The sequence below is a fragment of the Triturus cristatus genome, chromosome 5_2, assembly GCF_964204655.1.
Source record: "Triturus cristatus chromosome 5_2, aTriCri1.1, whole genome shotgun sequence".
Taxonomy (NCBI): Eukaryota; Metazoa; Chordata; class Amphibia; order Caudata; family Salamandridae; genus Triturus; species Triturus cristatus.
In genome coordinates, this window is record NC_140588.1 from 253,055,530 (window position 1) to 254,208,962 (window position 1,153,433).

The 1,153,433-nt window shown below is 44.3% G+C and overlaps 1 protein-coding gene across 1 annotated transcript; it reads right to left on the reverse strand.

The window, feature by feature from the left end:
- Nucleotides 1–39,425: 39,425 nt before the first annotated feature.
- Nucleotides 39,426–900,313, reverse strand: LOC146822848 (cadherin-9-like). The gene is made up of 12 exons (XM_085607025.1): nucleotides 900,019–900,313; nucleotides 636,747–637,060; nucleotides 455,445–455,739; nucleotides 339,126–339,245; nucleotides 295,315–295,482; nucleotides 237,389–237,576; nucleotides 216,621–216,874; nucleotides 131,974–132,110; nucleotides 129,752–129,873; nucleotides 47,326–47,443; nucleotides 46,972–47,223; nucleotides 39,426–41,210 (listed from the first exon to the last, which is right to left on the reverse strand). The coding sequence occupies exons 2-12, from the start codon at nucleotides 636,966–636,968 to the stop codon at nucleotides 40,720–40,722; spliced, it is 2,367 nt and encodes a 788-aa protein (XP_085463151.1). The 5' UTR covers nucleotides 636,969–637,060; nucleotides 900,019–900,313; the 3' UTR covers nucleotides 39,426–40,719.
- Nucleotides 900,314–1,153,433: the final 253,120 nt, after the last annotated feature.

Below are 1,153,433 nucleotides of genomic sequence, written 5' to 3' on the forward strand. Positions count from 1 at the left end.
ATCATACTCGACTCATCGCTCATCATGAACAGACAAGTCAACACCGTCCCCTCCAGATGTTTCAATACCCTCTGCATCCTTTGAAAGACCTCCAAATGGATCCACCTGGAGTCTAGGAAGACAGTCACCCACTTGCTCATCACCAGCAGACTGGACTATGGAAACGCACTCTACGCTGGCATCAACAAGTCCCTTCTCCACAAACTTCAGACGATACAGAACACCGCAGCCAGACTCGTCCTTGACATCCCCCGTAATGAACACATCAGCAAACACCTGCGAAGGCTCCACTGGCTCCCCGTGGAGAAAAGAATCACCTTCAAGATCCTCACCAACACCTACAAATGCCTACACAACAACGGACCCAAATACCTCAATGACAGAATAAACTTCCACATATCCAAAAGAAACCTCCGGTCTGCCAACCTCGCACTGGCTGAAACCCCTCGCATCCACAGAGCCAGAGCAAGCGGAGGATACTCTCCCACATTGCTGCCAGAACCTGGAACGAGCTACCAGCAAATATACGACTCGCCCCCAACCTGAACACCTTCAGGAAGACCCTCAAGACGTGGCTCTTCGGCTGAACGAATCTGCACGCCCCCTCCTCTGCAGCGCCTTGAGACCCTCACGGGTGAGTAGCACGCTTACAATTCCCTGAGTGATTGATTGAGGTTATGTGAAGAATTGCAAAGTCTGTTTTGAGTGTACAGGAGATGGCTCAGATAGCTTTGATTGATTTCTGCCTTGAAAACGTTTCAATTTCCCTCAACACCTCTCTCAGGAATGTCCATAGTTGAGGTTGGTATTTGAAATCAAGGTGTTCCACCCCACATCTCTATAACCCTTTGTCCCATCATGGACAGGCATGCTTTCCTTTTAAGTCCTACCTCACCAGCTATTCTATTGGAATGTGATATTTTGTGACAGTTCAATTGTACTACTTTAGGTACAGTTTATGGAACTAACCTCAAAGTGCTACAGAGCAGGAAAACAAGGTCCTTGCCCTGCTGTGTGAGACAAATTGTCAGACTGTTGTTGAAAACCCTGAATGTCTAAAGATTTATCAGAATTGCTTGTTCAGGTGCCCTCCACGGTATCATCAACTAGGGCCAATGACATGGAGGGCATTTTGTCCATAGAGCCAGTAAAGATAAAGATCAATGCTATGAAGAAGCTCCTGACAATTCTACAGTGAATGTACGACATTACAACGCATACATTTACAATGCATGCCTTCACAATGCAGTTTTTACATCGCAACATCCTTTACAATGCATTCTTTTACATCGCATGCCATTACATCGCATTTTCAGAAACTACCTTTACAACGCATTCCATTACATCGCATTGTACCTTTACAACGCATACCATTACAATGCATACCATTACATCGCATTTAAGGTAAGTATTGGATAGTATAGGGGTAATAATTACTATTCTAACTCCAGTGAGTGCAACAGTAGGGTAAGTGTTGGATAGTGTAGCGGTAAAAATTACTATTCGAACTCCATTGAGTGCAACAGTAGGGTAAGTGTTGGATAGTGTAAGGGTACTATGCATTGTAATGACTTGTAATGTAATGCCTGCGTTGTAGTGACATGCGTTGTAAAGACATGAGTTGTAGTGACATGCAATGTAATGGTTACGTTGTAATGACATGCGATATAAAGGATGTTGTGATGTAATGACTGCTATGAAAAGGTAGTGCGATGTAATGACGGTGTTGTAAAGGTTGTTTCCCTCCTACAGTATCTTCTAAAGCCTGAAGCTGAAGCAAAGATTCAACTAGTGATCACAGACCATATCAAACAAGCTGCTTCTGGTTCTGACTGTCAGCAGGTGTAATACTCCTACACTTCCTATCAAAAAGGCAGGAAAGACAACATGAACAGATTTGTGTAGGATCTGAGAGCCATAAACAATGTGGGTATTCCTAGATTTCCTGTAGACCCTAACCCTGCTACCATCCTTTCCTGTATCCCTGCAAATTCCCAATAGTTTACAGTATGACATGTTTATCCTGCCATCTATCCATATTGTTGCAAGGTGGAAGTATTATGTGATATGGCTGGTGATCCTTATCATGTAATACTAGCACACTTTAAAAGTGGACCTCGGATTCTCTCACAGCAATCTTGAGCTCAACCCTGGTAGAGTGGCAGAGAGCAGTCAGGCTTACTTAGAGGAACATGTGAAAAGCATTTTATGCTCCAACATTGACAATAAGTAAATGATACAACTCGAAAGAAATCCAGACACCAATTTATAAAAATAGACTGCATTTTTATATATATATAGGCACCAAAATAAACTTGATATGTTGCATATTTTCGGAGTTCTAGATTTTCAAAATATTAAACGATAAATGCGATGAAAGCTGTTGAATGTTCACCATTGAAGTCAATGGGGGAAAACTGACTTATCAAAACAATAGTTGCAAGGCAAGTTCAAATGATCCCTCTTGTGGCTAAGGTTCTGCAGGTTCCTAGACCAAGACTAGACAGTTGTTACTTCGTTATCTTGCCCATAGAGTCCGGGTGCAGAGGTTACTTGGCTGTCCTTGGTGCTGATGAGATCCGCTGGAGATGTCCAAAATGCAGCACATGGAAAAAGCACACTTGGAGATAAAGTTACACTTTACCCTCGGAGAGTAGAGGCCTTGGGGACCTAGGACCCTAGTGCAACAGCTGGATTTCTTCTACCTTGCTCGGTGGCTCCGGGTGCAGAGGTAGCTGGCAGCTGTCAATCACCAGGGCAGGTCGCAGCAAAGATGCTTTACCACACTTTCGACGACTCCAACTTCAGGATGCATGAACACAGCAGCGGGGACATTGCTGGCATCAGTCACTGTTGCTGTGAGTTGATCTCGGGCTGGAGATGTCACTCAAGGGGTCGGGTCACTCGACTGGCGATCACCAAGCCTTGGCGGTGGCAAATGCAGTCCTTGGGTACTTCGGCAGCTGGAGGTCAACAGGAGTGGACTAGCAGCTCGGAATTTGGTGTGAGCTTGAAGGATACCACTTCTCTTTGGGCTCACTCTCAATAGGCCCGGTGGGTCGCAATTCTTGTGACGCAGCACATTGATTATTCTACAGGTTGCAGTTGACTGATTCCACCAGTCAGGGGAGTCTTCTTTGGATTTCAGGTGTCCACTGGAGTCTCTTTTGCTGGGAACAATGAGCTTTCACCACAGACACATGTGGACAATTGGTTCCAGAATATGGTCTCTGCAGGGCACTTAAGTGTCCACCCTTTGTGCTGCAGCAGAGTTTAACATCTTGTTTTCGGTGACAGTATCTTCTCTGTGCGTCTTCTCGGATTCCAAGTTAGAACTGAAGGTCTGGTGCCAGGTGGGCCCCTTAAGTCCTAGCTTAGGGAGCATTAAAGGTGTGAGGGACAGTGGCCAATGGACTACTGGTCCCTTCGGCTAACCCTCCCCTGTAGTGACAACTTCCTGTGGGAATACGTCACTGTGCTACTCAGAATACTCGGTCTGGCAAAATGGCTGAACCCTACCTTGGCTGTACAGACCTTCTAGCCCACCCTAAAAGTGTAACTAGGCTTTGAGGAGTGTATGCCTCCTGAATATATAATTATCCCACCTGCCTGAGCTGCAGGGCAGAAAGAGATTTGTCCTCGAGTAGGGGACTAGGTAATTACACATCAAGGGCGGTGAAAGCATTTGAGGTTCACCGCCTTGATGATGGTAAACACTAGCCATCCTTGGAGGGAGGAGGTTTGACCTCATTCCTACCCAGGCCTTTGACTCAATCCTGGGGAAGTGCTAGCATATCCCACCAGGAGAGTAGACTTTTCTCTTGGCAGCAAACTGCTCGGGGGAAAGCTGCCAAGGCACTGGAGCTATGTATCCTGGGGGGATCACCTACACAAGGTGGAACCCCTGTGCATGCTAGCTCACCCGTGACACAAGAATCATGTTGGGGGTGAAAAACCACAGTGTTTGATACCAAACATGGCACAAGAAAGAGCTGGCTATCTCGAGTTTTCTGTGTACCCAGCCCATGTTACTCTATGGACCGCCGGTCACTTACAGTAGAACATTGCTTTACAGGGTTACTGTAGGGATATATATGTCATTACATATACATTCACACCCTTAGTGTAATGCACTCTACCTCCTGGGCTTTACAGGACAACCTTAAGAGTGACTTACATTAAGGCAGTGGGGTGGCTCTGCAGCACATGGTATGTGCAGAGTCACTCTCGAGAAGACAGGCCGCTCATGCAGGGCTGCAATGGCAGACTGGCAGACATACCTTTACTTGCGTCACTCAGGGTGGCATAATAAAGTACTACAGCCCTGGTGACCACTCTTATCACCCATGTCCTGGTTACCACTGTTACCATCTATTAGGGACTTTTAAGGAGTGAAAAGTGCTTGCCAATTGGGTGTACTAATTTAACAGTTACCGTTTAATGGAAAAGCACTGGCACTGGGGCCTGGTTAGCAGATACCAGTGCACTTCCAGATCTATAAAAACAGCATCTAGAGTAAAATGTGGGATTGACCATGACAGAAATGGCACTTATTAACACATATCCATCCACAAAGAAAGTGAGTTTCTCTTCATGTTTTCCATTCAGCATATCTCAGCTTGCATAGTGGACCCTTATGCAATGATTTCACTTTGTTCTTAGGCCTTAAGGGGAGACTAAGAAACCTTGATTGTTCCCTTAACTCTAATTTAGACCAATATTTTGATGGTCTTTTGCATGCATCTGTAACTTTAGACCACTGCAAGACCAATTATGTCTACCTGTTTTCCGAAATGGATAAGAAAGTGCATAAGGCTTCAAAGGAGGAACTTAAATTTTGCCCTCCCTGTGTGTGCTATCTTGGTCATGAGATCTCAACCAGAAAGCACCACTTATCAACAGAATGGGTTGAAGCCATCTGTAAGTTACCCCAATTGGTAACCACCTCCCAGTTCCAAACCTTCTTGGGGATGGCTTCTTACTATAGACAGTGAATCTTTGAGTATGCCACTATGACAAAGGCCGTGCAAAAATATATTGAAAAGGATACCATAGAAGCTTTGCATTGTCTAAAAAACTGAACATGCATTTGTATAAATAAATCAAGCCCTCACCTCTGCACCCACGTTAGGGCTCGTTGATTATGCAAAACTGTTTACATTGTATTGTAATGAAAGAGAAGGATTTGCTCTTGGATTATTGGTACATGATCACAGGGATTAGAAAAAAATATTGCTTAATATTCCTCTTCCTTACACCACATAGTGGCAATTCTCCCTCCATGTCCCCACTCGACAGCAACTGCTGCCCAAATTGTTGAAACCTCCAACAACATTATAGAGTTGTACCTTGATTGTGGCTTTCCCTCACTCAGTTGTTGCTCTCCTCCTCACTACCAAGACCCAACACCTTTTCACTGCCTGGTTCTCTTGACACGAGCTTCTAGTATTGTACAACATCACACTAGTCTATTGTCCCACTCTGATCTACACTGCTGATTCCTAAGAATGAGGAATGTGAACCACGATGTTCTTGTGGTAACTGAACATGTAACAAAACCCTGCAATGATCTTATTGGGCACCAATATCTAATAGTGAATTATTGCAGATTGTGGATAAAGTATGCCTTCGAAATGATAACGTGCATCTGGTTGTGGGATATGCTGTATGCACTGTATATCAAGGTGTTGAAAGCTACCACCTGCCTAATATGAAATCTGCCGAAGTTGCTGAATGTGGTACCCTTACCAGAGCTTGCACCCTTGCGGAGAAAAAGATTGCACCTGTATTTACAGACTCCAAATATATCTCTGGAGTCATACATGACATTGTGCTTCTTTGGATGCGGAGGTGTATTCTAACTTCTACCGGCATCAAAATTAAGAACAGCTTGTATGCATAGAATGTGTTGAACACTTTACTTTTACCCTAGTGGTTGCTCAATGTTTCCCACTTGAATTCCCATGAAGAGGTGTCTCACATGAATGCACTCCACAGCTAGAAAAGCTGCTATGTTTCAAGCCAATGACTCTACTATGTATGTTGTAGAGACCAATTTATTTCCTTTCCTAAATGATTTGATTTGTTACAGGAGCACGCCTTCAAAGAACCGGACAAAACAGAAATACACAAGAGACTCAGAAGGACTGTGATGCATAGCCACACCAACATTTCTTCTCCCTGCCCTTACACAGTTGTATCATGGAGATGGTCTTGTTGACATTGATAGAATGGTTTGTGCCGCCACAATCCACTGGTTTGAGTTCTTTTTTTCTTTCTCTTTCCCAGAACTGTTGCCACTCCTGTGGAAAATTTGTCAGTCACATAATATTGGTAGGGGAATCAACATTACCCCACTGCTCAACCACCTTCTTGGGGCCCTTTTGTCCACCTCAAAATGGAGTTTAACCAAATGCCAAATGTGCCACCTATTTCTATGTTCTTGTGATGGTTTGTATGTTTTCAGGGAAGGTTGAACCATATCCCTTAGCAAGATTAGATGCAGTAACTGTAACATAACGCTTACTTGGAGGCTTCATGCCCTGTTTTGGATCCGGCCTCTCAAGTGACTAAGGAACACTCTTCATTTCAGCAGTACTACCGGAGATTTGCACTGATTTGAGAAGCAAACAATACTTCCATTGTGCTTAACACCCCAAATCAGCAGGAAAGGTAGAAATAAATAATAGTATTCTTAAGAACAATATAGCAAAGATGTGTTTTCAGTTCAAAGGATGTGGCCAGATACATTGCTTTTAGGACTATCATCAATCAGATCGATAACAACACAAAGAACAAGAATGAGCCCCTATGAAATCGTTAATGGATGGCCTATGATGTTGCTTTCAAATCTACATGTCTTGTGTGCAAAGTTAGACTCACAATTAAATATTGATGCAGTTTTCCAATGCTGCAGTAAACATGTTAGCTGCCTTTACAGTTTCCATTCTCATGTTCAAGCACCCTGCTGGACTGCCCATCCGAAGACTGCCATACCCTTCAGCGGGTTTATTAGGTGTACGTAAAGGTACCCGAGAGAACGTCTGTGCTGCAGCCTCTCTGGAAAAGACTGTATCTTGTGTTGTTAGTCACCAACACAGCCATGAAGTGTCACATACTAGGGAAAGGGATCCACTCCTTCCAGGGCAAGTGCATTGCACCCATGCAAGATGCTTGCCCAACAGTGCCCAACTCTGCACCTGATCCTAGCCCTAAGCCACAGCATTCTGCTGAAGCCATACTTGATTCTATTTTCCCTCCTGCAGTTGGATCAGACATCTGAGATCTGAGGCCAGCCAACCCACTTGTTTCTGGAAGGTGTCAGCCCACCTGTCTAGCTCTTCTGCTGTACAGCAATGATGCACCCATCACCTCTCATTGTTATCACCTCATCCTGGGGTGAACAGTCATCTCTCTTGGATACTGGTTCCCTCTGTGGATCTGCCCACTTGCTTTGCACTGCCCTCAGCCTCTGACTCCTGGTGGGATATCTTATGTCTGTGGAATAGGCAGTTGGCTGAAAAGCAAACTGTGCTGCATTTGTCCTTAAAAGGAGCCACCATTCTTTATAATAACTCCTTCTTGCTGTTGCTTGAGAAATATAACCAAACATTTAGGGGCAGTCTTATCAATATTTAGGTGCCAATTACGATCCGGCAAAAAAATTCCCCGTACGACTCGGATCCGGTCTTTTTACCGTACGAATCGTACAAGTGCCGTACAAACTGGCAATTACGATTCGCATGGGAAAAAGACCATACGAATCGCATTGGGAATTATTCCCCACACGTCCTCGGGTCGGAAAATGTGTCCGACACGTCCTCGGACGATTTACCGTACAAATGTGAAAAGTGAAGTCCGACCGCGGAATCACGATCCATCCCGTGCGTCCGATGTTACAACCGTATGGAAAAAACACCGTCCGTACCGAACACTCATAGCAACCATGGAGACATGCGTCCGCATACGCGCCGACCCCCCCAGCCCCCGTACGTACGCGCCGCCCCCCCCGCCCCCGTACGTACGTGCCTACCCCCCTCAGCCCCCGTACATACGCGCCGACCCCCCCCAGCCCCCGTACGTACGTGTCGAACCCCCCGTGTACACCCGTGCACGTGTCCTACCCCCCCCTGTATGTACACCCCTGTACGTGTCGTACCCCCCGTGTATGTACACCCCTGTACGTGTCGTACCCCCGTGTATGTACACCCGTGTACGTGTCCTACCCCCCGTGTATGTACACCCGTGTACGTGTCCTACCCCCCGTGTATGTACACCCGTGTACATTAGAGTCGTACCCCCACCCGTGTATGTACACCCGTGTACGTGTCGTACCCCTCCGTGTATGTACACCCGTGTACGTGTCGTACCCCTCCGTGTATGTACACCCGTGTACGTGTCCTACCCCCCCCTGTATGTACACCCGTGTACGTGTCCTACCCCCCCTGTATGTACACCCGTGTACGTGTCCTACCCCCCGTGTATGTACACCCGTGTACGTGTCGTACCCACCCGTGTATGTACACCCATGTACGTGTCGAACCCCCGTGTATGTACACCCCTGTACGTGTCGTACCCCCCTGTATGTACACCCGTGTACGTGTCGTACCCCCGTGTATGTACACCCCTGTACATGTCGTACCCCCCCAGCCCCCGTACATATGCGCTGACCCCCCCCAGCCCCCGTACGTACGTGTCGAACCCCCCGTGTATGTACACCCGTGCACGTGTCCTACCCCCCCTGTATGTACACCCCTGTACGTGTCGTACCCCCTGTGTATGTACACCCCTGTACGTGTCGTACCCCCGTGTATGTACACCCGTGTACGTGTCCTACCCCCCGTGTATGTACACCCGTGTACGTGTCCTACCCCCCCCTGTATGTACACCCGTGTACGTGTCCTACCCCCCCAGTGTATGTACACCCGTGTACGTGTCGTACCCCCCGTGTATGTACACCCATGTACGTGTCGAACTCCCCGTGTATGTACACCCCTGTACATTAGAGTCGTACCCCCACCCGTGTATGTACACCCGTGTACATGTCGTACCCCCATGTATGTACACACCTGTACGTGTCATACCCCCCGTGTATGTACACCCGTGTACGTGTCATACCCCTCCGTGTATGTACACCCGTGTACGTGTCGTACCCCTCCGTGTATGTACACCCGTGTACGTGTCCTACCCCCCCTGTATGTACACCCGTGTACGTGTCCTACCCCCCTGTATGTACACCCGTGTACGTGTCCTACCCCCCGTGTATGTACACCCGTGTACGTGTGGTACCCACCCGTGTATGTACACCCGTGTACGTGTCGAACCCCCGTGTATGTACACCCCTGTACGTGTCGTACCCCCCCTGTATGTACACCCGCGTACGTGTCGTACCCCCGTGTATGTACACCCCTGTACGTGTCGTACCCCTCCGTGTATGTACACCCGTGTACATGTCGTACCCCTCCGTGTATGTACACCCGTGTACGTGTCGTACCCCCCGTGTATGTACACCTGTGTACGTGTCCTACCCCCCGTGTATGTACACCCGTGTACGTGTCCTACCCCCCTGTGTATGTACACCCGTGTACATTAGAGTCGTACCCCCACCCGTGTATGTACACCCGTGTACGTGTCGTACCCCCGTGCATGTACACCCCTGTACGTGTCGTACCCCCCGTGTATGTACACCCGTGTACGTGTCGTACCCCTCCGTGTATGTACACCCGTGTACGTGTCGTACCCCTCCGTGTATGTACACCCGTGTACGTGTCGAACCACCCCTGTATGTACACCCGTGTACGTGTACTACCCCCCCTGTATGTACACCCGTGTACGTGTCCTACCCCCCCTGTATGTACACCCGTGTACGTGTCCTACCCCCAGTGTATGTACACCCGTGTACGTGTCGTACCCCCCGTGTATGTACACCCGTGTACGTGTCAAACCCCCGTGTATGTACACCCCTGTACGTGTCGTACCCCCCCGTATGTACACCCGTGTACGTGTCGTACCCCCCGTGTATGTACACCCCTGTACGTGTCGTACCCCCATGTATGTACACCCGTGTACGTGTCGTACCCCTCCGTGTATGTACACCCGTGTACGTGTCGTACCCCTCCGTGTATGTACACCCGTGTACGTGTCGAACCCCCCGTGTATGTACACCCGTGTACGTGTCCTACCCCCCCCTGTATGTACACCCGTGTACGTGTCCTACCCCCCTGTATGTACACCCTTGTACGGGTCCTACCCCTGTGTATGTACACCCGTGTACGTGTCGTACCCCCGTGTATGTACACCCATGTACGTGTCAAACACCCGTGTATGTACACCCCTGTACGTGTCGTACCCCCCCTGTATGTACACCCGTGTACGTGTCGTACCCCCGTGTATGTACACCCGTGTACGTGTCATACCCCTCCGTGTATGTACACCCGTGTACGTGTCGAACCCCCGTGTATGTACACCCGTGTACGTGTCCTACCCCCCTGTATGTACACCCGTGTACGTGTCGTACCCCCGTGTATGTACACCCGTGTACATTAGAGTCGTACCCCCACCCGTGTATGTACACCCGTGTACGTCAGAGTCGTACCCCAACCACAACATCCTAAGTACGGAGCGCACCCCAGGCCCCAACATCACAACCGCATGTACGAGTCGTACCAAGCCACACACAAGGACAGCACTGTACAACAAAATGGCCCATGTACACCCCGTACACACGCTAAAAACGCACGTACACAACCAGGACAAACCAAAACAACACAAGAATACACCATTCGAATGGCACAAAGCCACTAAACATGTCCAACAACCACTAAAACAACACACTCACTGACCTGCAACTGCCAAAAACAAACAGAGGCCCAAAACACCACCACTCCTTATAACACACCCACCCAAACTTCAAACACAGCCACACCCACCAATGGGCCAATAAAAAGGGCCCACACACACAAACCATGAGCCTTTGCAACAGACTCACTGCTGCCAGACCCCTCAGACAACCTACAGCACCATACTACAAGCTTTACCACACCTTACACTTGCACACCTTCACACAACCACCTTCACAAACACCCCCTCATCACATTCACACACACACACACCTGCACAACCACACCCACACACCCACAACCATCCACACACCCCCCCCACCATCCACACCCACACCCCTCACCATGCCCACTAACAAGAATCCAAAGTTCACTAGCCGAGAGTTGGAGGTCCTTGTCGATGAAATCCTCAGAGTTGAGCCACACCTCTTTGGAACATTGCTCAGACAGACCAGCATTTCAGCAAAAACAGCCATGTGGCAGACCATCGTCGATGCTGTGAATGCTGTTGCGGACACCAGAAGAAACAAGCAGGAATGCCAAGCCAGGTGGTACGATCTGCGGAGGAGGGTCCGAGCCAAGATGACGGATGAACACAACCAGGCTAACGTCACTGGAGGAGGGCCGTCACGCAGACCCGTACACTACCATCCCTGGGAGGAGAGGGTGATGGCCATACTGCCGGTGGAGGCAGTCGAAGAATTAGGAGGACTCCGAGACCCGGGTGAGTACACAAACAACGCACCTCACATGGGGGGAACATCATCCACAACCAAACTCACAAACAGGCACACAACCACCCCAAGCTATCGCATGACTCAACCACACTCCATGAACACGCACATGCCACTGGCGCCACCATGCCCCATGCACCCAGCTGGACAATGTCAAGTCACAGGCCACAGAAGACACCAACACATGACACGGTAAGCCGGATGGCGGGAGGGTGGGCCCCAAAAAGCACATAGTGCAACTCAGAAGCAGATAACAATGCCCTCTGTCCATATGGCCTAGGTCACAGCCAGACAAACAGTGTGTCCCCACACAGGAAAGACTCGCCAGCAAATGACGGACGCCTTGCATTAACACATGGGGGTGAAGGCACTGTTTTGCACATGACAGCAGCTAATGAATAGCCAACACTGTGAAAGAGTGGCAGCACACACCACCACAGCAGCAGCGCACACACAGACACTACACCCAATGGGTGCCTGGAGATCAGAAACAAACTCACATCAACAAGCCAAGGGCCATTCAAAGATCTGCTAACAGTGTGTGCCCAGGAAGCTGGGCTGAGGTGACAGAGGGTGACACACAGAGGGAGGGAGAGGGGGACAGAGAGGGAGGGAGACACAGGGAGACGGACAGAGGGAGGAGGCCGACACACAGAGGGAGGGAGAGGGGGACAGAGAGGGAGGGAGAGGGGGATAGAGAGGGAGGGAGAGGGGGACAGAGAGGGAGGGAGACACAGGGAGACGGACAGAGGGAGGAGGCTGACAAACAGAGGGAGGGAGAGGGGGACAGAGAGGGAGGGAGAGGGGGACAGAGAGGGAGGGAGACACAGGGAGACGGACAGAGGGAGGAGGCCGACACACAGAGGGAGGGAGAGGGGGACAGAGAGGGAGGGAGACACAGGGAGACGGACAGAGGGAGGAGGCCGACACACAGAGGGAGGGAGAGGGGGACAGAGAGGGAGGGAGACACAGGGAGACGGACAGAGGGAGGAGGCTGACACAGAGAGGGAGGGAGAGGGGGACAGAGAGGGAGGGAGAGGGGGACAGAGAGGGAGGGAGACAGGGAGACGGACAGAGGGAGGAGGCTGACACACAGAGGGAGGGAGAGCGGGACAGAGAGGGAGGGAGACACAGGGAGACGGACAGAGGGAGGAGGCTGACACACAGAGGGAGGGAGAGGGGGACAGAGAGGGAGGGAGAGGGGGTCAGAGAGGGAGGGAGACACAGGGAGACGGACAGAGGGAGGAGGCTGACACACAGAGGGAGGGAGAGGGGGACAGAGAGGGAGGGAGAGGGGGACAGAGAGGGAGGGAGACACAGGGAGACGGACAGAGGGAGGAGGCCGACACACAGAGGGAGGGAGAGGGGGACAGAGAGGGAGGGAGAGGGGGACAGAGAGGGAGGGAGACACAGGGAGACGGACAGAGGGAGGAGGCTGACACACAGAGGGAGGGAGAGGGGGACAGAGAGGGAGGGAGACACAGGGAGACGGACAGAGGGAGGAGGCTGACACACAGAGGGAGGGAGAGGGGGACAGAGAGGGAGGGAGAGGGGGACAGAGAGGGAGGGAGACACAGGGAGACGGACAGAGGGAGGAGGCTGACACACAGAGGGAGGGAGAGGGGGACAGAGAGGGAGGGAGAGGGGGACAGAGAGGGAGGGAGACACAGGGAGACGGACAGAGGGAGGAGGCCGACACACAGAGGGAGGGAGAGGGGGACAGAGAGGGAGGGAGACACAGGGAGAGCAAATCAGCCTTGTGGTGTGTGGGAATGTCTGCTCGTCAGCAGGTGGACTGCGTGCATGTAGACAAGGGTGGCCAGTGCCAGAACTCCCCCTCTCCTCCATGGCAAAACACAGGGCCATGTCACAACCTGTGCACGAGCACAACGACAGCTACCTGCATCATTGAAGTGTGTGGACCAACTTCATGTGCCCACGTACAGTGCAACACGGAAGGCGCCAATGCACGGCTCGCCACACCTGCCCACTCCACTGCTGACTGCAGTCACACTTGACGCAGCAAGTAAGACTGTGCCACACATAGTTAAAGTCGCCAAAGCTGTGCCCAAGGGACACACCCATGCACAAGTGCACTGTGAGTGGAATGCAAGACAGATCCAAATTCCCAGAGGAAATGTTCCAACTTTGAAACTAATGAAACATGGATGTTGCATGGAACAAAATGTAACATTGTCTCTCTCACACACAGGTCAACCTCGTGGTTCACCCCCCAACACTGGGGGGGAAGACTCACAGGACCCAGCTCTGCGGGAGGCCGATCCCACCGGCAGCGACGACTCTCACCACTCTGTGGACGACCCTGACCAACCTGGCCCCTCTGGTGTCCAACGACCTGCAGCACCTGCGTCAGGTACAATGGGGCCAACCACCACCCCCACTCCTGCCACATCCCAGGAGACACCCAGGATCCCTGCCCCACCACCACAAAGCAGCCAGGCTGGCCAGGAGGGACACGGTGTCCCGGGCACCCAGGAGGAGGCAGGCGACAATGCCAATGCCACCCCTCAGGGATGCCGGAGACCCGATGTGCCCACAAGGGAAGGCCAGGTGCAAGTGGGCAGGGGTGGTGGGAGTGGAGGACGGCGGAGGCGCCAGCCTGACCAGTTGGCTGGGGATCCGGTATATTCCCATGTCCGTAACATCCTGGACACATACCTGCAGGACACCACGGGCATGGCCCAGGTTGTGTCCGTCCTCGAGGGGATCAAGACCCAGCAGGCCCATCAACATGCGGAGCTACATGCCTGTCTACTGCAACACCAACGGAGGATGGAGGACAGACAGGCTGAGCTCGTGACGGTGTTCACGGGAATTCACACTACACTCCGTCGGATGGCCGACAACATGGCCAACCCTCCCTGTGCCAGAAGGCGTAGAACATCACCACCCACAGGGAGGGATCAGGAGGAGGAGGAGGAAACATCCGATGGAGCATCCCAAACATCGTCACGGCCTGCTTCTGAGGGTCCCCGCAGGAGGGCGGGTCGTCCACGGAAAAGACCGTGAGGGTCGGCGCTACGTCACCATCTCCCAGGACACCTGGCCTGGCACCTGGCCCACTGGAGCAACAGCATCACAGCATCAAAAGACATTCTCTGCCACATGGCCTTGCTGGTCACTGTCTGACCAATGTTGACAAAGACTGTGGCATAGACTCTGAGGATTTCCAATGGCAAGGACACCAACTCCCCTACTGAACTTTGGATTCCAAACTCCCGGAAAGCCCCTCACGTCATACCCCCCCACCCCCCCACAAAAATCAAAAGTCACACCATGAAGAGAAGATGCCTGCTGGTTGCATTATTACCTTACATGTGTCTTGTAAAGTCTAAACATGCCTGAGTTCTCTTTTGACTTCAACCATCCACACCCTGGGGCCTGAGTCTGGCACAGGACACACGGGTCACAGTGTATTAGGCAAGACAGACATGGAGCACCATACACACCCGTGATGGGCCCAACCAGCTGAGGGGGTGGCCGCACAACCGTGCCGACAGACATATTGAGTACAGCAACAGTCATGCGCAGAGGTCAGGGATCATGTCCAGTGTCCTTGGGGGCACCCAGGTATGTGTAGACAGGTGGCAGAACCATGTCCTGCAAGCTTGAGTCCGGTGGATGCAGATAATGGGGGCCTGGCCAACGTTGGATGCATGGGGATGGCACATGTCACAATACCCACACAGTCATGGACATCATGCACAATACACAGTCTCATCCCACACACACAGCTTGCATCTTGCTACTCGACACATAGACACATAGCCACTATCAGGGAAAACCATGCCAGACATGCCGAATGCACCGTGGCAACACACCAGCATTGACTGAGAAGAGGCACCTTGGAGGCATAGGGACACCTTTATTAGTCATGTATTCGGGAATGCAGAGGCAACTCGGAGTACACATACACAGGTCATGTGGAGTAACATGTGGGTCCAACACTGGCACCCCCCTTCTGCAGCACAAATGCGTGATAGCCATGGAACTGGCACACAAGTGTCGGCTAACAGCTAAACACCCCCTGCTGCTCACGGAGAGGCTGCCATACACCATTGATCCTCTGATGTGGAAGTCCCACACCATGTCAAGCCAATGCAAACTGTATGTGTCCGAGGGCAGTGTTACACACATTGATGCCATCATCACAATCCACTATCCCATCACAGATGACTGTCAACTAGTCTGACCATCTATTCAGGTGTACCCAGCTGCATTTCATGTGTACCATGGTGATGCAACATGTCTGCAGAGGAACCAAACATCGACAGGGGCAGTGTGCATACATCGTGAACAACTGCCACACCCAATACACCCCTGATGCATCCCTTACCCTAAGGAGACTTCCAAACGTGTCCGTGCCTGTAACGCTGAGTCAGCACACGATGACGTGTCCATGAGGAATAGCAGTGCCACAACAATGCAAGCAGCAGACGGCATGCGCAAGTACCTGGGGAAGAGAGACACACAAGAAGTCAGCCACAAAAAGCACAGCCACTTGCATGTGCATTTACTCGACACATGTATGGATGACAACATTCTAGGTCACAATTATGACTGGGGAAATACAACCATCACTGGCACCATCACTCCAGTGACACACCCACACACACCTCTGACTCACGTGCCATACATGCATGTGGAGACACACATCACAACACATGCCACACGGGGACCAATGCGTGCACACTCAGACACTGGTACTCACCACTAAGCAAAGAAGTCGCGTATGAGCCGAGTCCGGATGTCCTCTTGCGGCTCCACATCCTCCACATCACTAGCCCCATTGCCAAGCCCTTCGTCCTCCACGGGTGGATGGTCCTCGTCATCTTGATCCAGGATGAGTGGCACAGCTTTCTCAACTGCCATGTTGTGCAGCATGCAGCAGACCATGAAGATTTTGCAGACCTTCGCCGGGGCATATGGGAGGGCACCGCCGGTCTTGTGTAGGCACCTGAATCGGCTCTTCAGGAGGCCAAACGTCCTCTCTATCACTCGCCTTGTCCGGCCATGGGCGGTGTTGTAGCGGAGCTGGGCCGGCGTGATGTGGTTGCGTAGAGGTGTGATCAGCCATGGCATGTTGGGATAGCCAGCGTCCCCTACATGGAAAGCACATGGACATAAGCAGGACAGGAGAAGCGGTCGTGCTGGAAGTGTAAGCAAAAAACAGGACTGCCAGAGTGTACCCACCAACAACACATGCTCGTTCGTTGCGCAGCTGCGTCATCATTTCAGGCACCCTGCTACGCCTCATGATGTAGGCATCGTGTGCTGATCCTGGAAAACGAGCACAGACATGTGAAATCACCATGTTGGACAGACACACCACAAGGGCATTGATGGAGTGGTAGTGCTTGCGATTCCGGTACGCTACCTCCTGTGCCTGTGGTGGTACCAAAGCAACATGTGTCCCATCTATGGACCCAATGACATGGGGCATCCCTCCCAGGGCATAGAATCCACGCTTGACCACAGTCAACTGTTCAGGGGTAGGAAAATGGATGTAGTCATCCAGGTGAATCAACATGGCCTCTAAGAAATCATGCAGCACACGGCAGAACATGCTCTGGGACATGCCACCAACATGAGCTATGGTATTTTGAAAGGTACCCGTGGCTAGAAAATGTAGGGCTGCCATTACCTTCAGCTTGGGTGTCAGTGCCGTAGGATACCTGTGCAGCGGTTGCAGGTGCAGCTTTTGAGGGTGCTCCAACATCAACCTAATGGGAACCCCCCACACATACATGACATAGTCACATCGTGCACCGTGGGTAGTGACATGTCAGGTGTGGTAACCCCTGTACCGGGCATCAGGGGACACTTCCGTGTGTTGGTGTCCGTGCCATGCCAGTGACGCTCATCCCAAGTGTGCAGTACGACATGCACACATGTCAAAGGAGTCAAGGGCATGCCTGGCACACATTGCACCGTCACACATTACATCTGTACACATCTCATCATACATCTGGTGCCTTCTCGACTCAGGAGTAATGTGCCACATCACAGCCTGTCACACCTGTGCCCCACACATGTAGTACTGCCCAGACAATGCCTTGATGTCCATCCATGGACAAGTATGTCAGCCCTATTCCTTCCTGTGTGCTGCCTGTCACCACTGTGATGTGTGAATACCACCGTACTGCTGCTAAGAGGGCCTGTGTACGTTCCCATATCACTATGGGAGTGCTGCCGTATGTGTACCCATAGTGATGGTGAGCGTACAGGCATGTGTACGGTCAGTAAGTACGCATACGCAAGAACACCCATAGTGGTATGGCCCGTACACGCGTGCGTACGTTCACTATCACTATGGGTGTCCTCGCGTATGCGTACTCGTACGGCCCGTACACACGCCTGTATGCTCACTATCACTATGGGTGTCCTCGCGTATGCGTACTCGTAGTGGTACGGCCCGTACACACGCCTGTATGCTCACTATCACTATGGGTGTCCTTGCGTATGCGTACTCGTAGTGGTACGGCCCGTACACACGCCTGTACGCTCACTATCACTATGGGTGTCCTCGCGTATGCGTACTTGTAGTGGTACGGCCCATAGACACGCCTGTACGCTCACTATCACTATGGGTGTTCTCGCGTATGCGTACTCGTAGTGATAGTGAACGTACAGGCGTGTGTACGGTCCGTACCAGTACGAGTACTCATACGCGAGGACACCCATAGTGATAGTGAACGTACGCACGCGTGTACGGGCCGTACCACTACGAGTACGCATACGCGAGGGTGAACGTACGCACGCGTGTACGGGCCGTACCACTACGAGTACGCATACGCGAGGACACCCATAGTGATAGTGAGCGTACAGGCGTGTGTACGGGCCGTACCACTGCGAGTACGCATACGCGAGGACACCCATGGTGATAGTGAAAGTACGCACGCCTGTACGGGCCGTTGCTATGCATTTGGGGTGCCCTAGGGCCCCGGAACGCACCGTACCTGTGTGTGAAGCTCAAAATTACATAGGGGACACACGAGGGACAAGTATTAAGGCCTACATGCATGCTGGTTGTCATGGAGACCAAGTTTTAAGTTTGAATGTGTTCTGGAAGGTGCACAGCAGAAGTCAGTTGGAATGAATCTACTTTGTTGCAATGTGTTTGTGGGGTTGACGTCATGCTGAAGAAAAAAACCGCAATGAGAACCCACTGACTGTGCTAGGTTTGAAGGGATTGGAGGAAACATAGGATGCAAAAGCTGCAGCTTTTGAGGGTGCTCCAACATCAACCTAATGGGAACCCCCCACACATACATGACATAGTCACATCGTGCACCATGGGTAGTGACATGTCAGGTGTGGTAACCCCTGTACCGGGCATCAGGGGACACTTCCGTGTGTTGGGGTCCGTGCCATGCCAGTGACGCTCATCCCAAGTGTGCAGTACGACATGCACACATGTCAAAGGAGTCAAGGGCATGCCTGGCACACATTGCACCGTCACACATTACATCTGTACACATCTCATCATACATCTGGTGCCTTCTCGACTCAGGAGTAATGTGCCACATCACAGCCTGTCACACCTGTGCCCCACACATGTAGTACTGCCCAGACAATGCCTTGATGTCCATCCATGGACAAGTATGTCAGCCCTATTCCTTCCTGTGTGCTGGCTGTCACCACTGTGATGTGTGAATACCACCGTACTGCTGCTAAGAGGGCCTGTGTACGTTACCATATCACTATGGGAGTGCTGCCGTATGTGTACCCATAGTGATGGTGAGCGTACAGGCATGTGTACGGTCAGTAAGTACGCATACGCAAGAACACCCATAGTGGTACGGCCCGTACACGCGTGCGTACGTTCACTATCACTATGGGTGTCCTCGCGTATGCGTACTCGTACTGGTACGGCCCGTACACACGCCTGTATGCTCACTATCACTATGGGTGTCCTCGCGTATGCGTACTCGTAGTGGTACGGCCCGTACACACGCCTGTACGCTCACTATCACTATGGGTGTCCTCGCGTATGCGTACTCGTAGTGGTACGGCCCGTACACACGCCTGTACGCTCACTATCACTATGGGTGTCCTCGCGTATGCGTACTTGTAGTGGTACGGCCCGTAGACACGCCTGTACGCTCACTATCACTATGGGTGTTCTCGCGTATGCGTACTCGTAGTGATAGTGAACGTACAGGCGTGTGTACGGTCCGTACCAGTACGAGTACTCATACGCGAGGACACCCATAGTGATAGTGAACGTACGCACGCGTGTACGGGCCGTACCACTACGAGTACGCATACGCGAGGACACCCATGGTGATAGTGAACGTACGCACGCGTGTACGGGCCGTACCACTACGAGTACGCATACGCGAGGACACCCATAGTGATAGTGAGCGTACAGGCATGTGTACGGGCCGTACCACTGCGAGTACGCATACGCGAGGACACCCATGGTGATAGTGAAAGTACGCACGCCTGTACGGGCCGTTGCTATGCATTTGGGGTGCCCTAGGGCCCCGGAACGCACCGTACCTGTGTGTGAAGCTAAAAATTACATAGGGGACACACGAGGGACAAGTATTAAGGCCTACATGCATGCTGGTTGTCATGGAGACCAAGTTTTAAGTTTGAATGTGTTCTGGAAGGTGCACAGCAGAAGTCAGTTGGAATGAATCTACTTTGTTGCAATGTGTTTGTGGGGTTGACATCATTCTGAAGAAAAAAACCGCAATGAGAACCCACTGACTGTGCTAGGTTTGAAGGGATTGGAGGAAACATAGGATGCAAATGTGAGTGACCAATCACTCTGTACTCCTGTGCATGAAACAGGCCAGCAATGCAGATATAAGGCAGCCAGGTCCCATGAGGGAGCACTTGCCTGCACATCTTTGTATTCCACGACCCAGCTGCTGCTACTGATTCCCTGGAACCATGTCAAGGTCTGTGGAGAGGTCACAGCCCTTCACCCTGGAGGAGAACATGGCTCTGCTGGATGTGATCCTCCCACAGTACCCCATGCTGTATGGGCGACCAGGGTATCAGGTGAGTGCAGAGCTACTAGCACAGACTGTGTCCCTTTTTTTGTGACTGTGACTTCTGCCATTGTGTCCAGGTGTGACACACATGCTATGTACAGCAGTGCCCAGACGCAGGAGGGGTGGGTGCAGAGTCCTCTCAGCAGTGCCCAGACGCAGGAGGAGTGGGTGTGATGCACAGTGTGAGCCTTGATAATTGATTGTGTCTTTGCCCTCATTCCACCTGTGTACTTTCACTGGCACGTACTGCTTTTGCCCTTCCCCAGAGGAGTATGTCCCTATGGCAAAGGTGCAATGCGTTGGCTGCATGACATGCCTTGTTGTAACCAGCTAATTTGTTCTCATATGTGTCTCTGTGACATGTTGCAGGTGTATTGATGTAGTGTCACTTGTTCATCCTCACAGGTAGGCGCCTCTGCCAAGGAGCAGATCTGGCTGACCGCCGTCAGTGCCGTGAGGAGTGCGGATGGTCGCAAGTGGCGCCTGTCCCAGGTGAGGAAACGCTGGCAGGATATCCGGTGCTGGACGCGGAGGATCGCACGGGTCCTGCTGGGGGACTCGACAATAAATACTTAAGAGGGTCCCTGTACTCAAAAGGTATAATGGGGCGGAGTCCCAGGGAAAGTACAATTCAAACAAACACACAAAACCCCTGTAGGAGAAATAGTCAATCTATCCCACAGAATACAAAAAGTCTACTGGAACATTCTTTTTTTTGTGTTTTATTATAAAAATATATAGAGTTATGTATCAATTTTTTCTTTTTAGATAGATTATTTCATTTTTCTATTCAGAAACATAACAGGCCAACTAGCTCATCAAACTAAGAGCGACGAAGCAATACAATTATTGAAAGACAAAACATAACATCAAGACTCAAAACAATTAGTGCTATGTACACAAAGGCGAACAGTTCAGTGAAATCATACAAAACAGGGAATACAATTACAGAAACAATACAGAAAAACATAAGAAGAACACAAATGCGCCGACGCGCGTTTCGGAGTCTTCCTTCCTCAGGGCGCTGATGGCATATCCAACCAGTGAAGACTCAATATAATTTGATATGATAGACTAAGTCAAGACAATCAAGCATTCAATTGAATAGATTTTCTTTTATGCTTCGTCAGTCTCATCTGTGGGAATAGTGATAGCTAAATTACATTTTTATCACATAATAATGAGTTAAAACACAGTAAGAAAAACTTAAAAAGTGCTGAGGGGACTCACCTGAGAGCCATAAGAACCGCGGGCGCCGCCGACTGAGCCACATCCACAAGCGTGTGCTGCCGGTGGTCTTTCCAGACTTGGAGAGGCGCTTACAGGAGATGCAGCAGCAGGAAGGGGGTAGGTACATGTGTGTTTGTTGTGTTTCACCAGCATTTGTAAGTGCACTGTTCCATGGATGCACTGCCAGGGTTTAATAGTGCTGTGCAGATCCTGTTACCCACAGTATTGCAGTGCTCTCCTGCCTCCCTTCCCCTCCTTGCAATGTGTTCCCTGGTCTGTGTGAAGTCACTCCGTCACAAGGTTATGTAGCCTGGCACCTTCTCCACGTGTACAATGCCTGCAGCATCATGTGTGGGGGTGGTGTGTAACAGGTTTTGGGACCTTGCCTGTGCCCTGTCCAGTTCTGGTCTTGTGGGTTCCATGTCAGTTGGCACTAATGATGAGTCCAGACATGGGAGTTAGTCTCTCAAGTGTGAGGCCTTACAGCACGCATGTCCTATGTGGTGGCCTGTGACATGATGTGCATGAGTGTGCGGTACGCATAGTGCGGGGATGGTAGCGTGTGTTGCAGTCATTCCCATTCAGGAGCATGGAGTTGTGTGGCCACTACTGTCCCTAGGGGCATATTTTCCTGGGTATCATGTGTGTAATCCGAATATGTTGACAATCTCTGTGTCTACAGCATAGGTTGTGCTCTGTGCCATTGTCCCCTGGCCAAATGTATATTGACGTGATATGTGGTACAAGTGTCCACTGTACAGCCTGACCTGATTTTCCTTGTTCATACTCACGGTGGACATTGCCTGTGTGTCTTGTTACAATCATCTGATGATGCCCATTTGTACATGATTATTTGGACAAGCGCACCTTGGGTATTTTGTGTGCAACCTTGATTTGTTGCATCCCATGTGTATTTCACCCAGACTAAGGGATGTAAGTGCTTCATGTCACAACCTGATATCTCCTTGCTAGGACTGGCCAGTGTGTGATGTTTGTCTGGACATGCACTCAAGGTGCAGTGGGCCAGTCATGGTGGGCATGTTTTCAGTATAACCTATGCTGCATGTGCCTCTTGTTCCTGGATATGGTCCCTGCTCATCCCTATTTCCTGCCACGCTGTGTGGTGCAGATGCAGTGCTGGATTGTCCCCAGGGCCTTGCTCCTCAGTCAAAATTCCATTCCATCTCATTTGCTATTGTGTCATGCTCTCCATAGTTTTTAGGTGGCATGGTGGGTCAAACAACTGTGTCTTGCATGCCCTACATATGTACCTTGTTTTGTAGATGTAACTCTTCTTTTGTTTCAGGCTATGCACTGTGACCTATGTAGATTGGACTCATGTGACATATGTATACAGGTGTATGATTAATTTCTGTCTCTTCACCCTGCCCACAGCATCGTCGGGGGACACGGAGGGAGACATGGGCACAGACGGAGCAGAGGGACCGAGCACCAGTGCCAGCGGTGACATCGGGGATGGCACATCAAGTGGGACTGAGGTGGAGGAGAGTGAAGCCGGGGACCTGTCGACTGGCACAACAGAGTATGAAGCTGACGGGTCCGAGGATGATCTCTCCGAGTGGGCGGCGGCTGCACCGGCAGCTGACAGCGGCATTACATCTCGCCCCGCCCCCTCCATTGCCATCACCCGCCTCCCACTTGCTCGTGTCCCTTCCCTACATGCCCGGTCACCACATGTCTCCTTCCTGCCAGGCACCGCACCCCCTGCCCCTGTCTCCACTGCTGCCGCCAATGCCGAGTCTGTGGACATCCAGCGGCAGTTGCAGGTTGGTCAGGCTGCGATCCTTAATGTCCTCCATGGCCACAGCCAAGTGCTGCACAACATGGAGGCATACTTGGAGGGCATTCATTCATCGTAGGCTGACCAACGCAGCTTGCTGAGGTCGATAGACTCGACACTGACTGCAGCAGTGGGTCTCCTGCAGCACTACGTCCCACCCCCTACCCCTGCCCCATCCACACTTCCCACTCCCATGCCTGTCCCACGTACACCCAGACGTCAGCATGCACCCACCACAACACACACAGGCACCACACCAGCAGGGAAGGTCCACCGCACACCTCCTGACACGCACACACAGGGTGAAGTAGGCACACCCACTGGGTCGGGGGGCAAACGTGTGACACGCAGCCAGAGTGGGAGTCCGCATTCCACCCAATCCACTCCCTCCAAATCCCCTCCCCTCAGCTCTCCTGGCCACATCTCCCCCAAAGACTCCTTCATGGCCGCTCTGTCCCTGAGCCCCACAGTGACGCCACCACGCAAGCGGTCAAGGAAGTCCTCAGTCAGGGTGGTTGATTCCCCCCCCTGTCTACACCCTCCCCCAGTGGCGCTGCGACCCATCCCTCTGACCCCCCCCCTCCTTGGGGCCTGTGGTTCCTTCGGGTGCAGGGGATTCCCTGGAGGACCTTGCTAAGGTGTGCAGCGATCTCCTGGCCTCCACCTTTGGCCCTGCCCCACCCCCTGTGGTGGAGTCCTCCATCCCTGCACCCACGACGCCTACCCTTCACCCTCCTGTCCCTGCGGTGCCTGTTTCTTCCCCCCCACATGATGCCCTCACCCCTGTGGAAGACGATGGAATGTAACTGTGCAGGCAAGCTAGGGGACACGCATCCCACTGTGTCCCCCATGCAGCTGTGACTTCTGGACCTCCCAATGGGCTTTGTAAATATAGAACTTTATACAAACATACAATTTTTGATCATGCTGATTAAAGCCATTTTTGTTTCCTTTGAACACTACTGCTTTTCTGATATTGCTGTTGGTGGGGCTGCTACATGATTTTGGGTGGTGATCATGTGTTGGTTGTGTGGGAAATGTAGTAGTGTGCTGGTCATAGGGGGGACCCTGGGATCTGTGTGCCATCACACGGTGTTAGGTAGGTTTCTGTGTTCATGTAAGCAGTTGCTGCATGGTGAAATTGTCCAAAGGTGTATTCCTTCCTCTGTGTACCCTGACATCTTCCCTGCAGGGTGTTCCCAATATTTAGCGCAGAGCTGTGTGTACATTAGCTGGGTGTGTGACGGACTCCTTCTACTTTGCACATGCATGCTGAGCGATGTCTCCACCTGCATCATTCGTGGCATTCTTGATAGTCATTGTACTTGTGCATGTGGACTATTGACATGACTTCATGTGGACATGTTTTCTTTTCTGCGCTATGCATGTGTATACTCCCAGCCTCGCACACATGTGGTACATGTACTGCAGGGTCTTTGTGCACCTGACTGAAATTTGTGGGCATGGTATCTGTGGCTACTCCACCCTTTGCGTTACATGGGAACTGCTGTAAGTGTTAGGCACACACCCCTCCTGTGTCTGGGCACTGCTGGGAGGACTCTGCACACACCCCTCCTGTGTCTGGGCACTGCTGGGAGTGATAGGCACCCACCCCTCCTGTCTCTGGGCACTGCTGGGAGGACTCTGCACCCACCCCTCCTGTCTCTGGGCACTGCTGGGAGGACTCTGCACACACCCCTCCTGTGTCTGGACACTGCTGGGAGGCCTCTGCACCCACCCCTCCTGTCTCTGGGCACTGCTGGGAGGACTCTGCACCCACCCCTCCTGTCTCTGGGCACTGCTGGGAGGACTCTGCACACACCCCTCCTGTCTCTGGGCACTGCTGGGAGGACTCTGCACACACCCCTCCTGTCTCTGGGCACTGCTGGGAGGACTCTGCACACACCCCTCCTGTGTCTGGGCACTGCTGGGAGGACTCTGCACACACCCCTCCTGTGTCTGGGCACTGCTGGGAGGACTCTGCACACACCCCTCCTGTCTCTGGGCACGGGAGGACTCTGCACACACCCCTCCTGTGTCTGGGCACTGCTGGGAGTGATAGGCACACACCCCTCCTGACTCTGGGCACTGCTGGGAGTGAAAGGCACACACCCCTCCTGTGTCTGGGCACTGCTGGGAGTGATAGGCACACACCCCTCCTATTTAACAATTTGTACGCTTAGTCCATACACGTGTGTGGGTTCGCTCCATGGGGGTACGGGTCGTACTTACACTGTTGGGGTGGGAGGTACGCTCCATACGTACGCAGGTGAGGGTACGGGTCGTACTTACACTGTTGGGGTGGAGGTACGCTCCATACGTACGCGGGTGGGGGTAAGGGTCGTACTTACACTGTTGGGGTGGGGGGTACGCTCCAAACGTACACGGGTGAGGGTACGGGTCGTACTTACACTGTTGGGGTGGGGGTACGCTCCATACGTACGCGGGTGAGGGTACGGGTCGTACTTACACTTTTGGGGTGGGGGTACGCTCCATACGTACGCGGGTGAGGGTACGGGTCGTACTTACACTGTTGGTGTGGGGGGTATGCTATAAACGTACGCGGGTGAGGGTACGGGTCGTACTTACACTGTTGGGGTGGGGGTACGCTCCATACATACGCGGGTGAGGGTACGGGTCGTACTTACACTGTTGGGGTGGGACGTATACGTACGCGGGTGAGGGTACGGGTCGTACTTGCACTGTTGGGGTTGCGGGTACGCTCCATGCATACGGTGGTGGGGGTACGGTACGTACATATCCGTAACCACCCTATGTGATGCTTGTGCGACCCGTACCCAGGCCTTTGCCACGTGGGTACAGCCGTCCCGCCATTGTTGGGGTGACGTAGGTGTGGGCGTGGTACGACTCGTACCCACGCTCTTAAGGCGTGGGTACGGGACGTACCTGTATAGTTGTGTTGCCGGTTCGCGTCGTGAGGCACTTCCTTTGTGGCGGACGCTGGCTTTGCTGGACACGCCCCCACCCCCTCGTGGTGACCAGGGCATGGGGGTCAGGTATGACCAGGGCATGTGTGCTGTGTGACATTGGTGGTGTTTTTGTGGCCTGCCCCTGGTCCTGCCCCCCCCCTTTACCCCCCTTTCCCCCCTCCCTTAGTTGTTCTGACCTTCTGCGGCGTCTGCGTCGTAACCTGTACAGGAGGTCGACTGCTATGAGGGCCGGGATGACACGTAGGTTCGGGTCCATGTCTGTCCATCGCGTACAGGTCCTCCTTGTTCGCGTCGTCCTGATTTCCCGGCAGTTTTTGGCAGCCGGAAAATATTCACCGTGCGGGATGACGTCGGTGCGAATCGTAATTCCTGGTTCGTGAATGGCAGGCTGCGTGCGTCCCGACGTCACGTCGGCGCTTTCCTGGATCGCATTTGTATGTTTATTTTCGTCAGTCGGGGTTTTGTACGATTCGTACGGAAATGGTGTTTACGTGCGAATTGTAATTTCATGTTTGTACATTTTGACGACCGGGTACGCGTCGGACGGAGAATTTGCTCCGTCCAACGGTTCGTACCCGGTTTTTACAGGATCGTGATCGGCACCTTAATGTGGTGCAGCAAGCCCCCTTGCTGCGCTGCATTAATAGGCAGACATGCAATGCATTTAACATCATACCATGAATTCCTGTCCTTTCGTTTCACTGGCGCACAATGTGCTACCTAGCACCAATGCAGGCAACCTTGCACCATGGTGCAAGGGTGCGTGAATTGCAGACAGGGTTCGTTTTTGTAGGAAGGGACACCTTCCTGCACAAAAACAAACCTCTGAGGAATTTAACTCCTTCTATGAGAATGCAGCACATTTAAAAGGAAACAATGATGAGAAATAAAGATATTTCTCCTCATTGTGCCGCACCTGGGGAGCCATAGCATTTTGAGGCATTCCCAGGTCTACTAGTAATGGTAATATCCGGGAACAATGCAAACAAAATAAGATGATAGACGGAGCACTGAAACCGTTCAGACACTCACCCCCAATCACTATTAGTTCTGTGTTAAATCCATCATCGTTATTTAGCTCACTTCGCCACTCCAGTTCAGACCTAGCTATATGCAAATCATTCCTGACCCTGTTCCTCATGGGAACAGTCCAGCCTGAACTGCCAAGCCAGGTCTTCCCTGGACCGGAAACAAGCATCCTGGGACTAGTTTTTGGGGTAACACCCCTCATGAGCCAGGCTAGCTTGAATCCAGTGGCAAAGTGAACAAGGGACCCACATCTGGGCATACCCCAACTAAGGGCAAACAATGCAAAAACAATAGGAGGATGGATGGAGCGCAGAAACATTTCAGACACTCTACCCCAGTCATCATTAGATCTAGGTTAAATCCATCACGGTTATTTAGCTCACTTTGCCATCCCTGTTCAGACCCAGCTGGATGCAAATCATTCCTCATCAGCCAGGCTAGCTGGAATACAGTGGCAAAGTAAGCTAAGGAACCACGTCTGGGCATACCCTGCCAACTTAGGATGAAGAAAGCAAACACACTCACCTCCCAGTCACTATTAGATCTGGGTTGAATCCATCATCGTTCTTTAGCTCACCTCACGATCCCAGTTCAGACTCAACCATATGCAAATCAGTCTTGACCCTGTTCCTCATGGGAACAGTTCAGCTCAAACTGCCAAGCCAGGTCTTCCCTGGACTGGAAACAAGCATCCTGGGACTGGTTTGGGGTAACACCCCATATCATCCAGGCTAGCATGAACAGTGTTGGAAATGGTCCTTTTTGCAGGGTTACCCTCACCTTTTTGCCTTCCTCCTCCTATTTGTCTGACCCAATTTACTACCTCTAACCACTGCTAAATTGCACGTGCTCTCTCCTTTAAACATGTTATAGTTGGTTTACACCTGTTTGGCATATTTGATTTACTTGTAAGTCCCCTGTAAAGTGGTATACCATATACCCAGGGCCTGTAAATTAAATCACCTAGTGGGCCTGCAGTACTGATTGTGCCACCCAAAGAAGTTGCCCTCTAACCATGTCTCAAGCCTGCCACTGTAGGTCTGTGTGTGCAGTTTACTGCCACTTCGACTTGCCATTTAAAACTACTTGCTAAGCCTTAAACCGCTTATTATTACACAAAGGTCATCCCTAAGGTTGGTCCTAGGTAGCCCTATGGGCACTTACCACCGTAAAACAGTGCTAAAGTGCATGTGCTCTCTCCTCTTAACATTATATATTTGGTCTTCCTGTTTGGCATATTTGATTGATTTCAATCTCTTTGATAAGTGGTATACCATATACCCAGGGCCTGTAAATTAAAAGCTACTAGTTGTCCTGCCGCACTGATTATGCCACCCACAGAAGTAGCCCTTTAACCATGACTCAGCGGGACCTGTGTGCAGTTTACTGCCACTTTACATTTAAAACTACTTGCCAAGTCTTAAAACCCATTTTATTACACATAGGTCACCCCTAAGGTAGGCTATAGGTATTCCTATGGGCAGGGTGCCATGTAAGTAAATGGTAGCACATGTCCTTTTATGTTCGACAAGTCCTGGTAGTGACAAACAGCATATTTTGTTTTTCACCACTGTGAGGCCTTTTCCTCTCAGAGGGTAGCATTGGGAATTCCCTTATATGTTTTTAAGTGGTAATTCTTGATCAGAAAGGAGAGGCTTTGTCATGCTTGGTATGTTTTGAATGGTAGTGATCAATACTCCTTACTGGTGATGTTAGATTTCACATTACTATTTTAGAAATGCCACATTTGGAAAGTGGACATTTCTCTGTGCTTACAACTCTGTGCTTTACAGCCTGTCTCCAAAACACGTCTGGGCTTAGTGACAGATACACTTTGTGCATTCCCTCTAGACACCCACAACAAAGGAAGGGCTTGGTGTGACAGGAAATTCATAGGCATACTGATAGCCATCCTGGGCAGGAAGGGGGGGAGGTGGCTCATGCTTAGATATCAATAGGCCATGCCCTGTCCTCACACACAGCACTGATTTACCCATCAGTGTTAGCCTGTCAGACAAGACTGGGCTGAAAGTGATCTTTTTGCACTTCAGAGAGTTTTTTTAAATCACCCCCTACATCAAGGGCACCTTGGGGTATAAGTACCAGGGCTCTAGCCCTATAAAATCAGACACTTCTCAATCTTGAACTGGTCCTCTATCTGAAGAATGGCTGTGATGCTTGAGGAACTCAACTGAACTGCTTTTTTTGAATTCTTGCCCTGCTGCCTGCTGCTCTCTTACACTGCTGAATGAGAGCTGAACTGTGCCTTCCATTCAAAGTAATCTCCAATGGCGTGCTGGCTTGTCTTCCGTTTTGTGAAGTCTCAGTGGCTTAAAAGACTCTTGCAATTCTGCTGGTGCTGCTGGACTTTGTCTTTTGTGAGTTCTACCCTTGCCTGACGTGCCTCCCCAGTTCTGGACATCAGAATTGGGTGCTACAGCTGGCATGCGATAAAATCAACACATCTACCACCTGCATGTAGCATAACCGGTGCATTAACCCAGTTGAAGGAGTAAAATTGGCGCATCTCCTCAGACCGAGTGCTTTACATTCAGAGATCAATGCGTCGGAGAGCGTGTCCCCACTGCTGCAGCTTGGTAAGATCGATGCATCCCCTCAACTGCATAGTAGATTCTGGTGCATCGCTCAACGCCTCTCGACTCCAGCTTGCCTTCGCTGTGTAGAGAAGATCAATGCGTCCTGTGCCTACGGGACTCGAAATCGACAGGTTTTGCTGCTTGTGACCATGAAAGGTAGTTTGTTCACCAGGGCCTGCGTGGGTCCTGTAGCCGGCCAGTGCTTCATGGTGGTCGGCCCAAACTTTTACTTTACCCCGCCAAACCTAATGTAAGCTTTTAGCGATACTTGCTTCTAAGCTCTTTACTGCATTTATTCATTTAAAATTAAATATCTTGACTTCTACTTTTTAGATTGTTGTCATTTTGGTCTTATTTTGCTCAGATACATTATCTCTATTCTTTTAAACCTGTGTCAAGTCTTTTTGTGGTGTTTTCATTGTATTACTGTGTGTGTGTGGATTGCACAAATACTATACACATTGCCTTTGTAGATAAGCCTGACTACTCTGTGCCAAGCTACCAGAGGGTGAGGAAAGGTTATCTGTTTGTGTATCTAGCTTACACTGACCAGAGTGGTGGTTCCTGTCTGGCCCAGGTGTTTACCTTAGTCAACGAGGAATCCCATTTCTAACATTGGTGATCCAGTCGGGTAACCTGTAATTATGAGCAAGAGCATATGTAATGTGGAGTTACCCTGTGGGGCTGACTTTTATTGCAGTAAACACTAGGAATTTCTGAGTAGATGGTAAATATATGTGGCGGAAGATGAGTGGGTTGGGGGATAAGGGAGGGGGTGGAAGAGTGGGGGAGGGAAGGGGAATATTTTTTTTAGCATGGGACAGCATTGTACACTTCTCCAATTAATTTTCCGCCATCTTATTATTAGTGGTTAGGTGTTTACTGTTAGAAAACAGAGTGTTATGAGACTTTGCTGCTGCAGCCAACGTTTTGTTAAATTTTCCTAGCCAGTTACACAGGCTGGAAAATCAGGTCAGATCTTTCACACAGAGTAAATCCTAGCAAGGAAGAAGTTAACCACTGATTGTAGAGCAAAATTAACACATGCAAGCATTTGTTAATTTCGCTCCTTGTAATGAGGTCATTAGTCAACTTAAACAAAGAAATGTTCTTTGCTATATGGATATATTCAATGTGCCAGTGAATAAGATGTGCACGTCTGTAATGTGCTGTGCTTCCCCCTTCATATGTCTAGAAGTTCCTGTTTGTACATTGCCCTTATGGTTTCCCCGTGGGTGTGTGGCTTGTAAGTCAGGTTTTCTACACATAATAAAATGCATACATTTTCATATGCTGATTTTATTTATTTTAAGACTTGTAACATAGAGTCCTATTTAGGGTTTGGCAGATAGGATACTCTGTTACAAAAGTGGAGGGTGCCCCATCCTCCATATAACAAGTGCATTATAGTATATAGCACTTGTAATACAGTGCATTTTCATGTTTGTAAATTAGTACTCTAGTATTCTTTATGTACTCTTACATGACTTTGTGAATTGGCCCCAAAACATCTAAAATGGGAATTTTTAGGAAATGGTCCTTGCACTTTTACTGATATGGACAAATAAAAGAGACCCCTAAGCTGTTGGGGCTGCTTCATCTAATTATCCATGAGGCGCTCTGCATTCCTACCTTCAGCCCAGTCTCACAGACCCACCATACTGACATCGTTGCAATAGGAACTCCCTTTATTCACCATGGTACAATGTTCCAGTGCTGTAACTGATTCCCGCTACAATACAAATGCCACTCCTTCAGTGTTCATTCACATATTCATTTGTTAGTGTTTCTATTATTACACATTGACCAGTCCAGCTCTCAGCACTATGAAAAGGAGTGGTAATCCCAGCTCAGAATCGCGTGTTGCAGAAATCTTACAGGTGCCACACAGATTCATTCTACATGACCACTGCAGGTAGGCACTTGTCTCCAATCCCTTCAAATACTTATCTCAGTGAAGATCCTAAATATAAGCTGATGGCACTAAATATCGAGATCAAAATATTGTGAGGACAAAAATATCACAAATGGGAATATTGAGGATAAATATATATTTTTTGTACATTACTAAACTATCGAAATGTAAAATATTAATTCCTTAAATATCATGGTATTTATTTATTTTGTATATTAGAACATTGGAATGTTGGGAGCTCAATTGCAGACAATGGAGTGCTCCTTGCTTCTACGGGCCGGTGAAGGCCCGCTGAGCAAAATTTCAATGTTTTCCTAAGGCCTCTCGGAGCTCGAGGAGATTTAAATCCCCTCGAGTTTCGAGAAGCCTTTGTTTTATTTGTTAGAACATTCTGCCCTCAAGTAGCAAAATGTTCTAAAAGCCTTATAGCCCTTCGTAGCAGTGCTATACCTGCTATTAAAGTCCTTCACCCTTGTTAAAGTCCCTCGCCTTTAGCTCGGGCCTTTAATAGCCGGTATAGCCCGCTACGGCGGGCTATAAGGCTATAGTATATTCTTATTTTGTTTTCAAAGTTAGATTTTCCATAATAATGTAAAAAACATAAATATTTTAGCTTGAAAAATGTTTATTTTTCAGGTTGTTTAGTTGTATTGGGGCATTAGATGTGCAGTAAAAAAATATATTTTTATTAATATTTTGAAATACTTTAATAATTATTATTTTTTGGAATGTCCCAATGAGGTTGAGGATTTTATTGGGAAATAGGATTGGTTGTGTTTTTAAAAAGTTGAATATTAATAATTATTTTTATATTATTTTATAAAAAGGTATTCATAGTTTGCAAAGTTTAATAATTTAAATGTTGATTTTGTATTTGTATAATTAATTCATTAATTAATAACTTACATAACTAGCTAACTATTTTAATGAATTTATATGTATTAAAATGAATAAAGTATTATTAAAAAAATAAAATGTATATGTATATATATAGTGACATATATTTTATATCGTTGCTGATATTTAATATATTTTGTATTAAATTGCCTATATTGGCAAATCATTGTGCATGTTTACAAGTGTGCAAATTGGGATTACTATTATTTTTTTTTAATTAAAGGTTAAAAGTATTTTTAATGAAAAAATGTGTTGGCCACATAGTATTTTTAATTGTGATATCCCTGCACGTGTGCCCATAATCCAATGTTATGAAGTGCATGTAAATTAGTATCTATATCTCCCACCACATTATAAGCTTTTTCTTCAATGTTTATAGGGCAGGAATTAGAATACTAACTCTGCACCACACGCCACAATATATGCATTTTCTCCAATGTTAGTTGGATTGGAGATAGAAGAATGAATGTGACCCCCTAGACATACACACTTTCTTCACCGTTAGTTGGATTGGAGTTAGAATTGTAAATCCAATGCCACTAAATTTATGCACTTTTCCCCTTTACTTAGATTGGAGTTATAATAGTAATTCTGAACACAACGCCTACTTTTATGTACTTTCCCTAATCTTACCCCGCACTCCCAATATATGCCCTATCTCTAATGTTAGTTGGAATAGAGCTAGAATAGTAAATTGGAGTCCTCTATATATAGGAACTTGCCCATATTTTAGTTTGACTGATGTTACAATAATAAGTCTGAATTCCTTTGCATATGCTCTAATGTTACTCGTACTGGAGTTAGATAAGCAAATCCTACACCCTTAAACATATGTTCTTAGACTAATGTTTGTTGGAGTGGAGTTAGAATAGTATCTATAATTCCAACAAGCATAATGTATGTTTAATATATATGTATCTATATATATATATATAGATTTATATATATATATAGATACATATATATTTATATTTAGTGAATGATTATATTTGATATACTGTGTCACATTTACTTATTTGTGTCTTTTATTAAATACATTTTTATTATTGTATTAATATTTAGATAAATGTTTACTTTTGTATTACTTAAGAGTATGCATTCACATACATATGCACATTTTGTAAATATCTATTTTTTTTTACATTTTTATAGATATTTAGAATAGAAATTCTGCATTTCAAATGTAAAAGGTATACCTACATACTTTTAATTATATTAAACATATTTTTTTGACTGCCACCACTTATTATTGTTAGCAATTATGGGTACACTGTATTTGGTTTTTTAGATTTATGTTCAATTATAATGTTATTTATTTTTAATCAATAATGTGTACTGTTTATTTTGAAAGTGTATATTTTTAAACATTACATTTTTTTATAGGGGGATATTTGGATATTCTGAAATCAATATGTATACTATTTAAATTAAGCGTATAAGGTTCACAATATGTAGGTCATCAATATTTTGATCTTACATTTTGTATCAATCTTCACAATGATATTGGGTTAGAGCAACTTGATCCCCTTGCAGCAAGGAAATCCCCCAATTTAGTCCACTATTTTTATTGGGGCTTTGTTGCAGCATCTCCTCTTACAGAGTGCACTGCACAGAACTAGTGACAGGGCCAACACCTGCAGGATCATCAATTTGTTTTGTTAGGTGGCACTGTCAGTACTTCCCAAATAATTACTCAGAACATCCTGCCTCATTGCACCCATTACGTTGGGAGGGAGAAGAGCCTGTACCGATGAGCAGATCACTGACTACCTCTAAACACAAACAACCATTTGATCATTCCTAGTGGGTCAACTCCAAAGCCTAGCCCCCTGGTTGCTGCTCCCCATTTGTAGACAGTGAGTAGGCTGTATGTCCTTAAAGCAGCCAGGTGCTGCAATTCTTCCCACCATTTGAGCCAGGTGACAGGGATCTGCAATAACCATCCACCTACCTCGCTAGGGAATAGTAGCACTTTGGGCATGGGTGGCTGAAGGAACTTGGTTGTGGTCATCTAGGTTAAGGATTAGGAGGTACACATCTGTATTAGCACCCAGGGGCTCCTGATAGCCTCCTCGACTCTACACACCCACAGAAAAATCACTCATGTTAGTTAACTGCCCCACCTGAAGACATTCTGGTTATCTTTCTCCAAGGCAGTTTCATGGGAGTTCAACTGCTTGGTGTGAGTAGTCATTCATTTTGGCTGTGCACACAGGTCCACTGTTCCTCCTTTCGACTTCTTCTCAACAGCACCACACAGAAAAAGGATAGGGCTGCTTCTCCAGTTGCTATTTTCTCACCAATCCCTCAGAGCCACCTCACAGCCTCATTGTAATGATCTTTTAAGGATTTCCAAAGGTAAGTTACTACTATGCTCAGAAGCTTGCCTTCATCAGAATATATCTGGAAGAATATGGTGCAGAAGAAGAGTTGACACACAACACATCGGTTCTACATGCCAATCAGCCATGCCCGCCTAAGAGTCATTTAGGTCTGACAGTCTATCATATTTAAGTTGGATTTGCAGTAACCATTAGTTCTCTGTTCAGAATTGGTTTCACTCTGTATATTGGGGACACTGACCTACTCCAGTCGTGGCTCTGGGTACTGGTGAAACATGTGTAACTAAAATAAAGTCAAAGTTGATTCATGGTTAGATCCTCACTCTCCCACAGCGACAAGGGGGCATGGCGGCACCGGACTTCTCGCTATATGCTTACTGTGCACAGGCACAGTTCTTGCACTACTGGGCACACCCCACACCGTTTCAGCCACATGGGGCGATAGAGACGGATAGAGCGGCCCCGCTGCCGCTCGCCGTGGCCCTATACACGCCACACAAGCGGAGATGCACGGAAATCGACCCGATACATGCGCTTAGATGGGCCTGGGATGGGTTGCGGCGTAGAGCCAGGCTAGACCTCCTCTACACCAGGTCGGTGCCCCTGCGCGGGAATCCGATGTGGCCCCCGCTGCAACACATGCAAACCGGGGAGCGAGCGGCGTCGCGAGGCCTTCCCACAGGGGGGGACCTATTCCCGGGAGATACCTTCCTCACGCCGGAACAGATGTGTGGTGCGGAGGCTCCGACGATGCTTGACACACTGCTTTACTATCAGCTTCGCCACACATGTCGAAAGCTGTTTCCTACTTTTCTGGCACCGCCACCGGATTTGCTTGCCCTGGAGAATGTGCTCACTGTGGAATCGGGGCGCAAACTAATATCCCGATTGTACGTACGTATGCAAAGCAGTCATCCCGTAGTGATCCCAGCGGCGCGTGGCATGTGGGTTGCGGAACTGGGTGCCGACATCTCTGATGAACACTGGGATTTATGTTGTAGGCTCCTTGAGGTCTTATCCCCCAACTACAGGCTCCGCCTGATCCATTTCAAATACATACATATGACGTATCGCACCCCTAGCCGGCTACATCGCATGGGCCTGAGGGACACAGACAATTGCTGGCGCTGTAAGGCACGCGGAGCTACTTTCTTACATATGGCAAGGGAATGTCCCACATTGGCGTCCTTCTGGGCCAGGGTGATGGAGATGATATGTACAATCACTGACCTACTGATCCCATGTACTCCGCAGACTACACTACTAGGAATCTTACACATGGTCAAGCCTAAACACCGTAAGCTGCCGGCCATGCTAATTTTGCTTGCCAAACGACAGGTTGCAATGCATTGGGGAGTTGCTACGTCGGCTAACATTAGGGAATGGGTTAAAAGCGCGGTATATTGCCAGACACAGCTCGCTTTATACTGGGAGCTCTTGCCGGTGCGCTCGCGGCCGAAGGACATATGGGAGCCCTTCACACACTGGTTGGCGCAAACTACGCTCCAGGCACTGTAACTCGGGGCTCTTCATTTGGACTGACTGGGTGTGGACGAAATCCAGGTCGATCATGGGACACGGTGGCGGATAATGGTGATATGGCTCATGAGCGGGAGGGGAAGGGGCGGAGACGGGTGGGTCAGGTGGATGTTGTTAAGCAATAATGAGCTGGCATCTGTCAATCCTATTGATGGCGTTGCGCTGGTGGGGAGTTGTGTCGTCAATAACCTGTCATATGTACACAGCAGTGAGTTGTATTGTTTATTGTTGCTGAAAATGCAAAAAGAAAAAAAAAAAAAAGAAAAGTTGATTCATGGTGGAAATATGTGGTTTTATTTGGTTTTATTTCTATCTTTCTACTCCATTGCTAGTTTTTACTTATTTATTTCCTCTTTTGAATGATGAAAGCCTTGCTGTTATTACCATGAAACCACATTCCTTGCTTATGTGTTAAGGTCTCCCCTTCTTGGACGAGATCATACCTCAGTAATTAGGATCATTCAGTATTCAAAAGCGCTTTAGGTAGCTTTCTGGTAGAGTTCCTTCCCTAGGAGACACATGACAGTTTTCCTGTTATTTTCCAGTTAAAAGCTTACTCCTGGAGCTGCGACTGTACAGATAATGTGTGGGGGCACATGGGTCCCTTCTCACGGACAAGTATGAGGTATGCCTGAAGACTGGGGTCGCAAAACAACTTCCCCTGCAGAGGGACCCGAACAGAGGTGTGTGGACTGCCATGTAGGAGTATATGACTGAGCTCCTAGTACAACTTCTGAACATGCTCTAAAGGTAGCATGCAAAGAGTGGGACTCGCCCAGTATTTTCAGTAGGAGAGCTACTAATAATGCAGGGAATATTAGTGCTTTACTCAAGAGTGGCCACAAATAATAGAACAGTATGTGTGTGTGTTGTGCATTCTGTGAATCACCATTGTGGATCAAATCGTTTTTCAGAGTCTTCCGTACCAATATACTTCCATTTCATTGCTGTCAAACTAAAACAAGTACACCTGCATGTAAAAAAAGAATTAGCATACTCCAAACGAGAAGAATAAAAGGTTCATACATTAACCATTCATTGCAGACAGGGAGGTTCATTGTTATCAAACACTCGAAGCTTCAACTCCTTTCCCCTTTCCCTCCGATGAAACCATAATTTACATAATGCACTCTTTCAGAGAAGTAAAGTAGTTCCTGCCACTCTGCAGGCTTCTGTTACTGTTCAGTGACTAAGGCCCTTTATAACAGCAAAGATGTTCTAAGGCATGGGCAAAGAAGGCAGTTGCCAAGGGCCCCACCATCCAAGGGACCTCCTGGGAAAGGGAACCATCTCGCTAACTGACCTCTGTCAATTCTATTTTTCTATCTGAACCGCTCTCTCTCTACCTACCTCTCCCTCTGACTCTGTCTATACAGTGTCACCATAAGGATTTTGATGCTATGGATAAGATGTAGTGTAAGTGTTTCCGTGTGACCCTGTTAAAGCTTAACATATCATTTAGTTTTGCTTGGCATTACGTGGGCTTTGATTAGCAGGAAATGGATGATAACATTCAAAGCTGGTCCAAACAGGGCTCCCCAAAATCCTTAAAATACCCCGGACTAAGAGAAGCCATAATATTTGCATGGCAACAGCACATATCACAATTATGAGTTTTGTGCTAAATATTGGCAAAAGCTGCTTGTTCTGGAAAATACCAGGCATTTTATTTCCTCCACAACTCATAACTGGGATGTATATAAATTCTGAATGGCGAAGTCATATTTTATCACATGCAATAAATATCACACCAATTAATGGGTCATTTGAAAGAAGGGCGTAAGAAGAGGTGAATGAAAAGTAATTAGAGAAATTAAACAAGACTCTTAGAGAACTTTTACCATGAAGTTCCTCCCACTGCGTTCATGAGCCATGAGACCAGGGTTAGCAAGGTCAATATGAGGGTTCACATTGGGCAAGCCAGAGGTAGCAGCTGGTTTCCAGGCTCCGCCTAATTTGAAGTCAACTATGACGATTAATACATAGACTTCAGTATTTCCTTTACACAGACAATAAAACTGTATCGCAAAAATCATGAAATTTAAGTCATGTTCTTTACAACACACTGGAATATATGTTCAAATGTAATTAATGATGATTATGTCTGTGAGAAAAGTTCACGCACTCAAATACAGCATCATTGAAAATCTGACCAAAGTTTGAAGTCTGTCTCCAGACAATAGTTTGTAACTCAAATCCCTCCTTAAAATGTCCGCTGTTTTGTATTGCAATAATTTCCATACCGCACTGGGACTGCTACGTGTCTTTTCCTTTCACTTAAGGCGTGACCTGCTATTCTTGTGCTTTTTTGGCGTATTAGATTGAAATTGTGTCTGTGGCGGTCAGCGTCTTTCTTTTTCTCTCTTTTGATGCTGCTGTTCAGGCTCTATTTTACCTCTGTATCTTCCAAAACACTCTGAAGTTGCTTCCAGGTATGCTACTGAAGTTTTCAAAGTAATGAACAAATAAACACAAATAAACATTATCCAAATAATTCTAATGGTCATTATAATTCTCCCACGGTTCTGTCAAAATGGCATGTTTAATATTTGGTGGACAGCACATAACCTCAAAGGTACTTTTTTGGCAGGTTACTCTTCAATACATTTTTGTATCTGTTATTTAAAGTGGGCATTAACATTACTTGTGATTTGTTTTTGTAAAAAAAAAAAAGTGTCAGCCATGCTTTATTTAATTTTCTTTACTGTAATGAAGGAGAAATATATACAATAAAAGATTTGAATCTATCTGACTTTGAAATGTCAGATATAAACCTTTAAACGTGCATTTACTTTATTTTTAATTGGTGTCAGTGTGTGTCAACAAGTGCCTGGAAGGTACTATTACAATTAAACGTTGTCAAATGATTAGTGACGAACAAAACATTTAATAGGATTATTTCTCTTTCATTACATCACCACAAACAAATGTGTATTCTACTATCACTGTATATTGCAGTTTAAAGAATTAGGCAACTTCTTCTAAATGAAATAAGGTTGGCTATCAAATCCCTATCCGATTATTTCACTTGCATAAAGCTAGTCATTTGTTCTAAATTTTTAAAACAGCAAAAAGCAATTCATGTGTCTTTCCTATACATTGATCATTCTTTCATTAAAAAATGGTGGGGTTTTATAAATGCTAATTTATTTCAGAAAAATACAAAAATATAAATATACAGATATAAAAATATTATGAATGAACACACACAAAGACATTCTTTTAATTCAATAAATAGGGCAGGGATATCAATTAGTAATTCTGAATTAATATATATTTGTTTTTTTAGATTTTGTCCTGGCGTGTATCTATGTACAATATCCAAGGTTATAATGAAGGCGATGAGATTTTGATAGAAGCAAACAAAATGTTGAAAAAAAAGTTTTCCATCTCTTTATTTTTAAAGGCACAAAAAGCCTTTTCAGCATTGTTTCACTACTGATACATCTTTTTCCATTTTCAGGCAGAAAGGGTGTATTTTGCTTTTATATATTCAAGCCATTCGCAAATTATTTACGTGGATTTACAGATTAAGTGAACTCTTAAAACAACACTTACATTTTGCTTTCCGCGAGAAAGAACATGTCACTTAATCTAGTCACACTTTACAGTAAATACCTGTTATTGAGAACACATTGCTACATCCAATAGATGTATGTATCCAAGAGTTTACCATTGCACAAAAACTGTAGATGCAAAAGCAGTGTAATAAAATCACCTATCCAAATAGTTCAGATTTGTATTAAATGGCCCAAAAATTATATCAGTTGCAGGATTTCACTTAGTTTCTGTCAGCAATGATCAGAGTGAGATCTACTCAGACGTCTCTATCGCTGTCATCACCGCTATACATATCTGCCAGCTTCTTGAACCGTGGCCCCCAGTCACTGAGAAAGTCATAATCCTGAGTTCCATCTGCCGTGACCGATTCTAAGGAGCTTAGAGAGTCCGCTATGGACTCATTTCCTTCATAGGCGTAGGTTGCTAGTGAATCGTAAGGGGGCGCTGTTGGGTCCATGTCATTCTCTTTTAGACGTCGATGGATGAAATCTTGCACATCAATATTTTCCCACAGCGGTGCAGTCCTTCTAATCTGAAATATTGTTTCAGGGATTATATCTCTTCTGGCTTTGTTATCCTCCCTAGCTTCTGGATTCCGCAGTGTGCCAATGTCGAAGGCCTGTGTGTCCTCCTCTCCACCACCTTCATCGTTGTAGGTTACAACGTTGTCTCGCACGTCATCCTTTGAAATGATTAAGGGTTCCTTTTTTCTTTGTCGCTTCAATGCTGCGAACAGCACCACAAGAACTGGAAAGAGAAGGGGCATTTTAGTTAAAATGAATTTAAACCTTAAAAGCAAATTATACCTTGGTTGAAGGGCAAGGTGTTGATATTTCAAAAGTGTTTCCTTTAATCTATAGTACTTGAAGCATTTTCTATTAGAAGACATAAACTTTACTAAATGAGGTTACTGCAAGTCACCTTGGCATTTCATGACTTTTGAAACGCATTCAGCCTGCGATCACATGTTTATATGGTCATGGAAGTAATTTTTTACTTTCAATATCATGCTTACATTTAGCCGGGGGTCCATTTTCCCATATACTGTAGTAATTCATGTGGTGACAATGAAGTGGCAGAGGGCCAATAATGCCTGGTCTTTGAATCCAATATTCCAATATCTGTTTTTTTTTTGCTTCTTCATGTCTACTTTAGAACAATGTCCCACTGGTGAAATTGCCTACCACCATTATAGCCTGTTTGTCAGTAATTACTGGCCCTTCTATTCCTTAGAGTGCTTTGGTTGAAGTTCGTATAAAAGCAAAATGTACCTCCATAGTATATATTTGACATACATTGAGAATAATTGGATAGAATCAACATTGTGTGACAGAAAATTAATTAGTGATAACATTTGAGCAAATATTTTAATAACCCATAGCTATATATTTAGGCCTAGATTTACTAATGTTTGGCACAAGGCAGCGCAGCAACCAAAGTTGCTGTGCTGCCTTGGGTCCAGGAAAGTGAGAAAAAAAACATACCACATCTCTTAAGATATGGTGCATTTTTCTCATCCCCGTGTTCCCACACTTTTGGCTGCATTGTGCCAAAACACACTCCTTACTAAAGCAGAGGGTTTGGACTGGAAGGAAGCCTTCCCGTACAAAAACGATGCTTAAATACTTCTGCCACTTTCTATGCATGTTGTGCAATGCTACAAACATGCAAAGTTGGTAAAAAAAGGAGAAATGTAAACATTTTTCCTTGCTAAGCCTGCCTCAAGGAGGCATAAGGTTTTGGTGCAAATTCCGGTCTATGAATGTTGATAGATAGGGATGTGCATCAAAACCCAAGGGTGGTTGCATGGGAATGCCCATGAATCACACACAGAATCCCCCATGACATAATGTAGTGCAAAGTAGAGCATAGCGCAACTTTGAGTCACTATTGGATAGTTTCAAATGAAAATACTGAATTGCATTGGACAGTAAATCCCACATCAAGGCTATGCTCAGGTTTGCATGCCAAAAGTAGTAAATCTGAGCCTTAAATTCCTTTGAGGCATTTGAGATACTCGCTCATTCAAGTAGTTATCGTCAAATAGTGGGAATCAGCATATTGTATAGCCGAAATTACATTGTGAATTTTTCGAAGTGTGGAAACAACCTCATCAGTAAAACAATGGTGAACACACTCTGAAAATATAAATCAATAGATATTAATCCATGTAACAGTATCAAGTCAAATGAAGGTCCATCAGAGAGTTTAGGATCCTAGCTGCATAGAGTGGACCTTGTAGGATTTGAATGGGTTAGATGTTTCACAACAAATAAATGTGTGGTGATTGGAAATTTCTAAGGGCGGAATTACACTTCATGGAAGTTTGGTCCACTTTTCAAGATACATTTAAAAAAAAAGGTTTTACTACCTTGCACAGTTGTCAAAGTACTTCGACAAGTAATCTTTTCAGGGCTCCTTAGGGACAGGGACCTGGCATGGCCTATTTGTAAGTTTATTGTGTATAATCTAAAATATGATAACTGTATCTGGTCAAGGGCAACCCCTTGTATAGGTTACCTGAAAGGGCTAATGGACACTGTGTTTAGCAACAGGCTTTGGAACAAAAGGGTTGGTTAGTGTAAGAGAAAAAGCTATAGTTCTCTCTTACAGCATAGGGTTAGACACATATAATTGCATTCTGCATAAGACTGAGTGGTGTATTCTTTGCACTGTGGCTGAGAGATAGATAGATAGATAGATAGATAGATAGATAGATAGATAGATAGATAGATAGATAGATAGATAGATAGATAGATAGATAGATAGATAGATAGATAGATAGATAGATAGATAGATAGATAGATAGATAGATAGATAGATAGATAGATAGATAGATAGATAGATAGATAGATAGATAGATAGATAGATAGACAAGGTTTATTCAATTTCTATTTAGGAGAATTATAAAAGCACATAAAAACGAACCATACATGTTACATTATCATCATCTCATTATTTCACAAATCTCACTTAAAAAACTTAAATCACTTGCTTACATCTTGTTATAATAGCTGGACAATTAGGCAGTTTAGCCATCATAGTATTATCGATTTCCTACATTTTACAATGCTTTTCAGAAAAGTTAATAAAATCCATATCAAATAATCACTTTGTAAAAACTGTAACACTAAAAACACGGGGCGACATTGTCTAAAACCAAGCTTCTCTAAAAGAGGTAATGTCCACTTTTTTCTTTGTGCATTATAAAATGTACAGAAGAAAACCGCATGGAGCGTTGTTTGCTCCGAGTTATCATCACAGGGCCATAATTGCATCACCCTGGTCCAGTCATTCATGTTTGGGAAACTAATTATTCTGTTGCTTCACTGACTATGGAGTCTGTCAAAGAAAATATGAGAATTTGGCCCTATGTTTTTACAGTACTTTACAGCTATTGCGTGGTGCCAAGAAGAAGTAATAGATTTCACTACCTAAAGTGGTGTTTATTTGCCTAATTTGAAGCACAAGATAATGGCCCTCCTGATTCTGGAACTCAATAATTATGTTGTCTATGTTCCATTTTAAAATGCTCCCCAAAATTGCCAGTCACAACAAGGGATTCTCTCAGGACATTCCAGTGTTTGTGAAATGTATTGCATTTGTAGTCAGAGTAATAAATCACAAAAGCCTCTAATGTTAGAGACAGACACAAGAATTTCAATACAAGAGATTCCCATTTCACAGTTCTACCTTTCAACCCTAGAGCACTCCAACTGAAGAGGGACACGTGAACGATACACATGGAAGATACCACACATGCCCTTCCTTAACTCAACAAACTTTAAAAGAATGAGGCACATATGGAAAAAGGAAAAACAGGGAGACATAAAAGTATTTCTCCTCGTTGAGCCTCCCCTGGAGAACAGTTGACTTTTGACGCATTCCCAGGTTTACCAAATCTCGTAAATCTGGGAATGTGTCAAATGCCGGGTGTTACGTGGGAACACCCACCATAACGGCCATGGCAAGCCTCTCTATAGAAGGTCGAGGCAACACAGCGACTTGTGCTGCGTTGCCTCAGTCCTAATCCACAAGGCCATGTAAAGCCACGCAGTGTGGCTTTACGTGGCCTTGTAGATATGGCCCTGCAGTGAGCGCTGCCAGACCATCACTAACAGTGATGTTTGGGTGGCGCAAAGGGCCTTGTAAATGAGGCCCAAAGTGTTTGAATTAATTTCTTATGTATTACGTTTTTTAAAAGGTATGTATAGAATTAAATTCATTTATTTAAAAAAATTAAGTAACATTAATTTTAACAATTAAAAAGTTATTGAAATGTTCAAAAGCAAAAGAATAGTGTTTGTAATGTATACATATTTCTAGCATTCAAATAATTGTATATGTTGTTTAAAAAGTAAAAAAAAACAACAACAAAAAACATTTTTTACTATGGGGTTCTATGTCAAGTCCCTACCGTCATTATTTTCTATGCAAGAGTGTTTCAGAACCAGTGGTTGGCCATATGTGCTGCTAGACTCCGGGAGACATATTTACGAGAAAATGTTGGAGCGTTAAGCTGCATCAAATTTGGAAGTGCTACGCTCTGACATTTTCAAAACGCAGGGATGCACAGTATTTACAAGAATACAGTGCACCCCTGTGCTTTCCCTAGCACTGATGCTAAGTTTAGCTGCCTAGTGCCAATGCAGGCACCCTTGCACCATAGTGCAAGGGTGCCTGCACAGCAGGAAATGATTGTTTATGTGCATAAAGCTGTACCTTCCTGCACATAAACAATCCCTAATGGCGATTTGTTTCTCCTATGTATGTTTGCAACATAGAAAAAGCAAAAACGAGGAGAAATAAAAGTATTTCTCCTCATTTCCCCATTCTAACACCTGCTCTTGCATGTTAGGAAGTAATACTCTTTTATGGATGGGTGCATGTCCCAGCCTAAAACCCTTCCTTAATCCCTCCTTTTTCCTCCATAAGCTCCCATTTAGTCATAGGTATTCACCATTTTCCAGCCACTCCTCCATCACTCCAACTCACTACAAAGACGAATGCTTACACGTGGAGAGACACCGCACATGGGCGGAGATCTCAGAACAGAAAATATAGGAGAGGTAGAGACCTTTGCACACATGTCTGTGAATAGCATTTTGTAGTATGTGAGTACTACCACTGTAGTATTACTAAAGTAATACAAAATGCAGTTTGTGATCAACACTAAGGGCCCGTTTATGAATCTGGGGGTCTGAGGACCGCCAGACTCCTGGTGGTGCAGTGGTAGGGGATCCAGTCAACGATGCACCGGTGGTCTGACTGCCTCACTAGGAGTAGGGCGGTTGGACCACCCAGGGGCCATTGGCTCTGCTAGAGAACCTCTATTCCCAGGCCTTGGAGCAGTGGTCTGAGGCCGCAATATGCTTGGTGTGACAGGCGCAGTCCCGCCAAACATATTGCAAGTTTCCTCTCCTTGAGGGTTTACACAGAGTTACTTCCTCCATGTAAACCTTGGAGAAGAGTAAACAAAGGGGGCCCTACAGGGCCCACTGTGCCTCAACCGCATGTGGATGTGTACAGGGGAGCATACCATATGCCCCTCTGTCATTCACACATGTTCCTGCACGGCATGGACTTTCTAGTCCATGTTGTGCAGGAACCTTGTATTGCGCTCCCATTGTGGTGCCTTTTTCAAAGGCAACACAGCCTAAGAGGCATCGAATGGGACCACCACGCCCGCTGCCTGCCAGACTACTGAAAAGTCATTATTTGGCAGATTGGCGCGGTGACCTTCAGCAGAGCTGTGGCGTGGCGGTTTCTACCGCTGAGCCACCGCTCCGCCAAAAGACGTAACAAGGACCTAATACTCGATAATATTTCATGATCAGGTATTATTGTGCAATATAAGTTTCTTTTTATTGAATGTAGACATATGCATGAAGGATAACATTTGGCAGCTGTAATAGTTTCTTTATTCAGCCTTAAATCCATATTAAAATGATTCCTCATATTTTATCAAGGAGATGAATGTAAAGGCTATTGAACCCAGCTAACAATACATAAGCATTTTGTGCTGACTCATGGAAAAACAAATTGAATACGTGATCAATGTGCCATAAAATATTTGCTGTATATGTTTGTATATGTGAGTCCTAACAATGCCTAGACTTGACAAAAAAAAATGTAATCACTGCCACCCACCCCCACAATAGCAATGCACTTTATTTAATTGTTTTTCTGAAAGTTAGGAAGCCCTACTGAAAAGTGCTGGCAGGAGGACTTTAAGAGAATTGAAGAGAGGGATCTAAGAGCTGAGAACACCTGCCCACTAAAAGCTAAGCTTAATGACTACCCATTTTTATGACTAAGCTGTCCTTCATTTTATGCATTTTGATTTCTTCCTTTCATGTATAAATTTCAGTATGAGTTTCGAGAAGCCTCTCTCCTCTCTTGTGTTGTTTGTGCGGTGCACAGCAGCTGGCATGCATATAATGCGCTTGAAGACAATAGAACATCACTTTGCATATGAAACACAGCGATTGCCTCGCGAGTCTCTTACCTAGGAGTATTATGATGCAGAGAAGAATAGCAATGAGCGCTCCAGTGCTGAGGCCGGCAGGGAGGAGCAGTGCCTCTGCACTACAGGACTGCATGTTGCCGTGGCGGTCGCAGCCACACACCCGGATGGTCAGAGTGCCGGTGCTGCTCTGGATGGGGTAGTCGTTGTCAAAGATAATGATTGGTAATAGATAGATGCTCATTCTATGCCGGTTATAACCATTTCTCCTTGTAATAATCCCTGCTGTATTATCTGTGTTCAAGAGATGAATTGAAACAGATGAATGGGAAGCCTCAAGCAAGGTAGAGGAAAAAACTGAATTAAACAAGTGATTGATGACTGGGAGAGTTTTACCTTTGTTGTCCAAAACAGTGAAGTTTGGATTGATAGTGAATTCTGGTACCATTTCAAAGAAGAACCTATGACCTCTTGGCGGCTCATCTTTGTCTATAGCACTTACAGTTTGAATTAGCTGAAAATACAAATAGGCTTAAATGTTTACTGGTACTAATGCAAGGACATTCAAAAGAGTACATCATTATTTTCCCATAGAAAATACAGCTAACAAACTCCATTAACAAACACAATGAAATTGAAATAGAGCTTCACATATTCCAATTGTGCACAAAAATCCTCCTTAATATGACAAATAGGCTGTGATTGCAGGCATAGGAGTAGCATTGTTGTGTGAAATAGCTTTTAAATTGCAGCATAAACAAGCATTGGTTGTAGACAAAAAGAAACTGAATAGGAAAAAGTACTTGTTTTGGTGCCAATATAAACAGCAGTAAAAACTGCTTTGGATAAGCAGGTAATAACTTAGGGCCTGATTTACAAAGGTAAACTTACACTTCTGGGTTATTTAACAAATCTTTGCTATTCACAAACTGAGTTAAGAGTAGTATATTTATGAGTGGGGAGTCTCTGCACGTCTTTAAATGTGCGGGGACTCCATAGTCACACAGATACCATTCGTAAACTTACACAAATGTGTATGTTGACCTTTGTGAATCCACCCTTAAGGCCTATTAAAAAAGAACATTCATTAACTAGAGAGCAGGGATCGTATTAAAAAAACTCTTCGCGCATATAGGTAAACTGAAACCCTCACATTATGGTTTTATGTATTGTTTCAAAGGTTTATACTTCAAAATCCCATATTTTGCACTAATAATATCTAATGCCAATGCAGGAGGTGGGCAGCAATAAAGAAATACATGCAATGCAAAATTTAAAATGCTTCTGTGAACATAGGCATTGTTACAAATGGGGGTCTCTATTTTGCAGAGGTAGTTACCTTAGTCCAAATAGGGACCTTTGCTTCTAGTTAGGGTAAGGGGGATACACACTTTAGAAACCTCTGCTCACCCTCTTGGTAGCTTTGTACGAGCAGACAGGCTTATCCCAAAGGCAATGTGTAAAGTATTTGTACACTCACAGTAACACAGTGAAAACACCACAAAAGAACACCACACAAATTTAGAAAAATAAGGTATCTTTGACTAAACTAAACAAGACCAAAATGACAAAAATACAACATACACAATTAGAAATATGACTTTTCAGGTTCAGTATCATTGATCTTTATTCGGATATGCACTATCCATAAATGTACAAATATTTCTCACATAATTAATCATAAAAGCATTTACATTGATCCATCATCTTTAAGTTTTAAGAACAGAGCTCGACTATAAAACAATTCAGTGAAACATTGCAGAATGATCACGCATGTTCGATAGCAGCTTCATATGCTAAAGTGCCAAAGTTTAAAGTGCAAATATTTCAGAAGATAGCAGCAAGGATGGACAAATTATTAAGTCGCATTAAAAAAGCCTTCAGCTACTATTAAAAGCAATCAACATAAAACAATTTAATAATCTTCACAAGATTATTACCAGTATTGCAAATAGCAGCATTGTGTGAGAAAGTACCAATATTCAAAGCGCAAATAGAACTGAGAAAAATAGCAGCAAGAAAGAACAAACTTATTGAATTCCATACATGGTGCTCTATACGTCCAGATATCACTCATATCACATATTACCCTGTTTAAGTATAAAATCAAAAAGTGCATATAGTGTGTCCTAGTCCAACATTCAAGAATTCATGGAAGAACGTGAGCGGATAGCCATTTTTAGAAAAGTGCAAACTCGAAATGTTAAATCCTCACCATTAAACTGAAGAATAGTTTTATATGCAACCTTATAAACCGTTATTCCATTAGCCCTAAAAAATGGGATCAGTAGCTGCATACAATACTTTTGATAAAAAGTGCAGAAGAGCAAGAAATGCAACATAGACTGCTTTCCTAGGTTGCCACAAGGGCAAGCCAAATCCTCAATGTTGGGTTGATAGCCTAAGGGAAAACACAGCAAGTATTTTAGTTTGCCGGATCTAAGGCGAAAAAGAAGGCTTCGCTCCCAGCGAGTGATATCTCTTAAAAGATAACTAGCTGGTAAACAAGAGGAAGGTCCACCTTCTTCTGCCATTGACATGTATTGTGCCACGGATACTTTGGTGTGTTCCTGTGCATATCTTATGTCCCTGAAATGTTTGTATAAGGCTTTGCGGACAATCTTTTTGTCAATTCCATCTAGTTGGTCTGGTTTATGAAAGATATGACCATGGTTGACACTTGTCAGATTTGTCTGTACTTCTGCGAGCCACGGTATGTCTCCTCCCCTGTCACATTTTAAACAATCAACTATAATCTCCCTTGTTAGCGAGGCTGCCGGGTTTTGCCAGACCTTCAGCCAAAACATGACAGGGCGGGACCTAATATAATCCTCTAAGGAAAATAATTTTAACTCGTTATGGCAGGCAAAAGTAGATGATGAAATTGGTAACCCCAAAATTCTCCTGCAAAATCTATTTTCTTCAACCTGAACGCTTTTCAGGTTTATAAAACCCCAAATTTCAGGCCCATAAGTCATGATTGGTACACATTGTGTCCTATAAATTTTAAGTAGGGAGAGTACTACCTCGATTCTTTTCGGTTGAGGGAGACTTATTATCGAATTAACTGCTTTTAAAAATTTGGTCCGGCCATATGCCAAATGAGGTGCCCAGGATCCATTATCTAAAAATTGTAAACCCAAGTACGGGAAAGTGCGAGTGCGTAACAGGGTATCTGAGCCCGAGGTAATGACATTAATAAGGCATTTTTTAGGACCACAACACATTAAAAAGGATTTCTTAAAATTTGTGCAAAGATTCAGACTATTCATAAAAACTACAAAACCCCTAACTAAAATACGCAGAGCATTGGGTGTGCGTCCCATTAAAACAGCATTGTCTGCATATAATAGAGCAGGCAGTTTATTACCATTAATTATTGGGACATCTGTGGTTTGGTCAGACAACACAATATGTAGCTCATTAACATATAAAATAAACAAAAGTGGGGCAAGGACACACCCTTGTCTGATGCCACTTCCAACCACTATATCCCCTGAAACTGCCCCATCCGTGCTTATTCTCACCCGAGCCCTTAAATCCCTATGTAGATACTCTAAAAAGTACACCATGTCTTTGTCCAACCCGTAGTCTAAAAGACATTGCCAGAGCCGAGATCTATTAACAAAATCAAATGCGGAGGTGAGATCCATAAATGCTAGGTAAAGGGCACTGTGTCGAGCGATGGTATATTTTATTATTATAGATTGAGACACTGTTCCACGGTTCCAAGGTGACTTCGGAAACCCAACTGGCATTTGTTTAATATATTTTCCTCCTCTGCCCAAGTTCTGATTTTGTTGAATAAGACCCTCCCCAATATCTTAAGGGTATTATCAATTAGAGAGATTGGTCTATAACAACTCGGGTTGGATCTATCTCCCTTTTTAAAGATGGGAACAATTACAGATGTAGACCAAGTATTGGGGATTTTAGTTGTTGTCAAATTATTAAAAACATTGAGTAGCAAAGGGGCCCAAAACTCTGGCCTAGATTTTATAAGGTCGATTGGTAGCCCGTAAAGGCCCGGGGCTTTGTTGCCCAGGCTCTGGTTAATTGCATCCTCAACTTCCGATAAAGATATTTGGATTTGAGCAGCAGCGAGGTTGTCAAAAGTATCTTCGCACTGAGATGTAGCAGCATATATTTTTGAAAAATGTGCTACCCACGCTTCACTCGTTATATTACAACTTAACGGGGTGAGTGTATTGCCAAACGCTCTCAGTGACTTGGCGGCTGTCCAAAAACCATTTGTATTATTAAGCTTTGCAGCACAAGCCAGGTTACTCCAGTGCTCTTTTAAAATCACATCTTGCCTCTGCTTCACTGCTCTTTTATAAATATACCTTAATAATCTGATAAGATTAGGGTCTCTGGGGGAAGCTGATAGGGCGGCTCTAAGTTCTCTGTTTGCCCTAGAGCAAGTACTGTTAAACCATCTAGGGCCGGGACTGAGTGGAACTACAGGTCTCGAAATCAGTTTTTTAATGCCTGCACATAGTAGGACAAAAGCAGAACCTGCCTCTGGGTTAGGATTGTCCAATGTGAGACAAGTCTCACAAAGTGATGGATAGGTTTTTACCATCTTTTGGAACACCCTGGGGCAATCCATACTTTTCCATTTAACTCTTAAGTTGTCTGTGGAAGATTCTATGTTATCGGCCCCTGGCTCCTTTCTAGGGTCAGGTCTAAGAGCAGCCCTAAAAGAGACTAAAATTGGATTATGATCCCCAAAGATGGATGCTTTAACCTCTGCAGCAACTAAATGGTCTTCTAATAGTGCTGATATAAAAACGTAGTCTATAATTGAGGCTCGGCCAAGACCTCTATAAGTGGGTATTAGACTATCCTCATTATTTACAGCTGCAATGTCCATAACATTTGAAAGACTGCTATTTAATAAATGATCTATTAATTCATACCCCCTTTTGCACGGATTGACTGAAATATGCTGGATGGGGTCAAGGTATTTCCCTCTGCAATCTTCGCATTAAAAGCTCCCCCCAAACATATCCTTACCAGTCTTTGCTTTCCCAACAAATTATCCAGATCCGAAATAAAGTTGAAGAGGTTAACAAAATTCACATTAGGTATGGTTAGAAAATCATTATTATAAAAATTAATAAAAAAAACCGAAACCCCCCGTGTGTATATCAAAGCTTGAAAATTGGCATTTTTGGTGGGATTGATTTTACACTGCCGCCCGATGCAATACTAACCCATATCGATAGACCACCTGAGGGTCTGCCTTGCTTGGGATGGGGGGAGATAATATTAAAACATTCATATCCTTCAAGATATAACTCTTTGGTTGCCCAAGTCTCCTGAAACAAAAGGATGTCGTGTTTATTTGACATGAAATATGACTTTTAGAAAGGATATTGCAAAAATAAAGATTGTAGAAAACTAAAAGCACCAACTGGGGCTATTGCGACATCGTGATAGCAATAAATCCAAAGTAAGGTCACACAGACCCCCAAACAAACAGTACCTTGGAAACGAAGTCTGTGACGATGCACGGCGTTGAGGAAGTGAGGCATAGGTGTCAATGTCGAGGCCGGCTCTCGGGCTGCCACAAGGGAGGCGAGGCGTTGTGTCCGCGCGGAGGCGACATGTCATGTCCAGGATAGGGGAAGTCGGGTGCGTCAGCGGTGAGGCATCGGTTCCGATGGCAATGCGAAGTCAGCTCCCAACAGCAGGAACTACCTCCAGAGGCCCAACACAGCCACAGGCAACTCTTGGCCGGTCAGAACTCCTAGCAAGGAAGTTCAGGGGAGCTGGGGTTTTGAAGCCTTTGTGTCCCTGAGACTTCAAAACAGGAGGCAAGCTCTACTCAAGCCCTTGGAGACTTTCCTCAAGCAGGGGACACAGCACACAGAAAAGTCCTTCTCCGTGCCTTGGTAGAAACAGCAACTGCAGGCCACCCCCAGACACGCAGCAAGGGCAGTACTTCTCCTCAGTTTCTCCAGCTCTTCTCCTTGGCAAAGGTTCTTGTTAATTCCAGAAGTAGTCTAAAGCATGGGGTTTTGGGTCTGATACTTATACCCCAACATTTCTTTGTTTTCTTTGTGCAGGGGGCTCTGAGCTCAGTTCAATCCAGTTCTGCCGGAACTGGTGCAGCATGACCACAGGAGGTGGAGACAGCATTGTGCAAGGGGGACAGGCTCTATTCGGGTGCAAGGTAAATCTTCTCCCACCACTCCATGCAGCCAGGGTCTATTCAGCTCATGACTGGGTCATCCAGGAAGGGTCAGGCACACCTCAACCCCCCATAGGTTATCCACAGGGAATGCACATCCTCTGTCTCTGTCACACTGAAACCAGACAGTCAATCCACAAACAGGCAGAGGCACACAGGATGGATGAACAAGAAGATAGCCACTTTCTAAAAGTGGTATTTTCAAACACACAATTTTTCCATCTTATTCCTATGGGAAGATATGCTTGTCAAATGTTACAAAGCATTCCCCATTCTGTCCTGGGGGCAATATAGCCTTTCAATAGTGAAAAATGAAATTGGAAGTATTTCACTATCAGGACGTTACACACACCTGTACATGTCCTACCTTTCACATACACTGCACCCTGCCCAAGGTGGTACCTTAGGCCTACCATAGGGGTGTCCTCTGTGTAGGAAAAGGGAAGGGTAGGGCCTGGCAAGTGAGTTCACTTGCCAAGCCGACATGGCAGTTAACAAACTGGGCACAACATCTTTTCAGGGCTACTCATGCGGGAGGCGCAATTAGTGCTGCAGGCCCACCTGTAGCATTTGATTTACCAGCCCTGGCACACTCAGTGCTCTTTACTAGGGACCTACTGGTAAATCAAATATGCCAATCAGAGAGAACCAATCACAATACCAATTTACACAGGGAGCACTTGCACTTTGACACTGATGAGCAGTGGCAAAGTGCCCATCTAAGCCAGCAAAAACGAAATCCAGCACAGCATCAAAAACACAGGAGGTAAAGGCAAAACGTCAGGGAAAACCATGCCAAGGATGCCAGGTCTAACAGCCATCATGATCACTTCTTTGTATTATGGGGCTTATTTATGAGCCCTTTGCGCGTGTTGAGTCACTTTTTGTGATGCGGCGGCGTAAGAAATGCACCACGTTGCGCCTTATTTACAAAGTGACGCATCTAGGCAGATGCATCACTTTGTAAAGCCCTGCGCTACAATATACCTGTGTCAGGTATAATGTATGCAGGGTGGGTGTTCCCCCACAAAACAGGCTTGTAGAAGTGTTGCAGTGAAATCTATGAGATTTCACTGCAACATTTCTAGGATGCCACTGCGTCAAATCCTTATGCCTGCCTCACAGTAGGCGTAAGACTGATGCAGGCCCTTTCAAATGGGGCTTGCCCCATGTGAAAGGACAAATTGCTGGAGTTGCGTCTGTTTTCAGACACACCCCAGCAATGTGTCACTCTTACACCTACAGATACATCAGGAATACTGACGTATCTGTTAATTCTTACGACATGGAGGGCCATACAGTAAATACAGCGCACCCATGGTGCCTCAAGGAGGGCACACTGAAAAGTGTTGCATCTCTGTTTTCATGCAGGGATGCAACACTTTTCATAAAAATGTTTTAGAGGAATTTCTTAAGAAGGTAGTGAGGTAGTGGTGTTGTAGGCTATATTAATCATTTATTTAGAACTTTGGTGCACTTTAAGTTGAACTTTTGCTTTTGTTCATTCTTTGAATCGATTCATATTTGCTGAAATACATATTTTTGATCAACTTAATGTGATTTCACTTTTTGTACAACTAATTTGTGTTACCGTTTTATGACAGTGTTTATGACATGTTCCTGGTGATCATGCAAATTGTCACATTCGCGGAACCATTCGTTATGAGGAAAAGATTCAGATTGTGTCCAAATTGTACAGAGTATGTATCGCAACTTATAATTTTGTCTGACTAACCTGCTTCTGCAGGTCCAAATAAAGTGAGTGACGGCTGATAAAATTATTGGAGTCACAAATGGACTGACCAAAATGACATTCAAGCATTGTTTTTAAAAAAGTTAGCAAGTTGTGAAGAGCAGCAGCATACAATTGCAGAAGAATTCATATTGCTCCAGGTTACTTCTAAAAGGTTCTAAAGTACTTCCACTATCAACTACATCAGCTCTAACATTAGGGGCACATCAAGGTGTCCATAAAGCAAACAGCAAAGCATCGGCTTTAATAAGCATCATTATGTGGCAGCAGTGGTAACATCTCATACATGCTGCTTGTCCTTTGATACCAAAGGCACTACTCATCCCACCTCAATTCGCCGACTATGAAGCCAACAGCAAAAAGAGGAAAGTAACAGTGCTTCAGGAGCCCTTTTTAATTTTAGCATTTTTCATTCCTTTTGTTCCCACTAAGCTCTCAGAAGTTAATATGAAACTATTGAGGATCTAAGACTACGTTAAGGGGACCACCTCTTAATGACATTGTAAATGAGTGCACAATCTTTTTTTCGCTACCACTGGAGTTTTGATGCATCAATGGCCATCTCTACATCACCATCTAAACAACTCCAAATGAACAAAGAGGATTGGTGGATTTTGTGGGTCAGAAAATTTAAAATGGAAAATTATGTTTTCGTCCTCCTAGGAGAGTATGATTGAACCCTCTCACTAAGCATGGCCTGTTCTTTTGAAAAGGTTATTTATGTGATGAGTTCACAAGCACAATTTATTATGTGATGTTGGAAATGCAGTTTTTTACACATACTTGAAAATAGATCATCATTAACTTCTCACATATCTATTTGAGTGATCTAGGAAGTCCATTGCTTGAGTTATGAAGTCAAGCCATACATCTCTTTAGAGGACAGAATTATGGGGTGCAAACTTCCATATTTTCATTAAATCATAAAATATAATTGTTAAAAATCAAGCATACTGTCCCCAGTGTCAATATCATAGATGCACCATGTAGTGACCCCTGGTGTAAGTGAGAACATAGTGGCAAACTGTTCTAGCAAATGGTGACAGTATCTCCATTGATCTAGGGTCAAGGTAGAGGAGAGGCTGAAACCCTCCACTGACCCATTCTGCTCCTTGGAAGAAAGGAAGTCGGAGAGAGGTTCATTCTGCTCTTCCATCGCATCATTGGTAACCAAGAGCATGGTAAGCTCAGACCTCTCGAAGTGGGGCTTAAGGCGATTGACATGAAGGACCTTTAAATGATTGCTGGGAGATTTGTGGTCTACCAAGTAGGTGACATCACTCTTGCTCTCCTTCAACCCATAAGGCCCAGACCAAAGTTCTTGCAGGGACTAGGGCTCCACAGGCACCATTACCCAGACGTATTGACCAGGCTGAAACTCAACCACAGTGGTATTCTGGTCATACCAGTATCTCATGCCATCCTGGCTAGCCTCCAGATTCTCCTGTGTGAGTTCCCGGAAGCGGGCTGTCTGTTGCAGAACACCAGCATGTAACTAACTGTATCCTTGAGTGGTTTCCTAGAAGCTTGCTCCCAGCATTCCTTAATCAAACTGAGAGCTCCTCTCACAGGATGTCCGTAATGAAGTTCAAAAGGGCTGAAGCCAATGCCCTTCTGTGCTGCGTCCCTGTAGATGAACAAAAGACATGGCAGGAAGACGTCCCACTTATGCCTCATGGGTTTGGGTAGACCCATTATCATGCCTTTCAACCAACCCATTTATTTTGGGGTGGTAGGGAATGGAGAACATGTAGGTTACCCCACATTCCTTCACCATTGTGTTTCATGTACCCAGACATGAAGTTTATACCCCGGTCAGGTATCACTTCCTTGTGGAAACCCACCTGCGAAAAGATCTCAATCAGCGCCCTGGTCACAGCATGTGCAGTCACAGTCCTCAGAGGAATAGCTTCCGGGTACCAGGTGTCATGGTCCACCAAGACCAGAACAAACCTGTTGCCCATGACTGTCTTGAGAAGCAGATGCCAACCTGCTCAAAAGCGGTGCTATTGACAGGGAAAGGTTGCAGGGACCCTTGCACTCCCCGCCTGACTTGCCATTGGCCTGGCAGGTAGAACAGGACCTACAGAAAACATCTGAGACCTTCCTCATTTGAGGCCAATGGATGTGGGTGACAAGCCTGTCAGAGGACTTGTCTTGCCCCAAATGACCTGCCAGTGGCACATTATGCACCAGACCCAGTTGGAAGCCCCTGAAGCACTGGGAAACCAGCAACACACATGTTGCACCAGGCTCAGGAGCCTTAGGCTCACTATACACGAGACCATTCTCCCAGGAACTCAGGTGTTTTCTAGAGGCATCACCAGCTGCCACAAAACTAGGGCACACTTTCTCAATCCTGCAGAACTCCTCCCTGATGGGACCTCCTTCCTGCTGCCAGTTGGACAGCTCAGACAGGTTCCCAAGTTCTGCCACATTCTCCCCTGTAGTACTGGGGCCTCCCCCTCAGGGTCAGCCCCCGCCCAGACTTTGGGAATTTCAGGAGCAGGTTTCCCGTGACCCTTACCCTTCCTCTTCTTGGCAGGCACCTAGACAATTCGGGTGGGCTCCAGGTCCACTTGACCACCCTCACTGGCTTATATGGACCATGTGGTCAGGCACACCCACTGAGGCAACCCAAACCTCTCCAAGTGTGACCTGAGCTCCACATCCTTCCAGAAGGTATGCTCCTGGTTGTTACCAAGCAGACAATCCACAGGCATGGAGGGACTCACAGCTACTCTCATGGAACCTGAGACCCACCCCACCACTCAAAGGGAGCCAGAGTCACTGGGTAATGGCTTTCACGGATGTCAGCAACAACAAATCACTGGAACACATAAGGGACTACCTGTTTTGAAGACACCAAATGACACTGGATGCTGGTCAGGCTGGGTCCTGTGTCTCTCAGAGTCGCTACCCTCTGCCCATTGATGGTGACCCATTGACTGTACTTCCTAGCATTGCCAGGCATGTGGGTTTTCAGCACCATTTCTCCATCACCCAGAGGCACTAGGATAACCTAAAGTTTTCCCATCTACTAACTGTGATAAACTCCTCCCCAAGCTCTATACTGACCATCTACAGTGAGTGACCACCAGTGGGGCACTCTGCCCGCTTGGGACATTTGGCATTCCCCTTGTAGTGTTTTTCATGTTGACACTCATAACACTTAGGGGTGCCTTCCCTGCAGACTTGCTGTTGGGGGACCACTTCTTTTTCTTCTTAGCAAGAGGATGGGAATCCTGACCTGAGGAACTAGTTTGTAGCCGTTTTGAGAACTCCTTACTTTTGTTTTTGTCCTCCCTCCTTCTTCTGATGAGTATACTGCCCACCCTTGTGGTGATCCCCTCTAGATACCTTCTTGTGGACACTGGTGCTGACCAAGTGGTCCGCCTCCATAGTAAGCTCCCTGGGGTCAGACAGCGTACTATCAATCAAGTGCTGGTGCGGATCTGGAAAACAAAGACTAAACATGTGCTCTTTTGCAATCAAGTTATAGAGCCCCTGATAATCCTTAACACCACTGCTCTTCACCCAACCATCCAGTGCCTTGCAAAAGGAATCAACACAATCCACCCAAGTCTGTGGGGATAGTTTCACACTGTCCCTAAACTTCTGCCTGTACTTCTATGGGGTCAAACCATATTTGCTTATTAGGGCTTTCTTCCTGGAGGGATACCTCATCCTGTCACTCCTCTCCAGGGTCCCCTCCCTCGGTACGGATATGCTTCCACAAGCTAGCCCCGGGGATCTTGTGTATCTGCAAAGCAATCTCACATGCCTCATACCATCTATGTCATCTTCCACTCCATAATCAGGCACCAGAACCTTGGGTATGTGTACTCTTTTCTCAGAGGACACTGAAGATGTGCTGCAACCATATGCACTGGACCCAGCTCTCCTGGCCTGTAAGTCCAGCTCTCTTATCTCACTTCCTAAGTCAATTTCTTCACCTCCAACTTGAGCTTAGCAAACTGCAATTTTAATTTTCTCTACTCCCGCCTGTCCTCCAGCTCCTCTGTGGACAGACATATGGATGATACTCTTCTCCATGCCGTAGGGGAAACCATCCCTACTTGCAGGCTTCTGCCCCCCCAAACCCCACAGACAGTCCCAGATTATCCAGTGAATCCGGGTCCAGATCCTGATCACCATCCAGTTCCTCATCTGCCTCTTCTGGGGTCACAGGTACTGAGTCACGAGCTTCTATCTAGGCCCTCAGTGCCTTTTGCAGCTCCACTTTACTTGTTAAGCCTTTAGTAGAACCCTAAAACCCCTTACAGAAATCCTAGATTCAGGCCCCAGTGTAGGACTCCAGCTCAAAATCCATGTTTGCAGGTGTGGATGCTGCTTTTCCAGACAGAGGTATGATTTTGAAAAACAAAATGGTTTGAGATATGGATAGCAGAGTACACCAATCATTGTATTAACTGTTGATCACCAATGTTGGAAATATGGGTTTCTGGTTCGCAGAGGTATGCACCCTGCCCAAGTAGGAACCCAAGTCAGGGTAAGTCAGTAACACACTCTAAATTAACCTGTGCACACACTCTGGTAGCTTGACACAGAGCAATCTGGCTTAACTAAGAGTCAATGTGTAAAGCCTTTGTGCACACCACATACAGTAACAAAGTGAGAACACCACAAGAAGACTTCACACCAGTTTAGACAAAAAGAGAATAATCTTATAAATAAAACAAGACCAAAAATGACAAAAATCCAATCAATAGAAGTTGAGATATGAATTCCTAAAGATTAAATGCTAAAACAGCCCTTAAAAGCAAATAGCGCTGTACCGAGACTATAGTCCTGATTTAGATCTTGGAGGATGGGTGAAAGATATCCTGTTTGCCGAAATATAAATCCCATAGGATATAATGGGATTTTCATTTCAGCGGACGATATGTCCGTCACCGTTGTGGTGGAGTACCCCGAGATATAAATCAGGCCCAAAGTCAAGAGTTCAGGCTGCCCGCAATAGAGCAATAGCTGGCTACAGGACCCATGCCAGTCCCACTGAGCAAAAGTACCTTAATGATTGTCATAGCACGAGATGTGTTGTTGATCCCCATGTAGTTAATGTTTTGCACAGGATTTCTTCACTCAACTGTGGCAATGCATCGGTTCTGTTGAGTGAAGTGCTGGTTCCGAGTGTGGTGGTTCCGAGTGCGGTATGCTGGGTTAATCCACATTTATTTATTTTATTCTAAGTACTTATAAAGCGCAGACTGTCACCTTTGCAGGCATCCTGGCGCTGACAGATACCGAGGACAGAGCGAGAGAGGAACCAGCAGGCAAATAGGTTAACCAGGGAAAAGCCAGGTTTTAACCTTTTTTCTAAACGGCAAGAGTTCATTGGTGTGCCTAATCTCGATAGGGAGGGTGTTCCAAAGTTTGGCGGCAGCCACCTCAAAGGATCTACCACCAGCTCTAACCTTCCTGAACCTGGGGATGACTAACAATTTAGCATCAGAGGAGCGAAGATGTCTGGTGGGAACATACCATCCAAACTTAGTTTTAAGAGAGGCCGGCCCGGTACCATGGAGGGCCCTAAAAACAATACAAAGGGCCTTAAACTGGATCCTTTGTCTGAGAGGAAGCCAGTGCAATTTGGCCAAGGCCGCTGGTCCGTGCGAACTTCTCGGCAGGCCCAAGGCCAGTTTAGCAGCAACAGTTTGCACCCTTTGGAGCCTGTCCAGCAGAAACTCAGGGGACCCGAGCAGGAGGGCGTTGCAATAGTCCAGCCTGCTCAGGATGGTACATCTAACCACTAGGGCGTGAGCCTGAGAGGGTAAGAGGGGCAGGACCTTTCTTAGAGAGCGGAGAATGGCAAAGCAGCAGGCCGATGTTTTTTGAACATGGGTCTCCATGCTAAGCCTGTGATTGAGCATGACCCCTAGATTGCGGACCGAGTCTACAGGCTGAACATTGGACCCTGATTCCGGGGGCCAAAAAGTAATGGGGAATGAACGAGGGATCCTTGAGCCACCGCTAAAGAGCACCTCAGTTTTCCCTGCATTAAACTGGAGTGAATTATCCTTAAGCCATTTGGATGTGTCCCGTAAACAATTATGTAGAACATCCACCGAGATAGAGTCCTCTCCTTCCAAGGAGAGGATCATCTGCGTGTCGTCGGCATAATTGACTGTTTTAATGCCGAAACTTTTGATAAGAAGAATTAACGGCCTAAGATAGACGTTAAAAAGTATGGGGCTGATAGCAGAGCCCTGGGGGACTCCATGCAGAACCGGAGAAAAGGCAGATTGAAAAGGTGGAAGGGATACTGCCTGCTGCCTGTCCTGCAAAAAAGAATGAAACCATTGCAGTGCCAATTCCCTCACTCCGGCCTCCGACAACCGCCTCAATAAGATCTTATGATTTACCGTGTCAAAGGCGGCAGACATATCAAGCAATATCAAAAACGATGCCTGATTCCTATCTGCCCGCCTCTGCAGTTCGTCCAGAGCGGTGATGAGGGCTGTTTCGGTCCCGTGGGCCGGCCGGAAGCCAAATTGGTCCCCGTCAAGTAATGAGTGATGTTCCAGATGGTAGGATAGAGAGTGACTGACCACCCGCTCAACTATTTTAGCAGGGAATGGCAGCAGTGAGATGGGCCTGTAATTTTTAGAGCAGTCCGGATCTAAGGACGGTTTTTTTAACAGGGGGGAGACCAGCGCTTGTTTCCAATGAGCGGGAACAGAGCCCGTCATCAGAGATTGCTCACAGATAAGGTGGAGATGGGGGAAAAGTTCATCTTCAAATTCCTTCCAAATTTTGGGAGGCACAGGGTCCAAAGGAGACCCGGATGCAATCGTTCTTGCGGTTTGGCTAAAAATATCGTATGTGAGCGGAGGAAACCTGAGAAGTAAATCTTCGGGGGTACTATCAAGTTCAGGAGAGAGATCTATTGAAGCTACAGGATGCAGGACTAGGGGAGAATCAAAGTCCAGAGGGGAGTCCAGGTCTTTAAGGATGAGTTCAATTTTCTCCTTGAAGAAAGTAGCCAGATTGTCACAAAGGTCTTGAGACGGGACAATCGAGTTTTTGCAGGATTCCGGGTTGGGGACGCTGTTAAGGATATTAAAAATGCTCCTAGAATTATTAGTAGTATTACAAATCAGAGAGGCATAGTGATCGGATGTAGATTTTTTTATGAGAGTTTTATAAGCATGGACCTTAGTCTTCCACGCTTCTTTGGACGTTCCCTTATAGTCACGCCTCCACCTTCTCTCTGCTTGTTTACATTCAAGCTTTAATAGTTTAAGGTCTTCGTTAAATCATAATGCGGAGTCTTTACCTCTGTAAGTCTGTTTTTTAAGAGGGGCATGGTTGTCGACCACCTTTAAGATACTGGTAATAAGAGAATTATAGTTGTCATCTGTACTATTGTTCTCCTCGAAGAGCTGTTGCAAATGGAACACTTCCCCAGAAAGGTGCAAGCGTGAGAGAGCTCTCCAGTCTCTACAAGTAATTTCCTTGGTCGGTACAGGAGCCTTATGGGAACCAGCCAATTTGCAAAGAAAAAATTTGACCAGGGAGTGATCGGTCCAGTCCATTGGGAGGGTTTCCCCCATGACAACCAAATCAGGTGCTGCAAAGACCAAATCGAGTAAGTGGCCAGCTTTATGGGAGGCTTTAGAGGCCAGTTGAGAGAGGCCCAAGCTATCACAGGTAAGAAGTAGGTTCTTGAGAGCTAGGTCAAGGGAGCCATTGTACCAAAGATTGAAATCACCAATTATTAATAATTTCTGGTGCGAAAGAGCGATGTTAGTCAGAGTGGTAGTGAGCGCTTGCTGTTGCCGAAGACAAAACGCCCCTGGTGGGCGGTAGCAAACTATCCCTGTAATGATTGTCCCAGAGTGAGTCTGGATCAAAAGCCCTAACAGCTCAGTACCCAGAGTAGGGTCAAGAGTGAGGACTTTAATACTGCAGGAAGCTCTAAAAATAACACCCACACCCCCGCCTCTACCCGTAGGCCTAGGGGAGTGGAGAAATTTAAACCCGGGAGGGCAAGCAAAGCCAGGGTCGACCAGGCAGTCTGGACGTGTCCAAGTTTCTGTCATAAATAGAATATCAAGTTCGTGCGTGTCAATCAGAAGCTGAATCTCAGTGCAGTGTCTAGGCAGAGACCTAACATTTAGTAACCCGCACTTAAAAATGTCATCACCGAGTACGTCAGCCCGGGGGAGTGATGTGGGTAGTAGAGAGAGTAGTCCTTTATCTGCATGTAGCTTACCAATTAGGATGAGCTCCTTTCTAGAGTAAGGTGGCCCAACAGGGGGCTGATCCAGATGTAAGGGGTCAAAATCGGCAGCGTCGGTGGCCCATGGCACTACCTTGGCGCGGACGGGCGCAGACGGGCTTGCCTTAGGCACGCCTTCGGCGCTCATTCGGCGCACCCGCTGCGCTCGTCTGCTGCGCTTCCGGGGGAAGCACATTTTTATAGGCTGTAGCCTTGAAGGTCGCGCTCTCGGCTTCCGCCTCAGGAGGTCTGTCTAGAAGGATTACGGCGCTTGTAGTCCGCGCTTAAATCCTGGTTCGCGGTGGGCGTGGCCTCAGAAGGGGGCGTGGCCACAGCGAACGAACAGGAAATGGCGGCAAAAAACAGTTAGCTGTATGCCGCGGCAGCGTTGATAGCAACTGCACGGAATATCCAGGGGCAGGCAAAAGCCCAGAAGCAATGAGGCAAGTAAGTAAATTTAAAAACAGCAAATAGTACACAACACAGTTAAAATATTTAGCAGGTCGCGCTCCCGGCTTCCGCCTCAGGAGGTCTGTCTAGAAGGATTACGACGCTTGTAGTCCGCGCTTAAATCCTGGTTCGCGGTGGGCGTGGCCTCAGAAGGGGGCGTGGCCACAGCGAACGAACAGGAAATGGCGGCAAAAAACAGTTAGCTGTATGCCGCGGCAGCGTTGATAGCAACTGCACGGAATATCCAGGGGCAGGCAAAAGCCCAGAAGCAATGAGGAAAGTAAGTAATTTAAATTGGCTGGGCAATGTGTCATTCTTCTCGACACAGTGGCGGCAATGCATTGGTTCCAATGCAGTGGTTCCAGAGGTGATGCGGTTGTTTTAAGTGCAATGCGCATGTCTGGTCTCTGCAACAGCTGTGTTACATTGATCCCAATCTCGCAGCACGTGATACGGTGTTCCGATCAGAGCAGCAGCGTCAATGCGCAGGTTCTGGCAGATACAGCACTTCAAACTCACTTCCAAGGGGTATGGACCAGATTGGCACCATTTGCAGAGCAAGACTTACAGCAAGCAAAGTCCAGGCCCTGAGTTGAAGATGAAGATGAAGTCTTTGCTATCCCTGAGACTTCAGAAACAGGAGGCAAGCCAACACACCCTTGGAAAGTACTTAGGTTTTGGGATGTAAAGTTGCAGGTCCAGTCCTTCTCACTCTCAGGTAAGAAGCAGCACAGCAGGCCTACACAGCGAAGCAGTTCAGCAAAGTGGCAGTCCCTTCTGGCAGCACAGCAGTACTTCTTCCTGGTAGAATGTCTTCAGTTACAGAAGTGTTCTGATTTGGTGGTGTCAGAGACACAGTATTTATACCCATTTGGGCCTTTGAGGTAGGTATACTTCGAAGAGATGTTTTGAAGATCACAAGACCCTGCCTTTTCTGCCCTGGCTCCAACATCAATACACAAGGGTATGCAATCCTTTGTGTGGGCACAGGACACATCCCTTTCAGGTGCAGGGTGTCAGCTCCTCCCTCCCTCCTTGCCCGGGATGACCCATCACCATGCAGATGACTACTCATTCACATCTACCTTTCCTTTGTGTTTGGCTGTCTAGAGGGATTGCATGAAGGCAGCTGTGACCCACCCCAGATGTGTATTCCGGATACAGGCAGAAGGCACCAAATGGTTTAAGTAAGAAAATGTCAACTTTCTAAAAGGTGCATTTTCAGAGCTGCAATTTAAAAACCAACTTTACCATCAGTTGTGTTTTAAAGTTGGGAGTCCAAGGACACAAAATTTGGGTATAAAATTTAATAAGGCAATCCAAATGTTAACCTATTGGAGAGAGAGGCCTTGCAATAGTGAAAAATCAATTTAAGTGTATTTCACAACCTTGACATGTAAAACTTAAACGTGCATGTCCCACTTTTTAAATGCACTGCACCCTGACAATGGGTTGTCTAGGGCCCACATTAAGGGTGACTTATAAAAAAGAAGGTTTGGGCTTGGCAAGTAGGTCAACTTGCCAGGTCGTAATGGCAGTTTAAAACTACACACACAGGCTCTTCAATGGCAGGTCTGAGACAAGTTTAAAGGTCTTCTTAAGTTGTTGGCACAATCAGTGATTCAAACCCACTTGTAGCATTTGATTTACAGGCCCTGGGCACATGAAGTGCACTTTACTAGGGACTCATAAGCATATCAAAAATGCAAATTGTGGATAAAACCAACGTTACCATGTTTAAAGTAAAGAGCACATGCACTTTAGCATGGGTTAGCAGTGGCAAAGTGCTCAGATTTCTAAAGCCAGCAAAAATGAAGTCAGCAAAAACAGGAGGTAAGAAAGTTAAAAGTGTGGGGTAACCACACCAATGATCTCAGTTCTAACAATAATGCAATGTTGCACATGTATGATTTTGATGTGAAATTTGGTGTCAGTATCTTGCATGACTATTTTCTTGTGAGGCCTACTTTGAGTTAAAAATAATGTGAGATACAGGGAGGAGATAGTCTTAAGCAGAGCATGTGTCTCAGCAAGACATTGTCTTCATGAATTTGTCTTCCAACATTGAAAAGTCAGTGAAATCATGTAATCTGAAACTTGAGGAAGTCTTGTGAATTCCATATAATGCACAATTCATGAACTTTTTGTGAAATGTGCCTGCATAAAAAGAAACTTTGCCTGGATTCCTTATGATATGCCAGGTGTCCACCATTTTAGCACATGGAGAAAGTCATTGGGATTTGAAGCAAAGAGCCTCTTGTCTTCTCTGTCTATGGCTTGGAGACCTCTGGAGATGAACAGAGAGCACAGACATTTAGCCAGCAATGTGTGACACTGCACCATAAATCAGGCACAGAACAAGCAGTTCATTGCAATGCTTCAACATCAGGTTTCAAAATGCAACTGGAAATTGTAGCTAAAATACAATTGGTACCCAGCTAGGCCTTTCATTAATAACCATGTGCATCACAAAAGGTCTTCAAAATACAGAAAAAGGCCAAAGTACAACCATGTTATCAGAAGCTATCTATCAAAACATCTACTTAGTAGTGTTTTTTTAAAGAATACATTGGCTGATTTGTTACACAGACTGCATTGAAAGACATTTAAAATGCCTCTACATCCTAATGATCTCAGAAAGTAGAGCGTATATCTGAAATATATGCTCGAGGACAAATGGACTTGAATTATTTTAAGAAATGAAAAAACATATTGTAAAGACTTATGTTTTAGATGTGTGTTGACATAATGAGGGAATAAATAAACAATTGCGCAAATAAAAAAAACTTTCTTGTCATACAAACAACATGACAGCAGGGCATGAGTCGAGGGTACACACGGGTAGACGGCGTCTAGCCACTACTTTCACAGGGTGGATGCCGTCCACCCTGCCAAGAAGTTGAATCCCATCGAAATATGCTGGACTCATCTCGGTGTTACTTTCAGACACCAGGACACCCTTAGCAGCGCCTGCACATTGTCTGCTTTCATTCTGAGCAGCAACATGCAGGGTCGGAGGGGGCTTATCAGATTGCAGCTGGTCCCATAACAAAGGCTAAACTTAAGGGACCATCAGACCTCCTTTTGTTGGAATATCCTAGCTGAGAGCTATCTGAATCCTCACACCTAAATGCAAACACAGTGGAGAGGAAGCAAGGGTAAACAGCTTGTTATTACTTCAAAAAGTACTTAAGAGAGGCATACTTTTGACTTTACTCAGTCCCTGTAAATAAGAGATATGCATGCACTATAAGAATGTCAGATGTGTTGGATTGTCACTGTATTTACACAAATAACAATTTAACTACCACTATTTTGTTTCATTTCTTTTATAGTGCTACCCATCCGGATGCAGGGTATCAGGGTTCTTTACATCACATGTATAAATTATACATTAACAATAAATAACACAAGTTTGTAAATCGATGTACAGGATGTGTTACATAAAACTGTGAGGGTTAAAAGGTCTAGTAGTCACATGTCCTTCATAGCTCACTGTGCTATATTAGAAGTAGTACAATTTATGAACTGAAAGTAACAAGAGAATCTAAATGTCAAAAGGTATAACCCACTTACCTAGCTACACAAAATAAAAATGTAATCTTCATATTACATACTGTGCTTTGAAGGAGACATATTAACCCTCTATGTTACTTTAATTCAAAAAAGGGACTAGATACAACAGAGCTCTCTACAACAAATGCCTTAACCTCAGGAGTTATATTTCCATTATTATTATTCCCTGAGATTTTCTGGGTACACAAAGATCGCTACAGCATCTGCCTTAACCCCATAAGATATTTTAAAATGCAGACTTGTAAAACAATTGTGCAGAATAGATTTAATGCCACATTTCTCCGTGTTGCCAATTTTCTTGTGGCAGAGTTTTAAAATATTAAATCTATAAGTTGAGGTCCAGATTTTGCGTCAAGGTTGCATTACTGTTCTGGCACAACACCAACACAAAATCTAAGTTGTTAAATCTCGTAATACGCAAATATGTACTCATAATAGACCTGCTAAACATATGTGTGAGGTCTTGAGAGCTGATGTCACTTCTTGTGATGTCACTTCCTGGGAGGTCATGGGTTGGGGTGCCACTCTCTTTCTTTTTCAGCCAGTGAAGCCACGTGCAATGTCACGTGCTGTGATGTCACACACTGCGATGTCACGCGCCATGATGTCACTTGCATATTGCCTAACTTGGTTAGTACCCTGCTTCATTTTTGTTTAGGTCTTGTGCCTTGCAAGACACTGTATTGATAAATAAAATAGTCAACTTGTTTGGATGGATCTATGTGCCCGATTAGGATGGCACTTCCTGGGAGGTCATGGGTTGGGGTGCCACTCTCTTTCTTTTTCAGCCAGTGAAGCCACGTGCAATGTCACGTGCTGTGATGTCACACACTGCGATGTCACGCGCCATGATGTCACTTGCATATTGCCTAACTTGGTTAGTACCCTGCTTCATTTTTGTTTAGGTCTTGTGCCTTGCAAGACACTGTATTGATAAATAAAATAGTCAACTTGTTTGGATGGATCTATGTGCCCGATTAGGATGGCGGGCACATACGTCCTCCCGCCATCCTATCAGATACGGGACAGACCGACTAGCCATCAGCGGTCCCACCATAGGGAATACGATGTGACCGCCTGCAAGGCGCACCATGTATTCTTTGCATTGCGGTGGGTGCTCCTGGCTGCAGCACCCGCCGCAATGCAAAAAATGCACCCTGTAGATATCCCTGTACTACGTGGCAGGCACCATAAGGTGCCTGCCACATGGTGCAGGGATATGGAGCCCCCCAGTGCCCACATTGGAGTAACAGGTTGGAAGGGAGGCCCACTACGGGCCCCCAAATTCCCTTTCCGCCTGCCTGTTCATGGCAGGTTAACCGCTTAAGGAAGTAGGCCCGCAACGTAATCAGCAGTACATGGACGTTGAGTAATTGACATGACTCAAAAGATATCCAGGACCAATTTATAAAAATAAAATAAAAATAAAGCAGATTGTTTTAAAAAAATTTAGACACAAAAATTAAAGTCAACTGAATAAGTATAACCGGGGTTATCGATTTTAGAAGAAAAATAAATCAGTGCAAATCAATACAGCAAAATTTTAAAAATGCGGTCAATGGGAAAAAGCACTAGTGGCAATCGGTCACTTGCAGGTCGAGTTGTGTGGAACCCACGGAGCGTTAAGGTGATGTGCATCCCAGGACTAAGCCACAACAGTCAGTTCGATTTTACCTGGCTCAAAAAGCCCGGGTGCAGAGTTGTCCTGGCTGTCGTTGGTGCTGAAGCGGGAGCAGCAAGGAAGCTGGTTTTACCGTTTACACTGTGATGATGAGAAAACGAGTGCAAAACGTCGACAAGGCAACTGTTGGTTTGGATGAAGGTGTTGCGGTGTTCCCTCTGGTTGCAGCGTCAAGTAAAGGTGGTGGTTGCTGGACTGGCCATCAACAAGCCTTGGCAGGGGTAAGGTCCGCATGAAGTTATTTCAACGTCCGGCAGAAAACGGTAGCTGCCTGAAACGTGCTGGAGGTAAGGACTATGTTTCCCATAATGCACAGCACCATCTACTTTTGGGTGATCCCTAGGAGGGCCTGATGGCCAGCGATTCTTTGGTTCCAGTATGTTGTTTCTTTGGTTCCAGTATGTTGTTTTTACCTGCGGTGTGCATGGGACTAGTGCCACTAGTTGATGGGAATCTGGAGTTGCCTTTGGCTCTCAAAGGGGTCCTACTGTCTGAGGGAACAAGTCTTTTGTCCAGGACGAGTTGCAATGGTGCAGTTCCAGGAAGGTTGCTGCAGGTGCAGCGTATCATGCCTTTGGTTTGTGCAACTCCTGTTGCAGCAGACTCGGATCTCTTTGGTGTCTTTGTTGCAGTCAGATCAGAAATGAGGTTCTGGTGCGAGGGTTGCCCCTTAAATCCTGGATTTAGGGATGTTAGGGGTGTGGGTGCAAGTGGCCAATGGGATACTAGCCCCAAGGGATAAGCCGCCCCTGAGGTGACCACATCCGGGGGGCGGGGGGGATCACCTTTTCTAAACTGATTCCTCTATTCTGCAACTTTTAAAAATAGCAGGAAACTTTTTTAGCTGTACAGACTCTGTAACCCACCCTAGAGGTGTGCCTAGGTTTCTGGGGGCTTACCCATATTGACTACATCATTTTTCCGCCTGCCCAGGTGCAAATGTGCCTGGGGGAAGTCTGTTTCCTCCTCGAGGAGGCAGCCTGGCTGCATATCATAGGTGGTGAAAGCTTTGAGGGTCACTGCCTTGATGTTCCACTTCACTAGCCATACTGTCAGAGAGGAAGGTGTTACCTCCTTCCCATCCAGGCCATTGTTTCTGACTCCTGGGAGAGTTCACACCTCCTTGGATGGGTTAGATTCTGTCTTGGTGGCAGCAGCTGTGGCCTGACAGCCAGAGCACAGGAAAGGCTGAGGCAATCAGGTGAACAACCTTTAAGGTAGCCATCTGGGTGCATGCCACATCGCTCTCGTGTCAGGGGTGATGAGGCACGTTGTTTGATACCAAACATGACATATTTTGGCAGTACCATTATGGAGCTGGCAACCTCAAGGTTGTCAACAATAAAAAAATCCCTTGGAGAAATCAATTCATTTTATTCAAACATTTCACATTTCATTTCATTCAACCTTTTGTATACAACTACACCCGTCTTAGGAGGGACCAACAAGACAATTTTTAAACAATTAATTTTTAATATATCACTCCAAGTGAAAAAGTTTATACAATTTATATAAAATTCATACATATTTGTTTTTTTAAGTTTCATAAAACATTATACCAAGAGAGACAACACATAAGACACACACATTTGTCATTTGAATTATGTTAATTTGAGTAGAATCAATAAGAAATCATATTCTCTGAGCTTTTTTTTTACTGTGTAGCTCATTGTTCCCCAAATTTAACAGAAAACAAATCGTTGACGTGTTTCGGTGGGTAGATAAAATGGAGCCACCTTCTTCAGGACAACAACAAATATTTGTTCCCTCTATATGAATATGCAGTGTCACCAACTGTTTCCTTGGGTGAGGCACCCTGAGGACCAAAACTGGTCTCACGCACTTGGGCTTTGATAGGTAATACAAAGCTATATTGTTATGGTTTATAGCTCCCATATTCTGGTGGGACATATAATTGTAAATGTACCTGTTGATGGGCTGTACGGTGCAGTTCAATTGATGCTTTCCTCTTTAAAACAGTTCTATAACATTCTTGTTCTTTGAATCAAGAAATGTAATAGCAGTAATTGCTAGATCCGAAATCGCATATGGTCCCAAAGTTTTGAAATCCTATATGTTAGGATCAACATCCAAATTCGAGGACGTGACTATGGAGGCTAAACCGCCAATTTCCTCTACAACATATATGTCGGTGTTTGTGTCTTGTTACGGTTTCCGATGGTTCGCCCCATGTCCTCTCCCGTTTCAGCCAAATAGAAAGGTTGTCCCTGGTGCTAGCCCATGTTATCCTATGGACCGCTCATCACTTATAGTAGCCCTTAACGGAAATGACTACTATAAGGACATCTGAGTTTGCACTTACACGGCCTCACTTTTAATATAATGCACCCTGCCTCCTGGGCTCAGGAGGCCTTCCGTAGGGGTGACTGGCATATATTAAAAATAGTTTATTGACCACGCCACACATGGTGAAGGCAAAGTCGAGTTCAAGAGGTGTGCACTGTTCCTGCAGTCTACAATGGCAGGACTGCTTTCATCTGTTTACTTGGGTCACTCGGTGGTACAAAAAATGCTGCAGGCCCTGGTGACTCCTTTAACTCCAATGCCCTGGGTACCACTGGTACCTTTTACCAGCAACGTATAATTGTTTAAAGTCATTGCCAATTGGGGTTACCAATTCACATGTATAAGGTTTAGGGAGGCAGCACTGGCAATGGGGCCTGGGCAGCAGGCTCCAGTGCACTTCCAGAGTCATAACCATCAGCATTAGAGCAAACAGTGGGGTGGAGGTGGGATGACGGTACGAAAATAACTCTTTCCTACATTAGTCATTTACATGGAATGAAGTTGTTGGCTAGGAACAGATTTTAAAAGGTAGCAATCCCTATGTTTCTCCAGTTCTTGAGTGGGTTTTCAAATTGTCAATGACTCTCAGAAGGTTACCAGATGAAACTATGTAAATTGTTTGTTGACGCTGCTTTTAAAAATTCTAACAGTGTTGATAGTTGGCTTTACTTGACAGAGTCTATTCAAGGGGGCACTCAACAAAAGTCGAGAACCTTGGTCGGTCATCTTACAAAGCCTATGAAGTCATTTACTTTTGCATTGCATTAACTATAGACTGAAAATGTGCAGCGTAGTCATACAACAGAATAACTGGCATTCGGTTCTCCTTATCCTCATATTATCTGATCAGTGTGTAATGTAATAATCATGTGACACTCTTTAACAATATAAAGATGTCAAGTTGGTTCAGAGAATATGTAGAATCATTTAGGCAACATCGTTTTAATCAGTGAGACCATTTAAGTAAGGGCTCAATTTATAAAAGAATGAGTACCGGTGCCCAAAGCTTGATCAGAAGCCAGAGGCCAGCATTATTAAATGTCAGCGAGCCGAATACCAAGGAGGCATAGTTTTCAACCTCATGCCTATTAAATTCACTGCCAGACACTACCTGCTCATTAATCTCACTCTTGAAGGTACTTGCTTTCTCCCTTTGTGACGGTGTGCCCACCTTTCTCTTCCAATGTGTTTCCCCTTTCTGTGTTTTATCCTGAGTAAACATACGTACTGGCCCTTAAAAATAAGTGATGTGACCCACTGTCTCAAATTTGGCACTGATTTAAGGATAATAGGAGCTCTGCCATTTAGATGTTGGGGTCTGACATTCTACAAAACACTCTACATGTTTTTGCCATAACAAAGAATGTGCAGGTTCCAATGGAAGTTTGTAACGACCTAGAAACCATCAGCAGAAGCATGAACACAGAAACTGGTATCAAAGTTAAAGCACGTGAAACACAGAACAAGAACCACTGCAGCAAACATGGAGCAAAGAGCAGAGACAGAATGAACAGGAAGAAGACAAAGAATGGAGGGTGCAGAGGAGCTGCTAAAAATACATGCTGTTATTTCTTGCCAGCTCTTAGGTGGTTTAAGGTGAAAGAAGACATAAAAGGTGATAATAATCAGATAATTAGATGTTTTAGACAATCACAAAGATAGAAACGTGTCATGACTGCCAAACCGAACCTTTCTCACTCTTGGGTTCACAAGCACATCTTTCTATTTATATATGGGAGCATGAAAGACACAATAAAGCAAAATGTAAATGTCTGAACCTAACCATAATGCTAACCTGAAAGTAACACTTTAACCAGCACCTAAGCAAAGTGCACAACTAACATTAAAACTAAGCCTCAAACCTAAGCTTAGTCCAAACCTAATGCCTAAATCAAACACTAGCAGGAAACTAGGGCTAACTGTACCTTGATGCCAAACCGTACCCCTGGTTATAAATAACCGTGGGCAGGAACTCCGCTCTGCTGGCGGAGCTTGCTGATTTTTGCATACTCCGCATTCCGCGGAGAACGCGAAGTTCAGGCAAAACTTCCAACTCCGCAGTGGAGCTGACTTCAGCCCCGGCCCCTCCCACCTGCACCCCTCCTCAAAACAATATTTATAAAATAAAAATTAAAGTAAATTACCTTTATCGCGGAGTCTCTGGGCTGCCCTTCTCCTCTTCGGCGTGGTCCTGCAGAATCCCCTACGTCAGACGAACGTTATGGTAGGACTGCACATGTGCACGCAGTCCTACAAGACATACGTCATATGTTCTTCATCATCAACAGTGGCAATAAACTTTTTCTCCTTGAGTGTTTAAGTCATTAAAGCTACATATGCTGCATGATGGTAGCTGGTGATTGGCTCTCAAATCACGATCACTGTGACAACTTTGCGAGTTACAAGTTTCTCAAAGAAGCCTCTTTCTCTCCTACACTATTCTCCTAATACATGATTGCCTTCTAAACTCTGCTGGATTAAGATTTTTCTCACGTTCATTGGCCACATAGATCTTTGGTACTGACTTAAAAAATTACAATAATGGGATCAATGTATAGTGCCTTCTGACCGGATTACAACTACTGCTCCTTGAAGATCAGTGTTTTTGAACCTGTTTCCATTGCTTCTTGATTTTGCACTTCTCATATTTTTCTAATTATTCATATTTAAATAGGTTCACTCGTCTCTTTGATGGAGCATCAAAAGTGCATTCTTCCTCAAATGCATTACATTCTCATTCACAGATAGAGAGCAGTGTATTAAAGGTAACAAATTATCGCATTGTGCCATCTGTAAGACAACAGGGTGTTCTGCAGATGTCTCCCCAATGTTTGCTCCCATTTGAACTCCTAGATGATGCTGACCAACCAGGCTCCAGTACCAGTGCTATCTCCCTAAAACTGTTAAGTGTGAATTGGCAATCCCAACTGACAAGGACTTTACACCCCTTTAAGTCCCTAGCATATGGTACCAGTGGTACCTAGGGCATGGGTAGTAAAGGGTCCCTAGGGATTGCAGTACTGCCTGTGCCACCCGAGTGACGCAAATAAACTACTGACAGCAGGCCTGCCATTGCAGACTGCAAGAGCAGTGCAAACTGCTTGAATGTGACTTTACCTTCACCATGTGTGGCAAAGTCAATGCATCTCTGATATATGCCAGTGACCCCTAAAGAAGACCTCCTTAAACCCAGGAGGCCGAGTCATTGTATCAAAGGTGTGGACAAGTGCAATCTTATATGACCATATACGGCCCTTTAGCATTAAAGGACACTATAAGTGATAGAAGGTCCATAGATTAACATGGGCTGGCACCCGGGCAAACCGAGGTTGTCAGCTCCATTATGGTACCCTCTAAATATGTCATGTTTGGTATTAAACAACATGCCTTTTCACCCCTGACACAAATGTCATGTCGAAGGTGATGTGGCATGCACCCAGGCAGCTACCTTTAAGGGTGTCCATCTCGTTGTCCCAGCTTCACTGTGCTCTGGCTGGCAAGCCCACACTTTCCGCACTTGCTGCTACCAAGACAGGATTCTGACCTCCTGCAAGGCAGTGAAATCATTCCCAGGACAAAGGAATAAAGGCCTGGGCAGGAAGGGGGTCACACTTTTCCCGCCCAAGAAACCAGTGAAGTGACACATCAAGGCGGTGAACTTCAAAGGCCGCACCCCTTCTTATGTGCATAATGGATGACTCCTAGAGAAGGAAATAACCCTCCCCCAGGTACATTTGCACCTGGGCAGGTAATAAATTAGATAGTCAAGGTGTACACTCCGAGAAGGCTAGCCACACCTCAAGGGTGGGCAACCTGGTCTGTACACTGGAAGAAGGGTTCAGCCATTTTTAGAAGTGGCAAAATAGACGGTTGTGGGTAGATAATGTGACCCAAACCCCGCATGTGGTCATCTCAAGGGCAAACTAGCTGTAGGGACTAGCACCCCATTGGCTACTTTCTTCCACACCGCAAACTCTTCAATCAAGGATTTAAGGGGCACACCTGACACTAGAACCCCAGTTCAACCTGCACCAAAGAGGACAGAGCAAGAGACTTGTGTCTGCGAAAATGGGACCTGCACAAAGCAAAAGAGGGATACCCTGCACCTGTGACAACGCTCCTGGAACTGTCTGATCCAGACTCGTCCTAAGCTATCTCTCAGTTCCCCTGGACAGAGAGAACCCTGTGGAACCTGATGCACCCTCAGACTCCCCTGGTCTAGTAGTACTAGTCCCCCGCAAACTGCAGGTAAAACAATGCTCCAGATCCGAAGAATTGCTGGCCATCAGGCTCTCCTAGGGATTGCCCAAATCCAGATGGTCTAGTGCATTGTGGGAACTGTAGTCCTGCCCTCCATGAAGTTACAGGCAGCTATCGCATTCCCCAAGACTACCGGATGTTAAATTTACTTTTAGCTCCACTTACCGCTGCCAAGGGTCATTGGTCGCTGGTCTGGCAACCGACCCTTTTACTCGACGCTGCGTCTAGAGAGAACTCCATCCGACCTTGATATGAATCTACAACTCTACATGGCAAGAACAGATGGTTACTGTGTAAGTAGCATAATCCGTTCAAGTGTGTGCTGTAGATACACATGCTTTCCATAGACTAAATAGCAGTATTCTCCCAAATCGGTGGCTTACCGGTAAATGTTGCAGCTGTTTACAAAAGGGTCTTTAGCACTGCTTGCCCTACATTGGCTTGTTGATGTGCTAACACATCCGCGCAATAGTGTTTGGTAAAAGAGTGTGGTGTGGACCATGTTGCTGCCTTACAAATGTCAGCTATAGGGATGTTACCTTAAAAAGCCATAGACGCTCCTAGTTTACGAGTGGAATGTGCTCTAGGAGGTATAGATAAAGTTTGTTTAGCTTTAGTGTAGCCTGTTTAAATGAATTTAACAATCTATCTTGCAATACCAGATTTAATAATCGTATTGCAGTTGTGAGATGTAGCAAATGCAACAAACAATTGTTTTGTTCTGTGAAAATCCTTTGTTTCAATGTAGTACAATAGCGCTTTTCTGACATCAAGAGTATGAAGAGCTTTTGCATCTACTGAATCAGGTTGAGGATAGAACACAGGCAACTCAACTGATTTGTTGATATGAAAAGCAGAAACCACTTTGGGAAGGAATTTTGGGTTGGTACGAAGAACTACTCTGTCTTTATGAAGTTGAAAGAAGGGTTCTTCTAAGGTTTAAGCCTGTAGCTCACAAACTCTCGTCAATGAAGTGATCGCAATGAGGAAAGCTACTTTCCATGAAAGAAATTGTAGCAGATAGTTGTGTAATGGCTCAAAAGGTGGGCCCATGAGCCATGTAAGTAAAATGTTCAGATTCCAAACTGGTGCTGGAGGTACCCTGGGTGGTATTATTCTCTTAAGGCCCTCCATAAAAGCTTTAATTAGTGGAACCTTGAACAAAGATGGATGTTGTCTGTTTTGCAAATATGCGGCTACTGCTGCATGATGCAAATGAACGGAAGTATAGGCTAGACCAGCACACATTTTGCTGCATAGCATGCTCTGGTAGTAGGCTTTCTAGCTTCTTTAAGAATGGTCATGCATTCTGGTGGCAATTTGAGATAGTCAAACTCTATGACTTCAGGAGCCAAATCGCTAGATTGAGCTCCGTGGGATTTGGGTGTCTGACTTCTCCATGGTTCTGCATGAGAAGACTGGAATTGAGATGCAGCTTTTGATGTGGAACAACTGATAGTTCTAAAAGTGTCATGAACCACGGTTGACGAACCCAAGTGGGAGTTACTAGAATCAGCGTGAGGGATGTTTGCCAGAGCTCCCAAACCAGAAATGGAAGGAGACGGAGAGGAGGAAAAGCGTAGGCAAATATCCCTGACCAATTCCTCCATAGGGCATTGTCTTTAGATAGAGGGTGTGGGAACCTGGAGGTGAAGTTTGGGCATGTTTAGTTGTCCACTGTGGCCAAAAGATCTATTTGTGGGAATCCCCATTGTTGAAAGTATTGAAGGGCGTGGGGAAGAAGTTCACACTCATGTATTGTTTGAACTGGGGGTCTCTAGTTGGCAGAGGTAGGTACCTTTGACCAAATAGGGACCCTTGCTTCTAAGTCAGGGAAAGGGGATTACACTACTGGATAACCTCTGCTCACCCCCTTGGTAGCGTGGCACGAGCAGACAGGCTTATCTCAGAGGCAGTGTGTTCAGCATTTGTGAACACATACAGTAATACAGTGAAAACATTACAGATAGACACCACCCAAGTTTTATAAAAATAAGTATTCTTTATATAGAATTAACACAAGACCACAAATGACAAAAATCCACAATACTGTACTCAAAATAGACTTAAAGATGGTAGAAGTCACTTAGTTCAAGTTGATGATAAATGCAACACAGTTCTCACGAAAGTACCTGGATGCGTAACGCAAAACAAACAAAAGGTTCGCAGGGATGGAGGTGTGTTGGGTCCTTGCTTCGAGGGAGACGATGCGTCGCGCCTCAATGCTTGCGCAGAGTAGGGGATGCGTCTTGATCCTTACAGGAGAGGAGGTGATGCGTTAATTATCGTACTGCGTTCCGGTTACGATGCGACAAGATGGCGCCTCGATGCGATGCGACAATCCGGTGCGATGCGATAAGATGGCACCCTTGATGGGAAGACGTGAAGACAATGCGTGCACGCCCGGCGGACGTGTGGAAAACTTTGAAGCCATGACAGGCCCTGCAACACGCTTCTCCGGTGATGCAATGGCAACCTCTGCGGCGGCGACACGCTTCTCCGGTGATGCGTCGGGTAACAGCTTTGACGAAGGCATGTTCTCTGGTGATGCGGCGGTGACCTCTGCAGCGGCGACATGCTTCTCTGGCGATGCAACGGCAACAGCTGCGACTGCAACACACTTCTTCTTCGTTGAGTCGTGCTTCCAGCTCCCAGCAACATGCAGGCTTCTGCAGACAGAATTCCCAGCAAGGAAATTCAGAGGGGAGCTAATGGTGAAGTCTTTTGTCCCTGAGACTTCAGCAGGAGGTAAGCACAAGTTCAACCCCTTGGAGTAATATTCTGCAAGATGATGAAAGTTCTTTAAAATTCCATCTCCTCTCCTTGGCACTGAAGACACCGCTGTAGGCCAACCCAGCAACCTAGCACACTGGCAGGGGGGCAGTCCAACTCCTACAGCTTCCTTGGTTCTTCTCCTTGGCAGAGGTTTGTCTTGTTATTCCAGAAGTGATCTAAAGTCTTGGGGCCTGGGTCCCCATATTTATACTACTAAATCCTTTGTCCTCTGAAGGCAGAGGGGCCTGTACCTAGTCCAAACCAGTTCTGTGAAGTTCTGGAGCACTTTGTTTACAGGACTCCTTCTTTCCTTTGGCAGGGTGGGCCAGGGACATCAGACACACCACAGGGGGTGGAGCTAGCATTGTGAAAGGCAGGCACAGCCCTATTCAGATCCAGGTGCTACTCCTCCCATCACACTAAATGCAGATAGGTCTATTCAGCCCTGTGCTGACTCACCCTGTCTCCTGGAATCCCCCAGCCCCTGTCACTCACAAAACCAGACACACAATACACAAGCTAGCAGAGGCAGGCTGGATGGTTAGGTAAGAAAATACCTACTTTCTAAAAGTGGTATTTTCAAACACAGAATGTCAAAACCAACTTTACTAAAATATGTATTTTATCATTCTGAGTTCAGGCATACTAAACTCGAATTTCTACCATGTTCCCTGGGTCAGTTAGGATTATAAGATGTTATAATCAAACTGCCCATTCTGGCCTATGGGGACTGGTAGCCTTGCAATAGTAAAAAATGAAAATGGCTGTAATTCACTATTAGGACATGCCACACACACCAGGGCATGTCCTACCTTATACTTACAATGCACCCTGCCCTTGGGCATACCTTAGGGGTGTCTGATATGAAGAAATGGGAAGGTTTGGGGACTGGCAAGTGGGTGCACTTACCAAGTCGACATGGCAGTACTAGACTGCACACAGGCTCTGCAATGGCAGGCCTGAGACACACTTTACAGGCTGCTTCTGTGGGTGGCAGAACCAGTGCTGCAAGCCCACCAGCAGCCTTTGATTTACAAACCCTGGGCACACATGGTGCACTGTACTAGGATCTGACAAGTAAATCAAATAACCCAAACTTGGAGTCACTAATCAATACATCAATTTAACATAGGGAGAACTTGCACTGTGGCACTGAATAGCTGTGGCACAGTGCCCAAAGCATCTAAACCAGTAAAACATATCAAAAACAGAGGAGGCAATCAGTAAAAAATGGAAGGGAGACTCAAGCAATGGTACCAGGTCTAACATGTATTTGTTGCCTCTATATGCTTATAAGGGCGGCAATCAGATTGTCCACTCTTGGGAGGTGCTCTGCCAGAAGATGAACTCTGTGATGGATTGCCCAATGCCAAATGGTTCGAGAGAGGTGTGACAATTGCAGAGAATGTGTCCCCCGTTTTTGTACATAGTACATCGCTGTCATATTGTCCATGCGGACTAGGACAACTTTCCCTATGAGGTGAGACTGAAACACTTTCAGTGCTAGATATACAGCTAGAAGCTCCAATTAGTTGATGTGCAGAGCTTTGTACTTGTTGTGCCATAGACCTTGAATTGTGAAGTTGTGAAGATGGGCACCCCAACCTGTGAGGGATGCATATGCTGTTAGCATGATCTGTGGAACAGGGTCGATGAAGGGCTGCCCTTTCGATGTGTTCCACCACTGCAGAGAGCGATGGGTGCGGCTGTCTACCAACACTAGATCTGTTAATTGACCCTGATACTCATTCCACTGGCATGCTAACCACTCTTGTAGAGGAAGCATGTGCAATCTTGCATGAGGCACTATTGCAATGCATGATGCCATCAGTCCTAGCAAGTGCATGAAAGTCCTGACTTCTAAGTAGTGATTGGCCTGAATCTGTATTATCAGAAATTGAATATTGTGAATTCTGGCTGCATTGGGAGAAGCTAGAGCTATGCAAGTGTTTAGAGTTCCTCCTAGATAGGACTCCATTTATGAAGGTTGAAGGTGAGACTTCTGCACATTGACCGTGAAACCCAATTGGTGGAGTAGGTCTAATGTAGTCAGAGTCTGGTATAGACACTTTTGGTGCATGCTGGCTTTGATGAGCCAGTCGTCTAGATATGGGAAGACATGAATCTGTTGCCTTCTGAGATGTGCTGCTACTACTGCTAGACATTTTGTGCACACTCTGGGAGCAGTAGTTACTCCGAAAGGGAGTACTTTGACTTGATAGTGTTTTCTTGCTATCACAAATCTGAGGTATTTGCGATGAGCTGGGTGAACCGGAATATGAAAGTATGCGTCTTTTAAGTCTGGTGTGGACATAAAACCACCTTGCTGTAGCAGTGGAAGGACCTGTTGAAGCGTGACAATGTGGAAATGTTCTTTAAGTATGCATATATTTACCATCCTTAGATACAAAATGGATCTTAAGGAGCCAAACCTCATGGAGGTTAGAAAGTACATCGAGTACACCCCTGAACCTTCGTACTGTAATGGAACTGGTTCCACAGCCCCTTTTGTTAAAAGAGCTTGTATCTTTTGTTTGAGGAGCTGTAGATGATCTGACGAGACTTTGTGAGTGCGAGGTGGAATACTGGGAGGATTGCTGGTGAGCTCCAGGCAATACCCATGTTGGATAAAGTCTAACACCCATTTGTCTGATGTTATGGATTGCAAAATGCAGAGAAATTGTTGAAGTCTTCCCCCGACAGGTGTTAAATGATCGGGGGAAGTGTAGGCAAGTCACTGCTTATTGGGGCAAGGGGAGTTACGTGTTGGTGTGCTCTTACCCCTAGGTTTAAAATTGTTTCCTCTGTACCCTCCTCTATAAAAGCCTCTACCGGAAGAGGGTTGCATATTGCACCTATATGAGGAAGTGCTAAGGTCTGAGGATGTAGTTTTTGATCCTACTCCATAGAATGAACAGTGAATGGAGCCTCTGCTTGAAGGAGTCTGAAGTGCTCCCACATCAGTGTCTTTTTTTCATCATTTCTAAAGCCTCATCAACCAGAGGTTCGAAAAGATGTTGCTTGTCAAAAGGAGTATTTAAAATAGACTGCTGGACTTCTGGTTTAGAACCAGCAATCCTAAGCCAGGCATGCACACGTACGCGAATGCTAGTATTAACTTCTCTCGCTGTAGTGTCAGCAGCATCAAGAGCACATCTAATAGAAGAATTAGAAATGAGTTTCCCTTCTTGAACTAGCTCTTGTGCCATTCTCTTGTGTTCTTCTGGGAGGTACTGAAGTAGACCTTCCATCCCATCCAAGTGTGCTCAGTCGTACCTAGCTAGTAGGCCTCGCGTGTTGGCAATGCACCAGTGATTAGCAGCTTGAGCAGCTACCCTTTTACCACATGCATCAATAAGCTTAGATTCTTTTTCTGGGGGAGGTGCATCCCCAGGGATATGTGAATTTGCTCTTTTACGAGCATTGGAAACTACTATTAAATCTAGAGGGAGCTGTCCTTTAATAACAACAGGATCACAGGGTGATGGTTCCAAATCCAGCGTACAAGTGAAGAAGAATGGAGAAACAACAAAATACCCCGGAAGCACACTCCGCCTACAAAGCAGCCATCACAGCACACCACCAACAAATCAAATCAGCAAAGAAAAACTTAATCCAAGACAGAATCCTCCCCAACGCCCACATCTCCAAGGAACTCTTCGCCATCATACAGGAAGTCGCCAAACCCAATAGCTAAACAACCAACTTATCTCCCTCCCAAGACCTCTGCAACAAACTCATCTTCTTCTTTCACCTCAAGATCAAGATGCTCTACGAAAACTTCTCAGACCAAGACCACAACACTGCCTCAACCCCTACCCCCAATGACGCCATCCAACAGACCCTTCTCACCTGGAGCCCTCTCACTACAGAAGACACCTCGAAGACAATGAAAAGCATTCACTCCAGATCACCCACTGATCCCTGCCCACCGCACATCTTCCTCGAGACTGCCACATTCCCCGATGACTGCAAACACGCCAAAGTCAACCCCCTCCTAAAGAAGCCCTCCGCAGACCCAATGGATCTCAAGAATTTCAGGCCCATCTCTCTGCTCCCTTTTACCGCCAAAGCCATCTAAAAGGCTGTCAACACCCAGCTAGCACACTTCATAGAAACCACCAGCATCCTAGGCATGTCTCAATCCAGATTCTGCAGCAACCACAGCACTGAGGCTGCCCTCATCGCCACCACCGACGACATCCCTGCCCTTCTCAACCAAGGCCACACAGCAGCCCTCATCCTCCTCGACCTATCAGCAGCTTTCGACACCGTTTCGCACCCCACACTAGCCTCCAGGCTCCAATGACACCAGCATCCGAGGAATAGCCTTAGACTGGATACGATCTTTCCTCTCAGGCAGAACACAGAGAATAAGACTTCCGCCCTTCCTCTCAGAACTGACAAAAGTTAGATGCGGAGTACCCCAAGGATTCTACCTCACCCCACACTCTTCAACATCTACATGGCCCCCCTCGCAACCATCATCAGAAACCACGGACTCAACATCGTCTCCTACGCCGATGATACCCAGCTCATCATCTCCCTCACCAAGGAACCCAACATCACCATGTGCAATTTCCAAGAAGGGAAAAATGCCGTCGCGACCTGGATGAGCAACAGCTGCCTGAAGCTCAACACAGAGAAAACATAGGTCCTCATCTTTGGCTCCACCCCCTCTGCATGGGACAACAGCTGGTGGCCCCCTGGCCTTAGAAACCCACTCACTCCAGTAGACCACACATGCAACCTCGGCATCATCCTTGACTTTTCACTCACCATGAATCACCAGATCAATGCTGTACCCTCTGCATGCTTCAACACCCTCCACATACTTCGCAAGATGTTCAAGTGGATCCCCCCTGACTCCAGGAAAACCATCACCCATGCACACATCACCAGCAGACTGGACTACAAAAACGCTCTCTACGCCTGAATCAACAAAAAAACTCCTACACAAACACCAGACCATCCAGAATACCCCAGACAGACTTATCCTCGACATCCCATGACATGACCATATCATCCACGACGTCCACTGGCTCCCTGTCGAAAGAAGAATAACCTTCAAACTGCTCACACACACACCTACAAAGCCCTCCACAACACCGGACCCCAATACCTCAATGACCGAATCTCCTTCCATGCTCCCAAGAGAACCTCCACTCAGCCGACCTCACCTTAGCCACTGACCTTCATTTCTACAGGACCAAAGCAGGTGGAAGATCCTTCTCCTACTTCGCAGCCAAGACCTGGAACAAACTCCCCTTTCACCTCCGAGAAAGCCCAACACTGCACCAATTCAGAAAGGACCTCAAGACCCGGCTCTTCGAATGACCCCAACTGAGCTGCTCACCCCTCCGCCCCTCCTTCAGCCCCTTGAGACCCTCACGGGTGAGTAGTGCGCTCTACAAAACCTTGACTGATCGTTTATATTTTTTATTTACCCTGGGTGTTAAAATACATGCACAAACAGGGTTGTTAAAAATCTCATCTGCATGTCTCATCATGCCTTTTAACATGGGCTGACTTTGACTAACTCTGTGTGAAGACCCTAGTATTTCAAATAAAAAATCTTCATCTAAGGTCTCTTTATGCAGTGTAACCCCATGATATGCTGCTGCTCTGAAAATTAGCTCTAAATAGGATACATTATCGTCTAGAGGTGAAGGTTTTGCAGGGTATAGGTCCGGATCATTATCCAAGGGTAAATCAATGTCATAATCATCCTATGGATCTGTTGGCAAAGGAGCATTGTCATCATCAGATCATCATCATCTCCATCTACTAAATCAGGCTGTGTATTAGGAGACCCCTGTGGTGTTATGTGTAATGGATCAGGTTGTGGAGAGGATGGCAAAGTAAGATGGATAGGACTTGTAGCAATGTCCTTCTTCTTCTTAAGAGGGATCTTGTATCCAGTGTCCTTTGAACTGACTTTCTCCTTGGAAGGAGTTTTGGCTAAAATATGTCCAGTGTCTGGATTGATGTAAAGCTTTTTCTGCTTTGGATCTAGTCTGTCCTTCATAATATCTAAGATCGGTTCTGGGAAATCTGAAAGATCTTCTTTGGATTTCAGCGCAGAACTTTTTTGTGCCGAACCAGACTTGTCTTTGGAAGCGGAAAGTTTAGTCTCCGAACCGGACTTTTGTTTCGAACCGGAGGATTTCGGCACCGAACCAGATTTGTCTTTTGGAGTTGAATGTTTCAGATCCAAAGACGATCTGTCTTGGCCCAATCCCAAGCCAAAAGGCTTGACCACTTGTTTTGGTGCCGGCCCGAGGGCGGGGCGTCAGAAACATCATCTCGGTGCCGACTAATGCACGAAGGCAGAGGTGGTGTTAAAGCCTTGTGGTGGAAGCTAGTTTATGGGGTACAGGGGTTTTAGTGCTCACAACACCCTGTCCCGCAGGAATGAGCCCGACGATCTCAAAAAGTCTTTTTCGATCTGAACGACGATAAGCCTCACTAACTTCTTCATTTTGCTCCGGTGATAAGCACAAGTTGCAAACCTGGTGTAGATTGGTGCGAAGGTACTTGCAGTGGCACTGAGGACAGTATTGAAACAGATGTTGTTGCAGGGATTCTGCTCATGCACAGAACTATGCGCAGGAAATCAGGACCTCAGTGAATTGCGGTGTACCAAAAACTCACCTCAGTACCCAGAACCCCTATCCGACTAGCATCAGTGTCTCATTCGTTCTCCATATCATCTCGAAGCTAACAATGATTAGACAACCCAGAACAAGCGACTTAGAGTACTCTCAGGAATGGTGGGAATCAGAAACACCTGTTCGTTATTATTCTCATATCAGTCCACAACAAGAGTAGTCAAAGACACAGTAAAGCTTAAAATGTTTATTTTTAACTACGTGCCCTAAGATGCAGTACTTTGGCTAACATAAGCAGACAAATGATCAAAAATAAAACCATCAGCATTGTTACAATACCAAATGAAGGGAGAAATCATATTACAAATGATAGTGGAATGCAACCACCTTCCCTTCACTAGTAAGCTAGTATTATTAAACTAATAGAAGGTCTCTAGGTGTGAATGGGGAACCCCATACCGTAAATATCAGCTTAGGTGAATCACATCGTAGGATCAGCTCTGCTCTGTGTCTGGAAAAGTTCTTCCCCAAAAGTGTCTGAATCATGCATGCAAACTGCAATATTAACGGCACTTGAGTTTCAGATCTTTGCAGCTGTGTGCGTGTTATGGCTAGAGCGTGGGCCGATCAACATGAATTCAAAAGCATACATTGTTATTTGACCCTGACGGCTTCTGCACACAGTGTTCAGACCAAGGTCGCGGTGCACGTCTAGGGATGTGAACAACAGACCGTTCTCATGCGAAAGAAAAGCAAGCAAGCATTTATCTTATAATAACAGCTACCTGCAGTGTCGTGTGCAAAAGCAGCAAAAGTGGCAAGATGGCGTTTTAAATCTAAGACGCTTATGCTAACATAGCAATGTATGTACCTGGAACTTTGTCTCCACTACACCCTCCCTTGATCGGACCACGAACAAATAGGGATACAAAGTTCAAGTTCTACAGAGACAGAACCAAGTGCATGTATTGTTCATCCATATAATTGGTAGTGAAAGTTCGAAAAACCATTGAAAAAAGAAAAAAATATGTAACATCTCGCAAAGACTCGGCAGAGCCTGGATGCAGAGTCCAAAAAAAAAAATGGAAGATGGACAACTTCCAAGTTAATCCATCAATGTGTAAGCACAATAAGTAGCGACAGCCTCCAAGAGGAAGTCATTATAATGGTCTGTAAAAGATTCCGCCATCCAGTCTAACAAAGTAAATGAACATACATGTTCCTCGATAACTGGAGCCTCTAGCCCAATCAGAGGACAACTTGTGTGTTCTTCAATATAACTTCTTGCCAAGAAGTCCTATGCTGCCGTATAGATATCCCAATTCCCTAGGACTCCATGTGCAGCTCCACAGGCCATAATCCCGATACCAGAACAGTCCAACTCATGAGCCACTAAGGGACTCATCAGTCGATCATAATCCGGGGCAGGAGACACCGAGTTCGACAGGCACAAATCCAAAGCCCATTCGAAAGGACAATCTAAGCAATGAAAAACAGGTTGCACGCAAGTAAAGTAGGAAAAGCGGAAGGACAATCCATAGGCTACGCTTAAAGTGGCAAGTGGGAATGTTCCATAATATTTACCACAAAAAGCTGCTCCTAGTGTGATGACCCTAGTACAGTTACAAAAACAATGTGAGTGAAGGCATCTCACAAAAAGTGACGGACTGGTCTCACACACCACCTGGTGTCATGCTTCATCATCGGCCAGTCCTCGCCCTCTAAAACCTTCGTTTGATAGAGGGCGGCCATACACCTGACGACAGGGATGCACTTCTAAGCTATTGAGTGGGGGCCCGTGAAAGTGTGTGTGAGGTTAAAAATCATTATAGTTATTAGGAAATCTATTTTAATGTGGCTAATAACTATATGATACTAAAAACATTGGACAGTGAGTGGGGTGTTCAGTGTCCCCTAACCGTCTCGTGAGTGGTCAATATGTTTTTGCCGCGTCGGCCCAGGTGGGTCCAAGGCATTCATCAGGACCTAAGTATAAACATATACATTCGGGAGGACCGGGAGCAGCTATCTAGGACGCACAAGGGAAACTTTCCTGAGACAAACGAACAACAGGAGTTTCCCCTCCCCCTCACCCCATGGGGCATGTAGTTTTTGCGATTAGGGCTTTACGTTTGAAAGCCATTTAGGAAGTGGAGAGTGGCCTTTGCCACACCCGCACAGTGGTAGCTTCTAGCCACCAGTTGGTAAGAACGGAGCCCCTCTGTTTATACTTAGGTCCTGATGAATGCCTTGGACCCACCTGGGCCGACGCGGCTTTCACTCACATTGTTTTTGTAACTGTACTAGGATCATCACACTAAGAGCAGCTTTTTGTGGTAAACATTTAGTAGTGGAGGCTGCTAGCTCCTAGAACCCCACGCCTCTTGTTCCCTTCTCCACACACTGTGGGGTTCCCTCGTGATTATATAATGTTCCATAATATTTAAGCATCTGGTTACGAAGTTGGAGCAGCCGGAGCAGGCTGTCGTGTGACACATATTGTGCAGCCATTGCGCAGCAAGCAGAGCAACAGGAGCACACCAGCCGTGAGGGCGAGAATCAACGGGAGCCCGCCGAAGACGCTGGAAAAAATAGAATGGAAAAATGCTGGTATCACACCAAAGATTGTCTGGAAGGAGGTCACGAGGCCGGAGCCCACAACTTTGAAAAAATGCGCCAAGCCAGTTGTTGACGAGGCATTGAATATAGTATGAATCAGAGCACCGAAATGAAGGAGGAGATCAGAATTTAACAGCGCATGCACCTCGGTGCGGGTGTTTGCTACGTGAAGGACGAATGTTTCACGAGAGGAAGTCAGTGCGACTTCTTTTTGAGACAATAGAGCCCTTATTCTGCTCATCTTGTTGAACTCTGCTTTCAAGGTTGAGATGGAAGGCCAGATGGATACATCCAGTCTCCCACTGGGGGAGGAAAAAGGCAATTTTTACAGCAGACTACTCGTTGTGAGACAGTTACAACGTAGGGAATTCCCACTAGCATCCCGCAGCAAGCCTCATTATTCAAAAGCAAATAACTACCGTTAGCTAATAATGTAAAAGTGGGCATAATTGCTGGCACAGGATTCCCCTTTAGAACGCAAGCTAAATTCGGTGCCTGAACGTTGCATGCGCCATGCAATTGGATGTGCCCACAGACTACTGAGTGATCAGGTGTGGAAGTGCATTCCTCACCTTCCAAATAAACTTCTTTACCCTCTCTCATGAATCTGCATGTAAATGGGAGTGACCAAACTTCCTGCAGGAAAGCAGTAATCAATGGTTCATATCTGCCTAGGGCATAATGTTTCATACATGAACTGAACTTAAACAAAGGAAATGGCAAGGTGATTAAACCGTGGATAAGCGACACAGCTGAGTTCAATTCGGCACAGAGAAAGGTAAAGGTTCCAACTTTTCAATATGCAGTAATGAGTATGTTGCAACTTTCATGGACATGAACTGTTGTTTTGCAGTCAGAATTAACGGCTGGAATAAAGATGATGTATTCATGTAGTCCCAGGGAACTTTCCCAGCTTTCAATGTTTGCAAAGTCCATGCAAACTGCATTATAGAACGCAATTGATTTTGACCATGGTATAAAACAGACATATCATCCTGTACAATATCCACAACAGATGAAACAATATTATCTAATGTGTAAATTCTGGAAGAAAGGGTGTTAATGCTATTATCGATGACAGCTAGCACTTTTTCCAAATTTGCTTGATCAATAGCTCTTAATCTGGAAGCAGCTTCAATTTGAGATAATTTCCAAACTTCGTTATAAATAGCATACACCCATTTTTTGGACCAGCCACCCACAGGACCCTTAACAAAATCATTCAAATCTACTTTGTCATTTAATTTTGATAAATGAAGTTTAACAGATGCCAAGGTGGAATGTTGCAGCCAGTTCTGACATAACTTCCCTACAGAATAGGTAGTAACCGAATGGGAAGATTCAAATCGGGGTCCACCCTAACCTGTGTATATCCAGGGTATAGACCCAGAAAACGATGTTGACAGGAATTGGAACTCTTCTGCCATAGTAACCATCCTTCAGGATCTAATTCGGAAATGTTGAAGGACGTATTAGTAATATATGACTGCAACGCATCAAGGGGCAGATCTGTGTGAGTATCCCATTGTGGATAAGCACCCAGATCAGGAATAGAGGGGGAATTAATCTTTTTAAAAGTAGCCAATCCAAAACAGGTGGTTTGAAAAATGGTAGAATTAGAAAATAACATGTGGTTCGGGATAAGGCAAGCACGATGCAGAGCCTCTGTTCCTTGTACCTGCCATGTTTTAGAACCCCAAACAGATTTAAGATCAATGGTATCTTTCCACAGCTCATAGACCCCAATAGCCAATTCATCCAAAAAGGACTTGGAATACAATAATTTAGTGTGGGTCAGTCTAACTTTGGAAGCTGACTCCGCCGCCACTTTAAAATAAAAGGCCTCAGGTTCAGAAAAGCTGAAATCAGTAAAATATGTAAATTTGTTCACTAGAGTTTTAGAGCTGCCTTCAATGGGTGCCGGACAATGTTCCCTTGCGTATAATTAACATAATTTCTAAATGTATTTGCTTTATTTAGGAAATGATTGCCATAGTGTTGGTAGCAAAACAACTCCCCATAATTAGCTGTGTCTAAATATAAATCTTCAGCATTAAAAGATGCATAATATTTCAAATCAGGAAAGAGAGCCTCTATGGCCTGGACGTCCCAATCATCAGAGAGGGTGTTTTGTTTCACAACATCCCCCATAGAAACACGGAGTACATTGGGGACATTAATCACCTCTGTGGAACCATGAATTTGAAGATTAACAGCATCCCACACAATCCCATCCAACACAGGCCAGGCAGTAATATTCACAAAAGTTTGGTCCCTTTTCATGATGTGCGATGAGGAGTGGGGGGCCAAAGTTCCATCAATTAATCTAATTGAAGATTTTTCGGTGAGATAGTGTCCATTTACAAGACGACAAAATATCACCACAAACCCAATGGACATAAACAAAAAAATACTTATGAAATGAAATGAAATAAGCTTTATTTCGATAAAAACATATCTTAAAAGGATGTATGTCGTTACAACGCACACTTTTACAACGCATGCACTTACAACGCATTTTTTACAACGCACAATCCATTACAACGCATGACATTACAACGCAGGACACTACAACGCATTTTTAAAAACTACCTTTACAACGCATTTCCATTACAACGCATACTACCTTTACAACGCATACCATTACAACGCATAATATTAAATTGCATTTAAGGTAAGTATTAGATAGTATAGGGGTAAAAATTACTATTCTAACTCCAGGGGGTGCAACAGTAGGGTAAGTGTTGGATAGTATAGGGTTAAAAATTACTATTCTAACTCCAGGGGGTGCAACAGTAGGGTAAGTGTTGGATAGTATAGGGTTAAAAATTACTATTCTAACTCCAGGGGGTGCAACAGTAGGGAAAGTGTTGGATAGTATAGGGGTAAAAATTACTATTCTAACTCCAGGGGGTGCAACAGTAGGGTAAGTGTTGGATAGTATAGGGGTAAAAATTACTATTCTAACTCCAGGGGGTGCAACAGTAGGGTAAGTGTTGGATAGTATAGGGGTAAAAATTACTATTCTAACTCCAGGGGGTGCAACAGTAGGGTAAGTGTTGGATAGTATAGGGGTAAAAATTACTATTCTAACTCCAGGGGGTGCAACAGTAGGGTAAGTGTTGGATAGTATAGGGGTAAAAATTACTATTCTAACTCCAGGGGGTGCAACAGTAGGGTAAATGTTGGATAGTATAGGGGTAAAAATTACTATTCTAACTCCAGGTGGTGCAACAGTAGGGTAAGTGTTGGATAGTATAGGGGTAAAAATTACTATTCTAACTCCAGGGGGTGCAACAGTAGGGTAAATGTTGGATAGTATAGGGGTAAAAATTACTATTCTAACTCCAGGGGGTGCAACAGTAGGGTAAGTGTTGGATAGTATAGGGGTAAAAATTACTATTCTAACTCCAGGGGGTGCAACAGTAGGGTAAGTGTTGGATAGTATAGGGGTAAACATTACTATATTATGCGTTGTAATGGTATGCGTTGTAATGGTAGTATGCGTTGTAATGGAATGCGTTGTAAAGGTAGTTTTTAAAAATGCGTTGTAGTGTCATGCGTTGTAATGTCATGCGTTGTAATGGATTGTGCGTTGTAAAAAATGCGTTGTAAGTGTAGTGCGTTGTAAAAGTTGCGTTGTAAAGGTTGTTCCCCATCTTAAAAGCATTTACATTTGTAATATTTACAAATAAGTATTTAGTTGTAAAACTGTGACATCACCATATTTCCAGAACAAACAAGGAAATAAAATACATATAGACAGAATAAATAAGACAATTTGCTTAAAAAAGAAAACAGACAAACTGTTTAAGTATGAACTGCAAGGGCTTTTGTTCTTAACCCCTTCGGTGCTCATGACGGAACGGTTCCGTCATGAGCCACGGTTGAGCTGTGCTCATGACGGAACCGTTCCGTCATGACCACGCCCGCGCAAGATTCCGTCAGCACAGCGGCGGAATCTGCGCAGCATGGAAGGGGTTAAAAGCCAGGACCACCTCAAAAACTTGGAAAGTGCGCAGACATACAAAGAACGCGTATCTGATTTGAGAATGCGCAAAGCTGTGAGATGGTCTCTTGTGCCTAAGACTTTACACAAGGGTTTGAGCCAATAAGACCTTGGAATTTTGTATTGGGGGCATACAAATAAAATATGAGCAATTGACTCAACTTGAGTCTCACATAAAAAGCAGAATGGTGATGTCTGGGAAGGTGGTTTCCAACGTGCAGTTAATTCGCGAACTGGGAGTGTACCAACCCTAAATTTGAAATAAAGAGCTCGATCAAAAGGATTCTGAATGATATCAAGATAGGGCTCAAAAAAATACTTATGAGCAACAGCCAAATGTAAGTCCAGGGGGGAATTAAAAAATGTCTTTTAAACCAAGCAGCAAAAATAGAAACTTTCGATGGTGGATTGGAAGTCATAGAGTTAGTGTCAAATGAAAAACGTGACTGGTCAACTGCAGTTGATTGTAAATCAGGCAATGACACATCTGTGTGATAAGTATACTCAGTATCTTCAGGTGGACCACGAGCCGGTGGTGGCAACAAAGGATTAGTAACTGTATACATCTTGATGGCAATGTCAGGCCTGGTGGAAGACGCCGGAGCCAAAACAGAATTTCTCAGCATCGCTGGACAAGAGACCGCTGGAGTCATACTAAGAAGAATCGGCCACTCGCTGTAGTTTGACATTGTCAATGGAGATGTACCTGTTATCCTTGCGACCAGGAAGTGGAGGTAAAATGACTGTTCGTGTACCCTGCACGCCAAGCACTGGTACTGGAGCACGATAAGAGGGGCCAAACTCCTTCTTGTTCTCCACCTTCTCACGGACCAGGTCACCAACTCGAGGTAGCCAGCCGACTACCGGAATCTGAAGCGCAGCATCAGTCGTGGAGGGCAAGTGTTCCTTTGCAAGACTGTCTCTGGTCTGTTGTAGATTCTGTAATAAAGCACAGTGATCATCTACGTCAAAGGGTGCGGCCGACGCCGCCATGTCTAGACCATCAAGGTCCGGAACAAAAATCTTTATGCCAAAGAGCATTTCGTATGGGGTCCGCCCACCAAGAGACCTTCTATGGAGATTATTAAGTGCACGTTGAACGTTATACAGATGGGCTAACCAGTTCCTGACAGTGCCTAAAACCCTAGCTGTCAGGAATTGCTAAGTTACGGTTCATTCGTTCCACAACACTATTGCACTCAGGCCGGTATGGAGACGAAAATTTGACTTTGACCCCCAAAGATCTCATGGCTTCTTTGTACACCTGAGAGGCGAACGCAGGACCTTGGTCAGACTGAAGGGTACCACATGCGAAAATTCCCACAAAGACACGCAATTTCCTGATGACAGTTCGAGCATCAGCACTCCGTTGTGGCCATAGCTAAAGAAAACGTGTGCACGAATCCACTGCAACTAAGATGTATTTATACGCAGTATCAGAGGAGAAAGGACCGCAGTGATCTAAATAAACACACCCAAGTGGTTTATTAGATATGTACAACTGTGTTTGTGGTGGGCGCGCAGCAGTCGAAGGTTTAATCTGCTGACAGATGGCACAGTTAAGAACATAAGCTCTAGTCTGTTTATACAACCCGCGGCACCAGTAACGTTGTTGTAAGAGAGTAACAGTCGCTGAAACGCCGGCATGCGCAGAAGCTACGCATTCGTGAGCCGCTGTTATCAAGGAAAGTCTGCAGTCTGCGTTGGGAATCAATCAGTCACCAATGTCGTTAATTCTCACATAAGGAACTTTATCAGGACTTAAATGATAAGAGTACTTAGAAGGGAAACCTCTCGGGTAATTACTTCCCTTCTCAGTTGCAGCAATAGCTGCCAAGATGTCATCATCAATCTTACTTTTGTAACTGCTGCTACTAGATATGTTGCCACTGCTGTTTTCGCTTCCTCGTCAGCCAAGCTGTTTCCGACAGCTGGACACCAACACGCTGGTGCCCAAGAGTATAAATTACATTCACGAGAGGCAGATTCTGTTTAAGTTCTGCAACTCGAACCCAAAGCATTTTATGCTTGATTGTGCTACCCATGGAATCTCGATATTCATTTTGAGACCAAAAGAATAAATTGCCGTTAAAAGACTGAACATAGTAAAATAAGTCACTCACTATAAGAGTTGTAACTCGTGGATCAGCAAACTCCAGTGCAAGCACAAGAGCACGTAGCTTTGGCAACTGGGTGGTACAATCACCCAATGACGGCGTATGCACGACATCAGACTTGAATTCACCATTCACGAAAGTACCAGTCACAATTGCGCAGACCGCTGAATATGATGCTTTGATTCCGTCGCCGGTTGGGCCGCACCGTCAGTGTAAATGACACAATGGTAATCCTCAAGCGGGCGCAAAGACAGAGGAGCTGGATGAACAAATCCATACTGCAAATACTCCTGAGTCTGCAATGAGGCATCAAAGATGTAAGTGACATCCGGCGATGTCAAGGAAGTGGCCCATTGTATCCAACGTGGATGCAAAGCTTTAGAATTAGGTACACTGGCTTTCGTCACTGCCTCTAGAGTAGGATACGGTGTGACAACCAACATGTGTTTCCCTAGCGACAGTGCTCTCTCCTTTAGAATCGCCATCTGTACTGCAGTCAAAACTTTTTCGACAGTGGAAAAGCGCATTACAGCTGAAGTGTACAGGTGTGATTTGTAAGCAATGGGGACTGTGTCGCCCTCATTAAACATTAAGTACGTGAAACCCACTGCGCCAGGCACAATTCTTATTACCAGGTTAGTGTGGTTATCACATGTAAGTAAGTACTTTGAAGCAAGAAGATCAGCCTGCAAAGTTTGCAAGATAGCTGAATGCTCTGGCAGCCAGCTCGATTTGGAAAAAGTAGGTTGTACCAAGGCATGTAGCGGCTTGATACGCTGGGCATAATCGGGAAGGTAAGTACGCCCGAAATTTAGAAAACCCAGCAAAGATTGTAGTTATTTCAGTGTTGTCGGAGCACGCAAACCTGCACACTTCTCCAGGAAGTGAGGGCTAATCCTCGACCTTCATTGTTGAGTTCATAGCCCAAAAACAACACTGTATACTCTGCAATGTGTGACTTTGCAAAGTTGAATTTGTAACCGAAGTCTGCAAACATAACAATGATGCGGTCAACGCGACACAGATGCGGCCATAATTCGTCGTCTGTGAGATAGATATCATCAACATACAAGTACGCATCATGGTCAATGCTCTCTAACAGAGAGGCTACACATGCGGCAAAGACGCCGGGACTGTTTTTATAGCCCATGGCTAATCTTTTAAGCTGTTTTTGTTTGCCGCCAGAAGTAAAGGCTGTCCACTGACTACTAACAGAGGACAGATTATGGCTATAAAAGCCATTGGATATGTCAAGTGTGGTCTTAAATCTTTTTGTCACAAGACTATCAACGAGGGCAGAACTGTGGGTATTCTGTACAGCACACGTCCGACAATGAGAGTTCAATTGTCGGTAATCCAAAACTAGGCGGTACGACCCATCCGGTTTAGTTACAGTGAATAGAGGATTGTACTGCTGCTGCTGCCTCTCGCCTACCTGCTGGTGCCGATCCCGCTCACGCCGCTCCCTCCTCACCTGCGCTGACCTCTGCTTCACGCCGCTCTCCTCCTGCTGCTGCTGGCCACTCTCCTCGCCTCCTCTCCGCCGCCGCTGCCCCGGTCACTCGCCTTCCTGGTTTCCCGCCGCTGACCCCGCAGTCCCGCCTCCCCTCCCTGCCCATTGGCCACCCAGCCTCCCGCCTCCCAGCGGACCCTCCCTCCCGGCTCCTTACTTAAGGTGACCGCGGCGGGCTGGTCAGTGTGACCCCTGTGCCCCACACAGACCGTCGCTCACCTCGTACTGCTGCTGCTGCCTCTCGCCTACCTGCTGGTGCCGATCCCGCTCACGCCGCTCCCTCCTCACCTGCGCTGACCTCTGCTTCACGCCGCTCTCCTCCTGCAGCTGCTGGCCACTCTCCTCGCCTCCACTCCGCCGCCGCTGCCCCGGTCACTCGCCTTCCTGGTTTCCCGCCGCTGACCCCGCAGTCCCGCCTCCCCTCCCTGCCCATTGGCCACCCAGCCTCCCACCTCCCAGCGGACCCTCCCTCCCAGCTCCTTACTTAAGGTGACCGCGGCGGGCTGGTCAGTGTGACCCTTGTGCCCCACACAGACGGTCGCTCACCTCGTACTGCTGCTGCTGCCTCTCGCCTACCTGCTGGTGCCGATCCCGCTCATGCCGCTCCCTCCTCACCTGCGCTGACCTCTGCTTCACGCCGCTCTCCTCCTGCTGCTGCTGGCCACTCTCCTCGCCTCCTCTCCGCCGCCGCTGCCCCGGTCACTCGCCTTCCTGGTTTCCCGCCGCTGACCCTGCAGTCCCGCCTCCCCTCCCTGCCCATTGGCCACCCAGCCTCCCGCCTCCCAGCGGACCCTCCCTCCCGGCTCCTTACTTAAGGTGACCGCGGCGGGCTGGTCAGTGTGACCCCTGTGCCCCACACAGACGGTCGCTCACCTCGTACTGCTGCTGCTGCCTCTCGCCTACCTGCTGGTGCCAATCCCGCTCACGCCGCTCCCTCCTCACCTGCGCTGACCTCTGCTTCACGCCGCTCTCCTCCTGCTGCTGCTGGCCACTCTCCTCGCCTCCTCTCCGCCGCCGCTGCCCCGGTCACTCGCCTTCCTGGTTTCCCGTCGCTGACCCCGCAGTCCCGCCTCCCCTCCCTGCCCATTGGCCACCCAGCCTCCCGCCTCCCAGCGGACCCTCCCTCCCGGCTCCTTACTTATGACGCCCCCCCAGCGACCGCGCAGCGGACGCGCGCAGCGGGAGCGCCGATTGAGCGCCGAAGGTGCGCCAAAGGTAAGCCCGTCTGCGCCCGTCCGCGCCTGGACTGCGCCCAGCGCCAGACCCCCTGGCCCCCGCGCCCGCCAGCCCCCCCGCAGAACCTACGACTTTGCAACGCTCATCGCACTCAAAACCGCCCGAGCCCCCGGATGCTACCAAGCATCCCCGCGACGCACCCATGGACCCTTCGTCTGCCAATCCTGCAACTTCTCCTGCCTCCGAACAAGCACCACGCCCACCAAGACGGACAACAGCAACCACCTCAAGTGCATCCTGATCAACACCCGCTCCATCCACAGACATGCTGTGGAACTCTGGAACCTCCTCGACACCGCATCTCCAGACGTCGCCTTCCTCACGGAAACCTGGATGAACGACTTCTCAGCCCCCGACATCGCCATAGCCATCCCGGACGGCTACAAGATCATCAGGAGGGATCGCAACAACCAGACCGGAGGGGGCATCGCCATCGCTCACAAAAGCACCATTCGCATCTCGACTGACTCCACCGACGCATTCAACACCGCCGAATACCTGCACTTCCAGATCCACACCGACCCCAAGACTACCCTCAGAGGCACCCTCATCTACAGACCCCCGGGACCACGCGCACAGTTCTGCGAAGACATCACGGACTTCATCAGCCCTCACGCCCTCCCCTCCACCGACTACATCCTCCTCGGAGACCTCAACTTCCACCTAGAGAACAACAACAACCGCAACACGACTACCCTGCTGGACAACCTCGCCAACCTCGGACTCCAGCAACTGGTCAACACCCCCACCCACTACGCCGGCCACACGCTCGACCCCCTCTTCTCATCCAGCAAGCACATCACCTTCAGCCACTGCACCGGACTCCACTGGACTGACCACAGCTGCGTCCACTTCAGCTTCAAGAAGAACACGGTCCAGCACCACCCGAAGCAGGTTCCCCACAGAAACTGGAGCAAGATCACCGTCGACCAGCTCACCACCTCCCTCAGCCAGAACCCACCGGTCAGGACAACGGACCCTAACACAGCAGCCCTCGACCTCACGCAATGGCTGACCTCCTGTGCCAACGACCTCGCCCCACTGAAGAACCCACTCACCAGGCCCAGAAGCAAGAAGGCCCCCTGGTTCACCGACGAACTCAAGGACTCCAAGAAGGCCTGCCGCACCCACGAGAAGGCCTGGCTCCTCGACAAGACCACCGAAAACATGACCGCCCTCAAACTCGCCACCCGCAGACATCACCAGCTCATCCGCACCACCAAGAAGAAATCTTTGAAGGAACGACTGGACAAGAACGCCCATGACAGCAAGGAGCTCTTCAACATCGTCAAGGAGTTCTCCAACCCCAGCACCGGCAACAACGACATCACTCCCTTGCAGGACCTCTGCGACTCCCTCGCCTCGTACTTCCACCGCAAGATCGCCGACATCCACAACAGTTTCGGCGCTCCACCCCCGCACCCATCGACCGAACCTACGCACCCCGCCACTATCCTCCAGACATGGACCAATGTGACCCTCGAAGACACGACACGCATGATGAACACCATCCACTCCGGATCTCCGACCGACCCATGCCCCCACCATGTCTTCAACAAGGCCGCCTCTACCATCGCACCCCACCTCCGAGACATCATCAATGCCTCCTTCGATACAGCCACCTTCCCGGAGAGCTGGAAGCACGCCGAGCTCAGCGCACTACTGAAGAAACCAACTGCGGACCCGACCGACCTCAAGAACTTCCGCCCTATCTCGCTCCTTCCATTCCCTGCCAAAGTCATCGAGAAGGTCGTCAACAAGCAGCTGGCCGCCTTCCTCGAGACGAACGGATCCCTCGACCCATCGCAATCCGGATTCAGAGCCAAACACAGCACCGAGACCGCCCTCATCGCAGCCACCGACGACATCCGAGCCCTGCTCGACAAAGGTGAAACAGCGGCGCTCATCCTCCTTGACCTCTCCGCAGCATTTGACACTGTCTGCCACCGCACCCTAGACCAACGCCTCAACGACACCGGCATCCAGGGGATTGCTCTGGAATGGATCATCTCATACCTCTCCGGCAGAACACAGAGAGTACGCCTCCCTCCGTTCTGCTCTGAGGCCACCGAAGTCATCTGCGGCGTCCCGCAAGGATCATCGCTCAGCCCCACTCTCTTCAACATCTACATGAAACCCCTCGCTGCCATCGCACGCCAACACAACCTCAACATCATTTCCTACGCCGATGACACCCAGCTGATTCCCTCCCTCACCAGAGACCCCGACACCGCCAAAGCCGACCTACACGAAGGGATGAAAGATGTCGCCGAATGGATGAACATCAGCCGCCTGAAGTTGAACACGGACAAGACAGAAGTCCTCATCCTGGGACCGTCGCCCTCCGCATGGGATGACTCCTGGTGGCCCCCGGCCCTGGGCACCGCACCCAAGCCAACGGACCACGCACGCAACTTGGGCGTCATCCTGGACTCCTCCCTATCGATGACCAGACAAGTCAACGCCGTCTCCTCATCTTGCTTCCACAACCTCCGCATGCTCCGCAAGATCTTCAGATGGATCCCGACCGAGACCAGGAAGACTGTCACCCAGGCCCTCGTCACCAGCAGACTAGACTACGGAAACACCCTCTACGCCGGTACAACAGCCAAGCTTCAGAAAAGACTTCAGCGTATCCAGAACGCCTCCGCCCGTCTCATCCTGGACGCCCCCCGACGCAGCCACATCTCGAGCCACCTGAGAGACCTGCACTGGCTCCCTGTCAACAAGAGGATCACGTTCAGACTCCTCACCCACGCACACAAATCCCTCCACGACCTGGGCCCAAGGTACCTCAACGACCGCCTGACCTTCTACACGCCCACCCGACAGCTACGATCCGCGAACCTCGCCCTCGCCGTCGTCCCTCGCATCCAGAGAGCCACCGCCGGAGGAAGATCCTTCTCCTACCTGGCGGCTAAGACATGGAACTCCCTGCCCGTCCACCTGCGGCTGACCCAGGACCACCTCGCCTTCAGGAAACAGCTCAAGACCTGGCTGTTCGAGCAGTAGCAGACCCCCTCCCCCAAGCGCCTTGAGACCCTTCCGGGTGAGTAGTGCGCGATACAAATTCCTTGATTGATTGATTGATTGATTGATTCATGGGTGACACACATGTCTCAATAACACCTTGATATTCCAATTGCTCAAGGATTTCTGGTACGTGAGATCTAGCTTCGCGGCGCATGGGATATTAGGGTTGTGTTTGGGGCATAGACCATAAAGGAATCTCGTGGCTTGGTGACAATTTATCCCACCCAACCAGAGTACGGTACAACGCCGGAGCAAGCACCTGAGCCCACTCTTCTGCAAAGTTCTGAGCCTGATCCTTCGGCACAGTGTGCGCGAAGGATGGGAGGATTACCTCCTTCCCTCTAGGGGCAGCCAAAACGAAAGCTGGGGGCCAGTTTGCCTCTGCAAATAGAATGTCATATGTGGAGGTCAGATTCTCCCAAAAAATCCCTTTTATGGTACGTTGTATGTCACCCTCTATTAAAAGGACAATGTCATATAGTCTGTCAGGGGGAGCCACTCTAGTATCAGCAGTTTCTACAGTAATGAATGTGTCAGTTGCTGCCGCCTCCAGATATGGACGCAGTGCTTGCCGCACTACTGTAACCTCCGCTGCGCTGTCGAGCAGCGTTAGTGCCCATGTCAGGTTCCGAAGCTGCGTTCTCACTATCTGTGGCATACCTCACTGTTAGTGCAGCAACTTTCTTCTTCTGAAACGGGAGTCATTGGCGTGCAAATTCGTCCTGCTTGTCTTTACCATCAGGCTGACGGGGTTGCTCACGTCCTTGTTGGGCACCCCGACCTTTGCCACGTTCTCCTCCACCGGGCTGTTAGACCGATGTTTCCTGTGAAGAACGAGGAGAACGTTGTTCAGTAACCTGAAATCTATCAGGTGACCTTATTCTAGTGCGATCGCGCAAATTATATGTGCGCTCACTAGTCGCCTGTACAGGTGACGCGGGACAAGACCCCTGATTATGTTGCTGCTTTCCTTGTTTCTTAGCTTTCCAATTTTGTTTGGGAAAAGCTGGACGTTCGTCTTTAAAATACGCACCCATCTTAGTTTGCTGTTGCACAACTGTGGTCTGAACAGAAGGCTTAACCCCTAAACTACTGAGGCCTATGGTTCTATACCCCTCCGCAATAATTTTAGGCAACTCCCGGGGTTTATCAGCATTGTTTACGAGGCGCAGAGCATTCGACACTTGAAAGTGAACCGCATCTACCTTAACGTTACCAAGGATGAGAGTGGCAACTACGTCGAACACACCGACAAGCCTCATCCCCAACTTGACCGCCGCCTCCGGACCGTGTTTATCTTGAACGCGTTTGATCACGGAGGGCAATACGGCCATAGACGGGGTGCCGAAGCACTTTGAGTAGACCGCCTCAAAAACCTTAGCCCAGTTATCACAATCGGCCACCTCCGGGACTAAGTCTTTCTGCAAACTAATGGTGAGTATCCTGTGTTTCTCCACAGGAGTAGAGTTTGGAAATACTGCTTCCAGCTGGTCAAATTTCTCAGCAAGCCAATAAGGCAAATCGTCCTTATTCTGGGGGCGCTTGCCCATTACCGAATTAACCATGACGGGACTAATAGTAAACCCGTCCGGGTCAGCTGGTTGCCTGTACATTGCGTGAAACGTATTGCACCAAAGCCCGATGTACTGTAATCAGGGCTGTATGTAATTGACGTAACTCATCCACCGTGGCATGTAAATAACGAGGATGAGGTGTAAATCCGGCCAGTACCGGCCACATGGCCCCGGGAATGGACAAAGGGCCCAAACGAACCGGTGTAAATGTGTGGGGGAGGGTGCCATTAAACCAAATACGATGCTGTCAAGCAGCAACAGGAATCTCCTGCGTCCTATATGGCGTATAATTCGCTGGGACTGCCGTAGGAGTGTAAGAGTGAAACGTACTATCATCCGCATTCACCGCCGGCAAGGTAACCCAAGAGTAAAACAACTCATAGGGATATGATGCATCGGCACTCACTACAAAGATAACAGCCATCCCATCGTCAGACACCCCGAACTGCGTCAAATGACGCCGTAGAGGTGCGCGACTATGCCCCGCAATAGCGACTTCAGCCATAAGATCACAGTGAAGAAAAACAATCTATTATAACAGTAGCACAAAAAGGGTTCAAAAAATAAAAAACCTTTTTAATTGACAAGCTTGATTGAACCTATAGAGAAACTATTAGGTAGGTTAAAACCGTCACTCCCGCTATCCGGAAACAAGAGTGAGGCCGTCGTGGACTAATATAAGCACTACTAAGGCGTCTCAAATCATAAGATCAAACGTTAGGTGAGCCATGTTGCAGGGATTCTGCTCATGCACAGAACTATGCGCAGGAAACCAGGACCTTAGTGAATTGCGGTGTACCAAAAACTCACCTCAGTACCCAGAACCCCTATCCGACTAGCATCAGTGTCTCATTCGTTCTCCATATCATCTCGAAGCTACCAATGATTAGACAACCCAGAACAAGCGACTTAGAGTACTCTCAGAAATGGTGGGAATCAGAAACACCTGTTTGTTATTATTCTCATATCAGTCCACAACAAGAGTAATCAAAGACACAGTAAAGCTTAAAATGTTTATTTTTAACTACGTGCCCTAAGATGCAGTACTTTGGCTAACATAAGCAGACAAATGATCAAAAATAAAACCATCAGCATTGTTACAATACCAAATGAAGGGAGAAATCATATTACAAATGATAGTGGAATACAACCACCTTCCCTTCACTAGTAAGCTAGTATTATTAAATTAATAGAAGGTCTCTAGGTTTGAATGGGGAACCCCATACCGTAAATATCAGCTTAGGTGAATCACATCACAGGATCAGCTCTGCTCTGTGTCTGGAAAAGGTCTTCTCCAAAAGTGTCTGAACCATGCATGCAGACTGCAATATTAAAGGCACTCAAGTTTCAGATCTTTGCAGCTGTGTGCGTGTTATGGCTAGAGCGTGGGCCGATCAACATGAATTCAAAAGCATACATTGTTATTTGGCCCTGACGGCTTCTGCACACAGTGTTCAGACCAAGGTCGCGGTGCACGTCTAGGGATGTGAATAACAGACCGCTCTCATGCGAAAGAAAAGCAAGCAAGCATTTTTCTTATAATAACAGCTACCTGCAGTGTCGTGTGCAAAAGCAGCAAAAGTGGCAAGATGGTGTTTTAAATCTAAGACGCTTATGCTAACATAGCAATGTATGTACCTGGAACTCCGTCTCCACTACAATGTTTTCGACCGAAGATGAGAGACATTCCAATCGAATGGATACGCGGAGAGAGGGAAACACGAACGATGACAACACCATCGAGGGTGGAGTGGAGGGTGGAGTGGATTGTGCACTGAGGGGAACCCAAAGGACCGTTTTGAACCGGAGCGCAGCAATACACATCCGAACTTGATGGCTGAAAGAAAACAATCTAACAATGGAGTCGATGTCTATGCGCACTATCACCGAAAGGAGGAGACACTACCTTGTGACTAGGAAAGACTTCTTTGAAGAAAAACAGCTTGCGAATATCCAGACTCAACACTAGATGGCAGGAGTATGCAAAGCATCTGTATCTACAGCACACATGCCTCGAACATGGAGTTTAGTATGCCTGACCTCAGGATTTAAACACATCTTTTTAGTAAAGATGCTTTTTATATTGTGTGTTTGAAAATACCACTTTTAGATAGTGTATTCACTGCCTGGGTTTGTGCATTCTCTCTAGACAGACACAAGGGGGGTTGAGGTGTGCCCTGCCTTTCCTTGGTGACTCATAGCTAAGCTAAATAGACCTGGCTGCATTTAGAGTAGAGGGAGGAGTTGTTGCTTGCACCTGAATGTTCTGTGGCTACCTCTCACAAAGTTATCCCCCCTCCTGTGGTGAACCTAGCCTGAGCCAAGCTGTACTGGTTTATGTGTGCCAGAGGAACTATGTTTGTACCAGCTTCAAAGGAAAATGTTGTATAAATATTGGGGACCTGACCTCAGAACTTTAGATTACTGCTGGACTAAGGAACAACTGGAGTCAAGCTATCATGGCTGATGAGGGCTGAAAGCCCAAAACCAGTGCTAGGATGCTTGTTTCCAGTCCAGGGAGGACCTAGCGTGGCAGTTTGGGCTGGACTGTTCCCATTGGGCGCAGGGTCAAGACTGATTTGCATATGGCTGGGTCCAAACTGGAATGGCATGTTGAGCAAAACAACGATGGATTTAGACCCAGATCTCTGTACTGGGGTGAATGTATGACATTGTTCTGCATTCTTTCTATCAATTGATGTTTTTGCATTTGTCACCCTGAGTGGGACGGGTATGCCCAGACGTGGGTCCCGTGCTCTCCATGCCACTGGAGTCAAGCTATCCTGGCTGATGAGGGCTGAAAGCCCGAAACCGGTCCTAGGATGCTTGTTTCCAGTCCAGGGAGGACCTGGCCTGGCAGTTTGGGCTGGACTGTTCCCATTGGGCTCAGGGTCAAGACTGATTTTCATATGGCTGGGTCCAAACTGGAATGGCATGGTGAGCAAAAAACCTATGGATTTAGGCCCAGATCTCTGTACTGGGGTGAATGTATGACATTGTTCTGCATTCTGTCCATCAATTGTTTTTGGACAAAGGAACCTGCCAGGAAGAAGAGTTGAAGAACTGTGAGGAGAAACTACCACTGTGCTGTGTGCTTTGCTGGGTTGGACTTTAGTTGCTGCTTCTGTCTCAGACAGGGAACTATCTCCAAGGGCTTCATGTGGAGCTTGCCTCCTGTTGGAAGTCTCAGGGAAATCAAACACTTCAACTTCTTCTGGGCACCGGCTTCTGGAACTGGATGTTTCAATTGCCACAGAGGAAAAAGTTAACCCAACGCTGTCAATGATGCTGCTGCTGGCTCCGTGACCTGAAGGCCCCACAGAGGGCACCACCGCACTTCGCACCAAAACTCTGGTCTCACTGACAACGATGCCGCCACGAGCCGCTAATTGCACTGTGACCTGTGGGCACCACACTCCACACTGCCTCGCTTCAAACTGCCGCCTTGGTATCCCCGACACCGACAACGCTGCCTGCACCATGACCTGTGGACACCACTTGTGGATAACATGGAGCACCGTCCAGCTGCGCACTGCAGCCCTGGTCTCACCAATGCCACCGCTCCAAGCTGACATCGACGCCGCTGCTGGCACTGTGGTTTGGATGCACCGCTCTGTCCCACACCGCAGCCTTGGCCCACCAATGCCAGCGCCAACTCCAGTTCATCAACCGACGCCACAGCCTGCACCTTGACCTGTGGGTTTTGCATGCCGAATTGCCTCATCTCGCACTGCAGCCTTGGGTGTACCGGTGACAGCGCTTTAGCAACGATGACGCCTGCACCATGACCTGTCAGCACCACAACGAGCACCGCCCACACCACATTCATGGTCTCACTGATGCCGCTGGGCAATCGTCACAGACCCACTACCTGCAACGCAACCAGAAGGCATCGCACATCGCACCACTTCACACTGTAGCCCACACGCCTGCCGGCACTCCTGAATTCAAATTCAAGGAGTTAGACCTGCAACATGTGTGACTTCAAGGGCACGATGACTCCTGCACCAACTTCCAGGACAGACGCCTGCCGAGGCCGCTCCTCTGCAGTGGTTGTGTGGGTGTGTGAGTGGTCATAAGCAGTGTATTGTGGGGAAGTAAATTATAGTTAGCTCAGATAACTATAACTGTTGAATTTCTATGGTTTTGTGTGTCTGAAATCTGAGCCTAACTATAATGTCCCTGTAACCTTTGTTTTCTTTTCTGTGAATTTACATATATCTGCACCGGCTGCTTAAGTGCACCTTTATCTTCTAACACTGACCACATTGTGCTGTGATAAATGTCTATATCTATATATAGATGTGATCAAGGCCGAAACGCGTCATGCCGATCCATATGGAGTAAACTTGCACTAATACTTATACGCTGTACCTGTCTTCCTGCAGAAGCTGGATTCAAGGGAATTTGTTTTTTCATATAGGAGCTGGGCACCGTATTAGGTACTGACCTTGGCAGCGGTGATGTTGTGGGACCCAACTACTGTTTATTGGGATTGATTTGCAATGGTTACTGCGAGTGGAATTAGAAGCATTACAGAATCGCCACTGTGAGTAAAATACCACCTTTGAAAACGTATACTCTTGTCCTTAAATTGAACTGTTCTCGAGCTGGAAGCTTGCTGCTCTCGGGAACGTGCCATAAGGATGGTTTACAAAAAATCTGGTGAGCGATAGTGTTTTTAAGAACTCTACACAAATTGGCAGAGATGTGTCATTTGGGATTTTAAATAAAAGATTATGATGCATCCATGGACCGCCCGTAAATGAACTTTAGTCCAGTTCGGGTTTTCCACATTATGGAATGAGGCACGATGGGACATTTCGAATAGAAATAAATTGTAAAGCACAAGTTTAAAAGCACAGATAGCAAGTCGCCTTGTGAAGATGGAATGTATGGAGCTTACTATGTAGCGCTGTTTCTTTGTAAAGTTTTGTCTTTAAATTGTGCAAAAATATCATTAGTGTTCCAACGAGCATGTGAAATACCAGGGGCGTAATAGTGGAGTGCATCTTCTATTTTTAATATGTGTAAGCTTTGAAAAAAGCTCCCAGTTTGGCGCACTTTAGGTCGAGAAAGGCAGCGTGACTGCCGAAACGCGTCCCTCCTGTGTTCCACCATGTAACTGATGCAAATCCTGAAATAAACGGGAGCAATACCCACAACACGAGTGCAGGCTCCTTAATCAGAAGAAGGTTGGGGAGAATGTTTTCCATATTTCAAGCACTAGCGGTAGCACTTTTTCGATGCACCACCAGTGTTCAGGCAGCACGCCAGAATTTACCGCATGTGATACTGGATATATATATATATATATATATATTACCTACTGGCGGTCGCCAGTAGGTAGTTATAGTTAGGACCCTGTTTCCATAGGAAATCCGCAACATTCTATTTGGAATAACTTTGGCGCCGGTCGACGAATCCTCGCGAAATTTTCAAAACTAATGGGACGCTACGCTCCGCTCCTACCCTGAAAGTCTCGGGGGGATTCGTCAAGCGGGGGCTGAGAAAAAAGGGGGGTCCCAAAACGCGTTTTCCCCATGCATTTTTCCATAGGACCTTTAGACACAGCTACAGCCCGAACGGCTGAACATAATTACTTGTAATTTGGCAGAGAGGTAGTCCTCAGGTCAAGGAAGTGCCTTTTGTAGGTCTGGTGTAAATCTGTTCAGTAGTTCCTGAGAAAATAGCATTTAAATCAATATATATATCTGTAAGCGCGCTCCGTGCGCGCACCGTAAGCTTACCGTACGCGTACGGTGCCGTGCGCGAGCGCGATTCTGATTGGCTGTTAGATCTTAGTAAACATTCGAATCGGTCGAAACCAGGAAGTGTCGGCCACCATTTTCTCTCTCGCACTCTGAGGGGGGGATGAAAAACAAAGTTGGATATCATTAAAAGGGGGCAGGCTAGACAGCTCCTAACCACCTAGCCTTGGTTATGGTGTGCCAGAAGGCCATCCAAGGCCAAAAAATAAATTTTTTGTTTTTGAAAAAATGCCGAATACGCTTACCGTACTTGTACGGTAAAAAAAAAAAAAAAAAAAAAAAAATCCATATTATCCCCCCCCGTGTGCAAAAGGTGCCTGAAGGGCACCTTTTGTGCTTGGCATATTCCAGCGGAGAACATTTAATAGAAAACCTTTCACAACGAAGCGCATAATATGTCCTCCGTGTGCGGACGGTGCGCGAAGGGCATCGTGCGTACATGGCCCATCCAGCGTAACGTGGGCACGCGGTGCGCGTAGCGCACCGCGTGCCCACCGTGCGTGCACGGCACTAACTGCGTTAAGTGGGCGCACGGTGCGCGAAGCGCGCCGCGTGCTCACTGTGCGCGCACGGTACGAACTGCGTGAAGTGGGCGCGCACGGCACGAACGGCGTAAAGTAACTTAGCATTTAAAAAAACGTACAAATTCACTGAAAAAACCATAGGTTTCACACACGTTATAGTTAGGAATTAGCATTTAAAAAACCTTGCAAATTCACTGAAAAAACCATAGGTTTCACACAAGTTATAGTTAGCTGTACATTTCACTCGTAAAAAACCAATGAAATTCCACGTTATAGTAAGTGCAGGCAACTATAACTCACGTGACCGCAATCCTCTGCTGATGACATATGTGTCTTTATGAAAAAAAAATATTTGTAATATATGTATAGCTAAAATTTAATGGAAGAAGACATGGGCAAATAAGTGTCTAAATACAGTATTAGCATCAGCAGAGGATTGCGGTCGCGTGAGTTATAGTTGCCTGCACTAACTATAACGTGGATTTTCATTGGTTTTTTACGAGTGAAATGTACAGCTAACTATAACTTGTGTGAAACCTATGGTTTTTTCAGTGAATATATAGATATATATTACCTACTGGCAGTCGCCAGTAGGTAGTTATAGTTAGGACCTATTTTCCACAGGAAATCTATAACATACTATTTGGAATAATGTTGGCGCCGATTGACGAATCTTCGCGAAATTTTCCAAACTTTTGGCCAGCTCCGGTCCACTCCTATCCTGAAAATTTCACAGTGATTCGTCAAGCGGGGGCCGAGAAAAAAGGGGGGTCCCAAAACACGTTTTCCCTATGCACTTTCCAATAGTACGTGTTGACGCAGCTACAGCCCGAATTGCTGAACGGAATTACACCAAATGTGGCAAAGAGGTAGTCCTCAGTTCAGACTCGTGACTTTTGCTTAAATTTGGAGAGTACCCACCGGCAGGGGTGCCGGGATTAGGCACGGTAGGGCGTTAGACACATCAGAGCTTCACCAGCGGTGTAAATACATTCCACGTGGGTTCATTGTAACGCAGCCCCCCTCCTAAAGATTTTTTTTTTTAAAAGGCCATTGCCCAGGGGTTGGGGTCCCCGGAGCCGATTAAGGCCTTGGGAGGGGGGCTACGCGGCCCCCCTCCAAATTAATTTTTTTCAACAAAAAAAATTAGAGTGCAGGCCCTGGGGGATGGGGTCCCCAGGGCCAATAAATTAGAAAAAGAAGGGGTGCCACACAGCCCTCCTTCTTAAAAAAATAAAATAAATAAAAGACCGGCATCGCGCCGGAGGCCACGCCCCCTCCTTGCAGCACTCTGCAAATGCGCCCCCTGGCCAGTTGTAAGTTGGGGAATTAATTCCCCTTCAATACTGAGGGTCCCTGAGGGCCAACTAGCCCAACAGGTATCTCCAGTATGTGCCAGGGAGCTGCGTTGCAGACAGAGCGGCCACGCCCCTTTTTACACCTCTATGCTCTGTGGCGCTTACTGGAGGTACCTAGTGGGCTTGTTAGACCCTAGGGACCCTTAGGATTCAAGGGGACTTAATCTCTCAACTTAAAACGGCCACAGGGCGCATTTACACAGTGGTGAAGGGAGGGGACGGGGCCTGAGGTGACGTGTGCAATCACGCCCTGTGGCGCGTTTTAAGTTGGGGAAATAATTCCCTTTCAATCCTGAGGGACCCTGGGGGCCAACTAGCCCATCAGGTGCTTCCAGTAAGCGCCACTGCTCTGCGTTGCAGAAAGGTGGTGCAGGCCATGCCCCTTTTTACACCTCTCTGCAATGGCGCTTACTGGACGTACCTAGTGGGCTATTTTGCCCCTAGGGACCCTCAGGATTCAAGGGGATTTAATCTCCCAACTTAAAAAATGGCCACAGGACGTGTTTACACAGTGGTGAAGGGAGGGGACAGGGCCTGAGGTGACGTGTGCAAACACGCCCTGTGTCGCGTTTTAAGTTGGGGAAATCATTCCCTTTCAATCCTGAGGGACCCTGGGGGCCAACTAGCCCACCAGGTGCTTCCAGTAAGCGCCACTGCTCTGCGTTGCAGAGAGGTGGTGCAGGCCGTGCCCCTTTTTACACCTCTCTGCAAATGAGCTCTGTGGCGCTTACTGGAGGTACCTAGTGAGCTAGTTGGACCCTAGGGACCCTCAGGATTCAAATGAACTTAATCTCCCAACTAAAAACGGCCACAGGTCGTGTTTACACAGTAGTGAAGGGAGGGGACGGGGCCTGAGTTAACGTGTGCAAACACACCCTGTGACGTATTTTAAGTTGGGGAAATAATTCCCCTTCAATCCTGAGGGACCCTGGGGGCCAACTAGCCCACCAGGTGCTTTCAGTAAGCACCACTGTGCTGCGTTGCAGAGAGGTGGTCTAGGCCGTGCCCCTTTTTACATCTCTCTGCAACGCAGCTCTGTGGTGCTTACTGGAGGTACCTAGTGGTCTAGTTGGACCCTAGAGACCCTCAGGATTCTAGGGGACTTAATCTCCCAACTTAAAACGGCCACAGGGTGTGTTTACACAGTGGGGAAGGGAGAGGACGGGGCCTGAGGTGACGTGTGCAAACACGTCCTGTGGCGCGTTTTAAGAGGTAGTTTTAATCCCCTGCCCTATTATATACTAGGGGCTTACAGAGGAGGTCATGCTAATTACAGGGGGACCCCAACGCAAGGTGTTCCCTGTGTTTTCACTGTATTCTGAGTGTCCTTTAACATAGCACTGGCTCTAGGACTGGTTAGTCAGACTCAGTTACCACCAGTATCCGTCTGAAAAAGTTGAGGGTACAGGATGATTTTGCAACAAGGCTTCTTTCTGCTCTTCTGTTTGTTCTTTCTGCACGTTATCCTTCTTCCTGCACTTTTCTTCGTCTTTGAGAACTTCTGTTGCTTCTTTCTGCATTTCTTTTTTTTCTTTCTGTGCGTTTTTTCTTCTTTCTTCACATGTCCTATCTCTGTACGCATAGTTAGAAATTAGCATTAGGATCCTGTTAAGGCATGAAAAAAGCATTGAATTATTAAGTGCACCAAAGGTCACATAAACGAGCCATCAGTAACTTTGAAAGGACGTGGTTTACATTTTGCATAACAAGGCATTATGGGCAATGTGGTCCTGTGAACTTGATGAATCAAAAACAGTGACCCATGAGCGAGGATGCAAGTACTAACAAATATGAACTTACGAAATAGAGCATCAAATCATTTGAAATCAGCACTGTTTTCATTTTAAGTGTGAGAATAACATTGTCAAACGGGACTCTTGCTTGCAATATCGTAGGTACTTGACCTTACCTCTTGTCCTTCTACACTGTTGTTGTAAGAACATTTAAATACTGAATGAGTAACCACCCCCTCATGAGAAGATGATTAAGACTCACTTAGAGTTGAAACGCGTTCTGCTGTTGCGGTGATAAAATAAAAAGAACTTGAAATTGAGCACTGTTGGTGGGCCTGTTTCGTGTCACAGAAGGTGAAATATATATATCTATATATATCTATATATATATTCACTGAAAAAACCATAGGTTTCAAACATGTTATAGTTAGCTGGACATTTCACTCGTAAAAAACCAATGAAATTCCCCCGCGCGCCCGCAATCCACTGCTGATGACGTCACATATTACATCACTCATGACATGGTCAGTGACATCACTCATGACATCACTGATGACATCTCAAATGACATCACTGATGACATCACTGATGATGTCATCCATGTGATAAATTACCACATCTTCTCACACCCTAATATAACCTTTGATTCACCGACTCAAAATGTCCAGCTAACTATAACATGTGTGAAACCTATGGTTTTTTCAGTGAATATATATATATATATATTACCTACTGACGGTCGCCAGTAGGTAGTTATAGTTAGGACCTATTTTCCATAGGAAATCTGCAACATTCTATTCCCAATAAGTCTGGCGCCGGTTGATGAATCCTTGCGAAATTTCACAAACTTTTGGCCAGCTCCGCTCCGCTCCTACCCTGAAAGTTTCGTGGTGATTCGTCAAGCGGGGGCCGAGAAAAAAGGGGGGTCCCAAAACGCATTTTCCCCATGCAATTTCCCATAGGATCTGTTGTCGCAGCTACAGCCCAAACCGCTGAACGGAATGACACCAAATTTAGCAAAGAGGTAGTCCTTAGTTCAGACTCGTGCCTTTTGCTTAAATGGTGTAAATCCGTTCAGTAGTTCCTGAGAAAATTAGAGTTAAATGTACATATATATCTATGGCCGGGGAGGATCCGCGGACCCTACCCCACCCTCCCCGAACCAAGCGTGCACCGTCCCGATCGCGCGCTGAATGCTAATTGGCTGTCAAGTGTCTTTCTTCATTCGAAACCAGGAACTGTTGGCGGCCATTTTCTGCCGCGGTAGAAGCGAGGCTGAAGAAGCAAGGGGGTAGAGTGGAAATACTCTGATGCTCTAGACCTGCTTAAGGGGTCCCAGAAGGACCCCATGGGGCCCCCATTTAAAAAAAAAAAAACAGCGAATTGCGCGCATGGTGCGCGCATCCTATCGCGTTGGGTGCTCGGATTCTCTCGCGTTGGGTGCGCGGGTCCACGGAATTTTTTTTGGAAAAAAGACAAGAAATCATTGGTTGTATGGCTACTTTCTACACTGAGAGGTAGGGTGTATATTTCTGTTTTTTAAAGGTATGATTCTTATTGGTTAACAAAAACAGATTGTAAGGAACATTATATATGATAGGCTGATATGTTGAAAAGTCAAGCACACTTGCTGTCTTGTTTAGTAACATTGTGTGCTGAACTTGTGACCTGTGTGCTCAGTGCAGTGTTCCATGATCTGTTTCTATGGTAACAGGCAGAAGGCAGATTGGGGGGAAGGGTTGAAATGTATTTCAGTTGGAAAGGGTTGAAATGTTTAACCAATAGAAATGTGTGTAAGGATTGTGATTTGATGTTTACATGTATATGTGTGGAAATGTGTTTTTGCTGAGAGGTGCACAGTGCAGAGATTCTGTAAAAGAAAATCTGGTGTGTGACTGATATACTTCTTAATCTACAAAACAACTTGAAAGGTGAGTTATTTAATTGTGAGGGAATGTATGTAGACTATTTTGATTTTAATCAGACTAATGTATTTCTCCTGCTAAAGTGTAGGGAGTACTTTTTTTCTCTACAATCTTATTGACAGTGTGTGTGCATGTAGAAACCATTCTGTGATAAGCATTTGTGTTTTTCATGTGTTTACAGACAGATAACTGCTGTTTTTATATTTTGGTAGAATTAGAAAGCAGTCATTGTTTATGAATTTGTGAAATGAGTTATGTTTCTATATTAAAATGTAGTACTCCTTCCAGGTGAAGAAATGTGTTTTGGTATAGTGCAAGGGATAGTGTTGTTTGTCTAGAATCACACAGTGAGTATGTGTGCATTTGGGAACCACTGTGAGAGAAGTATTTGGTAACATTGTGTATTTGCTGACAGATAACTGTTTTAACCGCTTCAGTGCCCATGACGAGATGGTCTCGTCATGGAGCGCGGTTGCGCTGTGCCCATGACGAGACTATCTCGTCATGAACCCCGCCTGCTAATGCAACGGCCGGCACAGGGCGGGGAAAGGGCGTGGCACTGAAGGGGTTAAAACCTGTCATGTTGTCAAGTTTTAGTAGCATTAGAAGCCAGTCTTTGCTTATGCATTGATAAAATAAGTCATGCTTTGACACTAATGTGCTGTACTTTAATATGTAGATTGTGTGTAGTCTCCTTACCCCTTGCACAGTAGTGAATGTGTTTTGGTAAGCTGCTAGGGATAGTGTTGCTTGTCTAGAATCACACTGTGAGTCTGTGTGCATTTGGGAACCACTGTGAGAGAAGTATATGGTAATAGGATGTATGTCGTTACAACGCACACTTTTACAACGCATGCACTTACAACGCATTTTTTACAACGCAACATCCATTACAACGCATTCCATTACATAGCATGACACTACAACACATTTTTAAAAACTACCTTTACAACGCATTCCATTACATCGCATACTACCTTTACAACGCATACCATTACAATGCATAATATTAAATTGCATTTAAGGTAAGTATTAGATAGTATAGGGGTAAACATTAATTTTCTAACTCCAGGGGGTGCAACAGTAGGGTAAGTGTTGGATAGTATAGGGGTAAAAATTACTATTCTAACTCCAGGGCGTGCAACAGTAGGGAAAGTGTTGGATAGTATAGGGGTAAAAATTACTATTCTAACTCCAGGGGGTGCAACAGTAGGGTAAGTGTTGGATAGTATAGGGGTAAAAATTACTATTCTAACTCCAGGGGGTGCAACAGTAGGGTAAGTGTTGGATAGTATAGGGGTAAAAATTGCTATTCTAACTCCAGGGGGTGCAACAGTAGGGTAAGTGTTGGATAGTATAGGGGTAAAAATTACTATTCTAACTCCAGGGGGTGCAACAGTAGGGAAAGTGTTGGATAGTATAGGGGTAAAAATTACTATTCTAACTCCAGGGGGTGCAACAGTAGGGTAAGTGTTGGATAGTATAGGGGTAAAAATTACTATTCTAACTCCAGGGGGTGCAACAGTAGGGTAAGTGTTGGATAGTATAGGGGTAAAAATTACTATTCTAACTCCAGGGGGTGCAACAGTAGGGAAAGTGTTGGATAGTATAGGGGTAAAAATTACTATTCTAACTCCAGGGGGTGCAACAGTAGGGAAAGTGTTGGATAGTATAGGGGTAAAAATTACTATTCTAACTCCAGGGGGTGCAACAGTAGGGTAAGTGTTGGACAGTGTAGTGTAATATTATGCGTTGTAATGGTATGCGTTGTAAAGGTAGTATGCGATGTAATGGAATGCGTTGTAAAGGTAGTTTTTAAAAATGCGTTGTAGTGTCATGCTATGTAATGGAATGCGTTGTAATGGATGTTGCGTTGTAAAAAATGCGTTGTAAGTGTAGTGCGTTGTAAAAGTTGCGTTGTAAATGTTGTTCCCCGTGGTAATATCGTGTATTTGCTGACAGATAACTGTTTTAAAACCTGTCTTGTTGTCAAGTTTTAGTAGCATTAGAAGGCAGTTTTTGCTTATGCTTTGATTAAATGAGTCAGGCTTTGACACAAAAGTGCAGTCCTGAAATATGTAGATTGTGTGCAGTTCCTTTACCACTTCCATTGTAGTGAATGAGTTTTGGTAAACTCCTAGGGATAGTGGTGCTTGTCTAGAATCACACTGTGAGTTAGTGTGTATTTGGGAACCACTGTGAGAGAAGCATTTGGTAACATCGTGTATTTTCTGACAGATAACTTTTTTAAAACCTGTCATTTTGTCAAGTTTTAGTAGCATTAGAAGCCAGTCTTTGCTTATGCGTTGATTAAATGAGTTAGGCTTTGACACAAAAGTGCAGTCCTGAAATATGTACATTGTGTGCAGTTCCCTTACCACTTCCATAGTAGTGAATGATTTTTGGTAAACTCCTAGGTATAGTGGTTGTTGTCTAGAATCACACTGTGAGTCTGTGTGCATTTGGGAACCACTGTGAGAGAAGCATTTGGTAACATTGTGTATTTGGTGACAGATAACTCTTTTAAAACCTGTCATGTTGTCAAGTTTTAGTAGCATTAGAAGCCAGTCTTTGGTTATGCATTGATAAAATGATTCATTCTTTGACACTAAAGTGCAGTACTGAAATATGTAGATTGTGTGCAGTCCCCTTACCCCTTCCACGGTAGTGAATGAGTTTTGGTAAGCTGCTAGGGATAGTGTTGCTTGTCTAGAATCACACTGTGAGTCTGTGTGTATTTGGGAACCATTGTGAGAGAAGCATTTGGTAACATAGTGTATTTTCTGACAGATAACTGTTTTAAAATCAGTCATGTTGTCAAGTTTTAGTAGCTTTAGAAGCTATTCTTTGCTTATGCATTGATAAAATGAGTCACGGTTTGACACTAAAGTGCAGTACCATGTACTATTCTCTTCACTGTGCCAGAACTGAAAATGTAAAAGTTTTACCCAGGCACTGTCCTAGCAGTAGTCTGATGATTTAGTCAGTTTCCAAGTACTCATGTTGTGAACCATACATTACCACATAGATTGCTTCAAATGTCTATGCAGTATGCATGCAGTCTTCTAACATACTATACACTTGTCTTTTACATTTTCAATTCCGTAGTCAGTATCCATACACTTCCAGGAAACACCCTGTAACTCCCTTTGCAGTCCTCTAGTGACCCATTCAGCACCATGTACTAATCCATTTACTGTGCCAAAACCCAAACACTTATAAATTCACCAAGACACTCTCTTTGCAGTACTCTAATCATTCAGTCAGTGCCTAAGTATTCATGCACTGAGCCAGGCCTTAGCACATGGACTGCTTCAAACCCCTATCCACAATGCATGTAGTCTTAAACCACCTAGACACTTGTCTTTCACACTTTCAATTACCGAGTCAGTATCCATACAGTCCAGCAAACATCCTGTCACTCCCTTTGCACTCCTCTAGTGACCCATTCAGTACCAAGTACTAATCCATTCCCTGCGCCAAAAGCCTACCACTTATAAATTCACCCAGGCACTCTCCTTGCTGTACTCTAATCATTCAGTCAGTACCCAAGTACTCATGCAGTGAGCCAGGCCTTAGCACATGGACTGCTTTAAATGCCTATCCAGTATGTATGCAGTCCTCTAATCACCTACACAGTTGTCTTTCACACTTTCAATTCTCCAGTCAGTATTCATACACTTATAGCAAACACCCTGTCACTTACCCAGTGTGTCTCCTTATAGTACTGTAATCATTCAGTCAGTTAGCATGTAGTCTTTTAATGAGGTAGGCTTTAGGGCATGAACTGCTTCAAAGTAGTATGCACTATGCATGTAGTGTTTTAACGATCGTCATACATGTGGTTCAGGGCTATAGTTTCTTAGTCAGTTTTTATATAAACTGTGTTTGTACAGTAATGGAATAGTATACATTTGAAAGTTATTAATATACATTAATTTGTGATTCTTCTTTACAGATACAGAACAGGAGTGTTTCTCATCTGTTTGCACTCTTCTCGTGCAAGATTGTTTGGATGAAGGGTCCTTCGGTGTTTCATCATAATTGCCGTGCCGTACGAGTATTTCTTGTTAGGATCCCCTTGCAACAGAACTCTTTTGCAAATCTTGCACGTGACCAAGGTAGCATTGGTCTTGTTTGCCCCTCAGGAACAGTAAAAAATTGCCACACCACTGAAGGAAAACGTTGTGGGCGTGGTGAGTCCTCCAAAAATGCATCCTTAGATTCGGTGAATATTTTAAAGCGACAACATTTACAGTTTTTGTAAGTTAAACTTATAAAATTTTGTTAGCTGTAAGCATTTTATATATCTGTGATTTGTATCTTGTGGTATTTTGTTGAGAATAGCATGTTGTTGTTTTTTTTAACAATCTTTGTGATTGTTTTTTTTTGCCCGCTGTTAAGTGATGAGTACGATTGAAATCACTATTTTTAGTGAAATTTAATATATTCTGAGAACAGCAAAAAAGGCAAACAAATTACTTTGTGGAAATTATGCTGTGTTGTAAAAAATGTATTATTACATGTTATAATTTTTTTTCCTTTTCTTTCACAGATCCAAATTTTAAAATAAGCAATTTATAAGAATTTAGATTGGAATGAAAATCTGAAAAAAATTTATACCATTTTTTATTCCTATTACTGTGAAGGTAAGTTTAACTAAGTCTCAATATGCAGAATGAGGAGGTCTGCAAGAAGCTACAAAGTTGAAACACGTTTCTAAAAACACTCTGTTTATACCTATGTAGTTTTGAAATCTGACCATAATCAGATATCATGTGACCTGCAAAAAAAGAGATTTGAGGGGTTCATAATATTTCCCATTTTAGCTATTGAAGGACCGCAATTATTTCAATCATTCTTCTTTGAACATCTTTGCAGACAAAACTCTGTGCTTACCTTCTATCATTCGCAAGGAATTTTAAAAACAGAAATATGTCACTTTTTGTAACATAGTTATTGTGCAAGATACTCTTTCATATTTACAAAGAGAGGAAAAGGCACTCTGTGCACTTTTTATACTCCATGTAAATACAACCTCATCATGCACACCACTTTGTGTTGAAAGGGTGTTCTATAAGTGTTGTTGTGCATGATTGCACTTAATACTCATAGAACAAGACACATGTCTAGATTTATCAGAAATCATAAATGTCGATATGTGTGTGAATGATGCACCATTCTAAAATTGGTGTAGGAAAGCACAACAAGGAGAATTGTTTTAATTTCTCCACATTTTTATATCTTCAATGTATGCTGAAATGTTCAGCATACATTGAAGGGGAAAAATGCATTCTCTTATTGTTTTTGTGCAGGAAGTTGTGTCTTCCTGTAGAAAAACAAACAGCACATGACACAGATATCCTTGCACTATGGTACAAGGGTGCCTGTGTCACCACATGGCTGCAGTTTAAGCAGCCGTGCAGAGAGAGGCATAGATTTGCAACATATTTATGTACATATGTTGCATCCCTATGCTTCGGAAGTACTACAGCACACAGCAGTTAAAGAGGTTACTGTGTGATGCTGCAGCACTTCCTCATAGTTCTGCACTTATACATTCACCATACGCTACTAATGCATTCATTCAGTCAATTACGTACTACACATACATTCATCTAAACTTTCACACACTAACAAAGAAATGTAGCTCTTTTTTTAAACCAGGAACGTTAGTTCTTAGAAGAACTTTTTTTTTTCTTTTTTTTTCTTTTTTAATTTGGTTTTACTTTTTGGAACAATTTTGTTATTTTTTTGTTTTTTTCAAAAGGAAAAAAAGACAACAGGAGGAACAAAACAGTCAACTTCTGCAAAAAAAATAAATAAACACAAGTTTAGCACTTGTGGTTTTGCTGCGCTCTGCAGATTAGTTCAATTGACTGCTCGCCGTAACATAGTAGTTTGTTGCATTTAATGCAACTAATTTTTAGTTTTCCAAATTCTGGACGTATATCCGGGTGAGTGCTTGATGGTGATGCTGCAGAAGTGCTTGCCACTGCTGGCTGAGGCTGCTGTCGGAGTCTTCTGCATTTCTGCTTGGCCAGGTTCACGGGATGCAGAGTCTTCAGGTGTTTTAACATACTTGCAGTCCCATAAGAGTATTTTTTTGATGGATCTCCTCTGGAAAGCACTCTTTGACATATTTTACATGTCATTTTAGTTGAATTAGTTTTATTTTCTCCTTCTGGGAAGGAAAAAATATTCCACACCACAGAGGTGTATCTTTCTGGGCGTGGAGGTTCCACAACAAATTCCTCATCGGACGAATGGTCTGATTCTGATGGTGGCTGCTGTGCAGATGCCATTGTCTTCAGAAAAATTGCAGCTGCGGAAATCTTCCCCAAAAAGTTTCTTTTAGTTCTAAGGTGTGAGATGTTCCTCCAAAGAAGCTCAAAGAATGATTGAAATGGGTGGGGTCTTTCAATAGTTAGAATAGGAAGTGTAATGAACCAATCAAATCTCTTTTTTTGCAGGTCACATGGGATCCGCGCACCCTGCGCTTATGCAGCACGCACCCAGCGCACATCCGCGAAATTGAATTAAAAAAAATTATAGGATTAGATGTAAAAATATATTAGTTTTAAGACTAGTTTAGAGTTTGTCTTCAATTAATATTCACATGAAATACATATACATATGTTTTTTTAAATGTTAAATATTTCGCGGGATCCGCGCACCTACCGTGTCATAGACGCAGATGACGCATCGCGGAAGCGCGTAAACGTCGCGTTACGTACATCGAACGTGTCGCGTATAGGCTGGGAGTCGCGTACCTGTCGCATTGCGATCGCGCACTAAACACGTACCCAACGCATACCATGCGCGGATGCTATCACGTAGGGATCAGGAACGGTGCGCTTAGGGTGCGCGGATCCAAAAACATGGAAAAAAATATATAGAATAAAGTTTTGAACATATAGTTAAAAAAATATTTTGAAAAATATAAAAGAATATGTTTGAAAAACCCATTAAATTCAAATAATATTTTTTAATTTTTAAAGAAATAATTGAAAAAATAAGTTTACAAATTGGTGATAAAAAAGTATTTAAAAAAAAAAATTTTTATGAAATTGACACATTGAATTTGAAAAATATAGAAATCCAATCAAAATCATTAAACATAATATCTTCAGAGATAAGTTAAAGATAGGAATTAGCATTTAAAAAACCTTTGAAATTCACTGAAAAAACCATAGGTTTCATGCACGTTATAGTTAGGAATTGGCATTTAAAAAACCTTAGAAATTCACTGAAAAAACCATAGGTTTCATGCATGTTATAGTTAGGAATTGGCATTTAAAAAACCTTAGAAATTCACTGAAAAAACCATAGGTTTCAGGGGAGTTATAGTTAGCTGGACATTTCCCTCGTACATGTCACTGACCATGACTTCAGCAACCGCCTTTTTCAATATCTGAAGATATTGAAAAAGGCAGTTGCCGAAACACGTCTTGTGTGCTTTTAAACCCCATTAAATCTGGGTAAAAATGATCCTGTGAGTGCTGGTATTCCTTATACTTTGAAGCAGTGGTAGATATATACATCACAGCACAATGTGGTCAGTCTTAGAAGATAGAGGTGTGCTCAAGCAGTCGGTGCAGACGAGGAAGGACAACCGAAACTTCGAATTAATTACTTGCCAGAAATAACATTCACCGCACTCCAGAAAGTTCAAATCAAAGTGATTTACTGCAGCTTCAACAGCTCCACCAATGAGTTTCGACCTGACGGTCTTTGTCACGGTTGGTGAGCCCTTCTTGGTGTTTACTCTTTTATACTCGGTCCCATATTGTAGTATTACAATGTTTTGGCAACTATACTTATGATAATAACCAATTACATTATGAGTATCAGAGACTGTTTACAAATGTTGATTGCCAATGGGAGACTTATCAGACATAACATTAATGTTTCAGTAGCATATATACATTATTATACAAATGCCAGTTTTGCAAATGTTAGAATTGTCGCAATTCCAGCATAACAGCCTCTGTTGCCTAATACAAAAATAGAAACAAATGAGCATTCTAGGTGATTGTCCAAGTTAATTTCTTTATGATAACTATTGTCACCAATTTATATAGAGCAATATTGGAGTTCAAGATAGGCCTCAGTTGCCTTGATTGAGAATTTGCCTTACAGTCTCAAAGAGTTGGATTAGCAACAGCTAATTCCTGTGATCACTGCATTCCTTGCTGATGTCATAGATGCACATAGAGCTATTCATCATTCTTCGAACCCATTGGTTGTTTGGTTTTCAGTTTGATAATATAGTGATATTCCAGTTGTCTTAGTTTTTTTTTTCTGTCTTCACCTCTCTCGTGTTCAGGTACCATGTCTATACAGTAGTAGGTCATCGTTTTCCAATTTCTGTCATGACTAGCTATTAGGTATGATTATAAATATATATGTATATGTGTGTGTGTCTTCACAAAAAAAACAAGGGTTACAGGGAAGCTATAGTAAGTAAATCAAGTTTTAAAAACCTGAGAAATTCACTAAAAAACCAAAGGTTACATGGACATTATGGTTAGTTTCATAATTTACAAATACAAAACCATAGAAATTCAGAAGTTATAGTTAGATTTATCTGAATAAACTACACCTCATGCCCTAAGGTAACTATATCTCATGCCCCGTCATGCACACTTTTTCTCATCGAGGATTTTACTGCAAATGTTGCAGTGATATTCATTATTTCATAGTCTTCAGTGATGTAATATGTGGGGCAATTAGCAGTGCCCTTGCCAATGATTAATGGGGGAAGGGGGCATGCGGCTCCCCACTCGTGCCGATTTTGGTCCTGAGGACCTATTCCCCGGGGCCCAGCCAAGAATTAATGGGGGAAGGAGCCCTCATAACCCCCCTCCTTCAGCCCCAGTAAATGCTTCTCCCTGCGGGCAGGAGCAATTTTATCATCTGTTTCTTTGCCTGCTTCACAGCAGGCAGGGACACAGATTAAAAGTTGGCTTCAATCGGGCGGGAACATTTTTCTAGGTCCAGCCAGCTGGGATTGGACTTAGTGGTTGCTCTAACTTGGCAGGAGCCTTAAATTGCTTCCACCAAGCAAGAGCAAACACAGGTTTCCCTGCCCATACCAGTGCGGGCAGGGAAACTGCTATGCCTGTTGGTGGGCAACCCGGGACAAAGTTGGAGCTGTTCCTGGAGGATGGGGTACCCCTCCTTATGCTTGCCACAGCTGGGCCCCAGTGTTGGGTTCCCTGGGTTGAAAACACCCCAGGTAGGGGGGCCTTGCAGCACTCCATCCCCTTTTTTCATAGCCGAGCCCCGGGGTGGGGGGGTTGTGGCCCCAGGGCCGACTGGCCTGGAAGCGAGGCAGCATGCCCCCTCCCCTTCATTGTTTTGGCAAGGCCTCAAGGGGCAGGGGTTCCTGGGGCTGAAATCGGCCCAGTAGGGGGGCATCCAACATTATAAAAGCTTGGGCCCCGGGCGATGTGATTTCTGGGGCCGAAAGCACAGCCCTACTCCACTTGTAAATATAGGACGTGCCCTGGGGAATGGTGGTTTCCGGGGCCGAAAGCGGCCTGGGCAAAATTGCCATGTTTGTTCCCCTCCCCAAAATTTAAAATAAAAGTTCCCCCTGGGACCTGGCTCACCCGAGGGCCAATTTAAAAACAAGTGTGGTGGACTACTTTTTTTTTTTTTTAAGTTTGCCGTTGATTCGCAGATCCTCATCAAAATTTGTGGCAAAATGTACATTTTTGGCCCACGGTGGGGTCCATGTGGGAGCCCACCACCAGGCCTAGGTAGTCACAGTATTCCTACCGTGCCCAAATTTAATGGTGTTTCCTGTGTTTTTTGGGGATTTGGACTTCCTGGTTGAAGTGTTGGCAGCCAATATGGTCTCACCATGAGATCTGCTGGATCCGCTGACCCTCGATGTCGCGTCCCAAGATATCGATAACTCCATAACTACTAAACAGATTTACACCAAATCACAAAAAAGATCTTTTTGTACCAAGATCAAGGTTTCTGCCAAATTTGGTTTAATTCCTTTCAGTGCTTCAGACTGTAGTCATAGCTAAAATCTCTATGGGAAATTGCATGGGGAAAATGCTTTTTGCGACCCCCCCTTTTTCTCGGCCCCTGCTTTATGAATCACCTCGAAATGTTCAAAACAGCAGCTGAAATTAGTGGCAAACTGGTTTTGAAAACTTTGTGAAGATTGGTCAAACAGCACCAAAGTTATGAGCCAAACCAACAACTCTCTGTTTATGGAATCTAGGTCCTAACTATAACTAACTACTGGTGATCGCCAATAGGTAATATGCATATATATCTATATCTATATATCCATATAATACCTACTGTCAGTCGCCAGTAGGTAGTTATAGTTAGGACCATGATTCCATCCGAAAAGCGTTTTTAACTTGCCTATATCGTTGGTGCCGTTTGACGAATATTCACAAACGTTTCCCTAAAAAAGAGTGACAGTTACTCTAGTTTGTTATAGAAAGTCTCAGGGAGATCCATCAAGCGGGGGCTGAGAAAAAGGGAAGATCAAAAAAAGTGTGTTTCTCAGGTTAATTCCCATAGAGATTTTAGACACAAATGCAGCCCGAACTGCTGGATGGAATTTACATCAAATTGTGCAGAAAGCTAGCTCTTGGTCCAGAAAGTACACTTTTTGTTATTTGGTGTAAATCCGTTCAGTAGATTTTGAGATATTAAAGAAAATTCTAATTTGTATATATGGTCGGAGCCTAAAAACAGATCTCATGGTGAGATCACTTTAACGAGATAGTGATGGCAGCCACCTTAGGACCAATATACATGACAGCAACCCACTGAACTGCATTGTAGTGAATGGCAAGTTTTGAGGGTCACAAAAAGGAAAACAAATAAAGGGCGATAACACATTTTAGTTACAATATAAATCATTTGCTGCTAAGGTGACTTTACCCTGTTAAAAAGCATTCTGCTGTGATTTCAAGAATCATGTTTGAGAGAAAACATTTTTCTCCTGATTGTCCCATTGAGGTTAACTATAACTCATGCCCTCACCATGCACTGCTAATTACCCCACATATTACATCACTCATGACATCTTCTATGACATCATTGATAATATCACTATAACATTTGCAGTAAAATTGTTGATGGGAAAACTGTGCATGGCGAGGGAGTGAGTTATAGGTGCCTTAGGGCACAAGTTATAGTTACTTGAAATAACTCTAACTAGAACAGCTGAACTTCTATAGTTTTGTGCATGTAAAATCTGAACATAACTATAATGTCCCTGTAACCTTTGGTTTTCAGTGACTATATATACATATACATATATATATATATATATATATATATATATATATATATATATATATATTACCTACTGGCGGTCGCCAGTAGGTAGTTATAGTTAGGACCACGTTTCCATAGGAAAACCTCAACATTCTATTTTGAATAACTTTGGCGCCGGTCGACGAATCCTCGCGAATTTCTCAAAATAGGTGGGGCGCTACGCTCCGCTCCTACCCTGAAAGTCTCGGGGGGATCCGTCAAGCGGGGGCTGAGATAAAAGGGGGGTCCCAAAACGCGTTTTTCCCATGCATTTTTCCATAGGACCTTTAGAACGAGCTACAGCCCGAACGGCTGAACAGAATTACTCAAAATTTGGCAGAGAGGTAGTCCCTAGGTCAAGGAAGTGCCTTTTGTAGGTTTGGTGTAAATCTGTTCAGTAGATTCTGAGAAAATAGCCTTTAAATCAATATATATATCTGAGCCCGCTTACGGTACGCTTACCGTACGCTTACGGTAAGCGTACGGTGGCGTGCGCGAGCGCGATTCTGATTGGCTCTTAGATCTTAGTAAACATTCGAATCGGCCGAAACCAGGAAGCGGCGGCCGCCATTTTGTGTATTTCACTCTGAAAAAAAAGAGTGAAAACAAGGAAAGGGGGCAATGAGGAGAGTTACAGACCCCCTAACATTTGTAAGGGGGTCAAAGAAGGACAGAAAAGTACAAAAAAAACATTTATTGATTTTAAAAAAAATCACGGGGTACGCGTACCGTAAGCTTACGGTAAGTGTACGGTAGAAAAAAAAATGAAAATCAGATTTAAGTGTTTAGATATTAGGGGGCTCTAAAAAGAGCCGTTGTGTTTATGAAATGATTTTTTAGTGGTACCTACAAGTAAGTACCGATGCAGAGTCTAAGGTTCAAGAGGAAGACTCTGTTCCCTTCATCATTGAAGTGCACACCATCTCCTCTATAAATGTCTTGCATGTCATAACGCAAGTTGTTGTGGTAAATGGCACCCATACCATAGTCACGGAGGAAAGCAGAAACAGATTTGTTGACGTGCTTTCTTGCTTTGTCATCGCACCGCGTGCCCACCGTGCGTGCACGGCACTAACTGCGTAAAGTGGGCGCGCGGTGCGCGAAGCGCACCGCGTGCTCACTGTGCGCGCACGGTGCGCGAAGCGCACCGTGCGCGCACGGAACGAACTGCGTTAAGTGGGCGCGCACGCCACGAATGGCGTAAAGTAACTTAGCATTTAAAAAACCGTACAAATTCACTGAAAAAACCATAGGTTTCACACACGTTATAGTTAGGAATTAGCATTTAAAAAACCTTGCAAATTCACTGAAAAAACCATAGGTTTCACACATGTTATAGTTAGCGGAAATTTTACTGATAAAAAACCAATGAAATTCCCCCGTTATAGTTAGTGCAGGCAACTATAACTCACGCGACCGCAATCTTCTGCTGATGACATATGTGTCTTTATGAAAAAAAAATATTTGTAATATATGTATAGCTAAAAATGTATGGAAGAAGACATGGGCAAATAAGTGTCTAAATACAGTATTAGCATCAGCAGAGGATTGCGGTCGCGTGAGTTATAGTTGCCTGCACTAACTATAACGGGGGAATTTCATTGGTTTTTTATCAGTAAAATTTCCGCTAACTATAACATGTGTGAAACCTATGGTTTTTTCAGTGAATATATATATATATATATATATATATATATATATATATATGTTCAAAAAACGAAGTTCCACTCGAGCTCTCGGGCGGCATATGCAAAGAAATAGCGGACTCAGATCCAAAAGTAAAGGGGGTTTATTACATCATAGACCCGCCGTGACGCGTTTCGCCACTTTCGTGGCTTGTTCACACAACGTTGTACATACAAATGACACCATTACATACTTTTCAACTATCATGGAAAAAGAAAGAGGCTCGTATCGTGAGATGTTTTCTAGGGAACTGCCTCTGGATGAGATAATCGGTCTGCCTGGGGGATTGTCCATATTTTTATGTATCTTTGGCAACAGATACATTACCGGTAAAATGGGACAGTCTTTTTTTAGGAAACAAAATTCCTCCCACTCTAGCAGGCCTTTATCTCTCCATTCCTTAAGCAATTCCCACCCTTTGTTGATGCTGTCATTGTATTCCACCCGTATAAATTGCTGTCCACAATCATCGTAAGGGCAAAAAATGCAAAACAACGACACACAACGATTATTTTCGTTAATTGTTCAAAATGGTACTGTTAAAATTGAGTATCCTTTATTTAATATTTCTGTTCAATGGGATTTTCCCGAGTGCGCTATCTAGAACGAGGGATAGAAATAATATAAAAATGCTATAACGTAATATACAGGCTAAGATGGCGCTCGTGTTGCTTCCTTGCTTTCGATTCAATACAACATCAAAAGTGATAGCCTCTTTCTTTTTCCATGATAGTTGAAAAGTATGTAATGGTGTCATTTGTATGTACAACGTTGTGTGAACAAGCCACGAAAGTGACGAAACGCGTCACGGCGGGTCTATGATGTAATAAACCCCCTTTACTTTTGGATCTGAGTCCGCTATTTCTTTGCATATGCCGCCCGAGAGCTCGAGTGGAACTTCGTTTTTTGAACATATTTTTAGCCGGTTTTGCTCCGCCGGTCTCGAGCCACCCCCTAAAGATTGAGGACACCAGGAAGGAGGATCTCGGCTTTAATATATATATATATATATATATATATATATATATATATATATATATTATCGACTGGCGGTCGCCAGTAGATAGTTATAGTTAGGACCGTGTTTCCATAGGAAATCCGTAACATTCTATTTTGAATAACTTTGGCGCCGATTGACGAATCTTTGCGAAATTCTCAAAATAGGTGGGGCGCTCCGCTCCTTCCCTGAAAGTCTCGGGGGGATTCGTCAAGCGGGGGCTGAGAAAAAGGGGGGGTCCCAAAATGCGTTTTCCCCATGCATTTTTCCATGGGACCTTTAGTCCGAGCTACAGCCCGAACGGCTGAACAGAATTACCTGAAATTTGGCAGAGAGGTAGCCCTCAGGTCAGGGGTGTGCCTTTTGAAGTGTAAATCTGTTCAGTATTTCCTGAGAAAATAGCATTTAAATCAATATATATATCTATAGGCGCGCTCCGAGCGCGTACCGTAAGCTTACCGTACGCGCACGCCGCCGTGCGCGAGCGCGATTCTGATTGGTTGTTAGATCTTAGTAAAACATTCGAATCGGTCGAAACCAGGAAGTGTCGGCCGCCATTTTGTCTCTCGCAGTCTGAGGGGGTGAAAAACAAACGTGTAAAGGGGGCAGGCTGGACAGTTCCTGCCCCCCTAGCCTTGGTCAGGGGGTCCCAGAAGGACCCCCAAGGGCAAAAATGTATTTTAAATTTTTTATGAAAAATCGCGGAGTGCGCGTAGCGTACGCGCACGGTAGAAACGGAAAAATTACGCGAACTACGTACCGTGGGTGTTCGGTGCGCGAAGCGCACCGAGCGGCCACAGCGTGCGCACGGTGCGCGAACTGTACGCGCACGGTGAAAAACCTTAAAATAAATAAATAAATAAATACATAACTTAGCATTTAAAAAACCGTACAAATTCACTGAAAAAACCATAGGTTTCACACACGTTATAGTTAGGAATTAGCATTGAAAAAACCTTGCAAATTCACTTAAAAAACCATAGGTTTCACACATGTTATAGTTAGCTGGGCATTTCACTCGTGAAAAACCAATGAAATTCCCCCGTTATAGTTAGTGCAGGCAACTATAACTCACGCGACGGCAATCCTCTGCTGATGACGTCAGATATTACATCAGGAATTCTTCCATTGCCCATGTTGGAAAGTTGGTCTTTAATCACTGATTGTCATCTTAGGAAATGCACACCCTCAGTTCTCACATTTTTGTCCTTCCTAACATCCCTTTTTGTAATTTTATAAGGGACACTGTACTTAACTTCCACCAGCAGATTCCCCATTTCCACTGTTCTAAAACTCAGGCTACTAGACCAGTGAGCATTTCCTTAGTCTGGGCTATCACTAAACCACCATCCAAGCGTAGCATCAGATGTGATACAATCATCTCTTGAACCCCATTCCTCTAAAGGTCTTTTTCAGTCAAAATAGCTAGCATTACCGTCATGTGGTTAAGTTTTGCTGCCCGAAAATCCTTTACAGTTGATGAATAGAAGACTCTTTCAAACCAGTCTTTAAAACACACATCAGCAGTTTAAGCATGGCCTCAGAAACAATGATGGAAGTTCAACAGCACATTGATCACAGTCATATATTTTTAATTACTTCAGAGGGCAGAGACCTTTATCCACCAGGGAAGCTACAACAGGGAACAACCATCACACAAATATGGGTGGCCACCTTTGCACTGGCTGACTACTGAACCTGACATTGACCTACCAGACTAGCAGGGCATGAACAGTAAAAGGTAGTGAACCGAGATGCCATATTAAATAATACATTAAGAGATTCAGTAATGTCTCATTGCTGAAGATAAAAGCTACTTGAGGGAAGGGCTACTATTGATATTTAGAAGGGTGAGGCAAGGTAGCAATCAACTTTGAGAGTTTCCCTGTCAAAGATGGAAAGCAGCATTGCCAACAGTTGAATTCATTTGCAGAAGAAGGAACGCTTCACTCTCACTTGTTTAATGTCCCGACATGGATATAGTCTCCAGAGATAGGGAACCCCGGTTCCCAAACGTACTCCAGTAAACAGTGTGGTACACTGGCTGTTGTTATTCTCAAAGCTTTTCTGATGTTTTGCTTTCATTAAAACTCTTTAGAGGAACTGAAGTTGTGGCTTTGGCTCCGAATTCTGCACAACAATGCAAATTATAAATCACTTTAGATATCTCTTGCAAGAAAGGATCAAACTCTAGATCCAGGTTGCTGGGCCTGAAAACTGCAGGGCATATTCATGAAACAGTGGCGTGGTGCAGCGCAACAAGTCACCTTGCTGTGCTGCTTTGTGTCACTGAGAAAAGGCAGGAATGCCCCATATTTGAGCCACACAGCACATTCCTGGCTTTTTCCCATGCGCTGGCGCACAATGGGCGGCATAGCACCCACACAGGCACTCTTGTACCATGGTGCAAAGGTGCCTGCATTGCATGAAGGATTGTTTTTATGCAGGAAGACAGACCTGCACAAAAACAATCCCCTGAGAGGACATTTCCTTTTTCTATGTGTGCTGCGGAAGAGGAAGTAACGAGGAGAAATAAAGGTTTTTCTCCTGGTTATGCCTCTCTTGGGGAGTCATATCTTTTTGGTGCATTCCCAGGTTTACAAGAAATTGTAAATCTGGAAGTGTATCGAGAACCATGGGAGTTGCGTGGGAACACCCAAGCAATGCCCATGGAATGCATTCCAAGGACAGAGTAATGCAAAGCAGCAATATGCACTCCAGATTTTTGGAGCCACTCAAAGTGGCTTTGCGTGGCTTTAAAATTCTGACTTAAAGTTTGCATCGCAAACCAGGTTATAAATATGGCCCTGTATGTTTTAAAGATATAAACAAGGATTTTGGCAGTGCACAAATATTGGTTTGCTTTAATGGAAGCTAAACCTCCTGAAGTCAGAAGGTTACTTCAATTAAAATTGAACTGCCCGATTTGAATAAAAGGAGATTACCTCACTGAACATTGATCAGAACTTTGCATTTCACTCAAATGCCTTTACAATAGCATGTAAATAGGTTCTATCTTTTGTATCGCATTGCACCACATGAGAGCCAATGCACAACTTTACACGATGCGGGCGATGCTTCGTGTCTGTAGATCCCTCCCTTTATGTGTTTGATGGAAATGGGGGGGCACTATTTGCTTTCAGACTTCCTGAGTGTCATTGATCAAAGCCTATGTGATTTTATCAGTGATGTCACCAACGTCATAATTGATTATATGAGATCAAGAGTAATGTCGTGCTGTTGCCATTTATGATGTCATCGCTGATGTTCTTAGTGAAGTCATAAGATGTTTTTGGAGGAGTTAAGCATAAGTAGCTGTTAACTGACAAAATGTAGAATTGATGATTTTTTCAATTTAGAATTCCATTGTTACTTCAAACGGAGGTTAATCGATCATGTAAAAAGAGAGACTGGTTACATTGGCAAACATCTTTTGAAAAGTGTTATTTTTCTCAAGTTCCTCCTGAGAATTTACATTTTAATTTTTAAGAATACCCAGAACAACTTCAGAGGAAGACAGAAAACAAAATATATTCCGTCTATACATTCCTTGCAAAACAGAAGCGTACCTGTCCAGCTCTTGCATTTTCACACACAAACGTTTCATAGTATTTGGCAAACTCCGGTGCGTGGTCGTTTATGTCTAAAATCCTGATGAAAACGGAAACTGAACTGCTCTGTTTAGGGTTACCTAAAAGAAATTAAAACATATCAGAAACACTTCCTTTGCAAATGAAAAAAAAAAACGATCTTGTCCACTTATCATGTCGCTTTCCAAACAGACCGCAGACGCATGCAGTTATCTTCATGGTAATGAGGGGAGGTTAGGCCAGAATACTAGGCAACATCACACAGCGCGCAGTGGTACAGGTTCTGCTCCCTGTAACCCCCAACAGGGAATTCGTTGTTGTCTCTTGTCACTGTTGAGACATGTGTAAATGAAACGTTTTCTTTGTATTGATGTCTGTGCCTCACAAAAGCAGCGTATAGCAGACGGACACATCGATTTTACCAGTAGAAATATACGTAGATGATTTAGATTAAAATATGCATTTGGAAACTGTAAATTCGTGCGGGGTCATTTTTTATGGACGTGAATTGTTCCTGTGATGCACGTTACTTTTAATTGGCTTCACAGAGTTATATTTTTGACATGTTAATTAGATGGCATGCATGTAGCTATAGGGTGAGGGTCTAAATGGAAGTACCAGACATATGGAGAAGTTCAAACATTTAATAATCCCCTCAATTAACCCATGTTAGCCAAGCGAAACACTTAAAAGTCTGAGATTAGTTGAAACATTTCTTTTAATTAGGATAGATCATTAAATCATGAAGTATGATGTGTATGAATATTTCTGTGAATATTCTTACATAATGTTAAAAAAGTCATTTTGTCATCAATTACATTCACGATAATATGAGGAGTATTGGATATAGCGTCCTGTTGGACATGTCCTAGTGTTCCAGCACGTACTAACCAGCCAGTTCTCGAGGGCTGGCCCTTACAACCACCTCACACCCATCCAACACAGACTTCACCGGTCAAGTGACCCAGCCAATAAAATGGTACGAGTGCAGATGCTCGGGGCCATATACCTGGAGTATGTGTCGCCCTTCATGCTGCATGCTAGGGTCCAAGACCCTACAGGGGAATTGACATGTGGCACCCTTTGACCCGCTATAACATCAATAACTTAGGGGTAGGGTAAGGGAAAACTATAGAAAAGAAAGATATCTTCCTGGGCTCCATTTTATTATTACTGATGTCCATGAATCAAGGTAGTTTTTTTAAAATATAAATCGCTGCTTTTCCGACAGGGCCAGAATATAAATAGGTATCTCCTCCACCACTACCTCAGGGAATTGGGGTGTGCATTGATGAAGTGTTTGGGGGAGAGGGAGCTACAGCCCCAGGTGAGCTAGACTAGAAGACTGGAACTGAGAGGCAGAGAAACAGTAAATACTTCCAGAAGAACAACATACATATGCAATACTGGAAGTGCTGTCCATAGACCTTGGGCCAGATGTTAAGTTGAAGGAAATATTCAATCTAGAAGAGAAACTGCCAGCTGTGTTTTCTGGTCTTCCTAACATTCTGCTGAAAGAAATTCCACTAGGGTAGACTGCTCCAAGTTTAGTATCTCTTGCAAAAATTGAAGGGCTTTTCAATATCAGTCAAAATGACATCACCATCAATCTGTGACCAGACAGGGTGGGCAGAAGTGACAAAACAGAGGGGATTTCTGTTGGCGCCATTTTGGCAAACGGCTGCATGTGTTAGCAGGTACGTTTATTACAATGCCTAAATTCTAAAGCATAAGTCTACTGAACAACATGATATAAAAATAATCCAGGTAGTAGAGCAGATTTGTGTATACATCAGAAGCTAAAGGAGCCAGTTTTATAGAGAGGCTCGGCTTGTGTATGGCACCCCCAAGGGAAGAAATATTTGCTTCCCCAGGGAAGGGTTCCATCAATATCTACACTCTCTGAGCCAATCAAAATATTCGACACTGAATAATTTAGTGGTGAGGGGGTAAGTGTGAGTGGGGTGAGTCAGTCTGTATGAGAGTGAACCTGTGTGAGTTTCAGCATATGTGGGTTTGAGCAAGCACATAGAACTCGGAGGCTGACCAGCATATGGCAGCTTTGTGTCTTGTATTTTGTGTAAAGTAAATAATTGTACTTCGAGTCTTGCCACAGCTCTGTTTTTTCGCAGATAGCAAATATCTCCGGTGGAAATGAAATTGCAGTGCAAGTAACATAGGAGGTTCTCGATCATGCTTACTAATTTCTGTTGCTATGACAGTGAGGTTGTGCCATGGTGATGCTTCTCGGTCAAGTGACTTCGAAACGAAAATAGATCCGTTCCCTGTGCGTATATCAAAGATTCTGTCCATGTCAGAGTTGCGATCCACGGCATATCTATAAAAAGAAGATAAGAAGCCGCCTGTTAGCATCAGCATTTCTATGTATAAACTAACAACCTCCCGCACAGAAGAAGGCAATGTCTGTCTTATTCTTGGACCTTTGTGTATTTCAAGTTGTTTACTGTTTTTAAGTACTGCGTTTAAATATCTGACTCATTGAGCACCAGAAACACTCTTAAAACTGAAAACAAAATGAAAGCTTCCTTCAATCCAAAGAACAATAAAACGCAAGAAAATTGTGAACATTAATGACCAATGCATTTTAATCAATACCTCACTGGATGCAAAACCATTTGGTTGATATGTTAGGTTTCAAATGTGTCACAATGGAGGTATCTAAATGATTCCAAATACAATAAACAGATAGAAAGAACAGCATTGAGAAAGATGGCTCTCCTATCGGAACTTGCATCAAATTAGCATATGCTCCGAAGGCAAAGAGCTAACCAATGGAAGAATGCACATTTGTGTTGCCCGAGGCAGACCCAGAGTGATCAGTGTATATTTGTCACAACATATATTTACTTTCAAAGTGATGTACTTAGAGAAGAACACCTGGGAACTGTCTTGACTTGCACCTGCAGGCCAAACTGGCATAGGAGAATTTGAACATCAAAAAGAGGTATTTTCTGAACCTCTTGTACCTTGATTTACACCGAAACAGCAAAACACATTGGGGCAGATTTACTACTTCTGGCGCATCTCTGCTAATCAGCAGGGATGCGCCAGAAGAGTTGCGATGCATCTCCCACCCGTGCGCCACCACTGATGCACCGCATTTACAATGCGGCGCACCGTGACGCACAGATGGGCAGATGCGTGTCGCATCCCCCCGCGGAAAGGCGGCGCATTTCTGGAGTTGCGTCGCAACTGCGACGCAGCTCCAGCAAGGCTCGGGGTGCCCCTATCCCAACATGCTGCGTCAATCCTTACGCCTGCTTCAAGCAGGCGCAGGGTTTTTGACGCAGCATGGCCGGAAAAGTGACTGAGTGAAATCTTGTAGATTTCACTCAGCCACTTTTCGGAGGCGTTCTTGCTCTGGAAAGCCCCCCCCTGTGCAGGTACGCCCACATGTGGCGCAGGCTTTACAACGTGACGCATCTCCCTAGATGCGTCACGTTGTAAATAGCCCATAGCATGGCGCTGGCTTTGCGCCACCGCTGCGTCGCAAAAGTGACGCAACGGCGGCGCAAATCTGGCGTAAGGGGCTTGTAAATTTGCCCCACTGACTGCATGCATGCATGCATCAGCTTTTCTACCCTTTATTCTGGAAAGGAATTTAAAAGGATCAGACCCTTAAAGTCCAGTCTGTAAAGAGATCACTGACGCAATATTGAAAACAACAATATTGAGAAACAAGAATATTGTGTCATAAATATTGTTTATGAAAATATTGTGTCCCTATGCTTATAATGTAAGTATAACATGTTGGAAAAAGATTAGTCATTACACACTAATATAGTTTACAAACATACGAAAATATCGATATATATATATATCTATATATATATATATTCACGCTCACTTCTCTTTCCACTGTCGGTTTCCTATGGGGAGTTCTTAAGATTAAAACGGAACAGTACCAGAAGCATGGATTTTGAAGCAGCTGCTGAAGCTAGCCTTAATAGATTTACCATTAGGGGCTACAATAAGGATTATCTGGATACAATAAGGATTTTCTGGATGTAACCCTTAACAGGGTGAAAAATATACCCAGAGAAACCCTTCTTTCAGAGGAGAAAAAGAATATAGACAAAACGATAGAAACTAAGTTCAGGATGATAACTACTTTTTCGGATGATGCCAACGAACTAAGGAAAATCTGGAGAAGAAATTGGCACATCCTGAAAACAGACAATGTTAATGGTTCAGACATTCCAGCCTCACCATTGATAACCTTCAGAAAGGCTAGATCACTAAGGGACAGTCTTGCACAGAGCCATCTAGAAATGAAACCTAACACAGGGGGAACCCTAATGGAGCTTAGAGGTTTTTATCCTTGCGGGAAATGCAAGGTCTGTATAGGAAGCAAAAGAACATTAATGTACACAGTGACAGGTCTAAATAAACCAAGAATTATAAAAAAGTTTTTAACATGTAACACTACATATGTAGTGTACTGCTTGGAATGCTGCTGCGGACTGAGGTATATTGGTAGCACTATCCACCCCATAAAAATTAGAGTTTTAGAACATATGAGGGCGATAGTTAAGAAAGATGCTACCTACCCAGAAGTGAGACATTTCGCAGAGAAGCATGGTAGCGACAGGGCTCTGTTGTGCTACTTTGGTTTAGACCAGATCCCTAATAATGTGAGGGGTGGAGACAGGATCAAGAGGTTGCGTAGGTTTGAATCGAGATATTTAATTGATTTAGAGACCAAGGCCCCAAAAGGCATGAACATAGGGGAAGAATTAGCGATACATCTTGGTGATCAAAATAAATATTTATTTAAATGTGTAGGGTAACTGTAATGAAAAATAAGATCTGTGTAAATTCTCTAATATAAATGCCTTAGAAACATTCTTTGAAATTTTAGAAGTTGATGGTTTTTTTTTTATTTATCCGTGATACATGCTGCAAAGGTAGTTGAAGGTTGACCGATACATGGCATTATTGTGACAAAATTAATTGTCATGGTTTATTAATAATAATCAATCAAAGATATTTAGCCGATCGTAGGCTTTATATGACAATCAAAGCAATGCAGCATACATGCCGATATACGGCGTAATAACAAATACAACGGACTTACTTTGTCAAACTCTGCTACGCAAGGTTTCTCCTCAATATGGGATAATGAAACTGTAATTACATCTGATTATGTTTGATTATGTGTGGTAAAATTGTTGAAATAGCATATCTTGAACAGGATATGTTGTTGTTGACATAAGGAGGCATCTGGGCAATATATGTTCCAAGATGGCGCTTGAATTTGTACATGGATTGATGGCCCTTTGTTGATTACAATTTTGATTGCATCATGTGACTTATCTTTTGGTTTAAACAACTGCCGCTGGCGCGTAACGAGCAAACATTAGATTAAGGTGTAAGCCAAAATGCGTCATGTTATGCTGGGCGTACGAATTACAGGAATTTGAAAAAGCAAAGATCCCTGAGAGTGCTTTTCTCGAAACCGACAGTGGAAAGAGAAGTGAGCGTGAATATTTAACGCGGTTGTACCTCCGCGTCTACAAGCACCCGTCCATGAGTGCGCTGGTCTAGGTGCAGGTGAGCAAAATATATAGATATATATATATTACCTACTGGCAGTCGCCAGTAGATAGTTATAGCTAGGACCAAGTTTCCATAGGAAGAGCATTTTTTGTTTTGCTTATAACTTTGGCGTCGTTTGATGAATCTTCATGAAAATTTTCAAACAAATTCTTTATTCATATCAGCTCCTATGTTGAAAGTTTGGGAGTGATTCGTCAAGGGGGGGCCGAGAAAAAAGGGGGGTCCCAAAACATGTTTTCTCCATGTTAATTTCCATAGGAAGCTTTAGACAAGGCTACAGGTCGAACAGGTGAATGGAATTACCCCAAATTTGGTAGGGAGAAGGGTCTTGGTCACGCTTTTGTTTATTTGGTGTAAATCCGTTCAGTAGTTTTGGAGAAATATCGGAATTTACAGATATCGATATTTGGGAATTCTGCCTTCTGATTGGCTGAGGCGTTACGAGCACGAGCTTGCTGCTTATTGGCTGCCAGCGGTGCGAGCGGTTGCAACTAGGAAGTGTTGGCAGTCATTTTGTGATTCCGTTGAAGCGAGTAAGGGGAAAAAAGGGCAAAAAGAGTAGGAAAGAGGAGGGTAGGAGCGGCTGTGAGGTCTGTGGGGTGGTTAGGATGTGCTACACAGGGAATGTGAAGTGATGTATTCACCCCTACCGGTGTGAAAGTGCTGTTTTGCCCAGAGTGAGATGGTGCTGAGGTGAGGTGCTGGTACACTCGGGATGAAACCGTGAGCTAATTGCTGTAAACTGATGTGCTCCTGGCGCTGTAGCATACTGGCCGCTGTAGCATAGCTGTGCAAGTGGTTTTAGTATGGGTTTAGACTATAGCGGGAGTGGGAAGCAAACTACTCACCCCTACCGGTCTGAAGATTCAAATGGAGTGTTTTAGCAAGCAGGAATAAAGAAATAATCGTGAAGAATATAATGCAGAATGTTGCAATGCCACAGAAGACAAATGGTGAAATCAGGTGTGTTTAAGAAAGTGGCTGTGTGGGATAAAGCGATGGAGTCTGCAAGTTATATAAAAAGTGTCTTTATGTAAGTGCCATAAATGGAACCACTGGTGCAAGAGCTAAGGCATCCGTCTGAGGCAAATTCCAACCACTTCTGCTGTATTCAAGCAAAGCTTCTGCATCAGTCAATTCCACATTACATGTTACAGTTCCTTGTGACATAAACAATACCTATTAGACATGAATGACTGTAAATTGTAGAATGAAAATAAAGGTAGGATACGATTGTCACACTGTGCCAACCAGTTCCTAAACAATGCCGTGTTTTTTTATCTTGATCGCCAGTTCGTGAGCAGAGGCTGAGGGTGAGCTAATTTGTGTGAAAGGGCTTCGTGGATAAGAGGCAGACAGAGAGACGTTTGTGCAAAGAATAGATATGGTTTAAAAATGGATGTCGGGTTTAGGCTAATTTAGCAAGTAAATACCGTATTTGCATAGGCCATACATCATCCATCCCTGGTTAGTGTGGAGAGGTAAGGGCCAATAATGAAAACAGAGTTCAAATGCCTAAGCTTACTTAGAAAGTTATTATATGAAAATAGTTCAATTGAAGTGTATTAAAAAAATTTATAGGAAAAAGTCACAAAAGTTGGAAAAAATCAATCCAAGAATAAAGTGAATTTCTTCCAAGTCTTGGAGATTGCAGTCCGGAACTTCTTCAGCGGCTTGAGATGCGTAATGTTCCAAGAGGCGATTGTTGCCATCGTGTGAGAAAAGCGAAGCAATCCAATTCATATCCTCGAAGGGACAGTAATATTCCTCGAATGTTGGAGCGGCAATTTGAATTGGCAGGCAATCTGCGATGTTGTCAAAGGTGGCACGTTGCAGGAGATCTTTCGCGGCTGTGCATAGATCCAATTCCGCCAGGATACCGTTTTGCGTTGCATCTGCCATTGCTCCACTGCCCAAACAATCAAGTTCATGGTTTTCAAGATACTCCATTACCTGCTGGATATCGGAAGTGTTTGCTGGGATTTTGGCAAGGCATAGATCCATTCCCCAGTCGACTGGGCAAGTTTTGGAATAAAAAGATGGTTGCACGCAGATTGTATATGTGTAAATAAATGTCATGTTGTAGCTGGCTCTGATAATAGATAGAGGCAGGCAGCTGAAAAGTTGTTCCATTTTTTCACGGTATTTATGTAGCTTCGCGTAGAGGCGGATTCTGTCGGACATGCTTGTTACCACAAGGAGCGTAGCCATTTTTAACAAGCTAAAATAGTAGGAGGATGGCCGCAAACAGAGCGAGAATCATGGGCACTGTTGCTGTTATTCCAGAGATGATCAAATGAATGAAGTCTGGTATTAGACTAAAAACAGTTTGAAAGCCTGTGAGAAAGCCGGAGGGGACAATGTTAAAAAGTGTGCCAGACCATAAATGTCAGATGTGTTGAAAATTGTGTAACAATTCACAAAGTGTAATGGGAGGTTCGTATTTAAAAGGGAGTGTAATTTACTTGAAGTTCGTGCTATCTGCAGTCGATAAATTACTTTTGGAGAAGTGAGGGACACTGATGCTTGAAACAAATGCGCTTTCAGTTTGCTCCGTTTAATAAAAATCTGTTTTCAAAGTAGGTATTGAAGGCCAAGTTGAACTTCGGGAGTTACTTTGTGTGGGTGGGAATAGAGATTGCCAGATGAAGTTATCTTGTTTGAAACAGTAAGGGCATACGGTATGCCAGCTCACATTGCGTAGCAGTCCATGTTATTAAGAAGCAGATAACTGCTGTTATAAAGCTGTGTGAATGTTGGTCTGGTTGTGGGCATTGGCATGCTTTTAAGAAAGCACATACGATTGGGGGCTGTAAGCTTAGACGCGTCGTGCAGTTGGACATTCTTGCATAGTAATGAATGATTGTCATTGTGGTCCCACTTTTCACCTGTGAGAAAAACTTCAGTATCCTCTTTAAGACAGCGATATGTAAATGGGAGAAACCACTGCTCGTGAATAAATGCGCTACCTTATATAATCACATACAACATGACAAATAACATGTACACCTAGCAGACACAACGACACTACGTACTGTGGGAACCGTGGCTAGCCATGTACACAAACCAAACATGGCATGGCACCTCTGTCACACAATGCAGAATGCGGGGAGAGATGGGAGCAAAGTATGTGCGAAGGTGGCAAGTGATTCTCGATTATAAAAGTATACAACACAAAGTGTTGAGGGGATGTGCCGGGCAGACTTGAGTATGCAGAGCACAGACATACAGTTAGTAGGGAAGATTACGAAAACATAGCGCGTACGTGCCCCCCCCCAAAAAAAAATCTTTAGCGTAGTGGGCTGGCTCGGCGTACGCAAGGCTAGCGTAGGGGTATGAATAAAAGGCATGTTTCTCTGGGTGTGGCTGTCTTCCGGAATGGCGAACATGTCTGTCAGGTCTGCGAAGCTTACACCGCCATGAGGCTGACGCCGTGAGCGAAGGTGGCTCACCTTTCGACACCGTCGTATGTGAAAGAGGGCCCACCACGTACCGGCGGAAGCTTTTGAGCCGAGGTCTGCGAGCTGGGAAGGCTCCTGAGATCAACGCTGGCTACCGCGACACAGGCAGACAGCGCCCAGCCTGAGGCCCAGCACCGTGAAGTGCTCTGTATACTACTAACACTACTAACACAGTAGTCGAAGAGGTAGCAACAGTGGAACGGTGTCTTGATCCCACAATGGACGATGTTAGAACTGCATCTCAGAATGCAGATGAAGGTACTCCTTTCGACCAGCTGTAACCAACTCTAGGTCCCAACAGTGGAATGGTGTCTTGATCCCACAATGGACGATGTTAGAACTACATCTGAGAGTGGAGATGAAGGTACTCCCTTCGACCAGGTGCAAGCAACTCTAGGTCCCAAATGTGGAATAGTGTCTTGCTCCCAGAATGGACGATGTCCGATATTACCTGCTGCTTGGTTTTCAGAGAACTCCCTCCATTGAGGTGTATCAGACTCTGTGCTTCCATTGCTAAGTACTGCACATGATCATTGGGCTTGGCTGACTGCAGTCGGTGGAGTACACCGTGGTACAGAAGGTCCGAACAGTGGAAAGGGGGCTTGATCCCACAATGGATGATGTTAGAACTGTATCTGAGAGTGGAGATGAAGGTAGTCCCTTCGACCAGGTGCAACCAACTCTAGGTCCCAACAGTGGAACTGTGTCTTGATCCCAAAATGGACGATGTCCGATATTACTTGCTGCTTGGTTTTGACAGAACTCCCTCCGTTGAGGTGCATCAGACTCTGTGCTTCCGCAGCTAACTGCTGCACATGATTATTGGGCTTGGTTGACTGCAGTCGGTGGAGCACACCGTGGTACAGCAGGTCGGAACAGTGAAACGGGGTCTTGATTCTGTGATTGAGGATGTCAGAAGTTAAAGTTTGTGCTTATTTCTGTGTACCCACTCCGATCAGGTGCAACCAACTGCGTGCTTCCGAATCCAACGGCACGTGGCTGTGAGGCGTTAATGATCACTGCCTCTGGCCTACAGTGCGGTCAGCAGGGCTCACAATTCAGATCGAGTGGTGATTGTTTAATTACAGAATCCAGTAGGCAACTAACTACAACTTTTATTGAAATATACACAATAGCCTTTTAGTATACTTGCTTGAAGAAGTTTTTTAAGATGACTTATATGTCTAGTACAATGACCAAATTCTTCTTGGTAGTGGAAAAGAACACTGAATAACAGTGTACACAGTGTACAGCAGAGATCGCAATTCGAATTGTTTTGATTTATTTATTGCCGAGTTTTGTGTAATTTATGTTGTTGTATTTTGTGAAGAGGACGTGAGAAAAAGTATTCATGGAAGACTGTGCTCACTACTGCCTTCAATTTACACTGCAGACAGCAGTGTTCTCAATTCAGATCGAGTCGCTATTGTAGATGACGCAGTCCTGTAGGCAAAAGACATTGCTCCAGTGCGCTCTGTCCTCACCACGCATACGCATCATCACAGGGTCCGCACACGGTTTTTGTTGCTTTGCGTACGGCAAACTGGGCAGCTCAAGTCAACGCCACATGGCTGTGGGCCCTTGCTGACCGCTCTCTGGCCTACACTGCAGACAGCAGTGTTTACAATTCTGATTGAGTCGCTATTGTAGATGATGTAGTGTTGTAGGCATCAGACATTGCTCCTAGTACGGCCCGCCCGCAGCATGCATCATCGCTGGCTGTGCACATGCTGAATGCTTTTGATGTGGCTAAGTGCACTAGACCTGATGGACCCTTTATGATACAATCTTTTTGTGTATTATTTCAGATCTACTGCATGTATCTGAGTATACCACAAGTTATGGCTGTTTTACGATAGAATCTTTTCTGTATTATTTCACATCTAGTGTCCCTACCTTACTGCAGCACAAACTTTTGACCCTTTTATTATTGAATCTCTGTGTGCGATCCAGTGATTACTGTTGTAGTTGATGCTAGCAGCAACCATTCCCTGAGGGCTGGTTTACACTCACCCCACACGCATCCAGCACAGACGTCACTGGATATGTGACCCTGGTAATAAAAAGGAGTTGAGCGCACGTGCCAGTACCCACTTCCACTATCTATCTGTGTCCGTGTGTTCATTATGCATGCATGATACTGCCCCTGGGCTGTACCGCATTACATTGTACTGTGGACAGCGTATGCAACCATGTTAACTCTGGCAGTGGGGAAAAGCTCTGTTATGTAGCTTTTAGATGCAAGGCTATCACATGTGGAAGGCTGCTTTACAGAGCATGAATATTGATGAAGATGATGGTTGCATGTTGTGTGTACTGTCAGATATGTGTACATAGCAAAAGGTTTTCAAAAAAGCTCTGTAAGCAGAAGAGGAGTCTCTCATCAAACGCTGTAGAGAGAATGGCGAAAATGGGTGGGGTCCTCCAACTGTTACAATGGAAAATGTTATGAACCAATCAAATGCTTGTCTTTAAGGTCACATGGCAATCGTGCAGTGAGCACGCAAGGAGGCCGCAGCCAACGCGATTTTGAGAAAATATTACCATAATATAAGTTTATTTATTGTTAGAAAAATATAAATGTTTAAAATATTTTAGATTATCGCTTGTTCTCATATACACTTTAAATTTATTTAGATATAGTTTTGAGACAAAAAAAATGAGGGAATTGCGTTCCCGGCACGACACCATACGTCTATGACGTAACACAGTGTGCACTCGTCGCATACGCAATGCGCAGCGGGCGTGACCCCATATTTACATGACGTAAGGCATGGCTTGGTACTGCATACCCATCGCATACCAAAGTAGCAGCTGGTGTGACCACATACGTATATGATGTTACGGGGGACGCGGTGCCACAAACCCGTCGGATACAAAATGCGTATCCTTTACGAGTTTAGCAATATGGCGGATAGGATTCGCATGCTGATGGAGCTTGGTACACTACCGGTATGGGACTTCAGTTTTCTCAACAAAAAAAAACCGATATACATACTTTTTTTTGAGGATATAAAACATTACATATTTTTCAAGTTAAAAACAAAAAAGGATAATAGAGTTCCAAAACATTATAGAAAAAATAAAGGTTTTATAAATATTAAAATATGAAATTAACATTTAAAAAACCTTTGAAATTCACTGAAAAAACCATAGGTTTTACAGATGTTATAGTTAGGAATTAGCATTTAAAAAACCTTAGAAATTCAATGAAAAAACCATAGGTTTCAGGGACGTTATAGTTAGTTGGATATTTGACTCATATAAAACCAGAGAATTTCGCCCGTTATAGTTAGTTGAGCTAACTATAACTCGCGCGCCCGCGATGCACTGGTGATGATGTCACATATTACATCACTAATGACATGGTCAGTGACATCACTGATGACATCTCAAATGACATCACTCATGACATCATCCACCTGTTAATCTGATGCACATACTGATGGCCTAATATAAACTTTGATACACGCACTCTAAAATACAGACTACTATTTTTGAAACCATACACACAACAATGCCAGATAGTACATACCACCCACTATTTCCTAGGACTACCCTCACATCCACTCACTTATACATGCAGTTACTCATCAATACAGTACTATAATATGCACTCATACACCTATACATACAGTCACACTCCACCACTCATCCATAGATTTACTCACACCTAGTCAGTCATGAAAAGAATGAATCACATACCCATTTACTCATGTATGCAGTTATACACCCCAACTGTGTTATTTATACACACACCACATCACTTATTTATGCAGATACTAACACATACTTACTGTCTTATACAATCACTGATACAAGCAGACACTCATTTATACACCCACTCTTCCAATAACTTACTCTCACGTATAGTCATTTATATACTCCAAAACTCACATATACTGCCTTAAAACATATGTAGTTACCAACACATATACCAGTGAGACATTCATTCACTCACCAACACACCCATACACACATTAAATCACCCATACAGCCCTTCCCAGATGCACTTTTGAATCCATACAACCAGTGAATCACCCACTCAGACATCTATGCACAGAGTCACACCCCCCCACCCACCCACAGAGACGCTCAGACACTCATACAGATACTCAAACAACAAATCAATAATCCATATAGACACTCATGTAGCTACTCACCAACCCATGCAGCCACTTATACACCAACTGAGAGACTAATAGAGTCTTTCACACAGTTTAGTCACTAACCTATGAATTCAGTAAGACACGTTCAATCACTCACTTATACAGTCAGTACTTATACAGGCACTTGTAAATCCACTCATTCTTCAATACACCTTGGCATAGATATATATGAAAAATATTTAAACTTCACAGAAACACAAATTCACTGGATGATGTCATCAGTGATGTCATTTGAGATGTCATCAGTGATGTCACTGTCATTGTCATGAGTGATGTAATATGTGACGTCATCACCAGTGCATTGCGGGCGCGTGAGTTATTGTTAGCTCAACTAACTATAACAGGCGAATTTCTCTGGTTTTATATTTGTCAAATGTCCAACTAACTATAACGTCCCTGAAAACTCTGTTTATTTCAGTGAATTTCTAAGGTTTTGTAAATGCTAATTCCTAACTATAACGTATGTAAAACCTATGTTTTTTTCAGTGAATATATATATATATTCACTAATTGTTGGATGGTGTGCCTTGACGTAGAAAGTCTGTACACCAGTATCCATCATCCTGACGGCATAAGAGCTTGTCAGGTTTTCCTTAAAACTAGGAGTGTACACCTGCTTGGTCACACACAGATGATCCTCCAGATGATTGAGATGTGCCTAACTGAGAACGTTTTTATGTTCAATGGTAGCTGGTACAAACAAACGCAGGGCACTTCGATGGGCATTTGCTTCGCTCCCAGCTACGCAAATCTCACTGTGGGCTGGTGGGAGAAGCAAGTGCTCTGGAGCGAGGACGTGGACAAATGGACTAAAAGCGTTAATCTCTGGCTTAGGTACATAGATGATATTTTCTTCATCTGGGAAGGGACGGAAAGTGATCTCTGCTTGTTTTACAATGCTTTGAATGAAAACTGCATGAACTTGAGATTCACCATGGCACATAGCCAACAGACTGTAAATTTTCTTGACATCAAACTGAATATTACTAATAACACCCTAACCACAACCCTGTTCAGGAAAGAAACTTCTGGGAACAGCATCTTACATGCTACCAGCTGCCATATGGCCAGTTTTAGGTGGAGTCTCCCTTACGGAGAACTACTTAGAGCTAAACGCAACTGCAGCACAGAGGAGGCATATCAAAGTATTAAAAAAGATATGCTGATCAGATTTAAAGAGAGGGGATACACTGATAAGATGCTTGAGAAGGGGGTACGCAAAGTAGACAACATCAATAGAACTGAGGCCCTCTTCAAGACAAGTAGAGCACAAAAAACTACCCCTACTGATCTGACACCACTCAGATTTATAACCACCTTTTCCACTCAGGCAGATCAATTGAGAAACATCTTGAAGAGAAGGTGGGATATCCTTATACAGGACAACATTTTGTCAACCAGGATTGGACCTAATCCATCCTTCTCATATAGGAAGAATCCATCCCTTAAAGATCTACTGGTGAATAGCCATTTCAAACCTAAGAAAGGGACCTGGTTAGAACAAGGTAAGGGTTTCAAACGATGCAAGAAATGTAAAGCGTGCAGTCACTCTGAGGATGTCAGAGAGGTCACCCTACAGAAGACAGGGAAATTGTGGAGGATCCCAAAACTGATCCACTGCAATACTGACTATGCTGTATATGTCATCACTTGTCCCTGCCCTAAGTGGTATGTAGGGTCAACTACGTTTCCAGTTAAGAAATGTATCTTGGAACATTGGCGAGCAATCACCAACCAAGATCTCAGTTACAGCACTGCCAGACATTTCAGGGAACACCATTCCAGTGATTGGACGAAAGCAACGATTTTTGCGCTTGACAGTGTGCCTAAGCATCCTAGGGGTGGTAACAGAATACAGTCCCTTAGGAGACTAGAATCTCTCTTCATATTGCAGACGGGCAGCCTTTTTCCAATAGGGCTCAATAATGATGAAGAAATGTATTCACATCTGTAAGAAATCTTTGTATGTTTTTAGCCAGGCTTGGCCCCCCTTTTTTTAAACCAGTTATACGTATGTATATTTTATGTATTCGATTTTGAATTTCACTTGTATACCCCTTGTGTTTTGGTCCTCCCGGGCTTTGTTTCTGTTGTGTAGGAGATATGGACAATATATTAACCAGAGACTAATTGCTTTACCCTGATTGGTCGATGTAACATGATTATTATATGTTCAGTATGTGTCAAAGCACTAATCTATTATTATCTTTTCTATTGTTGTTTCTGCAGCTTGGGGGCTCACGGATAGACAAGTTCACTACGAATAGTCATGGATATGACGTATTGATAAGGTTCCTGATATGCGCACATCTATCACTGGATTGATATACACTATGCTAATATGAGGGTACTATACCCCTACTATGCACCTTTATTTTATTTCATAGGGGTAGACACGTGAATTCATTTTGCTAGCACTGAAATGATATAGCATTGAACAGATTATGTTGTACGTTAACCATCACGTAGGAACACTCCCCACATGCAAAACAAACCTTGATTGTTGTGCACTGACCATCACTGTCTAGTACCTCAGGGATAACATTTTATTTTGCTTTATTTCTATGCAATGCAATAAACTCTGATTACAGCGTTTTACGTTTCTCAGATTCTTTTTTTATTATTGTCCCAACAATTAATTTGGAATTAATGATATTATGGGTCGATAATACATTTGTATAATTTTTGTCCATGAACCACTACAGTTGAGACACTCGTACGACAGTGCAAAATTGTTGTTATTCACCCCGGTCCGACCAAGTCTGTTTTCACTTTCACCCAATGCACGCTGTGACGTGCTGAAATTACAAATGTGTTATGTACTTCCTGGTTCACCGGAAAGGTCATGTGACCAAGGCTGCTTGTCAGCCGAAACGCGTCTTCTGCCCCTTGTGTAAAATAAACTTACACTTTTCTAGCAAGACTGGTGTGGCTCGTCTTCTTTTCCGTGGATCTGTGGAGAGGAACTTCTGTGCAATATATATATATATATATATATATATATATATATATATATATATATATATATATATATATATATATATATATATATATATATATATATATATATATATATATATATATATATATATATATATATATATATGAACATACACTCCTACTCCAACTGAAGAAGGCACATACAGAAGGCTGTAGGGAAACAGCATTACTTATTTTCTTGGGTCTCCCTTGACCCCGCGAACAGAGATACGCGTTTCGGCTTCGCAGAAGCCTTTGTCACATATATATGTGTGTGTGTGTGTGTGTGTGTTTAAAATACTAAATCTTAAATATTTTAATATGTAACATTATTATAATGTAAATTAAATACATTAAAATACCATTTAATGCTATATAAATATACTCACATGCACAAATATATGTCTGTATGTTATATATATATATGTGTATATATGTATATATATATAATGTAGCATTAATATTAATAAAATACATTTAACATTATATTAAAGGTATTAAGCTATCTTTTTTCAATTTACTACTATAAAAAGCATATACATATAAATATATGAAAATTCAAACAGAGCACAGCACAACAAATAGTTGCAACTGACTATAATTAGTCAGTAATACATTTAATTCCAGAAATGAGCAGTGGATGAAAAAACAGTATAGCACAGTCTTGATAATAGGTAGATCAGTTTCCCAAATGTTGACACGTAGATGAAGCATACAAACAGCCGACACATGTTTCGTCGTTATACGACTTTCTCAAGGCTCAAGGTAATGTCCGAATGCAGAAACAAGTCAGTAAGAACACCCTTATCTTGTCTTGTATAAGGGTTCAAGGATGTTTTTCCATTCTGATTTGAATCCGCAAAAGAACAGAGTTAGCTTGCCAGAGTATATCAGGTAGTCACTTCCAGTAGCAGGTGAACTAGAATACTTGTTATGATAGACACGCGGAGGCCAGTGTACCATGCCTCTAGGAAGACCGAGGTCTTCTGAAGTAGTCCGTATATGCGTGGCTCCCTGCTCACAATATATATATATATAATGTTGCACTAATATTAACAAAATATATTTAACATTATATTAAAGGTATTGAGCTATTATTTTCAATTTACTACTAAAAAAAGCATATATATAAATATATATGTGTTTGTATGTATATATATGTTTATATAATTATATATAAACAAATCAACTAATAAAATATAAATCATTTCAAATAAAAGAAAGACAATTACTAAAAATATTCCCCTGGCGTTGGCTGATTTCCTGTGGGTGCACACCCAGCTTATTTCTTTATATGCAAATGGCGGGTGCCCACCCTGCATTTCTAATTGATGGCGGGTGCCCACCCCGCTTATGTGGATATTTAGATAGTGGGTGCCCACCCCACATGGTGCCTTATGCTTATCTGAAAGCAGGTGCCCACCCCGCACTTTACCGAAGGAAGAATCACCGCCTTCGGCCCGGGCCGGAAGTCAGGTAGCGCCATGCCTGTCGTGGGGTGGGACTTCCGCCTTTCTGAGGGAAGCCCGCACCCACGGGATTGCTGGGAGATGAAGTGGTTCAGCGGGGCCCCCATGTCAAAGGGAGAGCCCTGCGGTGGCGGCCGAAGTACAAAGGAGTCCCGGGTCCCAGGTGGGGGCCCGGCTGAAGAGCAGGAAGCCGGCTTGTGTGAAGCAGGCTCCCACGACCGGTGAGAGCCCCGCTGTGCCCGCCGAATCAGAGAAGGTGGCCCAGAAGACAAGTAATGCATACCGGGGCTCCCGCGAGCTGAGGGAAGCCCCACGTATGCTGAGAGAGGAGCCACCCGGGTGAAGAGCGGAGACCAGGAAGAGAGGAGTCCTCCCCCCGCCAAGAGCCGGTGAGTTGAGATGGCTAAGGGGGGAGACTAGGCGCATTATTGGTGCCGATCGCGGCACTATGGTGGCATTGGTGCTGAGTGGCCCCGCAAGAGAGCCGGCCACTCCAACAAAGCGGGCATGTTTATTTTAAGGGCCCGACTGCTCCAACGTGGGGGCAATATTTGTTTTAAGAGGGCCCTGATGGGTCCCTGCCTTGGCCAGTGGTCTACAGCTGCCCCGCGTGCGAGAGGGCAGCTGCAACAATAGGGGGCATGTTATTTGGAGAGCCCCAAAGGAGCCCTGAGGGCACAGTTGTGCCAGGGCCAGTTTCTGATCCACAGCTGCCCCACAAGACAGAGGGCAGCTGCAAAGTTTTGCGGACCTTAGCACAAGAGGCACAGTGAGTGCTTAGCCTTTTATTATTGTTGACAGCTGCCCAGCAAGTAGTGGGCAGCTGCATCGTTTAGGCCCTCAGGTGATATCCCCAGCTGCCCAGCAAGTAGTGGGCAGCTGCAACGTTTATGTCTGCACAAAAGTGCGCACCCTTGACGTTTGCTGCTTAGGCAGCGCGCCCTGACATTCTGGACACAGGGCATTTGAGCCCCCTTATTGAGAAGGCCAGTTGGCCAGGGGGACTGGGAGGTTAGTAGGGCGCCAGGCCCTAATGTGATTATGTGGTGCTAGGAAAGGTGATTCATGTAGTATGATTTACGCACCCTGTTCTATACCTCTAAATGTGGTTCCTATGATTATGAGGTTGTTTTGCATCTTATGGTTTATACTAGGGAGATTATGTTCCACTGTGTGATTCACGCCCCTAGTGTGAGATATACTTAGGAGATTAGGGTCTAATGCGTTTTAGACTGATGAGAGAATTGCATAATGTGTTTATGCAGGTGAGGTTGGCACAGAATGTAATCGCGCATAATGTGGTTTATGTTACAGGCTGATGCTGAGTACAGTGGTTACCAGTAGTTACTGGTTGTGTTCTATGTTTATGATAAGTTCTACATTTACTAAGTTCACTTTGTGATGGTTCTGACAGTGGTCCAGTTGGCCCTGTCAGGTGTAAATAATCCCTTGTAAATATGACCTAGTGCCAGGTGGCACCATGTATATTATGTGGTTACTATTCTAATGTGTTATGAGAATACAAAGGCTATTTTTGATATAACCTTGTGTGGAGATCCTTTTGTAGTGTGCCTGGGAAGTTGTTGCTGTGTGCGTGCGCAAATGCTTTACACATGGCCTCTGGGATAAGCCTGACTGCTCGTGCCAAGGTACCAAGGGGGTGAGCAGGCGTTATCTTTGGCGTGTAACTCCCTTGCCCTGACTAGAATGGTGGTCTCTGCCTGGCATTGGCGCAAGCCTTAGCCAACCAGAGATCCCATTTCTAACAGTAACAATTACTAATGATTAATTGGATGCATTTTAAAGACTCCTTTTAACACTAACCTCTTTTCTCTGTGACATGACCAGCTATAAAAGGACAAATGTTGGTAAAAATAATGCATCAAAGTAAAAGTGAAATATTTTGCTAGTTATCAACTTTGGAAAATGGAAGAAAAGTTATAATCAACAATTTTTATATTTCGTAGAACTAAACGTCTTAAGTAAGGAAGTAAGAGTTAAGGTATCTATAAAAACAGCACTTTTTATATTTTTTTATTTAAACCTTTTGAAGCCTCAATGATTAATTTCCTAACCCTATAGATAATTGTATAGAGGAGAATCCACCCAAACACAATTTCAATACTAAGGTGCCTATGGTCGTAAAACCACCAAGACCGCCATGGAAGCAGAAAACAACCGCCCGCCGGCACCGTGGAAAAACCAGCGGCCAAATTAGGATCATGCGCCAAAAACACTGACCGCGGTGGAACAGGGCCAAGAAAAAACGCCCGTAGCGGACGGTGATTGCCAAAATCCATCTGCGGCAGTCGGATATGCTGCGGAAAAACACCAACCCGCCGCAAGCATAGTGGAGACACCGCACGGGAAATTAGGATATCCCGACGGGCCCGCGGAACGTACCGCTGTTTCCAACCGGCGCGGTCACACACTGGGATGAATGGGAGAGCCAGTGGAAGAGCTGCAGCACAGCCACCAGTGCGGACGATCCGTGAAAAATATGGCGGACGAAGCAAAAAATCCACAATAAGGCTAAAAAGTGCACACAGCAAACTAGCCATGCTCCTCCAAATACACAAAACGCACCCCAATGACACAACCACATGGCAAAAAGAAAAATACATTTCCCAGGACAACACACACACCACACCTGACAGCAATACCCCATTTGGACAAACCCACATAACTGAGTATAAAATCAACCCCTTCCCTGCCCACAATCCTTTGCAATACTCCAGGAGAGAAGAGACATACACCCCAGCTTAAAGGAGAGGCAAAGAACACAACATCACTAGCCACACCACACACAGCACCACCACCACTTCCACACCTGCACCACTAACACCCCTGCACATAACACACCATACATATCACAACCACACCCACCACTCACACCCCTGCACCCACAACCATTTTGCACACCACACATCATGTCAACACATAAAATGCCCAAATTCACAGAGAGTGAGTTGACAGTCATTGTAGATGAGATAGTCAGAGTGGAACCACAACTGTTTAGTAGCCTGGTCCAACAGACACCATTAGCCACAAGGACACAAATGTGGGCAAGGATAGTCCAAAGGGTCAATGCAGTAGGCACCACCCCAAGATCCAAAAAGGAGATCATGAAGCGGTGGCATGATCTGAAGAGGGTTGTCGAAGAGAGGAGAAGTAAGAACCGTGAGCTGGCTGAGAGGACTGGCGGTGGCCCTCCCATTCCACCAAAACCATTCACACCATGGGAAGAGAAGGTGCTTGCCATACTGCATCCGGAGAGTCTCACAGGAGTAGCCGGGGGGATGGAGGCTGGTAAGTACAAACAAATGACTACCACCACACTGCTATGTACTGTCTTGCACAACTACAAAGCTACACCACCTAGGACAAATTCCATCCATCTGCACCACACACTCACAAAAGCATGTCTCACAGATCCAACATTCACCCACTCCCATTCACCCCAAACATAGCTACCAACATTACCATGGGGGCATGTGTACAGGCAGTCAGCACTACAACTCCCACCAGGCCCCCTTGTCCCACAGCATCAGCAAGATGGAGCCCTCCCTCCACCCCACCCAGAAGCATGTGTCAGCCATTACATTACCCTCATCAAACTTACAGGTAGGTAGCTGTTGGACTTGGCCCTTCTAGCAGGTTCACCCCTAAACTTTTTGCGATTATCCTAGCTTTTTCCCTATGTCGTGTAAGTGGTTTTAGGCCTCTAGGCGCTTTAACACTGTGTCACAGTGTGAAGTGCGTGCACTCTGTGGTACATTGAATGAGACTGACCTGCCCTCCCATAGGAATGCATGGGGAATGTGTGTGACCATGGTAGTTCCTGATGCGTGGGGAGTGCAGGGTCGAGTTTGGTATGTGCGAACTCGTGAGAGTGAATGCTGCGCGATGATGTGTGTGGCGTTACTGTGGCTAGTGTAGAAGTACCACTTCTAGACGCTGGCATAAATGTGAAGTGACTCTGTGGTGTTTGATTGGCTGGTGTGCCTGGCTCCAGGAGTCAGGATGGGTCTACCCCAGTGGTGAGTGGAGAGATCTGCATGTTGATGAGTAGGAGGAGTACACCTGGGACCTGAATAGGGCTGGGCTTTTCCCACACAATGCTGGCTCCGCCCCCTGTGGTGCGACTGATGACCCTGGCCTGTTCTGTGAATAGGGAGAGGGGCTGAGCAAAACCAAGTGCTCAGGAACCAGTTGCATCTGGTTCGCCCCTTCCCTGCACCTAGAAACAAAGGTAACCTATGTATAAAAAGGGGCTGTGACCCGATGTAAAATGTTCTCTGCTGATCCTAACTGGGGGGCCTGCGGCTGCTGAGCGCCAGGAGAGACCACCACTGAGGACTGCCTCCCTGCCTGGAGGGCCCTGTGAGCTGGCCCTTGCCCCCCCCTGCCTCCTAGAAGATTTTGTTCCTGGGCCTTGCCTGGGAGGAACGCTGTGTCTTCCCTGGCCGAGAAGCGCTTTATTTTTACTTGCTGAGGAGCGCCTTTGTTGTAAACAGCAGCGCTGAGCTGCGATAATTTTAGAGGGAACCCCGACATGGGATTCCCCCGCTTTTGCCCTTGATTTGTCGCAGGTGCCCACCCCGCATTGTGGTGCTTGTTGGCGGATGCCCAGCCCGCTTATGGCGTAATTTCAACGGGTGCCCACCCCGCAACCATCTGAATACCCCTAGCGGGTGCCCACCCCGCCAGGGACTTTATGTAAAGATAACGGGAGCCTACTCCGCATCGAGGAATTCACCGCCGCTGGCCCGGGGGCTTCGTTGCAAGTGCTGGGCCCACCGACGTCAGCAGCAGCCACGCTGGGATTGATCCCAGGCCTCAGGGATTCCCGTCGCGTCACCGCTAGGCCGCGCCGGGATTGGTTCCCGTTCCCTAACATCACCGCAGAGGCCGCGCTGGGATTGGTTCCCACGGCGCGAGTCTCCAAGTGACCGGGAGACTTGGTGTTGCGGCTCAAAGCAAGGGGAGGGAACGGCCCCCAACAACCGAGGGGCCCGCAGGAGAGGAAAGAAGAAAGGAGAGGACGGGAGCCTACCCTGCCTCCCCGAGTGCCCCTGCAGAGTCCCGGGTCCCAGGAGGGGGCCCGGGTGAATAGGACGACAGCACCGGAGAGAGAGACAGTGAGTGCGTCCCCGCAGGTCACTCCTCCGCTCCGCGCCACACTTTCCCTGCTGTAGAGCCCCCGAGCGGGACTCCAACGTCGGGCCCATTGTCATTGAGGGCTCGCGAGTCCCCCGAGCGGGACTCCAACGAAGGGGGCATTATTAATCAAGAGCGCCAGTGCGCTCCAACGTGTGGTATACTAATTCCCAGAGCCTAGGTGGCCCCCTACGCGCTGCATATTTGATTTAAAGGCACAGTGGTGCCCAGGCTCCTTTTCCCAGCTGCCCAGCACTTAGTGGGCAGCTGCAACGTTTAGGTTGTGCCCCTGGGCCCTGTTGCTTACGCTGCGTTGGCAGCCCAGCCCTGACTCTGTGGACAAAGGGAGTTTCAGCCCCTGAGAGGCCAAGTTGGCCTGGGGACAGTTTTCTGTGTTGTGCCCTCACCTAGGGTACATGATTATTCCTACATTTGTACTTTTGCGCCATGTGTATTGCCTTGATGCTATTTTTTATTTCTAACTGTGCCTATGCGTAGGAGAGGGTTTTTCCTAGTATAGGTTATGCTAGTGTGTTCATGGTTCCCTGCGTGATATATGCCTAAGGTGTTTAGGATTGCGTAGGGTGTACTTACCTTTTACCAGTAGTTACTGGTTGTGCTCTACAGTGATAATTTGTGTTACAGTTAGTATATGTTCTACATGTACAATTGGTGATTTGTGCTGATTCTGACAGTGGTCCATGTGGCCCTGTCTTGTTTAAATAGTCCCCTGTAAAATTCTGCCCAGTGCCAGTTGGCACAGTGTAAATTGTGTGAATATTATCTAATGTGTTTATTATAATACAAAGGCTATTTTTATATATAACCTTGTGTGGAGTTTCTTTTGTGGTGGGTCTTGGGTGTTGTTGCTGGGTGCGCACGCAAACGCTTTACACATTGCCTCCGGGGTAAGCCTGAATGCTCGTGCCAAGCTACCAAGGGGGTGAGCAGGGGTTATCTTTGACGTGTAACTTCCTTGCCCTGACTAGAGAGGTGGTTTCTGCCTGGCCCTGGCGCAAGCCCTAGCCAACCAGAAATCCCATTTCTAACAGTAGCCATCTTCCCTGGGAGTGTGATTGTGGGTGGGAGGCCTGTACCACTACTCCCACCATGCCCCCTGCCCCCCACCTCAGCAGGATGGAGCCCTCCCCCACCCCACCCAGAAGCAAGTGTCAGCCAATATATTACCCTTATCAAACTTACAGGTAGGTAGCCAACTTCACAGTGAGGGTGTTTAGGGGTGGGAGGCCTATACCACTACTCCCATCATTCCCTCTGTCCCACACCTGAGCAGGATGGAGCACTCCCCCACCCAGAAGCAGTTGGAAGCCATTGCAGTACACCAACCAAACTTACAGGTAGAAAGACATATCATTTGGTCTTATGACACCACTGAGCAGGATGTAAGCCTCCACCACGCACACACAGATGTGTCACATCACAAAGCCAAATGCGAGCACGTAACAGGCAAGTAGCCAGTATGTGCACCCACACATTTGTCACAAAAGAAATGGTGCCATATGACAACACCATTCCTCCCATTGCACAAATATGCACACCGACCCCATTGCCACGCACAGTGTGCACACAGGTAAGCTAGGGAAACTGTCACAGCTACCAAAGTGTGACATACCAATGCACATGTAGAAGAAAGTCTGGGCACAATCATGCACAGCACCTATTCATATGTGCATCGCCATGGGGCAAGTGCAACATTCGAAAAATACGAAAGCATGCGTGGTGGTACAAATCAAGTTATGCACATGACAGGACAAAGGTATGCAGGAGATGACAATGGCCAGACCATGACCAGATGTGACGCCTGCTAGGTCAGATGAATCAACAAAGAGTCCTCAATGAAAAACGTGTACCTGTCCCTAGATGGCAACAGGTCGCTGTAATCATAAATTATGCACGGGTCGCATGGTATGCCTTGATACTTCACACCATGGACAAGTAATGCATGTTCCACTGCATCATGTCAGGAAGCACAGTAGTGCACATAGGAAACAATGTGATGATCAGTCAATTGTGCAGTGTACAAACAGTGAATGACATACAGCTAACAAAAAGCTTTCGGGGTGCACTACAATGACCATTTCCCATCTGATCCACAGATGACCAAGAACTCACTGCAGAGGACAACACCAGCAACCTGCAGAGCCAGTCGCCCCCCCCCCCGGTACATGGACTCTCTGATTTTGACTCCCAGGATTCTCTGGACGATGAGCTCGAAGCCGGCCCATTTGGTGTGCCAGGGAGCAACAGGTCCCAGGACCCCATCGCCCCCCCACCACATCTGCGGCAATAACAACTTCACTGCAGACCCCTGCTGTTACGGCCTGTGTGGCCACCACCACCACCAGTGCTGCCTGCAACACCCTCCCTGTCCCAGAGGATGACCACCCCACACCACCGACGGAGGAGGGCAGGGAGCGGATGTGGGTGCCCACAGTGATGAGGCAACAGGTCCGTGGCAGCAGGGTAGTTGGGAGGGGCAGGGTCACCCACAGACACCAGGAGTCTGGGACCCAATCCCTGGAACACATCACCAGAGTCCTTGGCGCATATGAACAGGCCCAGGGATGAATGGGCTGGTCGGACAAACGGTCGCACGAGCTCATCCTGCTGATGAGGTCCTTCAACACCTGCATGGGACAAATTGTGGACCTCTTGGGCCAGCAAGTGGCGGTACTGAGGGACAGGCCTGCGTCACAACCAACACCTTCCTCTGGTGGGCCGCAGGATGACAGTTCACCATCCTCCCCTGCGCCCACAGAGAGGGGTGAGTCCTTAGACCCCACTGGTTCTGCAGCAAGGCCCCCCGCCAAATGACAAAGGGGCCGTCCTAAGAAGACCCTGGGAGTATCTGGAGGCATAGCACCTGCCAAACGCCAGTCACGGAACAAGACCTGATGGCAACCCTCTTCACCACTGCATTGACTTTTTGGACTGTCCTTCCCCACACAGTCTTATGAATGGCATCTGTCTGTTGGACTGGGTCACCACATCAATGTAGTGACTACTCGATTATCTCATTTACCATAACTGTCAACTCACTGCTCCACCACCACCTCAATGGAAATGTACATCCCCTCACATGTCACCATTGCAAATAAAATATCCTTATACACATGTTGTCATGTCTGCTCTGTCTTTATTGCAGGATGTACAGTCTTCAACATGATCACAATGTACCAGGAGTACGGGCTGTATGTAGGCAAGGAGAAGTTGAAGGCACCTAGGGAAACCCAACAGAACATTCACTGGTCTGGGTGTGGCATCACAGACATCATACAACATGTACCATCAAGATAACCCAACATTGGGCACCAAGTGTCAACATACATGTCCTGTACATGTTCCCAAATTACCTGTCCCAGAAACATTGCCAACCACTCCTGAGTGTACAACTGGCTGCTGTTACAATTCTCACATTCCCCTTCACGACAACAGCAATATCAGCAGACAGTGGGTATGTTGTACATTGTCACCCACCTTCAAGTGAAGTAGCGGGTGATGAGCTGTTCAAGCAGGTCAACACCTTCCTCCTCTCCACTGTCCTCATCACTGGACACGGGTTGGTTTGCAGGCTGGGGCCTTGGGTCCTCACCATCATCCAGGAGTAGGGGAATCTCCTTGCAAATGGCTAGGTTGTGGAGCATGCAGCATGCCACTACAGTCTGACACACCTTCCCTAGCGAGTATGCCAGTGCACCTCCGGTCTTGTCCAGGCAGCGGAAACGTGACTTGAGCAGACCAAAAGTACGCTCCACCACACGACGTGTCCTCCCATGTGCCTCATTGTAGCGGACTTCAGCTGGGGTCCTGGGTTTTCCACAGTGGGCTCAGCAACCTGGGACGGTTGGGATATGCAGAGTCACCTATGTATGACAAACACAAATAGACATTGCAATGTCGCTGAGGCAGAGGGCTGCAGGTCACACACCCAGCACGCCATACGACTAGGTATACTCACCCACAATCCATGTATGCTCAGGAAGCAGATTACCCATCAGCTGGGACACAATGCTGTTCCGCAGGATGTAGGAGTCATGCCCCGAGCCTGGGAATTTGGCACACACGTGGGAGATGATCATATCTGCCAGGCACACCACTTGCACATTTATGGAGTGGTAATGTTCGCGATTCCTGTTAATGTGCTCACTTGCCTGTGGTGGCACAAGCCCGACATGGGTGCAATCAATGGCACCAACAACATTGGAGATGTGTCCAAGGAGATAGAAGTCTCCCTTCACAGCTGGCAATTCAGCACCCCTGGGGAAATGGATGTATCTGTCCTTGTATATCATCATGGCGGACAGTACATCACGCAGCACCATGCTGAACATCGGTTGTGACATCCCACCAGTGCTGGACACTGTCTCTTGGAACGATCCAGTGGCAAGAAAATGCAGGGCCGCCATCACCTAATAAGTAGGGGTGAAAGCTGTTGGATATGTCCGGCGAGGCTGCAGGTGGGGTTCCAACAGATCACAAAGGGTTTTTAGGGTGGCTCTATCCAGACGGCATTTCCGATGATCACCACATCCTCCATGTCCTCCAGCACCGTCAAGTGTGGCTACATGTCAATGCAATACATCCTGAGATGGGCACAGCATCTCAAGTTCTGGATGACGCAACAACAATGACTGCCATCAATATTGAGTTACAGACCAGCTTACATGTAGGGACACCTTCAACTACACAAAGGGCACACCTGTCAACTTACACAAAACAAGTACCTCAAACACCACCTTGGTCAATGTGAATGCACATAGGGATATGGCCGTATTTCAAATGGGCACACCTGGGAGTGTAGCATCCAGCATATGTGTAACAAATCAACCCCACTGTCTCATACCTAGCTGCTGTATCTGTCACACCTTCATGCGTCATTTCAACCTGGCACACATCCACAACACAATGACGCGCAGAAATGACGATTGTGTGCATGAGAAGACATAAGAGGCCATGCAAAAAGATCATCATTCATTCAGACGTGCATTGCTGTGATTGTCACTGCACCTCAACACATTGCCTTGTGTACATATTGTAGAGTCAAGGACAACACTGTCCTGCCTACCCGACCATCAAATCCATAAGTGACATGTGAGGGAGCACAGGCCAATCTACGAAATCACATACACAAACATGGCATGTGTAGTCACCAGTGGAGGAAATGGAACATTGGCATCATGTGCACAATGATGTGCCATTGACCATTTGGGCACTGTGCACTGTTGATGTTTGCCAGATGGCCACTGAAATTGTATGGCACCCATATTGCGGTAGCTACCGCCTGGCCCCAGCGGTGTGTCGCCACCACCCCCATTCACACATGTGCTGTAGGGATAGGCATGGAGACATGGGGATATGGAGGTTGGCATGCTCTGCCGCCTGAATTGTGGTTCCTTGTGTCAATGTATGGCACCTATATCGCTGTAGCTACCACTTGGCCCCGGCGGTGTGTCACCAGCACCCCCCATTCACACATGTGCGGTAGTGATAGGCATGGAGACATGGGGAAATGGCGGTTGGCATGCTTTGCTGCCTGAATCGCAGTAGCTACCACCTGGCCCCGTCGGTGTGTCACCAGCACCCCCCATTCACACATGTGCGGTAGTGATAGGCATGGAGACATGGGGAAATGGCAGTTGGCATGCTCTGCCACCTGAATAGTGGTAGCTACCGCCTGACCCTGGCGGTGTGTCACCAGCACCCCCCATTCACACATGTGCGGTAGTGATAGGCATGGAGACATGGGGAAATGGCGGTTGGCACGCTCTGTCACCAAAATTGCGGTAGCGCACACCGAGCCCCTGTGGTGTGTCACCGCCATGGAGCTTGCCCTAGAGACAATGGGAACCTTGATTGCGGTGGCATGATGCAATTTTGAAGATCACGGTAGGCGTGCACCGCCACCTTTGAGGTGGTCATTGGATGCATTTGAAAGATGCACCATCGTGCTAGCGCACACCGGTCCCCTGCGGTGTGTCACCGCCAAGGAGCTTTCCCTAGAGCCAATGGGAACCTTGATTGCGGTGGCATGATGCAATTTTGAAGATCGCGGTAGGTGTGCACCGCCACTGCGGAGGCGGTCATTGGATGCATTTGGAAGATGCACCATCACGCTAGCGCACACCGGGCCCCTGCGGTGTGTCACCGCCATGGCGCTTGCCCTAGAACCAATGGAAACCTTGATTGCGGTGGCATGATGCAATTTTGAAGATCGCGGTAGGCGTGCTCTGCCACCGCGGAGGCAGTCATTGGATGCATTTGAAAGAGGCAGACCTGGACCACCAATTGCTGCAGCTTGGCATCTTTGAAACGACAACAGTCCCTTCACGAGCGAGGAGCTGGAGGTCCTGTTGGACGAGGTGCTCACACAGTACCCAAGACTATATGGTGCCCCAAATGTCATGGTAAGTCCTCAACAGAGGGGGGCTAGGGCGGGGGGGCAAACATGTAGTTGGACTGATGCAGTATGTGCCTGGGAGTGTGGGGTTGTGCCATGCACTGCCTGACATTCTGTCTCCAGGGGGGAGGTGTGTGTACCCAATACCACAGGTTTGCCTGCCTTCACATGTATGTATGAGTGGCCTGTGTTGTGTTGTCAGCCATACAGTGACGCAGAAGGTTGTTCATGCAGGAGTCAGGACAGTGACTGCTTGGCTGAATGGTTGTGGGTGCCCCTGAAGTCCATCTCAGTGTGAGCCCAGCTGGCCAGCACAGTCCCTGCCCACAAAGACAAGGGCACATCACTTTACTTACAGAGTATTACATCAGTCTTTTCACATTGCACTCCAGCTATGGGCCATCTCAGCACTGTAGATTGCACATGACCAGCCTTGTGAAGAGGATTTTGGATTTGTGAGATCATGTCCCTCAATGTGACATCCATGACACAGTTATCTATTCACAGGGCAGGGACATTGAGGGCTGCGCAGTCTTGGACACAGTGAGTCTACCCCCAAACACAGGTTGATATGTGATGTATGTGTTGCTCAACCCAACAATGGACTGGAGATGTGGGCAGGCTACATAGGTGTTTCAGTGCTGGCATCCTGCATGTGTGTGAGATGTGCAGGGACTGTGTTCCCCCTCACACCTGCATTTACATCAGCTTTTCCCATGCAGATGTACCATGTGAGATGTACTCTAGTTTCTGATAGACATATCGTTGGATATGTGATGAGTGTGTATCTTGCTGCTATACTGATAGATGTCGGTACATAACACTGTGTCACTGATCATTTCCCCCTCTTGTCTCCCATGCCTGCAGCTCAAGGTACTGTGGTAAATAATTTAATTACCGGGACTTAATTTGATACAGGAACATAATAAAATAGCTCAGTAAATAAGAGGCAGAATCCGTGGTATTAGAGGTTCGGAATGGGCTTTATTCCAGAGGTCGATTATAATCGGTTGCTCCAGGTTCCATCACCACGAAGGTTCAGGAAGTGAAGTACATACGTTATTGACAATCAATTACTTTTATACAATAAGCATTACAGTAAAGCAAATACAAGAGGCGTAACAATTGATAGTGGAGATAATATATTCATACGTGGCAAAGATAGGCGTAACTGGGTGTGTTTAAGAAACGTCATCAGATGTGATGTCATAAGAGGGTGGTTACATGAAAGAATTTCACAATGTCAGCAGAAATACTTGGCAGAAATGCGCGCGCAGCAGCATGACGTGTGATTGACGTGCAGCTAGGGGGTGAAGGGGACTTGACATTTAGCTCTACATGTGGCGACAAATGTCTAGAGGGTCAAGTCAACCTAATCCCAAATCATATCTAACATCCTATGTTTAAAGAACTAAGTTATCCAAAAGAGAGGTCTCTTCGAGTGGAATCTTATTCTATACTGACTATACTGACTGTTAGTGCGTGTACAAGCGTCTAAGTGTCTACACTAGATGCGAGGGCGGAATCTTCCATAGTAACAGGGCTATGAATTACTTGCATAAAGACAGTGAAGCCGGGCCTTTGCTTGGTAGCTGGCAGAATGTTTACTTAAGCTACTAGACAGGAATGCGTTGGGCAGGGAGCGGAGCAGATAATTTCCGAAGGTGAAATACAGTTCTTGGCAGGCAGCAAGCTGATGTCAGGCATCGTGAGCCGCACAGAGGATGAGACAAAGTTCATGGTCACAGATGCAGGCTCGGACTGGAGCTTCAGAGACAGAAAGCAAGAAAAGCTTGATGACAGAATCAGGGCCTACTTGCCTGGACTGTAAAATGGCATAAGTGAACCATATAAAGGCGGTGGCCTTTCGTATTTAGGAATGGAATATCCGGCCCATTCATGGCGGATCTGAAAGAGGACATGTTAACGGTGGACGCACATGTATTTGCGTCTTCATAACTGGAACTGGAGGGGACATACATGTACTTGTAACATGCACATAGAACCGTTGGGGTCCAAGATAGGGGACATAACTGACCAGAAAAATCCATATTTCCACATTCCCTCCTTGTCCCCTACTTGCCCGTCAAGAGATATCAATCTTCATTAATCCATTGATCTGTTCATATAGCATCATTTGTTCTTCTTTCTTCTTCCGGGATCTTGAATGAAAATCTTGATGTGGAATGCACGATGTGGCACACAGACCACAAATCGCTGGTCCACATTGCAGGCATAAGCAGCAACTGAATAGTATGAGAAGGCCAATACCTAGGAAGGATAGGACTCTCCATCCCCAGGCTGATAACACGCTCCAAAACCAACCGGACCAAGTCCAGGTGCCTGGATTCTGGTGTATCTGGCTTACAATCTTATGAAGGCGCGTTATAGCTTTATATACAGATGGCGAATTTTCTGGTATGAAAATGCAACAGCTTGATCCGATGACCCTACAAGCTCCGCCCCTATCAGCCAGGATGACGTCAAGGACAAGACGATTTTGAAGCACAACAATCCGCATAGCAGACTGTTCTTCTGTTAAATTGCCTAAGGCGGAAATAGTTTCGTTCACTACTGCTTCAAGGGTTCTAGTTAATCTACGTATCAGCTTACTATTAGTAACGGTACCTATATAGGGAAAGAGACCTTTATTGAAATCTGTGTATTTTTCCCATGCTGTTTCAGTGTAGTCGACTATTGGGAGATCTCTCCTTTCTCTATTGTGTACTAAATGAATATTTCTGTGATAATCAGGAGGAGCTAGAAAAACAGGTGGCAAAAGGAATCCAATGTAGCAAGTACCATCCCAATCTAGAGGCAAACGTACATATGCCGTCTGACCACATATGAAATAGGAATGGCGGGAAGCTCTAAATGTAGACTTGCCTTGATCACTAAATTCTATTACAGTGGTGCATTTACTATGGCCCATGTGTATGGAACCATTCTTTCTTATACATAATTCACCTTTTACTGGGAGTATTGACATAGCGGGCAAAATTGAAGTAGCTTCGGATTCGACATTCAAGATCAGGAGATTAAGCGTAAAGTTACCTAATCCATATACTTCATTTTCTAGATCAGTTCCTGTTCCTTTGGGAAGTCCCTCCTTGTTGGGGTGGCAGACCTTAAGTAAAACTAAGTTCAGATTTCCCCATACCCCATTGTCTTGATAAACTGCAGATTTCGAATCTTGGGAATTAATTAAACTAAACCATGCTCCACAGGAGCCGTTGTGTGTGAACGGGTATGGAAAAAGAGGTAGAATTCCTTTATAATTCTGATAGGGAGGGAGTCGGCCACATATCCAACAATTTGTAGCATTGCTAACCTGATGGGAATGATGTAACATATTAATAAAAGTGTTATTGCGCAGCGCAAATCTGTATGATAATTCAAGCGGAGGTAATTTACTAAAAGAATGTTCAGCAGTAACATTGTAAACATGTCTAGAAATAGGATAATATATGTGCAACAATATACTTGCAGTAATTATTAAAAGACTTAAGAAAAACAAGATTAATAATGTCACTATGCAGTGACTACGCAGTGATTTACAGTACGCCTGTCGTTTCAACATTTTCCGGGTGTTTTCTCTATTCAGGTCCAAGGGATACATGTCAGAGACAATTCAACCGCTTCACCTTGGAGAGGACTTAAACAATCAAATTGCTCGACTGATTGGGCCTAAGCTTTAGTTTATAGTGTTCAGAGTCACTTTTTTCCACAAAAGGAAGTTTTGAGTCAATGGGTGAAGACACACAAGGTGAGGTATTCACATCTGATTTTAGTCCATGAAATTTCTTGATATGACTTGAATGAATCCATCCCTTTCTGCCTTCGATCTTCACGGCTGTTCTTGTGGTGAGCAACACCAGCTGAGGTGACCTCCACCTAGGTTCCAGCTGAGTTTTGCGATCAAAATTCCTCACGAGGACCAGGTCCCCCGGAACCACGTCATGGGGTTTCACCTCAGTGTTGTCAGGAAAAGCTGCAGCTACCTGTGAACGACAAGATTGTAGTGCAGACATCAAGGAAGCCAAGTAATCTGTCAGCATATTACAGTCAATATCAGTTATTTTGCGTGGTATAGGCGTCCCCCACATATTTGGTGGTCTGCCGAAGATCACTTCATACGGGGATAGCCCTGTTCGAGAGTGTGCTACCATTCTTGTGTAAAAGAGTGCAACTGGTAATGCTACTACCCAGTCGACACCTTTCTCTCTGCATATTTTGGATAATCTTATTTTCAGAGTCTGATTATGTCTTTCTACGAGACCTGCTGCTTCGGGGTGTCGGACACAGTGGAATTTCCACTGATAGCCTAATAAAAGTGAAACGTGTTTCATTAATTCGGATGAGAACGGCTGGCCGTTATCTGAGTGAACAACACGTGGTAAACCGTATCGTGGGAAGAATTCTCGAACTAACTGTTTGGCAGTAGTCGGGGCAGTGTAATCTGAAACCGGGTATGCCTCCGTCCAACGGGAAAGAGCACAAACCACTACGAGAACATATTTGAATCCTCTGCATCGTTCCATCTGGATATAATCCATCTGGAGGACTTCAAAAGGGTGATCAGGAGGCTGAAATCCACCCTGTTCTACGGGAACGCTTTTTCCTGGGTTGAACTGGCAACATATCATACAGGTACGAACTTTTTGTTTCGCTGCTGCTCGTAAATGCTTGTTGAACCAAATATGTTGAATGCTGTCTAGCATAGCTTTCTCTCCTAGATGCGCTGGACTATGGACAGTGTTAATTATGACTTGGACCATTGAATCAGGAAGGAACCACACAGATTTTTCCTTCGTCATCCATCCTTGATCCGTTTGGATCCCTCCTAATTCAGTCCATTTCCTTATTTCGTCTGGAGTAGCATGTGTCTGTATGTCAATTACATCAAGAGCGGGATCCTTAACCATCATACAATGTGTTGGTGTCTGGACTATTGTCTTTGTCATGTCGGATGTTTGAGTTTGAGCAGTCTGTTTAGCTGTTCTGTCAGCTAGATCATTGCCTTGAGAAATGATATCAGTAATTTTCGTATGAGCTTTACATTTCATAATCGATATTGCAATGGGCAAATGTATTGCATCTAGTAAGGCATGAATGAGGGGTCCGTGCTGAATGTGGGCACCGTGAGAAGTTAAATAACCTCTCTCTCGCCACAGCACGCCGAAGTCATGTACAACTCCGAATGCATAACGTGAATCAGTGTATATGTTGACTTTTTTATTTGTGGCTTGAATACAGGCTTGTGTCAAAGCGACGAGCTCTGCTGCTTGAGCGGACAAGGTATTTATACACTTGGTTTCAATGATTTCAGTGTCTGTGGTGACTGCGTAAGCGGCCACTAACTCTCCTGTACTTGTTCTCATACATGAACCATCTACATACAACGTCAGGTCTGGATCTGACAATGGAACATCTGTCAAGTCTTGTCTGGGTTTCGTCGTGATTGTAATAACATCAATACAATCGTGGGCTAATGGGTCTGTTCCATTTACAGGTAAAAGTGTGGCAGGATTCAATGTGTTACAACGTCTGATTTCTATATGTGGCTGAAACAATGTTAGTTCATACCCTGTAAGTCGTGCTATAGTCAAGTGTTGTGTTTGCGTTCGATTCACAAGAACCTCTACGGCGTGTGGTACTTGTACTGTCAATGGATGTCCTAACACTATGGCATCGCTTTGTCTGATTGCTAAAGCTGTCGCTGCCACTGATTTCAGGCACGCAGGCAGAGCCTGAGCTACGGGATCTAATGTACTAGAAAAATAAGCACATGGTTTGTGTGCTCCTGCTTGTTCCTGTGTGAGTACTGACAAGGCAGTACCTTCTCGTTCTGTAACAAAGAGTGTAAAATGTTTTCTGTAACATGGTGTTGCTAAAACAGGTGCTTGACATAAAGCTTTCTTTAGGCTTTCAAAAGCTTGTGTATGTTCCTGAGTCCAAGGGAGAACAGTCGATGTGGCTGCCTCCTGTGTTGTTAATTGAATGAGTGGTTTTGCTAGAAATGCATACTGAGGGATCCACTGCCTACAATATGAAGTGAGGCCTATGAAAGCCCGCACCTCCTTTTGTGTCTTGGGTATTGGCATGTTAGCTATTAACTGAATGCGATCGGGTGTAAGCTGCCTTCCCTCCTTGGACAGCGAGTGATCAAGGTAAATAACTCGCTGGACACAGAATTGCAGCTTAGAAGGGGACACCTTGTGCCCCTTTTCGGCTAGAAATTGTAAAACCGTCAGTGATGCTTTTTCACATTCAGGTTCGCTTCGAGCGGTGATCAGCAGATCATCGACATATTGAAGCAAAGCAGTGTTAACTGGCATGTGGATACTGTCGAGATCTCGTTTCAGTGCTTGGCTATAGATACTGGGGCTTTCTGTAAATCCTTGAGGTGCGCGTGAGAATTTGAAGCTACGTCCATTTAAACTAAATCCGAACAAATATTGGCTTTCCGGATCTATTGGGACGCTGAAAAAGGCATTCTTGAGATCAATTACAGTAAAGAATGTTGCTTCGGAATCAATAGCTGTCAGTAATGAAGAGATGTCTGGAACTACGGGGTATTGTGGTACAATACATTTATTTAATTCGCGCAGATCAATTACCAATCGATATACTGGGGGAGCCTTCGGATCAGTTCGTTTAAGAATCGGAATTATCGGTGAATTACATACATTGGAGTCGGTCTCCACAACCACTCCTTGGCCGATAAATTCGTCAATGATTTGCAGTAAAGCCATTACAGCATCTGGGGGTAACTTGTATTGTCGCATTCGTGGTAGTACCACTCCTGCCTTTAGTGTGACTCGATAGGGTGTAATGTTCATGCAACCAACATCTGTAGGGCCTTGTGCCCATAAATGTGTGGGTAAAGTCTGCAGTCGGGAATCCATATCTCGAGACACATAATGACCTTTGAAATCACGTAAAAACAATCTTACTCCTTCCGGAGAACAACATATTATAGCTCCTAGAGCTTTCAGTGTTTTTATTCCTAACAAGTTTTCTGGACATGATTTAGTAAGCAATAAATCTGTAGTTCTGGTCAAGGGTCCTATCGTAAGTGGAAGAGGCTGTGATACTTCATTAACAATAGGTTTTCCTGAAAAACCAAGGGAAATATTCTGTGAGCCTGAGAGGGGTGCCCCTGGAACTTCACTACGTTTTATGGTTGTTCGACTTGCCCCTGTATCGAGTAAAAATTTTCTATCTTGGCCTAATAATTCACTATGTACATAAGGTCCTTCTTGGTCTACAGGGACCTCGATAAGGGGTAAGTCAACTTCCCTCTCTAGGCTGGTTCATGCGTATCGTTGATAATCAGGATAGTCATACTGTGCGGTCTGGTACAGTTGTCGTGTCGTGGTTTGCGTGGCAGCAACAGGCAATGCTGGTGCGGCTGGCACAAACTGTATAGACTGTTGTGGAGCTGGCATGGCCTGTGCATGCTGCGGTGCTCCTTGTTCATTCTGATCCTGTCTAAGTGGCCGTGGTCTTTCTTTTGTAATACCCGTGGCGATATTACGCTTCAGGACTGGACAATCGTGTACATGATGACCTAGTTGTTTACAATAGTTGCATGTCCCTTTTACAGGTCCTGCTAAATCGCCAGAATGTGTCGTACCCTTTTTATGTCCTTCAGCTGGAACTGTCTGGGAGACTAGCATTTTCATTTTTGTGTCTTTCATGCGTCTTTGTTCATGATCTTGTTCCTCTCTAATTCTATTGTGATGATACTGTAACATTTGTAACATTTGTGATGGAGTGTTACCTTGCCAGGTACTCTCGAATTTTAATACTCTATTCTTCACTTGGGGCAAGGAATTTTCAACTAATTTTGTCACAAACAGATGTGGGTATGATTCGCTACTTGCTTTTATACCACTATTTATACCAAAACATTTTTCGAATCGGGCATAGAAATCGCTAGTGTCTTCATCTTGCTTTTGTTTACAGGCTGAAATTGCACCCCAGTCTTCCTTTTTCGTGGTTAATAAACGTGGCAGTACCTGTACTAGTAAACCTGGCAGTGCTTTAGTTTTGTCCCCAAGCCCCGAACCTGGACCTCGGGCCTTTTCTTCATTTTCTAATGCTGTCCAATCTATCTTTTGGTCTCCCACCTCCCACTCTTTTTCCTTGAGTTTTTCGTAAATGCCAGCAGGCATTAATACCTTTAATATTGTCATAATGTCGGGATAGGTATACTCTCCCATGAGTAACATATCTTTAATTTTTCGGTGGAAACCCGCTGGGTCTTTGTCATGACTGGGTACCACTTTCTTCATTTCTAACAATTCTATTTTTGATATGGGCGTATATACATATACACGTTTAAAAAACTGATTGTCCTCGCCCTTTATTGGGTGCACTTCTCGTAAGGGATTCTGTCTGTCCATGTAATACGTGGTTCTTTCCTTAGTGGGCAGTGAGACATGTTCTGGGCATATAAAAAGAATGTACTGCTTTCTTGATTCTAGTATTTCCTTAATCAACTTAATACCTGAACCTCTCCATTTACTCGTGAGTAATTCAGTCAATATATCAGGTAGGGGACCAGGATCTGAATGTTGGCTTTTATATAGTATAAGAAGTTGTTGAATCATATAAATCCCAGCTAAACGCTGTTCATCTGGGGTGAGATTCAAAAATGTGTGTGCTACTGTATTATCACCATGCATTTCGGGACTGTCAATCCAATGAACGGCTGACCTAGCTAATTCTTGTTCATCCATAGAATCGAGAAAATGATAACCCCTTCGTTCTCGCAGTAATTTGTCAGCGGCTTGGAATGAATGCTCGGGGAATCTCATATTTATTATAGGTGTTTGGAAATTCCTGTTATTATCTGGACATATCGGACGTATCGGGTCAGTGAAATATCTAGTACTATTACAAGATCTTCCTCTACCTACATAGGCTATGGTTTCTGACTGTCCTGTGGACGGTCCTGATCCTCCTTCCTCCTCGTTTTGTTCAAACTGGTCTACCGTTAATCTTTCTTCGTGTAGGCGTTCTATTTCTTTACGGATCTTTCTGCACATGGCTATTATACATTTTTGCCTATCATGTCTCCCTTCTGATATATTCTGGCTCCATCTGGTAAGAGTTTGCATTATTTCCGGATCTACCCCCGGTCGGTCTTGATTTCTGATTACGCAATTTATGAGGAAACGTAACAGTTCCCCCTGTATTTCCACTTTCTGGTATTCCATAGCTCTGTTAATACATTCAGAATCTCGCCCTGTTTGGACATAATGATATATATTATCTAGATGCATAGTCATTCCTGGTAACTTCCCTAAATACACCGTGGCTCGTCTGATACGTAATGATGCCAGGATCATTTCGTCCTCCTTGCCGGGCACAGGGTCATATCTACAATCTACTAGAAGTTCCTTAAGCGTGCGGGCATTTATGAGTTTGGGGGTACGTGGATGTGCTGACTCTTGAAAAGTAAGTTTATTTATTCTAGGTGGCGTAGAAAAGATATTGGTAGCACCTCCGGTAGCCCCGTCTGGGGTATCGGGTGTGAAAGGATTAGTTGAACGTGATACAGCAACTATAGGTGTGGATACAGCTATAGAAGTAGCTGTAGGGACAGATGCAGAAACAGATGTGCTTGCCGGAACTTGTGTCAGAACTTGTTGCTGTAGGGAGACGGGTACTGGATCTTGGCGTTGAACCTCCCTGGCAGGCGGTCTATGTGGGGCGGGTTTAGCATACTCGGGAGCTGCGTCATCTAAATATGAGGAAAGAAAAACATCTTCTGCGGTTCTAGGATGCCCCTTAGGATGGACCTTTATTGGAAATAATGGGGTTGGCAAGTCTTTTGGTATCCCTGGAGTAGCCTTAGGTAATCCTTCAGCCAGAAGGGGATACATACCATTCATAAGGGCATTTCTTTGTCTGTCTACTTGTTCTGATTTCACTCGTGCACCTTCTTTAATTAATAGATTTTCTCGGACTTCATTTGAATTCTCTTTACTCTTCTCTTCCTGTCTACGTGCTTTTTCTGTACGTCTATACGATTCTTTACGCCATAATTCAATGGCGTCTTTCTGTGATTGTCTAGCTTTCTTTTTCCATAATTCTTCCTCTACTTTCACGATGCACTCTGCATCCCAGGTCCCAGCTGCGGGCCACCTCTGACTTTCTGGTAATTCCTTAGTGTAGTCTACCCATAAATCGAGAAACAATATGGCGTCTAGGCCATGTTTATGATACATGAAGTACCCTGGAGTGTCCCTAGGAGGAATGGGAACAGCTTCTTCGAGTACCCCTTTTCTAGTTGTGATCTGTTTTAGTTTCGAAAAGAGTGGCATATTGAGAACTGGTCTGCTACTTGATCTTGAACAAACTTAATACAATAAAACACAATAATGAACAGTCATTCATACCACAATATGCAGGACGTATCAATACATTTAACATTTAACATTTAAAAAATGAGCAGCGGTGCTGATGACGATGATCTAAGAAAAACTTAATCACTAAAACATAATACTCGACATTAACTGACTTATTCTGAATTTATATACTTGATATACTAGATATACTGCTAAACAGTACAGATACACTGCTGAAACAGTGCAGACCGGATTTGTGTACCCAAACCCGTCTGGACCGGCACAACTTATGTGCACGCCAGAACGCCTCCCCAGTAATGGTACTCACCGGGTAGCTCGGAAACGGAAGGCCTCGGAAATCGATCTGAACTGAACTTGAACCGGACTGGACTCGACTTGAACACTTCGGACACTGGACTCGACTTGGGACTTCGGAAACTGGTGGGCCTCTGTATACCTCGGATCTTGCTCTCTCTCAGCTAGGCTCTGGTCGGGATACTTCGCACTTCTCACCGCCTCGTCTGGGTGTTGATCGCAGCCTCAGTCGCCCCCGCTTGACCGGAGGGAGATACAGGAAATCCTGCTGGTACGCGTTGTTGTCCGTCCAGCTGTGGCAGGAGACCGGGCCTGCAACGCACCGCCGGCGCGTGAGATGAGAAAGAGTCCCTGTTCGGGCGCCATTCTTGTGGTAAATAATTTAATTACCGGGACTTAATTTGATACAGGAACATAATAAAATAGCTCAGTAAATAAGAGGCAGAATCCGTGGTATTAGAGGTTCGGAATGGGCTTTATTCCAGAGGTCGATTATAATCGGTTGCTCCAGGTTCCATCACCACGAAGGTTCAGGAAGTGAAGTACATACGTTATTGACAATCAATTACTTTTATACAATAAGCATTACAGTAAAGCAAATACAAGAGGCGTAACAATTGATAGTGGAGATAATATATTCATACGTGGCAAAGATAGGCGTAACTGGGTGTGTTTAAGAAACGTCATCAGATGTGATGTCATAAGAGGGTGGTTACATGAAAGAATTTCACAATGTCAGCAGAAATACTTGGCAGAAATGCGCGCGCAGCAGCATGACGTGTGATTGACGTGCAGCTAGGGGGTGAAGGGGACTTGACATTTAGCTCTACATGTGGCGACAAATGTCTGGAGGGTCAAGTCAACCTAATCCCAAATCATATCTAACATCCTATGTTTAAAGAACTAAGTTATCCAAAAGAGAGGTCTCTTCGAGTGGAATCTTATTCTATACTGACTATACTGACTGTTAGTGCGTGTACAAGCGTCTAAGTGTCTACACTAGATGCGAGGGCGGAATCTTCCATAGTAACAGGGCTATGAATTACTTGCATAAAGACAGTGAAGCCGGGCCTTTGCTTGGTAGCTGGCAGAATGTTTACTTAAGCTACTAGACAGGAATGCGTTGGGCAGGGAGCGGAGCAGATAATTTCCGAAGGTGAAATACAGTTCTTGGCAGGCAGCAAGCTGATGTCAGGCATCGTGAGCCGCACAGAGGATGAGACAAAGTTCATGGTCACAGATGCAGGCTCGGACTGGAGCTTCAGAGACAGAAAGCAAGAAAAGCTTGATGACAGAATCAGGGCCTACTTGCCTGGACTGTAAAATGGCATAAGTGAACCATATAAAGGCGGTGGCCTTTCGTATTTAGGAATGGAATATCCGGCCCATTCATGGCGGATCTGAAAGAGGACATGTTAACGGTGGACGCACATGTATTTGCGTCTTCATAACTGGAACTGGAGGGGACATACATGTACTTGTAACATGCACATAGAACCGTTGGGGTCCAAGATAGGGGACATAACTGACCAGAAAAATCCATATTTCCACAGTACACCAGCGTAAGGCCATGTGGAGGGCCATTGCAGCGAAGGTGCGAGCTCTGGGGGTCTCAAACCGACGACGCACCCACTGCCACAAGAGGTGGGACGACATCAGCTGGCGGGCAAAGAACGTGGCGGAGATGACCTTGGGGTTGCTTCCTCGCACTGGGCGTTTGGCTCGGCGCAGCATGACACCACTAATGGGGCGCATCTTGGTGGTGACACAGCCTGAGCTGGATGCACGTTTGAAGGAGCATCAGCAGCAAGCCTGGAGTGAGCATTTGGGGAGGGTGACTTTCGCTGGTAGTGGCTGCATGTGTACAGAGCCTGTGCCAGCGCTGGCCTATGGGATGTTGGTAGTGTGATGCAGTGGCATGTAAGTGGTTGCTGGGCTGGGTGCCGGTGTCATGCATTTGCCCTACCTGTACTTACTAAGGTTAATTGGATGCTGTGCATTCCCATTGCATTCTGAGTTGTGCTCTTCAGGTTTCTTCTGTATTGGGGTAGTCTTGGGAATCCCATGGGAGGGAACGGCAGTGTGCCCGATCTGACTGTGCCTTCATCAATGCGTCCATTGCATGAACCCAGATTGGGGAGGGCTAGACATCTGACAACAATGTGCACCAGTCTTTGGGCCCCAAAGTACAACATTGTGGGTGGCATGGGCTAATGGCCATTGTGGACTGTCATGTTGTAGTCTGTGTCTGTGTTGTCCCCTCCTGTTCCATCAAGATCTGTCATTGGCAACAAGTAGTGTGCCCCCATCATGTCCCTAGGTGTGCTCAGAGCTAGTTGTGTGTCTGGATGAACAGAGCCACAAGCAGGGTGTTGTTCTGTGTGGTCATCACATGACTCACTCACGCCTGAATTTCCAGTTTCGACGCACTGTTTGAGTCTATATAGTGAGTTGGCACGATGTGATTGCAAAGGGTGGTGTGCAACATGTAGATTTGGTCATCTTTTGTTATGCATTGCTTGCATATGTTTGTTCTGTTGCTGCCACTGACTTGACCCTACATCTCTCTCTCTCATGCAGCATCTCCCGTGGTCATGGAGGGACAGGAGATGGACACCAGTGGGGGTGAAACTAGCACAACAGCTGCACAGGAACCCAGTGACACAGATGTCACCAGTGCCTCAGAGGGGGCAGGAGTCTGCTGGAGGCATCCCAGCCTGAGACGCAAAGCACCACATCATCTGATGCCAGTGGGGATGCATCCATGTTGGCGGGCACAGGGAACAGGGACTCTGCATCGTCTTCCACCACACAGTGGCCAGTGCCTCCCAGCCACTGCTTCTGGTGCTGTCCGTGTCCACCTCAGTAAGAGGAGAATAGTGTCCTTCACCCCGGGCACCACTGCCCCTGCCCCTGTCCCCCCTGCTGCCATCAATGCTGAGTCTGTGGATCTTTTGCGCCATCTGTGTGTAGGCCAAGCAGCTCTCCTCAATGCCTTCATTGACCACAACAAAAAATTTGGCCAGGTGGTTGCTTTCATAGAGGGCATACATTCAGAGGTGGGTGGGCTGCACCGGACTGTCCAGGCTTTGTCCTCAACAGTGATGTCTGCCCTTCAACAGGCACATACTCACAGTCAAGCTCCGGGCCCTTTGTCCACCCCCTGGCAGTGGCCACGTCTGACGATAGTGACCAAGGTCCACATACATCAAAGTCACGATACGGCACACGAAGCACACAGCAGCAGAAACCCAAGCGGTCCCGGGCGCAGACACCATCCCCACAGAAGATCAAAGCCACCCCAGAGCACAGAGAGAAAAGCCCGTCAGGCGACACCAGGGGACAAGAAGCAAAGCAGCAGACCTCAGACACACATGCCTCAGAGGCATCCCCATCCAAGGACTCTCCTGCCCCTAAAGCATCTCGCAAAGAGAAGCATGCAGTTTCTGTGCCCACCAAGGAGACGGTGCATGCCAAGGGTACACCTAGGAAGGGCTCCAAGGCAGATTCACCCACCACCTCAACATCCATTCCAAGCCCAGTGAAGCAGGGGAAGGATGGCACTGTAGGGGTGACACCTATTAAACAGGGGAAGGGGGGGCAGAGAAGCCAGGCAAAGCATTCCGCTGGGTCCAGCACATCACCAGAGGGGGTGCCAGCGTCCTAACCTGATGCAGCTTTGGTGGTGAGTGTTCCTGTTGTGTCCACATTCCCATTGATTCAGAGTCAGTCAAGCTATTTAGGATCCCCAAGAGGTGGAAAGGCACCCCTCCACAATTTCCCAGCCACACCGTGTCTCCTGTCTGCATGACTCCGCCTCCACGTGCCACTACACCACCTGGTCCAAGGATCCCTCCGGCTTGCCAAGCCACTGATAGCTCTACCTCAGCTGTTCCGCTCTCTCCCCGGTCAAGTGCCCCAACAGTCCCCGAGACACAGCCAGCTCCCAGTCCGCCTGACAGTCAAGTCTGAGTGTTAGTCACCCGCACACACCTGTCTCTCACACACATAGGCCTGTACTGCACATTGTTACCCACTGACTGTGTTGCTGACCATGGAAAGGTACAGTCGCACACATACCCTGTGCTGCTTCTCATGGACATACTCTGCACCCGGGACTGGCCACTGGCCTTGCTGTGTGCCCCTTGACTGTGCAGCTTCTCATGGACATAGTCTGCATTTAGCCCTGGCCACTGGCCTTGTTGTTCACTGCTCTTTTGCCCTTGCCTGTGCGGCTTCTCATGGACATAGTCTGCACTTAGCCCTGGCCATACCTGGACATACTCTGCACTTTGCCCTGGCAACTGGACTTGCTGTTTAGCCCTTGCCTTTGCAGTTTCTCATGGACATACTCTGCACTTTGCCATGGCCACTGACCTTGTCATTCACTGCTGTGTGCCCCTTGCCTGTGCAGCTTCTCATGGACATAGTCTGCACTTAGCCCTGGCCACTGGCCTTGTTGTTCACTGCTGTTTTGCCCTTGCCTGTGCAGCTTCTCATGGACATAGTCTGCACTTAGCCCTGGTCACTGGCCATGTTGTTCACTCCTGTTTTGCCCTTGCCTGTGCAGCCTCTCATGGACATAGTCTGCACTTAGCCCTGGCCACTGGCCTTGTTGTTCACTGCTGTTTTGCCCTTGCCTGTGCAGCTTCTCATGGACATAGTCTGCACTTAACACTGGCCTTGTTGTTCACTGCTGTTTTGCCCTTGCCTGCAGCCTCTCATGGACATAGTCTGCACTTAGCCCTGGCCACTGGCCGTGTTGTTCACTGCTGTTTTGCCCTTGCCTGTGCAGCTTCTGGTGGACATACTCTGCACCCTGGACTGGCCACTGTCCTTGCTGTGTGCCCCTTGCCTGTGCAGCTTCTCATGGACATGGTCTGCATTGTGTGCCTTGCTCTTCTCTTCTCATGGTGCCTATCTGTGCAATATGTGAATAAAGACAGTTGCTCCTGTTGTCAATTTTGACAGTGTCCTTACTGAATATGGGGGCATATTATCAAGCACAGCGTTAAAATTATCGCCGCTTTAGTGGCAGAAAACTGCCGCTAAAGCGGCGATAATGGGCTTGATAATATGCCGCAGAGAATTCCAATAGATGTCCATGTTGACTCCAGAACATGGGCTTCTATGGGAATTCTCAAGGGCATATTATCAAGCCCATTATCGCCGCTTTAGCGGCAGTTTTCTGCCGCTAAAGCAGCGATAAACTTAACGCCGTTTCTTGATAATATGCCCCAAAGTTCTTTTGCTGTGTGTGCCATATGATCTGTGTGCCACTTCAACATAGTCAATGTTTGGACTCACTTACTCTTTTTTTTTTCAGGGGTGACAGGGCCTTCAGTTCTTCCTGACCCAGATACTTGTGGGGGCAATGGTGTCAATTTCCAATGGGAAGCAGTTGTCATTTACTTAATTTGTTTATGTTGGCTATATTGTACACATGTCAGGTTGTGGGGCACTGCCAGCACAGAGTGGGTTTCTGCACACAGTATTGCAGGCAGGCTGGCCAGGGTCATCATGTATGTGTACTCTTCCTTTGTGTGCCCAGTGGTGTATGTGTGTGGTCATCTTGTGATGGCCAGTCATCCTAGTCCCATGGTTTACTTTCCATGTGTGCTCTTGGATGGTCAGGTAGTGTGCAGTGTGGAGGGGGTGAGTTTGTGGGGAGTGTTGATGTGTGCATGCCCCTGCAACTACACACATGTGTCACCCAGGAGTTGTATGCCTGTTGTTTTGATTGTTCAGCCCTGTGGATGTGGTTGTATGCACATGTGCGAGTTGTATGTTGTGCACTGTGCAGTGTGTTGGTGTGTACTTGCAGTCCTGTCTGACTCCTACTTGTTGTTTTTGTCACTTGTGAGTATGCAGAGTGTGTGATTGGCAAGTCAGTGTTGTGGTTTGTTGCACATCCATGTGTCTTGATGCTGTTTGTGTGAACTGTGCAGACCTGCTGTTCCACACTGCCATTGTGGTTGTGTTTTCTCATGCATTGTTGTCACATGGTGCCTTCTTGCCTCCAGTGTGGCATGTTGTGTGTGTTGTCATACCATCCCCTATCTGTGCTTCAGATGCCTACCCATTTTGGGTCTGCAAGCCCTCTCTTTGTGTATGGTACACTCCTGCCATGCCTCCTACTGACATGCAGTACACTTCACTTTGGTGTCAGCTGTCCCCTTGGTTTACATATGTGTGTGCCTCCCAATCACTTCATTTGTGACACTGTGCTTTGTGGTACAGTTCTTTGGCCAGGGTCAATGTGTCACTCAGGGCATTTCACCAATGGGTTGTATGTGAAGTTCTGGTGCTGTTTGTCAGTCATGGTTGCTCCTATGCAGTTCAACTGTGTGCTGCTCAGTCCTCTGGTCAAGTTGTTTCCACCTTTGTGTCCCAGACTTGTGCATCTGTTGGTGTTGTGTTGGATGTATGTGTGTTGGCTGTGTTATTGCTTCACTTCCTAGGTGTGCTGTTGTCTTTGTGCTGTGCTGTATGGTGTTGTGTGGGTTGCTGTTCTCTCACTGATGTCTGTGTGTGGCTGGTATGCTTGGTGTACACACACTGCTTGTTGTACATTCAGTGCTGTGTGTGTATGTTGCCTTGTCATTGCCTGGTGTGCATCCCTGATATCCTGCTGTGTTTGCTATGTGTTTTTTTTTTGCCTGTGCATCTGTTGTTTGTTTGATGTGGCTGTGTTGTTCTGTGATGGTGCACTTCTTGTGTGTGTTGTGGTATGTTGTCTGTGCATTGTTCCTGAATGATGAGGTTGTGCACTCCTGTTGTGTCTGTGCTCCCATTGCCTTTCCACAGTTTAGCTGCACAGGGCATGTCTGTTCTTGTTGTGGTTCTGTGTGTGTTTCTGTTGGGTTATGTGTTTGTCTGTTGTTTTTGTGCAGACATTTGTTGTGGCATCCCCCTGTGTGTGTGTGATGTTTGTGGCTACCCCCAGGGTGTGTGATTGTTTGTGTGTGTATTGACTGGCAAGTATTGCCAGCCTTCAGTGTGTTTGACACTGGTGTTGTGTGCTGCTGGTGTGAGGTGGGTATGCGTGTAGATTCCTACTGATGTTTGTCAGTCATGGAGTGTGTCAATGGGCCCTGTGTGTAGTGCTGCTGGTGTACTCCTGTGAAGTAGTTGTATAGATGTGTGGCTGTTCACAGTTTGACTTCAGGGCCTTCCTTTCATTCATGTGCCTATACATGGTTTGCCTTTCTGTCTCCCTGTGTTGTTGCACTATGATGTATTTGGTTTGACCTCACTGACTGTACCAGCCATGTGTGCTTTGATGGTCTGAGGGTGTTGTTCTCTGTTCCTTGTCTTGCATGTGATGTACACCTGCTTATTGTGTGTCTCCATGCCCTTCCATTTGTGTGCAGCCCACTTTGGCTTTCCTATTTGTTGTGCTCCATTTCTGTTGGCATGTGGGGTGTGTATGTGTATGTGTGTCAGTCTGTCGTATGTATGTGGGACTATGCAAGCTGTGTGTCCATTTGGATGTTTGTTCCTTGTATGTGTTCATTTGGTGCTTGTCCTCATTTTTGTTTCCCTGAGTGTGGTGTTGTGGTGGTGTGTGTGTTTCCCTGGCCCTGTGCTACTGTGCTGTGTGTTCCTGTGCAGCCACTCCTGCAGTGGTTGTCTCCCTGGTTATTTGTTGTGTGGTGCAGGGTGTGTATTCGCCTGGCTTGTTGTTGTGCATGGGGTGTACTGGAGGGGCACATGGCATGTGCCTCCATGAGGTGTGCTAGTGTGTGATGGGAGGGGTGTGGCCCTGTGGTCTTTGTGCCCTGCCCATGCCTGGCACTGGCCCTGCCTTATGCATTGTGCGCATGTATTTCCATGTGTTCACCGCTGCGGTGATGTGACCGGGACATTGCTGCATGGTGGCGGTAGCTGTGTGTCCAGGATGAAGAGGGGTGACTTGGTGGCAGGTTGGTGATGTGTGGGTGCCCTTGTGGATGTGTCCCTGTACCCACCAGGGTGACTGATGTGGATTTGGACCCTGTGTCAGCCCATGTGTTGTGTGTTGTGTTTGTGTTATTGCGTACCTGTGGCGGTGTACGCGGTGGTCCATGAGTTGCTGGTGATGTAGCAGGTACAGCACCAGAAAAACGTGTAGAGCTGGATCCATGGCGGTCGTGACCACCGTCTCTGGTTGGGCGGTATCTCCGCTGCGGTGCATCTGCTTGTTTGGGGCATCCTAATTTGTGGAGCCGGGCGGACGTCTTTCTGCGCGGTGGAGAGTCTCCATTGGCTCTCACCGCTGCGGTGGCGGGCGCACTTTGATGGCGGTATGCGTCGCATCGCAACGGTCGTGATATGGGCTATGTGTGGCCATACTAATATGGTGGACGTGATGACCACTGCTCGCGGGCGGAAAAATGCCACCGCCCGACATCCTAATGGACCCCTAAGAGTAGGGCCAGACTAGGAATCCTTCCAAGTGGACTGGAAAACTGACTTTTTAAAATCTAGAACAACAATTATATGGCTTCCACACTTTCACTCTGTCAACACTCTACATCTGCTCAATGCATGTTCTCTACTGCATTTATACAAATATCTTATGAATAAAACATAAATAACATGTTTTGTTCAACTAATGAAAGGCTCGCCAAAAATTACAAACTGCTGGTAAAACTTGCTATATGCAGTTCATTTTAAACATAAGAACAATGACAATTGACTAGGAGGACCTATTTTACTAATAAATTAATCTGTCGAAGAAAGAACAGGAAAGGATATTGCAAATCTCTTTGTGTGCAGACCTTGTTCGTGCACTCAAAAACATATAGTAAAACGGAAAGGCCATCAGAAGGGTCACTTCGAAGTCCAGAATGTACATTCTCCCCATAGTGGGCAGACCTTGCATTGATATTTAATAAGGGGAACAACATTTACAACGCAACTTTTACAACGCACTACACTTACAACACATTTTTTACAACGCAACATCCATTACAACGCATTCCATTACAAAGCATGACACTACAACGCATTTTTAAAAACTACCTTTACAACGCATTCCATTACATCGCATACTACCTTTACAACGCATACCATTACAACGCATAATATTACACTACACTATCCAACACTTACCCTACTGTTGCACCCCCTGGAGTTAGAATAGTAATTTTTACCCCTATACTATCCAACACTTACCCTACTGTTGCACCCCCTGGAGTTAGAATAGTAATTTTTACCCCTATACTATCCAACACTTACCCTACTGTTGCACCCCCTGGAGTTAGAATAGTAATTTTTACCCCTATACTATCCAACACTTACCCTACTGTTGCACCCCCTGGAGTTAGAATAGTAATTTTTACCCCTATACTATCCAACACTTTCCCTACTGTTGCACCCCCTGGAGTTAGAATAGTAATTTTTACCCCTATACTATCCAACACTTACCCTACTGTTGCACCCCCTGGAGTTAGATTAGCAATTTTTACCCCTATACTATCCAACACTTACCCTACTGTTGCGCCCCCTGGAGTTAGAATAGTAATTTTTACCCCTATACTATCCAACACTTTCCCTACTGTTGCACCCCCTGGAGTTAGAATAGTAATTTTTACCCCTATACTATCCAACACTTACCCTACTGTTGCACCCCCTGGAGTTAGAATAGTAATTTTTCCCCTATACTATCCAACACTTACCCTACTGTTGCACCCCCTGGAGTTAGAATAGTAATTTTTACCCCTATACTATCCAACACTTTCCCTACTGTTGCACCCCCTGGAGTTAGAATAGTAATTTTTACCCCTATACTATCCAACACTTACCCTACAGTTGCACCCCCTGGAGTTAGAATGTTTCAATCCTGAGCCATTTGAAAGCTGAGGACGAAACTGCTAGATCATGTGACGGACTCTCTTATCAGGGCTACACACCTCCTCTCCATGAGACACTTCCATTATGCTAGTACCATGCTAAAAATGTGACCCAAGTAGAGGACACTCAAAAGTGAAATTGAATTGACATTGTTTACTACATCCCTTAAATGTGCATAGTTCCAGTAGGCTGTGATGACATCAACATGTCTTGTAATTGAACAAAGGGTATGTGAGCTATAAATTAAAGCGAACACAATGAGATGATGGAAGGAGCGCTGAAACTTTTCAGACACCCACCCCCGTCACAGATCTGGGTTGAATCCATCATCGTTCTTTAGCTCACTTCGCCATCCCAGTGACCACAATCCTTGTGTTTGCTTTGTTCGCCATAAGTTGGCAGGGTATGCTAGATGTGGGTCCCTTGCTCATTTTGCAACTGGATTCAAGCTAGCCTGGCAGATGAGGGGTGTTACCCCGAAACCTATCCCAGGATGCTTGTTTTTAGTCTAGGGAAGGCCTGGCTTGGCAGTTCAGGCTGGACTGTTCACATGAGGTACAGGGTCAAGATTAATTTGCATATGGCTGGGTCTGAACCGGGCCGGCAAAGAACGATGATGGATTCAACCCTGATCTGTGATTGTGGGTGAGTGTCTGAAAAGTTTTGGTGCTCCGTCCACCATCTCCATGTGTTAGCTTTAAATTAACAAACATAATAAATCACTCTTCAGGAGGGTAAGAAGGCACTGCTTACATCCCAACATTGAAATAGCACATGAAATATATTTTTCACCCACTATTCAAACAAATGAACTGTGTCAGGGATTAATATAAGTTTCAAGATTTATTTTGAATATTTTAATCATTCAACATAAGAGTCTCTAATAGTTTCTGGCCTCCTGCTCTTTTTCAAGCTCAAACCTCTCATTTGCCCTTCTTAATTTGAGTATAATTTCATCTGTTACCCCTGTCTTATCCCTCGATAATGCTCACTGCACATACACGTGCCATTTCATGCCAGACTTTAATTCAGTAAAAACGTGTTTTATATTTCTTTCATAACGTAACAAGAGAGTGAAAATGGCTGAATGACTCACTGTAATGAGAATACAGAACAAACTATCCTTTTGTCGCATGCTATGGTTTTGGGCTTATTTACTATTTTATTTGACTCTGGCTGATTCTTTGGCATGTGTAAGTGGCAAGCACAGTCCCCCAGAAGCTCCTTTCCCCCAATCAGATCAGCTGAGATTTTTAGGAGCATCCTTTAGGTCAGAGTTCTGTGTTTTCCTTTCCATAGTCCCCACATAGGTGACGATGTAAATGATTACTTAGGTTAGCACTCTATATTTTCATGCCCATACCATGGCGTAATTGTGCACTGCTCTCTCTAGGTCCATTTAAATGGTCATATAGTGCAAATGCACCACAAATACTTTATTTATTGTTTACTTTTTGAGGATTTAATGTGAATTAAATGTACCTTTCTCCTTCGACTTCTAGTGATTTAATAGTTGTAATATTCATTTTCGTTTTATTTGAACTCACTATTATTCTGTGTTTGGGGCTCCTTCCTATCTTATTTGCTTCTGGCCCATTTCATGGCAGATGTAAGTGGTGTGTATGGTGCTCTGTTGTCTTCCGCCTTTCTCCAATTTGATCAGTTACAGTTCTTGGGAGCATCTTTAGGCTAATGTTCTTGTTTTAATATCTACAGTCACCATTTTAGGGAGCATCTTGTAGATTAGCACTCTAGTTATTCCTTTCATGTATGGTGATGTGACTATGCGCTGCCCTCTCAAGGTCCATTTAATTAACCATATAACATAGGCAAACATTGGATTCGCCAAAGGCAAGGCTGTCTGTACTTGTCATCTCAACCTCAAGAAACTGGGCTTGCCATGTTGCCTGTTTTGCCCCATGTGCGAGACACAATAATCAAGAGCTTTTCAGCTTTAATTCACAGGTATTCACTGGCCCTGCTAAGCCAGTCCTATAGTTTTATGGCTCTCTAGAGAGGCTACAAGCTCAATGTTTAGCCCTCTCTCCTTCTACACTGCTTCTGAGCCTATAATATCTGTTTCAAACAAACACTCCTGTTGCCTGAATAACATTACCTCACTTTCATACCACAATATTGAAATCTATACACTTCTAATAGACTATACTTTTGGTTTACTTCATCTCATAGAAACTTGGTTCAAGAGTCATTTGCTCCCGATCTGGTAAGTGTCATCCCAAAAGGCTATAAAATATTACATATCGATCAGAAAAGCACGCCTCAGTGGTGGTGTGGGAATAATTTCCTGACGTTCCATACCTGTCTTTAAAGCCACAGATAATTATTTTGCCCTTTAGAAGGGTGGGAGGACTTAGATAGAGACCTAACTGCAGAGGACATAGGGTGCACCATCAGAGCTCTACAGCCAGGCAAAGCGGCTTGACCTAATGCATTCTGGCCGAACTATACAAAGGAATGGTGTCCATGGTAGCACGGCATTTGCTGAATATGTATCAGGAGGCACTAGAGCGTGGTAGCCTCCCAGAGGATCAACAGCTGACCACCATCGTGGGTATCCCAAAAAAAGATAAACCCCGCTGGATTGTAATTCTTATCGCCCAATCTCACTGTTAAATACGGAGGCAAAAGTGTTGGCGAAGGTACCAGTAACATGGGAAGAGGTGAGGTGCAGCGGCCAGGGGGGCTGACTCCGTAACATGGAGGCTCATGGTTCGATCGCCGGAGGCAGGTTAGCCCAGCACCTTGTGACTCTGGGCAATAGCTCGCTTAATCTTCGTGACGGCCCCCAGCGCCGGCACACCTCGCCTGAGGTAGTTGCGCGCTTTACAAATGCTGGAAATAACTAGACTTAGTAATTTTATAAAGTCCATAATACACCCTGACCTACCGGGATTTATGCCACACAGGAGCACACAGCTTAATTTCAGGCAGCTGTACAGAGTTATGCATCTTACAGCGCAAAGGTCAGAAGAAGACGCTGTGCTACTGTCGTTGGATGTCGGTATGGCACTTTACAGAACCTATTTGCGGTGTTAGAACGGTTTGGATTTGGTCCTAAGTTTTGTGCTTGGGTCCGGCTACTGTATACGAACCTGTTGGCCAGGGTGAGGGAGAATGGGGTGGTGTCACGGTCAGTGACCCTGCATAAAGTCAAGGCTGTCTGCTTTCTCCCATGCTTTTCGCACTGGCATTGAAGCCTTTGGTGGCGTGGGTCAGAGGTGACCCATTGATACGGGGAATACAGTGAGGGAATGGATGGGACGAGAAAATATCACTTCACTCAGATGGCATAATGTTATACATCATGAACCCAAAGTCATCGATAAGTCGTATACTCCATATTTTTCAATTGTTTGGGGGATACTCTGGTTACCAGATACATTGGGACAAAATCCCTTTCTCTATGCTATGTGTTCACTGGGGCTCCACTGGCTTTGCCATCTAGCGCTTGCACTTTAGTAGTCAAAGACAAGTTCAAGTATCTGAGAATAACAATTTCTAGGACAGACATTAAATTCTTAGAGGACAATCTATTCCTTCAATTGGATAAGCTTTTTAAGGGATGTGATACACTGGAGACAGCTACCATTGTCTCTAATAAGACAGGCGGCAGTGTTCAAAATGATGGCGCTGGCACGGCTCCAACACGTTTTGCAGAACACACCTTGTGGGGTGCCACCAGACCTTTTCTGAAAAGTCAACAGTGAAATAAGACTGATTCTATGTGATGGGGGAAGCCTTAGAATAGCACTTCACAAACTACAAAGGGGAGTGTTTGAGGCGGACTGGCCATTATGGACATCAGAAAGTACTACTGCGTGGCACAATTGGTCACAATTAATGAATGGATGTTCATGGGATGAGACAAACCTGTCTACAATGTCGACCATAACTTGATGGGGCGGAGGGGATACCCAGCTGCACGCTACCGTAGACGGACTTGGACGTAGGTACCACCACATACCCAAACAGTGATACGTATATGGACGGAAGCAACCAAATTCCTCAGGTGTGAGGGGAAACTAATAGGAAGGACTCCTTTGTGGGATAGTGACCTCCTTAGACAGGTTGGTGGATTAAAGGGTTTCCATAAATGGGGACTACTGGGGATTGACTACATGGGAGACGTGTGGAGAGGGTAAAAAGTGATCGATTTTGAAGACCTACAAATGGAATATGAAATGCCTGATTCTGAACAATACAGATACATACAGCTGAAACACACACTGTGGTGTCACATCCCATATGGCGAGCACATAGCGGAATACACGCAACTCGAAGATAGGGTACTACTAGATCCCATGACTGACAAGGCCACTTCCCAAATATATAAAAAAATAATGAACAATGCCCCAGACCCACTGGTCATGGACAGCCTAGCTGGGTAAGCTGGAGGATGTTGATTGGGCAGAAGCAAGACAGAGCCCTAGGGAGGTGGCAATATGGGTGCGTTTTCACCCTATACAGTTACGTATACTTTATAGATCCTACACCTCAAGGACACTCCCACACCAAATGAACTGCAGCGATACTGATGTGTGTACCTGGGGTTGTGGGGAGAAGGGCACTTTTTAACACATACTAGGGGCCTGCCCCTGTATTCAACAGTATTAAAAAGAGATACTATTGATAATGGCTGAGGTAGTGGAGCAAGACTTCCCAATGGAGGCCAGGTGGCACATATCATGTGTGACAGGAGAAGACAGATGGTCCAAATACCTAACACTCTGACTCAAGATAGCAGATATAATGGCAAAAAGGAATATAGCAAGGGCATAGGTAGCAAACCAAACTCCAGGAGTCATTGAGTGGAGGGAAGACCTAGACTGGTGCTGTGAAGCCGTAGAAGTGGTGTACCAAAGTAGGGGGCGCCTGGGGCAAAGGGACAAAATCTCGGGACGTTGGGTGGCATATAGAGGCCCTTGAGGTCCGTATGACCACAGAAGAATCGATGAGAGGGGCACTCCTCAGGGTCAGGAACTGAAGTGGAACTGTGGCTAGTATTACATTTGCCAATGTATCATTTAAAGCAACGCATGTTGAATGTGAGCGATATCCCTAACACTCCCGTGAAGACTGTACATTATTGATGTTTGAATAATTGAACTGCCAAGCTTTGTTCAATAAAATAAAATTTATAAAAACAAAATATTTTGCCCGTGTGGAGTAAAAGCAAAGCAAATTATCGTTCTCTTTCTTCAATCACATCCCTTCCCATTAGTCATTTTTATTGTTCACCAGGGAGTGCTTTACATTTTGGTTCCTGGCTCGGCAGTTTGTGCTGGACTGTTCCCATGAGGAACAGGGTCACAACTAATTTGCATATGGTTGGGTCCAAACTTGGGTGGATTACTGAGCAGCAAAAGAACGGTGAATTAAACCCAGATCTTTGTGACTGGGGGTGAATGTTTGCATTGTTCAGTATTCTGTCCATCAATTGTTCCTTTTGCGTTTGTTGCCCTAAGTGGGAAGGGTATGCCCAGACGTGGGACACGTGCTCACAGTGCCATTGGATTCAAGCTAGCATGCCTGATGATGTGTTGTGTTTCGATGTAGATGTCCGTACATAGGCTTTCCTGAATCATGTCCTTATATAGGCACAATTCACATTGCCCTTATTTAGGCATAGAAACCCAGTCCTTATTTAGGCATTAGCCATGCTATCCAAATACAGGCATGGTCACCTACATCCGTTCATCCCCACGTCACAACGAGTTCTTAGAAACCAGACCCTTAAGCCATTGGGACTTTCCCTAGCTAGGATTATTGATTTCTCCAAGAACTCATCTATTATGCATGAACTACTATTCCTAAGGGGTTCATTCATGACGTCTTCCTCTGCCCGACTTTACGTCAATGCTAACATTCCTAAGCACCTTTCAGGTATAAATATACCGTCCCTTACCATGGCAAACCACAGCTCGGCTACACAGCTCGATATGGCTCGCCACGGCAAGTTCGGAAGAATTCGAGCCCCCATCTGACGCACTGACCAGACACTGTCATCCCTGCTCGCAGAGAATCCAGCTCCCAGTGTTCTGACTCCCTTCGCGGGGTGTTAGAGTTTGAGACCCAGAAAGAGATTCCCACCTCTCTCTTATTCTAAGGTATGGAGCTGACTAGAAGCTAGAGGGACTCTTGGCATACAAACTTGGCATACAAACTTGACATACAAACTTGGCATATGCAATACTATAGCATACAGCACCTACTTCTTACCTTGCGCTAGACTTAAGTTAGGTACACTGTGGTAGAACGATTTAGAAGTATCAAACGAGTATCCACTTTTTATCCTATGTTATTTATGTATATGTATATGAATATATGTCATAGCTAGAAGACAATGCTATTGCAGTATTATTTCTTCAGACTGCTTATGCTGTGCGTATATCTCGCATACTGTTGGACCTGGTCCTGCTTGCAGGGTCATCCTGAACTTTTTTGCATTCCCCCTAGCCTTTTTGCTATTGTGGAATGAGTGGTTGTAGGACGTTGGACACTTTAGCGCTGGTTAGCAGTGCCAAGTGTGCGTGCTTTCTACCTTACATAGGTATATTAGGAAACCCCTCCCCTTTAGGGGACATCTCCCCCATGGTAGGAAATGTATATGCCATGTGTGGCGTGAGAGGAAAATAATACATGCTGTGCAATGGTGTACGCACCTTTATTTTCACCATTACAGAAATGTCACTTTTAAAATGGACGCCATTGCTGTGTGCTATGTGCCGCCTGCCTACGTTGGGTCGGCGGTCTAGTGTTCGAAGTGACAGGGTGCCCTACACCTCTCCCACAGTGACAGTTGGGACTGGAACTGCCAGGAGCCTTCTAGAAGGTTCTGGCCCTTTCTGGTAGGTGGGGTGAGGAGGGTGTATATAGGGGGACTATGCCTTCATGTGCTCAGATGGTGCGTGGACATTGCTTGAGAGGGGGACACCCTGCCAGGAGGTACCGCCACAAGGGCCTGTGTGCTGGCCCCTGTGCCTATCTGAACCCCTCTATTGTCCACAGGGCTAGTGAGAGACTCTGCTGGAGTGGAGGCTGCTGCGCTAGCAGGATAGCCATCGTAATGGAGGATGACCGTTCCTAGGAACTGCTGCTTCAGGACTGGTGAGCTGCCCTACTGCCTGCTGATCTTGCCCTGCATTATCTGTCTCGTGGCCCCTAGCACCCCGTGAGGGCAATATTTCAAAGGAGTATACTTGCCTGCCTGCACCATAGCGCCTCGTGAGCGCTACAGCTTTATTCTGTGGGACCTAACGCCTTGAGAGTGCTATATTGGAGGTGCCAGAAGAGAGGAGCGCTATCTATTGTCCCTGAAGCTATTGAAGCTTTCTAGTGCCTGGGAAGCGCTACAAATTTATCCCTGCCTTGGCTGTGCTTTGCTTGCTGCCTAGCGCTTCGTGAGCGCTACCTCCATCACCTGCCCAGGAGAAGAAGGTGCGTGAGTCCTACAGCGCGTGCTCCCAGGGACAGATGTTGTGTTACAAGCTCAGCGGGAGCCTACCCCCGAGTGATTGCGCACTTTTGATGATTTAAATGAGAGCGGGTGCCCACCCCGCACTTATGTTTACTTTTGCTAGCCGGAGCCCACCCCGCGCTGTCACTGCAATTGCCTGCAATCGGCAGGTGCCTACCCCGCCTGTATGCACACTTTGGCATATTTGATGTAAGCGGGTGCCCACCCTGCGTGTGTGCCGCTCATGTGCTTATCTAAACTGGCGGGAGCCCACCCCACGGTCCTTATACCACACTAGTAGGAGCCCACCCCACACTGTGCTGAAGAGAGCGGGTGCCTACCCCGCACTCTGAAATCACCGTGGCGGAGCCCGGCGAAAGCAGGAAGTGAGGCAGCCCGCCTGGAGGTGGGCGGGGCCACAAGACGGAAGTGGGTGGGAGCTCCCCGTGAGCCGAGGAGAGCCCAGAGAGGTAGCGGGATCTTTGCTGATGTCCCGGATCCCCAGAGGGGGACCGGGTGAAGTCCGGCGAAGCACTGCTGTGGGCGGGGCTCTCGTGTGGTGCAGAGAGCACCGCGTGTTGCCGCACCTGCAGCCCAGAGAAGAAGAAGACGTTCAGAATCCAGGCAGCCCCCGCAGGAATCAGATGAGTGGGGCGGAGTTGGGGGACTGTCGGGGCGGCCGAGGCACATTATCGGTGTCTGAGGCCCCCGAGGCACCGGAAGGGCCTGCACTGAGTCTATCTGTCCAGCTGCACCACAGGGGTGGGCAGCTGCAACGAAGGGGCCTTTTGAGGAGCTGGGGGTGGAGAGGGCAACGGGCCACATTGTCAGTGCCCGACCCCCTGCGCCAGTGTGACTTTACAGCTGCCCCGTCTAACAGTGGGCAGCTTCAACGTATTGGCCATTTTAACTTCAGGAGTCTCGGAGTTGGGCTCATAAGTTCACAGTGGGGCTCAGATCTATGGACTCGTGCTGACGTTCGTGGGCACGACTGCCCCGCCGGACAGTGGGCAGTCGCCATGGTTGGGACATTTCTTCCTTGTAGAGTCCCGGAGGAGGGGCTCCCCGGGTGCCGTGGCGCCAAGGATTAATCTTTGCCCCACTTAAGAAGGTACCCGGTGTGCCCTGCGGACTATGTTTTATGCCCCATGAGTGTGATTGATGCCTCATGACAGGGTGCACGGCTACTGATGTCATGTAAAATATAGCTACCCTGCTGGTTTTATGCATCATGGGTTGTCTGCCTCATGATGTCTGCCTAATGCCTCTATGCTGATAAGGTTTTGTAGGCCAATGTTACACATGCGGTATTGTTTCTGCCCCATGATATGCCCAAGGTGTTGCTCAGGCTTTATGTTCATGATCCATGTCTAACCTGATGCTTCTGCCTATGCCCCCTGCTAACATGATCGTACCCAATTTTACGCAGGATGTGATTCATGCCCATGTACCTATGTTGATGCTGATATGATGATATAATATGTTATATGCCGAAGGTGTGCTCATACTTTGATGCTGTTGATTTTATGCCTCATGCTAATGTTCATGCCTGACCTAATGCCTTTATGCTAATGAGGTTGTGGCCACTGCTAATTTTGTTTACGCAAAGGTGTGGAGGCCCATGGAAACGCCTTATGCCCCATGCTGATGGTTTTGGTGCATAATATACCTTTATGCCCACACGTGTATACCTAGTGTCATGCACGATTGACTGAGTGAAACTGTTATCTGTTGTCTCCACGATTCTGAGACATGTTCTGATTCTAAGGGAAACAAAGTTGTCATGCTTATGCAGTTGCCAGAAACTACTCCCTTCTTGTTTATTCAAGGAGTTTCTAGTGGCCTCTGAGTTAGCTGGCACATAAAGTAATTAGGTTTAATGTACTCGATAGAGGCATAATGACCTGAGTCCTATGTCACAACTATAGTGTATATTATTCCAATGCGCAGAGCCTATAAGGGAAATAGGAACTACACTACAGATAGGTGATGCCCCGAAACCAGTCCCAGGATGCTTTTTTCTGGTCCAGAGAGGACCCAGCTTGGCAGTTCGGGCTGTACTGTTCCCAGAAGGAACAGGGTCAAGACTGATTTACATATGGCTGGGTCCAAACTGGGGTGGCGCGGTGAGCAAAAGAATGATGGATTAAACCCAGATCCTTTTGACTGGGGGTGAATGTTTGCATTATTCAGCATTCTGTCAATCAACTGTTCCTTATGCTTACCAGCTTTAGCCAACTTTCTTTCTCCTACCGCTGCTCACTCTGCCCATTTATAACTATTAAGTGATTACAAACTTTGGATAGGCACTTCTTACCTTCTTCTTGATTTACTTTTGGAATTTCTCTAAGACTCCATTACCCACTCATCAGTCATCACATAGTTGATGCCATAGTTTCTACTTTCAAGAACATCTCTGTTGCTGCACTTTTGAGATTGTCATGGGAAACCACTTGCCCATACCTCATTCCCTCACTTTGCTCTCTCCGACCAAATTAACTGCCCCTATTTCCACCATTAAGTTGAACTATTGGGCTTTCCTTAAGTGCTCTCTCTGACAAAGTGTTTAGATGCTACCTCTTTCAAGTTTGATTCTCCAGCAGTAGAGACTGTTGAAGCTGAATAGAAAGATTGATTTGGTTTAGATGTAGACCTTTTAGATCCACTTTAAAAGTGCAGTAAGTAAGTGAAACATTCTTTATTGTATAGTTAGTTAAAACCAACACAGTATTCCAATACATAAAATACATTTTGTATCTACATGATAAGCTTGTAAATATCCCATTTTTTTTTTTTGACAAAATAAAAAAGATAAAAGTTAGTATAAACAGCTGATACACCACTGTCTATGTTCAATACATTAATATTTGATTCATTATTTCTATTTACAACGTTATAACTGTTAAAAGACAGGAAGGGGGGTACTAAACAGTGTTGTGACCAGTATCACTGTTTCCTTAATTTCTCATAATAGATAAAAAAATTTATCAATTGGCAGATTAATTGCGGGTCCTTTGAGTCCAGACATTTTAGTATAGCGGATCTGCAGGTGTGGATGCCTCTTTCATTAAACTGTCTCCTCAACAGATGACGCCGGAAGGACCCTAAGGCTGGGCAGATACATATTAGATGTATGTAGTCCTGTATCAATGACCCACATAGGCTGCATGCTTTTAAGCCCTGGTACATCCAGATGGGAATGTCGGCGTTGGAGGGCAACTTCCCCATGCCAAGTTCTAAGAACTTGTTTTTTAGATGAGGGGAAAAGGCTCAGGTATGCTGCTGGATCGGGCTTAGAGTAGGAATGTAATACCATCCATGCATGAGCTCGTCGACTTAACGTTACTTTGTCATCTATTAGCAAGTGCGTTTTTGCCACCTTTTTCATAATTAGCTGGAATGATGTCCAGGGTAATTTCCGATGCCAGAGGTCAACTGTCCTGGTTATTTGTAATGAGGCCTTTAAATACTTTGCGAAGTGTGATTTTGGGTCATTTTGCAAGGCGTCCCGGAGCGCTTTATTGATTTCAAGACCACGATTTAGCCAAATTTTATACCAAATTTTGATTGCCTCGTACCTTCTGTACCGTTGTTGTTGCTGCAGGCCAAACTCTAAACGTACCTTGGCTGGTGAGGCGTCACGTGGCAGACGGAATACTCTTTTATACACTCTTGTTTGGATGTTATCCAGAATTGCTGCGTTATTTCCGTGATGGACAACACTTCCATATGCGATGGTTGGAAGTCATTTTGCTTTGATGACTTCCAATAAATGGGTGAACAGTGGGCCTCTTAAGGTTTTTGATAAACTGCAAAATGCAAAAAGTAGAGCATTACCCTTTTTTTGTATGGCCTCGTACTGCATTGAAACTGAAAACCTTTGATCCAAATATATCCCGAGATATTTATAGCTGTTAACCACTTACATTTAGGTAACAGCGCGCGGTGAGGCCACCCCTCATTTCTAATCAAAACCGAAGCTGCTCGCTTGCATTGTTTGCACATTGCTGTTTTTTGCACTATTTGCTTTTAACTTCGTTTTTAAACTTTATTGTACATTTTAATCTGGGATTATTCTTGTACTTGATAAAACTGCTTACCTGGGGAAAAAAAGCGGGGGTTCTGTTTGTCTATCGCGGTCCCCGGTCCGTCACGGCTAACAGTGCCGATTGAACAGAGGGACTGACGCGACTTCGCCCACTTTCGCCCTTCACTTCTTGCCACTGCGTATTTGAGGAAGATGGCTTGCCGGCCGCGCTGCATTTAGGTAACAGCGCGCGGTGAGGCCACCACTCATTTCTAATCAAAACCGAAGCTGCTCGCTTGCATTGTTTGTACATTGCTGTTTTTTGCACTATTTGCTTTTAACTTCGTTTTTAAACTTTATTGTACATTTTAATCTGGGATTATTATTGTACTTGATAAAACTGCTTACCTGGGGAAAAAAAGCGTGGGTTCTGTTTGTCTATGGCGGTCCCCGGTCCGTCACGGCTAACAGTGCCGATTGAACGGAGGGACTGACGCGACTCAGCCCACTTTCGCCCTTCACTTCCTGCCACTGGGTATTTGAGGAAGATGGCTTGCCGGCCGCGCAGCGGATGCGCACAGTGGGCGCGCCGCTGGTGCGCCGAAGGCGCGCCAACGGCAAGCCCGTCTGCGCACGTCCGCGACCGGACTGCGACCGGAGCCGGCTATACTGCCGGCAGCAGGATCGGTCAGCCTTTATGTTGGTCGCTGGACGAGCTGTTGGGCCTTCGAGGCCCTCTCTGCACTAGACCTCATCAGATTGATTTAACGGTCCACCCACTTCCACACAGATGCTGTACATGTGACATGATCCTGAATCAGGCTAAGGCCCTTAATAGGAGACAGATACGTCCCCGGGGCTTGATGAAGGAGTGTAAGGTTAAAATTAAGGCCTGCCTCATTAATTGTAGATCCCTGGTCAAGCATGTTACGGAGGTTTGGTCAATCCTTAGTGATGGTATTTGGGATATGATGTTTCTTACAGAAACCTGGCTTAACCTGGATACGGTGACATCAATCACACTAGCTATACCACCTGGCTTCAAAATGTTCCATGCCAAACGAGATTGCAGAAAAAGGGTGGGGTGGGGTGGCCATTATTCTTAGAGATACGTGGGAGTTGGTGTCCTCTGACCCACTGTCTGAGCAGGGCATTGAAGGTCTTAACGTTTGCATACAATTTAATTCATCATTCGCCCTTGCGGGCATCCTTATCTATAGACCCCCCGACTGCGCAACAATTGCTCTTCAGAATTTATGCAGTCTCATTGTTCAAAAATCATTAATGTATACTAACTTTATGGTTCTAGGAGATTTCAATCTACATGTGGACGATGCAAACTGCGCACAAGCAGTACAACTGGTATCGTCCTTAGCAGGCGCTAATCTCATACAACAGGTGTTTTCCCCGATGTATGTAGCGGGACACACCTTAGATCTGGTTGTTACCATCCTCTCTGCTATTGATATAGAGGTCCCGGCCCCTCTGACTTGGTCAGATAATTATATGATCCCTTTTGGTTTTACCTTGCCCAACCGAGGGCAAGCAGAGGGTGCTCGCCTTATTCAAAAGAGAAACTGGAGAAACCTGAAAGAAGCAGGATTAAGCACTGTTTTGCAGGCCACTCACCCCTGCTTATCCTCTGACCCTAATGTAGACGCAGCCTCCATACATCAATGGATCGCTACTGCAGTGGACTCAGTCGTGCCGGTTAGAGTAGTAAAATCTACTAGACTGTCCCCCACTGCCCCCTGGTTTTCCTGTGCCCTTAAGTAAACAAAAAGCAAGTGCTAAAGATTGGAACGCCAGTGGAGATTGAGTTATAGCGACTTATCCAAGGCATCCTACAAAAAAGCACTAAATGATTTCCATAGGGACATAAAAGTAGCCAGGAGGGACTATATTATTAACCGCATTCAGAGTGCAGACCATTCCTGTAGCGAGGTTTTTAAAGTAGTTCAATCCTTTTTTAATCCCAAGGCGCTGGAGACCAAAGTAATACCATCCCTAGCCTTGTGTGAAAAAATTGCCAATCACTTTGAAGGTAAAATTTTAAAGGTTTACGACTCCTTTGTGCCATCTGAGCCAACTATGGCAGCAGACAAATCCCAGATCGTGGCAGAGGCACCTGTGCTTACCAATTTCACCCCAATACTACCTCAGGAAGCTCTAGCTGTAATCCAGAAATGTCGCTCAGGTGCTCCTGATGATCCATGCCCGCCCAAACTGTGGAAAATACTATCCTCCTCTCTGATGGACATGCTACTTCAGATATGGAACTCCTCTCTGGACAGGGGCATCTTTCCTGACAAATGGAAACATGCGACACTTCTTCCTTTGAGAAAGAAACTAAATGGGGATCCGGAGGATCTCAGCAACCGTAGACCCATTTCTTTACTCTCCGCCCCAGGTAAACTGCTGGAAAAATTGGTGCAGCGACAACTGACCACTTTCATTGAGCAGAGCGGTGCCTTGCATGACACACAATCGGGTTTTCGGGCTGGCTTCAGCACGGAGACCGCTCTCCTTGAAGTAGCAGAGTCGGTAAAATGATTGCTGGACTCAGGAGCATCAGCTCTGCTGGTGCTCCTGGATCTGTCTGCGGCTTTTGATATCGTGGACCATTCTATACTGGTCCAGAGACTACAAGGCGTGGGCTTTGGGGGGAAGGTTCTGACCTGGTTGATATCCTATCTGAGTGGGTGCACTCAGAGGGTCGCACTTAAGTCATATGAGTCCAATCCAAAACAGCTCTGGTGCGGCGTCCCTCAGGGCTCAGCCCTGAGCCCCCTACTTTTTAACCTCTACCTAGCCCCGCTATTTTCTCTGATTGCCAACTGGGGAGTGAAAGCGATTTCCTACGCTGACGACACCCAGTTGTTCTTCTCATTTAAGGAGCAGATGGTAGAGGCTTTTAAGAATTTTAAAGGCTGCTTGTGCGAGATAGCTTTATGGATGAATTCGAATAAATTAAAGCTCAATGCGGGGAAGACCGAAGATCTGTTTTTCGGGCGTGGCTGTGTCCCTGATGCAGATTTGTGGTGGCCGCCATAAATGGGCCGACCACCTTCCCCCGCTAAATGTATTCGAAATTTGGGGGTGAGATGGGAGTCTGATCTTTCTTTCCTAGCCCAAATACAGCAGGTCTCTGCAACTTGTTTTAGTAAATTAAAAAACCTACGGAAAAGTTTGCACCTTTTACCGGTAGACTGCCGTAAAATAGTAGTTCATGCCACAGTCACATCTAGGCTGGATTACGCTAATGGCCTGTATCTTGGCCTTCCCAAATATGCCATTCATCGCCTCCAGATGATACAGAATGCGGCTGCGAGACTGGTTTGTCGTTTACCATTTCGACACCATGTCTCTCCACACCTTCAGAAGCTCCACTGGCTTCCAGTGGAGAAAAGAATCATTTTCAAGGCCATGACTCTGGCATATAGGGCTTTGAACGGAAAATGCCTGAGATATCTGAAAGATAGACTGCGTCCCTATAAGCAAAACCAGGCGCTACGATCTAATTCCCATAATCTGCTGCACTCTTCCCGCTTTAGGAAATCACGCATGGGCGGCAGAACTTTCACGGTCAGAGCAGCCTTACTGTGGAATACTCTGCCAGGTCATCGACGACAGGGAAACTCAGAATCCTGTTTTCGCAAGGCCCTGAAGACGTGGCTTTTTAGGACAGATTAATAATAGGAGGCGGCTCTCTACCCTTTATGACGCTATGGTTACCTGTTGTACTAGAGACGGGACACCCCTGCTTGGGGTAGCTGTCGCGCTTTATAAGCTTCTGTATTATATTATTATTATATTATTATTACAACCTTGCGTTGTTAATTATGAATGTCATTTGTTTAAGTATTCTGTGGGTTATGATCATGACCTTTGTTTTTATTGTATTTATTTCCATTCAGTTTTTTTGGGCGAAGTCGGCTAGCTTGTGAATTGATCTTTGCAAGCCAATTCTCGTGTGGCTTAGGAGGACAACATCATCCGCGTAGGACAAGTGTGTTAATGGCAATGTGCCCAGATGCGGTGGGTACGAGTTAACCCCATCTAGCCTTGGTGTTAAATCAGCCATAAATAGGTTGAACAGATGGGGTGCCAGGACACATCCTTGCTTTAAACCCTCATTGGTGTAGATCTTCCTGGTGAGCCTCTGGCCATCGGCGATTTTGACCTGCATCCAGGTGTCAGTAGAGAGATCCATCATTCGATCCAGAATTGAATCTGCTAGACCCTGTTTCTTCAATTTGGCCCACAGCGTACGTCTACTGACACGGTCAAATGCCGCCTTAAAATCCAAGAAGCATAGGTGAAGTGCTTGTCGCTGTCGTAGACTTTTGTCAGCAATTAGCTCTATCGCTAGTGCGTTTGTGATTGTACCTGTGCCCCGCCGAAAGACCGACTAGTTGAGGGGGATGTTTTTGTTCACGTCGGACCAACTTGTCAGGTCTGCTAAGATCAAGGATGCGTAATATTTGGCCTCTGCATCTATTAATGCGATCAGACGGTAATTAGCAGGGTCTGTGTGCTCTCCTCCCTTGTATATTAGATTTATTATTGCACCTCTCCAGCTCTCCGGTATGCGACTAGATGTGCCAATTAGCTAGAACACACAATGCATCTTACTTGCCAAATAATTGGGATCTTGTTTGTAAATTGCATGTGGTACGCCGTTCCGGCCCGGTACCCGTCGAGCATACTTTTTCTTATAATTTGTAAAAGTTCTACTTCAAAGTAGGGAGTGTGTGACTGTGGTGAGGCCTCAGTCAGCTGTGTGCAGTTTCCGGTTGTTTTGGTGATTATGGAGGATTCGTCCTGCCTAGTACTATGCTTATTTGAGGGCGCTACTGCTTTCTGCTCTTCCTTTATAGTGATTACATTGGAGTTCGACCCGCCCACATTTGTTACTAAAAATTTGGAGATTAGGTGTTGTACCCAAGCAGGCTCAGTGACACAAGTCATATTTATGACTTTTGAGGTTCTGTTCGCAGAGTTCATTTGGTCCCAGAAAGCTCTAGCATCTGATTTCTTTGCATGCTATAATAACCATGTCCAAAAGTTATTATGTGGAATTTTTTTGTGGATCCAAATGAGTTTTTTGTATTTTTTCTTTAATTGACGTACTTTCTCCCATGTTATCGAGGATGGACTTTGATGGTGAGCCATCCTGAGTGCCTTTCCCAGTCGTTTCCTTATGGTTCGTGCAGTTTGACTAAGATGACTGTTGTAATTTGTCCTCTTTTTCTTAGACTATTTAGGGGGTGCCCCTGCTAGTGGTAGACTTGCCGGGAAGGTAATCCATGTTTCAATTGTCAACTGTTTTTGTGACTCAAGGATTACCATTAGATCTTTTGCCTTAAAGGCTATGTGCGGTAGTGTGTTGTTTGTCCATCGCAGAGGTTTTAGATTTATTGTTGATGTAAACCCCTCCACCACTGTGGCTTCTGTCTATGAAGTGTCGTTTTAAGTTCGATATGCTGGGCCGAGTGATGACTGTCGGTGGAACATTTGATCTGAAATCTTTCTATCTGCCCCAAGAGCGGGAGAGTTACTATTGTATAATTCGAAACGGAGCTAGAGCGAGGGCCATTGTACGTACATGTAGCGTGTCTGTCCTGTTTTATTCTCCCATTTAAAAGTGTATTGTTCAATGTAATCCTTTGGCCCTTAAGTACCCTCTTGATCTCGGTACAATCAAAAACAAATACATATATTTGGAGGGAATATGGTGACTAACATTCTCTGGTGAAGATACATCTCATTTTTTTGCTGCAAAAAAATCTATAAGAAGAAGATATGAGCAGCCCGTTCTATTACTATGCTCAAAACTAAAATTGCATCTTCTATTTCTTCAAAACATTTGCAAGATTCAGAGTTTTTTTGCTTCCAGCTTGTAAAACAATCGTCTTTCAGCCTTCAGTTGCTCTCTGTATCTTATTTTGAAAGTTCCAGTTGAATAAAAAGTTTCTTTGGCAGTTTCATTGTTGAGCAAACCTTTGTGTGATCCAACGGTTTTGAGCAATTATCGGCATATATATGCCTTTTACTTATACCAGGAAACATCTTAGCAAAACACATAAATACTCATTTATATATTATGTTAAATCTCAGGCAATGTTGGAGCCTTCTCTGTCGGTTTTCACCATCTTTTTAGTATCAAATCTGCTCTACTTAGTGCAGCTGATGAACTTAGTATGGCCATGGATTAGGGAGGGTGTGCAGCCTTGATACTGCTAGATCTGTCAGCCGCACTTAGTACAGTATCCCATTCAATTTTACTTACTAGCCTTGCTGCCTGTGGCATTCATGAATCTGTACAAAAAGTCATGTGGGACTTATTCAAATCTAGAGTAGTCATCCAGAGGTATGAAGACACTGTAATATATTTAATCTCATTTAGTGCAAGATTAATTTAATACTGGAACAGTAATGAATTCTGAATATTGAATAATCACTATTGCTACATAGATAATCAATAGAAAATGTGCCCGACAAAACAGAGTTTCCATTATACATGTATTATATTCATACATACATAAACAAATATTGGTATAGTGTGGGAAAAAGAATCAGTAGTGCAGACAACACAGTAATCGCATAGCGATTAAAATGGACAACAGTTACAGCACAAAACACTGCATATTCCCCAACGGTTGTATGCACTTTTAAGTCCTCATAAATCTAAGGAAGCTTTTGTGGTGTTAGCAAGCCCTCTCTATTCATTGCAGGTGTCAACCAATTGGTGGTTTTGTCAACATTTCAACCCAAATGTGTTTGAGTGGTCTCCTCAGGACGTCGTCATCCAACTACCACACCACCAAGGCATTGATATGTCCTTCCATCAAATAATTCCTGAGGTTATCTAGGAAAAGGAAAAGTCAGTATTCCACAGGTGCACAGAAGTCCCCGTATCTTCAGTTCAGCAGTTGACATCAGTACTCCTCGCTACAAATGAACTGCTGGCATCACAGATGAGTGGCATACGGGCAAATGCCTTGGCCTGGATTATATGCTTCAGCAGCACTCCCAAGTTTGCATCTTCCTCTCTTTGCGTGTGAGTTTTGTTCCTTGGCGCTGTCCCTAAGGACTTGGCTTTGGGTCTAACTCTTTTTGACATTTATATTATCCCTCTCATGGAACTCGTCCATTCTTATAACCTACCCTTGGTATCAAATGGGGACAATACTCAATTGTTGATGCATATTGAAGGGGATATATTTGGAGTTATCCAGCTGGTTACTTCAGACAGACCTGTTGTGTTTGTACAGACATCAGTTGGATAACTCCAAGTGAATGAAAGATAATCATGATAAACAGAACTTTTAGTAGTCTTTTTCTCAGCTTGGTGGCCTTTCAATCTGGGTCCAGCTCCCTATGCTTGTGATACTGACATTTGTTCTGCTGAAATCCAAATAGTTACATCAAACAACTGTACTCGAGTCCTTCCAGAAAATGTCTTGTCTCCTTTACTCAAGCTATCAGAAAACAGAAGTCCAAGTGCCTATTTTTATAAGCCTGGACCACAGCAACTCTCTCTACTTGGGTGTCCTCTTTCATTTCATTAAATAGCTGCAGATTGTACAGAATGTGTCAGCCCATTCGCAATGCAAACTCACACAAGCCAAGCTTCAGCTCTATGCTTCTGTATGCTTTTTATATTCTTTGGTGCAAACTATTTTCATTCCCAAAATTTGCAATGCTTTCTCCTTTTTGAGCCAGAAATTATGGAATGAACTCTATTCCGCCATATAGAAGAAAAGTAGTTATTCTATGTTTGTTAAAAAGCATAAACCCATCTCTTTCCATTAGAAAGGAGTGTAGGTTTATTTTTCCTTCTGCCTATTACCTTTTGGTATTGCTTAGCCACGGCCAGCGCCAGGAACCCAACATGCCAACAGGTCTCAAAGAACACGACCCACGGCCAGTTCTCCTGCCTCCACTGCCGCCAGACCCTCACTGCAACCCCAGCCTCCAACACAGCCAACGCTAGCACTGGCGACACCCTAAAATGCATCCTCCTTAACGTACGCTCCATACACAAACACACCATGGAAATCTGGAACCTACTCGACTCTCTCTCACCCGACATCGCCTTCTTCACAGAGACCTGGACCAACGCATCCTCCGCCCCGGACATCAGCACCGCCATCCCAGACGGATACAAGATCCAGAGGAAAGACCGCCCCAACCACCCAGGAGGGGGCCTCGCCATCGCCCAAAGAGCACCCTCCGCCTCACCACCTCCAGCGAAACCTTCCCCTCCGCCGAACACCTGCCCTTCCAGATCCAGACCACCCCCAAAGCCACACTCCGAGGAACCCTCATCTACAGACCCCCTGGCCCCCGAACACCCTTCACCACCACCATCACTGACTTCATCGCACCCCACGCCATTGCCTTAACAAACTACATATTCATTGGAGACCTGAACTTCCACCTCAACTACCCCAGCAACCCCAACTCCACTATCCTTCGTGACAACCTCGCCAGCATCGGACATAAACAACTCATCAACACACCGACCCACAGAGCAGATCACACACTTGACCCCATTTTCGCGGCAGGAAACAGCGTCCAATTCAACCATACAACGCAGCTGCCATGGACCGACCACCACTGCGTACACTTCGTCATCAACAAACCCAAGGCACCCAAACCAGCCCCACGCCCACCACGAAGAAACTGGAGCAAGGTTACCGATGAGCAACTTAACTCACCTGAGACAACCACACCTGGGCACCCGATGCAAACGACGCAGCCAGAGAACTCCACACCTGGATCTCCAACTGCACAGATTTGCGCGCCCCGCAACGCAACCCCAACAGACAATGCCCCAGGAAAGCCACCTTGTTCAGCATCGCTCTCCAAGAAGCTAGGCGCACCTGCAGACGCCTGGAGAAGAACTGGAGAAACACCAAGACAACCGAAAACCAAACCACCTACAAAGATGACATGACAGACTACCACAACCAGATCAGAGCCACCAAGAAAAACTTAATCCACAACAAAATCCTGGCCAACTCCACCAACTCCAAGGAACTTTTCAGTGTCATTCAAGAATTCACCAAGCTACGCAGCATAGCCACAGACATCTACCCATCCCAAGACCTCTGCGACAAGCTTGGAACCTATTTCCACCTCAAGATCAAAAACATCTGCAACAACTTCATCGACCATCCACCAGGTGCCACAGAGGGCCCCCGCCCTCTAGAAACACCAGTCAGCCCCCCTTCTCCAACTGGACACCGATCACAGCCAAAGACACAGCCTCGACCATGAAAAGCATCCACTCGGGGGCCCCCACCGAACCCTGCCCCCCTCACATCTACCACAGAGCCGCGGCCGCAATCGCACCCGAACTACAACACACCATCAACACCACCTTCAAAACAGGCACCTTCCCAGATGACTGGAAGTGCGTAGAAGTCAGACCCCTGCTCAAGAAGCCCACAATTGACCCCACCAATCTCAAGAACTATCAGCCCATCTTGCTCCTCCCCTTTGCAGCCAAAGTTGCAGAGAAAACAGTCAACAGGAAACTGACACAATTCATTGAAGAGAATGCCGTCCTCGATCCGTCCCAACCTGGATTCTGAAGCAACCACAGCACAGAGACCGCCCCACTCGGTGCCACAGACGACATCCGCACCCTCCTGGAACAAGGCCACTCAGTAGCCCTCTCCCACCGCACACTAGTCATCAGACTACATGACGCAGGCATACAAGGAACAGCCCTGGACTGGATCCGATCATTCATCACTGGAAGAAGCCAAAGGATCAGACTCCCACCCTTCCTCTCCGACCCCACAAAAATCACATGCGGAGTCCCACAACACGGCCTCAACATCGTATCCTACGCCGACGACACCCAGGTCATCCTCTCCCTCACGAAAGACCCCACCACTGCTAAACTCAATTTCCAGAAAGGAATGCAAGATGTCGCAGTCTGGATGACCAACAGCTGCCTGAAGCTTAACACCGAGAAGACAGAAGTCCTCGTCCTCTGTACCACCCCTTCTGCATGGGACAGCACCTGGTGGCCGACCGCCCTCAGAAGCCCACCTATCCCCTCAGACCAAGAACCTCAACATCGTACTCGACTCATCACTCACCATGAACCGACAGGTCAATGCCGTCACCTCCAGCAGCTTCAACACCCTCTGCATCCTCCGCAAGACATTCAAGTGGATTCCCCCTGAGTCAAGGAAGACAGTCACCCACGCACTCATCACCAGGAGACTGGACTATGGAAACGCACTCTATGCCGGCATCAACAAGTCCCTACTCTGCAAACTCCAGACAATACAGAACACCGCCACCAGACTCGTCCTTGGCATCCCCCAACACGAACACATCAGCCAACACCTACGAAGTCTCCACTAGCTCCCCGTGGAGAAAAGAGTCACTTTCAAAATCCTCACTCACGCCTACAAATGCCTACACAACAACAAGCCCAAATACCTCAACGACAGAATCAACTTCCACGTACCCAAAAAAAACCTCCGATCTTCCAACCTCGCATTGGCCGAAACCCGGGGGCATCCACAGAGCAAGAGCAGGATGGAAGATCCTTCTCTCACATTGGAGCCAAGACCTGGAACAAACTACCAGCAGACATCAGACGCGCCCCCTCTCTGATCACCTTCAGGAAGACCCTCAAGACCTGGCTCTTCGGCTAAACAGATATGCGGCCCCCCCCTCAGCGCCTTGAGACCCTCACGGGTGATTAGCGTACTTACAACTCCCTGATTGATTAGTGTCAGACATGCTTTCAGGTTACAGTTCACTTTATATAGCTCCTTAATCAATCACAAATGGAACATCCACAAACGCATACATTAGTGGACCTCCCAAAACTCTGTTCCATCTCCTTTCTACATTGAAAAGAGTTGGAAATTGACTTCATCACAAAGCTGTCACTAATCACTTTACCCTGGGGCAAGAAGAATGGATCACCCCTAGATTTGCCAGGGGTACAGGGAAAGAACTTTGTCCATGGGGGAACCAATTTTCCATTCAGAAAAAAAAAAATGTTCACAAGACATCCTTTTTCCCAGGTGCTAGTTCTCTGCTATGGAGTGGTCCAAACAGTCCTGCGGAAAAAGTCACATGATCTTTCAAGAGTATGCCTGGAAACCTGCGCCTGGCTCAGGTTTTCGGTAATTCATATTTTTCGTTCTCATTTCTCCTACTTTTTTCATGAATCATGCTCTGAGCCATTGTGCAACACTACTTTTCTAATGTGTCTTTTTTGTGTCATTTGATTTTAGTTCTACATTTTTAAGATTTATTTCAGACCTGTTTTACTAGACATTACTAGTAGTATTAAAGCATGTAAATGTTTTTCTGTTCAAATATGTCACACATTTACTTCATCTATATTCACAATCAAATTAATTAATGTTGTGAGTTAATTGGATGCACGGTGTTGCCTTGTTAATTAAAATCCATAATTACAGTGAAAATATTGAAGTTCCAAGTTTAATTAAACCAAGTTTGATTGCATGTTCAGAAACAATTGACCTAACGTCATAATTACAAAAAGTTAATCACATTTTCAGAAATGTACAGGAAAAATGCTTTCACTTCTACAGAGTGGGTTACACTTTTAATGCTATTTATTTTTTCTACTTACCAGTGAGTATGAATACATATTCTAATGCAGAAAGTTAGCCACAGATAATTATATGTATAATTATATGTATTCACTTCTATACTTTCATTTATAAAATTGAACTTTGTCCCCTTTTTGCTCTGTTTGCTTGGCTCACTTACCAATTTTTTATATACATTTTTTACATACATTTTTTGACAGTTAGTTTGTAAATTATGCACTGTTCTTGCAAAGCCTGGGGTTGTGCAATGATACATGATTCACACCCAGAGCGTAAAGGCATCTTTTAGTTTGAGGTTCGTAACTAGTCCCAACTTGGAGTGACATACTTTCAAGTATAGTCCTTATAACCCCTCCTGACTAAGTTGTGTTTTAATTTAGTAGAGATGAGGTGACAATAAATTCTATTACACACCACCAAACAATTTTAATTGACTGTAACTGAGCTTATGACACAAAAGGTGATGGGAAGAATCCTTGCTAACAACTGCCAATTGCGCGGGGTAGCATTCCCACCCATCATTCTTTTGTCCAGTTTGGACCCAGCAAAATGCAAATCAGTCTTGATCCTCCTCCAGAAGGAACAGTTCCCTGAACCGGAACACAAGCTGCCCAAGACCAGTTATGCCTAATTGGGGTTTTTCAGTCAAATAAAGTTTGCTTCCAGAGACATTTTGAGAACAGGGCCCAATGGCTAGGCATACTCTTGCCACTTAAGGCAGTACATTAAACAAACAAAAGGTAATGGAAGGACTGCTTGCAATCTCTCTAACCACTGGCAAATACCCAGGTTTGCATTGTAACCCATGTTCTTTTACGAACTATGCCACCTCAGTTTGAACCCAGCCATATGCAAATCACCCTTGACCCTATTCCAATAGGAATAATCTAGCCCAAAATGCCAAGCTAGGCCTTCCCTGAACCGGAACACCAGAAACCCATGACCAGTTTTGCCAACATTGAGGTTCATCAGTCGGGTGTAGCTTGGTTCTAATGGCACAGTGAGTACAGGACGGACATCTGGCATACCCATGCCATTTAGGATGGTACATCAACCATACAAAAAGTGATAGGCGGAATGCGTCCTAAGTGATTGAGATCAATTTCACCCAGGAAGGAAAAAAGAGCCTGGTCTAGACCCTGGACTTGGGACCAAAAAGATGAGCAGCCTATTGATAGAACACGCAACCTCATGTGGGTGAGTACAATGTTTCGTTTCAATGTGGAGTCCTAACCTTGAGGTCAGAATACTGTGATCTCAACAGACAGGAGACCAGAATTTGGTAAGTTCACATGCCCATAGCCTTGATAGACAGTGGGATCTTCTGCTGAATGTACATTCACCACAATGACAAAGTTTGTAGCCAGAGGTCAATGATGTCATTAGTGACACCGTACATGTCATCATCAATGATTCATCTGATTATGTCATTGATGATGACATTTAGAACGTTGTCAGCAAAGCCATTAGTGATGTAATGTAGGATGTCAAGTCAAAGACATGAATAGTGTATTGGTTAACTGTTTTACAGCAAGGTAGTATGTGCATCTCATTAGTCAGTCCTTGTTCTTGAAGATGACCTTTAGTTGACCAAACATTTGGATAAAATCAGGCAAGGTACCAACTTCTTTGGATCATAGACAAATAACACATGCCACAGAAACTCACTTTGTTTGGTCTTATAAAGTTAGCCCTTGATATTGAAAATTATATGGCTATGGGTGTAGGGGCAGACGCTGATAAAGTAATACATTTAAACAACTCAAATTTTCCAATATGTATGGATAGTTTATACTTTACGTCTGTGATTTTCTTATATAGTAGATTTCTTTTCACAATAACTTATTTAATCCTTGCTCACAGGAAATCATTTTCTATATATTTGTATAAAGTATATTGCAATCTCTTCCACCGAGTAGGATTTAACTGGGGATTTGTGATCACATTTTAATCTCTTGATCAGTTAACTTTGTATGCAATGTTTTCTTGGTGATTATGCATAATTATATCATCCTGTAATTGGAGGTTGAAACAGAACATGTGCACTTTATTTAAAGTTATTGTTGTGCCTCAATAAGGGTTATCTAAAGAATTGCCCAGAAGCAAAATGTGAGTGGCTATGGTGTTTTGAAGATATGGATAGTCATGGAAGATGCTTTATTGAGTGCCACTGGAGCAACTGGAGAGTGACCCCCATGTAGTACACACAATCACCTATGGAAGATGATTTCAATATTGGAGATCCTCTACAAGCGATGGGGAACACCCCACAGGCCAGCATAGAAAAGTGACAGGTCTGGTAAATGCTATTTATCAGGAATCAACAAGCATATGCTGGTTTCATCACCTAAGGCTCTAAGGTCACAATTGGGTGAGTAGGCTCACAAGTAAAGAATCAAGACTAAACTAGACAAACAAATCTGGAAAGTCACAAGTTGAGGCTATGGTCTAATGCTCAGCATGTAACTGCCATTCACTCCTTTGTTATCATGAGTTGGCAGTGCCAGTCAGAGTTAAACTTTTCTTGTTAGGGTCTATCAAGGAGTTACAGAGAAGTACATTAGTTTTAGGCACCCAGGATACATGCCCCAAGGGCCAACTTAAGAACAACAGAGTAGCAGCACATGGTGTTGACTGGCTACAGTAATATGGAAAAGTGCTCTACAGGGTCCACCAAGCAGCAATAGTAAGCAGTCTGTGGCGTTAACTGATAACATGCAGGCTTGTGCAAATGTTTGCTACATTGGTGTAATCATAGTGCATAGTTTTTGCCGTTTCACATAGCCTGAAGTTTTTATAATGGTTTGCCCTCAGGAGACATATGCAAGTAGAAATGTCACACCAAGAACTAATTTGTCCACAAACAAAATATTTTCACCTTGAGTCAGTCTCCCGTTAGTCTTGTGGTATTTTCTGTAAGTTATAACCCCACAGAGAAATAAGGAAGGATCCTTGGGAAATTCCTCTTTACCTCTTTGTCCTGGAGCTGTAAACTCAGACTGGATGCTCTGGGAGGAAAGGTAATGCACCAAGGTGGATGTCAATCTCTGAGAAAGGGAAGGGAAGTGCAGAAATCCAGTCACATCTCAGTCCATTTATAAATATTAATAACTCTCCCCCTTGTACATCATTACTTCATATTTAGCGTGATGTGAGTGAATCTTAACAGTTTCATCAGCTTCTGTGCTGAGGTTCCATCTTTGCTCTCAAAAAATATATTTAGTTTTTTGCTTTCATCAAAACATGTATCGTCTTTTTTGTCAGGAATAAGAAGGATTTTCATTTATGGTATCATCCAACTAGGAAATAGGTCACATCTTTACTCACTAGGCTTGCAAGCCATCCAATACATTTGCCCATCATATTCAAACGTAACAAATGTAAAGGAACTAAAAAAAAAACATCATAGTAAATCCATGGTTCGCTAAGAATCACTAACTTAAACATGCCAGCACACACTCTCCCATCCATAGCTCCTAAAGTAGATGCTGACTGGCCTATATTGAAGCCTAGGAGAGACAGGGAATTTGGGGAAATTATTAGATTGAGGATGATCCCTAAATACTGTCAACAGGTATAAATTGAATGGATTTGTAAACCCTTCTCCCTATAACTCATGGAAAATAGCCCTATATATCCATGTTGCCAGCAGGCAAAGTAGCCTCCAGTTCTTTTAGAGTGAGAATTCTAATGAGTACTTCTCAATGCTCTACATAAAAGTCTTCTCTTGTGTTCATTGGAAGATTTTCCCAAAAGCTTGTATAAAGTCATTGGAAGACATCAGCAGCCATCTATTGTCCAGTAAATATGACATATTGTAGATATAATAATTGTTAAGTTGTCTACCTTGAAAAATAATACCCACATTGGTCCAGCAGATTTTTAAATTCCAATAAAATGGTACCTAGTTTGAGATTAAAAAAATATGATTCACAAACTACGTCCTCCGCAAAACCCACAATCAAACAACATACAGACAGCTAAATTATACGTGCTGAAGGCTTGCTTTTGAATTGAGCAATTACCAAACACGTGAGAGTAGTGCTCTTTTATGAAAAATTCTAATACCCACTAAAATGTTATAATTGGTTTTTTTCCCATTCTTCTAATTCTTATGTTTTCTCATGTCTATCACCCAAGTGGGAGGCTGCACTAATCTTATTTTATATTGAAGACAATATGCCTTTTAAATGTTTGCTCTGTAGAAAGGGCTAATAGACATTTCAGATTCTGGGAGCTAGAAAGTATCTGAATGTCAGTTTTAACCCTGTGTGTGCTGAGGATGGCTCCAAGCCGTCTTCGCACCCACCCATGGAGGAAGTGTTGGCATTCCCCCCTCCAGGGGCCACCTCTCTATAGGCCCCCACCATGGATGGCCGCAGAAGCACTGGCGCTGCCACCCCTAACGCCCCCTCAGTGATCCGATAACATCAACGCATGCATGGCGCACTGATGTCATCAAATGCAGCTGGGAGAGAGGACGTGAGTCCTTCTCTGGAGGGGTTTTCTTTTTCAGAAAACAGACACAGGGGGAAAGGAAAACATTTGTTTGGAGTGGATTCCTGCTCCACGATTTTGGGTGGGGTTACAATTGTGGAGGAAGAATCCACATCACAGGACCACCAGGATTTGTTTTGTTGTTGGGGGGGGCGGCTCCTTAGGCAAGGTCACTCCCCTTAGGGGACAATATATTTGTGCATGTTTCAGTCCCCTCTGGGGCTAGTTCAGCTGTTTTTTCCAGCCAGTTTGTCCCGCGGAGGGGTCGAAACCCACTAGACACCGGGAACGATTTATTTTTCCACAATTGTGGCGAGCAACCCCTTGGGCAAGGGTCACTCCCCCTAGGGGTTAATTTTTGGGGCAATTCCGCTCCACTCCACCAGAAGGCAGATCAGCCATTTGTATCTGGGATGGTGAAAGCCCACTAGACTGCCAGGGCTTGTTTTGTTGTTGGTGGAGCGATCCCTTGGGCAAGGGTCGCTGCCCTTGGGGGGCATTCTTTTTTGATTCAGCCCTCCACTCCTTCCCCAGACAGGACAGCTCAGACATTTATAAGCTGATCTGCCTTCTGGGGTGGTCAGAAGCCACTAGACAACAGGGATAATTGTTTGTGCAATTCAGGGAGTAGCCCCTTTGGCAAGGGTTTCTCCCCTTTTATTTGGGCACATATTTTGCCTATTCCTGTTTCCCTGGGACAGATTGGCAAGGGTTGCTCTCCTTTTATTTGGGCACATATTTTGGCAGTTTCTGCCCCCAAGGAGGGCAGAGCGGCCATATTTGTAGGCCTGTCTGCCCCCAAGGGGTCAGAAAGCCACTAGACACAAGGGATAATTTTATGTGCATGTTGATGAGCGGCCCTTAGGGCAAGGGTCGCTCCCCTTTATTGGGGCAATGTTTTGGCCATATTCTACCTGCCCCCAGGGGGCAGGTCGGCTATATTTCTAGACCCATCTGCCTCCGAGGGGGAACAAAAAACCACTAGACACCAGGAAAGGTTTGTATGTGTGTGTGTGTATGAACTGGAGTGTGATGGTATTAGCATTTGGCTGGCAGTGTATGTGGGCTGGCATTTGGCTGATGGTATGTTTGAACTGTGGATTTAGCTCACGGTGTGTGTGGACTGGATTCTGGCTAGTGAAGTGTGTGGCTGGTATTTGGCTGGTGGTGTGTGTGAAGTGGTGTTTGGCTGGGATAAGGGTCACTCTGCTCTAGTGTGGCAATTTCTTGCCTTTGCTTTGGTCCAACATTAGTGATGCCGATCTGCCTCCACGGTCAGACTTCATAGTGATTTATAATGCTAAGCATTTGTAAGCTTCTGATTTCCTTGGTGGTGACTCCTGCTTGCAGTTTCAGCACTGGTAGAGCTGCAGTTTGTGTAGTTGCATGTGTGTGGTAAGAAAATGTTTTTTGTACTGCTTACTTCAAATGAGTGTCATTGCCCTGCATGAATGCGTTTTTATTTATGGTGTTTAAATAGCAGCATATTTAGCTTCTGTTTTATTGTGTGTCAGTTTCTCCTTGGATTTGTGCAAGATATGTATTGTGTATAATTTTGTTTTTGTTTTTCCTTCCTAGTTAGATATTGTTGGTGCTTGCAGAGTAGGTGTAGGTGATCCTGAGGGTAACTGTCTCTGGCAAGTGAGTGGTATTGTGTTTGAGTACATCGTTTTTTGTGTGCTTTGTACTGATTACATTTCCCTTTCAGATTACCATATGCCTGTAGTTTCACTTTTTGTTTGATAAAGCCACACTTTGTTTATTAAGTTACACAATGTTGTCTATTGTTGGCTTATTTGTTTGGTTACTTCAATGAGTAAGGATTATGACTGACCAGAGGTTAACCGCTCTGCAGGCTGTTGGTTTGATTTTTGAAACTTCCTCTGAACAGGGTTCTGAGACTGACTCTGCATCTCAGACAGAGGAGGAAATTCAAGATTCTGGCAGTGTGTTTTCTGTCCCAGAGGAATCCTCTGATGATGAAGCCACTCTCAGTGCAGATGAAGCGCCATTTTTAGAGGAGGACACTGAAATGCTGATAGTGCAGCAAGAGGAATCTGGATGGTTGCCTGGGGCTGGAATGCTTCCCATTGCAAGTGCTGAACTCTGGGTTGCCCCAAGCATGGGGCAGCCTGTGTTACCTGCCTTTAGTGGTGTTGGAGGGTTTAGGGTGAGCATTGAAAACGTTTTGCCTATCATTTTTTTCAGTTGTTTATGAACGATGTATTCTTGGGCGCGATTGTTGCCCAGACTAAGTTGTATGCTAAACAGTAATTGAGGGAGAACAGTGCCAGACTTAAGCCCCACTCTCGAGCTACCCAGCGGACTACCACAAATCTGGATGAGGAGAAGAAGTTCTGGGGCTTAACTTTGTTGGATTGATAAGGAAGCCGTCGCTGGCTTCAGATTAGTCTACTAGTCCCCTGATGGCAACTACTATATTTCATGCAACCATGAGTTGTGATCGATATTGATTTCTGCTTCGGATGCTGCATCTTGTTGATAATGCTTCAACACTGCCACGGGATCACCCCGATTGTGACCGTCTCTTTAAGATTCGGCCTGTTATTGATTAGTTTGTAGATAGCTTTTCAGAGATCTGTGTTCCAGGAAAGGAACTAGCTGTGGATGAGTCTTTGGTCTTGTTCAAGGGCCTTTTGGTTTTTAAGCAGTACATTCCTAGCAAGAGGGCACGTGATGAAATTAAGATGAATATTCTGTCTGAAAGTAGTATTGGATATGTCTATCATTTCAGGGTGTACATTGGTAGGGATTCATCTATTGACCCCCCTGGTTATCTGTCCACTTGTGGAGTTAGTGAGAAAAGTGTGTGGATACTTGGTAGATGGCCATTTAAAAAATGGGCTACTAGCTGGTCAGTCAACCCGGACGAGGTTTGTGTCACTGACACTTCCAACAAGAGCAGGATGAAGACTTATGATGACAAGCGCCGATGCGTTCAGAACAAGGTTTTTGGAAAAGGATACCCAATCCTTGTCAAGCAAAAATGGACCTGTAAAATTGAGGCTCCATTGACTCTAAGCCAATGAAAGTTGTGGGCAGTAAAGGATACATGGTGACCACTCAGTGACCTGGAAAGACCATAACCCGAGATTCTCCGCACTTTAAGCATCTGCACTTTTTGATTAACAAAGGGGAAGATTTTGTGTCTTGTGCATATCTGCACAAGGACTCTAGGTGTCCTCAATGGACTCCTTACAAGCATTAAGTAATTGACTGGGAGGTATCTGCGTGTGTCTGAGTGAGGTCAACAAAGTTCATGATGCAGGCCATCCATTTCACGTTTGCATGCAGGTGAATAAAGATGAGCAAACCAGAGCTCCGTGTGTGGCATGGTCCTCTGCATGCTCCCAGGCTGGGGAGGACTCTACGATTACTATATAGTGAGGGAAAACAGGAGTGGGTGGCTCATTCCTCTCCCCAGGCCTATGGGCCAAAAGGCCCTGCATTCTTTGGGGTTAGGTGAGTTGGAGCTAGATGGACAGTGAGCTGATGGGATCCACTGCTCTTCCGTAGGTTCAGTCTCAGAGCATTGCAAATGTCTTTTGCAAGAACATTACGGTGGCAAAGCAAGGTTATACAATGCATCCTGAACTAAAAGTGCTATTATGCTAAAAACAAAATTTCACAAATCCACAGCAGTTCAACATCTCCACTCTTTTGCTGGAAGGCCACAAGTGACGCAGAACGATATTTATTTTATTTCTACTGTAATTTGCCTTCGCAGGGAGGTCACCAGGGACACTTAAGAGTGAGAATAAAACACTGTTTTATTAGAGGATAGAGTCCAGGTGGATGAAAACGAAGGGTTTTAGCTGACATTCTTCAATGAGTCCTCTGTGGTAGATGGTTTGTGATCACCATACACATAAAAGATCAGATTTCAAGAGTTCCCTGAATTATTAATCTTTGCATTCATTTTGAAACCTTTGACTGCAAGTATCTTCGACCTTATTAAAGTAATTAGGTTATAACTTCTATTCATCTTATTTCCTATTCATCCTGCGTCAATGCAATAGGTTTCTGTCCTCCGCTGAATGCAACATATTACACCAAAATGAAAAAAAAAAACTATTACAAACTTGCTCTTGACACAAACATTCAAGACTGGAAAAACAAATCAAGTGAAGTTTAATGTGCTTAGTTTTATTTTTCATACATATGGAATGCACATTTTTATAGCAGATATGCAGAGATTCTGATATTTCTTGTAGACTCTAGGAAATCCTTCTGCAATTTCTTGCAACTTTTCCTGCAGATTTTGTTTTATTTCCACTGACTGTGTCACATTATCTGCCCATTTGGGCTGTTTTAAAAAAAAAAGAATGATGCTGCTTTCCAACAGGAGCTTGAAGGGAGTCCTCACATTAAACAGCAGAGGTGGATAAGAGCCTGATATCAGCATGGAAAATAATTCTTAGATTATAATTAGAACTAGCAACATCATTTTATATTCACTGGGCAAGCCACCATAGACTTTTCAGGCCAAACTCTTTGTGGGAATCCTAGGTTATACCAAGGGAAATAGGTTTTCTCTGTGTTGGAAAGTGGGTTATTAGTAGTGGTAAATATGCATCTCCCACTAGCAATAGTGCCACTAACACAGTATAGGGCTCAGAATGTGTCTTTTTTGTAATTTCCATGCTCACCCTTGGTCGCTTGGCTGCGGGCAGGCAGGGTTAACTTCAAAAACAGGTATGAAATGCATTTAAACACCAATTCAGTAAATAATTATGACACAACACATAATAAAAATCCAACACCAAATTTTAAAAAGCTGATGGATTTTTATCTTTAAAATGACACCAAAATGAAAAAAATCTAATGTAGGGAACTGCAAATATGATTTTTTAAAGATCTAGCACTATATAGCACTTATAAACATATAGTGCCTATTGGGACATCTGATTGCGCTAGACCGAGACAAAGTCAAAGTTTCAGGCAAACCGTGATGGAGCCATGCGCGGCTACCGATCTCAGTAGGTCTCGGTCAAAGATTTTATCGTCTGACTTAAAAACTCTTCTGGAGCTTTTCTTCCTGGGGTCCCTCGAAGCTCTCAGCCTGTCTGGATTCGGTGAGGGTTCGCCGGCTTACCTTGTGACGATCTACTGGTGTAACCTATGGAAGTCAGACCTCCGGAGCTTACCAGCGGAACGAAACAGTGATCCAGGCTGGCTCGCAGCTGAAAGTGGGCTGCTTAACTGTCGTGGTTGGTACCGGTCACCTCTCCTATGTTCAGACTTAGAAACTTTTATGGAGATTTTTCTTCAGGGGTCCCTCGCTGCTCTTCACCAGGCCGACTTTGGTGAATGTTCGCAGGGTCGGGTTTCCGCCAACTTTCAGCGAGACGAACCTGGACGGCAGGCCAGCTCGCAGTTGAGGGTCTGGCCAAGTCGAGTTAGTCCACTTATAGAGCTTATTTCCAAAGTAGCTCCAAAGTTCTTCAAACTTCTGAAACTTCTTCCTGAAGTTCCTTTGAGGGTCCTAAAGTGTCAAAAAATTACTCCGAGGGTCTGGAAGCTCCAAGATGGTCATTGAAAGTTTGGGACTTCAATTCCCACAATCCACTTGAACAACACCCTTACACATCCACTGGTAGTACTCCAGGCTTGGAATTCTTGGTGGTGATGGTCCGGGTGAGCTCTGTTAACATGTAGCTTGCAGGAAGTCCATTCTTTAGTCCTTCTGAAGCAAGGTAGTTCCACAGGGCTGTAGTTCCAGATTATGAAGCAGGCGAAGCCAGTCAGAGTGCAGGGCCTGGTTGGTGCATATCAAACTTCTCAGCATAAACGCTTCTTCTTCTTTTTTAAAGTAGCTGATTTGAGAGACCCTGCCCCTCTCAGATACCTATTTAGTGTTCTCTGGGGTCACACAGGAGGATCTCCTGTCCAATGAGGTGCGGAACGACACCCCAGAGCATGACCATTTCCTCCCAAGTGTATCAAAATGGTCCCCAGAAAACTCTATTTCTCCAAAATTCCATAGAGTTTCAGGGGCATATTTACAACAAGTAGCGATAATTATCGATAAATGCGTTTAGCGCTTTCTATTCTATTGCCGGCTATCGCTGGATTTCATCGCCAATATAACGCTGTATTAACAACGCTTTGCACATTGGTGATATGAAATCCAGCAATAGTGGCGAAATGCAGGAATATTCCTGGAAATTCAGCAATAAAACATCAGCGATAGTGATATCCTTGCTAATAGGCCGTGGTGGACTTAGCCCATCAATCCACCTCTCATGGAAGAGATGGCTAAGTCAGAAATTTTGCAGGAGTTAAATCCTGCGATAAAGGGGGCTTAGGCGCCTTTTCCTCTCGCATCATGGTTCAGGGGCAGCCTTGTTAATATGAGATGCAGAGTTAGCAAGTGTTTGCATGTCATTAACAATAATAATTGCTGACATGCAATGTGGAGTAAAAAGAGCTGCTTACTCAAGGAAACACATGTTAGCGTGTCCTTGATAATTTTGCGATATATAAATAGCTGCTTTTCGGCCGAAAATGGCCGCTAAAGAGGCGGAATTGGGCTTGATAATATGCCCCGAAGTCCCAGCAGAGAGGTAAGAGCTAACTAAACTAACCCTCCGGAATGGCTCATCTCCATATCTTTCCTCCCCCTGGCATCTGCAGATTCCTTCCTTAAGCTTGCATACTGGCTGGCCTCAAAAAGGAGGGGTGTAATTGAAACTGGTTTCTCCTGCCTGTCTCCTCCTTCTATTGAAGATTATTGTTTATGACCCCTTTCCCTAACTCTGACATTCCTACGGAGCAGTAACCTCTCCTCCCAGAATGGTTCTTTAATCCCAGGGGCTATTTATCACCTCAGCAAAGCAGCCTGGCTAATCCAGTCTCTGTGACCACTCAGGACAGATGACTGGAAGGCTGAATTTTGGCTTACAGACAAGAAAGTCTTATAACTTCTTGTCTGTACATTTTATGATAAATTCAACAATAGCATATTGTTGGGTTTATCAATACCATTCTAGTAAGTCCTTGAAGGATTCTCATAGCAGGAATTATTAGTTAATTATGCCTTGCCATGTTAACCTATGTGGCTTGGAATTTGCAAAGGGGACTTGGGAACATTTTCCAACATCAGGGCTTATAAAACATACTTTATGAGAACCCTGCCCATATCTACAGGACACCACACCCCTGAGATGCCTTGGGGAGACTTTGGACTGACTCCACAGTGCTCCTAGCATAAACGTTGATTTTGGGAAGCACTTTAGTATAATGTGGGGAGTGAAATGTACAATTTCACTAACCCCAAGGCATATAAAACTTATTTTATAAGGGTCCTCCTTATAGATACCTGATCCCCCACCACTGGGAAACCTAGGGGAGACCCTGGGGGCATCTAATATGCCAACACATTGTACTTTTTATATTTTTGAGAGCCCCAAACACCAAAGTCGAGTTTGCGCACAATTAGCATTTTTAATGCAGTCCTGCAAAACAGGGCTGCTTTTAAACTGACCTCAGGCCTCCGCAGCGCGCACATGCAAGCGTAGAAAGGGCTGCTGATCTATAAACTACCATGTCCTATTATATACTAGGGACTTAAAGGTAGTGTTGATCCCACTGCCCTATTATGTCTTAGGGCCTTAGAGGGGAGGTGATGCCAGTCATAGAGGTACCCTAACCTATAGTGTAAACTAGTAGGTGTTTTCACTGTATTCTGAATGTGTCTTCAGCAAAGCACTGGCCCTAAGCCAGGTTAAACAGACCCCAGGAAAAGTCAGAGTCAGTTACCACCAGTACCAGTCAGCAAAAAATGGAAGGTGCCCAGGGCACAAGGATGACTTTGCAACACTTTGTTATTCATAATGTTGAAATTGATATGGACGGAGTATTTAGAAGAAGGAACTCCACACAGCAGCAAAGATATGCATCTAGGTTGATGTAATATATAGGTCTTTGAAAAATATCTTGTACCCCAAAATGCATTCCCTGAGTATCAAACATTCCATACTGATACAAATGTAGGAGTAGTAAGTGCAGGGTTTTATTTAGGAATTGGTGTAGAAATGTTAATGATAAATTAGATCTCCTATTTAAAGACTCATGGGATAGTGCCTGATTGGAACTGTAAAAAAGAAAAACTAACCTGTGTTCCTGAAGAAAATAAATGCTTGGCTTCCCAAGACGTGTGGAGATTTGGATATTGGGAGTCTCTGAGGAGTTGAATAAGAGGTAGCTGCAATTCACTGAGACTGAATGAAGGGTGTGAGGTTCGGTGACACTAGTACTGAACAAACCCATAATTTTTAATCGGACCTATGTGCATCATATCCATACATCCATTTTTATGTATAATTGTGGTGTTGGTGCATCTTATCCCTAAATAGTTTTTTAATTCACAAAACACTCATCTCAGCAACCCAAATTAATCAACCTGTTTAACCTACTTCAACAAGTGGTACCTGCACCTAGTCGCAGACGTTACCACATCTTCACTCAGAGCCTAACGTCTTACAGTTACCTGAATCCAGCTGTGACCCCACTTCAATGGATAGCAGTCTGTGGGTGACCCGGCATTTTTTACCACTTCACCTGATCTTTAACACGCTGTGTTTCTTTGAGACAAAAGTAACATGGACAAGTCTTTGCTCTCTGTTTATCCTATCAAGGAAATGTAGAAGAAGAAATCAAGTCTGATGTTTTGAGCTGCAGCTTCAAAGCCGCAGCAAACATAATGAAAATTATCATGACCGCCACTGCAATTTGGTGCAGATTCTGTGGAAGAGATAGCATGTTTCATCCTGCTGATTTGACTGAAACTGCACACTGAGTTTCCTGAGGGACACTGGACAATGTTTTTAGCAACTTAAGTCACTAGTGTCTTTTGGTACTTTTAAAACAATTTCATACAATGTTCTCTACTATAAGATGTATCCTATTGTATTAAATACTTTCATTTTAACCTACTTTGTTTGTGCCTTTAAATTATTTATATTAATATTTTTGTTTGGCTAGCATCATGATGCATACTACCTTTCTTGCTGCTTAGACTGTGCTACCAAGGGTGAGTCAATGTACACATCACAGGCACTGGTGTGAGTCAGTGTATCCATCGCAGACACCAGCTTATCTCTGTGGGTCAGAGAGTATTTAGCACTTGTGGTAGAACATTTGCTGTTCTGTCAAAGACTGTGGCCTCTCTCCCTGTATATTATAAATCTCTCACTTCTCTTTTACGTATTCTCATACGTAAACACTGGGCAGACAGGAGGGAACGCCGAAGATATTAATTTGATAACAGTTTTCTGAGTCCCAACTGATTCATATAACTGTTCTCAGTTTATAATATATTGTTTTATTACCATACGGAATACCTCACAGGAGCACTGCTGCACTAAGAATGAACAGACACTTTTAATTTCAGTTAATTTGAGTACATTGTTTTTTGCTGAGTCATCTTCATAAATACTACATGACACTTACATTACCGGGTTCTTGGCAGCGTCGGGGTCTTTAGCTGTTACCTTTCCAACAATGCTGCCTTCTTTGGCATCTTCATCGACTTCCATCACATAGAAATGTCTCGTGAACACAGGCGGCTCGTCCACGTCCTGCAGGTACACTTTGACCATAGCAGTGTCTTTAAAAGGCCCCAGGTGGTAAAAGCGCGGGTCTGGGTGGGTGTTGAACGCCGCCACTTCAAAGGTGATGATCATATTATTCTCAAAATCCAATTGCTGAAGGAAGAGTAAGAACATTGTGTTTAATTAGGCGTTATTTAAAATGTACATTTTGCTTACAAAAGCAATACACTATGCCGCTTCTTGCTGTACCTTATTGTTACACGTTGCATAGGCTTCATCATAAACACTTTTCTGATAACCCTATGTAAATGGAAAAATGAATGTCTAAACGTAAAAGACATTCTGATAAATGTATATAAGAAAACACACAAGTCAGTTAAAAACGTCAGTTTTTCACAACAGCTCTCTGTTCCCCTCGCTGTCTATTTATCATTCCGTTTTGGGTACTACTGTTAAAACCCATGCCACGTATCGTTCACACCTCACAGTTTAATCTCTTTCTTTTTTATTGTTTTAATGTATCTATTTCTAATGCTTTAGAAATTCTTCGCTTCCTTATGGTATCTCTGAATCTTTGCTACTCAGTGAGTCTTACCCTGCTTGCTTGTTGTTTTACCTTAATTTTATCTTTTGCCACTCCCTTTTGTCTGTCTCTTCTAGTTTTTTCTCAGTCTCTCAATTTATCAGTTATGATCTGAATTCTGCTGCTCTTGCTTCCACTCCTTCTCTTGCCTCCTGTGCCTTTCCCTTAAATTCCCTCCATCTCCTTATGAATTTGAAGAGTCACTATGAGTGACTTCGTTTTTATCTGTGGTCTTTACATCTTGCTGTATAGCTCTGGGATTCCAGGTTGTCTTTTAGGAGCAGCTGCATTTTGAGAATTTTTCTGATTTACTCCCACAGAATGTTTGTCACATGTCTACGGGGCGGGGCTATCCAGGTCCTTCTGGCAAACGCGCTTGAAGTAGCGCACTAAAGCCGGTTACGCCCTTAGATAGCGGTCGATGAGCGGCGATTGTGACTATTTACAGGGGATGTGTGGCTAAAAAGTGGGAACACTCCCCAGGAGTTGCGTTGCTGGTATGAATCCAGATAGCAACCACCTGGCTAAGCTTGCAGTATAAGTGAGGTAACGAATGGTCCCCAAAGCCCTGATGAAATTGCTGCAAGGTACTTGCAATGAAACATGTTGGCCTCTCCTAAATGTAAGAGAGTTACAACTCATTTTAGCTTGGAGAAGCAAATTAAGCTCTTTAATCACTACGGGGTCCAGTGGCATTGAATGACACTAGCACTTGTTTGTGTATTCTCTCACATATCATTTCTGTTTCTTTCTTCACCTCTTGAGCATTATCTTGACACTTATTTACTTTTTCTTTTCACGGTCATGGAAGTTACCAATGATGGAAATGTGAACAAACTGGTGAGTACCAACCAGCAGCTTCCTTGGTGGTGCTTACGTGAGGTACTTTCTGACCTTTCACACATTTTTTTCTTGATTGCTTTAACAAGACCGTTCATATTTTGGTAGTTTGACAAACAGTGAGACTTGTGCACCCAGATACAGATGCGATTGGCATTCTTGGGAAGCCAGCAGCTGAGCAGGGATACTAATACACTGTTCTTGGGACCTTAAGACCTTGGTGAGTGTTTTAAGTGCAATCAGGTCTTCTATATATTGTGACATGTCTACAGCTGCCAAGAATGAATGTTTAAAAAACACATAAGTGCAAGGGCCCAAAGCTGATGGTAGCTGGCACTGGTGTAGTCCCTATCTACTGCAACCACCAATGCTGCCCCATTATTCATGAACATGACTGAATAGTTTAATTTATAGCCATTGCCCAAAATAAGAGCTCCTCCATTAATTTTGCCTGTGTTTCTAAATCAGGCTACACTAATGCCAAACCAACGGGGGAGCTTGTTCTACACTGCTGAATGGGTCAGAAGGAGGAGACCTGAAGTACATCAGTGACCTTACCACTGAAGCCCAAACTTACCACTGGAAAGTGATCAAGTGGCTATCCCTGCTTGGAAGTATGGAGGGGTCAGGGGTAGGTCTCCATTGCCAGTGGTCCCACTGCCTCTTTTCAGTGGTAGCAGTGTCATTCTTGAAATAACACATGCATTCCTCTCACAGTTAACTAATGCCACTCAACAGCAGCGGTTCATTCTTGAAAAATGTACAACTATTTCTGCACTGCAAAGGCAAGGCAATCACAAAGAAAGAATCCTAAACAGCCACCAAATGTAAGTCATAGTGCTCTGAAAAAACCTGCACCAATTAGCACTGCAGTCGACTGTTGTTGCTACATGTGCTTGCCCAATCCCAACTTGTGCAGAGAACATACAGGCCAAAACTATTGACTACTTGCCTATATTTAATTGGTGGTCAGTATTACTTTGCTGATATAGACCTCTGCTTTGGCTATGTGTATTTGTGAGTATATTTGCATAGAGGTATTTTCTTAGTAAGTTTGCTGATTTGTTTGTTATCAGGGCATATTATGAATGTGTTAACTATTTGCTACTATATGATTCTAAAACAAGCACCTTAACCCAAAGTCCAACAAAAACTTCAATTGCACAATAGAAGGCAGAATTTTGAAATGTTAGTGGACATTCAGGTAATGCTCACATAGTACGGAATGCTCAGAGATTAGCACAGTGATCAAGTAGGGCTAGCCACTTTGGTAGGCATGGATTCAGCACAAGACAAGAGGCAAAGTGGTAGACTCCAAGCTAAGTAGCTGTCGGACTTCTACAACTCCAGCATGGCCAGTGCTTGTCCCCACTCAGCATGATCAGCCACCATCTGATTGGCATGTCCATTAATTCAACTTTGATCCATTTGTGCCAGTCAGAATATGGAAAATCACGGTGCACTTAATCCTCGATGGCACCCATGCTACTAGGTTCCCCATCAATTCCTGTTTTTTTCTGAACTTTTACTGGTGGTAACTCATGATGCTGGGGTACCCTTTCCTCCCCTTCTTAATGGCCACCTCCATGAAATGTTCTACCCATTTCTTCTTGGAATAAATTTAATGATTTGGTAAAGCTGCACATTTCACTTATTATGGGGCCCTACGTCTTATCATCAATAGAATCAACCATGCAATGAGGTCACACAATTTGCAGACCACAAATAAAATTACTTTGATTATGTTAATTAATGTCATCATAATTCATTGAAACTAGGCAATTTTAACCATTTTGACTTCACCAAATGCTGCAAAATTATTTTTCTGCATCACTCTAATGACTATGTAATCTATCGGATTGCAGTAGATCTTAGTCAACATAAGGCCTGGATAGTAAAATGTATAAAATCTTCCAACAGTCAATGTTACTTTGCGAGTAAAAAGCATGTGACATTAGAGAAATACCCTATGTGACTACAATATCTGTAAGAGTTCTTCGAGGTTGAACCACAGTAAAGCAAGGATATGTAAATTCTAATAGAACAGAAACATTTACAATGTAATGAATAGTTTACAAACTGAAGGCAGTTGGACTATCTAGTTTACAAGCTATCTACTCGTTTACAAACTATGGTTGACATACTATCTACTACAAATAAATCTACAGCTGCAGAACCAACTAAGTGATCCTAACACTAATACAGACTATTTACTAGCCTGCACACCTTTAAACCAGGACTGTGGATTGATTAACCTATGCTTCAGCAAAAGTGGAAGTGTGACAAATGATTGCTTTTAAATATGGAAAAATAAAGGTCATAGTATTAGGTACATTGGTATTAGGCCATTGAATATCTAATTCTGCTATTTCAAACCCACCTCCTTTACTGTTTAGTATCGAGGTACTTCCTTCTATGAGGTAGAAAAATGTCGGGTAAAGCTAGACACCTTTAAACCCTACCTGGTAATGTCAGCAATAAAGCACTTTCTCATCAAATGTTTCAACTTAGGAAAGTTATATTTCTGATACCAGCAAGCTCAAGGCCCCCTACAGTTGAAGCATTGGTTAGCCGTAGAGCAGACTACATCACTTTTTACGTCAGAATTACTAAATAGCTGATAGAAAGACTGCAGGTGATCCAAAACAAAGGAATTTGTCTTGTCATGTATGTCAGGACATATGAACGATGATGGATTCAACCCAGATCTGTGACTGGGGGCGAGTGTCTGAAAGGTTTCAGCACTCCGTCCATCATCTCTTTGTGTTTGCTTTGTCAGGACATATGGACATGTGTTTGAATCCACCAGTTCAATGTGGATAGCACAATTAAGTCCAAATAACCCTGTTAAATACAAAGGTGCATCCATGGCTCTTCCTCTAAATGTCTGATAGCGATAGATTTAACTTGGGCACTTCATAATAGAACAAGAGTAATGTAACATCAGGCGATGGGCTTTTTGTAATGTTTTTTATGGGAAATATTTTGCTTTTGGCCTCTTTGTAGCAGTGTTCAGGGGATACAAATGATCATTCCCAGCCTTCTTGGACAATATTTTCCACTTCCTTCGCAAAACTATTTATGCCTTCCTAGAAAGGGGTTTAAAGTGAAGTACAAGGAATTAAAGTTAGTGGCTCAGACAGGTTCAAATTATGTTAATAAGGGACTGCGGGATTTGTGGGAAGACTGAGACACAAAGGCAACTGGACTGAAGTTGTATACCATTCTAGTAGTTCTACACAACAAAAGAGATAGATATGTGTGCAAACATGCCCATAATATGTGTAGATACAAATTAGTTTGAGTGGAATCAATTAAGGAATTGGGAAGATCTGCTGTACCTGAGACCCAGTGGAGTGAAAATGATTGTGCATAATGGCTGATTTCTCTAATATGTCTGATGTGTGGAACCACAAGAACCATTGCAGAAGATCAATAAATATTGGGCCCGATTCACAGAACTAACTTAAGACAAAATCCTAAACTTACTACCATTTTGGTATTCACAGAAGACACTTACTCATTTTGGTATTCACAGAAGGCACTTACTCATTTCGGTATTCACAGAAGTTAGGACTCCTAACTTTAGGACTCCTAAATGCCTTCTGTGAATACCGAAAGCCTTAAAATTAGGATTTTTCTCAGTTTAGTAGTTGTAAAGTTAGGAGTGGACTCCTAAACTGAGAAAAATCCTAATTTTAAGGCTTTCGGTATTCACAGAAGGCATTTAGGAGTCCTAAAGTTAGGAGTCCTAAATTTAGGACTACTAAATTGAGAAAAATCCTAATTTTAAGACTTTCGGTATTCACAGAAGGCATTTAGGAGTCCTAAAGTTAGGAGTCCTAATTATACTACTACTAAACTGAGAAAAATCCTAATTTTAAGACTTTCGGTATTCACAGAAGGCATTTAGGAGTCCTAAAGTTAGGACTCCTAACTTCTGTGAATACCGAAATGAGTAAGTGCCTTCTGTGAATACCAAAATGAGTAAGTGCCTTCTGTGAATACCAAAATGGTAGTAAGTTTAGGATTTTGTCTTAAGTTAGTTCTGTGAATCGGGCCCACCATGTTTTACAAAAGCTTGAAACCTTTGATTTGCTTGTGTATTTCTGAAGTTTTCTTTGACTAGTGGAAATCAAAGAACTCACTTGAAGTACTTAAAGCATATTTCATGTTTTTTTACATGTGACTACTTTTGTTAATCTGTGTATTAAATTATGAAGAAACTCTATGAAAGCTAATATCTGATAGACATTTTTTTTTTTTACTTTCTAGCCCACAGCTAGATCTGATTTTAGGTTGGGGACTCTGAAGTAGAGTGGAGAAAGATGCATCTCTTTGTAGTCATTTTCACTACTAAATACAGTTAGGCATTCTCATTCATTGGGCTTGAGTCATAAAGATTGTGCTATGAGTGAGTGACTTTCTGTTTTAGTCTGCCTGTCTTACTCATGAATTTCCAGAGTAAGCCAGAGGTACTCCAAGTTAACTCATGCAGGTCAAGAGTAAGCCAGGCATACTACAAGGGTACACTGCAAAAAACAAAAGCATGTGACTTGGGCCCATTGTGTCTAGAGTCTTCATTAATATGGGGCTATTCTGTGAATCCTGGAAGATCAGTGCTTAATATTAAGTACATATTTGAGGTCTTAAAGGGTTTCCAAACTCAATAAGAGAGCACTGCACAAAGATAGGTATGGGTCAGCACACTCACCCATTTAAATAATCATTGAAAAGTTGGCATTATCAGGATTGAGGCCCTAGTGAAACATTATGAACTATTCACTCTCCATGGGGAGGAGAGAAGGAAGAAGCTGAAATCACATTGAAAGAACTTTTGAACACATTATCCTGGCTACATATATAGCACATACAAATAATTTCTTTTTATAGTCTATAGTAGAGAAAACGCCTATGGTAGGATTGACAGAATAAATAGGAGTATTCAGCCAGGAGGAATCTGTCACCTGCTCTTTGGTGGGCATGGGTTTTCTGGAAGGTAAAAAAAAATCACGTGGGTAGTCTTCCAAAACTCCTTTAGCTATTCATCCACCTATAGAAGCAAAGGGCTTGCAAGCGGAGGTCAGTACATACATTATTCACTGTAGGTGCCCTATGGATGAAGAGAACCAATTGATTTGTGTATCTGTAAACATTTACAGAAAAGGATCCGTTTTACCAACAATGTTATCGAACTGAAGAAAATGTGATCAATGTGTGATGTATCGCTGCTTAATGCAAACAGTTTGAGTCTCAAAGATAAGGCACTAGTTACAAGTTGTAAGTAAATTCCAATAAAGCCATAAATTAAACGTATAGGCTGGTTTTTCAGGAAAAAACACTGCTTTGGGTTTTTATCCACAATGTAATTTTATCTTTATTTACTTTGCATGGTTGCTTATGAGATAACAGTGCAATGCAAAAACGAGGATTACTGAACCCTATAATGAATGGCATGCAAGAGCAGCGCAAAATTGTGTTGCTCCGCACCAAGTGCTCTGGAGGCTAAAGGGAGTATAACTGGACTAATGCGGTAGTTTTTTTGCTCTGTGGACTGGGTCCCTGCTAACAATGCTGTGGTGCACGTGCTCTGACCCCTACAACAGGCAGAAATTGGCTATTCTCCTATTCGTCATACTGCCTCTAGTATTTGGTGCAAGCGTACCCAGGGTTTGTAAGTTAAAAGTCACTAGTGGAATGTGGCACACATTGTGCCACCAATTAAGTGACACTGCAAAACATGGCTGCATGCCTACTACTTTAGCCTGTCTGTGCAGTTTTAAAGCTGTCCAAGTGCAGTTTTGACAGGCCTAAACCCTCCTTTTAAATATTAGCAAGTCACCTCAAGGAGGCCTAATGAACAATAATGCAGGGTGCATGGCATTTAAAAGTTGGACATGTATTAGCTTACTGTAAAACATATCCTTACATCGACAAAGTTCTAAATGCTATTTTCACTGTTGCAGGATTAGCTGTTGCATTGGAAGGCATAGGGATATAATATTGAAATTGAAGAATGTTATATCCATTTAGAAAACAGCTACAAAGTTCATTTTGGACATTTTATAATATTTATTTCAGTCCCAAATCACTGGTAAGGTCAGATTTATACTGAATATTTTACTGAATCTACTTTTTAAAGTCACCTTTTCATGCCTTAAGCCTCTAGAAGCTGTCACCTAGGAGCTGAATGATGAGGTGTGAACTTACTACCAGAGCCCAGACAAAGGCCTTGGGTGTAGGGAGGTGTTCTGTTCTTCTGACAGGATGACGATATGGTAGTGCCTTGGAACTTAATTAACCTCAAAGGGGACTATACCTTGTCACACTCAGATGCAGCTATATGTATTCACTGCCTATTCACTATTTACTATTATTTACTATAGCTATTCACTGCCTTTCTCCTTCTATTCAGACAGGCACCGATACCTGTGGGAGAGGAGCTGCCCCCAGAATCGTTTTTTGATTTACGACAGAGGAGGGGTTGCTCATTTCCTTGTTCAGCCCTCTATGGTGAGCATAGGAATTCTGCAGAGGAGAAGAAAGTTTCTGCCATGTTAAATTTAGGTAGAGAGGGGTACTGTTGAATTTTTTGGAGTAGGACACACAGGAACTGCTGTTACCCATGGGAACGTGTTCCCTATTGGTTAGGGAGGGGACAGGAGTCACCCCTACCCACAGGTAAGTGTCAGGCAGAAAAGTGGCATCCCTGGGCATCCTCTTCAGAGCACTACTCTGCACTACTGTTGAAGACAGAAGAAAGACAGCAACTGCTTTTGATACCTGAGAGGCTGGACCTGTTCCCACATTACCCAGGACAAAATGGTGGACTCCAAGAGTCAATTTGCAGACGTCCTGTTAAGCTACAGGGACAAAACGAGCTGGTAGAAGCCCTTTACCGAAGAGTCCAGCTGACCAATTCCAACTGCACCTGCCCTGGTCCTGCTGGTGGCTTCTGCTGGAGTGAGACTTGGCCCTAAATTTGGTGCCTGAAGTCCAGGGACCCCTGGTTGTGACAAAGTGTACTCCTCCTGTTTAACCCTAAAATTTGGGACCTCGAAAATGTATGCTAACTTTTTATTTAGTGAACCGTCAAAGACCCGGAACCAATCTGCCAGCCGAGTCCCCAAGGGTGCATCGCCAGCAGGCCTGACTTCCATAGAGCTCCTGCTTCGTTCTTCTTTGCAGCAGCATATCTATTTCAGCCAAAGACGCGCCTAAGGCAAGCCCCTCTGCGCCCGTCCGCGACCCAACCGCGGCCAGTGCCAGGAACCCTGGATCTCCAGGACCCCGCCGTTACAACTCCACCGCACTGCATGCACTCAACCCCGGGAGACTCACCGACTGTGAAAGATCCTCACCTAACACCACCCACAGACTGTTCTCTGGCAGGCTCTGCCACAAATCATTCACCATCGAAACAACCACCACTACCACCGAAGGCCCGCCTGACGTACGCACCACAGAAACCCTGACCTGCATTCTCCTCAACTTGCACTCCCTCCACCAACACGCCGTAGAGATCTGGGACCTGATTGACATCCTCTCGCCCGACGTCACCTTCTTCACGGAAACCTGGACCAATTCCACCTCTGGCCCCGACATTGCCACTGCCATCCCCGACAACTACAAGATCCAGAGAAAGGACCGGCCGCACCGCCCAGGAGGAGGACTCGCCATCGCACACAAGATCCCCCTCCGACTCTCCACATCGAGCACGAGCAACCCCCACTCCAACACAGAACACCTCCACTTCCAGATCCAGACCAGCCCCAGGACCACGCTACGCGGCACCCTCATCTACAGACCGCCGGGACCTCACGCCCAGTCCACAACAGCCATCGCCAAGCTCGCTGCACCCCAGCCATCCCCTCCACAGACTACCTTCTACTCGGGGACCTGAACTTCCACCTCGACAATAGCAATGAACCCGACTCCACCACTCTCCTCGACAACCTCGGACTGAAGCAGCTAGTCACCACGCCCACTCACAAAGCAGGACACACCCTCGACCCCATCTTCGCTGGAGGAACCAACATCCGCTTCAGCCACACCACCCAGCCCCACTGGACAGACCACTACTACGTCCATTTCACCTTCAACACCACCACCAGACCCAAGCCCCCCCCCGCGCCCACCATGAAGGTACTGGAGCAAGGTCACGGAGGAACACCTCAACACCACCCTCCTCCAAGACCCACCCAATGCCAGGACCGACACCAATGCCACAGCTGTGAAACTGCACTTATGGATCTCCTGTTGCACCAACAAGCTCGCACCCCTCCGCTGCCCCGCCAAACAATGCCCCCTGAAGGCCGCCTGGTTCACCACAGAACTACAAAATGCCAGACGCTCCTGCAGACACCTAGAGAAAACCTGGCAAAACCAGAAAACTGTGGAAGCATGTAACAACCACAGGGGTGCCCTGAAGAAATACCACCAGCACCTAAGAGACACGAAATGGAGCTTCATAAGAGACAAAGTCCAGACCAACGCAACCAACGCCAAGGAACTGTTCAACATCATACAGCAGTTCGCAAAACCCCCCATCAAAGCCATGGACCTCACTCCTTCCCAGTAACTCTGCAACAAGCTCCGCTCCTACTTCCATCTGAAGATCAAGGCAATCTATGACAACTTGAGCGAACAGACGCTGGACACCACCCCCCCACCCACGCCACCGACAAGCCTACCTTCATGACCTGGGATCCCGCCACCACAGAGCACATCTCTGCTACCAAGAAGGAAACCCACTCAGGAACCCCCAGGGACCCCTGTCCACCGCACATATTCCACAGAGCAGCCACCCTCGTCGCACCCGAATTACAGCAAACCATCAACGCCTCCTTCAGGTCCGGCATCTTCCCAGATGTCTGGAAGCGGCGGAGGTTAAACCCCTCCTCAAGAAACCCACGGCAGACCCTACAGACATGAAAAACTACCGGCCCCTCTCTCTCCTCCCCTACGCGACCAAAGTAACCGAGAGACTCGCAAACACCTAACTGAACGCCTTCATAGAAGAGAACTCCATCATGGATGCCTCACAGTCTGGATTCCGCAGCAACCACAGCACCGAGACCTCCCTCCTCGCCGCCACCAACGATATCTGCAGGCTACTCGACCATGGTCACACCGCGGCCCTTATCCTGCTAGACCTCTCCTCAATCTTCGACATCATCTCTCACCGTACTCTCGCAGCCAGACTTCACGACGTGGGGATAAAAGGAACAGCCCTTGGCTGGATCTGATCCTTCCTCTGCAGCAGAACCCAGAGGATCAGACTCCCTCCCTTCCTCTCCGAACCCACCGATATCAACTGCGGAGTACCCCAAGGATCATCGCTCAGCCCCACACTCTTCAGCATCTACATGGCCCCCCTCTTCGCCGTCGTCAGACAGCACGGACTCAGCATTGTATCCTACGCCGACGACACCCAGATCATCCTCTCACTCACGCAAAATCTCGAAGAGACCAGACTCAGCTTCCAGGAAGGAATGAAGAACGTGGCAACCTGGATGAAAGACAGCTGCCTGAAGCTCAACTCTGAGAAGACCGAGGTCCTCATCCTCGGATCCTGCACCTTTCCCTGGGACAACACCTGGTGGCCCACCGCCCTCGGGAACACACCCACACCTACAGACCATGCATGAAAACTCGGTATCATTCTCAACTCCTCCCTCTCCATGAACCGCCAGATCAACGCGTCACCTCCGCAAGCTTCAACTGCGTGCGCATCCTCCATAAGACCTTCAAATGGATCCCCCCCGACTGCAGAAAGACAGTCACACATGCACTTATAACCAGCAGACTGGACTACGGCAACGCCCTCTACATCGGAATCAACAGAACCCTTCTACACAAACTCCAAACCATCCAGAACGCCGCAGCCAGACTCATCCTCGGGACACTGCACCATGAACATATGACCCAACACCCACAAGACCTCCACTGGCTCCCCGTCGAAAAGAGGATCACCTTCAAACTCCTCACCCACGCCTACAAATCCCTCAACAACTCCGGACCCAAATACCTCAATGAGAGATTATCCTTCTATGTACCCAAAAGCAACCTCCGCTCCCCCGACCTTGCCCTGGCAGAGGTCCCACGCATCTGCAGAAGCAGAGCAGGCGGGAGAGCCTTCTCGTACATCGCGGCCAAGACCTGGAACGAGCTCCCTGTGAACATCAGACGCTCCCCGACCCTGCACACATTCAGGAAGGACCTCAAGACCTGGCTCTTCGACTGATCCGGAGCTGTTCCCCCCATCCCCCCAGTGCCTTGAGACCCTCACGGGTGAGTAGCGAGCTTTACAACCCCCTGATTGATTGATCGATTGATTGATTGAAATGGTTTACACAATTTTTTAAAGAGAAGCCTGCCTCTTCTATGCCACAGCTACCAGAGGTTGAACTCAGGTTTAAATTACTGAAGCTATTACTGGACCTAGCAAGAATAGTGACAATATTACTTGTGATGCACTATCCTCCACCCCAACCAATAATTGACTTTCACTTTGACTGTTAAACGCAGGTGGTATTTGTCAAGAAAAAGTTGTCTGAGATCTGGGAAAAAGCTGTAGAAATCCCTGCAAAAACACTGAATACCGAGAATATTCAATATTATATTGGTAAAGGCTTGAAAAACTATGGGATTTTCACTCAAAATACAGAAAGAAGCAATACCGGTATTTTGGTGAACGCCAATCGGTAATATTACTTACCCTTTTATTTCACATTTCTGCTGGTTTTACTATGAATTTGTCTAGCAGCTTTTCTTCACATATTAAGATAGCAGGTATAATTTAGCATTTTTGACGATGGGGACTTTTTTTTATGAAAGAGCAATTTAATTGTCTGGCCAACCAATATTAGCAAAGGCAAATAGAAACTCCTTACTTAATCGCAAGAAATCAATGTTGGACTGAATAGACTGAATGATAAGCATAACAACAAAACAAAAACATATGATTGAATGCAAAATGAGTCGTTGGTAGTCAAGTGATATTGTCTTCAGACACGAAGCATCCCCTGATGTTTCAAACGAAAATACATTTGCATTTGTAAATCATTGCAGAATGTTTAATGTTGCGGAATTATAAAGCCTGTAAATATATATAGAATGTTGAGACTAAAGTGACTAAAAGACAGGTTTCTTACACAATAGGAAGGCATACTGTTGCATTTGAATACATTCCGGTTTATTAAAATACACTGCTTTTTTGGTAAATCAAATATTATGTCCATAGTTCAATATATGCGAATGATTTAGCTTTACACGTTTAAAGGGATATTTGATATTTATTCACAAATAAGAGCCTTGGTATATAAGCAAGCAATGGATAATTATTTGAAACAACCCGATTTTGCACCACATATGTGCCAATGGTACATTTTGTTGATATTGAAGGCACAGAATCCTAATAAAGTTCGTGTGTCACCACTGTGGACAAGATATACTTTGGGTGTTTGTGTCATTCCTTTATCTCATATGAATCCTTATTCTAAACCTATAAGCACATTTGCCATATAACGTGCCATCAGTTACATTTAAATCATTCATCCATTCACTCAAACCGTTATAGACTAATTTCAAGAGCAATTATTTGAAAGAGGGCTTAAAATCTGAGGTTTGTGTGAGTGAGGTTGCATAGGTGGGAGTCCTGTTTAATGGTTCTTCAAAACTTTAACACAAGGACAGACTACTTGCCACTACTCACTTTGTTGATTCTGAATATGGGCCTGGCCCTCTCTGGATGGTCACACCCAATTGTTTTGCCTTCACCCCTCCTACTTTGCTGAATTTGTTTTGCTGGCTTCACGACTCTGCATTTTACCACTGCTAACTAGTGCCAAATTGCTTGAGCTCTCTTCCTAAAAAGTGGTAAAATTAGCATACACCTGATCATCACATTTATTTACATGGAAGTCCCCAGTAAATTGTACTACATGTACCCAGGGACTGTAAATTAAATGCTACTAGTGGGTCCATAGGATTCATTGTGGCACCTACTTAAGCAGCACTTTAAAACATGTGTCAGACATGTCATTACAGCCTGTAGTGCAGTTTTAAACTGCCATTTGCACGTGGCAAAATAAACCTTTGGTCAGGCATAACCCTTACTTTTTAATACTTATAAGTCACCCCTAAGGTAGGGTCTAAAGTCCCCTAGATCAGGGTGCATTGTATTAAAAAAGTAGGACATGTGGGTTTACGTTTTACGTAATCTGATACTGAAAAACTCCTAAAGAAATTTTTCACTACTGTAAGACCTAACATGGGTTCCCTCATTACATTTAATAAGTGCTAACGTTGGATTGGGAGCATGTAGGAAGTTTATGTTTTACAATCAAATTAATTGTAATATAAAATCCTCTTCAATGCTAAAGTTGGATTCTAAGGCACAATTCTCAAAATGCACCTTTTAGAAAGTTGGCATGTTCTTGTCCTGAGCATTTGTGTCTTTTGCCAGTGTCCTGGGTCACATGACTGCGAATGGCTCTGCTGTTGGGCTTTGTGTATTTCACCCAGAAAATGATATAAAAGGTGTGAGCAGGATGGCCCACACTGCCGGAATCACTGGGGGTAGAGCAGTACCCTGACCCGCTTTAAATTCTAAGGGGTCTATTGCGATGGCAGATGGACCGCAAAGGCAAAAGGGACCGCAGGCCATTGTTGTGGCGGTCCCGCCATTCAAATTAAGATGCGCCCACCACAATGGAGGGCGCATCCCGCATTTTTTACATTGCGGTGGGCGGTACTGTAAGCATCACCCGCCGCCATATAAAAAATGCATGCAGTGCATTTGCATGCAAAACGTGATAGGCACCGCGCGGTGCCTGCCACCTTGTGCATGCAAATGCAGGTGCAACCTCCCACCACCCCAACAGCGAAGACCGCATGCCTTTCCATGGCGGCAACGCCACCATGGAAAGGCCAATCTCCGCCTGCATGTTAATATGGATTGCGTTGTCTTGCAGACACCGCCACTATATTAAGTCCCTTTTCCGCCCGGTCTACTCGTCGACGGGCGGAAAAGCGGCGATCGGTATTCCTGTCCGCTCTGGACCCCCCAGCCATCCTAATATGGTGGGGGGTCATTCAGACGTGGATGGCGGGCGGATCGCCCCCGCCGTGCTGGCGGTGGCTACCGCCGGGCCGGTGGAAGCGATCCACCCACCATCCGAATAGGCCCTTAAGTGTTTGCCTAAAGAACACACCTAAAGGACCCAGGCACCAGCCGTGTGTCACCCCAGACTTGGAGTCTTGACAGGGGAAGGTAAGGATCCTTACAGAAGCAGATACTGGGTTAGATGAAAAGTGTCCACCTACTTCAAAGGCTGTGGCACTAGGCATAAATATTAGACCTCTAGAATCACTTATCAGTACAGTCTCGGACCCGCAGAGGACCCACAGAAGGAATGCCTTGTACTGCAGAGGACAGCCCTGCTACTTGACGCTTGCTTGTACCCTCAGAGGAGTGCCCTGTTACTTGAGGCCTGACTTGATGCTTGAACCCAGGACTACCGAAGTGACTCAAGGCCTAGTTGGCAGATCTCCTGTGGGAGCTACACTGACATAACAAGCTCCAGAGACCTTGAACCCTACATCTAACATCTGCCATGAGGGAGTCCTGCCCACTCTTAAGTGGTGCCCAACCAGAAGAGGTTCTAAAGGTGTTCCTCCTGCCAAAACCTTAAACTTCAGGCTTGGAAACTTTTCCCAAAAATTGGACTGAGAACCAACAGTTGACATAATCTACCTGCTCACCGGTCCACCCAAAGTGCATCGCTGATCAGACTGACTCTGAGTTAGTCCATGCTACATTCTTGTTCTCAGCAGCAAATACAGCTACAGCCTGTAGCTTTGTCCCGCAGGAGATTTTCGACTTTCAAAAAAGTGACAACGTCTGAACATTGAAATAGTCACCGCAACCCCGTCCAGTGGCTGGCCAATGACGATGCCTCCACCTCAGACACCACTAGCTGCCTTTCACTACTGAACTTTCCGTTCTCATGAACCTTTCTTTGGAATGTCTTCTAAGTCAAAAGGTAAGCTTCTTGAGCCACTGTTTTTAACTAAATGAATTGAAGAGTGCTAGTGTAACAACACTCATGGAAAATATGCTCCCATTAGTGCAATTCCATCATTGTTCAATTCCTAAACACATATTTTAGGACCATAAATCCCTTTTTAAAAGGTGAGTGAAACTGGATTAGTAGAACTAGTTTTTGAATGGGTGGGTTACTTTTAATTGGAATGTCTACAATGTTTTGCCTTTTCACTCCATTTGATTCATTTAAAGGAAGATGAGTTGTGATGTTCCTTGGGGGATCCACTTTGTCTCTTTCAATGTTTAGTCACTGGATACATTGATTAATTTAGGCCCCTAACTTACTATTATTAAGACCTTTTAGATCTGGGAATACAGGGAAACGAGGATGGTTTGACCAACCGTGCACCCAAGCATCTAAATTCTTCACGAACAAACCCGGGACTGGCAAAAAATGAAGCAATTACATAAGAATTATGCGCATGCACTTGCAGCTGGAAGAAAGGCACTACAAGAAGAAGCATGGGATAATTTAGCCAAGGCATCCGGGACTAAGGACTTGGATCTCTTCTGGCATATCATGAATGCCCCTTCCTTAAAGGAAGATTCTGTGCCTAAGCTCCTAAGCTTAACTCTGATTTCTTGTGAAGCAATAGTCACCCATTTTGGTGGCATCGTTTATTTGTCTATGGTTGATACCTCACTAGACAGCAGCATGGGAGATAATATTAAACCTCTGCTCCCCATGTCTATCACATTAGAGGAGGTAGGAGGTTTTCCTTGCTGTCGATAAAAGTGTAGGGGGACAAGCTCTGGGCCCAGATAGAGTGACAGTAGGTGTATTCAAAGCCTAAAGGGAGGTCTGGGGCCCCATTTTGACCAGGGTAATGAATGCAGCTGTGGAGAGTATTTACTCCCATCTTGGGCTGTATGGACCATAGTCCCTATTTTTGAAAAGGTAAACAAATCTGAGCCCAGGTGTTATTGCCCAATTTCCCTTCTTGATTTGTCAGCTAAATTGCTGGGCAAGGTTCTTATGGAGAGATTGGAACACTGGACAGAGAGTAATTCCATTATTTCTGATGTGCAGTTTGGATTTAGGAGAGGACAGAGGAACAATCTATGAACCTAGAATTACTTATTAGGAATATACCAAAGCTAAGTCAGGTTCCCTTTTTCTTTGTTTTACTGACCTAAGTAATGCCTTGGACCACGTTGATTGGAACCTCTAGGAATGTAGGACCACATGTAGCAAGCAATATTGCATCCGAAAAAAAAGCTGATTCACAGAATCGGCCCATTTGCGAATACAAAAAAGGCTTTTCCCATGTATCAAACAATGTTTTGCAATTCAGTAACCTGTTACCGAATTGCAAAAAGGGTTTGTGATTCATATTTGAAAGGAGCATGTTTAGGGCGTCACTTCCAAATACCGAATCGTAACGGTATGTATGAATGTTTTGTGGCTCTGAATGCGGTCACAAAACATTTGCATTTTGCCACCAATTTGGAGTTGGTAGAAACCCATTTGCAAATGGGAAAGGGTCCCCAATGGGCCCCTTCCCCTTTGGGAATGGTGGCGAAAATGTTTCTTGAGAGCAGGCACTGGTTCCACGAACCACTGCTTTTTAAAAATTAAAAGAAAACTGTAAGGAAAACAGGCTGCAATAAAAAAAATAGATATATTGTTTTATTGTAAAGCAATCACGGACATGGTGGTCTGCTGACCCCAGCAGATCACCATCCCATGATTTTAGCGATTCATGGGGGGGTCGCATATTGCGACCTTCCTCACTAATATTAATGAGGTAGGTCGATTTGCGAACCACTAGGAGTTTCATACATTAGGAATAGCAATTACCTAATTGCGATTTGCAAGAAATTGTGATTAGGTAATTACTATTTCGAATGTTGAAACATGTGGCGCATAATCAGCTTCTTTGCAGATCTTTATAGAAATCTCTATGGCACGATTTGGTGTGGCCCTAATGAGAAATGTTCCCCCTCGCTTAAAATCAAGAGGGGTATTAGACAGGGCTGTGTATTACCACTGCTCCACAGTGCAGGCCGATGCCCCTGCTATTAGTAGATGCCCTATATCAATAATATTGTACACCAACAATGCAGTCCTATTATCTAGGACACCTGTCAGGTTACAAAAATTGACGGACACCTTCGGGCACTTCATGGAGTCTAGGAAGATGTAAATCAATAAGACAAATACCGTTTTGATAGTATGAGGGAAATGCAGAAACTTAAGACATTTTATAATTGAGGGAGTTATACGAGGTAGTCCCAAATGGTAATGTCAATTTATTTTCCTATCTTAGGTTTCTATTCACGCGTAGTGGATCCTGGGTTTAACAAGTTTTAAGCAGAAAAATGAAATTGAGCAGAGTATGTGGGGGAGTAATCAGGTTTTCTTACAAGATTGGGATTCACCCAATTAAGGCAATTATTGAAATCTACTCCGCAAGGGGCATTTAAATTGCTCTATATGGGGGAGGTTTGTGGGGTTATGTCTCACAACCAACTACTACAGGTGGAAGAGTTTCACTTTCTTAAACGTCTGTTGTGCGCACCCTGATCTGCGTCATACTTTATAATACATAAAGAGGCTGGGATACATTTTTTAGAGGATACGCTAACTCTAAAACCATTTTTAATTTGGCACTCTATATGGTTGAAAATAGAAACAAATTTTACAAAGTCAATTAAAACTGACAGTTTAGCTCTTGACCATGCACACGAAATTCCCAAGCTGTCTTACATAAATGGTTTTTATAAACTGCTGTTAGACCTACCTATTGTGACCAACCCTGCTTGGTGTTTCTTACTGGAAAAAAGCATTATTAAGAGCACCATTTTCAATTACAGAAAGGCACATAGAACACTTGAAGAATATAAGAAACATACTATAGTTCTATGTGAATCAAATAATTTGTTGGAGGGATGACAGCATTATTTGACCTGGATGACCAACACCCAACACGTTTCGTGTTCACCAGACTATGACTGAGTATTGTACACTATTTGGTCGCCTTCCCTGAAACGAAGAAGCATCCACCAGACACTATACCATGTCCTTGCGAGGGTGTCTCAGCAGAAAGCACACCACACTATATTCTATTTTGTGGTTTTTATGAGGGTTTAAAGAAATACAAATTAAAAACACTTTTAATGAGAATAACATTAGGGAATACAGAGTTGCTTTGAACTTAATAAATCCTTCGGTCTGTCTTAGAATTGCGCTTTATATTTGGGATGCTATACCTCTCAGGAAAAGCATAGTACTGCGTATGTGGTTTTCACGTTGCTTTTATGTTATAATATTTATACCTTTTAATATTGTGGTGTACCTATATATTTTAATATTGTGGTGTATCCATGAATTCTTATGACAATGCTTTTCTATGTTCTTTTATGACCATTTTGGTTTGTGCCAAATAAAGTTAAAGCAATTGATTCATTTATGTCAATGCTCATATTTAAATTATAAAGATAGCATTTAGATGGCCATTTTGTCAAATATTTTAATAGAGAATGCATCATTAACCACTGCTTTATCATACCCCTGCTGGCCCTCTGCAACTGTCGAAGTCATACCCTTTTACAGATGAATCTTTCAAAGACAGAGATTCTGGATGTCAGAAGTATTTGTAGCAATATTAACAGATTGTTCATCCATCGTGGGCCCAGCATTGCCCACTACTGTTGAAAGAAACAATGGTTCAGGGCACCATATTTGTCCACCACTGTGAAATCTGGCTCTTACTTCTCAAATCACTTTTAACTATCCTAAGAACCATTAAGCCCTTGTTGCACTGGTTATGTGCAAGTTTAAGACTTCTACTATCCCAGTAGGAAGGGCTTTTATTCCCTCTGACATGTTTTGGATGTCTGTGGTAAAGTGAACCATTTTAAAGGAGCCAGTCAGTAAAAGTTAAAAGCTTGTCCTCGTACTTTGATGTATATCATCAACAATTATTAATTTTATTTGATAACGTCTAGTTTGGTTGTAAAACCTATTTTGACATCATGCACTAGACAGCCCATTTAATTTCTTGCACATGGTCCCCTTGGATGTCTCATCCATTACTGTCCGAAAGTATCTTTAAGTACACTCTGTTCAGCAGCAGCCCACATGGTTAGTATAAGATGATACTGTAAATATAGAATTGGGAGTCATTCTTTTTAAGTTTTACTCTTAATGGCCTGCCATCCATGTGAATTAAGCTACAGAGCTAATCTACATTAGAACATTGGAATGTTGGGAGCTCCATCAAAAACAATAGTATTCTAATAGCCGGTAGAAACCCGGGACTCCCACATTCCAATGTTTGTGGTTCGATGAGGACTTTGTTTTATTTGTTGGAACATTCTGCCCTCTAGTGACTGAGTTTTCTAATAGCCTTATAGCCCTCCGTAGCTAGGCAAAACTGGCATTAATGTTCCGCTCCCTTGTCAAAGGCCCAAGCCGAATGCCAGTGATAGCATGCTACAGTGGGCTATAAGACTATATCTAAACCCGAAAAAATTGATTTGGAGTCAATAAATAAAAATGATAACACTGAGTGCCACATTTAATTAAAAATAACATTAACAATTGCTGTGCTGTGTTGCACAAGAATGGAGAGGCCAATGCAGCGCTGTATCGAAAATATGACACTGATGCTCTTTTTCTCAGCATTGGCACACAAATAGTGCTACACACACACATCATTACACCATATTGTAAAGGTATGTGCATGATGTGTAGCATAGGTTTCGTATTGGAAGGACAACTTTCTAGAACAAAATACCATAAGCTGTGCGCTCTACAGTGCAGCACACATCCAATGCGAGAAAAACATTTCTCTTGACGTCTGCCTCACGGAGGAGTTATTTTTCGGCCTCAGTCCCTGTCTTCCAAGGTCACTAAATATGACTTGTGTCAAGAACCATGGATGATAGCATGCAAATACTCATTTTACAACTGTGTAATGCAGTGACGGCCCGTGTAGGGCGTTTTACCGGGGCGGTGACGTGGCGCAGAGGAGGGGCAGGGTGGGGGGATGCAAAATGCGGCAAACGGCCGATTTCAGGTAAGGTGCGAAAAAAATTAATAAAAAGAATTTCGTTGCGCGCGCTGCATCGCATTTGGCATTTACATGTAAAGTGCAAGGTTTAGCAAAGAACAAGGACTTTAAAGTACCTTTTTGACAGTAATGATTCCTTCTTGAGTGTCTTTGTCCGTGACGACATGGAACAAGTCGGCGCCGCCTCCGTCAGTAATGCTGTACTCCACCTCAGCATTTACCCCTAAGTCAATGTCGTTGGCTTTTATTCTGCCAATAGCCATCCCGATGGCTGCCGATTCTGGGGCAGTGAATTGGTAAGTACCTGAAAAGAGAATTGTCATGTCACTTACATGACTAAATATGTCGTACTAACATATATATTTTTAAATATAGTTTGTATTCACCTAAAAGCTGGGAAAAATATACACTTGTGAGTAGTAAATCGAAGAATACACGTTTCTAGTACAAACCTCTTTAAATCTGTAGACAGACACTTTAAATAACACAAACCTATGTTTGCTAGATTAAGAAGAAGTGAGGATAAATAAATACCTCTTCCGCCTTTCTGGCCAAATAAATGCAGGGATCCGTAGGGTGTTTGTTGTTGTACATCTAAAATGGCGACGCTGGTTCCATGTACCTGAGCAGTGGATACTAGTTTGATCCTTTGAAGACAGACCCACACTGGTAAAGACATAGGGGCATATTATCAAGCACGGCGTTAAAATTATCGCCGCTTTAGCGGCAGAAAACTGCCGCTAGAGCGGCGATAATGGGCTTGATAATATGCCGCAGAGAATTCCAATAGAAGCCCATGTTGACACCAGAACATGGGCTTCTATGGGAATTCTCAAGGGCATATTATCAAGCCCATTATCGCAGCTTTAGCTGCAGTTTTCTGGCACTAAAGCGGCGATAATTTTAACACCGTTTCTTGATAATTTGCCCCATAGAAAGGAATGTGTGCGCATTCAGAAGCTCGAAACATCAGTGAAGATGATCCCATGGAAGTAATACATGAAGCATATCGTTTATGAATTAAACCAGTCCTAAATACAATTTAAGTACTTTGGGGAATATTTATCAAGGGTTTTGCATCGCCCTTGTACCGCGCAAAGGGGCGCAGTGTGATGCAAAACCTACAATGAGATTTACCAAACCACGCAAGACCACCATGCAGGGCCACCTTGCGTGGCCCTGCGTGGCTTGGTAAATATAGAGTAATGCCCTGGGTACTTACCAGTAATCTTCATTAGTCCGGGTCCTGGTCTTGCCTGACACAGTCCTTACAGCCAAGATTTATATCCAACTGCAGAACATATTCCTTAATTGACAAAAATAATTCCCCTAAGATGGCCGCCATTTACCCGGCCATCCCATAAAGGGGAAACAGTGACATCCCTTCTGTCGAAAGACCAAGCAAAGTAAAAACACAACAGAAAGCATAAACATAACATAATCAATCCCACGAATGGGAGGGAGGGCGGGAACAAGACTGTATCAAGGAAGACCTGGACTCGGAGTATTAAAGATTTACGGTCAGTAAACAAGGCATTGGCTCCTCATCTGTCTTCCCTGATGCAGTCCTTACATGCAAGATCATGTCCAAGAATCAAGATTGATTATATAGCTCAACAATACAAGGGGGACACATGGTAATGATGCAAACAAGCAAAAATGTAATACAGGCATGAAAAATGTGAACATAAGGAAATCAAGTCTGCAAAACAGAACACAAAACATGTTCAGCAAAAGATGTAGAAAAATATCCGCCCAACTGAATCCGGTAATGATGAAGGAAAGAATGGGGAGAACTCCAGGTAGCCGCCACACAAACATCCTTCAAAACAGCCCCACTAATAGAGGCCCACGAAGCAGACACACCACGAGTAGACCAACCCTGAACCAGGGGAGGAACCTGAGGCTGAGCAATCTCATAAGCTTTCACAATCACAGACTTAATTCAACTAGATATAGAAGAAGTGGAAGGACGGGAACCCTCATTGGGTAACCCAAAAGTCACAAACAAGGCAATGGCGCCCTACGAAAGGAAAAGGTCTGTTGCAAGTAAATCAATAAAACCCTATGCAAATCCAAAGTGTGTAAGTCCACCTCCTCAGCCGAGGAAGAGGAAGGAAATAGCACAGAAAAGACAATATCTGAATCAGTGTGAAAACTAGACACAACCTTAGGCAAGCTGGACTAGGTCAGAGAATCACCTTATCCTCCAGAAATGTAATAAATGGAGCTACTGAAATTGATCCTCCAATCTCACAAACCCTTCTATATGAGAAAATACCCACACGAAAAAATACCTTTTCAGTGAGAAACTTCAAATCCACTGACTGCAAAGGTTTGAAACACGTGGAGGTGAGAGCTGAAGGCCCAATGGTAAATCCCAAGGAGGAATAGGGGATTGAATAGGGTACCGCAGAGAAAAACTACGTAGCAGCTTATAAATATAAGAAGCTAGACTAGCTACCCCTGTTCTCCTAACCGCGGCCTGGACTGCAGCCCACTGAACCCTGATGGTAGAAACAGCGAGGCCCAGCACAAAACCCTCATGCGAGAAATAAAGAATCCTCTTGGGCTCACCCTGAATAGGATCCAAATTATTTGCCACACATCACCTCTCGAAATTGCACCAATGATGAACGTAAGGCTTCCTTGTAGCAGGCGGGTGAGCCAAGTAAATTGCTTCCGCCACTTCCCTAGAACAACCCTGTTGAAGAGCAAACCTTTCAGCAACTATCCTGTGAGGGTAAGATGCCTAAGAAGGGTTACTGAGAGCACAGGAAGGGACAATAGAGAGACTGAAGTGGAAACATCGAGGCAGGAGTGATTGTTAGAAGTAAAATCTGAGAGCACCAAGGCCTCCTCAACCACTTTGGAGCCACCAGAATGACTGAGGCCTGGTCCCTCCGGATTTTCTGCAGGACTCATGGAAGGAGAGGAATTGGCGGAAAACAATACAGGATACCGGTCGGCCACCTGAACGATAGAGCATACACCCCATTCCACTGTTGAGGCGACCAGGTAACATAGCTGGGGCAGATGCACATTCTCCTCTGCCCAAAAAAGGTCCAACAATGGAACCCCAAACCTGAAAACAAGATCCTGAAAAACCTCAGGACTCAGACATATGGACACTGATCACCTGGCCCATTCTCCCTCCACCGAAGACAAACAGCCTTCAGGGATAGGAGATTGAGCTCTCACCACAAACAAATCTCTTGAGCCAGATGAAATAAAGCAGGAACCATTCCCTCCTGCCAATTCAGGTACATCCTCATCACCTGATTTTCCGTGTGAACACAGACAGCCTGATCCCGCATCACAGGAAGGAAAAACAGCTAAGTACTTAGAACAGCTGCCAGTTCCTGCCAGTTGGAGTGCCAGTGGAACCCCGCTTGCCCCCTTTCCCTTGAGCTGAAGCAGTGCTCAACTCTGCCCCCACAGCCCAACTTGTGGGCATCTGTGCACAGCACCACCAGGACCGGAGGATCCAACACAACCCCCCTTGATCAGAGAGTGTGGTTGCAACCACTACTGGAGAGCCAGTCGCATCTCCACCGTCACTGGAATTAATGTCTCATACATCAGAGATTGAGGGACACAATGAGCCAAGAGATTGTGCATCAGAGGATACAAATGTACCCTGCTACAAGGCACAATGTACAAGACAGATACCATCTCTCCCTGACTCCTACTTAGATCGATGCCTTCTGCGGCGCCCAGCGGACACCTGCAATGGGCGCACCGATGACACGCCAAAGGCAAGCCCATCTGTGCCTGTCCATCCCCAGTCGTCCCCAGAAGCCAGAACCCCTGCCCCTTTTACAGTCGAGCAACTGCTTTCAGTAAGAATTACATACTCCTTGGCATCATTACATGGTATTAATTGCCTCCTTAGAGCCGATGTCTTTAACCTCTTCACTGCGGCGCAAATTGCGCCGCAGTGCTGGACATTCCAATCGCGGGCGTGGTCATGACGTCTCCCGGCCGTCGTCCGCACACGCGATTATCTTTAAAAACATGATAAAATTGTTGGTCATTGACGCTGATCCAGTAACTTGGCCAGAAATCCATTTATTTAGATTGGAACTTTAACCTAAAGTGCACTGGAGAGGTGCATTAGTATACCGACCGCCAGAGTTTAAAAAATTATTTTACTCAGCAACTAATTGAACATATTTCTCCGCATGTCCTGGCGGCAAAAAAAGTTCTCCTGATAGGTGATGTTAATTATCAAGCGGAAGATCTTGATAACAAGGAGGTGAGCTAATTCATCACAGATTTGGCCACTCTCAGACTGCTACAAAGAGTAAGCGGGCCACTTATGCCACAGGGCACACATTAAATTTGGTCTTTACGAACTTCATGCCTCTGGTATGTGAGCAGCCACAACTCTTAGTTTGGACTGATTACTCTTTGATCGGTTTTAAGATTCCCATCACTACAGAAACACATATAGCAGCCAGAGAAGACAACATTTCAGGGAGACACTGGCGTACAATTTCACAAAAGTATTTAATCATTCTGCTCCGGCAGGCATCCTAGACGTTGATCAAGCGCTTTCAGAATATCATAATGCGCCACATGGCATTCAACAGGCTCATCACATTCTAAAGAAACCACAATTCCACTTGTGACATTTATGCCCCAAGGTATACGCTGGCTCTTAGAAAGGAGAAATCGTTATGTAAACAGTTGGAAAGACAGTGGCGGTGTTCAGAAAACAGCTGCCTTAGAGAGCTGTACAGAAAAGCACTTACCTGCTACCATCGTAATATAAAGCCAGTGTGGAAAGTATACATCTCAGAGCAAATTGCACGTTCAAAAAATTATTTAAAGTTCTAAATGATTTTGTTGACCTCAGAGCTTGCTCTCCAGCTATTCTGACATATCAGTCGCTCTGCAAATCGTTGGCTAACCACTTCGAGGGAAAAATAAACATAATCTATCAGAGCTTCCTCGCCACCTGGAAGGGTCTTGGTATTTTTCTTCCACTGCTCATGGCACCCCTAGTATGGGAAAGTTCAAAGAATTCTCCTTGGAAGAAATCCAGATGGCTCTTGTTTCAGCCAAAGTAGGCTCTCCTCTGGACATTTGTCCCCCCAATATTACAGCCGTCCTCGCCCATAAACTTGGTCCTGCCATACATTCAATATTCAATCTTTCGATTCATTCTGGAAAAATCCTGGCCTACTGGAAGGAGGCCCAGGTTAGGCCAATTTTAAAGACACCTAATCTATCACCGTTGAACCTCTCTAATTATCATTCAATCTGATTGCTTCCTTTATTGGGCAAGCTCTTGGAAGGACTAATTCATTTACAACTAACAGAGTTCATTGGGTCTCATAATATCTTAGAGTGCTCACAGTCGGGTTTCAGACCATCCCATAGTACTGACACTGCCTTGGTAGCGGTGACCAACCATATCAGAGGCTCGTTAGATGCAAATATTCCAGCTATGCTAATATTACTTGACCTATTAGCGGTGTTTGACACGGTGTCCCATTCTAAACTATTACATAGACTACAGGAGATTGGCATTCATGGGACAACCCTAAACTGGCTCAGAGATTTTCTGCCCAACAGAACCCAAACCAAAATCCTAGGTTCTTTTAAATCCTGCACTGTACTATTAGAAAAAGGGGTTCCCCAGGCTCATTTCTTAGCCCGCTTCTCTTTAATATAAATGTGGCGCCTCTTGCCAAGTTTGTAAGAGCTTTCGGTTTTGAGATCATTACTTATGCTGATGATACACAGTTAGTAATCTCCTTTATAAAGACCTAGTTATTATAAAACAATGCTTTATAGATGGACTGATGGTAATGGCCTCATGGATAACAGAAAACTATCTCCAGCTTAACGTGAAAAAACTGAGATTATGTTATTTGGCAAGGCACAACAAATATGGTCTGCTGACTGGTGGTCAGCTGAACTTGGAACTGCTCCCTCACCTAAGTTGGTGGTTAAGAACCTGGGAGTACGCATGGACCAACCCCTTTCAATGAAAGAGGAGGTGATGTCTACCTTTGGCCCGTGTTTCCATATTATGCACCTGCTGAGAAGAGCTCTCCTCTTCATCCCTTTCTCTTCAAGGAAAATGCTGGTCCAGGCCCTGGTGATCAGTCGCCTGGCTTCTACTGAGACATTGCTATCTAAACTGCAGGTGGTGCAGAACACTGCGGCTCACCTTATTTGTAATCTGCTTGCTATGACCGTCCCTGCGCCCCTCCATCAAACCCTTCATTGGCTTTAAGTTTAGAATAGAATTATCTTCAAACTGTGCTGTCTTACACACAAAGCCTTAACTGGTCATGGCTCTGTTTACTTTGCCACCCGCCTAGACTGTTGAGATCAAGTGACAAATCACTGTTAAGTATCCCACATTATCAAGAGGGCTTACTGGGGTGACAGGTATTTGTCCTATGTGGCCCCCTTACATTGGAATAAGCTACCACACTAGGGGCCATATGTAGGAAGCCCAATACCGGTCGGTAACGGCCGATTTTCGGTAAATATCCCGTTACCGACCGGTATTCAGGCTTTTGGTATGTAGGGGGCACATTTCAGGATTCGGTAATTTACCGAATCGGTAAAATTACCGATTCGGTAATTTTACCGATTCGGTAAATACCGAATCCTGAAATGATATGTAGGGGGAGTGTGTGGTTGTTGTGGGGATTCGTTATTTACCACCAACTAAAAGTTGGTGGTAAATGACGAATAGCTGGAAAAAAGCATTTTTTTGCACTTTGAAGTGTGCAATGTGGCAGACATACATGCCCTTAGGGCATGTATGTGTGCCACATGTGCACACATGCAGGAATCAGGGGTGCAACAGGGTGCCACTGTGACACCCTGCCACCCTTGATTGTGCTCCCCCCATTACCGAATCGGTATTTACCGATTCGGTAATGGTAACTGGCTTCTCATTGATTCCTATGGGCCTCCTGGCCCATAGGAATCAATGGGAAGCCAGTTACCATTACCGAATCGGTAAATACCGATTCTAAATTACCGACCCATTCCGAATCGGTAAATATTACAGATGGATTACCTACATATCATTTACCACTTCATAAATACCGAATCGGTAAAATTCGGTATTTATGAAGTGGTAAATGTTAGGCTACCTACATATGGCCCTATATTTGGACTTGTACGGATCATTTTCACTCTAGGAAACTACTGGAGACAGTATTGTTCTGAGCTGGTTGCGCTATGCTGCTTGGCTGCCTGGTGGCGCCAAGATACCCCTCGGGGTGATTTGAGTGCTTTATAAATGGCATTAACATTAAGATTAACTTCTCAATCACATCATGGCAGAGGCTGAAGTCAAGGCCAACAGATCTTGATGATGTTGAATTAACTGGAGGCCTCTCTACTCCGAGAGGAACATCTCTCAGCTCTCCATGCAGAACCTTGTCACCAAAAATTGCAAAGGTTGAGTTGGGTGTAGATGGCACTTTCCATTATTCAACAGAAACCCAGAAGTCAGAAGCAGATTGCACACTTCCTCGACATCGGCTTGAGCCTAGCATAAACAAGATGAGGAAATTAGCCAATCAAAGAGGTAAGGGAAAATGTTAATATGTTAATGTTAATAAAGGCGGAGGAGGAGCGTCCGTGATCCGCACCTACGGGTGCCGTAGCTGTGTGTTCGAGAGACTGCACCATGTGATCTGCCTAACCTTGGTCCCGGAAGTCTCGAGCTCATTGCAGGCTCTGACTTTTTCACTGCCGAACCTGGCTCTCCAGCTCTCGTCCAACACGGCGCTAATTATTACCATTTACCGCTCCGGGCCTCCACGCTGCTAACAACGGCAACCAGCGCTTATTCCACCCAGCACCCGTGAGCTTGTCTCCTTCGCCGTCCTGCATCTCCTACTCGGATCGCCATCCTTGCCATTCGCACAGGCGCTACGGCACCCGTAGGTGCGGATCACGAACGCTCCTCCTCCGTCTTGTCCTGAAGAGATCCCACCATCTGTTTGGGGATCGAAACGTCGTCGACCTACGTCTCTAAACTCAAAACTTTATTGTACATTTGTTTTCTGAGTATGAGATGTTGATTTGACTTATCGTATTTGCATTGTTTACTTAAAAGTCACTTTTTAAGTCACCAGCCTGGGTTAAGGAAATCGTCTGAGTTCCTTTTAAACCTTCTCACGGCTAGCTCACTCATTTTTGTTCTTTATTATAGTTCTTAAAATCAACATAAAAACCTTCTTTCATTACATGCATTGTTCATTCTTTTGAATTCCTATTCTTATTGTAGTAATTGTGATATTTTTCTTGACTTATCTTGAATGGGACCACTGTTCCTTGTAAATACATGTCTACCCCTGGTCCCGTCTGACCTCAGTGTTTCCTTGTTCCTCTTTTCACTTGCAAATATGCATCCATCATATCTAGTGATGCCAGAAAATCCCTTTTGATCAGGAAAGAAAAGATGGATTGAGGGTGACCATTTTGAATGGCCTGTGAACCAGGAACTGATTCAGGGCTTTCAAATCCAACACTGGTTGAAAGTCCCCTATTGGCTTCTGCACCAAAAAGAGAATCGAATAAAAGCCTTCTCTTCTCTCTGGAGCTGAAACAGGAACCACTGCAGATTTTTCCACCAATATCTGAACACCATCCAACAAAGCCTGACACCTCACTAAATCCCTAGGAAGAGGCGTTGACTTGAACAAAGTGGCGAGGCCGGACTGAAAACTCTAGGTGGTAACCCTTCTAAACCACCTTGACCGCCCACTGATCTGGAACAATATGCTGCCAAACCTCTCTGAAAAACAGGAGCCGACCACCCACTAGTGGTAAATCTGTGTATTTCACTCCTAGCCAACACGTGTTTCGTCACTTACAGGGATGAACCCGCGGCTTCTTCAGGGCTATTTCGTTGAAAATTGAGTCCCTTAGTCCTGGTGATAATTCCAAACCAGAACCCAAAGAATATCAATGAAATAGCCCTGAAGAAGTCGCAGGTTCATCTCTGTAAGCAACGAAACATGTATTGGCTAGGATTGAAATACACATATTGGGGTGTATAACAACACCATCCAAAAGAACTAAGAAAATAAAGTGACAACAAATTCGAAAGAAGATTACTGGTGTATTTTACATTGTATTTTATATATATATTTTCAGCGTGTGCATGGGTACAGTGTTCTAACAAAATGAAGATATCAGAAGAACAAAAGAAAAAATAATTTACTGTACTGAAGTGCAGCCATCTAGGTTAATACAGAAGAAAAAAATGACAGGAAGTGATGGGTCAGAAGAAAAAAATGACAGGTAATGCAAGGCAGTGCAGGTCGCTGTTTAGCGTTAATCTGTTCCAGGGAGCCATTTCATGGGTTGAAGCTGAGTGTTCCCATTCATCCACCCATGGATTCTGAAGCATCCCCAGATTTACTAATGCTGGTAGACCCGGGAATGCATCAGAAAGGTATGCCTTCTCAGGGGAGGCGTAACGAGGAGAAATATCTTTATTTCTCCTCGTTGTTTCCTTTTTGTAAATGAGCTGCAGATTGCAGCACACATTGAAAAAGGAAAACTCCTTAGATTATAGTTTTAGTGCACGAAGGTGTGAATATCGTAACTCTATCAATATTTTACCTCTATAGATTGTAGAGACATTCCAGTCACACAAAGGAGGTGCAGTGGCACTCTGGTTTGTATGCCAGTGGCTTACTGGCATATGAGTAAGCATTATTTTATTTCAAAAACCACTTTTTGTTTACTGAATTTAAGTGTAGCTGGGTTTGCATGTCTTGCAATTTGTATGGTATCTAATATATAATATTTCATTTGGCTGTATTTATCACAATACAAATACATTGTGTATGTGATTCATTGACTAAAATAAAACTAGTTGGGTCCAGTTCATAAACATTTTGTTACAAATAGGTGTGGGGTACTCTTGCAATTCTGCCGATTTACTCTTTAATTCCCAGACTAACCCAAGATTACTCCTGGCTTTATCATGCTTAAGCCAGGAGTACCTGAGTAAGTACATATAAAACCTTTGAGCACTCTACATTCAAGTAAGCCTTCCCCTTCTGCCTCTTGCTCAAAACAGTCTACAATAAGCATTGAGTGATTCACTGGACCAACTATTTGGTGCTTGATTCACAAGGTTTTTGTCATGAGCAGGTGTGACATACCCTTGTTGTATGTACTCCAGGCTAACTCTTGAAGGAATAAGCCAGCAGTCAAAGCAACATCTCTTTAAAAGGACATAATATCTTGAAAAACATCAGCTATTCCCCAGAAACAAACACATTTATTTTAAGGGCAGCATTATTATCACAGATCAAAAACGTTCTGCTTGTTTCGCCCCCCAGGCCATTAATATAAGCACAAACTTCCATTTCCATTTTGTCGTTCAAGTTCTCTCTATGAACAACACCATCTTTCATTGTGAATCTCTTAATACCTGGTCTGTTGTTCCAGCTTCAAGATGAATGACTCAACACCCAGCCCTTACTTTGAACTGCATGTAAACAGAGATCAACTTCTTCAAAGAAAGTGTGCGCTTTCAGAATAGCTTTCAGAAAAAGTTGATTCTTCCATTCACAGAAGAAACTTCTTAACTACAAATATATTTGGTACAACTGTTTAACTAGATGTTAGTAGAATTGGTATGCATTGTTAATGTGAGAAGTTGGCCTGGTATATGCTGCTCACTAATTCTAGTGATCACCTTGTACCATGCCAAACAACCCTTATGGTGGTGGTTGAAGTCAACCTTGATAGACCAGCTATCCTAGTGGTAGCGTGGACAGTGCAGTCTGCAGGCTAAACTCTTGAGGGCATGTGAAGCCAGCTGTTTTACCATATGTAACCTCCTTGAATACCAAATGAAAGGACATCACACAGATATATATTCAAAATATATATGTATTTATTTACTTAAAAGTATCCCCTATACTCTTTATGAGCACAGAAGCACATTTGTTTAAAGCAAGGCAGTGTTTAAATATACAAAAGTTGCACAATTATGGATGGGCCAGGTGGCCAGCTAAACCGTATACTAAAATAGTGGTATAAGAACCACAAATAGAAAGGAAAGAAGGCCTAGGGCCTAGGGAATCGCTGGTATGACAAGGGGCTAACGGTAGTTAGTGACCAGGAGGACCACAGGATGCATGTGCAGTGTTAGAAGTTACACGCGTGCACCTATTGATTTCAATGGGTGCGTAAAAGTCACAAAGTTAAAGGAAAAGGAGTCTTCCGGATGGACCAGAACCTAACAACTTGAAACCTAGACACTAGAGATGTTTCTCTACCCAGGAGCACCGGAGTGCCAGCGTTACCTCACCCACAGGAAGCGGGGTCAAAGTGCGTCGGGTTTCGTCGTGCAGGTCTATGGAGCCTGAGGATGAAGATGCTGCAGGCGGCAAGGCAGGAAGAGTTCGGGTGGATCCAAGGATGGATCTGAAGAGTAGACGACCTGTAAGCAGAGGGGACAGTGTTCAAAGTCACTAGCCAGTGACCGGCGTAGAACCAGGAAGGAACCAGGCGATGTCGGGTGCCAACAGGTGAAGAAAGGAAGCTTGTCTCTGCAGCCACGTGGAAGTGAAGAGGTCGACGACGTCCAGGAGTCACTCACGAGCTGTCCCACGAAGGCTATAGCTGATGGCGGTGTCGGCTTCTTGATCGGAGCAAACAGGCCTTGGCTAATGCAAGCCACGCAGGAATCGAGGAAAGCTTGGTGCTCTGGCCAGCAAGTTCAGAGGGGCTGCTCCTTTTCACAGGAGCAAGGGCCAGTCTGGAGCAACCAGACCAGCGGTGTTAGTTGTAGTTTTCGTCGCCAAGATGGCCACTAGCCAACGGGCCAGTAACCGGGATGACGCATCGAGTGGCAAAAAGCAAAAGGGGCCCCACGCAGATCTCGTGGATGCTGGAGGGCGGGTCTTTGGTGCAAATGCTGCGCGGTGTTGGGGCTTCTCAGGGCCCAAAGCACAGCATTGAGGATGCCTCAGGTGCTGCACAGTCAGCTTGTCGTGGACGTTTCAAGATGGCCGGTCCCACGTCTCTCGGTGCCTCCACTGGTCTCTTCTTTGCAGGGACTGTGGATCTGGCTCAGAGATGTCTGGGAGTCTGTGTCTTGTCGGGCTCTGGGCTCGGTCTCCGGCGGGAGGCGGCGGCAAAGCAGTCGTTGAGTTGCTGGATGGGGCCTGTATTCACAGGGTGGTCACTCCTTGGCCACAAGGGAGATTCTCTTCAGTCTTCTGTGCAGCAGAACGTCGAAGTCCAGTAGTTCTTCTTATTAAAGTCGAGTTTCAGGATGATCTGAAGTCTTGGGACACAGCTCCTACTCTTATTCCAAATCTAGGGGCTGGATTACCTGCTAGGTCCCTCCTCTGGGTGGGACCAGGAAGGGGGGTGGTTACACCCCCTTTCCTTTGTCCAGTTTCGCAGCAGGACTGGGGCTGGAGAGCCCCAGCTCCGGTTTGAACTGGCATATGCACAGGGACACCTTGTGTGCCCCACGCATGTCTCAATCTATTCAGCCCTCCCTAACCCACTACACAAAATACTGTCTGGGGTGGTGCAAGCACCACCACTGACAGGAAACCCTTTGTCCACACCTCCCAAGCTGGAAGGACTCCCATCAGCAGGAGGGCAGACTTGTGTCTGTGGTGGCAGCATCCATTTTGTGATGCTGAGGCTCTGTCTAACTTTACCCGGGTTTCAGGTTAGGTACATGTCGTGTCCCTCTAGAAGGGTGGAATGCTACCCCCGTCGCCAGAATTGGCAAGGGGGTAGTATTCCAAATCGTATGACACCTTACTCGACATGTTTTGATAAAGCCAAACCAAAGTTAGCATTTGACCGCGAGGTACATAATGCACTTAAGAGTATATGGTATGGCAATATCATGAAACAGCTAAAGGACGTTGTTCCGAAAGCTGCAGACAGGCTCAGCTCATGCCAGCGCACCATCTCACATGCAACCAAGCACTCTGCCTCCAGGATTGTTAAGGCCTGCCATATGAGTGACTGATAGGTTACCATGTGTCCATATATGTTAGATATAGATATACTATATCTAAGTAAGAGGTGATTACACCAACTTACCCCAGCTGAGTGATCAGCCAGTTGTGTCAAATAGTGAGGCCAGGCCAGGGGTGGCATAATACAAGCTGCAGCCCCTGGTAGGCCTTGGATACACCTATGCCCTGGGTACCTGGGGTACACTGTTACAGGGTCCAATAAGGTGAACCAGTTCCAATTGGTAATGCACCTAGTGTGCATTGGCATTAATTTAGGGAGAGAGCAGCAGGGCTGTGGGTCTGATTAGCAGGCCCACAGTCACACTAAGTCATAAAACCAGTGAAGCAAAAGCAAAAATTTGGGGTGACCATAGGATAGCAGACCCTACTCTCCTACACAACCCCCCCCCCAAAACGCAGGGACATTAGACTAACCTTGACCAGTTGTGTCTTCATGTTCTAAGTGGAAGTACCGGAAGAGACCATCTGCATTACCATGGTCAGTCCCTGGGCGGTGCTCCACTGTAAAGTCCATCCCCTGTAGGGGAATGGACCACCTGAGTAGTTTGGGGTTTTCACCCTTCATCTGATTTAGCCATAAGAGGGGCTTATGGTCGGTCTGAATCTTGAAGTGAGTTCCAAACAAGTATGGTCTCAACTTCTTCAGGGCCCACACCACAGCAAAGGCCTCCCTCTCAATAGCTGACCAACGTTTCTCTCTAGGGGTCAGCCTTCTGCTAATAAAAGCAATGGGCTGGTCTTGACCATCTACATTAAGTTGTGAAAGCACAGCTCCCACCCCCAACTCAGAAGCATCTGTTTGGACAATAAACTCTTTGGAGTAGTCAGGACTCTTCAGGATAGGTGCAGAGCACATGGCCTTCTTCAGGTCGTCAAATGCCTTTTGACAGTTTACTGTCCACTGAACCTTTTTGGGCATCTTCTTGGATGTCAGATCATTAAGAGGAGTCACTATAGACCCATAGTTCTTAACAAACTTCCTGTAGTACCCAGTCAGGCCCAAGAAAGCTCTGACCTGAGTCTGGGTAGTTGGAGGGGACCAGTCCTTAATGGTCTGAATCTTACTCTCCAGTGGTTGAACCTGGCCTCCACCTACAAGGTGGCCCAAGTATACAACTTTACTCTGCCCTATCTGGCACTTAGTAGCCTTGATAGTGAGGCCTGCCTTTTGCAGGGCCTCTAGTACTTTTGTCAGGTGGATCAGGTGATCCTCCCAGGTGGAGCTAAAGACAGCAATATCATCTAGATATGCTGCACAGAAGTCTCTGAAGGCTCAATGACACCTAACTCCAGCATTTTCTGCACCTCAGTCTTTATACAGTCCCTGACATGGTCAGGTTGCCTGTAAATCTTGCTTTTCAAAGGAAGACTGTCACCAGTGTCCACCACATGGGTACACCAGTTAGTCTGACTGGGTGTCAAGGAGAACATATGACTATATGACTGCAGTCATTTTGCTGATGTTCAGTGAGGCTGCCACCTAAGGCCACACCATCAACTGAGCCATCTTCAGGGTTCTGAGACAACAGGTCTGGGAGAGGGTCACTCTCTTCCTCCTGCCCCTCATCTGTAGCCATGAGCAAGCCCATGTCTGCCCTGTCAACATATGCCTTGAGTCTGTTGACATGGAGCACCCTGTGGGGGCTCCTGGGAGTTCTTAGGTCCACCAAGTAGGTAACCTCTCCCTTCTTTTCAACAATTGTATGGGGTCCAGACCATTTGTCTTGGAGTGCTGCTGGGGCCACTGGCTCCAACACCCATATCTTTTGTCCTGGCTGGTACTCAGTCAAAACAGCCTTTTGGTCATGCCAAGCTTTCTGTAATTCTTGGCTTGCCTCCAGGTTTTTAGATGCCTTCTCCATGTACTCAGCCATCCGGGAGCAGAGACCAAGTACAGAGTCCACTATGTCTTGCTTAGGCTTTTTGAGAGGTAACTCCCACCCTTCCCTCACCAGACATAGGGGTCCTCTTACAGGGTGCCCAAATAACAATTCAAAGGGGCTGTAGCCAACTCCTTTTTGTGGGACCTCTCTGTAAGCAAACAGAAGGCAGGGTAGAAGGATGTCCCATCTTCGCCTGAGCTTTTCAGGTAATCCTTTGATCATACCCTTTAGGGTCTTGTTGAATCTCTCAACCAGCCCATTGCATTGTGGATGGTAAGGAGTGGTGAACTTGTAGTTGACACCACATTCCTTCCACATAGCTGTCAAGTATCCTGACATGAAGTTGGCACCTCTGTCAGATACTACCTCCTTAGGAAACCCCACTCTGGAGAAAACTCCAAGTAAGGCCCTGTCCACAACAGGGGCTGTTGTAGTCCTAAGGGGAATAGCCTCTGGATATCTGGTGGCATGATCCACTACCACCAGTATAAATCTGTGCCCAGATGCAGTGGCGGGATCCATGGGACCCACAATATCAATCCCCACTGTTTCAAAGGGAACCCCCACCACAGGTAGTGGTATTAGGGGGGCATTTGTTGTGCCACCTGATTTGCCACTGGCTTGGCAGGTTACACAGGAGCGACAAAACTCCTTGGTATCTTCATTCATATGAGGCCAGTGAAAGTGAGGGACAAGCCTGTCCCAAGTCTTGTTCTGGCCTAAGTGTACTGCTAGAGGAATATCATGGGCCAAGGTAAGAAGGAAGCCCCTAAATTGCAGAGGTATAACTAACCTCCTGGTTGCACCAGGTTTTGGGTCTCTAGACTCTGAATAAAGGAGCCCATCATCCCAATATACTTTATGGGTACCTTGAGCATTCCCAGCAGCCTCAGCAGCAGCCTGCTGTCTGAGGGGTTCAAGGGAAGAACAGTCTAACTGAGCCTGCCTTAAGTCAGCCCTAGAAGGTCCCCCTGCCCCCAGAAACTCAACCTGGTCAGGTTCAAGCTCTTCAGGGACAGTTCCTTCAGGGGTCTCAAAATCAGTTTCCTGAGAAGACTGATCTCCACTTTCAGGCAGGAAGGAAGGTACAGCCTTGACCCTTCTGTTCTTCTTCTTGGTAGGTGCTTGGTCCATTGTTCCAGGTTCCAAGACCTGAGGTTCAGTGAGGCACTTTTTGGCCTGTGACCTGGTCACAGCAAGGACATGTGATGAAATCCCTAACATCTCTGCATGAGTCCTGTACTCCACTTCTGACCACAGAGAGGATTCTAGGTCATTGCCCAACAGACATTCAACCGGGAGGTCTGCACTTACCACAACCTTTTTGAGGCCAGTTACCCCTCCCCAGGAGAAATTAACAATTGCCACACTATGTGTAGTAGATACATTGCTGGCGTTGGTCACTAGGTAATTATCGCCTAGTATTATTTGTCCAGGGTCCACAAAGCCAGGTGTCACCATGGTGACACTGGCACAAGTGTCCCTGTATGCTTGAGCCACTTTATTGTTTATTAGAGGTGTCTGTCTGTACTTGCCTAGATTACTAGGACTCACAGTAGTGGACAAATCCATGTCCACCTCACAAATGAGAACAGTCTATGTAGGAGTTCTGACTAGGCCAGAATCTCCTTCAGTACCCAAGGTTAACCCCACTACTCCCTTAGCCTGAGGACCAACACTGCCAACTGTACTAGGGGGTGCAGGTGCCTTAGGGGCTGCAGTGATGGGGGCTCCAGTTTTCTTACAATCACTGGTCCAGTGAGAGGTGTTTTTACAGACATTACACCATGGCTTTTTCTGACCTTCTTTCTTCTTCTTCTTGGAAGTTTGGGACTCACCCTCATTATTCTGTTGGGGGCCTGCTGAAGACTTCTGGTCTTTGGGTTTCTGTTCCCCACCCTTTTGGTCTGCCTTCTTCTGGTCACCACCCTGGTTCTGGCTCTTTTGCTTAACCCTGGTTCTAACCCATTTGTCTGCCTTCTTTCCCAATTCTTGGGGAGAGGTCAGATCTGAGTCAATCAGGTGCTGATGCAACTGCTGGTTCTGACAATTATTTAAGATTTGCTCTCTCATAATTAGATTATACAACCTTGTGTAATCTGCAACCTTACTTCCCAGCAATCAGCCCTCCAGAGCCTTAGTGACACATTCAACAAATTCAGACCAGTCCTGAGTCTTCTGGGTGTCTCTGAACATTAACCTGTACTGTTCAGTGGTTAAGCCTAACCCATCAATCAGAACACTCTTCAGGACCAGGTAGTTTCTAGCATCCTCATCACTAACTGTGAGGAGCTTGTCTCTGCCTCTACCTTCAAAGGAGAGCCACAAGATTGCTGCCCACTGCTCCTGAGGGACTTGCTGTACTCTGCAGGCCCTCTCAAGGGCAGTTATCCACTTGTGGATGTCATCCCCAGTTTTGTAGGGGGCACAATCTTACTCAGGTTTCTATGGTCATAGGACCTGTCTTTTTCCTTAGGGATATTGCTGCCACCAGTGGAATCTAATCCACTCTCTCTAGACTGTCTTGCTCTAGCAAGTTTCTCCTTAGCTAAGGCAACTTCTAGTTCTTGCCTTTGAATCCTAAGTTCAGCCTCTCTCATCTTGGCTTCATGCTCTCTTCTCTGAGGGGAAGTCATCCCCCTCTGAGCAGGGGCATTGGGGCCTTTAGAGCCAGTGGAATAATCAGACCCACTCGAACTGGATCGTCTATCCCTCTGTCTCTGGTTAAGCCTGCTTGGGGATCTGTAGGGAGGTATCCCATTTCCAGTCCCATGTAAGCTTAAGTTAGCCTGGCTAAGTCTCCTGACTGGCACCTGGCTATTTCTCTCATCGTCTGAATCTGCCTCCTCCTCATCTACATCATCTCCCTCTGGAGTGATAGGGGCATTAGTATTATCATCTTCAGATGGGTGACCTCCATCTCCAGACCCTGTAGGGACTGAGTCAGGGGCACTTAGAGTATCAGAGTTATCTAATAGCTCTAGGAGTTGGGTTATAGTAGGGTTTTGACCCTGCTTAAGACCTCTGGTGTTACACAGCTGTCTTAACTCCTGATAGTTTAACATAGAATATTTGGATGGTGCCTTTTGAGGGTCACTCTCAACAGCTGGGAGCCCAGTGGCTCCTGCTGCTCCAGCCATTCTCTTAGTGAGGTGGATGTGTTGCAATCGACCTACACTGGTGTTTTCCTACTGGACCTTTTCTAGTTAGTTGTAGTCAGGGTGTGCTACTCCCTTTGCTCTACAACAACTAAGTTCAGTAGAACTTATGTATACTAGTCTTGATTTTATATGTACCTAAAGGTACCTGTGTGATCTTTCAAATGATATTTTCAAAGATTACAATTGGTAAAACACAGCAAGCTCAAATCCCAACCGCTGCTCACCAATGTGAGAAGTTGGCCTGGTATATGCTGCTCACTAATTCTAGTGATCACCTTGTACCATGCCAAACAACCCTTATGGTGGTGGTTGAAGTCAACCTTGATAGACCAGCTATCCTAGTGGTAGCGTGGACAGTGCAGTCTGCAGGCTAAACTCTTGAGGGAATGTGAAGCCAGCTGTTTTACCATATGTAACCTCCTTGAATACCAAATGAAAGGACACCACACAGATATATATTCAAAATATATATGTATTTATTTACTTAAAAGTATCCCCTATACTCTTTATGAGCACAGAAGGACATTCGTTTAAAACAAGGCAGTGTTTAAATATACAAAAGTTGCACAATTATGGATGGGCCAGGTGGCCAGCTAAACCATATACTAAAATAGTGGTATAAGAACCACAAATAGAAAGGAAAGAACGCCTAGGGCCTAGGGAATCGCTGGGACGACAAGGAGCTAACGGTAGTTAGTGACCAGGAGGCCCACAGGATGCGTGTGCAATGTTAGAAGTTACACGCGTGCACCTATTGATTTCAATGGGTGCATAAAATTCACAAAGTTAAAGGAAAAAGAGTCTTCCAGATGGACCTGAACCTAACAACTTGAAACCTAGACACTAGAGATGTTTCTCTACCCAGGAGCACCGGAGTGCCAGCGTTACCTCACCCACAGGAAGCGGGTGCATAGGGGTCAAAGTGCGTCGGGTTTCGTCGTGCAGGTCTATGGAGCCTGAGGATGAAGATGCTGCAGGCGGCAATGCAGGAAGACTTCGGGTGGATCCAAGGATGGATCTGAAGAGTAGACGACCTGTAGGCAGAGGGGACAGTGTTCAAAGTCACTAGCCAGTGACCGGCAAGGAACCAGGCGATGTCGGGTGCCAACAGGTGAAGAAAGGAAGCTTGTCTCTGCAGCCACGTGGAAGTGAAGAGGTTGACGACGTCCAGGAGTCACTCACGAGCTGTCCCACGAAGGCTCTAGCTGATGGCGGTGTCAGCTTCTTGATCGGAGCAAACAGGCCTTGGCTAATGCAAGCCACGCAGGAATCGAGGAAAGCTTGGTGCTCTGGCCAGCAAGGTCAGAGGGGCTGCTCCTTTTCACAGGAGCAAGGGCCAGTCTGGAGCAACCAGACCAGTGGTGTTAGTTGTAGTTTTCGTCGCCAAGATGGCCACTAGCCAACGGGCCAGTAACCGGGATGACGCATCGAGTGGCAAAAAGCAAAAGGGCCCCATGCAGATCTCGTGGATGCTAGAGGGCGGGTCTTTGGTGCAAATGCTGCTCGGTGTTGGGGCTTCTCAGGGCCCAAAGCACAGCGTTGAGGATGCCTCAGGTGCTGCGCAGTTAGCTTGTTGTGGACGTTTCAAGATGGCGGGTCCCACGTCTCTCGGTGCCTCCACGGGTCTCTTCTTTGCAGGGACTGTGGATCTGGCTCAGAGATGTCTGGGAGTCTGGGTCTTGTCGGGCTCTGGGCTCGGTCTCCAGCGGGAGGCGGCGGCAAAGCAGTCGTTGAGTTGCTGGATGGTGCCTGTATTCACAGGGTGGTCACTCCTTGGCCACAAGGGAGATTCTCTTCAGTCTTCTGTGCAGCAGAATGTCGAAGTCCAGTAGTTCTTCTTATTAAAGTCGAGTTTCAGGATGATCTGAAGTCTTGGAACACAGCTCCTACTCTTATTCCAAATCTAGGGGCCGGATTACCTGCTAGGTCCCTCCTCTGGGTGGGACCAGGAAGGGGGGTGGTTACACCCCGTTTCCTTTGTCCAGTTTCGCACCAGGACTGGGGCTGGAGAGCCCCAGCTCCGGTTTGAACTGGCATATGCACAGGAACACCTTGTGTGCCCCAGGTATGTCTCAATCTATTCAGCCCTCCCTAACCCACTACACAAAATCCTGTCTGGGATGGTGCAAGCACCTACCCTGACAGGAAACCCTTTGTCCACACCTCCCAAGCTGGAAGGACTCCCAGCAGCAGGAGGGCAGACTTGTGTCTGTGGTGGCAGCATCCATTTTGTGATGCTGAGGCTCTGTCTAACTTTACCCGGGTTTCAGGTTAGGTACATGTCGTGTCCCTCTAGAAGGGTGGAATGCTACCCCCGTCGCCAGAATTGGTGAGGGGGTAGTATTCCAAATCGTATGACACCTTACTCGACATGTTTTGATAAAGCCAAACCAAAGTTAGCATTTGACCGCGAGGTACATAATGCACTTAGTATATGTATGGCAATATCATGAAACAGCTATAGGACGTTGTTCCGAAAGCTGCAGACAGGCTCAGCTCATGCCAGAGCACCATCTCACATGCAACCAAGCACTCTGCCTTCAGGATTGTTAAGGCCTGCCATAGGAGTGACTGATAGGTTAACATGTGTCCATATATGTTAGATATAGATATACTATATCTAAGTAAGAGGTGATTACACCAACTTACCCCAGCTGAGTGATCAGCCAGTTGTGTCAAATAGTGAGACCAGGCCAGGGGTGGCATAATACATGCTGCAGCCCCTGGTAGGCCTTGGATACACCTATGCCCTGGGTACCTGGGGTACACTGTTACAGGGTCCAATAAGGTGAACCAGTTCCAATTGTTAATGCACCTAGTGTGCATTGGCATTAATTTAGGGAGAGAGCAGCAGGACTGTGGGTCTGATTAGCAGGCCCACAGCCACACTAAGTCATAAAACCAGTGAAGCAAAAGCAAAAATTTGGGGTGACCATAGGATAGCAGACCCTACTGTCCTACAGTTAACAGTAAATAATTATCTGTACTCATGATTCAAACAAATTCTATTTACAAGGATGTACTTTGGGACTCCAGACTTTTCTGTAGCCCAAACGTGTTGATCTACTATTTGTTTAAGTTTATAATTCATGTTGAACTTAGCCCGCACCTAAACATTGAAATGTGAATGGAGCATGGGCATACATTACACGTTACACTATGGCAGGCCTTGCACCGCACAACACATGCACACACGTGCAAAAGTGAGAACTTTCATCATGTTCACAAACATAAATGTTCCCATTCTAATATATTTTTAGGGGTTTAAATGTCTCATTCAATTTTAATTGTCTTGTAAAACCTTTTAATTTGTAATATATAGATAAGCAGCAACACCCAGTGTCCAGCAGGTAGGGCTACTGGAAGGCTGACACTATCACTCATTATAAAAACTACATAAGTGCCTACCAGTAAGAAATGATGGCAGAACGCTTTTTGGAAAGTGGAGTAGCATAGTTTTGGCTCTATCCTATTTACGTTTGGCTAGGCCATATAAATATTTACATTTGGTCTCATGTACTTGTGTGATGCGATAATACCAATGAGATAAGGTGCTCCAAAGCTATAGAAAGTGCATCTATTGTGTGTTTTGACATATATGTGTGTTCTTAGTAATGTTTTTCGTTTTCAAAGACATCTGGATTGATGATATTAATCTTCTATAGGCTTAGATTGTAAGGTGATGCACTAAAATGCATTTAATGCAGTGCATTCACCAGGGATTAATAAAAATGAATCATGTGTGTTCAATGCTTTCTTTATAAATTGTGACCAGTTTTCATTTTTGGTTATTATTAAATAAATGTATTAGTTTATTGTGCTGCATACAAGAGTACAGTATAATATAGTTGATACCTTTATTAAAGATGTCATTTATTAGATTATATGTAGGCTGTAGAACTAATATGAATTTAACGAAAACTGTTAAGTTAGAGTGATTGTGGGCCTTAAGCTTACAGTTGAGACATTCAGTACTAATATGAAAGTTGATTTTCGGCATGTTTTTCTCCTCTGCAGGTGCAGACCAAAGGTATTCATTAGTTAGTGAAAAGCACATTGTATTTCAGAGATAGTGAGACGAGTAGGAACTGGCAAGGTCATATGATTTTAATGAAGAACATAGGGAGTGTTTCCAGTTGGAACTATCAGACAAAGGGAGGAATCCAAGGATGCTTTGGAAGTGGAGACTGGAATAAGGGAGTAGTGTTCGAGACGCCAAGTTCTTTCTTGGAAACTGTAAAAGTACTGTTATATGTATGAGGTCATATTTTTCGAATGTTCTTTGTGCATTTTGATTAGTGAACCCACCTTGGGGTTACTCAGATTTCCTTTAGACTTAGAGAGCTACAGACCTCTCTTGTCCTCTCTGATTGTGTAGCTTCACGCTGTACACGAATACCTACCTATAGAAATTCTACAGAGGTTAACATTTTTCTTGCTTCCTTGATTCAGTAGGGTTTTCACAAGTCATAGGTAAGTGTAGGGTTTAGTGGATGCTGAAAATCTTTACATGTATGGAGAGAAGGATCGAAACCATTTGTCTAGTCATCAAAAGCTTTTCCTTATTTTTTTTATTGCTGCCACTAAAATTCTTATATGCTCTCTGATGTTGAGGGCCAATACTGTACGACTCTTTGAAATTCCTTTGACAATTTTGTACTTTTACAGTTTGTTCTTGAGATTGATTTATATTAATCTGGCTGTGAGTTTGTAACAAACCTTTTGACTCCAAGTCACAGACTTAGACTTTTACTGTGTGGTCTTAAAACAATGTATTTTCAGACTTGAATTGTTGTTAAACTCTTTTCCCCTTAGGCTACTACAAAGGTCTATTGACCAGAGTTGAATTGAAAGGAACAGCCCAGTGTGTTCTCAAAAGCTATAGGAGATGATAGCCTGAATCTCATCTTCAGAAACCAGAATTCCAAATTTGGCAGGTGTGGTTTTGGGTCATCTCATTCAGTTTTGAAAAAAGTAACATCATGGGCTAGAATAACTTTCAATTCAACCACAGAACAAATTATGGCAATCTTCTCTACAAAGAAGAAGAGCAAGTTTTCACTTGATTGGGAGGCGAAAAAGGGATTGAACGGTGGCAGACGTTTGCAACTTAGTGATAATTCTAAATAACATTAGTGAGATTGGGAGAATAGTAGATCCATGACAAGCAATAGAATAGATAGCTTCCTATACACAGCTAATTCTGAGGAAAGTAAGGGTTTTATTTGGCATTAGCTCCAACAAGTGTATTGCTTCTTTGTGGGGTTTGGCACAGTTTGGAACAATAGAGCTACCAGTGTTTCTTGAAATGTGTAAAGATTAGCACAATTGGCAAAACTACTTAAAAAGCTGAGAGAGTGACCATGACCTCTAAGTCAAAATGTTTCCTCAATCTTTCCAAATTAGTGTAGCAGAATCCTAGACTAAGAACAATCATTGCGAACCATACATTAATGATAAATTATATCAGATCATCTACAAAAATATGGTCACATGAAGGGCTTTGTACTGAGTTATCTTCAGCTAAAGAAAGACATCTTACTTAGGAGGTTAAATGTGGGCCCTGAATGTCGAGCAACAATTTATGGTCCCCTTGTATAATGACATACCAATCGAAAATATACATTTGAATCTTCTAGTTTACAGGAAAATGAAACTTTTGTATCCTACCCTGAGGCAACAGTTTTTGAAAATTCAGAGCAAAAGTTTGTTGCACAATATCCACAATGCAGAATGCTTGCACAATTCAGATATTTAGAAGCACTCTGGTAATAAGTCCCATTTATTTATACTTTGCACTGGTGTAGTGTCCACCAAAATGATGCAAATCAGCACAAAGTGTTAATTGAGATTTGCTTTCCAGTTCTACTTTGCATCCTGTGCAACCACCAATGGGATTTGATGCAAATCCTTTTAGTCTAACATTGGTAAACAGGGATTTTCTAGACAAATATGCCTTCTGGAACCAGGCATAAAGTTGGATCATTGTTTCAATGTATCCAAACCTTTCAAACTTTAGATATGTGGTGAATTTTTCAGCACACAAATTAGGAAAAGTTATACATTTTGTCAAAGCATAGAATTTTTGTACCGAAAATATATTTTTCGAGTATAAAAAACTATGCTAGGTACCAGACAGATACACTTGCAAGGTGTGGGTGTGGGTGTGGTGCAAGATAACCAGCTCTAGGGGACAGAGCAACAGTGCCACATCTTTGTAGCTGTAAAGCTACCTTGCTCTCTTTGTTTCACACAATGCAGCACAGCTTTGGTTAGGGCACTGCACTGCATTGCATGACTTATTTGCCCCAAACTTTTTTATGACAGGAATGTGATCTTCAAAAAGCCATACCTCTGTAAGACTCAAAATATCAGTCCTCTGCAGCTCAAAGATATTATTCATCTGAATTATGTTTCACGGCCAATCTAACATTTTTGGCTAAAATGAAAACAAAATTGAAATAACAATGAAAAGCTTTTCATGAAAATACCTAATAGTAAAAACTCTGGGGCATATTTACAATAACTGGCGCATCCCTCCATATCAGCAGGGATGCGCCAGTTATTTTGCGTCACGGCAGACACCTCTTGCGCCACCATGGATGCGCCGCGTTTACAATGTGGCGCACCATGGGGCAAGAATAGACAGATGCGTGACGCATCTGCTGCCGTAAAGGTGAGGCATCGCTGGAGTCGCGTCGCAAGCGTGACGCAGCTCCAGCAAGGCTCTGGGTGCCCCTATGCCTAACATGCTGCGTCAATCCTTACGCCTGCTTCAAGCAGGCACAGGGTTTTGACGCAGCATGGCCGTAAAAGTGACTGAGTGAAATCTTGTAGATTTCACTCAGCCATTTTTAGGAGGTGTTCCTGCTCCGGAACGCCCCCCCCCCGCGCCGGAACGCCCACATGTGGCGCAGGGCTTTACAACGTGACGCATCTCCCTAGATGCATCATGTTGTAAATACCCCGAAGCATGGCGCTGGCTTTGCGCCGCTGCTGCGTCACAAAAGTGACGCAACGGCGGCGCAAACGTGGCATCCGGGGCTTGTAAATCTGCCCCACTGTATGCAAGCTGAGAGAGCACAAAGAAACAGTGCAGTTTATGGGGTACTAGTATGGGCATGGACAGACATGGTTGTCTAAGGTGTGACTTTGATTCTTCACCAGCATGCCCACGGCACACGACAGCCCTGCCCAAGACCTATAAAGTGGAGGAGGATCAGTAAGAGAGTCTAGGAAGAGATGACAAGGAAATTTACCTGCAATGATAACACAAAGGAAAGAAAAGTACACTCAAGATGCTGACACCAAATGTGAAAACTAATTCTCTAGCAAGTAAAGCCACACATCAAATGTAATCAAATAAAGTATTTACTGAGTAATATAAATACAAATGTTTTAAGGTGATACATTTTGATTGTAATGATCAGGTGTAATTTGAGATAATTACCAATTCTCCATGACAGATATTTTGTGTGTATGAATCTGCATCACAGACACTTCTCCCCTTCTGTACACATGATAATACCTTTGCCTTAGTCATTGAAGAAGGTCCTGCTCTTGTATTATGTCATAATTCATTTTGGTTTTAGCACTATGTCACCACCATCTCATGTCTTTCACTATTGGTACAAGCCCGGTCTTTTGCTTAGCCACATTTTCAGCGAAAGGCATACCTGCTGAAAACTGCCATCCTTTTTCCCTTACAGAGACAGCATTGAGAAGACAAATGCACACGGGGCATATTATCAAGAAACGGCGTTAGAATTATTGCCGCTTTAGCGGCAGAAAACTGCCGCTAAAGGGGCGATAATGGGCTTGATAATATGCCCTTGAGAATTCCCATAGAAGCCCATGTTCTGGTGTCAACATGGGCTTCTATTGGAATTCTCAAGGGCATATTATCAAGCCCATTATCGCCGCTTTAGTGGCAGTTTCCTGCCACTAAAGCGGCGATAATTTGAACGCTGTGCTTGTTAATATGCCCCACAATTTTTATGGAGAACATGTGGCTAGGACCTGTTTGTCAGACATCAACCAAGAGCAGAGATACAAATCCAGAATTCTAAGTTCTGATAAAAGAGGGGAAACTCACAAACGTAGATGGAATTGTTTACAGGGAGGTTGTCTATGAAAAGGTTACAAGTATCTTGTTTGAACTGATTAGATTAGATCTAGGTTTTACAGCATATGGTGCTTTTGTGACACTATCAGCCCATTCACTTTAATATTTAATATAGTATATTCTCCTTCTTATTAATAACTGGAACTTATCAAATATGGCCTGGCTGATTTCACCTTGCAAGCAGAGACATCTTTCTGAATATAGATGTATATATGTTTAAGGTGGGTAATCGACAGATTGCTGCCCTTGATATTACAAAATCAAGCTTCAAGACATTTTTGCAAGAGGCTATGATGTGTTGGTTTATTAATCAGGATTCTAGATACTTTAGTGCAAAGAGTTTGACTAATTTGCTATTGAAATATTATGATCCCAAGGCCCTAGGGACCTTATATGTTTCCTGTGTCCTCCCTAGATAACATTTCCATAAAAACAATTTTAGCGACTATTGCCCTGATTACGATGGCGGAAGGACCGCCACTGACAGCCTGTCGGTGGGAGGCCCTCCGCGATCGTGCTGCTGTTTTCCCCCAGCCAAATTATGATGGCAGGGGAAATCGTTGGTTAAGCGCACGGTTGTAAACACTGCCCGCCACGGTTCTGACAGGCGATCCTTTTCCGACCTCCTGTTGGAACCAAACGTTGCCCAACATTGCGGTGGTGCCTTGCAGCACCACCGTAGGGATTATGATATTCTTTTCCTCCGTTCGTTTTGCAGCGGGCAATCTGCAGCAAAACGAATAAAGGAAACAGATTTGGGGGCTCGTAGCGGGTCTCCCTTCAGCTCTGGGCCTGTGGCAAGGGCATACATATCCATGCACCATGTGGCAGGCACAGGATGGTGCCTGCCACATAGTACAGGGATATTCAAGTGTCTTTTTCTGGGTATTGCGGCAGGGGGCTGCTGACTGCATCCCCACCGCAATGTTAGGGATAGGGCCTGCGACCGCCGCGGTGGCAGTCGCATCGTAATGCGGTAGGTGGGTAGGCCACCTGGTAGGCGGCTGGGCTGACTACCGCAACGATGGCGGTTGAACTTTTGTCCGACCGCCATCATGATGACCCCCACGTCTTGATCCAGTTCTGCATATGTGCACAGATATAGAATGGAGCAATGAGCCCAGTTTATGTCTTACTACAAACAGTTTTAACTGTCTGGGAGACCTAATTTTGCCAATACTAAAAAGTACATATACAAAGTAGTACAGAGAGAGTGGGCTTCAAGCCAACCCCTTCAGCCATTGATTTGGACACATTTTAAATAGTTGCCTTTTATTGATATTGGCTGTCCATTAAGCCCATGGCATTTTTAGGAAGGTTCCATTGTCCCATTGTCTGGTAATGGGAAATCAAAAATTCTCAATACTTGTGTTGCCTGTTATATCCTTGCTCTCAATTTCCCTCCACTCCTCCTTCCCTCGCTCTTTGTGTCCTGCTCTTCCACATGTTCTACATTCCCTGCTTCCTCACCACTCCTGCCTTCTTCACTTTCCCTATCTCTGCTTTGTCTCCTTCTCCCCACCTTATCCATGTTGCCTGCCTGTTCTCACTTTCCCGCCCTACTTTATTTAACTCAATCTCCTTTTTCTCCTATGGAGAAGCCCACATCTGCAGCACAAGAGGCTTTTTTCAGGGATGTCTTTAAGAGAGCTCCCTTCTCCCATCCCAATGCAAGGTACATTTAAGAGGGCACTGTGCATCTGTAGCGAGTAGCAGTTAACCTGGCACTGAGAATGCACATTCATAAAATAGCACTAGCCCAGGCCTATGATATTTGTTCTAGGGTTACATTTCATCCGTTTGACACTGCGACAGATTCATCATCACCTTCTACCCTAAAACTTTAACCAAAATGTTTCTGTTGTAGTTACAAGAATGGTGCTAATTTCTACATGCAATTGCATGGTATGAGATACGAATATTAGGGTAGCTTCTTCCAGAACACACAGCTATGTATTGGGAGCCCTGATTATGACTATTGTCATCACAACTCAACATTACTATATTTATTGTGGACATAGATCATAAGCAAAAAAGTGTGGGAGTGAAAAAATTAATTTAGGTTTAAGCAATGTCCTCTCTGTGACCTGGTCTGCTGAAAACAAACGTAGTCAACTGTTTTGCCATTGTTTCTGTCCAATTTCATCAAAAAACATTCAAGGACATCTACTCTTTTCCTAATCCTCTGGTATCTTGAGACTGAAGAGGTGGCGGGCACACCAGTGGGACCTCAAGTAGTTTCACAGGCTACTGCAGTTAACTACAGCAAAGACATTTGACTTCAGCGACCACTAGTATCAGCACAAGCCACAGCAACCTACTTCAGAAAAAATGCTTTCTTACTTCAGGAACCTGCTATGCTATGTAGATTTTTATAGTATGCTAACCACCTGTGAGGGTATCAAGGCACTTGCCGGTGGGTAGATTGTGGGCTTGCCTGAAGTTAATCAAAGAGCTAGGACATTCCGGAATTCGATGAGAGATGCACAGGACCTGATATGGTTTGCAAATTCGTTCAAAGCTTGGGGGATTGTGTGTTTGTTTATTGAGGTAAGTGGGACGATCTTGTGTAGAGCCTTGTAGGTGTGTGAGGGGTAATGAGACAGAATATCGAGGCCCAAAAATTTGAACTACATGAATATCGAGTTGGAAATATCATGGAGTGGAAATATCGAGTGCAAGAATATCGTTGTCCCAGAATATCGATTTGAACATAAGTAATATCGAATTTAAAGATATAGAAGTCATTAATGTCGTTTCCAAAAATATAGTTGTTTAAAATATCGAATTTTTATTTAGTGTTATGTATTTTAGTATATATTTTAAAAGTATGTGCTGTATTTTTTGTATAAGAATTGTTTATGTTTTTTAACATATGTGTTACATTTTTAGTAGTTATCAATTTTATTTTAATTAAATTTTGGGTTTTTTAGTTCTGTAATGGGTTGTGGATAGGGGAAGAGGATGAGAAGTAATTTAATTATAATAAATTACTGATTATTTTTTATTTATTAATATGTATTTAATTGTGTTTTGTGTTAATTGTGGGAAGTAATTGATTATTAATTGTTTTTTGATTAATATTAATTAATTGGTCATTAATAATGATAATTGTGTAACTGTGTTAGGTGCGGGCGTGGGGTTCATAGGGGTAAAGGGTGGGAAGTAATTTATTTTTAATTAATTAATAATAAGTTGGTAATTATAATTAATTAAATAACTGGTAAATAATTATGGTAATTGCGTGCTTGTTTTAGGTGAGGATTGTGGGGTTTATGGGGTAAAGTGTGGGAAGTAATTTTGAATTAATTAATTAATAATCAATTGTTAATTAATATTAATTAATTTGTTGAACATTAAATATGTAAATTGGGTAATTAATATTAGCTGTGGGTTGTGGGGTTTATAGGGATAAAGGTTGGGAAGTAATTTAAGTTTAATTAATTAATATTTAGTTGATCATTAATATTAATTAATTGACATTTGATTAAAGTAATTGTTTATTTTTTGTGTGTGGGTTTTACTTTCATAGGGTTAAAGGGTGGGGAGAAAATGTATTTTACTTACTTTATAAATTAGTGGTTAAATTCTATTTGTTTTTTAATTGAAAATAAGTTTTCATTGTGTAATTACATTTTTTACAGTTTAATTTTAGCAGTGTGATGTTGAAATTATAGGGGTAAAGTGTGAGAAGTTAATTAATTTGCATGAGTTTTATTTTGTTTTTTAATGCATAATGTTTCTTCAATTGGTAATTATGTTACTTATGGAAGTAAATACTTTTTTATTTAGATGTGGTTTGTAAATAGTGTGGTGTTGTAGGTCAGGAAATCAAAATATTAAATTTGTGGAATAATTAATGTTTTTGTTTCTAAATATTTCCTAATTAAAAATATTTATTTATTTGAACATTATTTTTTAGTTTATATAATATAATATCTGTAGGTATTTGTCATGTATTTAACATTATATGTGTTTTAATATATTTAAATATACTGGAATTTACATTTTTTACATATTTATATTATTTTTATTTATTTTGTTTAAAAAAAAGATTTGTTTTTTGATAATTTGTTTGTTTTTCATTTTAAACTGACTGCAGTGGGAATATTAATTGTTACCCCTCCGCAATCCAACACTTTCCCTACTGATTAACTGATTGGAGTGGGAATAGTAATGTTTACCCCTCCGCTATCCAACACTTTCCCTACTGTTGCACTGAGTGGAGTGGGAATAGTAATTTTTACCCCTCCGCTATCCAACACTTTCCCTACTGTTGCACTCACTGGAGTGGGAAATGTAATTTGTACCCCTCCGCTATCCAACATTTTCCCTACTGTTGCACTCATTGGAGTGGGATAGTAATTTTTACCCCTCCGCTATCCAATACTTTCCCAACGGTTGCACTCACTGGAGTGGGAATAGTAATTTTTACCCCTCTGCTATCCAACAATTTTCCTACTGTCACACTCATTGGAGTGGGAATAGTAATTTTTACCCCTCCGCTATCCAACACTTTCCCTGCTGTTGCACTCATTAGAGTGGGATAGTAATGTTTACCCCTCCACTTTCCAACACTTTCTCTACTGTTGCACTGACTAGAGTGTGAATAGTAATTTTTACCCCTACGCTATGCAGTACTTTCCCTTCTGTTGCACTCACTGGAGTGGGAATAGTAATTTTTACCCTTCCGCTATCCAACACTTTCCCTACTGTTGCACTCATTTTGGTGGGAATAGTAATTTTTACCCCTACGCTATCTAATACTTTCCCTACTGTTGCACTCATTGGAGTGGGAATAGTAATTTTTACCCCTTGGCTATCCAACACTTTCCCTACTTTTGCACTGACTGTAGTGGGAAATTTAAGTTTAAAGTTGGTTTGATAGTTTAATATTATAATTTATAATAGAATGTTTTTGATATATATATATAATTATACAGATTATATATATATATATATATATCCTGCTCAGCTGCACCTGGGAAGCGCGGCACGCTGAAGGCGGGTGCTTTAAATGCGGAGGTGCACCGCAATTTCTATTAACGCTCCATGACTCCTTCAGGTTTCCAGGAAAGAATCGAGCACTCACGGGTAAGTAGTACGGCAGCTTCGTTTATTTCAAAGGAGTAAACAACAGACGCGTTTCGGAGCTAGTCCTTCCTCAGTGTTGTTACTAAGTTCATTACAAGCTACATCTTATATACATCGTTCAAAATTAAACATAGAGGAGGTCACAGGGAACAGCGGTCCCGGGTATTTGGGCGCCATCTTTAAAGGGTCAAAAAATAATGGTTCGGATACTAACATATATGGATATATGATCAGGAATTGGCCGTGAAATTTAAACCATTAATGTTTTTCGAAATACATGAAACATTTCATCAATACAAATGTAAAAATTAAAAATTAAATTTATCACATTGGATAAGTTTCACAGCACAGTCAATTAATTATAAAGCCGTGGATCGGCAGTCCGCCTGTATCAGGCAGTTTGTGACCCCGTAATAGGTGCCAGACAAAACTGTACATTTGACCATAATTATGCAGTTGTCAATATTTCGCCGTGTATCGGCACTACTGACTAATAAGTCAAATGATAAAGAACAGTCAATTTAGAAAAAGGAGGAATGGTGCAGGGAAAGAAAAAAGGTAAGGGAAAAACAGGAACAGAAGACAAAAGATGTGACACATATTTTTCGAGAGTCAATGCTAGACAGCATATTCAGATAATACACATTGGGTCACAATCAAAATTACAGTTAATGATTAATAGGTCAAGTATTTCTGAGTGGCAATGACTCCTGGAGTATCTATTATCTAGGTCCCTAGATGTACAATCAGTTCTTCTCCTGAGTTTAACCCATATGGGGTCTTGGTTTGGAGATCAATTATATACCTAGACTCCAGTCGCCTTAATCTTGCTACTCTGTCTCCTCCTCTGGCATGTGCCAAGACACAATCAATCGCAAAAAACTGCAGCAGATCCCTGTTGCTGTTATGTTTTATAGCGAAGTGTCTCGCTACGGGATAGGTGAGATCTTTTTTCGCTATCGCCCGCATGTGTTCCAGAATTCTGAATTTAACATTGTTCACTGTACTTCCCACATACATGAGCCCGCATGGGCATTTTAGACAATATACCACGTATGGTGTTTGGCAAGTCAGAAATTTCGAGATGACTCTTTCTTTAGGCAAGCCCTTAACATCGTAGTGAAATACTCTTTTGCTAAAGGCGCAGGCTTTACACTTCCCACAGGGAAAAAAGCCCTTCATTTCTTTTAAAGTGCCCTGTTTGCGGGGAATGGGGTCTAGATGGCTATGTACCAGGTTATCTTTCAGCGATCGAGCTTTTCTGTATGTGATTTGGGGAGTTATTGAGACATCAGACCCAATAATAGGGTCAGTTTTTAGTACATGCCAGTGTTTTCTGAGGATAGATCTCAACCTCAATGTGTCACTGGAGTAAGTTGTGATAAGCCTAAATTGGCCCTCCGTAACTTTCTCCGATTGTTTGGTTTGCAAAGTTTGTTCCCTGGGTATTTTTCTGACTCGTTCAAGAGTGTTCTCTAGGAGATTCATATTATAACCTCTCATCTCGAATCGTTTGAGGCTGCTCTCTGCTGCTCTTTCAAAATCACACTTTCTTGAACAATTTCTTTTTAATCTGAGGAGCTCGCCATACGGAATGCTATTTTTCAATTTTTCAGGATGAGCGCTAGAGGCATGAAGGATACTGTTCCCTGCTGTGGGTTTACGATAAAGGTCAGTTGTTAATTTCCCTGATTTTACTTCTACCTTCAAATCAAGATAGTTTACTGCCACTAAACTAATCTCCCCTGAAAAGTGTAGATTCACAGTATTTTCATTAAGGTGTTGAATGAAATCTTTTGCTTTACCCGTGGAACCTCTCCAGATTATAAAAAGGTCATCGATATATCGATGCCAAGATACAATCTCCTTTGTCCAATCTGAATTTTCAGCGCTCCAGACCACCTGCTCCTCCCACCAGCCTACGAACAGATTCGCATAGCTGGGAGCGAAGCAGGTGCCCATCGCGGTTCCGGAAATCTGTCTAAAGTATTCTCCTTGGAAGAGAAAAATATTATTGTAAAGACAGAATTCAATAAGTTCCAATAGCATTTTGTTATGGGTTGCAAATTTTAGAGCTCTCTTCCTGAGAAAGTGTTCAATGGCTTTTAGTCCTTGGTTATGATTGATGCATGTATAAAGACTAGTGATGTCTAATACAATCATACAGAACGATGAGTCCCATTCAATTTTTTCAAGTTGGTGGATGAAATCAGTCGTGTCTTTTATATAAGATGGCAGTCTCAATACAGATTCGAAAAGAAAGTGATCTAAAAACCTGGACAGGTTTTCCGTTAGGCTTCCCATGGACGAGACGATTGGTCTTCCTGGTGGTAGTGTTGCGTTCTTGTGGATTTTGGGTAAATGGTAAAAAGTGGGCGTTACAGGGTTTGTTGTTCTCAAGAACAGATACTCTTCCAAATCCAACATTGTTGTGTCGTGCCATTTCTTAATGATAGAATGCAATTTCTTGATACTCTCTAGGTAGTTTTCCTTCGTGGTTAATTCATAACAATTAGCATCTTGTAATTGTCGTAAGGCTTCATTTACGTACTGGTCACGAGGTATTAAAACGATGTTGCCCCCTTTGTCTGAGGGTTTAATAATCATGGTGGTATCCTCTTGTAGATTTTTTACAGCTTCTTTCTGTGTAAGAGTCAAATTCTGTTCAGTTTTGCGATTACCTGCTCTCGCTCTTAATTTGATTAGGTCTTTAATTACCCCTTCAGAGAAAACATCAATGGCGTCCATTGGCATTTGGGGTAAAAATTGGGAAGGTTGTTTGAGGCCACTCGTTGGTGCTTCTTGTGTCACATTGCTTGCTTCAATCCTTTGCGTTGAAGTCATATATATGGGTGTTTCTTCTAAGGTTCCCTCTTTCCTTAGATTTTCTAACACTTCCAAGGTAGTTAGGTCGTTTACCGTCAGTAGATCAGTGTCTTTATGTTGGGTTTTTAGGAATCTGGCTTCCTGTTTTGTCGGTTTTAACTTGAAGAATTTGTGTAATTTCAACTTACGCACTAGTTTAAAGATATCAATCCTGGTTTGCGTATATTCCAAACGGGTTCGTGGACAGAAAGAGAGTCCTAGTTTCAGAACTGTTTCTTCTGTCCGAGTCAAGATTCTAGAAGTTAAGTTGATGATCGTTAGTTGGTCAGTTTCTTCTACCATCGTCCTCCCCTTTTGGCTCGTGTTGTACGAGGGGTTTGATTCCTGGTTTTTCCTCTTCCAGCCGCCCCTTCTGGTTTGTTTTCTTTTTCGGGGGGCTTGCTTTTGCCTCCTCTTAGCCACGTCTGGCGTATGATATTGAACTCCAATTGAAAAGGAGTAGTATGTTCACCAGAGGAGCCGGCTGTTTCATCCTCGGAGAACTCATTTTCGGTAACATCCGATTCTGAGGTTACCACTTGGACTGTCGTTTCCGGAGGCATGGTTTTCCTTTTTTGAACTTCTTTTCTGGATTGATCGAATTTCTTTGCGAAAGTTAACACTCTTCCTGAGGCATAATCTCTTTTGTCTCGCTGAAACTTCTCTTGTTTACGTTGTTTGATCTTCGTTTCGTAAGCAGAGAGTCTTATTTTCATTGCTGAACGTAATAGATCTAGTCGATTCTTATCAGTTTCTTTGTTGATTTCCATTTCTAATTCCTTGATGTTTTTCAAAGCCTTTTCTCTGTCGCTCCAAGCGAACTTAACCAATAGTTCCAGCGTGCCTTTGCAAAACGCGGCTGTATGTAACGCCCATGCCTCGAGGAGAAGTGGGTCGGGATTCTCATAGGAAGGCACCGTGTAAACGCGTAACCCCCTCGGTACTCTCTCTACTTCAATGTAGTTCTGCAGGGATGTGGCCTCCCACCACTTACGTATTTCTCTTTCATACAACCTTTCCAGCTTCGTAAATTGTAATTGTAACGTGTTGGGAATATCCCCTACTTCCGTTGTTGATGTTGTGTCAGTGTCCGGCATTTTCTTTTTAAAAATGCCCGTTGCCGCTTCCCTCCGGTCTGCCTCGTTAAACATTTCCATTATGTTTGTCGCAATACTCCTATTGGAAACGAAGCTGCCACTACCTTCCCTCGCCTAGCTTCAATTATAATTTCAGAAATCCGGCGCCCCAATTGCATATGCAGGGCTTACCTTGTCCGTCTTGACGGTTCGCCGTGGGTATGCCGGTTGTTTCCGCTCCGTGGATCGGGAATTCTTAGGTCTTGAAACGGTGCCAGCGCTTGATAATATCCTGCTCAGCTGCACCTGGGAAGCGCGGCACGCTGAAGGCGGGTGCTTTAAATGCGGAGGTGCACCGCAATTTCTATTAACGCTCCATGACTCCTTCAGGTTTCCAGGAAAGAATCGAGCACTCACGGGTAAGTAGTACGGCAGCTTCGTTTATTTCAAAGGAGTAAACAACAGACGCGTTTCGGAGCTAGTCCTTCCTCAGTGTTGTTACTAAGTTCATTACAAGCTACATCTTATATACATCGTTCAAAATTAAACATAGAGGAGGTCACAGGGAACAGCGGTCCCGGGTATTTGGGCGCCATCTTTAAAGGGTCAAAAAATAATGGTTCGGATACTAACATATATGGATATATGATCAGGAATTGGCCGTGAAATTTAAACCATTAATGTTTTTCGAAATACATGAAACATTTCATTTTATCCAATGTGATAAATTTAATTTTTAATTTTTACATTTGTATTGATGAAATGTTTCATGTATTTCGAAAAACATTAATGGTTTAAATTTCACGGCCAATTCCTGATCATATATCCATATATGTTAGTATCCGAACCATTATTTTTTGACCCTTTAAAGATGGCGCCCAAATACCCGGGACCGCTGTTCCCTGTGACCTCCTCTATGTTTAATTTTGAACGATGTATATAAGATGTAGCTTGTAATGAACTTAGTAACAACACTGAGGAAGGACTAGCTCCGAAACGCGTCTGTTGTTTACTCCTTTGAAATAAACGAAGCTGCCGTACTACTTACCCGTGAGTGCTCGATTCTTTCCTGGAAACCTGAAGGAGTCATGGAGCGTTAATAGAAATTGCGGTGCACCTCCGCATTTAAAGCACCCGCCTTCAGCGTGCCGCGCTTCCCAGGTGCAGCTGAGCAGGATATTATCAAGCGCTGGCACCGTTTCAAGACCTAAGAATTCCCGATCCACGGAGCGGAAACAACCGGCATACCCACGGCGAACCGTCAAGACGGACAAGGTAAGCCCTGCATATGCAATTGGGGCGCCGGATTTCTGAAATTATAATTGAAGCTAGGCGAGGGAAGGTAGTGGCAGCTTCGTTTCCAATAGGAGTATTGCGACAAACATAATGGAAATGTTTAACGAGGCAGACCGGAGGGAAGCGGCAACGGGCATTTTTAAAAAGAAAATGCCGGACACTGACACAACATCAACAACGGAAGTAGGGGATATTCCCAACACGTTACAATTACAATTTACGAAGCTGGAAAGGTTGTATGAAAGAGAAATACGTAAGTGGTGGGAGGCCACATCCCTGCAGAACTACATTGAAGTAGAGAGAGTACCGAGGGGGTTACGCGTTTACACGGTGCCTTCCTATGAGAATCCCGACCCACTTCTCCTCGAGGCATGGGCGTTACATACAGCCGCGTTTTGCAAAGGCACGCTGGAACTATTGGTTAAGTTCGCTTGGAGCGACAGAGAAAAGGCTTTGAAAAACATCAAGGAATTAGAAATGGAAATCAACAAAGAAACTGATAAGAATCGACTAGATCTATTACGTTCAGCAATGAAAATAAGACTCTCTGCTTACGAAACGAAGATCAAACAACGTAAACAAGAGAAGTTTCAGCGAGACGAAAGAGATTATGCCTCAGGAAGAGTGTTAACTTTCGCAAAGAAATTCGATCAATCCAGAAAAGAAGTTCAAAAAAGGAAAACCATGCCTCCGGAAACGACAGTCCAAGTGGTAACCTCAGAATCGGATGTTACCGAAAATGAGTTCTCCGAGGATGAAACAGCCGGCTCCTCTGGTGAACATACTACTCCTTTTCAATTGGAGTTCAATATCATACGCCAGACGTGGCTAAGAGGAGGCAAAAGCAAGCCCCCCGAAAAAGAAAACAAACCAGAAGGGGCGGCTGGAAGAGGAAAAACCAGGAATCAAACCCCTCGTACAACACGAGCCAAAAGGGGAGGACGATGGTAGAAGAAACTGACCAACTAACGATCATCAACTTAACTTCTAGAATCTTGACTCGGACAGAAGAAACAGTTCTGAAACTAGGACTCTCTTTCTGTCCACGAACCCGTTTGGAATATACGCAAACCAGGATTGATATCTTTAAACTAGTGCGTAAGTTGAAATTACACAAATTCTTCAAGTTAAAACCGACAAAACAGGAAGCCAGATTCCTAAAAACCCAACATAAAGACACTGATCTACTGACGGTAAACGACCTAACTACCTTGGAAGTGTTAGAAAATCTAAGGAAAGAGGGAACCTTAGAAGAAACACCCATATATATGACTTCAACGCAAAGGATTGAAGCAAGCAATGTGACACAAGAAGCACCAACGAGTGGCCTCAAACAACCTTCCCAATTTTTACCCCAAATGCCAATGGACGCCATTGATGTTTTCTCTGAAGGGGTAATTAAAGACCTAATCAAATTAAGAGCGAGAGCAGGTAATCGCAAAACTGAACAGAATTTGACTCTTACACAGAAAGAAGCTGTAAAAAATCTACAAGAGGATACCACCATGATTATTAAACCCTCAGACAAAGGGGGCAACATCGTTTTAATACCTCGTGACCAGTACGTAAATGAAGCCTTACGACAATTACAAGATGCTAATTGTTATGAATTAACCACGAAGGAAAACTACCTAGAGAGTATCAAGAAATTGCATTCTATCATTAAGAAATGGCACGACACAACAATGTTGGATTTGGAAGAGTATCTGTTCTTGAGAACAACAAACCCTGTAACGCCCACTTTTTACCATTTACCCAAAATCCACAAGAACGCAACACTACCACCAGGAAGACCAATCGTCTCGTCCATGGGAAGCCTAACGGAAAACCTGTCCAGGTTTTTAGATCACTTTCTTTTCGAATTTGTATTGAGACTGCCATCTTATATAAAAGACACGACTGATTTCATCCACCAACTTGAAAAAATTGAATGGGACTCATCGTTCTGTATGATTGTATTAGACATCACTAGTCTTTATACATGCATCAATCATAACCAAGGACTAAAAGCCATTGAACACTTTCTCAGGAAGAGAGCTCTAAAATTTGCAACCCATAACAAAATGCTATTGGTACTTATTGAATTCTGTCTTTACAATAATATTTTTCTCTTCCAAGGAGAATACTTTAGACAGATTTCCGGAACCGCGATGGGCACCTGCTTCGCTCCCAGCTATGCGAATCTGTTCGTAGGCTGGTGGGAGGAGCAGGTGGTCTGGAGCGCTGAAAATTCAGATTGGACAAAGGAGATTGTATCTTGGCATCGATATATCGATGACCTTTTTATAATCTGGAGAGGTTCCACGGGTAAAGCAAAAGATTTCATTCAACACCTTAATGAAAATACTGTGAATCTACACTTTTCAGGGGAGATTAGTTTAGTGGCAGTAAACTATCTTGATTTGAAGGTAGAAGTAAAATCAGGGAAATTAACAACTGACCTTTATCGTAAACCCACAGCAGGGAACAGTATCCTTCATGCCTCTAGCGCTCATCCTGAAAAATTGAAAAATAGCATTCCGTATGGCGAGCTCCTCAGATTAAAAAGAAATTGTTCAAGAAAGTGTGATTTTGAAAGAGCAGCAGAGAGCAGCCTCAAACGATTCGAGATGAGAGGTTATAATATGAATCTCCTAGAGAACACTCTTGAACGAGTCAGAAAAATACCCAGGGAACAAACTTTGCAAACCAAACAATCGGAGAAAGTTACGGAGGGCCAATTTAGGCTTATCACAACTTACTCCAGTGACACATTGAGGTTGAGATCTATCCTCAGAAAACACTGGCATGTACTAAAAACTGACCCTATTATTGGGTCTGATGTCTCAATAACTCCCCAAATCACATACAGAAAAGCTCGATCGCTGAAAGATAACCTGGTACATAGCCATCTAGACCCCATTCCCCGCAAACAGGGCACTTTAAAAGAAATGAAGGGCTTTTTTCCCTGTGGGAAGTGTAAAGCCTGCGCCTTTAGCAAAAGAGTATTTCACTACGATGTTAAGGGCTTGCCTAAAGAAAGAGTCATCTCGAAATTTCTGACTTGCCAAACACCATACGTGGTATATTGTCTAAAATGCCCATGCGGGCTCATGTATGTGGGAAGTACAGTGAACAATGTTAAATTCAGAATTCTGGAACACATGCGGGCGATAGCGAAAAAAGATCTCACCTATCCCGTAGCGAGACACTTCGCTATAAAACATAACAGCAACAGGGATCTGCTGCAGTTTTTTGCGATTGATTGTGTCTTGGCACATGCCAGAGGAGGAGACAGAGTAGCAAGATTAAGGCGACTGGAGTCTAGGTATATAATTGATCTCCAAACCAAGACCCCATATGGGTTAAACTCAGGAGAAGAACTGATTGTACATCTAGGGACCTAGATAATAGATACTCCAGGAGTCATTGCCACTCAGAAATACTTGACCTATTAATCATTAACTGTAATTTTGATTGTGACCCAATGTGTATTATCTGAATATGCTGTCTAGCATTGACTCTCGAAAAATATGTGTCACATCTTTTGTCTTCTGTTCCTGTTTTTCCCTTACCTTTTTTCTTTCCCTGCACCATTCCTCCTTTTTCTAAATTGACTGTTCTTTATCATTTGACTTATTAGTCAGTAGTGCCGATACACGGCGAAATATTGACAACTGCATAATTATGGTCAAATGTACAGTTTTGTCTGGCACCTATTACGGGGTCACAAACTGCCTGATACAGGCGGACTGCCGATCCACGGCTTTATAATTAATTGACTGTGCTGTGAAACTTATCCAATGTGATAAATTTAATTTTTAATTTTTACATTTGTATTGATGAAATGTTTCATGTATTTCGAAAAACATTAATGGTTTAAATTTCACGGCCAATTCCTGATCATATATCCATATATGTTAGTATCCGAACCATTATTTTTTGACCCTTTAAAGATGGCGCCCAAATACCCGGGACCGCTGTTCCCTGTGACCTCCTCTATGTTTAATTTTGAACGATGTATATAAGATGTAGCTTGTAATGAACTTAGTAACAACACTGAGGAAGGACTAGCTCCGAAACGCGTCTGTTGTTTACTCCTTTGAAATAAACGAAGCTGCCGTACTACTTACCCGTGAGTGCTCGATTCTTTCCTGGAAACCTGAAGGAGTCATGGAGCGTTAATATATATATATATATATATATATATATATATATATATAGATATAGATATATATATAAATATATCCATATATATAGATATATATTTGCTAATTTTCTATAAAATAAATTAAACTTCATAGTTTATTTATTGTTTTAAAGTAAATATATATATATATATATATATATATTCAATATTATGTATGTGTGTTTAACTTTTTTTAAATTAAGTTTATTTGTTATATTTGTTAAAATGTATATTAAATCCAATTAATTTTTTTAATCAATTATATTATTTAATATATTTAATATTTATTTTTGTAATTTATATATACAAAAAATAGATATTTTGTACAGCTATATTTTTTACATCAATATTTTTCCGATTTTTTCGTAACTTACCTGTATAAGTGTAGAGATTCAATATTTTTGTATTCTATATTTTTACCTCGATATTTTTTTCATATATATTTATTGAAGTCGATATTCTTTCAGTGAACCGATTGAGGAGTTTGAACTGAGTGTGTTTGTGTAAAGAGAGCCAGTGGAGTTCTTTGTGGTGTGGAATAGTGTAAGTATGTCCAGGAAGGTTTTTTAAGTGTCTTACTGCTGCATTCTGGTTGGTTTGGAGTCTATTCAGGAGGTGGTTGTTCATTACCACTTACAGTGCATTGTCATAGTCCAGTCTTCTTGTCATGAGGGCTCGTGTGACAGATTTCCTGGTGTTGCCCGGTAGCCACTTGAAGATTTTTTGCATCATCTTCAGCAGGTGAAAGCAGGTGGAGGTAACTGTGTTGATCTGCACTGTCTTCTCCAGCTTTTCATCCAGGATCAGTCCCAGGTTTCTGGTGTGTGTGGAAGGGGTTGAGGCAGGTCTGAGGTCAGCCCACCACCAGGTAGAGCCCCACAGGGAGGTTTCACTTCTGAAAATCACCATTTCGGGTTTGTCCATGTTGAGCTTGAGGCAGCTGGATCTCATCCACATGGCACAGTGTCATGCAGCTGTTTACGTTGGTCTTGGTTACTGGGTCATTTTCTGAAAGGGAGAGTATGAGTTACCTCTAGTAACAACAGAAGATACTGAAGCATCGTAAAGAACGGTTTTGTCCATGAGGATGTTTCTTGTTTTCGCACAAGGTGTCTGTTCAAATCTTTGATGTCACTCAATATTAGCAAATGTCCTTTTCTTCTTCACAAATGTGTCTCCTTTCTTTCAATATTGTGTTTTTACCACTTATGTGTTCCTTCTCTTCCATCTGTGTGCTGAAATCCTGACCACCCTGTGCTGCCTCTTTTGTAGGTATTTTAATACTCATACTGTACTTAGGTGATGGGTAACATCTATTCTGTGTACTCAGCTGACTCAAGGCATTAAAAGAGCGCAAGTAAAACTTAACAAAAAATTGGCAAAGTGGCAATAATTTGGGTTACTTTAAAAAGTCAGGAGGTCTTTACTAAAGATGACTACACAAGAACTGTTTCATTCCATAATCTATGTCACCTATAGAGAAACATTGTCGCGCAACATCACGGCGCATGACATCACGCCGCACGACTTCGTGCCGCACATGGCATCACAGGAATTGACATCATAGAAAGTGGCATCACAAGCCACGACTTTACATGAAGTGGCATCACAAGAAGTGACATCAGATCAAAAGCCCTCACACATATGTTTAGCAGGTCTAACATGTGTAAGTTTGACCGCATTGCGAGAATAATAGCACAGTGAGCTATGGAAGATGATATGTGACTTCTACACCTTGCAATCCCCCAGTTTTATGTATTACATCCTGTACATTAATTTACAAACTTGTATAATGTATTGTACATGTAATATGCACGTGTTGATGTAAGTGCTCTGACACCCTGCATTGGAATGAGTAGGGTTATACAAGAAAAAATAGTGGTACTTAAATTATTTCAACGCCTCCTCAGGGGAAGTAAGCTCTGTATAAATGCTTTGTGTAAATACTGGGAAAGACCAACACATCTGATATTCTTACAGTGTATGCATATCTCCTAAACAAGGACTGAACAAAGTGAAAAGCTGCCTCTCTTAAGTATGTGTGACGTGCAAACAAGGTGTGAGCCTCTGTTCCCCCTGTGCTTCATTTGCATCTGGTGTGAGGCTCCTGACTGCTCCCAGCCAAGAGACTCAAACAAAAGGAGGCCTGGTGACCCCTCAAATTGGGCCTTTGTTATAGGCCCAGCAGGAGTCTTGAATAAGAAAGCTCCATCTCCACCTGCACTTTGTTGCTTATTGCAGATGGAAAGCAGACAACGTGTAGGTGCTGCTGAAAGTGTCCCTTGTGTATGGAAAGTCCACCGGGACGAGTTCAGCACATTATTCAGTGGGGCCCAAATTCTTTACATGTGGACAACGTTCACCCTGTAAAAAAAGTGGGTGGACGCCGGCCACCCCTGTGTAACCCCAACTCGTGCCCTGGTTGCACTCATGGGTGGCCCCCTTGATTCAAAGTAGCGCAAAACAACTCATGGTATTAATTTGCGTTACATTATGGCTACTTTGCCATTGCACAAAACTTAAGTAAATTCCAAGTCAAACTTGTGCACCAATTTGAGACACTTATGTTGTCATTGCACTGGCACTGATGTGTTAAAAAAGATCCAGGGCCATTTCAAGAAAAAAAGTTTTGGAGAGGGAGATAAAAGGGTTAAAGACATAAGCGACTCAGGCGTTGATTTACTAAGATTTTGTGCTGGTTTACCAGCTAGTTTTTTTGTGGGGGATATTTACCTTCCAGCGTAAAAACTTGTTTTGCACTGGAAAGTTGCCTAAAAGTAACATAAAGCAGTGTCTAGTGTTGGTTTGTGTTACTTAGTGCCAAGGGGGGCGATCCATGAGTGGTACATGGGCGTTACCAAGCACCCAACCATGGTTCTTGATGTAAAGCCCTATTTACTAAAGTTTGAGACAGGGTTTCGCGTTTAAAAAAATGCAGTTTGAAATCAGAGGTTATAAGGAGAAATATTTTCATTTTTTTCTGACTTTGAATGTGTGCTGTACTGTAGAGCAAAATTCTGTGCCGGCGCTAGGGAGCTGGGAGGAGAGAGTCGGATACGGCGCTCTCCTGCTCTCGCCTTCTAACGCTATGCAGTGCAGCTTTTTTGCCTGCTGTGGCGCATTGCACGATGATGGGTTTTGGAGGGGCATCTGACCTTGCAAGGTTCCCCCCACTCTGGGAATTATTGGGGGAATGGAACAGTGCAGACGACTGTTGGGTTATTTTTGGACTAACACCTATCTGGCAGCCCCAGGGTATAAATTGTGGCCGTTTTAGTTTTCACCCATTCTTTTAGTACCAGGTGACATGGCTGCTGATGGTACAGGCGAAAAGCTTCTTCGTTGGTGTAATGGCGGGTGGCAGTGTAGTGGAGGCACTACGACTTCTCCAAAAAGCCGGCAAAGTGGGGGGGGGGGGCGATCCATGAGGGGTACATGGGCGTTACCAAGCAACCAACCATGGCTCTTGATGTAAAACCCTATTTACCAAAGTTTGAGACAGGGTTTTGTGTAAAAAAAAGTAGTTTGAAATCAGAGGTCATAAGGAGAAATGTTTTCATTTTTTTGCAACTTTGCATGTGTGCTGTACTGTAGAGCACACATACCATGTAGTAAACGTTTTCAATGTAGTCTAGGCATGGTATTTTGACTGGAAGGCTGCCCTTCCAGTACAAGACCTATGCTAGACTCAAGCACACACCCTTGCACCATAACACAAAAGGCGTGCACATGTGTGGCGCTCGGCAGCAAATTTCTCTGCCGGCGCTAGGGAGCAGTGAGGAGAGAGTTGGATATGGTGCTCTACTGCTCTCTTCTTCTAGCGCAACGCAGTGCAGCAATTTTGGCTGCTGTGCCGCATTGTGCGATGATGGGTTTTGGAGGGGCAGCGGGTCTTGTGAGGTACCCCCGTTCTGGGGATTATTGGGGAATGGAACAGTGCAGGCGACTGTTGGGTTATTTTTGGGCTACCACCAATTTGGAAGCCCCAGGGTATAAATTGTGGCCGTTTTAGGTTTCAAATCACAAGAAAACTCCACTGGATGTGTGGAGGAGGGAACACGAGGCGTGGGGTTCTAGGAGCTACCACAAAAGAGCTGCTCCTAGTGTGATAACCCAAACGAGTTACATTCGGGAGGACCGGGAGCGGACGTTTAGGTTTCGGGACGCATTGATCACAAGTTACAAGGAGACACAACTGTGGTTCCCCCCGCCCCTTCCCCCATGGGACAAGTTGTCCATTTAACTAGGGCTTCACTATTGGAAGCAGCTCAAAACGGTGAAGTGTGACCACCGCCACACTCCCGCAGTGGTAATATCTTACCAAAACTGGTAAGAACGGAGCCCCCTTTCTTTACTTCTAGGTCCTGATGAATGCCATGGACCCACTTGGGCCACTTAGGCAGAAACATGTCGACCGTCCATTAGACGGTTGGGAACAATAACCATCCCAATCACCGTCACACTTTAATTTTAATATCATATAGTTTTCATTCTACATTAAAAACGCTAATGACTACTATAATGATTTTTAACTTCACTCACATAGTCACGGGCCCCCACTTAATCACTTAGAAGTGCATCCTTGTCGTCAAGTGTATGCCCGCCCTCCATCAAACGAAGGTTTTGGAGGGCGAGGACTGGTCAATGATGAAGCATGACACCAGGTGGTGTGTGAGACCAGTCCGCAACTTTTTGTGAGATGCCCACACTCACGACGTTCTTGTAACTCGTTTGGGTTATCACACTAGGAGCAGCTCTTTTGTGGTAAACGTTTTAGGTTTCACCCATCCTTTTAGGACCAGGTTATATAGCGACTGATGGTCCAGGCAAAAAGCATCTTAGTTGGCGTAATAACAGGTGGGAGGGTAGTGGAGGCCCTACGACTTCTCCAAGAAGCCGGCAAAGTGGACCTCTTGGCCCCCAAAGCAAGGCCTGTGAAGCGGCCAAACCGCCTGCATCTGAGCGGATTGCCGTAGTGGTACTCGTGTGTTTCCTGGCACGTAGGACCGAGAACGGTATCAGGGGATATCAGGTGAGGAAAAGGGGCCGCTTTGAGGTTCGGTAGGTGCCCCCGGGCACCAGAGAGGGATGCACTCTACAGCGGGTGTGGGGAGAAACCCCCATGCTACAGTTTGCAGGAGGTTTAGGGGCATGGTCTTCTGCGAGCGAGCAGCGCCCTCAAGTACAAAGGGGTGAGTGCGGCCACGAGCACGGCTTCAGTGGAAGTCGGTATTGGGGAGGGGGCACAAGGCACAGTAAGTGAGGCCCTCATAGGAGTAGGTCCTATGGCCCTGGGGGCAGAAAAAACAAAATCTGTTCGGAGCACATGCAAGACATCCTCCGGCTGTCTGCCTCACTGATAGGAGAGGGCCCTGGCACTCGAAATAAGGTTTCTCCCCATGGCCTACATGGCATTCTAACTCGGGCCCTGAAGGGAATTTGGGGACAGGAGGTGGCAAAGGCAAGGGTGGAGGGAGGGTGTGAGGTGCTGGGCCAGGGCGGGAGGGCTCCGGGGGTCCATTGCAGGGGCATGTAGGGGATGACATGGGGGATGAATCCTAGGGAGGGACGCCCTCCACAACCCACAATTGAATAAGGTGTCTTTGGGCCTGGGTGCCTGCCTGCCTGCAAAGGGCCCCACAGGGACTACAAGCCAGGTGGTCCATAGACACCGATTGGGTAGTCCCCCAAACATGCTCCCATGATGGGGGACCAGGCAGGCAGGGACCTTGCAGTGGGGTAAGCCAGGGTGGGTCAGATGTTGGTCTTGCTGACATCATTAGTATGGAGTGACAAGGACGTTGAGGGTGTAGATGGGGATGGCCGAGAGGCCCCGGAGAGTGAAGGACCGGGGTCCACACTAGGATTGATGGGAAAGATGCTACTCAGGGTGTTTTCATAGGCTGGGAAAGACAGGGGTATGGCCCCTTCACATTGGGGCGTACACTGGTTCACAAGGACAAAGCGTGGAGTGGGCCGTGGGTGGTTTGTGTGGACTGAGGTACTCAGGCAGCTGGCATTCACGAGTGGGGGTAGGGCGAGGTACTGGCAGGTGGTGTTGTGTACCTTAGTTAGAAAGGGGGAGGGAAGAAGAATGTCTGGACACCAGCACTCCGGAACCCCCCCCTTTCTTTTGCAGGTGCAACAAGGCAGTGGACATGCAGACTCTGGTGGGCTAGGTGAGGCCCCTACATACGAGGTGAAGTGAAGGCAGGGCACCGCGCAGCCAGACAGAAGGCATAATAGGAGCTGTCATCCGCAGTCAAAAGAAGGTCTGGTGTGGCCTCTGCGGAATATCACTCAGAAGAGCGCTGTACGGCCACTAGACCATCAGTGGTCAGAGTTTGTCAACAGGATGAAGAGATAAGGCAGGGAGGGTGTATGGCAGCCTCCTGGTGGCCCATGTTGGACACAGAAGAACCATAGCCAGAGGTTGATATGACCTGGTACACACAGGATGATACGCAGCATGCCGTTTATGATATGGAGGGGAAGATACTCGGTTGCACTATGATGAAATCAGTCTGAAGGAAGGTGAATTGGTGGATGATGATGCTCCTGTTGAGGAGGACCACAGGCGGTGGCAGAACGGTGCTGTGGGGATGGGGGGGTGCAGCTAATGAGGTTGCGCTTAATTTTTTGCACAATTTGCCCGGGTCCCAGGAGGCACACTTACTGAGATGGACACAGGGTGCGAATGGTGACAGTAGAGGACCTCTACCACTGGTTAGGCAGCTAGCTATGGAGCGTACACTGGCCTTGATGACAGGAAAGGCAGTTGGTGGCCACCAGGGCATAACCATAATGGTTTCCATTAGGGTAAACGCTGGGGGGATCTCAGCAGTGGTTGAGAAAGGTTGTATCAAGGTTTGTATGGACAGGATCAGGGGTTTGTACTGAGGTTCAGCTACAGGACAATAGGAGCAGGGGTGATATGGGGACAGCAGTATGTAAAGGGCAGGGTGAGGCAACTTCCACCTGGGGGCCCCGACAGGGGACCAGGCTGCTGGGACCAGCGGGGACGGGGAGAGTCTATATCAAGAGACAGCAGAGGCACAGAAAGAGGTTGGGTTGGTAAGCAAGGACTTGGAAATTAAGAAATTGCCCTATATAGGGGTAATGAAGTTGCTAGGTTCACATTTGATGCTGTCCACCAAGGAGAGGATATGGACTGATAAATATGTTGAGATGTTCAAGCTCCTACACCAGGAGCTTTGGGCGAAAGAGGGCTCTAAGAGGAGGAATATGAATTGCTGAAAAGGCAGAAAGTGCCGATAACAATTGAAAACTTGTCTGCAGCCTTTTTAATTTTCGCAAGTGTGTATTGCAAGAAATTTCCATAGAGGAGCGAAGCACTCTTTAAATATATGGACGTAATAAGGAAGGCGCATATCACCTACAGGGGCTACGCCTAGTCTCAATACAATGAAGCGTTCAGAGCTCATCTGGCCCTTGACTTGGAAGCTAATTGGGGTGAAATTGACTCAGACCTTTGGTAGAAAGTACGGTGAGCAGTCTCCTGATATTTTACCGCCCTTTTCAGGGACACCCCAATCCAGGAGCGGTGGGGACTGTAAGTAAAGTGCAGGGATGAGTTCTCAGGGCATGCTTGGACTACAAGAGCTATGCACCAGGGAGTTCTTTAAATTCAGGCATTAATGCTCCTAATGTTCTGGGTGGCATCCTCTCTGGGTCGCATCATCCTATGGAGCAACCAGTGGTCAGTAGGGCCAGCCTGGAGGGCACTGTTCACAACAACAGGGTGCACAACTCAATGCTCAACACTAGGGGGAAGAGGCAATTACGGGACTGTGGGAAAGGGCTTGTATGGCCATTAACCTCTGCAGATTGGATTTCTGGCTACCACGATAAGAGAGAAGACGCTTAGTAGCTCAGAGAAAGTTTTCATTGGGGGTTCAGACTGGGATATGTAGGCCCCAGACAGCAATAGTGGGCCATGGAAGGATGGATGGTGGGACTGTTTCATGACTTAGTGATCCTGTCACCCATTAGAGTGGTGCTCAAGAAAGAGAAAGGCCAGTTTAGACTGATACAACATCTATCATAGCCAGAGAGGAACTCAGTGAACAATTTCATAGCATAAGAGAGTGCATCTGTCTCTTATTCCTCTGTGGACATTGCAATAGTCCTGATGGTGCAGATTGGATGGAGGAAAGACATGGCCAAGAGCAATATCAAATCGACTTTTAGGCTGTTGTAGGTTAACCCAGAGGATTTCCAGTTGTTGGGCATACAATTTGAAGGCCTTTGGTATGTAGACAAGACTCTGCCTATGGGATTTTAATCTCACGCGCAATGTTTGAATACTTTAGCTCATTCTTACAAATGTACAAAATGCATGGGGGAACAAATCAGTGACACATTACCTAGGTGATTTCTTCTTTGTTGGTTGACCTGGCTCTGCAGACTGCCAGCATCAGTTGGTAAGGTTCCAGGAGCTCATTAGAGACATAGGGGTGCCATTGGCCCTTGAAAAGGCCATGCACCCTGGTAAAGTCCTGTCATTTAAAGGTATCAAACTTGATTTGGTGGCTATGGAAGCACGCTTACTTTTGGACAAGAAAGTGGCCATTCACATTTTGCTGGACGCCATGCTGGCTAAAGAGAAAGTGACGGCTTGTGAGATACAGGGCAATTGGACCATTTGAATTTTGAATGCAGGGTGGTTAGGGCAGACTGAACCTTTTGTAGGTGACTGGATTTGTCTCTGTCAGGACTGTCTCTACCCCATCATCATGTGCAACTGTCAGCAGGTTCAAGGGAGGATTTGAGCATTTGGTGACTCTTTTTGGAAGACTTCAATGGTGTCACGATAGTAGTCCCCCAGGAGTGCAAGTCGGATGTGCAAATCTATTCCTTTGCTGCAGGTAGCATAGGCTTTGGCTTGTACTGGCAGGGTAGGTGGCCTGACCATTGGAAAGAAGGAGGCCAAAGAATTGCGTTGCTCATGTTCATTCTGCTGGTAATGGCTTGAGACTGTGGGGGAAGAGTTGGAGTACCAGAAGGTTCATTTCAGGGTGAACAACATGGCAGTTGTACACATTATTAAGAGACAGTCAGTCAGAGATGCAGAGGTATTGAAGCTGTTGCGAGTTTTTGTTTTGAGCTGTTTGAGGAATGGCATTTTTTTCAGGGAGGAACATGTACGTGGAGTTGACAATGACATAGTGGATGCTTTGTGGGAGAGGTTCCTTGGGATGGCCATATAGGCGGATGGGGCCGAGACGTCAGTGTCGGCAGTATTGTTGGCCGTAGGAGCTGGAGAATGTTCCAACTGAAGGAAGAGTCCACAAGGTGTTAATACACCCAAGCATGGCAGGAATTCTTAAGCAGCAATGTGAGAGGGGGGCGGATGGGCTAGGCCAGGGAGGAATGTGTTTCCCCCATTACCTCCGAAATCTTAGTTTGGTTTCAAGGGTTTCTTTTCCCGCCTGGGGTTGGTTTGTTGGCACAGGTGTACAAGGGATGGGTTTCTGTTAATTGTTGTTGCTGAAACAGTTGCAATGTGGCCGGCAAATAATTTGCCTTGATTTTTGAGAAGTTACTGTTATTGTCATGTAGCGAATTAGGTCAAATGGGGTGGTGTTACTAAGGACACACAAGGTTTAGGCAGGAGGTTAAAGTTATGTTGTAGACAGTTAAGGCAGTTAGATGTTATTAAGTGGTAAGGGGATTTGAAGGTCATTTTGCAAAGTGCAGCATGGGAGGACTTAGATTTGTAAGGGGGTGGGACGTTTAAGGGTGGGGGTTGCTGGTGAAAGGTAAAATGTTGTATAGCGAGGTTTTAGTTTTGTTCAGGAAAGGCCACGGGTTGTCGATGTAATGTGCACCTGTTTCAATAAAGCTGCCTTTTACACACAAAAATGCTTATGTGGTCTGGGCAGTTCCCCTCTCACCCAATTTGGTAAAAGTGGCCCTGAGTATTTTAGCTTTCTAAATTAGAGATGGCATTGATTAAATAATGATTAATAAGTAGGTACATTTTGTGTATGTTCAAATGTGAGATGCAAATGATAAAAAAAGAGTTTTTAATGTATACAAAAATTAAAAGAAAGAGCCCCATTATTACTCATTTTTCATGCATAGCAAAATGTTTGTAAACTGTGCACAAAATTAGTGGCGCATTTCACGATGCCGTTTTTAAGAACTACCCTTGCATAGATTGGCACATAAAAATTGTTTTTGTGCATATATGAATTTACAAAGCTAATTTCTAGGTTTCATATCCTAATCCTGTTCTGAGCACTGCAGAGAGGCAGATGATTTCATTCTTCTTTTTTTCGAAACTGTGCTACCAACAGCACATACATAAACTCAGAAAATCTGCTAGATAATGTAGGAAAAGCAGATAGCACAACATGAAGACACTAAAAGGCTATTATTGCTATGTGTTTCCATGCTTTGGGGCATAATATGAACAGGTGCGTTTGTGATGGGCACAGCTGTGCATCTGTTTTTTATGTTTTTGCACTTTTTATTGCATATAAATTTAACTCAGAATTTTTCTGAGTTAGTTAATTCTGAAGGCAACACAGCTTTGACACAGAGAGAGGCAACCACCGCTCAGTGTTTCTAAGCTGTGCTGTCTAATAGCATATACACTAATTCAGAGAAATTCTGAGTTATCTGTTTGCACCTTAGACAAAGTGATCATATAAAAATAGATGTAAAGCTGTGCCCTCCGCTAGTACTCACGTGTATAGCTCAATGCAATGCACAAAGTGGCCAAATCTTCATTATTTGCTGGAAATACTGGCATATACTTAAAGAATTGGTAATGCTACTAGGATTTGTGTCTAATAAACCCAAGATAGTCTACCACAAAGGGTTGACCATAAACAACAAGCTTTGTCCTTTCAGGACTATTTTGACAATATCCTGAATGTTTGGTATTACGTTGACTCATGACACCCCTCTTATTTGCGAACATTTAGCCCACTTGTGTATAAATTGCCTGTCAGGCTTTCTTTCTACGGTGCCAAACATATATAAATGAAGTCGTTTATTGCAGGGATATCCCATATTTGGATTTGGATGAATATCACCGTAAAAACCAATTGACATTTTGTATAAATGTTTGTTTATGAATTAATGACAATTTTAAGATGGTGCACTATTGTTGTGAGTTGTTCCCACACATATATATGAATGCAAGGGTAGACCGACTCTTCAAAATGGAGCTCAGATTAAATGGCAACAGGGGCAGCTTCTCCACGTTGGCGGAGGAGCGTCGCCCCATTGCTTTCTGGCAGTGCGAGAAGCAGAAACATAAAATGATATTATGAGTACCATTTTATGTTTTGCGAGAAAGCAGAAGGCACAGTTTGCTTGGGAGCGGGCAGGTGGGTGGTCCTGCACCAGGCAGGGGAGGAGTGGCTTGCCCACTGTTGTGGGCGCTGACTGTTTGGTTGGCCCCACGGCCGACCAAACCAGTCATAGGCACTCTCCCGTTTTCTCCATGTAGGCTGCATGCAGTCTGCATGGAGAAAACGGCCTCCCTATAGACGCCTGTGCGGTCGGCGTCCCAGCCAATCACAACGCTGCCATTGCAGAGTTGTGATTGGCTTAGGTGAGGAAAGGGAGGCTGCCTGCTTCTTGTGAGGAGCAGAGAGAGGAGACACGACGTGGGACCGGAGGTAACTTTTAATTTTTTTTTTTAAATTAACCCCCCCATGCTTTTGTGACCCCCTCCCCGCGCTATTACCCGCCTCCGCCTCCCCCACCCACAAGTCATGCTGGCTGTGACTGAATGCCAAGAATGTTATTTTCTACAAGAGGTATGTCATGTTACTAAAAAAAGGACTATGAGCGCCTAATTAAAACATTGGTGTATTGCTTGTTAATATTTTTGGATGTGTCATCAGATACTTATAAAGATGATTATTGAATGCTATAAAGCGTGCAATGTACAAACATTTCTACATGTTTTTATGACCATTCTAGGGTGGCACAATATTTTTGTTATACGTCTCCACACATATTGATGCATATGAGGGTATACCAACGCTTCCTAAAAAACGAATTAAGCAAACAGGAGGGTTGTAGGCAATATGTTTGGGGGAATACTGCTCCAAAAATGACAGGTATAACAGGAACCTAATGCACATTAAGCTTCCTCTCACAGATGTGAGATTAGGAATCTGGGCACAAGTATTTTCATTTGTGTCACAGCTAAGCAACATGTCTCAAACCTGAATAACATTTCTGAAATGTAAGGTCTTCAAAACTATAGCATTTCTGGATAATTCTCTCATTTTTATTCTATAAAACTTCTAATACAATCATTAGACTGCCAACAATAGAGGATAGACATCCTCAAGCTTGAGGAATTGCACACTGTTTGCTACCTGAAACTTTTCTGGTTCTCTCTTACGGTACATACCTCTAGCATGTGTGGCATGGACTAACATAGACAGCTGCGGCAGGTTCATTGCGGCTGAGGGGTAACACCCCCCACCTATTGCCCCTCACAAACTGTGTCTGTCAGGCTGATCAAAGGTCAGCCTAACGGACACTGTTCATTTTCAGGTCAGGCAGCCAGGAGCCTGACATGCGCTAAAGCACAGGCTCCTCGCTGCCTGAGCTGAACTTTGCTGGGCTGAGGAAGTCACATCTCCTGTGGGCGTGACCTCCTCAGCTCAGCAAAGGTCCCTGAGGCCCTCCCTTCAGTGACAACGGGTAGCGTCACTGATTGCTTTGCACCTGTGTGCTTCCGTTTTAAGCCCTGAAGTGCCCAGGGTCGAGTGTCAATCAGTGACACTTCATTACAGACTGTGGTGGGGTCTGCAGTCACACTGACCCCATCCTACTCTGTGATGACGTTGGGACTGCTGCCTTCCCTTATTGGCTGACATGAGGCAGCCGTCCCAAGCCTCCTGGGATATCCGAAGCAGAGCTGGAGGTATGTGTGTGTGTTTTTTTTTTTTTAATTAATGTTTGGTGCGTGCCTGCGTGTATGTATGAATGTTTGGTAATGAGTGTTGTAAATAGATGTGTTTGTGTGTGTGCGCCCATGTGAATACATGGCTGTGAGTGTGTATGTGTATGTGTGCGCGTATGTCCTGGCCCCCCTCTCCTTCCTAAACTTACCGGCCACCACCGAGCATTGACTATGTTCTTTGTGCTTGAAATCTGCTGGAAAACAAAAACCAATGCATCTCCACAGGTGGCAATGGTAATCAGTGAAAACTATTTTCTTAATTGCTAGAGGCAATAGGACCCTGCATTAATTAGACTTTTTCTAACAGGCATGGTGGATTACAGTTTTTTTAAACATTCATGTATGAGGTGCATGCAATGAAAGTTTGGGTGTGCTCTTGTCCTGCATAAACAATTATTCCAACCTAAGGGGAGAGGAGTTGGCCTAACGGCTAGAGTGGTCGACCTTGAATCTGGGGAGCCAGGTTTGAGTCTCAGCAATGACGCTGAACATCCTGTGATTCTGGGCAAATCACTTAATCTCCCCGTGCCTAACAAAAAATGAATGTGTCCTCATGTAGCGTAACTGGTGCTATGTAAAGCGCTTTGATAGCCGATACCTTTGGGTCAAGTTTGCGCTATATTAAACTTTGTTGTTTGGGAGGTGGTCCTTTACCAGGCCTACCATTTGTTTAAACGTCCAAATGAGGGAATGTCATGGCAATCAAGGTAGCAGACACAGTTATTTGCATAGGACATGTACGATGGAAACCAGAAGGAGCGCAGACACATTCTTGTTGTCATACACTGCTACTGTGCTAGAGAGCAAGAGGACTACACTCTAGCACACCTATCATTATTTCCATAATAGGAAATACAAAACCACCATAGGAGCCAATATGGAAAATGGAAAAAATCAGGGTGCACATTATGTAATTATATTTATGAGATTTTTCAAAATGAGTACTAATTCACACCCATGTAAGATCGCTAAATATAAGGTACCGAGGTGAGGGCTAGGAACTTCTAATTCTGAGAGAGAGCATGCTCACAAGGTCTGCAAACTGTCTAGTTACTGGTTGCAGCAGTTATTCTAATGCTGAAACTAACTCCTGAGCGGGCCCTGGTGAATCAATAGTATGCCAGTACTAGGACAATTGTAGCCGTTTTCTTGCACATTTTGTGTGTGTTATTCCACACAGAGTAACTGTCTCCAACCTTCAGAGTGATAATGGAGGACTGGAAATGTTTTATTTACTAGCACCCATTAGCCTCTTTTATCCAGGTTGTGAACTCCGCTTCAGCTGTGGTCTGAAAGGAAAGACAGTCCAGCTGGACATCAACACACCTTAAAAAAACGATTATGGCCATTAGGGAACATCATGATAGACTCTGCATGCCACTTCCCAAGTTGACCAAAGGATAAACATAAAATTGTAACTTTTAACTTCCCAAGCTCTGTGAAATGTAAATTATGTAGATCTATCTCTAGTCTTTGATTATGCAAGGTAAGTCAATTCATGTGTGCACTTACATTAAAAACTAGCACTGATATAACAGTCAATGCAAGTTTTTTGGTTGCTGCTATTCGTGTTAGGAAAAAAATAGATATTATACCGCCGGACCCAAGTGGTTTCAATTAGTATATTTCTTGTATTTTAAAGATCTTCTTGATGCATAATTTTATAGTAGGGGTTTTTAGATTATACTTATTTATGTTTGTGCTAGATTGGGCTATACAGTTGATGACAAACAAAATATGAATTCTGTATATATTAAGTTTTTATCCATTTGTATTTATTAAGTTTTTATTTATAGCTATGAAATTAATTGTGATTGTTTATTATTGTATAAATGTCTTTTATGATATTGATTTATCGAATAAAGAATTTGACTGACAACAGTCAATGCAAGTGGAATTATTTTTGACACTTAGTAGCAGATATTAATAACTATTAAATCCACCAATACTCATTTCATAAACATTAAAAGAAAAAAAGATTGAATTGAAACCAACCAGGATTCAAACTTGTGCGTTAGAGGTTACATGTAACTATTTCTGCAGGGTGCATACCCCGCTGAGCTATTTTAGTGCTATTGGATGTCTTGACTTTCGAGGATGACTGCACTGATCCTCAAACTCCTTTACTAGGATTCAAACCTGTGGTACGTACTTTTCTCCTTTAAGTTGCATTATTTATCTTCACGCCTGCAAACAGATATTACATACAGAGCTCTTTGTGGTAAGTGTATTAAACAGCTGAGATATCTTACCCTCATTATTCCATGCATTGTTGGGCACACACGGCTGTCCATAGCAGATGCCTTACACACTTAGCTATGCTGAAGTGGTATATTTGTGAACAAGAACGTAGACAAAAACCGCTTTGCTATTACATTTTTGTGGGCTTACTATTTCTTTGGGGTCAACGTTTGCAAAAAATAGGTATACATTAGCCAGTCTGACGTTTTTTAAAGTGACTTTTCTTTACATCTCCCCTCAGCTTATTTATAAGCTACAGAAGGACTTTGATCACTTACATTGTTATTGGTGTCTTTTACAATGAGGTATGTAGTAAGCCAGTCTTTAGTAAGCATTGTCAGTATGCTCTTGCTAAGGAAAGGTTTCTTTTGACCTCAAAGGAGCCATCCAGTGTAGAGTCAAAACAAATATTTTTCAGTCATAATATTCACCAACGAATGGAATTTTTTTGTATTTGTGTGATGATATTAGCTGGGGCTTGGAGATCTATTGTGATCTCGTTCACCAGGTGGCTCTTTTGAATAAATACATTTACCTTAACTGTGATGCAAGAGAAAACATTATAGTACCCCACTATCATGGATTCCCATTAACACTGGCATTACCGCTGCCAGATGCTATTGACATGGTTGTCACAAACATGAACAAGGTCAACATTGGTAAGAATAAGTGTTCTATAAAGACGCAGGCATGGTATATTAGCTGTGCGAGAACATATGTTGCTTATTTCCCTGGATAGTTCTTGCTTCAAAGTTTATTCTCCTAAATTGATATCGTGATGAAGGCAAACGTATTCAACAATAACATTTGCTAACCCATGTTTCCATGCCTCTTAATGCTCTCAGGCCGTGAGGTCTGCTGCACTTTTTGGTGGGAATATAAAAGAAATCATGCATGTTACGACATGGACCCACGTGGATGAAAAGATGGCTCAGTGAGTAACAAAGCACCTTATTTAGAGTTTGGTAGAAAGGATACTACTTCAAAAACGTAGCGGAAGACCCATACGCCACATCGCAAGGGCATTACTGTTAGTGGAATTGGAAAACAGGTGGATAGAATATCTGGCAAGCTTTGAGGGAGAACCGTCTCTACCAAACTACAAGTAAGGCCCTTTGCCACATCTGAAAAACCATTTTACTAGTTATTCAAAAGGTTAAATCCTTGCAGGCCAAACACAGCCCTTCACCCTTCTGATGTTGCACCATTGGACAATGTTAACAACACTTGTTTACAGCGCTTAGAAACGGCTCAAACGCAGTTGTAGGCACTGGTAAGGAAGCACAAGTATTGTTGCATTTCTTTAATGCCAGATAAATAAATAAATAAAAAAGCCTCCGAACATCACACGGAAATGCAAAGCTAGAGCGCGCCCTTGATTTCAAACCATACTGATTTTTTTAAGCGGACAAGAGACACCCTCATAATATGTTTTTGATAAAACTCTGTCGCTTTTTAAATAAGAATAACATTCTGTCTCGCTGTGCTGCTTCCAGCCGGAAACCTTTATTGCACAGAGTTTTCTTACAGTGCCACTTGAGTGTGGAAAGTGAGCCACCAAGTGCTCAGATATGGCATACCTATGCTTTCAAAGTGTCTATGGAGTGATACACAATGGCATTGAAAGTCATCTATGCACTGAAAGGTGTGTAAACATATATCAAGTTTACAGACAATAAACAGATGAACGTATTTGAAAATAGTTGTTGCCAGAATAAAAGATGCAAAACAGTGTATCGTGAAGTCAATCTCGACATGCTGTTGTCATGGAAACCACCGTAAATGATAGCTAAACATTTCCCTGCCAGGCCTTCAATGAACTGTAAAATACATAGCGAAAAGAAAAATAGTAATCATGCCACCTTAACAACATCCATCCAGCCAATTAAATTGACTTTCATTTCCAAACGGCCAAAACGCAAATCATCAATAATTGCGATTAATACAAATTTCGGGTATTTTCCCTAAATACAGGCGAATTATCCAGGCATTGTTTGAGCACAATTGCTGGAGTATGCCTTTCCTCAGCATTCGTCTGTAAACGTGGATTGCCGCACCTCAGTGTTTTTGAAAGAGTGCCACAGATGGCGTCTGGCCGAGCTACTGCTTCGAACGAGGCTTGGCACGCAGCAGGACTATTAAACAGGCCTTACTCTGGGGGAACCGAGGCGGGTTGTCGTTGACGTCGGTCAGCGTGATGTTCACGGTCGTGGTGCCGGATAATCCCCCCATCTGGCCGCCCATGTCCTTGGCCTGGATGACCACTTGGTACTCTTCCCTGTTCTCGCGGCTCATGTCGGTCAAAGCGGTTTTGATTATGCCTGTGGAGGGAAGGAAAGAACATATTTTAATACCAGAATTTAAATAGGGATTTATGTGAGAAATACGGCACAGATGTAAATCCAGAACAAGCAGAAAGGAAGGTGTATTGATATAAGCCTTTCAGTCCTGAAACGACGGAATCTCATTACCAAAGAGGCACAGTACAATGTTTTATCATTGGTGTTTAGAGAGTACATTTGCTATATTAATCCGCGTGCCCTTTCAGAAGCCGAGCAGCGCAAAGCCTTGCCAGTCAGGCCTCTGATTTTCAGACAAGGTATTCTGTGGCGCTCAAGCAGACGTTCACTAGTAAAAGCTTTCTTAATTTCACGATTCTATCGCTGATATATTGGATCTGGTTTGCAAAACCCCTCTCACTTGACGTGTTCAATCTACTTCATATCCATGTGTTATCGACTGACCATAGCCCATCATTTGCTTTACTTATGAAATGGACGTGATCAATATCCACTGTCTCAATATGTAATTCAGACAAAAGACACGACTGGAAGCACACTTTTATGAGTGTTTTTGTGAATTTCTTTTTCTCCTTTCAATTAAGTTTGTCCTCAAAATCTACTCCTTGCTAGTCACTTGGGACCTCGTTTATGGCATTTAGGCGTAGAGCAGCACAGGAAGGTGCCTTGCTGCCCTACAGCAAAGTGAAAGGACAGGAATGTACCGTATGTAATCTGTGCTTCCTGCCTGCACTGGCGTTTTTTTGGCAGCTTAGCACCAATGTAGGTACCCTGGTGCGAGGGTGCCTCCGTTGCATGCAGGATTGTTTCTGTGCAGGAAGGGGCACCTTTCTGCTCAAAAACAATCCTACAAGGCGTTTTCCTCTTTCTATGTGTGTTGCAGAATGAGGAAAAAACAAGGAGAAATAAACATATTTCTCCTCATTACGCCTCAACTCGGAAGACAAAGATTTGGTGCTTCCCTAGGTGTACATCACTTTGTAGATTTGGAGCAGCATCAAATTTCATGGGTGTGGCGTGGGAAAACCCACGTACACACGCCTCCAGGCCGCAGAGTAAGGCGATGCAGTTATTTGCGCAGCATCGCCTTACTTATAATTTATAAGGCCACTCAAAGCCATGCAGTGTGGCTTTGTGTAACTTCATACATCTTTATGAGAGCCCTGTGTCAGGCATGTACCAATGTGTGTGGTGCAAAAGTGACGCAGGGCTCTCATAAATAAGCCCCTTGGTGTCTATTGTAAATAGGAATGCACTTTGAGTTCATGTTATTAGAAAATCAAATGACTGGCCCAGGGGAGTTGGTGGTAGGTCACAGATTTGAAGTGACCTATAACTCAGCTTCTACAAATCCCAGAAAATCTGAACCTGCATAAGTTTACTGACTTCAGTAAGGAGCAACTTGGCTCACTTTTGGTAGCTATGCCTATGCAGCAAGGGTGTCACAGAAATCGCGTGTGGGGTGTAAAACAGCTAAACATAAACAATACTGTTAGATAGATAGAAGAACTTATAAAGTCAAATTCAAGTCATTTAAGAAGTATATATATATATATATATATTCACTGAAAAAACCATAGGTTTCACACATGTTATAGTTAGCGGAAATTTTACTGATAAAAAACCAATGAAATTCCCCCGTTATAGTTAGTGCAGGCAACTATAACTCACGCGACCGCAATCCTCTGCTGATGCTAATACTGTATTTAGACACTAATTTGCCCATGTCTTCTTCCATACATTTTTAGCTATACATATATTACAAATCTTTTTTTTTCATAAAGACACATATGTCATCAGCAGAAGATTGCGGTCGCGTGAGTTATAGTTGCCTGCACTAACTATAACGGGGGAATTTCATTGGTTTTTTATCAGTAAAATTTCCGCTAACTATAACATGTGTGAAACCTATGGTTTTTTCAGTGAATTTGCAAGGTTTTTTGAATGCTAATTCCTAACTATAACGTGTGTGAAACCTATGGTTTTTTCAGTGAATTTGTACTGTTTTTTAAATGCTAAGTTACTTTACGCAGTTCGTTCCGTGCGCGCACGGTGCGCTTCGCGCACCGTGCGCGCACAGTGAGCACGCGGTGCGCTTCGCGCACCGCGCGCCCACTTTACGCAGTTAGTGCCGTGCACGCACGGTGGGCACGCGGTGCGATGACAAAGCAAGAAAGCACGTCAACAAATCTGTTTCTGCTTTCCTCCGTGACTATGGTATGGGTGCCATTTACCACAACAACTTGCGTTATGACATGCAAGACATTTATAGAGGAGATGGTGTGCACTTCAATGATGAAGGGAACAGAGTCTTCCTCTTGAACCTTAGACTCTGCATCGGTACTTACTTGTAGGTACCACTAAAAAATCATTTCATAAACACAACGGCTCTTTTTAGAGCCCCCTAATATCTAAACACTTAAATCTGATTTTCATTTTTTTTTTTTTTTTTTTTCTACCGTACGCTTACCGTAAGCTTACCGTACGCGTACCCCGTGATTTTTTTTAAAATCAATAAATGTTTTCTTTGTACTTTACAGTCCTTCTTTGACCCCCTCACAAATGTAAGGGGGTCTGTAACTCTCCTCATTGCCCCCTTTTCTTGTTTTCACTCTTTTTTTTCTGAGTGAAATACACAAAATGGCGGCCGCCGCTTCCTGGTTTCGGCCGATTCGAATGTTTACTAAGATCTAAGAGCCAATCAGAATCGCGCTCGCGCACGCCACCGTACGCTTACGGTAAGCGTACGGTAAGCGTACCGTAAGCGGGCTCAGATATATATATTGATTTAAAGGCTATTTTCTCAGAATCTACTGAACAGATTTACACCAAACCTACAAAAGGCACTTCCTTGACCTAGGGACTACCTCTCTGCCAAATTTCGAGTAATTCTGTTCAGCCGTTCGGGCTGTAGCTCGTTCTAAAGGTCCTATGGAAAAATGCATGGGGAAAACGCGTTTTGGGACCCCCCTTTTATCTCAGCCCCCGCTTGACGGATCCCCCCCGAGACTTTCAGGGTAGGAGCGGAGCGTAGCGCCCCACCTATTTTGAGAAATTCGCGAGGATTCATCGACCGGCGCCAAAGTTATTCAAAATAGAATGTTGAGGTTTTCCTATGGAAAAGGGGTCCTAACTATAACTACCTACTGGCGACCGCCAGTAGGTAATATATATATATATATATATATATATATATTATCTACTGGCGGTCGCCAGTAGATAGTTATAGTTAGGACCCTGTTTCCATAGGAAATCCGCAACATTCTATTTGGAATAACTTTGGCGCCGGTCGATGAATCCTCGCGAAATTTTCAAAATAGGTGGGGCGCTACGCTCCGCTCCTACCCTAAATGTCTCGGGGGGATTCGTCAAGCGGGGGCTGAGAAAAAAGGGGGGTCCCAAAACGCGTTTTTCCCATGCATTTTTCCATAGGACCTTTAGACACAGCTACAGCCCGAACGGCTGAACAGAGTTACTTGAAATTTGGCAGAGAGGTAGTCCTCAGGTCAAGGAAGTGCCTTTTGTAGGTCTGGTGTAAATCTGTTCAGTAGTTCCTGAGAAAATAGCATTTAAATCAATATATATATGTGGGCGGAGCCTAACCACACATCTCATCCTGAGATCTGATTGGCTGTCAGCACTTCATCCAAGAAGTGTTGGCAGCCATCTTGGGACCAATATACATGATAGCACCTCATTAAAAAGCATTGCAGTTAATAGAAGATTTTAAGACTTTAGTTACATTATAAATCATTTGTTGATGGTACCATACTCATTTTAGGAATTGTGGTATGTTCTAAGGTGATTTCACCATGTGAAAAAGCCTTCTGCTGGGATATCATGATTGAGAGAAAAATATTTTCTCATGCTTTTACCACAGAGGTTTGGAAGGTGATCTATAAGCTAAACTGAGAGCTTATTTTCTGTAAATTCACATTATCTTTCTCAGTCATGTGAGAATGAAGTCTGACATTCTCAGTAAAACATGTACATCCAACAAGGGCACAGACTGTCAGTTGATTCCTTTGTGTTCTACTGCAGCTTTCCAGAGTGTTCCAAAGAACTACTAGAGCGCTAACCGTCCTACTTATAATAAATGTATGGCACACCTGAAGCCATCTTGCTTGGATTAAAGTGGTAACTCTTAAAACATTTAATTTAAAAAGGAACAAAATGAGGTGGTTCATTTTTCCATAAAAAGTATGATTAGTGCTGCAGAAAGAAAAATTAGGGCACATTTTGAGTGACTTCTCAAATCCTGGCATGCAGACTGAAACATGCCCTTTCAATACCAGCAGCAGTTTTCCCTGGTGAGCAGTAGCTTTACTACAGTGATCTAATGAGCAAAAAGAGTGCTAACATTCTGATTTTATGGCAAATGTGTGACACATTTGAATGCCTTCTTGATGGAATCAAAGTAAAAAACTGAAAGTATTTCCTACTGAGGAGACTGCAGTAAATGAGGAAATTAGGAAACTTCATAACAAATAAGTCTCCCAAGATGGCCACCAGAGACAAAAGAGCCCAAATGTAGCCCAAATATCACCCAGATGTAGCCCAAGTATAGCCCAATGACAGAATGTCCAAGAATGTTCTTAAAAACAACTAGAGCACTTACTGTCTTCATTATGACAAAAGTATGGCACACCTGAAGCCATCTTGATTGGAATAAACTGGTAACACTTAAAACATTTAATCTAAAAAGGAACACAATGAGGGGGTTTATTTTGCCATAGAAATTATGATTAATGCTGAAGAAAGAAAATGAGGGCACATTTTGAGTGACTTCTCAAATCCTCTTCTATTTCATTAAAAAATTCTGACATGCAGACTGAAACATGCACTTTTAATACCAGGAGCAGACTTCCATGGTGAACAGTAGTTTTACTACTGTGATCTAATGAGCAACTAGAGTGCTAACATTCAGAATTCATGGCAAATGTGTGACATATCTGAATACCTTCATGATGGAATCAAAGTAAAAAACTGAAAGCATTTCCGACTGAGGAGACTGCAGTACATGAGGAAATTAGGAAACTTCATAACAAATAAATCTCCCAAGATGGCCACCGGAGACAAAAGAGCCCAAATGTAGCCCAAAATCACCCAGATATAGCCCAAATATAGCCCAATGACAGAAGTGTGCAAAACACTTATTATTTTGTGTTTTTGCAGTGTTATATAGTGCAGACTTGTCAGGTATTGGAGTGCTTTACATGAGCATTGGTTACATCACACAAGAACAAATTCATTTTGGTTGTAGACATGGGGAGACTTTCAGGCACATGCATCATCATAGGGTTTTGCAATTCCTTAATAGCGATTATTAAGGAATCGCAATTAAGGAATAGCAAAACCCTATGCATGTAGGAATCGCTAAAGAAATAGCGATTCCCACAAATTCCTTAATTGCGACTAGCAAATTGCGAGTCGCAATTAAGGAATGTCTTCCCATTCATTCCTATGGGCCTCCAGGCCCATAGGAATGAATTAGAGATTGCGGGAGCAATTTGCGAGTACCAGTAGGCACTCGCAAATTGCTCCCGCAATTTCGATGGTGCAAGGGTGTCAAAATGACACCCTATTGCACCCATGTATGTTCACTCTGCACAAATGTTGCATACACACATGCTCTAAGGGCATGTGTGTGGGCAACATGAAACTTAGTAAAATGCAAATGAGTGGATTTTTCTAAGTTTTCGCAAATTACCATGAGGTCCACCCTCATGGTAATTTGCTCACGCTAATAGCGAAATCGCTATTTTGTAAACTGTAATGCATTGCATTGAAGGAATCGCAATTAGGGATTCCTTAAATGCAATCGCTATTTAAGAAATCACAATAATTTGCGATTTCTTAAATTGCGAGTGGCAAGTTGTTTCATGCATCGCAAAAGCTATTTTTGCGATCGCAAACGGCCGATTTTTGCGATTCGCGCCGTTTGTGATCGCAAATAGCTTTGATGCATGTGCCTGTAAGTGATTTGACCAGAATCACAGAATGTCGAGCTGAAGCAGAAACTTCAACCTGGTTCCCCAGTTGCAAAGTCTGCAGTTCTGGAAGTAACACCACATCCTCTCCCCTAAGTGCAACATTTAATCAAGTTGTCAACTAGATAAAAAAACATAAAGATAACAAATAATTTAAAAGTGCTTTGTCGCTATTTGAAAACTCAGAAAATATGTCCTTATTTTAGTCTTTTAGAGCACTAACCATAATTTTGATGCCAATAAGACCCTCTCATATATGTAATTTCTAAAGGAATGCTCTAGGTATTACAGTTTTGATTACATCAAGATGATGTCAGGCGTTCCACACTTTTGTAATAAATATAGAATGTTAGCAATCTAGTTGTTCATTAGGATACTGTTGAGAGGCAGAGGCCAGGGGCACGGACTCTGAAAATTGAAGGCAGGTAGGAGGGTGCAAAGGCAACAATTTAACCACACTGAGCAGGCAGGAAGGGCCGTGGAAGCACAACAGACTATGGAGGGCAGTGGAAAGGGGGGCAGGGGCAACAAACCAACAATACAGGACTTGCAAGAGAGGCTGTTGGAGGGAAGATCTATTACGGGTCAAGGAAGCTAGGGGCGGTCCCCAGAGCCCCGGGAGCCACCACAGAACTGAGCAGGAGAGTGAGTCAGGGACAAAAGGGGCACCTTAATTTGAGCCGGGGTGCCTAGGAACGCTTGCTCCAAAAATGAAGAAAACAGACATATGAGACATGGAATTGGAGGCAGAATACAATGGCAGTTTAATGAGAAGATGCAACTTCAAAGAAACCGCAGAATAGAGACATAAAGTACAAAATACAGAATCCAGATAATCATACAGCTGTCATGATATTCTCTGTATCTCAATTAATGGACTGACAGAGAGAGAGAGAAAACACATCTATAAATGCATCATGAGAAACAAGTTACACCAAGGAAAATGTTACCTAGGGACACTCACATTTACTCTTAGAGCAAGCATTCCTGCAATTACAATACAACATCTTTTAAATGCAAAAGTAAAGAGAACAATGGTCAAACATAACATGACATTTCATATAGGTAAAATAGAATAAGATACTTCAAGCAAAGCAGAGCAAGACATTTTAAGCAAAGGAAGACAAGAGCTCCCAGTTCTTAGGGAAAACCTGCACAGCCTGTTAACCTACATACAGACGGCGAGGTTGTCCGTCGATATCTGTGGGTGCTCCCTTTTTATATCATTTTGTGGGCTCCTTTGCACGCTACATCTACCTACGTATGCTACCCAAAAGCTTCGCCTGCAGATTTTACCAGACATTTCGTCATTTACCCACTTAATGCTGACAATGGACTGGGTGAAAAGGTCAGTCTCTCAGGCCAATCGCTTATCGTAAGTTCCATAGAGCAAGCAGAAAATAATGGGTATTGTACAGGAATTCAATATATTCATGTGTAAAATCTCCTCAGTTCTCCTAACTTGACGCTCTGCGGTTGCCACTTCCTTAAAAGCGGGAAACCTGCCCAGGAAGCAAGTACCAGTCCAGGATGCAGCCTACTGTATGTCGACAGCTTCAGGGGGATGTTGAACTTTGATACCGAGCACGGAGCACTCGGGTAGGGTGGGGGCTACTAGTTTGGAGCAGAAGGCCTCGCAGACCTGCCTTCAGACTGCTATACACTAAAATTGCAGAGCTATGGTCAATTTAACAAAGAGGCCTACATATTGAACAGAAGGGCCTACACAGGGGTTTTATGCTGGCTGAGTGGTAAGGATGTCTCAGGATAATTATATAGCAACACAGGACCCGCTGGTCAATTTAATACGGCCTACAAATGCGGCTGGCAGGGCAAGGACAAGGGTCTCATACTTCAGGTGTGGACAGAACGGGCCAGGGGCCCCCTGTGATACAAAATCTACCCTCCTTCAAGGCTGTGGCAATGTAATAGACCATTGTGGGCAGAAGGAAGAGGCAATGGTAGTACAACCATACATGCCAACAGACCCGATTCAGCCAGGAAACGTCCAATGTTTTTAAGCTCAAATGGGCTTTATTTGATCTGTCTCCTGTCTACAATATCCTCTTTTTCAATGTAACTCAAAGGGGAAAATCAATACCCCAGTTTTTTTTCAAAATCTCCCTCTTACCAAGTTCAAAATGTTCGCAAGTATGGTACATTGGATCATGGAAGGAAATGGGATAGGGACATGGACTTGGATAACAGAGGACAGGAGAGACATGGAGAGGTGCACCAAACTGACCCTGCAGGGCAGGCATCAGGGTTTGCAGCAGCACAATACACCACACAGGGCATGCAGGACGGGAGTGCAGCACAACAATCCATAGAAAGCAAGAGGGAGGGGACAGGACCATGCACATGGACAACAGAGAACAGAGGGGCAAGAGGCAATGGTAGCTAGCTGACCATAATGGACAGACAGGAGAGAAGGCTGCAGCATAACAGACCATAAAGGGCAGGAGGGACGGATCAGGGGCATTACAATGGAACAGACAAGCCAGGAGGGAGGGAGTAGGGGTCTGCACATGTAAACAGAGGGCTGGGGGCAAGGGGGCAGGGCAGGAGCAGCAAGATGGCCATGGAGGTCAGGCAGGATGGGCACTAGAAGCAAGACACAACATGAAGAGCAACAGTGAGACTGTGATGGCATACACACAGACCATGGAGGGAAGGTGGGAGGGGGTCAGGGGCAGCTAACTGACCACACAGGGAAGGTGGGATGCGCCATGGCAGCACAGAAGACCATGCATGGCAAGTGGGAGGGTTAGTGGCAGCACAATGGCTATGATGGGCAAGAAGGAGGGTGCAGGGGCATGCACAAAGGACGATGGAGGATAGAAGGGAGGGTCAGGACCTGTGCACAGACAAGAAAGTTCAGGGGAAGGGGCCTCACAACAGACCACACGGGGCAGGCAGGAGGAGCAGTTGCAGCACAACAGACCAGGGAGGGCAGAAGGGTGTGGCAGTACAATGGACCATGTAGGACAGGAGGAAGAGGATAGAGGCATGGCATGTGGACAGGCAGGGTGGAGGTGGCAGGGACAGGTTACAGTCATCTGACAATGCTAGGCAGGTGGGAGGGGAGTGGCAGCTCAACAGAACACTCAGAGTAGATAGGAGTGGCAGGTCCATGGGACATGGTGGGCAAAAAGGATGGAGCAGGGGCATGCACAAAGACATCGGAGGGCAGGGGGAAGGAGAATAGGGGCAGCAAGCTAAGCACAGAGTTTAAGCAGGAGGTCAATGATGGGGCATAGAATTGGGCAATGGAGGGCAGGAGGAGTGGACTGGTACATCATACTAAATTGAGGGCAGTGGCAGCACATCAGACCATGCATGGCAGGAGGGAGGAGGCTAGTCCATGGATTCACACAACAGAGGATAGGGAGGAGGGGGATGGGGCAGCAAGCTAACTGTTCAGAGAAGGCGGGTATTAGAAACTTTATTGTTTTTAAAACATTTTGTCTGTGCAAACTACTTAAAATATGAACAAGTATGCAGCATAATCTCACTTTTATTCAGGAAGAAGAAGACGTTAGTGACTGTGACTCCGGGCTCACTTGGCAAAAACACCCCCTGACCCTCCACCCCCTATCGCAAAATGTAATGCCCGTGAAAAGGGTAGGTGAACACAGTGTTATATAGAACATAGTCCTGAGAGCACGATTGAAAATGAAAACTAGATATAGTGTATGGTATAAACTATGCACCAAAAAGTGTGATATAAGATGAACCAGGCATGAAATATAATATGCAATACATTGTGCGCAATGACAGATTCATTGGAGAGCGCGAGATAGCACAGGCACTAGCGCGTGCTATGCGATATGCGCCTTGGAGTGTAATATGCACAGGGCAGTGTTGTGTAACCTAACTAGTCTCTAAAGTTGTAATATAAAATATGTGCTGGGGAGTGTAACGTTGCATATGCACTGTGACAAAGATATGGATCCCAAATTGTAATATGTATGGCATAGCACTGTGCGTTATAACATAGGCATCGAGGAAGGCACGTTAGATGGGGCAATATAACCCGTGCGAAGACAAGTGTGGCATGACATTTTCATGGGGTGGTGTTACAGTGCACATGGGCTAGAGAGTGTCATAGCATATGCACTAGCTAGTGGAATACAATACAAAGGTGTGTGGCACTCGGCAGGCAATGGTGGGTGTAACACAGCATTGGGCTCTGTCAGGAGCGCACTGTGACTCGCAAGTGATGTTCGTCCCCTTTCCAGAGAGTAAAATAAAAAGTATTACACATCCGGCAGTGGATGTGTGTTTTATTAACTGTGAGGGGGGTTTCTTGCATAGTTTTGGTCGAATTTTTGTCGAATCCCCTTTGAATGGCTTGGTGTGCATGTGTATTAAATGTGCCCGTCAATAGCTACCCATGTTTGTATAAATAAACGACAAGGGTGTCTACCGGGATTAGGCACGGTAGAGCATCAGACATGTCAGAGCTTCACTAGTGGTGTAAATACATTCCACGTGGATTAATTGCATGCATAGTCGCCTTTTAATGAATATCACGCAAATCGTCATGGTGATAGGTACGTACGGTTTGTCCAGCATGTCCTAGGTGTGTCTATAAATATATATTTTTTAAAAATAATAAAAAACAGTGGCCGGCCCTGGGGATTGGGGTCAAAAAAATATAATTAGGAGACAGGCCCTGGGGGATGGGGTCATCAGGGCCAATAAATTAGAATAAGAAGGGGAACCACACAGCCCCCCTTCTTAAAAAAATAAAATAAATAAAAGACTGGCATCGTGCCGGAGGCCATGCCCCCTCCATGCAGCACTCTGCAAACGCGCCCCCAACAGGCATCTCCAGTATGCGCCAGGGAGCTGCGCTGCAGACAGGTGTTCTGAGGCCAAGCCCCTTTTTACACCTCTCTGCAACGCAGCTCTGTGGCGCTTACTGGAGGTACCTAGTGGTCTAGTGTGACCCTAGGGACCCTTAGGATTCAAGGGGACTTAATCTCTCAACTTAGAACAGCCACAGGGCGCGTTTACACAGTGGTGAAGGGAGGGGACGGGGCCTGAGGTGACGTGTGCAAACACGCACCATGGCACGTTTTAAATTGGGGATATAATTTCCCTTCAATACTGAGGGCCCCTGGGGGCTAACTAGCCCACCAAGTGCTTCCAGTAAGCGCCACTGAGCTGCATTGCAGAGAGGTGGTCCAGGCCGTGCCACTTTTTACACCTCTCTGCAACGCAGCTCTGTGGCACTTACTGGAGGTACCTAGTGGGCTAGTTGGACCCTAGGGACCCTCAGGACTCAAATGAACTTAATCTCCCAACTAAAAACGGACACAGGGCGTGTTTACACAATGGTGAAAGGAGGGGACGGGGCCTGAGTTAACGTGTGCAAAAACGCCCTGTGGCCTGTTTTAAGAGGTAGTTTTAATCCCCATGCCCTATTATATACTAGGGGCTTATAGAGGAGGTAAGGCTAATCACAGGGGGACCCCAACGCATAATGTTCCCTAGGGTATGTAGGTGTTTTCACTGTATTCTAAGTGTCTTTTAACATAGCACTGGCTCTAGGACTGGTTAGTCAGACTCAGTTACCACCAGTATCCGTCTGAAAAAGTTGAGGGTACAGGATGATTTTGCAACAAGGCTTCTTTCTGCTCTTCTTTTTGTTCTTTCTGCACGTTATCCTTCTTCCTGCACTTATCTTCGTATTTGAGGACTTCTGTTGCTTCTTTCTGCACTTCTTTTGTTTCTTTCTGTGCATTTTTTCTTCTTTCTTCACATGTCCTATCTCTGTAGGCATAGTTAGAAATTAGCATTTAAAAAACCTTTGAAATTAACAGAAAAAACCATAGGTTTCAGGCACGTTATAGTTAGGAATTAGCATTTAAAAAACCTCAGAAATTCACTGAAAAAAACATAGGTTTCAGGGGTGTTATAGTTAGCTGGACTTTTCACTTGTACAAAACCATTGAAATTCCCCCGTTATAGTTAGTTCAGCTAACTATAACTCGCGCGCCCGCAATGCACTGCTGATGACGTCACATATTACATCACTCATGACATGGTCAGTGACATCACTCATGACATCACTGATGACATCTCAAATGACATCACTGATGACATCACTGATGACATCATCCTTGTGATAGAGTGGCAGACCTCCTCTCACCCTAATATAACCTTTGATACACACATTCAAAAATAGAGACTAAAATTTTCAAAACAATGGACATACCAATACCAGTTACAACAACCTCTTCAGTAATTCTAAGATCCACATACACATCCACTCATTCACCAACAGTCCAATACAGTCACTCATACATGTACTCACTCATCATATGTACTCATACACCTATACATCCTGTTACACAATGCCACTCATCCATAGAGTTACTCACACACAGTCACTCATGCTAATAAAGAATCAAACATACATTTACTTGCATATACAGTTAAACACACACCACCACACTTACTTCTACGGAAACTTACACATACTTAGTCTTTTAAACAATCACTTATAGAAACACATACTTATTCATACAGGAACTCTTTCAATCTCTCACTCTCACATATACTCACATATATACACCAATAGTCACATATACTAGTTTAAAACATATGTAGTTACTCATAAAGACACTATTGAGACAGTCATTCACTCACTAACACACCCATACACACACTCATCCACCCATACAGTCCTGCACACATACTGTGTTCAACACATACAAACAGTGAGTCACTCATTCATGCACCTATGCACTACGTAATACCCCCACCGAACCATGCAGACACTCAGACTGATACTCAAAAAACCAACTAATAACCTATATAGACACCCATGTAGCTACTCACCAACCCATGCAGCCACTTATACACAAAGTGAGAGACTGATACAGATATTTACATATTTAAACATTACTCACTAAGCCATGTATTCACTATGATACACTTAATCAGTCAGTTACACAATCAATTTTTCAAAAACAAATCATCCATTTAGACACTTATATACCCATTTATTCTTCCATCGACCTTGAGATATACATATATAAAACATATTTAATTTTCAGAATAACACACATTCACTGGATGATGTCATCAGTGATGTCATCAGTGATGTCATTTGAGATGTCATCAGTGATGTCATGAGTGATGTCACTGACCATGTCATGAGTGATGTAATATGTGACGTCATCAGCAGTGCATTGCGGGCGCGCGAGTTATAGTTAGCTGAACTAACTATAACGGGGGAATTTCAATGGTTTTGTACAAGTGAAAAGTCCAGCTAACTATAACACCCCTGAAACCTATGGTTTTTTCAGTGAATATATATCTATATATATATATATATATAGGAAGTATAGTATGTCACACAGTAGAGAAAAAAAAAAAAGGATGAAAAATAATGGGGTGAAAATACGGAAAATCATCAAGGTGCCAAACAGGGCCACACAATATTCTACCATTATTTAATATGCTCTTCAGTTTAGTTAAAATTCAGCAACGGGTAAAGCCATACTTTCTCAATCTTCGAAGAAGCTTTTAATACCAGGGAGCAAACTCGTAGCTTGAAGAAAAGATTGCCACAGTAAAACATTTGTTGTGGCTGGAAATAGATATGGGACCCCTGCATAAATGGGTTGAATTTTAGTGTATCAAGCTGATTGTGTAAACAAACGAATGGAGGACCCAATGGCATTACAGTTCATTTTTACCACCAGGATTGGAAATTTTCCTTTTTTCAAATCCATGCAGGTTTTCTCCTTCCTAAGAATCAAGTGTAAATTTTAACCGAAATACCAGGTCTGTTTTTGATTATAGTCCTCAGCTAAACCTCACTAAATTCCTAGCTTACGGAGCTGGTTAACACTGTCCTGGTAAACTGCAACTCCCTGTGCAAATGTCTATTTACGAACGGATCGCAATTAAATGGTGTGGCTATTTGACACACTTGGTACATAATGGATATGATAAAAATCGCACTGTATGTTAAATTTCGGTAGGTCAAACCTGCTACAATTTCCCTGTAGTAATCAGGCTTTATGTATCCCTATTATCACAGCTGCTTCATATAAACAAAAATCCCTGATACATGGTGAGGCTGTATCATCCCATCATATTTTCCTTTGCTACTGTAATCGCCCTGTAGTTTGCATTTTGACATGACTTTAAGAGGTCCTAATCCATAGAAAACTACACAAACTGTAGCTAGTTCAACAGTCCAATGTTTTGGAGCACCCTAAGATTGAAACTCTCAAACTTGGCATCCTTGGCATGGTTTCCCCTGACTTTTTGCCTTCTGACCACTTGCTTTGCTGACTTAATTTTTGCTGGCATTAGGATTCTGGGCACTTTACCATTGCTAACCAGTGCTAAAGTGCATATGCTTTGTACTCAAAACATGGTAACATTGGCTTATCCACAATTGGCTTATTAAATTTACTTGTTAAGTCCTTAGTACATGCACGGTATGAGCCCAGGGCCTGTAAATTAAATGCTACTAGTGGGCCTAAAACACTAATTGTTCCACCCACTTTAGTAGCCCTGTAAAAATGTCTCAGGCTTGCCATTGCAGAGCTTGTATGTGCAGTTTTAAACTGCCATTTCGACCTGGCAAGTTAACCTACTTGCCAGGCCCAAACCTTTGCTTTTATTACATATTGGTCAGCCCTAAGGTAGGCCCTATGCAGCCCAATGGGCAGGGTGAGGTGTATTTAAAAGATAGAACATGTACCTCTCTGCTTTACATGTCCTACTAGTGAAAAACGATCAAATCTAGTGTTCACTACTGCCTATCTCTCCCATAGGTTAACATTGGGGTTGCCTCAAAACATCTTTTAAGTGTATGGGAAGAGAGAGAGAGATTTGGAGTTTAGTGTCTCTTGATTCACATTTTAAAATCACAACTTGAGGTGAATTTGTGATTTAAATTGTAAGTCTGATAATGGCACATTTTGAAAGTTTCTATTTTCTTACTTTGACCATGCTGTGCCTCTGTCTGTCTCTGTATACCCTCCTGGGTTGGGTGACAGCTGGGCTTTGTGCCTTCCCTCTAGACAGTCACACATAAAGGAAGCTGGTGTGTGACATTCACATTCTGATGGCTCATCACCAGGTTGATGGGCTTCCCTGAGCTAAAGTTTGAGGGAGGTGCTGACACTTGCACCTGAAAAGGGCTGTGTCTGTTACCACACATAGAGCTGCCTTCCCCCTGTAATGAGTCTGAAGGCAGGGCAGGAAAGGCAGGGGCTTTGTGATCTTCAAAGGCCTCTTTGAAGTCTCGACCACTCCAAGGGCACAACTGGGTATAAGTACTAAACCCATGACGCCACCAAATCAGAACTTTGCTGGAACAAATGACATTCTGCCAGGAAGAAGAGCTGCTGTGCTGTAGGAGGGACTGCCACTCTGCTAACTGCTTTTCTGTGTTGGCCTGCTGCATGCTGATTGCTGTGCTGTAGGAGGAACTGCCACTTTGCTACCTGGTTTGCTATGCTGGCTTGTTACCTGCTGCTTCTTGCATGGGAGTGAGAAGGACTTGCCCTGTTCTCTACATCCTCAAACTCAAGTTTCTCCAAGGGCTTGCTGTCTTGCCCCCTGTTCTTGAAGTCTCAGGGCCATCAAAGACTTCCTTCAACTTTGCTTAAGCTGCTGAACTATGCCAACTGTCCGTCATGTCAAGAGGTAGTAATCCAGTCCTGGGCCTTGAAAGTGGGTTATGCAGCTGCTTTCCTGCAAAACACGATGCAGGCCCGACTGCAAAGTTCAACACCAATGCAGCACAGACCCGACGATATCACTGGGAGATCAACAGAGCGCTGATCCAAAGACATCCTTGCGAGGCTCGTTAACAACGCAGCACCTGCATCGTAAGAGGTTCGAAAACAACATGGGCCCAACTGTGAGGCTCAACTTCGATGGACTGACCCAACTGTGTGAATCGGAACCATCGCATAGTGTCTTCGACACCGACGCTTGCTCCATCCATAGGTACATTTTCAGGAGACCCTGCGTGGATTCTGTAGCTGGCCTGCCCTTCATCAGTGTCAGCCTCAAACTTTGGATTTACCCTGGTCTAGCTTGACCTTGAATAACTTTATTACTATAGCCGATGGTATATAATAACATCATTGTTTATCCAATAAAGTTTTCTTAGTTATTAGAATTGTAAAGACCCTACCTGATAGCACAAATAAAGATGATTTAGCTATATATGCTAAAAGGAGGGTCTGATTGAATTAAAACATGGTTTTAACCTTTTACTCGTTCTTTGCTTCATATTATGTTAGCATTCATATACAGTAGCAGCTCCTGGAGAGAGTGCTGTGGGGCGGTGGGGCGGGGGGTAGTAAACTCCAGCATACGGCCAAACGGAGGTAAGTACATAAATAAATAAATAAAATGCATTACATTGCGCATGCTGCAACGCCAAATGGCGATGCAGCGTGCGCAATGTAATTAGTTGTATTTATTTATTTATGTACTTACCTCCGTTCGGCCATATGCCGGAGTTTACTCCCCCACCCTGCCCCTCCCCCGCACTGCCTCACCACCCCGCAGCACTCCCTCCAGGAGCCGCTACTGATCATATAGTTAAATACACATATGTAGGTATTGCGTATAAAATGCAATGAGTTAATATAGAATGTCACGCCAGTTAGGGTGACATCTGTGCCGCCATTATAGTTAAAGGGACGCCATGTTCTGATGCAATCGAAACTGTTACTTGCATACTCAAAACTGTATTTTGCTCATTTACGAGAAACGGCCTTTTTCATTTCTTCAAAGCCCATGTTAGCTAGTTAGCGCATGCCTTTCCATTTAGATCAAGACCTTCTCCCACTTGTCTACAGGGGAGGATAGGCCAGACAACATTGAAATGTAGATAGCTTGTACCAGGCTGCGAGATCGAGACTTATGTTCTGTACCCCCATTGTATTACGACACCTGCTAGTGTTTTTCAATGGTAGGCGGATCTTTGTGGGCCTCGCAACATACATAATGTAACCTTATGCTTGTAAAGGGCAAGCCCTCGTCAGCCATCATAGGAGGCTGTTCTGACTGGACTCCACTGCAGGGAATAAACTAGTTTGCTTGTATTCTCTACTGCGTGATCGACTCTTCATTCTTGGAAGGCTAGTGGAGGTTGAGAGTGGCCCGGGTGGCCCTAATCGGGTCACTTCCTTCACGACGTATATACCAACCAGGTTCGCCCATTCAGAAGTTTTTCCCTTAGAACTAGATCTCAAAAATAAAAATAAAAATCCTTCAGCAGAGCGCAAAAACTTTTTTGCTTCAAAATCGTTGGAGGACCAACCTATCGAGCTTATCCACCGAAGATGCAATCTCTTCGGGCTAAAGAAACAAGTTCTCCCACTTGTAGCTTCTCCGCAGCAGCAAATCCATTTCAGCTGGACCTGGATAAAAGAGTTTGGATACCTTTTCACCGAGGTTCCATTGATTTGGATCAGACAGATGATTTGTCATGTTGGTAATTGAAATCAAGTGTCATCATTAGACTCTTTGGCCAGATTCTCCTTATGCTGTGACTTTAGTTTTGATTGTATTTGTCAATTAAAACCTAGAAATGAAATGCCTGATTGTATTTATAGGGATATTCTTCTGCAGCATAAAAATCAGTAGCCAATGAAGTTAAAAACTATATGACATGATTGAAATGGCTGCTCTAAGCTATGCTATTCTGTCATGATTTAAATTAACAATAGGAAAACAGGCAGAAGATACTAAACATACTTATCTGTTTCACAAAATACTAGTTATGAATAACATGTAACCAAATATATAGCATGTTATCAGATTACATATAATTGGTCTAATTAGTGGGCTTCCTTCCATTGCAGAGTTTTAAAAAACAATCATCAAAATGAAAAATAAGTAGGGAAATGTTGGGGATAGATAGAATTCCTGATCTCCTTAAACCTGATGATGGGCAGATAAGGTCCTACATAAAATAACTAGAATTTTCATCACTTAGACAGAAGAATGAGGACATTTCGTATGAATTGGTGTGAGCTTCACTAGGCTTTCTACCATAGAGTTTATCCCTTGAGGAAAACTGATCATCTCATCAGGTTGGAATTCTCTCCTCTCACTTACATGAGTCCCTTGCCTCCTTATGAGTTTGTGATTTATCTGATCCATAAAATGATTCCTAAACAGGTTGAGTCATAGCTTATTAGCTCACCTCATATCCAAGATTGCCTTCATGCTCCCCTGTGGCCTAAAGCTCTTCTCTAGGTAGCAAATGTCTACTGATGAATTCCAATAATGCACTTTCAGATCCTCATTTAGGTGCAAACTGCTCCAATAATTTTTTTAAATTATTAATAATTTGCCATAGTCATGTGCTATCAGCTATAGAATCTGAGCACAATAGGATGTTGATCACCTTCCGAAATTTCAATGTTCGGTTCACAAATTTAATTGGTTTCAAGGATGGCTCATGCTTTTCGTTCCAAGTAAATCAAGTATCCTATACCAGACAAGGACTTTCCCAAGGGGTACAAGCATTAATCATTTCACATTTTGATGATAAAAAAGTTGCACTTGGCAGGCTTTCCAAAACTACCATTGAACTATTGAAAGGCATCCTCTAATTTTCAGTTTGTCTTCATCAAGAAGAGGGTTGTACACTGCCACCAATCAGAATACCTGTATGGAAAACATACCTCACAAGCAGAAAATCACAAGTAATGTTGTACATCCTAAAATTACCCAATTTCTAAATAAGCAAACCAAACATTCTTCTGCTATGTGCCATAGAAACAGAACTTCCTACTTGAAGACATCCGAAAATGTCATAAGTGGCTCGCTATGCACCTGCTAAGGCAGCCTATATAAAAGGTCGTACAATGTTTATGCAATCCTTTCTCTCTCTATTCGTAACCCGAGGCATTGCTTAGCAAAGATTCCCTGGTTACTCCATCACCTTTGTTTTGTTACTGCTCAATAATTTCTTAATGAATAAGTAATATAAATAAAACCATCACAATAATGCAAAGAAATGTCAAAAGAGAAACAATTAGGATGTTGATAGAGTAAATCCATTTAATAAAAGGCTTGAAGCTGTGTAGCTAGAAGTAAATATAATAGTGTTATGTATGGCTCTCATTGCGAGCCACTAATGTGAATAAAATATTCTAAATCAGCATGTTCACTGTTATGATGTAAAAAGATAGGAAACCAAAACTGTTTCCCAGTGTTTTACGTATGCAGGAACTCCTGGCTGCTTTGACAGGGTTTTTAGAAAGACTGTCATCAGTGCTTAATTTGAGCCAGTGGTTTCCGTTGCTGGGCACCAGCAATTTATTGTCAGCACTGGTGCTTGGGGCAGCCTTTCACAAAGTGGCACTGTCTATGTAATTCAAAGATGAGCACAACAACATTTAATTAAAAATGCTATTAAAGTGACTATTACCCTCTGCCCAAGCCATTCATATAGGTTTGGGTGCCTGAATTAGTCTTAATTTTCACACTTTTAGGAGTCTGATGGTTAGTAGGTGTGTTGTTACTATCATTGGCAGCATAGCAGGACAATGTGTGGTGGAAGCTGCAGTGGTCTCCTAATGAGCGCCCTAGCACTTATTCTTTTGACAAATTATTCACTGCTTTCAGTGTGTCATGGGCTCTTTGCACTGATGCAGCAGAGAAAATAGCTTCAGTTGGGAGAAGGAAGGCAAAAGACTGGTGGCGTGGTTGGCAGGAAACCAGGTATTTATTTTGAAATTTGGGGCCAGGTGGAGAGGCTAAGTTGTGTATGAATTCACCATTACTCTGCGCCTGTGTTGCAGTTGAAAGATGTGACAGGTAATATAGGGGTCAAATATTACACAAACTTATAGATGGGTAAAAGTGAATAATGGGGATGCTTTTCAGCTAGGCTTTCTGAATGACATCATAGACCGGTTGAGCTTCACTCTCGTTGTCTATTTGATGTTACTCAGAACACATCAGTGTAAAACATCACTGTTTGTCACTGTTACCAAGCTATAAGTCTTTATATGATCCCTTCCCTACTTTCATTACCATGGTAGTATTGGAGAAAGTGAGGATTGATTTAGCCTCCGCAGTATATGTATCTCTGAAGTGCTCTGACAATCCTGACATCAACCCTGATGTAAACATCTGTCAGTAGTGCAAAGGGCTTAATAGGATTTTGTACAGAGGATTGATCACCAGCAAATAGTCTCTGAGTAATTATTGAGTTATATTTTTTCTTTCACTTTTGCACACATCCTGGGATATTGTAGGGAATATTCAGAATTAAGGTTTCTTATAAATTACAAGGCAGACTCCTTGTTCCCTCCCCCTTCACTCAACTGATACATTTCACCTTTTCCACTTTACCCTCAACACTTATCTCGATTTTTATTTATTTTTGAGGAACAATCCCCAATATACATCCCTTTAATGCAGGGCCACTGGAATTATGCGATTGTGTGGCCACAGCGATTTTGGTATATATATAGATTTGCCGTATTTGCCACATAATCCATCACCAGACGCATAATCTGCAGATTTTAACAAAATCTAAATTTAGTTTTTAGCTTAAACTGTTCAAAAGTTGAAATGCAGCAACACATGTTGCCATGCAGTAGAAGCCTTTTGCAAAGCTTGACTAATCACCTTTCTGCTGTGTAAAGCTATACTTGGGGGTTACATTGGTACTAATGAGGTGCAATCAATACCCATACAATGTTACCAAGTTTAAAAATTACGAAATAATAAAGTAGTATTATTACAAAACGCACCTCATCATGCACATAATTTCTCTATTCTTGCTGCATAATTTACTTAACCCTGCCCTATAATTTGACCCCTCCTGCCGCTTAATTCCTGTGGCCTTGCTATAATGTAATCCATTCCCATGTCTTCTTTAGGTACCTACCTCTATTACACTGTCACCCTTACTGTAAGCCTTTACCCTTAAAGCTTTCCATTGCACTTATTTCTTAGCAGGAGATTGTCCTCTATTACTTCCTCCAATGTTTTTATTTTCCCACGTTAATTAGCAGGAGATTTGTTTATCCTAACCTAAATAGTCCAAGTAACAACAGCAAATTGGAAGTAGAACTTTTATGAGCTCATGAGTCAAATGAAAGTGTCAAAGGCTACATATAAAATTATTGTTTTGTCACCAACTTCTACAATTAATTGGTGGGTAACATTTTTAAAAAAATGTCACAACTCCAACCAAGAGCCCAATTTACCGAAGTCTGCAACATCTCAGCACTGTATAAGCACAGAAGTAAAAGGCACACGCCTGAAAGGGATAAGGGCCAGCCAAAGAGCTGAAGGGGCAACTCACCCACAATGCAGCACACACACATAAGAATCAGAGCACCTCAACACTGACAACAATGTAGTACAAACTGCAACACTTCCACAACAGAATAGAGGACACAACTGCTGCCGCTTGTGTGTAGAAAAAGGCCTTTCGCATTTGGCATAGCAGGAAACTGTGAGATGATAATGTACAAGTACAACCTCACATCCCTGATGGTGTAGAAATGTCAACTGTCCCGCATCAAATACGCATCTCCTCACAAACAGTCACAATGTACATTGTCAAGCAGTCTGTCAGTAAACGTGTACAATGCGTGAACATACATGTGAACACAATGTCAATCTGCATCTCCCCTTCACATTGCAGAGGGAGAATCAACAACTCCTGCAGAGCAGACCCAACAACACAGCACTGATGATGAAGAGGACCTCCCCAAAATCAACACAACGCCCTCCAACAGCTCATGGACAGCTCCTGCACCCCACCTCCAGGAGCAGGGCAGCCCAGCTGCATCAATGAGACGCCACCCCCTGCACAGAACACACAGCATGAAGCACCCACCTTCACGGCTGTCTCCCAGGACCCCCACGACCAACACATGGCATTCCAATGCCATGTGTTAGGGTGCCAGGAGAAGATGGCTGACCAGCTGCGGGTAGGTTCAACCTCATGGAAGCCAAACTAGATGCCAATACGTGGCTGTCTACGTCCCATCAGGGATGAATTACAGTATCAAACAGACACCCACTGTCCGCTCCATGCTCCTCAACAATCCATGAATGACATCGCTGGAGTCATGACTCTGAGCCAAGAACAACTGTCTAGGCAGAGTGGCTCCAGCAATGTCAGCTGGGAGTTGGGACACATAAGGAGTATGATGGAGAGCTTGGAGCGGATGCAGGCGGAAAGAATCTTTGCCACTGCTGCACACCAGCGAGATGTAGCTGTGATCTTCCATTCCCTGCAGATCCTCGTCATGGCATTGCCACCACAAGGCCTGGTGCGTATGAATCCTGGTGTTACAACTCCATCCACATCCCTGCTCCCCGAAGTGTCAGTGCCACACAGCGCGCCAGATATTCCACCTCCTGCCCCTGATGTGTCACTGCCACACTGTGATGCAGACAAAACACCACCACCTGCATGTGAGGCACCTGACACATCAGAGGACAAAGATGATGATGAATCTGGCTTTGTGGTAAGGAAGAAGTGGTAGCATTCATCTCTGCTATATGGCTGGTTTCAGCTTGATTCTGCCCTCTGCATCATGCCCTGGAAAAACACCTTCCACTGTCCACCAATACACTCAGTGACACTCACCTTGGACCTCGACATGGACTGCCATATTTTGTTTGGTTACCAATGATACAGCAATCACACTGCAGACTGAAGTCTTCCACTCCAGATGAACTTGTCAATCCCTGAAGGACTCTGGCTGGCCCTCCACGGAGCAACAATGTAAAGTGGGGTTTGCATGGCCCTGTACTGGTCCAGCTGCAACACTCCACTGAATGTGAATAAAACATTCTAATTCACACAGATGTGTCATGGTTATGATCAATCAAGTATGAAAGATTGGATGAATGTAGGGACAGTGATTCCACAAAAAGGTACTCCTTTGGTAATGCTATCAATGCGCATGTATGGCCGTGACCCAGATAGGCAGTGAGACACACATTGCCATTCAAATCAACACTCATCACAGTTGAATACAAGTGAAGGTGTATAGACTTTGTTAGCATATGCGTGTCAGTACGGGCAAGATAAGTGCCACAACATGCAGACCAATGCAGCAGTATGTCAGAATGAGGAACATTGCTATGCGCCGCTGTCCACTCCGGGGGAGTGCCTCACCTTTCACAGGAGTGTGTTAACCCGCATTATTGTCCGCTCATGTATTCGGAGTCCATGCGAATGCAGCCATGTCCACTCTTGTCGTGGGATATGTGACCAGATCTCCAAGATGCAAAAAGGTGTTGGGACATGTGCAATGGGTTCCAATCTGTTGTGGCTGCAGGTACGTAGTTACTCGTCCATGAAAGTTATTGCAGCTTCGAAGGCTATCAGTTCCAACATGAGGTAGTTGTCAACTTAATTGCACAGGACAGCAAGGAGATCCATTAGCAGGTCCAGACTGTTGTGGTGAGTTCATCCCCTTACACAAATTAGCACTACAGCCTAATAGGGGAACGGTTCAATGTGGTCACTGCATACGAGTATTTGTGCAATCTCTCAGGTCCAGCTGCCAGCATGTATGACAAGTATCAAGGCATCCCATAAACGGGTATCACAGTGACACTCCTGGTCGTGGGCCAACAGGGGGCGCATACACATGTCAAAATCAATTTCAGCTACTGTCCTGTTGGATAGGCAGACATCCATGGACCACTCGAATATGCACGATCAACAATGCAACACAGTCTGAACACGGGTGACGTTGGCAAGGCGGAAGCTTAGCCGGTAACTGATCCGCAGCACTGCCAATGGTAGTACCCCCAGTAAATGCAGCATACGTGCAAGGTACAGTTACACATGACAGGGGCTGTGCATGTGTCCGGGATGTTCTACCATTGCGTTAGTGGCTCTGGTTGAAGCGGCACTGTTCTGACCTGCGCCAGTTCTGTGGATGAAATGCCACAGCTCGGATCAATGAGTTGTTTTAGTGTCCAACCCGGTTGTACGCCTGGGATGGTGTGGGAGTAAGTGTGAAGGCCATTCCATGCAAGATAACTTCGAGCAAGGACTTCTGTGTGTGGGGCGTGTATACGTTGGTCTTTCGTCGGGCTGTGCGTAGTGTGGGAGTCGTCATCGGATGCTATAGTATGTGTCAGGGGGTGCCGGGCACATGCAATTCCGAGGTCGAAGGTGCAGATGTGCTTTCGCCTGATCAATCAATCAATCAGGGAATTGTAAGCGCGCTACTCAGCCGTGAGGGTCTCAAGATGCTGAGGGGGGGGGGGGGTCTGCGGATCTGTTTAGCAGAAGAGCCAGGTCTTGAGGGTCTTCTTGAAGGTGTTCAGGGAGGGGGTGCATATTATGTCTGCCGGTAGCTCGTTCCAGGTCTTGGCTGCAATGTGAGAGAAGGATCTTCTGCCTGCTCTGGCTCTGTGGATGCGTGGGGTTTTAGCCAGTGCGAGGTTGGAAGATCTGAGGTTTCTTTAGGGTACGTGGAAGTTTATTCTGTTGTTGAGGTATTTGGGTCTGTTGTTGTGTAGGCATTTGTAGGCGTGAGTGAGGATTTTGAAAGTGACTCTTTTCTCCACGGGGAGCCAGTGGAGACTTTGTAGGTGTTGACTGATGTGTTCGTGTCGGGGGATGCTGAGGACGAGTCTAGCGGCTGTGTTCTGTATTGTCTGGAGTTTGCGGAGTAGGGACTTGTTGATGCCGGCGTAGAGTGCGTGTCCATAGTCCAGTCTGCTGGTGATGAGTGCATGGGTGACTGTCTTCCTTGACTCAGGGAAGATCCACTTGAAGGTCTTGCGGAGGATGCGGAGGGTGTTGAAGAAGCTGGAGGTGACGGCGTTGACCTGTCAGTTCATGGTGAGTGATGAGTCGAGTACGATGCCGAGGTTCTTGGCGTGGTCTGAGGGGGTAGGTGGGCTTCCGAGGGCGGTCGGCCACCAGGTGATGTCCCATGCAGAAGGGGTGTTACCAAGGACGAGGACTTCTGTCTTCTCGGCGTTGAGCTTCAGGCAGCTGTTGGTCATCCAGACTGCGACGTCTTGCATTCCTTTCTGGAAGTTGAGTTTGGCAGTGGTGGAGTCTTTGGTGAGGGAGAGGATGAGATGGGTGTCGTCAACATAGGATACGATGTTGAGGCAGTGTTGTTGGACGATGGCTGCAAGAGGGGCCATGTAAATGTTGAAGAGGGTGGGGCTCAGTGATGAACCATGTGGGACTGAGCAGGTGATTTTCGTGGGGTCGGAGAAGAAGGGGGGGAGTCTGATCCTTTGGCTTCTTCTGGTAAGGAATGATCGGATCCAGTCCAGGGTTGTTCCTTGTATGCCTGCATTGTGTAATCTAGTGACTAGTGTGCAGTGAGAGACGGTGTCAAAGGGCGCTGATAGGTCGAGTAGAATGAGGGCTGCGGAGTGGCCTTGGTCCAGGAGGGTGCGGATGTCATCAGTGGCGGCGAGTAGGGCGGTCTCTATGCTGTGGTTGCTTTGGAATCCAGATTGGCACGGGTTGAGGACTGCGTTTTCTTCAATGAATCGTGTCAGTTTCTTGTTGACTGTTTTCTCTGCAACTTTGGCTGCAAAGGGGAAGAGCGAGATGGGTCAATAGTTCATGAGGTCAGTGGGGTCAGCTGTGGGCTTCTTGAGCAGAGTCAAAACGGACTCCTCCATGTTATCGGATATGCAGGACGCTGGACTGTTGAAGCCGCCCCCGGAGGAGAACTCTGCCTCCATCATGTTCGCAGGGGCTTCTGCCTGAGCCCACCCCGGCTGAATCTTTATGCACGCTGGGACGGCTACACGATTTTACGTGTTCCCCAAAGTTAGCAGATCTGGTCCTTCCGCTGAATACTGATATGACCACAGAAAAGTCTTTGCTACTATGAACCCTCCCCTACTTGGATTCTCTTCTGCCCCAGATCTGTATTGATCTTGATACTTTGGCTCCAGACTTTTCTCATTTTGAAGTCAATTTGAAGCCATCTTTATCAATGTTTGACTGGTAGTCTGCCCTAGCTCCGGTGTTTAGAGTATTATTTTAGTGCTCTATTTTGCAGGATTCTTACTGTTATCGAAGCTGCCACTCATGAGAAGTGTATCCCGTAGACCCAGGCTGCATCTATAAATATTCCCTTTCCTGCCTGGGTCTCCCCACTCTAGTGCTCTTTTTTAGACAATTTAGTCTTCAGAGCCCGGAGGAAGGTGATGGCTACTTGCTAGCCCAGCACCGAAACGCGCGTCGGCACCGTGCAAGCCAGAAACCATTGGGTGATAAACCACAGATTGCACTAATTTGATACACCATCGCCCTTCATCTTTCAACTTCTTTTGGTTTCTGTCTTTTAGATTATTGGCTTGTTTTTTGTACACATTGTGCTTTAATTGATTTAGTTGTGAGAATGCTTGAGTATGAATGATAAGATTGGTTGAAGTTAATATATATGTTTTTTACTTTTAGGTTTTGTCACTGTGTGGAGCCCTTCTGTGGGGGCAGACACTTCTATTTATTATTCATTTTTGTATTTTAACTGCATATATCACTATGTATCTTGTCTTCTCTTGTGCTCTGTGATTTATCTTTATTTGAAATATAAACAAAATGTACCCATTATATTACTGAATTAAAATATTTTCATGTAATATTCTGATTGTGTTTATCATTTTGGCATGTATTTGTTTCTCCCCGGAACTTAGTTTATCCTTCTGTTTGTATCCATTTGGAGACATTAATCCACTCCATTATCATCCTGAGGCAGGTGACACCTTCCTTCCTTGTTTCAAAGGGTGGTCTTTTTCTGCTTCTTGAGCAGAGGTCTGACTTCTGCGCGCTTCCAATCGTCTGGGAAGGTGCCTGTTTTGAAGGTGGTGTTGATGGTGCATTGTAGTTCGAGTGCGATGGCGGCTGCGGGTCTGTGGTAGATGTGAGGGGGGCAGGGGTCGGTGGGGCCCCCGAGTGGATGCTTTTCATGGTCGAGTCGGTGTCTTCAGCCGTGATTGGTGTCCAGTTGAAGATGGTGGGCTGGCTGGCGTTTCTGGTTGGCGGGGGGCTGTCTGTGGCATCTGGTGGCTGGTCGATGAAGTTGTCGTAGAGGTTTTTGATCTTGAGGTGGAAATAGGTTCCAAGCTTGTTGCAGAGGTCTTGGGATGGGGTGATGTCTGTGGCTTCAATGTGTGGGTTGGTGAATTCTTGAATGACACTGAAAAGTTCCTTGGAGTTGGTGGAGTTGGCCAGGATTTTGTTGTGGATGAAGTTCCTCTTGGTGGCTCTGATCTGGTTGTGGTAGTCCTTCATGGCGTCCCTGTAGGTGGTGTGGTTTTCGGTTGTCTTGGTGTTTCTCCAGTCCTTCTCCTAGCGACTGCAGGTGCGTCTGGCTTTTTGGAGAGCGTTGGTGAACTAGGCGGCTTTCCTGGGGTGTTGTCTGTTGGGGTTGCGTAGCAGGGCAAGCTCGTCTGCACAGTCGGAGATCCAGGTGTGGAGTTCTCTGGCTGCGTCATTTGCGTCAGGTGCCCAGGTGGGGTTGTCTCGGGTGAGGGTGGAGTTAAGTTGCTCGTCGATAACCTTGCTCCAGTTCCTTCGTGGTGGCCGTGGGGCTGGTTTGAGTGCCTTGGGTTTGTTGATGGCAAAGTGTACGCAGTGGTGGTCGGTCCATGGCGGCTGCTTTGTGTGGCTGAATTGGACGCTGTTACCTGCCGCGAAGATGGGGTCGAGGGTGTGTCCTGCTCTGTGGTTCGGTGTGTTGATGAGTTGTTTAAGTCCAATGCTGACGAGGTTGTCATGAAGGATAGTGGGGTTGGGGTCGCTGGGGTTGTCGAGGTGGAAGTTCAGGTCTCCAATGAGTATGTAGTTTGTTGAGGCGATGGAGTGGGGTGCGATGAAGTCGGTGATGGTGGTGGCGAAGGGTGTTCGGGGGCCGGGGGTCTGTAGAGGAGGAATCCTCGGAGTGTGGCTTTGGGGGTGGTCTGGATCTGGAAGTGCAGGTGTTCAGTGGAGGGGAAGGTTTCGCTGGAGGTTATGAGGCAGAGGGTGCTCTTGTGGGCGATGACGAGGCCCCCTCCTGAGTGGTTGGGGTGGTCTTTCCTCTGGATTTTGTATCCGTCTGGGATGGCGGTGCTGATGTCGGGGCGGAAGATGCGTTGGTCCAGGTCTCTGTGAAGAAGGCGATGTCGGGCGAGAGAGTCTAGTAGGTTCCAGATTTCCATGGCGTGTTTGTGTACGGAGCATACGTTGAGGAGGATGCATTTTAGGGTGTCGCCGATGCTGGTGTCGGCGGTGTTGGAGGCCGGGGTGGCAGTGAGGGTCTGGCAGCAGTGGAAGCAGGAGAACTGGCTGTGGGTCATGTTCGGCGAGGCCTGTTGGCATTCTCTAAGTCTTCCAGGGTTGAGTGTGAGGAGGGTGGTGGTCTCGTAGCGATGGGTAGTGGAAGGTCCAGGGTTCCTGGTGCTGGCCGTGGTCGGGCCTCGGACGGTGCAGACGGGCTTGCCTTTGGCAAGCTTTCTGCGCACCAGCAGGGCACCCGCTGCACGCGATTGCACAGCGGCCGCCATTAAGTAGGGGAGGTGGGAGGGAAGAGAGGCTGGGAGGCAGGTGCGGGGGAATTCCCAGGGGGAATTACGGGAGGGAGGGGCCACAGGGGAAGCAGCGGCAAAATGCGAAAGGAACAGGCAGGCACCAGAAAATAAAAACAGTGGTGGAATTAGAGCAAGACATTGATGGGCACAATAACAGTGGCACAACAGAGGGAAAAAATGGCTGAGAAAGGTTACGGTGGTTGCAGGCAGTCTGGTTCTGGTTGGAGCGGGCAGCAGGCGCAGGAGTGGGCAGCAGCCTCGAACCTCCCAAGGAGGAGGTCGGGGTCTGGAAGCATGAGACGGCACAACAGAGCTGCGGAGAGAGACTGGACCTAGCCTGAGGGTCGGAGGTCTTACTCGCGCTCCCCCGCAGCGGCCGCCATTAAGTAGGGGAGGTGGGAGGGAGGAGAGGCTGGGAAGTGGGAGCGGGGAATTCTGGGGGGAAATCGCAGGGGGAATTCCGGGAGGGAGGGGCCGCAGGGGCAGCAACGGCGAAAGGCAAAAGGAACAAGCAGGCACGAGAAAATAAAAACAGTGGTGGAATTAGAGCAAGACACAGATGAGCACAATAACAGTGGCACAACAGGGAAAAATTAAGAAAAAAACAGCTGAGAAAGGTTAAGGTGGTTGCAAGCAGTCTGGTTCTGGTTGGAGCGGGCAGCAGCCTCGAACCTCCCAAGGAAGAGGTTGGGGTTGGAGGCAAGAACTGGCAGAGCAGAGCTGCGGGGAGAGAGTGGACCTAGACCGAGGGTCAGAGATCTTACTCGCGCTCCCCCGCAGTGGTCGCCATTAAGTGGGCAAGGTGGGAGGGAGGAGAGGCTGGGAGGTGGGAGCAGGGAATTCCGGGGGGGAATTCCGGGAGGGAGGGGCCGCAGGGGCAGCAGCGGCAAAAAGTGAAAGGAACAGGCAGGCATGAGAAAATAAAAACAATGGTGGAATTGGAGAAAGACACAGATGGGCACAATAACAGTGGCACAACAGGGAACAATTAAGAAAAAAACCAGCTGAGAAAGGTTAAGGTGGTTGCAGGCAGTCTGGTCCTGGTTGGAGCCGGCAGCAGGCGCAGGAGCCGGCAGCAGCCTCGAACCTCCCAAGGAGGAGGTCGGGGTCTGGAGGCAAAGAGACGGAACAGCAGAGCTGCGGGCAGAGAGTGGACCTAGACCCAGGGTCGGAGGTCTTACTCCACAGTTCAGACACAGGAGCTTTCATCCCTAGTGTTAGTTTGTCATCTGCTTGCATTCAGGAAATATGATGTGGCTTGTTGGGGTGGAGTGGGATGTGTGTGACTTTGGGATTCATGTTTGACATGTCTTGCATGTGGCAAATGTGCGGCATCACAGTGTGTTATGTAGCCTCACAGCTGCTCCTCCCTCCCACCGAGCCTATTTAGTTGTGTGCGCTGCATGGTTGCATCCTTTGCACTCCTACGGCACACCATTGTCATGCCGGTCTGTGCATGTCCACAAGCCTGACATTGACACTGTGATGTTGTCCATTGAAGGTGGGCGGTCACGTGAGTGTAGGCCTATGGTAAGGATAGGGCAGACACAGATGTAGAGTCCATGCCTGGCCGAACTCGCGCTGCGAGTAGGGCTAGGCATTTGGCTCATGCTGCGGCATTACAGATACACACAACACTTGGCATGTATGAGCCAAGTCCCCGAGCGGTCTTGCGCTCCTTCATTTCTCCATTTTTGCGAGTCCCCCCTTCGGGTGCATGCTACATTGCAACATTGTCAATTGCGTGCCGGGTGGCGCCGACAATAGAACAGAGACACACGCATTAGTTACTTCCTTGTCCAGGCCAGAACTGAACCACGCCCAGAGCCCCAGGCAAATTCTTGACACCCTATGCTTGACTTGGGTACCCCGGCCCAGCCCACTCCACGTACAAGGGGGACGACAAAGCTACATGTCCAAGGTCTAAGGCACTGCCTGAGGTGACATGGTTGTGTCCGCTGTCCACAGCCCAATGTAATGTGGTAGGGCCCGGGACCATCATGCATACATAATGACCAAACAGAAACACTTAGATAGATAGTGGAACTGGCTATGGAAACGTGCGCCCGGCCCCTTTTCATTACGAGGTCACATGTCCAGTGACGCCTGTGCTGGATAGGTGTGGGGTGAGTGTAGGACAGCCCTCAGGGAGTGGTTGGTGCTGGCAACAACTAGAACAGTGATCTTCAGATCACACACACAGATTCAATCATAAAGGGTCCATGACTTGCAGTGCCCTGAGGTAGGGGCACCAGATCTGGAATCACACACAAAAGATTCAATCATAAAGGGTCCATGACTTGCGGTGCACTGAGGTAGGGGCACCAGCTCTGGAATCACACACAAAACATTCAATCATAAAGGGTCCATGACTTGTGGTGCACTGAGTTAGTGGCACCGGATGCATTGCGGCCAGCACGGGGGTACCACACTTGGCATTGTATACACTCTTATTCCTGGGTGACTTGCCTCCTTCACACATACTTCTCCCCACATTCTGAAATTGTGTGGCTGAGGAGCCATGCCGTTTTCGGAAGGTCAGCTGTCTTGTTCAGGGCTCCTTCGGTGGTAGTCCGGGGGGGATCTAGGGGCAGGGCCTGGGGGTGGTGGCAGTTAGTGTTGTGGCCCTCTTGGGTTTCCGAGCTGCATGATCATTAGCGCCATGACATGTGTTGGTCTTCAGATGTGGCGCCGGGCTGGGTTCCCTTTCATACTGCAGGTTGTCCTCCTGCTTGACACCAGTAAAAGGCAGGTGTTAAAGTGGTGTTTTCATGTGTTTTTGCATGGGAATGCCTACTCTGCATATCAATAGCGTTAGTTGTCGCTGTCATCCATGGCGATGTTTTTTGCGGCAGCTATCGCTGGAGAACTGGCGATATCGGCAGTTTGCACCAGCTTGAGAATAGGGTGAAAAATATATCACCACTTTTGTGGAGCTAAAGTGCCGATAAATCGGCGATGAGTCCTTGAGAATATACCCCACAGAGTACAGTATTTAGATATGGCCAGGTAGACCTGGGCGTGAGGTATATTGTTGGACAGATTCTGTATTCTGTTCCCCTGCTGCAGAGGTCCTAGCGCTCAGATTCGGTTTAACTAATCTGAACTCATGAAATAATCACTAACTAGCCCTGTGCCCAGTCTGCTTACTTTCAAGAGTTTTTAGGCACGGCCAAGAACAGAGCCCAATACTCTTTTGGTGTTGGGCACAGCTTGCAGTCAGAAACATCACCCAGCCTTGTGCACAGGACAATATGTAACAGACTCTTGCCAAGTGGAATGTCCCAACCTTCAGAGCCCACAAGATGCAGTCTTCTGGACAAGCCACCCGCAGTGCCCATACCTCCTGCCACCATGGCAAAATGGACATCAGCTTCTTCAGAAAATTAACAGTGGAAATTATTTGGCAGAATACTGCAAACCAATGGCCAGCTTTAAAGTCATTACAAGCAATGAAAACAATCTTAGAAATCACAACTTAATAGTTAGATATAATTAAATAGAAAAGAAGAAATGAACACCAAGAAAACGATTCAAATGCTCGCATTATTTGTAGCTTATCAGTAGTAAAATGTTATGAATGCCCCGAGTTAATCATTGTTTATCTCATCTTGTCTGATCGTATATTCTAATGTTAATATTTCTGCAGCTATAGACAATTGTAGCTCTACACTAATCATAGCAGCATGCGTATTGTCTGATTAATAGATACGGATCAGAAAAATGTCTATGGTGGCCAATGACCGTCGTATCAGGTAATTTGGACAGATCACTGTAACATAATGAATTTGCTCTACCATAATGTACTTCAGGATAAACAAAGTAATACTAATAAACAGTCATAGATTCAGAATATAGATTTATGTTCTAACCTTAACAACTCCAAATATTCCAGCTGCTGTTTGGAGTGCCACTGTTTGGAGTGCCACTGTTTGGAGTGCCACTGATCATCCTGCAATTACTTATAGTAGGAACTGAAGGTATCAAAAGAAACTGAGTATCATACTTTCACCTATCAATGACAGAATACCAGCCTACAAACCGGAGCACGGCATAAAAAAAAAGCATCAATCAAAAAATCACTCTAGCTCAGCCACCTTGGAAAGCAAAAGCAACACTTCCAAAATGTATGGTACTGTAATTAATGTTTAAAGGCTAGATTGATAACCGGTTAAAGCTGCTCCAACATGCTGGTGCATGCAGGGACTACCACGCTGCAACATGCCAGCGAACAAAGATCGTGTCCTTATTGGGAATCCTGGAGAAAGGAATCCTCTAATAGATGATATGACTTTGATGAATTACAAGAACACGAGTATTCAGTGCCATCTGTAGGATTTTGAGGCACCAGGCAAGCAATATTTCGAGTCCAAGCCCATGTGGCTTGCCTAGGCGCAACTGATTATTATTTCTCATTGCTGCTAAATTAGGACCACGTGGTGCCACACACTATTGACTTATTGGTTAAGCTTCCTCACGTAGGGCCTCATGTAGGTAAATAAATTTTACCGGTTCTTAAATACCGAGCCGTACCGAATCGGTAAATTAGAATCGGTAAGTTACATGTAGGTAAAAATTCGGTAACAGTTACCGATTCGGTAACAGTCGGTAAATACGAATCGGAATTCACCGATTCGGTAAATACCGAGGTGATAATTACCGAATCGGAAAATACCGAGGTGGTATCTACCGAATCGGAAAATACCGAGGTGGTATCTACCGAATCGGAAAATACCGAATCGGTACGTACGGATTCGGTAAATAACATCACATGACTTGACGAAACAGCTAATCCTGTGCAACGACAGCCCACCCAACCAGGAACTGCCCACACCCAGGCAGGTGTACACAATTAGCCGAAGTGGCCACACCCAGGCAGGTGTACATAATTAGCCGACCCTGGAGAGGCTCGGAGTGCAGAGGAGAGGCAGGGAGCAGTTGCATGTGCGAGCGGGAAACGAACAGCATGTCCAGCCAGAGCACACAGAAAGACGGAGGGGAAAGGAGGAGGAAGCTCAAATTCAGCCCCAAGGAACTCCAGGTGCTGGTGGAGGAGGTGGTGAAGCAGCACCAGAAGCTGTTTGGGAGGCAATCCCTGCAAGTGCCTGAGGCCGAAAAGCGCAACATATGGCTGGCCATCCAGGCGCAGGTCAATGCTGTGGGAGTGACCCACAGGGAAATTGAGGTCCTCAAAAAGCGCTGGTATGACCTGAGGATTGTGACCAAGAGGAAGATGGGCGACATCCAGAAGGAGGCCAGCCAGACCGGAGGTGGAACCAACAGGGCACCTGCCCTCACCGAACTGGAGGAGCTGGTGGCGGCCACACTCGAGCAAGAGAGCGTCGTGGGTCTTGGGGATGCCGACAGCTCTGCCAGAGCCGCAACACACCAAGGTAAGACGAAAGCACAGCAATGTAGCCGCCCCTACCCCTATCCCACATCCCCCATTGTGACACGAGAATCACACTGCAGTCCACACGTGTCAGTGCAGACAGGCAATGCATTCCGGGAGATGTAGTCAGGGCAACACTAACCATGACGTAAATGTCACAGGGCAACAAGGCATGTCACGCACTCGAGGCACAAGGAGACAGAGGACAGATTGGAATGTGAAATGATTTATTGTGACACTTGCAATGCAGCCCTTCGGGGACACTGAGCCAATGTTGTTTTTCTGTCCACAGATGTGACATCATGCAGTACAGGGCATGCTGCAGGGGAGACGGCACACCGGCCACAAAAATCACCTCTAGCCAGCACGAGTGCAGACCAGGGAGCAGGCCCACTTGCAGCCGCACCACCTACGCAGCCAGCCTTGCCGCACACAGAGCCAGCATCACCTCACCGAGAGCCAGCATCACCACCACCAGAGCCAGCATCGCCACTCATGTTCGATTCACCGGCCACATCTCCGCTTGCAGGTGTGAGAATGAGGAGGCGTCCAGCAGCCAGGCTACGAGCCTTAGACACCTCGTCAGACGACAGCATGGGCCCAGAAGACCGCACCGGGCCCCAGGAAGAGAGCCATCCCACTGTGCCCCAAACATCACAGGCAGCACAGACGGGAGCAAGAGGGCGCCGCAGGTCGCGTGTCCAGAGTCCACCAGCACCCACTGACGGCCATGGTGTCTTCTTGGGGCTCGAGGGCCAAATGTTGAAGCAACAGCGCCTGCAATCAAAGGCAGTAATGTCAGTCCAGAGGCACATGCGGGTGATGAGGACAAGCTTAGTCAACATGGACACAAACATTGGCGGCATGGCTGCGGGCATTCGGGACATGTCCCAGTCAATCCAGCAGTTGTGCAGCAAATTAGATGCTGACATCGAAGCACGGCGCCGGGAACGCCAGAGAAGGGACACTACCAGCAGGGCACTCAACCGTCTGGCAACTGCGACTTCCCTACTTTGCCGGCGCTCTGTGACGATGCAGGAGGGCCTAACACAGTGCTGCAGCGACCTGTCACGGGGGATGGTGCAGGTGACAAGTGCACTAGGGGTGCTATTGACAAGTCAGGCGTCGACAACTGCTGCAGGGGATGCTGCGGAGAGCATCGACACCAGCAGCAGCATCACACACCCCGTCCCCGAAGCACGCAGGAGCAGCAGGCGGCTTGGGGTTGGCTCTAGTGAGGATGCACAGGCCGTGCAATCCACCACTGCAGCGCGTATGCGCAAACATTGATGTGGCCCTGCTTATCCACTTGCCATTGGGTGACGTAACCCTGGACATACTCATTGTATAGATGGCATATTGCCAGATTGGCCTGTTCATGTGTTCATGGCGTGGTGCCACATTAAACTACGTCATGACTTCTCACGACTCGCTGTGTCCCCTCACTTACTCAGAAATAGTTGCATGTGATCTCTGCCCGTCTCTCTCTCCCATCGATTGCAGTTGGCACTCTAGCTGCGCTGCCCTCTGGCTGGCCTGACTCATCCTCGTTGTCCTCAAAATATGTTAGTTCCACATCTGTACCTTTTTTCGTGGCAAGGTTGTGCAGCATTGCACAAGTGGCAATTATCTTGCAGCAGGTGATGGGTTTGTACTGGCGTGCGCCTCCGCTCTTGTGGAGGCAGCGGAACCTGCTCTTCAGCAGTCCAAACGTGCGCTCCACCACATTGCGTGTAGATTTGTGGGCCACGTTGTATCGTCTCTCACTCTGGGTTGCTGGGTGTAGGTAGGGAGTGAGGATGAATGAACGGCATGCATATGCACTGTCGCCTGGATGAGTAAAAGGGAACCATCAGTTACATGCCTCTATACACTCTGATTTGCAGGTTTCAAGGGGCGTCACTGTTACTTACCCAGCAGGTATCCCTCTCCGAATTCTCCGGCTCTCAGTCGTGTGTAGATCCCACTATTCTGGAAGATGTAAGAGTCGTGGGTGCTCCCAGGAAACTTTGCAACAATATCTGTGATGATGTTCCCTGCATCACAGATCACCTGCACATTGATGGAGTGGGTGGACTTCCTGTTCCTGTAGATGTGCTCTGTGTCAGCTGGAGGACAGATTGGGATGTGTGTACCATCAATACAGCCGATGACATGGGGGAACTGTGCCATGTGATAAAAGTCTGTTTTTGTTTTCTGCAGTGCAGCCTGTGTGTTTGGGAAGCTGATGTAGTGGTGCATTCTCTGCATCATGGCATCCAGGAACTTCCTGAAGAAACGTGACAGGCAACTCTGGGATACCCCACCCACCGCAGCTATCACCACCTGATAACTGCCGGATGCCAACAGATGTAGGCTGCAGAGCACCTGCACATGTGGGGGTATGGCGTGCGCCCTTCTTATTGGCTGGTCCAGGAGTGGGTGAAGGTCCCTGATTAAGTCCATGATGGTTTCGGGGTGTAGCCTGTACCTCTCATGTATCTCTGCATCAGTCAGCTGGAATAGTGTGATGCGCTGTCTGTAGATTTGTTCCTCCCGTCGCCACACCCTCAGTCCTGCTGCCTGTAGACGTAGGCGCCTTGCAATGACGTACATGGCGGCCATGTTGTCCACGCTGTTGCATTTTGGGATTGCTTATGTGCATTGTTGATGGTTACCACCTGCTTTCCATCCGTGTTAATTACCGACTCTTATTTACCGATTTTCCTGGATTTCTTAATTACCGACTGCTCCTACATGTCATTTTCAATTTTTACCACTTCATATTTACCACTTCATATTTACCGATTCGTTAATAATGTATTCGGTAAATATGAATCGGTATTTTAGAATTCGGTAACTATGAATCGGTATTTACCGCCTCATATTTACCGAAAAGTGGTTTTTGGACTCCTACATCTCACTTGTCTGAATACCGGTCGGTAACGGCATATTTACCGAAAATCGGCCGTTACCGACCGGTATTTGGCTACCTACATGAGGCCCGTAGAGTGACACAAGAACTAAAATATTATTTTTCCAAGGCCCAAAAAATCTTAACACTGGCACTAGGTAGAGAGAGAGAGGGAGACAAAGTGCGAGTTAGATAAGGGCAAAGGAAAAGGAGAAAGATCGAGATATATAGACAGGAGCGAGATATCTAAAAAAAAGATCAGCTTGCGAGGGGCCTGTTGGGGGTGGGAGCACTAGACAATTGCCAGTTTGCCCATGCCTTAAAACGTCTCTAGGGGGACTCACTAGTAAGTGGAAAGTGTACTCAAAAGGGTTGATGATCTATGCATTTATTTAGGAACTAAAAGCAAAAAGTGTAAATAAAAAATACAAATGCAATGGTATATGTCAGTAAAAGCTGTGTTTACGATTGAAGAACATATATAACACAATATTATGTGATGAAGTACAGGTGAATCAATTGACTCTATCAATCACTTTTTTCAGTGCTCTTGAAGGACTGCATAATTACAAACAAAACCCACTTCCTTTCTTTCTCTCAAAGGAGAAAATAGATGTAATTTCTTCGATCATTGATGAAACAGATTTAAGCATTGACCATTTTAGGGAAAATGGGAGTCACAAGCACTATTGGTGTTTGGGAAGAATATTGAGCAATAGATTACGTAGACAGAAAATATTAATAAAGCAATATTTTTGAATTAAGTCACTTAATTAAGTTAATGAAGTTAAGTCACTTTCATGTTAAACAACTTTAGTCATTATGTTTCCGTAGTCGGGGCACAATCGATAAAACTACCGACCAACCAAACGTGCATTTTGTCTTTCATTTTGCAAAAAAATTCCTTCCTTCTCAAAGCGAACTTTCAGGCAAGGCAAACAATTTATTACAGGTCCCTCATTGACAAAATAATGTCCTGCTTTGCCATTGATCTATCATTGCAATCTGAGATCAATGAATAATTGCTTCACACATTCTGTCTCTATATGTACCTGTAATTGGTATGTACGGATACAAAGTTGTATTGCTACTGTAAACAGATGTGGTAAAGAGAAATTGCTTGCAGCTTTAGTGATGTAATTTTTATGTCAACGTTACTGTGTTATGTAACAACACTAGTGGCATCATTGACAATGGTATTTACCTTGTCTTCTGTGTAATGATTAACAATTGCAATCATTACACACATTACAGACATATAGAACTAAATATAAAGATTTCCGTAAACAGAATTTGAAAAGGCAAATGACTTGGGATATTTTCGTTGTCTCTCAGGAGGAGAACATGATACAACACAGTTTTGTTTGTGAGGAGTTTAGTTGCTCTCAAGAGACTTTGTTTTTTAAAAAATTTGGGAGGTGGGTGATACACTCAAAGCAAATAAAGAGCTTCCCTGATGGTTCCAAACCTTGACAGCTGTGAGCAATCAGGCAAGATTTGCCATGTCAGTATCCTGAAATATCAGGAGTTTCCAGGATCCCAATGTGATGAGGGACCAGGACGCCTCTGATCACCATGAGCAATTAAGGGCCTGCTTTAGATTTCGGCGGATGAGTTACTCCATCACAAAAGTGAACAATACAATGGTACTTGTAAAACAAAGGATGATATATCCATCATGTTTGTGATGGAGTAACCCAGGCACCCAACTTTAAATCAGGCCTAAGTCAGCAGTCAGTCTTTCCAGCTCCCTAATGCCATTCAAAGTCTCCCCACCTCCGATGTAAACGAATTCTATTGAGACAGTCAAACGTATTGGGAGGATACAACTGCTATGATCCCTAGCAGGCAAGGGCGTAGGAGGAAGGAGGGATGGATAAATGGGGAATGCACAAATAGGAAGCTAAGATCGGGTGGGGCTCAAGCCAATGTTTTTACTTTAGCACACTTTGGCCAGGCCAGCGAGCTATACAGAAGTGGAACAAAGATTATGCTTACCTGAATGATTTGCATTGTTTATATGCTGGGTCATGCCATGAAGCAGTTTATCAGATCTCTTCAGCTATATTCTTGTAAACATGTCAGGAATGGAAAACCAGACTGCCAGTTTATTTTTAATCCCCCTCGAAAGTCACATTTTCTGTGACCTGTAAGGGTGATGCATAGGCATTTGGTATTATGAGTGCATGTATTCCTGGGCTCTTGGCCCTGTAGAGGCTGTCTTGTTTCTCACATTCAGTTCAATTATTTCAAGACTTGTAAGTGTGTTTTTCTACCTCACACCTAATTTTTTAACAAACTAAGTTTTAAATATAGAAGTTATTTGCATACATGCTTTTGGCAAAGTGTTTCTTCGAATATGGTAATTACTTGAAGTGGGGCAGTACACATCCCACTCCTCTCAGAAAGGCTCAGGATCTTCGGGCGTGACATATATTCACCCTGCCATATATGGCTTGAAAACCTTTTTTTTGAGTGAGGTTTGAGATTTTGCACATCTTGTTCTAAAACCTTAACTTATGTAACTCTACTGATTAACTTCTTAGTCGGATGAAGCTCCACTATGACAGTTTATTCTGCAGGGATACATATCTGAATCAAAAAGTAGAATTTACTCTGCTTTGTGGCTAGGTCTCACAAAGTATTGACTTTGGTGTTAGACCTGGTATCCTTGGTGTGGTTTCCTGTGTCTTTTTGGCGCTACGTCTTGCATTTTTGACTGTATGCTGGAGTTTGTATTTGCTGGTGTTTGAACTCTAGGCAGTTTACCACTGCTGATCAGTGCTAAAGTGCAAGTGCTCTCTGTGTACATTGTGATTATGTTTGGTTATCCCTGATTGACATATTGAATTTACTGGTAAGTCCCTAGTAAAGTGCACTGTGTATGCCCATGGCCTGGAATTCAAATGCTACTAGTGGGCCTGCAGCACTAATTGTGCCATCCACATTAGCAGCCCTGTAAACATGTCTCAGGCCTGCCACTACAGTGTCTGCAAGCGCAGTTTTAAACTGCCTTGTCAACCATAGAAGTTGACCCACTTGCCAGGCCCAAACCTTCTCTTTTCTTACATGTAAGGCACCTCTAAGGTAGGCCCAAGGTATCCCCATAAGCAGGGTGCAGTGTATGTGAAAGGTAGGATATATATTGGTGTGTTTTACAGGTCCTGATAGCGAACTACTACCACTTTTCAGTATTCTAAGGACTAACTTTCCCATTGGTTATACAAATCCCATAATACATTTCATGAGCATTTGCAAAAAGAGGGACTTTAGAGCGTTTTGATTGGGCAAATTTCCTTTTCCCATGAATCATAGCTCTCCAAACAGGAAGTGCTCTGGTTTGAGATGCCAAGTTGAGTCACAACCAGCATGGTGCACAAGTTGAATATCCCTTCTAGTTTTTGAGTGAAAAGTAAGTCACTGTTCTGCCCCTGTGTTTGTTTGGTTAAAAATTACAATACTAAAAAAAAATACGACCGTATGCTCAAATGCGCTTACGTTTGCACTTCTTATAGATAATACCCATGAGGGAAAGCACACCCGTATTTGAGGAAAAGGAAAGTCCATTACATTCAGAGTTTTGGATTGGTGAAGATGTGGTCAAGTAAGTCTGCTTGTTAATAGTGTTTTAAAGTGCTTCATGCATTTTGCCTGTTTGGATACATTGTTAAATGAGGACAATATCGTTTTTTCATTTGTAGAATTAAGAGTCTTCAAGGAACTCAGTCCTGCCCATACTCTGCAGTAAAGGTACATATCTTTTTGGTGCTTCCCTCTGGGGGTGTAAGTCGAGAGTAGAAGTAGATATATTCAATACTTTGGTTCTTTCATTTCAGAAATTCATACTGGCAAAGTGTTAAGGGAGCCTCGTAGGCAGTAACATAAACGAGTCCAGTGACAGAAAAGCCGAAACCTCTTGGAGCAAACGAGCTGGAGCGGCCGCTCCATCTCTAGAAAACAGGTACTCACTAAGTTAGTTACATATACAAGAGAGAGAGTTAGTTCGGGTTGACGCTGTTTTTGCATCATTTATTTATTTTGTTTTTTGTAGAATATCCGGTCCATTTATATGAAGCCCTGATGATAGTTCCAGTAGTATTCGCCTGGGTCTTGAAACGCATTGGCATTTTGGGAGGCATTTAGTTAATTCTGAATGCGGCGAGCGTTGAAGGAAATTATTGGATAAAGTATTGATATACTATTCAGACACTCTTTTGACACTGGAGTTGGAATAACACATGTGGTTCATAACATTGCATATTTTCATGCCTATTACTAAATTTTGTATATGATGTAAATTTTCCTAAAAATGTGTTTTGCATCAGATTAATGTATGAATTCATTTGCTGATTTTGTCATGTTGCAAGCTGTTGCCAATAATGTTTTCACAGTGTCTAAGTCCATTTTTGGCTTTAAGTGTATGTTAATGTGAATTGTATACACGTGTAAGTTCATGTGTGAATTTGGGGTTTTTTTCAGTCCCAAAAAATTTTTTGATAAATTTTTAAATTAATAAGAAACAGGAATGGTCTAATAAAAATTCCATTCGGACAGATACAAAATTTGACTGTTCGGTACTCCATGAGTAGTAGGAGTGTACGGTAGTACGGAGCCGGGTTCATTGTTTTGCGTTCTGAACTTTTAGAAAGTGGGCATTTTCTTGCTTTACCATTCTGTGCCTCTGCCAGCCTGTGGAATCAACGTCTGATTTAGACTGACAGCTGGGTTGTTTGTGCATTCACTCCAGACAGTCACACAAAGGAAGCTGAGGTGTGCCCTGCATATCCCGATGACCCATCACCAAGCCTTCCTGAGCACTGTGGTGGGAGCAGCTGTCACTGACACCTGAATAGGGCTGTCCCTGGCCCCTGTAGTATGTCTGGAGCCAAGGCAAGACAAGGCAGAATCTTTTGGACAAAAAAAGCTTTCCTTTGAAGTATGCCTACTTCAAAGGCCAAAAGGGGTATAAGCATTGGACCTATAACCCCACATCTTTAGAACGCTTCTGGACTGAGAACTCTGCCATGAAGAAGAGCTGAAGAGCTGTCAGAAGGAGTACTTCCCTTTTGCTGTTTGCTGCTCTGCTGGGCTGGCCTGCAGTGGCTACTTCTGTATGTGGACAGTGAAAAAACAGGACTTTGCCTTCTTCCATCCTGCTTTTCCAAGGTTCTCCAAGGGCTTGTGTGTGCTTGCTTCCTGTTGCAAGTCTCTCAGCCATCAAGGACTTCATCTTCAGCCTCCCTGATCTCCACTACTGAGAGTTCTGACCTGCCAAATGATCCCAATTCCAGTTCTGTGCCCTTGGATGTGGTTTTGCTGCCTCAAGAATTGAAAATCCATGCATCGCCTTTCCAGTGCCGTTTGTTCTGTTGCAACCTTGCCGTGCGGTTGAAAAAACAATGCAGCGCCTGTTCGTCTCCCAAAGAACCTCCGCAGCCCAAGTCCAGAGCACCGTGTTTCCGACGTCTGAGAATCCTGCTCCGCCTCCTTCGCAGGCACTGCTGTTTGGCTGAAAGAATCGATATATCACCGGTTCGCGGCCGAAAGAATTGATGAATCGCCTATTTCGCCGCAGCCGTATCGACGCCAGGGTGTCGAGATTTCTACGCATTGCACCTGTGCACCAAGTTTCCAATGCATCGCCCTGCCAAAACGGATTCACCGGCAGAAACAGACACATTGCTTTTTCTCGCAGTAAGGAATCGACACAATACTTCTCCTGCGTTCAGCAGAACTGATGCCTCCATTCCCCTGGGACTCAAGAAACAACGCATCACTGTGCTTTCATGTTAGTGGCTGTTTTTCATCTTGGATTTTGATGCATCAAAGGTACTTTGTGCTAAAATAAACACATCCATAGAGCTCTATGCTGACAATGGCTTAAACCTTTTAATAGTTATATTTTCAGGTATGTGTGTTGAATGTTTGCTGTTTTGGTCTTGTCTGTTTTAGATAAAGATTGTTTATTTTTCTAAACTGGTGTGGTATCCTTTTGTAGTGTTTTCACTATGTTACTGTGTGTATTATGTACAAATACTTTACACATTGCCTCTGAGATAAGCCTGACTGGTCGTGCCAAGCTACCAAGCAGGTAGTTATCTTGGGTGTGTAACTTCCTTAGAAGGAAGGGTCCCTACTTGGACAGGGTGCAAACCACTACCAACTAGAGAGCCCCATTCCTAAGACAAGGGCTATGGTCAGTTTTTATTTCATCCTCACTCTGTAGAGAACACAGAACCAATGGAGTTTCTTTCTCATCCCCAGCATTGCTTTTTGTTATTTCCGCTATATCAGAGATAAGCAATATTTCAAAGAACTTTATTTACACATTGGGGAATATAGTCTTGTGGAAGTCTGCTGAACCAGAGAGGGAGCCCGTAACAAAGTTGTTTAAGCCTTGACAGAAAGAACAGGCTTCAGAAGCCCCATCTGCATCATTCAGGTACAACTGGATCAGAAATAATACCTGACAGCTGTCAAAGCAGAAGAAGTACCACTATAGTGCAAGCTAGACCAGGAGGTATTTTTCATGATGTGAATCAAAAGCCAGCCAGAGCACATGGGGCAAAAAATCTCAGTACCTCTCAGCCAAACAGATTGATGATCATATCGGCAAAATACTTTGAAGAAAATTAAGAACCTGCTTCCAAGGATCTTGAACCTCATCCTTACTAGCGGGATCGTTTTGTGTTTCAATTACAAAATATTTTCTTATTTTAGTTTTCAAACCAGTTTGAGAAACACTCTATCAACATTATGTTTGTTACTGTTATGAATAGAAACAACAAAAAACTGTTGTTTGTAGTTACAATGGAGGCAAGGAAGCAAGATGTCTGACCTGTGTCTGGGTCCACAGAAAAATATGGCTGTCCTTGAAGAATACTGTAGACAACCTTGGCACTGTTTCCATATGAAGAATCATCTGCATCAATAGCTGTTACCTGGATAACAGAGGTGCCTAAACAAAAGACCAAGAGGCAAATTAATACTTCAGATAAATACAAAAACAGATCAAAATAGCATGTCAGGCGAAATTAGAATTCTACATTTTGTACATACTTTCACCAAATCCCAAAATGTACACTACAGTACAAATGTTATTTAATTTTTGCACTAGCTACACAAGTAAAGGCCGTAGTGGCATGTGATTCAATTATGCTTGGAAGCAATTACAACAAGAAAATATGGTTCATCCATGGCTTGGACCCATGTGTCCACAGATGTATTCACCAAATCCCTGTATGCCAGAAACTGACCCATGTGTATCTCATGTCTCTTTGGCTTCTTGAAAGGTACACAATTTGTTAACTTAGTATAAACTGCCTGCTTTCATCATTCAAGCCTTTTTCTAGACTCACTTGTCTACTGGACCAGTTAGCTTATGTGTTTTGAGGTGACACTGATAAAAAACAAAAGTTCATGCACTACTTTCATATCGGTTCTTTTCGAGCAGCTCTTACAGCAATATCTGTCTGTCTGCAATACATTTGGGAGTGTGTTTACCGACACATAACATCACACCGCCTCGATAAAAGAGTCTACTCTTGGAGATAGCTGCACTCCAACTCTCCGGTTGTTAAAAACCACAAAACATCCAGTGCAATTGGCCAGCAAAGTAATAGAGCCCAAATCAGGTTTTTTTCCAGTCCCATCCTCAGTCAACAGCTGTTGCACTTCCTCCAAGGTGCCCTGCATCTACTCTCATACCCAATTTTTTAGTTGCTATCTCAGCTCTTCAAACATATTCTCCGGCACCGGTATTGTTCAAAGTGCAACATATTCTATTATTTTCAGCTAGATAATTATCCAAAGTTTCATTTTATGAATACTCGGACATTCCTGACTCTTACTTGTATTTTTTAAGTTAATGAATGTACTTTAATGTACACGCATCATTTATCAATAAAATAACCATTAATATTAGAAAGCAAAATCAAACTGAGAAATTGACTATCCATCATTTCATAAGACACATGTTGTGTTGGATAATATGATTCAGTGTTTGTCAAGTCATGCCAAATCAAAGATCTTTATTGTATCCAATAAAAATATAATTACCCAATAAATGTTTGCTAAATTGAAAAGACAGCAAACAAATAAGATGATTTGTAAATCGCATACAGTTAAATCAAACAAGGGTCTGGACCTAGTTTGTTACAAACAAAGTAATCTTTTTTTAACAATGACATAATTAGTAATAACAAAATATATAATGCATACATAAGTTTTAACATTGCTTATTAAAAATGTCCTTAGTGGAGCTTGGAATCTAATGGCCCTATCTGTATACCTGTTGTTTCCCCCTTTAAACAATAACTTACTAGCTGACTTAGTGGTCCTACTTTGTTCTATATTCTATGTTGAAAATCATTGTACGATATTGCTTCCTGACACTGTGAAGGCCAAGGCAAATAAAAGTCAAGTGCTCTAAGTGTGTCTAAGGAATTCCTGCATAAATAACATGTTTAAATATTATTACCAAGAGAGGCATAGGCCTTTACAGATGTACATTGTTGTAAAGCATCCAGAGATGTCAAGCAATCATTCTTAGCATTCTCATCTAAAGCTGATGAGAGGTAGTGACCTAGATGAGATGGATTTACTTTGGAAAATATGACTATTTATATTATCTGTTTTTCTGAAATTCAAAATCAAATGAGGCTGACTTTAATGTTTTTTCAGTAGATCAGTACAATCAATTTTTGACAGTCTGTTTTGGGATCCTGAGATTGCTAGACTTTATTTTACAAATACAAAATCAAGGTGGAATTTAAATTTGGATCAAGTTAACTTGTTATCCTTTCCTATAACAGTGCTCTGAATCTTAAGTTTCAATGTGTTAGGGTCTGCACTCTCATAAGAGGTAAAGTATGCTAATGATCCTTTATTAGTGGAAGCTGAGAAGAGTTTTAGTCCTAATTCTGATCAAAGTATGGAGTGATGTGGCGCAGTTTATGTAAATTGCAAATACAATTCATGGACAATAGCTCTCTTTTTGGAAATGTTCTGATCAAAATCATTTCATGTACTATGGGTCCTACCTTAAAGCATAAACACAGTGAACATCTCAAAAATAGCCCTGCCCTTATGCTGTCTGAAGTATTGCTTCATCACGTCACATATTCCAACTAGCCTGATGTTAGAGATTTGTAGTGGTCATGTCATTTCAGATTGTATGTATTTAAGCTCAAGAACTCGTAGCATTTCAGTTTGCATTAAACAAAATACATTTTAGGGGTGTCTAGAATAACTTTTCTATATGAAGTTGTATCTCATTAAAAAAATCGATTAGATACTGGAAAGTTTAATGAGAACTTGTCTCGTTTAAAGAGAAAATGTATGTTTTTGGTTTATTTTCTCTTCAAACCAGTCTCCTGAAATCAACAGATATTACCAAATGTTGTACTGTGTGAAATGATTAAATGTTGCACATTTATTGTAATGTGACATTGAGGAATTAAGTTATATATACAATAGTTTAAGCAAAAGCTTGCACAAGCCAACTAAATAGGAGCAATATACAGTTGCATGGCAGAGTATTAACAAAAATGTAAAAACGAGAAAGTGAAATAAGAGTATATAGCTTACTGACAAATGCAGAACCTACACACTATTAAGCTTTCATTTGGAACTCTTGAACACTCCCCGTGAAAGGGCTGGTCAAGCAAATCCAGCAGAAATATGGTGCACACCCTCTCAGGTGTAATATTTAGGATATTTCTCAACATTTCAAGGGTACATGAGGCACATATCTACATGCGTAAATTAGAATTCGAAAGTCTAGATGTAACTGCTGCAGACAGAAAGTGTAAGGAGGAACGAATATAATTCGTTTCACAGGGTGGTGTAGAAAAACAATTGACCTTAGGGAAAATTATGTTCAAGTGAGAGAAAAATTGATTTATAAAGTTTATTTTAAAACTGTGTCAAATTCCTTAACCCTAAAGTAGCATATTTTATTTAGTATGTAATGTACATTAACATACAGCAAGGTAAATAGTCATATATGTTTATCAGTTAGCCAATCTCATGCATAGAAGAGTGCTGTCAGTGGGAGTCACCAGCTGTAACAGGCAGAACAATCCTGTTTCCAAAACAAGTTCCAATATATATTGCCAACACAGGAGTGACCTAACTACAGTGTTCCTTCTGGCCTTAACTGCTACCCTTCTAGAACTTTTATGAAGACATAGGTTTCTACGTTGTAATCTTTGTGTATAATTGAAAAATACATTGGAACAGAATGACATAGGTAGATGCTCTATAACCCTAGTCAAGTGTGAGAAAGCTGTTCCAGTCTTGCTGGTAATTTTTCTGCTGCGGAAGTAAGCCCTGCAACTTCAAACTCATGGTTTATACTCCAGTGGGCTCTTCATGATTGGCTCATTACATTGAATACCATATATTAATGGTTGACTCATTTCAAATCCCTATAAAAATGTTAAATAGTCATAAAATGGCAGTTCTTTAAACAATGACCAACAAAAATCTTTTTTTTAGCCATCTATATCCTACTCATATTTTTTTAACTTTCCTCATTTGTCTCCACCTTCTACTGCAGTGCAAAGTGAAAGCTTCAACAACACTTTTTTCTTTTATTATTTATCTGTGAGATGGGTGCTGCAGCAAGGTCAGTGTTAAACTGACATTTGTTTTGCTGTGATCTTTAGTTAGATCTACATTCAGCCACTCACACAATGACCTCATGCATCAGTTTTACGCAGGTTTAATGTGAATGGTCCTCTAGTGTCCATACAAATTATAGCTTAACATTTCTACACTGATAGTTGTTGAGCTTTCAAAACAAATGCAAATCATGTCTCGGTATAATTAGCTGAGGATAAGTGTATGTAGTGCTAAAATATTAACATTTTAAATCTATGTATAACTCGCAGTAATTTTAAATACATAAGTAGCAATAAATATTTTACTGTGGGTGGGATTTTTTTCATAAATCTCTGAATAAAAAAGTATACATTTCAATTGATTTCAGTATACTTTTAAGATAATAGTGCTGTAATCGTTTATTTGTTCGAGGTTAAAAAAAAATACAATTAATTTGCAGGAATATTTAACATTACAATATTTTTTATTAAACATTCAAAGTTTAATAACATTTTGTAAATGTCCATGTATTTCACCACAGGGGTAGCTCTATTATGGTGGCAGGGACCACCTCCTACATGTGAAAAGATACTATTAAGAACTTTACACTTGTAAATTTGGCTTGTTTGAGCTGATTGGGACATGTAAGTTTACACTTTGGAGTAACATTACACTAAAAAATGGTGAACATCCTAAAATAGTAAAGTAGCTCCTAGGTTTGGGAGTGCATTTACACATGAGGAAATCTAAACACATAAATTAATATATTTATAATTATACATTTGTGAATAGGATCCCATGCCTGTCTTGTTTTGCAATGTATCTATTCTTAAATAAAATAAAGGACCCATTCTTTGTTTTACAAAATATTAAAATCTAATTTAAGAAACGTTGATATAAACAGCCTAAAGGTTCTTGGCCATAATTGTTTTTACCTGTATCTGCTACTAAGGGCTGATTTTGGCAGGAGCGTCTGTGAATCAATCTTGTCCTTTACAATGACCTCAACCAAGGATTGCATGCTTCAAATTGGTCAACAGACGTTGATCTTGCCCATTTCTGCACAGTGATCCCCAAACGTTTTGTCTTCGCCCTCCTGTTTTCTGAGCCCGTTTATATTGGCTCTTAGGACTCTGCACACCTTACTACTGCTAACCAGTGCTAAAGTGCTTGTGCTCTTGCCTTAAAACATTGCTGAGTTGGCTTACACCCAATTAACCTATTTAATTTAGTTGCAAGTCCCTAGTGAATTGGTAATATATTCACCCAGGGCCTGTAGGTTTAATACTACTAGTGGGCTTGCAGCACTGATTGTGCCACCCACTTAACTAGCCCTTTAAACATCCCTCAGTCCTGCTATTGGAGCCTGTGTGTGCAGTTCTAAACTGCCACTTCGACCTAGCAAAAAAATAATTTTGCCAGGCCCACAGCTTCCTTTTTAATTCATATAAGTCAACCTTAGGTTAGGCCCTGAATAGCCCTGAGGCAGGGTACAGTACATTTAAAATGTTGGATATGTACTTTTAACTTTTACATATCCTGGTAGTGAACAACTACTAAATTTGTTTTCACTACTGCAAGACCCATGTCTCCCATAGGATACCATTGAGTTACCTTATTACATTAATAATTGATAGTTTCCACTTCGGAGCAGGTAGACAGCTTGAGTTTGGTGTCTAAATAATTATAATTGAAAGCCCTCTTTAATGGTAAAGTCTGATATTTTGTCACCATTTGAAAATACTGTTGACTTTTAGAAAAGTGGCATTTTCTTGTCCTAAACCATTGGGTGCCTACATTCTAATCCTGGGTAACATGACTAGGTATATCTGGTAGATGGTCTTTGTATATTTCTCCTAGACTGTGAGACAAAATAATGATAGCTGTTGGCAGGATGGGCCACTCTCAAGTAACGAGGGGGAGGAACTGTCACCTATCACATATTGCACATCACAAAGGCCCTGCCAGAGTATTTTCCCAAAGGGTTTGTCACTGGTCTTATGTGACCCCAGACAAGCTGATGCCAGGACAGGGAGGAAGGGAATGCCTGACAACGTAGGGTGGGGAAAACCTCTAGAAGCTTCCTCTTCTTCAAAGTGTGCACCAGGTATAAATATTGGACACTTTTGGCCCAATTCTTCAGTAAACACTCTGGACCTGTGGACTCTGCCAGGAGAGAGGACTGCTGTGCTGTTGAAAGAACTGCCACTCTGCTGGACTCCTTCTCTGAGGGACTGCTGCCCTTCTGTGCTGACCTGCTGCCTTGCAGCCCTCTTGCCTGGGTGAGAAGGAATAGAACTGCATCCCCAAACCCAGGACCCCAGATTGTCTCCAAGAGCTAGTTGTTGGCCTCCTGAGCTGAGCCTCTGAGACATAATGGGCTTCCAACAACCTTGCACACAGCACCTGGACTCTGCTGTCTGTGAGTCCTGCACTCCTATGTTGTGCATCCCAGTATTGGACCCTTGGAAGTGCACCTGAAGGTGAACTGCCAGGTCATCTGTGGATCCATTGAACCAACGCATCTCTTCCATAGTGTGGTGCATCTCTCACAGAACTGTGCATCACTTTTGCAGCTCAACGCATCACCCTCAGAACCAAAGCATTTTCTCAGCTAGTTGGACTTCACAGACGCAAGGACTACACATCGCCCATCTCAGTACATCGAAGCTGACACGTCTCCATGCAAGGATATCGCTTCGCCCAATGCAGCACTTCAGAACCACTGATGCGCAATACATATCCATGCCAGGACATCAGCTTGCACTTCGCAGCTTCCTGTAACTGCCATTGCCCGACACATCTCCTCGCCTGTACCATACATCGCCTCTGGTGTGCGATGACTTCACATCTGTTCACAACCAGGATTAAGATACTGTGTGCAGCGGACCTAAGTGGTTCTCTGTCACCAGATTAAACTCCATTGCGGTCGGCCTTAAATTGTGACTTTATCCCGGTCCAGCGCAACTAAATAGCCACAGTTGCCACTTTGTGCTTTCTGGTGCTAGTTTCACTTAAAACTTTCAAATTGTATATCGCCATTTCTACTGACTGGATATTTGTTGTTTTATTTTGGTCTTTATTTATTTATTAAAATGTACCCTCTTTTTTTAAATTGTTTTGGGATTTTTCTTGTGTTGTGTTTCACCTTATTACTGTTTGAAGTGCAGCTTAAATACTTTACCCATTGCCTTTAAGTTAAGCCGGACTGCTCCATGCCAACCTATCAGAGTGTTCAGCAGAGGTTAATTTGAGGTTTGCTTGTTCCTTCACCCTGACGGGGATTCTGGTAGATGATTGATTAGGGTTTTGCTCCCTTTCAACCGTTAACCCAGTGTCTTAAAACAGAGATCAGTTTATTCTGTGTGCATGCTTTTTAATGGTACATTTGCATGTTTTGTGGAGTTTTTGCGCTGGTGGATATTAATGGCCAAACCTACTAAAACTTACACCACGCTTACGATGGTAAGGTTTGACAAGTGATACTAAGGACCTGATTATTGGTGGGTCAATTATCTTTGACCCATGCGTAAACCCCTGTTTACACATGGGTTGGAAATACGAGTTTGAAGGTATTTAACACCTCAAGCATTGTTAAATTTCCTGCTGAAATTTAACAGGGGAAATATGTACATTATTGACTCTACCTGAAGACTTTGGTGCCTTAAACACCAAAATCTGCATTTCATTCCCCACAACCCTGTAATACGTGCTATTTATCATACCCAATAAATAACGGACACCGTGGTATTGTTAATTATCAGGAACGCTAGATAGCACCTACACTTGTACACTTGTAATCCAGGCCTAAGTGCCTTAAATTGGACTGGCACTCAACTTTCTTGCACACAGGATTTTGTACTGAAAGGTAACATGGTTGCAGTGCCATAAACGCCTTACTCTGCACAAGTCGAGTGCCCTGTTAATGTGTGGAAAGGCATTGTATTGGATAAGCCATCACAAACGCAAAACCAATCTACTAAAATACTGTGATTTTTTTGCGTGAAATCCTAACATCATCACCACACTCACTTCAACATTCTTACCTCTAGCATACAGTGACTTGACATTCTAGAACACTAGAGATCCCACAGTGAGATGCAATGACATGTTTAAAAGAAAAGGAGAAAACCTTTACAACATATCTCCTTCCTTTACACAACACAGAAGAGAAATACCCTAAAACGCAAAGAAAAATAAACATACAATATATTCATTCCAATTACATAAAACATTACATAACATAATCATTCAAGTAAGACCGAATGCGTGAAACCCTGTTGGGCCTTATAATCACTTCAGGAGCAACTTTCCCCTCCGGGATATTACGAGAGAAGCTTAAAACATTTGCATTACATGGAGCAACACGACCCAGATTCCACACCCTGTGATCAGAGGTTCTTATAGCATTGTCAAACACTCTTGTAACTCTTATAGGCTTTGAGAATTTAGAACCAGCGACGCAAAACCCAGGTCTTTTGATCCGAACAAAATCACCAAACTTAACCTTTGTGTACTTAACAGCGTGTCGCCTGTCATAGTTCTCTTTACTCTTTAAACATTTCAAATCTTCTCTCTCTTGCCACGATGTAGAATCCAATATTACACCTTTGTCAGAAAGAAACTTGTTCACCCAGGGAGGTTCTAAGAAAGTATCAGGATCCCTTCCCCGAAACAACAGAAAAGGAGACTTCCCTGTAGTGGTATGGGGTGCAAAACGATACACACAGACTCTTTTAGAAACTTCATCCTTCCAATTGAGCCCATTCAATTTTGCTAGATACACAGTTTCTTTTAAAACCCTATTGAAGCGCTCAACAGTGCCATTGGATTAAGGGTGATACAAAGCGCACTTTTAATGAGTAATGCCACAATTACTGAGAAAAGATTCCATGTCACTTGAGACAAGTTGTACATCATTATCTGTGAGTAAGGTTTCAGGAATCCCTTCCCTAGCAATGAGATCTTTCAAACAATTAATAACAGTGTTGGTGTTAACATTCCTTACAAAAAAAAATTCCGGCCACCTTGAAAATAGATCAATGACAACAACAATAAAGATGTCGGAACCATCCCCATGAATGGGACCTAAGATGTCAAGGGCTATATCTTTCCAGGGACCAGTGGGACGAGATCTCTTCTCCATGGGTTGTGTCCTAGTCTTCAAACTCTTTTCGCTAAGAGAACACTGAACCACACTCCCTAACTAAATGTTCTATCTGGGAGTCAAGTCCTGGCCACCAGTAACTGGAGCGCACCCTCTCATTGTTTTTAGAGATGCCCAAATGTGCCTCATGTGCTAGATCCAATATTTCTTTTCTTAGGGATACTGGAGGAACTAGCCTATGACCTCTCAGCAATAATCCTTCACAATAGGAGTGTTGGTCCTTAACCAACCAAAAGTCTTTCACTGAAACCCCACCTTGTTCTCTATAATTCCAACCATCACAAATAAGTTTTAAGACTTCTTGAATTATCGTATCATTCTTGCAAGCATCCAACCAACGCTCTTGAGAGATTACCTTGTAATCTACCCCACAAACAAAATCATGAGGATTACCAAATGATGGATCATAATTCTCATCAGATACATCGGATTGGTTAGCAGGAACTAGCCTTGACAGAGTATCAGCTACAAAATTATCAGAGCCAGGAACATGTTTAACAATAAAGTCGAACCCCTGCAGGCCAACAACCCATTTTGAGATTCTAGGAGATATGGAGTCAATGCCCTTGTTAGTCAACACCTCACAAAGAGGTTTGTGATCAGTTCTCACAACAAAGGAAGTGCCCCACAAGAACTTTTTAAATTTCTTAATTGCCCAGTATACCGCAAGAGCTTCACGTTCAATCACTGAGTATTGACATTCTGCACCCTTCAAACATCTTGAAATGAACATGATGGTGTTGTCAGGGGATGTACCACCTTGATACAGGACCGCACTAATTCCCTTTAAACTTGCATCGGTTGAAATAATAGAGCTTTTGGTGGGATCAAAATTCTGGAGATTTGGTGCATTCTGTAATCTGAGCTTTATGTCATTGAATTCTTTGTTACAAAGTTCATCCCACACAAACTTTTCTCCCTTTTTTAACAGACCTCTCATGTTAAAAGTGACTTCAGCAAAATTCTTAATGAACTTGTTGTAGTATTCAGCCATCCCAAGAAAACGCATGAGTTCCTCTTTAGAAGAGGGAGCTATTAGGTCTTTGATGGTGTTCACAAGATCAGCTTTAGGAACCACACCGTCAGCACTGATGGTATGTCCTAAGTAATCAATTTTGCTAAGACCAAATTTACATTTCTCCCGTTTAATAGTCAAGTTATGTGTAGTGAATCTGTCTAACACTTGCCTAACCCTCTTACCATTTTCTGCTTCATCTGAACCATATACCAAAATGTCATCCTGGTACACACAGACCCCAGGAATGTTAACTAAGACTTTTTCCATAACACGTTGGAAGACTGAGGCAGCAGAAACTAAGCCAAACGGGAGTCTTATGAACCTATATGTTCCAAAGGGTGTGACAAACGCAGTCAAATCCCTTGAAGATTCATCAAGTAAGATCTGGTGGTATGCTGAAGTTAGATCAATAGTACTGAATATCTTTGCATCACCTACCATGCTCAACAACTCAGATATGTTTGGAAGAGGGTACCTGTCCACAAGTACACACTTATTAAGTTGTCTGAGATCAATACACAGTCTCAGGGATCCGTCAGCCTTCCTGGCGGCCACTACCAGAGCTAGCCATGATGTCCCCTCTACTTCCTCAATGATGCCCTGGGACTTAAGTTTGTTCAGTTCTTTAAGCATGTCCTCTTTAACAGTAAAAGGGACATTACGCACTTTACTAGATACTGGAACTGAACCTGGAGATAGTTTAATCTTGTGACAGTAACCCTTAAGACAGCCCAATTTGTCCCCGAACACATGTGGATATTCTCTTATTAAAAGAGTTTGCAAAGAAGAATCATCAACAGACTCGATAGCCTTCCACTCTTTGACAATGATGGGAGGAGTATTATTTGGGTCTAACATGACCCCTAGATCTCTTTGATGCCACCAGCTGATGATACTATCTCCTTTCTTTGAGACATAAACCCTCCCTGCAGTGGAACGACCCTCATATTCTATCAGACCATCAAAATACCCTCTTAGTTCAATGGGATCACCACCATACGCGGTTGGACGAATGTCAGGCTTTAGTAATTTAACTTTCCCACTCAAATTGTCATTAAAGAATTTACTTGAGACAATGGTAATCTTTGCCCCTGAATCAAACAACACTTTAGTTTTGTGACCTTCTACTGAAATGAAATCCAGTGGTCCATCACCACCAACTTGGACTACAATTTGCCCACACTCAAAATTATGCTGGTCAGACATGTTTCCATCAGAAACTTCACTGACACTCTTTTTGGAAGCTTTGATCCTACAAGCATTGACAAAATGACCCTTCTTTTTGCAATAAGAGCACACAGCATTTAGAGCAGGACAAGACTTGTCATTGGCCCAGTGAGAAGTGCTGTTGCACCTATAACACTTGTTTTCTTTATTAAGACTGGCTTGAGACTTATTAATAGTTTTTTGTCTGAATTGTGATTTTGTTTGAGAGTCTTTCTTTTTTGAGTCTACATCAGTATTGACCACTGAAACCTCTTTGTTGAGTTCCTTGTTGAGATCTTTTTTAATCTCCTTTACACATTGAAGGGAGTGTTCTATCCTCTTTGCCACTACTAAAACTTCATCTAGAGATGGTTCGTCCTTCATCCAAAGTTCATCACGCACTTTCTCAGAAACACAACCAAGCATGAACTGATCTCGTATCCTTTCCTCCGTGTGAACATCAAATTTACAAGAGGATGCTAGGCGTCTAAGGTCAGTTACATAATTCTCTATGTTTTCCCCTTCATTTTGCATACGCTTACCAAAATGATAGCGCTCTAAAATGGTACTGACCTTTGGTAAATAATGTGCATCAAGCTTATAAATACACTGTTCAAATGCATTCAAACCAGATGCAGTGCTGCCAGGGACATCTGGAAGATGATCAAACACATCTTGCCCCTCCGAACCAAGACAGTGCATGAGCAAAGCCGTCTTCCTTTCAACACTGAGAGAAGTGCCGCACACACGAGCATATCGCTCAAAGACCTTCTTCCATTTAGACCATTTAATGGGTGGGTCACCTGGTGACTGCAGGAAGAATGGAGCCGCTGTAACATTCTGCATGATTAGGTGTTTGTATAATGAAGAAAGAGAACAGAGAAAAGAAAATGTGAAATAAAATAAATAATAATAAAAGCTTTGAACGAAACTAAATTGAGGTGTTTAAATTGAACAATTGTAAGTTGATCAAGTTTAGAAAGATATATATATTTTGTATTTCAGTAGTATGTCATTACTAATAATAAGGAATACACATAAAACTCTGTGTGATTCACTCTAACTGTGCTTGTTGAGAATATACATATGCGTGCATCTAGCTTCTAAAATAAGCGAAGACACATTTACCACATTACATCATAAAAATATGAGGTGAGTATTAGCACAATGAAACAACAGAAGTACTGACTTCTGAAGGAGCAATGCAGGGTGATGATCAGATGCGTTTTCACAACAGTATATTATGGAGTAGGCTGTGCGTGTCAGCACTGTACCTTTAAAATTGCTTAACACGCTTAAATTATTTAACTTGAAACTGTGCGTGTCAGTGTAGGTGTATGTCGGATCCGCTACAAGAATTGATTAGCATATAGCTGTGCGTGTCAGCACTGCAACAAAGGAGTTATTTGACACGCTTAAGTCATTCAAATTGAAACTGTGTGTGTCAGTGTAGTCGTAAAGTAGATTTACTTGACACGCTTAAGTCATTCAAATTGAAACTGTGCGTGTCAGTGTAGTCGTACAGTAGATCCGCTACCAGCATGCGGGTCAACAACCAGAAATACTATGCGTTGTTCTGCCTTTAGCACCGGATCGGTGAGACGATAGAGCATTAGCGAAAGGCTTGTTGAGTGGAGATTGCTTAGCAACAAACAATTGGCAACCAATTGCAGACGCGAAGAAAGACCACGGCGTGACGTTGTAGAAAAACTAACGTTGCGTTCCAAACCTCCGATTATCCTACGTTGCGCTGCGCTCCAGATATGATGTGTATTCGCGTGTGACAAAAGGCACGTCAGATGTCAGACGTCACAGTCTCCAAGATGAAGGAGCGAGAGACTTCGCTTGAACAAAGAGAACACGAAGAGTTCTGGAGATGGAGCAGCGCATGGCAGCGCGAGTGTCAAAGTGAGTAATGTTCAAATATAAATAGGCAGACAAAACAACGTACGAGCAGAATTTTAAAATGGATTTAGCCCTTGTATTTTTTTTGTCATCAGACGCTAATGTTTAAATTGGCAAGCCAGCACAACCAGACGAATTTAAAGCTTTGAGCGTCACACTAAGGTTGAAGATCGACGAAAATGTAGCGTTTTGAAAAAAGTCATTAAATTAAAGCGCGGTGAGAACACGATGCAAAGTTGAAACTGGGTAAATTATCACCTTCCTTGTGATAAATATTAAATAAGGAACATTCTTACTTGAGAGTTTAGTCCTCTTCAGAGTAGTATGAAGCAGATTGACCTTCTAGATGTAGTTGAGCTGATGATGATCCCAGTCGTCGCCAGTGTTACGAAGTAACTTCTCACCACAAAGAAAGATGCAGATACTTGGGATGTAGATTCAAATAGGTTTATTCCAAGTTGTAGGTTAACAGCTCATCCACCCAACCGTCAGCAGGTTCATCACCACACTCACTTCAACATTCTTACCTCTAGCATACAGTGACTTGACATTCTAGAACACTAGAGATCCCACAGTGAGATGCAATGACATGTTTAAAAGAAAAGGAGAAAACCTTTACAACACCAGTTCAAAGACTGCACTAGCAATGGGAAAGTGGAATATTGTTTGATATTCCCACATGTAACATGCAATTTAGGTGAAATTCCACATAACTGGCTTACCATTTACCTGTTGTCTTTGTTTAGGAACATATGCTGGAGGATGTACCCTGAGCACAGGTTCAACGCAAGATACCTGCTTTGCCCTTGTGCCATAAACCAACTCTTGGTATTATGCTAAACCTGCCTTCTTTGCAGCGGAATAGCTGATGACATAATTGAAATGCAGCTTTTTTTAAAATCTGGGGGCGGATTTCCATCATGTCACGCAATGAAACACAGAAAATGAAGTTGCTGCACTGAGTTGTGTGAAAGTGAAAGAGCAAAACTGCACCATAATTTCAAAGAAATGGCACAGTTCTGTTCTCTCCCTGTGCTGGAGCACTTTGGGCTGCCTAGCGCCAGTGTGCAATTGTGCCTGTTTTATGGTCTGGTTAGTTTTATGTGCAGGAAGCCGTACCTTCCTGCACGAAAACTGCCTTTAGAGGCTGTTCCCTGTTTATATGTGTGCTGAAGAATACAGCACACATACAACGAGGAAATAACGCGGAAACATAAATACTTTTTCTTCTCATTAAACCAGACTCGGGCATGCGCACCATTTTGGTGCAAAGCCATGTCTACATCTCTTTGTAAATATGGGTTTGAGTAAAAGTTTATGGCTGGATAGACAGAAATGCCCATGCACCACCTGTGGAATGTCTAATCGACATTTACATTGCTTTGTAAATACCAAAAAGGATTTTGTGTCAGCTCAGCATTAAAAAAGTGATATAAACCCAACCAAAATCTTTGAAAATCTAGGCCTTGGTGCTGCACGATTTCTCCTCAGTCGCTCTACAATTTTTCAAGGAACTCTGTTGTGTGAACAATAGTATTACCGGAGACAGAGCATAAAGCCACTCTGCTAAAGTCCACAGGAAAAAACAATTGGACAATTCACCAAGATTTTTTTTTTATGTGTAAGTTTGACTTAGTAATGGAGTATTTCTCAGTTACTTCTGAATTCCAGGAGTAAGGAAGGGAACTTTAAGAGAAGATCACAACAAAATCTTTCTGAATTGGGCCCTGTGATTCTGGCCAACTTAATATCAGGCAGTCCTGTCTCTCAGGATTTTCAGTTTCTGGCTGATTTTTGTCTGTGAAGAAGCTTATTCAGATGAAAGCTTTTATAATTACATTTCTGTAAAACAGTCCTGATGTGAATTATTCTTTGTTCTCGCTTCTCTTTTAAATACATGTTGGCCTAGCACACTGCAGATGGCATTTTTGCAGAGTAGCCAGACACAGTGCCAATCTGCGAGCATGGCATTCCCTTGGCAATATGTCTATGTCACAGACGCATCCGATGGCCACTTCTTTGTTGGAGGAGCTCCTGATTGTTTTTGCTCTGGTGCCAGACATGATATCATGCTGCTTGCTAATCCCAATGCTCTTTTGCATTAAATCCAATTTCTGTCACCTCCTCTGCCAAAGTGTCTCTCATCTACATTTTGTTCCAGCAGACGATATGTTCATGTTTAACCGACTGAAAATAAATTATTTTGGTCGTGTATGTTGAAAAGCTGACATGCTATACACTATTTTGTGTATTGATAATGATGAAGAAAGCTTCCATATTTTTTTGAAGCATCTGCATTCTAAAACATTGTTTAAAGTGAAATTTAAATGCAAAGCATAGATTCTATTGCAGAGAAATGACATTTTTTGTGAATATTTCCAATCCTTTTCGTGTGCTGTATTTACACAGCATGTATTTCTATTTTCCAGTCCTTGTGGAATCCGGTTTCTCAAGTAAACAACAGGTGCTTTCACAGAAGTGACATCATGGCAGCAGTAGAGGGTGCAATCTGCACAGAAATACCAACTGAGTCTGTAGCTAAGGAAACATCTCCGAGGAGGTAATCTGCCTCACTGCTGTTGCTGATGTCCTGGAAACAATGCACACATCTCTTTCCTAAATAGTTGTTGTGGTGCTTAGGCACATCCGTAGAACGTGCTTTTATGTTTTGCTTTAGAAGAAAATGTGTGCATGAAATGTATAATACTTAATTTATCTTATATTGCAGAATATTGTATACATAGCTGTGATTACTGGATGCATTCTAATGGTTATATCTGTATTGCTCATTTCTTAAGTCAGTGATTTGACCATCCTTTTTTTGATGAGAAAACTGAAAAAATAAAAACCCTTGCATCACTTCCAGGAGCTGCCTAAGAGGGGTGGGAGCATTAACCGAGACGATGCAGACAGTCATGCACGTCAGGTCAAGTTGCCCATTACAACGTTGTAATCGTTGTTATTAGCAGCATTTTGTAATGAATTAGCATTCAAAGCAGGTTCATTAGCGCAATTAGTACAAGTTAATTAGCAATGAGGCTATGCAGCCTCCGAATCTGTAGACTAGAGGTCGCCTCTTTGGGGCAAGTGCAATGAATGTTTGGAAGTTGATTGGAAGCGAACACAGGGGTCGGCAAAAGACGTGATTTGAGTGGGATTTATAGGGTGTGGAAGTGTTGAACAAGTTGGGGGAATATTTCCTTGACAATCTCTCGCACCAAATAATTTCAACCCATATTTCCTGTGAGATTACCATGCTTTAACTTTTTCATATAGAAATTGAATATGCATCCATCGCTGCCACTTCTCTGGGTCTAGCCAGGCCAGAATAACTACACGGGCCTCATCAACAAAGATGTTGGTATGAGTAGGTGTGAATTACTTCTTTATTATCTCTGGTTTCCGTCTGAATTCCTGGAGCAAACCATGAATTCTTTTGGATTACCCGTGGTTTACTCCTGGGATTCAGGAGTAAGCCTGGGGTACCACAAGCGTAAGTCAAAGCAAAGCGTTTGTGAATTGGGACCAACAGTGAGTGTCATACATTTTACACAGTTTCATAAGTGTGAAAATGATCTAGGAAATAGTGGTGAATAAAATAGGCCGGTAAAATAGGCTAGATGACAGTCAACACTATCTTTACGCTGTGTGTTCCCATGTTCTGTTTCAAATCATTTTACCACAGTAAAGGACCTCATCGCCCCACCAGGAGTGCGCCAAGTGGCGCGTTTGCAGAGTGATGTAAAAAGGGGCGTGGTCTCAGACCACCTCTCTGCAATCCACCTTCTGTGGTGCTTACTTGAGGTACCTGGTGGGCTAGTTGACCCTCAGTATTCAATGGCGACTTAATTCCCCAACTTAGAACGCGCCAGGGGGCGCTTTTGCAGAGTGGTGCAGGAAGGGGGCGGGGCCTCCGCCAAGATGCCGGCTTTTTTTAACATTTAGGCCCCGTGGACCCCATCCCGCGAGGCATGGCCTCCTTTTTTTAAATTTTATTCATAGGGAAGGGGGTTGTGTGGCCCCCCTTCCCTGGGCCAATTTCGGCACCGGGGACCCCATCCTCCAAGGCATTGCCTCCTTTTTTTATTTATTTATATGGGAGGGGGGCAGCGTGGCCCCCTCCCGGGCCACTTCTGGCCCTAGGGACGCCTTCCCCCAGGGTTAGCCCTTAGCATTGGGGACCATGGGGGGAGCCCCAATGCCCCCACGGTCCCTGCCTGCTCCCTGCCTCCTGCGGGAGCCAGCATTGCTTTTGAGCAAGGGGAGCTGCTGACATGTAGCTCCCTTTGTCCAAAAGCAATCTGCTTTGCTTCGTTGAACCAAACCTGCTCTCGCTTCAACAAAGCAAAGCAGTGTTTCTATGGCAGGGTGGGAGGCGTGCTCCCACCTCGCCATAGCAAACAGCAATGTCCCCGGGGGTGGGCACCCCAAGACATTGAAGGAGCCGGCCCTGGGGGGGGGTGGCGGTCCCCAGGGCCATCAAGGGCTCCAGGAGGGGGGCCGCGCAGTCCCCCTCCCAACGTTTGTGAAGCCCCATGGAGGTGGTGGTCCCCGGGGCCCGGGGGTCTGCAATGGACCCCCGTATTTAAATACAGAGTGCCCCGGGAGGTAGTGGTCCCAGGGGCAGTGTGGGGGGCTCAAGCGCCCCACACTAATTATGTATTACAGTCCCTGGGCGGTGGTGGTCCCCGAGGCTTGGGGGGCCCACAAGGCCCTCCACCCTATTTTAATAAAGCTCCGGGGAGGTGGCGTCCCCGGGAGCAGGGGGGCTTATTTAAATAAATCCCCGGGGAGGTGGCAGTCCCTGGGGCTTGGGGGGGCCCGTTACACCCCCCACCATTATTTAAATGAAGGCCCGTGGAGGTGGTGGCTGCGGGACCCCGCTACATAAATGAAATTGCACCCGGGACCTGACCCATCCAGTGGCTTTCAAAAACAAAGCGCGGGAGACCGCAGTTAGTTTTTTTAAATTTTCAGACGAATTCGCGCACCCGGCATTGACCCCGCCCAAAAATAAAATTAAATCCTCTGCTCATGACGTTAGATATTACATCACTGTATTTAGACACCTATTTACCCATGTCTTCTTCCATTAATCTTTAGCTATACATATATTACAAATATTTATTTTTCAGAAAGACACATATGTAATCAGTGATGTAATATCTGATGTCATGAGCAGAGGATTGCGGTCGCGTGAGTTATAGTTGCCTGCACTAACTATAACGGGGGAATTTAATTGTTTTTTTATGAGGGAAATGTCCAGCTAACTATAACATGTGTGAAACCTATGGTTTTTTAAGTGAATTTGCAAGGTTTTTTAAATGCTAATTCCTAACTATAACGTGTGTGAAACCTATGGTTTTTTATTTTTAAATGCTAAGTTATGTATTTATTAATATTATTTTTTTTTCAGGTTTTTCACCGTGCGCGCACCGTGCGCGTTCGCTGTGGGCGCTCGGTGCGCTTCGCGCACCGAGCACCCACGAAGTGTTGTGCGTGCCGTGCGCTCACCGTGCGCGCACCCCGCGCATTTTCGACAAAAAAATAAATGTTTTTTTCACCCTTGGGGGTCCTTCAGTGACCCCCTGACAAAGGCTAGGGGGTCAGGAACTGTCCACCCTGCCCCCTTTTCACATTCTCCACCTTTGTTTTTCACTGCCTCAGACTGCGAGAGACAAAATGGCGGACGCCACTTCCTGATTTCGACCGATTCAAATGTTTACTGACATCTAACAACCAATCAGAATTGCGCTCGCGCACGGCAGGGTGCGCGCACGGTGCGCGCGTATAGATATTGATATGGTTTTAAATGCTATTTTCTCAGGAAATACTGAACAGATTTACACGAGACCTTCAAAAGGCACTTCCTTGACCTTATGGCTACCTCTCTACCAAATTTCACGTAATTCTGTTCAGCCTTTCGGGCTGTAGCTGCGACTAAAGGTCCTATGGAAAAATGCATGGGGAAAAAGCGTTTTGGGACCCCCCCTTTTTCTCGGCCCCCGCTTGATGAATCACCCCGAGACTTTCAGGGTAGGAGCTGAACGGAGCGCCCCATTTGTTTTGAAAATTTCGCGAGGATTCGTCAACTGGCGCCAAAGTTATTCAAAATAGAATTTTGAGACTTCCTATGGAAAATAGGTTGTAACTATAACTCTCTACTGGCGACCGCCAGTAGATAATATATACAACAAGGCAGCGCGAGTCTGCTGAAACGCGTTGATGTTATACCTCGTTCGTCAAAAATAAAGACCGAGTGCCCATTCTTTCACCGGAGTGCTGGATGTTTATTTCCTAGAAGGAATATACCCATGTTGGATATATATATATATGTATATATATATCAAGACCGGGGCGACCTGGTCGAAACGCGTCATACAGTGGATGTCATTGGAACAATAAAGCACTAAATCCACCAAGCCGATTGTGGTCCGTACCTGTTTATTCCGCCTGTGAGGGGAATTGGATTCTGGCAACAGGAGTCGTTTGCTCATATATATATATAGAATGGATTTTTGAATTGTCACCATATGGATTAAACATGGCATGCGGTGGGAAAACATGGTGCGCAAACGGCATGAAAGCCGTAGGAGTTCCCGACCGTGCTATTCTCCCATTGGTTTACAAACCACCAATGGTAGTAGTGATTCCACCTTTAATAGCCAACCAGACTCTGTGTTTCATTTTTCTGCAATTCCAGCATTTGAAGACGTGACGATGCCGAGACATGACTATTTCCAGCACTTGAGAAAGGCAATGATGCTGAAACATGTTGTGGAGGGAATAGCTGTGGCGGAATAAAGATTTTTAACAAAAGTGACCCCGAGAGTGCTCCCGATTTTTCCTGGAGGTTGCTGATAAGCAAGCGAGTTTCTGCCCTCGCTGTGGGAGAGAGCTCCCGCCCTGAGTTCGAAGCTAGTGGCAGGAGAACGTGAATAATGTAACTTCAAAGCTTGTGAACCGCCGCTAAAGGACTTTCCCAGTCGCCCATAGAGGGTGCGAGTTATTGAACTTGTTGTGCCGCTGTTATGTAATGGACACCTGCTGGAGCGTCGTGGCTTTACATCTAGGGGCTGTGGCGAGGGGTTCAGCTCACGGAGGACTGGTTTGGCCTGAATCGGGAAGAGATGCGGACGCCGTGATCCCCTGATATTCCCATCGGGGAATGGATTTTTGAATTGTCACCATATGGATTAAACATGGCATACGGTGGGAAAACATGGTGCGCAAATGGCATGAAAGCCGTAGGAGTTCCCGACCGTGCTATTCTCCCATTGGTTTACAAACCACCAATGGTAGTAGTGATTCCACCTTTAATAGCCAACCAGACTCTGTGTTTCATCTTTCTGCAATTCCAGCATTTGAAGACGTGACGATGCCGAGACATGACTATTTCCAGCACTTGAGAAAGGCAATGATGCTGAAACATGTTGTGGAGGGAATAGCTGTGGCGGAATAAAGATTTTTAACAAAAGTGACCCCGTGAGTGCTCCCGATTTTTCCTGGAGGTTGCTGATAAGCAAGCGAGTTTCTGCCCTCGCTGTGGGAGAGAGCACCCGCCCTGAGTTCGAAGCTAGTGGCAGGAGAACGTGAATAATGTAACTTGAAAGCTTGTGAACCGCCGCTAAAGGACTTTTCCAGTCGCCCATGGAGGGTGCGAGTTATTGAACTTGTGGTGCCGCTGTTATGTAATGGACACCTGCTGGGGCGTCGTGGCTTTACATCTAGGGGCTGTGGCGAGGGGTTCAGCTCACGGAGGACTGGTTTGGCCTGAATCAGGAAGAGATGCGGACGCCGTGATCCCCTGATATTCCCATCGGGGAATGGATTTTTGAATTGTCACCATATGGATTAAACATGGCATGCGGTGGGAAAACATGGTGCGCAAATGGCATGAAAGCCGTAGGAGTTCCCGACCGTGCTATTCTCCCATTGGTTTACAAACCACCAATGGTAGTAGTGATTCCACCTTTAATAGCCAACCAGACTCTGTGTTTCATTTTTCTGCAATTCCAGCATTTGAAGACGTGACGATGCCGAGACATGACTATTTCCAGCACTTGAGAAAGGCAATGATGCTGAAACATGTTGTGGAGGGAATAGCTGTGGCGGAATAAAGATTTTTAACAAAAGTGACCCCGTGAGTGCTCCCGATTTTTCCTGGAGGTTGCTGATAAGCAAGCGAGTTTCTGCCCTCGCTGTGGGAGAGAGCACCCGCCCTGAGTTCGAAGCTAGTGGCAGGAGAACGTGAATAATGTAACTTGAAAGCTTGTGAACCGCCGCTAAAGGACTTTCCCAGTCGCCCATGGAGGGTGCGAGTTATTGAACTTGTGGTGCCGCTGTTATGTAATGGACACCTGCTGGGGCGTCGTGGCTTTACATCTAGGGGCTGTGGCGAGGGGTTCAGCTCACGGAGGACTGGTTTGGCCTGAATCGGGAAGAGATGCGGACGCCGTGATCCCCTGATATTCCCATCGGGGAATGGATTTTTGAATTGTCACCATATGGATTAAACATGGCATGCGGTGGGAAAACATGGTGCGCAAACGGCATGAAAGCCGTAGGAGTTCCCGACCGTGCTATTCTCCCATTGGTTTACAAACCACCAATTGTAGTAGTGATTCCACCTTTAATAGCCAACCAGACTCTGTGTTTCATTTTTCTGCAATTCCAGCATTTGAAGACGTGACGATGCCGAGACATGACTATTTCCAGCACTTGAGAAAGGCAATGATGCTGAAACATGTTGTGGAGGGAATAGCTGTGGCGGAATAAAGATTTTTAACAAAAGTGACCCCGTGAGTGCTCCCGATTTTTCCTGGAGGTTGCTGATAAGCAAGCGAGTTTCTGCCCTCACTGTGGGAGAGAGCACCCGCCCTGAGTTCGAAGCTAGTGGCAGGAGAACGTGAATAATGTAACTTGAAAGCTTGTGAACCGCCGCTAAAGGACTTTCCCAGTCGCCCATGGAGGGTGCGAGTTATTGAACTTGTGGTGCCGCTGTTATGTAATGGACACCTGCTGGGGCGTCGTGGCTTTACATCTAGGGGCTGGGGCGAGGGGTTCAGCTCACGGAGGACTGGTTTGGCCTGAATCAGGAAGAGATGCGGACGCCGTGATCCCCTGATATTCCCATCGGGGAATGGATTTTTGAATTGTCACCATATGGATTAAACATGGCATGCGGTGGGAAAACATGGTGCGCAAACGGCATGAAAGCCGTAGGAGTTCCCGACCGTGCTATTCTCCCTTGGTTTACAAACCACCAATGGTAGTAGTGATTCCACCTTTAATAGCCAACCAGACTCTGTGTTTCATTTTTCTGCAATTCCAGCATTTGAAGACGTGACGATGCCGAGACATGACTATTTCCAGCACTTGAGAAAGGCAATGATGCTGAAACATGTTGTGGAGGGAATAGCTGTGGCGGAATAAAGATTTTTAACAAAAGTGACCCCGTGAGTGCTCCCGATTTTTCCTGTAGGTTGCTGATAAGCAAGCGAGTTTCTGCCCTCGCTGTGGGAGAGAGCACCCGCCCTGAGTTCGAAGCTAGTGGCAGGAGAACGTGAATAATGTAACTTGAAAGCTTGTGAACCGCCGCTAAAGGACTTTCCCAGTCGCCCATGGAGGGTGCGAGTTATTGAACTTGTGGTGCCGCTGTTATGTAATGGACACCTGCTGGGGCGTCGTGGCTTTACATCTAGGGGCTGTGGCGAGGGGTTCAGCTCACGGAGGACTGGTTTGGCCTGAATCGGGAAGAGATGCGGACGCCGTGATCCCCTGATATTCCCATCGGGGAATGGATTTTTGAATTGTCACTATATGGATTAAACATGGCATGCGGTGGGAAAACATGGTGCGCAAACGGCATGAAAGCCGTAGGAGTTCCCGTCCGTGCTATTCTCCCATTGGTTTACAAACCACCAATGGTAGTAGTGATTCCACCTTTAATAGCCAACCAGACTCTGTGTTTCATTTTTCTGCAATTCCAGCATTTGAAGACGTGACGATGCCGAGACATGACTATTTCCAGCACATGAGAAAGGCAATGATGCTGAAACATGTTGTGGAGGGAATAGCTGTGGCGGAATAAAGATTTTTAACAAAAGTGACCCCGTGAGTGCTCCCGATTTTTCCTGGAGGTTGCTGATAAGCAAGCGAGTTTCTGCCCTCGCTGTGGGAGAGAGCACCTGCCCTGAGTTCGAAGCTAGTGGCAGGAGAACGTGAATAATGTAACTTGAAAGCTTGTGAACCGCCGCTAAAGGAATTTCCCAGTCGCCCATGGAGGGTGCGAGTTATTGAACTTGTGGTGCCGCTGTTATGTAATGGACACCTGCTGGGGCGTCGTGGCTTTACATCTAGGGGCTGTGGCGAGGGGTTCAGCTCACGGAGGACTGGTTTGGCCTGAATCGGGAAGCGATGCGGACGCCGTAATCCCCTGATATTCCCATCGGGGAATGGATTTTTGAATTGTCACCATATGGATTAAACATGGCATACGGTGGGAAAACATGGTGCGCAAATGGCATGAAAGCCGTAGGAGTTCCCGACCGTGCTATTCTCCCATTGGTTTACAAACCACCAATGGTAGTAGTGATTCCACCTTTAATAGCCAACCAGACTCTGTGTTTCATCTTTCTGCAATTCCAGCATTTGAAGACGTGACGATGCCGAGACATGACTATTTCCAGCACTTGAGAAAGGCAATGATGCTGAAACATGTTGTGGAGGGAATAGCTGTGGCGGAATAAAGATTTTTAACAAAAGTGACCCCTGAGTGCTCCCGATTTTTCCTGGAGGTTGCTGATAAGCAAGCGAGTTTCTGCCCTCGCTGTGGGAGAGAGCACCCGCCCTGAGTTCGAAGCTAGTGGCAGGAGAACGTGAATAATGTAACTTGAAAGCTTGTGAACCGCCGCTAAAGGACTTTCCCAGTCGCCCATGGAGGGTGCGAGTTATTGAACTTGTGGTGCGGCTGTTATGTAATGGACACCTGCTGGGGTGTCGTGGCTTTACATCTAGGGGCTGTGGCGAGCGGTTCAGCTCACGGAGGACTGGTTTGGCCTGAATCGGGAAGAGATGCGGACGCCGTGATTCCCTGATATTCCCATCGGGGAATGGATTTTTGAATTGTCACCATATGGATTACACATGGCATGCGGTGGGAAAACATGGTGCGCAAACGGCATGAAAGCCGTAGGAGTTCCCGACCGTGCTATTCTCCCATTGGTTTACAAACCACCAATTGTAGTAGTGATTCCACCTTTAATAGCCAACCAGACTCTGTGTTTCATTTTTCTGCAATTCCAGCATTTGAAGACATGACGATGCCGAGACATGACTATTTCCAGCACTTGAGAAAGGCAATGATGCTGAAACATGTTGTGGAGGGAATAGCTGTGGCGGAATAAAGATTTTTAACAAAAGTGACCCCGTGAGTGCTCCCGATTTTTCCTGGAGGTTGCTGATAAGCAAGCGAGTTTCTGCCCTCACTGTGGGAGAGAGCACCCGCCCTGAGTTCGAAGCTAGTGGCAGGAGAACGTGAATAATGTAACTTGAAAGCTTGTGAACCGCCGCTAAAGGACTTTCCCAGTCGCCCATGGAGGGTGCGAGTTATTGAACTTGTGGTGCCGCTGTTATGTAATGGACACCTGCTGGGGCGTCGTGGCTTTACATCTAGGGGCTGTGGCGAGGGGTTCAGCTCACGGAGGACTGGTTTGGCCTGAATCAGGAAGAGATGCGGACGCCGTGATCCCCTGATATTCCCATCGGGGAATGGATTTTTGAATTGTCACCATATGGATTAAACATGGCATGCGGTGGGAAAACATGGTGCGCAAATGGCATGAAAGCCGTAGGAGTTCCCGACCGTGCTATTCTCCCATTGGTTTACAAACCACCAATGGTAGTAGTGATTCCACCTTTAATAGCCAACCAGACTCTGTGTTTCATTTTTCTGCAATTCCAGCATTTGAAGACGTGACGATGCCGAGACATGACTATTTCCAGCACTTGAGAAAGGCAATGATGCTGAAACATGTTGTGGAGGGAATAGCTGTGGCGGAATAAAGATTTTTACAAAAGTGACCCCGTGAGTGCTCCCGATTTTTCCTGGAGGTTGCTGATAAGCAAGCGAGTTTCTGCCCTCGCTGTGGGAGAGAGCACCCGCCCTGAGTTCGAAGCTAGTGGCAGGAGAACGTGAATAATGTAACTTGAAAGCTTGTGAACCGCCGCTAAAGGACTTTCCCAGTCGCCCATGGAGGGTGCGAGTTATTGAACTTGTGGTGCCGCTGTTATGTAATGGACACCTGCTGGGGCGTCGTGGCTTTACATCTAGGGGCTGTGGCGAGGGGTTCAGCTCACGGAGGACTGGTTTGGCCTGAATCGGGAAGAGATGCGGACGCCGTGATCCCCTGATATTCCCATCGGGGAATGGATTTTTGAATTGTCACCATATGGATTAAACATGGCATGCGGTGGGAAAACATGGTGCGCAAACGGCATGAAAGCCGTAGGAGTTCCCGACCGTGCTATTCTCCCATTGGTTTACAAACCACCAATTGTAGTAGTGATTCCACCTTTAATAGCCAACCAGACTCTGTGTTTCATTTTTCTGCAATTCCAGCATTTGAAGACATGACGATGCCGAGACATGACTATTTCCAGCACTTGAGAAAGGCAATGATGCTGAAACATGTTGTGGAGGGAATAGCTGTGGCGGAATAAAGATTTTTAACAAAAGTGACCCCGTGAGTGCTCCCGATTTTTCCTGGAGGTTGCTGATAAGCAAGCGAGTTTCTGCCCTCACTGTGGGAGAGAGCACCCGCCCTGAGTTCGAAGCTAGTGGCAGGAGAACGTGAATAATGTAACTTGAAAGCTTGTGAACCGCCGCTAAAGGACTTTCCCAGTCGCCCATGGAGGGTGCGAGTTATTGAACTTGTGGTGCCGCTGTTATGTAATGGACACCTGCTGGGGCGTCGTGGCTTTACATCTAGGGGCTGTGGCGAGGGGTTCAGCTCACGGAGGACTGGTTTGGCCTGAATCGGGAAGAGATGCGGACGCCGTGATCCCCTGATATTCCCATCGGGGAATGGATTTTTGAATTGTCACCATATGGATTAAACATGGCATGCGGTGGGAAAACATGGTGCGCAAACGGCATGAAAGCCGTAGGAGTTCCCGACCGTGCTATTCTCCCATTGGTTTACAAACCACCAATTGTAGTAGTGATTCCACCTTTAATAGCCAACCAGACTCTGTGTTTCATTTTTCTGCAATTCCAGCATTTGAAGACGTGACGATGCCGAGACATGACTATTTCCAGCACTTGAGAAAGGCAATGATGCTGAAACATGTTGTGGAGGGAATAGCTGTGGCGGAATAAAGATTTTTAACAAAAGTGACCCCGTGAGTGCTCCCGATTTTTCCTGGAGGTTGCTGATAAGCAAGCGAGTTTCTGCCCTCACTGTGGGAGAGAGCACCCGCCCTGAGTTCGAAGCTAGTGGCAGGAGAACGTGAATAATGTAACTTGAAAGCTTGTGAACCGCCGCTAAAGGACTTTCCCAGTCGCCCATGGAGGGTGCGAGTTATTGAACTTGTGGTGCCGCTGTTATGTAATGGACACCTGCTGGGGCGTCGTGGCTTTACATCTAGGGGCTGGGGCGAGGGGTTCAGCTCACGGAGGACTGGTTTGGCCTGAATCAGGAAGAGATGCGGACGCCGTGATCCCCTGATATTCCCATCGGGGAATGGATTTTTGAATTGTCACCATATGGATTAAACATGGCATGCGGTGGGAAAACATGGTGCGCAAACGGCATGAAAGCCGTAGGAGTTCCCGACCGTGCTATTCTCCCATTGGTTTACAAACCACCAATGGTAGTAGTGATTCCACCTTTAATAGCCAACCAGACTCTGTGTTTCATTTTTCTGCAATTCCAGCATTTGAAGACGTGACGATGCCGAGACATGACTATTTCCAGCACTTGAGAAAGGCAATGATGCTGAAACATGTTGTGGAGGGAATAGCTGTGGCGGAATAAAGATTTTTAACAAAAGTGACCCCGTGAGTGCTCCCGATTTTTCCTGGAGGTTGCTAATAAGCAAGCGAGTTTCTGCCCTCGCTGTGGGAGAGAGCACCCGCCCTGAGTTCGAAGCTAGTGGCAGGAGAACGTGAATTATATATATATATATATATATATATATATATATATATATATATATATATATATATATAAATACACATATATATATTCATTAAGTGAAGAAACCAAAGGTTACAGGAACGTTATAGTTAGGCTCAAATCTGACTCATACAAAACCACTGAAATTCAGGAGTTATAGTTATCTGATCTAACTATAACTTAAGCCTTCTCAATGCACTAATTGTGACCTCACTAATTACATCACTCACTCATGACATGGTCAGTGATATCACTGATGACGTCTCAAATGACATTACTGATGGCATCAACAACAGAACCACTCACATTCCCAATCACACCCCATAGAACCTCTCGTACACCCACTCACACAACCACTCACATTCCCATTCACAAACCCATACAACCACTCACTCATCCATAGAAACACTAACACACCCGCTCACTCCCTCACACAGTCTGTCTCACAGCCACTCACTCACCCACACAGCTACAAACCAAATTGTTTTGATGTTGTTTTGTGGCCATATAAAGGAAAACAGGGTGTGGCCAAACACACAAAGCTTGCAGATGATTTTGGGCATTACCACACTCAGGATAATTAGAAGGGAAAATCAAGGTCCCTGCTCTCACTACGAGATGACGAGAAACAAATCACTCGCTGCAGTTCCCCAAGATCAGATGACGCTCTGATAGATCAACAATGGAGCCATCTCCATTAAGTGTTTCAGATCATTTTTCAACATGGAATATGACAGGAAACACACTTGCAGCTAATGAAGGGGCTAGGGGCTGCATTGCACCCTCTCCTGGCCAATTTCATACCCGGAGACCACCATCTCCCAGGGGCATGGCATAAATTCAATGGGGGCGGGGAGCTGCATGACCCCCTCCCCCGGGACAATTTTGGTCCGGGGACTCCACCTTCCAGGGCCCGGCCACAGAACCTACCCAGGGCACCCAGTGTACTACGTTGGGAACTGCGGGGAGCCTGAATGCCCCCACAGTCCCTGCCAGCTCCCTCCCTCCAGCCAGAGCCGGTACAGCTTACACACATAGGGAGCACTCAAAAATGCTGCTCCATGCATGTGGGAGCAATCATTTTTTCTGTTTCCCTACCCGCATTATAGCAGGCAGGGAAACAGTCGAAAACTCCACTCTCAGCAGGCAGGAGCAGTTTAGCAGCTCCCGCTTGCTGGTAGCAGAGTTAGTGTTTGCTCTCGCTTGGCGGGAATTGTCACAGTTCCTGCCAAGCAAAAGCAATCAGCAATGTCCAGGGGGTGGACACCCCGGGACTTAGCAGTAGCCAGACCTGGTGGCTGGCAGTCCCCAGGGCCACTAATGGTTCCAAGAAAGGGGCCCCCACCTTTCATTTTCGCAGGCCAGCCGTGGGGAGGTGGTGCACGCGGACCTCCTTTAAATATTGCATTTTAGCCCTAGCGAGGTGGTAGTCCCCAGGGCTTCAAATAGCCCCAAGAGGGGGGTCCGCATGACCCTCCTTCACTTTAAAAGTAAAGCTCCGGAGAGGTTGTGGTCCCCAGGGTTGCCTTGAGCCTGAGGATGGGGGGTATGTACTGCCCCTCTCCATTACAATAATAAAGCCCAAGTGAGGTGGTGGACCTGTGCGCCTGGGATCTAGCACATCCGAGGGCTATATTAAGAACAAGTGCAGGAGACGGCACTTGTTTTTTTTGTTTTTTTGCCAGATTCGCAAATCCATTGCGGTTTTTGGCAGAAATAAAAAAAATATGCTTTTTTGGCCTGTCAGGGAGACTCCAGGATCAGGGCTTGGGGGTCAGGTTATTCCTACCTTGCCCTGTTTTTTATTTTATTTTAATTTTTGGGGGATTTTATCACGGGTACTGTAAGATCCTTGGAGGATCGGCATCCCTAGAGATAAAAATGTGGATTTCTTTTAATAACTCTAAAACAACTGAACGAAGTTACAACAAATTTCAAAAAATGCGTGCTTTATGGACCATATTTTAAATTTCTTCAAAATTTGGTGCAAATCCATCCAGTTGTTTGGGCTGTAATAGTGTTCAAAATCCCTGTAAGAATTAAAATGAGACACAACCTTATTTTTACCACCCTTTTTTTCGGCCCCCACCTGACAGATTACCCCAAAAACTTCCAAACGCCACTAGAAGTACTGGTACACTTTATTGGAAAATGTCATGAAGATTAATCAACCAGTAGCAAATATATAGGCAATTCAAAAGGCTTTTCCTATGGGAACATGGTCCTAAATATAACTACCTACTAGCGATATATATAAAGTCTTATACCTTCACCATGACTTTCCAACACCCTGATTTAATTGGTTAAAGATAATTGGACTCTGTTGTCATTTTCAGGTTATATCCCTCCCTCTTTTGAACTTGTACACATCATACTAATCTGAGACTAGCACGTCATAGATTTAGCACTAAGATAACCCCCCTACACTGGGACATAAGAATGTTAAGCTGTTTTTGGAATGGAATAGCAAAGATGCAGTCACAAAACATACATCAAAGGTAGTAAACGGGGAATAAAGTACAGTAAGCAATGTTACAAGCTATAAAATTGAAATAAAAGAAGTGGTGTTGCATGCCAGAAAATATGCTTTGCAAAGAATTAGGATTTAGTGCCATAGGTTAGTCTCAAAACAGCATGATTTTCAGTTTTTGATGGATAATTGACCTTCTCTGGGACTGACTGCTCGTACCAAGATTTGAACATTGAAAAAGTTCTGTCTCTGATGCAAAACACGTGTTGACTAAGGGTAAAGTAAAAGTACAGGTGTTTATTTCCAAGCCCATTGCACTGCTGGAATATCACTTTTTTGGATGCACCGGCGGCGCAGTGTCGCTGCCCATATTTACAAAGCCAGCATGGCTTTTCATGACCTTGTAAATATGGCCCCCTTTCACGCATTCCAGCCCTTTTCTTTTGACGCACGGCAGCGCAGCAGGAAGGCTTGCTGCGCTGCCATGCATCAAAATATTGTAAATGAAGCCCACAGATTGTGCCTCTCGAAATACATTTCTAGTGTTTCATATGCTGCTCACTAGCCCAGGAGCAGTTAGTTTGATCATCATTCCATACTTAACTAGAACTTTTTCCACTGGGAGCAAAGGGTGACCATTTTGCCAAAGAAATTGCATATTCTGCTAAAAGCCTTGAAATACCTTTTGTGCTACTCAGTCAGCCATTATTAATATTACAAAACCAATTGGCGGAATAACATTTCAATACGGCAGAAAGAGCAGCAGCACAGAGATCAAACTAGGGGTGCTAAATGGTCGCTTTCTCTGAGCTTATTTTTGCTTCCAGGTAAAGATTATGTGTTTCAAAGAACAAACAATGATTTTCAAGAAAAGCTAAACGTGAAGCGCTAATAAATGTTAGCAGAGTGTCTGAAAATCTATAATGCCACGCTTGACAAGCATTAAAACTGCATGGCCTGCCCAAAAAAAGAAAGAGATCTAATAAGAGAGGAGACAGGGCACAATGGCGGGAAAGGGTCGATACCAAGATATGCTTTGAGATATGAGAGTGCATTTATAATGAGTTTGAGAATTCAGTACAAGATAAATGAAACACATGAGGCAAAAAACAAAGAACTGTTTGAGGCCTGGATCAGCCTGCAAGGAAATAAAAGACCACCTTGTTCCACACCCGCTGCTTACCGTCTTAACATAGAGCTTAGCCTTCGGAAACAGTAAATTCACCTCACGGTTGCAAAACACTCCTAAATCAAGCAATCCATTCGGAAATGGAAGGTACACTGACTTGCCGGCATAATTACTTTGCTAATGTGGAGAGGGTCATTAAGGGGGGATGGACTGTAAGTATCGCTTTAAGGCAGATAAAGAAGACCAAATAAGTAATTGCTTTTGAAAGGAAAGCGAGAAGCTTGAAACAGGATGTGTTCAATTGAGAGCCAGTAATGGAGAGAGAAGGAGCCGAAGAAGTGATTTACTTAAAATGTTGTCCCACTATGCATTTTGCTTGGATTGAAGCACATTGTGATTGTGAAATGAAATATCAGAGAAATGCGGCTACTTTGAGTTTTGCAGTCCTGCCAAGTACCACGCATCAGGCTTTAGACTAACGCATTTCAGTGAGGTGGTCCGCATCACCGCATTGAAATGCGAAGTCACGCATATAAGCGCCTATGCCTGTAAAGGACTGTGGCCCGAATGGTGTGACTATTAGAATAACACTAGTATTAGAGGTACGGACAACAGGCAGCCTGCACTGCTTGGCAGACTTCTTGGGGGCTGGGCTCTGAGTTGACCGCTTGTTACAATGTCGCGATTAGTAAGAAAATCAGCACGCCACAACGCGGCAAACTTTCACTTTTGCAAGTCATCAGGATCGAGGCTGCCTCTCATGGCGCGAGCGGGCAGCAGCTGAAGAATTCAGTAAAGGGCAGGGTTGCTGTTGATGAGCTCCGCTACCAGCACGATAATAAATACCCCTTGCCGCCAAGCGACTGACCCAGCCGGGCCCACCACCGCCCGGGGGGCGGTGCAGTCTCTCAGAACGCACCCCAACTGACTGCAGTTGCTGGGACCCCTCACTGAGCAGCTGAGCCAGCCCGAGAGAGCCTTATGTGGGCAACCGGTCACCACAGAGAGAGGGGAGCCAGGCGCACAGTGTCGCTTGAAATGCAGCTGCTCTCGAGCTGCAATTTCATTTCAAGTAAGCATGTGTCTAGCCCTGGAGTTAGAGACGGCGCAAAATAAGAGTACTTGCTGGTCATAATATTTCAATTGATCTTTGCTCCTGGCTTGCCTTCTGCCCTATTCCAAGTTCCACACACACACACACACACACACACACACAAGTCACACCCACACTTACAGCCACAAACAGACTAGCACACAGCGGCCAGTCAGTGACACACACACGCAAAACATGCACGGCACAACACCTTTCTCAGGCCGACTGATTTGACGTGATTTCTCTATGCTGGCCTAAATCCTCTCTTAACACTGCTTTACTAATGCCACTACACATGATCTTCATCTTCCACTTAATTGCCCACTGGCTCAAGGCTGCGGGCCGTGCAGTCTGTGACCAAGTGTGTACCTCACAGGGCCTGAGGATGCCTTGCCCAAAATGCCCAGGGCGTGTGCTGGTGTCTGCTGCCAGTACTTGTCACTTCACCCTGGGCCAGCCAACAGCTCCAACTATCTTTTACTTTGGCGATAATAGGCAATTAAATCCTGAGTCCACGAGAGGCTGGTGGGTGTCTCTTGAAGGTGGTGCCCATGTTTGTGAGGCAGCTGGTAGCTGGACGTACGCATGTGGTACATGATTTCTAACTAAACTGATTTGAAGTGCATCAAAAATATACAAATTATTGTAGAATGCAGGACGTTTATTCTGTACATAAACTAATTCATGCTGCAGCCTCAAATTGAACAGGTGTAGCGGGCTGGCCCCATATGTTCAGGTGATGAAGTAGACGTAGCTGAGATGATTTTATGTAATTTATTAAGTCCATAAGTAGAAGTTACAGCAAGCTAGAACAAGCCCCACCAGGAGCAGCCTCCTAGCTGTTCAGCCCATCTTCCAACTGACACAGTCACACACCAGGCACCCAAGCATTCCACTCATGTCACTCACACCAACATTCTACATGGAACACTTACACTGGCTGAGCAGCTAGGTACAGGATGAAAGGGAACATATTAACATGACCTGAGGATACTACACATCCTCTCCCTTTTACACTGAAAATTAATGTGCAATAGATGTAAATAGTCCATAAACCCTGGGATGAATGCTAAAACCACACCACGAGAGGGAAACAGACAAGCAAAAGAGGAAAAAAGGATGAAAGGATATAAACACACACTAACACCATCCTCCTCCTTTAATAGATGAACAAGGAAAAGTTAAATAGCTTAAGAAGAACACACATAACAAGCGAGCAAAACACACGTGAAAAGGGTAAAGGGAGAAACGTACCCCAAGACTCCACACAATGGATGTACGACACCCAAAAAAAAGATACTCCTCAGCAAAGGAGACTGTGCCCCAAACGCCACCCCTCATGTAAGGGGCACTGACCCCAAACAGAAGCAGTGTAACAGGTAGTGTTGCATGGGACTAACACCCAAGTGAAGCAGAAAACGTTACATGGGACTGACACCCAAGAACTTGTGCAGCAAAAACAGCACAGTGTGGCACATGCACACATAACGTCAAGGTGAAGCACAAGGTGACTTACACACACACATGACAAAGTCAATGACGTTAAACGTGTAAATGGGACTGACACCCAAAACACACATCCAAAAGAAAGGATGTTCATCAAACCCAAGAAGTGTAAGGTATGACGTATAAAGAAAAATATGTCCAACATGGTACGCGAACCAATGACTTGGAAATGGGGCTAAAACCCATACCAAAAGTAAGGAAGGTAGACACCCCTTAAACAATGACAAAAACGTTGAAAAGAGACATGGGACTGTAACCCACTCCCATCCCAATGGTTGGGATAAAAACATCTAAATCGTGAAAGTTCGTGAAAAAGAGACATGGGACTAACACCCACTCCCATCCCTTAAGCAGGGATACAATATCTGAAACAAGGGGACATGGGATTAAGACCTACTCCCATCCCCTAGGAAGGGAACGACAACTGTAATGAAAACATGCATGAAAAACATCACCATAGTACAGTCGTGAGCGTGAGTACACCCACAATAGAAATCAGTTACCAAGCGTAAACATAACATGACTTTAGAATACACAGTATTTTCTGAATGTGCGCAAACACAAACATTTTAAATGTACTGTAAAACAGCACAGCAAGCTAATCGTATGAAAACTGACAAAGGTGTGCCTGTCACCGGGATGATGAGACAGGCGTTCAACATTTCATGGAGACATGCCATCGGAAAGGACTATGCAGCAGAAACAATGTCCACTGAAGACGAGGTACATCATGGCTTGAAAAAAAACCCAGAGTGATTGCTAGCAGATCAAAGTACTTGACAGCGGATCAAATTGCTATGCAGCAGACATCATGCCCACAGAAGATGGGAAGGACTTTCAACCCAAACGTTGAAGCTGAAACGAAGCATAAATGCAAAGTCCTATGACGAATGTCCGGTGACATGAAGGAAGAACTCACTGCCCGAGCGTTGAACTTGAAAAGGAGCACACTTGAGGGGTAGTGCAGCAACTTCATGTTGAAAAGGAAGTCCTGACATCGCAATGCTGCTAATGACGAGCCGTCCTTAAAACAAAACTTTATTAGTTGCACAATGGTTGGCAGGTTACTGGAGGGCACATTAAACTTCCAATAACAAGGGATGAAGAAAGCCTTGATCCGCCAATACCAAGATGGCGGGACGCACAGGAGACGCATGCCGAGTGGGTCACAGCACGCTCCTGCTGCTAAACGTCTATAGGCAGCATTGAAGACCATGAAAGCCCAAGACGTCATGGAAGGCTCAGGAGGAGCTCCGTGCGGCATCATGGTCAGGGTAAGTTGCGCAAGCCAAATTTTGAATTTAAAACAAAGCGCAACTGTCACCTTTTGCATGCCTTGTAATCGAGAAGACAAAACAATAATTTTAACTGAGTCAAAACTGCACTTTGCTTACAACGTAGGTCTCCTCTCTTGAAGCAGGCAGGGAGACCCGGAGATATATCAAAAGCGATAGTAGTTGAAAATTAAACTGGAACAAGTAGGGTTCAAACTGGTGCAGCGCTAGTACAGAGGAGCAGTAAAAAAATAATGTCACACATCCACACCCACAGAAAGGGAAGACTTCAACTGAATAAAGTGATGGATGAAGAACTTCAAGAAGACAGTCTAATGTAAATCAGAAGCAGCACACTTCGCACTGGAGACATAAACACTGATAGCCACAGTTTACCTTACTTGAAGAGGCACTGTAGTGGCGTTGTATACTTTTGTTGTGGCTCTGTAGCCATTTGTAGAAGCGTAGGATCTTTACCACCAAGATGTTGTAGACGTATAGAAAAAGATACGGCACGCCTCGGCCGGGCTGTCCGGTGTAGTGGACACTGATGGGGCTGCGAGACGTTCTTAACTGGTTGCTTGCTTGACTGGTTTCTTTTTCTTGAGTTTCTCGATACTTGTTTCTTTTTTTTTAGTAGATGTAGTAGGTTCTTTCCTACATGTAGTCTTGCTGTACTCCACATCCTTATTTCGCATCCAACTACCTTTAGCGTGAGATACGCTCCAGATCGTCGCCAAAAATTTTGTGGGCTGACCCCACATATTCAGGTGATGAAGTAGACGTAGCTGAGATGATTTTATGTAATTTATTAAGTCCATAAGTAGAAGTTACAGCAAGCTAGAACAAGCCCCACCAGGAGCAGTCTCCTAGCTGCTCAGCCACTCTTCCAAATGACACAGTCACACACCAGGCACCCAAGCATTCCAATCATGTCACTCACACCAACATTCTACATGGAACACTCACACTGGCTGAGCAGCTAGGTACAGGATGAAAGGGAACATATTAACATGACCTGAGTATACTGCAACGGGCCATTCCTTGAAGAACTTAGAAACAACTGAATTAAGTATTGAGAGAGACTTGTTTGTAAAATTATAAACACTACAGCGCCCTAGCGGCATGTTATGCCTGAGACTTCTCTGTGCCTCAGCCTGAGGCACAATGTATTTCCGGAACTTTGCAGCAGTTTTAAGATTTTATTGTTGCACAAATTTAATTTAATTTAATGTTTCCCTTGTCTTCATTGCTTGATTTTGGACGTGAGAAAGTGTCACTCATAGTTGTTGAAATTTCGCTCATAATTACCCTGAAACTATGAAAATGTCACACATAGCAATCTGAAACCTTGGCACCTAAGTTTATACTCTATACTTAAGCATCTGTATAATAAATATGAAACTTTTTTTCTCACAGTTACTTTTCATTAAAAGATAATTAGAAGCCAAAGCAGTGCTAGTGATGATAAAATGTGCTCTGGGTACTTACAAATAGCGGTGACGGCTTAAAAATTGTACAGTTGGGAAGTGCTGAGCTATGACGAGCAAAGTCAGTAGCAAACCTTGTTATGCCAGTCCAAATTAATTACTTTTGCACCCTGAAGCCTCAAGGAAACGGACAACAAGGAGAAGTTTACTAGTAAATCAGCACATGTAAAATAGTGTAAGGATTTTAAGATGCTGGTGCAGAAAACTGTCCACGTTCAGCACATTAGATAATAGACTACAGATAGCGTCGCTCAAGGCCTGCATTACAATAAGGACCCACTGTTAGCGTGACCAGATTTTGACTAGGGAAAACTGGGACAGACATTAAGTAGGACTAAAGACTTTAGCCTTACTTTTATGCCTGGCTTGTCCGGGTTTTGCATAACCTTCTAAATGTGTACACACACATACATATATAGATATATAAACACACACACACACACATATATACATACACACATACATGTATGCGCATATATTTATACACACACACCCGCCCACACATAACATTTGCTATGCTAAAACGTATACCCCGAGTCCCCCCTGCCCTCCATCTCCACTCTGTCTCCCCATCTCCTGCAGCCGACTTGCTGCACTGCCTGAAAAAAACAAACACTACTTATGGAGAGCACACCTTTCAGTTCTCCTTTCAGGTTGACTTGACCTTTGTCACAAAAACGGGGACATAAGCTTAAAATTAAGGAAAGCACTGGGACACTGGGATAGTCTTTTGAAAACCGGGACTGTCCGGGGAAATCCGGGACGTCCGGTCACCCTACCCACTGTCCTTGTTTGCTCTGTGGCACACCTTTAACAGGGTGTGCCTGGCACAAATAGGAACAATGTGGCCTTTCGCTTATAGTGTTCTGCCATCAAGGCAGCTGCAAACTCGCAGCATATTAGTGCATTCGAGGCCAGCTCATTGTGGTGCATAATCAGTGTACATCTGGCCCGGCATCCATAACACAGCACTGGAACACAGGCAAAGGTTGTCCCTCATTTGTATTGAGATACACTGTAGGGAGGTAGTATTTGACTACATGGTTACCCCCACTTTTTGCCTGATGTTTGGCTGGTTTTTGACTAGTCTGACTGGGATCCTGCTTATCAGAACCCCAGTCTGTCTGCTTTCTCCCTAAAAAGTTATGTCATATATTAGGTACACTCTCGATTGGATACTGGGGTACCCTTATCAGTCTCTAGTATATGGTACACATGTACCCAGGGCATAGGTACCCCCAGAGGCCTTACATGGGCTGAAGCATTTATGATGCCACCCACGAGAGGCCATGCAAAATGTAACTACAGGCCTGCGATTGCAGCCTGTGTAAGATGGTGCATGAACCACTTATTCTCGATATAGGTTTACTATAGCTATAGGTCACTACACTTAAAACCTATAAGTCACCCTTATAGCAGGCCTTGACAATCCTGAAGGCAGGTTGCTGGGTTTTATGTGGGAGAGTGCCCCTGCATGAGCAGAGCATACCTGCAGCCTTCGGAGACCATTCTCCCAGGTTGTCGGTGACGCAACCAGACATATAGGTAGAGGTGCAATATAGGTTCGCGTAAAATGCTAGCACGAAAACGGCTGCAACAAACCATGTTGTGTTTGGTATCAAACACCTTGGAATCATACCTCCACACCAGCAACCGGTGTGCAAGGTATGATTTCACCCTTCTGAAGTGCGCTTCGTGGGGTCCCTGGTCTTCCCGGTACCAGCCTTTTCAACCCGGACAGCACAAAATGGTTGCTGCCGACCAGAGACACATTTCTGCCCACCTGCTGCTGAGCCAAGCTTGAGCAGAGGAAGGCAGCACAATAGGCATACTGTCACAGGGAGGTGTGACCATCTGCCAGACAGGATTGAGTGTAATGGAGCTGGCTGGGGGCACTTCCAAAGTGCCTGCAAGTCTGCATGAGGGGTACATTTGGTGTCCCTGTGCATAGTTCAGTTCAGACCAATCCTGGGAGCAATTGGCTCCTGCTCTGGTGCGAAATTGGACAAAGGACATGGAAGTAACCTCCCCACTCTCTTGACCCTCCCCTGGGAGGGTGCCCTAAATCTGTCTAACCCTCTCCCATGGGTACAAAAGGGCTTACCTGGTTGTAGGAACTGCATAACCCGCACCCCTGTGCACTGCATACTTTTGCAAGTGCATATGGTTGTTGGTGTTCCCCAACTAAGTGCATTGGGCTATCAATAGCCCCAACCTCTGCGGTCATTTCATACAAAGGACTTCGGCGTCCTCACACTCTGTGCCCTGCAAGCTGTGGCTTTGTGAAACTGCTAGCGGTCCCCTCGCGACTCCTGAGCCTTCAGCCTGTGGGTCGATTTGAGGGACAACACTGCTTTTCTTGGGCTCCCCTGGTTGCTCCAGGCCTGCTCTGGCTCCCCTTGCTGCGGTGAGTTCTCTGGTCCTTGCTGGGTCAGACGTAACCTTCCTTGACCTTCTTCGTGGGTTGCGGCTGCCAATGCTTGTTGGTGCTCTCGCCAGACACCGACCCCTCAGCACTCGACATCCTTCGTGGGACAACTCGTATCTGGTGCCTGGCCATCCTCAACGTCTCCTGGTCCCTGCAGTGTCAAGTTCTCCTTCTTCACACCTGAATCACCCGACATTGGTGGGCATTCCTCTATTGAGCCCCTGGTCACTCCTGAGTGACCCAGACTGTTCCCTCTGCTTTCAGGTTTCTTCCATCAAGAATCTACCTGTGGGTTCCACCGGACACATTTCTTCTTTCCAGCAGTGGCATTTCTTTGAAGACGTCCATTGAGAACGACAGCGGTTTCCGACGCCACTTCAACCCTATGCACCTGGCTTCCCTGAGATAGGTAACTCTGGTACTTCAGTATCCACAGGTGGTGTGGCTCTAAAACCTTCTATGTTTCAAAGGGTTTCCTAGTAATCCACTGAGAAGGGTCCTTAAACTGTAAAGATGCAACAAGACTCTCTCATTGAATTGTACGTTGCACGCGGTCGTGTTCTCACACTGCACCCGTCCTCCGTGGGGTCCCTACTTACTCACCTTGGGTGGTTCCTTGGGGTCCCAGCGATTCTACATCCTCTAGACACTGTCTTGAATCGAGATGTGGTTCTTATACCACTATTTTAGTATATGGTTTGGTCTCCCCCGGAAGCCCACTGTGTATTAGTGCTACTTATGATTGTTTCTGTGCTTCAGTATTGTGTGCTTTGTGTTTATCTGTGCGTAGCAGATACTGTGAGGTATTTAAGGTGTGTTATAATAATAAAAATATATTCTTATAACTACTGTGTGGTTCATTTAACCAATACTATGAGGTTGCATTCTGGTAAAACAAGCTGCTTAACATTCCTTCAAGAGTAAGCCTGAAGGCTGCTTGCCACAGCTACCACTTGGATAGCTTTCTAAGGTTATCTTTGACCTCTTAAATCACCATAAGTGTTGTTTGGACTGGTGCAAGTTGCCCACTTTAATTAGTGGACATCATATACCAGGCCAACTTCTCACAAACACCCACATGCAAATGAGGAAACTCCCGTTTAGGACAGTTGTATCAAACAAGGGGCTGTACAAGTGTCTGTCACCATTTATGTAATTCCAAAGATCCCCAGGGCTGCGGAAAAACAGCACACACATCTGTTGTACCTGCGAGGCACTTTATGCAATAGGGTCCTTGCAGCCACAGAACGTGCAGGTAAGAGCGGTGGGGCCGGGTTGCGGGGGAGAGGGATTTCGACAGACGACAATAAGGGAAAATTAAATTATTTATTTAATTTTCCCTCATGTTCGTCTGTCGAATTCCACCCCCCAACACGGCCCCACCGCTCTTACCTGCACGGGAGGCAGCTGGGTCCTTGGGGCCTGATTCACACAACTAACTTAAGACAAAATCCTAAACTTACTACCATTTTGGTATTCACAGAATGCACTTACTGCTTTTGGTATTCACAGAATGCACTTACTACTTTTGGTATTCACAGAATGGATTTACGACTACTAACTTTACGTCCGCACTCGGGCCGTAAATTCCGGCCCGAGGCGGAGCTTCTGGCCCGGAGGCGGAGCTTCCGGCCCGGAGGCGGGGCTTCCGGCCCGGAGGCAGAGCTTCTGGCCCAGAGGTGGAGATTTTGGCCATGGCTAAATCTCCGCCACTGGCCGGAAACCCCAACTCCGGGCCGGAAGCTCCGCCTCCGAGCCGGAAGCCCCACCTCCGGCCCGGAATTTCCGGCCCGATTGCGGAAGTAAAGTTAGTAGTCGTAAATCCATTCTGTGAATACCAAAAGTAGTAAGTGCATTCTGTGAATACCAAAAGTAGTAAGTGCATTCTGTGAATACCAAAAGTAGTAAGTTTAGGATTTTGTCTTAAGTTAATTCTGTGAATCGGGCCCTGGGTGTTTAAGGCACTTGCTGGAGATATCATTAGACAGCTGTGTATAAATTGCTGGTAACAAGTTTAACTCAACATAAAATAGCTTTGAGGATTAGCGTACCTGCAGAAGACCAACTGATATAACTGCTTATCACAGGCCTTTGTCCAAACATAGTAATGTATTTGAGTCCTGGCTCCCGATTGAGCCTGGATCACGGAAAGCAGAATCCGAGGGCATGGATAAGGGAAGGCTTAATAGTAATAAAGCAGCGCGCTTATATCTTCATCACAAACACCCACCTCTATGCTTTTATCATGTGTTTTTCTTCTAGCTCTTTTTATCTCCAGCAAAGTCCCTCATTTATAACAGGTCACGGAGAGCAGAAATAAATTGTGCGAAGTGTGCATTATGCTGATTATATGGTTTAGAGAAAAGTGTTTTTACTGTCTCATAAATATAGAAATTCTACTTCACAGCGTAGGATATCCGTGCCTGTTAGCAACAGCGAAATGTGCCGCTAACAGCTTTAAATACGGAAATCACAAAGGAAGGTCGTTTCAGCTAGTTATTCCACGTTGAAAACTTAATTGATGGTGATATGTTTATCAGGTGCAGTAACATAATTATAAATTCGTGACAACAAAGAAAATCAGAGATGCTCATTAGCGGATAAGTTAAGCAAAATGAGAAGTTGGGACTGCTTAAGAAATGTTCCTGATAAAACTTTCCTATAAAGATACAAATTATGTCACCCAGTGCTATGGACAATCAAGCTAAAGCTATGAAGAGTTTTGTAATTTGCATTCTGCTATCATCATAAAGAAATCGACCTCATAGGTAACGTCACGTCTTCCTCATCATTTTAAATAGTGTTACGAGTAATCTCTCAGCCAACCAGGGAACCAGAGATTCTAACACTGTACCATCAGAATTTCTAATGTTTGTGTAGCTTAAGTTGGGTTTACATGGAAGGAAGAATTAAAGTTTTCCTAACTATAACTTATCCTTAACCTTTGGTTGTTTTCATCGAATAAATAGATGAATAGATCCACTTTATAATGTGCTCAATAGTAGTCTATAAAGGAACCAGTGGAATCAAGAAAAAGAGGAATGCTGGTGTGTTGGTTTGTGCAATCTAATTATAACTACATGATTAAGCAGTAAACAAACTGCAAGCTGTGCATAAGTAATCAATCCATAAATATTTGAATGTCGAACACTGTCAAAAAGTGTCCCCTTTTATTAGATGTAAGTCACCCCTAAGGGAGGCTCTAAGTGACCCTAAGGTCAGGGTACTGTAAAATGTAGAACAGTACCTTTACGTTTTGCATGTCCTGGTAATGACACACAGCCTATTTAGTTTTTTTACTACTGCCGGGCCTACTCCTCTCATAGGCTAGCATTGGGAATTCCCTTAATACACTTCTAAGCTGTAATTCCAGATCAGAGCGGAGTGGTGTTTTCATGTTTCATTTGTTTAGAATAGTAATGATAAATCCTGCAATGTACATTCCCTCTAGACATCTACAAGCACAGGAGGGTGAGGGTCATCGGCATCTTGGGCACTCATCTGCATTTATCTGCATTTTGATGGGTCTTTCCAGGCAGGGAAGAATAAGAGGGACTGACACTTGCACTTCAATAGGTAGGTAGATCTTGAACTGAACCTCTGTCAGATAGACTGCTGTGCTGCTTAAAGGACTGAACTGGACTGCTTTTCTAGAAGGAATTTTTTCTGCTTGTTGCCCAGCTGCTCCCTGACACTGCTGGAAGGACTCTGCCTTCCCTTCAGGTGATCTACAATGGTTTGCTGACTTGCCCCCTGTTTTCTAAAGTCTCAGTTATACAAAATACTTTTTGCAATTCTGCTGGTGCTGCTGAACTCTGCCTTCTTGCCTGAGGTCCCATCTCAAAACTCTTGGCCTCTGATGTGGGTTCTACAGCTGTTTTAATCAATAACCGACACATTGCCTTGACTGCGTGAGAAATTCAGCCACATCGCTCTTCGACGCCGACACAGTGGCTGCCCTATGACAGAGGTTCCACAGCCTGCACGGCTCAATGACGATGATCTGCACAGCTCGACGACACATTGTATTCACTTCAACAGAGCTCGACCACGATGCGGTATCCCTTTTACGTGGCTCGACAATGAAGCAGCAGACTTTCGATGCCGACAAAAGCTCCATTCAAGGTATTTCTTCAGCAGACCTGTCTGGGTCCTGTAGACGGTCTGCCGTTGATCGCCGTCAGCCTGAATTTTGGATTCGCAACTATCCCTAGCGACCTCAAGTAACCTTTTGACTGTCAGTGACGTCTAAGCACTATTTATACATTTCATATTTAAAAATTAATATCTCAACTTCTACTGATTGGATGTTTGTTGTGTATGTCTTCTTTTGCTCAGATGCATATTCTCTGTTTTTCTAAACCTCTGTGGTGTCTTTTTGTGGTGCATTCATTGTGTTACTCTGTGTGTGTGTGTGTGTGTGTAGGTATGTGTGTGTGTGTATTACAAAATATTTTACACATTGCCTCTTTAGACAAGCCTGACTGTTCTGTTTCAAGCTACCAGAGGGTGAACACAGCTTATCCTCTAGTGTGCATCTAGATTACCCTGACTAGATGGGTGGATCCAGTTTGGCCTGGGGGTATACCTCAGCCAACCAGGAATCCCATTTCTAACAATACATTTATGCATGGTTTCATTTGGGAAGGAAGAGAAATATTTTCAATTGAATATTGACATTTCTTTTACTGATGAGGGTGATGCCCCAAAACCGGTCCCAGGATGCTTGTTTTGGTCCAGGGTGGACCTGGCTTGGCAGTTCGGGCTAGACTGTTCCCATGAGGAACAACGTCAAGACTGATTTGCTTATGGCTGGGTCACAAATGGGGTGGCGTGGTGAGCAAAAGAACAATGGATTAAACCCAGATCTTTGTGACAGGGGGTGAATGTTTGCATTGTTCAGCATTCCGCCCATCATTTATTCCTATTGCCTAAACCAGATTCCCGCCTGTGTCTTTACACTTTCCAGATGTGGTTTATGTTAACAAATCCAACAGTGGTGGAGCTGCTACCAACCCTTCAGGACAGTTTGGGGGCACTTCCACTAATGTTCCTCCTAATGACAATGCCAGAATCCAGTCAAGATGAACAGGTTGCCCTTACTGATAATTCTAACACTAACTGCAAAGAATTGAGGATTTCTTAGTATTTGATTTCTGAACACCGGGTTGTGAAATATCCGACTAGCCCATCCTCTTCCTTCACCCATGCAACTGTATGTAAGTAATCAAGAATTATAGAACTGTACTTCAAAAAGTGAGAAGACATTAATCTGGATAAGAAGTAAACAGAACAATCGTTCCTTCGTATACCTGTAGAAAATAAGGGGTACAAAGTAAATACTGTTTTCTTCTTTTTGATTTATAGTCAAGGTTTTTTCTTACAATATGTTCTTACTCATTTTCTTCTTTCATTAACTGAACCACATTATTAATAAGTAATTGAAATACCTCAAAGTGTAAGAAGTGCTTACAATGAATGTACAGAGCTTCATTATAGGTAGTAAAATGACCTCAATTCAGATGTAAACATAAGTTTAAGGCCAACTAGGGAACATGAGCTGTGCATGAATATCAAAAATCTTAGCTCATTTCCACACACGCACATTTCACCAAGAAAAAGGCTGTGAAATGTGAAGAGGGAAAAGAATACTTGCAGGTGTGGGCAGGCATGCACTACTTCATGCAGTTAATACCTGTAAGGAAATAGGCCTTTTGAAGGTTTCCTCCCACCTTTATCCCCCATTTGGTCTATTAGATGCTGGGGTTTCGACTCTGAGAGCACACTGAGGCCTGCTAACAGGACCCCAGACCCATTACAAAAGGTAAGTTGAATTTGGTGCCTCCAAGTGGCAAGTACTGACTTACTTATAGTATATGGTACTTAGGGTACTAGGGGCATGTAGGCAAAGTGGGCGGTAGCACTGTTTGTGCCAACCTGAGTGAGACAAACAACAAAATGGCCACCAGCTTGCCACTACCAACTGGAAGAGCAGTGTGTACACTGCTAGTTCAACTTTGCCATTACTATTAATGGCAAAGCCACCCTTCCCTTCATGATACATGTAAGTCTCCACTAAGGAAGGCCTATTGAGCCCTATTGCAGGGAGGGGAGATGTATATTATTAAGCAAGACATGCAGGTTTGTATATATCTTAGCAGCAAAACCCTTAAAGTTATACATTTGCTAGGGAAAGTAAGTACTTCTTTTGGCTAACACAGAGTTACCATCTGGCATCCCAGCATGGCTAACTTCTGAATGGGACTACCTAACTGAGTACTGTCAGGTATCAAATTAATCGTGGTATTAACATCACTATTAAAGTTTTACTTTTAGAAAGTTGCCACTCTGTGACCCAACTGGTCCAGTAACTTTGCAGAAGCCATGGCCAACAGACAGCTTTCTGCCCACCTGGGGAGATGTGTGAATGACTCTCAGGCTTGGGAGCAAAGGCCGTTTCTGCAGAGTGAGGTGACTTCCTCTCCCAGGAAGGCCAATCGGGGTGTTTGCCCAAAAGGCGAGCTTCAAAGGGGAAGCTGCCTTTGAAGTGCCACCTGAGCAGGGTACTTTTAGTTCCTACATTCAAGCTAGAAACAGGAACAGAAAAAGAAAACCCATCCCCAAACCACTTTTCCCATGAGAGTGTGGCCCCTAGGTAGCCACATCTCTGGGATGGGCTACCAAGCTCCTGCCAGTCGAGGGAAGGTTCAGACATCTTGAGAGTGGCAATAATGTTGCACTCCTGGGATTGCCAAATGCCACGCATAACCAGAACTTTGCCACCAAAGAGGAGGCAACCTACTAGTCTATTTGGTCTAGTGTCACTTTCCCTGGTAAAAAGGGGACCCCCCGTGCCCTGATCCTCAGTACACGTTGGCTTTTGAGAGAGGACCTAAAGAGAACTGCCTTGGTGGCTTTGAAGCTGCACAAAGAGAGGTTGCATCGTCATAAGGACTGCACCTGCTGCATCTTGGGCTGGTGAGTTTGGACTGAGTCTGTGGCTCATGGCTCTAGAAAAAGTTGATTTCCAGTCCCAAATTGAAGCAGTGACTTCAACAGTCAGTTGGCTGGCCCCCTGGAACAGCACCAGGGACATCAAAGCTGAAGAAGCCCAAACCTGAAAATCAGTAGCCACTTCTGACAATCACTGCTGGCTGCCACCGAGCACGCCAAGAGACCGATCCAAGATGGTCTGAAGTTGTGCCCAAGTCTGCTGGACACGGGAATACTATTAGAGACCACCAAGTATATTCGCTGTGACCACTGTGTTGCGAGATTGGTAGCTGAGCAGCATCTGTCCTTCAACTGTCACAAAGAGGACGTTGTGGGACCCCAAGTGCCTTGGTCAAACTCGCCTCACCACACCCATGGACTGAGGAATCAATCACACTTCACACCTGTCAATCACACAACACCAGGCATCTTTGAGAATCTCCAACATCCCTAGCACCAAGACTACTCTATTTTTGTCTATGGTAGTAGTTTCCTGAAGACTGGAACTGGACTAGACTGGCGGCCAGGTAACTGTCCAAAGTAACTTTACTGGACTCTAGAATTCTGCCCTGCCGGATCTGGTCGCCAAGGCTGGGCCAAAGTGACCAAAGTAACTGTTTCCAATTTTCAAAAGTTTGCAAAGTTTTTGTTGATCAATGCTTGTTTGTAGTTGCATTTACCTTAGGAACCTTCCAGTAGATTTTGATGATCAAGGACGTGCAACTCTCCTATTTCATTGTTTTGGTGCTGTTAAATGTTTAACAGTAGGTTGCTTTGCCAAGCCTTACTGCTCCCAGCCACAGCTACCCAGGGTTGAGCTAAGATTAAGTAAACGAGCCTGACTGAACCCAAGTCGGTATTTCTGAGTGTACTCTACTATAAGGCCCCACAGCTGTATGATATGGTACTCCCAAATACTCGCAATCCCCATTGCCAAATTTAAAATTCAGAATACTGAAGTAACACTTCATGATAACATTAATGTTTTTTGGGCGCTGCATTAGCGCTGTGGTTTTTCCCAAAATTCTGTAATGTCTACCACAGTAAAATAAACTATATTATTTACAAAATCATGAAGGGCAGAATATCTGTGTGCACAAAGAGAGGTATGAAACAGTGGTGTTTGTTAGGCATCTGCAATCTTAAAAAATGTGTGCCCACGCTTTTGGCTGTTTGCCTTCATGTGCAAAAATAGGCATATTAATTTTGAAATGACAAACATTATTTATAAATGGAAGGAGAGCGTACATCAGCGGGGAGACAAACAAGGCTCATGTACAGGGAGAGAATTTTAGGAGGAAACAATTTCCATTCCTAACCCCCCTATTCGTGTCACCTAAAGATGTATGACTTGTAAAAAACCGATTCATATGAGTATCTTTATAGCTGTCCCTAATTTTCATCAGTTGTTTCTTTTATGTTTTATACATTATCATCACTCCTAGGTTTATGTATGGGTTAACATTTTTTCAAAATATTTTCAGTCATACCTATGTCAAACTGATTAAAGCCTGATTTAGAAATTGGCTGACATAGCACTCAATCACAAAAGTACTGGAAGACCATGCATGTCAAACCTGCAATTTTCCTGCAGGGACAGAGGAGTAATGGGGGAGCAATACATAACATGACCCCTCCTTCAGTTCCAAATTAAACAAAGCAAAATATCATGGCCTCCTGCTATCCATTCCTACCACTCTTTGTGCCTCTCCTTTCTTCTCCTCTCCTCAAGAAGTTGTACTTCATGCGTTCAAGTGGTGCTCTGACAGGCTGTCAGAGTGCCAAGCCAGTGCAGGCTTGAATTCTTTATTATGTAGCAACAGTGATTAACAAGCTCTTTAACCCACCATTGGTACGTAATGGCAGTGAATTACTGATCTAGAATCTAGTCATTCACACTAATGGCTCTCTGAAAGAGCCACACCTAACAGTATCATTCTTTGCTTTTCTCTTCCACTTTTTTCAATATGTCCTGCCCCTTTCATATATATTGTCAATCATATTTTATGGGAGAGAATACGTTTTCAAGGGGTAGACTGGAAAATGATACGTTCCACAGCACTCACAATTTCAGGCCGTAAGCATCAGCGGGAGGGTTGTGGAACATCTTACCACTGTTATCCCCAGTAATGCATCAATATCAAAATGATATCGGGTGGGTAAAATAATGCCAATGATGTACACAAAGTACCAAGAATTACCAACACTATGCAAGGACAAGCGTTATGTTATGACTGAATTCCGTCCTGCTATGGATGCTGACAATATATCATTCTGCACCCACACAAACACGCACACATGCATGCAGGTATGCACACAGGAACACACTCATGCATGCAGGATACTTGCAGAAGCACACTGATAGACAAGGCATGGCTTCCCCTGACCTTTTTGCTTTCTGATCTCCTGTTTTGACTGTGTGCCGAACCTTTTTTTTTTTGCTGTCTTTAGTTCTCAGTGCACTTTTTTACTGCTGACCAGTGATAAAGCGCATGTGCTCTGTTTCTAAAATGTAATGGAATTTGGTATCTCCATGATAGGCATATGTGATTTACTGATAAGTCTTCAGTGCAGTACACTGTATGTGCACAGGGCCTGTAAATTAAATGCAACTAATTGGCCTGCAGCACTTATTGTGCCACCCACATCAGTAGCTATTGGAAACGGGGGTCTCTAGTTGGCAGAGGTTGGGACCTTTGTCAAAGTAGGGGCCCTTGCTTCTAGTCAGGGTAAGGGGGATACACACTCTAGATAACCCCTGCTCACCCCCTTGGTAGCTTGGTACGAGCAGACAGGCTTATCCTAAAGGCAATGTGTAAAGAATTTGTACTCAAAACACACAGAAACACAGTGATAACACCACAAGTGGACACCATACTAGTTTAGAAAAATTAAGTAACTGTATCTAAACTCAACAACACCAAAACGACAAACATTCAGCATACAAGTAGTAAAATAGCACTTCAAAACAATTATTTCCAAGATAAAGCTTGTAGAAAAGAAATAGCTTCACCAGGGGCTATTATTACATCGTGCCAGCAATAAATCCAAAGTACGACACCAACTGCGAGGTGCACGGCGTCAGGCATAGAGTCACACGGACCCCCAAACAAACAGTACCTTTGGATAACGAAGTCTAGGGCAAACATCATAGGCCGTCAGAGCTGCTGTGCAGGCCAGGCAGTGCGTTGTGCACTTCATGAGCACTGCCCCTTGCCTTTGTGCAGGTCGCAGCATCGTCGCTGACGGCATCAGAAACAGGTTGTTTTCTTGCTTCTTTCCAAGTTGCTTCCAGCTCCCATTAGCAGAAACAACCTCCAGAGGCCCAAAACTGGAATAGGTACCTCCTGGCAGGTCAGAACTCTCAGCAATTGATTTCAGGGGAGCTGGAGGTGAAGTCTTTGTGTCCCTCAAACTTCAGAACAGGAGGCCAACACATACTGGCCGTTGGAGATTCTTGTTCAAGAAGGTTCCCATCAAGGCTCTAGTATTTGTCCTTTCCTTGGCAGAAACAGCAGTACAGGCCAACCTCACACAGCACACAGCAAAGGGTCTGTACTCCTACTCACAGCTCTCCCGCTCTTCTCCTTGGCAAAGGTTCTTCTTGAGTCCAGAAGTGATCTAAAGTTCTTGGGGTTTAAGGTATACTACTTATACCCCATTTTGTCTTTGTTTGTCTTAGTGCAAGGGTCTCTGAGCCCAGTCCAACCAGTTCTGTACTCACTGGTGGTGCAGTGCAGGGTCAAGTCTCTGAAATATTGGCACATCACTGCTGCTTGCACCGAAGCTGTGAACGCCGCTCACCAACTGTGTGAAGCAATGACCACGGCTGACAAAACAGCCCGACTTTGCTTACCGAACGCCTATGACTGACCGCTGCTGGCCAAGTCTCTGACACCACATCGCCGGCATCTGCAACACACCTTCAACGATCCAACACATTTTCAGCTCTGCGCAGCTTCGCGCCAATGCATCGCCTACAGCCCAGTGGTTCAACATCAACGCATTGGGCAGACGCACAGTGCTCATGACATCAACGGATCAACAATGCTGCCTGAATTCAGAAATGACACATCGCCTTCAACAGCGACACATCCCCCCTATGCTCAACATATCGTCTTCGAGCTTTGACGCACTGAAGGTACTGTCAAACGGTCTGCGTGACTCCTTTATCTGGCCTGCGCTCCATCAAGGTCAGACTGAACTTTTGGATTTCTCCAGGTCAAGCGTGACCAGATAGCGCCAGTAGGAGCTACTGATTTCTAAGCACTGCATTTTGATTTAATCTTGCAAAATGTGTATCTTGACTTTTGTATATTGAGTTTTTATCATTTTGGTCCTGTTCTACTCAGATAAATATTGGCTATTTTTTTAACTGCCTGACTACTCTGAGCCCAGCTTCCAGAGGCTGAGCACAGGTACACTTTTAGTGCGTACTACACTAACTCTGACCAATATTGTGGTTCCTGCTTAGACAGGGTGCATAGCTCTGCCAACCAGAAACCCGTTTCTAACACACACACAAATAAAAATACACTCTACAAGATACTGCTGACTATGACGATTAAAACACGAAGAGCATATTTATGAGAGGTTTGCGTCATGCTTGCAGCACGCAACATGGTACATGCACAATGTAAACCTCTCTGATAGATTTATGAGGCCAAGTGATGTCACTTTGCATGGCTCTGAGGGACTTCATAAATCTGAAGTAAGGCAACAGCGCTAATCGCTGCGTTACCTTACTCTGCGGTGGGTAGGCGTTCCATGGGTGTTGGGATGGGTGCTCCAACACAACTCCCATGGTTTCGATGCATTCCCAGATTTACAAGGACCTGTAAACCTGGGAATGCAACACAATCTTATGCCTTCCCAGGGGAGGCATAATGAGGGGAAATATCTTTGTTTCTCCTTGTTGTTTCCTCTTTCCATGTATGCTGCATTCTGCAGCACAATTAGAAAGAGGAAAACGCCTCTCAGCATTGTTTTTGTGCAGAAGGTGCCCTGAACTTCCTCCTGGATGGCGGTCATTGACTTTAATGTTTAATGATCTGGCATATCTTAATTAACTATCACAGGTGTTTTCTCTCCTCTGTGGACTGAGCTGGTTGTTCAGTGAGGGGGCCATCCACTGAGGTGTACCGGGTATGGATTATTTTATTGGGTGCGAAACCAGCATAGTTGCTGAGTTCACATGGAGCTTTTGTTCCTTTATGTACACACAAAGTTGTTCATTACGCAGTCAACATTTTCTAAATGCTCCATACATATGCTCAGGGTTTTATTTAGAGTGCTTGTAAGACTTTCCACCTGCCCATTGGCTTAAGGCCAGTAAGGGAAGATATTTTGGTGCACTGCTTGCAGAGAGTCAAGTTATATATGAAATCCAAAGCCCTGAACACAGGATCTGTTGTCTGCCTTAAGAACAGTGGGGATTCCATATGCTGCTCTAATTTTCTCTAACGTCAGACGTACAGCCTTAAATGCTGATTACAGAAGGATCTCTGTCAACAGAAATGTGTGTTGTTGTCTGCTAGGAACTAGTAGGTATTGTCAAAGTTGGTGTGTTCCAAAGGGTGTCCCAATTAGAGAACACACCTTTTTAGGTCTCTCCTATGCAGCACGCATGCGCTACATAGGAGACCTTTAGCCGTCGTTCTTCTCTTTTTCGAAGCACATACTCGTGTTTGTGGCGGCATCCACCTTGCGGGAGCGAGCAGGAGCGCGCCTCACGCACATGTATGTGCTTCGAAAAAGAGCAGACTGTGCACGCATGCACACACCACTCTCAAGTCCTTGCACTGCACAACAAGCTCTGTCCACTCTTGCTGGAAGCCTCCTGTAGGTCTTGGTCTAATGCTGACTCTGTTACCATATTAAACAAACCTACTGCCACTGCTTGTTGTCAAAGGTGCCATCTGTGCAGGTAAAATAAGTTTTTTAAAATAGGCATTACGGGCAGATCTTTGATTTGATGATTTTTACTGGGTTTTTGAGAACTACAGTGACAGTATTCACACCCTGGCACAGTTAATGTTTTGCCATGATCAGATGCAAGCCAGACAGACCTACTAGCATCGCCAATCCTTAACTAAACGGTCTACAGAAGCATAACTTTACCTGCACGTTTTCTGAACAAATATTCTGAACTCATTAAAAAAGGCCATTTTTAAGAACTAACCTCAGTAACTTCATGATCATAAAATAACAGTGTTTCCTCCCTCAAACTCAGCTCACGTGCGCTAACAAGGACTTTTTCACTCCTCTGGACAAAGCTCTATTGCAAACAGAAAATCCTAACACAGACAAATTTAGCACTTAACAGTTACAGGGAGATTGTATGATGCGCGAACATCGAGCTTTCTGGCAAACTAGATGGTAAAGGAAGAAAATATGTAAGACTGTGTGGGGCATGTCCTGGGTCTGGGTATTATTAACGAGAAGCTAATGGCACTGCTGAAACGTAGCTATACCACCAAATGCGTGACAGACACTCGACTTGCTAAGGATGACTTTAGATATAAAGCTGGTTGAGTGAGGGGTCTTCTGAAAACTTGCTCACAGCAGTAAGTTAGGAATCAGTTTTACATGCAAGGAAATGCCCCTCAAAAAAACAAATAAAGGAAACGCGCTTAGTGTCAAACAAAACATCTTTCAATATAGATAGAGAGTGGAAGACACTCCAGGCAAAGCACAGAACGCTGGGAGCGAAGTAAATGACATATGAAGTGACACGGCTGCAATGCTAAAGCAACCATTTTACACCATCTTAATTACCACCTAGATTTAAAACGAGTACTTGCAGCAATCTCGTAGCACAGCTCAGCTCAAAGACCACTCACTTCAAAGATGGACTCATTAAATCTCAAAAATACTACGACTAGTCCCGATGCAAGGCATCTTTAATCCGCGAGCACTGCATTACCAAACACTAAGCTAAAGCTTTGCCAAGAGTCTTTTACGGATGTTACTTCAACACCACCGTTGTTGAACTTATTAAGAATTTTTATGTTGATTTGTTTACAAAGTGCATTGTTTGTAACGCCTCATGGCAATATTTTGATGCCTCTTAATTCTGACTGACCTGGAACAGAAACCGTGAAAGATACTACGATCATGCAACAAAACGGGGGGCAGAAAAACTTCATTGATTCCAAAGACCAGTCTTTAACAGCTTCCGATGTTTAGTAAATAAAGGGCCACATCTTTGCTGCAGCAATTGTTAAAGCTCCGCGTCAATGGGTACAGATCTAGGTTTTGTAACAACCAATAAAGCACCATTCAAATATCAGCCATGGATCTAGGAGATCCTGGTCACAGTTTTATGTAAGATTGTCACATATTAGACCTTAACTCTGGAATGAACCAGAAACCAATGATGGGGAATGAGGACTGAAGATAGATGATCCGGTTTTAACAGCTCCGTCAGGTGGGAGACAGCCGCATGCTGCAAAAGCTTCAAGAGCGAGGCCAGGAACACTGATTTGGTGTAATTCAGTCTAGTGAATCAAGGGATTCTTGACTGGAACAACTAAGTGCCCCTCGATTACCAGACAGATGTTTTTTAAAATCTTTATGTGGGTGAAGCAGATATTAAAGAGCACATTTGACCACCTTTATGTCAAATGCTAAATTAGAGCCCAAATAAAAGCCAAGGCTGTGAACTGTACTTGACAGAATAGGCAGCTGACACGTAACAGGAAGTTCTGGAAGTTGGTAAACATTCAAGAATGAGTGACACGAAACGTAGTTAAATCTGGACAGTCTAGGTGGGTTTGGGTCACATTCGAACGTACGAAAATAAGTTGGGTGTCACCTGCGTACATAAAGAAATGGCCCACAACCTGGAGTAGTTTGCCTAAAGGCTGCACTTACAAACTGAACAAGCATTGGCATAGCCAATAGGTCTCGCCTTTGAGACCTTGTAAGTGTTTAGCCATGCAACAGTTGATGTTGTTGCACCATGGATATTGTGCTGGATAACCAAACACTTATAAGGTCCCAAAGGCGAGACCTATTGGCTATGCCAATGCTTGTTGTAGAATTACATCTTTGTCTTCACCACCGGTTGGCAAACCACCTGAGTCAGCAAAGTCGCTCAGAGCCTTATGGAGGGAGGGATGGCAATCTTCCATCTTGAGAATTAGCCAGTCCTCAGTAGTATACCGTTTGTGCACACTGTTGTGCTTGCCTTAATTTGAGATTTCTAAAGATGTTGTTCAGCTGAAGATTGAAGTGGGTATCAAGGGAAGCAACAGCCCAGCCGTAGTTGATCTCATCTCCAGTGCTAATTACTTTTTGAAACAGTTTAAGCTTCCATTACTGGCACAATGAAATAGAAGGGCCTGCTTGACTATCAGTTTCTTTTGTAACCTTGAAGCAGTTAAGTTGGACTATCCAAATATACACAATTTAAGAGCTGTGGCCAGTGCAGCGAGCTTTCGGAACAGTGCTAACGTGTTTTCAGTGTCTCCAACATAATTGCTTGGACACCTCAGGAAAATACCATCTATCGCTGGCGGAGCTACGGGGAAGAGCAGATAAAACAGTAGTACCTTTGTGAATGTTACTCAAGAACGCATGATCAGCAGGTGTGCAGGGTAACTTTGGCAGTCTTATCATACACTGTGATCAGCATAAGTTTGCATGCTTGCCGCTAGTGCACTTTACAATCAGCTGCACCAACAGGCCTGGGCATGTGGCGTGTGTCACCTTTGTGCTAAATATCTGATGAAAGACTATGTCAATTTGAGCACCTCAATGCCAGTATAACAAGCATTTGCAATGCAATCTGTCTCGTCTTTGGGACCTTATATGTATTTAGCTATGCAGCACATTAGCCTGGGTGCTGAAACACTGAATACTGCCTATCAGCGGGAAATGGTATTATCCAAAGCTCCATTTTTAATATAAAATCAGGACTTTCGGTGTCAGTCAGTCAGTCATAATACTTTATTTCGATAAATCAATATCATAAAAAGACATAGGAACAAAATTTTACACATGATCATCAAATGCAATAAATACATAATAAAACATGATATATATACATACTAGTACCATTTACATGTGAATACAAAAATATATACTTTCTATAAAATCCGTACCTAAAAATACATTTAAAAGAGGTCAGTAAGGATAAAACAAGCTGTTCATATCGATTGCAAAAAACTCATCAATGTAAAAAGGATTCAAGTAATAACCAATACTAATATGAAATATGCAATTCATCTTTCTAATGATCCATGATCACCCGGTTATCGGACACCATCCTTTCGGTGGTCATATGAAGGAAAATAGAAGATTTGAAAAAAATATTATTGTCTACTGGTGCTCTTGGAAGACAAGTTGCTATGGCCTAGAATCTAGGCAAAGCTAAATTCATTCTGGTATTTTACTGACCTCTACTGGTCGTTTTCTATCAAGAAAGTTAAATAGAGGCAGTTGCCAGAAAAATAAAAAAAGAAAGTCTCTAAGCAAAAAACAATTCTGGTATTTTACTGACCTCTGCTGGTTGTTTTCTATCAAGACAGTTAAATAGAGGCAGTTGAACACAAGAAAAAAAAGTCCCTAAACAAAAGCGGAAACAGACAAGTCCTGGGGCTGATCTCCAGAGCCCACAAATTATATACAACAGCGCTGTCTAGGCTCGACCTAAAAATACTGAGCTCCTTCTTTCATAAGCCAATGTGTGCCAGTTGTCTTTCTTTTCTCTAATGCCTTCCTGAACTTTTCATTATGTTTTCCTCTGTTTCTTCTACCTTTATGACTGGCCCGCCATTGACCAAACTGTTGCGGAGCAGCTGTTTTCATGAATCAAGGTTTAGGGCTTCTTAATAACAGATACTATGCACCAGAAGCCATTTCTCTACGCCAGCCTCCAGTGAGCTGATGCAATAATCCACCAGTGAGAGCCAGGAGAACGGTCAGGCTGAGTTGAGGCAGAAGGGCTAGGTATGACGCTTCACTTTTAATAGAGGCAAGGATTGTGGCAGCCAGAAGCAGAAGTGTGGACAAAAAGTTGCTGCAGAACCATCTTCACCGCCAGTGCAGTGCTGGACCTTTGTCGTTGATGCAGCAGGGTCTAAAACTCTTGCACAACCACTGCCACGCTTGTGCTTAAGTTGAATGTGGACAAAAAGTCAAAGACATCTGTCCTATATTTATCACCTTAAAATGCACCGGGGATCTGGGTGTAGGGATGCAGATGACATGCTACCCATGTGATGTATAAGTCAGTACACTGCTTGAAAAATGCTTTTTTCCAGATCTCCTTAGCATATGTAAAGAAATACATTGTGAAAGGGCACCATTGTAAATGATTTACACAGATTTCAATGCAAATTCTTACTGCATTTCGTGAATCTCAAAAATGTGCACATTTATGCAAATAACAGACTACCATCATTACGAGGCAGATGTGCTAATTTCTTGTGAAATAGACTCTAAGATGCTCATCATTACAGAGACCTTTTAATGTCCACCCTGCAAAGTTTAAATCACATAACAAAATGGCAGTTGATGTTTTTATGTCACTTATTTATTACTGCAACATAAAGATCGTTACCATTGCAGCCCTTTCAGTCTGAACTTCAAAACAATAAACCAGGGTAGGTCAAATGGGAATAAAATGAAACACGCTAACGTAGCAGGACGTTTTCTGCTGACAAAACAAATTCTTTTTAATTCATGATATAATAGAAAATGTCCTCCAGAGTGGTAATCCATAATATAGTGTTTGACTTGTTAATACTCCAGAATCAATTATTTGAATTTATGCAACAAATCCCTTGCTGTAGCAATGGTTCTATGGTTCTTAATGCAAGCACTGAAAACATATGTGCTCGACCAACATTGGATAGTAAAGTACAGCTATCAAAAAGGTGCAGGTGCTGTAGGAAAGTGGGTTTCTGTTGCAGTACCCCCCCACACACTTTTTGCCAGACTACTGATGCACTGTCACTTGATGTGCCCTGAGTACCTGCCAATCAAGTTCCCAGGGCCTGTGTTCTTTCCCTAAAACTAACCCAATTGGCATCTCTGGCAAAAGGTCAGCCCCTGGTAAATGGTACCACAGGTACCCAGGGCACTGTGACCAGGGAAGACCTCTAAGGGCTGCAGCACTTATTGTGCCACCCTTAGAGGCCCTGTACCTTTACACACACATACTGCTGTTGCAGGCTGCGTGTTTTGGTGCAGAACAAAGTGAAGAGTCGACATGGCACACATTCCTGTGTGCCATGCCTACAGCCCACTGCCCTTGCATAGATCAGTCACCACTCTTGCTGGGTACCCTATACCAGTGGTGAGGGTACAGGTGCATGAGCCCTGTATCCCTACAGTGTCTAAGTCCATTCTTAGACATTGTAAGTGCAGTGCTGCCATTAAGAGTATATGGTACTGGGAGTTTGTCATTATGAACTCCACAGCACCATAATGGCTACACTGAAAACTCAGAAGTTTGGTATCAAACTTCTCAGCAAATTAAACCCATGCAAATGCCAGTGTGGGATTTAATGAAAAATGCACACAGAGGGCTTCTTAGAGATGCCCACTGAAAAACTAGCAGCCTCTGGTGGGTTCCCTGACTGGTACACATCAGCCTGCCACCATGAGACATGTATCTTGACCCCTAGAGTGGGAGCCTTTGCTCCCGGACCCCAGAAACAAAGCCTTTCCTGGGCAGAGGTGTTTACACCACCCCCAGGCCAGGAAGAGCCATCTGTGACAGGGGAGCTTCAAAGGCCTGGCAGCCTTTGCAATGGGACCCCCAGCCTCTCCTGCTATCAGGAGCAGGCCCCCTTCCTGTCTCCCCTCCTTTTTGGCGGGAAGACTACGGGAAAATCTAGCCAGTCAAAAAGGTGTGCCAACCTCTGTCAACTCCACCCCTCAGGTGGGGGAAGTGAGGTGAAGCCTTCAGTGCCTGCCATCTTGCAGATGGCAGGCACTCCCCAATCAGGACTAGGGATTGTGCCCACTCCCCCAAGTGTGGTGAGAACACCAAGGGTGTAGTCACCCTAAGGTCAATAGCCCATTGGCTACTGACCTCAAGGTCCCTAAATACAGTATTTAGGGGGCAGCCCTGAACCAAAAAGGCAGATTTCCGCAACCTAAGAAGAAAAAGGATGAAAGAAGATGCCCAGCAGTGAATACTGCAGAGAACAGCTGACTTCGCCCCAGCCCTACGGGCCCATATGCAGTTTCCAGAGATCCTGCGCCAAAAAATTGTCTTGTCCTGCAACCAGCGACCACCAGAACCCCTCGGAGGACTGACTGCCTTCATCAAAAACCTGATCTCCTGTGAAAAGCAGTTCTGTTCAGAAGAAACACCAAATAAAGACTCCGAGCCTGCTGAGGAAAAAGCAACCCGACGCCTGGAACCATCACTGCACCCGTCATCTACGGCCCGAGTTCGAGTGGCCCACTGGTCCCAGCGAGGTCCTCCAGTGCTCCAGAGTCTGAGTCCATCGTGGTTTGACCCCTACAGGACTCCCTGATGTCGCCTGCAGCCTCTGTACAGAGACCCCCCAACCGTGAGTGGCCTGGTGAGGCGTAATCTGACCTCAAAAGACACCCCTGCATCCAGCTGCCTTGCGCCCTGGAGAACGGAACCTGAGATGCACCTTTGTCCCAAGCCCTCCAACTTACCTGCCCAGCTGTTGGTTCCTCCTGGAAGTCTTCCTGGCTCGAGCCTGCATCTGAAAACCAAAACCGAAAATCCCCATTGAAAACAACAGGGCACCCGATGCCAAACCAGCACCCTGCACTCAGCCGCCCCTGCGCCACTGCCGGTGCACCTTTTGTGCTAAACAGGATCCCCTTTTGCCCTGAGCCTAACCCCAGGAGCTTTTCTCCCACAACTTTGTGGCCTGCTCGCCAGCAGCCACCAACCAGAGGGCCCCTATCGCTCATTGGATAACATTGGGCCTTAGCACTCTGCACCCGGCCGCACTAGTACCGCTGAGGGTGTAACAAGAGTGCATCCTTGACCCTGGGGGACCCCTGAGTCTACCCCCAGACCTCAACTCCCACTACCAAATACTTACCAGGAAACCGATAACACTATTTTCCTCCTTGGATAACATTGACTGTTTTTCTTGGAAACGTTTTTTAAGTGTGGAGTTTGAAAACCTAAAGAAATTCTTTAAAATTGTACTATTCATCCAAAACGATTTTACGTACCTGTTTACAGGAAATGTCCCAGGGTAGTATCCAGCTATAATACTCTGAGTAAGAAAAGTAATCTAAAAAGTAACTTAACAGGTATTTTACTGAAAAGCTCATTTAAGTCTATGTACTGTATTTACAAAGTATTGCATTTCTCTGCAACCATCCTGTAAGTCAAAACAAAGTGCATATACAATTATAATTCAAAATGTTTACAAACTGCATTACTACTATAAAGTATGTATTGCTTACCTGTGCCGGGCTTGCTTGGTTCAAGAAAAGAAAATAACTAAAAGAATATTTTCATACAAAATCAATTGGTCTGAAGTTCAGTCTTTGAGTGTGGGAATTAATTTGCTGACTGAGTGTGTACAACAAATGCTTAACACTGTCCTCTGATACTGCCTTACTGCTCAACCACACTACTACAAATAGAGAGTAAGGTGCTATCTAACTTTACCTCTGCCTACCTTTGGGGTTCCACTGGACTCTGTGCACGATATACCTCACTTTGGTATAGTATATACAGAGCCAGCTTCCTACGGGTGCCCTTTTACATCCATCAGCCCCCAGCATCGTCCACAACTGCTCTTGCTAAACTACAGAAACTGCTATTCTAAACCAATCTATGGGGTTGTTTTCATTGTTAAGTTACTTTGTCACACTGACTAAAACATTGTCTTTGACCTAAAAAAAAGGCAACGGATCGACCTTAATGGGCGAGTTTTAGACTACAGACACAAATATAGGTCGAAACTAAATAAAATACTTGCTAAGGAATTGCTCACTGGAGACCAGGCGACTTTTCACCAGCATTTGTAACAGCATTTGATACTGGTTGGTTAGCGTAAAGGCCACTGAAAAATTACCCAGCCAACAGCGACAATTGCTCAGTCAGTAGCACGAAGCATATACTCCGGCCTCGAGCGGCTGCAATCATTGTAAAAAAAAAAAAACTGAACAAATAAAAGAGCTCGCTTGAACTGCTTTGGTTCTGGAAAACAAAACACCAGTTTAGCTAATGCTGTTTCCTTTAGCTAGGATATTTTATAATCTTTTCTGTTGCAATGAACTGAAAACTAAGGGACTTAGACCCCATTCTCCTGAATACTCCTATCTGACTTCCCCATTTGTGCTTTATGCCTGTTGATACCCTGCACATTAAGGTGAAGGGGTGCAGGATTAGCTAGTGTGCTGGATGGCTCCTTTCTTCTGGGCTCTTGGCAAATCTTCCACGTTCTCGCCTGCTTTGGAGGCCTGGGCATGCTTGTTGACACACCAGATGTATTGACCTCCAAGACCTGACATTCTGAGCCTCCATGCCTACCTCAGCTGGCAACCTTACATGAGTAATTGAGATGTGGCATAATTTCCTTTGTTTGCCAGGCCTTCTGTAGAATGTGTACATGAGTGGCACGTGCACTGGTCCAGGCACCAGTTCAGGTATCGCTGATACTCTGGTTAGAGTTTTTTTTAAGGGGTGAGGGGGGACTGGTCTTTTGGATTGTTTTTTGTATTGCTAGGGTTATGTGTACTATGTGCCATACTAGCACCATACTGCCATACTAGCAGCTCATGATAACTCAATGGTGCCTTGAGGTCTTTGGTACTTACACTTCAACGGATTGCATCCCACTGGCCTTGTCTTATCCTTTGTTGCCTCATTTGATAATATATTTTGGTTACTCTCGCTTGACTCTTTTATTTTCGTCAATTCTTACCCAAATCATCTTAAAACTTTCGAGCAGCATCAAAAAACAATGTATGGAATAATTGGATTTCATCTCCTGACAATCACTATAGCCCTTATTACGATGTCATGCGAACTTGCATTCTCCTGACACCATCGCGGAAACGGGACCAACCAAACTCCAGTCGGCAGTCCCGACCACCTAATTACAATGCACCGCACATAAGTCCGCCCGTCTCATTCTCCCATTTCTGAATGAGAGCTTGTGTTGCAGCCGTAAACCAGCCGTAACACAAGCTCCCATTGGAAAATGGGAATCTGTGTTCAACCATGCACCCAAGGTGCAGGGATTAATAGGGGGCACAATAGGTGCCCCCTCAGCCCCCTTCCGTAGGTCAAATACAGAAGGGGGCCCTACTAGGGGCCCCCAGGCACGCTTTCTGACAGGGATTCCATGTTGGAAAGACTGGCATGAAAACCCTGCCAGAAACCATGCATCATAATCCAGAAGGTGGAAATTCCTTCCATTCGGATTACGGGCCGGTCTCCGACTGTCAGGCGGGCTCCTGGAGCCAGTCGGAAGCCAGTTGGAATGACTGGCTGGTTTCAATTCTGACCGGCTGTATCATTATTAGCCGTTCGGAATTGAAACTCACGATGTCGGTCGTAAGGCCTCTGACCTTAGGTTGGAGTCCTTACGACCAACATCGGAATTGAGCCCTGTGTGCTTAATCCCAGCCCATCATTGTAGTAGAAGGGAACGCCAATAAAATCAGGAAGCTCTCCGTACACAATCCACTCCTTTATTAATATTTGTAGAAAAGTAGTGGTCAAGGAAAATGGAGCCCACGGTAACAGCAGTTGTGAGGGCAGGAACAGAAAGGCAACTGAACTAGAGAACACATTATCAATGACATACTAGAATTCTAAGTAGAGATTCTAAATGTTTAAAGGAACAGTGAAGTAATAAGAATACAGTATACCACATACCCCCCATATATATAATGAAACAAACAATTAAAAACATTAATATAATACATAATCATGAAGTTTGACAGGTAATTTGCAGACTCGTTGATCACGTGATGGTAATATTGGTGAATTACAAATACGAGCAGGTGAAACACTATTGGAGTAATTAGGAGAAGGAATTATTAAAGGATTCAAATTAGAATCAACATTTCCAGCAATCAAGGCTTTAGAAATATCAAAATCTGGTTCGAAAGTAAAATGAGAATCATCAATATCAGACTTACTCTTATTCCAACAACCTTTGTTTCCTAAGAGGACAGAAGATTTAGTAACTCTAAAAACTCGAACAGGAAAAGTGAATTTAGATTGGCCTTTGCAAACTTTGTAAGGCTTCTTGATCAGTACCCAATCTTTGAACTTGAGGTCAGGGCCAAGTGAAGTGGAAAAACCATCATAATATTTTTTGTTGTTGTAACTGTTTGGCAGCCACTCTCTTTTTTACAATTTGAGGATCTGCTAAAGTATTCCTCTTATTCTGTAAAGCCGAACCTGCAGCCAAGTTAGTAAACCAGTGTGGCATCAATTTTGATCTAGCTTCCCTACCTCTCAAAGCCTGTCAGGGACTGTGCTAGACCTAGTCTAACCGCACAGTGTCAGAATGTTGGCGGCCATGTTGGAGTTTCTACGGTGCCAACTAGCACTCCAACTCAAGGGATTAACTGCTCTTTTTGTTTGTAAAGAAAGAATAGTAGCTACGGAGGAAGTAGGAGGAGGAAACCTACCGTGATTCCTGACAGTACCCCCTCCCAAAGGGGTTTCCTCCAGTCTGGGTTTAGTAGGGAATTTGGCATGTATGGCTTTAATTAATCGAGGGGCATGGACATCAATACTTTTTTCCCCAGGAACGTTCATCAGGTCCATAACCCTTCCAATCAATGAGATAAAAGAGTTAATCACGGATGAGTTTTGAATCTAAAATCCGTTTAACTTCATACTCCATCCCACCATGCAAGATTAAGGGATCAGGAGGGGAAGACCTACGCAACCCAGGGTGAACTGGTTTTAGGAGGGAGACATGAAAGACCGGATGAATCTTGGAGGAACCAGGGAGAGATAATCGATAAGTGACAGGATTTATGGCCTTCTCAATTGGATAGGGACCCATAAAACGAGGCTGGAATTTACGTGGACCCTTGAGTCAAAGATTTTTTGTACACATCCAGACTAAATCTCCTGCATGAAGTTCAGGTGCCTTTTTACGTTTTCGATCAGCGAAGTGTTTGTAACGAGCCTTTGCTGTCGCCAAATTCTGGGTTACTGAGTGATGGATTCTAGTTAGCTGTTGGGCAATATCTTGAACAGCAGGAATATTAACAGTGTCAAAATTAGCATGGGAATTGGGATGTCTGCCTGAGTTTATAAAGAAAGGTGAGCAACCTGTGGAGACATTAAGGGCATTATTATAGGCATACTCTGCAGTCCATAAATGGTCAGGCCAGTCACCCTGTCATGAGCCCCATCCTAGCGAGCACACGTCCCTAGAGGCGGAACACGTCACCGGCTTTCCGCCGCTCCGATGTTGACTACGCTACCCAAAATCCCTCGCGCGTCACGTCCGACGTCACAAAACAGGAAACTGATTCCCGCGACGCCGTCGGAAATTCGCAGCTCTGGGTGATTCTCCTGCCAAAGTTCCCGTCTTTGATGTCCTGGTCCGGTAAGGGTGCCTTGCACCACTTCTAATCCTTGTCCCTAAGCCATCCTCCGTTGGTAAGCTGCTGCTCGTACGGAGGATGGCGTTTTCGGCTGGCAATGCTGAAGCGCTCAGGAATTGCTCGGCCTGCATTGTCGGCTGGCGGGGGGAGTCTTGATCGGCCTGCATTGTCGGCCGGCGGGGGGAGTTGCTAGGAAAGAGTGACTTGCATGCGCTCCAACTTCAGGTCTATTTCAAGTCCTCCTGAGGGCTCTCTCTAAGCGTCCCCAAGTGTGTCCCACTCGCACTGGTTACTACAGTCCCACAGATTTCCGTGTAAGAAGCATTACACAAGAACCACATACAGCTAAGGTCGTATGGATTACCAAGAGTTACACTAATAAGCCAAGCAGCATTTAAGGGGATGTTCTACTGTGACTGGATGAATGTGGCTTGCTGTGTTATGTGATTGAAACATATCCACAGTCTTGTTTAATGGTGTTGTCTCTGGCTCTAACAGGGGTTGGTAAGAGTGGTAGAGGTCTACGCTCTATCCCTGTGATGAACGGTGGAGTCTAGAGAAGGGTAGGTGCATGGCAAGAGAGTTCCGTGCCTGACTATTGAAGTGCGATACTGAAACAGAAAGAGTGGGTTCGTGCATATGTAGTTATTGTTCTTTCTCTCATTCCTGCAGAGATACCAAAACAAGCTCGCCAACACAGAAGGCGCCTCCTCTCCTTTTGTTTCTATCACAATCCCTACATGGATGATTCTTTTACTTTGCAGGTATAGGAGGTTTAGTTACCTGGCCTGGCTTATATACCAGGCTTTCGCATAATGTGTTTTATATGAAGGAAATGTTTACGTGTTCTTCTTTTTCCCATTTCAGATCTCCCTCCCCGCTGTTCCCTTCCTTTCCTTCCCCCACTTGATCCTTCCGATAACCTGTGCCCTTACAGCTTGTAGGCTTGGTTAGGACAAGAGGTGGACCACTCATTCATCAAACCGATCCTGAGGACTGGTCACCGTTACACACCCTCCTCATCTAACAAATGTAGCCTAAGGTGTTGTTCTAGTTCTTGATTAATGCGTTCGGTCTGACCATCAGTTTCAGGGTGAAAGCTAGTAGAGTAACGATGGTCAATGTTAAGGCCTTTGATGTAAGCCTTCCAAAATCGTGATAGGAACTGGGAGCCCCTGTCTGAAATTAGTACCTTAGGTATCCCATGAAGGTGAATTATGTGTTGATTGAAAAGTTGTGCTAGTTGTTTGGAAGTGGGTGCACCCTTGAAGGGTACAAAGGGTGCCATTTTACTAAAGGTGTCCACAACAACAAGGATAGTGTCATAACCATGGGAAGAGGGTAAATCAACAATCAAGTCTAAAGAGACCGTGTGCCAAGGATATGGGGGGGTGGGCATGGGTTGTAAGAGTCCCTTTGGGGCCTGCCTGTCTGGTTTTCCTCGTGCACATAGTTCACAACTCAAAACATATTGACGAACATCACAGTACATATAAGGCCACCAAAAGTTTTGTCTAAGTAAGTCTTCAGTCTTTAAGATACCCTTATGACCAGCCAGTGGATTGTCATGACTTTCCTGCATTGCTTTTAACTGGAGTTCCTTGGTTGGTAGATACAGAGCAGAGCCATGATAGGGAAGGCCGTTGTGAATGGAATGTAGCGGATCTTCTGTGACCCATGTCTGCATATCCAGATCCGACCTCCCCGTGCGGACATGATGTTCAAAAGGTTCCAAAGAAATCGCTGCAATAAATTTGTCATCAGGTATGATTGGTTTGTTCACAATGACTGGAGTTTCATTTTCTGTATCTAATCTTGAGAGGACATCAGCCTTTCCATTCTTGGATCCGTGACGGAAGGTGATAACAAAGTCAAAGTCGGCGAAGTACAAAGACCAATGCAACTGGCGTGGTGTGAGTGTACGCATAAAAACTTTAGGTTGCGGTGATCTGTAAACACCGTTACAGTGTGTTTAGCCCCCATTAAGTAATGCCTCCAGTCCTTGAAGGCATCCTTAATGGCCAGGAGTTCTTTTTCTGTGATAGTATAGTTACATTCCGCAGGATTGAGTTTGCGTGAACGATATGCTACCGGATGCAGCTGTCCGGTGTCTTTGTATCGTTGAGAAAGTATTCCTCTGATGGCTAGGTCTGAAGCGTCCGTCTCCAAATAGAAGGGTTCAGAGGGGTCTGCATGCAGTAGGACTGGTGCTGTAGTGAAGCTGGTTTTCATCAATCGAAAGGCCTCTTTCGCCTCATGAGACCAGTGGAGCGAAATGCCTTTTTTCAGAAGACGTGTCAGAGGGAGTATCTTGGAGGAGAATCCATGAATGAATCGTCTGTAAAAATTGGAGAATCCAATAAAGCTTTGAAGTTCCTTGATACTAGTAGGGGATTTCCAGTCCGTTATAGCTTTCACCTTCTGTTCATCCATTTGAACCCCATTAGGTGACAGTACAAAACCTTGAAATTCCACTGTGTCGGTGTTGAAAAGGCATTTCTCCAATTTTACATATAGAGAGTTTTCTCGTAGACGTTGTAGAACAGCTCTGACCTGGTCATAATGTTCTTCAGTCGTGTTAGAATAAATCAAAATGTCATCGATGTAGACTATAGCGCATCGATCAATGAAGTCGCTTAAAACATTGTTGGTAAAATATTGGAAAGCCGCAGGCACGTTACAGAGACCATACGGCATTACTAGGTACTCGTAGAGCCCGAATTTGGTCCTAAACGCGGTCTTCCACTCGTCGCCTTCTCGAAGTCTCATTAGATGATACGCACCCCGTAGATCCAGACAAATGTAAATCTTTGCTTCCTTTACCTGATCAATCAGTACTGAGATGAGGGGCAACGGGTATCGGTTTTTGATAGTAATTCTGTTGATTGCCCTAAAGTCTATGCAAGTCCTGAGATACCCCCCCTTTCTTTGGTACAAAGAAAAGGGGAGAAGAGACAGGGGACTGAGACGGTCGAATGAAACCATATGACAAATTCTTGGTTAAATATTCTTTCAAGTGGAGATTTTCCTTTTCAGTTAAGGCATAGATCCTACTGCAAGGTAAGTTGGCTCCAGGTTCCAGGTCGATCTTGCAGTCATAAGGCCTATGGGGAGGCAATGTTTCGGCTTTGATTTCATCAAAAACATCTGTGAATTCCTGGTAAGGTTCTGGTATTTCAGGTGTTTAGATGACACATACTGAACCTCTGTTTGTGCATAGCTGAGTGACCGCACTGGTTACCGTATGATTTTTCAAATCTTCAAAACAATGCCTTGTGCAATACTCCGAATTCAATTGAATAGTTTGTGCTTCCCAATATATCAACGGATTGTGTTCAGTCAACCATGGTAGACCTAAAATTAGTTGAAATTGGGGGGCGTCTATTAGATTAAACTGTAAAGTCTCTTGATGTCCCTCAATGGTGGTCATGTGTACCAATTCCGTATGACTGGTTATCGGTCCTGAAGTCAATTCTGTACCATCCACTGCTCGAACCTTCTTGCTTTTCTCCTTTTTAATAGCTTGTAATCCAATCAGGTCAGCAAATTTATAGTCGCAAAAATTACCCGTTGCTCCAGAATCAATCATAACAATGACTCCAGTCAATATTGTACCTATAAGTTCTAGTGTCACTGTCATTACCAAATGGGGTGAGGAGACTTGTAGTGTGTTTGCCAATTGGTGGGTTATTGGAGTTGTTGCTTCCTTCGCAACCATGGATCCAACTCTGGTAGTTTTGGTCTTTTTAAACAATTCTTAACGAAATGTCCACTTCCTCCACAATACAAACATAGTTTATTTAATCTTCTTTTTTCTTTTTCTTCCTTAGAGAGTGGACCTCTGATCACTCCGATTTGCATGGGATCTGCTCCAGTAGAGCCCTCTGCTGTTCGTGTTGGCTCTGTTCTGAGTCGATCAAAACGTGGAACGATAGGTCGAAACTCCCGTCTTCATTCTCCTCTTCGCTCTTTTTACCGGTAATCAATCTCAAGAGTTAAATCCACTAGGGCCGAAATGTCAGTAGGTCGATTCGGAATTTGGGATAGGGCATCCTTTAACTCTTCTCGCAATCCCCTATAAAATACTGCCGCTCTTTTATCTTCAGGCCAATTTGTCTCTACTACTAATTTATTAAATTGGGCTAGGTAGGCCACGAGTTCTCGAATACCCTGTTTTAATTCTAACAGTTCATTGCCCGAGGCCTGTGATGCTGTTCTTCGATCAAAAATGCGGAGGAATTCCTTCTTGAAACCGTCTAGGTTATATAAAATTGGATCATCTTTTGAAACTAGTGGCATGGACCAGGACGCGGCGTCCCCACTAAGGTAGGACAGGATGAACACCACCCTGGATTGGGCATCAGGGAAAATTGTTGGACGGCACATAAAGTGCAGCGAACACTGGGTCAAAAAAATGTGTGCCTTTTGCGGGTCTCCATTGAACCTTTCAGGTGGGTAAGAGGAATGACTGGGGATAAAGAGTGGATAACTTGGGTAGGGGCTAAGGACTGAGTGCTAGTGTTAGGGTTCTGTGTTATAAAAGTGGAAGAAGTTTGACTAGCACCCTGAACTGGTGTTCCTGTTTTAACAGTTATAATTTCTTGTCTTAACATCTTATTTTCCTCTCTAACTGCCTCTAAGTCCCTTTGTATGTTACCTAAAATCCCGCCTAAATTTTTTAAATCGAGACCTTCAGTCATTCTGCTCAGGTGCTTATACCAACGTGGGCACTTCACTCTGTCAGGGACTGTGCTAGACCTAGTCTAACCGCACAGGAGCAGAATGACGCTAGATCCCAGTGCCCTTCTCAGGACCCTCCCTGCTAGGTCTTGTATTAATCCTTCGCAGGTAAGTACTGTGGGGGGAAAGGGGGTTGGACAGAGAAAAGACAGCTCCAAAACTCAGCTTGTTCTGCTTAGTCCTTCTTCTTCTGGATGTGCAAGCTAAAAACATTACATAGTCAGATTTGGTTGATCTCGTCTTACTTCTCTAAGTGTTGTGTGTGTTTACCCAGAGAAGCCTTCTCTCTAACACTTGTCCTTCTCTCCACAGGTAGTTCTGGCCCAACTCTGTTCTGTCTCAACACAAGAAGATTAGGTAAGTATACATTCTTTAAATATATGGTAATGCGATTTCTCTCTCTCCCTTTTTCTTTTACCTCCCCTCCTAAACCTAATACTCACTGAGCAAGTGTTGAGAAGGTTGGTAAATGAGTCTGAGTTGTCTTGCTGCTTCTTATGTAGTCCTCAACGAATTAATATTCACCAGCCGATTGAATTTTTAATTAGATATTAGTTTATTTGATTATGGGTCCCAACCAATTAATTAGGTACTGGGTGGACTTATGTGTCTTAGAATAAATATCTCTGCCACCAGTAGAAAATATTATTACTGAGAGTCTACTTATGAATTAAAGGTTCGCGCCTTTCATTTACTTAATGCGAAACGAGCGATTACAATCTCGCGTTTGCTTCTTCCTGCACAGCGATAAATATGTCTGCCACCAGTTGAAGGAATTAATGCTGAGAGACAACTTATGAGTTATTGGTTCGCGCCTCTCATTACCTAATGCGAAGCGAGCGGTAGCAATCTCGTGTTCGCTTATTTCCTACTCAGCCTACCAACGCGACTCTGAAGTAGTGCCGCGTTAATTGCTAGCAGAGAAGTTTTCAGCCACAATAGGTTAACGCGCGCACGAAATGATACGTGTGCACGTCTTTGCTTCTTACTTCCTTGTGGACCTCGCGGTCCCGTAATAGTGGAGCCCGCGAAGTTCTATTTCACATTAAACGGTGAAACACTTAAAGAAAGATTTCTTTAGACGCGGCGAGAAGAAAAGACTCGCCTGCGATTTCTTCACTCAGAGTGGTTTGTGGAGTAAGTCAAGGATTACTTCTCGATATTTTTGATTGATTCAACTTGACCTAATGAATCAGAAATACTGTTTTGAGTGAGCCTATGCCTGATAGCTTAACTAGCTTTGTTACTCATTGACTCCTTGGGAGAAACCTGAAGTAGATATTTACACTAACCTTGTACTTTGAATGTCTGTGGACCCGACGAGACTAAACCCGATATTTCCGACACTACCCTGACTAACTTCCACGACGCAAGGGAAACAGGACCAGCTCCAGTAGAATCTTCAGTGAAGTGCGCAGTAGAATGTTGGAGCACACCTCACCAACTGTCATTCACAGAAAGACTAGACTGCTAAACAGCGATATGCTGTTGCAGTGTCAGAATGTTGGCGGCCATGTTGGAGTTTCTATAGTGCCAACTAGCACTCCAACTCAAGGGATTAACTGCTCTTTTTGTTTGTAATGAAAGAATAGTAGCTACGGAGGAAGTAGGAGGAGGAAACCTCCCGTGATTCCTGACAAAGCCGTAAAAGGTGTTACACCGGTAGTAGAATGAGGTGTTGTGAGGTAACTCCAAACTTTTTCTTGCAGAAAATCACCTACGTCAAGATTGGCTGCGATAGCAGTTTGAACTCCTTCCTTTAAGAACCTATTAGCTCTCTCAACGAGGCCATTAGAGGAAGGGCTGTATAACGCAACTTGGCAATATTTAATTTCAGAGTTTTTCATAAATTCAGAAACTTGGTGAGAGAGGAAAGGTTGGCCATTGTCAGTAACAACGCATTTGGGAATACCTTCAACTCTAAATAACCTTTGAAGAAAAGAAATGACAGTGGAAGAATTGGCTGCATGTGTGAATGAATAATAAATCCACTTGGAGTGATAATCAATGGCAACCAAACAGTACCTATTTTCAGCTGGTAATACATTAAAAGGTCCTGAGAAGTCTAAGCAATTTTCTCCCATGGAGAATCAGGAAATGGAACTGTCATTAAAGGCTTCTTATAGGTCTTTCAATGTTTATCAGAAACAATACAACTTGGGCAATTGTCTATGAACATAGCTACTTGCTTATCTAGACTTGGCCACCAATAAATATCTTTGAATTTTTTGCAAGTGGCAGAAACTTCTAAGTGACCTTCATGGCCAATCTTAATGATTCTTTCTCTGAGGGAAGTTGGAGGGACAAATAACCCGTTCCTAATGCAAATGCCATTTTCAAAGGATAATTCCTCACTGATCTGTGCAAAGTGTCTCAGGTCATTGCTTAAACTCCTTTTACCAGGCCATTTACTTTTAATGAAGACCTCAACTTTTTTAAGAGTTTCATCGGATGCCATTGCGGATGTCCATTCCTCTTGTGAGATGCTACCATTGCATAAAGAAATGGCATCTACAAGACCAACTACACAACCTTTGTGAGTATCATTTTCGCCCTCACCGCAGTCAGAAAGGGGAATACGAGAAAGGCAATCAGCCCGGATATTTTTTCCCCCTTGAATATATTTTATTATCAGATTGTATTCTTGTAATTTGGAAAGTAATCCAACCAATCTTGTGGAGGATTTGCATAAGCATTTGCCAGAGACTAACGAAACCAAAGCCTTGTGATCGGTGAAGATTTCAGACTGATTTCCCCAAATATAGGTTTTAAATGTTTGTACTGCCCATACAATGGCAAGGGCTTCGCGTTCTATAGTACTGTAGTTGCACTCAGTAGGAGTTAGGGCACGTGAGGCGAAGGCAATAGTGTTTTCTTTGCCATCAACCCATTGTCCAAACACTGCCCCAATGCATCTTTGACTGGCATCTACAGATATAAACAATCTATCATTGGAAACAAAAGGATGTAACGCAGAGCCATTGATGACTAATAATTTGATTTTCTTAAATGTGTCACTTAGAATGTCAGTCCATTCGAATTTTATGCCCTTCTTAAGAAGGCACCTTAGTGGTTGGACTAATTGTGCATAGCCAGGCACAAATCTTGCATAATATTCACATAAGCCCAAAAATGAACGTAATGAATCTTTATCATATGGAGGAGGAGCATTGCGTATTGCTTCTATATTACAAAACTTGGGTTTGATGCCATTACATGAAATAGTGTGACCTAAGTACTCAACTTCATTAACAAGAAGTTTGCATTTGCTGGCTTTTATTGTCATACCTCTGTTGCGTAGAATGCTAAACACTTCATTGAGTATTTTTAAATGTTCTTCCTTGGTTTCGGTGTGAATCAAAATATCATCTTGGAATGCTTGTATTTGTGGAATGTTGCCAAATAAATTGTCCATAAGTTTTTGGAAAACGCTTGCGGCTGAGGCAAGTCCAAAAGGCAATCTTAAATATTTGAAGGTCCCAAAAGGTGTTACAAAAGCAGTGAGGGCTTGGCAATTAGGGGTGAGTTGAATTTGGTGGTAGGCCGAGTGTAAATCAAAGGTTGAAAAAAATTTAGACTTTCCAATATTAGCTAACATCTCATGTATGAGAGGTAGAGGGTGGCAATCAACTAATATGTTTTGGTTTAGGGACCTCAAGTCCACACATAGCTGCAAGTCCCGGTCTTTTTTTTCCGTAGTACGACCGGAGAAATCCATTCAGATGAGTCTATAGGGGAGATGATACCTTCAGTTTGTAGGTTATTAAGTAGTAATTTAAGATAATCTCTGATGCTTAGAGGTACAGGTCTAACTTTATGTGTAATGGGGATAGCATTTTTTTTAATACAATGGTGTGTTCGTAACCTTTGACTGTGCCTACAGAATTTTTGACTACATCTGGAAATTTTTCCTGCAGGTCCTCAACAATTGAGTTTGGATTATTTATTAATAAAATATTTGATGGTAAATCACCTAAAACGATTGGAGGATCTTGACCAGGACGTAAAATAATGCCCAATAGCGCAAGGTCCTTCCAGCCAATGATATCTCTACCTTTGATGGCTACGTAAATCTTAGTTCTGACAGATCTGCCAAGACATTCTAAATAGTCCCAGAAAAAACCTATGAGATCAATGTCTTGTTCACCAAAGGCTTTGGGGTTGATATCAGGATTAATCAGTGTTGTGTTATTGGGCCAAAATGTGTAAAATGTAGTGTCAGCTAAAATGGTAACAGGTGCTCCTGAATCTGCCATGGCTAAAATAGTTTTACCATCAATGCAAATATCAATTAAGGGTCCTTTTATGGGTTTATCAAAAGATTCAGGGACTTCAATAGTAACAACAATATTTGTAAACTGAGGATTACATTCGTGTGTGCCAGGTGTGTCTAAAGAAACACTTGACATTTTGACTCTGCTAGAAGGTGTGTTGTACATATTGCTCCTGCATACACTTTGGAAATGCCCGATTTTTTTACATTTAGTACATTTCTTCCCTATAGCAGGACAGCTGGGATTGTTTCCAATGTGATTCCTAGAACCACAACGGAAGCAAACCAATTGGGTTCTAGACGGTTGACTTACAAATTGTTTCTTGTGATATGTTTGTTTGGTATTTATGGCACATACAGTATCATCATTAGAAATTAGGCTTACATTTGAAGAATCTGTAGATTGATTAGGAGGAAAAACATTTTGATTAGTATGAGTGGATAATACTTTAGACGTGACAATTGATCTCTCAATGCTTTTGGCAACGTCAATAGTTTCAGCTAAAGTAGGATTCGGAAAGGTGAGAAGGCGTTCTTGAATTTTCTTGGAGTGGCACCAAAAGACAAACTGGTCTCTTATATATATGTCTACATTGGGCCCAAAGTCGCACTTTTCCACCAAAACTCTCAAGATTGCGATATAATCCTCAACAGATTCTTCGGAAGATTGTTTGCACATGGCAAAATTAAACCTCTCTAAAAGTACACTTGTAGCATCAGAATATTGTTTGCCCATGCTCAACTTAGCTTCGATGAAGACATTCCATACGGTGTCTTCTGTTGCAGGAGAAGGATAACGTGGGAGGTTGTCAAAAACTCTACGGCCAGCTGTGCCAAGGTGATTTACTAAAAGAGCCAGTTTCCTTGAAGGGGAATATCCATCAGCATCAATAGCAGTGAGGTAATTTTCGAAAACTCTCAGCCATTCGGACCACTTCAAATCAGGTTTACCAGGTTTTACAATAAAAGGTGCTGGCTGAATGACCCCCTGGCTGGATGCCATTGTAAAAACTGAATATATATATATTTCCTTTTTCTGCTAGGGCACACTGGAGTGTAAACAGGTTTGACAATGATGGACAAATGAGAGGAAAAAAAAATGATTTTGTGAAGTAACAGTATTTGTAAAGAAAAGTCCCTGTTGCTGGTATGTAGAAGTATTTATAAATGTCACTGGCAATGAAAAGTAAAACTCACTGTAATGCCAACCATGAAGAGTAAATCAGACGATGTTAGGATGGTGTGCGAATCACCGATATAGGTGTCGCATGAAATGGAGATAGGAGAAACGTGAAGACAAAGTCCTGATGAGACGATGTGAGGAGAGGATCGCCGAGTGTTTGCAGACCGATCAAAGATGGCCGCCAGTGAGCGTGTGACGTAAACGCGCTCTCCCAGGGTGCTATGCGGCAGTTGGAATGCGATGGCAGCGATGAGAGAAGATGGAATGGCAGAGTGGATTCGGAGAGCAGAACGAGGCAAGAACGATGAGAGCGAGCAGGTAAGCGACTTTTGAAAAGTAGCTGCCTCGCGTCTTAACGCACTTGAAAGGATCACACAATTTGAATATTTTAATCCGACCAACCTGACATGAAACGACGAGGAGGCGGATGGGTGCGCTTGAAAGTCCAGTGATTTCAACGGTATCAGTCCGGTGGGCTCCAATATTGAAATAGTCATCCAATCCTGAAAAGCAGTGAATTACCCCACTCCTGGTACCAATTTGTAGTAGAAGGGATCGCCAATAAAATCAGGAAGCTCTCCGTACACAATCCACTCCTTTATTAATGTTTGATGAAAAGTAGTGGTGAAGGAAAATGGAGCCCACGGTAACAGCAGTTGTGAGGGCAGGAATAGAAAGGCAACTGAACTAGAGAACACATTATCAATGACATACTAGAATTCTAAGTAGAGATTCTAAATGTTTAAAGGAACAGTGAAGTAATAAGAATACAGTATACCACAATCATGTTCAATGTTTTTGGGCTGCACTTGTTTTCTCACATTTTGTGGTTACACCTCTGCATTTTGATTTTTGCACTGCTTTCATACCTTCTTTTTCTGTTGTAAAGCATTATGTTGTCTTTGCTTCTTCCATATGTTCTAGATTCTTGTGTTACATTCCTTTGCATTTACCGTGCTGTCAAATTTCTTTAGGTCGTTTTTCTGTTTTGTTTTGTTTTTTAGCTTGGTAAGATTCTGCATTGACACAACGCTGTGCTAGAGTCGCCCACTTTCTGTGTTTACTGGCTGCTGTCTGGGTCTCATGTCCCGTGGCCCTCTCGTTTGTCTCATAGATCTTCGTCTGTGTGGGAATCCTAAAAATCACACAGCACAGCAAGTTACCTTCGTGCACTGCGCTGCGTGACAGCCATTGGGCAGAAATGTGCTGTATTTTAAATTATATGATGCATTCCTGTCTTTTCTTTTCACTGGCACAGAATACTGGGGCAGCTCCTCCATTGGAGCGGAGGAGCATTGCCCCACTTTAGTGCCCCCAAAGCCCCGGAGATGAAAAATAAAATGGTAATTCATTACCATTTTATTTTTCATCATGCCATCCCGAACCGAGTGTCAGGACGGAGCGGACCTGCTAAGTGACAGCAGGGAGGAGCGGTGGGCAGAGGGCTACCTTTACACTGTTTAAAGTGCGCACGTCTCTTTGGCCGGCTGTCTCTTGACTGCCAGCCAGACATGGGCACTTGAAACCTCTCAAACCAGCTGTCTTGAAACAGCGAGGCTGAGAGCAAGTACGGGCCACCAGTGCACTGGAGAGCGTGGAAAGTGGCCACTCCCACCAATAAGGGTGCTGCTCAATAGCTGGTTACCAGCACATGCACAGGCAACGATTGGTCAAGGGAATTTGCTGGGGTCAGCACTGCAGTCCTAGCAGAAGAGGTTGGAGAGAGGAGGACGTTGTCCGTACGGTTCCTGTAAGTGTTTTAATTCCTTTATTTATTTATTTTGTTTGACTGCACGTGCACCCACCCATTTGCCTGCCCCCCCCTCTCCCTCAGTAGATGTCAGCCACCAAAGGCAGAATATACTTCCTAGCGCCAAAGGAGGCACTATTGCACCATGGTGCAAGGGTGCCCGCGTTGTCAGCAGAATTGTTTTTGTGCAGGAAGGAATACCTCCCTGCATAAAAACAATCCTCAGAGGCATTTTCCTCTTTATATGTGTGCTACAGAATGGTCACAAGCCTTCTCTATGTGCTTTTTCTTGCATGTTTGTTATGTATTTGTATGTTGTTGCTTTGCTGGGTAATGTGAAATTGTGACACTTTCTCCTGTGAAAGCATATCTTGTAGCGTAATGGGCATTCTATTTCTATTAACATCCCTCGCCTCTGTGTCACTCGTGGGTTACCATGCATTAGTTGGTTGACACTCCCTCACAGCTTGTGTGGAGCTTTGGGGCCTGAAGTGGGTTGCTAGTAATGGTTCTGGTTTTTGTTTTTTTGTGGGTTGGGGCCACTGGTCTGTTGGCTCTGCTGACAGAGGTGTATTCTGCTGTGTTCTGTACCTGCCCTCCTGGCCACAAGTTCATTTTCAACAGCTTAGTACTTTGCATTGCTTGGGACATATGTAGCATTGTCCTTTTTGGTCGTGTTCGTCTGTCACAGATCTCCCATTTGCTTGGAGAACTTGATCATCTCCTGCTGAGGCTTCTGCCGCCTTACATTTCTCATTCCATCTCTACCATAAGCTTTTCTCAGCTTCTGGCGGATCATGCTTTTCTCATTTTGAAACCTTCCTTTTGGACTTCAGACTTCATTGTTTTTTTCCATTTCTGTTTTTTGTTGTGTTTCTTCCCAAAGGCTGTGGCATGTCTGGGTTCCCTGGCTTCCTCATTTGCTGAGCATGGGTGTGATCTCCTCTTATCCTGTGACTTATTTGAGCTCTTCTGCCCGTCTGTGGGTTGCTTGTTTCACTTCACCCTTGGGGCCGGTGGTTCATCTTCAAATTCACCTGTCTTCGCTATACCACGTCATGGGAGTAGTGAAGCACCCGCTATATCAGTTTAGCCAGGGGTACTACTGGGGAAGAGTGAATTGTTTTATGGCCTTTCCTAACTTTGAAATGTGGCTCGCAGTGCTGTAAGAATTACTACCATTACACATCTGTTGGGTGGAGGCCAAGTGGTGTCAAATAAGCCAAAATGGTGGCAGAGAGAAAATATTTAAATGGTAAAGAAAATAAAAGTAAGAGGCAAATGGAGGGAGGAAGTGTAAATGAAGGAGAGATAATGGAGTGGAAATAAGGCGAGAAACATACAAAGCACAAAGGAAGCCTGATGGATGAAGGCACAAAAGAAAAATGGAAAGAAGGAAAGAAACATGGAATGAAAGAGAAAAGGATGAAGGAGGGAAAAAGAATGTAAAGTAGTGCAGCAAGCAGAAAAGATTAAAGGAGCACATAAAACAAAAAATAGGAAGAAGGAAAGAAATCAAGAGAGAAGAAAAATATTATGAAATAATGGAAAAAAGAAATGGGCGACAGCAGGAAGGGTGATGGAAGGAAAGAAGAGAAAGAATGAACACATGGAATGAATACAAAAAGACGGAAAGAATGACGGGGAGAAGAAAGGACAAGAAGATGACACGAAGAAAGGAAGAGACAAGAAAATAATTTAGGAATTGGAAGAAGTCTTCAAAGAAGGAAAGAAAATTCAATAGGAATATAAAGAAGGACATAAAGAAACAATAAGCGATGAAAAGAAAGAAAGAAGAAGGACAAATGAAAAATGCAAGGAGAATGGAAAATAGTAAAGAAAAGATAATAGAAAGTAGGGAAGATGGATAAAAAGGACAGGAAGAAAGAAGATTAAAACGGAAGAAGGAAAGAATGAATGAATGAAAGAACGCAATAAAGGTAAATGTAGTTTTTGACCGAATTCCTCTTAAGCCGTGGTGTAAAATGTATTATTTTGCACTTTTTCTTGCTAATTGTCCATGGGTGAAAAATATCCACTGCCTTTCATGGGGAAATTTTAGATTGCTTGCCTTGATCCTTTTTTCAATATCATAGGGCTCGACGTAAGGGTTATTTTATTTTCATGGCTACTCCCTTGCTTTGCCTCCTTTGTGGGCAGGCCCTGACCATATCATTTGGTATGCCACCTTCTAAATGTTTCAAACATTTGGCCTGGTGGTCCTCTGGAGAGGCAATCTTAGCTGGACGAGCAGCTACTTTCACTGGAAGGCCACTTCCATTATTGTTGGTTGCTGCACTTTTATTCTTGGGTCGCTGCAATTCAATCATTTCATATGTTATATCACTTCGTGGACCTTGCCTCATTCCTGTTCTGTTTGAAGGTTAGCTAAACACATTTTGGCTGTTTTGCTGATTCATTGATCTGGAATGGCTAGCATGGCTGTCTTTCCCCGCAGCGTTGCTGTTTGTTTTTTGTTCGTTTTTTTATTTTTGCATGACTGATGCATTTTTTCAGAGCTTCCTGTGGCTCTTGGCTTACTTCTAGCAGCACAGTCTGGTCTTTGTACTTGTTTGCTCCAGTCTGAATCTCTGCATGTTATGTTCTGTTGTCCCTCTCTATGCGTCTACACTTAAGGCATTTATAGCTCTACTGTTCGTTTAGTTGTGAGGCTAGTGCTGCGAGAGTATGCTGTCTGGGTTTAGATTTTTTGTTTTTTCCACTATCCGTCCAACTTGTGTCTAGTAGTTTCTCTATTGTGAACATTATTCCTATATCCTGCTGCTTTCTTTCATGTGGTTGCCAATTTTGATCTGTAGCTGTGTGCTTTCTGTCACTAGCAAGTGTCTTCTTTTTAGTCCTCTAGTTTCATGGCCTTCAGAACCTTGCTTGTTTGCCTAGGGATTCTCGTTTTTCAAGCTGCCATTTTTTAGGTCTCGCCTGACCCAGCGCATGCGCTGGTCTGGCGAGACTTATTGAGAGGTTCTCCAAAAAGTGCTACCAGGCCAGCCTAGAGCTATAGTGCAGGTGCACGGGCGCGCGCGCCACGCATTACAGCAATTACTTTCACTTTCGCGGCCGCTTTGATGTTTGATCGTGATCCCGATCGCGATCACTTCAACTTTCGTGGCCGCATGGCCGCTATGCATGGCCAATAGGTCTCGCTTTTGGGACCTTATAAGTATTTAGTTATGCAACTGCTGCATGGCTAAACACTTATAAGGTCCCAAAGGTGAGACCTATTGGCTGTGCCAGTGCTTGTTTTCTTTTGGTGTTGCTTCTGTCTTATGTTTGGTCTTTGCTTTCCTCCTCTTATTTCAGTTAGGGTGCATAGTTCTCACTCTGTGGTTTCAATCTTTGGTTCTTTGCACTGATGTGGTCCTGTGTAGACCCTTGTGTTTTTCCTCTCTGGAGTTCTTCATTATGCTTGGTACATCTGGTCCATCCTCAATACATTGTGACAAGGAAGACAGACCTAGAGGACATGCCCTCAATTCCTTACAGTAACAGTCACTAGGCAAAATCTAGATTTCCTTTCCAATCCTCCCTTGTCATGTGCCTCCCAGCGTCTCTTGCTTGGTAAACATTCGGTGCTGTTCGTGACAGGCAGGAAATTATTCTTGAGTAGAGAATTACCAACTATATAGTGATTACTGCAGTTGGTGAAATAAACTAACCAAGTATCCACTACAACGCATTCCATTACATCGCATGACACTACAACGCGTTTTAAAAAACTACCTTTACAACGCATTCCATTACATCGCATACTACCTTTACAACGCATACCATTGCAACGCATACTGTTACATTGCATTTAAGGTAAGTATTGGATAGTATAGGGGTAAAAATTTCTATTCTAACTCCAGGGGGTGCAACAGTAGGGTAAGTTTTGGATAGTGTAGGGGTTAAAAATTACTATTCTCACTCCAATGGTATGCATTATAATGGTATGCGTTGTAATGCCTGCGTTGTAGTGACATGCGATGTAGTGTCATACGTTGTAATGGTATGCGTTCTAATGGTATGCGTTGTAGTGTCATGCGTTGTAATGGATGTTCTGTTGTAATGCCTGCGTTGTAAGTGTAGTGCGTTGTAATAGTTGCGTTGTAAAGGTTGTTTCCCTCTAAGGCTTGGTTCCTCTGAATGGAAAACAGGGCTTATACAGATTCAGACCTCTATAAGACTTTTTGGGAAACCACATTTAACTTTCTAATGCACTGTGATAAAATGCACACTTTATAGACTGCAATGTGTATATCCCTCCACATATTTGGAATTCGCTCCCAATTGATGCAAGGCTACTCAGTCACTATGTTGATTCCTCACATTGCCTTTCAAAGCCATGTTAAGAACTGAGGGGCAGAGTTACTAACAGTTTGTGCCAAGTTTGCATCACAAACTCAAACCCAGCACAAGGTGATATGGTGGGATTTGCTTTCCAATGCAAATCATGATTTGCAATGAAAGGTTGCCTAAAGTAATGCAAAATAATGCTATCCACCACTGGATTCCCGTACATACACCTATGGGTTTTGACACAATAATATTTGTAATTAAGGATTTATGACAAAAATGTTTGCCTGAGACAGGCGTAAGAGTGGAGTAAGTTTAAAAAGGCGTAACAGTGGAGCAAGTTTTAAAAGTCTCCACGTTGTTCCTTCTTTACATGGATAGATTTTGTACTGAATGGTTCTTTTCCAGTGCAAAACGTATTCTTGAGAGAGTGCCCACGCTCTTGTATTATGACCCAAGGATGTATGATTGGTCTATGGTGACCAACAGAGCAACAGCACAGGGAGAGAGAGAAACAGCACCGTATCTTAGTAGGTATGGCACTGCGCTGCTCTCTCCCTTTCACGCATCGCAGCGTGGCAAGTGTGGCTACTGCGATTTTTACATGAAAAGTTAGAACATTTTGCCCCAGTGTTTTAAATCATCTCTCCCACGCCCTAAGGGGCATATTATCAAGCACGGCGTTAAAATTATTGCCGCTTTAGCGGCAGAAAACTGCCGCTAAATAGGCGATAATGGGCTTGATATTATGCCGCAGAGAATTCCAATAGAAGCCCATGTTGACACCAGAACATGGTCTTCTATGGGAATTCTCAAGGGCATATTGATCAAGCACATTATCGCCACTTTAGCGGCGATAATTTTAACACCGTTTCTTGATAATCTGCCCCCAGATCTGTACTGAATATTCGGGAACTCTGATAGTTACAAGAATTGAATCATATTTTCTTAAATCATAAAGGGAGATTCGGGCACTCTGATACATTTGCAAAATCTACGTTTCTCCCTGATATACTGGTAGAAATGTGCAACTTTCCTAATAGCAAGACATGCCCAGAACTTTTCTGTAATAAATGTAACTACAACTCCAGTTGCATTTTACAGCGTGCATTAAATTATGTCACTTGAAAAGACCAATCTGATTAAGTAGTACTGTGCTTTTTCACCTTAATAAACTTATAACTTTAAATTGTAAAAGTGCCGGTTTCTTCAGGCAGCAGCAGAGGTACACAATCCTCTTACGGGAGCGGTAGATTAATTTGCTTTTCCGGTGTGACTTTGTTAGCAACGGAATTCAGTGAAGCATGTTCACACCTCATTGTCTAGGGAAGTACTGGGATATTTGCAATCTGCCTAAGGTATGCACATTTGAATTTTGAATGAGCTGTTTTTTATTCACCAAGTTTCCTCAGGGTTGCTACTGAAGGTAGCTTTATCAAAATGTAAATTGGATCTGTCAGTTGGGGGACCTGCAGTGCCTTTTAGGTTTAGCAATGACTTGGCTAAGTTAGAACAACGTCTTGGAGCGATTTAGAGAAGAACAGGCAAGCATTCAACTTTTAAATCACAGCTACAATCAGAACAACTAACTCAGAACTGCACTGCCTTAGTAAAGGTTATTGGTTCCCATTGGGTGAAGGGTGCTAATGCAGCACAGGCACAAAGTGCACATTTTCTCTTAATTAACACTGTATCAACACCCTTTCTATAACTTGCTATACATACACTAGATAACTGTTCTTTGATGTGAAAATAACATGCCCTGCAGAGCAATGAAGAATATTTATAGCAGTTCATGTCACATTTGCACCAAATTGATGAGGTGCAAGTGTATACAGGCCTGACCCCTCTTTGACTGGACCAGGCCTACATGCCTTCCCAAAAAATTCTTAATTGTTTATGTTTATTAAAATGATAACAATGTACTTAGTTTATACAAGGATTAAAAGAATTGTACAAACATTTTTTTTTTGTAAACATCAGTTAATTCAAAGTTCATTGATTGAGTGTAACAAGGAAAGGAGTAAAAATCATACCAGTGTAGCCTTTTTTGTGAGGTACAGTCTCAATTCATTGTCCTGTGTAAAATATCAATAAAGCATCAAAATAGGGGTTTAAAACTGGCATGGGGCCATTGTGGAATGTATGCCCTCCAATATGCTATTCTGTAACTTCCTTTAGGCTGGATTTTATTAGTTTCTCATACAGGGTTAGAAATTTTACCAGATTACAATTCAGCTGTCGATCGTTTGGATCAAGGCATTTCAATATTGCTGCTCTGCAAGTGCGAACGCCACTTATATTAAAATGTTTTTTCAGAAACCAAAGGCGATATGGCTTTAGATTGGGGCAGACACAAATTAAGTGTATTAGATACTGCTTTAATGCTCCACAAAGACTGCATGTTTTCGGGCCTTCATATTGCCAGCTAGGTTTGTCGGCGTTTGATGGAAGTGAGCCAAGACGTAGTGCCAAGATCTTTGTTTTTAAATAAGGGCATATGTATGACCAAGATAAATTGCCGGTTGTAGTTTGGTGTATGATTGCAAAACCATCCATGCGTGGGATCTCTTACTCAAGCTTGTTTTGTCCTCCATTAATGAATGCTTCATAGCTACCTTCTTTAGCATTAACTGAAAGAAGGAGATTGGAAGATTCAATTGCCAAAGGTTTGCAGTTTTTGTGAGTTTTATAGATGATCATAAGTACTTAGTATAGGCAGAGTGCAGATCATTATTTAGAGCCCTCCATAGTGCATTGTTAATTGGTTTTCGGCCTACATGCTTCACATGGTAATATGAGCACCATGAGGTTAAGGTATAACACAGTGGCTGATTCACAAAGGCATTTATGAGTACAGGAAATAGAATTGAAGGAGTACTCTTTATATACACTTATATGCCTTTGTGAATCTTCCCCGAAATGTATAATTCCCTATTAGTAAAACTGCAAGAAGGCTCCGAATCACAAAGGCATGTGGGAGTACACAAATAAGTACTACAGGTGGACTCTTTTAAGTACTCTTACATGCGTTTGTGAATCAGCTTCACTGTGTGAAGGGAATTTTGTGGCAAACAGACGATGCTCATAGGCACTCGATCTAGTTTGGCTGCGATTGTTCTCGCGTACTAATAAAATAATTAGAAGCCTACTCTTAAATCAAAATACCACACTTTAAGCACTGAGTAAAACGTATATGAAATTAAATATGATAGTTGTCTAATTTGTAAACATTTTGATTGATTCTAACTTCAAACACTTGTCGTAATCTATTTGATAATGAAGCATGCAACATAATGTGAATCAGGAGGAAGGAAGGTAAGGTAGGTTTGAATGGGCTGAATGTGTAGATATTTAAAAGTGAAACAAGCTCATTCCTGACTGGAAAATAAGAACATGTAATCTTTAATTACTGTTTATCTTTTGATGTGCTGCAAAATTCTGCAACTCTCTCACCCTAGAGGAACCATCACCCACATAACCATAATTACTTAACCAATCTTGCCTCTCATCAACACACGTATAATAATTTATCTGAACCCTCCAGATGTTCAAGTATTTCTGGAAGATTTTGCCAATATCTTCTACATACATCTCAAGCACTGAACACACCTACCTTCATTCTTTCCATCTCCAACAAAACCGAAATTATGATAGACTTTCTTTTGAAACTTCCTTCCTTACTCAACCTCAAATTTCATTCTTCTCCACAGTCACACAATCTTGGTAAACATTTATACCACCACTTCATCTCATTCCAATTCTTCATTCGATTCCCTCAACTATTTTGATATCTATGCACTGATTTTCAAAATCATATGCACAAATCTACAAAACACGAATTGCCTACTTCAATACCATCATATTCTGGTATTTCAAAAATATCCTCCCTACTCCTTCCACAAGAACCCTGCTAGCCACAGAGTGATCACTTGCTTGACTATCGCACTACAATCTTAGAGCCCTTTCTGACACACATGTCCCACAATATAGAGGGTGATAACTAAGTTCTGCACAAACTGGTATTCACCAGAACTCAAAACCACAAATGTACCATTGGGAAAACAGATAGAGAGGGTGGAGCTTGGCGTGTGGGCAAGATGGCAGTGCTGCTGTTGAGCTCACACCAGAGTTCTTCGACAGGGCTACCTCCTACCTTGCGGTGGGGGTGTCGCTAACTGGAAACGAAGGGCTTACCTCCCCAGGGCTGCTTCTGGTCATGTAAAGCCGTTACATGTTTCGCGGCGCCGCCATTGTACGGACCTGCATCCTTCCCACTTATGCTGGGGCCTGGTAGTTATCCCCCGGAGGCCCCATACAAACAGGCCTCCCCCCACGTTTCTCCCCTCTCATCATAGGAACAGCGAAGTGAGTCGCCCGGCTGTTGACAAGGGCCCGCGTAGCCCTGAATCAACTGTGACTTCCGCAGCACATTTGGAGCCATTATCATGTGAGTGGTCCGCGGCCCATAGAGCCACGGGCAAACTGGGCACAGGAAGGAACACACTCTTGTGGTGCAGCCATTGTGTGGATCGCCTCTCCACAGTTGGCCTCCTGGTGCAGACGAGCTGGGCACATACTACAGCACCAGTTTTTCAAGACTACGGCCTCTGCTGGCTACCACTGAGTGAATGGGTCAGGCTTCAGTCCTAGCACAAAGGTCTCATCAGGTTTCCAGCACATGGTTAAAAACTGCGCAGTTTAAAGCATTTGACCCCCTGTATGGACCACGCTCCCTGAATTTGTATTGCTGCCTGTTGGCCCTGACTTTTGCCCTAGATGCGTTTTAAGGGCCCAAAACCTAGCAGTCGCACCTCAGCTCCTTAATATTCTCACAGCACTTCCCTGCGCTTATTTAGAAAGTGAGGGGGCCCCAGGAACCACTGGGCCCGTTTACCTGCTGGAGAAACCACGTACCCCACCCTGAACCAATGTTCTCAGTTCTCTATCTCCGTCGCTTTGCCTAGTACCCACCATGTTGAAACCTTCACGACAGCTTCTGTGTACAGAGGTGGTGGCCTGGAAGCAGACTAAGCCTGGGAAGGACACAGATCTGTCACCCGAATCGGCCTTGGATGTTAGGCAGCTTAGTGCTTCCCTTTCAGAGGTGGCCACTTCCAAGACCTCAGCAGACAGTGAGGTATCCACCAGGATATCGCCTCCTTCAATGCCAGACTGTCTATGACTGAATCTTGATTGGACGAGATGAAGGAGAAGTTAGAGGCTTCCATTGACTGCGAACAAGATTACTGGCATCTCCAGAACAAGCTTGCAGAACTGAAAGACTGGTCCCAGAGGAACACCCTCTGGATCTCTGGTGCGCCAGAAATGATGGACGACGATGACATCAAGGGTTTTTAGCCTGTTTTCTACTGACGATCACCAACCTGGAATTTCACCCTCCTTTGGAGTTTTAAAGGGCCCTTATGGTACGGCAGCACCGACAATCACCTAGCGGCAGCCCAAGGCAGATTATCGCATGCTTCCTTCATCACCAGCAAGCAAAGCGGGTTTTTCATGCAGCGAATAAGAATGGCCTTTTTCGACTGAGGGGCACACGATATTTATTTTGCAAAACTTCTCCCCAGAAATTCAGAACACTCGCAAAAGATTTCTTCAGCTTCACCCCACCTCCGACAAACTCGTAATTTGCTATAAACTCCTGAATCCTGCGATAACGCTGATCACCCACGACAACAAGAAAATGTAGTTCCAATAACCCAGGCCAACTGGAAGGCTTTCAGGACATGATTTCATCAACTGATATGGACCTGGGCCCCGCCACTGGCCACATGGATGACTTGCCCTTGACAAAACAAACAGACCAATTAGGAACCCCATTGATGAAGGACAGCGGCTTTAGGAGCTCCTCAGACAGTGGTCTGGAGGTCCCAAGCCTTGTCACGCCTGCAAATTGTCTCAATCAAGGGACAATCTCACTCCCCTTTGAAGACGATAGTTTCCGCAGATGCTGCGCCCCACCCAAGACACATTATTGAGGCAGGTCTCTATGATACACCACATACCATCTACAGAGTAGGGGATTACCTGCACACGGTTAATAACACATTTTTTCTTGTCAACCACTCCACCCTACTTAGGGATGTAATATGGTGACCGCCCTAGTCCTTCACCCACTGCCTAGGTGTATCCCCGTGACCCGACTTAAGAAAGCTTATCTTAGCTGCGGGTAGGTCCTGGCTTGCTTGCTCCCCCAGGCACTGTACCTGATACTGCCAGTATGAGGGACACAGCCCAAAGAAAGCCTCTCACTGTGATATCGCTGAACTTAAATGGTCACATCCATTACACAAAACAGCAGAACATTTTTAGCTAAACCAAATCCCTAAAACCCGACATTGCCCTCCTACAGGTGACCCATCTCTCTGCGGAAGAAAGTCCGAAGTTCAGTTGGGAGAATGAGAGGAAGGAGGGTCATGCCTGTAAATCAGAACCAGGGACGGATGAAGTCCACTCCAACAAACTCTACCGGAAAAGTGGTGTCACCATTTTACTGGTTAAGCACTTATCATCGAAAAGCCTCACGCCTGGCAAGACCCACATGGCTATTATATACTCATTAAGATCTCCTTACACGATTATGTGCTCCTTATATGACTCAATCCACTCTAAGAAAGCCACCTATGCTGCCTAGTTAGGATCCTCAAACAGCACCCCAAAATGAGAGATCTCTAAGGGGGCGACTGAAACATGGTCCCTGACCTATACTTGGAGAAAAATGACTACGCTTTGCTACAAAACAACGCGGAGAGGGGCCTCCTCCGGGATCTGATCTTGGACTTTTCTCTCACTGCTTCCTTGGAGACTGCTTCATACTACCACAAGAGATTATACATATACCACCTGTGTACATGGCACTACATTCCGAATCAGCTTCTTTTTACTTAAAACTTTATTTCTCTGGCATTTGGTGGCTGCTGACATAGCTCCCTCTGTGGTTTCAGACCATGATGTCATTATGCTCTGACAGCAACTGGCTGCGCTTCACCCTCCCCGCTTTCCTGGAGACTTAAACTTTCCTATTATTACAAGACTCCCACAGTCGAGGACAGGTTGCATTCCTCTCTTCGCACCCTCTTAGACATCAATGAGGGGTGGATTACCTTCACCGGCACCCTCTGGGTGGCCGGTAAAGCCACGGTATGGGGAGAAAAAATGTGTGACACCTGCCAGCGAAAAGGTTAGGCTTCACACAAACAAGTCCAACTAGAATCCACCCTTGCATCTCTCAAAGCCCAATACTCCCATTCCCATTTACAGTCTACACTACGGGCTCTGCTGCAAGCCAAATATGAATACAACACACAAGGCAGCAACAGCATTGTTTCACTTTAGACAGAGACACTATGAGATGGGTGAAAAAGCAGGACTATTTTTAGGCATTGCAATTACGGCATCAGGACTACTCCTGCATCATACCGGCCATTCAGCAGGATGATGGACTACCCCCTCACCCACCCACTTGACATCCTGGAGACCTGAAAGTCTTACTACGAGACCCTTTACGCCTCAGATACCACATGTACTTCTGACAATTAGTTGTCTTTTTGACTTGTAATGCAACCCCATGCCTCATGACTGACCAGAGTCAGGCACTAGAAGCCGGCATCACCTCATAGGAAATTTTTGAGGCAATCAAAGGCCTACGATCTGGTAAAGCCCCGGGGCTTGATGGCTGCCCGCCCGCATACTATAAAATGCACAATGGCATATTCCCATGCTTAGTAAGGTCTACAGTGAGGACGCACCATCTTCTAGCACCCTCACAGAAGCTAACAGAGACTTACTTTCACTTATTCTTAAGCCAGGGAGGGACCCCTTGAACCGTTCTAGCTATCCCACAATTATTTTGTTGAATGTTGACATGAAACTACTGGCCAAACTCCTAGCTAGCAGACTAAATAAGTTCTCCCGTCCTTGATCCACTTGTCCACTTGTCCCTCACCGCACTTTGGCATCCCATCTCTGCACTCTGGCACATATTTTTGGGAGTGTCTGACATAATAATGATGAAAAACTAGCAGCATCACTCTATACCGAAAAAGTTTTAGACCAGTTTGAATTTTCTTTTCCAAGTCCTGCACCAGTATGGGGTGGGCCTGATGATTTTGAACTGAATTCAGAGACTGTAATTTCACCCTACTGCTGTACTCACTTGCAACGGTCATGCTTCCATTCCCTTTGAAATCCACAGAGGCACCAGACAGGGGTGTCCCTTATCCCCTCTTTGTTTTGACCCTGGGACCACTGGCAATAGCGATTCGCACCTCCACGGACAAACATGGCATCCCCGTCCAGGGGGTGAACAGAAACGTTCGATAAATGCAGATGCTATATTGGTCACCCTCACATGCCTTACCACCTCTTTGAGAGCCCTCGTCAACCTGATCTCGCACTTTTCTTCCCTGTCTGGGTAAATGGAATAAAAGCAAGGCCATACCCCACCCGGATCACACAGCACTGACCGTGATTGCTGGTTTGCCGTTTAAATGGTCCTTCTCCTCCTTGAGATACTTAGGGATTGAGGTTACCCTGATTCTTAGACATATGGTGGAAAGTAACCATGATCCACTCCATACATCCATTAGAACGGACATGTACCACTCATCCCAACTCAGTGTCCTTACATGGAGAAAGGTGCAGATACCAAAAAATCAAATGGGGAATGAATCACTTGTCCTGAGTAACCAGGGTTTTTTAATTTTCGTATACTATACCGATAAAAAATCCTCATTCATGTACAGAGGTAGGGGTGGCGGTATATCTTGGTTCTCCGCCTTTTCTCTTAAAAACGTGACAGCATCATCATATGGTTAGTATTTATGCTTCCTTCACCCGGAGGTGTACCCCTGGTTAGAGCAGTAGTGATCAGTAATGGAGGGGTTTTGTACAGTGAATTACAAGTGAGAAAAGAAGGGATAGTTAAAAAGCTTGTATAGCCAGATTAAAAGTTTTAATGAGTCTGGATTCGAGATGCTCTAAAAATAGTTCAGTGCGTAGGGGGACTTGTTATGAATCTCCCGCACCTAGTATGTCCGTAAAAAGGTCGACATGTTTCAGCCCTCGTGTTTGCCCGTACGGGTCAAGTGGGCTTTCTTCAGGACCTAGAGTGAAAAAATAGCGTAGGAGACCATGTGTGTCTCTGTGAATTTGGACCGTGTATTGTCAGGGTTTTCGTGAATACAGGTGTATTAACCTGATTCTGCTGAGGTCAGATATTACCTTATGTCCTATTTTCTGGACATCAACGGGCGGCCAGTGATTTGTTACCTGCTGCTGCGCTGGTGCAGCACGACTTGTGCTGACTCGTCCTCTGGAGGCCAGGTTATAAGGTGCAGATACTCAAAATGAATGTAATGCCAAGACTGAACTATGTTTCACCAAGCTCCCGCTCCGCATCCATGTCCGCTTCATGGACGCCCTCGAGAATACACTGAAAACATTTTTATGGGGAGGGTGGAAACCAATACTGGGGTTAGCTATACGTCGCCTCAAAGCAGGGTGGAATGCTGCTTCTAAACATTCATTGTTACTGGTTGGCATCCCAAATTGCAACCCTCAAATATGTCATTCACCCTACATTGGACAAGCCCAGATGGGTATTTTAAAATCAGCCCTTCTGGGTCATGTAAGAGTGGTTGAAATGCTACACACACAAGACACGACTAACTTGATTAAGTCACATTCGGTCCTGGCTACAACTGTCCATGCTTGGTGTACTGCTCATAGACTATGGCAGATACACCCCAACATCTATTCACAAGATCCCTATGGTGTAATGCTTCAGTGCTGATAGGGAGGAAGGAACCTAGTTGGACGCTACTCGAATCTAGAGGTCTCCATCATATCTCAGAAATAGTTAGGGACAGGGAGTACAAATCTTTTGCTGATGCCCAGGAACAAAATGGTTTACACTCAATTCATTTCGGGGATTTCCAGAGATTGCAGCGCCGTCCTCATACAATCCTGGGCCATCCCCCACTAGACCTTCCCTCCTCTCTGTTGATGGACTTCCTATGGAAATGGAGCACTTACAAATGGACATTGTTGGATATTGATATATCGACTTTCATCCATTCAGCTGCTGTGCTCTCTAGGGAATGGTGGTTGGAAAGACTACAGGTCGAATATTCTGAGGACGACTGACAGGATCTCCTAGCTACCCCTGACAAATACTGATAGAGGTCCACCTCAAATTCAATTACTTCAAATTGCTCCACCAGTGGCATTGGACACCTCTACAACTTCACAGATTTTCCCTCCTCCCGAATGCAGCATGCTGTAGATGCGGATCGTTAGACAGTGACATAGTTGATCTGCTTTGGGATTACACCACTACTGATCCTCCATACTCAGATGAACAACACCACTCATTGGAGAGTTAAAAGCTCAAACAGCTCTTCATGATTTTGCTGAATGCCCAGCCATTAAGATTTAACAGACCTGATGGCTAGCTACAGAGTTGGCATTCACCAAGATGTGTATTCTGAGGCTTTGGAGTTCGCCAGCTTGCCCAACACTCGATAATTGGCTACAGGAACAGTGTAAAGTGGCCACTTATGAGCGAATGATAGCCAAGATCACTGATCAATATGATACATTTCTGGACAAAAGGAGTGAGTTACCTTGAGACCCATGATTCCCCTCCTTAGTTTGGTCCCCCACCCAATGCCCCCCACACTTATTGGCTGCCCCTCCATGTATCAATGCCTCTTTGAAACTTAGTCCCTGAATTATATGTGGGTGGATCATACACGGTGTTAGAAATTGGGTTGGTGGTTGACTGGGGAATGAACCCAAAGCAAGTAACAACCACAATCCTAGTCCGGGGAAGAGGCAGGTAAACCCTAAATTAACCTGTGCTCACTCTCTGATAGCTTGGAACAGAGCAGTCTGGCTTAACCTAAGAGACAATGTATACAGTAGTTGTGCAACACTTCAAACCGTAACACTATTAAAACACCACAAAAAGACCCCACAAAAGTTTAAAAAAGTAGAGAATCATTTTATATATAAAACAAGACCAAAATGACAAAAAGCCACTCAGCAGCAGTCAAGGTATACATTTTTAAAGATTAAATGCAAAAATAGTGCTTAGAAGCAGTAAGCAGTTAAAGAGTTCATTGGTCACGCTGGACTGGGACAAAGTCAAGAATTCAGGCCAACTGTAAATGAGCGAGGGCCGGATACAGGATCTATGCAGCACCCACTGAGCAAAAGTACATTGATTCTGGTCGCCAGCAACAAGGTGCATCGGTGAGCCCCACCCAGTTGGGGTGATGTGCTGGTTTTCTTCATGCAACAGTAATGATGTGGCGGTTCTGAGATGTGGCGGTTCCAAATACGATGCGTCAGGTTTCCCAATGTTGTAGAAGTGATGCGTCGATCTCCTCCACGCAATGATGGCAATGCATCAGTTCCGGAGGCAATGCAGTGGTTCCAAGTGCAATCATCAATCTGGTTACCGCAACAGTAGGGATGTGTCGGTTCCAATTAGTGCAACAATGTCAATGCACGGGCTCTAGCAGATGCAGCACTTTATACTCACTTCCAAGGGCCCAGGACTGGAAGGGCACCACTTGGCAGAGCAGGAATCACAGCACACAGAGTCCAGGTGCTGTTTGCAGGTCTTTAATATCTCTAAAACTTCAGAAAAAAGAGGCAGGACAACAATCCCTTGGAGATATTTTGGTTCTGGGATGTAGAGATGCAGGTCCAGTCTTTCTCACTTCCAAGCAAGAGACAGCATACCAATACAGGAAAGCAGTTCAGCAAAGTGGAAATCCCTCTAGCAGCACAGCAGTCCTTCTTCCTGGTAGAAAGTCCTTAGTTCCAGAAGTGTTCTCTCTTGGTGGAGTCAGAGGTACAGTACTTATACCAAGTTGGACCTTGGAAGTGGGGAAGACTTCAAAGAGATGCTTTGACGTGCACAGAGTCCCTTTCTCTCCTGTCCTGACTCCACGCTCTCTACAGGGGTGTATTGGAAACATTTGGAACCATTTGTGTGGGGAAAGAAAAACGCCCTTTCAGGTGTGTCAGCTCCTCCCATCCATCCTGCTCAGGATGACTTATCAGAATGCCAATGACACTTCAGTCACACCTACCCTTCTTTTGTGTGTGGATGTCTAAAGGGAATGCCGGCAGAAGGCACCAAATAGTTACAGTAGGAAAATGCCAACTTTCTGAAATTGTGTGTCTTTAATTTTCTAAAAGTGGCACTTTCAGAAATGCAATTTAAAAACCAACATCACCATAAGTTCTGTTTTTGAATTGTGATTTCAGAGACACACAACTTGGGGGTCACATTTTTTTCCCAATTGGAGATTATACTTATAAAATGTAATAAGGCAATCCTGATGTTAATCTATGGGACAGATAGGCTGTGCAGTAGTGAAAAACGAATTTGAGAGCATTCCACTATCAGAAAATGTAAAACTTAAAAGTTGATGTCCTATTTTTAAATATACTGCACCCTGCCCATGGGCTGTCCTGGGCCTACCTTAGGGGGTGACCTACAAGTAATGAAAAGGAAGCTTTAGGCCTGGCAAGTAGGTTAACTTGCCAGGTTGATATGGCAGTTGTTTAAAACTGCACACCAAGGCTTTGCAGTGGCAGGCCTGAGACATAAAGGGCTACTTAAGTGGGTGGCACAATCAGTGCTATAAGCTCACTATTAGCATTAGATTTACAAGCCCTGGGCACATGTAGTGCACTTTAGTAAGGACTTATACGTAAATCAAATATGCTAATTGTAGATAAACCAATGTCCCATGTCTTAAGTAAAGAGCACATGCACTTTAGCACTGGTTAGCAGTGGTAAAGTGTCCAGGTTCCTAAATTCAGCAAAAACTAAGTCAGCAGCAACCATCAAAAACAGATCAGAAGGCAAAATGTCAAGGAAAACCATACCAAGGATGCCCGGTCTAACAGGCACCAATAATCCTAGAGAACAAAAGTCCTTTAGCGGCAACTGCCTGTTAGACAATTATTGTCATGAACACAGAAGGATGTTAATGGCAGGAACATTCACCTCAACTTATCTATGGAAAGAGAGGGTAGAGGAGAGACCATTTACACCAGATGACCAAACACATGCCAGGCATGAACTCTAAGGTTAACATATTTATACTGCAACAGGGCTCAGAGTTTAGTCAGCCTTTCATGCAGGGTTTTTCAGAAAACTGGCTTAGCTCCTGCCACACTTCGCTGATGAAAACCCCTAGAAAAGACATCTTTAAAACAATTACTTTCAGTAAAGTCAAAGCAAGTAAGTCAAAAAGACTGTTGGCCAAAGTGTGGAGTCAGCCTCCTTGAAGGACAGCCTGGCAGAGATCACTCAGTATGCCAGATGGTAGATTGCCAGGGGAGCAGAAGTTAATACATCCACTCCCTAGCAGACGTCAGGTCACATGCCCAACTCTAAATTGTGAATCTAGTTACTCAACTTGGCAGGAGCTTAAGATTTGATTTCTTCCTTGTTAATACTCACAATTCTCACGTAGAGTGTTTTAGGTGTGAAGGGAACATTTGGTTCATGTTACCTGGTACTTCACATGACTGTGTTGTTTCAGACTCTGTTCTCATGACTGTCTTTCATTACGTCCAGTTTACTTTGGGGCTTCAAGAAGCCTCTAAGAGCACTGCGCTAACTTGAACTTTAATTGTTCAAGTAAGGGAAGGTTTTGGTTTGAATATGTAAACAAGGAAATACATTTTTACAAACCTTTAGCTCGTAGCTACTCCTCATCTTGTATCTTTATTTAATTCTATGGCGGAAGAAGGAGGAGTGTCCTCTTCTATGAGCGAGGCCCTAATCTCAGTCATCCCAAAACCAGGGAAAGAGCCTAAAAAATGTGAATCCTACCAGCCGATAGCGCTCCTTAACCTAAATGTCAAATTATATACAAAGGTCATAGCCTCTAGGCTGGATAGCTTGCTTCCAGATTTCATCCCACACTCAAGGCACCCATGGAGCTGCATCAGCAATGACACAGCCCCAGCGGTCTTCTATGGAGCATTGTGTTAGCATGTCCCAGTCAATGATAGCACTGCTCTTATGTTGCTTAGTACTGTATGCAGCATAAGAGCAGTGCTTGTATTGGCTGGGGAGCTCATTGTTAGGTTACATCTTTACAGGCGGGCAGAGCAAGGCGGCAGGATTAACCTCGGGACTCAGAGTACCTCAAGGTACGTCAAGGTAATCAGGGCTAAAAAATTAATAAACATGTTGCTGCATCTGCAGGTCTAGTAACTTGAATAATCTGCTCGACCTAACTGTAAGATACTCGACCTGTGAACTGGTCTCAAACTGTGTGATCCTAGGCAAATATTTTGTCGTATGGAGCCACCTTTTTCTTCATTATCACATAAGAGAGCACATTCAAATGTGCAAGTGGACTATTTATGCTGTACAAAAAAACTATTTTTATTTACCAGACTAAATCTTTGCTCTGTGTATATTAAGAAGAAAGCACACACATATAGGGTACTAATGATCCCTGGCTGGCTTGGCTCTTAGTTCACCAACAGCATTGTCTTCTGGGTAGGCGCAGGAATATTTCCCAGTTCACGTTTAAAAACTAATTTTTCATAAATATATTACTAAAGCATGATGTGGTAGTGCACTATTATTTACTGATAACGCATTTTCCATTGAAATGGCCACAAACTTTCCCACCAACATGTAGTGTTATATATAAAACCATACAGTGCATAAACAATGTTTGGAAATTGGGTTTCACAAAAAATATTTAAAATTTGCACATCACCAACTAAAGTGTTCTGATTTGTTTTGATCCTATAAAATACTTATTATTCACCACAGAATTACAAAATTGTGTCTTCATAACTAGTGAAAAATATTTGAAAAGATTCAACAGTTCACTTATTAACTATTTCAATGTTATTTAAGGAAAAAAAGGCTGAGATCTTACAGCCTTTCATTTCACATGTTTTGCACAGCACGCACGATTGTCGCACAGTTCACTTTACAAAATCCTTTAACTTCAGTCACAGAAAGAAAAGTAAATGTTGGAAGACAAACTGATTTTTGACCTCTGTGTCTGAAAGCTGAACAAATGTGACAAGATAACACAATGTAAAGGCATCATTATTTCTCATTCAGTTTGTGAGCAAGCAGAATAAACACCTGTTGTCAACTCACCAGAACATGCAAGTAGGCCCTAAAAATAGCTTGTCCTGATTAAATCTGCCTCTCCATAGCAAGTGACAAGTGGATTTTTCAAGCACTGGTAACTCTCTATAACATTCACACTTATGCCTCACCACCTTCAAAGTCAGCAGCCGTCACTGGTAATTCATGCTGACCAACAACCGATGGAATGGGTGATTTCTGGATTCCTACGTGAACATCGACAGATGCCGCATTCAAACATCGGCAAGCCCCGAAACATGCAAGTGTGGGGCGTGTCGTCACCGATACCATCCTAAACCACTCGGAATGGAATCTAAGCCCCATAGACAATGCAACGGTCCTCAGCAGGAGGATAGCAACCAACCGGCGAGCTAGAGACAAGCGAAGGGCTCAGCCTTCCAACATCAAGCCTGGAGACTCTGTGTTTGTTAAGGGCAGATAGCCCTGTAGCAAGTTCCAGCTGCCCTTTGAACACCACCCATGGTTTCTGGTGAAAAGCCAGGGAACAATGATAACAGCCCGCAGAGGTGATAAAGAGCTCACTCGCAACATATCCTTCTTCAAGAAGGTCAAGGGAGTACTCCAGGGGCCTGCTGACTCATCCACAAACACTGATCCCTTGTCAGTCACTGATGCATGGGTGCCATCATCGCCTGCCCCCCGATCCATACCAAGGTCTCTCAGGGTCCAGACAAGACACAGGTAAGCCCCGTACCATCAGAGGGGGTTCACAGCAGCAGCTTGTGCTGGAGTCCTCCACCCAAGATCCTCAGAAATAGTAACCACCTGAGGTATAATTTCTGAGGCAATTCAGGGCTCTCCACCTGCCTGAAGAACTACCTAGTCTGATGACTGTATGAAACTTTGATCTGACTATACAGGCGGAAGACCATAAACTGGGGAGTAGTAATGTTATGAGTTATAAGTGTGAAATGTTATGTTTTGCCAAAACAAAAATATTAATATGCTACATTAAAGTTAGGGTTAATTAATGTACTGTACCACGCCGCCATACATCGCGGGGTTATCTTGTTAATTTTCTCCTGCATAAGTGTGGCTAATCAGTCTTGCACCAGCATACAATGGATATGTGCCTCAGTACCATTTGTATTGACTCCCTAAGTTAAGACCTACATACCCCATATACACAACTCTAAACACTGGTGGCCGCCAGAAATTTGGGCGGATTGGAATATTAAGTACTGAAAAAGCTGTAGTAGTGCTATTTTATCACAATAGACAGCGGTAAATGGTTGTGTGTCACAGAAACATTCAACGCATGTGTTGCTTTTGTCTGGACACCTAGCAACGTTTGTTGACACATCGAAGGCAAACAACTAAACATAGCACAATAGCAGACACAAAGCAACATAATACCACAATTAAATGTCAGAACGCAACACAAAAACTGCAGTATAACAAAACAGAATCACATTTCAAAAATGCAGCACAAAAAGACAGAAAAAAATAAAACAGAACTCATCGCAAGCACAACAAAGTGGCACACAGAAAAGGGGCACAAACGTTCTTGTCACACATAACAGATCCCGAAACTTGTTTTCATAATATAGTGAAAAAATGTATTTAGAGCGGGCACTACCTTAATCGTGCCAACACAAATGATTTGTATCCGTTCCTCCTAAGTTGTGTGGTCTTCACGAAGGCAAATGTTTTTTCAAATCTTTTAGTGAATATAGATTATGTAATATTGTTTCAACGTTTCTATTTAAACTGACAAGTGAATTTTAAGCAGCTAATACTGAAAGGTGGATTGCCAATCAGTTTCTCCGACTTAAAGGGCTGTAATTGTAAGTGACAGGAACTCATTAATCCAGTGCTTTAAAATAATGCACAGCACCCTGTCAACACCAGAAGCAGAGTGAGAGTTCCCATGGCAACCCCGGACAGGGCTAGCTGTATTGAAGCAGGATAACATCATATTCATGTATGTGTTTATGATTTATATTGACTGTGAATTGAATGCGACCATCGGACAAGTGAACAATAGCAAGGTCTTTTGGACTGGAACCGGATATGAATCTTATCTGTGCTGATAATGACTCATACATCCTGTTATCAAACTATCAGTCAGCCTCAATCTTTTATAATTGTTCTATTTCAACCGCACCCTATTTTAATAGCTGTCAATAGACTTTCAAGGGCTGTCATAGAAGATCAATATATCGTCCAGCATTACAAACACTGTAAGGCAGAGGAATAGTGGCATGATCTGCTTGTGAGGAATGGTCAGGTTTGCAGACCCGGAAGAGCTGGAGAAATTGTATGCTTAAATAGCAAATACACAATATGCCCTTTTCTGTCACAGGGGCATAATACTTTATTAAAGAAAGAAGAGAAAATAGTTCAATAAAGAGATACTCAAGTGTTTTTAGGCGTGTTTTGGGGTGGGTTGACAAGATATTACATTCAGTCTGTCTGGTATTGCTTTTGAGACATTAATAGAAATGTCATGTTTAAGTGACCTAGCAGCTTGAGTGTCAAGCTCTAGTATGGGGTAGAGTGGGTTGCTTTCTAGAAACATAGAGTTTATCCCTTTAACTGGGGCATGTAATGCAGGCCCCTGAAGCCCTTGGGGTGCCCGAGCTACCCGCTCTTCAGAGGGCCCACATTTATCGTGAGGACCATGAATATCTGTGACAAATGGGAGTCTCAGGGGCCCCTCTGCATAGTCTGCAGGGTGGGGCATGGGGCACTATTTTGCTTTATCACTGTGCCCTTTTCTAATTCGCTCCTAACAAAACTCCTTCATTTCTGGGGCTCCTAAGATGAAGAGTCAGGGGCTCTGAGGCCAACTTCTAGAGTGAGAGCTTTTAATGTCTTCTACTGCCATGAAAGGAGCAAATGATACTGGACGCTGTGAGACACTCAAAAGTCTAATAATTGGAATTATTCCCACTAATGGCAAGAGAGACAACATTTGGCCTTTGACCTGTAGAGGAAATAGTTGGGTACGACAATGTTTGCCATAGGAAACAGTTTGTTCTCAAGTACATCTGCACTTATTTGAATGGGAGCATATCTCCATGAATGTAAGGGAATACCCTTAGACAATGTTTATTTACCTAACAAAGGAGCATTCACACTGAAAACTGGTAAGTAGGGTGTCTTGTGAAAGTCCACCAATAGAAAGGTGGCTGCCATTTATCATTGCCGTGAGCATTACAGACTACAATTCCCAACTGGGGTAGCTGTAACCTTTCCAAATGTGGGCTACTTGTGCTATGATATCAATACAGCTTTCTCCACACCAACAGCCACACATGCTAGGCAATGCAAGTGCACACTGCACCTGGTCCATTGGAAGAACAGAAAGCCTTAGGAGGACTACTCTTAGATTTCACAACAGAGGCCCACTTAGCAAAGGACGACCACTCTGAGATTTCATGAAGCCTGATGAGAGTTTTCAGTGCAATTAAGGGAATGGGCGTCCGGAATCACTATATAACACATATGTGGGTTTCCCAGGTGCTCTGTATGCTGCACATCCTCCTGTGTGTTCAAGCAGACAGCCAATGTTTGAATGCAATGAAGACCACAATGAGGCACAAACCAAGTGTTCAATCAGCATATTTGCACAGCAGACAACAACACAAACATACACATTGCTCCCAGCAAATTCATGAATACATCAAACAAGCATTCGCAAAGTCAATATTTCTCACACCGAAAAGGCTATGGTATTGGCTTTGCCAATGCTTCTTGATGAGTGCATGTGAATGAATGCATCAAGATGCATGTGCACACATGGCTAGCAATCTTGCAATGAGTTTTCCAGTAAAGAAAACCCATTCTGAGATGTACACTGATGTGCATCCATCATGATGTGCACAAGGTAGTGACACGTGGGTTGTGATACATGCACACACGAGTATTGTGATGCATGTGTACCCATGTGTCATGATGTATGAAGGCATTTTATTTTACCGTTAAAATAATATGGACAGCCATGTTAGGGTGGTAAAATAAGAATAAAAGTTGAATAGAAAGTTAGAACCAAGTGAGGAGAAGGATGTGATCAGCCTGGTAGTACTTTGCAGCTACTGAGTCCTCGAGTAAATACATAAAGTAAAAACATTTTGTTTTAAAGTAACTCAGGGAAGAAGTCGGGTAGCAGGATGGGAGAATGGGAAAGTAGACATAGGGCCGTTGGGGCAGAGAGGAAAAAACAGGTGGCAGCAATTCAGGCACAGTTGGAAGCTGCCTGGCGCCTGTGGAAAAATATAAATAAATATATTAAAAGGGGAACATTTGGAATAGGATGGAAACCACCAGGGTGCAGAGGAAGGGATAGTAAGACAGGCATGGGGAGAGGAAAAAGGAAGGGGAAAGTGCAAGGAAACATGTGCACTCCTATAGAACGCTCAAGAGAACATTTAAAAAAGAATCCCCTCAAGTACCCATTGCAGTAATACAACTCATCCAATCAGAACACTGTAAGAGCAAAATGCTCCAGGTCGGATAAATACAAAAAGAAGGAAATCCATCAAATCATGAGGAGAGAATTAAGATGAACAGCAAAGCCATCCAATCATGAGCATGAAGCTGACCCAAAGCCCACTCTATCTATTGAAAATAAAATGTCTGCCGCTAGACCGCTTAACCTAAAACTGTCTGTAGCCGAATCCTAAAAAGTGCACACTTTAAAGCAATAGTAGACCGTATGCCTATCAAGCAATGTTTTTTAAGCAAAGCATACACATCCTTTCCTTCTTTTATCAAATAAAATGTTTTGATGTGTTATTATCCCACATCAAAACACTTTTATCACCAACTCTCAAAGCTCAACAAAACCCTTTCAGAAATATTCTAAGGCATTTCAGATCAGTGTCTTCTTACTAAGGCACTCAACAAAGATCTTGATTCCTAGTGTACATTCAGCAAGCAGAGCATCTTGCCTTTCAATATTGCATATGTTTAGTAAAAGAGCTTGACAAGCATCATTCTTAAATTTCAATAGAATATCAAAATGCATGATCCTGTAATTAATGCAGGTTTTTATTTACTCCAATGTGTACTCAATAACAAATGATTGCAGATACTGTTTAACTGTAGTTACTTGATGAATGCTGGAAGCCAAATATGTTGTAGATTTAGGGAAATGTATGATCAACGCCTTGATTGCATCTTCTTTTCATGTAAACTAAATTCTTCCATTCGAGAAATGCGAGTAAATGACCAAGTTGACCTTTGAACTAGATTCAAATATTCTGAAACTTTAAGGGACATCAGCTTCTATTTTTTATAGCGATGCTCCACTTTTCTGCAACGAAAATAGTATTTGCACCATCAGATAAACTAATTGCAGGGAGTAGAAGTTTAATGATCATTTTCAAAACCTTGCCGAAAACTGACAAACACCCGAATTTGGAGTAGGGTGTTGACAGAAAACCTTACCAAACACAACAGAAGTGGTAATCCTAACCTTATGCTGAGAAACCACACATGCAGATTTGTGCCAATTTGCAATTATCCTGCAATACCAACTCTACTAATTTTGTCACTGCTTCTTCCAAAAATCTGCAACAGAAGTAAGAAGGATATGGTAGACAAAATGTTTAAAAAACAATCTCCCTTATGCAGGCTAATGTCCAAAGCAAATTCATGGGATAAGTGATATTGGTAACCCCTCAAGATAGATATATTGGCAAGACCTGCACAGAGTGGTGAAACTTTCAATCTCAGGTGTTCAAGTTCATGTATATGTTTATGATACGGAACTCCTACGAAGGTCCAAATAATTATACAGTGAAGACAGAACAAAGAATACATTTCCAACAATAAATATCTTTTCTTTATACAAAAACATCTCCTTAAAATATATTACCATACATACCAAAAAGAATACAGAATAGAATAAATTGGTCTTGTAAAGCTACAAAGTGCAAAGTGCAATATTCAAAGTGCGAGAGTCAAACAATCCTAAAATATTACAATCCACATGCACCTAAGTAAGGAACAATAAAAAATATTACAATATAAGGAGACATATTAGAAATTCTTAATAAATGTCCAGCAAAGTTTAAAAAATAAAATAAATCCCCTTACAAACCATTTCATGGGGGGGGGGACAAAATACATGAACAGGCCTCGAAGCCAGAGTAAATGTTGAATTTGAGGAAAAAATGTAAAAAAATAACACCTAGCCTTTTGGAACTCCAGACACACAAATTCTGTGCGATTAATATCTTGCACTTGAGATTACACATCTCACAGAGTCTCTCCTTTTTCGGTATTTCGTCCCAAATGCAGAAATTTCTCTTAAGGGCAGCAAATGCAGTCTCAACAAGAGCATCAGACTTCTGATCACATGGGGTAGGTTCCAAGTGTGGTTTGTTCCCCAAAGCACACCCACATACCACCTCATTCGCAGGTGCCAGAAGATTAAAATCAACCAGTAAAATGGGCATTTTGAATTGATTTCCTGACGATTTATTGCATTGGCTAGTAAGTCTAAATATTGGGAACTTTCATTTACTGCTGAGGAGTAAAATGTGTCAGTAGTGGAAACAGTATTTCCATGGGATGGATTTCAATTCAGAACTACACACTTTGCAATGGTTAAAATTTAACTACAATTTCATGGAAGAAGAAACAGGATAAACAGCCATTTGGTTATACCTCCACTGTATGAAATTCACAACATTTCCATTGTTACTCCGTGTCATGTATAGTTATTAGCAGTGCTCATTTTGTACTGATGTTTGCAAGAAGTGGACAATGACACTCATTTTTGGGGATATGACCTTACTTTTCATCATCAGATTCAGAAAGAAAGGCCTTTCCGTGTGAAAGAAGCAAGGATAGTAACACAGTGAGGAAGTGTGAAAGAAGGGGTACAAAAGAACCTATAAGGGTGAAATAAAGAGACAGGAACAGGATTGTGGTGGAAGAAAGAAGCATGAGTGGAATCAAATTAGGCAGTTGTGCTACTCAGCAACCTCAGTATTGTGCCACACTGGCATTCAGCCAGACCATTGGTAGGCTCCTAAGAATAACTTTGGACCAGTGCACTTATGTTATTTAATCTAATGCACTGCTTGGTAGCATTTAATATTATGTTGTAGCCATTTTTATGGTGCACAGTTTGCAGTCAGTTTGGCCGCCCAGCACTGTCAGCTTTTTAATGCCTCAGCAAGTGATTCTAAGATTTACCTCATTGACCGGAGTGAGGAAGTGTTTTGAGTGTTTGTTCTGGTTAATTTTCGATTGGGAGTCATGCTCAATTAATTGTGGGTGAGTTTGGTGTTGGTGGGGTCAGCAAAATAGCCTTAACCAATTGCTTACAGATCTCTTAGGAGGAAAACATGCCTTTTGTCCAGTGATTAGAGCCTTTCCAGGCGTTGCTGGATCAATGGTCCCTTTGAGCGGTATTGCTGTGTATGTGAGACGTCCTATTTGATGGGCTATGTTATAAGTTGTCTTTGTCTGTGATGTATCCTAATGGCAGTTGTTGTTGGGAGCAACAGGATAGCTCAGTAGCGGGCATACTGCTGTTGTGTTGGATGCATTTGGGATATTCTTTCAAATAAGTTTTGTTGAATGTGTAGGTGCTTTTTGATAGTGGACGAAGCAGAAGAGCAATCTAAGGGTTTGATTTATACTTTGGCGGATGCAATACTCCTTCACATAACGCAACAGACACCTCCACAGCTGTATTACAATTACATTGAATCCTACGACATTTTTAATACAGTGGACAAGATATCCGACGGAGTATCCCATCTGCCAGAGTATAAATCAGGTCCTAGGTGTTTGTTTACACTAAGAGACTAGAATCAAAGTAGGTCATGTCCAATAACCTAAAAGGAGAAATGAGAAGAAACCTATGCATTCATTTAAAGGCAAAGACACTATCTATTGCTGCACATTTATGTTAAATGAGTGGAATGACAAATGGAACAACAATCACAGTTGCGGACATCAGCAGAATCTGTGCCATCTTTTAAAGCTGCAGATTTTGACTTGCCCCATGTTATGAGAGGGGATATTTTTAAACAAAGATCATGCGCCTGTTCTCTGTTATGCTTCTGTAGGTTCAGAAAGGCAGCTAATGTCAGTCTTCTCAGCTATGGCCGGTCATACCGAGAGCCCTAAAAAGGCTCTCACCCTTCCCTGGGTTTGTCAGTTTCTTATATACAGCCTTATAGAGGTATCCTGCTGGCATGTAATCTTCAAATGGTGGGAATATGCCTTTCTAACTACCAAGAAACAGTAGTCTAGACCAAGTGTCACTGGCTGTGTGCCATCTTTATGATGTATTGGCGGTGTGCTGCTCCCAAAAGCAGTTACTATCACTTTGCTCCCTACCCCACTTGCTACCAAGTCACACCACATGCAAACAGTGTGTCCAGCATTGGATATGAGGCAGAACATATGTCCTATTTTGGATGCTCTACCTGTATGTTGTGGGGGGCAAGTACTATGGGGAGCAACACTATAGCCAACTCTAGGCATATTCATGCTTCGATGTATTTAGGGCATTTGGAGTGTCTGTCTAATGCTTAATGAAGGATGTGTGTTTATGGGTGTGTGTGTTGTTTAATTGTGGATACGTGCTATGGATTTCTCCGAAATGATTTATCTACACAGGGCAAATTAGAGATCATAGGTCTTGTGTATGGTGGATTAGGAGCTCTCTAAAAATTGGTAATAATATTCTTTCCCTTTCAATAGTAAAAGGACTACAAAAGATGAAAATATGGCATAGATTTAAAGTGTACTGTGCACAACATGGGCAGATATCTCTTTTTGATGGTCCATGATAGAACTCAAGCCGCTGTATTTCCACTTTATGAATGGTGGCATCTGACCTATTCTCAGCTTCAGTATCCGGGGCCGGACCTTTTGTGCTGTCATATCTTTCAAATACTGTAGCAGCTTGCCTTTAAGCTCAGTATATGGTATATGTGCAACCTATTGTCTTTCTACATTCTGTTATATCCGCTTGCAACAAGTACTCTCTTATTATATGTTTTATCTTATTTTTACTGAGACCTAGCTGTAGTTCATTATCAATAAATGCCGAAGACAGAATTAGTGCCTGCAAGGTAGTATATAAGTTTAAGATCCAACAATTTTGACACTCAATTGCATTTGGCATTTTAACAGATATCTAAATGAGGTCATTGGGGATGACCATAATTTCACACCCTAGTTTAAAATTCTCTGCCAATATTTACACTTGATGTTAGGAAGACCTAATTCCAGTATAAGACCACTGTTGATAGACCCATTTGGGAGATTCAACCAGAGTTTCCATACTACAATTTCTACTAATTGTAAGTGCAGTATATTGGATTGCGCCATAATTTTCGAGCTGTAAAGTAGTAGACTTACAATTTTCAGGGGATACATTTCTTTCAATACCTCAAGAGACCTATGCCCCTGGGCAGATTCCAGTTTCTTTAATGACGACCAATGGCTTTTGCCCTCTGCTCCTGAGTAACCATGTGTGAATTAAAATTGAGATTATCTTTGAAAAGTATCCCTAAATATTTATATTCTTTTTCACCATCTAGTTTGTTGGTTTGAATCCACCATTTTAGCTTACCTAGCTTAATACTTCCCTTTGAAAATATCATTATCTTTGCTTTAGTGATATTAACAACTAAATCATTAAGCTGACAATAAGATGTAAAAGCATTGAGCTGCTTCTGAAGGTCCAAAGGGGTACCATTCAACAAGATAGCATTGTCTGCATAAACTATTGCCGGAATCGGTCTCCCTCCTAGTTTTGGGGGAAATGTACGTATGGAATCTATATTCGCTGGGATATCGTGATATATAAGGAAAAAAACAATGGGGTCAAAATACATCATTGGCTTAACCCATTCGGGGTGAAGATTTTCCTGGTTAAGGCTCCATTTCTTTCCAGTTCAACGTGGGTCCAGGAACCCTTGTGTAATTGTATAATCAGCTTCAGTAAGCCCCGTGGTATATTCGAATTGTTTTCCCCAGAGTTTGCCTTGGTTGATCATATCATAAGCAGTCAATTGGTCTAAATATGCTACATAAATTGCTCCATTTCTTATTGTAACATAATCCTCTACTAACACTTTTAATGCAAAACAGCCTTTGACAATTGAAAGGTTCCTTCTGAACACCAGTTGGACTTTCGGGAGAATATCTTCTTTCTCAGCCCATGTTTCTAAAACCTGCAGCAGATATTTTGCATAGATTAATGGGTATATCCAGGACAGTTATCATTCGGTAACTATTAGGCATTTCCCGGGGGCTTTTTAAAATATTGGTACACGTATACTCCCCTTCCAGGAATCTGGTATTCTATTTCAGTGAACTATATTAGCGAACAGGGGTGTCAATACTTGGGCCATAGGTCGGGATTCATTTTCAATATGTCTACAGACAACCCATCTGGTCCCTGGGCCAGTGAGCTCTTTAAATTCTTTATTATAAATGTCACATCCTTTACTGAGGAGATTAACTTCTACTACTCTATTCTTAACCTCGTGGCACTCAGGTAACCGTTCGATTCATTCTGTGACACCTTTGTATTGCTATCTTTATCCTTAATACTACAGAGGTCTGTAATGCACTTAACCCACTGCTCCTTATCAACTGGCAAAGCTTCTGTATTTTTTTTATAGCCCCCATAATTTTACCCAATACTTTCAAAAAGGTTGTAGTTTTACCACTGGGGAGAAGTGTAATAATTTCTGTCTATATAGACTCCTTCTTTTCCCATACAATCTTTCTAACTTCCTACCTGTACTTTCTCCTGAACATCTCAATCTGCCTATTTATGATATTAGGGCCCAATGTATAAGCCTCTCATATTTTCTTATTTAAAGCTTTCTTAGCTTTCACTTTTTTGCTCTCCGACCACGGTTTAATTTGCCTCTTGTTATTAATGTTTGTGAATTTAACTGAAAATTGGTGAATATCATTTATAAGCTTTTCATATTCTAACCAGATATTATACCCAGAATTTCCTGTATGCAGCATTAAGATGTTCTGAACCAATTGTTTTACCTTATTCTTTATTTTCACAGGCCATATTATTCTATGACCGTTTTTCGCCACAACTCTCTTTCATTAACCGACCAACTAAGTGTACCCCTATAGACAAATCCTCAACTAAGCAAACTATCTCAATGGAAATTTTTGTATTGCCAATAAGTGAGAATACCGTCCCATTATCAAACGTTGGCTTACCCAGTTGATCTCCTTTAGATCTTCCATTAATGACTATGAGACTATATTTGTTTAAGATATTCCCAATCTTTCCCCCTCTCACATCACTCTCTCTATTTATTAATAGCTGGGATGGGATAATCTAACTAGCCTCCCCCTTCCTCTTGAAATAAATCCCACAAGCAAGAACTAGCGATTTTGGCATTTAGGCTCCCACACAGCAATAATGTGGTTTGAGGAAAGGATTGATTTATTTTATCTAAAAGGAGGGTCCGTTGTCGTGTTTCCTTATCCTGCTGGTTGTTAAACATTGCTATACTGTAAATATAGTTAGTTTATTAAACCAGTAGGAATGAATGTGTTTGAAATAAGATGTGTGATTGCTTAAAGTATATAATTTAATAGTATGTCATTTGCACCCACTCACGCAGTCAGGCAGGCACTTACCTACCCAGTTACACTCCCATAATAGCACTTATGTACCCACTATTCACCTAACCAGACCATTCAGACACCCATTGACTCACCTATACATTTGCTTACAGTCATTCACACACCCATACAGGCACTGTCACACCCACTTATAAGCCTATACAGCCATTTAGGTACTCAGCACTTAGACAGTCAGTTACACATGCACTTACACACCCATACAGCCAGTTATACACCCAGTCTTATACCCATACAGCCACTACGATACCTACTTTGAAAACTGTACAGCCACTCACACACTCAGTCGGACAACGACAGAGGCACTTACACATACACTCACACACCAACACATCACCTATGTATCCAGCACTTATAAAGCCACACACATTTACACATCCAAACACTCACTAACACAGCCAGTTAGTAAATCCATACAGCCACTTGCATACCCATTTATACACCCATACTGAGACACTTACACAGCCTTATACACTTTTAAAACCACTTATGTAGCTATTCACTTGCTTATAGTATGCAATCTAATAGTCTGTAATCTGAAGTTAAATGTGTTCTTATATTTGCTCTTCAGATATCTACTTGTGTTTAAAGAGCGATGAAAGATGGAAGGATGGGGTTAAAAATATTAGGCTTCTTGACAGCATCCATAAAGTGGGCAACAGACAATATGTTAAGTTCCACTTGCCATATGGCGTTTCGCATAATGAGTCACAATGTCTTTAGGTTTGGTAAAACAGCGAGGATGGTAAGTATCTGGTCAAGTGGTAAGGGTCCCACAGACGGTCCAACTTCTGATGGTGATGCACCACCTTACATCTTTCTTATCATCCTCTGATACATGACATGTCAACACCTTGTCAAACTATCTCTTGACAGTTTATTGCTGCATATATTGGTTTGTCAATCAAATATATAGGCTTATAACATCTTGGATCCGCCCAATCACCCTTCTTAAATACTGGTACAATGATGGAATAAGACCATGAACTTGGAGGGCCTATTGATGCAGCAGCATTTAAGGTATTAGTCAAAAAGTGGGCACAAATAACTACATCACTCCTGAAAAGGTCTGCCGGGACACTGTCAGGGCCAGGAGCCTTATTACAGGTTAGACGTAATATGGCACAAGTGACTTACGTAGTGGAAAACAAGAAGCTACAGTTGCTCAGTGCCTTATTACCAATATTTAAGATAGCTGACTCTATCCCATCCTCGAAGGAATACATTTGAGAAAAGTGGTCATTCCACTTATCTTCAGGTATCACTGAAGACAGAGTTGGGGCAGCTTCATCAGCTAGAAAAGGGTTATTTAAGACTCTCCAACACATGGCACAATCACTGGAGTCACTAGCACTGACTAGTTGTTCTCAAACATCATCTTAAGGGGTTCTTTTCTCTGTTTTATAACCTTCTTGTGGTGTGTTCTTAAAAATCTAATCTCCCCATATTTCTTGGGCAACATTTAAGGGCTTTCATTAAGGCACAATGGGCTTTAGAGCAAGATTCACTACACCAACCAGGTTTACTGGACACAGTATGACCTCAATAAGGAGCAGTAAGGGCGAGTTTTACACCTGTGCAAATGTGCAGAAAAGGTAGTTAGAACGACTTTAGGGTTTAAATCGCGATTAGGACAATGTTTTATCTCAGGACTCATTTGCCTGAACAAGATCACCCAGAACTCTTCCAGAATTATTTTGGTCCACCTCAGACATCTACCCTGGTCTGAGAGGATCAAGTGTTTCAGAGATAAAGCCAATGAGGGTGGTCTCTGGCACTGATATTTTAAGACTAGCACCAAGGGGTTATGATCACAACAATCGGACCACTTAGTCTGATAATCAACTAATAAGTGATGAGTAGATCAGTATATGATTCACTATTGTTTCTGACTCTCTGCCTACAAAGGTAGGAACTGCCTGCATGCTAGGTATAACCCCTTCCCGGGAGTGTCAACAGATTCAACTGGTTCTCTTGAGTAGTACGTTCAAAATGGGTAGCTGGGGGATCATCGTCAAAGGCTAAATCCAGAAAAATATGGCAAGGTCCTGAGCTTGGATGGATGTTAAATTCGCCCATAACCACAATCGAAGTATTCAAAGTAAGGCCTGCACCAGGAGTCACTAAGGAGGTTTTGAGTTTCTCTATAACAAAGCCCAGATTAGAGCTAACAACAGAATGAGGAGTATGGCCATTGGAATTATAGATGTTTACGATTAATTTCATGGATTGATCTAAAAAGGAGAGTAGGACCGCCAGTACATATTGACCATATGTCTCCACCTTAGTCATGACACAATTTAATGCTGATGAAATTAAAATACACAACCCAGACTTTGCTCTCCCTGAAGGGGATGTTTTTGCCAGCTGAAAGAAATTACCAAAATCATCCAAAAAGGGGTGGTCTTATGAGACCAGGTTTCCTGCAGGGCCAAAATATGAAAAGATTTGATAACATCTAGCCAATTCGGATTCTTAGTCTATGCTTCCAGCCCAGCTTTATTCCATGAGAAAAACTCAAACTGATCCCTAAGGTTAGGCCCTGTGGGATAGTCAACCATATCCTCGCCCATCTAGACACGATCATCCTCAGGCTTAAGGGGTGATGGCCAGTCTACCTTCTCAAGAGAATCAAGGACCTTAAACCTATTAGAAAGACTAAAAGGGGAAGACTGCTCCCTAAAAGGCCTTGGGTGTGTCTCTTGGGGATCCGGAGGCACCCGTGGGTGATGAGAGCTAGTGGTTCACACCCCAAGGGCAGGCCCTGGCTTATAGAAAAACCCCAACGGACTTAGCCCAATGCACAAGCGTTCTGTCCCTTGAAAAGAATTTAGGATTCTGCCTGTAGCTTACCTGTCACTGAAATTCCCCATGACGCAATCACCAATGACCAACTTGGGACCTTAAACCAACCAATCCCACTCTTCACACCATATTTATTGTGTGTGAATACTGGTGTCAGCCCCTGCCCTCTTAGAAAATCAATTAGTTATTTATTCTTGAGCTGTGGATACCTCTCATGAGTATTTGATATAAGTGGGGGCCCACACACTAAAATTGCTTCATATAAGTACAATTGGGTGGAACATTTACTTAGTCATCCCTAGGAAAAAATTCCCCAGTACTCGCCCCAGACCCTGGTATGAATAATTGAATTAGTACTGGGTCCTGATACCAAAGTGTGGGTGGGGGGCTCTGTTTTGATTGCCAGCCTTTGAATTATCAGAACAGGTGTTCTGTGCCATTTGAATACCCCCTTAACATATAGATTGAAAAGTTGGAACGGAGCATATGGGGGTATGGAGGCTGTATGAATAGGAGGAGGCGAAAAATTTACATTGGCATGAGCAACCTAAACCCAAGAGGTAACTGAACAGGTAGCATGATTAGATTGAGCATCTGCACAAATACGATTATTACAAGACTCTCTGGCAGAAGCTTTTTCATTAGGCTGTTATTAGTTGCAATGAGGTACATCATCCTCGTGTTTAGAGAAAGAACAACATCTTTAACCCATTCCATGTGTCGGATCGCCAGGAGCCGTCCGACGCCACCAGAAAATCCCTCAGGTGTGGGAACCAGAGGGATTTTCTTTCCCATCTGAACAGCCTCGGGAACTGGGGAAGACTTTTTCCAGCTCCTGAGGCAGTTCAGGTTTTTTTCCACTAAAATGACGATCAACGCGCTCGTAGCACTCATGTAATTTCAGTGAAACTGAAATGATTCGATCAGCTAGTTTCAGTTTCACTGCCTCTGTGCTCATGGCGCTATCTCAGCCCCCTGAGCACCGAGGCAGATTGGAGAGTTGGAGAGGTATCATTGGAAAGAGGAGAATCTCCCCTTTCCAATGGTACCCCTCCCTAGTGGATCCCTGCTTGGGGATCGCAACAGGAGGGTGACCTCAAGCAGGGATCCTCCCACTAGGCCCCAGGGAGGGGATGAGCAGCCCCTTGGGCAAAGGGCCCTTGCTCCCCCCACATTTTTTGGGCATATTCAGTCCCGGGTGTCTAGTTTTCAGACATGTGTGGGTTTGGTAGGTTTCCCTAGATGGCCGCCGAGTCCGGGACCAAAACCGCAGGTGCCCTCCTTGCAAAACCAAGCTTGGGGGATGAAGTCCACTTTAGCCTGAGGTCCTTAGGACACAAGGGGACCTCATTGCCACACCAGCAGTGCGCCAAGAGGCGCATGTGCAGAGTGGTGTTAAAAGGGGCGTGGCCTCCGACCAACTTTCAGCAGTCCCACTGTGTGGGGCTTACTGGAGGTAACAGGTGGGCTAGTTAGCTCCTAAGGACCTTCAGCAGTGAAGGGGACTTCATCCCCTAACCAAGAGCATTCCAGGAGGCGCGCTTGCAGAGTACTGGAGAAAGGAGGTGGGCCTCCAGCGAGTAGCTGGCTTTGTTTTTTTTGTATTTTAGGAAGGGGGGCTGTGTGACCCCCCTTCCCTTTCACCCTTTTTGGCCCTGGGACCCCATCTCCCGGGGCCTGACTCATTTTTTTTCCTTTTATTAAAATAAAAAGGGAGGGGGGCCAACTACCATATTCTTCTTGATTCCACACTCAATTTAAAGGAAGAACTACCTCAGGCTGTAAAACTCAAAGGACCAATAAATCTGATTCAGAATGCCGGTTCTGTGAGGAAAGATAGGCCGTTGACTCTCAGCAACTAGCTGGAGCGATCAAGGAGCATTAATGCGCTTGTTTTGATATGGGCATGTACTAATGGTTGATGCACTTCGGGCCATTACATTGAATGCCCTTTTTCATTGAAGATTTGTTGGTCCTTTGAGCTATTCAGCCTGAGGTAGTTCTTCCTTTAAATAGAGTTTGGAATCAAGAAGAATATGGTAGTTGGCTGTGCACCATATGTGTGGATATGAATTTTTTCATAATTCGCGATTGAAGTCAAAACATATTCTTACAGAAGATCCTTTATAACGAGGCTACCGTGATTATCTACGCGGCATCACACACTTGCTTCTAAAGTCCTGATGAAGACCCCATAGCGATGGTTTGACTACTTTGCACTTTAAATAGGGGGTCGAAACGTTGACATACTTAAAAATCAAACGTCTTAGTCCCTGCTGAACATTGAATGTCTCACTAAATGTAGAGTTTGAGCATAGGACGATTATTAATGAATTTGACGTTGATACTGTGAACATTACGTTTTTGTTGATAGGATTGTCTTTGTGCTATGTGTATGTAATTTTTTTTATTGTTTACCACATTCTCACTATCCATTGTGTTGTAATTGTCTTGAATAATACTGTGTGTGTATATATATGTCATACCTTTGTACATTTATATATTGAATTATTTACATTTCACTATTTTGTCAGTGTCTTTCGTATATTTTGAAAGATTGGGAGAATTACTTTTCTAGTTTCATTAATTGGATAACCTTCTCACTAGGCAGGTGGTCAAATATAAGTTATTAATTATTGCTTTTTGATAATATGTTGTAGCAGAACCATTGTTCATTTATTGCAATTGCACCCAGGTTCTGTGTATTACTGGGTTCCCCCATTGATATTAAAGGGCCCATAACAAAGGCCCGAATCTGAGGGGTCATCAGGCCTCCTTTTGTTGGAGTCTCCTGGCTGGGAGCGGTCAGAAGCCTCACACCTATATGCAAAAGCAGCAGAGGGGTGTTGGAAGCCAGAGTCCCAGTCCCGCACTACTGTCACCAAGTGCGTGACCCGGGGCTCACCACTCAACGTTAGGCCAAGTAAGGACACCGTTTCAGATAGCCCTGCTCACCCCCTTAGTAGCTTGGCACGAGCAGCCAGGCCTATCTCCAAGGCATGAGTGTTCAGTATGTGCAACCACGCCCACAGCAACCCCCTGGTGACACCACAAATGGACTCCTCACAAGTTTGATAAAACGGGTATAATCTTTATACAAATAGATATATGATCAGACCACACGATACGTAAGCCAACATAGAATAAAGGGTAATATTCATTCCAGCTGGCTGGTAGGTTCAAATCCCAACCACCGCTTTCAAAATGCTATGCTGGTCGCAATGCTAGAATCACACACGTTGCAATAGACAAACAATAGTGCACTGCGTAACGATATAATCCTGGGCTGGACAAAGGAGATATAATACAATGCGTAACAATACACCCCGTTACCTGCAATTAAGAAATAATGCAATGTGGGCCGCTACAATCATGTACTTGGCAGGGGAGTATTAATGCAATGTGTAGCGCTACAATCGTGTACTTCGTTAGGCAATAATAATGTCAGGCATCATAAGACAGTCCGGCAGTTCATTAGCAGCAATGTTGACAATGTATTTTGCTACAATCAGCCTCTTCAATAACAGTTGCCCCCTACACGGTTTAACGATGACACAGAGTACAGCTTATTACTCTGGTCCCTGTACTGCCACTCCTTTCGTCAGTACGGGCCTCACTCTGAGCTAAAGCAAAAGGCTCACGTCTTCAGAAGGACTGAGAGGTCAAGAGAGTGCCCCTCCAAGCCCGCCCCCCGCCCAGGTAGTAATCCACGTTACCTGGGGGCACAACCCCACTCTCCTCTCCTCCTTCCTTGAATTGGGCCTGCCGTGCAGAACTCTCTCAACGGGCCTCAGCAGCTCGGCCTGGCAGCTCAGCTCTTCCGAGGCTGCCGGTCTGGGCCACGACTGTTAGGAAGGTCTCAGGCGGACACAGGGCACACGTATCCCACACCCCTGAGATTACTTTTATTCCGGCTGCACATTCACCACCGCACCCTCCGGGTCTCCTCTGGCATGAAGCCACACACACAACGCTGATGGGACTTCACGTCGAGTCCGAGTGCACACTCACCAGGCATTCCTCCTTGCGGTCTCAGTTAGCACCAAGACACGCTCACCGCGCTGCAGACTCACTTTCTTCTGGTGCACATGATGATCAGCCGATCACCTCCACAGTCCCAGGTTGAACCGAATCACGCACGCTGCTTCACTGAGACTTACTCCAACTCTGGTGCCCCGATATCCCAGTGCTCTTCACCAACGCCTTTGGCTGCACCTCGACACGCTCACCGTGTCCGAGACTCACTTCTCCTCCGGTGCACTTGATCACCAGGCGCTATTCACCAACACGTTCGATGCACCCCGACACGCACCCTGCACGTCCGAGGCTCACTCCACTTCTGATACACACGTTGGTCAGGTGCTCCTCACCAACGCCACCTCTGCACCACGACCCGCACCCTGCACTTCTGAAACTTACACCACCTCCGATGCACACACCGACCACACGCTCCTCACCAGCGCCTGCAGTGCACCACGACATGCACCCCGCACATCCGAGTCTCACTCCAGCTTTGGTACACACACTGGCCAGGCGCTCTTCACTAATGTCTGCAGTGCATCACGACACACACCAAGCGCGTCCGAGACTCACTTCAGCTTCGGTGCACACGTTGACCATGCGCTCTTCACTAACGCCTCCTGTGCACCATGACACGCACCATGCGCATCTGAGTCTCACTCCTCCTCCGTGTGCCCAAGATCACAGGGCACACCTTTGAGGGTCTCAAGCTGCCACAACACGCGCTCACCGCGTCACTTGAAACTTCTCTGGAAACCTTTATATTCCTGTGTTTCCAAACAGGGAGCCAGCTCACCTCGGGCCCTTGGGGTTACAAGACACAGCACAAAGCACAGTCTTCATCAAGCAGGGGGACCCAGCGCCTCCAAGCACTGTCCCAACAGCCTCTTCCTTGGTTAGAGCAGAAAACTGGAGACCAGCCCCAGATCACAAAGCAAGGATTGGTCTTTCCCCAGCAGTCTCTTCAGTTGCTCCATCTTTAGCAGAGGTTCCTCTTGACCACAAAAACGGGTCCAAGCCTTTTCAGTCCCAATCCATTTCTGTTTCATTCCAACGTTCAGGGGTTTCAGCTCTCCTAGTTATAGCCCTTAATGTCTTTGACGTTCGTTGTGCTCAGGGGTCCCTGACCCCTCCCTAAATAAGTTCTGGGTGTCTCCCTCCCAGTGTCACCTTTCTCCCTTTGATACTGGGGGTCTGGATCCTTAATCACTCAGCAGGAGATGGGTCAATTTGTTTATAGCACAAGCCCAGGCCTTTTCACCTCCCAGGCTTTTCCTCCCCCTACTCTCCCGATGCAGGGCAGCCTGGTGCCATCTCAACCCCTCCCTGAGTCAAGACCGCTCCTAGCTCCTCTCACCTCTCAGATCCAGACAGTCAATCCACATTCAGCAGAGACACACAGAAATGCTTAAAGCACAAAACTCAGCCACTTTCTAAAAGAGTAGTTTCTGAACACACAGTGACAAAACCACTTTCATAGAAAGATGTGTTATGACACTGTGAGTTCATACATACTAAACTTCACCTCTCCATTATAAACTTACAGGAAACTAGGCTAACAAAATATAATACCCAGCCTCCCCCATTCTATCCTATTGGCAGAATGGCCTTTCACCAGTGAAAATGAAATGGAGTGTTTTTCACTGTCAGGACATAACACACACTTCAGTATATGTCCTGCCTTTTACCTACACTGCACCCTGCCTAGGGGTTACCCGGGACCTACCACAGGGGTGCCCAGTGTGTATGCAAAAGGGAAAGTAAGGCCTGTCAAGTGGTTGCACTTGTCAGGACAACATGCTAACTTAGCAAACTGCATGCAGGCCCTACACTGAAGGCCTGAGTTCCCTTCTCCGCGCACCTTTGCATTACTAGCTCCGGCACACACAGTGGACATCACTAGGGACTTTACTAGTAAGGCAAACATACCAATCATGGCCAACCAATTACCATTACACTTTACATAGGGAACACTTGTACTTTGACACTGATCAGCAGTGGCAAAGTACCCAGAGCATCTAAATTGGCAACTCTATGTCAGTAAAACGGTCTAGGGGGAAAGCAAAAAGTTTAGGGAACTTTAGCCAAAAAGGCCAAGTCCTACAAGGGGAAACAATGGCTCACACCTTGTTAGCACTTCACACATACTTAAGAGAGGCCGCTTTTCATTTTGTTCAGTCTGTGTTTACAAGATATGCATTCACTGTAAACATGTCAGATGTGTTGGTCTTTCCCTGTATTTACACAAATTAAATGTATTTTATATATTGCTTACTACCCTTGAGGAGGTGTTGAAATAATTTAAGTACCACTATTTTTTTTTTAAAGCACTATGGGTAAAGGAAGTTTACGCAGACAAAAGGCAGCATTGGTTTTTGTGTAGCTTACAAAAGTGTGAATCTTCTGCCTAAATCAGGAGGGTTTCCCTATATACTCGAAATATGCTCCAATGTACTCATGATAGACATGCTAAACATATATGTGAGGGCTTAATCTGATGTCACTTCTTATGATGCCACTTCCTGTGATGTCACATGCCGTGATGTCACGTGCCGTGATGTCACGCGCTGCTGTGTCATATGCCGTGGTGTTACACGCCGTGATATCAAGTGCTGTAATGCCACTTGCATTCTGATTAACTAGGTTAGTCCCCCCACTTATTTGTTTAGAACGTGTGCCCTGGTCACATGCCTGGAATGAATTTCAACCCTTACTGCTCAAATGCTCTAAAAAAGCAGACTCGCAGTCTCCAGTCACCGAAGCCCTAGTCCAGTCAAGCGAAAACAAAAATATCAGAAAATATTTACATGTTGACATTTGAACCGAAAAACACCTATACAATGACAAAGCGAAACCATTAAATGAAAATGTAAACTGCCCTCTTCGAAATCAGGGGGCAGATTTACAAGTTCCTTGCGCCACTTTTGCGTCACTTTTAATATGGAAAAAGTGACGCAAAAGTGGCACAAGGGGCTTGTAAATCTGCCCCCGGTATTTAAAAATGCGCTATGACTCGCACTGCTCAGAGGGCTAAATACTAAACAGAACGTTGGTTTCCAGTTATGCATAATCAAAGGCCAGCCTTTTCATGTCGCGAGGCGACCTCGGCCAGCAAGCCCCAGCAGATAAATTGTACACCATGAAGACCATAGCCAGAAGAAAGAACGAACATAAAACCTTGGAATTAGCCCATGTGAATAGAATGTGCCAGGCACAGAACCCCAACAATTGATTGCACGTCAAGGCATTCTTTCTCTATTCAGGAAACGATAACGCACTTACCGACTTCAGACATTTCGGGAACACTTGCGGTGTAAATCTCCTTTGTAAATTTTGGCTCATTGTCATTGATGTCATGGATTTTAATGATGAATTCCGACTCGGGTTCCACTTGCACGCCGGTCTTTTTGTTTATGGCCTTGGCACGCAGCACGTACTGGGCGCGCTCCTCTCTGTCCAATCGCTTCGCGGCGTGGATATCTCCCGTGTGTTCATCTATCACAAACACGCTGCCAGCCCCGTCTCCTGACAGAATGTATTTTAAATTTCCATCTCCTTTATCCTGATCAGTGTGAAGCTTCAGGGAGGAAGAAAGAAAGCATTCTATGAATAAATGCATTTCTACGCCAAACGGAATCACTCACACTACATGTCAATAGGATCTTGACTCTAATAAGGGTCAGCAGTGACTTTCATTCGACAAACTGAATGGAAAGAGCATATCGGACGGTAAGAAGCCTCTCCATGCACATTGAAAACGCACAGAATGCCTTGAAAGATGCAGTGCAGCATGATTCGAATTCAAAACCTTTGATAGATACAAGAATATATTTTGAAGTGCATCCACCAATAAAAATAACTTCATTTTTTTTAAGAGGTCTGGACAGCAAGATGTTTTTTTCTGCATGACTTATCTATACATCTGGTCACCTGAAATGAACTGGGGGCCTGATCTATGGCATATTGGCGAAGGGCAGTGCAATGCCAAAGTGAAAGGGAAGGAATGCACCTGATTTAAGCAATACAGAGCCAGATGTAGCAAAGGATTTATCCATTCTTTATCTTAGAAAAAATGTGTTGGTACATATGGCCCAAAGTGTATTCCTGTCATTTCTACCTGTGCTGGTGCTGTTTTGGCAGCCTAGCGCACACGTAAGCATGGTGCAAGGGTGCCTCAGTTGCAGGTAGGGTTATTTTTGTGCAGGAAGGGGCACCTTCACACAAAAACCATCCTAAGAGGCATTTTCCTCTTTCTATGTGTGCTGAAGAATGCAGCACACATGGGTTGACGAAAGATTGCTGCAAAACAAACATTTCTCCTTGTTATGCCTCACCTCAAGAGGCGTACCAATTTGACTCTTCCCCAAGTTTACATCAAATTGTAAATCTAGGGCAGCCTCAAATTCCATGGGTGTTGCGTGGGAAACCGCATTTGTGTATTTTATTGTGTGTGGCTAGTCGTTTGGTCACTGTGCGTGAAAGTTTGTGCTTTAATGTACAGCCTAGTTGGCACCTATTCTTCCACTTAATGTAAACTGAGGGGCCTATTTATGAGCCGGTTTGCAATAATGCTTTTACACCACACAACGTATGACTCTTGTATTGAAAATAATAATATTTCAATACAAGGATGCCCGTCAGAGATACTAATGTATCGATGATCGGAGTGTCAATGGGATCCTAAGAAAACTTTTGGGATAAGAATCCAAACTAGGTTGGTTCAGTGCAAATGCTTAATCACTAAATTATCTTGTGATCTGGCCCCCAGGGTAAATTTTCAGTCAGACTTTCAATTTATGTCTTTAATCTGAACACTCGTCTTTGGTCTTTTTCAAACTTTTTCACTTGTGTGTTTGTGTTCCATATGGTGAACTGACATTTTCGTGGTTGCGCGCCCACATCTGAGATTACTGTGGTGCTCACAGATTCTGGTTTTTATTTTGCGGGTGGTCATCCCTATTTAATGTAGATTGCAAGGGCACGTTATCATATAGACTATTCGTTGGGCGTTACAATTGGTGAAATGTATTCATTCCCAGGTGTTATTGCTGTTAAATATAATCAGTTTGGTTGTCTGAGTGAGATGGCAGACCCTGCAACTTCCACATGTGGGATGTCCTTTTATTGGGGTAATAAACCCCTGGTTCTCACTTATGTCATTTGTTTTACGTGGTCATGTGTGGACTAACAGGTCCCTAAGACTGCGCCCCCATTTATTAGGAACATGGGTTTTGAAATTTGTAAAGTCACACTATTCAGTGCGCTTCAGCATTTGTTTATGATTTTGCTCACTAGGTTAGATGCTACACTGTAAGTTGTGATGCATATTGGTCTTCTTTCACTTTCGGAGGTAGGGTCTCTAGTAGTGCCTCTCTGTGGTTGTTCTTGTCTTGTTTGGGAACACTCATGCAACACCCATGGAACTCGTTGCCTTACTCCAGATTTATGGAGCCATCGGGGACACGCAAAATGAACTTGCGTGGCTTCATAAATCACATGTAATATTTGCATCACTCTTGCACCACGTTATGTGGTGCAAGAGCGACACAAACTGGCTCATAAATAGGCTCCTTCGTTTCAACAAAGGAAGGCGCATTTCATGGGCCATATCATGATCAGTTCAAAAAGTATTAAAAGGCTATCACTAAAGACACAACAAAAGGCTCAACAGAACTACAAATCCCAAGATAGAAAACCAAAACTTGTACTGGGTGACTTAAGTAGGTCTAGAATCTGTAGAAATTCAGCATGCATATTTAAATTTCAGTACTTGAGAGCCTCTGTGGCTCAGAAATCAAACGAAAGTAACATGATTCAACTTGTAATTTTGGAATGCATAGTTTGCAGAAATAAACAGTGATACGACTCAAAATAACTTCGGATTAGAACCCCTGTTGAATAGGGCCTTAAGATTGCTGTGTCGTTTCCATACCTGTATGTTGTCTGATGAATCAATAAGCGCTTCTGCGCTAATTTCAAGAGAACGCCTATGCACACACCTATGATTCAGTGTAAAAATCAAAGGAATGTGCATATCCCTGTGTAAATGAAGTGTGCAAACAGTTGTTTCACAAGTGCATTTGGATCATGACACGATCCCAGGCAGGCAGAACTAATGCTGTTAAACCGCAGCCAACTAACTATGGAGATGTGATACTGAAACTGTTGCAAAACGGTCGTAATGTGAACTGCTATGTAGTGAGCATTGAGACTCCAAGGGGCAGATTTACAAGCCCCTTGCGCCAGTTCCCATGTTAAAAGTGGCGCAAGGGACTTGTAAATCTGCCCCCAAGTATGTTCAAGGTGGTGAGAGATGGAAAGAAATTGTTTACATTTTCAATGGGTGAGAGAAGAACTTGTAGAACACATATTTTCGCCTGAAGACTTCATGCCACTAGAACTGATAACTACCAGTCTCAGACAACAAAATGATAAAAAATAAAGGAGTGCCTTCTGAAAATGCTATAACTGTGCATCTAGTGCAGATGAAGTGGGCAAGCATTTTGAAGTGAAGGTGAGGTTATAGAAAAGGAGCCCCCCCCACGTCAAAGTTTGTTCTTTGGAAACAGGGCACAGCCAGTAAAAAAAGTGAACCTAACCATAGGAAACACTCTGGTATGAATGGCAAACATTTGTTCAAAAACCTTAATTTGAAATTAACAAGAGCAGACCATTGCCTTAATCTGACAGGGCAGCATGCATACACTCCCCATTAGCATGATATTTATTGGTTAGTATTGAAAGTCTAAACTGATGCCAGCTAGAAGTGGAATGTATCCATACTAAGGATCTTACAATGAGTTCACACTTCACAAAAAAAAACTAGTTTACCGTTTGGCCTGGCCGTCCTCATCACTCGCAAACACAAGATGATGGACCAAGTAATGAAACTTTTCAAACACTCACACCCAGTCAAAAGATCTGGTTTCAATCTATCATTCGTTTGCTCACCATGCCACCAAAGGTTAGTCCCAGCCATATGCAAATCAGTATTGACCCTGCACCCCATAGCCCCTCTGATCTGGCCATTGAGGGGTGATACCCCAAAACCGGTCCCAGGGTGCTTGTTTCTAGTCCGGGGAGGACCTGGCCTGGCAGTTTGGTCTGGACTGTCCCCATGGGGAGCAGGGTCAAGACTGGTTTGTGTATGGCTGGGTCTAAACTGAAATGGCATGGGGAGCAAAAAACGATGGATCTAGGGCCAGATCTCTAGTGGGGTGAATGTTTGACATTGTTCAGCATTCTGTCCATCATTTATTCCTTTTGAATCCTCATCACTCATCAATCAGCATGCCTCTCAATGAATATAAATTGCTTCATTCATATTGCCAGACGCCTCATGATTGTAGTGCTATTGTTCAGTGGAGCAGAGTTAGAAGATTGCTGTCCTTTAGATGTTGTGGTGTCATGTGGAACACAAAAAAGTGATGAACTACTTTAATTAGTTTCAGCCTCTGGTAATTAGTCAGGGCCACATTTCAATCCATCGCCTTTTGGCCACCATGCCTTGTCAGACGTTAGCCAGCATAAAATCAGCTTTGTTCCTGGTCCAATAGGAACAGCTCCACCTGAACTGCCAGATCAGATCTTCTCTGAATGTCATATGGAGTGACATTGACTTGGTGAGAGTAATAATTCTGAAAAACAGTGACTGAGAGAATTGCAGACTGACCAAAGTTTTTCCAGTAAGGAACAAAATGAGCTTTTAACTTGGTGTTCATATTGAAGCTCACAGTGACCAAATACTATCAGACCCAAGGAGAATCCTAGAAATCTGATAATATTGTGACACGAAAATGGGTAATTTTAAAGCCAGCACATGCGTTTTCCTGTCGGCTCTCTCCAATCCCTGACTGGCCCTGACTGGGGTGGGGATTGGTCCCCCAGCATACACTCTGCCTGGAGGAGGGGCATTGGGCTACAGCTGATCTGATGCTCATAAGCGTCCTTTGACTCCCCCAGCGCAGTACGAAGAACAGGCCAAGAGCGGGCCTGTCTGCGCCTGTCCATGGCGGGATGAGGCTTCATTCTGTGGGGTAATAATTTAGGTACTGTGCTTTAATATTACCTTAATATTGCCTTTGCCCCTTGTGCGACTTTTGAGCCCTCATGTGATAGTTAAACGCAAGGCACTTCCACCGATAAACCCGGTACCAAATCTGGCGCTACTACCCTGAACGGCTATATCAGGAAAACAGTAGGCACTTTGAGCAAATAAATTGAGATTGCAGAACAACGCCTCTCTGCCACTATTGTTTCAGCCTCTAGCTTCTCTGGTTCCCTACCCCCGCCCTGACCTACCTACAGCCTGTGCCACTGACTTCCCTCTCTGTTATTGATCCAACACAAGCCTCTCAAACTGTCATTCACATGCCCGTGGATCAGGGACTTGTTCAAGAATGTAGTCAACTCTCTGTCTCACCTCCCAATAAAGGCTCCTCCCGCCAAGCAGAAAAGACGACAGGGGTTAAAAAAGGAACTTTTATCATCAAATCCCCAGTCTGTTATGAATGGTATTACAAACACCACATGCCTTACGACCACTAATATGTTTCAAATTTCCCATGGGAAACTTCTTGAGAGTATTAAGGAGTTGATGGAAAGCTTGCTGTTACTGATTACTAAGCGTCTGGGAATTGTTGAAAAACTTTTGTTAAAACTCAAGGTACCACCCCCTGATGATTCTGGTGTGTATCTATCCCAGGCTATGCCAGTGCTCGGACCTGTACAGTCAGTAGACACCATCACTGCCAGCGGTACATGTCCAAACGTGCGTAGTATCACCAATGGAAGAATATCTACGGGTACTTCTGAGTTACCCCTTCCTAGTCAGGCCCCCCATGTCGCGGGCCCAGATGCCAAGGGTGGCTTCCTACTACAAATAAGCCACGGCCAACAGTGATCGCGACTCAGACGTCTTTTATGCTATCGCCACCTTACAACTCCAAGGGGGCCTAGGCTCAGAATGGCATTGTGATGCCTTCTGACCCAGTAACCATTAACTTGCCAACAGCCTGTTGCGTGGCTCTTTTGGTTAATGTACCTCCCTTGGCTCCTGGTTCAATTGAAACGTATGACCTGCTCAGGAATTAACTCATCCACTGGCTCTATTCCAAGGACGTATTCCCATCTAGGAGGGATGATCAATTCCTGTTGATGAAAAGAGTAGAATGGATTGGTCCGTTAAGAAAGGTGTTTGAGGGGGACTGCATAATTATTCATTTTAGGCAACCCAGATTTGCAGAGGAATACTTTTTAAGGTCAAAACCAATCACAGCATTTGCCAAGAACACTACATTACTGCCACTGGGCTTCTTTTACTTCCATCTATGAGATTCTTCCTTGCTGTCTATTGGCAAACCACATAGCCAGCTGCGGCCCGTATGTAGTCCACCTTACCATCTCCCTTACTATACTCCTATAGCTCTGTCCAACAGGTTCCATCCTGTGAGTTCTTTGCAAGATAAAGATTGACTTTGCTCAAGGAATGACTGTCCTGTCTCCCACCCTCAAGCTGGTCATATGGGCAAATTGGACATGGGGCTGCCTTGTTCTGTTCCATTATGCTCTCCTATTTTGGTGGGATGTGTTACTGCTGCCACCGGTAAGCTGACCACAAAAGCATTTGTTACTGTTAATGCTAATGCTGATCCTATGATTCTATTGAGCCTCCGCTGATTCCTACTTGCACCACAAATGGAAATGCAATTGTTAATGTACTAATGATAATATTGATATTTGTGATCTCATAGAGCTACTCCTGACTCCTACCTTTCAAGTCCATTAAGGGCGTTATCACTTTGTTACTTGAATATGTGCGGGTTGCTGAATAAGTTGAATTCCCCTTGCAGGCTACGAATTACATCAGTCTTCAGCATTATTTGTATCCAGGAAACTTGGAGTGTGGATCCAACATATGTTGATTGGTTTTCTAGCCATTCCTTAGGTGCCATACCACCTCCAGCAGGGTGTGCCAAAGGGGGATTACAGATTTTTAATTTCAAATAAGTTCCCTGTTACCACAAGGAAGCTTACATATGTTGCACCGTATTGCCAGTTTCTCTGGTTATCATTCAAGGGTGGCCCTGACCTATTGATTGTCAATCCGTTGTCAATTTTTATAACAACATATTTGGTTCCTCTCGTAGTTCGGTGGTACATGCTCTTGATGCCTATTGAACCCGATCCATTCTAATTTTACTATATTATGGGCAGGTGATTTTAACATTCAGACATGCCCACTCCCAGCGAAGTAGGTTTGCAGGCTCTCCAGAGATGAGGTATTAGTTCCCTACATTTCCCCCATAATGACTACGGAAATGCACTGAACTCCTTAATCTCAAAATTCAATCTTGTCCTCCTTGAATGTTGATGCACCAATATCAGGTAGCAGGTCCCCTAATTTATAAGTAGAGATGCTCACACCATTATCGACCATGTTTTGATTTCCACCTCTGCAAGTAATTTGAACTGTACCCCCTGCATAATCCCAACTGCAATGAGTGATCATAACCCTGTAGCCCTGTAGTTGCTCTAGTTAGACCCAATGGTGTCTTCATAAAATGGGCAAGAATAGATCCTAGTAGAAAATTACATTATCTAATAGGCTTGAACCATGCCGAGTTCAACTACTGCCTAGAGGGGGTAGTAGATAATGATAAGCTCTTGACCTCCTTTTGCCAGATCCTTAGGTCTCTAAATTCACTACTTATGTGGCCAGCCAGACCCACTAAATGTAGTAAGCGGGGATGGTTTGATTATTCATGCACCTAAGCCTCGAAACACCTGAAAGAGGCCCTAGTGTCTTGACAATTCACCCAGAGACCATGTAGTTAATAAGTTGCTTCGTAAAAACTCCAATCACACACTAGTTGCTAGGAAGAAGACGCTCCAGGATGAGGCCTGGTCTAAATTGCTCCAGCTGTATGAGACAAAGGATAAAGTAATTTTGCACCGGAGCTCAGCTCCTTTGTCTCCTTGTCACATTTAGCGAGCATCTTTGATTCAAATCAGAAAGTCAACTTTTCGGCTGAGGGATTTCCACCTAGGCACACTCTCCATTAGATATGATTTTGAGGCGGTCCTCCTTGCCCTACTACAGGGCACAGGTGGGAAAGCACCAGGCTCCGTACTCAACATATTAGGGGATCTATGGGACCCTATTTTGACACGTGTGTTCAATGCAGCTGCAGAACGTACGATCCCTCCCTCCTGGGCCATCTTAACTATAGTCCCTATTTTCTAGAAGGGAGATAAATCAGACTCTAAATGTTATCGACCTATCTCCCTTCTTGATTCCTCAGTGAAATTAATAAGCAAAATACTACTGAAGGGATCCCTTTTTCTCTGTTTTGCCGATTTAAGCAGCAGCTTTGATTTGGTTGACCATTTCATCCTGTGGTTTTCAACCCTGATCTTCTTTGGTACACTGGTATCTGTTTTCTTGCATTCCTATATGAGAATTTGACTGCAAAGGTTCAGTAGGGCCCCAATGGAGAATGTTCCCCTCTTTTCGGGTTTCAGAGGGGAATCAGATGGGGCTGTGTATTGGCCCCTTTTTTGTTCTAACTGTTTATCAATGGGGTTGATGTTGCCCTGCAAGTTCTGCAGGTTGATGCACAAAGGTCACTGGGCATTCTGTTGATGTACTGCTATACGTTGACAATTCTGTGTTACTCTCTAGAACCAGTCGGCCTGCAGAAAGTGATGAACGCATTTGGGGCCTTTATGGACTTGAAGAAAATGGCAATTAATAAAGCCAAAACCTGTGTCATGGCCTCCGGGAAAAAGGTGCACAAGTGTAGATCTTTTTGCTTCCCAGGGATCATCTTTTTAAGCAATGGTACATGGACAAGACAGGTCGCAAATGTTAGTTCTAAGATGAGTAGGAATTGCCACATAATTTTTAGGTTTGCCCAAAAGTTGGGTTGCCGACGGGTCAAGGAAATGGCTGACATTTACAAGCCATGGGGGTGTCTACTGCGATATATGGGAGAGAGTTGTGGGTTACACCCCTTGTAACCCACTTCAAGTTGAAGAGTAGTCCTATATAAAACGTTTTCTATGGCTGTCTGTCTCAGCTTCATCTCTGATTGCTCATAAGGAATTCGGGATGCAATTTTTGGAAGACCAGCTTAAATTGAAACCTTTAATACTCTGGCTCTGCATCTGGCCTAGAGATTAAATGAGCTTCACAAAATCAGTCATGTCTGTACTACAAAACCCTCCAAAATGTATATCTCTTAAATAAGATGGGGAAGATGCTAGGCTCAGGGGAGGTGATGAGTTGGTTTCAGGTGCAGTACCTCAGCTCCTTACTGCTGTGCAGTATCTATGATGAAGTTCGAGGTCAAGCCGTGAGGTCTCGGTTTCGCTGCATCAAGGTCGAACGACTGGGACGCAACTGCGGAGTCGGGGCGGTGCATCACAGACATCAGTGGCGCAGTGCTCGGTACTCCCACAGTGGGAATACTTCAGAGGCGCTGTGGCGTCATCAGAGCCTGCATTGTAAGTTGCGGTCGAAGCATCGACCGGAGACCACGGCTTCAGTGCTGGCAGAGACACAGAATCAGAATTGCAGACAGGAGCTGCTTCTGGAGTTGCTCAGTGTTGGTTTCTTCATGTAGCACGGAAACTCACTTCCAAGGTTCCAGGAACTGGAATTGGCATCACTTACAAGTAGGGCTCCCAGCAGATGAGCTCAGGTACCACAGATGAAGTGTTTGATGGCCCTGATACTTCCAATGGGAGGCAAGCTATACTACAGCTCTTGGAGAGACTTTAGGAATCAGGATGTAGAGAGCAAAGTCCAGTCCTATCACTTCCAGGACAGAAGCAGCAGGTAGCAGGCCAACACAGCACAGCAAACAGCAAAATGGCATCCCTCCTGGCAGCCCAACATCACTTTCCTGGCAGAATGTTCTCAGTCCAGAAGTGTTCCTTCTATGTGGTGTCAGAGGTCCAGAACTTATACCAATTCGAATCTTTGAAGTAGGGAGATTTTAAAGAAAGGTCTTTGTGGTGCACAAGACCCTACCCTTCCTGTCCCTAGCTCCAGATACACTACAGGGGATGTAGACTTCTTTGAGTGGGGCCAGGCACAGCCCTATTTGGGTGCGAGTGCTGGCTCCTCCCACCACTCTTGCTCAGGAAGGCTCATCAGCCTATTGATGGGGCATCAGGATATGCAGGGCACACCTTAGCTCTTTATTTGTGCAACTGTCTAGAGTGAATTCACAAAGCCCAACTGTCATCCAACCCAGTGGTGCATCCTAGGGACAGGCAGAGGGACAGAATAGTTAAGTAAGAAAATGGCAACTTTCTGAATGTGGCATTTTCAGAACTGCAATCTAAAAACCACCTTCACTAAAGATGTGTTTTTAAATTGGGAGTCCAGAGGCACTAAACACTAACATTCTATCTATTCCCAATTGGAAGATACACTGGTACGATGTTACTAGGCAGCTCCATTGCTAACGTATAGGAGAGATAGACCTTGCTGTAGTGAAAACCTAGCTTAGAAGTTTTTCACTACCAGGACATCTAAAACTCACAAGTCCTACCTCTTAAATACACTGCACCCTGCCCATTGGGCTACCGACGGCCTACCTTAGGGGTGTCTAACATGTAATAGAAGGGAAGGTGTGAGCCTGGCAAGTGGGTTCACTTGCCAGGTGGAAATGGCGGTTTAATACTGCACACACAGGCACTGTGATGGCAAGCCAGAGACAAGTTTGCGAGGCTACTCGTCGGTGGCACAATCAGTGCTGCAGGCCCACTAGTAGCATTCGGGCTACTGGTCCCTGGGCACACATGGTGCACTGTACTAGAGACTTACTAGTAAATCAAATACGCCAATCATGTAGACACCAATTACCATCAGGTTTTATAAATGGAGCACTTGCACTTATGCACTGGTCAGCAGTGGTCAAGTGCCCAGAGTCATAATGCCTCCAAAAACAAAAGTCATCATATAGTCAAAAGAAGGAGGTCATAAGGAAAAAGATAGGGGAAACCATGCCAAAAGATGCCGGGTCTAACAGACTTACTGTGACGTTTTCCTTGGAAGAAAAGAAGATCACTGTTTCTCATAGATGGGAGGCCTGCAAACAGATATATGACTCAGGGTTGAGAGCTTCACAGACCACAAACTCCTTGCATGTTCGTTTTCCACCAGTGTTCTACCCATAAGGGAAAATTAAACATAGTGACTGCATACTGTTTTCATCAACATGGGTTGTTGATACATCTGTCTCATTAATACATTAATCTTAATGATTCTCATAGGGAGAATAAAAACTATTGTGTGACTAGAAAATTACAATTTATTTCAGTAAAGAGATATAATGAGGCATACCCTTAGAACAAGCATATCCCCCCCACTGACATTCATTTTACTGCATACAACTATGATGCATCAGATCCACCTTTTGAACACTACAACAATTACTAAAATCAAAAGGTGAATGTACATGCCAGTTGTTTTATCATTTTATTTATAATTCACTATTCAATACGGTATAAGACTATCAGAATAGTAAAAGTAACATGTTATGGAATGGAACTGTAATAGCAGAGCATCACTGCCGAAATCCGTTGTTGAGATAGGAAAGTCCCCTGCATGGTTAACACGTGTGTTTCCTACAGGCCCTACTGTGTATATCTGGTATCCTGACTTTGGAATTTTGACCGAGGTGTGCACAGAGGCCTAGGACTGTCCCTGACTATGATTTGGTCTTGGAATTGTCTGTCACCTGGATGGGTACACTCAGCAAGTCCTCATCTGTTGACAGTGTTTTTTTTTCTCCCTCATGGGTTTAGCATATATAGTGGTAGTGCAGCGCACCATGTTTTGAGAAGCAATAGTGAGACCAGACCTTTTCAACTGAGTCACTGAAGTGGAGGCCTACCGGCCCACTTTTGTGATTCAGCTTTTATGTACTCTTCCAGCTTCTACTACAGATATTCTGAGTGTATGTTGTGCTGGTTTCTGTATGTAGTCTGCATGGTACATACATGTTGTATGTGAGTGAGCCCGATTTATGGAAATCTATGAGATCTATTTTAAATACACCAGGCCTGCTCTTTGAAAAAGATGTAGATGATCTTGTTTCCATAGCCATAGCCATTGCAAGTGTATTGCTGGCATTCCTACCTACTGTCAAAGTATTTAACACATGATTTTGAGAGAACCAGTGAGGTATTTATTGCATGCAGTGGTCATGCAGTATTCACTGGGTTTGGGAAACTACTCCTATTTCGAGATATCACTTGGGAAATGGGGAATTACATGCAGAATCTGTGTTCAAATTCAACATATATCAGAATTTTGCTCCAAGTATGGCCCAGGAAGATTTCTGCTGGTTTTACATGCTGAAATGTGATGTAGGATATTTGGAGGGGTGTGGTGTTTGCCACAAAACTCAAAATTGTGATCCCTATGCAAATTCATTTTTGTTTAGGGATTAGAAGTTAGCCTTCTCTTCAATGCAGATCAGGACGACACTTTTCTGTTCTGAACAATACAACCAACTGACTAAAACAAAAGCCTTATATAGCTGCAGATTTAAGCAACTATAATTGAAGTTTTGATAGTAGTGTTATGATCTCCTTGGAACAAACTCAAGCATGGATTACTCTGCTCCTTCTAGCTCAACATCTGTAATGTAATTCAAGAAGTTTTATCACAAGCCCCAACCAGCTTTTCAATTGAAGGATACAAGTCTGCATTTTAATATTCCACCCCACTCCTGACACTGCAAAATGTTTTGCAACTTCAGAGAAAAAGCTCCTGACAATAAGAGTAAAAAAATAAGGATTATATAGAAACATGATTTGTCGCTTTATACCATAGGCTGGTGGATTACTATCTCACTACTATTTCTGAAGAATATTTTTCAAGAGAACCTTATGCCATCAAAATACAAAGTTCTGCTTCACTTGGCAATAATAACTTCTGTCATTGAGACATTTCCAGCAAACTACCGCCAATCTCAAAACAAATAGTAAACACAAGTTATCCCACATCACCCTAATTCAAGAGCTACTACTACAATCTGAAGGACATTATTAAAAAAAAACAGTTGTGATTTGCATGTGTTTTGTGTAAATTCCTTTCAATAACCTAGATTCTTCAACAATCAGGTTCTCACTTAGAGCCCTCTGCTGTTGGTCAATGTTAGAGATTGGATTTTTGGTTGGCACAGGTATGCACCCTGTCCAAGCAGGAACCACAACCCTAATCAGGGTGAGGTACAACACAAGCTAAATGATCCTGTGCTCACCCTTTGGTAGCTTGGCACAGAGCAGTCAGGCTTAACTTAAGAGGCAATGATTAAAGTATGTGTGCAATACTTCAAACAGTAACACAGTGAAAGCACCGTAAAAAGAGTCCACTCCAGGTAAGCAAAATAGAGAATCCTTTTATAAATAAGACAAGATCAAAAATAAAAAAAATCCAATGTGTAGAAGTCGAGACATGAATTAAAAAAAATAAATGCAAATCTAACGCTTAAATGGAGTAAGTGCCTAAAGAGTTAATTGATTGCGCCGGACCAGAACAAACTGAAGAGTTCAGGCCGACCGCGATAAAGTGTGGCTGGATACAGGGAGACACTTAGGCCTACTGAACAAAGGTACCTTGATCCTTGGTTTACGTCAACGAAGATGCAGGGTGCAGCCGAGCGATGAGTCAATGATCGTCACACAGTTGAGGAGATGCACCAGATTTCTCCATGCAACAATGATGCAATCGTTCCAAAAAACGATGCACCGGTTCTAAATGCCATGCGTCAGATTTCTCCACACTGTAGAGGTGTAGCTTATATGTACAAGAAAAGGAAGGTTTAGGCTTGGTAAGAGGTTCTTCTTGCCAGGACGAAGTGGCAGTGTAACTCTGCACACAGGCCCTGCAATGGTAGTCCTGAGCCATGGTTAGAGGGCTACTTAGGTGGGTGGAACAATGATGCAGCAGGCTCACTAGTAACAATTAATTTACAGGCCCTGGGCATATATATAGTGCACTTTACTAGGGATTTATAAGTACATTTAAATATGCCAATTGGGGATAACCCAATGTTGCCATGTTTAGAGAGAGCACAAGCACTTTAGCACTGATTAGCAGAGGTAAAGTGAATAGAGTCCTAAATCCAGCAAAAGCGAGGCCAGAAAAATGGAGGAAGGCAGGCAAAAAGTTGGGCGAAAGACCACCCTAAGGCTGTCAGGTCTAACAGTCGAGACCTGTAATATCATTGTCATCACACATATTTACATTGCATGTAATTTTTGTTAAATGTAGTAATTCCATATCCCATTAGAGAAATATGATGCTATGTCCTCACCAGCAAAAGACTGTTGGTATCAAAGAATAGGGTGATAACATTATTAGCATCAATTATTCCTCAATATTTGCTTGGGAAATCTTTAGTCAAGTGTTGTTACCATGCAGTATTTTATTACAGCACCAGGTATAAAACATAGATGCTGTTCACGAATTTAAATGATGCATTTTTGCAAATTCTTCCTTTCCCCAATTATTTAATGTAAATAAATTATTAAAAGAGACTATAAGAAACGCGTAGCGCAATTAGGATATTTGCATATTCAAAAGAAAATTCTCATTATCACTTCGTTCTTCTCTCAAACAGTTGTCAGTAGCTAAGGCTATCTCTGCATTTGAAGAACCCACCTCATTTGATTCTAAAAATTAAAAAATATTACTATGTATAAGTTTGTCTTGATTTAGCACCTGCTAAATGAAAATGTCTTACGTTTTCATTTATCTGTATTAAATAACCACTCCAGAGTGCTGTGCACCTGTTTATTTGCACTTTAGTTGCTTTGTGTGTGACAAGGTCACAATAAAGCATTCAAAATTTTGTTTCACACAAATATTGCACTATTTAGGCCTAGTCACTGCATCACATCCTAAGTCTAAGTAACTAGCAGGCACATGCATCAACGTAGGCTTTTGCGATTCCTTAATTGCGATTATTAAGGAATCGCAATTAAGGAATTGCAAAAGCCTATGCATATAGGAATCGCTATAAAAATAGCGATTCCTACACATTCCTTCATTGCAACTCACAAATTGCGGGTCGCAATTAAGAAATGCCGTCCCATTCATTCCTATGGGCCTCCAGGCCCATAGGAATGAACTGGAGATTGCATGAGCAATTTGCGAGTGCCGGTAGGTACTCGCAAATTGCTCATGCAATTTCAAGGGTGCATGGGTATCAAAATGACTCCCTATTGCACCCTTGAAATTGATCTGTGCACATATGTTGCACACACACATGCCCTAAGGGCATGTGTGTGCGCAACATGAAACTTTGAAAAATGCACAAAAGTGCTCTTTTCAAAGTTTTTGCAAATTACCATGAAGTTCAACTTCATGGTAATTTGCTCCCCCTATTAGCGAAATCGCTAATTTATTTACTTTAATGCATTGCATTTAAGGAATCTCAATTTGGGATTTCTTAAATGCAATCACAATTTAAGTAATCGCAATTTAGATATTCCTTAAATTGTGATTTTTGCATTTGGGATGATGCATCCCAAATGCAAAAATACCGATCGCAAAGGGGCAGATTCTGAGAATCTGCCCGTTTGCGACCAGTTTTTCCTTTGATGCATGTGCCTGTAGATGTGGCTTTAAGAATAGTAATTTCGTACTTACACTACGATGTACTGCAAAGTAGTGGATGTGATATTTATGTAAGTCCTCAAAATAGTTTCAGACAACCCGCATGTATTTGTGTTTGTATAATTGTGCATGTGTTTCCTTAATCTCAGCGGCCCTTGCAAAGCAGCCCCTGCACTCTGGAGGTAATCTGGTAGGGACGGGCACTGCTGAGCTTTGTTTGTGTTCGAAGACGTTGTTGCCGATTCTCATAATGTCCCAGGCCTTCTGAAATAACTAACACACAATTGGAAATGGTGGAAGATAGCATTCCAGTTCAGTGATTCCACTGGATAATCCCACAGTGAACCAGTGATAGATGTTGTCAGTGAATCCTATTCTAGAATTCAAGGTGTGGATGAGGGAGGGATAGTCAACAGTGTCAAAGGTGCATGAAAAATCCGGCAACATCAAGAGCTGAGATCCTCTTTGCGTTGATACGGAGGGCATCAGCTATGATTAGCGTACCTGTCTATGTGCTGCAGTGTGATCTGAAGCCGGATAGGAAGTCATGGAGGAGATGGTTGGCTTTGATTTGATATTGTAATTGTGCATGGACTCCTTTCTTTACGATCCCTCTGATGAAGTGTTAGTGACTGATGGTATGAGGCGGGCAAAGTCATCAGGGTCTAGTGTGAATTCATCAGGTATGTGAGGATCTAACCTGTCTTAAGAGTTTTTTTGAAAGATGTCTTGTGTGAGAGAGACTTTGACACAGATGAGCAGGGGTGAGAGATCTCAGAAGAGGGACTTTGATGAAGGCTAAGGGTAAAACCTGATCTCAATAAGAGGTGGCTTTGAGAGAGTTGAGGATGTTGGGGCGGTCTGTGAGAAAAACAGGTTTGAACGATAACCATTTTTAGATGCAGTGAGAAAGTGTGGGTGTCAGAGTAGAAGTAGGTCTAGTGTTCTTGAAGTGCTGTTGGATCTATTGTATTTTTTTTTTTACAGAAAAAGAGGTTGATGGTGATGCACTTGTCTGTAACACGTGATACCATAGCGCCAGGTAGGGAGCTTATAGACATGAAGAGTGACATGATTCTTCCTGAAGCTTTATTTACAGTGTTGTATAGCACTTTGGTCGATGCAATGTTTTTCTGGCTTTTGAGTGGAGAGGACCGCCATTAACTCTGTGGCATCAAACAAGTCTTTACTATCTCGAATGAAAACCTTGTTCCCATACAGCTGATGAAGTACAGCTTGCTCTTACATTTTTCAGTTAGAATGGTGTTGATACTAGATGTGAAGCCAGAATGGTTGGAGGTGAGTTTGAGTTTTAGGCTGTAAGTGGAGAAGTCTTTGAAGGGTCAGAGAGCATGTTGTCTTTGGATTTTTATTGAAAAAATATAGTGGGAAAGCAGTGCATGGGAAATCTCACACTGTTGGTTTTCAAAATCAACACCATTAGAATTCGAGGAGCATCATTAACCAGGTTTCCACCCTGTTTCTCCTCTTTACGTCAATATTAAACTTCACATGATTGCTTGTTTTTCCAGCAAGCTCTTATTGAGTCTCAGGGGGCATTATTATTAGACCTGGAGTAATTATCAACATTTGATTGCCCTTCATTTTCACTGAGGTTGGCTATTGCTATGTGTTTTATTGTTTCTTCTCTGATGCCAGGCGGTGCTAAATATTTTAGAAAGTGCTCATTTAGATTTAAGTAGGTGATCCATCTTTTTAGGTTGCTCATTCTGGCTACTGCCATCATTTTCCAATGTTTCAGGAGTTTTGAAACGCATGTGATATTTAGTACAAGAAGTAGAATAGGAAGAAAGTATTGGTTCAATTGCCCCACACATATCTGAGAATGTTTCTTTTCTCGCTGTGCATTATTTCTACCTTCAGAGGAGTGGAACGAGTTAACTATTGCAATTTTTCTTCTTTTATCTGAAAGTATTACCTTTACCATGTGCATTTCTGTTGTAATGGAGTAGGTCCATTCCATGTAGGTTCTTTAAATGATTTATTCCAAGATGAGATGTTACAACAAGAGAGCCCGACCAGGAGCAGCCTCCCTGCTGCTCAGCCCTTTCCCCACAGACGCACAGGGAAAGCAGCAGTGCCGCCGAGCTCTTTGCCAGGGCCAGTTTTCGGCAGATTTTGCAGCTATGCTGCAAAAACGGCCCTGTAACAAAAACAGCCCCCAGGGGCCCAAAACCGGCCCCCACCCGTGCGGTGCACCGCAGGATTGCCCGGTGCCCGCTACAGCCAGTTCGGCCCGGCATACAACTAGCAGAAGAGGTTTGTTCTCACTTAATACTACTAGAGTCTTTGAGCTTATCATGAATAATATGTGAAATCATGACTGGGTCATGGGAAACATTGCATATGAGGATGAATCCAGAAAATATTTGTTTTCATTTTACATGGGGACACGATTATTTAAATAGAAGAATCAGCAATAGGGCATTTTCAACAGTAGTGAACAGGACAATGAGGGGAAAGACTTTTTCAGATATTTCACCGGTTCTATGTTCCAGTATTTAGGTCAATGTTATCCATCTGCACATATGTCGACTAAACAAGAGTGACTACCAATAGCGGCCGGCATGGCACGCGGGTGGGGGTGCGGGCCTGGGGTGGGTGGGTCATATTTAAAAAAAAAATATGTAAAACCTACTTTGCCGCCGGATCCCATGTCTTCTCTGCTCCTGCTCTCCTGACTCCAATAGGAACAGGAAGCAGGGAGCCAGGCTCCCTCCCCTATACCAATCACAACGCTGCAATGCAGCATTGTGATTGGTCTGGAGCGCCGCTCAGCCAAGGGCTAGAGGGGTGGGCATGTTCTCCATGCAGGCTGCAATGAAGCCTGCATGGAGGAGGGCTAAATGCGCATGACTGGTTTGGGCGGCCTGAGAGGGCTGACCAAACAGTCTTTTCGCACTCAGGAGTGGACAAACCACCCCTCCCCTGCCCTGCTCGGAGAACAGAGCTGCCCCACCCGCCAGCAAAGCAAACATAAAATAGTAATGACTAAAAGCCATAACGGTGGAGCTGCCCCTGCTGACTACCAATTTATATTAAGGGTAAATATACGTACGAAGAGAAGAAAATTGTTCAACACTTTGAGCCGAGTTTCTGTCACAAAAGTGACAAAAATCCAGCAGAGAAGGTTGTTTAGGGATTTACTTTCCAATGCAAATAAGTTGCCCATGCACTACTTTGCGTTGAGGAGGCATTCCATGGGTGGTATATGGGCATTTACATCAACCACCCATGAGTTTGGTAGCTATTGATAAACAGGGTTTTGTGCCAAAAACATACACCTCCTCGAGGCACGCAGAAGGTGTAAGAAAATAATTTCTCAAAACTTTTCAAACTGTGCATGAGTGACATGAAGTGAAGAAGGAATTAAAAAGGTCCCCTTTCATTATGAAAACCTATGCTTGACAGGACACACACACCATTGAAAGGATTTTTTCATTATAGGAGCCAATAGTGCACCAGAGGTGGGGGAAGAGAAAAAGAGCGCTATATCTTTGTAGATATGAGACTGCATTTGTCTTTCCCATTGACACAACGTAGGGCAGCAACTTTGGCTGCCGCACCGTATTGTCCCAAAAAGTTGTAAATCTGCACCTGTATGCACAACTCAACATCTACTTAACTTGACAATATGGTCATAGTCAATATTGTGGATTCCAGATAAGTGTAGATCATAATTTGAACTTCATTTTGTGGAAAAGCACCTTTCTACTGAGTTGAGTCCAACTAAAGTTGTCTCCTTGGTCAATTTCTGCCTTGCTTCACCTTCTCTCTTTTTTTGCCAGGGCATTCTCTTTAGTGTTGTCTTCTTGCTCACAAAATGTAACCAATTTAATTTGAATTGCTTTTATTTTAACCAGGCACTAAAACTGATTGTACGGCAAGGGTGAGAGAGCAATAACGACCAGAGAAAGAAGCAGCGATAGGGAACACTTTAAAAACATCTGAACGGGGGGGAGGAGCCTAGCGCTTGACCAAGATGGCCGCGTGAGCTTAGAGCTCCCGAGACCCTCGCGCCCTCCGTCGACTATCCTGTCTCTAATCCTGCTGGTATGCATGGCACCGTGTTGCTGAGTTGTCAGGGAGGCGATTGATGCTACCCGCGGTCGGATCGCCCATCGGGAACCGGACTTATGACTGGCGAAAGATTGCGGCCTAACTCCCGGAGATGCCAGGGGCTAGAGTTGGCAGGATGCCCGACTCCTAGTTGATCAACAACGGCCTGGTGAGGTGTGAACTGTCGGACGGAGGCCCTCGCTCTTTCACTTTCGATTTCGTTCCCTTTGTCTGCCCGGACACTGTAGAGCTCTGGGTGGCTTTACAACCCCAAGGACGCTCGGCGGGCTACTCTGGCAGCACAAGGCGGACCTGCTCACTCCTTATTCCTCTCTCTGAGAGGGAACGGTCTTCACTGCATTGGACTGCCTGGAGTCCATTATGTCGGGCAAAGCAGAAGGGGATCGGCTGAAGACTAAGTCCACCAGGCGGGGAACGTATTCCCAAGTCAACAGTATGGACCGCTACGCCCTCCTGAAGACATCGCCGAGTGGATCGAGCCAGGCGCCGGATGCCCAGAAGGAGGATTCGCCTGGGACACCGGAGCTCTCCCTGCAGGATGTCATGGGCGCGCTTGATGGGATGCAGACCTCGATGGGGAGGCAATTCGAGGCCCTGGCGCATAAGGTGGATGCCATCCTGGTGGATGTCAACTTGATCCGCTCGGACCTGGGCAAGACAAACGAACGCGTTAAGGACCTGGACCACAAGACCACGGGCCTCACTGATGATGTTGCGGATTTGCAGAACGAGGTCCGGAAGCTGAGGGCCGAGAGTGACCTAGCCGCCCGCCGGCTGGAGGACTTCGAGAGCCGGTCCAGGCGCAACAACGTGCGCGTCATCGGGGTCCCGGAGTCCTCGGATGAGGCTTCGACGGACCTGCTTGTGGAAGATTTGGTCCTCAATCATCTGAAGCCTAAGGGCCTTGGAAAGTTTTTTGCGGTGGAAAGGGCCCATAGGGTGCCGGGCGGACGGCCCAAGGCGGGTGCCCCGCCGCGGCCGATTGTCGCCCGGCTCTTTCATTTTCGAGATCGGGACGCTATCCTGCAAGCTTCGAGGGTGACGGGCCCAGTCCCCTTCCAGAATGCGTCGGTGAATTTTTATCCGGACTTCACCCAGCAGGTGCAGAGACAGAGACAGAGCTTCCTGGTGGTGAAGCGGAGACTTCGGGAACTGGACCTGAAGTATGCCATGCTTTTCCCCGCCAGACTACGGGTGGTGCATGAAGATCGGACATTCTTTTTTGACTCTCCTGTTATGGCCGACGAATGGCTGGACGCTTTGCCCCGGCGACGGACCGGGGACGATACAGCCGAGCATGGAGACAGTGGCCGGGATGGACAGGGCTGAAAACTCAAAGCCGGCCTGACTTGATTTGACCATACTTGAAGATTTGAACAGAGTGCAGTAACTGTGGAGGGTTGCGGGAGGACGAGGGGTGCGCTTTTCCTCCCTTAGGGTACTTTTTGTAGATTTTTGTTTTTGTAGGGCGACAGGCACACTGCAAGTTGGGGGGGCTTTCTAAGCTGCAGCAGGGGTGCAGGGTGGGGGGAGGTATGGGGATTTTGAGTTTGTTGTTGGGGGGTTTATTTCTGCAAGGCATGATGATTATCCTCAGGACTGTTCCATGGTGGCGCCTCGGGTGTGGGGTGGGCCTCTTTCCGTTTGAGGATGGGGGGTAGAGGCTTAAGTGTTATAAGCTGGAATGTTAATGGTTTGGGGGATCGCATCAAGAGGGGGATTGTTTTGCAATTTCTGAAACGTTCAATGCCAGACGTTGTCCTGCTGCAGGAGACGCATCTCATAGGCAATACGTGCTATGCCCTGAATAGGAAGGGGTATAAATTCATTGCACACTCGGGATTCTCTTCTGGGTCCAGGGGTGTGGGCATCCTCGTTAGAGCATCGTTGCCTTTTGAGGTGGACTCCACCATTGTTGACGATAGGGGGAGGTTTGTGGCGGTGGCGGGGAGGTGGGAAGGAAGGACTTTGGTTTTGGTTTCGGTTTATGTCCCGCCGGCCCTGCAGGCCTCCACATTTGCTGAACTGGGCAGGGCTTTGCTGACTCTCCCGGGGGGAATGCTGGTAGTGGGAGGGGATTTCAACGCTGTGGGTTCCGGACTGTTGGATAGATACCCGCCCAGGGACACAGGGGGGGCTCAGAAATGGCTTCCAGACTTCCTGGATACGTTTGGTCTGATAGACTGCTGGAGGCTCTGGCACCCCACACAGAGTCAATACACGTTTCACTCCGGGGCGCATGGTAGCCTCTCCAGGATTGACTACCTGCTCACTCTGGCCGCACATGCCTCGTTGATATCCGAGGCGAGGCACATGGCACGTGGTATCTCTGATCACTCGCCAGTGTGGATCCGGCTGGATCTAGGTCGGGAGGGAGGAGGGAGGGTGGCCCCCATCAACCCATGGTATTTCCGAGACCCCAAGATGCGCAGCGCCCTGGTAAAGAAGGTAGATAATTACTTTAAGGACAATCTGGGAACCGTGGACTCGGCGGTGTCGCTGTGGGAAGCTTTTAAGACCGTGCTTCGGGGGGAGGCCCTCTCCCTGGTGGTGGCTGCCAAAAACCGGAGGGATTGCGAGGTGCGGCAAGTGGAGGAGGAGATTGCGGCCCTTGAGGGGAATATGGAGGAGGATGTTACAGAGTCCTCATTGCATGAGCTTTGCCTGAAGCAGGCGGAGTATAGGGACCTGGTGACGAACGCCGCCAAGACCCTCAGCAGGGAACAACAGGGCCGCCTTTATGACGTTGGGGATAAGGCAGGGAAACTCCTGGCGTGGTTGGACAGGAAAGAACGGGTCAATAGAGTGGTGCCAGAGTTGATTGGAGAGGGGGGAGAGGCGATCGTGGAACCTGAGGGGATTGTGGAGTGTTTCGCGGAGTATTTTCATAGGGTTTATTCCTCTGTGTCGGACAGGCCGCCCGAGGACTCGTCTGATCTCCTCCGTGATATCGAGTTGCCCTGCCTCTCTGACATAGATAGGGACGATTTGGATGGTGACATCACGATTGACGAGGTGGCGGGGGCGATTCGCGCGTTGAACTCGGGTAAGGCCTCTGGACCGAACGGACTGCCGATCGACCTGTACAAATTGTTCCCGGATAGGGTCGCCCCTCACCTGCGCGCCATGTTTTTGGAGGCGCGGGGGGATGGGATCCTTCCGTTGGATCAGCGGCTGGCCTCGATCGTGGTCATACATAAAGAGGGTAAGCCCCGAGATAGATGCGCCTCCTATCGGCCCATTTCACTCCTCAACGCTGAGCCGAAAATTCTGGCCAAACTCCTGGCTACCCGTTTGATTAGGGTACTTGGCGATTTGGTCCACCCGGATCAATCTGGCTTTATCCCGCACCGAAACACAGCATTGAACCTTAGGCGGCTACATGGCGTCATCGCCAGGGCGGACACGCTGCGTGAACCGGCTGTTGTGGCATCTCTTGATGCCACGATGGCCTTTGACACGGTGGAGTGGGCATATTTATGGGCCGTGCTGGCCAAGTTTGGTTTCGGTCGCGGGTTTGTGAGTTGGGTTCGGTTGTTGTACGAGGGGCCACTAGCGAATGTTGTGGTGAATGGTCGGGCATCTACTCCGTTTCAGCTTGGTAGGGGTACTCGGCAGGGCTGCCCCCTGTCGCCTCTGTTGTTCGCCCTCGCCCTCGAACCGTTGGCTGCGTGGATACGTTGGCACCCGGATATACGGGGCCTTCGGTGGTCGCCTGATCACGAGGACCGTATTTCGCTTTATGCCGATGATATCCTGCTGTATCTTGCCTCACCTAAGAAGTCACTTATAGTGGTCTGTGACATACTCGTATCGTTCGGCAGGAACTCGGGGCTGGTGATTAATTGGGGCAAATCGTACTTGTACGTTCTTAGTGGCGAGGTCCCACCGATCCCTAGAACATGTTCGATACAGGTTGCCCAGCAGGGCTTCGTGTATTTGGGGATTTTTATATCCATGGATCCTGCTGTGCGCTATGAGAGGAATCTGCTCCCCCCCTTGGCACGCTTGAGGCGAGATGTTGAAGGTTGGCGGAGGCTGCCGCTCTCCCTTGTTGGGCGTGCGGCCCTGTTCAAAATGATGTCTCTTCCCCGCTTCCTCTACGCCCTCCAGAACACCTTGGACTGGGTACCGGCCAAATACTTTCGGGAGGTCGAAGGCCTCCAACGGACGTTGCTGTGGGATGGGCGGCCGCGAATAGCTATTTCAAAGTTGACGCTCCCATGGTACGATGGGGGCATTGCGCTCCCGGACATCCGACGGTACTATTGGGCCACGCAGCTGAGCGCGATCAACCATGGGTTTTATGGCCCTGCCCTCAGCCCTGGGTATGCCATGGATAGGTGGCTGCTGCGCGGCGGCAACTACTGCAGGGCGTTGTATTCGCGGTCCTTAGACTCGTCCCTCACGGGGCCCACAGGTGTGGCGGTGCCCGTATGGAAGATGGCGACCGACTCGCTGGGCTGGAAGGATAGGCTAACCCTCGCTACCCCATTGTTTGAATCGGAAAGATTGGGAAGACTCTGGCATACGAAGGGCTTTGATAAGTGGGATCTGATAGGTATATCCAAGGTGGGAGTTGTGCTGCATAAGGGGAGGGTGAAGTCCTTCGAGGAGTTGCAGACTGAGTTTGAGCTAGGGCCCTCAGAGTATTTTAGGTATATCCAGCTGCGTCACGCCCTCCGATCAGTCCTCGTGGAGGGTGAGAAGGTGCCGGAGTCCTCTCCCCTTGAGGACCGAGTCCTTGATGGTCATATGCCCGAGAGCACGATTTCGCTCATATATAAGAAGTTGATAAACGTCCGGGCAGACTTGCTATTGGGGCTGAGAGAACAGTGGACCAGGGATGGCCTTGAGTTGGATAATGAGGACTGGCAGTCAGCGGTTTCTTCGCCTAAGGAGGTTGCGATCCCGTCGCGTCTGAGGCTGGTGCAGCTTAAAATACTGCACCGGGTGTATGTGACGGGGCCAAGGCTGGTCCACATGGGTTTCTCGGAGGACGGCCTGTGCAGAAGGGGATGTGGTATGGTGGGTACTTTCCTGCACATCATTTGGGAATGTGGTGTCATTGTGGAGTTCTGGAGGAGAGTCCATGCAGTTATGGGGGAGGTGACGGGCATTGTGGTACAGCCGGAGGTGCGGTGCTGCCTCCTGAACGTCTGGGGGCCCACTGACCTCGATGAGGCGCAGACCCAATGGGTGACTCTGGGTAACATGGTAGCTAAAAGGGATATCGCGCGATTATGGGGCTCCTCGGGACCCCCTACACTGACCGCGTGGAAGGAGAACATGGATTGGAGCATGTTTAGGGAGAAGACGGTCTATTGCTCTAGAGGTCGCCCCCGGAAGTGGCATGCCATCTGGGGGCGGTGGAACCAATACAGGGGGGGAATATGTCTTGCCCCGGAACTGGAACCTCCCGAGGAACAGCTTTCCCCCTGACCTACTTTCCAGCACAGTTTGGTTTTATTAACCGTTCTGGGCCTCTGCTGTTCCCCTTCTTCCTCCGCACACAGTCTTATACTTAGTAGATGAGTGGGGTCCGGCCTCCCCTGGGGGCTTTCGCCATGGGCTTTCAATGCTCTGCCTTGCTGGGGTTTGTTGTGTGTTTTTTCTGTGTTTATTTAAAATTGGACCTTTGCATTACTCTTTGAACTGTATTGGGGACACATCACTGTATCTAACTTGCAATGCTGCCGAACCTTCGGGCTGTCGGCTGAATAGCTGTGTCCTGAATTTCGAAATAAAGGTTTTCAAAAAAAAAAAAAAAAAAAAAAAAAAAAACATCTGAACGATGCCTGGGCGGTATGCATTTTTCTTTCAATATGTTTACTTTAATATTTTCCAATATATACGCGGGGGCAGATTTACAAGCCCCTTGCAACACTTTTACGCCGCCGTTGCATCACTTTTGTGACACTGCGGCGGCCTAAACCATGCGCCACGTTGTGACTTATTTACAACGTGACGCATCTAGGCAGATGTGTCACGTTGTAATGAACTGCGCCACATGAAACCTGCGCCAGGTTTCATGTGGGCGTTCTGTAGCAGGGTGGGTGTTTCCTCGCAGGAAAGCCCCGTAAAACTGACGCAGTGAAATCTACAAGATTTCACTGAGTCAGTTTTACGATGCTGCTGCGTCAAATCCTTACGCCAGCTTGAAGCAGGCGTAAGGAGTGACGCACCACGTGAAGTATGGGCGGCCCCTGTACATTGCAGGAGTTGCGTTGCGCTTGCGACGCGACTCCAGCAATGCGCCGCCCGTACGCCACAAGATGAGTCATGCATCTTCCCCTCCTTGCACCATGGCGCACCGCATTGTTAATGCGACGCATCCGTGGTGGCGCAAGGGGGGGGATTACGTGACACATCTGCTCTGGCGCATTCCTGCTGATTTGCAGAGATGCGCCAGAAGTTGTAAATCTGCCCCACAGACTGATCGCGCGCTGTCTATCCCTGTCCCAATGCTGTCCGTGTGTCTAAATATCTATCCTACAGGGAATCGATTTTTTCATTCTTGGATTGGAGTTCCCTGTGAGTAACTGACCCTTCAAAGCAGTGCAGTGCACACGTTTCCACAGTCCATGTTGTTTTCACAGAGACAGGTGAACACACACTACTTTTTTCAGTTACCAGAAAGAGATGTATAATTGCTTGAAATATTGGCTCCTGTTAGATTGTTGGTAAACGTGAGTATTGATTCCTACTAAAAGCATTTACTTCCAGGCTCCAGGAGATCTTCCGATGAGCGAGAGGAAGACACAAATAAACGGCTGCAGTTAACGATCATAGCAGCTCGGAAAAATTGCGCCGCTAAAAAAAAACTTTAGTTCCGAGAAGTTTAAAATCTCTGCCAGGGGCCAGAGCAAGATTTATGGGTTTACGTGCTAGAGGTTACTTAAGGGTGCTCGCGTAGCGTAAAGTGATGCTAAGCATTAAGGCAATTTGTTTACCACTGTAAAAGGGTTGTTTTCCCAATGTGATAGGGTCAGATCATGACCCTCAGTCTACACCCATGCAAAGGAGCATAAGTGGGCCATGAACCAGTTTTTAAATAAATCTCCTTCTCTATGGTGCACACACTACGGGCATAATTATTTATCTTTCAGGCAACGCAGGGCAGCACCAATGTTGCTGCCCTGCATTGTGTGAAAGGGAGAGAAGAGAAATGCTCAATATTTAAAAATGTGGAGTATTTTTGTTCACTCCTGGCGCAGTGTGTGTTGCCTATCTCCAACACAGATTCCCTTGCCCCATATTGTAAGGGAGTCTGTTGCAGGCAAGATAGCTTTCAGTACAGGAAGGTACTCCTTCCTGCACAAACACAATACTTAGAGTAATTTTCCTCTTTCTATGTGTGATGCAGAATGCAACACACATAGAAAGAGGAAGTAAACAAGGAGAAATAAAGATATTTCTCCTTGTTACGCCTCAATGGGGAAGGTAAAGAATTTTGACACATTCCCATTTTTATTAGCTTAGTAAATCTGAGAATGCCCCAAAATCCATAAGTGGATGCATGGGAACGTCCATTCTCCATCCTTGAATTGCCTCCCTGCTTGAAATATAACATAACGCAGCACAAGCCGCTGTGTTACATTACATTTCTTTATAAAGCCATGTAAGGCCACGCAAATCGCCCCTTGTGTGACTTTGTAAAATTAGCTGAAAGCTTTGCATTGTTCTTGCGTCGCTTTACATGATGCAAGGACAACACAAAGGCTCGATAAATCTGGGCCTAAAGGTTTCATTTTATGCCCGAAGTAAATGATTTTGGGGCAAATGACATCTTGAGCCCAATTGAGGACTCTAGGTAATGTGGTCGTTATCTCCGTGTAATTTGTATGTACAGCTAACGGTTTAAAAATAATTACTGATGGTTTTTGTTACCTTTCTGTACAGCTGTGACTTGAGTACTAAGGGGCAAATTTACAAGCCCCTTTCGCCAGATTTGTGACGCAGCGGCGGCACAAAGCCGGCGCCATGCTGCGGGCTATTTACAACGTGACGCATCTAGGGAGATGAGTCACATTTTAAAGCCCTGCGCCACATGTGGGCGTTCCTGCACAGGGGCGTTCCGGCGGAGGAAAGCCTCCGAAAAGTGGCTGAGTGAAATCTACAAGATTTCACTCAGTCACTTTTACGGCTATGCTGCGTCAAAACCCTGCGCCTGCTTGATGTAGGCGTAAGGATTGACGCAGCATGTTAGGGATAGGGGCACCCCGAGCCTTGCTGGAGCTGCGTCACAACTCCAGCAATGCGCCGCCTTTCTGCGCTTCCCATCAGTGCGCCACGGTGCACCGCATTGTAAATGCGGCGCCTCAGTGGTGGCGCACGGGTGGGCAGATGCGTCGCAACTCTTCTGGCGCATCCCTGCTGATTAGCAGAGATGCGCCAGAAGTAGTAAATCTGCCCCTTTCTATGCTACATCTTTCATTATAACCCTGGCCCTGAAACAACCAAGCCTCCTACCTAGTCTAATGGCACACGTTTTTTTCGCAAGGTACTGCGGGGCATATTAGCAAGACCGGTGATAAAATTATCGCCGTTTTAGCGGCAGGAAACTGCCGCTAAAATGGCGATAATGGGCTTGCTAATATGCATTATAGATTTCCAATAGAGGCCCAGGTTAGATGTGCAGGACATCTAACCGTCATACTTGCAAGTTGAGGAGAATAGGGGCCATATCAGCAAGGAATGGCGATGAATAATGCAAAGCGCGCTTAGCGCTTTGTTACTCATCGCCGTCTAACTCTGGAAATTATCTCCCTGGTAACGCATTATCAACAACGCACTGCTCCAGGGCGATAAAAATTCCAGAGATAGCGGGGCAAATCGCCGTTTTGCAGGGAACATCGCTGGTTTTCCAGCGATGTTCCCTGCAAAAGGGCGATAACCTTGCTGATACGACCCTGTGGTCATAGCACCATAATCCACCCCCTATGTTAGGGATGGATAAGTCAGGATTTTAGCAGACATTAGTTTTTGGAGAAAACAGTGGTTTTCTCCAAAAACTAACGTCTGCTAAAATGCTGGGGCAGCCTTGTAAATATCGCGATGTGCACATCAGAGATATTTGCAAGGCTGTACTGTTCAGTGACGCCCACTTTGCATCCCATTAGAGATGCAAAGGGAGGCGTCGGGGAAAAAGGGTGCTAACATGCGATTATGCATGTTAGCACCCTCTTGTAAATAGAGCGATAGTTGTATCTCCGCTTTTTTGGCTTTTAAAGCCAAAAAAGAGGAGATAAAACCCTTGTTAATAAGCCATTAGGTTCTTTTGGTACCTATTAGCTCTTCTTCCAAGTTGTCTACTTTGTTTTGCCATGAAGAATCTTAAGGATTGAACACATTTTCTACACTCATTGCTGTGGGCATTTATCTCGTACAATCCAGCTGCTACCCTGAATAAAATAATTATAAAGCATTGTATGTCAATGGATTGTCATTCTAACTCCAAGTGGCTTAATGATGTGTATTCCCTCAGTAGATCTTATTTTTTACCACACCTGAGGTTATAAGCAAAACAATTAATGCTCTTTTTATAAGTACCCAGAACCTACAAGGAAATCTTCAGAATTCGTTAAACCATCCGTCAGATGCCACATTTTGATAAAAACCATGTTGTCCATGGAACCCTCATTATAAAATATCTCACACACCCTGGATTGTTATTACGTATATGATTCAGAATGGACCTTATTCATTATACAATTTTTCTCCCCTCCCTAAAAAAAAAGATCATTACTCGAATTAAGATTATTCCATAAAAGAATAAAAAAAATGACAACTAACTAAAACGACACAATACAAATGTTACAAAACCTTATCGCCATGTAACAAATCAACATCTCATAATAATCAAGTCGGTGGTGATATCCTTTAAAAAGTTCGGCCAATTATTTTAAGATGCAATAATACAACAAGGATCATACAAGAATTTTGTTAAAACATATTTCGAAATGTCAGAAAATAGTGTAAAATGACCTCTTGACCTTATTACATTATACTAAAGTGGCTGTAAAGTTGAACCAAAAAAGAGCATTTTTTGTGATGAGACAGCCCTCAGTTACTTTCATGTGAAACTGTATTCTAAAGTACTTAAAAAAAGATTAAAAACATGTTTCAAATTAAATGTTGAAATGACCACTTACTGTGTGATGCTTAAAAGGCTGTGGAGTTACGCCAATAAAGTCCATTCCTTAAAAAGGCTCCTATAGCAAAAGACACATGGTGGTTTTGGAGCATCCACTGGTAATAAAGGGCAGGTCTGAATTGGTCAAAGCCCAGGTTTTTGAGTAACAGTAATAAGAAGTATTTCCTGGGAACTTCATAAAACTTACAAAAAAATATAAAATATGCTAGGGTTTGGGGAGATGACTCATCACAGGGACAAAGCAGCATGGACTTTAAATCAAATTGGCCAAAAGGAAAACACAGATGACATCTGATTGTGCCATAACAGAACTTTATCAATAGAGCCCTTTCCCTTATGTTAACCACATACAATAGGTACAGCTCCACCCCTGTCATAGTTTGTAGGCTCACCAGTTCTCAAATATTGGGCCGTACCATCTCGCAGTCTTCCCTTCTGGAGGCTACTCCGTTCAAAAACAAATCTTTGATCTTAGTAGATCACTCCCATTTGAATAGTGTGTGGATAGGAGAATAACTCCCGCCTACCCATGGCCGCCATTGATTTGTGAATATATTTCAACCATGGAATGCTTAAGCCATGATTACAAGACAGACAGTCCTCTATACCTTCTCTATTAAAAGAGGCCTCAGCTGGATGGAGCCAAGACGCCGTACCTCAATGGTTTAACTGGGGCTTTCTATAAAGCCTTTAGGCAGCAGATCGCCCCACACCTCTTGTCACTGTATAATGAGTCAATGACAACTGGCGTACTGCTCCCCATGCTTCGCGACGTTGTCTTGACTCTTTTGTTAAAGCCCGGCAAAGACCCCAGCAACTGTGCTTCACACCACACCCTGTCATTACTAAACTTAGATAATAAAATTCTGGCCAGGTTGGCACTGTTGATAGATCATATCATCTCCTCAGCCCAATCTGGCTTTGTTCCACATCGATCCACCTAATTTAATCTTCAAACTGTCTTTGCTGTGCTTCATTAGATTTCTCCCTCCATTACTGCAGCTGTAGCCCTGTTAGATGCAGAAAAGGCCTTCAAGTCTCTTGAGTGGCCCTTAGGGTTGTTTTGGGTACATTTTGCATTTCCCCTGTTCCTTGCACTGATCATGCTTCTATACACTAACCCCGTGGCCCGACTACGGGGGAACGGTACCCTATCTGGTGCATTCCCGATCTTTCTCAACACCCGGCAGGGCTGCCCGCTATCTCCCCTTCTATTTATAATTACAATGGACCCTCTGGTCCGTACAATGCAGGAACGCCATCTGCACCATGGACGGCAGCTCACCCATGGGCATCTCCTTCTATCCTTATATGCAGATGACATCCTGCTATTTATCTGACATCATCACCTCAATCTCCCCCCACTTATGCAGGAGCTCACACAATTTGGCGATCTCTCCGTCCTCCGCTTAAACTGGGCCAAATCTGAACTTTTTCTATTGACAGACATAACTCACCCGCCATCTGTTGAGGTTCCCCTTAAGTGGGTTGTGGATGGTACAAAATACCTTGGTATCCATCTCCGCAGGGACAAGGACCACATCCTACAGTGAAACTACGGCCCAGCGATGGCTTATCTCAACACACAGGTGGATCGTTGGATCCAGCTGCCCCTCTCCATGGCAGGGCGCGTAGCAATCCTCAAGATGGTTGTATTGCCCCGCTTCCTGTATCTTTTCTCCAACATCCCCGTTCCCTTGCCACAAACCTTCTTCCGTACTCTTTGCTGAGTCCTCATTCGACTGGTTGGGCAGGAGCGCGCCCCCGCATCTGGGGGGACATGCTCATGCTTCCCTATGAGCGCGGAGGTTTTGGGGTTCCAAATCTGTGCTTCTACTATCGAGCAGCCCAGTGCCATTACACGCATCGCTGGTATCACCCAGATGCCGGTATCTCATACCTGCATCTGTAACATGCTCTGTTAGATGGGCTCCTTCACTCCCACATGCTACATAAGGGCATACCACTTGACACTAGAGATATCCAGACGGTGTCTACCACATGCTGGGCATGGTGTTGACTGCGACGCATGCTGGGTGGTGACCTCCTCTATTCTATGCCAACCATGACAACCGATACACAAAAAACGATGGCTCCCGCTCATCCGGGAGAAACTAGTGCAACACATGCTAAACAGCATAATCTTTGCACCATGGGGGCTCTATTCCCGGATACGCATATCACGCCTCTGGTGGAGGGCCTGTGGGCTGGAGACATATCGTACATGGAACATGTTGAGAATGCGTATACCCTCCTACCCACTCTCCTGAGGATTTCTCCCCTTTAAAGCAGGCAATTGAGGATGCAGGGGGAGACCACATGACTTCCAGACTGTACCAAGCATGTATTGCTCTGAAACCTGACACCACTGCCCTGGTGCGGGAGATCTCGGCCACGAAACTAGGGATAACAATCACAAGCAAGATGTGGACATACTGTTGTACACAAACTCAGCATATATCTATCAGCCAGCTGCATAAACTATTGCATTTTAAATTCCTACACATTTACTACCTATCGCCACTTGATATTTTCACATTTGATCACAAAAGATCTGATAGCTGCATGAATTGTCAGGCCATGAGAGCATACTTTGCACACCTCACCTGAACATGCCGGTTATTGCGCACATATTGGCTAGCAGTGTTTGAATATATCTCTGCTGTGATGGATGCTGCGCTAGCCCCCGACCCTCTAGTCACACTTCTAGGCTACACTCAGAATATACCTCACTCCATCCGCCGCCTGGTCTCCTTGGCATTACTACTGGGTAAACAGGAAATAGCATTACACTGGGAAAGCGCCTGCCTACCCACTCCCTCGGTGGGAGCATGAGTCAATGTGAGAAAGTGGGCAAAGACTATGCCCACCTTCAGCGCCTCAGCTCATGCCCTAGGGATATTTGGCTACCCTTTCGTGCTTATGTCCAATCCACTGAACAAGATGCCACTGAGTGATATCTCCACCATTATATACACAGGTATATTTTGGATCCATTGAGGCACGCACACATATGTTCTTGGACATAAACGTTTAGAGCCTTGATACTCGCTCATACCTGGGATGACTAACTGATATGGCAATGCTGTCTACCTAACATGTCTTGGTGATGTACTTATGTCTCTTTTCTCTTTCCCCACTTGGAAGATATACAAAGTTTTTTGCATGTTGTTGATTTAAAAATCCAATAAAGACAATTGAAGAAAAAGTAAAAGAGGCCTCAGGGTTGCTCAAAATAGAGGACCATTGGAGAGGGGGTCAGTCCCACCAGATCCGTGACACAAGCCAAACCCAATTCCTCATGTAAGAAGTACTGCAAGCTACGTGGTCCAGTACCAAGAAGCCACCTGCAGAAACGATTTTCCTCTCTCGGAAGACTGCTACAGTCTCTGTATCCCCATATTCCAGCCCCATAGGTGAGAGTAGGTAGGCATTTCAGTTTGTAGATTTCCAACAAAGGTGCAATTGGTTTGCAACCTACGCTGAGGGATAAATGAAAGAGTGCTCCCACTGCAGAACTAAATCGGGAACATCGATTAGAAAGACAGGGCACAAAGCAGTTGTTGCTGTCACAGATCACTCCCAAATAAGGTAATTCGCTGACCTTGGAAATGTTAGTTTCCTTAATAGATATTGGTCTAATCTTTGTACGCTGCAAACCTCAAACCATGAAATGGGATTTGGAGATGTTAGCGTCTATGTCCAATTTATCCATTGAGGATGTGACGGTGTCAACTAAGGACCGAAAACTGTTTAGTGTGCTTGAGAGTAGAACTGCATCAACGGCGTACAATAATGCTGCCACAGGATTCAACTTGATCCTGACAAGATCGTAGCGGTTTCTTGTGAGGAAGGAATCTAGATTGTTTATATATTAAAGGAAGAGAATTGGCGGCAAGATACACCCTTGGCATACACCCTGAGCCAGGGAGAATGAGGAGGCACATTCCCCATCTGGACCAAACCTCACCCTGGCCGAGACCTCGCAGTACAGTGCACGCAAGAAGTCAACCAGATCCTGCGACATACCCAGCTTCTGAGGGATGAGGGCTAAGCCACAGTTTGGATCAGTTGACTCTGTTGAATTCGCTACTCAGGTGCATAAATGTGAGGTATATCAGGCCCTTCTTCTAGATAATGTATTTTAACACTATTAGGTTAAGATTATGACATTGCTTCTGAGTCTCCGGGCCAACCTTGAAGCCATATTGAGCCTTGCTCAGGACGCAATTCTGCTTTACCCAACCCTCAACCCTGTGAAGATTTCCCCCAACCTACTACCTTAACAACAGAGTCAAGGAGTGAAATTGGCCTATAGCAGCGAGCTTCCTATCTGAGGCCCTTCTTAGAAATTAGTACAATATTAGCTTGCTGCCATGAGGTGGGAATCTTGCAGGCTAGAGCAGCATTAAGAGCAATGGTGCTAATGGGTGCCCAAAGAGCAATATTGTCTTTATTTATGTCCATGCAAACCACATTCTGTCTCGGGGCTTTGTTTGTGGGGCTTTTAGTGATGCTTTTGTTATCTCCTTGAGGTCAAACCTAACTGTTAGGGGGAAAGAGGGACAAATAACGTCCTGCTCTTCGAGCATTGGACCTTCAAAGCAATAGATTATACAGAGAGAATACATTTAAAGTGGTCAATCCAATTCTGGGGGGTGATGTTCAAACCCAAATCCTCACAATTATTTTTTGGATGCTGTTTCTCATTAGAAATTGCCCAGAATGTCTTAGGATCCCTATCCTTGTGGGCAGAAACAAGGCCATCCCATGCTCTTCCTTGATGACTACCTTCCACTTTTTGGTTGTAGACTTGTAGAACTGTCTGGCTTTATGTATATTATCCCAGTCTCCGGATCTGGAAGTTAGGACGTCCCTCAGATTTTGGTTTGCAGCCCTACATTCCCTGTTGAACCACCCTGTGAGGAAACGGTGTCCAGGGATGGACAATTTTCAAATAGCAGGTGATCCATAATCAGAGTCAAATTGGTCTTGACAGCCCTGGCTGTTCCACAGGGATTGTGTATACCCTTCCATTTGAGCTCGAACCCCTTGTTCTTGGCGTCCAAATTAGTTACTCCTTCCTACTTTGCGAGTTGGTGCCCTATGGCAAATTTAGGGTCAGTTCCGAACTTATAAAAACATAGTTTATGGTTGTGCCTTGACCCCTGCCTATAAAAGTCGGGATACCCAATTTTGGCCATGTTATGGACATTTTATTCCAATAAATTGTGCAAAAGTATTCACCCTCTATTATCAATCATGCCACCATCAGCTGTCAGGGTTGTCACAGAAAAAAGATCAGAAATTGTATCACCAATGCCAATTTTAGCATTTAAATCCCCCAACAATTTTCAGGAACCAACCCAACTTGCATTCTGCTCTATATTTTAGGGTCCCAGTGGCATTAAACAGTGCTTTAATTTGGCAGCCCAACCCCACTACCACGTTATAAAAGTGAATCATAAAGAAATGAAAAGTGGAGTGAACAAGTCATAACGTTTAATCCAACTCAAACTTCAAATGTACTCGAAAACTAAAAATCGCTGCACACAGAACTGTTAAGTAATTAGGATATCACACGTTGTCCAATGTAAGCATGCTCACCAGGAGCCTATCATGATGTGCTTTTCTCGCACAGCTGAGTGACTGTTTTATGTTCCGGCAGGGCGAAAATAGAATTCATTTTAATTCAACACTTCTTTCAGTTAGTGTGTATATTCAGATTAGAAGGTTCGAGAACAGTGAACAAGGTCTGCCTCTTTCTGTTTCCGTGCTGTGTTGTCTGAAAATAAAGTAGTCGCACAAAATAGGTGCTCGGCTCTGCATTGCACCAGAAAAGCTTATCATGATATGGGCCTATGGCTCTGTAAAAGAAGTTGATTAAGCAGGGGATTTGCCGGGTTCACATATAAGGAAGGTGAGTCTATGGTAGGTTTAGTCAAGCATTTAAAATGTTTTCTTCAGTTGTATACATGATATACCTATATCTTTTTACTTCTGGTCTGGTGGAAATTGCACAGACCACCTGAGTATAAGTGAGGCCCTTGACTTTTCGTCTCCCAGTCTTTCAATGTATAGAGATGACTACTGGACCTGCTGTCATTAGCTGAAATGTTTTTTTTTTTTTAGCAACAATTTTTATTTCGTCAATTGTCACATACAATGCAGAGCTGGATTTTTTTTTTTTTTTTAAACTAACACTACCAATGTTTGCACACAGTTGCCCGCACATAAAGAACACCATTCGCAGGACCCAACAAGCCCAGAGCCACAACTCCTGCCAAGCTTATCCCTCAAGTCCCACATCTCTCACAACAGGGGCGAAATTGATTTTTTTGATAAAAAAGGCCCACATTATTTTATTTGCATGGTTTTAAACACATTAGATTAAAAGCCATAATTGTACAGGCAACCTGACAACAGATAAAGTAATTAAGTATTCCAGTACTTCAAGGTCTACCAGAGAACCAAGGGGCATCATTACTCTTTCACACCAAATCATGAATTTGTTGGCAAAAACAATTATGGCTCCTCCCTTAGGTATTTTTAAAGTTTTGAATCTCCTAGCCCATCAACACAGCCCTTGTCCTTGAGCCAACTAGAATTTGACATGTGTATGGACTGGCCATTCTGCAATGAGCATGGATAACTCTAAAAGAAAGTGCATAACTATCTCAGTTATACAAATACAGCCGCGGCCCGTGCATGGTAAGTGCGGTGAGGCTTGGTTACAGAGGGGGATGGGGGGAGGGGATTCTACGGACAGCCACGATGGAAAATTAAATAAGTAAATAATTTTCCCTCGTCGTCATCTGTCGAAATCCCCCCTACCGGCCCCACCACTCTTATCTGCACAGGCAGTGGCTGTCCAAATAGATTAAGAGGGTGGATTTCAAGGAAGCATCCTTTTGTACGTCTTCGATGACAAGTTTTTAGAATATTTCTAACATGATCTATCATACAGGGGTACTGTTAAAGAGATCTCAGCAATTAACATCTGTTCCATGGTTTTTGTATAACACCCAATTATTTCTGGGAATTGGAGTTCTGGTTTACTTGATTTGAAACAACTGGACTAGCACACCTTCAAACAATACATTTTTAAAGGAAAGTTGGAACTTGAATATTATGTCATTGGTGGCAGGGTGCTTCAGGAAACTCAACTAAATTTCCATTACTGTATTATTAATTCAGTTCTTGATTACTTCGTTGTTTTGCTTCAACCTTTGTATCGATTTCAGGTTAGTACACTTTCTTCAACTGAACCATGACCAGAATAAACTGATTTGTTAATTTAAGGCTCAGGACTGGTAAAAAGGTGTCCCAGTGTCATGGAGTCAGCTGGTAACTGCACAATAAGATTGTAATTTGGGTACAATGCAGACGATGCCTCACCAGAGCTAGTATAAAGTTGATATGAGGTGGTTGCAACTGAGCCCTACTCACGGTATCAAAGCTAGACTGGCCATTCTGCCACTCTGGCATTTTTCCAGTGTGCTATAGGGTAGTGGGCTGCTTCCAGATCGGAATGGGTTAACATGAGCCAACCTTGCCCAATTGTGGGCATGGCCTCCTGTAGCATAGGGAAGATTTAAACATTTTTGAAAGGCCTAAATGTATTTTCCAGTCTGACCCTGGGTGACAGTTCATGAAAAATGTGTCATCTCATTGGCAGCAGCAACAGTGAAGTTGAAATTGTTGAAACAATCACAAAATATAGAGGACACTAAAATGAACCAGTGTTCTGCTCTTTAAAAAGAGACCTCTCCAGACAAATATCACCTTAGAATTACAGTCTCTTCCTGTCATCTACTGTGAGCAAAATATTACCTCAACATGGATACAACTAGGGAGAGATTTGGAAATAGGCAGTAATGAGACATTCACCAAAAAAAACGATAGATGTTCCATTTGCCTACCTAATTATATGTGATGGAAATGTTGTGTTTCTGAAGGTGGGGCCATCAGCAACACTATCATCACCAGGTAACAGCCACCCACATGACATTGGAAGACTTTCCCGATTTATGTTGGGCATTTCAACACCATTAACATGTATTTAGGTCGAGCATTCAAGACCTCTTGTATATACTTTAGCATATACTTTAGTATATATACTTTAGTATATACTTATATGTGTATGTACTTTGTGGTCTCTGTAGATCAGCCCTAGGCGTTGTCTGTTTCCGCTTATGGACTTTTTTTTCTGTTCAACTGCCTCTATTTAACTGTCTTGATAGAAAATGACCAGCAGAGGTCAGTAAAATACCAAAATCGCTTTAGCATTCTCTAGATTCCAGTCCATAGAAATTGTCATCCACAAGCACCAGTTGACAATAATAATTTTTTCAGATCTTGTATTTTCAGTGATATGACCGCTGAAGGCCCTGCTTTTATATTAAAAAAGAGCTTTGGACTATACCATTTCCAGCTGAAAGGCAATATTTCTCTCCATGTGCTCCCACACCTGGCATGTCACATATGTTGGTGCTTACTTTCCCTCCATGTTAAAGAACAGTAAATGTTTCAGCCCCCAGACTAATGTGCTGCATAGCTAAATACATATAAGGTCCCAAAGGCGAGACCGAATGCATTGCAAATGCTTGTGTTTTCCTGCTGGGGCTTGCCATGAACAGCTTATTGGACCCGGGCAGGAAAACAGGATCCATCTTACCAATGTACTGGGAGAAAACTATCGGTTTGTCAACAACATTCATTTTTCATTTCTCATTGGGTTACGGTTCTGTAAAGTGAAAAAAAGGCTGGCTGATTGGTCTAGCAGGGAAGCTGGCATTGTGTTTTTACACCAAAATTGCCCTCATTATTTTGTCGAAAAAATATAAAATTACCGCACCAACATGTGTCAACCCCTTAAGTGAGCCCTCAAACCCATGAATCTACATCCATGTATAAAGGTGTACTTTCAGGTTATCTCAGCTGGGTAATCTAGACAAAGTGCTCTAGCCTAAGTTATATTTAGAACTCGAAGGCCTAGGGTCTGATCTCTACATTTTTACTCCCCATCTCCTGGATCTCGCTGGAGTCAACCAGCTAGTGCTGCTCAATACTCCGACTTCACATATGGTCTTCAGATTTACTTCACTTAATTGTTCTCTTTTTACTGTACCACCAGAACCAGCTTGTGAAAATGAACTTCTCCTGATCAGAATTCCATATTTGTAAAGAGCGAACAATCACCCGTAAGGGTCTCTAGACGCTGGGGGCCGTCGGGAAGATTAAGCAACCTATTGCCCAGAGTCACATAGTGCTGGGCTAATCTGTCGCCGGCACCGGGGATCGAACCGTGATCCCCAGATTCCGGAGTCAGTCGCCCTGGCCGCGGCGCCACACTATCTTCAACCTGTTAGCTCCACTCTTTACATAGAACCTCTGGGTGTCTTCCTGGGTGCCTAATTCTGCTAAAAACACAAATGAGTAGCCCTCTAAATGTGTCTCAGACCTACCACTGTACTGTCTGCTTGCACAGTTTTAAACTGCCATGTTAACTAAACAGTGGTTATGTTACACCCAGCTGACAGCAACACCCTGCGTGATAGCAGACATCCGGGACACCCACTTCACACCACTGAAGGGCATCCTCCACGCAGCCGCAAACCTCTGGAAATGCTTTGTGGGTGATTATGTGGATCAACACTCCTCACCTGATTCCTTTACATCCCTTCGTACTCCCTTCCACTAACTCCATAGTGTGCTGAATAAAGTAAAAAACTGGCACGCTTCCTCCAGATAGCAGTTTATTGGCTTCATTATCACCTGTCTATTTATTTACCAGTGTGTTCTACATGTATTTTTTGTGCTGCTAAATTCCATTTGAATGGTTTTCACTTGAATTATTTGTCCTTTAAACTCTATAATGCACCATGATGGCTACATCTGAGCTGGTCTGGCACTAAATTATAAATTTGAACTTACTAGCAATTCCCCTCCCTAAAAATACAATATTTCCCTTTTCCGAACTACACTCTTAATCGAGCCCTGGTGTTCACTTACTAAAGCCTGGCATTCCACCTGGAATTCCTGTTTGAAGAGAGAGAACAGTCCATGCAAAAAGCATTACTGCAGAGAAAATTGAATTTTCCATGCGACCCTAATGATAATGCAAATCGAGCTCCTCGAGCTGTGCGAAGTCAGGACGAATGTGCATGCATTATAGAGCAGATGTCCAAGTACATTGCAAAACTGTGTGGAAAATCAAAATCTGTTACTATGAACAAATTCCAGTAAACACACCCACAGAGAAAATCAGTGTAGACATTAAATTCGCCCACAGCAACGTGCTTCAGGCCTAAGGAAAGGAAGTGTGAAGTCCTGTAAGGGAAAAAATAAATACTGCCTAATAGAATGTTTGAGAAGTGAATCGATGCAACATTGGAAACATCTCAATGTATATTCTATTAGCAGAGTATAAGCTGCATAGAAAAAATAATTGGAGGCTCTGTTACTAGGATTTGTTTTGTTTTACTGACCCAGTAATGTGTGGAAAATTGTGGCTATCATATATAGAGTATTAATATGTTGTAGAAGTAGCAATAGTACTAATAATAGTTTTATTGTTCAGATTGGTTAAATATATTTACTATAACATAAAATGGCAAATCAAGCAGTCTGTAACTGGATCTCAATTATAAAAATGCAGGAAAAATTACTAAAAATATTAAAACAAGAAAACAGTATGTAGAACACAACACATTAATTCAGTGTAAACATGACTTAGCAAATTTCTATGTTTTAGCCTTTTAAAGGGGATATTCAGAGGCTTGCACTCGTCACCTACACAAATGGTGATACAGGCATACACCGTATTCTTCTGGTCTTCAAGGCAAAATGGCAGGGCTGTCTTACATGTACTTACATTAATAGGAAAATGGGGTGAAAGTATTGCTTCTAAAAGAAAGCAAACCTTGTATAGAAGTAGAATATGCATAAGGAAATTCATCATATATATGACATAGTTAACACGTGGGAAGATCAATGCAACTGTTTTACAAAAAGGTGCATAAACCTGAACCACAGATAATATAGCCACATAATCCAATCCGGTGAGCTGGTTAGATGCTTCTCGTGAAACAGTGTCAATAAGCATCCTTTCTCTTGGGATCATTGCCAGATCCCATTATTGCTCTGGGGTCTGAAGCTATGGTAATATGCTATATTTTCCATCATATGTCCTCTTAATTTAACATCAAAGGAGGTTGAAGAGCAGCAATGGAGGCTTCAGAGAAATTCTGGTAAGATGTGTAGAAAGCCTCTTTCCAGTCTAGATCGCAATGATACCCAACCTAGGCCTGGTTGTACCTAGATTTGACAAAATGCAAAGCAGGAAGGAAAACTGATATGCTGTGTTGCACAAAAGGGAGAGAACAGAACTGTGCCAAATTCACTGAGATATGGCACAGATCTGCTCTGTCGTAGTGCTGGCCCACTTGCGGCTGCATTGCACCAGTGCAGGCATGCTTGCGTCATGTCGCAAGGGTGCATGCGTTGTAGTCAGGGTAAATTAGGAAGGCATACTTTGCTGCGCAAAACCTATCCTTTTAGGCTATTTCCTCTTTGAATGTGTGCTGCAGAATGCACATAGGAAAGAAATATGGAGAAAAAAATATATGTATCCTTGCTACGCCATACTCCATCCAAGTGACACCTACCTGATGCAAGGTAACGCAAAGCTTTGCTATGCTATGCGTTGTGTTGCTTTTCTTTCTTTTTTACTAAACCATGCAAATCAGCGTTTGAATGGCTTTGAAAATACCAAAATAAATTTTGGGTTGGGCTGCAGCAAAAAAAAAGTGATGTAGCCCTCGTAAAAAATCTTAGTAAACCTTAAAAGTTGCTGTGGTGCGGATTTCTTGACCAGCTACTGCATGCGTTGCACATGAGCCATAATACCAATAAGTACAAAATGCTTTTCACCAAACATTCAATCATCTCATAGGTAAGCATTAAGAAGATTTCATCCTCTTTACCTTTTAACAGTGGATAAAGAGAGTCTTAACCTTACAGGCCAGCACCCCCACAAATGCTGGATCTTTCAAATGTATCACTTGTAACCACTTCATATGACTAGTAAACAACAAACAAGAATAGTTGGTAGTATTGGAGGTCTCTAGCTTGCTCAAATACTGGGTGACCTGTGGCTTCCCTGACTAAAACATTAAGGGCCTCATGTAGGTAGCTAAATACCGGTCGGCAACGGCCGAAATTCGGTAACTATCCCGTTACCGACCGGTATTTAGCTATTTGGGATGTAGGAGGCATAATTCAGGATTCGGTAAATTACCGAATCGGTAAAATACCGAATCGGTAAATACCGAATCCTGAATGTAGGGAGCACTCTAAAGGGTGCAAATTAGAATTAAGATTTCGTTATTTACCACCAAATACAGGTTGGTGATAAATAACGAATACCAAGCAAAACGCAATATTTTGCAGATGTAAGAGTGCCATGTGGCAGACATACATGCCCTTAGGGCATGTATGTGCGCCACATGTGCACACATGCAAGAATCAGGGGTGCAACAGAGTGTCAATGTGACACCCTGCCACCCTTGTATATGCTCCCCCCATTACCGAATCGGTATTTACCGAATCGGTAATGGTGACTGGCTTCCCATTGATTCCTATGGGCCTCCAGGCCCATAGGAATCAATGGGAAGGTATGCCCCATTACCGAATCGGTAAATAACGATTCATATTTACCGATTTTTTCCGATTCAGTAAAATTTACCGAATCATTACCTACATCACATTTACCGATTCATAAATACCGAATCGGTAAAATTCGGTATTTATGAATCGGTAAATGTGTTGCTACCTACATATGGCCCTCAGACTTATATATAGGTCACGTGAATATGAACATGTCGCTCAAATTGTGCTGATGCAGCTCATTTAATAGTGGTTGCGAGTTGGTTGGAATCCAATGCACTAGACCAGTGTCATCAGCATATATCATGTACATCAATGTACTACCACTCAGAGAGAGAGAAACAGCTTCAGACAGATAAAGTATATGTTGAATATTGTCTGGGGTGAAATCAAAAAGCAAAAGTGTGAAAGCATATTCCTTCTATTGGCCTTCAGCATCACCAGCTTTAGTGAAATATTTCCCTTTTCAAACATGGACCTACAAACAAGTATTCAGTTCAGTCATTAACAGTGGAGGTTAATTATTGATATCCAACAGGATACTCCTGTTTAGAGAGTTCAAGGCGGCCAGACAAATATACAGCATAGTTATGGTGGCCAGTGCATGCCTGGCCAATGCAGGAAGGTCAATGTTGGAAATATATAATGATCTGCTCGCCCTAAGCCCTCTTTGGTTTGTTGGTCTTTAGTTCCTCTCTTCTATCAGATTGCTTCCTTTTTCGAAATTGCATACATTTTACTGTGTGCATCAAGTAATGAATGAGCTAGCAATTTCTATGTTCTCAGTGGCATTCATTAAAAAAAAAAAATTATATTAAATTTGTGGAGAATGGGTTCATTCAAAATTTTCTGTCATCTGCCTCTTCCCTATTATGAGTGGGATTTAAGAAAATACTTCGATTACAGGACAAGGGTCAGTCAAAAAAACACACACCTTGCTGTTAACATCTAATTTATTGTATCAGACAAAGAATACAACTGTTGTTATAAAACGTGATCTCAGTGGTCCCTACTATCTGATCCGAGGGAGAGAATTGATGAGTGATGATGGCATTCCTCAATATAATAGACGCATAATAATGTAATGTTGAGTAATGGCTTATGAATTAATTAATCTCCAGAGCCGCTTAACCATTTTATGGATAAGACATTTCATGTATGTTTGGACTCGTATTAAGCCATTTATATAGATGTCTTTTATATATTTTCTGAGCCATGTATGTACCATCTAGTCTGTGTTGCTATTATCTTGCAAAAACCGGGGGCCCAATTCACAAAGGCAAATTTAGAAATTTGGTCTACACTTAGACGAAATGTCTAAGTTGACGATTTTGCGAATTCACAAAGAGCATTTAGGAGTACTATCTTTATGTCCCCGCTTGGGGTGGATCTCCACCCCGAATGCGGACATAAAGATAGTACTCCTAACGCCCTTTGAAAATTCCCAAAGTCGTAAACGTAGACATTTGGTCAAAGTTTAGATCAAACGTCTAAGTTTACTTTTGTGAATCGGGCCAGAGAAAGCCTTATCTGTTTGTGAAATTAGAGGAGTGCAAATTCCCTTCTGCATTGTTGAGATTTAAGGTTATCAAATATATGCCCCTACTCAGTGGCATGGAAAGGAGGGGCAGGGGGAGGTCCGCTCCAGGTTGAATGAGTTTTGGGAGCGGCAGCCTCTCCCTCCTGCTCTTACCTGCGGTGCCGGAGCGGGGCGGCGAATGCAGGATTCTGCAGCACCCCCTCTGCTCTTACATGCAGCCACTGTGGGGGGACAAACGCAGGGACAGCCATGGGTGTCCAAATGTTTAGCTACGCCACTGCCACCTACTTTTAGCAGACTTTAGTTTTTTTGTAGCTTTTTTTAGATGTTGTCACTCACCTTGTCTTATTGAGCATAAGCAACAGACATAAAAGTTTACATGCCTATGAAGTACATTTTTGACAGTAGGTGAGAGAGACGCTAATGCCTATACTATGAACCCATAATGAACCTCAAATAAACACATAAAATTCTACATTTGCCAAAAGATGGGTTTTCAGAACTACATTAATATACCTCGACCACCTATGCACCAGAAGATTCGTTAATAGGTAGTTGATTTTACATTTTTGATTAGATACGAAGATGGATGAATCAAAGATGAACCCCAGGGGTGCTAATAAAGGTGTGATGGGAGAACACAGGTTTCTTTACAGGGTTACTGGTATACCAAAGGAGCTCTATACTGTTTCTATGTAATTTAATGCTATTGATTGGAAGGAAAAAGAACGGTATGAATTCTAGGAACATTAAATATACTTTGAAACATTATACAATGGGTCTTTGCTCATATGAAGGCTGCCAAATCAAAACAGTGAGGAAAACTTATTAAGAAGTCATGCAACACAGAATTGCAGCCAAAGTTGTTATGCTGAGTTGCCAGAAAGGGTAGAGCGGGACAGTACCTTATTGTTGCAAAGTCATCCTGTGCCCTGGACATCCCCAACTTTTATACTGACTGGTACTGGTAGCAACTGACTCTGGCTGACCCTGGGCCCTGCCTAACCAGGCTCAGGGTTAGTGCTATGCTGAAAGAGACACTTAGAATACAGTGACTCCACCTATATACACTAGGGTACACTATGATTGCCATGACCTCTCCTATAAGGCCCTAGCACATAATAGGGCATGGGGGATTGAAACCACTTTTAAGGCATGGCAGCTTAGAGGCCAGGAGCACTTTCTGCATTTGCATGTGTGCACTGCCGAAGCCTGAGTTCAGTTTAAAAGCAGCCCTGTGTTGTAGGACTGCTTTTAAAAATGCAAATTGTGCTCAAACTCAACGTTGGGGTTTGGGGCACTTAATAATTGATAAACTACAATGTTTGGGCATAAGGAAGACCCGTATACAATGAGTTTTATATGCCCTGGGTTAAGTGAAATTGCACTTTTTACTGCCCACATTGTGATAAAGTGCTTCACAAAATTGCCCTTTGTACTAGGAGCACTGTGGAGTGAGGATCTTCAATATTTTGACATATTCCGAACCCATAAAGGCTCCCCTAGGTATCCAAGGGGTGTGGGGTGCTGTAGATATATGCAGGGCCCTTATAAAAGATTTTTTATAAGCATTGGTGTTGGAAAAATGGCCCTAGTCATTGTTCCCATTGCAAATCCCCTGCCACATAGGTTAACATGGCAAGAAGTTATTAACTAATATTTCCCGCTAGGAGAATCATAAAACATACCATTCAAAGACTTCCTAGAATTATATTGATAAATTCAACAATATGATATTGTTGAATTTCTCCTAAAGTGTACAGACAAGAAGTTATATGATTTTCTTCTCTGTATGCCAAAATTCAGCCTTCCAGTGGTCTGTCCTGATTGGTCAGAGATAAGTGGATTAGCCAGACTCCTTTGATGAGGTGCTAAATAGCCCCTGGGGCTAGACAGCTCTTCTGGGAGGGCAGGGTTCTGCTACATAGGAATGCCAGAGCAGGGGACCGGTTGTAAACAATATTCCTCAATGAAAGGAAGAGACAGACGGAAGAAGTCAGTTTCAATTACACCGCTATTCTTTAAGCTCAGCCAGATGGTGGGATTAAGGAAGAAATGAGCAGAGGCAAGGGGGAGAGACAAGGGAGAATAACCATCCTGGGGGTTTGTTTAGCCAGCTCATCTCTCCCTGCTGGAAAATCAGCCATGATACATTTTGGAGACATGGTACTCTCTGGGAGGAAATAGTGCCACACTTTGGAGGATGTGGTCTATACCCTGGGGTGTTGCCCTGCACCTCATGGGACAGAAGTGCATTCCTGCTTGAACCAGAGAACTTGGAATATGTATCTGAGAGGGGCAGAGTCTCTCAGATCTGCTGCTTGAAACTTAAGTGAGAAGAAGGGTCCTTGCTGAAGAGTTTGATTGGCACCAACGAGGCTCTGCATTCTGAACATTGAACTACAGCCCTGGGGACATAATGTGCTTCAGAGGGACTAAAGATTGGACTCCCTGCAAGCTACAGGTTAACAGAGCTCACCTGGAACATCACAATCAAGAATCCTCAGCTTGGAGTACTACTAGTGGATATGTAAGGGTTTTGTCCAAGTGGATTGTAGGAGCTGATGTCTCAAACTTTCAATGACCATCTTTGAGCAAGAGGTTCCTTCTTTCAAAATGTGGCATGCCAAGTTGCTTAATGTTTTTAATATGGAATACAGTCTATATGCTGTTAAAGGACATAGAAATAGAAAACTGGGGCTACAGGTTTGGGGGGCCTTGAGAGATTATATGGCAGGATAATGTGTTATGGCCAAATTAAATCTGATATGTTTTAAGTTATTTTGATGTAATGGTATATCATGTAGGACCATGTTTTCTGATATGGTTTGTGATAATTAGTGATGGATGTCGGTATGTATCTTGCAGCTATGTATTTCAAATAAAAAAGTTAACAACAAAAAAAGGGCAGCAATGCAAGCTGAAGGAGAAACAGCACCATAATTTAGTACATAAGTGTTGGAAAGTTGGTTATTAGTAGTGGTAAAAGTATATCTACCACTGGCAATAAGGCCACTAACACAATATAGGGCTCTGTACAGATTAGAAAATGATTCCCTTTGTCAACCCTTGATAGCTTGGCTGAGAGCAGGCAGGCTTAACTTCAAAGACAGATATGTAAAGCATTTAAAAACACAAATTCAGTAAATAATGAAGACACAACACACAATAAAAATCCAACACCAATTTATAAAAATAGTAAATATTTCCATCTTTAAAATGACACCAATCAAACAAAATCTAATGTAGGAAACCGGAGATATGAATTTTTAAAGATATATCACTATATAGCACATAGAAACCTATGGAGCCTATTGGGACATCTGTTCGTGCTAGACCAGGTCAAAGTCAAAGTTTCAGCCGACCTCAATGGAGCCCTGCACGGCTACCCTTTCACAGTACGTCTCTGTCAAAGTCTGTACCTTCTGACTTTGAAACTTTTCTGGAGCTTTTCTTCCCGGGGTCCCTCCAAGCTCTCGGCCGGTTCGGATTCGGTGAAGGTTCACCAGTTTGCCTTGCGATGAGTTTCCGGTAAAACTTGTGGAAGTCAGTCCTCCAGAGCTTTCCAGCGGGACAAACCAGGGATCCAGGCCGGCTTGCAGTTGAAGGTGGGCGCCTTGGCTCTCGCGGTTGGTCCCAGTCACCTTTTCTACGTTCGGACTTAGAAACTTTTACGGAGCTTTTTCTTGCGGGTCCCTCAATTCTCTTCACTAGGCCAGATTCGATGAGGGTTCGGTGGCTTGGGTTTCAGTCCACTCCCGGGCAAACTCTGGATGTTGGACCTCCAGATCTTTTCAGTGGAACGAACCTGGATGGCAGATCGGCTCGCTGTTGAGGGTCGCCAGCTTCCCTGGCCAAGTCGAGTTGGTCCACTCATGGAGCTTTTTCCAAAGTTGCTCCAAACTTCTAGAACATTTTCCTGAAGTTCCCCAAAACTGTAGTTCTTAATGTCACAATAGTCACGTTGGACTTGGCCCTTTTTGAAGGGTCTCCCCAAGATTTCTGCATTCTGTTGCTAAACCTTGTTTTTTTGGGCATTAGAACTGTGCACTTTTTCACTGCTAACTAGTGGTAAAGTGTTTTTGCGCTCTCTAAAAAAGAAACCTTTTGCCAGGCCTAAACCTTCCTTTTCAATCCATATAAGTGACACCTATGGTAGCTCCTAAAAGCTCATAGGACAGGATACATTGTATTTAGAAAGCAAGACATGTGGGTTTAGGTTTTACAAGTCCCAGTAGTGAAAAACACCTAAAGTAGTTTTTCACTACTGTAAGTCCTGTCTCTCCCATTGACTAACACTGGGTTACCTTATTAGATTAAATAACACAGAAGTATGCTGTTTACATTCAGATACATTTTCATTTAAAACTCTCTTTAATGGTAAAGGTGGATTTAAAGACACAATTCTGAAAATTTCCACTTTTAGAAAATTGGCCTTTTATTGTCCTAACCATTATTGCGTTCTGCCAGTGCCCTGGGTAACATGACTGTGAATAGCTCTGCTGTTTGGGGTTTGTGCATACCTCCCAGACAGTGAGAAAAAAGGTACTAATAGTTGGCAGGATGAGACATTCTACCAGGCAGGCTGAGAGCAGAGCTATTCCCTGCCCCACTTAGACTTTAAAGGGCGTACATCCAACACACACAATGGACCCTGACACTAGCCTTTTGTCACCCTGGATGTCTTGGAGCCTTTTCAGGGGAAGGGAAGAGCTTTCCAGGTACCTGATGTGGGAGCTGGCTTGTTCCCCAAAGGTCTGCCCTGCTGCTTGAGGCTTGCCTTGTTCCCCAGAGGAATACCTGATGCGACCAGAGAACTGCCCTGCTTCTTGAGGTGTGCCTTGTGCCTCAGAGAACTGCTCTTCTGCTTGGGACCTGTCTTGCTCTGTGAGAAGGGTGATGAGACCCTGAGTGAAACAAGAATCTGTGGCTGGCCACCTATTCCCAGCTAGAGAGACCCAACAAGCTCCAGAGGCCTCCTTCAAACTGTCCAGCTGTCCTTCTGCACTAAACCTACCTGGACCTGCAAGTGTACCTCTCTGAGCCTTACTGGCCTCAGCTGGAGTGAGTCCCTAATCCCGAAGAGATGCCTCCCCAAGTCCTGGACCCTTTGGTGGCATGAAAGTGTTATCCTCCCGTCCTAACTGAAGATTCCTTCAGGTCCGTCACAAAGCAACGTCTTTCCTGCAAAGCCTCGCTGCCCAGCTGAAAGCTTAATCAGAACCTATGCCGAGTGACGCCAAGCCCAGCAAAGCCTCGCCACACAGCTGCAACTTTCATTGGAACAGAATGCAAGCAAAGCAAAGTCCCATAAAGCATCACTGCACGTCTGAAACCTTCACCGGAACCAATGCAGAGTGATGCAAAGTCCCTCAAAGCCTCGCCGCACAGCCTCATCGGAACCAATGCCGGGTGACGTTGAACCTCGCAAAGCAATGGCACACAGACTTGCATCAAGGACATAATGTTCAATCTTCAGAGGGACAAACTTGGTCCCAAGCCGACCTCTGTTGGTTTGCGGTCGGCCTAATTTCTGAATTTGTCCCGCACCAGTGTGATCAGATATCCTCAGTTGGCACTTTGCGTCTTGTGCTGATATTTTTGCATAAACCTATAGAATTCAATAAGACTGGTTCTACTGACTGGCTTTTTGTTGTTCTGATATTTTATTTATTAAAATTTACTCTATTTCTCTAATTTGTTTTCGTTTTTTTCTTGTGTTATGTTTTCACCTTATTACTGATTGTGTGCTGCATAAATACTTTAAACTTTGCAGCTAAGTTAAGCCTAACTGCTATGAGAGCATTAATCACAGATTCATTTACTGACTCTTGTGGTACACTCCGACAAGGATTGTCATTGTTGCCCGAGTGGGGTTTCCACCCTCCTCAGAGCATAACCCAATTTCTTACAGTCACTACAAGGATTACTGAGTTCAATAACCCAACCTTTATGATGTTGACTGAAACCTAGTTCGTTTTTGACTTTCTGGTATCATTTTCTTATGTAAGCCAAATGTTCTTAGCCCTTGAAATAAATGTGTCCTTTGTCATTTCTCTACATTCCCCTGACTCTTAGTTGTTTTTGTTGCGTTCTACAGAAGGAGAATAAGAGGGCCGACCCAGTACAATCTTAATCATGTATAAGCTGGCATGGTTAGACAAAATACATTTCCTATCAGGAAAGACTGTTTATTTTTTCCAGTAACTTAAAGTATAAAACACAACTCCAAAACCTTATGAGTGTAATTCTATAGTCAGCCAAAGAGACAGTTTACAATTATCCATAAAGTTATATTTTCGGACAAATATATTTGTAAAGATTATACGCCAATTATCAACTTATTAAAAATTATAAAAAACAATTCATGATGTGCATTCCAGTTCAGGTCAATTATTAACTGACTCTAATGATATATCACATAAATTCAAAAAATATTATTTTGATATCTATAATAAACCCAATGTAATAGATACTGATCCAGTGGATCAATTTTGAATGTCTTCCAATTTGTCCTCTTTATTACAAGATGGCAAAACATATCTGCATAACCCAAATATCACATGAAGTTCAAGCTACCAGATAAAGACCCAACTATTGTTTCTAATTACAGACCAATTTCACTAATTATTTAGGAGTGCAAATGTATGCTAACATTCTTGTCAGTAGATTATCCTTAGTCTTTGATTGTTTGAAACATCTAGATCAAGTAACATTTTAAAAGTCACATTTCTTCCCACATTTCTATGATTGTTTGACATATTTTATCACCCATTAATACCATCAGTGCTCCCTCCTGATTATTGGTACTGGATGCAGAAAAAGCATTTGATAAAGTCAATTGGCATTTCGTATTAAATGTTATGAAGTATTGCAACTTTGATCCACATCTTATTAACATGGTTAGCACTTTGCATGTTCTACCATCAGCCAAGATGTTTATTAATGGTTAGTCCACTAACAAATTCTACCTTTTTAGAGGCACTAGGCTAGGTTGTCAATCTTCTTTTTCTTTTAGCCATAGAACCCTGTCTTAACACTCTTACAAACGGCTCTCAATTAAATGAATTGGGATTGGAAATAATAAAATTAAAACTTTTGCCTCGGTAGATGATGTTCTAATTTTTTTGTCTCAGAACCGATTAGTTCCAGCCCTGTTATTTTCAATATCATTTATTATTATGAATTAAGAAGCATAATTGAAAAATGATTCTCACTTCATTTAGGTTGGTGCGGTAGAATTCACATGATTAAAATATTTACTGTACCCATAGTCTTGCACTTATTATTGATGCTACATTTATTCTTTTCTAGTCCATGTTACAAACAATTGCAAAGTATTATATCTACTTTTATCTGGAACCATAATCCTTCCAGATTGAGTTACACTAAACTTAAACGTTCTACTGATAATGGTGGTTTATGCTTCCCTAATTTTTATAATGATCACACTGCCTTTATTGTTCATCAAGGTTTTCTTTGGACACAAGTCCCTTCCGCAATTGATCCTGCCTACTGTTGCCAACTCCCATGCATACCACACGCTTTCTCTAGTTCTCCACATCAACTTTTTTTGATGTCATTGCAAATGTATGCCAGCAACATTCACCTGACCATAGCAGCTCGCCTTCACTATTAGATTCGAAATTTCAACAGAAGCCCTGTAACATTTTCACATTTTCTTGTATGACTATGTAACCAATTTGAATGCTTATCGAATTATATCAAAAGGTATATATCTTTGCTTCTGTCTCCAGGTTGTAAAATCTAATAAACACATTTTCAAAAAATAAATCTAAGTTTTCTTTGGTTTGAAACAAATAAGATCGACCATTCTTCTATTTGGGTTTAATTTTAAGAAATATGGTTAAACCTTATCCATTATCTCCTTTTTTTTTTACAATATTCAATAACCACAACATGAGAAAAAAATTATCCAGATATTTTAGTCACAATGAAAGCTCTTCTAAGTTACGATGTAATATATCATACAAGGATCAAACATTGCAAAAGATCTTCTTTGTAGCTAAATCCAAAAAACAAATTAAACCAAATATTGAACATTTTGGATTGATGCTGAAATATTTTTATATCACACATAGTACAAGGCGATTTATTTTATCTTTTACAGACTTACAAAATACAATTAAATTACCTCTTTCTGAATTTAGAAAAAATGAAATTGTATGTAACTTTATCTTCAATACCTTCCCTATTCCTTTACTAGTTGCAAAAGTGTCTGAAATTGAGCTTTGCTTGAATATTTTAACAAGTTTGGCCAGGTGGCATTTAAGGTCTACAAGTAACTGTCTTCTAACTTAATTTACAATTTTCCAGGAACTAAAGACATTTGGGGGCATATTATCAAGAGACATATCGACGCTTTTTCGGCACATAGCGCCGAAAAAGCAGCGATTTTTTTAACTCACTATATACAAGGACTCTCTAACAAGCTTTAGCGTGAGTTTCCTTGAGTTAGCTGCCTTTTTCTTTCTACTTTGCATGTCAGCGATATTTATCGCTAATGACATGCAAAGTAGGCGTTCCTCACATAATCCCCATGGAATCCGTTGCCAACACAACATCGCCCTATTATCAATGCGGATCAAGCGATAAAAAAAGCCGCGCTAACCGCGGTTATATGCCGAAATTTAACACCTGCTTCAAACTTGACTAAGGTATATTCACAATGGGAGGTGGATTGACATGTTAAGTCCACACTCCCCTATCAGTAAGGTTTTCAATAGCGCACTAACATTATTGCTGCTTTTCTCACGCAAATGCCGTCTATCGCTGGAGTGTACATCGCCATTGTGCAAAGCGTTGCTAATACGCCGCTAACACGGTGATGTACTCCAGCGATAGACGGCGATAATGAAAATAGCGCTAAGCACGATTTGCGATAATTATCTCATGTCCTTGATAATATGCTCCTCGGAATTAGATGTTTCTTTTTCACTCAAAGAACAGCAACAAATGTGGTTATGTAATATATCTGGTTGTTTACCTGCTTTTCACCTATCAAACTATAATGTTTAATATACAAACATATTGCTGGATACAATTGATGACCTTTCATCCGGTCACCAGTAACACTCAATAAATCAGTGCCCGATGGCATTAAGGCAAGACCTGTCAACCTAAGCTGGAAAGGTTGAGGAAGTAAATAAGATTTGCCAGTAGATCATCTCTTGAGCAAAAATCAAAATAAATACGCTTCAATGCAGGATGACCAGAGATGAGGTTCAGATTTGGGAAATTAGTTATATTGCAGTTGCTGATTTTATGTAGAGGGCTGAACGGGCCTTTTATTCCACTGGGCATTTCCCCAGTGATCTGGAGCCCTAGGAGGCTAATTTTGAATGACCTGGGCTGCTCCTTTTGCCTCTGTCACTTTCCCCAGCGCCCTGCAGCAGCAGGCACAGGGAGGTTTTAAGACGGAGACAAAGAGAGGGTGGGAAGGGGAAGGTAGAGGGAATGTGATCAGAGAGGGACAAGAAAGAGAAGAGATAAGAAAAGAGTTAGAATCGATGGATGGATGGATGGATGGATGGATGGATGGATGGATGGATGGATGGATGGATGGATGGATGGATGGATGGATGGATGGATGGATGGATGGATGGCTGGATGGATGGATGGATGGATGGAATAAGAGAGAGAGTGTGAGGAGACAAAGGGAGTGAGTTTGGTTTGAGCATTTTTGCTGCGACTGATTTTGGTGCCAAAGTCTGGCTCTGCCTATGTACCACATCTTGGTTCATACAGCCCAGTTGCAAATCAGCTCTGATGCTACTATAACTTCTGTGGTAAGCCACGGTTTCAAGTTTCATGTTTATTTATTAATGTGTGACTGATTAAAGCCATTGCAAACTGATAAAACATATAAAACAAAGAAGCTAGATGGGGTGTCATGTCATGCATTTCAGTGTGATTTAAAACAAAAATTGTTATTACAAATAAATAACACATATAGAGTGGAGTAACTGCAATAAAAATGTCTGACACTGCCATAGAACCACTTGATTCAAAGTGTCAGTACATCATTATTAAAAGGAATGAATTCCACAAGATAATAAGGTATTGCCTGAATCTTTTTTGTGTTATTAGTATGAGGTGCTAGTGGCTGGTTTCAGAAGCTCAGATGCTAAGGTGCATGTTAGTAAAAAGTGTGTGATTAATTAAAGTGTCGGATACTTAAAATGTCAATACAGCATTAAAAAAAAGAAAAAGATTCATTTGACAAGATAACAAGATTTTGCCTGAGTTTACTTTGGGATATTAGTACAAAGTGCTGATGGCTGGCTCCTAACGTTCAAATGGTAATGTGCGCTTTGATGAGCGTGCGTATTTAGGTACTAGTGGGTCAGTGCTTCCTGAATTTGCGCTTAGTCAGAGGTGCAGCAGAGAGGATAATAATTTGCATGCACTGATTCTTGAAATAGGGAGCGTATGGAAAGGAGCGTAGTCTTTAACAGCTTATGTCCCAGAAGTTACTAGTAGGGCAGAGGCTTTTAGCATTTTATCGGCTTTGTTCAAAACTTTAACCAGGCCACAGATAGCTTTGGGGTAAGAGTCATTCAGCAAGAAGTCCACAGCTGTTTGAGCCATGATTGACAAAGGAATTTTATGCGGTTGTCAATTAGTGCTGGGCAGATGCAGAGAAGATGAGATAAGCTCTCCTGAGATTGTCCACATAACATACATTCGTTGGTCACTGGGCACAACGACCTAGGCAGTAAGAGATATGGCAATGTAAAAAAGTTCCCATCCTGAGGAGGCGATACTTGATGTTGTAATGCATGGAAAAGGTGTCTGTAATATGTTTTTGGACCTATCTTTTGTTGTAGCTTCTCAGTATAAGGTATGCATGCTTTCTTGCCATGAGGTTCCGGCGATCCTGTTCGAAAGACTCTTTGTTTATTGCTTTTTTAAGGTTTTGGTGTGGATAATTTTGATTCTAGACAGCAGTGGTTTGGGGCTTCATGAACGGGACAGGCCAAAGATTTGGGGGGGCTGGATTATTGTTTAAGGAACCTGACCTCCCCGTTTTGGGAATCTCGCCGGGAGCTTTATTTTCCACGCTCGCGATCGGAAACTTGATGTTGCTGATCGCGAACGAGGAAAAAGTCTCGGTGAAAGATTACTGTATCAATAAAGTGATACCCTTGTAATGTAGACCATAGCAGTAAGTCAATGGTTTGCTGAGTCAGTTGAAATATTAAAATGCCATTTGTGATATTCACACCACATATGGCAAGATCCATGTGGGAACAAATAAATATGGTGTGCTCATTTTAGATCTGGGGGCAACTCCAATGCCTGGCTGCAAGAGAAGCGAGGGTCATTATCAACACATGATGTTGCGCTCCTAGTTGGAGTTGGTATACATGGATTGATGATATAGGTGTGCACAGTGGATGTAAAACCGTTTGGAATGGAATGGACATGCATTGGGCCTGACAATTCCCACATCTTCCTCAGTTAAAAGGCACATGTTGATTTGTATAGTTAGTGCTCATATAAGGGCAAATATCATTACGGTGGCAGCACTGGAACTAAGGGGTAGAAGATTTAATAGTAAATACTTGAAATAAATACCCACTTCATGAACACTACTTGCACATTGTTGAAAAATGATAATGAAGATTGATTTGTACTTTGATTCCCAATGCAGTGATAGCAAACTAGTTTCCTTTTCCTAACCCACAGATACATTAGGTACCTTATTTAGACTTTGGTGGATGGGATAGTCTCTTATGTATGTAGCAAATAACCAGTCCTTCATATTACAAGAGCATTATAACCTATGGCACTTGTAATATGGAGTACATTTGTGAAATAGTAGGGCACCCGCCAAAGTCTAAATAATGTCTTAAGTGCCCAACTCAACTTTCAGGAGTAATTTTAAAGCAATTCATTAATTTTCACATTTTTTCTGAACACCTCCCTTCTAATCCCCTACTCTCTTTGGTATTCCTCACTAAAGCAGGACATCTGCTCTAATAGCAGAATGTCCACCGTTTGAATTGGCACCTCTGCTCTCTGATCTGTTTATGAATCTCCTCTGACACTTATCTCTGGATTTTCAAACATTTGCCAGTGTTAAGTATGAATGATTTACTCATTGTTTATTGGGAATCTGGTTCTTAGCTACCAATGACAATATTTTAAATAGTGCTTATAAGTAATGTGTTGTTGAACTGAACACTCTTCATTTAGGTACCTACACAAATTTCAGCAATAAAGTTCTCCTAGGTCACACTTTGTCTACTTGAGGGCATGGGATAAAAAGTCCAGGTCCCTGGATCCTCAATCAATAATTTAGAAACTGGGCGACCTTCCCCAGTTATGGATAAAGATAACATTTACTTAATGTCTTACTAATAGAAAGGTTTAAACCCGAGGACCGAGGTAAATTGGTGGAAAATGCCCTAATATTTGAATTACAGGAACAATATTGGTGGGATATGGTAACAATTTGGCACAGGTTCGACTTCCAAATGGAAAAAAAATCTGCATGACTAGGAACTTATTTAGGTGTAGCTTGGGTGATCAATTGCTACCAAAGTATTAATTGCAATTATTGTAAAACGCTGGGCTGCTTACAAATTACCCAATCAGATTTCTGATGTGTTCTGATTTAAGAATTATCATTTTTTTTAATTATCAGCCAAGCATTATAACCGTGGACCAGTCTACTGTTTTAAGATTGCTAAGACTTTCTATCAAGTCTGTTACGAGGTACAAAGGTCTATGATACCACATGCTTTGACTTCTTCCGGTTCAACAGGCAGGTGATGTCATTTCCACTACCCCTATGACTCTTATGAAGGGGAATCACCACAATGAGATAGAATGGATACATTGCAGATTTTGCCAAACTACAAATTGCAAACCTGAGTTTACATTTAGCAGTGTCAACTTCCTAAAGCTATGTTAGGTACATAACGCAGGGTAAATACAGTAGGAAGGCCATGTGAAACAGCTAGACCCATATTAGCCAATACATTAGTATTATTGAAAATTGCATTTGTGCCTGTTAAAGAGCTTTTTCATATTAGGAGATGAGCACAAATTGCAATCCTTTATACCAAGCTATGCCTGGTGGTTATTAATCCTGGGTTCAATGTTGTTTATGCTGTAGTAATTTGACGTAATACGATTATTACGCAACACGTCCGAAGTTACATCACGTTGTGTAAATGAGATTTCCTTTGGGTAAAAATCCTATTGTATGAACACAGGAACAAATATGAGCAACTGCTGTTAGTGTTACCCGCGATTTTTAAAAATCTCATGCTAAGATATAGTGCAGAGTGACAGATCCTCAGTTTGTGTAATGAAGAGAAATGTTGCGTAATTTTTGGGCGAAGTTTGAGTATTTGCCTTTAAGGAAAATCTGTGGATTTCACCCAGGCCTATTGGCGATTGTATATGTAGAGTTATGTACAAAACATAGTAACATGCATAATATGGACACAATTACTGTCTGTGCACATTATCCCCCATTAGGTTGCACGCGTGTGCAAATCAAGTGCAAACCCCCACCTTAATCCTGGTGAAAATGTTAGGGGGAGGGGGAATAGCGGTGGGAAGTGACCAAATGGACCAAATGATACAAAGTGATCAGAAGCCATATTCTAACGCCAGGTGGAATATTTCCGATTCATTATTATCATTTGTAAGAAAACTCCATGCTTCAAATAAAATAAAGAAAGGGAGTCATATTCTCTTAATTTTCTGTGAGTGCAAGATTTATCAGAGGAATCGAGCAAAATTGCCGGATTGCAGTAAATTTCGCACTTACTTGGAATGTTGCTTATGCAGTTGTAGGCTGTATTCCCGCTTGCGCGCCTGCTCAGCCTGAGTCTACTGCTGCGCAGATTTACAAGCCACTTGCGACACTTTTAGGCCACCATTGCGTCACTTCTGTGACGCAGCAGCAGCGTAAACCATGCGCCAAGTTGCGCCTTATTTACAACATGACTCATCTAGGGAGATGCGTCACGTTGTAAAGCCCTGTGCCACATGAAACCTGCGTTAGGTTTCATGTGGGCGTTCCTGTGTAGGGTGGGCTTTCTGTCGCAGGAACGCCTCGTAAAAGTGACGCAGTGAAATCTACAAAATTTCACTGAGTCACTTTTCTGTCCATGCTGCGTCAAATCCCTGCGCCTGCTTGAAGCAGGCGTAAGGAGTGACGCAGCATGTTAGGCATAGGGCGCCCGCGAGCGTTGCTGGAGTTGCGTCGCGCTTGCGACACGACTCCAGCAATGCGCCGCCCTTACGCCATCAGATGCGAAACGCATCGCCCTATCCTTGCGCCATGGTGCGCCGCATTGTAAATGCAACGCATTTGTGGTGGAGCAGGGAGGGAATTGCATGTCGCATCTTGTCCGGCGCATCCCTGTTGACTTGCAGAGATGCGCCAGAACTCGTAAATCTGCCCCAGAGAGCATAATAGCACGAGCACAGAGCCATTGGGACAAAGGTGGCATTTATTACTCTTAAAAAGAGGAATTTGCTTTATCGTGGCATGCCAGCAGGGAACCCCAGACGAAAACAAAGACTGCATCCCTGCCTAATCATGTTTCTCCTTATTAGCATCTGTGAGTCTAAACGTAAACACCTTGCTGCAGCCGCTCCTGCTCCCAACCTCCCATACAGATAAGCACAACGCACTCAAAAGAAGAACATGGTACTCATTTCCAGGGTATTAAGAGCTGAATGTGTGTAAATATAGCTTTTATATAGCGCTTAAGAGTGACATCCGTTGTGGTACTCCTATGTGTAAAAGATAGGAGCTGACACAGCTGGATATTGACATTGTTCAAGATCACACCTTTAGTGAAGTCAGAAACCGGGATTTGAACAGAGGTCTCCAAGTATTAACAGTATCAATAAAGGCCACTACACCTCATTTGCTCTCCAAAGATCAGCTATTATTATGGTACCATGTTGCTTTAAAGGAAAGAGTGATAAAACATGTCTGCTGTCTTGGCAGTTTTCCTTCTTCCAACATTAAGATTTTCCCAAGATTAATGTTCTGTAAAAAAAAGATTACCATTCCTTGGCCTTTGCCATCATTCGGTGCACTAAAGATGTCATGACAGGACTGTGCGCATTTTAAAGTTTTTTAATGAAAAATGTTTGATTTTTAAGATCTATGTAGAAAACATGAAATATCGGTCTCAGTGGAGGGTCTCAACAGAAGTACAGCTGCCAGCTTACAACGCGTCATTTGTGACACGTTCAGCTAGTCTTTCTTTTTAAGCTAGCAGCAAGTTGCATTCTGGGACTTGTGGTTTTGCTTTTAGCTTTGTACGAAATCATAATTCCTGACATGAAAGTGCTGTTGACTAAAAGGCCAGCATTGATTGAAGGTGGCACAGATAACATAGGCCTCTTACAGAAGGGGTGGTTCCTACAGCGCACATATTAGTGGGAGCTTACCTATAATGTTTACATGACGCTCTTTAATTGTACCACAAAAACAGCATGGGTCCAGGTGCGACCGGTATGGCTCGCAGGTGGGAGGGCGGGTGCAGGGGGTCGCGGGGGGGAGTGCACATAGTAATAAAATTTAAATAAACAACATATCTTGCCGCCGGTTCCCGTGTTGCTTCTCCTGCTCACAGGGCTGCACTGGCCATAGGGGGCACCGGGCGTTTCTCTGGTGGGCTGCCAGGGTGGGGGCTGGTTTTGGGCCTCTAGGTGTCCGTTTTTGTTACCGGGGGCCGGCAATATCGGCCCCCTGTAATAAAATGAGCCAAAACCAGCCCTAGGAATCAGCTCGGCCATACCCAATCGCTTCCAGGGGGGCCGGCGGAGCAGTTTGCCAGGGCCGGTTTCGGTTCACAGTCCTGCCCTGCCTGCCCTGCCTGCTCTCCTGGAACTCGAGCAACAGGAAGCAGACCCTACTGACCAATCACAAAGCTGCAATCCAGCGCTGTGATTGGTAAGCACCCAGGCTCCCTGACCAATCACAAAGCTGCAATGCAGCGTTGTGATTGGTCAGAGCATCCTGGTTTGACGCTCAGCCTGGGAATGGATTCTCAGCCTGTATGGAGAATAGCGAAATTGAGCATGACTGGTTTGGTTGGCCGGAGAGGGCCGACCAAACAGCACTGCGCACTTTGGAGTGGGCAAACCACTCCGCCACTGCCCTGCTCCGTGAGCAGAGCAGCCTGTCCGCCCGCCCGCAAAGAGGCAGGAAACATAAAATGATAATAACTGTGAGTTATTATCATTTTATGTTTCTGCTTCTCACACTGCTTGAAGGCAGTGGGGTGATGCTTCTCCGCCATAGCAAAAGAGCTGCCCCTGCAAGGGTTAAAAAATATGTCTCCCACGATAGTATGGCTCTTAAGAAAAATGACTGTGTTATGAAAGCAATGAGATCACAACCGCAGTTTTTCCAGTCTTCAGGTAAAACAATTTAAATTGAAAATGAGTCCACATTTTCACACTTCATTTAGTAAAAGCTGTGTTATATATTATGTGCATGCCTCACTAGTTTAGAACTTTAAGACGTTAACAAATTATGTGAATTCTTCTCAACTGATAATAATGCAATGTAAGCCCACTTCATGGATCTACTATTGTTAGAAGATATTTATAACTTTTATTGCTAGAACTGGCATCCTTAGGGTGGTCTTCCCCCTGCCTGTTTGCCTTTTACCTCCTGTTTTTGCTGATTATTTTTAATGGTCTTAGGACTCTGAGCACATTACCACTGCTAACCAGTGTTAATGTGCATGCTCTTCCCCCCAAAACATGATGACATTGGTGTATACCTCATTGGCATATTTGATGTTTTGTTAAGTCCCTTGTAAAGTGGTATACCATATATCCAGGGTCTGTACTACTAATGCTACTAGTGGGCCTGCAACACTAATTGTGCCACACACTTAACTAGCTTTTCAAACCTGTTTCAGGCCTGCCACTGCAGTGCCTGTCTGTGAAGCTTACTGCCACTTCTACTTGGCATTTAAAATACCTTGCCAAGCCTTAAACTCCCCTTATATTACATATAAGTCACTCCTAAGGTAGGCCTTAAGTATTCCTAAGGGCAGGGGGCCATGTGAGTAAAAGGTAGGACATGTGTGTTTAATCTTTACATATCCTTGTAGTGAAGAACACCCAAATTAGTTTTTCACTACTGTGAGGCCTACCCCTTTCATAGGCTAAAATTGAGCATTCCCTTATACATTTTAAGTGGAAATTCCTGATCAGAGAGGAGTAACGTTTTCATGTTTCATATCTTTGGAATGGGAATGATAAATCCTCTTTACTGGTGAAGTTAGATTTAATATTACTGTTTTGGAAATGGCACTTTTATAAAGTGGACATTTCTCTGCACTTACTGCTCTGTTTGCCTGACAGCCTGTCTACAATACACATCTGGGATGGGTGACAGCTACACTTTATGAATTCCCTCTAGACACCCACAACACAATAAGGAAAGGTGTATTTGAGTACCCATCTACATACATCTGCATTCTGATGGCCATGTCTGGGCAGGATAGAAGAGAGGGGCTAACACTTCACTTCAATAGGCTGTGTTGTGTCCCCACACAAAGGACTGATTACCTCCCACAGATAGCCTGGAAGACAGGACTTGGTTGAAAGGGATCCTTATGCACTTCAGAGAGCTGCTTTGAAGTCACCCCCACATCAAAGGCATTTTTCAGTATAAGTAGTGGGTCTCTGACCCCATAAAAAAAGGACTGGACTTGTAACTGAAACTCTGCCAGAAGAACTGCTGTGCTGCTTAAAGGACTCAACTGGACTGCTGATCTGGAAGGCCTGCTTTTTTGTTTGTTGCCTTGCTGCCTGATGCTCTCTGACTCTACTGAAGGAGAGCTGGACTCTGTCGTCACTGCAAGTGATCTCCAAGGGGTTGTTGGCTTGCCTCCCGTTTCTTGAAACTCAGGGATATCAAAACTGGTGCATCGACCCAGTTTTGAGAGTAAATCCGGCACATCGCATTGGTACCAGCGTTGTGCCTTCAGAGATCAACGCATTGGCAGGCGTATTGCTGCTGCTGCAGGTTGGTAAGATCAACGCATTTCCCTCGACTGCATGGCAGAATCCAGCACGTTGCTCGATGCCTCTTGACTCTGACACTCATCTTCGGAACTGACACATCGCCTTCAGTGCATGGAGAAGATTGATGCATCCTGCACCTGTGTGCCTCAACATCGACGCATCTCGCTGTTTGTGACCAGGAGAGGTACTTTGTTCACCGGGGCCTGCGTGATTCCAGTAGCCAGCTGGCGCTCCATCACAATCATGCCAAACTTTTGCTTTGCCCCGGTCCCACGCTACCTAAAGTAACCTTTTTAGCGCTACTTGCTTCTAGGGGCTTTACTTCATTTGTTCCTATAAAATTCAATATTTCAACTTCTAAACATTGGATTTTTGACATTTTGGTCTTGTTTTGTTCAGAAAATAATAAACTATTTTTCTAACCCTGCATGGAGTCTTTTTGTGGTGTATTCATTGTGTTACTGTGTATGTGTGTTGCACAAAATCTTTTCACATTTCCTCTTTAGATAAACCTGACTGCTCTGTGCCAACCGACCAGAGGGTGAGCACATATTATCTTTTAGTGTGTATCTAGCTTACCTTGATTCGAGTGGTGGTTCCTGCCTGGCCTCGGTGCATACCTCAGCCAACCAGGAATCCCATTTCCAACAATTACTAACGGTGTTGGTCATTTGCTTAATAGGCTGAGTTAATAGTGAATTGTTGTGTGTGTTTTGTTTGTTTGAATATTTACTCATTAGGGGGCGTAATGTGAACCAACCTTTCAATAACAGAAATCATAATAAAAACAGAACTTTCAGCATATCAGCACATATGTGTTCTGGTCACAGTGCGAGTCGGCATCAACTACGAGCTTTTTCACATTAATGGGATTTGTTCCAAAATAAATATCTAACTTATACCACTGGACTAATAAAATCAGAAGAAGATATATGTTAATGGACAAATTTTTATAAGATCTTGGCTGCAGCCTCATACCTGCTTATTTGTAGGGCTTGTACCTCTAAAACCCACCCCAATGATTGTAAGATCCCTCTGATGTAATATTTTTCCTACATGATTGCTTGTATAATGGCTCATATCTACTTTCAAAAGCATATATAAAAATATGTTAACATATTGTTGGCGCACACAGATATAATTAGAGGGCACATGGGTCATAGGCTTTTAAGAATAGAAAGAAATTACAATTCAATTTGGAAACATGAAGATAATGTGGGAAGTGGAGGAGAATCACCTTGAAATGACATGAATCAAAGATGACATTCAACCAATAACAACCAAAACACAATTACATGTCCGTGAAAGAAATGCTAGCAAAAAGTTCACAAATACTACAACCTCGCTGTACTTTGCAAAGTCAGTGAAGCATATGGCGTTCTGCTGAGCAAGTGTTAGTCATGAAAGTTAATACTGCCTGGGGGCAGATTTAACTTAAGCAACAAATAAGGGCAGTCTATCAAAGACTGTTAATTCGTATTCGCTATTTACAACCTTCCTTGGCACAGTTTGAAGAGAGTTACCCTTTCGTCTCTTATAAAAAATGCACATTGCCTTTAATAGCATCTTGAACTCCCACTGCCACATGTATTTCCTTTGCTACAACCACGTATAGAGATACAAGGGGCATATTATCAAGGGCCGGCGATAAATATCGCAAAGCGTGCTTACATATTTATCGCCGGCTATCTCAGGGATAGTTGGGATATCGCCGTTACCATGGTGGAAAACGGCGATATCCTAGATGATAGGGCCTGTGGTCTTAGCCACACAATCCACCCCCGTTGTTAGGTATGCCTCAGTCAGGAATTTAACAGACGTTAAATTCCTGCGTTAAGGCATACTTAACACGATTTTATATATCGCTAACCCTCCTTGATAATATCGCGAAGCTGCCTTCGCGATATTATCCCATGTTGTTTTCACAGCCACGCCTCCTTTGCATCTCATTATCGATGCGAGGGGAGGTGTGCGAAAAAGGGGCGATACGTCAAGGAATCACACGCTAGCGTGCCCTTGATGATAATGCGATAATATTATCGCCACTTCTCTAAAGCGGCGATAATATTATCGTCACCCCTTGATGATATGCCCCCAAATGCCTTATAGTTCTATTGGATTGTCAAAAGTTGCTTCTAGCAACATGATTGTTCTGTGTTTCTGCGGGAGATAGGTACTATGTTGGTCCTGATGGGTTTTACTGATTTTGCTGTGGGATATGAAAAGTGTTTTCAATTTCCGCAACACATTTTGACAATTTTTACGGTACACGTAAAAGGCTGGATTTTTTTAAATGGTTAAAATAAATTGTACACAGAGATTCTCACTGGTTTGCCCCTTAATGAAGAATGTGGCATTTGGCCACAAAGATTTAGCTATGAGTAAATGTGACATACTCTTGTAGTACACCTACTGTATGGATGGATTTCAGACGTGAACTAGGAGTACTACAAAAGTAAGTCACAGCAGACCTTTGAGAGTAGTACTCAGTGATTTGAAATTCAATTGTTCTGTAGAGTTTTTAGTAAAGAGTATGATGCATGCCCAGTACATCATATTCCCCAAAATGTCCCCTGATTAACTGGAAGCATGACAAGAGCTGCGATTATCTCAGATCAACTGTTCATTTTTTACTATCATTTATCTACTGTATAAGCTCAGTTCACAGTGATGTTATGAGCCTTACTCTTTAAGTAATCCTGATTTATCACTAAATTGCAAGAATAAACCAGTTCTCGACCAGGTGTAATCCTGGCTAACACCTGAAATTCAAAAATAAGGTAGGCATTCTTCAAGAGTAAGCCATACATGCTCATAGCAACATTTTTGGGAATCGGACCCGTTGCCTTCATAGAATGGAAAAAATGCAAAACAGTCGAAACAAACAACAAAGGAGAACCCTAGATTGTCTCTGAGACCACATCATCTCTTTATGAGACTCATGGGTATTATTGTACTATTCATGCTGCCTAGGCCCTGATTACAAGTGCATGGCTACATTCCGATACCTGTGCCATCAAGTGTTAGCAGAAAGGATTGGAATTACAAGTGTTGTGAGAATTATCACACCCTCTGAGTTTTCCCCTGATAAATTCATGCAGATCAAACCTGAGGAAATTTATCAGGAGAAAAGGCAATCAAAAAAGGCATACCTTACAGAATTTGATGTTTTAAGTGCCTATTCTACATGTAATACCTCATTTTAGAGGGCAAAACTTCTAACATGCGATAATTATTGCATCTTTTAAATTCTGATCCCCGTGGTATTGGGTTTTAAAAGGTGCTGTAATAATCACCTTCCCAACCTGCCACTAGTAGTGAGGGGCCTAGAGTCTTGAGCTAAAAAACATTGTTATCCAATGATTGAGACCTAAGCAGATTTGGATCAGTTCAGTTTCCTACTCTAATGGTACAGACAAAAAACACATTCACAACTTCTCAAGAAAATGTATTCAAGCTTTTTATAAATGGAGTTTCTAGTTGGCTAGGGTATGCACCTAAGCAAGGCAGAACCCACCACTCTGGTCAGGGTAAAGGAGTTAAAGACCCAAGATTACCCCTGCTCACCCCTTTGGTAGTTTTCCGAGTAGTCAGGCTTATCCCAGAGGCAATGTGTAAAGTGTTTGCTCAACGCGCACACAAGCACACCAGTGACACAATAAATACACCACAAAAGAGACCCCACACAGTAATATATAAAAATATCTCATATATTGTATGTAACATATAGACCACAATCACATGAACCATAAGTCCCTTTGCCAACCAGGCAATTGTTATAGTGCAATAAAGTAAAGACTTATAAAAAACAACATCACTGTACATGATATGGCGATCCTGAAATGATACTCGTTATTCTATCATGGCAAGGCATAACACGACATAAACCATAACATTAGGGCCTGAATATAAAGCAGTTAGGTAATGCACACAAACATATGAATCACCATATTAGCGCAAGTCCTGTATCTTGGTGGTGAATGCACACAAATTACTAATACAATTTATAGGGCGCCAAGACACCTGCGCTCCTACTAGGCAGTATGCAGTAATTTTCTGGGAATTTCACGATGATGCGGGGACCTCTGTCGAGGACTCACCCCATTCTCTAAAACAAGATACCGTGCCCCGAAGTATGTGTGAAAACAAAAAGGGGGGCACACACACTGATGAATTTAGGTGGGAAACCCTTGCAGTGTACCCCACTTACCACAAAGTGAAATGTGGCTGCCCCCGAATGCGTGGTGCAGCTGCCACAACCAAGGCAGCGTCAGAATGATTCCCCAAGCTGCTCCGTCCTCCCAGTGTGTCCGGGAACTCTCTGGGGCCTCGTGGACCAAGCTGAAGAAAAGGCACACATCTCAGGATCGCATGGGAGACCTCGCTCCGTCCCCATGCTTAGCACACCACTACTGCGGCTCCAAGAAAAGATGCAGCACTTTTTTCGAGGGAGTTATAGTCTTCTGTTCTCCGTAGCTAGGTGGCTCCACAAGGGGGTTTCCCAACAGCCACCAGCAGGGTCCTCAGACAGGGAGATAGTGCCATGGGGTGGCCCTTCTCCCTTAGATAGTGAACATCGCTGCCCCTCTTTTCAGAAAGGGGACTGTGTTCAAAATTATGCCCCAACTGCAGGTAAAGAAGACTTGCTTGTCTCCACATCGGCTTCGGCACAGACAAAATGGCTGGAGCACGGACATGTGCTCACAGGCACAGACAGGGCACTTCAACTCGCTCCAAATACACAGCGTTCCCCAGGCGCTGACTGATAAATTTGGGAAACCAACGCCTGCACTTCAGATACGGGCAGCATAAAGCACTCCACACTCGCTTCTCTGGTTGTCGAGCACTCACCAGGCGCTAGAGTTGCAGAAACAAGGGACAGAAACAGCACTCCTTGTAGAGCACTGGGGGCACCAAAGCAGGAGTGCATGCAGTAGTCCAGCACACAGGGTCCTTCTTAGCAGCTCAGCACAACAAAGCTGAGTGCCATTGCGGTTCCTTATGGCAGCATACCAGTTCCTCTTGGCAATGCGCAGTCGGTAGAGCCAACAGCATCTGGTTACAAGTCCATACAGTGTCTAAAATCATGGGGTCAGAGTCCCTGTACTTATAATCATAATGTCTTTGATTTGGAGATAACTTCAATACAAACTTTAGAAGTTCACAACACCTCAATTTAATCCCCATCTAGGCTCCAGACACACTACAGGGTGGCGGAGACAGCATTCTGAAAGGCAAGCACAGCCATATTCAGGTGCAGGTGACAATTCATCCCACCACTCTAGCCCAGGAAGACCCATCAGAATATGCGGGGCACACCTCAGCTCCCTTTGTAACTGTCTAGAGTCAATGCACAAACTGGCCCCTGTCAGTCTAAACCAGACGTTGATTGGAGTTAGGTTGCAGAGCACAAAGAGTCACATGCACATATATATGCCCACTTCCTAAACTGGTATTTCTACAATAGTAATAAAAAATCAGCTTTTGCCAATAAGCAGGATCTATTACCACTATTCCAAAGATACCAAACATGGCAGCGCTACTCCTCCCAGATTAGAAATTACCACTGAAACACATTTTAGAGAATTCCCAATGCAGACCTATGCGATGAGCAGCCTCACAGCACTGAGAAACCAAATAGGCTATTTGTCACTACCAGGACATACCACACAACAAAGGCACTTGTTCTACCTATTACCTACACAGCACCCTGCCCATTCGGATACCTAAGGCATAACTTAGGTGTGACCTATTTGTAGTAAAAAGGGAGTTCCAGACTTCGCAAGTACTTTAAATGCCAAGTCACTGTGGCAGTAAACTGTGCAAGCAAGCCCTGAGACTATACCTTTTAATATAGTTTATTAACCACGTATTTAATAATGTGTTCATACCACCAAAGGACAGAGAATGTGAGTACAGCATTGAAAAGGTGTGGTTTCGTAAGATGAACATCAGTCAAAGGGGTAGATGTACAATCCCCATGTGGCACAATTCTGCCGCCGATGCGTCACTTTTGTGACGCAGCGGCGGCGCAAAGCCAGCGCCATGCTGTGGGGTATTTACAACGTGCCGCATCTAGGGAGATGCGTCACGTTGTAAAGCCCTGCACCACATGTGGCCGTTTCAGCACGGGGGGGCGTCCCGGCGCAGGATGGCCTCCTAAAAGTGGCTGAGTGAAATATACAAGATTTCACTCAGTCACTTTTATGGCCATGCTGCGTCAAAAACCTGCGCCTGCTTGAAGCAGACGTAAGGATTGACGCAGCATGTTGGGAATAGGGGCACCCAGAGCCTTGCAGGAGCTGCGTCGCGCTTGCGACGCGGCTCCAGAAATGCGCCGCCTTTCCGCCGGGGGATGTGACACGTATCTGCCCATCCGTGCACCACGGTGCGCCGCATCGTAAATGTGGTGCATCAGTGGTGGCGCACGGGTGGGCAGATGTGTCGCAACTCTTTTGGCACATCCCTGCTGATTAGCAGAGATGCGCCAGAAGTTGTAAATCTGCCACAAATTGATTTAGGTTTGGTGACCTAATATTGAGTTTCAAAATGAAACAATTTTTTTAGGGATATCGATAGATAATAGGTTATTTGTCACAAGTGAGGAGAACCATCGCCTATGTGTCATATGAGTCAAGCAAATCTAGTATATGTACACAAGGGAAACCCAAAGATCACAAGGGAATTACGATATGAGTCAAGAAAATCACATACTAGGATCAGAAGAGTGGTGAGAAATGCACTTTTGTAGGCAGAAACGAATTAGAGAAAAGGCCCGAGGCCTTGTAGGCAGAAACGAATTAGAGAAAAGGACCGAGGCCTGTATTAGGGCACATTAAAAGGCTCACAGTCGAACTACAGAATCGAAATTGTGGAGCTGGAGAGGAGTGGAACATTGGTAAGGGAATCTTTATTCAAACAGTTTAAGAGAACAAGAGAATCTGAAATGAGCACCCTAGTACATGGAACTAAGAACAAATCCGCAGTGTGCCCTCAGTTAAATAGTGCATGTTAGGGGCAAAGACAAGTGGATGGGCGAACTACATGCAAGGATGAGGCATCATGTTTGACACTTGATATGCAGTGAAAGTCGGTGGTTATTATAGAGAAGCAGCAGATGAATGGGAGAAGCAGACACAACAAAGATAAAGATAACTAGAAAAACTCCAGAACCTCACGAGGCATGCTCTAGTGAGTTTAAACTAAAAATCATCTCTGGGTTTATCCTCTTCACAGTGATAAAGTAAATTACTCTAGCAAATGAGCAGAGGTTACAGGACCAAGTGGGAGGGAGCTTCAAAGTCAAGGGTGGGAATTCACTATTGAACAATTCAAAGCCCTCAGCGAATCACTTCCATCATTTTTAGCTCATCTGGGCCATTAGAGAACCAACCACTGCAAATGTTAGTTTGTTGATGTATGTGGATACATTGGCATTAGCCTCCGCCTGCCCCACATATAGTAACAAAGTTACAAGTGACACGGTTTCACTCCAATTGTATCATAAAAAAGCATGGCATGGCAACGGTGGCGGCCGCCATGTTTAAAATGATGGTGAATGCCATGTTTAATCTTTCAATTCTCAAAGATGGGGAAAGTAACTGAAGTTACTTTGGAAAACATAACATGGCAAGGTGACTGCAGTTTTGTATTTTGGACTTTTCAAGGTCCCAAAAACTCGCAGGGCAGAACTTCCTCATTAAATATTTAAAGTAGTAGAGCTCTCAGTGTAACCCTTTGGAATTTTATGAATTTCCAAGAATCAATTTAAGTCACTCACTTAGATTTGCCTTTTTTGTAAATAAGCCGTAAGGTTGTGTTTGCTTTGTGACTTGGGCTGTAAATGTACTGACCATTGTTAATCACTGTTTTAGTGACCGTGCTGTGCTTTGAGCTTTGATTCTTAGTTGTGAGTATCTATGCCAGTAACACAGTAACAATAGTAACAGGTAGAGTGGGGCTGCAGTCTTTTTAGGTTGAGCATTCGAGACCTCTTGTATATACTTTAGTATATCCTTATATGTGTATGTACTTTGTGGGCTCTGGAGATCCGCCCAAGGACTTGTCTGCTTCTACTTAGGGACTTTTGTCTGTTCACCTGCCTCTATTTAACTGTCTTGATAGGAAACGACCAGTAGAGGTCAGTAAAATACCAGAATTGCTTTAAGCTTGTTCAACTGCCTCTATTTTCTATCTTGATAGAAAACGACCAGTAGAGGTCAGGTCAGTAAAATGCCAGATTTGCTTTCTGCTGAGGGGCTTTATTTCTTTTTTTTCTGGCAACTGCCTCTATTTAACTTTCTTGATAAAATACCAGAATCACTTTAGCATTCTCTAGATTCCAGTCCATAGATATTGTCTTCCACGAGCAAATGTAGACCATAATATTTATTTCAAAACTTGTTTTTTCATTGATATGACCACCGAAGACCCTGATTTTATATTAAAAACAGAGCTTTCGAATATACTATTTCCCGCTAAAAGGCAATATTTCACTCCATGTGTTCCCATACCTGGCGTGTCACGCAGTTTGGTGCTTACTTTCCCTCCATGTTAAAGAACAGTAGATGTTTCAGCACCCAGGCTAATGTGCTGCATAGCTAAATACATATAAGGTCCCTAAGGCGAGATCGATTTCATTGCAAATGCTTATTTTTTCTTTCTAGCTGGTGCTTCCCATAGATGTGTCCTCCTGAGCAGTTTCTGTGTAACGTAACAAATGTTCATTTGTTTGCCGAAAATAAATTGTAATGACATCGTATGTGCACAGACATTCTGCACTCCCTGTATGCATATTGAAAAACTCAATAAAGATCTAAAAAAAAAATCCAGGGTATGCATAAAAATGTGCGCGTGCATTTTTCTGGGTTAGAAATTAAACACTGGTTGTGGAATTCTAATAACAGCGGGTCATCAGTAGAAGCCTTATGGATTATTATTGGACGTTGTTTTCATTATCATAACACTTACTGTAAGTCAGTCTCTTTTGGAGATTTGAGCACTTGCGCTCCCAAAATATTACGCCTTGCACACCATCTAGTAAATGCTTTTAATTAATAAATAGGGTTTGTATCTTACATGTGGACTGCATACTACTGGGCTGGGACAAGGCGGTCAGTTCATTTCATTAGTTAACTCTAATTAGTTAGCCCTAATTAGTTATTTCGAATCCATTGTGGTGCTATCGAGCTGCTTAGAAAAGTAATTGTAAGTGAGGTTCATTGATGGTTTGAAACTCATTAACAGATCTTGACATTAGAGAAGATGGAAGAGGTTGGATTGTTAGCATTGGCTCATTCTGCGTCTTTGAGCGGAAAAACGATGATTTTAAAGGCAGAAAATCCTTCTTCAATATCTTATTCCAGTCTCAGCAATAAATGGGGAATGCTGACAGGTTGCTAAATTACCCTCTTTGTGGCCTGATAAACTAAGGTTGGGCAGAAGAACAGTCAGTGTGTTGTGCCTTACCACACGTTGCTGAGTTGTCTTTTAAGAATAACTTTATTAACTTCTCGTTGCAGGATGGTAAATAAGTACATCAACATATATGTCTGGTTATCCTTATACACCAGCCTCTTCAGCTCATACGCCAGCTCCACCAGGAGCAGCCTGCCTGCTGCTCAGCCCATCTCCAACTGTAACCACTCATCTACACAGGTACCCAGGCATTCCATGCATCACATTCACACCAACGTTCCAATACCAACTCTCATTCTGGCTGAGCAGCAGGGAAACAGCTAGGCTGGGAAACACACATAAATACAATCAGGATATAACACAGTGTTTTTTACTGGTTTGCTACCACACCTTCATTTTGCACTGCGACCAATGTACTAATCGGTGTTAGGGAAGAGGCCCATTTTCAGGGCATCGCAAAAACACCAGACGTTTTGATACATTTAAGGCAAGGGTGCTTTTGTGGAAACTGGTTATGCTCAGCACTTTCATTTAGAAGTAATATGAGTCGGTTATATTAAGCAGCCCAGATTGAAGCAAAGATGAGGTTAGCGCTTGGAATTAGAATATTGCAGTTTGATCTTAGAGGGAATCAGTCTGGAGATGACCTCACTACTTCTGAGTAATTCCACATAGTTGACAAATAGTTCTCTTGTTCTACGAATGATAGGTAGAGTCTCTTGGAAACTACAGCAGACAAAGGGCTTGGTTTAGAGCTTAGCAGACAGGTTACTCTGTCACAAGCGTGACAAGTATCCAGTACACCATGTTACAGGCACATAACAGCCTTTGGCACTTTTAGTAAGGTGGAGCAGGCATCCGTCACTCTTTGATGTAGTATCCCATTGGTCAAAGTCTAAATATTGCCCTTAGACACCATAACCTTATCAAGAGGTGGTGACCATGGATTTAGAAATACCTATAGGCTTGTAAGGCAGAAAGACATCTGTCCTTCACTTGGATCAGAAGATTGGACAAGAAAGGAAGGGAAAGGAGTCTTTCAGGTGTGATGCTTTTTACCTCTACCAGTATGCTTTAGTGCAGGAGCAAAGAGACAGGGAAGTGTGGTGTGTCGATGGGGTTCTAACCACAGAAAAGAAACAGGCACAAACTAATGCAATGGACTCTTTGTGGAACCATGAAATACTGTTTACTCTCTTTATTTAGTTGAGCAAAAATGTATCTTGCTTCTCCTTCTCTAACCAAACTAATGCAACCCCCCTCACAATGACTGTCTATACTGAGCTCAGAAGGGCAAATGGGAGTAGAAGAGGCCCATAATGAAGTGGCTGATGTTTCTTTGGGCGATGCCTAAAATACACACACTCTCTAGAAGTTTATCCACGTTGCATTTCCATAGAGCAGTACTCTAACATAAAGGTGTCAGGGTGCTGTATGTACAAGTTGCGATGCATGAGCACATAGTAACTTCAACTCTTCTTGGATGTACATGAATCACACAACTGTTGTCTATATCCATTTGCAGACGGATAGGACTTTGAGAGGTAAGAAATGACTTGGTGCTGAGGCAAAGGAGGGGGGAAATTTGCAGAACTGGAAAAAGAAGTTGGTAGCTTACGATGATTGGGTCAATACTGGTGTTACTGAGGTATGAAAGAGCAGAGGAATCAAATATGGAGGTGGAGAAAGGTGTGGGAGATGTAAAAGTATAATTGGAATAAATGTAAAATAAATTTATTTTCAGCTTTTTTACAGAATTGGATATGGGTCTTGGATCTTTTTGCTGTCAGAGGTTGTTTCCAATACATACTTGCAAGCCCTAAACTCTAAATACAAGGAAAGGGATTTATTGTAGAGTTCATCTGGAACATGTAGAGCTAAAGACCTGATATTAGCTAATGATAAAAGGAACCTATTTGAAACTATTTCACAAAGAGTGAGGGAACAACCGTAACTGTAAGGGGAGAGGAGCTGCCATCTGCTAGACAATTAATCGGTTTCTGGGAACTGTGGGGCATATTTACAAGGAAGTGGCGAAGTGCAGCGTTAGCCTCCTTGGCTTAACGCCGCGCTCCGCCACTTCTGAAATGCAGTGCTGCACCCTATTAACAAGAATACGGTGCAGCCTTGCGTTTCCCCCTGCGCTGGTGCTAATTTAGCTGTCTAACACCAACGCAGACACCCTTGCACCATAGTGCAAGGATGCCTGCGTTGAGGGGAATGATTGTTTATGTGCAGCAAGATGTCCCTTCCTGCACATAAACAATCTGAACTGGCGTTTTGAAACTTTTGAAGTTGCAGAACGTCGATTTTTAAAATGATTGTATATGTGCACAAAGACAAAGAGACACCTTCCTGTACATAAACAATCAATGGTGTTTTGCTATTTCTATGTGTGCTGCACAATGCAGCACACATGGAAACAACAAAAACGAGGAGGCATTAAACATTTCTCCTCGTTGCGCCAGGGTAAGACCAGGTTTTTCCTGGTCTTATTTTTTTGGCACTGCCCCATATTTACACCACCCTTGTAAATATGGGGAAGCATCCAAATCAATGGGTGTTGTGGTGGAACCTTGACCAAAACACTCATTGTCTGCCCCTTTCACGCTCAGTGTTGCTAAGGTGGCGTTAACCCACGTTTAGTGGCTTAGCGCTGCATTGTGAATAAGGCGAGACCCCTATCGCCACCACAACATCGAGAGAAGTGACTTTGTGGTGGCGATAGGATCTTGTAAATATGCCCCTTTGTGTCTGATTTCCAAATGTTTTATTGAGACTTATCCATGGAGTACTCCTCTGGAATTCACTAGTAAGTCAGGAGTACCACAAGTGTAAGCAATATCCATTCATAGGAAAGTATTTGTGAATGTGGTTCAAACTATATAATATGTTATGTATAAAAGGGGTAATAGTTTTCATAAGGGAACCACAATACCCACCCTCTCTAAATTGCCAATCGTTCATTTGCTGATCAGTTTGAAAGGTGTTTTTTTGTTAAAACAAACATTGCTGTTGTATTTAATTGGATTCGAATGTCCTGGCTACTGCAGCTGCCTCTTTTTTTCAAGTGTTCCTGTATAAAGAAGTTATTTATATGAACGAGGAATTGGGCAGTGTCACGATTTGAGTCCTTTGAATACCATTTGATTAACATTTGTTTCGAATACTGTAAGGACTGTGATGTATGATTAGACTGTTCACATTCTCCAGCAACAGTTGGATGTTGTCCGGGTGAATTATTACGAGCCTTTAGTTAATGAACAGTTGCATTGTTTACTTTCTCAGTTATAAATATCTTTTTGCACGCCATTATAATTATGACAGAGGGGACTCAGATCTAGACACATCACTTCTCTGAAGCCACACTATTCTTTAGCACAAATACTGGTTGTTAATTATCCCGGCTACAAATTAGCTGTGTCTGTTATTTTTTTAGCTTGATAAAGTTCTATCCGTGGGCAATAGGACCTCATGTGCTAAGGTGGTGTTTTTTTTTTTGTTTTTTTAAATAATCAGCAACATAGTTTTGATTTGCCAAAATCACATTGCTTTTTCATGGATGAACAAGCTAGTATCCTCAGGAGATTGTTTTTGTACAGGAAGGTGACCCTTGCTGCACAAACAATCCTGCAAACAACGCACACAGTCTTGTGCCATGGTGCAAGAGTGCTTGCACTGGTGCTAGGCAGCACATTGTGTTTCAGTGCTGGGAAAAGTCAGGAATGCACTGTACAGTGTTAAGTATGGTACATTCCTGTCCTTTCCCTATTGCGCAGTGCAGCAAGATGACTTGGTGCGCTGCATGACATAATGATAAATATGCTCATTTGTACATAGGACGTTACGTCAAAAACCGTGGATGGCTGCATGAGAACATCAATGTGCAAAGTAATGCAAAGCAATACAACACACTAGTTTGCTTTACTTTCAGGGAGCTTTCTAGCACGAAACAAGTATGTGCTGTTAAGTAAATCCCAAATACCTAATTTGTTCTGGTGTGTGAAACTTGTGTAATGCAAACCTGGTGCAAAATGTTGGTGAATCTGCCCTCAGTTATCTAACATTGTAAAGCCTTATCCAGCTGAGGCTTCCAGTCTTGTAGAGCTGGAGAATTTCTATGTCTTAAAAACTGGCTAGTCCCAACATGAAATATAAGAGCTGGAAAAGAAGGTAAAACCAGCCCAGCAACAGTGTGACTTTGGTGGGTCCAGTGTTAAAGTCTGTCTTATTTACATATTTTTGAGCCAAACTTCAAGTCTTAGGGCCCGATTCACAGAACTAACTTAAGACAAAATCCGAAACTTACTACCATTTTGGTATTCACAGAAGGCACTTACTCATTTTGGTATTCACAGAAGGCACTTACTCATTTCGGTATTCACAGAAGTTAGGACTCCTAACTTTAGGACTCCTAAATGCCTTCTGTGAATACCGAAAGCCTTAAAATTAGGATTTTTCTCAGTTTAGTGGTAGTACAGTTAGGACTCCTAACTTTAGGACTCCTAAATGCCTTCTGTGAATACCGAAAGTCTTAAAATTAAGATTTTTCTCAATTTAGTGGTAGTAAAGTTAGGACTCCTAACTTTAGGACTCCTAAATGCCTTCTGTGACTACCGAAAGCCTTAAAATTAGGATTTTTCTCAGTTTAGTAGTAGTAAAGTTAGGAGTCCTAACTTTAGGACTCCTAAACTGAGAAAAATCCTAATTTTAAGACTTTCGGTATTCACAGAAGGCATTTAGGAGTCCTAAAGTTAGGACTACTAACTTCTGTGAATACCGAAATGAGTAAGTGTCTTCTGTAAATACCAAAATGAGTAAGTGCCTTCTGTGAATACGAAAATGGTAGTAAGTTTAGGATTTTGTCTTAAGTTAGTTCTGTGAATCGGGCACTTAAGCAGGACTGAGACATCAATATACCTGACCTCATGGAGCATATTTCTTCATAGCATCCTGTATTTCCCCCTGGAGGTTACAGAAAAATAGACTAATGGAAATGTAGACTAGTGGTGGGCGCAACTAATGCATTTCAGCGTAGCGTAATCATGCAGAATTACCTACAAATTCTGTGAGATAATACAAGAAGAGAAATTCCACATTTAACGCTAGTTCTTCATGCAAAAATGCCCCTTCGTGTCCAAAATGGGCATGAGAATGCATTTTGCGCTAAAAAATAGTGCTAATGCAAAAGAACATCTATAGCATGCGCGAGCAGCCACTCTTGCTCACTAAATGTGCTGTTTGGGTAGGACTTTCCCCCAACTTACCATTGGCATTCAGAGCTATTTTCTTAGGGCAAAATGCACCCTCACGCCCACAATGCATGCAAGAGTGCATTTTGCATTTAAAATGGCACTTAATGCATCAGACCACAAATGCAGAGCAGGAGCATCCACTCGCAGACGCTAAATGTAAGCTTACTGTAGCATTGTTTCCCCTAAATTACTGTTAATTACTCAAGGAGGGGTAATTGCATTATTATCAGTAATTTCTCATCAAAGAGTAATGTGGAATTACCAAAATTACTCTGATTGCTCCAGCACAATTAAAATCACTACCTGGCCTAATTTTAACCCTGGTGGAAGACCCACAAGCCCTCCAGGTCAGTGAAGGCCATGTTCTCTGCTTCGTCACAACAGATCCATACAGTAAACAGCGTTTACTGTGAAACTTTGTCTCCACAGGGAATCACAACGCGGTCGTTACAACGACCGCGTTGTGATTCTGCATACCATTACTCCGCAAGTCGGAACAACGACTTGCGGAGGAGGGGGAAGGTGTTGGATTTAAAATCCAACAGCTTCCCTAGTGTCCGCACAGACTGGAGTTGGAATAGTAAATTATACTAATCCAACATCCAGCGCCCCCCTCCGCAAGTCGTTGTTCCGACTTGCGGAGTAATGGTATGCGAAATCACAACGCGGTAGTTGTAACGACCGCGTTGTGATTCCCTGCGGGGACAAAGTCTGTGGGATGACAAGATAGATTCGATCCATACACTACACACAAAGATCTTTGTGTTTTCAGTACTGCAATTGGTGCAGTGGATCGACTGAAGGGTTTTAACTTTTCTGGGGGTGCCGTCGTTGTTGCACATAGTAGGCATGGGCTTTGTTTTCAAGGGACAAACTCTCAAATCAATTTCTCTAATATGCTGGAAGTTTTATCCCTACATTTTGGGGCCATTATGTATTTTCTTACATGCCTCACAGAAGACATTAAGGGGAATGTTTATGAGTTTTGTGGCGCAGCGCAGCAAGTCACCTTGCTGCGCTGCCCTGCATCACAGGGAAGGGTATTTGTCCGATTCCATGCATTCTTGTCCTTTTCTCTTGCACTGGTGCTATTTTGAGAGCCTAGAGCCAATGCAGACACCCTTGCACCATGGTGCAAGGATGCCTGTGTTGTAGGCAGGATTGTTTTTGTGAAGCAAGGGACGCCATCCTGCACAATCAAAATCCTGAGAGGCTATTTCCTCTTTCTATGTATGCTACAGAATGCAGCACACATAAACAGAGGAAAAAACTAGAAGAAATAAAGATATTTCTCCTCGTTACGCTTCTCCTGGGAAGGCATATAGGCAAAAAATGTTTAGGGGCCTATTCACAAACTGCACTTTGTAGTACGTTTGTATTACTACAAAAAAACTACAACACCACAAGAATTATATGGACTAGAAAGGAGTGACAGAAGTGTGCATGTGTCAGTGATGATATGTAGGAGCCTATTCACAAAAATGAATCTATACATGTCAATTTACTAATAGTAAATTTGCTCTTATACTTTGAAGAAGTTCACTACTTTGGGCTATTCACAAAATCTGAGTGTAATGTTACCTACCCACTGAAATTGGGGGTGCAGTTAGTAAAAACATTATAAACAACTGTAACTGTAAATGTCCCACACGTAGCGAATTTACAACTGTATGTGATGTTCTGCACACTTTGCGGAACCTTGACAAAGGGGGTGGAGTGCTCCATACGTAAAAGTATGGGGAAAAACATGTTTGGGGCCTATTCACAAGCTGCACTTTGTATTACTTTGTAGTAATACAATAAATCTACAACCATGCTAATCACAACATACATGTGGAGGCCTACACCTCTGCATGTCCCACCTTTTTCTGTGCACACATCACAATAAGCAAGTGTTCATATGTTAACTTGACTTGCCACATGAGTGTGGCAATGAAATCTGTAACTACTGCCAAAACCAACAAGTTAAGCATATATAATCACCACATAGAATGTTCAAATTAAAAGTTTATAAAGGGCTAGCAATATTTATTTAATTACCTTAGCAAAAACATGCACAATAGTGCGAAATATTGGGGATTTGGTCAACTTTTGTTTCATTCCCAGGTTGACTAGGTTTGGTAAATTTAGTAATGCACCAGAAACCATGGATGGGTGCTGCAAGGGAACACCCATGCAATACCTCCCTTCTACAGAGTAATGCAACACAGCGATTTGTACTGCGTTGCTTTACCCCAGATTTTATAAGCCATTCAAAGACACGCAAAATGGATTTGCAAGTCTTCAAAATATGACTTAAGGTTTGTGTCGCTCATGAACCACATTGCGTGGGGCAATAGCAATGCAAACCGTGTCATAAATATGTTTCTTAGTGAACTGAAATACGTGTCTAAAGGATACAGTGTAAATAGAGTATAAAAGAGGTAAACAGCAAAAAGAATACACATACATGTGCAGTGGACTTTACAGAGCATGGCTATTAAAGGGCTGCTGTTTGCCAGTAAGAACATTGGGTCATAGCAGTGCAAATAGAAAGCAATACCCTTACTAGATACTTAACAAAAGCATCTGACAAGGCTTGAGCAGGGCTGGACTGGCTATAGTGGGCATCAGGTGTTTCCCTGGGAGGCTGGAATGGTGAGGGTCTATTTTTCAGTGGTGGGGGCCGGTTTTTAAGCTGTGCTGCGTTTCGGCCCCCAGTAACAAAGGCAGCAGGGAGGCTGGCCAGTCAACATTGCCAGGGCTGATTTGGGTTACAGTCCAGCCCTGGGCATGAGTAGTCATCGATAGTCAATAATTTCGGGTAAGTCTAACTCTGAAAATGTGCAGAGGGAGGAGATTTTTGGACAAGAAAATAATCTGTATAATGCCAATGTCCATGTTGACTATATTTTGTTTCAAAACATATTGTTTACAATAGCAGGCTTTGTGTGGTTGTATAGAAATACTAGCGATAGTTGCAACATCTTGGATGATTTCTCTAAATAATCAAAATTCCCAAATGAAATTATGTGACAAAAAAAAACAGAAATTTATTAATGCCTTTGAATTTCAAAACATGACATATAGCACACTCCTTACTCTCTGCATTTTGAATGTGTATGCAATTAGGAATCCTCAAGAGACATTTTGGAATGATCTTTATTTTAGATAAAAAAAAAAAAAACTACACGTTGTTTTACAGTATAATGCAGGTCCTTTGTAATTGAGTTGGAAACCTATTTTATTACTTGTTAATTTAACTCTTTTGCTTTTACCATTTAGAATTTTCTATTTAATTTTGGTGACAGTTGTTTTCTCTCACTGAACACCCACAACGGCATCGTGGGCCTTGCCTATAATAGATATTTTGTGCAAAATATATAATACCATTACTGTGCTGATGGAAAACAAACAACTAAAACTATTTCACGTGTCGGTTTTTCATGCTCCTATGCTTGCCAAGTAAGACTTTCTTGCTCATGTCCACAGATCAGTAAAGTAGTAGCATGCTCTGGAAATAACCTTTGCTACATTATGTAGGCCCTAACATCTTGTACTAGGGCACTGTGCTGCATTTGTTCGTCATCATCATTAGTAATTTATTTGTCATTCTTCTTCAAAATCACAGTCACAGATGTTAATATAATGTAAAGTATTTTCAATTGCTACTTACAGTGCGATATACAAAATTACTATTATTGGCAAGCCATAAAACTAAGGGCACGGATGGGTGTTGATAGAAAATCATTTAAGTTTTAGGGAAAGTGTCAAAATGGAGGTCCTTTATCTGAAGAGGTATTTTAAGGGCAGCTAAAATGTTCATTGCCATGTTGGACTGCATTATTACCTGTTATTTCTGGAAGATTGATGTTTTCTATCTAAAAAAAAGAACACCATGAGACTTATATGGACTATAGAGGAGCGACAGAAGTAGGCATGTGCCAGTGATGACATGTAGGAGTCTATTCACAAACATGTTAATTCACTAATAGTACATTTACTCTTATACTTTTGAGGAACGTCACTATTTTTGGCTATTCACAAATTCTGAGTGTAACTTTTCATCAAATGTACAGACGTACACGTCCCCACCCACTGACATGGGGGTTAAACTTGGTAAAAGCATCATAAACAACTATAAATTTACCACTATTAGTGAATTTACAACTGTATTTGATGTTATGCACACTTTGTGGAACCTTGGCAAAGGGGTGGAGTACTCCCTATGGAAAAGTATAGGGAAAAACATTTTAAGGGCCTATTTACAAACTTCATTTTGTAGTACGTTTGTAGTACTACAATAAACCTACAACGTGCTATTCACAGCATACGATGGGAGGCCTACACCTCTGCATGTCCTATCATTTTCTGTGCAGACATCACAATAAGCAAGTGTTCATGTTAACTTTACATTCCACATAATTATGGCAATGAATTCTGTAGTTATCGTAGTAACCAATAAGTTAAGCATATATAAACACCACTTATAATGTTCAAGTTAAAAGTTTAGAGGGCTAGCAATATTTATTTAAGTACCTTCGCATAAACATGCACAATAGTGTGAAATATTGGGAATTTTATCAATGTTCAATAGCATTCGTGTTACATGCATGCGAATGTATAACGTTACAACACATACATTTACAATGCATGCCTTTAAAATGCAGTTTTTACATCGCAACATCCTTTACAAAGTAATCTTTTACATCACATGCCATTACATCGCTTTTTCAGAAACTACCTTTACAACGCATTCCATTACATCGCATTATACCTTTACAACGCATACCATTACATCTCATTTAAGGTAATGGTTGGATAGAATAGGGGTAATAATTACTATTCTAACTCCAGTGAGTGCAACAGTAGGGTAAATGTTGGATAGTGTAGGGGTAAAAATTACTATTCTAACTCCAGTGAGTGCAACAGAAGGGTGAATGTTGGATAATGTAGGGGTAAAAATTACTATTCTAACTCCAGTGAGTGCAACAGTAGGGTTAGTGTTGGATAGTGTAGGGGTAAAAATTACTATTCTAGCTCCAGTGAGTGCAACAGTAGGGTACGTTTTGGATAGTGTAAGGGTACTATGCAGTGTAATGGTGTGCATTACAATGACTTGCGATGTAATGCCTGCGTTGTAGTGACATGCATTGTAATGACATGCGTTGTAGTGACATGCGATGTAATGGCTGCATTGCAATGACATGCGATGTAAAGGATGTTGCGATGTAATGACTGCTATGTAAAGGTAGTGCGATGTAATGACTGCGTTGTAAAGGTTGTTTCCCCAGACATACACAGTAGAGTCAGATAAACTTATTTAAAAGTTTAACACTATTATAAGGTAGTGAAGCTGGAAACAAAGGGCTTTTTTGACAAATATCTTATAAGTGAATGAACAGCATCTACTTTAATAATTAATGCTCATAATTTGCTGCTCATTTTGACTATTGACCAGCACTTACACAGGTGTTTTATTTCTATTTTCAAACAGCACATCATTATTGTGAAATGTTTTCCGTCTCTGAGAGCAGATTCTGATGCTTGCTCCTGTGCTGGTGCTGCCATTTCAGGTCCATTGTCAACGTGCTCTAACTTCTGGTGCAATGGGGCACGGCTCATTGCTGACTCAATTGGAAGTCCGGGCCAACGTTCTGTGAGTTTGTTAATGATAATTGCTGCTAATGCCTTTTGAATTATATACATTGAGCATTCAATTTGAATTGCACATCAAATCTTATTCACCAGACTGTAATTAATTTGAAACTGATCTAAACATAAAAAATTAACAATTCTCAGACATACCAGTTTTAAGTGGAGCTTTCGTTCTCCCTTTTAAACAACAATAATAGCATTTTCTTCAGTTGCCATATTTCTAATACTATCTTCATGGTGTCCACCACTGTGTTGGTATTTCTAGATAAAATAATGCTACAAGGATTAAAATTAGAAAGAAATCTGCCATCAATGGACAGCTATTTCAAGTGTAGTAAATGAAAATATTGCTGACAACAGTATTCCAGCAATGTCCCCACCACCACTCTCTGGTCCTATCTTTCCCTGGTCATGCAGACCAAACTTACCCTTCAGTCCTTCTGTCATCTTCTAAGACCCAACTCTTTAATCTGTATCTGACCAATGGCCCTATGGAATTGGTTGTTGGGTTCCTCCCAAGCACTGTTGTTATTGTTGCTATTGTTTTGTACAGTGCATCTGTGCGTCGTGGTGCTCCTGCGCTAAATAAAATTGTTAAACATATAAATACATTAATAAATACAGTTTGGTTCAAGTTTTTTGTGGGCAGTGAATCTAGAATGCAATCAGTGAGACATTACCCCTTGTCTGTTTTCTCAAGCCAATGGCCCATCATGATAATAACATTTTTGGGTTGCTGGAGGAAAGGTTTGTACTGTAGAAACAAAGGTGTTGTACACTTGTTCCTAGAATAAACAAACTTCTGCTGACACTCTCATAATACCATCTATGAACTTTATTGATTATCTTCCCATTTAGAGGGCCTGATTCTTGAAGATTTTACTGTGCCTGACTGTTGCAGTACTCTGGGCTTACTCATGGAATTAAGATGCAGGCCCAGACTACAAAGTAAACCACAACTACCATTTACACCTGACTAATGTTACAACATGCCAATTCATGCTTTATTCTGGAAAATGTTGACTTCTGAATCTATTCTTCTTTAATGCCTGCAATGTATGTATTTCATGAGAGAGCTGGTTTCAATCCCGAGGGGAACGCCACTCAAGCCCCTTTTTAGAGATCTGGGTAGACATACGATAAAAGATATGGCAAGATTACGCCCTTTGCTTTTTTGGGTTCGTCTATGGCGCACCCCTGAATTAGCGAAGTATACAGAGGGCCTAAGAGAAATAATGAATTCTTCGGGGTCCCACAAAATCCCCTGGTTACGCTCTATTAAGAAGTCCTTTTTGTCACTGGGCCTTAGCAAAGTCTGGGACCAAGGTGCCACCCTGAGTAAAACAGATCTGAAAAAAGCGTATTGGGCATGGATAGATGCCCAGGAATCCAGCAGTACTGATATAGGCAGTCTCACCAAAGCTTTCTTTATGCACAAACTGGTTGTTAGCTTCGAGCCGTATCTAAATTTTGTACAGAAGCCTAGAGATAGATCTCTGTACATCCAATTTAGACTTGACTTACTGCCAACCTGCGCGTACATGAACAAATGGAATCCACCCCATCAAACCCCGTCCACCTGTTTGAGTTGTAGCGGGTTGATGGAAAATACGGCACATATCATGTTCGAAAGCCCAGCCTATACAAAACCAAGAAGACGATGGCTGGGACCCGTATGTCGATTGCTGGGCACGTCGAACTATCGGGTAGCACTGAGAATATTACGTTCCGACACTAGCCCAGTACTAGTTTGTGGAGTGGCAAAATTTCTAGGGTGGTCTTGGAACATCAGGGCCAAATGCTTACATTTAAAATCATGAACTCTTTTTTAGCATGTTTTTATTGCAAAAATGTCTTAACGTATCTATTTTAATCTGATTCTTATAATGTATATCCTTTTAAACTTTTTATATTTTGTACCTTGGTGTCAATAAGCTTTCTTTTTTCACATTAATGCTTTTATGATATTACTTTATCGAAATAAAGCTTATTTGACTTGACTTGACTTGACGTATTTCAGTTGAGCTTTAAAATTTGGCTTTGGTTCTACTGATATTTATTAAATCTAATTGATACTGCATTTCCTTCTTGGGTATGCATAACTTAACTTGCAATAATGTTCTAGTTCTATGGTACAAATCTATAAACAGCACTCTCAGGGTCTTTTAAAAACAAATTAATAGAATGTTTTTTATTTGCCACAAAGTGTTCATTACTAAGTCTGGGGAAATAAGAAATACATGTCACCAATCTACAAGTATTCTGCTATGATTTACTACTGTAATACTATTGGCTTAATCCTAAATTCCAGTATTAGGACAATAGCAAGCCATACTTTTGTACGGGAAATGAGGAGTAAGTCAAGAGTAGAAGAGAAATTCACATCTACTCATAGCAAAATCGGTGTTAATTGGGCCATCCCTATCCACAGGTAGAATGTTTGCAAAGAGGTGAACAAATTGGTTTGGCCATAGTCTAAATTCCCTGAGTTTTGAGGAGATCTGTCATTTAGGAAGTTTTCTAATTTTGGCAAGTTTATGTAAAAGGTTCAGCTGTAGTATAGCAAGGTTTGAAATGTATTAAAATGTATGTCAGGTTGAGAGTGCAAAAGAAGTTTAAAAAACATGGGAATTATACTAGCTTTCAGGAGAAAGACCCTTGCTCATATCACGCTAATATACACAGTCACTATCGTCGAGCAAAAGATGAAATATATTTGAAAAGTTAAACCTTTCTAGAAAGGTAGATGCTATTATTTAAGAAAGCAATGCTACCTATTTTGAAAAAGGCTAGGTCAGGGGTGTAGCTGTTCCATTCAGTGGATGGGATTGTCATTTACCTACATCAAAAAACACTACTTGTAGCACTGTCATCACCAATCACCCATGGCCAGGTCGGGAGGTACATACCGGAGTGAGACAAAAGTTGGTTCCTTTAGGGACTCAATGGCAGGGTGGTATCAAATGAGCATGTTTAAATGTTGAACAAAATGGAACCCAAGGCCGGTTTCATAACCAAAACACATCATGGCAGACTGCCAATAAAAAGTATACACCATGCAGTTCTTGAGTGTCTGCGCCTGTTTCTGTTGATGAGGAGAGGTGAATTGTGTGTTATGGAGTAGGCTGTCTCTGAGCTGCCTACTCCCCTTCGGTCTGGTAAATGGCGGATTATGGCTACATAGAAGAGGCTTGATATACACATATACACACACACTTGCACACGAATCACAACAATGATGAAATTTCACTTGTCATCAGTGATGACATCAATGATGTCATAAAACGTCACAGACATTCTGCTGGCAGAGAATCACTGATTGCTCCCGCCTGGCGGGCGCCACTCTAGCCAACTTGTCATCTAGGTGCGACTACATCATTAACTAGAGAGGGCACATATTAACATTATGATGGGAAGACTATGCCCTTATTTGAGATTCAAACTGATGTGTAGCCATACAAGTGAACACTGCTGCCCGCCTGGATATGAGAAAGGGAGATATCTAACATTTTAAATGGAATGGAAAGATAAATTATATGAATCATGAAGAAGGAATCTTACAACTGCTTGAGAATGTCTATAATGCAGCTATCACTGAAGGTGAAACATATGTTGTCTAGAGTGGTGGAATGAAGAAGATATTGAACTTCTACACACTGGTCGGAATACTGTATATGACCACAAGATATTTGGAGTGCTGGATGATATGTTTTGAACTGTTGGACACTTGTATGTCCTTTAGGGAGCATGTTGAAGGCTGTTCTATTCCTTCGAAAGCACAAACATATTGAGTCTGGGATGCTACTGAACAATAAGATTGTGGCAGAGGGTGCCCGCATTTTTCTAAGCTGCCAAATTTAAATTTGTTTATAGTTGTTATTAGATGTGCATCACAACACATGGGTGGTTGCATGAAAAGGACCATGTACTCAGTATGGATCAAACTTGATGCAAAGTAGAACATAGCACTACTTTACATTTATTTAGGCAACTTTACAATCCAAATCTAGATTTACATTGGAAAGTAAAACCCAACACCACCTTTTGTATGGGGATTGTCTCACTTTTGTGATTTACACCTGACTCAAAGTGTTGATAAATTTCCCTGGTAGTTTGGTCTTTTCTGTTATGTTATCTGCATTTTTAGAGAGTGTTCTTCACCAGTGAGGGTATCCTGGCACTTGTAGCAGGTGTTTGGGGTCAGCCTTGTAGGCTTATTCAAAAAGCCATCTCTTCTGCTTCTTGCAGAAGTCAGGAATAGAGGAGGCCACTCTGATGTGTTGTGTGAGGTCGTTCCAGGCTTTAGGAGCCAAGTATGAGAAGGCGTGACCTGCTCTGCTTTAGTGTATGCTTAGGGTGTGTGCCAGTGAGAGTCTGGCAGAGTATAGGCACCTGGAATGTTGGTGGAAATAAATGTAGCTGTCAGGTATGCAGGACCAGTGTTGTGGAGTGTTTTGTAGGTGTGGGTGAGGAACTTGAAGTGTGTAGGCATGTGTATCTGGGGCCAATGAGGTTTCTGAGGTTTGGTGTAATATGGGCTCAGCATGGGAGGTTGATGACTAGTCTGGCTACTGCCGTCTGAAGTCCTCTTGTGAGCTGGTTGGTTATTCCTGCATGCAGGATGTTAGCATAGTCCAGACTGCGAGTCTTCAGGGCTTGTGTGATTGTTTTTCCAGTGCTGTCTTGAAGATTTTCTTCAGCATCCTCAGGGTGTTGAAGCAGGAGGACGCAACTGCAGTGACTTGGGCGGCCATGTCCAGTTTGTTGTCTTTAATGATTCCAAGATTTTTTGCTTGTGAGCTGGGCATGGGGACTGGTCCAAGGTCTGTAGGCCACCAGGTGGAGTCCCATGGTGAGGTGTTGTTCCCAAAGACCATCCCTTTGGTCATGCATGCGGTGAATTTGTTGCAGGTGTTGGGTGTTTTGGCCAAGAAGAATAGTATCAGTTGCTGATGTCAGCATGTGAGGATGTTTATTTAAGTTTGTTTAGATTGTCTCTTTTTGGGGTGGAAATGTGGTTTTCCATGTTTTTTAATTCTGACAGAGTCGCACGTTGGTGGGCCATCTACATAGGCAGGAATCCCTACCCTTGAATTATATGTGTCCTTTTTTTAATCAGGCCTAACGTGTCTGCAGTCAGTCAGACTTTGCATGTAAAAATAGTCTATTTTTAATATAGCCTTATAGCCCGCTGTAGCGGGCTATACCGGCTATTAAAGGCTCGCTGCAGTGTTAAAGGCCCGAGCGGAAGGAGAGGGACTTTAACAAAGCAGTGGGACTTTAATAGCCGGTATATCCCTGCTATGAAGGGCTATAAGGCTATTAGAACATTCTGCCACTACAGGGCAGAATGTTCTAACAAAAAAAACAAAGCCTTCAGGGAGCGCAAGTTGATTCAAATCCCCTCAGGTTCCCTGAAGCCTTTGTTCACAGCCAGAGCGGAGAAACAAAGAAACATTGGAATGTTGGAGCTCGGGGCTTATACCAGCCATTATAAGCCCGGAGCACTCCATTGTATTCAATGGAGCTTCCAACATTCCAATGTTCTAATATAGCCTTATAGCCCGCCGTAGCGGGCTATACCGGCTATTAAAGGCCCGCTGCAGTGTTATTGGAACATTGGAATGTTGGGAGCTCCTTTGAAAACAATGGAGTGCTCGGGGCTTATAATGGCTGGTATAAGCCCGGAGCACCAACATTCTAATGTTTCTTTGTTCACAGCTGTGGCTGTGAACAAAGGCTTCAGGGAGCCTGAGGGTATTTCAATCCCCTCGCGCTCCCTGAAGGATTTGTTTTGTTAGAACATTCTGCCCTCTAGTGGCAGAATGTTCTAATAGCCTTATAGCCCTTCGTAGCAGGGCTATACCGGCTTTTAAAGTCCCTCTGCTTTGTTAAAGTCCCTCGCCTTCGGCTTGGGCCTTTAACGCTGCAGCAGGCCTTTAACAGCCGGTATAGCCCACTACGGCGGGCTATAAGGCTATATTAAAAATAATGGCATATGTTATCATTTACCTTATTGTTCTAAACGTGATTGGTACACTGACCCTAATTTTTTAAAGAGTAAGTGCGACTTTCTCTTGTAGTTCTGACTCCTGGCATACGAAGATTAAGTGGGAAGCTCTACAAGAGTGTCACAATAAAATCGTCGTGAAGTTGACCTATACAGTAAATAATATATTTACTAATATATTTTTTGCAGTTTTCCTTTGTATCCCATCATTTGGTGCGCACTGTTTTACAATACATCTAAGCTTATTCAGTTTACGAAAATAGGTAAATGTAAATTATAAATTGGCAATTGGGAAGAAAGCACATAAAAAAGCAATTAGCTTTTTTTAAAACAAAAACGTTTAAAATAGGAACACATAATAGCGAAAACAATAAATAACGGACACGTTGGAAACGAATTACACAGTTAGCTTTGCAATGTTTTACAACATAAATTGTACTGAAGTAAAACACGATTAAGGGAGAACACACTGGTTAAAAAAATATGTTTCCCCCTAAAGCAGCCCCATCCCTTACTCTAGACTGGAATATATCAACAAAGAATGCATTAAAAGATAAATCCAAACTTCAAGCAATTTAGCCAACTTTGCTCTTAGTTTAAAGTTGTTTAATGGAAATAATAAACAGACAACAGGCAGTAGAAGCCGACTGCTGAGCTGAGAACACTGCAGAGAACGTGGATATTTTTCAAAAGCTTGATAATAGTGTGTCTGACATCCTGGGGCAGATCTACAAGGAAGTGCCGCAGCGCGGCAACGCAAGCCCTTTGGCTGCGCCACGCTCGGCACTTCCGAAGCACAGGAATGCAACATATTTACAATAATATGTCGCATTCCTGTGCTCTCCCCTGCGCTGGCGCACAAACTGCAGCCATGCTCCGGTGCAGGCACCCTTGCACTATGGTGCAAGGATGCGTGCATCCTGGGGGGGATGTTTTTGTGGACGAAGGGGCACCTTCCTGCACAAAAACAATCACTACAGGCATTTTCCTCTTTCAATGGGTGCTGTAGAATGCAGCACGCTTTGAAAGAGGAAAACATTAGGAGAAATTAAAACATTTCTCCTTGTTGCACCTCGCTACGCCTCCCCTGGGGAGGCGTAGCATTGATACGCTTTTCCAGATTTACGATTGCTCGTAAATCTGGAAATGTGTCTCATTCCATGGGTGTTTCGTGGGAACACCCACAGCAACACCCATGGAACGCCCCTTCCATGCAAACTGTTGCGTGTGAAGGGGCCATATGTACAATGAAAGGAAAAGTCAAGCGGGGTGGCTTTTACTCTCCTTGTAAATATGGAGAAGTTAAATGGCCTCCAGTACGTCACAAAAAGTGACGTACTGGTGGCGCAGGGGGGTTGTAAATCTGCCCCACTGTGTTCAAGCAGGCAATAAGAAAAGTCAGGAGATGTTGGGAGGTGGAAAGCTAGCAGAATAAGGAAGGTTTCTCCCTCACAATAATGGCATATGTAATTTTAACCTCAATCTAAATAAAAAAATTAATTGACGGACCTGCTTGTAAATTTTGATGTCATATTTTTATATTTTTCTTCAATATGTTATGTTCTTTTGTGATTCTTTTACATTGCTCCCACAAACGTCACACCTAATTCAATCACTATAACTAAAGAATGTATTTTGAATATTTCTAGGGTAGTATTTGTCTGGGGCTTATCTGGGTAAGAACGGCCACAACTCCTTTGCGTTCTGACCAACTAAGCAAATTGTAGAAACTGGCCTTCTCCTATGCCAAATGGTTCTCTATCATCCTTGAAGGTGACACATTTGTCTCCTGGGTATACGTCGCCCAACATGCTGCAGCAGCCCTCCTCACATCTCTTCATGGACATGTTCTGTTTAATATGTCAGAAGGGCTGTAACCATTTCAATGGTAAGTCTCCAGGACATGGGGCCTGCTTGATGGCTCGCTTAATCGTGGTTTCCCATGCAGCTGCCTCTCTCCACATTATGCACAGGGTCTCCCTAAATCGTATTGCCTCCTTCGTTAGATACACCAGCAATGATCAACATTCCATCAGTCACCCCAGTAGTCTTGTCTTCACATTTTCTGCGTCTTCACACCACGTTGGTACATATTGGAGCTGGGCAGATAAACAGTGAAGCTCCATGTACGGCAATTCCTGGTCTCCCTCCTCTTTGCCCCTTTACAGTACAACCATCAGCACTCTTTAACCTTCCCACACTTGCGAAATCAGTAAACTATCCAATTCCTCAAAGGTAGCCCCTGGTATTGGACCTAGTGAATTCTGCAATAAGTCATGGCATTGTGGAAAAAATCACCATGGTTGCTACAGACACTCTTCCCATCACTGATAGCGGCATGATATTCCAGAAAATGGGTGAGTTGCACACGTCCTGCACAATCCTCCCATTGTTGTGTGCATATTGCTGTTATTCTGTGTGTGCCAACCTAATCTCAAGATATCAAGAACTATCTTTCTCCCATCTCAGCCCCTAATCTGTCAGCTTTTCCAGTTCTGGGTGTGCCATTAAGGCCATGGGGAATATTAGGGATTTCTCTTGATTGATCTGGAGCCTAGACACTCTTCTGAACCACTGCAGTTCAGCTAGTAGGTGATGGACCGCCATCTCATGGTGTGTTGAATACACCAGGGTATCATTCGCATACATGGACACCACGTGGTTTGATTCTAGCTGGACTCCTCAGAGCCCTAGAATGTCTCACAGCCAGGCCGCCAGCGACTCAACTGCCAGGGCAAACAGCAATGGAGGCCCTGGGCATCCCTGCCTCACGCCTCTTTCCACTAACCGGCTCTGGAGGTTATACCTCCAGACCACACCCTGGCCATAGAGTCCGGGTACACAGGCCCACCCAGCTCTAGAACTGCGGTCCAATGCCCATCTTCTCCATTACTATCATCATGAATACCCAGTCCAAGGTGTCAAAGGCCATTTCAATATCCAAGGCAACCAATGCTCCCTCCATATCAATGCCTGCATTTTTGCAACGCACATGGCTAAGCTTTCTTAGATTCATATGAGTACCGCACCCCGTGATAAAACACCACTAGTCCTCATGCACCAATGTCTCAACTACTTGGCCCAGATTATTTGCAAGTGCCTTTGCTATTATTTTGGTATCTACATATATCATGGAAAGGGTTCTGTAAGACCCCAGGGCCTCTGGGTCTTGATCCGGTTTTGGGAGCATTGTGATTGTAGATTACCTCATTGAGGCAGGCAATCTGTCCTGGCCTAGTTATAGACTTCTAGGAGATGTTCAACAAGCTTTTCTCTGAAGATGGAATAGAATTCTGCCAGGAGCCAGTCAGTTCCCTGTGTTTTTCCCTGTGACATACCCTTTATGGCCTCGAACAGCTCGTCTGAATGGAGTTCCCTATCTAATGCTTGTGGCTGATCCCCGGAGAACCTTGGTATTGTGATGGCTCTCAGAAATTCATTTATTGTCTCATTCTATGGTGCTTGTTGCCTTCTACATGTAAAGAAATGGGGACCCCCTGAAAAAATATTGCAGTCCAAAGGGCAGGGAACAATAAAACAATGCAATAAGTGACCCCTTGGCAACCAATAAGATAATATAAAACTACACAATAAAGGCTACGTGTGAACAAATTATTTGTGGTATTTAAAGTTATTTTGTATTTGATTTATTTGTAGATACATAATTATTGTATTTAGTATTATCTCATGGGACAGAAAATATTATCACAAAGGTATCCCCTATAGGGTATAAGTCAATTAAATATGTTTATCAACAAAGAAAAAAACACAACACATCACAAATAACAGATACATTTGCAAAAATCTCATAAAGATGGCAAATCAACTTTACAACAAAAACAACAGGAACAATAAACATGAAAATAGATACATGTAATACATAACCAATCAAAAAGAATATAATACATATACAATTCAAGATATATATACAAGTTAAAATTGTCATATGTAGTAACTCAAATTTTTTGGGGGGTTTTCGATCTAATAGTTGTGATTTATCTGTTGCACAGTGCATCAAAAAATGTAAACACTGTTATACGTGCATTTCGGCATGATCCCACGCCTTCTTCAAAAAGAGCCACAGATGAAAATGTTAAAAAACAATCTGTAAATATATCACATATTCATACATGGCCATGCTCCAATATTGTGATATATAATCACTGAAGAATAACTTATTGAAAAGTAGATAATGAGGGTCTATACTGTGAGGGAAAAGTATAAGGTAAGTAAAAACCAAATAGGCCCAGCTATGGTAGGATATAGATTTAGGTATGCACTCAGAGCGATAGATGTCAAAGAAATTGAGAAGAACGTAAATACAGATAGATCGCCGTGCTGCAGCTATTGGGAAATACAAAAAAAGGAAGAATGTAATATTGTGTATCCCAAAAGAGGAGAAAGAAGATATGAGTGATAGCTCATGCACAGTTTATGTGAGAAGTAGATTTTGTTTTGTAGAACCCTCCACGTCACCTAAGTTGATCAAGAAATCATCTAACTTACCCATAGAAATCTTACTGTTGTTATCTAAATAAATATATACAAACAAATAACTGAAGATGCAATGAATCAATTTTGTAATAAAAATGTAAGCATCTTGTAGGTCTAAAAGACCTGTAATGAGCCATCGTGAAGTAGATATGAAATTTACTACCTGTAGATCTATGTGTCCGGTATAATAGGGTGGAATGTCAGACTCATTTAGAGAATCCCAGAAAACTCACAAAGAAATTCAGAAAAGTTATTGCTGATCATGCTGAAATCTAAGCAGAAAGTAATGATTCATATTAGAGCGGAGACTATAATATTGGGAACAAAACTCTTCTCTGATATTTAAGAGTCCAATGAACAAAAGCTAGCTATCAGACCACAGCATGCATAAGCAAAATTAGGGGAGGAAAATGCTACTAATGGAGCTTAATTCTAAAAAGGCAAATATTGAAATAAGTGTACTGCTAAGTGATACGGGAAAACTGTACAATCAAATGACAATCTGTTTTGTTCAAAGGAAAACAATAAACATTTTTATAAAATAAAAAAATATTGAAATAAGGGAAACAGAAGAGTAACTAGAAGCAACAATGTTCATCTCGTGTTGTGTGCATAAAGAATATGATGCAAGCATCTTGCATCAGCTGTACCTATCGGTGTCCATATTCAGGGCTCATTCAGTATATAAGACAAAACCACAGTTTTAGTTTTCCTCAGTTAAACTTTCTTTCCTTCACTACCTCTATCTTATAACTTGAATCACGGCTTATATGGATAAGACCAAAGTAGCACACATGCTCACATCTGCACAGCCTGAATATAAAGTTAAACAAAAGACCTTCTAAGGAAAGCCTTGAGACAAAACAGTTGACATTCCTAAATTGTTTTGATGGATTCTGATCTTGTACGTATGGTGATCTAACACAAAGTGAATTATAATGAGCACGTGATAGGTGTGTAGCATGGGATTTAAAAATAATGTGTATTTGTATCAAATGGCAAGCATCTATGAATATGTGGAAGTCTCTAGAGTCTTGTAAGTGGTTAAAACATACATCACAACTGTTGAACTATATTGAGAGCTAATGGTACATACCCTATGATAGCAAAAATGACAAAACAGCAAATGAGGATCAGGTAGAAGAATCTAGTGTGGTAGGCACTCGGCCAAGACCTGAGATGCCACATAATAACCTCTAATGCCGAATAACTGTAAATGTCGCTAGACAATCACAGCACAACTAATTAGTCCAAAGAGGTCAAGCGATCAGTAAAAAACCTGACTATGGTAAGTCTCATGAAACGCATGCTCACCTCTTGGCAGACTAGGAATCTTCCTGTGCCACTTTCATGCAGAACCTCCAAACTTGAAGAATCACAAACAGGAAGCTCTATATTGTACGCCTTTTATAGTAACCAGGTAAGGATCTGCTGGCATGTGAATGTGCTGAAACATGAAGACGTAATAACATGTGGGTCTAACAACTAGATCGTAACTCCTCAGCAATCTGCCAGGATCTAAATGACCCTATATATCAATTGGATGTATATACACATCGCCAACTAGAAATGAGAACCTCCAGATAACCTCATATAGTTGAAATTGATTACAGGGGACTCATATGGAATTATTGTTAAAAGTGGGGGCCTCCGGGTCACCTGACCAATCGTTCATATGATCAAAAGCTGTTCAAAAGTAACTCATATCAAATAATACATCTGAGCTGTGGAAAGTTCTCAGAATGAAGTAAATCAGCAAATAACAAATCAAGTTTCCATTTGTTGCATACATTTCAAGCAAAATCTAAAGATTGGGGACTGCCATCGGGTAAAGGTTATAGATGGGGGGGTTCCAATATGAGATGTATTAACTACAATGAACTCAATAACCTCATAATGAACACTGTATCTAACAATAAATAAAGTACGACAGTCCAGAAGAAAGTATAAGAGACCGGCAGGACACATCAAAGCAAAAACAGTCTCCACATTTGTCAAAATCTGAAAAACAACCCTCAAATATACAATCTATGACAGTTAATATTAAAACAAATGGTGTTTTCCCATGGGATTTCGCTACAAAGACCTTGTTCAAAGGTGTCCAGAGTGATTATCCAATACTCATCTCTTCTCTTTCTTAGTACTTTTGGGTTCCTGTGAAAGACCAATATTCTCCAGTATCAACCATCTCAAATCCTGTGATGTATGTTGAAATTCTAAGAAATGTTTTGCCATTGGGGCTCCCACTTTTGATGTTTTAATTGCTGAACAATGTTCCGTGTGGCGTATGGACATGGAACTGGCAGCCTTGCCTACGTATCCCAATCGAGATAGACATAATAAGAGATAGATGAACATTTTAGTCTTACAGTTGGACATTTTTGTTGCATTCACTGTACGTCCATTATGGGTTATAGTATCTGATTGTTTGAGAGAATTTGTAAGTGCCAACAACCGGAAAATCACAGTCTATTGTTTATTGAACAAGAGAAGAAGAATTTCTGAAGCAACATCGCACAACCAAATCTTTAATGTTCTCCCGCCGCTCCCACCAATGGCGGTGGCAAGTACTCTGGGAGTGCTGTTCGATACCCAGCTTGCATTTGGAGCACAGGAGTCTGATGTGGTGAAATCTTGATTTTGGATCTTCAGCATGTTGAGGAATTTTCTCTATTTGCTTCCTCATGAGGCCCAAATCACAGTGCATAGAACACTGATTTTATCCAGGTTGGACTATGCTAATGTCCCGTATCTTGGTCTCCTGGAATATCCGATTCAGCACCTACAGGTCATGCAGAATATGGCAGTACATTTATTATATACAATTCTGAAATACATGTCGGTCTCAGCATATCGAGCTAAGCAGCACTGGCTGCCTGTTCGTCTGCCAATTAGGTATAAAGCTCTGACCCTAACGCATCAAGCCCGCCACAATAGGGGAACTAGGTACTTAAAGGATTGCATTAAGGCTTACTGCCCAGGGAGATTGCTGCGATCAAGCTCAGCTGGTTTTATTGTCTCCCCGTGCTTTTTGAAACATTAGAGGGGAAGTGCTTCTTTCACGGTTATAGCAGCAAATCTGTGTAATATACTCCGAGATGACCTCAGACGGATACCTGAAGAAGTAAAATCTAAAAGGGAATGTAAGACATTTTTGTTCAGAGGTTAGCAGGGAACTATGGCTTCTATCCCCGGCTCTCCTCTCTTTGGGCATACCGAATAGCGCAGGATACATTTTGTGAGTAGCTGTGTGCTTTAGAAATGTGTAATTCATTCATTCATTCATTACAGCGATGTGCGAACATTGGTTTAGGTAGTTGCGACTGTGTGTTTTGCTGTTTAGACTGTGCCAATTAGAGGAGATAATCTGCCTGATTTTTTCATCCATAGGCAAGTGGCGTGTGACACAGATCAAACAAGATTGACTTTTTTGTTTACATTTTTTAAGAAGATGATCTCTGTCAAAAATCGTGCTGTTTAAAAGGCTTCCCTAACTAGTCATCTTGGATAGCCTCACGTCAAAAATATTTCCTTACTAGCAACCAATTGGAGATGATAATCCGATAGATTAGTACAATTTCTGCATAAGCGCAAAAATTGTCTGAAAGGAATGCTCTACGTTTGGGCTCTAGGGTGATAGCTTTCGAAATGTAGCAATATATTTCTCGCAGTAGGTTTGACGAAGAGATCTACTTCTAAAGAGCCGGTGTTATGCCCAATATAGATGTTAAGGAACTCAACTTGGTCACGACTAATGTGGCTAGTAAACCTCAAATTAGCTTCACATTAATGTATCCAAGATAAAAATGCCTATAGAGATTCTTCAGAATCTGTCCGGATAACAAAAATATTGTCAATGTAACGGGACAACTTAGGATGGATTTGAAAAAAGGGGCTATTTCTTTGTAGATGTTTGAGTCTTCAAATTTAGCCATATAAATGTTTGCCGCTGTGGGTGCCACAGAAGCACCCATGCTGACATCTTTAGTCTGTTTAAAAAGACGATCTCCAAATTCAAATGTGTTTTCTGATAATTCTATCCCTACACAGTCTATAATTAATTTAGAAGGACATTCAATGTGTTGTTCTTGAATTAACCAATCAACCAATGCAAAGACTCCATCTTGTGGGATATTACTTTACGGAAATTCAATATCTAGTGTAACTAGAATCTGAGTGTTAGTATTAAAAGGTATATTTTCCACCATATTAATCATGTCACCAGTATCTTTTATATGGGACTTGATATTAGAAATATATGGCTACAGTATACAATCAATATATTTGAACAGAGGTTCTGTGATGGAACCAATCGTGGTAATGATGGGAAGGTACGGAGGATCTTCTATGCTTTTATGTACTTTGTGAATCCTGTATATGCTTGCCATACGAGGATTTTTGTTGTTCAAATTCTTTTTTACAAATATCCCCAGCTTGAAAAGACAGTGTTGTAACCCGTTTACTTGTTTTAGCTATTTTATGAGTGGGGTCCGAATGTTTCCTAGTGTAATGAATAGGATAAAATAACAATGAGAGCATTTTGCCTTCATAATATTTAGTGTTTAAAAATCAAGATTCCACCTCCTTTGTCACAGTTCTTGACATTTAATGATTTGTTATTTTGAAGTTTTAAAAGAGCCTGCTGTTGCACCTGATCAAGATTGAATTCGGGGCAGGGAACACATTTTGATGCCTAATTTAGCCTTTTCAGAACAGAATGATAAAAACCGAGACATCTGGACAGACCTGATCTAGAGATGGAGTAAATGTGGAAGGTAGAGACAGTCATGATAAGTTAGAATAATTATCGGATGGTTGTTCTGTTCCTGCAGAATACTTGTTGCTGCAAAAAACAGTATTATCCTGAAGGAGGCGTGGAATCACACCAAAATATGCGTAGAAGAGTGCTTACAGTTTCTGATGCTCTGTGCAACAGACGAATTGCAACTATTAGCTAGAAAAACAAAAACAAAATTTGAGTTACTACATATCATGATTTTAACCTGTGTATATATGTATATATCCTGACTTTTATATGTATTGTTTGAAATGTTAAGTGTTTGTATTTGATTGGTTATGTATTATATGAATCTATTTTTATGTTTATTGTTCCTCCTGTTTTTGTTGTAAAGCTGATTTCCCAGCTTTATGAGATAGTTGCCTTCTGTACACCCCACCTAGATGCTACCCCAGAGCTTCATTAATAGTCTGTTTACTCAACAATCATGTTTCGCCATGTGTACCAAGGTGACTACAGTGTGGGGGGGGGTCTTTCGATTTTCATCAGCCATTCAAGCATTCGGCTGGATTTGTCTCCCTGAGCATGCCTCCACTATCTATAATATTTGCGTCCTTATCTGTCATATGCGTCCCATGTCTCACCCACTTTGGGTTGGGCCACCAGGAATTGTGCCGTGAGGGAATGTTTCCATCCACTTGAGGTTAGTTTGTAAATACCTACAAATCCCATAGATGGTTTCGAAGCACTGTCCACTTAACATCACCTTCATGGCCCCCATACTGTCCCTCTAAGTCCTGTGAATTCCCAATTATGTTTCATGTAGGTTTCTACAGCTTCTCCTATCCCTTGTCTGAATGCACAATCTTTATGTGCCTCCAGGGCCAGTTGCCATGTAGGAACCCTAACCAAGTGCATTTCTCTATTGCATGTTTGAAGGAGTGGTGAATGATCTGGGAGGAATCTTCCCTGGTATTGGGCCTCTGGATGTGTGGTGTCTGCGCCTGGGAAACCAAAAATTGATCCAGGTGACTCAAGGTTTTATGCACTGTGGGATGGTATGAGAATTCTTTGGTGTGTGGACACAAGGCCCTACAAACATCCCTTCAGCATATATCCTCCATTATTTGCCTCAGTCACTTTGACTTGCCTGGTTTGTTGTGTTCCATTATCCATTAACCTGTCCAGTATACAGTTAAAGTCTCCTGTCCACCATTGTGGTTATCGAGGTATGGTTTAATTTGCTCATAGACTCTGGGAAAATATTCCCTGTCATCCGTATTGGGCACATATGTGTTTACCATACGCACTTCTGCACAATCTAATATGCCATACAGTATTATTTACTGTCCCTCCACATCGGCCACTGCACCTCTGTACCACTGTGTTGGTAAGAAAGCCCTAGGGCTATCCATATCAACACTCCCATTATGTATGCTGAGTATGTTGCGGAGAACAAGTGTCACTCAACTTCTGTCAAACTGTTCTCATCTATAGTCAAATGTGTTTCCTGCATGGACGCTATCTGGACAGAGTATCTCTTAAGGTATGAGTGCACTCTGTGTCTTTTCACATAACCACACATGCAGCAGACAATCCACATGATCAATTTCAGTGTCATGTGTGTCTGTGATGTAGACTTACAACCCCTGTGCACTACCGCTTGAGCCCCCTCTTCCATGTTTTCCTTAGCTTTAGACATGTGTTCAAATAAGCTAATCTCCGTGGATCATTATGTGGTGTGTGTCATAAGCGAACTCTGCCCTTCAATCCCAGATAAACACTCTATAATGCCTCCAACTCTTGTTTCCCCATGTTTCCACCCGAATTAGCTTTTGCCTGAAGAAGAGACAGGCCCTCTAGTTTCAGTACTTGTATGATACAGTTTTCCTGGAACAATCCCTGTGATGTGCCTTTGGCCCGCTCCGGGAACCCTACAAATCAACGGCTGTTTCTGCATCCTCAGCATCTTCCACTCTAGAGTTTAGGATGTGGGTCGCCTCTGTCAATGATCGGACCGTGTCCATCAGCTCCTTGACCTCTTCCAATAGACTATGAACAGTCTTTTGAGTTTCCTGAGCTTTTTCTCTTAACTTGCAGAGATCTGTTCTGAGTAGGTTGATCTCTATGGGCACTGAATTGATTTTATGATCTAGTGCCTGACGTGTGTTCTATGGCTGCTATGATTTGTGCTACCCTACGCTCATCCAGCTCAGTGCACTACTCAGTTAGGTTTCCCTCTGTGGCATCCTGTATTCACATAGCTCCCCCAGTGAAGTGATCTATACAGATTTGTTGGAAGACTCTAGGGTGTTTGTCTTTCCCTATGTTGGTGGATGGGTATGCCTGTTTTGAGCCCTCTTCGACTGCTGCTGTCAATGTCTGCGGCCTTTTTTTACTGTACCAGAGGGATGTAATGTTTTCCACTGTGGTGGGTGTCATTGTGCAAGGGGTCGGACAGGAGACAATGTGTCCTTGCTGCAGCCCATGGTCCCCCCCCACACAGGGTGCAATATCCTCACTTCACCACCTGCTCTCTCTGCCCCGCAGGCCTTTTTGGCTTATGTCTCCTTTGCTACTTCCACAATTTGTTTGGAGCTCCTGTGTCTCAGCAGCCCATCCGCCATATTCCCCAAACACTGACATCCCATGGTACAGCCCTGCCCTTGATGTCAGTTCGGGTGGGTCACTAGCAGTGGATGGTGCTGTGGGAATGCTTAGTCACCTACCAGATTCCCTGCAGCACCATGCCCCCCCAGGGGCCACCCCCTGCTCCAATCTCGACTGTCTCAGGGGTGACACAACCTCTCCAGTTTGTGTTCTTTTGCCCCCATTTCTCAGGCTGCCACTGGCCAGTGGCTCCAGCTCACTCATGACATTGCATGCCTTGGGAGACTGCCTTCCTGCAGTGACTGCTCGTAGCCTACTCCCAAAATGTGACTCCTTACAAGCCAGCTACAGAGTGGGTGTGGTCACCTTCCCCTCTACTCTCCAGCTTCATGGTGCAAGGCCTTACCTGCGACCCATTCGGGTGCTGCCTCTCAGCCGCTGCCAGCCTCCAGGGCTCATGATGGTCTCCCACTGTCAAGCTGTGCCAACACCCTCCGTCGGGCGCTCAATCTTGTATGTGTACTAGCACGGCACTCCCATTGGTTAGTGGCTCTCTGCTTCTCGGCTGCCCACCTGCTTATCCATTCCTAGCCACACCATGGCCTCAGGCGGCTTCCCCTCTGACGCGACCGCTCGCGGCTTCCTCTTGGGCCTCTGCTCCTCTTCTGCCCACTCTGATATGGGTGCGGCTGCATCCTTATTGGTTTCCTGGGCCCCGGAGTGAGACTCTACCTGCCAGAGGCCAAACAACGGAGCACAGCCTCCCTGCCACACTGCCAGTCACGGGGTTCCGGAAGTCTCCAGCCACCAGCTGCACGGACACCAGCTCTCTGGTACACCTTGTTAGGTGTGTCTCATACAGGGCTCACATTGGCTCAGGCTTTTTGTCATTGTTTGATATCTTGCCAGTCTGCTCCCAAGTACCTAAATGTAGGGTTTTCTGTCCCTTCATGCTTATTTGGACCCAAGATGTCGGCAGATATTTGTGGATCCTGCAGGGCAACAGGGCTAGTGCATCCTTGCAACCATCTTGTCCATAAAGGCTCATCTATAATTCCCTTACTACAAGCGAGTTGTGATGTTTGCAGTTGCCTGCAATAAAGAAATAACCTAGCCACTCAACAGTAATACGTTATTACATTTGAGTTCTGACATCACTATGCTTGATACCAGAGCCAGGGGCCAAGATAAAAGACAGTTCACAAAGCATAATTACTGCCACAGTATAAACAAGAAAACAGTAACTGGCTTTTCCTTGACCTGTCTTTTTCATAAAAGTGATCAGCAGAAAGGAGATATTTATGGCAACATGTTAATTTTTTCTTAAGCTATAGGTTGTTACAGGAAAGATAGAATCTGCTAATTTCTACACCATCTAGACCACAACATGTTTAGCCTCACTTGCATTAAATAGATTCTAATATTTGTTTTGCAACAATAACTCTGATATTTGGTGTGTTTTATTTTTCAGACCAGATTAGGCTTTTATTCTTCAGGTTTACACTAAACATAAAGAGAAAGACATCGAAGTACAGGAGTTTGTGGGAAGGGTCATAGTAAGACCATGTCTTATAGGGCATGAAGTACCCCCTTCTGTACATTATTAGCATACTGCTAAACACCTTGGAGTTCTATGACAATATATAGTGGTTATTGAACACCTTGGTTACGTACAACATCCTTATTTTGTACGGCAAGGGCTACTTTATTCCACATATAAATAGCAAAAATGGTAATGGAGATGCTTATAGTCAGTTGCATGGCACAAAAAATACTGCATTCCACCTCTCTCAATTTAACGGTGTTCATTTCAGTTTCATGTTGGAGCCCTTTCATTTTGTAATCATCTCTCCTTTAGCTAATGGCATGAATTCACTCAGCTGTCCTGTAGATCTGCATATTGTAATTCAGATGGAAGTGTTAGGACCTTCAGATTGTGTCTCCCTCTGTTTCTTTGTTTGGCTGCCATCACCCTCTCAATGGTTACCTAGCCCAGCTGGACACTTTTTATCTTTCTCTTGCAAATAGCTTCAAAGTGCTGCTTCTGGTTATGAGCCCAAAATTGTATCTTTGCCTCAGTATCATTTCTGTGCTGTCAATTTCACAAGCTTGAAATAATAACATAAGGAGAATGATGGTGGGCAGCTGAAACTTGGCAGTGGTTGCCACAGGAGGTATTTTCTCAATAACTTATACTGTTTCTGTTTTAAATTTTGGTGGCAGTAACAGGCTTGGCTGTTCCTGCCAGGGGTGCTCTCTGTCCTGAGGATCGCTGTGGAGATGTTGAACTGAGGTGCGTAGGAAGTGCAAGAGTGCATGGCCCATGGATCACATGCAGATCTCTTGTGGGCCGCAGATTTGTGTCGGCAGGGCCGCGTGCTGACTTTGGTGTTCTGGTCTCAGCTCTGACATGGCTCCTGGTGGGATTTTGGCTGTTGGGTGTAACTTGGTTTCTTGGGCAACATCTTTATCTGCTTTCTGGCTACTGTTGTGTGTAGGCACTATATCCTTCGAATGAGGTGCTGCCTGCTACCGCTCTGCAGACAAAGCTCTTGTCATGATGATGCATAAAGGGCCTCAAGACACTAAGACTGCATCTGGACATGAGGCCCAAAAACTTTTCATCCTTCAACACAGCAGAGCCCAGAGTAGCCCTCGGGCTTTGTGGTTTACGGTTGCAGCCTATCTATAATCTCCCCAATCATAGAAGTAACCCTTAAACAACATCAGGTACTAGTACACTTGATACAGATGTTTTAGAGAATAAGACTGCACCTTGATTGAGAATACAGAATAACCTTGCATTTACAGAGCAAACTAGTTTTCTGGACAATACCAGTACAGTACACCTCACCCGCAGGAGGTCTCACCTCGAAAAACAGTGATACTGTTCACTCTGTAGCTCTTTTCAGTAGGGAGACCTCAATGAGGCTTCCTCTGTAAGGATCTCAGTGTATCCACAGACTTCACTATTCCTACTCAAGAGTAACCAGACATATCAAGGGTTTTTGAGACTGTGGTACAGGCCTCCATGGATCTATTTATGTCAACATGCAGGCCGGCATGCCCCATAAAGGTTAAAGACTAAGCCTTTCTCTCTTTCAATATTCCCTGGTGCACAGTGCTAACCTTATCAGTATAACATCTCCCTGACAATGAACCAAGGGCAGTAGCTGTTTACCACTCTATGTGTAGGGATTGGTGCCCCCCTTCTGGCCTAACAAGTCCACAATGCCATGATACATGCCTATGTCATGGTGGACATGTACGATCCATGTTTGTCCATGACCAACATTCTCAGTACCAGGGATCCAAATATCCATAAGCTGGGTCACACAGGGCAGGGGTGCATGCCCACCACCATGTAGGGAACTTTTCGACCCCAAAATATATTGAATAGAAAAAGAAGGGGCAAATGGCGCTACTAAAAGACTGGTCCTCCACCTCAGGGTCTAGTGTTATTTCCACATCCAGTGATATAGGTTAAGAAGATTATGACTCAATGGTAAATATTTTTATTGGAACTTTTATTGATTGGTAAATTAAACTTCCATTCATAAAGTAAAAACACGTTTTTTTGCACTACTATTATTTTGCAGCATGAGAGCATCACAACTTTTCAAAATATCTGACATGTATTCAGTTTCTGTATGAAGGTACCATGGGTTTGGTCTCTGAGACATTAACTATCTTCTTGGGCTACTAAACAGGAGTTTCCTCTGTACCCTCTCTTTTTTTCTTGTACTTAATCAAAGCAAATAAAAATTTTGATTATCTTTGGCCATCCTGTTGAGCCATGTGCTATTCATTCAGTAAGCTCATGGTGCTGAATGGAATATTATTGCTTATTCAGATGGTATTGCGATTTTATATTCTAATCCTTGCTTTCACTTTCAGGCTATTGAAGCTAGAACCCAGCTTTCTGGACCATTCTTTGGCTACCTATTTAACCCTCGTAAAATACAGCTCATAATGAAACAACATTCTGTTATCAAAGAATAATTTCTCTAAACTAGTAACCTGTTTTTAAGGCCTGAGTTGGCATGGTACACAAATGGAAAAGCTTACCTATTAGAATGGTTTGTAGGTGCAATATCATTAAAATAGTCCTCTTGCTTAAACGTCTTTTCTTATTTAAAACTATACTTTTTCTTATCCCTTTTTACATCCCTGCTGTGTGGTCCAGATACATATGGAAAGATAGAAAACAACATCCAGCTCTGGGATTCTTGAAAGTTCCAATTGAAAGAGGATTCTGCATTTATTTACCTTTTATAAGGTCGCAAATGGCTCGATTCGCATAATCGGGCCTTTGCAACCAGAAGAAAAGGCTTTCTCAATGTACCAAACCATATTTTGCAATTCAGTAACCTATTACTGAATTGTAAAATGGGTTAGCAATTTTCTATTTGGAAGGGGCATGTTGGGTGTTCCTTTCTAATACCAAAACACATCAGTTTGTGTTAGAATTGGGGATCTCTGGTTGGCACAGGTAGGTACTTGTGACAAGCAGGGACCCTCTCCTCTAGTCAGGGTAAGGGGTTACACTCCTAAAATAACCCCTGCTCACCCTCTAGGTAGCTTGGCGCGAGCAGACAAGGCTTATCTCAAAGCGTTATAGGTTAAGCATTTGTGACCACATACAGTAACCCAGTGACAACACCACAAAAGGACACCACACTAGATTTATATGAAAAATAGTGACCTTTTATATAAAGGCTGAGCACAAGACCAAATAACGATAAAAATGAAATACACAGTTCAAGAATATGATTTTAGAAAGAGTTCTTAGGTTAGCGACAAAATCATTCACCTTAGCGTCCGTTTTAATCCACAGTAACTTATGATGCGATAAAAAGTTCCTAGCGGCACTTCAGCGTTGAAAATCAAGGTGTAGCTTATCCGGTAGAAATTTACTCGCTAAGGCACAATGCGACAAAATTCGGCCCGCTAATGAGCGGGGCGACAATTTCACCAGCGGGTATCTTGGTTGAGTCTGCGACGATTTTCGCAGCGATAAAATTACTCACGCTAATGAGCGGTGCGATGATCTTGGCTTGTTCTGCGACGATTTCACACAGCAGCGGCAGGCTCTGCGCCGAAGTTCGCAGCGATAGAATTCTTCCCGCTAACAGGCGAAGCGTGGATCTTGGGCTGGTAGCGATCAAATTCGGTCCGCTAACGAGCGGTGCAATGATTTTCCCAGCGCTGATCTGGCTCAGCGGCAGCAGGCTCTGCGACGATGTTCGCAGCGATAGAATTCTGCCCGCTAACAGGCGGAGCGCGGTTCTTGGGCCGGTAGCGATCAAATTCGGTCCGCTAACGAGCAGGGCGACGATTTTCCCAGCGCTGATCGGGCTCAGCGGCAGCAGGCTCTGCGACGATGTCTTCAGCGATAAAATTTTGCACGCTAACGAGCGGTGCGACAGAAATTTTCTCGCTAAGCTGTCTGTGCGTGAAAAAGTGGAGATCTTTGATTTCTTTCTTCTTGGCCAGCTTCCCAACAGCAGGCACAGCTCCCAGAGGCCCCAAAACTGGTTCCAGCACTCTAGGAGGGCAGAACTCACACAGCAGAGTTCAGGGGGAAGCTGGGGGTGAAGTCCTTTTGTTCCTGGGACTTCTTAACAGGAGGCCAGCTCTCCTCAGGCCCTTGGAGATCTTTTAAAGCACAAGTTGAAATAAAGTCCTTGTAGTCTTTCTCCTCTCCTTCAGCAGCAAGGCAACCACTGCAGGCCAATCCCCCAGGTCAGGGACAGTACTCCTCCTTACAGCTTCCCCAGTTCTTTCTCCTCAGGCAGAGGTTCTTCTTGTCAAGCAGGATCTAATTTCTTGGGAGAAGGGTCCCAATACTTATACCCGGAAATCCTTTGTTCCTCTGGGGTAGAGGGGCCTTTGCCCAGTCCAAACCAGTTCCTGAGCACTTTGTTGACATGACTCTGACTTTCTATTCAGGGTGCAGGGCAGAGACATCAGCCGCTCCACAGGAGGTGGAGCCAGCATTGTGGTGGCAGAGCACAGCCCTATTCAGAGTCCAGGTGCACTCCTCCCACCCATCTGGATGTCAATCTCTCTATTCACCACCAGGCTACCTAGCCCTGCCCCTCTGGAATTCCCCAGCCTTGTCACTCACAGAAACCAGACAGGCAGATACACATCATAGCAGAGGCGGGCTGAAATGGTCAGGCAAGCAAATACCAGCTTTCTAAAAGTGGCATTTGCAAACACAGAATATTAAAATAAACTTTACTAAAAGATGTATTTTATTATTCTGAGTTCAGGCATACTAAACTCGATTTTCTACCATGTTCCCTGGGTCTGTTAGGATCATAGAATGTAACAATTCTAACAGCCCATTCTGTCCTATGGAGAACAAGTAGCCTTACAATAGTGAAAAGTGAAATTGGCTGTAATTCACTATTAGGACATGCCACACACATCAGGGCTTGTACTACCTTATGCTTACAATGCACCCTGCCCTTGGGCCTACCATAGGGGTGACTAATATGAAGTTAAGGGAAGGTTTAGGGACAGGCAAGTGGGTGCCCTTGCCCAGTCAGCATGACAGTACCAGACTGCACGTAGGTTCTGAAGTAGCAGACCTTAGACACATTTTACTAGGCCGCTTCTGTGGGTGGCACAACCAGTGCTGCAAGCCCACCAGCAGCATTTGTATTTACAAGGCCTGGGCACTCCTGGTGCACTTTACTGGGGTCTGACAGTAAACCAAATAAGCCAATCATGGAATCCAACCAACATATATATTTTACAATAGGGAGAGCATATGCACTTTAGCACTGATCAGCAGTGTTATAGTGCCCAGAGTCATAAACCAGCCAACAGGTCCGAAAAATATAGGAGGAAGGCAAAGAAAAAAAGTTCAGGGATGACCCTGCAGGAAAGGCCAAGTCCAACAGTATGTAGGAATGTTTTGTGACCGAAATACGGTCGCAAAACTTTTGCGTTTTATCACCTTCTTCAAGTAGGTGGTAACCCATTTGCAAATGGGAAGAGGACCCCTTCCTTTTTGTGAATGTATGCAAAAACTTTTTTTTACAGCAGGCAGTGGTCCCACAGACCACTGCCTACTCTTAAAAATGAAAAGAAAACGTTTAATTTTTTTTTCTAAACGCAACCTGTTTTCCTTTAAGGAAAATGGGCTGAGGTTAAAACAAAAAAGATTGCTTGATTTAAAAGTGATCACAGACATGGTGGCCTGCTGACCCCAACAGGCCACCATCCCTGTTATTTTAACGATTCCGAGGGGGTTGCAAATTAAGACATATCTCATTATTATAAATCAGGTAGGTCGATTTGCGACCCCGACGAATCGCTATATGAAACGCTTGGAGTTTCATACATTTGTAATAGCGATTACCTAATTATGATTTGCAGAAAATCGGGATTAGGTAATCGATATTCCAAATGTTGATGCATGTGGCCCTATGTTTGTTCTGCTGTAGGCAATAGGATGTCTATGGTAATGGGTCTAGACTCATAGCTCTGAGCATTAAGTACATTTGTGGGTGGACTCCGATGAAAACTTGAGACATTCCTTCCTCTTAAAACCATCTTATCACAAGAAGGTCAGGTTCAAGACTTCATATGTCTATTTTCAAATCTTGAAGAAATTGCTAAGTTAACATCGAATTCCAAAGACCACTGTATACACTGCTATGGGGCAACAATTTATTATCAATGATTATTGAGGATAATGGTACTTTGCCATAGTGACAAACTTCAATATGAGTAGTGAGGCAGTGTAAGACACACAATTAACTTTGCTCTTTTGATGAACTTCAGAATTAGTTTAGGATTGGTAAGGGATAGTTCAATAAACATGTAAGGTTTCTGCATTTTCTGTGTAAACTATCTGCTGGTGAGATAAATATTAAGACTGTTCACTTGTTTGATCTACGTTCTGGCCCTAGTAAAGATAGGTTTATTGGGCAAATGTGTGAGGTGTTCTACTATAGAAGAGAAGAGGACTAATCTCACACAGCCAGCCAGTGAGCGTGGAAGCTATCAAGTGGCAAGGAGTTAGCAGTACTTCAGGGCAGCTCCTCCGTTAAGGCGGAGGCGCATCGACCCACTGCTCTTTGAGGAGCAAAAATAAAATAATAATGTAGATATTATCATTTTTTTCCACCAGTTTGGGTCTGGGTTAGGGTGTGGAGGGGCTGGAGGAACCGGGGGAGGAGTGGTTTGCACACTCCAAGTGTGCCTGACTGCTTAGCCGGCCGTATTGGCCCGGCCAAACACTCATGCGCACTTTGCATGTTCCCACCAGCCTGCATTACACGACCTGATGGGGAGCATGCCTAAGCCCCCAGTCCTCATCTGAGTGCAGATCCATAGCACTCAGAGGAATCCCAACACTCCATTGCAGTGTTGCGATTGGCTTAGGGGAGCCAACCACAACATTTCATTGCAGCGGTGTTGTGATTGCCTATGGGGAGCCAGTCTAGGTGCTTCCTGGTACCAGGACTTGCAGCCGGCGGAAGAGGTAGGTGATATTTTTTATTTTGTATTCCCCTGGCCAACCCGCCCCCCCCCAACACCACCCTCCTTTCCTCCGCCACTCCGCCTTTATTCCCTTCCAGTCGGTACTGCTTCAGGGCAATATCTCCTGGAATCCCACTTTGGTAAATACAACCAAATTAAAGATGTAGCACAACAGATTTATTTTTGCTTTATATTACTCACCGAAAGAGCTCTCCCATTTTGGTTTCAAATCTACTGAAGATGATTTTGATTGCAGATCAGAGGCTGCTCTAGTCCTTATATTTGTGACTTAGTAGTATTTTGCAAAAATTCCCATTCTTTTTGGGTAGTGTCTTTAGTACCTCAGTCTGAAGGTCTTTGTTGATATATTGAGCTATGGTATAGTAAGAGTGCACAATTATCAAGTGCAAACCCCAGTTCATGTTCATGCTCTCTCAATTCAAATATTTCTACCTTTCAATTTGCTTTTGATTTTCTCAAGCTTTCAGATAGTCTGCAATATCTTAATTTTCTATCTAAGGCATTCACTTAATGAGTAGATCGACACCTTAAGCTCTGGTGTACATTTCTCCCTCTACTTGACAGACTGTGCACTCCACTTTGTTTCTCTCTCAAGCTAGTTGCATTGTTTTGATCATCCTATTTTGTGAAATAATTTCCTGCCCCCTTGTATATTTGTACTGATGATTATATTTGCTGTGTCTTTTCCTACATGCCTTTTTCGGTCTTTCTTTCTTTCTTTCTTTCTTTCTTTCTTTCTTTCTTTCTTTCTTTCTTTCTTTCTTTCTTTCTTTCTTTCTTTCTTTCTTTCCTTCCTTGCTTTATTTTTCTTTCTTCTTTGCTTTCTTGAGCAGTGGTCGCCTGTGAGCACTTCTAGGGTCAGGAACTACCTGCAAGAGGTATGTGAATACCATTAACTTATAATATTTCATATGGGAATCTCTGCGCTTTCATGCTCCCAGTCCAGATTTGAAATTGCAAACGTGCATATTACAGCATACTGTGGTAAAATATACATTACCACATTTTTTTAAACTGGGACTTGTTTTGCCCTCAAACATCCATGTATTTTGCACATAAGCTAAACTATTGTCTGATTCACAAATATTGTGCGTAAATGTACTCTTGTATTAGTCATAACTTACCTGTGATTTCCCAGGAAACTTATAAGTGCCCTTGCTTCATCCCTGGGTTACTATGGGAATTTATGAATAAGTCAGGAGTACAATTAGAACAAGCCACATCTATTCACAGCAAAATACATTTGAAAATACATGTGTAAATTGGGCTTAGAATTCTCATTGTCTACTATTCCATAGTCTATTTTCTACTGAGCTTACCTGTTCATGCTATGTAGTGTGATTGACAAAGATTTTGCTGTAACTTAGTTTTGGAGGTCAATTGGCTTGGTCCTGAATTTCAGTAGTAAGCCAGGAGTATGCCTGGCTTGCTTCCAACTTACTCCTGCAATTGAGTTGTAAGCTAGAGTATTACAAGAGTAGGTTATGGCAATATAGTTGTAAATAAGACTTAGCTGTTTTGAAAGGAGCTAATAGTCTCACTGGTACTACTGACTTGCACACAGAATTCAGAAATAAGACAGGAGTATACCATCTAGTAGTAAAAGCTTTTGGTTTTCAACCCATTTGAATATCAGGCTCAAACTTGTATAAGTGAATATGTATTTTATTTTATGCACCGTAAGCTCTTACCAAAATGAAAACACATGCTTATAAAAATGAAAATGTTTTTTTTTTCAAGTTTTATTTTTAATTTCAGTGTTAATATTTATTTGTTTCATGGAATATATTTGCTTCTATTGGATAGTCTGCCACCAATGACTACAAAATCCCATGTTATTTGTTCTCTGATAAGCAATTCTGCACAGAGAGTTGCTACTGACAACTACATTATAGTTATCACCACTATGAAATGCCCATCTGTCTCAGAAATACTTATTTAAAGGTTATGGTAGAGTCAATGCCAAAAGGATTCCAATATTAACTCCGAGTTGTGTCAATGCTACACCTGTTACTGCCACTTTCTCAAAAGTAGATCACTTAATTGGAGGGGGGACAACAATGATTATAAAAATAATGTCACCAATGAAGTCACTGTAAATTGCTATACTGGTCACAGAATTTGTAGCTCTCTTATATGTTTCTAAATAGTTATTTCCTCACCATTTTGCCAGACACTAGAAGAAAATCTCATTAGATACAATGGGGCATATTATCAAGAAACTTCGTTAAAATTATCGCCGCCAAAAACTGCTGCTAAAGCGGCGATAATGGGCTTGATAATATGCCCTTGAGAAATCCCATAGAAGCCTATGTTCTGGTGTCAACATGGGCTTCTATTGGAATTCTCTGTGGCATATGATCAAGTCCATTATCGCCGTTTTAGCGTCAGTTTTCGGCCGCTAAAGAGGAGATAATTTTAACGCCGTGCTTGCTAATATGCCCCTCTATTCTCCCAAGTCTACCACCTCTCTCAATTTAAACTTTTTTTTCCTGAACTCCTGGTTACTCAACAATTATCAGAGGGGGATCCCTCGATTCCATTGCGCACTACAGGTTCACATCATATTGATCGGGCAGACTGGTTCAGCACTTGATGGTATTTGGTGTGACACACCAGTCACAAATTCAAAACTCGACACAACTGTACTCCGGCTGAGCAGCAGTTTAAATTACCTACAGTGACACATCAAGGAAAAATGCATTTACCATTGAGACAAAGTTGGTTTAATATGTTCAAAATTTACCTTAAAAGTTTTTCTTGAAAGCCTGCATGCCAGATGCCAATTTATTGAACTGGAGCACATTTCATATTAGAAATAATGTGCTCTCGGAGTGAAATATAACCCTAAAGCTATAATCCAAATTTATTAAACCTATTTAAATTACTTAGGGCCATATGTAGGTAGCATCACATTTACCGAATCATAAATACCGAATTTTACCGATTCGGTATTTATGAATCGGTGAATGTGATGTAGGTAATGATTCGGTAAATTTTACCGAATCGGAAAAATTCGGTAAATATGAATCGGTATTTACCGATTCGGTAATGGGGCATACCTTCCCATTGATTCCTATGGGCCTGGAGGCCCATAGGAATCAATGGGAAGCCAGTCACCATTACAGATTCGGTAAATACCGATTCGGTAATGGGGGGAGCATATACAAGGGTGGCAGGGTGTCACATTGACACCCTGTTGCACCCCTGATTCTTGCATGTGTGCACATGTGGCGCACATACATGCCCTAAGGGCATGTATGTCTGCCACATGGCACTCTTACATCTGCAAAATATTGCGTTTTGCAAGGTATTCGTTATTTATCACCAACCTGTATTTGGTGGTAAATAACGAATTCTTAATTCTAATTTGCACTCTTTAGAGTGCTCCCTACATTCAGGATTCGGTATTTACCGATTCGGTATTTTACCGATTCGGTAATTTACCGAATCCTGAATTATGCCTCCTACATCCAAATAGCTAAATACCGGTCGGTAACGGGATATTTACCGAATTTCGGCCGTTACCGACCGGTATTTAGCTACCTACATGAGGCCCTTAATGTTCAAAATTTGATTTAATGGTGTCACCAGATTTTGATAATTTAAGCTATGGAATTAGGCAGCTGAGCGTGAACAGGAGCTATTGGTAGAACAAAGTCAGCTTTTGCACTAAAGAGGGGCTGCAAGACTGACCATGAGGAACTTTTTCTACTCTGAAACAAAATATGGCATAATAATTTATTCCACCTGCTGAGGGCCGGGACATGCTAAGACTTGGAGGTCACACCCAAGGTAGGCAAGAAAAACAGGTTTGCCCCACTTGAAGATTTTAGTCATACATAAACTGGTTCATCCGCATTTCGTAAAGAAGTTATCCAGTCTGGTATAGCCTTTCCTAGCTACAGCTTGCAGCCTTCCCCTACTAGGGAATTTTGTTTCCAAAAAAGTGACTAAGTCTGAAGGTAAAGACTTTTACATGGGCAAGGCAACAAATCTATCAAACCCACAAAGCCACATTAGCAGATATGAGATCCACATTTGTCCCACACTGAACCTTTGGTTCTAAAATAGCTTCAGCTGGTCAGCTGCAAACCTAAAAACAATGTATCAGACTTCAAGATAATCTCTCTATGGCCACAGTCTTGGAATTTGAACCATTTTAAGATTTTGACTTCCATTTCAGAGACTAAGTCCAAAGTTAAAAGCTGAGATTTGATTACCTTCTTGATGTTCTGACCTCCACTCCATTATGATCTGCCTCAAATTGCACCTAGGTCCCGGTCAACTGCAAACAGCGCCCTACTTTACATGGTGCTTTTCATATCTTAAGTTCCCCATAACCTATTTTAATGATCTTGGTCTTGTTTTCCTTATTAAAGTGTTATTGATTTTCCTAAATTGGTTTGGAAATTTTACCATCCACATTATTTATTTAAAAGAACGTGTTGCTACTTATAGTGACAGTGTTGATTCTAGTGAAAGCTCGTGAAATTCGACCCATTGAAAAAAACAATTCTGTATTGTTAGCAGAAAAAAATAATATGCAAATTACCTACATGGAAATGCACTCTATATGGATTTGTTAACAAATATTCCCTTTATATAAATGTTGAAACCAGACAGCATTCTCTGTTGTCTGACTTACCAGCCCTGTTTAAATCTTATCTCAGTCATGTCCCCTCAGTCTCGTCAAGTGAGGATTTACCCTCCTTAGAAATGTTTATGGAGTAAATAATTCACCTCCTGTATCCTAAGAATCAGTTGTATCCCTTTGAATTTCACTCTGACTTCTTGCTATTTAAAATTTAAATAGTTTTGAAGTTCTGAAGAGTTATCATTTATCTTTAGGTGGAAAAGTTAAACAACCTTTAACTACCTTTATCTTTGTAACTACTATTGGCCTTAAAATAGATGTTATTATTAAGGCTACCAATATTGAGTTTTGATTCAAATTTACGGTCATCATAAATGTCTAGATTATTTACTGGTAATCTTCATTACTCTAATTCTTCTTTCCATGCCCCAGTGATTACTTGACCTGTCTCGCCTTAATGGGCACCCCAAAGAAAAGCACTCTTTTAACACGATCCCTTAAAAAGGGAGTTTACCCACCCTCCCTTAACATGCCTTATATGGTCCCTGAAAAGGGACTGGCTCAGCAAGGCTAAGATCACAAACGATGCAGCACATTTGTAAGTACTGGGGCGAGAAAGGAAGAATCGGATTAATGAAGATTACTGGTGAATAATCCAGGCACTACCTCATCATCTTCCTCGCCCCAATTCTTACTTGATGAGGGTCTACCCAAGATTACGCCTTCATTGAGATCAAACAACCTGATTATATTACATACGAAAATCAAAACAAATGCCATGCCCTATTTTAAATAAAGAACTAAACAATGAAGGATGAGAAAAAAAACTCCCTAGGAAAGTCACTAGTGACAATGATATTCCCATAGCTACAAGTTTCATCAAAAGGTAAGTGGAAAATAAACAATATATCTAGGATTTTGCTAAAGGGGCTGTGTAATTGTCCACCAGGAGGAGACAATCTGACCAAAGAGGTTACACAAAACAATCAGAGGCCCACAGTCTTGAAGTGATCTGGGATCACGTCAAGTTGCCCATGATTTTAAAAATCAGTTCATTGAAAGTGTTCTAAAACCACACTGGTCGCATTAGCATGAGTTGAACCAATGTAAATTAGATGTCTGAGATATATAAGGCAAGAGCACCTGCTACTGGACCAGTTTCCCAGATGGAAATTATCGAGCCACCTTCCAAAGGTGCAATAAAAAACATTCAATAAGAGGACACTAAAAATAAAAAGGCAGACACATCTTCAGAGCTCTTATCCTAACCAATGTCTTACCAAAGAATTACTACCATGGAACATACCCTTTAAAGAAATTTGGTCCTAATTCTGACACCCAGAAGAAAGGCCATAAAATGCAGAAGTAGTTCTATTATGTTTTACAAGCTTGCATTCCAGCTACTCTATCAATTTAGGATCTTCTAGCTTGGTAGTTGAGTACCTCAACCTTAAACCACAGGGCTTTATTGCTCTTATGAGGATGAAGACCTTTGTAAATAATGGAGAAAGTGTGTATGTTTCAATGCAAACCTCAGCTGGAAAACGTGTACAAATGTATGTAGTGAAAGACCAATACAGGCCTAGCCTTGCTGCAATAGTAGAGTGAAAAACAGTACCAATAGGGTGAAGATTTGAAGGGAGAAAAGTAAATGCATGTTTTCGTAGACTAGAGAAATATATTTAGGCAGCTACCGTAGCCGTGAAGGCCACAGGCCTGCTTTGAAGTGAACACATGTTTAATAAAATATATGGAGATAAGAGTAGAATAGGGGAAACAACGTTTACCACGAATCTTCTTCCCCGCAGGAAATCACAACGCGGTCGTTACATACCATTACTCCGCAAGTCGGAACAACGACTTGCAGAGGGGGGGGGAGGTGTTGGATTTAAAATCCAACACCTTCCCTATTGTCCGCACCGACTGGAGTTGGAATAGTAAATTATACTATTCCAACATCCAGCGCCCCCCCTCCGCAAGTCATTGTTCCGACTTGCGGAGTAATGGTATGCAGAATCACAACAAGGTCATTGTAACGACCGCGTTGTGATTCCCTGCGGGGAAAAAGACTGCGGGATAACAACATACATTCGTAGAATAGACGTGCAAGGCAATCCAGGATGTTAGGCTTCATGGAACCCCAGACATGTAAGAGTAGTGCCTTAAGCTTCAGAACCAGACAAGCCAAGGACACCAAGTTAGCATAGAAATGCTTCAAACTCCAGGTGCAGACTTTTATAATCACATGACTAGCTATTTTTGTAGAATAGTATTGCCTTTTGTTAACAAAGACTTCTGCTGTAAGTTTCCATCAATAATTATGCACGTGACGTATTCACCTTTGTAATGAAACAGTACATATTTCGCTGCATGCTCATGTACCACGGGAAGTTTTAGGTCACAGCTGAGCAGAGCTGTCTATCTCCTCGAGTAAACACAATCTGTGCTTTGCTGCTAAAATTAAAGCCATGTTTTCTTTTCTTTCATCCTGAGAACACCTTGAAAACAGATGACAGAAATCTGGGCTGGAGTAAAGTTCCGAGGTCTCAGTTATCATAACGTCTGACTCTTTTAGGAGAAAGTCTTCCTGTGAGCCTCGCTAAAGAAAGCAAAGGAAACAACAGGTGGAAGAATAGCCCCATCCACAGGACTCAGAGGAAACCTGGACAATTGATGTTGTAACTCATGAAAATAATGCCAGAAATATTGTCAAGATTCAGGATAGTAAGCATCCCCAGAAGAATGAATGAACAATCCTCATACCTGAATGGTTTAATTTCATCATCCTTCATGAAGGCCAGCACAAACAGTGAAAATACCTTATTTAAGGCCTCCAGGACAAAAGATATTTATGTGGGTGTAATTATTATACATTCACCCCACATGGCTGTAACTAGTGTAAGCTAGCCTGAAGAGGCTTCTGAACACATTTATAAGTGTATTTTACATCAGGACAAACTGATGGAGGACTGTGTTATTATGTGGAGATTTAGGCTTGCAATACCCAGGGGACATCCCTATGGTTTTAATCCTAAAAGCAAATGCAGGTAAATGCTGGCTCATCACTGCACTTCTTCTGCAAGTGCCCAAAAGACCAATAATTTAGCTAGCATATAATGAGTGTTGTTTGGCCCAGATGTATTTAAAATGTATGCTGGCACAAAGTTGTGCAAAGTCACTTAGCCTTGCCTTAGTGTTAACTTTGCAGCAGAAACGTTATTTTGTGCTGAAAATATGCCCTTTTCTCACAGAATTAGCAAGTTGTACTGCTTTGCATCACTTTATGTCAAGGAGAATTTACTGTGTTGTATATTAGACAGATCAGTGCAAAAAAAAGAAAACCAACAGTTTTTGATCCAGAGGCTAATCTAGTAGATAGACCAAAGTATTAAAAAATAGAAAGAAATTATTGTTTTCAAATAACTCACACACTGTATGTGTAATGCAATGCATAACACATATGCAATGTGTGGGATGATTTAATGTTTGTCTAAGCGTAGGAATGTGTACTGGAAGGGAATGCTTCCAGGACAAATCATAATATAGACAGTGGACACTCACGTCTTCTCCTTGGCGTGAGGCTATGTGCCGCCCAAGGGTGTTTTTTGATGCAGAAGAGCAGAGATGACAGCACCAGCAGACCGTTTTTGAGAAACATGGCTGTGCGCTGTTTTCTCCCTTTCATGCAATGCAGCAACTTTGGTTGCTGTGCTACGTTGCATCAAAAATAATACAATTGTACCTCAGTGGTACTGCCTGCAAACTGAAGATCTCACAGTAACAGAGGTAGTGAGATAGACACAAAAAAGAAAGTATCAAAATGAAAACAAATATTTTGTGCATTCAGTTTGCATTTGACAAAACATGTTCAAGGCGTTTAGCCATGGCGTAAATGTCAATGGGTCTGATGCAGGCTCAGAGGATATAAACAGAAATTTAACAGAACCTACATCTGGTATGTATTTTATTGGTAATTAGTTCATCAATTTTTCTCTGCTCATTCGGTGAGTCCACTTATGTGTCAATATGATTCTTCTTAACTGCAAACGTTCTCAATCAATACCATGTTGTCATTATGTAGAAAGTCAATGCATCAATTGAATCATCTGGACTTGACTTCTTTAGAGCCCTGCCATCAATCAGACAATTACTGATGAACTCTTTCAGACAGAAGAGAGAAAATAGGTCTGTGGACCTGAAGAAGAAACAACATATATACAAATAAAATAAAGCAATCCCAGAATGTAAAGCACAAGTCCAAACCACAATCAGCCCACCTAAAATATTGTTCAACACATCCTAGTCATTGCATCCCACTTGTCTTCGTTTTCTCCCCAAGATAATCTATGCAATACTACTTAATATAATTATGTAAATTGCAATCTAAAGTGCCGTTGTTAAGCTTCCTCTCAATCTCCTCACGTGACACATCAGAGGTAGCCCACTCCCATTTTTCTTTGAATCACAGTCACATCATATGTCACAGGAGGAAGCAGTACAAGAACCGGAAGTAACTGACAAAGGTGATAGATATGCCACAAATGTCCTTAAAACATAGGGCACAAAGGGAGTCACTTATAGCAAAATCTTTGAGAATTGGACCCACATATTTTATCGGACAGTGCTTCTGGCTGCTTTTAATAGTATTAGAGTACTGAAGAAACACAGGTTTGAGAGACCCCTCAATTCTGATTCCCAGAGATTTTTCCTGTCCTTGTGGTACTCGTGTATTACGCCTGCATTCAAGGGGTTTCATTTGCAAAGATTTTGCTACAGATAGGCATGACTCACCCTTCTGGTATGCTTTTGATACTCATTGCGTACCCTCAGATGCGGGAGGTGAACTAGGGGTACTGCAAGGGCAAGTCACAGCACAGTAAGCCTCCTCAGGGCATACTCCTGGAATTATGGGGCATATCAACAAGGGCCGGCGATAATTATCGCTCAGAGCTCTTAGTGTGAGGATAATTATCGCCGGCCAACTCTGAATTTTATCGCGGAGATAGCGTGGTATTAGCAACGCTTATCTCCAAAGCGATAAAATTCAGGGCGCAAACTGCCAATTGTGAGATTATCGCTGGAAATACAGCGATAATCCCACAAGATTTGGCGATAGCTTGCTGATAGGGATAGACATACTTAGCCATGATATCCACCTTACATAGGATATCATGGCTAAGTCAGAAAAATACCAGCCGTAAAAAAGCAGCGTTAACCGCGGTTAGCGCTGCTTTTTTTTTATCTCTAACAGGGTTAGCGATATCCTTGATAGTAGGAGAAATGTCGCTTAGCTACATTTCTCCTATTATTTTACTCTGGAAGACCCCCTTTGCATCTCATTAGAGATGCAAGGGGAAGCGTAGAGTAAAAGGGTGCTAACCTGCAAATTTGCGTGTTAGCACCCTGTTGTTGATAAAGCGCTAGTGTTATCTCTGCTTTTTTGGCTTTTAAAGCCAAAAAAGCAGAGATAAAGCCCTTGTTGATATGCCCCTATGTGAGTTAGCCTGGAGTACTGCAAGTGAAAGTGATAGCAACATATTTGTGAATGATGTTCAATATTGGGTAAATAATTATTTTTGATTAGAATTCCCTGATCCTCATTCAAAGAAATTCCTGATTCAAGAATCAGTATCATCAGTCCTTTGTGTGCGAAGATTGGGTTTACGACGATGGACAGTATTTTCTTGACAGATCGTCTTTAAAATTAAATCTTTCATGAGGGACAGGAAAGGCTTCATTTCTGGGTTATACGGCATAAATGTGTGAATAGCAACAAATACATGGGTTCAATATAATCACTAATGTATTTGTAATTCCTTTCTCACTTTGAAAAGTGATGCCTTTGGAGAGCAGGTGTATGCTCTTAACTATGCTTGGAAAAGGATGGAAAAACTATATATTTTAGGTAGTTCGGTGGAAGTGGTTTCACCACAGGAAACATTTTTACTATGAGGAAAAAAGGAACATTTTCTGTGGCTCATTACTGCCACTGGTGTAATGTCTGTCATGAGGATAATCCACTTAGGTACAAATTGTGGGTCATTAGTATGCCAGAGAATCCCCAATTCGCTGGAATCCAAGCCATGCCTACTTGGATTTTAAGAATCCATGAAACTGTGTAAATGTACATGAATCTCAGATGAGAGTAAACAACTTACAGATTTACAATTTATTCTGTGAATCAGGCATTTAGTAGTTAGTTAAACCCATGTAAGCAGTTGAGGATAAATTATTTGTAAGTCTTGCCTCTCTAGTTCAGGGCTTCTTAATCCACTGATTTGAGGACAAATCGTACCCCTGCACTTACTCCTGTGTGCATAATTGGGGTAAAGAAAAGTGTCATTTTGCACTGGTTTTAAATACTAGATGGAAAATAAAGAAAGGAGCCTGGATGATGAGTGATCAGGCATAGGGATGAGTCCATTGATAATGGATAATATGCCCTTGAAAAGAAATTATTCTGAAGAAACAAATATGGGACCTGATTCACTATGATTTACCATTATGGTACGCCTAGATGCCAGAATTCAATACATCTGTCTTACACATGGCTTACATTGAAGGCTCCATTAACAAAGGGCCAGAGTCACAAATGTTTTTTGTGACCTATTATTGTTGTACTTCTAGCTTACGCTTGAATTCCATGAGCATGTCAGAAATAAGCCAGATGTCAGTAGTGGCCCAAATCAGAAGGTTTTTGCTTTGAGTAGGTGTGACTTCTGCTTCCAGTACTCATAGCTTACTCCATAAATCCAGGAGTAAGCAAGTCATGATACTGGCTTTCTTTTGAATGACTTACTATTTTATGTACTCCTAGCTTCCTACCGGGTCCTAGGAGTAAACCAGGTGTACTCCTGGCATACATTTGAAATTTAAACGCAAGTCAAGAGTGCAACAAGAGTAAGTCAAGCAAAATCTTTATGAATTGGACCTAAAGTCTCTTTGGAAGAACTCCATTTATATATATAAAAAAGAAAAATACAGTAGTCAATGGAATGGAAACTTGGAGCTTCTAAATAACAATTTGTGGAGAGATATCTTATTTGTAAAAAATAAGATGGGCATGAAAGCATGGATAAATGTTTTTGAAATTATAATTATTAGCCATGTTAAATTAAACCCTCTTAATTTTAATAATGTTGTAGACGCTAACAGGCTTGCTTCAGATAGAAGATAGAAAGAAGAGTGGGCAACTTCACATAAGGTACATTGCAGCCCCAACATACAAACCATTTGGATAAATCCCTTAAGGAAGTTGAAAGAGCAGAAATACAACTCCCCACATAGCCCTCAAGCTGTCCATATTGGAAAATCAGTCAAACCTGAAATCTTAGGATATAAACCTTCTTCCTTAAATACAAGGAGCAGTCAGGTAAACTGTTCTAGAAATGGATAGTGGTTGTATCTTCTGACACGAGTAAATGGTAGTGGGGTTGATTAATTCAGTATTTACTACCTCCAGGTTACTGTGATAATGCCACCAAACAGTGCATGTAATATTAACTTATTTTGCCCACCTTACGCAGGTCCAAGAAGTACCTTTCTGATTTCTTTGTTACGCGAGGTAGAGATCATTCATTATAGGCCTGCAATGGAATTCTTGCAGAAACTTATTAAGCGAGATATGTGCATTGCAGTGCAAAATTTTATTAAGAGTGCGCTTTGGATTAGAAATTGGTATGAGCTTGTAAACTTTAATTGAGACCTGTATTTAAATGAGATTTACCTTGCCTGAATTTTAGTAATATTTCTTTAATGTAATTTTAAATGTGCGTATTGTTGATTATTGGATTTTTATTCATGTTTTGTTTCTTATGCTTTTTATGGCATGTCAGCGAAATAAAGATGCAATGGTGATGATGATACAGAATTTGCTACGAGAAACTTTACTTAGGGGCTGATTTAGAGTTTGCTGGAGAAGGTACCCTCTCTCTATCAAACTCTCAGTCCCCCTGCCAGATTTAGAGGTGGGCAGACTTTTAATGTAAACCTTCCTCCGATGGCCTGAAGGAATAGGGGTCATTGGAGGTAAGCCATCCTACCATCCATCCTATTGAGAGTGGGTGATTGGATGACATTTTTTTGACTGTCAGTCACCACCAGTTATATTATGATGGTGAGAGGCAGTAAAAGAAAAAAATGGCCCAAACACCATTGGAGAAAACTCCCATGATCTGGGTGTCATTCATTTTTTTTATTTTTCCAAAATAAACTCCCGCTTTGGCAGTTTATTTATGAAAAATAAAAAACTGTGGAAATGTCTGATGGCTAGCCTTTATTTTTGATGAAGACAAGGTACATCTTTTCTACATTAACAGGAACAACCATGATGGTGGCCCCTGCCAATTTAAAGAGAAGTCTGCAAGGCTGGCAGACATCTCTAAAATTGGCAGGCAGAGTAAAGGCAGGGTGGTGGGCGTAAAGTCCTCCACCATCTTGTTTGCCTTAGTTCATCTACCAAACCCTAGCTCAGGTCCTTATTCTTGTACTTCTTTTGGAATTCAGGAGTAAGTCAGAAGCCCTCGGCTTACTGTTGGCTTACTTGTAGATGTCAGGTGTAAGTAAAGAGGACCACAAGACTAAGTCACAGAAAAATGAATTGGGCCCATTATGTAAATTTGCTAAAAGTGCAAATGCACTAAGTAAATGGCTGGGAATATTAAGTAATACTTGGATGGCTCTGAAAGCAAATATTGAGAGGGAATAGCACACAGTTTATTCAAACCTATTGGGTAAGAATGACATCAAAAAGCCTACCTTCTGTCGTTCTAAAATCCAAGCTTGATTGCACCAGCAAGTACACAAAGAAAACAAGATTCTGTGCTACTCAAATACAAATATATCTATTTATTGCACATTGATAGACTTTAGCAACTTGTTCTTATATTGAATTGGAGTGGAAGCCTTGATAGAGACTTTTACATTGTTCAGGTTTCCCTTTTCAAAGCCTAATAAGATAAGATTGTAACTAAGAAACAGCTGCTTAAATTCAGTGATCAATGGAATTATCACCCCCTGCTCAAACCCTACAATATATAAAAGAAGGGTTCCGTTCTTAAACATTTGTGAGCAAGAAACTGTTTTGTCATTTCATTGACATACAAATTCTTATACCCGTTCACTCCCATGCTTTTTCAAAATGAAATTATTGGAGTGGAGGAAATATAAGTCTCCCCTTTCAAGACATGCCCTGTCTAGGGATTGTGGGTCCTTGCTTGACCATGAAGGAAATGTGCAATATTTTGAATAATGTTTGGAAGCAATAACATCTCCAAATGGGATCTCCACTAGTCTCTAAGAGGAGCAATAGCAATTTAGATTATAGGTCCTTTCAAGGTGAAGAGTAAGTTGGCCTGCTTAGAATGTCAGCTTCCACCTCATAAATGCATGTATGTATTTGTATATATGTGAAAGAAAGAGATGGTCTGTGGGATTCCTCTACTTCAAACAGCCACTGCCAGTAGATACAGTTGGAGGAATGAGTTCTTGTCTGCTTCTTGACTATAATATTTGGAGTAATGCTGTCAAGGTTAACTATTTCCATTGATGTTGCACAGTGGTTCCCAAACTGTGGTCCGTGGACCCCAGGAGTCTGTGATTCATTCCCAGGGGGTTTGCAGGCAGCAATTTAAAAAGCACAGCAAAGTTCCTTGTATAATAAGCAGTTTTCGGGCAACAGTATAAGTGTCAAGATAACTCTGGTGCTTAATGTATCTGCTGTAGAGAGATGAGAGTTTTGTCTAGTGGCAGCTTTGACTCATTTAAGGTAGCACAGATGGTTAATATGCCTGCTTCAAAGAACGTGTACAATGCATTACAAAAAGCAATGCTTTATGTGCATAGCTCAGTGGGTTACTGCTTTTGTCACAGAGATTCTGTTGTTATTGTGCCGTTTATAAATTACAATCGTAATCCAGCACAGTGAGCTATAAACTGCCATCAAAGAGCTGCATGGACACCGCATGGTACAAGTTAGTAAGCTATGTATTTTTCTCAGTCTTTCATTATCCTGATGTTGCTAAATAAGGTTTGTTTTGGTAGAAATAAATTCTTCTTATTAAAGTCAACACTAACCAATGTGTTATGTTCTGAATCCCGAGTTTGAGCTTCTCAAGACCAAGCACTTCTAGAAAATGCCTACCAATATGGACGACATGTGAATCTTAATCCTTGTAGTACCCTTTGCCTTATGTAACATTTTCTATACATTGATTTACACATGTATGATTTATTGTCTCTGTATGTGTCTGATGTAAATGCTCTGACACCCTACACTGGTATGAGAGGTGCTATAAAACAAAGGAAATACATGTGAGAAAAGGGCTATGAATAGATAAGAGGCACTCTTGGAGGGTGATAGTGAAGGAATCAGCAAAAAGCCCCAGCAAAGATTGTTGTATCCTGGTGCCCAGTAAGGTGATCATTTACTATGCTTTAAAAGCTAATACAATTCAGTATATAATGACAAATGTGTTGTAAAAAACTCCATTCTTCCCTGATTGTCTTGAGGGAGAGCCTCCCAATGGGCCATTTCTACAAAGGCTCTACAGTAAGGGTCAGTCACTGTACTTGGACAGCACCGTACAGGGACTGGTCTGAACATTTGCCAGGGTTGCTTTGGGTTTCCAGTCCGGCCCTGCCTGGTGCAGGAGCCTTGTATTGCGAAATAAAACCAAACATTGAAAAGTTAGTCACTGAAATGCAGCACAAACCTTCCCATTAAACGTTTTCAATCTTTAGTGATTCCAGTATTTGTTTGTTGTGCATTTGTTTGTGTATTCTTTGCAGATTACTGTTTTAACGTTTGAAATGTAAAACGCCCAAATTGCTTGGGGGTGCCCGGCTTCCAGTAGTGACTCAATGGGGATCCTCAGAAGTCAAAAGTTTGGGAACAACTGATAGCACATCCTGTCTGCCTGCCCCGAAGTACAGCTTAGGGTGGCAACCACACTGTAAATGGAAAGCAGATGACGGAGATCTGGGGATCAGAATTAAAAAAAGGGATGCAATTTACAAGTTTTCTTCTCATTGCAACTGAGATTACGATTAGAAACGTCTGTGGGTCTGGACTTGCTGTCAAGATTTCTTTAAATGCCACCAAATTATGAACAGCTTGGTCCCGGCTGAGTAAACAAATGAAGCACAGTCTGTGAGTCAAGAGTGAGCCCAGGCTACATAAATGACCTATGCAAAGCATCAATGTAAGGAAAAGGTTTACCTGCTTTATTCAAGAAATCAAAATTGATAAATCCTGCACATGAAGGTACCGACAAAACTCAGAGTTCCAGTAAATACACCTATAAACACACCGCTAACGATTCAATGCTGTAGAGCTCATCTACACATAGCCCACCTATATTGACACACACAAATACACATATAAGATCACTTTTTCAAAATCTTTTTATTATGATTTTTTTAGTGACTCAGTTGCATAACATGAAGACCAATCTTACAAAGCAATTGGATGCATTGCAAAGGTATTGTATGTGAAATAGATGAGATTTTACCGTGAGTGTGCAGAGCATGGGAAGAGAGTTGTCAAACCCTCGTGGTCTTTGTCATGGGAATAATGCCATGTATATGATCACTTTAGCCTTAAAATGCAATGACAACTAATTACAACAAACACCAAATTACAATACCAAACACCAACATAAAGAAACAGTGCTCTCCTGGAGCTATAACAAACGCTTTACCAACACATTCATGCCTGTGTGATACATTGCTAAAAAGACAAATTGCTTATGAGCACACTCTCTCTCTCTCTCTTTCTCTCTCTCTCTCACACTCACATATACACACACATACACTTACTTCCTGTAGGCATGTGCACATGACAACCAAGCGCCCTGAAGGCAGCTGCAAAATGCATCCCACTTCTAAGTGTTTAATGAAAGTCCTGATTGCATTGAGTTGGCACAACACAAACTCTGATGCACTAATCAAATAGTTGAAAGATATTTACAGTAGTGGTACATACTAATAGATGATATCACCCCTACCCCATATAGCAACCCAAACAACATCAAACATAGCCATTCAATATTTTAGATCTACAACCCAGCAATTAAAAAAGATAGAAAAAGCCCACACATGAATTTAAAAATATTGCTGTCCTCTACCCAATGGCAGTGTATTTTAAATAGGAACACAAAAAATGAAGACCTGAACATATAAGATTTTTAGATATCTTTCGCTTGCTGCAGAATAAGAGAGGAGGAGCTAAGGAACATTCTATGAGGATTAAAGAAACCTATTGCATACACGGATTACAAACAGGCCATCGTGGGCTTAATATTGATAATAAATTGCAAACATTTCTTTAATGCATTTCCATTTGTGATAAACATATATAAACGTGCTTAGCCATTTTAAATATTAGCCTTTTAGATTAAAGCACGAGGAAAAACATACATTGATTGATGTTGATCACTAATGTCAAAATAATGTATCGAAATTCCCCACTGAAAAGTTGTGAGAATGTGAGTTTTTTTTATTATGAATCAATATATAGCCAGGGGTTATGCATGAGTAAATCATGTGGCTAAGCAAACAAGACTAAATTGAACACATTCGTTTATTAGAAATGAGTGCTCACATTCACCTGCCCAAATGACATTTGAACATTTTGTTGTTATGATATTTTTAATTCAGCATTTTCTTTAAAATGTCAGTCACTATATACGAAGAAGTAATGGAATATAAATATGTACAGGAACCCTGTGAAGCTTGTTGTGTTATCATTCTGTGTATGTACTTGAAAAGAAGCCCACTTGAAATAGAAAATTGATTTTAGCAAAATCATAAATCGATACTCTAACACTACACTACTTCTCAAAAGCTGGAGAATATAGGAGTTATAAAATGATGAAAAGATTTGAACCAAGCAAGGGTCAAAATTGCTGCAGAAAAAGTGCATAGTCTGCATACATAATTGTGAGGAGCAGAGGTGCTCCTCTTAATGGGATGAGGGTTATATCCCTCTTGTTTTCTGGCCTGTTTGGTTTTATTATGCCAAGAGTGAAAAATAATCTATTATTCTCTCTGGGTATAACAATAAATGTCAACTTCCTTTGACTCTAGCAACAGTCTCTGGGGTATATTCTCAAGAACGTGTGATAACCATTGCATTAGTTACTTGACGCAACCTACAACATTGCAGTCCATCGTGGCAATTTTACGCCGTCTTAACCAGGTAGTCACAACACGGCGGGACCATGCGATAGTCACCAGATAACGCCTCAACTGACCACGATAAGATCAACGCCATGCCACAAAAATGCAAAACGCGAACTCAAAAAAAGCTGCGATGAGGCCAATCACGATACAAAAATCAGCGAAAACCAGCTACAGGCCTGCAATTCACACGCGTCAGGCGGGAACAATCCCCATAAAAGTAGAAAAAAGACTGACAAACAAATGCCAAACAACAGCCAAGCACAATGGATGTTGCTGGCGCAAGTACGGAGGAGAACCAGAACCCCACAAGCCCCCCGGAGGACCTGCCTGGGACCTCGGGGTCAGGGAAGGCCAAGGAGAAGAAGAGTAGGAAGAAGCACTTCAGTCCACAGGAAAACAGTATCCTGATAACGGAGGTGGTCGAACACCATCAACTACTGTTCGTCACCTCCACTGTGTCATTGGCAACGAATAATGGACTATGGCAGTCCATTGTGGACAAGGTGAATACAGTTGGAGTGCTGAAGAGGACAATTGAAGCGGTCAAGAGGTGCAGTAGTGACATCAAGCGTAAAACAAAGCTGAAAATCGCCAACAACCAGAAGGCAGCAATGCAGACTGGAGGTGGGAGTCTTGCGCCACAGGAGGAGCTATACGACATGGAGGAAGTGGTGTCCACATTCATCAGTGGTGAGATGGTGGCTGGAGTCGGGGGACCGGACACTGCTCAACAGGACCAAATGCAACAGCACCAGGGTGAGTAACGACCAGGGACTGGGGGGACGGGGGGAAATGGGCACAATGGCACACATGCACAATTGAGCTGAGCAGATCTGCGGACAAACCATGCCCCAAACCCCAACTCCACCAAGAGAACAATGTACCCAAGTATGCTGCATGTCAGGACTCTACAAGCACAGAAGTCTAAGGCACACTGCATGAAAGGGATAAGGGGCAGCAAAACAGAGCAGCAGGGGCCACCCCCCCCAATGCAGCACACAAAAATAGCATGCAAAGCACATCAACACTGACAACAAAGTGGCACAAACCACAACACATCCACAACAGAACAGAGGACACAACTTGTTTCCACTGGGTGTAGACACTGGCCATTCACAAGTGGCATTGCAGGGAATTGTGGTTAGACAATGCACAAGTTCAAACACACATCTGTGATGTTGTCCAAATGTCCACTGTCCCGCAGCAAATAGGCAGCCCCTCCAAAACAGTCACAATGTATACAGTCATGCAGTCTGTATGTGAACATGTACAATCCGACAACACACATTTGAACACATTGTCAAACTGCATCTCCCCTTCACATTGTAGAGGGACAGTCAACACCTCCTGCAGAGCAGCCTGAACTTCTCTGATGACGAAGAGGACCACCACACCTTCGACTCCGATGCCCTTCAAGAGTTCATTAACAGTCTCCGCAGCCCACCTCCAGGAGCAGGGCAGCCCAGCTGCAACGGGGACACCCCACCCCCTGCCCAGACCATACAGCAGGTAGTACCTACCACCACGGCTGCCTCCCAGGACCCCCACGAAGAACACATGGCCTTCCAATGCCGTGTGTTGGGATGCCAGGAGCCGCTGGCTGAACAGGTGCGGGTGAGCTTCGACCGCATGGCAGACAAACTAGATGCCATACGTGGGTGTCTAAGTCCCATCAAGGACCACTCACAGTCCCTAACGGACACCCACAGTCCCCTCTATGCACTCCAACGAACCATGGCTGACATCGCCAGAGTCCTGACTCAGAGACAAGAATGACTGTCTAGTCAGAGTAGCTCCAGCGAGGTCGCCCGGGAGTTGGGACTCATGCGGAGGCTCATGGAGAACATGGAGCGGGCCAATGTGAAAAGAGTGGCTGTCACGGCTGCACACCAGTGAGAGGTAGCTGGGTTCCACAATGACCTCAAAACCATCCTCATGGCATTGCTGCCACCAGGCCTGGCGCTGATGCATGCTGCTGCTACCACTACATCTACATCTCCGCCCCCTGAAGTGTCAGTGCCACACAGTGCGGCAGACATTCCACCTCCGGCCCCTGAGGTGTCACTGCCACACAGTGCTGGAGAAAGGCCAGCACCACCCACACGTGAGGCACATGAGACAGCAGAGGACGAAGATGCGGATGAAACCGCCTTACTGGTACGGAGGAAACTGTAGCATTCATCTCCGCCACATGGCCGGTTTCAGCTTGGTTCTGCCCTCTGCATCATCACCTTCCACTGTCCCCCTATACATTCTGCGACACTCACCTTGGACCTCGCAAGGGACTGCCATTTTCTGTATGATCCCCAATGACACAGTTATCAGAGTGCGGTCTGAACTCTTCCTCTTCCTTTGGACTTGTCATTCCCTGAAGGACTCTGGCTGGCCCTCCACGGGCCAACATTTTAAAGTGGGGTTTGCATGGCCCTGTACTGCTCCAGATGCAACACTCCACAGAATGTGCATTAAACATTCCGAATCACACAGATGTGTCGTGTCTATTGTCTTTCAAGTGTGGTAGTATGGATGAATGTAGGGTCAGTGATTTCCTCTTACGTCCATGTGGCTCATGTCGTTGGACTTGGGTCACAGGGTGACACATTGCCGAATGTTGTCCGGGTGGCGCCGATGCAACAACAGCGACACATGCATTTGTTACTTCCTTGTCCAGCCCCGTACGGAACAATGCCCAGAGCCCAGGGGTCATTGATCAAACCCTTGCGCTGGACTGGCATACGCCAGGCCAGCCCACTCCGCTTACGCTCACAGGGGGGGTGACAATGCTACATGTCCCAGGTCTTCCCTGTAGGGATCTGCTGGTCACAGGTCTAGTTGTCAGCATGCCACAGCCACTCCCTCACGGCTGGTGTACACCCACACCACACACATCCAGCACACACATCACAGCACATGTGACCATGCCAATAAAAAGGGACAGGCACACGTGATCGACGCCATTTCCAACCCCTCTCGGGGTGTATCCTTGTGGTGTGCATGTAGTTATTGGGGCCCAGGGGCCTGCAACATCACATTCCGCAGGCCTGGAGGTGACATGATGGCGTCCGCACCACGATACCCAATCATAGAGGGTCCATGACTTGCGGGGCACAGACTTGGTGGCACTGGATACACTGGGGCCGGCACAGGCACACCGCCATGGGATGGTGACTTTCGGTGCACTGAGGTAGGGGCACCATAAGTGCTGAGCGGGTGTGCAGCCTGCAATGATGCCCCGTCCCGGCGGTCCAGACTGCTCAGGTTTTGTGTGCCCTGCTGGACCGCAGTGTAGGCCTAAGCCAGCAGACAGTGGGGGTCTACCGCCATGTGGTGTGGCCTCGCGGGTCACAAAGTTAGTAGCACCTCAAGGGCTGAGCGGGTGTGCAGCCTGCGATGAGGCCAGGTGCACTGGTATGTCCTCTGCCATGGAGAAATCAAGACCCAGCACCAAACGGGAGACCTGGTGTCCTGCGTAACAGGGCTGCATGATGTGAAGGGTGCCATGTCCGTGGGCCCTGGGCTTGTGGCTTGCAGTGGCACGTGGTGGACCCTCATTGCTACACGCCAAGGGCAGAAGGTGAGCAGTGAGGCCTGGGTGCGCAGGGGTGGGCATGCACCGCTGGGCAGTGAGAGGGGCTGGGGTGCAGCTGCCTGGGTGCTCAGGGGCAGACAGGCGATGATGTCATGTGCAATTGTATGTACTGTGCCATTCATGTATCTGGACTCTGTTACAGATGATGGGTCTTTCTCAGATGTGGAACCTGTGGTACTGCACTACATACCGGCACGTGGTCGGAGACACACCGGTGGCAGCAGGTGAGCAGTGTGGGAACTCTCTCCCTGTTCCTCTCTTCTTTCCTCGATCTCTCTCTCCCCCTCTCTGTCCGTCTATCTCTCTCTCCCCCTCTCTATCCGTCTATCTCTCTCTCTCCCTCTCGGTCCATCTATCTCTCTCTCCCCCTCTCTGTCCATCTATCTCTCTCTCCCTCTCTTTCTCTCTCTCTCCTTCGCTCTCTCTCTGTCCCTTGATGTGCGCAGGACACACCTTCTCATCATGGTTTTTGTCTTGCAGGCTGTGACCTACATAAAGCTACATAATGTCCCGAGGGGAGCTGCCAAGTGTCTTCATTTCTGTTCTGTGTTTATTTTAATACATTTTAATTTTTTGCTTCGAAGGTGAATGTGTGATGCTCATTTTTGTGACGACACAGGCATGTCACCAGATGTGATTGTGCAACATCATGCGGATTGTTTGGTACATGATTCAGTGTAGTTGATGTGGCATGTCTTTGGCCGGGTGGGGGTTGCCGGGGATAGGGTATCCTGGGGATGGTGGCGGTGGGTGTTGTGGCCCTCTTGGGTGTCCGGCACGCATGTTCAGTGGCTCCATGGCATCTGTTGTTCTTCAGGTGTGGCTCTGGGCTGGGTTCCATTTTCTGTTGCAGGCTGCCGTTCGACTTTGCACCAGGTCAGAGCAGGTGTTAATTTTCTGCTGCTAACGTGCCTTATCACATGTTTCATGGTCTTTTCGCCGATGTGGCTGCTATCGCAGGTAAACTGGTGCTATGGGCTGTTAGCACCAGCTTGTGACTAGGGTGATAATTTTATCGCGAGTTTGGCTGTGCTAAAGTGCCGTTGACTCAGCGATAGCTCCTTGAGAATATGGGCCTCTGTATGTTAGCTGGTGCAGGCAAACAATGTGCCGAAACGAGCCTTTAGTGAGAGATTTTCTTGGTGGGAGAAATCCCATCCCTAAACTTGGGCCCCTGGCACACCTCTGTGCCCCCACCATTTGTGACATGCTAAAAGTCACAGCTAAAGTTGGACATAGGCGCTGCAAGCTTAAGCCCTGCATTGCCCGTGGCTAAACCCCATCAGCCTGTCACCCCACCCTTTCCTATCTTGTCACAGAGATGGGAATGATTGGGATGAAAAAAGCAAAGACAGACCTGGCCACGGCAACTGCATAAGTTTGAGGTTTCAGTGTCATGCCCCAGCGCCCAAAGCTGAAAGCAGCAAGAGTCCAAACGGGACCTGCAGCAAAGTAAGAAATAAAAACAAAATGCTTTGAAGCTTTTAAATGCTGCGTGCTGTGCATGTGGGCAAGAGTTTATTTTTGTAGGTAAGAGAGTGTCTGTGAGAGAGAGCTTGTGCATGTGGAGGCATGTCTGCATCTGTGTGAGAGTGGAAGGGAGATAATCAGAGAAGGGAGTCAGTCATAGAGAGTGAGTGCTAGAAAGAGTGAGTATGAGCGAGAATGAATGATTAGGACGGAGACTGACAGTGAGAGTAACTGAATGTTACTCAGTGTAAGACTGAGTGAGTCACAGTCTGAGTGAGTTAGAATGAGTGAGACAAAGTTAGAATCAGTGAGGCTGATTTTTTCAGAATGAGACTGAATGAGTGGGACTGAGTAGGAGTGAGAAGAACGATTGAGACTAGGTGAGTCAGTGAGTTTGATTGACTGAAAATGTGTGAAAATTATTTGGACTGAGCCTAATTGAGAATGAGTGAGATGGATTCAGTGAGTGAGTCTGAGTGAGTCACAGTCTGAGTGAGTCAGAAAAATGAGTGAGACTGAGTGAGTCTGGGAATGAGTGATACAGAGAATGAGTGAGACCGAGTGAGTCAGAATGAGTGGGACTAGGTGGCACTGAGTGTAACTAGGTGAGACTAGGGGAGTCAGGGTGAGATTGAGTGATAAGTGAGTAAGATTGAGATTGATTGAGTGAGGAGAGGGGCTGAGTTACACTGACTTAGAATGAGTGAGACTAAGTAAGTTAGTCCAAGTGAGAATGAGACTGAGTGAGCCTAAGTGAGTCACAGTGGGACTAAAAGAGTGAGCCCCCCGAACCCACAGAGAAGTCAGGCTCACTCAGTAGAATTTGAGCGAACGATTAAGTCCTGCCACTTTTTAAGGTCACCAGTCGACGCTGATAAGGAGATTTCACATTAGCAGCAGGGGACGTTGAGCTCTGAGGCTCTCATTTTGGGAAAACTTAAGTCAGCAGAAAAAAGCAAGTGAAATATTTATATCAAAATGCAAACTACCTAGGGCATATTTAACTCAATTCGATTGCTATTTTTAAGAGGGATATTAGCTCTGAGGATTTTACAAATTCAGCCACCACATGGTCTAGGCACACTAAAGAAAAAATAAATAACGGAAACAGGCCCTATGAGTAGCTAACAAAGTAGCAGGTACCTCAAGAATTCGCCTACAACCTAGCCAGCAGCTAATTCATTTGAGGTAATCATAGCAGGGATTGACACAAGCCTTGTTTAGCTGAATGATGTTTAGAACTAATCTAGAAAGCGTGGTGGAAGAATGCAATTGGAGCTTATTTGATGCAGTCATATATCATAGTACACGTTCTTCATGATATAACAACCTAGGAATTGTATTAAAAAGGCCCTTTAAATGTTTAAGAAATGTATTCACTTCCACCAGTAGCACTTTCGTGTCAGTGTAACCTGATATACCAGTCAACATAATTAACAGAATAAACACACTTGGAATTGTATAGCTTCAACATAAAGCACATGCCGCTACAACCATTGATAAAACTTAAAATGGCTCAATGTGTCTTATCTGCCCTATTCTGAGTAGACAAGAATCCAGTAAGTTTTCCATCAAAGACAACACCTAGGGGCATATTATCAATAAACGGAGCTAAAATTATCGCCACTTTAGCTGCAGAAAACTGCCGCTAAAGCGGCGATAATGGACTTGATAATATGCCCTTGAGAATTCCCATAGAAGCCCATGTTTGAATTCTCTGCGGCATATTATCAAGCCCATTATCGCCGCTTTAGCGGCAGTTTTCTGCCACTAAAGGGGCAATAATTTTAACGCCGTGCTTGATAATATGCCCCTGAGTTAGGTAAATATAGCTACCCTCGCAAGGAAGTTTTTTAAAAATACAAATAACCTTAGTCTTTGTGTTGATGAGGCCAGAGACATCATTTTAGATTTACTCAGATTAGTCTACAGTGATAGATAATTCATATATTCAACATATGTGTTTTTCTGATCCATTAAAACTGCATCTTCTGCAAGTACATAACCAGGAAGAGGAAGAATGCTACTGCCCATTCCGGAGAAATCAAGGGCCACACTAGAAGTGCCCACTACAACCCATTAATATAAAGGATGAAGTGGAAGGTACTAAAACACTCCCCTGCCACTCCCCGCAAAACAAGGAAAACAAAGTAAACTCATCTTTCTAAACATACATGACATTTGCCTGAAGATGTTCATGAGTTCATAGCATTAAAGCAAGCAAGTCAAAATCTACCCTGTGTGGTTCAAGACAATTCAAAGGTGTGACTGTCTCCATATCAAAAGCAGAAGACAGGTTCATAAAGGCTGCATGGAATGCCCCTTTTTTCAGGAAGATATGCTTACTACAGGTCAAACAAAGTATAAGGGACTGCATTTGGGTGTGAAGGCCATCCTGAATACCCAGCTGAACGTCTCATATGGTGTTGTTCTCCAGCATCGATAAATTAAGTTGTCCCAGAACAATTCTACCCAATAATTTGGTGGATAAATCAAGCAGGGTCATAGACTGATAACAATAAGCATTACTGCAATTGCCTCACTTTAAAATTGGTTTAAATAATGGAAGAAGATCACCAGGTCTCTAGTATCTGCAAAGAACTACAGATAGCACTGAGAATTCGTGTAGGATGTGATTTCCATAGGTCCTGATTTAAAATCCAAAGACCGAACATTTGGTTTACTCTCCCTTTCAACAGTCCCATTAGTAACTTGACAACCCATAGGCAGTTTTGAAGTGGTACCACCATCAGTGCAGACTGCAGTGGTCACTGGTACTCAAGGGCCACAAGGGCCTGGGCTTCCCGCACAACTCCTACATAATTGCCACAAAAACCTTCTTGTGGGAAGAGAGGGTTTCTTAAAATAAGAATGCAATCACAATGCCTTTAAAAACCATAATCTCTGTCCAAGGTAAAATCAACAGTATGGCTAGTATTAAGCTTCCTAATTGACCTCACAGTCTCTGCCATTTTTCCACTGAGGGCCCAACTCACTGCTCACATTACACCATAGAAATGTCAGTTCCAGCCTGCATTTATGTTATATTTGACCAAAATAATGTCTGATTTATAGGGGAAATTGTATCCTCCTGCGTGACACCATTAGGCAGAGGAACATAAGCCAAAATGCAACCTGGGAGGTTGTCTGAGGGATTAAATGTAAACATGAAGACAAAGAACCAGATAATGGTGATGGTAGTTGGCTAGCAAAGCCCCTTTAATGAGATCTAATAGACTCTGATAGACTCAGACATAGTGAGTGGTAAAGGCAGAGACAATAGGGGTGACAGACTTCATTTACATGGGCAATCTCTAATGAACAGGAGGCCTGAATAATAAGGGCAGCAAGTCAACAGACGACCACAAGGGGAAATTAAATAAATAATTACATTTCCCACTTTGTCATCTGTGGAAATCCCCCACCCGGCCCTACCACTCTTACCTGCATGGGCCGCAGCTGCAGCAGAGATAACAATTGGCTCTGTCAAAATACAAGAGGCCTGCATAACACAACACCCAAGAAATAAATCTCTCTCTTTAACAGTGCATGTATGAAAATGCCCCTATTTGCATTGTCACCTCCGATTTTTACTAGACTTTATTCCTAGCTTTTGGACTTTTCTGCCCAGTGCCCATTTTATGTGCCTTGACCCCTAAAAACATGTAAAAATTAGTAAACACCTAGACGTCCTATAAAACTTACCTATTAGTCCCTAGTATATTGGGCAAAGTATACCCAGGGCCTGTATGTAAAATGTCACTAGTGGACTGCAACATTTATTGGGCCACCCACTATATTAAAAAGACAAGAGGTGATGGGAGGATGCTTGCAAGAAGTCTAACCAATGGTAATCGCTTGGGGGAAGCATTGAAAATTATCATTTATTTGCCAACCATACCGCCATGTGGTGCAGTGTACTGTTGGGTGACAATTGGGTCCTCTAGCCCTGATGAAATTGCCAAAAGTGTTTTACTAGCATTGAAACATGTCAGACGCTTGTTACTTATGGTCTGAAGGTGTGACTTGGTTTTTAATCATGAGCCCATATCCATTAAAAGTTGATTTATGGCCCTGTTGACTCAATTTTAAAGTATGGGTTAAAGGTAAGCTCTTTTATCATAGCCCGCAAGCCGTGAGGAGAACAGCCAGGACTCTGTGTCTCAGCAGCCAGTGGGGGCTGCCTGTGACGCTCCAGCTTCCGCGCCTGGAGGCACGTTTAAAACTAGCGTAGGGCTCCTGCAGTGCGCACAGCTCTTTTATCATCGCCCCCAAGCCATGAAGGGAACGGCCAGGACTTTGTGTCCCAGCAGCCAGTGGGGGCCGCCAGTGACGCTCCTGCTTCCGCTCCCAGAGGCGCGCTTAAAACCAGCGTAGGGCTCCCGCAGCACGGGGAGCACTTTTATTATTGCCCGCACGCCGTGAGGAGAATGGCCAGTACTTTGTGTCCCAGCAGCCAGTTGGGGCCACCAGAGATGCTCCCACCAGAGGGAAACCAGCGTAGGGCTCCCGCAGCGCGGGAGGCGCACGGGTGTGCCCGGGCCACACCTGGGCAAAGCCCGGGCCATATACCTGTCAGAGGCCGGAAGAGGCCGGGCTGGGCCACCCCTCTGACAGGTATTATCTCCCAAGCTCTGCTGAGGTGAGTCACACATATCTAATAACAGTGAGCACTGAAACATTTACACCATGAAAAAACGCACTGGCATACTAAGCTCTCGCCCAACCACCTCCATAGATAATATGCTGGAAAGAGCAGTTAGTATTGTTGCCACCGAGATTGAGCTAACCGAGAGGCGCCTGTCTTTGGGATTGGCAGCTCCACAGACTGCCCCTTTGGTAGGGGAGGCTCAAGATGATCGTGATGCCCCCCTTGACACCGAGTTTATTGTTCAGTGCCACCAGTCATTCTCCAATTTTAAGAACTGGCTGCAACAAGGAGAGCAACCAGGGCAACGGGGATCTACCAACGGTAGCCTGCAGCCGGGATAGCATACTAAATATGGATGCCTCCCCAATTCCAGCAATTCCAGGGGCAAAAAAAAAAAGAAAGCTGACTAAACTCACCAGCTCCAAGAGGAAACAACCCCCTCATGTTAAACATCAACGTAGTGCCCTGAGTTCATGGATTCAGGGCACGCCTTCCTCTGTAAATGTGGAGACTGCTGAGGCCACTGTTGACATAACATCAGCTGAGGCATCAAATCATTCCATCCATACTCAGACTGATACCACAGCAGTCCCTTCAACTAGCAATAGACTTGGCGACACCTCAATTGACATTATAGTGGACACTGTATATGAGCGTATTAGAGACCTTGTAGATAAGAATTTTTCCACACTTTGGAAACGTTTAGATCGCTTGGAATCATTGACAATTAGACTAAGCACACATACCAACACCCCTAAATCTACTGTCCAACAAGAGGAGGTCTCCAACCTGCAGTACACTAGTGCACTTAGTCTTAATCAACAGTCGCAGGCTCCGACACTAATGTCCATTCCCTGTACCAGTGTCTGCGACACTTGCAGTAAAGTTAAGGAATGCTTTTCACTTAAATCCATTGCTGCCCAGAAAAAAATCCTGATTACAGGATGTACTATTAGCCCCCCCCCACTTACACACCCAGCTGATCACGCTGCTCTTGCAAGCTCTGTACACAAAGTCAATTTAGGGTGCAATACGCAGGGTGTGACCGCGACCATCGAAAATCCTAGAAGAATGGCGATCGCTGAGGCTCGTAAAGAAGTTCTTAGCCTACCACCGGCAGCATGTCCCTATGTCTTAGTTTAAGCAGGTGTTCCCCCCCTAAGAAGAAATCAGACTGAGACCTGGGACCAATTGCGAAATAAAAGCGCCGACTGGCTTGTAAAACATAAAGGGCTTAGGGTGGCAAACAGTAGCGACATCATAATGGTACGTGGGATACGGTGGGTTGGTTCCTCATTGAAGAACATTGAGGGAGACTGTATTGTCATTATTTTCCGACAACCGTCATTGGTAAGATCTATATTGACGATACAGGAGCTTAATACCACCATCCCAACTCTTATCTGGTCATTGCCCCAGGACTTTGTCTATAAACCGCCCCCGGGGCGAAATACCGACGATATTTTTCCACACATGATGCATAACAGGTTTTCTGCCCTGTCTGGTTTAGACAGCCTGGATTGACTGTCATCTATCCCCACACCAGTTGTGACTGTCCCTATTCCAATCATGACCAATTTCTCAGGACATGATACTTTAGATTCACTTGAAACTGATCCAATCTTACATGTACTGAGCTGGAATGTTGCCGGCTTAGCATCTAAAAGAAGTTCTGACGATTGGGTAAACATAGCAAGCAAATGCGATAAATATCGCAAAACGCGCATAGTGCGTTTTATTTCATCGCCGTCTATCGCTGGATCACATCGCACTCTTACCTGCGTATTATCAACGCTTTGCTAAGATGTGATGTGAAATGCAGCGATGGCGGGGATTAGCGGGAGAAATCCTGCGATAATGCGAGTGCAATACTGAAAAGCTTGCTAATAGGCAAGCGTGGACTTAACATAACAATCCACCTCCCATGTTAAAGGTGGTTAAGTAAACAATTTTTCAGGCATTAAATGGTTAAAATGAACGGTGCTTAGCGCACCTTTATTCATCGCTTCGCGGATATGGCTCCTTATTGATAATAGAGCAATGGTGTGTTAGCGGCATTATTCATTACATTTTAGTGGGGAACGCCTACTTTGCATGTCATTAGCGATAAATATCGCTGACATGCAAAGCGGCAAAAAAACGGGCGCTATTGTCAGAAGATTGTCGCTAACAGCTGTTAGCGTCAGCTTGCTGATAGGGCGATAAAAATATCGCCGCTAAAGCGGCAAAAAGTGCCGCTAGAACAGCGATATTGCCCTTGATGATATGCCCCAAAGTTAAAAAATATGACAATCTCATGTTTCAAGCAACTTGGGCCACACAGGACTTACATCTAGAGGGGTTTGTATGTTTTAACATCATTGTACCCGTTTCGAAAGCAGGCCGCCCATCCGGCGGACTTTCTATTTGGGTCAACATTTCCTCAGCCGGTAGTGTCAAGGCTCTTGTCACAAATAATGATAACTTCCAAGCCTTGATTCATACACGGGGGCTCCAATTTATTTCATTAATTTATATAATAATTATTTTCTGACCTCACCAAATACGAATTTTATTAACTTGTTTAATTTTATTTCTAATTTACAAAGACAAAAGGTGTTTCACAATTTAGCTGGTATCTGTCTAGTTGGTGACTTCAACGCCAGGATCCCTAGGGAAAACAAACTAGTTACTGATCCCCCGGCTTACGTGCCCCCATACAAAAGGGGGTCAGAATTGCTGGATCATTTGTCTAATCACAACCTATTAAATGTGATGGAAATTGAGGCTGTATACCAACATAGAGAGGTCGTGGTTGTGCTTCAACCATAGATTATGTTTTCATATCTGCCTCATTAGAAGATTTGTTATTAAAGGCTGAGGTCATACCAACTGTGCCGGGCGATCATAACCCAATTGCAACAACAATTAGATTCACCCCTAGACGGGATTTTGCCAAAGAGTACGGGGCTAGCAACTTGGGGGCATATTATCAAGCACGGCGTTAAAATTATCGCAGCTTTAGCGGCAGAAAACTGCCGCTAAAGCGGCGATAATGGGCTTGATAATATGCCGCAGAGAATTCCCATAGTAGCCCATGTTGACACCAGAACATGGGCTTCTATGGGAATTCTCAAGGGCACATTATCAAGCCAATTATCGCCGCTTTAGCGGCTGTTTTCTGCCGCTAAAGCGGCGATAATTTTAATGCAGTTTTTTGATAATATGCCCCTTAGTTCTCTCTACTGATAACTTGAGAGTGATTTGTAAAAGTGTTGATAACAACATCCTATTCTCTAGAATGATAAAAGCACATCCATCACTCATTGACACTTGCCTGCCACCTACTGACCCCAACCCAGAGCCAATTAACGCCTTTAGCCATCTATGTGGAGGCATTAAATGACTGATCTCTAGGCCCGCATCAGACACCAACTAAAGTCCAAGATGGTTCAACAATGCCTGCTCATGAGCAAATAGAGAGCTCCGCATAGCACTTGTAACGAAACCAAGGGATGCAACCCTTGTTAAGTCCCTGAGGCGTAATTACAAACAAGTGGCCAGGCAACGAAAAGATGAGATCCTAAAAGAACGCTGGGACAACCTTGCTTGCGCTGCCAGACTTAATAATGGAAACGTTTTTTGGGCAGCAGTTAAAGACATGCGATCCATTGGCCTTATACTCACTCCCTAAGGTGTAACATAACCAGTAAAGCTTTGGAAGCCCATTTCTCTAAGATTTATTTAGCTCCACCTAAGAGTGAGGATCCCTTTAATCATCATGCTGCCTCACGGATTCAGATATCCGTGTTAGAAGTTGACGATGCCATCAACCAAAGCTTAGGTAATGAGGCTCCTGGCCCTGACGGGCTTCCCATCGATCTCATCAAATACAAACCATAGTTTTGGGCACCCCTTTTACTTTACAGTTTTAATAATATAACAAATGCCTCCATTCCTAGCACATGGTCTACCAGCATTATTGTCCCCATTTTTAAAAAAGGGGACCGATCCAACCCTAGCTGTTATAGACCGATCTCCCTGATCGACAATACATTGAAGATTCTTGGGAGGGTCTTGTTTAATAAGATCAGGTCTTGGGCTGAGGAGGAACATATTTTAAACTCGTGCCAGCTAGGTTTTAGAAGCAAAATAGGCACTGTGGAACAGTTCCTAAACCTAAATTTGATTGTTGGCAAATACACCATAGCTCAGAAATCCCCCATTTATTTAGCTTTTATGGACCTTACCTCAGCCTTTCATTTTGTTAACAGGTCACGCTTATGGTCGGTTCTTTTAAAACATGAGTTGGATGAGGGTTTAGTTCACTTGTTAGCCTATTTGCACAGGGATTTGAAAGCACGGGTGAGGATCAGTATGGACAGGGAGGATTCACGGGACATTTATATTGTTAGAGGGGTCAGTCAGGGGTGCGTACTGATCCCTCTCCTGTTTATTTTACACATTAATGACTTACATAATGTACTGACTGAACTTACTAACGATGTCCTGAGAATTAATGGTAATACACTTCCCCGCCCTACTGTACACGGATGATGTGGTCCTAATGGGCCGCACACCCAATGCACTACACACTTTTTTTCGGGGCTTTGTGGATTTTATGGCTGGTTTAGATCTTTGTACGAATTTAAAAACATCGTTTTTAATGGCCTGCGGCCCAAAAAAGCACCTTATCAAGTCAATTACCTCAGGATCCGAACGCTTATTACGCACTTGCACTTTCCCATATTTGGGGTTAGTATTTTCAGCCAACGGCTCCTGGGCAGATCATGTGGCACACGGCAGGAGTAAGTTCTTAAAAGCCACCAATTCAATTCTGTGCCTTCCGCAACCAAAAAGAGCCGAGGTGGTTTTATCTATAACCAAAATTTACAAAACAAAGTGCATTCCCACTGCAACATACGGCGCTGAAGTCTGGGGTTTTGTAAAATGCAGTAGTATCCAGGGTGTGGAAAATAGATTCTGTCGGAAACTTTTGGGGGCCCCAATTTCCTCCTCACATTTTGTTTGCCATAAGGAATTAAAAAGTTTTACATTGAAGATTACATCAGGGCTCGCCCAGCCATATTTTGGCTAAAAGTTTGGCAAAACCTGGCAGCGACCCTAACGAGAGATATAATAGTTGATTGTCTTAAATGTGATAGGACATACCCTGGCTCGCCGTTGTTAGAAAAAGTTTGATCAGAGTGAATCTTGGACATATCTTTTTTTATCCAAGTGATATGGAGGGTATAAATAAACAAATCCCTCCAGGAGGTTCTATATGACTAATATAGTAACACAAGATGTGTAACAGAGCTTTCGAAATGGTCAGTTGCAAGGTATATGTCCCTGGTGGACGCAACTTGTCCCCCATCACATCTGCCATCCAGCTATCTTTTAAAGAATATAGGTCATGGGGAAAGAAGCTTGCTTTTTCGCCTTAGGGCTGTCACTCTAAAATATTTGCTTTGCTTCCCCTTAGGGTTCAATGTTAATCTTGAGCAAATGCACTGCCCTTGTGGCAATCACAGCAATCAATCAATGCTGCATGTTTTATTCTTTTGAAATTTTTATCAAAAATATACCAAACAATTTCTGATCCCTTTTCTTAAGGTAACTGCCATCATCGATTATAGAGCGGCCTACATGGAAATTCTTAAACTGAAGGGGGATGACTTGTTTTTTTCGTGTGAGTTCGTTTTTGAAAGTGGCAGTTCATTCACGTATCTCAATGAACGCCCCCTGATGGCTGTTCCCCATTGTTCCTAATTTTCATTGCTTAGTTAAAATATTTAGTTTAATTTTTGTATATTTATTTATTTACTTCTGTATTTGTTTTGATAGTTCTTATGTTCTTTATTTATGTGCCTTTTGAACTATTCCCGACCGTTTATTGTACATACTTGATTGCACTTTATTACATCATGCTGCTATCCGATATGAGTTATAAATTCTCACCTGGACAGTGTTCTTTAAGAAGTTGCTGTTCTGCATACCATGTTTCTCTTCTTTACAGTACACATTTGAATGCACTTTGCTACATTATGCTGCTATTTGTTAAGGGCTATAAGCTCTACCCGGTCAGTGTTTTTTATGAAGTTGCTGCCTTGCACATTATGTCTTCCTTTTATAATACACATATTTTTATTGTTGTTATTTGGTACGCACCAAAAGTCCCACTTGTCTATTCCTTTTATGCTGCTATTACTTTACATATTGTGTATTCTTTATAAATGTATGTATTTTTGCTGGTATTTTGACCTGTGCTTTTATGGATATTTTATATCCGAATAAAGATTTATTGAATTGAATTGAGTAAGTGATAAACTCTCTTTTTGTGGGGACCCCAAACACATATAGCAGGAGCATATTGGTGTGAACATCTCACTTTTACCTGTCACAGAGACAATCTGGCTGGGTAGGTTCTCCTGTCTAATAGGTGAAGTGACAATGAGGCTTAAATAATTCATTGGTCGCATGATCCTGCATGTTTCCGGTGGTTGCTTCCATGGTGCACTTCCTATTTTTTTTTAAAAGAAACAAACTGTCAGTAAAAATAAGTTTTGGCTCTTGACACTGCACCTTCTTTTACACAATATACACCCTTCTCATTTGCTAGTGATTTTACACACAGAGATTGGAGAGTATCCGAGGAGATCTATGGCAATGATGCACTTTTCACAGGATGTTAGAGAATGGGACACTTTTGGTGTTCAGTCTGTGTAAGTTGAGGGTGCCGCTTTTCCTGTTCTTCCCTCTTCAGCTCCTTTGTTTTCTGTTAAAATGTTAGATGGTACCCGGGCAGGTACCTCTTTTTTTCTTGCAGTCAGGCAGGCGCCAATCCCAGTGTGAGAGGATCTGCCTCAGAACTGGTTTAAAGTGACCAAAGAGGAGGGGTTGCTCAGTTCCCTGGCAGATCTCTAGAGTGGGCACACAACCTCTGCACAAGGGGAGAAGTGTTGTACCATCTTGTATTTGGGCAGAGAGGTGCACTTTTACATTGTTTCCAATAATATCTGCAAATGTAGGTAGGGATACTACGTTTTCCCTATTGGTTAGGAAGGGATTGCGTGTTTCCCTGACCCACAACCTAGTGTGAACCATAAATGTGGTACCCTGGGTATCTCCTTCAGAACACTACTGGACATGTGAAAAACAGAAGAAGGGCTACAACTGCTGGTGAGACATGTGAGAAGATCTGAAATGCAGCACCTTTTCCCACTCGTACCCAGCAAAAGACGTGGACGACAAGGGTTAGTTGCTGTGCTCCTGTTTAGCTACAGGCACACAACAAGATACAAGGAGCCCTTTTCCTGAAGAACTGAGCTAACCACTTCCAACTGGACCTGCCCTGTGCCCTGCTGGTGGCTTCTGCTGGAATAAGTCTTTACCCCTGAGTACTGTTCCTGATGTCCTAGGACTATTGGCTTTGTGAAAGTGTTCTCCACCTAACATGAAAAAATGTAGCACTTAGAAACGTTTTGGCTCCAAAGACCTCCAGAGGCCCGGGACAAACCTGCAAATTCAATCCAATTAAGCTGCATCTCTGCTGGGCAAAAAATTCAAGTTGCTTCCACTCATAGCTTTACTGCAGCAGCAAATCTATTTCTGAGGGGCACCTGGGAGTGGGTATCTGGGCTCGTGGATCCTATTCAACTACAGCTTGTAGACTTGCCCAGCTGGAGAAATCTATGTTTCAAAAAAGTGACTAAAAGCCTGATTAGATTTTGTTGGATGTCACAAATGTAATAGCTATCCCCTTCAGCCGTATTACAAGTGCTAAAGGGATTTATTGCACTTGTAAAACATTGGACAGGACATCCGTCATATCTGTGAGGGAGTATCCCATCAGCCAAGATCTAATACTGGACCTAACAACAATAGTGGCCTTATTACTTGTGGTACACTACCATCCACTCCAACTAATAATCTACTTTCTCACAACACTCAATTTGCCTGTAAAATCAAGCAATAGCCAAATTATTGCACCAAAACATAGGAGACCTTGGAAAAAGAAGAAAATTATTAGAACAGAGTTACATCAGTAAAAGTAGAGCCAGTGTGGGTGGCAAAGGAAATGTCAGGCATAGACGTGGCCAGTGAAGACACTTTACATGCAGTTGCACTTGAGGCCACACCGTTATGAGAGGATGGATTTACCATAACATTCTTGTTAGACACATGACCAACTAGTGCCAACAGGGGTGTCTTAAGGAAAGATTAAGTAGTTTCATACAGCTTTCATTAGAAAGTCATCAGTGGACCAGCAGGTTCCCTTTTTCTTTTTCTCTTGAGTTGGGTCCAGAGGCATCTTTATCTTTTCCTTGGTCATCTCACATATCTGCAATCATAGAAAGGGGCTTGTTAGACCTGTCAGCCTTAGGGTGGTCTTCCCCCAAACCTTTTGCCTCACCTCCTTCATTTTTGCTGGGCTTATATTTGTTGGCCTTAGGACTCTCTCCAATTTACCACTGCTAAGTGCTTGCGCTCTCTGCCCTCAAACATGGTTACATTGGTTTATACCCAATTGGCATATTTGACTTACTTGTAAATTCCTGTAGAATGGTAAACCATATACCCAGGGCCTGTAAATTAAATGCTACTAGTGAGCCTGCAGTACTTATTGTGCCACCCACTTAGGTGGCACCTCAAAACATGTGCTAGCCCTGCCACTGCAGCCTGAATGAAGTCTTAAACTGCCAATTTAAACCCCCTTGCCAAGCCTTAAACTCCCCTGTAATTACATATTTGTCACCCCTAAGGTAGGCCCTGGGGAGCCCATAGAACAGGGTGATGTCTAATTTAAAGTGTGGACATGTACCTTTAAATTTTCTCTGTCATCAGCTATAGTGTCTCACACCTGGAAGAAGGCAAAGGTTTTGCCTCTGCTTAAGAAACCCTAGACTGATCCCGGTGAACCATCCAACTACATATCTATTTCTCTGCTTTCAGCCTTTTTGAAAGTTCTTTGAGAAGCACGTTAACCATCAGCTTTCACATTTCTTGAAAATTAATAATTTATTGCATCCAAGCCAATCTGGCTTCCACCCCAAGTGTCAGTATGGAGACAGCGATAGTGGAAGTAGTAGATTACATCTGGGGTACCTTAGATGTTGGAGTAGGACTTGGTTGATTATGCTAGATCTTTCAGCAGCCTTCAACACGGTAGCCCACACAACACCCAGGGGCGTAACATAGGCCCCCGCAGCCCCCTCAGCACAGTACTGAGGCCTGAGAGCTCCGGATTAAATCTGGAGTGGGGGCCCCTTCATATACATTGCAGGGGGGCACCCTAAACTTTTGTTACACCACTGACAACACCTTTGGCCTGTCTTTAAGCTATTGGAATTGGGGGGGTCTTCATGGGACTGGATGGCTTCGTTCCTGGAGGGAAGAGGTCAAAAGGTCTGATGCTTTTCTTTTTTTTATGGGTCTTGTGATCTGCAAGTGGGAATGCCACATTGCTCTGCTTTCAGCCCTACTCTATTTAGTATTTATGTCTCTCCTCTTGCTTTCTTGGCTGAGGCCCTGGGAGCAAAAATAATTTCTTATGCTGATGACACCCAGCTGCTCTTTTCCTGGGGCAGGGATGAAGTGTTCCCTGGTGAAAAAATTAGAACCTGTCTGTCTGCAGTTTTTCAATGACAGACACATTACCAGCTCGAATGTAATGATGAAATGACTGAGCTACTCTTCTTTGGTGTAAGGGAATATGAGCCTTAGCAGTCCTTTTGGCTGGTGGATATTTTCCTCCATTTCTCCAGGCTAGCTCTGTTAAGAATTGAGGGGCTCATCATGATGGCGGGCGTACATCAGTCTGCCTGACACCATAACGGTGATGGGACCGTCCGCCAGACCTGCGGCGGTCCCACGGCCCAATTAAGATGCGCCCGTCATACTGGCGGGCGCATCCTGGCCTTTTAACATTGCGGACCGTGCTGTTGGCTGCAGCACCGTCCGCAATGGTAAAAAGGCATGCACTGCATTTCCCTGTGCCATGTGGCAGCCCCACGCGGTGCCTGCCACTTGGTGCAGGGAACTGCAGGGAGGTACCATGGGTACCTCCCAAGTGCAACCCCCCCACCCATCCCCGGGAGCCCACATTAGGCACCCAAAGCCAATCCACGCCAGCCCTTTCATGGCGGCATCGTCGCCATGGAAGGGCCTGTATACCATCCATATCATAATATGGCAGGCGATGCCTGCTAAGCACGGCCACCATATTACTGGCCCAGCACCGCCCAGCCGGCAATCGGAACGATTGCCGACCGGTGGAAAAGCGGCGGACGGACTTTGTGTCTTCCGCGATACGCACAGCCATCATAATATGGCGAGAGTATTTCTTGTTACGATGGCTTAACGGTCGCCACCGCCGGCTCGGCGGTGGTGATCGTTATGCCATCATAATGAGCCCCCTAGTTTTGAATGAACCAATAAGGTTGAAACGCCATCAACGGCTTCCTTTGGCAAATTAAGAGGAAGCCTCTTCTGCATCTTGTTCTTGTCACTTGACAGACTTATGTTTGTATTACCTTTCCCCCTGCCATTGTCTTCTGTCTGCACTGTAATTTGTAATTTCATTCCTTATGTAATGGTTTGAGCACCAATAGTATATTGCATTTTTGTAATATTTATGTTTTAGATAGTTTGCAAAAACCAATGATCTTTCAAAATAATGCTTGTGTGTACCTTACTATTATATTCTTTCTTTATGCTAATTGAGTGATTGTGTCACAGTATCATTATTGTTTTTTTGCTCTTTTGTTTAAAATCACCTCCCTGAACCATTGTCTAGTAACACTGTTAAGAATCTAGGCATTACGTTTGATGGCAAGCTCTCTTTTCTGCCTCAGGTTAATCCAGTGGTAGGGACTTGTTTCGGTCTGTTGGGTGTGCTAAGACAGTTTCTGCACTTTCTCTTTCTCTGCTTGGAAACAGATAGTACAGGCGTTAATAACATTTAGGATTGGCTACAATAATGCACTGTACTTGCGCCTGCCTGACCATTAAGTTGGAGGTAATCCAAAATGCAGCTGCCCTTACTTTTTTAGGCCTGCCCTTGAGAACACACGTATGCTCACATTTAAGGTCTTTGCATTGGCTTCTTATGAGGAAGAGGATCCTTTTCAAGACCCTGCTGCTGATACATAGGGTCCTCCATCAGTCTGGCGCTAGGTACCTCAGATCAAGGATTTGTTTTTATGTTTCATCTAGGCACCTGCGTTCAGCTAACCTTTTGCTGGCCAAAATCCCTAGAATCTGGTGGTCCAGAACTGGCGGCAGGTCCTTCTCATTCTAGGGTGTTCAGCATGGAACAAACTCCCTCTGGAGTTACAGAACATTTTAGCCACTTCCCAGCTTTGAAAGAAACTGAAAACATAGATTTTTAATCAGGATTAATGGTTAGGTCTCTCAGGCAGTCAACACTTGAGGTGCAAAACACCAGGATACTTTTTTGAGTAACAGAGCGCTATATACATGCCCTTATATTACATACATTTTACATGCCCTGGCAGTGAAAAACTCTTAAATTAGTTTTTCACTAATGTGAAACCTACCCTTCCCATAGGATAACATTTGGGATTGCTGATAATAATTAATAAGCTATAATGTCCAATTGAGAACTGGTAGCTAGGTCATGTATGGTGTCTTTGGTATTGTGGTAAAGAGCCCTGTTTATTGGTAAAGTCATATTTGTTATCACAATGAAGCCCTTTTGTGCCTATAGCCTGGATCACATGACTGGGTGTAACTGACTGTTGGAAATGCCTCTCAGACAGTCACACAATAGAGGGATTAGGTGTGCCTGATTGGGCCATCTGCTGGCCGGATTGGGGGGGAGCTTAGCACAGCCCCACTTACAACTGAAAAGCCTGTGCTCTGCCTTCACACAAAAGGGTCTAATGACCCCACATTGTTACTGCAGCCAGCTTGAAGTTAGGGCAGGGAAGGTTAGGAAGTTCCATGCACTTCAATTACGCTCTCTGGAAGTTTCTACTACCTTCCTGAACCAGGGCACCAGGTTATACAAGTAGGACCTAAAATATCAACTCTTCAGTACACTTCTGAGCCTGTTGATGTTCTGTCAGAAAGTACTGGCGTGCTGCTGGAAGCACTGCCACTCTGCTGGACTGATGCTCTAAAGGGCTTCTGTTCTGCACAATTTCTGTCCTGTTTATCCTTCTGCTCTGCTTCCTTCCTCGCGGGGACAAAGATGAAATCTTCAACTGTCCCAGAACCTACAGAGTTACTCACAAGGCTAGTGTGCAGAGCCACAGGGACACAATAGGAGTCCTCTGTCTTGAACCCACACCTGGACTCAGTCTGAATGAGTCCTGACCCTCCAAGTGGTGCCCCTCCAGTCCTGGATCCTTGGAAGTGGTGTATAAGGTACCCAGACAGCCAAAATACAAAAGTGGGGGCTAAAAACTGCCCTGAGCACCAGGAGGAGATTGGGACCAACCTGCTAGTCTATCCGCCAGAGGCATATCACCGGTCTGGTTGACTTTGCTGCTTCTCCCGCTACATTCTTCTCTGCTGCAGGAAATCTTTTACCGAGGTCCTTCACCAAAGGGATATCCAACTTCTTCGAACTTACTTCAGCTACAGCCCTCTGTCTTATCCTGCTGTAAGTTTTCGAACTTCCATTTCAGTGACTAAGTCTGAATATAGAAATCTTCAGTACGGCTTCGACCGAAGGCCATCCGATGATGACACACCTTCTTTGGAAACCTCTTGCATCCTTCTCAGAACATTTTACCAAAGAATGTTTTTAAGTCTGAAGGTAAGAGCTTACCAGGCCCAATCCCCTCCTTGTAGCCAAACGCACTCCAATGAGGTTGGCCATATTCTTAGACCTTGACCCGATCTCTTGCGACTAGAATATCCCTGGTTGCCGCATTGAACTTTTAGGCACTATTTTTTTGTAAAAACATAACTCTGGTTCTACTGATTGGATTTTTGTCAAATAATTTAATAACATGTACTCAGGACAGGCAATACATTGCAAATGACTCTGTTACCACGAGTGCCTTGATAAGCAAGAAGATTTCACAGGTGCCCCTATCCATCCTTAGCTTCCTTAATATTAAACTAGATCAAAACCTGTTAAATATGCATATTACATGCAATCTACACTTTTTCACAATGAATCTCCTAGAACTTAAGGCAAATGTACGTATGAAATAATGGTTGTATTTGGAGACTTGTCATAATGAAAATTCATAAAGATAGGGTTTAATCCATAACTAAACAAAGTCTTAAGGAGCTGTGGTTGCCAACTGTGTAGAATATTGTGATTAGCACAGTGAAATGATACACACTGGGCATGAAGGGAGCTAATGATTAGCGTATTAATTTGAACCTTTCCGATTTTGTATTACAAATTTAGCACAAAAACGTATTGAGTTTGCTCCAAGTGCTAATACAGATTTCAATTGACATAATGTGTGACTTGACGAGATACGATATAATGTATATATAACTATTTCATGTATTTGAGACACATATAAGCAGTGATTATTCGCTAGTTAAGGATTTTGAAATACCAGAGTGGCAATGATAAAAAGTTAATCTCACTTAATTTTCTCTACTTTATTTTAATAACTTGCAGCAATAAGGACGTGGTATTGTTTTAAACAAGTGCTGTTAGTAGAGACTGTAGAGAATGAATCATTCTATTTAATTTGAGAATATCACATTGAATGAACTCAATTGATTGAAATTAAATTCAAATTGAATTAGTACACCTGTGCAAATTGTTGTTTTAATCTAAGAAATGAGATTCAGATGTTTCGAGACACTGAATTAAGATTGCATTTTCAATAAAGTAAAACTGAGTTTTTGATCATGTGGTGCCTCTATAATTTACTGGGATCTTACCCATGGATCACACCAAGGACACCATACACACAAAAACTCAAATACAGCCTGATGCCAGCATATACCTATAGCAACCAAGCAAAAAGACAAATGTCAAATGTGCTCACATATAATTTAGGATTGAAAGTCATTATTAACATTGATTTGCACATCAACGTGGACATTAATCAAATAGTTGACTGACATAAACAAGTCTCCCTAGGATGGGCAAGGATCAAAAACATTCTCTGGTACAGCAGACTCATTGAACAGAAAAGTAATCCATTCCCATTTAGGATCCACCTCTAGCTAACACACATAGGAGAATCTCGGACTAGGAAAATACAGGAAGGCAGACCTAGGCCAATACCAATATGATATCCAAATAATTCTGCTGAGATGCAATGCAATGACAGTATTGTACACATTAGCAATCTGAATATTAAACTGGATTAAACTGGAAAATCATCTTTGATATGGGAAACACATTCAGGATGCTCAAGTCCCTCTCACCCATGTACAACTGATATCCTTCAGCATTGAATATACCCTCAGCTTTCCAAAGTTTGCTGCTCATTAAGATTAGGTGTGTATGGATGGAGGAACATCATCCTAGACCACCTAAAGCACAAATTACATTGACCAGAATAAAAACAAATATGCTAGAAAGTGACAACTTTTGTGCAGTAAAACATACAATCAGTCCCACACTAGAAATCCTTGAACACACCTTGCACATCTCCTCATAAAGTGGTCACCTATAGCCTTCTACTACATAATCAACCAAGGTATATCAGCAAATATCAAAATCACAGTCGGCAACACCAGCTGTAAAAGCAGTGATCTGAAACCGACTACACAGTCTAAGACCATCAGACAGAAGGGAGCAAACAAGACATCTGACATTAGTAAATATGAAACGTGGATCATATGGAGCATAGAAAGGCCTAGCTAACTGACAGATAAGAATGACGGAAACTGGAAGCTTATCCATAATTCTCCAGCAATATGGAAATAAAGAGACTATGGCATTTGAAGTTACCTTGGCACAAGTGGTAGGATTTTCCAGAGATTAAATGTAATAACAAGATAAGCTCATGCATGAGATGCGTACAACTCATTTCTTTAATTGAAAGGGACTGATGGCATGGGGACTAAAACCAGTGTTTGACAGTAGTACTGTCATAGAAAAAGCTTTAATCGTATAAAGCAAGAAAAAGTATGATTGAGATTACAATGGCAAATTAAATATTATGACGTCAGTCACTTACTAGGTGCATTGGGTATGGTGGTTATATTTTCATGCTTCTCAGACATAGTGAAGGAGGAATCCCTACCAAGAATGCCCCAGAGACGACAAGTCCCTACACAATAAATAACTGTGCATCCTTAGAGTAGTGCACTGCTTGATATGGCTGCTCAGTGTCTTCAAGGATGTCACATATGACACCAGAAGTGAATGGTGTACAAAAAATACAGCAACTTTTATGTAGGTTGAAATTGCTCACAAAACTAATATGTCACATTTATTCCCTTTCTGCTGCATCCTTCAGTGATGTAGTGAACACGCCTTTCTTTCCCCACCCAATTTAAGTGGAGCAGAATGACCGGTGGATGTGGTGAAGTTAATTCATTTCTATATCTCTCAAAACACAGCATGGCATGACAACCTTGCTGTGTGGGACCAGCATAAGAGGACTCTTGCTTTGCAGCTGCCACACATATCAAACCCCCCCACACCTTCACGTTGACCTATGCGTTGTCTGTTAGTGCACCGCCATTATTGGTCATCTTCAGGAACATATCCATGGAAGCATCTGACACAAAGGGTTGATCTGTAACTGACATGGGGCCTCATGTAGGTAGCGAAATACCGGTCGGTAACGGCCGAATTTCGGTAAATATGCCGTTACCGACCGGTATACAGACAAGTGAGATGTAGGAGTCCAAAAACCACTTTTCGGTAAATATGAGGCGGTAAATACCGATTCATAGTTACCGAATACATAATTAACGAATCGGTAAACATGAAGTGGTAAATATGAAGTGGAAATAATTAAAATGACATGTAGGAGCACTCGGTAAATAAGAAATCCAGGAAAATCGGTAAATAAGAGTCGGTAATTAACACGGATTGAAAGCAGGTGGTAACCAACAGCAGTGCAGCTCAGCAATCCCAAAATGCAACAGCGTGGACAGCCTGGCAGCCATGCACGTCATTGCAATGCGCCTACATCTACAGGCAGCAGGACTGAGGGTTTGGCGACGGAAGGAACGCATCCACAGACAGCGCATCACACTATTCCAGCTGACTGATGCAGAGATACATGAGAGGTACAGGCTACACCCCGAAACCATCATGGACTTAAGCAGGGACCTACACCCACTCCTGGACCAGCCAATAAGAAGGGCGCACGCCATACCCCCACATGTGCAGGTGCTCTGCAGCCCACATCTGCTGGCATCCGGCATTTCGCAGGTGGTGACAGCTGCGGTGGGTGGTGTATCCCAGAGTTGCCTGTCCCGTTCCTTCAGGAATTCATTCCCCCATTACATTGGCTGCATTGATGGGACACACATCCCACCCTGTCCACCAGCTGACACAGAGCACATCTACAGGATCAGGAAGTCCACCCACTCCATCAATGTGCATACCGAATGGAATGTTATTGTGAAAGGTCCCGTGGGTGGCAGAACCAAAAGGTGCGCGTATGCTATTTACAACGAGGTCTGCAAGTTGTCGCACAGTGAGGCGGCCTCCAGACTGAGAGCCATTGACCAAGCGAACATGGAGAAGGCCTAAGCCGTTATAGATATTAGCACTAGCACTCTCACTCCTAGGATTCATGCATGAGACAATGGGCACATGCAAGTACACGGCGCATGCAATGTACAAGCCCCGATTTCGGCGTGCGTCCTACGAGGTATCCCAGTGCCTGTGATTACACCTTCTTTCACTGTGCTTGCAAACGGTATTCATTTAAATATGATAAATGATGTTTGCTGCGGGATGTGAGTGGTAATCCCGTACATAACTGTCTCGCATGAAGTTGTCTGCTGCAATACTGTTCTTATTCCACCCCCGCATGGGCGGCGGGATGTTTCCATCTGGCCTTCGATTCCAACCTTGAAAGCAGAGTCCAACTAGTTGAGCAGAATAGAGCGCCATTGTCCCACAAACAGGTGCCTTTGACTTCCCTCGTGAAATATTTGTCCTTCACGTTGCTACTACGCGCACTGAGGAACAGGCGCTTCTGAATACTGACCTCCCCCTGCATTTCGGCTCTTTGATCCAATGTATTATCAATGCCTCGTCCACGACCGGCCTGGCTCAATTTGTGTGAACATGTGGGGCTCGGGTCTCGTGACCTCCTTCCACACTGTTATTTGTGTAATTTCGGCATTTTACATTCACTGTTCCCGAGCATCTTTGGAGGTGTTCCGCTGCATCTGGCGCTGGTGGAAGGTGTGCTGCTTTTACTTTTCATACTACGGAATGGCTGCTCCTTCTGTGCCACACGAGCGCCTGTCCCGTCTGCATCTTCTTCGTGATAGGATGCTTGACTTCTATGGTACTTTGCCATTGGCGACTTTGAGCCTGGCTTATGGATTATCCTTCAGGTATTCCTACTTCACCTGCGTACAACCTGTATTGCACTGCCTGGATTGTCCCTTTGAATGGCCTCTGGATTTGTGCTTGACCAACATGCTGTCTCCGGTGCCGGATTTCGATCGACTGATGCGGCCCTTAGTGTCTCACGAGTTGTCCTGTTATGGTGTCCGGATCATGGAGTGTGGAGCGGCGCTTGGTATCCTGGGTAATTGGGACATCTCAGCGGCAGCCTACGACTTCTTGTCCATGAGCTATTTGGAGGAACATTCCGGGTGCCCTCAGATTGTGCTAGAGGCTCCGTTGGTTGGAGCACACGTATGTTCCTTTTCTTTACTCAATTGGATGGCTGAGACTTTTAGTGGCCCTGAAAACGATTGGCTGTTGGAAGCCGTGGCCACATATGCTGCCTATACATTCATGGATTGACTGGATAGTCGTCCATTGCGCCTGTGCTACTGGACAGCACCCTGGCGCGACATTCATTTCTTTTATTTCTCGTTTTTCTCTTCCTGATGGTCTGCTTGAGTTGTTTACTATATATGCATTGTGTTTTTTACAATTGTATGCTGCAATTAATTGGACTGTAGGACTTTGGCGCTGCATTGGTTATGCCCTGTCCTGCTCTGACCAAACTGAACTCTGCTTTCTCTCTTTTCTTGCCTATTACATATTGCTTCGCTCAAGGGGGCGTGTAGTGAGTTCTCCCTGCATACGAACATGCATTGTTCAGTTGGCATGACCGCGTTGAATGTTCTGTAGCCATATTTGTGTCTTTGCACACGACACTGCGTTTACATGTTCTTTCTTGAATAAACTGATGACTCGAAAATTCCTTCAGACGAGTGCATTATGTTGTTCCCATCCCAAGCACTGCGCAGCGACCTTGGTCTGTACATGCTGTGACACACAGTCTGGAATTTTACACAATGCATGTTTTCCACTCTGGGTTGTTCGACCCACGATTTAGCCATGGCACACGCGCAGCTGCACATACCTGAAAGTTGGTGCTTTTAATATCACAGACATCATGTTTATTATTCAGACAGAAGGCGAGCCTTCCTGCGAGGAGACTCCTGATGCTCCTGTGATGTGATTTCACTGAGCTGATCCTTGAGGTATGGGGTCCCCTATTCAAGCCTGAGAGACCTTCTATGATGGCATGATTGTGATATTGGCTACTTGGTTAAGGGTAGGTGGTAGTATCCTCGGTATTTTCCGAATCGCTAAATACCACCTCGGTATTTACCGAATCGGTGGATTCCACCTCGGTATTTACCGAATCGGTGGATTCCACCTCGGTATTTACCGATTCGGTGTATTCCGATTCGTAATTACCGAATGTTACCGAATCGGTAACTGTTACCGAATTTTTACCTACATATAACTTACCGATTCTAATTTACCGATTCGGTACGGCTCGGTATTTACGAACCGGTAAAATTTATTTACCTACATGAGGCCCATGGTCTTTAAGGTTCATAAGAAGCCTACAATCACACTATGTTGCATTCATTGTGCATGTCACCTTTTCCCACTGACATTTAGCCCTTGTGACTTATATATTATTGCTTCCCCCTCAACAGTCATTATTGAAAATGTTTGCATCGTCAGGCTTGCCATCGTCATGGCATGCTGTCGCTATGTGTTCACAAGGGAAACTCAGCATAGTCATTGACAAAATATTAGCAACTGCCAGACCCTTGCTCAAGCTCCCGCTCTCCAGGAAGAAGCCGGATGATAATCTTAGAATTATGTCACACCGTTACATATTTTTAGATTTCAGGTAGATGAGCTGAATCTGCACGGATCATTGAAAGCTCTTGTAAGCGGTCGGTAAAACTGCTGAGGCCAGACGTTTAAAGTGATTCAGGGACGCAATGCACAACACTATGATACAAAGAGGCTGTTATGTTCTTTCTTTGTTGCTATGATGTCACCTATTTGCATAATGGAACACACATAGAGCTCTATATTCAAGTGCTGTCATAAGTGTGAACAGTCCTGCATGTGGCAGCTGGAGTCTAGTTGTGGTTGCAGCTGCAGCTAATCTGTTGGCTCCTGCCCATTTGTATTTTTGCATTATAAGAGTGTCACTGTTACAATGATGCATATCTAATTTTTCAATTTTGATGACAAAGTAGAAAAGAGTATGTTCCAAGAGAGCAGCCGTGGCCCGTGCAGGTAAGAGCGGTGGGGCGGTGGAGCCGGGTGGGGGGTATTTCGACGGAAGACAATGAGGAAACATTAATTATTTATTTAACTTTACCTCATCATCGTCCGATGAAATTCCCCCCACCTGATCCCACCGCTCTTACCTAAACGAGCCACTGCTGCAAGAGAGTGGCAGCTGGTTTGCATACATATAACAAGAGGGGAATGTCATGGGCTACGCAGTGAAGAGGAGCAGATGCAGATTCACTAAGTGGCACGCTTAGTCAACTTCAAGACATTGTGAACGGTACATATGTTATACCCTTTCTAGTCAAGTTTCTTTAATAAGTAAAGGCTTCTTGTGTGAGGAAGCGTGTGACATAACAACATGAGGAACATCCGGGAGTAATGGCATGAAGAAGTAATGGGAAGCTGCTATGTATTTGAGGAACAGGCAGGGGGAGGAATGAAACTACTAAATAGGAGTGGCTAAATAAGACACTAGACTATGTGGAAAGGGTATCAAAAGACCACACATTGATCAGGAGCAGTGACACTGGAGTTGGGCCGATCTTGACATAGGAACATGATTGTGACCGTGTTGTGTGGTGTGCGTGTGCAAGGGAGCTGTGGCATAGTTAGAGCAGTAAGATGGCATTCCATTTTAGGTAATCAACTTATTCGCTGAAGGTCTTTTTTTTATAAGGGTCACAGAATTTACTCCTTCTGTGTGCTCAAAGTTTTTCCATCCCTAATATATGATTTCAAGAATGTGTTTCAGAACACACATACGTATTTCAGTGTACATTTACTTACAATGTTCTGCCTCAATATCATTTTTGGTGAAGAACGACTGTGTGTGGTTTAAGGCTATTATTACAAAATGATAAAGAAAGGTGGTGAAGCTGGACTTTTTGGTTGAACTGTTCATCAAAGAAATGGGACATATATCCATTTGGTTAGTAAGTAGCGCATTTGAAAGGTCTTAATTAAGAGGCTACCAACCACTAATAAGATTGTTAAAAGTAGTTAATTAGGTCTGCAGAGGCAGTTTATGCTGATAAAATACCAGTCCACCACTCAGACACGTGTCCAACGATAATGATAGGGTGCATAAGGGGAGGGAAAGGGTGAAGCAATGCAGTCTAAAGGCTCAGTTGCCAACTTTCGAAACTACTTGGGTACTAATCAAGAGATTGACACTTGACAGTAAATTGTGTGATTCCGGGCAATTCACTTCACCTCATGGTTAAAAAGTGTTGTGAATAAGTGAAATGTATTGTATTATTTAAAGGATCAGATTTTCTAATGCTTTGTGCTATTATCACATACTTCCCAAGAAAAAAGGTATTTTCACAGCGACAGATCCACTTTGGAAGATAGCCACAAACACCCCATAGGCTTTGACGCAAAGCCTACTCTGCTAACGTAGCCCAACTGGATTTTGCATAAAAAATTAAAACCTAGTGAAGGCAAACAAAAGCAAGAAGGAATACACTGATTTCTTTCAGAAACTCACACATTGCATGTGTGCTGCAATACACAGCACACATCTGATATGTCTTACACTCTTGTGATTATCTACGCCTTGGAATTTGTCCTGGAAGGATATCCTTCCAATATAAACTGTATGAACTGAGCACCTTTGCTTTTTTGCTACGATGGGAGGCTGTGTGTCGCACAAGGCAGCCTGTCCGTGCACAAATACAGGGGGCGACATAAGCAACAGGCCTATCTTAGACGTGGCCCTGCCTCGTCTTCTCCAAATGTAGATGCTGTGCTGAATTGCATGAAGCATAAGTATAGCTTGGCCAAATGTGCAAATCAATACCTCATGTGTGTAACTCTGTATCATTCTCCAGTCCCTCCCTTCATGTTCATCGCTCTGCTGCTCTCTATCTATTTTTGAACTACATACAAGGTAATATATGCATACAATACGGGCAACATATGTTAAAGCCCTAAAGCAAGGCCGACTTTAGCGCTGGTGGTGCCGGGTGCAACAATATTTTTTGGCACCCCCAATATGACCTCCTCCTCGGATTCCCTTACTGCCACCAAGCAAAAGTGCCCCTCATCTCTGTATAGCCCCTCTCCAATGCATTTCATTTGTTTTAAAGTACTGATAAAGGCTGACTTTACTAATCCACTCAGCTATCCACATAAAATATAGATCTGGTCTTTGCATATTAACACTTGGCGCTACTATATAGTGCGCCAAAAGTGCCTCCAGACAAAATACCGATCTCTCTCTCTAGCAGGAACATCGATTACAAGAGTTATCATGACATTTTTATTGCTGCCTGAAAGCTGGATGCCAAAGGAACTCTGCAGCAGGTGCTTTTAAATCGTACTTTACTGCTAAACACAGCACCCTCCCAGAGGTCAGTGCCCTCCCTCCGGGTCAGGACCCAGTGCGGCCGCACCGGTCGCCATGCCCTATATGATGTGGGCTATAAGTCTTTTAGTAGCTACATCCCTTATCTCACAGATCAGAGGCAACAAAACAGCCTGAATGTCCCTCTCTACGCTAAGCCCGTGCTTCTCTCTCTCACTGAACATAGAATGCAGGCTAAGGGCAGTAGTGAGTGCACACATTTTAAGCATTCTGACTTGCTGAAACAATCTGAGTATTCTCTTCAGGCCTCCATTGGAAGGTCTACCAGGGTATCTTAAAAATCCTACTTTATTTCCTACACTGCTCTAAATGATAACATCTGATTCTAAAATTTGGTGGCAATGTACGGGTAAGACGTCTAGATCCCCACATACACATGGCAGTTTTGTTGGGAATAAATGGCAGCCATTTGTGACATTTTCACAAAGGACTTTGGAGACCATTCTTTGAGAGTTGACTAGAAATATGTTTAAAAAGCACACAAAAACACAGTTGGGGAGTAGTGGTAACAGTTATCGCACCTCGTATAAGAACAAGACAATACACTGTTGGTGAAGTATTACTTGAGAGAAAACTGAGTTATGGGGAGGTGCCATAATGGTTAGAGCACGGTACTACCAAAGGTGCAAAAACATACTGGCAGAGAAGCCATTGCGTTTAACTTGAATCATACATAAAACCAAAGCACTCTTTGGTTTTATGTATGATTCATGTTTAATATGCAAAAAGAACAATTGATGGACAGAATGTTGAACAATGTCAAACATTCCCCCCATTAAAAAGCAGGTGATGCGTCCCTGAATGATTCCCTTGATGTTTGTATGGTATTTCGATTAAAACATATTTTCGCAAATGGCAGGCATAAAATCGATTTTGTTTGTGCAAAGCTGCCAAGTAAAAGCATATCGCAATACAAGTGGAAATGTAGGTTTGTGAAACTTTGTATTTGTTTTTACTGTCTGTTAGCAGTGGTGCAGTGTACTGTTCTGTATAATTTCAAATAATAAAGCGCCATTATGCTGGTGTGCCATTTCTCTATGCAGCATGGCAATTGTGTTCATCAAATAACAATGTTTTCCCAAAAAAACCCTGAACGCAGACATGCCCCAGAGCACACATAAATAAATTGTGTTTTCTATCAAACTGTTTCAAAGATTGAGAGCAAAAATGATTCCGAAGAAAAATTATGTGTGTTGCGGGTCTCGCTATTAGAATATCAAAACCACAAAGGCAGTCACTATGGAAATCGCTGAGAAACAATTGATCTAAAGGGCATTTGCAATTTAACTGTACCTGGCGGGTCTGATATCTGCGTATGCGAGGAGGGAGAGTGTCGAGGTGGGATTTAATAGTCCTTAGTCTTGAAAGAAAGCCATCATTATGCCGCTGTACCAACTTTTGTATATTGCAAAAAGGTTTCTATAGTTGTCAGTGCGACGGAACAGTCTTGAAAAGGGAGCAATTTTAGGTCGCTGCAAAAAAAAAACATGATTCAGCTGCTGTTTGCTAGGGAAGGAGACATTTGGTATAAAGACGAAAAATGATGGCATTGGACCACGGGAAAGTAGGTTCAAATCTTGGCCTTGCCCAAACATCATGTGATTCTGGGCAAATCATTTAATTTTCTTGTGCCAAAAAAAGTGAGACATAGACTAGTTCTCTTGTAAAGCTGTCTTAGACCTGTGGGCCAGGTTTGCACAATGAAGAAACTGCAAAAGAAAAAAAAAATTGTTCATGTCTATTTTGACTACAGCTTTATACATGGCCCTAGCACATCTACAGAATAACTGTATTTTGCATACCTAGGCACATTTATCACCCAGATTCCGAATTGCTGACATTATCATTGGTGAAATTGGGATATTTTGCCACAGACGCTATAGTTCTAAGCTGGGGTATTACACAATGTTAAAAAGTATAACTTAAATTGGGCCAGATTTATCATTTCGCACAGGTGCAAAGTCACCATGAGAGATGCAAACAAGTGCAAAGTGTTGATTTGAGATTTACTCTCCAGCGCATAATTTCATTCATGCTGTAAATTTGTCTAAAAGTAACACAAAGTAGCCCTAGGTGAAGTTTGCACTTCTTTGTGTCAAGGGGGCATACCATTGGTGGTAAATACAGCCCCGGCTCGTGCAGCTAAGAGAGGTGGGGGGGGAGATTTCGATGGACGATGACGAGGGAAAATTAATTATTTAATTTCCCCTTGTTAGCGTCCGTTGAAATCCCTCCCCCCACCCGGCTTCACCGCCCCACCGCTCTTACCTGCACAGGCTGCAGTTGGGTGAATGAGCATTCCGACGCTACCATTCATAGGGGCATATTATCAAGACAGGCGATACAATTATCGCCACTTTAGCAGCAGAAAACTGCCGCTAAAACGGCGATAATGGGCCTGATAATATGCTCTATGGAATTCCAATTGAACCCCATTTTAGATGTCCTTCACATCTAACATGGGCTTCAATTGGGATTCCATAGAGCATATTATCAAGCCCATTATCGCTGTTTTAGCAACAGTTTTCTGCCGCTAAAGCGGCGATAATTTTATCGCCTGTCTTGATAATATGCCCCATAGTTTTTGATACAGAGCCCTATCTACCAACATTTGGTGAGCAGGCTTTGTACAAAAAAGTACTCCTCCTTTTGGCAGGCACAGATGAGTAGAACAGTTTTCTTTTCTCCACATACACAAAATGGGGAAAGTTTAAAAGTAAGTCTAAGCATTGAATTTTGTACTAGAAGGGTAACATTTCAGTAAAAACCTATGCTTGAATCATACGGCGCAAAGGTATGAGCGTGGAATTAGGCAGCCAGAATAGACATCAGGGCTTGGGAAGATGTCAGCAGTGCCCTATTGCAACAGAAATGGATCTGTTATGCTCTCTCTCTTACATGCAATGTAGTGCAGTAACCTTGGTTACTGTACTGCGTTGCATGCAAAAAACTGTAATTTTTCTCCATCATGATTTGAGGCTCATGGGGAAATGGAACTCATGCCCATTGTATGTTGTGCTAAAAATGACTGCAAAGGAGGCAGTTTGCAGCAAAAGCCTCCAGTTTGGGCATTATCATTAAAAACTGGTGAATGCACTTTCGGTTGGTCCTTTTCTGTCTCTTTCCAAAGGATTTGCTCACCACACACAACATGTATTCAGTGTAATATAATTGTTAAATACTATGGTCTCATGGTAATGGACTGGTGTTTACCCGACTAAACTTGATATATTTGTTTACTTTTGTAACCGGCTAATTTCAAAAGAAAGCTATATTTTGCTAAGTGCCACCTTTATTTAACTCCAGAGCACCTCAACCATTTTGCGATGCAGCGCGCACAATGAAATTCGTTTTATTTATTTAAATGTGTACTTACCTCCGTTCATCCATATTCCGGTGTTTACATTTCCCCACCCTGCCCCTCCCCCGCCCCGCCTCACCGCCCCACGGAACTCCCTCCACGGACCGCTACTGCTCCCCACCCTGCCCCTCCACCGCCCCACCCTACTCCCCCACAGCACTCCCTCGAGGAGCCCCCACTGGAGTTTAGGCAGAAATAGATAGCGTCTGAAAATTGTTTTCTTAGGCCCTTCAAATACAAAGAGTGACAAGGAGTGAAATGAGACATGCATTAAGGGGACAATTGTTAAGAAACTCTCATGCAGTTACAATGTTGAACATTGTATTTGGTTAGTAAAGCTATTTTTTAGAATAAAAACATTTTTAATCTAGAGGATATTTCAATGTACTTATAAACAAATGGTTTGATAAAACAAAAATAAATATAAACATATTTACCACAACAGCACACTATATTATTGTTACTATTACTATTATCATTATTACTATCATTATTGTTGTTATTATTATCGTCACATAAACATTGAAGTATTTGATCATAATGGCCAGCTAAATATGTTCCCTCATAGCCTTAACACTTTCAATACAATATAATTTTTTCAATTTAGCTCATCCATTAACTCACAATGGTGACAAAGAACATGAATTATTTCATTATTTTATTATATCCATTACTTTCGGTATTTATCACACATTAATTTTTTCTTTTACGTAAATATCTTTTTTCTTTTTTTTTTTAACACAAGCTATTAATCAGAATTTATACAAAATACAAAAGAGAAACACAATTATTGCAAAGGATTCCATATACACAATTACATTTAAATAGCAAGAATGTCCCCATAAGTGACTCAAATAAATACAACCATCCCACATTCATTCAAACACATCCATACTATCAACACATTTTTTTTTTCATACAATAGACATCTGTATATAGGATGAAATTATGCGTGATACAAAACACTTCTGTGACCACTATGATGTAATATTACAGAGCAAGAGAGCTCAGTAAATGGCATCTTTCTCTGTTCCATGGGAAAAGAATTTAAATATGATTACTATATTTTGTATGTATTACATTACTAATAGGAATGCATGTTCACCTAAATTGTTTGTAAGTGTGAATGGTTCACTTTTTCTGGGTAACTTTGCACAAATATCAAGTATACATCCAATAACGTGGCACTGTATACATTGGGACAACAAAGAAACATTTATTTCACCTCTGAATGACCAAAGTGTACTGAAATTGGCATGAAATAGCAATCCATGAATCACTGGCTTCAAGGTAAAAATCAACCATAAAATTTGACATTTATCACAAAGTATCATGCCGAGCGCCAAGATAAAGAAAATTGTGTTCGCCTTTCTCAGGTTGCATCTCATCACCTGACTGTTCATTCTTTAGATGTCTTGACAAACATGATTACTCCCAGCGATGGGTCTTGACCCCATCAGATGAGAAATACTGTTAGATGAGAGTTCTACTACCCACGCGAATGTTATTTTCTCTGCTGTTTATTGTGTGATGAAAACAACATATTTGCCTCGACAGATGCTTCGGCATGAAAGTAAAAAAAAAAAAACATAAATCTTAAGCAAAGTTGTGTTAAAACAGAGAGAACAAGAAAAATGCAATGTTGACCACTGTAACATTAGAAATGAATCATTAAATAATGCAAAGCAAAGGGGAAGGGAGTATTTAAAATGTTCAAATCATTTTGCTTGAAGTTTCTGTGTGTAAAGGCATTTTGGCTGTTTGTATGTACATTTCGCTTTATAGAGGGTTTTATGTTTTCTACTTTCGAAACACCTCACGAGGTATACTTAATTGGTCGGAATGTATTCAGTACTTTAGAACTTTGTGTACCTTTATTACTTTCAGGGAGGATAGCTGAGGCAGTTGAACGATTTCCACAAAAAATGCAGTGATATGCAAGTTATCAGTTTTGAATTGCAGCAAGGCAGGTTCAGACTTCAATCATTAAGAAGCTCAGTAAACTGGGGGCCATTAACAGTGCAATACTAACATTTGTCACTTGCAACTCCTCGAAATGACAGAAATATAGCAAGAAGGTCCATATATAAAAATAACTCATTATTACCTCTTACATGGATATCATTTATTCTGCATATGACTTTTTTGTATCTTGGCTATTCCTGCCTTATCAAATGGCCCTGATTTATAATGTTGTTTTCACAGTGGAAGAACCATTTCTGGCTAGGAAAAATGGGCTAAGAGAAGAATGATTTCCAAGTTGTAGGTGCACACCTAAGTGTGTGAAATACAGATTTGGATTTTTCTCATGTGGAACTACGCGCTTGAAGATGAACACACATTTACACTCATAAATCAGTACTTGACAATATTGGGTATTCACAGGAGTGTGTAAGGGGAAAGGTAAGGGAAAACGCATCCAAATAATGCGGATACCCTCTTCGGCGTAACCTCGTCTCTTTATAAAAAGTGGAAACACATCCCCAACACTATTTACAATTGAAGTAATTTTCATAGATGGTTTGGTGTTTAGGTAGAAAATAACTCAATTGTTCACTGAAAAGAAAAAGAAAATATTTCATTTAGTTAAAAATCTAAATGTTTACAGATTTTTGTTTATTATTCTGTAGGGCCGAAGGGCCTGATGTACAGAAATACTGGTAACAGAAAGTGGTAGACTTTTTGCAACCAGTCTGTATTTTTGCAGTGCAACGTATGTATTGGTAGATTGCATCCCAAAATCTACAGTCCTAGGGGGTCACAGTGCCCTTCCTAATTAATACTTATTAGACAGGTAACTGTTTGCGACCCACGGTAATTGGTTAAAAACACAGTGATGGTGGCCTGCAAGGAACAGCATACCAACATCCCTGTGTTTGCATTCCCATGTGGCAAATGTTTTTTAAAGCGACCCATATTCTTTAAGAAGCCAGTGCTGCTTAAAAAATATATTATTTAATGAACCACGGCCTGTTCCCCCCCTCCCTGGAGTCACCCGACACATTTCATAAAGGGCAAGCTGTCCAATGTAACATCTTCTTTGCAAATCTGTTAAAACCTTTTTTGAGAAGTCAGTAACTTTTCAATGGTTTACAACCAGAATTGTTGCCATGAACTATAGATTAATACTATTTTCAATAAAAATTTTGCGAGACAGTCCCTCTTCATGGCCCTTCCTAGTTGCAGTTTGGAATGGCGTTAGTATATGGCAAAAATTTATTTTGCAGTTGCAAACGTTGTGATTTAATGTGCCCCAGGGTTTGCAAATGCAAAATGGCTTTGTACATGAGGCCTACAAAAATTATAAAGGTTGAAATATTTCAGGAATGTCGAAGGCACTAATGACCTAATAGAAGCTTTGCTTATGAGTCTTCCATAGAATGAGACATGCATACATTTCAACCTACGGTGGGAGAATGAGTATAATATTTGATTTAGTTTAACAAAACTTGGTTTACATTCTACGAATTGCAGGAGCGACCCCTCCGTGAGAGCGGAGGTGCATCGCCCCGCCACCTAAAAGGCCCCCAAAAGCCCCAGACATGGAAAACAAAATGATAATAAAATTAATTACCATTTTATTTTTATTCAGCTGAGTCAGCAGCAGTGAGCAGGGTGGGTTGTCTGGGCACTTTCCAAAGTGTGCATGTGTCTATGGCCGGCCACCTCCCGAAGGCCAGCCAAGCATACACACTTTAAAAGCTCTAGAGCAAGTGCAGGCCTCCAGTGCCCTCGTGAGCGCGGATATAGGCCACTCCACCAATCATGGTGTTTCTCTCATGCTGATTGAGAGCAGTGCCAGTATTGGTTAAGGCAGTTGGTTGGGGCCCGCGCTGAACATCGGACTGCAGCAGCAGGAGGGGGACATGCGTTGAGGAGAAGGCCGTGTTGAAGGTAAGTGTTGTTTATTTATATCCACCACCTATTTGTCCACCCCACCACTCCCCATAGATGCCAGCCACGACTGATGAATTGGTGGTGCCAGTCATGAGTGCCCCCCAAATATTTTACAGGCTTAGAGAATGCTGTCTTAGTACTAACAAAAGGGGTTTGTGTTTTCACTTCGTGTTTTTTATCTTATTTTAAATTCAAGTCTTCTAAGAAAGTATTGTTTATGCAAAATCCCATGGGTCAAACCAGCATTCAAGTAACACATTTATGGTATGAGTGAGAGGTGACAAATTAAAGTACAATTGTAAAGATCTGCACATCTTCCCAAGATTTATTGTTATTAGTACCATCCTCTGTCTGGTTTTAAGTATGGTCACAATTCAATAGCTAAGAAAGACTATGTTCATGTTGTAAAAAGAGAATACCCCAGCTTTACACAATGACCGCTTAATAATATGACTATCTTTTCTCCACAGCAAAATTCAATAATTGCATAGGGGCTGATTCACAAAGGCATTCACGAGTGTGCAAATTTGTACTCCTGTATTACGATTTCACATACTTTTAAAGGACTCTGAGAACTACCCCAAACATCTAAAATGGGAACAAAATGGGACTGTTCAGGAAATATTCATATTCAATTAGTACAACTAGAAAGGACTGTGCTAATAGGGAGTTGAACATTTCAGGGCCAATTTACAAAGTCATTTACTTCTCTGGTGCCACATCACTCATACATGCCTGTGTGAATCAGCCCCATAGAGATTAAGGGCCTGATTCACAAAGCTTCTACTGTGACTTACTCAGTTAGTACTCCAGGATTACACCTGCATTCTCGGAGTTAGGCCGAACTAAGTCAAGAGTACTTGTGGCTTTCTCATGGAATTTAGTAGCAAGTCAGTAGAAGGGCAAGAGTATGTTTCATCTATTTTTAGCAAAGCCTTTGTGAAAGAGGTGTAGTATATCTTTACTTATTTTACAAGTAGATCGTGTTTAGAATTAGATTGTTGTTTTCAAGTACTTGATTTAGGTTAATGGTCATGGAAAAGCCCCCAACTATAGCCTAATATGATAAATCCAGTGAAGAAAATATGTTCAGGATTTCCTTCACTATAAGGTTAATATGCTGATGGAAATCCTGCACAAAACTTTTCTACCAAAATAATCAATTGACCGGAGGATCATTGGTTACCTCACCAAATAGTTCAGGCCATTTGGGTGGTAACGGAATAAGGAAATCTGGGAGCACACCAAAATTCATGTTCCACCAATGGAATGCCTTCCTAATGCAAGACAACGCAAGGCAGCACTATCCGCTCCCTTGCTTTTCTTTGTATTTAATAAACTACGCAAAGCCATTCAAAAAGTGGCTTTTGTAGCTTAGTAAATGCCAAAAAGGATTGTGTGCCAGGCTGCACCATAAAAGTGATGCACCCCCATTGCAAAACCTTAGTAAATCTACCCTTCAGTCTAGTTGAGTATTGTCTGAATATAACGCTGTCTCAAATTTTATTCAGCAGAACAGACAGGCTCCTGGAACCTTCCTCTATAGGTTATTCTGTGAAGTTCTGATTAACTCCTGTTGGAGAATTCCACCCCAAAAACATGCATTTATGCCTGTATTGTGTATATGTTACTGGGAATTGGATGATTCTTGGGTTTTATCAATTTGCAAGTGCAAGATGCCTGGATTTTCATCATGAGAAATGCTGACACATTGCACCATAGAAGAGAAACACAAGAAATGTTGAAAGATGTATGAAAATTGACTAGCATGATGTTCTTTGCTCAAAAGAGTGAAGTGCTGTATATTTTGGAGTTACTACTATAAATGCAATTTAAATATCACTTCTACTACTGTGGTTGGTGACTTCCAGGTTTGCCTCACAGTCATTGCTCACTGGATGCATAATAGCTGACATCAACTCAACTCTTACAAATCAGAAGTTCTGATGCTTGGCACCTCTTTCCCACTGGATGCCATGAGACTTTGGCCTGCTGAGTTGGAGGCAGCACCCACTCCATCCATAGTGGTCTGGAATATGGGGGTGCTGATGGATTCAGCTCTATCGTTCAAACCCCAGGTTCAGGCCACGGCTGCCACCTGTTTCGGCTTTTCAAATCAGAAAGGAAGTCCCTGAAATATCTACCTCTTGACACCTGAAAGGGGATTTAACATGCACTAGTAATCTCCAGGCTGGGTTATGCCAATTTACACTCTTTGGGCGCTTCTCAGAATCTGCTGACGCTGCTTTAGTGGGTACATAATCAACAGCTCAGCTCAGCTTGAGCATCCCAAAAACACTCTCTATTAAGTAATGTCTTAAACACTTGCATTGGCTACCGGCTAAAACCACAATCACATTCAAAACCCTCATGATCACACAGACAGCATTATATGAGAAGGGCCCATACTACATTCAAGTCAAGTAAAAAAAATATCTATCTTCTAGGGCACTCCGCTCATCCAACCATAACTCACTGCGTGTTCATAAAATTCGGAAAGCCAGATCCAGGGGCAGATCTTTTTCCCTTCTTGCCCCTTGCCTCTGAAAGGCACTACCACCTTACCTTCATATCATCTCCAGCAAAAGTCTGTTCAAAGCTCAGCTAAAGACTGTTCAGTTTAGTAAGATGGAAATTTGGCCCTACTCTACGTATTTAAAGCGCCAGGACTCTATTTATAAAGCAGCAGTTGTGCTACACAAATTACTTTCCATTCATTCATTCATTCACTTCTAACATCCACGTGTTGTAAATGTGATAATTTCATAATTATCTCATTACAGTTACACTCTGTTAGAAATGGGGTCTCTGGTTGGCAGGTTTATACCCTGTCCAAAATAACCCTAGCTCGCCCCCTTCTTAGCTTGGCACGAGCAGTCAGGTTTATCTCAGAGGCAATGTGTAAAGCTTTGCACATAACACACAGTAGTACAGTGAAAACACTACAAAAGTAAACCACATCAGATTTAGAACAAGAGCAAATATTTATCCATGTAAAACAAGACCAAAACAATAGAAATCCAACATACAGTAACCGAAATAGGAATATTGCAACATAGACTTAAAATACAGTTCCCTGAAGTTGATAGCTCTATCCAGGGCTATCACAGTGTCGTGAACAAACATATCCAACAATTCAGGCCGACCGCAGCGTGGCAGGCCAGCTGCGGTGTCAGAAAGACCCTTGGAAACTCAGGACATCGTAGACCTTGCAATGAGCTCCTAAGAGGTGGCGTTGTCGGTTCCAGAAGTCAGTGCAGAAGTCATTGTGCCATTGAAGTCACACGTGTGGCAGATCGAACTTCGTGAGGTTGAGGTCAGGTGCGCTGGTGTCAGCAGGCATCAGGGTTGGCATGCAAAGTGGAGCTGTGAGGCATGCAGTGCCCTCAGGTTGTGGTGCAGGCAGTGGCTCGGGGACTGTGAGACCAGGGCTGCGGTGCAAGGTCACAGTGCAAGCAGCCATGTCATCGTTGCTAAAGTGATGTCATCAATAGACAATCTGGAGTCGATGGCACCGGCATCGGTAGGCCAAGACTGCGGTGTGGGATGGAGCAGTGCAACAAGTAACTTATGAGTGGTGCCCCCAGGGCACAGTGCAGGCAGCAGCGTCGATGTCGGAATGGAGTGGCATTGTCAGGGATACCAGGGAGTCAAGACGGTGCAGAGTGCAGTGCCCTCAGGTCACGTGCAAGCGGAGGCTCGGTGGCAGCATTGGGTGGTGTTGTTGTGAGACCAGGGTTGCGGTGCAAAGCGGGGCAGTGCCAACTGGCAGCGGCATCTTTGATGGCAATGGGTTGCTCTTTCCTCTGTGGCAGCTGAAACAAGCAGCTCCAGATGCGGGTACCCAAAGGATCGTGAAGTCTTTGGTGTGCCTGAGACTTTCAACGGCAGGAAAGCTCTACTTCAAGCCCTTGGAGAAACTTTAACAGTGGGATTAAAGAAAGTTCCGTCCAGTCCTTACGCTGCTCAAAACAAAAGCAGCAACTGCAGGCCAACCCAACAAAGCAACCAAAAGCAAAGGGGCAATACTCCTTCTGGCAGCTTTTCCATCTCATTTTCTTGCCAGGATTCTTAGTCCAAAACTCTTCTAAAGTTCTGGGGTCAGGGCTCCAATATTTTTACTACTTTTCCCTTTGAAGGTTAAGGCAGCAAGTCCCTCTTGCTCAGTAGAAACCAGTTCTGTCCTCTCTAGTCTAGTTTCACTACAGGAGGTGGAGACAGCAATATGCAGAGTAGGCACAGCCTATTCTGGAGCTAGTGAAAACTTCTCTGACCACTCTCAGGGCAGAAAGGTCTATTCAGCCTGGCTATGAGTCACCCAGAAAAGGAAGGGTGCTACTCAACCCCTGTTCTGACTGTCTAGCGTGAATGCACATCCCCTAGGTCCTGTCACTCCAAAACCAGACGATGAATACACAAACAGGCAGAGGTAGGCAGGACGGTTAAACAGGAAAATGCCCTCTTTGTAAAAGTGGCATTTTCAAACACACAATTTAAAAACCACCTTTACTAAAAGATATGTTATTAAATTCTGAGCTCAGGGAACCTAAACTCAATTTATCCACCTGTTCCCAATTGAAAGTGACACTTGTAATATGTTACAAGCTAGCTCCAATGATCACCTATGGGAAAGACAGCCTTTCAATAGTGAAAAACGAAATGCATAGTTTTACACTATCAGGACATGTAACACACACTACTACATGTCCTACCTTTCACATATGCTGCACCCTGCTCATGGGGCTACCTTGGGCCTATCATAGGATGAATTACATGTAGGTCAAGGGAAGGTTAGGGTCTGGCAAGTGGGTGCCCTTGCCAGGTTGACATAGTAGTTAAAACTGCGTGCAGGCACTGCAGTAACAGTTCTGAGTCACATTTGAAAAAGGCTACTTGTGTGGGTGGCACAGCCAGTGCTGCAGGCCCACTAGTAGCAATTGTGTTACAGGCTCTGGCACACTCAGTGCACTTTACTAGGGACTTACCAGTAAATCAAAGATGCCAAGCATGGAAAATCAATCTTAATACAATTTACAGTAGGAGAACCTGAACTTAAGCACTGAATAGCAGTGAATAAGTGAGCAGAGACACTAAACCAGCAAAAACGAAGTCAAAAACAGGAGGTCAAAAAGCAAAAAGGGGATAAACCTGTAAAAATGCCAAATCCAACTTATTCCAAAGTGTATTCCTAAACAGGAACAGATGACTATTCAAATGTTAACAGATGGCAGAAGTAATATTAAATTACCTGCAAACAATGCAGCAGCAAGAGTGTATAATGAATATCAATAGAAATATCAATGTTAATTAACAGAACAGGTGAGATCGGATGAGCACATATTAATAAAAATCATCTTGTGTAGGCTTAATCATTACCAGATTCATCCCTAAATGCTGATATTTTAAATAAAATGTTTGGAAATTAATCATCTCTAATTACTATGCATAATGGCTGTGCACAAAAAAACATTGAAACTGCTCTCATTCATTTATCAAAGACAATATTACATCGTAATCTATATCTGGCAACATTGTCTTTGTACAATTGGCTGGGGATTTACAAGGAAAATTGGTTTCTGTTTTCAAAGAAACGCATAATACTTTTTGTGAAAATCTAATAATAAATACCTCTTTTGAAATTCAGCTTTATATTAGTAAAACATTTTTTCTAGAATACAAAAATGCATACTAATGGATTACAAGTGCGTGCTTATCAGAAAGTAGAAATAGGCCTCCTTTGTGACTTCCACAAGCAGAATAACAGTTTGAGGCACAACATCCCTTGATCCTGTATTAATGTTTCTGTATATTATTGACATTTGGACGAACGCCAGACATTTTAGGGCGATAATATTAGTCATCATGGAAACATACCTAATCCGATGACATGGACATCTACTTTAAGCATCGTGGCTGCTAAACCCAAATTGAGGCCTAGTTAACAAGGGTCAGGAAAACACTTTTATTCAGGGTAGGACATTGTTTATAAAGACATTAGTATTATATCAATGTGTTCAAGTGTGATTGGGTAAAAAACTACATTTGGCACATTACTAATAATGCACAAAAACATAAATGTACACAAACTCTTAACACTCTTGTGCACAAAAACATTCCAGCCATAAACTGAAAGGAGATGTGTGGTGTTCTGTACCTTTGTATCAAGGTGTGGATGCAGGATTCTGTAAGCAGGTATCATCATCACCATGGAATATGGGGTGTCTCTAGAAGGTGGGAACTTGATGGTTGGACACTGAAGTGGGTGGTCCTGCTTCTGGCCGTGCGTGTGGTTGGGGCCTGATAAGAAGTGTCTACAAAAAATTAATTGTTGCATAACTTGCTTCCTCCGCCTCGTACTTTTGCATTTGTCGACGAGAAATTTGTGGATCTAGATACCTACAGCATGGAAATTTGTTCATGGTTGGACTGCTATTGAGCGCAAACTCCCCAGCCGCTGTACCTCCTGCAACGCTTTCTGATATTGTCACGCTTTTACCACATGGCTGATGTGGAGATTTAGGGTACGTTTGGCGACGATTAGAAAAACAGCTTGTGAGCCAGGAACACAGTCAGCTTGAGGGCCAGTGTATAAGCGTGACTTCTACACTTTGAAAGCTGGGGTGCGCATCATCAGCAATCTTCAAAAGGAAGTTCTGTTGGAGACACGCTGTGACATTTCTAGGCACGGTCACCTGTGAACCTCTCTTGGCACACAGACATTGGGAATGGCATGGTTGCTTAGCAACTTCTTAATATGCTCTCTGTTCATTGGAGGCAGTGCGCTGTCCCCTTCAGTCAATCTTGTGATGTTTGAATGGGCGGTTCTTGGCATTCTCTCTTGGCTTGCGGGCTTTAGAGGCAGCGTGATTGCTAGCTACCTCTTTACAAGTCCTGTTTTTATTGGCGGTGGTCTGCTGTTTATGGGTAATGATGCACCAATTCACAGGGGGAAAGTCTTAAGGCGTATGACTTGACGGCATCCATCAGGTATGTGACCTCAGGTGGTTGCGGTTGTTCAGTGAACTGGAGGGCTGTGCTTCGGAGTGCAGATGGCTGAACTTCATCGCGCTGTGCCAAAATATCCTTACATGACAGGCTTGAGCGGTACTGTGAACTTCACAGCTCTGCCCTTGGTGAGGTGTTTAGCGCATTGACACGGCATACAGAAGAGAACATACCTTCAATGGTGGCAACGTTTCTATTTTTCTGACTGCTAAATTTAATCTTTTGCCTTACATAATTTTGATCTCGGGCACCCATACCTTTCTAACTGTTGTAGCGGTGAAATACTTGACTCAATAATTATTAGTGTGCATTATGCAGAACCTCACACCACCACCATTCTTTTGTGCCACCTGGTGATTGACCAGTTTTGTGGTTAAAATGGAAGAAGTTGTTCAGTAACTATGCTAGAGCTTGTGGGAAGTCACTTAGGGTTGAACCCAATTTGGTGTTGCTGATGCACTGCTTGGGTACGAAGTGTCAGGAAGTGTTCGAACACCGTCTGGATCGGGCCGATTCTTATGCCACAAATTTGAATGAATTTGAAATTTGTTTAGAAAATTAAAGTTTCATTATCTTCCTAAATTGAGCACAGTACTCAATGTTATCAATTTGGGAAGTGTATGCAAAGGCAATGCCAGTCTGTGGAGCAGTATGTGACAGAGCTTTGCAGGTTAGCTTTGACATGTAATTTTAGAGGGACCTGTGAAGAATGACTGAGGGATCTGTTTATGTTGGGGTGTTTCTTGGAAAAAGCAAAAGAAAGCATATGGCAGAAAGACAGTTCTCACAATTGCGAAGATGGATAAACACCTCATGGCAAGCGTGGAGATCATTAGAAATCGCTACAATAGCACTGGGCAAACTGATAGTCCATCAGCAAAATAGGTGCAAGATACAGCTGTTAAAAATAAGTTGCTAAACCTGTAACTAAGACAACTAAAACCTTTGAGGGGAAGTGTTTCAGATCTGGGAATGCTGGCCACTTGGTCAATTCAAGGATTGTCCAGGGTGGAAGGTTTTGTGCAATGTTTGTGGGAGGTAGTGCCATTTTGCAAAATGTTGCAGATCTGCCAACTAAACAAAGAAAGTATGTGAGGTTGGGTGTGATGATGATGCTGATGATGATGAAAATGTTGATAGATTTATTGGTCAGGCTATAATACTACAGATGAAGGTTAGTGTGCCTGATGGCCCTTTTGAGACTGTTCTTGTTAATGGCAAACCTGACAAAATCTTTTTTGACTCCACGGCAACTGCAAAGATAACACTTATTGCAAAGATGCTCTATGAACGGCATCTCACAAATAAGGTTAAGTTATTCAAACTGGATGGGGGACTGATGGGCTATGGAGGTGAACTCATGAAGTCACTAGCATACATTTGGGGAACTATAGAGTTTAAAGGAAGTATGATACATGGTAAAATCTATGTTTCGACCAAAGGGAATTTCCTCATTAGTTGGTTGCACCAACATGACTTAAATGTATATCTTGACCCTGATAAGGATCCCCGCTGACGGTCAGAGATGCTCCTATTGTAGGGAAAATTATGACTAGGCCGGATGCTTGGGTGGAAATGTTTTGAGAGGTCTTCAGGAAAGGTTTGGGTTGCCTCAAGGAAGATATGCGCTTAATCAAGTTGAGAACTGGTACACCAGTCATAAGCTGCCAAGATGCCTGGGGTCCCAATGCAGGTTAGGGAAAGCATAAAAGTGGAAATGGATATGTTGGTGGAGAATGTGATCATCCAGGCTGTTGAAGCATCAGAGTGGGATGCACCAGTGGTGATGGCACGCAAAGCCAGTGGCAAGGAAAGGCTTTGCGTGAACCTGAGAGAACTAAACAAGTTGGTTGTTGTGGACCATTACCTGCTTCCAAATATTAATGACATGTTATGGTCCCTCAACTGTGCCAAAAAAAATTCTTCTCCATCGATCTCATGTCCACTTATCAGCAGATTGAGTCTATCCTTCTTCCCAGGAACTCACGACTTTCGTCACTCTCTTTGCCACCTTCACATTTCCAAGGATGCCATTTGGGTTGGTTTCCACAGCATCAGTTTTCCAAATAGCCATGGGCGTAATTCTGAAAGGTGTCAAAGGGGTACAGGTTTACTAGGATGATACACTTGTATATGGGACTGATCAGGGAAACCATGATGAGAGTTTGTGTAATGTCCTCAGGAGATTACAGAAGAGTGGACTCACATTAAAAGCTGTGAAGTGTAAATTTATTGTGTCTGAAATAGAGTATTTGGGCCACCCAATCAAGGAAAATGGCATTTAGCTATAAGGTGCGTTGGTGTGTGCCATCAAACCTCTACCACCTCCTCAGGACAAAGATGAGTTAGAGTGAAATTTTTGGGGATGTATGAGTTTTATAACAAGTTTGTGCCCAGATTTGTAGAACGAACCATGTGCCTGAGGGCTTTATTTGGCAGGTAATGTGTGTAGGGTAGAAATTGCGAGGAAGAGTTTAAGGACATTAAGGAAAGCTTGGAAGGTGCATCTGAGTTAGGCAGTTTTGACATCAGGGATGAGAATCTGGTTATGACTGATAGAATTCCAAAAGTTTTGGGGGCAGTTTTAATTCAGAGGTCTGGCAGTCTTGGCGCAACCATTCTTTTCATTTCAAGAGGTTTAAGGGGTGCTAAGATCAATTACTCAGTTGTGGAAAAAAAGTCTTTGGGCATTTATTGGGCCTTGAGGCTTCTCAGGAAATAACTTGGGGGACATAAGTTTGTGGTCAAAACTAATCACAATCCTTTAAAAGAGGTATTCTCAAAGAAAGGGATTGACTTGGTCTCTCATCGCATCCCTAAATGGGTGGTAGTCTTCATGAGTTTAAAGTGTCTTATGTCCCTGGAGTGTGCAACATTCAAGCTAACTGTTTCTCGGGGCTGTTCAAATAGTTTTGCAGGATAAGATTTCAATGAAGATGTGAACTTTTGTCTGATGACAGAAAGGGTCATCCAGGAGTCAGAATGAAAGAAGGAATTCCAGAATGAGTAGCTGTTTTAGAAGATGGTGTAGATGATTTTGGGTGGTTGGTGTTCCAAACGTAGGTGTGATCAAGGAATTCTGGAGTATTGGCAGGTGAAAGGCGAACTGGATGTTGTCAATGAGTTCCTGTTAAGAGGAAACAAATTGGTTCCACCGCGTAATATCAGGGAAAAGTTGGTGGAGTATGCTCAGGCTAGCCATATGGGCATTTCAAAGACAAAGGGGAGAGTTTGAGAGAATTATTGGTAGCCTGTAATGAATTTGTTGATTGAGAGGGACTTGTGCAACTGTTTTGAGCGTGTAAAAAATGATAAAGTACTTAAATGTAGAACTCAGCCCATGGTTATAACATAAGAGGTTGCTGGGTCTTGGTGTGATGTGGCACTAGACATTTTAGGTCGTGTCAGGGTAAAATCATGTGAAAGGTATGTCATGGTGTGTATTGACAAGCATTCTCAGGGGCCACAAATCAAGATTGTAAACTCTGTAGATTCCAGAAAGGTTATAACGTTTCTGGAGGAACTTTTTGGGAGGGAGAGTTTTCCTTCCTCTGTCTTCACTGATAACAGCATCCAGTTAACCTCTGAAGTTGTTGAGACCTTTTTGAGGAATATAGAGGGATCAAGCACAAAAGGCAGCATTTTACCACCCAAAGTCCAATGGGGTTGTGGAGTGCTTCATTAAAGTGCTTAAGGAAAACCTTCAGCAGTCCTTTGAATGGGAAAATGAGATAAGAAGGAAAGTGTGAGAATATCGTTTGACACCCCACTCCACTACAGGGGTGTCTTCTTTTCAGATGTTTAAAGGGAGGTTTCCATGTTGTGAGATTTTTCCTGGGTGGGTAACTGATAGAGGAAAAAATGTGGATGATCAGGTTGGTAATGTTGAAGGATGGAGAGAGAAAGAGAGAGAGAGAGAGTCTGAAGAAGGAGCAGAGGAAAAAACTCAATGACATGAGAAAAGCTGTGAAGGAGACTGCGGTACAAGTGGGGGAATGGGTTAAAATCAAATCTTCATGCTTAGAAGGGATGCAACTTAAATTCAGTCAACCATTCAAACTAGTGAAATTGTTTAAAAATTCGATAAAACCAAGTGATCACAGGATATGGAACCTTAATAATGTAGCCACATTTTACCCTGTGGAAAAGGATTCGCGTGGCTCACTTTTGGGTGGCTCACTTTTGGATACTGAAAGTGAGACGCTGGATGGGTTTTTGCAAGTGCCTGGGAGATCTCAAAGGGATCAGGCATCTGTGATAAATTATAATGGGAGACCTCAACAAGCTCGAAGAGAGCCTATATGACTACGTCTTCGAGAGAGCCTATATGACTATGTGATTATGTTCGAGTATCTACCTGTGATTAGTTGTGTAGTCTTTTGTTTTTTAACTTCAGGGGATACATCACATCTTATTTGCTACTTCTCTGCACTTTGTCTGTCATTTGTATATAGGTTACTGTTTTAGTATACTGAGGGATAGTTTGGGTGTGGGAGGTGATGTGGTGTTCTGTACCTTGGTATCCAGGCTATGATGCGGGATTCTGTAAACTGGTACCAACATCACCATGGAATCTGTGGTGGCTCTGGAAGGTGGGAACTTGACAGTTGGACGCTGATGTGGGTGGTCCTGCTGCTGGCAATGTGTGAGTTTGATGCCTAATGAGAAGAGCCTACAATAAATCATTCGTTAGATAACTATCTGCCTCTGCCTTGTACTTTTACAAGATGAAATGTGTCAGGAGATATTAGAAATGTGCTGTTACCACTAATAATGCTTTTCACCATGGACATCAGGATATACAAATACACCAAGGTTAATGTACATGCAACGGGTTTGTGTTATTCAAAGGCAAAGACCACACAAAAAAACAGAAAGATGTAGCTATATGAAGGCAAACTGGCATAGGTGTCTGAGTATGTGTGCTGAAGAGGTATCTGGCTTAGCATAGCCAGTATTTTATGTAATATAAAATATTTGTGTATAGACAGAAAAAATGGTCACTTATAGATTATATAGATTACTGAGAGAGATATTCATCTGCCTAAACTACATATGCTGCTCATCAGTTTAAAAAGATCATTTCAAATAAGAGATAGTAAGAAATTCGATTTCCAGATTTTTGTGTTCCTTAACTGTTACATTTATACGTGAATATGAATTTTAATTACATCCATATACTTGATTTTCTGTAAAATGTCATTCTCAAATTTGACATTTTCTCATGCAAACTATTGAGGTTGCCTGCTTCAAGAAACAGTGGAAAAATGTGTTCACAAGCAACTGCGGAAAGCATTGGAATAAGGAGCAAATAACAGAGAAAACCTGACATTTGCTTTAAGAACTGTGTTGGTATGACAAGAAAAGAAAGAGCAGAACATCACAATGTTTTAGTTTTTTAATACATATCTGAAACTGTGAAATTGTGGTTGTTGATCTACTGAAAGATAAACATAAGAAATAAAATGTATTCATATTTAATGGCATTATAATTAGCACATATAATATAGAATATTGATTTTAAGGGATTGCTTTTCATGTACCATTTGATATGTAGGAGAAGAAAAATAGTATTTTTCCCTGTGAACTAAGGGCCTAATGTTCTAAGGGTTTTAGCATTCGCAGTCCCTAAGCCCATTTAACAATTCAGCAAATGCATTCTGAATAGTTAAAGGATTTAGTAAACCAACTAAAGGCATTCATTCTAAATACTGATTTCTCAGGTTATGCATTAATATTTTGTGGACAAAATACAGTTGCAAAACATTAATATTTTACCACCGCCTCAGAGGAGGGGGTAACCCATTCGCAAACCAGAGGGCGGCCCTAATGGACCCCTCTTCTTTCTGAATGTTACAAAAACCTTTTTTAGGAGAGGTGTTTGCTTTAAAAGTCATTCTTAAAAAATAAAGCTTTGGAGCACAAAATCAGACTTTTGGGGAATTGAGCCACTTCAGATAGCATTCTGTCACTCTATCACGAGCCAAAAAATATTTGTCTCAGACTTTCAAAGGAGGCATGATTCTTAGTAACCACTTCATAGCTAGCAATTCAGCAAAGGCTCCTCCTCTGTAATTGTAGAAAACCTGTAGCGATGTGGAGGACATCTACCTTTTCTGCAGGGCCACATCAGAATTATTTGCATTATTTTGGACCCTATTATTGAGAGCAATCGGGCTCTGGGTCCTGTGACACTGCTATTCAGTGATTACTTGCATGTGCTCCAGTTGTAAAATGGTATTGGTAAAATTGATTTCACCCTATTGGTTTATTTAACTTTTCAGTAAGTCCATGGTACATAGTGCAGAAACTGCCCCAGTGTCACAAACGTTAATCGTCATATAAGGTCCACAGTCAGGAATTAACATACAACTCATGGGTATCGAGAAGTCACTTGCACCATGACAGGTGCAGACACTTAGTCTGGCAATCTTCACCAATTGTGCATACTGAGATGCACCATTGGGCAGACATACTCAGTCCTGGAAACTTTGTAAAAAAGTTATAGGAGATTACAAAGGCTCTTAGCAGCTGGGATTGAGATGTCTTAGTTCTTCTGCATCATAAGGACTGAAAACCCTCACACAAAATTAACACTTCCATGGCAAAAGAGGCAATATGAGTTAAAAGGGGATCATAGCTATTATTTGATGCTTGCAACAGCAGTTGTTGAACTTCTACCATTTTGATTTAGTTTGCACCAGATAAAATACTCTTGAAGAGGAAGGTCCTGCTGGAAGATAGAAGTGTCCTGACTATGAACTTCTAATCTCGCAGAGGGCTAGAACCGTTCGAAAGGGATAGATGGCTAATCTCCTGTTTGGCTGCATCAGAGACACAATAACCAGAAGGACCTCTGACTCCAACAGGTGGCTCTGCAGCCCAGACCCTGCTAGCCACAGACCACTGGATCCTGTAGAACCGCTGGAAGGAAATATTCCTGATTGACTACCATTTGAGAATAAATCCGGAGATGAAAACTTTAACTGGGACGGCCCATTTATCCAACTACTACTCAATCGCATTCAGCCTAAAATTGTGCCTAGGTACTAATCCTGGGTTTTTCAAAGGCCCATTACTTTTTCTATGTGCTTTTGGCCTGAAAACTATAAAATGTGTATTTCTGGTTCCCTTTATCTAGTTTTAATTATTTAAGCTCATTACATTTTCTTTATTTTTCTAAATTGATTTGGGTGTGTTTTTATAGTATTGTGTTATTTACTTTAAAAGTGTTTAGACTGCTTCAACTTAACAGACATTTCTCTAGGGAATTGCCTGTTGTTTGTGCTATAGCAGGCAAGTGTTGAATGAATGTATATTTTATGACCCTTGTCTTAAGATCTAGCCAGGGTGTTTTAATTCAATTGGTAAGGGCCTACCTTTCCAAATGAAGAAACCACTATCTGACAAAAACCTATAGTCAGTCTGAGAGAGGGAGGGGGTAGTTGATAAAGACCTATGTGTGCTAAGAATAGCAATGATATGTTAAGGATTTGTGGCGCCTCAAGCAAAACATATTTTGTAGCCCCCTGTTTTTACGTCACAGGGTGCATGCAAGGGGGCCCGCCATTGGACCGCCAAAGAACCACCCACCAGACAGGAGAAAACTCCTAATCTGGCGGGCAGTTCAAACACAGGTGTTGCAGTGCAGGAGCGGGGCGGTCCTGCTCCCACACAGCCAAACTCATAATGAGGCCCTTTGTCTAGACTTTTAAAACTATTCCTACTTTGTTTGTGTGCTGTACAGTGTATATATTGCCAGATTTACCAACATTTGTGCTGTGTTTGCCCCAAAAAAGTGATGTAAACCAGCCCAAAATGTTAGTTTTTTGTTATTTACTTTCCAGCACAAAACTTGTTTTGTTCTGTTAAGTTGCCTAAAAGTAACGCAAATCAGCACAAAGTGTTGCTTTGTGTTACTTAGCTTCGGTGGGGGTTACATAGTTGTTACATGCAACTTCCCACATGCACTTTCTCTATTGTGCTTTCACACAACGCCTAACTCTCAGTAATACATTTAAAGACTGCCCTGCACTCTACTGGGAACAGTGACTCCAAGAGAGGTTAAGCACCTCTGCCATTTTACGGAAGCTGACGTTTTTAAATGTCTGGCATTTGTGCAAAACTTTAAATGCAACGGAATATTAATGCAACATATTTTTGTAGAGAATTCTACTGCTAAAAGTGGATTTTGTTTGGCTGGGTGAAGGTTCATCCAAGTAGAGTTTCACACAGTTTGTCATGATTTAAATAAAACAACAGCCCTGCGACTTTTCACGCGGCTAATTATTCACGCTGTGCATAGTATCTGTGGTGGCTGTTGTTAGTAGATAGGGTTTTGCATCCAAAAAAAGGATGGTTGCATGGGAACACCCATCCAGCACAAAACAAGTTTAGGGCTAGACAGTAAATTAAAAAAACATGTTTTGTGCTGGTTGTGTCATTTTTGTAATGCAAACCCAGCACAAAATGTTTGTAAATGTGGGCCCCAGTATATATATATAAGAAAAAAGGAATTAAACTGTGAGCACAATGGAGGCCATGTCAGGCCATGTGCTGGTGGGGTCAGATACATAACTAAAATTAACAAAATATTCTGTAACTTTTTCAATAGATCCCTCCCACTTCGACCTCTGATGGCAAGTGTCAATTTAATTTACTTTGTGTTGGAAACACGTAGGGGCATAATATCACGAAACGGCTTTAAAATTATCGCCGCTTGAGAATTCCCATAGAAGCCCATGTTCTGGTGTGAACATGGGCTTCTATTGGAATTCTCTGCCGCATATTATCAAGCCCATTATCGCCGTTTTAGCGGCAGTTTTCTGCCGCTAAAGCGGCAATAATTTTAACGCCGTGCTTGATAATATGCCCCGTAGTTGTTAGTCTAAGTTACAAAAAGGCAGAGTAATACAAATTCACTAGAACCCGAATTAATGAAAAATGGTATTGCCATTTGTATCAAAATGTGACAAAGTTCTTACCTTGCCCACGTACTGCGTGTCTGTACCGGTGTACTCCTCCAACAAAAAGAACTGGTTCCACATCCAACCACGTTTGCTGCGCTGCAGCACCTTCCCGCCTTCCTCAGAGAGCACCTTCAGGCTGTCAACGTGCTTGCTAGTCTTTTTTTGAAAATATATGGTACGGCCCATATGAATCATAAAGGCGCAGATGATTAATGGCAAAGACAAGCAAGTCCTCATTATTTGCAAGAGCTACACGGGGATGTTAGCTTGCTATTGCGTCTTTATTGGAGTCACAAATATTCAAATGTTGTAGTCCACTTCGGAGTGACCTGTGAAAGGGATGTGAGAAAAGCACGTTTCAGCATGGACTTATTCACAATGAATGAACAGAAACAATACTGCCCTTAAAGGGACATGCATTTGACTTACAGCAGTGGCTTGCTTTCAAATACATTTTAAAAGAATTGAGCCAATAAGACTAGCACTCTACCCATAAATGTATAAAAATTTCTTTGATCTGCAAAACAATATCACTTAGACCGTTACAAATTATTTCATTCACCTTTCAAGAGCTTAACTAGGTGACATGTTATGGAAAGTTGGGATTTGCAACTGTGATTTAACTTCATCTCCAGTATCTGAGAATTAGTTTCTACTTTGATCACGTTATTTGTAAAGGAATGTTTTGAACAGGTTTCGTCCCGAAAAGAAGTGAAAGAGGGTATTTCAGGTGGCTGATTAAAACAAGCATTGACAAATTATATTGGTCTCTTTATAAGTGCAAATATTTCTTCTACCATTAGAGTGCCCGATTTTGTGTGTGTGTTTATGTGGACGGTTAAATGGTAGGGTCTGAGTCACTGATTGGATAAAGGAATAGATAGCTGAAAGCATGGATAGCTGAATAGGGGAAAGCTTCATGCATGGCTGGATGAAGGCATGGGTGAGTGAGGGCATAGATGGGTGGCTGAATGAATGGCAGGTGAATGAGTGAGTGCATGCATGGACAAATGGGTTGCAGCTTAGACTGACAAAATGAGCAGGTGAAGTGGGAAGCATTAGAAGAAAATTAAGAATGGGTTCCCTGCATGATTGCGAGCAAAACTAGTACCCAAGAAAAGAACACTGAAAATAATTCCACTACAGAACAGAGTCATTGTCTAGAAACAAAGCTACAGATTTTCAAAAGTTTTGTGCAAGTTCTCACATGTCATAGAGCCACACTGTGGCCCTCATTATGTGTAATACAATGAGGTATTTACCATCACTGCTAAATATAATTACCCAAGGACGAAGTATTTAGCATGTGTGGTAAATACCGCCTATTATGAGCTTTTAACATGTAAATGAGGCATAACAAGGGGAATTAGTTTTTAACATATCAAATACCATATGGCTAACATTTGTGATAGGCCTTATCAGCTCAATAATTTCTGCAGGTTTAACCTGCTAGAATTTACTGGGGTAAACACAAGGGATCAGTATTTAGCCCTTACCTTGTAATTAGGGCCTGTGTGATGCTAAAGCATACATAAGATTACATCAATCTTTTGTGAAACTTAATACACAATCCTGATAATGTAGGAAAAGTGGATGTAGTAACGTGAAACAGCCCAAAGACCCCTCGGATTCCAAATACATTAAGATTAACTAAAGTCACACAAAGATGCACATCCTGGCCCTGTGTGGATTACTAGCCCCCAAATTAAAAAAAGCTGGAATTATAGAAAAAAAATTGCATGATATGTCTACACTTAATGGTTGTAATTTTGGAAAAAATACATACATTGTGTAAATGACTCATTAGACAGTCTTCTGCCTAAATAAATGAATATAAGAGGCCTCAAGAACAAATCTTGCAAAAGATACTACTTGTTTGCATTTGTGCCACAGCTTAGCACTAAATCTGGTGTTTGGATCTCGGCTGGCGGGGGAAAGACCGCTGCGTCCGACAGGATCAAGGATCACATCAGTGCGGCAGTCGGCGTGCTATTCCCTACAATGGGGCGGTGCCTGCTTAGGCACTGCCGTAGGGATTAGGAAGTCCTTTTTCTCTGGCCCTAGCAGGGCCCTCATCCCCTTGGTCCTCCACTATGGGCCCTGGGGGGAACCTATGCTACCCCCTAAGCATCCCTGCACCACGTGGCAGGCACAGCACGGTGCCTGCCACATAGTGCAGGGATGTTTAAAATGTGTATCTTTTGTACTGTGGTGGGTGCTGCAGCCGGCAGCAGACACCGCCATGCAAAATATACACATTGTGACCGCCGTGAAGGCAGTCACATCGTAATGCAGGCAGCGAGCAGCAGGACCACCAACTTCTAGCTGGGAGATCCTGCTTCTGCTATGGTGCTGTTCGGACGAAAGTCCAACCGGCATCAGAATCAGGCCCTAAATCCAAATATTCTTAAAAACAATATTACTTAACCTACAAAAATTATATTCTTGACAACGATATTCTTGCATCACAATATTTTTGTATCACAATATTTTATTTCTGATAGTTCGGTCTCCCGATACTTACAACTCAATATTTTCCAAACACCATTGCAGTCTAGGCTGGCTGGCACTTTATTTGTGCAGCACATTACAAAAAAGAAATGTGCTTTCCTCAGTGGAAGATAAGGCTCCCACCAACACTGGGGAGAGCACAGAATTGAAAGACTGACCAGTAGGTTCAATTTGCCAGTCTGTCTTTCAATGCTGGGAAAGAGAATGCCATCTGGGAGTAGGAAGGGACTCAACTCACATGCGGATACAGTGTGTTTTTGCACCCAACTGCTGTAGCATACCTGACTGCTGTAGCATACCTGATAAAGTCTATGTACACATGTCAAAAGACACCCGATCGGGCACGCTGACTGTGATGCACTACCTAAACAGATTGACACTATACCTATGTGAGTATTTAGGTTTATGGTTGCAGGAGTAAAGTTGTTCCCTCACATGTAGGAGGCCTCACTCAGTACAAATGAGGGAATGCCCACTTGAAATCATGTGGATGTCAAAATGTGCACCTCTGCATTGCTATCAAAGAAGTGGCCACATATGCATCTGTGTCACTTTCTATAAAATGTAAGTGTCAAGGGTGCGCAGCAAGTGTAAAGACCAATTATTCCCCCTGGGCACTTTGTAATATGGATATAGCCCAGGAGTTCAAGTGTCCATCACCCACAAAACAGGTACACAATACAGGTACATCATGGCCATCATTAGTGAACGTATCCTTCGCTTACCCAATGATTGGCCCTATTAGAGGTTGGTTGCAAGAACAATGCAAATTTCAATGGCGAGAGAGCAGTGCAGGATCCAATTAGAGAAGCGCTTTGAAGGTCTGGAGGAAATGAGGCTTAAGAAGGTGAGAGAAGCAAACAGCCTAGAAGGGGTGAAGCAGGACAGAGTCTGGGAGGATAGCACAGATACTGGGGGAACATTTTCACCATCTGAAGGTGCAGCACATTGTGGGAGTATCAGATTCTCCTAGTGGGGAGCAGTGCCGCATCCAAACCCCGAAACCGGTCCTAGGATGCTTGTTATCAGTCCAGGGAGGAGCTTGGCAGTTCGGGCTGGACTGTTCCCATCGGGCACAGGGTCAAGATTGATTTGCATATGGCTGGGTCCAAACTGGAACGGCATGGTGAGCAAAAGAACGATGGATTTAGGCCCAGATCTCTGTACTGGGGTGAATGTATGACATTGTTCTGCATTCTGTCCATCAACTGTTGTTTTTGCATCCAAAGAAGGCGCGGCAGATTTCACACATTTCACAGGTGCTTGTGAAGTAGGTCAACCAGGGATTTTCTTTGCAGTCTGAGACTTGTAGTCCTGATTTTCTAAAGGCCTAAACATCCTGGAAATCCCAGAATGGAAAGTAAAAACCAGGCCTTGATGAGTTTTATGCACCTGGAACTAGTAAACTTGAGAGCTCTAGAGCAGTGCTGGGCCCAAGTGGGTGCAGTGCAAGATCTCCCACTTCCCTGCCCACCTCTTCCTCTGACTCGGTCTTTCACTGCCCAGTGTCGTCTTCAGGATTTTTGTGCCCCAGGCAGGACGTATTTTAAGTACTGTGCATTTAGCATATAACTAAGCATCTTTTGGCATTGTGCAGGCTTGATTTAGCAGAAAAACCCACGCAATGTTGTTCTGGAAAGGGCCCCCCAGAATATGATTTGCGCAGGGTCCCACAAATCCTTAAGTTGTCACTGGACAGATTGAAATAAACTAAAAAATAAGTGCCACATGTGGTACCGTGCAGTGTCGCACACTTTGTGCAGGTCAAATACTCACTTTTAGTCGCTAATTGCTATATTCAGGATTTACACTGGCACTTATGATGTGAAACATTTTCCAACATACTATTACTGGGTGTTTAAATGACAAAATAGAGAAAACTTCTGCCATAGAATGGGCCAGACAAAATAGGGAAAATACTATCATAGAATGTGCTGCATTACTCCCTGTAATTTCCCTTTTCTTGTGGCATAATTTAGTTAAACCCACTGCCTAATTTGATCCTCCACTGCCGCCTTATTCCAATGGTCCTAATTATGTGCTGTAACAATAACATGATATGTATTGTATTATATTGTACTTGCATTCATATAGCGCTTACTACCCCTGTCGATTTTTCAGGAAAGATTTTAATACTGTAAATTGTTGACCTTCACTACATTAATAGCACCTGACAAATGAAGGGATTGCATATTTCCGCATTGTGATTTTTCTTCTGTACTCAGTTTTTCAAATTAAATAGGGAACATTTTTTAACAGCCATATTTTGCCAGGGTCCACTATGGGATGACAAATTCCTCTCTTCTTTCCAGCTAGTGAAGCATTTCAAAATTATACTAATCTGACTAGTCACTCAAACTCTATCTTTGAAGTCCGGTTGTACAGATCTTCAAGGTAAAACTTATGAAACTGGTAATGCATAATATTTAATTTTCTCTTCAGACATGACAGCTAAAAATATTATTTTGCAGTACTGACAGATAAGGTTATTCCGCATAGATTGGGAAATATGTGCTACTTTCTTTCGCTCTCTCTCTCTCTCCGCCCCCTCCCCCCTTCACTATGCCTGCTGCCATAAACCGCGGGCAGCTGGGAAGTTTGACAGAGGAAGCAGCCCTGGGCCTTAAAAGTGGCTGCCCATGGATCAAGCCCCCCAGGGAAATTCCCACTAGAAAATATCCACTCCGGCCCATGCAATCAAGACCTCACAGGTCTTTCATTTCAAAATGTGAAGAGTCAAGTACCAAATGGCACTACCTGCTCAATTGTGTTCCAACAAATTGGATGAAAACACATACCAAGCAATGGTAAAGTTGTTAATATAAGTTCTATAGTAGCTTATGCAGATATAAAATAAGTAAATGTAGATGTTGTACACAAGATCTCATTACATTGGTGAATCTTGCGTTTAATGTATTTTACTGCATTCCACAAGCGTTCATGGGTGTAAAATGTTGCTTATTTTTCAGTAGCAGAAAACTGGTCGCAGCAGAAGATGACCTGTGGGAACTGTAAAGCTGCAGCCGAGTGATAGCTCTTCCTGAACCGTCGTCCTGCTAGAATCTCGCATCGATTTTTTTTAAATACAAGTGATGTCCTCACATTCAATTTTTACACAAGATATCAGAAGTACATTTTGAGAAATCTCACATTCTGTCCCTAAAATTTCCCAAAATGAAAAGAATAATGCACAATTTTGCCCAAACCTATGTAAAATGCATACGGAGAGTGCAATTCAAGGTAGGCTTGTTCTGATCCGTGGCATTAGAGAATTGGTTTGCACTCAGAATTAAGAGACATGCAACTAAAGATTCTTCAATAAGTCAGCCTAGGCCACTAATTTTACAGACCAGGGCATTGTGGTCAAAGAACTAAGGGGCCAAATACGATGTCGGTCGGAAAGGCTCTGAACGGCATTCAGTTTGTACAAATCCGATTCTGAACCTGCATTTCCGACTGACTCGAAAGCACATCAAACCAACTGATTACAATAGTCAGAAACCGACTTGGTTCCGATTGGCATTTGGAGAAACCGAGTCGGTCGGAGCCGAATCATACAGGTCTATGGACCTCGTTTCCGAGCGACGCATTACAGTGTCGGATTTGGACAGCCTTCCGAATCAGTTTGTCCAACACGGATTGGCTGTAGGTATGTGACTTTGGGGTCCATAGTAGGCCCCCCTTCACCCGGACACCTCTGGTTGGGACCCAGGTTGGTACCCATGGTCATCGTAATCAGTCAGTCGGAATCCCCGAATCCGATTAGGTTGCAAACCATTCCGACACCGAGTCAGTCGGAATGCTTTCCGACCGACATCATAATGAGGCCCTAATTGTTCTGAAGCGTGTGTTTTAATACAAAATAGAAGGCCAGAATGGAAAACTCAAATCGTAGTATAACTTAGCAATGTGTCAGTAAAAACATATGGATCAGTTTTATAAAAACAATATTTATTTTTGGGATTTGCAATCATTTATGTTCAGTTTAATTAATCCCTCATATTTTTTACGATATCTCTTTAAAAGCTGACTTCAAACATTGACAAGTTGTGTTTTTACAATTTCGCCAATATGAAACCTGATTCACAAAGTCAGACATTTACTCCCATAGTTTTCCTTCCGCGCTTATGGCAAATTGCTGGTTATTTTTTCTTAGCATTCACACACAGAATTTACCACAACTACTACTGGAAAGCTGTTCCTGTCGATGTTTCTTATAAGTATTCCTGAAAACATCTGTAAATTCCCATTTAACACAATAAGAAAGCATTTGAGCCTGCATAAATGTACCAAGTATACATTTAAACATAGAAAAATGTTGCACATCAGTGAAATTGGAAAGCTTGGCTTAATAAAAAAATATGTAACATAATGCTGTGACTTGCACTGCGTTACGTTACATTTTGAGATGGTAGACATTCTGTGGGTGGAGCATGCTCATTCCAGTATATCCACTCACAGATTTCAAGCTATTTCAGAATTACAGGGGTTTGTAAACCTGGGATTCCGTCAAATTGATACACATGACAGAGGATGGCAAAACGTGGACAAAAACATTTTTTTCTCCTTGTTATTTCCTCTTTGAATTGTTTTGTGTAGAAAAGAAGCTCTTCCTGCACAAAAACAATCCTGCCTGTAATGCGGGCAATTTTACAACATTGTGCAAGGATGATTGCACTGGTGCTGGGCAGCATTCAGTGTGACAATGCTAGGAGGGAGGAGAAGTACACCATACCTTAATAGATATGGCACCATTTTGCTCTCTCCGCTTCAAGCAACACTGAGCTTGCACTTTGCTTATTGCGTGAATCATTAGAAAATATGCTCACTAGTGTGTGGGACTGTGATATTTTGAAGAGTGAAGCCATTCAGGTCTCTCCAGCATTGAAATTTAGTTTTTGTCAAGAAAGTTCACACAAAATGTGCCATACACTAGTCACAACGGTTAATGAGTTAGCGCAAGAGTTTGAGCAACAGCTGCAGTGAACTATGTGGTTAACCTTCAGGCGGCAGGTTCCAATGTGAGTCAGATAGTGTTGAGTGCTACTGCACCTAATGCACAAGTGAGAAAGAGAAAGTGGGTGAGACCCAGAGAGTTAGAGAAACAGTATGTGTGTGTGTAACACTAGGATTATATTTATTGTATACTAGAAAAATAATATAATCTGAAGATAACCCCAGGGTCTATTGGATTGCAATACTGATAACATTTGATGAAGCAGGAGCATCCTAAAGTTACGATTAGGGATGTGCGAAATTCAAGTAATTTGCTTTCACATAATTATCGGAAAATTCTGGAAAAGTCCACAAAGTTATGCATAAATATTCATGATGCAAACCAGACATTGAGGGGCCGATTCCGATCCTGGAAAAACCGGGTACGAACCGTCGGTCGGAGCGTTTTCTCCGTCCGACTCGTACCCGGTAAAAACACCATACAAACTTGCAAGTACGATTCGTACGGAAACACCATTTCCATACGAGTCGGAAAAAACACCGACCGACAGCAAAATACATACGAATGTGATCCGGGACACCGCGGACGTGACGTCCGGACGGAGCTTGGCATGTTTTTACGTCCCAGCAAGTACGATTCGTACCGACAGCAGTCCGGACGGCAATATTTTTACGGCACCCAAAAAGTGCCGGAAAAGCGAAGTACGCCGCGATGCGAGCGGAATAGGGGGCCTGGTACATGCCGCCCCCCCCCCAGCCCCCATATGTACACGCCATCCCCGCGAGCCCCAGTATGTATGCGCCGTCCCCCCCCAGCCCCGTGGAAGTACGCGCCGTCCCCCCCCAGCCCCCCATATGTACGCGCCGTCCCCCCCCAGCCCCGTGGATGGACGCGCCGTACCCCCAGCCCCCTGCGGATGTACGTGCCGTACCCCCACCCCGGTGTGTACGGTGCGGACCCCCACCCGTGTATGTACGGTGCGGACCCCCACCCGTGTATGCGCGGCGCGGACCCCCACCCGTGTATGTACGGCGCAGACCCCCACCCGTGTATGTACGGCGCGGACCCCCACCCGTGTATGTACGGCACGGACCCCCACCCCCGTAGGTATGGTGCGGACCCCCACCCGTGTATGTACGGCGCGGATCCCCACCCGTGTATGTACGGCCCGGACCCCCACCCGTGTATGTACGGCACGGACCCCCACCCGTGTATGTACGGCACGGACCCCCACCCGTGCATGTACGGCGCGGACCCCCACCCGTGTATGTACGGCGCGGACCCCCACCCTCGTAGGTATGATCCGTACCTACGGGGGTGGGGGTACATACATACACGGGTGGGGGTCCGCACCGTACCTATGGGGGTGGGGGTCCGTGCCGTACATACACGGGTGGGGGTCCGCACCGTACTTACACGGGTGGGGGTCCGCACCGTACCTACAGGGGTGGGGGTCCGCGCCGTACATACACGGGTGGGGGTCCGCACCGTACATACACGGGTGGGGGTCCGCACCATACACACCGGGGTGGGGGTACGGCACGTCCATCCGTGGGGGGGCTGGGGGTACGGCGCGTACATCCCCGGAGGGGCTGGAGGTACGGCGCGTACATCCGTGGGGGGGCTGGGGGTACGGTGCGTACATCCGCGGGGGGGCTAGGGGTATGGCACGTACATCCGCGGGGGAGCTGGGGGTACGGTGCGTACATCCGCGGGGGGGCTGGGGGTGCGGCGCGTACATCCGTGGGGGGGCTGGGGGTATGGCGTGTACATCCGCGGGGGGGCTGGGGGTATGGCGCATACATCCGCGGGGGGGCTGGGGGTACGGCACGTACATCCGTGGGGGGGATGGGGGTATGGCGTGTACATCCACGGGGGGGCTGGGGGTATGTCACGTACATCCGCGGGGGGCTGGGGGTACGGCGCGTACATCCACGGGGGGGCTGGGGGTACGGCGTGTACATCCGCAGGGGGGCTGGGGGTACGGCGCGTACATCCGTGGGGGGGCTGGGGGTACGGCGCGTACATCCGCGGGGGGGCTGGGGGTACGGCGCGTACATCCGCGGGGGGGCTGGGGGTACGGCACGTACATCCGCGGGGGGGCTGGGGGTACGGCGCGTACATCTGCGGGGGGACTGGGGGTACGGCACGTACATCTGCGGGGGGGCTGGGGGTACGGCGCGTACATCCGCGGGGGGGCTGGGGTATGGCGTGTACATCCGCAGGGGGGCTGGGGGTACGGCGCGTACATCCGTGGGACTGGGGGGAACGGCGCGTACATCCGCGGGGCTGGGGGGGGACGGCACGTACAAGCGGGGGGCTGGGGGGGTGTTCGGCATGTACCGGGCACCTGTTTGGACGTCGCCATGGTTGCTATAGGAGTTCGTTCCGGACGGTCTTTTTACCATACGGTTGTACAATCGGACAGACGGTACGAATCGTACTTGCGCGCTCGGACTTCAGTTTTCAGATTCGTACGTAAAAATGTCCGGGGATGTGTCGGACACCTTTTCCGACCCGAGGACGTGTCGGGGAATTTACCCAATGCGATTCGTATGGACTTTTTCACATACGAATCGTACTTGCCAGTTTGTACGATTCGTACGGTAAAAAATCCAGATACAATTCGTACGGGGAATATTTTTCCAGGATCGGAATCGGCCCCTTAGTGCTATATTTTATTGCAAGATACATTCTTGCATCAATTTTTGACTCAGTTATGCATTTTGATCTGTAAACCCAAAAAAATAATTGCCAGCATAAACGGCCTCTCACAGTTTGGGTGTTTACATTAGTTGTTGTACTCTTAAGTGACACAGCATAATTTCAGGAATTTTGCGTATCAAGTATAATAGGAAATTTCCAAAATTACACAAATTATGCCAGCATAATTTGAATTTAATCTGGGTCTAGCTTAGATGTTGCAAATTAAGCAGTATTTTGAGAGTGGGATTAGGTTGACATAAGATTACAAAAAACACAATAGGATAAGGGTGTATAGAATATGATGGCTCCATTCTCAGATCTAATGGCATGGAGTTCCAGAGTTTGGCAGCAAGGAATCTGAAGGAGCCATCCCCAAAGCACATTCTGTTAATTTTGGGAATGACAGTCAGTGCAGCCCCAGAGGACCTGAGATGCGTGTTAAGAATGTAAGCTTTGATCAGAGGACAAATATTTCTTAGGCCTTTCTGGTTTAGTATTTTGTAAACAAAGCAGAGCACTTTAAAAGAGACACTGTGCTTGATAGGGAGGCAGTGTAGCTGGGCAAGTCCTAAATTTATAGAAAAGTGTTTATGAATTTTTGGTGACATTTGGGTCGCAGCATTTGCACCCTTTGAAGCATCCCCAGCCTGCCGTAGGAGACCCCCAAGTAGAGTACATTACAATAATCTAGATGGGATACCAACAGGGCCTGGGCTTCTTCTTGGTTGACTCCGGTGGGAGACCCAAAATCTTTTGGAGCATCTTTTGTACACCACAGCAGGTGGCAACAGTGGTAGAAATCTGACTGTCAAAGGATAGGAAAGAGTCAAACGTGAAACCCAGATTTTTAACTTTAGGTTTGGCAATCAGAGTTTGGCCCAGTTCACTAAGCCACCAAGCAGAGGATCATATCGAGGGCTGTTTCCGAATCACCATCTGTTTTGCCTGTATTTAGTCTCAGGCAGCTGGAAGCCATCCAAGCCACGAGGTCCACCATACAGGTTTGGAAATAAGCTGCGGCACTACCATCATCTTGCGCCGGTGTGAGGATGAACTGAATATCATTAGCATAGAACACAATCCTCATACCATGGTGTTTGATCATGTCCAACAAGGGACACAGATACAGGTTAAAGGCTAGGGCTCAAAGCTGAACCCTCTGTCACTCCCTGCTTCAAGGAGATGATTTCTGAGGTGCACAGCTTCTGAATCACCTGGAAGAAGCGATTATGCTGAAAATCAGCGAACCATTCAAGGGCTCTTTCCCCAATACTCTGTTTCCACAGCTGTTCTAAAAGAAGGCAGTGGGACACAGCGTCAAAAGCCGCACTTAAGTCTAGCATAACTAGAGCAGCAGTCTTGTCTTCATCCACTAAGATAAGTAACGTCTCTGAGGCTAGCAGGAGGGCAAATTCCATGCTTTAATAAGGTATGAAACCTGATTGGGTGTCATGAAGGAATTCTTTCTCATCAATAAACTTCATTAGTTGTAGATATACATGTTTTTCAGTAGTAAGTCTCGGCGATTTCAACTCCCCACCATTTGCGCTCCAGTGTGGTGTGCCACAAGGATCATCACTGAGTCTGACCTAATTTAACATATATGAGTCGGACCTGGAGAGGGTTATCAAATCTGACGGGATGGGTCTAACACCGTACGCCGATGATATGCAATTGGTGCTAGCAATACACAATGACGGAGGGGCAGTTGCGGCAAGCTTTCAAGAAGGAATGTTGGCCATCAGTGCTTGAATGGCTAACAATTGCCTCAAATTAAACTCAGACAAGACGGAGGTGATGATCTTTGGTAATCTCTCCCATGGCTGGTCCCCCACATGGTGGCCAGCCAAGCTGGGATCACCTCTGTCCCCCGTCACAAAGGTCAGAAACCTTGGTGTTCTGTTTGACGACAAGCTGTCTTTCACAAACCATGCCAACGCAGTTGTCTCCTCATCCTTCTACGTCCGCAGGATGATAAAAAACTTCTACCGTTTCTCCCAATCAGTGCTGGTAGAACTCTTATCAGCATACTGGTAATGTCAAAAGTTGACTACTGTAACGGTCTCCTAATCAATGCCCAGGAAAAGGTCCTGAGTAAGCTACAACTGGTGCAGAACGCAGCCACCAGGATTCTGTCAGGCACCCCCAGGTTTAAGCCAATATCCAAGGTGGTTCGACAACTCCACTGGCTGCCCATAAGAAGCATGACCAAATTCAAGGCGTTATGCATCGCATACAAGGCAACCCACAACACAGGACCTGAGTTTCTGAAGAAAGTTCTCAGCTCATCCATGCCCAGTAGACCCTTGCGCTCATCAAAAGCCCTTCGGACTCTCCCTCGAACCAAGAAAGCTTCATGGGGTGATAGAAGATTCACAGTCGCCACTGCCAGATTGTGGAACACGCTTCCCCTTCATATTAAGACTAGTCCTACCCTGCTAGCCTCAGGAAACAAGAAAAACCCTGGCTCTTCAACCAATAAGTCACCCGCTCCATGGCTTTTCCTTTCCTTTTAGTCCGCAGCGTCGAGACACCCAAGGGTATTTGCGCGCTTTACAAGTTGTTTAAATAAATCAATAAATCAGTGACTTTAGCAAGGGATGGTAATATCGAAATTGGTCGAACGTTCTCTGGCTTAGAGGGGTCCAGCGAGGGATTCTTGAGTAGGGGAACTACCGTAGCATGCTTTCAATCTAATGGTAGCTGTCCTGATTCAAAAGACAGGCTGAGCAGTGTGCATAATGTAGAGGCTATAGCCGTAAGCCCTCATTCCATCATTGCCGGGGAGGTTGGGTCTAGTGGGGATCCTGATTTAATTTTAGCAGTGAGGGAGAATGTTTCCCCTCTCAAAATGTTCTCTATACTATAGCAACAAACAACTATAGAATAGCAATATGTTATTTTGACATTATTAACCAGCACTCTCTATGGGTATTTTATTTTATTAAATCATTTAAATACAACACTATCAAATTAAGGAACAGGGAGATACAGCAATTTTCCCACAATCATATCTGCTGATATTGCCATTAGATCCAAGATCCCAGCTCTCAAATAGTAAAAAAAAGTACATTTGACCATGGACATCAGTTCAGCAAAACTATAGCGGTAGCAGAAGTCCTATCACATCCCCACCCTTTGAATCAATGGCATCATAGGAAGTGACATAATAGGATATTTGATAGTAAATACTCCCAGGAAGGAATGACACATGACCTTGATTCTGATGATGTTACAATAATTGACACAGCTGATAATAAGAACCTCTTATGCACACAATTACATGATACCACAGAAGTTACTAACACAGATAAATGTCTATTAGTAGTAGTAGTAGTGAATAACTTTATTTGGTTAAATAACCATCAACGTACACACAACAAATAAAAACAAGCTCAAACAGACAATCAATTCACAGCAAAAAAATACTGGGTCCTATATACACCAATACAGCCTCACTACAATTATCAAAAACATTTCAATCAGTTCATTAAAATATTCATAATAGCAATAATGTACATAATTTTAACATTTCCCTCCAGGCAGTTTAAGTACATTATAAAAACACAATAAAACATCCCATAAAAAGTACAACAAACTAAAATATATATATTACTTCAAGTACCGACCACTCTGACCATCAGGTTCACTTTACAGTCATTTGTTTGAACCAGCAACAATTTCCCTCCTGTGCATAAGCAAATCTATCATCACATACCATATAATGGCTGTGCAAATATTTAAAAAAAGTGACCGTGCATAGTGCGTAAAATTCATGTAATTAACTGCAATACATAATGGAAATGATCAACCAACGAAACTCATTGTTCCAGAGCCTTTAGGATTTTTGCTCTCCTATACCACATTGCTTCTAAAAATGTAATTACAGCAAATACTGTTTTTTGTGATGTATTACTTTTCAGGATCCTAAAGGCTTCTAGATGACTGCCTGTGGCCATGCTACGACAAACTAGCCATTTACGGCGTATGTAAAAGTACTCCTTGCAAAAAAACAGTACATGCTTTTCGTCTTCAGGTGCCAGGTCGCAAATAGGGGAAATGTCAGTTTCTTGGTTTGCCGACCATTTGCTTGTAAGGATTCTCAGTGGTAAAATTCCATAACGAAATCTTATATACAAGTTTCTGTTTGGAGATGGGAAAATTAAATCTAAAAATTCTTCAAATAGTGGAGAGTGCTTATGAGCCAAGAACATAATAGTTGCAGGGCCATTGTGGGTATTCATAACAGATTGGTCATTTATATAAGCCCAATTCCTATATTTAAGTAGTTTAATATCAGATTTTACAATAGCGTTGGGCTCATCCCACAAGTTCTGCATACCGAGTTTGGAAAACCATCCAGAAACAGATTTAACCCAAGGAATTTCCCTGGCTCCTTGAAGGTTCATTACCTCTACCAGAGAGTCTTTAAAGACTATAAGTTCTGGTGTAGACCATAGTCGGAGCCAATATATTAATGTTTTCAAAATGGCCCGGTGAGCAACTCATTTTATTCCAACATCAAGATACATGGGGTTAATGGGGTACTAGATGATTGGTAAGGCTAATCGCCTTCTGAAAAAGCTGTTCTCGGCAATGGTTAACAACTGTAAAATACCATAACCCCATATCTCGGCCCCATAAAGAGCGACACCCTGAGCCATTGCTCGGTAAACTTCCACAGCAGGGGAAATAGCACTCGAGTTTGTTTGATTATAAAACCTTAAAATGGCATTGGATCTGTGTTCAGGAATTAGTTTTGATTTCTCCAATTGGTTTGCCCACCCTAAATTGTCTTTCAGTCTGACCCCCAAATAATCAAAACTATGTACTCTCGGCATGAATACTACGACTTCCTTTTTTCTTCTTTCCAAAAACCATAAACTTAGTTTTGTTTATATTCAGTTCCAAGCCGCTCAAATTACAAAAATTTAAAAGCGTATCAATTAAAATTTGGAGGCCCATCGGAGATTTAGATATGAGGAGGGAATCATCAGCAAAAAGTAAAATAGGTATCTTTTTGTTATTTAAAATTGGAGAGTCATTTTTACAATGTTCTAGGGTGTCCAAAACATCATTAATATATAGAGAAAATAGGGTGGGCGCTAGCACACAGCCCTGGCGTACTCCTCGCTCTATGGGAATATGATCCGTCAATTCTCCATTTGGACCCCAAAGGACCTGTGCAAAATTATTCACATGTAATCTACTTATTAAATGCACAAGGCTGGCCGGAGCACCCATGTTTATCAGGGCTTGCCAAAGGGCCGATCGTGGTATAAGATCAAATGCTGCTCTAAGATCAATAAATGCCACGTATAGTTGTTGTTTCTGAAGTAAAACATATTTCCAATATAAAACAATAAATCTAAAAATGTGATACTAATTCTTGGTCTAAAACCTGCCTGGAGGGGGGATAAAATCTATTGTGTATCACCCCAATCCAAAAGTCTCATCAGGATTTGTTTCGAAAAAATCTTTTGGACATTATCAATGAGGCTGATAGGCCTATTATTTGATGGCTCCCCCAGATCACCTTTTTTATGTATAGCTATAATTTCAGCTCCAAGCCATGAGTCGGGTACCGTCCCCCCAGCTGCAATAGCATTAAATAACATATTAAGATAGGAGGACTGTATCAAGGGTTCAGATTTATATAAGTCCCCGGGTATTTTATCTGGTCCAGGGGCTTTAGCAGATTTCTGTGAATCAATCGCTCTAATTGTTTCACCTAAGCTAAAGACGATAGGAGGAGTGGGATCTAGTATTGGCCATACATTTAGAAAGCTAGTGCTATCAGGGACATTGGAGTCACCAGAAGCATAAAGCATTGTAAAATGAGATACCCACTTATCCGGGGAAATAATATATTGATGTAAATTAGGTTTTTCTAACTTAGTTGGGGTAACAAGGCGCCAAAATAGTCTAATGTCATTCTTTTTCCTGGCATCCAAAATATCTTGCCATCAATTATTATTCCATTTCCTCTTGGCTTTAATCAAGATAGATTTGTAGTGAGATCTTGCTGCTTTAACTTTAGTACTATTTCCCTCTATTATAGCCTTTCTCAAAGCTGACTTGGCTAACTTGCAAGCCGGATTAAACCATTTCTCCACCTTCATTGAATTAGAAGTCCTAATAGTACAATTTTGGTAACAAATCTCCCGTAAGGGATTAGACAGGCCAACATGAATGTCTAGAATAGGAACTACATCCATATTCAGTCCTACATATGCTTCAAAGTATGTAACATAAAGTTTGTAAATCTGTGAGAACAGTTCCTGATTAGACATAACATTTGGCCATGAAACATACCGGCGATTATTAGTTACAACAGGGACAGGTACCATAGTTTCGTGGTTATTTTTATCTTGGTTTAAAGAGTCACCGGTCAAAGTTACTTCAAGGGAATTATGATCACTATCAAAGCGCACCACCACTTCCATATCATACAGTAGAGGCCATAAACTTACATCGACCAAGACATAATCAATAATGCTCTCTTAAATGTAGATGCCCTTGTAGCATCAGAGCGAGTACGTCCATTACACGCTCTAAGGCCCTTGCTTATTGTAAACGAGGCCAGTTCTAAGGCAGTGCTGGAAAACGATCTCAAAGGGGGACCAGTCAAAGGTGGTATACCCCATACTTCATCTTCCTCTTTAGTTATCTCATTTAAATACAATGAAGGTTCAGAACTGGAATTAAAATCACCTGCTACTATGATTTTTACACTAAAATCCCGATTGTCTATAAGTTCCTCCAGAAGAGATAGTGTAGGTGATTTATCCAATCCCCTAGAACACCTAAGATAAATATTAAAAATAGTCAAATAGAGACCCGAAGAAAAGGTCACAGTAGTCCCCATCAGATCTAAGTTATCAATCACCATCAAAGTAGAGCTGCTAACACAGCCATTCTTAATTAAAAGACTGAGAAAAATCCTAACTTTAAGACTTTCTGTATTCACAGAAGGCAATTAGGAGTCCTAAAGTTAGGAGTCCTAACTTCACTACTCCTAAACTAATTAAAATCCTAACTTTAAGACTTTCAGTATTCACAGAAGGCATTTAGGAGTCCTAAAGTTAGGAGTTCTAACTTCTGTGAATACCGAAATGAGTAAGTGCCTTCTGTGAACACCAAAATGAGTAAGTGCCTTCTGTGAATACCAAAATGGTAGTAAGTTTAGGAATTTGTCTTAAGTTAGTTCTGTGAATCAGGCCCGATATGTCTATGAACTTTAGATTTCTGGTATCTTCAGTTTGAGTACATACCGGTAGACAGTGTGTATAAAGCAAATTTGCTTCTCATCAAACAAGCACTGGCAAAGTAAAAAGGTTTCACCTACGCAATACTTATAGACTTTGTCATTTTTTTTAGACATGTTGCACAGCAATACGGGCTGCTGTACAACAAGACTTAAAGTAAAGAAAAAAAGTGCCAGGACGCTGCCAGTGTTGACCATGTCCTCAAGCTTTTTTTTCCTTAAGTAAGTTGCAGAGCAACCTGCGCTGCGGAGCACATATGCCTGAAAAAGTGTAGGAGTCAAGCAACATGAGGGAGGTGTGGGGAGGAGGAAGGGACCAACAACAACAGACAGTGAGCGAGATGGGGAAAGCAACACACGAGACCAGAGAGGGAGAAGCAATAATGGACAGTGGAGGGAAAGCAACACAAGGGAGGTGCAGGAGATGAGGGCGGGAACATCAACAACGGACAACAGGAAGAGGGGTGGAGGGATACGGACTGTGGAGTGCAATGTACTCTTAGAGAGTGCTTGGCAGAAAAGTTTTAAAATGTATCTGCAGGAGTGCATGGTGAGTGAAGGACACTAACTGCAAACAGGAAGCTGCACTTAGGTCCATGCTCCATGTTAGAGAAAAACACTGAAACCCTGGGAGGAAGAAGGAAGTGCTGACCAATGAGAAGCAAGAAGCGAGGTGAAAGCCAACCAATGTTAGGTAATGGTAAGTAATGTTCGGGCTTTAAGCCCGTTGTAAGCTTTTTTTTCTGCAAAAGATTTCACTGACAACACACGCATTGTTTTAGGCAAAACCAAAAAAGATACGCCCTTTACTTGATAACAATTATATGTTAAGTATTGGTCAAAAAAAAAAAAAAAGCATTGGTCACACATAAAGAACCTGAATAATGAAGATTTTTCTCTATTTGCGACGTGCTCTTGGGACTTCCTCAGAATGTGGACAGTGGAGCACTCTCTTAAGACCTAAGTGTTTCGTCATCGCCTCAAAAAGCAACTGAACACAAATTTCTGAAAGGCTGGAGATTAGTAATGAAGAAAAAAAACAGCCTACAGGCACCTGAAGCACAAGAGGCACAATCTTAATCAGTTCCACTGCTAAGTGAGGTAGTTCCTGCGACCCTTTTTGCTACAGGCCCTTCTCAAGCCCCAAGTTAGCATGCCACCACCAGGAGATCAGGCTCCTTACCATCAAAAGAACCATATTGCAAACAGATAGCTCCGTTAAGGCTGTATCCAATGCCGTGGCAACCTGAGACCACTACTTAACCAACAGAGCAGCTGGATACACTTCCATCACTCAATCAGGAGTTGGAACCCTTAACGAACAATTGCACAGGCCATCCATTCCTTTGATCTACCCCAGCACTGCTTCAACTCATAATAATATATCTCAAGATGCCTCCATTTAACGACATTCTGGCACCCTGAGTACCCCTCCCAAAGCAATAACGATATCCTAAATCAAGGAAATATTGTTAAACTCTTGACCTCTCACCCAAATCTCTGCCATTTAAACCCTCACAACATAATGACTACACAGTTCATTCTCTCAAACGTATTGCCCCACAAGGAAGCAACTGCAGGGACTTGGTCCACTCAATCAGCAGTTAGCGCAATATGTGCAAATTGCTCAATTTTAGAAGAGTGGGGCATATTAATAACACTTCCAACAAAGCCCTGATACCAACAGCTCATACTCTGAAAGACCCTGTGCAAGGCCATTATCAGCCCCCCATTAACCTGAACACAATCCAAAGCCTCAGTGGGGTTGATAACGGTAAAAGAACATCATGTATTCTTAGAAATGCAAACTGGCCCTCTCCATCCAAGAGCTGTTACCTATACACAAACATTAATAATTTCTAAGCACAGTCCAGTAGGAAGACACTTCAAGTTCGCTATTCCACCAGCGGAAGAACTTCAAGAGGATTGGGAATGGCTTGGTGCCACCCTGTCTTGACCCTCATCCAATTGACTTCCATTTAAAGGACACACCAGTCTAACCCTAAACCTAAGGAATGAATATCTTGGAATGTGGATGGCCTAGAAAATCAAAGGAACTCTGACATGATGTCCTTTCAAACATCCCATGATATTACATTTATCCAGGAATCATGGCGTGATGTGGAAACCCCGCTTGAAGACTATTAAGAGTTTTTTCTCCTGCCACTAGGCAGTTCACCAAAGTTCACACAATTGGTAACCTGTCTATCTTTCTATCATCCCATTGGGACTTTGCAACTTTTGAGAATGACACTGGACATCACAACATTTTCATGTGTGGAAGTTAGAAATTGGAGCCACAACCCCATAAAGAGTAGTTTGTTCTTTCTAAATGTGTACATTCACCCGACAGCCCCAGGGAAAAACCAAAAGGCCTAAAAGCTGGAGCATTTTATCTTGGATATCAGGTTCAATCATCCTTCAGAGTGGAGATTTTAATTTAAATCTGCATCACAACCCTCTTCGCAACCCCTCTGACAAAATAGGAGGACTCTCTGTGGCTGACTCTATCCCAGGTAACAATTACTCAAAGAACAGATTCTATAAGACACACTCTGATATTTGCCTTAGCGGGGATGTCCCTACAAGCATTGAATGGGCACTCCACGGAAGAGCAACCATCTCATTTCACACATTCTTCCCCAAAATGATCAGCTCTTTTTGATTACATCTTCTGCTCAATTTCACAGTTCAATGTGATTAAGGGCCTGATTATAATCTTGGCGGATGAGATAATCCCGACCGCCGAAATACGAGTTCTATAGGATATAGTGGGATCGTCACAAGTCAGAATGGATGTCCGTCATGTTTCTGACGGAGTATCCCATCGTGCAGATCATAATCAGGCCCTAAGTATTTCTCCATCACTTTGCGCTTTGAAAGAGACCATATGCCACAGAGTCATCTTATAAAAAATTGTAGCAACAAGCACAATATTTTATGGTCTTTTGGTTTAAATGTCACCCACCAAAATTGGAAACAAATTAAATGGAACTCAGAAGTTGCACCAAATTACATCTCCTGGAAACAACTTTTCCTAACCAGACTACCCCTTTGCAGTATATTATTCACGACTGGGCCACACCTTCTCTTTGCCCTTGCCAGCAGCGAACAGTTCTGCCCAGCACCAAGGTCAATCAGACCGACCCCATCGCAATCTTGGTTTACAAAACATCTTAAAATCTTGGGAAATAATTCTGAACAAAATGATTAGATTGCTGAAACCTGGGTCCAGTACTGTCCCTCATGCGGAATTGAATATTTTTATGCAGCAGCTACAAAAAACTAATCTGGCAAGCGAAACAGAGATATGAGGAAGCGCTGCAGATCGAGCTCTTTCTGGCCTGTCAATCTAAAAACTCTGAGGATTTCAGGCTCATCATTAATCGCCTCAGCAGCGAGACAGAAACTGTTGAATCAAATGGGAATAATGTCACCTTTGAAAATTGGACCACACACATTAGCATTCTTTATAAAACTAAGGCAGAAAGCTTCAACTCGCAACTCAGCTACAGTAAGTTCTGTCTTTTATATGAAAAGTCAGAGGCAACAGAAGCGCAAATCAATCAATATGTGTCAACCATCACAGGCGAAAGAATAGCGCCTTTAATCCAGAAAAGCTGGGCTGATGGTGCCCCTGGTCCAAATGGTATTACCGCCTCACTATATAAGCAAGATGCTGAGTTTTGGTCCCCGCAGATGGAACAAATGTTCATAACCTGCCTCACCACTGATTCCATCACCTTGTCCTGGCAAGGATCAATACTGCACCCCATCTACAAAAAAAGATCAGCCCTGAAAGCTATCGTCCCAATGCTCTTTTGGATATTGAAGCCAAATATTTTGCCTCCCTACTACTGGAAGATCTGGAAACATGGGCAAGTTAAACAAACTTGATTTCTTTCAAGCAAACTGGTCTTAGGCCCATGTAGGGCACCACAGACAACCTCGTGGCCATCAGTATTCTGGTGGAAAAACACATAAGGAAAAAGCTGTTTTCTTTATTGTTGCTTTGTAGAGTATAGCAGGGTCTTGTCCTAGCTGCTCTGGTCCAAGCTCAAAGCCTGGGACATCAATGAAGCACTATATTGCAGCATCCAATTACTTTGTTCTGACACATAGACCAGAGTAAAACTGGGAAATAATGCAGCAGTCTCTGAAAAAATATAAATCGAACAAGGCATCAAACAAGGGTGCATTCTAGTCTCAGCCCTCTTTAATTTGATTTTGTACGATGTGGTACCAATCAGTCACTCACCAAAACTGGTGATTCACCCTATTACCTCATTACTCTGATGATGTAGTTCTTTTAAGCCAAACTTCCAATGGGACTTCAGAGACTGATCGATATCTTACACAAATACAGCAGCTTAAATGGAATGAAGGTAAAATTTGAAAAAACAAATATTGTGATATATGGCCGTAAAAGAAAAACAATTGGGGGCATATTATCAAGAAACGGCGTTAAAATTATCGCCGCTTTAGCGGCAGAAAACTGCCGCTAAAGCGGCTATAATGGGCTTGATAATATGCCCTTGAGAATTCCCATAGAAGCCCAGGTTCTGGTGTCAACATGGGCTTCTATTGGAATTCTCTGCGGTATATTATCAAGCCCATTATCGCCGCTTTAGCTGCAGTTTTCTGCTGCTAAAGCGGCGACAATTTTAATGCCGTGCTTGATAATATGCCCCTTGGTGCCTGCCTGATTACATCAAATTAATATAAATCTTTAGGATGCTGGCCGAACGACAAAGGAGGCCATTTAACCCATCTAAACTCACTAAAACCAAAACTTGCCTCATTACAATTTGCTTTTCAAACCATATTCAACCGGATGAAACAGCCCACTCTTGAACCACTGCTGAAGAGAGTGAATGCCAAACTCGCCCCACTCTGGGGTACAGCACAGAATCTTTGCCTGGGAAACCGGGTGCCTTTCTCAATAATGTGCAGAGAGCTGTTTTTAGATTGTTGTTTAAGCTCCCTTACCACAATTCACCAGTCCAGATCAGGCTGGAGTTTATGCTGAGCCATCAAGTCCTAGCACAGAAAGCCGGATTCCTGAAATGTATGCCCTCAGCACGTGCCGCAAAAGAAGGCTCACTGAAGAATTTAGGGGCATATTAGCAAGAACCTCATTAAAATTATCGCCGTTTTAGCAGCAGGAAACTGCCGCTAAAACGGCGATAATGGGCTTGCTAATATACGTTATAGAATTCCAATAGAAGCCCAGGTTAGATGTCCTGCACATCTAACCTGGGCTTCTATTGGAATTCTATGACACATATTAGCAATCCCATTGTCGCCGTTTTAGCTGCAGTTTCCTGCCGCTAAAACGGCGATAATTTTAACGAGTTTCTTGCTAATATGCCCCTTAATCTGGTTGGAATGGCTATCTGCAAATAATTTGGTGTCTCAAAATCTGTGTAAGATCACTCTCTCCGATACCTTGGAGCTCAAAGGTGCAGCAGCTCTCTGGAACCTACATTCACTGCATCAGTAGTTCAAAATAGCTTTAAAAAATGTGTTTCGTATGGAATCCTTTGTATCTGATCATCGGACCCTTATGAAAAGAAAACATGTCGACTTTTTTTATGACCTATGACAAAAAAAGAGTGCAAAAATACATCAACGATTCATTCTCATTGCATTACAAAGTCAACTTCTGTCTCCTTCCTTCCCCATTAGACCTCCTCTCTCCATGGGCGAGTTGTCCCATGAGCAACATGTGCCGTCTCGGTGGCTTGCTCCAGGAGTTACTACCCCACCTTCTCTGTATATGTCCTGTGCTAATCCAGGATCACAGAAGGTTTCTTCATCATGTTTCGATAAAAGAAGGGCCAAGGACAATACAGACTGCTGGCAATTCCCTCCTGGATGACGCTCACCCACAATTAATGGCCAGCCAGATAAGATTTTTAAACAGAGTGGACAGATTGTTACTGTGCTCAGCCATATGCCCATTTCCTCTAGGATCCTAGGGGTAATATCCTGGCATGCACCTAAAGTCTGAATCTCTGCCCCATGTCCTTTGAGTGAGCAAGCTTAAAATTTTAAGGGAGGTCAGGGCCTTTTTGTGTGCTGTCAAAACTTTTAGTTTTTCTAGAGCACTTCCCTTGTCCTTAGTTTATTCGCCAACAGGGAAACAGTATGTCCAGGCTGCTAGCCAAAATCTGTTACTATCTAGTGAGGGTAACCCTTGCCTTGTGCCATTGCTCACTGATCCCCTGCTGAATTTTGCCTAACCTGTTCTTTTAGTTTCTTTCTGCCCGGCGCCTGTTGCTGGTAAACGTAGCTCTTAGTATTGCTGCTGTGATTTTTTAGCACTGTACAATGCATGCATTTTAGGACTTGGCATTTTAAGCACAATTCCTGGCCTCAGTCCACTTTCTCTTCCCAGATTGTATTAATAGCAAAAAAAAATATTATATCTGGTTTTAGCAGCTTTAAATCAACAACTGGTGCGCAATAACCTCTGTTTTTAACTCAAATTGTTTACCACTTCCACCCATTCCCTGTGATTTTCTCTTTCCCTATCATTTAAGGACCTCTCCTTTTTATCTTGATGTTGGCAAATAAACCAGTTAGCTCTGTTGTCTTGTTTATTCTTTGTAAGCCACACCAAATGTTCTGTGATTCGGGGCCTTTAACTTAAGAAAGCGTCACACTTCTGTCCACTGTGTCCTCATGTGCAGGAGAAACACTTTCCCATTTTGATAGCATACAACTGTTAGACCTGGCATCCTTGGTGTGTGTTTCCCCTATATTTTCGCCTTTGCCTCCTGTCTTTTTACTGTTGTTGGACTTCGTTTTTGCTGATCTAGATGCTTTGGGCACCGCTGTTCACTGCCAAAGTGCAAGAGCTCCCTCTGTAAATTGTTGTCATGTGCACTGTGTGTGCCCAGGGCCGTAAAACAAAATGCTGCTAGTAGGCTTGCAGCACTGATTGTGCCACCCACCCAAGCAGCCTTGAAAAAGGGTCTCAGGCCTGCCATTGCAGTGCTTGAGTGCAGTCCGGTACTGCCATGTTGACCTGGCAAGTGCACTTGCCAGGCCCTAACAATCCCCTTTTCTTACATACATATGAGTCACCCCTCAGGTAGGCCCAAGGTACACCTGTGGGCAGGGTGCAGTGTATGTGAAAAGTAGGACATGTCCTAATGTGTGTGGCATGTCATGATAGTGAAATACTGCCAATTTTGTTTTTCACTATTGAAAGGCTATCTATCCCATAGGATAGAATGGGAGTTCATTTTTAACATCTTATAAATATAACTTCCCATTGGGACAAGATAGGAAGGCAACGTTTAGTATGTCTGGACTCAGAATATAAAGATGCATCTTTTAGGGAGGATAATTTTTACATTCTGTGTTTGAAAATACCACTTTTAGAAAGTAGGTATTTTCTTGCTTAGCCATCTTGTGTACCTCTGCTAGGTTCGTGTAGTGACTTTATGGCTTTGTAGTGACAGGGGCTGGGACTGTGTATTCTGTTCAGACAGCCACTTAGTGGGGGTTGAGGTGTGCCCTGCCTTTCCAGGGTGAATCAGGGCTGGGCTAGATAGAACTGGGCTGCATTCAGAGTAGGGGAAGGAGATTTCTTTCACACCTGAATGGGCCTGGTCTGCCTTGGACAATGCTGTCTCCACCTCCTGCCAGCAAGCTGCACCAGAGAGGATAGAAGTAGTTTTGGCTGGGCAAAGAGCTTCTCTGCCACCAGAGAAAAAAGGAATTTGTGCTATAAAAAGTGGGGCCCAGACTTTTAGATTACTTTTGGGATTCAAGAGGAACCTTTGCCAAGGAGAAGAGCTGGACAAACTGGGGAGAAGTACTGCCCCTTTGCTGTGTGCTGGCTAGGGGTTGGCCTGCAGTTTTATTTCTACCAAGGAAAGGACAAGGACTTTGCTGTGTGCTGTGTCCCTTACTTGAGGAAGATCTCCAAGGACTTGGAGTAGAGCTTGCCTCCTGTTCTGAAGTCTCAGGGACACAAATACTTCACCCACAGTCACCCCTGAACTCCTTTGCTGAGAGTTTTGACCTGCAAAAGACGTGCCTGCCAGTTTTCTGGGCCTCTGGAGGTTGTTTCTGGGGCTGGCAACTGCAGGAGACTAAAGAACTGTAAAAATCGACGCATCGCCTGGTTCCGACTCATCGCAGCGGTGCAAAAAGGATTTCCAACTCAACGCCACAGCCGAAGAATAAAGGCAACGCATGCCCGCGGCTGAAGTGTCTGCCGTGCGACGAGTCCTGTGCACCGATCTCCGACATACGAGATCACCACACTGACTCTGAGGCAGGCTCTGCTATGTAAGAGCTGACGCATCAAGGGGACGTGCTGGAATCGTCACCGCGCATTCCGGATCCTCAGCGCATCGCGTCGTCCCAGATCGCATCGAGGCGCCATGTCTGTCGCATCGCTTGGGAACACAGTAAGAAGCCGACACATCACCTCCCCATGCAGTAAGAATCCGACGCAGCACCTCCTCTCTGGTAAGGAACCGATGCATCATCTCCCTTGCGCAGCAGTAAGGAAGAACGCATCACCTCCCCCCAGAGCAAGGAACCGATACATCACCTTCCCTGTGTGTAAGGATACGGCGCATCACCTTCCCTACGATCCTTTTTTGCTTGTGTTTTTAACGCATCCAAGGTACTTTGTGTTGAAAGTGTCGCATCCACCATTTTCTATGAACAGAACAATGTCAACCTTTTAAAAGTCTTGTTTTGATAACTGTATTGTGAATTTTTGTTGTTTTGGCCTTGTTTGAATTAGATAAAGATTACTAATTTTTCTAAACTGGTGTGGGGTCCATTTGTAGTGTTTTCACTGTATTACTGTATGTGTGCACAAGCGCTTTATACACTGCCTCTGAGCTAAGCCTGTCTGCTCTTGCCAAGCTACCAAGGGGGTGAGCAGGGGTTACTTTAGAAGATTACCCCCCTTACCCTGACTAGGAAGAAGGGTCTGTTCTCGGACAACGGTGCCAACCATTGCCAACTAGAGACCCCCATTTCTGACAACAACTGAGCAGCAAAAATCGTAAATGCCAATCCATGTGCTGCAGTAGCCAGTTGACTGCTCCTACCCTGAAATGCGAAGGGCTCGTGCGGTGTTATTATTTAGCTGAAGTAGCACCAATGCACTCTGGATAACCCTGCGCGCGCGCATTTCTCTCAGAGGCACGCAGCCACTGCATCTGCAAAAGAGATTCACCCGCGCCCCATTCTGCTTTTCTGATGCACTGAGCCTAAATGATAGACCATCCGTCAGCTCCCACGGGCAGCATTTTCGGCGATATGCACTTATTTATTTTCCAGCAGTAAATTCAGTTATTGATTCGTACTGCCTTTTTTTTCGCATGAAACGCAGTGAGCCAGCACTAACAGAAAGTTTCTCTCCTTGATTCATTAGCTGAATGCTTCCAAGAGCAGCGGGGGTTCGGTCTGTGTCCACCGCACTCAATACAACTTGAAACAATAACACTGTTCATTTAATATACCCCACTGCGAACCATTTGGAAAGGAACCAATTCGAACATATTTTTTTTCTTGTTTGCTGTTTTTCAAAATTGAGCAATAACACTGAGCTGGCGCGCATTTTACTACGCATGATGCATTCCTCAAGTGAACTTGCCACAGCCCCTAACAAGGCTGGGCAGCAGCGGCAAAGCAAATGGGACTAGAATTGGTTTTTTTTTAGATTTATCTCAGCATTTTACTCTATTGACCTACAACTTCAAAGAGTAGCGATCTATAACATATATAAGTTAGAAAGCAATAAGGAAGTCCAGCATTCTCTGCAATTACTTCAGCATTATCATGAACTGTAATCGTTTGTTGCTAATGCATGTGCTAAACTTTGGGGACATTTCAAAGCAGTTCCACATGAGTAAAACTCAATTTCTTCACAGAAAATGATATATGGTTTTGCTCTACTTTTGTAGTACGCTGTTCTACAGTACCTATTTTGCTGTCATCATTTTTGTAGTGCGGGAAATAGAAGTGGCTGAGCAAATGTAGTGTGAAAGACATCTAGAAGTACCGTTCAGAATAGATCTGTGCTACCTGAAATGAACCCTGCATTTCGAGTCGCTCTTTGCTCTGATTTCAATAGTGGTAGAATCATGTAAATGTTAGGACTTGGCATATCACAATCGTTATTGGTTTAACCTCCACAAGTAATACAAGGTTTCACTGAATATATATTCATTACGAACGCCATAGAAGAGGCATCTCTATTTACCGCACTGATCAAATCCGACATTCCAGGGGTTGGAATTATTATATCCAATAAACAGGGGTGGTTACTTTACATGGACGCGGGGGCATCGCCCCCCTGTTTTGCTCCCATATTAAAAATGTTTAATCAGTAGATGTTTCCATCTTTATTATTATTTTTTTTTTTTACTGCAGTCTGCTGCATGACCGTCACCCAGGCAAATAAGTCACATGAGTCCACTCCGAGCCTGCTCGATGATTGGCGGGTGCCGGCAGGGCCGGCTTTAGCGCTGGTGGTGCCCTGTGCGACAATGTTTGTTGGCGCCCTCCAATGACCACCTTCATCAGGGATTCCCTCACTACCACTCTTCAACAGGGCCCCTCAACTCTCCATAACTACTCTCTCACAGATGCATTAAATTAGTTTTATAGCACCACTCATACCAGTTTAGTGTGTCAGACCCTTTTACATCACAAATATTACACAGAGACAATCAATCCAGTGGCGTAGCTAGCCTTTTGGCTGCCCGTGGCAGTCACTGTATTTGCTACCCTGCGGCGGCCGATTAAAGAGTGGAGGGGATTTCCGCACCGAGACAGGTAAGAGTGGGGGGAGGCCGCTGCTACCAAAACTCGTGCCACCTGGGGTGGACCGCCCCCCACCTGCCCCCCTTGCTACACCACTGAATCAATTATACGTGTGTAAATCAGTCTATGGGAAACATTACATAAGACAGAGGACTACAAAAGGATACATGTCATCTATACGCGTAGGCAGTATGATTTAAGAGTGCTTGGTCTGGAGAAGCAGAAACTTAGAATATAAAACTTAACACCATGGTTGGGTGTTCTCTTTAATATTAAGAATTGTTTTCTGCCCAAATGAACCTATTTTGCAACATTAGGATAGTGAAAGACCAGGGAAAAATCATAACGCTCCAACCTTGTAGTTTGCATGCAGCTGTTAGATGACAGTTAATAGCTCGCTGTTCTACATTAGGATTTTAACTTACAAACTGCAAGTAACAATAGGATCTCTCTGGCAAAAGCAGTAACCTACTGACTTATTTACATTATAGGCTCTTTGTGATGGGCATGGTACATGCTCTGTGCTGCGGCACTTTAACCCTCTGTGCTACCTTACAATGAATCAAAACTTCCACTTAACAAAGTTCCAATGACTCTCACTCCAGAAAGAATATTAATCACTGGAGTTACCGTGACATGTTTATTGTTGCATGAAAATTGCTGGAAGAATGCAGCAGCAGATGCTTTTAAAACCATAATATATGTTGCACCGCCACAGAGTCGGCCCTGCCTAAAACTTACATGTTTCATTAACCTCTTCGGTGCCCGTGACGAGCTGGACTCGTCATGGGCCGCGGTGGCGCTGTGCCCATGACGAGTCCAGCTCGTCACAAACCCCGCCCGCTAATGTAACGGCCGGCACAGGGCGGGGAAAGGGGCGGGCACCGAAGGGGTTAAACAAACTGAAAGTGAATTACACAAAATTAAACTGTAGTGGAATGTCTCTAGTAATCAAGGTGGTAAGAAGACACACTGATAGTGAAAGTAGAGAGCGGAGCTTGGCTCTATGTGCCTAGATCAATTAAATGAAAGACCCCTAACGTTCACGTAAAACCTTTTATTTTATTTTCTGACTCATAAGCAAAGCAAATCTTTAACTGCAGCGCATGGGTGGGCGTAAAAGGGTGCCTCCTGATCTGTTTAACACTGTTTTCTCTCTTCTATTTCTACGAAATGTAACATTGTGGAAAAGAAAGAGGGACAACAGTGTTCGACAGTGCAGGCTTTTGGGAAATGCAACTGGTGACGATTTCGGAGCACGAATGGCGCCCCCCCTGACCTTGGCACCCGGTGCGGTGGCACTGCTCGCACTGCCCAAAAGCTGGCACTGAGTGCCGGGCCACCTTGGGGTGAAGTGTGCATGTCGGATTGGAAGGGTGCCTTGCTCCGACCAGCCTGACATGTACACTTGAGCCCTCACCAGTCTCTGTAATATAGGAGCCCGGGGGATTCCTGCTGCAGCCTCCAGGGATCCAAATGAGCTTTGGCAACCCCTGACCCAGCCAATGGTTCAGCCAGTTCTCGCGCTGCTGGAGTTGCAGGGGTGGGACAGGGCCTGAGGGAGGTAAGCTGCACGTCATAAGTGTTCTGCCCCGTCACGCCGGGCTAATGGGCTGTGTATCATAAAATTCAGCCTAGCCCCCCTCCCCCCTTCCCCCCACACCGGCATAGGAGGATGAGGATTCCAGGGGAGCAAAGACCCCATATCTCGAGGCAGGAGTCTGGGCAGAGCTGGGACATTGGAAAAATGGAGCCAGAGGCTGTCCCGCTGATGCTTCTGTGCAGTGAGTGTGGCAGAGAGCCAGGGGGTTTGAATTGAGTGCTGTGGCACCTTATGAGTGAGTACAACCCCACTGGCATCCATGACTGCGCTTTCAAATCAATTCCAGACACTCTTAGTGACTGACTCAGTGGCTGTCCGCAGGATTTGCTTTTAGGAGGGCTACATGGATGTTCATATGTAAAATGTGCTTCATACCCAAGGTCTTTGTATGTGAAAGGCTTTAAAGCATTTAGCCGCATTTGATATGACTTGCTTTTGGGAAATGCAGACCAGTCTTTGTCTGGATAAATGTGTCAGTGGCTTTAGAACTTAATTTGTAATAGGATGAGTGCCTGTGCCCAGAGCTCTACACAGACACCCGCAGTCGATGCTTTGAAATGTCAGTGCACCTAATACCAAGGCAGGGTAGACTTAAATTTACCTCATGGCTCTTCCATCCACTATCAGAAGCTCCCTGCTCCTTGCAATTTCCTGTTTTCTCTTTTTGCAACAGTTTTCCAGACTTTCTCTCCCACTTCTTTCCCCTTTGTGTGGTTTCCCCTCTCTTGCTCCCAGTCCCAGTTACGCAGACGACCTCCAGCTAGTATTTAACATTGACTCTTCCCCTTCATCTATAGAGAGCTTCCAGTCTACTATGATATTCATTAGTAACTGGATGAATGCTAACCACCTTCAGTTAAATCCAGACAAAATCGAGCTGATTCTCATGGGCAGCTCAGGGAATCCCTGGAGCTCCAACTTTTGGCCACATTCTCTGGGATGCCCTCCATCTCCTGTCAACTCAGTCAAAAGCTTGGGAATCATGATTAGCAATGACCTTACGATGAAGGCACAGATTAATACTGTGGTATCTGCTTGTTTCTTTCATCTCCGGAGAATTAGCAAAATAAGCATGTATTTAACCCTTGAGGCCCGGATTCAAGTTGTACTTGCCCTGGTTATGTTGCGTATTGACTACTCTCACTCTTTGTATACCGGTACTCCAGCTTACCAACTACGCCGGCTCCAACTGGTGCAGAACCAAGCAGCTAGGCTTGTGCATGGTCAACCTAAATCTTCCCATGTGAAACCGTTGTTGAAAAACTTAGATTGGCTACCCGTGAGCCAACGCTGTCTTTTTAAATTAGGCTGCACTATTCACAAAGCCCTCTCGGACTGTGGCCCGGCTTTTATTGCGTCTAGATTACAACGCTATGTCCCCTCTCAAGCCTTGCGCTCTGCGAACATTAATCTGTTGACCCCTTGTTCATGTAAGCGTAAAAAACACGGGGGTCTTCTATTCTCGACTTTGGCGCCACAATTCTGGAATTCTCTCCCCCTTGAATTGCGCCTGTCTTCTTCCTATAATCAGTTTAGGATGTCTCTTAAAACCTGGCTGTTTGTCCAGGCCTATAACTGAACTCTCTTTTTACTGCTCCAGCAATTGACTGACCCCGCTTAGTGCCAAGAAACCGTTGGTGAATTTGCGCTTTATATATTGTTTTTAACATAACATAACATAACAATAACAATAGTTATTATAATTTTAGTTTTTTATAACTACTGCTCATAGAGCAGTGGGGCGACGCTCATCCACCTTAGCGGAGCAGCCACCACTGCTTAAAGTAGAGAATTTCTGTTTTTTAGAATTGAAGCTTTAAAGAGCCAGCATTCATCCATTCGACCACTACCTTCAAGCAAACTTAACCCCTTGTGTGCCACGCCCTTTCCCCGCCCTGTGCCGGCCGTTACATTAGCGGGCGGGGTTTATGACGAGCTGGACTCGTCATGGGCACAGCGCAACCGCGGCCCATGACGAGTCCAGCTCGTCATGGGCACACAAGGGGTTAAAGGAACTCAACATTTCTGGCACATTTTCTTGAAATGCCAAAAGGAGCTTACTGGCACACGCATCAAAGCTTTTTGCGATCGCAAACGGCGCGATTCGCAAAAATCGGCCGTTTGCGATCGCAAAATTAGCATATGCGATGCATCAAGGGTCAAGGCCCTCGCAATTTGAGAATTCGCAATTAATTGCCAGTTCTCAAGTTGCGATTGCATTTAAGGAATCGCATTTTGCGATTCCTTAAATGCAATGCAAGAACCACTTTGAAGTAGCGATTTCACTACTAGGGGGCGCAAATTACCATGAAGTTGAACTTCATGGTAATTTGCAAAAACTTTGAAAAATGCACTAAAGTGCATTTTTCAAAGTTGTAGGTTACACACACACACGTCCTTGGGACATGTGTGTGAGCAACATTTGTGCACAGATCAATTTCAGGGGTGCAACAGGGTGTACCTTTGACACCCTTGCACCCTAGAAATTGCATGAGCAATTTGCGAGTACCAATTGGTACTCGCAAATTGAGCTTGCAATTTCCCATTCATTCCTATGGGCCTACAGGCCCATAGGAATGAATAGGAAGCTATTCCTTATTTGCGACTCGCTATTTGCGAGTCGCAAATAAGGAATGTGTAGGAATCGCTATTATTATATCGATTCCTACATGGATAGGATTTTGCAAGTCCTTAATTGCGAGTCCTTAATATTCGCAATTAAGGACTCGCAAAATCCTAGCATGATGCATGTGCCCGTTAGTGTTGTCCTCATAGGAGGCTACCCGCACACCCTATGTCTCAACCAATTTCGCCAGCGGCTCCAAATACATATTAAAAAGGGTCGGATTGAGCACCGAACCCTGAGGCATGCCACACTCAAGTAGTTTGGTAAAAGAAAGACTCCATGACATGTCATTCAATGCAATGCTTTATTGATGATTAAGTAACAGTGCTCGCTGTTCCAGCATTGGGGTAAAATAATAAAACTAAATAATGTTATCTATGCCTAGGAAGCACTTACAAAGTTCATTCTCGGATTTGTAAACATATGTTTTACAAGTCCAATTCACTGGTGAAGTCAGATTTGTAATAAATATCTTAAAACAGACACATCTAGAAAGTCTCCTGTTTTCTGTCTAAAGACTCTAGGAGACAACCATGAGCCTACCACTGTCACACAGGAGTTGAGTAGCCCCTTGATGAGGTGTGAACTTCCTCCCAAAGCTAAGATGAAGGCCTTGGGTGTGGGGAGGTGTTCTGTTCTTCTAGCCCAATGGCCATCTGGGCTGTGCCCAGGAACTTAATTACCCCACCCTGTCACAGGCAGGTGTAGGTAACACCTAGGTCTGCCCATTCTTTGCCCCTCTAGGCAGCTAGGCATCAATCCCAGTGGTAGAGCAGCTGCCTGCGGAACCAGTTTTTAGTGAACACAGAGGAGAGGTTGCTCATTTCCCTGGGGATACCAATAGTGTGGGCACAGGAGCTCTGCACAGAGGAAGAACATTTCTACAATGTTTGATTTAGGTAGAGTGGGGCACTGTGGGATTGTTTGCAGCATTGCACCCCGGAACTGCTACAAAGTGGTTAGAGTGACCCCTGGAACATGTTTCCCTCTTGGTTGGGGAAGGGGTCATGAATCACCCACATCCATGGACTAGGGCAAGGCATTAATTAGGTACCCCTGGGCACTCTGTTCAAAACACTGCTGGACCTGTGGAATACAGAAGAAGAACGGCATATGCTTTTGAGACCTGTGAGGTTACCTGAAAGGCTGTACATGCCCTCACGTTTACCCAGGACAAAGAAGTAGACTCCAAGGGCCAGTTGGCTGACATCCTTTTAAGCTACAGATACACAATAAACTTCTATATGTCATTCCCTGACTCTGCTGGAGTGAATCTTGACCCCCAAGTGGTGTTCCTCCCACCCTGGCACCCTTGTCTGTGTCAAAGTGTACGCCTCCTAACATCCTGATAAACCTGGGACTTAGAAACCTTTTGGCTTCAGAGACCTCCAGTGGCCCAGGAAAAATCCGCCAAATCAATATGACACAGGTGCGTTGCCACTGTGCCACAATTCTGGTTGCTCCTGTTCCATTTCTGTAGGACGTCGCAAAAAATGCATCCAGCCTTGTTGAGCTCTGTTGAGGTAAAGCTTGCAGCCTTACCCTGCTGGAGGAATCCGAGCTCCAAAAAATTGACTACGTTAGAGCGTAGAAATCTTCAACGTGAGGAACTTCCTTGGGCATGAAGTTTGGATTTTTTATGCTCTAAGATTTCCCACCAAAGGTCAACAGCTTCAGTAGTACCTCATCCGACAGCTATCTGGCCTCATGGAGCTCTCCTTGGACACAGCCTGCTGCCTTTCCTAGCTGACGATTTTCGATTTCCATTTTAGAGACAGAAGGTAAAACTTCCAACCAGGTCTAATCTGGTTGCAGTATACAACCCATGCTCCATCATGGTCAGCTTAAATTGCACCTAGGTCCCGGTTAAGCAGAACCAGATGACTGCAGTTGGTGCTCAATGTTTTTTGGCACTATTTTCATTCAACATTTAAAATAAATTCAATTGCCCTTACTGGATTTTGGTATAATTTTGTCATTACCTTTTTCTCTAATTATATAAATTAGAGTCGTATTTTATTTTGGTATTGTGGTATGTCTTCAACGTTGTTGACTGTTTTTTTGTACTTCTAAATTCTTTACACTTTATTAAGGTAGGTCGGTCTGCTATGTGCTATCCATACTGGAGTTGAGCTCAGGTTTAAATTGCTGAAATTGCTGGATCTAACAAGAACAGTGACATTATCAATTGTGGTGGCCTAAAATCCATACCAACTAAAATACAATTTCTCACATTAACCATTTGGCTGTCAAGTGAATTCTGAATTAAATAGGGGTTATATCAAAAGAACATCAGCGCTGGTAACTCACACACCTGGGCAAATCTAACTTCTCCTCCCCTTCCTCCTATTCTCTCTGTAAACAGTTTCTTGTCATAACTCATTCAGTGTTGTGAAGGAGCTCAAAGGCAAAAAACAAAAACTGACAAAACTCCTAGATGAATGATTAAAAAAAAAACATACTAATTAAATATACCTCCGTTTTTGTAATTTTCTCTGAATTCCTGGATGTTATAAGGAAAAAATGTTTTATAAGAACAATTGCACAACAGAAATTTCTAAAAAACACTAAATATACAGAGAAAGTAGCTGTCCTTCATAAAGCCAGCCTGAAATATAGAATGGTAATTTATCAGATGACGCACATTGCATTAATGCTGATAATTTTTAAATTGCCCTTGACTAGGAATATTTTTTAAACTTGAGCCAACATTTTCAGAACAAACTTGTTCAAACTGAAAATGTTGCAATTTTTAGTTGATGAAAACATACATATGACATGTGAACTGGTCAAAAGAATCAAGGACAACAGATGCTCACTGCCACATTCCACTAACTAACATAAGGGCCAGATTTAGTGCTGTTGGCGCCTGGTGCGACAATCATTTTATGCACCTCCACTCGCTATGACAGCCTCCTTGGATTCAATCACTACCATGGGGCAAAAGTGCCTCTCATCTCTCCAATCATAAGTTATTGCTAAACACAGTGCACCCCCCCCCCCCCACCCCCAGGTCAGCACCTAATGCAGCCATACCAGTCGCACCACCCTAAATCCAGCCCTGACTAACAAAGCCACAGCACTTGAAGTTATTTCAACTAATGAACTCATCAGTGATAACATCTACCTTACCTGAATACTAGTCCATCATCCACATAAACATGTTGTATTGTCTGTTGCACTAATTTTATAGTGAAAGCAGGTGAATTGGCAACCACATAGAATGGACATCACCATTTTAAGCCTTTACTGACAGACAAGAGCATACTCTCCCAGATAGGCATTGGCTAGGACCATGATTAGTGGGTCCAGATGTAAAGCCATGAGCATTGCTGCTCTCCTGATTAACATCTACCTGTGAGTACCCTTACCATCAGGTATTGTATTGATCCTAAATCAGCTTTTTTCAGAGCTTCTGCTCCTAGAAGAAGCTGTTCTACAACTGTAGCTGGAAGCAGTGAAATCTGTTATACTCCCTATAGATAACTGTTAAAAGGTGTAGCAACAAAATCAACAAAGAGCTATCACATTGTCCTTGGTGGAGCTTCTGGCCACGGAGTGCTCCTTGATGGGAAACAGGAAGACATCTCAACTAATACTGCAGCAGACCCAGACCATTAATGATATACCACGACTCAAAATACAACCCTGCAGTAGCGATGTTATAATCGGCTGCTCGAGAGAACGATTCAGGAGCTTCTCCAAGAGGCTCCAGGTTGGGTATGCTCCTTCCCATGGGAAGCAGCTGTAGTTAGGAACAGTGACTTGCATTGCCGGCAGGCGGGAGTCATCTTGATAGGCAAAGGAGCCTCCCTGGTCCCAATCCACATAACGTTGGCAGAAGGATGTGCAGTCTATCAATATCCCATGCACAACTCTTTTGACTGTTCAGTAGTCACTCACAAAGTACCATTTGGACATTGAATGCTTGGTAGGCTTTAAATGATATATTTAATGCAATTGGGCACATGAATGTGATGGCAATTCCACCCAGCACCTATACTCTTGCAAAACTGAATTCAATAGATAATGAATAAAGGTGAAATTGTGTGAGAGGAGAATGGGAAATAACTTTAATAACATGTGGTTGTGATCCTCTTAAAAACTAAAATCATATTCCCATGCATTTGAAAATTCTCATTAAAAGCAAGATCAAAATGAGCAGATTTTGTTTCTTCCTGAGCACACATTTTACCTGCTTCCTGCTACCCATGCGAAACATTCTATAATTCTAATCTGAAAGAGATGGGCTTCCTGTCTGCCTTCTGAGCTTATGTAAAGGATTGGAGGGTGCCAGAGTGAAAAGGAGAGAGACATATGAGTGAACTAGAGAAAGAGCACACAAAGTCTCACTGAATAAATAGGTTGAGTCATTTTTGAGGCAATACATTTTGTACATTATTTTGCAGCAAGAATAACTCAGAGTTCAGTGGCATTGTTCCGGCGAAGGCAGGTTGAACTATTTGAAAAGATGTGCTGAGCAAAGAGACAGAAGTGCTCCATGCTATTTGTAATTTGTAATCTTTATTTCCCTAAGAAGATTTGTTTGAGTTGGTTTGTTCATATTTTCCTTTATATATAACACAGATGTATGCATAACAACATTTTCTTTGAACATAGTTAAATTCCTCACGTAAATGTTCCACTGCCAATATGGCTGTGCTACGTTTAAGGTCTTAATTTATATTTCAGAAAGTTGTACCTCAATGCCACTCATGGCACGTAATAACCTCCCCGTTTGCAGACTAATGGGCAAATTTACAAGCCCCTTGCGCCATTTTTGCGTCACTTTTAACATGGGAAAGTGACGCAAAAGTGGCGCAAGAGGCTGGTAAATAATCCCCTAAATGTGTCCTTTTCATCTGTGTTCCAACCAGGCTTTGTGAGACTTGCCAGTGCTAATTACCCCCACACATCGGGCTCGGTAAGATGGTCAGATCTATTGAGTGCCAACTCTCTAGGTATGTAATCCTACCAAAGATGACACCACTTGTGAAGGTTTTATCCGATCTCATTTTCACCTTGGCACACCCCAAGGAAATAAAATGCACTTCCAAGAGTACACATTTTGGTGTTCTCTACAACTGGTGTACAAAGCCTAACATTCCCACTTTCCAGCACCCGCGGCCGCTGCAAGTAAGAAGGGTGGGGGGTGGTGGTGCCTGGTGAGGGGGGGATTTCGAGAAATGGTCACAAGGGAAAAATAATTATTTAATTAATTCTCCTCCGTGGTCGTCTCTCAAAATCCCACCTCACCTGGCCCCACCGCCCGACCGCTCTTACCTGCAGTCGCCGCGGCTGCTTCCAGCCACCCTCCTGTTAAATACTAATTATTGTGCCCATGCTTAAAACCTACCCATGATGCTTGTAGTACAAAGTGTCATGTTCTGTATTATGGTCCTTTATCTTGTAGATAAATATATTCTTATTATAGGCTGTTTAGGTTGGTGCTATGACCCTTACATATTACCGTCACTTCAACCCGGTCAAGGTTGAGTTTTAAGTCTTGGGTACCGCTAATTTACGCGACTGCAGCCATAACATTTTATCAGTCCTTTTTCTTGGCCTCTGTTCTGAATATTTGATTTTAAGAACCTCTGTGTAGCTACTATTTTTTCTAAAACCATTCATTGTATTTCTCTATATGGCTGAAGGCGCCTCAATTGGGAAAGGAATGTTTATCTAATGTTAGTAAATATACATATGTTGTCCTTATAGGGAGATTATGTTACCAAGCAGGCCTTGCCATTTTAGGAAAAGTGAACAATCTCGAACTAGGAAAGCATGAAAAAAATGCCTCCTTTAGGTTGAGGTGAAAATACCTCACTTGACTACTCCACTGAAACTACTGGACCATAGGCAGGGGAATAAGATCATTGCATTTTGGATTCTTTTACAAATTTACTGGACTCTGGAAAACATATTAAATATTTTTATGATTGAGGTATATAACTATAGGCGGTGAAGCAAGTTCACTATAAATTCAATTATCTGTATAGACGTAGAAGGGACTTTCTTTGCTCTTGTGCTGTAAGGAATAGTGTTGAAATGTTTTCTACCGTCTGAAAAAGTCCTATTTTCTTTGTCTGTTTAGGACGATTCTCGCTTTCCAACAAATTATGGGACATATCAGGAAGCTGGCGATAAAAAAATTAAAAAAGCGGCGATAATTTTATCGCTTAATCAGCAAGGTCACGCTAACGCGTGATTCCTTGCTTTAGCTCCCTTTCCCATAACACCCACCTTTGCATCTCTAATGAGATGCAAAGTGGGCGTTCCTTCCCAAAATAACTGGAGAAATGTCGCTAACCGACATTTCTCCAATTATCAAGGGAATCGCTAAAAGGCATAGCGATAAAAAAAGTAGCACTAACCACAGTTAACGCAACTTTCCTTACGCCTGCTTTCACCCTGACTTAGCCATTATATCCAATGTAAGGTGGATATAATGGCTAAGTATGCCCTGCGTTATCAGCAAGCTAACGCCAAAATGTGTGTGATTATCGCTGGATTTCCAGCAATAATCTCACTTTTGGCTGTTGGCGCGAGGAATTTTATCGCTTTTGAGATAAGCGTTGCTGATAGTACGCTATCTCAGCGATAAAATTCCACGATAGCCGGCGATAATTATCCTAGCGCTAAGTGAATCTGTAACTTAGCAAAACCTAAAAAGAATGCTAAATGGCTAAAATTAGAACCCAGTTAGAGAAAGGAAATCTCTCCATACGAGAAAGCAAGTATAAAACTACTTTACTGCCAAAGACCTCCTGTGAAACCTCTGTAATAATTAATCAGAATACTCACTGACTTACATCTGCTTAGTTGTTTAGCGCTGGGATGTCCAAGGGTAGCCATGCGCTCTATAAATGTTTAATAATAATAATAATAATAATAATTCTAGTAAACACTGATTTTCCAGTGGGGCAAAAACACTATAATTTACTTTGTGTGTGTAAGGGATCAGAGAGAACTCGATCAGCATCATTGCATGACATCTAAGCAGCTTGTTCAGTGGCAACTGGCGGGGAAATTTGAGAATATTATACTGTATCAGGAATAGGGGTGGGCGGAACTCGGAGTAATATAAAAACTCTGCGAGATTATGCGGAGTTCTGCGAGCAGGCAGAAATTAGCACGTTGCGCTTCTTCGTGGTGTCTTTTAGCACCAGCAACTTGTTCCGTGCTGTAAAATCAGCGTGAATGGCACTACATGGCACACCAGAGGGTGCTGCTTCTTTCTGCCGCTCAAGTATATCTTCCAATCGAGCGGCAGCTTTCTCACCGAGAACAGTCATGACCTGCAGAAACTGCCCGAGTTGAGAAAATCTCACTGTGTGGTGTTCTAGCCCTCAATAATCAAGATAGGAGATGCAAATTCTCTCTCACTCTCACCAACTTAATGTTGGCGCACCACGCGTGGGTAAAAAAACTCTTCTTTAAAAGCCCAATGCGGAGTGGACAACATTTTGCAAACTCCATTAGTGGAGGAGAGTTTATCGCCCACCTGTAATATACAGTATTCATTTACTCTTGGGACCATGAAAGCTAAACCTCCTGTTTCGGGAGGCACACATTTTAAAAGGATAATAATTGAAGTCTGTCGAATAAATATAGATGTGGCCAGGGAGTTTCCTGATTTACCAATATTTGCCAAGCAGTGGAATAGGAATAACTTTAACTCCCACAAAACGCACAATTAGGAAATCAATAGTTTTAAATCTAGCTACACATTTTAGACGATTTAACAGATCATCAGTATATGGAATATACATAAAACTTTCGGAAAACAAATGTAATAAATATTTTCTAACAAATATTCCAACCTACTTTCCTATATTTCATGTTGCAAAAATATAGCACAGTAAACAACAAATCCGCATTTACTGAGTTTATGCTACTTTTAACGTTTTCCTTTGGAATTAACAGCATAATACGTTTGTAGCATAATTGTCAGGAAATCTGTGCATTACGAAGGTAATGCCCGACCAAATGTTAAACTTTGATTTCTTTCAAGTCAATCAGAACACGCTGAGGAATATTTGCAAGTAAAAATTTTAATATATTGAATTTATTCCCCTAACATTTCTCTTAGCTAAATATTATTCTGCAGTTTCCATCTTTTCAGGAGATTAAGCCACAAAAAAGAAAGTAATGGATCAAAAACTTCCCCTCTTTTTGCAATATTGAAAAGTGCAGACATTTGTTTATCGTAACTTCGCTGAAACAATAACAAAAACACATAGGGGCAGATTTACAAGCCCCATTAGCCACATTTATGCCGCTGTTGCGTCACTTCTGTGAAGCAGCGGCGGCGTAAACCATGCGCCATGTTGCGCCTTATTTACAATCTGACACATATAGGGAGATGCGTCACGTTGTAAAGCCCTGCGCCACATGAAACCTGTGTTAGGTTTCATGTGGGCGTTCCGGTGTAGGGTGGGCGTTCCGTCGCAGGAACACCTCGTAAAAGTGATGCAGTGAAATCTACAAGATTTCACAAAGTCACTTTTACGTCCATGCTACGTCAAAATGCTGCACCTGCTTGAAGCAGGGGTAAGGACTGGCGCAGCATGTTAGGCATAGGACCCCCTGAGCATCGCTGGAGCCACGTCACGCTTGCAACGCGTCTCCAGCAATGCGCTGCCCTTACGCCACAGTATGCGACACGCATCGCCCTATCCTTGCGCCACGGTGCGCCGCATTGTAAATGTAACGCATTTGTGGTGGCGCAGGGAGGGAATTGCGTGTCGCATCTTTTTGGCGCATCCCTGCTGATTTGCAGAGATGCGCCAGAACTCATAAATCTGCCCCCCAATTCCCGAAAAAAGTTACGAAAATATTAAACAAAAAATGAAGTTCTATAGTGCTACAATGGTCTTGCAAAAATGCACTTTTTGATTAGTTCTTGTTAATGTCCTACAATATATTTTTTCCTGTTTTTAAATAACATGGTTGTATTATTTGGGTGAACACATTTAGAGAAAGACAAGAAGTTAAAACAATGGATCTTGTCCTATAGCAAAAATAGATTTCAGCGTGAGACTCTTAGAAACTTTGAAATTGAGCTCTGAGGTATTCGATTACATTTTGTAAATTAAGGATGATTTACAGATTTTTCTTGATTCCAAAACTCAGTAGAGTATTGGAGGAAGGCAAGTGATAAAACATAGCGAATAATGTCCATTTTCTAAAGGCCAGCAGTGATCAGAATTGTATTGAAATTTACTTTAGGAAGTGAAACAGCCCCACGCCTCAAGCAGCACTGCTGGCAATGACTGTTCTTTCTTTATTATTTTTTTTTATTTTGACTACTTTTAAATTTCACAACTTTGTTTAAAGGTGTTACTGGCAGTCCGTGCCTCACAATATTGAGTATGTTTACACCATTTATTCGTATTATTAGACAAACACAGAATCCGTAAATGTAAGATCCATTTCCCCTCTCTTCAAAAATGCACACAGGTTAAAGACTAACATATAGAAAGTTTAGAAGGAAAAAAAAAGAAATAATTAAAACATCCATGACGTCTTTTTATAAATAGAGCTTGAAACAAGGGAGATTATGCAAAGCGCTGTCTGCTGGGAACCGCACAAAAGAGCCAGCACTAATGCAAGTGTGTTTGTTGCCATAGCAATCACTATGGCAATGATTTAATTAGTGCTACACAATCACGAGCATGAAATAATGCTGTCCGCAACATTACCCTAAAGCAAATTGGCAACATGGGTATTATTATAGTATCGTCTATGCCTGACCATTAATTGAAATATTATCGTAAGGCTCTTATGCAGCTAAAGTAATACAAAGTCGGCTCATGATATGAAAAATCGGCTTAAAAATGGGCCACTTTATCCTTCATGCCCAGATCACGAATTATTAGCCGGCTTATTTGCAAGCCCCTTGCGCCGCCCGTACGTCACTTTTTACCATATTACAAGTGACACTGGCGGCGCGAGGGGCGTGTAAATACGCCCCCCCCTACGTTTTCTGCGAGTTCATTTTGTATCCTGTGAGGAAATGAGATGATAGGGGTAGAAGTTTGAAGCAGTAGTGCTTTTTTCAAACCATCAAGTCCCAAATAATTTACTAATAATATGGTTTGGAATACCTGCTTTGTAAAATCAAATTGCACAATAAATTCGGTTATTACTGTTTTTGTTTTTTATTTTATTTATTAAGTACTGTCCTGCACATACAAAGTTCACACGTTTTTTTCTTCTAAAATGTGTTTTTATTTGAGGGTTGAGATGATACAACCACAAGGCTTAATATACAGCCTGAACTTTTCTTTAAACGGATCTAATGAGTGACTCAGATGTTTGCGCTCCTACAGAGTGCTGCTAAATTCTGCGGGGCATATTTACAACAACTGGCGCATCCCTGCATATCAGCAGGGATGCGCCAGTTATTGTGTGCCACAGCTCCGCCGCCATGGATGCGCCGCATTTACAATGCGGCGCACCATGGGGCAAAAACGGCACAGATGCGTGACGCATCTGTGCCGTAAAAGTGGCGCATTGCTGGAGTTGCGTCGCAAGCGCGACGCAGCTCCAGCAATGCCCTGGGGGGTCCTATCTTGTTAATGCTGCGTCAATCCTTACGCCTGCTTCAGGCAGGCGCAGGGTTTTGACGCAGCATGGGCCTAAAAGTGACTGAGTGAAATCTTGTAGATTTCACTCAGCCACTTTTAGGAGGCATTCTTGCGCCGGAACGCCCCCCCTGCGCAGGAATGCCTACATGTGGCGCAGGGCTTTACAACGTGACGCATCTCCATAGATGCGTCACGATGTAAATAGGGCGCAACGTGGCGCAGGGTTTACGCCGCCGCTGCGTCACAAAAGTGACGCAACGGCGGCGTAAAAGTGGCCCAAGTCTAACATAAATCTGCCCCTGCATGTCTTTATGGGGATGGGTAGTAAATGAGGCAGATATGGGAGAGAGAAGACAACTTTTCTTGGACATAATGACTTTTGTCAACATCTTGCCAATCCAGGAGACTGCTTTGCTGAGAAACGCTGCTACAGTATTTTGATTGGACTTCATGAATGAACATCAGTTTGAATCAACAACTAGTTCACACAGGAGTCCAATCGAATATTTGAACATTGGGCTAACCTCATTTCCCTCAGCTTTTGCAGTCACAGTGGAAGCGGTAAGGCATCTTGGTGCCGCCATGCATTTGTCTAAGCAAGCTGTCCTCTACATAATAGCATAACGTGTAAAATAAGACACATTTGGGCATATTTAGGAGGGGATATAGACACCAGAAAGTCACTTTTAGTGACGTTCTAGTGGTGATATCCCCAACTCCTTATTTAACTTGTAAGAAATGCCCCTTTTCATGCTCCACTTAGCTTGAAAGGGGCAGGCAAGGGGTGTTGCAGTGGGCCTTCCGCTGCAACACCCATTGCTTTTTGACTCTGCCCCATATTTACAAGACTGGGACAGCATCAAAAACTAAGACCACGGAATACCTGGTATTAGACAGGAGATACGAGGAGAAATTATTAATTTCTCCTCGTTTTTTGCTATTTCCATGTGTGGTGCATTCTGCAGCACACATAGAAAGAGCAAATCGCCTTTCAGGATTGTATATGTGCAGGAATGTGTCCCTTCCTTCACATAAACAATTGCCCCTGCAGTGCAGGCACCCTTTCAACATGGCGCAAGTGTGTCTGCGCTGGCGCTAGGCAGCTTTATTAGCACCAGAGCTAGGGGAAACACGTGGTTGTGCCGTATTTTTGTAAATACGACACATCCTTGCATTTTTAAAATGTCGGAGCGTGGCGATACCAATTTTGGCATAACAGCGTGCCCTGACATTTTGATGTAAATATCCCCCATTAAGTTTGTATGTTAGAACTGGCTTATGGAGAAAAGTAGGGATTTAACAACTGTGGTGGGAAAAGGACTATATGAAGTAGGGAAATGTTGATTTATGCATAGAGCATGCCCTAAATAGGCAACATGCAATACAATGCAGTGTCTGCCATCGTACTCTGTGCCAGTAAGAAGGAACTGCTAGACAAACATTTGTGTTCTTTAGTCCGCGTTGAAAAGCGGTCAACCAGAGCAACTGCGTGCTCAGATTAAAAAACAGCCCTTTTCTCTAACGCACTATTGCATGTGGTGCCATCTCAAGAACAGACTAAGCACAATAGACCCCATTATGAACAATTTACTCCAATCGTTTTTAGCCTTCTTTGAAGTACAGCTCTGACTTTTTGGAATACACTAAGAATTGCAAGGATACTCCTGCGAAGACGAAACTAACGCTGGTTTCCAGGTGATCTCATAATCATGCATGATTACATATTTCTAAATATAATGTGAACATTTAAGCATGAGTAATGTAAGGCACATGTTCAATTGCGCACTAAGGGCCATATTATCAAGAAACGGCGTTATAATTATCGCCGCTTTAGCGGCAGAAAACTGCCGCTAAGGCGGCGATAATGTGCTTGATTATATGCCCTTGAGAATTCCCATAGAAGCCCATGTTCTGGTGTCAACATGGGCTTCTATTGGAATTCTCTGCGGCATATTATAAAGCGGCAATAATTTTAACGCTGTGCTTGATAATATGCCCCTAAGACCTTGTTTCCCAACATAAGCCCTCTGTTAGATCTGGGGGTCTCTAGTTGGCAGGGTAGGTACCACTGTCCAAGTAGGGACCCTTGCTTCTAGTCAGGGAAAGGGGGATACACTGTTAAGATAACCCCTGCTCACCCTCTAGGTAGCTTGGCCTGAGCAGTCTAGGCTATCAAAGGCAATGTGTAAAGTATTTGTACCAACACTCACAGTAACACAGTGAAAACACCACAGATTTACTCCACACCAGTTTTAGAAAAATAAGGTATCTTTACTAAAAACTTCACAAGACCAAATACTACAGACAAACCAACATATAATTCAAAAAGGTTACTTTAAAGATAGTTCAGAGTTTGCAGAAAGTACTCCAGGATGTAAAACTCAGTGTCCTGCACAATGCGACTCTCAATGCACAAAATGCGACACTTTCGTGCCCAACAGTACCTGTACTTGCGATAAGGTTCCCAAAAGCTATAACAAGGAAGCTTGCAAAGGCGATGCGATACTCCTGAGATCCTGGGGAGGCTTTGCAGCAGCCCTGCTTCACGCAGCAGAGGTGGATGCGCCGGCTCCGATCTGTAAGGGGAGGATGCGATGACTTTGGCCTTCGTTGCGTAGGTTTCTTAGGGGGAAGCTTCACGCACAGGTGCGATGCGACACGCTTTGATGTGGCACGATGCGCGGCGCAGCGTTGACTTCCGGCGCCGCAACTCTCGATGCGCCACGGAACGGGACTCTGCGTCGATGCACACGATGCCTGGAGACTTTTCACGCACCGGCAGTGGTGCGGCCCGCAAACTGGTTCTGCGACGACCCTCGCAATGTCAGGAATCTTCACGCTTCGGGACGATGCTCGACGCACTCGGCGATGCGGGGACCCTGCGTGTTGCGATGGTGCCGCGCTGAAATTTTCCACGCACTCTCGTTCTTGCGACACGCAATCGGATGATGCGTTGGGTACCAGTTACTCTTTTCACGCTTCTGCTTCCCAGCTCCCAAAACACAGCAAAACGACCTCCTGAGGCCCCAAGACTGGGCAAGCACTCCAAGGCAGGTCAGAACTCTCTCAGCAGAGTTCCAGGGGAGCTGGTGGTGAAGTCCTTTTGTTCCTGGGACTTCTTAACAGGGAGCCAGCTCTTCTCAGGCCCTTGGAGATCAGAATCAAAAGAAGGGGACACAGCAAAGTCCTTCCCCTCTCCTTGGCAGCAAAGCAAAACAGCAAGCAGGCAGTCTTCTCCTCTTCAGTCCTTTTCAGCTTTCTCCTTGGCAGAGGTTTCTTCTTAGTTCCAGAGTGATCTAAAGTTTTAGGTGTCTGGGGTCCTCTTCTTATACCCCTCCAAGTCTTTGTCTCTCTTTGTTCCAGTGGGGGGATTCCCCTGCTCAAACCGGTTCCTGGGTGTGCTCTGCTCTGGAGCACCTGGTTCCTTTCAGAGTGAGGGGCCGGGTCGTTAGACGCTCAGCAGGAGGTGGAGCCTTCTTTGTGCCAGCAGAGGCAGAGTCCTCAGCCTGGCCAGCAGGGGGTGGAGCCAGCATTGTGTTTGTCAGGGGCAGCCCTATTCAAACCCAGGGACTACTCCTCCCACCCATCTAAAGCAGATCTCCCTATTCACCCTGCTGCTGACTCATCCAGGCTCCTGGAGCCACCTAGCCCATCACATGACACCAGTCAGCCAACCAGCACACAGGCACACAGGAAGGTTAAACAGGAGAATAGCTACTTTCTAAAAAGTGCTATTCTCACACAGTGAATTTAAAAACCATCTTGCTAAAAAGATGTATAATTAAATTCTGAACACAGAGATACCAAACTTGGATTTTCCATCTTGCCCTTATGGGAAGATAGGCATGTAAACAGCCTTCCCCATTCTATCCTATGGGCAAGATAGCCTCTCAGCAGTGAAAAACGAAAATGGCTGTAATTCACTACCAGGGCATGTTACACACCTCAGTACATGCCCTACCTTTCAGATACACTGCACCCAGCCCAGGGGGGTACCTAGGGCCACCATAGGGATGCCTGACATGTACAGAAAGGGAAGGATAAGGCCTGGTCAGTGGGTGCACTGGCAAGGTCGACATGGCAGTCCTGGACTGCACATAGGCACTGCAAGCAGGCCTAAGACATCATTTTAGCGCTACTCCTGTGGGTGGCACAATCAGTGCTGCAGCCCACTAGTAGCATTTGAATCACCAGCCCTGGCACACTCAGTGCACTTTACTGGGGGCTAACAGGTGAAACAAATATACCAATCATGGATAACCAATCAATATAACAATTTACCAAGGGAGCACTTGCACTTTGACACTGATCAGCAGTGGCAAAGTGCCCAAAGCATCTAAACCAGCAAAAACGAAATCCAGCATAGCATCAAAAATACAGGAGGTAGAGGCAAAAAGTCAGGGGTAACCACGCCAAAGATGCCAGGTCTAACACCCTCTATGTACACATTCACCATCTTTGAGGATGCATCCTTCACATTCATTTCCAGGACATGAGTAAATCTCCAAACATATCAATTGTGTCACTAAACAAATCTGCGCATACCTGCAAACCCATACTTTTATGTGTGTAGACCTACCTAGGAATGCATCTCCACCCTGAAAATCCCGCAACGCACCTCTGGGTGCAGATCTGGTCACAATAAATACTACCCCTCATCTATGTATGTATATATGAAACATCCATTTCAAGTCAAAAATCAGGTTCTGGAAACAACAAACAATAGTTTTCTATTTAGGGGTATAAGTACTTCTGTGAAACCGACACAATATATTTTAAAATATGCTAGGTAACCAAGGAAGAAAAAAAGCCAGTGTAGAATCATATTTTTTTATTTCATATTACACTTTTTAGGGTTAAAAAATGAAACCAAATGTAAAAGGATATCAATATTAGTAAAGTGATTTAATTCCAAAATCTTTTTGAGAAGGAACACTTCTCTTCAATCCTGTATGTTTACGCATTACTTTTTTGTTTATAGGTGCTACCCTTTTCCTAGTTTGTAATCCCACAATATGGCAAAAACAAAACATGATTCAAACTGAACCAGAGAACCTGCATGCTGTGAAAGGGTGTGGTTAAATATAGTAGAACAAAGCACCTTAGACAACAATTCAATGTCAGGAGAACAGGACTCACAAAATGTTTTGACATTTTAAATACCAATCAGCACATATAAAGCTCTATCTGGAAGAAAATTCATATTCCATTGCTGCTTTTTTTCTAGCCTGAAGTACACTAATAATTAATCGTCTGTAAACTTATCTCTGTGTACTCTTAAAGCAGACTAGTTACCTTTTGGTAGCTACCCTCAGATCATTAAAGTCTCATGTGCAATTATCTGTAATATTGCCCATTATAGATTCCACACAAGATGGTTCTGCTGCTCTCATTGTGGCAGCAGACTACTTAACTAGTAAAGGAACATAACAATGAGAAACAGAATTTTGCTTAAGCACAACACATTAACATTTTTATTGTGTAAGATTTTTTGTAAAAAAACATATGGCAGTATGAGACCGATTATTTTTTGTTGATAGTATTGAAATGCATAGTAACACTTTGGCTATAGTGTGCTTCGTGTACAATGCTACGTTTCGGATAGTGAAAAAATGCATATATCTATTTATTGTAATGTATATTTTGGGATATACATTGATGGTGACACCGTTTACTCTGGTTTTATATAGAAAGATGGGGTGCTGGGATATTTAAATTAATGTAGAACTGAATTACAGGTGTGAAATTTTCATTAAATATGTGATTATTGAGTAGATCGGATGTGATACATAAAGAAATTTAAAATCAGATGTCAGATTCTAAAAAAAAGTATTATTGTGTAATTTCTTGATTTGCTGCAATATTAAGGTAATAGAGGGCTCGCCAGTCATTCTTTATGACAAATGTCAGTATAAAAATTCCACTTTTGGAGTTTCCTCAATCACAGGTGGTTTCTTACCTCAGCGTAAATTCAAGTAATTGCCATAAGTGTAGACCCTTCCCTATCAATAGCATGCTTTTATGTTTTAGTGTCTGATTTAGAGTTTAGAGTTTAGTGGATAGGGTAATCCCTGTCTGGCAAACTCTCGGTGTGAGTGTCCTATTTAAAGTTGATTGCATGGTCAGCTTTCTGTCTGCAATATGGAGTTGGCCCTCCTGATGGAAAGCTGACTCCAATGGCCTGATGTAGCGCTGACAACCGGAGTACGGGCAGCACACTGTTAGCCCCATTTAGGACCGCCAGACCCAAACCCTGATATCCTCGATGACGTCGTCACTGATGCTCCTGCCTGCACCGTGACCTGCAGACACTGCTTGTAGAGAACCACTTCACACCGCAGTCCTCGTCTTACCTACGCTACCGCTCCAGGCTGACATCGACACCGCTGCCTGCACCGTTTTTTGGGCAGCCGCTCGTAGCTTACTTGAAGCACCGCCCCGTCCCACACCCCAGCCTTGGCCCACCAACGGCAGCGCCATCAACTCCAGATCGTCAATCGACACTACTGCTTGCACCATCACCTGTGGACCCCGCACACCGCCTTGCCCCATCTCGCACCACAGCCTTAGGTCTTCCGATGACAGCGCTTCAGGAACGATGTCATCGTTGCCTGCATCATGACCTGTCAGCACTGCAATGAGCACCGCCCCGCTTCGGACTGCAGCTGTGGTCCCACTGACACCGCTCGATGACAGTCTCCGAGCTGCTGCCTGCACCATGACCTGAGAGTCCGGCACGTTGTACCGCTCCACTTTACACTGCAGATCTGACACCTAGCGATGCCGGTGCTCCTGATTTCAAACTCATGGAGTTCGACCTGCAACGTGTGTGACTTCAAGGGCCCAATGACTCTTGCACTGACGTGCGGAACTGACGCCTGCTGACGCTGCTCTTCCGGAGCTCAACGCAAGGTCCGATGCCCTGCATCTTTAAAGGTACTGTTTTACGGGTCTTCCCGGCACCGTGGCTGTCCCGCAACGCCACGACTGGACGGAACTGTTGAATGTGTTTGCTCATGATGCTGTGAAAACCTCGGATGGAGCTATTGACTTCAAGGCACTGTATATAAAGTCTATTTTTGCATTAATTGTATTTTTATCGTTTTGGTCTTGTTTTATCCAGATAAATATTGGATATTTTTCTAAAACTGGTGTGGTGTCATTTTGCAGTGATTTCACTGTATTACTGCTGGGTCTTTGCAAATGCTCTACACACTGCCTCTGGCATAAGCCTGACTGCTCGTGCAAAGCTACCAAGGGGGAGAGCAGGGGTTATTTTAGACACGTAATCCCTTTATCCTGACTAGAGTGCTGGATTCTGTCTGGCTTAGGTGCAAACCCTAGCCAAACAGAAAACACATTTCTTACACACTATGAACTCCTCAGAGAAGTCAGGACCCTTTAGTACAGGTGCTGTGCACATGGCCTCCTTGAAGGACCAAAGGCTTTCTGGCAGGCCTCTGTCCAGGTGACCTGTCTAGCTGCTTCGTCCAAAACATCTCTGTTAAGGGGTAACAATGGTGCCATATCTCTTAACAAACCTGTTATAGTATCCTGTCAGGCCCAGGAAGGCCCTCACTTCCGATGAGGTTTTAGGGGTTTGCCAGGCTAGGATAGTCTCAATATTAGTCTTGAGGGGCTGCCCCTTGCCCCCGCCCACAACGTGGCCCAGATACATCACATAACTCTGCCCTATCTGGCACTTACTGCCCTAGTTAGTCAAGCCCACCGGCTGCAGGGCATGAAGTATCTCAAGGAGGTGGGACAGATGTTCCTCCCATATAGAGCTGCAGACAGCTATGTTGTCCACGTAGGTGGTACAGAATACCTATTTCCCAGCTAGGACCTTGTTGACCAACCTCTGAAAGGTGGCAGGGGCACCCTTCAAACCAAAGGGCATATCCCTAAACTGGAACTGGCCTTCAAGGGTTGAGAATATAGACCTCTCCTCTGCCCCCTCAGTCAGAGCAATTTGCCAGTACTCTGACGTCAGGTAAAAAGTATTGAGAAATTTGGCAGTGCTCAGCCTGTCTATGAGCTCCTCAACTTGCGAGATGGGATGTGCGTCAGTCTTTGTGATAGAATTGAGACTCCTGTAGTCCACATAGAACCTAAGTTCTGGGGTGGTGGCTGGTGGGTCAGCACCATGGGGCTGGACCAGGGACTGTTGGGGGGGCTAAGTCATCTCTAACGCCAGCATATTGGAAACCTCCTCTTTGATACTGGCCCTCACGGTGTCTGACAACCTGTAAATCTTATTTTTAAAAGATGACTTTCTCCATTGTCAATGTCATGGACGTGCAGGTGTGTGAGTCCGATGGTGAGGGAGACCAGAGAGGAAAAATGCCCCAGCAGCTGCAACATTCACTCTGCTGCTCTAGGGTCAGGGTAGAGGAGAGGTTGACACCCTCCACAGATCCATTGTGCTCTTGGGAAGAAAGGAGATGATGGAGAGGCTTACTCTTTTCTACTACTCCTTCATCTGTCACCAAGAGCATGCTCACTTTGGACCTCTCAAAGTGTAGTTTGAGGCAGATCACATTGGGCACCCTTAAGAGGTTTCTAGGGGTATTGCGATCCACTGAGTAGGTGGACTCCCCCTTCCTCACCTTCATCTCATATGGGCCTGTCCAGCAATCATGGAGAGCTCTGGGTTCCACAAGCTCCATAACCCACATAATCTGTCCCGGTTGAAACTCTACCAGAGTGGCCTGCTGGGCATACCAAAGTTTTATAACTTCTTGACAGGCCTCAAGGTTGCTGTTCGCCTTCTTCCAGAAGAAGTGCATCTGGTTGCAGAGGGCCAGCATGTAGTTGACAACATCCTGAGGGGATTCCTAGGAGCTTGCACCCACCCGTCTCTCATAAAATGAAGAGGTCCCCTAACAGGGTGGCCATATAGGAGTTCAGAGGGGCTAACCACATCCCCCTTCTGTGCTATCTCACTGTAGGCAAAGCGAAGGCATGGAATAAGGACGTGCCACTTATGCCTCATGGGATCAGGTAGGCCCATTAACATGCTCAAGACCAATGGATCGGGGGTGATAGGGTGTGAAGATCTTAGAAGTTACTCCGCACTCATCCCACATTGACTTCATGTACACTGACATGAAGTTAGTCCCTCTGTCAGACACTACCTCTTTCGGGAGGTAGTAAAATGAGAAATGAGATCAGCAAGAAAATGGAGGAGGAATGGAAAAAAAAGTTTGGAAGAAGACCACCCTAAGTCTGACAGGTCTAATAGTTTTCCAAAGCTTGGAAAGCTGGAAATAGTCATTATTAAGCAGTGCATTTATTTGGGAAATAAATAAGACGCCTCTGTAAAAAACGAGTCCTGGGTTTTTCCAATGTGAATGAAGTAGTTGATTCAGATTCAAGATTTAAAGACCTCTGAATTCAATACAAGCACATGTTTATAGTAGTGAAATGGAGTTTGCTACAAACATATTTTGAACTGCTGTAAAAACGGTGTTGCTTTGTTTTTCCGAACCTTGTAAAAATCACATATTCGTTGGAAACTTTCAAGACAAAGAGAATATCATAATACTTACGCAGCAAAAATGTCACACAGGAAAATTAAGGGAAAGTCTTCTAAAAATCTGGCCAGGCTAGATGATGAAAGACCAAATCTAATTAACCCATTTTGGAATTGAGTTTTAGAGGTAATTTATGTTTGTTAGGAAAACTTGATCAAATTCCAATGAGAGTTCATAGAAATTGTGTAACGTATAATTTGTGATATATTATGATATATATACTTTGGGGAACCAACAGTGTTGAATTCAGCAAAAACTGTAATGAAACAAAACAGAGGATGTAGTTTCCCAGTGGAAAAATAGAAAACCAGGAAAAAATTACAAACTGTAAAAGCAATCCGTTTTATCATGCATTATTTGAAAATGTACACCATAATTCACACACAAAGACCTTCGCAATACCGTGAATGGGACATTTTAAGCATTTTCAGGAATAATACTGCAATATTTGAGAACCCCAGAAAGTCATAAATCATTTCCCAAATGGAAGTGTAAATGAACACCTTGTTTTGTGAGTGAGGCCCAGCATGTATTTTTTAAGGAAACATCATTACATATTACTTCCCATATAGTTACAATGAAAGTGAAATAGACCTTTCCCTGGAATAAATTACTATGAAATGCAGTTTTAAATTCTGGCAACAGAAGACAATTTGTTGTGTATATTCATGCTATTAATATTGCTGCATAATGCATGTGGCTCACAATGTGCTCTGTTGTGGATGGTGCTACACTGCTTGCTATTTCGTCTGCAGTTTTAATGCTAGCACGGTGATGGGGATCATTGAAAACCCACTACATAAAACCCTATTTGCTGCGAGTAGGCTTGATTGACAGAAGTGTTTTGCTAACCGTATTGGAGAGGTCAACGTTGGATGTATATGCATGGGGTACAGCTATGCAAAACATATCTTTCTTATTTTGCTTTTTCCGTTGAAATGTATGCTCCTATACTTCAAATAACATTCAAATGAGCCAAAGATAACAATTTTGCATGTATAAAAAGTAACATTCTAAGAATATTTTCAGAAAAGCAGTATCAGATTAGGGTTAATTTTAACTGGTCAGCTTTGGAAACTGTGAGACGAGTATCCAGCTAAGAAGATGAGGTGATTTTTAAAAGCCTTGGAGTCAGGGGCGGCCGGCATGGCTCGCGGGTGTGGAGGGTGGCTTGGGTGGAGCGGGCTGCTTTGAAAAAATAAATAAATAAAACGTACCTTACCTTACCTGTGTTATGATTGGTCTGAGTGCCGTGACACGACACTCAGCTAGGGGCTGGGCATGTTCTCCATGCAGGCTGTAATTCAGCCGGCATGGAGAACAGGGAAATGCGCATGACTGTTTAGGGTGCCGAGAGGGCCGACCAAACAATCATTCCGCATAGGAGTGTTCTACCACTCCTCCCCTGCAGCTCTGCCTCGCCCCCTCACGCACTGTCGCAGCAGGAGGAAAAAATTCAATGATAATAACATTTTCTTATTGTCTTTGTATTTCTTCCTTTCTTTGCAGCTCCTGGCAGTGGGTCGTTGCTCCTCCAGCTTAGCGGAGGAGCTACCACTGCTTGAGGTCCAACCCTCTCTGAAGGCCCAATACACTAATACCTGTTCGCAAACCATAATGTATAAACTGCAAAATAGTTTGCAAACTGGTGTGCAATTTACAAAGCATCCTGTGTACAGAGAGGTCACATCACAAATTACTCAGTTGCACAAAGTTAATTAGCAACTATATATTTGTGACCCCAGTGATTGGCCTGAATGCAGGGTGGAGGCATGTGAGGAACCGGAGACCTGCATTTGCATTCGCAAACACAAAATAATTTTTCAACACATCTTTTCCATTAAGGGGACAGGTACTTCTTTAAAACAAAATCGTTTTGGAAAACAACAGGGTGTGCAGGCAGTTCCTGATTCCCGAAGACAAAGCTACTTCTCTATCCATTAGCACCCCGAAATAAGAGTCAGTAACTTTTCCATGATTTTCTAACAGCATATAAAGTCACAAAATACTGATACATTTGTTTATGAATTGCAATTAGGAGGGGACTCCCCTTTTACTCCACCGATTAATTGCCACTTATCAAGTGTCAAAAAAGACACTTTGCAAGCCAAAAAGGATTTTACAACTCACAAAGGGGCATATTCTCAAGGAGCTATTGCCGAGTTATCGGCCCTTTATTGCAGCAAAAGTCGCGATAAATCTATCGCCCCATTCACAAGCTGGTGCAAACAGCCGATATCAGCAGTTTTTCGGCGATAGCATCCTCAAAAAACATCGCCACGGTTGACCCCGGCAACTATAGCTAATGAGAAGCAGAGTAGGCGTTCCCGAGCAAAAAGCCGATAAAACACAACACCTCAACATACTCAACGACCAGCCAAATCTGCGATAAGAACACAAAATATGCGATAAGGTGAGTTAGCAGCAGGAAATTAACACCTGCGCTATTCTGGTGCAAAGTCAGACTACAACCAGCACCAGAAAAGGGAGCCCAGCCCAGAGCCACACCTGAAGACCAACAGATGCCATGGAGCCAATGATCATGCTGCACGGAGCCCCAACAGGGCCACAACACCCATCACAACCACCCCCAGGACCGCCACCCCCACCTCCCCCCCAGACCACCACAGAGGCAGCGCAGACCAAGACAGCGTACCTTCAGAAAATGCACCAACCTCACAGACCTAACACCAGAGAATGTCATTGCCCACCACAGGCTCAAAAGGACAACCATCCCACGCATCCTGACCACCATTGCCCACACAGTGAACAACGAACATCCCTCTGCAGACAAAGCTGCTGGCTGTGCCTCACATGTTGGAATCTGGGACCATCCAACCAACAACCGCCAGAGTTGGAGGAGTCTCACAGCCAGCCCTATCAATGTTCTTCACAATTGTCTTGGATGCAATCATCAGCTTGGTACCCAGTACCTATACTCCCCCCACACTGCGCAGGAACAGCTGGAGACCAAACAAGGCGTCTATGCCATAGCTGGCTTCCAGCACATGTTAGGGGGCAATTGACTGCACACATGTCCTACTCGTGCCCCCCTGGTGACACTGCACACAGTTACCTCAACAGAAAGCACACACATTCCATCAATGTGCAGGCAACAGTAGACCACTTGGCAATTGCGACTAATGTCGTAGCCAACTACCCAGGCAGTGTGCATGATTCCTACTCCTACCGACAGGCCATCATCAACCAGCACTAACAGAATGGCACCCATGGAAATACACTGCTCATTGTCAAGTACCAAATGAACACACCACACACCTCAACTCCACAATCATTCAATTTACAACTCTGGGAATGCACATGTCACAGACTCACATTCCACATTCCAAACAACATGGTCACCCACCAGATATGACAGCATAACTTACTGTGGCAACCTGGGCTAGCCATGTACATGAGCCACCAACGGCATGGCACCTCAGCCACTCAATAGCGGTATGTGGGGAGAGGTGGGAACCAGGCATGTACAACGGAGGCAAGTGGCCCATGAATGAGAAGGTAAGCAATGATAAGTGTGGTGGAGATGTGCTGGACAGACTGCAGTATGCAGACCACATACATATCCATGTCTACATGCACTGCTGGTGTATGGAGTGTAGTGGACAGTGGACACAACTATGTCACCCCAGCCAGTGGGGAAGATCCCAGAAATGTAGCTTGTGATGTCCCCCCTTTGTAAGCATGAGCGGAGTGGGCCGGCATGTGTCAAGGAGGGCCCACCACGTGCCCGCGAGGTTAGTAGCCTGCTCAGACCATCACGGCCTCCGCGACACATGCCCGCTGCACTCCTTTCTCTTTGACATACTCCACTGGCATACACAGCTGCCAAGTCGGCCACACATTTGGAACTGAGTCTCGATTACGCAATGGCAGATTAGACACTTTATTGCAGAGTTTATAACACTGTACCCCCTTCGATGTGGTGCCACCAGCTCTGTGCCTAGCATCCGAAGGACACCTGTCTGGGAACCCTTGCTGACTACTGCCTTCGGCCTACACTGCAGTTGAGTAGTTCACACAGCTGGAACTGAGTCTTGATTTGTGTATGGCAGAGTTCATATCATTGAACGCATGGAGAGGAGTAAGAGGAAGACGTGGTTCAGTCCGGAGGAAAAAAGGATCCTTGTTACGGAGGTGATCAAACACTGCCAACAACTGCTCTGGTGTCACTAACTCTGTGCATTGCGAGCCAACAACACATGGCTGTGGGCACCTGCTGACCACTGCCTCGGGCCTACACTGCGGTTGAGTAGCTCACACATTGGGAATTCAGTCTTGATTTATTTATGGCAGCTTTGATATCATTTAACTGGCCTCATCGCAGACTGCATACCCCTTCAGCTCTGGTGCCACTAAGTCTGTTCCCCGACAGCCATGGAAACTTTCTGGTTGAACTTTGGGGGTGACTGAGTCTATGGACTGGGGGTTGTCTTCATTTGGCAAAAACAAGGCTTTAGCATTCCACTCCTCAGATTGCCACTTCCGGATGGCTTCTACCCTCTGCATCATGCCCTGGAGGATGCCTTCCACGGTCCCCCGCAACCCTCCGCCACATTTACCTCAGACATCGATGAGGACCCGCTCAGCTTGCGTGGCCCATCTCACTGCACCGCAAGTCACCGTCCCGTGGCGGTGTGCCTGTGCCGGCCGTAGTGCATCCAGGGCCACTAACTCTGTGCAGCTTAAGTCAGGGACCCTGTCCGGTGAGATATTGGATGGCCTCTGAGACGATGGCCTTGGGGTCATCAACGCCATGTGTCTGTGGCCCTGCTCTGTCCGCTGCCTCCAGCCTCAACTGCGGTCCACCAGGGCTCACACATCAAATCGAGTTCTGACCGGCCAGGACGTCGCATCACCACAGGAGGCACACGCCATCACCACCCGAACCACCTCCAACCGCCAACTGCCAGATTCAAAACAGACGTACTGGCAGGCTAACGGAGTTGCTCACACCTGTCGTGGATGCAAACATCTGCCTGATACCCTGCTCAGCACTCCAGCTGCCACTAACTCAGTGCACCACGACTCATGGGCCATTTCTGAATGAGTTGTGTGCTGTGGTGAGCTCACGCAGCAGTGTCACCTCAGGCAGTGTGGGAGACCTGGGACAATGATGAAGAAGATGATGCATGTGTAACACACTCCACTGCAGCTGCATCAGGAATAACCAGAAGAGACACAATCCTAGACATTTTCTTCAAATGAGCACGCTCAGCTCTAGTGCCCCAACCTTAGTGCACTGCAACTCACGGACACTTCTGTTTGCAGATTGGGTGACCTCTGTACTTGCTCCGGCTACCACCATGATACTCCACAGTTGTCTTTGTAATTCTGGTGTTTTCTCTTTCCGTTTTAAAGGTTTCACTGTTCAAGTTGTTGTCAGCACCAACCACTCCATGCGGGCTGGTTTAGACTCACCCCACACCCATCCAGCACAGGTGTCACTGTACATGTGACCCTGGCAATAAAGGGGCCGGGCGCCTGTGCCCATAGCCAGTTCCACAAACTATCTGCGTGTGTCCGTGTGGTCATGATGTATGCATGAGGGCCCAAGGGCCTACAACATTACATTGTGCTGTGTACAGCGGACAAAACCATGTCACCGCTGGCAGCGGGCAAGACCTTGGACATGCAGCTTTGTCGTCACCCACTCAATACGTAAGAGGAGTGGACTGGGCCGTCGTACAGAGGTCCAGCGTGGAGGTGTGAATGATGATTCTGGAGCTCTGGGCGTGGTTCATTGCAGGAAATGTGCAAATGCATGTGTATCTGTCGCGGTGTGGGTCTCCTTTGTGGGGTGTAGGTGGTCCCTGATGGGACTTGAACACTCACGTATGGGATCTACTTCAGCTTCCATGAGCTCTGACACCACCCGCACCTGTTCGGCCACCTCCTTTTACCATTCTGACACCTGGAATTGGAATGCGATGTGTGCCTAGGTGAAGTGCTGGGAGCCAGCCGTGGTGGCGGGTGCTTCCTGCTCTGTGGTCTGTGCAGGGGCTGGGTTCTCCTCTGTCTAGCTTGCCTGCCCTGCTCCTGGGGGTGGGTTGCCTGAGATGTCCATGGGCTGTTGTAGGGCGTTGGTGTCGAAGGTGTGGTGGTTCTTTCCAGCATCACTGATGAGTAGTCTGGTCTGCTCTGCTGGAGGTGTTGTTTGTCCCTCTGCAATGTGAAGGGGAGATGCATGTTGACATTGTGTTGACATGTATGTTGGCACATTGTTCTAGTTTACTTGCAGACTGTATGACAATGTACATTGTGACTGTTTGGGAGGTGCCTTATATTTGATGCTGGACAGTGGACATTTGGACTACATGACGGATGTGTGGTTGTACACGTGCATTTCCATCTCACAGTTTTCTGCCATGTTAGATGTGATTGGCCTGTTTCTGCGCATGAACCAACCCAGTTGTGTCCTCTGTTCTGCAGTGTTGGTGTTGCACTTTGTGCCACATTGTCGTCGGATGTGCTGTTATTGCTATGTGTTTGTGCTGTAATGTGCCACGGGGATCAGGGATATGATCCAGGGTCATTGTGGGTGTGCAGTGTGCTACACATCATTGTGCTTGTGTGACATTGTGCCCATCTCCCCCATCCCCACAGGCCCTGGTCGTTACTCACCCTGTTGATGTTGTGTCAGGTCCTATAGAGCTGTGTCCGGACTCCCACCTCCTGTCGCCATTGCTGCCTTCCTGTTGGCAGTGAGTTTGTGCTTGGTTTGGCTTTTCACATTATGCCAGCACCTCTTGCCTTCCGCCATAAATCTCCTCGACAATCCGACTGCATTCACATTTGTCATGTTGATGTTCAGTGGATGGTAGTGTTCTGTCACCTCCGTGACGCTGATCTGGTTTTCCTGCGGACTGCACCCCATCTGCCTCTTCCTCTTCTCCTTGGCCTTCCCCGACCATGAGGTTCCTTGCTGGTGGTCTGTGGGGCTTGTGATGTTCACTTTGGCCTCTGCACTCGGTCTGGGTGCATCCATGGAGCTACGCAGTTTCTTTTTTTCTCCCTTTTTTTGTTGCTTTTTCTAGTGCATTTTCCCGCATGACGCATGGGAACTGCAGTGCTGTCGCTGGTTTTCGCTGATTTTTGTATCGCTATTGGCCTCATCGCAGCTTATTTTTGCATTCGTGTTTCGCATTTTTGCGGCGTCGCATTGACTTTATCGCGGACATTTGACGCCTTGTGATAAGCCTATCGCATGGTACCACCGGCTTGAGAATGCCACGTTACCACAGAGTTCATTTCCCGCGATAGACTGCGATGTGAAGAGTTGTGTTAAGTTAAATTTGTGATGGTTAACACACATTCTTGAGAATATCCCCCTAAATGCTTTTGATACTTTACATCTTAGCATTTCGCAATCTCAAAGTCCGATTTTGAGAACCACATGCTTTGTCCACCAGCTTAAAAGGAAATATGAAAATAGGTTTTGCTGTTATAAAATCAGGAAACACCTGAAATGAGAAGGCCTCAAGATAACTCTCCTGTTGATCCAAATCCCTACAAACATCAAATTGTGTGAGTGAAGAATAATAGCAGGGAAAAGGTGGATTTGAGCACCAATGAAACCACTCTGTACAGCCCTGTTTTTGTGATGCAACAAATCAGATCTGAACATCTGGGTGGAGGGATTCTTTTAGCTTAGCTACTTTGTGAGGGCCTGCTTTAACAGCTCCCACTAAACTCTTGGCAATTGCTCTTCAATCTTGTAGTGAATAATCTTAATAACCCTCTTATGTTCCTGATCCTTTTGTTTCATTCATCAACTATTTGAGAAACACATTTAAGCAACAGGTTCATTGGTCCCATTAAATCTAGCGTCAAGGCCTCTGTCTGAACTTTTTTCCTGGACACTAATAGATTCTCATAACTGTCTCTGAATGCTATTGACTGCTGCTTTACCTAAAACAGATGTTTCAATATTGTCTGTAGATGGAGATCATTTGATTGCCTGAACAGTTGGCAAGTGTCCTCAGGTTTTACCTTCCCCAGATTTTGATTCACTAGAACATTAGGATGGATCGTGTTGGGATCCTTCCTTATGTGTGCAGGCAAATTAAAAGTTTGGGAAAGCATTTTGATAGTTTTAAGCTGAAGTCAAAGATTGTCATGTAGAAATGCTGACCAACAACTGCTAAATAAAGCCACCGCTGATCCCACTTCATGATTGTAAAATTATGGAACGATCTAATATTGTCCTGACATCATTTTAGATTATCATTGGTCAGATCCTCTGTAATTCCCAGTGGAGGCTGGCGGATCTTAAATATGGTGAGGCACAAAGCTGACATTTAAGTTGAAGGAGCAAGTGAGTACAGCAAGCATTCCACAGTAAAAGAGAAGTGTTCAGGGGTTATGTCCCCCCTGGCAAGGTTTAAAAAAAAATAGGTTCAAACGGTGAATTAGGTTACAGCATATATTTCATGAATACGAGATGCCAAAAATGTTGAAAAAGGGAGTTCATATTGTATCTATTACAGCACAAGATTCAAGAAATGTCCTAACACTGAAAAGCTTGGTTTGCAAAATGCAAGTCCCTGTGTGTCTCATTACAGAGCTCTTTATTCACCACCAGCCATATAACAAAACTGAAATACCAAACCTAGACTCACAAAGTTTAATGACTAAGCAGCCTGCAATAGATAATGTACTGCAGGTGTCATGAGGACAGTTTACATTTCTGTGGCCAGTTATTCGAGTAACATCTAACACTGGACAGAGAGATAGGCACCTAGCTATCTGAAATACCATTTAGAACTTTAGTATATACTCCTAAAGTAAATAATGTGGGTTTTTGTTAACAGTGAGCTACATTAGGCCTCCTATTTGCATCACATGGTGAAAATGGAATTTCTCACCTGTCCTCAAACGCACCTCTCTGGAGTCCAAGTTGCTGCAGTTTCAGTTGTTGCAGTAAGTCACCGGGGGATGACGGTCAGAAGGCCAGGCTTCAGCTGCTCTTAGAAGTGAGATAAGAGACATACTGCTCTCTCACACTTTGCTCAACAGGAGCAAGAAATTGAGGGCAGGACTGACACAGTAAGCCTGTACTTCCTAGGCCTCTAAACTTGCAGACAGAATGGGAGAAGAGTGCACACACAGGCGGCTCGAGTACTATGACCAATGGAAAAGAACATATCACACATGTGCACAGAAGTAGTTGCAGGACTCCTCCCCCAGCCTATTCTCTCAGAAAGTAAACCCCATGGTGGGTGGGCCTGCTCCTTCCTTGTGCCTGCGGTTGCTGCCCACTACATCGACCTGCCTTGCCCAGCGTTTACAATCTGCCTGTCTCTCTGCTTACCAACCCTTCCCTGGGCCACACCAGCCAACGCAGCATGGCAAGCATATAAAGCCAGGCCTAAAATGGTCATGCCTACCTTCATGACGTTACCAAGCAGGACTGGACTGTGCAGGGGTACCTTCCTGAACAGAAACAATCCCAAGATGTGTTTTCCTCTTTCTATGTCTGCTGCAATATGCAAAAAACATAGAAAGAGGAAAAACAAGGAGAAATAGAGTTATTTTTCCTCATTAAGCCTCACCTTGGGGGGCGTAAGGTTTGGGAGCTGCCCCAGGTTTGCATGCTCTCTTAAATCTGGTGGAGTGTAAAAATCCACAGGTCTTGCATGGAAAAACCCACCTCAATGCCCATGGATCACCTCCCGAGAGCAGGGTGAGGCAATGCAGCAATTTCAGCTGCCTTTTCTTACTCCATATATATGAGGCCATTCAAAGCCATACATAACAGTTTTGCGTGGCCTCATAGATATGATTTTGTGATTTGCACCACCGGAGTCTCACTAAAAGTGACACCTCATCTGTGTAATGAACTCGTAAATATGCCCCTTGGTTCCGGAAAACAGCTACCAGCCTGTTCACCTGATCTTATGGAGATGCATTTCAAGTCATCACCCATATTTTCCAGTCAGAATGGGCACCACAGATACCACCAGAATTGAGTGAGGGGGTTCAGTTCTTGAATCCTCAAGGTAATGTATCCCAGAGTGCTTTCATTTCTCTAGATCCTTCCTTCTTCTATGGTTTTCCTAGGACACAATCTGCCAAGCCCAGATTCTTCCTTTGGTATGAAGGGATAACCGCCAACTGCTTCCTGTGTGTGCATATTATGTTGTGACTTGCTGGTTGGGTTCTTTTATGTCCTAATCAGAAAGCAGTGCTTATGAAGTGGATGCGTAAATACCCGTTTATGACCAAAGGTAAGAGGTACTTCTTTTTACATTACATCTCTTATTGCTTATGCCTATAAGTAATTCATTGTTTCTAACATCATGGATTTCTGTTCAGTCAAAGATTTATGACCGCTAATAAGAAAAGAGGAAGATAAGGGGTAATGGCTACGTTATATTTTTTTCTTTTTGTCACAAAAATGTTTTGTGACTAAAACATTGATGAAGTAGAAGTACCTTACTTCCCCATCTCTTATTACTTTCCCCGGAGTGAATGTACTGTACCGTAATATTCAGGACAGGAATGAAAATGCTTCAGTTGAAGAGTAGTTAAAAACTAATAATTAAGGTCTCTTACCGGAGACCTTGCACCCACTATGCCATGTTTGATTACTCAGCAACTGGTCAGCATGAGAAAATGTGTATGCTTCCAATAAGTGTGACTCTATGCTGTGCAATTGCATGCACTGTGGTTCTGTTGGCTATGCCTTTTAATCCCCAATGCATTCCCATTGAGCCATGCCCACAGAGCTAATACCTGCTCTACGCAATTTAACTGCTCTTCTTTTGGTGTATTAAATTGATGAAGCGCTTGAGCACCACTCTTTTACCGCATTAGACAGTGGAACTTGTCACAGGAACTTTCAAGTCATGGATTAATATAGCATAGGAGAATTTGTTGGCATATCTAAATTTAACAACACAGTAACATTCACAAACAATGTAACAACACAATTGAAATATATTAGCCCACAACACAACAATCAGTCAAAACAGAATGCAACACAACAACCACAGTACAACACAACATCACATTTCAATAATGCAGCAAAATCATTGCAGTAAAAAACGACTGAAAACATCAACACAACACCATATGTAGGTAAATTACATTTACCGATTCTTAAATAGCGAATTTTACCGATTCGGTATTTATGAATCGGTAAATGTTATGTAGGTAAATAAATACCGATTCGGTGTCTGTCGGTATTTTAGAATCGGTATTTACCGATTCGGTAATGGCAACTGGCTTCCCATTCATTCCTATGGGCCTGGAGGCCCATAGGAATGAATGGGAAGCCAGTTGCCATTACCGAATCGGTAATTACCGAATCGGTAAGGGGGGAGGCATCATCATGGGTGGCAGGGTGTCACATTGACACCCTGTTGCACCCCTGATTCGTCCATGTGTGCACTTGTGGCGCACATACATGCCCTAAGGGCATGTATGTCTGCCACATTGCACACTTCAAAGTGCACAAAAATGCTTTTTCACAGCTATTCGTCATTTAGCATCAACTTTTAGTTGGTGGTAAATAACGAATCCCCACACCAACGACACACTCCCCCTACATCTCATTTCAGGATTCGGTATTTACCGAATCGGTAAAATTACCGAATCGGTAATTTTAAGGAATCGGTAAATTACCGAATCCTGAAATGTGCCCCCTACATACCAAAAGCCTAAATACCGGTCGGTAACGGGATATTTACCGAAAATCGGCCGTTACCGACCGGTATTAGGCTTCCTACATATGGCCCCAAATGTTCTTGACACGTATTACCACCTCCAGAATACTGTTTTCATAATAGTATGGTAAACAATGTTTAGAGTAAGGACTCCCTTAACGTACCACCAAGAACATATAATAACACCACTCAAAAAGTGAAAAAGCTGAAGCAGAACTATTTCACCAACTAAGGAGGTGGTAAATGGTTGCTTGTCACTGTAACTCTAAAGGCATGTGTTATTTTTGGCTGGAAATGTAACAGGATTTAATGATGTATGAAAGGTAAACAACAGAACTTAAAACAATAAGATATACAGAGCAAAATAACAACACAATTAAAACACAAGGCAAAACAAAACACAAAACACAAAACAGGAATTGCAATACAACAGAACAATATCCCATTGCAATAATGCAGGCAAAACACAGTAGAACAAAAAATAGCAGAACACATTACCATCACAGCAAAAATGCCACACAACAAACATGCCCAAGTGTTCTTGTCATGCATTATCACCTTAAGAAGTCTGCTTTCATATTACAATAGTGAAGGGTGTTGCACCAAGTACTACCTTAACTTCCCAATAAGGACATGAGATAGTGGCAGTAAAAATGCTTTGTAATCTGGCCCACTGTGCACTCCAGCGCTAATTTAAATAATTCCATCCATGATCTCTGCCATTGTTTTAGTCTGGCTGATGTCATATAGGAAAACAGCAGCATTTATCCAAACTAGCACATATATCTAAAGTAAACCTCTAATGTAAGCAACAGGACATAGCTCAGCAACATACATCACATCACATTGCAGTAATGGAACACAAAAACAGCTGCACTAATGACCAACAGAAAACATAACCACAGCAAACAAATTTGACACACCAATTATGCACAAACGTTTTTGCCACTCATTACCTCCTTCCGAAAACTGCTTTCATAATATGGTGGTAGAAGGTGTTGGCAGTAAGCTGTACCTCAACTAACAATGAAATAGTGCTGGTCAGTAATGTTTAGATCCTGTCCTGAGTCTTCTCTAGCACTGAGATCCATTTTGCAGCATGTGATGCTTGCATTTATGTCATTTACATTTTCACTAAACGATCACATGCCATGGTATTTTGCCATTTTTGCCACATAATTCAGTTGTGCCTTGCTGCATTCATTCGGCTATTATGAAATTAATACATTTCCTCATTACAACAATCTGTTAATAGTTCATTTCATTTTGACATTCGAGATATATATGAAAACTCTTTCAAAGTTCCATGAATTGGTTTTTTTAATTCAGTGGATTAAATTGACTATGAATCATATACTTTTAACAAAATACAACCAAATGCATTTTTAAGCACATCTGACAAACCCCGGCAGAATCTATTTATATTTAACATCTTGTTGAGTGGAAAAACAATCACAGCTTAACATCCAACCACTCAGTAAAGCTCTGCCATAAAAGCAAACTGTAGCTTAGCAGATGGGACTAGTCGAATGATGTGTGGGAAGCGAAATTCATATTCTCTTCAATTTAATTGTAGTCAGAATATGTTTATTATTTCTGCACGTTGCGCAAACACACAGATAATACAATGCCATTCCAAAGCCCTCTAATTGTAAATGTACCTCCCAAACTAACCATTGCTTGCCATTTAAGAAACTTTGTATTCTTATTGTAGAATATGAACTCTGATATTGTTTACTACTTTACAGAGAATGTGTGTATTTTTAATTGTACTTGATAATATTTTGAGAAGTTTTATTTGAAGCATTGGAGTTAAGAATTTTACAGGCTTCTGGGTAATCAATACATACGTATCAGAACAAGGTGTAATTAAGATGGAATACAAGCATTTAATTAGGTGGTAGGTGGTGTGGCACAACAAAATGGCACTTAAAACATAACATAAACCAAAACATATACTTAATGCATCTACCAGAGCCAAGTGGCTTTTAATCAATATTCCAATGCACTATAAGAACATTAAAGTATTTTCAATTTCAGTGTCCCTAAGTGTTGGTGATTATCATACGGAGGACCTGATTTACAGTTTGCGGACAAGTACTTCATCACACATGTGTCTGATATCTCGTCCGCCTTCTTATAAGTGCGTTAAAAAGATGCAGTGAATCAGCCAAGAATGGTAAGTCTCTCGTTTATTTACAGTTCAATTAGCTAAAAGATGATAGATCATAAATTCTGATGTATGACTGTCATAGAGCCTACCATGAATGTGTTTGTACACTAGGGGGGATATTCTCAAGAACGTGTGATAACTATCACAAAATTTGCTTAACACAACTTTGCACATCGCAGTCTATTGCTGGAAAATAACGCTGTGTTAACATTGTATTCTCAACCCGGCGGCACCATGCGATAGTCTCACGATAACGCCTCAAAAGACCGCATTAAAACGAACGCGACGCCTAAAAAACGCAAAACACAAATACGAAAAAAGTTGCGATGTGGCCAATTGCGCTACAAGAATCAGTGAAAACCAGGGACAGGCCTGCTATTCCCACGCGTCATGCGGTAAAATGCACTATAAAAGAAAAACAAAAAAAAGGGTAAAAAAATAAACTGCATAGCACCATGGAACCCCACAAGCTCCACAGACAACCAGCAAGGAACCTAGGGCTCGGGGAAGGCCAAGTAGAAGAGAAAGAGGAAGACATGGTTCAGTCTGCAGGAAAACAGGATCATCGTTATGGAGGTGATAGAACACTACCAACAACTGTTCGGCACCGCAAACGTGTCATTGGCAACAAAGACGCAAATATAGCAGATTATCTTGGACCATGTGAATGCAGTTGCAGCGTTGAGGAGGACAATGGAAGAGGTCAAGAGGCGCTCGATTGATGTGAAGGCCAAAACCAAGAAGAAACTCGATGCCAACATGAAAGCAGCAGCGTTCATTGGAGGAGTGGGTCCAGCGGCACACCAGGAGCTGGATGGCATGGAGAAAATGGTGGCCACAGTCATCATTCGGGACACGGTGCCAGGAGTTGGGGATCCGGACACTGCTCAACACGACCTGACACAACATCAACAGGGGGAGTACCGACCAGGGATTGGGGGGACAGGGGGAGATGGGCACAATAGCACACATGCACAAGTAAGTAGAGCACAATGCACACCTACAATAACTCTGGATCATGTCCCTGATCCCCGTGGCACACCAAAGCACACACACAAACACCAAGTAGGCCCCTGTACCCCATGTCCCCAAAGGGGTCCCACACCACACATCACCAATCTCACCACCAACACATGCACACATGCAAATCCCATCAGAGATGCCTTTTTGTGAGCCACACTGACAATGCAAGTGACACTACATGACGATCAGCATGGCTGCAGGCCAATCATCTTGATATTTTGCACACCATGACACTGAGGTGGCTGAGTGTGGACCACATCCGGAAAGGAGCAGGTCACACTCTGACACATCCACATGCACAAACAACCCCTGACGTCAATAACACATCTGCGAACAGACCCTGCCCAAGAGTCACAACTCGACCAAGAGCCCTAAACAAGGGATAAGGGGCCACAAAATCAGAGCTGCAGGGGTGACTCACCCACAATGCTGCACACACACATAAGAATAAGAGCACCTCAACATTGACAACAATGTGTTACAAACTGCAACACTTTCACAACAGTACACAGGACAAAACTGGTGCCGCATGGGTGTACAAAATGGCCAATCATTTCTGGCAGAGCAGGAAACTGTGAGATGACAAGGTACAAGTACAACCTCACATCCCTGATGTCGTGCAAATGCCCACTGTCCCGCATCAAATAGGCAACTCACCACAAACAGTCACAATGTACATTGTCATGCAGTCTGTATGTAAACTTCGCCAATGCGTCAACATACATGGAACACACTGTGAAACTGCATCTCCCCTTTACATTGCAGAGGGACAATCAACACCTCCTGCAGAGCAAACCCTACATCACGTCAGTGATGATGGAGACGACCCCCAGGACATCAAACTGGACGAGCTCCAACGGTTCATGTTCCCCTCCGCACCCCACCTCCAGTAGCAGGTCAACCCAGCACCATCGAGGTGAGCACACCCCCTGCACAGACCACACAGCAGGAAGCACCCACCACCACGTCTGGCTCACAGCACCTTAACGAAGAACCCATGGCATTCCAACGCTGTGTGCTAGACTGCCAGAAGGAGCTGGCTGAACATGTGCAGCTGGGGTTCCAACTCATGGTGGCCAAACTGGATGCCATATGTGGGTGTCTAAGTCCCATCAGGGACCACTTCCACTCCCTAATGGTCACCCACAGTCCGCCCCATGCTCTCCAACAATCCATGACTGGCTTCGCTGGAGTCATGACTCGGAGACGACGACAACTGTCCAGTCAGAGTGGCTACAGCGATGTCATCCGTGATTTGGGAAACATGAGGAGGGTCATGGAGATTACAGAGCGGATGCAGGTGCAAAGAATGGCTACCACGGCTGCACATGAGAAAGCTGTAGATGGGATCTTCCATGCCCTACAGATCCTCATCATGGGAGTAATGCCACAAGACATTGCGCAGATGAATGCTGCTGCTACTTCTACATCCACATCTCCGGCCCCTGATGTGTCAGTGCCACACAGAGTTGCAGACCAAACACCATCACCCACATGTGAGGCACATGAAACGCCAGAGGGCGAAGATGAGGATGAATCTGCCTCAGTGGTAAGTAGGAAGCATTAGCATTCATCTCAGCCATATGGCTTCTCACTGCTTGGTTCTGCACTATGCATCATGCCCTGGAATAACACCTTTCACTGTCCCCCAATACACCCAGCCACACTAACCTTGCACCTCAACATGGACTGCCATATATTGTTTGCAAAACAATGACACAGCAATCAGCATGCAGACTGGACTCTTTCCCTTCCCAGTAACTTGTCAATCCCTAAAGGACTCTGGCTGGCCCTCCATGGGGCAACATTGTAAAGTGTTGTCTGCATGGCCAAGTACTAAGACAGCTTCATCACTCCACTGAACCTGAATAATACGTTCCAATACACACAGATGTGTCATGTACATGATTAATCAAGTATGAAAGCTTGTACGAATGTAGGGGCAGTGATTGCCCCTTACGTCCATGTTACTCATGTTGTGGGACTTGAGTCACAGGGTACATCCCTGCATCATGGTGGTACATATCTGACCCCAAAAGAAGCCCTGTTGCCAATTGTAGGTCACAAATAACAGCCAATATGTAATTAAGTGGGACACATGTGAGAAGCTGATGAGTGGGATTCCGTACTATCTCTGACACACAGAAATGGCATTTCGAATACGTCAACGCCCAAACAGCCTCTCTGTACAGAGGTGACATACCCAAAACCTATTCCCAATTTTTGAGATTGTTAGCACTACATGTTGCATTTACACATATCAGAGTGATGTGCCTGTACACAGGAGTGACATGCACTCAGGGAATGTGTGTTTGAATGCATTTATTTACACATGCTGTGCCTGTGCTCAATTTGTACTGTCCCATGTCTGCTAACGACTCATTTAGCCATCGGCTGAGCCCGCACTCCGGGGGCATGATACAATGCAACCTTGTCCATTGCGTGACGGGTGGCGCCGACACTACAACAGAGACACACGCATTAGTTACTGCCTTGGCAAGGCCATGACTTAACCAAGCCCAGAGCCCCGGTGTCCCTCATGCATACATAATGACCACACAGACACACTTAGATAGTTTGCAGAACTGGCTACGGACACGTGTGCTAGGGTCACATGTACAGTGACGCCTGTGCCGGATGGGTGTGGGGTGAGTGTAAGCCAGCCCTGATGGAATGGTTGCTGCTGACAACAACTTGAACAGAGATCACTATTTAGGCAGAAACCGAAAACACCAACATAACACAAACAACTGCGAAGCATCATGGTGGTAGCCGGAGCAAGTACTGAGGTCACCCAATATGCAATCAGAAGGGTCTGTGAGTCGAAGTGCATTGATGTTGGGGCACCAGAGCTGAGCGTGCTCATGTTAAGAGATTGTCTAGGGTTGTGTCCCTTCGGGATATTCCTGCTGCAGATGCAGTGGGGTGTGTTATACCTGCCTCATCTTCCCCATCATCGTCCCAGGTCTTCCCCAATGCCTGAGGTGACTTGCTGCGTGAGCTGTCCACAGCACAAAACTCAATCAGAAAGGGCCCATGAGTTGTGGTGCACTGAGTCAGTGGCACATGAAGAGCTGAGCAAGGCATCAAGCTGATGATGGCATCCACGACAGGTGTGTGCGAATCTGGTAGTCTGGCTGTAAGACTCTTTCGTCTCTGGCAGTTGTTGGTTGGAGGTGGTCCTGGCAGTGGTGGTGTGTGCCTTCTGCGGTGATGCGTTATCTGGGCAGGTCAGGATTCGGTTTGATGTGTGAACCCTGGTGGATCGCAGTTGAGGCCGGAGGCAGCGGTCAGCGCAGGGCCACAGACAAATGCTTTGAGGACCCCCAGACCATCGTGCCAAAGGCCATCCAATATTCAATCAGACAGGGTCCATGATTTGAGCTGCACAGAGTTATTGGACCCGGATGCACTGCGGTTGGCAGAGGCACACCCGCATGGGATGGTGACTTGCAGTGCACTGAGGTAGGGCCATGAGAGCTGAGCGAGTCCTCGTCGATGTCCAAGGTGAATGTCGCGGAGTGTTTCTGGGGAAAGTGGAAGGTGTTCTTCCAGGGCATGATGCAAAGGGCAGTACCAAGCTGGAACGGGCAATATGAAGGTGATGAATACTAGAGACTCATTCTTAACACAAAGTCAGTATCAGCTACATGATGTTGAAGACAACCCCCAGGCCATATACTCAGACGCCACCAAAGTTCAACCAGAGAGTGTCCGTGACATTCGGGGCACAGAGTCAGTGGCACCAGAGCTGGAAGGGGATGCAGTCTGCGTTGATGCCTGTACAATGATGTAAACTCTGCAATGAACAAGTCAAGACTCAGTTCCAAATGTGTGACCTACAGGGCCGCAGTGTAGCCCAGAGGCAGCTGTCAGCATGGGCCGACAGCCACGTGACATTGGCTGGCGATGCACAGAGTTAGCGGCACCAGAGCAGTTGTTGGTAGTGTTCGTTCACCTCAGTAACGAGGATCCTTTTTTCCTCCGGACTGAACCACGTCTTCCTCTTACTCCTCTCCTTGCGTACAATGATATGAACTCTGCCATAAAGATATTAAGACTCAGTTCCAAATGTGTGACCTACTTGACCACTGTGTAGGCCGGTGGAGTATGTCAACGAGAAAGGAGTGCTGCGGGTCTCTCTCGGAGTGGACAGCGATGGTCTGAGGAGGCTGTCATGGTCGCGCGCCTCAGGGTTGGAGCTTGCACAGGCACGTGGTGGGCCCTCGTTGACACACACCGGTGTCAGAAGGTGAGTGGTGTGGCCTGTTGTGCAGGGGCGGCCAAGACGGGTCTGTGGACCAGCTGTCTGGGGTGCAGCATGCGCACATGATCTCAGGCAACACGGCTCACGGTGTCGGCCTCGTGGTGGGCTGGGAGGCGCTGTCCTGGCAGACACGTTGGCCATTCCAGAAGAGAACCACGCCCAGGGCTACGGGCTTTTTATTTACACCTCTATGCTGGCCTGGCGTAAGCCGGGCCAGCCCACTCCGCTCACGCTTACAGGGTGGGGCGTAATAAGCTACTTTCAGCCCTCTTCCTCTGCCTGGGGTAACATGGTTGCATCCTCTGTTCACTACACTCCAGACACCAGCAGTGTATGTCAACATGGGCATGTCTGTGGTCTGCATTCTGCAGTCTGGCCAGCACATCCACGCCACACTTGGCATTGTGTACATTCTCATTCATCGGTCACTTGCCTCCTTCGCACATGGTTCCCACATCTCCCCACATTCTGCTATTGTGTGGTTGAGGTGCCATGCTGTTGATGGCTCGTGTACATGGCATGCGCAGTTTACCACAGTAAGTTGTGCTGTTGTGTCTGGTAGGTGGGCATGTTGTTTGGCATGTTGTGTGTGAGTTTGTAACGTGTGCATTCCCAGAGTTGTGAGTTGCATGATTGTGGAGTTCATGGTCTGTTCATTTGGTACTTACCAACGAGCACTGCATTCCCATAGGCGCCAGCCTCAAAGCGCTGGTTGATGATGGTCTGTCGGAAGATGAAGGAATCATGCACCCTACCTGGGTAGCTGGCGATGACATTGGTAAAGAGTCCCCGGTGGTCAACTATTGCCTGCACATTGATGGAATGCGTGAGCTTCCTGTTGCGGTAATTGTGTGCAGTGGTGGCAGGGGCACTAGGATTACATGTGTGCAGTTGATTGACCCCAACACATGCGGGAATCCAGCAATGGCGTAGAAGCCTTGCTTGGTTTCCAGCTGTTCCTGCACAGTGTGTGGGAAGTGAAGATACTGCGGTACCAAGCAGATGATGGCATCCAAGACATGTGTGAGGAACTTGGATTGGGCTGGCTGTGAGACTCCTCCGACTCTGGCAGTTGTTGGTTGGAAGGTCCCAGCGGCCAACATGTGCAACACAGCCAGCAGCTTTGTCTGCGGAGGGATGTTGGTTGTCCGCTGTGTTGGTACTGTCAGCTTGTGGGCAATGATGTTCAAGATGTGTAGGATGGTTGTCCTTTTGAGCCAGTACTGGGCAATGACATCCTCTGGTGTTACATCTGTGAGGCTTGTGCATTTTCTGAAGGTCCGCTGTCTTTGTCTGCGCTGCCTCTGTGGTGGTCTGCGGAGGGGTCCGGGGGGTGTCGGGCCTGGGGGTGGTGGCGGTGGGTGTTGTGGCCCTCTTGGGGCTCCGAGCTGCATGATGAGTAGCTCCATGGCATCTGTTGTTCCTCAGGTGTGGGTCTGGGCTGGGCTCCCTTTATGGTGCAGGTTGTCGTCCGACTTAACACCAGGTCAGAACAGGTGTTAAATCCCTGGTGCTAACGCGCCTTATCGCATGTTTTGTGTTCTTATCGCTGATCTGGCTGGTCGATGAGAATGTTGCGAAGTGGTGTTGTTGCGGCTTTTTGCAAGGGAACGCCTACTCTGCATCGTTAGTTGCCGGTTTAATCTGTGGCAATATTTTTTGCAGCTGCTATCGCAGGAAAACTGGTGATATGGGCTGTTAGCACCAGCTTCTGAATGGTGCTATGAATTTATCACCACTTTGGCGGTGATAAAGTGCCGCTAACGGCGATAGGTCCTTGAGAATATGCCCCTCGATTTTCCCACAAACTAAAAGAGTGGTGGTAAAACTAGTGTAGAAAAAAGTCAAGGACCAGCTGGTCTCCCTCCCGAACCTATAATGTTTAAATTGAGCCAGCACAGCTACTGATTAAACTGGTTTAAATATTTTCCACAGAGAGGCGTCCAGTTTTTATTCATTTATAGTTTTCTGTATATCACTTCCAAACACTTCATGTGGTGTCAAAAGACTTTACATGAAATCATATATATATATATATATATATATATATATATATATATATATATATATATATATATATATATATATATATCTATATATATACAATACTTAACATGCTGCAACTACACTTCGGAATATATCACATAGTAACATTTTGCAACTCCTAGTATGGAGCAATGCTTCAATATGACACAATATAACTGGGAAAAATTGCCTTTAGTCTAAAAAAAATCACAAATTACATGAAGTAAATGACAATTTTAATCAAATGCATGATTAAAGCAAAATAAATGAGAGCCAGTGCGAGCCAACATGCTCTGTGCTCTTTTCATAAGTGATAAAAGCATGTGCTAAACACGATCATCTCATGTATCAGAATAACAAGAACACAGCCCATCACAATAAATCATGAAATCGAAACCGGGTCTGCGGTTTGGTTAGTCAACAACATTTCAATACCTATTTTATGCCTGGATTAGAACTCTCAATATTCATTGGCCCAAATGGGCATATTTGAAGGCACTGTGAGGTAAAAAGAAATACAATTAAATATAGGATTGAAAGTGCTGTACTGACAATAATTCACAAGATTATTGAGACAGGCAGGGAAGCTCACATGTGAAGGGGATACACTTCCCATCAAACATTAGTGGAAAAATTAGGCAGTGGAAAAGGCCGGCAAAGGCAACATTTAAAATAGGGAGGATCAATCAATCAATTAAGGATTCATAGAGCATGGCTAATCCCCCGAAGGGTATCCAGGCACTTGCAGGCTGCAGAGGTGCATTCAAACAGCCAGGTTTTGAGGCCCTTCGAAATTTTGAAAGTGAGTTGATGGTTCGGAGTTGCGTGGGGAGGCAGTTTCAGGTATTTGCTGCAAGGTGGGACAAGGAGAGTTCTCCATTTCTGCTTTGGTAGATGCGGGGAGAATGGAGAAGCGATAGGGAGGTGGTATCTTGACGGTTGGCGGAATTTCAGGCTTGGTTAATGTATGTGGGTCCTTGATTGTTTTGAGCCTTGTGTACGGAGTCAGCAGCTTGAACTAGCATCTCGTCTGTGTGGGGAGCCAGTGGAGTTGCCTGAGGTGGGGTGTGATGTGGGTTCATCAGGGAAGGTCGAGGATGAGTCTGGCTGTGGCATTCTGTATGGTCTGAAGTCTCTGTAAGAGGTGTGTGGCAATTACTGCATAGAAAGCATTGCTGCAGTCCATCCGGCTGGTGTGAGGGCCAGTGGCACGGTGCGTCTCGTGTGCAGGGAAGTCACTAAAATCGCGTGTAGCATGTACAGAGTGTGGTTGCAGGTGGAGAGGACAGTGTTGATGTGTGATAGTATGGTGAGCTTGTTGTCAATGATGATTCTGAGATTTCTGGTGTGGTCCCTCCCCTAGGTCTGAAGGCCACCAAAAGTCATCCCATGGGTTGCTACTGTTGCTGAAAGTCAGTACGTCCGTCTTGTCTGTGTCTTTAGCTGCAGGCAGTTTTTCTTCATCCACTCAGCGATGCTTGCCATGCATCTGTGGAAGTTCGTTCTGGTGGTGGTGGGGTCGTCCGTGAGTGGGAGGATGTATGCATCAACAAAGAAAAGACAGGAAAGTGTAATGAAGGAGGCTAAAATTGGAACCTTAATGCTTCAATGATCCAAGGCCTCTCTGCTGATCTATGGAGAATGCCATCCGGTACATTCAAGAATGAACAATATTGGTTGTAAGTTTTGTGAACTGTAAGGAGAGCAAGTGCAGCAATGCCAGAATGCCGGGGAATCAATTAGTGATGACCTGCTGGTGTGTGACCCGAAAATAAAGGGAGAAAGCGTTTGAGGTGGAAAGAGAACTGGGTGGAAGGCGGCCATGTTGTGGAGGAAACGGAAACAGTGCATGAGTTATCTTGGCCTTTACAGGGTCTCATTCCTTTGCCATGTCCAGTTCTTTGCTTTCAGAGATTTGAATCATGCTATCTCTTACTTACTTCCTTCTCCGCTGACCCCCTCAGATCCCACTGAGGCAGCTGATTATTCTTTCAGCCTGAAGAGAAAGCACACAGGGAAGCACAGCTGATAAATAGGAAATCAAAGCTGACATATGCTATATGGTGCATGCTGAATGCTGGTCTCCCTGAGGAGAGCTGGGAATCAGGTGGTTTCTTCTTAAAGGAGTCTGGGGACGGTATGTCCAAAGCCCAAGCTGCATCCATTACCTGTTTCTTGCTTCATACCAGCCGAAGGCTCATAGCTAAATTCTCACAATGACTTTTAGTATTATGATACAAGGCCCCATTAAACTTCTTGCTGCTTTCATGGGGCATATAGAGCCTACTTGAATCTTGATTAGGAGACAAATTTATCAGTGAAAAGGAACTTGTTAAAATGTCAGAGATAGCATACTAGCTACTCTAAAAATGCTCCCTTTGAAATATGGGCCTTAAAGTGAAAGCATAAAATGAATTTCAAACAACCCCTGGGATGTTGTGCATTCTTTGAAGTTCAAAATTATACTAAATTGGAATCTGAATACTCAGCACTGCATGGGTGTATGTTTCTAACAGAAGTAAAATTAAAGTGTTATGCATTTGCTTTGTGAAGATTTGACATACCTCATTCATTGCTGTTTGTAAAGTAAATGCTAATGTTCACTATAGCAGCAAAGTCGCCCACGTGACAAGGAACAGCTTTAGCTAGCCATGACCTTTGATCAACTGTAGTCAGGGCCGGACCGGTATCGCAAACCAGCCCTAGCAATTATGCCCAACCTGCTGGGGTGGGTGGGGGTGCTGCTGGGAATACTGATGCTGCGCTGTTACGACGGGCCGATTTGCTGCAAATCTGGCCTCCAGTAAAAAAAACACCCCCACCCTTCCGGCCCACCAGGGAAACGCCCGGTGCCCACTACAGCCAGTCCAGCCCTGACTGTTGTTTGCATTTTGGGTCTTGTAGTTTTGATTTAAACTTTCAAAACATGGAATGAAAGGCAAATCTCTATAGTTTCTGAGGCCCATGAACTAGTAGTTCATACGGTCAAGGTGATTGCTTTTTGTTCTGTGATTTGTAGTCCTGGCTATTCAATTATCAAATCCGGACTGTAAGTTTCAGAATGCAAAGCAAGAGAGTGGATGAGCTACTCACAAATTTACAAGGGAAACTTGAGAGTGCTGGGTAATCTCAGCCTACAACACACTGTGGCAATATAGAACATGATGGGTTTCTCTTTTAATAAAATAAATAGATGTTCTAAAACAACATTTTATTCTTTTGAAAGAGTATCAACACATTTTACATAGTGTATAACGTATAACATTGAACTTTTATGGTATGCAAAATACTTTGTTGCACCGTCGGGATAAAACTTATTTGTATGGCTCAGCTCGGACTATGGTTCTTAAAGCTAAGCCAGACCTTTGGTTCAACAATCCCTGTGCCTCGATGGTCTGCCCACTTCTTCATTGTGCATCTTATTAAACAATGTTTTGTTGGACCTCAAATCTGCACCATGTTTTTAAGAGTGACTGAGTATAAGCACAGACAACCAGATACTAAAATTAACAAACCTTCAATTCAAATTTGTTTCTAGAATATCAGTTGTCAAATTGATTAATCTACTGAAGTTGCGCATACCAAAAGAAGAGACCTGCATCCTAATTTACTAAGACTGTGCGTCAGGAACGAGTCACTCTTTTGACACAGCCCTGATGCAAAATGTATTTGGGGATTTATTAAGCCACATAAAGCCCTATATGCTTGGCTTGTAGTGGCCTGGTAAAACGCAATGTAATGGGGGATACTTCATGGGGGGGGGGGGGGGCATGGGTGTTGAAGTGCATCCACCAATGGATTTTGACACAAATCAACTTTTAATAAAGTCGGTAAACATAGGATTGGTCAAAATTGTTGCCTAACAGAGGCTGGGGTAACAAGGAGGAATATCTTTATTTGTCCTTGTAACTTTCTCTTTGCATCTTTTCCTCAATCACCAAACACATTCAACAAAGGAACCTCTGCTCTAGAGTGGCACCTCGCCTCAAAATCCCAAGATACAAGAACAAAAACATGGGTGGCACATCCTTCTCTGTTCAAGCAGCCAAACTATGAAACTTTCTACCACCCAACATAAGATCCATGGGATAACCACCTTATCTTCAGAAAAGTACTCAAGAATTGGCTCTTCCCTACATAACCACCATACGCAAACATAAATATACAGCATATCCCTCTGGATATAAGCATATTATTTGTACTAAAGATATATACCTATATATATATATATATATATATATATATTGGTTTGTATAAACGGGTAGAATAATTGTTTAATAAAATATAGATATTCATTAGTTCTGCTTAACAAATGTTCATATTACTGATAGGTACATTATTCTATGTTTTTAACATATATATACATAAGTGACTGCATAAATAAGAAAATCTTTTATCATAACTATTTATCTACAATTGCTTCACTATTGAATTACAACCCTATATATAAATGAATAAAATTAATTTAAAGTACAACAACCTTTGCAAGCCGGAGTTTATTTATTGATTCTTTTCACTACATATACTAGCTTGCTTTATACATCTATAAACCTTCCATGTACTTATGGATCTATATATTTATAACTTTTCTTCTAATTCAGGATATCCAATGCACTACCCTATCGCTCACTCTATACTGCTCTCAATATTTCCTCTACCTCAACTCTCTTACTCATCTCAAACCTCTTTCTACTACTCTTTCCAATGCACTACCCCATTTCTCACCCTACCTCTATCAATATATCCTCTACCTCCACTCTCATTCATCTCAAACCCCATACCTCTACTATGATCCCCGAAACAACCCTTTTCTAGACTCTTCCCTACTCTACCCCTCCTTGCATCATCTCATATCTCTTTAACTATTCCAATCCCCTAAAACAAGCCTTTCTAAACCCTTTCCACTGACTCTTCCCCCACCACCTCCCTTTTACTCATCCCAAGCTTCCTCCTACTGATATGAGCTGCACAACAAACAAAAAAAGATTCTAAATCTGTCCCTCTTCTATACCTCCACTATTCTTTGAAATCCAAATAACAGACTAACATGTCCACCACTCAAATTAATTTCATAATTGACTTTACTAATTTACTACTGATCCTTTATGGGTTCTGGAGTAGCGTGCTACTCGCCAAAAGAGCGCTTCAACACCTCATCAGGGGTAGCGAGCGCTATATTACTGCAAACCGTTTCCCATCTTTTATCCCTCCACTATGCTTCTCAATCCAATGACCAAATAAGATATCCACCACTCAAATTACTTTCAAAATTTCACTATACTAATTCACCACTAATCCTTTATTGGTTCCGTAGTAGCCGAAAAAGCTCTTTGACGCCTCGTCAGGTGTAGTAAGCGCTATTTGAATACAATTACAATACAATACAATGTGTGCTGCATCTTGCAGCACATATACAAAAAGAAATAGGCATCCTGCAGCACACATACAAAGAGGAATAAGGGTCTAAGCACTGTTTTGTGCAGGAAGGTATCCCTTGATGATATACATATGATTTCCTCATTGCTTATTTCTTGCCCCGGTTGTGTAAATTAATAGGCGGATGAGTCATATGAGCCCATACAATCAAGGACATTGTTGATGACTATCAATCAAAATCAGGACATACAACAGCTTTTTCCAGTGGTGATAAGGATACCATGGGCCCTAATCAAGTGGATGCAAGAACATGTGTTTTATGACTGCAGTGACATGCCAGTGGCATCCCACGTGCTCCTCCTGCACTGGAATTGTATATGTGAAGATAGCTAGAAAACGCATAAGGCGGAAAGCTAATTTACACTTCCTTTACATTTCCTTAGGAGGTAAAGGAGCAGGTTACTTCTGAATTCTACTCAGTGTGACTTCTAGATCATCTCCTAATAAATGTGATTACAGTTTCATGCTGCTGTAACCCTGGAAATCAATGGTTCATCCAAACATATCAGAATGTGGAAGACAACATACCTTTGCCATAATTCTAAGAAGAAGGCAGGTTGGACCTGCCCATTCATTTACATATATTCTGTGATCATTGCTCAAATTTGCAATTTAAATTTGCATTGTGTGCATTGTAAGCAAAATAATCATAAAAGTAAGCATACATGATCCACGGGCAGTGGGTGTCCATCGATTCTTTTTGGACATTCTACGTGCAGAATTTAAGACCATGCTACATAAATATTTGGGTAAAAGGGGTGGAGGTCCTCCTGTCATACATAAGTACATCCTTATGGTGAATACGTGCTCAGCTTCATTGATCACACACTCAGAACTAAAATTAATCAGCTGTTATTGTACTGGGTATGTTGTTATCACACACAATCTAAATCAACATATCAGCACAAAAACATCACCACCTATGAAGGAAACACAATTTGGTACCCTGAGCAAGGCAGCACATAGAGCAGAAAATATCACCATTTGTTACTATATGGATAAAGCAAATGACCTCACATTAGATAAGGGATAAAGTACCCCCTGGCATACATTATAAATTGTATTGATCTGTTTCTAATACCTGATTGCAACAAATATCTAACAGGTTTTTGATGTGTTTAATTTTGCACTAGAGATTTTATTTTTATTTATTTATTTATTGTATTGATTTTCTTAGAGTATACAACAATAAAACACAGCAATGCAGCAAGATTTTATTTTTATTGTTCATGTTTGCAATCATGCTCGCACTTTCATATGAAAGAGCTACGTGCCAAGATTTTAAGTGGTTTATGGGAAAGGTTACGGTGTGACAATATTGAGAGTCAATGAGACTCATCCTCTGCGCACTGTAGCTGAAGGTAAAACATACCTATACATTTAAACATTGTTAACACCACAATATTAGGCTGTTATTGAATACTATAAGTGAAACATCAAATCCACAACAGACTCAGAAGTTAATACAATGTATTTGCATAAATACATTCAAACATAATTCAAAAAATGTCCATGAATCCATCATAACATGACATCTTTGTTGTTAAACAATAAATTCTCATTTGTCCATGAGTTTTCTTGCTGCCCAATGCATTTCGAGCCAATGCTGGCCCTTCTTTAGGGGCTTGAGTTCTACAAAAATAAGCAAAAATATAATGCAAAACAGATATGACGCAAACATCATCAAGGTCAAAACAGCAGCATAACAAAACATTTTTAGTAAAATAAAAACACGCAAGAGCAAACAAAAGGCCCTCCACCATAGTGTGACGAATACACAAAAGAATACTCACTAAAAACTCAAGGACCTTTAACACATCTGAAATAATAAAAGATGCGTATCTCAATCCAAAACCTCCACTTCTAAACAACCCAAGAGAAATAAACCAAACTGATATGTGAAAGAAACAAAAAAATGAGTACCTTTTATATCACAGTAAGGGATATACTGGTTACCAAGCGGCTGGTCAAACACCTAAAAACAGCAAATCAGACAAAAATCAGCCCGTAACTCTAATGCCACAAAGGGAAAGAATCGTAGGCGTGACCGCGTCAAGAAATATATAAACAATATTTAAACATAATACCATGTAGAATAGCTGAGAATCCTAGAGTGCCAGAACCCCCAGTGGCGGCGAAGCAGACTCGGGAATACTCTGCCGCACTCTCCATATTGAGAGCATGGTCATTTGCATTCAGTATGCGAGTATTTGTTTCAATATGGTGGTTTTCATTCTTTTCAGTATTTTGCTAGACACTTCTTTCGTGTCGTATATGAAAAAGTGGATCTTAGATTTCTTTCAGCGTAACCGTGGCTCAGCAGAACCCGCTGTAGTTTGGGACTCCTTTAAGGCTTGCTTTAGAGGCGAAGTCCTTAGCTTTGCGTCTCATTTACAAAAATTGCGCAAACAAAATCTGTTGCAGTTATACACTCATTTACAGGAAGCGGAATTGGATCTTATAACTAACTTACAGGCAGCCACAGATCCCAAGGATAGCCTTGATATACTAGCTCGCTGCAAGGCTGAGATTAATCTCGTTTGGGCCCAAGAAATAGCGCTTAAATATCAACTTTACCGGAAACAGATGTATGAATATGGTGAAACAGTCGGGAGATGTTTAGCTCAAAGGATCCGGGCGAAAAAACAAATATTCAATATCAAAGCTATCCATAATGACCAACAGGTACTAATCCAAGATCCTGTGGCTATCATGAAAGTTTTTCATCAATTCTATTCGGAACTGTATAGCCAGCCGGACTTTGAGGATATCCCATCCGATCTTGGACTTCCTATTTTAGAATGGAATAGACTTGATCCTGCCGCCGCAGAAAGATTGGATCTTCCATTCTCTGATGATGAAATTGAGCGTGCCGTTTTTAACCTACCTTCCAGTAAAGCAGCGGGCCCCGATTCCCTTCCATCAGAGATTTATAAGATTTTTTTTCAGGAACTTCGTCTAGACCTCCTGATCACCTTTCAGGCAGCTAGGTTGGGCATTCCACCTGATTCATGGGCCGCAGCTCATATAGTCATATTCCCGAAGAAGGGGAAACCCCCTCACCAACCTGGGTCATACCGTCCGATTTCGCTGCTAAACTGTGATGGCAAACTATATGCGAAACTACTAGCAAACCGCATGGCCCCTATCGTTGCAGGATTGGTTTCATTACAGCAACACGGTTTTGTGCCGGGGCGTGGTACGGTGGATCATACCAATCGGGTCGTCGCACTTCTCGACGTCGCGCAGGCTGTCCAGACCTCTGGGTCTTGCCCTGCTCGACGCCGAGAAGGCGTTTGACCGTGTATCCTGGAGGTTCTTATGGGAGGTCATGACTCGCTTGGGATTTAGCCCTAATTTTCTCCGGGCTCTCCAGATATTTTATCAGTTTCCTACTGCAAGGATTTGTGCTATGGGCTTTAAATCTGAGGAGGTACAGATCAGTAGAGGGACCCGACAAGGCTGTCCGTGTTCTCCAATTCTTTTTGCTTTTTATATTAATCCCTTTGTTAAGATGCTCGAGATTAACCTTCAGATTCCCCCTTTTATAGTTCATGACGTAAAGTATAAGGTTCTCGCGTACGCGGACGACATAGCCGTCATTACATCTGATCTGAATATGGCTTTACCCTCCATCGAATTGTTAGCCGAATCTTTTGGGAAATACTCTGGGTATCTGCTTAACAAATCCAAAACACAATGTCTGTGCACAGATCAAACTCTTGCACTTGACAATAGGATTACGGAAGAAGTGGTTTATTTGGGCATTAAGATCAGGCCTAATTTGGAGGAACTCCTTAATACCAACTGGACTGACATATTGGATAAATCAAAACATGCATTGGAATCTTGGCAGAGTCTACATCTTACTCTGGTTGGCAGAGTTAATTTACTTAAAATGATTATATTACCCAGAGTACTTTATTTTTTTCGTGCTGTTCCGTTATTAATTCCTGGGCCCCAAATTCGCCAGTTACAATCAATTTGCGAAAAATATCTATGGGCCCCAGGAAAAATCCGCAGAGCCTCACGCTACATGACGCTCCCTCTTGTTCGGGGGGGTTGGGGAGTACCGGACTTTGCCCTTTACCAGATATCATGTTTACTTTTAAGAATGCGCATCCTCCTGACTGGAGATGAAATATCTAATATTGCAGAAAATCCCTCGATCTACAATATCACTCTTGGGTCACTTGCAAAAAGTTGTCTGATCTCTAACTTTGATAGCAGTTATTACAAACACACACGGTTCAAAACTATTATATCTGCCTTCAATACATGGAAAAGTGTCAGGAAAATGTGTAATATACCTAAATTCACAATATATACTCCATTCAGGGCTTCACACTTATTGCCGCCAATTTTTGGTGACGTAGTAGCACGATACTGGTACTCCAAAGGTATCACATGTCTTGGCGACTTCGTCTCTGCTGATGGTTCACTTCTTTCTTTTGATATACTTAGAACACAATTTGATTTAGATAATAATCAATTCTTAAAATTTTTACAGATTCGGGATTTTTTACATAAACGCACCATACCGTTGTCCTCAAATGATGTTATCGATGCTATCAGGGCACAACCACCGATTGGAACGATTTATAAACCTTTATTAACATATCGTACTGATGACATTGACAAAACTAATCAGAAATGGTCAAGCAAGTTAACATCTGCCCCCATTAATATTCAAGAATCTATTAAAATGGCCCATATTATCTTTTTTTCCGCATCACTAAAAACACAATTATATAAAACCATTTTTAATTTATATTACACTCCGGCTGTGATGATGAAATGGGGTAATTCACCTTTATACGCTAACTCTGGTGAATGTTTTCACTGTAAAGCTAGTGAAGCCGACTTAGTGCATGTCTTTTATGCATGCCCATCTTTAACATCTTTTTTTAATCAAATTTCAAACTTTCTCGGCTATATTCTTAGGAAACCTGTAGTTTTTTCACCAAAGTTAATTCTATTGGGCATAGAGGATGAAATTATTGTGGGGCATCCTCTATTTGAGTTTCGCTTTTTTCTTTTTATTATGGCTGCTACAATCCGTCTATCCATCGCAACTGCGTGGCTCCAACCTCAAGCCCCGAGTTTTAATACATGGCGATCTAAGTTATTTAATTTGTATAACATTGAAACTAGTATATATTTGTTAAAAAAACCTCGCAAAAGACTTTTTGGCCTTAGAATTTGGCGCCCTTTAAAAGATTATTTTGATATTTAACGTGTACAAGTTGATATGATTGTATGAGATATATGTGATTTAATTTGTTTTATGTTTGTGATATATTGTAATGGCCGGTTTGTGGAACATTAATAAAAAAAAAAAAAAAAAAAAAAAAAGAAGGGGGCAATCTTAGTGCATATTTATTCCAAAACAGCTTTCTGGGAAATCAATAGCAATCTATGCCATTCAGTGTAGATGCCAGAAGACGGCCCATCTGATATTGATGCTATTATGGCCCTTCAAGGGAGTAAAGCAGTTACAATATCCTAATCGTTTTATTGTTGATGTATTCTTGTCTTTGCCAATGGCATGACTGATGTGGATGTATCTGGAGAAAAGCCCAGACTTGAATTGCTTTTCACTGCATGATGTCTCACAGCTTTCTTGAACTGGGATCACAATGATTTAACAGTTACTTGCCTCAGATAAATATTAATGTAGGAAAAATGCTCAAAGAGAATATGTTAACATTCTATAAAAACACGAAATGACCGATGAAATTTACTAAAAGTTGTTATCAATCGTTGTATCAGAGTGTCCAATAAAAACAGATTGTTCTTCACTCAACCCTCGATTTGATTTTTTTTTTTAGAAGAATTCAAGGCATGAATAACGGAAAACAAAATAATTTTGAAGACAAATCATGCAAAAAATACTCATCACTGACTTTTCAAGGTCTTATATTTGAACTACTCCTGAAAAAAAGCAGAAGCCAAATCAAGAGATGAATGAAGAACCAATCTTTTTTTCTTCATCTATGTAGCGGAAGTTTAATTTTAAGGTATTAATGAGCAAACTAAATTTGTTCCATTATCACTCCTTATGAAGCTGTAGGTGAAATCAGGTGGGATACTTGGACTATGCACATCATTTATGGCATTGTGGTGTAGGTCAGCACAGCAAGGCACTTTGCTCCACTGCCTTACGCCAAAGGGCAGGAATGCACCGTATTTAAGCAATATGGTGCAAACCTGTCATTTCTGCCTGAACTGTTGCCATTTTGGCAGCCTAACGCCATCGTAGGTAACCTTGCACAATGGTGCAAGGGTGCCTAGGTTGCATGCAGGATTGTTTTTGTGCAGGAAGGGGCACATTCCTGCTCAAAACAATCCTACGAGGCATTTTCCTCTAGGTGTGCTGCAGAATGCAACATTCATGTAAAGAGAAAAAAACAAGGAGAAATAAACATATTTCTCCTTGTTACTCCTCACCTCTGAAGGCATACAGATTTGGCACTTCCAAACGTTTGCATCACTTTGTAAATCTGGGGCAGTGTTAAATTCCATGGGTGTTGCACGAGGAAAACCCACCGCAACGCCCATGGAACATCTACCGGGATTTGCACTGCGTCACCTTACACATGGTTTATGAGGTCACATAAAACCATGCAGGGTGGCTTTTGGTGGCTTCATACATTTTTCTGAGAGCTGTACATCACGCATGGACCAGTTAATGAGGTACAAATGTGAAGCAGGGCTCTGATAAATAAGCCCCTTAGTCTTAAGAAAAATGATTGACTTTTGAGGAAAATAGAGCAATCCCTGATGGAACCTCTTAGACTACTGTGTTTTAGCTGAGTGATTAACGAATGTTACTATAACTACAGATAAAAGGCTATGAAAAGATTGAGCTAATAAATCTGAACCTAATCTAATTAAATTAACCATTGCTTTCTTTAAACAAACCATGTTGATTTCTTTCAGGAATTAGGTTTATCTCATTGTCCCCAACATGTTATGCATGTGTTATTGCACAGAACATTTCAGGAAAAGTTCCCGTTTACCTTCAAAAACTGGCATCCTAATACAGTCTTCAGCGCTCTTGTTTCAAAAATGTTTGTTAAAGAGACAATAGTATAGCGGATGATTCTTGGTTGTCCAGAGACCAAAACTTTGGAACAGACTCAATCCGCATCGCTCAACAGAAGCTTGTGGCATTCAGAACAGGACACTCCTGAGAAGGAATCTGTTCAAACAGGCTTTCAATTAAGTCTATCATCATCTTAAAAGAGATAGAAGAATGTCAGATCTGGACATCTAGCTGAACTATAAAACTCATCTCTTTTCTTGCATTGGTTTTCTTGTTGTCCCGGTGCTCTGATGTGAGTCAGGAGACATTTAACTCTTGACAACACTCCTTAATAAATACATATTACACAAATGAATTAACTAATTAATACCATAACTAAACACATAAGCACATTCATGCATATTTACAAAAAAACATGCATGCATACATACATACAGACATGCATACATACATACATACATACATACATACATACATACATACATACATACATACATACATTGATTCCCGGGAACAAAAAAATGGGACACAGGAAGACAAGAAAAACTTATGGATTTCCTTTCAAGCAGAATCTTTAACCCTTTCGATGCGCATGACGGAGCGGTTCCGTCATGCGCATCGGTTGCGCTGTGCGGATGACGGAACCGCTCCGTCATGGCCCCGCCCGCGCACGAACCCTTCAGCACAGCGCGGTAATCCGGGCCGCGCTGAAGGGGTTAATGAAACACCAGCAGGCTATTTGAAGGGTTATTAGAACATTAGAATGTTAGGAGCTCCATTGAAAACAATGGAGTGCTCCGGGCTTCTAGTGACCGGTAGAAGCCTGGAGCTTCAACGTTTCAAAGCTGTCATTCACAGCTGTTGCTGCGGACAAAGGCCTCATGAAGCCCTAGCGGATTTCATTCCCCTCGGACTCTGTGAGGCCTTTGTTCTATTTGTTAGAACATTCTGCCTTCTATTGGCAGAATGTTCTAATGCCTTATAGCCCTCCATAGCTGGGCTATACTGTCATTAGAGTCCTGCTCCCTTGATAAAGGCCGGAGCAGAAGATGAGGGTCTTTAATCTTGAACGGGCCTTTATTGGCAGGTATAACCGACTATGTCAAGCTACAAGACTATATTAGATCGGTGATATGTGTCTTAAAAGATCCGCTGGTTAGCTCAAAAGAGAAATATTTGTGTGTTCCCGGTTTAAATGGAAAGCTTGATTTTCTGTTGTGTTTAGTCATTCATATAGAGCATGAATGGCATAAAGCTCGATTTGTTTATGTCTAAGATTCTTTAATTGCATGAACGCAATTATCTATTTTTAACACTGAGAAGGATAATAGGATGTCAACATAATGGATGTTTTGTAGTTGTGTATTGTGACTCAACTGATTAGTGATTTGAAGTGTACAATGCATAGAGTCAGATGTTGCTGGGTGGCTGGATATTTGCAATTCACAACAGATGTATGTCATAATATCAAGTAACAACATATTATCCTGCCATATTATCGTACTCAGAATGTTTACCATCATAATTTCTGAAAGTAAGTTTATATAGGACATTATAGATGTGATATTTTTAACTCCACATCTAAGTAATGTGACGAAGTTAGTCAGAGGTAAGGAGTGAGGGAACTGATGCACTGGGAAATAAAGTGAATGCCTGGGATTACAAAACTGTGCTTGTGAAGCTTGGATTAAAAGTCTGGTCTTCTGCTTCTTAAATCAGTGGATTACTCTCAAAATGACATGAGGTCATTTGCTACATATGACAGGACGAAAATTGGGTCTTCGCAAGGAGAGCACCTTGTGCCTGGTTTGAGTGAAAGTGAGATAACCTGGATTTGTACAGAGATTCCCTGGCTTAAAGAATCTTACAATGTACAGCAGGATTTATTATTTACTTGGGGCTGCTGGATGGCGATAGAGTGCGGCGACTCGTGACTTAACTCTCAGGTCTTGAAAAGATAGCAATTCATCTGAGAACTATTAATCTTTATTCATCAGGGCCTACAAAATCTGCCAAAGCTATGCGTTGTAAATTTAGAGGTGGAGTTTTACCCTAGTAAAAATGGCCGAAAATGTCACTGCTAGGGTGTGTGTTTACCATGAGAAGGAATATGCTGCTATCACTTTTGGTACCAAACTCAGGGGCAGATTTACAAGCCCCTTGCGCCTTATTTGCGCCGCCGCTGCGTCACTTCTGTGACGCAGCGGCGGTGTAAACCTTGCGCCACGTTGCGCCCTATTTACAACGTGACGCATCTAGGGAGATGAGTCACGTTGTAAAGCCCTGCGTCACATGAAACCTGCGTCAGGTTTCATGTGGGCGTTACGGCGCAGGGTGGGCGTCCCCTCGCAGGTACGCCTCGTAAACGTGATGCAGTGAAATCTACAAGATTTCACTGAGTCACTTTTACGGCCATGCTGCGTCAAAACCCTGCGCCTGCTTGAAGCAGGCGCAAGGAGTGACGAAGCATGTTTGGAATAGGGCGCCCCCGAGCCTTGCTGGAGCCGCGTCTCGTTTGGGACGCGACTCCAGCAATGCGCCGCCTTTACGACGGGGGATGCGACACGCATCTGCCCATCCGTGCGCCACGGCGCATCAGTGGTGGTGCACGGTGGTTTTGCCTGTTGCAAGTGTTCTGGCTCATCCCTGCTGATTTGCAGAGATGCGCCAGACCTTGTAAATATGCCCCTCAGTCCTTACGTTTTCAGGTTCTTTTCTTTAATGAGGTGAATGTATTTGCAGAGATACAAAGGTTTATTTAGAAATGGATCCAAGTGAGGAACCATAATTTGCAATTAATGAAAATACTTTTCTTTTCCAATTTGCATGTGAGCACATACAAATTTTAATAAATTGTGCATGGCAGAATTTACAGCGTGTTTAGGGGCATATTTATGTACATTTTACATCACCCTTGCACAACGCAGGTGGATGCAAGGGCGACCCAATATCTAAGTAGCATTTATCAAGCTACTGAAAGCCACATTGGGTGGCCCTCAGTAGCTTGATACATCCATAGTAACCCAACACAGTAAAAATCACTATGTTGTGTTACTCTACACCAGGGAGGCTTTCCATGGGTGGAGCGTGGGTGTTCCCACCCATCCACCCATGGACTGTGGTACATTCCCAGATTTACCATTAGTGGTAGACCTGGAAATGTGTCAAAAGGCTACGTATCCACAGATGAGGCGTAACGAGGAGAAATATCTTTATTTCTTCTTGCTACTTCCTCTTTCTGTGTGTGCTGCATTCCATAACACACATAGAAAGAAGATAATGCCTCACAGGATTGTTTTGTGTCGGAAGGTGTTCCTTTCTGTACAAAAACAATCCTGTTTACAGCGCAAGCACCCTTGTACCGTGGTGCAAGGGTGCCTGCTTTGGAGCAAGGCAGAACATTGTGTGCCAGTGCTGGAAAATGACAAGAATGCGCCATATATTGTTAAGTACGGCGCATTCCTGCCCTTTCCCTATCACGCAGCACAGCGCAGCAAGGTGACTTATTGTGCAGCGTTGCTTGATATCTTAATAAATATGCCGTCTAGTATTATTTTTTAAGTGTGCAGCCACAGAACATAACATATGCATATGCACAATTTGCACGGGGTTGGGAATGGGTTGCAGTATGTGCTGATGCAGGCATATTCCTTCTTAGGAAGAGATGCACCTGCAGCTGCTTCTGGGTGTTTTTTGCCCTTCATGCTCTTCCACCATCAGTTCCTCGAGCTTGAATTCCACAGGGGGATGTGCAAAGGAAGTCGACCAATATTTCTTATGAGTGCATTATTCACCACCAATAACCAATGTTGATACAGGGCATGACCTATGATCTTAAATGTACCTAATGTGATTATCGTTCCCCATTTTGTGGTAGAATTTAAATGAATCATGTTTCCTAAACTGTGTCTTTACAGCCTGTGAGCCCATTCCATAGAAGGGTGACCTGGACCGCGAAAGTTCTACCTCAGCTCAGGGCTTTTTACATTTGAGGCTGACAAGCAGGCAGTGGCGGCTCCGCAGCTAAGGCGGAGGAGCGTCGCCCCACTGATTCAGCTGCAAGCTGAATACAAAAAATACAAAGAAAAGAACATTTATTATCGTTTTGTTTTTTGCATTCAGCTTGCATCTGAAGCCAGGCAGGCAAGGCTGGGCTCCAAGTGTCACAGGGGTAGGAGTGGTGGCAGCAGTTTCGGCTGGCCATTTTGGGCCACCTGAAGCAGCATGCACACTCTGCATGCTCTCCACCCAGGCTGTATTATAGCCTGGGTGGAGAACTTGCACAGCCTGCCAGCCCCTGTCTGCGCACCGAACCACGGCGCTCAGGCCAATCAGTTAGCTGCTAAGGCAGCATTGTGATTGGTCAGGCGATTCTGGGAGGCTGTGTGCTTCCTGCCAAGAGGAGAACGGAGAAAGAAGAGGACAGCGGTAAAAAGGTAAGTGCAATTCTCGTTGACTATTCCCCCCTACCTCGTCATCCCTTCCCCCGCCCCACCACCACTGATCAGTAGCAGCCGGTACGGCAAGCAGGGCAGAATCAATCAAACTTCTGCGGACATTCTGATGGATCCCCTTGTGCACAATACGCAAGGATTTAAACTGAATCCTTTTTTGCATGGGCAACCAGTGAAGAGTGTTTAATGCTTCAGAGTTGGATGATTAAGGCGGTCGGGACAGAGCCAGTTTAGCGCCTATTATCTGGATTTGAAGGAGACATGGCACACCCGTAACTTTACAGCACGTAAGTCCCTTCGTGAATTGGGCCTGTAGAATGTACTACAAGTGATCAAGAATGGGCAGGCAAAAAGGTTTGTATACGTACTTCAATATACAAAAAGCAGGCGTACCAGTGCAGACTACGGGGCATATTATCAAGCCAGGGAATACAATTATCGCCGCTTTAGCGACAGAAAACTACCGCTAAAACGGCGATAATGGGCTTGATAATATGCTCTATGGAATTCCAATTGAAGCCCATGTTGGACGTCCTTCACATCTAACATGGGCTTCAATTGGAATTCCATAGAGCATATTATCAAGCCCATTATCGCCGTTTTAGCGTCAGTTTTCTGCCGCTAAAGCGGCGATAATTTTATCGCCTGGCTTGATAATATGCCCCTACATTCTTTTAAGTACCACAATAAGACTGCTGCGTGCCCCACCATCAGTGCTAAGTCCACTCACGGTACCAAATAGTTCTAAAGTACAGGCAGATTTATGAGCCCCTTGCGCCACTTTTGCGTCACTTTTAACATGGGAAAAGTGACCCAAAAGTGTTAGGGTCTCATAAATCTGCCCCATAGCATTTATCATTAGTAATAGATGCATTTAAGATTGACGTAAATCGATTTAAATTATTCTGTCAGGAAAGATCATGACAGACTTGCAATTTTTTGTCACAAAATGTTTAATAATTACTATTATGTTGGTACTTGTAATCATATAGATGGTGTCAATCACCCCAAGAGCATTGGAAATTGCATTGTGAAAGTGCATTTAAAAGTGTGGACATCTGCTGGAAGTGTGAACAGGGTTCGCCCAGTGAGAACCAGCTGTAACATATCAGTAATCAAGGATTCTATACCCAAAATTGAGGCAGATTTCTTTTATTTCCTATATCTCATAAGAATTGGAATGAGGTTATCAAGCACGCGGCACTACTGAAATTGCAGAATGTGCACATGAATTAAACACATAAAAGATCATTCGGTATAAACGAAATTATTGAAAACATAACCTAGCAACACCTGACAAAAATAGACGTAAAGTAGGCGAATTTTGTAAAAAATTCCTCCACCCACATCCTCACCTTAATGGGCTTGTTTCTCTTTTTTCGCATCAGTTGTAACGTTTTTTCTTTTCAGCAGCCCTGAGGACACGACAGGAAGCAGGGCACAAGGTAATGGACTGTGACAACGCATCATCGACATGGTACTCGATTTAAAGTGGTTTGTGGAAGATTTTGCGTGCATGAAAATGCAATCATGTTTTGACATGTCTTTTAATTAATATACAATTAGCGTTCGTTTTCTTCCGAAAGTGTTAATTTTATGCAAATTAGAAAGACGCACGTTTAAATGAGATATGCAAACAATCTGTCCATCGCTGCCCATTTTAACTTGGCATGCTGCTTTTCTGCATACACTTTCTTTTCTGCACTGCCATGAATATTAGATCACATGCGCACACTTGTACTTCTAATTAGGGCGACACATGCGCTCTGCAAGAAGCTGTCACAAAATTGGAAAAGGCTTAAATATTAATTTGACTTTTAAGGAAGAATTCGTGCTATTTTATTTTCCTTTGTTCCAAAAATTACCTTAAAAGCATAATGCACTTGTTACATTCACATTACAGAGTTCTGTATGTTTATGGTTAGACGTCTTTGCCTTTCAAGTAACCTATGTCTGTTTTCATATCGCATGGCAAACGCCATTTTCATTTGACTATCCCAAAAGTACATTTATTATAACATTAGTATGGCACAGTAATTCTGCACGTTCAGAAAACTGCACTATACATAAATAACAGGCGTGTGATGTTTTTATGAGGTCTCTTCTTAGACAGTACATTATAAATGCAGTTTCTATGCTGGTGATATACAATTGGAGTCTGTTTTGCTTTCCAGGTCTTCTGACAGGATTTCTGTGCAGGATGAAACATATACCTGCTTTCCATAAGAGGGAGCTAAAGCATTGATCTGTAGAATCCTCTGTTGAAGACCTGCTCTGGCTGCTCGCCATCTAATGCATAGCAGAGATTCACTCTTAGGCCCTGATTACAAGTTGGGTGGTTAATATAGTCCTGTGCATAAACCTCTGCTTTTCGGAGAGTGAAATCTGTACTCAAGTTTCAAGATACTTTAGAGAGGCGGGTGTACACGACCCCTTATCCATGTTATTTTGGGTCTTACTGAAGAAGACAAGCTACATTTTAGGATATCCTGGAATCAGAGGTAATATATAGAATACTTAAGATGGACAGGAGCCACAGTGGTAGGAGACTTGATCCCCATCAAAAAAGAGGACCGTATGAGGTGCCACGTTTGCCTGTTGACGGGCTTGATTTTCTCTAAGGGCAGAGCTCTAAAACTATACAGAAGATTATTTCGTCAACCAGAATGTTTGGGCAACTCAATATAACTAAGGAACTGCTATATACATAAAAATCTTCTGGCACTGCCAATTTAAACTGAGGGAGATTATTACCCAAAGATCATTCTCCTGATGAAGGTGGAGTGTATCTATTTGAATCCATCGAACGTGTTGATGCAAAGTTTAGCTGAATCGAATCGCGAGGAGGAACTGTTGATGAAAAAGATGAATTTCACGAGTACTCATGCTTGATGTGAATTTTGGATTAGCATCTGTAACATTTACATACTGTTCACAAGGGTGCTCCAGTTTTTTTTTAATCTGTCCTGTGTTTTTATTTAACTGTGAACCACTTCCCTGATTTGGTCTTGGGGGAAAGCAATAAAGTTTTGTTATTGTGTATTATTTAACTGAGACATGAAAGTTTTCTCTCTGTGCTTATATCTTGAACATATGTTGCAATAAAGTTGTACATTTGGATGTGATTTTTATTTTATTACCTAAAACTTTTATGTGCATTTCTTTCTTGGTGATACGTGTTTTAAATAGTTGAACCCCTAACTAAATGTTTGAGTGGTGTGTTTGTGTGGTGAAGGGGACCCATTCTGGAATATTGGAGGTTTCAAGGGGACCTGTGCTTTTTTCCTATTAAGCCTCTGTTTACACACAAGACTGAATTACATGTTTGGTTTTATTTAACGCATCCAATAATTATCTGATGCGTTGAATAACCCAACAGTCCTTAAATTTGGGCAGGTCAAACCTGCCAAAAATAAACAGGAGTAAATGTGTACAATATTTACCGTACCATGCGGATTTGGTGTGTTAAACATCAAAATCCGCTTGTTGTTCCCCATTCACTCGTAATATGTGCGATTTATCTCACTCAATAAATAACCAACCCCAGGGTATCATTATTTACCACAAACAATAAATAGCACCTGTTAGAAAGTGGGTGTCTTGTTGGCAGTGGTATGCACCCTGTTCACTCAGAAACCACAATCATAGTCATGGTAAGTGTAGTACACACTAAAAGTTTACCTGTGCTCACCCTCCGGTAGCTTGGCACAGAACAGTTAGGCTAAACTAAAGAGGCAATGTATAAAGTATTTGTGTGCACACACATACACACACAAACAGTAACCAAGTTAAAACATCACAAAAGTACTCCACACCAGTTTAGAAAATAGGCAATATTTATCTGAGTAAAACAAGACCTAAACGATAAAAATCCAATATACACAAGTAAGGATATGAATTTAGCAAGATTAACCAAAAATGCAGTACTTAGTAATCAATAGCTCCAACTGGGGCTATCTGTCGCTCTTGACCGGCAGATCCAAAAGTTCAAGGCGACCGCGATGGAGCGTAGGCCGGATTCTGGAGTCATGCAGACATGCTGACAGGACCTTTGATGGGTCAAAGATCATAGACTATGTGTTGTGCAAAGGAGGGGATGCATATCTAGCCCACATCTGAGAAAGGTATCCCTTTTGCCCCGATCCCCACCCCCACATTTTTTGCTTGGTTCTGGAAGTAACTGACTCTAACTGTGCCCCGGGTTCTGCATACCAGGGCCAGTGCTCTGATTGTAATGATATGCAAATTAGGTGTAATTATAATTGGTACTGACAGCCTAACTCTAAGGGCCTGGTATATAATAGGGCATGTAGGATTAGAGGCCCTGTAGGCAGCACTTACTTTCAGGCTGATTTACCTTAAATGTACATGCAAATTCGACTTTGGATTTAAAGGTACTATCATATTCTTAAACTACCTTATTTTTACATGTTGGCCACCTCTAAGTGCTACCCTAGCTGCCCAGTTGTAGAGTGCCTTATAACTACAAGCAGGGACATTATAAAAGATGTTTTATTAGCCAGGGTCACAGAAAAACTGCCAATTCCATTTACCCCATATTAGTGAATGGCTCAATAAGCTAACATTGAGATATTTTATTTATGCATACATATTGAAGGGAACCACCTAAAAACTACTTCAGGGTATCAAATTATTAGTTACGATAAATCCAACAACTTGCCTCTGCTACATCTATAATAACTATTACAGAAAATACGATTTTAAACATTCTTTTTTGTGAGCCAAAGTTAAGCTTTCAGCTGCCCTTTCCTATTGGCCTTTCACAGGCTGAGCCTGAGCTGCTTGATGAGGTGTTAAGTGCCTTGTCAGAGTAGACAATGGATTTCTTGTTGGTGGACAACTTTAGCTGCAGAAGCCAAAAGGCAAGAAGAAGGTGGGGGAGCCAAACTGGTCTTCAAAGGGAGAATGACAGTTATAGACCATCACAGACTGACCCCCGCATCCTGCACCCCCAGCCACACAGGAGCTTCAGTATTTAGATTAGCCAGGGAGTTGGAAGGGATGTGCTAGTTAAACCTAGCCGCAACAGTGGGTTGGCTTAGCCAGATCTCACCACAAAGGAGAGACTTTCTCTTTTGGATTTTGAGAGAATGCTACTTTCTGAGACTATAATATGCCACACTTTGAAGGAAGTGGTCCTACACCTGGGTGGCACCTTGCATCCCATTGGTCAGGGGTGCCCCCTTCTTGACACCAAGAAACTGTGAATACATATGGGAGAGCTGCATAGATCCTCAGATCTGCTGCCTGAAACAACAAGGAGAAGAAGGACTGGCCTGCTGAAATCTGAATATGAATCCAAAGGACTGTATTCTGAAGGACTGGACCTGCTGCACATCTGGTACTCCACCCCTAATGCTTTACCTTTCTTCAAGAAGGATTAAGGCGTGGACTTCCTGCAAGCAGCGGGTTAAAAAAGCCCACCTACATCATCTTCACTAAGAGTCCTCATTCTGAAGTGCTTCCAGTGGACTTTTAAGGATGTGGCCAGGTGCATTGTGGGAACTGTACTCCAGATATCCCAAGGACCATCTAAGAGATTCCAGACCCTTGGATTTGTGTTTATGACACTTTAAACCCTCAAGAAGAACTTCTGGAAGACGTTCCAGAAGTTTGGTGAAGTTTGGGGATTTTTTGTCAAAAAGCTTTATAAGGTGACTGACTTGACATTGAGAGCAAGCCGGCTGCCTTCAACCGCTACCTGGCACCTGGCCTGGATTTCAGGCTTACCCTCACTGAAAACTCCGGCACTCTAGACTTCCAGGATTTGACGAAGGCCTCTCACAGAAGTGATCCGACTACGTAGTATCGAAATCGGCCTGCTAGAGGGGACAGCTCAAAGTCGAGAGAAAAATCCTTCAGAAAAGTTTCTTAGTTGAAAGGTAACATTTTGACTGAGGACTCCCATTTAGTGTATGCGACAAGGGATCCATCGCAATCGGCGTCAAACTTTGACTTTGTCCCGGTCAAGTGCGACCAGATGTCCCAAAGTGGCGCTACAAGTTTTAAGCACTAGAAAGTGTTTATTCTTTAAAAATGTATATCTCTGCTCCCTACATTGGATATTTGTCTTGATGGTGTCTATTTGTTCATGAAAATATAATCTATTTTAATAAATTGGAGTTTTATTTTTATTATGTGTTGTGTCTTACCTATTCAATCTATTGTTGTTTTTAAGTGCTTTACACACCTGTCTTCTAAGTTAAGCCAATCTGCTCGTTGCCAGCTACCAAGGTTTGAGCAAGGGAATAATCAAGTGAAACCCTAACTGAACCTTTTATTGTGTTTGTGGCCTTATCTAGTGGTAAGTCACTACATATCACTACTATAAATCCACTTTCCAACACCGTTTTGTTGATTTTACATTTATGCTCAATATGTCATCCAGTTCAACTTTTCACCTGAAAAAAAGCCAAACACAGCACATGCGAGGTGGATGTGTTGGAGTTATGTTAATGACAGGTCAGCGAGCTGGTTTGGAATGAATTTGGTGAATGATCAGCATTGCAAATAATTCAAGCTCTAACCAACATGACAGGTCAAACTCAAGCATTCTTTAACAGCTGTGGCTTAAGATTAGATTGAATACCGTAACATAACAGGTACAATTTTACAGTGGACTCTCATCCTAAGCGGCTCTTGCCAATATCAGCAGATAACAGATGTTGATTCTTTCCCATTTCCTTGGTAATCATCTTATTGATCTTGGAAGGAAGGAAGTTGGAGTGGACCTACCGGAATTAGACCCGGTGACCAGGGGAGTCAAACACAGATCTCTATAATAGATCCTTTCATTAACTGGGCTACCAGGCACAGCTATTGGTTAATATAATGGGTATTAATCGCCCACATTAACTGCTATTTTGAGATTCAAATATACATAGGGGCAGATTTTCAAGCCCCTTGCGACACTTTCACGTCGCGTCAGGTTTCATGTGGGCATTCTGTCGCAGGGTGGGCATTCCCTCGAAGGAAAGCCCCGTAAATCTGACACAGTGAAATCTACAAGATTTCACTGAGTCAGTTTTACGACGCTGCTGAGTCAAATAGTTACGCCTGCTTGAAGCAGGCATAAGGAGTGACGCACCCCGTTAAGTATGTGCGGCCCCTGTGCATTGCGATGCGACTCCAGCAAAGCGCCGCCCGTACGCCACAAGATGTTTCACGCATCTGCCCCTCCTTGCACCATGGTGCTCCGCATTGTAAATGCGACGCATCCGTGGTGGCGCAAGGGGGGGATTGCATGGCGCATCTGTTCTGGCGCATCCCTGCTGATTTGCAGAGATGCGCCAGAAGTTGTAAATCCGCCCCATAGTATTAGAGCACACAACCTAGCAGGTCAATAGTCGTTAGTGGTTGCTGCAGGCACCCACAGTTGACAGGAAAGAGTGTGAGTCATCCGTTTAGTTTTAACAGCATAATGTTTGCTAATGAATATTTCAAGAGAACAATGAACGCACTGAAACTGCCTGTCAATAGATTAATGGATATATCTCACTTTGATGTATTTATACATCTGCACTAAAGAGCAGAAGGAAAGGCAGTTGTAAAGTTTTTATTACAGTTTATTACTCTTTACAGGGCACTGTCAGTGACCCGTGTAGTTAGGGAGGGCGTCTGCATTAATTTTGAACTCTTACCTGTTCTAAAGAGACACCCAGAATTCATTTCATGAAACATACTACTGATAAAATGGCTACTAGGGCCACGAGCTAGCCACGAAATTCAATTGCTCTTCCTTTAGTGGCTAATTTACATCGAAAAGCTTACAAAGGACGTTGCGTAGCAAAAGTGCAGTTGGCCCTAATGCATGAAGGGAAAGTCCTCCTCCTTCCACTTTAGGACGTAAATGCCAGACATTTCGGGGGGTGCAGTGGGCCACTCTTATGCCTGGGACCTGTACAACCGCACATGCTGCACTAATGATGGCTGGGTCCTGGGAGTCAGCATAACAGGTGCCACAGACAACACTGAATCTCTGGCAATTAGAAGTTTACTCCACAATTAGTGCTGAAAGACCCCTCTATTGTCAGGAGTCCCAAAGGCAAAGAGATGACCTGAAATTCCCATCTGCACTTATCTTGAGTCTTTCTCTTTTCTTACTTCAAAGACCTCTCTCTAACCCAGAGGGGAGCCCTGTGATTGACACCAACACCAACATTTATATGCTCCATAGGGCTGGAATTCTTATTCTACCATGAGACATATAAAGGCATGGATTCACCAAATTGCCATGTTTGACCCCTTAACCCTCTCTTGTCCCTGAGCACACTTCATTTTTAATGCTGAGGGAATAGCAAGGGCATGGAAATTGTTGAAAGAAATAAAGCTTATTGGGCCGGATGTACGAAATCGCGTGTTTGCGATTTCCTAATAATGAATTCTAGCGATTCACTATGAGCAGATTCACTGCGATGTAAAACAGTGTTTATGACAATGTTAATGATTAACAGCGGGTTGCAAATGGACCTGCCTCATCAATATTATTGAGGCAGGTTGCAATTTGACACCCATTGTGAATGGCTACAGTCACAGGGGTGGTGGCCTGCTGGGGCAGCAAAACACCACGCCTGTGATTGCTTTTTAAATGAAGCAATATATATATATTTTTTAATGCAGCCCATTTTCCATAAAGGAAAGCAGGTTGTATTACAAAAATAGAAATGCTCTTAAAAAATGCTTTCACCCCAATTGAACAAAGGGGATGGGGTCCCTTGGTGGTCCCTTCCCATTTGTATATTGGGTTACCGCCTCCACTACGGAGTCAGTAAATTATGAATGTTTTGCAACTGCATCTCTATCGCAAGACATTAATACATACCTGTGCTAATCGGTATTAGGAAGGGACGCCCTAAACACGAGCTTCCAAATACTGAATCGCAAACACAAAATGCGATTTGGTAAACAATTACAGACTCTCTGTTTGACTTTTGTACATAACAAAATGCATTTCAGCGGTAGCAAACGGCCCTATGGTAAAATGCTTCGTACATCTGGTCCATAGTGTCCTGTGCTAATATGACCTACGACAGGGTTAGCAAAGGGCACGCTAGGTGCACAGTTCTTTACTCCTCTCTACAAATATTTGACATTCATGAAAAAGGACCTGCATGCGTTTGCTTGTAAACCATGCCTTCCTAATATCATGACCTGCAGCTTGCCTAACTGTACTTAAGCAAGATCCAACTTTCATAGCAACCTCTTGCTGACTGGACGTAGCAAAGCCTCCTAGAATATGAATCCCACAATTAACAACTGACCCATCTAAGGGACTCATTACTTACGAGTGCACCTTCTTTATGCACAATGGCATTTGCATTTTTGACGCATACTTCAGTGCGCCTTGTCGCGCCCTACAGCGGGAGCTTTATATTTTATGTGATTTTGCCTCTGGGGATGTGGCACGAATACAACACATTGTTCTGTTTTGTATCTGAGATTTATGATGGAATCTAAAGACACAAGTGAATCAGATGGAACAACAAGCAAGGCTAAGCATGCAAGTGAGACAAGCAGCCCTGCCCCTAATCCATCAATGCCATGAAATCCACACAATCTCACCAACTGTTTATTAGATCGGTCACAGCACTTTTATTATGTTGTACTTAAATCAACATTGCTTTAGCAAGTGTGCTAGCTGCAGATTTTGCGTTTGCATTTCTTTTGGTTGGGGTTGGTGAGATCTTTTGTTATCTCTGCCGAACTTGACATCCCTTGATCAACCACAATATCAGGAATAATTTTATCTTAATTATTTGACTGAGATCCACAAGCAGACAAGCGAAAATGCAAAGGAGACCAAATTAATGTTTTTTTTAGCTTATCTCAACTTAAGCAGCACATCACATCATCTCTACCTGGTTCCAGTCATTTGACATTAAATTGAGGGCTTTAGGTGTTCCCATCTCTAAACGGTTCTTCAGAGAAACCAGAAAAGTATTTTTTATTTTTTTTGCTGCTGTGTTGGCTTATTCCATTAAAGCAGCATCCGATAATCAATTAAATTAAAAATATACATTTTAATGAGCAAGGGGCATATGTATCAAGCCCTTTTCCCGTTCGCAAACGGGCTGATTCTCTGAATCGGCCCGTTTGCGAACGGGAAAAGGCATTTTGGGATGTATCATCCCAAAAGGGCATCGCAAACTAGAGAATCGCAAAATTTTCAATTCTCTATTTTGCGATTGCATTAAGGAATCGCAAATTGCGATTCCTTAAATGCAATGTATGAAGCACAGAAAAAGTGCCTTAAGGAATCGCAAATTACCACCAACTTCAAGTTGGTGGTAATTTGCGATTTCCTTGAAAAATTTACTTTTTTGCATTTTTCAAAGTGCCATGTGGCGCACATAGATGCCCTTAGGGCATCTATGTGCGCCACAAGTGCACACATACATATTTCAGGGGTGCAACAGGGTGTCCTTTTGACACCCTGGCACCCTTGAAATTGCATTCTCATTTTGCGATTCTCTTATTGCAAATCGCAAATTGAGAATGTCTTCCCATTCATTCCTATGGGCCTCCTAGCGCATAGGAATGAATGGGAAGGTATTCCTTAATTGCGATTCGCAATTTGCTAATCACAAATAAGGAATGCCAAGAAATCACAAAATATTTGTGAATTTTTTATTACATCCCGTTTGCGATTCTCAAATAGCGATTCCCTAAAAATCGCTATTTGAGAATCGCAATAACGGTATTTGATACAAGTGTGTTAGATACATAGATAGCAGCCATGAGCGTTTAAATCATGGCACCATCTTGTCGGCGTTAAACTTAAATGCAACACTGAGATGCACCCCGAGATGCAAACCAGACTGGACATTATCCTTCCTCCTTCTTATAAAGATCCCATGCTCATAAGATTCACACAACTTTCCATACACCCGTTCTCATCCAGCATTGCCCTTACCAACCAAAATATAGTTTCCAGGAACTAATCTAGAAGATTTTCATAATTAATTTCTCCCCAACTCGCACTAATGAAAGTTTGCGAAGTCCAAAGCAGATGCCCCGTTAGCCTTCCACACAAAGATCCTTGGACCCTTGAGACACTACATTTCGAAATGAATAGTGAACGTGGAAACTATGGCAAGGCACAATCCATACCCATTAGTCAAACAAACAACTAACAATCCTAAACTTCAAGCTACCCCCTAGAGCGTATATACTTCACCTCAATTCTCAATCACAGCTCATCCTCACCAAATCCGCTCACAAATATCAGCACCTTCATAATAGACCTATTTGCTTAGCTAGAATGATCAACAATAACTATGTACTACTAATTAAAAAGTCTAAAACATTGAGGTTTTAACAGAATTATGTGCCCAGAAACAACAGATTTCCAGGCAACAACAGATCAGCAAACAGTCTCTCTCATTTGGACTGAGACCTACTGATAGAAGACTACAGAAACATGTTTGAATCCAGCCTTCCCTCAACTCCTTCCTATATTCCAACTATTCATCTAAGGCAATGCACTTAACTCTCTACAAAAGGTCTCTTGTGCAGCAATCTTGGAGAATCCTTTAACCCTTATCATAATCATCGTAAGTATACACTCTCCCCTAAAATGGCCAATGCACAATTGCGGATCTCGAGAAGCACAATAAAATCATGGATAAATGCTAAACAGAGAAAAAGGCAAAGAAATGACACAGTGATACTAATGGCCACATGCATCAACATAAAAACCGGTCGCAAACGGTCTGCCCCTTTGTGACCGGTATTTTTGCATTCGGGATGCATCATCCCAAATGCAAAAATCGCAATTTAAAGAATTGCAAAATGTGCGAATGCATTTAAGGAATCACAAATTGCGTTTCCTTACATGCAATTCATTAATCCCCCCAAAAATTGTAATTTCGCAAATGTGAATCACATATTACCGTCAATCTAAAGTTGATGGTAATTTACGTTTCTTTGAAAAATGCACTAAAGTGCATTTATCAAAGTCACATTTTACACACGCACATGCCCTTGAGACATGTGTGTGCAACATGTGGATACATTGTAATTTCAGGGGTGCAATAGGGTGTCCTTTTGGCACCTTTGCACCCTTGAATTTGCATGCGCAATTTGCGAGTACCTATTGGGTACTCGCAAATTGCGCATGCAATTCCCATGCATTCCTATGGGCCTATAGGCCCATAGGAATGAATAAGAATCAATTCCTTAATTGCAACTCGCAATTTGCAAGTCGCAATTAAGGAATGTGTAGGAATCGCAATTTTTTGTGTGATTCCTACATGCATAGGCAATAGCGATTCTTTAAAAATCGCAATTAAAGAATCGCTATAGTCTATTTTGATGCATGCGCACCTAAACGTATTAACATTCATGCAGCGGTGATAAATAGAGTAGCAAAACTACAACCTCCAAACAAGGAACTAAAAGGCACTTATCTGACAAATAATTATAATGAAACCATGAGGAAAATAATGAATGAGAAAGCCCCACTAAAACTAAAAATCATAAAATCAAAACCACTTTTCAATTGTATTCTAAACAGCTAAATGGATACTCAGAGCAGTAGAAAGAAACTGCTTTCAAGGTCCATCAACGTTAAACTTGAACAACATATGCACTTAAAGGAAAAAATAAAAGCATATTATCTTCAAGTCAAATACCAACTTCTTTAGATACCACAGAGGATGAAATCAATCAGTTGAAACAGCTTTCTGATCAAGTGAAAGAACATGCCACACCCCCACAGGATATAAATACCTCAAAAGAAGGATGTGACAAATTCTCCAACTTCTTCATTGAGAAATTCTTTTAGGTAAGGCTGTGCTCACAACACTCTGCCCTCAAGGCAAGGATCACATGTCTTCCACTCCAGAACCAAAAAACGCTGATAATGAAGTCCTCTCAGTGACCCCCAAACAGCAGATCCTCTCCACACTGGAATAAACCAATTCCTGCCTTAACAATAAAAGGGATAAGCATGCACATCACCTAATTCTTGAGCAGTCTGATCAACTCTAGAGTGACTCAAGCCATAATTCCTGACTGCCTTAAAGTAGATCAGGTTAATTATCCAGATGTGGTGATTACTTTAACATGAAGCCTGAGGAGAACCAGGGACAGAGCAAAATCAAAAGGGACATAGGGGTTCGCAAATGTATTCAGCCTTCCTGTATGCGGGTTCATTGGATTATAGGTTTCCAATTTTGTGTTGCAGTACACCAAGGGCCAGATGTATTAATCATATATTCCTTTGCATGAAAAAAGCCATGTTGGTATGTATTAATCCCTAATTGTGATTCAGTAACATGTTACTAAATCACTATTTGGGATTGTGAATACATACCCATCTGATATCTGGAAAAGGCGTGTTTAGGGTTTCCTTTCTATATAACGAATTGAAATGATATGTATTAATGTTTTGCAGCCAAATTCTGGTCGCAAACACCAACTGCAGAAGTGTTTCTATAATGCATTCACAGACTTAAAGGGATCACCAAGGGACAGCCGCGGCCCGTAGAGGGAGTTCCGTGGGGCGGTAAGGCGGGGCGGGGGAGGGGCAGGGTGGGGGGTTTTAAAAACCGGAATATGGATAATTGCAGGTAAGTAAACAATTAAATAAATAAAACAAATTTCGTAGCGCGCACTGCATCGCAAAATGCGATGCAGCGCGCGCTACGAAATTCGTTTTATTTATTTAATTGTTTACTTACCTGCAATTATCCATATTCCGGTTTTTAGAACCCCCCACCCTGCCCCTCCCCCGCCCCGCCTTACCGCCCCACGGAACTCCCTCCACGGGCTGCGGCTGCCAAGGGACCCTTTCCCCCGTGTGAATGCAAAATAATATCTTGTTTTACGAAGAGGCAGTGGTCCATGGGAGTGCCGCCTCTTCTTAAACAAACAAAAGAAAGAAACTTTTCATTTTAAACGCTGTCCCAGGAAAGGGGCTTCATTTAAAATAAAAGTTTAATTTATAAAAAAGCAATCACAGACATAGAGGTCTACTGACCCCAGCAGGCCACCATCCATGTGATGGCTGCAGTTTCTAATGGGTTGCAAATTGAGGCATACTTCATTAACATTCATAAGGTAGGTCGATTTGAGATCCACTAGGCATCGTTATTGAAAAAAATATGTTGGGCTTTAGGAATTGTGGTTATCATAATTCTTAATGCTGATACATCTGGCCACAACTCCTTCAACCATGAATTAGAGTTTGGTGTCAGGCCACGCACCCAAATACAAGCAATCTGTCTATTGGCAGTAGTAGAGCGAGCACAGTACATTAAACAGCATGGGTAATGAATACATTATTTGGTCTATGGTGTTAGGTATTGTTTGTAAAAACTTACAGCCAGTATTTATGGATGGGGTGCAAGTCCAGATGGTAAAATTCTGCATCAGGGGCTCGACATCTATCACACGCTGAGTCCTTTCTACGGTCACATTTCTATACATAATGGTGTAAGTTTATTCTGTGAATAAATCTGAAGAGGATCATCGGAAGTCTGGTGTTCAGCAATATGGCTCTAGTTTATGCACTGGAGAATTTACTCATCATCATTATTTTGACAAAGTAGATTTGCCTTCCATTTATTCCCAGCACATGTTTTGTGCTTCCTCCTGCATAGAATTGTAGATTCAAGCTACTGTGCATCCATTATTGTCAGAAGTGAGCAGGACTGTAAGTGTGGAGGTTCTTGAGGGAATGAGCAAAATACCTTTCCACATGCCACATGAAAATGTGCTATGATTAGTTTACTTCCTGATGACCTGGGTTTGGATAAAGAGTTCATCGGGAAAGACGTCACCGAATTTAGTAAGGCCAAAGGTACGCAACAGAGAAATAGTTTTCTGTTTTTGGGTTAGTGGCAGGCCAGGAAAATTTGTGAGGGGTTGCGTCAGGAGAGTAGAGTTCAATCTGTGCAGCCCCTGTCTGGACCCTATCGCATGCCCAAGATGTGCTTGCCACCAAGTCAATGGCTTTAGAGAAGGAGGTGATAGGATGACATAACACGTATATAAGAGAATATTTCAACTTTCTACTCCCAAGGGAGGCATGTATAGGGTTGAGTTGTACTAGTAATGTGCAAGGTGTGCTTGAGCGCAGGGGTAGCAGATATCGGTCAGTAGCTGAAAAGCCTCCTTACTCATAGGGGAGAATGAGAATTTACCATTGAAGTCTTGGCTGGTTTCCAGACCACGTTAGCCTTATTATGTTCTCCGGAGCTTAATAAAGTGTTTAGTAAGGGGGATAGGTTTATTTAGCAAGGGAGAGTCACCATCTTCATAAAAGCAATGCAGGATGCAATTGTGAGAGGGAAAGCATCCACTCTTATATCTGTTCTCCAAGTTTGTAAACCATAGTGCCATAATGTTCTCACAAAATCAGATCTTTATCCCAGCTTACTCATGCACCCAAATATTTGACTGATATATCACACCATTATAGGCAGAAACATAATGGCCACTCTGATGTGTCTGATGAATTTTTGGATTTGCACCATTTAATGAATATGCCAGAGAGGGGTCAATATGTCAGATGTGGAGAGTTTAGAGTAAAGGAACCTGCTCTAGCTCAGAAGCAAGGCCGACATACCTATCCTTTTGAGATGTACCTCCAGAGAAACACTTTCAGACAGGTGGGGATGTAAAATGGTAGCCCATGTGGGCTATAGCAAGGGCTCTAAAGGGGTGTACATCCTTGTGCATAAGTCTATTCCACTCACCATACAAAACACCTGGCTGGACACACACCAGAGGTATGTGGCACTCTCCAGGAAGTAGGAGTGCAAAACGCTCAACATCATATCAGTGCATATCCCCCCAAGATTACATGATGCTGCATTCTCTGACTTAAGTGCCCTCCTTCTCCAGCTCCCTGAAGTTGGATTATTGATTGGTGGAGACTTCAACGTTGCCTTTGTGACACCAACGAGCACTGGCCTTTCAGGCAAACTGGATCCTCTCTTTGTCCTCTTTCCGATTTCTTGATAGCCCTGGGTCTCGCTGACACATGGGGCACGCACAATCCTGTGACACAGCAGTACACATTCCATTCCGGAGTGCCTGGCTACATCTTGTCAATTGACTTCATCCTCACCCTGTCATATTAACTCCCACACTTTAGAAAAGGGCAACACCTTGCCAGAGGTATCTCTGATCATTCCCCAGTCTGGGCGGTTTACGGCCAGCTTAACCGAAGTGACCACCCGCGAATCGTACTTAGCCCATGGTACTTAAAGGTGTCTTGCATTTGCACTGGCCTCCGTGAAACCAAGCAGAAATAGTTCAAGGAAAGCTCGGGTTCAGTGGACTCAGCACAGACACTTCTGGAGGTGTACAAGGCAGTCAGAAACTGCCAAGGTCTCTCGTTGACAGTGGGCATAAAAAGAAAAAAGGGGCTGTTAGAAATGGGGGTCGCTAGTTGGCAGTTGGCTAGTTGACCCTGTCTGAGTAGGGACCTTCTTCCTAGTAAGGATAAGGGGTATACACTTCTAAAATAACCCCTGCTTCACCTCTTGGTAGCTTGACATGAGCAGTCAGGCTTATATCAGAGGAAGTGTGTAAAGCACTTGCACATAACCAGCAGTAATACAGGAAAAACACTACAAAAGGACACCACACCAATTTTGGGAAAATATCAAATATTTTATATGTGCAAAACAAGACCAAAAATGACAAAAGAAATACATACAGTTCTTACAAATATCAATAGGCAAGAATAGACTTAAAATACAGAAGTCAACAGCTCCGTCTGGGGCTATCACAGCATCGTGAAGAACAAAACCAAACAGTTCTGGCTTACCGTGGAGTCGTGGGCTAGTTACGGTGTCGGGAAGACCCGCTAAACAGTACCTTTAGAAATGTAGGGCGTCAGGGACCTTGCGGTGAACTCCAAAGAGCCAGCATCAGCGGGCATCAGTTTCAAAGGTTGGTGCAAGCGTTGTCGGGCCCTTGAAGTCACACACGTTGCAGATTGTACTCCGTGCGGTTGAAGTCAGCAGTACTGGCATCGGCAGGCATCGGTGCTGCTGTGTGCAGTGCAGTAGTCTGAAGCAAGGAAGTGTGAAGTGCGGTAACCACAGGCCAAGGTGCAAACAGCGGCTTGGTGGCGGCATTGGGCGTCGTCGACAGTGAGACCAGGGTTGCGGGTGCCTTTTGTAGTGCCTTCAGGACACAGAGCCGGCATTGGTGTCGTTGATGGCGTTGAGTTGCTTTTTCTTCTGTTGCAGCACAAAACACACCGTTCCCAGTGCTGATAGCTGATGAACTTGAAGTTTCTGCTGTTCCTGAGACTTCTTGAACAGGGGGCAATCTCTACCTCAAGCCCTTGAAGAACCTCAAACAAAGAAGTTGCAGAAAGTTCAGTCCAGTCCTTTCTCTGCCCAAGACAGAAGCAGCCACTGCAGGCCAACACAGCAAAGCACACATCAAAGTGGTAGTTCCTCCTCTCAGCTTCCCTAGCTCTTCTTCTTAGCAGGTTCCTTGATCCAAAAGAGCTCCAAAGTCCTGGCGTAAGGGCCCCAATATTTATACCACATTTTCCCTTTGTCCTATTTGTGGCAAGGGTCTCTGAGCCCAGTCCAAACCAGTTCTACCTTCTCTGGCCCAGCTTTACAATGGAAGGTGGAGACAGCATTGTGCAGAGACACTGCCTATTCAGGTGCTAGTGAAAACTCCTCCCATCACTCTGAATGCAGGCCAGTTCTATTCAGCCCAACTATGAGTCACCCAGGAATGGCAGGACACACCTCAACCCCCCCTACTGGCTGTCTACAGTTAATGTCCATCCCCAGCCCCCGTCACTCCAAAACCAGAAAGTCAATACACAAACCAGCAGAGGCACACAGAATGGTTAGGCAAGAAAATATCCACTTTCTAAAAGTGGTATTTTCAAACACATAATATAAAAATCATCTTTACTAAAAAATGTATTTTTAAATGTTGGGTTCAGGCACTCTATCTTGTCCCAATGGAAAGTTAGGCTTGTAATATGAGAGAATGGGCGAGGGACTGACAGAGAGTAACAAATGCCCTTGCGGCCTACAATACACACTTATACTTCCCAGCACTCACTGCCACGGCGGAAGAGTCTCGTGAACTACTGTCTGACATTCAGCTCCCAGGTCTTGCCAATCTGATAGAGCACTCTTAGAACAGGAACTGAAAGTAAATGAAGTCACGCAGGCAATCCGTGACTTGAACTCCGGCAAAGTAGTGGGCCCTAAATGGCCTGTCTAATGAGCTTTACGAGCTCACTGCCTCTAGAAAGAGGTGACTCAGGCCCTCTGCCCAGAGATCAATGGTTGGCCAGTGTAGTGGTCATACATAAAGAGGGCAAACCTCTGGAGGACTGTGCCTCATACAGGCCTATCTCACAGAGGTTAAAGTTTTATCAAAACTACTGGCTTTCCAGCTGCTCCGAGTAGTCAGGGCGCTGGTCCATCTGGGTCAGTCCAGATTTATGGTGGGACGTAGCACCTACCTTAATTTGCAGTGACTGCATGGCATACTGGGCCGTGCAGCTCAGCTATGTGAAGATACCCTTGTGTTCTCTCTTGGTGTGCGTATAGCTTTTCGACACAGTCAAGTTGCATTCATTTTCGAGGTTCTGACCAGGCTCGGCTTCGGCCTTCACTTTACGGCATGGATACGCTCCTTCAAACTAAGCCAGTCTCCCAGATGACAGTAAACGGAGGTACATCCTCAGTGTTCCAGTTCCAACTTGGCATGTAACAGGGATGCACTCTCGCCCTATTGATCTTTTCCCTGGTGTTGGAGCTGTTGACGGCCTGGATTATGTGTGCTCTCCTGATTAGAGGACTGAAATGGATAGAGTACTGGCAGGGTAGGATCTCCCTCTATGCAGATGACATTCTACTCTACATTTCAGATTCAGTCCCTACACTTGACAGAATCCTAGACATCATCACTTTGTTCCATTGCTATTCTGGCTACACCATCAACTGGAAGAAATAAAGGAGTTCTCCTTCACTGACATGCACCGTGCCTCCCCAGCAACTGTGTGGCTCACATGTCAAGGAGGGGGTTCGTTAAATAGGGATCTATATCACCACAGAGCCTGATATCTTCTCCACTTGCAACCTGGAGCCTCCACTGGTGCACTTGAGAAGAGATGTCCAGAAATGGAGAGCTCTTTCCCTGTCACGTCTTGGGAAAGCCACTTTATTTAAAATGATAACAACAACTGTGAGAAGCTGGCTTGGTACATGGTGCACACTTATGCAAGTGGGCACCCTGCACCAATCCAGACAACCCTTATGGTGATGTTATTGGTCTTAGACAACCTTAGAATCTATCTAAGTGGTAGCTGTGGAGAGCAGCCTTCAGGCTTAGTCAGGAAGATGTGTAATGCAGCTTGTTAAACCGGAAAATAATCTAATTGAATGGATTGAGCAAAAGAGAACAACACAGTGTATTTACAAAAATGTGTATTTATTATAAGACACTCACTAAGATATACATATATCTCCTGCCTGGAGATATACACAATGCACACAATACTTTGCAATAAGAATCAGGTAAGAAGCACAAATACACAGTGGTCGCCAGGGGGAGACCAACCCATATATCAAAATAGTGGAATACAAACCACAACTCAAGTTAAGACGATACCCAGTAGACGTAGAAGGGGACCCAAGGAACCACCCAGGGTAAGTAACTAGGAACCCCACGGAGGCCGTGCACAGTATAAGAACACGACCGCGGGTCCAATACAAGTCAATGGGTACGTCGCGGCTGCAATGTTAAAGAAGAAGGACCCTTTCTAGTGGACCCTGAGGACACCACGTGGAAGACAGAAGTTTGGGGAGCTACCCCACCTGAGGATACCTTCGGATTCAGGAGACCCACAACCATTGACGAGCACAAGTAAAGACTTCAGGACGAGACCGCTGTTATAGAAGAATGAAAGAGTCTGTTGGAACATGGGCACGGGTTTGTGTTGAACAGTACCTGAAAGCAGAGGGGAGAGAGTCTATGCCAAATCAGGACATCCAGCAGGCACGGATCATGAAGGCCACTCAAGTTCAGGGAAACAAGTCAAATAATGAAGAGGCTTTAAGTACGGGTACATCGAATCGGTAGCTCAGCCTGAGTAAACTGGGATGCTGAAAATGACAGAGTCCGTCCTTCCAACCAAACACATCAGCACGCATCAGTTATAGTGGGGCAGATTCATCAACAGACCCTTTTGATGTGTCCAACTTCATCAGTATGAGTTGGTCGTAGTAACCGTTGCTGTTACCATGTAAAGAAGCAATGCAATGACACAGTGCACAGGGGTTCGGTTGCAGACCGTTATCGAGGGATGCTGCTGTCAACTCGACAAGAGGACAACGCAGGCCTCTAGGGAATGCAGAACCACCACCTGTGTTGGTGAGCCTTGAAGAATCCAGGGAAGCCCAGGTTTGGCAGACCGGTCGTTCTGGTTACAGTGCCTGCAGATGCTGGGAAATGACTCCTTCACTCCAAGGGAGATTTCTTTGGATGTATTAAGATGTTTACAGGCCCAGCACAGAACCTGTATGGAGCACGGACACTGATGGTGCAGCGGGTTGCAGGACGACAACATCAGGAGCAGGAAGAGTCTTCTCAGTTGCAGTCTAAGTCCCAGAGCAAAGGACGATGAGATCAGTTTGGCTAGGTCAGCACGACTCAGCCAGGATGTCCAGATGGTCAAAGTTGAAGTGTCGATGCTGAATTGAATACCACGATGCATTTAGAGACCCACCCAAATGTAACCCATTACGTACCCTATGGAAAGAGTTGGGACGATTCAGGGCTCCCTCCCAAGGAAGGGGTTGGGCAGTGGGGAGGATACTCCCATGTCCTTTCTCCAGTTTCGCACCAGAGTGGAAGCCAACGGCTCTCTGAGCTGGTTTGAACTGGACTATGCAAGGAGGGCACCAAATGTCCCTCTCAAGCAGACTGAGTGCTGCTGGCAAGCGCCCCCACCCGGCCCCAATACACTAAACCCTGTCTGGGAGGTGGTCACACCTCCCTGTGTCAGGATAGCTACTGTTCTGCCTTCCCCTGCTCAAGCTTGGCTCAGCAGCAGGAGGGCAGAATTGGGCACTCTATGTATCATAATGGCTGATGCACTTACAACCCAGGAAAATGGACACCGAAGGTTGTAGGGGTGTCCTGCTCATGCAGGGGCACCGTCACCCTTATAACTGAGCACCCTGCCTTCAGGGACCGAAAGGCCTGCTAGAGGGGTGACTTGTAGGTTTTAGGTGCAGTGACCTTATAATATAGCAACACTCATATCTGTCGTAAGTGGAGCTAGCACCAGCCTACACAGGCTGCAATGGCAGCCCTGTAGCTACAGTTTGAGTGGTCCCCTATGGGTCGCATGATTATTGCTTCAGCCCATTGGGGGCCCCTAATGTACCTATGCCCTGGGTACCTCAGTGCCATATACTAGGGACTTATGAGTGTACAATAGTATCCAATCTGGGATGTACTTTAGTACTACCATAACCAATTTAGGGGAGAAAGCACAGAGACTGGGGTCCTGGTTAAAAGGATACCAGTCAGACTAGTCAGAAACAGCACAGAACCAGGCAAAAAGTTGGGGTAACCATAAAAGCAGATTCTACTTTCCTACAACAACCTACCAGGGGTTGGGCCCTAGTCAATAACTCTAGGCCGCAAATCAATGTACACAATGTAACAAGTGCCAATACTCACTTCTAGTCACCAATACTGGTTCAGTCCGTGGTCACACAACCAAATTGATATGTTCACCATTTCTTTTCAGACTTTTTTCCCAATTCTCTATAAATTTCAACAATTCTCATTCTATGTTATAAAATGTTTATAATCCTAAAACAATACACAGCAAATTCATAACTCTACTTGCACAGATCTTTCACATAAACATGTACATATAACACCTGCCGTAACATATGGGATATAATAAATGTCAAAAAATGTTGTGTGCCATACAAAAATATAACAAATCAAACCTTTTCATACATAAACAAAAGACTATAGCAAGTGAGCCCACGTTCTGACTTTTCCAAGCCTATCAGAAGCCTCCTTATTGTCTCATATATTTAATGCTCCTCTCTTTAGTCTGTGAAATCAAACAGTGCAACAGTAAATGCTATGTGGGCAAAAAATACACTTCTTTGTTCAATCACAACCCTGGGCCTTACTGTCCCTGATTTGATATGTACTCACAAAAACTGTTGATGCATTTCGATCCCCTTAAGTATTCTAGGGTTCTTCTCAGGACTCAGAATGGCTATCTGATCAAATCGGACCGGGACAAAGTCACAAGTTCAGCAAACCGTGATGGAGTGCAGGCCGGATACAGGGACCTAGTTTAGCCCGCTGAACAAAGTACCTTAAATCCTGGTTGTGGAGCATTGTGAGATCCCTCATAGATGATGCATTGCATAGCGGCGGTTCTGATGGACAGCGGGTTGATATGCTAGGTCCTTCATCAAGGATGCCTCGAGGATGCCTTGCCTTGCAGCGATTCCGGGGAGCAGTGAGGCTGTGGTGTGAAGTCCTGAGTAAAGTATGCATCACACAGTGGCAGTTCCAAGGAGTTGCAGGGCTGTGATGCGAGGGCCTGCGTTGAGGAGGTGTCGCACATCAGTGGTTCTAATGAGCTGCGAGGTACTGCGTCGTGGATGTGCTGAGTGCAGTTCTGATGAGGAGCTGTGATTTGATGCACAGCCACAGTTGACGCTTTGTGCTTTAGGCACTATTTTTATTTGAATATTTAAAATTGTATATCTGCAGTTGTACTGATTGTATTTTTGTTGTCTTGGTCTCAAATAATTTATAAAACATTTTTCTAAATTGGTGTGGGATTTTGTTGTTGTGTTTTCGCTCTCTTACTGTTAAAGTACTGCATAAATACACAGTGCCTCTATGTTAAGCCGGACTTCTTTGTGCCAAGCTACCAAAGGGTTAATCACAGCTTAATCAGGCGTTTGCTTGTGAATTCACCATGAAAGGTATTATAGTTGCTATTTGAGTAGGATTTCACCCCACTCAACAAGGGGCATATTAACAAGCCAGGCGATAAAATTATCGCCGCTTTAGCGGCAGAAAACTACCGTTAAAACGGCGATAATGGGCTTGATAATATGCTCTATGGAATTCCAATTGAAGCCCATGTTAGATGTGAAGGACATCTAACCTGAGCTTCAATTGGAATTCCATACAGCATATTATCAAGCCCATTATCGCCGTTTTAGCGGCAGTTTTCTGCCGCTAAAGCGGCGATAATTTTATCGCCTGGCTTGTTAATATGCCCCCAAGTAACCCAATTTACTGTAGTTCCTTTCTCAGTTATCCCTATTTTTACTTAGCTCCTTTGGGGGCATATCAGCAACACCCGGGGATAATTATCGCTCAGCGCTCTTAGCGTGAGGATAATTATCGCCCGGTAACGTGGATTTTTATCGCTGAGATAGCGTGCTATTAGCAACGCTTATCTCCTCAGCGATAACAATCCTTGCGCTAACTGCCTAACGTGAGATTATCGCTGGGCAATGTGGCGTTAGCTTGATGATAGGGACTCACAAACTTAGCCATGATATCCATCTTCCATAGGATATCATGGCTAAGTCAGTCCTGAAGCAGGCGTAAGGAAAGTAGCGATAACAGGGGTTATCGCTACTTTTCCTGCCGCTATGCTTCATGGTGTGGGGCTTGATGATAGGAGAAATGTCGCTTAGCAACATTTCTCCTGTCATGTTAGGTCAGGAACGCCCACTTTGCATCTCATTAGAGATGCAAAGCTGGGCGTTAGGAATCCCCACGCTAAAGCAGGTTTCACGTGTTAGCGTGGCCATGCTAATTAGGCGATAAAATTATCGCCGCTTTTCGGCCGAAAACGGCCGCAAAAGCGGCGATAATTTTTTATCACCAGCTTGTAAATATGCCCCTTGATACTTTACATGCAGCAGCAAGACTTGTCACAGGAATGAATCATGTACATCACATAATATCAGCACTTGTGAGTCTGATATTGATCCCCGCTGAAGCTAGAAGAATGTTCAAAACCAGCCGCATAACATACACTGGCAATCATGTTGCTCCCCTAGACCCTGGCATAGAAAGTAACCCTCCTCAAGGTGGGAAGAAACCACTCCTTGCGTTGTAGGGAATCTTTCCTTCTTTAACTTTCAAGGTTCAAGAAACAAATAACTATAGCCTAATCTCTCTCAGGTAATGCCCTGAAAATCAAGAACTTTATCCCCCCTCAGTATGCACAAACCCATAGTTTGAGATGATCAAACATGACCTGAAACAAATAATGCTCCAGTTCTTCCTCCAAAAATAACCAATAATAATACACAAGCACTTCTCCAGGATATTATGTTAAAAATAATTATTCTCTCCATATGAGCACCAACATAAGGCTTTCTCACAGATTACCCACCTCATTTTCGCCACTTTCTCTCTGTTTAGTCCAGACCTGTCCAGAGTCATCCAGCAAAAAAGGCTACACTTACAGGACCTCTAGCCCTTCTGCAAGACACTCCTTTTTGGGGGCGAGTTGCCCTCACTTCTGTCAGTGTTGTGCTTTTCATTCTGCTGGCAAAGGAGCAAGAAAGTCTAAGGTCACCCTGGAAATCAATGGCTGTAGTTATCGAGTATCTGATTTGACATTTTCAGGTCAAAGGATGAGCTGTAAAAGCTTCCCTTATTCCGTCAACAAGTCCGGACCCCCTCCAAGATACCTAATCCAGCCAAAGTAACCACTTACTAATACCACCCCTAACTTCTTGCTGCCAGAGGCCAAGCTATTATCTTCAAAGAGGCTGGGCATTGAAAAATTCGCCAAAGATGCATACTGGGACTCTCGAGCAGGAATGAGAGGCAAACTAGTTCTAAAGTAGTTTCCTCTTAGGCAGCACAAGGCACACACTGTCTCCTTTACAAAAAAGTTATCAAAAATCCACTTTCATATTGAATTAATTTTTAAAACACAGTTAAAACGAACTTTTATTCAGCACTCTAGCTTTATCTCATGCTTACTGATAGCTATCCATTTCCTGAAAAACCTTCTTTCCCTAAATAATGAAAACAGCTGCAACAGTTTTTCACTGCGAGAGCATTCTAATCCTATTCAGATTTATATATATTAAGTGCAATGTGGACGTCTAAGGCCTCAGAGGTGACTTGACTAATCCATAAAGATAGGTGTACCTACACGAAACACACACTATTCCTCGCCATGTGTTATTTCCCTGCTTTTAAACTTCATCCTAGGAGCAGCACATTGGCACTCCCTGAAGTTATACAAGTTGGCCATGTAAATATGCACTACATCTAGGCCTGGGTCAAATTTAAATTATGCTTGTGTAATTCAGGAACTTCATATTTTGCTTGTTACATGAAATTTCCTAAATTACGTCATAATGTGATTTGCATAATTACAAACCATTAGTGGTAAAAATGTATTGCAAATGTTCATTCATTGTAAAAATTTACAGTGACTGCATGGGAACTACAGAACGCAAGCGGCTTTTTTTTGTGGTGGATTTATTTGCACTAATTTGTTCGGATGCGATGTGCCCCAATGTAAAAAATGGTGCAAGGACTCATTTTAAACTAAAATATAGGGCTAAATTATTGATTTGCATTTCACAAGATTATGCAGATTTCATAGACCCCTAATTATGGCGCACATATGACATGTAACCCCAAAGCAAGTGGTACATTTATTTTGCCAACCACCATGGCCTTACAAGAAAGTTAAATAACCCAGGGGCATATTTACAAGGGTCATATCTTCGCTTTTTTGGTTTTTAAAGCCAAAAAAGCGGAGATAAAAATATCACCCTATTTAAAAGAGGGTGATAACATGTATTAGCGCATGTTAGCACCCTTTTACCCGACGCCTCCCTGTGCATCTCTAATGAGATGCAAAGTGGGCGTCACTGGGCTGTACAACCTTGTAAATATTGCTGATGTACACATCGCGATATTTACAAGGCTGCCCATGCATTTTAGCAGACGTTGGTTTTTGGAGAAAACAGCTGTTTTCTCCAAAAACTTACGTCTGCTAAAATGCAGACTTAGCTATACTTACCATTGGGGGTGGATTATGCTGATACGACCACAGGGTCTGTTCAGCAAGGTTATTGCCGTTTTCCATGGAACATCGCTGGAAAACCAGCGATGTTCAATGGAAAACATCGCTATCATTGGGAAACTATCGCCATTGCGCTATGCCTTGTTAATACAATGCTAGCATGGCGATAATTTCCTGCGATAGCCAGCGATAACATTTTTGTCGCTAAGAGCGACCAGCGATAATTATCGCTGCAGCTTAATATGCCCCTCAATTAGGTGAAACCAATGCAGAGCACGTTTTAGGAAAAAGGCACGGTTAGAGGCTACTTTACAAGCCCATTGGCATGTCACTTTTACCCATATTAAAAGTGATGCACCGGCGGTGCAAGGGTCTTGCAAATAAGCCCCATGGTGTGCAACTGTGTAGCAGAGTGCAACAATTCTGAATCAAGCAGAGAAATATAACATTAATGAGAAAAAATGTACTCAAATGTCCGTCTTAGTGTAAAACTTTTCAACTTTGCTTATCCTAAAATTCCCAAAAGTTGAAGCTGTGCATATTACAATCTCTATAAAAAGAGCACCGAACGTGCAGCAGCTCAGCGAATCCTCAAGACGCCCAACAGAATGGAGTTCAGAGGCAAAACACATGCTTCTTGATTTTCACATTATGAAAAGGAGTGGAATTCATTCATTTTGAGAACTTTTGTTTAAGCATTTATGGTATACATTAATTTATATTGAGATGGTAAAAAGGAATACCATTCGCCAAATTGCTTCGATAAATAATTGAAATGTAACTTGATTGTTCCGCTTTGTGCTTGAGACTAAAATGTGTTTACATCTGGATACCTTGACACAGTAGTAGCATCCGAGTTTCAGCTCTGCCCTGAAAAATAAAACAGTTCTTCTTTCTCTGAGCATCCGCATAGAGGGGCTGCAGTGAACTGTTCATGTATCAACTGTGCTCATGCTCTATATGTCCACCAGCCCAAAATCACAATTGCCCAAGCACTTAGGGGCATATCATTAAGGGCTTTATCTCCGCTTCTCTGGCTTTAAAAGCCAGAAAAGCGGAGATAAAACCAACGCCCTATCAGCAACAGGGAGCTAACATGCGTATTCACATGTTAGCACCCTTTTACACTACGCCTACCTTTGTATCTCTAATGAGATGCAAAGTGGGCGTTCCTGACATACACTACATGTCAGGAGAGCAATGCTGCGTCTTTGCGCTATCAGCAAGGATACCCTTGCATTTTAGCAGACGTTAGTTTTTGGAGAAAACTGCTGTTTTCTCCAAAAACTAACGTCTGCTAAAATCCTGACTAAGCCACCCCTAACATTGGGGGTGGATTATGCTGATACGTCCACAGGGTCGTATCAGCAAGGTTATCGCCCTTTTGCAGTGAACATTGCTGGAAAACCAGCGATGTTCCCTGCAAAACGGCGACAACAGCGCTATCTCTGGAATTGTTATTGCCCTGGAGCAGGGCATGATGATAACGCGCTACCAGGGCGATAAAAAGCAGAGATAGCCAGCGATAAGAAAATTATCGCTAAGCACGGCCAGCGATAATTATTGCTGACCGTTGCTGATATGGCCCTTAATTTGTTAAACATAAGTGTGGCACCCACATTTTCTTAAAAGCCTGCAGCCAGTGGCCACAAATGTAGGGGTTAACCTCAGCATACCTCTTTCTTACACCACTCTACACTTCATGTCTTTTTATCTTACTCTTGCAGGGTCGTGCTTACCCCCACATTCTTTCTTAGTCACTGTTTTCTTAACGTTCTCTTCCTCCTTTATTCTCCCATTTCTGCCTTTCTCTCTCTTGCTATGGGTCAAAGTCTGATGGTGAACAAAAATCCTGTTCCAAAACATGTGTTGGAACCCACCATCGTAATGAGCAGCACAAATAAAGAACATTCTGCTCCTCACAGCATAATACAAATTGAACCATATTAGAACCTGATATTAGACTCAGGTTGCAGTAAAATACTGTCCCTCAATAGCTGATCCCATAGCGGCTCTCCATTGAAGTACAAACAGTTTTCATGTATGCATGTATGTATGTAGGTACGATTGAGGCATTTCTAGAGTGCAAACCAACCCAAAAAGCAGCAGACCACTGTAAATGTTTAAAGACAAGCATAAAGTTAGTGATTGATAGGAGCAGTATCTATTTAATGTGTTGTGATGTAGTGCTCCTTAAAGAGATGTGTCTTCAACTATTTCCAAAAATGGAGCAGCATTCGATCAATCCTGGTGGCTACAGGAACGTTGTTCCAAGCTACTGGCCTTCTTTCTTTTATATTTCTAGTCTGCAGCATATCGGTGTCCTAGCTGCAGGTATGCCAAGCACTGTGAGAGATGAAGAGCTTGTCTGCAAGATAAGCAGAGTTGCTGGGTGTGATGGCTTTGTAAATGATGCCGTTGGTTTTGACGATGGTACTGGCAGGCAAGGTGGAGCCAATGGATTTCCATGAGGACGGGGGAGATGTGATCATATTGCTTCAGGCCCTGGATATGACATGCTATGGCATGACAAATCTCCTTAAGGTGTGCCAGGGTGGAGCCTGGGAGGCTATGGAGTAGGGCATCATCACTATTCAGATGAAAAGGTATGTGGGCTTGAACTTCAATTCTGGAAGAAACATTTTCACTTTATTTAAAAGAGAGAGCTTGTCCTTGTTTTTTCTGGCAATGTGTGCCTTGAGGGTGAAGTAGGTGACCATGGTGAATCCAAGTGTCTCAGGATTCAGTGAAAGTGAGCCAGGTTTGAATTGTTTCTGGCATGTTATCCTTGGCAAATAACAGGAATTCTGTCTTGGTTTGGTTGAGCTTCAGGTAGGCGCTGGACTTTCAAGTAGAGTTGCACAGTACTGGCTTACTGGTGAATCTTAATTCTGTTATCTGTGAGTATATAGCCAATGAAAACACAGACATTAAAAAACATAGAGGGGATTTCAAAATCCTTTTCCGAGTATAAATACAAAATCAGTAAGCCATGCACTTAGAACTAGACCTCATGCAGTTTTAAAAGCAACACCCAACTCATCTACCAGCTGTTTAAACAGTAAGAATACCTACCCATTCTTGCATAAAAACTATCCTGATCATAACACAGTCACCCTTGCACTTTGGCACAAGGGTGCCTGCATTGGCATTAGGCAGAGGAGAGCATGGGGAGATAACAGAACTGTCATTTCTTTCTGTTTTCAGTTCTGCTGTCTCCATTTTACACACTACAGAGCAGCAACTTTACTTGCTGTGCAGCATTGTGTGAATTTTTTTGTGAATATGCCCTCAATTTAATAGGTCAAAATAAATCATTGTGAGCAGTCAGTGTATATTTTTATAGCTCCTGACATGCTCAGCTGCCTGCTTAGAAGCTTTAAATCACAAACACTTTTCTTAGCAGCTGTTGCTGACAATGCCAGCAAGTGTCCATTTATTTTTTTATTGAATAGCTAATGTGGAGAAGTTACTTTTGCTTGGGTGGCTATCGGCCAAGCATCTTCTCCTGCACAGACATTCCTATTTGGAGATGTCATGTAGCAGTTGAAAGAACGTATTTTAGGTTTCAGGGTTTCTGCCATACGAGATGAGGGTTTCTGCCATACGAGCTGCCACGCCATGTTCAGTATATTCTCAGAGAGATACAATTTTTTAGTTTTGACTATTTTGGACAATTTTCAGGTATCATAATAATTGTTTATTCAGTTTGATGTTGATTGTGGATTGTATTAATAGGTTGATTTTCCTCACAAATGCACGCATTATTTCCCCTTCTACTGCAACTGACTGAAGCAGGGTGGGTTATATATATATTCTTTGTTGTTTTAATTTTAGAGTTTTTTAGGGATTGAAAATTACATGGCGTGTTGGTGGGCCCTGTTTTTTTGACACTGCATCATGCACTTGCGCATAGAAGCGGACTGAGGAGAGCTAACATAGTGAAAGACCTTGATCATTCTTAGGCTGTGGCTTGTTGACAAAGAGTGGAAAGGTGCAAAAGTGATGGATAGAATGCTTGAATTAATCAAAGCCACTGGTAATTACTACGGTTTCATTCCAGTTCATCATCTTTTTGCCCACTGTGTCATGCCCGAATACAGCCATAAGCATCTATGGGCCTCTTTACAAGCTGGTTTGCGTCACTCATGCAACACTCAACGTGATGCAAGAGCGACGCAAACCTTAAGTGTGATTTATGAAGCCACATAAGACCACTTTGCGTGGCCCTGAGTGGCTCCATAAACCTGTAGTAAGGCAACAGAGCATAAAAGGCATTCTATGGGCTTTACTTGGGTGTGCCGCTGCAACTTCGCCCTCGGCCTGGTCGCCCCCACACCTCCCGCCTGCTCCTTACCTGCTGAGCCTCCTGCTGCCACCTGCTGCTGGAGCAAGATCACAGCCGAACAACTCGCTGCATCCCTGAGCCAGCACCCTCCCGCCAGCTCACCGAACCCCAGCCAAGCCGCCGGCAACCTCACGAAATGGATCTCCACCTGCGTGGACGAGCTCGCCCCTCTGAGGACCCCGCCCAGCAGACCCGGAAGCAAGAAGGCCCCGTGGTTCACCGACGAACTCAAGAGCTCCAAGAAGAACTGCCGTGCCCTCGAGAAAGCCTGGAGAAGAGACCCAACGCCGGACAACATGACTACCCTCAAGCTCGCCACCCGAATGCACCATCAACTGATCCACGCCACCAAGAAAACAGCATTCAAGGACCGGCTGGACAACAACGCACACAACAGCAAGGAACTCTTCAACATCGTCAGAGAGCTCTCCAACCCCAACGCCGGAACCAACGACATCACCCCATCGCAAGACCTCTGCAACTCCCTCGCCTCCTACTTCCACAACAAGATCGCTGACATACACAACAGCTTCAGAACACAACCAACGCTCCCCACGACCAAACCAACGCCCCCCACCACCACCCTCAACGCCTGGACACCGATCCACCTCGAAGACACCATCAGCACGATGAACTCCATCCACTCCGGATCCCCAACCGACCCCTGCCCTCACCACATCTTCAACAAGGCCGACGCTGTCATCGCACCCCACCTGCGGGACATCATCAACACCTCCCTCGACACCGCCACCTTCCCTGAGAGCTGGAAGCACGCCGAGCTCAGCGCTCTACTAAAGAAACCAACGGCGGACCCCACCGAACTCAAGAACTACCGCCCCATCTCGCTCCTCCCGTTTCCAGCCAAAGTCATCGAGAAGACCGTCAACAAGCAACTGGCAGCCTTCCTCGAGACGACTGGTTCCCTCGACCCATCCCAGTCAGGCTTCCGGGCCAACCACAGCACCGAGACCGCCCTCATCGCTGCCACCGACGACATCCGAACCCTGCTGGACAACGGAGAAACAGTGGCCCTCATCCTCCTGGACCTCTCCGCGGCATTCGACACTGTCTGCCACCGCACACTAGTGCAGCGCCTCAGCAACGTCGGAATCAAGGAGAAGGCACTGGAATGGATCATCTCCTTCCTCACCGGAAAGACACAGAGAGTCCGCCTGCCCCCGTTCAGATCAGAAGCCACGGAAGTCATCTGCGGCGTCCCTCAGGGCTCCTCGCTCAGCCCCACCCTCTTCAATATCTACATGAGCCCCCTTGCGGCCATCGCACGCCAACACAACCTGAACATCATCTCCTACGCCGATGACACCCAGCTGATCCTCTCCCTGACCAACGACCCCGCCACCGCCAGAGCCAACCTACACGAAGGGATGAAAAACGTGGCCGAGTGGATGACGACCAGCCGCCTGAAACTGAACACAGACAAGACGGAAGTCCTCATCCTGGGCTCCTCACCCTCCGCCTGGGACGACTCCTGGTGGCCCCCCCACCCTGGGCAACGCACCCAAACCGACAGACCACGCACGCAACCTGGGCTTCCACCTGGACTCCTCCCTCTCCATGACCAGACAAGTCAACGCCGTCTCCTCGTCCTGTTTCAACATCCTGCGCATGCTACGTAAGATCTTCCGGTGGATCCCCACCGAGACCAGGAAGACGGTCACCCAGGCCCTCGTCACCAGTCGACTGGACTACGGCAACGCCCTCTACGCCGGTACCACCGCCAAGCTCCAGAAGAGACTCCAGCGGATCCAGAACGCCTCGGCGAGACTCATCCTCGACGTCCCCAGACGAAGCCACATCTCCAGACACCTGAGAGACCTGCACTGGCTCCCGATCAACAAAAGAATCACCTTCCGGCTCCTCACCCACGCGCACAAAGCCCTACACAACCAAGGCCCGACCTACCTCAACAGCCGCCTCAACTTCTACGCTCCCAAACGCCACCTCCGCTCGACCAGTCACGCCCTCGCCGCCGTCCCCCGCATCCACAGAGCGACAACAGGAGGAAGATCCTTCTCCCACCTGGCCGCCAAGACTTGGAACGCCCTCCCGACCGACCTACGCCTGACCCAAGACCACCTCTCCTTCAGGAAGAAGCTCAAGACCTGGTTGTTCGAGCAGAAGCGGACCCCCCCCCCCCCCCCCCCAAGCGCCTTGAGACCCTCCGGGTGAGTAGTGCGCGTTATAAATGCCTATGATTGATTGATTGAACTTCCATGGTTTTTGATGCAATTCCAGATTTAGGAGCACTGGTAAACCTGGGAATGTGCCAAAAAGATATGCTTTCCAAAGAGAGGCATAAAAAGGAGAAATATCTTTATGTATCCTTGTTACTTCTTCTTTCTTTGTGTGCTTCGTTCTGCAGTACACATAGATAGATGAATAAGCCTCTCAGTGCATAAACACCAGTCTGCATGCAGCACAGGCATGCTTGCATCATGGTGCAAGGGGGCCTGCATTGGTGCTTGGCTGCCAAAAGGGTGCCAGCACAGAAGTAAAGGCAGGAGTGTGTTGTATTGCCTTAAACAGGGCACATTCCTGCCCTTTCCCTGTCATGCAGTGAAGTGCATCAAGGTGACTTGCTGCGCTGCACTACGAGACTTTTTCATAAATAAGCCCCCTAGCTTGTTGCTTATGTCTTGCATGATTTGGTGTGCAATATGTGCATTCTTTGAGAAAAAGTACCCTGCTGCCATATAAATGTAAATACCTCTAAACACATTAACTCAATGAAATGTAAGCAACTTTCAAAAAACAAAACCACAGATTTTGCCCAATCCTATTTATCACAAAAGTGCTGACAAATGGTACTGTAACAAAAGATTAGGAGATTGTATAACCCTCTTAATTTGTTTGCAGAAATGTTCTGTAGATCACCAGGGCAGCAGGTACAATTTCCTCTTTTGTTTTCTACTAGGTGGTACAGCTGGTCTCCTGGATGTCTACCTCGTATATCTCCTATTTAGCCTTCATCACCTTCTTCTTTTCTGAAATCCCAGATGTCAACCTTGTCTATATCTTCTTTAGCCTCCATCACTTTCTTCATTTCTTAAATCCCATTCCCCTCACCATTGAGATTACCTTCTTGTTTCTGCTTAAATTTTAATCTAAGTCATCATGCACACAATGGGGCATATTATCCAGAACGTGTGATTATCGGCAAAAATGTTACTTAACGCAACTCCCAACATCGCAGTCTATCGCGGGAATTTTGCGCCGTGTTAACCAGGCATTCACAACACGGCGGTACCACGCGATAGTCACCAGATAATGCGTCAACTGACCACGATAAAATCAACTCCATGCCATCAACAATTTTTCGTCACCTCCACTGTGTCATTGGCGACAAAAAATTGACTATGTCAGGCCATTGTGGACAAGGTGACTGCAGTCAGAGTGCTGAAGAGGACAGTGGACGCGGTCAAGAGGCGCTGGAATGACGTCAAGCGCAAAACCAAGCTGAAACTCGCCAACAACCGGAAGGCAGCAATGCAGACAGGAGGCGGCAGTCCTGCGCCACAGGAGGAGCTGGAGGAATTGGTGTCCACAGTCATCAGTGGGGAGACGGTGGCAGGAGTTGGTGGACTGGACACTGCTCAAGAGGACCAGACACAACAGCACCAGGGTGAGTAACGACCAGGGACTGGGTGGACGGGGGAGATGGGCACAATGGCACACATGCACAAGTAAGTAGGGCACAGCTGCGGACAAATCATGCCCCAGACCCAATCTCCCACAAAGAGACCTATGTACCCAAATATGCAATATCTCAGCACTGTGTGAACACAGACGTCAGAGGCACACCGCATGTAAGAGATAAGGGGCAGCCAAATCAGAGCTGCAGGGCCGACTCCTCCAAAATGCGGCACACACACACTACGTGTGCAGCACATCAACATTGACAACGAAGTGGCACAAACCGCAACATATTCACCATAGAAAAGAGGACACAACTGGTGCTGACTGGGTGTAGACACTGGCCAATCAGAAGTGGCATTGCAGGGATATGTTAGTTGAAAATGTACAAGTACAAACACACAGCCGTAATGTTGTCGGAATGTCCACTGTCCCGCAGCAATTGGGCAGCCCCCCCGAAACAGCCACAATGTACACAGTCAATGCGACAACACACATGTGAACACATTGTTAAACTGCATCTCCCCTTCACATTGCAGAGGGACAAACACCACCTCCTGCAGAGCAGTCCCAACCTCTCTTCTCTGATGATGAAGAGGACCACCACACCTTTGACTCCGACGCCCTCCGAGAGTTCATTGACAGTCTTAGCAACACACCTCCAGGAGCAGGGCAGGCAAGCTGCAATGAGGAGAACCCACCCCCTGCATAGACCACACTGCAGGCAGCACCCACCACCACGGCTGCCTCCCAGGACCCCCACGAAGAACACATGGCCTTCCAACACCGTGTGCTAGGATACCAGGAGCAGCTGGCTGAACAGGTGCAGGTGGGCTTCGACCGCAATGCAGACAAACTAGATGCCATACGTGGGTGTCTAGGTTCCATCAGGGACCACACACAGTCCCTAACGGACACCCACAGTCTGCTCCATGCTCTCCAACAAACCATGGCTGACATCGCTAGAGTCCTGACTGTGAGACAAGAACGACTGACAGTGTCTAGTCAAAGTGGCTCCAGTGAGCTCGCATGGGAGTTGGTTCTCATGCGGAGGCTCATGGAGAACATGGAGCCGGCCAATGCCGAAAGAGCGGCTGACAAGCATGCACACCGGCGAGAGGTAGCTGGGTTCCACAATGACTTCAAAACCATCCTCATGGCATTGCTGCCACAAGGCCTGGCGCAGATGCATGCTGCTGCTACCACTATATCCGCATCTCCGCCCCCTGAAGTGTCAGTGCCACACAGTGTGGCAGTCATTCCACCTGCGGCCCCTTGCGTGTCACTACCACACAGTGCTGGAGAGAGGCCAGCACCACCCACACATGAGGCACATGAGTCAGCAGAGGACGAAGATAAGTGGATAAATCTGGCTTTGTGTTAAGAAGGACGCAGTAGCATTCATCTCCGCCTCATGGCTTGTTTCAGCTTCGTTCCGCCCTCTGCATCAACACCTTGCACTGTCCCCGGATACACTCTGCGACACTCACCTTGGACCTCGACATGGACTGCCATATTCTGTTTGATCGCTAATGACCCAGCTACCAGAATGACTCTAGCTGGCCCTCCATGGGCAAACATTTGAAACTGTGGTTTGCGTGGCCCTGTAATGCTCCAGATACAACACCCCACTGAATGTGCATTAAACATTCCAAATTACACAGATGTGTCGTTTATATGGTCTTTCAAGTGTGGTAGTATTGGTGAATGTGGGGTCCGTGAATTCCTCTCATGTCCATGTGGCTCATGTTGTTAGGCTTGGGCCACAGGGTGACACATTGCTGATTGTCGTCTGTGTGGCACCGACGCAACAACAGCGACACACACATTTGTAACTCCCTTGTCCAGCCCCGTACGGAACCACGCACAGAGCCCTGGGGTGATTGTTCAAACCCTTACGCTGTACTGGCATATGCCAGGCCAGCCCAACCCACTACGCTTATGCTCCAGGGGGTGACAACAATGCAACATGTGCCCGGACTCTCCTGTTGTGATCTGCTGCTCACAGGTCTAGTTGTTAGCATGCCACGGCCACTCCCTCACAGCTGGTTTACACCCACACCACACCCATCCAGCACACGCGTCACCGCACATGTGACCCTGCCAATAAAATGGGCCGGGTGCACGTGCACAACACCCTTTCCAACCTCTCCTGGGGTGTATCCGTGTGGTGTGCATGTAGGCATGGGGGCCAGGGGCCTGTGACATCACATTCCGCAGGCCCAGAGGGGACACAATGGCGTCTGCACCACGATACCCAATCATAGAGGGTCCATGACTAGCGGGGCACAGACTTAGTGGCACCGGATATACTGCGGCTGGCACAAGCACACTGCCACGAAACGGTGACTTTCGGTGCACTGAGGTAGGGGCACCTTAAGTGCTGACCGGGTGTGCAGCCAGCGATGATGCCCCGTCCCGGCAGTCCGGACGGCTCAGGTTTTGTGTGCCCTGCTGGACCACAGTGTAGGCCTGAGCCAGCGCTAGTGCGGGGCTACTGCCACGTGGCGTCGCTTTGGGGATCACAGAGTTAGTGGCACCTATGAGGCTGAGTGGGTGTGCAGCCTGCAATTATGCCGGGTGCACTGGTATGTCCTCTGCCATGCAGTAATCAAGACCCAACACCAAATGTGAGATCTGCTGGTCTACGGAGCGGGGCTGCATGATGTGAAGGATGCCATGCCTGCGTGCCCCGGGCTTGTGGCTTGCAGCGGCACGTGGTGGGCTCACTTTTGTACACGCCGGTGGCAGAAGGTGAGCAGTGCGGCCTGCGTGCACAGGGGCGGTCATGCACCGCTGGGTGGCGGGAGGGGCAGGGGTGCATCTGCCTGGGTGCGCAGGTGCAGACCGGCGATGGTGTTGTGTGCAATTGCATGTACTTTGCATTCAGGTATCTGGACTTTGTTTCAGATGACGGGTCTGTCTCAGATGTGGGACCTGGTGGACTGCACTACATACTGGCACATGGTTAGAGACAGACTGGAGGCAGCAGGTGAGCAGTGTGGCCTGGGTGCGCAGTGTAGGCACTCTCTCTCCATGTCCCTCTCTTCTTTTCTCTGTCTCTCTCTCCCCCTCTCTGCCCATCTATCTCTCTCTCCCCCTCTCTGTCCGTCTATCTCTCTCTCCCCCTCTCAGTCTGTCTATCTCTCGCTCCCCCTCTCTGTCCGTCTTTCTCTCGCTCCCCCTCTCTGTCAGTCTATCTCTCTCTTTCTCTCTCTCTCCTTCATTCTCTCTCTGTCCCTTGATGTGCGCATGACACACCTTCTCATCATGGTTTTTGTCTTGCAGGTTGTGACCTATGGATTGTCCCAAGGGGAGCCGACATGTGTCTTCATTTCTGTCCTGTATTTCTTTTAATGAATTTTCATTTGTTGCTTCGATGGGGAATGTGTGATGCTCATTTTTGTGACGACACATTGCATGTCACCAGATGTGATTATGCGACATCATGCGGGTTATTTGGTATATGGTTCTATGTGGTTGATGTTACATATCTTTGTCCGGGGGTGGGTGGGGGGTACCCGGAGTGGGGCCCAGTGGGATGGGGGAAGGTGGAGTCCTGGGGGTGATGGCAGTGGGTGTTGTTGCCCTCTTGGGGCTCCGGGATGCATGTTCTGTGGCTCCATGGCATCTGTTGTTCTACAGGTGCGGATCTGGGCTGGGCTCCCTTTTGTGGTGCAGGTTGTAGTCTGACTTTGCACCAGGTCAGAGCAGGTGTTAGTTTGCTGTTGCTAACGCGCCTTATTGCATGTTTTGTGATCTTATCGCCTATGTGGCTGGTTGTTGAGAATGTTGTGGAGTGGTGTTGTCGCGGCTTTTTGCTCGGGAATGCCTACTCTGCATCTCATTAGCGATAGTTGCCGGGGTCATCCTTGGCGATGTTTTTTGCGGCTGCTATCACCGGAAAAGTGGTGATATGGGCTGTTTGCACCAGCTTGTGAATAGGGTGGTAAGTTTATCGCAAATTTGGCTGCGTTACGGTGCTGATAACTTGGCGATAGCTCCTTAAGAATATGGCCCAATGTCTTTAAACTGTGCCTGAGCTGCCTCTTTGACAACATCATGTGAGCTGAGGTTGAGTGGCTGGCCAATCACCCACAAACGTGCTAGGTACATTTAGCTACATCTAGTTAGGGTTGCATTGTTGGAGTATGCATTTTATTGGCGTATTTTAATAGTTGCTTGTATTCAATGTTTTAGCACTATGGTAGAAAACTACCATCCTTTTACTCTGTTGGTGCTTATAATTAGCTATATCTGTTACTGTCTAATGGTTGTTTCAGCACACCTATTTTGCACTAGAATGACGCTGGTTCAATAAATGCTTATTGAAAAATGTCCCCACCGTTTATTCTGTGTATCTCTCTGAGACAAAGTGAGAACGAATGACTGAGCGAAAAGGATAGCACTGTTTCCACGATCGCGATGGATCAGGGTTGTCATGTTCGATAGTTGCCAAGAACTATTCTCTCATCGGTAAGAGGGGTTTGTAGTGGCACAGTGAGCTAGCTGGTATAGAGGCTAACATACCCGGTGGGGGTGTCTAGAATCAGTCTGGACACCAATCCTACAGTGTATGTTGCCTAAACACGCAGATCCAAATAGGTTTATAGGAACTACACAAAACTACGGGGAGGGTTTCAAGCTATTGGGTGCCCTTTCGTAGGCTGTCAACTAAAGAGAAAAGCAGGAAGAGGTTGAGGGTGATCCTGCTGGGTCATGCGGGAGCTTTAATACCGGAGGGTGCACCAGGGAATTTTGTAGTTTGGCATGTAGGTTAAAGGCCCCGGAAGCACACCCTCTCACCAATCTTTACGAAAGAAGCCGTATGGGCAGGGGGGAAGGGTGGGGAATTGGTGCCAAAGTAATACGCACATTAACTTCGACCTTTACATAATTTGGAATTTTGATGTCTATTAACAAATATTACAGCAACGACTGGGGGAAGAGTGACACATGGTTTCAGGCTAGAGTACAGGGGTATGAGAGTAAGGAGATGAGCTGATATCAAAGCAGTTAGGCAGCAGACCGTTTGGTTAAGGGAAACTTTGCAAAGATAGGCATGGGTTTCCCAAGTAAGGAAAAGTTAGCACTGGTTTTACCTTCAATGGCCTGGAGCAGTGGGTAGCTCCCTTAACGGCATCATACTGGAGGAAAAAGCCTTCTTTGCCAATTCTTCAGTGTAAGTATCACTGAGGACAGGGCATGTGGAGGTGACACACTAACTTGGGGATTTGTCGTTGTGGGGCAGCCAGTTTCCACTGACTGCAAGAGAAGGTCGCATTGCGTAAGGCACTCATAGGGGATTTGGGTGTATCTTTGGGATCAGAGGACAGCTGGACCCGGTAGGGGGGCTGTCACTAAAGGACATTGAGATTGATGCTGTGGCCATCGGACCTTGGTTACCATAGTGATAAAGCAAACATGAAAGGGGATCATGGGTGATTTTGGTGTATCTTGGGCACCAGAGCAGACAGCTGGACCCTGTTCGGGGGCTGTCATTCCAAGGCAGTACGAATTATTCTGTGGCCAAGGCGGCCTGTTTACCAATGGTGATACAGCAAAAATGCATAGTGCCGATGGCTGCCAGAGGATGCTGGGAATTTTTGAGGACCGTAAGGTTGACCTTGGGGTACCATCAGCAACATAGAAGACATTTTGCCAAGTACAGCACTGGCACCCTTGAACAGTACCGCACTGACACCCTTGAGCATCGACATTGATCTTGTGGCCATGGAGGCACGATCTACTGATAGTGATTAGAGCTGACAAGCCCATTCACGTGGACTGCCAGAGGATGCTGGACAGTTCTGGGTCATGTGTGAACCTGGGGTACAGTTGACAGCATAGAAAACATCTTGAGCAGCACGGCACTGTCATTCCTGGAGATTTACATTGATTCTGTGATCATGGAGGCCCTGTTTTTGGAGGTAATTAGAGCGGAAAAGCACGGTTCCGTGGACTGCCAGAGAAGGCTGGATAGTTCTGGGCACTCAGGGGTGAACTGAGGGTACCTATGGCAACAAAGAAGGCAGCTTGACCAAGTACGGTGCTGCCACTCCTAGGCATCGTGTTTGATTATGTGGCTAGAGGGGCCTAGTTAATGAGGGCATAAGGCTAACAAGTCCGTTTGCATGGACTGCAGAGGGTTCGGTCGGTTCTAGGCATCTCGGGGTTGATCTATGTGCCCCTTGACAAACAGAAAGACAGTTGTTCCCTGTACGGTGCTGTTATTCCTGGGCATTGAATGTGATTTGGTGGCAGGGTGGCCTAGTTATCGCTGGAAAGAAAGCTAACAAGGCAGTGATGTGGGACACCATGCCAGCTAAACACAGGGCTCTGGCAATGAGGTTGCACCTCTTGAGACTTGCTACATATCTCAAGAAAGTTCTATTTCACATGGATGAATTAGCGATGGGGCAGGTTGCCATGCTGGTTACACACAAGGTACTGTCGAGAGGGGCAAAGTTCCTTAGACGCCTAAATTTCACAAGAAAGTTTTATGTCACATTACTAACACCGAGGTTGGGGTAGTTGGGAATCAACAGGCTACAACGTATGTGCAGGGGCTGAAATTGTTCCAGTTTTTGTGTGCACATTGTGAAATTTGAAGACATGTTAACAGCGCATCATGCACTTTGGTAGGACAAGGGCAACACAGGTGCTTTTGCTTGTTCACAGTGGGTGAAGTTCTATAGGACGGCCACGGTTACAGAGGTGTAATGGGAGGTCCTGACTAGTAGGGAGCAAAGGAGGCAAAAGGCCTGATGGAGGACCGAAGATGTTGTACAGTATAGTTTGCAGCTGATGGAACATGGGCAACCTAGAGTAACTAGTGCTGGACAGCAGAAAGGTACTGCATGCAGGGGTAGGCTTTGGTGGAGCTATGTCCTGACGGCAGACAAGTGGTGTCCAGGTTTTGGGGGGGGGGTTGGGTAAGGAATCTAGGAGTGAGACCCCCACTTTGACGCTGAGGTGGGGGTCGTTTCAGAGGTTATTTGATCTTTACCCATGATATGCTCTATTGAACATGGATAGGTGTTGTATTTCAGCCTCATGACGGGGATGTTTTTGGGGCAATTTCTAGGGTATGTGATTATTTGGTGTAAAGAGGTAGTATGGGAGGAAGCCCATCTGGTGGCAGCAGACATACAGATTTGGTGGTGCAAGTATAAGACAGTTCAGAGGGGTCTTGGCAGTGCTGTGTTGCATACGTACACCGTTTGAAAATATGGAATGGAGAAGTGAGCCACTTCCCTGAGAGAAGAGTCGCTCAGTTCAGGGGTTGGTTATTATGTCACAAGGGCGGGACACAAGGGACAGCTTTTCCACTGTTGTCTGTACTTCTGGGGAGTGGCTGGCACACATAGTCTTGTGACGCATGCCTGTTTTATAGACAGGACCCAGCGGCAGGCAAATCGGTTCGGAACAAGGTGGACATGATGGCTTGTGGAGGGGCATTTTTCTTAATTTTTATTGTTGTTTTTCAGGTCCAGCTCTAAGTTTGGAGGTCACCGGAGTGTCTGTTTGGATATTTGATTATTCTTTAGTACAAGGGGATGAGCAGCAGGCAGAGAGAAGCAGACACTGGGTCATTTTGGGATTCGCCACTGATCGTTACACAGCCGATCGTATGGTAGAAGGGGGCCTGGGGTGAAAGCAATTGCTATCCTCTTGGAATGGGTTATTAGTAAGGAAGTAGATGTCAGGGATTCACTATTACGCCAGAGTGCCAATGATATAGAGGGGAAAGGTAGTATTTTGCTCAAAACAGTTAGGACTTGCAGGCGATTTTCCACATCGGTCAGGTGGCTTGCGAGGTGGAATGAGTTTATTCCCCGCAGGGAATGGTGTGGGACTGAGAAGAGGAAGGCAAAAGGGAAGCAAGGAAAAGGTTAATGGAGAGAGGACGTCTGTTTTGAAAAGTCAATGGGGCTGGTTTTAAAATAGGACACAGTGAAATCTTTAGGGGCTTGTTGTTTTTTCGCTTTATGTTTCGCATAGAGTCGCATTTGGGTCTAGTTCAGGATGACCTTGCAAAGGTTCTGAAGGTGCCTTTTTCACACTATTACTGTGTCAGTGGTTTGTGCTGCTCCCCATATTCCCCACACAGGAGGCCTTCAAGAGTGGTAGTTCTTTATCCCACCTTAAAACATAATCATGTTTTCTTAAAAACTGGGATTTTTCACAAGCAATCACAGTGATTTCCTGGACAATGTACTTTTACATGCAATTAGAATTAAAAAGGATTAAACCTTTGCAAAGTAAGCACATATATCGAAGATAAGGCAGGTTGCCTGGTATTGAACATGCTTTGAAAACTGAATCTGTGTGGCTGCAGATGTGTGATTTCATCTAGTAAACAAGCAGTCGGACATAAATTATTACATTCTGGTCTATTCGGATAGTTTTAAAATAGTCTAGCATTTGGTTTATCTCAGAATATCACATGGAGTGTGTGTTTGACCTCTTCATTTTTTTCACTTAGGTGTTTTCTCCAAAAAGTATCTGTGGACCGTTGGTTACAACTGTGTCCACAAAGATTGCTCGCTTGTACAATACAATTTTCTCTATGAAATGCGCATGCAGTGAAATCACTTGTTGCAGCTGCATAAACACTTCATACTCTGATTGTGAGACTAGAACAAAAATGTTAATTAGAAGAGAAACTCTGGGGGTGTTATCTAAAAATAACACTCAGTAAATTTCAAATCATGAGACACAATGGAGCGATGCTTTGGAGTAAAGAAAGTTTACACAAGATTCACAAACACCCATTTTTAAATATATGTTATGATATGTCACATTACGTTATGTTGTGTTATGTTATGCTATAATGCTGAAGTAAATTATTCAAAAATGAGGAAAACTTCAATCACTACATACAATTAAGGTATTTGAAAGTGCATAAACTCTGTGTTGCTCAGCTTTAATTGGTCATTGAACAGTGTGATAAAGTCATCCTTTTTGCCCTGTTTAACCTTATTTTTTGACTGATACTGGTGGTAACTGACTCCGGCTGGCCCTGGGCTCTGCTAACAAGGCCCAGGGCAAGTGCTGTGAATAAAAAGGTACATGGTAATTAGGTATAATTACAATTGCAATGACAGAACCTTGTAAGTCCCTAGTATATATTATGGCAATGGAGATTCAAACTACCTATAAGTCCATAGTATATAATAGGGAAGGGAGGTTTAGAGGCCCAGGATATTTCCTGCATTGGAGTATGCACAGCTATGTTGGCTGCTGTCATTCCTAAAGGTAGCCCTGCTTTGCAGACTGTCTTTAACGGACAATTATGTGCAAATTCGACTTTGCCATTGAAGGTATTTCCAAAGTGGTAATCTACCTCATTCTTTCATGTAAGTCACCCCTAAGGTCTCCCCTAGGGGTGGAGGGCCATGTAACTGTAAGCAGGGACAATATAAAAGATGTTTCATATGCCCTGCTGAGGGGAAAAACTGCCAATTTTATGTTTACCCATTGTAGATTATTAGCTCCATGGGCAAACATTGTAATATATTATTTGCGTATACATTTTGCTAGAAAGGAGCTTAAAATGTGATTTAAGGACTTAAAATATTGACATTGATAAATCCACCATTTGCCACTGTGGAATTTATCATAACTAGTAAAGAAAAGAGGTTTAAGAGGCAGCATACGATACAGTAAATCATAGTTTTATTGTGGACCGTCTGTCTTCCATGGACATTAAAGACAAGACCCTCCAGCTCTTCAGGTATTTTCTATCTGATCGAGAGCAGTTGGTTGCCTTGTATGAGTTCTCCTTCCCAACTTTTTCCCTGCCTAGTAGGGTTCCGCAGGGTTCATCCTTGAGCCCCATGCTTTTTAACATATATGTGACCCCCGGTGAAGCTGATAAAATCATTTGGGTTTGAAGTAGTGTCCTGTGCAGACGATACCCAGATTGTGGTGTCTGTGGACAGTAACCCAGAAGATACTGCCACCAAATTCCATGATTGTATGACACAGATTAATAAATGGATGTCTCAAAACTACCTTAATCTGAACCCAAACAAAACGGAGGTATTACTGTTCAACGAAGACTCATCTTTCTGGTCTCCTAGATGGTGTCCTTGAGAATTCGGCATAACACCTATTGCTGTCCCTAAAGCAAAAAGCTAGGAGTGGTCTTTGATAGTAACCTCTCTTTTGAGGGACACATCAACGCTAATACATCAGGATCTTTTTACTTGATCAAAATGCTGAGGAAAATGTTACCGTTCATTCCGACAGATCTAAGGAAAGACGTAGTCTCCACTCTCAGTACCTCAAGAATTGGCCACTGTAATGCACTCATCATTAATATCAAGAAAAGAGACTAACAAAAAATGCAAATACTTCAGAAGGTGGTGGCACGACTTCTTTTGGAAATTCCCAAATCTGTTTTCCAAGGTCTTGCACAGCTTCATTGGTTGACTGTGAAGGAAATAATTGAATTCAAGGTACTCTGTATCGCCTTTAAGACACTTCATGGGATGGAACTAAAATATCTCATACATTGTTTTAAATGGTACCTGCCCAGCTGACTTCTCAGGTCATCCTCAGCTCAAAACCAAGTGGTTTCCAAATGTAAAAAATGTAAATGGGGTGACAGGAGCTTCATCACCTGCACCACTAAACTCTGGAATTCAATGCCTACTCATCTTAAAGAAAACAAATTAGCTGCTCTCCTTTTGGAATGCTCTTAAAACTTGGCTCTTTAATTAAATTTAGGATTATCTCTGATTTTCTGAAGGATCAGGATCTATTTTTCAGAGTTTAGCACCTAGACACCTCAGGGTAGTAGCTCGCTCTATAAATGCAATTTTTAATTCATTTTCTGTGACCCAAAATCCAGCCTTCTCACAGCCTCTCTTGATTAATCAGCCTTAACAGGCTCAGTCAAGCTGCTTTGATGAGGTGATAAGTGGCTGCATAGAGCAGAGGTTATTTGATGGGTGAGCTCTAGGCTTCAAAGAGAGGAGGACAATACAAAATGTCAACCAGGCCTACCCCCTCTTCCTGTACCCCCAGCCAGATGGCAGGCCCAGGAATGGAATTTGCAGAGGGTCTGGAGAGGGAGGGTTAATGGAAATGAGCCACATCAGTAGGTTGGTTTAGCCAGGTCTTACTCTTCTGGAGAGGAACCCTCCATCTTGAATTTTAAATTGCAGTGCTTTGTGGCACATGAATATGCCACACTTTGGAGGAAGCTGTCATGCTTTTGGGAGGCACTCGGCACCTCATTTGACATGGTTGCCCCCCTGCTTGTCACCCAAGATCAATAAAGAAATATGTGAGTGCTACATGGCTACTCAGATCTGCATCCTGAAACTACAAGGAAAAGAAGGACTGCCCTGCTGGAACCCTGGTCTGCACCCCAATGGATTGCAATCTGAAGGAAAGCTCCTGTTGCACACTTGGAACTACAGCACTGAGGTCTTTGTCTTGCTTCAAGAATGATTAAGGAGTGGACTCCCTGGAAGCAACAGGTTAACATGAGCTTCCCTGCACCATCTCCTTCAAGAAGTCCCCAGCCTGGAGTGCGTCCAGTGGGCTTTTAAGGATTTGGCCAGGTGCCCTATGGGAACCACAGTACCAAACTTCCAATGACTATCTCAGAGCTTCCATATCCTTTCATTTGTGTTTTGGACACTTTAAATCCTCAAGTGGAACTTTCAGAAGAAGCTCCAGAAGTTTGTAAAAGTTTGGAACAAGTTTTGGAAAAAAGTCCATAAGGGGACCGGCTAGACGTCAAGACGTCAAGAGTCAAGCCGGCTACCTTCAACTGGCGATGGTTTTCAGGTTTAACCCACTGAAAGCTCCAGAGCTCCAGACTTCTGGGATTTGACTGGGGCCTCGCCAAGGAGCAATCCAATTATATTGCATAGAAATTAGCCTGCTGGAGGGGACCACGGGACGTCGAGAGAAAACCCTCCAGAAAAGTGTGAAGGTAGAATTTGGACCGGGCCTCCCGTTTAGTGAATTCAACCAGGGTTCCATCGTAGTCGGCCTCAAACGTTGACTTTGTCCCAGGCAGGCACGACCAGATTTCCCAGGTTGGTACTAAATGTGCTTAGTTTAAGCAGTATAAATAGTTTAATCTTTGAAAAGTCATATTTGTGGCTCCCTAAGTTAGATTTTTGTTGTTTTGGTGTCATTACAAATATAAAAATATTTCCTATTTTTATAAATTGGTGTGGGATTTCTATTGTGTGGTGTGTCTTACTTATTTAATAGTATTGGTGTTTCTAAATGCTTTACATACCTGTCTCCTGAGTTGAGCCCGCCTGCTCGGAGCAAGGGGCTGATGCATTGAGACCTTGACTGGACCTTATATTGCGTTGGTGGCCATATTGCTAGTGGTAGGTGCATACCTACCCCTCCTAATAATCCACCTTCTAACAAGCAGCTTTTAAAGTGTATTTGCTTTGTCATGCATGGCTCTCATAGAGACCCATTAGCATGAACAACTGGATGCTACCTCCAGTAGTTTATGGGTGTGATGCAGCAACAGAGGATAACAGAACTTGCCTATTATTACTGTTGTACCGGCATAAATAAATTTCTGATTGGGCTCTCTGAGAGCCAGTCAGAAGAGTGCTCAAATGCAGGGAGCATAGCTTCTGGAGGACAGGGAAGGGAAGGTACAAAGAGTAGTGGGGATGCGTGACAGGAGCGGATGGCTCCCCCATTACTGCTCTGGCCCTGTGTAGCAGATGAAAGTTGGGGAAGACGATTTTAGGGGCCATAGATAACATAACGTTGTAGATGAATAAATAGTGAATTACAGTGATGTTTCTCACCTGGGGTTCTGAGAGACATTATAGATAACTTGAAAGTCGCTATTGTTGTCTATTTGATGTTACTCAGAACCGCTTAGTGAAAAATATTTCCGTAATTCGCTGTTGTCCATCTATAATTCTATATACAATACTTGGGAGCCTCCAATTCTTTTATAAAACCTCATCTTTAATTACCTCATTACAGATGACTTGTGACATTTCTAGTTGCTTCAACTAAAGAAATGACATACCTGTGTGTAGGAAATTGTGTTGCTGGTTGAGGGGGATTAAACCCTACTCAAGCAGCAACTACAATTCTCTGTTACCGTGAAATCACAAGCAAACCTCAGGGTTCACAGCTGGTAGAATCCACATGCTGGGCTGACGGTGGAGGAAACCTGTTTTGTACCTGAGTCTTCTGATCAGAAAACTGCTCACCTAGCCCTTGGAGTCACTCTGACGGCCCTGGGTTCAAGATGCATGTCCAGTCCCTCACTCAAGCAGTAGGACAGCACAGCAGGGCAGTAGAGTGTCGGTCCCTTTTGCAGAAAATCAGCACAGCAATGCTTCTTCTGAGTCTTCCACAGGTCCAGATGTGTACTGAAGAGTGGGGATCTGAAGTCCAATATTTATACTTGGTGTCCACTTTGAAGTAGAAGAAGTTCTAGAGTCTTCCACCCCACTGAGGTGTCAGGCATCCCCTGCCTCCTTGGCTTGGCCCTAACTTGTGTGGGGACCCAAATGTCTAGTGAAAAACCCTTTGTGAGAGTGCTCAGGCAGAGGTTTTGTGATGTGCAATCTTTGTAGTTGACAGCTCCTCCCCTCCTCAACTCAGAGTTTCCCATACTGCCAAGATCTATGGCCCTTTGTCTCACTGTCTGGGGCAATACACAAAGACCAACTGCCAACCACATCTAGTCATGTGACCCAGGCACAGGCTGCAGGCACCAAATTGTTGGGAAAAGAAAATGCCAACTTTCTAAGAGTATATTTTCAAGGACACGCTGGTGCTAATTCATTGCATTGACGTGCCAACCCTTCTGGTCGGTTTCCTCATAACTTAATATACATATGAATTAATTTGCTTAATAAAGGACCTGGGTTGTGTTACCATTGACCTTACTCATTAGGTCAGTGTCAGAAATTGGGATTCTGGTTGGCTAGGGTATACACCTAAGCCAGGCAGAACCTGCCACTCTAGTCAGGGTAAGGGAGTTACACACCCAAGATAACTCCTGCTCACCCCCTTGGTAGCTTGGCAGAGCAGTCCGGCTTATTCCAGAGGCAATGTGTAAATCCTTTCCACAACACACACACACACAACACACACATCACAAAAAGGACTCCACACCAGTTTATAGAAAAATGTCCTTTGTATTATACATAAAAACACATTAGACCACAGTCACATAATTCCCTTTGCCAACTAGGCAATCGTCATAATCACATAGATCATAAAACACTTTGCCATAAGGCACTTGTCATAAATATCACAGTTAGTGCACTCTAGTAAATACTTCTAACCTGCACAAGTCATGAATTCATCATAAAACAACACTCTCACTGTTGTAATATGCAGTTCCTTAAACTAACTATACTTGGTATCCTGACCATGCAGGATACAACATTAGGGTGTAAAATGCAGTAGGTAGTGGATGGACAGGCATACATTCTCCAGGGTCATCATCAGTCCCATAATCCGGCCATATCACTATGAACACATCAGCCACAGTAGCCCCCGTAGGCCCATGAACCCTCAATCAGTCAGGGAGAACCTAAAGTATGGAAACAACTCCCTGGAAAAACCTTGGAGCCCAGCACGCAGAGACTTCTTGGAGACTGTAAGCTCTGAGCTCGTGGGAGCTTTCCCCTCGCTCGTGGCCACGTCTCGCCAGGTGCTTCCGTTGAGGACTTACCTGGAATCTTGCTCATTCAGGGTGACCTCCCCCTGAGTGTGAAAGAGCAAAAACACTTGCTTTGGGGCACTGCGGGGGGACCTCGCCGGGTCTCTTGTGCTAGAGTGAGGAAACTGGCAGCTGCCTGTGACTGAGCGGTGCAGTTGCAACATACGCTGTGAAGCTCAGCACCCTTTCACAAACACCAGGGGCTAAGCAAGAGCCGCCGTACCTTTCCTCCTCAGCCCGGGTCACCCCGTGCAGACAGTTGCAGGGCTCCTCTCCAAGCTGGGGCCTTCCGTGTTGCTGCCGACTTTCCCTCACTAAAGAGGCAGGCCAGCCTTGTAGCAGCAGCACAGAGCTCGTAGGTCGACACCTCCCTTCGAGTCCTGGTCACCACGGCAACAAGTGGGGGGAGACACCACACTGGGTGGAGATTTCGGACTGCCGCAACAGAGATGCATGCTTCCCTGTGGCCGCAGGCAGCCTCAGGACTGATGGCACAGCACCAGGGAGAGGGAGAATGCTTTTTTCACCACCAGCTCTCCCTTCCCTTCTGCTCAGTACACCAGGGCTAGTGCAGCACTCACACGTGATGGGACATGGGGCCCTAAGGCAGCACACTCCACATGAAGGGCAGCTCACAAAGTGTGTTTAACTTTCTTTTGCGAAAAGTACGAGGATAATACAGTTTACTCCTTCTCCAGCCAGGAGCCACCACTGCCGGCCGTCTAACCCCACACACAATAGAAGCAGCGCTCTTTACAGCTTTTTCAGGCTTTCTTCTTGCAAAAAGGGCGAAAAACAGTCCAGTCTTCCTCCTGCTTTAGGCAGTTCCTTTTTAGATCTAGCACAGATCTTTCCCCTGATGTCCTTTGTATCCCTGAGACTTCCAACAGGAGGGAAGCACACACAAGCCCTTGGAGATTCTTCACAACAGGATACCACAGCAGGGCAAAAAGAGTCAGTCCTTTTCCTCCACCACAGATAGAAGCAGCAATTGCAGGCCAACCCACCCCTCACACAGGAAAAGCAGTGTTCCTCACATGGTCCTTCCGCTGTTCTTCTTGGCAGTGTCCTCTTTGTTCCTTGGAGTAATGTATAGTCTTGGGGTTTTAGGGGTTATACCCCAAAATTTAATTGTTCTCTTTGTGTCAAGGTTCTCTGAAACCAGTCCAAACCAGTACTGACTTCCCTGGTGCAGCATGACCACAGGGGGCAGAGACAGCAGCATTGTGCAAAAGAAGACACAGCCTTTCAGGTGCAAGTGAAACTCCTCACAACCACTCTAAATGCGGACCAGGTCTATTCAGCCCTGCAACAAGTCACCGACGCAAGGCGGGACACACCTCAACCCCCCCAGTGTCTGTCTAGAGTGAATGCACATCCCAGCTCCTGCCACTCAAACGCCAAGACGCTGAATACACAAACAGTCAGAGGCACACAAAATAGTAAAGTTAGAAAATGCCCAGCATCTTAAAAGTGGCATTTTCAAACTCAGAATTTAAAAAAACACCTTCACCAAAATGTGCATTAAATTCTGAGGTTAGAGAGCCTGAACTAAATTTTTCCATCTTGTCCCTATGGAAAGTTACACATGTAAAAATGTTACAGTGCAACCCCAATGATACGCCTATGGGACAGATAGCCTTTCACTAGTGAAAAACGAAGTACCCAGTAATTTCACTATCAGGATATGTCACACACACCAGTACATGTTCTACCTTTCACATACACTGCACCCTGTCCATAGGGGTACCTTGAGCCTACCTTAGGGGTGACTTACATGTAAGGAAAGAGAAGGTTTGGGCCTAGCAAGTGGGTGGACTTGCCAGAACAGCATGGCAGTTTACAATTGCACATGCAGACAGTACATTGGTAGGTCTGAGACACATTTACAGGGTTAATTATGTGGGTGGCACAACCAGTGCTGCAAGGACACTGGTAGCATTTGATTTACCGGCCCTGGCACACACCGTGCACTTTACTAAGGAACTTACTAGTAAATCAAATATGCCAATCATGGATAACCAGTCATTGTCACAATGTATACAAAGAGCATATGCACTTTAGCACTAGTCAGCAGTGGTAAAGTGCCCAAAAATATTTAGTAAACGAAAACAGGTCAGACAAATAAGAGGCAAAATGCAAAAGGTTTGGGGATAAACCTGTCAAAATAGCCAGGTTTAACAGTCAGTCTACTGGGTTGGTGACCACTACCTCCCCTATGCTCGAGACCATCCTGGATGGTTTATCAGCATTTTCTCTCAGGCATAATTTCTAAAGTCCAGATGATAACCCCTACATCCTTTTAGGGGATTGAAACTTCATCAAGTACAGGACCATGACTCAGATTGTTGATATGTAATTGTTCATATGAGCATAGGTACTTAAGAGGATACGTGACATTATCATTATGTTTTTATTTTAGTCACACGGAGTACTGCCTGAGTTTAGATATTTGTTAACTTCTCTTTTGTTTGTTCCCTCACTCTATTAATTTTTAAATAGATAAACATCTTGATTCTCCATTTGGATACCATACATAGACCTCAATGTACCTCTATATGTCTATTCTGTGTTATTTTTTGAGTAAGGGACCTTTGAAGCTTTCTAAAAGTGGCAATTTCAGAAGTGTGACTGAAAATCCAATATTATCATTAAAGAGGGATTTTAATTACAATTATTTAGACATCCAACCTGTCCTGTCTACCTGCTCCCAATTGAAGGTTATCACAAAATGTAACAAGGTAATCCTATGTCAGAGGTAAGCCTTACAGTAGTGAAACACGAATTTAAGAGTTTTTCACTACTAGGACATGTAAAACTAAAAAATACATGTCCAACTTTTAAAATACACTGCACCCTGCCTCTGGGCTGGTCAGGTCACCCTAGAGGTGACTTAAATGTATTAAAATGGAAGGTTGGGTCCTGGCAAAAGGTCTATCTTGCCAGGGTGATAACAGTCTAAAACTGCGGACACAGGCTGCAATAGCATTCCAGTCCTGAGACATGTTTTAGGAGCTAATTAAGTGGGTGTCACAATAAATGCTGCAGGCCCACTAGTAGCATTTGAGTTCAAGGCCCCGTGTAGCGTACATGGAGTACCCCTTTATTAGGGACTTACAAATAAATTAAATATGTCAATTGCTGAAGCCAATTTTACCATGTTTAAAGGAAAGAGCACAAACACTTTACCACTAGTTATCAGTTGTAAAGTGCACAGAGTCCTAAGGCCAACAAAAGCGACATCAGCTAAAATAGGAGGGTTTAAGGCACAATGTTTGGGGGAAGGACAAACGTCTAACACTGTGCAACTGTAAAATCTTATTGCAGTTGAGTTTTAACTTCATGTCTGCTGTAAGAGCCAGCAGCCAGGGTGAAGGACAGGCGATGGAGCATAAATAAATACCATTGTTTAAACAAGCAAAACAGGATCTTTCTTTCCTGCTCTTGATATATTTTTCAAAAAAAGAAAAAAGTGATCAGCAGACAAGACATATTTATGGCAACATATTTATTTTCCCATGCTATAGGTCATTGCAAGAAAGATAGACTCTGCATGTTCCTACACAGCCTGAGTCACAGGATTTTACCCGATTTAAAATTATCTGATGTCAATATTTTGTGGCAAAAATTAATAACTGTATTCTGCTGATTTAATTTGACAGTATAGTTTCTGCTTTTATTATTTTTGTCTGCAGTCAACTGGAAAAAGCAAGACATCTAGGGGTTTGAGCAGACTGTGGAAAGGTATGACCATATATAATAAGGAATAAAGTATCCCCTGTCTTGCATTATAATAATATTGCACTATTCTCAGAGTTCCATGACCTTATAGAGGAACTTGACCTTCGGTTTTTTATATGGCCATGGATTTCCTTGTTGGTTTGCAATATCCTTATAATGTACAGCTGGGGATGCTTTATTCCATATCTATTTAGGTTATGCGTGGTGTAGTGTAGGTATATCATGTGATGCTGTACTCTTCCCACAAACTTACCTGACAAACCACCATGCAACTTGTAATTTAAGATAACTCTAGGAAGTGTGGACTATGATCAGTCCACTGGTACACATGGCATTTATTAGGTGTGCATATACTTAACTTACACCTGAAATCAACTCAACAGATCTGCAAAGGTGCACACATAGAATTAGCAGGCAGGACGGTTACCACTAAAATTCCAATTACCACCTGCGAAACATTGGTGTGGTACATAATTCTACCACACACAATGACACTTTTTAGAAAGTGTGAAATGCAGCCTTTCACCAGTCCCTTGCCATTGGAAGGTTAATTTCCAGAGAATCTTAAAGTCCAGTCATTCGTGCGTATCCTGGGGTAGGTTTAATAATGTTTCACAAAACTCAGTGCAGTAAGGCAAGTTGCTGAGCTGCATTTTATGAAATGGAAAGAGCTGAACTGCGCCATATTTACAAAGATATGGCATTGTTCAGCGCTCTCCCTGTTCTGGTGAACTTGTGGCTGCCTAGTTCCTACGAAGGTGCTCTTGTACCATGGTGCAAGGCTGCCTGAGTATGGGCAGGATGGTTTTTGTGCAGGAAGGAACATCTTCCTGCACAAAAACAATCCTTGGAGGCTTTTTCCCTTTTTTATGTGTGCTACAGCACAAATGCAAAGCGGAACAAGGGGAAATAAAGACATTGCCACTTGTTACACCAAGGCACACAATTATGGTGCAAACTCAGGTTTATAGACTTCAGAAAATCTGGTTTTACATCAATATCCATGGGTGGATGCACAGTAATGGCCATGCTCCACCTATGGAACGCCTCCCTGAAGCAAAATAGTGCAGGGCAGCTCTAAGTTCTGCCTTGCGTTATTTTTTTTTAGTAAGCCACGGAAATCGGGCTTTACATGGCTTAGTAAGTCCTGAAATATATTTTCCATCCGGCAGAATCAAAAAAGTGACACAACACTATTACAGAATGTTAGAAAATCCGGGCCCTAGAAACCAGAACATAGACTCCTGGCATCACAAACCAATCAGAAATTATGCTACAAGGAGGGGAGGTGTGGGCAACACATTTAAGCACTGCAGATTAGTTCAGGGATTTGAGCAAGCAACTGCTACAAGCCTGTTCAGATGATGTCCTATTTAAAAGAAATCATCACTTTTTCCCGGACGGCATGTATGGTGTGAGGATGCCCAAACATCTGTTATGCAAAGTAAATGTTCCTAATGTATAAAGGTTTATTTCCCTTTAAAAATCTATGGATAACTGTTTAAATTCTCATTAGAATGCATATCAAAACCAGTTGTCACTAATAAGTCACCCGTACCCAAACTCCCATGCACACATACATACCATATTAAAATTTCATTGTTTAACATTTAAAATTATGTTTTTGCATATATGTAACTTTTTAACACCAACATTGGAATCCTTGCTGAATTTTGCATCAGACTTCATTTCTGATAACCATATGAAATGGCTCACTTTGTTCAGCCTCTTTCTCAAATGGAATGACATTTATTTATATGAATACGATTTTCATTCTTCACACGGATGCACTGCTTTTTATTTTCATCTTACTACAACATTAATTTGACGTTCAGTTGCATGTTCTCATGGTTCGGCATGTTTTCTTATACACACCTACAAAATCTATATTATATGCCTGTGAAATTAATTAAAAACGCTTCTCGATTTTTTGCATTGATTGCATAAAAAACAGATATTTTAAGGCTTTGAAAATAAAAAGTAATAAACATAAAGCTCTCATACTAACGCCGTTTGAAGAGATGGTGGCTACAGTTTCTATTGTATTTAAGGACTCGAGAAACTGCATACAAAAAGTAATTACTGAAAAAGGAGGGAAGTGGAGAGGTGAGAGAATGTAAGATGAGTTTTTTGTGATAAAACAATAATGTAATTAGAATCAGCAAACATTATGCACTTCTTTTTCCACCAAGAGTCTCAGAAGAAAATGTTGGCCTGTTTGTTATTCATTGATTTCCTATACTTCACCCTTCGAAGGCCGTCATTACATGTAGCTGATAATCATTCCAGTTATCCCTGCCATTGTGTGTTATGAGTTAGAGTTGACAGGACCCTTTTTATCCCTGACGGACCCTGTAGAACAGTGACGTAAGTACATAGGTGATAGAATTCCTAATGTAGAATGTTCAATTTAACAGTTACGTGCTGAGGAATGAGGACGTTTAATAGCGTGCTCCATGTGTGGTGTGATCCTTTGCATGTACCCGGGCTGGGGAGTATGCTTCTACTGGGGCTGAGATAGGGGATCACATAAACCCCGGGACCCGAAGAACCGAGAGTGCTCTTCTGGATAGTTTGCCATGGTCCAGCAAACTGCTTGTGCATGCCACATGTACCTCAGTCAAAGAGAAAATCAACGGTTGGCGTAGGTGCAGTCAAAGAGCTACTCAAGTTAGTGCAAGTCCTGTGGAGAAAGGGATGGCCTTACAGAAAGTTTGTTTGTTGTTGGCTAGAAATTTGCTGGTAAAGTCGAGACAAGAGCTACTGAGCCACAGCCTAACACAGAGCCGACATTTAAACAGTACACAACGCTAAAGGCAGTGATCAACGAGTGCAAGGAAGTGCTAAAAGCAGAAAATATTTCTAGCACAAAGAAACATTAAAGGCAGTGACTACTAAGGTCCAGAAAGTGCAATGAGCATGAGATAGAAGGCCATAAAGTAAAGTCTCCAAAGAAAAAGAAGTTGTATTTCCGATGTGGATTTTCCTTTCCACATAAAGATAAATGTCCTGCAATTGAAGAGATATGCAAAGGCTGCGAGAAAGAGAACCATTTTTTAATGGTCTGAAAAGTGAGGGAAAGATCAAGTGCATCACGTTGAGAAAACAAAATGGATGCCAGAAAGTCCAGACATGTTCCAACCACGGCCACAAGGCCAAGTGGCAACAGCAGTTGAGGCAAGTAAAAACTGAACAATGTTGATTGTCGTCAAATTTCTTGTCTAAAAGTTGATCACCGTCTGTGATTGTCATTGTAAAGATACAGTGGGAAGCTTGGTGTATGACCTCAATGTTGCCTGCTGGATGATGTGCGAATGAAGGATTACCTTCTTGCAAGGAAGAATGCCGGTTGAAGCTAGGTTGACAAGAGAAAGTGCAAAATTCATTTGAACACTATTCCAGAAAAGCGAACGGGTGCTCCATACCTTTTATCATAGACAGTGACTCGTCTATAAACATTATTCCAGTGGAAAAGTATAATGAACTGTCTGCAGCGCCCCGTTTATCCCCATCGAAAACCAAAATGTATACGTGGGCTGCTTCGACGCCACTCAAAAGTCAAGCTTTATTCACAGCAATTAAGAAACATAAAAAGACGAAAGTACAAGCACCATTTCATATCCTGCAAGGCACTTCTTTTTTTTTTTTTTTTGATTTCAAAAGAATTTATTATTTTAAGGGAGTAAAAACAAGCATAGAATACAATCAAGAATGATACAAATGATATCAGCTAAAAGACATTCAACCTGGTAAAATGAAAGTTAAAACTGAAAAACACCTTACAAAGTTCATTAATTTGGAAGTATCAGAGGAATGCATTGAATAAGGAAGAATCAATGGATAATCAGGAGTCGTATTTATCAAAAGTATCATCATCATATATTAACTTAGGGATGAAGGGAAAGAAAGGAAAGAAAGCAAAGATAGAAAAAGAAAGAAGAAAGCAGAAAGACAAGATGAGAAAAGAGAGAAGGATTTCCAAAGGATTCACCCAACAACAACACCATCATTAACCAGGCACATCAAACGGGTATTGAGCCACCAAACCCTCTGAGGCTCTTTGCATATACGTATCTAGAGTCAGCCACACATCATTAGATATAGACGGAGAAAGGTGAGCATGATCAACTGACGTATGAGCACTACGCAGAAAAGAAACCCATGCCCACCAAGTATGATAAGAGACTGAAGAAAAAGATTTCCACTCCATGAGAATTACCTTGACTGCTATAGATAGTAAAAGATCCAATAATTGTAATTCCATGGCATCTAAGGGCAACGGGACCGAGGCAGCCAACGGACCAAGAAGAATTAGTGGAAAAGAGAGTTGAAACTGAATATCAAAGATAAGCATGAGATGTTTGTGAACTAGACCCCAAAATGGTTGGAGAAGAGAGCAGTCAAAGAACATATGTTGGAAATCACCAGGTGCTAGCCCACAACTCCAACATCGATCATCGTCCTTGAGATTTAGCGCGTGTAAACGAGTGGGAGTCCAGTGAAGAAGATTAATAGAGAAAAACTTAGATTGCATTAGTGAGGGGGCGATTTTGTTACGAAGAGAAAGCTTACCAATATCTTGCCATGTGTCTGAAGAGATATGATCGGTAACACTATGATCAAAATGATGTAGCCATTTTTGCTGTGCAACAGTTTGGGTAGGAAGTGACGAGGACGACAAAAATTTATAAATCTTAGATGCAACATGACCAGACTTAATCCATAAGTGAAGAAGCATAATCATAGGGGAAGAAGGCTGAAGCTGTAATCTAGCAAGTGCTACTTTTATCTTAAGAAAAGTGTAAAAATCTATATTAGATAAAGAAAATTGCTGGGCCAGGGTAGAGAAAGGAAGAGGTTCATTTTGGGAACCATACAAATGTTTAACAAGCGAGATACCTTTCCCCGACCAATAAGACATCAATTCCGGATCAATATTAATCTTAATTTTGGAATTGCGCCAAATGGATGACCATCTAGTTTTATGCAACGGAATCGCCACTCTCATATCAATTTTACGAATTGCAGCAACAGTATCCAAAATAATAGATCTAGAAAATGGAATGAAAAGAGTATTTGTGGTTAAGAAAGAGGCAGTTGGAAGAGGAGAGGCCAATTCCTGTTCTATTAGCAACCAAGCTGGAACATGCATAAGGGGAGGGGAAAACCAGAGCGCACCTTGAGAGGCTAGAAAAGCAGATTGATATTTCCCCCAATCAGGAAGATTACATCCCCCCAACTCATAAGGTTTCCTCAAGAATTTATAGGCAATTCTAGCCCTTTTATTATTCCATAAGAATTTGGAAGTAATTAAATCAAGATCATGAAAGAAGGCATCAGAGAGCTTGACTGGAAGCATAGAAGAGACAAAATTAATAATAGGTGTTATCATCATTTTAAGAGTTTGGAGCCGACCCCACCAGGAGATATGCTTCGGAGACCAATTTTCTAAAAGATGCCGCACTTTAAGAATAGTTTGAGATTCATTATAAGTAACCGTCGCATAGAGGGTGGAACAAAAATAAATACCCAGATACTTTAGTTGCTTAGATTGCCACTTAAAACCCGCCGAACCCATATGAGAGGAGAAGCAGTAAGCATTTAAGGGGAACATTTCTGTCTTATCTCTGTTCAGTGTATAACCTGAAACCTTTGAGAAGGTGGAAATGATCTCAGAAATAGCCGGGATGGCACGCACAACATCATCTGAAAAAATGAGAACGTCATCGGCATAGGCAGCTACTTTTAACTGATGGGAACCAAAAGAAAATCCCATAATGTCTGGATGTACGTCAATCAGTCGGAGAAGAGGATCAATGGACAACAAAAATAAAAGAGGAGACAAAGGACACCCTTGTCTAGTACCCTGGCAAAGGTGAAAAAAAGACGAGGTAGCCCCATTCACTCTTATATTAGCCCTAGGTCGGGAGTAAAGAGACATAACCATACGGATAAAGGAATCACCAAGATTATGTGCACATAAAACAGCTCGTAAAAAAGGCCAGGAAACCTTATCAAAGGCCTTTTCAGCATCAAGGGCCAAGGCCGCCGCCGGAAGATTGGATCGCTTAGCAGCACCTAGAATATGACAAAAAGTACGGATATTATCACGCGCAAGACGACCCTTTACAAAACCTGTCTGGGAAGGATGAACCAATTGAGGGATAAAGGATTCTAATCGTCTAGCTAAGATTTTAGCAAAAATCTTAGCCTCCATGTTAAGCAGGGAAATGGGACGAAAATTCTTGGGGTCTGAATGATCCGTTCCTTCTTTGGGGATTACTACAATAGTAGCATCAGCAGCAGAGCCAGACACAGAACCATCTTTGACAAACGCATCAAAGACCGATTGAAGTTTCGGAACAATCACAGATAAGAAGGTCTTATAAAACAAAATAGGGTACCCATCAGGGCCCGGAGCCTTACCGGAACGAGTGGCTTTTATTGCGGAAGTAATTTCATCAGAGGTAATCGGGGCATTTAATGAATTATTATCATCCTCCGGTATAACTTTCAACGGTACTGTCTTCAAAAACTCCTGGCACTGTTCAAAAGACGCCTGCATAGAGGGGGTATATAAATTATTATAGAAATCGCGAAAGACCTCAAGAATTTCTTCAGTCTGAAATTTTCTCTTACCAAGATGGTCAGTAATAGAAGAGATTTGGGAGGATTTATTAGAAGATTCCTGAAACTTTAATGTAGCTGCAAGAGTCTTGCCCGCACGATTTTTTAACAGCAGCCTCTTAGATTTCTGAGCCTGAAAACCAATATGCGCTCTCTTAGTGACAATAGTATTATACGCATATTTTAAGTTCTTAATAGATTGTAAGCATGACCTATCCTTAGACTGTCGAAAAAGATCTTCCTGGCATTTAATCTCATCCGCTAAATCCGTGAGTTCTTTTTTAATGGCAGCGTTTCTCCTGGACATACACTTAATGACCTGACCACGAAAAGTGCATTTAAAAGAGTCCCAGAGAACAACAGGAGAGCTTACTGAACCAACATTCTCACGGAAAAACGTCTCAATATCATTAGAAAACTCTCGAACTTGGGAAACATCATGTAAAATTTCCGTGTTTAGTCTCCAAGATCTAGACCTTACCCGAGGGGCAAAAGACATAAGTGTGAAAGTTACCGCGGCATGATCTGAAACTAAAATGGGGTGAATAAGCGGAGATGAGGAAGCTTGAACAAGAGAAGAGTGAACCAGAAGGTAGTCAATACGTGAGAAGGACGAATGAGGGGAGGAAAAAAAGGAGAAATCACTGCCAGTGGGATTGTGAAGACGCCAAACATCCTGAAGATGGGTCAGAGAACACATATTAATCAATTGTTTATGTGCTTGAGGGGGACGAAAGTTAAAGGCAGAATTCCTATCCAAAATAGGGTCCATTGGTAAATTAAAGTCACCACCAACAATAAGATTGCCAGAATGAGGTGTGTCATTTAGCTTTTTGGTGATCGTTTTCCAAAAAGCCGGATCATCCTTGTTAGGGGCATAGATGTTCATGACAAAGAGAACAGCATTACCATCGGACACCTTAGATAGTAACCAGCGTCCCTCTGTATCCTGTTCAGAGGAAACGATAGACAGACCAGAATGTTTAGAAACTAAAGTGATTACTCCATTCCTTTTACCACTAGCATCCGAACAAGCAACATCAGAAACCCACTCTTTCTTCAGAAATAACGCCTCCCTAACAGAAACCTTTGTCTCCTGAAAAAGGACGAGATCCGAAGAAAGAGATTTGCAATAATCTAGAATCTTCGACCTTTTAACTGGATGATTTAGCCCTTTGACATTAAGGGAGAGTACATTCAATCCAGACATAGATCTAATAGCAGAAGAAAAAGATATTGCACAAATGGTATATGAACTACAGCCTCCAAGAGACCTCGCCTCCAGACACTAGACATCAACACAACACCGGGAGAATCCCAGGAGGAAATCCAAAGAGAGAAGGAAAAAAGAGAGAAAGAAGAAAGGAAGAGGATAGACAGAAAGAGGGAGAGAAGGGCCAACAAGGAAGGTCTGAAAAAGACCGAATTCATACAAGGGGGGACATGGGAATGAGCAAAGAGCCCAACATGAGGAATAGAAACTATCAGCATAAATAGCCCCAAAACAGAACAGAACAGATTATGCGTTATTATAAAAGAAGAACTGTCTAAAGGATATGAACAAGAATCAATTATCGTTCTGGAAACAGTACATCATATAAATCTATACAGGCGACATGATAATCAAATTTGAGAGAGAGGAAACACCTAAACAGGATCATAAAAAGTGTAAAAAGCAAAAAGAGAGAAAAAACAGATGTAAACAGTAATAGCTGATACAAAAAAAGAAAGAGCAATAATAAATAAAGTACTAAATAATACAGTCAGAAGAAAGTAAGTGAAACACAGGGGAGAGCGGCATATAGTAACAGACTAATGTATCAAACAATAAAGTCTTATGATAGATACATAATATAAATGAGATTATCCATAAAAATGCAAAATCTATAAATAAGCTAACAGATAACTGTCCACAAAAACATATTTCTCGTTGCACTCCATATAACTGAGAGAGGTGAGAATATCTTAAATATAGGAACATGGAAGAGAAGAAACATAGGCCTATCAATTACAAAACAGCTAAAAAATTCCGACCTATTCGAGAAAGACACTTAATAATAATAACGATACAAACCAATAAATGCTATAATAGTGACATAGAGCTAAACACAAAACTCTAACTATAGCAATTAATAAGCAACAAATACTCATCCATGAATCAAATATGTAATCAATACATTAATAAACACTAACGTACTCCACAAATATGAGACAACCACAGACGATGAAAATCATGCACATAACCAAAACAATAGAAGATAAGAACTCATACACTAGGATAAGAAACGGACCGGGAGCTAATATGCGGAAAGACAATTTGGGAAGGAAAAGAGTAAAAAGGATGGCACCCGCGCAAAAGTGACGTTAAACCAACACGAAACAATACCACAAAATCTTGAAAGGGTCATACAATAGAACTAACAACAAAAAAAGACCAATGCACCATACCGATATGGAGGGACCACCAACAGCCGACAAGAGCACAACAAAAACAATGGACACTAAGACCACCGTGCAGGACTAAGAGAGACTAAGCTCAATAATACTGGCAAAGAAAAAACACATAGCAGTATGCATAAGCGCCTCAGGTGCCAGCAGAACCAGGATCAAGCGAGGCCTCCATTTGAAGTTCCATCTGAAGCTCCATCTGATTATCCAAAAACGAGACCAAGTCAGCAGGTTCATCGAAGATTCTAGAGCGACCTTTGAAAGTAATGCGGAATTTTGAGGGGCCAGCAAAAGAAAAGGGGATATTCATCTCCGTTAGACGCTTCCGCAAATTAAGAAAACCCTTCCTTCTTATGACCGTGTCTCTGGCAAAGTCCTGAGAGATTGAGATGCGATGACCATTCCACGAAACAACTCTAACCTTCCGCATATGAGCTAGAATTTGTTCTGTATGCTGATGACGCAGTGGCTTAAAAATTATCGCCCTAGGTTGCGTAGCAGACTTAGAACGAAAAGTGGGAACACGATGTGCACGTTCCAGCTCAAAATCTCTTTGGAAGGAAATTTGCAATGTAGAAGGAATCCATTGATAGAGGAAATCAATCATAGAAGACGCATCCTTCTCAACATCTTCAGGAAGCCCAAAAATGCGCAGGTTAGATCTGCGGTTACGATCTTCTTGCTCAGTGAGATCCTTCCGCAAAGCAACCATTGATCGCTCAAGTTGTGAGAGAGATCTGGACTGCTTTTGCATGGAATCCTCTGCGCCACTAATACGTGCTTCCGTGTCCGAAACACGAAGAGACAAGGCCTTGAAATCATTCCTGATAGCTAACACTTCCACTTGCAATAAATCTGTGTTGGTCTTGGTAGACTGCGCAATTTCATAGACCTCATTAAGGCGCGTCAGGATAGTCTCAAGAGTGGGACTAGGGTCTTTTTGCGGAGATTCAGGTGTAGGAGATAGCTGTTTGGCCCTTTTAAGAGACGCTTTAGATTCCTTTGCGTCTTTAGCATTTGAAGACGGGCCCATATTCGCGGCCATAGAGCACACCACCTCAGCAGGAGTACAGAACACCACTCCAGACAAATTACGAGAAGGGAATGCCAAGTGAGGAAGGAAAACCTCAATATGTCAAAAGGGAACGAGCAAAAATGGATAGCGCACTCTTAGCAAGAGAGCAGAGAAATACTAAAGGTAGATTCCAGGGACAGGGAAGGGAACCACCTCACAAAAATATCCCACCTTGCAGGTATCAAAAGGGGTCCTACCAGTCAGGGATGACCCAAAGGCCGGAAAGCATTAGTCAAAGAAACCCCACTAAATGTCCTTGACGGAGTTCCTGACAGACGATATCTTAGCAAAAAACGCAAAGATGAAACAAAAATAGGCAGTAAGGCAGCAGGCAGAGAAGAAAAAGCAATATGAGTTGAGGAAGTAAAAAAAAAACGTCACCAGTATCTGTTTAACTGCATTCCTGGCCCTTCTGTGGCAATGTCAACATCGCGCTGAGGAGAAAGCTCTCACCGCACCTGAAGAGACAAAATGGCGGCCGCTCGCGAAACCATCGAGCGCCGTCAAACAGGAACCAAAGTGCGAGTTCCAGCAGCCTCAGAAAGCAGGAAACCCTCTCCCAGACATCCGTGACATGTTCTTATCCATGCGGCCGATATCCGCGATGACCGGGGCCGCCGAAAACAACCGCTATTCCTCCGTGGGCTCCAGCTCAGCACGGAGCTCAAACGCAAACCGCCATATCGTCGCGGCGCGCAAGCCACGCCCCCCCCTGCAAGGCACTTCTTTGAGTGCATGTTTACTCAGTTTCAGTACTGCTGCTGACATGAGGCTGATTCCTGTAAACTATAATGTCAATGCCTATCACGAGATAGTGAACCAGTTTCTGTCCTGGTTTCATGGGGTAAGAAGACTTAAGACCATGAAAGTGAAACTTCACATAAATTAGGACATCTGTACCGTTACTAAATGACATTGTCGAATTGCATTTAATTTACAAGAGGATGTTGAGAAAGAACTTGAGACGTTATTAAAGCACAACATCATTGAGCAATTTGACGGTCCGATGCCATGCGTATAACCCATAATGGTAGTGCCAAAAAAGGATAGTAGAGGAGCTGTGCGCTTCTGCATTGACATGCGCCATCACTTTAAATGCGTCAAAGTGTGAGTTTCATAAAGCCAAACTCTAGTTCTTTGGTCATATTTTTTCTGATGGGGGAATGCCTGTGGATCCAAATAAAATACAAGCCCTGCCATTCAATTCTCCCCCACAAGATGTAACTATGTTGTGATCCTTCCTCGGTATGGCCAGTTACTGTTCAAGATATATACGTGACTTTGCTTCTGTAAGTGTCCCATTGGAGAGCGCCACTGAAATGGCATACTTTGATCTAAAATTGCAGACAGAGGTTGTTGTTGATGCAAGTCCAGTGGGGTTGGTTGCAATCCTTACCCAGCATACTGGACATCCCAATGCCCCAAGACACATTGTGGCTTATGCTGACCAAAGTTCGTCATTGATGAAAAGTGCCTATTCACAACCTGAGGAAGGAAGCCATGCTGTGGTGTTGGCTTATGGGCATTTTCAAGTGTTCTTTTATGGAAAACAATTCAGAGTTGTCACCGACCACCAAGCATTGCTCACTTGTTTCATCAATCCTAAAGCCAAGATGCCATCCCGCATTGAGAGGTGGGGGTTGGGATTGCAGGACAGTGATTATACAACTGTGCATCGTCCAGGAAAAGTTTAAAACCCTGGTGACTACTACGTTTACCAATAGAGTGTCATTGTACTACTTCTAAAGCAGCTGATGCTTACGTTAACTTAATCATGAAATCCAGTACCCCTGATGCCATATCGATGAAACAAATCATTGCTGCCACGAGCACTGACAGAGATTTGCTAATACTTAAAGACATCATTACACAACATGCTTAAGCTCTTCATGATGACCTTCAATACCAGCAATTAAAAAATGATCAGGAAGAATTTTCATTTACCCAAGAAGGCATCATCTTACAAGGGTTGAGAATTGTCATACCTGAGTGTCCGAGACAACAAGTGATTAAACTGGCCTGTAGGAAGGTGGATATCTGACTATGGTTACCCCCAAATTTTTGCCTAGTGTCTAGCTGGTTTTTCGACTTAGTTGGCCTGAGATCCTGCCATTCAGGCTCTCAGGCTATCTGCTCTCTCTGTAAAATGGACTCCATGTACCCTAGGTACATACCCAATTGGTTGGATCACCCTGTCAGCCCCTGTACCAGTGTACACTAGGTACCCAGGGCATTGGTGTACCCAAGGCCTGCCAAGGGCTGCAGCATGTATTATGCCACCCCAGGCTTGGCCTAACAATTTGACACAACTGGCTGATCACTCAGCTGGGGTAAGTTGGTGTAATCACCTCTTACTTAGGTGTAGTATACCTATACCTAACCTTAAATGGGACACCTGGTAACCTATAAGTCACTCCTATAGCAGGCCTTAACAATCCTGAAGGCAGAGTGCTTGGTTCCATGTGAGATGGTGCTCTGGCATGAGCTGAGCCTGTCTGCAGTGGTCGGAACAACTTCCTTCTACTGTTTCCAGATATCGTCATACCATATACTCTTAAGTGCATTATGAACCTCGCGGTTAAATGCTATCTTTGGTTTGGCTTTATCAAAACATGTCGAGTAAGGTGTCATACGAATTGGAATACTAACCCCTCGCCAATTCTGGCGACGGGGTTAGCATTCCACCCTTCTAGAGGGACACGACATGTACAGTGCCTGAAACCCGGGTAAAATCAGACATAGCCTCAGCTCCACAAAATGGATGCTGCCACCACAGACACAAGTCTGCCCTCCTGCTGCTGGGAGTCCTTCCAGCTTAGGAGGTGTGGACAAAGGGTTTCCTGCCAGGGGAGGTGCGTGCACCACCCCAGACAGGATTTTGTGTATTGGTCAGGTAGGGCTTGAAAGAAACCAGACATGCCTGTGGCTCACAAGGAGCCTCGGTGCATATGCCAGTTCAAACCGGTCCTGGGGCACACCAGTCCCGGGCCTGGGGCGAGCTGGACAAAGGATTGGGGGTGTAACCACCCCCCTTCCTGGTCCCACCCATAGGGAGGGACCTAGCAGGTAGTCCGGCCCCTAGAATCCGAATAAAGGTAGGAGCTGTGTCCTAAGACTTCAGACATCCTGGAATCAACTTGAAACTAAGAAGAAGACGGGAACGTCGACATTCTGCTGCACAGAAGACTGAAGAAAATCTCCCCTGTGGTCAGGGAGTGACCACCTTGCTAACGCAAGCACCATCCAGCGAATCACCGTCTGCTTTGCCGCCGCCTCCCGCCGGAGCCCGAGCCCAGAGACTGACAAGACCTGGACCTCCAGACCTCTCACCGCCCGATCCACAGTCCCTGAAAAGAGGAGACCCGTGGAGGCACCGAGACACGTGGAGCCAGCCATCTTGGAACGACTACGACAAGCTGACCAGTGCAACAACCGAGGCTCCCTCCAAGTTGTGCTTTGGGTCCTGAGAAGCCCAACCCTCGAGCAGCATCTGCACCAAAGGTGAGCCCTCCAGCATCTCCACGATCTGCGTGGGGCCCTTATGCAGTTTGCCACTCGACGCGCCTAACCGGTTGCTGGGCCGCTGGCTAGTGGCCATCTTGGCGACGAAATCTACGACAAACACCGCTGGTCTGGTTGCTCCAGACTGGCCCTTGCTCCCCTCCAAAGGAGCAATCCCTCTGACCTTGCTGGTCAGAACCAACAGCTGATTTCCGAATCCTCCTGCAATTGCTTTTGCCAAGGCTTGTTTGCTTCGATCAAGTCGCCGACACCGCCGACAGCGAGAGCCTGCGTGGGACAGCTCGTGAGCCGACTCCTGGACGTCGTCGACCTTCAGGGACCACGTGGCTGCGGAGACAAGCTACCCCTCATCACCTGTTTGCACCCGACATCGCCTGGTACCCACCTGGTGCCACGCTGGTCACTGGCTAGTGACTGTGAACACTGTCCCCTCTGCTTACAGGTCTTCAACATCTCCGATCCACTCTTGGATCCACTGCATCTCTCCCGGACCGACCGCCTGCAGCATCTTTGTCTTCAAGCTCCACGGAACAGATAGAAGAAACCCGACGCACTTTGAGGCCTATGCACCCGCTTCCTGTGGGTGAGGTAAAGCTGGCACTCCGGTGCCCAAGTGTGGTATTACATCTCTAGTGCCTGTGTTCCAAATCCTAAGTTCCTAGGTCATCCGGAAGATTCCTTTTGCAGTAACTTTGTACTTTTTACGCACCCATTGAAACCTATGGGAGCACGCGTGTGACTATTTGCTCTGCACACGCCACCCGTGGACCTCCTGGTCACTAACTGACGTTAGCTCCTTGTAGGCCCAGCGATTCTAGAGGCCCTAGGCCTTTTCCCTTTTCTGTTCGTGGTACTTATACCACTATTTTAGTATATGGTTCGAGTGGCCACCAGGGCCTATCCATATAAAGTGCAACTTCTGTGTATTCTGTGATAATCTTGTTTGACGATTTGTGCTCCTGTGCTCATAAAGAGACTAGGGGTTACTTTGAGAAATAAATACATATATATTTTGAATATATATCTGTGTGGTGTCCTTTCATTGGTATAAAAGGGGGTTGCATTTGGTAAAACAGCTGGCTTAACACGCATCACGAGTTTAGCCTCAAAGACTGCTTAGCCTACGCTACCACTAGGGCAGCTAGTCCGAAAAGGTTGACTTACAACCACACCATAAGGGTTGCTTGGCATGGTACAAGGTGATCACTTTAACTAGTGAGCATCATATACCAGGCCAACTTCTCACATTGGTGAGCAGCGGTTGGATTTGAGCTTGCTGTGTTTTACCATTGTAATCTCTTGGTTACCAATTGAAAGATCACATAGGTACCTGTAGGTACATATAAAACAAGATTAGATATACTTAAGTTCTACTGAACTTAGTTGTTGTAGAGCAAAGGGAGTAGCACACCCTGACTACAACTACTAGATAGGTTTAGTAGGTAAACCCAAGTGTAGGTAGATTGCAACACATCCACCCACACTTAAGAGCAATGGCCGGGGCAGAGGGGTCCACTGTACCCATCTCTGTTGAGAGTGACCCCCAGAGGGCACCATCCAGCTTTGCTACCCTTAATCAGAATGAGCTCAGGCATTTGGCAACTCTTAGAGGCCTTAAACAGCCCAAGAACCCAAACTCTGCTGAGCTCAGAGAGCTCTTACAGAATGATGAGAATCAGAGAGCACTCAAGAAAGCTTCCCAGTTAGCCCCCTTAGGGACAGGAACAGGAGGCCCCCCTTCTGAAGATGCCACTGAAGTACCCCTTCCCAATAGTCACCCCTTAGATGGGATGCCTACCACAGAGGAAGAAAGTGATGGGGATACAGATGTGAGTGGGGATGAAGGGAGAACTAGCCCAGTGCCAAGTGTTATACTTGGCCCAGCTAAACTAAGGCTATTGGGGACTGACAGTGGGTTCACCCCATTGGATCTCCCCAGTGGACTTAACACAGGGCTTGGAAGGCAAAGGAATCGCTCAGGTGACTCCAATGCTTCCCATGGCTCTAGAGGCTCTCAAGGTCACTCCAGAAGGAGACTGACCACCCCTCAGAGGAGGGAACATGAGGCCAGAATGCAGGAAGCCCAGCTGAGGATCAGGAAGCAGGAGCTAGAAGTAGCCCTGATGGAAGAAAAACTGAGCAAGGCTAGGCAGCATAGAGAGAGTGGGTCTATACCCACTGGTGGCAGCAATGTCCCTAGGGACAAAGATAGGGTCTTTGACAATAGGAACCTGTCCAAGATTGTGCCCCCCTACAAAAGTGGGGATGACATCCACAAATGGATGACTGCTCTTGAGAGAGCCTGCAAAGTGCAGCAGGTTCCTGAAGACCAGTGGGCAGCAATCTTATGGCTCTCCTTTGAGGGGAGAGGCAGAGATAGACTCCTCACTGTTAGAGAAGAGGATGTCAGAAATTACAGAGTCCTGAAGAGTGTCCTAGTTGATGGGTTAGGCTTAACCACTGAACAGTACAGGTTAATGTTCAGAGACACCCAGAAGACACAGACTCAGGACTGGTCTGAATATGTGGAATGTGCCACTAAGGCTTTGGAGGGTTGGTTGCTGGGAAGTAAGGTGTCTGATTATACAGGATTGTACAATTTGATGATGAGAGAGCAGATTTTAAGTAATTGTCAAAACCAGCTTCTCCATCAACACCTGGTAGACTCAGATTTGACCTCTCCCCAAGAATTGGGAAAGAGGGCAGATAAATGGGTCAGGACCAGGATCAGGCCTAAAAACCAGGGTGGTGACCAAAAGAAAGATACCACCAAGCCTCAAGAGAAGGGTGGGGATAAAGAAAAAGAGAAACCTTCCTCAGGGCCCCAAAACTCCACACAGGGTGGTGGGTCCCAAGCTCCCTCCTCTACCACAGCTAAAAAGCCCTACTGCCATGAGTGTAAAACTCCTGGGCATTGGAAAACTGACAGCGGTTGCCCAAGGGCTAAAAACAAAACTGTTCCTCCAATTACTCCTGTCACACCACCTATTACTGTCAGCAGTAATCCCCCAGGTGGTGGGAGTGCCCCCAGAAATCTGGGTGGGTTTACTTGGGGAACACAGGGGGACCCTGGCTTAGCCAATTCCCCTACAGCAACCACTCTTGTCTGTGATGGTGGCATGGGGTTTGCCAACTTCACTGCCTGTCCCAACACTTTGGGTAGGTACAGACAGGAGCCCTACATCAATGGTACAAAAGCTGAGGCCTACAGAGACACTGGGGCTAGCATCACAATGGTGGCCCATTGGCTAGTTCCCTCTGAGCAGCTTTTGCCCGGTTTCTCCTACCAGGTGACTAACATTGATGGCAAACAGAACAGTCATCCCATGGCAGAGGTATGTCTCAGCTGGGGAGGGGTCACTGGCCCTAAAAGGGTAGCAGTGTCCCCAACCTTGCCTGTAGACTGCTTACTGGGGAATGACTTAGAACTCTCAGCTTGGGCTGGAGTTGAACAAGACACCCATTCTAAAATGGTAGGCCTTTCACAAAAGGGTAGGGGGGTTGTGCCATTCACAACCCCTGTCCAAATAGATTTCCTCCCTGAAAAGGTTGGAAGGGCAGTGGTAGCCACAGCCCAGGCACAGACAGACTTCCCTGTAGGGACTGGCAGAGCTGTGACAGTCACAGCTCAAACACAAACTGAGTGCCCCCCTGAAAAGGTTGGCAAGGCTGTAATGGTCTCAGCCTATACTCAGACTGACATAGGTGTAGTGAAGCCTGAAACAATGGATCACTCCACACAAACTGAGAGTAGTGGGGAGGAAGAAAAGTCTCCCTCTCCCCAGACATTAGGAAAAGGTCAGCCTCCTCAGGGATCTGACCTCACCCCTTGTGAAGGAACTGCCCCAGAGGTAGCCAGGCCTGGCCTGGCAGAGCCTCTGATGTCAGTGGCCCCTTCCAAGGTGGGATCCAGTCTGGTGCAGGTAGCCTGCCTCTCTCTACCCTGCCTCAGTCAGCCCAGGGCTGCAGAGGTCAGGGAGGCCAGTGGACCCCCAGAGGGCCCCTGTCCACAAGAACCCCCCCATCAAAAGAATGAGGATTGCCTGGCTAGTAGCCCTAGTCAGGTGATGGGTAAAAACATTCCTGAGGGATCTCCTTTACAGGTAGTTAGGGACCTCCCCCAGGGGGATTCTGTTGGGCACAGGCAAACATGGGACCTTAGGGCCCCAAACCTGACCTGTCCCTCCAGTAAGCCCACAAAAGGGACCCAGCCTCCAGCTTTAGGTAGCCAGAGGCTGACCCTGAGAGCACAGTGCAACTCAGTTAAAGAAAGAAAGGCATCCATGGTGGAGGATGATTGGAGGAAGCTGAGGCCTCACTTTGAGGACACTCACTTCAGTACTCCATCTCAACACCAGCCTTTTACTTTGCCAAGACACACCACAGGTAGAGATTCCCTATGGTGGAGACCCTCTGATACCCTTAGGGTGAGGGATTGCTTAGTGGACCATGAGACAGGGGGTAACCATGCCAGTGCTGGTTCCTCCTTATATGGCCACTTGGACAATATAGGCTTACCTGGTCAAGGTCAGCCTTATCTCCCTTCGTTTGGGGGGGGGTTGTGTAGGAAGGTGGATATCTGACTATGGTTACCCCCAAATTTTTGCCTAGTGTCTAGCTGGTTTTTCGACTTAGTTGGCCTGAGATCCTGCCATTCAGGCTCTCAGGCTATCTGCTCTCTCTGTAAAATGGACTCCATGTACCCTAGGTACATACCCAATTGGTTGGATCACCCTGTCAGCCCCTGTACCAGTGTACACTAGGTACCCAGGGCATTGGTGTACCCAAGGCCTGCCAAGGGCTGCAGCATGTATTATGCCACCCCAGGCTTGGCCTAACAATTTGACACAACTGGCTGATCACTCAGCTGGGGTAAGTTGGTGTAATCACCTCTTACTTAGGTGTAGTATACCTATACCTAACCTTAAATGGGACACCTGGTAACCTATAAGTCACTCCTATAGCAGGCCTTAACAATCCTGAAGGCAGAGTGCTTGGTTCCATGTGAGATGGTGCTCTGGCATGAGCTGAGCCTGTCTGCAGTGGTCGGAACAACTTCCTTCTACTGTTTCCAGATATCGTCATACCATATACTCTTAAGTGCATTATGAACCTCGCGGTTAAATGCTATCTTTGGTTTGGCTTTATCAAAACATGTCGAGTAAGGTGTCATACGAATTGGAATACTAACCCCTCGCCAATTCTGGCGACGGGGTTAGCATTCCACCCTTCTAGAGGGACACGACATGTACAGTGCCTGAAACCCGGGTAAAATCAGACATAGCCTCAGCTCCACAAAATGGATGCTGCCACCACAGACACAAGTCTGCCCTCCTGCTGCTGGGAGTCCTTCCAGCTTGGGAGGTGTGGACAAAGGGTTTCCTGCCAGGGGAGGTGCGTGCACCACCCCAGACAGGATTTTGTGTATTGGTCAGGTAGGGCTTGAAAGAAACCAGACATGCCTGTGGCTCACAAGGAGCCTCGGTGCATATGCCAGTTCAAACCGGTCCTGGGGCACACCAGTCCCGGGCCTGGGGCGAGCTGGACAAAGGATTGGGGGTGTAACCACCCCCCTTCCTGGTCCCACCCATAGGGAGGGACCTAGCAGGTAGTCCGGCCCCTAGAATCCGAATAAAGGTAGGAGCTGTGTCCTAAGACTTCAGACATCCTGGAATCAACTTGAAACTAAGAAGAAGACGGGAACGTCGACATTCTGCTGCACAGAAGACTGAAGAAAATCTCCCCTGTGGTCAGGGAGTGACCACCTTGCTAACGCAAGCACCATCCAGCGAATCACCGTCTGCTTTGCCGCCGCCTCCCGCCGGAGCCCGAGCCCAGAGACTGACAAGACCTGGACCTCCAGACCTCTCACCGCCCGATCCACAGTCCCTGAAAAGAGGAGACCCGTGGAGGCACCGAGACACGTGGAGCCAGCCATCTTGGAACGACTACGACAAGCTGACCAGTGCAACAACCGAGGCTCCCTCCAAGTTGTGCTTTGGGTCCTGAGAAGCCCAACCCTCGAGCAGCATCTGCACCAAAGGTGAGCCCTCCAGCATCTCCACGATCTGCGTGGGGCCCTTATGCAGTTTGCCACTCGACGCGCCTAACCGGTTGCTGGGCCGCTGGCTAGTGGCCATCTTGGCGACGAAATCTACGACAAACACCGCTGGTCTGGTTGCTCCAGACTGGCCCTTGCTCCCCTCCAAAGGAGCAATCCCTCTGACCTTGCTGGTCAGAACCAACAGCTGATTTCCGAATCCTCCTGCAATTGCTTTTGCCAAGGCTTGTTTGCTTCGATCAAGTCGCCGACACCGCCGACAGCGAGAGCCTGCGTGGGACAGCTCGTGAGCCGACTCCTGGACGTCGTCGACCTTCAGGGACCACGTGGCTGCGGAGACAAGCTACCCCTCATCACCTGTTTGCACCCGACATCGCCTGGTACCCACCTGGTGCCACGCTGGTCACTGGCTAGTGACTGTGAACACTGTCCCCTCTGCTTACAGGTCTTCAACATCTCCGATCCACTCTTGGATCCACTGCATCTCTCCCGGACCGACCGCCTGCAGCATCTTTGTCTTCAAGCTCCACGGAACAGATAGAAGAAACCCGACGCACTTTGAGGCCTATGCACCCGCTTCCTGTGGGTGAGGTAAAGCTGGCACTCCGGTGCCCAAGTGTGGTATTACATCTCTAGTGCCTGTGTTCCAAATCCTAAGTTCCTAGGTCATCCGGAAGATTCCTTTTGCAGTAACTTTGTACTTTTTACGCACCCATTGAAACCTATGGGAGCACGCGTGTGACTATTTGCTCTGCACACGCCACCCGTGGACCTCCTGGTCACTAACTGACGTTAGCTCCTTGTAGGCCCAGCGATTCTAGAGGCCCTAGGCCTTTTCCCTTTTCTGTTCGTGGTACTTATACCACTATTTTAGTATATGGTTCGAGTGGCCACCAGGGCCTATCCATATAAAGTGCAACTTCTGTGTATTCTGTGATAATCTTGTTTGACGATTTGTGCTCCTGTGCTCATAAAGAGACTAGGGGTTACTTTGAGAAATAAATACATATATATTTTGAATATATATCTGTGTGGTGTCCTTTCATTGGTATAAAAGGGGGTTGCATTTGGTAAAACAGCTGGCTTAACACGCATCACGAGTTTAGCCTCAAAGACTGCTTAGCCTACGCTACCACTAGGGCAGCTAGTCCGAAAAGGTTGACTTACAACCACACCATAAGGGTTGCTTGGCATGGTACAAGGTGATCACTTTAACTAGTGAGCATCATATACCAGGCCAACTTCTCACATGGCCCATGAGGGACATTGTGGAATTTGACACTACTCAATGAGCTCTACTGGACTGTTAGATCCAGCAGTTTCTGGCTGTCTGGGATGCATTGAAATCAGACAGAATCTACCAACCAGGATATTATGAGTACGATACACCTGCCCGATAATCTGTGCTCGCCTTTGGGTAGTTTGGCACAGAGCAGTCAGGCTTATCCTCAGGGTAAAAGTGTAAAGTGTTGGCTCAACACCACCCTCACAACACACCTGGGGTGGCCTCTCTGCTATGGTGAAGGAGCATCGCCACACTGCTTTCTCGCAGTGTGAGATGCAGAAACAATAAAATGGCAATAACTTTGAGTTATTACCATTTTATGTTTGTGTTGCGGTCAGGCGGGTGGGTGGTGCTGCTCTGCTCTCCGAGCAGGGGAGGAGTAGTGTGCCCACTCCTGAATGCGCAAAGACTGTTTGGTTGGCCCACTTGGGTGGCCCAAACCTGTCATGGGCACTTTGCCCTTCTCCATGCAGGCTGCTATGCATCTTGCAGGGAGAACACGCCCACCCCATAAACCCCTGGCACTGTCCCGTCCAATCACAACGCTGCATGCAGCATTGTGATTTGCTTAGGGGAGGGAGCCTGGCTGCCTGCTTCCTGTTTGTGTCAGAGGCAGGAGAGCAGGAGCCAAGAAGACGCACAACTCGGCCTCAAGGTTAGTTTAGTTTAGGGAGGACCTGGTCCGGCAGTTCGGGCTGGACTGTTCCCATAGGGAGCAGGGTCAAGACTGATTTGCATATGGCTTTGTTCAAACTGAATGGGATGGGGAGCAAACAACTGTGGATTTAGGCACGGATCTCTGTACTGGGATGAATGTATGACATTGTTCTGCATTCTTTCCATCAATTTTTCTTTTTGCATTTGTCACCCCGAGTGGGAAGGGTATTACCAGACGTGGGTCCTGTGCTCTCCATGCCACTGGAGTCAAGCTAGCCCGGCTGATGAGGGGTGAAACCCCGAAAAAAGTCCTGGGTTGCTTGTTTCCAGTCCAGGGAGGACCTAGCCTGGGAGTTTGGGCTGAACTGTTCACATAGGAAACAGGGTCAAGACTGATTTGTATATGGCTGGGTTCATACTGGAATGGCACATGGAGCAAACAAGCTGTGGATTTAGGCTCAGATCTCTGCACTGGGGTGAATGTATGACATTGTTCTGCATTCTGTCAATCAGTTGTTCTTTTTTCATTTACTACCTTTCTTGGCTTTCTCACTGAACTTATCCAACTGCAATTTCAGAAAACCAAGACAATAGTTGAAAAATGGCACAGCTGGCATAAGGAACGCCTGAAGTACAGTTGATTACATAGTAATGTCCAAAAAGTGTGGTGCATTTCGTGTGGCAAAATCTTTTTCGTGGAAGTGTATCTCGGTTCTATATCTCAATTGAGTTGATGCTGAATTTGCCAGGGTAAGTAAAAGAGACATTCCTTGTCCTACAGTAGTTCTGGAGATGCCAGATCTTTGTTGAAGATATTTTTGAATGTTTTGACACACATCGTGGGTGATACTTGAGCTCTGACGTTTAATTGATAGGTGTTATGAGTAATCTTGTGGTATTATATTTTATTGGGTTAGAAAATTCTAATGAATAATCAAGAATGACAAGAGAGTACGTTCCACACAACCCGCGTTAATGCAATCTAGGGAGGTGCAAATAAACCATTATTTATGATTGCCTCGTATATGCTGCAGCTTAATGGTATCTGAGCTGACATTGGTATTAAGCCATTCCAACAAAGGGCCTCGATTCACAAAGGGCCTCCGCACTTGTGACTGAGGCATTGCAGTAGTGGATGAGTCTCCGCACTCGGAGTGAAATCTCAACAAAGAGAGGTCTCATTTCATACATTCAGTCCCGAGTGCAAAACTCCCCTACGAGTGTGGGCCCTCTGCCACAAGTGCGAATCATGCCCATAATATTTATGGTGGCATCTCTGGTGTTACACCAAAAGAGTTTTTGTGAATTTCTTATAATGAAACTCTCTTTATTGGGAACCTTCTGATGAAGGGTTCTATTCTCAACCATGGGTACTTGGGTTTGTGTTTGTACAAGATATTATTGCTAGTTGATTATGAATAAGGCTCCCTGTTTTCCATTTTTACTGATTTTTACAGATAAATACGGACAGACAATTATTTATTTTCTTGTCTGTATTTATTTTATATGTGGCTAAAAACGGAAATTGGGTGTATTTTGAGTGATTCTAAATACACTTTGCCATGACTGCCAGGCCAATAACTGTGAGGATTAATTGGTAGTGGAGTTAAAACAATAAGGAAGTTTAGTAAAAAAAAGCTTAAACAGCAGTAGATATGCACAAGGCTGATACTGAAATGTGTATATTTTCATGTAAGTGCATTGAATTATCTTCTGCGGGTGTACATATCACTGAAACTTGGCAGACATTCAAGCATGACTGCATATTTATTGGTTAAATAAATGTGAAAATATACCAGTTTCAGCTTTCTTTTTCCACAAAACCCATAATAAATATGTCTAAATACAGATAAAATTGACAAAAAATAAATGTGGATAAATACAGACGGAACTGTCCAAAAAATAAATACCATAAAACCGGGAGCCCTAATTATGAAGAATGCTGAATCAATGTGCCACTGTTTTCTGACTTCTCCCAGCAGTAAGTTTTTCGTTTTTCCTCTTTGTTTGTGAGTTTGGTGGTGAGACAACTTAATTAGGGTCACATTTTAAAAGATGATGACAATTTCTGTCTGAGAGGTCTGAGAGTTCTGTGAAAACAGCACACTTTCCAGTAGTATTTCTAGTGGGAGTAAGAATGTTTGGGAACAGACATGCCAGCCCATGTGTATTATTGGCGCAAATTGCCAACGAGGCCACTTTGCTAATACAAGTCAGAAAGAAGTTTTCATTTTGGAAATCGTAAAGTTCGGGATGGATGGGCAGTTGTTCTCCCGACATAACCTTGGGAATTTTTTAATAGACCTATTATTTAGCTCTTGTCATAATTTAGTTGTTTTTTCTCCTGCAACCCACTGTACACCTTTGATGGATTCTTTAGTACAGGACACTCCCTCTGCCGTCTGATGGATTTGTATACTGCTCTGATGGATTCTTCAGTGTAGAACATCCCTTCTGTCGTGTCCCCTGCGATGCCCCCACAATGACGACAGACACGGGACGTTATCTGTGGTTTCTTTATTGCCTCCTTACACCTCGCTGTCCCTACTCTAACTAACTTTCCCTTTCCTGGCGCCTCCTCTTCCTCCCGCTCCTCCCATGCTCCGCCCTTCCCACTACTAGACCGCGCAACAGTACATCTCCCCCTTTGTTAACAGAACAAACTCACAGAGTATCTACATCTCCTCGATTAGCCGTCGTGGCTGGCGAATTGTTTGTCGTGGTCTGAGAGACCGGCCTTTCGCCACCGCGGTGGGGCTGCTTCCACTTTCCCCCTCCGGGTCAGTGGCAGCTGTACGTCGCTGCTCAGACCGCTCAGTTCTTGGCGACTCTAGCCGTGATTCCAGTGCTTCCTGCAGAGCCGAGCTGCATCTTTGAAAGTGAGACACATTTCGAGTGATGCGCCTACTGTCCGATTCCGCCGTCAACATGGTTCCCTTCTGTCGAGTGACGGTCAGGGGCTCTGCTCGAAACTTACTGTCCGTTTTCTTACATTGCTCCTGCTTAACTACTACACAGTCTCCCTCTCTGAAAGAGAGCGACCGGGCTCGCCTCCGGCCGTCAGCATACGTTTTCATGCCTTCTTTGCGGGCCCTGTCAGCCGCCACCACTTCTCGATGGATACGACTTGGGGACACTGGTCGTAGAGCTCCTTCCCAGGTAGGTATCCGTGTCCGAACAGGGCGCCCCAGCATGAGTGTCGCGGGACATTTGCCTGTGGTGGCATGCGGCGTGGTTCTGTATGAACGGAGCACGTCATTGTGGGCTGACTGCATATCTCTTCTGTCATACACTGCCTGCTGGAATGTTTTCTTGAGAGTGGCCATGAATCTCTCGACAGTGCCATTGGCCTGTGGCCATAGCGGCGTTATTCGCCGGTGCCGAACATCCATCAATTTCATGAAGTCACTGAACTCCTGCCCGTTGAACGGGGGACCATTGTCCGTTTTCAACACTTTGGGTACTCCCCAGGCTGCGAATACTTCGTCTAGGACGGCAAGCGTGGCAGCTGCTCCGGTGGAAGGGACAAATCGGGCAATGGGAAATCTCGAGTATTCATCAACTATCACCAGCACGTACTTGCCCGACTGCATGGGGCCATAGAAGTCCATGGCTAATTCCTGCCACACACCCGATGGTAACGGTGTCATTTGAAGCGGGGCTGGAGGATCACCGCGCCCTACCACTTTGCATTGCGGGCAGTCTTTAAGAGTAAGTTCTACCATTTTGTCAAGAAACGGGAACCAGACACGCTCGCGAAGTGCCCTCTTGGTCGCAACCACGCCTCGATGGCTCTCATGAGCCAGATTAATGACTCCCTGACGTAGTTGCTGGGGGATGACGATCCTGTGATCTCTCAGTAGCAGACCCTCCGCTGTGATGGATAGCTCCTCGCTCACGTGTCTGAACGCCTGCAGCTCTTGACGCTTCAGCGGATCGCTTTCTTCAAGTGTGTCGTCCTGTCGCCACCGATGTGATTGTACCCTGTGGATCACACTTTGTAGCAGCTCATCCTGCGAGGTGGCTTGCTGGATGACTTCCAGAGGAACAGCCGGCGGCCGCGCCTGGTCCACTACGAAGTGGATGTACTCCTCGGCCACAGATGGAGTGAGACGTTGGGAGGCTTCGGGGTGCCTTGACATGTAGTCGGCTGGGTTGGCTGACTTCCCCGGTTTGTGGACGATGGTGAATGTGTATTCCTGCAGACGTAATCCCCAGCGTTCGATACGGGGTGGCATTTTGGAATGCGGGTTCCCGAAGATGGAGACGAGTGCTTGGTGGTCCGTCACCATGGTGAAATGTTTCCCATATATGAACACGTGGAAGTGCTCACAGGCCCACACTACCGCGAGGCTCTCCTTCTCGGGTTGGGAGTAGGCTTTCTCCGTCTCGGAAAGACTTCGGCTGGCATGGGCCACTATGTGGCGCTGGTCAGTGTCCTTGTCGTACTGAGCCAGGATGGCACCTAGGCCAACAGGGCTCACGTCCACTGTGATTTCGGTCTTGCGGTCCGGGCTGAAGTACGCCAAACTGTCGGCTTTCCCTACGGCCTGTTTGATGTCTTGAAAGGCTCGTTCACACTCCGGAGTCCACTCAAATGTCTGGCCTTGTTTGGTCAGCCTCCGGAGGGGGTGACTGAGAGTGGCGTAGTCACGGAAGTGGTTCCCTGGACATCCAGGTGTAGACACGGACGTGCGCAGGGCTCAGTCGGGGGCGGGGGTTCATCTTCATGTATTCTGTCACTGGGATGTAATTCAGCGACGCCCCACTGTCCATCATGAACTTCGTGTTATGGTCACCGACACTGATATCCAGTCGGGGATATTTTTTGAGTTGGTCTGGGTCGGCGATCATGTTCGCGTACTCCACCGAGTACTCCCGTTCACCTGACGTTGACCCAGACTCTCGAGATGGAGATCTCCTTGACCACCTTGATGACCGCGACTCCCTGCTGGAATGGGAGGACCTTGATGATGACTTCTGGCGGTCACGCACTGCACGCACATGATGCCTGCGGGTGTCGCTTCGCGATGACTCAGGTGCATTTTTGTCTTTCTCACGGCGATACTCCCCGCACATGGCTTCAAAGTGATGGCTTCGGCCACACTTGCGGCACTGTTGTCCCATAGCCGGGCATGCTCCGCTGTGTGGAAAGTCATACCCACATCTGTAGCAACGTCGCGCAGTCGCCTTCTTTGCGTGATCATGCCGCCTGCTCCTCCTCCCTGAATCTGGTCGCCGATGTTCTGGGTAGCGGCGGCGCGATGATGGTCGGGCGTGTCGCTCGCGCTCTTTCGACCCTCGGCGGGGGCGACTGGTGCGCACTTGACATACAAGTTCCTTGCGCTCCGTGCACCCTGATTCCATGGACTTGGCCTGTTCCTCGGCCTGGTCATGCACCCTCGTTAGTTCCTCGATTTCGTCCAAAGTGTGACTCTTCTTCAATAGTTTTCTTCGAAGGGTTTCTGACTGACAGCCATCGATCACGCGCAAGCGTATGGCGTCATCCGTCGAGAACGATTCAAAGTTGCAGTGACGCGCTAACCGCCGAAGTCGCGTTATGTAGGCGCCCATTATTTCATCTTTCTCTTGACGCGCCCGCTGGAACACATACCTTTCATAGTCCACATTCTTCTTGTGTATGAATTTTTTATCCAGGGCTTCACGCACCTTGGCGTATGTTCCTGCATCCGCAGCGGGAATTTCCTTGATCATTTTGCTGACATCTTTCCCCACAAGATTGCGGAGTGCAATTAACTGATCCTCATCCCCGAGCACCTTGGAGCCTTTGATGTAGTCCTCAAAATCTTCAATCCATTCTTCCCAGCGAGGGCCCATGCTGCTACCGACGACAAGCGGCAGAGGCTCCGGAGGGCGCAGGTGTGATAGCCCCATGACGATGGGTTTCGCATCCTGTCGCGTCGGTGATCCGTGGTTTGACATTATGTGTTCGGCTCAGCACCCTTCTGTCAGCTCACGTGCTTTCGCGAATTGGTCTTGACTTTGCTCGTGCTTGTTTGTGCGTCTCGCTTGCTTTTGTCTACGTTTGTTGCGAACTTGTCTGAGTTGGCTTGTGCTTGTTTGTTCCTTTGTCTTGGTTTGGCTTGTGCTTGTTTATTTCACATTTGCTCTTGCTTGTGCTTGTTGAGAGCTTGTCTTGGGTTTGCTTGTGCTTGTTTGCTCCCTTGTCTTTGCTTTGCTCGTGCTTGTTTATTTCAAATTTGCTGTTGCTTGTGCTTGTTGAAACTTGTCTTGTGGTTGCTTGTGCTTGTTTGTTTCCTTGTCTTGGTTTTGCTCGTGCTTGTTTGTTTTATATTTCCTTTTGCTTGTGCTTGTTGAGGATTTGTCTTGGCGCCTGACTTCAAGATGGCCGCCGATTCACCTTAGTAAGGGTGTCCCCAGAGGTTGCCTGGTTTTAAGATGGCCGCCGGATCTACACACACACCGGGCCTCCCACGAGGCTCAACCGTTGCTTCCTGCTTGCAAGCGCTGCTGTCGGAGCTTCACTCACCACTCCGTGATGCTGCAGCTGGTATCGGGCAGGTAGGCCTCACTGCTGCTGCTGCTGCTCAGGCTCGCACACGCTTCTTCCTCCTTGTGCGCAGGGGGGGGCTTTTCTTCTGCAGCCACTCGTTCTCCGGCGGGCTCTTTCACTTAGTGGGGTCGGGAGAGCCTGCTGCTCATCCCACCCTCGTCGCCAGCTGTCCCCTGCGATGCCCCCACAATGACGACAGACACGGGACGTTATCTGAGGTTTCTTTATTGCCTCCTTACAACTCGCTGTCCCTACTCTAACTAACTTTCCCTTTCCTGGCGCCTCCTTTTCCTCCCGCTCCTCCCATGCTCCGCCCTTCCCACTACTAGACCGCGCAACAGTACACCTTCTACTGTCTGATGATTTTCCCCTGTTCTCTGGTGGATTCTTCAGTGTACAGTGCCCCTTCTATTGTTTAGTGGTTTCGCCCAATGCTCTGATTTATTCCTCAGTATGCAGCAAACCTTTGGCTGCCTGATTGCTTTATTTGATTCTCTGAGCAAAGATATCTTAAGAACACATGGAATAAAAACATAGGGTCATATCAGCAACGAGGCGCTAAAAAATTATTGCCGCTTTTGCGTCCGTTTTCGGGTTTTGTGTGAAACCTTGCATTAGCGCCTGAATCCTGAACGCCCAGCTTTGCATCTCTAATGAGATGCAAAGTGGGCGTTCCTGCCCTGACATGACTGGAGAAATGTCGCTAAGCGACATTTCTCCTATCATCAAGCCCCACGCTATGAAGCATAGCGGCAAGAAAAGTGGCGATAACCCCTGTTATCGCTACTTTCCTTACGCCTGCTTCAGGACTGACTTAGCCATGATATCCTATGGAAGGTGGATATCATGGCTAAGTTTGCCTTGCCCTATCATCAAGCTAACACCAAACTTTGTGAGATTATCGCTGGGTTTCCAGCGATAATCTCACGTTTGGCAGTTAGCTCTAGGATTTTATCGCTTTTGAGATAAGCGTTGCTAATAGCACGCTATCTCAGCGATAAAAATCCACGTTAGCCAGCGACAATTATCCTAGCGCTAAGTGCGCTTAGCGATAATTATCGCCGGTCCTTGATGATATGCCCCAAAGATAGCAGTCTCCAAGCTAAACAACCCGTTTACAGGCTGCACTTTTCAGGACCATGCTACCATGCTCTTTTATCTCAGTGGGGAGGGGAACAGCAAGGCTTGGTCCTGATGAATAACACTGTGGTAGCGTCCAGTTGCATACATCAGTGGGATCATGGGATAAGAGCTGTGGTTGAGAGGATGATATTGAGCTTGCGGCAAGATGCAACACACGCATGTGGGGGCCTGCTCATCAGCTATGTTCACATGGCCACTTCCACTAACAACTCAACCTGTGATTAAAAGGTATAGGGCCATATTATCAAGAACGGCGATAACATTATCGCCGCTTTAGCGGCAGGAAACTGCCGCTAAAGTGACGATAAGGGCCTTGATAATATGCCCTTGTGAATGCCAATAGAAGCCCAGGTTCTGGTGTGAAGGACATCCAACCTGGGCTTCTATTGGAATTCTCAAGGGCATATTATCAAGCCCCTTATCGCCCCTTATCGCCGCTTTAACAGCAGTTTCCTGCCGCTAAAGCGGCGATAATGTTACCGCCCGTTCTTGATAATATGGCCCATGGAGTGCGAATGTAAGCATTAACTCAGAATTATTTGCCCATTGGAGACACAAACACATTTTGAGTGAATTCAATCTGTTTAAAAACTGGAATTTAGTTAACTGTTCTAAAATATTAATGTACATGTATACATGAGATAGTAATGCATAACATTTTGCATGTCACATTGCCATGCATAGAACAATAGATTTTCTTTGACAAAAGAGTCACATTTAGATGGCATTTTAGTAATTTGTTATGTATTCCAGAACAAAGGCTGCATGAGTCTTTAAAAGTTGTGTTATTATTTCAGCATAGTCTACAACTTCTCAGAGTTATCCACTTGTAGTCAAATTCACAAAAAAGGTCTGCACATGCATAGCTTTCCTACGTTTTACCTAACGAGCAGAAGTGACAGGAACTCATAAAGGTACAATTTGATTTTAGAGGTTCTTCCAATATCTTCCTTCATCTTAAGAACATATTTTTTCGAAATTGCAGCAAAAAGGTAATTCACATATGCAGGGAAAGGATATTTATGATAATTCTTTATTATTTTTGTTTAGATGCTATCTTCATTGGCAAATATTTTTCCATTTTCCTTCCCTCTACTAGGTGACTCTGTGGTCGTGTGTACGTTCCTCCGCATACCTAGTTTGCATAGTGGCAATGAATACACATGCTTTTTCCTCCACATTTCTTTTTGTGGGCTTAGTAAAGAGAACTTTTTTCTGCAAACTGATAATGTGCTCGATTTGTGAACATCGCTCACCGGGAGGTTTGCTAATTTACTGTGCTAATGGAAATCTCCATATGTTGTTGTTAATGTGATGCAAAAAATAAAAAACAAGTTTGCCTGTATTTGAGGGAGGCATTGCTGGAAAGGTCTCTCCTTTCATAAAATGATTTTTGCTCATGGATCACTGAAGCACCAATATGCATGAGCACAAATCCACTAGACACCAGGGATTCTTGCGTTATGGAGGGGGATGGCACATCTGGCATACAGGCGGGACCCTCGGGGGCCATATTTATGTTTTTGAATGTTCTTTATCACCTGTTGGTGAAGGAGGGCAAAATCAGCCTCAAAGGGTAAAAAAATAGCAATCATATTCTACCGAGGGTTGACCCTTCTGTCATACGGGCCAACTAACTCCCTTTGGGGGGCATTATTTTTTCACACAATGTTTGTCTTCCCTTGGGATGGGTGGGCGGTTGGACCCCGAAGCAGGAAAGCATCACCCCTCTCGGGAAAATAAATTACATGCATATTTTCATGATCACGGGCCGACTCTCTTGAGGTGCAAACTTCTTTGTTTAATATTTTCTTTTCCCATGGGGACCTGATCAGGCACCCTAAGTGGGTGCAAGTGACACACCAAGGAAAGAAAAATGGTGCTCATATTTTTCAGGAGTTTGGCCCTTCTGACATCCTAGCTGACCCCCTTGAGGGAAGAGGGGGGGCGCAGTATTTTCTTGAACAATGTTTGCGCTAAGAGCCCCTTTGCCAGATCGGCTGACCTCCCTGGGGCATATAATTATTTTTTAGACAATGTTTGTTTACCCCTAGGAGGTGGTCAGGGGGAAAACAAAGCGACTGCAGTCAACTGGACCACCAGGTAGTGTGTGGTGCTGGGTCATGGTCTGATGGCAGGTTTTTACTGTTAATTTCCCTATTATTATTACCACAAAACATTGTGTGCAGCAAGCACAAAAGTAAACAGTCTTTCATACCGGACAAAACATCTTAGAAATGGGAATCTCTAGTTGGCAAAAGTAGGTATCTTGTCCAATTAGTGACCCTTCTTCCTAGTCAGGATAAGGGAGTTACACTCCGAAAAAAACACCCTGCTCACCCCCTTGGTAGCTTGGCACGAGCACTCGGGCTTATCTTAGAGACAGTGTGTAAAGCATTTGCACATAACGAATAGTAATGCTGTGTAAGCACTACAAAAGGACACCACACCAGTTTAGAAAAATATCCAATATTTTTATATACTTAAGACAAGACTAAAAACGATCAAAATCCACAATACAGTACTTAGAAATCTTCAGTTATCAAGATGACCTTGAAATACAGTTTCTTGAAGTCGATAGCTCTGTTTGGGGCTATCACGGAGTCGTGAACAAACAAATCCAAACAGTTCTGGCTGACCACGGCGTTGCGGGCCAGCTACAGTGTCGGGAAGACTAGCAAAACTGTACATTTAGAAATGCAGGGCCTCGGCGACCTCTTGAGCTCCAAAAGCACGGCGTATGCAGGCGTCGGTTCTGGAAGTCGGTGCAAGCATTGTTGGACCCTTGAAGTCACACGCGTTGCAGATCGAACTCCTTGCGGTTGCAGTCAGGAGCACTGGCGTCGGCAAGCATCGGGTGCTGCAGTGCAAAGTGCAGTGGTGCGGTGTGCTTTGCACTCAGGTCGCGGTGCGAGCAGCGGCTCCTTGGCGCCATCAGATGGCATCGTCGGTGAGACCAGGGTCACGGTGCGAAGTGATGCGGTGCTCGTCGCAATGCTGGCAGGTCACGGTGCAAGCAGCGGCGGTGTCGCTGCTGAATCATTGTCATCCGCTGACGAGCTAAAGTCGATGGTGCAGGCATCAGTAGGCCAAGGCTGCGGTGCGGGATGAGGGCGGTGCATCTGTTAACATTACGTGCATTGACCTCGAAACCACAGTGCAAGCAGCGGCGTCGATTTCGGCATGGAGCGGTGTTGTCGGGGATACAAAGGCAGTGTCGCAAGGCGGTGTGGTGCCCACAGGTTGTAGTGCAAGCAGTGGCTCGGTGGCAGCATGAGCCGGTGGCGTCGGTGAGACCAGGGTTGCGGTGCAGTGTTGTGGCGGTGTCCTCTGCGATGCCTTCAGGACATGGAGTCAGCAGCAGAATCGTAGACGGTGTCAGGTTGCTTTTTCTTCTGTTGCAGCACAGAACACATAGTCCCCAATGCTGAGGGCAGAAGAAATTAAAGTCTTTGCTGTTCCTGAGACTTCTTGAACAGGGGGCAAGCTCTGCCTCAAGCCCTTGGAGAAACTCCCAAAAATAGATTGAATAAAGTTCAGTCCAGTCCTTTCACTGCCCAAGACAGATGCAGCTACTGCAGGCCAACATAGCAAAGCACTCAGCAAAGTGGTATTTCCTCCTCACAGCTTCTCCAGCTCTTCTTCTTGGCAGTCTTCTTGGTCCAAAAGAGTTCTAAAATTCAGGGGTTTGGGCCCCACTTTTTATAGCCCAAAAATCCTTTGTCCTTTCAGGCAGAGAGTGTCTGTGCTCAGCCAGAACCAGTTCTGTTCTCTCTGGTGTAACTTCCTGGCAGGAGGTGGGGACGGCATTGTCAGAGGTAGACCAGGCCCATTCAGGTGAAAGGAAATCTCCTCTCCCTACTCTAAATGCAGCCCATGTCTATTCAGCCCTTTCTTGACCAACCTAGACTATCTGGAGGCACTGATCCTCTCCTGTCATCCCAAAACCAGTCAATCCACAAACCCAGCAGAGGCCTACTGGATGGCTGAGCAAGAAAATGCCTACTTTCTAAAAGTGGTATTAGATTCTGAGTTCAGTCATACTAAACATTATTTCTCTACCTAGTTCCTAGGGCCAGTTAGGTTTATAAGATGTTATAAACAAACTCCACATTCTGTCCTATGGGAACGGGTAGCCTTGCAATAGTGAAAAACGAAATTGGCAGTAATTCACTATCAGGACATGCCACACACACCAGTACATGTCCTCCCTTTTCACTTACACTGCACCCTGCCAACAGGGGTACCTTGTTGCCGAACTTAGGGGTGACTGACATTTGAGAAAAGGAAAGGTTAGGGCCTGGCAAGTGGGTACACTTGCCAAGTCGACATGGCAGTCCCAGAATGCATACAGGCTCTGCAATGGCAGGCCAGAGTTACATTTACTGGCTGTTTGCGTGGGTGGCACAATCCAGTGCTGCATCCCATTAACAGCATTTGATTTACAGGCCCTGGCACACTCAGTGCACTTTACTAGGGACTGACAAGTAAATCAAATATGCCAATCATGGTAACACCAATCCATAAAACCGTTTACAACAGGAGCACTTGCACTTTAACACTGATCAGCAGTGAGAAAGTACGCAAATACACTAAGCCAGCAAAAACAGAGTCAAAACCAGGAGGTGACAAAGCATAAACTCAAGGGAAACACGCCAAAAGATGCCAAGTCTGACAAAAGACTAATCCAGCGTATCTTTCCAAATTCAAAACTTCCCCTCTGTTGAAATGTGTGCTTCATTTTAGGCCTGGTGCTGGCCATGACCTTTTGATTTTTCTAAAATATATAAAATATACTGATATGGGTTTGTGGTCAGCCCTCTTCATCCATTGGTTAGTTGTTGCTTCATTAACATTTTTCCTCCACCCACTACAGCATACATCATTGGGCAATGGCTCAGCCCACTTCAGCCATTGGCTAACTTTACTGTGAGTGATGGCATTCTTTATTTTTACAAGGAGCACATCTGCCCACATAGTAGGATGCTATTGTTCTAGGAACTACTATGGCAAAGTGTGCTTCTTGAGACCAAAGAAAGATTTTTCAATGCAGGCAAATGTTTTTATACTGGCAGCTCCACAACAATAATGTTTTTAAAACCTTTGACAAAACAAGCCTTAAAAGCTATCTGGTTTGCTAATGAGGGACACTGTTGTTGCAGTGCCTGAGCCCAATGTCTGTCCCAGTCTGACTCTGATAGGCTTTGTTTTCACTGTCTCCATAGCATGATTAGTGCCACAATAAATGAACAGTAAATGGAGTGGACTCACCCGTTGTCCCTTAAGTGTGCTGTGGTATTGTGTACGCAGCAAGTTGAGTGATACCTTCTTCTTTTTAGTCTCTTTTAGATTATTTGGAGAAATACTTTGGATAATTTGTGTGGATCATACAGTTGAGAAGTTAAGTGTTTTTTTTGGTTTTCTGCTTTGGCATCCCATGCATTCACAAAACCACTCACTGATTTGTAAGAATATTTCTGCCTTTTACATAGGACATAGTATTTCAGAAGGACGGTTTCGGTCCTGATTTAGTCAGTCAACAGGGATGGCATCTTGGTGGATGACTGCAGACCATGCCCTAACTTGAGCAATAGAGGGCAGCTCTAAGGCAGGATCTGATACTGAGACAGCAGCAGAGGGAGGGAATAATGGAGCAGAATCTGGAAGTGATTTTTCAGCTGAGTTCCATCCAATGACGTTTCTTGCAGTGATTCCGAGGAACATGGTCATGGAAATCGTGATGTCCCTTTACAAGCACAATCTGTGAAGTGGATACACAGTAGCAGGGTAGCGCAACCCAGAGAGCAGGCATGTATTGAACAAAGCACGAACAGGGTGCTATTTTGGCAGCCTATTAAATTTAGTCCAACCACAAACTATCCCTTTCCCTGCACACGCTCGTTGTAAAGCCGATACTGCAATTTGTTTAGCTTGGTGACTAAGCACATCTCTTTCTGGATGTTAACATCGATGAAGAAATTGTGACCTAAACAAAGTTTCTGAGGGAGCATGGAGGCACTCTTAGGCCTCATACTAGGGCAGACTTGTGGATTTCCACTTCACATGGGGAGCTGAAAACCTTCTGGGCCTTCCTCTCAAAATGGGAATAGGGCACAAACCACCCACACAGTCCTACTGATCTACTAACATGATTTCGGCAACAACCACACCAATCATGTACAGAGATCGTTTTTTGATACTGCAGTGTCTGCTACATGTCATTGATAACTCTGCGGCCTTGACCAGGGACCATCCACACATGACAAGTTGTTCAAAATTGTGCCTGTGTTGGACATTAGTCTGCCAGGGGCCATATTACCGTATAAGCGCATTTTCCTGGTTAGCACTGAACGCACCTTTGAAAAGGTGCGCCCAGCGCTAACCAGGAAAATGTGCTGCAATATTGTGAATGCACTGCCCCCAGGGCAGGCGGGAACTCACACTGCACTAGGTGGGGCGCATTCAGGTGAAAAACTGAGTGGCTGCTTTGAAGCCACTCTGTGTTTCACAGTGCAGGCCGCAATCCGCCTGCAATTTAAAGGGGGATTAGAGATCCACTTGCAGATGGGTGCAGTGAATAACTGCACACACCTTCAAGGGGATGTCTCGAGGGTCCATGAGACCCCCTTTCTCCCCTCCAAGGGGCTGATATCAGGGGAAGCACTGACAGTGTGCCACCTTTTAGGTGGCGTACTGTCAAGTGTGCCTTCCGATAGCTTATATGCCTCTGCGCCCACGGCAAACGGATTCCCTCATTTTGGGCCATGCCCCCCTGCAAATCAGGGAATGCCCCCTCATGATAGCACTGACACTTTATGGGCATCAGCGCTATCGGTATTACAGAAGGGGACGCACCAGCATCTGTGTCCCCATCTATAAGACCATAGTGTCCCGGGGCGTGCAAAGTTGGCGCAAAAGCACATTGCACCCCGGGCCACTCTGGTAATACAGCCCAAGGTGTCCAGATATCTATACTAAAAATATAGTGGTTGATGGGTCCTTGATCTGTATGAAGGGTTCAGGCAGTAATTATCAAGCTAAAATAGCTTGTTATGGCAGCAAGATGTACAAGCTGTGCGAGAGTTCTATTGGTTCTATATACAGCCTGAGAGTATATACAAGGAAGGACTTTCCTCTAAATCCTGCAAGTTACCCTTTTCACGCTGGGAATCACTGCAAAGACTGCAAAGACTGTATGGGAGGTTGCCCAAATTACTTCTTCATAAAGGGTATAACTTTTATGAGGACAATTTCCATACAGGAGTAGAGCTGTACAAAGCTGGCACTGTGGCATGTGGTACAGTTTAATGTTGTCACAAAGGATTCCCACAGAAGTCTGTTTATAAGAACTCCCAAAAACCCAAAGCACTGTGTTGTATTCCAACAAACTGCTTGCAATATTTTTTCTCACATAGACAGGGTGTATACCAACTTGTGACAATCCCTGAGTAGAGCACTTCCCCAGTCACGGTTTGGGTCCGTAGGCAGGAGTTCACAAGCCCAACGGTATGCTTGATTACAAACTAATAGATATGAAGACGGGAATTTTTACACAATGGAAGGTGCACTCAAATAACAAAGTCCAAATCGATATATATTCCAAAGAATTTTTCTTGATCTTCTTATTTATTAAAGAGAATGGACAGCCAACGCGTTTCGTTCCTATAACACAGGAACTTCTTCAGGGCATGGAGTAGGTTACATGGAAATTATCTCATTCCATATTCGTTGAGTCAGGGAATTCCCAGATCACAATGACGTATCGCACATAAAGTGTATAGCAACACGTCTTCAAACTTAAAAGTAAAGGCAATATCACTTGACGGTATTAAGTAACGTATTGCAAACAGTGTTCACTCATAGTGATAAGGAATCCATTGTTGGACCAAATAATCTTAATATTCAGAAAATATCTGACGGAGCAACACAGCTGTGTTGCTTCTTTGCCGGTTACCATGCCGTCGGATATTTTCTGAATATTAAGATTATTTGGTCCAACAATGGATTCCTTATCACTATGAGTGAACACTGTTTGCAATACGTTACTTAATACCGTCAAGTGATATTGCCTTTACTTTTAAGTTTGAAGACGTGTTGCTATACACTTTATGTGCGATACGTCATTGTGATCTGGGAATTCCCTGACTCAACGAATATGGAATGAGATCATTTCCATGTAACCTACTCCATGCCCTGAAGAAGTTCCTGTGTTATAGGAACGAAACACGTTGGCTGTCCATTCTCTTTAATAAATAAGAAGATCAAGAAAAATTCTTTGGAATATATATCGATTTGGACTTTGTTATTTGAGTGCACCTTCCATTGTGTAAAAATTCTGGTATTGCTCCGCATCTAACAACGACGGATGTTGGAAGTTGTTGCACCACGTACACAAACATAGTGTACACTATTAAGAAGGAAAACAGTTGGAATTCAAGTGCTTAACCTTGGTCCCTCGTTGGGTTTGCTTTGTTCATGTATAGATATGAAGACTGGTTAAGAATGACTAGGTAGTCCAGATATCTGACACAAGTTGTAAAACTTGCACAGGGGTATAAGAAGTTTTTACACACTTTATCCAGATGGCAACATACAATGCGCATTTTGTTTACCAGTCAACAACCACAGGAAGACTGATGCAGAAACAGTAGCCTCTACTTTGTCTGTGGGGTACATTAAAAGGCTGCAGGATTGGCCATCTATGTTCCTGCAACAGAGAGAAAGAGTTGACCATGTCGTCTATGCAGCGCTTGCCCAAACCAGAAAAGAGGCAGGATAGTTACTATTACTGCCCCTAATGCCCAGCTTAAATGGGCCTATGTTTGTTAACTTGCTTCACTTTGACCCATTCAAAACTGAAGTATTGGGAAATTGATTGAAGTGGAGCTGTAATGAGAGTAAATACTTTTTGGTGGCTGTGCATGGATGCATGAATTGCATGGGCCAATACATGACTAGGTAAGCAGCCTTTCAAATTATTCCCTCTTGTTGAGAAAATCTTGATCTTGCTTTCAACCTTCATCCTCCATCAGAACTTGGCTCAGGTTCTGCTCGCCGCGTGCATTATTGTCACAGCATTGCACATAATGGTGAACAGAATATACATCAAGATGTCACAGAGTACTCTGTGCGCTAAAACATAAAGCATTTAGTGCCTGAGTGAGAGTTTAGGGGCTATTAATCAAACCTGATAAATAGTGGTACCATGGGGTACATTATTTATCAGGTGTGCTAAATATCACATATTTCAAGCCATTGGGTAATAACACATAGATTTTGGTATTTAATGCATAAAAACCTACATGCTACAGTAAATACTGTATGCTTTTGCCCTGTTACATTTCGGTATGTTTGACCTGACGTAATTTAAAGAAGTTTACTATATTTAACGCATCCGATAATTATCACCATGTGCAAATAGGTGTTTACGCACGGGTCACACTACACCATTAAACTTGTAATCAGGACCTTAGTAGTTTAAGAAGTGCTCTTTAGAGAACTTAGGAGAGTCATCACCAGAATGTTCACTCTAATTTTAAAGCTAGTTATACTCACACAGTTCAAGGAATGTAGACCAAGTCTCGAAGTCATCCTTGGATACAGCCCAACTGAAATCCACACACTGGAAGGAGTTGGGCTTAGCAGAACAAGTGTGCTAAAGGTGCATGAAAGGCACATCTTCCTGAGCCCTAGGTGGCTGTCATGGGAGGCGTTGGTAAAGATTCACTTGGCATGTGTATGGTATCATTCAGGACTTTGAGGGAGACAGATACTTGACAAGTAGTACAAAATTATTCTAGATTTTTTTTCATTTCAGATATGTGAAGCTTTTTGAGGCACAGACCTACAATATGTCTGGTGCTATGTGTGTCGAGATGTGTGCTGAGCCTATTGGCCACGAAAGGAACAAAGCAAACCAGGGACAATGGAAGTCCTCATGGGATACTTATGTAGCAAGTCAAGCCTCTCATTAAACATGGATAGGACAAAAAGGTCATCTGTTCAAAAGAAGTGATGTGGTCCCAATAACTATTGTAATCTAGTTCTCACATAATACACCATTGAGGTATCCGCACCCTTTGGTATTCTGGTCTGTACCTAAAGCTGTCAAGCCTTACCCTGAGCATCACTATAGAAACTCCCATCCACACTCAGATTTACTATTTGGTGACGCAACACAGAACAATAGTCAAAGTTGCTGTGTCACTTGCCAGAATGAGGAGAAAACATCTCAGACCCAATTTTATTTAAAAAGACTTGCTGCTACTGTCATTGCCTACGCTGTCACATTAAAAAAAGACTTCATGGCTATCAGGCTGAAATTGTAGTGTAATTACTACTGTCAGGTCATTGGCAATGCACTATAGGATGGCTAAGCGCGTTAATGTGCACTCATTACATCTTCTAAGTTAGCACATGAAGATTCTGAATCCCACAAGGCCTACTCAAACCTCATTTCATCTGTTGTTGGTAAATTGAGTCACATTAGATTGGATAGGACTAAAACTTGACAATAGTTACATGACTTAGAAATGACAAACATTCATGCCAAGTATCAAGCATCAATGGTTAGACTTAAGCATTTTAGTGCTGGTGTCTGCGTCAACATATTGAAATGCATTAGTCACACATTTTCAAGCCCCTCTAAAACTTATAATGTGCCACGATGCAATCCAGGATATCATTAAAGAAAAGTAGCCAGCGATATTTGGCTTGGTCTATGCTGCTGCCCCAGTCAACTGTTAGGCCAATGGCCATAAGGCACCTGCCAGGCGCTTCAGTCTATAGTCAGCACTGTACGCAGTCTATTGGCTTCCAGTCTGGCCCGAAGATGTTCTCTAGCTCAGTCTGGCAGTCACAGTAGAGGCACTTCTAGTTGGCACATGGGAGTCCAGGAGAGCAATGAACTCATCGTGAGTGCACTGGAAGAGGTGTCAGCAAGCGGTTGAAAAGGGCAAAATATTCTGTAACAATTTCGCTGGCTTTCACCTTCAAGTAACTGCATATAAAATAATGCACGCACCTTAAATGAAAGATAATTGCAAGTTAAAGTGATAAGTGGGAAATAATAAATTATTGTGCTAATTGTTTAATAAATTCACTGCAGGTTCCAGTGTGCGTAACCAAAGAGAAAATAAATTGAAGCTCTGTTGGTTTAGTGGTGAATAGTGACTTGTACAATTATAGAGCTACTATGTCCAAGCATGTGCCTGAGGAAGAAAGCACTGTCATTATGCGCCATTATTTAAAAATTGCATTACACACTATAAGTCTCACCTGAATTGTCACATATTTGCCAGTAGGATTGTATAAATACACTGAAACCAAGGAAATATTACACATAAGCAATATGAAACCTTGACAGCTATGGACAGAACAGCAGTAAGAAGCACTTTATAAAAATAAGTTATTATTTTTGGGTGTGTTACTGTGATGGAATGTATGGTATTATATGAGCTCAGTGGGAGGTCAAAGTAAGCTTTATTCAAAATCACAAAGTGAATCATAAAAGCTACAAAATACATCCATGACAATACTTTTAAATAATCAAAATACAAATTTAAGGCAAGGTACACAATTCTTCTGTATAAAAACAAGAATGTTAATAAATATTAAAAGACTGTCATCACAGCACAATCATGTTTACTATTTAGAACTGCTTCCAGTAGTTAATAACGACCAGCGAAAAACGTGACATTACTGTACAAATAAAAATACTCCGTAGCATTTGTAGATAAATAAACGCCGGGCGGCATTGTGTAAATCACAACTGTAATAACAACGGTTTAATGTTTTTCTGTCTCAACCCTGAGAATTGTTTACAGAAAAGCACGGTGTGCATGGTGTTCTGGGGTGACATGTCATCACACGTGCAATTCCCCAGGTCAGGTGACCAGTTGTTAGTGATAGGAAAGCTAATTAAGCGGTGGAAAATATCCAGCCGAAAGCGGGTAAGCACAAACCTTTGAAGTGGATTATACACATTGACTAGATATGGTTGCATATGTAAACTAGTCTAAATCATTTGATTCCTCAGCACAGTTGGTTTGCAGATTTCAGACGCTAATCTGATTTCCTCTAGTAGTGAAAGGCATTTCAGTTTCAAAGCTTTCCTTTGCACATTGACCAGGCTCTCGGGGAGATTAAAATATTCAGGATGGCCAAGGTCTGTCAGAAATGTGTGCATGTATTTGAGCCACGGGATGTTAAGGGCATTTGAGGATTTTTGGCAATCAGCAATTATAGCTCGATTTAGAGTTGTATGTTCAGATGACCATATTTTGTGCCATAATAGTACTGGCTGGATCCTAATCAAGTCTGCTATGTAGGGGGCACCTAATTCAAAATGACACACATAGGTTGGGCTACTTTTCGGGAGAGCAAGGAGAGACCTGAGAAAGACATTTTCATTAATCTGTAATATATCTTTCCATGCCCCCAGAGCTCAGCCCCGTACATGGCAGTGGATCTACACTTTGCATTATAAATTGTCATCATCTCCTTAGGATGTTTAAAGCCAAGCTGTCTGGCAGAACTAAACTGGACCATTGTTGTTTTCATGAAATGGAGTCGCCTTGATTTGATCGCCCCTTGCAAATACCCTAATTGATTAAAGACAATTCCCAGATATGAAAATGACTCTGTAAACTGAATTGTGGAACCGTCAAGAACGTTGTCACGGCAGAAAGTGGCCTTCTTCCTGATCTCATTGCAAAGGTTATTGTTAGACCTGGCACCTTGGCGTGAGTTTCCCTTCCACTTTTTGATGGTGTGCCTCGATTGTTTTGCTGGTGTTGTCCGCTCAGGGCACTGCGCCCCGGCTAATCCGTGCCGCAGTGCAAGTGCTCCCAAAGTAAAATGTACCTGTAATTGATGTCCATGATTGGTTTATTGGATTCACTGTCAGTCCCCAGTAAAGTGCACCAAGGGTGCCAGGGCTTGTGAATGCCAATGCTGCTGGTGGGCTTGCAGCGCTGGTTGCGCCACCCACAGAAGCGGCCGTGTAAAATGTGTCTAGGGTCTGCCACCGCAGACCCTGTGCGCGGTCCCGGACCGTCGCGCTGACTGCGCAAGTGCCCCCACTTGCCAGTCCCTAAACCTTCCCTTACCTACATATTAGCCACCCCTCTGGTAGGCCCAAGGGCAGGGTGCATTGTAGGCATAAGGTAAGACATGCCCTGGTGTGTGTGGCATGTCTTAGTAATGAATTACAGCCCTTTCCGTTCTTCACTATTGAAGGCTACCTGCTCTCCATAGGCCAGAATGGGCTGCTGGGATCACGCCAACGCTGTGACCCCAGTGGACTCAGAGAGCATGGTAGAGTGTCAAGTTTGGTATGCCTGAACTCAGAATAATAAAATACTTCTTGTAGTCAAGTTTATTTTAATATCCTGGGTTTGTAAATACTACTTTTAGAAAGTTAGTATTTACTGACCTGACCATCTCAGTCCGCCTCTGCTGTGTGTGTGCGTTCTGCCCAGCAACAGTAAGGAGCAGGGTTGGGGAATCCCCAGAGACAGGTTGGCTGCCAGGTGGTGGGTAGAGAGATTACACCTGGATGGGTGGGAGGAGTACACCTTGACTCTTGAATAGACCTGTGCTCTGCCACCACAAAGCCGGCGCCACCCCCTGTGGGGCGGCTGATGTCTCTGCCCTGCTGCTGAAAGGAAAGAGCAGAGTCACAATAACAAAGTGCTCCAGAACTGGACTGAGCCAGGCCTAGGCCCCCTGGCGCTAAAGAACAAAAGAATCATGGTATAAAAGTAGGAGCCTGGCTCCTAAGAAATCAGAATCCTGTTTACCACAAAGAACCTCTGCCCGACTAGAAGGAGAAGGAGACGCTGGAGGAGCTGGCCTGCTGCCTGCCTTGCTGAGAAAGGAGAGGAAGAGACTTACTGAAAAGACTTTGCTACTTTGTGCTTGAACATTCTCCAAGGGCTTGATCTGAGCTTGCCCCCTGAACTGAACCCCAGGAACAGTGGGTTCTCTGTGCTTCTTGCTCATCCTCCAATTCGAGCCGTGTGGGCATCCCGCTGGAAAAGAGACTGCGCCCCTCCTCGCCCCTCCTAGGGCCGTGACACTCAGGAGCTCGCCTGCCGCAATCCCGTGAGAGCCCCGCTCCGTCCGGAGCCGCTCTCTGTCCCCGGGCCAGGCCGCCTGCACCCCTGTCACCGCCTGCCATTGGAGTGCGCTGAACGCGCTATCACCCCTCCTGCCGGAAGCCGTCCGACGACTGTGATCCACGCCGGGTCACCCAGCTGCACTGACCGTGCCCTGTGACCCCGCTTCGCTATCCCCGGACATCTCAGGCCGCGCCGCCCCCGCTGTGGAGACCCTCCTGCACCGCCGTGCTAAAGGGTCGCTGGCCGCGCCTGCCTACGTGCCCACACCTGCTGATTGAGGACCCAAGAACACTTCCCAAGCTGAGAGTCGCCCCGACCTGTGCCGACTCTCCACATCACGAAAGAAGTTCCAGTATCGGGCTCGGGGCCCGCAACGCCTTATTTCCCCGTTCGCAGGAACCGATCTCTGTGAGTACTGGAACTACAAGTAAAGAGACTACGAACTATCCATTTGAAACTACGAACCAAGAACATTTGCCTGCTTTACAACCTGGTGGCCTAGCGAAAACGTTATTGGTCTTGTGATAAGTCTGTTGAGATATATATACCTTATTTTTACATAAAGACTCGTATTTTTATATATATCCAAGTCTGGTGTCCGTTTCTGGGGGGATTGATGTATTTACTGTGTGTATGATTGTAAGTGCTTAACCAACAACGCCTGAGGAATCGCCTTGGCTGCTCACGCCACGCACCTAGAGGGTGAGCAAGGGTCATTCGCGAGGGGTTATCCTGCGCCCTGACGTGGAGGAGAGGGTTCCTGCTTGACACAAGGGCAACCTTGCGCCAACCAGAGATCCCCGACTCTAACATTGTTGGCAGCGGTTGGGATTTCGGATTTGCACTTATAATTTGCATACAGTGAATTATTAATCACCAGATAGTGAGAGCAGACCAAATAACGCAGCCACAGGTTTTCATTTGTTGAACTTTGTTGAGACATCTGCCATTACTGCAACCATGCCTGGCTCACACTCCGCTGGAAGAGCACTCTCTGTGATTTCTGGAATAGATGAGGTGGATTGGGAGAGACTGGAAGGCTACACGATAGAGCAATTGAAAGGCTACAGTGTAAAATTCCGAGTCCCCCATGCTGGATTCAAGAGGAGAACCCAGTACGCCAAGGCGCTGAGAGCCTGGAAGGAGTCACGAGACCCACGGAATGCGGGGGACATCGTTCCACCCGACAACCTTGAGGAGCCCAGCAGGGTCCGGTCGCCAGAGGAGCTGGCAGACAGGGCAGCAGACAGGGCGCATGCAATGGAGATGGCAAAGTTGGCAGGACAGATGGAAATGGAAAAGCAGAAGTTGGCCCTGGAGGCACAACAACGCCAAATGGATCATGATATCAGATTGAAGGAGTTGGAGCTGAAGGCGAAAAGTTTGGACACCGCTCCTTCTGGTGGCAGCACTCCACCAGCGCAGGTAGAGTCCAAGGTGTACATCCCCAAAGATGTAGTAAAGGAGTATTTTAGAAAGGATGACATAGGGCAGTGGTTTAGGGCCTACGAGGTGGCCATGTCCTCACACCGGGTCCCTGAGAAAGACTGGGGAGCGGGGTTGTGGGGAAGGTTCCTTGCTGAAGGGCGTGACACACTGTTAGATTTACCCTTAGATCTCCAAACCTCATACCCCCACATGAAGGAAGCTTTAATGACCAGGTATGGGTTAACTCCGGAGCTATATAGACAGCGGTTCAGGGAGACGAAGAAGATCCCTGAGAGTACGTATGTGGAGTATGTGACCTTTTTCTGCAGAGCGCTGGATGGTTGGGTGAAGGGTAGCAAAGTGAATGATTATCAAGGGCTGCTTGATTTAATTGCATGGGAGCACTTGTCCAGTCAATGTTTTCCTGAGCTACGCCAGCACCTGATTGATAGCAAGCTGTCCAACCCGAGGAAGCTTGCTGAGGAGGCGGACCGCTGGCTCAGCACCAGGGTCCACAAGGGTCAAGTGGGAGACTCCGCCAAAGGTGGGCAGGGTCCCCAGCAGAAGAGTGGGGGGGACAGGGGTAAACAGAAGGGGTTCCAAAAAGGCCCCCAAAGTAATTCCCAAGGGAACCAGCAGAAGGGTTCTCCGCCTCCCCCACCCCCGCAGCAGAACGGGGCCCCGACAGGTAGACCTGTTCCAAAGGGGCCCTTCAATTGTTATAAGTGTGGTGATCCGGGTCACATTGCCTCTGATCCTAAGTGTCGCCTGTTTGGTAAGACCGCACCCACTGGTGCTCCACCCCGGCAAGTAGCTAGTGTTAACTTTGGGGAGGAAGTAGCCGTCCAGGAGGGTGGGGGTCCCGGGCAGATGACCCTAGTCTCGCTAGGAGACAGTGAGATGGTCCCTGTAACCTACCTGCCCTCGAACACTAAGAAATATGGGCAAGTGGTGACCATCAATGGAAAGAAGGTTGAGGCTCTTAGAGATACAGGAGCCAGCGTGACCTCGGTGAGGCAACACCTGGTGTCTCAAGAGCAAATTGTACCCAATGCCTACTGTAGGGTTGTCAATGCTGACAACGTAGAGAGTCGTTGTCCAATGGCTCAAGTTCCCTTTGAGTGGGGGGAGGTCTCTGGTACTCTACAAGTCGCTGTGAGAACTGACATGCCTGTAGACTGTCTGCTAGGGAACGACCTGGAGAGTTCCCCTTGGGAAAAGGTGGAGAAGACCACGCATCTGAGGATGGTGGGTCTACCCGACTGGGCGTGCGTGACCACCCGGTCCATGGCAGCCAGTAGGGGTGTTGAGAGGGTCCTGGAGCCTGAGGGAGAGGTCCAGGAACCGGCCTTAGGGAGAAGGCGCAGGAGGCGCGGGAAACCGGCCCCCGAAGTTCCCACGGCCCAGGAGGAAGTAGACCCTGAGGGGGATGCTCTGGAGCCTACCGGGGAACAGATTGCCGAACTGGGAGATCTGCCTGAGCTGACCCATTGGCAGCAAGAAGGAGGTCCCTCCAGGGAGGAATTCTGCAGGGAGCAGAAAGAATGCCCTTCTCTCGTGGGTATGCGGCAGCAGGCTGCAGACCAGGCCAATGGTGTTCAGGCCAAAACACACTACGTGTACTGGGAGAGTGACCTCCTGTATTCCGAGCCTAAGGCTGCTGAACCTGGGTCAGCCCGTGTGCTGGTGGTACCCCAGAAGTTCAGAACCTTCCTACTGGGGCTGGCTCACGATGTGCCGTTAGCAGGACATTTGGGGATGTACAAGACCTATGACAGGCTTGTCACCCACTTTTACTGGCCCCAAATGCACAAGAATTCAGATTCCTACTGCCGAACCTGTCAGACTTGCCAGGCAAGTGGTAAGAGCGGAGGGAAGCATAAGGCTCCTCTGCAACCTTTCCCTGTGGTCGGTACGCCATTCCAACGAGTGGGTATTGATATTGTGGGGCCTCTGGACCCCAAGACAGCCCTGGGCAACAGGTTCATCCTGGTCTTGGTGGACCATGCCACCCGGTACCCTGAAGCCATCCCTCTGAGGACAGTGACGGCCCCCGTGGTGGGACGGGCACTGATGGGGATTTTCTCCCGAGTGGGATTCCCTCTAGAGGTGGTGAGCGACAGGGGGACCAATTTCATATCCACATATATGAAATCCCTGTGGAAGGAGTGTGGGGTAACTTACAAGTTCACCACTCCTTACCACCCCCAAGGAAATGGGTTGGTTGAGAGATTCAACCGAACCCTCAAAGGCATGATCATGGGCCTGGACGGTCCAATGAGGCGTAAGTGGGACGTCCTCTTGCCATGCCTGCTCTTCGCTTACCGAGAGGTGCCACAGAAGTCTCTAGGGTTCAGCCCCTTTGAGCTTCTGTATGGTCACCCGGTAAGAGGACCTCTGAGTTTGGTGAAGGAAGGCTGGGAGCAATCTCCCAGGAAACCTCCCCAGAATGTATATAGTTACATGCTGGCCTTCCGAAACCAGACTCGGCGTTTCAGGCAACTTGCTGAGGCAAATCTGGAAGCCAGCCAGGAGGAGATGAAGCGGTGGTACGACCGGAATGCCACTCTGGTAGAGCTTCAACCTGGACAAAAGGTGTGGGTCTTGGCCCCAGTGGAGCCGTGTGCACTTCAGGATAAGTGGACAGGTCCATTTGAGGTTGTGGAGCGCAAAAGTCCTATCACCTACTTGGTGGACATGCAGACTCCCAGGAACCCTTTGAGGGTCCTACATGTTAACCGCCTTAAGCCCCACTTAGAGAGGACCGAAGTGGGCATGCTGCTGGCCACTGATGATGGAATGGAAGAGGAGACCGAGCCTCTTCCTGACCTCTTAGTGGCCTCTGAGAAAGATGGGTCAGTGGATGGAGTTAACCTCTCACCCACCCTGACGCCCGAACAACAGGAAGACTGCCGCCACTTGCTGGGACAATTTTCCGACCGATTCTCCCTGGTTCCTGGTGTCACAGATTGGTGCGTCCATGATGTGGACACAGGAGACAGCTTACCTGTGAAGCACAAGGCTTACAGGGTAACTGACAGGGTCAGAGCTTGCATCAAGGAGGAGGTCTCCAAAATGCTTGCGCTAGGGGTGGTTGAGTCCTCCAGCAGTCCTTGGTCCAGCCCCGTGGTCTTGGTCCCAAAGGCTGCTGCGCCGGGAGCCACACCTGAACTCCGGTTCTGTGTGGACTACAGAGGACTCAATTCAGTCACGAAGACTGACGCGCACCCCATCCCCAGAGCTGATGAGCTCATTGATCGGCTGGGGGCTGCCCGGTTCCTCAGTACGTTTGATTTAACGTCTGGGTACTGGCAGATCGCCTTGACCGATGGGGCCAAAGAGAGGTCAGCATTCTCTACCCCAGATGGGCACTTCCAGTTCCGAGTCATGCCATTTGGGATGAAGAATGCCCCTGCCACCTTTCAGAGGTTGGTCAACCAGGTACTGGTTGGGCTGGATGCGTTCAGTGCCGCCTACCTGGATGACATCGCAGTGTTCAGTGCCACCTGGCCTGAACACCTGCGCCACCTCTGGGAAGTGTTGATGGCGCTGCGCCGAGCAGGCCTCACGATCAAGGCAAGCAAGTGCCAGATCGGGCAGGGTTCCGTGGTGTACTTGGGACACCAAGTGGGGAGTGGCAAGGTGGCACCCTTGCAACCCAAAATTGAGACCATCCTGGCTTGGGAACCCCCCAAGACGCAGACCGCAGTGAGGGCCTTCCTGGGGCTCACTGGGTACTACAGGAGGTTTGTCAAGGGCTATGGAACGATCGTTGCCCCCTTGACAGAGCTGACTTCGAAGAAGCAGCCCAGGAACGTGATTTGGACTGACACCTGTCAGAAAGCTTTCGACACCCTGAAGACTGCCATGTGCACGGCGCCCGTGCTCTTGGCCCCTGACTTCTCCAGGGAATTCCTAGTCCAGACAGACGCTTCAGAGCATGGTGAAGGGGCTGTTCTCTCACAGATGACTGAGGAGGGCTGGGACCAACCCGTAGCCTTCATCAGTAGGAGGTTACTTCCACGGGAAAGTAGGTGGAGTGCAATTGAGCGAGAAGCATTTGCTGTGGTCTGGGCGCTGAAGAAGCTAAGACCCTACTTGTTTGGGTCTCACTTCCGGGTTCAGACGGACCACAGGCCCCTCAGATGGTTGATGCAAATGAGGGGTGAAAACCCGAAGCTGTTGAGGTGGTCCATCTCCCTACAGGGTATGGACTTTACGGTGGAACACCGTCCTGGTACAGATCACGCCAACGCTGACGGTCTGTCCAGGTATTTCCGCCTTAGTGACGAGGAACCCCCTGGGCAAGGGTAGTTCTCCCCACATTTCAGCTGGAGGGGACACGTGTTAGACCTGGCACCTTGGCGTGAGTTTCCCTTCCACTTTTTGATGGTGTGCCTCGATTGTTTTGCTGGTGTTGTCCGCTCAGGGCACTGCGCCCCGGCTAATCCGTGCCGCAGTGCAAGTGCTCCCAAAGTAAAATGTACCTGTAATTGATGTCCATGATTGGTTTATTGGATTCACTGTCAGTCCCCAGTAAAGTGCACCAAGGGTGCCAGGGCTTGTGAATGCCAATGCTGCTGGTGGGCTTGCAGCGCTGGTTGCGCCACCCACAGAAGCGGCCGTGTAAAATGTGTCTAGGGTCTGCCACCGCAGACCCTGTGCGCGGTCCCGGACCGTCGCGCTGACTGCGCAAGTGCCCCCACTTGCCAGTCCCTAAACCTTCCCTTACCTACATATTAGCCACCCCTCTGGTAGGCCCAAGGGCAGGGTGCATTGTAGGCATAAGGTAAGACATGCCCTGGTGTGTGTGGCATGTCTTAGTAATGAATTACAGCCCTTTCCGTTCTTCACTATTGAAGGCTACCTGCTCTCCATAGGCCAGAATGGGCTGCTGGGATCACGCCAACGCTGTGACCCCAGTGGACTCAGAGAGCATGGTAGAGTGTCAAGTTTGGTATGCCTGAACTCAGAATAATAAAATACTTCTTGTAGTCAAGTTTATTTTAATATCCTGGGTTTGTAAATACTACTTTTAGAAAGTTAGTATTTACTGACCTGACCATCTCAGTCCGCCTCTGCTGTGTGTGTGCGTTCTGCCCAGCAACAGTAAGGAGCAGGGTTGGGGAATCCCCAGAGACAGGTTGGCTGCCAGGTGGTGGGTAGAGAGATTACACCTGGATGGGTGGGAGGAGTACACCTTGACTCTTGAATAGACCTGTGCTCTGCCACCACAAAGCCGGCGCCACCCCCTGTGGGGCGGCTGATGTCTCTGCCCTGCTGCTGAAAGGAAAGAGCAGAGTCACAATAACAAAGTGCTCCAGAACTGGACTGAGCCAGGCCTAGGCCCCCTGGCGCTAAAGAACAAAAGAATCATGGTATAAAAGTAGGAGCCTGGCTCCTAAGAAATCAGAATCCTGTTTACCACAAAGAACCTCTGCCCGACTAGAAGGAGAAGGAGACGCTGGAGGAGCTGGCCTGCTGCCTGCCTTGCTGAGAAAGGAGAGGAAGAGACTTACTGAAAAGACTTTGCTACTTTGTGCTTGAACATTCTCCAAGGGCTTGATCTGAGCTTGCCCCCTGAACTGAACCCCAGGAACAGTGGGTTCTCTGTGCTTCTTGCTCATCCTCCAATTCGAGCCGTGTGGGCATCCCGCTGGAAAAGAGACTGCGCCCCTCCTCGCCCCTCCTAGGGCCGTGACACTCAGGAGCTCGCCTGCCGCAATCCCGTGAGAGCCCCGCTCCGTCCGGAGCCGCTCTCTGTCCCCGGGCCAGGCCGCCTGCACCCCTGTCACCGCCTGCCATTGGAGTGCGCTGAACGCGCTATCACCCCTCCTGCCGGAAGCCGTCCGACGACTGTGATCCACGCCGGGTCACCCAGCTGCACTGACCGTGCCCTGTGACCCCGCTTCGCTATCCCCGGACATCTCAGGCCGCGCCGCCCCCGCTGTGGAGACCCTCCTGCACCGCCGTGCTAAAGGGTCGCTGGCCGCGCCTGCCTACGTGCCCACACCTGCTGATTGAGGACCCAAGAACACTTCCCAAGCTGAGAGTCGCCCCGACCTGTGCCGACTCTCCACATCACGAAAGAAGTTCCAGTATCGGGCTCGGGGCCCGCAACGCCTTATTTCCCCGTTCGCAGGAACCGATCTCTGTGAGTACTGGAACTACAAGTAAAGAGACTACGAACTATCCATTTGAAACTACGAACCAAGAACATTTGCCTGCTTTACAACCTGGTGGCCTAGCGAAAACGTTATTGGTCTTGTGATAAGTCTGTTGAGATATATATACCTTATTTTTACATAAAGACTCGTATTTTTATATATATCCAAGTCTGGTGTCCGTTTCTGGGGGGATTGATGTATTTACTGTGTGTATGATTGTAAGTGCTTAACCAACAACGCCTGAGGAATCGCCTTGGCTGCTCACGCCACGCACCTAGAGGGTGAGCAAGGGTCATTCGCGAGGGGTTATCCTGCGCCCTGACGTGGAGGAGAGGGTTCCTGCTTGACACAAGGGCAACCTTGCGCCAACCAGAGATCCCCGACTCTAACAGTTATAAATATTAATTTTTTTGCCCAAGGTTTCGCATGAACTGAGCGAACTCGTCCACCAGACGCTGCAGGGCAATGGGAGTGCGGGCCATTAACACCGCGTCATCGGCATTAGCTCAGTGCTTAACATTCAAACCTAAGGTTTTATTTTTTCATGACACATGATTCACTGCTTTGTTCTACATAGATGTTTTGAGCTAGGAAGCAACAACACATTATTTCCACCACTGTTATTTACTGAGGTATGTTATAAATGAATGTGCTTGCTGTTGTCATGTTGCATTTTTTTACACAAAATAATATTGAGCTAAAAAAAAGCACATTATCAAAATATAGCTTTTATGCAGACCAGTGTCTCTCAAATATAAACATAGTCAAAAATATCAACATTTTATGCTAAGTTTGTGTCACAAAAGGGACGCACACAGGCACGGAGTCTTGATTTAAAGCATTTACATTCCTGAGCAAAACATGCTTTGTGTTGGAGAGTAGCCTCAAAGTAGACCTTTTCCCTACTCTGAACTACTTTATGTCAAGATGGAATAGCATGGGTGGTATAAGTGTATTCCATGCAACCATTCATGGATTTGAACTCACATACCTATTTATTACCATTAGTAGACAGGGATCTGCACCAAAACTAATTATGGTTTCTCAAAACATATCTAACTTTTCATATGTGCTGTATTGTACAGCACACGTACACAGTTGTAAGAGTATAAAAACTATATCAAAGCATAGTATTTTGTCCTAGAAGGGTCGCCATCCAGTGCAAAACCTTTGCTTGACATTATGCAAGGAGGTGGGTGTTGGTGCAAGGCAGCCTACAGAGTGTCAGCATAGGAAGACAGAAAACCAGCACCAGATCATATTAGGTATGGTGCTGTTCTGCTGTCGCCCATTCAAGTTCTGTAGTTCAGTAATGTTGATTGTTGTCTTGTGTTGGGTACATTTTTTGTAAATTTGGCCCACTGAGAATTATCAGTCATAAGCAGAAATATTTACTAAAAGTTCACACAACGCAGGGCTTTAAGCAAAGTTGCTTTGACACTTTGCATGAGTGGGAAAAAGCTGAGCAACCCCATATCTTCAAAGATGGGGTGCTCTTCAGCTCCCTAGCTGTGCTGGTGCACTTGAAGCTGCCTAGCGCCAATGCAGGCATCCTTACGCCACCCGAGCTGTGCCCATGGCAAGCTGCTGCGTTGCCTTGCATTCCTTTACAAAGCCACGCGAGACTGTGCAAATAGTTCCTTACGTGGCTTTATAAATCCCACTAAAGGACTTTCGTTCACTTGCGATGACTTGAGTTACAGAAGGAAACCTCGAGTCCTTTATAAATTTGGGCCTAGCTAGCAATAGACAGCAGGTCAAATTCACTATGGAATCCAGGAGCACTGAGTTGACATATATCAGCACTTATTACATATTGCTGATTGATGGGAGAATGGCTTGAAACACTGACCACTGGCCTCTAATTTAAAATGCATTGCTGTAAAGTGACGGTGTATTCTCTGCACAGTAACCCTGCAGGTAATGCCAGGTGAAAACAGTTGCTAAAGGATAGAATACAAGTATTTCTCTTTCAATATCATCAGATCTCAAAGTAAATCACTTGTCCAATTATAATAGTCCCCAAAATATTTTGTCTTAGTGTGATTTTCAGAAGTGTGAGGAACAAGGGCTATTATTGAATTAGGTTTGGGTGGGTGTAAGCCCTTCTGAGAGATAACAGAGCTTCATTTTCTCAGCAAATGTTTTTTTTTTGCTCCCCTAAAACACGCTAAGAGGTGAAAAAAGATAACCAAAAACTCCTTTCTATGTGCTATGCTTGATGTGGCTTGAGTGTTGTGTCTGTGTATGTGTGGTGATATGTGGGCTTTCTGTCTGGACCCAGACATAAAGATTGCACTGGAAAACACCTAAGTGCATTGTCAAATAGGTCACACGTTTCTCCCAAAACACACATTGCCATATGAACCATGATAAGTGATTCATTTGATAATGCCAAAACGTCAACTTCAACAGATGTTGCAGTCTATCAATGACGACAGCTGAGCTCCAGAGAGTGCAGTTTAACACACATAACTGGAAAGATATTCCCTTCCCTACACCGTTAATTACAGGACATGTCTGCATTATGTAGTTACACGTCGATTTATTATTAATGCCCTCTGGTACGTTTTCAAACCACTTGTGTTTTTTACCACTATTCCCACACAAACCTCTCTTCTCAACTCGTACAATCGTTTTCAAATGTTTTGTCAACAGCGATTTTCTGACATGATACTGTGGGTGAGCTTTATAATGTCATGCTAACTTAGAAAAGAAGCATTCGGAGATAGATTTCAATAGTTTTCAAAAAACACTAAACAACGAATTGCATGAAGTGCATGTTCTCAATGCACTGCAGGAACCGAGCTGCTGCTCGTTTTTAATACTGCCTCGTTTGTGTCATTTATTTTAAACTCTTCATTTATTATACCCTGCTTTTAACTAGCGCTTATTGCACCTGGCCCTTACTTGCATTTAAATTGGGACATTCACCGCTGTTTGGCGGGTCCGCTTCCCGGCGCAGGTCCGTTTTCAGCGCCATCTAGGATAGGGATGGTTCAACACTAACGCTGATTGGCTGGTATCGCGCTCTAGTCGCCAGGAGGACGCTAGGCGGATACTTAAGAGAATCATGCATACGCGCTGCGGATACGCGCTGCGGGGACGCCAGACTGACGCCGGAGTTACGCCAGAGTTCAGCCCGTCTGCGCCCGTCCGCGCTGAGGACGCGCTGCAGGACGGGCTGGACCCTGGGCCCTCCGACGTTCATCCTTCCCCTCCACTAGAGAATCTGTATGATACTCTTCTTTCTTTGAGACCTCGTGCACTTTGTTGCCATCACCGGCTTAGACCAGAAGTCCTGAGCCGGGCCCGTTTATGTCCCTCTTGCAATAGCTGTTTTACTCGTCCTATGCAATCCGGTACTCGTGCTACCCCTCTTCAGTCTACCAGCCACATCAGTCAACCCAAACAGGGTTTTTTGATCAATGCTCGTTCCCTGATTAAGCATGGGATCGAATTTCATGATTTCGTCAGTTTGAGGAATCCAGATTGGGTCTTTGTCACTGAAACTTGGGCTTCTGAGTCCGCTGGTCATGATCTGCTTTTGGCTATACCTGAAGGATACACCTTTCTGAGATTAGACAGAGAACGTTGTAGAGGAGGTGGAATAGCCATTCTTTTTAAATCTACTCTCTCCTGCATAACAAAACCGGTATCAGTTTCTACAGATCCTTTTGAAGCGCTTTATTTTTGTATTACGCACACTCCGGTGAGCTCTTTTTCTGGCATATTACTCTATAGACCCCCTGGGTCTAGAGTCAACTTCTGCCCAGAACTTTTTAGAATTTTAGAACCCTATTTTGGTAGGCCTTACTTTACCATTTTGGGCGACATTAATTTCCATTTAGAGGATTCTATATCAAAAGACACCTCCTCTCTTATTAATTCCTTGGAGGCATGTGATTTTGTTCAACTCGTTCTTCATCCGACCCACCAGGCGGGGCACACCCTTGACGGGATCTTTACCAACGATTCCAGATTAAAAGTCGGTTTGCCGGTACCAATTACATGGTCTGACCATTTAGCAGTCCCGCTGTCTCTAGACATTTCCTGTCCTGATGTCACGACTGACACCGGTAAAAAACAATCTAAAAGGAGCTTCAAAAACTTTACTAAGGAGACATTTGCACCTTTTATCCGCAACATCAATATTTCAACTAAACAGAAGGTTGATGACTCGGCTCAAGATTTAACTGATGCCATTATCAAAGCTGCTGATGAGCTAGCCCCCCCTTCCTTTAAATCTGCAGCTAGACAGAAGCCATCCGCCCCTTGGTTTTCTGCCGATCTGCGGTTGCTCAGACAAAAATGTAGACAGAAGGAACGTGGCTGGCGTAAATCTTGGGATTTAAAAGATAGAGAAGGTTATAAGAGTCTACTACGGGAGTATAGAAAGCGAATCATTAAGGAAAAACAGGACTATTTTTCTAACCTAACCTGTTCGTTAACATCTTCCAGAGAGCTTTTTAAAATTGTAGACTCCCTTTGCTCCCTTCAGGTTCCTGATCCAGTAGTTGCTTCTCAGGAGCTATGTGATGATATATCAAATTTTTTTTATACAAAGATAGACGATATTTACATAGCCCTAAAGACGCAGAGGAACTCACTCAGTTTGGAGGATTCCGTGCAAATCACACGATTGGAGGCCTGGAATGTAGATTCCCCTCAGTCCCTTGCACATTTCCCGGCTCTTACACTAGAAGATCTTAATAGCCTGCTGGATAAAACTAAATCTTCATCTCCCCTTGACCCACTGCCCCTCAAGGTGCTTAAAAACTGCAGAGAAATCATTCTTCCTCCGATGCTTGAGGTAATGAATGGAGCCCTGGAACAGGGCATTTTTCCATCACTTTGGAAGAGAGCCATCGTAAAGCCGCTTTTGAAAAAGACCACCTTGGACCCTGGAGTGCTGAAAAATTTTAGACCCATCTCTCTGCTGCCAGCCCCTGCTAAGATGTTGGAGACCCACTTGAACTTCCATCTTTCGAACTTCCTCGACGCCTCTGGCTTCTTGGATGGGTCCCAACACGGCTTTAGAAAGCTACATAGCACGGAGTCTGCACTGACAAAAGTCATGGATAACATCCGCAGAAAAGTAGATTTGGGTCTTACCTCCGTACTGGTGCTGCTTGATCTTTCAGCAGCTTTCGACACCCTGTCTCCCCTGACTTTAACATCTAGGTTAAGGGAGGCAGGGGTAGTCGGTTCAGCGCTCAGTCTCATTAGCTCCTTCTTACAACATCGAGAGCAACGTGTCATGCTAGGTGAATACCTCTCCCCTGTCAAGTCGTTGCAATGTGGGGTGCCACAGGGGTCGGCATTGAGTCCGACCCTGTTTAACATCTATGTGGCCCCCCTTGCAAGACTTGTAAGATCTCAGGGGATGGAGGTAGTGTCGTATGCGGACGACACGCAGATTATGGTATCCCTGACCCACTCTGTCAGTAAAACTGCCTCCAACTTTAGGGCCTGCATGCAACTTGTTGCAGACTGGATGGTCTCCAACTCCCTAAAGTTGAATGGGGACAAGACAGAGGTCCTGGTCTTTGGCAAGGACCAGGACATATGGTCAGATGACTGGTGGCCCCCTTCTTTAGGCAGCTGCCCTATACCTACCAAATCTGCTAGAAACCTAGGAGTCATCTTTGACACCCAGCTCTCCATGGAGCTACAGGTGAATAGAACGGTGGCGACCTGTTGGGGTGTCATCAAGACCCTAAAAAGGATTGTTAATTATCTGTCCCCACAGGCGCGGAAACAGGTGGTGATTGCCCTTGTTGGCTCAAGGCTTGATTACTGTAACTCTGTGTACGCCGGGGCCAACAAGGGCTTGCTCCAGCGTCTACAGGTCGTACAGAACGCTGCAGCGCGGTTTGCCCTCGCTTTGCCCTGGTTGTCATCAATGACCTTAGCGAGGAAGAACCTCCATTGGCTTCCCATTCCGTCAAGGATCACCTTTAAACTTCTTTGCCTTACATTCAAGGCTCTAACTGCAGGCTCGGCTGATGCTCTTGGTTCATTACTCACCAGATATGTTCCGAGTAGATATTTACGTTCCAGCGAGCAATACCAACTGGTAATCCCCAGAGCCAAGAAGGCTAGATGGGGGTCCAAAGCTTTTTCCATATTGGCACCTCTCATGTGGAACTCACTCCCCCTTGAAATCAAACGACTTCCTTCCCTTGACCTCTTTAGGAAGTCCTTGAAAACTTGGCTCTTTATTAAGGCATACCAGTAGGTTCTGTTTCTGTCTGCTATCAGCTATATATTTTGGTTTAGGCGCCTTGACGCCCACTGGGCATAGCTGCGCATTATAAATAATATTTCATTCATTCATTCAATTGACTAACTTGCCCTCTCTAATAACGCTTCAAAATTGATGAAACGACGGTGCGATCCTGCCCAGAAAGCCACATGGGCCTTTTCACTTAAAGTGAGCACTGTAAGAGCTAACTGAAGACACACTCTGCCACAGTTTTGGACTGACTAGTGTCCCAAAGAGCTGAAAAGCTGGGACAGTATTTTTCCACCCTAGACAGTGGTACATGGGTACTTGTCACAACAACTTTAAATATTTCGGTTACTTTTGGCGAGAAATGTTGTTGCATGCATTGCCATGTTTAACTTGGGCCAAAGAACATAACACGATATACACAAAGCAACATAAAAACACAATTAGAACATAATAGGGCCCAACATGTCAAAACAGTCAAAGTGAATTCTACACAACAACCACTGTGCAAGAAAACATCACATAGAAATAATGTAGCAGAAATTAACACTAGCTCGAAAAACAGAACACCTCACCACCATAAAAAGTGCCACACAGCAAACATGCACAAACATTCTTGTCACACTTTACCACCGTGTTAGACATGGCATCTTTTTTTTATCGTGTTGCCCCAGAGTTTTTGCTTTCTGCCCTCCCGGTTTTGACTCTGTTTTTGCTGGCGAAGTGTTTCTGCGTGCTTTTCCCACTGCTGATCAGTGGTAAAGTGCAAGTGCTCCCGTGGTAAAATGTGTTATGGATTGGTGTTTCCACGATTGGCCTATTTGATTTATGTGTCAGTATCTAGTAAAGTGCACTGCATATGCCAGGGTCTGTAAATCAAATGTTGTTGGTGGATTGTGCCACCCACACAAGCAGCTTGTAAAATGTGGCTCAGGCCTGCCATTGCGGAGCCTGTGTGCAGTCTGGGACTGCCATGTCGACTTGGCAAGTGCACTCACTTGCCAGGCACTACACCTTCCGTTTTCTACATGTTAGTCACCCCTAAGGTAGGTCCAAGGTACCCCTGTGGGCACGGTGCAGTGTATGTGAAAGGTAGGACATGCCCTGGTGTGTGTGGCATGTCTTAATAGTGAATTACAGCCCATTTCGTGTTTCACTATTGCAAGGCTACCTGTTCCCCATAGGACAGAATGGGATGTTTGTTTATAACATCTTATAAACATAACTGGCCCTGGGAACTAGGTAGGAAAATAAAATTTTGTATGTCTGAACTCAGAATCCAAAGATGCTTTTTTAGTGAAGTTGATTTTTACATTCTGTGGAGACTGGGGAGCAGGAGTGGCTCCAGATAGTCTAGGTGGGCCGGGAAAGGGCTAAATAGACCTGGGCTGCGATAGGGGAATGGGGAGGAGATTTCCTTACACCTCAAAGGGCCTGATCTGCCTCTGACAATGACGTCCCCACCTCCTGCCAGGAAATCACACCAGAGAAGTCAGAACTGGTTCTGGCTGGGCACTGACACTCTCTGCCTAAGAGATCAAAGGATTTTGGGATATAAATATTGGGGCCCAAACCCCTGAACATTAGAACTCTTTTGAACCACGAAGACTGCCAAGAATAAGAGCTGGAGAAGATGTGAGGAGGGACTACCACATTGCTGTGTACTGGACTGAACTTTCCGCAATCTACTCTGTGAGTTTCTCCAAGGGCTTGAGGTAGAGCTTGGCCCCTGTTCAAGAAGTCTCAGGAACAGCAAAGACTTCAAGCTCTTCTGCCCACAGCTCTGGGGACTGTGTGTTTTGTGCTGCAACAGAAGAAAAAGCAACCCAACGCTGTCTACGAAGCCGCTGCCGACTCCGTGTCTTGAAGGCACCGCAGAGGGCACTGCCGCAATGCCGCACCACGGCCCTGGTCTCACCAACGACGCCTGCTGACGCCACCACGAGCCGCTGCTTGCACCACGACCTCTGGGCACTGCACTCCACACCGCCTCGCTTCATGACTACGCCTTGGCCTCCCTGCCGACGCCACTCCACGCCGAAATCGACGCTGCTGCTTCCACCGTGGTTCGAGGGCACCGCTCATAAAGTTACACAATGCACCGCCCTCATCCCACACCGCAGCCTTTGCGTACCCAGTGCCATCGACTCCAGTTGGTCAGCCGATGACAGCGCTTCAGCAACGCCCCCGCCACTACTTGCACCGCAACCTGCCAGCACCACGACGAGCACCGCATTCACTTCACACTGTGACCCTAGTCTCACCGACGGCGCCATCTAACGTCGCCACCGAGCCACTGCTCGCACCATGACCTGAGGGCACCGCACGACGCACCGCTGCACTTCGCACCGCAGCTCCCGACACCAGCGCTCCTGACTCCTACAGAGAGGAGATCGATCTGCAACGCGTGTAACTTCGAGGGCCCCGACGACTCCTACACTGACCTCCGGAATCCCTGGGGACCCCTTCCCGTTTGCGAATGGTTTAACACCCTCTTAAAGAGGGTGGTAAACTGCAAGCGGTCGCAAATCATTCTTACATAAAGTTCAGACTCGCTATTTGGAAGGGACACCCTCGGAACGCCCCTTCCCCATAGCGAGTCGCTAACCCTATGTTGCGAGTAGCTATTTAATTAGTGACTAGCAAAATACGGTTTAGGACTTGGGCCACAAGTTTTTTCCATGCGCAAACGGGTCTAAAACTCATTTGTGCATGCAAAAATCCATCGTACATCTGGCCTATTGTCTTTTGAGACTCATCACCAACTCTGCAACAGGCTTGTTTTCCACATAAGTGCTACAGATGCAGAATTGTAAATTGCCCTGTATGCACTATTTGAACTGTTAGTGGCAGTATTTGGTAATAAAGTAGATACCACATGTCTGCTTCTACAGTATTAGGTGCATATCTGCTTTTTGGGGTGTTCTGGGGAATTAGTGTCCTAGCACAGAACGAGCACTTGGCGCATCAGTGATTGATTGCTCAAATCACAAAAGTTTCATTAGTTGCTATATAAATATCCCAAATATTGCTATGCTGTCCGCACCCCAAAACTCATTCCATTGCAGTTCTCAAGCTGTCTTGGTAGAGGTCAAAAAGGGGGCTGTGTATCCTTAGGTGTTCTCCTGGGTGGCTAGTCTGAGCCTGTAATGTTCAGGAATGAACAATGGCCACAAATCAACTACAACTTAGTGGTGGACCAAGTATGCACCTTGGCACTGCTCAACGTAACATAACGTTTATTTGTAATGTACACATTCACTGACTGGAGCACCTTGAGGATGAATAGTTGATATTTATATTTACCCAACTGAACACTAATCATATTATCAATCTTTAAAGTATGAAAGGCGTGGTGGACCCACTGGGATCCAAATCTTTGGCCATGAATTCAAATACAGACTCATGGAGTGGATGCATTAGTCAACTAAGCCACCAGATTCAATATAGGGATCAAAGCATATGCAGCTGACCGCTGTTAACAATATTTCTGGGGCGGAGGAATCAGGGCCTCATATGAGGTTAATACCAGCTCTGGACTGGGAAATGCAGATTTTAACCCACACATGTAAGTACTTTATATCTCTCTCCACCATAAACAGAGAATAGGTCAGTTCTTTTCAACAAAGTCTTGCTTTAAAACAAGAAGGGGATGTGATGAGGATAAGGCATGGGTATAGCGACACGATTCAAACTTGGATCACCTGAATTTTTTGATAAATTGAGGTTCGATGACCTCTGAAATATTTTTGTGGTTTAAGCTCTAAATGGCTCCATTCCAAGATTGCCTCTTGTAAATGGGAAGCCAAATTTAGGGGTTGAATTGTATCAAACTACCTTGATAATTATGTAACAATCATAGCAAAATAATGCATTAATTGGCCTGGTATATGATGTTCACTAATTAAAGTGACCACCTTGTACCATGCCAAGCAACCCTTATGGTGTGGTTGTAAGTCAACCTTTTCGGGCCAGCTGCCCTAGTGGTAGCGTAGGCTAAGCAGTCTTTTAGGCTAAACTCGTTTAGGCATGTTAGCAGCAAGCTGTTTCACCATATGCAACCCCCCTTTATACCAATGAAAGGACACCACACAGATATATATTCAAAATATATATGTATTTATTACTCAAAGTATCCCCTAGACTCTTTATGAGCACAGGAGCACAAATCGTTAAACACGAAAGTATCACAATATACGAAAGTTGCACTTTATATGGATAGGCCCTGGTGGCCGCTCAAACCATATACTAAAATAGTGGTATAAGTACCACGAACAGGAAAGGGAGAAGGCCTAGGGCCTCTAGAATCGCTGGGCCTACAAGGAGCTAACTTTAGTTAGTGACCAGGAGGTCCACGGGTCGCGTGAGCAGTAAGGAAAGTTACACGCGGGCGCCCATAGGTTTTCAATGGGTGCGTAATTTCCCTTCATGATATTAACATGTGTTGTTTTCACAGCCACGCCTTCTTTGCATCTCATTAGCGATGCGAGACGAGGCTGTGAAAAAACAAGCTCTACATCAAGCAAACACGCGCTAGCGTGTCCTTGATGATATTGCGATATAAGTATCGCCGCTTTTTGCCCAAATACGGACCCTAAAGTGGCAATAATTATATCGCTAGCCCTTGCTAATATGCCCCCCAAGTACTTAGCGCATATGAGAGCGCCTTGAAATACATGAGCTCAGGATGGGAGCTGTATGACTATTGCAGGCTGTGCCGCACGTGTGCTGTCAGCCACTGATAAAATACAATTTGAGGAATTTTCTACTGTATATTTTTCATGCGTTTTACTTTTAAATGAGGTAGCTATTTTTAAAATAGCAACTTTGAAAAATAATAACTGCATTTAAAAGCAAGTGTGTGAGAACTATACAGTAGATAATTCCTCACATTGTATTTTATAAGTTTCTAACTGCAAAACAAGCAGCACAGCCTACAATATAATGCCCCTCCCCCACTACCATTTTTAAATTCCACCAGCCACTACTGGTGGGTCAATATATAAATGAGATGATTCATGAGCATAATCAACTTTCTCAAATCATATTGGAAGGTTAAATTAGTGTAGTAAACCTCTAAAATCCAAATGCAATGTTGGATCGTTTCAGTCAAATCCTTTGTTTCATTATCTGGCAGATAGATACAATACATTTAAGTTAACAATATATGCAACAGAAAACCACTACAGTGAACTGCAACGATCAGGATTGTAGTCCCAAATCCATAGTCTTTATGGCATTGTATCAGTTGTACTTCAGAAAACCCACATGATATTACACGCACAGATTATCCCCGCACTTACAAAGGGGACAAAAGACTTTCTCTAGGTGAATAAACTAATATCTAAATGTAACATACAGATTTAGCTCTCTTCTTACACACACGTACAACCATGTTGCATAGTACTTTTTTTAAAAAATATGTTGATTAACATTTTCTTAATTACATTACAAAAACATCGTTAAGCAGCGAAACGCGTTAACATTTTCAGTGTAGCAGCAACATAATACACGAACGACAGTGATCGACAATCATATAATTGCATCATATTCTTATACATTACAGTGGGCCCCTTCCAGTGATACAACCCGTGCACCCCCCTTAGGGGATCATTGTGAGTCAGAGAGTGAAAGCCCATAATGTGCGAGCCATGCCTTCCATATTTTCCAAAACATTTTGGGGCAACCCCGTACGTTGCATAGTACTTTTAGTATAACTGGCTTAATTCTTGGTTCCAGGAAAAGGCCAAGAGTATGCCATTACACCTAGAATTCAATAGAAAGTCAAGAGTACTACAAGATTAAGTCACAACTACTGATACCAAACTTTTTGTAACTCAGTCTCTGTGTTTTTTAAAGTGTCTAAGGAGAAGAGTCTACTCTGTGGGAGGGTCCCCAACCAGTAGCTCGTGAGCTACTGTAGCTCTCCAGCTACCTCTGAGTAGCTCACCTGTGTGCAGTCCAGTTTATTAAATTAGAAAGCTTTTGCTTGGTTGAATTATTATACATGTAATAGAATATAAATATACAACACAGCACTTAATGCGTTTCATTGAACATAAGTAGCTCTCAGTTCAGAGAAGGTTGGAGACTCCGGCGCCACATCTATCCATCACACAGTATGAACAGTTGGTATAACTCACCCAACAGCCACTGCAACTGTGTGTACTGACATAAGCACACATTCTTAAAATTATCCATACACAATCGATGTTTCTACAGAAATCTGTAATAAGAGTTGGCAATCTCTGCATGTGCATGTGTGTGTATTGTGTAAAATCCCTCCACCTACACTCAAAGAAACCTCAGACAAGGGTCCTCATTACGAGTTAATGGCTACATTTTAATCTACATGCAGACAAATGTTTGCTAAATATCACAACCTTACAGTTTTCCCTTTATAAAATCCGGCAGGTCGACCTGTCAAAAACTTACTGGGGAGAAAAAGCCTGTAAAAATGCCAACCATGTGGTTTGGTAGAAACCTAATCTGCATAATATGCCTTATTTCCCACAGTTCAAAATATCTCACCCTCGGGTAATGGTACTAAGTACAAGTGGTAAATACTCCACTGGTAACAACTACCTTCTAATGAGGACATATGTGTCTTACTGTGTGCATAGGTCTAGAATAAGATTTTCCCACACAACCTATGTCTAAAACATAAATACTTTGTTTTAGCACGCACCCATTACCCTCCAGCCTACAAGCATCCACATTTACTCAACAGAGTGGTGTAGATGACCTTAATTCTGCCAATTTCATGCCTTACTCTTTTAAACTTGGCATAGTTAATGGTGTTTACCAGATGACACACTCAGTTTCATATCTAAAATGTAGTAATGCACTGTGGTTGCACGGCTAGCATCGAAGTGCAATGCTCTTTGTAAAACTGCAACAAGATTTACGAGCTGAAAGCATGAATGTTCTGCATTAATTTTGTGATAATTTTACTTCATTTCCATAGAAACCTATCCAACAAAGAATACATTATGAGATGATGAGCATTTCTTTTTTTAAACTCCAATATGTTGCCTTGGCATCCTCTTTCAATAAAATACTAATTTTATCGGGCTAATTGAACAACATGTATATCATTAGGCATGATCATATAGCTTTTCCAAACATGTTTTTTTATTTACATTTCATGAAGGGTAACTATGTATGCATATATGTATGTGGGTAAGCATGTGGTTATTGTACAGTGTTAGACCTCACAGTGTTACTGTGATCTTAACCAAACATTTTGCATGCTTACCTCCAATTGTTGCTGTATGCTTTTTGTTGGCTTTAGGAGTTTGAGCACTTTACCTTTGCCAACCAGTGCTGAAGTGCATGTGCTTCCCCCCAAAACATGGTTTGATTTACTTATTCACAACTTGCATATTTAATTTACCTATAGGTCTTTCGTAGAGTGCACTAAATGTGTCAAAGGCCTGTGAATTAAATGCTACTAAAGTGCCTGCAGCACAGATTGTGCCACCCACACAAGTAGTTCCTTAAACATGTCTCAGGCCTCTGCTACTGTCTGTGGAGATTACACTGCCATGTTGACTTGGCATTTAAAGCCCCCGCCAACCCTTAAACTCCCCTTCTATTACATATGTCACCCCTTATGTAGGCCCTAGGCAGCCCATAGGGCAAGGTGCTGTGTAAGTAAATGGTAGGACATGTACTTTTACGTTTTGCATGTCATGGTAATGAAAAACACCCAAATTCGCTTTTCGCTTTTGTGAGGCCTACCCCTCTCATGGTTTAACATTGGGTATTCCATATTACACTTATAAACTGTAATTCATCATTGAGGAGGAGTAGCTGTTTTGTGTTTAATATCATTGAAATGGTAATGATAAATCCTCTTTGCTGGCAAGGTTGGTTTAAACATTGCTATTTTAGAAATGCCACTTTTAGAAAGATGGCATTTCTCTGCTCCTAGCTTTGTGTGCCTGCAGCCTGTCTCTAATACATATCTGTGGTGGGTTACAGCTGGACTTTATGCAATATATTTAGACAGCCACACATAAAGAAAGTTTAGGTGTGAGTGAGTGGTCATCTGCATCCTGATGTCTAATCCTGGGCAGGATGGGAGGGAGGAGTTGACACTCACACTTGAATGGCCAGTGTCCTGTTCCCACACTAAGCGTTGCACACTCCCCTATAGTGAGTCTTGAGCCAGGGCTGAGTAAGGAGGACGTCTGTGCACTTGAAATGCCTTCTTTGAAGCCACCTCCAATTTAAATGCATAATTGAGTATAAGTACTGTTAGAGTCGGGGATCTCTGGTTGGCGCAAGGTTGCCCTTGTGTCAAGCAGGAACCCTCTCCTCCACGTCAGGGCGCAGGATAACCCCTCGCGAATGACCCTTGCTCACCCTCTAGGTGCGTGGCGTGAGCAGCCAAGGCGATTCCTCAGGCGTTGTTGGTTAAGCACTTACAATCGTACACACAGTAAATACATCAATCCCCCCAGAAACGGACGCCAGACTTGGATATATATAAAAATACGATTCTTTATGTAAAAATAAGGTATATATATCTCAACAGACTTATCACAAGACCAATAACGTTTTCGCTAGGCCACCAGGTTATACAGCAGGCCAATGTTCTTGGTTCGTAGTTTCAAATGGATAGTTCGTAGGTTCTTTACTTGTAATTCCAGTACTCACAGAGATCGGTTCCTGCGAACGGGGAAATAAGGCGTTGCGGGCCCCGAGCCCGATACTGGACTTCTTTCGTGATTAGGAGAGTCGGCACAGGTCGGTGCGACTCTCAGCTTGGGAAGTGTTCTTGGGTCCTCAATCAGCAGGTGTGGGCACGTAGGCAGGCGCGGCCAGCGACCCGTTAGCACGGCGGTGCAGGAGGGTCTCCACAGCGGGGGCGGCGCGGCCTGAGATGTCCGGGGATAGCGAAGCGGGGTCGCAGGGCACGGTCAGTGCAGCTGGGTGACCCGGCGTAGATCACAGTCGTCAGACGGCTTCCGGCAGGAGGGGTGATAGCGCGTTCCGCGCACTCCAATGGCAGGCGGTGACAGGGATGCAGGCGGCCTGGCCCGGGAACAGAGAGCGGCTCGGGACGGAGCGGGGCTCTCACGGGTTGGAGGCAGGCGAGCTTCTGAGTGTCACGGCCCTAGGAGGGGCGATGAGGGGCGCAGTCTCTTTTCCAGCGGGATGCACACACGGCTCGAATTGGAGGACGAGCAAGAGGCACAGAGAACCCACTGGTCCAGGGGTTCAGTTCAGGGGGCAAGCTCAGATCAAGCCCTTGGAGAATGTTCAAGCACAAAGTAGCAAAGTCTTTTCAGTAAGTCTCTTCCTCTCCTCTCTCAGCAAGGCAAGCAGCAGGCCAGCTCCTCCGGCGTCTTCTTCTCCTTCTAGTCGGGCAGAGGTTCTTTGTGGTAAACAGGATTCTGATTTCTTAGGAGCCAGGCTCCTACTTTTATACCATGATTCTTTTGTTCCTTAGCGCCAGGGGGCCTAGGCCTGGCTCAGTCCAGTTCTGGAGCACTTTGTTATGGTGACTCTGCTCTTTCCTTTCAGCAGCAGGGCAGAGACATCAGCCGCCCCACAGGGGGTGGCGCCGGCTTTGTGGTGGCAGAGCACAGGTCTATTCAAGAGTCAAGGTGTACTCCTCCCACCCATCCAGGTGTAATCTCTCTACCCACCACCTGGCAGCCAACCTGTCTCTGGGGATTCCCCAACCCTGCTCCTTACTGTTGCTGGGCAGAACACACACACATACAGCAGAGGCGGACTGAGATGGTCAGGTCAGTAAATACTAACTTTCTAAAAGTAGTATTTACAAACCCAGGATATTAAAATAAACTTGACTACAAGAAGTATTTTATCATCCTGAGTTCAGGCATACTAAACTTGACACTTCTACCATGCTCTCTGAGTCCACTGGGGTCACAGCGTTGGCGTGATCCCAGCAGCCCATTCTGGCCTATGGAGAGCAGGTAGCCTTCAATAGTGAAGAACGAAAATGGCTGTAATTCACTACTAAGACATGCCACACACATCAGGGCATGTCCTACCTGATGCCTACAATGCACCCTGCCCTTGGGCCTACCAGAGGGGTGGCTAATATGTAGGTAAGGGAAGGTTTAGGGACTGGCAAGTGGGGGCACTTGCGCAGTCAGCGCGACGGTCCCGGACCGCGCACAGGGTCTGCGGTGGCAGGCCCTAGACACACTTTACAAGGCCGCTTCCGTGGGTGGCGCAACCAGCGCTGCAAGCCCACCAGCGGCATTGGCATTCACGAGCCCTGGCACCCCTGGTGCACTTTACTGGGGACTGACAGTGAATCCAATAAACCAATCATGGACATCAATTACAGGTACACTTTACCTAGGGAGCACTTGCACTGCGGCACGGATTAGCCGTGGCGCAGTGCCCTGAGCGGACAACACCAGCAAAACAATCGAGGCACACCATCAAAAAAGTGGAAGGGAAACTCACGCCAAGGTGCCAGGTCTAACACGTGTCCCCTCCAGCTGAAATGTGGGGAGAACTACCCTTGCCCAGGGGGTTCCTCGTCACTAAGGCGGAAATACCTGGACAGACCGTCAGCGTTGGCGTGATCTGTACCAGGACGGTGTTCCACCGTAAAGTCCATACCCTGTAGGGAGATGGACCACCTCAACAGCTTCGGGTTTTCACCCCTCATTTGCATCAACCATCTGAGGGGCCTGTGGTCCGTCTGAACCCGGAAGTGAGACCCAAACAAGTAGGGTCTTAGCTTCTTCAGCGCCCAGACCACAGCAAATGCTTCTCGCTCAATTGCACTCCACCTACTTTCCCGTGGAAGTAACCTCCTACTGATGAAGGCTACGGGTTGGTCCCAGCCCTCCTCAGTCATCTGTGAAAGAACAGCCCCTACACCATGCTCTGAAGCGTCTGTCTGTACTAGGAATTCCTTGGAGAAGTCAGTGGCCAAGAGCACGGGCGCCGTGCACATGGCAGTCTTCAGGGTGTCGAAAGCTTTCTGACAGGTGTCAGTCCAAATCACGTTCCTGGGCTGCTTCTTCGAAGTCAGCTCAGTCAAGGGGGCAACGATCGTTCCATAGCCCTTGACAAACCTCCTGTAGTACCCAGTGAGCCCCAGGAAGGCCCTCACTGCGGTCTGCGGCTTGGGGGGTTCCCAAGCCAGGATGGTTTCAATTTTGGGTTGCAAGGGTGCCACCTTGCCACTCCCCACTTGGTGTCCCAAGTACACCACGGAACCCTGCCCGATCTGGCACTTGCTTGCCTTGATCGTGAGGCCTGCTCGGCGCAGCGCCATCAACACTTCCCAGAGGTGGCGCAGGTGTTCAGGCCAGGTGGCACTGAACACTGCGATGTCATCCAGGTAGGCGGCACTGAACGCATCCAGCCCAACCAGTACCTGGTTGACCAACCTCTGAAAGGTGGCAGGGGCATTCTTCATCCCAAATGGCATGACTCGGAACTGGAAGTGCCCATCTGGTGTAGAGAATGCTGACCTCTCTTTGGCCCCATCGGTCAAGGCGATCTGCCAGTACCCAGACGTTAAATCAAACGTGCTGAGGAACCGGGCAGCCCCCAGCCGATCAATGAGCTCATCAGCTCTGGGGATGGGGTGCGCGTCAGTCTTCGTGACTGAATTGAGTCCTCTGTAGTCCACACAGAACCGGAGTTCAGGTGTGGCTCCCGGCGCAGCAGCCTTTGGGACCAAGACCACGGGGCTGGACCAAGGACTGCTGGAGGACTCAACCACCCCTAGCGCAAGCATTTTGGAGACCTCCTCCTTGATGCAAGCTCTGACCCTGTCAGTTACCCTGTAAGCCTTGTGCTTCACAGGTAAGCTGTCTCCTGTGTCCACATCATGGACGCACCAATCTGTGACACCAGGAACCAGGGAGAATCGGTCGGAAAATTGTCCCAGCAAGTGGCGGCAGTCTTCCTGTTGTTCGGGCGTCAGGGTGGGTGAGAGGTTAACTCCATCCACTGACCCATCTTTCTCAGAGGCCACTAAGAGGTCAGGAAGAGGCTCGGTCTCCTCTTCCATTCCATCATCAGTGGCCAGCAGCATGCCCACTTCGGTCCTCTCTAAGTGGGGCTTAAGGCGGTTAACATGTAGGACCCTCAAAGGGTTCCTGGGAGTCTGCATGTCCACCAAGTAGGTGATAGGACTTTTGCGCTCCACAACCTCAAATGGACCTGTCCACTTATCCTGAAGTGCACACGGCTCCACTGGGGCCAAGACCCACACCTTTTGTCCAGGTTGAAGCTCTACCAGAGTGGCATTCCGGTCGTACCACCGCTTCATCTCCTCCTGGCTGGCTTCCAGATTTGCCTCAGCAAGTTGCCTGAAACGCCGAGTCTGGTTTCGGAAGGCCAGCATGTAACTATATACATTCTGGGGAGGTTTCCTGGGAGATTGCTCCCAGCCTTCCTTCACCAAACTCAGAGGTCCTCTTACCGGGTGACCATACAGAAGCTCAAAGGGGCTGAATCCTAGAGACTTCTGTGGCACCTCTCGGTAAGCGAAGAGCAGGCATGGCAAGAGGACGTCCCACTTACGCCTCATTGGACCGTCCAGGCCCATGATCATGCCTTTGAGGGTTCGGTTGAATCTCTCAACCAACCCGTTTCCTTGGGGGTGGTAAGGAGTGGTGAACTTGTAAGTTACCCCACACTCCTTCCACAGGGATTTCATATATGTGGATATGAAATTGGTCCCCCTGTCGCTCACCACCTCTAGAGGGAATCCCACTCGGGAGAAAATTCCCATCAGTGCCCGTCCCACCACGGGGGCCGTCACTGTCCTCAGAGGGATGGCTTCAGGGTACCGGGTGGCATGGTCCACCAAGACCAGGATGAACCTGTTGCCCATGGCTGTCTTGGGGTCCAGAGGCCCCACAATATCAATACCCACTCGTTGGAATGGCGTACCGACCACAGGGAAAGGTTGCAGAGGAGCCTTGTGCTTCCCTCCGCTCTTACCACTTGCCTGGCAAGTCTGACAGGTTCTGCAGTAGGAATCTGAATTCTTATGCATTTGGGGCCAGTAAAAGTGGGTGACAAGCCTGTCATAGGTCTTGTCCATCCCCAAATGTCCTGCTAACGGCACATCATGAGCCAGCCCCAGTAGGAAGGTTCTGAACTTCTGGGGTACCACCAGCACACGGGCTGACCCAGGTTCAGCAGCCTTAGGCTCGGAATACAGGAGGTCACTCTCCCAGTACACGTAGTGTGTTTTGGCCTGAACACCATTGGCCTGGTCTGCAGCCTGTTGCCGCATACCCACGAGAGAAGGGCATTCTTTCTGCTCCCTGCAGAATTCCTCCCTGGAGGGACCTCCTTCTTGCTGCCAATGGGTCAGCTCAGGCAGATCTCCCAGTTCGGCAATCTGTTCCCCGGTAGGCTCCAGAGCATCCCCCTCAGGGTCTACTTCCTCCTGGGCCGTGGGAACTTCGGGGGCCGGTTTCCCGCGCCTCCTGCGCCTTCTCCCTAAGGCCGGGTCCTGGACCTCTCCCTCAGGCTCCAGGACCCTCTCAACACCCCTACTGGCTGCCATGGACCGGGTGGTCACGCACGCCCAGTCGGGTAGACCCACCATCCTCAGATGCGTGGTCTTCTCCACCTTTTCCCAAGGGGAACTCTCCAGGTCGTTCCCTAGCAGACAGTCTACAGGCATGTCAGTTCTCACAGCGACTTGTAGAGTACCAGAGACCTCCCCCCACTCAAAGGGAACTTGAGCCATTGGACAACAACTCTCTACGTTGTCAGCATTGACAACCCTACAGTAGGCATTGGGTACAATTTGCTCTTGAGACACCAGGTGTTGCCTCACCGAGGTCACGCTGGCTCCTGTATCTCTAAGAGCCTCAACCTTCTTTCCATTGATGGTCACCACCTGCCCATATTTCTTAGTGTTAGAGGGCAGGTAGGTTACAGGGACCATCTCACTGTCTCCTAGCGAGACTAGGGTCATCTGCCCGGGACCCCCACCCTCCTGGACTGCTACCTCCTCCCCAAAGTTAACACTAGCTACTTGCCGGGGTGGAGCACCAGTGGGTGCGGTCTTACCAAACAGGCGACACTTAGGATCAGAGGCAATGTGACCCGGGTCACCACACCTATAACAATTGAAGGGCCCCTTTGGAACAGGTCTACCTGTCGGGGCCCCATTCTGCTGCGGGGTTGGGGGAGGCTGAGAACCCTTCTGCTGGTTCCCTTGGGAATTACTTTGGGGGCCTTTTTGGAACCCCTTCTGTTTACCCTTGTCCCCCCCACTCTTCTGCTGGGGACCCTGCCCACCTTTGGCGGAGTCTCCCACTTGACCCTTGTGGACCCTGGTGCTGAGCCAGCGGTCCGCCTCCTCAGCAAGCTTCCTCGGGTTGGACAGCTTGCTATCTATCAGGTGCTGGCGTAGCTCAGGAAAACATTGACTGGACAAGTGCTCCCATGCAATTAAATCAAGCAGCCCTTGATAATCATTCGCTTTGCTACCCTTCACCCAACCATCCAGCGCTCTGCAGAAAAAGGTCACATATTCCACATACGTACTCTCAGGGATCTTCTTCGTCTCCCTGAACCGCTGTCTATATAGCTCCGGAGTTAACCCATACCTGGTCATTAAAGCTTCCTTCATATGGGGGTATGAGGTTTGGAGATCTAAGGGTAAATCTAACAGTGTGTCACGCCCTTCAGCAAGGAACCTTCCCCACAACCCCGCTCCCCAGTCTTTCTCAGGGACCCGGTGTGAGGACATGGCCACCTCGTAGGCCCTAAACCACTGCCCTATGTCATCCTTTCTGAAATACTCCTTTACTACATCTTTGGGGATGTACACCTTGGACTCTACCTGCGCTGGTGGAGTGCTGCCACCAGAAGGAGCGGTGTCCAAACTTTTCGCCTTCAGCTCCAACTCCTTCAATCTGATATCATGATCCATTTGGCGTTGTTGTGCCTCCAGGGCCAACTTCTGCTTTTCCATTTCCATCTGTCCTGCCAACTTTGCCATCTCCATTGCATGCGCCCTGTCTGCTGCCCTGTCTGCCAGCTCCTCTGGCGACCGGACTCTGCTGGGCTCCTCAAGGTTGTCGGGTGGAACGATGTCCCCCGCATTCCGTAGGTCTCGTGACTCCTTCCAGGCTCTCAACGCCTTGGTGTACTGGGGCTTCCTCTTGCATCCAGCATGGGGGACTCTGAATTGTACACTGTAGCCTTTCAATTGCTCCATCGTGTAGCCTTCCAGTCTCTCCCAATCCACCTCATCGATTCCAGAAATCACAGAGAGTGCTCTCCCAGCGGAGTGTGAGCCAGGCATGGTTGCAGTAATGGCAGATGTCTCAACAAAGTTCAACAATTACAAACCTGTGGCTGCGTTATTTGGTCTGCTCTCACTATCTGGTGATTAATAATTCACTGTATGCAAATTACAAGTGCAAATCCGAAATCCCAACCGCTGCCACCAATGTTAGAGTCGGGGATCTCTGGTTGGCGCAAGGTTGCCCTTGTGTCAAGCAGGAACCCTCTCCTCCACGTCAGGGCGCAGGATAACCCCTCGCGAATGACCCTTGCTCACCCTCTAGGTGCGTGGCGTGAGCAGCCAAGGCGATTCCTCAGGCGTTGTTGGTTAAGCACTTACAATCGTACACACAGTAAATACATCAATCCCCCCAGAAACGGACGCCAGACTTGGATATATATAAAAATACGATTCTTTATGTAAAAATAAGGTATATATATCTCAACAGACTTATCACAAGACCAATAACGTTTTCGCTAGGCCACCAGGTTATACAGCAGGCCAATGTTCTTGGTTCGTAGTTTCAAATGGATAGTTCGTAGGTTCTTTACTTGTAATTCCAGTACTCACAGAGATCGGTTCCTGCGAACGGGGAAATAAGGCGTTGCGGGCCCCGAGCCCGATACTGGACTTCTTTCGTGATTAGGAGAGTCGGCACAGGTCGGTGCGACTCTCAGCTTGGGAAGTGTTCTTGGGTCCTCAATCAGCAGGTGTGGGCACGTAGGCAGGCGCGGCCAGCGACCCGTTAGCACGGCGGTGCAGGAGGGTCTCCACAGCGGGGGCGGCGCGGCCTGAGATGTCCGGGGATAGCGAAGTGGGGTCGCAGGGCACGGTCAGTGCAGCTGGGTGACCCGGCGTAGATCACAGTCGTCAGACGGCTTCCGGCAGGAGGGGTGATAGCGCGTTCCGCGCACTCCAATGGCAGGCGGTGACAGGGATGCAGGCGGCCTGGCCCGGGAACAGAGAGCGGCTCGGGACGGAGCGGGGCTCTCACGGGTTGGAGGCAGGCGAGCTTCTGAGTGTCACGGCCCTAGGAGGGGCGATGAGGGGCGCAGTCTCTTTTCCAGCGGGATGCACACACGGCTCGAATTGGAGGACGAGCAAGAGGCACAGAGAACCCACTGGTCCTGGGGTTCAGTTCAGGGGGCAAGCTCAGATCAAGCCCTTGGAGAATGTTCAAGCACAAAGTAGCAAAGTCTTTTCAGTAAGTCTCTTCCTCTCCTCTCTCAGCAAGGCAAGCAGCAGGCCAGCTCCTCCGGCATCTTCTTCTCCTTCTAGTCGGGCAGAGGTTCTTTGTGGTAAACAGGATTCTGATTTCTTAGGAGCCAGGCTCCTACTTTTATACCATGATTCTTTTGTTCCTTAGCGCCAGGGGGCCTAGGCCTGGCTCAGTCCAGTTCTGGAGCACTTTGTTATGGTGACTCTGCTCTTTCCTTTCAGCAGCAGGGCAGAGACATCAGCCGCCCCACAGGGGGTGGCGCCGGCTTTGTGGTGGCAGAGCACAGGTCTATTCAAGAGTCAAGGTGTACTCCTCCCACCCATCCAGGTGTAATCTCTCTACCCACCACCTGGCAGCCAACCTGTCTCTGGGGATTCCCCAACCCTGCTCCTTACTGTTGCTGGGCAGAACACACACACATACAGCAGAGGCGGACTGAGATGGTCAGGTCAGTAAATACTAACTTTCTAAAAGTAGTATTTACAAACCCAGGATATTAAAATAAACTTGACTACAAGAAGTATTTTATCATCCTGAGTTCAGGCATACTAAACTTGACACTTCTACCATGCTCTCTGAGTCCACTGGGGTCACAGCGTTGGCGTGATCCCAGCAGCCCATTCTGGCCTATGGAGAGCAGGTAGCCTTCAATAGTGAAGAACGAAAATGGCTGTAATTCACTACTAAGACATGCCACACACATCAGGGCATGTCCTACCTGATGCCTACAATGCACCCTGCCCTTGGGCCTACCAGAGGGGTGGCTAATATGTAGGTAAGGGAAGGTTTAGGGACTGGCAAGTGGGGGCACTTGCGCAGTCAGCGCGACGGTCCCGGACCGCGCACAGGGTCTGCGGTGGCAGGCCCTAGACACACTTTACAAGGCCGCTTCCGTGGGTGGCGCAACCAGCGCTGCAAGCCCACCAGCGGCATTGGCATTCACGAGCCCTGGCACCCCTGGTGCACTTTACTGGGGACTGACAGTGAATCCAATAAACCAATCATGGACATCAATTACAGGTACACTTTACCTAGGGAGCACTTGCACTGCGGCACGGATTAGCCGTGGCGCAGTGCCCTGAGCGGACAACACCAGCAAAACAATCGAGGCACACCATCAAAAAAGTGGAAGGGAAACTCACGCCAAGGTGCCAGGTCTAACAAGTACTGAGTCTCTGACCCCAACAACTGAACCTGTGAAGGAACTCTGTCAGGAGTAAGGCTTGCTGGGCTGCTTCAAGAACTGTCACTCTGCTGGAATGCTGCTATGGAAGAACTGTTTTTCTGCTGTGCTGTCCTGCTGCCTGTTACCCTCTGCCCTGCTGAGAAGAACAAGACTCTTGAACCCAGAGTGATCTCCAAGGGCATGCTGGCTTGCCTCCTGTTTTGAGACTAAAGGAAATCAAAGTCTCATACCCTGCTCCTGTGCCTGGTCCATTGGAGTGGATCTAGGTGTTTGCTCCAGTGGTACCAATGTGTCCTCTGCTGCATAAAGCAGAATTAAATCATTGACACTGTTGTGGAAACAGAATTGGTGCATCACACTCGGAAACAGAGCATCACAATCGGAACCACCGCATCGCCACCACTACGGAGAGAGATGATCAACGCATTCCCCCAATTGTGTGGAGAAAACTGGCACATCGGATCCGGAACCAACGCATTTCGGCTCCGGCGCTTCGTCTGAGTAACCTGCGCATTGCCATCTTTGCATGGAGAAAACTGTCACATCACCTCAACTGTGGTATTCACACCGAAGCAGCGCTCAACTGCACCCCGCATCTCGCTGTTGCAACCAGGATCAAGGTTTGTTTTTAAGAGCCTTGTGTGGCTCCTGTATCTGGCCTGCGCCCCATCACTGTCAGCCCGAACCCTTGACTTTGCCCCGGTTCAGCGTGACCAGATTACCCCATAGGCACATATTGCTTCTAAGCGCTATTAATGCTTTTAGTCTTTAAAAATTCATGTCTTGAATTCTGCTTATTGTAGTTTTTACATTTTGGTCTTGTTTTATTTATAAAATCATAATCTATTTTTCTAATCTGATTGGGAGTCTTTTTGTGGTGTTTTCACTGTGTTAATGTTTGAAGTATTGCACAAATACTTTACACATTGCCTCTTAAGTGAAGCTTGTCTGTTCTGTGTCAAGATAAAAAAAGGCGAGCACAGGTTAATTTAGGGTGTGAATCTGACTCTGACTAGGATTGCGGTTACTGCTTGGACAGGCTGCATGCCTCTGCCAACCAGAAACGCAATTTCTAACATACAGCATTTATAAAAAGTCAGTGGAGTACTCTCCAAAGTCAAACATAAAGGTAAAGTCAATGAACAATTGGAAGGGCAGGTGGGTTCTGAGAGGAAATGTATACTGTCACTGCACTGTAAAGAGCTGTGTCTTCAGATCCATACTAAATTGGAACAAGGTTGGAACAGTTCTCATAGATATGGGGATGTTGTCCCGTATCCAGGGTGCACAGATAGAAAAGATCTTTTGCCCTTAATTTTTGCATTTCTTCGTCTCCAGTTTGAAGGCATTCTTACCACAAAGAAAGGGGAGCCTGTCAGGATATCTTTGGAGACAATTCAACTGGTTTTGAAGGTTTAATTCAGTAAGCAGAGCCAGCAGAGCTGATTCCTTGTGAATTTGAAGGAATTTGAATTTATAGAGAGTGACAATTAAACAAAGGCATCAAGGCACTATTACTGGCCGTCCAGTGCTAAAACCTAGCTGAAAATCCACCTAAAAAGCTGTCTATAAAGTATATAACCATGTTTTTGGAGCTTTCCTAAAAGACAACAACTGCGGGATAGCCCTCCTGCTATGCAGAAGAGAGTTCCAGAGTTTACTTGCAGCAATCGAAAAGGCTATATCTACCCATTTTCTTCTTTCGAGTTCTAGGCATAGGAAGCAAGTATTGGTGTGCCGCATGCAGGTTTCTATTTGGGGCATGCCAGTGAAACATTGTTTTAATCCTCGCAGGACTGTGGAGAAAAAGGGCCTTATGCACTGTACAAAGCACCTTAAACATAATGCGCTTTCTGATGGGAAGCCAATGTAGGGCCCCTAACCCCATAGCTGCTGATTGGCTCCTGGGAATGTTGGGACATATTATCAATGGCTAGCGATAATTGTCGCTGGCCGTGCTTATCGATAATAATATTATCGCAGGCTATCTATGGAACTTATCGCCCTGGTAGCGCGTTATTAACAATGCATTTCTCCAGTGCGATAAAAATTCCAGAGATAGCGAGGTTATCGCTCTTTTGCAGGGAACAGCGCTGGTTTTCCTGCGATGTTACCTGCAAATAGGCGATAACCTTGCTGATACGACCCACAGGGTCGTATCAGCATAATCTACCCTCTATGTTAAGGATGGCTAATTCAGGATTTTAGCAGACGTTAGATTTTGGCGCAAACGGCCGTTTTCACCAAGATGTGATGTCTGCTAAAATCATGTGGGCTGCCTTGTAAATATCGCAATGTAAGCATCAGCGATATTTGCAAGGTAGTCCATCCGGGGTACGCCCAGTAACGCCCACTTTACATCTCATTGGAGATGCAAAGGGAGGCATTGGGAAAAAGGGTGCTAACATGCGATTATGCATGTTAGCACCCTCTTGTAAATAGGGCGCTGGTTTTATCTCTGCTTTTTTGGCTTTGTCAGCCAAAAAAGCGGAGATAAAGCCCTTGTAAATATGCCCCGTTGAGAGTAATTCTAGCACGCACATTCTGTGCTACTTGAAGTTTGTGGTGAGCACTGATGTAAGAATACAGATAGAGCGAGTTACAGTTGTCCAATCGAGACATGATCAGGGCTAATGCAACCTGCTTACCTGCAGGCTGAGGCATAATAGGAAAATGTTTCTGAGCATCCTTATTATCCAGAAGCAAGCTGCCACAGTGCTATTGGCCTGGGCTTTGTGTGTGAGTTCCATATCTAGGAACACTCCAAGATATTTGACCTTCTCCACTGGGATGGGACATGTGCCTATGGTGTCTGGCCACCAGTTGCTATCCAGCTCGATGTGCAAGTGCCAAAGAGCAGCACCTCGGTTTTATCACCATTGAGTTTCAGAGAGTTCTGTCCCATCCAGTCTGCAACTGCCGACATGCATTGAGCAAAGTTTTCTGCTGTGATGGTTGAGTTCTTGGGAGCTGACACAATAATCTGTGTGTCCTCGGCGTATGATAACACTTGCATCCCGAATGCCCGGGTTATAGCTTCAAGTGGTGAAATGTAGAGGTTTAGGAGCATAGGGCTCAGTGATGAGGCCTGCAGCACTCCTACATGGTAGACAGAAAACCTCTGAGTACTACTATTGTGCCATCACCTCTCTGTGAGCGATCCCTAAGGAAAGTAGAAAGAAGGGCTAGGGCTTGATGGGTGGTACCTATGTCTTAATGGCAACCAATCAACAGTGTGGGCGAGATGGTATCAAACACTGCTGATTGATCAAGGAGTACAAATGCCACAGCATTTCCTTTGTCCACTAGGCGCCTTATGCAATCCGTAGCTGTCATCAGCGTAGTTTCAGTTCCATGATGCTTCCTGAAACCGAACTGAGAATTGCACAGACATCCCTGCCATTCTTAAAATTCCATCAAGTGGATATTTCGATGTTTCTCAAAGATTTTAGAAAACAGTGCTGCAGCGGGATGGGATGATAATTTTGAAACACCTTACTGTCCAAGTTCATTGAATTTTTTAAGGTTCGGGGTCACTGCCTCCTTCCATATTGTTTCTTCTACTGCCTACATGCCTACTGGCTTATCAAGGATCTAACTGATCAACCCAACGGCTGATCCAAAATGGAAATTTACATTCTCATGAAAGCTGATTCAAACCATGTTATTTGACATAGTTTCCCCTTTTCAGAAACTCACAAGTATATCCAATGAGAAGTGTGAACTGACCTTTGTGGGTCAGAAAAGTACTCTAAGAACTTCATGAGTAAATTCACAAATTATTCTATAACCATATGATGTGTGTATAGTTCGCCATGAAGGGTACCTACAAAATAAGAGAAGTCATAAAAAAATCAATTATTCCTGTTGATCTGACACACATTCATCAAAGGAAGGTAAAAAATGTTCATTCCAACATAGACAATTTCCTAGGTCTTGCCAATCATGGCAATTACCCATGTAATCCTTTCTTATAGCTGCAAGCTGACAACGTAGAAACCATCTTCAATTTCTGTTCTTCACAGCAAAAGTTATCCAGGTTTTCGTAACCTGGAGGTTGGGCTATAGCAATGTCCTCTACTTTTGGTCTGCCATAGTTTCTGCTAGAGAGGCTACAGGAGGTCCAAAATGTGGCAGCTTGCCTTCTTTTGAATTTTTCAGTTAGAAAGCACATGTCTCCACATCTACAAGCTCATCACTGTGTTCTTGTCACAACAAGAGTGCTGTTTAAGGCTTTGCTGCACAATATTTCAAGAATCTCTGCTAACAACATGTTTAGGTGGTTGAAGATTTTCCAGAAGGGGGAAGAAATTATTGCATTGCTTTTTTATTTTATATATTGGTTATTTATTTTTGAAGCACATCTACCAACCAGTTGTATGTAGGAGCTAGGAAACAAGAGCAAGGAATCAAAGAAGGTTCTCTCAATGGTCAACAATGAAACAAATTCCCATTGGGAGCCCACTCTACAATATAGACTTCAAAACATTAAAAGTGGCACCCTCGTATTTGGCATGCCAAAAGTGGGTGGCTTTGAGTAGGTAGAGCAAGCCAGACCTCAACGACTTCATTAGTACGCATTTTGACAGAGATCTAAGCAAAACATGCCCTGTCTTACAGAATGCACATAGAACATTGCACACAATCTTAAGTGATTTATTTGATTCACAGGAAACCATTAGAGAGCCCACAAGGATGCTGCGATTAGATCATATCTACACAATATACAGGCCAGCCAGGCTGGCATGTTTTGGATTCTTTGCAGATTGACAATTTGAGTGCCATAACAGAAATATTTATCAAAATGATACCCACAGTTTTAGGCCTACAAATATGAAAAATCTCCCCCATGATCAAGACCTACATCTTTTCCCTGTTCTTTGAGAAATAAACCCTTTCAAGTGCAGTAATGAAATCAAGCAACAGAAGCTATGCCTGTATGCTCTCATCCAGGATGGCTAGAAATACCAATTCAATGATTTTTGTAGGACATAAACAACTTAGCCACTTAGAAAAAGTCAAATTTGTATGGTGTTGACTCCTGTCCGTCGTGGCCAGAGTGAGCAAAATGTGATGGAATCGAATGCAGCCAAGAATAATTACCAGAGTGATTAATTCAAACTTTTCACACATAATTGTTTGTTTTGCAGTGCTTTATTGGATAGCAGGCTGCGTGCAACTAATGCATGATTCCTTAGTTTTACACAATTTAGTGTTGGAAGCGGTGAATAACAGTTGGCAGTGACACAGAGAGTCAATAATAAATATGTCATGCCTATCTGTTGATATTTGAAAATGTCTGAGATTTCCAATGTTGCTGATATTGCACAAGAGGACTATGTATAAACTATAAAACAACAGCTCTGAAGGATCCAGTGATAATGGCCTGTTCAATGACACCAAAGTAGTTCTAACCAGACAAGAGCGTGGTGGACAGAGGTCTCCAACATTGTTTTGCACCTGAATATATTTAGCCATTTATCCTATTCTGCCAAGGCTTAGGGTCAGAAAAGATATCTGTCTGCCTTAGATTTTGAAAGTCTTAGCCTCTTGGGACTGCTACTCTATATAATTGTTTACATCGGAGATCAGTCTTAACAGTAATATACATTCTAGCAATGACGAGCCACTCAAGGAACGTAAGATCCTATAGTTTAAAGGGAATTATCACACAAGAGGCCATCATCAGTGTAAATTTAGTGCTCCAACAAAACCTGGTTTTAAAAGTAAATAAGTACTTTGAAAGCAGACACTGGGCATGCTGAACTTGCCATGGTGACACTGTGTTGCCGGCTTTACTCATGAGAAGTTGCTTATAGCTTGGGGCACTTAGGAGTCAATCAGCAAGAGGTTACTGCCCACGGTCTGTGCATAAAGATATGTAACATTTAGGTTAACCCTGTCCTTCAAGGTTAAGAAGTGAAACAGACTCACTTGCATACCAAGGTTTTGGTAGTAGAAGTCAGGGCTCTGGTAGGGCAAAGCCTGGCAGTAAAACAGACATTTTTGGTGACCACAAGTGAAGAAGAGTAAGATTCCCTCATGGGAGGATGTGGGCAGGTGAAAATCAGGTAGTAAATAGACCAGAATGTTTTTACGTAACGGTAAGAAAGAACAGCGTCGTGATTGGTCTGAGGAGCTGTTTGGCTGCTCGGGCTGTGCCTGGGAGCCTGGGCATGTTCTCATCGGGCTGTGCAACACAGCCAGATAGAGAACATGTTAAGTGTGCATGAATGTTTGGCCGGCGCACTTAGGGAGTGAATACCACTCCTCACTTTGTTCAGCCCCGCCAAACCTGGCTGACGCCAGTCACACACAGAAAAATAAAATGATAATAATGTTTTGTTATTATCATTTCATTTTTATTTTTGCACTGCTCAAACGGCAGTGGGGCGACGCTCCTCCACCTTAGCGGAGGAGCCCCCATTGATTGATACTTTTACAATCAGTAATGATAACAAAAACCCTTTTTCAAATCAGAAAGAATTTTCTCACTAGAAAAAGGGATTTTGTACAGTAAGAAAATGCATGAAAGCATGTTGAGAGGATTCATACATAAATATTAGGATGACCATGTGCACCAAAATTCACTTAAAAGTTGCTTTAATTAGGTAGGTAAAGTACGCCTGCCTGTATTTTCCTTACTAATTTGCTGACATTATCAATTACATTGTCTGACCTCATCTAAAGAAAATCATTCCGTGCAACGACTCTTTAAATAATTGACAGCAGATTTGTCTTGTAGAGTTCCTCCGAGGATAATGTGTCCATGCACATTGTTAGCATATTGGTTCATGGTTAAGTTAGACGGAGGTACATTTATAGGTGGAATTAACAATCAGGTTCAATGTTCGTGCTGTTGGTCTTTCTTTTAATAATGTATGGTCTCATCCCACTTTAGAATTGCAGAATCTCTTAGTCATTATGGGGGATTAGTTTATTTGCAGACGTTTAGTAAGGAACATTATAATTTATTACAGACCATTAATAGCGGGCATATCTGACAATATTTTCCATAATTCTGTCGTGGTATGTATATTTTCTTAAAATGTGAGGTTTTGTTGCAAATTGTCACAATTGAGATATAGTTTCAGTACATGTAAAATAACTTTTCATGTCAGCGAAAGGCATACTACGCATTTAGAGGCTTAGTCGCCATGACATTTTAGATTATATAAAGTAGTACTCCTGTAGTATTCTTTTATGTAATAATAATGCCTTTAGGAATGGCACCAGAATGCACAACATGGGAATATTCAAGGTATATTCATGCACAATTTTTACAAATATTAATGCCTGCTCTCTCTTTGTACTTTTACTAATAGGGAATGGGAATTTTCAGGGCTGGTTCACTATGGCACAGAGGCATACTTAAAAGAATAATCTTGCACTATACTTCCCATTCTCATAAATTCCTTTTCTGAGTTGGCACCCTAGTCCCTATTTCTATGTTATTGTCATTAGAGGTAATTTGTCTCTAATTATCTTCAATTGCAAAAGGTTAAAGATTGTACTTAAATGTACTTAAATGTTCTTCCATAGTTATTTCATTCACCTTTTTATCATGCATTAGACTTCTCTTAAATAACGAGGGTGGCAGGCGTATTATTTCAAAAACAGGTATTGGTGTTTCTACTGCCCATATTTAGTTAAGAGGTTTGCATTGTAGTAGGTTTCTAAGAGATCAAGTAGAGAAACTGTGGTTTTCTGCAAAGTATAAGAGATATGAAAGAGAACCATGGATTTCTTTACTGGAACTCACTGGCTCCTCTAAATAATGCAGAAAAAAGCACCACCACCACCACTTAATACATGTGCCTTTGACATCAATTGCTCTTGGAAAAACATTTTGAAACCATCAGTGTGAATCATATACAGTAGATTATTGGAGATCTCTAAAATATGCCTAATGTATCGCGAGCACGAGGGGGGTCCTGGCATCTCATTTGTTGATTCATCTTACCTATGCAATTGATTTTCAATTTGCCAAACTAATGGGGTGAAGAGAAGGAAAAATGGCTTCATAGTTCACAAAGACATCAAGAAACATTAAAATGTACTCCCAGCAAAATTGATGTTGTGTCTCTATTTCCCCGTAGCGATTGGAGATGCATTATCCCGGCTCCCCTTCCCGCTGCCATTTTTTTTGTAGCTGTCAATAGAAACATTTACGGTTAGAGTGCTGGATAAATATCAGCTGCTACCTCTTCCTGTCCTTTTGTGGGATCCTAACAAATTACCAGCATTTTGATGGAAAGTGTTGGCCTGAGTGGGTTGGCATTTACCATTACTGCCATCCAAAGGCGAGAAGAGGAGTCTCTGCAATCATGCATTTTATTTTTAGCTGGCTCACTGCACCTGCTCATTTAGGCTTGCTGTTGGGGAGGGGGGTTTGACTAAGGTTTGCAAAACGTTTCGCATGGCACATATAGAGGTCAGGATTTTATAAATGTTCATACAGCCCTGAACAGCTACCAGATTTGCTGCAAAACATTGCTCAGAGGAGAAAACACAGCACAGAACTGTATCTTCTAAGACAGGCCTGTTGCTGCTTTCATCCCCCCTGCTGATGCTCTAGTGCAGAGATGTTTTACTGCTCTCCAGCACAGGATTTGTACTGGAAGTCTACCGTTCCAGGGCAAATTCTTATGGTGAACCAACCCTCAGAAGGCTTTCATGCGCTGGATGTATGTTCTGGATTGCCGCACACATGAAATTTGTGATTATTTTGAGAGATGAACACATTTCCCCTAGATTAGGCCTGCTTCAAGTAGAACTTACTTTTTGGTGCAAAGCCGGGTCTGGCTATCTTAGTACATCGGTCTTTGCATTTGACCTGATCAGACCCAGTAATTCTACCATCTTGCATACTTTCAATGGCTGCAGCAAAGACTAATGGGGATATTTCTTAACAATTTGCACCTGGCTTCTATTACAAAAGTGACAGAATTCAGAGAAAACTGTTGATTTGGGATTGACTTTCCAGCTGAAAACCTTTATTTGTGCTGGAATGATACCCTTTCAGAACAAAACTGATGCTTGACATTAAGCGTACACCCTTGCACACTGGTGAATTAGTGTGTGCACTGGTGTATGGCAGCCTAAAGTGTGCCAGTGCTGTGGGAGAGAAAATAGTAGTACGCCCCTGTTTGGCTCTCTCCAGGGCCGGACTGGCCGTAGCAGGCACTGGGCATTTTCCTGGTGGGCTGAAAGGGTGGGGGCCAGTCTAGGAGCAGTGGGGGCCATTTTTGTTTCAAGGGGGCCGTTTTTGCAGCAGGGCTACAATATCGCCCCCCTGTAACAATAGTGCAGCAGCAGTGTTTCCCACCAGCAACCCCCACCCGTCCGGGGCCTACCAATATAATTGCCAGGGCTGGTTTGCGTTCCCAGTCCGGCCCTGGCTCTCTCCCTTCCACGCAATGCAGTGCAGAAACTTCAGTTGCTGTGCTGCGTTACATGAAATGTTAGTATACCTGCCCCCAAGTTTGATTTTAATTCAACAGGATAGAAACTTAATTTAAGAGCACACAAATATTAGCAGTAGGTGCTTTTAGTGCCTTACTAGCACTAGTCGGTAGTTCTTTTACCAGAAATGAAATGATTATCACTGCTCTTGTACTTGTTGCTCCAAAAATATATCTTCTTTTTGTATTTGCCCCTTACTTCTCTTTTTGAAATGTGCTATTTTACTCAACGGTGGGAAATGTAAATGTTAAGAGGTTGGAAGTTTAGAACCAGATAAAATATATGTATTGAGGACTTGTGTACATGAATCTGTTTAATAGTCAAAGTTAACACTTATCTTCCAACATTTTACATCTTGAGGCCCTATTCAGAAGCAGCTGCCCTGGACTCTGGCCTTCAAAAATGGCCAGACATCAAAACCTCTGCATTGCCATCATTCTTGCTTGTTGCCCTTGGAATAGGACAGTGCACTTAAAATCCTCATGCATGCTTTGAGAGCTTCCTTTGTGTCAGTCATAGTGTTTGGCATTACTGGTGATGCTCCTTGATTATCTCTCCAGTTTTCTACATGTGAATATGGCTTTGATATGAATTGCCATGACATGATGAGTTAGGAGGCTCTGCTTGTGGCGGTGAGGAACATGCCAAGTGTACCTGGGCAGTTCAAGGACAATCATCAACAACTGCATCTCCCCGCCAGGAATCTTGGGACCTAGACCTTCAAGAATCATAAAACAGGTGGTGTGAAACTGGTTTACCTTGTTTCTAGGAAGCTAGATAATAAAGATATCCATGCCAAGAAACTCCTTATGAAGTGCAAGCTGCGCTATATTCAGTGGCGTAGCAATGTTAGGTGGTACCCGGTGCGTAAAGTTTCTTGTCACCCCCGGCTTGACAAAGTGCCAAAAATCTGTGTTTAAAACATATATTTTTGCCATTTTGTCACCCCCCTCAGTGATGACACTTGTCACCCCCAGCTTGACAAAATGGCAAAAATATGTATACAAAACACATATTTTTCCCATTTTGTCACTCCCCTCAGTGATGACACCCGGGGCGGCCCGCACCCCCCTTCCTACGCCACTGGCTATATTGAAGTAGTCTTAATAAATAAATAAAATTACTCCATCATCTGTGCCTTTTGTGTTTTAGTTCTTTTAGAACCATTTTTGTGTCAGGTCACTGCATTTCAGTAACAGATCCTTTTCACCTTTTGGCGTTTGATTTATTTTAATACAACTTACAAAGCGCTCTTTAGTATGTGAAATTACCTTGCCTTTCTGAGGAAAGGAAAACTACTTTTGAAATGTAAATGTTTAAAATAATATGAATACCCAGTTTAACTATTTGCATCAAACTTACTTGATGCCAAGTTGCTTGACGACAATGTATATCGGGGACGGCGGATATGTGCCCGCGATATTAGGCCCCTGGTACGGACTTCATGCACATGGTATGGCTCTGTGACTTGATCTCGTAATACTGGATGCTCATCATGGCTACTCTACGAGATCTCATGGGCAGAGAGCTGGCCCAACACATAAGGACATGCCTACCAGGCCTACATCCATGCTCCAAAAAAATTATAAACACACTGCCAGATTTAGAACTGGTACTGGCCAAACATGTCACTGCTATGCCCTGGAATGCGAGGCAATCCCCTGATAATGGGACATGGCTGAGGGATGTGGGGAAATGGACCAGGGCAGGAATTACAACTCTTAAGAGTACAGCTGGGGGTGGACAGGGACCCACAGGACTGGCTTCCTGGGAGACCTTACTGGCGGCAGTTCAGGCGAAGACAGATGAGAGACCTCATTGGATACTTCATCTTGCTGACCCCCCCTTCCCTGCCGCCTTGATAAAGGCACCAAGTATCAAGGACCTAACCACCCTTTGCAAGTGTGTACTAATAATGGTGCACGGCACAATGTTAAAAACTGGGAGACAGGTACACACAGACCTGCGGAGCCCATCTGCAGCACTCTCCCCAGATACATGACCAGTTCGACTGCCTCAAACCCACTCTCGATCCCCTATTCCCCTCCTCTCATCTGCTACAGAGACTGACACGGTTTGGAACTGCAGACATTTGCTTTTCTTTAATTGTTTAATGTTTATTGGCCAGTATTAGGGGTAGCAATCATTGGAAAAACCAGTCCACACAATATACTAATACACTTAACTTGAAACAATTTGCTCTGTATTGTATCAGGAAATGTGTATGCTGTATGATACCGAGGTATTATCCTATAATATCATGTTGTGTATTTACTGTTACTATAAAATAGTCAATACAAATATTGAAAAAAATAAAATAATATGAAGAATACATTCCTTACCTCGTAGTTTTTTCCACATTACTAATTACTTTCAGAAATCCTTATCTTGCTCTATCTAACACTGTTTTCGCTCTTTGGGTGAATTGTACCCATTAGTACCAGCAGTACATTCAGGGCTGGAAACAAATCTTTCAGTCTTCTAGTCTTTTCTAGCATTGTGTTGATTTCCTCAAGGCATTTGGGGTCTGGGTTGAATCATTTAATTTCAATGAGCTATAGGTTGGGTGAATTTTAGATGCTTCCAATTTGGGGGCATATTATCTAGGGATGGCGATAAATAAGGCAAGGCGCGCTTAGCACTTTTTTATTTATCGCCGTCCATCGCTGGAATTTATCGCCTTGGTAGCACGTTATTAACAACGCGTTTCTCCAGGGCGATAAAAATTCCAGCAATAGCGGGGATATAGCCATTTTGCAGGGAACATCGCTGGTTTTCCAGCGATGTTCCCTGCAAAACGGGGATAACCTTGCTGATACGACCCTGTGGTCATATCAGCATAATCCACCCCAATGTTAGGGATAGGTAAGTATGCATTTTAGCATTGTCGAAAGCAGCGGTTTTCTCCAAAAACTAACACCTGCTTAAATGCTGGGGCAGCCTTGTAAATATCACGATGTGCACATCAGCGATATTTGCAAGGTTGCACTGCTCAGTGATGCCCACTTTGCATCTCATTAGAGATACAAAGCAAGGCACTGATAACAAGGCTGCTAACATGCGCTAATGCTTGTTAGCCCTGCCTTGTTAATAGGGCGAAAACATTATCTCTGCTTTTTTGGCTTTTAAAGCCCAAAAAGCGTAGATAAGGCCCTTGATAATATGCCCCCAGGTGTTTATTGCTATTTGAACACGCCAAAATATCTTATTCATGTCTTGACATAAATTACTAATGTTAGCTAAAACAGGCATATATTTCCCCATCTGTCTCTCCTCCTTCTATTTATCTTTTTCATATGTTAGAGGAAATAATGTGCCATGAAATAGAAGTTGCAGGATGGAATATACATTAATGTGCTTTGCTTTTCAGCAATGCCTAATGAAGGCCCCAAACATATGATTGAGGAACCTCCAGCCAAATTCTTAAAGCTGACTATCTCTGATTCCACCTGATTCCACTCTTTTCCACCACCCAACTATTATGGTCCCTTTATCTCAAATTTGCTGGTTATTTTTCACCCCCGCCTTCACTCTTTGCCACTGTTTTCCTATCTTTATCTTCCTTCTTCATTTGGCCTGTGTCAATATTTTTCACATTTTCTCCTTTTACCTCACATTTCTGCCTTTGTCTTTCCTGCTGTGGGTCAAAGTCTGGTTGTGTAACATATGTCATGGTTCTAATAATGAATGCAGTAGCTCCCTTCTTGCAGCCACCGGCACAAATTAACCACTACCTATCAATGCCATAAAATTAGGAAGAACAAAGAGTATCAGGTGTTAAGTACACGAGTGGATAAGCTGTCAGATTCCAAGGCTTAGAACCCAAGTAGGCATGTTGCTGCCTATTGAAATTAGGACTGTCTGGTGTTTTGGTATGACCGTAAGAAGGACTTGGATGCCAAAGTATGTGAAATTGTGCTGCTGGCAAGAATTACATGATTAGATATAATATCTACATCCTCTAATCTTTGGTAAAATTGCAATTTAAAGTCACAGTTTAGCTACGGAAATTGGTATTTGAGCAGTTGAAATACAGTGTTGCTGGTGGTTTGGTGCCACCAACATTCGAAGTGCACCCAGAGATTCTCTTTTTGCTCAAAATAATGTAGCTCTCAGCTTATATTTTTTGGTTGCTTTATTTCATTTCTAGAGGGCTCCTTACTAATGTATACATTGAGCAATACTCCCTGATGAGATCTATAGAAAGTGAGACGTGTTTCAGTAGCTGTTTAAAACTATTCTATAAGGGTACAGATGGTATTGCTTCATGTTGATGTGCCAATTACATGAAATGAAAAAAGCCTAATTATTTTTCTGGCTCAGCCTGGATGACGTCTTGTTCTGTCTGTATACAGCTTAGTACCATAGTTGCTGCCATTTTTAAATATTCGGTGTTTCTGTAAACCAGTTTAAAAGTACTCAGTTATCATTCTCAGGTGGTTGAAAAGCAGAGTTGCAATTGCCTTGATGGACAATTGTGAATTGCAGGTCACATAAGATGTTAACAGCAAACTGGGTGAGCAACTTCCAGATGGTGAGCCATTGTCCTTGTCCAGGGAGTCACCGACCTGACAAATGGTACTCCTTTACCTGATTTTCTTTAGCAGATACACATTTGAGAACAACAAATGGTTGTTTTCCCAAAGAATTACAGATCCCTCCTTGTTTGACATTTCTTCTATCACTCTACTCAGCAGCTGTAAGAGCTGGAATACCTGCAAACCTCGCACTCCATTGACTTCTTGAGCTGAGCAGGATGGAACTGATTCACAAAAGTTAGACGGATTCACAGAAGGATTTATGCGTAAGGGAAATTGTACTAAAGGCGTACTCTTTTAGGTACTCGTACATGCCCCAGCAAATTGGTCCTGAAACATCCAACTACTTATTTGTAATGGAGCATTTTATTTGTACTAATTGTATAGGAATATTCATATTATATTCCCACATTTTATTCCCTCTTTAGATGTATATTTTTGGGCCAAATCACAAGGACACGTAAGAGTACTACAGAAGTACGAACTTACACTGTCATAAAAGCCTTTGTGAATCAGCCTCTGGGTTCAGAAATAGACCACATATCTAATATTTTTAATATAATTTTGAGCAGAATTTTAAATGTTGGACATGAGTAGATGTTTCCTAGAAATGCCTATTTGTCATCGGTTTGAACAGATATCCACCAATTTGTTTTTCCCAAACACACTTCCAAAGTGTGAGTTTGCTTTTGAAATACAAATAACTATTGGCCCCTAGGGATTTTTTCCTGGGTGTGGAGGGCCATTATTTTAATATATCTGTTTATTGCCACTAGGTTTTCCCTGGCGGCGACAAACTGAAGAAAAGGACATCAGGCCATCAGTCCTTAGTAGGGCAGGTGGTGTGATGCCCTTACTCTAGCAGCCAGCCTCTGTCGGGCCATCAAAGTAAGATGTTTGTTGACGCCAAATGGAGCAGCACTGGAACATAGTTGTTCCTTGGCCTAACTTACAGTAGTGAGGATAGACCAAGAGTTTGGCAGACAGGGTACTTTATTGGGTTTATGATGGAGCACCTTGTCTGCCAAACTGTAAAACAGGCTGTATATATTTCAGAAAAGTGAACTACATTGCGAGTCCATAGAGGGTCAATTGACTTGGTCTTTTAATTTTTTCTGCTATAATGTCCTATGATCTACACATAATTCATAAAACATAGGTTAAAGGTCAGAGCAACTGCCCACATTCCTTACACACAGTTGCACTGTAACAGTGCTTGTCCTTTCAAGACACACAAAATTGGAGGGCCCTATGACTATGGAACGTTACCGTTTTGTTTTCTAATAAATACCTGTGAGGGCTTGACCAATGTTAGAATGTATTTTTGTAGTACAAACTAACTTTAATTTTTATTTTCTGACGTACATTTCTATTTGATACTTTGACTCTCAAGAAATCAATTATGAAGCGTTTCTCATTTCATATGGCATGTCACTTCATTAGATCAATCCGACCTTCAGTTTTTAAAATGGCTTTCTCAGAGGACCTGAAATTTGAGTTTCTAAACAGTTTCACTGAATCAGTTTCACCAACAATTGCTTCTGAGAGACTTTGTTTGTGAGCCTGTATTAAATCCTGTTAAGTTCTTGTGTCAGTAAATTTCTTCCACACACTGACAACTAAATTCAAGAACCTCCAGGTGCACATTCATGCATGCAGAATGGGTGCTAAAAAAGAAGTTGCAAGCTTCCCATGAAGTGGCAGTGTCCTGAAGTTTGACAGGTTTGAGATCTGTTGAAGTCTTTGGTTAAAACCCCTAATTTGCACACCATTTAGGAGAGGATATTAAGGGGCATATGTATGAAGCCCATTTCCCGTTCGCAAACGGTTTGAGAACAGGAAAAAGCCTTTTGGGATGTATCATCCCAAAAGGCCCTCGCAAAATAGGAAATCGCAAAATTTACGATTCCCTTTTTTGCGAAAGCATTTGAGGAATCGCAAATTGCGATTCCTTAAATGCGATGTAAAAAGTACCCAAGTTGTGCGATTTCTCCTTAAGAAATCGCAAATTACCACCAACTTCAAGTTGGTGGTAATTAGCGATTTCTTTGACAAATTAACTTTTTTGCATTTTTCATTGTGCCATGTGGCACACATACATGTCCTTAGGGCATGTATGTGTGCCACATGTGGACACATGTACATTTCAGGGGTGCAACAGGGTGTCCTTTTGACACCCTGGCACCCTTGAAATTGCATTCTCAATTTGCGATTCTCTAATTAAGAATCGCAAATTGAGAATGTCTTCCCATTCATTCCTATGGGTTTCCTAACCCATAGGAATGAATGGGAAGGTATTCCTTATTTGCGAATCTCAATTTGCGATTCGCAAATAAGGAATATGTGGGATTCGCAAAATTATTTGCAAATCCCACATACATTGCATTTTGCGATTCTCAAATTGCGATTCCCTAAAACTAGCAATTTGAGAATCGCAAAACGCGTTTTCATACATATGGCCGTTAATACCCACAAGGTGGTTTGGCACTGCTGGTTGTGTGGGATTACCAGGCCCTCTTATGTAGGACACACATGCATGTCATTGTTGCTCTATTTTCTTTTCATTTTCATTATAAGTGGATAATACGTTTCTAAATTTGGCATTTTTTATTTACTGTGGTCCACAGGCATATATGCATAAGCTAAACACTCAGTCTGGTGTGTGTGCTCTCCTTGTTGACAGAAGAAGGACAAAACTGCAGCAATCTCTAGTGCATTGTTGGAATGTGGTTCATTAGAAGGTGCAGGTAGATACCTACAGCTAGTAATAACACCACAATCACAAATAAGGCTCAGTCAAGTCTGAATAAATAAATTATTCCTCAACCCTTGGTAGCTTGGCTCATGGGCAGTCAGACTTATCTTAGGTGAAAAGTATGTAAAGCATTTAAAAACACCAATACAGTAAATAAGTAAGACACAATACACAGTAAAAATCCAACACCAATTTATACAAATAGGAAATATTTTTATGATTCAAATTACACCAGAATGACAAAAATCCAATGTAGGGAACTGGAGATATTTATTTTCAAAGATGAAAAGTAAACTAGCGCTTAGAAGCAAATAACGCTAAAAGGGTTAAGAAAGGTCGCACTGAAAGGGACAAAGTCAGGATTTCAGGCCGCCAACGATGTACCACTTTTACACTTACTTGCAGGAGTGTTTTTTGATGCGGATAAATTTGGTCCACAGCACCAGTCAAGGGTTCAGAAGCTCTGGTTTGCCTCTTGGGGTCTGGTTTGCCTCATAGGGTATGCGGCTACAACTCCCACAATGCACTTGGTCAATGCAAGTAATATCCAGGTAAAGCTTGCCAGCTGGAGTTGTCCTTGTTGCTGATGTTGCTGGTTGCCCTTCCAGCACTTTTGTACCTGTTGCTGATCAGGGAGTCCACTCCTTATCCTTTAAGAGAGGCAAAGGTATTTTGTTGTAAAGCCTTGTGAGTGCAGCAGGTGCAGCCATTCTGAGTGCAGTCTTCTCTTGTGCAGTCCAAATGTCCATCAGGGCAGTCCTTCTCCAGATGTTTCTATTGGGTCTTTGAGGGTCCACAACACCAGCCAAGGGTCCAGAAGCTCTGATTTGCCTCTTGGAGGTTTTGGACTGCAATTTCCACAATGCACCGATCAAACCGCTTAAAGTCCAGGTGAAGCTGGTAGCTGGAATTGTCTTGATGGAGTTGATGCAGGTGACTTCCTGAAGCTCTTTTGTACCTGTTGCTTTCAGACAGTCCCCTCCTTAATCCTTTTGAAGCCAGACAAAGTCCTCTTTTGTGAAGCTCAAAGTGTGCAGCAGGTGCAGTACTTATGCCTTCTGTCCTCTTGTGCTGCAGAGCAGGGGTTCAGCAGAGCAGTCACTCTTCTCTTGATATTTCCAAGCAGGGATCTGAGTTGCCAGGCAGCTCTCCCATATTTATCCAGATTTCTAGACTGGCAAGCATGGAGGCATCCCTGACCGGTGGGGTGCAGGGTGCCACTGTCTGTAATGACCACTTCCCCTGAAGTGCAGCATTTTCTTGACCCAGAAAGCACTGTGCCACAAAAATAAAAATGGAGAAAATTCCTCCTGGAGCTTCAGGTCTGGCTAAACCCACCCACAGGTGTGACTAACTTTCCCCTACACTCCCCTTCCAGTTCCTTTCCTAGTTCAATTGCAGGGGCTCTCATCTAGCTGGGGCTGCAGGATTTGGAGGTGGGCCTGGTTCATGTCCTGACTGTCTTTCTCCCTTTGAAGACCAGTTTGGCTACCCAGCCCATTACCTGGCCTGGCATCTGCAGGCAGCAGATATCCTCCCACCAGATGTCTTCTTTGTCTCAGCCCAAGCCACTTCACACCTAATCAAGAGTGCTTGGCTCAGCCTGGCAAACGCTGACCAATCCAAAGAGGCTGCTACAGGGCTGAATTCAGCCTCATGAGAAAAGCAAGTTCTATAACTTATTTTCTGTCATAGTTATAAAATATCCAAATTTGGCAAGTTCTTAGATTCGTTCTAACTATCATTTGACACTTTGAATTATAATTTCAGCTCAATCCTGCCAGTAGACTTTATTAATGGTTAATAAAGCCTTACCATGTTAGCCTATGGAGCTAATGCACTACAATAGGGGAAAACACATTTGACAGTATTTCCTTCACCAGGGATTATAAAACATCTTTTATAATCCTGCTTATTTTAACATGGCACCCTACCCTTGGGGCACCAATGGTAGACCTTAGGGGTGACATATGTAAAAATAAGGTAGTTTAAGACTTTGAAAGTACCTTCAATTCCAAAGTCGAATTTGGACATAGTTTCATTTTAAAAATAGCCTGCAAGGTAGGGCTGGCTCTTAAAATTACAGCAGGCACTACAGCATTGCACACTTACGTACATCCAATCTAACGGACATCTAAACCTACATGTCCTACCATATACTAGGGACATATAGGTAGGTTGTCAGTACCAATTGTAATTATACCTAATTACCATGTAGCTTTTACGCAGAGCACAGACCCTGGGTCTGGATAGCAGAGCCCAGGGCACAATCAGAGTCAGAAAACTGCACCGAGTAGTTAAACTAGGGGCAAAAAGTGGGGGGACACTGCAAAAAGTCCAAGTTTCTTACATGCATCATTTGGTGCAAACATTTAACCATACTTCAGAAGAGACAAGCTGGTGCTTTCTTACCCTGACCAGGTTATGTCCTTCAATAATCTTTCAACAACAGACAATTCCAGACAGACACTTCTAAAATCGGAAAAGAAATGTTGATAATATAAGATGGGTGACCACATTTCCTTCCGAGAGCTTTGCTCCCATGTGCCCTTAAGTCATTAGCCTTAAAAGGAAATCTCAGTACAGCTACATCTAAGATTTCTAAATAATTTTTAATGAAAGTATCCCTTTAAATCATTCCAAATATTGTAAGGAATAAACCCTAGGATCTTTCTTTGTGACATTCCACATATATCTGAAAAACATATTCAAGTCCACAACAAACATTAATTTGCCATATTACCCATAATCGTGGAGGGTAGTCTGGCCACACCCTTCTAGAAATGAAAATGGGTGCCTTGCGGGTGAAGATGTCTTGGAAGTCTAAAAATGGGCATTAACGCTGGCCAGTAAGCCCACAGTAAAGGGGGTGAGACCACACCTGCATTTTCTAAGCCCCCTAATTAACAGAGACATCGTGTACTTTGTGATAAGGTTCGGCAGGAAGAGAGCATGCAGTTTGTTGGTAAATAAATTATATTTATTTTACTTTAAAATTCACTTGCAACCAATACAGCAAATTGCTGTTTGCCAGATGGCAGCCATTTTTATATACGGAAACACGTTGCACTTCTACTGAATGCATCCAATTATAGTCTGCTTGATAATGAGATGGTCCTGTGAAGGAAATTGTCACCTTGCATGCAGTGGGTCATGCAGATTAATTTCGGATGTCTACACCTGCTTACATGAGATCCTTCTTCCTGCATAAAAGCGAGGCAATTTACACTCCGGAAAAAAAATCATTTTGAGAAGAGAGGGAAACAAATTTACTAAATGTTTTGTATGCTTCGTGTCTGTTATTTACTTTGGAGCTCGTTATAGAGACCAGTGGATTTACAGGACTATCTAGTGACTGCTAGTACATGCTCAATATATAATAAACTCGCTTTGAGTCATGGAAATTATATCCTGCAAAATTATAACCTTCAGGTGAGTGATAACAAGCATGGGAAATTTCGACTTCAAGTAAATACGTTCTTATTTCAAACACACAACTAATATGATTCCAATACTGCTTAGTTCTCTGAGATATACGTTTTTATAATTGTACCTTTGTCGTTATAACAAGCTACAGAAATAAAGGAAGTACGAGGTATCATTGTGTTTAGCACTCACTGCTGTCATCTGTCAGTGCCCTGCAGTCCAGCCTTCTGACACTTGGTGGCCTATATATAAACTTGTCATGCAAGCCACCTTGCTGCGCTGTACTGTGTGACAGGGAAAGGGTAGGAATGTGCTGTATCCACTGCAATATAGCACATTCCTGCCTTTTCCCCTGCACTGGCACCCTTTGGGCAGCCAATGGTGCAGAGGTGTGGCTGTGTTGCATGCAGGAATGGAAACCTTCCCGCACAAAGCAATCCAGAGAGGCACATTCCTCTTTCTAAGTGCGCTGCAGAATGCAGCATACATAGAAAGAGGAAGTGACAAGAAGAAATAAAGATAGTTCCCCTCGTTGTGCCTCACCTAAGAAGACAAATCTTTTTGGCACATTCCCAGGTCTGCCAGTTGTGGTAAATCTGTGAATGCGTCAAACAATCACGAAACACCTTCCCAGGGCAGAGTAAGGCAACGCAGAGATTTGTGCTGCATTGCCTTACTCCAGATTCATGAAGCCACTCAGGGCCATGCAAAGTGGCCTTGCAAGGCTTCATAAATCACATGTAAGTTTTCCGTCACGCTTGCACCACTTGCGTGGTGCAACATTAACTCAAACCAGCTCATAAATAGGCCCCTTGGTGTTCATCTACTCATAATCATCAGCCACCTTAGTGAACTTTCCATCACCAAATACACAAAATTTTCCTAGCAACCTGCCACCATCCCATATCACCATCATTAATATATGGTCCTTCTTCAAATTAACTAATTCTTTCATTTACAAACAAGTATACCTACTACTGGCCTACCCTCCCACACCACCTTCAAGAACACCTCTCCAAGCCATCTTAATATTTAAAAAAATACTTGGCGTTCTGACTCTCTCCTGCACCACTCTCTTAGCCTTTGAGCTTACCTGACCTACACTACCCCTCTATCTAAAGTGTGATAGTGGAAAACTGGTGCAATGCTGAATCTCTGTCAGCCATCCTAAAATTTCCAGCCAGCCTTGGGTCTGCAGAAAGCAGTTGCAGATAGAGGAGATGTAGTTGATGGCGTAACAGTGACAAATGAGATGTCTCCGGTAGCCCCACAAAGGCGATTATTCAGAGTCCACCAGAGCATCAACAAAGGAGACTGCATTCAAAATACACAACTTGTTTTTCTCTCATCTGAAGTCAGAGCAGTCAGTAATTGGGTGTCAAATGTGGTAAACATGATAGTGACTTTCCATGGAAACTATGTACAAAAGGGGCAACAAGACTATTAGAATCCATCCTCTATATTTTCCTCCAAGACAGGTGGCAGACAATAGTGCCAACTGTCTCTGTCTGCTCTATGACCTTGATTCACAAACTCACTAAATATAGAATGCAAGCACGCCAAAAATAATTATTGCCAATATTTGAAGAATTCTGAATGGCTGATGCAATGTCAACATTCCATATAAAGTAATGGCATTACCAACACATCAGAAAACAATTGGAGTTAAAACAAAGGAAGTTCAATTATTTATAACGATTTATGACGTTTAGTATGCAATACCCTCTCTATTCGCTCTTGAGTGATACTTTGCTCTCTTTACGAAAGTATAGTTGGAACTGAAATTGGACAGGAGTAGGGGACAATTATAAAATGTGTCATGAATCTTCAATAGCCTTGCATGTGTGTAGAGATGCACAGTCACACACACAAGTGGTTCAGGATGATCAGTTATGGCCCTTCCCACATGCATCCGTAAGAGAAGATAGGATACGCTTGACTATCTTCACTACCTAGGTACATCTTAACTTCTCCCTACCCAGTGTCATTTAGCAAATGCAATGCTAACATCAACTGGGACACTAGTGTGTGCGTGTGTGTGTGTGTGTGCGCGCGTGCTTGCGTGTGTGTGTGTTAGACCTTGCACTCCCGACAGGGTCTCCGTGAAATTGTTTGCCTTTACTCTCCTATTTTTTTCAGAATTTGTTTTTATTGGCCTTGGGACTCTGCATTTTACAACAGCTAACCAGTGGTAAACTGCTTGAGCTAGCTCCATAAAATATGGAAGAATTGGTTTATACCCAATTAGCATATTTAATTTACTTATAAGTTCCTGGTAAAGTGGCATGACGTGCTCAGGGCCTGTAAGTTAAATGCTACTAGTGGGTCTGCAGCACTGGTTGTGCCACTCACTTAAGTAGCACTATAAACATGTCTCATGCTTGCCATTGCAGAGCCTGTGTGTGCAGTTTTAAACTGCCATTCCGACCTGGCAAATTTAAACTTTTGTCATGCCCAAAGCTTCCTTTTTAATACATATAAATCACCCCTAAGGTAGGCCCTGGACAGCCTCAAGGACAGTGTGCAGTATATTTAAAATTTTGGACATGTGCTTTTAAGTTTTACATGTCCTGGAAGTGAAGAATTCTTAAACTAATTTGTATCTACTGCAAGTCATATCTCTTCCGTAGGATAACATTGGAGCTGCCTTATTGCATTTTATAAGCGTAAATCCAAATGGGAAGAGATAGCCAGTTCATGTTTGGTGTCTGCAGAATTGGGGTTAAAAGCCCTATTTAGTGGTGAATTCGGGTTTTTGATCACAATTTAAAAAATTCAGCTTTTAGAAAGGTGGTATCTTTCTGGCCTTAGAACTGTTATGCCTATAGCCTGGACTGGGTCACATGACTGGGTGTAACTTACAGTTAGGCTGGACCCTTCTTCAGCAAGTTCCTTACCACCAAGTGGAGTCCCTCAGGTGGCTCTCGAGCTCTTGAAATTAAATTGTTGGCTCTTTGCAACCATGAATGGGCCAGTTCGCACTGGAACCATGCGTTCACACTAAAAATCAATTCGAGTCACCGCAAGCTCACCTCCTTGTACAGCAGCAAAGTTAGCCTGCAAAGTGAATTTCCAGTCTGCCAGTCCACGACGCCCGGTCTGCTCTTTGTGCCATGCTGGCCACCGCCAGCGATGCTCTCCTTGCTCCCCTTGACCCTCTCCAACGCAAACAGGACTCTTGGTACAAAACTTGAGAAGGAATAACGTTAGCGAGACTCATCTGGCACTGTATATGACCCACGCTTCATTGCGCTCAGCCTGAACAATTGACTTTGACCTAGTCCAGCGTGATCAGGTAGCCGCAGTTGCTGCTTTCGGCTTTTAGGCGCTATTTTACAGTTTATTCTTTAAAATCCATAACTACAGTTTTACTAATTGGATTTGTGTCATTTTGGTCTTTTTTTATTTATTAAATGTTGCTCTATTGTTCTGCTCTGGTGTGGAATCTCTATGTGTGCTGTTTTCCTTGTTGGACTGTTAGAAGTGTTCCATAAATGCTTTACACATTGCCTCTAAGTTAAGTCTGAATTATCTGTGCCAAGCTACCAGGGGGTTGAGCACAGGTTAATTTGGGGTTTTCTTGTGCTTTACCCTAACTAGGATTTTAGTTGTTACTTGACCAGGGTTCACATCCCAGTCAACCGGTAACCCAATTTCTAACACAGTATATACAGTAGGTAGTTATAGTTAGGACCGTGTTTCCATAGGAAAAGCATTTTTTGACTTGCTTATTTCTTTGGTGCCGGTTAACGAATCTTCACGAAACTTTTTTTTAAAGTGCACTGGCAATTTTAGTTGTGCATGGGGAGTTTTGGGGTGATCTGTCAAGCGGGGGATGAAAAAAAAGGGAGTCAAAAAATCTGTATGTCCTATGTTAATTCCCATAGAGTTTTTAGACAAGCCAGCAGCCCGAACCGCTGGACAAAATTACACCAAATTTTGCAGAAAGGTTGATGTTGTTCCAGAGATCATGCTTTTTGATGTAAATCTGTTCAGCAGTTTTGGAGATATTAAAGGCAAACCAGAATTGTTTATCAGGGTGGAGTCTAAGTACAGATCTCATTGTGGGATCTGATTGGCTGCCAACACTTAAACCAGGAAGTGCTGGAAGCCATCTTTGGACCAATGTACATAATAGCACCCCATTGAAATGCAGTGTAGTGAATGGCAGGTTTTGAGAGTCACAAAAAGGAGAATGTATAAAGGGTGATAACAGATTTTTGTTACAATATAAATCATTAGTTGATTGTACAATTGCTTTAGAGAAAACAGTTTTCTCTTGATTTTCCCATATATTATGGAAAGTGCTCCAGAAGCTAACATGAGAGCATATTTTCTGTACATTCACACTATCTTTCTCAGCCATATGAAAAATTAGGTATGATATTCTTAGAAAATCATGCACTTCCAACATGAGCAGCCTTTCAGTTGATTGCCTTGTGTTCTACTGTAGCCTCCCAGAGTGCTCTAAAGAACAACTAGAGTGCTAACAGTGTTACTTATGACAAAAGTATGGCAGACCTGAAGCACGTTGAATCAAACTGGTAAAACTTAAAACATTTTACTTAAAAAGTAACAAAATGAGAGGGTTCAGTTTGTCATAGAAATTATGGTTAGTGCTAAAGACGAAAATGTAGGACACATTTTAAGTGAGCTCTCAAATATGTTCCTCTTCTGTTTCATTAAAACATTCTGACATGTATACTGAAACAACACCAGCCGCAGTCTGCCAGTTAACTCCCTGGTGATAAGCAGCTTTACTACAATGTTCTAATGAGCAAATAGACTGCAAACATTCTGAATTTATGCCAAAAGTGTGGTACATCTGAAATCCATCTTGATGGAATTGAAGCAGAAAACAGAAATAATTTTCTACTGAAGATTCAGTTGTAAATGAGGAATTTAGGGAGCCTCATAACAAATATGTCTCCCAGGATGACCACCAGAGAAAAAAGAGCCCAGATATAGCACAAACTTGACCAAAATGTAGCCCAAGTATAGCCCAATGACAGAAGTGTGCAAAACACTTATTTTATTTGCACTTTTATGTAGAGCAGATTTAACCCAAAGGTATATGGAGTGCTTTGCATGAGCATCATTTACCTTAGACAAGGATGCATTTATTTTGGTTTTAGGCAAGGGGAGATTAAGTGATTTGCCCAGATTCACAGAATGTCGAGCTGACACTGAAACTCGAACCTGGTTCCCCAGTTGCAAAGTCTGCAGCTTGGCCATAACAACACATCCTCTCTCCTAAGTGTAATATATAATCAAGTGATTAATTGGATTAAAAAACCACATAAAGATAGCAAATTATTGAAAAGTGCTTTGTCGATATTTGAGAAAATATGTCATCAATTTACTTGTTTAGAGCACCAACCATAATTTCAATCGGAATAAGACACTCTCATGGGGGAGGGTGCAGAGGCAACAAGTTGACCATGTTGGGCTAGCAGGAGGGCAGTGGCAGCACTACAGACCATGGAGGGCAGGGAAAAAGTGGGCAGGGGCAACAAACCAACCTTACAATGCAGGCAAGAGAGACTGTGGATATATAAAAGACCATTGAGGGCAGAAGGAAGAGACAGTGGCAGTGTAACCATACATGCCAACATACCCGATCCAGGCATGAGACTCCCAATCTTTTTAAGCGCAAAAGGTCTTTATTTTATCCGTCTCCTGCCTAAAGACTCCTCTTTTTTTATGTAAGTCAATGGAACAAATTAATTCCCCATGTTTATTTTTTCTAAATCTCCCTCTTACCATGTACAAAATGTTGGCAAGTAAGGTACGTTGGATCACAGAGGGCAGGAGGAATGGAGTAGGGACATAGACTTGGATAACAGAGGGCAGGAGGGATATGCGCAGGGGCACCAAACTGACCTTACAGGGCAGGGGTTACAGCAGCACAATACAAGACACAGGGCAAGCTGGACGGCAGTGCAGCACAACGGACCATGGAAAGCAATAGGGAGGGGACAGGGCCATGCACATGGACAACAGAGATCACCGGGGAAAGAGGCAAAGCCAGCAAGCTGACCATACCGGAAAGACAGGAGGGACAGTTGCAGCATTATGGACCATGAAGGGCAGGAGGAAGGTGGTGAGGGCACAACAATGGACCAGAAAAGGCAGGAGGGAGGGTATAGGGGGTCTGCACATGGAAAATGGAGGGGGGTGCAAGGGGGCAGGACAGGATCACCAAGATGATCATGTAGGGTAGGTGGGTTATGCACTGGAATCACAACACACCATGGAGGGCAACAGTCAGACTACAATGGTATACACACAGACAATGGAGGGAAGGAGGGAGGGGGTCAGGGTCAGCAAGCTGACCACACAGGGCAGGTGGAAGGGGCTGTGGCGGCACAGAAGACAATGCAAGGCAAATGAGAGGGTTAATGGCAGCACAATGGCCATGGTGGGCTAGAGGGAGGATGCAGGGACAGGCACAAAGGACCATGAAGAACAGAATGGAGGGGTAGCTGTTGGACACAGAAAAAAAGAGGGCAAGGGAAGGAGCTTCACAACCGACCCACCCAGCACAACAGAGCATGGAGGGCAGAAAGGAGTGGCAGCAAAATGGACCATGGAGGACAGGAGGGAGGGGATAATGGCATAGAACTTAGACAGGCAGGGCGGAAGTGGCAGGGACAGGCAGCAGTCATCTGACCATGCTAACCAGGTGGGAGGGAGAGTGGCAGCTCCACACACCACGCAGAGCAGATAGGAGGGTGGCAGGTCCATGGAATATGGTGGGAAAAAAGGAGGGAGCAGGGGCATGCACACAGACATTGGAGGGCATGTGGAAGGAGAGTAGGGGCAGAAAGCTAAGCACAGATGCTAAGTAGTAGGGCAATGATGGGGCATAGAATTGGGCAACGTAGGGCACGGGGAGTGGGCAGTGACATCAAACAAAATGAAGGTAAGTGGCAGCACATGAGATCATTCAGGGCAGGAGGGAGGGGGCTGGCGACTGCACTCAGACAAGGAGGGTAGGAAGGAGGTGGATGGGGCAGCAAGCTAACTGGTTAGGGCAGGCGGGAATGGCAGTGGCAGAACAATGGCCACACACACCTGTAATGAAGTAGCAGTGTCATGGATTGGACAGTGGATGGCAAGGAGGAGTGAGGCATGAGAAACAAACATTTGTGGGGGCAGCACAATGGCAGGCCAGACCTTGCATTTGCCCACATTCCCCAATGTGCACTGAGATGGGCATTTTAACATTAAGAAAAACCTTAGAAATTCACTGAAAAAACAGAGGTTAAAGGGATGTTATAGTTAGGAAATAGAATTGGAAAAAACTTTTAAATTCACTGAAAAAAACAAAGGTTACAGGGACATTATAGCTTAGCTTTGATTTCACTTGGACAAAGCTAGTGAAATTGAGCAGTTCTAGTTACATGAGCTAACTATACCTTATGCCCTCGCAATGCACTGCTTATGACATCACATATTACATAACTCATGACATGGTCAGTGACTTCAGTCATGACATCATTGATAACATTTCAGATAACATCACCCAGGGATTGTGAGTGTTTTCTAAACGTTTATGGGTGTGTAAACATGCATACTAAGGTACTACAGAACTTAAATTACTATAGTCTGTGTTCTACTAATGAGTGATACTATCTCTAACATATATTATGTGAGTGGCTGTGTGACTGTGTGCATCCATGTGTGAGTGGATGTGTGAGTGGCTCTATAGGTGTTTGCATGGATGTGGGAGTGGATTTATGGGTGGATAAGTGGGTGAGTGAGTACCTGTATGTGTGAATAAGTGTGTGTGTGGGGGTAACTGTATGGTGGTGGAAGTGGCTGTAAGACTGGCTGCATTGGCGAGTGAGTGGCTGTGTGAGTGTTTGTATGGGTAAGTGGCTGTGTGAGTGGGTGTATGTATGAGTGACTGTGTAAGTGGCTGTATGGGTGACTGAGTGGCTGTTTGAGTGGGTGTTTGGTTAATTCATTGGTTGTGTGAGTGGCTGTATTAGAGAGTGAGTGTCTATGGAGTAACTGTATAGGTGAGGGACTAAATATGTGAGTATTTGTATGTGTGTGTGAGTGGATGTGTGGATGTCTGTATGGGTGGGTGAATGGGCATTGAGTGACTATTATGGTCTGAATGGCTGTATGAGTGAGTAACTGGGTATGTAAGAGGCAGCGTGGGTGAGTGAACAACTGGTTGAGTGGGTGTTTGGTTAAGTGAGTTAATGTGTGAGTGGCTGTATTGGAGAATGCGTGTCTGTGTGAATAGCTGTATGTATGAGTGACCGGATATGTGCATACTTGCATCGATGTGTGAATATGTATGTAACTGGTTGTGTAGGTGTGGGAGTGAGTATGTGAGTGGCTCTATGGGTGAATATGTGGGTGTGTGAGTAGCTGTATTGGTGAGTGTGTGGCTGTGTGAGTGGCTGTATGGGTGAGTGACTGGTTTTATGAGTATCTGTATAGGTGAGTGAATGATTGTGTGAGTGACTCTATGAATGAGAGTGATTGTATGGGTACTTGTATGAGTCTGTGAATGGGTATATGAGGGTGTTGTGTGGGTGTGTGAGTGGGTACAAGGGAGGTTGTATAGCGGTAAGAGTGTGTGTGTGTGTTGTTATGTGGATGATGTAATCAGTGATGTCATTTGAGATGTCATCAGTGATGACATTTGTGAGGTAAATGACCATGTCATGAGTGATGTAATATGTGAGGTAATAAGCAGTGCATTGTGGCGGCATGAGTTATAGTTATCTCAGGTAACTATAACTGCTGAAATGCACTGGTTTTGTGACAGTGAAATCTGAGCCTAATTATAACATCCCGGTAATATTTTTCAGTAATTTTCTAAGGTGTTTTTAATTCTATTTCCTATTTAGAACGTCCCTGTAACCTTTGGTATTTTCAGTGAATGCACACACACACACACACACACACACAGATAAATTATTATATATATTTTATAAATGTATAAAACAAAATTTTAAAATGTAACTGGTGTATTATGCATAATAATTATATGGAAAGGTAACCCACATGCTCACCTCAGCCTCCAGGGCCACCAACAGAAATATTATGACCAATGTAACTCGAATATATAGACTTTGAACAATAATATTTGCAAACTTTTTTGTATTTATGTTATTTTATACTATAATTATATGCCCAGGTTGAAGATTGCCTTTCCTCCTCTGTCTCATCATCACAGCCTTCTTGTAGACATACTCAACTATGGGGCATATTATCAAGAACATGTGATAATCACCGAAAAGGTTACTTAACGCAACTCCCAACTTCACAGTCTATCGCGGGAATTTCACGCCGTGTTAACCAGGCATTCACAACACGGCGGTACCATGCGATAGTCACCAGACAACACGTCAACGGTCTGTGATAAAATCAACGCCACGCTGCAAAAATGCGAAACGCGAACGCAAAAAACCCTGCGATGAGGCCATTCGCGATACAAAAATCTGTGAAAACCAGCTACAGGCCTGCAATTCACACGTGTCAGGTGGGAACAATCACCATAAAAGTAGAAAAAAAACTGACAAACAAATGCCAAACAACAGCCAAGCACAATGGATGTTGCCGGAGCAAGTACGGAGATAGACAGTTTCAGAGAGTTTTATGAACAAATGTAGAGTATTGAATTCAGGTATTTGAAACAGCAGGACTTTTACCATTGGTTTATCAGAAGGTCACTGTCACATTTCAGAGTTATATGGAAAAGTAATCTACCATTAGTTCCTAAAATGAAGATCACAATCAGGGTCAGCTCTTTTGTAGCCTATTCCGAGCCAGTATTTACTTCTAAAAGAATGTGAGGATTATTATTTATTTGTCACTTTAATGAGTCCTTTTGGAAGAATCTTTATAGAACTTTAAAAAAGTTTCTGTTGTTTTTCAGACTTCTAAGTGATAAGTACCGGCAAGAGGCAAATAATAATATTTCACACAAATCGAAGGCCTGAATCCATTCAGGGTTGTCTAATTAGTATTGCTGAAAGAAAGGGCGTGGCTGTACTAGATTGAGGAACTCATTACTGACATCTTTGATGGACCTTGTACTGTTGAAGTAAAGAACCAATTGCAGACCCACTGTAAAAGTAATCTTGACCGAATGTATGATGTTACATCGTATAGATAAACAACACGGTAGTTTACATCGCGTTTGCTACAACGCAAGTCGTTACAACGACTTACGCTAGAGGAGCTGGACTTAGGAATAGTATGATTTACTATTCGAACTCAGTGTGTGGAACAGTAAGGAAGGTGTTGGAATAGTAAATCATACTATTCCTTAGTGTAGAGCGCTATCCAGCGCAAGTCGTTGTAACGATTTGCATTGTAATGACTGCGTTGTAAAGCTATTGCGGTGTACCGACCGCGTTGTAAAGGTCGTTCTCCATCTTGACCATATTTGTTCCTTCTTTATTTCATTTTCTGTGGACCTGATGGGGATCTACAAAGCTGAATCAAACCGCTGTCTAGAAGGTGGGTCACAGTATACCACTAGGGACAGAGTGACTATAAATAAACTATGAACAAACCATGAAACCTGAATTGTGACGATCCCTCAATGCATTCTCAGCTTTCAATACATGTGATCTTCCACTAACACTTTGAGTATAGAAATATGAATTCCTTTCATTTAATTTACTTAACAGATTTTTCACACATTGATCATGTTTGCCATTTACATATATTTGTTGAAATGTGGCTCAACTAACCTCCAAAGAGATAAAGGAATTCTCCTTGTATTGCTTTTGAACTTATCCCAGTTGATATTCAAGGTTATAGAAATTATTTAACAAAAGTATACTTCAGGAAGTTGATGAATGGGAATATGATGGTATTCACACAATATTTCTATCTTGCTCTCTCTCTCTCTCTGCTACTCTCACAGACAATATAAGTGCTATTACTATGGATGTATGTATGTATGTAAGTATGTGTATATGCGTGTAGGTAGTATATAAATAGCACAAACCTAGCCAAAAAGCAGCATCTTGCTCTGCAATGTCAAAAGCAAATACATAGTCAACAAGTGTTAGGAGAAGTAGCTGGTTATTGGATTGTTACTGCATTGTGATGAAGTATTTGCTAAAGAGGTGTGTCTTCAATGCTTTACATAGCTTTTACTTTTGTAACATTTTAACCTCTTTCTTGGGTCCTTTAATGTCAGTTCGAGGTCTGCCCAACTCAAGGGCATTTATTCAATCCTTGGTAAAGCTATTGCTCCTTTCCTTGTACATGGTAACTATAGAGACTACTCCAAACTCAAGGAAATGTCAAAGACTTCCTTCTAAAGCAGAGTCAAATAGTTAAGCCTTACTCTTGGAGATTTGGACCTGTATTTATGAAGCCTCTGCGGTGTCCTTGCGTCATGCAAGATGACGCAAGAAGAACGCAAAGGCTTCAGTCATATTTACAAAGCCACGCTAGGCCTGACTTGTGTGGCCTTTCGTAGATTTGTGAAGAAATGTAACGCAAAGCAGCTGATTGCGCTTCGTTATGTTACATTTCAACTTGGGAGGTGTTCCATGGGTGGAGCATGGGTGTACCCATGCATCCACCTAAAGACTTGCAAACCTGGGAATTTATCAAAATGCTACATCTTCAAGTGAGGTGTAACAAGCAGAAATATCTTTATCCCTCCTCATCATTACCTTTTTCCATATGCGATGCATTATGCGGCACACATAGAAAACAGAAAATGCCTTTAGGCATTGTTTTTGTGCAGGAAGGTGTCCCTTCAGTTTAGCAGGGGCCCCGTTTCTTTTCCAAATTAATTATTATTGTCAACACCAGCACTAATGTACCCCAAGATGCTCATGACCAACAATACACCATTCCCTGCTCAAATAGATTTTTACCCCTCTTGGCAAACGAGAGTGATCGTAGCGTAAACTCCCCCGGACCGCGGCCCTATAGCCTGACCGATGCCACTGAGATGTGTAGTATAGCAAACCAATGCGAGCCCATGGACACAGCTCTTGCAATAAATACATTAAGAATAGAGATCGATTCACTGAAAAGGATGATAGAGGATCTCACAAGTTTGGTTACAAATGTAGCAAGGAACATTGCGACCTGCCACGAAAGTGCTACTCTTGCACCAAACCACTGCGCACATTCAACAAATAGCAGCTTCAAGCAATTAGTTCCACCAACTTCTGACACTAAAAATCCTCCCCATGATCCCAATGCTCAGCGACTAGTCAACCCTGCCACACTGATTCGCAACCATGCCCCTAACAACAAGCCCCAAAACTTGAGTATAAACAGGCATGACAATCCTATACAAGATAGGCTAAAGAGGCTAGCAGCCCCGCCCACTTAACCAGTCCCCGCAGTAAAACCTGCCACCCAACCGCGACAGGCCCAACCATCCACCCAACAAACTGCGTCTAGAAGTAGAGACCGATTGACTCCCTCAACTAGTATATTTGATAATAACGGACCTCAATCTAATAAAATATATATGACTAATGTCCTAAGAACAAATACTAGAATCAAAAACATCTTTGAGAGCAAAGAATCCCTAATCAACAAAGTGATCCATTGAATCCGCCACACGAGGGGTTGTCAATCAGTGATTAGAGATGACATCCTTAGGGCACGGAGGTGCTCCGTTCCCTTGACCCAACTAGATGACATCAAGATCACCTTAAGGGACCCTGAGATTGCGGGGAATCTCCTTGCTCTGGAGTTCCGCACTTGCCCCCCGAATGGATCATCCTTCCAATTCAGACACCAACCTTTGCACAAGCCGGGCAGAACACAACATATCCAGGCATTAATACACCTAGCAGGTACCTCCTCCTTGGATTCCAATGATTGACTACAAGATCCATGTCATCTGATCCCCCCTAGTTGTCCAAACCATCCTATACAAAGTTCTTATTGTCCAGCAGGCACTAGTGGGGCAGTAAGCTACCAAGAAGAAGCATTCGCCATAATCTCAAATCCGAATACAGTCTCACCACCTTTAGTCTCACTACAAGACAACACTCTCATTCTCCCACAAAGCATAGCATTTACACCAAATCCACAGCTCAAGATTGTATCTTGGAATGTGAAGGGATTGAATAGTAAACTTTCACTCCCTCACTGGAATGACTTTAGAGAGAAGTTTGACATCTGCATCTTTCAGGAGACGTGGTGTCTGGTTCGCCTATATAAACCTGCCAATACTTGCCATTTTGTCCCTGCATTACCTCCTGCCGGGAAAGGGTGCCCTTCGGGTGGTTTGATCGTTTGGACGAGCATTGCCCTTGACTGTCGAAATACTTCCCCAGCAAGCGTATGCCCAGATATTCTGTGGCTGAGCATCAGAGGCCCCAGGGGTGACAGCCAAATCGAGCTTTTTAATGTTTATGCCAGAGGTACAAAGTGCGGCAGGCCCTCGAACATTATCTCTGCACTGGAGGTATGTTTGGATAATTGCCCACCCCACTCAAGAATAATAATTGCAGGTGATTTTAACTGCACTTATGAACCACTAGCTACAGAAGAATTGATGGAAATCGAACCCCAAGATAGTAGGTGGGTAGTACCCCAACTAGACCTTCCCCCGATCAAAAGATGGAACCAACAGGCTCTCCAGTTGAACTCTATTTCTATGGAGTTCGGCCTAAGAGCAACTAATGGTAGATGGCCATCCGATAAGCAAGGGGCGAATACCTACGATAGGGTTGGTTGCCCATCTCGGATCAATTACATCCTTCTTGATATTAGAATATGGGGGCAACTGATTGATATGATTGTGGGCTCAACTACAGACAGTGATCACAATCCCCTGTGCCTAACCTTGAAACCTCTTTGTGAAGCAAATTGCCATCAGCAGAGCACTGAATTACAGGCAGCCACCAGAGACGTAGTCCCATCAAATTGTAAAAGGACCTTGAAGTGGAAAAGGATTGCGCTTAGTGAGGCTAAGATTGCCGGCCTTAGACAGGCACTAGCAACTGACAAGACAGAGTTGGAAGCAGCGACACCAAGTGCATTGGGACCACTGGAGGCACTTAGGGTCCACAAGCGCACAATCACCCAAGTCAATGCATATTTTTTGATTCCCACCCAAAAGGGAAAATCCCGCGAATCCACCAAGGACCCATACTCATGGTTTAACAAAGATTGCAGGGAAAACAGGTCGGCTTTAATCAAAGCAATGAAGGGAAGAAACAAAACAGGAGTAAAAATTGCCAGAAAGTCCTATAAAGCGGTCCAAACAGAGGCAAAGGCAGCTTGGGATGAAGCACAATGGGTAAAATTGATAGATGCATGCTCCTCCAAAGATAACAATCTTTTTGGGAAATTGGTCACTTGGGGCAGCAGGCTAGGCCCACTCCACCCCTGAGCCATATTACTAATCAAGTTTGGTTTAACCACTTTAAAAGGCTCTACTCTGTTGAGGGGGCCAGCCAGGAGAGGGAACCAGCAGGACAAGTTGGGCACCTATCAGGGGATGAGCACTTTACAATCTTGGAGGTAGAAGCATCTATAAACAAAATAGTCCCCGCGAAAGCTGCAGGCCCAGATGGCCTGCCTGGTGACTTATTTCTGGCCGATCGTGGCCAGTGGTCACTCTATTTCTTACTGTTATCAAATGCCATAGCCAAGGGTGCACCGATCCCATTGTCGTGGAAATCTGCTGAAATTGTCCCCATCTACAAGAAGGGAGCAAGGGACAACCCTGCCAACTATAGACCAATAAGTCTGATTGACGCTCTGCAGATGGTCTTTTGCCGGATGCTTCTGCATAGGATCCAGACATGGCCTGAGGATGGGGACATTCTCTTGCAGTTCCAGGCGGGTTTTAGAACAAAGACTGGGACAATAGATCAAGTCTTTAGATTCCATTTAATATATTGGAAGATTGTGGTGCTAGGCAAAGGCAGCCTTTATCTAGCATTTATTGACCTGAAGACTGCCTTTGACCTGGTTCCTAGATCTAGGCAGTGGGATACCCTTGACAAAATGGGCATACCCCGCTTTGTCCTCAATCTCCTAATCAGGTCACAGGAGGGGAACTTTGCCCAGGTTAGGTGGGGAGATCAGGGCCAACTTACAGAGCGCATCCCTGTCAATAGAGGAGTAAGGCAGGGATGCGTTCTTGCACCAGCCCTGTTCTCCCTATACGTGAACGGAGTAGTAGATTTCCTTCTGGAGGAGCCAACAGACTCACCGACCCTGGGGGGGAAAAGATACCAACCTTGTTGTTTGCGGACGACACGCTGTTGATATCTAAGACCCCTGTGGGGTTACCATGTCTAATTGACAGATTTCATCTTTTTTGTGAGAACCGGGGTTTGATTATAAACGCCAACAAAACTAAATTCATGGCTTTAATCCCCATAGGACCTGTAGGAACGGTCCCTTGCTAGGTGGGACCCCACTAGAAAAGGTAGACACTTTTGACTACCTAGGTGTAAGATTCTCCGATAAAATGTCATGGAGACCCCACCTAGATAAGATGATGATGGCTCACAAGTGTACGGCTGGAGCAATAGCAAAAGAACATCGCCTTTCTCACAGTAGGCCGGTAGCTCCAGCGCTCCAGCTATACGATGCTAAGGTGATTGGTACTGCCCTCTACGGAGCTGAATTTTGGGGATTTGACAAACTAGATGAACTTTGTAGATCAGAAAACAAATTCCTAAGAGATCTCGCAGCAGCACCAATGTACATCCCCCTTACGCCACTAATATTGGACATGGGCAGGCGATCAAAAAGTGATATAGCTAGGCTACGCCCCCTACTCTTTTGGGCTCGCATTAGGAGGACCCCTGAGCTTTCTCCCCATGCAGAGTCTCTAACTGAGATCATTAGTCTTGACACTGGGGGGAAAATTGGTTGGATACGAGAACTTAAGAAAATACTATTTGCAATTGGGCTCCGTGGTTGTTGGGCCAGCCAGAAACCCCCAGTGAGAGAGGACCTCAAACATCTGTACTGGGAATTGGTGGACCAACTAGAGAACAGTGGATCCAATGTGGGTAGGCTGACAGCTGAATGTTATCCCCACAAGCACAGTAGATATTATGAGCTTTACCTTGACTTAATTAAAGTCCCTAGAGATAGAACACTCTATATGCATTTTAGGTATGGCCCTCTCCCAGTGGGTGAAGTATTAGCAAAATGGTCTACAAACAATGGAAAACATTGCCCCAGCTGCACAGCTGCTGAGAAAAGCATAGGTCACCTACTGTTTGCTTGCCCGGCATACAAAACACCACAGAGAAAATGGTTGTCCCCACTCTGTCGGCAGCTTGGCACATGGGACTTCCATGTTACACTCCTCATCCTTAGGTCAGATTCCAGACCCTTTTTATCTTGCTGTGTAGCAAAATTCTTGAGTCAAGCCTGGCTGATACGGTGGAAGGCACTTGCGGGGAAGATTTAACCTCCACCATGTAGATTCCACCCAGGATTTGTAAGCTACAACAGTTTTGCTGCTATATCGTCATGCACAAGCACTTTATTGTTTTTAAATATTGGTAATTAGTTGAACAAATTGGGAGTATTACTTTGTGTTTATACATAATGACGAATTACTGTTTGCTTTTTAGCTAGTTTTTGAGACGATTAAGTGTATACCCAACACTGTATAATCTTTTACCTTTTTAATCTATTGGCTATGCCAACCCTGTTTTTATGCAGCTTTTATGACTTTTATGTCGAAATAAAGCTTGTGATGATGATTAAAATTGTATAAGCATTTAACCTAACATCTAGCCAAGGGATCAGCCTGCTTTTTCCACTTACACCAGTTCATATATATCTTACTGTCTGTAGTGTCGAGCAAGATCAGGGTCCTCGGGGTGATGTCAGGGTCTCCATGTTGTTAATGATTCCATGGGGCCTGTAGAAGCAGGCGAAACACACAGCCCTTCAGTGATGGAAGGCAGGCATGGTGATGCCAATAGGCCTCTAGCCATGTGTGTTATTGTAATCATGCTGGTCAGACAGTACCAGAGGGTTCAAAGTTGCAGAGGGTAGTTGCAAGCTGGTAGCTGCAAGCGAAATTAAGTCAGATGATCAGTCATTCAAGGGAGACTGCATTTTCTGTACAGGTTGTAGTCATCGTTCTGTTGATATCAGCTCTCAGGTTTGCATCTAGTTGCCTTACAGAGTTCATGATTGTGACAGGTCAACACAAATTGTGCCACTGGCCGGGTCAAACATGGCTTCATGCCTGTAGGGGAACAGGGGTTCACAATGGTGATGGACCACTTACGGGGTTAAATCTCACAGGTTCATACACCAGCCTTGTGCCTTCTGTGTGGGGCACACAATAGCGAATGGCCATCTCAAAGGGGGTCTCTCGCCAGGTTAAACACTGGCCTTACAAAGCAGAGTGCAGGGCTCATAGTAATACAGACCCCCTGATGGGGTCCTCACCTAGGGTCACTTACCGGTCTTGTGTATGCCATTTATCGTTGGAAGGGTGACTTAGACGATCAGCTTCAGGTTGGGCTGAGCCAACCATCATCATCTCCAACCACCCAGCATCAGGCTTATCTCCAAATAGCACCTCATGGCAGCATGGGCATTGGGGATCTCAAACTCTATCAGTGTCTAAGGTTCTGATTTAGAGTTGGGGGACGGGTATCAGTGCTGTAGTATATAATGCACTTGTATGAAGGCGGGTTGGATAACTGTCACATTCGTGATGGAATAATCCATCAACCAAACTTTAAATCAGGCCCTTAGTATGCAATGTAGTCTGTCCCCTTCTCAGAAAAACCCAGTTGTCTGGGGTGCAGGGGTGTTATGCTAGTCCCCGAAGAGTTACAGCCTTAGATACTGTTTCTGGCTTGTAGAGCTTCAGCGACTCAAAATATGAACCCAGAATATGTCAGAGGGACACGCTTACATTCGGTCCAAGGACAGATAGCATTTTCACTCTGTGATCTAACTTGCACTTTCATCTCCATATCAAATATACAATATGTGCAATTCGAAATGGCATGTAAAGAGAGGCTCCAAACATCACTGATGATAAAGACCTTGAGGGCATTGACTCCTATCAATTGGTATTCGGTTGAAACAATCATATCTGTTGCAACATGTACCTGCCTTGTAATAGGGACACTATTTTATTAATCAGGGAACTGATTAGGTATTCACATCACTCATGTATGCCTTTGTATGGTGCAAATGTATAACCATGTTAAGACACCCTAAACAGGAACGTCCACCACCTGGACATCAACCTTCATCCAATTTGCCAAGAACTAATTAACAACCCATCTCATTGCAAAGAACACGGCCGAACAGGCCTTTTATTCCACAGGGCATTTCCCTGGTAGGCTGGAGCCCTTGCAGGCCAGTTAAGAATTTGAAAATCCCTGGTTACTTCTTGTACCTTCCTCAAATTTGCCAACTCGCCACCATTAATTGCAGCGGCATGGGAAGGCTTCAAGAGAGAGAGAAAGAGAGGGAGGGAGGAAGGGAGGGAGGGAGGGAGCGAGGGAGGGAGGGATGGAGGGAGGGAGGAGGAAAGGTAGAGAGAAAGCGAACAGGGATGTAAAAGAGAGAGAGGAGAGAGAATGATTGGATGAAAAGAGAGATATTTCTCAAGGAGATGAAGGTGGCGGGATAGTTTGAGCATTTTTGCAGGGGCTGCTTTTGGTTCCCCGATCCAGCCCTGATGACGAAAGTTTCAACCCTTGAGCCTTCAGGTATCGGCTAAGGCTAGTGACGTGAGCTCATATTAATGACGTGTATGTTTTGCGTACACCCATGCGCTCCACTCATCATCCCTTCGCTTTTCATTGCCCTTTCCCCATGTAGTTTATGTAACCAGCAACTCAAGAGAACATGCGTAGAAACATCTTACTCACGCACAGGCTTAATTATAGAAATCATATCACTTCAAATAGAATCAAATACAAAGATTTGCAAAGTTAGAAGAAATGTAAACACTATGATTGGATTTTAAAAAAAACTTTCAGTTTGGGATGTTAAAAAAAACTTTCAGAACCTCAATATAATGTACACCTATAGAGGGATTCGTTTTTCCCCCTCATTATTATTAACCACTCTGGACACTCAGTTCTCTTCCATGTTCAGAATGAAACATTTTGAAGCATTCATACACGCCTACATTTACCGGAATTAGAACCGTGTCATTTATTGATTTCAGCCATATCGTCAGAGCGTCCGCGCCGTCTCTTATAGATGACGACAACTGGTCATATGCTCCCGCCCAGCCCTAGCGCGCGAGCATCCAAGGCGCACATCTCAAGGACCCCTTCCTGTTGCTTAATCTGACCAATGGCCTGGCCCTGACATACTTAATGGGCCGCATTATGCGATCCTTATCCAGGCATCGCCTCGATTCATTTGACAAATTACCAGCATGGAGCACAGGTGCAGATGGGAGGCCTCTGAATACAGAGCAATTTCCCTCGCTGGCTTCCGCGAGTGGAATGAATTCACTGAGGTCTCTTGCTGTTTCCACATTATTCAGCCCGAAAATTAAATCAGGCATCTGCAATTATGCCTCAAATTACTCTATTTAACCTACAGATGAACATTTTTTTGTTCAGTTTTCTTATACTGCATTTAATGTACAGTATTTAGAGACAACATTAATTATTAATAAGTTAAACTGTAATTTATTCACTACACCCAAGTTCAGAAATGTCAAATACGGGAGGGGGCGGTGGTATAAGCTATTAGCAGTTTGAGGCGGGTCAGATTCCCTCAAGTATCAAAACCAAACCAGCTCAGTGGTAGGAAAATCCAGGTCACAGTACATTTTCCTCTGCCAAAACCTACGAGGGGGAGCATTTCAAAATAAGAAGTGCCTTAAGGCGTTAATTCTCAATCAGAGGCACTATGGAGGTGCCTGGATACGGAAAGCTCTGAGCACAATCAGAGACACAAAAAGTCCTGCTGTAACAGCGTGGCTTTGCACCTTTTTTATGAAACCTATTTTCTGGGTCAATTTGTGTTTATTTTCCCCCTATGTGTGTACATTACAACAATTGAAACCGAACCCTGTTTGATGTAGGCTGCCCTGGCCCCAATTTAAAGTAATCTGCATTTATGAACAACAATAATACAATACATGGAGTTTGATCATGACTTGCTTACCTAAAGGCAAAATACATTATCAATATGCTGCATGAACAGTGGAGGTATCTGGGGAAAGATGTGGTAACATGAACTAAATTTTAAGTACAGAGCTTCCTCGCGGATGAATAAAACATTTTTTGTATCAGTTTCTAACTTGGGCGTTTTGTGGCAAGATCCGTTATCAAACAACTTTGAGCCAATATATTATTCCTCTGCACCAGATTTTAAAGAAAATACAGGACATTTAAAATCATTTATGGGATACCAACACAATTTAAAAAAGGCCTTATACAAACAGACATTTTTTTTAAGTTGAGAGGGGAAAATAATGTTGAAAGAACGTATAAGGGTTAGTGGGATAGCCATAAGTCCGGGTGCAGAATGCTTCCACGACTTTACATTGAAATAGTTTCAGAATGTCTGAAACACATTACTTGTTTTGATATTTGACCATAATGAGCTATGACTATAAACAGAGGCCCTCCAATATGTGGCACAATCCAACAATCCAACATAGAAAGGAGATTTTGCAGCTTGTTAGTGGTGGTGTGGACATAGAAAATCCTTCCAAGTCTACAAAAAGACATAAAATCATCAGAAACATGGAGACTTCCTGCTGTGACGGCACAATGTGGGAATAGAACATTGAAGGCGAGCTTGGGTTCATGTGGATGAGGGGGCGCCCGCTGAGGCGCTGTCACCCACACGTGCTGATATACCCACCATGGTCTTCAGAAGCTCCCAGTCAAGACATCCGCATGCAGCGGGTCTCTCGACGGCTGCGCTGCGAGCGGTGCCACTGCGAGTGATCCTCTCAGAAGTCACTTCAATTTTCTGAGACTTCCTAGGGTGAGGGGATTATGATAAAATACAGGAAGTCAATATCAAAGATTCCTTTTCAACTGGTGCTCCCTGGGAGCAGAGAGTGGGCCGGCTAGGGGCAACATGAATAAAACACCTCCTATTCTCTTTTATTTCTCCACCTTCTACAGATACTATTGCCAATTATTTTCTCTGCTGACCTCAGCAATATCACTTCCATGCACCACTCTTGCTGTAGATCTGAAGACATCGGTGTAAAATGCAGCGATTCAATACTAAAAGTAACTACATTGAAATCTTACATTTTAGGGGTGTAGCCATCTAGTTCTTCAATTTGGTGTTGGGGGGTTGGCATGGCGGGAGCAGGGGTTTTGAAAGAGACCTTTTTCGGATATTTCGTGAAAATCTTTGCCTTTGAAATCAGCACCCTCTTTCAGTAGAGACATTTGATGCCTTTGGAACAGGGCATTGGCTCTCAAACTGAGGTGTCTGATCCCATGAACGCCCCTCTACAGTGAAGATGTTGAACTAGGACCGAGGTCACGCATCGAAGTTTCTTCACGCCAACCCTGCCCGCCGCCTCCCTTCACCTGAAATGTACTCGTCTTTTTTTCCCTCTGTGTTACAGGTCTGCTGCTGAGTGGCTGTAGTGGATGGGCACAGAGAATCAGCAGCAATCGCCACCTTGCAATGAAAGTGCCAGAACTGCAATCCTACACAATCTGTATGTCACGTCAGGAGCTTGCACCTTCTCTGGACAACATTGCATGGGTCAGTATGAATAACAAGGTCGCACCACATGGAATGGGCTTGCATTGTACATCTGCCTAGCTCAAGATAAATTACTGAGTCTGGGAAATGATTTACAATCACCCTTCCAGCATGCCAGGCAGCAAATGAGATTCAAAAGGCGTGCAGAAATAAAAGCTGAATTAATGTCTTCTCTCTCCCACCTTACTCTCGTTCTTCCTTTCTTTCTGCTGATCTCTTTCCTTCTCTCTGTCACTGTCTCTCTTATGTCTCTCTTTTTAGCCTTTTTTTTTATTCTCTGCTATTTTCTCTCAATGCCTCTGCTCTTGGACCTCTATACTTGCTCGAGTTTTCCCATGTTGTCTCCTATGCTTTTGCTCGGTTTCTCTCCCCTTGTCTTGCTTTATCTCTCCAGCGCACTATCTCCTGTTCTGTTACCCTCATACTCTTGCCTATTGTTTTCTTTCTAATTTTCTCTCTTTTGTGTGTTATCCCCTTCTCACTCTGTCTCTCCCGTTTTTCAATGTTTCTCTTGTTTCTTTTTATTCCTGGTCATTCTCTCCCTCTCTTTCACAGACACACACTTTTTCTCTCACTCTCTCTTGCTTTCCTTTCTCTCCCTCACTCTCTCATTCTGTCTCTCATCACCTATTTCTCTCTCACTCCATTTCTGAGTGTTTTGTCTCATTCGCTCTCCTCCCCTCTATTTCACAGCCCCTCCATCTCTCTTTTAGTCTCTGTCTCTCGCTCTCAACCTCTCTCTCTCTTTTTCTGTTTCTCTTCAACACACACATTCTCTCTCAAGTACTCATTCTCTCAATATCAATATCTTTTGCCCCAGCTCTCTCATGTGTGTCTTTATTTTCCTTTCTCCTATTCACTCCCCCTCCTATCCCTTTCCCTCTCTGCCTCTCTTTATTTTTTCCCCTTCCCACTATACTTCTTTTGCAATCTCTCCCTTCTATCTCCCTCATGTTCTCTTTTTCTCCATCGTTCCTCCCTTTCTCTCCCTCTAGCTCTCTCTTCCACTTAACTTCAATCTCCATTTTTTAAACTCTTTTCACAGTATTACCTATACAACTTTCCTGATTGCTCCTAATAAATCAAATGTATCTGTATTTGATCATAAGTATTTGTGCCCTGTTCTCTGTCTTTCAGCATCGGTTTCCATACGTCATCTTTCACCAAATGTCCCTTTTCTTGCCCCCAAGGTTTCCTAAGAGTAGCTTGCTGAAACATGACATCAGTTTGGGTCTTAAGACCTCTTTACTCCACCCTGATTTGGAGCAGTATAGAGTCTTATGTACAGTTCTACTTATGTTACTGAAGATTATGCATAGCACCATGTATGACATTTTACACCTTACACGTTCATATGTGTCGCCCGCCTCACAAGCTCAGCCGTGACATTTAAGGAAAAGATCTGTGGTGATCACTGAAGCATTCCTGCTCATGAAAACCTCCAATCATAAACAAATCCATTAATGCACAAAGTACCATAAAGTTAAATCTATGAGGAAACGTCTATGTCTTGTCATTGAGCCACTGAAATCAAAGAAAAGCAAAAAATGATCAGAATTTGAATGCATGTCTTCAGAATTTTGGTGCATTTTGATGATCCCAGTAAAGAAAGAATGTTAATCTCGCTCAACGCTGGTCTTCGAAAGAGTGGGGATGGCAGCAAGGAAGCTCAGAACACACACAAAGCAAAAAGGGCTTGTCCAAACCAATATCCCATCTCTTACGGCTACATATTATTCCAAGTGGTCTTCATGAGGACAAATTGCTATGCAGAGTACATTGCAATTTCCATAAGTATTGATTTCCTTACAAATGGCATTCATTACTCTTCGCTTGAAACTTTTATGGGTCAAGAAATATGAAATTACATCAATTCAAGTTTCGATTGTAAAGGGTAAAAAAAATGTTTACCAAGTAATTGCATTTTGCAGTTGACTTTGAAGGCGGCATGTCAATTTCAAGTAGGGTTCTTTTTCTGCGGCATTTCATTTTCATCTGACTCGCTTTGAAGAACATAAAGAGGCAGTGGGGATTGATCTGCCTGCTCTTCCCGCAAGCGAGTCTCCACTGTACTTTACGCAGTCAAATCTGCTCGCTTTGACTCAAGTCTCTAAATGTAGCGCCGCAGTTGACTTTGTGGCCGGCTATGAAAATTGGAAGCTGAAAACTGTATATGGCTAGCAATGCCTAAATGTATTGGTCGAAGAGTTAATGACATAATTTCTCATTTGTAGAAAAAAGTGGCTAGTGGCAGTTCTAGGCAGTAAATGATTGGTTGTTGTAGATTAATGGGGTGTTGAAATGGGTTAGTCGATCACTTAAGTCGACCAACAGGTCACATGCAGGAAAATGGTGAAAACTCAACTCATTCAGGTTGTTTATAGAGTGTAGTGCCTTGACGTCCCTAACTAGGATTTTAGAGCTATACAAACTTTGAAAGATCAAATTCACAATACAGCAATTGCTTCAGGTTGTTGCCAGCAACGACAGGAAAAACGAACAACCACCCAGATAGTGTTAAATGGCATGTGACCTGTTCTGAACATGCCAAGAAGTCTTTGACCCCACCCACTCCCCCAGGAGAGCATCACCATGCCCCCTGAAATACATATCTATGTTTTACACTCGTCTGGCAGTCGCAGCCAATCTAATTTATTTGCCTTTTTTAATTGCATGGGCTGCACCTGCAGTAAATTTTATAAATGAAGCAATAAAAAATGATACCTTGTCTCTCCCATGAGTACAGCTTACCCCCTTCATCTAACCTGTGACTGCATACAACTCACATGCAAGAGGGTGCGTGGGGGGGGGAGATTGCTCGATACATGTTAAAAACGAATACACACATAAAATACTGCAGTCAGGAACAATCCCTCAATCACCCGAAGCTCGAGGCTACCCGGGTCCCTGTCACACACACACTTCATGAGATGTTATATCGAGCCTGCGAGTTCTACCTGAGAGCCAAACCCAAGCACGGTGAGAACATGCGAATAAGAGTTACACGTTTTCCATTTTCAACCAGACAACCAACCGGGCGTTAACAAATTAACCAAGACATAGTGCTGACGAGCCACGCCATCCCTCACCTTTACTACCTCTAATGAGAAAGAAAAGTAGTCGCCAGCCACTGCCATCATCAGGGAAGCTTCTATTTTAAGATTTCTGCTTGGAGTAACGTGCACGGAAACACACCACTTACCGTCCGCTAAATGCGACGCAGTAACTAGTGCATTGGCTGGGTGCCGCGACACGCTGGCCGGCGCCTGCTACTCCCCGCACTCTTTCCTCGAGCCGACTCCCCCGACTGCCGGGTCTACTTGCCTCTGACTGAAGCGTTCAGGTCCCACATCACTTTTAACACTGGCGGGCAGGCAGGCAAAAGCCAAGGGGGCTCTCAGTGTGTGATTGGTTTCCATTCAACGCTCCCGATTAATAGGAGCACGTCCCTCAGCCCGAGAGATGCGGCTGCTGATGGAGCGTCGCTGCTGAGGAGAGGAGAGCTGGAGGGAGAGTGAAAGCTCCGGCAGACGCACACACACACACTGCGATTTGCAAGTGAATGCAGGGGGAGGGCGCCGAGGAGAGGGCGCTGCTCGGGGATTCTCTGAAATTGAGCGAATCTGGGCGTTTGAAGTATTAGATAATCAGACCGTTCAATTCACTTTCAGTGACCACGGCTAAAACTGCACACTGGAGAGATAGACAACTTGCATATCATCAGAAGCGGGGTCTAGCGTGTTTTACTACTGAGCGCGCGGCAATTCCAGCGGCACGTCACTCACAATTCGTGTTTTTCTTTTTTTTTTAGCTTGGGGCATTTCAATCATAGGAACTATGTAAGGTGAATCGGTAGAATGATTTCCTGTTTGAAGTCTTCTTTCCAGATACCGACTTTTTTGTATCAACACTCAAAAGACTGACAATTTGCCTGAAACATGCACAGACGCACCCACATAGGTAGCAGGGATTCCATTGGGCCTGGGGCAAGCATGGAAATGGCCCCTTTCACTCCTGATGGTCGTGGTGGTAAATTCAGCATTGTAATGTCTCAGTGGGCACCTCAGGGCTCTGGGCCCCGGGGCAAACGCCACCTGCTGCACCAATGCCAGCTACGCCCTTACATACACAAACACACGCACCACGCACACACACAGGTGCATGCACGCACACAGTTAATACATTGTTTATTTTTAAATCCATCTTTTCTGGACAAAGGTGCGAGAAAGCAAGGTTCTAGAAAAGCTACCAGCTGTAGCCATTACACGCGTGAGTTTACCTCAACCATATTCCAGTTCTTCAGACAGTGATCCCTTCGTACTTCTCCCAACGCGAAGACAATAGTGAAGGCAGGGCATAAGAGCGTTGCAGAAAACTGTCCACGGTGCTCTTACCACTTCTCCAAGAAGCTTTGCTCAAGGCTACGCCGCGCAGTATAGATTGCTTCAAATTAAATTAATGGCGGACATTGCGAGGCTGACCTACTCCTGTCAGTTGTTTTTGCACATCACTTTACTACATATTAATGCCCGATTACAGGCAGAAACCATGGCACGCTTGAAAAGCCATAGAGAGTATGTGCCCATTCATTAGGTGTGCACCTACTGGTAGGAAAGAAGGCAACCAGTTGATTTAACATCCTTCTTTTCATGGTATTCTAGCCACTCTAGAGCAGCAAACTGTTTAGGGACAGCTACTTCAAGGTACATTTCTATTCATTTTGGGCAGTGGTAGCAGAGGCGGCTCCTCCATTAGGGCGGAGGAGCGTCGGCCCACTGCTTTGCTTATGCAGAAACATAAAATGGTATTTTAAAGCAGAAGGCAGGGTATGCCTGGTTGGGGACGGGCAGGTGGGCGGGATGGGGAGGAGTGGCTTGCCCACTGTTGTGGGCCCTGACTGTTTGGTTGGCCCTCTGGGGCCGATCAAACAAGTTACGGGCAATCTACATTTTCTCTATCTGGGCTGCATGCAGCCTACATAGAGAAAATGGCGTCCCTACAGGCGCCCGGCAGGGCGCTGTCTGCACCAATCACAACGCTGCCATTGCAGCGTTGTGATTGGCTGACGGGAGGGGAGGTAGCATGCCTATTCCTGTTCAGTTGCAGGAAAACACCAAACTCAAAACTCGGCCCAGGAGCAGAGGCAGCACGGGACCCGATCAGGTAAGTTTTTATTTTAATTTTAACCCCCCGCGTGACCCACCACACCTCTCCCCACCCGTGAGTATTGCGAGCCGTGACTGTGTGGTAGTGGCGAGATCTGAAATTAGCAGTTCATCAATCTCTGGCAGAAAAGCGTGTCCTGTTTGTTTACGAGGGTGAATCCTGACTTTTATGTGGATTCTGGCCCACCTGTGTATTGATAAATATATTGAATCGTAAATGTAAATTGCATTATTGTTTTTGATGTAGAATAATTATTTATGCATGGATTTTCTTTCATCATTGTGTCCACTGTGATTAAAGGAAATGTAAGGCATGCTGTATTTGCTGTGCATTATTCTATTGTGTGGCTGTCCTAGTATGTCCTAGTATAGTGGGTTATTGGATGGCAGGACTGTTGTTAGAGAATACAGTTATACATATTTTGGGTCATGCTTATATAGGTTGGGTCAAAGAATGAATGAATCGGAGCCTTAGAAGTGACCAAGAGGAGCTGCTTCACAAACTCTGAAAAGTTGGGACTTAAATCTTTTGGCCTTCAAAGACCTCTGGAGCTGTCAGCAGGATCTCAGAGAACAGAGGTGTGATTTTGATGCAACAAGCAGGAATATAGCTGCAGGCTTGCCCCACTAGAGGCTTTTGAGCTCCACAAAAAAGTCCAAGTCAGAAGAAAAAATCTTTGACTGGAATGAGCCTACTTATTGTATTTGATCCGTGCTTGTTGCGGCCGGCCTGATATCATGCCTAGGTTACATTCCGGTCTACTGCCTTCATCCACTATCATTGGTCTTAAAGTTTTAGAAATTCATATCTCTGGTTCCCTTTATTGAATGCTATCATTTTGATGTTGTTTTGTTTATTTATTTTTACTCTATTTTTCTAATTGTTCTTGTTTTTGCATATTTCATTTCCTGTTTTGACTTTATTGTTTTCACTTTATTACTGTTTTGGTATTGCATAAATACTTGTTGCCCTTGGTAAGTTTGATGAGTTTGCTCTGCGCCATAGCTACTAGCGGGTTGAGTTCAGGATTGATTAGTGACTTTGGGGTTCATCTTGACAGGTTAAAGGCATTATTCTTTGAGGTGGGCTAACAAACACCCCAAATAATAATCCACTTTCTTATAGGCATTAATTCAAATCTATTGGCAAGACTTTAAGTGGGGTGGGTCACACCAAGGCTCAGCCCAGAGGTATTTTAAACTGACATGGAAACGGGTCTGTTAGACCTGTCATCCTTAAGTTGACATTCCCCCAAACATTTAGCCTGCTTACCTCCTCTTTTTGCTATATCGTTTTGTTGGCCTTTGGACTCTAAGCAATTTACCACTGCTGACCAGTGCTAAAAGTACATGTGCTTCTATCCTAAACATGGTAACATTGTTGTATACACAAGTGACATGTTTAGTTTACTTGTAAGTCCCTTGTAAAGTGGTGTACCATATACCCAGGGCCTGTAATATAAATAATACTAGTGGGCATGCAGCACTGGCTGTGCCACCCGCACAAGTAGCCTTTCAAACCTGTCTCAGGCCTGCCATTGCAACGTCTATGTGTGCAGTTTGCTACCACTTTGACTTGGTGTTTAAACCAAACCACTTGCAAAGCCTCAAACTACCCTTTTATTACACATCACTGCTAAGGTAGGCCCTAGGTAGCCTTCAGGGTGCTGTGTGAATAAAAGGTAGGACATGTCCTGTTAGACCGGCCATACTTAGGGTGGTCTTTCCCCCAGATTTTTGCCCTTTGCCTCCCATTTTGTCTGATTCTTTTTGTTGGCCTTAGAATCCTGAGCACTTTACTAGTGCTGACTACTGCTAACATGCATGCACTTTTCTCCTGAACATGATGACATTGGTGTATACCTTATTGGCACATTTGTTGTACTGGTAAGTCCCTTGTAAAGTGGTATACCACATACCAGGGCCTGTACTTCAAATGCTACTAGTGAGCTGTGGAACTGATTGTGACATCAACAGAAGCAGCCTTGCAAACCTGTCTCAGGCCTGCCACTGCACTGCCTGTGAGTGCAGTTTACTGCGACTTCGACAACTACTTGCCAAGCCTTAAACTCCCTTTGACTACATATATGTCACCCCTAAGATAGGCCCTAAGTAAGCCTAAGGACAGGGTACCATATAAGTAAACGGTAGGGCATGTATTTGTATGGTTTGCATGTCGTGGGAGGGACAAACAGCCTATTTTGTTTTCCACTACTTTGAGGCCTACTCCTCTCATAGGCCAGCATTTGGAATTCCTTAATTTGCTTTAAAACTGTAACTCCTGATCAGAAAGGAGTAGCTTTCTCACATTTCATATTTTTGGAGGGGTAATGATAAATCCTCCTTACTGGTGAAGTTGGATTTAACATTACTGTTTTAGAAATGCCACTTTTAGAAAGTGGACGTTTTTCTGTGCTTACTGTTCTTTGTTTCTGACAGCCTCTCTCCAGTAAATGTCTAGGTTGGGTGACAAATAAATCTTTGTGCATTCACTCTAGACAGCCACAAACACAGGCATGTGAGACTCATCTGCATTCTGAGCACTCATATGCATTTATGGGAATTCTGCTGTGTCTTCCTGGGCAGGGAGGAAAGGGAGGGACTGCACTTACACTTCAATAGGTAGTGTGCTGTACACACACAAAGAACAGATTTACCCCTCACAGGTAGCCTGTCAGAACGGACTGTGTTGAAAGGGATCATTGTGCAGGCCAGAGTGAGATCTTTTGCAGTCACACCCTACTTCAATAGCACTTTTGGGTATAAGTACTTGGTCTCTGACCCCCTAAATCCAGACACTTCTGGATTGTGAACTGAACGTCTGAGAGAAGGACTGCTTTGCTGCTTAAAGGGCTCAACTGAACTGCTTTGCTGCTTGTTGTCTTGCTGCCTGCTGCTCCCTGACTCTGCTGGAAGGACTTTGACCTCCCTGCAAAGGATCTCCAAGGGCTTTCTGGCCTGCCTCCTGTCTTCTGAAGTCTCAGGGACACAAATAACTTCCTACAATTCTGCTGGTGCTGCTGGACTCTGCCTTCTTTGAGTTCTACCCTTGCCTAACGTGTCAGCTCTAAGCTCTGGGCTTCAGAAGTGGATTCTGTAGCAGTTTCCATCAAAAACCATTGCATTGCATCTACTGTGTGAGAAATTCAACTGCATCGTCCTTCGACACCGATACAGAGGCTGCCCGACAACAGCAGTTCCACAGCCTGACTAGAGTGGTGGTCCCTGCTTGGACAGGGTTCATACCTCTGCCAACCAGAAACCCCATTTGTAACAGGGTCCAGATCAGGTCTTGTACTCATACCCCCAACTTTACAGGCAAAAACACTGATTGATTTCTTAACAATGACTGTGAACACTGTTAAGGTAATCCATGTCCTGCTTATTTTTCACATTTCAATCTTGTCTATCCTAAGACTGTTTTCTTTTCCAATGATGTTGTGAGTCTGTAGTTATTTTATGTGCAGCATCCTATTCTTGTACAGTATGTACCGTGAACTGAGTCCTCGCTATTTGTGTGCATGAGATCGGGCTCTATGTGGGTGTTTACAATGGGCAAAAATGATAGAGAGTTTCACAAGTTTCTCACAATGCCTGTCAAGGTCATAGAAGTGTTAAATACATGTTCATTCAATCCCTCGCCTCTCTGAAGACATCTGCAAATGATAACTGTGATTCAGTTCGAAAGAATATGAAGAGAGTACGAAGCATTCAAAATACTGACAGGGCGAAAGTAAAAGAAAACACAGTGCCTTACAGGTGAGTGGGTGTGGTGTCTGTATATCGGTGGTGATGAAGTGGAGCAGATCTAAGGACTATAGGCCGCGTACCTTTGAGAGACCACTCACTTTTCCACCCCACTTAAAACACCTGGCTTTATAGAGGGGAAGCTTCTATTTACTAACAGCAGTTTATATTTTTTTGATGAATTGTTGCTATCTGAGTTGACTGACATTCACACTTTTCTATGGGGAAACAGTGTTTACAACGCTGTCATTACATTGCAGTGCTGTTACAACGCGGTCGTTACAATGACCGCGTTGTTAGTACGCGATACCTTTACATCGCAAGTCATTAGAACGACTTGCTATATGGGGTGCTAAGGTATTGGAAATTAATTCCAACACCTTTCCCTTCTGTTGCACAAACTGGAGTAGGATTAGTAAATAATACTATTCCTAAATCCAGTGCGCCCTCTACAGCAAGTCGTTTTAATGACTTGCGATGTAAAGGTATCGCGTACTAACAACGTGGTCATTGTAATGACCGCACTGTAAAAGCATGCGATGCAATAGCATGCGACTTGATATATTCATTTCTATGTATGAAGCAACAGTATTGCTGCACGACCTAATGTTTTTTAAAGACGCGCAGAGATTGAAGGGAGTAAAAACTTCCATGCTATTCTGTGCCTACTATAACCCTCACCAGTCCTAATAAGCTTGCAGCACTATCTTTTTTCTGTCACTCTGCTGTCGCTCGTCTGTGACTCTGACAGTTTTTCTTTTAATTGGTTACTCAGAGTCTTTCCTGCATACTTGTCCCCCTGGAAGGAAGGTGTGCACATTTACCACTTGTTCTCTGAAGAACGCCCTACCGTTAGTTCTGAGCCTCACTGCCACTAATAAAATGTCATGACTTCTTCTTCCCGAGAAACACACCAGCTACAATAATTCACCTTCCTTCCTCCGCTTTCTTTACTGTCTTCCGTATTTTATGGTTCAAATGATATTCTTGAGCTTTGTCACAGCTACAGACTTTTCTTGCTTTTGTATTTAAAATATCTAAGTAGATAATGCAGAACTCCCACGTTTTTCTCTTTGTTGTGATTCCCAACCCTCTATTTTGACCCTAGGTTTGCCGAGTCATAGAAACTGTAGCTCAGGCCTTTGCGACTTGTTTCATGACAAAGTGCAGCACTTGTTCAGCACCTGTGCGGTGGTAAAGTACAGTTGGCAAGCAGTAATGTGATTTAAACATTTTACTAAAGATAATTTCTTTACACTTTTGAATATATTTTTTTATTAACCCCTTGCATGCTCCTGACGGAACCACTCCATCATGAGCCACGGGCGCTGTGTGCTCATGACGGAGTGGTTCCGTCATGCTGCGGCCTCATGACGGCGTGGTTCCGTCATGAGCATGGCGGCGCCGCGCTCACCCCAAACCCCCCCAGCGCTGCAGCGGAATTCGCGCCGCAGCGAATGGGTTAAAGGTGCATGAGGTTATTACAGTGGCCTACAAACTACGGTTTCCACAGAGCACTGCACCATGTCCAATTCCTTTCCAAGTCAGAGGGGCATATGTGCGAGGAAGTGGCGGAGTGCGGCGTTCCGGCGTTCGCAAAGGCAAGGCTGCACCATATTTACAAGGATATGGTGCAGCCTTGTGTTTCCACCTGCACTGGCGCTACACTTAGCAGTGTAGCATCAATGCAGGCACCCTTGCCATAGTGCAAGGGAGTCTGTGTGCAGGGGAGGATTGTTTATGTGTAGGAATCTGTCCCTTCCTGCACATAAACAATCCTAAAATGCCATTTTGCTACCTATATGTGTGCTGCTCCATGCAGCACCATGAAAGTCACAAAATGGCATATTTTTACAGATTGGCATTTTTTTTTTACAGATTGTTTATGTACAGGAAGGGGGACATTCCTATACCTAAACAATCCATGGCACTTTGCTTTTTCCATGTGTTCTGCACAAGGCAGCACACATGGAAAAAGGAAAAACAAGGAGAAATAATGCATTTCTCCTCATTTTGCCAAGTTAAGACGCTGCCCTTGTACATAGGGGCAGCGCCAACAGTAATGGGAGTAATGTGAAGAATTTATAGGTGACTAAAGAGAGACAATTCATCTGTTATGAAAACGCATTGGTTTAAATATGCAAAGTAACAACGATCACGTATATGTGTGCTTAATGAAATTATATGTTGTTTCTTATGCTGGCCGAATATTGTAGGCCTGATGTATATTTCTCCCTGTTGTTCTCACATTTCTGTTGCAGGTGGAGAACTGCATCTTTGTTAGTTACAATAATGTCTTTGTTTTAGGAGTTATGCTGAGGGAGGAGAAAATACATTGAACAGGGATGCTGATAATGTGGGATGGTGTTCTTTCTCACAGGAGAGAGCCTGGGAATCAAGGTCATCGAGCCAAGGCTTGGGATCATCGTAGTTAGATGGAAAGTTACCTACTAGGAGGTGTCTTGTGTGGATGGGGTGATGTCGCAAGGCCTTCTGGGACGGTCTGAATCGATTCTTCAGTTGGGGTTAGGGACACAGTCCGGAGACTTCTGCCTTTGCCTTGAGAGAGAAAGCATCTTAGAACGAGCTCTGTAACTTCATGCTACTTGACCCATTTAATGAGAATGGTCTTCTTATGAAGCCTTCACTTGCTGACATCTTTTTTAGAACTTGCCTGGGGAATGCTAATTAGGCATGTCACTTTAGTGATAGTGTAGGTACAGACTAATACTTTTTACCTACGAACTTCCGATGAAGAAGACTCTTGATGTTGGCACAGTTATATTCTGCGTCCTGATTCTGGACCTCATAATTTTGTTTATACTGCATCGTCTTAACTTTACCCGTAGATTTGGCTTTGTATTAGTTCCAATGTATTTCTACATCATCACTTTGTGGTTGTTTGTATATCCAGCTGTTCTTGGCTTTGTAATGAATTAACTAAACTGATTTGGGAGTCTGTGATTCTTCGTAGTCATGGTTCTTTGGAACAGTAATGTGTAATTTTTCGCCCCTCCTCACTTACAAGCTGTCAACAAAGAACCATCGACCAGGGGTTCCAGAGTAAGTCTAGAATGTGGAACCAGGCTGCTTCAGAAACTATGGATGTATCACTTTTATCACTAAGTACCTATGATGCGTCAAAATCAGAAAAGAAAAACAGCTGCATGGGAGACGAGGCACCAAAAAACAAAGCAAGGTGTTGAATCCTTTCTCCCAGGGGAGGTGATGCATTGATTTATTGCTGCAGTGCTGAGGAGGTGATGCACCGATTCCTTATTGTCATGGGAGGTGATGCATCGATTCCTTACTGCCAGGGGAGGTGATGTCTCGTTTTCCAGACACATGGCCTTGGTTCCATATTGCTGAGCTACGTCAATGAAGAACTTGGTGCACAGGTGCAATACACCAAACTCCAGACGCACTGGGTTGATACGGCAAAACGGATGCTGCACTGATTTTCCTACTGGGAAGCAGGTGATGGGTCGATTTGTTCAACCGCACAACAGGGACTGCATCAGAGTTGAAGAGGGTGCCTCGAACGTCAGAGACACAGTGCTTGGGCATTGGTGATCTTTCAGCTGCACGGCAGGCACTTCATCATTTCTTCTGCCGCACCATGGTGATGCGCTGGTGTTTCAGCCGCACGGCGTGCTAATTCAAGAAAAACAGGTGCTGAAGTTCAGTGGGAAGATCTTTGGGCTTCTCTACAGCAACATCCACCTCCAAGGGTCCAGAACTGGAATTGCGTCACTTAGCAGGTCAGAACTCCCTCCAGAGGAGTTCAGGGGCTGCAGATGAATTATTTGATGGCCCTGAGACTCCTTAACAAGAGGCAAGCACACACAAGCTTTGGAGAATGTTGACAAGCAGGATACAGTAAGCAACGTTCAGTCCTTTCACTGCCCAAGACAGAAGCAGCAAGCAGCTGAGCACAAAGCAATGTGGCAGTCCCTCCTGACAGTTTCTCCAGCTATTCTTCTTGGCAAAATGTCCTCTTAGTCCAGAAGTATTCAGAAGTTATGGTGTCACAGCTCCACTTCTTATACCAGTTTCTGCCTTGAAGTAGGCAAACTTCAAAGAAAAGTCTTTGTAGCACACAAGACCCTGCCTTTCCTTGACCTGGCCCCAGACACACTACAGAGGAGTGGAGACAGTTTTGTGTAAGGACAGGCACAGCCCTATTCAGGTCTTGATGCAAACTCCTCTAAGCACTCTCGCTCAGGAAGACCCATCAGCCTGGTGATATGCAGAGCACACTATATCTCCCTTTGTGTGACTGACTGTCTAGAGTGAAAAAACAAATAGCCCAACCTTCAGTCTAAACCAGACGTGGATACCCCAGCCAGGCGGACACACAGATGGGAAAAGCAAGAAAATGCCCACTTTTCTAAAAGTGGCATTTTCAAACATGCAATTTAAAAACCAACTTCATGAAAAGATGTATTTTTAAATTGGGAGTTCAGGGACCACAAACTTCAAATCTCTATCTCTTCACAATTGGAAGTTACACTTGTAAGAAGTTACAATAATAACCTATGGGAGAGATAGCCCTTGTAATAGTTAAAAACTAAATTGGAAGTATTTCACTATGAGGACATGTAAAACACACCAGTACGTGTCCTACCTGTCACATACACTGCACACTGCCCATGTGGCCACCTTTGGCATACCTTAGGGGTGCCTACATGTAGAATCAGTGAAGGATTTGGCCTGGCAAGTGGGTGCACTTGCCAGGTTGACATGGCAGTTTACAACTGCACTCACAGACACTGCAATGGCAGGCCCGAGACATGTATGCAAGGCGACTCATGTGGCTGGCCACCCAGTGCTGCAGACACACTTGTAGCATTTGAATTAAATGCCCTGGGCACAAACAGTGCATTTTACCAGGGTCTTCCCAGTAAGTTAAATATGCCAATCATGGATAACCAATCACAATCACCCTTTACACAGGGAGAACCTGCACTTTACAGTGCTAAAATGCAAGTGTTTCCTGTGTAAATGGTTCCTGAGGAGAAGTTGTCATTGACACCTGAATAGGGTTGTGCCTGTCCTCACCCAAAGCTGTCTCCACCCTCCTGTAGTGCGTCTGGAGCCAGGTCAGGGAAAGGCAGTGTCTTGGACACTACGAATACTTTTTTTTAGAGGTTTGCCTACTTCAAAGGCAGAAACTGGTAAAAGTAGTGGAGCTGTGACACCATTAGTTCAGAACATTTCTGGACTAAGAAGACAGTCTCCCAAGAAGAAGAGCTGGAGAAACTGTCAAGAGGGGCTGCCTTTTTGCTGTGTGCTTGGCTGTTTTGGCCTGCTGCTGGCTGCTTTTGTCATGGGCAAAGAAAGAACTGGACTTTGCTTTCTGTATCCTGCTTGCCAAGGTTCTCCAAGGGCTTGTTTGAGCTTGCCTCCTGTTAAGAAGTTGCAGGGTCATCAAAGATTTCATCTGCTGCCCTTGAACTCCTCTGCTGGGAGTTCTGACTTGCCAAGTGGTGCCAATTCCAGTTCTGGGCTCTTAGAGGTGGCTGTTGCTACAAAGAAGCACGAAAATTCACACACTGACCTTCTGCTCCTGTTTTTCATGCTGTAGCACTGCCGTGTGGTTGAAAAGCCAGCACATCGGCATGGTGTGACCGAAGAATCGAAGCAGCATCTGCTGTGCGGCAAAAGATCACCACGGCCTGTTTTCCGAGCACCGTATTGCCGACATCTGAGGCACCCACTCTGACTCCAATGCAGGCCCTGCTGTGTGGCTGAACAAATCGATGCATGAACTGCTTTGTGACTGGAAAATTGATGCAGAGCTTGTTTCACCACTGCTGTATCAAACCTGTGTGTCTAGATCATTTATGCATGTACTTGTGTGCCAAGTTCTTCGTCGACCTAGCCCAGCAGTAGGGAACTGAGGCAACATGTCCGGAACCCTACGCATCCTCTCTCCCCGTAGTACGGAATCAATGCATCACCTGCCCTGGCAGTAAGGAATCTAAGCATCTTCTCCTCTGCACTGCAGCAAGGAATTGACTCATGACCTCTCCTGGCAGTAAGGAATTGACGTATCGCTTTGTTTCACGGCGCCTCATTGCACCTGTGCCCGTTTTTTTACTTTGATTTTGATATATTCCAGGTGCTTTGTGATAAAAGTGACACATCCATTGTTTCCTATGGACGGAACTATTTTGAACCTTTTAAAAGTGATATCTTTGCTTCGGGATGTTGGATTATTGTCTTTTTGGTCTTGTTTTATTCAGATACGTATTAGTTATTTTTCTAAACTGTTGTGGAGTCCTTTTGTAGTGTTTTCCCTGGGTTACTGTGTGTTTATGTGCAAATGCTTTACACATTACCTCTGAGATAGGCATGACTGCTCGTTCCAAGTTACCAAGGGGGTTTAGCAGGGGTTATCTTGGGTGTGTAACTCCCTTACCCTGACAAGAATAAAGGGCCCTACTTGTACAGGTTGCTGGCCACTGCCAACTACAGACCCCCATTTCTAACATTGGTGGTCAGCGGTGAGAATAGGACTTGTGTTTCTACTTGACATACAGCGATTGGTGTACACTACTACCTTATAGTAGACCCTTACGTAACCACATACTGTTTTTCTTTTTCCCTTCTTGAGTTGGGATACTTTTTGAGCTTTCTTCTACAAGAAAGTTTCAGTCTAGAGAATGATCAGTTACCCCTGCAGATAAAATTTTTGAGCAGGACTGGTTAGAGTCCTACAATGCGCAGCAAGATCAGCAAATCTGCAGGGGACTGCAAGGTCCAGTTCAAAGATCTCACCAGAACGGAGGCATTACAAAGGCGCTGAGGTCCTGGGTAGCTGCTAGGAATGCCAGTGGGCACTCTGAGGATCCAGTTGAGGAGATTGAGGAGCAAAACCTGCATGAGGATGGACTGATATTTCAAGATCAACGTGGGAGGAAGATGCCCTCCAGGGCAGGTAGCAGTGTCTCATCTGAATGTCTGTCCCCGGAGGACAGGTGTGAGGGCAGGCATAATGAGATGGAGCTAGAAAGGCTCAAAATGCAGCATCAGGAGAATCTACAGTTGGAGCTGGCCAGGCTCAAAATAGAGAAGAAAAATGTGGTCTTGGATCAGGAATTGAATTTAGAGGAGCCGGATTTGAAGTCCAAGTCCAGCACAGATGGTGGCAGCATTTCTTCAGTGCACTCAGAGGGAAAAATACGTATACTCAAGGATTTAGTGAAAGACTATGTTGTGGGGGGTTGACATTGACTAGTGGTTGAGGGGCTATGAGGTAGATTAGGGCACACAGGGTCCCTGAGAGACATTGGAGAGCAGCTCTGTGGGATTGTTCCACTGTGCAGGGGAGGGACACCTTGTTGGCATTACCGATAGAGGATCAGATGAAGTATCATGAAATTAAGGAAATCCTGGTCAGGAGGTATGGTCTCACCTCAGAGAGTTGCAGTGTAAAGTTTGGGGAAGAGTACTAAATTTGGTTCACAAACCTTGGTTGAGTATGTTGATTTCTATTGCAGAGCACTGGGTAGTTAGGTGAAGGGCAGTGATGTAACAGATTATCAGGGGAACTACCATTTGATTGCATAGGTGCACTTGTTCAATCGTTGTCTTCCAGAGTTACGCCAACACTTGATTGATAGAAAGCTTCCTGACCCCAGGCCACTTGCTAGGGAGGCGGATCGCTCGCTCAGTACAAGAGTCCAAAAGAATTTGTACATGGGAGACACCGCCAAGGGTCGGTAGAGTTCCCATCAAATGACTTGGAGGGGGACAAGAATAAACAGCAGGAGTTCTCTAAAGGGCCCCAATCTAGTTCCCAGGGTAAGTATTCCTGTCCCCAAGTTGAAAAGAAACCATGGGTCTCTTCAGGGAAGCCTGGAGAGAGGGGCCACAGGGAATGTTATGCTTGTGATCAGGAGGACATGAGAGGGGACCCCAAGTGGGCAATTCCCACACTGGTGGGCAGTCACAGGTGATGGCTAGCATGGCCCTTGGGGAGGAGTTGGGTCCAGGAGGATGTGGGGACCCAGCTGAGATGACCCTTGTATCACTAGAGGACAGTGAGATGGTCCAGAGAACCCTAATGCCTGATAACACTAAGAAGTACTGGCAGTGGGTGACCATCAATGGACAAAGGGTAAAGGCTCTGAGAGACACAGGAGCCAGTGTGACTACTGTCAGGTGTCATCTGGTGTCTGAAGAGAAAGTAGTCCCTAATGTACTTCACCACATTGTGGCAGAAGACAACAGTGAGCACTTCTGCAAAGTGGCTCAGTTTTCTTTGAGTGGGGGGGTCTCAGGTTCCTTGTGAGTAGCTGTGAGCCAATCCATGCATGTGGATTGTCTGCTGGGAAACTACCTGGAACATACCGCCTGGAGCTAGGTGGAGTACAGGTCCCACTTGGAGATGTTGGGATTGCCTGAGTGGGTGTGAGTTACCACACAGTCCATGGCAGCCCAGGGTAATCCGAAGGACCTAGAGCCTGAAATATTGGCCCAGGTGTCTGCCAAGAAGATGAAGGACAGAGATGTGGGAAAACTGCTTCTAAAATTTCCACTGTCCAGGAGATGGCTGAACCTGAGGGGGATGCCCCAAAACTAACAGGGGAAGAGGTGGCTAAACTGGGAGACTTGCCTGAGCTGACTCATTTGCCGCAACAAGGGTGTCCCACCAGGGAAAAATTCTACATAGAGCAGAAGGCATGCCCTACTCTCGTGGGTCTTAGGCAGCATGCTGAGGACCAGGCAACTGACAAAGAGTCCAAATTACATATGATTTACTGGGAGAATGCTCTCCTTTATGTCGTGCCTAAGGTTACTAAGCCTGGGGCAACCCGTGTGCTGGTGGTACTCCTGCACGTACGTACCATCCTACCGGGTTTGGCTCATGATGTGCCTTTTGCAGGACATTTGAGGCAGGGCAAGACCTTTGAGATGCTTGTCACCCACTTGTACTGGCCCCAAATGCAAAGGCACTCAGATGTATGTATTTTGCAGGTCTTGTCAAACTTGACAGGCAAGTGGCAAGAGTGGGGTAAAATGTAAGGCTCCCCTCCAACCATTTACTGTCGTGAGCCCCCCTTTCGAGCAGGTGGGCATCAACATTGTGGAGCCTCTGGACCTCAAGACAGCCATGGACAACATGTTAATCCTGGTTTTGGTGAACCATGCCACCCGGTACTCAGAGGCTTTCCCTCCTTAAACAAAGACGGCGCCTGTCATGGACGGGCACTGATGGGGATCCTTACACGTGTGGGTTTCCCCAAGGAGGTGGTATCTGACTGGGGTACCAACTTGCTGTTGCTGTAGATGAAGGCCATGTGGAAGGAGTGAGGGGTGAACTACAAATTTAGCACTCCTTACCACCCGCAAAGTAATGGGTTGGTTGAGAGATTCACCCGTACGCAGAAAGGCATTATTGGGGGTCTGTCTGAACCCATGAAGCGTAAGTGGGACAACCTCTTGCTTGCCTTCTCTTTGCTTACAGAGGGGTTCTGCAGAAAAGGATTTGTTTTAGTCCCTTTGAGCTGCTGTATGGGCACTCTGTGAGAAGACTTCTCACTAGAATAAGGGTCCCAACTTGGACAGGGTGCAAGCCACTTCCAACTAGAGACCTACATTTCCAACACTTGGGAGCTCATGAGTCCAGAATTTGTGACTGACAGGAATTGCATCAATCGATCAGCGTTTAGTTCAGCCTGAACCTAGTGCTTCACCCAACTACACTCCAGTGCAAGAATCTGTCCCTGAAAGCAGCATCTCGAGCTGTGTGCAGTTCAACCGAATTCCCACTGACACGTTACCTGGGCAACGCAGACTTCATCTGTGACTTCTATGCTGCCGTAGAGAAGGGAGAAATCAGCATCATGCTTCTGCCTAGCTGAGGATCTGGCCAGGAGCAAGATCACCCACCAGAAAACTTGTGTTCTGATCGTGGGCTACCGAGGCTGCCTCAACAAAGTGATGCCACAAAGTACTGCCGCCCTGGTATGGGGCCACTGAGCCTGTCCCAATGGACCAAGGACAGCTCAGCTCAGACCCTCAATACACCCCTTCCTGCCCAAAGCATGGAGAGGATACCTCTGCTAAGCGGCCCAGGGAAATTGTAGTGACCCTTTAAGGTGGGTCCGGAGAGGCGCTGGCTGCCAAACGGCATGATCTTGGTCAGTCATTATCCTACAGCTGCACTAGTCCCGAGGGATCTGTGGGGCACTTTGGATATCACCGATAGTACAGTAAAGAAGCTAATAGGAGTGCAGGGGTTCCCGTGCCCGATGTTTTCCTGACATAACAATTACAATATCACTGCAATTTATGTGAATTACCCTAACAACCTGTATTACTTGCAAAGTATATATAGATACATGTCATTGTGATCTTCTTGTCTTATGCACAATAAAGAAAGCTATTTTAATATACCACTGTGTGGAGTCTCTTTTAGGGTATAGTCATTGTGTTGCTGTATGAGTGTGTTGCACAAATGCTTTACACATTGCCTCTGTAGATAAGCCTGCCTGCTTTGTGACAAGCCACCAAAGGGTGAGCGCAGGTTAACTTGGTGTGTATCCGACTTACCCCTACTGGAGTGATGAGTTCTGCCTCGCATGGGTACATACTTTAGCCAACCAGATACTCAATTTCCAAAACTGCCCCTATAAAAGTGACTCAAAAAACAGCTCTCTGTGCATTGCAGGAAAAACACCTGAGGGGGATGCTCTATGGCGTCAAATTAATCAGGCGCAAAGGTAATTGAAATACACCACAACATTGGGAAAACATTTAGAGTATCTACATTTGAAATGTTCCAGAATTGCTGGAGTTTCCTGTTTCCAGAATTGCATCTAGGTTACTTTACAATACAGGCATGCTTTATATGCCTCTGCTGCACAGAAGTGATGCTTCCGGAAAGAGTCCATCTATATTCATTTGATCTAAAATAATCATTAACTCTATTATTGGAAACACAGGTGAGAAAACACTAATTCTGCTCTGGAGATACTACTTCATGATGTTTTTGACTTTTGTATGCAACCTATCAAAGATTTCAAAACTCCACTTCACGTGGTTGTGGACAATTGAATTTCAAAAGTTTAATTCAGTGGACAGACAATTCCACATAAATTATAAGAGGGTATACAGAAAAACACAGCATTCATTTTCTTGTTGGAGAAACGAGCACAACAGATTTAAAGCATAGTCAAACCCCTAAAGTGGACCATCCATTCTATGGCTGTTTACAAAGCCTGATTGGAAGCAACCGATGCTGAGAGTGGCTGTTAGGCGGCGTGCCTGTGAAGCTCTATATATTGTTTGCATTTAAATATCCATTTCACCAGCTAGCTCTAACCCCTACACTATATAACAGCATCCCTGTGCTGATGCTTATTCAAGTCAGAGACTGGCAACTCTGAATTGGGGACCTGACTGACACTATTTCTGTCTGTGTCACATTCTCCTGATACAGCTTCTCCCAGGATGCATTACAACCTTTCAGAACACCACCTTCCCCCACACACAAGATGACCTGGAGAAAAGCAACCTTACAAAATTTGAAATTCACTCCATATTGGTGTGAGCAATTGCATTTCAATAGTTTATTTCAGTGGACAAACAACTCCACAATAATTGGAAAAGTAGATACAGAAAATCACAACGTTCAATATTTTTGTTTTGATGGAACAAACACATCAGCTTATTGATATTTACAGCATACAAGACATGGACATATATGCCAGTCAAGTAATTCTTAAAAAGAATACAGTGTACAAAAAAAGAAAGAAAATTAGAACAATCATAATTTAATACGATTCTTTGTTCAATAGAATTCTAATGCACCTCAATAGGAACTATATTCTGCAACTTCATATTAAAAGCAATTCATTATGATAAGTTTAGGAGGGAAGCTCACTTAGGGGACACCGAAAATTGCATTCAATGCTAGATTATGAAATAATTGCACCAGCCCCATTTTGAAAAACGTATGTAACAAATATAACAAGTAGTAAATGTTTGTCCAGCTCTGAGGTTTTAGATTCCAGTTTCAGCCTTCGCCGAGGTCATCAACAGGAACGTGGACAATTCAATATCTAGGGGCAGATTTACTAGAACTGACGTACCACTGCATATTAGCAGAGATCTGTTAGTTAATTTGCGTCACGCAAATAACCCCTTACCCCACCATGGATGCGTCGCATTTACAATGCGGCGCACCGCAGCACAAGGATTGACAGATGCGTGAAGCATCTGTTGGCCTGAAGCCAATGCATTCCTGGAGTTGTGTCGCATGCACGATGCAACTCCAGCAATGCTCAGGAAGGCCTATTCCTATTATGCTGCAACACTACTTACGCCTGCTTCAAGCAGGTGTAAGGTTTTGATGCAGTGGCGTCGTAGAAGTCACGCAGTGAAAACTTGTGGGTTTCACTGCGTCACTTTTATGAGGCTTTCTTGCATCGGAACGCCCACACTGCATACATTATACCTGAAGCAGGTATAATGTAGTGCAGGGTTTTACAACGAGACGCATCTCCCTAGATGAGTCACATTGAAAATGTGTCGCAACGTGGCGCATTATTTACGACACCGCTGCATCACTAAAGTGACTCAAAAGCAGCTTAAAAGTGTCGCAAGGGGCTTGTAAATGTGCTCCCTAGTATGCAAAAACATAAATGTAGTCTTACCAGACTAATACAAACTAAGCATTTTAGGGTCCAATTCCTTCTTGCTTCATCTACCAATGTGATGGGGAGCACGATTTGAAGAATAGTCAAACCCCTAAAGTGGACTATACATGCTGGGGCTTTTAAAAAGCCTATTTGGAAGCCGCAGATGCTGAGAGTAGCTGGTAGGTGGCTTGTCAGACAAGCTCTCAATGGCCATTACAAAAATGGGGTAACCCAAAAGTCAAGGACCTGGGTGTAAATTAATACAAAAGACAGTGGTCCCAAACCAATTGATAACACAAAGCAATAATCCTATTAAGTTATATCATTCTACGAATCTGAGCTAAATTAGCAGAAATTATTTAAGATAGCTCATGGTGTTCAATACAAGATTCCAACCTGAAAGCAGCAGCAACATCCAATTTTTGAATCACCATACATTTATTTACGCAATTTCATAAGTTCTACGATATTTGACACATGGTTGCTCCAGAGGGAACGTGCATAAAGCAAGAGTGCTAAAGGGTGAGTGAGTGAGAAGGAATAGTATGGAACACAGTGAGACAGATATTGATTAACTTCACAGGGAAACGGTTGTAAATAACCGTTCAAACGAGCCTGGTCACGTTTAAAGATATCACAAATTAATTATATATTTGGCAAAACAGAATCAAATTCTTGATGTGGCACGTAAGAAGATTGCGTGTCCCAGGCTTTTCAAAAGGGGCGTCGACGTTTCAACCCGTCTAAGTGGCACAGAGGAAATTTGGAACCTTGGCCGTGCGGGTCTTCTTCAGGACAGGGGAGGGCGGGGCAACCTGAAGGGGTCCTAGGCTTGATTGTATGCCTGGTATGGATCCAGGCGTCCCGTTCCTAGTGGTAATGTGTGAGGACCACATTTTTTTGTCACTACATGATATGCAGAACTGCACATAGAGACCATATGCGTGTCTCCCATAATTTCACAGACTGCCAAACTGCAACCGTTTAAATCGGTCAATTCTGAAGTGTCACAGAGCAAACCGGTGAGACGCTACGTGAATGGAGGAAGAAGACGGCTGCAGTTCGGCGATTCTCCGACTGTACGGGAGACAAGTAGATGGTCTCCACCTAAACTGGCTGTGACACTTCAGAACTGACCGATTTAAACGGTTGCAGCTTGGCAGTCTGTGAAATTACGGGAGACACGCATATGGTCTCTATGTGCAGTTCTGCATATCATGTAGTGACAAAAAAATTTGGTCCTCACACGTTACCACTAGGAACGGGACGCCTGGATCCATACCAGGCATACAATCAAGCCTAGGACCCCTTCAGGTTGCCCCGCCCTCCCCTTGTCCTGAAGAAGACCCGCACGGCCAAGGTTCCAAATTTCCTCTGTGCCACTTAGACGGGTCAAAACGTCGACGCCCCTTTTGAAAAGCCTGGGACACGCTATCTTCTTACGTGCCACATCAAGAATTTGATTCTGTTTTGCCAAATATATAATTAATTTGTGATATCTTTAAACGTGACCAGGCTCATTTGAACGGTGATTTACAACCGTTTCCCTGTGAAGTTAATCAATATCTGTCTCACTGTGTTCCATACTATTCCTTCTCACTCACTCACCCTTTAGCACTCATGCTTTATGCACGTTCCCTCTGGAACAACCATGTGTCAAATATCATAGAACTTATGAAATTGCGTAAATAAATGTATGGTGATTCAAAAATTGGATGTTGCTTCTGTGTTTAGGTTGGAATCTTGTATTGAATACCACGAGCTATTTTAAATAATTTCTGCTAATTTAGCTCAGATTCGTAGAATGATATAACTTAATAGGATTATTGCTTTGTGTTATCAATTGGTTTGGGACCACTGTCTTTTGTATTAAGCTCTCAATGGCAGCTCCTCCAAAATGGCGGAGGAGCGTCGCACCACTGCTTGGCTCAAAGCCAGCAAGTGTAAATTAAAACGATGTTCTTGCATCCTTTCAATTTACATTTGCTAGCTCTCAGCTATCTGTGTTGGGAGGGGTGGTGCTGAGGCATGGGTGGGAGGAGGAGGAGTGCTACAGCAAATCCACTCCCTAAGTGGCCTCATGTGTTTTGGCCGGTAGGCCGACTAAAAACACTGACTCCCTGGCCTGAGCAGGCCGTCTTTGCTGCCTGCTCTGACCAATCCCGAGCTGCTCTACAGCACGAGGATTGGATGGGAGTCCTGGACCCAAGGGCTGCTGGGACCAGCAGGCAGGAAGAGGAGAGGCGGCACAACGAGACATGACACTGGAGCCAGCCGGCGGCAAAAGGTAAATTTTTTTTATTTTAAATATTGTATTCCCCCACACACGCCGGCCCCCTTTACTTGTTGAAGGAGGTGAAACCCTGCTCTAGCATCAACCCCAATCCTTGTCAGGCTGAAGTCACAAGCAAACCCCAAATCAATCTGAGCTCAACCCCTTGGTAGCTTGACACAGAGCAGTCAGGCTTGATTTTGAGGCAATTTCCAAACACGTGGCAGTTCTGAATTTTAGACTGCACATGTCAAAATCCCAAATGATTCTCAATATATTGTGCCCACTCCTAGAGTTCTGACTGGTCACAAAATTCAAGATGGTACCTAAATGTTTTTCAAAAGGAGGGCAACCTTTTACCACTTTATTCATCAAATATCCAGGCTTCTACACACATATTCAGGTGTAAAGTATTTCTTTTTGTGATTAGGCAATCTCCAAATGCTTGTACTTTTTTTCCGTACAAAATTTCTTTATTTTTACCAGTTTCCAAAACATATCTTTTGCGTACTCAACCAATGCGAAAAAGTACTTTTTAATAAATAAAACAAGACCTAAATGACAAAAATTCAACACATGAAACTGGATATGTGCAATTTTAAAGATTTAAGTGAAAATAGTGCCAAAAAACACAAAGTGCCAATTATGGATATCTGGTCACGCCAGACTGGGACAAAGTCAAAAGTTCTGGCCGACCTGCATGGAGAATGTGCCGGCTAAAGGGATCCAGTTAGGCCCACTGCACAAGAGTATCCTAAATCCTGGTTGTGATAATCTGCAGTCCCGCATCGAGGATGCAGCGTGCAGCCAAAGCTATGCGAGGTCGTGATCAGAGATGCGTCATGCAGTGTAGGTTCTGAGGAGTTGCAAGGCTGTAATACAAGATCCTGCTTCATCATCGAGGAGGTCTTCAATGAGGAGCTATTCATACGATGGCCTGCATTGGGGATGTATCATGCAAGCGACGGTTCCCATGAGGCTGAGAAGGTTATGCAAAGTCCTTGCGCTTAGAGGGTCCATGCAGCAGAGGCAATGCATTGGCTCTGCTTGAGATTGCACTGCACAAGAGAGTACAAGTGTCAGTTCTGTTGGATCCACAGACAGGCTGACAGAGCACCTTCAGGTCCTCTTCCTAAGGGTCCAGCACTGGGGGGGGGGCACCACTTGACAGGGTAGAACTCATAGATCGCAGAGTCCAGTTGCTGGGCTCAAGGTTGTTTGAGCCTTCTGTCCCTGAGGCTCTAGTCAGAAGGCCAGCCAACTATCCCTTTGAGTCACCCTGGTGCTCCTGAGTTCTACAGATGTACCTCTCCCTCATCAAGTGCAGAATAGCCATACATTGTACCCTTAGACGGAATAGCCCAAATTGGGCAGAACATTGTGGTTGTGAAGGTGATGTGGGATACTGTGTTTCTGCCTCACCTGATCCTTCACCTGCCTCCTTGACCCCCTTCCTCTTTTCATCAATTCTCCTTGTTTTAAAGTGATCATAACATTTCTTGGATGCCTGTGTAGGAGGAGGGAGTTCTTCCGACTGGTCAGTTCTGCTCACCTGAGCCTTCACCTGCCCTCCAACTTCCCCTTCCTCCTTTCACCAATTATCCTTGCTTTGAAATGATCATAACATTTCTTGGCTACCTGTGAAGAAGGGGGTTCTTCCTACTGGTCAGTGCTGCTCCTTATGACATTGAGGAACTCACTGCATCCCACCTGGAGGAAGATCACTGTTTGACACCAGAAGAGAGGGAGGCAGATAAAAGGTGGGGTCCCCAACCTGGCTTGATGCTCTTCTGCCCCCTTCATCCTGCTGCTCACTGACCCCCTCTCGTGATATGGGTAAAAATAGATAGCCATTTGCTTCCGCTAATGGATCCCTTATCCCCGGACTGGTGAAACCCCCCGACTATGCCGGCCTTCCCTCCTTCCCCGCAGTGAGGGAACATTGCACTCCTTTTTCTTGTCATTTTCTATAGTGACCGTCTTATGGTCCATCCTCAGCATTGTCTGGGGTTGAACAAAAGAGATTGCTTATGCTACTGCAGCTGGTCACATCTTCGGGTGCAAGTCGGATGTGAAAAGTGTAGTTAGGACCATGCTTCCATAAGAACAGCATTTTTTGACTATGCCTGTGATCTAGTCACTCCTGGAGTAAATCAGTGCTCAAATGTCACAGCGTTGGAGAACGTTGTATCGAATACTGCTTAAGGTGGAATGGGCCTAGGTCATGTGATCTAAACTACTGTTGTGTGACGGTGTGAAAAGGTGAATTGGTTGGGGTGGTTGGTAGTCCACCACAAGTAATTAGGGGGCATATGTATCAAACGATTTTGTATTCGCAAACGCTGCGATTCGCAAAAAAACAGCGTTTGCGAATACAAAATCGCAAAATGAGATGTATGACCCCTTTTAGCGTCGCATTATTAAGGAATCTCTAATTTTGCGATTTCTTGATTTTGCGTAAGCATTTAAGGAATCGCAAATTGCGATTCCTTAAATGCTATGTAACACGCACCCAAGTTGTGCGATTTCTCCTTAAGAAATCGCAAATTACCACCAACTTCAAGTTGGTGGTAATTTGCGATTTTTTCAAAAAATGCACTTTTTGGCATTTTTCAAAGTGCCATGTGGCGCACATACATGCCCTTAGGGCATGTATGTGCGCCATATGCGCACTCATGCTAATTTCAGGGGTGCATCAGGGTGTCATCATGACACCCTTGCACCTTTGAAATTATTCTCAATTTGCGATTAGCAAATTGCGATTCACAATTTGAGAATGACTTCCCATTCATTGCTATGGGCCTCCTGGCCCATAGGAATGAATGGGAAGGTATTCCTTAATTGCGATTTCGCAATTTGCTAATCGCAATTAAGGAATATTAAGAATTCGCAAAATCTGTGGGATTTTTTAAATACATCCTGTTTTGAAATTCTCAAATAGCGATTCTCAAAAAATCGCTATTTGAGATTCGCAAATGGAGATTTTGATACATATGCCCCAAAGTTACTAACTTGTTTGGTCAAGTCAAAGGTTTCAGTAATTGAATCCTGAGCTCAACCTCTCAAAGCTATGACACAGAGCAGAAAGGCATTACTAAGAGAAAATGTGTAAAGCATTTATAAGGACCAAAACAGTTAAAAAGCGAATAATAACACAACACATCAAAAAAATCCCAATACAATTTATAAAAATAGGATAAAAATGGATAAAAGGACACTACAACAACAACAAAAACAATAAGGGGAACCAAAATATGATTTTTTTTTTAAGATGTAAGAGAAAATATCACCAATAAGTGCAAAACTTTAGTAGTGGGCAATGGTTTCAGTAGACTGGGACCTAAGAGCAATTTGAAGACAACCGCAATGCAATGCGGGTTGGATACATTTGCCCTGATAGGGTCTGTAATTATAGGAGTTAGAAAACGTCCCAATCCGAAAAAGGACTTTGTTGCCTTTTTGAAGAAAACAACTTCTACACATGAAACAAACCTGTAATTCAATCTGACTCCGTGGAACTGCAGGTTGGATACTTTTTAAGGTTGATCCCTTGAAGCACTGGAGCAAAAGTTGTGAAAAAGTTCCTAAACTTCTTTTGGTTCCTTAACATCAACAAGATTACCCTTCCAAGGCGCCCAGGAACTCAGTGAGAGCACTTAGAGAATCTCAGGTTGTTAGGAAGAGGGCAACAGCAAAGTCCAGTCCAGGCCCAACTGCCACTGCTCAGCTGGGATTCTTCCAATTGAGAAATTGCTCCAATGCCTTGGCCTACCAACCTTTTCATTAGTTTCGCTTTGCTGTATTACAAAACAGGACAAAATACAATGTGCCAGGACAAATCCAAGATGGTGAAAGTGCAACTTGTGCTTTGAAAGCTACGGGTGTGAGTAGGGTGAATACTATGATAATCCTAGTGTCCTCTCATATCTGACATTAAAATCCAGTTTGAAGCAGGCACTATACCCGCTAAAAAAACCCAGACTCAAAAGCCTGTAAGAACAAAAGCAGGATCCTTCTGCAGCCAGAACGGGGATACATAAGCATTGTCTTGGCATCCTGTTTGCTCCCTTTCAAGTGTGCCAAAAGTGTTTTTTGTGGCTCAACAGACTTGTCAAGCAGTATTTGACAGCGTGGGGTCAACAAAAGGCCCACAGCCCCCACTCTGAAAATTCGGTGGAGTTCAGAAGACTCTGCCCATTCAGGTCAGCCTATTGTTTCTTTCTGGGAGGAACTTCACACCTCTAACCTCTTACCAGGCTGAGCCCAGGTTGGGAGAAGCTGTCAGATTCATCCAAATTAGCCCTCAGCAACTTCAGGCAGGAAAAGGGTAATTTTCTAAAAGTCACTCTTCCTTAATATCTATTAAAAATCAAACTTCACCATAGTATTGGATTTGTAGTAACTTTTTAAATATGGGTTTTGTTATTTTTCCAACTGCTCCTGCTCCCAAGATACAGTATTAGTATTTTAATCTGTATTCTGATTTACTACCAAGGACAGCTAGGCCGGCCACACTGAAAATAGCTTTTAGGGTCTTGTGTGGACACGGTAACATTCATTTTCTACATGTCCCACTTTTAAATACCAAACACTCTACCTCGAGGGCTACAAGGGCTTCATAGGGATAACATATTAATGTTTAAAGGGAGGTTTTTACCCATCAAAAAGGAGTTCATTTAAGAGGTCACACTGCAGGTTTTACACTGCATCAGTCAGGCCTCAATGGTAGGCCTAAAGTCATGATTTTCTTTGTCACTCTAGGGCAGAGGTCTTCAAACTTTTGGATGCCGAGACCCCCTTGTCAACATTTTGAGGTGTAAGGACCCCCTCCTGACAAAAATGTCTAAACCTGTAGGCAGGGCTACTGGAATTATGAGGCAGGTGAGGACCAAATTACGCGACAGGCTTGACTAAATTGTGTGGGAAGAAAATGTAAATGATGTTATGTGATGCAGCGTATTTTGGGATAGCATTGCTTCATTATTATGAAATTAATTTTTTGCACACAGTAACACAGAGGAAAGATTCCACCCCATCAGTACCTGTTTATATCCAAAATACAGCAATTAACATCAGAAAGATTTCTAGTCAACCTTTGTGAAGGGGCTTCCACTCCGCAGGAATACGTGCTGCCACATTAGAAGCTCACCTGGCCCGGGCCTGGAGAAGCAGGGGTCCCTTAAAACCCTGGCGGTTTTGTGCAGAGTTAGGCAGTTTATCCATGCAGCTTTCCTCTCACTCACTCACTCCCTCCCTCCCTTCCATCCCTCTCTCCTATCCCAAACCCGGTTCCCTCTCTCACTTTGCAGGCCATTTTCTTTCACCCCTTTTTACAACTTCTGAACTCTCCCCATTCAACCTCTCACATCACCTTTAATCGCCTCTTGCCATTCTGTCTTTTCACTGCCCTCATCTCGAACAGTCTCTCGCATTTATCTCATGGCCTCTCTGGCCCCGTCACTTCCTGTGCCCCTCAGCACTTCTCATTCACCTCGTCTCTCCATTCAAATTTTTGTCTATTTGTATCTTACACCTCTCCAGTCCCCATTCATCTTTCACATCTATCCTTTGTTCTAACAGAAGCACTCACCTTTGGCTCACACTCACTTTTTGCGGTTCCACACTTCTCTTCGGCACTTCACATTTCTCCTCATCCCTGACATCTTCAATCTAACTCTCTCACTCCCTTGCTGTCCTCTCTCATCGCTCCTCACCAAGCATACGGGTTGGGCCCGTATGCTCCTCTTGGCCTGTGCCAATCTGCTTTTTGTTCCCTAATTCAAGAAGGCATGAGTTGTCTGTCACGCTGTTTTGGTGCAGGCCGCGCAGTTATGGAACTTGCACCCTTCTTTGCTTCGCTCCACCAAGAATCTATTATCCTTTAGGGAGATATAAAACCTGGCTCTATGCTCTGTAGGTCACCCCATTTGGCTGGTTCTCCTTCTCCTTCTGTGTGTTTCACATTGTCCTTCCGGCAGCAGATGGTTATTAGCTGCAGGACATCTTTTGGTAACAGTAGCGCACTACAAATGTAAATAATAATAATAGGGAGAAGCAGGGGAGCCACTAGACCAGAACTTCGGGGGGTGGGGGCTAACACTCCTAGCCACGGCTGGCCCTAACACTGGTTACACACTGTGCAACAGTCGTTTTTGGTGCTCCACCCTGTTTCCTTCTTCTCCATGAATTCCCTCACTACCACTCACCAACAATGCACTTCATCTCTCTAGAGCAGCTTTCTGACAAACATTTCATTTTTTATTGCGCTACTCATACTTTAGTCACACTGTGATCGGCATGGTACATATCCTTTGTAGCAGGCACATTAACCGTCTGCACTGTGTGGGTGACAAGAGTGCCCATGTGAGTGCACGGTGAGAGATGCAACAGTGTGAGAGTAGGGTGAGAGGAGTGACTGCATGGTGAGTGAGGTGGCCGCACGAATTTGAGTGTGGATGCAAGTTCAGAATGGGGCGAATGAATGTATGATTACTGATGGGCTTGTTTGAGTGAGTTGCATATTGAGCAGTGAGGGGGACAGGTGAGTGAAGTGTCACATGAGTGTAGGGTGAGTAGTGTGCTTGTGTGACTGCAGGGTGAGGTATAGGGTGAACAGCGCAAGTGCATTGTGAGTGCAAAGTGATCACTGTGAGTGCAGGGTGAGCAGGTGAAAGGTGTGAATGCACGGTAATCAGTGTGAGTGCATTGTGAATGCTGTGAGTGCAGGGTAAGCGTGAAAGAGAAGGGCGAGAATGAGTTGTCTGAATGCAGGGTTTATTCCCAGGCACTTGAAGTAACTCAGCATGTTATTGGAGGCAGCGTAGGGTTTAAGATCTAAGTTAAACTATTGCTATTATGGCATCAATCTGGGATCGAGGGTGGAGGAAATAAATAATGTGCAACAAACTTCCAGTCCTATGGTTAGGGTAGCCAGCAGATTATTTTGATGGCCCAGTTGGTACAAAAATAAGCAATCACCTAAAACAGTATTTTAAGCACGTATCTGTGCATACTTTGAACAGCAAATACAAATAGAAAGCACTTTTAATTGTGTTCTAGGGCTGCCGCAATGATCCATGACTGATAATTAAAGAGAACAGAGACAGAAAAGTCACATAACGAATGAATACATACTGTTTTATTTATAAGTCTATTTGGTGTCAAGAGAAGGTCTTTGTAGGCTCTTTAAATAACACATGGCTAGCATTTTTCTTTTGGCAACCCTACTTTATATTCCTTTTTATTAAATGCATTCTCACACTACAGCAGTAAATCTAAAATACAAATGTAAGGAATAGGCAGAGTGAGGACCCAGGGGGTACTGGAAGGGATGGGGGGACACTAAGCATTTGTAACCGTTTCACAAAGGCATGCAAATAGGCAAATGGTCTTTAAAGACCTGTGAAAAACTCGGACGGGCGTGCCGGAGATAAGACTCCAGACACTGCCCAGCTGAGCCTCCAGCAGCTCGAGTTGCACTGCAGTAGCCCGGGCTGAGACACAGGATGGAGGAAGAGGGGGGCTGAATCCCTTGGGCCTCGGCAGAAGTGTGCTTGGGAAGGCGCGACCCCCTTTGCATCGCTCCACGCCCCCCCTGGGGGTCGCGCCCCACAGTTTGAAGACCCCTGCTCTAGGGGATGGCACAATAAGTGCTGCAGTCCACGTCGAAATAACATTTTCCATGTTCTCAGGCACAGTTTCTACACCACTATTTATCCATACTTGCACTTATGGGACTTTTTAAATGCAACATTATATACCTTTATTATTTTCCATTTACATGTATACATTGCTATTTAGTCATGTATCTATATATTTATGACTTTATTCCCATGATAGGGAGAAAAACATTCATCTGTCTCCAATTCACTACCCTATTTCTCACCCAATACCTCTTTCATTTATTCTCTACCTCCACTCTTTGACTCATCCCAAACTTCATTGTACTACTATGATCACCCTAAAGACTCTTTCTAGACTCTTCCTTCTTCTATCATTGCTTTGACTCAGCCCACACCTTATTTACTGGTATGATCTCCCAAATAACACTTTCTTGACTCTTCTCTCCTCTATCCCTCCTTTGAGTCATCCCAAACCTCAATTTACTACTATGATCTACCAAATACACTTTCTTGACTGCTCCCACCACTATCTCTCCTTTGACTCATCCCAGAACTCATTTTACTACTACAATCTACCTAATAACATTTTCCAGACTCTTACCTCCTTTGACTCATCCCAAACCTCATTTTACTACTATGATCATCCTAATAAACCTTTCTAGATTCTTTCACTAGCCCACCTTTAACTCATCCCAAACCTCATTTTACTTATATGATATCCCAAATAACACATTCTAGATTCTTTCCTCCTCTATCCCCCTTTAATGTATTCTATCCAACAAACAAGCTAACATGTACGCCGATCAAATTGAAAACTTATTTTTCCTATGCTAATCCACTTAGGGTTTCGGAGCAGCGTGCTATTTACCGAAAAGCGATTCAATGCCTTATCAGTGGTAGTAAGTGCTATATAAAAGCAATTACAATTAAAATTAACTCAGAGTGGCCCATCCTGACAATACATATCTTCCCTGTGTATCACTGCCTGTGAGCAATACACAAAGACCAACTGCTGGCTGCACCTAGTCAAGTGACCCTGGATCAGCCGGACAGCACCAACCCCAATTTTGGCATTTTCAGAATTGTGAATAAAAAATCTGATTGTACCATTAAATAAGGCTTTTAATTACAATTCTTTTGACACCAAACTCAGCTAGTCTGCCTCCTCCCAAATGGAAGTTACAGCTTATTAAATGTAATAAGGGAATTCCAATGTTATCCTATGGGGGAGGCTGGCCTTGCAGTAGTTAAACAAGACCTTATGAGTTTTTCACTACCAGGACATGTAAAACTTAAAAGTACATGTCCTACCTTTTCAATACATTCCAACCTGTTCTCTAGGCTGGTCAGGGCCTACCCTAAGTGTGACATATCTATTAAAAAGGAAGCTTTTGGCCTGGAAAAATGTTTATTTTGCCAGGTCGAAATGGCAGTTTAAAACTGCACACACTGGTTACAATGGCAGACCTGAGACATGTTTAAAGAGCTACCTAAATGGGTTGCACAATCAGTTCTGCAGTCCCACTATTGGCATTTAATTTGAAGCTACAAGGTACAGGCAGTACTTCTTTAGTATGGACTTACAGAAAAGTGAAATGTGCCAAATTGGGAATAAGCCAATTCTACTATGTTTTAAGGAGAGAGCACAAGCACGTTAACACTAGTTAGGCAGCAAAAACAAAGTCAACAAAACAGTAGGATTATAGTCAAAAGGTTAGAGGAGAACCACGTCAAGGATGCCAGGTCTAACACATGTCCCCCCAGGTGGCCTTACCAATAGGAGATGGTGTCAGCACAATCTATCAATTTAATTGAATCTTGTGCTATTTCTGTACTAAAAGGCGTTTTGAAGCCAGTAAATCAGGAAGAGAGGACTTATCCTGTGGTCAAGGGGAAAGAACATTCCAATTTAGAAGGTTAAGTAGGTAGAATGAACAAAAGTGGTATTTAATGCTGAGGGATTAGATAGAATGAGGAGGCAGAAAGATGAAGGCTGTCAGATCACAGATAATGTCTTTTAGGCAGTAGAAGGAAATGTGATCACTCCACGATGGATACTTATATGTGATTTTGGTTTGTAGTTAAAGAATGATAGCTGGTAATAAGAAAGTATTTGAATTTCATCAGAAGAGAGGAGGTGATAATTGTTTATAAATAGGAGGGTTAGGGAGAGAAGAGCACTGGACCAAGGACAGGGCCTTAGGTGACTCTTGTAAGATGGATCGGCCTGCACTGCCAAGCAACTGCTAAAGGATGGCTGTAAAAGTAGGAAGAAATCATTCAACACCAGATGACACAATTCACAGAGATTCAAGTATGTAGGGCAAGTTCAGTGATTAATGGTGCTGCATACTCCTCCCAGATCAAGAGAATGAAAACAGATGACAGTTATGTTAACTGAGGTGATCAAGTTTGAGACATAAGAAATGGCCCAGAAGCCTCACTGAAGGGGTTGAATTAAATTATTGGAAGCTAAGGAGTGGGTGAGCCTGTTGTATTGAATGCATTTCAGGATTTTAGGAAATTGGAGTAGAAGGGAGACAAACACAGAGTTGCATAGTGATGATGGGTCAGATATTGATCTTATCAAAGAAGTAATACTACAAAAGAAGCAGGGAGTACACTGCAGGGAAAAGTGTAACATTTAAAAGATGAGAAGATTGGAATAAGTGTTGAGGAGAGAGACTAATGCAGGGAAATTGGAAGTAGAAGAGGTGAGAACGTAAGAGGGATATTTTGCTTTTAGGATGCAGAGAAAGTTACGGGACAGGAATTTGAGAAGTGATTTAAATGTAGTGATTGTATCTAGCAAAGAAGGAGGGATGGAACAGGAGATGACATTTTGAATTGTGTGGTTAGAATTATTTTCGTGTTGTGTGTTTTAGTGTTTAAACATTCTACAAAGTCAATAGCGGTCAAAGAGGATGGATAAGGTGTGAGAAGCAGGCCTGGTATTTGATGTAGTTAGTTAATATACTTTATTCGAGTTCAAAATTCATGAAGTCATAAAAGCAACAAGTTCATTACAAAGACAAAGGTAAACCACAGAGCAGTTATTATAAAAAACATGCGAAGTATCCTAAAAATTAATTAAACTTTTCCTTTTCCTTAAAATACTTTTTAAAAAGCCCAGCATAATTGATACACAGTATTCATCACTTAAAGAGACTAAAAACAATAAAGCAGGGCGACATTGTCTCCATGAACCATGTTTTTTTAAGAGTGGTTTGATCCATCTTGATCGTTCCAACGAATAAAATTTACAAAAACAAATTACATGCAGAGTTGATTGGGAAGACAAGTTATCACACGGGCAGTTACAAAGATTTCTAGCCCAGTAATTTACTGCGGGAAAAGTGACTAGACGAAAGAAGATGTCGAACCTAAGTCTAGTTAATAAATAACGGTCAAAGCCCTCCTGACACCAGATTAGATAAGGCTGGATAGTATAAGAGACTAGGGTACATTGATGTTGCAGAACAAGGTTCTTATTTAATTCTACACCTAGTCTAAGAGATTCAACATGATACCAGCACAACTCCTTCAGGTCCTTTCTAGTAATCCTGCACATTGACTCAGGTTGGTGATAAAACTCAGGTCTTCCGAGATCCCTGGTAAAATTGCAAATTAACTTCAACCAGGGTATCCTGAAGGCCCTATCCAGCCCCATACAAACCTTGATGATATTTCTGTTTAACATTAGGTCCGGCGAAGTCCAAATTCTGTGCCAGAGCAAAACTGGTTGTATACTAATCAGGTCACTCACATAACGCACACCCAACTCTGCATGACAATTAAAAACAGGGGAGCTAACCGGGGTTGAGAGAATAAATCTCAGAAATGCGTTCTCTACCTTTTGTATTGAGGAAGAGTTATGAATCTCCCAGATACCTGCCCCATATATAGCAGTACTGATACACTTTGCCTGATAGATTTTTAGGAGAATCGCAGGTGATCTCTTCCCCAGTTTTTTCAAAAAAGACATAAGTGCAGCAGTGGCTTTCTTAAATATCAAAGTCCTATTTCTAATGGCTGGCCCCCAGGACCCTGTTTCTTCAAGGACTACTCCCAGGTATGAGAAAGTTTTAGTTGAAGCAAGTTTCTCCTTCCCAACAAACAAACAACACTCTTTTTTCTTAGATCTGCCACAGGTCATTACAAATGATTTGGATACATTGAGTTTTAACCCCCTGTTATCCATAAAATTTAAGTAGGTGTCCAGAGCAGTTTGAAGATGTACACTTATGTAAGTGAACACCTTGCACTAGTCCACACAACCCTTATGGTGATTTAAGTGGTCTTAGACAACCATAGAAAGCACTCTAAGTGGTATCAGTGGAGAGCAGCCTTCAGGCTTAGTCCAGAAGGAGTGTAAAGCAGCTTTACCAGAATGCAATCTTATAGTATAGATTAAGTGAAAAAGAACCACACAAGGTAATTAAAAAATATGTATTTATTATGATGTACTCTCTAACATGTTTATATATCTCTTTACTTTACTTTAGCAAAGAAACACAGTAAATAGCATGTGATACACAGTGGACCTCAGGGGGGGACCAAATTATATACTAAGAAAGTGGTATAAGAAACACGACTCAGGTCAAGACAATGTTGAGAGGACATAGAAGTGCTGGGGACCCAAGGAACCACCCAAGGTGAGCAGATAGGGACCCCATGGGGAGCGTGTGCAGTGTGGGAACACGACCGCATGCTTCGTACAACTCTGCGTGTAATTCGCGGTTGGATTTTTAAAGATTAAGGACCCTTCCCAGTATACCAAGAAGAAGAAACCCCATGGAAGACAGAACGCTGGAGAGCCACCCCACCCTTGGATACCCTAGTACACACATTACCTACACCAGGGAAGCAGGGTGTATACGTGTGAAGTCGTGTCAGAAACCAACGTCGAATCCAATGGAGGACTTCAGGAAAGTGACGCTGCTGAAGGAGGAGAAAGTGTCCGGTGGTCCGAAGGTAGATTCTAGATGAGGGGTACCTGCAAACAGAGGGGACAGAGTCTATGTCACTCTGGAGTGACCAGGAGACTTGGAAGAGGAATGACCTCTGATGTCGGGTGTTGCAGGATGGGTGACAATGACTTCGCCTCTGCAGCTGTGAGGGCCAGGCAACACTAAGAAGTACCAGGAGCCATGCACAAGCTGTCGCACAAAGGATATTAAGTGCTCAGGGGTCAGCATCCGGCGGGCGAACCCACAAGCCTTGGCAAGCCTTGGCAAATTCAACCAATGCAGGAAGTGAAGAAGGAGCAATGTCGGAACCAGCAAGGTCCAGGGGACTCACCACAAGCAGGGAAGTCAGGGCAGGCCCCGAGCAATCAGGTGAGCCCAAAAGAAACAACAATGACCCTCAAATTGACCCACAGGCCAGAGGCACTGGTGTCACAAGAGGACTTCAAGCAGCTCACCAAAAGATGCAGGCCTCGGTTCACACGATGCAATGTGGATGAAGACTTTGGTCACTGGAGGTGCTTGAGGTTGGGGTTACTTGGAGCCCGAAGATCTTCTTAGAAGGAAGCCAACAAGCCTTTGCAACTGCAAGTTGACGAGGTGCACAGGGGTTCGGTTATTAGCAACCCCCACAAGGGATACTAGCCTCAAACTTGGGGGCAGATTTACAAGCCCCTTGCGACATCTTTACAACACCGTTGCGTCACTTCCGTGATGCAGCGGCGTCGTAAGCAATGTGCCACTATGCAAAATATTTAAAACGGTACGTGACGCATCTAGTGAGATGCGTCACGTTGTAATGCCCAGCGCTACATTATACCGGCATTAGGTATAATCTATGCAGGGTGGGTGTTCCGACATACGAAAGCCTTGTAAAAGTGGCGCAGTGAAAGCTACAAGATTTCACTGAGTCACTTTTACGATGCCACTGCATCAAAACCTTACGCCTGCTTCAAGCAGGCGTAATGAGTGACGCAGCATAATAAGTATAGGCTGCGCTGAGCATTGCTGGAGTTGTGTCGCACTTGCGGCACAACTCCAGCAATGCGCTGCCCTTATGACAAATGATGCGACACACATCTGTTTATCCGTGCACCACGCTGTACCACATTGTAAATGCAACACTTCTGTGGTGGCGCAATTGTATTTTTACTTGTCGCATCTTTACTGGCACATCCCTGCTAATATGCAGAGATGCCCCAGTCCTTGTAAATCTGCCCCTTGGTGAGAGGGCACAGCAGGCCTCGTGAGCTGTGGAAAACCACCACCTGTGTTGCAGACCCTATGGAGTCCGGAAGAGCTCACGATCAGCAGACTGGTCGACTTAGTTGTGGTGCCTTCGAATGCAGGGGAGTGACTCCTTCACTCCAAGGGAGATTTCTTCAGGTTTCCTTGATGCCCACAGGCCTTGGAAGGCTCTTGGATGGTGCACAGGCACAGACGATGCAGTAGACTGGAAGGGAGATGAAGTCGAGCCCAAACGAAGTCCAGCAAAGTCCAGAGTGCCTAGACGGTAGATAAAGAAGTGGTGTCTGGTCTGAATCTTATCCCACGATGAATCTAGGGACATACACCCAGGTATGCCCTTAAGTACCCTAGTGAAAGGGTGGGGGTGACTCAGGAGATCCTGGACAGGGAGGAGGTTACTCCATGTCCTTTGACCAGATTTGTGCCAGAGCGGGAGCCAATAGCTCCCAGGGCTGGTTTGAACTGGACTATGCATGGGGACACCAAATGTGCCCCTCATGCAGACTGAGTGGAGCTGGCAAGCGCACCCACCCTACCCCAGTACACTAAATCCTGTCTGGGAGGTGGTCACAACTCTCTGTGACAGGATGCCTATTGTTCTGCATTCCCCTGCTCAAGCTTGGCTCAGCAGCAGGAGGGCAGAATCATGTCTCTGGTTGGCAACAACCATTTTGTGCTGTCCGGGTCTGGAAGGCTGGTACCAGGAACACTGAGAGCCTAACAGACGGCTCTTCCAGTACTTGGAACCATACCTCCCACATGATTTACAGTGTGGGGGTACGATTCCAGCATGTTTGATACCAAACAGGATAGGATTCCTTGGAGTCGTTTTCGAGATGGTCATCACATAATTACACGGTGCCCCTCTATGTAGTATATGGCTGCTTCACTTACAACCAGGGAGAATTGATTCCGTAGGCTGGAGGGGTGTCCTGCACATGCAGGGGCACCCTTACACTTAGAACCAAGCACCCTGCCTTCAGGATTGATAAGGCCTGCTATAGGGTTGACTTATAGGTTTTAAGTGCAGTGACTCTAGATATAGGAAGCCTATATACTTAGTAATCAGTGCTAGCACCAGCTTATACAGGCTGCAATGGCAGGCCTGTAGTTCCATTTTGAATAGTCTCCATTGGGTGACATGATGCATGCTTCAGCCCATGGGGGACCTCTGGGGTACCTATGCCCTGGGTACCTTAGTATCATACACTAGAGACTGATAAGGGTACCCCAGTATCCAATCTGGGATGTACATAAGTACTAACCACAACAGTTTATGGGAGTAAGCAGATGGACTGGGTCCTGATTTGCTGGATCTCAGTCAGACTAGTCCAAAAACAATTTATTACTAGGCAAAATGTGGGGCTAACGATGCCGAAAGATCCTACTGTCCTACATAAGGTGATAGTGATTTAGCATGAGGGGACGAGTGATTGAAGGCTTGTTGATAAATGTTTGGAGCATAGTTGTTTGGAAAAGATCAGAGTCTGGTAGTTGTTAGCTTTGCCTATGCAGAATGCATTGTTAAGGGAGTACATAGGGTGTTTTGTGAGTCTCTAAAAGAGCTGGATTCAGAGGGTTCACCCAAAAATACACAAATGGCCACATGTTTCTTTGCATAATTTGGAATGCAGAAGATCTCAAGACCTGTGCTAGTTTTGGTGAAGAGGCAAAACGTCTGCATGCAATATGTGCAGATAGGGCAGAGCCTGACATATTATTGAAGTCAGTCATCAAATGAGGTTGGATGAGGTAAAGTTGTGAGACTTTTTTTTATCTTGTTAAGGTAGGCAGGGATTGAGTCAGAGACATTTTCCGTCTGGCTATGTCTTGCATCTATGGGTGGCCTACAGTGTCTTCACAGTGTCTTCGCCAATACTTCTGAGCGAAGCGAGATTGAGATTATTGTGATTTACTACTTGCTACAGCAGGAGCTCGATTTCTACTGGGTTCAATCAGTCATCCCTTTTCTTTATTACAAAAGCCTAAGTGGATCAGTTAATTAGATTCCGTGATTTGTCGGACAGTGGGATGTGAGTTTTGATGTTTGTGGAATGTAATTGGAAGTGAGCCCCAAGCTGCTCTAGTATAGGTTTCAGTAAGAGGCTGTTGATTTAAAAAAAAAAAAGCCTTGGTAAAAGTAAAGACCCACAGAGGACACTTGATTGCGTGCTACAAGTTGACAATTCCTCCCAACTGATGTAAACTATCGACCAAGTTGTGAAGAAAGGAACTTTAAGACTGTCATACCCCACGTCCATTTTCTTTTCATTGTGATCTCATGGCCTGAAATTTAATTGATTACTGAGATTTAAAACAATGCCATTAAGTATTCATTTTCTTCGATTTTTGTGAGGAGAAGTTTCTGCCCCCCAGAAAGGACTGAAACTCATCTGTAGGTTATGCAAGAGGTACTTTTGTTCTTTTTCTCACTAAAATTATGTTACTCCTTTCATAGATTTTTCTGAGATAATGCAAATGAAACATTGGTTGGTACTTAACCAGGCTTGTGAATTTTGAATCAGTTTCTTCAAGAGGGAGTGATAAGGATGTGTGCAGAGAGCTAAGTCAGTATCTATAGAAAGAAATGCATTTATCACACTTATGTCAATTCATATTCTAAGGAGGATTTGCCTAAAGCAGCCTGCCATGGATGTTCTATTGCGAAATCTGAAACATTGACTCAATGACTAAAGAGAAGTATGGCTATGGACAGGGTTGGTGGGTGTATATCATTCATGATTGTTTAAAATAAATTTCTAAACGTTTGACATATTTTTCGCAATAAATACCATTTACACTTTAAAGGGATGTCTTGGGGCACAGTGGGTGACCGTTAAGTTTCATTGGTGGTAACATTCACTTTTTTAATTTCATGATTACACGTTTGTTTGGTACTTTAGGTCTTTGTTACTTTATACAGACTTGCCATCTGTTCAATTGAATTTCTTAATTGAATCCCAACTGTCAGTGTTTCCGGTTTGAGGGATCAGCTTGTATGGCCTTTTAGGAATGTTGTGCAGATTTTTTAACAGGAATTACTGGACCGTTATATTTTCTATGTCCATTATTTCAGTGCTTCCTGGCTGAAGGTCTCATTACAGGAATTCTAATCAATTTTAAAGTATTTCCTGCATGGAATGGTCTAACTTTCAGCCCTGTTTTTGAGGTTATTCTGTTAAGACCTTTTGAAAAAATTATGTAAATTGCTGAATAATTCCGCCATGTCTATTGCTGTGTCATAGAGAACACAGGAGCATATTTACAAGCCTCTTGCGCCACTTTTGCGTCACTTTTCCCATGTTTAAAGTGATGCAAAAGTGGCGCAAGGGGCTTGTAAATCTACCCCACAGTTTTGAAGCTGTCTATAAACACAGACGGCAGTTTCTTGGATTGAAATGTACCTTTTCATAAGGTTCATGGTAGTGTTTGAATCAGATCACAAAAACAATGGCGTGAAAAAGTTTTCCTTTTCTAATTGTTTCAATGGCATGTGGATTTGAGAATACAAACATTACACATTGCCAGTCAAACAAAAAAATGATCTATGGAAAGCAGACTTTTGGGTAATGGTCTACTTCACAATGTACATTACGATTGTTAAGCGAGACATTTATTATTGATCATTAACGCCATTAGAATTCCACTCTCTACAGAAGTTTAGCACTGAGGGTGTTCTTGTTCCAGGTGTCATTTGAGATGTCATCAGTGATGTCATCAGTGATGTCACTGACCATGTCATGAGTGATGTAATATGTGACGTCATCAGCAGTGCATTGCGGGGGCACGAGTTATAGTTAGCTGAACTAACTATAACAGGGGAATTTCTAGGGTTTTGTACGAGAGAAATGTCCAGCTAACTATAACGCCCCTGAAACCTATGGTTTTTTCAGTGAATTTCTAAGGTTTTTTAAATGCTAATTCCTAACTATAACGTGCCTGAAACCTATGGTTTTTTCAGTGAATTTCAAGGTTTTTTTAAATGCCAATTCCTAACTATAACGTGCATGAAACCTATGGTTTTTTCAGTGAATTTCAAAGGTTTTTTAAATGCTAATTCCTATCTATAACTTATTTCTAAAGATATCATGAAAAGCATTCTTTTTTAAAAGTAGGGTGCACGTTAGTTTTGTGGAAAAGCATCTCTGTGATTGGTTAAGAAAAAGCAGTTTCAACGTGGAGTACATATCATAGGATAAAATTTGCTCAGCTCAACCACACCTGCTACTTGCATTTGGAAGGCACTGTTCGAACTTAAAACAATCGTCAACTTTTAACCTGCACGTGTCGTTAAATATTCCAGAAAATGTTACAAAAAAATATCGTTAAGTTTAAAAAAATTGATGAACTTTTAACCTGCACGTGTTGTAGAATGTTCTAGAAAGTGTGTTGATAGAATACGTTGCACTTCTGACTTTTATGTGCTGTTGAATATTAAAAAAACGGTTCATATGGAAAATTAAAAAGAAACCAATAGAGAAGTTTTTAAACCTAAAAGAATCAAGGAACTATTCTAATTTATTCTTTACATGTATTTATGTGTGCAGCAACAAAATTATATACACAACAGCACTAGGAAGAGGAAGAAGCAGGGAGTGGGGGGAGGGGGGAGATGGGGAGATGGGCAGAATGGCACACATGCACAATTAAGTACAACACACATATAGACTAACAATGGCCAAAATGAAACACACCAACAAGGAGCACAAGTCACACAACCCGCCAACATCACACCACTGAACGAGCATAGAAGTGAAAACCACGCTGCATTCATACAGGATGTGTACAAAGGCCAATCGTTGGTGTTGTGGGATGTCTGCGACCGTGGTCATCATGGATGAGATGCCCAGCATGTGGCATATGGTCAAGTTCACTGTGTGTTATGTTGCCAAATGGCTGCTCCTCCCTCCCACGAGCCCCCACACTTTTGTACGGTGCGCTGTTGCAGCTCGTGCACTCGTACGGCACACCATTGTAATGCCTATTTGCGCATGTCCTGCTACATTCCAACTACAACATCACAGTGCCGTTTGGAGGTGGTGCATGCCACTTAACAACATCGACTGCTGCGGCTCTTGTAGCAGGCCACACCAGAACACAGAGACACACTTACCGCACTTCCTGTACATGGACATGTCCGAAACACCCCGTTCCCCTTGCCGGATAGGCACACCCCTGCACTAACCTGTGAACCCCAGACTAGCACACACCAGTTGTGCATGCAGGAGGATGCGTGCGTAGCTACACATCCAGGCTCACTGCCAACGCTGAGGTGACAGCACACTGTGATGTTGCAGGGCTCGTGCCTATCATGCTAAGACAATGACCACAGGGACACACTTACTAAGATGTGGGTTTGAGGGGCATTGGCAGTCCTGGAGTTGTTGAGATGAGTCTTCTGGCCCTCATGGGTATCTTTGTATCATGCTCATTGACTCTATGGCACCTGTGGGTATTCTGGTGTGGCTCTTGGCTGTGTTCCCTTTCATGGTGCAGGTAGTTGTCCTGCTTAACACCAGCAGAAAGCAGGTGTATAATCCCTGGTGCTAACGTGTCTTATCGCCGGAATTTGTTTCGCATTGCAATTGGTGTGAAAGTTGTGATGTGATTTTTTTCGTGTGCAGAACAATATACGAACTGAGCAGTGTATCTCGTCAAGATCCAGCACCTTACGCACTATTCCCAATCAATATAAATACAATGAGATTTCTTAATAGATTTTGTGTGTACACTGTAAGTGCAGCCAATACCTCAGTGCAATTCAATACAGGATTTTAGTATTTAGAATAAATCGGAAAGGTGCACCTCGTGTCTTTTTGCACGGGAACGGCTACTCTCCATTTCATTATCAGCACTTTAACGGAAGTAAAGTTGAGATAAATCTAACACACTATTCAGAAGTTGGTGCAAACTGCAGATATCACCAGTATTCCAGCGATAAGTGCCCCAAAATTTAACACCATGGTGGACTTCATCAAATAACAGTAATAAGAACAAGAAAGAGTCACACAGCAGTTAAGAGAACAACCAAAAACGTTATTAATTTTTTTTTCAAACTTTGTTTTTTATAATATTTAAATATATAAACGATAAACTATTTTCAAACTTTATTTTTTTATTAAAATATATATGAACAATAAACTAATAAACAAAATGTAACAACAATAATACAAAACAACAAGGCGGAACACTCCTGTGGGGACCATGCATGTCGACGACAGACCTGGAAAATCAGAAAGATTGTTAAAAAAAAAACAACATGGTATTCTCAACAAAATACCACAAGAAACAAATCACAGATATATAAAATGCATACAGCTAACAAAATGTTATAAGTTTAACTTACAAAAACTGTAAATGTTGCTGCTTTAAAATATTTACCGAATCTGAGGATTTTTTTTTGCAGAAGGCACCACGCCCACAACGTTTTTCTTCAGTGGTGAGGACATTTTTTACTTTTTCCAAGGGGCAAACAAAGACCAATGCCACCTTTGTCACTCGCAAGATTTGCCAAAGAGTTCTGTTACGAGGGGATCCTAACAAAAAATACTCGTACGGCACAGCAAGTATGATGAAACACCTAGGGACCCTTCATCCAAACAATCTTGCACGAGAAGAGTGCAAACAGATGAGAAACACTCCTGTTCTGTATCTGTAAAAAAGAATCACAAATAAATGTATATTAATAACTTTCAAATTTATACTATTCCATTACTTTACAAACACATTTTATATAAAAACTGACTAAGAAACTATGGCCCTGAACCACAAGTGTGACGATTGTTAAAACACTACATGCATAGTGCATACTACTTTGAAGCAGTTCATGCCCTAAAGCCTACCTCTCTAAAAGACTACATGCTAACTGACTAAATGATTACAGTACTATAAGGAGACACACTGGGTGAGTGACAGGGTGTTTGCTAGAAGAGTATGAATACTAACTAGGGAATAGAAGGTGTGAAACACAACTGTGTAGGTGATTAGAGAACTGCATCCATACTGCATAGGCATTTAAAGCAGTCCATGTGCTAAGGCCTGGCTCACTGCATGACTACTTGGGTACTGTCTGAATGATTAGAGTACAGCAAGGAGAGTGCCTAGGTGAATTTATAAGTGCTAGGCTTTTCGCACAGGGAATTGATTAGTACTTGGTACTGAATGGGTCACTAGAGGAGTGCAAAGGCAGTGACAAGTGCTGGACTGTATGGATACTGACTCGGAAATTGAAAGTGTGAAAGACAAGTGTCTAGGTGGTTAGAAGACTGCATGCATAGTGCATAGGGGTTTGAAGCAGTCCATGTGCTAAGGCCTGGCTCAGTGTATGAATACGTAGGCACTGACTGAATGATTAGAGTACTACAAAGATAGTATCTTGGTGAATTTATAAGTGTTTGGGTTTTAGCTTAGTGAATGGATTAGTACATGGTGCTGAATGGGTCACTAGAGGACTGCAAAGGGAGTGACAGGGTATTTCCTGGAAGTGTATGGATACTGACTAGGGAATTGAAGGTGTGAAAGGTAATTATGTAGGTGGTTAGAGGACTGCATGCATAGTGGATAAGGGTTTGACGCAGTCCATATACTAAGGCCTGGGTCACTGGATGAGTACTTGGGTACTGACTGAATGATTAGAGTACTGCAAGGAGAGTGCCTGGGTGAATTTTGTTAGGATTTGGCGCAGTGAATGGATTAGTACATGATGCTGAATGGGTCACTAGAGTGCAACGGCAGTGGCAGGGTGTTTGCTGGAAGTGAACGGATACTGACTGGGGAATTGAAGGTGTGAAAGACAAGTGTGTAGGTGGTTAGAGGACTGCATGCATAGTGGATAGGGGTTTGAAGAAGTCCATGTGCTAAGACCTGGCTCAGTGCATGAATACTTAGACAGTGACTGAATCATTAGAGTACTGGAAAGAGAGTGTCTTGGTGAATTAATAAGTGTTTGGGTTTTGGCACAGTGAATGGATTATTACACGCTGTTGAATGGGTCTCTAGAGGACTGCAAAGGAAGTGACAGGATGTTTCCTGGAAGTGTATGGATGCTGACTAGGGAATTGAAAGTGTAAAAGAGAAGTGTATAGTATGTTAGAACACTACATGCATACTGCATAGACATTTGAAGCAATCTATTTGGTACTTAGAAACTGACTAAATAATCAGACTACTTCTAGGACAGTGCTTAGGTAAAACCTTTACATTTTCAGTTCTGCCACAGTGAACAGAATAGAACATGGTACTACACCTTAGTGTCAAACCCTGACTCATTTTATCAATGCATAAGCAAAGACTAGCTTCTAATGCTACTAAAACGTGACAACATGAGAGGTTTTAAATTAGTTATCTGTCAGCAAATACACAATGTTACCAAATGCTTCTCTCACAGTGGTTCCCAAATGCACACAGACTCACAGTGTGATTCTAGACAACAACCACTATACCTAGGAGTTTACCAAAACTCATTCACTAGTCTGGAAGAGTTAATGGTACTGCACACAATCTACATATTTAAGTACACCACATCAGTGTCAAAGCATGACTCATTTAATCAACGCATAAGCAAAGACTGGATTCTAATGCTACTAAAACTTCACAACATGACAGGTTTTAAAACAGTTATCTGTCAGCAAATACATGATGTTACCAAATGCTTCTCTCACAGTGATCCCAAATACACACTAACTCACAGTGTGATTCTAGACAAGCACCACTATCCCTATGAGGTTACCTAAACTCATTCACTACAGTGCAAGTGGAAAGGGAACTGCACACAATCTACATATTTCACATCTGCAATTTACTGTCAATGCCTGACTCATATAATGAAAGTATAAGCCATAACTGTCTTCTAATGCTACTAAAACTTGACAACATGACATGTTTTAAAACAGTTATCTGTCAGCAAATACACGATGTTACCAAACACTTCTCTCACAGTGGTTCCCAAATGCACACAGACTCACAGTGTGATTCTAGACAAACAACACTATCCCTAGCAGATTACCAAAACTCATTCACTACAGTGGAAGTGGTAAGGGAACTGCACACAATCTACATATTTCACGATTGCACTTTAGTGTCAATGCTTGACTCATTTAATCAACGCATAAGCAATGACTAGCTTCTAATGCTACTAAAACTTGACAACATGACAGGTTTTAAAATAGTTATCTGTCAGCAAATACACAATGTTACCAAATGCTTCTCTCACAGTGGTTCCCAAATGCACACACACTCACAGTGTGATTCTAGACAACAACCACTATACCCAGGAGTTTACCAAAAACCATTCACTACTGTGGAAGTGGTAAGGGAACTGCACACAATCTTCATATTTCAGGACTGCACTTTTGTGTCAAAGCCTGACTCATTTTATCAAACTATAAACAAAGACTGGCTTCTAATGCTACTAAAACTTGACAACATGACCGGTTTTAAAACAGTTATCTGTCAGCAAATACACAATGTTACCAAATGCTTCTCTCACAATCCTTACCCAAATGCACACAGACTCACAGTGTGATTTTAGACAAGCAACACTATCCTAGGAGTTTACCAAAACTCATTCACTAGTCTGGAAGAGTTAATGGTACTGCACACAATCTACATATTTAAGTACAGCACATCAGTGTCAAAGCATGACTCATTTAATCAACGCATAAGCAAAGACTGGATTCTAATGCTACTAAAACTTCACAACATGACAGGTTTTAAAACAGTTATCTGTCAGCAAATACATGATGTTACCAAATGCTTCTCTCACACTGATCCCAAATACACACTAACTCACAGTGTGATTCTAGACAAGCACCACTATCCTTAGGAGTTAACCAAAACTCATTCACTACAGTGCAAGTGGTAAGGGAACTGCACACAATCTACATATTTCACGACTGCAATTTACTGTCAATGCCTGACTCATTTAATGAAAGCATATACCAAAACACATTTCTTCATCTAGAAGTAGTACTACATTTTAGTATAGAAACATAGCATAACTCATTTCACAAATTCATAAACAATGACTGGTTTCTAATTCTACCAAAATATAAAAACAGCACAGTTATCTGTCTACAAACACATGAAAAACACAAATGCTTATCACAGAATGGTTTCGACATGCACGCACATTGTATAGAAAAAAGTACTCCCTACACTTTAGCAGGAGAAATACATTAGTCTGATTAAAATCAAAATAGTCTACATACATCCCCTCACAATTAAATAACTCATCTTTCAAGTTCTTTTGTAGATTAAGAAGTATATCAATCACTCACCATATTTTCTTTTACAGAATCTCTGCACTGTGCACCTCTCAGCAAAAACAAAGAATGGAAAAGTTTCCCTTTCATTTTCCACACATATACATGTAAACATCAAATCACAATCCTTCACACATAAACTCAAAAGCAAACACACATTTCTATTGGTTAAACATTTCAACACTTTCCAACTGAAATACATTTCAACCCTTCCCCCAATCTGCCTTCTGCCTGTTACCATAGAAACCGGTCATGGAACACTGCACTGAGCTCACAGGTCACAAGTTCAGCACACAATGTTGCTAATCAAGACAGGAAGTGTGCTTGACTTTTCAACATATCAGCTTATCATATATAATGTTCCTTACAATCTGTTTTTGTTAACCAATAAGAATCATACCTTTAAAAAACAGAAATATACACCCTACCTTTCAGTGTAAAAAGTAGTCATACAACCAATGATTTCTTGTCATTTTTAAAAAAACATTGCCGTGGATCCGCGCACCCAACGTGTGAGAATCTGTGCACCCAACGCGTTAGGATGCGCGCACCGTGCGTGTATTTCGCTGTTTAAAAAAAAAAAAAATAGGGGGCCCCAGAGGGTCCTTCTGGGACCCCCTAAGCACCTCTAGAGGGTCAGAGTATTTCCACTCTGCCCCCTTTATATGTTTTACACACTTATTCCCCTTGCTTCTTCAGCCTCGCTTCTACCGAGGCAGAAATTGGCCACCAACAGTTCCTGGTTTCGAATGTAGAGAGACACTCGACAGCCAATTAGCATTCAGCGCGTGATCGGGAGGGTGCGCGCTAGGTTCGAGGAGGGTGCGCTTGCGGTGCGTGTACGGTCCGCGGATCCTCCGCGGCCATAGATATCACTAACTTTTTTACCCTAATTTTCTCAGGAACTACTGAACAGATTCACACCATTTATGCAAAAGGCACGAGTCTGAACTGAGGACTACCTCTTTGCCAAATTTGGTGTCATTCCGTTCAGCTGTTTGGGCTGTAGCTGCGACAACAGATCCTAAGGGAAATTGCATGGGGAAAACGTGTTTTGGGACCCCCTTTTTTCTCGGCCCCCGCTTGACGAATCACCACAAAACTTTCAGGGTAGGAGTGGAGCTTAGCTGGCCAAAAGTTTGAAAAAATTTAGCGAAGATTCGTCAATCGGCACCAGACTTATTGGGAATAGAATGTTGCGGATATCCTATGGAAAATAGGTCCTAACTATAACTATCTACTGGTGACCGCCAGTAGATAATATGTATACACATATATACATATATATATATATGTACATATGTGTATATATATTCCAACCACTCCCGACTCCTGCAACAGTAATCGGACTCCGACACAGGGGTAAGCTTCACCAGACAGCTCTTGTTTATTTAATCCGCTTGACGCGTTTCGGCACACCTGCCTTTCTCACAATGGGAAGTCACATAAAAACAAGCATTTTTAAACATAGGATTGAAGGTCACGTGATAGTTGTCAAATAGATATGGTAGACAGACAATGCAAATATGGACACCATCATTCAGATTCTCTTAGACCAACTCATTAATCTAGTGGTTAGACATCACTACCAGACTAACATATATAATATACATATAAAATATGCTAAAATTTGATTATTCATAAAATTTATACCATAATTGCTCAGAATAAATTTTCACTATTCAATCATAGTTAAAATTTCATTTCCACATCACTATTGCTATTCCTTGATAAAATCTCAAAGTAGCAAACAATTTCCAATGTCACTCATGGTATATTGTGCATCATCTCATCCAATCGAATTTGATGTTGGTCTCAGTATCCATTTGCAACAGAATATCGGGCTAGTGCCCCCAATTTAAGTCAAATCCAGTCTGTAACTCTGCCAATAAATCAAAATGATTTCAATTTAATACAGTATCAAAATATAGAAAATATCTTAAAGTGCATGTGCATTACAGTACATACGATATCAAGTGCAAATTTGCTACAAACTTAACAGTACCTCTAATCTCATGTGCAAAATAGCAATTATAGTGCAAATTATTTACTAATCAATCAATATTCCTATATTTCATACCGTCAAAAGAGTGTTTGTGCTAATTCTAAGTACATTCCTTGTATTATTATGCAAATATTACTACTGAAGACAATAAAGTGCTAGTGCATACCATATTTTGTCATATAATTTCATATATAGTAAAAAAGCGCACTATACAGTCCTTTGGTTATCTCTTTATGGTAAAAATTATTATTGGCTAATAATTTAATTCAATACACTTCATTGCTCTTTTGCCACCCCCTCAGGCTACTTTGCTTAGACTTAATCAACCTTATGCATAATTGTGTTTTAGCCTTCTTACTTCCTCTGAATTTTTAAAATCCACATTCAGCTTAAAATTAAAATTAAATGAAAATGGAAATAGAATTTTTAATTATAACAAATGTACATGTAAATCCTCTTCTATATTCAATCCATTTGGAATTTTGGTGTTGAACAAGAGTATGTACTTTGATTCTAATTTACAGAGTTTTCTTTCTCTGTCACCGCCTCTCAAATTTTTAGGAACTTGGTCAACCGCAAAATAGACAAGATCATTCATGTTTCCCTTATGCTCTTCATTAATGTGGCATGCTACCACATAATTCTTATCATTATTCTTAATTGTTCTTAAATGTTGAAGTATGGGAATGTGAACCATGTGAATGGTGCTTCCAACATACATTTTTGGACAAGAGCACTTTAAGACGTAGACAACATATTCACTTTTGCAGCTTAATGGAGTTCTTATCTTCCATGAGCTAAGTAAGGGTGATATGACCTGTTGTTCATTTTTACCGTGTTTACAGGCCTTACATTTATAGCATTTATGAAAACCAGGGGTGGTCTGCAACCAACCCCCCTCCCCTTCCTCACTTCCGGATTTATCTTAAATAAATCCTCTCTCATTGATTTTGCCTTATTAAATGTTATCATTGGTCTTCTTGACACATGGCCCTGTAAAACCTGATCCTGTTTCACTAGGTACCAATGCCTACACAGGCTATCTCTCACTTTTGCCTGGTAGGCATTGTACCCTGTGATCATTCTTTTGTAAGTTGTCTACTTTTTCTTTTGCCTGATTCAGTACTTTGGGAGCATAGCTCACATTCAAAGCACATTGATCATCACCTAGAGCTCCCTTGTCACTGCAATTTCGTTTCATCCTCAAATTTTCAGCATAAGGAATGCTCATTTTTAGCCTAGGAGGATGAAAACTCTCCGCGTGCAATATTGTATTTCCTGCGGTTGGCTTTCGGTATGTCCGTGTTTGAATTCTTCCTTGTGAGATATACACCTCTAAATCTGAATATGTGACACTTATATTGCTTATATGTTCAGTGAATTTTAGATTGAGATCGTTCTTATTGATGTTATTAATGAACTCCTGTGCTGATTCCTTAGATCCATTCCATATAAGAAATAGATCGTCAATAAATCTGATCCGTTTGATTACATGGGTTTCCCAATCTCTGCCATGATCAACTTTGAGCACCTGCTCCTCCCACCAGCCCATATGCAAATTTGCATAACTGGGGGCGAAGCAGGTGCCCATCACCGTTCCCTGTAGCTACCTATAAGTGTCTCCTCCAAATAAGAAATGGTTGTTGTTAAGGTCATTTCAATCAGCATGCTTGTATGTTGATACAAATTAATGGATCTCTGATTTAAAAAGTGCCTGACTGCCCTTATGCCATCATAACGGGCAATGCTGGTGTATAAGCTTACCACATCTAATGTAATTAAGAGATATGACTCATTCCATACTATGTCCACTATTTTGTTCAAAAAGTCTCTTGTGTCCTGAATGTAGGCAGGAAGTGTCCTTACATAAGTCTGTAAAAATGCATAAAGATATCTGGAAGTTGTCTCGAATAAACTACCAATGGCCGAAATAATAGGGTGCCCTGGTGGTCTTTCGTTATGCTTATGAATCTTTGGGATTAGATATAGGGTTGGTAGTACTGGAATGTCTACTTTTAAAAAGGAGTATTCTGATTTACTAATTAATCCCAATTCTCGTCATCTGGTTAAGTCCTTCACATATTTATGTTTAATTTCTAATAAATTGCTCTGGGGGACTTTTAGATAGCACTCTTTCTCACTTAACTGTGTCAAGGCTTCAATATTGTATGCCTCTAAGGACCACAGAACAAGGTTCCCACCCTTGTCTGCGTGCCTTACCACAATATCCTGTCTATTCTGTACCTTTGTTATCACAGCCTGATACCTATTCTCAAACAGACTCTCATTTAAAAAAAAATCTTTACTAGACAATACCAATAACTGTTACAAGTCTTTTATCACAAGTTCTGAGAACATATCAATCGCATCTTTGGGAGAATTTGGTGTAAACGTTGATTTAGGTTTGAAGGTTGTTACTGGTCTATCAAACACATCTAGACAAAATAAGTCATCAGTTTGACTAATAGAGTCCACCATATCCAACGCTTCTGCCTCTCTCATTAATTGATGACATGTAAACTGTACCTCCATATCTCCAGCTTCCAGATTTCCAGGGTCTTTATTCATCATTTCCATGTTATCTTTACAAATGTTACTCCTCATGCTGACAAACTTTTTAAGTTTGAAGTTTTCTTATGTATTTTAAAAAATAAATGCGCGTCTGTGTGTAATTAAAATTGGTGCGCTTACAAAATGAAAATCCCAATGATAACACATTAGTTTCATCAGGTGTTAGGATCAAGTCTGTTAAATTTATAACAGTTACTGGTTCTATTTCTTCCAACCTTTGCGTTGATAGAATTCCTTCTTCTTCTTGCCTGATCGTAGTTCCATGCCCGCCCCTTCTATTTTTCCGTTTCCATAATTTTCTTTTCTTTGATTTTGAAAGTTTGTCCTGGCACCTTGAGTTCGGTCCTGGTATAAAAAGCCAAACTCCTCAATAATTGAAGGTGGATTTGTATTTTCACTCACACGGGCCGCCGTTTATTTAATCATCACAGCGCCCGCACATAACATTTATCTATACAGACGCTGCGCTTCATGTTTTATTCAGAAAGGCGCCCGTTATTATATAATTGTTTGTTTATGTATGCACCTCACTCGAAAAACATCCCCCCACTTCCCCTTGCCGTTATCAAATTACACTTGGGAAAAAAAACTATCGGCACTTTCACGCGACAGCACCATATTTCCCTGATCTTCGCCTGCCCATCAGTGACTGGCAGAAACCGTGGCTTCTAATAACTGCTTGCTGTTGTCCGATGAGCTGTGACCCGTGAGTTGGTCAGCCTCCAGGTACGGTGTGCGCATAGCTTTTGGTTCCCTCCATTACCTGTCTCCTACACTCCATCTACTGCACTGCCGCAACTATCATGAACCTGGAGAGTTGTTAAGCCTCCGGAGAAGGGTTCCAGGAGTGTAGGCAGCTGATAGGCGGGGATACATGGCTGGACTACATTTTTCTTCGTAGTGGTGGGAGGGGGCAGAGGGAGGCGGCATGCAACCAAAAGGTCGTCCTGTCGGAGCTTTTAATTGCTTGCGTGGTTCGACTTTGCAAGATCAAAGGGCATTTTCATGTGCAGTTTCAACAGCATTAGCCTTGCGCATTATCAACTTCTGGGGAGCCACATTGATAACATAGATTTGTTTCCCCATCCCAACTCCCTTCCAAATAGTCTTTGCTTCCACGTACACCCACCCTTCCCCCAGCTTTTTATTGTTGCTTGCCCCTTCAACGCTGGCTGTAGTCATATCGCTTTTTTTTAAAGCAAAGTGTCACTTAATTAAATTTAAAATGTTGTCCCAACCTTTACACAAGGAGTGTGGCGAGCAGCTCCGCCGTGCAATTTAACAGAGTTTGGTGGTTAGAACGGGCTTGAGCCACCTGGACTGTACTCTATTATGTAATACGTCACTGCTCCATGCCTTCAGGGAAGTGATGCCTTGTGTCATTTTAATTCACCGGGCACATTTTAACTATATTCCAAAAACACTGTGAGAACCTGATTTGCTTTCTTTGTCTGACCTAAATATATCTCCTTTGATTTGTAAGGTCAGATGCTGAAATTAAAACCGACAACAACTGATGGTGTGCTAGGTTTACCTTTCACTATGTCAGTTCTAATGTTGGCAGCTATGTGCTGTACATGGTATCCTGTATTGTTTTTGGAGAACACGCATACACTGTGACGTCTATCTGCTGCTACGTAGTAGGTGTGATTCCAGAGAACGTTTCATTAGAAGACATATAAGCTGGGATGTTCCACTCAGAGCAACTAGAGCCCCATGGGACTTATTAAAAGTATATCTGCACGATTCCTCTAAATGAACGCATTATTATCAGCTGCATAAAAAATTTGTATTTCTTTGGAAAAAACATAGTTTTTTCTGTCCCTGTGCTTAAACAAACTAACCCTAGTGTCCTACATACTTCAAACACCCTAAAACAAATGAAAAGGGGGGGTATGTGTTTTTGATGGTGGCCCAGACAACATTGGTTCTCTGGAGGCCATTTCGGTAATTTTATATCGACTTTTAAAAAAGAACAGCATGTCCCTGCAATAGGTCTCGCATTATACAAGTGTGAGCAGTTGGCATTGCTAATAATAATGCAACACTAGCTATTGGCATTTTAAATTATAATGGCATTTATTTATGTGTTTGTTTTATAAAATAGATTTAAAAAAGGCATTGTCATGAACAATGCCAATAGCTTAAACTTTTTCAAATGCGTGACCTATTGCATTGCAAATGCTTGTTTAGTTTTAGGCTCTTAAACACATACAAGATAGGTTCCATTAAACTATTGTCTGTATTTTAGTTAGCCTGTACAGCTTGTTTACTTTTGGCCCAAATCCATCCTAGGTAATGAAGGCTGCCATCCATGACTATGGATGCTGCCATTTTTCCACAGACTCATAAACATGTCTATCTTAGACGCAGATGTTGTCTATGCCTTTCTTTAGAAGAATTGTGAAAGTGTCACGTCATTCAGACAGCAACAAAGCCCCTAATGCGACAACAGTCTGGAGAGGTGCCTTTTTCCTGGTTGTATTACATTCATAGCATAAAAAGTGGAGTCTGCATTGAAATCCTCTCACTTTATATGTCCAGAAGGAAACATCTAGGATGTAAACTTTGACGGACATAATCTATATCAGACATTCCTCAACTTATGTAAGAAAATCCAAATTCTGATAAGATTCAGTATATAAGGACTGTTACTGCACCACTTAGGTAGCAGCGAAACCTCTCCATTGGGGCAGACACAATCACAGATCCAGATGAGCACAGCACTAGATTACAAAAAAAAACCTTCAGCAAGAATCTCACAGGCTCTGCAAAGCATTTCATTCTGCCTTCACGAAGACAACACAGAGAACACAGGACTGTGGCCTCTCCTGGACACAATCTCCTAGCTATTGGCCTTGTGCTCGAAATAGCTGGCACACTTTTTCAAACAGACAGCAAACCTCACATAGTGAGGGTCTAAGGGCTATAAATTGTGATGGTATGATTTGTCTCTGTTTTCACTGTTACTTAGTTGCTTTTTATTATCTCCTCTGATGCTACTAATATTATTTTCAGTAGATCCTGGCATTTTAAAATAATTATTATTTTTTTTTTTTTAAATATCTAATCCGTTTCTAGTTATCTTGAGCGTGGAACTCATTGATGAACAATTGTTTAAATTACCACTGCTCCTTGTTAACAACCCTGAAACATTGACACCACCTAATTTATGTCCTGGGTGCAGTTCCATGAGGCAAAAATAACCTGTTTTTCACATTCAGCACTAGTGCATTGAGCAAAGTTCACAAGTGTCACCCATGGGTGTGAAAACAGACCTTATAGAGCAGAGCCAGAGACTCCGTTTTTGCAACAGCTCGGTCTGGCTTTACATATGGTGATAATATATCACTTTATGTTTATAAAAATCCTAGAAATGTAATGAAAAAAACATAGGTTAAAGTGATGTTACAGTTAGGTGAATTGTCAGTTCAAACATGCAGTTTTAAAGTTTCAAAACCACTGAAATTCATCAGTTATACCAGCACTGGTGTCAGGGTCTCCAGGGGACGGGGTCCCGGGGCCTAAAAGAGGCTCAGGGAGGGGTACGCATGCCCCCTTCTCTTTATTTTTTAACTCGCCTGGAAATGGCCCCTTGTTAAATATAATGCACCGACTGAGTCCCGAGTCCTAAATGTCTGCCATCACATCTTTGTTGATATGGTGGTAGCCAATCAGATCTTATCTCTAGATTTGTCAGCTACACAGATCCTCGCAGTGTGAAATAGCTATATTTTTTTATCCTAATTTCTCCAAAACTACTGAATGGAATTACATCAAATCACAAAAAGCATGCTTTTGATTTCAAGAGCTGGCTGTCTGCCAAATTTGGTGTGATTCGATTCAGCTGTTTTGCTGTAGGCTTGTCTAATTTTCCTATCGGTAAATAAATGGGGACAAGATGTTTTGGGACGCCCTCCGTTTCTCTCTTGGCCCTTCTTGACAGATCACTCCAAAAATTTCCAGGAGGAGCTAAGACACATGTGAGTGTTTTTGGGGAAAGTTTCATGACACTTTGTCAAACTGGGCCACGGCACTCTGCGGTGCCTTCAGGACACGGAGTTGGCAGCGGCGTCGTAGACAGCGTTGGGTTGCTTTTTCTTCTGTGTCTGTGCTTAGTCCCAACCAGTTTGGTCCTCTTTGGCCCAGCTTCCCAGCAGGAGGCAGCGGCAGCATTGTCTGCAGCAGACAAGGCCCATTCAGGTGCAAGGAAATCTGCTCCCACTACTCTAAATGCAGCCTAGGTCTATTCAGCCCAGCCCTGACTCATCCAGACTCTCTGGAGCCACTGCAAACCCCCAGCCCCTGACACTCCAAAGCCAGACAGTCAATACACATCCTAGCAGAGGCACTCAGGATGGCTAAGCAAGAAAATACCCACTTTCTAAAAGTGGTATTTTAAAACACAGAATGTAAAAATCACCTTTACTAAAAGATGCATCTTTAGATTCTGGGTTCAGGCATACTAAACTGTATTTTCCTATCTGGTCCCAATGGGAAGTTATATCAGGGCTTGTCCTACCTTCCACATACACTGCACCATGCCCACAGGGGTACCTTGGGCCTACCTTAGGGGTGACTCACATGTAATAAAAGGGAAGGTTAGGGCCTGACAAGTGGGTGCACTTGCAAGGTCGATATGGCAGTAGAGACTGCGCTCAGACCCTGCAGTAGCAGGTCTGAGACCCCTTTTAAAGGCTGATTGTGTGGGTGGCACAATCAGTGCTGCAAGCCCACTAGCAACATTTGACTTACAGGCCCTAGGCACATACAGTGCACTGTACTAGGGACTTAGTAGTAAGTCAAATAAGCCAATCAAGGGAACACCAGTCCATAAACACAATTTACATGGAGAGCATATGCACTTTAGCACTGAATAGCAGTGGTAAAAGTGCCCAGAGTCCTACAACCAACAGAAACAGAGTCAAACATAGGAGGTCAAGAAGCAACATATCTGGGGATACACCCACTGAAAAAGCCGGACCTAACAGTAAGACACACAAATCAGTTTGGCAAGCTGTACTATGCCATGAGGTGCTCATTCTGCAGCAGGAAGTTGCAGGGAGACACCCACATGTGCCCATAGCGAGAACAATGCACAGCAATGTGTAGACAAAGTTGTGCGACATTGACATCCACTTGGTAACCTGACAATGGCAGTAGCAACAGAACGTCATTGAGGAGCAATGTGTCATTTTACTCTGTGTGGATAAATCGAACCACACTGACTGCACTGTGTAATGAATCACCGATTAAAACTTGTGGCATGACAGACAAGCCAATATTAGTACAAAGGCAACACAACATATAAGTGTGAGACTCAATTCAATTCAATTAAGCTTTATTCGGTACAAATTAATGACCATAAAAGCACAAGAGACAGACATAGTAAAAATACAGAGGGCAAGTTACAGTAAACATTGACAATACATTAAGAATCGCAATAAATTAATTAAAACTGGTTAAAATGCAAAAACACAATTACACACTTTGTTAAAAACACATACTTTTCCTGGAATTGATTCACTTGTTTAAAAAAGTTGCAGTGTAAAAACAAATGTCCGCAGATTGCAAATTAAATATTAATTTCATTGCGTGCTCAACTGTACGTGTTCCATATTTAACAAACATTAGTTTAAGAAAAGCAATACGAAAATTAGAGTACAGTTTACAGAACAAGATAAAGTGCAGTGTGCTTTGTGTGGAAGTCCCATCACATCTACAAGGCCCAGATGGATGTTTTTTCGCTATCGGATGGGCCACCAAATGGTGTACCATTCCAAATCTGAGTCTTGTTAACACAAATTTATGCGAGGGCCTTGTAACCAAGGTTAGATAGACAGGGAATCCTTCCGTAGATAAGTACCTATTGTAAAACATAACAGTGGACAGAGTTCCGGCAGCAACTGCCCTCTTTCTCTCTGCAAAATCCAGAAAAGCCCTTTTCAGCTCAGTTTTGGGGATCGATAGAACTGCTTTGGGGTCTTTTACAATATTCAGGTTAAAAATATCTGAAAAACATACAATAATGTATTTAATCCAGGGTATTGCTACAAATTTGTCTAATCACAAACAGTCCTGGATAATAGACCTAGTAAAGGACTTCTCATCCTCCAGCCAGATTGACCGCCAGGTCATCAAAGGCCTAAGGGATAAGAAGTCGAGTAGGTAGTTAACAGATAATTCCTGGTGACTTAGAACATTGGAGGCCGAGGTAGGCAAGCATAGAAGTTTTTTAAGAAAAAGATTTTCTTCCAGCTGCAAATTATGGGCACAACAGTAGCCCCAAATTCCTGCCCCATACAGTGCAATAGTTACACATCTGGCCTGGTAAATTTTAAGCATGTCCCCGGTTCTCCGGTCCCCAATTTTGCCGGCAAATCTGAAGATGCGTATATTATTAAATTCATAAATCCACTTCTTATCACAAGAAAAGGTAATACCTAGGTAGCAAAATTTATCCACTTGTTGCACCTTTACATTATCAATAAAGTACCCTTTAATAGTATGTTTTGGATTCTTTGAACCACAGATCATGGTGTGTGTTTTTCCTATGTTAATAACTAGTTTCTTATCTTTAATAAAGGACGCAAAACTATCCATCAACCGCTGCAGTCCCACGGAAGTTCTAGATAACAAAACAGCGTCATCGGCGTATAATAACACCGGCACTGAAACGCCATTGATCATGGGAGCATCTGCGTTAACTTCCTTTAAAATAGCATCAATTCCATTCATAAATAAAATAAATAAAAGAGGAGCTAAAACACAACCCTGCCTTATACCACGTTTGACACTAAAATTTGGGGTACATTCTCCCTTACTCCCGAAACGCACACAGGTTTTTAATTTCTCGTACATCCTGACGAGAAAGAATATTATACCCTCTGGTGCTCCCATTTTCAACAAGGTTGGCCACAAAATCGAGTGGTCCACCATGTCGAAAGCGCTACTCAAGTCTGCGAAGCATAGGTACATAAGGCCTGGTTTTGCATCAGTGTACTTCCCGATCAACAATTCTAAATTGACACATTGATCAAGCGTACCCCTGCCTTTCCTAAATCCATACTGACTGTCTGCCAGAATGCAATCCTGTTCCACCCATTCCTCCAATCTTACAAGCATAACTCTACTCATAATCTTTATAGATGAGTCCAATAGAGAAACCGGACGATAATTCTTTGCTTCAGACCGGCTTCCTTTTTTATAAATTGGGACAATAATAGACCCCCCCCCCCCATGATGGAGGGGGCCGAGTACAGACAGCAGCATTAAAAACGACGGCTAACAGGGGTCCCCAAACTTCAGGTGCAGCTTTATAAACGTCAATCAGGACCCCATCCGGGCCTTGGGCTTTCCCGCCCTTGCTCGCCCGAATGCCGCTTTCGACCTCCCTAACAGAGAAATCAAGTGGCAAAATAGGCCAACTGGATGAACAGGCATCAGCAATTTTACCAGAGTCAAAAATAATCGAGAAGTGGGTAATCCATCCTTCACTTGAAACATTTGCTGTTAACTCGGGTACATTGGCCTCTTTAAGAAATGGTGAGTTAACCGTTGCCCAAAACAGCGTGCAGTTAGATAATTCTGCAGCTTGGTTGAGTGAGTCCCAAGCTTGCTGCTGTAGATCCCCCTTCCTAAATTTAAGAGCATTTTTATAATCTGTCCTTAAATTTATTACTAAAGTGTGAGACTCAATTGTGTACCTATTCCTTGTATCAGTCAAAGGTCAACAAGGTCAGTACTGTGAAAACAAGTATCCCGGAAATAAGCAAGTGTGCCGCATATGGCAGCATACTTGTATGCTGACCAAAGTTTCAGGCACAACACAGGAAGACTGTGCAAAGGTCATGTGTGACATGTCCTGCTAGTATAGGCTTGACATGTGCAAATATCATTACTAGATAACATTGGGACACCAACAGTACTAAACACACATATGTCTTAGGAATACGCCTAGTCTACGTACACACATACACATAGGTTGACAGCCACATTGACTGATGTAACCAAAGTGATAGCTCATCTGTCCAGTGGAGTAAATAGCCCAAATGAAAAACATATGAATACAGCAATGTCAAGCTCACACAGTCAAACACACAACTTACAGACATGTCATAAATTAGTCATCAACATAGAATAAAATACACCCTGGACAATGCACCATAGTGTCACCAGAATGCCTATCTCGACATTCATGTGTCACAGCAAGGAGTGCAAAGATCAAGGCATAGAAGTACACAATCCCCTACAAGCTAGAGTCACACACATACATGTGAAACACCAATGTATTGTGTCAACCTTTGTAGTAGATAGCTACTTGTAAATATATCAGTGTGTCCCACTTAAAGCTGGCCCACATTACAATACATATGTGTCAATTAAAATGTACCATTACAACTCCTCCAGCTAATACAATAGTCTGATAATGAATGGCATAACAATCCATGTGACATGTTTGATCTGCTCCACATGTATGCACCTAAGACACTTGGTAAAGAGAGTGAACTATAAAACGGCAGTGCCAATGTCATGTAGGTCACCAACAACATCAGTGGTTTAACATGGACATATTTAAGCATGAGCGTACAACATGTTGGCAATGTCACTACCAACCTAGGGAGGAGCAACTAGCCAAAAATCTGATCAACAATCTGTCACTTCATACTTGTAGTAGATGCACATGACATAAAGTGATCTGGAAAATCTCTAAATACCCATCACATTAAGCTACTGGATAAACATGAAAGTCCGGATGTGGAAGTGTCCAATGTATTAGTTCTGGCTCATTATTTCTCATTACACAGGGCACTGGAACAGACTTGTGAAAACCTAAGACCAACTATATAAGTAACACATATAATGAAATAACATAAGGAATATGAATATGTATGAGTAAACCAGTAGACATAACACACATGGACAGGAATATAGGTGTAACAGAGCAAAATCATTGACAGTTGTAACTTTCAGCTGACCAAGGATGTGGTCTCTAGTCCTAGCTCCTCACTCCAATTTCACAACCCCACACTGACCCGAATGACAGTACAACGAAGCCCTGGTCAAGACCCGGAACATAGTGGAGAGAACATTTGATGTGCTGAAGATTGCTATTCTCATCCCTTATGGTCTGTAAGATCGTCCTAGTATGTGACATTCTCCACAACATCTGTGTACAGATAAATGTCCCATGGGACGTGGACCATAATGAGCAGGACCCAATGAAGGAGGAGAATGGAGGAGAGATCCAACATACAGTGGCTGATAGTTAGTGACGCAGCCAAATTGTGAAACATTTTTTTGATTAAAATGCATGTACTTTGATGGACAGAATGTCAGTACATAAAAGAAAGGTACAACATGGAAATACATGTTTGGATCCCATTATAGTGTTACCTTCTATGTCACAGTCCCATTAAACCTCTTCTCACCTACATATCATCAACTAAAAGTAGGCCTCAAATTGTAATAATCATGTCATCAGACCTGTGGTGCAACATAGGGCCATGCCTCTCATCTATCAATACCACCTATAAACAAATGCTTTGTGAGGCAGTGTACTGCATTAAAGGAAAGGCCAGGCATCCCACATTTCCAATTCCAAACTGATCATTACTTTCCCCTTGCACTTGAGCAGTGCAGAGCTGCACAGCTAGTAGTCTTACTGTGTTGTGCCACAGCAAAGTTTATAACATATGTCACTCAGTGAAGTTTGGAACACAAACCCCCACCTACCATACCTGAGAAAAACCTCACATTATAGTGTGTCTCACCAATGAATTACCATGCACAATGACAGTATTTTGCTGGAACTAATGTCGTTACAGCGACTATAATAGATAAGTGGTCACGGACAAAGGCCTTCATGAGAAAATGTAAAAGCTGTCACCTGTAAATAATTTTTACATGAATGTGTGGATTCCATCAAACACAAAGCATGTGATCTATGTCCTTGCTACATTGTCACACATACCACATCATGCTACAGTACATATGGGACACATATTCCATGCATTGCACAGCAATGCAATGATGAGGAAAGGTTTGAACAAATACAACATGAGTAGATGACATTGTACAGTGAGTACATTGCCAGAGAAGTATGACATTGAACTTGTAATATGCAACATCTAAAGAATACTGAGATGCAAAGAGGGTGATTTCTTTTGGACCAAAAATCTGTAAAAACTGTATGTGCATACACACTAACTCATGGCAAATGGTCGGATGGAGGTTGTTTTTATATGAACTTTCCTTTGCATGGCAAGAGTTGTTTACCTGTGACCTGGGTGTATAAGTGCATGGTTGAGCAGATCACAAATCTTGGATCATCCAAAAGGGGAAATGTAAGTTGAGTGTGTACCATTACACATGCCTGTGTCAGGGAATGCTGTATCCTTGGACCAGGAGGCACACACATAGGCCTGCCCTCAGAGTAGATGTACTGCTAATACCATTGACAGGAGTAAGACAGAGATCATTTGCATATGGCAACATTATGTTCTATAAACATCACCAGCTAAATTGACTATTTGACCATATTTCCTGCAGAGACGCATTATGGCTCATTCACCTATTCCAATGGTCTGTTACTGTGTGACACACTCATTCCAGACCCACATAATTTTTTCAGTATTATGTGTGCATGATAACACCAAGTGCAGAAAACATGTGCCTGTGCAAGACATATACAACATAAGGTTTGCAATGTGTAACAGTGTGCACATACTGAGATTGTGCGTGCTACTACAATCTCTTCAGCTGCAGACACTCTGCCACATTCCAAAGGGAGTGTAGTGCCAAACAGCATTCGATGACCGAGGGTGTGTCCTGCACTTCACGATGTTTGTTACCGTCTAACATATGTGGATCACGGAATATTCTACATAATCTCCTGTGAGTGTAAACGGGGCAATATAATGGGCATGGCCACTCAGTGCAGCAAAGATGGTCTTCCTATCCCACAGCTATGTTTGCAAGCACATTGTAAGAAACGTACCATTTCTAAAAAAAAAACTCTAAGGTTTTGCCTCCTGCCCTGTGCCGGTGCAGGATTGGTTACCTACGACCAACGCAGGCACACTTGCACCATGAGGCAAAGATGCAACTGTTACATGCATGAATTTATGCGACCATGATGGTGCATCTTACTGATAACCAATTTTGCTGTGAGCAGAACACCTAGAAGCAGCTAGCATATCCAGCACCTTCAGATCCTCACGGGTGATTTGTCGCACTTTATAAATCCTTGATTGATTGAGCCATAGTGTACCATCTATGTGTGCTGCTGTACACACGACACGAAGAAACATCAAATATGATAATATGTTAAGCTCTAACTCCATGTAATATCACTCCTGTAAAGGTACTACTTACTGATGCATTGACAGGTTTGCCTGATGTCATCTCGTTGTAAAAGCACATATTACCATCTGTTGTTGATGGCTACCCACATGCAAAGGTCAATGAACCACTCTCTGGTGCAGAGTAAGGCAATGCAGTGAATTGCTATATTAAGAGGCACTCGTTAATAATGACACTTGTTTGGGCTACTCAAGCTGTACTTGAAATGCTTTAACTATAGGCAAACAGATGTGCTAAACACATTTACCAAGGTGCATTGTGCACCCGCCACTTATTTTGTTTCATGCATAAAGTCCACACTCCACATGTGTCTGAACCACAACATTACATGGTTGAAATTGCGTAGTTTAGTTAGCAAATTAATGTCTGCTGGACAATCACCAGTGTCATATAGAGCTTACACCATATCTATCATATCTATCCAGTAAATCTGTAAGCTGGATGCCACATACACTGTACACTGCTTGCACCATCCATTTTCGGTGCTTTCCTGAGTGTGCATTGCATCAGTAACACATCTTATGTCAGGTACCCAGAATGAAGATATTTCACATAATAGGTAATACAATAGTGTTGCTTATATGCATAATAGCACTAGATATTAGGACAAAAATATGACTGCTCTGCAGCTGGCTACGTTCATCCAAGAATACTACAAACCGGCCAAAAGATGTAAAAATTGGGAATGTCTACACATCACAATATCAACGTGTTTTTCAGATAAATATATTGTCACTCAATATGTCACCACTGAGAAGGCAAAAACACACACTTATAGACACAATATGATCACTGAAAAACTCCACTTCTGAAAATATTAAACCTGTCAGGTGAGAAAGAGAGGAGGAAGGAATGTAATCCAAGGTGTATTTTCCTGCTTTGCACAATTTACTACAGTGTATCCCAGACCATAGGCCAGTTGGGTGGTTCGGAATCCATGCCGTGACACATTAGTGCATCGCATTGCACACGTTGCACGGATTGTAACTTGTGCCAATGCATTGAAAACAATGTCTTGTAGCTAATGCGTTGTGCGTTAATCATACATTGGCTATCACAGTAGTGATGCATAAAAAAACCAAACCATTTGTATAAAACAGGCTGCAGACACTCAGGAAGTGACCCAATGGGTGTGGCAGTTACCTTCACTTTCTCTTACTCTCTCTTAGTTTGTGCCTGGTGTTAGAGGTGCTTGGAGAGTGTGTGAGAGTTAATTGAGGATTGTAGTCTTGTCAGTGTATGTCAGTGTATGTTGTGTCCATATATTGTCTAAGTCATTTTGGGGTTTGTCTGTTGGGGTAGTTTGAGTTTGTAGAGGGTAAACTTAGGATTTGTTTGTATTTTAGGGGAGGGTTTGTAAGATGCCTGGGAGGGGCCGCAATTTCTCAGAGCCTGAGTTAGGAGGACTCATATTGCTAATTGTACACTACCTACAAGGATGCTTGTTGCTGGTGGCAGGGAGAGCCAAGCCTACCCGGCCAAGGAGATGAAGGACAGGTGGGAGCAGTGTGCTGGCACCATGAGCAGACCTTCAAGATAACCCGAACAGCTTTCCAGATGAAGCACCGATGGGCCTACGTTATCTCACATGAGGCTGATGTCATTTACTTCCTTGGACTTGAGCTTGGTGGACTCGTCAGTATGTATGATCCATCTGCATTTTGTGAGGTACCTTTATCAGCAATACAAAAAAAAAAACATAGATTGTACTTCTTTTGTGGTTGTATTCAATATTGCAACATGCAAGTTGTATATCTGGAAAATTTAAAAGAAGAAAATGCTGTAAACTAAGGGAACTTAAGGTTTCATTTTTGGGGATTTGTCATAGGGCAGCACAGCAAGTCACCTTGCTGCCCTGCGCCAAAGTGTATGGGCAGCAATGCATTGTATTGATCCAATAAGTACATTTCTGTCTTTTCATCCTGCGCTGGCACCATTTAGGCAGTTTAGCCCTAACACAGGCAACCATGCATTATGGCATAAGAGTGCCAGTGTGGGTGGCAGGATTTTGTAAGTGTTGGAAGGGGCACCTTTCTTCACAAAAACATTCCTGCGACCCTTTTACCTCTATCTATCTGTACTGCAGAAGGCAGTACACATGGAAAGAGGAAAAGATGAGGAGACATAAAGTTATTTTTCCTTGTAGCGCCTCCCCTGGGGACCTGTAAGGTTTAGGCACATCCCCAGGTTTACATGTTTTTTGTACATCTGGGAAAGAGTCAGAATCCATGTGTGTTGTGTGGGAACAACCACTGCAAGGCCCTTGGAACGGCTCCCTAGTGCAGAGTAAGGCAAAGCAGCAATTTGCACTGCTTTTCATTACTCTATATCTATGAGGCCATTCAAAGCCATACAAAGTGGCTTTGCATGACCTCATTAATGTAATTTTGTAATATGCGCCACCAGAGCATCACAAAAAGTGATGCTACAGCGGAGCAAAAGGCTCATGAATATGCCCCTTAGTTACTCCCAGGGTCAATCATATTGTCCATGTTTCATGGGTCACTGGACTCTGCCATTTTACTGCCCAGCATTACTCAATCCATCACATCCTTCATTCATGCTTCAGGCATGTCATAATGGGTATATCTGAAGTTCAGCATCAAGCCAAGTCAGACCTGCCAGCAGACTATATGCGTGCAATAAGATGGGCATATTGACATATGTCGGTTTAACCTTTTGTGTACCTCTGATGTACTTGGATCTCATATTTTGGATTTTAAAAATGTACACGTGTGAGAGCAGTGATCACAAAGATATTTCCACATTCATGTCTCCTGGGTGGACATCTTCCATTCACAAGGAGAGAGTTGAAATCCTTCCAGGACCACAATGCTACCAGTAAGTGTTATAAATACCTCTATGTTCAAATTTTGATGTCTGTATGTGCACTATGTGGAAATGTCCAATGGTGATGTGTGGTGGAAGGTAACACTTAGCTGCCATCAATGAGCTGTCAGTCTGTGAAACAGAACAGAACCCGCCAACAGACTTTTTTGGATTGATAACGGAGTAAAATGTTTGAGATTGTTAGTTGTATGTAAGCAGGGCCACAGGTACTAAACATCTTTACATATATTCTTATAGTAGCACATTGTTGTAAATAAGGCGTCCAGAAGCTGGTTCTTGATGTAGGTAATTTATTCCAAGTACAGCGTAGCACAAGAGCGGACTCTCCACGACAGGAGCAACAAGCAACTGTCTTGGAAGAGAACTCCTAATCATAATACAACATGGAACATCCACACACTTACATTCCACCACTACTATAGATACAAAGAATGTACTATACATCTTCTTCCTTTCTAATAAACAAATGCAAAAACAAACAAAAAAAACAAAAAGATTTAACATAAGAAATCTTGTAGATAAGCTGGTGTTCTCCTCAATCTCGGAGTGCGATTCTGAATCAAAGACGTTGGCAACGCAGGAACATTAGAAGTAGCCAGACTAGCAGGTGTGCATGAATCTCCCCCCCCCACCTACCGCCTGAGAAGAAGAAGTCACAGAGTTGGACACTGGTGATGAAGAGGCCAAAAGATATCCACTATTGTTCACTGACTCACTCACACGTGAAGTAGGCACCCCTATTGATGATAAAGAAGTAGGCACCCCTCTTTTGTATAATCCCACACGTCTGAAATTCCAACACTCACTATTATTGAGTATTACGCAATGGTCCAGAACCTTTTTGACTGTGAAAGGCCCTTTGAATTTGGACAGACCTTTAACTACTCTTCCTGTCTTGACCTTGACCAAATCGCCAACGTTAAAAGGACGAAGAGGAGAAGCAGAAGGTGTTGAAGCAGAATCCTGTACCGCCACCACACGCTTCATCCAAACAGGAATTAATTTTGAACCAGGGGCTCGCCCTCTCATAAGATGGAAAGGCGAGGGCTGCCCATCAGCTGAGGGGGTAGTACGATAAGCCCACAGCATCTCACTGACCATTTTCCTCACCACGCAACCTCCAGAAGAAGCCATCTGTATAATGCCTTTCACAACTCTGTTAGCTCTCTCACAAATCCCATTGCCTTGTGGGTTATCAAGTGAAGTACGGTGATGAGACACACCACAACCTTTAAGAAAGGATTGCATGTCCAAGGAGGTGAGTTGGGTGCCATTGTCGGTGATAACAACAGAGGGAAGTCCCTCATCCTTAAACAAATTCCCCAAGAACTTAATGGTGCTCTCAGTGGTGATAGTATTGGTAAATTCAACCACCAACCATTTAGAGAAAATGTCAACTACCACAATAGCGAACTTATCCCTCTCGTGTAACTCACCCATGGGACCAATGAAATCTAGACAAATTGTGTGCCAAGGTAAACCAGGATTTTGTAAATGCCCTTGAGCAGAACTAGGACCAACTTTAAGCCTTTTCTCACCATCACGACAGGCTGAGCAGGCTTCCACCCATTCCACCACCTGTGAGTCCATACCTGGCCACCAAAAATGATCTTTCAAACGACGTTGGGTAAGAGTCTGACCTAAGTGCCCTTCGTGTGCTAATGCTAGAAGTTTACCTCTCAACCCATACGGCGGCACAAACTTTTCCCCTTTCACAACAAGATTATTGTTGACAAGGGAGAGATCATCCAAAACCTTAAGATAAGGATGTACAGAGATAGATACAGCACTCTCCCTCCTAGAGCCCAAAGTGATTAATTTGAGAACTTCTTGCAACGTAGCATCAGCAGCCATTTCTCGCTCCCAATCACTCGCTTGAAAAGCTCCTTCACCAACAAACACCGCATCTTCCACAGAAGCTACAGCAATGTCCTCCTCAGAGAGAGATTTATGTTCCACCGTGTGCCAATCCAAGGACAAGCGTGAGAGACAATCTGCTTGAAAATTCTTCCAACCCTGAATATACTGAACCGAGTACTGGAACTCTTGAAGCTTAGAAGCAAGTCTGACTAACCTAGCCGACCCCTTACCTGTGCCACCCGGAGAAAGAATCTTAATCAGAGGCTTGTGGTCAGTTCTTAAAACAAACTTCATACCCCAAAGGTATGTTCTAAAGTGCTCCACTGCCCAGGAAGCAGCTAACGCCTCCCTTTCAATGACAGAATAATTCTTTTCAGCCTCAGTCAAAGTTCTGGAGGCAAAGGCAACAGCATTTTCAGCCTGGCCAGACATCTGGGAAAGGACAGCTCCTAGGGCTGTAGCACTAGCATCCACAGTTACTACTGAGTTTTTTTTATGTCAAAAGGGGTAAGAACTTTCGCACTACAAATCTCTTTCTTAATAGAGTCAAAAGATTCTTGTAACTCAGCAGACCAAACAAAACTCGTCCCCTTCTTTAAAAGAGCTCTCATACAGTGGGTCTTATCAGAGAAATTCTTCACAAATTTTGAATAATACTCTATGAGTCCCATAAAAGAACATAATTGATCTTTATCCTTGGGTTGAGGAGCAGAATGAATTGCCTGACACAAATCTTTCTTTGGTTGTACTCCTTTGGCACTGATAGTGTACCCCAAATAATCAATCTGTTCAGACAAAAACTTACATTTATCCTTACGCAAGTTCAGACCAGCAGAAGCAAGTCTGTCAAGAACTACTCTAAGTGTAAAGTTATGTTGCTCAACAAATTGGCCAAAAACTAAAATGTCATCCTGGAAGTAAACAGTATTGCTTACTCCCTCAAAGATATCAGTTTCCATTCTCTGGAAAACGCTAGCTGCTGAATTCAACCCAAAGGGAAGACGAGTAAATTTGAAAAGTGCCAAAAGGCGTGATAAACGCAGTTAAGTGCTTAGAATCTTTGTGTAACCTGATCTGGTGGTAGGCACTCCTAAGATCCAACTTTGAAAAATACTTAGCGCCTTGTAGAGTGGTAACCAATTCAGTAATATTAGGCAGTGGAAAGGTGTCAGCAACCACACAATCATTCAGGGACCTCAAGTCCACATAGAACCGGAGTTTGCCATCTGAGTTCTTAGTGACAACAATGGGAGAAATCCACGGTGAAGCTTCTACTGGTTCGATGACTCGTGAGGCAAGCATATCATCAACCATTTCTTTTACCTCTTGCCTAACTACTATCGGAATACGCCTGACCTTATGTTGTACAGGCACAGAATGCTTCTTAAGGACAATGCGATGAGAGTACCCCTTGAGTTGGCCTAAACCCTCCCTAAACACCACATCAGCATCAGACAAGATTTTGTCTAAGCAATTATCCTCAATAATCATGACTTGTGGAGAAGCACGAGGATTGACAATTATCCCAAGATCGTACTGGTGAACCCAACCCAGAATTGCTGGACCTGCCCTAGATACGTATACCTTACCTTGAATGTCCCTACTTGAGAACACTATGTTGGCTGTGAAGTAACCCAGAATGTCAATAGTCTCACCCTGATAACCTCCCAGAGAGATATCTTTAGGTAAAAGACCACGCATGCCCCAATTCTTCAGAAAAAGCTCCTTTGGAATGATGGTATACTTCGAGCCAGTATCTACCATCAGATGCACTTCTTTATCATCAATAACGAAAAGCGCCTTCGGCCTGACCCTGCGCTTCTCGTCTAATTCGTCATTGAGGTCACACTCAATCATCAAGATTTTATCACCCTCTTCTCCAAACACATCCGAATTCTCTACTACAGTCGTGATAGCAGCACGAGATTTGCTGCGGCATACTCTGGCATAATGGCCCAACCGACCACATTTTAAACACTCTTGTTTGACAGCAAAACAAAACTTAGAATCTGAGGAATGGACCGTACTACCACACCTGTTACATGTACGGGCAACAGATGGTTTTTGTGTGCTGACAGGCTTAATAGGAAAACTTTTCTTCACCATTTTTTTGTTTTTAACAGCTGTGACATCATTATACTCTGAATATCCACAGGTTTGTTCTAGAACTTCCTGACCAGAAATTTCATTAACTTCACTAGAACTTTTCTTCTCTAATTCTTTCATGCAGCCCTCTAACTCTTCAACAATTTTAGCTAAATCTATAGCAGACTGTAAGTTCGGGTTTTTCGCTGCCCACAAACGTTCTTGAATTTTTTTGTTATTACACTGAACAATAAGTTGATCTCTTATTAGCTCATCAGTCATGTTGCCAAACCTACACTTGACAGACATTTCTTTCAATCTTGTTACAAAATCATCAATTGACTCACCTATTTTCTGACCCTTAGTATAAAACCTATACCTGTTCATAACTAAGTTTTCTTCTTTGGCATACCTCACTTCCAATCTACAAATAGCTTCTTTGTACTCATCCGGGAGTGGTTGACCATTTTTCTTGTAAAGCTTGAGGTAAGTAGCGAAAGATACGTTGACCCTCCTTGCCCAAAGAGCCTAAGAGTAGAGCTTTCTTTCTTTTCGCTGAATACTCCTGTGCATCTAATGCATCTAAATAATTTTCAAACATGGGAAACCAATCAACCCACGAAATGCTCGGTTGGCCAGGAAGAGGTAAAAAACTTGGTGGAAGTACTACAGAATGATTTTCATTAGACATGACTGTAATTAAATGTGCTACTCAAAAATAAACCAGTCGTTCGCCTAAATACACTCCAAATAGAAAGATGTTAGTTTTAGTTGATAGTCGTCCTCTTTATAATGTATCAATAAGATGAGACCAATGCAAAATTTGAGACGAGAGTATTCAAATTAGCGAACCCACATAAGCGTGCGTATCGCCAGAAAAGTATCAGGAAATGAAAGCTCAGTGTCAATCGTGTGCAAGATGCACAAAAGTACCTTGAATGAACTTGAGGACCTCCAAAGTGTGTGAATCGGCAAGATCCACACCAAATGTACTTATGTCACGAACTCTGGAAGCGTGTGAATCGCTGTGTGTTTGCTGACCGCAAACACAAAATCCACAACCAAATGTATTTAATTCACGAACTCCCGTAGTTCCACACGGATTTTAGTGACGATGATAAAGTGAGGCACAATGGTAACCATAACAACCTTCAAGATGGCGGTGACCACGTAATGAGCGTGAGAACGTGTATGACGCTCAGACGTCTGGCAACACGGAACAAGGAAGAACGTAGAACGCTGTACCTGCGAGGCTCCACTGTCACCGGAGAAGATTCGATGATGTCACCATTCAAGACGAGAGATCGCAGGGAACAGACCTCCTCACGAAGCAACTGCCACTACCAAAGCTTCAGGTACAACGATGAGTTGCTCACCCCTTTTCTACAGCGCGCTGGCTCAGGGACACTCCGACACAGCCCCGCACGTCACTTCTCTCTGTAAGATAGATAGTCCGATCATTACTCGTAGACCCGATTGATGGGCTAGTTATGAAATTCCTCTAGCGCCCAACTGGGCTGAAGAAGGCTGCACAGTTGGTCAAGGTGACAGTGTCTTATGTAGTGCTGCTCTTGATCGATGAAGAGCTTGCCTCAGACCAACATAGGCAGGACCTGGAGGGTGGAGAGGGCCTCCGCTCTTGTGAAATGGAACCAAAGTAGCCTGTGGACACGACTAGAATGACTAGCGTGAGTTCAATTAGGATATAGATCGTCGCCAAGAATTGTTGTAAATAAGGCGTCCAGAAGCTGGTTCTTGATGTAGGTAATTTATTCCAAGTACAGCGAAGCACAAGAGCGGACTCTCCACGACAGGAGCAACAAGCAACTGTCTTGGAAGAGAACTCCTAATCATAATACAACATGGAACATCCACACACTTACATTCCACCACTACTATAGATACAAAGAATGTACTACACACATCTATATCCATGTTACTTTGGACACAGTGAGCATCATCTGGCACACACTCTCCACACAAACACATTATCTCATACAACAAATGGCACAAACACCAAAATCTGCAGTCAAGGTATGTCACAGCACAGTGATTTCTGTGTTGATAAGCAAGTGTGGCAGGGATCAGTTCTGAATGTCCATTTGTGTGCATGACGCAGGGGCAGAAGATGAGCAGTATTTATACACAGCCACTGTTACCAAGCATGGACAGGATAAGTGTCATGGAATCAGGCTCACACACTGTGTGATTATGCAACAAGTGTTCCATCATAATGCAGCATAATGGGTTCCTACATGCTGCATGCTTCAGCGCACTCTAGGTAAGAAATGTCAGTTTCACTGACAGGGTGGGCAAACATAACAGTCAAAACAAAAGGATAGTGGTATTGGTCAATAGGGACAGCGCTCCTGGAAATATTCACTTAATTACTTAGTGGTGCTCGTATTTTTTGTGGTGCTAAAAGGGAAGAAGGGAACCACCCACGTCTCCTAATTTTCTGTGGCCTAAGCTACAGTACATGAATTTACACGAATCCCTGAGCACACAACATTTATAACATCACAGTATTTTCAGTAATATTTTTCAATCCACAATCTTCATGTAAATAAAGATGCAAAACTTTCGTCTTTCGTTCTCTGCTTGGTCCTTCATTTAATATCAAAAACTATGATTCAGTCGAAAAGCCAATGTCAATGCCAACACGTGTTTTGTCGCCTTCATGTATTTTACATGCAACTTTTTCAAGGCTAGATAAAAGACAGACCACAATCACTACATTAACAAACTGGTCCTTAACTTGACTTCTAGACATTGCACCAAATACCTCCACCGTGACCCAATTTTTTTTTTAAAGTGGGTATGATTGGATACAAATATTGATAAAATTTAAGCACTTTCTTCAACTACGCAGATATTTATTTTATTTTATTTTTAATGCAAGAGGTTACACATGTTATGTTTGTAGAAAACAGATCTTACCTTGTAGCAGTATTACAAAATTTAAGCAGCAATATGTAAACATGCATGTCAGTGGTATGTGGGTTGCCATCACAATCTAAACACATTTGAATATGGTAGTTGCAACATATGTTTTTTGTGATGGGTCTACATCTTCATAAATAAAGGATTAGCGCCATGACAGACAGCAAATGACATGTGTGTCTGTTCATGTTTGGTTGGACATATAGATCTTCGATGTGGTAGCCTACCACAAGGTATGTATGTTGTAATTATGCATCAGTGGTACTTGAGCTTTCCTCTGAGTTATGGTACAAGGGTCCGTGTATCATATAAAATACATTTTAAGGCCAGATGAGTAGTATGACAGGCATACACACACTATTGTGATACTAATTTCAATTTGTGATGTATGGCTTCGAAAGTAGCCTTGGAATGATGTGTGCACATAACAATGTTTAAGTATGACTCCTTATGATTGTCCCTACAAGTCTAAAGCAGGAGATTATATGTATATTTCCGTACAATTGTCTGAGGGCAAATGCTATTTAGGTTCCCCAATCATAGTGTACAGGAGGTACATGACAACCCCCTATCCATTTATTGACAAACTGACACGTAGTAAGTGAAGGCAGCAATGTGTGCAGACTTGTGAGACTCCAATTGTGGCATGCAAGGTCAAGCCATAATGCCTGTACTGTATAACCTTATCCACTTACACTTATATTGATGGTCAATGATCAGCACCTTTGCATGATGCACCACTAAATCCCAAATTAGGATAAGTAGGCCCATGTGTCTATATGTTACTTCAGGTCATCTTCAATAATGTGAACTTTAGTCATGCATTATATGGTTTTTATCACATTGTGTGTACTGTTACATTTTGTGCACCTATACAGATGGCACCTGACTCAGTTTTCCTTTTTCAAGTAGGGGATATCTATGTAGTGACGACATATTGCCATATACACATCTGTAATGCCGTTATTGGCCTGGTCAGGGACATGTGATTGTGTAACAATGTCAGACTGTTTATCACAGACATTGTGCACATGTGTTGCATGTGCTACTTATTTTTTCCGTTATGACCCTAGACAACATGAGAGCTGATGAGACACGTACTTATGAAATGTGCTGTGCTCATTACAGCAACGTGAAAAACATCTCCAGGGCATATCAAAAGATGCACAAGCTGTAAGAGTGTGCAATGGCAGCCCAGTCCTGGAATACCCCTCGACCAACCACACCTGCAATGGCAATATCGGCCCCTAGGACAGAGCAGGCCCAAACCAGCGACAGCCACCTCAAAGAGAGGAGGCTAGAGCGGTCGACCTCAAAGCTGGGGAACCGGGTTTGAGTCTCGACAATAACGCTCAAGATCCTGTGATTCTGGACAAATCACTTAATCTCCCCGTGCCTGACAAAATCGAATGTGTCCTTCTGCAATGAAATTGGTGCTCATGTAAAGTGCTCCGATACCTGATGTCTCGGGTCAAGTTCTCTCTATGTAAAACTAAAAAAAAAAAAAAAAGACCAATCACACCAGCTACCCCTCCAGCCACACAGCATATACCCTCACGGCCCCAGAGTCCCATGAGAAGGAAATCTGTGTTACACTACACCATCATTAACCGCTTAACCGCGGCGCAAATTCCGCCGTGGTGCAGCACTTTGATCAAGTGGGCGGGGCCACTTCGGCCAACGGACATGCGCAGCACTACGGAAGTAGTGCTCGCAACGGCTGTTGGCCAACAGCAGCAGCGAAGGGGCTAACTCAGGAACTCAGGAAGCTCAATCCAGAAACTTGATGCTATTCATGGGGAGCAGACACGCTTACATGCCAGGATAACAAACATGGAGGAGGCCATGGAGCAGCTCCCCCAACCTATTTAGATTTTATTATTGTTATTTTTATATAGTCGTGATTTTATAGTTAAGGTCATAGCTAGTGAATAGGTTAGGTTTCGATTAGATACGTTTTAGAATTTTAGTTTTTTATAGGTACACATTTTTCTATCTTTTTTCTCCATTTCCAAGGTCTTAGTGGGTGGATGGTTAAATCTCAGCCTTTAAAAAAAAAAATATATTAAAAAATAAATATAAAAAAATATATTTTTTTAGGTTACATGTGTGGTTAATTTATGCATAGGTGTAGTTGATGTTTGTGTTGTGTCCCTCTATGTGTGTTAAAGGGGTGGAAGGTTTGTGTGCAACATGTAATTTACTACGGTAAGGTAAAGTAGGTTAAGGTAGTGTTAGGATCCGTTAGTGTAAGATAGGTAGGTTAAGTTAGTTTAGGCCTAGTTTAGAGAGAGTAAGTTAGTGTTGGATAGCTAGTTTAAGTTTGTGAATATAACATATTTATAAGTAAATACTTTTTCTAATTTCACAACTGTGTAATAATTTCCTGCTTAAGAGTTGCCATAATTGCTTAGGTTGAGTTGAGTACATGATGTAGCAATTCCCAGAAGTGTTTGCAGATATGTGTAACTTTGTGTGACGCCTATGGACAAGAGCTAGTCTACGTTGCAATTGAGTCAATTAAAGAATCTGATTGATACACAGCTCAACACATTTAGTGGCACATGCATCAAGATAAGGAAATGGCGATTCCTTAAATAGCGATTTTTCAGGAATCGCTATTTAGGAGTCACGAATCCTTATGCATGTAGGAATCGCTAAATAAACAGTGATTTTTACACATTCCCTAATAGTGAATCACAAATTGCGATTTGCTATTAGGGAATGTATTCCCATTCATTCCTATGGGCCTGGAGGCCCATAGGAATGGATGGGAAAGCATTCGCAATTTGTGATTACTAAATAGGTCATCGCAAATTGCGAATGCAATTGCAAGGGTGCTAGGAGGCCTAAGGCCCCCCTGATGCACCCCCAAAAAAGGTAAGTGTGCACATGTGGCGCACACACGTGCCCTAAGGGCCCTAAGAAAACAAGAAAAACAGGAGCAAGCCCGTTCGCCCAGTTGAGACCGGGTATATGTAGTAACAAAAACAATATCTCAACAAGGAAATTATGTAAAGGGACCGATAAACACAAGATTTAATCAAAGCGGCCAAGGAGGGACAAGGGTGACCAAAGGGAATGAAAAAATAATTTGTAATTAGATACACAACTTGTATATACAATTTAAAGTAACCATAACAATCATATGTGCACTGATAGTGAAGTGAACAAGTGAACGGCGCAGTGACATAAGTGTTAAAAGGACAACATAGTGCGGCAAGGAACTATTAAAAAATTAAGGGTCAAGACAAAGATATATACAATAGACAATTTACGAAACAATATTTTAAATCACAAATGGCCCTTCAACGAGCCGCGATTTCTGCTGTCAAGTCGATGACGTTTCAACCTCCTTGCGTTGAGGTCATCATCAGGACTATGGTTACCAGAGTATTAAAAATACCTATGTGTAAAGAGAGGACAAGAAAGAATAAATCGTGGAGCCCAGAAATGCCAACTACAGTAAAGGAGAAGAGAATGAGATAAAGCATAAAGACGAATAATACCTGTGTAGGAAGTTGTTTAAATCACAGTATCATGGCTGAATACAAAGGAATATAGATCCTATGTGATTGAAAAGAAAAGAAAAAGGAAAAATTAATTACCAGAGGGGAAGGGGAGAAGAAAGTGTCTGCTAAATAGGAGCAATTTACAAAAACCTTACCAAAACGGGGGGCTGAGAGGAAGATGTATTAAAACATCAATGGGGCTACGCCAGTGAAGGAGGCACGTGTGTAATAATTTCTGGAAGGAAGGAAGGGAGACCTAATGAGGGTAATGAAGGGCTACTAGTGAGTAACGTGACAAAGCCATCATGGCAATTACGCTTACCAGCGATATAAATGAAGTCTGGGAATCAAGGGCAGTTCGAGCAATCGGCAGTAATAGTTTGAGGCACTGTGTTAATCAGCAATCTGTGAAGGCATAGAAAAGGAAGGGGTGGAGGATATTATTGAGTAATGCGATTACGAAGGAATACGTAATTACCGCACGAAATGCAGGTACACGGACACATAAAGATAGAGGTGACTTACTCAAAGTGTCAAGCATAATTTTCAAAAAACTGGATCAGTCCGGGAGAAATCACTTCGTCGTGACGACCAAAGCGTCTGGCGAAGTGAGAATCGCCGAACCCGGAAATAGGTTAGTCGGGTCACGTGACCCGCGGGACGACAATAAGGAAAGACTACGGGCGGCGGAGGCAGCGGAGGCCAGGGGAGCAAGGACAGCGGGAGGGAGAGAAGAAAAAAGACACCCAAAGTGAAAGGGCTTGCACAAACATACTTGTAAAAACTTTGCAATGAATCAATAAATTCTAAACATCTTTGGACAACAATAAAGATTTGTACTAAAAAATTAGGAAAATATTTTACAAAGCAGCAATGGTGTTAAGCTAATCGAAAATATTCGATATTACAATAATCCGAGATACCAATGCAATGAGCGTATCATATAATTGCGAACTTAAATGTACAATAATTGGACAAATTACTACATACATGCTCACAAATTAAGTACTTTAAAAGAAGCACGGTAAGACAATAACAATATGTGAGTATATGTAACCGCCAACAGTAGAACAATCAAAAACATCATATAGACAATACGTACTTGCGGCTAGCGATGGAAAACAGTCTACAGTCAGATTGAGACGTATTGACTAGATATGCCAATTGACAAATTGGATTACAGCAAATATGGAGAAAGCAGTGTACCAATGATACTAGCCACTAGTGATAACTGTATTCCATTCATCTAAAGAGTTTAATCCATGTGTCACTGAATTACAGCGTGCAATCCAACGGCATTCACATTTGTAGAGTTTGGAGATTACCGCCTCGGATGGACAATTGTGGGCGGTCTATGACCTGCCACGTCATATCGGTTTCCGAGTGATTATGCTCCTTGTAATGCAACACCAATGGGGCAGTAATGACATTACACCTAATGCGAATTTTATGCTGCGAGATGCGCTGTTTAATCATCTGAGTGGTCTGTCCTATATAGAATAAATTACACGGACAGCGTATCACATAAATAACGTTGGTGGTGCGACAATTAAAGAAATGTTTCAATTGGTAAGTGTGGGAAGGAGTAACAAAGACTTTGGTATTGGTAGTCAGTTCGCAAACATTGCAGTTTTGACACTTAAAATGTCCTATCACAGGGGGGAGGTTCCACAAGGTAGTCACGGCATGTTCGTGTTTTTCTTTGATAGGCCATGTGATAGCATGAACTAGTTTATCAGATAAGTTGTTACCCCTTTTGTATGATAATAAGGGGGGATCTGTAAAGTGTGGGAAGGAACGTAGCAATTTCCAATTATTCTTGATTATTTTAGAAACCTTATTGCTACTCGGGCTGTAAGTAGAGACAAAAGGCATACGTGTATTGACACGTTTGGCAGACGGTGCCAAAATAATTTCCCTGTGGTTATACCATGCTCTTTTTTGGGCTCTTCTAACCAAATGTTTGGGGTAGCCTCTGTCAACCAATAGCTGCCTCTCGAAAGTAATCTTTTCTCCACTTGCAGTTCCGCCGAATTTGGAGGAACTGTCCGTATGGCAAGCCATCCCTGAGGCCCTAAGGGCATGTGTATGCACTCTGAAAAATGCAATTTTGTGCATTTTCTCTAAGGATTTGCAAATACCATCCACTTGAAGTGGATGGCAATTTGCGAATCCTTAATGCAAAGTCGCATTTTTAAAATGTTTCATGCATTGCATTAAGGGAAACCCAAAATGCGATTCCCTAAATGCATTTGCAAAATAGGTCATCTCAAAAATTGCAATTACTTTTTTTGCGAATGCATTGAGGTTTCATGCATTGGAAATGGCTTTTTACCGGTCTCAAACAGGTCGATTCATTTGTGACCGGTAAAAAGCTTGATGCATGTGCCCCATAGTCACAAACTGTAGCACTGTGTTTGTAAGTGATGGTACATGTATAGTATGAATGGATCTGCCAACCCACAGTACCGATTCATGGCTGTGCTGGAACACACACTGGTGCCTGTCACTTACACACTCACCCTTGCACCATTCTACTAGTAGGTCATTGTTGTTAGATGGGTATTAGCCATGATTGTGGCCCCTACCTGCCCGTAAACATCAATCATCTTTGGCATTTAGTACTTTCTAAGTAAGGTACTTCCTGCATGTGAATTTTTGCAACTACTTGCTAAGTTAGAAAAACATTAGTCTCATGTTTCCTCTTAGCCAAGGGATGTTTAGCTTGGTTGCTGGGTCTGTGCTCTGGCACCTAATCATTTTTATGTGTATATCTAGTACAATTGATGCCAAGTGTGATTACACTCTTACTCAATGCTTGTCAGGGCTCTCAGAGACAGAGGAACACTTTGTCCCTGCATATCCCAGTGTGCTTACCACATCATTTATGATTTGATACAGGACTCCAAATACTTAGTTGTTGAAGTTCATGCTTAATGACATCCAAGGTATAGCACTGATCTTCTACATCCTTGAGTGGCAGAGGTATGATGCTAAATCAGAAATAGTCTGGTCATTAGGATCTGGATATTGTTAGTGCAATGTAAGTATTGAGGCTGACATATGTGCATGATCACGTTGTCGTGATAAGTGAGCAATATATCTGTGGATGTATGACAATGTGTTTGTGGCTCACATGCCTCACAGGACCTAATTTGGGCAGGTAGACAATTGTGGGGGGATTAGTTGGTCTTTTTCACTGTGTGCCAGTCAAGTTATTGATGCTTATTGTCACACAATGGCACTCAATAGATCAATGAGACTTCACACATAATACCTTGGTGCTGGGTGTACATGATGCTTGGCCATGTCCACCCAGAGCATGTGATAAGGACTGTTCCACAATTACCTTGAGGTGCTAAGAAGTGTCTTTTGTATCTATACATCTGCCACACAGTAGTGCATTTATTTACAGATGTGTACATAGGCAATTTCTAAGTAGCATTCCTTGTGGCAAACAACCCCAACATTGTTTGAGACCAAAGGATGTCCAGAGAGAATCCATAGGGGATACATGTCATGTAACATGTCGCGGTGAGGAGCATTCCAGTAACGAGGAGGTCAAAATTGCCATTCGGGAAGATAGACCTCATCTACAGTCCCCAAATGGATCAAAGTAATAAGTGGGGATACAAAAAAAGAACAATAGCGGGTAAAAGGGCAATGGCATGATGAAAAACACAGGTCCAATGAGAAACGGACCAAGAGGCACAGACAAAAGTCACTGGGCACTTTTATGCCGGAAATTGGTGAAGGCCACATCTTCCTCCTCTTTGCATCCTCTGCCGGTGATGGTGTTTTTGAAAGGGAGGCATCTGAGGCACACACACATCAGTGGTAGAAGATGCGCTTTCTTGTCCCCACCAGTATTTGTCTGTGCAAGCAAGGAACACAGCACAGCTCCAACACGGGCCTGATGGCTTGTCAACAACAACAACATCGCTGTGGAAGGCACCCATTGTTGCAATATAGGAGTCATGCTTGCACTCCATAGATTGGAATATGGCACAGATTGCCCCCAGCTGGGTGGCTACCTCACTGGTGTCACATCGGCAGGGCTGTTGTCCTTGCCTCTACCTCGACACCAGCAATGTCAGCCAGGGACAATTCCATTCTATGGAGGAAATGGTAGGTTCCTCTGATTGCCTCAGAGGTGTCCTTATTGGGATCGAGGCACCCTAAGTCTTCCTCCAGGATGCCTGCGATGGTCTCCATCCGGCCCTGCACACCAGAGACAGCTGCTGCTGGACTCCTACCGCTCACCGTTTAAAGTCAACTTGGGGTCTTCGGGGTCCAGAGCTGGCTTGGGCAAGCAGACGTGGAATGTCCTGTGGTAGGCTTTCCTCTGGAGAGCCAGCAACGCTGTCATTCCTTGCCCTGACTGGAGAAAGTGTTATAATGGAGTCCAGGAGTTGCTGGAAGTTGCCATTTTCCACGGGAGACAGGATGTCATTGACAACAGATTGGTCATCCAGGACAGACTGGTGGTCAGGAGGTGTTGTTTCTCCCTCTGCAATGAAATTGTAATCTGTTAAAGGTTGTTTTTGCTGGATGTTGACATGAGTAAATGAGGGCAAGTTGCGCTGCAGTTGGCTTTCAGATGCAATATCTCAACATTGTTCACATGGCTACTGTCTGACAAGGGTGAGTTTCTGTGTCATTCCAAATACATTGGAAACATGTACACAGCTTGCTAACTTGCTGTGCCATGCCAGTGAGGGTATGTTGAGGTAAGGTCCACATCTGCCTTAGTGATTGGCTTTCTTATTAGTGATGGCTCTATTAAGGCTATCCAGTTTTTGATTTGAACCTATAATAACTGATAAATCCCCACCATAAGGGAAATAGACCTCACCAGTGTAAACATGTAAATGCCATTCAAAGAAAGGAAAAGAATAGTGAAAGTCATTTTTATTCTTTACTGAAAGGGCCAAAACAATGTAACTTCATTATGTTGCAGAGAGGGTGTGGCTTAACTGCTGGGGCGACCGACTTTGAAGCTGGGCAACCAGGTTCGAGTCTGGTGGGAGGCTCAAATATCCTGTGATTCTGTGTAAATCACATAATCACCCTGTGCCTAAAAGCCTAAAAAAAAATATCAATGTGTCCTTCTATAATGCAAATGGTGCTCATGTAAAGTGCTTTGATACCTTTGGGTCAACTTCGCGCTATGTAAAAGTGTAAAAATTAAAAAGTAGCAACAAGTAAGACTGGGCTTACATTCGGCTTGAGTTGTGCTTCTTAGGGAGGTCACATTTGCTTTTTTGAGTTTTGTGGTCTTTGGTCTATTATTGTAGGGTTTAGAAGCATGTTTAGATCATAGTTGATAGTTTTATAAACTGTAGAGAATCAGGAAATATCAAAATCATATTTGATAATTTGGCTAAATTTGATTCTTTTACTGATAGATAAAAAGTCTGGTTTCAGAAAAATATTCCCAATGTGTACCATCATATAGATTCCCCAGACAGAGAATGGGTGAAACTCTTTGATGCATCAGCCCCCTTTTTTAGCGAGTCTGTATTGATAGTAGGTGAATTTCCAAATACCCAAGCTTTAAACAATCAATAAAAGGTGCAGTGACAGGTATATGTGAAAAGAGTGCTGTCACCTTGCTTCTGGGATAGTAGTGAAAACATGGCACCAGACCTTTAGAAAACATGGAACACAGTGTCACTTGGAACGCTGCTGCAAAATGTTCTTACTAAATTCAGCAAAGATTGGATTGATATTGTTTGTATTTGCAGTGATTCAGCTATATATATAACAAAGTAGTGTGATCACCTGTCCAAATGGATCAAAGTAATAAGTGTGGATACAAAAAAAGAACAATAGCGGGTAAAAGGGCAATGGCATGATGAAAAACACAGGTCCAATGAGAAACGGACCAAGAGGCACAGACAAAAGTCACTGGGCACTTTTATGCCGGAAATTGGTGAAGGCCACATCTTCCTCCTCTTTGCATCCTCTGCCGGTGATGGTGTTTTTGAAAGGGAGGCATCTGAGGCACACACACATCAGTGGTAGAAGATGCGCTTTCTTGTCCCCACCAGTATTTGTCTGTGCAAGCAAGGAACACAGCACAGCTCCGACACGGGCCTGATGGCTTGTCAACAACAACAACATCGCTGTGGAAGGCACCCATTGTTGCAATATAGGAGTCATGCTTGCACTCCATAGATTGGAATATGGCACAGATTGCCCCCAGCTGGGTGGCTACCTCACTGGTGTCACATCGGCAGGTCTGTTGTCCTTGCCTCTACCTCGACACCAGCAATGTCAGCCAGGGACAATTCCATTCTATGGAGGAAATGGTGGGTTCCTCTGATTGCCTCAGAGGTGTCCTTATTGGGATCGAGGCACCCTAAGTCTTCCTCCAGGATGCCTGCGATGGTCTCCATCCGGCCCTGCACACCAGAGACAGCTGCTGCTGGACTCCTACCGCTCACCGTTTAAAGTCAACTTGGGGTCTTCGGGGTCCAGAGCTGGCTTGGGCAAGCAGATGTGGAATGTCCTGTGGTAGGCTTTCCTCTGGAGAGCCAGCAACGCTGTCATTCCTTGCCCTGACTGGAGAAAGTGTTATAATGGAGTCCAGGAGTTGCTGGAAGTTGCCATTTTCCACGGGAGACAGGATGTCATTGACAACAGATTGGTCATCCAGGACAGACTGGTGGTCAGGAGGTGTTATTTCTCCCTCTGCAATGAAATTGTAATCTGTTAAAGGTTGTTTTTGCTGGATGTTGACATGAGTAAATGAGGGCAAGTTGCGCTGCAGTTGGCTTTCAGATGCAATATCTCAACATTGTTCACATGGCTACTGTCTGACAAGGGTGAGTTTCTGTGTCATTCCAAATACATTGGAAAAATGTACACAGCTTGCTAACTTGCTGTGCCATGCCAGTGAGGGTATGTTGAGGTAAGGTCCACATCTGCCTTAGTGATTGGCTTTCTTATTAGTGATGGCTCTATTAAGGCTATCCAGTTTTTGATTTGAACCTATAATAACTGATAAATCCCCACCATAAGGGAAATAGACCTCACCAGTGTAAACATATAAATGCCATTCAAAGAAAGGAAAAGAATAGTGAAAGTCATTTTTATTCTTTACTGAAAGGGCCAAAACAATGTAACTTCATTATATTGCAGAGAGGGTGTGGCTTAACTGCTGGGGCGACCGACTTTGAAGCTGGGCAACCAGGTTCGAGTCTGGTGGGAGGCTCAAATATCCTGTGATTCTGTGTAAATCACATAATCACCCTGTGCCTAAAAGCCTAAAAAAAAATATCAATGTGTCCTTCTATAATGCAAATGGTGCTCATGTAAAGTGCTTTGATACCTTTGGGTCAACTTCGCGCTATGTAAAGTGTAAAAATTAAAAAGTAGCAACAAGTAAGACTGGGCTTACATTCGGCTTGAGTTGTGCTTCTTAGGGAGGTCACATTTGCTTTTTTGAGTTTTGTGGTCTTTGGTCTATTATTGTAGGGTTTAGAAGCATGTTTAGATCATAGTTGATAGTTTTATAAACTGTAGAGAATCAGGAAATATCAAAATCATATTTGATAATTTGGCTAAATTTGATTCTTTTACTGATAGATAAAAAGTCTGGTTTCAGAAAAATATTCCCAATGTGTACCATCATATAGATTCCCCAGACAGAGAATGGGTGAAACTCTTTGATGCATCAGCCCCCTTTTATAGCGAGTCTGTATTGATAGTAGGTGAATTTCCAAATACCCAAGCTTTAAACATTCAATAAAAGGTGCAGTGACAGGTATATGTGAAAAGAGTGCTGTCACCTAGCTTCTGGGATAGTAGTGAAAACATGGCACCAGACCTTTAGAAAACATGGAACACAGTGTCACTTGGAACGCTGCTGCAAAATGTTCTTACTAAATTCAGCAAAGATTGGATTGATATTGTTTGTATTTGCAGTGATTCAGCTATATATATAACAAAGTAGTGTGATCACCTGTCCAAATGGATCAAAGTAATAAGTGGGGATACAAAAAAAGAACAATAGCGGGTAATAGGGCAATGGCATGATGAAAAACACAGGTCCAATGAGAAACGGACCAAGAGGCACAGACAAAAGTCACTGGGCACTTTTATGCCGGAAATTGGTGAAGGCCACATCTTCCTCCTCTTTGCATCCTCTGCCGGTGATGGTGTTTTTGAAAGGGAGGCATCTGAGGCACACACACATCAGTGGTAGAAGATGCGCTTTCTTGTCCCCACCAGTATTTGTCTGTGCAAGCAAGGAACACAGCACAGCTCCGACACGGGCCTGATGGCTTGTCAACAACAACAACATCGCTGTGGAAGGCACCCATTGTTGCAATATAGGAGTCATGCTTGCACTCCATAGATTGGAATATGGCACAGATTGCCCCCAGCTGGGTGGCTACCTCACTGGTGTCACATCGGCAGGTCTGTTGTCCTTGCCTCTACCTCGACACCAGCAATGTCAGCCAGGGACAATTCCATTCTATGGAGGAAATGGTGGGTTCCTCTGATTGCCTCAGAGGTGTCCTTATTGGGATCGAGGCACCCTAAGTCTTCCTCCAGGATGCCTGCGATGGTCTCCATCCGGCCCTGCACACCAGAGACAGCTGCTGCTGGACTCCTACCGCTCACCGTTTAAAGTCAACTTGGGGTCTTCAGGGTCCAGAGCTGGCTTGGGCAAGCAGATGTGGAATGTCCTGTGGTAGGCTTTCCTCTGGAGAGCCAGCAACGCTGTCATTCCTTGCCCTGACTGGAGAAAGTGTTATAATGGAGTCCAGGAGTTGCTGGAAGTTGCCATTTTCCACGGGAGACAGGATGTCATTGACAACAGATTGGTCATCCAGGACAGACTGGTGGTCAGGAGGTGTTGTTTCTCCCTCTGCAATGAAATTGTAATTTGTTAAAGGTTGTTTTTGCTGGATGTTGACATGAGTAAATGAGGGCAAGTTGCGCTGCAGTTGGCTTTCAGATGCAATATCTCAACATTGTTCACATGGCTACTGTCTGACAAGGGTGAGTTTCTGTGTCATTCCAAATACATTGGAAAAATGTACACAGCTTGCTAACTTGCTGTGCCATGCCAGTGAGGGTATGTTGAGGTAAGGTCCACATCTGCCTTAGTGATTGGCTTTCTTATTAGTGATGGCTCTATTAAGGCTATCCAGTTTTTGATTTGAACCTATAATAACTGATAAATCCCCACCATAAGGGAAATAGACCTCACCAGTGTAAACATATAAATGCCATTCAAAGAAAGGAAAAGAATAGTGAAAGTCATTTTTATTCTTTACTGAAAGGGCCAAAACAATGTAACTTCATTATATTGCAGAGAGGGTGTGGCTTAACTGCTGGGGCGACCGACTTTAAAGCTGGGCAACCAGGTTCGAGTCTGGTGGGAGGCTCAAATATCCTGTGATTCTGTGTAAATCACATAATCACCCTGTGCCTAAAAGCCTAAAAAAAAATATCAATGTGTCCTTCTATAATGCAAATGGTGCTCATGTAAAGTGCTTTGATACCTTTGGGACAACTTCGCGCTATGTAAAAGTGTAAAAATTAAAAAGTAGCAACAAGTAATACTGGGCTTACATTCGGCTTGAGTTATGCTTCTTAGGGAGGTCACATTTGCTTTTTTGAGATTTGTGGTCTTTGGTCTATTATTGTAGGGTTTAGAAGCATGTTTAGATCATAGTTGATAGTTTTATAAACTGTAGAGAATCAGGAAATATCAAAATCATATTTGATAATTTGGCTAAATTTGATTCTTTTACTGATAGATAAAAAGTCTGGTTTCAGAAAAATATTCCCAATGTGTACCATCATATAGATTCCCCAGACAGAGAATGGGTGAAACTCTTTGATGCATCAGCCCCCTTTTTTAGCGAGTCTGTATTGATAGTAGGTGAATTTCCAAATACCCAAGCTTTAAACATTCAATAAAAGGTGCAGTGACAGGTATATGTGAAAAGAATGCTGTCACCTAGCTTCTGGGATAGTAGTGAAAACATGGCACCAGACCTTTAGAAAACATGGAACACAGTGTCACTTGGAACGCTGCTGCAAAATGTTCTTACTAAATTCAGCAAAGATTGGATTGATATTGTTTGTATTTGCAGTGATTCAGCTATATATATAACAAAGTAGTGTGATCACCTGTCCAAATCGACACCTGAGCTGAAGTGCTTCCCTGTAAGAAATCCTTGCCACTTGCTATATGGTACCCTGAAAGCATGTTTACAATCTTCAGAGATTATGAAGAATGCTCTTTACTTTGTAGTCCATTCTGGTGCACTGTTTTGCTATGCGCAGGAACTAAAATGCAAATATTTCTCAGTTGGTGCTTTATGTGGCATCAAAGAAGGAGCCATCCCAACTGTGTCATTTAGTCAGTGGCTCTCAGTCCTAGAGATCGTGAATGCAATTTTATCCATGTGGCGACCAGTTACAGAATTATGCTTAGTGATGATGCCAAGTGCACTAAATGTGAGGATCTTCGGTCGCATATTGATAGTGATGAGAAAAAAAGTACACTCTACTGCATCCTTTAATTTTTACAGGAAAACATGACTGCTGTTAGTGGACATAATACAAAAACTAGAGTCTGAAAAACACCCTTGTCTACCAAGTGTTCAGAGTAATTGGTGTATATGTGAAATATCTCCTTGAAAATAGGCTGGGTGACACTTTTAGTGACTTTAGCACTGCAACATGTTAGAATGCTTGCCACTTGGTGAGCAAATAAATGCTGAGGAGCAATTCTGGAAATGTTATGTTACAATGCATGAGAAATGGCTACCAATGATGTATAGAAATTTCCCTTCACCAACCATGGTATTTGATGTCAATGAAGCCTCACTATGGCAATCTACATAAGTTCTAGATCGATTCCGCAAAGGGGAATTTTCCCCGGACTTTGAAAAGTACTGCTTCATTTTTGACCTCTTCAATAACTCTGAGGTATATGAATTCAGTTCATGCATGTGTTGCAGAACCTGTCCCAGAGAATCTCAATCTTCAGGTGTACCAGTACTGGCACGGAAAGCTATGTAGGTGGCCAGAATTAGCAAATTGTTTACTGGCTTTTTTGGCATTGCCCGTCTCAAGTGGCAATGTTGAGAGGGCCTTTTCACAGATAAAAGTTTACATGGGAAGGAAATAGCAATCATGCATGACCAAAGACTCACTGCAAAAGTAGTGTATGGTGTAGTACAATAACTTTGATTTGTAAAAATGTATTTGTACCTCATATACACTGAATGTACCCTGTCTATATACCATCCAGTGCAAATAGCAAACAATAATAAAAGCAAAACGTTCTATTAACACCAGAAAAACACTGTTTCTGTTGTTCTCAATGGCGCGGAAATGTGTAACCACCGATAACCACAGTTTTTTTAAGGTATTAAAATCACTGAAAAAAAACCACCAGAATTTCTCAAAAATAAAAGACTGAAAACAGAAAAGCCTAGCTATACTGAATGGCGTTTCACTTATTGACACCCCTACTGTGCACATTGCATCAATTCACCAGGGTGCCTGCATCCAAACTGGCCCCTTCTCAGCTGACACTGAAAGTGATGAGGGTTTGGTTATGTATTTGATTTGACCATGCAGTCTACCTTTCAAACGGTACACCAAGCCAGTTAGCCTGGTTGTGCTGTCTTGCATGCATATTGTGCATTCATGTGGCCTAGGGCTCATATTTCACACACATTCATACGACTCTACACAGCTACCAACCTTGCTACACTGGCAGAATGTGCAAGGGCATGTCCTTACCATGGTTTTCCTATTTGGGTATACTCATGTGATTTCATTACACACACAGTTGCCTCCATAGTTCACTACAGTAGGCACTGTGTACCAACTCTGAGGGGATAGGCCCAGTCAAACTAGGAAGATTGCTACCACTGACGTTCACCCCATTTTGTCATTTCCGAAGTTTGTTTTCTGCAGACTATCATACATCGCTTTACTTAGCCTTGCTTACTTGTCGGCGTACATGACTCCTCTGGCAACCCTCATTTCGACCCAGGAACTCGACTTACTATCACACACTGATAGCACAGGGATCAAACTTTGACTCTCATGCGTCACCAACACCACCAATGTAAGTCACAATATACAATTGATCAATATGTCAGCTTGTATTTGAGGGCTAAGGCTCAGGTTGTCGCCCACATGCTAGTAGTAATGATATTTTGTGACACATACCTAACCAGGTTGGCCACACAACTAGGCCAATAGACCTCACCCTACAACCCTCCCTAAAACCTGCCCATCAGCATAAAAACCTATCTCATCCTGCCAGTTCTCTATTCCCTGATTAACATCGTCCTGCTTTGACATGTGTGGCATAGACAGACATTCATTTTTAGGACTCCCGTCCTCACACCGACTACATCTTCACCCTGGTCCACATTAAATGTAGGATGTAGTACTCCAATGGCCTCTTCTATGGAAACCCTTCAAAGCTGTGAGCCGAGGGTGACACTATTAGACACTGCATTGCCTTACAAACACTCAGGCTACCTTCCAGTGCACACATCACAGCTCACCTCCTTGCCATGTAATGCTAGTCCATTCAGACACAGTGCCAGTTCAATGTACTCAGCCACACCCACATTGCACTACACTACCAGTGGCCTACCAGACACACACACCATCTAATCGGACAACTAACAATCATGGTCCTCTGTGGTGCATTCATTATATTTACACCTACCCCAGTATATATTTGTACATGACAGGAGTTAGGGTGGTCTCTGACATGGCACCCCACATGTGTGCGCTCTGACAATGAACATCAGAACAGCTACGTGCAAAGTAGGTTAATACCAGTGACTATACACTTGGCTGTTTGCAAGATCGTACTTGGTGATACTTCATTTACTCAAAACATGAACCCCCTCCCAGATAACCTCTGACAACCCCATTCCATTCCATTGGTTTACAATCCAGATTTGGCTGCATGGGCCAGGTTGGACACAGTAGTCTCATGGTGCAGGTGGGCCTGCATTGTCACAGTCAAGTTGGTCAGGGTTCAAGTGTCCATGCATGATGTGCTCTTCCAGTCTGGCTTTTTTGGTTTGTATTGTGTGTCTTGTAGTCCTGGTCATTCAGGGGCATATTTATGAGAGCCTTGCATCACTTTTGCACCATGAAAAGTGGTACATGTGTAACGCAAGGCTCTGACTACTTGCAAGACTTTGACTGGCCTCATAAATCTTGAGTAAGGTAATGCATCACAAATCACTGCATCGCCTTACTCTGCTCAAGGGAGGTATTAAATGGGCATTGCGCCGGGTGCTCCCACATAATATCCAAAGTTTTTAAAGCATTCTCAGATTTGCAAGGACTTGTAAACCTGTGGATGCATCCAATTCTTATGGCTTCCAAGATGAGGAATAACAAGAAGAAAGTTCTCTAATTCTCCAAATTATTCCCTCTTTCTGTGAGTGCTGCATTCTGCAGCACACAAGGAAAGAGGGCAATGACTCTCAAGATTGTTTTCTTGCAGAAAGGTGCCCCTTCCTGCACAAAAACAATCCTGCAGACAACACAGGCACCCCTGAACCATGGTGTAAGGGTGCCTGTTCTAGCACAAGGCTGCACAAATGGCACAAGGGCAGGAAGAAAGGACAGGAATACATTGTAAGGATTAATATAGTGCATTCATGCGCTTTCACTTTGATATAGGGCAGCACAGCAAGGTGACTAGGTTCGCTGCCCTAAGCCAAACCCACAATAATGGGGGCCTCATGTTCTGCACGCTACTACAAGTCTCAGAATACAAAGGTGAACCTGGGCTGGTGGTGCATATCACATATGGACTGGGCATACTTGGTGGAGGTGGACTTGGCAGCACAAGATGTGACGATGCAGTATGAGTTACAGTTCTGTGATGGATGAATTGACAAGTGGGAGATTCCTGCCCTTTCCCTTGCAGACAGCATAGTGTAGCACAGGAACTTAGGCATTACAGTTTTAACCATATTGTCCCTTGTAGTCACTTACCCTGTAGATAATCCTGGCCCTCTAACACAGCACTGTCCTGTCCGGCAACTCCTACCACCAACTCTGCTGGTATGGCTGATGCCTCCTGCTCCTCCAAGGGGTCCAGCTCCTTTTGTTCGACAGGTCCTCCTCCACAAGTCCGCATGGCTGTCTTAAGATTGGTGGCCAGTTTCTCCTTGGTCCACTGCTAATAGCCATGCAAGTGCTTCTTATACTCTGGCACTCTCCTTTTAGTTTGCCCTACACTGTTAGGGACAGATATACGACCATTCCATTTTGCTCGTCGTAAATTGTGATTTTATTGCGACTCGCAAAACGGAATGTACAAATGTATCTCAGACATATTTAGCAATTACCAATGGGGAAGCCGATGACCTGCCTCATCAATATTCATGATGCTGATCGCAATTTGCGACCCATTGGAAATAGGCCACAATCACAGGAGTGGTGGCCTAATGGGGACAGCAGACCACCATGTTTATGCTTGCTTTTTAAATATAGCAACTTTCTTTGCCAAATGCAGCCGCTTTCCTTACAGTAAAACAAGATACGTTTAAAAGAAAAAAAGAAAAGTTTTCTTTTCATTTTTTAAGGGCAGACAGTGGGCCATGGGACTACAGCCTGCTCCTAATAAATATTTTCACTGCCAAACACAAAGAGAAAGGGGTCCCCTGTGGACCCCTTTCTGTTTGCTACTGTCTTACAACCAATTTGAAATTGCTGGCAACAGCGATTGTTTTGCGACCTCATTTGTGGTTGCAAAACAATTTTACATCACCCTCCAATTTGCTATTATGAAGGGAAGCACTTGGAAAGCCCCTTCCTAATAGTGACTCTCAAACCCTATCTTGCAAGTCGGTAATAGGATCCTGACTCGCAAAACAGGGTTTGTACATGCTACATCCCTTTTTTAGCAGTCGCAAACGGCCTGATTTTCTGTTTGCGATCTCTAAAAATGGTCAAATATCTGGTCCTTAATCTTCTCCTCTATGAACTGCCAAAATGCTTCTTTCTTCCCTAATGGCAATTTTGAGTTGACAAAGAGTTGATGTTCATGCTTTGTCACCTATGTTACTAAAATGTAATTCTCCTCCTCACTAAAGTGACACTTCTTCTTCCCCTGGGGTTCTGTCTAGACATCCTGGCTACTGTTGTGGTTGTTGGTGTTGTTACCCTGACTGCTTCTGCCTGCTCCATTTGTCCATTGAGATGTTTTGGAAAGCTTTTTTTCCCAATGCATCACACTTTAAGCGGTTTTTGGCGCATGCCACACTCCAATGTGGTGTAAAGTTGGTTTGTGGCACTTAAGAGTTACTGTACAAACCACAAAGCAACCTAGCATCACTTTGGCTGCACATGCATCACCTCTCTCTGCTGCATCGGTACCATGAATCTGTACATTTTTTATAGCACCATGGGAACTTACAACCTGGTGCTCTGTACCCTAAATACATAACATCCAGGGCATTTAGAACTGCCACACCTCAACTTTTTCTGACACATCGCAGCTTAGCGGCAGCAATGCATCAGCTCTCATTAATGAGGGCCATAGTGTAAGAAATTGAGTTTTTGGCTGACTGTAGTGTGAGCCTTGGTCAATCAGCAACCACAGTCCTTGTCAGGGTGAAGTCACAAGGAAAGCCCAGATTAACCTATGTTCAACCCTCTGGTAGCTTGACATAAATCAGTAAGTTTAACTTAGAGGCGATGTGTAAAGTATTTGTACAACACTTCAAACTATAACACAGTGACACACACCAAAAACAGATCCCACACCAGCTTAGAAAAAATAGAGCAAAATGTTATGAATAAAAGAAAACCAAAACCAAATATCAGTAGAACCGGAGTTATTAATTTTTACGGACTTTATTGAAAGTGGTTCCACAAAGGCACAAAGCGCCAGCCAACTGTAGATATCTGGTTGCGCTGGACCAGGTCTAACTTACACTTTTAGGCCGACGGCAATGAAGCACAGGTCGGCTATAGTTCACTGGGTTGGGCCAGCTGAAGTTTACCTTCTCAAGTTCGTGCCAAGAGTCCTGTTTGCATTGAAGAGGGCCTCGAGAAACAGGAGGAGCGCATCTCCACTCACTGTAACCACCAAAGAAGTGGACATAGAAACTGGACACCCTTGGAAACTTAATCAATTCAGTAACTGTAATACTGAAAATGTAATCTATTTCATCACATGCCACTGCAGTCTCATGTATGTGGGCATGACCACCAGGAAGATTAAAGTTCGCATTAACGAACATCGCAGCACTATACGTTGTAAAGAAACAAACACCAAACTCACAAGGCACTTCTTGGAACTCAATAACAAGGATAATGACCTAAGATGGGTAGTTCTGGAAGCTATGCAGAAGCACAAAACTGACCTTTCCAGACCACTTCACATCAGAGAACAGAGGTGGGTGTACCGGCTACGCACATGGGAAAAGGGATTTAATGACGAAATCCCGTGGTTACAAATGGCACAGTAATTCATGCTCCCCACATTTTCTTGCCAGGAAATTTGTATGGGACCACATTTCAAACAAGCAGTTATCACTGTTAGACCCATACCTTTACCATCATCCTACACATAGTCCCAAACATGACGACATATACTGTTATCATGGTGTGAGAGCCTTCGCACTATGACTGTGATCCTCGTGATACCCTTCTGATAGTGTGACCATTGTGTATTTACAAATTGTATGAGGGGCATTGTGAGCATAACATCGTATCATACGTGCAACTTCAATTTATATACACGGCTGCACTGTCACTCATGGAAGCCAGGGCCATCGCAGCCCCTTTCTTGGGCTCACGCCTTTCACATCTTTATCACTTTTGTTAGAGAAGTAGGCATCTTCTACACACGCATAATTGTGCTCACGTAGTGCTCACAAATAGCACTCCTTCCGGCTCAGCCCACTGCTTACTGATTTATACATGCACTACTTATACCGGTTTAAACACCTTGGGACTACGCCTCACACTCTGAACGCTGGTGCGCATGCGTCAGAGTGACACAGGCACAGGCGGCAGCTGCTGCTCCTTTCACAGCCGCGTCAGCCAGGCAGGGCAAAACTCGGACAACGGAAGCTCCTTTTAAGGCCCGGCATCGCACCTAAATAACATCCAGGCAACTCAGACACCATTTAAACAACGCGTAACGCCGACACCGGATCACCACTAATCAAATCCAATTAACATTCCCTTTAGTATTTGCGTAATGGCGCGAACACTATAAATAGCACGTACTGCCACTCCTCATTTACCAGCGAGGAGGCGAGGAAAACGGACGTAAGTGCTAAAGCGGGAGACTTCCCTTCAAACAGTAAGAGTATGGATGATACGGATGGATGAATGTGTTTGTCATGTTTGGCCTGTTAATATTATTTTCTTCTTGTGAAATACAGCCATTTAGGTTCACTACAGTACCCAGAGAACGTGTTTGGACAGGTCCTGATTTTCTTGGATTTTCTTCCCCTTTTTCTCCTCATAAGCAGCGCTTGACCTCAGGGGTCTTCCTTCCTCACTCTCCTATGGGGCTAGTAGGTCCCATCTGTTAAGGTAAGATTTGGGGCGCATGGACCCTACCAACTACTAAGTGCACAGTTTGTTGCACTTATGGCCACTCACTATGTTTTGCATGTGTATGTTGCTGACCGGATGACCTTCACGACTTTTGTGATCATGTCGCTACTGTCTGGATTTCACTTTGTCTTTTCTTTCCATACAGTTTTTAATATTTAGCCGCACAAACGGTGGAGAGTGATAGTGATCACCCTACCGAGTGGAACCCTCACCATCATAGTACGGTAAGGGTGGAGCCCGATTGTGTAACATAGGTCCTGATGAATGCCACGGACCCCTCGGGGACAATAGGCAGAAACATGTCGACCACTCAAATCACGGTGGGGGACAATAGAATCCCCAACACACCGATCATTTATTTTAAACACCATACAGACGCCAGCTGTATTAAAACTAATGTGACATCTGTAATGGCCTTTTAACTTCACCTTTTTGTAAGGGCCCCCACTTAGCTTTAGAAGTGCATCCCTGTCTTCAGGTGTATGCCCGCCCTCTATCAAACCAAGCTTTTAGAGGGCGAGAAATGGTCAATAATGAAGCATGACACCAGGTGTTATGTGTGAGACCAGTCTTTCACTTTTTTTGAGATGCCTGCACTCACAAAACCTAAACTGTAGCAGTCAGGTCATCATACTAGGAGCTGCTTTTTTGTGTTAAACAGAGCATTGGGGAAGGCTGTCAGCATGTGGGCATTGCTGGAGCTTCACATTAGTGGTCCCCCACTAGCAGTTGATGCTTTAGCACGAAGAGGCGGCTGCTGGAGCTTTGCGTTGGATCGCAGTGCAAGGAGTGAGGTCTCAGTGCAAACAGCCACATTTGCAATCGCAAAGAGACCAAAGCTTGAATTCAGCTCCTTGATCCTCACTAAGGGTCCAGAACATGAGGGGCACCAGTTGGGGATCAAGCACCTGCTGCAGCTGGGTCCACGGGCTGTTGCAGAATATTAGGGAGCTTCTTTTGTCCAGGAGACTCAGATCAAGCCCTTGGAGTCACTCTGATGTCCTGTTTTCTTTTTTTTTTTTTTTTTTTGACGTAAGACATTTATTATGAACAAATGAAACAGATGCGTTACACTGCGTCACGCCAACAACCCGGAGGCAGGCCGCTATATGGTAAAGTGTACAAAGATTATACATTAACAACTCTAAGGCCCTCACCCGGCCAGGGGAGCAGTCCGAGTCGAACCTGATGTCCTGTTTTCAAGAGTGAAGTTGCATGTTCAGTCTCACCCAGGCAAAAGGGTAGGAGGCAGAAGGCCAGCACAGCAGGGTAGCAGTTCCTTTAGAGCGGAAGTCCCGCTGAGCAGCAGTCTGTGTAGCAGCCCAGCAGTCCTTCCTTGCAGAGTATCCACAGGTCTAGAATCATACTGAAGAGTTGGTATCTGAGGTCCAGTATCTATACCTAGTTGTGCTTTTGAAGTGTGGGAGAAGCTTCTAGGGTTTTCCCTTTGAAGTCCCCAAGCATCCTGCCTTCCATGTCCTGGCTCCAGACTAACTATGGGGGTATGCAGTCCTTTGTGTGGACGCAGGACGCACCCTATTCATGTCTAAGTGTAGCTGTGCCCAGCTCCTCCCTCCCACCCTGCCAGTGATGGCCCATCTAGGCACACCTAAGCTCCAGATTGTGTGTGTCTGTCTAGGGGGAATACGCAAAGCTCAACTGTCAGCTACACCCAGACCTGTGACACAGGTACAGGCTAGATATGATAGGCCTTGGAGCAGAGACGAACGAATGTAAGAGTTTTTCACTGTAAGGACATGTAAAACATAAAAGCAAGTGCCCTACTTTTTACATACACTGCACCCTGGGCTGTTTAGGGACCATTCTAGGGTTGACCTTTCTGTATTAAAAAGGAAGGTTTCAGCCTGGCAATTTGTTTTTTATTTTGTCAGGTCAACATGGCAGTTTAAACTGCACACATAGGCTGCAATGGCAGGCCTGAGACATGTTTAAAGGGCTACGTAACTGGGTGGCACTATTGGTGCTGTAGGGCCACTAGTAGCTTTTAGTTTACAGGTTCTATGTATATGTAGTAACACTTTACTAGGGACTTATAAGTAAATTAAATTTGCCAATTGGGGAGGAGACAACCTAATCATATTTTCAGGAAGAAACACATGCATTTTATCACTAGTTAACAGTGGTAAAGAGCACAGAGTGTTAAGGCCAGCAAAAATTAGATCAGCAAAAAAATGGAGGAGGAAAGTAACAGGTTTGTGAGAAGTTCACTCTAGAGCTGACAGGTCTAAGACAAAGTTTTCCTTGATACTCATTGTTCACCATTGTACGTTGCAGCTCAGTTGTTGGCACTTGGTACATTGGGTTGCAGAAGAAACTACAAACCCTATATATCCCCTCAACCATATGGGTCTAGTGGACGTAATGTTATATTGCTTTTGTGTAAATTGGCCATCATGTCTAAAATTTACAGATGAAAACGTTGTCACACATGGCGGTTTTTTCCTACTCATTTTCAATATTTATTTATTTCAACAATTATTTTCTTTGAGAAAAACTTGAAGGATCTACATAAATGACCCCTTGTTGAACTGGTAGTTTTGTCTCCATTTCAAAAATCTATAGCTTTTCTAGTTCACCCATGGATTTTACACTGGTTTGCACTACAAACTGGAGGTAGGTTGACAGCATAAAAAATAGGCCAAATGAGCTACCTCTTTAAAGACTGGCAAAGCTGTGGTACAAATGTAGTTTATTGATTCAGCTCTGCATGTTCCTAAAAGCTGGGAAGATTCTGACTTTAGCACAACAAACCATTTGGTGATGCAATTTTTTGGAAAAAAACAAACACTCTCATCCAGAGCATTTTTTCCGTATTTTTTCTAAAACTTACAATATACCAATATTTTGCCTATTTTCTCTGTCCCCTCCATGGGAATCCACAAACCCTGTGTACCTTTTGGAATCACAAGGATGTTGAAAAAAAGGACGCAAATTTGGTTTGGATACCTTACGTGGAAAAAACATTATGCAGCCGTAGGTGCAAACTACCCCAAATAGCCAACAAAGGTCTCAACACTTAGGGGGAGGCCCAGCAGTTAAGGGGTTATTATTATTATTATACGGTTATTATCACCACTGTTACTATCATGTCATTGCTGGGATGGAGATATTTCCAGATTCTACTGAATGCTATATTATTATTGCAGAGATTGTGTACATTGTGTATTACTTAGTTTGTGGGGCCTCCTGTCGTGTCCTTTCCAGTAGAAACATAGAGTTAACACCTGAATATCCTCCAGTTATCACTTGGCACCAATGAATCAGTCTGATCACTGCCAGGTCCCCAATTAATTGTTAAATATGGATTGGGACTACCTGCTGTATTTTACAAATGTGCTTGTCTTCTGAATTCACATGCTCTGGTGAACATAAATAATGCATTGAAAGAGCTCGTAAAGAGGAGCCCATCTAAATCTACTTTTATGATGTGTTTGCTACAGCAGCTGCATTACGCTGCGTTATTTACATACTACAACCTGAAGAGGCAGTGTTCTGACCTTTGGCAACATTTGATAATTCTAAAAGACTCATGAATTCTGAATTGGAAAAAAAACTCAATAACTCCCTTTCTAGTGCCTCATGCATTCCAGCTATTTGTTTGAGATGCTTGGGGCTGCAGGACCACTCTTTTCTATTTTTCGTGCAAGTTTAAAAACCACTGGAAAGTTTGCACAGCATGTATTAAAGTCATTTTTTTATCAGTAACTGAGCTGGTCTATATAGTGGATTGATTTTGCTGGGTGTCGCTTATTGTACACAATACATTGAACATGAGTTAATTGTTGTACACCTCGTCAAGGGCGGGGGTTGTCACTCCTTTCCCGGATAAACATGATAACCAAATAAAAGAAGCTTGATAAAGTGTTTCTGTCTTGGTGTTTTGTGTGTTTTATGCAAATCCCCTAAACACCAGAGACATATCATCTCCCAGCATATAACTATCGACTTCTAATGAAAAGCAGGTGTAAAGGACAAATGTATACATTTAGACTTTGCAAATTGTTTACTGCTGAATATAAGGAATGCACAGTTTTGTTTTCAATATCAAAGGGGCATATTTACAAGCAGGCGATAAAAAATTATCGCCGCTTTTGCGGCCGTTTTCGGCCGAAAAGCGGCGATAATTTTATCACCTAATTAGCAAGGCCACGCTAACGAGTGAAACCTTGCTTTAGCGTCAGGATTCCTAACACCCAGCTTTGCATCTCTAATGAGATGCAAAGTGGGCGTTCCTGACCTAACATGACAGGAGAAATGTCGCTAAACGACATTTCCCCTATCATCAAGCCCCACGCTATGAAGCATAGCGTCAGGAAAAGTAGCGATAACCCCTGTTATCGCTACTTTCCTTACGCCTGCTTCAGGACTGACTTAGCCATGATATCCTATGGAAGGTGGATATCATGGCTAAGTTTGTGGGGCCCTATCAACAAGCTAACGCCACATTGCGTGAGATTATCGCTGGGTTTCCAGCGATAATCTCACATTAGGCAGTTAGCGTGAAGATTTTTATCGCTGAGGAGATATGCGTTGCTAATAGCACGCTATCTCAGCGATAAAAATCCACGTTACCCGGCGATAATTATCCTCACGCTAAGAGCGCTGAGTGATAATTATCGCCGGGTGTTGCTGATATGCCCCTTAGTTCTATATAGGAAACCTTATATAATCAGTCCCACAAATTTGACCGCCTCTTACGTTATGATAGAAAATTCATCCACAGATAACTGCTGGACAAGGACAAACTATCTACATCTAAATGATCAGCAATCACTAAAAGACTCGTGTAGAAGAATCTTTAGCAGATTATCTCTGATTTGCATCTGAGAAACAATTCATGAAGGCAATATTGATCACCTAAACAACTATGGGGCATATTTATGTAAAGTGGCAAAGCGTGTTGTTAAGCTAAGAAGTCTAACAACACTTTTCATCAGTTTGGAAACGCAGGGCTGCACCATATTAACTAGAATATTCTGCAGGCCTAGCGCCAACGCAGGCCCCCTTGCACCACAGTGCAAGGGTGCCTGTGTTGAGGAGAAGATTGTTTATGTGCAGGAAGGTCCCCCTTCCTGCACATAAATAATATTTAAATGCCATTTTATAACTTCAATGTGGGCTGCTTAATGCAACACACAGAAGTTTCAAAACTGATTTTTTAAAAATTATTGTTTAGGTGCAGGAAGGGGTAACTTCCTTCACATAAACAATCATAGGCATTTTGCGAGTCGCAAAATGAAATGGTCATACATGTAGCCCTCTGTGATTAGAAAAGAGTGCAAAAAGCACAATTACCTTAAACAACAGTCACTCATGTTCTGGTTGTTCACGTTGGTCCCGCACCCCTGTGTGATTTTATTTGTGTATGAGATATAGAATTAGCGCTATCAGTATGTTGGAGCTATTATCTGAAATGTTAGTTGGTCGAGGGCTTGCAAACTTGCATTCTTCATTGTACTGAACATTCTACCCTAAATCTGTGGTCGGGATCTCCTTCATGAGATATTTTGTTTAAATGTTGGTTCCAAAAGGGAAAAATATCTTTTAACTTAATGTTGTGGTTTCTATTGCATTCAACTTTCTATTTTCAGCGAAAACACCTGAATGGTGCAACACTGAAACATTGTATTTTACTGTCTACCCACACATATTTCTCTCACATATTTCCCTACCCTGATATTCAGTCTTATCTGGTTGCTCATGAACTACATTAATTACGAAATTGGATTTTCCATCGAAGGTTGTATTTTGTGAAGCAGCGTTAGACCCAGCAGTTTCTGGCTGGCTGGGACGCATCAAAGCCAGACAGAATCCACCGTCCTAAATAGGATGAGTACGATACACTTATTCGATAACCTGTGCTCACCCTTGGGTAGCTTGGCACCGAGTAATCAGGCTTATCCTCAGGGTCAACGTGTAAAGTATTGGCACAACACCACCCTCGCAACACACTGAGTACACTACGAAAAAAGTCTACACTGTCTGTTTATAACACTGGTTTTTATATGACACACAAATTGAAATCAAACCGACATACACATTGGACATATGCTGTACAGTTATATTCAATTGTAGAACTCACCCATTAGCAGCAGAACAGCATGAACTCATATGTACTGGTCATAGGTATTCACTTGCCCTATGTTTTCCTCAGCCTTGTAAGTAACATAAACCCATGTGCATACATCCCCGAGGTGTTCATGAGTAAAACAATCCCTTCCACTTCAAAACGGACAGAAACATATATGCAGGCTGTTCAGGGGTATTCAACTTTCCCGCTATCACATTAGCAAAAAACTTGACATTCCCAATATTGCATACCCGGCAGAGTTGTAATGGTCAGGAAATCACAGGTTTTGACTACACCTCGTGACCTAGTCCCTCAGCCACTCAAACTACACCATTAATATAAATGGGGTGACCCAGAGAAAAAGTCAAAGGACCTGGGTATCAATTAGTAAAGAAAACAAGTGGTCCTAGACCATATTCTTAAATAATACAATCAATGATAATAATGTTTCTTATGCATAAACGTTTGAATCGTGAAATAAAGAAGAGAAAAACAAAGCCAAATACATTCAAAATGAGACAGTACCCATTTTTATAATTATGCCAAGGTAATGTTTAATTTAATAGTAGGCAATTATTCAATTCAAAACATACAATTTATTTGAAAAGAAGAAAGGGAAGGTTACTACCAGGAAGGGTGAAGAAGGTGAAGTATTGGTGCTCACGTGAAAGGGAAAGAGTCAAAGTAATTAAGAATACAATGATTTCACTATCAAAAACATCCGCTAAGGCCGAAGTCCTTAGGATTGACAGGCCTGCCCCTATTGTCATTCAAAAACTTGTCTGTTCTTATTTTTTAGTCCAATTACAGTGATACTTCATCCGTAATCATGGTGGGGCGATGGAGGTACATAGAGTACAGGCCAAATGGGGGGGATTTGTCGACGTTTCAACCCAGACGCAAAAGGGGTGAGTAATCTCCTCCGCTGCGGGTCTTCCTCAGGACAGGGATTGAATTGAAAGTTACATTTTAAAGTGTTGATTCCAAGGATATCTACCGTCTGCTAATTGCATTCTTTTGAATCGGAACCTTATAATTTTACGAAGTTAGTATCATATCCCATGCTGGTAATCTTCAGAAGAGTCCAATTTTCCAGTACTTCTTCTGTGTAGCATGTGAAAATACTGTTCGCAAATACATCTTCTTCAAAAATATCTTCTACAATAAGCCCAAATTCCCTCAAAATCTTACACAAGTATAACATTGCAGTTTAACAATATAATCAATGATGTCATATGACATGTCATTAGTGATGTAATCAATTGTGTTCTTTAACAAGTCATGAGAGATGTAATTTGTGAGTCATAAGCAGTGCATGACGGAGCGGAAGTCACTAAGGGGTCTATTGCTTTGTCCGCCCACCTCCGCAACGGCTAAAGGAACCGCCCGCCATAGGTGCGGCGGGCCCGCCATAGGCATTAGGATGCACCCCCTACACTGGTGGGCGCATCCCGTATTTTTTCCATTACGGCGGGTGGTGCTGCAAGCAGCACCCGCCGCAAGGTAAAAAATGCATGTTGTGCATTTGAATGCACAACGTGACAGGCACCTTGTGCATACAAATGATGGGGGTACCATAGGTACCCCCCATGTGCACCCCCCAACACCCTGGGGGCTGGCAACAGGCCCCCAAATGCAGGATCTGCATGCCTTTTCCATGGCAGCGTTGCCGCCATTGAAAGGCTGCTCTCCGCAGTCATCGTACTATGGATGGCTGTGTCTTGTAGACACCGCCACCATAGTAAACACTTTTTCCGCTTGGTCAGAGAGTCGACCGGCGGAAAAACCGGCGGACGGTCTTTCCGTCTGCCGGGGTCCCCCCACCATCGTAATGTTGCGGAGGGAAATGGGAGGCGGGCGGTGAATGTTGGAGGGCGGATCGCTACCGCCATGCGGGCAGGGGAGTTCGGCCCGCCCACATAATCGACCCCTAAGTTATACTTTGCAAATTTGAGTGTGCTTTTGTTTTAAACGTATGTTTCATTCTCATTTCAACACCATATTTTAGCGTCCTCCTCAGCCTGGGTACATGTAAATCATCACGCCACACACGGAGCTCGGTATTACACCTCTTTAGTCTTCAGAGTGTAACCATTAACTGAAGTTGCTATGCCATAAAGTTTCTTACCAATACCCAATTACTTACATCACTATTCTACAGAGTCTGTCACGGACCAGCAGGGCCTGCTACCTCTACCAAGCATGACACTACATCTTTTCCCTTGACAAAGGAAAAGTACAGAAGAAAATACATATATACATCAAACCTCTTCAATGAGTCATCAATATGCTCAGATCAATCTTCCAGATCTTTTTGGGTATGTTTGAGGAAACATAGGAGAGGAATCCACTGCAGGCACTGGTGACACAGCACAGGTGCAGTCTTTGGGCTTCTTCTTACTCCCAGATGGAAGTGTCTCACACTCAACATCTGGAGTCAATGAACCTTGAGGCAGGTGTTTGAAATAAGAAGAATTTCTTGTGATGGAGTTTACAGGACGATGAGCAGTCACCATGTGTCCTTTACTAGTCACAACTCTCAGTGAGTCATCATCAAAAGGAGCATTAGACTTTTGTTTTCATTACTGCCTTACAATGACTTGGTCGCCTCTTTTGAATACAGTGATCCAAGCACAGAGGCATCTATTCGCATATGTCTTCATTTTGTGCTTCTGAGATGAATCAGTAGTGCGAAGTTTGCCAAGGTCAATAGATCTTTCAGCGGTCCATTGTGGCAATTTGGTTCCCATGACTCTCTCAAGCATTGAGGAGGCAGGGCTTTCACCTGTGGTAGAATGGGGAGTTGTCCTGAATGAATGAAGATAAGAGTGAACAATGGAACGGTCTTCTTCAGGGTGATCATAAATCACTTGATGACACTATTCCCACTGGGTATTGCAGCACCGACCTGACGAGGAGAAGACCCAATGATGAAGCAAGACACATAGCTGACTGGGTGTGTGAGGGTACTCTTCCGATAGGAGGATATTTTTCTCCTGCCCTCGGCGAACACACCAGTGTTCCTTACATACATCGACCTGTAACCTCTAGGAGGAACAGCATACCATTCTGTTTTGCATTATTCCCCCTGGGCCAGAGAGGTGTGCTTTTTTGATGCTTGACGTTTAGGTGAGTGAGATAATATTTAAATACTCAAATATTGAAGGATGGGCCATTGTCAGATTTCAAATTTGAAGGAACACGTTATGTTGCAAAATTACTATCTAATCTCTCAATTACTCTGTCATGAGTAGTTGATGACAGATCTTCCACAAGGGAAAAATGGGAGTATTCATCAACAGTTACTAGTAGATGATGCCATTGTCAAGGGGTCCAAAGAAATCAAATGCAATCTTTTCCCATGCATTCTTTGTGAGATCAGACATGTTTAGCGGATGTTGGGATGTTTTGGATGACAAGTAGTCACACAAATTACAACTCTTTCATCAAGACGAGGGAACCACACTGGGTCCCATGGGGGTCGTTTAGTAGAAATAACTCCACAATGTTCCTCATGTGGCAGTTCAATGGCTTGCTGTCTTAGACTCTCAGATATGACAATTCTCTGACCTTGTAAGATAATGACTTGTGGGGTAATTTAAAGTTCTTCCAGCACATTTTTTAATTTCTGTTATTCAAGGTCATTATGAAGAGGTTAATTATGTTTTCGCTACGATCGATGTGTAATGATGTCATTGATTATTAGCAAATGTCTATCACTGCTTGTGGCAGCAATTATCTATTTCACTGAAATTACAGCAGGGGCCTGGATTTCAAGATGAAGTTAACATATCTCCAGCCGCTTTAGAAATGGTGTCATGTCACAGTATTGGTACATGTGAGAAGTAGTTAGCAGGGTTTTGATCTTATCCCGGACAATGTACAATTGTATAATAATACACCTGCAGTCACAACTCCCACCTCTCATTGCAAGGGGGCATCTTGGTTTTAGAATTGCTGGAAATGGTGAGTAATGCTTTGTGGCTGGTGACAACCATGATATGCTTTGCATACAGCAACACATGAAAACGCTCACAAGCTTACACCGAGGCACACCTTTCCATTTCAGGCTGTGAATAGACACGTTCCGTTGGTGACAAACTCCTGCTAGCACAAGCCACAATGTGTTCTGGTGCATTTGGATGTTCAGTGTGTTGGACAAGGATGACACCTAAGGATCACTGCTTAAAAAACAATACAAAAACATTGTCCTACGAAAAAATATCGTAAACACAAATATCGACACCCTATGCATAAACTAGGATTTACTAAAACATCAATAAAAATATATCATCAACAAAAATATCATTAACAAAAATATCGCCAACATAAATATAGCTAACAAAAATATCCATAACATTCAAAATAAAACACATACACCAGAAATATCGATATCAACAATATTGACTACACGAATATCGATAAAATATATATAAAAAACATCGAAAAGAAGATTTAACATAAACAAAAATTTATTATAAGATTAAATTACATATCCCAATGACATAAAATAAATTACAACAACTTATATTAAAAATCTTAAAATATTGAAATAAAATAAATACTATTATAATACGAAAAAAACAAAAATATTTATTAACTTTACAACATAAAATAAATATCAAATATACCGAAAATAAACTAAAATTATTATATATCAACTATAATTAAATTAAATTACATTTATTTACAAATATAGTTAAAAAACAACAATGAATAATATAAATACAAACATTAAATAAACAACACATATATGTTAATCTAATAAAAAGAAACTGCTAAAAAATTCCGAAAAATTATCTCGTCCAATAATTTTAAACTAAACTAAAACAAACCAATAGAAAACGCTAACTAATTAAATAAACACTATAAAAACAAGGAATTAATGAACTCAATTGTACCATATATCGGCTAAACAAGGAGTAAGAGAGGAGTTGGGGAGAGGAGTTCGCTTAACGGCTGGGGCGGTTGACCTCGAATCTGGACTGGGTTCGAGTCTCAGCAATGACGCTGAACATCCTGTGATTCTGGGCAAATCATGTAATCTCCCCGTGCCTAACAAACATGAATGTGTCCTCATGTAATGCATCTGGTGCTATGTAAAGCGATCTGATACCCAATACCTTTGGGTCAAGTTCGCGCTATATAAACCTTCGTAAAAAAAAAAAAGAACTACATAAACAACGTTATCGTATTTCCCAATACACAAGTGAGAACAAAACTTTATAACAAATTATAAATACTTCACCTTTTTTAAATTATTTAAGTTAAAATAATTACATGTTGTTCTTTAAATGTCATAGATAAAACTTCATAACAAATACACTGAGAAAATATAGAAGAAACATTTTAGCGTCCACAATACTTAACTCAACATCATTAAAAATATAGCAAACTAAATATAGAAATTAACCTACAAATAAATTAAATGAATTGTAAATTTTAAAACGTAATAAAAATACAAAACATAGCTAACAAATGCTTTTCTTTTTACAGCTGCCACAAAATTCAACTAAACATCAACAAAAACCACTACATCAACGAAAATTACTAAGTATATAATTTGTATTACAAAAATTTTTGAAATAAAATGTAATGAGCACATGCATCAGTGTTATTACTAGTCGCAAAAAATCCAATTATCAAAAAAGCCTCATTTATAACAAATAAAAGGGCTTTTAAAATACATTGACTGAAAAAGCAATATCAAAATAAGTACTTTCAAACTACAATTTGTTTCTAATTGATTACTATGAACCTCTACACCCATAGGAATTAATAAAAAAACATTATAATCCCTATTCCAGATTTTGTATAAATAGCAATTTATTTAGCAAATCCTATATACATTAAAAATTGCAACCCTTAAATAGCAATGCCTTAAACATGACTATTAAAGGTTTGCAATTCTTTAGCTTCATACATGTATTAATAAATGTTGTAAATAATTTAACAGAATAATAGCATAACGTTTTCTCTTTACTTCACAGCCTACACTTTAATATACCTGCACCTAAAAAGGTTACAACAGACATCTTCGAAGAAAACTACAAAATCTACATTAAAGAAAAAAATCAAACAAATTAAGTATACAAAGGAACTAACAAATCAAACAAAATAATAAACAATGAATGGAAAAGAAATATTTGTAATTAATAAATTATTTTTTCTTCTCAGCTTCTGCAAAGTACACCAACAAAAATCATCCATGAAATCAAAGTCATCAACTACAACTGGTAATTATTTTTTTTCCTATGAAAGGCAAAAAGATACAATCTAGTGAAAATAATATGTAGACTTTTAATACCAAAAACATTTTGCTTTCATACCAACAGATTTTATAACAGTGAATAAAAAATTACCATCAATACATACCATCAACAAAAGTAAAGCAACACTAATGTAAGTATCATGTATATAACATTAATCATACTAGCATGTTTATTATTTAACCCCTTCTATGGTCATGACTAGCTCAGCTCGCCATGAGTCACAGTGGAGCTGTGCTCATGACGAGCTGAGCTCGTCATAACGGCCGTGGCCCGCCCACGCGCGATAAATTCCCCGCCTGTGCGGGAGAATTAATCAGTGGGTGGGGCCGTGATGAGCTCAGCTTGTTATGAGCACAGCTCCACTGTGAGTCCTGATGAGCTGAGCTTATCACGAGCACAGCGGCGCCGCTCCCCCCCGCACCATTGGGGAATTACCCCCGCATGGAAGGGGTTAACATTGCATAGTTATTAAACATAAATATATATATATATATATATATATATATTCACAAACAGCCCCTCATTCAAAGAAGCTAGGAGACACAGCGAAGAGCATCACAGGAGTTCCTTTATTTACAGCTTGTATGGCATGATGCATTTCAGCTTCAATAAGCCTTCCTCAGATGCCGCCGTATGACGAGGTAGCTCCAACCTCCTCCCTTAAATATCTATGGTCCTCCCCATGACGGAAGGTCAGCTGGCTCCGCCTTGAGTGATTGCAGCTGCAGTCTGGTGTCATAGACTGCAGTTCCCATATATATATATGTATATTTTCACTAAAAAACCATAGGTTTCAGGGACGTTATAGTTAGTTGGACATTTGACTCATATAAAGTCTGTTTTAGTCTCTCAGTTGGTGTGTAAGCGGCTGCATGGGTTGGTGAGTAGCTACATGAGTGTCTATATGGGTTATTGATTTGCTGTCTGCGTATCTGTATGGGTGCCTGAGTGTCTGTGTGGGTGGGTGGGGGGTGTGTGACTGTGCATAGATGTCTGAGTGGGTGATTCACTGGTTGTATGGATTCAAAATTGCATCTAGGAAGGGCTGTATGGGGGAGTTAGTGTGTGTATGGATGTGTTGGTGAGTGAATTAATGTCTCAGTGGTATATGTGTGAGTAACTACATATGTTTTAAGGCAGTGTATGTGAGTGTTGGAGTATATGAATAACTATACGTGAGAGTAAGTTATTTGAAGGGTGGGTGTATAAATGAGTGTCTGTTTGTATCAGTGATTGTATAACAAAATAAGTATGTGTTAGTAGCTGCATAAATAAGTGATGGGGTGTGTGTATAAATAACAGAGTTGGTGTATATAACTATATACATGAGTAAATGGGTATGTGATTGATTCTTTGCATGACTGACTACGTGTGTGAGTAATGGATGAGTGGTGGAGTGTGACTGTATGTATAGGTGTATGAGTGCATATTATAGTACTGTATTGATGAGTAACTGCATGTATAAGTGACTGGATGTGTGTGTTGACCTAGGAAATAGTGGGTGATATGTAGTATCTGGCATTGTTGTGTCTATGGTTTCAAAAATAGTACTCTATATTTGAGAGTGGGTGTATCAAAGTCTATATTAGGGCATAAGTATGTGCATCAGATTATCACGTGGATGATGTCATCAGTGATGTCTTCAGAGATGTCACTGACCATGTCATGAGTGATGTAATATGTGATATCATCACCAGTGCCTTCGGTGCGTGAGTTATAGTTAGCTCAACTAACTATAACGGGTAAATTTCTCTGGTTTTGTATGAATCAAATATCCAACTAACTATAACGTCCCTGAAACCACTGTTTTTTTAGTGAATTTCGAAGGTTTTCAAAATGTTAATTTCATATTTTAATATTTATAAAACCTATAATTTTTGTATTTTTTCTTATAATATTTTGGAACTCTTATCTTTTTTTTTAATTAAAAAAATTATGTAATGTATTATATCTTCAAAAAAAATGTATATCTTTTTTTTTTATTTTTAGAAAACTGAAGTACTGTACCAGTAGTGTACCAAACTCCATCAGCACGCGAATCCTATCCGCCATATTGCTAAACTCGTAAAGGATGTGTATTTCGTATCCGACGAGTTCGTGGCACCGCGTCCTGCCTAACATCATATACATATGAGGTTGCGCCGGCAGCTCATTCCGTATGCGACAAGTGCACGCTGCCAGGCCCTGTGTTACGGCATAGACATGTGGTGTTGTGCCAGGTACGCCATTCCCTCATTTTTAGGTTTCGCCTCGGCAGCACATGCGCTGTCTCAGGGAGAGATGCTCTATACAGTATTGTGGGGGAAGCTCCGCCCACTTTCTGCCTATGCTTTTGATTTGCTCAAATATGAAATGCTTCATTCGCATTGGTTGCCGGCGTATTAGTCCTGCCTCCTTATTACCATGACGTTATTTTTATCCTTCCATGGCTATCAGCCCCTTTACTTCAGCAACTTTTTTGTTCCCCTGCCTCCCCCTGTCCCCTCCCAAAGTCCGTGACTTTTCTGACCACCACCACCCCACCCACCCACTCCCATTCCTGCCTTCTTCGGCGCCCACATTTTTGTTTACAATGCAATAGGACTCGCATAAATACGAGTCCTATTGCATTTGTAAATGCTTTTTGTCCATATGATTGGCTGCCTGCATTCACACTTTCTTTTGCCTGACCTGTCCAGACTCTCGCATGCGCGTGAGGCTTTACATCGTGCGCATGTGTGCCAAAAGTGCACGCAGTGACTCAAACCACGCTCGGCTGGCTGGCTGCAGGATGCAGGCGTGTTTGCCTCATTTCTCTTCAAAGCGGGTGACGAGGCCCTGTGAACGAGCCCCTGTATAACCAGCCATCCTTTAATCCAGACACTCAGCCTGACTGTGCAAACAGAGGTTTAATGTCTCTCGCAAGGGCGGAGGCCGCTGGTGACGGATAAGAGATCTGAAAAGGTGGCTGGAGGGGTTAGTTTGGGGACAGCGGAGCCCGGCTCTTGTGGTAAGAGAGGTAAATAGGTCCACTGAAAGGGGTCGCCCCTTCAAACAAGTGTTAGCTGCCATCTCTTATTGGGTCTTCAGTTAAAGGACAGACCCCCACCTCTGAACAGAATAACAAAGTTAACAGACCCCTTATATTTATTAATGTAATATCTTATGTAGCATCGACTCCACCCAGCGGGGCTTCATAGCGCCGTACGACGCATTCTTAAACTCGGGTGGTCAACCATTTATTGATTGCTGTAAACAAGCTCCTAATGCAGTTGAAACCAGTTTTGCCTTTCCTTTAAGAAATACGTCCTAAACGCTGACAGTGTGCTAGTTTCTTTATGTCTCAAAACTATATCTAAATAACTTTAAAGTGTATATGAGAGCAAGCGATAATCTAAAATATTTTAAACATTTATATATTTCTAACTGTAATAAACTTATATTATGGTAAATATATTTTCTCAAAATCTCGTTGGGTGCGGTCTCCTTGCGTGCTGGGTGCGCGATTGCCATGTGACCTTAAAAAAATGCATTTGATTAGTTCATATCATTTCCCATTGTAACAGTTGGAGAACGCCACCCATTTTAGTCATTCTCTCTACAGCATTTGATGAGACACACCTCTTCTGCTTAGAGAGCTTTTTAGAAAACCTTTTGCTATGTACACATATCTTACACTACACACAACATGCAACCATCATCTTCATCAATATTCATGGTCTGTAAAGTAGCCTTCCACCTGTGATAGCCATGCACCTAAAAGTTACTTAACTGAAGTTTTCCCCACTGCCAGAGGTAACATGGTTGCATGCACTGTCCACAGCACAATGTAATGTAGTACGGCAAAGGGGCAGTATCATGCATAGATAATGAACACACGGACACAGATAGATAGTGGAAGTGGGTACAGGCACGTGCGCTCGACTCCTTTTTATTATCAGGGTCACATATCCAGTGACGTCTGTGCTGAATGCTTGTGGGGTGAGTGTAAACCAGCCCTCAGGGAATGGTTGCTGCTAGCATCAACTACAACAGTAATCATTTGATCACACACAGAGATCCAATAATAAAAGGGTCAATAGTTAGGTATGGACAGTAGATGTGAAATATTACACAAAAGATTCTATCGTAAAAGAACCATAACTTGTGGTATACTGAGATACAGGCAGTAGACCTGAAATAATACACAAAAAGATTGTATCATAAAGGGTCCATCAGTCCTAGTGCACTCAGATAGCCACATCAAAAGCATTCAGCATGTGCATAGCCAGCGATGATCCGTGCTGCGGGCGAGCCGTACTAGGAGCAATGTCTGTTGCCTACAGGACTGCATCATCTGTAATAGCAACTCGATCTGAATTGTGAACACTGCTGTCTACAGTGTAGGCCAGAGAGAGCGGTCAGCAAGGGTCCACAGCCATGTGGCTTTGACTTGAGCTGTCCTGTTTGCAGTACACGATGCAACAAAAAGCGTATTCGGAGCCTGCGATGATGCGTATGCGTAGTGCGGACAGAGCGCACTGGAGCAATGTCTTTTGCCTACAGGACTGCGTCATCTACAATAGCGACTTGATCTGAATTGTGAACTCTGCTGTCTGCAGAGTAAATTGAGGGTGGTGGGCCCTCTTTCACATACGACTGTGTCGAAAGGTGAACTGTGGGGCATATGCGCGCCATGACGGTTTCTGGGTACCAGCAGCCTTAGTGCATCACGCACCCACCTTCGCTCACGGCATCAGCCTCATGGCGGTGTAAGCTGCGCAGATCTGGCAGACACGTTCGCCATTCTAGAAGAGAACCACACCCAGAGAAATGTGCCTTTTATTCATACCCCTATGCTAGCCTTGCGTACGCCGAGCCAGCCCACTATGCTAAAGATTTGGGAGGGAGGGGGCACGTACGCGCTATGCTTTCATAATCTTCCCTACTGACTGTACTATCATGGTTGCGTCCACTGTCCACTTCACTCAATAGACCATCAGTGTATGTTGACATTTACATGTCTGTGCTCTGCATGCTCAAGTCTCTCCGGCACATCCCCTTAACACTTTCCATTGTATACTTTTAAAATCGAGAATCACTTGCCACCTTCGCACATACTTTGCTCCCATCTGTCCCCACATTCTGCATTGTGTGGCAGAGGTACCATGCCGTGTTTGGTTTGTATACATGGCTAGCCACGGTTCTCACAGTACGTAGTGTCATTGTGTCTGCTAGGTGTACATGTTGTTTGTCATGTTGTATGTGATTATATAAAGTAGCGCATTTATTCACGAGCAGTGGTTTCTCCCATTTACATGTCGCTCTCTTAAAGAGGATACAGAAGTTTTTCTCACAGGTGAAATGTGCGACCACAATGGCAACTGCACAACGCTTCTAAGCTTACAGCCCCCAATCTTGTGTGCTTTCTTAAAAGCACGCCAACTCCCACAAGCAGACCAATATTCACACAGCTTTCTAACAGCAGTTATCTGGTTCTTAATAACATGGACTGCTACGGAATGTGAGCTGGTATACCCTATGTCCTAACTGTTTCAGACCGAGTAACTTCCTGTGGCAATGTCTATTCCCACCCACACAAAGTAACTCCCACAGTTCAACTTGGCCTTCAATACCTACTTTGAAAACAGATTTCATTAAACTGAGCAAATTGAAAGCGCTTTTGTTTCAAACAGAAGTGTCCCTCACTTCTGCAAAACAAATGTATTGACTGCAGATAGCACAAAGTAAAATACAGTCCCTTTTAAATACAAACCTCCCATTACACTTTGTGAATTGTTACACAATTTTCAACACACCTGACACTCAAGGTATGGCACATTTTTTAACACTGTCTCCTCCGGCCTTGTCACATGATTTCAAACTGTTTTTGGTATAATACCAGACTTCATTCATTCGATCATCTCTGGAATAACAGGAACTGTGCCCATAATTCTCACTCTGTTTGCGGCCAACCTACTACTATTTTTGCTTGTAAAAAATGGCTGCGCTCCCTGTGGTAACAATCATGTCCGACAGAATACGCCTCTACGTGAAGCTACATCAATACCGTGAAAAAATCGAACAACTTTTTGGCTGCCTGCCTCTATCTATTATGAGAGCCAGCTACAACATGATATTTATTTACACGTACGCAATCTGCGTGTAACCATCTTTTTATTGCAAAACTTGCCCATTCGACTGGCGAATGGATCTATGCCTTGCAAACATCCTAACAATCGCTCCCGATATCCAACAGGTAATGGAGTATCTTGAAAACCATGACCTTGATTGTTCAGGCAGTGGACCAATGGCGGATGCAACGCCAAAAGGTTTCCTGGCAGAATGGGATTTCTGTGCAGCCGCGAAAGATCTCCTGCAATGTGCGACCTTTGACAACATCGCAGATTGTCTGCCAATTCAAATTGCTGCTCCAACATTCAAGGAACATTACTGTCACTTCGCGGATATGAGTTGGATCGCTTTGCTTTTCTCACACGACGGCAACAATCGCCTCTTGGAACATTACGCATCTCAAGCCGCTGAAGAACTTCTGGACTGCAATCACCAAGACTTGTAAGAAATTCACATTGTCCTTGGATTGATTTTTTCCAACTTTTTTGACTTTTTCCTATACATTTTTTTAATACCCTTCAATTGTACTATTTTCATATAATAACTTTCTAAGTATACTCAGGCAATTGAACTCTGTTTTCATTATTGCCCCTTACGTCTCCAGCCTAACCAGGGATGAGTGATATATGGCCTATGCAAATACGCTATTTACTTGCTAAATTAGCCTAAACCCGACATCCATTTTGAAACCATGTCTATTCTTTGTGCACACGTCTCTCTGCCTGCCTGTTATCCACGAAGCCCTTTCACACAAATTAGCTCATCCTCAGCCTCTGCTCACAAGCTGGCGATCAAGATAAAAAAACATGACATTGTTTAGGAACTAGTTGGTACAGTCTGGTAATCGTATCCTACTTTTATTTTCATTATAGAATTTACTCATTCATGTCTAATAGCTATTGTTTATGTCACATGGAACTGTAACATGTAATGTGCAATTCACAGATGCAGCAGCTTAGGTTTGAATACAGCACAAGCGGTAGGAGTTTTCCTCAGCTCGATGCCTTAGCTCATGCACAAGAATGTTTTTTTGAAAGGGCTGAAGACAATAATGTATGGTTTGACGAGAAGGGTACTGAATGTGCTTCTGAGAAGCGCAATGTTTGTCTTCCTCCTCAAAGTTCCAATGTGAGTAGAACTATTACAAATATTGAAATGCACCAGATTGAATCTACTGTAGAAGAGATTGCTGACTGTTCTGCTGTTGATAATTTTGTGTTACAAAAAAGGAGTACCAGGGTACCTAAGAAGTTTGATGATTACATTTTGAAATATTTTTTTTTTGTTTTTTTTTTTTTGTTTTCTTAAAGGATACATGTGGTAATCGTATCCTACCTTTATTTTCATTATAGAATTTAGAGTCATTCATGTCTAATAGGTATTGTTTATGTTACATGGAACTGTAAAATGTAATGTGGAATTCACTGATGCAGGAGCTTAGGTTTTAATACAGCAGAAGCGGTTGGAGTTTGCCTCAGCTGAATGCCTTAGCTCTTGCACCAGTGGGTCCATTTATGGCACTTAAATAAAGACACTTTATATAACTTGCAGACTCCATCGCTTTTTTACACACAGCCACTCTCTTAAACACACCTGATTTCACCATTTGCCTTCTGTGGCATTGCAACATTCTGCATTATATTCTTCACGATTATTTCTTTATTCCTGCTTGCTAAAACACTGCATTTGAGTCTTCACACCAGTAGGGGTGAGTAGTTTGCTTCCCACTCCCTGTATAGTATAAACGCATACTAACACTACTTACACAGGTATGCTACAGTGGCCGGTATCCTGCAGCGCCCACATCACTTTACAGCAATCAGCTCATGGCTTAGGCTCACGGTTTGATCCCTGAGTCTTCAGACCGGTAGGAGTGAGTAGTTTGCTTCCCACTCCCGCTATAGTCTAAACGCATACTAACACCACTTGCACAGTTATGCTACAGCGTCCAGAGCACATCAGTTTACAGCAATCAGCTCACGGTTTAGGCTCACGGTTTCATCCCCAAGTGTACCGGCACCTCAGCACCATCTCACTCTGGGCAAAACAGCACTTTCACACTGGTAGGGGTGAATACTTGGCTTCACACTCCCTGTATAGCACACCCTAACCAACCCACAGAGCTCACAGAGCTCCTACCCTACTCTTTCCTACTTTTTTCGCCCTTTTTTCCCCTTACTTGCTTCAATGGAATCCCAAAATGGCTGCCAACACTTCCTAGTTGCAACCGTTCGCAGCCAATAACCATCAAGCTCGTGTTCGTAACGCCTCAGCCAATCAGATGGCAGAATTCCCAAATATCGATATCTGTAAATTTGATAATTCTCCAAAACTACTGAACGGATTTACACCAAATAAACAAGACCGTTCTTCCTGCCAAACTTGGGGTAATTCCGTTCACCTGTTCAACCTGTAGCCTTGTCTAAAGTTTCCTAAGGAAATTGCATGGAGAAAACACGTTTTGGGACCCCCCTTTTTTCTCAGCCCCCCCTTGACGAATCACCCCCACACATTCAACATAGGAGCTGATATGAACAAAGACTAGGAGGCCCATTAGAATGTCAGGCGGATCGCCACCGCCTGCATGGCGGTGGTGATCCGCCTGACATTCTTTCCCGCCCACATGCCATTCCACCCCCACCATATTAATATGGCGGGGGGGATCCCGGCGGACAGAAAGACCGTCCGCCGGTTTTCCGCCCGGTCGATGAGTCGACCGGGCAGAAAAGGCTTTAATATGGTGGCGGTGTTTGTCAGACACCACCATCCATACTATAATGCATGCGGGGATTTGCCTTTCCGTGGCGGCAACGCCGCCATCAAAAGGCATGCGGTCTTTACTATTGGGGGCCTGTAGCGGGCCCCCCGAAAGTTATGAGGTAGGTGGTGCACATGGGGTACCTATGGTACCTCCCTGCAGTTCCATGCACAACATGGTAGGCACCGCGCGGTGCCTGCCACGTTGTGCATGAAAATGCACGACATGCCTTTTTGGCATTGCGGCGGGCGGTGCTGAATGCAACGCCCACCGCAATGTCAAGAATGCAGGATGTGCCGGCCAGTGTGGCAGGCGCATCCTAATGACCCCCACGGGACCGCCACACTTATGGCGGGCGGTCCCTTTCTACGTCAGGACCCGCCATCCTAATGATGCCCTTGGTTTGGAAAATTTCATTAAGATTCATCAAACGACGCCAAAGTTGTAAGCAAAACAAAAAATGCTCTTCCTATGGAAACTTGGTCCTAACTATAACTACCTACTGGCGACCGCCATTAGGTAATATATACATATATATATATATATATATTTCTTCAAACGTTTCCTCGTCAAGGACACAAGAACGTGGCGCACACTCTCGATGGTATTCAAAATTTCTTATTTATTCCGTTTCAAGGCAGACAAACGCGTTTCGGCCATGCTGGCCTTTGTCAATGTCCAATATATATATATATATATATATATATATATATATATATATATATATACATTCACAGATATACCCCAAAAATGACAGAAGAAGCAAAGTTCATTTAATTGCAAAAGGGGAAACTAATGCTTTGCTATTTGTGTTACACTTATACCCAAGAAAAAGTTATTGAAAATAAAACACACTGGAAATGTAGCAAATATTATTCCAAGGCCTGTTATGGGAGAGCCACTACAATAGATACTAATGTTGTGAATGTTAGAGAACACAACCATCCCCCAAATGTAACTGAAGTTGAAGCAAGAAATGCCCTAGAGACAATAAGGGAAGCAAGCACAAACTCCCAACAAACAAGCACTCAAATACTGAAAAATGTTTTAACTAGAGTGCAAGAACATGTCACTGGACAACTACCTTATATCCCAAATTTAAAAAGACTAATAGCAAATACTAAAAGAGCTACATATCAAACTCCACCTATCCCTAAAACTGTTTTGGAATTGAAATACTTCCTGAGTACACCATCACCCGCAAAGAGGAAAAGTTTGTTATTTATGACAACGAAAGTCATGACAAAAGAATTATAATTTTTGCAACTAATACAAATGTACAAATACTTAAAAACGACATGGATGATGGATAATACCTTTAAAGTTTGCCCCAAACCATTCTATCAGCTTTATACAGTCCACGGAGACTATGAAGAGACAAATATCCCCTTTATTTATGCATTACTGCCTAATAAACAAACACCACTTCTGTAGAACGACTAACTACAATAAAACAATTCACAGAAAACTACTGTCCCCAAAGAATCATAATAGATTTTGAGCAGGCAAAGATTCACTCCATCCTCAAACTATACCCACACACTGCAATATAAGGTTACTATTACCAGTTTAATCAGAGCATATGGAGGCACCAACAAAAATCTACTTTGAGCAGATTTTATTCAAGAAACAGCAACTTTGCTTACCAAATAAAAAAAATAATAGCACTGGCCTATGTCACAACTACTGAAGTAGGCAATCACTACAACTTACATATAGAAAGTTCTTTCTATCAAGCTAATGAATCTAAATTAAGTCCCTTCCTAGACTACTTCGAAGACACCTGGGTGGGAAGTTTACATAGCCGGGGGCACCGTAGACAACCTACATTTCAGATCCCCTGGTGGAACATATACGACAGAACTGTGGTTGAAAAAGCCAATATAAACAATGCAGTGAAAGGATGACATAATGCCTTCCAAGCCACAATAGGAAGGGGAGAACCAACACTACATAAAATAATTGAAGCAATTAAAAAGAACTGAGCTACCAAAAACTCAGACTTGAGCAATCACAAAGTAAAATAGGCCCTGATCTAAGCAGACAAACTCAAACCATGTATGAATACCTGCAACATAAAACAAAGTTGTATCCAACTACAAAGGTCTAGAATACCTAGACATAATGGCAACATCAATTCTTTAAACTAAACAAAATACTAAACATATTTAAAACATATAAACATCATACACTTTTTAAAAAATATTTATAATTATATCAAAATTTGAAATATAGCAAAAAAAGATATGATATAATATTAAATAAAAAATAAAGAATGACAAAAGAGATATATTTCCCACCCATAGTAAATACAAATATTGCTCACAGTTATTTAGCAGTTGAATATCCTTGAAAAGGATAAAATCCAGAGTAAACAAAATAAAATGGAATTTAGTTCATACCAAAGTCCCCCCCAAAAATGCAAAAATACAACTGTAAAAATAAAATCCAATGCCGCAATCCTCTTAATAACGAAACCCTAAAAACCCCAGAAATAGTGAAGAAAGAACACTCCAACAACCCGGGGAAAAATAAGGAAATGTCAAATAGCTTGTTCTCAAACAAGAAATAACATTTTCCTTTAAAGAAAAAAAACAAGTTGGTAAATCGATCCCTTCAGAACATCCAAATCCTGTAAATGAAACCCACCCACAACACAAATGCAAACCCACAAGCATTACTATCAATATTAAAAACACAATAATACATGTAATAAATACATAACTAACACTACATAACATTCTAATTATATCCAACAGTACGTCCAACACATAAAAAACTAAACTACCAAAACAACACCTAACTAAACCAAAAGTTATCAAACAATGCCCTAACACATCTATTTACACTACTACTACTACCTTACCCCTACCCTAAAACTAACTTAATAGTATATAAAATTAAACTTACCTGAACGGACAAAAAGCAGCTTCCAACCGCCAAAATGACCTAAAAACGAAACCGATAGAACGAAAAGTGAGAAAAAAATGTCGGCATAATTGAAATGAAAAAATGACTAACTCCACCTAGTAAACAAGAAAAAATATAGGAAAACTATTAAAAATAATATACACAACTTTATGTATTGCAATGTTTAAAATAAATTTAAAAAAACATATATAAAATATTCATTAACTGTTATATGATTAAACAAACATATCATATTTAATGTATATTAAAATACATGTTTATTTCATGCTATATAAATGTCCAAAAAATATGAAAATGTAATAAAAAATAAATATGTTGTATAAACAATTTCTGCTACAAATATTGTAAATTATTTAACATGTTAAATATTATTTTATTAAAAATAATATTCAATATACTAAATAATAAAAGAGAACATATGTTAAATGTTTTTTACAAATGTTAAAATAATATATATGTAAATGTTTTCTTTTTTGTACAAATAAATTAATAAACCATAAAAATGAAACTGTTTATAATTAAAGAATGGAAACTACTTTTCTTTACCATTCCAAGACTGTGGTGCCGATTACGATGGCGGAAGGCGCGCCACCGCCAGCAGGGTGGTGGTGAGCCTTCCGTGGGGGGAATCCAACCGTGACCGTGGCGGGCGCAAAGAATGTCCGTCATGGATCTTCCACAGGCAATTGGCCTGATTGCCTGGCAGAGTGGCCAGCATTCGTAAAATGGTGGCGGTGCCCAGCAGGCACCGTCCGCCAAATTGCAATGCTGCATCCAAGCCAGCCGGTGTATGGTTGTGAAACCACCATTCACAGGCTGGTGGTGATTGTATTTGGGGGCCCTTTGCAGGGCCCCCTGGGGTGGGGGGTTGGGGAGGTGCAACCCCCTACATGTCCGTGCACTAAGTGGCAGGGCCTGTGTGGTGCCTGCCACATAGTGCAGGGAAATGTAAACAGTGCATCTTGATCTTTGCGATATGTGCTGCAGCTAACAGCACCCGCCGCAATGTTAAAGATGGTAGATGCGACCGCCACTTTGGCTGTGGCATCCTAATACCAACGGAAGGACCACTGCCTTGTAGGCGGACGGTCCCAATCCCCGACACGATGGAGGACTGACTGAAATTCGTCCGCCATCGTAATCACCACCTATGTTACCAAAAAATTTACTATATTTCAAAAATGTGCAAAAGAAAATTATAAAAATTCAAACATTTAATATTTTCAAATTGTCTAGAAATATAAAATTTCATAAATAATAAAAACATATTTTCAATTAATTTTAAAATATCTACAAAAATATTTTTGATGATTTTAAATAATGTATTACATTATTTAAAAATTATTAACATTCTTAATAATTTCGAAATTTTTACTTAAAAATTTCACTCTCCCAATTATTTTTCAAAGTTTACAAAACATTTTATCAAAACAATTTTTTTTCTTTACTCCCTGCCGTTATCCACAATAAACCCAAAATCCCACTCATAAAATATATATTTTTTTAATAATATGTAATTTTTGAATCTACATTTTTACATAACAGCCCACCCTTAGCTCCTAAAATATATACAAATTAAATTTTTCTAAAAAATGTAGTCAAAATTTTTAAATTACTCCCAACCCTTATCCCCTATAAATATAACATCCCACTCCTAAAATTTATATTAACATAAAAACAAACATTAATTGAATATAAAAAAAGTAAACATTATAAATTTACTAATACAAATTCACCTAAAACTAAAAACATTAGAACATTAAAATTTTGAAACCACAAAATCAAAATTAATAACATTGATATATTTACTTTCGATATTTACAAATTCGATATTTAAAAAAATCCATTAAAAACAATATTTTTAACATTGATAATACTTATCTTGATATTTAAAACAATCGATATTCTTACTGCGATATTCTTGCGTGTCGATATTTTTGCATAGATATTATTTCTCTGCACCGACACCTAACCCCACTGGGCTTGCATCAGCAACAACCCTGTCTTCAGTTTTGGATCAAGGTATGCCATTTCAGTGGTGTTCTCAATTACATGCTTCATTTTCTTGAAGCTGTATTCACATTCACATGACCATTGAAAAGGGGCATTTTGTTTTGTTAAGTCTCTCAGTGGGGAACTTACAGCAGCAAAGTCACGTATAAACCTTAAAAGGTAGCTGGTCCCACCAAAGAAGGATCGCAGCATAGTTACATCTAGTGAGGGAGAACTAGATGACAAACCTTGTACTTTATTTGGAGCAGGAGTCATTCTCTCATCAAAAAAGATATGACAAAATAACTTTTGTTTTATGAAACTCACACTTTGCTGCATTTAAAGTGAGACCTGCATCAGCAAATATACAACACACTTTTGTAAGAGCTTTATCATGGACCTTTCGTGTCACCCCAAATAACAATATGTTATCACTGTAATTGAAAGCACTTGTGACTGGCTGTATTATGAAACAAACGACATCCTGAAAGAGTTCTGCAGTTGATGACACTCCGAAACATAGGGGTCTATTAGGATGGCAGTCGGAAAACCACTCCAACCGCCATGGAAGGGGAAAACAACCGCCTGCCGGCAGGGCGGGGAAATTAGGATCAACTGCCAAAAATCACCGACCGCAGTGGAACAGGGCCAAGAAAAAACGCCCGTAGCGGGCGGAGATGACCAAAATCGATCCGCGGCCGTCGGATTTGCGGCGGAAAAACACCAACCCGCCACAAGTATAGCGGAGACACCGCACGGGAAAGTAGGATATCCCCGATGGTCTCGCGGTACGTTCCGCTGTTTCCAACTGCCGCGGTCACAAACAGTGATGAATGGGAGAGCCGGCAGAAGAGCTGCAGCATAGCTACCGCTGCGGACTATCTGTGAAAAATATGGCGGATGAATGAAAAAACCCACAATAAGGCCAAAAAGAGCACACAGAAAAATAGCCATGCCCCCCAAAAACACAAAACACACCCCAATGACACAACCACATGGCAAAAAGAAAAAAGAAAAATACAATTTCCAGGACAACGCACACAACACACCTGACAGCAATACCCCATTTGGACACACCCACATAACTGAGTATAAAACCAGCCCCTTCTCTGACCACAATGCTTTGCAATACTCCAGGAGTGAAGGGACATACACCCCAGCCTAAAGGAGAGGCAAAGAACACAACATCACTAGCCACCGCACACAACACCACCAGCACCACTTCCACACCTGCACTACTAACCCCCCTGCACATCACAAACCATATACTTCACAACCACACCCACCACTCACACCCTTGCACCCACAATCACTTTGTACACCACACACCATGGCAACACATAAAATGCCCCAATTCACAGAGAGTGAGTTGACAGTCATGGTAGATGAGATAGTCAGAGTGGAGCCACAACTGTTTGGTTGCCTGGTCAAAAAGACACCATTAGCCACAAGAACACAAATGTGGGCAAGGATAGCCAAAAAGGTCAGTGCAGTAGGGATCACCCCGCAATCCAAAAAATAAATCATGAAGTGGTGGCATGGCTTGAAGAGGGTTGTCAAAGAGAGGAGGAGCAAGAACCGTGAGCTGGCTCAGAGGACTGGCGGTGGCCCTCCCATTCCACCAAAACCATACACACCATGGGAGGAGAAGGTGCTTGCCATACTGCATCCAGAGATTCTCACAGGAGTACCCGGGGGAGTGGAGGCTGGTAAGTACAAACAAATGACTACCACCACACTGCTAGGTACTGTCTACACAACTACAAAGCTACACCTCCATTCCTCTGCACCACACACTCACAGAAACATGTCTCACAGATCCAACATCCACTCACTCCCATACACCCCAAACGTAGCTAGCAACATTACCATGAGGGCATGTGTACGGGCAGACAGCACTACAACTCCCACCAGGCCCCCTTTCCCACTGCATCAGCAAGATGGAGCCCTCCCCCCACCCCACCCAGAAGCATGTGTCAGCCATTACATAACCCACATCAAACGTACAGGTAGGTAGCCATCTTCCCTGGGAGGGTGTTTGGGGGTGGGAGGCCTGTACCACTACTCCCACCATGCCCTCTGTCCCACACCTCAGCAGGATGGAACACTCCCCCACCCAGAAGCATTTGGAAGCCATTGCAGTACACCAAATAAACTTACATGTAGGTAGCCATCTTCCCAGGGAGGGTGCTTGGGGGTGGGAGGCCTGTACCATTACTCCCACCATGCCCACACCTCAGCAGGATGGAGCACTCCCCCACCCAGAAGCAGTTGGAAGCAATTGCAGTACACCAAACAAACTTACAGGTAGGTAGCCATCTTCCCTGGGAGGGTGTTTGAGGGTGCGAGGTATGTACCACTACTCCCACCATGCCCCCTGTCCCACACCTCAGCAGGATGGAGCACTCCCCCACCCAGAAGCATTTGGAAGTCATTGCAGTACACCAAACAAACTTACAGGTAGGTAGCCATCTTCCCTGGGAGGGTGTTTGGGGGTGGGAGGCCTGCACCACTACTCCCACCATGCCCCCTGTCCCACAACTCAGCAGGATGGAGCACTCCCCCACCCAGAAGCAGTTGGAAGCCATTGCAGTACACCATCTTCCCCAGGCCAACTTGTCCCCCAGACCATCACGATGGAGCCTCCCCTCCCACCCAGATACATGTGTCAGCCATTGTATCACCACAAACAAAATAACAGGTAGGTAGATATATCATGCTTGCTATTTACACCCCTTAGCAGGATGTAAGCCCCCACCAGACACACACACACACACACACAGATGTGTCAAGTCAAAGCCAAATGGGAAAACAGAACAGGTAAGTAGTCAGTATGTGCACACAGCCAGTGTCCGCAAAAAACATGGTGACACATGTCAACACCAGCCCCCTCATTGCACACACACACACAGATCCTATTGCCACTCACAGTGTGCACACAGCTAAGCCAATGAGACCGTCACAGCAACCGAAGTATGACACACCAATGCACATGTAGGAGAAAGTCTGAGAACAATCATGCACAGCACTGAATTCCTTGTCTAAGTGCCATGGGGCCAGAGCAGCAAGGACCAAATGTGAAACTAGATAGCATGGTTTGTGGTACGAATCTAGATATGCACATGACAAAGGTATTCAGGAGATGTCAATGGCCTGTACATGGCCAGATGTAACGTCTAACAGGGCTGAGTGAGCACAAAAGAGTCCTCACAGATATTTTTCCATGCGTTAGTCCCTAGATGGCAACATGCCCGTGTACTTAGAAATCATGCACCTAGTACATGGTAGGTATTGACAACTCACATCATGGACAGGTAATGCATGTACCTCAGCACCATGTCAGGAGGCACAGTAATGCACATACAACAAAATGTGATGATCAGTCAACTGTGTGGCGTACAAACAGTAAATGACATACAGCTAACACAAAGCTTTTGGTGTGCACTGCAATGACCATCTCCCATCTGACCCATAGGTGACCAAGAACTCACTGCAGAGGACAACACCAGCAACCAGCACAGCCAGTCCCCCCCCCCCCCCGGTACATAGACTCTCAGATGTTGACTCCCGGGATTCTCTGGACGATGAGCTCAAAGCTGGCCCATCTGGTGTGCCAGGGAGCAACAGGTCCCAGGACCCCATCGTCCCCCCACCACATCTGGTGCACCAACAATGTCACTGCAGAGCACTGCTGTTACAGCCTGTGCGTCCACTGCCACCACCACCACCACCACCAGTACTGCCTGCACCACCCTCCCTGTCCCAGAGTATGACCACCCCACACCACCGACTGAGGAGGGCAGGGAGAGGATGCGGGTGCCTACAGTGGTGAGGCAACATGTCCATGGCAGCAGGGAAGGTGGAAGTGGCAGGGTCACCCACAGACAACAAGAGGCTGGGACCCAATCCCTGGACCACATCACCAGAGTCCTTGGGGCATATGAACGGGCCCAGGGACGAACGGGCCGGTCGGACGAACTGTTCTGCGAGCTCATCCTGCTGATGAAGTCCACCGACACCCGCATGGGACAAATTGTGGACCTCCTGGGTCAGCAAGTGGCGGTACTCAGGGACAGGCATGCGCCACAACCAATACCTCCAACCCCTCTGGTGGTCTGCAGGATGACAGTTCACCATCCTCCCCTGTGATCACAGGGAGGGGTGAGTCCTCAGAACCCACTGGCCCTACCGCAGGCCCCCCCGCCAAGCAACGAAGGGGCCGTCCAAAGAAAACCCTGGGAGTAACAGGAGGCAAAGCACCTGCCAAATGCAAGTGACGGAGCCAGCCATGATGGCAACCCTCTTCACCACTGCATTGACTTCATTGACTGTCCTTCCCCACACTGCCTTGTGAATGGCATCTGTCTGTTGGACTGGGTCACCACATCAATGTTGTGACTACTCGACTATCTCATATACCACAACTGTCAACTCACTGCTCCACTAATCACCTCAATGTAAATGTTCACCCCTCCGATGTCACCATTGTAAATAAAAAATTCTTACATACAAGTTGTTGTGTCTGCTCCGTCTTTATTCCAGGATGTACAGTCTTCACCATGATTACAAAGTACCAGGAGACTGGACTGTATGTAGGCAAGGAGAGGTTGAAGGCACCTAGGAAAACACAGCAGAACAACATTCACTAGTCTGGGTGTAGCATCACAGACATCACACAACACTTCACAACAAAAGAATCCCACATGTGCACATCACAATGGGCAACAAGTGTCAACATTCACATCCAATTAACTGTACCAGAAACATTGTCAGCCACCACTGAGTCTGCAACCGGCTGCTGTCACAAATCTCACATACACCTTCACAACAACTGCAACATCATCAGACAAAGGGTATGTTCTACATTGTCACCTACCTTCAAGTAAAGTAGCAGGTGATGAGCTGTTGACGCAGATCAACACCTTCCTCCTCCCCACTGTCCTCATAACTGGACACAGGTTGGTTTTCAGGCGGGGGCCTTGGGTCCTCATCATCATCCAGGATCAGAGGAATCTCCTTGCGAATGGCTAGGTTGTGGACCATGCAGCATGCCACTAAAATCTGACACACCTTCCCGGGCAAGTACATTAGTGCACCTCCGGTCTTGTCCAGGCAGCAGAAACGTGACTTCAGCAGACCAAAAGTACGCTCCACCAAACAACGTGTTCTCCCATGGGCATCATGGTAGCGGACTTCAGCCGGGGTCCTGGGATTTCGCAGTGGGCTCAGCAACCAGGAATGGTTGGGATATGCAGAGTCACCTAGGTGTGACAAGCACAAATAAACATTGCTATGTCGCGGAGGCAGAGGGCAGCAGGCCATCAGCTGGGGTACAATGCTGTTCTGCAGGATGTATGAGTCATGGGCTGAGCCTGGGAATTTGACACACACGTGGGCGATGATCATATCTGCTAGGCACACCACTTGCACATTTATGGCGTGGTAATGTTTCTGATTCCTGTAGATGTGCTCACCTGCCTGTGGTGGCACAAGTCCAACATGGGTGCAATCAATGGCACTAACCACATGGGGGATGTGTCCGAGGGGATAGAAATCTCCCTTCACAGCTGCCAATTCAGGACCCCTGGAGAAATGGATATATCTGTCCTTGTAGATCAACGTGGCGGACAGTACATCACGTAGCACCATGCTGAACATCGGTTGTGACATCCCACCAGGGCTGGCCACTGTCTGCTGGAATGATTCAGTGGCAAAAAAATACAGGGCCGCCATCACCTTATAAGTTTGGGTGAAAGCTGTTGGATATGTTCTGCAAGGCTGCAGGTGGGGCTCCAACATATCACAAAGGGTCTTTAGGGTGGCTCTATCCAGACATCATTTCTGGATGATTGCCTCATCCTCCATGTCTTCCAGCACTGTCAAGTGACGAAGAGGATTTGGTCTCCCCCTAGTTGAGATGAAAGTGGACACATGTCAATACAACACATCATGAGATGGGCACAGCATCTCACGTTCTGGATGACACAATGCCAACAATGACTGTCATCAAAATTGAGTTACAGACCAGCCTGCATGTAGGGACACCTTCAGCTACACAAATGGCACACGTGTAACCTTACACAAAGCAAGTCCCTCAAACACCACCTTGGTCAATGTGAATGCACATAGGGATATGACCACAATTACCATGGGCACGCCAAGGTGTGTAGCATCCAACATATGTGTAACAAATCAAATCCACTGTCTCATACCTAGCTGCTGTACCTGACACACCTTCATGCGTCATTTGAACCTGGGACACAACAACAACACAATGACCACAGTCTGAGCAGAAATGACGATTGTGTACATGATCAGACATGATAGAACATGCAAAAACAGAACATCATTAATTGAGACAAACATTGCTGTGATTGTCACAGCACCTCAACACATTGACATGTGTACACATTGTAGAGTCCATAACAACACTGTCCTGTGTACAGGACCATCAAAATCACAAGTGACATGTGGGGAGTACATGCCAATCTACGAAATCACATACACAAACATGGCAGGTGTAGTCACCAGTGGAGTAAATGGAACATTGGCATTGTGTGCACAATGATGTGCCATTTACCATGTGGCCACTGTGCACTGTTGATGTTTGCCAGATGGCCATTTCCATTATATGGCCCCTAAATCGCGGTAGCTGCCTCCTGGCCCTAGCGGTGTGTCACCAGTACTCCCCATATACACAAGTGTGGTAGTGATAGCCATGGAGACATGCCCAAATGGCTGTTGGCATGCCCCGCCACCCAAATCGTGGTGCCTCATGTGGATGTATGGCACCCAAATCGCAGTAGCAACCACCTGTCCCCAGCGGTGTGTCACCAGCGCTCCCCATATATACAAGTGTGGTAGTGATACATATCCATATATTCCCAAATGGCGGTTGGCATGCCCCGCCACCCAAATCGTGGTAGCTACCACCTGGCCCAGTGGTGTGTCACCAGCACTCCCCATATACACAAGTGCGGTAGTGATAGCCATGGAGACATGCCCAAATGGCGGTTGTCATGCCCAGCCACCAAAACGCGATAGCTACCACCTGTCCCCAGCAGTGTGTCACCAGCACCCCCCATATATGTTAATGGGTGGGTGACTTGTATAGCGCATGGCTACTCCAAGGAGTGTCCCGGCGCTTTCTGACCCATTACTGAGAAAGGAGAAAAGACAACAGAAACATAACAGAATTACTGATTAAAAAGCCAGGTTTTCAAGGCCTTTCTAAAGGCAAACAGGTTGGGAATGCGACGGAGATCAACACAATATACATATACACAAGTGCAGTAGTGATACATATCCATGTATTGCCAAATGGCCACCCAAATTGCGGTAGCTACCACCTGGCCCCAGCCTTGTGTCACCAGCACTCCCCATATACACAAGGACAGTAGTGATAGCCATGGAGACATGCCTAAATGGCGGTTGGCATGCCCCACCACCCAAATCGCGGTGCCTCATGTGGATGTATGGCACCCAAATCACGCTAGCTACCGCCTGTCACCAGCAGTGTGTCACCAGCACGCCCCATATATACAAGTGCGGTAGTGATAGCTATGGAGACATGCTCAAATGGTGGTTGGCATGCCCAGCCACCCAAATCACAGTAGCTTCCGCCTGTCCCCAGCAGTGTGTTACCAGCACTCCCCATATACACAAGTGCGGTAGTGATACATATCCATGTATTGCCAAATGGCAGTTGGCATACCCTGCCACCCAAATCGCGGTAGCTACAGCCTGGCCCCAGCGGTGTGTCACCAGCACTCCCCATATACACAAGTGTGGTAGTGATAGCCATGGACACATGCCCAAATGGTGGTTGGCATGCCCCGCCCCCCAAATCGCAGTAGCTACCGCCTGTCCCCAGAGGTGTGTCACCAGCACTCCCCATATACACATGTGCGGTAGTGATACATATCCATGTATTGCCAAATGGCCACCCAAATTGCGGTAGCTACCGCCTGGCCCCAGCGGTGTGTCACCAGCACTCCCCATATACACAAGTGCGGTAGTGATAGCCATGGAGACATGCCCAAATGGCGGTTGGCATGCCCCGCCACACCAATCGCGGTGCCTTATGTGGATGTATGGCACCCAAATCGCGGTAGCTACCTTCTGTCCCCAGCGGTGTGTCACTAGCACACCCCTTGTACACAAGTGCGGTAATGATAGCCATGGAGACATGCCCAAATGGCGGTTGGCATGCCCCGCCACCCAAATCGCGGTGCCTCATGTGGATGTATGACACCCAAATCACAGTAGCTACCGCCTGTCCCCAGCGGTGTGTACCCAGCACTCCCCATATAGACAAGTCCGGTAGTGATACATATCCACATATTCCCAAATGGCGGTTGGCATGCCCCGCCACCCAAATCATGGTAGCTACCGCCTGGCCCCAGTGGTGTGCCACCAGCACTCCCCATATACACAAGTGCGGTAGTGATAGCCATGGAGACATGCCCAAATGGCGGTTGTCATGCCCCGCCACCCAAATAGCGGTAGCTACCGCCTGTCACCAGCGGTGTGTCATCAGCACTCCCCATATACACAAGTGCGGTAGTGATACATATCCACGTATTGCCAAATGGCGGTTGGCATTCCCCGCCACCCAAATCGTGGTAGCTACCGCCTTGCCCCAGCGGTGTGTCACCAGAACTCCCCATATACACAAGTGCGGTAGTGATAGCCATGGAGACATGCTCAAATGGCGGTTGGCATGCCCCTCCACCCAAATCGTGGTAGCTACCGCCTGTCTCAGTGGTGTGTCACCAGCACTGCCCATATACACAAGTGCGGTAGTGATACATATCCATGTATTGCCAAATGGCGGTTGGCATGCCCTGCCACCAAATTGCAGTGCCTCATGTGGATGTATGGCACCCAAATCGCGGCAGCTACCGCCTGTCCTCAGCAGTGTGTCACCAGCATGCCCCATACACACAAGTGTGATAGTTATAGCTAAGGAGACATGCTCAAATGGCTGTTGGCATGCCCCGCCACCCAATTAGCGGTGGCTACCGCCTGTCCCCAGTGGTGTGTCACCAGTACTCTCCATATACAAAAGTGCGGTAGTGATACATATCCATGTACTGCCAAATGGCGGTTGGCATGTCCCGCCACCCAAATTGCGGTAGCTACCGCCTGGCCCCTGCACTCCGCATATACTCAAGTGCAGTAGTGATAGCCATTGAGACATGCCCAAATGGCGGTTTCCATGCTCCGCCACCCAAATCGCGGTGCCTCATGTGGATGTATGGCACCCAAATCGCGGTAGCTACTGCCTGTTCCTAGCGGTGTGTCACCAGCAAGCCGCATATACACAAGTGCGGTAGTGTTAGCCATGGAGACATGCCCAAATGGCGGTTGGCATGCCCCCCTACCCAAATCGCGGTGCCTCATGTGGATGTATGGCACCCAAATCGCGGTGGCTACCACCTCGCCCTCGCGGTGTGTCACCACAATGGAGCATGCCCTTACAGCCAATGGGAACCATGATTGCGGTGACATGATGCAATTTTGAAAATTGCTGTAGGTGTGCTCCGCAACCGTGGAGCCGGTCATTGGATGCAATTGAAAGATGCACCATTGCGGTAGCGCACGCCAGGCCCCTGTGGTGTGTCACCTCCATTGAGCATGCCCTTACAGCCAATGGGAACCATGATTGCGGTGGCATGAAGCAATTTTGAAAATCGCAGTAGGCGTGCTCCGCCACCACGGAACTGGTCATTGGATGCAATTGAAAGATGCACCATCGCTCTAGCGCATGCTGGGCCCCTGCAGTGTGTCACCAACATGGAGCATGCCCTTACAGCCAATGGGAACCTTGATTGCAGTAGCATGATGCAATTTTGAAAATCACGGTAGGTGTACTCCGCCACTGTGGAGGCAGTCATTGGATGCATTTACAAAAGGCAGACCTGGACCACCAATTGATGCATCTTGGCACCTTTGAAACAACCCCAGGGGGCTATATATGTGTGGGAGGGAGCCTCACATCTCCACTGCTCCCAGAGCCTGCTGCCAGAGACCCCTCGCCTGCCGCTGCCTCCAGGGACTGCTGCCAGAGACCCCTCACCTGCTGCTGCCTCCAGGGACTGCTGCCAGAGACCCTGCTGCTGCCTCCAGGGACTGCTGCCAGAGACCCCTCACCTGCTGCTGCCTCCAGGGACTGCTGCCAGAGACCCCTCACTACCCAATTCCGCCGCTGTTGTCTCATTTCCACAGTGATGGCAAGGACAGAGAAGATCCGTGTCAGTCCCTTCACGAGCGAGGAGCTGGAGGTCCTGGTGGACAAGGTGCTCACACAGTACGTAAGGCTATATGGTGCCCCAAATGTTGTGATAAGTCCTCAACAGTGGGGGGGAGGACAGGGGGTGCACACATGTAGTTGAACTGATGCAGTATGTGCCTGATACTGTGTGGTTGTGTCATGCACTGCTTAACATGCTGTCTCCAGGGGGAAGCTATGTGTACCCAATGCCACAGGTTTCCCTGCCTGCACATGTATGTTTGAGTGACCTGTGTTGTGTTGTCAGCCATACAGTGACGCAGAAAGTTGTTCATGCAGGGGTCAGGACAGTGACTGCTATGCTGAATGGCTGTGTTTACCCCTGTTGTCCATCTCAGTGTGAGCCCAGCTTGCCTGCACAGTCCCCGCCCAAAAAGAAAAGGAGACATCACTTCACTTACAGAGTATTACATCAGTCTTTTCTCATTGCACTCCAGCTATGAGCCATCTCAGCACTGTAGATTGCACACAACCAGTCTTGTGATGAGGATTTTGGATTTGTGAGATCATGTCCCTCAATGTGACATCCATTACACAGGTGTCTATTCACAGGGCAGGAACAGTGAGGGCTGTGCAGTCTTGGACACAGTGAGTGTACCCCCAAACACAGGTTGATATGTGATGCATGTGTTGCTCAACCTAAAAATGGACTGGAGATGTGGGCAGGCTACATAGGGGTTTCAGTGCTGGCATCCTGCGTGTGTGAGGTGTGCAGGGACTGTGTTCCCCCTCACACCTGCATGCATTTACATCAGCTTTTCCCATGCAGATGTACCTTGTGAGATGTATTCTTGTATCTGTTAGACATATCTGTGGATTTTGGATGAGTTTGTATCATGCTACTGTACTGAGAGATGTAGGTACATAACACTGTGTCACTGATCATTTCCCCCTCTTGTCTCCCATGCCTGCAGCTCAAGGTACACCAGCGTAAGGCCGTGTGGAGGGCCATTGCAGCCAAGGTGCAAGCACTGGGTGTCTCAAACCGACGGCGCACCCACTGCCACAAGAGGTGGAACGACATCAGCTGGCTGGCAAAGAACGTGGCAGAGATGACCTTGAGGCTGCTTCCTCGCACTGGGCGTTTGGCACAGCGCTGCATGACACCACTAATTGGCCGCATCTTGGCGGTGACACATACTGAGCTGGATGCACGTTTGAAGGAGCATCAGCAGCAAGCCAGGGGTGAGCATTCTGGGAAGGGTGACTTTTGCTGGGAGTGGCTGCCTGTGTACAGAGCCTGTGCCAGCGCTGGCCTATGTGATGTTGGTAGTGTGATGCAGTGGCATGTAAGTGGCTGCTGGGCTGGGTGCAGGTGTTACGCATTTGCCCTACCTGTACTTACAAAGGTAATTTGTGTGCTGTGCATTCCCATTGCATTCGTGGTCTTCAGGTATCGCCTGCATTGGGGTAGTCTGGGGAATCCCATGGGAGGAAATGGCAGTGTGCCAGATCTGAGTGTGCCTTCATCAATGCGTCCATTGCATGCACTCAGATTTGGGAGGCCTAGACATCTGACAACAATGTGCACCAGTCTTTGGGCCCCAAAGTACAACATGGTGGGTGGCATGGGCTCATGGCCATTGTGGAATGTCATGTTGTAGTCTGTGTCTGTGTTGTCCATCCCTGTTCCATCCAGATCTGTCAGTGGCAACAAGTAGTGTGCCCCCATCATGTCCCTAGGTGTGCTCAGAGCTAGTTGTGTGTCTGTTTGAACGGAGCCACTAGCAGGATGTTGTGCTGTGTGGTCATCACATGGATCACTTATGCCTGAATTTCCAGTTTCCACGCACTGTTGAGTCAATATAGTGAGTTAGCACAATGTAATTGCACAGGGTGGTGTGCAACATGTAGATTTAGTCATCTTTTGTTATGCATTGCTTGCATATGTTTGTTCTGTTGCTGCCACTGAACTGACCTTACATCTCTCTCTCTCTCATGCAGCATCTCCTGTTGTCACGGAGGGACAGGAGATGGACACCAGTAGTGGTGAAACAAGCACAACAGCTGCACAGGAGCCCAGTGACCCAAATGTCACCAGTGCCTCAGAGAGGGACAGGAGTCTGCTGGAGGAATCCCAGCCTGAGACGCAAAGTACCACATCATCTGATGCCAGCGGGGATGCATCTAAGTTGGCGGGCACAGGGAACGGGGACTCTGCATCATCTTCCACCACACAGTGGCCAGTGCCAACTCTCCCAGCCACTTCCTCTGGTGCTGCCCGTGTATACCTCAGTAAGAGGGGAAGAGTGTCCTTCACCCCTGGCACAGCTGCCCCTGTCCCCCCTGCTGCCATCAGTGCTGAGTCTGTGGACCTTTTGCGCCAGCTGTGTGTAGGCCAGACAGCTCTACTCAATGCCTTCATTGACCACGACAAAAAATTGGCTCAGGTGGTTGCTTTCATGGAGGGCATACATTCAGATGTGGGTGGGCTGCACCTGTCTGTCCAGGCTTTGTCCTCCACAGTGATGTCAGCCCTTCAACAGGCACATACTCACAGTCCATCTCCGGTCCCTTTGTCCACCCCCCTGGCATTGGCCACGTCTGACAATAGTGACCACGGTCCACATACCTCAAAATCACGATACAGCACACAGCAGCAGCAACCCAAGCGGTCCCGGGCGCAGACACCATCCCCACAGAAGACCAAAGCCACCCCAGAGCGCAGAAAGAAAAGGCCATCAGGCGACACCAGGGGCCAAAATGCAAAGAAGCAGACCTCAGGCTCACATGACTCAGAGGCATCCCTATCCAAGGACTCTCCTGTCCCTAAATCATTTCGCAAAGAGAAGCATACAGTTTCTGTGCCCACCGAGAAGGTAGTGCATGCCAAGGGTACACCTCGGAAGGGCTCCAAGGCAGATTCACCCACCACCTCGACTCTCATTCCAAGCCCAGTTAAGCAGGGTAAGGAGGTCACTAAAGGGGTAACACCTAGTACACAGGGGAAGGAGGGGCAAAGGCGAAGCCAGGCAAAGCGTTCTGCTGAATCCAGCACATCACCAGAGGGAGTGCCATTGTCTGCACCTGTTGCAGCTTTGGTGGTGAGTTTGCCTGTTGTGTCCACACCACTTCCCATTGATCCAAAGTCAGTCATGCCAGTTAGGATCCCCAAGAAGTGGAAAGGCACCCCTCCACAATCTCCCAACTACACCGTTTCTCCAGTCTGCATGACTCTGCCTACACGTGCCACTACACCACCTGGTCCAAGCAGGCCTCCAGCTTGCCAAGCCACTGATAGCTCTACCTCAACTGGTCCGCTCTTTCCCCGGTCAAGTGCCCCGACAGTCCCCGAGACACAGCCAGCTCCCAGTCCGCCTGACAGCCAAGTCTGAGTGGTAGTCACCCTCCCACACCTGTCTCTCACACAGGTGGGCCTGTACTGCACATTGTTACCCCCTGACTGTGTTGCTGACCCTGGAAAGGTACAGTCACACACATTCTCTGTGCATCCTCTCCTGGACATACTCTGCACTTCGTTTTTGCCACTGGCCTTGTTTCTCTTTGCTGTGTTCAAGTATTGCCTGTGCAGCTTCTCATGGACATACTCTGCACTTTGCCCTGCCCACTGGCCTTGTCATTCACTGCTGTGTGCCCCTTGCCTGTGCAGCTTCTCATGGACATACTCTGCACTTTGCCCTGGCCACTGGACTTGCTGTTTAACCCTCGCCTGTGAAGATTCTCATGGACATACTCTGCACTTTGCCCTGGCCACTGGACTTTCTGTTTTGCCCTTGCCTATGCAGCTGCTCATGGACATACTCTGCATTTTGAACCTTGCTCTTCTCTAATCATGGTGCCTATCTGTGCAATATGTGAATAAAGACAGTTGCTCCTGTTGTCTGTTTTGTCACTGTCCTTACTGAAAAAAGTTATTTTGCTGTGTGTATATGGTTTACTGTGCAACATAGACAATGTCCTTGGCTCACTTACTATATTTTTTTACAGGGGTGACAGGGACTTCAGTTCTTCCTGAACCTGATACTTGTGGGGGCAATTATGTCAATTTTAAATGGAAAGCAGTTGTCAGTTTCTTAATTTTTTCATGTTGGCTATGTTGTACACATGTCAGGTTGGAGGGCACTGCCTGCACTGAGTGGGATTCTCACCACAGTATTGCAGGCAGGCTGGCCAGAGTCATCATGTATGTGTATTCTTCCTTTATATGTGCCCAGTGGTGTATGTGTGTGGTCATCTTGTGATGGCCAGTAATCCTAGTCCCATGGCTTACTTGCAATGTGTGCTCTTGGGTGGTCAAGAAGTGTGCAGTGTGAAGGGGGTGACTTTGTCAGGAGTGTTGATGTGTCTGTGTTCCGCTGCATTCTCAACTACATACATGTGTCACCCAGGAGTTGTTTGCCTGTTGTTTTGATTGTTCAGAGGATCCGGGGGGAAATCGTTTGCTTTATTTCACCCACAACGAATATGGCAAAGCCTTAAATAGGATATTATCCTCCAGAAATATGGAAATGACCCCGAATCATCAGTAACCGGCATTCCGATGGGTACATTCCAGAGAAACAGGGTAGTTTCAATTATTGATTACATATTAGTCACTACCCCAATAAGTCTAAGGGTCACCAGATCCCAGAATTTGTTCTCAAGCTTTAGTGATCACGCCATCCTCCAATTGCAACTAAATGTATTCCCAGAAAATCTCCCTTGTAAGCAAAATATTGGCCCCCCTTTAGTAGCCAGAAGAAAAGGATTACAGCTAAAGTGGGCCCACATTGACAAACTTAAACTGACCTCGGCTATCATCCAAAGTACACAGAGAAAGGTATCATTATGCCTAGAGCCAGATACTGAGCCAGGTGAAATGTTAATGGCCTTTTGCAGCATTCTAGAGCAAGTAAAAACGTTGCTGACACGCCATAGAGGGTCAAAGCCAGAAGTAGGTAAAGGCTGGTTTAATTCGTCCTGTATCCAATCCAGGAAGGCACTGATTCACGCCCTAAAAACAAGCCCCAGACATCATGAACACATAAAGGTATTAAGGGCCAAGTACAAGCTAGCTCGACGGATTAGAGAAAAGGATATGAAGAACAAAATCTGGGCAGATCTTGACCGGGCAGCCAGAACAGGTAACAGCATGGAGTTCTGGAGAATAGTGAATGCTCCACATTTTTAAAACACTAAGGATCCCTCCCTTGATAGCAACATAGGTGAGGAAGCATGGGTAACCCATTTTGGAGACATCTTTGCCCCTAGTAATTCTTCACGAATACCTTCTGTAACCAAAGAAGAGTGTACCCCTACTGCCCTTTCCTTCTCACTAAATGAAGTGAAGGAAGGACTGAGCACATGCATCCCAGGCAAAGCTCCAGGCCTTGACAGAGTCCCAATCGACTTCTTTCAAGAAATGCCAGACTTATGGGCCCTCTTGCTTACAAAAGTTTTAAGCACTATAGCTAAAATAGGCCCCCCTCCCTCGTGGTCCACAGGTGTCATCATCCCGATATATAAAAAAGGGGACAGGGCAGACCCCAAAAATTATAGACCAATTTCCCTGGTAGATACCACCTCCAAATTGATGGGACGGCTTTTACTCTCCAAACTAGAGGGCTGGGCACAGGTGAATAATATACTAATGCATGCCCAGTATGGGTTCTAGCAAGGAAGGGGTACTGTGAACCAGTGTTTAAATTTAGAAATGACCATAGAAAAATATGTCAGAATAAAGGGAGGAAAAATCTACATGGCTTTCATGGATTTGTCGGCGGCATTCGACTGCTTTGTCCGTGAAAAGCTATAGAAGATATTGGAGGAGACAGGGGCTGATCATGCCATGATAAATTTTATCAGACAAATGTATACAAATGCAACGGCAATGGTCCGATACACCAAAAATGGCAACTGCACACGCCCTTTTCGAGTTGCTAGAGGAGTAAGGCAAGGCTGTGTCCTTGCCCCTTTTCTCTTCTCTATTTACACAAATGGTGTTGAAAAAGCACTTATCAAGGCTTCTCATGATGTCCCTATATTCGGGTCCCAAGCCCTTCCTATCTTGGCATACGCGGACGACGCGGAATTGATAGCCAGGACAGGGCGCGGGCTCCAACGCCTGATAAACACGTATATATCATTTATGGACTCCCTGGATTTAAGGGTCAACCACACAAAGTCCTTTGCCATCATAGCCGGGGCCAGGAAAAGCGATACAACCCCCTACTTACATGTAGATGGAGAGAAAATGGAGGTGGTTGACACTTTTTCCTATTTGGGGGTCCTTTTTGATAAAGACTCATCCTGGCTAAAACTGGTGGAAGGTAGGAAGAGGGGAATGGAGAGAAGCCTCTCAGCAATAAAAACTCTTGCATAGAAAATGGGTGTAAGACCACTGATTCACCTAAAAAACATTTATCAAGCCAAGGTTAAGGTGGCAGCAACCTGTGGGGTGGGAGTACGGGGCCGGGTAACAACAAATACCTTCCAAACTACTGAAAATTATTATTTCAAGTCTCTGGTAGGCCTTCCCTCCTCTTCTTCAAATGATACCTTACATCAGGAACTGGGCCTCCCGTATATACAAGATACAATCCAATTGGCCCCAATCCTTTTGTGGCACTCAATTTGGCACAGGGAAACAGTGCCACTCACACAAATTATACTAGGTGATTGTTTAAGCATGGAAAAAAGTAGAAATTTGCTGTGGCTCTGGTATGTGGAATCAGTCTTGAAGGAGCTTGGGCTCCATGGTCTATTTAAGGAACCCTTAACTTGCAGAAGGGTCTCAAAGAAAAAGGTCTCCGGTATCTTTATTGCACAGGCAGACTATAAGAGGAAGGCGCACTACAAAGGAAAAGCTGCAGTCATCACCTACCACCTGAACCCGCCATTGTCAGAGAGAGGGTTTTACTATCTAGCAGATGTCACCATTCCTCAGCAAGGATTCATACTGTTGAGGTTCCGCATGAACGCGATTCTTTTAATGTTAGGATACCCTGAGAAAAGGTATAACCATGCGAAGCTCAGCTTATGTCCATGTGACTCCCTCTCAAGACAAACTGAACTGCATCTGGTTTTATTTTGTAGGCTCTGCAAGAAAGAGAGGTATCACTTTCCAAAGCCCCTTTTAAAGCAGAAGAATATTAGGCAGTGTTGAGTTGCACTCTTCTTTTTAAAATCATTACCCGACTTTTTAACATGTTTTTCATTAGCTTCTTTTCTTTGGGCCTTTTATCCACTACTGCATCTCAGAGAGTGGCTCACATAAGGTCGAGGTTAACCGGGTACCTATATTATATTATTCTCCTCTTATTTCTTTTATTCTTATACAAGGGACATGAAGTATTTTATGGACATGAAATTGTTACTTTGTATTTATTCTGTGCTTTTATGATCTTTTTAAACTGATCGAATAAAGAAATGAATGAATGAATGATTGACTGTTCAGCACTGTGGATGTGGTTGTATGCACATGTGTGAGTTGTATGTTGTGCACTGTGCAGTGTGTTGGTGTGTCCTTGTAGTTCTGGCTGACTCCTACTTGTTGTTTTTGTCACTTGTGAGTATGTAGAGTGTGTGACTGGCCAGTCAGTGTTGTGTTTTGTTGATCATCCATGTGTCTTGTTACTGTTTGTGGAGACTGTGCAGACCTGCTGCTCCACACTGCCATTGTGGTTGTGTTTTCCCATGCATTGCTGTCACATGGAGCCTTTTTGCCTTTTTGCCTCCAGTATGGCATGTGGTGTGTGGTGTCATACCATCCCATATCTGTGCTTCAGATGCCTACCCATTGTGAGTCTGCACTCCCTCTATTTGTGTATGGTACACTCCTGCCATGTCCCCTACTGACATGCAGTACACTTCACTTTGATGTCAGCTGTCCCCCTGGTTTACATGTGTGTGTGCCTCCCCATCACTTCATTTGTGACCCTGTGCGTTGTGGTGCAGTTCTTTGGCCAGGAGCAATGTGTCACTCAGGGCATTTCCCCAGTGGGTTATGTTTCATGTGCAGTTTGGCAGTCATGGTTGCTCACATGCAGTTCAAATGTGTGTGGTGCCCAGTCCTCTGGTCAAGTTGTTTCCACCTTTCTCTCCCAGACTTGTGCATCTGTTGGTGTTGTGTTGGATGTATGTGTGTTGGCTGTGGTACTGCTTCACTTCCTGGGTGTGATTTTGTCTTTGTACTGTGCTGATTGGTGTTGTGTGGGTTAATGGCATGTCACTCATGTCTGTGTGTGACTGGTATGCCTAGTGTGCACACACTGCTTGTTGTGCATGCAGTGCTGTGTGTATCTGTTGCCTTGTCATTGCCTGGTGTGCATCCCCAGATGTCCTGCTGTGTTTGCTATGTGATTTATTTGCCTGTGCTTTTGTTGTTTGTTTGACGTGGCTGCGTTGTTCTGTGATGGTGTACTTCTTGTCTGTGCTGTGGTAAGTTGTCTGTGCATTGTTCCTGGGTGATGAGGTTGTGCACTCCTGTTGTGTCTGTGCTCCCATTGCCTTTCCAAAGTTTAGCTGCACAGGGCATGTCTGTTCTTGTTGTGGTTCTGTGTGTGTTTCTGTTGGATTATGTGTTTGTCTGTTGTTTTTGTGCAGACATTTGTTCTGGCATCCCTGTGTGTGTGATGTTTGTGACTACCCCCAGGGTGTGTGATTGTTTGTCTGTGTATTGACTGGCAAGTATTGCCAGCCTTCAGTGTGTTTGACACTGGGGTTGTGTGCTGCTGGTGTGAGGGGGTATGTGTGTTGATTCCTACTAGTGTTTGGCAGTCATGGAGTGAGTCAATGGTCCCTGTTTGTTGTGCTGCTGGCATACTCCTGTGAAGTAGGTGTATACATGTGTGGCTGTTCACAGTTTGACTTCATGGCCTTTCTTTCATCCTTGAGCCTATACATGGTTTGCCTTGCTGTCTGCCTGTGTTGTTGCACTGAGCTGTCTGTGGTTTGATTTCACTAACTGTGCCAGCCATGTGTGCTTTGATGGGCTGAGGATGTTGTTCTCTGTTCCTTGTCTTGCATGTGATGAACACATGCTTGTTGGTTGTCTCCATGGCCTTCAATTTGTGTGCACCCCACTTTGGCTTTCCTATTTGTTGTGCTCCATTGCTGTTGGCATGTGGTGTGTGTGTGTCTGTGTGTTAGTATGGGATGTGTATGTGTGACTTGGCAGGCTGTGTGTCCAATTGGATGTTTGTTCCTAGTATGTGTGTGTGTTCATTTGGTGCTTGTACTCATTTTTGTTGCCATGAGTGTGGTGGTGTTGTGGTGTGTGTGTTTCCCTGGCCCTGTGCTTCTGTGCTGTGTGTTCCTCTGCAGCCACTCCTACTGTGGCTGTCTCCCTGGTTGTTTGTTGTGTGGTTCAGGGTGTTGACTCACCTGGCTTGTTTTTGTGCATGGGGTGCACAGGAGGGGCACATGGCATGGGCCTTCAGGGGGGTGGTAGTGTGTGGAGGGTGGAGGTGTGGCCCTGTGCTCTTTGTGCCCTGCCCATGCCTGGCCCTGCCTTCTGCATTGTGTGCATGTATTCCCTTGTCTTCACCGTTGCGGTGACGTGACCGGAACATTGCTGCATGATCACGGAAAATGTGTGTCCAGGATGCGGAGGGGTGACTTGGTGGCAGGTGGGTTATGTGTGGTTGCACGTGTGGATGTGTTCCTGTCCCCACCAGGGTGTCTGATGTTGATTTCAACCCTGTATCATCCCATGAGTTGTATGTTGTGGTTGTGTTATTGCGTACCTGCGGCGCCGTCCGCGGCGGTCCATGAATTGCTGGTGATGTAGTAGTTACAGCACCGGAAAAACGTGTATGGTTGGGTCCATTGCGGTCGTGTCCGGGTGGTGTGGACCGGTACTCTGGTTTCGCGCTCCGCTCTCGAGCTTCCACCATCTCTGGTTGGGCGGTTTCTCCACTGCGGTGAAACTGCTTGTTTGGGGCATCCTAATTTGTGGTGCAGGGCGGACGTCATTCCGCATGGCGGTGAGTCTCCATTGCCTCTCACCGCCGCGGTGGTGGGTGCACTTTGATGGCGGTTCGCATTGCACCGCGGCAGATGGGAAATGGGCTATGTTTGGCCATACTAATATGGTGGGAGTGGAGTCCGTTGCTCGCTGGCAATAAAATGCATTTTTCCGCACCACCAGCACCGCGGTGGTGCCACCCCCTGCCATCCTAATTGGCCCCATAGTCTTTTATATGTAAGTAAACCAACATGAGTCAAAAGGTAGTAATGTACTTGAAATTTCCATCCAGTTCAAGTTGGTGATGCCCTTTGTTCAAACCAAGATGGAAAAACCCTCGACTCCATTCAGCTGCATAATCATGACAGCATGTGCGGACCTGGATGACATTCTCTTTCAATCGCCTGGATTGCTTGGCGCATATCAACGCATAAGCGCACAGCTCCTCCACTATCCTACTTCGGCACTTCCACTATGGGTGATACAATTGGCGTTGAACCAACGGATTCCTCAATGATGTCATGCTTTAATAGTGTCTCAAGTTCTTTCTCAACAGACTCTTGGAAATTAAATGCAAATCGACGATGTGTTGAGCACTCTTGGAAATGAAACACAAATTGACGATGTGTTGAGCAACAGGATGGATGTCCTCATTAATGTGATGTTGCACTTTCAATGTCTTAAACCTTCCTAGTCCACAAAACAAGTATGGAAACTGATTCACTTTCTCATGATAGGCATTGCCATTGTAGTTTACAGAAACCAGCCCCATGTTAGCGGCAGTGCTTAATCTGAGTAAACATGCACTTGATCAAGTGCCCTGCAAGACGGGAATTAGTGCTTGTACTTCTGTCTTTTTATGCTTCACAGTTGCTATAAATTAACTTGACTTTGCAGTAGCATCAAATCAGCCAACATATACACTTTGGTTTTTGACTGGGTTAAACACCACTGGTCCATTGTGCTGGTACTGCCCCTTCCACTTGTTTGTCTTCATTTTTGTTTCCTAGAACACTAGCCATAATTTCCATGACAAAAAGAACTCCCTCATTTTGTTCATCTCTACAGGAAATGCTTTAGGTTTTATAGCTTTGATTCAACCAAGATTGCTTCCCCCTCGCATTGCTCCCACTTGCAGGGAGCAGCTACTCATGCTGCTCCCTGATGCAGGAGCAATATTTTGATTTGTTTCTCTGCCTGCATCACCGCGGCCAGAAAAACAGAACAAAAGTCTGCATTTTTGGAAGCTCCCGCCCTCTGGGAGTGGGCTTTGTGTTTGTTCCCACTTGGCAGGAGTTTTGAAAATGCTCCTGCCAAGTGAGAGCACACAGATGCTTCCTTGCCTGTGCCAGTGCAGGCAGGGAAACTGCTACGACCTGGAGGCGAGCTCCCCGGAGCCATTAATGGCTCTGGAGGGGTGCTGCGCGTCCCTCTCCCTTCAAGTAATCATTCCCAGGGATGGACCCTCCGGAGCCTTTAGAGGTTTGGGGAGGGGACCGCCTAGGCCCCCTCCCCTTTAGACATTAACTATATCTCACCACTGTACCATGCACTGTTTTCTGGCAAATAATATTGTTTTTGATGTCATACATGTTTTCATCACTGCAATAATTTCACATGCTATAACGTAGGTAATATTCAAGATAGTGCCTGGAGAAGGGGCAAGTTATAGTTAATTTAGTGTGGAGAGTGAGGTTACAGGTGTATGTATGGTGGTATACAAGCGATAATTATACAAAGGTGGTGTGCGGTATAAGTGTGAGTTATAAGTATGACATATAGTTATTAGGCCTGGGCGGAACTTGTATAGTTTCTCTACGCGGAGTTCCGCGGAGTCACCCAAAAACAAAGTGAGATTCTGTGGAGTATCGCAAGCGGTGGAGTTATGGCATGTTGCACTGCTCATGCTGATTTTTAGAGCTGGGATTTAGTCCTGCGCTGTAAAATCAGCACGAATGGCACCATGCAGCACACATTTTTTACTTGAGTGACAGCTTTCCCAACGTGAGCGAAAGCAAACTGTATTGACCATCTGTGTTGAGAAATCTTGCCAGGAGGTGGCTATTGCTTGATTTTCTCTCTTGCCAATTTAGCTTTGGAAGGAAAACTTAGCTACGCAACGGTTGGTTGAGAATCTCCAAGACTCGGCGCTCTAAGCTGGAGGAGCAAAGTTTACTGTCCTCCCCTAATAGTAATGTAAAAGTGGGGGGGTTAATGATCATTTCACCAGATAATTTTTGAAATTTTTATTGTTGTATAGTTGAAGGTGTGTTTGGCACTAATAAGATAGAAATAAGTGCATAATTGGTACAGATATCATAAAATTAGGAGATAGCTATTTCTAATTTTTGTGGATTTTAACTTGGCCTTGTATATCAAACATAAAGAAAGATTTCCTAACTGAAACCTATGTTTAACCTTTATATATACTCCCTTAAAAACATAAAAGGTTAGAGTTATGTTATAATTAGGTGAAATGTTCAGTGACAACGTAACGTAACTCAAAAAAATCACATAAATTTACCAGCTCAAGTAACTATACTACGTGCCCTAAAGTAAGAATTTCTTGCACCTTACCATGTGCATTTTTCTCATCACTAATCAATAATTTAACTGCAAAAGTTGCATGATATTATCAATGATGTCATCAAAGATGTCATGAGTGATGTAATATGTGGATAATTAGCAGTGCATGGCAAGGGCGCGAGTTATAGTTACCCTAGGGCATGAGTTATAGTTTCTTGACACAATATTACAGATTCGGGGGCAGGACAGAACAGGGTAGGACATCAAAGCACATACTGCCCTTACTTCTGTGATCACTGGAGATGGGACCATGATCCACTCCCCTTTAAAACATACTTGCCATGCAGCACAGGATGCGCAGAATGTGCCCGGGTAAGTACATGGGTAAAGACCAGGCCAGAAGTGGGCCAGTCTTTGCCCGACATGGGCTGTAAGAGCTGAGCTGGATTACCCTCCTTGGCTGCAGTTTGGATGTGATAGGTATGTGGCTTTGAGAGCCAAAGGGAGGTTGCCACATTGTGAATAATGTTTTTTTATTGCTAGGGATCAAGGACTAAATTCTGTGACCCGGCACGGCATAAGTACACTTTTTGCCATGGTGTGTAAGCGCAAATTCATGTAGAGGAGTTTAGAGATAAAATAGGGAGTAAATTAATAGGAAAAATATTATCTAAGAAGCCATGCAAGCTACGTTAGACATCCAGTTTACAGAGAAGCCCTCTCCCAGCTGCTAATAATGGGTGTTTTAACAAAGAAACTCTTCAAATTCAGATTTCCGCAGTGCTGCGTTACTTCAGATTTAAGAAGCCTCTCAGGGCCACACAAAGTGGCCCTGTGCGGATCCACAAATCTCCTTTCTGAGTAGTGTAGCACATGCAGAACATTGCATGGTGCAAGTGCAATGCAGCTGGGCTCATAATTAGGGCCCCTAGTGTGGCCCAGCGCAAGGTCCTCTAATAATGTAAAGAGTCCTCCCTCCACTAATAGTAACATCCAACAAATCCCTCTGAATTGCGATATGCTCAAGTTTATGAATGAGCATAAGTCTTAGGAAGCAGAACTCAAGGCATTGGTAAAGTCACTAACCATCCAACTCGCAGCACTTATACCTTCCCTACAACAACCTGCTCTTTCAAATGATCAAGATAATATCTTTTTGCAAAGTAGAAGCGATGCTGGCTCAAGAGCTGTAACAAGCACTGCCACCAACATTATGCGGGACGTAGTAATTTGGAACATTAGAGACCAGCTCAAGTGCCCTCATCTCTTTTGAAGGGAACCTTTGGCACTGATAAAAGTCAGGCCAAACAAAGAAACCCTTTTGCTGTTTCTCACAAAAGGTTTATCCATTCCAGAAGGGAAATAGGTCTATTCATTCTCATCCGTCAGCATCGACTGCTCAGTAGTTCTTTGTACAAAAGTCTATAAACCGGCCTCGTTCTACTTCTTTGCATTCTGCCAGAAAGCCACTTTTAAGCCCATTGAGGACAATGCCATCATCTCAGAAGGGGTTATATAGATATCAAACTTTTGAGAGGTTAAAACAATCAAGTAGAATAGACTACATTTTACTTGCACTACAACTGTGGCCACACATGGTTGCTATGAAGGTCCTTGACAGATAGTGAGCCTGATAGTGATCATAATACCCTACACCTAACAATGAAAGGGTATTTGTCAACTAATTCTAATATCCATAGTTTTACACACCTTTGTGAACTAAGGGGCTCATTACGATGGCGGTCGGCCCACCGTAGCTGTGATTGGGTCCAACCGCCATGTGTGCGGTAGTCCCGCATATGTAATTATGATGAGACCACCACTGCTGTGGCCGGATTCCACACCATTAACATTGCGGCACCGCCGCAATGTTAAAAAGAGCATGTTGTGGATTTCACTGCACTACATGGCAGGCACTACACTGTGCCTGCCACTTGGTGCAGTGAAATGTAGGGGGTACCATGGGTACCTCCCAGTGCACCCACACCTCCCCCGACATAAGAGGGGCCCGCAACAGTCCAGTGATGGCATTCTCCCCCAGCCTTTTAATGGCGGTTCAACCACCACGGAAGGCTGGCTTCCCCAAGCATCATAAATGTGACGATTGCTACCGGCGGAAGAGCGGCGGACAGACTTTCCGTCCTCCCCGATACCAAATGTATATAATGTGGCGGGGGTAAATGTCATAACGATGGCGGATCGATCGCCACCGCTGGCCCGGCGGTGGCTATTTTTCCGCCATCGTAATGAGCCCCTAAGCCTTTCGAACAACAAGCAGCCACTAAAGGTCACCCAAATTCAACAGCCCAAATTTATAACAAAGTGGCAGACACAGTGGAATCAATGGGAAATAGAGAAGTATCTACGGAGAGAGTTTTACACTTAATGATGGCCTATGAAGCCTTGTTCTATTATCTATGGGAATTCTTCACCAGAGAGTGCATTGGGCCTTTGATCAAGAGTTCAATCAACATGGTATAATATAAACTGCTTCTTAGCCAACATGGTTTTAATTATTTCTACCAAAACTAAAGGTCAGGAGCAATAAAATTCACTAGGTGGAATTACAAACATGTGTTAACACAGTCAGATCAAAATGGGAGACTGAAGCATGACACAATCTGATGATCACAACCAGAACATGAGACAGCACATTTTTTGGGAAATATAGTAGCTAATGGTCAGGGCCGGACTGGCCGTAGCAGGCACCAGGCAATCCCCTGGTGCGCCGCACGGGTTGGGGCCGTCTTGGGCCCCTGAGGGCCGTTTTTGTTACAGGGCCGTTTTTGCAGCATAGGCCCTGTAACAAAATCGGGCGAAAACCGGCCCTGGCAAAGAGCTTTGCCAGGGCCGGTTGTGGTGCCCAGTCCGGCCCTGCTCATGGTATTCAACATTTAGGGCCAGATGTATCAATGTTTTGCATCACGCTTGCACCATGCAAGAGGGTGCAAGGGGAAGCAAAACCTAAGTGAGATTTATCAAGCCATGCAAGGCCACCTTGCATGGCCCTACCTGACTTAATAAATCTAGAGTCACGCAAGGCAGCACAAATCACTGTCTTGTGTTACTCTGCCTCAGGGGGCATTCCATTGGTGGAGCATGGGTGTTCCCAAGCATTCATCCATGGACTTTAGTGCGTTCACAGATTTACCATTAGTGGTAAACCTGGGAATGAGTCAAAATACTATGCCATCTCAGGTTAGCCATACTAAGGAGAAATATAATTATTTCACCCAGTTTATTCCTCATTCTACATGTGCTACATTCTGCAGCATACATAGAAATAGAAAATGCCTCTGAGGATGGTTTTTGTGCACGAAGGTGTCCCTTCCTGCACCAAAACAATCCTGTCTACAAAGCAGGCACCCATTCACTATGGTGCAATGCTGCTAGCATTAGCATTAGGCATCCTAAAGTGCACCAGTGCTTGAAAAGGACAGGAATACGCAGTATAATGTTAACTATGTCTTATTCCTGCCCTTTCCTTTTCACACAGTGCAGCACAGCAAGGTGGCTTTCTGCGTTGCGCGGCATGAAAAAATGATAAATATGGAACTCAATAACTAAAGTTTTTTTCATCTTCAGCACAGTTTTGGGTTAATCACTTTGAGGGCTTATATTTGGAAGCTGATAAGATGTCCAGTGGGATATCAGTTACAGAACTATCTATGACAAATGAAAAGTTAGGTCCTCTAGATATTACACTCAATGGGTCTTTTGACGCCCTCCAATTGATAGTTCATGGAAAAGCATCAGACCTGACTGCATTCCAGGAGATCTTTACACTTGAGATCCTCTCGTATGGGGCCCATTTCTTAAACTGCTTACAAGTTGTACACTGGAGAGTTACCAAAATCTTGGCATGAAGCAGAGATTGTTCTATTCAATAAAAGGGTAGTCATGAAGACCCTCTTAACTACAGGCCCATCAGCGTTATTGGCGGGCTACAGAAGTTCTTCTGTCGACAAATATTGGGGAATCTCACTGAATGGGCCAGCAATAATAGGAACTTATCAGACTTTCATCCAGCTTTTTGCCCGAAAATCAGCACACTCGATGTAATATTTCGATTGTGTGCAGTATACTGAAAACCTGCAACATTAGAGAAGGGCCCTCTATATGTGGCATTTGTTAACCTCTAGTCAGTTTTTGATGTAATCCCTCGCAACAAGCTCTTGGGTGTCCTGGGTGCTATGGCAGTTCCTGGCAACATTCTGTTCATTTTAATTAAGTTGCAAATTGAGTAGCTGTATCAGAATAGAGGGGGGAGTTTAGCAGGGATGTGTTCTAACCTCAACTCTCATAAATTATGTTGTGAAATATTTAGGTTTCCCACATATTGACGCCCCCATAATAGGTACCCTAAGAGTAATGGCGCTATTGTTTGCAGAAGATATGCTTCTTATTTCCAAAACCCTTGCTGGGTTGCAGGCCTTGGTTTATTGTTTCCTAACTTTCTGTATGGAAAAGGAGCTGGAGCTAAATACAAACAAAACTAAATACATGTCCTTCATCCCTTAAAAATCTATTAAATGCATCTCTAAAGGCACACAATGAAAAACTTGAGGAGGTTTCAGATTTTGACTTCTTGAGAGTTTTTTGGACTAGCAATATTTCCTGGTCACATCAGATTAATACCAGCACATTAAAATTACAGCAGGGATCCACAGCCATTTCTAAAGTGTATACAAACACCAAGTCAAGAATTCTGTCACCGGGCCTAGAAATATGTAATTTCACGGTTAAGGGGTTGACCCTGTATGGATATGAGTTAAGGGGACATGTAAAGGATAAGAGATTAGGAGTGGTCAGGAATACATTCATCTGCTCTTTGTGAAATCTTCCCCAGAGTGCTCCTCACATATCTCAATTAATTGATGTAGGGTTGTATTTGATTACTAAGGGGCATATTATCAAGGACGGCGTTAAAATTATCGCCGGTTTAGCGGCAGAAAACTGCCGCTAAACCGGCGATAATGGGCTTGATAATATGCCCTGGAGAATTCCAATAGAAGCCCGTGCTCACACCAGAACATGGGCTTCTATTGGAATTCTCAAGGGCATATTATCAAGCCCACTATCGCCGCTTTAGTGACCGGCGATAATTTTTAACGCCATTCTTGATAATATGCCCCAACGGGGCATATTATCAAGCACGGCATTAAAATTATTAGGACCAATATGTATACTCCGTCGCTGTTGCAATGGTGTATATATACCGCCAATATATAAATCAGAACCATAGTTTTGAACATAATAAGAAAGAGTCAAGATTGTTGACAGAGGGGTAAGGACCTGAAGAGCGGCCATAACGACAGGATTAGGCCCGACTGACCCACAAATGAACTGTAAACTACTTAAGCTTCTCAAATTTCACGAACAGGCTTTGAAATTGGCAGTCTAGTAGCTATTAGACACTCAAAAGGGAAAACAAACTTTCTAAAGTAAACAAACTCCTTCGACCACTCGGTCAAATTGCGTTACGTATAAAATGTGAAATTTAACTCTTTAATCTGGTGTGAACATGGGCTTCTATGGGAATTCACAAGGGCATATTATCAAGCCCATTATCGCTGCTTTAGCGGCAGTTTTCTGCCGCTAAAGCGGCGATAATTTTAACGCCGTCCTTGATAATATGCCCCCTGGTTTCTATGAGCGACAAGGAAAATAAACCACAAAATTGGGATATTTTGACTTTCTGATCCTTTGTTGAACTGTTGAAGTATGCCAATGCAAATGGTTGGATTAGAGATTGATTACGCAAACCGAGAGGTTCTGTGTAAGCAACACACTCATAAAGGTTGTACGAAGGATAAGAGAGTAACGTTGTGCCAAGCTTCCTTTTAATGTATACAGGTACTGCATAGTTCATTAATGCAAGTTCTGTTCGTAGGATTTCCACTCGAGAAAACCAAAGCGAGATTTGGTGTTGAATCAAGGAGAACTGGTAGTTAAGAAGTAGAAGGACGTAACTAAGGGGTTCATTATGATGGCGGATGGACCGCCACCTCCGGGCCGGCGGTGGCGGTCCTTTCGCCATCACCAAGCGGATTACCCACCGCCAAATTAGGATGACGGTGGGTACCACGGCAGATGCAAAGTCTGTCCGCCGCTTCACCGTCAAAGGCCCTCGCACCGATAGCCTGTCGGACAGTGCAGGGCCCCTAAAATGGTGGCGCTGCCTAGCAGGCACCGTCCACCAAATTAGGATGTGGGTATAGGAAAGGCGATGCCGCCTTGGAAAGGCTGGCGAGGATTGGGTTTGGGGGCCTGTTGTGGGACCTCCTTGTTTGGGGCGGGTGTTGTTGCACTGGGGGTACCCATGGTACCCCCCTGCATTTCCATGCACCAAGTGGAAGGTACCGCATGGTGCCTGCCACATAGTGCAGGGAAATGCAGTGCAGGCACTTTTAACATTGCGTACGGTGCTGCAGCCAGCAGCACTGCCCGCAATATTAAAAGACCTGGATGCACCCGCCAGTATGACGGGCGGATCCTAATCGCAGTGGTGGGACCACCGCATGTCTAGCGGGCGGTCCCACACACCGCTACAATGGCGGGCGGACCTAGTCCACCTGCCATCGTAATCAGCCCCTAAGAGTGTCTAAAACAGAATCAGGACCTTAATCACCTACATCTCCATAGACTTCCCCCTTTGGTGTGTGCTCCCCGCAGTTTTGGCATCTACACTTCAGAGTGTGGTGTACTTCTTCAGGTGTGTGGCGGAGTCCACTTCTCTGCAGCAACTATCCAAGGATACCAGGTTAGTGGCCTTGACAATATGTATGTGGGTGTGTGTGTGCACGCGTGCATGTGTGTGTGGAGAGTTACTAATAAATGGAAAAAGGTAACATATAAAAAGCTAAAATAATTAAAAAGTTGGTAAGGTAGGTCGAAATTTAAATAAAAAGATGTTTTTGTCAAAATAAACTACATAGAAAAACATTTGAATGCAAATATGTTTTGTAAACGTAATTTTAGTAAAATATGTTTTGAATAACAATTGGATCACTTTCCCCACACTGAATCCTTCTAATGACATCCAAGGCCTCATTTATAGGCAAGGGCCGAGTTACTTCAAAGTAATTTTTAAGGCACTGGCTGACCACAGGAAATGTTTGAAGAGAATGCTAAAAGTCAATTACTGTGGCTTGTGAGAATAGTTTAATTATTCGCACAGAAGAGTGCTTTCTAAGCACGATCAGACATTGATGTTTAACTTTTAACCCCTTTACTGCTGGATGTTTGAGCACCTCTGTGTTGTAGAATTTTCAACATTTCTGGGTAAGAGTGTTTAACAGATGTACATCTCTGGTGCCCTATTATAGAATATGTCCCGAGGGCGCAACCGGCATGTGCATCTACTTTCTGTGCCCTGGGGGCACTTTGATCTTACAGAAGGGTGATACAGATAACTATGACACATGTTGCGCCAGCGCTATCTCAAGCGCGTGGCCACATGCAAATGAGGGAATCCCTTTACCTCTGCACCCACGCCAGATTATGGATATGGGTGCACAGGCACTGAAGCTGTTAGGAGGGATACTAAAAGTGTGCCACAAAAAGGTGGCGCACTTTCTGTGTGCCCCCTGAGGGCAGCCCTCTCAAGGGATGAAAGGGAGTCCCATGAACCCCCTAGACATCCCCTGGCAGGTGGGTGCAGTTACTAACTGCACCTGCCTGCAAGTGATTCTCTAATCCGTCCTCAAAGTGCAGGTGGGTTGCCACATGCACAGGGAAACATGGAGCGGCTTTGAAGAAGCTGCTCTGTAATTCACTTAAATGTAGTGCCCCCAGGGCAGCATGAATATGTGGGTGCCCAGAGGGCAGTGCATTCTTCATAACAGGACACACTTTCCCTATTTGCGCACAGCACCTATTTAAAGGTGAAACGTGACGCAAACACTAAGGGGGAGATTTTCAAAAAAGTCGCGAAATGCAGCGCAGCCCCCGCGAGGCTGCCCCGTGTTGCGCGACAGGCTGGAAACAGGAGAGTGCCATATCATCAGAAATATGGCTCTCTCCTTCCCTTTCCCTTGCGCTGATGCTGATTTCAGCTGCTGTGTACCTTGCACACACCTTAGCGCCGCAGCGCTAGGGCATGAGCATGAGTGTAGCATAGGTTTTGACAGGAAGAGTACCCTTCCTGTACCCTTCCTGTACAAAATACTATAAAAGGCACGATGCAAAGCTTTTCCCACTTTGCATATGTACTGCACAGTGCAGCACGCATGGAAAGTCGGAAAAGCACTGAGAAATGAAAGCATTTCTCCTGCTAGCGTCTCCTTTGAGGGGCGTTGACTTTTGGCACAACATTATGTTTACCAATATTTGTAAATATGGTTTTGCGTCAAAAGGCATGGGTGGTTGCATCGGAATGCCCATGTACCACCCATGTAATGCCCCCTGGGCTCAAAGTAATGCAAAGCAGTGCTTTGCGCTAATTACTGGGTACTTTCCAGCACAAAACAAGTTTTGCGCTGGAAAGAAAATAGCAACAAAAAAAATTGCGCTAGTTAGTGTCACTTTTGTGATGCTAAACCAGCGTAAAAATTTTGAAAATCTGCCCCTTAATGCGCAAACTATCTATAATAGGGCCCCTGATCTCTTTGTACATCCATTCAAAAGATATGCTTTTTGGGACACTCAGGGCTACATAATGATGTGAACCTTGCATCAATAACTCTATGCTGAACATTTGCTGAATATTGTGAATCATGAAAATCTAACCAATGAAAAGTTGATCAGAATGTCTGGAATCTGGCAAAACCAATAAGTGTGGGTTTACCTGGGGGGAATGCAGTCTGCCCCCCAATCATTTTATGTAATATTAGAGCAGCACTAAATTGTGGCATAATCATGTTTGTGGTGCACTGTTCATTTGAGGACAGATATACGTTAGGAAAGTATGCACATAAAAAAAAAGACAAAACTTTTTCTAAGTTTGTAAGCACTAAGTGAACTATTGGTGCAAGTCAGATCTCTCTTATCCTAGTTCTTTGGTGGACAGACCACATTAAACATGACATTTCTCAGATTTATAGCATTTCTTTTCTGAAACATTTCTAATTCACTCCAGTATCCCAGGAGCATGACAATATCCCTGCCAAGGCTTGACACCTGTTTGTTCCTCCGGGTTTGATGAGAAAGGGTGTTCCAGACATGTATGGGTTTTTTATGGGTCAAAGGTGCCCACAACTTAAAACCTGGGTGCAGTTTATTTGAGAAATATGGAAAGAAACTTAAAATGAAATGTCGGTACCTGTATTTTTGTCACAAGTATTGCCCCTCGACTACTTGGAAACATATCACAACCAGATATCTTTAACATCTACACATCCTAAGGTTTCTACTGCTGGGTGCCAGGCTTCCTACACCCTCACTGGCTTGCCACGAGATCGCACATAACAAGACGTTTGTCAGATGTTCAGCATGTTTTTTCTCTCCAAAACAGGGTGATTTCCTTCTGTGTTCCTCAGACAAGAACATATTCCTACCAACTCTTGCCCCAACCTTTGGCCTGCTAAGCATGGATGCTATGCACGAATGTGGGGCCCTATTATCAAGAACGGCGATAACATTATCGACGCTTTAGCGGCAGGAAACTGCAGCTAAAGCGGCAATAAGGGGCTTGATAATATGCCCTAGAGAATTTCAATAGAAGCCCAGGTTCTGGTGTGAAGGACCACAAACCTGGGCTTCTATTGGAATTCTCTAGGGCATATTATCAAGCCCCTTATTGCCGCTTTAGCTGCAGTTTCCTGCCGCTAAAGCAGCGATAATGTTAATGCCGTTCTTAATAATATGGCCTGTGCTTTTTTCGGTTTCAGAGTGCCCAAGGAAAATAAACTGGGTACAGTCCATTTTGGAAATTTGGAAAACAATAGCAAGCAAAATGCAAGTTTAGCCTACCTGTTGTTTGGGCACAGGTATAGCCAATGGGCTGTGTGGAATCAAACCAAACCATATATTTTTAATATCTAATTATCCTAAGGTCTTTGCTAGGTGCCACACTTCCCTCACCCTGGCTGGCTGGGAGATCACACAGAGAGGGATATTCACAAGAATGTGTGCTAAACATCACTAAAAAATGCTAACGCAACTTTACACATCGTAGCCTATTGCGGGAAAATAACCCTGTGTCAACGTGGAATTCACAACAAGGCGGTACCATGCGATAGTCTGGCGAAACCGTGGCCAATTTCCGTGATACAACCACCTCGACGGAGATAAAAACACAAACCTCAATGCGAAAAAACATGCGATGGGCCAAAGCGCGATGAGGAAATCAGCGATAAGCAGCGACAGGCCTGCAATACACACATGGCAGGTGGGAAAAATTACTATAAAAGTAGAAAAACACACAAACACAAACTGACCAACACCCAAGCACCATGCAGGCAGCCGAAGCAGGCGCAGAGGACGAGCGCAACCCCACAAGCACACCGGACAACCAGCCTGGGACCTCGGGGACAGGGAAGGGAAAGGACAAGTAGAAGAGGAAGACGAAGTTCAGTCCGCAGGAAAACAGGATCCTAGTCACGGAGGTGATGGAACACAATCAACTGTTCGTCACCTCCAACGTGTCATTGGGCACCAAAAATGGAATATGGCAGGACATCGTGGACAAGGTGAATGCCATTGGAGAGCACAAGAGGTCAATGGACGAGGCCAAGAGGCGATGGATTGCCATCAAGCGCAGGACCAAGGAGAAACTCGCAGCCAACCAGAAGGCAGCAATGCAGACTGGAGGTGGGAGCCACAGCTCATGCTGGATGATATGGAGGAGCTGGTGTCGATAGTCATCAGTGTGGAGACTATGGCCAGAATCGGGGGACTGGACACTGCTTGACAGGACACAACACAATCGCAACAGGGTGAGTGACCACCAGGTACTGGGGGGACGGGTGGAGATGGCCACAATGGCACACATGCACAATCAAGCAGAGCACAGTGCACACCCACAATGACTCTGGGTCATGGCCCTGATCCACAGACTGTCACAATATACAATGTCATGCTGTCTGAATGTCAACATGTACCATGAGGCTATATACATGTGGACACATTGTAATACACCATCTCCCCTTCACATTGCAGGGGAACCGTCAACACCTCCTGCAGAGCAGTCCCAGCCACTCTTCACTGATGATGAGGAGGACACCCCCAGCATCGACACCCAAGCCCTCCAAGACATCATTGACATCATCCGCAACTCACCTCCAGGATCAGGGCAGCCCAGCTGCATCGAGGAGACCCCACCCACTACCCAAACCACCCAGCAGGAGACACCCACAGCCCCGGCAATCTCCCAAGACCCCCAGGAACAACACATGGCTTTCCAACGCCGTGTGCTAGTGGGCCAGAGGGAGACAACTAAGCAGGTGCGGGTGGCGTTCGCCATCATGACCACCAAACTGAACGCCATCCATGGGTGTCTAGGTCCCATCAGGGACCAGCTCCAGTCCCTAACGGACACCCATGGCCCTCTCCATGGTCTCCAACGAGCCCTGACTGACATCGCTGGTGTCATGATGCGGAGAGAAGAACACCTGTCCGCTCAGAGTGGCTCCCGCAATCCCAGCGGTGAGCTGGCACACATGCGGAGGCTCATGGAGGACATGGTACGGATGGAGGCGGAAAAGATGGCAGCCACCGCTGCACATCAGCAAAATGTAGCTGGGATCTACCATGCCCTGCAGATCCTCATCATGGCATTGCTGCCACAAGGTGTGGTGCTGATGAATGCTGCTGCCCCCACACCATCCACATCTCTGCCCCTGGTGGGTCAGTGCCTCACAGTGCGGCATGTGTATCCACTCTGGCAGCTGATGTGTCAGTGGCACACAGTGCCGCAGCCAGTACTGCAACACCCACAGGTGGGGCAGAGCACACATCCGAGGACGAGGATGGGTTTGAGTTCAGAAGTAGGCACTAGTATTCATTTCCGCCACCTGGCCTGTTTCTGTTTGGTGCCGCACATGGCCCCATGACCTTCCACTGACCCTTGATACACTCCGCTGCACTCACCTTGGACCGCGACATAGACTGCCATATCGTGTTTGATGACCAATGAAATGACGACCAGACTGCGGACTGTACCTTTCCTCTTCCGCAGTACTTGTCATCCCCGGAGGGACTCTGGCTGGCCCTCTATGGGCCCGTATTGTGAAGTGTGCTTGGCATGTCCCTCTACCGCTCCAGCTGCACAACTCCACTGGATGGGCAATAAACATCCAGTAAAGCACTGCTGTGTCATGTATTTCATCATTCATGTATGAATGTGTGGATGAATGTAGGGACAGTGATTCCCCTTACGTCAATGATGCTCATCTAGTGGGATGACAGTCACAGTGTGCTAAATTGCCTATTGTGTTCCGGATGCCGTGGACACTACAACAGGGAAACACGTATTAGTCACTTCCTTGTCTGGACAGGGACTGGACCACGCCCCGAGCCTCGAGTCATTGTTACAAGCCCAGCGCTGGTCCGGCATACGCCAGGCCAGACCACTTCGCTTAAGCTCCGAGGGGGGGGCCACATAGCTACCTGTCGCAGGCGTACTCGCTGGTTGTGTGCAGGTCACTGGTCTAGTTGTCAGCATGTCACGGCCACTCCCTGAGGGCAGGTTTGCACACGCACCGCACCCATCGGGCATAGGCGTCACAGACCATGTGACCCTGCAAATCTAAGGGGCCGACAACGTCACATTCCCCTCTTCCGATAGTGACTGGATGACTGACGGTCCACGGTTCTCAATCATAAAGGGCCCATGAGTTGTTGCGCACAGGGTCAGTGGCACCCGAAGCCTTGCGGCCCTCACGGGCCTACCACCACGTGCCGCTGACTGGTGTTGCACAGGGCTAGTGGCACCCGAAGCCTTGCGACCGTCACGGGCCTACCACCATGTTGCGCTGACTGGCGTTGCACAGGGTTAGTGGAACCGAAATGGCTGAGCGGGTGTGCAGCCTGCGATGATGACGTGTGCACTGATGTGGTCTCCGCCATTGATGACTCAGGACTCAGCGTCATGTGCAGGACATGCTGGGCTGCGGGGCGGGTCCGCATGATGTAGACCAGGCATGGTGGCGGGACCAGGGCCTGGAGCTTGCACGGGCAGGTGGTGTGCCCACTGGTGGACACACCGGTCGGTGGCAGCAGGTGAACAGTGGAGCCTGGGTGCGCAGGGGCGGCAGTGTCTCTCTATCTCTCCCTTCCTTTCCTTCTCTCTCTCTCTCACTCTCTCTCTCTCCCTTCCCTCTCTCTCTCTCTCTCTCTCTCTCTCCCTGCCTTTCCTTCTCGCTCTCTCACTCTCTCTCCCTTCCCTCTCTCTCTCTCGCTCCCTTCCTTTCCTTCTCTCTCTCTCACTCTTTCTACCTTCCCTCTCTCTCTCACTCTCTCTCCCTTCCCTCTCTCTCTCTTTCTCTCTCTCTCTCTCTCTCTCTCTCTCTCTCTCACTCTCTCTCCCTTCTCTCTCTCTCTCTCTCTCTCTCTCCCTTCCTTTCCTTTCCTTCCCTCTCTTTCTCTCTCTGGCTTTCTTTCCTTCTCTGTTTCTCTGTGTCTTGCTCCTTTGATGTGTGCATGACACACATCCTGATTTTTTGCTTTATTTTCCATGCTGTGGCGTTGAGATTGTCCCTGATGGACCCGACAGGAGTCTTCTGCATTGGTGTTTTGTGCTGTATTTCAATAAAGTTTTTGGTTGTTACTTTAAGTTCTGTGTGACTGTTTCTCGTTCTTCTGGCCACACATGTGTGTTTTTTTGGGGCAATGTGCGTCATTGTGTGCTTTTTGTAGCTCTTGTGTCGTGCACGGTATGTGTATGTCCGGGGGGTGAGGGGGGTGGGGGTGGTGGCGGTGGGTGTTGAGGACCTCATAGGTATCGGAGCTGCATGATCATTGTCTCCATGGCATCAGTGGGTCGTCAGGTGTGGCTCTTGGCTGGGCTTCCTTTCATTCTGTGGGTAGTTGTCCTGCTTAGCACCAGCAAAAGGCAGGTGTTAAATCCCTGGTGCTACCACGGCTTATCGACTGTTTCTGGTTCGCTTCACAGATCTGGTAGTTCGTTGTGAAAGTGGTGTTGTGGTTTTTTCATGTGTTTTTGCATGGGAACGCCTACTCTGCATCTCATTAGGGTTAGTTGATGGTGTACATCGTGGAGATACATTTTGGGGCAGTTATCGCAGGAATACTGGTGTTGTCTGCAGTTTGCACCAGCTTGTGAATGGGAGTTAAATCTATCTCCACTTTTGATGCATTTGGGTGGAGATAAATCGGAGATAAGTCCTTGTGAATATCCCCCTGAATGTGATGGGTATCAGATATTTGCATTTTTGTTACCACAACATGGACATTTTATTCGCTCTCCCTTGATCAGAAACATTTTCCTGCCAAGGCTTTACCCCCAGCTTTGTTCCTGCTCTTCCAGGGTATGGAGGTATCGATAGGCATGCGTTTTCCATGGGTTTAGGGTATCTACAGCTAATAAATTAGATGAAAAGCACCCGGGAAATTCAGAAGCAAATGAAAGTGAAATGTTAGTTATAAAATAGATGTATTTTAGTTGTTGTGTCAATTTTGGTCTGTATGCAAACCTAAAACAATCATATTTTGAGTTTTAACGGGGTCAACCCATGAAAACCTACCTGATATGTTCTAGGAGTGGTCGTGGTAGTATTTTTTATAAAACACATAGGGGCCGATTCCGATTCCGGTCACAAAACGAACTGACCGACACGGACCCGGACCGAATACTGACCGACACGGACCAGCGCCGTACGACCCGTGCAGTACGATGCAACGCGAGTGAATTACAACCGACACGTACGGAATACAAGCCGTACGCCGGATGGAAAACTGACGTGCTTTTCACCGACCGACAAACCCGGAATGAACCCGACCGACCCGTACCCGCGATGTCCGATCCGCGCAGTACGATGTAATGCATGGAAACCCAGACCGACTCGCAGGGAGACCAAGCCGCATGACTGACACGCACAGACAACCGGACCCATAAGCAATAGAGACCTTCGCGACCGAGGAGTATGAAACACAGAAGATAGGCAGCGCGAACGAGACAACAGCACCATCCGTTTCCATCAGATGAACGTCTCCTTCATGCCTACAAAACCCAAAGGAAAAAAGACAAAAAAAGGACCAAACAAGCAATGACAAAGCCAATAAATATCAAATAAAAAAACTGGGACAAAGACACACCCACAACACTAACCATATAAAGGACTACAATCACTACCATCATCCCTTGCAAACAGGAGACACAGCCAGCAGCAAACACCATCACACAGCAACCACAGACACACTCACAACTCACACATCACACAACCCACACACCATCAGCACCTCATCCAAAAGCACACACACATACAGCCAGCAAAACCAACACCAACCCACCCTCACTTGCACCCTCTCACACACATCCCTCATCACCACCACCCATCACCATGCCCCCAAAGAAGAATCCAAAGTTCACAGATGTTATGTTATGTTATACAGTTTTATACAGCGCGGCTAATACCCGAAGGTGTCCTGGCGCTATTGCGAAGGAGTCCGTCCTAAGTCTGAGACCGGGGTAGAAATTTAAGGTGCAAAAAGACTGGTCTTGAGTGCCTTCCTGAATTCCAGATGGTTAGATATGTGTCTAAGGCATGGAGGCAGTGAGTTCCAAGCCTTGGTTGCTTTTGCTAGGAAGCTTCGCCCTCCCCAGTTAGCTTTTTTTACCCTGGGGTCTGAAACTAGCTTGGCCTCTGAGGACCGCAGGTTTCTTCCAGGTGAGTACCATTGAAAGTGCCTTATCAAGTGATGGGGTCCACTTTTATATAAAGCTCTGTGCGTAATGCACATAGCTTTAAACAGTACTCGTTTATTTACCGGCAGTCAATGCAATTTTTTAATCTCCGCCGAGATAGAGGCTTATTTAGGAGTACCAGATAGCAGACTTGCCGCTGCGTTTTGCAGTAGCTGTAGTTTTCTCTGTAGTCCCTCCTGGATGTTAAAATAAAGACTGTTACAGTAGTCTATTTTTGATAAAGCCAGGCAAGAGATAACCATCCTTTGAGACTCTTTGGGGAGAAGAGGCAGTATCTTTTTACAGGATCGCAGGATAAATGATGTTGAGGAGACTACTGCGTTGACTTGGTCCTTAAACAGAAGTTTGTTGTCAATGATAATACCCAAGTGCTTAACTTTTCTACAGGGTGTTGGAAGTGGGCCCAATGAATCTGGCCACCAGGTTGGAGTCCAGAAGTTTGGATCGTTTCCAAAGAGGACCACCTCGGTTTTATTGAAGTTTAGCTTGAGACAGTTCTGGGTCATCCATTTGCCTACTGCCAACATACACTCCTTAAAATCTACTGCTATGTTTGAAACTCCTCCAGGGAGAATGGAAACCACAATCTTAGTGTCGTCTGCGTAGGAAGTAAGGTCGAACCCAAAGGATTCGACCAGGGGTGCCAGATGCTTTACATAAACATTAAAGAGTGTGGGACTGATGGAAGATCCTTGTGGGACCCCACATGGTAAGGAGGAAGCCTTGGCCGTGAAGTCTCCTAGCGTGACTGCTTGTATTCTGTCTGCTAGGAAGGACTTAATCAGCCTCCAAGCTTTCCCTTTGACTCCAATGTCATGTAACCGGTCCATCAATAAACCATGATGGACCGTGTCAAAGGCTGCAAACAGATCCAACATAATCATCGCAGCTTTTCCTCCTTGATCTAAAATAGTTCTAATTTCCTCAGTTGATTTAAGCAGCGCAGATTCAGTGCTATGTCCCGCTCTGAAACCATACTGTGTGGGATCCAATAGCTGGCCATCTTCCAAGAATCTACTGAGTTGTGTGTTCATTATCTTTTCAATTATCTTAGCAGGAAGTGGGAGCCTGGATATTGGTCTAAAGTTATTTGGTTCCATGGGATCCAACTGTGTTTTTTTTAATAGCGGAAGGATGGATGCTGATTTCCAAATTATGGGGAAATATCCATTTGCGAATATAGTATTAATGATGGACGTAAGGATTTCTGAGACTGGTTCTGAGGCTAGCTTAAGTACTGATAAGGGGCAGAGGTCCATGGGGGAAACAGATTTAGTTGTCTCCAAGAGTTTATGAACCTCAGTGATGGAGAAGGGTGTAAAATTATGAAGCACCACATTATTGTTATCAAAACAGTGTGCATCTACCGACCCTGGTATAGATGTATCGTTTAAGGAGTGCGTAAAAGTAGAGAAAATAGTTGCAACTTTCTCAAAGAAAAAATTGGCTATTTTGTCACAGAGTTCTTGGCTAGCTGCTATCGGGGGAGAAATAGGGTCAGCAAGAATTTTAACCGTTTTAAATAGTTCTTTAGTTGAGTTTCCTGCCTCATTAATTTTAGAGGAATAAAACTCTTGTTTAGTTTTGAGAAGCAGTTGCTTGTAATGGTTCAGGCAAATTTTATAAAGGTTTTTCTCCTGTATATCGTATTTGCTTTGCCATGTTCCTTCTAATTGTTTACAGCAACGTTTATGTTCTCTTAGCTCTTGCGTGTACCATGGTGATGACGGTCGAACTCTAAAATTGTGACAAATTTTCTTAGGGGCCAATTCCTTGCATGCTGAGTCCAACCACCAGGAATAGTTAAGGACAGCAGCGTCCAAGTCCACGGGAATGGTGGGAAAGGTGGATTAGTTAAATCGTCTGCCTTCACTTTTTTCCAAGGATGATACTCCGTGTGATTAGCCGTAGTTTTAATTGCACCATGCATTGGGGGTGATACTATAAATGTTATTGCTTTGTGGTCTGACCAGGTCACCGAAAGCGTTTCACTAAAAGTAACGTGCGCATTGTTAGAAAAAATGCCATCCAAGGTGTGACCAGCCTTGTGTGTGGGCCCCTTAACTAATTGTTTTAAATCAATCGTCTTTAAGAGATCAATGAGTTTATTCGTATCTGGGTCTTCCTCGGCTTCTAGATGAAAATTAAAATCTCCTAGGATCAAATATGAACTTGATCCTAATTCGTTTTCCACCCAAATGCTAGCTTGAGATATGAACCCGGCTTTGGGGCCGGGAGGCCTATATAAAAGAGTACCTTTGAACGAGTATTGATGAGAAAGGTGAAAGCAAAAATCTAAAGCCTCACACTCTGAGTTAGTGGAACTATTGAATGTGGCTTTTATGGAGTCTTGATAGATTATTGCTAGTCCACCACCCTTCTTGTTTAATCTATTATGTGTGTGGCAGATATACCCAGGGGGTGTGGCTTTCACAAAATCTGGCCCAGAGGCCTCGTCTGTCCATGACTCCGTTATGAAAGCGATCTTACTTGCTTCATTTTCAATAAGGTGGGCACATTCAGTACTGTGTTTTACCAGGGATCTGGCGTTTAATAAAAGACATTTAACAACGTTTCTTTTTGCTGTCCTGGTTTTGGTCTTTGTATTGTTAGCCAGCTTGGAGCAGTATAACTGAATCGTAGTTCAACAATTAGGGCATGTAATAATATCTGAAATGGGTTTTATGTCCAGAAAGATGCATCTACACCGGGGGTTATTCTCCCCGATGTTAAGACCATGCAGTGACTCATTTGAATAAATCTGGCGTCTCGTTGATTCCAGAGAGCAACGGACAGGGGGACTGGTGCGGCGCGCGGGCCGTGCGCGGACGGGTGCAGATGGGCTTGACTTAGGCACGCCTTTGTCGCGCCAGTGGCGCGCCCGCTGCGCGCGCGCGCTGGCATCGGTTTTAAGTAGCTGGTGCAAAGAATGCCTAGAGCGCCGACCAGAATTCCTTCAAGATAGTGGCCTTGCTCTAGCGTGAACTAAACCCAGCACAAGGTAGGTGGGAAGCGATGTGCAAAAGAGCAATAGGCAAAGTGCAAAGTGCAAATTAGCAATCACAGTGAAATGTCCCCGCACTGCTTATTAAAATTTTAAGAACTTTTTTTTAAAAACAACCATATACCTCACGATCGAACGCACGTTATCGTTCACCCGGCTCAAGCCTCAGGTGACCTCCTAGCACGCTCGCGCTGGCATCGGTTTTAAGTAGCTGGTGCAAAGAATGCCTTGAGCGCCGACCAGAATTCCTTCAGGATGGCGGCCTTGCTCTAGCGTGAACTAAACCCAGCACAAGGTAGGTGGGAAGCGATGTGCAGAATAGCAATAGGCAAAGTGCAAAGTGCAAATTAGCAATCACAGTGAAATGTCCCTGCACTCCTTATTAAAATTTTATGAACTTTTTTTAAAAAACAACCATATACCTCACGATCGAACGCACGTTATCGTTCACCCGGCTCAAGCCTCAGGTGACCTCCTAGCACGCTCGCGCTGGCATCGGTTTTAAGTAGCTGGTGCAAAGAATGCCTAGAGTGCCGACCAGAATTCCTTCAAGATGGCGGCCTTGCTCTAGCGTGAACTAAACCCAGCACAAGGTAGGTGGGAAGCGATGTGCAAAATAGCGATAGGCAAAGTGCAAAGTGCAAATTAGCAATCACAGTGAAATGTCCCCGCACTCCTTATTAAAATTTTATGAACTTTTTTTAAAAAACAACCATATACCTCACGATCGAACGCACGTTATCGTTCACCCGGCTCAAGCCTCAGGTGACCTCCTAGCGCGCTGGCATCGGTTTTAAGTAGCTGGTGCAAAGAATGCCTAGAGCGCCGACCAGAATTCCTTCAAGATGGCGGCCTTGCTCTAGCGTGAACTAAACCCAGCACAAGGTAGGTGGGAAGCGATGTGCAAAATAGCAATAGGCAAAGTGCAAAGTGCAAATTAGCAATCACAGTGAAAGGTCCCCGCAGTCCTTATTAAAATTTTATGAACTTTTTTTTAAAAACAACCATATACCTCACAATCGAACGCACGTTATCGTTCACCCGGCTCAAGCCTCAGGTGACCTCCTAGCGCGCTCGCGCTGGCATCGGTTTTAAGTAGCTGGTGCAAAGAATGCCTAGAGCGCCAACCAGAATTCCTTCAAGATGGCGGCCTTGCTCTAGCGTGAACTAAACCCAGCACAAGGTAGGTGGGAAGCGATGTGCAAAAGAGCAATAGGCAAAGTGCAAAGTGCAAATTAGCAATCACAGTGAAATGTCCCCGCACTGCTTATTAAAATTTTAAGAACTTTTTTTTAAAAACAACCATATACCTCACGATCGAACGCACGTTATCGTTCACCCGGCTCAAGCCTCAGGTGACCTCCTAGCACGCTCGCGCTGGCATCGGTTTTAAGTAGCTGGTGCAAAGAATGCCTAGAGTGCCGACCAGAATTCCTTCAAGATGGCGGCCTTGCTCTAGCGTGAACTAAACCCAGCACAAGGTAGGTGGGAAGCGATGTGCAAAATAGCGATAGGCAAAGTGCAAAGTGCAAATTAGCAATCACAGTGAAATGTCCCCGCACTCCTTATTAAAATTTTAAGAACTTTTTTTTAAAAACAACCATATACCTCACGATCGAACGTACGTTATCTTTCACCCGGCTCAAGCCTCAGGGGACCGCCCCCCCCATAGTGAGTTAGAAGTGCTGGTAGACGAGATCATCAGAGTAGAGCCACAATTGTTTGGTACATTGGTCCAAAGGACCCCCATGTCACAGAAAACCAAGATGTGGGCGAGGATTGTGGACAAGGTGAACCCTCAAGCACCAGCAAGGCGCACAAAGGACGATATCCAGAACAGGTGGTATGACGTGCGCAGGAGGGTCAAGAAACTCATCAAAAAAGATCACGCCCTGAGTCAGTGCACCGGCGGTGGCCCTCCTGCCAAACCAGTCTACTTCAGGACCTGGGAGTAGAAGGTGCGGGACATCCTACCACCATAGAGCGTCCATGGCCTAACAGACATCCCAGAGCCTGGTGAGTACTCAAACAACATACCCAAGATTGTGTGGCAAGGGGACAGTGAAACCATGCACCGCCAGCAAAGCTACGGTAACCAATAGATAATCATAGGAAGATGTGTATGCCAGTCAGACAAACAGAATACCTGCCATCTCATAGTGACTTGGAACTGTGTCATGACATGCACCAACCTACAAACAAATAGAGCAAGCCAGTGGCACAAAGCTAAATAGACACTGCCAGACAGTTTGCCACCACAAGCACACTGCCTCAGAGTGAAGCTGACTGACAGGAAGGAATAGTGGGGATGCAGGTGAAATGAGTGTATCCAAAAGCATGATGGGGCCGGTAGTCACAGATAATGCTCCCCCTCCTGATTGGCCCATCAAGACCTCTCTGAAACATGCCCACATCACAGGGAGTGGAAAATGACTGACAAGATGGCTGACACTGGGTCCTGCTGTGGGGAGCACAAGGCCCTGCTAGGGGTTGTGTGCAAATCAGAAGCAGGATACCACTGACTGACATCCTGAAAGACAACTTGCATGCCCTACAATGGAAGCACGTTTTATGATGGGAAAGAAGACTGACAGCCCTGACCATACTTACCAGCATGTGGAGACACCCCCCTCAACACAAACTCCACACAACTCACCGGGTAGAATGCATTGACACACACCTCAGTGAAATATCAGCAAAAGATACCCCGTACTGGGTGCTGCTGTGTGAAGCACAGGGGCTCTCTTTGGACTCGTAGCCAAACAAACACCAGGATTTCACAGTCAGCCATCTTGCCATTGCTGCCACACTCCCTCACAGGGAAGCAGAGTCAAAAGGAAGGAAGTATGTGCATGCTGGGAAGGGGGATGTAGCCAAGAGTATGATGGGAGTCGCAGTCACAGACAATCTACACCCACCCACATGGCTCAGCAAGCTCACACTGAACCATACTCGTCCCACAGGGAGTGGGAAGGGCCTGACAAGATGTCTGACACTGGGCTCTGTTGTGGGGAGCACAAGGCCCTACTGGGAACTAGGCAACAACAAACACCAGGACTTCACAGTCAGCCATCTTGCCATTGCTGTCACAACCCCTCACAGGGAAGCAGAGTCAAGAGGAAGGATGTATGGGCATGCTGGGAATGGGGTTGTAGCCAAGAGTATGATGGGAGTCGCAGTCACAGACAATCTACACCAACCCACATGGGCCAGCAAGTTCTAACTGAACCATACTCGCCCCACAGGGAGTGGGAAGGGACTGACAAGATGTCTGACACTGGGCTCTGTTGTGGGGAGCACAAGACCATGCTGCGAAATGGCCAACAACAATCTCAAACTCTGTCCGTGACAAGCTGGGAAAAAGCAGTATACAGGCAGGCATCTGTTCGAAAAGTAGAAAATGTCATGTTTGTGAACCATCGATGCATGTAGAAACATAACTCACATTGTGTGTCCCTTCCAAACACAGGTGGTGCTGGGCACCCAGCACCAAATGATGAGGATACCTAGTCCCAGACTCTGGCGGACACTGAGCTCTCTGGTCTGACTCTGTCTCTGTCCTCTTCGGATGACGACGACCAACCTGGCCCCTCCGGTGTGAGCCATCATGCAGCACCAGCAGCATCAACATCTGCACCCCCTGTACCCACGCCTCCAGCATCTGGACACCGACAGGGCACCCCCGCCAACACGGACAGACCAAGGACAATGAACACGCACAGCACAGGGACACAGGACCCCCCAGAAGCTACAGCAAACACCACCAGCAACACCACCCAAGGGGTCCCAGTGTCACCGTGCGTCCCGCCGCTGGTCCTGCCCGTGTGGATAGGGGTGTTGGGAGGGGTGGGAGGCAGAGGGCGCGCCTTGCAGAGGGGTCTGGACTGCATGATAACCCCCACCTGGCAGGCTTCAAAGACGCGTACCAGGATAGCACCGGAGGATTTGGCCAGGTAGTGGGGATCCTCGAGGACATGCAACAGGAGCAGGTCACCCACCATGCCTGCATGGAGGCCAAGTGGGATGCCCTTACTGCGGTGCATTGGGACATACTCCAATGCCTCTGCCAGATCAACACAAACCTGTCCACACCTCCCTGTGTGGCCACAACATCTGTCGCAACACCATCTGCCAGTGCCACAGGGAGGGAGGAGGACTCTGGCAGAGAGTCCCCTGCAACCGCAGAGGCCTGAACCTGAGGATCACCCCCCGGAAGAAGAGGGGTCGTCCGAAGAAGGACATGTGAGAGGCAGATGTCCCAGCACATCCCCCAGGGCCTCTAAACCTGTTCTGGACAATGATCTTTGTGCGCAACCCGTTCACCTTGTCCAATCGCACACAACTCGCCCACATGACATGGAGGGTTCATGTTGGGCCAATGTAGCAGATGACTGTGGACTTTACTCTGGACATTTCATCTACCAGCACTTCCAACTCTAATGTGAACTTTGGATTCCAAAACCAATGTACATCACCCACCATCCTGTGCACTTCCCTCACACATGTTTGAAAATAAACTCACCAGTACACCATACTTGCCTCTGTTGTGATTCCAACTTGTCATGTTCAGGGAGATGTCGATCTGCTACATAACACAGTGCATGCCAAATACTGCAACAATGTGATCAACGTAAGGTGAGTCATGGTGATGTGACACATGTGAGGGAGACACACCACTATGGCAACACAACACATACTCACCATGGCCATGTTACTCATCCCACACAATGATGTTGACCTGGAACACATTGGCATGCACAGACACAACACCAACCCCAGTCAGTGGTAACAAGTCCACAGGTGAGGTAAGCAGATGTCAGTCAGTTTAGGAAGACATACAAAGCACATAACAAAGCTTAGCACAGGTTAATTCCACATCAGCAACACGTTTATTCCACAATAGTTGCACGGTAGTTCTACGTAACAGTGGACACATGCTCACAAAGTGTTGTAGAATTGAAGTCCAGGGATGTGTGGTACATCAGTTGATGGGAATTGACAACTTACACACTGGTGTTGGAGTCTGGGTGTTGGGGGTCAGTGTTGACCAAACAACAGGCAAAGTACCCTGTGAAGTACAGACACAAGACACAGTCAAAAGCACAGCAGAACAGGAGAGAAATGCAATACACATGCACAAAACATGTTGCAAGAAACCTACACAAAAACAAGTTAGCAGTACTACCCTATTGTGGAGTACACACCTCCTGAATGGACACATCACTGCACGCATCCAGTCAAGTGGCACACAGACACACTCATACAGCAACAGAGCTGCCACAACACATTCCAGGCTACCTCCATACATTGACATAACAACCCTTGAAACTCACATTCAGGTGAAGAAGTTGTTGATGAGCTGTGAGCGGACGTCACCCTCATCCTCATCATCACTTGCATCTTGGCCCAGGCCGGGATCCTCCACAGGTGCCGGAGGTTGGTCATCGTCATCCTGGATGAGAGGCACCTCCTTCCGCACTGCCATGTTGTGTAGCATGCAGCATACAAGGATTATTTTGCACACCTTTGCAGGATCATATGGGAGGGCCCCTCCGGTCTTGTCCAGGCTGCGAAAGTGGCTTTTCAGGAGGCTGAATGTCCGCTCAATCACCCTCCTGCTCCGACCATGTGCCTCATTGTAGCGCAGCTCAGCTGGTGTCACAGGGTTCCTGAGGGGTGTCAGCAACCATGGCATGTTGGGGTGTCCAGAGTCACCTACACACACAAAAATTAACAAGTAGATGAGTTTTGTAGGAGTGCGGAATATAACATTGACAAACACACACAATGAGAAACAGTCAGTACACACCGACAAGCCAGGCATGCTGAGCTGGCATCTGTGACATCAGCGTTGCAATGCGACTACTCCTCATAATGTAGGCATCGTGCGCAGAACCAGGGAACCGTGCACACACATGTGTGATAGACATGTCAGCAAGACATACCACCAGAGCATTGATGGAGTGGTAGTGCTTCCTGTTCCGGTATGCCTGCTCATGTGCCTGTGGTGGTATCAGGGCCACATGTGTCCCATCAATAGATCCAATGACGTTCGGCATCCTCCCCAGTGTATAAAAGGCATCCTTTATTTCAAGGAGTTCAGCTGGGCTAGGGAACTTAATGTACAGGTCTAGGAAATCCAACATCTCCTCCAAGACATCGCGTAGCATCTGACTAAACATTGTTTGCGACATACCACCAGCAGTAGCCACAGTGTACTGGAAGTAGCAAAGAAGTGCAGGGCTGCCATCACCTTCACCTCTGGGGTCAGTGCTGTAGGGTATGTCCGGCCAGGTAGCAGATGTGGTGCCAACTGCTCCGCCAACTCCTCAATCATTGGCCTGGTGAAGCAGTACCGTCGGATGCAGTCAAGTTCCTGCATGGTTGCAAGGTCTGGGAACGGTCTATGGACAGCTGGTGCCCTGCAGTACAGAGATGCACAAAGGAAGATTGTCAGTTCATCTACCCATGTGGCCATGACCAGGCTCAATATCACATGATAGATCATGGCATTACACTGAGGTGTGTGCTGTTGGGCATGGACACATATGTCACCTACATGACTCACCTCACATCTCAATTCCACATGTCCACATGAGCCCCATGCAGTGCAATGGCCAATCATCTGGCTGTGTCACCCAACCTATGCACTGCTGCGACGTTCCAAACACACACCACAGTGACAAGTGAGGCCTGATGTCTCCCAGGCATCACAGATCTTTGCCATGCAGAAACCCAGGGTCCCTGTATTGCCACATCGACACTGGCATGGACATAGCGTATCACGTACACACCACAAGGCAAGCATAAGTCCCACAGGTAGTGGCCACTGTTTTTCCTGCCGGCCCTACATGTACGCCTCTTAGACACACACACACACCATCAAGGTTGATGCATATACCACATGGATGTGGAGACTGTCACCCATTGGGCACATTTGATCAGACACATCTAAGACACAAAATGCGCACAGACTGTGGGTGCACATCAGTATTTTGGCTACAGGTCTCACTGTGACGTACATGACATCACGCCCTGGACTCAGGGTGTATGTGACATGCCCCAAACATATCCAACATGAAACTGTGTCCGTGACTCATGCCCATTACTGTACAATTGCACATCACAGTGGTAATGTGCACAACACACAAATGATTCTGCCCCCATGTATACGTGACTGCCTGGGAGTGGCTGCACAAAAGTGCCACCCAACAAACCAGATGTGGCCCCACCCCAACCACCCAGGGAATGCAGCCTTACATGCCATGGGACACTGTGTGGCCAATGCTGTAGTGTGGTAGGTGTGCACAGGTGTCCCTGGCTAGTAAGTGTGTGTTGAATCCGTAGAATAGTCACACCAATGTCCTGTACAGTCATTTGGGAGTCACTGATGCTGAGTCTCAACATAGGAGTGTGAGTTTTCAAATGAACAGACTTGCAGCATGCATTAACAATGTTGTGGCCTCAGACATGATGTACATGAGTGGGAGATATGCATAGTGCAGGGACGGTAGCTCAGGTTACAGTCAGATAATTCCAGGACAATGGAGCAGTGTTCCCACTACAGTCCCCTAAAACACCCTTGCCTCGGAATCATGTGTGTCATCCAACACTGTGCCCATTCTCTGTGTGTTCAGCATAGTTTGGCCTCTGTGGCATAGTTCCCTGACCTCATTTGTATTTATCTGAAGTGTGCTACATGTGCCCATTGTACAGGCTGACCCCATTTTGCTTGTGCATCCTCACACTGGGCAGTGCCTGTGTGTCTATTTACAACTATCTGTTGATGGTTGTTGGTCACAAATATGTGTTGGCAGCCTCACAAGGTGATGTGGAGTACATTTAGGAATTCTTGATGCACATTGGAGTAAACCCAGATTAAGAGGTGTCACTTCTTGATCTGTCTCAATCACATTGTCTCAGGTATGGGGGGTTTGTGCGGGCAAGGCCTACATGTCCAAACCTTATGTCTCCTTGCCGGGTCTGACCTGTGTGTGATAATTGTCTGGACAGTCACTCAACATGCCGTGACCCAGTCATGTTTTGCTGGGTTTAATGTTTGTGCTTTGCAGCATGTGTCAAAAATGGAAATACATGGCTCATGCTCATCCATTTTTGCCACCAGTGTGTGGGCGAGATGCTACGTAGTTTGGTCTGTGTGTGCTGACATCTGTGTGGACATTCTTTCTTGCCATGAGGGTGTCTCCTCAGTGCAGGTGCTCCTTATCCCGACACATTGCAGGCCCATTAGCTAATGCATTGTCCTGTGTTTGGACATGTGTGCCACTCCACATGACAGGCAGTGGGTCAGATGTGTTGGCAACTGTGTCATCATGGTACGGATGGCCATGTGACAGGTGGCATGATTCAAGTTTTCAGTCAATAAGTATTGTACCTTGGCACTCACTACACTTGTCAACATGTCTCCATTTTTCCTATGCTTCTTTTTGCTAGTTGGTTGTGAAGGACAATAATGTGCCTGCATGACAGATGTCTCCCAGGGAAGTGCAAAAGAAAGTACTTTTACACTTTCCGTGGACACGCAGGCACATTTCACTGGAAGGCACAATTTGATTATCACTTGTTTTCTGAATATACATATCCATGTTCACACAGTGTGTTTGCATGTGTGTAAGTCCTTGGTTGTTGCTGATACGAACGTATGAGTATCAAGGCATCCAGACCACCGTGGTGCCATGTATATGTACTTACTGATACCCCATTTCTTATTCACAGTGGCTTTTTAGAATTTGGCTGCCAGCTCATACAATGACTGTGTAAATGTATTTTTGTGTGCACATCATTGCGTGACTTCTGTCATACAGGCAGATGTGTCTTCTGTTCACAAAGTGGCACATTCACACATTCTAAACATGTACATTGTGTAAAGTGTTGTGAGTTCCAAGGGATAGCAATGTTTTTGGCTATGGTTTCCTAAGTACTCACAGGTCTCAGAGTGTGGGGACACCTTCAGTATTGAGGTGTGTTATTTGGCCTGGGGTGCACCAATACTGTTTCCTTCACAGTGAACAAGAGGTGGCATGGATTCATATTCTTGCTGTGCTCAACTGTCCCCAGACACTAGCTTCTCAGAACAATTCGATATCAAGTTATTTGCTGTTGTGTCATTATCTCCATTGTTTCCAAGTGTCATGGTGGGTCAACCAACTGGGGAGTGCAGGGTTACATATGTGCGCGCTATTCTAGATGTTACTCATTATGCATGTCCTGATATGCACTGTGACATTTTTATTGGGACTCATGTGTCTGCTGTATACAGGTGACTGATTTTTTTCTGTCTCTTCACCTTGCCCACAGCATCATCGGAGGACACCGAGGGAGACACCTGCACGGACGTGGAGGAGGGATCCAGCACCGCTGCCACCATTGCTGCGGAGTCTGCGGGAGTAAGTGGCATGAGGGGCGAGGGGAGTCAGGCGGAGGACCTGTCTAGTGACAACACTGACTACGACGCAGACGGGTCCGATGCTGAACTCCTCCAGGGGGCGGAGGCTGCTACGACACCTGGCAGCAGCACTACATCTGTCACCGCCCCTCCATTCCCATCACCGCCCTCCCAGTTGCTCCAGTCCCTTCTGTCTGTGCTAGGCAACACAGTGTCTCCTTCGTGCCAGGCACCGCACCCCCTGCCCCTGTCCCCCCTGCTGCCCTCACTGCAGAGTCTGTGGACATTCTGCGGCAGTTGCAGGTTGGACAGACATTGCTGCTGAATGTCCTCCATGGCCACACCCGAATGATGACACAGATGGTGTCGTACATGGAGGGCATGTCATCAGCGATGTCTGACCAACGGATGTTGCTGAGGTCCATGGACTCTTCACTGACGGCAGCAGAGAGTCTCCTGCAGCGCTTCATGCCCCCCACCCCTGCACCATCCACACTTCCCACTCCCATACCTGTCCCAAGCACACACAGACATTCACAAGCACGCACCCCACCAGACACAGGCAGCACACCACCACGTAAGGGCAAGCGTACTCCTCCTGGCACGGGGATGAGGGCACACCCACTGGGTCTGGGGCACACAGGCATACACGCAGCCACAGTCCGAGGCCGCATGGCGCACTAAACAGTCCCTCCAAAGGCACTCCTCTCGACTCCCCTACCACACATCCAGAGAAAGAGGCCTACTTGGCCGTGCTGGGCCTCAGCCCCTCTGTCTCTCCAGCCCACAAACGGGAACGGCACTCCACGGGTAGGGGAGTTGAGTCCCCCCCTGTCCCCCCCTCCCCCAGTAGCGCGGCACCCCATCACTCCGACCCCCCCTCCTTTGAGGCTGTGTTGTCTTCGGGTGAAGGGGAGACGCTTGACGACCTGGCAGCAGTGTGCAGCGCCGAGCTGACCTCCACCTTTGGCGCTGCCCCACCCCCTGTGGTGGAGGCGTCCGTCCCTGCACCCACCACACCTACCCTTCCACCTCCTGTCCCTGCGGTGCCTGGTCCTTCCCCACATGATGCCCCCTCCAGTCGAGGAACCTGAGGGTTCTAATATGCAGGCAAGCTAGGGGAGACGCGTGGCCATGTGTCCCCCCAAGGACTTCAGATCTGGACTGGCCATGTGCCTTTGTTAATAGTGTTGTTAACTACTTTTTCATTTAATGCTGAATAAAGCATTTTCTTTTCCGTTTGAACACATTTGCATTTCAGGTATTGATGTGGGTGCTGATGGTCCCGGAGTTGGGGTGGTGGTAATGTGTTATGTGTCAGGAAAAAGTTGTAGTCTGATGCTAATGGGGTGGACCATGGTATCTGCGTGCCATCACAATGTCTCTGCAAAGTATATTTGGTCGTGTGTGCTATTTGTGTTTGGAGACATTGTCCCAAGAACTGTTCCTTCCTCTGTGGCACCTGACATCTACCCTGCAGGGAGTGGCACTTTTGCTGTGCTGACCTGTGTCTACATTTCCTTTGTTGGTGATGGATCCCTTCAACTATGGCCATGCCTGCACAGCAATGTCTCCGGCTGCATCGTCTGTGCCATCCTTGCTAGTCACTGTACTTGTGTATTGAGTATGTTGTCATGCCTTCATGGCGACAATCAGCATTTTCCACACTATGCATGTGTGTTATCCCAGCCTAGCACACATTTGATACTTGTTCTGCAGGGTATTTGAGCACCTGACTGACAATTGTGGGCATTGTATCTGTGGGAAGTCCACCCTATTCCTTCCATGAGAGGCAACATCTTGGTGGCTGTCCCGGCACCTGTACATTCCTATCAGTCCTGGGATGTGCGTGACAGTGTGTGTTCCCTTTGGCTCTCTTAGTGTAGTGGCCATTGACATGAGTATACAGTCTCGTGGCATGATCTCTGTGTGTGTATTGTGCTGCATCCGCCAGGGGTGGGTATGCATGTGTCATTTGTCTTCACACCCACATGTGTTGTGTCATGCAGTGGGGGAAGGACACCCATCCTCATGGGAGTGGGACACTGCTGTCAGTGATGTGTTGTTATGGCACTATCAACATAGTCGAACATTAGGGATGCGTACATACACCCATGGAGTTGTGCTCATCTGATCATGATGTACACACACCCATGACTCTGTCCACTGCTGGGAGTGATAGGCACCCACCCCCATGTCTCTGTCCACTGCTGGTATTCCTCTGCACCCACCCCTCACATGTCTCTGTCCACTGCTGGTATTCCTCTGCATCCACCCCTCACATGTCTCTGTCCACTGCTGGGAGTCCTCTGCACCCACCCCTCACATGTCTCTGTCCACTGCTGGGAGTGATAGGCACCCACCCCTAATATGTCTGTCCACTGCTGGGAGTGATAGGCACCCACCCCTCATATGTCTGTCCACTGCTGGGAGTCCTCTGCACCCACCCCTCACATGTATCTGTCCACTGCTGGGAGTCCTCTGCACCCACCCCTCACATGCCTCTGGCCACTGCTGGGAGTCCTCTGCACACACCCCTCACATGTCTCTGTCCACTGCTGAGAGTCCTCTGCACCCACCCCTCACATGTCTCTGTCCACTGCTGGGAGTCCCCTGCACCCACCCCTCACATGTCTCTGTCCACTGCTGGGAGTCCTCTGCACCCACCCCTCACATGTCTCTGTCCACTGCTGGGAGTGATAGGCACCCACCCCTCATATGTCTGTCCACTGCTGGGATTGATAGGCACCCACAACTCATATGTCTGTCCACTGCTGGGAGTCCTCTTCACCCACCCCTCACATGTCTCTGTCCACTGCTGGGAGTCCTCTGCACCCACCCCCATATCTCTGTCCACTGCTGGTAGTGATGGGTACCCACCCCTCACATGTCTCGGTCCACTGCTGGGAGTGATAGGCACCCACCCCATGTGTCTGTCTACTGCTGGGAGTCCTCTGCACCCACCCCTCACATGTCTCTGTCCACTGCTGGGAGTCCTCTGCACCCACCCCTCACATTTCTCTGTCCCCTGCTGGGAGTCCTCTGCAACCACCCCTCACATGTTTCTGTCCACAGCTGGGAGTGATAGGCACCCACCCCTCATATGTCTGTCCACTGCTGGGAGTCCGCTGCACCCACTCCTCACATGTCTCTGTCCACTGCTGGGAGTGATAGGCACCCACCCCCATGTCTCTGTCCACTGCTGGGAGTCCTCTGCACCCACCCCTCACATGTCTCTGGCCACTGCTGGGAGTCCTCTGCACCCACCCCCATATCTCTGTCCACTGCTGGTAGTGATATGCACCCACCCCTCACATGTCTATGTCCACAGCTGGGACTCCTTGGCAGACACCCACCCACCCACCCGCACCCTTGGTGCTGTACACTGCTGTCCTGGCCATGTACACGCCCCAATATACTGGTTATATGCTGCACCAGGCCCTCAGCCAAAATTTGTGGCGTGTGTACGCCTTGTATCACTAATGTACTGGTGCCTTAGAGGTACGGGTGATGCGGTCTGTACCCCCGCTCTGAGGGCGTGGGTACGGCCCGTACCACCATTGGAGTGGTGATGTAGGGGTATGCGTGGTACGGGCCGTACCCACGCTCTGAGGGCATGGGTATGGCGCGTACACCTACATCACCACTCCAATGGTGGTATGGGCCGTACCCACGCACTCAGAGCGTGGGTACGGCCCATACCACGCGTACCCCTACATCACCACTTCAATGGTGGTACGTGCCGTACCCACGCTCTGAGTGCGTGGGTATGGCCCGTACCACCATTGGAGTGGTGATGTAGGGGTACGTGCCATATCTACGCCCTAAGTGTGTGCGTACGCACCATACCATCATTGGAGTGGTAATGTAGGTGTGCGCCGTACCCATGCCCTCAGAGCATGGGTACGGCCCATACCACGCGTACCCCTACATCACCACTCCAATGGTGGTACGGGCCGTACCCACGCCCTCAGAGCGTGGGTACGGCCCGTACCACCATTGTAGTGGTGATGTAGGGGTACGCGCCGTACCCACGCCCTCAGAGCGTGGGTACAGCCAGTACAACCATTGGAGTGGTGATGTAGGGGTATGCGTGGTACGGGCCGCACCCACGCTCTGAGGGCGTGGGTACGGCGCGTAAACCTACATCACCACTCCAATGGTGGTACAGGCCGTAACCACGCCCTGAGTGCGTGGGTACGGCCCGTACCACCATTGGAGTGGTGATGTAGGGGTACGCGTGGTACGGGCCGTACCCCGCTCTGAGGGCGTGGTTACGGCCCGTACCACCATTGTAGTGGTGACGGGCACACGTACGCGGGGATTGGTGGACACGCCATCCGAAGTCACCAGACCCTGGAGATAATGTATGGACAGTATATGGTATTTTACAAATTTGGTGGAGGTTATGTTTCCTGCCGCTCGCCAGCCCTTGGCCCCTGGGTGTTGTGCTGACCTTCTGCGGCGTGCGGGGCAGTTTCGGTGCACCAGGTCGTAGGCTAGGAGGGCCGGGATGACACGTAGGATGGGGTCCATGGCTGTCCGTCGCGTCCCGCAGCTCCTTCTTCGTGTCGTCCTCAATTTCCCAGGAGTTTTTGGCTGCCGTAAAAAATTATCCGTGCGGAGTGACGTAGGCACGAATCGTACTTGCTGGTCCGTAGAACGCTGCCTGACTCTGTCCGGACATCACGTACGCGATGTCCGGGATCAGAATTGTGGGAATTTTTTTCATCGCACGTAGTTTTTTACGATTCGTACGGAAATGGTATTTCTGTACGAATCGTACTTGCTGGTTTGTAAGGTGCATTTCCCGGGTACAAGTCGTACGGAGAATACGCTCCGTGCGACCATTCGTACCCGGGTTTTACAGGATCGTAATCGTCACCTTAATGTTTTTGATTCTAATCAATCTCTATTAAATATAGTTATTTGTTTCTAAATTATTATTTCTTTCAAAAAAAATAATCTTTGTTGGTAATATTTAGATTTTTTTAACATTATAATATGTTTCTATCTTTTGTAATTTTTAATATTTTTTTATAAGTTTTCTTTTTTTGTTTTATAACATCTTTTGTATTGTAGTTGATATTTTGTTTGTTTTTAATTTTGAATTGACTTTAGTGGGAATATTAATTTTTACCCCTCCGCTATCCAACACTTTACCTACTGTTGCACTCAATGGAGTGGGAATAGTAATTTTTACCCCTTTGCTATCCAACACTTCTCTACTGTTGCACTCACTGGTGTGGGAATAGTAATTTTTACCTCTCTGCTATCCAACACTTTCCCTACTGTTGCACTCACTTGAGTGGGAATAGTAATTTTTACCCATCCACTATCCAACACTTTCCCTACAGTTGCATTCACTCTATCGGGAAGAGTAATTTGTACCCCTCCGCTATCCACAACTTTCCCTACTGTTCTGTTGCACTCACCGGAATAGGAATAATAATTGTTTCCCCTTTGCTATCCAGCAGTTTCCCTACTGTTGCACTCACTTGAGTGGGAATAGTAATTTTTACCCCTCCGCTGTCCAACAATTTCTCTACTGTTGCACTTATTGGAGTGGGAATAGTAATTTTTACCTATCTGCTATCCAACACTTTCCCTACTGTTGCATTCACTGGAGTGGGAATACAAATTTTTTCCCCTTCGCTATCCAACACTTTCCCTACTGTTGCACTCACTGGAGTGGGAATCGTAATTTTTACCCCTCCGCTATGCAATACTTTCCCTACTGTAGTACTGAATGGAGTGCAAAATTTAAATTTCAAAATTATTAAATATTTCAATGTTTTAATTTACAATATAATGGTTTTATTAGATTTTCTGTTATAGGTGTCTGCACATATATATATATATATATATATATATATATATATATATATATATATATATATATATATATATATACTTTTTTTGTACACTTTTATATATTTATAACATTTTAAAATAAACTTAAATTATTAGTTTATTAATTGTTTTAAAGTAAGTATACATATATATATATTATATTTTATATATGTATGTATGTATATATAAAAAAAGATATCTTGTACAATGATTTTTTACATCGATATTATTTTTTCGATATTTTTGTACCTTACATTATAAAGATAGGATGTCGATATTTTTTACATCGATATTTATGTGTCGATATTTGTGCATGCTGATATTTTGGTAATCAATATTATGTCAGTGATCCTAGAGATGCCTCACATTGATAGATAATTAATGCTCCTGAAGTGAAAAAACGCATGAGTGAAATGAAAACAGTACACTGCGAAAAGGACAGTCTCACAACCAAGCAATTTCCGGGCTCTTATCTGACATATGTAATCAAGATATCAGAGGTAGGTTAAGGACCCAATATTCATGCACTTCTACATTTTAGATTTGTGGAAATGACTTAGGGTTCTCAGTACTATCTGCGGTAATCTTTCGTATTGTTAACATAGTAAAGTTCATGTAACTTAGGCATTATTGCTCATATCAGGGTGGTCCATTCCTCCATTTGGTTTAGACCTGTGTGGAGGCTTCCTTTTCGTAGAATCCATTTCAACTCTTCTTTGTTTAGTATCTGGTTAATATCCAATCCCCTTGGTGGGGGTTTTATGATGGTGATGACCAGCCATCAAATGTCGTCTTCTGAATGTCCTTTGAGGGCAAAGTGGTCCACGAGTGGGGCGTTTGGTGTCTTACAGCACAGCCTGCTTCGTTGTTGACAGATGCGGGTTCTCGCTTTCTGAGTAGTTTGTCCAATGTAAATCATATTACAGGGGCAAAGAATAGTATATACAATATTTGAGGTGTTACAATTTGAAAACTGGTGTAGTTGAATTTCGACCCTGCCAAAAATGAACTCTTTACATTTGATTATAAATTGGCAAACCACACAGTTCCCACATTTAGCATGCCCAGACAAGAGTTGTAGGCCCCATTGGTCATTCAATGTTGTTGGGGCTTTCCTGACTGGAAATGCAGCTCTCAGGAGGTGGTCCTTCATATTTTCTTTTTGCGAATTGCAAACAAACGACGCTCAAAGTTGAGGTGGCCGGCATTTAGGATGGGCCAATTTTTAGGGATACATTTCCTGACTTTGTTGGAGATTGGGGAAAAAGTGGTTATGCAGACCAAACGGTTCTGACTTTTCTCTTTGGCTTTTGGGGTCAGGAGGGTTTCCTGTGGGCAGTGCCATGCTTTTTTCATTGAATCTGCACACTAGCTTGTGAGGGTACCCTCTATCAATTAGTTTGTTAGTCAGGTTTGTGCCACGCGGAAATAATCCTCTTTAAATGAGCAGTTCCTCCTGATACGGAGGTATTGTGAGAAAGGTAGTGAGTCATGTAGGGCTCTTAGATGGTGACTCTCATAGCGTAACAGTGTGTTACGTTCTGTCGGTTTTCTGTAGAGGCTTGTGAAGAGTTTACCATCTATGTGATTAATTGTAAGGACTAGAAATGCGATCTCAGTCTTATTTTGTGAGAGAGTGAATTTCAGACCATTGCAGTTGTTGTTATGCCAGTCATGGAATAATATCAGGTTGTCCTTATCACCATGCCAAATCAGGAAAATATAATCAATGTAACACTTCCAGAAAGTTATGTTGTCATGAAATGGGTTGTTAGGGGTCAATATTCTTGAGGTTTCTAGGTCACCCATGTAAAATATGGCAAAATGAGGGGTGAAAACGGCTCCCATGGATGTCTTTGACCTGCTGATAAAATTGGCCGTCAAATAGGAAAAAATTATGTGTGAGGCATTTATTCAAGGGTTGTAAAATTAACGGAGTGGGCACAGCGTGGGGGCATGGTTTGGATTTCTGTATGTTCTCAATGACTGTAAGACCATCTGCTTGTGGTATATTGATGAATAATGATTCCACATCTAGGGCTGCTCTGTCAAACTTCTCCCTTAAATTTCCAATTTTAATTCTCTCTTTCTGTTTATTTTTCCCTTTTTTTCTTCTCCTGAAATTATTACAGGCATTAGTCTTAAACATATACTCTTATGTCCTGATAATGATCCCGGTATCAAGTTAAGTGGGATCGAAACGTCGTCGGCTCTGTACACCTTCATACTCTCATAATTGTTTATTGTATTGTACTATGGAGTTGCACTTTTTATTTGCTTGGACAACTGCACATTTGATTCCAAGCCCTTGTAAATGCCTGAGCTTTCTTCTCCTGCTTTTATTTTTGATGACAAAATGTGTTCCTTGTGTGTGATTTTATTATATAAAGACATTAAAAGATTACTTTTGCCTGGATGGACAAAAAATGTATGTAGACCTCATTGTAGGCCTATATTATTCCCCTTCTCTATTGTTGTTGTTAGGGGCGACAGTTCATAAAAAATTCATAGGAAAAGTCCATCCCGAACTGCCAAACACAAAGAGATGGTGGACAGAGTGCTGAAACTTTTCAGACACTAACCCCCAGTCACAGATCTGGGTTGAATCCATCATCGTTCTTTAGCTCACTTCGCCACCCCAGTTCAGACTGAGCTATATGCAAATCAGTCTTGACCCTGTGCCTCATGGGAACAGTACAGCCCAAACTGCCAAGCCAAGTCTTCCCTGGACCGGAAACAAGCATCCTGGTACCGGTTTCGGGATAAAACCCCTCATCAGCAGGCTAGCTTGAATCCAGTGGCAGAGTGAGCAAGGTACCCACGTCGGGGCATACCCTGCCAACTTAGGGCGAACAAAGCAAACACAAGGAGAGGATGGACAGAGTGCTGAAACTTTTCAGACACTCACCCCCAGTCACAGATCTGGGTTGAATCCATCATCGTTCTTTAGCTCACTTCGCCACCCAAGTTCAGTCCAAGCTATATGCAAATCAGTCTTGACCCTGTGCCTAATGGGAACAGTCCAGCCCGAACTGCCAAGCTAATTCTTCCCTGGACCGTAAACAAGCACCCTGGGGACCAGTTTTGGGGAAACACCCCTCATCAGTCAGGCCAGCTTGAATCCAGTGGCAATGTGAGGCAGGGACCCATGTCTGGGTATACCCTGCCAACTTAGGGCGCAGAAAGCAAACACAAGGAGATCATGGACGGAGTGCTGAAACTTTTCAGACACCCATCCCAAGTCACAGATCTGGGTTGAATCCATCATTGTTCTTTAGCTCACTTTGCCACCCCAGTTCAGACCCACCTATATGCAAATCAATCTTGAACGTGTGCATCATGTGAACAGTCCTGCCCGAACTGCCAAGCCAAATCTTCCCTGGACCGTAAACAAGCATCCTGCTACCGGTTTTGGGGAAACACCCCATATCAGTTAGGCTAGCTTGAACCCAGTGGCAAAGTGAGCAGGGGACCTACCTCTGGGCAAACCATGACAACTTAGTGCGAACAAAGCAGACACAAGGAGATGATGGACGGAGCTCTGAAACTTTTCAGACACTCGCCTCCAGTCACAGATCTGGGTTGAATCTACCATTGTTCTTTAGCTCACATCACCACCCCAGTTCAGACCCAGCTACATGCAAATCAGTCTTGAACCTGTGCCTCATGGGAACAGTCCAGCCAAAACTGCCAAGCCAATTCTTTCCTGGACCGGGCATATGCTGATGAGGGGTGAAAACCCGAAACCGGTCCTAGTATACTTGTTTCCAGTCCAGGGAGGACCTGGCCTGGCAGTTCAGATTGGACTGTTCCCATTGGGTACAGGGTCAAGACTGAATTGCATATGGCTGGGTTCAAACTGGAATGGCATGGAAAGCAAAACAACAATGGATTTAGGCCCAGATCTCTGTACTGGGATGAATTCATGATGTTTTTCTGCATTCTGCCCATCAATTGTTCTTTTTGCATTTGTCACCCTGAATGGGAAGGGTATGCTCAGACATGGGTCCCGTGCTCTCCATGCCACTGGAGTCAAGCTATCCTGGCTGATGAGAGGTGAAACACAAAACTGGTCCTTGGATGTTTGTTTCCAGTCCAGGGAGGACCCGGCCTGGAAGTTCGGGCTGGACTGTTCCCATTGGGTACAAGGTCAAGACTGATTTGCATATTACTGGGTTCAAACTGGAATGGCATGGAGAGCAAAAAAAACGACGAATTTAGGCCCAGATTTCTTTACTAGGGTGAATGTATGGTATTGTTCTGCTTTCTGTCTATCAATTGTTCTTTTTGTTGGCTAGGATGTCCGCAGCACCAGCACCATTATCTCTGCAATAGTAGGCTCTCAATCAAACCTAATGCTTAGATCCTGTAGAATGTTTGATGCAGTTCATATCTAGAAAGGTTTAGGGAGACTGCTGTTCCCCTTCCATACATAGGTCTCTTGCTCTTTTTGGCTATTCCCCATGCCAGGATTATGCTGGGCTTCTTCTGCTATACAGTCCCACTTACAGATGGGCTGGGCCCATTCCTTCCTACTCTTAGTAGAAAGGTCGACTTCTAAGCTTTAGGAAGACACTCAACCCTTGCAGCAGAAAGAGAAGAATTCATGTGATGTTCCCTCACCTCTCAGAAACTGGCAGTCACGCAGACACTAGCCCTGATCACAAACCATTCCCTTTAATAATCTATAAAGAACCCTTTCCCTCGGTCACGAAGAACTGGGAACTAAAACCAAGTGTAGTGGTTTGGATCCCACTCATATACCCATTTTCAGAACATTGAAGGAGGAAGGGATTGCAGGATGGGTATGGTTACTGAACAAGTTGATTTCTATATTATGAATGTGCTTACTGTGTTTGGTACTGCTAATCAATGGCATTTCTTTCCTCCTTTCAGAATTAAAATATCCTATGGCCTGGGGTAATATGGGTGATACTTTAGGTGCTGCAGGGAGGGTGGGTTGCTAGTGGGGGGATAGTTCAGCTTTTTCTTTCTTGATTTTACAATTATTACCAATGTGTTTCAGTAACAGCGGGGCACTGCATCGAAATGAGTTCTTCCTTAAGGCCCATTTTGGGAGTAGGGATAAACATCAAATCAGATGTGCCTTAGAGTTTTCTTTGCCAAAGACCAATTGTATTAGAAGACTTAGCTTTGAAAGTAAATGTATATGATGCTAGATTTCATAAGAATTAACATGCATGCCTACAAGGCCGTCCACAACATCGGACCCCAATACCTCAACAACTGCCTCTCCTTACATACCCCGAAGAGAAACCTCTGCTCAGCTGACCTCGCCCTAGCCACCGTCCCACTCTTCCACAGGAACAAAGAAGGTGGAAGGTCGTTCTCCTACCTTTCAGCCAAGACCTGGGACAATCTCCCCCTTAACCTCCTATGAAGCCGAAAACTGCACCAATTCAGGAAAGACCTCAAGACCTGGCTCTTCGAATGACCCCAACGGAGTTGCACAACCGCCCTCCCCCCCCCAGCGCCCTGAGACCCTAACAATTGCAAAACAAGGAGAGGAAAAGCCACCCTGCGTGACTTTTCCTCTCCTCATAAATATGGCCCCTTCACACGCCGCACTGTGCGTGGAATGGGCGTTCCATGGGTGTTGCTGTGAATGTTCCCAAGCAACACCCATGGAACAAGACACATCTCCAGATTTACGAGAAATCGTAAATCTGGAGATGCGTGTGAATGGTACGCCACCCTAGAGGTGGCGTAGCGAGGCGCAACGAGGAGAAATGTTTCCATTTCTCCTCATTTTTTCCTCTTTCTGCAGCACGCATTGAAAGAGGAAAAAGCTTCTTGTGATTGTTTTTGCGCAGGAAGGTGTCCCTTCCTGCACAAAAACAATCTCCCCACGATGCAGGCATCCTTGCACCATGGTGCACGGGTGCCTGCGCCGGCGCATGGCTGCAGTTTGTGTGCCAGCGCAGGGGAAACACAGAGATGCGACATTTTCTTGTAAATATGTCGCATCTCTGGGCTTTCCAAACTAACGCAGCACGGCGCAGCAAAATGACTTGCTGCACCGTGCTGCATTACTTTGTTGTAAATCTGCCCTTTAATCTTTATTTTCACAGGCCGATGTAGCCATGATTGTTGAAGAACCCTGTAATATATGCGCTTACCGGCATCCTCGTGTCGGTAGCGTGGCTCGAGGATGTTTGTTGTGTAGTATGTTTTCATTCAAGCAATGTTCCATGATCTGGTGCTGAACGTTGCGTGCCAGGATTCTGACAACGTTATTCAGTTGTCGGAGATCCTGGTATGTGGCGGGAGGATCTGGTTGTGGGTGTTCCATTATAATAAATCAAAGCAACACTTACAAGCTAGGAAGTGTTCCTGTACTTCTTTACTTCATTTGGCGACAAGCGGACGAAGCTACGCATCCAACACCCACCAGCCAGGACTTCTCATCGATCAGCGGTGTTCACCTCTTGATTCATCGCGTCTGCCAAGCGGAGGTCTTCGTCGGTCCCTGCGCGGCGGTCACTCCTGGTGCACACGACGATTTTCCTGGCCCTTCAAACATCGTTTTTGGGCAGTAAATTGGGTTTCTTCACGTTCCCAGTGTCGCTTGCTTTCAACGCTTGGTGGTCTTCACGCACGTCTTCGCGCACGCGCACTAACGCATGACGCATACGTGCATCGACGCTGGCAGCCATATTGTGTTTTGTTTATTTGTTACCTTGGTAACCCTAGAGACACAACGCGACACAGTGGAGAAGCAGCTGATTCTTTCGTAATTGATCTCCTCCTTGCTTCGTTTTCAGGTAGGACCCAGCCTGCACGCTTCTACGGTGACAGGCACACCTTATCTATTTCAAAGTACTGATTCATATACACGTTGGAGCCTTCAGATTCGGTGACAGGCTCACCTTACAATTATTAATTTACATGATTTTGCTTACTTTTGCTCACCTATAGTGTTGATTTTATATATCTTTTTACATCACTAATTACATTTATTTCATATGTAAACTATTTTGTCTTCATATCAACACCTTCTCTACGTTTTCATTGTTAATTGTACTCACAACAATGGCTTCTTCTCAGCAATTTGCACAACCGCCTCCTTTCTTGCAGCAACCTGGGAAACCCAGCATTCCATGGCGTCAATGGTAAAAGCTTTTGAAAATCATATAGTAGCTATTGATGCCGTTAAATTTCCTCCTCAGCGTAAGGTAGTAATTCTTTATGGTTGTCTTGGTCTTGCTGCACAACACGTTTTTGAGAATTTACCTAAATTCCCAACTCCTGCTGGTGAAGCTGGTGATGCTGATCATTGGAACGTGTATAAAGAGGCGTTATCACGACTTGCAAATCACTACGATCAGGAGTCAAACATTATGCTTGAGAGACATAATTTCTTTAGAAGAAAACAAGGTGAAGAAGAATCTGTGGAAGAGTATATTGCACAATTGCGAGTTTTAGCTTCAACATGCGAGTTTGAAGCTGACCCTGAAATTTACATTCGCGATCAATTTGTTTTTGCTTGCTTCTCAAGAAAAATTCAGCAACGCCTTCTCAGTTGTAGAAAACCATCTCTCCAAGAGACAATTGATATCGCCAAGAGTATTGAGAGATCCATCGTTACCTCGAAGGTCCTTCAACAAGATCAATCTCTCAACTCATTTAAGACTCCTACACAAGACGTTGTCAACTCTGTGAATGCTATTTCTACACATAAACCTACTAAACAATTGTTCAAGAAAGGAAATACGTTCTGCTATAGATGTGGTTCTAAATCGCCCCTTAGCAAGTATCCCATGTGCCCGGCTATCGGAAAAAGATGTCTTCTATGTAAAAAGATTGGTCATTTTCAAGGTTCATGCAGATCCTCAAAAAGACCCACCAGCTTCAATAGTGTAGATTACTCTGGAGCCGTTAATGATTGTTCAGACCAGTTTCAAGACATTGTAGTTACTATTGAATGCAATTCCATTTTTACTCCTCACTGTGTGAAAGGCCCTTTAGGAACTGCATACTTTGGTATCGTGGAAATTCCCATAATGGCAGACTCTGGTTCTCCTATAACCATTTTATCGGATGTTATATTTCATGATAAATGGAAAGGTTCAATCACTCTATGTCAAACTGACATCAACCCAAAGGCTTTCGGGGAGTTTGACATAGACATGTTGGGATATTTTAATTACACACTGGAATGCTTAGGAAGATCCATTTTTACTAAGGTTTACGTTGCAGTTAGAGGACGAAATATCATTGGCTGGCAGGATTTGGTGAAAATGGGTTTGCGTCTTTTTCCAGGTTCTGATAATCCAATTGCTCTTGGTGATCCCCCTCAGGGCTACAGCCCTGCTGGCTCTAGGAATGATTCGCAGCCCATTACTGATTGTTTATGTCTTACAGATCATGATTCTGACATCCAAAAGCTCTTGGATAAATTTCCAAATATATTTTCTGAAAAGTTAGGAACTGTTAAAGGTTTTCAACACCAAATTAGGTTGAAATCTGATGCCCAACCTTTTGTGCATAAAGTACAACCCTTGCCTCTTAGTGCAAAGGACAAACTTAAAGCTGTTCTTAAAAAACTATGTGATGATGGCGTCATTGGTCCTTGTGACTCCTCTGAGTGGGTTTCTCCCATAGTTATTGTCCGCAAAAAGTCCGGTGAGGTCAGATTATGTGCAGACTTACGCACTTTGAATAATAACATTCTTATTGACTCTCATCCCCTTCCCAAGATTCATGAACTTCTGGCCAATCTGGGAGGGGCCAAGTTTTTCTCACTCGTTGATTTGCGTTCAGCTTATCATCAGGTTCCTTTAACAGCTGATTCTCAGGAGTTCACAACTTTTGTCACACCATTTGGCGTGTTTAAATACCTTAAGTTACCTTTCGGCTTAGCCTCTGCAGCCAGTGTATTTGAAAAAATCATGGACAATCTGTTTAAAAACATTACAGGGGTACAAGCCTATCAAGATGATATTCTGGTCTATTCTGATGACTGGGAGACTCATTTGGACAATTTATCCTCTGTCTTAAGCAAATTAGACCAGATAGGCATGACAATCAGGGCAGAAAAATGTAAATTCGCTACACAGCAGTTGGAATATTTGGGTCATACACTTTCTCTGGAGGGTATCAAGCCAAAAATGTCTCTCGTCAAAGCCATTAGTCATGCTACTCCTCCCAAAGACAAAGACGCACTTCGGTCTTTCTTAGGCTTAGCGGAGTATTATGCCCGTTTTGTTAAAGGGTATGCACAAAGGGTGGAGCCTTTACGCTCTCTCCTCGGTAAAGGTTCAAAATTTGAATGGTCTGAAGAAGTTTCTTCTTCTTTCTTGCAAGTTAAGAAACTTATTATGGAGGCACCTGCCTTACACCCTTTTCATGACTCCTCAAAATGCTTCATTATGGTTGACGCTAGCCTCACTGGGTTAGGTGCCGTTCTGGGTCAATGGGTTTCAGGTAAAGAGCACACCATAGCTTTTGTCCTCTAGAATGTTAAAACCATCTGAAACTCATTATAGTACTATAGAACGCGAGGCTGTTGCCTGTGTTTGGGCCATTGAAAAGTTCAGGAATTATATTTGGGGTCGTCAGTTTGATCTTTTCACTGATCACAAGCCTCTGACGCAGTTATTAACTGGGAATGGTCTTGGCAAAGCATCGGCTAGGTTAGTTAGATTGCTGACTAAATTGCAAGAATTTCACTTCTCCATTAAACATATATCTGGAGGGAGGAACTTTAGGGCTGATTGCCTTTCTCGCATGGCTTTTCATGATCCCTCAGAGGTTGAGAATTCAGAAGATACGGAATGTGTCATTGCTACTCTTGATGCTGTATCCTCTTGCCCAAATATTACTGAAGAATCTTTGCTAGAAGCACAGCATAAAGATGACAATCTTAAACTTGTATCTCAGTATATTGTAAAAGGTTGGCCAGAAAGTAGGAAACTTTCAAATGAGTTGAAAGCTTTTGCCATGGTTGCACCTGAATTATCTTTAGTCAACAACATAGTCATGCGACATGATTGGTTTGTTCCTCTTGCCGGTCTTAGGAATGACATTATTAAGTTTGCTCACAAAGGTCATTTAGGAATTTCAAAAACTTCTCAACTCATCAAGTTATACTATTGGTGGCCGTCCTTAGAATCACAAGTTAAATATTTTATTGACTCATGCCCGGAGTGTTTATTATTGGATAAGAAATGGAAAGTTATGAATACACCACTGCATCCTGTCCCTTATCCTACCAAACCTTGGGACAAAGTTGGTTTAGACTTTTCTGGCCCTTATGATATTTTGCAACACAATCTAAAATATATCATTTTGTTGATTGATTACCACTCTAAGTGGATTTATCACATGTTTTGTGACTCACCCAGTTCTCATAATGCCATAAAATTTTTGAAGAAGGTATTTTCTCTTGAAGGTTCGCCTTCTGTTTTAGTTTCAGGTAATGGCACTCATTTCATTTCTCAGAAATTCAGTTCTTTTCTTACTGATTGTGATGTTACACACTTTAAAGTTGCTCTTTACTCACCAACGTTCAACGGTTTGGTTGAAAGAGCAAACAGGTTAGTTAAAGATGCCATTCAAACAGCTCTGTCCCCACAACAGGATGCTCAAGACTTTCTTGAAGCAAAATGATGGGCTTACAATATCTCTCCTCATTGTACCACCGGGGTATCACCATTTTCGCTTCTAAGAGGTAGAGCTGCTCACACTAATTTGTTTCCAAAGTGGTTGGTTAACAAACATAACAAAAACTTTCCTTGCAACAGTGAGGTAGCTTCTAGAGTTGCTCAAAAACAGAGTCTCATGAAAAGTATTCATGATGGTGGTAAAGTTTTCAATTCCTCACACCTAGAAGTTGGTAGTTCTCATTAAGAATCCCAAAAAGGTGCCAAAGGGGTCTTCAAAATTGTCTCCTCCCGTGCAGGTTACTGGTGTTAGTAAGGCATCAGCCTTGTTTGGTCATAAAGGGTGGTGGAATAAAAGATCGCTGGTTCATCTTTCTAATTCTCAGGCTGATTACTTACTTAAATTATCCAGTCAAGAATTAGAGGATTCTGATTGGGTTCATTTATTACATGATTTACCTTCTGATGTTGGAAATTCCTTCCACTCAGTCTCCCATTACCCATCCTAGCTTGGAACATTGTGCAGATGCTCGCACTGATGTTACAAACTCGGATGCAGGTTTTTTTTCATCAGAATTGGGAGTTCGTTGTAGGAGATTACCCACAAAATTAAATGACTATGTTTTGTCATGATGGTGTGATTTATCGCTTCTTATAAGCTTTTGTTTATATTGTATTCATGCCTTTTGTACTGTAATGGATTCTGTGGGCCCGATTCACAGAATTAACTTAAGACAAAATCCTAAACTTACTACTTTTGGTATTCACAGAATGCACTTACTACTTTTGGTATTCACAGAATGCACTTACTACTTTTGGTATTCACAGAATGGATTTACGACTACTAACTTTACGTCCGCACTCGGGCCGGAAATTCCGGCCCGGAGGCGGGGCTTCCGGGCATCTTTTGGGCATACCTAACAAATTGTGAATGGGTACTATTTGTATCACTGTTTTGCGACCATAATTCTGGTCACAACTTCAACTCCCAAGTTAACTTGGTTACTGATGATCAGAGGGAAAGGGGTCTTTTTTGGGAATCAGGGAGGTAACTTCAGGGTAATAGGCAGTCATCCAGGGGCCCAACTTCAACTCTCACTGAAATGTTCTTTATTTTAAACATTTTTTCAATAAAAAAAAGTAGCCCTGTTTCCTTAAAGGATATTAGACTGCTTTAAATAAATGTTTCAATATTAAACTTCAATCACAGGGATGGTATTCTGCTGTCTTTTGCAGGCCACATACCAGTGATTGTGGCCACTCCTAGAGGATCTGAAATTGAAATATACCAAACTAATATACATTTGGCAGGTCATTATGTGGCCCGCACTATTCCTTATTTTACAAACTGACCTATTATCACATAAGCAAGTTCTCAAGTTTAGAATCTGGCCACACCAAGTCTGCTCACAACCTGTGACCACGTTTTGAGACTAGTATCATAGTACATCTGGCCTTTCACCCTTTCTCATTCTGATTCATCATAGTTTCATATTCAGAGGTGACACACTAGTCGTTTTGACTATGAAAGTGCCCCTCCTGCACTGAAATATCATATTTAATGCAACTCCTAGAACTCCTAAAAATGATTTCCAGTGTTAGATGCTGCAGTGAAATGCTGCTGGAGCTAACACCATGCTCTGCAGAGGTTGATAAAGACAGTACATAACTTTTCTTTGTCTTAAGATGTTACAGTATTTCATCTTCTACTTCCAACACTTTCTTGATGAACTAACTCTTATAAACATTGACATTCACCTCTGAATAAGGAATAGAAATTGGTCATGTTAAAACCATGCATCCATTATAGTAGAAAAATGGTAAAATGTTGACCAAACCAGTAGTTCCATAAATGTGTGTTACATCCTAATCAAGTTTGTCTGCAGCGAGTGCAAAGGGATGACTTTGCTCTTGGTACAATCTTCTCTACAGATTTCCTGTGACAGGGTAAAGGGTCCAATCATTTGCTAAGTATTCTATTGGCCCCCGCTTGTCAGCCGCTGGCGACATGGCTTTGGCAGTTGCATCACCTCTCATTTGTACCACATGGTCATTTACAGACTTGTACATCTGAGGTAGGTGTTATGCAACTTGTACAAGTTGAAATTCCAATGGATCAGAGTCCATTTACAAAGACTTTATTAGCTCTTTCAACCACCATTAGGCTCTTTCGGGCTTCAAAACAATGGTTTATATTGCAAATTCTGTGACAAGTGGCCAGTATGTCATGGACGGCATTTTATTTTTTGAAGGTCTTCTGGACAATCATGTTGATGCAGTAGGCTAAACAGAGCAATCAGAACTATCCTTAATCTGTCATGACTTTCACAACTTTACTGACATTGTGTGTTGCCATGAAACATGTCCTGATACCTCTGGGTTCTAGTCAATCATTCTCTTTGGCATTGATTTCTTCTGGGATGTTGGCAGCTGCATGTTCTTTCTCCAGGGAGAACATTGCAACCATCAGTTCTGATGCCCCTAGCTGATGCCTATTTGGTAATCCTTTTGAAGGTGATCCAGTGTCCATTAATGCACTTAAAGCAATAGATGCAAAAACAAATGAATAGCACAATGCAGCATTGCTGTTTTGTGAGCAGGAGTGAGCAGCACAGAGCTATATGTAGTAAATGTGGCCTGCTTCTGCTCTCTTCCCCTCTGCTGGCATGGCAACAGGTTACCTAGTGCCATGCAAATATCTTTGCACTATGGTGAAACCATGTGTTTGTGATGTCTATCTTAGGTTTTGTATTTGAAGGGTAACTTAAAAGTGCAAAATTCTATGCTTAGACAAACTTTTAAACATGTCACACAATGATAAAATAATTACATATCTCCCACTCCTCGCTTGTCTTAAAGTAGACATTGTTTCTAATACAAAGCCAGGTCTTACAATCTTTGTAGATCTGGCTTTGAACCACAACCCATTGGTGATAGTGCTGAAATGTCTGAGCACCACCCTTGGAGTACCCCTTTGATGAAAAGTAGCACAAGGAAATCCTTGCACTACTTTAAGGAGAACTTAGCAGCGCACAAATATATTTACTTCTAGAATCATTGCCCCGCTATCAGAAAATGGCAGGTGATAGTTTTGCCAGTTTCCATTGCATAATGTAACCATTTACTGATTTACTGGCTTGACTCTCCCTTCCTGAACACACATGTGAGTGTGTTTTGTATTTTTCTTGCTTTCCATCTATAGTGACCTCCATAAAGTAAGCTTGTTAGTTGCTTTAGTGGGGGTGACTAATTTCTTCCTATTCCTTGTGCCAGCCTTGGGTCCCTGCTGCATACACAATATGAGAGGAAGGCATTGGATACATCATAACAACAGCCTCCTTAACTTCCTTGTTCAGGATAACATTTAGAAAAGATCTGCTTTACAATAGAAATCAAACAATTTGCTGTGGAGTTAGAGTGGGCCTGCTTAGGGTATGCTTGGGCTGTGGTAGGGGGTGTTACTGCTGTTTTCTTTGGATTTCAAGAAGATTGAGGCTGTAATGGTAGTACAGAAGCAACCTGGTTAGAGGTGGTTTGACTCGCTCAGTGCCAAAAATAACAATGACCCGAGGGAACCCTGCAAAAGCATGCCAAAAATCAGTTGTATTATTTAAAAATACTACTAGCCAAGACCTACACGGCTTGAACAAAATTGCTAAAGTTATAAATAATTCTGTAAAATCAGTGGCAAAATATGGCTCCAAGTACCATGAGGCTCATATGTTTACAAGAATTCCCAACTCATGCACGTCCACTTTCCATCCTGGAAATGTTAATTCTACTCCAATAACTCACTTTTCAAGGTGGAAATGGGAGCAGATCATCCACATGTTTGGTGGGGATGTACAGGATGGAATATATCCATGAGGAAAAACATTTTTGCCTTGGAGGGTAAAAAAAAGAAAACTGTGGCCTTTCACTGAGGGACCCGTTCCCTCATGTGGACTGCTTTTCTAGGGAAACCTCAACACACGGTGAAAAGGAGACTACGATCCCCAGTAGTATGCCTGAAAAACAGTGCTTGGCAATGCTCTTAAGGCCCTTTAACTACAGACAGTGAATAGGAAATAAATGGATCATTGAAAACAACACTATTGTTTACAAAAATATTGTGTCAAAAATATTGTTTACAAAAATATTGTGCTCCTATACCTGTAAGGGTACAAAAACATCAAATTCACACTAATATTGTTTAAAAAACATACACAAATATATATTTTTTAATATATGTAGTTAAAAAACCAAATACTTTGGGGCCTATTAGGATGGCGGGCGGTGGCCCAACTGCGGCGCGGGCGGTGCGGAAAAATGCATTTTACCACCCGCGAGCAGCGGACCTCACGCCTGCCATATTAGTATGGCCAAACATAGCCCATTTCCCGTCTGCTGCGGTGCGACGCGCACCACCATCAAAGTGCGCCCGCCACCGCGGCAGTGTGAGCCAATGGAGACTAACCGCCGTGCGGAATGACATCCGCCGCGCTCCACAAATCAGGATGCCCCAAACAAGCAGACGCACCGCAGCGGAGAAACCACCCAAACAGCGACGGCGGAAGCTCGACAGCGGAGCGCGAAACCACAGTCCTGGTCCACACCATCCAGACAAGACCGCAATGGACCCAGCCCTACACGTTTTTCCAGTGCTGTACCTGATACATCACCAGCAACTCATGGACTGCCGCGGACGCCGCCACAGGTACACAATAACACAACCACAACACACAACTCATGGGTTGATACAGGGTCCAAATCCACATCAGACACACTGGTGGGGACAGGAACACATCCACAAGTGTAACCACACATGACCCATCTGCCACCAAATCACCCCTCCGCAACCAGGACACACATTTCCACGATCATGCAACAATGTCCCGGTCACGTCACCGCAGCGGTGAAGACAAGGGAATACATGTGCACAATGTGGAAGGCAGGGCCAGTGCCAGGCATGGCAGGGCACAAAGAGCACAGGGACCTCCACCCTCCACACACTAGCCCCCCCTGAAGGCACATGCCATGTGCCCCTCCTGAGCACCCCCATGCACAACAACAAGCCAGGTGAATCCACACCCTGCACCACACATCAAACAACCAGGGAGACAGCCACAGCAAGAGTGGCTGCAGAGGAACACACAGCACAGAAGCATAGGCCAAGGGCAACACACACACCACAACAACACCACACTACCTGCAAACAAAATGAGTACAAGCACTAAATGAACACACACACATTCAAGGAACAACCATACTACTGGACACACAGCCTGCAAAGTCACACAGACATACCCCATACTGACACACAGACACATGCAAACACCACATGCCATCAGCAATGGAGCACAACAAATAGGAAAGCCAAAGTGAGGTGCACACAAATGGAAGGCCATGGAGACAAACAACAAGCATGTGTACATCACATGCAAGACAAGGAACATAGAACAACACTCTCAGCCCATCAAAGCACACATGTCTGGCACAGTGAGTGAAGTCAAACCACAGACAGCTCAGTGCAACAACCAAGGGAGACAGCAAGGCAACCCATGTATAGACACAAGAATGAAAGTAGGGCCCTGAAGTCAAACCGTGAACAGCCACACATATGTATACAAATACTTCACAGGAGTGCGCCAGCAGCACATCACACAGGGCACATTGAGACACTCCATGACTGTCAAACACTAGCAGGAATATACACACATACCCCCCACACACCAGCAGCACACAACACCAGTGCCAAACACACTGACGGGTGGCAATATTTGCCAGTCAATACACAGACAAACAATCACACACCCTGGGGGTAGCCACAAACATCACACACACACAGGGATGACAGAACAAATGTCTGCACAAAAACAACAGACACACACATAACCCAACAGAAACACACAAAGAACCACAACAAGACCACACATGACCTGTGCAGCTAAACTGTGGAAAGGCAATGGAAGCACAGACACAACAGGAATAATGCACAGACAACATACCACAACACAGACACGAAGTGCACCAACACAGAAAAACACAGCCACATCAAACAAACAACAGATACACAGGCAGAAAAATCACATAGCAAACACAGCAGGACATCGGTGGATGCACCCGAGGCAATGATAAGGCAACATACACCCACAGCACTGTATGCACAACAAGCAGTGTGTGCACACCAAGCATACCAGACCCACACAGATATGAGTGACATAACATTAACCCACACAACATCAATCAGCACAGCACAAAGACAACATCACACCTAGGAAGTTAAGCAGTACCACAGCTAACACACATACATTCAACACAACACCAACAGATGAACAAGTCTGGGACAGAAAGGTGGAAACAACTTGACCAGAGGACTGGGCAGCACATACAGTTGAAGTGCATATGAGCAACCATGGCTGCCAAACAGCACAAGAACATCACATATAACCTATTGGGGAAATGTCCTGAGTGACACAATGCTCCTGGCCAAAGAACTGCACCACAAAGCACAGTGTAACAAATGAAGTGATGGGGAGGCACACACACATGTAAACCAAGGGGACAGCTGACATCAAAGTGAAGTGTTCTGCATGTCAGTAGGGGACATGGCAGGAGTGTACCATACACAAATAGAGGGAGTGCAGATTCACAATGGGTAGGCATCTGAAGCACAGATAGGGGATGGTATTGAAATTGAAATTGAAAGGCATTTCTAGAGTGCATGGCTACCCGAAAGCATCCCAGCGCTAACATGACACCACACACAACATGCCATACTGGAGGCAAAAAGGCACCATGTGACAGCAATGCATGAGAAAACCCAACCACAATGGCAGTGTGGAGCAGCAGGTCTGCACAGTCTCCACAAACAGTATCAAGGCACATGGATGATCAACAAAACACAACACTGACTTGCTAGTCACACACTCTGCATACTCACAATTGACAAAAACAACAAGTAGGAGTCAGCCAGACCTGCAAGGACACACCAACACACTGCACAGTGCACAACATACAACTCACACATGTGCCTACAACCACATCCACAGGGCTGAACAATCAAAACAACAGGCAACCAACCCCTGGGTGACACATGTGTATAGTTACAAAAAATAATGGGGTGACCCGGTGTCCCTCAGAACCTGGGTATACGTATTATATAGATACAATGGTTCTTAATTTGTGACCTGAGACGTTGTGTAGACTCATAGTATGCGTCTACACAACGTCTCAGTTCACAAATTAACTTATACAGGATCATGAAGCGTATGTGAACAATCATATGGACATGATCAAAAATTGTATCCTCCCCAAAAATCTTTTTTGATTTCTCTATTTGTCATATACTAAGTCTATTGTCTGTATTTGCCACTACATGTCACTCCTTCTTCACAAGTCTTTCAATTGTATCACTATAGCCTAGCTTATTCGTTATTCCTTCTTAAAAAAATACCGATTGAAATTTCGCTTGGGTGTGTTTTATTTTCCTTCCCTTTTTTCCTAATTTATGGATATGTGTTACATGTAATGTATATATACTGTGAGCACTCTCAAGCAATTGAAAATTCCCCGACAGAACCATTGTATCTATATAATACATGTGTATAGTTGACAATGCAGGGGCACACACACATCAACACTCCCGACAAAGTCACCCCCTTCACACAGCACACTTCTTGACCACCCAAGTGCACACATTGAAAGTAAGCCATGGGACTAGGATGACTGGCCATCACAAGATGACCACACACATACACTACTGGGCACACATAAAGGAAGAATACACATATATGATGACCCTGGCCAGCCTGCCTGCAATCCTGTGCATAGACTCCCACTTAGTGCTGGCAGTGCCCCCCAACCTGACATGTGTACAATACAGCCAACATGAACAAAATAAGAAAATAACTACTGCTTTCTATTTAAAATTGACATCATTGCCCCAACAAGTATCAGGGTAAGGAAAAACTGAAGTCCCTGTCACCCCTGTAAAAAATAGAGTAAGTGAGCCAAGACATTGGCTATGTTGAAGTGGCACACAGAGCATGTGGCGCAGTTAACCATATACACACAGCAAAATGACTTTATTCAGTAAGCACACTGACAAAACAGACAACAGGAGCAACTGTCTTTATTCACATATTGCACAGATAGGCACCAATATTAGACAAGGGCAAGGCCAGTGGCCATCAAAAAAGTGCAGAGTAGTTACATGACAAGCTGCACAGGCAAGGGGCAAACAGCAGTGAACAACAAGGCCAGTGGCCAGTCCTATGTGCAGAGTAAATCCATGAGAAGCTGCACAGGCAAGGGGCAAACAGCAGTGGACAACAAGGCCAGTGGCCAGTCCTATGTGCAGAGTAAGTCATGAGAAGATGCACAGGCAAGGGGCACACGGCTGTGAACAACAAGACCAGTGTCCATCACAAAGTGCAGAGTATGTCCATGAGAAGCTGCACAGGCAAGGGGCACACAGCAGTGAATGACAAGGTCAGTGGGATGGGCAAAGTGCAGAGTATGTCCATGAGAAGCTGCACAGGTAAGGGCAAAACAGCAAGGCCAGCGGCCAGTTCAGGGTGCAGAGTATGTCCATGAGAAGATGCACAGGCAAGGGGCAAACAGCAGTGAACGCAAGGCCAGTAGCCAGTCCTATGTGCAGAGTAAGTCCATTAGAAGCAGCACAGGCAAGGGGCAAACAGCAGTGAACGACAAGGCCAGTGGCCAGTCCTATGTGCAGAGTAAGTCCCTGAGAAGCTGCACAGGCAAGGGGCAAACAGCAGTGAACAACAAGGCCAGTGGCCCTCACAAAGTGCAGAGTATGTCCATGACAAGCTGCACAGGCAAGGGGCACACAGCAGTGAATGACGAGGTCAGTGGGTAGGGCAAAGTGCAGAGTATGTCCATGAGAAGCGGCACAGGCAAGGGGCACACAGCAGTGAATGACAAGGCCAGTGGGCAGGGCAAAGTGCAGAGTATGTCCATGAAAAGCTGCACAGGTAAGGGCAAAACAGCAAGGCCAGTGGCCAGTTCAGGGTGCATAGTATGTCCATGAGAAGCTGCGCAGGTAAGGGCAAAACAGCAAGGCCAGTGGGCAGGGCAAAGTGCAGAGTATGTCCATGAGAAGCTGCACAGGGAATGTGTGCGACTGTACCTTGTCATGGTCAGCAACACAGTCAGGGGGTAACAATTGCAGTATAGGCCCACCTGTGTGAGAGACATGTGTGTGAGGGTGACTACCACTCAGACTTGGCTGTCAGGCGGACTGGGAGCTGGCTGTGTATCGGGGACTGTCGGAGCACTTGACCGGGGAGAGAGTGTCCCAGCTGAGGTAGAGCTATCAATGGCTTGGCAAGCCGGAGGGCTGCTTGGACCAGGTGGTGTAGTGGCATGTGGAGGCAAAGTCATGCAGACGTGAGACACAGTGTGGCTGGAAGATTGTGGAGGTGTGCCTTTCCACTTCTTGGGGATCCTAACTGGCTTCCCTGCTTTGGGATCAATTAGAAGTGGTGTGGACACAACAGGCACACTCACCACCAAAGCTGCATCAGGTTCAGATGCTGGCACTCCCTCTGGGGACGTGCTGGATCCAGCGGAACACTTTGCCTGGCTTCGCCTTCGCCCCTCCATCCCCTGTTTACTAGGTGTTACCCCTTTAGTTCCCTCCTTCACCTGCTTCAGTGGGCTTGGAATGGGAGTCGAGGTGGTGGGTGAATCCGCCATGGAGCCCTTCCTAGGTGTACCCTTGGCATGCACCATCTTCTCAGTGGGCACAGAAACTGAATGCATCTCTTTCCGGGATGCTTTAAGGACAGGAGAGTCCTTGGCTGGGGATGCCTCTGAGGCAGGTGAGCCTGAGGCCTGCTTCTTTTCATTTTGGCCCCTGGTGTCGCCTGACGGGCTTTTGTCTTTGCGCTCTGGGGTGGCTTTGGTCTTCTGTGGGGATGGTGTCTGCGCCTGGGTCCGCTTGGGTTGTTGCTGCTGTGTGTTTCGTGTGCTGTATAGTGACTTCGAGGTCTATGGAGCGTGGTCACTGTCGTCAGACGTGGCCACTGGCATTGGGGTGGACAAAGGGACCGCAGCCGGACTGTGAGTATGTGCCTGTTGAAGGGCTGACGTCACTGTGGAGGAAAAAGACTGAACAGTCCGGTGCAGCCCACCAACGTCTGAATGTATGCCCTCCATGAAAATAAGCAACTGTACCAATTTTTTGTCGTGGTCAATGAAGGTATTGAGGAGAGCTGTCTGGCCTACACACAGCTGGCGCAAAAGTTCCACAGACTCAGCACTGATGGAAGCAGGGGTGGCAGGGGCAGTGGTGCCTGGGGTGAAGGACACTCTCCCCCTCTTACTGGGGTGAACACGGGCAGCACCAGAGGAAGTGGCTGGGAGGGTGGACATTGGCCGCTGTGTGGTGGAAGATGATGCAGAGTCCCCATTCCCTGTGCCCGCCAACATGGATGCATCACCGCTGGCATCAGATGATGTGGAACTTTATGTCTCAGGCAGGGATTCCTCCAGCAGACTCCTGTCCCCCTCTGAGGCGCTGGTGACATCTGTGTCACTGGGCTCCTGTGCAGTTGTTGTGCTTGTTTCACCCCCACTGGTGTCTGTCTCCTGTCCCTCCGTGACCACAGGAGCTGCTGAATGAGAGAGAGAGATGTAGGGTCAGTTCAGTGGCAGCAACATAACAAACATATTTAAGCAAAGCATCACAAAAGATGACTAAATATGCATGTTGCACACCACCCTGTGCAATCACATTGTGCTAACTCACTATATTGACTCAAACAGTGCGTGGAAACTGGAAATTCAGGCATAAGTGAGCCATGTGATGACCACACAGCACAACACCCTGCTAGTGGCTCCGTTCAACCAGACACACAAATATATCTGAGCACACCTAGGGCCATGATGGGGGCACACTACTTGTTGCCACTGACAGATCTGGATGGAGCAGGAGTGGACAACACAGACACAGACTACACTATGACATTCCACAATGGCCATGAGCCTATGCCACCCACCATGTTGTACTTTGGGGCACAACAACTGGTGCACATTGGTGTCAGATGTCTAAGCCTCCCAAATCTGAGTGCAGGCAATGGACGCATTGATGAAGGCAAACTCAGATCGGGCACACTGCTGTTCCCTCCCATGGGATTCCCCAGACTACCCCAATGCAGACGATACCTGAAGACCATGACTCAGAATGCAATGGGAATGCACAGTACTCAAATGACCTCAGTAAGTACAGGTAGGGCAAATGCATAACACCTGCACCCAGCCCAGCAGCCACATACATGCCACTGCATCACACTACCAACATCACATAGGTCAGCGCTGGCACAGGCTCTGTACACATGCAGCCACTACCAGCCAAAGTACCCTTCCCAGAATGCTCACCCCTGGCTTGCTGCTGATGCTCCTACAAACGTGCATCCAGCTCAGGCTGTGTCACGGCCAAGATGCGGCCCATCAGTGGGGTCATGCTGCTTCTTGCCAACCGCCCAGTGCGAGGAAGCAGCCCCAAGGTCATCTCTGCCACGTTCTTTGCCAGCCGGCTGATGTCGTCCCACCTCTTGTGGCAGTGGGTGCTCAGTCGGTTTGAGACACCCAAAGCCAGCACCTTGGCCGCAATGGCCCTCCACATGGCCTTACGCTGGTGTACCTTGAGCTGCAGGCATGGGAGACAAGAGGGGGAAATGATCAGTGACACAGTGTTATGTACCTACATCTCTCAGTACAGTAGCATGATACAAACTCATCCAAAATCCACGGATGTGTCTAACAGAGACAAAAATACATCTCACATGGTACATCTGCATGGAGAAAGCTGATGTAAATGCATGCAGGTGTGAGGGGGAACCCAGTCCCGGCACATCTCACACACATGCAGGATGCCAGCACTGAAACCCATGTGTAGCCTGCCCACATCTCCAGTCCCTTTTTAGGTTGAGCAAGACATACATCACATATCAACCTGTGTATGGGGGTAGACTCACTGTGTCCAAAGACTGCACAGCCCTCAATGTCCCTGCCCTGTGAATAGATAACTATGTCATGGATGTCACATTGAGGGACATGATCTCACAAATCTAAAATCCTTTTCACAAGGCCGGTCATGTGCAATCTACAGTGCTGAGATGGCCCATAGCTGGAGTGCAATGAGAAAAGACTGATGTAGGAGAAACAAAGTTGACGGGGGCAAGATGGCCGCTGTGAGGTTGTGGTGAGGAGTTTGCTCGGACCTCTCTCCCCGAGATACTCTGATGACTGTTGTATAAGGGCTATACACCTTTTCCATGGATCTGGCTCTTTGGCTGCATGCAGGGTTGACCAGGGTATGCACAAAATACCCTACCTCTAAAGCTCGAATCACCCGGTTTTTCGTAAGATTAGCCAAGTGGGAAGCTGTGGTCCGACTAATAAAGATGCCGATACGATTAACAAAAGCCAGTAAAGACAAGGACAAGGAGAAGGATAAAACAAAACCGCAGCAAGACATATCAACAAACCAGCGGGAGACGGGTGGCAGAGGCGCGCATGCTGACCCCAAAAGAAGCAGTATGGATCTACCCCATGGGTCACAGCAGCGGGGGCCAGGTGCTATACGGAAGGCAATACCTGCCCAGAGGGCGAAGAAAACTGAGAAAATGAACAAACCTGAGGCAGCGGATGAATCGGAGAACGCCGACGTATGTTCTAAACCGGACTCAGCGTTGCCAGAGAGCACCGATCAGCCCCGCTCCAGGCCAGGCAAGACACGGATCAGTTTGTTAAAGCCACCAATATAGGAACAACCCAAGGCGAAGTCAGAGGAAGAGAAACGACGCTAAGACAGCCTACCCTGAAGGAGGCTTTCACATCTAGGAAGAGTTTTCAGCCGGACACGGAGCAATCCGAGTGTACGAACGTCCTCGAGGACGCAGCGGTAGACGCTCCCGGCGCGGAGGCACCCGTTGCTAGGCAACCCCGAGTCTCGGCAGCGGCAGCAACAGTGGCAGCGGCATTCACCAGCAACGGAGGTGGCGGAAGTAGTACAGAAGGTAACGCGGGAGCTATAGCGATTAAGGTAATGCAGCCCATTTCCCCCATGTCCCCTAACAACAGTGGACTGAAAGTGACAAAGGGGCCCTGTGAGAATTCGGACATGATGGAGGCAATTATGCAACTAGAAGTTGAGATGGGTAGCAAGAGGGGGAAAGAAATAACTAAAGATGCTACCAACTCTCACTTAGCAAGGAAAAGTGCCGCAGGTAACGAATCTTTGGGGCTGGAGAAGAGGGAGGGAGCCTCAGTCGATGGGGAATGTTTTTTCTCAGTTAATGAAGACACGGACATTACCCAGTCAAGCGACGACACGTCAGAAGAGGGGGAGCTAGATGGAGAAACAAGCTCTGGATCAGACTCATCCAAGAAAGAGACTACACAGAAAAAGAGAAGGGTAAAGGGCAGAAGGCATGATGAAAACTCGGTATCACCTACTGCAGGGGGGAAGAAGTTAGATTGGGACTATTCTGCAACGTCGCAATCTTACTTAGAGGAGGGTAACTCACAGCCCTTAGATAATGCCCCCATCTCTGCGTAGTATTTGGCACCCTTCAACCTGATCTGTGCCACACTTAAGCAGATGCAAGGGGAGGCAAGGTCAGAAAGTCGAAGGGCTAGACAAGCCACAAAGAAAATACACAATACCCTCAAGAAGGTTAATAAACTTTGTGAAGGCATCGTCGAGAGAGTGACTGAGGTGGAGGAGCGGACTGGAAAACTAGAGGATGACGTTGGGGCATGGCAGGATTTCAAACTGGAGCAGGAAAAACTGACCAGCGACCTGCAGTGGAAGCTGGAGGAGTTCGAAAACCGTCAGAGGCGGAATAATATTCGCATTTTGGGGGTGGCGGAAGGAAAAGAGGGAGATGACATTATGTATTTCATGGTCAACTTGATGAGAGGAGCTTTTCCTGAATCGAAGTGGGAGTGGGAAAGAGAGATTCAACGAGCCCATAGATTCCACTTTACTATCAGAAAAGGTCAAGGGGGTGCGAGGGAGGCAGGTCAACAGACATTTCCCAGAGCCATCTTGATATACGTTGGGAATTATCTGCTCAGGGAACAAATTATGGATAAGGCTAGACCTGATAGGAAAAGGTCCTTTGAGGGAAACACTTTCTTTGCCAGGCCAGATTTCTGCCATGTAACGGTAGAGAGAAGATGGAGACTCAGACAGCTTATCAAACCCTTTCAGGTCCTAGGGTCTGAGGCGTTCCTCTTATATCCTGCAAGACTAAAAGTGGTTCATAAGGGCAGAACGAATATCTTCTTCTCAGAGTTCAAGGCCCAACAGTTTTTAGAGGAGATTAAATCACAGAAAGGGGGATGAGAAATTGTAGAAATGCCTAAATGTCTAAATGCCTAAATGCCAAGGGTTTAGAATATGATGGAAAGGGGTGCATGCACCGGTAGAGTTAGACTTCAGGTATAGCTTCATTGCCACTGGTTTATCAATAAGGAGATAGCATATACAAGGGTGAAATAGCTAAGATAAAGATATGGTGGAGGGGTATACGAAGTATGGAAGAGACGGGTGTCGGGGGGAGAGTGAGGAGCAATCCACGCAAGCTCTTGCGGCAACACATAGGTCTCACGGACCTATTTGCCAGTAAAGGGGGGAAGGGGGAGGGGCGTAGAGGACAGCGGGAGAATAGGGGGGGTTAGGGGAGGGAAGGGGGGTAAAAAGGGGGGAAAAAAGTGAGGTATGGTTTAAGAAGCAGCACAGGAGAACGCAGTCTATCGCACAGGGAGTTTATATTACACAAAATATTCTAGTCAAAAGGAGGACGTTACACGATATACGATATCTACCAGATACATCTTCAAGGCAAAGTGACAGATTGAGTAAGGTATGCAGAGTTGGTCAAACCTATGATGTATTTTAATGACTTGTAGGATTGCTACTATCAATATCTGCGGACTCAATGACTCGAGTAAAAGACTCAGGGTGGCGGCAATACTTAGGACATTTAAGCTGGACTTGATTTGTCTCCAAGAAACACATCTTGAAGCTTCTAAGGGTTATCTTTTGGACCACCTAGGGTTTGCCGTGTTAGCAAACTCCAAGCAAGGGACGAAGCATAGGGGGGTGGCTGTACTTGGGAGATCCGCTGACGTGGAGGTGATAAAGAAAATGGAAGATCAATGGGGAGGTGGGTAATAGTGGAAATAAACTTTAAGGGAGGAAAATGTACCATAGTTTCTGTGTATGGTTCGACAGAAGACGACCCTGAACTTTTTCAATTTTTAAACACTGAGTTGGCACTATGGCCTGAACCAATTATATGCTGTGGAGATTTTAATATTCACGACCCCAGTAGTTCATTTGCACAACCATGGAGCGCCTACGCAGGGAGGAAAAAGAGAACACATAAGGCATTGGCAGATATGGTGTTAAATAATTCCTTAGTCGATCCGTGGATTAAGCTAAACCCTGGCATTGATGGTAGTACTTTTTTTTCGGCTCCCCATAAGGTACTTGTCAGACTGGACTATTTTTTGATCTCAATTGCCCTGATGGCAGAGGCGCAAATAGAAAAACAACCCCGTATAGTTTCAGACCATAGCCCTCTGATTTTAACCATTAGATTGGGTCAGACACGGCGAAAAGATATGCAGTGGACATTTGATAGAGCCCTTTTGGAGGATGAAGGATACAGGGCTCACATGACTGGCTGGATCAGGACCTATTGGGAAATTAATAAAGGTACGGCTCCCCTGGGAGTAGTATGGGACGCCTTTAAGGCCGGCGTTAGGGGCGAGACAATGAGCTATGTGTTTTCATCCCAGAAAAAGACAAGACTTAAAATTAGAGAGGTCTACCAAAAGCTGGTAAGGACAGAGGAGGAACTGGTCCGGGATATAAGGGAAAAGGCGCCAATAGAAGACCACTTAATAAAAATAGTGGCCCTTAGGGCGGAGGCGACAGAAAGCATCTCAAAAAAAGCAGCAGAGAATTATCTAACTAAAAGGGAAGTTGCTTACGAATTAAGTGAGAAGGTAGGACGTTTATTAGCAGTACGCACTAGGCAGAGACTAGCAGCATCAGATATTAAGGAGATTACGGACGGGAATGGAGTTAGTGTCACGGAAACAACTGAAGTAAGGGAAGTGTTCAGGCAGTTTTATGAAGAGTTATATACCAGGAGTAGTGGAGGTTCTATAAGGGAGATTCAAAGCTACCTTCGCGATATTACTCCCCCTGGTATATCTATGGAAGAACAGGATAGGCTGGACTCCCCCTTTAGTCAGGAGGAATTCGTCACGGCATTAAGTAGGTTACCATCAGGCAAAGCAGCCGGTCCAGACCAGCTCCCGGTGGAATTTTATAAAGTGTTTTATCAAGTCGTGGGAAAGGACATGCTTCATGTTATGATGGAAGCGCAAAACGGAGACAAGATCCCTGAATCATGGGGGGAAACGGATATTATCGTTATCTTAAAAAAAGGGAAAGATTTGTTACTCCCAGGGTCATATAGACCTATTACACTGATGAACGCAGATACCAAGGTCTACTCCAAGATACTAGCAACAAGACTCGCAGAGATAATAGAGGGATTAGTATGTCATACTCAACATGGGTTTATACCAGGTAAAGGCACTACACAACACATTAGGCAGGTGATTACAGCCTTGGATGCGGCTGGTGTTCTGGGGGACCCTATTTTTTGGACGCCGAAAAGGCGTTCGATAGGGTCTCATGGGAATATTTATGGCAAACATTAAAATGGAATGGATTGGGGACTAGTTTTATAACTGCAATGCAGACTCTTTATAAGAACCCGTCAGGAAGGATCAGAGTGAATAGGGGTAAATCAGCAGCAGTTAGCATTGGGAGAGGGACTAGGCAGGGCTGTCCATCTTCCCCATTATTGTTTGCTCTTTACCTGGATCCTTTAATAAGGAAAATAGAGGGCAATGTAAGGATTCCTTCAATAAGCTTGAATGGGTGTGAGGTAAAGTCCCTAGCTTATGCCGACGATGTGGCCATATTGACGCCCAACCCCAGTATGGCCAAAGGAGAAATTGAGTCCGAGGCACAAAGATTTGGGCAAATATCGGGGTACAGCCTAAATAGCTCCAAAACGCAAATAATATGTAATCAACATATTGTTTTCAACGATCCAAGAGTTATCGATTCAGCAGTATACCTGGGGGTTGCAATTACAGCCGATTTAGACTCACTGGTACAGAAAAACCTGGCGCCCCTGATGGTAAAAGTTAAGACGGATCTGGATCGAATGAATAACATGCATTTGTCACTAGTGGGCTGCACTAATGTTATTAAAATGATAATATTGCCAAAATTTCTGTATTTCTATAGGACAATACCGCTATGGTTTGAGGTGAAATGGTTTAAAGATCTCGAAAATATATTAAACAGATTTATCTGGGCTCATGGCAAGACACGCAGAGCATATCGTTTTATGTCTTTGCCTAGAGAGAGAGGAGGTTGGGGAGCCCCCGATTTTAGACTATATTATTGGGCATCTGCATTGCAATATATGCGAGGGCTGATAGGCGGGGGCGGTTTGGACACTAGAACACTAAATGATTCATCTAGGATATATTCCATAGTGTTGGGACCAGAGGTAGAGAATTCCTTTCTTAAATGTATTGACTTTGCATATTATAAAAGAACTAGGTTTAAGACAGTCCAAGCCGCAATTAAGATTTGGAGCGCAGTGATGAAAAAAATTGGATTGGGCCGGTATAATAGATACACCAGGTTGTACAAAAATGTCTCCCTCCCAAAGCAAATCTTATGGGATACTATAATGGCCGGGTGGACGGAGAAGGGGGTAGTACAGATTGGAGATTTGAGGAATACGGAGGAGGTGTTTCAATATAAGGATTTAATGAGCAGGTTTGGTTTAGACAGGAGGGATTTCTTCAAATTTTTGCAGTTAAGAAGTTTTCTGGGGAATAAGCAGGGCGAGAGAGCTGGTTTTGATAAGGTAGATATATTGGAGAAAATAAGGGTAGGGGGGGACTGCTCTATTAGGAGTTTTTATGCGAATTTGATAGCAGGAAAGCCAGACGATATGGCTAAGCACAGTGAAAAGTGGGCGGGTAAGCTGGCAGGTGAGGCTAGTTGGTTTAAAGAGTCACTGGACCTAGGGCGCACTCTCCTCTGCTCTTCGCCGCTGCAATCGCAGCAATATAAAACCCTATTCTCGCTATATTTCACTCCAGCAAAGATAGCAAAATGGGGGGGGGGACTGTGGGTACCACATGCCCAAGATGTAGTTCCCCTGATGCAGATCTAATCCATATATTTGCTGTTTGCCCACAAATACAAACAGTGGTAAATGATATAGGGAAGTTCCTTGATGCCTCCTTAAATATACAGATTATCTTAAATCCCCCAGAAATACTGTTAGGGATAATTACAGATACCAATATTATCCAGAGAGAATTTATTTTTGTTGCAATGGCAGTCTTTAGGCTCTGCATAGCCAGGGCCTGGCTGGATAAAAACCCCCCCGCAATGCAAGTTTGGCTTGCTAACCTGTTATCCACTTATAATCTGGAAAAAAATATATACGCTCGGAAAGGCAGAACAGGGAGAAAATTGGGATTAAAGATATGGGACCCTATTATAAAATGGAAAGAGGGCCTGGGTTTGAGAGGATAATCGCAGGAGAGTAGCGATGAACCTGAGGTATTTGGTGTTGCAACGAGTGATGAAGTTAACCTATTGAATTAAGTAGGATGTTTTGATGCTGGAAATGATCTGTTATGTAATAGTATATGACAATCTAAATGTACTATTGGAGATTGTGCGATGATATGTGTTAACTGTGCAATGGTGAAATTAATAAATATATATAAAAAAACAAAAAAAAGAGAAAAGACTGATGTAATACTCTGTAAGTGAAGTGATGTGTCCTTGTCTTTTTGTGCGGGTACTGTGGAGGACAGCTGGGCTCACACTGAGATGGACAACAGGGGCACACACAGCCATTCAGCCAAGCAATCACTGTCCTGACTCCTGCAAGAACAACTTGTTGCATCACTGTATAGCTGAAAACACAACACAGGTCACTCAAACATACATGTGCAGGCAGGGAAACCTGTGGCATAGGGTACACACACCTTCCTTCTGGAGACAGCATGTTAGGCAGTGCATGACACAACCCCACACTCTCAGGCACATACTGCATCAGTCCAACTACATGTGTGCTCCCCCCTGCACTCCCCCCGTTGAGGACTTACCACAACATTTGGGGCACCATATAGACTTGGGTACTGTGTGAGCACCTTATCCGCCAGGACCTCCAGCTCCTCGCTTGTGAAGGGACTGGCACGGATCTTCTCAGTCCTTGCCATCACTGTGGACATGAGACAACAGCGGTGGAATTGGGTGGTGATCGGTCTCTGGAAGCAGTACCTGGAGGCAGCAGCAGGTGAGGCGTCTCTGGCAGCAGTCCCTGTGGGCAGCAGTAGATGAGGGGTCTCTGGGAGCAGTCCCTGGAGGCAGCAGCAGGTGAGGGGTCTCTGGCAGCAGTCCCTGTGGGCAGCAGCAGATGAGGGGTCTCTGGCAGCAGTCCCTGGAGGCAGCAGCAGGTGAGGGGTCTCTGACAGCAGTCCCTGGAGGTAGCAGCAGATGAGGGGTCTCTGGCAGCAGTCCCTGGAGGCAGCAGCAGGTGAGGGGTCTCAGGCAACAGGCTCTGGGAGCAGTGGAAATGTGAGGCTCCCTCCCACAGATATATAGCCCCCTGGGGTCGTTTCAAAGGTGCCAAGCTGCAACAATTGGTGTTCCAGGTTTGCCTTTTTCAAATGCATCCAATGACGCCTACCGCGATTTTCAAAATTGCATTGTGCCACTGCAATTAAGGTTCCCATTGGCTGTAAGAGCATGCTCCATGGTGGTGACACACCGCAGGGGCCAGGCGGGCGCTACCGCCATGGTGCATCTTTCAATTGCATCCAATGACCAGCCCCGCGGTGGCGGAGCACGTCTACCGCAATTTTCAAAATTGCATCATGCCACCGCAATTAAGGTTCCCATTGGCTGTAGGGGCATGCTCCATGGCGGTGACACACCACTGCGGCCAGGCGGTAGCTACCGCAATTTGGGTGCCATATATTCACATGAGGCACTGGGATTTGGGTGGCGGGGCATGCCAACCGCCATTTGGGCATGTCTCCATGGCAATCACTGCCGCACTTGTGCATTGGGGATTGCTGGTAACACACCGCTGGGGTCAGGCGGTAGCTACCGCGATTTGGGTGCCATACATTCACATGAGGGACCACGATTTGGGTGGTGGGGCATGCCAACCGCCATTATGGCATGTCTACATGGCAATCACTACTGCACTTGTGCATTGGGGATTGCTGGTGACACAACGCTGGGGCCAGGCAGTAGCTACCATGATTTGGGTGCCATACGTTCACATGAGGCACCGCGATTCGGGTGGCGGGGCATGCCAACTGCCATTTGGGCATGTCTCCATGGCAATCACTACCGCACTTGTGCATTGGGGATTGCTGGTGACACACCACTGGGGCCAGGCAGTAGCTACCGCAATTTGGGCACCATACATTCACATGAGGCATCGGGATTTGGGTGGCAGGGCATGCCAACCGCCATTTGGGCATGTCTCCATGGCAATTACTACCACATTTGTGCATTGTGGATTGCTGGTGACACACCGCTGGGGCCAGGCGGTAGCTACCATGATTTGAGTGCCATACAATCACAATGGCCAACTGGCAAACGTCAACAGTGCACAGTGCCCACATGGTCAATGGCACATCATTGTGCACACAATACCAATGTTTCAGTTACTCCTCTGGTGACTACACATGCAATGTTTGTGTATGTGATTTTGTAGATTGGCATGTACTCCCTCACATGTCACTTATGATATTGATGGTCGTGTACACAGGACAGTGTTGTTATGGACTCTACAATGTGTACACAAGTGACAATCACAGCAATGTTCGTCTCAATGAATGATGTTCTTTTTACATGTCCTCTTATGTCTGATCATGCACACAATCATCCACAGGAACACCCTCAGAGTCTCAACCAGCACCGACGACTCCCTCAGCACCACTGATCGACAACCTCACCAACCTCAGACTCAGACAGCTTGTCACAACTCCCACCCACTCTGCTGACCACACACTTGACCCCATCTTCTCCGAGAGCCCCCAAGTCTCCTTCAGCCACACCACCTAACTCCACTGGACCGACCATCGCTGCATCTACTTCACCTTCCGGAAACCCACCTCGCACCACTGCACCCAACAGATCCCCCGCCGCTCCTGGAGCAAAGTCACTGAAGACCAGCTAAACACCACCCTCGCCCGAAACCCACCCATCAACCCCACCGACGCTGACACCGACGCCTGCAACCTCGCCCCGATCAAGAAACCCTCCAACAGACACACCAACAAGAAAGCCAGCTGGTTCACCGCAGACCTCCAGGCCTCCAAGCAAACCTGCCAAAAACTAGAGAAGAAATGACTCTGAGATCAGGCACTGGACAGCTACACAGCCCACAAGAATGCCATCCGCAGACACCATCACCTCATCATATCCACCAAAAAGGCCTCCTTGAAAGACCGCCTAGACAACAACGCACACAATAGCAAAGAGCTCTTCAACATCGTTAAGGAATTCTCCAACCCCAGCTCCAACACCAACGACATCCCACCTTCGCAAGACCTGTGCGACTCCAATGCCACCTTCTTCCATTGCAAGATCGCAGACATCCACGACAGCTTCAACACCATGACCACCCTGACAGCCACGAGACCTCCGACCTCTCAGCCACCCCCCACACCGACCCCCTGTTCACCTGGACCTACATAAATGATGAGGAAACCATCAAAATCATGAACACCATCCACTCAGGCTCTCCGTCAGACCCATACCCACACCACATCTTCAACAAAGCCAGCGCCACCATCACACCCCATCTCCACAAGTCCATCAACAACTCCTTTGAGACTGGGACCTTCCCAGAGAGCTGGAAGCATGCCTAGATCAAAGCCTTACTCACAAAACCCAAGGCTGATCCGAAGGACCTCAAGAACTTCCGACCCATCTTCCTACTCCCGTTCCCGGCGAAGGTCATCGAGAAGACCGTCAACAGACAACTGACCTGCTACCTCGAGGAGAACAGCATCCTGGACCCATCCCAGTCCGGTTTGCGCAGCAACCACAGCACCGAAACCGCCCTCATCGCCGCCACCGATGACATCAAGGCCCTACTGGACAATGGTAAAACCTCGGCCCTCATCCTCCTAGACCTGTCAGCCGCCTTCAACACGGTCTGCCACCACACCCTACGCACACGCCTCCACAACGCAGGGATCCGAGACAAGGCCCTGGAATGGATCACCTCCTTCCTCTCCAGCAGAACCCAGAGCGTCCGCCTCCCCCCCTTCTGATCTGAAGCCACAGAGATCATCTGCAGCGTACCCCAGGGTTCATCCCTCAGCCCGACATTGTTCAACGTCTACATGGCGCTGCTCACTCACGTCGCCCGACTGCACCACCTCAACATCATCTTATACGCCCACGACACCCAACTGATCCTCTCCCTCACCAAGGACCCCCTCACCGCCAAAACCAACCTCCACGAAGGAATGAAAGCCGTCGCTGAGTGGATGAAGAACAGCTGTCTGAAGCTGAACTCGGACAAGACGGAAGTCCTCATCCTTGGCTCCACCCCCTTGGCCTGGGACAACTCCTGGTGGCCGACCGCACTGGGAGAAGCACCAACACCCACCGACCATGCACGCAACCTGGGGTTCATCCTCGACTCAACGCTCTCCATGACCAAGCAGGTCAACGCCGTCTCGTCCTCCTGCTTTAACACCCTCCGCATGCTCCGCAAGATTTACAGGTGGATCCCCACAGAAACAAAAAGCGGTCACCCAGGCCCTCATCAGCAGCAGGTTGGACTACGGAAATGCCCTCTACGCAGGAGCCTCGGCCAAACTCCTGAAACAACTACAACGCATACAGAACACCTCCGCAAACCTGATCCTCGACATCCCTTCCCACAGCCACATCACACCCCACCTGAGAGACCTGCACTGGCTTCCCGTCAACAAGAGGATCACCTTCAAGCTCCTCAACCACGCACACAAGGCACTCCACAACACCAGACCGGCAAACCTCAACAGACGACTCACCTTCTACACCCCGAACCGCCAGCTCCACTTTGCCGTCCTTGCCCTCGCCACCGTCCCCCGCATCCGAAGAGTGACCACCTGCAGCAGATCGTCTCCCACCTCGCCGCTAAGACCTGGAACACCCTCCCCGTCCGCCTACAGCAGACCCAGGACCTACTTACCTTCAGGAGGCTACTCAAGACCAGATTATTCGAGTAGTAGCAGCACCCCTCCCCCTTCCCCGTGCCTTGAGACCATCACAGGTGAGTATTGCACTTTACAAATATTCTGATTGATTGATGTATTTCATTGTCATGTGTCCACTTTCATCTCAACTAGGAGGAGACCAAATCTGCTTCGTCACTTTACAGTGCTGGAACACATGGAGGATGAGGTAATCATCCGGAAATGCCGTCTGGATAGAGCCACCCTAAAAACCCTTTGTGATATGTTGGAGCCCCACCTGCAGCCTCGCAGAGCATATCCAACAGCTTTCACCCCAACGTATAAGGGGATGGCGCCTGTGAGAAGTTGGCCTGGTATATGCTGTCCACTAGTTATAGTGGGCACCTTGCACCAGTCCAAACAACCCCTTATTGATGATAGGTTAAAGACAACCTTTATTGAAAGCTATCCTAGTGGCAGCTATGGAGAGCAGCCTTCAGGCTAAGTTTTGAAGCAATGTAAAGCAGCTTGTTTTACCAGTCTATAATCTCTTAAGTGGCTAAATGAAAGGAAACCACACCAGGTAAATATATAAAATATATGTATTTATTCCTAAACGCACCCTACTAGTCTCTTTATGAGGCTAGAGGTAAAAGCACATAAGTTACGCTTCAAATAATAAAGTAAATTAGCACAATACACGTTAGGCCCTAGGGGCGGACCAAACCATATACTAAGAAAGTAGTGTAAGTACCGAAACTTGACTAGACACAAGGTCTAGAGCCTGTAGAATCGCTGGGACCCCAAGAAACCACCCAAGGTAGTGATACAGGGGACCCACGGGGGCCGTGTGCAGTGTCAGAACACAGCCATGAGCTCCCGTTAGCTTCTATGGGGAAAGTCGCGGTTAGATTTTTAAAGTTAAAGGACACTTAGAAATGGACTAGGCCCAAACCCTCTTGGACTTAGGCATTTCTAGGGTCAACACCCATGGGAGCACCAGAGTACTCGAGTTACCTCACTCAGGGAACCGGGTGCATAGGTGTCAAATGGTGTCGAGTCACGTCGTAGTTTTCAATGGCAGCTTGCAGAGAAGTGCTGCTGACGGGAAGATGCGAAGTGTCCGAAGAGATCCAAGCCTGGATCGGAGATGTGAAGAACCTGAAAGCAGACGGGACATAGTCTGAGTCACTTGCCAGTCACCAGGGGCACGATAGACGAATGCCCACTGATATCGGGTGTTTCAGGTGCGAAGAGGTGAAGCTTGACTCTTCAGCCACGAGGACCAGGAGGCGTCAAGGACAACCAGGAGCTGTATTCGAGCTGTGGCACAAAGGATGTCGGGTGCTGCAGGGTCGGTGCCCGGATTGGACACAACAAGCCTTGGCAACAGCAACCCACGCAGAAAGGAGAAAAATGCTTCGGTGCGGACCAGCAAGGTCCTGGGGACTCCCCAAGTGATGGAGAGTCGGGGCACGTCTGAAGCAACCAGGAAAGCCCAATGGAAGTAGAAGTTGCCTTCACAGGGACCCACCAGTCGACGGACTAGGGATTGCGAAGGTACCTCGAGCTGAAATGCAAAGGGGGGGGCTCACGGAACACTCATGGAGTGTAGGCCCACAATCTTTGGTGCAAAAGGTGCTCGGGTCTGGGACACAAGTAACCCAATGCACAGCCCTGAGAGTTGTCGGGAAGCTGATACACTTACAAATGTGTGCAGTGTCCAGGGGTTCCAGTTCCACAGTACCCACTAGGGCTACGGGTCTCAGCTTTGCTAGGGACTCAGTTCGGCATCTGGGAAGTCTGGAAATCTACCTCTGGCATTGCAAAGTCTTCGGCGTCCGGTGGGAGCTTCAGAGATGCAGAAAGAACAGATGCTTCTTTGGTGCCTGCCAAGCAGGGGAGTAAATCCTTTACTCCAAGGGAGAGTCTTCATTCATCTGGAGTTGAACAGATCGTCGAAGGTCCAGGATTCAGTTTCAGAGTTTCGTTCAGGGATATCTAAAGTTCTGGTTATAGAGGTTCCTTTTTTATACCCAAGGAAGGGGTTGGACTAACTCAGGGGACCCACCTATGGGAGGGTTTGGAAAGAGGGGTGGCTACACCCATTTCCTTTGTCCAGTTTCATGCCAGAGCAGGGGCTGGTAGCCCCTGAAACCGATTTGAGCTGGATTATGCACAGGGACACAAAATGTGCCGCCAGTGCAGGACTTCAAAGCACTCCTGGAGTGCTCCCACCAGGCCCTAATCCACTAAGGCCCGTCTGTGACAGGAAACCTATTGTCCAGGCATCCCCTGCCGGAGTTTCGGTCAGCAGCAGGAGGCCAGACCCATGGCTGTGGCTGCAGCATCCATTTTGTGATGCCAGGGCTCTTTGCAGCTGGTACCGGGTATACTGGTGCTGTCATGTCTCTCCCTATAGAAGGGTGGGATCATACTCCCACACCAGTTACTGGTATGGAAGTATTATTCCAAGGTGTTTGACACCAAACACAACATGTTTCCGTGCAGCCAGTCCAAAGTTAGCATTTACCGTTTGATTATAATGCACTTAAGAGTATATGGTCAGGCTGCATCACAGACAACCCCGGAGTAGAGATTCCGAAGGCTGCAGAGGGGCTCTGCTCATGCATGAGCACCCTCTCACACAAAACCAAGCACCCTGCCTTCAGGATTGATAAGGCCTGCCATAGGGGTTACTGATAGGTTTATATGTGCAGTGATAGTTGAGATAAAGTGAACCTATATCTCTGTAAGGGGTGCATGCACCACCTTACTCAGGCTGCAGTAGCAGACCTGTGGTGTCATTTTGGAGGGCTTCCTAGGGGTGGCATAACACATGCTGTAGACCCTGGTAGGCCTCTGGGGTACCTATGCCCTGGGTACATAATATACCATATACTAGGGACTTAAAAGGGCACCTCAGAGTCCAATCTGTTGTGTACCTAAGGTACTAGGAATAAATTTAGAGAGGAAGCAGCTAGGCTGGGATCCTGAATACCAGGGCCCCAGCCAGACTAAAGTCGAAAAACTGTGAAACATCAGCAAAAAGTGGGGGTAACCATTAGAAGCAGATCCTACTCTCCTACAGCGGCCCTGCATTTTTTTGCCTTTGGATCACTCCAGCACACGGTGGCCAGCGCAGGTGGGATGTCACAACCTATGTTCAGCATGGTGCTGCATGATGTACTGTCCACCATGATGATCTACAAGGACAGATATATCCATTTTCCCAGGGGGCCTGAATTGGCAGCTGTGAAGGGAGATTTCTATCCCCTCGGACATATCCCCCATGTTGTTGGTTCCATTGATTGCACCCATGTTGGGCTTGTGCCACCACAGGCACGTGAGCAAATCTACAGGAATCGTAAACATTACCACTCCATAAATGTGCAAGTGGTGTGCCTGGCAGATATGATCATCTCACATGTGTGTGCAAAATTCCCAGGCTAAGCCCATGACTCCTACATCCTGCGGAAAAGCATTGTACCCCAGCTGATGGCTAATCTGCTTCCCGAGCGTGCATGGATTGTGGTTGAGTATGCCTAGTCATATGGCGTGCTGGGTGTGTGACCTGCTGCCCTCTGCCTCAGCGACATAGCAATGTTTATTTGTGTTTGTCACACCTCGGTGACTCTGCATATCCTAACCGTCCCTGGTTGCTGAGCCCACTGCGGAATCCCAGAACCCTGGCTGAAGTATACTACAATGATGTCCATGGGAGGACACGTCGTGTGGTGGAGCGTACTTTTGAGCTGCTGAAGTGACATTTCCATGGCCTGGTCAAGACCGGAAGTGGAATGATTTTCTCACCCGGGAAGGTGTGTCAGATTGTAGTGGCATGCTGCATGCTCCACAACCTAGCCATTCGCAAGGAGATTACCCTGATCCTGGATGATGATGTGGACCCAAGGCCCCTTCCTGCAAACCAACCCGTGTCCAGTGATGAGGACAGTGGAGAGGAGGAAGGTGTTGACCTGCGTCAACAGCTCATCACCCGCTACTTCACTTGAAGGTGGGTGACAATGTACAATGTACCCATTGTCTGATGATATTGCATTTGTTGTGAAGGTGTATGTGACAGGAGCCGGTTGAAGACTCAGTGGTGGCTGACAATGTTTCTGGGACAGGTCATTTAGGAACATCTACAGGATGTGTATGTTGACACTTGTTGCCCATTGTGATGTGTGCATGTAGGATTCTCTAGATGGTGAGTGTTGTATGATGTCTGTGATGCCACACCCAGACCAGCGAATGTTCTGTTGTGTTTTCCTAGGTGCCTTCAGCTCCTCCTGGTACATTGTAATCATGTTGAAGACTGTACATCCTGGAATAAAGACGGAGCAGACACAACAACATGTGTGTAAGGATTCTTTATTTACAATAGTGACATGTGAGGGGGTGAACATTTACATTGAGGTGATTAGTGGAACAGTGAGTTGACAGTTATGGTAAATGAGATAATCGAGTAGTCACCGTGGTGACCCAGTCCAACAGTCAGATGCCATTCATAAGGCAGTGTGGGGAAGGACAGTCCAAAAAGACAATGCAGTGGTGAAGAGGGTTGCCATCATGGCTGGCTCCATGACTGGAGTTTGGCAGGTGCTTTGCCTCCAGATCCTCCCAGGGTTTTCTTAGGACGGCCCCTTCGTTGCTTGGCAGGGGGCACCTGCTGCAGGGCCAGTGGGGTCTGAGGACTCACCCCTCTCTGTGGCCGCAGGGAAGGATGATGAACTGTCATTGTGCGGCCCAACATAGGGTGTTGGAGGTGTTGGTTGTGGCGCAGGCCTGTCCCACAGTACCGCCACTTGCTGGCCCAAGAGGTCCAGAATTTGTCCCATGCGGGTGTCGATGGACCTCATCAGCAGGATGAGCTCGCGGAACAGTTTGTCCGACCGGCCTGTTCGTCCCTGGGTCCGTTCATATGCCCCAAGGACTGGTGATGTGGTCCAGGGATTGGGTCCTAGCCTCTTGTTGTCTGTGGGTAACCCTGCCCCTCCCACCTTCACTGCTCCCACGGACCTGTTGCCGCACCACTGTAAGCACCCACATCCTCTCCATGCCCTCCTCAGTCTGTGCGGTGATCATCCTTTGGGACAGGGGGAGTGTTGCAGGCAGCACTGGTGGTGATGATGTTGGTGGTGGTGATGGTGGACGCACAAGCCATGACAGTAGGGATCTGCAGAGACGTTGTTATTGCAGCAGATGTGGTGGGGGGGATGATGGGGTCCTGGGACCTGTTGCACCCTGGCACACCAGAGAATCCCGGGAGTCAACATCAAAGAGTCCATGAACCGGGGGGGGTGAGACTGGCTCTGCAGGTTTCTGGTGTTGTCTTCTGCAGTCAGTTCTTGGTCACCTGTGGGTCAGATGGGAACTGGTCATTGTAGTGCACCCCGCAAGCTTTGTGCTAGCTGTGTGTCATTCACTGTTTGTACGCTACACAGTTGACTGATCATCACATTGTTTTCTATGTGCACTACTGTGCCTCCTGACATGATGTTGTGGTACATTCATTACTTGTCCATGGTGTGAGGTGTCAATACACACCATGCACCACGCGCATAATTTATGATTACAGGGACATGTTAACATCTAGGGACTACCACAACATATTATTTCAGTGAGGACTCTTTGTTGATTTGTCTGACCTGGCAGACGTCACATCTGGCCATGGACTGGCCATTACCATCTCCTGCATACCTTTGTCTTGTCATGTGTATATCTTTATTTGTACCACCAAACATGCTTTCTTATTTTTCGAATGGTGTGAGAAAGTGCCATCTTTTTTGCAAGGTATGCCCCCACTTTTTGCTGAATTGCTGAATGTACTTTAACTGAGTGGGACCTGGACTCCTGCCAATCAGGTGCCCAGGGCCTATGTTCCTTCCCTAAAACCTAAAACCCAAATTGGCAAACCCTGGCCACATGTCAGCCCCAGGTAAATGGTACCCTTGGTACCCAGGGCCTTGTGACCAGGGAATGCCTCTAAGGGTTGCAGCACTTATTATGCCACCCTTAGAGGCCCTGTACCCTAACACAAACACACTGCCCTTGCAGGCTGAGTGTCTGGGTACAAGACAAAAAAAAGAAAGTCGACATGGCACACATCCCTGTGTGCCATGCCCACAACCTACACTGCCCTGGCATACCTCAGCCATCCCTCTAGCAGGGTGCCCTATGCCAGTGGTGTGGGCACAGGAGCATGAGCCCTGTGCCCCTACAGTACCCAGGTCCATTCCTGGGCACTGTAAGTGCAGTGCTGCCATTTAAGAGTATATGGTGCTGGGAGCTCGTCAAACACGAACTCCACAGCACCATGATGGCAACACTGAAGACTGAGAAGCTTGGTATCTAACTTCTCAGCACATTAAACCCGCACTGATGCCAGTGTGAGATTTAATATACAATGCACGACAGAAGGCATCTTAGAGATGCCCCCTGAACCTAACCCACGATTCACATCTTGTCTGAGGGGCTGCCTAGGCTGCCACACAGCAGACATGTTGCTGGACCCCTGGGCAGAGAGCCAACCACTCTCCTGGGCCTGCAACAATGCACATCCTGGGCGAGGTGCCAGGTCTCCTCCCCCAGGATGGGCAGGGGAAGCTTCAAAGGCATGCCGCCTTTGTGAGCTTCTCCAGGCCACTGTACTCAGCAACTGCCCCCTACCGGTTCTAAACCCCCACTCTGGTGGGAAGACTGGCCGGAAACTCCAAGTAAGGACAGGGGATGTGCCAGCCCTGCCAACCCCACCCCACAGGTGGGGGAGGCGAGGTGAAGCACATTTCCGGGCCCTTGCCATCTTGAAGATGGGGAGCCCTATCCAATCAGGACTAGGCCACTGCCCCCCTCCCACAGGAGAGTGGCAGGATAGGGGGTGTACCCACCCCAGGACAGGGACCCAGTGGTCCCTGCCCTTTACCTACCTGTAACACCCCTAAATTTAGTATTTAGGGGCACCCTGACCCTTCCTTCCTTAGATTCCAGATTCCAAAACAGCAAAGAAGATCAAGAAGAAAGAAGACCTGCCATGCAGCTCCTAAGAAGAGGAAGACACCAACTGCTTTGGCCCCAGCCCTACCGGCCTGTCGACCCTCGAACCTACTCCTGCTAACTCCCGGCACCTCCTGTGTCCAGCAACCTCACAAACCCCGGACAACCTGGCTACCTTGTGACTCTGAGCATCTGGGACTCCCACGAGCAGTGGCTCTGCTCAAAGCAAGTACCTAACCCCTGGCATCAGCCAGGAACCTCGAACCCTGCACACTCTGCACCCGCCAAGCCTGGCCTGTGCTGGAGTGGACAAAGACCCCCAGGACATCCCCCCGGCGACTGTGACCCCGAATCTGGCACCCAAGGACCCACCTTGACGCTCCTGACGACGCCTGCAGCCTCAGATCCAGGGACCCCCCCAACCGCGATCAACAGAGGGTAAGATTTCCCGACACCAGAAGGCACCCCTGCACCCGGTGCCCTGCGGCCCCCTGTGCCCGACTCCTGGGTACCTACCTATCCTTCAACTACCCAACTTACCTCTCGAAGTGGTGGGCACACCTGAAGAAACTTCAACCCGAGCTTGCAGCCTTTGTTCGTCCTTGAGCTTTCCCATTGCAATCCATTGAGCGCCCGAAGGCTCAAAAGCACCCTGCACCCAGCCGTCCGAGTGGCCCTGGCAGTGCAACTTCTACTCCTACCTACTTCCTCATTTGCCCTGAGCAAGTGACCAGGAGCCCAGTTCCCACAGCCACGTGGCCTGCTAGTCAGCAGCCACCAACCAAGGTTCCCCTGCCTCCCATAGGATAACATCGGAACTAACTCACTCTGCATCCGGCTGCCCCTGTGCCGCTGAGGGTGTAACAACTGTACTTACCTGACCCTGGGCGACCCTTGAGTCTGTGCCCAGAACCTTAACTCTGCCAGTCGAGTACTTACCCAAAAGCCGATAACTCACTTTTCTTCCATAGGGTAACATTGACTGGTTTCTTCTGAAATTTCTTCCAAGTGTGGAGTTTCTAAACTTTAAAATATTCACCTAAAATCAACTGAGTAACGAAAAGGAAAATACTCACCTGCTATTAGGAGAGATCCCAGTGCTGGATCTTGCTGCCCAGCACTGACCCTGAAAAGTACTCCCAACCGTACTTACCACTACCTCAATTTTTTTCCATAGTAAACCATTGACTGTTTTTCTGTGAAATATCGTGTCGATTTTTGCAAACTACAAATATTCTTTAAAAATCGTACCAACAGCGAAAACTTAATTACTTACCTGTTTTAGATAGATGTCCCGGTACTGAGCCTAGGAGCCGAGCACTGGATTACAAAAGTAACGAGAACATACTTTAGCCGTAACTTGAATTTTCTTCAATAGGAAACCATTGACTGTTTTTTTGTGAAATTTCTTCTGTCGATTTTGCAAACTTATAAATATTCCTTAAAAACCTCCTGTATAACATAAACGCAGTTTCTCAACTGCATACAGGCGGTACACTAGTGCTGGATCCAGGACATAACACTGACCTAGAAAAAGTAACCACAACCCCACTTACCTGCTAAGTGAATTTCCTTCCATAGGATAACATTGGTAATTTGCTGAGAAAAAGTTTCTAAGTGTCAACTTTTAAACTAGCAAAATATTGCCTAAAACTCACAACTGTAACTAAAAAGTATTAACTCACTTGTTTCCAAGGACTGTCCCAGGACTGGATCTAGGATCCAGTCCTTGAGTAAGAAAAGTAATCCTGAAAGTTATCAATTGCATATAACTTAAAATTCCCATTGAGCTCAATGTATTATTGTGATTGAAATTGTGTTGCCTATTGCAACAAACTGTAACTATTGTATTCCATGTCAATTGTCTTTTGCAAAGTATTTAACTAAAGCATCTCCTTCTGAGAAAGTATATTTTGATACCTCTTGTTGGTTCTAAAATAAAGCAACCATATATTTGTATATACAAACGATTGGCCTAGAGTTCAGTTCTTGAGTGTGTGAAACCATTTGCTGACTGAGTGTGTACAACAAATGCTTTACACTGTCCTCTGATACTGCCTTACTGCTCGACCAAGCTACCACTTTAGAGAGTAAGGTTATATCTAACTTTAGACTCTGCCAAACCTCTGGGGACTGTGGACTCTATACACACTGTACCTATTTGGGAACAGTATATATAGAGCCACTTTTCTACATTGGTGGATCAGCGGTGGGATACAAACTTGCATTTGTTGGACCACTTGGTTACCATCTGATCACACGACAGAACTCTTAAAATTGCCTAGAGAATTCTGATTGGTCTTTTCCAAAATACTAACAGTCTTGTCAGGGCCTTGCTTAAGTCCCATTAGAATTTTAGAAAAATAAAATTCACTATAGTCAGGGTAGAGAATTAGAACTGTCAGGTTAGAATGACTCAAACAAACCCAGCAATCAGTGAAAATAATACCATGCAGGACCTTGTGGAGGAGCTCGACCTCACACCTTTCAAGGAATTGAGGTCCCTATGCAAACTTACAAATGTACCAATGGGCCTGCATCCAACCAAACTAGGGCTCCAGGAGCTCTTGGCTGAGTATGCTAAGGACCACCCATCTGAACATGGTGATGGCCAGTCAGATGAGGAAAGGGGAGAGGAGGAGGAGGATAATAACCCCCCTACATTATTCTCTAGGGCTGAAAGGGCCCCCATACCCTTAAATCCAAGAATTAGCATCTGGGAACCTAGAGATCACACAGGTGAACCAGGTATTAGAGAGTTCACTGGGGGACTCACCAGTGAAGAGGACAGTTTTTTAGAAATGCTTACCAAAAGGTTGGATCTAGAGTCCAGGCTCCTGGCTCTAGATAAAGAAAGGAGAGAGATGGGTTTAGCCCCCATCAATGGTGGCAGGAATAATAAAAACAAGGATAGGGAGGAAACTTCTGATCCTAAAATCCCCAAGGGGATTGTCCCTACATTTCAGGAAGTTGATGACATCACCAAATGATTCACAGCCTTTGAGAGGGCTTGTGAAATAAGAAGAGTAAAGAAACCTGTCTGGGGGGGCACTCCTATGGGAACTGTTCTCTGGTAACTGCAGAGCCAGGCTTCTGACCCTCACTGGGCCAGAAGAAGGGTCCTTTGACCTCATGAGGAAGACTCTGATTGAGGGATTTGGATTCACTACTGAGGAGTATAGAATTAGATTCAGGGGGGCTCACAAAACCCAGACCCAGACCTTGATTGACTTCGTAGATTTCTCAGTAAAGACACTGGATGGTTGGTCAGGTGGACATGGTGTGCAGGATTTTACTGGATTGTACAATTTGTTCATGAAGGAACATATATTAAGTAATTGCACAAATGAAAAGTTGCATCAGCATTTGGTAGACCTAGGTCTAATTTCTCCCCAAGAATTGGGAAAGAAGGTAGACCACTGGGTCAAGACTAGGGTGACAAGTACAGCCACTGGGGGTGACCAGAAGAAGGTGATCACAAAACCTCCCCAGGGGAAAGGTGGTGAGAATCCCCAAGATAAAAAGGCGGAGTCTTCCAAAGGGCCCAAAAACCTGTTCAAGGGGGTGGGTCCCAAACTACTCCCTATGTGCCTCGACCCAATAGGGGGAAGCCACTAAGGCACCCGGTAGAGCTAATCCTGGGGCAGCAAGTCTACAGATGGGATCAGAAGTGTGCCCTGAGCAAATCTGGGGACACACTGAGGCAAGTCTAGTCTCACTGGGGGAAGTGGAGTTTGCCACTGTAGCTGTGTGGCCACCCAACTTAAAGAAATATTTGCAATACCCCTGGGTGAATGGAACTAGGGTTGAAGCTCTGAGGGATACAGGTGTCAGTGTCACTATGGTGAGAGACTCACTGGTTTCCCCTGAGCAATGTTTGATCGGGAAAACTTACCCAGTCACCAATGCTGACAGTGTCACCACAAGTCATCTCATGGCCATGGTGACATTAGGCTGGGGGGGAAATTACTGGCCTGAAACAGGTAGTGGTCACTCCAAAGTTACCAGCTGCATGTCTGCTGGGAAATGATCTGGAAAGTTGAGGTTGAGCTAAAGGCCCATGCAGCCATGCTGGACATCTCTGAATTGGTGTGTTTGCAAACCAGAGCACAGAGCAAAAGTAAGGGTGAAAAAGTAGGTCTGGAGCCTGAAATAATCGCCCAACCAACCAAGAGAAAAGGTAAGAAGACTGGGGAACCAGCTTCTGTACAGCAGAACACTCAGGACCCCTCTCCACAGGGAGAGGACTTGAATACCCCTGAGGGAACTGAGCTAATGGAGCTTGACCCTTACCAGGTGGAACTCTTGGGCCCAGGGGGACCCTCTAGGGAAGAGCTGTGCCAGGGTCAGCAAGACTGTCCCACCCTTGAAAGCCTGAGGCAGCAAGCTGCTTCAGAAGCAAAGGGAGATGTCAGTGGTACCCACAGAGCTTATTGGGAAGAGGGATTACTGTATGCTGAGGCAAGAGACCCCACTCCTGGAACTACCAGGAGGGTGGTAGTGCCACAGAAGTACAGGGAGTTCCTCCTAACTTTGACTCATGACATCCCCCTAGCTGGATATCTGGGGCAAACCAAAACTTGGGAAAGGCTAGTTAGTCACTTTTACTGGCCCCAGATGCACCAAAAGGTAAAGGAGTTTGTCAGCTCCTGTGCCACCTGTCAAGCCAGTGGCAAGACAGGTGGCCACCCAAAGTCCACCCTAATCCTACTACCAGTGGTGGGGGTGCCCTTTGAAAGGGTAGGTGTGGACATTGTGGGTCCACTTGAACCTCCCACAGCCTCGGGGAACAAATTCATTCTAGTGGTAGAGGATCATGCTACTACGTATCCTGAAGGGATTCCACTTAGGACTACTACAGCTCCTGCAGTAGCCATGGTTCTCCTGGGTGTCTTCACCAAGGCAGGGTTTCCTAAGGAGGTGGTTTCAGACAGAGGTTCCAACTTCATGTCTGCTTACCTGACACACATGTGGAAGGAGTGTGGAGTGCAGTACACATTTACTACACCCTACCATCCACATACCAATGGCCTTGTTGAAAGATTCAACAAGACATTGAAAGGCAAGATCATGGGGCTCCCTGAAAAACTCAAAAGGAGATGGGATGTCCTGTTGCCTTGCCTGCTTTTCGCTTACAGAGAAGTGCCACAGAAGGGAGTAGGTTTCTCACCATTAGAACTTATGTTTGGTCATCCTGTGAGGGGACCACTTTGTCTGGTAAAAGAGGGCTGGGAGAGGCCTCTCCAAGAGCCCAAACAAGACATAGTGGACTATGTGCTTGGCCTAAGGTCCAGAATGGCTGAGCACATGGAAAAGGCATCCAAGAATCTAGAGGCCAGCCAGGAGCTTCAGAAGCACTGGTATGACCAAAAAGCTGCACTGGTTGAATTTCAACCTGGGCAACAGGTGTGGGTTTTGGAGCTAGTGGCACCAAGGGCCATCCAAGATAGATGGAGTGGCCCTTACCCTATCCTAGAGAAAATGAGTGAGGTCCATTACTTAGTTGACCTGGGCACTAGCAGGACACCCAAAAGGGTTATCCATGTGAAGCGCCTTAAACTCTACAATGACAGGGCTGACATCACCATGCTGATGGTGACTGATAAGGAACAGGAAGCCGAGAGTGAGCCTCTCCCTGATCTCCTCTCCTACAGCCCACAAGATGGGTCAGTAGATGGTGTAGTCTTTTTAGACACCCTCTCTGCCCAACAGCAGACTGACTGCAAGCAAGTGTTGCAACAGTATGCTAGTCTTTTTTCCCTAACCCCTGGTCTGACAAGCTGGTGTACCCATGATGTGGACACTGGTGACAGTGCACCTGTCAAAACCAAAATATATCGTCAGTCAGACCAAGTTAAGGAGAGCATCAAAGCTGAGGTCAGCAAGATGCTGGAGTTAGGTGTTATTGAACCCTCTGAGAGCCCCTGGGCTAGCCCAGTGGTTCTGGTCCCCAAGCCTCATCAACAGGGTGGAAAGAGAGAGATGAGGTTCTGTGTGGACTATAGAGGGCTCAACTTTGTCACCAAGACAGATGCTCACCCTATTCCAAGAGCAGATGAACTGATAGATAAATTGGGGGCAGCTACATTCCTCAGTAACTTTGACTTAACTGCAGGGTACTGGCAGATTGGCATGGTCCCAGGAGCAAAAGATAAAACAGCATTCTCCACACCTGATGGGCATTATCAGTTTACTGTGATGCCTTTTGGGTTAAAGAATGCCCCTGCCACCTTCAAAATGTTGGTGAACCATGTCCTGTCTGGGTTGGAATCCTTTAGTGCAGCTTATCTTGATGATATTGCTGTCTTTAGCTCTACCTAGCAGGATCACCGGATCCACCTTGGGAAGGCTTTAGAGGCTCTGCAAAATGCAGGCCTCACTATCAAGGCATCCAAAGGCCAGATTGGTGCAGGGCACTGTGGTATACTTGGGCCACCTTGTAGGTGGAGGCCAGGTGCAACCCTTACAACCCAAGATCTAGGCCATCCTGGACTGGGTAGCTCCAACAACTCAGACCCAAGTCAGGACATTCCTTGTCTTGACTGGGTACTACAGGAGGTTTGTGAAGGGATATGGGTCCGTTGTGACTCCCCTCACAGAAGTCACCTCCAAGAAGATGCCCAAGAAGGTTAACTGGACAGTTAGTTGCCCGAAAGCTTTTGACACCCTGAAAGAAGCAATGTGCTCAGCACCAATTCTAAAAGCTCCAGATTATGCCAAGCAGTTCCTAGTGCAGACTGATGCCTCTGAGCTAGGGATAGAAGCGGTCCTATCCCAGACCAATGATGAAGGACAAGACCAACCGGTTGCTTTTATAAGCAGGAGGCTACTCCCCAGAGAGCAGCGTTGGAGTGTCATTGAGAGGGAGGCCTTTGCTGTGGTTTGGTCCCTGAATAAGTTGAGGCCATACTTGTTTGGTACCCACTTCCTGGTTCAAACTGACCACAGACCTCTCGGATGGCTAATGCAGATGAAAGGGGAAAATCCAAAACTACTTAGGTGGTCCATCTCCCTACAGGGAATGGACTTTGAAGTGGAACACAGACCATGGACTGCCCATGCCAACGCAGATGGACTTTCCAGGTTCTTCCACTTAAACAATGAAGACTCCATAGGGCAAGGTTAGTCTCATCACCTTTTGTTTTTGGGGGGGGGGGGGGGATTGTGTGAGAAAGTGCCATCTTTCTTGCATGGTATGTTCCTTCCCTAAAATCTAAAATCCAAATTGGCAAACCCTGGCCACATATCAGCCCCTGGTGAATGGTACCCTAGGTACCCAGGTCCTTGTGACCAGGGAAGGCCTCTAAGGGCTGCAGCACTTATTGTGCCAACCTTAGAGGCCCTGTACTCTAACACAAACACACTGCCCTTGCAGGCTGAGTGTCTGGGTACAAGACAAAACAGAGAGTCGACATGGCACACATCCCTGTGTGCCATGCCCACAACGTACACTGCCCTGGCATACCTCAGCCACCTCTCTAGCAGAGTGCCCTCTGCCAGTGGTGTGGGCACAGGAGCATGAGCCCTGTGCCCCTACCGTACCCAGGTCCATTCCTGGGCACTGTAAGTGCAGTGCTGCCATTTAAGAGTATATGGTGCTGGGACCTCGTCAAACACGAACTCCACAGCACCATGATGGCAACACTGAAGACTGAGAAGCTTGGTATCAAACTTCTCAGCACATTAAACCCACACTGATGCCAGTGTGGGATTTAATGTACAATGCACGACAGAGGGCATCTTGGAGATGCCCCCTGAACCTAACCTACAATCCACGTCTTGTCTGAGGGACCACCTAGGCTGCCACACAGCAGACATGTTGCTGGACCCCTGGGTAGAGAGCCATCCGCTCTCCTGGACCTGCAACAATGCACATCCTGGGCGAGGTGCTAGGTCTCCTCCCCCAGGATGGGCAGGGGAGGCTTCAAAGGCATGCCACCTTTGTGAGCTTCTCCAGGCGACTTGGTGTACTCAGCAACTGGCCCCTACCAGTTTTAAACCCCCAATCTGGTGGGAAGACTGGCCGGAAACTCCAAGTAAGGACAGGGGATGTGCCAGCCCTGCCAACCCCACCCCTCAGGTGAGGGAGGCGAGGTGAAGCACATCTCCGGGCCCTCGCCATCTTGAAGATGGGGAGCCCTACCCAATCAGGACTAGGCCACTGCCCCCCTCCCACAGGAGAGTGGCAGGATAGGAGGTGTACCCACCCCAGGACAGGGACCCAGTGGTCCCTGCCCTTTACCTACCTGTAACGCCCCTAAATTTAGTATTTATGGGGCACTCTGAACCTTCCTTCCTAGATTCCAGATTCCAAAACAGAAAAGAAGATCAAGAAGAAAGAAGACCTGCCGTGCAGCTGCTAAGAAGAGGAATACACCAACTGCTTTGGCCCCAGCCCTACCGGCCTGTCGACCTCTAACCTGCTCCTGCTAACTCCCAGCACCTCCTGTGGCCAGCAACCTCACAAACCCCGGAGGACCTGGTTACCTTGTGACTCTGAGCATAGGGGACTCCCACGAGCAGTGGCTCTGCTCAAAGCATGTACCTAACCCCTGGCATCAGCCAGGAACCACAAACCCTGCACCCTCTGCACCTGCCAAATCTGGCCTGTGCTGGAGTGGACAGAGACCCCGAGGACGTCCTTCCGGTGAGTTACCCCGAATCCGGCACCCAAGGACCCACCTCATTGCTCCTGATGACGCCTGCAGCCTCAGAACCAGGGACCCCCCCAACCGCGATCAACAGAGGGTATGATTTTCCGACACCAAAAGGCACCCCTGCACCTGGCGCCCTGCGGCCCCCTGTGCCCGACTCTTGGGTACCTACATATCCTCCAACTACCCAACTTACCGAAAAGTACTCCCAACCGTACTTACCACTAACTCAATTTTCTTCCATAGGAAACCATTGACTGTTTTTCTGCGAAATTTCTTGTGTCGATTTTTGCAAACTACAAATATTCTTTAAAAATCGTACCAACTGTGAAAACGTAATTACTTACCTGTTTTAGATAGATGTCCCAGTACTGAGCCTAGGAGCCCAGCACTGGATTACAGAAGTAACGAGAACATACTTTAGACGTGACTTGAATTTTCTTCCATAGGAAACCATTGACTGTTTTTCAGCGAAATTGCTTGTGTCGATTTTTGCAAACTACAAATATTCTTTAAAAATCGTACCAACTGTGAAAACGTAATTACTTACCTGTTTTAGATAGATGTCCCAGTACTGAGCCTAGGAGCCCAGCACTGGATTACAAAAGTAACGAGAACATACTTTAGCCGTGATAGGAAACCATTGACTGTTTTTCTGTGAAATTTCTTGTGTCGATTTTGCAAACTTATAAATATTCCTTAAAAATCACCTGTATAACTTAAACACAGTTCCTCAACTGCTTACAGGTGGTACACTAGTGCTGGATCCAGGATCCAACACTGACCTGGAAAAAGTAACCATAACCCCACTTACCTGCTAAGTGAATTTCCTTCCATAGGATAACGTTGGTAATTTGATCAGAAAAAGTTTCTATGTGTCAACTTTTAAAATAGCAAAATATTGCTTAAAAATCACAACAGTAACTAAAAAGTATTTACTAACTTGTTTCCAAGAACTGTCCCAGGACTGAATCTAGGATCCAGTCCTGGAGTTAGAAAAGTAATCCTGAAAGTAATCAATTGCATATAACTTAAAATTCCCATTGAGCTCAATGTATTTTTGGGTTTGAAATTGTGTTGCCTATTGCAACAAACAGTAACTATTGCATTCCAAGTCAATTGTCTTTTGCAAAGTATTTAACTAAAGCATCTCCTTCTGAGAAAGTATATTTTGATACCTCTTGTTGGTTCTAAAATAAAACAACCATATATTTTTATATTCAAACCATTGGCCTAGAGTTCGGTTCTTGAGTGTGTGAGAACATTTGCTGACTGAGTGTGTACAACAAATGCTTTACACTGTCCTCTGATACTGCCTTACTCCTCGACCAAGCTACCACTGTAGAAAGTAAGGTTATATGTAACTTTAGCCTCTGCCAAACCTCTGGGGACTGTGGACTCTATGCACACTGTACCTATTTGGGAACAGTATATATAGAGACACTTTCCTACAAATGGTCCTTGTTGCTCTGGCCCCATGGCACTACACATGTCAATAGGTGCTGTGCATGATTGTGCACAGAGTTTCTTCTACATGTGCATTGGTGTGTCACACTTTGGTTGCTGTGACAGTTTCTTTTGCTTAGCTGTGTGCACACTGTGCATGGCAATAGATCAGTGTGCATATTTGTGCAATGAGAGGGCTGGTGTTGTCATATGGCACCATTTATTTTGTGGCTAGGTGGACGTACTAACTACTTACCTGTTATGTGTTCACATTTGACTTTGTTATGTGACACATAGGTGTGTGCGTGGTGGAGGCTTACATCCTGCTCAGTGGTGTCACAAGACAGAATAATATGTCTACCTGCTTGTTAGTTTGTTTGAAGAGATCCATTAGATGCCACATGCATATGGGCGGTACAGAGAGCTCCATCTTGCAGTACTGGGGGACAAGGGTGCATGTTGGGAGTAGTAGTGCAGACCTCCCACCCACAAACACCCTCCCAGGGAAGATGAATACCTACCTGTTAGGTGAAGGTGAACAATACAACGGATGCCACATGCTTCTTGGTGTGAGTGGGTACTCCCTCTTGCTAGTCTGTGTGACAGGGTGCATGGTGGGAGTAGTGGTGTAGGCCTCCCAGCCACACACACCCTCACTGTGAAGATGGCTACGTACATGTAAGTTTGTTATGTGTACTGCAGTGGCTTCCAACTACTTCTGGGTGGGGGAGTGCTCCATCCTGCTCGGGTGTGGGACAGGGGGCATGGTGGGAGTAGTGGTGCAGGCCTCCCACCCACAAACACCCTCCCTGGGAAGATGGCTACCTACCTGTTAGTTTGATGAGGGTAATGTATTGGCTGACACATGCTTCTGGGTGGTGTGGAGGAAGGGCTCCATCTTGCTAGGCTGTGGGACAGGGTGCATGGTGGGAGTAGTGGTGCAGGCCTCCCACCCACAAACACCCTCACTATGAAGATGGCTACCTGCCTGTTAGTTTGATGAGGGTAATGTAATGGCTGACACATGCTTCTGGTTGGGGTTAGGCGAGTGCTCCATCTTGCTAGGCTGTGGGACAGGGTGCATGGTGGGAGTAGTGGTGCAGGCCTCCCACCCACAAACACCCTCACTGTGAAGATGGCTACCTACCTGTAAGTTTGTTATGTGTACAGCAATGGCTTCCAACTGCTTCTGGGTGGGGGAGTGCTCCATCCTGCTGAGGTGTGGGACAGGAGGCATGGTGGGAGTAGTGGTACTTGCCTCCCACCCACAAACACCCTCACTGTGAAGATGGCTACCTACCTGTAAGTTTGTTATGTGTACTACAATGGCTTCCAACTGCTTCTTGGTGGGGGAGTGCTCCATCCTGCTCAGGTGTGGGACAGGGGGCATGGTGGGAAAAGTGGTGCAGGCCTCCCACCCACAAAAACCCTCCCAGGAAAGATGGATACCTACCTTTCAGTTTGAGGAGAGTAATGTAATGGCTGACACATGCTTCTGGGTGGTGGGAGAGCTCTATCTTGCTAGGCTGTGGGACAGGGTGCATGGTGGGAGTTGTGGTACAGGCCTCGCAGCCACAAACACCCTCACTGTGAAGATGAGGGTAATGTAATGGCTGACACATTCTTCTGGGTGCGGTGGGGGGAGTGGCCCATCTTGCTGATGCTGTGGGACAAGGGAGCCTGGTGGGAGTTGTAGTGCTGGCTGCCTGTACACATGCCATAATGGTAATGTTGCTAGCTACGTTTGGGGTGAATGGGAGTGAGTGAGTGTTGGATCTGTGAGACATGTTTTTGGGAGTGTGTAGTGCAGATGAATGGAATTTGTCCTAGGTGGTGTGGCTTTGTAGTGTGCAAGGCAGTATATAGCAGTGTGGTAGTAGTCATTTGTTTGTACTTACCAGCCTCCACTCCCCCGGGTACTCCTGTGAGACTCTCTGGATGCTGTGTGGCAAGCACCTTCTCCTCCCATGGAGTGAATGTTTTTGATGGGAGGGGAGGGCCACCGCCAGTCCTCTGTGCCAGCTCACGGTTCTTGCTCCTCCTCTCTTTGACAACCCTCTTCAAGTCATGCCACCGCTTCATGATTTCCTTTTTTGATCGTGGGGTGGTCCCTACAGCATTGACCTTCTCGACTATCCTTGCCCACATTTGTGTTCTTGTGGCTAATGGTGTCTGTTGGACCAGGCTACTAAACAGTTGTGGTTCCACTCTGACTATCTCATCTACCATGACTGTCAACTCACTCTCTGGGAATTTGGGCATTTTATGTGTTTCCATGGTGTGTGGTGTGCAAAGTGGTTGTGGGTGCAGGGGTGTGAGTGGTTGGTGTGGTAGTGATGTGTATGGTGTGTGATGTGCAGGGGGGGCTAGTAGTGCAGGTGTGGAAGTGGTGGTGGTGCTGTGTGTGGTGTGAGTAGTGATGGCATGTTGATTTGCTTCTCCTTTGTGCTCTGGTGTTGGGCCCCTCAGTTGTGGAGTATTGCAAAGGATTGTGGTCAGTGAAGGGGCTGGTTTTATACTCAGCTATGTGGGTATGTCCAAATGGGGGAGTGCTGTCAGGTGTGTTGTGTGGGTTGTCCTGGGATTTGTATTTTTTTCTTATTGCCATGCGGTTGTGTCATTGGGGTGTGTTTTGTGGTTTTGGGGGGCATGGCTAGTTTGCTGTGTGCACTTTGTGGCCTTATTGTGCTTTTTGTTATTCAGCCGCCATATTTTTCACGGATCGTCCGCAGCGGTGGCTATGCTGCAGCTCTTCCGCTGGCTCTCCCATTCCTCACTGTTTGCGACCGCGGCGGTCAGAAACAGCGGTACGTATGGCGAGACCATCGGGGATATCCTAATTTCCCGTGCGGTGTCTCCGCTATACTTGTGGCGGGTTGGTGTTTTTCCGTCGTGAATCCGACCGCCGTGGACGGATTTTGGCCTTCACCGCCCGCTAGGGGCAGATTTTCTTGGCCCCGTTCCGCTGCGGTCAGTGTTTTTTGGCGGTTGATCCTAATTTGGCCGCCTCTTTTTCCACGGTACCGCCGGGTGGTAGTTCACCAATTCCATGGCGGGCGGGGTGGTTTTCCGACCGCTATCCTAATAGACCTCCTAATATTTTAATCTGTGCAACCGTAGTGAAAGCTCTGTACTTCGAAGTGGTAAGAATTACTTTCCCCATTCCAGTCTATGCAACAGTAGGGAAGGTGTTGTACTTAGGATGTGTAAGATTTTCTATTCTCACTCCAGTCTGTGCAACAGTAGGAAAAGCGCTGGACTTTGGAGGAATTACATTTATTATTCCCACTCCAGTCTGTGCATCAGTAGTGAAAGCGTTAGACTTAAGAGGGGTTACATTTTCTATTCCCTCTCCAGTCTGTGCCCAGTAGGGAATGCATTGGCCTTCAGATGGATTAGATTTACTGTTTCCATTCCAGTCTGTTAAACAATAGGGAAAGTGTAGGATTTCGAAGGGATTAAATGTATTACTTCCACACCAATCTGTGCAACAGTAGGGAAAGGATTGGACTTCAGAGGGGTTACATTCACAGTTTCCACTCCAGTCTGTCCAACAGTAGAGAAAGTGTTGAACTTCGGAGGGGTAAGATTTAATATTCCCACTCCAGTCAGTGCAACAGTAGGGAAAGCGTTGGACTTCAGAGGTATAAAATATACTATTCCCACTACAGTCTGTGCAACAGTAGGGATGGTGTAGCACTTCACAGGGGTAAGATTATCTATTCACACTCAAATCAGTGCAATAGTAGGAAAAGTGTTGGACTTTGGAGGGTTTACATTTACTATTCCCACTCCAGTCTAAGCAACAGTAGGGAAACTATGTCAATTCAAACACATTACATATTTGAATAACCCTATTATTTGAATGAACATTACTAATTAACCCCTCACAATTTGCCTGATCATTAAACAATTAAATAATGATCAATTTCAAAAAATGTATTTGTTTATTAGGTAATTAGCTTCCCACACCATATCCCTACAAACCCAGCAGCCTACACTTAAAATATAACTAAAATAAATAAGTATACCACACTTTACATAGTTGATAAGCTAGTAACTAATTAACAACTAATATTTGTTAATTATTTTTTTTAATTAATGTCCCACCCTATACCCCTACAAACCCAGCAACCCGCAACTAAAACATATATAATTCATTATTAAATATTGTACATAATTCATAATCAAATAAATAACTAATGATGAATAGATAACTTTTAATTAATTATTACTTAATGAAACTTCCTACCCTTTATCCCTACAAGCCCAAAAACACATACCTAAAATATGAAGTTATTACACAATTTACATAATTAATAACCAACTATATTATTAATATAACTTAATAAAGTGTTCATAAATCATTAAGTAATTATTACCTATTTAAATACCCACCCTATAGCCCTACAAAACCAGTAGCCCGCACCTAAAATATAGCAACTAAAATATAATTATTACTCAATATACATAATTAATAATGAATTAAATTATTAATAATAAAAATTATATTTACCTGTTAATTCATTATTACTTAATTACCGTCCCACCCTATACCCCTACAAACTTAGCAACCCACTACAACCCTATAAATTTCTACTAGCGATTAATTTAAAAATTATATATCACTTAAATTAAATTACAAACTTGCTTTAAAAATATTATTATCAATTATACAAACAATGACAACAAATAAAATGTATATATGAACTAAAATACATTAACATTATAAAAAATATATATTTTTACAAATATGTTATTGAAAACAATATTCTTAACAATTATATTACTTACCGGGAAAAAAAACGATATTCTTGACAATAATATTTCTGCACAACAATATTTTTGTATCGCAAGATATTTCTGTCTCCCGATATTTACAACTCGATATTTTGTCTGAATAAACAGAAAAGTGCACTAAAGTGGTGACGTAAATCTACGTCAGTACTCTCCATTTACTTTCCTGATCCAGTTCCCTCTATCAGTTCTGAACAAAAGATACATTGATTTTTTTCGCTGTGACAAATGGTTTTCCTATTTTATGTTTACAAAGCAACAGTAATATTTGTGCTATCATAAGAATTCACAGCTTTGGGAGCGGGCACATAGTTATGCACACTGCACATATTTCTGCATATTTCGTTGCTAATCTCTGTTTTTGGACACTGTTATTTCTGTCACTTTACGTGTGGTCTTTTACATTTATAATAATAGTTTCATTTGCTGGTAAATAAATGTGAATTATATTTTGTTATATTGTTTGCTTTCTCGTTATCTATGGACTGTATATTTTTAAGTCTCATTTATCAGCCAGAAAGTGGGTTATGAATGTGGGAAGAGGAAACCCTTACTAACTAAATAAACCCTCCCTGGATAATTCCTAACACAAGTAAGAGTGCAGGGCTGGACTGGCTGTATCGGTCCTCGGGCAATTCCCTGGGAGGCTGGAAGGGTGCAGGCCTGTTTTGATACTGGGGCCGGTTTTGTAGCAGTAATGTAGTATCTGTCCCCAGTAACAAAGGTAGCAAGCAAGCGTTCACAACCTCCCGGGGCCAGGCAGTGCTTTCCCAGGGGCGGGGCCGAGAAAATTGCCAGGGCTGCTTTGGGTTACCAGTCCTGCCCTGAAAGAGTGAACATATTCTTAACCTGTGGTAGCCATGGCACAAACACCAGGCATCCCCCCAGCAAAATATGCGTTATGTTCAAGCCGTCCCAACGATTTTAAAGTGAGGAAAACAACCTTATAAATTTCCCATAACAAATTAGAAAATCAGAGAACAATTTATTAAGCAGAAATACACTATAATAATTACAATTGGATAAAGGTAATGAGAGATATGTAAATTGAAGGTTTTAAGGCAAAATGAAGCCCCTAAAAAGGTAAAGCGTCATTGGAAAAATACCCGGGCCACATTTATGGCATTTTGGCATAGGGCAGCAGAGAAAGGCACCTGGCTATGCTGCCCCACGGCAAAGTGAAAGGACAGGAATGCACTGTATTTAAGCAACACAGTGTATTCCTGTCCTTTCTGCGTGCACTGGCGCCATTTCAGTGGCCTTGCGCCAATATAGGCAATATAGGCATCCTTGCACCAAGGTGAAATAGTGCCTCTGTTGCAGGCAGGATTGTTTTGGTGCAGAAAAGGTGCCTCTTCCTGCACAAAAACAATCCTAAGAGACATTTCTTCTTTTTGTGTGCGCTGCAGAATGCAGCACACATGGAAAGAGGAAAATACTAAGAGCAATTAAGTTATTTCTCCTCGTTACACCTCACGTGCGGAGGCGTACGGATTTGGTGCTTCCCCTGGTTTACGTGTTTTTGTAAATCTGGGGAAGCGACAAATTCCATGGGTGTTGTGTGGGAAAACCCACCGCAATGCACATGAAATGCCAAAGTCATTCAGGGTGACTTTTTGTGGCTTCATAAATCTTTATGGGAGCCCGGTACAAGCATGTACCACTTTACGCGGTGCAAAAGTGATGCAGCTCTCTCATAAATAAGCCCGCCGGTTCTTAGTTTATTATGACCTAGGCACAATTTCATGCCAGTGTTTTTGGTACTTAAAATCCACCAGTGGACCAAGGCCAGAAGCCGGAGTAAGGCAAAGCCCAACATTTTTACTTGATTAGTTTGGCTTTCTTTTTTTCACATTTTACAATGTGATGGGTGTATGCAATGTCTAAAGCGATATTACATTTCTTTTTGTTTAATTTGTTTTATGTGTCGGCGTTTGTGCTGGTAATGTTATTGTCTTAGTCATTTTATTTAAACCTGATTCTGTTGCAGTATCTGGGAGTATCCATGTGTAATGCATGACTTAATCCAAGACTTGGTTGGCGGAGCAGATTTGAGCTGTTGTAAAGCCAGACTATCTGTGATTGTAACCCTTGCGAATTGCAAATGATTTACCCTTGTGTAGGTGTGTTATTTTATTTGTACATCTCTACCTCTTCCACTTCTTAATTGTCCCTTTTTTCCTCCCACTTTATATGGCATTTTCCCCTTTTCTAGCCACTCCCATTTGCCACTCCCACCTTTATGTCTAAAACTAAGAGCTACTGGGCATATTTACTAGAGAAGTGGTGGAATGTGGCGTTAGCTTCCTTGGCTTAACGCCATGCTCTGTCACTTCTGAAACACAGGGCTGCACCATATTTACATCAATATGGTGCAGCCCTGTGTTTCCCTCTGCCCTGCCGCTAAATTTAGCAGCTAGCACCAACGCAAGCACCCTTGCAACATAGTGCAAGGGTGTCTGCATTGAGGGGAAGATTATTTATGTTCAGGGAGGTGTCCCTTCCTGCACATAAACAATCAAAGGTCGTTTGCTGTTTCTATGTGTGCCGCACAACGCAGCACACATGGAAACAGCAAAAACAAGGAGAAATTAAACATTTCTTCTCATTGAGCCTATTTAAGATGAGGTTTTTCCTGGTCTTAATTTTGACGCTGCTCCATACTAAGACAGCCCATGTAAATATGGAGCAGCGACAAAATCAATGGGTGTTGCTGTGGAACGCCCACCGTAAAAACCCATTATTTACAAGGCAGCATTAAGCCATGTTAAGTGGCTTAACGCTGCCTTGTAAATAAGGCAAAGCACATATCGCCACAGGAACGTCAGAAAAAGTTCCTGAAGTGATAGAGGCTTGTAAATATGCCCCTTCAAGAGTAGAGGTCTGTTAGATTTGGGGGTTTCTAGTTGGCATAGGTAGGTACCTGTGACAAATAGGGACCCTTGCATCTAGTCAGGGTAGGGGTTACACTCCTAAAAAAAACCTGCTCACCCCCTTGGTAGCTTGGCACGAGCAGGCAGGCTTATCTCAGAGGCAGTGTGTAAAGCATTTGTGAACACATACAGTAATACAGTGACAACACTACAAATGGACACCACACAGGTTGTATTATAAAAATAAGTCTTTTTATATAGACTTAACACAAGACCAAATGACAAAAATCCACCATACAATCTCAAAAATAGTCTCTCAAATGTTATAAAATAGCTCAGTTCTCTCAAGTTGTAAATGCGGCACTTTACTCTCAATGTACCTCAGATGCGTAGCGAAAAGAAAACATAAGGGTTGCAGGAAAGGTGATGCGTTGGTTCCTTACACGCAGGGGAGTGGATGCGTCAGTTCCTTACTGTGTGGGAAGTTGGTGCGTCGGTTTCTTACTGCTTTCCGGTGCGATGCGACATGCTGGCACCTCGATACGATACTCTTCTCCGGTGCGATGCAACAAAATGGCGTCTTGGTTGCGATGCGACAACATTGGTGTGATGCGTGCAAGCCTGATGGCCGTGCGGCGACTCGATGATCTTTGGAGCTGCAACAGGCCCTGCGACGTGCTTCTCCGGTGATGCGATGATGACCTCTGTGGCAGCGTCCTGCTTCTCCGGCGATGTGCCGTGCTTCGGCGATGCGATGATGACAGCGGCAGCGGTGGCTTGCTTCCTTGGCGATGCGATGACAGTGGCTGCGGCGGCGACACGCTTCTCGTTGTTGCGTCGCGCTTCCAGCTCCCAGCGACACGTAGTCTCTCAGAAGGCTCAGCACAACAGCAGTCACTTCAAATTCCCAGCAAGGGAATTCAGGGGGGAGCTGGTTGGTGAAGTCTTGTATCCCTTAGACTTCAGGCAGGAGTCAAGCTCTAGTTCAAGCCCTTGGAGATTCTTTTTCAAGTTGATAGAAAGCACACTCAGTCCTTTTCTCCTCTCTTTGGTAATGAAGCAACCACTGCAGGCCAACCCCCAAACACACAGCACAGGGTTAGTTTCCTCCTTCAGCTTCATGGTTCTTCTCAGCAAAGGTTTGTCTTGATTCCCAGAAGTGATCTAAAGTTCTTGGGTCTGGGTCCCAATATTTATACTCCTTCTTTCTTTGTTATCTGAAGGCAGAGAGGCCTTTGCCTAGCCCAAACCAGTTCGGGTCAGTCTTGGAGCACTTTGTTGACGTCTCCCACTTTCCTTTCACAGTGCAGGGCAGGGACATCAGACACATCACAGTAGGTGGAGCCAGCATTGTGGAGGGAAGGTCCCGCCCTATTCAGGTCCCAGGTGCAACCCCTCCCACCCATCCAGATGCAGATCTCTCTATTCAGCCTTGTGCTGACTCACCCTGTCTCCTGGAATCCCCCAGCTCCTGTCACACAAACAACTCCAGACAAGGAATACACAGCCTAGCAGAGGCAGGTTTGGATGGTTAGACAAGAAAATGCCCACTTTCTAAAAGTGGCATTTTCAAACACAAAATGTTAAAAAAAACTTCACTAAAAATGTATTTTATCATTCTGAGTTCAGGCATACTGAACTTAAATTTCTACCACGTTCCCTGAGTCAGTTAGGATTATAAAATGTAATAATGAAACTGCCCATTCTGGCCTATGGACAACAGGTAGCCTTGCAATAGTGAAAAATGAAAATGGCTGTATTTCACTATCAGGACATGCCACACACATCAGGGCAGGTCCTACCTTTTACCTACAATGCACCCTGCCCTTGGGCCTACCATAGGGGTGACTAATATGTATAAAAGGGAAGGTTTAGGGACTGGCAAGTGGGTGCACTTGCCCAGTCAGCATGGCAGTACCAGACTGCATACAGGCTCTGCAATGGCAGACCTGAGACACACTTTACAAGCTGCTCCGGTGGGTGGTACAATCAGTGCTGCAAGCCCACCAGCAGCATTGGTTACAAGCCGTGGGCACACGCAGTGCACTGTACTAGGGCCTGAGAAGTAAACCAATCAAGCCAATCAGGGAGTCACTAATCCATACATCAATATACCATAGGGAGCACTTGCACTGTGGCACTGAACAGCCGTGGCACAGTGCCCAAAGCATCTATAACCAGCAAAAACACACGAGGCAGCAGCAAAAAATGGAAGGGAGACTCACGTCAATGGTGCCAGGTCTAACAAGGTCTATGTAACATTTTTAGAGAGCTCCACACATGAGAGAAAGAATAAGCTCCTTTGCACTTTGTATTCACGAGCATGTGACATAATAATGTAGCACGAGTAATGCTAGACACACTCATAAATGCCTTTCTATTTCCTTAGTAATTTGAATTACACATTTAATTAAAATAGAATGGAGGCTATTCTTGTACAAAGGATAGCTGGGTAAGGATACTGGCAATTCCCCAATTTCTATAACTTTCTTGAATGCTTACAAATATTTTGTCTTCCTCTGAAATTACAGATGATTGTGGAGGTTGCTCATACCATGTTTTCTTAATACCAGCAGCATCCTCATATTTCTCAGTCTCATATCAGGGGGTTCGTTCCACAGTACATTCACACATGTATGCCTTTTTCTGTGGCTTTTATGTTTAAGGTATGAGGTTGCAAATGCAGACTATTTGAAGCCCCAGAAGAAACATATATTGTTGCTAATTGGTTTCATGTCATGACTGTGAGAGGTAACATGCTTTCTGCCAACTGCACCAAGTATTGGATGTTACTGTTTCAGATTTCACATAACGCATGTGGGCATACAATGTAAAGAATGTTAATTCTTGTTGCTTGAAATACCAACACTGACTGAACGTCACCATCATGACATGGTACTAGCTGAAATGTGTGCAACTAGGCTCTCGTTATGCTGGTGCTGCTGTAGTTTTTATTCCAGAGGTTCATTATACGTCTGCCCAGGAAATGTAGGTAACTGAAATCATTATGCCTGTTTTTGTTTTAAAATATTCCTTTTCTTTGCATTACAAAATAACCATTTTCAAGGCTGTTTCCGAAGGAAACAATATGGTGGAAAGTAATGGCCATGTGCAATATAAACTGAACAAAAGGCCCTTGGAGGCTGAAATCAATGACATGGCCCCCCTTGAAAATGGGAAATGAAATAGGAAACAAGAATGAAGTTGAGGCAACGATATGAATTGACACACGCTACTTCTTAAAAAATCAAAAAAGAAATATAATTGAATACAAAATTAAGATGATTTCTGGGTTTGAAGATTGCAGAGTCATTAAAAAGAATAGTAGGCATTGGCCTTCATGTCAGAAAGAATATTTTCTTCCTAGTTAGTTTGGTAGGAGAGAAATTGCAGAAAGTGGAGTGCAAGCTTGAGCGAATGATTTTCCTGTTCATTCCGTCTATTGTACGAACGTGTCGGGCTTAGACTAGGGATGTGCAAAATTCTCGTAATTGGCGCAAATGTGCAATATTTCACAAAATTATATGAAAAGCAAATCGAACTTTTAGCCCTATATGTTATAGCGCAAATGCGTCCTCCTGTCCAAAATGGATGCAAGTATCCTTCTCGTGCTACAAAAGTGTAAAAAACACTAGTTGCACTAACAACAGCCACTCACTTTATAGATGTTCACATCCTTCCTTGTGTCCTCTGCTAAATGTTTGCTGCAAACTCACTGTCATTACGCCACATGGTGTAATGGCATACATTCAGCAATTTCGCATGACTCCTTCGTGCTGGCCCGTCACTGCTGTTGGTGAGTTGCTTTAAGGTTTCCTTCCACAGAGGCCTGTTGCATTTGTAGCCTCCCTCCTCTCTGTGTGTAGTTGCGTCTTGATTTGCACGGGGAGCCTCTTTCCACCGCTGTGGGCCTTTGGCAACGGATCAGTAACTTCTACCCAGCTGAAGCCTCATCTACTACTGCCCAGAAAATACTCCCTCTTTGATAAGGAGCTGTTGGTGTTGGGGTTGAGCAGAGGTTGGAACGGGGGAGGGGGTCAACTATTGATGCAGATACTAAAGGGTGAGGAAAGAGGTTTTCGGGTGTGGGATTTAGAGAAAAAGGAGTAAGAGATAGCTGGAGCCTTTAAGGACCACGTGGAACTGTGTACTTTTTCCTAATGGCATTCTACAGCATAACTTCATCAAGACCAGGATGACCCGACCCCTCAAGAAATCTTACGGGGGTAAAAACGTGAGTCACACTTCCTTTAGGTTTTTCTTTGAGTCATTACAACATTTGCTGCTGTGTGCCATTCACTCCAGCGCCCTGTGACCTTTTGACAGGGCATTTTGTAGTATGTAATGTTGCACTCCTGTAGTACTCTCGGATGTACTCTTGAGAATAAACGGGAAATTAAAGGACTGTGCTTTATTTTCACTTTTACTAATGAGAAGCCAGATGATTCTGTGCTCATTCACAGAGGCATGTATAAGTATGTAGAAGAGTCCTTCTTCCCTTACTCATAAATGTTTTTCTGAATTGGCCCTGGTAAGTGATACAATGTAATGTTCCATATATAAAGACTTACAGTTCCCTGCAGCAACAATTCATAAATGCCTTTTTAAATTAAATTGAATTCTATTAAATTATATTATATGTCTGTAACAGGGTTTGGTCATCATTGCAAGACAGAGATGCCAATATACATCATTTATTGTCATTGCAAAGAGGATTCATATAGATAGGAATGCCAAGCGGACAAGTGCATGCTGTGACTCTGTCTTTATGGAGTGGCACTTTCAATAGCTTAATAGGTAATAAAGGAGTTCAGGCACAGAATGAAAACAAACGCCCTCTTGGAAGTGAATTAATCAATGGAACATCAGACTCTGATTTTATTGTCTCAGAGATTGAATTCAAGGTCACCTTACGCTGGCTCTACTGAAGAGAACATGTTTTATTTGGATTGTCTCCTGACACTTATGGGAATCATTCTCTCTGTGGTTCCTATGAAATCTCTTCCAGAAAAGTGGGCAATTCTGTAGTAATTAAGTCCAGTAGCCAATGTGTACTTTAGGTAGATTTATTGAGTTGCAGATACAGGTTTTAGAGTTCATGTGAAGCAGCACCACCAGGAGCAGTCTGCCTCCTGCTCAGCCCATACTCCAACTGTTACACTTAAGATCCCAGGCACCCAAACATTCCATCTATCATCACCACACCAACATTCCACGCAGCACATTCACACTGGCTGAACAGCTATGGAGAAAGTAACAATATAATTACAATACAGATTACTACATATCCTCCTTTCTTCCAAAACACAAAAATGAAACCGCAAACTTAAATAAGGTTCTAACAAGAAAAACCCAAGAAAGAAAAATAAGCAGCATTAAAGAAAAAGCAAGAAGGAATCAATCCAAAAACTGAAAGAAAAGTATAGATACAATTAAAGACCGCCGTGAGCAAGAAAGGAAAATATAAAGATGCACAAGAAAATACCCAAGGGAAAAGAAGAAAATGGAATAGAAAGAAGTACAAGACGAAGACAAAGAAAAGCATAGAAAATATCCATAAGGAATAAAGAAGCAAAGAGGAGATGCGCAGAAAAATATACAAGATAATATAATATTTCACACATTCTCCTCCTATATAAATTTAATAAAGCATAGTAGAAATGGTTGAAGGACACCAGAAATAAAATCCCCAAAACATGGGTGAGTGGAGAGACCTGAAAGCATAGGGAATACCCACACCCAACCAAGCTCTTATGCATACAAGAGTTTAGAGGGAAAATGAAAAGATGGTTGACTCCTACTCATACAGCCACTATGACCTAACGGCAGAAAAAGACACTTGTGACAAATGGTTCCATGCACACCGTACAACAAACGTGCAACAAAGGGTAGCATACACACCATTTAGCAATCAAATGAATATGTGTAGCACAGTGTGACTTACACACCATACAAAAAATCATGCAGCACAGGATGAGTTTAACACCACTTAACAAATAAATGTATATGTGTAGCACAGGGTGACTTACACACCATACAACAAACGTGCAGCACAAGGTGACTTACACACTGTAAAAACAAACGTGTAGCAGAGGGTAACTTACACCCCAGACAACAAACGTGCAGCACAAGGTGACTTACACACCGTTTGACAAATTAATGTGTACGTGTAGCACAGGGTGACTTACACACCGTACAACAAATGTGCAGCACAAGGTGACTAACACATCATTTGACAAACACATTGGTACGTGGAGCACAGGGTGACTTACACACCGGTTAACAATTAAAGAGGGTAACTACAAACCTTGAGATGGGTGATTACCACCCACTAAACATTTAAGACCACCCTCATGTAAGAGTGTGAGTTGTCCAACCAACTAAACAAAATAGGTGACCACCCACTGAAATAATAGGATCACTAATGTAGGGTAACATATAATACGTAATGAAATGGGCATATAACATCCATGCAAGAATGCCATGTAGGATATGTGCCAAACTATGTAGCCATGTAGCGCCAGAAATGATGTAAAACGTAAGTGTTGGACTTGGCCCTGCTGGCCGGTTCACCCCTGAACTTTTTTTGCTTTTATTGATGACATGGTGTAGTGATTTTTAAGTTCTGCGCACTTTACCGCTGTGTCCCAGGGTAAAGTGCGTGCGTGTGTTGAGGTTGGCCTGCCCTCCCATAGGAATGCATGGGGTAATGTATGTGTCCTGGTAGTTCCTGATGCGTGGGGTGTGCAGGCCCGAGTTTGGTATGTGCAGACTCGTGTGATTGAATGCTGCGCGATGATGTGTGCGGCGTGCATGTACCTAGTGTGGAAGTGCCACTTCTAGAAGTGGGCACTTCTGTGTGCAGTGCGTCTGGCGTGTGATTGGCTGGAGCTGGCTGGTGAGCCTGGCTCCAGGAGTCTGGTTGGGTCTGCCCAAGTGGTGAGTGTGAGATTAGCATGCTGATGGCTGGGGAGGAGTGCACCTTGGACCTGAATAGGGCAGGGTTTTCCCCACACACTGCTGGCTCCGCCCCCTGTGGTGCGACTGACGACCCTAGCCCTGCCAGTGAATAGAGTGAGGGGCTGAGCACATCAAGGGTGCTCCCCAACCAGCTGCGACTGGTTTTCCCCCTCACCCTGAACCCAGAACAAAGGGATTTGGTGTATAAAAAGGGGCTGTGTCCCCTTACAAAATGTTCTTGTTCTGCACTTGAATCTACCAGGGGCGCGATGCTGCTGGGGCCCAGGGGAAGGCTTGCCTCCCTGGGCCCTGCCCAGCCCCTGGATGCCCTGGACGCTGGAGGACTTCTGGGACCATTCTTTGCCATTGCCCCATACTTTCCAAAGACTCCTTTGCTGGGAGCTGCTTTGCTCCCTTTTCTAATGCCCAGGACTGATTAGAACTTTTCCCTTTGCCAAGGCTTGTTACAGCCTACCAAGCGCCCTGGGAGCGCGTGGGCCTCGCAGCACGGCGCTGCACAACGAGCAAGAGAGAGGGAATCCCCAGCGTAGGGATTCCCCCATGATGCGTGCTTTCGCGGGTGCCCACCCCGCTTCTTTGGTCGTTAATAGCGGGAGCCTACTCCGCTTTATGTTAAGTATATGCGGGTGCCCACCCCGCGACTTTGCCCGTGATGATCGCGGGTGCCCACCCCACATCATGGCCGCCTTCTTAATATTTCTCACGTCGCGGGTGCCCACCCCGCGACGTAACTGTCTCCTCGATCACCGCTGTGGCTCGAGTCGCGGGAGAACCGGAAGCCAGGCAGCCCGTGCCAAGACGTGGGCGGGGCTTGGCCCAGCGCGAGGGAATTTCCGGCCAGCGAGCCGGGAAGCGGAAGAAGCCATTGTCTTCCACCGGGGCTCCCGAGAGCGAGGGAGAGCCCCGGGTGACCAGCTGAAGTAAGGAGGCGTGGTTACGGGCCGAGAGGGGCTCCCATGGTGTTGAGAGAGACCCGCCCGTTGCACCGGTGAAGCCTGCGACGAGAGTGGTGGCAGCTGAATCCTCGGCGAGGCTCTCATGAGCAAGAGAGAGCCCCGCCTGCTGCCTGCTGCATCTGGAGAGGAGTCCCCCCTGAGAACAGCCCGGTGAGTAAGAAGGGGCTGGGGGGGATGCTCCGTATGGCCTCTGGTTGGTGCCTGATTGAGGCACGATGCGGTAATGCCATTTTCGAGCGGCCCCGTCTTGCAGCGGGCCGCTCCCACGTTATTCTGGGCAATCTTATGGTTTGGGCTCACAAGGTTCCAACGGGGCCATCAGTATTCTAGAGCCAGAGGGCTCCAACGCTCGGGGCCCCAGTTAATCACGGAGCCAGTGCGCTCCAGAGGGGCTATGTATTTCCAGAGCCAGATGGCTCCAACAAGGGGGCATTATTGTTTCTAGAGCCTAGGTGGCTCCAACGTTGTGACAGTGTATCAAGGACCATTGGAGGGCCCATGCCTCATTTTACTTCCACAGCTGTGCAGCACTTAGTGCCAGCTGCAGCGTTTAGGCCCTGTGCTTGTCCCCAGCTGCCCAGCAAGTAGTGGGCAGCTGCTACGTTTAGGTTCTGGCGCATCCTGGACTCTAATGCGATTTTGGTGCTAGGAAATGTACGGTGTAGTATGTTTTGCGCACCTTGTGTTCATGCTTATGGGGTTGGGAAATGTACTGTGTATAGTATATTTTGCGCTCCCTGTATTTCATACCTCTAGATAGGATTTCTGCCTAGGAGGTTGTTTTACCTTGTTTAGGTTGATGGTAGGGAGAATGTACTTCCCTGTGTTATGTACGCCCCTAGTGTAGGTATACTTAGGTGGCTAGGTCTAAGGCGTTAGACTTGCGAGAATTGCATAATGTGATTTATGCCCCTGTGATGGATGCAGGATAGGTTTTATACCTGATGCTAGTGTGATGACGCTGAGGTCATTATTGCGCCAGTAGATACTGGTTATGTTCTACATGTACACTTGGTAATTTGTGTTATGTTCTAAGTGCTAACTCCTGACAGTGGTCCATGTGGCCCTGTCCCCTGTATATATAATCCCTTGTAAATTCTGCCCGTGCCTGTTGGCACATTGTAGAGTGTGTGTTTTTATCTAATGTGTTGTGTATAATACAAAGGCTATTTTTATAGAATACCTTGTGTGGAGTTTCCTTTGTGGTGGGCCTTGGGTGTTGTTGCTGGGTGCGCGCGCAAACGCTTTACACATCGCCTCAGGGATAAGCCTGACTGCTCGTGCCAAGCTACCAAGGGGGTGAGCAGGGGTTATCTTTGGCGTGTAACTCCCCAGCCCTGACTAGAGAGGTGGTTTCTGTCTGGCTTTGGCGCAAGCCCAAGCCAACCAGAAATCCCATTTCTAACAGTAAGGATAACAGACTTATAAGTATACAATATATACAAGAGGTAGTGGTGGTATATACAGTAGCACATCAATTCCAAGTAACATATATATTTGAATTAGTCCGTGAACAAATACTAGTATTGGTGCCCCTCGAGGTAACAAATCATGAACACCCCACTACAACGGATGTCACCATACGGAAGTTCAATTGAACTGCCGTGCTAAGCTTAACAAAACAGCTGTACCTCGGCACTCTCAAAATTTACGTTTCTATTTATTAGTAATGATACATGTCTATGTGTCAAAAACTCACAGCTCACGGGAAAACAATCTAGAGAATCAATTATGCAAAATTCAATTTAATTTTCAATAACACTGTCTTTCTCAAGATACAGTGGTCTGTTTGGTACAACACAATCCAACAGAAAAAGCACAAACATATATTGTTTCACATAACACAATACTATTACAAATTGACATTTGGAGTTCCCTTTCTTGACACGTCCTTGTTGGCAAACGATGATGGAAGCCAACACATGTTTCGTCACGGTTGTAACTTTTTCAAGGCTTCTATGTTTGTGAATGTCGACTCTCAAACTTTGGATTGTTGACCCAACGCGCAATGTTAAAATGTCGCCCAAAATCAGAACCTGGAAACCGTTAGGTTGGGTAATGCCGGTATCCAACCAGTCGTAGAAAACACCCACATCAAGAGTCATAAATCCTGTAAGGGATGTGTTCAGCCCACAATGGTAGGCACATGCTTTCTGTCGCAATCTAAAATGTACCCCACTCAGGGAAGATGAGGATCAGCGTATTTAGAAACAATTTAGTGGCATGTAAACCAGGTGCACTATTCATTCCGGATTTGGGGTTAAGATACTGAGATACGGTGGGACCGCCGCGAACAGGGGCATATCACAGCCCTCGCTCCCTCATTTCACTTCCAAGGGTATACTGTAGCCCATTACGCTCATGTACTGGTTTAAAGGTGACACTGAAATACATGACTCAGGGGTCCCTCCTCTTGTCACTAAGGAGTGAAACCTCTCACTGAATATTGCACCTGGTTTACATGCCACTAAATTGTTTCTAAATACACTCATCCTCATCTTACCTGAGTAGGGGATTTTTAGATTGCGACAGAAAGCACGTCCCTACCATTGTGGGCTGAACGCATCCCTTACAGGATTTATGACTCTCCCCTTTCTAACAATGTTCTGTCAAGTAATTCTGGGCTCTACAATGCTTGTTTCCTTTCTTTGATTTCTATACATGTTTGTGAATGGACATTTTCAACATATCAGATATAGGGGCCTGTTCAGAGAAGTAGTAATACTGGAGCATACTTTAACATACTCTTACATACCTTTGTAAATCAGTGCTGAAACATCTAACTCAATACTAGTAAAAGTTCAAAGAAGGCTCCGGCATTTCTATCAGTAATAATTGTTTATCCATTTGATTTCTGTCTGCTTGTGAGGAGTAGATCACTCTGGGCTCGATTCACAGAACTAACTTAGGACAAAATCCTAAACTTACTACCATTTTGGTATTCACAGAAGGCACTTACTCATTTTGGTATTCACAGAAGGCACTTACTCATTTTGGTATTCACAGAAGTTAGGAGTCCTAACTTTAGGACGCCTAAATGCCTTCTGTGAATACAAAAAGGCTTAAAATTAGGATTTTTCTCAGTTTAGTAGTAGTATAGTTAGGACTCCTAACTTTAGGACTCCTGAATGCCTTCTGTGAATACCGAAAGTCTTAAAATTAGGATTTTTCTCAATTTAGTAGTAGTAAAGTTAGGACTCCTAACTTTAGGACTCCTAAATGCCTTCTGTGAATACCGAAAGCCTTAAAATTAGGATTTTTCTCAGTTTAGTAGTAGTATAGTTAGGACTCCTAACTTTAGGACTCCTAAATGCCTTTTGTGAATACCGAAAGCCTTAAAATTAGGATTTTTCTCAGTTTAGTAGTAGTAAAGTTAGAAGTCCTAACTTTAGGACTCCTAAACTGAGAAAAATCCTAATTTTACGACTTTCGGTATTCACAGAAGTCATTTAGGAGTCCTAAAGTTAGGACTCCTAACTTCTGTGAATACCGAAGTGAGTAAGAGTCTTCTGTGAATACGAATATGAGTAAGTGCATTCTGTGAATACGAAAATGGTAGTAAGTTTAGGATTTTGTAAGTTCGTTCTGTGAATCGGGCCCTCTGCTCTTGGTGAAGTCATGCTGCAGAATATTAATAAGGAAAACTACACATTTCTATTTTATTCTTGTTGTCTCCCTTTATTGCTTTATATGGTGTGTGCTTGACCATACTTTGCTCTCCCTATACATACATCATGTTATAAAAGAGATTGAATTCAAGGCCAATTTACACTGGCTTTACTGAAGAGAACATGTTTTATTTGGATTGTCTCCTGGCACAATATATAAGTAGTGGACCCTCTGACCCAACTCTTCAATATACTCTCAAGAACACTCCAGGACCTGTGGATACTACAAAAGAAAGACTGATGTGCTGCTTTGCTGCCAGGAGGACTGCCAATTTGCTACACACTACTCTCCTGCTCTGCTGCCTGCTGCCTTGTTTGTTGAAAATGAAGACTGGACCTCCATCCTTCATCCCAGTCTAAAGTGACTCCAAGGGTCAATTGTCTGACCACCTGTTCTGAGCTACAGGCACATAACAAGCTCCAGACGCTCCCTATATCTTCCCACCTGACCTGCTGCCTGAACATGCTGCCTGGACTTGCAACTGGATCTGCCTGAGCCCTGTTAGCCTCTGCAGGAGTGAGTCCCTGACCCCCAAAACATGCCCCTTGGGCCCTGGACCCTTGGTGTGGCATTAGTTAAGCTCCTATCCAAACAAAAATTTAAATCCTGGAGTTGTGGGCTCTTTGTGACCACAAACGTCATCTTGTTCCACCCACCAAAACAAAGCACTGGTGAACTCGAATCTTCACGCCACTGCGACTGCCAGCGACGCCTAACAAAGCTTCAGCAACAACTGTCTTCAATGCCTGACAGGATCTTCAAGCTACAGTTGCAACCATCCAGGATGCCCAACTTGCTTTTCACACTGCATCCACGACCATCTGTAATGCTCTCCCTGCTCTTCGCCACCCATTCCGCCATTAATTCTTCGTGCTGGACTTTGAAGGTAACACTTTCAGTGGGACTAACCTAATCCCTGTACCTGGCCAAAAGAAACAGTAACATCAACATTCCAGAGGAAACTGGATCCCAAGAAACTCCAGCATAAAGAATGAATTTCCACGAGACTCTCCGCAAAATCCAAGAGCGAAAGGAAAAGAAAGCTGCAGTCAATACCAGCGAACAAGAGCAGAACAAGCAAAAGTTTGTGGTGAATACACCAAAACCAATGGCAAAGCACAGACAAGCATAAGAGAAGAAAAGCAAAAATTAATCAATGGTCTTGCCACAGACGCCCAGGAAGCAGCATGCCATGGAAATTTGAAATAACTCTATACCATAACAAGGAAACTCTCCGACAGATACAGCAAGCCAGAAGGACCAGTTAAAAAGCTGCGTAGACAATCATGGGTAATGAAGGCCAACAATGAAGATGAGTGGAGCACTTTGAAGAACTGCTGAACCAGCCCATGCCAAAGTCTCCACCACGCATGCAGCCAGCTGACAAGGACTTGCCAGTTGACTGCAGCAGACCCACCAAGGAAGAAATAAAGCAAACCATCAAATATCTGAGAAAAGGAAAGGCAACAGGACTTGACAACATTCCTGCAGAGACACTGAAGCCAGACATTGAATCATTAGTAAACATGCTCTACCCATGGTTTGGATAAAGGATCTGGGAAGAGTAAAATGTGCTGTCAGACTGGAAGGAGTACTATCTCATCAAGATCCCCAAGAAAGGTGGCCTGAGTAACTGTGCAAACTACCGAGGTATAACTCTTCTATCAACTGCAGGCCAAGTGTTCAACAGAGTCATCATGCACAGAAAATGAAATTCTCTGTTGCGAGACCTGCAAGCTGGCTTCTGCAAAAATGGATCCTACACAGACAATATTGCAACTCTGCACATCATCAGTGAGCAGTCGACCAAATGGAACTCTTCCTCTATGTCAACTTCATCAATTATGAAAAGGCATTGGACCGCATGGACAGAGAGACCTCTTGGAAATACCTCCAGCACTACTGTGTGCTAGAAAAACTTGTAAGAAACAGCAGGAACTCTTACAAGGGAATGACCTGCAAGATAGTCCATGGAGGACAACTCATAGAAGACTTTGAAGTGAGGAATGGAGTCCGCCAGGTTGTTTGGCCTCCCTTTTCTTTTTATTCTGGCTATAGACTGGATCATGAAGACATCCACAGCTAGGAGAAGTAATGGGATCCAATGGACACCTTGGATGCAGCTTAAAGACCTGGACTTTACATATGACCCACATCTACTTTCCCAAACATATCTGCAGATGCAAGAGAAGAGGGACAATGCAGCAGCCACATCAGCACAACTTGGCCTCAACATTCACAGGGAAAAAACCAAGATCCTAAAGGCTTCTAAGGCCAGCACAACTGCAGTCACTCTTGTAGGCTTTCACCTTCCTGGGCAGTGTTAATTGGTAAGCAGGGTGGCAGAGATGCCGTTGTCAAGGCAAGACTCAGCAAAGCAAGGGCTGTCTTCATTCAGCTAAAGAAGATCTGGAGCTCCAAGAACCTAAAGCTGCAAACCAGATGAGACTTTTTGACACCAATGTAAAATAGGTCCTTCTATATGGAGCAGTAATTTGAAGGCCAACAGTTACCACCACCAACAAAGTCCAGACCTTCATGAACACCTGTCTGAGGAAAGCCCTCCAAATCTGCTGGCCAAACACCATCAGGAACAATGACCTATGGCAGCAGACACTCTAACTCCCTGCTCGTGAAGAAATCATGAAAATATGCTGGGGCTTGATAGGCCACACCCTCTACAAGCCCGCATCAAATACCACCAAGCAACCCCTGACCTGGAACTCTCAGGCAAGGAGAACAGAGGAAGTCCAAGAAACATCTGGCACTGAGGCCTCAAGGCTAATTGCAAGGAGATGAGTTGCACCTGTAATCAGATTGAAAGAAAAGCCCAAGAGAGAGATGGCGAGACTCCTGTTTAATGGCCTATACCCCAGGAGGGGTAATAGGCATAAGTAAGTAAGTAAGCAAGTGTATCAGGGCCAAGTTCCATCGTCGTTGGGCTGAACTTGTGACGTTCACCCCTCTTGCACGACAAGATAACCACGAGTGGCACTTTGTGCTTGTTAACTCTACTGAAATATTTTTTCATTCTGGTGCCAAATAATTTAATAATTTTTGCTCTATTTTTCGAAATTGATGTGGGATTTTTCTTCAGTTGTACTTTCACTTTATTATTGTTTGAAACTGCATAAATACTTTATAAATTGCCTCCAAGTTAAGCCTGACTGCTTGTGTGAGAAGCTACTAGAGGGTTAAGTACTGGTGAATTTGGGGTATTCTTGTGAACTTCACCCTGGCAGAAACTGTTGAGCTGCTTGGGTAGGGTTCACCCCCTCAACTAGTAACCCTATTTCCAACACTCCCAACACTCCTAAATTGGAAGGGACTCCTACACCAGCCCTTTTATATGCAGATGACTCCCTTTTGGTTTGTCACAGCCCAGTGTGTCTGCGGAACCTTTTTAAAAAATCTTCTTATTTCTGTGACCTCTGAGATTTATAGGTGAACACATCACAAACGAATTAATACAAAAAGTGATGTGGCAGGATAATCTCTGCACACAACCGTATTCACTATTTAACGCACAAAGTCCAAATTGATGCTCCGAGGATGTGAAACGGCTACTCCGAACTTCCAAGTAGGCAACAAAAGTGCCCCCATTAACAATCAAATTCAATCCCGAGCACAAATATCAAAATCATAGAGTTTCCACAACAAGTTAATGTAGATATGTTGCTCTCTTTATTTTTTTTCTTCATATGCAGCCAAATAAATCCATAACAAAATGTAGCCAACTCATGTTTTGTCTATGGTTAGTATACCAATTACTTTATCAGGGTTACAAGATTAATCATAACCATCATTCGTTTATCACGTTGTTGTTCTAATACAAAATAATCCCCACAGTGATGCTAACCATCAGGGAAGAGTGTATGGACCCCAAGCACAAAGTAGTGTACAGAAATTGCCATGGACATCCAGGGTGTCCGTAGTCTAGTACCATGGATGGATACACCCAAAAGAGGAGTCCAGTGATCAGTGAACCTAATTGTCAGTATAAAGAATTGATTGTGAATACTCCATGAAAACAATAAGGAGAGAGACTATAATAAAAAAGGGAAAGAACGTGTGGAAGAACCTCATAATCGCTATTGTCAAATCTTAAGTTGTGCCACATTTCCACTGCGTTGTGTTCGAACTTCAAGCTCAGCCATAACAAATATATAAATAACATCTTCATTAATGAGGTTATAGGTTTATAAGGACACTTATTATCCACTTTCTAATTGTTTTGGTGTGATAATATTGACACTGCTATTCCTACATTTGTATGACGTTTTGACTGTGGGTTTGGAGTACCCTTTGGACAGCTGAATATTAATTATGACGCATCGTGAATTTAGAGACATGTACTATGCGTGGCTTTCCTTCTTTTTTTCCTCATTTCATGTGGACATGGAACTGTATGCATGAATGATACTTAAAAGATCGATATTACTATTGAATATTCTGTTTTTACATAGATTTTCTCTCAGAGTTCAAAAAGGGAAGTCTGGAATTGTAGGAGACTATGGGGCCGATTACGATTGCGCAAGTCCTGTCACCGCCAGCCATGCGGTGGCGGTCCTTCTGCAATCCGACCGCGACATTCCCCCTGCCGCATTACGATGGTGGAGGGAATCGGGCTCAGACCGTGGCAGAAGCAAAGACCGTCCGCCAAGGGACCGCCAAAAGCAATCTTACAGATTGCCTGGCGGACGGGCCAGATTGCCTAGAATGGTGGCGGTGCCTAGCAGGCACCGTCCACCAAATTAGGATGCTGGCTACAGCTGGCCTTTCCATGAAAGGCTGGTGGTGATTTGTTACGTGGGCCCGGTGCGGGTCCCACTTGTTATGTAGGGAGGTGAGGGTGCACTGGAGGGTACCCATGGTAACCCCCTACATTTCACAGCACAACGTGGCAGGCACCGTGTGGTGCCTGCCACGTAGTGCAGTGAAATGCACACCATGGTATTTTAACAATGCGGCGGGTGCTGCTGTCAGCAGCACCTGCCGCAATGTTAAAAAGCAAGATCCGACCGTCATGGTGATGGTTGCATCCTAATCGGATGCGCGGGACTGTCGCATGCACGGTGGACGGTCCTGGTGCCCACCAGGATGGCGGACGCACTCCAGTCCATTCGCCATCCTAATGACCCTTTATGTTCCATTACGATGGTGGAGGGAATCGGGCTCAGACCTTGGCAGACGCAAAGACCGTCCGCCAAGGGACCGCCAAAATCTATCTTACAGATTGCTTGGCGGATGGGCCAGATAGCCTAGAATGGTGGCGGTGCCTAGCAGGCACCGTCCACCAAATTAGGATGCTGGCTACAGCCGGCCTTTCCATGGCGGCGATGACACAATGGAAAGGCAGGTGGGGATTTGTTACGGGGGCCCAGTGTGGGCACCCCTTGTTATGAAGGGAGGTGAGGGTGCACTGGGTGCTGTCAGCAGCCCCGCCGCAATGTTAAAAAGCCAGTTCCGACCGCCATGGTGGCGGTTGCATGCTGATCGGGTGTGCGGGACCGCCGCATGCATGACAGACGGTCCCAGTGCCCACCAGGAAGGCAGACGCACTCCAGTCCATTCTCTATCCTAATGACCCCCTATGTTCCTAGTAGGAATAAGGTGTTCACTTCTGCACTTTATCTAGATTGATATATTGGGGCTCATTAAATATAGGTCCTTACCAGACCGGTTGATCAGTTTGATTATGGCAACAATAGGTGTAGATACTTATGGACGTTTGCCCAGGAACGATGGTGCTACGGTACCACATCTGAATGAGAGGTGTGGGCGGGTTGTGTGGTCTTATGGAAAATGCAAGATCATGATTATGGGTATAATTTTGTTCACACATTATGTTGGTCTCAATGGACCCAAGTGAGTTTGGGCTGTTAAACCTTGTCAGAGTAGATGGGCTATTGATTGCGGGGCTATGAGGTTTGATATGAACAGGAAACAGCTTGGTTCTATTCCATTCTCCGCTGTGTCATCGCCATGTTGAGTTGGTCCTTACAATTTTCAAGACAAATTGCAGGTTAATAATACGATTATTGAGTCGCGCAAATCGGACTCATGTTAGAGTTTGCCTGTTTGGAGACCACGCTAATATGGCTCGAAACGTGCAGATACACAGTTGTTCCCCTCTTTCAACACCTATGGTATAAATAGGAACTTCAAGATGACGAGGACGTGACACGCCATGTTGATTGAGTACTCCCTGGGGAGGGATTTGAGATTGCTGGCAAGAGTTCAACGTTTAAGCCTGTACTACGATATGATGTCAGTTATATTTAGTGGGTTTAAGACTTGATTTACCGGTTGGAATGAATGATGCAATTGCACTATAAACACTCAGTGTCTGCTTATAGTTTTAATTAGAAATGCAGAGGGATGTTTTACTCCACATATGTTCCACTTTACAATTACAGTTTTAGTCTGCGCAACCATAATTTATGATTAACGCTTATTTAGCGTACTCAACATGTTAATATGCAAGAGACGGGCATATGAATTTGCAATATGGCTGAAGCATTAGAGATATTCAATACGGGTTAAGCACATTGGTGTTTGGATTGATTGCATTGGTACACTGTAATTAATAAAGTTGTAATGAGCAATCCCTTTGTGTTTATTAGGACTCTTTTTGATAATATAATTATGCTTAGTTAGAGCGTGAACAGAATATATTAATTGAGCGGGAACTCATTTTGATGAGTGAATAGAACATAATATTATCAAGATTCTTGAAGTATGTTGTGTGGATATTTATATTATTGGGGAATCTATTTGCACTGAGTATTCAATATTATATATGCTTATGTCCAGTATTTTCCTCATACTCTTCAGCGTCTGGACGACACCATTCCACGTCTTAGGGAAAGTGGATGACATTATGAACTGGAGTGCTAATAGACTAAGTCTGACATGAGAGATACATGATTGATTCAGGGGGCTTTTACATATGTGTAAATAAACGGAGGAATGTTTCGATTAGTATTCCAACTAGTGGTGAAATACTGCGATGCCACTTACGTCACCGACATGGAGTAAACATGAGTGGGAACCAAGGAGCATGCTGCATTTTGTGTGATTTTTGTTGCTGTTGCTTAGAATGGAGTTATGGATAGGAATTGTGAGGTTTATGATGCAACATTGGTGAGCGCTATATATTATTTCACTTAATATGGAGCACGATGTACATGACATGTTTGATTTGGGAGGGTGCTGATATTTTTCAGTAACCAAACATTACTTAATGATATGTTATGATTCTATGTACATACATATTTTATTTACAAACAGTATACTTAAAAGACTTGTGTTGGAGAATTCTGATCGTGAATTGGGTTGGCAGCCACACTGATGATGATGACTATGGTAAAAGGAGCTGACTCTTATGGGAATTTTAGAGAATTTGGATTCTAGTTAACTATGGAAGCACTAATGGCATTACATTACCCATATAGGAAGTATATGTTACTGTGTACTTGTTACAACTTTACAAAAAACAAGCACAGGTGCACCACACTTCAAAGGGTCGGGAAGAGCAATAATATAATTCATTCCCCACATCAAAGTTATTCAAAAATAGTTCATTTTTATTCAAAAGTTATAGTAATTCATCTTGTCTTTTTAAAATACAGAATTGTAGATACAAATTGATCGTCATTTCTCCTCTGCCCGCCAGCCGTTATCCCCGGACCATTCGGGCGTTCGTCACAGCCTTATACCGACTGTGAAGACTGTTTTCTTCCGTTTTATACAACAAGAATTTATTGGGAATGACGTGATTTGGTCAACTTCTGAGAATATGATGTCTCTAGAGAATACTACGCTCTAAAATAATTGTGTCCTACATATGAAATAAAGGGAGATTGTCTACAGTTTCTTACGGATCTGGCATTGTATCTAGTCATGCCTAATAGGACTGATTAGTTCTTGCGTCTCATACGTGCCCTGAAGAAGTCCGCTTCTAGGACGAAACGCGTCGGCTGTGCTGTCAAGATCAATTTGTATCTACAATTCTGTATTTTAAAAAGACAAGATGAATTACTATAACTTTTGAATAAAAATGAACTATCTTAGAATAACTTTGATGTGGGGAATGAATTATATTATTGCTCTTCCCGACCCTTTGAAGTGTGGTGCACCTGTGCTTGTTTTTTGAAACTGTTAGGTCCTGTTTGGGACTTGCATTGTTACAGTGGGTGCGATTCAGTGTGCACACATACCCCTAGCAACTATATAGGGATCCAAATTTGGAAAGGATAGCAGTTTAGGTGCTGGCCTATAGAGGGCTCCACTCTTGGGTGTGTTTCATGCCACGTGTTTGCATATTGTTACAACTTTACCTTTATATTCGAAACAATTGGCGAGTAGTTTAAAATTGTATAGATTTGTTATGGCTGATCTTGGTGTTTGTTCACAACACAGTGGAAGTGAGGCACAACTTACATTTTGCTAATAGAGATTATGAAGTTCCTCCACACTGTTCTTTCCCTTTTTTATTTTTTATCTCTCTTCCTATTGTTCTCACTCAGTGTACACATTAAATTATTTATACTGACAATTAATCTAACTGATCATGGGACTCCCCTTTTTAGGTGTAT

Coding starts and splice junctions, on each gene's coding strand:
- LOC146822848 (XM_085607025.1), bottom strand. CDS start 636,968: ATGAGGACTTGCTTGTCTTTGCCATTAATCATCTGCGCCTTTATGATT. Junction 455,740..636,746: donor ACACGCAGTACGTGGGCAAG/GTAAGAACTTTG, acceptor TCCTCCCTGAAG/CTTCACACTGATCAGGATAA. Junction 132,111..216,620: donor GCTGCCAAGAACCCGGTAAT/GTAAGTGTCATG, acceptor TTCTTTTTATAG/ATATGCCGTGGATCGCAACT.